Source organism: Muntiacus reevesi, chromosome 5 (genome assembly GCF_963930625.1).
Source record: "Muntiacus reevesi chromosome 5, mMunRee1.1, whole genome shotgun sequence".
Lineage (NCBI taxonomy): Eukaryota > Metazoa > Chordata > Mammalia > Artiodactyla > Cervidae > Muntiacus > Muntiacus reevesi.
Window position 1 is genome coordinate 66,928,122 of NC_089253.1, and position 1,153,433 is coordinate 68,081,554.

At 39.8% G+C, this 1,153,433-nt stretch overlaps 2 protein-coding genes, 1 long non-coding RNA gene, 1 other non-coding gene and 1 pseudogene across 11 annotated transcripts in view; 2 read left to right on the plus strand and 3 right to left on the minus strand.

Annotated features, from left to right (window-relative positions):
• USH2A (usherin) overlaps nt 1-116,935 on the minus strand; it is a 905,205-nt gene extending 788,270 nt beyond the window's left edge. Inside the window, exons 1-8 of the mRNA XM_065936753.1 lie at nt 116,451-116,935; nt 112,323-112,488; nt 56,780-56,912; nt 26,329-26,392; nt 23,331-23,625; nt 22,235-22,419; nt 21,546-21,767; nt 20,319-20,412 (exon numbers count right to left, since the gene is read on the minus strand). Of these exons, the coding sequence (XP_065792825.1) occupies nt 20,319-20,412; nt 21,546-21,767; nt 22,235-22,419; nt 23,331-23,625; nt 26,329-26,392; nt 56,780-56,912; nt 112,323-112,488; nt 116,451-116,935 (1,644 nt within the window). The remainder of the gene's footprint in view (nt 1-20,318; nt 20,413-21,545; nt 21,768-22,234; nt 22,420-23,330; nt 23,626-26,328; nt 26,393-56,779; nt 56,913-112,322; nt 112,489-116,450) is intronic.
• Nucleotides 116,936-201,310: 84,375 nt separating this feature from the next.
• ESRRG (estrogen related receptor gamma) lies at nt 201,311-875,509 on the minus strand. Of its 8 annotated transcripts, none has more exons than XM_065938330.1 (8): nt 875,372-875,509; nt 668,188-668,279; nt 394,882-395,297; nt 366,980-367,096; nt 270,731-270,841; nt 266,490-266,651; nt 217,683-217,952; nt 201,311-205,208 (listed from the first exon to the last, which is right to left on the minus strand). In XM_065938330.1, the coding sequence occupies exons 3-8, from the start codon at nt 395,282-395,284 to the stop codon at nt 204,964-204,966; spliced, it is 1,308 nt and encodes a 435-aa protein (XP_065794402.1). In that variant the 5' UTR covers nt 395,285-395,297; nt 668,188-668,279; nt 875,372-875,509; the 3' UTR covers nt 201,311-204,963. The 8 variants fall into 8 exon arrangements, with proteins under 8 accessions (XP_065794402.1, XP_065794405.1, XP_065794406.1 ...); XM_065938333.1 differs by lacking the exon at nt 875,372-875,509 and adding an exon at nt 825,610-825,731; XM_065938334.1 differs by lacking the exon at nt 875,372-875,509 and adding an exon at nt 825,329-825,404.
• On the plus strand, nt 517,099-550,941 carry LOC136169022 (uncharacterized). Its single transcript, XR_010663364.1, has 3 exons — nt 517,099-517,327; nt 538,828-538,917; nt 549,495-550,941. It is a non-coding gene; the product is annotated as an uncharacterized lncRNA (long non-coding RNA).
• A 24,772-nt stretch (nt 875,510-900,281) lies between the features above and the next one.
• LOC136170028 (U6 spliceosomal RNA) lies at nt 900,282-900,388 on the minus strand. Its single transcript, XR_010663488.1, has one exon. It is a non-coding gene; the product is annotated as a U6 spliceosomal RNA (small nuclear RNA).
• Nucleotides 900,389-1,092,665: 192,277 nt separating this feature from the next.
• Nucleotides 1,092,666-1,092,746, plus strand: LOC136170191 (U4 spliceosomal RNA; annotated as a pseudogene).
• The last annotated feature ends 60,687 nt before the right edge of the window (nt 1,092,747-1,153,433 follow it).

Here is a 1,153,433-nt window from a genome sequence, read left to right on the forward strand (position 1 = left end):
CTGTTCCAAGATATAGGAAATGATCTCTGAGGGAGGGAGGTGTTGAGTAGTTTACTAAGGCTAGAATGTCCATACTTACCTCCTTCTGCTCAGTCAAAGGGGATGGCAGAGCCCTCGATGAAAGTGAAAGAGGAGAGTGAAAAAGCTGGCTTAAAACTCAACATTCAAAAAACGAGGATTATGGCATCCGGTCCCATCACTTCACAGCAAATAGATGGGAAAACAATGGAAACAGTGACAGACTTTATTTTGGGGGGCTCCAAAATCACTGCAGATGGTGACTGCAGTCATGAAATTAAAGACACTTGCTCCCTAGAAGAAAAGCTATGACTAACCTAGACAGCATATTAAAAAGCAGAGACATTACTTTGCTAACAAAGGTCCGTCTAGTCAAGCTATGTTTTTTCCAGAAGTCATGTATGGATGTGAGAGTTGGACTATATAGAGAGCTGAGCACCGAAGAATTGATGCTTTTGAACTGTGGTGTTGCAGAAGACTCTTGAGAGTTCCTTGGCCTGCAAGGAAATCAAACCAGTCCATCTGAAAGGAAATCAGTCCTGAAGATTGATGCTGAAGCTGAAACTCCAATACTTAGGCCACTTGATGTGAAGTACTGACTCATTTGAAAAGACCCTGATGCTGGGAAAGATTGAAGGCAGAAGAAGGGGATGACAGAGAATGAGATGGCTGAATGGCATCACCATCTCAATGGACATGAGTGTGAACAAGCTCCAGGAGTTGGTGATGGACAGGGAAGCCTGGCATGCTGCAGTCCATGGGGTTGCAAAGAGTCGGACATGGCTGAGCAACTGAACTGAACTGAACTGACCCCTAGAAACCCAAAGTAGCCATCACCCTATCCTCAACCAGAAAATTTATAGGTATGCAGGCAGCCCCTGGAAAGGAAGGAATCTGTCCCAAAGTGAGAGATATAAACTGCTCACTTTTCCATGGGGTCACAAAGAGCTGGACATGACTGAGTGACTAGCACACACGTAGTATTACTCGCTGAGCTAAAAGAATTCGTTTGTTAAAACTATTCCCAAACAGCCTAAACGAATTAAAAGCTATGAATTGCTCTTTTCTCATCACTAAAAGCCAAACCAGTGTGTTGGAAATTTTGAGAGTCTAAATCTCTGCTAATAATAATGGTCCTCAGGCTCTATTCACAGCTTCCTCTTTCTTTCAGATATAGTGGGGATTGTAATTCAAATGATGCAATTTCAGTATAATTTCTTTTGTTTATTAGATAAAGAAGTCATCATTATAAACAATGAACACAAAAACTTCAGTGCGGTCATGTAACTCCTTTTTTTCCCCAATAGAATTTTCACTGGGTATCTCTAATGCTCTAATCACAAAGATATTGTTATACAAATCTGTTAGTTATTTATCATGATATATTGGGTTAGGGGTTGTAGAAGCATAGATAATACTTCCAACTGCAGAAAGAATCCAGACAGAAACTGGCTGAATGCTTTACACACAGTAAGTGATCAATACACATTTGATAAATGCATGAATGTATGGGTGAATGACCTAATAGCTTGCTTATATTTTTAACATGCTGCAGGATGGTACCTTAGTATATGCAGTATTTAATTAAATAGTAACACAAAAGGTTTAAAGATAAATGTAATATTTTACCTGCAGAATTTTTACCTATGAATTACTATGTAATCTTAACTAGCAAATTTAAAACAATTACTACACATCACCATTGAGAAGACAGAAATGTTCATGCATTTATCCTTTAATGATATATTACTTTCTCAGTAATTATCTTTTCCCTACTTAGAAATTTTCATATAATTAAAAAAGAGTCCACAGAAAAATTGTACTTACCTGCTTTCTAGGTGCTGAAATTAATAACATAAATTGAATAACTATTAATACTATTGGACAGTACTGATCAGACATTGGTGATGATACAATGATAGTGAATATTTAATATACATAGCCTTTCTATCATTCAATTATTAATATGTGGTGGCTACTTTTAGAAACTTTCTTAATTCATGCAATGCCTTTTCTGTACCTTGTCTGTACCACTTTAGGCAAAGGAGAATGGAGGATTAGAAAACCATCCAATAAAACAAATTTTAGTAACATGTGAAACAAAATCTACACTTGCAAAAATGATTTAGGCAGAATTGTTCAGACAATTGATTCAGTCCTACACATCGCCTCTGTATAAATATAACTGATAGTCTATGTGCTTTTAAGTACAGGGCTCCTGACCCTGTGGTTTGTGAATATGTACCATCTAACTGTCCACAGAATTCTCCAAGTATACTGGAGTGGGCTTCCCTGGTAGCTCAGACTGTAAATAATCTCTCTGCAACGCAGGAAACCCAGGTTTGATTCCTGGGTTGGGATGATCCCCTGGAGAAGGGAATGGCAACCCACTCCAGTATTCTTGCCTGGGAAATCCCATGGACAGAGAAGCCTGGCGGGCTACAGTCCATGGTGTCGCAGAGTTGCATACAGCTGAGAGTCGAACACTTTGACTTTCTTTCACCATCGAGCTGTCTGTTTGTCAAATGAAAAAGAAGCACTTGATTTTTCCCTTGGCTGTCTGCTTTTTTCCCCCTCTTCCTTTTTTTGTTTGACTTTTTCAGAGCACTAAATAGAAAAGACACAAGAAATGTAAATTTCCCCCTCAGAATCCAGAAGAAATATTTAAAGATTTGTTCAAGTTTGTGGGCAGTGGCCAAGCCAAAGAAATTCCACTACTTAATATAATAACTTAAACCTATTGATATGTCAGAAAATATGACCCGGAGTAGAGAACACATTTGCATAGTATAAACTGCATATTTTGTAAAGAAACAATGAAAAAGAAATGGATTCTATTAAAATGTTCTTTACATGCAACTGTTTCAAATAATATAATACAAATATGGATTCTCTAGATTAAGAAGCATAATCCATTATTTCTGTCCTTTAGTTTAATGAGTGGGCATAAAAATGTATTTGAGTTACTATTTGGATATATAGCCATTTTATATTACAAATTTTACCCAGTGCTAGACATGAGTAGTAGATTAATAAATTAAAAATGCTTTTATTCGTATAGCTCCATTTAATTTTTCCTTTTAAGATTTAAAATATCAATGATATTTATATTATTTGTTAATTACAAATTGTCAGCCTCAATCACTTGTTGTATTAAAGTCATCTCCATTTATTATAGTAATTAGTGTCTGCCAGGGAATCTTCTTTGAATTTCATAAATGAAAGTCCTTCAATATTTTCAAATACTTGAATCTGTAATCAAGATGTTATGGTTATACTCTAGCCTAACACTTCTCATATAGAAGGCATTTCATAAATATTTCTTAAATGAAGAAGGCAAATAATGAAACTTCACATTAGAACAGTAAACATACAGAGTAATTATTAATTTTATAATGGCTATTCCATGATGAAGAGTCATCTCCGCTGTCTTTACCAATAGCATGAATACTTAACATAGGCAATATGTTCTTAATGGATTAATAAATTATTATATTTTAGGAAAATTTTGCTGAAATAAAGTCATGCAAAATTTATAAATAAAACAGCAAATTGTGCTCCTTATTCGCCACCTGACAAAAACAAAATAAAATGCCATGTACATTCCACCTTACCAGTAATATCTAAATTTAGTAATGTTTATTTGTATGTACTTCTTGATTTATACTTTATCAATTTTGGTTATAGATATTATATAAATGGTATACTGTATTTTACTAAAAAAAGCTTTTTGCACTTCATTGTTTGAGAAATCTAATAATGTTGATGCAATAGCTACATGCATTCGTATTCACTGCTGTATTTCATTTAAATACTGGCAAATTGCTTTTCCACAGTGGTGGCAACCTTCCCTTCAGGGGCTTGTACATCCTCAGTACCTAACTCTCATCCTTGTCAGTATCTGAAACTCAGATTTTTTCATCTTTACCAACCTCATAGGTATAAAACATTGTCTCATAGTTTTGGTTATTTCACTGCTAACTAGTAAAAGTTCAGATCTTCTCACATGTATTTGACCAGTTAAGTTGCCATTTCTGGCCTTTTCTGTGAATTGTTGTTGTTGTACTCGCTAAGTTGTGTTCAACTCTTTGCAACCCCATGGACTGTAGCCCACCAGGCTCCTCTATTCATGGGATTTACCAGGCAAGAATACTGGAGTGGGTTGCCATTTTCTTCTCCAGAGGATCTTCCCGACTCAGGGATCAAACCCACATCTCCTGCATTGGCAGGCAGATTCTTTACTACTGAGCCACCAGGGAAGCTCCTTCTGTGAATTATCTGTTCATTATCTTGGTATGTTTTTCAATTAGTTTGTATGATTTAAAAGTTTCCTTTGTTATATTCATTGTGTTGTCCAGTATCATCGGCTAGGCTGTAGTTTTTCTTTAAAAGGTAGCTTTTGATGATTAGAAGTTTCTAATTTTACATAGCCACCTTTACCAATTTCCTCTTTTATTAGTTTGTGCTTCAAGTGTTCAGAAGTCATAAAGACGTCCTATGTTTCCCAAGGGAAAAATGTTGTTTATCTTCACAAATAGATAATATTGGAAAAGGCAAGACCCTGCCACTTACTATATTCCCTAAATTTATTTCCACTATTTTACTTCTCTAATAATCTGTATATTAGAATAAGTTTGTCAAGTCACAGAAAAAAAACCTGCTCCAATATTATTAGAATTGGATTGAATTTATAACTAGGGAGAACTGACATGCTTTTGATATGGAATCTTTCTCTACATGAGCATGTTGGAGTTCTCTATTAATTTAAATCTTATAAATTTTTTTCAATAATGTTTCCACCATATATATAACTTGGTAGATTTTCCTTTGAATATCACTGTAATTAGTATCTCTGTTTAAATTAAGCTTCCCATTTGCTTTTTGTTATATAAAAGGCAATTGATTTCCACGAGTCTACCCTATTTCTAGGATTCTTTTCTGCTCGGTCACCCAGTCATGTCTGACCCTTTGTGATCCCGTGGACTGCAGCACGCCAGCCTCCCTGTCCCTCACCATCTCCCGAAGTTTGTCCAAGCTCATATCCATTGCATCGGTGATGTCCTCCAGCCATCTCATCCTCTCAGGCCCTCTTCTCTTTCTGCCGTCAATCTTTCCCAGCATCAGGGACTTTTCCAATGAGTTGGCTATTTGCATCAGACTGAACTCATTAATATTTAATCATCTGTAGATTTTCTTGCATTTTATGACCAAATCATCTTGTCTTCAGACATTGGCAGTTCAATTATGTCTTTTTATTTAATAAATAAATACTTTTATTGAATTATAGTTAATTTACAATATTGTGTGAATTCCAGGTATACGGCAAAGTGATTCAGTTACATAGGGGTATATATGTATACAGTAGTAATAGTGTACCGTAGGTCAGTCATGTCCGACTCTTTGCAACCCCATGGACTGCAATCTGCCATGCTCCTCTGTCTACGGAATTCTCCAGGCAAGAATACTGGAGTGGGTTATACACATACATATATATTTTTTCAGATTACTTTTCATTATTGGTTATTACAAGATATTGATTATAACTTCCTACACTATACAGTAGATCCTTGTTGGTTATCTACTTTATGTATAGTAGTGTGTAACCCTGAATTCCTACTTTACTCCCCCACCCTCACTATCCACTCTTAACCATAATTTTATTGTCTATAAGTCTATTTCTGTTTTGTAAATAAGTTCACGTGTTTCACATTTTTAGATTTCACATATGTGATATCACATGATATCTGTCTTTCTCTGACTTACTTAAGATGATAATATCTAGGTCCATCCATGTTGTTCTAAATGGCATTATTTCATTCCTTATTATGGTTGAGCAATATTCCACTGTATATACACAGCACATCTTACTTATCCATTCGTCAGTGGACATTTAGGTTGCTTCCATGTCTTGGTGCTGCTATGAGTACTGAGATGTCTATATCTTTTTGAATTGTTTTCTCTGTATATACGCCCAGAAGTGGGATTTGCAGGATCATATGATAACTTCATGGGAAATAGATAGGGAAACAGTGGAAACAGTGGCTGACTTTATTTTTGGGGGCTCCAAAATCACTGCAGATGGTGATTGCAGCCATGAAATTAAAAGACACTTACTCCTTGGAAGGAACGCTATGACCAACCTAGATAGCATATTAAAAAGCAGAGACATTACTTTGCTAACAAAGGTCCATCTAGTCAAGGCTATGGTTTTTCCAGTAGTCATGTATGGATGTGAGAGTTGGACTGTGAAGAAAGCTGAGCACCGAAAAATTGATGCTTTTGAATTGTGGTGTTGGAGAAGACTCTTGAGAGTCCCTTGGACTGTAAGGAGATCCAACCAGTCCATCCTAAAAGAGATCCACCCTGAGTGTTCATTGGAAGGACTGATGCTGAAGCTGAAACTCCAATACTTGGGCCATCTCATGCGAAGAGTTGACTCGTTGGAAAAGACCCTGATGCTGGGAGGGATTGGGGGCAGGAGGAGAAGGGGACGACAGAGGATGAGATGGCTGGATGGCATCACCAACTCAATGGGCATGAGTTTGAGTAAACTCCGGGAGTTTGTGATGGACATGGAGGCCTGGCGCGCTGCAATTCATGGGGTCGCAAAGAGTCGGATGCGACTGAGCGACTGAACTGAACTGAATTGATGATAACTTTAGTATTTTTAAAGAACCTCCAGACTCTTCACCATAATGGCTGTACCAATTTACATCCCTACCAACAGTGGTACCTTTTTCTCCATACCCTCTCCAGCATTTGTTATTTGCAGACTTTTTTGATGATGGTCATTTTGACTGGTGTGAGGTGATACCTCATATGTAATTTTGATTTGTATTTCTCTAGTAATTAGTCATGCTGAACATCTTTTCATCTGTCAGCTGGAATTTTCTCTTTCCAATTCTTTAAGTGATTATTTCTTTTTCTTATCATACTGAGCTGGCTAGATCCTTCAAAAATATGTCAAATAACTGACAGTCTTTTTATTTATTTATTTTTTAGTTGAAGAATAATTGCTTTACATAATTCTGTTGTTTTCTGTCAAACCTCAACATGAATCCTGACCTAAAGTGAACCACCATTATGTGTACTGTTGTTTAAAGAAATTTGTAGGCTTTTTTTTTATCAGATTAAGGGAGTCTGCTTCAACTATGCTGAAAATATTAATCTAGATGGATACTAAATGCTACCAACTGTTTTCTCCAAATACATTGAAATGAGCATGTTTTTCCTCCCTTCATAGGTTAACGTAGTAAATTATATTAATTAATTTTTAATGCCAAGTTTCGCTTACATTTGTGGAAGAAACTTGATTTGGCTACTATAAGTTATTGTTTTTATAAATAGCTAGTTTGGCCTGTTATTTTAAAATTTTTAGGCTTATGTTTCCTAGTGAGAATGATCTATAAGTTTTCTTTATTTGTACTGTCCTTTTTTGACTTTGTTTCCTGGCCTCCTCTGGCCTTCTATTGACAAAATTCAAAAAAAGATATGTGCCCTCAGATAAAGACTTAGCATGTTATATATTTAACTTTATATTGCTGTTGACTCTTCTATTCCCACCACCAATTTAAGAGAATGTAAAGAAACTCTTCAAGAATAAGAATTGTGGTTTTCTCAGAGATACAAACCTATTTCTCAGTAGATGAGTACCCAATACAATTTTATTGGATTAATGAAAGATTCATAATTTTAGTTGGCAATGTTTTCTTATTCTATTTTCTTGATGAATTTATATAATAATGAAATGATTAAATGCATTCATTCACTGGGAACTATATGCTTAATGCCTACAATGTGTTCTGATTAAAAATTCTATATAATATGTTGAAGCCATCTTTATTGATTAATACAAGATCAATGTTTCTAAATTTTCTATGTGAACTTGACAAGAATGTGTATTTTTCACAGCCGGATACAGGAACCTATTAGTTCAGGCTTCAAATTAGTTCAATACTTAGTTACTAAGGTTTTCCTATTTGTGTTTGGACTGTCTGTTTGATCAATTAAAGTCATCTATACTGATGGCAGATTTGTCAATTTCACCTTCCAGTTCTGTCAAAATTTGCTCTATACTTTTGAATCTAGAAGATGTATATAAATTTAGAATTGTATTTTTTTATCCATTATATGTAATGGATTTTTATCTGTAATAAATTTTTAAAGTCTATTTTGTCTAATATGAATATAGTTTAAGTGAGTTTTCTTACATTTTCAAACTTTGTGTGTGCTTGTGTTTTAGGTATATATCTCACAACCTCAGCATCAGTATCATGTTAAACTGTATTCAAGCCTATGCTGTGCTTAGTTGCTCAGTCTTGTCCAACTCTTTGCGACCCCATGGACTGTAGTCCTCCAGGCTCCTCTGTCCATGGAATTCTCCATGGACAGAAGAATACTGAAGTAGATTGCCATGCCCTTCTCCAGGGGATCTTCCCAACTCAGGGGTCAAACCCAAGTCTCTTGCATTGCAGGCAGATTCTTTTCCACCTGAGCCACCAAAGAAGCCCAAAAATACTGGAGTGGGTAGGTAGCTTATACCTTCTCCAGGGGATCTTCCAGGCCCAGGAATCAAACCAGGGTTTCCTGCATTGCAGGCAGATTCTTTACCAGCTGAGACATCAGGGAAGACCATATGTACTCCAATATATCCTATGAGCTCCCTGGTGGCTCAGTTGGTAAAGAATCTGCCTGCAATGCAGGAGACCTAGGTTCAATCCCAGAGCCAGGGCAGATCCCCTGAAGAAGGAAAGGGCAACCCACTCCAGTTTCTAGACTGGAGAAATCCCATGGATAGAGTAGCCTACAGGCTACAGTTCCTAGGGTAAAATATCCTCCCAAATTTGAAACAAGTGACCTAAGAGCACACATTGCACGATTTAAGTTTGTTAAGGTATAATTTTGTGGCCCAGAATGTGGTTAATCTAGTGAATGTTTCATGTGGGCTTGAGAAGAATGTGTATGGTACAATTGTTGGATAAAGTAATCTACAGGTGTTCAATTAAACCCAGCTGATTGAAAGTATTGTTGAATTTCCTTCCTGATTTCCTGCCTACTGGTTCTGTCCATTTCTGACAGAAGGGTTTGGAAGTCTCTAACTATGACAGTGACTTCATCTATTTCTTTTACCATTCCTACCAGTTTATGCCTTACATATTTTGATGTTCTGTTGTTAGATACATGTACATTAAGGATTGTTATGTCTCCTCACAATTGACCCTTTTACCATTATGTAATACCCCATTTTATCACTGATAATTTTCCTTTCTGTTAACTGTGCTCTCAAGTTAACATTTCAGTGTTTACTATAGAGTTCTTTTGATTAGTGTTAACATATAAATATTTATTCTTTTAATCTATATGTGTCTTTATATTTAACATGGATTTCTTAAGGACAACACATAGTTTTGTCATGTTTTTTTTCTTCTCTGCCAAACCCTTTTAATTGATATTTAGGCCATTAATGTTTAAAGTAATTGCTTACATATTTGGAGCAATATCTATTGTATCTGTTACTATTTTCTATTACTTTCACTCTTTGATTCTATTTTTATCTTCCACTTTTTCTGCTTTTGCTGTCTTGATTGTGTATTTTATGTGATTCCATTTTGTCTTTTCTCAGCATATCAATTATTTTTTTAAAAAAATAGATGTCCTTAGAGTTTGTAATATACATTTACAACTAATTTACAATATTTACAACTATTCTAAGTCCCCTTTCATATAACACTCTACCACTTCATGGGTAGGATAAATATCTTAAAATAAAATAGCACTCCTAGGTCCTCTCTTCAATTCCTTGTTGCTATTTCATTTTCTAATACATGAGCATATTATGCTATTATCATTTTGATCAAATTATTATCTTTTAGATCAATTAAAATTTTTAAAAATGTTTTCATTTTACCGTCACTTTTTTCTTCTGTAAGTCATCTCGTTTATTTATATAGATCCAAGCTTCTGATTTTTTTTTTCAAGCTTCTGATTTATATAGCTTTTCTTCTCTCTAATGAACTTTCAATATTTCTTGTAAACAAGTCTATTGATAACAAATTCCCTCAATTTTGTTTCATTTCTCCCTAACTTTTGAAGGATTAATTTTTCAGGTTACAGAATTCTAGGTTGGTGCGTTGTGTCTCTGAAAACTTGAAATATTTAATTTTTCTTGCTTACTGGTATCTGAGATGTCAGAAGTAATTCTTATCTTTGTTCCGCTGTAGGTTAGATGGGTTTTTTTTCTTTGTAGTTTCTTCTCAGGCTTTTCTTCTTTACCTGTGATTTCCTGTAGTTTGACTACGATATGGGGGCTTCCCTAGTGGCTCAGATGGTAAAGACTCTGGCTGCAATGTGAGAGGCCTGACTATGATATGTCAGGGTGTAAATTTTTCTAATTTATTTTGCTTGCTATTTTCAGGCTTCCTGGATTTGTGTGTTGCTATCTGACTTTAATGTGGGAAATTCCCAATTATTATTACTTCAAATATTTCTTCTTTTTCACTTTTTTCTCTTTCTGATATTTCCATTATGCATATTACATCTTTTGTAATTATCTCAAAGTTCTTGGATATTCTTCTTTCTTCAACTCTTTTCTTCCTCTTTGCTTTTTAGTTTTGGAAGTTTCTATTCACACATCCTCAAATTCAGAGATTCTTTCATCAGCCTTGCCCAATCTACTAATGAATCCATCAAAGATATTCTTCATTTCAATTGCAGTGTTTTTGATCTCTAACATTTGTTTTTTAAGATCTTTCTGCTTATATTACCCATTTATTGTTGCATATAATTTTCCCATTAGAATCTGTAGCATATTAATCACAGTTGCTTTAAATTCACAATCTGGTAATTCCAACATTTCTGCTATATTTGAATCTGGATCTGATGTTTGCTCTGTCTCTTTAAACTGCATTTTTACCTTTTAGTATGCTAATTTTTTTAAAAATATAATGATGGATTAGATTGAAGAAACTCCAGAAAAGAAGGCCTTTAGTGAATGTGGTGGTAAGATATGGTGTCGGAGAAGTGTTCTATGGCCCTATAACTAGGTCTCAGTCTTTCAATGAGAGTATGACAGTCCTACAGTCTGACCTGTTAGGTGCAGCAGGATGACTAGAAGGGGATGGAGTAAGATATTTTCCTTCCCCTTAATTATATTTTTAATGTCCATTTTAATAGTATCATGCTATTTTTATAAACTCTACCACATATATTATTATTACTGAGTTTACATTTATTATTTAACATTATTATTAAACAAGATTATTATTTAACCTAGCTTATATATATTGGCTAGTTTACTTGCTCACAGTTAATTTTTGCCTATCAGGCCTTTTTCCTGAAATAATTATATTTCTTCATAAAATATATCCTTAAAAATTTTCTTAGTGAATCTACACCAGTGATAAAGTTGATAAATTTTTGTCAGACATAGATTGTAGCTTTTCTCCCTTGTGTTTAAATGATAGTTTAACTACAAATACAATTCTAGGTTTGTTGGTTACTTTGTCTTTGCACTTCAGAGGTACTATCCCACTGTCTTTTGGCTTCTATCGTGGATTGAGATATTCAAAGTTTCAATTTCTTATAAATTCATATCTATAAGTAATTTATCTTTTTCTCTGGCTACTTTTTAGGATTTACTCTTGGTCTTTGGTAATCATCAGAATCACTATATATAATCAGTGTATTTCTCATAGCCTATTTAGGATTCAGAAGGATCATGTCATTACTCAATTTTTGCCAATTCTTTACCCTTACCCCTTTAAATACCACGTCTTCATTTTTTATATGCTCATCATCTCTATCCTATAAAGCTGTCTTAATCTATCCCCTTGCTCCTAACCTCTTTTTCATGTTTTAAACTTACATTTTCAAGGTGTTTATGTATATACCTATCTCAGGGAAACAAGAATAAGTGTTTTTCAAAGATTAATAATATCGTCCATGTGTCAGATAGGAAATGAAATTCTTGACTTTGACTCATGAAGTGAACATCTAATGTAGATTCTATAATATAAAGTGCCTGAATGTCAGTTATGTGAAAATGAATTCATTAGTGTTACAAAACTATAATATAAAATGAAATACATTTAGAGTAAAAAATTTCTGTGAGCAAATAGAAAACATAAGTAGTAAAGCTCAATGTGTAATAAAAATATGACACAAGTTAGTCATGATGACTCATACTTTTGGACTTTAGTTCCATAAAGGAACATACTCTCTAAAATAACAGGAAATACTCATTTACATAAAAATCAATGTAGAGTGTGACGATGGCACCATTCAAATTGTTGAATGGTAGAAAGGGTTATTATATAAAATGTTTTAAGCTGGCTCTGCTATTTATAATACCAACAAAATGCATACTGATAGTTTGATCTTAGTTAATTCATAAAATCCAAGATTAATGTTATAAAAGGGTCACAAATCAGAGCCAAAGAATAAAAGAGTATTCATGGTTACTAATAAATTGCTCCATGAATGCTTGGCCACCCTTGCAGATAATGATGTCACAAAATGATGAAAGAATAGTTAAGCAGCCAACAAAGTGCCATTGCTTGGCAGAGGCACTGATCATTGCATCATTCTTGGACCAGAGCCCTTGAGAGGTGAACACGGCTATTAAAAGAAAATGAAAAACTCTCAGGATGCAAGTTTCAACTGGCAACAGTTTTCTTAAAGCTAGATTCTATCAATACTTGAACTCTTAGAACAGGTAAATAAAGTTCCAGAGGAGAAAAGAAGTCATGCCTATATTGTAGCTATGCCACCATGTTATCTGACATATACTAGTTTGTTCCATACACAAGTTTCCAATTCCTAGGTTGCATTCTGCACTTGTGAACTTAACACATATTTTTGAAATTTATAATGAACTTCCTGAGCAGGTGGACCAGAAGTACTTTTTGACGATAAAGCTAATAATATGACTAGTTAGGAAATGATCTAAAAAGTAAAAAGGAGTTGGATTGGGGTGGGATTTAGAAGTCTATATTTCAAAATAGTATTTATTGAATAACTCCTTGATATGAACTTTTAGAGCAGGCAAATTAATCCACAATGACAAAATGGTGGTTTCTTCAAACAGGGTTGGCGGGGAGATACTGACTACAAAGGAGCACAAAAGAGAACTTGCAGAGAAGAAAAGGTTCTATACGTTGATCAGGGTGGTTATTACAACAAGGCTATACATTTGCCAAAACTCAAACTATACATTTTTAAATGGGTATATTCTATTGCATGCAAATCATACTTCAAGAAAGTCACTCTATAAAGAAAAAACAAGATATTCCTATATGTCAAATTTGGTAAAGAGAACAAGAAATATTTGTATTACTTCTTTTTTTTCCTAACCATTGATCTCCTACGCTTTCTTAGGAACATATTCCGCAAAGGCCTGCCTTTGGTATAGATAGCAGGAAAGCACAAAAACTTTGCTTTTGTGAAGATTAAAGGAAAAGTGATGGGTAAAAATACCTGCTACTGGGGCAACAGTCATCCACCCCTGCCACTCTGGACTCAGGCTGACATTAGGACTTAAGGAAAGACTGTAATCAATGCTGCTTTACCTCCAGATGTTGAAGCTGATGTCCTGACTTCAGGAATTGCTTGCTAGAGTTAACACTCGCCCCACAAACACACATACATACACAACAAAAAGCAAAAAAAAATAAAAACAAAAAAAGTGTCTTTTGAGTGTACAAGGTTTTTCCCCCATAGAATGAATCCTTACACCACTCTTTGAACTCATATTAAAAATAATAAATACTTACCAGTATATGAATTTATAATTATATCAAAAAACCACTTAAAATTAAAAATACATGTATAAGTGACAATTATTAGTCAAATAACATTAAGCATTTTATTTTTTTTTTGTAAATCCATGGCTGATTCATGTCAATGTATGGCAAAAACCACTACAATATTGTAAAGTAATTAGCCTCCAAATAATAAAAATAAATGGAAAAAAAAAATAAACAAATGGAAACATCAAACTAAAAAGCAAAAAAAAAAAAAAAATTAAGCATTTTAAAACAGTATCAACAATCATATGATCTACGGAAGCCTGATGCCATGCAATCCTGAAATCTACTTTAAAACATTCAGCTCTGCTCAAAAGTCATTGAATAGTACCTAGTCTGTTGGCATTTTTTTGCCATAGATTAATCCTAAAATGGACCAGCAAATTAATTACTCACTGCTTTAGTCATTTGGAGGGAAGAAATGTGACAAATGCTCAAAATTTTTCTCAATTAATGAAATATGTCATTATTATTTATGGCAACCATAATACACTATGCTCAAAGCATAATACATTGTGTTTAAAGTCTTAAAATTGCCAATACCTGCCAAAATATGTCAGTTCCTAGTCCAACAGCACTGAGGAGAGTCAGTGAGCCTCCTCGAGATAAATATTTTAAGTTTCACAAAAAGCAGTGGAATGTTTAAGAAAAAGTAAGCATGACTTTAAGTTCATCTTAGAATCAATGGTATCTTTGGTTATAGATAATGAGTTGTTTTGGGTTATTTGTTAGTTTTTTTTTTTAACTTTATGAATGGACAAAATAAATAGGAGCAATGAAATAGACTGCTGATCTTACTATACCCAGAATAACTTATGTGTTCTAACTACTAGTATAAGTCTCAAGTATTAAAGTAAGTTTTATTTTTTAGGGTTTATAAGCTTAAAAGTGTCTGAAGACCAGATAGTTAACATGAATGAGGTCACCAAGATATAAGGCTAAGGATAGTAGTAAACGCAGTGGCAAGTGAAGAGTGATAATGCTCTAGAGGGGGTAATTGCTACCATGAGTTAGCCAGCTGTTACCATGGGGGACGGGGGCAGTGTTGGACTACTTTCTAATTAAGAGAACTCAGAGATGTAATAAAAAGATGGAAGGAAGGAAGGTGAAAACTCTTCTTAGAAATTAAAAAATTGAACACTGTTCCCACCTGAGGACCACCACTTTGCAACATCAACTTTACAAGCAAAGAATATCTTACAGAAAATTCTCTAGAATGACTATGTATATAGACACACTTCTGATTTCACCATTCCATTCCCCCAATTTCATTCATTTTCACTTCTGCTAAAAACACTTTCTCATAGGACTGACAATTGCCAAGAACTGGCATCTTCTCAAGGCTTACGTTTTCATCTGTTTGCCAAATGGCTGTAATATAAGTCACAAAAGTTCTGTTTATTGAGTAATATTATTAATGGCTAGCATAATACTGTGAAATTGAAGACACTCCTTTTGGATTATGTCCAGATCTTTAAAGAGAACATTGTTTTCAATAGGATATGGATGGCTTATATTAAAATTTGTTGTTTAAAAAGTGGAACAATGTGAAAAACACTTGAATAGTATATTTTCAAATTATTGTAGGGCAACTTTTTCAGATATAAGTCCCACATGTATTAAAATATCTAGAATGATAAGAAAAGAAAAGGTCATGCTATGAATACCTTATAAAATCATTCTTCATTTTCAACACACTATTGAAAATATCATAGGACTGAGAAATCATTCAGCTTAACAGTTTATTGACTTTTTCCCTTCAGTTGCATTTGGGAAGGAAGTGAATGATATTTGTTGCTCTTTTATTTATGGTACAATTCATGAATTATCAAAATACTACAAGAAGGAAGATAACAGAAAAGTCAACTTTTAAACTTTTGTTTTCAAAAGGCACTTAATGTCTAAATAAGAAGCATTAAAACATATTCTCAACATAAATTATAGTTAATTATTTCACTAGTTCATAATTCAACAGTCACCACCTGAGACCAAGTCTGAAAATCCCAACTTGACTTCTGAAACCAATCAAGAGCCTTGACTCATTTAATGGCTCTATTTTTAAAAGGAAGCATGAAATCACCCAAGAATCATAAGATATCAATCAATGAACTGTGAGCATTTAGAGAGAGTAAAGGGAAAAATATGGGATGGGGCATGAATAGGAAGGGAGATGGGGTTGAGAAAAGGGTAGAGGAACTAACCAGCCAAAATAAAGCAAGAGAAGTTCAAAAAACAATGTATCAAATGAAAGTATTAGGCAGTCCTCAGTCTTCATTTACTAGACCTATTCATATCAAAGTGTCCTATTCAATTCATCCCAGAGCATTTTTAAATTGAGCTATTAGTGGACTTGGGGAGGAGGAGTGAGGTTATAAAAGAAATCACTGACTGCAAAAAAAAGAAGTATCTATTTTAAATGATCAAAAGGAGACAACACTAAGAAAAATAGTATAAATGTCACTTTAATATCAAGAGCAAATCAAATTGTCCAAAATTTAAATACACAATTACAGCTGAGTAAAGAGTGTATCAATGAAGTTAATTCAAATAATTTCCCTTTGTGACAATATGGTAAGCCATATAAACATTAAAATCAATGTTTAGAGATCTTTTCATGATATACTAATACAATCACACTCAAAGACTTCAGTGTTAGATATCTGAAAAATATAGAAGATTCTTTCTTTCAAATCGATTAACAAGTGGCAAAGACTACATGTATAAATTAAAAATTCAGCAATATAAATCCATGATCTGGAGAATAGGTTCAAATGAACATCTGAATTAGAATGTGGAAGTTTTGGTTTGAGCACATAGGAAAAAAGGCTGTAATCAAATCAAAGACCCTAAGTTGAAACAGAAGATTAGCAAGACATTCTAAATATGCCAGAGTATGGGGGTCACAAAGAGTGGGAAAGGACTAAGTGACTAAACTGATGAAAATACTAAGAACCATTGAACTGTACCCATTAAATGCATGAATTGCATGGTTTAATAATTGTTATCTCAAACAAGTTGTAAAAAAAAAAAAGTGCTAACAGTTTAAGAGAATCAAAATTCTTGAAAAAAAATATAAATTAAATAAATGTACCAGAGGAATGCTGCATCTCAGAAAATATTCTTGCCATTGAACTATACACACTAATGCTGTAGTTGAAAACAAATTTGATTAAGAATATCAGAAGACAAAAATGGAGTTTGTCAAATCCTATACAGATGGTTTTTAAAACAAGATATTCCATGAAATTCTAAAATAAACTACACAGAGAAGTGAAGTGACTAACAAAACACAAGTCAGGGGAAGATCTAGAAGGCAGGAAAGCATGAAAGTCATATGAGAGTCAAGAGACAGTGCTGCCATTTTAAAAGCTAAAATACACTAATGTTTAATCTCATATTTGTATAACAAAAGATACAAACATAACCATTCCATGCTCTTGTCAATGAAGAACTGCTTTTTAGAATAACAATTACATAAAGTAATCCATTGTATTTACAACTTAAATTTAATACGTGTGAATATGTTAGTCACTCAGTCATGCCTGACTCTTTGAACTGTGGCCTGACCCCATGAACTGTGGCCCACCAGGCTCTTCTGTCCATGGGATTTCCTAGGCAAGAATACTGGAGTGGGTAGCCCTTCCCTTTTTCTTCTTGACCCAGGGATTGAACATGGGTCTTCTGCACTGCAGGCAGATTCTTTACTGCCTGAACCACCAGGGAAGGCCCTTAATTTAATATACACATGGCAATATAATCCTCCAAAAATTTTGTATCAGTTGGGAGTTCCACCAATGTTATATTAAAAATTCATATTCTTGCAAATTTAAGTGTCATCAATTTTGAAATTTGTTGCTAATCTGATAGGCTAAAACAAAATTTTATTATAATCTGCACTTTCCTAATTAAAACTGAAGTTGGTAAACTTTGATGCATTTGTTGAAAATTGTCTTCTTTGTGAATTGCTTGTTAGTATATTAGCCCCTTAATATTATTACCTTCAACAGCAAGGATATCAAACCAGTCAATCCTAATGGAAATCAACCCTGAATATTCATTGGAAGGACTAATGCTGAAGTTAAAGTTTCAATACTTTGGCCACCTGTTTAAAAGAATCAACTCATTGGAAAAGACCTTGATGCTGGGAAAGACTGACAGCAGGAGAAGAGGGCGGCAGAGGATGAGATGTTTAGATGGCATCACTGACTTGAGTTTGAGCACACTCTGGGAGGTAGTGAAGGACAGAGAACCCCATGTGCTGCAGTCCATAGGGTTGCAAAGATTTGGACATGACTGAGTGACTGAACGACAAATATTATTAATTATTTTCCTTAGGATTCTTTAAGCATTCTTTGTGTTTTAGGGATTGTGGCATAATAAAATACATATTTTTGGTCTCTGGCACACAGCTCCTAAAACTTGTAATTTCCTAACTGGTAAGAGTGATAGGGGCATATTTTGTTATAAACTTGGTTTCTATTCCCAGTTCCTAAAATAGTTCCAGAACAAAAAGGTAAAAAATATGTTTATATTCATAACAAGTGCCTTTCCACATGAGTTTATTTTAATGAGATGATTTTTGGAAACACCTTAAGGATAAGGGCTGGTGCCTGGGAAGACAACCAAGTGGTCAGAGGGATGGAACTTTCCGCCTCACCTCTAGATCTCCAGGGAAGTGAGAAGGGCTCAAGGTCAAGTTCAATGGCCAATGATTAAATCAATCATGTGTAATGAAGTATCCATAAAAATTCTAACTGAAAAGGTTCTGAGAGCCTGCAGACTGCTAAACCCACAGAGGTGCTGAGAGGGTGGCCTGCTCAGAGAGGGCATGGAAACTCTGTTCCCCTTCCTCCTGACCTTCTCTGTGCATCCCTTCCATCTGGGCTTGTTTGAGTTGCATCCTTTTATAAGAAATGGTTATCTAATAAGTAAACTATTTACTTGAGTGTTGTGAGCTTTTCTAGCAAATTATCAAGCCCAAGGAGTGCATTAGGGGAACTCCTAATTTGTAACTAAGTCGGACAGAAGTTGTAGTTAACCTGGGGACGAACTACTTGCAGTTGGCATCTAAAGTGAGTGAAGTCTTCTAGGACTAAGCTCTAAACCCATGAGGTCTGTGCTAACTCCAGTTAGTGTCAGAACTGAATTAAACTGTAGGACACCCAGTTGGTATCCAAAGAGAACTGAATTGCTTGGTGTAGGGAAAAAAACATGTATCTGGTGTCAGAAGTGTGATCTGCAGTTGTTGGTAGAATAGTGTGTGTTTCCTTTTTAGAGAGATCTCAAATCTCTATCTGTTAAATATTTTCAATCAACCCCATCACTTTTCACTGCTGTGCTTAGTCGCTTAGTCGTGTCTGACTCTTTGCGACCCCATGGACTGTAGCCCGCCAGGCTCCTCTGTCCATGGGGATTCTCTAGGCAAGAACACTAGAGTGGGCTGTCATGCCTTCCTTCAGGAGATATTCCTAACCCAGGGATTGAACCCAGGTCTCCCACATTGCAGGCAGATTCTTTACCACTGAGCCACCAGGGAAGCCTTCACTTATAAAGAATACTTGTATGACAGAATGTCAGTATTTTTTTATGACTCCTGATATACTTCTTTCTTTTGTATTTCATGTTTTGCTTATATAGACCTCATCTGAAATTTAGAAATGTTGTTCTAATCTTTATTTTCATAAATTTATAGTTGTTTTTATATTTAATTTTTTAAGCACCTAGATTTTTATACATGTCATGAGGTAGGTAACTTTATTTTCTTACAAACTGGCAGCCAGTTGCTTCAAACACCATTTACTGAAGATGCCATACTCTACTTTTATTTCTGCTGTAACCCTGTTTCTGCTGCTATAACCCCTTTCATGTCATCTGTTACTGATGTTTATGCTGAATATTTATTTCTAACAAATCTCTCTTAATTTTTTTTTTCATTTACTTCTTATTCCTAAAGACGAAGCTAAATTTCCACTTCAAGTATGAAACTTACCCTGATGATTAGAGACAAACTAAAGCAATGTAACTTCTAAGTGATTTTACTATAGATTTTCAAATTAACAACTAATTAAAATTCCTGATATCAGCAATAAATTGAACTTGATTGATGCAATCACATAAAGATCTCTTTATATACCTTTGCACAAACGTACCCTTTAGGTGTAGCAATCTGATCCTTTTCTTAGTTCCATCTATTTATATGCCTTAAAAGTTGTTTTATAAAATATGATAATGCTGATGAAACAAAAAAAAAAGGAAAAAGAAAACCTCTGGGTTTAGTATTAGTTGTTATTTCTCACACAGAGTGTTTTTAAATAAAGTTTTCAACTTTACTCATAGCTTTTTTTCTCTATGAAAATGTTTTCTGAAATAATTAACAGTTTAAGTTCATATCAGTTTGCTTTTACTCCTAAGGAGAAGTTAGACCAAGTCAAGTTTAAAGGATTTATATTCAACATCCCACCCACTTTTCTAAGATTCCCATGAATAAACAGAACTCACATGAAGTCCTTCAGTGAAACTTTCCTGAGAGCAGAGGCATCTATAGGGCTGGCTTGTTGTGTCACAGTAATTGGCATGGCCATAGCACTGACATCTGTGGACATGAGCATCAGACAACTCCTTAGAAACACCAATTCAACTGTGAGTATACTTAAAGATCTATGTATGTAACCATTATACGAATTTAACAAGAGGCAAGTTTATTAATCAACACAAAATTCAGTTCCTCTTTAATCATATGGATAATATGCATAACAGTTTTAAATTAACACTGAAGTATTGGAAGGATTTTCATCAATATCCAAACCACGCTGTTTGTGAAGTTGATTTTCAAACTCATTCTGAGTTGTTTATACTAATATTAACCATGTGGCAAACCTGTCACGAAAAAGCATTTACTGTAACTACTGAAGAAAACACAATTGAGACTACAAAGTTCAGAATAAACTGAAGGATAAAGTTAACACATATCAATTTGTCTTTTTCCTCAAAATTAGACGGTGAAAATTTAACAGCTATTTTTTCATTGTGCTATGACTTAACAAATAACATTTATATGTTGATATTCCAATCTGCTTTTAAATATGTGCTTTATTTACAGGATATATCATTCTTCTAGCACAAACTAATTCTAAGTAGAGTCTATATATGCTGCATTTTCATACTAGGGAGTATGCTATCTTGTAGTTTTCCAACTATTCATTTGTTTAACTTTGTTCTCTACTAGAGCCAGATATTTATAAATTACTTAGAGTGTCCTAGAATTTTCCTTTATTCCTTTATAGGAAAACAGATATTCCTCATAAAACTGTGAATTGTGAACTTACAGAGATCAAGCTCAGTACTTACAAACTAGCTGCTATTATAGTTGTAACTTCAAATCTAGCTTCTTCTCTTTGATTTCAAGAATACTTGAAAATTATATTCCAGAAAAAAATAAGCAAAATATTTGGCAATTCTTTTCTAAGTTGGATTCAGGATATCATAACTTCTAAACCCAACAGCTTTTGAAAATTGATTTCCTAACAATGTGATATTATGTAGAGCAAAGACTCACATACAAATCTCCCCCCAAAATCTTAGAATAGGAAACAATTTCAATACATAGAGACTGGAATCTGATTTGCTGTAAAAGGCTAATGTATTTTTAAATGAGTATGACAAAAATTTGTCAGAAACAAGATTCATCATGAAAAGCACACTCAAAACCTTGGTCATGAACGCTACCTTCCAGTGATGGTAATTTCATTGACTCCATAGTATCTGTGTCTGGGGCTGACAGGAGTCTCAGTTGTATGGTACTGTCCGTGGAAATGAAGTCGTACTTGTGTGGCCTTAACGAACTCTTGAAGAGATGGGGTATTATAGAAATTATTGTATCCAGGACGATGATTTAGTCCAGGTGTTAGGATGCTAAAGGTGACATTACCACAGGAATATGGAGTAAAACTGTTGATGAAATTTGAAATCATGAGAAGCTATTCATATTTTTGACAAAGCAGACATTATAACACAGTATTAGTAATAGCTTAAATTCTTCATTCTTGGAAACAAACATTTCATATACTCTATATACAAGCAATATGAGGGCATCCCAGAAAATATAGTAAAACATTTCCCTGAGAACATAATAAAAATCCTATTAATATATATAACTTGGTAGATAATTTGAAAATCAATTTTAAAGCACAAGTGAGTCTGTAAGCAAGAGCTACTCTATAAAATCTTACAGGAATTTTAAACATTGTTTAAAACTCAGTTTAAGGAACAGTCTTAGAGAAATCTTCAAGAAAATTGGTGGTTGAGGAAGTTTCTACCAGCTTAGCTAACTTGCATGTAGGTTACTACTGCACATTAGTCTATTCAAATTAACTCCTAAATGCATTCAAAAATTAAAATTTTAAAAATATTCATACTTGGGAAGTTGAAGACAGTTGACAGAATCAGAATTTTCCAAATCTCCATTGTTTTTCATTCTGAAAGTGCTGCAATTTCTAGCAAAATACTGCCAATCCTCCCAATCTAGGCTGTCCTCCTTTTTCCTCTGAATCCTTATTGCTGTTGGTTGTGGACTAGAGAACTGAATGATAACATAAAACACCTGAAAATGAATGTTAATTGTCATTGAAGTTTTAAGTTTGACCCCATCAGTATAAATCAAGCCACGAGAATTGTTACGTTCAAACATAATAGCTTACTTCCTTATAATGACAATTACCAAATATTCGTTAGACATCAGAAATTCCATAGTCTTACAGTAAAGGCAACACATTGTACAATAGCATATATGTCCCCTCTTCTCAAGGATTTTAAAAATTAAAGTGGAAACTAACACTACATTTGATATAAAGACATGAACAAAACATTACTTCTATAAAATAATTGTTATATATTTCTTCTTACAGTTAGTTACAATAAGGACTGTGATTTTCATTAATTTGTGCTACTTAATATTGAAAAGAATATTTTCATATTTCATATGATTTTGATACAAATCTCTAGAAAATTAGGGCCTATATATCTTCTTTGAAGTATTTTTATTTTATAGGTTATGATACACTAATTTGATGAGGTGATGTTCAGTTGCCTAATTCAGCTTTCACTTTATAGCTGGTTAAATTGTTTCCCCAAATAGATGTGTTCAAGTCCTAAGTCTTGATACTTGTGACTGCAACCTTATTTGAAAATATGGTCTTTGCAGATATAATTAGGGGTCTCAAGGTGAAGTAATCCTGGATGTACAAGGAAGAGGGCCATGAAACATGGAGACAGAGATTGGAGTTACGCTGCCATAAATGAAGAAAGGCCAGGAGCCACAAGAATCTGGAGAAGGCGAAGAAGGATTCTTCCCTACAGCCTTTAGAGGGAGCATGGCCCTGTCAACATTGATTTCATACTTCTGATATTCAGAATTATAAGAGAATAAATTTATGATTGCAAAACTATTAAACGTGTGGTAACTTGTTGAAATATGCACAGGAAACTAACACGCATCCCACTGTTATGAATTACCTGATATTGTCCATTTTCCAAATCAATGGAAATAGTCACTCCTTGACTAAGCTGGGTCATGTTTGTAAACACATGTGACACCCATGAAGTACCAATGTTGTTATCATTAACAAAAGAAAGAGGATGGGCTTCAGGATTCAGCCGTAACACCCTGTTTTTGGTTGTGTCTTCTGCATCATTAGGAATGCAGTACCGCTGATCCAAACGATGGACGCGAGGGTGGCTGCCGGGGCAACGGCAATGTGACTGGATATGCAATCTGGGTAGATCTCCGGAGAAAACTTCCTGAATCTCTCTGTAGGAGTCAAGAGGAAGGTAGTAAGGACCAGTAACTCAACAGTGACAGGACTTCTAAGAGGTGTTACCAATGACTATCAGTATCTTGATGTTTTGATTTGCAGACATTTAGCCTTAATAGTTTTCTAAACACTACATAGAATCAAAGTCATTCCTAGTAAAACATATACAATCTCAAAAACTGTATATCAAAAATAGCGAATTTTTTTAAATGAGGTACAGCTGATTTACAAGTTGTCAATTTCTGCTGTATAGCAAAGTGATTCAGTTATAGGTACACCTACATTGTTTTTTATATTCTTCCCCATTCATAGTTTATAACAGGATATTGAATATAGTACCCTCTGCTGTACAGTAGGACCTTGTTATTTATCTGTTCTAAATATACTAGTTTGCATCTGCTAATCCCAAACTCCCACTGTATCCTGCCTTAAACCCTGCGCCCTTGGTAACCACAAGTTACCACAAGTAACCACAAGTCTATTCTCTGTGTAAAATCAGCACATTCTTAAGTGCTAACTTTGTACATCAAGAAGCATGCACAAATCCTTGACTGATCAAGATATTTGTTAAAATATAATATTTTACTGTGCCTATTTTTGATTAAAAGAAAGGCATATTAACTGAGATTGTTAAGCTGACTTATCACTATGAGTGAACAATAATGTATTGAAAATGAGTTATAGATAGGGTTCCCCGTTGATCCATGGAAAGAATTAAGAAAATTATTTTATCTGCTACTGTTTTAGGAGAAGGGACTGGAGCCAAATCCATTTGTCAATGGTTTCCTGTGAGTCATCAGTACAGATTCTGGCACCCTAAAATGCTTCGATGGCTTCAGATCATATGACCACTGCCAACAGTCAAAGGAGAATGCCAATTTCAGGCAGATATATTTAATTTTTCCATTAACGGCAATATACTAATACAGAGCAAAATCAGTCATTCTATTTATAGGCATTCTCCCACATAATGCCTTTCCAGACATTTCAGATAGGCCAACACCAGCAAGCAAGGTCTAAGTAGAGAGCAACCCTGGTCTAGGTTGAGAGATCAGACTTCTCTCAGACCCCACTAAGGGCAAAAGGAGGAGGCAGGCACCTTTTTCACTCACTTAAAACACAGAATGGCACACCTTCTTCTTTAAATCTCATTCATACTTTTCACTTGACATCACGTGTTGCATAGGGCCAACAGTGACCATGCAGTGAAATGGTTATCTGAGGAAAATCTTTATTAGCAATGCTGCTGTTTGGAATTTTAGACAAAAGTGATCTAAATGATTGTGAGACTGGGGACCATAAATCTCCCCAAGAAAGTGTTTCAGTGTTACAGCATCCTGTATTCAGGCATCTCTGGATCATACAGACTAACTAAAAGAATGTGTATATTCTTAACGGACATAAGATCATCGCTTCATCTCAAGAGCAATGCCTCTCAAATTTACAAGAACTAGTTCTGTCATTGGAAATTCACCATACTAATCTACATTTCCCTTGAAGAAAAATGAATAAACATTCTTCTTTTTCAAGTGAATAAGATCAACATATTCATACAATGATGTAATATTATATCATCAAATCATAACTCGGGAAACAAACTTCAGAGGATATCTCAGACCGAATTTTCCTTGAACTTTCTGAGGAGAATGGAAATATGCATGCCTTAAGAAACACCTAAGAAAGATTTCCTACCTATTCTCAAGATGCAGAAATACTTCAATTAAATATAGGACAAGTTCACACAATGATTTGTTCACTGGAAATAGAAATATATAACAATACTTCAAATTACTTACTCTCCTTGTCTCAAAGTCTAGTAGTCCAGTCTCTTGAGATTTTTCTATACATCAATATAAGTACTCATTTCCTTTGTTCCACATTCTCTAGTACTTACAAATTCAGCAAAGCAATTTTAAAAGGCAGATATAGCAGTTTCTTAAGTATCAGAAATAACTTCAAACAGAACATTTAAACAAATGTATAAGGGGCTTCCCTGATAGCTCAGTTGGTAAAGAATCCGCCTGCAATGCAGGAGACCCTTGTTCAATTCCTGGGTTGGGAAGACCCCCTGGAGAAGGGATAGAATCTGCCTGCAGTACGGGAGATCTGGATTCAATCCCTGGGTTGGAAAGATCCCCCCACTCTATTATTCCAGCCTGGAGAATTCCAAGGGGTCACAAAGAGTCAGACACGACTGAGCAACTTTCACTTCACTTTTATCCCAAATTACAGGTTTCCCTCGTGGTTTATTGGTAAAGAACTGGCATGTGAGTTCAACCCCTGGGTCAGGAAGATCCCCTGGAGAAGGAAATGGCAACCCACTTCAGTATTCTTGCCTGGGAAATTCCATGGAGGGGCCCTTAGTGGGCTACAGTTCATGGGGTCTCAAGAGAGTCAGACATGACTTAGCAACAAAACAACAACATCCTAAATTATATACTTGTTCTACTTGCTCAAAAGTCTAGTTTTCTTAGAAGAAATCATTTGTGCAGAATTTGATCAATTTTATGCTATGAGTTACCCACAGAGTAGCACTAGTGAATAAAAACCATAGACTAAGCCAAAGCAAACAATGTAAACATTAATTAGATGATGTTCGCCAAATACTGTAAAGATGGAAAATGCTAAAACATTCATGATATTCTTACTTAAATGAATTTATCCTTACACTTCAGGTGTAAAATTTTCAATCAGCTTACCTGTTTGTAAGCGCCACTTGGTATAATTGAAAATCTTGCATTCTTCCAACAAACTGCTCTGAACCTGTAATACATATATATATATATGTATGTGTTATATACATATATGAAATCTCAGTTTTCCAAGCAATGTCTGACAAATGTTCAAGTGAAATTCTTGTAAAGCTATGAAACTTTATTCATATTATTTTCAGTTGTAGAGCATTATAATTCAACATCTGTATATAGTACAAAGTGGTCACCACAAATCTAGTTATCACCCATCACTATACAAGTTGACACCCTTCATCAGTTTTGACCCCTTCTCAACCACATTCCCCTACAGTTACCAGTAAACTGTCGTCTGTATTGATGAGGTTTTTTTTTTTTGGCACAATCCTGTGTTCCCAATTCTGTCCCATTGATCCATGAGTGTTTCTGTGCCAACACCATACAATGTTGATTACTATAGCTTTGTAGTAGAGTTTGAAGTCAGGGAGGATGGCTCTTCCAGCTTTGTTCTTCTTGCTCAAGATCATTTTGATAATTCATGATTTTTTGTGGTTTACTACAACTTTTAGAATTATTTGTTCTAGTTCTATGAAACATGCCCTTGGAATTTTGAAAGGAGTTGTACTGAATTTGTAGATTGTTTTGGATAAGATGGAGCAGTTTCTCAGAGCTATCAGAGGTGCTGTCTCCTGGGCTGCAGTCTTCATTTTGGGGGCTTCCCTGGTGGCATATACGGTAAAGAATCTACCTGTAATGAGAAGACTTGGATTTGATCCCTGGGTCAGGAAGATCCCCTGGAGAAGGAAACAGCAACCCTGTCCAGTATTCTTGCCTGGGAAATCCCATGGACAGAAGAGCCTTTTGGGCTACAGTCTATGGGGTCTCAAAAGAGTTGGACACCATTGAGAGACTAACTCTTTGGATAAGATGGACATTTCAGGAATATTAACTATTCCAAGCTATGAATAAGAAATAAATTTCCATTAATTTGTTTCTTCAGTTTCATTCATGAGTGTCGTATAGTTTTTAATGTATAGGTCTTTTACCTCCTTGGTTAAATTTATTCCTATTTTGCTTTTGTGGTGGTTTAGTCACTAATTCATGTCCAACTCTTTGCAAGCCCATGAACTATAGCCTGCCAGGCTCCTCTGTCCATGGGATTTTTCAGGCAAGAATACTGGAGTGGGTGGCCATTTCCTTCTCCAGGGTATCTTACCAACCCAGGGATCAAACCTAGGTCTCCTGCATTGCAGGCAGATTCTTTAACAATTTGAAGCAATTGTAAATGTGATTGTTTTCTTAATTTCTCTTTCTCATAATTCATTATTTGTGTATAGAAATACAACATATTTTTGTGTATTGATTTTATATAGTGCAACTTGCCTTATTTATTAGTTCTAACAGCTTTTGGGGGGCAGTCTTTAGGTTTTCCATAACATGCTATCTGCAAATAGTGATAGTTTTCCCTGCATGCCACTGTCCATGGGGTCGCAAAGAGTTGGACATGACTTAGTGATTGAACAACAACAATAATATGTTATCTGCAAACAGCAACAGTTTTTCTTTTCTTTCTTTCCATTTTAGATTCCTTTTATTTCTTGTGTGCAGTGTTTAGTTACTCAATCATGTCCAACTCTTTGAAACCCCATGGACGATAGCCCACCAGGCTCCTCTGTCCATGGGAATTCTCCAGGCAAGAATACTGGAGTGGGTTGCCATGCCCTCCACCAGAGGATCTTTCCAACCCAGGGATCGAACCCAGGTCTCCTGCATTGCAGGCAGATTCTTTACCATCTGAGCCACCGGGAAGCCAAAGAATACTGGAGTGGGTAGCCTATCCCTTCTCCAGGGGATCTTCCTGACCCAGGAATCAAACCAGGGTCTTCTGCGCTGCAGGTGGATTCTTTATCAGCTGAGCTACCAGGGATTTCTTGCTAATTGCTGTGGATAAGAATTTCAAACAATGTTGACTAGAAGCAGTGAGAGGGCATCCTTGTCTTATTCCTGATCTTGTAGGAAAAGCCTTCATATTTCCACCATTTTTAGCTGTGGGTTTGTCATACATGGCCATTTTATGCTGAGATATAGTCCCTCTATAAACACTTTGCTGACAGTTTTTGTCATAAATTAATGTTGAATTTTGTAAAATGCTTTTTCTACATGTATTGAGATGATTATATGACTTTTATCCTTCATTTTGTTGATGTGACTTATCACCTCGATTGATTTGTGGGCACTGAACCATCCTTACATCCTTGGAATAAATCCCACTTGATCACAGTGCATGAGCCTTTCAATGTCTTGTTGGATTCAGTTTGCTAATATCTTGTTCAGAATTTTTGTATCTATGTTCATCAAAGAAGAGTTTGAGAAGACTAGGTATTTAATCTTCTTTGAATACTTCCTAAAATTCACCAGAGAGGTCATTTGGTCCTGGGCTTATTGGTTGAGAGACTTTTTTTAAACTGTTTTAATCTCCTAACTAGTAATTTAGTCAATAGGTGGAAGTGCTTTATATCACAGCTTTTTCAAATTCTTATAGACCAGTATGTGTGCTAAGTCACTTCAGCTGTGTCTGACTCTTTGTGACCGCATGGACCATAACCCACCAGGCTGCTCTGTCCATGGGATTTTCCTGGCAAGAATACTGGAGTGGGTTGTCGTGCCCTCATCACTGACCAGTATATCTTTTACTAATTACAAATGAATAACAGTAATGGTCATAGTTATTTCTATAAACACTATAGGCTTTAAGTCAGAGTTTTATTTTGGCGATCTTATTTACTGACACAATTTATAATCTCTATCCAGAATATCTTCCCCAAATCAAATTTCTCTGTAGTTTATAAACCTATAAATCTATCCTTTCATCAGCCCTAAATGTGATTATCATCTGTTTCTCATGTGATTTTCAGAGCATTAACATTACTAAGAAGAAGACTCCCCATTTTTCCATTCCACTTGCTCAGTCACCAAGCTTCAGGGCATCAGTTTAGGTACTCTCCAAATGAGGATGTGAAAAGCTGCAATAAGTGAGGCTAGATTGTAAACCTCCTATTTATGAGTTCCGAGTTACTCACATGTATCTGAATTACTCACATGTCTCCAAATTCCATCTCCACATGAGTATTTTTATAAAATAAGTTAAGTTCAGAGCCCAATCTGCTTTGAATTAGGTAACTTTAATTAGGTAAGATATGGGTAGATATCAACTTTAAACCACGCACAATTTTATCAATTCATCAAATATTTATTTATAATGTATTAACAGATAAGCCCATGGAGAGTAGGAACAGAAAAATGTAAGAAAGCTCAAGTTTGTTTGTTTGTTTGTTTGTTTGTTTTAATAAGAAAAACAATGAAAATGGCAAAATTCTAGCTAGAGTTTAAATCATGGGGACATAAAAAAGGATATGATCTAAAGTATAATGCCAATTCAGTAACTGCTTTTTAATTAAATTTAGAGCAATGGCCAATCACCAAATGACTATTTCCTCAAATATGTTTTTTTAACAATTATATTTTTTAATTTTATCTTAATAATAGAGTTTTTTAAAATGTTTGATCAACCTTTGCTGCAGTTCCTTGGTGGTGTCTCAGAGGAACCTGGGACAGAGTGAGGTTATGCCAGATGAATAAAAGATGGCAAGTAGAATCAGCACACCAAATAGTTTCGATGCTGATCTCAGAAGCAGGGGGAGATGAATGAGCAAAGAAGGATGAGACTCGGGGGCATATAAAGGACATGTGTTAGTGTGAGTTTGTGTGAGTTTGTGCTAGTGTGTATATATTTCATATGTCTTCTTATAATTATACTAACGGCTGTAGTTAAGAAAATAACATTTCACATACGAATATTTCTTCATGAATCTAAAGGTTTCCAATTGATATACAGGAAGTAAGCTAATTGAAATAATTATAGTAGTCACTTCAGTATTGGCTAGGGACACTAAAGAGATAAACACTGATTCAGCTATTGGCAGCACTTACTAATGAAGCAACAAGAAGTTTCCCATCATCCTCAAAGCATGCTGGGCCATCAAGCAATACCCTCCCCAAATTAAAAAGCTATTGTTACAGGCTGAATGGTACCCTTCCCAAACTGCATATTGAAGTCATCCCCCAGTACCTATGAACATGCCTTTATATGGAAATAGAGTCTTTGCAGATATAATCAAGTTAAGGTGATGTCACTAGGGTGGGCCCTAACCTGACTATTGTCCTTGTAAGAAGAGGAAAGTCCCTGATAAAAACACATTCACACGATGAGAAGGCCAAGTGACAACAAAGGTGGTGTTTGGAGTGATGTAACTATGTAAGTCATGGAATACCATGGATTGGTGTCCACTACCAGAAGTTAATTAAAGGCGAAGGATTCTCCACTAGAGGTTTCAAAGAGAAGATGGACCTAGTAACACCTTGATTTTGGACATATAGCCTCCAGAAGTGTGAGACAATAAATTTCTATTGTTATAAGCCACCCAGTTTGTGATACTTTGTTATGGAGGCCTAGGTAATGGACTTAGTCAACATTTTGTACATTTAACATAACGAGTTATCAAAGAGAAAAAACATGTATTCCATATTATCCAATTTGTTTTTTCGGTATATTAAAAAAAAGTCTAAAACATTATACATAGAACTGCTAGGGAATTTTTTATTTCAAAGTACCCAGAAAATACAGATCATAACAAATAAGGGATAATCACTTGTGCTTTTGAAAGACCTAGTATCACTGAAAGCAAAATTGATGATCATTGTGATTTTCTCAAAGCTTGAATCATGAATTTAAATTATCAAGGTGCTTTCATTCTTTCTTCATTCATTCCTTCAACAAATATTTATTGGGAGTCTTTCACATGTTAGGAATTTTCATGGGTTTCGGGGATACATTAGTTAACAAAACAGGCACAAAAAGTAAAAAAAAAAAAAAGTGAAGCTTATATTCCAGCAGTTATATGAACACAGTAAATGAGTAACTTATATAGTATATATAATATGATATGATACCATATGATATGATATCATAAAATATGATAAATGCTATGAAAATGGGGAAAATTAGAGCTACATAGAGAGCATAGCTGGAATTTAATTTGGATGGTATGTTAAAGAGAGGCCTCACTGAGAGCAGAAAGAGAATGAATCAAGCATACATCTTAGGGCAGTATTGCAGACAGAAGTCAATTAATACACAGACCCCTAAGTCACTATGATTGGCACACTAGAGGAACTGCAAGAAGACAGGACTCTGAAGCAGAGCAAGAGAAGGGAGGCTCTTGGAAAATCAAGTCAGACAAGTCAGCCAGACAAGTAGCTGACCGCTGTGGCGGTCGGCAGGGGGACAGGGTCATTGGGTCCCAATTGTGAAAAATCATGGAGCCCATTGTTAGTACTCTGGTTTTTATTCTGTGTAAAACAGGAAGCTACTGTAGAACATAGAGAAGTGACATGAACTCAGGTTTATTCCAAAGTGTTAAAAACAGAAATAGAAGACAAGGGTAGAAGCAGTGAGACCAGTAAGGCTATTATAGTCATCCCAGTGAAAGTCAATAGAAGTCAAACTAGAGTACAGAAGTGAAGGTGTACACCTCAATACTAATAAATCTGAATTCATTTCCTGTATTTTAGCATTAGTTAAAGGGACACTTCACTGCAGCAGGATTGTGAAATCTATTTTATCACCTTTAAAATAAAGGACTAGGTTTTATGACCCTTAAAAACAATTTTAGTTTCAAATTTGGAATCTGAACATAGAATAATCACATCTTCCACCACAGAATTCATATTTGAAGGGAATTTTTAAAGTTAAAAATGTTCACTAAAGACCTAGAGTTAATGTGAATCATCCACTCCAAACAGGAGAATTATGATTTGATTATGGGGGAGAATATCATAAAATCAAGGACACTGTCATAAGAGTGAATTTTACTAATTCCTTTGGCAGTTGCCAGCTTTACAGCAGCAGATATTCATTGGACTAAACAATAAAATCATTTTTCTTTGAAAAATATTCATATGGAAAATATCAGTTAAATTACATAAATTGATCAAGTAAACAGATATGAATCATACCAGAAAGCCCTCATAGTTGTATAATTAGAAAATATATAATTACTGGAAAGAAGCAGTACATCCACATTATGATTGGTGGCACAGTAAAATTACTTCAATAGGAAAACTGAGTAAATAATCTTATATATAAATCAAGATAAAAAGAGTAATTTTGCAATAAGCCAAATTTTTAAAAAGTTACACCAACTTGAAAGGAAGAAATAAAATTGCCTCTACTCATGGGTAATATAATTGTCTCTTAGGAAAGCCCAGTAAATTTATACAAAAGCTACTAGAAGCAATAAGTGAATTTACCAACAAGTTGAATATATAAAAATGAATTCAATTTCTATACACTAGTGATGAACTACTGGAAAGAAATTTTTCAAGTAATATTTATATTAGTCCCAAAACATGAATACTAGTTATAAAATCTAACAAACAAAGGTTATGCCTGCTGATAAAAGTGCAAGATAATGATGAGAGAAATTACAGTGTGATCAGGAAGGGCAAAGTAAGAACAACTGAAGATTTTGCATAAAAGCAATGATAACACTAGCAAAGAATGTCAAATCAACTTTTCTAAAATGATGGAAATTGACCAAAGATTTGCAAAAATCCAATGTGTGTGTGTGTGTGTGTGTGTGTGTGTGTGTGTTAATGGGTGAATAACAATAAGGATAGCACATTTTGTGGCATTTTAACTTTCTCAATTGCCGTCCTCCTCTCAATCACTCAATGGTTAATCTTGATAATGGATATTCTATGATCACAGTGAAAAATAGCAGCCTAGCATCCGCTGGAGGAATGAGAGAGGCGTTGGAGCTCCTTGAAAGGCTTAATCTCAGAAAACTGTCATTATTAGTCTGATAGTAGTACTATAAAAACACCACATATATGGATTAAAATTACTCAGAGCTTGGTCATTTCTTTTCATACTGTTCATGGGATTCTCAAGGCAAAAACACTGAAATAGCTTGCCATTCCCTTCTCCAGTGGACCACATTTTGTCAGAACTCTCCACCATGACCCGTCCATCTTGGTGGCCCTACACAGCATGGCTCATAGCTTCATTGAGCTAGACAAGGCTGTGGTCCACGTGATTAGTTTCATTAGTTTTCTGTGATTATTGTTTTCAGCCTGTCTGCCCTCTGATAGAGAAGGATAAGAGGCTTACGGGGGCTTCGGATGGGAGAGATTGACTGAGGAGGAAACTGGGTTTGTTCTGATGGGTGGGACCATATTCAGTAAAATTTTAATCCCTTTATCTGTTGATGGGAAGGGCTGTGTTCCCTCCCTGTTGCTTGACCTGAGGCCAAACTATGGTGGAGGTAATGAAGATAATGGCAACCTCCTTGTCCCATGCACAAACACTGCTGCACTCAATGCCCCTGACCCTTCAGCAGGCGACTGCCAACCCACACCGCCACCAGAGACTGCTGGACACTCGTGGCCAAGTCTGGGTCAGTCTCTTGTGGGGTCACTGCTCCTTTCACCTGGGCCCTGGTGTGCACAAGGTTTTATTGGTGCCCTCCAAGAGTCTATTTAAGTTCTGTGTAAGTTCTGGCAGTCCTATGGTGGGGGTAATGGCAACCTCCTCCAAGAGGGCTTATGCCATACCCAGGTCTGCTGCACCAGAGACCCTGGCCCTGTGGCAGGCCACTGCTGACCCGTACCTCCTCAGGAGACACTCAGACACAGTTCTGGCTGATATACCCATTTGAACGCAGAGTTGCAAAGAATAGCAAGGAGAGATAAGAAAGTCCTTCTCATCAATCAATAAAAAGAAATACAGGAAAACAGTAGAATGGGAAAGACTAGAGATCCCTTCAAGAAAATCAGAGATACCAAAGGAACATTTCATCCAAAGGTGGGCACAATAAAAGACAGAAATGGTATAGACCTTACAAAAGCAGAAGATATTAAGAAGAAGTGGCAAGAATACACAGAAGAACTGTACAAAAATGATCTTCATGACCCAGATAACCGCAATGGTGTGATCACTCACCTAGAGCCAGACATCCTGAAATCAAAGTCAAGTGGGCCTTAGGAAGTATAACTATGAACAAAGCTAGTGGAGGTGATGGAATTCCAATTGAACTATTTCGAATCCTAAAAGATGATGCTGTGAAAGTGCTGCACCCAATATGCAAGCAAATCTGGAAATCTCAGCAGTGGCCACAGGACTGCAAGGGGTCAGTTTTCATTCCAAGCCCAAAGAAGGGCAATGCCAAAGAATGCTCAAACTACCACACAGTTGCACTCATCTCACACACTAGCAAAGTAATGCTTAAAATCCTCCAAGCCAGGCTTCAACAGTACATGAACTGTGAACTTCCAGATGTTCAAGCTGGATTTAGAAATGGCAGAGGAACCAGAGATCAAATTTCCAACATTCACTGGATCACTAAAAAAGCAAGAGAGTTCCAGAAAAACATCTAAAATCTGGAAAAAAAAAAATCTAAAAACATCTAAAAATTCTGCTTTATTGACTATGCCAAAGCCTTTGACTGTGGATCACAACAAACTGTGGAAAATTCTTCAAGAAATGGGAATACTAGACCACCTGACTTGCCTCCAGAGAGATCTGTATGCAGGTTAAGAAGCAATAGTTAGAACCAGACATGGAACAAAGGACTGGTTCTAAATTGGGAAAGGAATACATCAAGGCTGTATATTGTCACCCTACTTATTTAACTTATATGCAGAGCACACCAGGTGAAATGCCGGGCTGGATGAAGCACAAGCTGGAATCAAGATTGCTGGAAGAAATAACAATAACTTCAGATACGCATATGACACCACCCTTATGGCAGAAAGCGAAGAGGAACCAAAGAACCTCTTAATGAAAGTGAAAGAAGAGAGTGAAAAGGTTGACTTAAAACTCAACATTCAGAAAACTAAGATCATGGCATCTGGTCCCATCACTTGATGGCAAATAGATGGGGAAACAATGGAAACAGTGACATAATTTACTTTGGGGGGCTCCAAAATCACTGCAGATGGTGACCGTAGCCATGAAATTAAAAGACGCTTGCTCCTTGGAAGAAAAACTATGACCAACCTAGACAGCATATTAAAAAGCAGAGACATTACTTTGCCGACACAGGTCTGTCTAGTCAATGCTATGGTTTTTCCAGTAGTCATGTATGGATGTGAGAGTTGGACTATAAAGAAAGGCTGATCACTGAAGAATTGATGCTTTTGAACTGTGGAAATGGAGAAGACTCCTGAGAATCCCTTGGTCAGCAAGGAGATCCGACCAGTCAATCTTAAAGGAAATCAGTCCTGAATATTCATTGGAAGAACTGATGCTGAAGCTGAAACTCCAATACTCTGGCCACCTGATGCAAAAAACCAACTCTCTGGAAAAGACGCTGATGCTGGGAAAGATTGAAGGCGGGAGGAAAAGGGGATGACAGAGGTTGAGATGGTTAGATGGCATCACCAATGCGATAGACATGAGTTTGAGTAGACTCCGGGAGTTTGGTGATGGACAGGGAAGCCTGGCGTACTGCAGTCCCTGAGGTCACAGAGAGTCTGACACAACTGAGCAACTGAACTGAACTGGGATGTTTGTTGAAAATAATCAGTGGTTTACAATAACTGCTTAACATTATAGCTGCCTAAGGCAACAATAACAGCTTGGGAAAACAACAAACAAACAAAAAAGAGATAAAAGCTGAGAAATGACACATCCATAGGGAGCTTTGCAAAGATTTCCTGGCAATTTAGAAAGCCATGCTCATACAAAGGGTTATGTATATGTCCAGGAACATGTGCATCCCCAAGAGACATTTGAGAAGAACCTAAACTTTCACCTCTCTTTGACCTTGTAATTCTACACAAGCAGTAAATGGTGACTAAAGAAGAATGCTAATCTGTCTGACTAAATGTTAAAGTTATATTGCAACGACTAATTGAGACCTCAAAAGAAACTAAAAAGATCACTGGCTCTAAGAATTTACGAAAACCTGTTCCATTATTGGTTCATATGGTAAAGAATCTCCCTGCAGTGCAGGATACACGGGTTTGATCCCTGGGTCAGGAAGATCCCCTGGAGAAGGGAATGGCAATGCACTCCAGTGTTCTTGCCTGGAGAATCCCACGGACAGAGGAGCCTTGTGGGCTACAGGCCATGGGATTGCACAGAGTCAGACATGACTGAACGACTAATACACTAGAGTGTTAATACACGTGCTATCTGAACAGAGAGTTCAATGACCATACATGACAAATATATGTATTTTATATAATTTGTTTAGGAAAGTCTCTAAACAAGCAAACAGCAGCAACAACAAATCCTGGGGGAGGATTTGTATTTATGTATCTGCTACATTACACTATCTAAAATGCCCATGTTTCAACAAAAATAATATGACACATGCAAAGGAACAAGAAAGTATAGCTGATAAACAGTTGAGGGGAAGTGGTCATAGAAACTGGGCCAATTAAAAGCCCAGACGTTAAACTTACTAGACAAAAACTTTAAATCAACTATTTAAACATGTTAAAAAAAACAGAAGGAAACCATATCTAAAGAACCAAAGTATCAGAATGATGTCTGAGCAAATAGAAAAGATGATAATATGAGAAAGAAATTATCAAAAAAGAAAAATTCACTAAAGGGACTCAACAGCAGATACAAATGGGCAGAAAAAACCATCAGTGAACTTAAAAATAGGTCAACTGAGATTAGTCTGAGGAATAGAAAGAAAAAAATATACAAAAATTAACCAGAACTTCAGAGACTTGTGGGATCCCCATCAAGTATACAAATATGACCAAAATACTAGTCCCATGGGAAGAGAGAATGAAAGGAGCAAGAAAAATATTTAAAGAAATAATCACTAAACCTCCTCAGATTTGATAAAAAAACATTAATGTATACATCCAAGAAACTCAATTAACTTCAAGAAGGATAAATTCAGAAAACTGTACACAATATTTCATAATCAAACTGCTGAAATACAAACAGAAAATTATGAAAGCACCAAGAGAGAAATGATCCATCCATACAATGTATCTTCAATAAGATTAACAAGATTTCTCATTAGAAACCATATAGGCCAGATGATAGTGAGATGACATATTTAAAGCACTAAAGAAAAAAGAAAACAATATCAACCAAAAATTCTCTTTTTATGAATATTAAAACTATTCATAAAAAATGTAGGACAAATGAAGAAATTCCAAAGTAAACAAAAATTTGGACTATGATTTACAGACCTAATTTATGACTTACAGACCTAATGTATAAGAAGTACTAAAGGAAATCTTCAGACTGAAATGAAAGGACACTAAACAATAATTCTAGTCCATGTAGAGAAATAAAGAATTACTTTTAAAAGTAATTATATAAACACAAATATTTACATATTTTATTTATAATTTTTTTAATTAAAAAGAGAAATGCATAAAACAGTAATTATAAATCTGTGTTGATTAACAACATAATTTGAATGACAATAACAAGGGTGGTAAAAACAAACAAAAAATAAGAACAAAGTTTGAGTATACTATTGAAATTAAGTTGGTATTAATTCAAGCTAGATTATTATAAGTTTAGATGCCACTGTGATAACCTGGGAAACTACTAATAAAACAACAAATATAGTAAAAAGAAAAACAAGGAGATTAAAATGGTACACTCAAAAACATCTATTAACACAAAAGAATACATGAACAAAAGAGGCATAAGCAATAGAAAACAAAGAGCAAAGTAATATTACAAACTTAACTACCTTATCATAATGCATTAAATGTAAATGGTTTAAACACAATAAAAAGTAGATTTGCAGAATGGAAAACCACAACACAAATATGATTCAATAAAGAAAATTTTCCAATCAATAACCTAATCTACCTTAAAAAACTACCAAAAAAAAAAAGAGGAAACTCAACCCAAAGCATACTGAAAGAAGTCAATTATTAAGATTAGACACAAATGAAACATAGAATTTAAAACAAACAGGAAAACCAGAAAGATCAAAAAAAAAATTTTCTTTTAAATGAACGGCATCTTTAACAAGTCTTCAGCTACACACACAAAGAAAAGAGGAGACAAGATCAAATTAGTAATATTAGGAATGAAAGAGGGGACATTGCAACCAACCTTACAGACAAGAAAAGATGACAAGGGAATCGCTGAAAAATGTATGCCAAAATTCGGTAATCCAGATCAAATGGACTGATTTCTAGAAAGACACAAACTACTGAAACTGACTCAAGAAATAGATATCATCACCAACAAACTATCAGAGCTCATCAATGAATTCAATAATGTTGCAGGTTATAAAATTAATACACTGAAATCTGTTGCAGTTGAATACACTAACAACTTTAAAATGACAAAACTACCCAAATAATATACAGATTCAGTTCAGTTCAGTTGCACAGTCGTGTCCAACTCTTCGCGTCCCCATGGACCACAGTACACCAGGCTTCCCTGTCCATGACCAACTCCCGGAGTTTACTCAAACTCATGTCCATTGAGTTGGTGATGCCATCCAGCCATCTCATCCTCTGTTGTCCCCTTCTCCTCCTGCCTTCAATTTTTCCCAGCATCAGGGTTTTTGCAAATGAGTCAGCTCTTAGCATCAAGTGGCCAAAGTACAGGAGTTTCAACTTCAACATCATTCCTTCCAATGAACATTCAGGACTGATTTCCTTTAGGATAGACTGATTGGATCTCCTTGCAGTCCAAGGGACTCTCAGGAGTCTTCTCCAACACCACAGTTGAAAAGCATCAATTCTTCGGCACTCAACTTTCTTTATAGTCCATCACAGTCAACAAAAGAGTCTGAAATGCAGTAATTGGATGCAGTCTCAAAAACAACAGAATGATCTCTGTTTGTTTCCAAGGCAAACCATTCAATATCATGGTAATCCAAGTCTATGCACTGACCAGTAATGCTGAAGAAGCTGAAATTGAAAGATTCTATGAAGACCTACAAGACCTTCTGGAATTAACACCCAAAAAGATGTCCCTTTCATTATAGGGGACTGGAATGCAAAAGTAGGAAGTCAAGAAACACCTGGAGTAACAGGAAAATTTGGCCTTGGAGTACAGAATGAAGCAGGGCAAAGGCTAATAGAGATCTGCCAAGAGAATGCACTGGTCACAGCAAAAACCCTCTTCCAACAACACAAGAGAAGACTCTACACATGGACATCACCAGATGGTCAACACCAAAATCAGATTGATAATATTCTTTGCAGGCAAAGATGGAGAAGCTCTATACAGTCAGCAAAAATAAGACCAGGAGCTGACTGTGGCTCAGATCATGAACTCCTTATTGCCAAATTCAGACTTAAATTGAAGAAAGTGGGGAAAACTACTAGGCCATTCAGATATGACCTAAATCAAATGCCTCACAATTATACAGTGAAAGTGGGAAATAGATTTAAGTGACTAGATCTCACAGACAGAGTGCCTGGTGAACTATGGACAGAGGTTCGTGACATTATATAGGAGACAGGGAACAAGACCATTCCCAAGAAAAAGAAAAGCAAAAAAGTAAAATGGCTGTCTGAGGAGGCCTTACAAATAGTTGTGAAAAGAAGAGAAGTGAAAGCGAAGGAGAAAAGGAAAGATATACTCATCTGAATGCAGAGTTCCAAAGAATAGCAAGAAGAGATAAGAAAGCCTTCCTCGGTGATCAGTGCCAAAAAATAGAGGAAAACTAGAGAATGGGAAAGACTAGAGATCTCTTCAAGAAAATTAGAGATACCAAGGGAACATTTCATGCAAATATGGGCTCAATAAAGGACAGAAATGGTATGGAACTAACAGAAGCAGAAGATATCAAAAAGAGGTGGCAAGAATACACATAAGAACTGTACAAAAAAGATCTCCACAACCCAAAAGATCTTCACGACTACAGATTCAATGCAATCCCAATCCCAAACAATCTATGGACTCAAATCAATACCAATGACTATTTTTTTCATAGAAACAAAAGAAATCTAAAATTTGCAAGGAAACACAAAAGACTTCAAATAACTAAAACATTATTGAGAAAGACCCAGAGGTTTCATGCTCCCCAATTTCAAACCATACTATAAAACTACAGTAATCAAAGCAGTATGATATTGGCACGAAAACAGACATAGATCAATGGATTAGAATAAAGAACGTAGTGAATACAGGCAATTACTCTATGAAAAAGGAGGGAAGGGCATAAAATGGGGAAAAGCCTCTTTAACAAATGGTATTGGGAGAAGTGGGCAACTACATGCAAAAGAATCAATCTGGACTACTATCACATTATGCACAAAAATAAATTCAAAATAGATTAAAAATTTTAATGTAAGACCTAAAACCATATAAAACCTAGAAGAAAGCATAGGTATGTTCTCTTTGACATTGGTATTCATAATTTTTTTGTATATGCATCCTTGGGTAGAGAAAACAAAGCAAAAATAAGCAAACAAGACTACATCAAACTAAAAAGCTTTTGCACAGGGAAGGAAACCATCATTACAAGTAAAATGTCAAAATAACAAAATTCTGTAAAGTAATTATCCATCAATATAAAAATAAATTAAAAAAAAAGAAAAATGCCACCTAGTAAATGAGAGAAGATATCTGCAAATGATACATGTAAGTGCTTAATATCAAAAATAAATAGCTCATACAATTCCACAAACGAACAAATAACCCAGTTGAAAAATGGTCTAAGTAGACATTTTTATAAGGAAGATACACAAACAGTCAACAGCCAAATAGAAGATGCTCAACATCATCAGGAAAATGCAAGTCAAAACCGCAGTAAGATATTATATCATATTTGTCAAAGTAGCTATTATCAAAACACAACAAATAACAAATGTTGGCAAGGAGAAAAAGAAAACCCTCAGTGAAGGGAATGCAAACTGGTGCAGTCACTATGGTAGAGTATGGTTATTCCCAAAATATTTAAATATAGAACAACTGTACGATCTAGCAGTATCATTTCTCAGTATTTATCCTAAGAAGTATAAACACTAATTAGAATAGATATATGTGCCTCTATTTTCATTGTAGCATTATTTATAATAGCCAAATATGGGAGCAACCAAAATGTGTATCAATAGATGAATGGATAAAGAAGGTGAGGTATATATACACACATATACAAACAGAATATGGAGTATTACTCAGTCATAAAAAATAAAATCCTGTCATTTGCAAAAACAAGGATGAACTCAGAGGATATGAAATGAACCAAAAAGAGCATAGCAAGTGGTATATGATTTTACTTAAATTTGAAATCTAAAAAACAAAACAAATGAACAAATATAATAAAACATAAACAGACTTACATATACAGAAAAAGGGGAGGGGAGGGAGGAGGAAATAAATAGGTGAGGGAGATTAAGAGCTACAAACTTTCAGTTGCAAAGTAAATGAGTCACAGGTATGAAATGTACAGTGTGGGAAATAAAGTGAATAACTGCATAATATCTTTGCGTAGTGATATATGGTAACTAGATTTAGTGTCATGATCATTTATTTTTTTTGTCATGATCATTTAAAATACAAAATTTCTGAATCACTAAGTTGAGTAACAGGAACTAACATAGTGTTATAGGTCTATGATATTTTAAAAACAAATTTATAGAAAAGAGATCAAATTTATGGTTAACAGAGAGGGAATAGGGTAGAGGGGAGCAGGAAGTAGATGTAGACACTCAAAGGTATGAACCTCCAGGCATAAGTACTAGTGATGTAATATACAATATGATGAATTTAATTAACACTGCTGCATATCATATACGGAGGCTGTTAAGAGAGTAAATCTCAAGAGCTATCATAAGAAAACATTTTTCTTTTATTTCTTAAGTTTTATACCTATATACATTGATGGATGTTCGCCAAAACTATTGTAAAAAAATCACTTCATGATGTATGTAAATGAGATCATTGTGCTGTATACCTTAAACAGTGCTGTATATCTACTATATCTTAGTAAAACTGGAAGAAACAAAATCAAATATAATAGTGAATGAAAAAAGAAGAAAGATATTGTTAATACAGCTATAATAAAAAAGGAGATTTATTTAGTTTAAAAACGTTATTTTCCACAAAGAAAATCCAGGATCCATGTTTTCACTAAATTCTTATAAACATTTAAAAGAGAAACAATGAGGACTTCCCTGGTAGTCCAGTGACTGAGGTGCAACACTCCCAGTGCAAAGGGTCCTGGTTCGATCCCCAGTCGAGGAACTAGATCCCTGCTACTACAACTGAAAGATTCCCCAAGTTACAACTAAGACCCAGTGCAGTCAAATAAATAAAATAAAGAGGAAAAATGTCAAGCTTTCACAAACTCTTCCAAAAAATACAAAAGGTAAAAACACTTCACGCTGAGGTTTGACAGAAAACAACAAAATCCTGTAAAGCAATTATCCTTCGACAAAAAATAAATTAATTAAAAAAAAAAAAACACTTCCCAAATAATTCTATGAAGTTATCTTACCCTGACACCAAAACCAATAAAGACTATACAAGTAAAGAAAGTTACAGATCAATGTCTTACAAATATATATATCTTCAAAGAAAAATACTAGTAAACCAAATTCAGCATCATAAATACAGGATTATACACCACAAGCAACTGGGATTTATCCTGGAGATTCAAGGCTCGTTCTATATGTGAAAATTAAATAATACACAATCTGATAGAATAAAGGATGAAACACAAATGATTATCTCCTCAGACGCAGAAAAAGGCCTTTGTCAATGCCAACACTTTCATTATAAAAACACTCAGTAAACACTGAAAAAGAGAGAAATTCTTCACATAAGGAAGGGAATTTAGAAAAATCCATAGCTAACATCACATTTGAAGGTACAAGACTACTTTTCTGCCATGTCCAATATCCACATTTGCTACTTGTGGTAAATATTGTTCTGTAGGTAATTAACCAGGGCAATTAAGCAGGGAAAAGAAAGGGCTTCCAGATTATAAAGGGAGAAGTAAAACAAATTTGTACCAGGGTAAACATATGTTAACTACGAAATGTCATAAATTATAAGAAGAAAATTCTCAACATGGAAACAAATAAATAACATATGCCTTTATTCATAAAATGGAATATTAATAAAGCATGTAAAATGAATGAATTAGACTTCAAAGTTAAAAATACTCAAAAACAAATTTTATAGAAGGCCCAAGGTGAAGCAACTTTTATAAATTTTAATGTGAAGATAATAGCATGCATTATTTTATTTAAGGTTGAAATAGTTAATATTTGACAATCTTTAGTCTATAAAACTGGCAATTTTACAAGGTATAAAAAATCTCATAAGGTATAAAAAATCTCATAAGGTATAAAAATGACACAAGAATAATAAATGTGAATACAGAATGGGAGAGGGGTTTAAGAACCTTTTGATATTTCAAGGCCATAAATGACCATTACCTAGAAAACTCACTGGTATAACAAAAATTTCTATTTTAGAAAGTTAGATGTTAATAAAAATGCTAAAGTCAAATGAATGGAAATAGCAACAAGTTATTAAGACTAGATCTGTCCTTGTGAACTGAAACAAATTTAGAATTAAAACTGGAAGTATAATGATTGGCACAGTAGCCTTTAAATAGAGATACCAACCCACAGGCTAAAAGAAAGATAATTACTGTGAAATTTTATTAAAAAAAAAAAAAAACCTAGTATGATATCATATCATATCATACTGAGAATCTTCATTTCTGAAAATAACAAAGCTTAACTGAGCATTTTGACAATATCATTAATAGATTCACACATGTAAGAAAAAACCTGCCAATGCAATAGAACAAAAAAAATAAATCTGTGTCCATTCCACAAAGACTTAGATAAATTCCTTTCCTCATTTCTATCAAAAGTTCTAACTGAAATTAAAATTATGCATAATGGGGGTCATGTTAATTACCTAATTTCTATTTGCTTCAGTGTGACACAAAAGAAAACATTTTACTCTGAATCCACTTATAAAAGCAAATCAGAAAATATCTAGAACTTCAAAAATGATGGCTCTAGAATGGAGAGTCAAAGAAGCTTGCTCACTTATTTTTTTAATGGTCACAATGGTAAGGGCTTTATGCCAGAGAATTTAGAATGCATTTTGTGTTTCTGTTATTGTTAATGTTGCTTTAGGTAGTAGTAGCAAAAAGATAAGAATATACTCCAGCTGTCATGGAACCATAGAAAGAAAATAAAGATTTAAATAAAATATCATTGCAGACAACAATAACAAAAAAACAAGCATTCAATATAGAGTCAGATATGATTAATATATGTGTATTATACAATTACACAATATATACACTATAATAAAATGCCTTGAGGAAAATTTGAAAGTTTACCTCTAGAATTGGTAGCTAAAATCAGTGAAAGGCAAGGTGTTATCCTGAACAAGTAACAGATTACTACAAAATATTCAAATTTATCATCAACCCCTAGAAGGTAAAAGTTTGCGCTGAATGAAGAAATAACCAATGGTTCAAGTGTCGTAAGACAGAAACTGCTTCACAAAATCAAGAAAAAGAAAAAGGCCACTAGTGAGTTGAGATCATCTAACAAGGGTTCAGAATCCTCAAAAAATTTCAATGTTATATATTGGCAGTGAATAGATTTCAGAAAACCAAAGAAAACTTATGTAAAAGTTAAAAAAATATAAACAAAGTTAGAGTCCACAAAAGCCAAAAATCTCCAGGAAAAATTAGAAAAGGTAACAATAAGGTCAATTCCCAAATGCTACCAAAATAATCTTTGGGGCCAAGTAATAGGTACCTCCCTTGACCAGAATGCCAGAGACCAGCCATGGTTAAGAACCAAGAGAGATGCACAGTTAAGCAAAGAGTTGGTCAAAGAAAGAAATGTTCTATCAAGTGTTACAGTAAGAGTTGGATTTACACCTGTGCTTCAGGTTATAGAAAGTTGAGACCATCACTTTAGCTATCAAACAACCAAAGTAAGCCAGATAAGCTATAGAATCATTTTTTAAACCATCAGAAAGTAGAGAACAGTGAGAAATTTGAATAAATTCTAAAAAGTAACAAGCCTTTCACAGAAGAGTTGAGACCCACAGCTGTTCTCATCCCTAACAGAAAAGTGAGAGGTAGCATAATCAGTTAAAGAATAAGAAGACAGCAGCCCCTCCTAGCACCAGAGGGAGTCTGCATCCATCCTAATTCTGTCTTCAAACATCTGAAACCAGTGGTGAACTAAATTATATTACAGCTGAAATAAAGCTCAAATCCACATCAACTTCAAATAAGTTTGATGCTGTTCTCCTCCTTTCCTCCTCCCACCCACTGCCAACACACACACTCCAAAGGCCTAATAGAATGAGAAGTGCTCTTTTCTCTGGAGGTAACTTTATTTACCTGACTTTCCTGATGACTCAGATGGTAAAGAATCTGGCTGCAATGCAGGAGATATGGGTTCAATATCTGAGTCAGGATGATTCCCTGGAGTAGGAAATGGTAACTCACTCCAGGATTCTTATCTGGAGAATTCCATAGACAGAGGAGCCTGGTGGGCTACAGTCTATGGGGTCACAAAGAGTCAGCTATGACTGAACAACTAACACCCACAAACACACTTTTATCTCTTCCATTCCCTTACACAAAATGTCTGGCACACAATAAAAACATTTTAAGACACACGAAACAGCAAGAAAACATAGTGCATCACACACACACACACACAAAATAGTCAAGACATGGCTCAGATGTTCCATAATATTCTAGTTGTTCAGTTGTATCCAACTCTTTGTGACCCCATGGACTATACAGTCCATGGAATTCTCCAGGCCAGAATACTGGAGTGGGTAGACTTTCCCTTCTCCAGGGGATCTTCCCAACCCAGGGGTCAAACCCAGGTCTCCTGCATTGCAGGCAGATTCTTTACCAGCTGAGACACAAGGGAAGGCTCAGATGTTGGAATGATCCAAATATCTAAGGCAAAAAATACCAAAAGATGTAGTGGAAACAGTGACAGTATGTGTGAAAAGCTGAGGGAATATGATGAGCAGACAGATGGAACCTACAAACGAGTTACCAAATTGAAATTCTAGAGATGAAAAGTTTGTTATTAAAAAATAAAGATCTGGCTCTAAATTAGGAAAAGAGTATATCAAGGCTGTATATTGTCACCCTGCTTATTTAACTTATATGTAGAGTACATCATGAGAAATGCTGGGCTGGAAGAAGCACAAGCTGGAATCAAGATTGCCAGGAAAAATATCAATAACCTCAGATATGCAGATGACACCACCCTTATGGCAGAGAGTGAAGAGGAATTAAAAGGCCGCTTGATGAAAGTGAAAGAGGAGAGTGAAAGAGTTGGCTTAAAGCTCAACATTCAGAAAACTAAGATCATGGCATCTGGTCCCATCACTTCATTGGAAATAGATGGGGAAACAGTGGAAACAGTGGCTGACTTTATTTTTTTGGGCTCCAAAATCACTACAGATGGTGATTGCAGCCATGAAATTAAAAGACGCTTACTCCTTGGAAGGAAAGTTATGACCAACCCAGATAGCATATTAAAAAGCAGAGACATTACTTTGCCAACAAAGGTCTGTCTAGTCAAGGCTATGGTTTCTCCAGTGGTCATGTATGGATGGGAGAGTTGGACTATAAAGAAAATTGAGCACCGAAAAATTGATGCTTTTGAACTGTGGTGTTGGAGAAGACTCTTGAGAGTCCCTTCGACTGCAAGGAGATCCAACCAGTCCATCCTAAAGATCAGTCCTGGGTGTTCATTGGAAGGACTGATGCTGAAGCTGAAACGCCAATACTTTGGCCACCTCATGCGAAGAGCTGACTCATTGGAAAAGACCCTGATGCTGGGAGGGATTGGGGGCAGGAGGAGAAGGCGACGACAGAGGATGAGATGGCTGGATGGCATCACCGACTCGATGGACATGAGTTTGAGTAAACTCCGGGAGTTTGTGATGGACAAGGAGGCCTGGTGTGCTGCGATTCATGGGGTCGCAAAGAGTCGGACATGACTGAGTGACTGAACTGAACTGAACTGAACCATGCTCTGACAAAAACATAATGGAAGTCCTAGAGTAAGAGGAGAAAGAATGTGGAATGGAAAAAAAAAGAAGAAGAAAGAAAAGTTTAAAGAGATAATTATCGGAACTTCCAAAAGTAGTGAAAACATCAACTTACACATGCAAGGAGTTGAGCAAATTTCAACTAGGATGAATATTACGAAAACTACGTCCAGGCAGTTTAACTAAACTATTAACATCAAAGAGAAAACTTTCAGCAACAAGAAAAAAATGGCATATACCCTACAAAGGAATATTAATATGAATGATGGCTGATTTCCCATCAAAAAATAATGAATGCAGGAAGACAGTGAAACAACAGTCTTTAAACTGCTAAAAAAAAAAAAAATTACAATTAACAATGTATAATTCTATATCCAGTGAAAATATCTTTCAAAAGTAAAGACAAATTAAAGACATTTTTCATAAAGCTGAGAGTATTTGTTCCCCACTGGCCAAATTATAAATAATGAAGTAGGAAGTCCTTCAGGCTAAAAAGAAATAACACCAGATAGACATTAGGATTTGCAAAAAAACAAATAAAAAAAAAAAACAATGAAGAATACCAGAGAGGACTCATCTTTGAAGAGAGAAAGAAATTATTTTGTGGAGCTTACCTACACAAAATATAGCCATTTTAAACATATTGTACATCATCACTCTTAAACATTTTTTTTTCTTACTCACCCTAGGAAAATTTTATTTTGAGTCAAAAATTGAATGTAGGCCAGGACCATTATTTTAAAATATTTAAATTTCGCAAAGTTATTAAGAGTAATACCTAAATTATTATAACATTAATATTTATAATAGCAAACTTTCATTGGATACCAAACATAAACCAAGTATACATTATTTAAAAGTTTTACAGCTGCTTTGAAAACTATATCTAAAACACATGTTGTAGATAAACGAATTAGGAAACTGGATTGAGAAGTTAAATTTTTTGCCAAAGTCACTTGATTTTTAAGAAGCAAAGCTAGATTCAAACCAAAAATGAGTATCTTGCTTCTCAGGCACTAATTATTATAGCAACAATAATTTCTATGTACAGCGAGTTCAATATCCAATACAAATTTGCACTTCCTCAACCCATGTTAAAGTAAGATTATATTATATTTTATGCTCATTCAATTTTCATATTATAACACATCATGAATGTGTTGCCTAGTCTTGACCAACCGACATTTCATTTCTCTTAATAATACACACTTTTCCACTGGAGGCATAAATTATCATTTATTTTAATCAATTCTCTTTTGAAGTTTCTAACTGGTTCCAATTATTTGTTACTTTAAGTAATTCTACAACTAACATTTCATGTACATATTTAAAGCTTTATTTAATCATATTCTTGACAGATATGTCCTGGAAGAAGAACACTTGGATGACATAGCTTTCATATTTTTACATATTTCATAGCTTGCCAGGTTATTGCAAACTCTTTCCAACACTAGTATTCTCTTTTTTATTCCCAGCCAAACTATATACAAAATGATAAGCACTGTTTGAATTTTAAATTCTCAGTCAGATGTTTCAATATTTTTCCTTTACTGCTTCTGGCCATGATATCATGCTAATAAAAATCTTCAATATGCCAGGATTATGAAAACATTTTCTTTTACTGTTCTCTACTATCTCATGATTACATATTTCACTTTTAAATTTTAATTCATCTGCAGTTTTTATTTAATATGATTGTAAGGTACACACTTAAATTATCTTTTTATTTTTGTAACATAGTTGGCCACTTGTCCTAATAGCATTGCTAGATACCTCTTCTACAATGCTCTGAAACTCCTTCATCCTTAAACTCCTCTATACCATTTTATGGGCTTTCCTGGTGGCTCATATGGTAAAGAGTCTGCCTGCAATGTGGGAGGCTCAGGTTCAATCCTTGGGTTAGAAAGATTCCCTGGAGAAGGGAATGGCTATCCATTCCAGTATATTTGCCTGGAGAATTCCATGAACAGAAGAGCCTGGAGCGCTATAGTCCCTGGGAGTCACAAAGAGTCAGACACAACTGAGCAACTAACGTTTGTTTGTTTGCTTGTTTTTTTAATACCTTTATAGACCTTGTTCCTATAGTCTATTTCCATTCCATTTACCTGTCTCAATTCATCAATTTCTACATTTTTCTATTTCTTTACTTTTTACCTAATTAAAAACAAAAATTCTCTCAGAAAAATTTTAGTATTATCTCCAGCTAAACTAAAAGGAAAACTGACTTTCCATACATAGCTGAGGTTAGAAATGCTATTGATAACCTTTGGGACAGTAGTAGAAATAAAAATAGTATTCCAACTCCAGAAAGACTAAGCAGGTGAGTGAAGACACAACGCGTAGAAAACATGGAATGGAAGGGAAGTTGGCATTACAATTAGGTGATTATCTTTTTCTTCCTTGTATATTTGTTTTCACAGCTACACAACAAAAGTTCTCTGATCCCTTAATGACTGGTCATCTTAAGAAAGTATACATGCTTTTAATGGCATAATGTAGAGATGCCAACATTTAAAAAGAAATTAGAACTCTGTTGATAAGAGTTCAGAAACTACTCTGAAAAACTTTTGGATTCATGTGATTTTTTTACTTTTAAATCCAAAATTTGCAGGGCTATTGTAGTTTATCACCACAGTGACATTAGAGACTATTTATAATTGCATGTCTGTTACCACAACTCCTCTTTGTTTTCTGCCCAACTGAAGGAATTAAAATAAATATATTACTGGAAGAATCTGTACTTAAAAATGAACTGACACATTGGTTGATATGCAAGGTCTAAGCTGTATTTGTATATTTAAAAATCAGCCAGAGCAAATCAGATGACTGAGCACACACACTCACACACATCCCATTAATACAGATACAGAACCCAGGAAAAAGTATTCATCTGGTCCATTGACTAATATCCTAGGGGAGGCAAAGACAAGGCCTACAGCAACAGAAGTGTCATTGGCAGCCTACAATATTTTTCTAGAAAGTTACGCTAGTTGGAGATGAGACTCAAAGAAAAGGTTTTCTGGCAGCCAACACTCACTTGAAGCAGTCACTTCCTGGGTGCAGAAACAAGGAAGCAAGGTAAGCCTAATCAGAGAAAGAAAGAAAAGCCATCTTGATTTCCTGTAGACCTTCGCTTGATATGCCTGTGATTGAGGCAGCGTCTGTTCCAAAGCAGAGGCAGCCGGCCCAGTACTGCATGAGAGCACCTTTAATTCAGCTTACGGTAATCTCGTGCACAATTACCTCTCCTGAATGAAACCATCTTGGATGTAGACAAAAGTATGGAGGACAGTGACTTAATTTTTTGATTAAAAAAAGGAGCAAGGGAGAGAAGGAAAATGATTTATAATAAGTCCATGGGAACATTCTGTACCTATCTCTTTTCTGATTAGAGAGGTGGCATGAAGCCTGGCTCATTAGGCAGAAGTAATGAGCCAGTCTACCTGCCATCTCTAATTAGAGAAAAGATACAGTAGGTACAACCACACCTAGAAATTGATGGGAAAAAAGATAAAAATTATTTTTAAATATCTTTGCCTCCTGTAGCTCTCTGATGCTCAGAACTTAAGGAGGAAAACTATATTAAAAACTAGGTAACACTGGAAATAAATGCTTTTCCAATTACGTGCTTTCTAATCAGAAGTCAAATTTCTTTTTTTGCAGTTTAAAAACAAATATCATATTCAGCCCACACTGTCCTTTGGAATCATTAATTCAACATTTAGTATATTGAAATAGAATAGAAGCAAGTCATTTCAACCCCACAGTGCAGAGTGGACAAATTTATGGCACTATCGAATACTTTGAGCAACATTTGGTGCAATAAAACACTTTTAGAAGTGCTAATGGGAATTAAATATTGAAATAAGGCTCACAAGATTTAATGTGTTATTAAGAATTTCTGCATGCAGAGTACTTTATAAAATTTCTCAATAATACTAATTACTCAAACCAAGTTTCTAAATATATAGGTTCCTTAAAATGTTACTTCTTCACAGAAGTTTAGCTTGATCTAAGAGAATATAAAACTTAAAATAATAGAGTCATTTATAGACATTTTCCTTTGGATCTCTCAACAATTCTATGGAAAGTAATTGCTATGTCTACTTCACAATAAGAAAATAGATATTCAAAGAGGCTAATAATAGCTACCACTTATTAAAATTTACTCTATGACAAGCAATATATTCTATATATACACTAACATATAATTCTTATAATATCCCTATAAAATATTTATTAAAATATAATTTAACAGATTACAAACCTTAAACAGATATATCTTTAGATCAAAGGTAAACAAATGGATTGAATTCAACCTTAAATTTGTTTGGCACCAGAGCTTGGAAATTTAACCAGTGTTTTAGGGTGCATTTTGAATATTTAAATATCTATACATACACACACACACATTTTTCCTTAAATTAAATAACTATATAAATCAGGTCATGGGGAAAAATTAACATTTTGCATTATTTCAAAGTTAATAATAACAACACTTATAGATACCTATATGACAACTCCATGACCAGTTAGGCATTTACTGCAAACATTTGAAAATATTTGAGTGCCTGCTATGTATAAATGATAGGACTGTATAACTATCAGAATTTAAATTTAGCAAGCTCATTGAACTTAAGGTCAACATAAAAATTGATGATAATTTTAAATAATAGAAAAAAATTATATAATAAAGTTCCAAAACAATATTAAGTGAAACTGAATCTTTAAAAAAAAAGGACAAAAAAACACACAGGACTAAGTCCTACAACTATGAATGAGAGCACTATACAGAAAACTAAAATCATTGCTGGGAGAAATTAAGGAATATATGCTGCTCATGGATTGGAGGACTTGATATTCTCTACATTCTACTTGATATTCTCTACAGGCTGTTCTTGCAAAATTGAGTTAAGGATTTAAATTCCCACAAAGTTTTTGTGAAAGTTGAAAAACTGCTTCTAAAATTCATATAATAGCCAAGACAATCTTGATAAATAAAAAAAAATGTGGAGAAATCAAATCCTTCTAAACAGTAAGACTCTTATATCTTACAAAAATGAAAATTAAATGTTTTAACTATACATATAGGCAAACAGATCACTGAAACAAAATAGTGAGCTCAGGAACTCACTGTCTTCATGTAAAGGGATGTAATTTGTGACAAAGCTGCCACTGCAACATAGTGGAGAAGCGATGAAAATGTTTCCGGGTCAATTAAAATTTCAGGTGGGGAAAAAATAGAATCTTGACTCCTACTTCATACCATACCCAAAAATCAATCCCAGATAGAATATCAACCTAAATTTGAGAGGCAAAATAATATCACTTTTAAAATAAAGTACAGGAGAACATCTTTAGATATTTTGGGTGTTCTCCTACACTTTATACTCTCAGGGTTTGCAAAGATATTCTAAACATTACATTAAAAGTTTTAAGTTTAAAATACATAAATTGGACTTCACTGAAATTAAGAATTTCTGTTGATCAAAGGAAAGGGATAGTATAAGCGGTAACTCAGAAGGCTATATTTTAAGTCCATTTATCTCTCAAAGAACTCAAATTCAAAATACTGAATTCCTATAAGCTATAAAAAAAGACAGGCCATCCAACTAAGAATTAGCAGAAACTTATACAGGTAGTTCACAGAAGAGCATAGCCATGGCCAAGAAGCACATGAAAATGTTCTCAACACCATCAATCATCAGGAAATGCACCATAAAGTCACCAGAATGGCAAACAGCAATAATGTATGAGAATACTAAGTGTTGGTAAGGACAAGGAACACCAACCTTCTCAAACATCACTGGTTAAAATACCCACTTTGAAAAATTTCCTAAAGCTTAAAGAAATAGCAGCACACTATAGAGATATATCTTTGGTATAGTGCTTAGAAAAGAAATCATACACAAGAGTACTCACTTGCATGATTTAAAGTGCTTGAACATTCAAGAACAGCCAACACTAATTTATGCTGATAGAGGTCTCTTCTGACACTATTCTTTGTCTCCCTTTAGAGTTGGTATTCACCAGGAGTGCTTGAAATTCAGGAAATGTTTGATAACTTTTTCTGGATGAGAATTATGCAAGTATATATATCGATTAAAAATTCATAAAGCTGTATCCCTTAATATTTATGTATTATGTTGCATGAATGTTTTTGCCTTTACTAAAATATAAGAGAATATTTTTTAATTTCTTTAATGCAAAGTTATGACTATCTAAAAGCTAGAAAAAAGATGTGTAACATAATATTATTAACATTAATGAGCCTTTACAAATAATATTTTCCAGAGTATAAATATGAATATACAATATCAATAAGGAATTCACAAATGACATGCAAATTATCCAGGCATATGAGGCATATGTGGAAAGTTACTTAATCTCACTAATCGCAAAATAATTCTAAGGCAGGATCCAAAAATATTTTTCAGTGAGAGGAATGGCAAAAGTGAAAAAAAAAAAGGATTATTTGTCAGGTTAGTTAGTGTTTAAGACAAATACTTATATTTTTAAATAAGGTTGTAAATTTTCACAACCTTATGAGGTAATGAGGTAATCTGTTGTTATGCTTTAGGGTCATCATTCCCATATGTATTAAAATATAAAATGACCATTTCAACCTATCTAACTTCTATCGATTTAGGTTAGCAAAATAATTATAATTAACAACAGCACTGCATACTAATATATTTTAGTATACACAAGGCACAGTTATTCATTCATTCATTCAACAAATATGGAACAACTACTCAGTACCAGATGCTGGAAAAACAGTAGTGTTTTCTATGACATAGCCTCATTTGATCCTTACCATGAAATTGTAGTATCATCACCATCATGATTTTAAATTCAAGATAACTATAGTTTAGAGACATAAAAAGTTATTTCAGGTCACATGGCTAGTAAGCAGAGATGTGGGACTTGAAAACTGACACCAAAGTAAAAGGTCTTAAGGAACTTCACAGACAATTGCTAAATGCATATATATATGTATGCATAATAGATATAGAAACAAATATATATATATATTTAGTGTTCCGATCAGATAACTGCTAATAATTTTGAAATAGCAGAATTAATCTAAATGTTCATTAATAGGATTGTGTTTAAAAAGTTTCAGTTACAGCTATACAACTGTGCACAATGCAGTCATTTTAAATGAGAAGGCATATTAACATGTTTCTCATAACATTTGGAGGGGAAGTATTTATTTTTATATGGCTCAGAGAAAGCATATGTATGATAATTTCATTTTTGGAAAATTAATATATTTATAACCATATCTCTAGCTATATGTACAAAAATGGTGGAAGGTTATAACAAAATTAACTATCTCTATCTATAAAGGCCAAAAAAAGGAAAAGGTTTCCTAATTTGTAGAGTTCAATGTTCTTTAGTTTTTCTTATAATGATCATATGCTGTTTAATAATATAAAGCAATTAATATTCCCACTTTTAAGTATAGGCAATTTTGTAGACCAATGTGCTAGTTACTACAAGAGAATTCTGAATTCAGCTTCTGTTCTTTTCAGGATATGACACTATCTTCTTAAAACTATATGGCCTATTTTCAGGGTGGAAAGGTATGAACACTATCAATCTAGTTTATTCCATGTTGACTATTATTTTCCAGTTTCTATCTAACATTCTAAGTTCTACTTCAACAACAGTTATACAATAAAATCCAAACCATAAAAAGGAGGAAGAAAATATAGCTTAAGAAGAAATACAGATGGCCAATAGGCACATGAAAAGGTGCTCAAATCTCTAATTTTTAGGGAAATGAAAATCAAAACTACAATGAGTTACCACCTCATGCCAGCCAGAATGGCCACCAATTTAAAAAAATCTATAAATAGCAAATGCTGAAGAGGGTGTAGAGAAAAGGGCACCCTCCAACACTGTTGTTGTGAGTGGAAATTGGTGCAGCCACTGTGGAAACACATTCCCTTTTCACTTTCATGCATTGGAAAAGGAAATGGCAACCCACTCCAGTGTTCTTGCCTGGAGAATCCCAGGGACGGGGGAGCCTGGTGGGCTGCCATCTATGGGGTCGCACAGAGTTGAACATGACCTAAGCGACTTAGCAGCAGCAGCAGAAAATCAAAACCAGAATTACCATATGACTGAGCAATCACCCTCCTGGTCATATATCCAGACAAAATACAATTCAGAAAGATATATACACCCCTATGTTCACAGCAGCATTATGCACAACAGCCAACACATGGAAACAAATTAAATGTCCATCAGCAGATGAATGGTTAAAGGAGATGTGGTACATGTATACAAGGGAATACTACTCCACCGTACAAAGGATGAAATAATGTCACTTGCAGCCACATCGATGCAACTAGATTATGTGAAGTAAGTCAGAGAAAGACAAATGCCATAAAATATCACTTATACGTGGAATCTAAAATATAACACAAATGAACCTATATATGAAACAGAAACAAAATCAGAAACACAGAGAACAGACGGCTAGTTGCCAAGGGGGAGGGGAGCAGGAGAGAGGTAGATTGGGAATCCAGGGTTAGCAGCTGCAAAGTGGTGTATACAGAATGGATAAAGGACAAGATTCTACTGTAGAGCAAAGGGAAATATATTCAATATCCTATGATAACCATAATGGAAAAAATATGAAAAAGAATGAATATATAAATATATGTAACCGAGCTACTCTGCTGTAGAACAGAAATTAATACAACACTGTAACTCAACTTTACTTCAATAAAATAAATTTTAAAAATATAGTGTGTTACATATTGTTCTTACTTTGGAAAAATAATGATAAAGACATTTTAAAGATTCTCTGATATAGTGAGTTAAATAATGGGTTAAATAATAGTGGGTTAAATAATAGTGGGTTCAACAAATAAGACTACCTGCAATTGTGACTTTATTTGGAAAAAGAGTCTTTGCAGATATAATTAAGGATGTCGAGACGAGAAAATACTGGATTAGGCTGGGACCTAAATCTGATCACAAGTGTCTTTAAAAGAGAGGAGACGGGGAGAAGGCCAGGTGAAGATGGAGGCAAAGACTGAAGTTATGTATTGATAGCTACAAGCCAAGGAGCACTAAGTACTGCTAGAAGTCACAAGAGAGGCATGGCATGAACTCCACCTTAGAACTTCCAGAAGAAGCCAACACTGAGCCCTTGGTTTCAGACTTCTACCCTCCAGAACCATGGGGGGATGAAATCTGCTTTATTAAACTGTCACCCAATTGGTGCTAATGTATTACAGTAGCCCTAGGAAACAAATACACCTGGGTATTTTAAAATATTTTTGACACATTTTTTCAAGGAATGATGTAATTAAATAAAACAAATAATTTTCTGAAATCTAAACTTACCATTTAAGCTCTGTCCTATTTGCATAGTACCAGAGGCAAAATCTGTAATTGAACCACTTAGAGTTCTTGCATCAAAAGCTGCATTATCCTTTTCCAAACCATTGATGAAGAAACTGATTTTTGTCTGATGTACCTGTAAGAAATTATCACATTATTTTAATTGCATAACCTTTTATAATAACTGCCTTTAGCAGGCTTTCTCAGGTTAATTTCCCACTTCTCCACTTCCTTCAGTTGGAAAGACTGGGAATTTATTTTAATGGTCCAATGATATATCTTGTGTTTGTATATCTAGACATAAACCTATAGATAATAATTCTGTGCTGGATCATATATACCAGGGTATTCACAGGTATGCATAACTGTTTGTCCCATATATTTCACAGTTCTGTCTTCCATGCCTTCATAAAGTTGTTCTGGAGACACTGCTTCTTTAGCTACTAGCTAAATTTGTTACAGTCATATTTGGAAATAAACATAAATGAATGCAAAAGGCAAAAATATTCAAAACCAGATTCACTAGAAATGTATTACATGTGAATATAATTCAATTTAGGTTGCTAACACAAAGATTCCTTATAAACATTTATTTTCTTAGGTGTTGGTATCCAGTTGGTAATTCTCACCTGCACTTCTCCATACAGAATAAAAAAAATCTGCTGATCATAGTCTAGGCTAATTAATAAGGTACCCTAATAACCTTCTACACCAGAGGTCAACAGCCTTCTTCTGTAAACAGATAAATATTTTTTATTTCTATGCCAAGTGATTTGATTTTGTGGTCTAAATGGTACAGGTCACAACTGTTCAACTCTGCTCTAATAGGAAAGCAGCCACAAACAATACATATGTGAATGGGCACAAATGTGTTCCAGCAAAACTTTTATAAAACTAGATGGCCAGCCAGGTTTGTACCATGAGCTATAATTTTACTACCCCTGGATGATATCATAAAAAGTTACTCAGATTGACTCATTGAGAGAAATGTAATATCTTATAGTTGAAGGTTAGATGCTAACATCTTAAATAAAAGTATCAAATGTAGCATTCAAAATGAAATTATATTCAAACAGCCTTGCAAAAATTAATGAAAATAAACAACCACCCTCCAACATTTTTAAATCATGTGAGTAATTGCCTTAGGAACCCTTTTCAAAGTTCCCGTCTTAAAAAAAAAAATTACACACACACACACTTGGCAATTATGAAAATTTCTTGGCAATATCAATATATCAGTTCTTCAAAAACTTATTCAGTTTGGCTTTTTTCCTCTCTATCCAACCTGCTCTCAGTTAAAACCATATTTTTTCCTAAATGCATCGACCCTGTGTTCCATTTGACTTAATTATAAAACAAAGCTTTAACATAAAGACCAAAAATCACACACTAGCGCCTCACGGACCTGGATATACACACTTCTGCTGTTTTTTTTTTTACATGCCATTTTTTACAGCCTGTTACTGTCATGTGGTGTTTGACTGTTATCATTATAAAAGATACAGGCTTTTCTACTTTGTTATTTGTAGCATTATCTCATGTTTTACAACATCTCTGAGCAACATGCAGGCACATGAAATATAACTCATGGAAAGTTCTCGAAGGTATTAATGCATAAAAAAGAATGTGGTTCCATCTCTACTGTCTTTACCCAGCCAAAAGCTGATGAACAGCCAATTTTCCTTTATCACATTAGCGCAGCCATGAGGGAAACACATTTGTTCTAGTCAGCTCCACTAAAGATACTATTACCAATCTAACATATACATGTTTTATATCAGCGGTATTCTCAGAGCATGAGAGAGCCAACAATATATTAACACTAGCATGACAGTTTATTTAAGAAAAGAAAATTGTCTCTGTAGAGGGACAGAAGTTAGAAATGTATGGCTAAAGCTCAGTGTCACTGGTCTAATAAAGGTAATAATTCTTTGGCTTTCTTTATAGCAGGTAACACTCCTGTGACAGTTCTGTCATATCATTCAAATAAAAATGTTGTCTTTTACAAGTTTAAGTGCACCTTTATTTTGAGTCAGATAGAAAGCATGCTTTTGATTTTCTGTGTTCACTGTATTATATCTATAGTCAAGAGTTCAGGACCTTCTTTTCTTTTTTCTTTTTTTATCAACTCATCACATATTTACTTAGCAGAAGGATTCGGTGTCACTTGCAGTGAATCCCAGAAGAATGTCTTCACTTTGTTGGTACTTAAAAAATGATTAATGATGATCCCAAGTCACTCTTGCCTGTTGTTGCCTCTCCCCCACCCACCACCACCAACTACCTTTCTATAAATAAGATTAAATCCTCTTTGGTGTTCTGTATCATGCTTTATATTCCAAGATTCTCTAAACTACTTTGCAATTCAGGCCTGGGGCCCCATCACACTGAAACTGTGACCACCAGGCTCTCTGCCATAGCTCATCCTGATGATCCCCTTGCCAGCTATTTAAGGGAATAGGAATACATAGGATGGAATTTCTGATCTGTAAAAAGAAAGCCTTCTGCTCAAGTGAACTTCCTCTCTATCTTTCTCCACCTCTCTGAGGATTAGAGGAGTTTGGACATGTTTATTGGTGTGGCTTGAAGGAATGAATTGGCAAAACCAGTAGCAGCTGTAGAAAAGCTTTACGCCCTCACAAGATGCCCAAAAACATTTCAGAAAGAAGATACAAGGGGGCGTGTCATTCTCAAGCCTTCATTCTCTCAGGCCTTCAAATTTTACTTTATTGATTTTTTTTGGAGGGGGGTCAAATTTGTGTCTCTGTGATAGGCTGTACTCATTGCTTTGAGTTCCAGAGTATATTAGACTCAAAAAAAATGCAGAATTCCTCACCAGTCTCATGCCTGATTAGAGAGGAGCATGATTCAAAATTCTAGAAAATCATACAACTGTTGAGAGGCAACCAAGGGAAAAAAATACAACCAGCGCCCCCCGCCCCGGAATTATCAACAATCTCTTGTTTCACTGAAATGCCAGATTTCTGTTGCTTTTCTGCTTAGGCTGGTTGCTACTGCTACCACCACCACCACCAACAGCAACACAAAAACAAAATAATGCTGATTCAGCCTGGGAAAAAAATAGGCAGAGCTCCTACGCTGACTCCCTCATTAGAGAAATAATTTTGCAGTTTTCCTGCTGCCTATATCCTCCTAATTTTAATTTACTTCAGCACAGCACAAACCCAGAATCTACAGTGGCCCTGTAAATTACACTAAAAAAATAAATAATCTCACAATCATTTCCTCTAGGAGTTTGAATGTATGAAAGCATAGAGTGTTTTTAGTATACTAAAAGCATGTGAATCACTATAAAAGATGACAGTTGTTTTTCAAAGTACTGAAGCTTATTGTCTTTTTCAGGGAGTTGCTTCAAAAAGTTGTGTCTTAATCCATAAATGTATGGTGTAGAACCTATTTTTGGACCTTCTTTGTGGGACCTGTCTTCCTAGAACTGACTTATGAGCCTCCCAAGAATATAAGTTTCATTAATTTGATGGACCTCATCTTAAAACAAAACCATTTTAAACATTTTGAATAACATCTCTCTCATAGATTTAATACAAATGGTTTGGCAACAGATCTCAAATTCAGATTCACTCTCAGAAGATGAGGATGGGTGATACAAATATAAAGAACATCATCTTGAATGCTAAAGATTTCAAACAAAAAAAGAAAACTACTTTTCCCTACAGATAAGAATCTGAAGGGAAAACTTTATGAAGGAAAAAGTGTTTGGACTTTCTGAAATAGAAATTGTCCTGAAATAGAATTTCTATTTCTAGGTTAAAGAAGGATTTGCATAAAAGATTCAACTATTCCATCTATAATTTTTAAGCATAAGGAAGACAGTTTATTCTGAAAACTTCATAAGGTTATTTTAAAATATCACATGTATGTTTCATCCTCTACCTGAAAGCATGTGGAATGCCACTCTGCTTACCATTCTAAACTAAAGGTCTTCTGAGGTTTTCCCTCTCTCGTTCCATCTGCTTTTGTTTCCAACTGGTCACCAAGAGTCAACTTCACCTAAATGGTGAGATTTCCTCACTGTCTGTTAATCACACAATGCTTAATTCTATTTCCATGTTATATTTAAGCTATTTCCATATGGTAATAAACTTGCTACTGCTTTTCATTTACTTAAATTCTTAGTATTTCCAAAACATATATATCTCAAGTCCTAAATCCTATAGAGATCCTTTATTGACTCCTTCAGCATTATCAAAGTGTTCACATTTATTGGGAAGCTAGCATATTGAGCATTGTTCTAAAGTTTTGTTTTATCTTTACAACAACCTGAGACAGATTTGGAATTATCTCCAAGTAATGAAATGGAATCACAGAGAATTAAATACAAAAAGGTTACATTTTTCTAAGTCACATAGAGAAGGGACTGGTTCTAGAGGCTGTTTTAACCAATTTTAATTAGCTACACCCAGTTAGCATTTAGAAATAACCACCATCAAGTTTATCAGACCCACCCATTGAGTTACTTTGCTTTAACTCAACACAGTGATGATTCAGGTTTTATATCAATGCTTCCCATAATAAGAAGGGTAACAATCCGAATGAGTAATATAATCATTTGCCATTTTCCTGGCAGTGTTTTGAGTGCTTTACTTATAGTATCTTACCAGGTTCTCAGATCCCCCTCTTTCATGTTATTAGTATTATCCCCCAAATGAGGACTCAGATTCACCTGCTCCACTATTCTGATTCTGCAGACTTTGGGAAACCTTTCATCTTTGAACAGCTTTTACTATTATAAATGACTGAACTGGAAGATGTCTCTTTATAAATTCAATTCTTAGGTCCCAGCTCTAATTACTGAGACCACATGAAACAAATCCAATCCCTTTTCCACACAAGAGTTCACACATATTTTTCTCCCAAGTCTTCTTCAAGATAAATGTGTTTGGCTTCTGTGGTGTTCTAAATATGACATGGCTTTGGGTCTCTCTTTTAAAATATGGCTCCAGAAATACTACAATCTCTACATGTGGCCTCTCACCAAATTGAAATAAGATTATCACCTTAATGTAATCCAAACTTGCATGCTACATTTCTGGCAATGACATCATATAGCTAAAACTGATAAATTAAGTTGAGCTGACTGTTAAAGCATATCTACCCCATCCTGTACATATGCAGTTAGTTTTGTGAATCCAAGGACAGGAATTTATATTTATCCACAATATATTTCATCTTGTTAGATTCAGCCCATTGCTCCAGGCTGTCAAAATCTTTTTGGATGCTATGTCTCTCATCCAATGTATTTAACATCCTCCAAGATTTGTGTCATTTGCAAATTTGATGAGCATGCCCTACGTGCTGGGCAGAAGCTCAGTAAATACTAATTGACTGATTGACTAATAAATACTCCAAAAATAAAACCACCAACACAAACTACTGTGTTGCAATTCTAAGCAATAAAGAAAAGGCATCATTTTTAACAGATAAAATGTGTCATACAGGAATTCTTCACCTTTGCAGACTGACCTTATTTACTAACATGGGTTTTTTATAGAATCATATAATTATGAATAAATACACAAATTAAATATTTTCTATGCTACATTTATCCAAATAATATGACAAAAAGAGTTGAGGTAATTATTTATGGAAAGTAAGTTTGTAGAAATTAATCACATGGGTTGCACACAAGTATTTGGAATGTGTATGTGTTCCCACTATTGGTTTGATTTACTGATAACTTCTTAAATCTTCCTTCTCTTTGACCATATGAAAGATGCTGCAGGGAAATGACTTCTGACACAGCTATATTCTTCAAGATTTTCTGACTAGTTTTGTTTCTCTTTATTATCTCCCATGAGCTCACACATTTCAATATTCCTCTCCCTGGTCCCTTCTCCCTTCCTCCCTGCTCCATTCATCCACAACACCCTCCCCAATAGAATTCTGTCTCGAACATAAAGACTTCTGTTTTTCCTGTATGAATAACTCAGACAAGCCAGACCCTGGAAGTGATTCATGCCTAAGTGACTACATTTACACCCTAAGCAGGGTACTTTGGGTTTATTACTCTCTCCATGACATCGATCAGGCTTCCCTGATGGCTCAGTGGGTAAAGAATCCACTTGCAATGGAGGAGACACAGGTTTGACCCCTGGGTTGTGAAGTTCCTCTAGAGGAGGAAGTGGCAACCCACTCTGGTATTCTTGCCTGAAAAACCCCACGGACATAGGATCCTGATAAGCTACAGGCCATGGGGTCACAAGGAGTCAGACATGATTGAGCAACTAAGCATGTATGCACGCCATGACACCTATTAAAGCACTTTCTCCATATACTGCAATCTCCTAGGAACAAACCTCCAGCTTAATCAATCTCTAGAAATTTAACATAGGAATGTAAGTAATTTTCTTTGTCCTATCTTGAGTGGATATAAAACTCTCATGGCCACTTCTTCCTAAACTACTACTCTATTTACTTTAAAAAGTAGCTATTAATTTATACACACACAGTGGAAAAATGTGCCAATGGTTTGATTTATTATTGATTTCATAGGGAATGGGGATAGAGTCAGACCATTGTCTGTAGATACTATCTAGGAACATTTTATGCACAATTCCACATTTAAGAATGTTTTTGGTAGTGTGCACACATTGCATAAAATAAATAATAAGGAACCTACTATCAGTATATATCACAGGAAACTATACTCAGCATCTGTAATAACCTACAATGGAAAAGAATCTAAATACATATATACATAGGTGTGTATATATATATATATATATAGAGAGAGAGAGAGGTGTCTATACATATATATAGGAATCACCACTATACACTTGAAATTAACAAAACATTGCATGCTAACTATACTTCAATTTATAAAAATGGTTAAGAAACAATGCTTTTGGTACACAGATGATCACAATATCCAACACTCTTAATTGTCTCAATGTATCTTTTAGTTCTTTTTCCTATTTATCCATACAGAACAGATGACTTCTAAAAGATTATTAGAATTAGCTAAAAAGCACCTCAGTAACTTTTTCAACATTTCCTATCCCTAAATCTGGAAGTTGTTTTTATGCCTACAATTTCCTTTCCTTAAAAAGTCAAGTTCTTATCATGTCTTCCATGTCTAGGAAGAAAACTGTTCATCTTATCCTTCATATAAAACCATAACTTTCTGCTATACAATAAGTCTTTGTTGGTTATCTATTTTAAATATAGCAGTGTCTACGTGTCAATTCCAAACTCCTAATCTATGCCTTTCTCCATCCTTTCCCTGATAACTATAAGTTCTTTTTCTAAGTCTATGGGTCTATTTATGTTTTGTAAGTAAGATTTGCATCATGCTTTAGATGCCACGTGTAAGTGATATCATATGGTATTTGTCTTTCTCTTTCTGACTCACTTCATTTAGTATGATAATTTCTAGGTCAATTCATGTTGTTGCAAATGGCATTAACTTATTCTTCTTTATGGCTGAATAGTACTCCATTGTGTATATATGCCACATCTTTATTCATTCATCTGTCAATGGACATTAAGGTTGCTTTCATATCTTGGCTATCATGAACAGCGCCTGCATGCATCTATTTGAATAAGAGTTTTCTGGGTTTTTGCACAAACGTAGGATCACTGGATCGTATGGGAGCTCTATTTTTAGTTTAAGGAAATCATATTGTTTTCCATAATGTCTGCACCAATTTACATTCCTACCAACAATGTACGAGGATTCCTTTTCCTCCACATGCTCATCAGCTTTTATGATTTTTGACTTTTGGTGATGGCCATTCTGATTGACCTAGTGATGTTTTCTACTTTCTTCAATTTATGTCTGAATTTCGCAATAAGGAGTTCGTAATCTGAGCCATAGCCAGCTCCCAATCTTGTTTTTGCTGACTGTATAGAGCTCCAAAGAATATAATCAATCTGATTTTGGTATTGACCACCTAGTGATGTCCATGTGTAGAGTCTTCTCTTGTGTTGTTGGAAGAGGGTGTTTGCTATGACCAGTGTGTTCTCTTGGCAAAACTCTGTTAGCCTTTGCCCTGCTTCATTTTGTACTCCAAGGCCAAACTTGCCTGTTACTCCAGGTATCTCTTGACTTCCTATTTTTGCATTCCAGTCCCCTGTGATGAAAAGGACATTTTTCTTTGATGTTAGTTCTATAAAGTCTTGTACATCTTCAAAGAACCATTCAACTTCAGCTTCTTTGGCATTAGTGGTTGGGGTATAGACATGGATTACAGTGATACTGAATGGTTGTCTTGAAAACGAACAGAGATCATTCTGTCATTTTTGAGATTGTACCCAAGTACTGCATTTTGGAATCTCTTGTTGAGTATGAGGGCTACTCCATTTCTTCTAAGGGATTCTTGGCCACAGTAGCAACTATAATGGTCATCTGAATTAAATTCACCCATTCAGGTCCATTTTAGTTCACTGATTCCTAAAATGTCAATGTTCACTCTTGCCATCTTTGTTTGACCACTTCCAATTTACCTTGGTTCATGGACCTAACATTCCAGGTTCCTATGCGATACTGTTCTTTAGAACATTGGACTTTACTTCACCACCAGACACATCCACAGCTGAGCACTGTTTATGCTTTGGCTCAGCCTCTTCATCCCTTCTGGACCTATTTCTTCACTTTTCTCCTGTAATATATTGAACACCTACTGACCTGAGGAGTTCAGCTTTCAGTGTCGTATCTTTTTGCCTTTTCATACTGTTCATGGGGTTCTCAAGTCAAGAATAACGAAGTGGTTGGCCATTCCCTTCTCCAGTGGACCACGTTTTGTCAGAACTCTCTGCCATGACCCATTCGTCTTGGGTGACCCTACACGGCATGACTCATAGTTTCAGTGAGTTTGACAAGACTGTGATCCATGTGATGTTTGGTTCATTTCCTATAACTGGCTTTCATTCTGTCTGCCTCTGAAAGATAAGGATAAGAGGCTTGTGGAAGCTTCCTGGTGGGATGGACTGGCTGTGGAGAAAACTGGGTCTTCCTCTGGTGGGCAGGGCAGGCCAGGCTCATTAAATCTTTAATCCAATTTTCTGCTGATGGGTGTAGCTGTGTTCCCTCTCTGTAGCTTGGCCTGGGGCCAAACTATAGTAGGGGTCAGTTCAGTCAGTTCAGTTTAGTTACTCAGTCATGTCTGACTTTTTGTGATCCCATGGACTGCAGCACACCAGGCTTCCCTGTCCTTCACCATCTCTCAAAGGTTACTCAAACTCACTTCCATCGATTCAGTGATGCCATCCAACCATCTCATCCTCTGTCATCCCCTTCTCCTCCCACCTTCAATCTTTCCCAGCATCAGGGTCTTTTCCAGTGAGTCAGTTCTTCGCATCAGGTGGCCAAAGTATTGGAGTTTCAGCTTCAGCATCAGTCCTTCCAATGAATACTCAGCAGAATATTCAAAGAGAGATAAGAAAATCTTCCTCAATGATCAATGAAAGAAATAGAGGAAAATAGTACAATGGGAAAGACTAGAGATCTCTTCAAGAAAATAAGAGTTTCCAAGGGAACATTTCATGCAAAGGTGGGCACAATAAAGGACAGAAATGGTATGGACCTAACAGAAGCAGAAGATATTAAGAAGAGGTGGCAAGAACACAGAAGAACTAAAGATCTTCATGACCCAAATAACCACAATGGTGTAATCACTCACCTAGAGCCAGACATCCCAGAAAGTGAAGTCAAGTGGGCCTTAGGAAGCATGACTACAAACAAAACTAGTGGAGGTGATGGATTTCCAATTGAGCTATTTCAAATCCTAAAAGATGATGCTGTGAAAGTGCTGCACTCAATATGCCAGCAAATCTGAAAAACTCAACAGTGGCCACAGGACTGGAAAAGGTCAGTTTTCATTCCAATCTCAAAGAAAGTCAGTGCGAAAGATTGCTCAAACTACCACACAATTGCACTCATCTCACACATTAGCAAAATAATGCTCAAAATTCTCCAAGCCAGGTTTCAACATTTTGTGAACTGTGAACTTCCAGATTTTCAAGCTGGATTTAGAAATGGCAGAGGAACCAGAGATCAAATTGCCAACATCTGGTGGATCATTGAAAGAGCAAGAGGGTTCCAGAAAAACATCTACTTCTGCTTTATTGACTACGCCAAAGCCTTTGACTGTGTGGATCATGACAAACTATGGAAAATTCTTCAAGAGATGGGAACACCAGTTCATCTGACCTGCTCCTGAGAAATCTGTATGCATGTCAAGAAGCAACAGTTAGAACTGGATGTGAAGTAACTGGTTTCAAATCAGGAAAGGAGCATGTCAGGGCTATATACCGTCACCCCGCTTATTTAACTTATATGCAGAGTATATCATGTGAAATGCCAGACTGGGTAAAGCACAGCTAGAATCAAGATTGTTGGGAGAAATATCAATAACCTCAGATATGCAGATGACAATACCCTTATGGTATGGGTAATGACAGTAATGGTGACCTCCTTCAAAAGGACTTATGCCAGCACACTGTGACTCCCAGGACTGTTTTAATCAACTAGATCTGATAGACAGAGTGCCTGAAGAACTATGGACAGAGGCTCATGACACTGTATAGGAGGTGGTGATCAAAACATTTCCCAAGAAAAAGAAATGAAAAAAGACAACACCGGTTGTCTAAAAAGGCCTTACAAATAGCTGAGAAAAGAAGAGAAGAGGAAAGCAAAGAAGAGAAGGAAAGATATACCCATCTGAACGCAGAGTTCCAAAGAATAGCAAGGAGAAATAAGAAGTCTTTCTAATTGATCAATGCAAAGAAATAGAGGAAAACAATAAAACAGGAAAGATGAGAAATTGCTTCAAGAAAATTAGAGAACCAAGGAAACATTTCATGCAAAATGGGCACAATAAAGGAAAGAAATGATATGCAACTAACAGAAGCAGAAGATATTAAGAAGCGGTAGCAAGAATTCACAGAAGAACTATACAAAAAGGGTCAAGGATGAGATCCTTGGATGGCATCACCAACTCAATGGACATGAGTTTGAATAAGCTTCTGAGAGATGGTGAAGGACAAAGAAGCCTAGTGTGCTGCAGTTCATCCAGTCACAGAGTCGGATGTGACTGAGTGACTGAATAACAAATTCTGATTGGTATGAAGCAGTACCTCATTGTAATTTTTATTTGTATTTCTCTTAATTAGCAATACTGAGCATCTTTTCATGTGGTTATTGGTCATCTGTATGTCTTCTCTGGAGAAATGTCTATTTAGGTCTTCTACTGATTTTCAGTTGGGTGGTTTGTTTGTTACTAAGTTGTATGAGTTGTTTGTATATTTTGGAAATTAATCCTTTGTCAGTTGCATCATTTGTGAATATTTTCTCCCAGTCTGTAGGTTATCTTTTCATTCTGTTTATGGTTTCCTTTGCTGTAAAAAGCTTCTAAGTTCAATTATGTCCCATTTGCTTATTTTTGCTTTTATCAATATTTACATTGCCTTGGGAGGTTGATCTAAGAAAACAATGGTAAAATTTGTCTGAGAATACCTGGCCTATGTTCTCTTCTAGGAGTTTTGTCATGTTGTGTATTACTTTTAAGCCATTTTGTGTTTATTTTTGTGTATTTTTGTGTGAAGATATATTCTATTAATCTTCATTGATTTACTGCATATAAACCAACTGGTTCTTGCACCAAGTTGTTGATCAGTTGCTAAGTCATGTCTGACTCTTTGTGAACCCATGAACTGTAGCACGCCAGGCTGAGATGTCCTTCACCATCTCCCTGAGTTAGTTCAGATTCATGTCCATTGAGTCAGTGATGCCATCCAACCATCTCATCCTCTGTCGTTCTCTTCTCCCCTCACCCTCAATCTTTCCCAGCATCAGGGTTTTTTTCAATAAGTTCTACAAATCCTCATTCAATCTGTTTCCTTGCTACCTCTGACTTGTCTTTATTAGTATGTCCCTGTGCTCTCTTCTAGCAACACTGCCCTCCTCAAGGGCTTCCAGGTTGGTGCTAGTGGTAAAGAATCTGCCTTCCAATGGTGCAGGAGACACGGATTCAATCTCTGAATTGGGAAGATCTCCTGGAGGAGGAAATGGAAACCCAGTCCAGTATTCTTGCCTAGAGAATCCCATGGAAAGAGGAGTCTGGGAGGCTACAGTCCATGGGGTTGCAAAGAGTTGGACACGACTGAGTGTCTGAGCACACACCCCCCTCAAACATTCCAGGCACCCATTTTCCTCAAAGTCTTCACATTTTCTGTTCCTACTCCTCGACATTACTCCTACAGACACCTGCTGGCTATTTGCCACAGCTCCTTCAGATGTTTCCTTAATTTCTTTAATTGTCATTTTAGCAAAATCCCTCCTAACACTCTTACTAAAACTGTAGTGCCATCCTTGCTAACCCCCTTCCCTTTCAGCTAGCCTCTCTGTCCACACCAAACATACTACATATTTTATTTATTTTTTCTGCTTTTTAGTCTCTTCCTGCCTAGAATCTAAACTCTATAAGGAGAAGTTTAGCTTTGTTTCCTTTTGCTGTTTTGTTTACTGCTGTTACCTCATTCCCCAGAATGATAACTAGCAACTATTAGGAACTTACCAATATTCACGGAATGAATGACGCTTCATCTAAACTAAGGACTGAAAGATTAACTACACTAACTTGAAAGATTAACAGAAATTAGCAAAAGGCAGAAGGGGTAGAAGATAGGAAATAAGTGAGTTGTGGGAAATGGCAACCCACTCCAGTATTCTTGCCAGGAGAATCCCAGGGACGGAGGAGCCCGGTGGGCTGCCGTCTATGGGGTCACACAGAGTCGGACACGGCTGAAGCGACTTAGCAGCAGCAGCAAGAATAGAAAATGGCTTCCCTTGTAGTTCAGTTGGTAAAGAATCTGCCTGCAGTGCAGAAGACCCAGGTTCAATTCCCAGGTCGGGAAGATCCCCTGGAGAAGGAAATGGCAACCCACTTCGGTGTTCTTGCCTGGAGAATCCCATGGACAGAGGAGCCTGGTGGGCTACAGTCTAGGGGTTGCAAGAATCAGACATGACTTAGAGACTAAACCACCACCACCAGGCAAAGAGAAACACAAGGAAATGGAAAGGAGCCTGAAACTCATCCCAGGCCTTCTATTTATACCACCCATTCTCATTCTTTTCTCTTCAACGTGTGGAATTTAAAGTCACGTTTCTTACTTCCCCCCCAATTCTTTCCCAGCTTTTAAAATCTATTTAAATTATAATGATACAGTTGTATATATCTAGGGCAAATTGTGCCTGCAAACGGTGGACGTCGGATTCCTGTTTATGAGTCCAGGGAGTAAGACAAAGATGTGAAATCACTCCTAACCCAAAGGCAGAGTGTCATCATTCAATCCTCAACATCTAGACAGATATGTAGGAAGTCATTTCTGTACACAATCCCAAAACTCAACTCTGTGCCAGTATTCAGGTAATATCTTAAAGATCCTGAGCAGTAATTTGTAAGTTGAAATGGAGTCCTGCTCTGTAAACAAAACAGGTAAAATACCTCCTTCTGCTATGCAGAAGTTATTCCTACTAAAATCTTCAACACAGGCAAAAAATCCCATTAATTAATTAATGGATTATTAAATTTACATTCTTGAAAGAAACAAATGCTTTTCTACAAGTACCTATCTTCCAGCCATTCTGTGTCCTTAGCTTTTATATTTTTTGTTGTTGTTTTTTTCCCCTAGCTCCAGGAGTACTGAGCAAAATTTATTGAAAATGTGTCTCATAAACTAAATGAAGAAGAACCATTTTAGGCTAAAGGAAAAATGTGGACCTCTTTAACCTCCTTTAGAGAATTGTATCATGAAATCTGATATGAATTGCTTTATCTTTAAAGACACTCAGAACTGAGAATAAAGTCTTCATGGTGACCCTTGTTTAAAGGTGGTGCTCTTTGCCCTAAAGCTGGTGAGATAGTAATTGTCTAAGCAGTTTTTTCTTCAATCAGTAATGGAGAAGCACACACATTTAATTTGGTTTTGACAGGAAAAATGACAGCAGCAAATAGGCTTTTTTTTTTTTTTAAGGTAAGGATTATATCAGCCCTAAAACCAAAAGTAGCTATTTGTGGGTCAAATGTAGAACATTCAGCAAAGTTGCCTTTCTTTCACCCCTTTGAAAAACAACAAAGAAAAAACCTAAGATTGTGTCATCAGTTAGAGCAAAATAAATGAATGCTTTCATTATTCTCTGAAGAAATTTATACTAGCGATTGGATAACCAGATTCAAGTGGTGCTCTTGAAAATAATATTCATTTTGTCTTTTTACAATTCATATTTATACAGTCCAATTCTTACATATTTCTTCCCAAACTATTTTTCCCAACGTAAGCAGAAGCTGTCAAAAAAAAAAAAAAAAAAAAAAAAAAAATCCCTACATTTGGTGGTGTATTTGGAATCTCTTTTTGCAAAGAGATTAAACTTCTCTAAAGGCTGACAGGCTCCAGAAACGTGAGGCCCAGAATAAAAATAATGGGTGGGAGAAATAGTCACGTGTTTACTTGCCAAAAACAATGATTTTATAATAACTGCTATAATACCTAACTTCAGTATATTTTTAGAAAGAGGAAATCAAGAGTGAAGGTGGCTATTAAAGAGTAAAACAAAAGCGAAGGGAAAGAACTGCTACGGTTATAATGGCCAATATAAAAGTCAGCTTATCTATATCTCCCACGTAATACAGTTTTGGATAGAGCTTTTCTGTTTCACTAGAGCTCTTTTATCCCCTGATATGTGTAACAATGGACATTGTTAAGTTAGTGTACCTTCCCATTCACTTAAGTATAACTAGGTAGTAGTTTACTTCTACCTTCTACAAATTCACCTTTGAATTATAATGTTTAAATACTCGGTTGAGCTTTTAGGACTTAATGAGACATTTTTGTAGAAAAAAAGTGATGGGTATGAAGGGATGCAGGGTTTATTGTCACTCAGACCTCACTTGTCTATCGCCACCCTTTAATGTCTGAGCTGGCCTAAATAATTACTCAATAACTTTCTACCATGTTGTCATATTTTAATTCTGTAGGTATAAATTTTCTCTCAAAATATTTCTGATTTACCTCACTTGTTCCCCTTTCCCCGCCATACCTCATCATGCACATACACGTGCATGCACGCGTGCACACACACACACACACACACATCAACTCCAGTCAGTCACTGCAATAGTCCCAGCACCAGCACAAAATCCCTCTAATAGATTTCTTTCTACAACTTTAACATAACTGTTTCTACTATCTGTGATTTTTTCGGCACCCATTCTTTCTGTTTCCATCTCTGAAATTCCTCTTAGAAGCACGCTGGGTCTGCCTGTGGACACGTGTCTATTTGCTCTAGATCAGATCTGATAACTCCAGGGCAACGGCGGGTAAGCAGGACAACTCATTTTCTCAGGGTATGGATCCCCTTTCTGCTGGGTTTCATCAGCCTGCCTTCTTCTGGCCTAGAGTCCACTCTGTATGCTCCAAACTGAGGTCAGCTGTCACCACTGCCTGACGCCTCTTGATGGGGAAGAGTGGGAGAATATGACCCAGACTGTCACTCCACGTGCTGCTTGCCAATTCCTGTCCCCGGCAGTCACGGAGACTGCTGTGCCTCCTCCCACGGAGTCCTCCTGCCCCCGGAGTCTGTCGGCTCTAGGCTTATGACACCCATGACTCAGTTCTCTCCTCCACCACCACTTCTCTCTCCTGTGTGTATTTTGGACTGTGGTTTCCTTTGCCAACCTGATCTCATCTGCTTTCTACTTTCCCAGATTCCTACGACACATGTTCTAATCATCGTGTTCTTTTCTATACCTCCCAATAGTAGCATTTGTGATCAGCTGCTGCTGTGTCTGAGCAGGTTAAAACGGTAAATTCCTTTCCCTAGCCAAAAAAAAAGAAAAATCAGTGAAGACCTGAAACACTTACTATGAGAAATAAATGTGGGGGGGAAAAAAGAAAAAACAAAATAAAAAAATAAATGTGGGGACTGCCTAAGTAACTTACCCGAAATGCACTTGAGAGCTTCTCAAAATTTCACTTTACCATTAGGCTTTCACACTACTCGGAATCAGTGTCTAAGTCATTTATACCATTAGACCAGCTAGATGACAGCAAGTTGTCAACAGATTTCTCAAGGATTTCTCCAAGGAACTGGAGACTTACAAGTGGGAGAAAGTGTCACTCCATCTGAATCCAACCATTACATCAACTGACCTGAAAGCTAGAAAGGTTCTGTTTCTCTAAGGAAAATAAAACAATTGAAAAGCTTGAGTATCCAATCAAACAAATTACATTTAACTCCCCAGGGGGCTACACCACTTGTGCTCAAGCCAGAGTTTCGAAGGAATATCTATTCTAAAGGATAGGCTTAGCACAGACTACTGAAAAGCAGCAAAAAATAAAATGAATAAAACTCAAACATAATGGAACTGAGGAACTATATAGGCATAAAAGTACAATATCACTTTAAAATAATGTTACTATTAAATAACATTTTATATGAACTTGAATTCAAGCCCTGTCACTTAAAATTACATATTTATGGACTAAGAGGGGAATTGATAAAGAATTCCAGTTTTCAGGCTGTCATTAGTGATCGGCAAGAATAATTACTCTATTAATGAAATCTGCAGACAACACCCAATTGATAGGTACTGTGAAAGTCATTAAGAGACCAACCTAGAAGAAAATGCAAGAGGTTAGATTATCGGGCAGGAATGGTGTGGGAAATTTACTCTATTTAAAGAGAAGGTCAGTCAGAACACACACTTTAAATAACTTCTTTTTCCAAGTAGCTGAAAATGTTTGAGTACTACTCATTACCTCATATTTACTAGGCAGCAACACTGCTTCAGACAACAGACAGGATACAGAGCCAGAATCGTGAAAAATCAAAAAGTTCAAAAATATCAAATGCAAAAGAAAGAAGTCCCAAGAAATGTGAGAGAAAGACACTCTTTAGGTATTTTTTTCTTGACATGAAATGTGAAGAAAATGTATATAATTTTTAAAGAAACTCTAGCTATCTTCTGGGCTATAACAGAACTCAAAAGGCTGAGTGTTAATACATCTGTGAAGAACAAAGGATACCGTAGAATTCAGCATGAGATGAATTGTGAGGGACAAAAAAGAGAACCACTAGTTTAAGTCATACTGTGTGTTGTTTTTGTTGTTGTTGTTTTGACTGATTAGAGAAAGGACAGCAGTGAGCGATACAATCACCATCATTGGAAAAGACTGCAAAGTGATCAACAATCATCTGAAAAAGAATTTTGTTAAAGATAAAGAGGAGATTTATGTAGAATTTAGCAAAGTTGTGTTCATTCATCATTTAAAAAACATATTGAGGTTTTCAGTCTATCACATATGTTTTTCTCAATACCATCATTCTTTACCAAACCCACTCAATTCCATTTGTTTACATAGTTTCTTATATTAAACATCCACTATGCAGACATTTTGCTATGTTCTTGACACACATAAGGAAGTATTTGCCTTCAACAAATTCAAAATCTACTTAATATAAAAATCTACCTATAAATGTCTAATAAAATCTACCTGTATAAAAAATATTGTACAGCAAATAGGAAAAAATGCCATAGCAGCACAGAGGAGAAAAGGGAAAACAGATTTAGCATGCTTTTTACAAAGGAATTTGCATTTGTGCTGGTCCCTAAAATATGCGTACAAAGGAACTAGAGGTTAGTTCTAGAGGAAGAAAGGTGCAGGGCAGAAGCAACTATGAGTGAAGGCAAGCAGGAAGAACATGGATGGAAAGACAGTTTTCAGAGACTCGGGAAACACTGCAATTAAAGGTCCAGATACTTAGAAGGACAATAAAGCTACAGAACCACAATCTAAAACACTGTTAAAGGGTCTTGACAGAGTTGCTAAAAGAAGAACTTGCGGAGCATAGAGTTTCTTTAGACATGCAAAAAGAAAACAGAAAGAAAGAAAACAGTTCTCACTATGGAGGTTGTTTTGAAAACAGAGCAACTGAAAACACTAGGGGTAGCGGGTGGGAAGTATGACAGTGGGGAGTAGAAGATAATTGTAATACACAATGCAAGCATTAAGGAAGGCTCCTCTTTGTAACTCCTACTTGCAAAGCAAGTTGTGAAGAACTTTGTTCAAAACTTTAAAGTCATTTTTAGTGCTCTTCCAAACTTCCCAATTATTAATGAAATCTTTCCAGTTTTCTCTGTATTTGCCTCATAAACCTGTTTCTGCCCTTCGTTTTTTTCCTGCTACATATTCAGTAATCCATCACTACCTCTCATCTATATCTTCATCAGTTCAGTTACTCAGTCGTGTCCGACTCTTTATGACGCCACGGACTGCCACACACCAGGCTTCCCTGTCCATCACCAACTCCCGGAGTTTACTCAAACTCATGTCCATTGAGTGGGTGATGCCACCCAACCATCTCATCCTCTGTTGTCCCCTTCTTTCCCAGCATCTGGGTCTTTTCCAATGAGCCCGTCTTTGCATCAGGTGGCCAAAGTTTTGGAGTTTCAGCTTCAGCATCAGTCCTTCCAATGAATATTCAGGACTGATTTTCTTTAGGATGGACTGGTTGGATCTCCTTGCAGTCCAAGGGACTCTCAAGAGTCTTCTCCAACACCACAGTTCAAAAACATCAATTTTTCAGTGCTCGGCTTTCTTTATAGGCCAAGTCTCACATCCATACATGACTACTAGAAAAATCAAAGCTTTGATCAGACAGACCTTTGCTGGCGAAGTAATGTCTCTGCTTTTTAATATGCTGACTAGGTTAGTCATAGCTTTTCTTCCAAACAGCAAGTGTCTTGGTTTACTTTCCTGGCTGCAGTCACCATCTGCAGTGATTTCGGAGCCCAAGAAAATAAAGTCTGTCATTGTCTCCATTGCTTCCCCATCTATTTGCCATGAAGTGACAGGACGAGGTGCCATGATCTTTATTTTTTTTTGAATGTTGAGTTTTAAGTCAGCTTTTTCACTCTCCTCTAGCTTCCAAACTGGTTGTCCTGTTTTCCAAATCTCTTCACTCCAACACTGGATTATGTCATCATTCATTCACTCACTCCATTCATTTACTCATAAAATATTTGAGGACTGGCCACATTCAGACATGATGCCAAGCCCTAAAGGAAGTATCAGTAAATATGGTACAATCTTTGACGTAAAGTTTCCTGGTCTAGTTGGGAACACAAATGCAAAGCATTAAGTTAATTGTGAGGATTTCACAGAAGTACTAAGCATATCTCATTCAGGGTTTGATATAAGAAAAGATTTCCAAAAGAATCTGAAACCACCTGAGTTAAAGGAGAAGTAGGGTTAATCTGAATAAACAGTGGTGGTAGAGACAGAGTAAAGGGACAAAGTACATAATTAAATAGTTAATCCCACTAGGGGATTTTAAGTAAAGAAAAAAGTATGGAAGACCCCTGTAAGTTAGTGGCTACTTAAGAAAGCAGATTTGCTTAACCACAAAACCATGTAACAGAATCATGAGACATGCCCCAAAACAATAAAATAATGGTGGCATGACACCCACATCCTACCTAGGAAGTCAGTAAGTTAATGAGCCCTAAGACATGCTCTCTGCACACTTAAAAAACAATAATTTTGGAAAGGTGACATTTCAAAGAGAAAGACCCTCATTATGTTGAGACCTGAAATAATTTTTTCATAGTACCAAGACAGTTCTTTCTTGATCATGAGGGACAAGAAAATTTCCCCACCTGACATGGAGGAAATGACTACTGACTCCAGTATTCTTACCTGGGATATCCCATTGACAGAGGAGCCTGACAGGCCAGTCCATGGGTTGCAAAAGAGTCAGACACAAATTAGCGACTAAACAACAACAATCATGAGTATAAAGCTAGTTCCAGAGTTAGTCCTGGTTGTGAATAAGGTCTCCCAGTGGGTGTGTGTGAGATGAAAAATGAATACAGTTAAGCAAGTAGCCATGGAAATACAAAATAAAGAGCCTGTGTGGAAGAAGAGCTCTTGAAGAAGAGGCTTGAGGTGACCAGAGTATACTGACAGATGAACAGACATTAGAGTATATGCATCCTCTTATTTGGGCTTCGCTGATAGCTCGGTTGATACAGAATGAGCCTGCAATGCAGGAGACCTCGGTTCAATTCCTGGGTTGGGAAGATCCGCTGGAGAAAGGATAGGCTACCCACTCCAGTATTTTCGGGCTTTCCTTGTGGCTCAGCTGCAGAATCCACCTGCAATTTGGGAGACCTGGGTTCGATCTCTGGGTTGGGAAGGTCCCCTGGAGAAGGGGAAGGCTACCCATCCTCTTATTTTACTTGTTTACTTATTTTACTTGTCTACTGCTTATTTAACTTATATGCAGAGTACATCATGAGAAATGCTGGACTGCATGAAGCACAAGCTGTAATCAAGATTTCTGGGAGAAATATTAATAACTTCAGATACACAGATGACACCACCCTTATGGCAGAAAGTGAAGAACTGAAGAGCCTCTTGATGAAATTGAGAGAGGAGGGTGAAAAAGTTGGCTTAAAACTCAACATTCAGAAAACTAAGATCATGGCATCTGGTCCCATCACCTCATGGCAAATGAATGGGGGAAACAATGGAAACAGTGACAGACTTTATATTCTTGGGCTCCAAAATCATTGCAGCTGGTAACTGCAGCCATGAAATTGAAAGATGCTTGCTCCTTGGACGAAAAGCTATGACCAACCTAGACAGCACATTAAAAGGCAGAGACATTACTTTGCAAACAAAGGTCCATCTAGTCAAAGCTATGTTTTTTCCAGTGGTCATGTATGGATGTGAGACTTGGACCATAAAGAAAGCTGAGTGCCAAAGAATGGTTGCTTTTGAACTGTGGTGGTGGAGAAGACTCTTGAGAGTCCCTTGGACTGCAAGGAGATTCAACCCATCCATCCTAAAGAAAATCAGTCCACAATATTCAGTCCACAATATTCATTGGAAGGATATGCTGAAGCTGAAGCTCTAATACTTTGGCTACCCGATGCAAAGAACTGACTCATTGGAAAAGACACTAATGCTGGGAAAGATTGAAGGCAGGAGAAGAAGGGGACAACAGAGGATAAGATGGTTGAATGGCATCACCAATTCAACAGACATGAGTTTGAGTAAACTCCAGGAGTTGGTAATAGACAGGGAGGCCTGGCATGTTGCAGTCCTAGGGTCACAAAGAGTCAGACACGACTGAACAACCCAACTGAACTGATTTTACTTGTATATAAAAGAAAGTAATCTTATACAATGGAAGCCTGAAAAAACAAATGGGATATAAAGCCAAAGACATATGAGAGACTAGCATTTAGTGACTATAAAGACGTTCTGAACATTCAGATAAAAGAAGTTTACTTTTCAGAAAAATAAAGATTAATTAATACCACGGTACATGTTCTTTGAATAGGTACTTTAAAGATAAAGAATGAAACCTGTTAAGTATTTCCACCCCAAACACACAGGACACAGTGAAAAATAATTCTCAAACTTTTCTCAGATTTCCCTTCGGAAACATGGTGCAGTATATCAAAGGCTCAGAAATGAAAGAATATGAAAAGAAGCTCATTCTCACCCAAGTCATTGTTCATGAATACATGCTTGGATATGCCCAACTCTACAAGAATTCTGAAGGCACAACACCAGCCATGTGCTCTTTTGGAAAACAAATACTCTCACCAAAGAGAAAGCTCAATTCAAATGAAGAAATTAGGTAAATTACAAAAGGATGTTCAATGAGTATTGAATCCATTTAAACCTATTACTTTTAAATAATAGCTATGAAATGTTAGAATAATCCTTAAAATAAAAGTAACATCATCTAATTATAATGATTTTGCTATAATTTATTGGGATAAGAATCTTTATCCTAAGAAAAATTAGATTGTGGCAAGAGGGAAAAAAAGGAGTTGTAAAGCAGAGGTATGATTACTCTCTTACTTTCCTATGGGAATTGATGGTTTGATGCCTGAAATTCATGACTTGAGAAATATAGCCTTAAATTATTTTTACACATGGATTTTTAAAATAATCACTAACATAAACAAAATTAGATTTAATTCCTTCCAAATTACTATAGCTGTAGTATTAGTCACTCAGTCGTGTCCAACTCTTTGTGACCTCATGGACTATAGTCCACTAGGCTCCTCTGTCCTTGGGATTTCCCAGGCAAGAATGCTGGAGAGGGTTGCCAGTTCCTTCTCTAGGGAATCTTCCCAACATGAGGATCAAACCCAGGTCTCTCACATTGCAGGCAGATTCTTTACCATCTGAACCAAACAATTACTAATACATTAAGATTTCTTAGTAGTCAATAAAAAAGCAAACGCCTTAATTTAAAAAAGCAAGAAAGCAATGTACAGGTATTACTCAGAAAAAAAAAAAAAAAATGTGGTTGATCAATAAGTAGCCATTGCACAGAAAGTGAGACATGTACAAGTTAGGGTAAGAAATGCAAAATGGAACAAGAATGCACTAATCTTGTTTTGCCCATCAGATTGGGGAAAAGGAAATAAGTAATTCCCTGTATTGACAAGAATTTAAAGGACAGGCACTCTGATTCACTTTTGGTAGAAGTCTGCATTAGTCAAACATTTTCTGAAGGCAATTTGTCAATATGTGTCAAAAATAAAATTATGTACACCCTTTGAGTCAAAAACTGCACCTCTGTAATTGACCCTAAGGTTGCACTGAGAAACCACCTCCAGCTGAAAATCATTTAATCAGTCTACACACCTGTTTTTCTTCGGTATTACCCGTCAGTCTATACACAGGCAGTAACAAGGCAGTCTGATGAATAATTTAAGAATAGGGTATTTGGAGGCAAGAGAAGGAAAAGGGGACATGAAAAAAAAAAAAGAAATGGCTAAGAGACTAGTGAAATCATGTTCTTTGTGGCCTAGGCTAGAAGTAGAGGAAGTGAATCCAGAAGAGACTTGATAGACTCAGACAAAAACAAGGGTCCAGAGGCTTAACTTAGGTTTGTAGTTAAAAGTTATCATTCAGGACAGATAGGACATCAAAGAGAGGGCTGTTAGTGTGATTGAGTGAGTGGGGGTGGTAAAGAGGAGAGGAAGTGAGGTTACATGATCACTGAGCAAACGATGATGCTGATGTTGAGAAACCCGAATACTTAGGGGTGATATTTTATTGTGTTGATAGGGGGGTTGTCCCAGATTCCAGCTGTGAAAAAAAATGAGGAAAAAAATGAGGCAGGTATTGAAGAAAGTTATGTGCTTAGTTAACATGAACTTAAAAGTACTGTTTCTTACCAATGTGAGATTAAGAAAATATAATGCCAATCTTATAAAGATATATATATATATATATATATATACCTGCCCCAGCACTGAGATGGATGAAAAGCAGGTGAATGAGTACCCTCCCCTTGAAAGGTACAAGAGAGGAGTCCTCCAGGGAGGGAATTAGTGTTCATAAGGACAGGATTTTGAGGAGCTGTTGATAAGAGGCTGAAAGTGTAGATAATGTAGCTTGGTTACAAGCTACTGTAAAATGAAAATGTCACCTAAATAGTGAAGATGAAAATAAAGAAAGGAAGGGCAGAGAAATAATGGCATGAGAACATGGGAGAAGACACATAATTGATGTGCATGAGTAATAACCAAAGATGACTGGGCTCTTAAACCCTGTGGACTTAACTACCCCACATTCTGCTGGAATTCTGGGGTGAAGGCGACTCTGTGCTGGCAGGCTGGGGAAGGGAGAGAGTGAGAGATTGAAATTAGAAAATATAGGCTATTATATATAGAATGTATAAACAACAAGGTCCTACTGTATAGCACAGAGATCTATATTCAACATCCCATGATAAACCATAATGGAAAGAATATTTTAAAAGAATGTGTGTGTATATATATATACACATATATATACATATACATGCATATATATATACATATATATATACACATATATATATACACACACATATATATGTAAAACTGAATCAATTTACTTTGCTGTACAGAAGTTAACACATCACTGTAAATCAACTATATTTCAATATGTAAAATAAAAGGCTGCTTTAAACCAATCCCTTTGTTCAAAACTGCCTTTTGTTTCCACTACACTATTGAATGGTTTTCCCAACTTCTTTGAAGTTTCCATCGTCTGACACTCAACATCCTTCAGGATTTCATCTTATTGTGTCTTACACAAAACCTACTCAAGACAAACTTGACCAGTCACTCTAAACATTACATGAATACACTGAACTCTGTGCTTTTCCATGTCCCTGTCCAAAATTCAGAATTCTCTTCCCATTTCTACCTCTGAAAACTTTTCAATCCTCAAGGTCCAGGTTAAATTCATTATGATCTATGAAACTTCAGGAGAAAATACAACTCCAACAACTATAACCACTTGTATTTATTACTGTGTCAGTGTTATAGTCACCAGTGTTTACATTTTACCTCTACTAATTTCCTGTTGCTGTTCACTCACTCAGTCGTGTCTGACTCTTTGTGACCCCATGGACCGCAGCACGCCAGGCTTCTCTGTCCTTCACCATCTCTCAGAGCTTGCTCAAACTCATGTCCATTGAGTCGGTGATGCCCTCCAACCATCTTATCCTCTGTCGTCCCCTTCTCCTCCTGCCTTCAATCTTTCCCAGCATCAGGGTCTTTTCCAGTGAGTCAGCTCTTCTCATCAGGTGGCCAAAGTGTTGGAGTTTCAGCTTCAGCATCGGTCCTTCCAATGAATATTCAGGGTTGATTTCCTTTAGGATTGACTGGTTTGATCTCCTTGTGTACAAGGGACTCTCAAGAGTCTTCCTCAACACCACAGTTTGAAAGCATCAATTCTTTGGTGCTCAGCCTTCTTTATGGTTCAAGTCTCACATCCGTACATGACTACTGGAAAAACCATAGCTTTGACTATATGGAACTTTGCTGGCAAAGTAATGTCTCTGCTTTTTAATATGCTGTCTAGGACTGTCATAACTTTTCTTACAAGGAGGAAGCATCTTTTAAATTCATGGCTGCAGTTACCAGCTGCAATGATTTTGGAGCCCAAGAAAATAAAGTCTATCACTGTTTCCATTGATTCCCCATCCATTTGCCATGAAGTGATGGGACCAGATGCCACGATCTTAGGTTTTTGAATGTTGAGTTTTAAGCCAGCTTTTTCATTCTCCTTTTTCACCTTCATCAAGAGGCTCTTTAGTTCCTTTTACCAAGATTCTATTTAGTTGATTTCTGTCACTTCCAAAACCTCTATACAGTGTCTTTTGTGCATGTGTGCTAAGTCACTTCAGTCATCTCCAACTCTTTCCGACCTAGTGGACCATCGCCTGCCAGGCTCCTCTGTGCATGGGATTCTCCAGGCAAGAATACTAGAGTGGGTTGCCATTTCCTTCTACAGAGGATCTTTCCAGCCTAGGGAATGAATCTGTGTCTCATGTCTACTGTGTTGGGAGGTGGGTTCTTTACCACTAGCACCACCTGGGAAGCCCACAGTGTCTCTTACACAGTATTTAATTTGAAAAATAAATTAAAGTGAACAGCAATCACAACAGAATAGGAGTCATCAAAAAATAAAAACTCCTGACTTTGTTCATGCTTTAGCTTTGTGGGCAGAGCTTAAATACCAACTCCACCCACCATTTAGCCTCTCAGACTTTGAGAATTTTGACATAGAACAGCTTGAAAATCCTCACGGGTTGTAAAGGGGTTTTGAAGTACAGCAGGAGGAATTACTTAAAAAAATAATAATAATAATTTAATTGCATTGTAAAAAGGAGAAAATCCAGGGTATGAAGGACCCAGACTTTGTACTTCTATAAATACAAGATGTAATTTGGAAAAGACAAAAATAATCTGAATATAAGAAACACTTATACAACTAGTATCAACTGGATAGAGAAAATGGTTACAAGGAAAATGGTTGAAGACATCACTTAGAATACCCAAACCTGGTTTTCCTAAGCCACAGAGTAGTAAACTTCAATGACAATAACACTCTGGCAGTCAAACTAAGGAATCCATTGTTAGCAATTTAGTTTCTTTTTTCTTTTAGTTTTTTTTTTTTTTTTTTATTAGTTGGAGGCTAATTACTTCACAACATTTCAGTGGGTTTTGTCATACATTGATATGAATCAGCCATAGAGTTACACGTATTCCCCATCCTGATCCCCCCTCCCACAGATGGAGAAACAATTTAGTTTCCATTTTCACATTTGAGTCTGGTGTAGCTGACCTGACCAAAAAAAGTCTTCAAGAGAGATCAAATTTTTCTGTGTGGGTTATTTCATACAAGTTACTTTACTATCCGAGATTAATATTCTGGCATTCGGACAATTTTCTTCAGATGCTGAGCATTTTATATTATTAGACAGGAAGAATCTGGGTACAAAAATGGTTTTAATACATTGCATACTCCCCAGGTGGGCCAAAGTGCTTTACAAATTAATGAGGTAGCTACTGGCTATGTGGTAACTTCAGTAGACAAACACTGAATCTATTAAGAACTCAATAATACCCTTTACAGATCCTCAAATGTAAAAATCTATCTTAAAGCAACACTTCCAAAGTGTCACTGGGTCTTTAATGCTCTGTGCCACCAAAGATAGAAATAAAGGACCTTATTTTAACATTTAACCTGCGAGGACATCTTTACCTGCCCTCCCTCCTCTCCCCACTGTGACGCTGTCTGAATTCAGTATGAGGTAAAATTCTGGTGTGGGAATTCAACTCAGATATCTCGTTGAAGAGCATCACGCTCTCCTGACCTCCCAACCTTCCCTTTGTCTGAACCTCCTGGGAAACAGGTAGATGTCAAAATGTAACAAGTTTCCCCTGGAAAAGCGTTATTGGAAGGGGGAATATTCCTTGCTGGGGACTGACTACATTCTGCCAAGATCCAGTGACATAGTTGTTTAAAGTAAAAAATCAACAAATTCCTATAAATTTAATTTAGTGAGTTTAAATATAACCATTATTTTCTCATAAAAGAAAAATCTAGCTTTCAAGGCAAAGGTGACTTCAATTTGGGAAGTCAGTGAAAACAAGTGTCTGGTGAGAAATGATGCTTTTTCCATAAAGGAGATGGTTTCAACATTCTTTGTTCAGAGATCATTTTAAAGGGAACCTTTAAGGATCTCCTCAAGGATTTTATCTTTGTCTGGAAATCCACTAACCTTCTGTGTTTGGTTAACCTTATGCTGCCTTTTGGCTATTGCTGCCAGTAATCAACTTTATTGTTTTGTAGTTTTAGGGAGAGAAAAGTATTTTCCATTCTTTGTATTTTGATAGTTTGACTTAAAATGGAAACTGCAAATGCAAAGGTACGCCAGGTGATTTAAGATTCAGAAGATGAGTGTTTTTGTTGGGCATAGTGAACAGAAAAACAGCTCACTTTGTACATAAAAGCAGTTTTTTACACATGTCATGAGGCATTTGCACAGGGTCTTGTTCTCAGTCAGACCAAAATGCAAATGCCATGTTAACAGAGGGAGGAATCAAAGAATGACGCTGGAGGACAAGACAGAATCACAATTTATCTGTATAACACTCTGCAGTCCGATGGCAACTCCTAAGCTGCTGACACCCCTGGCTGAGGTTCCTGCCAAGGAAACTCCTGCTGCTCTTCTGTGAGGCAATTCCCGCCTTTCTCCTTTCCTAACTTATTATGCAGGTCTTTCCTTGCCTCCCCCTAGGTATTCTTCAAACAATCAAAGAGGTATTGGAACTCCTTTATTTAAAGGCAAATCAGTTTTAATTTTATATGACAAATTTTCACAAAGCTATTTATAATCTCAGGGAAAAGGTAAAGATATAAAAAGCAGTGATGGAGCAGAATAAAACGATTAAAATGAGCTAAGGGTTCATTTCTTGATTGTCCAGTGTAGATGAAAAAAGGAAAAGGTTTTTGGATGAAACTAACCAATTTAATTGTAAGCTTTAATTTGAAAACTTCTAAATCCCAAGTCTTCCTACTCTACCAACTCTCACAGACATACTGCTACTGCTGCTAAGTCACTTCAGTCGTGTCCGACTCTGTGCAACCCCGTCCCTGGGATTCTCCAGGCAAGAACACCGGAGTGGGTTGCCATTTCCCTCTCTAACGCATAACAGTGAAAAGTGAAAGTGAAGTCGCTCAGTCATGTCTGACTCTTCTCGACCCCATGGACTGCAGCCTACCAGGCTCCTCCGTCCATGGAATTTTCCAGGCAAGAGTACTGGAGTAGGGTGCCATTGCCTTCTCCGTCACAGACATAAGGGACCCCCCAAAAAAGATAAGCATCATCTAAATTATAAATAAATGAACACTACTATTTATCTCCCTGTATTTGGAAACTCAGCTGTTATTTACAGTGTAGAGAAATGACAATGTGCGTGCATGCTCAGTCTTGTCTAACTCTCTTGCTACCCCATGGACTGCAGCCTGTTGATCTCTTCTGTCCATGGACTCTCCCAGGCAAGAACACTAGAGAGGGTTACCATTTCCTCCTCAAGGGGATCATCCTGACCCGGGGACTGAACCCAAGTCTCCTGTGTATCCTGCACTGGCAAGCAGATTATTTTACCACTGAACCACCTGGAAAGCCCAGAGAAATGACAGCTCGCTTATGAAAGGATGTAAGGAATCATTCCTTCTATTATGAAAGTGTTGGTCAAGGTTGGCTCAACATACTTCTGCCAAATCACTTACATAGCATTTCTTTCAGGGATATATTTACTAAGTAGGATTTTTCTAATTATAAAAGAACAATTTGAAATATTAACTCTTATGTTTAAACAGGGGAAAATTCTGAATCCGACATTAACTCTTAACCTCTCTTTTCTCCATTTATATGCTCCCCAATCATTTCTAAAAAGAGATTTACATGCTGAAAGATTTATACCTAATGGAACAGAAAGTAAACACACACCTTAAATAATTGGCCTATTTTCTTCAATACAAATACTCATCACATCCCTAATGAGGAAAGTATAGTATTTCTAAATATATTCAAACCTTGCCTCAAACACACTTTTATTTAAACAGAACAGTTTTTCTATATATTTTCCCTTTAGAACCACTGGAAATAATTTAGTTTTTATTTTAAAATATAGCGAAACATTTCCCCTAACACTCAGGTATCAGGTGGACAAAATAATAGTGACTTACATTTACATCTTGCTTCTCAACTGTCAGTACATTTACTAGCTGTCAGTAAAAGAGAAAAATTTAAAAATTGACTGTCAGTTTTAAAAAAGGGTAAGAAAGAGAAAATATACCAGCATATGTGGAGAAAATAATTTTGAAAAATATTTTACCCATTTCAGGTGTCTTTCACCAATGTGAAATGTATAACTACGCAATTTGAATTGTTTGATGTCTTAAAATCGTAGATTCTAGAGAAGATGGAAATGCATGGGTAAAACATGTTTACTTTGAAATCACTATTTCCAAACTAGGTTGAGGCAGATGTAAACAAGGCTGCCATTCACCTAGTCAAATAAAGGAATTCTGGAGCTTTGCAGCGTTATTTATATAACAGGAGACTTAGGCTCAGATTATTAGATCTATGCATCCCTTAAATTTTCCAATCAAATTATTAATGAAATTACCATAACTAAAAAGCTGAGCATAAAATACCATAATGAAGAAAGAATTCACACCATAACTGCACCTCTTCCAGAACATAAAAGCCCAAGTCTTAACTATTTCTCAATCTAAACATTCAGAAATTGCAGCAGAGTTTGTTCTCTTATAATGTATTGGGTTATATGTACTTTTTTTAATTCAATGAAAATATTTTAGAACATGTAATCTAAATTATATTCATTTTCAAAGGCTAAATATTCTTGAAATGGAGAATTCTATACCTAAGCTTTTAAGAGAATTCATGAACCTAAATAAATAACAGAAGATAAAGAAATAATGATATGGCAAATAAATATGTACCTATTTTCTTGGTATTTATAACCACAACAAACTTTGAAGATTTTAAGTTTACTAGAGATGTAAGAAATCTCCCATCACTTGGACATTTTCCTGCTTTGGTGGTGAAATTGCCGATCAAAGAGACTCTTTAAATTTAATCATCATTCATCTAATTTAATGAAATTAAATCTGGGCACATTGTTTTTATTAAAATAATGAAATTGAATCATTATAGCATTCTGTCCAGAGATAACAAGTGGACGATGGACGAGAACATCAGCTGTGAATATATTTAAATATAGATTTACACATGCAGTATTAGGGAAGGTAAAAACAGGCTATGAAATAAACATTAGGCATCAACTCTAAGCTCACTGTCAAGAGTACGCCCAAGCTTCTAACCACAGAGTTCAGCTGAAGGTAACTATCTGTCAAATGTAATCTGTGCAAGTGAATATGCTTAAGCTGGTGCTATGAATCAACCAAAATTGCTTTGGTCTTATTGACATTCAATTGCAAGAAGTTGCAGCTCATCCCGTCCAATAGACAGTCTGACAACACCAGGAGTGCTTCCAGTGACAGAAAGCTTTAAATATAGATGCAACTATCATCAAAATACACATGGAACTAAACTTTATGATCCTTCAAAGCATCTTTTGAAATTGGTCAGGCAGTCATCAGCTGGTCATAGAAGCCCCAAGATCCCATCTCGTTGCCCTAACGTCTGCCAGCTGGCTCAGTTAACAAACCATTATTAATCTTGAAAAAAATAATGAATATAGATTTGATTGACAGGTAAAGTCCTCCTGGATTAGTAGGAGCGTTCCTGTTGCATTGTGCTTAACCCCACTTCTTCGCTTTGCAGGTCTGCCTTTTATCTTTTCTACCATTTGAGACTTGCCCCCAATACATCTTAATAAATAATAACCTGGCATGCAGGAAGAAATCCAGAGGGTCAATTTTAGACAATGCCTTGCAGATATTTTTTGACATGTATTGAGTTTGCATAAGCACTGCATTATACCAACAAGAGAACTAAGGTGAGTGAGGTTAAATGACTTGCTTAGAGTTGTTTCCCCTTGGGCACTGTGACCTCTCAAGCAGATTCTGCCGGGGCCCATATGCTTTTGTTCCAGGTCTTAATCTTATATTGAACAAACTTTCCATTTCTTTCCTGTCTGGGCATATTTTCAACCAAGAAAAATGTGTTGAGTTATAAACAAGTCGTGATGCTCTGCTCACCTCTGCTAAATACCATCAATCGCTCTGTACCTTGGTTATTTCATCTGTACCTTCTTCATAGGGTAGTTCATAAAATGACATGTAAAACCCTTGACTCCATAAGAAACCAACAGACACAGGTGGGTAGATTGATATTTTAATTTCTAAAGTACTAAGTAAATACTTTACTGTTCCTCTAAGAGCTTATCATTTAAGGGAAATTGCACTGTTGAGAACAAATCTTTACAGGACATAAGGAAAGTATATGACTTACCACATTATCTTAAAAAAAAACAAACAGTAGAGTAGCTTCCTGAACTCTCACACCAGTCCCTTTATTAGCAACAGTCTTTGCCTTTTTCAGGGAACATATTACTTCCTCAAGACCTACCTTGAACTTTGAAGCTACATGGAAATAATTGTGATGCAATGTTAACTTAAAAAGGGGAAGGAGGGGTAGACAAAAGTATATATTCACTAAGGATCTGCTGTGGTTAGAACTATCTAAAATATGCACATGAGACCGTAGGGAATTACACTAGTTTTATGACAGAAGTATTGGAGGAGATTTGTTGGGTTCATCATTTTTCTTATTTATTTTCTAAGTATTCTAAAATATTGATGTCATCACAGATACAGAGAACAAACCGGTGGTTTTCAAAGGGGAGCAGGTTGGGGGAAGGACGGCGTGGGAGGTCGGAGTTAGCAGATGTAAGCTATTACATATAGAATGGCTAAACAACAAGGTCCTACTGAATAGTACAGGGAAATATATTCAATACCCTATGATAAAACACAATGAAAAAGAATATTAAGAAAATGTATATATAAATATACTGTATAGCAGCAATTAACAGAATATTTTAAGTCAATTATACTTCAATCAAAATAAAAATTAAAGAATATTGATTCTCTAACTTTGATGATTTTTTAAAAAAATCTCATTGTTAACCAAAAATTATTTTCTAACAATCTCTACCCAACCTTCTCACACTGTTTCTTTTCTCCTCTGTATAGCTTCTTAGGGACAGGGGCAAGGGATTTACCATCTGCGCTCACCTCAAGACCTCTCACAAAGTGTTGTAGGTACAGCAGATATCTAGTTTATTTTACACTCAAAAAAAAAAATGTGTTCTGGGCAAAACTATTTTCTTAATTTATTTTTTAATTGAAGTATAACTGCTTTATAATGTGTTGATTTCTGATGCACAACTATGTGAATCAGCTATATGTATACATACATATCATCTCCCTCTTGGACCTCCATCCCACCTCCACCATTCCACCCCTGTAGATTGTCACACTTGACTTGTTTACTAGGACCATGGCCACAGAGGTTCTTTTCAAGTATCACATGTGAAAATGGAAGACATATCCACCAGTCCTGACTTTTACACCTGCTCTTTCATCAAGCACTCTTTGGCCTTGCTTGAGTCAGCTGCTCTTGTGAAACAAGAGACAAAAATGTCCCTTCTGCCTACAGGTAAAACACAAAGTTTCTCAACAATCTTATTTACATAGTTTTTTAGGGTTTTTTTTTTTTTTTTTTTTTCAATTTTCTTACTTTCCAGCAAATATTTAAAATGAAAATTTAACCAAAGAAGTTCCAAAAATTCTAAAGTTACATATATTAAACAAAGATAAGGTTCCTAAGTAAAACAATTTGCATGTTAAGGGCTTGCAGGGAAAACACACTAAATCGGACTTAGCATTTTCAGGTTTAGTTATTTTGAGTGTTTTAGACTACTAGTTAGTTTCCATGTGGCTTTTTATTTATTTCTAGAGTTAAAAAATGTTATGGCTTTTGATGTTTTTATTGTCTCATGGAAGATATCATAAATATTATTAATGGACTGAAAATAATTTTTATAAAATATTAAAAACTAGAAACCATCATACAAGTCTTCTGATCCTGACCAAGACAGAGTAAGCCCACTTCAACCACTATATCCTTGCAATTACCACCAAAAACCCTGAACAAAATACAAAAAGCAATGACCTGAAGATTCTGAAAAAGGAACCAAAGCAGATTGTGGAAATGAGGCATAACCTAAAGAACTGAAAACATCTCACTTGTAAAAGACTTTGTTGAAAGAATGGGAAGACAAACTACAGACCAGAAGAATATTTGGAAAACTAACAACTGTCAAAAAGCTCATATGCAGAATACATAAAAAGCCACTGAAAGTACCTAATAAGCAAACAAAGAACACATTTTTTTAAAATGGGAAGATCTGAATACTTCACCAAAGAAAATACATGGAGAATACACAGAAGATGCTTGATGTCAGCAATCTCCAGGGAAATGCAGACCAAAACCACAATGAGATAACAATAAGTGTCTATCAGAAGAATGGTTGGCTAAGTACAGGTAAGTTGATAGATGGGTAGGTAGAGAGACCAACCATATCAAGTTCTGGCAAGGATACAAAGCAACTAATCTCACATTTTGCTGGTGGGAATACAAAATGAGGTAGCCACTTTGGAGAAAGGTTTGGCAATTTCTAAAAAATTTAAGCATATACCTACCATAGGAGGCAGGCATTCTACTGCTAGATATTTACTCAGATAACAGATCAAAGGCTGATGGGGGTTGGGGGTGGAAAAAGGGCAGTGAATATAAAAGGGCAGCACAGAGGAATATTTGGAGGTTCCAGGTCTCTTTCATATGTTGATTGACTGGTGGTTACATAACTATTACGATCCCATGATAGTTAATGCATTTGCCCAAAGGAATAGAACTCTACACCAAAAAGGGAGCAAATTTGCTGTATATAAATATATTTTGAACTGTTGTTGTTGAGACTCTAAGTCATATCTGTCTCTTTGCAACCCCATGGACTATAGCCCGCCAGGTCCTCTGGGATTTCCCAGGCAAGAATATTGGAGTAAGTTGCCATTTCTTTCTCTAGGGAATCTTCCTGACTCAGGGGTCAAACCCAGGTCTCTTGCTTGGCAGGCTGATTCTTTACCACTGAGCCACCGAGGGGCGGGGGGGGGGGGGGGGGGGGAGTGTAAAAAAAAAAAAGCACCTTACAAATATGTGATAACAAACAAAACCTTTTCAAAAACCTTCACCAGAATAGATAACTAAGCCTTTTTATAGAAATGTCAAATATCACCTGCAAATGTCTCCCAATTGTCAATTTGGCCAATGGTTTTGATCATCAACTTGAGGTACTATACCTGATCCAGTGTAAATGTATGCAAAGTCACTTCAGTTGTATCCAACTCTGTGACCTCACGGACTACAGCTTGCCAGGCTCCTCTGGCCATGTGATTCTCCACACAAGAATACTGGAGTGGGTTGCCATGTCCTCCTCCAGGGGATTGAACCTTCCTCTTACCTCTAACCAGCACTGACAGGCAGGTTTTTACCACTAGAGCCACCTGGGAAACCCAACAACTGATCCAGACATTTAAAATTCCAACTATCTGATCTCACACCTTAACTCTATGTCACCCTCAAAACACTCAGACTTGTGAGGTTGTTTCCCTTTTGAATCTACTATTTACTGAAATCCTATTATTTTCCTATAAATGAAACTCTTTTAAACATTTCCAATGCTAACAATTCTGTGCACTTTATTTAAACAGAAATTTTTAACAATCAGTTTAAACTTGGATCAACTTTTGAGTCAAAATATAGTATGTTGCTAATTCAGAGTTCTTATCAGCTTATCCTTAGAAACTGCAAAAGCCAAGTTTTAGAATTCCTTTCTGTTCCTATTTTTTTTTTTTTTTTGCTTTGATAAACATCTCTCAATTATGTATGGTTAACCTTAAGTCCAAGTCTTTTCTGTATAGGCTTAATATCATACTTCATGTCTCTCAAAAAAAGACAAAAATCACCTTGCAAACTAAAAGGAAATAGCTAAGAATGAAAATCTAAAACCAAGAAAGATGGTTTCATCTTTGAGGAGTCACTTAGCCATGTCTGAAGACACTTTTGATTGTCACTGGGCTAGAGGGAGTTAGATGGGTGGGAGATTTGCTAGTGATATCTATTGACAGTAGGTAAAGGCCAGGATTGACAATAAACATCCTACAACCTACAGGACAGCCCCTACAACAGAGAATTATGCTGTCCAAAGCATCAAAAGTACTGATGCACAGAATAAACTAGTGGTTACCAGTGGGGAGAGGACACAGGAAAAGAACAATATGGGGGAAGAGATTTAAGAGATCCAAACTGTTAGATATGGGCTTCCCTGGTGGCTCAGACAGTAAAGAAACTGCCTGCAATGCAGGAGACCCAGGTTTGATCCCTGAGTCTGGAAGATCCCCTAGAGAAGGAAATGGCTATCCACTCCATTATTCCTGCCTGAAGAATTCCATGGACAGAAGAGTCTGGCAGGCTATGGTCCATTGGGTAGCAAAGAGTCAGACATGACTGAGTGACTAACACTTTCACTTTCAACTATTTTATATAAATATAAGATTTATATAAAATAAATTCCATGGATATGTTGTACAACATAGGAAATATGGTCAATATCTTACAATAACTATACATGTACTATAACTTTTATCAATTGTGAACACTATATTGTATACCTGTAATTTATATAATATTACATAATACATAATTTGAAAATTTGAAATTTGCTTTCAATTTGAAAACAAAAAAAGCCTCTGAGATTGAGAAACCCTGCCCCAAAGCAATCAACATATTCAAGAATATGACATATACTAATAAAAGCATGAGCACAAAATCAAAAATTGGGGTAATTTCTAGGCATTTCACTTATTCTCTAATGACTCTATAGCTACATACATACATAGTAGATTTTTCAATATCAAGAATCAGTAACAGTACTTTCTCTATCACCCATAATACAAACATGTAAGACTATACCATTTTAAGAAATCCACCAAAAGTTTTCAATAAAAATAAATATCATGTGATTTAAAGAAACAGAAAGTCGGAAGAAAATGAGTCAGAGTGCCAGGATATATTGCATCAACAACTTCTTGAATGCAAACACAGTTCGAGTTTTTAAGGAATAACTCAATAAGCAAACCTAGTACATTTTTAATTATGCTAAATCTGAAACTCCACATGAATTTTCTATGATTCTGCTTGAAACAGTAAAAAACATGTATTTGTTAGTTTTAAGTTTTACATGAGAGCTTCCGCTATATATTTAAAAAGCAAGTCACCTATCATTAATGTTAGTTACACTAGAGCTAATGATTTAGGACAGGATGTTTAATAGGTCGCAACAGAAATTAACAACAGCTAATAATTATAGATGCTAATTTGGATAAGCTCTCACTAATTAATAGAAGAATTTATCCTTGGTATTTATTTTAACTGCAGTCAAGCATTGCTTATTATTTTAATCACTACATGAACCAGTTACACATGGTACAAATGAACATCAAACTACATATATTAACACAAGAAACTCCCACTCATGAGATCTGCAAATAATAACAACTGTTTTTTCATCATGATAACTCTATGTCCCCATTCACAAATCATATAAATCAGTTACGGTCATTTTAACATGGAAAAAGGCTTGAGGGGTCACAGGCACCACTTTAACATCTAAAAGTGTGTTAGTCACTCAGTCATGTCTGACTCTTTGTGACCCCATGGACTGTAGCCCACCAGGTTCCTCTATCCATGAGATTCTCCAGGCAAGAACACTAGAGTGGGTTGCTATTCCCTTCTCCTCAACATTTGAAGTTGCTTCAAAAAAGGCATATCTGCCAAAATTAATTGATATAAAATGTTAAAAAGTGCAGACTGCATTATCTCCCTGAACTCCACTTTGTGTTTAATATGAAAGAGCAATTTCTCTTTCCCCTATAATGTCCATGGTCATGTCAATTGGCTGAAATGTTGCCACACTGATGCCAAGTTAAAAGCTGCTCTTGAATGAAGCCTCTAACTGTGAACGAATCTTGGATTTGCCCACAGGAAAGGGATGAATCTCTGCCAGCAGCAGTTGTTGTGATAATCACAGTAGCTATGTGTCCAATAAAGGACACACCTTGTTGACTTATGTACTTATTTTACACTTATCTGGAATATTTGGTTCAAAAACCACTTCAATCTTTTAACTTCAATTTTGACAAAAGAGTTCCTGAAGAATGTTAAGAGAATCTACAAATGCTCACCCATAGGTTTCTCATTAAGCATTTTATAATTCACCAGTACACCCGAACACTGCTGCAACTTAGGTCAAATATTTATTTGTAAACAAGACTACCTCTAGCTTTGTCAGAACTGACTTTGCAGTATTTGACCAGTGTATCTTTTTCTAATATCCAACTCACTTCACAGAGGATTCTTTCTTACTTCCCACCATTTTAGCCAACTGCTCTGTGGTGACACAGCTGGATGGGATTGAGGGCGGGGAGGTCCCAGAGGGAGTGGATATATGTATACATATAGCTGACTCACTCATTGTGCAGCAGACACTAACGCAACATTGTAAAGCAACTATACCCTAATTTTATAAAAAAAAAGAATAAATGCAATGAAGAGTTTATAATAAATAACAAGCATTTTTAAATGGTGGACAAAGTCCTCTGTAAAAGACTGTGACTTTTGGTTCAGATAAAGAACCAGAATAATCCCATTCCTCCCAGGTCCTCTCTCTACAATTTAAAACGCTGGGCATAGCATGACAAGCAAGTATGGGAGGACTCTTCCAGGTGGGAAGAAGGCAAAAAAAACTTTGGGACCTCAGGATCTGAGAAACAACATTGCAATAAACCCCCTAAGTTTTCTTATTAGTACTCATACACCCTAGACAGAGCATTCCAGAAGTATCTATCCTAGAAGTGCCAACAGGCACAGGTAACATAAGTTCCAAGAAAAGTCTAGTTCTCCTACATAAAGGACCAGGAAGTGGTGGCCTAAAATAAAAGGGCTTTTAGGCAATGTCTGCCCTACTTCCGCCAAACACCAATGGAAAAAATGTATTACAGACACATAAATACACACTCTCTCATGGTTCTAACAAAGCCCATCAGAGGGCTAATATTTCACCCTACCCTCCCAACCCAGCAGAAGCATGCTGCAGGAATCCCCTATGTGGTAGAACTGACAGCCATTCAGAGAGCTCACCTACCTTTGCCTGTGGCGAAGCAGGCAGGGTCCTCCTGCAGGGCAGTGCTGGAAACCCAGCCAGCAGTTGCTCTGCCCTTCTCCACTTCAGAAAAGCAAGCAACTCCCCAATTTAAAGGTAGAGGTGGTATCGATGGGAAAGAGTAAGGAACTTATTTTTCATCCTCTGCTCCATGGAAGGAGGTAGTACTCTAACCCCCTTCCAAAAGAGTATTAGGGAATGCAGGGAGCTGATCTGCCACCCCCACCTTCTTCACCAGGGGACTGTCACCCCAGCCCAGTAAGGACTGAGACTCCAACTCTACCCTCCCATCTGACAACAAGGAGACATGATGAGGGGGTGCAAGGTAAATCAGCATTTCACTTCCTCCACCCATGTCAGGGCCTGGCAGGAGCTGGCCCCTTCACATTCACCCAGCATCAGTAAGACTGAAAGTGAAGTGTGCGTCAGGGCCCATCAGCACTTGAGCTCCCCCAACCCTTGGTGTCAGGGGAGCCCAGCTGAGAACTGTACATCCACATCTTCTTCCCAGCATGACCAAATGCAGTGCTGTGAATCCATGCTAGTCTGTACCCAAGTTCCCGTCCCTCTCCCACCAAATGAGCAGGGACCTGTGGGAAGGTGACCTGAGCCCCCATCCCAGTTGGTGTTGGACTGAAGGATGTGGTGTGAGGTAGGACTGGTCAGTATTCCACCACCCTCTTCACTTCCTTGGGAAGTGAACCCAGTGGGAAGCTGAGCCTCCTCTTACACCTGGCATCTGTGAGGCAGAATCAGGTGATAGGGGAAGTGTTCTTGACATCCCACTACCCTCTTTCCTGGGGTCAGTAGAGACCAGCAGGAAGCTGAGTTTCCACCATCCCAAAGCTACAAAGTGGTATGAGTTAGCAATGTGCTTTCCCCACCCTGGGGGTAGTGAGGCTCAATATCCGGAGAAAACCATAATTCAAAAAGATACCTGCATCCCTATGTTCATAGTAGCACTATTTACAATAGCCAAGACATGGAAACAGCCTGAATCCATCACAGATGAACAGATAAAGAAGATACGGTGTGTAATAGTCCATTCTGTGTGTGTGTGTATACGCTTAACACATAGAAGTATATAATGTAATTATATATAATATGTGTAATATATATATTGCTTAGCCATAAAAAAGAATGAAATAATGCCATTTGCAATGACATGGATGGACCTAGATATTGTCATACTAAGTGAAGTCAGACAAAGACAAATATCATATGATACAATGTGTATGTGGAATCTTTAAAGAATAATACAAATGAACTTATTTACAAAATAGAAACATACTCAGACTTCAAATACAAACTTATGGTTACCAAGGTGAAATGTGGGTTAGGGTGAGACTGAAACATTAGGAATTTGGGTATTAACATATACACACTACTATGTAAAAAACAGATAAACAAGAACCTACTTATAACACAGGAAACTCTACTCAGTATTCTGTAATAACCTAAATGGGAAAAGAATCTGAAAAAAAAAAAAGGATATATGTATATGTACAACTGACTCACTTTGTTGTATACCTGGAACAGAACATTGTAAATCAACTATGTGCCAATATAAAATAAAAAATAGAAAAATACATCACTCAGACACAAGGGGGTACCAGTAGGTGGCCCAGTTTCACTGAGGAGGTGTTTGAAGTGCTAAACTTCCAACCCATCATCTGTAATAAAGCAGTGTGGGTCAGTGAGGTGGTGGTGACAGGAACAAGTGGGAAGCTAAACGTATACATTCACCTGGCCATTGTACCTTATCTCAACAGGGGGTCAACCTAATAATAAAAAGAGGAGTAAAGTGGAGCCAGAGTCTCATAACATAGTATCTAAAATGTCCAGGGGAAAATAAAATTACTTGTCATAGCAAGAACCAGAGAAACTATGACTTAGAATGAGAACAGAAAATCTACTAATACAACACTGAGATGAATCAGATAGTGGAAATATCTGATAAGATTTAAAAGCATAAAACTGCCTCTGGAAGAAGTTGTGAACTCTCTCAAAGTGAATGAAGAAAAAGAAATTCTCAGCAAAGAAACAGAGTTATAATAAAAGATTAAAATTGAAATTAAAGCATTAAAAAAACACTGCAACAACAACAATGAAAAAAAATTTGCTATATGAACTCAAGAGTAAAGTTAAGATTACAGGATAGAAACTGTAAACTTGAAGGCAGATCAGCAGTATTTATATAGGCTAAAAGAGAAAAAAGAGATTAAAAGAAATAAAATGAAGAGAACCTCATAGATTGAAGGGATAATAACAGAAGAGCTAACATTTGGATAATTAGAACCTTGAAGAAGAGAGAGTGGACTGAGAATGTGTTCAAAGAAATATGGTCTGAAAACACTGAGAAACAGCAAAGACATAAACATACAGAGTCAGGATAATACAAACTCAGGATAGATCGTAGGATATACCGAAGATATTCACACCAAGGAATTCAGTATTAAACTTCTGAAAACACAAAGAAAAACTGAAAGTAGCCACAGGAAAATGGTGTGAAACTTATCAGGGAATGTTAATTCCAATTAAAACAGGTTTCTCATCTGAACCATGGAGGCCTGAAGGAGGGGCACATTTAACAAGTAATGACAGAAATTAATTCTCAATCACAAATTTTACATCCAGCAAAAAATATCCTTTAGAAATAAGCGGAAAATCAACACATTTTCAGTTGAATAAAAGCTAAGAAATTTTGTTTTCATCGATCCTACTCTTTAAAGGACTAAAGAAAGTTACTTAGAAACAAAATGATAATAGAAGGTTTAGAGCTCAAGAAAGAAAATAAAAACATCAGAATGAGTAATACTAAGGGTAAATATATAAGCTGTCCTTATCATGAGTTTATCAAATAACATTTGATGGCGGAAGGAAAAACTGTAACAGCATTTGTTGTGGTGCTCAATGTATGGAGAGGAAACATTCAAGGTAACTATACTTAAAATTGGGGTAGCTAAAGGGACCTAAACGGAAGTGAAACTTCTATACTTCAATAGAAGTGACAAAACATCAATGCCAGTATACTGTGACAAGTTAACTATGTATCCTGTAACACCTAAGACCCTAAACGCACTATGAAAAAGGTACATCAAAAGTGTCATAAATAAAAATACGTTCTAGAATATGCTCAAGTAGCCTACAGCCAAGTAAGAAAAGTAAAGGAGAAAAATCGAAAGAAATAGAAAACAGATGACAAAAGTGCAGATATAACTCTATCATATGATTAAGCTTAGATGTAAATACACCAAATAAATGGCAAAGATTGGTAGAGTGGATTAAAAGATAATACATAGATATCAATATATATGGACAATATATAAATACACACATTATATATTATATATACACACACACATACACACACACACACAATACATGCTACACAACAGTAGAATATACATTAATTTTAAGTGCTCACAGTGGCCATTTTTTTAAAAATTCAAGAAATTTTAAAGAACTGAAATCAAATAGTGTTTTTTTCTGACTACAATGTATTCAAATTGGAAATCAATACCAGAAACATAATTTTGTTAAATCTTCACAAACTCAGAAATTAGACAACAAACCTGGAATTAATGCATGCATCAAAGAGGAAGTCTCAAAAGAAATAAAAATAAATAGAACTGAATAAAAATGAACATACTAAAATATCTGTGACACAGCTAAAATGGTAAAAAAGTGAATATTTACAGCACTGAATTACACATTAAATAACAGCAGAAAATCTACTGCTTACATTTAAGAAGAGAAAAGGTCTAGAAATATTAATCTGAGTTGCTACCTCAAGAAACCCCACAAAAACAGCAAAATAAGTGCAAACTATCAGGTAGTTAGAATAGGAAAAAGGAGTCCAGAATGGTGGTGGCTAAAAGACAAATAAGTTGGAAAAGCTGAGAAACTACAACAAAGGAAGGTCCCAGGACCAGAGTGAGAACCTCAAGTAAAACAAACAGTCCTCCTAGCTAGCCCAATTTTCATTGGGCAGGCTCAGGGGGAGGAGAAAAAACCAAATAAAAAGAGGAGCCAAAATTGGGCCAGGGGGCTTCTCTTCTTTTGGGTTGGCTCGCCTCATGCCTCAAGGATGTATTTTCCTTTGTTTGCTAAATAAAACTGAGCTGTAACACGGAGTTGTAACACTGGTCCATATGAGGAAATTACACAGGGCTGTAACACTGGTCCATCCATTGCTTCAAATTTTGTTGTGATGAGACAGAACCAAGGAAATTACACACTCCCCCAACAAAACCAAGCAAATGAAAAGAAATAATAAATATAAAAGCAGAAATCAATGAAAATGGGGATAAGTAAACACTAGAGAAAAATCAAGGAAACAATAATTCGGTTTTTCAAAAATATCCATTAAACTGATAAACTTCCAGCAAGACTGACAATTATAAAAAGAAAGAAGATACAAATAATATCAAGAATGAAATAAATGATATCACTTTAGATCCCATAACCAGTTAAAAGATAAGTGATAATGAAAAATAATATAAATAATATTAAAGTCACAAATTCAATTCACTTAAAATAGACTAAGTTCTCTGAAAACCATAAACTACCTAAAATCAGCCAAGATAAAAATATACAACCCAAATTAAAAAAATTCAACTTAAATAAAAAGCTTCAACAATGAGATCTCCAAACAGCTTCACTAGACCTGGAGATGTCTACCAAACATTTAAGAAAGAACTGACACTAACTTTACAGAATCTATTTCTGAAAACAGAGTAGGAGGGAACACTTCCCAACTCATTTTATGAGGATAGCTTTAACCTAATAGTAAAAGATAGGACAAGAAAGGAAACATGGATCAATACAGCTCACAAACATAGATGGAAAAATCTTAAGAATACTAGTAAATCAGATCAAACAGCATATACAAAGAATCATCATGACCTAGTTGAATTTATTTCAGATACATAAAGCTGGTTCAACATTTGAAAATCAGCCAGTGATCAACCACTTTAATAGGCTAAAGAAGAAAAATATCAATTGATGTAGACAAGGTCTTTAACAAAATCCAACACTCATTATGATGAAATTTTTTAGTAAATCAGCAATAAAGGGAAATTCCCTCAAGATGATAGCTAATGTTATACTTACTGGTGAAAAACTGAATCCTTTCTCTCTAAGATTAGGAACAAAGCAAAGATGTTTGGCATTATCACTCTTATACAATATAATACTTGAAATTCTAGCTATTGCAACAAAGAAAAAAAATCATACAGATTGGAAAGAAACTATTCCTAATTGCAGACAACATGGTTGTCTATGTGGAAAATCCCAACAAATTACAAATTAATTTTCAGAACTAATAAGTTAAGTGTTTAAGTACAGAATTAAGCCCCCTAAATTAATAAGGTTTCTATATACTAACAAAAATACGTGGGAACTAAAATTTAAAACCTGATCAATTTCAATCACGTCAAAGAAAACTAAACACTTACGAATCAACTTAGCAAAACATACACAGGATCTGTATGCTCAAAATTACAAAATGCCTATAAAAAATAAAAGATTTAAATAGGTTATCTATCACGTTCATTTATTAGAATATTCAGCATCATAAAAGATTGTAATTCTCAAGTTGATCTATAGATGTAATGAAATTCCTACCAAAATCCCAATATGACATTTTGTAGACACAGGTAAACTTACTCTAAAATTTATATGAGAGGGCACAAGCCCTAAAAATATGTTAAAAAATTAAATCTGTGGTGAAGTAAGACACAAGGTGGGTATGTTTATAAAAGGGGAGCTCAGGGTAGTCTTATGGTAATGGAACTGTTCTTTATCTTGATTATGATGGAGCCACAAAACTACATATGTGATAATATTGTATGGAACTATACATACAAGGGCTTCTCAGGTGGCTCAGTGGCAAAGAATCCACCTGCCAATGCAAAAGATGCAGGTTCAATCCCTGGGTTGGGAAGATGAAGGAAATGACAATCCACTACAGTATTCTTGCCTGAGAAATTCCATGGACAGAGGAACCTGGTGGGCTAGAGTCCATGGGGTCACAAAAGAGTCAGACATGACTTAGTGACTACACAACAACACTCACACAAACAAAAACAAGAAAAATGGGAAATCTAAATAAAATGACTGGATTGGATCAATGTCAGTAACCTGGCTCCGATATTATACTATAGTTTTGCAAGATATTATGGGGGATAAGGGATACTTGGGATCTTTCAGTATTATTTCTCATGAATGCTTACAAATATACAATTATCTCCAAATAAGGGATCTCTCCAAGTTTAGTGCGCCTTAGGTTTCAGAATTTCTGGGGTCTCACTTCTCTTTGATATTTATAAAAGCCTTTTCCCACGAGCTTTGAGATATTCTGCCTGAAACTGTTAGAAGTGTTTTAGGGGATTAAATAATGGCCACCATTTGTCCCAATGCATATTCCCACAGAACTCATCTTATTTCTAGCTCACTTGTTTTTTTCTTCTAGCTACCTCTAATTCAACCCAAACATTGAACCCAACTCTTTTCTATAGATTCCCTAAAGTGCCAACCCCTCCCCACAAATAGCTATAATTGACTTGGGGTAAATAACTACAACACCACAGGGGTTGGCATCCCAGAAACATCTTAAAATTGCATACTACATATCCATAATCTAGGTTTTCTTAGTCAACCCCACCACAGTGAAATTGGCATGGACTGAGTCTCCTCTTCTGAGCACTGGGCTCTGGCTCTCCTCCCCTCCCCCCACCCTCAACTTGACCACCTTCTGACCTTTTCCCTTCTTTTCTTTTCCCTTTCTCTCCTTAAACTGAGAACCATGAAAACTAATCATAAACCAAAGAATCCAACTATTTTTTCTACTTCTAGAATAAACAATTTTTTTCTGAGATTATTTCATGTAATCTTTAGAACGTAAAATGAAGCTGCTTTTCCTAACATGTTTACTATATATATAAATACACACACACATATAAATACACAAACATGACTGAGCAACTAAGCATACAATTATATACATATTTATTATGTATATGTAATTTTTAAATACCACTTTTCTTTGTTGTAGTTAGATAATGGGAAGACTAGCATATCCATTAAAGCCTTTCCATTCTTGGGAAAGTTTTTATAATTTGACTATTCTTTCTTTGGCTCAGAGATATCTAAACTGGTATCTTGAACATATGCTCTTATTATGTATCCAGAACAATACAGCTGCTTGGAATATTTTTGAAGGTTGCATTTGAGAGAGAGAAATACCAGGGGAAATTGTATGGGAAAATAAAACTATTCAAGGCCATGTTTAAATAAAGTCATATTCTCTATTCCATTACCAAGCGATACATACCATAGGCCAAATTCAGCCCTAGGTTATATGCACGCTGCTCTTTCTGACTTTAGTGGGAATTGTTCATGTATAACTGAAGGCTTCAGTTAGCCCTGTGGGCACAGAAATGCCTACCCTCAAAAGAAGCAAAAATTATCTGTCTTACTATATTTGGCTTTTAGATGAAAGTGATATAATATAAATGACAATTCCATTAGATAATATAGGTTTTAAAAAGCACTACCATCAAATTTTAACCATTAAAAATTTGACAGAATTACCATAGTGGCATTTGCAAGACCAGAGATTGTTCAAACAGATAAGTAGACACTGGAAAATACTTTTTGTTGCAATTTTCAATTTTACTAGTATACAGAATAATGTGCACTATAATATTTGTATGTATTTTCCTTTTGTATATATCATGCATTTTATAGCTACTTTCTGACAAGAAAAATTGCTAAATTTTTCAAATAGCAGTTTCTAAGTTTAAATGTTAATTTATCCATGGTTTGCTTTAGATTTTGATTAGAGGTGTTTTCAGAGGAAAGATCTTACTGAACTTAAATTTTTGCTATGAAATATTAGACCGATAACATTCAGACTTGTAAAGTCTAAACACTGCAATGAGAGGCATGATGATCTTTTTGCACATATTAACTAGACAAATATTTTCTTTTGATGTATACATTATATTGTGTATATACTAAGGTAAATAACAGTAATGAAACACAATGGATTAGAAGCAGGTGACAAAACATGGGTTGCCTGTCAGAGGGAGAAACAAAAGAAAAATAAAATATTCATAGCTCTATATAAACCTCTACGCCACTTTTTCCAGCCTTTTTTATTTAATACATGATATATTTCTTTCTAAGAAACTGAGACCCCTCTTACCCTTACAAATATCTTATGCTATTCACATATCCCAGGAGTTGCTCACCTATTCCTGGTATACAGACTTGCTTCCTCCTCTTCTCTACTTAGGTAAAAGCCTACTTCCCTTTAAGAGTTCACTCAGATCCTACGTTCTTTATACATCCTTCCTGACAAACCTGAATTGCAGTAGGCCCTTTCCTATCCTAAATTCTGATTATTTTATTATACATTTTGCAATCCATCAAGAAAGGAAGAAAAGGAAGAAATAATACTTGAGCCCCACCTCAGAGCAATGAAGACACGCTGGAGTGTAGGCATCTAAATATTTTTGAAAGTTTCTCAGTGATGCTAATGATTTCTAGAGTTGATAATTATTGCTCTGAGCTGCAGTCTAGCTTGTAAGTACTGAATATCAAAAATCAAAGTCTCTTCCAATGTATCTCTTTGGGCAAATGAAACTATTATTCATACAATCATCCAAAAGCCAATAATCTGGGATTTATAAACATCTCCCTTTACCTTAACCTGTACTCTCTTTCAATCAACAAGTCCTTTGATTTTAATTCCTAAATAGATTTTAAAGCTGACCACTTCTCTGTGTATCTATTATTGCCAACATAGTTCAAGGTATACCTCACCTGGACTCTAATGGTAATTTAACAATCTTTTTTTCTTGTCCTCATACAAATTTTTCTTCTTCACTGCAACCAACATCTGTCCTGGCCACATATTTTCCCTTCTTCCCCAACTTCTTCCCTCACCCCCTGTTCCCTATATAAAATATTTCAATACAGTCCCCTTGAAAGAAATCTAACATGACCACAATGATCTTTAAAACATAGTATCTTTCAGTGGCTCTGGCTTCATTTCGCAGGCTGCTCTGCTTAGGCTGCTGCACCCCACGCCCCCCCCGCCCCCCACTGGCCTTTTAGTACCTCAGATGCAGCAGATTCCCTTTTACCAAAGGGCATGTGCACTATGTGCTACCCATGTATGGAATGTTCTTCTCTACTCCAGTTGCCTAGTTCAGTTCCATACGTTCTTTTGAATACATACTATCAGTTAAATGGCAACAATCCCAGAAAGACAGATTGAAGTCCTAATCCCTGTGCCTGTTAATATGACCTTATTTTGGAAGAGTTTTCGTGGATATAATCCAGTTAAAATGAAGTCATACTGAATTAGGATGAATACTAACCCAGCATGACGGGTGTTCTTATAAAAAGAGAAGACTGACACACGATCATGTGATGTTAGAGCCAGAGATGAGAGCAATGCATCTAAAAACTAGGGATTGCTGGTAAACACGAGGAGCAGCAAGTAAGGCTATCCCCCTATAGATTTCAGAAAGAGCATGGTCTTGCAGATTCCTTGATTTCAAACTCCAACTGGAAAAGAATACACTTTTGTTGTTGTAAGCTGTTCAGTGTGTGATTTTTAGGGAAAGCCCAGAAAACGAATACACACATCTAACACAATTTCCTCAAAGTAAGCCTGCCTTGACTTCAGAGATTTGATGAAATTGTCCTTCAGATGATCCCATAGAACTTATCACAGTCATAATTTGGCTTTCAATGGTGTGATTATTTGTCTTTTCTTTCTAATAAACTGCAAGCTCCATCACAGCAGACTGTAAAGTATCACTACTTCATCAGGCATTTCTTTCTTTACATGTCACATTTATGATAGAAGTTAAATAGGTTGGGTTTATCTTTGTTCCCAATTGTCATGGGTAGCTAACATTTCAAGGAGTTACATCATTTTCCTAGGGTTGCACAATTTTTAAGTAAGATATTAAGAATTGAACTTTGCCTTTTTACTAAATATGATATTTTAAAGTCCCAAGCAAAAACACTCTCCGACATGAATCACAGCAGGATCCTCTATGACCCACCTCCCAGAATATTGGAAAGAAAAGCAAAAATAAACAAATGGGACCTAATGAAACTTAAAAGCTTTTGCACAACAAAGGAAACTATAAGCAAGGTGAAAAGACAGCCCTCAGATTGGGAGAAAATAATCGCAAATGAAGCAACAGACAAGGGATTAATCTCAAAAATATATAAGCAACTCCTGAAACTCAATTCCAGAAAAATAAATGACCCAATCAACAAAGGGGCCAAAGAACTAAACAGACATTTCTCCAAAGAAGACATACAGATAGCTAACAAGCACATGAAAAGATGCTCAACATCACTCATTATCAGAGAAATGCAAATCAAAACCACAATGAGGTACCATTACACGCCAGTCAGGATGGCTGCTATTCAAAAGTCTACAAGCAATAAATGCTGGAGAGGGTGTGGAGAAAAGGGAGCCCTCTTACACTGTTGGTGGGAATGCAAACTAGTACAGCCACTACGGAAAACAGTGTGGAGATTTCTTTAAAAACTTGAAATAGAACTGCCATATGACCCAGCAATCCCACTTCTGGGCATACACACTGAGGAATCCAGATCTGAAAGAGACACGTGCACCCCAATGTTCATCGCAGCACTGTTTATAATAGCCAGGACATGGAAGCAACCTAGATGCCCATCAGCAGACGAATAGATAAGGAAGCTGTGGTACATATACACCATGGACTATTACTCAGCCGTTAAAAAGAATTCATTTGAATCGGTTCTAATGAGATGGATGAAACTGGAGCCCATTATACAGAGTGAAGTAAGCCAGAGAGATAAAGACCATTACAGCATACTAACACATATATATGGAATTCAGAAAGATGGTAACGATAACCCTATATGCAAAACAGAAAAAGAGACACAGATGTACAGAACAGACTTTTGGACTCTGTGGGAGAAGGCGAGGGTGGGATGTTTCGAGAGAACAGCATGTATATTATCTATAGTGAAACAGATCACCAGCCCAGGTGGGATGCATGAGACAAGTGCTCGGGCCTGGTGCACTGGGAAGACCCAGAGGAATCGGGTGGAGTGGGAGGTGGGAGGGGGGATCGGGATGGGGAATACATATAACTCCATGGCTGATTCATGTCAATGTATGACAAAACCCACTACAATATTGTAAAGTAATTAGCCTCCAATTAATAAAAATAAATGAAAAATAAACAAATAAAGTCCCATGCAAAGAGAAAAATTAATTTTTACTTGGATGGTTTTATCTTTTTCTAATCAAGTGGTATAAATTCCGCCTTCTTATTTTTACTGTACTGTTACAGGTCTTGGTTCTGTATGTCATGGATCAGGTGACCAGGGAAGGTTAAGTAGAATATTCTTTCTTTAGTCCACCATGGTCTTTCCTGACTGTTATAAACCATAGAGATATTGAGAACATAACATAAAATTACATTATGTTATGCAATAAGCCACCTGTATCACTGAGAGTATAATCGTAAAAATATATTGATCTTAATTATTTGTACAAATCATGTAAATATGTGAAGCATTATAAACATTGACATTACAAATATGTACAAACATGCATGAAAATTAATTTATATTTACTTTGCAAATATGTCTTTTCAGTTCTTGGTTTTTGTCAAGGGGACGTTTAGAGAATTCTGATACTCCTCGTACTTCTGACACAAGTACTCCTTGTATCTTTACAGTGATCTAGGTTCATAGCAATTTATTATTTTTTATGTAAAGGTCAGAGAAACTTGAGATTTTAAATTCAGGCAGAAAATTTAACCTTGGCAAGGCTCCTTTTTTAATCCAGTACAACTAACTTGTGCTCAATAATCACAGCTTTTAAAAGCATTTTTAACTGATTATTCTAAAAAGCTTTGTTAAATTCTATTGATCTTTATTTCAAATGACAAACTATTCCCCTAACTTGGGTGATATTTGACTAACTAGACACAAACAGAAGGCTTTCATATACATGTAAATAATTACAGCTTAAAGCAATAAAAAGTATTAAAGGAATCATATGGATTGAGATTCTCTTGTGGTAGCAGTTGAGGTGGTGCTCCCAGGAGAATCCCAGTACACAGAGCTTCCTGAAATGAATGAAGAAGCTTCCATGAGGTTGCAAGAACAGTTTATGTTCCCTCAATCAATAGAGACATGGAAATACCTTTATAAAGTGTGCACATGGGCATACACTCCAGAGATTAATTGAGAGAGTTGGTTTATCTATTCTAACAAATGTTGGTTAAATTGCATTTTATTTTTCTCCAGAACCATCAATAGTTTCCCTTTTTCAGATTGAATACATAAATCAAAAGAACATATTTCATGAACAAACTATGATTATGAAACTTCTATTCTTCATCTATTGATCCCTGAAACTTTATTTACCCATGCATTTTTTTCCCTTCTCTGTATTAGATTAGAACTGCTCTTTTTCACATTATTGTAGCTAGGACCATCTGTGGCTCTTGACTTGTCAGTGTTTCAAGGAGTCCTCAAAATAGCATAGATGTCATGAAAAACTCATTGCTAAACCAATTCTTGCTTCCACACTTGCAATATTTCATCAGCTTCTAATTATAGAATACTACTACATTTCAGCATAATTACTAAAGGGTTACTAATGATTCTTTGATGCTATTAGTCTTATCAAATATGTAGAACTATTTAAGGGAAAACTGTTTTCATTGGAAACTCTCAGGTTTTACTTTTAAATGATACACAACAGAATGCCAATATCCTTCCAAGCTGCTTTACTCACCAAGTCCTAACAAACTGCTGAAGTAAAATCCTTTTACATATTTTAAAACTTAAAAAAAATGAAAATCCAAAGAGATCTCTTAAAATAACCATAACATGCTGATACAATATGAAAACGAAGCTTTAAAAAATCTGCTAATGTTATCAGTGTTCCCCATTTGATAATAAAAAGTCTGAATTGATTTTTTTCCAGTTTTAGTATAAAAAATATGACATAACGAATTTCAGCTTGATATAATTTGAAATAGCCAATATATTAAACCCCAAAGTAAAATTTAAATTGGCAATCATGTCAGATTCAAGTCCCTGAATGAATATTAATTTAAAAACTAATCATTTTCCAACAGGTTGAAGCTTCAAAATGCTAGTTCTTACATAAAAGCTGTTAGATCCATTACAGTAATATCAGGCATTTTTTTGTTTAGGAAAATAGACCTCCAAAATTTGGAATGTCTGACTCTTCCTAGCACCATTTTTTTTTTTTTTTGCCCAGGGATTTAATTATTTAAAACTCATTTCTTTTTTTAGATTTGGGAAATAAGAATTCTGATTTTACTGATGGAAATCTGACACTAAGTGAACTCTCTGAGGTAAGGCGTAAGGCCAGATCGGTTAATTAATTTTATGTCACTATGTCTATGTAAGTTAAATTCTGGTTCTGAGCCAAATCTTGAGTAAAGGTATTTTAGTTTTATAGACACACACACAGACGCATGCACATACCATGTAAATTTATTGATTGTGGCCATATTGGAAGATGAGTAAAGATATACATATACACATTAACTATAGACTTTCACTTTTAAACTTTTAAGCCAGATTATCAAGTATGTGTTCTATCCTATGCCCAGGACAATTAAGGCCCTGATCCCCAAATCAAACAGAATTTGGATGCCCTAGATAATAAGGCAACAGAGAATAAGTTACATTTCACATTTAAAATACATTATTTGCAGTTAAATAGTGAAAGAGTTACAAGTTGCACTTGTCCATATCTTAGCCAAGAAGTCTACCAAACACATTGCTGTGTAAATTCCAGACCGCAGAGGGAAGCAGGGGGAAAAGCATAAACCCAAGCATCAGTTGAGGAGCTGGCTGTGTCACTTAACCATGTCTGTCCAGATAAACCTACACAAATTAACAGCTTCCCACACTTCTTTTCAACAGAGAATTCCAGGAAGCCTTGTTTTGCACATCTAGTCCAATCCTCTTATCACATAAGAAAACTGAGCTAAGTATATTTGTTAAGACTATTGAGTAGCATTACCTGAGTCAGATTTCTCTTCTCCTTACCTGTTATTCTTCCCACTTCTTTTTGTATCACTTTTTAGGAATGAGTACCTTCTTTATTAAGCATTCATAATATAACTTTATAAGTATCTTACTATCTTAAATGCATCAGAAGTGAGAAGTGAAGGTGTTAATCACTCAGGCATGTCCAACTCTTTGCAAACCTGCCAGGCTCCTCTGTCCATGGAATTCTCTAAGCAAGAATACTGGAGTGGGTAGCCATTCCATTCTCCAGGGGATCTTTCTGATCCAGGGATCAAACTCAGGCCTCCCACATTACAGGCAAATTCTTTACTGTCTGAGCCACCAGGAAAGCCCAAATGTATTCAGACTTGTGTCTAACTTAAAGGAACCCTATGCAGATCTCCAGTTAAAATAACTGCTCTTTAATTTTTAATTGAATGAATACAGATCTCCAAAATGCTGGGTATCCCCATATCTATCAATAAACACCAGATGAATAAAACCCAATCTGCATGATTTTTCTGCTTTATGACTGTTTTGTTCTATAGTTTTAATGTAAAACATAGAATAGGGATTTTAAAAAAAAAAAACATGTAAAAAATAAATAAAAGAGGAGCACAAATTGGAAAGGACAAGTTTTCTCTTGATAGTCAAATAGTTATGAAATAAAGGTGTCTCATTAAATCGTAAGTACTTTAGCCTTTCTTGAAAGAAGGCGAGGATTTAAAGATTTATAAAGAAATTTTGCCTAAACTAGGAAGTGACTCATATTTGACATGTATTGAAATGATAATGCTGATTTCAATAGGCAGTCTAAGAGCAGCTGACTCCTAGGGGAGTAATTCAGTCATGGTTACTTCTTCACTTTAAGATTTTTAAACTTTCTTTGTAAAGCTTTTAATGTACTACTGCCTGCCAAAAACATGGCACAGTTTCACAGGTAAGGCAAAATAAAGGCAAGTAAAAAGCATTTGTTCATCATTACTGATACAAAACTATGCAACAAATAAATATACTCATTCGATATCTTTTGTAGAGTCCACTTATTCAGTGGTTTCTATTTCCATATTTTTATAACCCAATTCTGGTTCTGGTACACTGGCAGCAGGCAGAATGGACAAGATATATAATAAGTCCTGTGTCTGCTAACTACTGAATAAATGAGAGGCAAGTATAAACAGACTGAATCCATCATTGTGATAGATATCAGATGTGACCCACCTTTTTGCAGATCCTTTCAACTCTGGTGGCATGGAAACCCTGCTCCCTGCCAACTGAATTTGCTAAACTCATATCCTACCAAAAAGCAGAGTAGATAAGCCTAACCTACTGATTGAAGATCACTTTGTCAATACCCTCCTATGGAAATCAATCATTTCCTCTCTGCATTCAATCATCTCCCTGCGTTCCTATTTTAAATGTCCTTTTTAAGGCTTTTAATGCAATGCAGTGCACATGCATAGGAGAACTTCACAGTTACTATCAGACCAAACAAAGATATGTTTAAAGTGTATTTAATCCTCAATAATAGTATCTACACTGAAATAGACTTTAAAATCCAAATAACAATTCTCAAGACAATTTAAGTGGAACCTGAGACCCCTTGAAGCAGTGCTTGTGTGAACGAGTGAAAGTCACTCAGTCATATCTGACTCTTTGCGACCCCATGGACTATACAGTCCATGGAATTCTCCAGGCCAGAACACTGGAGTGGGTAGCTTTTCCCTTCTCCAGGGGATCTTCCCAACCCAGGAATCGAACCCTCGACAAATGTCCTCTGGAGCAACAAATTGCAAAGAAACTATAAAAGACTAAAAATAACTGTGTACATGCTCAGTTGGGGCAAATTATGGGCAATAAGAGAAGATGGAAAAAACCCAAGTGTCACTTCTGAAGAGCTGAGACCAAAAGCAGGGTGTTGCACATGTCCCATGCACATAGCATCACCAAAGAGGTAGCAGATCACCTAAGCCACCCCTCTGGTCTGACCCTAGACCTGCTCCTATTCTCACCACATATAAGGAATCGGCTTGCACCTCACCTCAAAGAGCGAGCAAGGGAAACTGTTACTTGTTTTTGATCCCCCCTGCTACAGCAGGGGACCCAGTAAAGGGTTGCCTGAATTATTTGTCTGGCCCCTCATCAATTTCTATTAAGGAAGCCAAGAACCATGGTAATAACATAAGGAAGTCTACCTGCTTCAGAGTTGGGGAGAATGTGATAAATCAAAGATTTTCATAAAGTACACAAGGCTACAAAGGTCCTCTAGTGCAAATAGGGTCTGCATGGACCACACTGGGGTACCCCTATGAGAGCATACTCACACTGATGCTCCAACACTTTGGCCACCTGATGCGAAGAACTGACTCATTGGAAAAGACCCTGATGCTGGGAGAGATCGAAGGCAAAAGGAGAAGGGGACAGCAGAGGATGAGATGGTTAGACAGCATCACCAGCTCAACGGACATGAATTTGAGCAAACTCCAGGAGATAGTGGAGAGCAGAGGAGTGTGGTGGGCTGAAGTTCAGGAGGTTCAGAGTCAGACTGAACAACATTGAGAGCATACAGTGGGAACTATGGTACACAGTACCTCTGGTGTAAAAGGCAAGGGTGACTTTAGACTGCACTGAACCCTTCCAGAGCCCTAAAGAAACCAAAGAATAAACTGTCTATTCCCGAGAACTATAAAATAGCAGCCATCTCACAGTTATCTCAGCCTTTAGCAACTTCTAAGGCAAATACAAACTGTTGTTGACAACTAAAGTAATCATATAACACCTTTTGAGTGCCTGATGTGTAAAGTTCATTAGTTCTAAGGTCAGCATTTTAAATGCAACAGTCAAATTGTATTCATATTATAAGAGACTACCTAGAAAAGACAGCTGTAAAATCCAGGCCAAGGTCTTAATACTGCATGACTATTAAAATTAGTACTAGACAACAAAAGAGCCGTTACACATTTTTAAACAAAACAAAATATACTAAGCAAATAAAACAAAACTTTCCTGAGGATATTATCCCAAATGGGACTGTCCTAAGCATCTGCAGACATTTTCACTGCAATTTTAAGGGGGAAATACTGGTATTTCAAAAGATACATCATTAGGTCATTTAAATACTGTTTTTCTTTAGTTGTCACTTACAAATACTTAAGATCTGAAAGGTAGTGCTTCACATCTTATGGGAAGATGCCATTTAAAGGGAAAAAAAAGGAAGATGGATTCTTATGCTTAACCAAATGTTAAATATTTTTTATTTTACTCACCTGCACACTAAGATGAATCCATTTCTTCACAAGAATTCTCCCCAGTGTCATTACTTTTATTGGAGGCTGCAAACCATTTACTGTGCGGTAATAAAACATGGTCTCTTTCTCAGATATTGTAAGTTTGAATACAATCTGCCCATCCGCTGTCTTTTCTATAACACACCTTGGGAAGCAACCAGAAAAGAGAAAAAAGGTCAGTTTCCAACCAAAAGACAGGCTATAACATTGTCCAGTGATGGTGGCGCAACAGATCCCAAACTCTAATCAAAGGTCACAATGAACAAGTACCTGAAGGTCATCACATACAGGGCAAGCTTTCTTTCAATTAAGAGACCCTTTAATTTCAATAAAGATAGAATTCTTAGTTACAGTACATCTGCTAGAACCTTCACTCCCTTTATTAGAGATTCATGGTGGCAACTCAAGTGGCTGAATCATCCTGCAAAACCAATATTTAGCCTATTGGCTCATTAGTTCCTCTGCCATTTCTTTTATAGGCAGTGACACAATACACCACATTCTGCTTGGCTGTTGAACCACCAGAGCAAATCATTTTCTCCTCCTCTTTTTTTTTTTAATGTAAAGATAGTTTAGTGTCCATAGAAGGCTCTAAACTACTAGCCCTGAAGTCAGAATCGCTCTATTTAATTCCCATGATGAAATGGAGAATGGACAACTATAGTCTTTATTTAGCTCATCATCAACTGGCCAGAAGCCAAAGCCAGTGTCTGTAAGACGACTGCCCAGCTCGCCATGACCACAAAGCCCAACTGGGGCACTGAGATCATGGTAATGATCGGGGATGAAAGGTCACAAAATCTTCTAAAAATACAGTGAAATATTTTGATAAAATAGAAGAATTTTCAGAAAATTAACTGTCACGCCAGTTATCAAATCATGTTATTTTTAAAAATCACTTATACCCTGATGACAACAGCACTATTTTCTCATCCCTTTAAAAAGACATGTTTTATGTTTTCTATATTCTCTACTGATTTATGTTTGAAAGTGAAGCTGCTCAGTCATGTCTGACTCTTTGTGACCCCATGGATCATAGCCTATCAGGCTCCTCCATTCATGGGATTTTCCAGGCAAGAGTACTGGAGTGGGTTGCCATTTCCTTCTCCAGGGGATCTTCCCAATTCAGGGATCAAACCCAGGTCTCCTGCATTGCCGACATACACTTTACCATCTGAGTCACCAGGGAAGCCCCGATTTATGTTTAGTATAAGTGATTTTATTTTATACTAATTATATCATTGCATGTGCCTAGCCACTCTGTACCCACTGAGAAGAAACAGATATGAACTTGAGCCAATTACATTTCAATCTAGCAGTTCAACTTTTGCAGAAGAAAAAAATCTCCTAAGGAGATTAGTCCCCCAAATCTGCTATTCAAAGAGAAATATCATGAACATTAAGCACAAATATCTCCTCCAAGTTACTAGCTACTAAAAATGCTCGTCAGCCTGCATCTCACAGCCAGGAGCTCAAGGAGGTGGTATATCCCAAAGTGGAGAAGATCATCAAGTCCCAGAGGAGTTCGGGCTCCTTCCTTCACCCAGTTGCCTCTTATTCAGCTCAGACATCTCCAAGATAATGTCTGATCCTGGAACCCAACCTTCTCAAGGTTCTTAAGAGGCCTTCCTTGCTGCTCTCTTATTGTGCTCTTTGGAAATAACACCCATCCATCTGTCTTCCTATTCAATCATGAGTTGTCTGACAACAGCAGCATAGCCTGGTTTATAGTAGATCCCCCCACCCCCCAAAAAAATGATGAGTTAGTGATCTGAGTATGAAGAATCAAAGAGGCAAAGGTAAGATTGGGCCAACCCAGAACTATTGCTAAATATGTTTTTAAAACTTTCCTTGAAGGGCACATTTTTCTCACAAATCATTCCTCCTCATTGGCATTCTTTCTTTCTGAGAGTTGAGAGGTGATGATATGATCAGAGAATACTTAACAGTTACTATTTCACTCTCACTTTTTTACTCTATTTTGCACATATATTTGGTGATAAAGTTATGAAAAATATATTTTATATAGGGCAAATAGGTTTAGTTGACATAAAGATTTTATACAAAGTGGAGATATGATTTTATGAAAACTCTATTGTGATTCAACTCTTCAGTAGGTGGATATTTCTCAGTCACTGGAATTAAAGTTTCTCTCTATTCCTCACTTCTATGTCTTAAACAATCCAAGAAGAGATTGCCTCCATTCGTTTTCCTTGAGTTTAAATCTACAAGTTAGAATTTGACCATTACTCAAGAATGTATTTGCCAAATGCAGGCTTATTTCCCCAAGCTTACTGAAAATGCATTTCTTAATATGTTATTGATTATCTTCCTTGCTATTTTGTTTGCTTGTAAACACACTTGCTTTGGTAGATAATGAATGTGAGAGGAGGGCAGGTAGCAAAATATTTAGGAACTGGATTTATTTTGCTCCTGGATAAACAATAATTGGATAATCCATGTTTTGTTTGTTTTACTTATCTAGTACAAACACCACGAAATTCCCTAATTCCCACAGGTATTTTAGTTTTGAGAATGGAAACGACCTTGATGCTTGGAACTCTCAAAACCGTAAACCATGTGCTACTGCCTCTATAAATATTCCTCTGTCTTATTTATACAAAATGATACCAATAGAAGATGAATTTTGTAGAGACATATCCCCTTGGAAAAATTCAGAAAAAAATAACTTCATCCTAGCCATATTTGTCAAGAGACAATATTTTAAGACTCTTTGGACATTAGTTATATAAACTAAGTAAGTTGGATTTACTGACATTTCAAACAGTAAGAAAACAGGGTTTTCTTTTACGGTACATACAGATACAGAGGTAATGGTTTGAGATGATTTTCACTCCAAATAAAACAAAATGAAAAAATGCCAACTTTCACTTGGCAAATTAAAACTAAACATCCTAGATATTTAAGTCTTATTTGCTTATGAGATTATAAGACTTTTCTGGTTTGTTTCATGAGTTTTTAGATACTTGGCCAACATACTCATACAAAGAAAACATTACAAGGGGAAAAGCCAGAAGTTCTATGGGAAGAAGAAAGATAAGCAAAAAAAAAAAAAAAAAGTCTCAAAACTGTCCTATTTATTCTCATTTCTAGATTGGCTCTAAACACTTAAGGAAAACATTGGATATCAGTTTCAGAAACTATTACAGAATGAAAATCAGGTGATTATTAAAAACAAAAATTGTTAACAAAGCCCCAAATTCACCTAAGGCATTTCTGATGGGGTCAATGGCATGAACTTTTGAGAATCCTTTATGCTTTTCTATATATTTCCTAATAGATGAAAGCAATGTCTTTTCAGACATAAGGTGTCATTCATTTGTTCAACTCATTACTGAACATCTTTCACAATGAGTTAAACAAACATCTCTTCCTAGGAAAACAAGGACGCAGAAACAGTCCCCAGCACTCAGAGAGTTCACTGCCTAATGACAACTGTATACTCTAGTAAAGACAGGTTGCTTATACAAACCTAGACAAGACCTTGAAAGTATACATTATTTGTATTACTAGTCCCCATGCCTTACAACTCACAGTGAGCCTGGCTGAGCCTCTGAAAACTAAGACTAAAGATTTAGCTAAACTACTTGGGGCGGGGGCGGCGGGGGGGAGGGTTGGAATAAAATGAGCCAAGTATAAACATGTCTGCCTGCTATGAAATTATTTTAACATACTCTTGAGGGTTCACTTCATTCATGGAAAGGGGAAAGCACGTTGAATTTAGGGAAAAAAATATTTGGTCAAATGAAGTTGACCAGAAAAGCCTCATGTAGGAGCTGGTCTTCAGTTAGCCTAAATTCCAAAGTGCCTTCATTTCTAGGTTGGAATTCAAGTTGCAATATCCTTGACTCTAACTGATTTTGCAGAACCCTAGGAAAGCTTCTGCCTGCAATGCAGGAGACCTGGGTTCGATCCCTGGGTTGGGAAGATCCCCTGGAGAAGGAAATGGAAACCCACTCTAGTATTCTTGCCTGGAAAATTCCATGAACGGGGGAGCCTGGTAGGCTACAGTCCATAGGGTCGCAAAGAGTCGGACACGACTGAGCAACTTCACTTAGGAAAGCTTACACTCCCTCTGCTACTTACATTACACCTCCTTGCTCAAGTTTCAACCACACAGCTAGGGTAAATGATGCCGCCAGCCTGGGAGCAGAAGGAGAGGCAAAGCAACTCTGGTGATTTCCAAAAATGAAACTTGCAGAATGGTTATGGGAGTTGGGACTCAGGTCACGCTGGTCTCTGATGATGCAACCCCTGAGGCCTGCTGAGAAGAGGTTGGTGTAGGTGGGGGGCGATGATCGGTAAGGACAATCCTGAACGCAGAGGCGCTGAGGACAGACCCGAAGGCCCTCAGCTGTGGCAGAACTCTGACAGAAAGTGCTTTGGGCTGGGATTCCGCACGTCACTTGGGTTGGCACCACCGAAACCTTCTTGAAAGCTGCAACGTTCTCCAGCCTTGGGAACAGGCCCTGAGAGTCAGCCCACGAGATGGAGGCAAAGTAGGCAAAGAGCCATGTTTCAGGGACCGGAAACAAGAGGCCGAAGCCCAGAGAAAGAGCCAGGCAATTCATGTTGACTCAAAAGCATTCTCCTCTGATTCAAGCGTTCCTAAATAAGTCGGAAGGCCGAGGGCACTGGCCAACAGCGGGGTGCTTTAAGTAACGTTGAGATAAATCCATTTTCGGGAAACTGCAGACGTGGTTTCACACGGGGGAAACACCGGAGGCTTCTGTGGTGATGGCGAAGACATGAGTAGCAGCTGGTGTCTGGGAATCAAAAGTAGAGTGTCAAGGAAAATCTGCTGTGTCTTTAAAACTTTAGGTGCAGTCTAAGCATGAGGATTCTGAGTCCCTAAGAAACATTATTAAACTTCTTAAAAAACATTCTTTAGTACACTGTTTATAGCAAAACACTCATTGGTACCTATCTTCATTGGGCGAATCAAGCACTGGAAAAAGTCCACAGGACAGCCAGTTTGACACACACATATGCACGTTTATTTTATTAATATATTTCCCCACACAGCAATTTCAGATTGCTACTCCACCTCAGGGAATTAGCAGCATCCACTCTCCTTCACAAGATAAAGAACTGTATAGATTTCCTTTACACGCACACGGGATGCGGTTAACGCAGAGCCAACCTGCAGATGTCCCGAATAAAGCTGGCAAAGCACTTTGGGCCTTCCCCCCCTCATCCCAGCATGTGCGGCAACTTTAAGCTCACGGTAAAGCTGATTAGAAACCCAACACCATCTGTCCGTCCTATGCCTTAGTATTTAGCAAACGTTTGTGTGTTTCCTCATATGACTATTTGTAGGTTACATATGGACCCCTAATACTGTGTAAGTAATTGTATTGATAAATAAGCTGAGTTACCATTTCTTTATTGCATTTCAACCAGGCCCCTCAGTGTGACAAATGGCTCTTCCCAGGACCGCTGTCCCTGGTTGCCTGGCAACACTTCGGTAACCCCCAGAAAGTCTCAACAAATAGGCCACAGCAGAAGGACGACTGCAAGGAAGATTTGGGTGCCCAAGTCAGGGATTCTGCACAGCAAACGCTTGGTTACCTGAAACTCAGAGCGCAGTCTGCTGGCTGGCCCGCCTGGAACTGAACTCCCCAAGCCTTCAGCAAGTGCCTCCAGCAGTGGGAGGGACAAGGATGCAGCCAGGCATGCTTAATTTTAAAGTAGCAGTGCACCTTATCCTCTAATCCCTTTTTTGCCCCTCCCCTTTCCCCCACTTTTATGCACCTCAATCCTTTTAGCCATGTCATCAAAATGCTCTGCCACTATCAGACAGTAACATAAGAATTCCTAGTGCTCTTTTTTTTTTTTTTGAGCGACAAATGTACTGATGCTCTAAAAGCTTGTTGCGTTCATAAAGTTTCTGTTGTCCATTCAAGGGTCACTGTGTTCTTCACTGCCAGAACACCCTCTTCTAAATGTATGAACAGCATCTGATGTGATTTCTAAATGGTGCATTTGAAGGATCAGAAATTTTAATTAAACTACAGGAGCAATAGGACTGCTGACTTTTTAGCTGCTTGATTAGATATGAATATGTGTGTATTTATGAATGCACAGTTGATGTCAATTCTATGTAGTTTTATTACATCCAAAACTCTCTTCAACCATCTGAGGTATCTCATCCTAAATGAGAAATAGCCTAAAGCAACTACTACCCCTCCATTGTCTTAAAAATGGAAAGCTCATTTGGGAAACAAGTAGCCAATTGCATTTTTATTTTCTATAAGCTATCATATTTAGAGAAATGTTTAAAAATGAAAAAAATGGTTGTATGGCATTCCTTGTTAGTAACGCAGCAAGAGACAAATTCAAAGTACCATCTCTCAAATTTCCCTTACAAGAGACTTAAACACAACTCATTTTAATATCAGCTTTACCAATCAGGTGCTTCCTGATTGGTGCTTCCAGAGGAAGCCCTTGAATCTGGGCTTCCAGAGGAAATCTTTACCTTTTGTCAAATTATCCTATTCTCTGTCTTGTTGATTAGTATAATCTTTCAAGGACAATTTTTTTGAATCAAAAAACAAATGTTACTGTAAAATCAGTTAACATGTAAGAACTTCTGAAAACCTGGAAGAAATGTTTGGAAATAAAGGACACAGTGATGTAGACAAATGGATTTTTCACACCTCAACAAAACATGCAGCCAGTGTCTGTCTTAGAACATGTTATTCAATGGCTAGTTTCTCTGTATGCCTTATGAATCCAAGGATTAACTAATTTTTAATTGTGGTACTTTGGTGCATTTTTTGGGTCACTGTTCAGGGGATGAGAAATCATCTACCACATAACAACTGATGTTTTGTAGTAGGAAGTCATGACTCAATTTAGACGATCTAAGATTAGTGACTCTACTCCACATTCAGAAGCTCTTGCCTGTGATTTGCAAAGACAGACAGTGGGTTGACATATCCCTCAATTTCTGCAACTCAGTACTATCAATCTGAAGACATATCTGGTAAATGATTTGGACACCAGCAGTCCTACCACCACTAGATGGGACTTAGAAATGCAGGAAAAAAGAAAGAGTGTCAGAAGGAAAGTTTAGTTAAATACAAAGAACTATGTGCTATTATTTCCTCATAGTTTTGTGGATTCGCTGGGTAGTTCTGCTCTGAACTAGCGTGGCTGGGGCTGGATACTCTGATTTGGCCTTACTCTGTCATCTAGCAGGTGGTTTGACACCCGTGAGAGTCTACCCTAAGCTCGTTCTGATAGTAGCAGAAAAATGCCCAGTTCAACATAAGATGGGAGACCCTAATGTACAAGTACTATTCAGGCATTTGCTTGCATCACATTTGTTGATGTTCCACTGACACAGGAAGTCACATGACCAAGCCCAGATTCAAGGGCTATGAAACTGACTCCACTCTTCAAAGAATAGTCACATTGCAAGGGGGCACACATAACAGAATGGAAAGAACTTGAGGCCATTTTGTAATCTACCAGAGAGAGTTGAAAGCAATTTCTTTTTCTAATGGTCAAGACATCTTAGAATCAGCATTTCCTTCTTTTGAAAAAACAGTTCAAAAAATGATGTTTTAGTTAGAACTATTAGCAAATTCATACTCATTATTATGGAAAAGTTCACTATAATAAACTTGGTTTTTCAAGCCCTTGAGACTTAGGTCTTGTCGATGGGCAAAATCAAGGGGGTATCCTTGGGTTTTTTTTTTTTTAGCATTCATGGATTTTCTATTAAAATTAACTAACTTATGGCATAACTAATCTAGAAAAAGAAAAATGGTGGATGTGTTAAGTAATATTAGATATGAAACAGAGGGTCCAATGTAATTACAAAATAAGAAAATGTTGTAGACAATTTTACGAGAATTAAACCTGAGTTCTTAGGAAAATTGAATAAGTTCCTTAGAATATTTTCAACTTAGAACAGTCAATCAGAAACAGTTGGAAACAACACATTCCATCAACTGCAGAACAGATTACGGTATATGTTCATACACTGGAAGGTGAAAGCACAATGAAAGAAAAGTGAACTACTACTATAAGAAACAACATAGAAAACTTCACAGACTTGGCCATGAGTGAAACAAGGTAAACACCCCAAGAATGTACTAGAATGATTCCATTCCTATGAAGTCAAAGAGAGTCAAAGCTAATCTGCGGTGAAAGAAGTCAACATAATTCTCTCTTTAAAGCAGAGGAAGAAATGGGAAAGGATTCAAGGAAGCCACCAGGAGGGCTGGAAATGTCTTCATCTTAATACAGGTGGTGGTTACACAGAGGGATACAGTTTTTGAAGTTTATCAAGTATTACAGTTAAAATTTGTCTTCTTTGTGCAAATTATGCTTCAATAAGAAAGAATAAAGTTTTGCTTTTATTTTTTAGTGAATAGTTGAATGAATTGTTGAATGAATAGTTCTATTACAGTCAATAGTTAAATTTCTTCCCATAAGGAAAACAGTAGACTCAGACAGTTGTGCAAATCAGTTATGCCACACATATGGGAAACTGTAATTCCAGTTTTTACAAACATTCTTACCATTGGAATAAGAGTATTTCCCAATTTATTGTATGAGGTAGTAATAACCAAAAGAGAATGTGTGTGAGAAAGACAGAAGATGGGGAGTGGGAGAAGGACAGAGAATATAAAACAGACAGGAGAATATGAGAAAGAAAAATTAAAGACCAGTCACACTCATATACATAATGCAAAAAAATTCTGAATACAGCATAAGCAAACTGAATTCAGAAATATTTAAAAAGAATAAATCTCCTGACAAAGTTGGGTTTATTCCAGAATTGTAAAATTGGTTTGAAAGTTAAATATATATTAATTCACCATTAAAATAGCTTAAAAATTCATGTGATTTATTGAGGACCAAAATCCTGTATGAATTTATTCTTTAGGGCCAAAATTCTTCATAAACTAAAGAAGAAAACTTCTATAATTTGACAGTTCATGTACAAAAACATCAAATAATAAGTATGCTAATTAGCACTTTTGTTAAGATCAGTAGAGAAGGAACACCTAATACTGCTGCTAGTCAACATTCAACCAGTCAGTGCATTAAAATAGGTAAAATATAAACTAAAGGATAAACACTGCAAATGATCATCAAATGTCATATATTTTACTAGATAACAAAACCTAGTGACAAGTTTTGACCAAGATTCTAGAGAGAAGATGTAAATATGATTAATGCTATTCATCAACTTTGGAACTCTTCTCTCTAGGCACATACTACTTTAACTCCTTGAGAATGGTCATATGACTTGCTTTTGCTGAGAAGTAAGAGCCGCTGCCAGGAGAAAGCTATAAGGACCAGTAAGCAATTTCTTGTGCTCTCTGCCTCCCACTTTGCCACATCCAGATAGTGGCTGCTCGGTCAACCTCTTGCCCTGGTTGGAAAGACATAGATCAGAGTTTGCTTGCCAACCCCACTGGACACAAAGCATGTGTAAAAAATAAACCTTTATTGTTTAAAGGACTTTTTTGAAATTTTAGAGTTGTTACTACAGGATAATTTAGTTTAATACAAGTGATGCAAAATCAATAAGCAAAAATCAATTGCACTTCTCTATACCAGGTAGAGAATGAAATAAACAAATTAAAAAATATAACTAAAAGATGCTATCCATATTGTAGAGTACTTGGGAACAAATTCTAAAAATGCATTGCTGCTATGAAAATATCAAGTTTATTGGTAACATTTAAGAAACTGAAAATAGAGATATTATGTTTTTGGATTCAAAGACTATCACAAGGATGAAGTTTTCATATAGTCATCTATTAATCCAATGCAATTCTTATGAAAATCACAACAGAGTTATTCATGGAACTTGACAAGCTTATTTCAAAGCATATTGAAAAAGAGCAAATAACTGACAGTATTCAAGGCACTACAGACATAGAAGGCGGCGAGGGAGGGACTTTGCTAACAGACACCAAGATGTATTTAGGGGCACGTAAATTAGCAGTGTGCAACATTAGTGCAGAGATCGGTGGGGGGTTGGGGGAGTCCAAGAGAAACATCAAAAATCACAGGAGATGATTCACACATATGTATAGACATAAGTATATACTTATTTTGTTCCTATATATCACTAAAAGGGCTTCTTTGGTGGCTCAGATAGTAAAGAATCTGCCTGCAATGCTTGCAGGACAGGAGACTCAGGTTCAATCCCTGAGTCAGGAAGATCCCCTGGAGAAGGGAATGGCCATCCAATCCAGTATTCTTGCTTGAAGAGCTCCATGGATGGAGCCTGGCGGGTTATAGTCTATGGGTTCACAAACAGTCAGACATGATTGTGTGACTAACACATCACTAAGAAAAGGATGAACTAGTTAGTAAATTTTGCAAGGAAAATTAATTCCCTGTATTGGAAAATACTGATAACATGAGACTGGATCCCTACTTCTCACTACATACAAAAGTTTTGTTAAGGAGCAAAACTTGAAAATCATTTGCAATTAAAGAAGATGCTTTAATCACCTTAAGATGGGAACATATTTCTTGAGCTGGACACAAGTACAAAACATAAAAGATAAATAAATGGGATTACATTAAAATCAAGAATTTCTGGTTCATCAAACGTCCCCACAAAGTGAAAACCTAAGCCACAACATGAGAGATGTGTCACACAAATAAGGGGAAAAGAATACAAAGAATGCTTAAGTGATTTCTGTGACTCCAGAGACAAATATCCACTTCTTTATAGAAAAAAAGATGATATAAACAAGGATTTCACAGAATGGTAAACATGAGGGACCAATAAACTTACAGAAAGTGTTGGACTACATCAGTATTAGGGAAAAGAAAATTAAAACCACAATGAGATTTCATTTTACACATACTAGATCACACAAATTTTAAAATCAGTTCAGTTCAGTCTCTCAGTCGTGTCCAACTCTCTGCGACCCCATGAATCACAGCACACCAGGCCTCCCTGTCCATCACCAACTCCCGGAGTTTACTCAAACTCATGTCCATCAAGTCGGTGATGCCATCCAGCCATCTCATCCTCTGTCGTCCCCTTCTCCTGCCCCCGGTCCCTCCCAGCATCAGGGTCTTTTAAAATGAGTCAACTCTTTGCATGAGTAGGACAATGCCAATTGTTATGGAGGACACGTATCAAAAGGAACTCTAAATATTTCAAATTGATGCATATTTTAAAAAGTTGAAACTATGTATATCCTAGGAAACAGCATATTCACACTTATATACATTCATTAGAAAGCCTCAGCACTATGCACCAGGGAGCTTATTCTGTGTGTTCACAGTAGATATTTCTGGTAATGCCTGAAAACTGGGAACCATTCAATGTTATAAAAAGATGTTTATTAAAAAAAAGCAATATCATTGACATTTTCCTATGACAACAAATTCTGCTATTTATTGATCTTTTTCATATTTTTATTTCTTCTGCCTTTTTGTTTCCCATGCTTTGTGGCTTTCTGTGATACAAGTTGACTGTTGACACAGTTATCTGACTGACCGTCCAACCAGAGGTTACAATGGGCAAGTCCAATGCACTGAGCATAATATTCTAATTCTGGCTTTTTTATCTTTTCAACAGTTCATGGTAGATGAGAGCTCCTAGCATCTGTCATTGTTGTTGTTGCTGTTTTTTTCAATTACATCTGTGCCCTTTTTCATATTTGAAAATTCAGATGGCTAGTTCTTAGATAATTAAGATTATTTAAAGTCATAATAGTCATCACAGTAGGTGCCATATGTGAATGTCTCATATATAGCAGGGACCATGCACATGATTTATACACAATGCATTTATACATATACACGCACACACAGCCATCATATCTTTACTATAGCTCTAGGAGGTAAGTGTTCTTACTTCATTTCACAAATATGGAAATTGAAGTGTGGAAGACCTCATGCTGTTTGTTTTTGCCTCTTGAAAAATTAACATGTCCAACAGGAGAAGCATTCAAACAATGTTGGTTTTCTTTTTATTTCATGTTCTTTATTTTTATTATAATTTTTCTGCCATAATTGAAAACACTAGCTATTTTATAAAGACGGAATTAGTTTTGTCAATATAGAAACAATTTGTGCTTTCAAATTATAAAAAGTAAATGTCAAATATGAATCTGTAAGTACAATGTTTTTGATCAGTTTGTCCTACATAGTGTGTAAGTTCAGTTCACTCACTCAGTCGTGTCCGACTCTTTGCGACCCCATGGACGGCAGCACACCAGGCCTCCCTGTCCATCACCAACTCCTGGAGCTTGCTTAAACTCATGTCCAGTGAGTGAGTGATGGCATCCAGCCATCTCATCCTCTGTCTGCCCTTCTCCTCCCGCCTTCAATCTTTCCCAGCATCAGGATCTTTTCAAATGAGTCAGCTCTTCGCATCAGGTGGCCAGAGTATTAGAGTTTCAGCTTCAGCATGGGTCCTTCCACCTAGTGTGTAAAGGCGGCACCAGTGCCAAGTGTGACGAGGACACAGGGGTATCAACCGCAGGCTGTGGCCTGGGCTGTGGTCCTGTCAACCTGAAGGACTGAACCAAGATGATAAATCAAATAGGGTGGAAGGCAAATTTAAAATTCAGAAAATGTACACATAAGGAAGGTATGTGCTAGAGAGGCCAAGAGATCAAGAGAGATGTTGAAAGTAAAGGATTGAGTTGGACCATAATTCCAAAAGAGCCATGCATCCCAACACTTACTGCAGCTCTATTTACAACAGCCAGGACACAGAAGCAACCTAAACAATGGAATATCACTCAGCCAGAAAAAGAAACAAAATTGCGCCATTTGCAAAGACGTGGATGGACCTAGAAACCATCACACTGAGTAAGTCACAAAGAGAAAAACAAATATTATATACTAATACACATATGTGGAATCTAGCAAGTGGCACAGATGATCTTATTTGCAAAGCAGCAACAGAGATGCAGACATAGAGAACAAACGTATGGACACCAAGTGGAGAAAGGTGGGATGAAATGGGAATTAGGATTGACATATATTAATATATACTGTTGATACATGTATAAAATAGATAACTAGTGAGAACCTACTGAACTGCACAGGGAGCAATACCCCATGCTCTGTGGTGACCCAATGGGAAGAAAATTCAACAAACAGGAGATACGTTATATGTATAGCTGGTTCACTCTGTTGTACAGTAGAAACTAATGCAACATTGGAAAGCAACTATATCCCCCCCCCACAAAAAAAAATGTTTGAAAAGTAAATGACCGAGCTGGTAAGTTGGTACAATAAGATGGATAGAGAAGACCATGGCTGCAATCATTAGCAGGTTGCTCCTGAAACAGAGAACAGATTGTGTCAATAGCCAATCTGGAATTAGACATGGCCAGGCATGTCAAGTGGACCAATCAGATGGATATGCCCTGACATATGTTTCAAGCACATTTAATAAGGAGAGGAAAAACTGACTTTTTCCCTCTCCTCCACCCCACACATTTTCTCTTTTAAAATCACACAAGTACTATATGAACACTGCTAAAAAAAATTTTTTTAACATTTTTTAAGCAACATGGAGAGACAAAATTGAAGACTTTATCTGCATCCCACCATCAACTCTTCATTATGCCTCTACTGTTAAAATTTGGACCATTTTCTACAAGCATGAAGTATGTATACTCTACACCAACCAGATTCAACACTGTGAAAAAGTTCAGCGAAGTGTTTCCTATTCTTGAAAATTCCCACCTACTTTCTTTTGCAATTTTCAGAACCAATACAGTCCCTTGCAATGCTTAAAATTCAGAGTCAATTAAATCGCCTTTTTTCCCCAAATAGGACTAAGTCACATATTAATTCTAGGACAATGCCAATAAACCATATAAGGGAACCGCCCTTCCTTGGAGTGAGTTAAGAGTTTCACCCAGGGACTCAGTGGAAGTTGACTTCTTGGAATGGTTTGATCTTCAGGGCCAGACCTAGAATCCTCATAATGGAATATTTGCTTCCTAGAGAATGACAGAATGTCAGAGCCTCTCAGTGTCAAGAATAAAACAAGCCATGAGGAGATAAGTCACGTGACAGCATTACCCATCCAAGTAGCCAGAGATCTGCCCTGAGGGATGTGAGCCCTGGACTTGGGAGACCACAGTGGAAGATGTTTCATAATCAGAAGAAGCAGTCACTGAGAAGATGAGCAAAGAACTACACCTTACTGGTAATATTCGGCCCTATCCCCACAAGATGCAGAGAAGCTGTGGTGGGACACAGTATATCTTAGGAAGATTTAAAAAAAAAAAAAAGATAAGGTTAAATGAATGAACCACACACCCATCATCACTTGAAGCATTGGGACAGGTAGGACCAGTTAGTGGGTAAGAATGCAAGCATCAGAGACAGCCTGGGTTGGACCCCAGGCTCCACCACCTGTATTCACTGTGTGTTTTTGGACAGGTTACTTAACCTCTTTTGGCTTCAACTTCCCTATCTGTCTTCTACCTCCTAGCATTGTTGGCAAATTAAATGTAGAGAAAAAGTGAAAGCTGAAGTCATTCAGTCATGTCCCACTCTTTGCAGCTCCATGGACTATACAGTCCATGGAATTCTCCAGGCCAGAATACTGGAGTGGGTTGTCATTCCCTTCTCTAGGGGATCTTCCCAACCCAAGGATCGAACCCAGGTCTCCACAATGCAGGCAGATTCTTTACCAGCTGAGCCATCAGGCAAGCCCTAAATGTAGAAACAATAGACTGTGTTTTCACTGTCAGCTCTCCTTATACCTTTTTTTTCCAATTAATACCTACTAAGTTCTTCTGTAATTGCACATCCAAAGACAGAAAATAAGCACATTTTTAGAAAATACTACCGCAATTTCTCCTGTCATTAGTTTATCACTTTTTTAAGATTATCTTTTGATCTTTATTAACAAACCTACAAATTGCAAACAGAAAATACTACTTCTAAAATAAAAGTGAACAAATGAGAATCCAGGTTTAAGTCACTGGATGGGCAAATGGCAAAACCCAGACTATCTGGATTAGATCCAGGAACCATCATTTTTTATTTTTTTTTTTAACAAAGATTGGACTCAGAGGTTTTGTGAAAGGCTGGGGTATTCAATTGTGCCTTGAGAGTTGACAGTTTTATAGACAGAGGAGAACACAATGAGCCTTTTAAGTGACAGGAACAGCATAAGTGAGGACATCTAGTTTAGAATAAGATTGTCCTACATTTATGAGACACGTATTTCCTGTAGAAATGTATAAATACAATTCAGAGCTCTAAAGTAGATTGTATCGGATTTCCAGATTTTTCTGAGAACATTCAAAGCATTAACAAGGATATTATAAATAACTTGAGGAGCCGTGGTTTTTTATTCTGTATCTAGGTCCTCGCTGTTCTCAATCTATTGCCTTGATCAAAATTGTTGAACACATGTTCTTATACTTCTTAAATTATGCAAACCCTCAGATGGCCCAGGAATCACATTTGTTTAAGGCATAAAAGCTTTGTGTGGGTATTTCAGGTTGCACCAAGACATGCGGGGAACTTGACACCTCTGATAGCGTGTGGCAGGCCATCTAACTGCTGTCCATTCTTTCTTCTCAGGCTGGGCAAGGGCCCAGACTGAGCCTGGCAGGTGAATTGAAGAGTGGCTTCCGAGAGCTGAGTCTGGCAGGGAAGTAACAGCTGCCAGGCTGTACGGGACAGGTAGCAGCAGTCTGCTTAATGGCTGGTGAGCAGGACAAACGGATGGGTGTGGGTCTCAAAATGACACAACGTGGGGAAGGACGGCAGGCAACAGAGCTCAGGATGGAGCTCCAGCCAAGCAGGCGATCAGCAACAATTAAGGCTCAAGTTTCTGCAAAGAGCCACGCTCCTCAGGATGATGTGGGCCCCCCTCTAACCATGTGGGAAAGCCCTAGATTGCCTGAAACCCATGGGTGTGGAGTTTCAATATGCTTTTGAGAAAGTGTCACTGTATTGAGGGAGGAAACATGAAGACTCCGCAGGATTCAGAGCACAGTTTACTAAGCAGAGAGGGTGGTTATCTGGTCTTAGAAACTCAACCCAACTGAACAACCCCTAAAACATTCCCAAGAGTGGGGGAAAAAATATGCACTACATTTAGAGTGAAATGGAGGATGTAAAAGATGATGATGGGAAGAAAAATCATTTTGCTTAGGAGAAAAAGCCAACAATATATGGTTGAAGGCTATTTTGTCTTAATTTAGGGGAAATAAAAGGGAATCTGCTGGATCAGTAAACTTTTCTAAAAGGTCTCTGTAACTCTCCATGTAATTTACTTATATGGTTTATTAATATAATGCTTAGGTTCAAAAGCCAAAGACTTTAAAAAGAAGAGCAAGAGTTTGAAAAATGAAGAGGATGATAAAATTTGAGCAAAATACATTTGCAAAACAGTTTCTAAAACATATCCAAAACCATCATTATCAGTAAAACTAAAATGGATAGTTTGAGAAACAAGACATTTTACTGAAAAGGAAATTGCCATTGAAGGAGGCGATGTGAGACTCAACTCTGATGGGACTCAATATTATTAGGGCTTAAGTCAAAACCCAGATCTCCTGATGACCAGACCAGCATGATTTCTACCTCACTATACCCATGAACACATTTGATTGCATTTTATTTTGTATATGTAAAATTACATATTGTACATATATGTAAAATATGTACTTTCACACATATGCAAAATCAAATGGTCCATGAAGAAAGGAATCAAGGAGCATGAGTATGTGAGCAATCTGTCTGTAATAGTAACAATACCAACAATACTACAAATGCTAACTGAATTTACATTGTATTCATCATCATGTAAAATACTATCTCATCTAGCCAACACAAAACCCTCCAGCAATAATGATTATTATTTGAGATATCAGGATGCTGAGATATGAATACTAAGTAATTTACTACAGACCAACAATATTTAGAAAGAAATATGAAACTCAAATATACCTCCATTTAAACTTTTACTAAATGCCACATTGTCATTTAAAGCAATGATATCAAAACATTTTAATATTAAACTTTTTCTTACATTTTTTAAATGTATCCTTAGGGCAATTTGGGAAGCACTGGTGGTTCAGTGGTAAAATACATATACATATATACACACCTGCAATTTAGGAGACCAGGAAACATGAGTTTGATCCCTGGGTCAGGAAGACTGCCTGGAGAAGGAAACGGCAGCTCACTCCAGTAGACTTGCCTGGGAAATATGGACAGAGGAGCCTGGCAGGCAATAGTTCATAGGGTTACAAGAGTTGAACATGACTTAGGGACTAAACCACCACCATGAAAGCAATTTGGGTGATACCAGGCACTGTGCTATGCTAACTGATGTACAGATATCAATCTTAAGAAAATTCTTGAAATTAAGAATTGACCTTTAGATTTTAAAAAAATTAAAGATCTTATTTTAGGTGACAATATAAAGTCCTTAGTTTGAGACTGACAGAAGCAGCCCCTTTTGGCAATAGTATGTTCAAATGCCATCAATTCTATTGTTCTAGAACAATGTTAACAAAGCACATTCAGAAGGATCATCAGAGAAAAATCCTTGAAGATGGGGGAAAAAATGAGAAGTAAAGCATAGTTTTGAATAAGTAATTGTTAAGATTGAAGTTACTGGCAATAAGGGAGTCACTTCGTGTAGGAGCAAATAAATCAACTACGATTTTAACCTAAAGTACCACTATCAGTTCAGTTCAGTTCAGCCGCTCAGTCGTGTCCAACTCTTTGCAACCCCATGAACCACAGCACGCCAGGCCTCCCTGTCCATCACCAACTCCTGGAGTTTACTCAAAGTCACATCCATCGAGTCGGTGATGCCATCCAGCCATCTCATCCTCTGTCTTCCCCTTCCCCTCCTGCCCCCAATCCCTCCCAGCATCAGGGTCTTTTTCAATGAATCAACTCTTCGCATGAGATGGCCAAAGTATTGGAGTTTCAGCTTCAGCATCAGTCCTTCCAATGAACACCCAGGACTGATCTCCTTTAGGATGGACTGGTTGGATCTCCTTGCAGTCCAAGGGACTCTCAAGAGTCTTCTCCAACACCACAGTTCAAAAGGATCAATTCTTCGGTGCTCAGCTTTCTTCACAGTCCAACTCTTACATCCACACATGACCACTGGAAAAACCATAGCCTTGACTAGACGGACCTTTGTTGGCAAAGTAATGTCTGTGGCTCAGATCATGAATTCCTTGTTGCCAAATTCAGACTTAAATTGAAGAAAGTAGGGAAAACCACTAGACCATTCAAGTATGACCTAAATCAAATCCCTTATGATTATACAGTGGAAGTTAGAAATAGATTTAAGGGACTAGATCTGATAGACAGAGTGCCTGATGAACTATGGACGGAGGTTTGTGACACTGTACAGGAGACAGGGACTAAGACCATCCCCATGGAAAAGAAATGCAAAAAGGCAAAATGACTGTCTGAGGAGGCCTTACAAATAGCTGTGAAAAGAAGAAAAGTGAAAAGCAAAGGAGAAAAGGAAAGATATTCCCATCTGAATGCAGAGTTCCAAAGAATAGCAAGGAGAGATAAGAAAGCCTTCCTCAGGGATCAATGCAAAGAAATAGAGGAAAACAACAGAATGGGAAAGACTAGAGATCTCTTCAAGAAAATTAGAGATACCAAGGGAACATTTCATGCAAAGATGGGTTCCATAAAGGACAGAAATGGTAATGGACCTAACAGAAGCAGAAGATATTAAGAACAGTTGGTAAGAATACACAGAAGAACTGGACAAAAAAAGATCTTCAGAACCCAGATAATCATGATGGTGTGATCACTCACCTAGAGCCAGACATCCTGGAATGTGAAGTCAAGTAGGCCTTAAAAAGCATCACTACGAACAAAGCTAGTGGAGGTGATGGAATTCCAGTTGAGCTATTTCAAATCCTATAAGATTATGCTATGAAAGTGCTGCACTCAATATGCCAGCAAATTTGGAAAACTCAGCAGTGGCCACAGGACTGGAAAAGGTCAGTTTTCATTCCAATCCCAAAGAAAGGCAATGCCAAACAGTGCTCAAACTACAGCACAATGGCACTCATCTTACACACTAGTAATGCTCAAAATTCTCCAACCCAGGCTTCAGCAATATGTGAACTGTGAACTTCCAGATGTTCAAGCTGGTTTTAAAAAAAGCAGAAGAATCAGAGATCAAATTGCCAACATCCGCTAGATTATCAAAAAAGCAAGAGAGTTCCAAAAAACATCTATTTCTGCTTTATTGACTATGCCAAAGCCTTTGACTGTGTGGATCACAATAAACTGTGGAAAATTCTGAAAGAGATGGGCATATCAGACAACCTGACCTGCCTCTTGAGAAATCTGTATGCAGATCAAGATGCAACAATTAGAACTGGACGTGGAACAACAGACTGGTTGTTCCAAATAGGAAAAGGAGTACGTCACCCTGCTTATTTAACTTATATGCAGAGTACATCATAAAAAACACTGGGCTGGAAGAAGCAAAAGCTGGAATCAAGATTGCCGGGAGAAATGTCAATAACCTCAGATATGCAAATGACACCACCCTTATGGCAGAAAGCGAAGAGGAACTAAAAAGCCTCTTGATGAAAGAGGAGAGTGAAAATGTTGGCTTAAACCTCAACATTGAGAAAACTAAGATCATGATATCTGGTCCCATCACTTCATGGGAAATAAATGGGGAGACAGTGGAAACAGTGACTGACTTTATTTATGGGGCCCCAAAATCACTGCAGATGGTGATTGCAGCCATGAAATTAAAAGATGCTTACTCCTTGGAAGGAAAGTTATGACCAACCTAGACAGCATATTAAAAAGCAGAGGCATTACTTTGCCAACAAAGTACCACTACAGGAGTATTAAAATTCTTTCTACTTGGATAAATATGTCTATCTGAATTGCAACTTGCAATGAGAATGTAATAAAGAGTAACCTAACTTGACAAGACTCTGACCACAAAGAAGGGGCTCTTTGTTAGGCAGCTACAGAACTGGCCAACAGAAATGAAATAGAACTAGAATATAATCTGCAAAGGATCCATCAGAAGCAGGGTAGAATTCTAGAGAAATGAGTTACATGGGCAAAGGCCCAGCAAGACATTTACTACTGGGGGAAAGGCAGTGGACTATAGGAGAGTCACTTGAAGACTGACTCTGAGACTAGCTCCTCAGCATCTCAAAGAGGAGGGACACTATGCATGCTTACATCTTCTCCAATTACATACCTAGTAATTAACGATCTGTTAAATGAGTGAGTAAACAAACAAGCCAAATTTATAATGCAGCTCATAGTTGGGCAGTCAAACATTATGCTGGATAACCACACTACACGCTGCAGCTTCAGATTCTGGAAGAACATACAGCAACCAGTACTATAATGAAACTCTGTAGCCTTGGGAGCTCCTAAAAATGCCAACATAAGGGACATGGGATGTAGAAGACTGGCAAGCAGAAGGAAAAAGACAGACCAAAAGAGTCAAGAGGAAAAAACATAAGATGAATTTGAAACAGGCTCAGAAATTTAAAATGAACTTTTCAAAAAGTCAATATTGTGTGATATCTTTGTTAACACGTAAGCTTAGATTGTTCTCGTCAGGACAGATTCTTGAAAAATAAAGCCTACGGCATTTGCCTCTGGCAATGGAGAGATGATACACCAGCAGCACCTTCTCTGTAGTTGGTCCTTCATGGCCTCGGTGAGTTTGGACACTCCTGTCTTAAATCTATGCTCTTATATTATCTTTAAATCCATCTTTTAAATTATCTTGGAAAAACAAAAGTAAAAGTGAAAGCCAACGTCTCAACAGAAACAATGGAAGCTAGATGACAACTCAATGTCATCTTTGAAGGAATATAAATGACAATGTAGAATTCTATAGCCATCAAAAATAATCTTCAGATCAAGGATGAAATAAACATATTTCCTAATGAACAAAAATTGAGATAATTTTTTATAGTAAATCTTCACTTAAAGAAGAATTAAAGAAATCCTTTAGTTAGAAGGAAAATGAACTTGGGAGGTGGAGGTGGGTAGAAAACACAAGATAGAATGTAAAGAAACATAACATCATATGTATGTGCAAATATAAATATTTACATATCTAGTGTATAAAACAGAAGTAATATTTTATTACATTTAAATTGAATAAAGTTAACTTAATGACAAAAATAAAACAAAAATTTGCCTGGAATAAATGAAGTTAAAGAGTTTATCACTGTCTAACTAAAAATACTAATTTATATTTAACTGTGAAATCAAGGATTCATATTATCATTTGTTGTGTGACTACAAAAAGAATAGAAAAAAGTATTACTATCAGTTAGTAGAGAGAAAAATGGAATAATGAAAAAATTTAAAACAATTAACCCAAAGAGGACAAGACAGAAAAAAAGAACATAAAACAAGTAGGGAAATATAAAACAAACTGCAAGAAGTATCTGTAAGTACATAAACATTTAACGGATTATATAGTGATATGAAAGGACTATGATTATAAGCTTATGTGCTGCTTACAGGATATTTTGGTAAAACAAAAAAAAAGATGGGCAAAGATACACCAGCAAACACTGACTAAAAGAATTTATGGTAATTATAATAAAATTTCAGAAAATGCACACTTTAAGAGGCATTTTTAGAAATAAAGAGGTACATATATGATACTAAAAAGATTAACAAGAACACAATAAATCATAAATGCACACATTTGTAGTTCAATTTCCAACTATATATATATATATATATATATATGACAGAATTAAATGGGGGAAATAGGGAAATGCATAATCATAAACAAAGGACTTTACCCCACCTGTCTTAGTAATTAATAAATATATCAATTATAATTAAAAAGACATTTTTAGCAAAATGAATAAACTTGACCTCTTCAACATTTAGAGAACAATGTGGTCAATCGTGTTAAATATTTTCAAATACACATAGAATATTTAACAAAATTTTTCATGTGTTTGGCCATGAAGCTATTCTCAAGTTTCTAGAAATTCAAGTAAATTCATATTTAACAGACCACAGTAAAATTAAGATATAAATCAACAAAAATATTCAGAAAATCCCTAAGTGTTTTGAAATGAAATAACATGCTTCTATACAATTCATATATCAAAGATCAATCACAACATGGATATTACAAAATACCTTGATTTTAACAATAATGGCAAGAAAACACAGAAATCTCCTTAAAGGGAAATGAAGAGCCTAAATGCATATAGATAAGATTGAAAGTCAACTAATTAATCTCAAGCAAAGGAAGTAAATAAATTGAATCCCCACCTCCCACAAAAAGTAAAAGAAATAATCAGTGGGTATAAATCTACACAAAGAATACTGCAGAACAGAGAAAAACCAAACCATTTCTTGGAAAAGATCAATAAAATCGATAATTAATGGATCAAGAGAAAAATGAAAGATGCAGAATTTACCAACATCAAGTAGATAACCTGTCAAAACTACAGAGACCAAAAGGAAAGTAAAGTGACATTATTAATAACTTTAAGCCAGTAAATTTGGGAAGCAATCTGAGAGAATTCTTAGAAAAAGAAATTTTATCAAAAAGCTGATACTTTTGCATATATTAAAAAATCTGTTGTTGGAAATATTTCCACAAATAACTTTCCATACACAGATGATTTTACCAGGAAATTCTTCCAAATACTTAAGATATATTATAGTTATTACATAAATTCTTCCAGAGGCTAGATAAAGAAAGAACATTTTCCAAATAGTTTTTATGAGGCTAAAAGCTGCAAGGTTACCAAAAAAAAAAAAAAATGGACTTCTGCTTACCAATCTCTCCCCTGATGTGCAGAAAACTGAAAAACTGTTAGCGTACATACTGCAAAGTACATGCATGCATGCACATACTGTAAAGTATATATAAGGTACAAAACATCAGATTCAAGTTGAATTTATTTCTAAAGTGCAAATTTAATTTACCATTCTGATAAATAATCAATATAATTTGCTAAGTAATCAATATAATTTGCTACACTAACTTTATAAAAGAGAAACCCCATGTGATCATAGACACAGAAAACTCACTTGATTAAAATTTTAATATTCATTCTTAATTTTTTTTTAAAAGAAAAACTCAACTAGAAGTAAAAGAGAATTTCTACATGCATTAAGCATATCAACTCCTCCAGAAAGCACTACAGCAGATATCTACTTAATATCATACAAACTTTCATTGTTGCCATTTCTATTCATCATTAAAATCAAACTCTAGGCCAGTGCAATAAAGTTAGTGAAAGAAATAAATGGTATAAATATGAGAAACTGAAAAGTATCAGTGCTCACAGATATTAATGGGTATGTGGAAAATTCAAAAGAATCTACAAATTATTAAATGAGTTAATTTAGCAAAGTGACTGGATATAAAACATAAAATCAATTATAGTTTATATAACATCATGAAATTAAAATTCAAAAATTATCATTAGAGTAGCTTAAACAACTTTAATGAGAGACAAAGAAGTGCATGAAATTTTATTTTAATAAGAAAAATAAGTCAAATAAGTTGAGAGCTATACCATATTCACAAACTGAAAAACTCAATATTACACAGATAGCAATTCTCTACAAATTGAAGAACAAATCCAACGGCAATTGCTATCAAAATCCTGCTGCTGCTGCTGCTAAGTCGCTTCAGTCGTGTCCGACTCTGTGCGACCCCATAGACAGATGGCAGCCCACGAGGCTTCCCCGTCCCTGGGATTCTCCAGGCAGGAACACTGGAGTGGGTTGCCATTTCCTTCTCCAGTGCAGGAAAGTGAAAAGTGAAAGTGAAATCGCTCAGTCGTGTCCGACTCTTCGCGACCCCATGGACTGCAGCCTACCAGGCTCCCAGGTCCATGGGATTTTCCAGGCAGGAGTACTGGAGTGGGCTGCCATTGATCAAAATCCTAGCAGAGTTAATTATAAACTGATGTAAGTACAAAATTTATATGAAACTGAAAGGACAAAGAAGAATCAAGACAAGTATGAAAAAGAACAGTTAAAGAAGTAACAAGTCAGAGAAGGCAAAGAACAGAGAACACTGCTAGACACTAAGGTATAATGAATCTGTAATAAGATAGTGTGGTGTCGGTGAAAATAAGCAAATACACCAAAGGAAACAACAGCACCTGGAAACACAGTCAAATATAGATATTTCATTTATGAAAAAACTTACTTTAGAGAAGCAAAGATTTACTGTTATATTTTGGTTTGTGTTTTTTCTTGAAAGATTCTGGGTCAACTAATTATAATATGAAAGAAAATATCTTTATATAAACAAAAATTTCTAATGTTAATATATGACTAAGAGATTATAAAGATAAGTTACAGACAGGGACAAAACATTTGCAATAGTTGATAAACAATTATTATCCAAAATATATAGAAACACCTTCAAATTAATGAGACTGACTCAGAAAAAAATGGGCAAACTACTTGAACAAGATTCTTTAAGTCAATAGACAGAAAAAAAACATAGATTCATGCTCAGCCCCTCCATGATCAGAGAATTAAAATCAATAACAAGGCACCTCTACAAAAATGGATAAAATTTAAGGCAAGAAATACCAAGTATGCACAAATATGTGATGCAATTGGAAAACTTGGATATTGCAGTTCCATCCTAAGGTTTACACTCAACAAAAATGCGTATATGTTTACCAAAAAACAAATACTAATAAGCATTCAAATTTTCACAGCAGCACCTTCATAAGAACTAAAAAATGGAAACTATCAAATGTTCATTATCGGAGCCAAGACGGCAGAGGAATAGGACGGGGAGACCACTTTCTCCCCTACAAATTCATCGAAAGAACATTTGAACGCTGAGCAAACTTCACAAAACAACTTCTGACCACTAGCAGAAGACATCAGGCGCCCAGAAAAGCAGCCCATCGTCTTCGAAAGGAGGTAGGACAAAATATAAAAGATAAAAAGAGAGTCAAATGCTCATTATCAGTGGAATGGAAAAACAATAGATCGTTTTAATATTCATACAATAAAACTATGCAGCATTGAGAATTAAAAATCTACACTATACGCAATGACCTGTTTGAATCTTACACACATGGCGTTGAGTGACAGAAAACAAAGTGAAGTCACTCAGTTGTGCCCGACTCTTTATGACCCCCTGAACTGTAGCCTGCCAGGCTCCTCTGCCCATTGGATTTTCCAGGCAAGTATACTGGTGTGGCTTGCCATTTCCTTCTCCAGGATCTGGATCTTCCCAACCCAGGGATTAAACCTGGGTCTCCTGCATTACAGGCAGATTCTTTACCAGCTGGGCCACCACTGAAGCCCAGTGAAAGTGAAAGTCACTCAGTCATGTCTGACTCTTTGCAATCCCATGGACTATATAGTCCATGGATTTCTCCAGGCCAGAATACTAGAGTGGGTAGTCTTTCCCTTCTCCAGGAGATCTTCCCAGCCCAGGGATCAAACTGGGGTCTCCTGCATTGCAGGTGGATTCTTTACCAACTGAGTTATCAGGGAAGCCCAGAGTTATCCCTAAAAGAGGACATGATGTAGACTGTACTTAAAATTCAAAATCAGGTAAGACTAATCTATCATAAGAGAAGTCAATGTAGTATTTTCCCTTGGAAGAGGTAATGTCTAAACGGAAGCAGAGTGAAGAGGGATGATAGTGAGGAAGACAGAATGTTTTTGAAGGCCTGTCCATTTCATGATTTTGATGCTGTTTATTCAGTATGTTCAACTTATGAAAACGTATGTTCAATTTGTATAAAATGTGATTGTTCCATTCTGTAAATGTTGTCATTCAAAAAAAATTAATAAAAGGAAGAAATCAGTATCTGTTTTAATAAGTGAGCTTAATCCATGGATATTTATTATTCTTGATACATTAAGATTTATTTATACTATTCTTTTTCCTTGCTTCTGCCTTTATATGGTTTGAACAAGTTTCCTAATCTACTTTCCTTACCTCGCTAGTGAAAAATTACATATTTCATTCATATTCTTATGATCATCATCCAATATTTTACCTCCACACTATTGTTCTTTAAACATGTAGTCAGAATTTCTAACATTTCCCTAAAGACATCAAGAATGTCAATACAGTTTTACTTCCACTTCACTCTCTATCATCTGTCGTTTTGATACCATTTGGTATTTTAGTTCCAAATTTTAAATTAAGAATCAACATTTACCTGGATGTATCCATGAATTTCACTATCATCACCCAATGTTTCTTCTTGGATTCCACTTGTACCTCCTACATCTATTTTCTTCTTGCTGAAGAAACACTTTATTTTCACTAGAGTGTCTATAAAGATCAAAGGTTTGATTCTTACATAGTTGAAAGTTACTTTCTCATTCTCATATTTGAATGATACTTCTGATTTGGTATAGATCTTAGATTTCATGTTATTGGTCCAAAGAACTTAGATCTTGATCTACTGCCCTCTTGCATCCAGTTTTACTGGATATCAAATCTAGTGTCAAACTAATATCAAGGTAATTATCATGCTCATGTAGCTAATAAGGTTTCCCTCATTCCCACCTTTGGAATTTTACAATTTTTTCTCTGTAGATTCCCTGTATTGACTCTAGATGTGGTGTCATCTTTAGAACTTTTGTTGCCTGATATAGTTAATCATTTCAATTTGAAAACTTTCAATTCATTTTAGAAATTACCTTATGTTTGTATTTTGGTTATTTTCTCTTCTATAATCTCTCCATTTTATTAGATAAATTAAACCTAATGTATTTATCTCACATATTTTATACTTATTTCTCTTCATCTATTATGCTATATCTGGGTAATTCTTTGCTCTTCTTCTAGTTTATGAATGGTCTTTTTGGCTATGACTATTGGGCTAATCCAGTAAGATTTTAAGCTTTATATTTCAAAAGTTTAATTTTGCTGACTTTAATCTGTTCAAATTTCCTGAGTTTTACTCTGTGGATATTACTTGTATTTACTCTGAAGTCATATTTTTGTAGTACAAACTATTAGAAACTTTTTACTCTTTCAAATGCTGAGTTTTCTTCAGATGTTTGATGAGTCCTGAATACGCAGTTTTTTATAGCAGAAATTGTACATTAGATAGAAATTGTCTATATTAAACTATCTCTCTGCAGTTTCTATTTGGGCAAACTGTCTGAAGAAAAACAGAGCTGGAGGAATTAGGCTCCCTGACTTGAGACTATATTACAAAGCTAAAGTAATCAAGACAGGATGGTATTGTCAGAACAGAAATTTAGATCAACGGTACCTCCTGATGCAAAGAGATGACTCACTGGAAAAGATTCTGATACCAGGAAAGATTGAGGGCAGGAAGACAAGGGGCTGACAGAAGAGGAGATGGTTGAATGGTATCACCAACTCAATGGACATGAGATTGAGCAAACTCCAAGAGATAGTGTGGGGCAGGGAAGCCTGTTATGCTACAGTCCATGGGGTCAAAAAAGCCAGACATGACTCAGAGATTGAACAACAGGATAGAAAGCCATGAGAGAAATCCATGCACCTATGGTTAATTAATCTATGACAACGGAGGCAAGAATATACAATGGAGAAAAGACATTCTCTTCAATAAGTGGTGCTGGGAAAACTGGACAGCTCCATGTAAAAGAGTGAAATGAGAACACTTCCTAACACCATACACAAAAATAAACTAAAAATGGATTAAAGACCTAAATGTAAGACTGCACGCTATAAAACTCTTCAAGAAAAACACAGACAGAACACTGACATAAATTGCAGCAAGATATTTTTTGACCCACCTCCTAGAGTAATGAAAATAAAAACAAAAATAAACATATGGAATCTGCTTAAACTTAAAAGCTTTTGTACAGCAACAGAAGACATAAACAAAAAGACAATCCTTAGAATGGGAGAAAATATTTGCTATCAAAGTGAAACCAATAAGAGATTAATCTCCAAAATATATGAACAGCTCATGCAGCTCAATATAAAAAAAAAAAAAAAGCCAGCCCAATCAAAAAGTGGGCAGAAGATCTAAATAGACATTTCTCCAATGATGACATATAGATGGCTAAAAAGCATATCAAAAGATGCTCAACATCACTATTAGAGAAACACAAATCAAAACCACAGTGAAGTATCATATTACACAAGTCAAACGGTCAGCATTAAAAAAAAAATTACAAACAATAAATGCTGGAGAGGGTGTAGAGAAAAGAGAATTGTTGGTGGGAATGTAAACTGGTCCAAGCCACTATGGATAGCAGCATGGAGGTGCCTTAAAAAATTAAAAATAGAACTACCATAAGACCCAGCAAACACACTACTAGGCACATACCCAGAGAAAACTATAATTCAAACAGACACACGCACCCCAATGTTCACTGCAGCACTATTTACAATAGCCAGGTCATGGAAACAACCCACATGTCCATCAACGGGGGAAAGAATACAGATGTGGTACATTTACACAGCGGAATGTCACTCGACCATGGAAACACACATCATCATCTGTAGCAACCCGGATGGACTTAGGGACTATCACACTGAGTGAATTAAGTCAGACAGAGAAAAACAAGTATCATACAATCATCACCTATATGTGAAACCTTAAAAAAATGGCATAAATTAACTTGTTTACAAAACAGAAGCAGAAAAATAGAAAACAAACTCACAATTACTCCTGGGTAGGTAGGGAGTGATAAACTGGGAGACTGGGATTGACGAGTATCAGTTCAGTTCAGTCGCTCAGTCATGTCCAACTCTTTGCGACCCCATGAATCGCAGCATGCCAGGCTATAGACAAGTATATGTAAAAGAGATCAGTAATAAAGACCTTCTGGGTAATTAGGCTAACAAAGTTGTGAACATTTTAAAAGAATTGTATCATCTGTTCTTAAGCAATTTGTGCCAATTATATTCTATCAGGCTATTTACTGATAAAAAGGAGAGACATCTACTGTAAGGTAAACAAGGATAAAGAACTTTTACAACGAACAATGAGCAAGCTTATTGAGACAAGTTTCTACATCATACACTCTGCCATATTATACAGTTTCTCCAAATGTGTATTCATTATTCAAGATGTACAAGTCTTCTGTTCAGTGTGGAAACAATGCAAAATATACTGCTATTTAAACTAATTTCGGGTTTTTTTCTCTCTTTGGGAGTTACAATTCAATTTCTACATAGCTACAAAATGACACTCTGACCTAGTCTAGCATTTATCCCTAATTTTTTTCTGACTTGGGTTAGATAAGAGATTTGAGTACACGGACATCAGAAGAACAGTTTACAGGATATTAGCACAGGATTGACCCTTCTAAAATATTGATTGAATTCTGTAGAATAACACTTTGCCTCACATTCCCTCCTTCCCAAGTAGCCAACCTGTTTGCTCATTGTCTCAGGTGGCAGAGGGGGTTGGTTAAGATAGGGTAGAAAAAATGGGCAAGGGTAAAAGAGCTCTCTTCATGATTTTGATTTGAAAATGCCTAAAGTCCTTAAGAAGAAACGGCAACCACTCCAGTATTCTTGCCTGGAGAATCCCATGGACAGAGGAGCCTGACAGGCTACAGTCTATAGGGTTCCAAAGAGTTGGACACGACTAAAGCGACTTAGACCCTGATGCTGGGAAAGATGAAGGCGGGAGGAGAAGGGGACAACAGAGGATGAGATGGCTGAATGGCATCACTGACTTGATGGACATGAGTTTGAGCAAGCTCCAGGAGTTGGTGATGGACAGGGAGGCCTGGCGCACCACAGTCCATGGGGTCTGGACACAGGGACAGAGTGGGACACAACCCAGCAACTGAACCAACAAACTACAAGCGACTTAGCACACAGCACACGAAGCCGTTAGGGGCTTCCTGACGGCTCAGCAGTAAAGACTCCACCTGCAATGCAGGAGACACAGGAAATGGCAACCCACTGCAGGATTCTTGCCTGGAGGATTCCATGGACAGAGAAGCCTGGCAGGATACAGTCCACGGGGTCACCGAGTCAGACATGACCTAGCAACTGAACAACAACAAAAAGCCTGTGAGAGAGCGAAGAGTCAGAAGACGCTTATGGGCAGGGACACTGAGAACTGTGAAGAGCAGGGATCCCATCAGCCTTTCCAGAATATTCCCCAACCCATGCAACTTCAGACACAGGCTATGGAGGGGTGCAGGTACCTGGGAAAGGAAGGCGGAAAAGCCACAATCGTTTAAGTATCAGAAAACTGAACAGCAGGGCGGGTCCTTTGCCAAGTCAGAAATTCCCAAGATCATTTTACAGAATCTGAGTGCATAATTATATGCCTTGCTCCTGGGGAGAGGTAGCACAAAATGGTGATACCTTCTTTCCCCAAGAAGGAAAGGCAGCAGTGAGTTTAGGCAGGGCAGGACCAGCAATGACCTCATAGATACGACCTGCGCCCTGCAATGGCTGTCTCCCATAAGCCCACAGTATTGCGCTGACTGAGGGAAAAGATGATGTCTCCATGACAACATGCTTGAATCAAGAGCCAAGGAGGAAAGAGTGCTGGCCTTCTCAGTGGGCCAGATGCTTCAGATCACTGTCTCCTTTCTAGGGATGCTCTACAAAAACTTAGTTGCAGTTTTGAAGAAAACTATGAGCTGAATTAAGTTTAGTTAAGAAAAAATAAATACATTTTTTACACACCTCAACTACAGAGTTTGAAGGTACTAGAATGCACTTCCTATGTTTCTGCTTGATGGCCTCTCAGACCCTGATTAGCACAAGAATAAGGGGAGCTGGGTGGAAACTAGAGAATAAATGTCTCCTGGGCATTTTTAAGTACTAGAACATTTACTAAGCACTTTATCCTACAAATAAAACCACTAGGAGAGAACTTATCTATATTTTTATAAAGGAAAAAGTTGAGGCTCACAGAAATAACCTGCCCAAGAGTACTCAGGTGGTAACTGAGTTAGGATTCCAATCCAAGTCAGCTTCTCTTTAGAGGCTACAAACCTGGGCTTCACCCCAGAGTTTATCAAATTTATCATGTCTATCTCACAACCCTCAATCACTGTACAAGTTCACCAAGAATCCAGGCATGTGGTCTCTTATTTTTCAACCAACTTAGCTATGAATCTGCTCCAATCAGCAATAGACTACCCCAGGGCACTGTGGTCACCAACATCCTCTCCCTTCTGAAATCTAAGAAATTTGACTCACTGTTTGTAACCTCCATTCCTTTCTTTCTCATTCCTTCACTTCTATTAAGCCAACAGCAGGAGCTCATTAAGACTATTAATCCCTGTATTGTCATCCTTCACTATCCCAGGCTGGCCTCTCCACCACATAATCCTGCCTACACCTCAGACTCATTACCTCAAACACCTTAATAATGCTCTAACTTCCTTACTTGTTTTTCTGCCCTGTCCTGCCTGTCCTCACTCAGATGTAGCCTTCTATTTACCATGTATAAACTGCTAACTGTCACTGCAGAAAACAGCTGGCTATACGGTTTGCTGGCACTATCACCAGCTCAATGGCAGTCTTGAACACTGTCCGGAAGTTTGGGAATGAGTTTCCGCCCAGCTCCCCTTATTCTTGTGCTAATCAGGGTCTGAGAGCCCATCAAGCAGAAACATAGGAAGTGCATTCTAGTACCTTCAAACTCTGTAGTTGAGGTAAGAAACGTATTTATTTTTCTTAACTAAACTTCAATTCAGCTTATAGTGTTTACATTCATCGTGCATTCCCCTCCCCAAGATAACAATCCCCCTCTCACAGCACAAGATAAACATGCTTCCATCCCTGCAGACGATCCCTCTCACCCTTACCACTCATTCCCAAGAAGAGAACTGTCTGTTAACTCTACATCTAAAACTCTCAATTTCTTCTCCTTCCAGATGTTGCTCCTTGAAACATACTTTAAGATGAGGGCTTCAACATCTCCCCTGGTGCTTTTTTTGAACTAAAGGATTCTAAATGCTTTTCATTCATATGTACATTTTTTATTCATTTATTTATATTTAATATTTATAAAGAGAAGAGTAATTTTGCTCTTGCTGTAAGATGCTCTGTCCCTTCAAGCAGACCCTGTTCTTTGTCTCCGTGGCCACAACCTTTCTTCTGTTCTTGTACCTGTGCCACCCCACTGAAGACACCCTCCCTAAATCACTTCTCTCGCTTCGGTCAAGTGCACTAGCTTCTTTTCAGTCCTGTTTCTGTCACTATCTACCAAGCTTGTTAATGTTACCTATTCCTAGTTTTTAAAAAACCATTCCTCCCCTGACTTCTAGATAACTTCATTTCTGTCTTTTACAGAAATCCTTTGTAGATTTTCAGGTTCTTCCTATAGCCTTCAAGTATTCTTTTCCTTTTTGTTTGTAGTTCCAAATAAGAATCACCTGAGGCACTTTTATTAGTGCTAGGCTGCAAATTAGAATCAGCTGAGGGGTCATTTTTAAACAGGCTGAAGCTGTAGCCCTACCTGAGGCGAATTAAGTTAAAATTTCTTGGGGGTGAAGCCTAGGCATCACCATTTTTTAAAGTTCCCAAGATGATTCTAATGCACAGCCAGAATTGGAGACTTACGGTTTTCCAGAAACCAAAGATTCTTATATGCACAAGTATCACCTAGGAATAATTCTTCAAAGGCAATTCCTTAAGTCCTGCTAGCTAGGTATTTTCAGTGGGATGTGAAAGGGAACTATGGATTCACACAGACAGGAGGAGAAGAGGACGACAGAAGATGAGATGGTGGATGGCATCACCAACTCAATGGACTTGAGTTTGAGTAAACTCTGGGAGTTGGTGATGGACAGGAAGCCTGGCATACTGCAGTCCATGGGGTTGCAAAGAGTCAGACATGGCTGAACGACTGAACTGAACTGATGGACTCACATGTTTAACAAGAACACCAGATGATTCTCATCAAGAGGGCTTAAGAATCATTTTAAGATTTTTTCACCTATTCCCTTTATTTTAGCATGCCTTCTAAACTGTTTTCTAACCTTCTTGCCTGTTGCAGTCACTTTTAACTTACCATGGCTAAAATAAAATGTATCCTCCACGCCCCCATATAGCTCTCAATCCCCATATTCCTGCTCCCTGCTAAACAACCTAAGTACCTACTATGTAAAAGAAATCTTTGAGTCAACACCGTTCCATTTTTCCTCATTCTTCACATCACATTGATCAATACAGCCCTTTGATTCTACCTAAGAAATGTCTCCAAAAATCTCTCCTTCCTCCTCACTTCATTATTCAGACTTTTCTTGAATGTTACCGCTTTATGACTATTTGTAACTCAGTATCTGAACATTGTTGCCAGAGTGAGCTTTTTATTCATAAAATGCCTACTAGAAAATGGGCTTCCCTGTTGACTGGGATGGTAAAGAATCTGCCTGCAATGCAGGAGACCTGGATTCGAACCCTGGGTGAGGAAGATCCCCTGGAAAAGGAAATGGCAACCCACTCCAGTAATCTTGCCTGGAATATTCCATGGAAAGTGGAGCCTGGTGGACTATAGTTCATGGGGTTGCAAACAGTCGGACACACTGGAGTAATTAACACTTAACTCTTGTACTAGAAAATAAAGTAACATTTGATTAAGGGTCAAGATTAGGCCAGACACCATTCTAAGAATTATGCTTGCTTAATTTATTTACGTCTCACATTAGCGCTTTGCCTATATTATCTCTGTTTTATAGACGAGAGGCAAATGAGAAGAAACTTGCCTAAGTTTACATACCTAAAAAACAGCAGAGCTTGGATTCAGGTCCAGGCACTGGAGTTCGTCATGATTTCAGTCTACTGTAGTCCGGTTACGGTGTTTTCCATTTGAAGGTCTTGGCTTCTTCTAGATTGCCTACAAAAACAAAGACTTGAGCATAGCACACAAGTCGTTTCAGATTATTTCCACCTGCCTGCCTCTCCATCTTATTTACTACCTGCTCTGCTGCACCCTACAGGCCTGCTAATGTTGCAGTTGTCCGGCCAAGAGTCCAAAGAGCCAGAAAACAGGGAGAGACACCAGTGGTTTATTCGATACGGAATCTTACAGGGCTGAAACCAAAGGGCCCAGCAACAACACTGACGATGATGGCTGACGCTATTGAGGGGGAGGAGTCTACCATTGATAGGGGGATTTGACTTCCAATTGGCTCATAGTTACCAGGGAAACCAGCGCCTGGGGTGGGGAAGAGAGGGGTGGGGGGTAAGCACCTAGATGGTTACTGCTGCTGCTAAGTCACGTCAGTCGTGTCCGACTCTGTGCGACCCCATTGACGGCAGCCCAACAGGCCCCTCTGTCCCTGGGATTCTCCAGGCAAGAATACTGGAGTGGGTTGCCAAAGCCCTACAATTAAGAAGAATGGAGAGGCCGGTGAGTAAAGCAGGGCCTGGCTGAGCAGGGGATGCACAGAGAGCAAGAGAAGAGCCATCTAAATGACCTGACCGTACATCACCACCCCCTTCTTTGTTCTGTGAGATCTGCACTATTTTCATCCCCACCGAGTCCTCTCAGGCTCAACAACTCTGCTCCATCTGCTCTGCTTATCTTGCCTCTCTGCAACTTCTTCCTACCCTCCATCTGACCAGGCAATGCTGACTCATCCTTTCAAAAATAATTTCAAATATTACTGATTCTGTAAAAATGTTGCAGATGCTTTCAGTAAATAGCTCTTGGCTTATTTTGTATCATCATTCTTTGAACTTTTTATAGACAATGCATATTATTTTAGCTAAAGGTTCCTGAAATAGGATCTGTATTCATCTAGAGCTACTACAACAGATCAACACCAACTTGGGGGTTTAAAACACTAGAAATACATTCTCTTATAGTTTGGGAAACAAGGAGTGTGAAATTATGATGTCAGCGGGGATATGCCCCCTAGAAAGTTCTAGAGAGAATTTTTCTTTGCCTTTTTCAGATTTTGTTGTTATTGGTTTGTGGTGCATAACTCCAACCTCTGCCTTCCTCTTCACATGATCTATTCTGTTTCTGTGTCCTCTCCTCAGAAGAACATTAGTCATTGGATTTAGAGCCCATGTTATCTGAAGAATGACTTCATCTTGAGATCCTTATGAGTTACCTCTGCAAAGAACCTATTTCCAGATACTGTCACATTCTGAGGTTCTAGCTAGACTTAAATTTTTGAGGAAAACTATTTAACTTAATAAAGTGTTAAATAAGAAAGAAGCAATAAATGCTTATTGTTTGGTAGGAAGTAGAATGAATGAATGAATGACAAATAAATGACAGAGGTTATATTAAGACTATATAAAGAATTCTCAATAATAAGACACTCCAAATTTTTAACTCATTTTACTTTTTTAACATCTTATTTTTAAAAGCAGTTTTAGCTTTACAACAAAATTAAGAGGGAGGCCTAAGGATTTCTCCTATACCCTCTGCCCCTACACATGAATAACATTCCCTATTATAAATATCCTTCCCTATCATCAGTGTCGCTCACCAGAATGGGTTTGATTTTGTGGTTTTTTTTTTTGGCCACACAGTGTGGCATGTGGGATCTTAATTCCCTGACCAGAGATCAAACCTATGCCCCCTTCATTGGAAGATCAGGGAAGTCCCCAGAATGCTACATTTTTAACAGGAGAAAAAAATCTACACGGACTCACCATAATCAACCAAAGTACATATGTTGTTTACTAGAATTCACTCTTGATATTGTACATTCTATGGATTTGGACAGATGTGTAATAATATACATGCATCATTATAATATCATGCAGAGTATTTTCTTTTTTTTTTTTTGAAAACCAAGTGCCCAATTTTATTAATACTTACTCTCTTTTCTGTTACTTTTTGTTTACTTCTTTTTTTTTAGCAGGTTTTTTTTTTAATTTTTTTTTTTTATTAGTTGGAAGCTAATTACTTCACAACATTTCAGTGGGTTTTGTCATACATTGACATGAATCAGCCATAGAGTTACACGTAATCCCCATCCCGATCCCCCCTCCCACCTTCCTCTCCACCCGACTCCTCTGGGTCCTCCCAGTGCACCAGGCCTGAGCATTTGTCTCATGCATCCTACCTGGGTCGGTGATATGTTTCACCATAGACAATATACATGCTGTTCTTTCAAAACATCCCACCCTCACCTTCTCCCACAGAGTTCAAAAGTCTGTTCTGTACTTCTGTGTCTCTTTTTCTGTTTTGCATATAGGGTTATCGTTACCATCTTTCTAAATTCCATATATATGTGTTAGTATGCTGTAATGGTCTTTATCTTTCTGGCTTACTTCACTCTGTATAATGGGCTCCAGTTTCATCCATCTCATTAGAACTGATTTAAATGAATTCTTTTTAACGGCTGAGTAATAGTCCATGGTGTATATGTACCACAGCTTCCTTATCCATTAGTCTGCTGATGGGCATCTAGGTTGCTTCCATGTCTTGGCTATTATAAACAGTGCTGCAATGAACATTGGGGTGCACGTGTCTCTTTCAGATCTGGTTTCCTCAGTGTGTATGCCCAGAAGTGGGATTGCTGGGTCATATGGCAGTTTTATTTCCAGTTTTTTAAGAAATCTCCACACTGTTCTCCATAGTGGCTGTACTAGTTTGCATTCCCGCCAACAGTGTAAGAGGGTTCTCTTTTCTCCACACCCTCTCCAGCATTTATTGCTTGTAGACTTTTGGATAGCAGCCATCCTGACTGGCGTGTAATGGTACCTCATTGCGGTTTTGATTTGCATTTCTCTGATAATGAGTGATGTTGAGCATCTTTTCATGTGTTTGTTAGCCATCTGTATGTCTTCTTTGGAGAAATGTCTGTTTAGTTCTTTGGCCCATTTTTTGATTGGGTCATTTATTTTTCTGGAATTGAGCTTCAGGAGTTCATGCAGAGTATTTTCATTGGCCTAAAAGTCTTCTGTGTTTCGGCTATTCATCCCTCCCTCGCCCCCCTACCCTGGCAACCATTGATCTTTTTATGGCCTCCATTGTTATTCCTTTTCCAGAATGTCCTACAGTTGGACTCATTCAGTGTGTAGCATTTTCAGAACAGATGTTGCATCATTAGTCATTAGGAAAAATACAATGTAAAATCACAATAAGACATCACTTCACCCCTATAAGAATGGTTAAAATTTAAAAGATAGACATTAGTAAATGATAATGATGTGGAACAATGGAAACTCTTACAGAAAATGGTGCAGCCCCTTTGGAAAACTGGCAGCTTCTAATAAAGTTAAATACATACCACAGGATTTAGCAATCTCACTCTAAAGACGTGAAACATATGTCCATATGATGACCTTTACACAAATATTAATAGCAGCTTCATTCATAGTAACTCAGAACTGGCAACAACCAAAGTATCCATCAAGTGATAAATGAAGGAATAAATGGTGGCACCTCCATACAATGGAATAGTATCAGCAATGGAAAAATACAAACTACTAATACCTACAACATGGATAAATCTTCAAAAAAAAAAAACACTGCACTAAGTGAAAGAATCCAAGAACCTAAGGCCAAAACCAGACTATTGCATTATTACAATATTCTAGAAAAGGCCACGCTAAAGAGGCAGAATTCAATCTGATGACCACTGACTATGAGGTAGGGAAAAGGATGTACTGGAAGGGGCAGACAGGCAGTTACTGAGGTTGTGGAAACATCCCCATCTACATGGTGATAGGAGTAAAAGTTACATGATGGTAAAGATTTGTTAAAACTCGAAATAAACATTTCAAAAGAGCAAATTTGGGGACTTTCTTGGTGGTCCTGTGATTAAGACTCCATGCTTCCAATGCAGGGTATGCATGTTTGGTCTCTGGTCTGGGAACAAAGATCCCACATGCCTTGAGGTGTGGCCAAAAAACAAACAAAAAATAAAATAAAAACAGCAAAATAAAAACCAGTAAACAAAAAAGCAAATTTAACTATATGTAAATGAAAACAATAAAGTAAATTCAAAACAATGAATATATAAATGACAAGATAACTCAATGAAATTCTCCTGCTTGTAGTCAATACTTGTATAACCTTGAGCAAAGTCAGCAAACCTTTGTTTCTTCATTTGTGAAACTGTAATAGCAATATTAATAATACCTACTGCATAGAGTAGCTGGGAAGACAAAATGAGATCCTCAACGTAAATGTGTTAGTCCTGGGCCTGGCATATAGCAGGTGTTCTTTAGAATCAGTCTTATTATTACTTAATCCCAAGTATTATGAATAGAGTATAAAATCATGGCAAAAAAGTATTTCAAAGAAAAATGAAAGCTCTGGCTATAAGCTACAGTGATTAGAAGGGTTCTAGCATAGTAGGGGATCCCCCTGGCTTCACTTTCTCTCACTCCATAATAAAGCAAAACTCTTCTCAGCAACTCACTAACTGTTGGAAATTGATCGTCCACCAACTCAGTGACATAAACATTGCTTCCTCTGAGGCAGTTTCTTGACCTTGTGGCCATCTTGACTGGCCATCTCATCTCTTCTAGCTGAAGCCCCTGCTGTTATTCAATTAAGCCTCGATTCCAGACCAGAGGCTCCTGGACAGAGTCCCCAGCCCAGATCTCCTGTGGGCACAGCACACAGCTCACACAGACAGAGGCGAGCGACTAACAGTTGGTTAGAGATTTCTGGTTCACCCTGCACCGCAGGCAAAAAGCAATGTTCCTTTGGGTTTGTGGAGTGTCTGGATGGAGTGAGTCATGTAATCCCATAAGGTAAATAACATCGCATCTTAAATGGAACTCATTAAATACATTCATAAAAGCAATTAAGATATTTCAGTAACACCACAAAGCATTTATGCAATCAAAAGAAAAATATACCATTTTACTGATTCCCAGCCTTCAAACACAGGTCTGAAATAGTACATTTATCCTTGGTCTATTGATTAAAGAAATGTGACTTGCTGCAACCAAATTTTGGGATGTTTCTAAATATTTTATGAGCATTATAGAGAATTTTTTAAAATATGAGCTTTGTGAGACACTCTCCATAACCAATGTTATAGTTTCTAGAATTGTTAAGCTATATAGAAAGAAACAAAAAGTTGAAATGTAGGGCAGTGTGATTGCATGTCTAGGAGAAAACCACCAGGAATAAATCCAGGTGATTGTAAAAACTGTTTTTCAAAACCATACAAATTAAATATTAAGAGTACGTATATGACAGTGTTTCTATGAATTCACTGACTCCTCTCACATATACAGACAGAGATATTTCCTCTGTCACCACGGCATTTTGGAAAAGCCTCTTACATATCACCTTAGAGGGACTCCAGGCATAGTTATTCCCAGGGTCTTGTGAGACAATGGGCATTAGAGGAGAGGACAGTAGAATAGGTGATGTGGGGGTCAGGCTTGGAAGTCCAACAACTACGACTTCCAATCTTGGCTGTGCTATTTACTATCTTGAGCAAGTTACTTAACCTTTTCATTCTTCCATTTTTTTTTCACAGTTGTTGGGAAAATCAATTGAGAAATGTAAGTGACCAGTAAACCACAGGTGACATCATTGAAAAGGTGCTATTACCTTCTGGACATTTGACTTTGTAAATAACTCTGTTTTCCTCTTTGTCTTGGCCCCTGGGAAGCTTACAGAACAAATTTTCTAACCATCCATAGTAACCACACTGGATGGACCCAAATGATCTATGTTTCTTGATGAAATTTTATCTTGGTTTTGGGGGTTTTTTGAATTTATCTTATATTTGAGTATAGTTGGTCAACAATGCTGTGTTAGTTTCAGTTGTACGGAAAAGTGATTCTGTTGCACATACACATGTTGCTATTCTTTTCCAAAATCTTTTCCCATTTTGGTTGTTATATAATATTGAACAGACTTCCCTTTGCTTGTTAAGTATAGTAGTGTGTACATGTTGATCCCAAACTGCCTGACTATCTTCCCCAACACTCTTCCCATCGGTAACTGTAAGTTCGTTCTCTTACTACCCATATTTCTCTTTCTCTTCAACTGTGTTTGTGTGTATATATTCTAAGTGTGTGTGTATATTCTATCAAATCTTTTGTGGGATAAATGAGTATATGTATGCAAGTGAACAAATAAATCCATTTTTAAAATTCTGTCTGGTGTAAATGATTATCTAACGATATCATAGTTGGTTTGCATTGTCTCCAGAGTAGACTGTGACAAGGAATCCAGACTCCTAAAGGAACATATCTTACTCCCTATTGCTTTCATTATACCAATGACAGTTCCTGAAACACAGAAGAAATCCCATGGCTATTAAATGAAAGTATATTTCTCACTGTATTGTGTATTACTTTGCCTTGACCAGTAAGGAACCTGCTCACACTTGAGAAAAGGATGAGAAAAATCTCATGAAATGTACCTAAAAATTATGAAAGCCTGTAGTCTTCACATGAAGCTTAATTCAGGGTTAAATAAACCAGAATTTCACAGGGTCCACAGTAAGCACAGTCAGGATTATTACTCTGTACTCTGACTACGTAATGATCTTTCCCTTCATATTTCAGTATCTTAACTCTAAGTTTATACACAGAGTATACATTCTGATTTTTTTAAATATTTATTTTTTTGGCTGTGCTGGGTCTTAGCTGCTGCGTGTGGGATCTTTGATATTTGTTGTGTGGCATATGAGCTCTTAGTTGGGTTGTGTGCGATCTAGCTCCCTGACCAGGGATTGATCCTGGGCCCCCTACTTTGGGAACACAGTCTTAGATACTGGACCACTGGGGAAGTCCCCAGTATATACCCTAAATTTAAAGAAAACAGTAACATCGTCTTTTTAATCAGTCTCAGTAAGTAAATAATAAAAATAGACAGGGGGTCATGATGTTGGAGAAAACTTGGACATCTAGTCCTCATTTCATAAATTAGCTCAAAATTCAACTAAGGCTTTTAATAGAATCTAAATAGCTATATAATGTGTCTCTGGAAGGGATAATAAATTAATGGTGTAAGTGGAAACCAGATTTATATATTGATTAATGTCTTAATTTATAAAAACCAATTTGTGAGGTAAAGCAAAAAAAAAAAGTCCAATTCATTTCTTAATTTGTTCCCATGATCCCATTTACTTTATTACTATTTGTTATTATTTGTAAAATTAATTTATTTCCTTTCATGCCACACTTTCCCTGATTTTCTAGAAGGGGCAGCGGGGGCTTTCTCAGTCCTGAAAGAGTGGGCGGGTGATGACTGAAATGCAGACAAATGACTTAATGCCCCCAAGTCCTGCGAATTCCCCACAAAGCTCTGACAAAATGACCCGGAGAACAGCAGACCCTGCTATTCGGCACCGGATGACAATTTGTGCTAAATAGAATCAAATTTGGGGATCTAGACAAATGCCCAGTGGGACTAAGTTTAACTCACCTGGTCTCTCCGAGTAGAAGATAACGCCCAAGAGAGAAATCCGTCTTCAAAAAACAGAAAGGGAAAAGACAATTTTCTGATCTCTTGGGATTTGTGTGGATGACCCCCTATCTCTACTACTCCTTCTTCTTTTTGGAAAATGTCTTACATTTTCGATTAAGTTTGTCCAGTTTTTTCTAGTTTTGTGTATCTCATCTTAACTGAAAACTGGTGTTATTAGTATTATTTGAAAGTTAGAATATGAGGGAAACTATTCACCTAGTATCAATAAATAAAGATAAAGATAACATTAACATAAAGGGAAAATGGAGCCTCTTTCTGAAAAATATCACAAAGCACCATGGTATCAGAGATATCCACTTGTCATTGTTCAGTCCACAAAGTCATGTCCGACTCTGCAACCCCGTGAACTGCAGCATACCAGGCTCCTCAGTCCTCCGCTATATCCCAGAGTTTGCCCAAATCTATGTTCAATTAGTTGGTGATGTGACTTAGCACCCACTCAAGAATGCTATCTGACCATCTCATCCTCTTCCACCCCCTTCTCCTCCTGCCTTCAATCTTTCCCAGCATCAAGGTCTTTTCTAATGAGTTGGCTCTTCATATCAGGTGATCAAAGTATTAGAGCTTCACCAACAGTCCTTCCAATGAATATTCAGGGTTGATTTCCTTTATGATTGACTGGTTTGATCTCCTTGCTGTCCAAGGGTCTCTCAAGCGTCTTCTTCAACACCACAGTTTAAAAGCATTACTCAGCCTTCTTTGCAGGCCTACTCTCACATACATACATGACTACTAGGAAAACCATAGCTTTGACTATACGGATCTTGGTTGGCAAAGTATCTCTCACCTTTCTAATATCTGTCTAGGTTTGTCCTAACTTTCCTTCCAAGGAGAAGTGTTTAATTTCATGCCTTCAGTCACCATCCATAGTGAATTCTGGAGCCCAAGAAAATAAAATCTGCTTCCACTTTTCGCCTATTTGCCATGAAGTGATGGGACCAGGTGCCATGCTCTTAGGTTTTTGAATGCTGAGTTTCAAGCCAGCTTTTTCACTCTCCCTTTTCACCCTCATCAAGAGACTCTTGTAGCTCCTCTTCACTTTCGGCCATTACAGTGGTATCATCTGCATATCTGAGGCTGTTAATATTTCTCCAGGTCAATCTTGATTCTGGCTTGTGATTCATCCAGCTCAGCATTTCACATCATGTTCTCTGCAGAGAAGTTAAATAAGCAGAGTGACAATATACAGCCATGTCATACTCTTTTCCCAATTTTTAACTAGTCAGTTGTTTCATGTCCATTTCTGCTATTTCTTGATCCACATCCAGCTTTCTCAGAAGATAGGTAAGGTGGTCTGGTACTCCCATCTCTTTAAGAATTTTCCACAGTTTGTTGTGTGTGATCTACATAGTCAAAAGCTTTAGTGTATTCAGTGAAGCAGAAGTAGATGTTCTTCTGGAACTCCCTTGCTCTCTCCATGATCCAACGAACGTTGGAAATTTGATCTTCAGTATCTCTGCCTCTTTTAAACCCAGCCTGTACATCTAGAAGTTTTCAGTTCACTTACAGCTAAAGCCTAGCTTGCAGGATTTTGAGCATTACCTTGCTGGCATGTAAAATGAGCTCAATTGTTCAGTAGTCTGAACATTCTTTGGCATTTCCCTTCTTTGGTATTGGAATGAAATCTGACCTTTTCCTGTCCTGTGGCCACTGCTGCGTTTTCTAAATTTGCTGACATGCTGAATGCAGTGCATTGACAGCATCATCTTCTAGGATTTTGAATAGCTCAGCTGGAATTCCATCACCTGCACTAGCTTTGTTCATAGTAATGCTTCCTAAGGCCGACTTGACTTCACACTCCAGGATGTCCAGCTCTAGGAGAGTGACCACACCATCATGGTTAACCAGGCCATTAAGTGAAATAGCACAATCAGATTAAATCAGCCACCAATTGTGTTTGAGTATCATAATCAGTGAAAATTCCAAACAGACTGAAAAAAATTACATTCAGTAACTCCAAAAGATGACATTACTCAAAAAGTCTCAGTGAACAAGGAATAGGCAGTTGCACTTCTTCCTGGCCCTCTCTTAATTGGTTGCTGTTTTGAGTCTCCCTCTTATTGTAATTTTAGCTTCTTTCTGGACATGCCTATACACTTAATGACCCTCAAAATTCCATTCCCATGTTTCTTCCTTCTCAAATGTCACTTATAGCCTAATAATTCCCACTGTCATGTCCCAAACACTCAACTTTTACATATGACTTTGAGACCTATGTCTCTTATGACTTACAGAATGTCTCTACCTAAATCTGACACAACTGCTTCAAACTGGTCTGAATCAGTTGCTCAGCCAATCATCCTTAACTCTCCACTCCCGAAAGCCAAAAGTCAGCATTATTCAATGCTTCTGCTTCATATCTAGCTCTTTCTCGCAGGACTCTTCCATCTTAGACAAAATTTTCCTTAGAAATTCTCAGCAGCCTAGTATGCTGCAACTTCAGTGATCCCCCTGACCCTAGTTAATCCCTCAATCATCCAACCCTCAAATTTTTCCATCAGAGCCATACGTCTGATATTCTTATCCTTTTTAAAGGTTTGCAATGACCTCTCCTTGCCTATAAGAGAAATTAATATCCTCATCATATTTATTGCATGTAAGTTGTTGCACCCACTGTGAAAAAGAGTATGTAGGTTCCTCAGGAAACTAATAATAAAATTTTTTGTCTGGCATATAACCAGACAAAAATGAGAGTTCAGAGAGGTAACAGGTACCCCTATGTTCATAGCAGCACTAACTCACAATAACCAAGACATGGAAGCAACCTAAATGTCCACCGACAAATGACTTAGAGAAGGCCTGGTCAATCAGTTCTGTTAACTCAGTCATGTCTGACTCTCTGCAACCCCATGGACTGCAGCAAGCCAGGCTTCCCTGTCCATCACCAACTCTTGGAGTATACTCAAACAAATGTCCATTGAGTCAACGATACCATCCAACCATCTCATCCTCTGTCATCCCCTTCTCCTCTCGCCTTCAATCTTTCCCATCATCAGGGTCTTTTCCAATGAGTCTGTTCTTTGGATCAAGAGGCCAAAATATTGGAGTTTCAGCTTCAGCATTGGAACTTTCAATGAATATTCAGGACTGATTTCCTTTAGGATTGACTGGTTGGATCGCCCTGCAGTCCAAGAGCCTCTCAAGAGTCTTCTCTAACACCACAGTTCAAAAGCATCAATTCTTCAGCGCTCAGATTTCTTTATGGTCCAACTCTCACATCCATATATGACTACTGGAAAAAAACATAGCTTTGACTAGATGGACCTTTGTTGGAAAAGTAATGTCTCTGCCTTTTTTATGCTGTCTATGTTAGTCATAGCTTTTCTTCCAAGGAGCAAGCATCTTTTAGTTTCATAGCTGAAGTCACCATCTGCAGTAATTTTGGAGCCAATAAATAAATAAATAAATAAATCCTCTCACTGTTTCCATTGTTTCCCCATCTATGTGCCATGAAGTGATGGGACCAGATGCCATGATCTTAGTTTTCTGAATGCTGAGTTTTAAGTCAACTTTTTCACTCTCTTCTTTCACTTTCATCAAGAGGCACTTTAGTTCTTCGTTTTCTGCCATAAAGGTGGTGTCATCTGCATATCTGAGGTTATTGATATTTCTCCCAGCAATCTAGATTTCAGTTTGTGCTTCATCCAGCCTGGCATTTCCCATGATGTAGTCTGCCTATAAGTTGTGTAAGCAGGGTGACAATATATAGCCTCGATGTACTCCTTTTCTGATTTGGAACCAATCTGCTGTTCTATGTCCAGCTCTAATTGTTGCATCTTGATCTGCATACAGATTTCTCAAGAAGCAGGTCAGGTGGTCTGGTTTTCCCATGTCTTTAAGAATTTTCCACAGTTTGTTGTGATCCATACAAAGGCTTTGGCGTAGTCAATAAGGCAGAAGTAGATGGTTTTCTGGAATTTTCTTGCTCTTTCTATGATCCAACAGATGTTGGCAATTTGATTTCTGGTTCCTCTGCCTTTACTAAATCCATTTTGAATATCTGGAAGTTCACAGTTCATGTACTGTTTAAGCCTGGCTTGGAGAATTTTGAGCATTACATTGCTATCATGTGAGATGAGTGCAATTGTGCAGTAGTTTGAACACTCTTTGACATTGCCATTCTTTGGGATTGGAATATTCACAATATTTGGCATTGCCTTTCTTTTTTAAATTAGTTTATTTAATTTAATTGGAGGTTAACTACTTTACAACATTGTGGTGGTTTTTGTCAAACATTGACATGAACCAGCCATGGGTTTACATGTGTCCCCCATCCCAAATGCCCCCTCCCACCTCCCTCCCCATCCCATCCCTCTGGGTTGTCCCAGTGCACCGTGGCATTACCTTTCTTTGGGATTGGATTATTAATAATAGCCAAGACATGGAAACAGCTTAAATGCCTACTGACAGATGATTTAAAGAAGATATGGTGAGTGAAAGTGAAAATGAAGTCGCTCAGTCGTGTCCAACTCTGTGCGACCCCATGGACTGCAGCCCACCAGGCTCCTCTGTCCATGGGATTTTCCAGGCAAGAGTACTGGAGTGGGTTGCCATTTCCTTCTCCAGAAGATATGGTACATACACACAATTGAATACCACTCAATCATAAAAAAGAACAAAATAATTTTAAGTGCAGCAACCTGGATGAAACTAGAGATTATCATACTAAGTAAAGTAAATCAGAAAAAGACACAAATGAAACCTATGAAACACAAACAGAATCATGGACACAGAGAACAGATGGGTGGTTGCCAAGAGGGAGGATGCATGGGAGGGGTAGGATGCATGTGAGAAGGATGGAGTGGGAGATTGGGGTTAGTGGATGTAAGCCTTTATATACAGAATGGATAAATAAGGTCCCACCATACAGCACACAGATATATTCAATATCCTATCATAAACCATAACGGAAAAGAATATATTCAAAAAAGAATGTATACAGATATATAACTGAGTCACTTCATAGTACAGTGAGTAATTAACACACTGTAAATCAACTATACTTCAATTTAAAAGTTTTAAAATATTTTTAAAATATAATAATATTCATTCCATCTATCTATCCATTTGTCTCTACATTCATTTCCTCAAGAAATACTGAGAATAGCATTGAAACATGTGTATTACCATATGTGAAAAAGATCACCAGTCCAAGTTTGATGCATGAAACAGGGCATTCAAAGACGGTGCACTGGGACAGCCCAGGGGGATGGGATGGGGAGGGAGATGGGAGCGGGTTCAGGATGGGGACACATGTACACCCATGGCTGATTCATGTCAATGTATGGCAAAAACCATTACAGTATTGTAAAGCAATTAGCCTCCAATTAAAATAAATAAATTTAAAAAAGAAACCGTATAAGTTATAAGCATTAAAAAAAAAATACTTACTGGACTCCTATTAAAAAAACAGGCACTGTTGGTATTATGCTATGTGGAGTAAAACACAACTCCATGCCTTCTCTGAACCCTGACCTCCACCTTCCAGCCTCATCCCTGTCTTCTATCCCTCCCCTACTCAAACCCTTCATACTAAATTCACACCAAATATTTCAGTTTCCTAAATGTGTTCTGCATTTTGACTTTCACATAGTTCACAAACTAAGTTCTCTATTTCAAATCGTGACTTCATAATAACATTTAAAGACCAAAGTCAAGTGTCATCTTTCCTAAGAATGTTCCTGGCTGTCCCAGACTGGGACATCTACAACCTAACCAATGGTTATAGCCTAGATGATTGACTGTCATTTTCTGATACTACACAATGCAAACATCTGTGTGTTGGGCAAGAAAACCAATTTCCCGGTAACAAATGTAAAATAAACATAAAAAGTAAAGTAGTTTTGTCAAATGAATTGTCTAATTCTATTGGTGGAAGAAAAATGAGTTAATTTCAGATAAATGTCCATCTGAGGAAGAAATGTTGCCTTTTGACCATGTCAACTATTATTTTGAACTCTGTTAAATACATGACCTAGATGAAAAACCTGATATAGATTAATGCATTCACTGGTTTCAGAACTAGAAGACAGTGTTTTATTCACATGTGCAACTTAGAGATGTTCTGGGTAAACAATGTGCTTCCACAAAATTTACTCCCAGAAATTAAGGATTTTGTGAACACATCTATAAGCACACTTTAAGATGTAAGTATTCCAAATGACCTCTTTTGACCACATCAGCAGTAGCTGTCTTAGTCTCAACCTGCCATTCTTGAAAGAACATTCCTTTTTACCAACGGCTCCTATTCACATAGTTCAGAATAAATATCTCTATGGTTCCCCGTGTAACTCAGGAAACTGATAAGGTACAGTATCTTCTCCTACCCAGTTTCTCCTTTGCTCCCTACCCCCAACCCTCAATCCCTTTCCAAGGCACAAATGTAAAAGCTGACTGATAACATTCTCACCAGTAGCTGGTCTATTATGATCTGAAACTGGGCTTCTTCTCACTGCTGCATGGAAATCCCATGAGCTCCTATTGCTACATCATTCAAATACCAGCAGCCAGGGATTCTGAAAGAGGAGTGGAGGAGCAGGAAGAAGCTCTCATGGGGCATTCATTTCATGCAGATCCATGAAGCCAAAGTCTTCCTGGCTGCTTTTCACACATTCTTTGTTAAAAAGATGTGGCATAAGGCTTAGTGGATGTACAAGTACTCAAGGTGTTGGACTGTATAGAATAGGGGAAGATATTTTGTCAGCTTTTGAGATTTCCTTTTTAAATATGACCAGACATTCATATACATTTACACACTTTTCCTTTAATCAGCAACATGCAAATTGCATATTCATCTGGCTAGACATAGGGCAAGCACTGTTTATGGAGATAGGATTACACATTATAGGCACAATTCTGATGAAAGGAAATCTTTGTTTAAAGAAAAAAAGTACTGGAGGTAAAAAGAAACAAGTTTTGTAAAAGCAAACACAGTTTGGGACCAGGACTTCCAAGGTATGGATCTCGTTTCTGGTTGCCTAGTACAAAGCCAACCAAATTTCTCATAATCATTTAAGTAATATTAATACAAATGTTATGGTGGCATAACATACCATACATTGATTTAATTCCTAAATGTTTCTGTTTGCTGTATTGGTGCAGTTTCCCTAACAAAAACCTTTCAGTTGATTATGAGTCATATTTCCATGCAAGCTTATTTTTAACAATGAATTCTGATGTAGTCAGGACTATTTTTGTGGATGACTATGCTGAGTGTCATTCCAGAATCATTTTGTCAGACTCATCCGTATACCACGCATGCTTAATGTTGAAATAAAATTATAAAATGTATTTATTTATATACATTTTATATTTCTTATATAACTAAAGAAACTGTATTATCATCATATTTTTTCTTTAATCGGTGTTAATCTCTTTAACATCCACTGAAGCATTAAATTTATAACAAGTGGTAATACTTTATCAGTAATGGTGAATTTATCTTAACATTTTCACCCCCATACCTACTTGTGAGTGATGAGAAAAGGTCACAGGATGACTGAACTTCAGTTTGGTCTCAGCACCATAAGATGATTCTCTTTTCTTTCATTTTTATAACACATGAAAATTTTGCAAAACTACAGCCATAACAAAGTCAATCTTTTACTCCACTTTCATGGCATGAACCATCTTTTACTGTTAGTATGTTAATCTTCCAGGAGAGGCTAAAAACCCCAAAAAGTAGTTTGTGTCTGCTGGTTCATTGCTGTATCTCCAATGTCTAGGACAAGAATGGCACAAAGAATTACATGAGCACATCAATAAATATTTGAAAAATAACTTGAAAAGAAACAATCAGAACAGAGGAGCAGAATCACAGCCATTCCTTCTTCAACAATGCAAGCTCCTCCACTTCTCACACTCATCTTGAAAATGAAAGGGAACCAGCAGGAGAAAATGGACAAATGCTCCACTGTTGATGGCAGTGACTTAGATTCAGGAAGTTTTATTAAATATCTGTGGTGAGAGGATGTTAACACGTCTCCTGCCTAGTCCTACCCTCTGTCTCACCTCACCCCCCTCTCACTTCAGGAGCACTCAAAGCCAGGGAATCATAGATACTGGGATCCTTGAAAAAAAAATTATCATCTTGATTTTCATTCCAAGAGCTTATTCCCGGTAAAAATCCCTTTTCTATAAGGAAAGATTTGCAAGGATTTGCCATGATAGAGAACCACTTTTGTACTGTTATTTCTCCCACCTCCAAACCCCCACTCTCACATCAAGATGGGAAAGAACATGATCCTCATTGGAGGGCAGAGGGAGCAGAGTGGAAAAGAGACAAAGAAACTGCAGATAAGTTTGACTACAGAAGGATAGGAAGGCCCTGAATTCATTAGGTGGAGCCCGAGAAGGTGAATGAGGTCCTGAGCAGCAGGAGCAGAAATCAGGGTGTTAAACAGGGGCAGGTTGAGGAGATACCATACAATATTCCCCCCGACACTCCCCCTCAAATCCTGTAAATCTCCAGAAGCCCTGAGTACAAAAAATCATCTCCCCTATTTCCCCATACCCCTCAAAGTCTTATGTAAGTGTTGAGGTTTGGTCAATGAAAAGAAAGGGAGCCTTGGGTTCAGGACAGTGAAGCCACCAAGTACATGACTGAAGACCAGACATCATGCAGAACTGTGCCGACCTCACCTGATGGCATCATGGACAGACCCTTCCTGATGCCATGTGAGCCCCAGGAAGTGGATGCTACTCTAGGGGGTAAAAGGAAGAAAGGACAAATTTAATTAACTGAACTAAAATCTAGAATGGCTAAGAAAACCCAGAACTGACTACAACACATTCCCACATTAGGGGGAATGAGGACTCAACAAAGAGATTGGTAGCAGTAGGGACAGTTTCACAGCACAGTTCGGAAGCATTCACATCCCTTAGCATATATTGTAACTCCATTTGGCAAGCTACATGCTGAGGATGACAAGCATAAGTGTAACTAAACAATCTCTTTAAAGTGTCATGAATACCTGAGAAGAAATAAATACAAGTTTAATGCATTTTATCTAAACTGAGGACAGTTAAAATAAAGGAGGTGGCAGAATACATTGTAGACACAGATGTGACCAATAATTTCCTTGAAAACACAGTTGAAAATCATGATTAATATTTTATAACAAAAGAAAAGATTATATTACTATTTAAACTTAGCTGTTCCTAACAACACTGTCACCAAGAGTGGAAATGAGATGTTGACCCACTGTATTAGGACATGTATTTTAAATTTCTGCACACTGAGTCATTCCCTTACTTTACCAAAAATATTTATTCAGGAGCTGGGTCAATGATTAAGGACTGTAGGACGATTAGAAAAAAGTCAAACTTACTGATCTGTAAAGAAGACTGGTACATTATAGTACTTGGATGTAATAATTAGTATCATTCTCTTCATTAGCATTATGGTCATTAAAAAAGCATGCAATATACTGGTTATGGACATAGAGTCCAGAGTCAAATCTCAGCTCATTCATTTACTAGCTATGTGTCACTCCAGTAAGTTGCTTAACTTCTTAGTTTACCCATCTGTAAAATGGAGATTTAACTGTCCCCACCTCTCAGGGCTGTTAGACAGGCTGAAAGGAGTTTAACAGAACAAAGAACTTGGAACAGAATCTGGCACATATTAGATGCTATTCAGATGTTGACGTTTACAGAGGTTGTTACTGGTAGTGAGCATGGTGACATCAAAACTTAAAATGGTATTTCACAATTTAAAAACAATATTGATGTACAATGATCTATTTTAGCTTTCATAAAAGTCCTGAGAAGGAGGTAACATTGAGATCCAGAATAAGGGGCTCTACACCTCTAGAATAGACTAGGGTCTGCAGCCCCTGTCTAGCAGGAAGAAATTTCAGAAAATGAGACCTTCAGCCACTTAACCCTTGAGAATGAGTGTAGGAACAATGAGACAGGTTGGGACCTGGACCTCTTGCTGCAGTACTGCAATACTTGCACCTGGATATACCTCTCCATCAGCAACAAATTACAAAGAAACTATGTGGGACTAAAACTAACTGCAGGCCTGTGCAGGTGGGGCAAATTCTGAATAAAAGATATAAAAAGACCAAAGAACCCCTACTGCCATTTCTGAAGAGCCAGGAGCAAAAACAGAGTGTTGGGAGCAAAGCAAGGTACTGAGCATGCTCCCTGCACACCACACCACCTAAGCCATCCCTTGGACCCTACACCTGGATACACCCTACTCTCAACCCATATAAGGATCAAGCTTGCCCCCATCCCATCAGGCAGAGAGCAACCAAGTGAATATGTTTGTTCTCTCTCCTCCTCTGATGTAGCTGTGTGCATGTAGCTGGGCCCCCAATAAAGCCTTGCCTGAAAAAAAAAAAAGAGAGAGAGAGAGAATACTAAAATTTGGAATAAGGGCGATGTGAACCTCAGTCTCCTGAATCCAAATCTAAACTTGTTGTCAAAACATTTGCATCCTCAGCTATACAACATGATTCATTTTCCTTTAAGGAAAACATAAAGGTAAGAGGAATGAGTACTACTTTATCCAGAGACATCTAACATATACAGCCTGATCACTATACAGAGCACAGGAGGAAGTTGTGGAGGCCCTGGTTCACTGATGGGAAAGGCCAGCTTGGGGGACTGAGATCATCCCAAGGCAGCAGAGCCCCCTGTGGAGGCCACCTGTGTGAGAAGTTATATTATGCACAAAGCAACCCCACTTCTAGGAATTGAAAGGCTGCAGAAAGTAACACCTGGGCATGGAAAGATATCTCCAATCACTGTGATACAGGATAAAATTTACAATGACCTTATGTTTCAGCTATTATAGGACCTTAAGAAATACTTCACCAAAGAAGATATCAGTTCAGTTCAGTCGCTCAGTTGTGTCAGACTCTTTGTGACCCCATAGACTACAGCACACCAGGCTTCCCTATCCATCAAAAACTCCCCTAGCTTGCTCAAACTCATATCCATTGAGTTGGTGATGCCATCCAACCATTTATTCCTCTGTCATCCCCTTCTCCTCCCACCTTCAATCTTTCCCAGCATCAGGGTCTTTTCCAACGAGTCTTTGCATCAAATGGCCAAAGTATTGGAGTTTCAGCTTTAGCATCAGTCCTTCCAATGAATGTTCAGGACTGATTTCCTTTAGGATTGACTGGTTGGATGTCCTTGCAGTCCAAGGGACTCTCAAGAGTCTTCCCCAACACCACAGTTCAAAAGCATCAATTCTTCGATGCTCAGCTTTCTTTAGTCTGACTACTGTAAACACCATGGCTTTGACTAGATGGCCCTTTGTTAACAAAGTAATGGCTCTTGCTTTTTAATATGCTGTCTAGTTTGGTCATAAAGAAGATATACAGATGGCAAATAAGCATATGAAAAGATGCTCCGCATCATACATCATCAGGGAAACTCAAATTAAAACAAAAAGATACCACTATCTACTTCCCTGGTGGCTCAGACAGTAAAGCATCTGCCTATAATGTGAGAGACCCAGGTTCAAACCCTGGGTTGGGAAGATCTCCTGGAGAAGGAAATGGCAACCCATTCCAGTATTCTTGCCTGGAAAATCCCATGGACGGAGAAGCCTGGTAGGCTACAGTCCATGGGATTGCAAAGAATTGGACACGATTGAGCGACTTCACTTTCATCTACTTAATAGAAGGGCCAAAATCCAGAACACTGACAGCATCAAATGCTGGTGAAGCGATGTGGAGCAACAGGAACTCTTCTGACTTGAGGGGATGAAAATGGCACAGCCATTTTGGAAAACAGCTCAGTGGCTTCTTAAAAAACTAAGCAAGCACACTCCTATGCAAAACAGTTGGAAACTTATGTCTTCACACAAACCTACACACAGATGTTTACTGTAGCTTTACTTACAATTGCCAAACTTGGAAGCATCCTAAGACACCCTTCAGTAAGTGAATGGATATATGAACAGTGGTACCTCCAGAAATGGAAAATTACTCTTGCTAAAAAGAAATGAGCTATCAAGCAACAAAAAGACATGGATTGCTAAGAGACATACATATTGCTAAGTGAAGGAAGCCAATCTGAAAGTACTGAATACTTTGTGATTCCAACTACATGATATGGGAAAAGAAAAACTACGGAGACAGTAAAAAGATCAGTGGTTGCCAAGGTTGGTGGGGGTAGGTGGGAGAGACATGAATAAGCTGAGCACAGAGTGAAAATACTGTTTTTGCTATTATAACAATGGGTGTCATTATACATTGTTTATACCCATAGCATGTACAACACCAAGAATGAACCATAATGCAAACTTACAGACTTTGGTTGACTATGATGTATCAATCTAGGCTAATCCTTAGTTAAAAAAAAAAATGTAGCATTCTGGTACATTCTGGTGCACTCTATGCACATGGGGTGGGGGGAGCAGAAGGCACATGGGAAATCTCCACCTCCCTTTCAATTTTGCTGCAAACCTAAAACTGCTCCCAAAAAATCTTTTTTAAAAACTAAATAAGTAAGGATACATAATTGTATTTTGAATGATGTCCTGAGAAATGTCCAAGGTTAAAAATCTGTCTGTTCAAAGAAATATGGAGGCCAATATTTACAGAGATTACACTCAAAGGTGGAAGGTAATGGAAATAATCCTCACAATTAGATAGCGGAGCCTTTCCATATTAACAAAAATGATATTTTAAAATTGAAACATTAAGCCATGGTAAGCATAAGCTCCAATATTAATGGGGCACATAAACAGGAAAAAAATGGTTTTGTGCTATTTAATCTCAAAAATGGTTTAATGACCCTTATCTGATTATGAAAACAGCACAAGGCACTGTATTAGATAAATAGGACATTAAAAATACTGCTAACTGGTAAGCAGCTTGAAAATATCCAAATGAAAGTATTTTTAAATCAAATTTAATAGTCACCAAAGGAATATTAAAGAGATGTCCTGGATATGGCTATGACATTGGCAAACACAAGCATGTATAAAGAGAGTAAAAGCACAGAATAACAACTAAGAAAACAAATCACAGGTTGAAAGTTATGAATTTGGTTAATTTACTTAAGGCTTGGTTTCTGCTACTCCAGAGGCATTAATCCTCAGACTAATAAAAATGTTGAGCAATACAGTATACTTTAATGCATAACTATACCAACCCAATACAACAAACATGGTCCAGTGCTTCTCTCTGGAATTTGGTTATTTGTTTGTTTGTTTACTATAATGAAATTTAGACTAGAAATCAGCAATACAAATTGTATATAGAAAGGACACAAACATAAACAACACATACATTTTGAGAAATATGTCATATTTAGAAATTAATAATAATTAAAATATTATTTGTGAAAATCATGAGCTATAATAAAAGCAGTACTTAATGTTAATATTTGGTTAAGCTAGATGCTAATATATGGGGATTATTATATTAATTTCTATTCATATTTTACATTTTTAAAAAAATTTTCATCTGTGATTTTACTTTTTGATGTATTTTTGAATTTGATTAGTTTTATGTTAGGAATCAGCCATTTCAGGACACCAGACAGAGCTTAAGCAAAACATTTGTAAAACACCATACTTGAGGCTATCACCATTTCCCCACTACTCGCTTTGACCTTAGTCGTGGTGACTAATAAGTGATTCTCTCCAGCGCTTCAGTATCTGAGTACAGGTGGGCTTGACTTGGGCTCCCCAGGTGGCACTAGTGGTAAAAACCTGTCTGCCAGTGAAGGAGACACAGAGATGCGGGTCCAATCCTTGGGTCAGGAAGACCCCCTGGAGGAGGGCATGGCAACCCACTCCGGTATTCTTGCCTGGAGAATCCCATGCATAGAGGAGCCTGGCAGACCCCGGTCCATAGGCTCACAAACAGTCAGACACAGCTGAAGAGACGCAGCAGCAGCAGCAGCAGAGCGTGGCCTGGGATGGTTCTGGCTGCCCCTTCTAAGTGCTCATTCATCTCTCTTTCTCTCTTCTTAAATGTTAGTATAATGAAAAGGACTTGACTTCACCCCAAAGTCTTTTAAGTGTGGGGACTTCCAGGCCTCAATTCCCTAACTTGAAAACTGAAGGTAATAGCAAATTCTCACAAGTGATTGCATAATAAGAGAGGTAAATAATGTGCCTGGTGGAGCAATGAGCTCAGTGAGCACGACTGATTGTTATCCTCCTTACACCGTAGCCCTAGTTACTGTGCTCTGCTCATTGGCTGCAACCCCAAGATTCACTTTCCTACTGATGATTATCTAGGAACCTCCTCATCTGGGCCATGGTTCATCACATTGTTCTGGTACTACAACAGCATATCTGAAGTATGTATGCTAAATTGTGGTTGGAAATACAAAAGAGAATTTGTCACAGATAGTTCCAAAAAGTCAAGTAATTACCCCAAAACATTTGTCTCCATCCCAAGAGCAAAATTAGAATCACAAGATATTTTCAGCGGGATAGTGACGATACCCCCGAGTCTGAAGGGAGATCTGGCCGAGGTTAGTCGGAGGCTGTACCAGCAGTACAAGCCCCTACGTTGTTAGGTTTTGCACATTTGATCAGCTCTGAAAGTCAAAATGGTGGTTGTGATTATAAAGGGATCTGGAGTCAGAAAGGACCAAGAATCTCCCTACCTATATCATTTGGTGACATGAGACTTGGACTTACCTCACAGAAACACAGCAGTTTTTTCTCTCCTCATTTATCATAGTCTAATCTTTTGAACTGTAATTTGGAGAAACAGACAAAAAATTATCTCCGTTAATGAAATCTTGTTGGTTTGTTTTGTTTCTTCAGGGAGCTTGATGTTTACCTACATGTTCCCAAATGAGAGAGCCATTTTTAGGAACCCATTTTTCCAAATAGCAAATAGAAATGAACCCTAGAAGAAAAATAAAGGAATTCAGACAGTCTAGAAAGTAACCCAAGTGCTCACCCTCAGGTTTGTTATCACCTCCCGGAGTACTGTTACTTCTCCAGTATTTCCTGCCAGAACCCCAGTTGCACTGTAGGTCACATCCAGCAGAAATGACCTGTGGCGTTTATTAGAACCTGTTTGACGTACTTACTCTATTTTTTTCCTTAAGAATCCCTTAACACCTAACCACCCACACAGGTGTTTGTTAGCAGGTACAATGTTACTGAGCATTTACTTTTGTAGGTACAATCCTGAAATGAAGTGTATAGGATGAAATAAAGAACACTATAAAGGCCAGTCCATAAATCCTATCATCTTTATGGTCCTACAACTATGCTGTGAAATTATATACAATAAATGCAGCAACATATGATTTTCAACTGTATATTTTGTAAACACTATTTTGATTTCTCTAATATGTCTCTGGAACTACTCTATAATGTGAATTCATGTTTCCTTCATTTTTGTTCAAATTAGTTTTGGAACACAGCCAGTTACAAAGAAATAATTTTATTTTTCAAATCACCACTATCCTCTACACCATCTTTGGCCAATGGGGAAAAGCATCAGAATGTTAAGCAAACAATAATTAGGTGCAAAGCTCAGAAAGATAGGAATGGCTGTTCTCTCATACAGGCAGGGCAGTTGGAAGCTTTCCTTCTTTTGACAATTACGGATACAGTGAGTGCATCAAGAGGGCATGTGAGAAATATCAGTGCTCACTTGACCTACCAAATATATTTGTTTGGGAAAATATAAATGACAAATTGATCTTCAGATTAATGGTTGCCATATTGGTAAAGTACAAATCACTTTTAACAGCCACATTACTTTAGTAAAGAGAAGCTAGCTAACTGCTCTTTAATTAAGTACAGTTAATGACCTTAAGGGGATTAGTAGTCTTGTCTGATAATCAATAAGCATGGCAAGATTGCTGCCTCATAAACTGGGATGGGAGAACTAAATTAATCTGAAAAGATTAGTTTCCCCTAGTTTTTTGGTTTTTTTTTTCCTTATAGGTTGATTCCATGCAACCCTTTGGAAACTGATAATCCCAGGCAAGAAGTACATGCCAGTAATCCATTTGTTATAAAGATATACATTTATCTTAGCATACATGGCTTTAAAAATGGTGCCAAGAATCCAAGTGACAAAAAAAAGGCCTTTTCTTGCAAATCATCGCTTGAATAATGTTCAAATAAAATCCTCTGTGCTGCATTTGGTAAGTGATTGGTTAATGGATTTTAACTAGCTCTACCACTGTGAGGTTCCATTTCTTCATTCATAAAATGAAGGAGGAAGGCCCTTTCCAGTTCCTACATTTTATATTTTGAATAGATCATAATTATAGATTCACTTGGCAAATTGTCCATTTTTTAGTAGCCAATCAGTTTTGAGCAATAAGACACTAACCTTCTGGGCTAAGTCTCATCTTCGTTTACCCCTATACATTCAGCAAATACAAGCATGGTAGGCCAAGAAAGTGCATTTGAAATGTACCATCTAAGCCAAAGAAAACTATAAAAATGGGTGGTATTGGAGGCCATATGGTACAATGGAGATAGGAGAGAGAGAAGGAGGTGGAACTTGGTAATAATAGCTTTGTAGTCACATATGTTTTATTTAATACTTGACTCTTCTGCTTCTAAGAAACATGGCTTAGACAAATTGCTCTTCCTTTCTCAACCTCAGTAGGATTAGAAAGCAGATCATCAAAATCATGGTAAATAAATGTTCTGTGTACATATCATAGCACTTTCCAAATGCTACTTGTCTATTCTCATGCCATTCTCTGATGTATTTGGGTGATCAATAGACAAATTCACACAAAATTTGTATGATCCAGCAATCCCACTCTTGGGCATATATCTGGAAAACCATATTTCAAAGATACATGCACTCCAATATTCACACCAGCAGTATATATAATGGCTAAGATGTGGAAGCAACCTAAATGTCCATCAACAGATGGATGGATAAAGAGAATGTTGTACATATATACAACGAAATATTGTTCAATCATTAAAAAGGATGAAATAATGCCATTTGCAGCAACATGGATGAACCTAGAGAAGATCATACTAAGAAAGTCAGATGGAGAAAGACAATACATATATATATGATATCAGAAAAAAATGGTATCAGTCATATGTGGAATCTAAAAATGATTCACATGAACTTATTTGTAAAACAGAAATAGACTCAGATTTAGAAAATAAACTTATAGTTATGAAAGTAGAAGGTGGAGGAGAGGATAAATCAAGATGCTGGGATTAACATGCACATTACTATATACAAAATAGTCAACAAGGACTTACTGTATAGCACAGTTAGATAGGAACTCTACTAAATATTCTGTAATGACCTATATGGGGAAAAAAATCTGAAAAGCAATGGATATAGGTAAACGTATAACTGAATCACTTTGTTGTGACCAACACAAAATTGAAAATCAACTATTCACCAATATAAAATAAAAATTTTAAATACATGTATATGCAGTATAACTATATGTGATATATAAATTCTCTACTTGTGTATCTGAGTGCCCACGAACCTTTTGAAAATAAGACTGGGTCTTTTTTAGCTATAGTTTTCAGCTCCACATGTAGTATCTGGCATAGACACATACTGATAAAACTAAATAAGTACACTTTAGAGTAATTTATTGGTTTTATTTGATTTTAAACCTTCAATATCTAAGCCCTCAGTGTTTTGTTGAGCAACCAGGGACATCAACCTACTTGCTAAAACTAATAAGTAGTATCTGATTTTTCTTTCAGTATGTCAGTGTTATCAACTTCATGCACAGCAGTTTACTTACAGAACAATTAAGCCCAACTATGTCCCAGGGATTATGTGAAGTGGTTTTAAACATTAAATGATGCTAATCACAAAAAAATTATATAGCTATTTAACATGTGCTGTCATAATAGAAAGGGTTTTTCTTAGAGTCTTTTCACAGTCACATTTAACTTAGTATTATAAATATGTCGATTATTATCCAAGCAACATTGGTAAGACTTGGAAACTTGGAAGCTGAAATTGTCAGAAAAAGTCATTTGCCATCATGAGATAAAGTTCTATATACTAACATAATTAAGATAATGTAACAGAGGCTATATTTGCAGAATAATCTCAAGAACTTCAAAAGCTAAAAAACAAAAACAGAAACAAAAACCCACTGAAATTCTAGTAATGCTGCTGGTACTTCAGAGACCTTTTCCTTTCTTATGGATTGGTTATTTAACTTCTCAAGGGTTCATCTTACAAGCCTTCTAGATGAAGAAAATGCAAAAGGTTCTATGAGCAAGGGAGAAAAGCTTCCTTCACTAGATGAAAAATTGTTAACATTTTCTATATTCCAAAAGTAAAAAATCCATACAGTGTATGGGAATGAAACCCATTCTGAAATTCCTACATGAAATGCCAGATTTCCAGCTTTGCCCCTGAACATGGCTGTCCATGTCTTGAGATTCTCTTGCAATCCCATTTTTTTCCCCATTGGTGAGAAAGTACACAGAAAGGGCAATGTGTTTCCAGCAGTCTGTAAGAGCCTCTAATGCTTAAATGCTATTGGATTGGTCTTGGGGGAGCTGGGGACTGGGCTTCTGATTCTACAGCTGGCCCTCAGGTTTCTCACTGGTGACAGAGGGCAGCTCCCCACGTGGAGGTTGTTCGGCACCCCTGTGCTCTGCTGCTGGGGGCATTTTCTGCAGCACCTATTTCAATCAGTGGGCAGTTCTTACACCATCTGCCTACTACTGATGCTGGTGGACTGACCGAGTTCCTAGATGCTGCCTTGGGGAAACTGCTCTGCCCAACTATCTTTAAAATGCTGAAATAGGTATGTTTCAAGGGTCACTAAGGAGGTCCTGGTGGCTCAAATGGTAAAAAAAAAAAACAAAAAAAACTACCTGCAACGCAAGGGGGTGTGAAAGTCGCTCAGTCATATCTGACTCTTTGCAACCCCATGGACTGTAGCCCACCAGGCTCCTCTGTCCATGGGGATTTCCCAGGCAAGAATATTGGAGTGGGTTGCCATTCCCTTCTCCAGGGATCTTCTTGCCCTGGGGATCAAACCCAGGTCTCCTGCATTGCAGGCAGATTCTTTACTGTCTGACCCACCAGAGAAGCCCATAATACAAAAGACCTGGGTTCAATTCCCTGGGTCGGGAAGATCCCCTGGAGAAGGGAATGGCAGCCCACTCCAGTATTCTGGCCTGGAAAATTCTAGGGACAGAGGAGCCTGGCAGGCTATAGTTCATGGGGTTGTAAAGAATTGGACATGACTGAGCAACTAACACTTTCACCTTCAAGGAGGTCATATTCTCTGAACCATGAGCCACAACTATCCTTTAAGTCATGAATTAATCCAGTGTTATTAAAAATGGCAAAATGTGTTGTTCAACTGTGTCCCCATGGACACACTGACCTCAATGTCAATAAATTGCAGTAGGTGATAAGATTTCCTTAATTCCTTTCTCTGAACAGCTATGGCCATGAAGACAAGTTAACATCAAAGAATTAAACACTCAAAAAGTCCCCTGAAAGTCCCTAGCTGGATAGAGTAATAACAAATACAAAATCATCCTAAATTTCCACTGTGCCTCTCAGTCAAGCTCTAAAAATTCAAAAATAGTACTGTTACTACTTTGCCAAAACTTCAAGGAGCAGTTAAAAGAAAGAAACATTATTGGGGTTAAGATTTTATTCTTCATAGAGTCGAAGCAATATGACAAGGCATCATAAAACTGTAGGAGAGGATAGCAGTAAGTAGTAGTAATAGTAAGAGTAGTAATGGAAGTAATAGTAGTAATGGAAGTTCTATTAGATGCTTGGAGACAGCAAGAGAATCAACGAGAAAGAACATTGCAGAATAGATTTGGTTGAAGAAAGACCTACTAAGTGTCCCTTCATCCTGTCTCACTTAGTATATGTGGCTGCCCATGCCAGTCAGTCAGTCAGTTCAGTCGCTCAGTTGTGTCTGACTCTTTGCAACCCCATGACCGCAGCACGCCAGGCCTCCCTGTCCATCACCAACTCCCGGAGCTTGCTCATACTCATGTCCATTGAGTCAGTGATGCCATCCAACCATCTCATCCTCTGTCATCCCCTTCTCCTCTCACCTTCAATCTTTCCCAGCATCAGGGTCTTTTCCAGTGAGTTAGCTCTTCACATCAGGTGGCCAAAGTATTGGAGTTTCAACTTCAACATCAGTCCTTCCAATGATTATTCAGGATTGATTTCCTTTAGGATGGACTGGCTGGATCTCCTTGCAGTCCAAGGGACTCTCAAGAGTCTTCTCCAACACCACACTTCAAAAGCATCAATTCTTCGGTGCTCAGCTTTCTTTATAGTCCAACTCTCACATCCATACATGACTACTGAGAAAACCATAGCCTTGACTAGATGAACCTTTGTTGACAAAGTGATGTCTCTGCTTTTTAATATGCTATCTAGGTTGGTCATAACGTTCCTTCCAAGGAGTAAGCATCTTTTAATTTCATGGCTGCAGTCACCATCTGCAGTGATTTTGGAGTCCAAAAAATTAAAGTCTGCCACTATTTCCACTGTTTCCCCATCTATTTCCCAAGAAGTGATGGGACCAGATTCCATGATCTTAGTTTTCTGAATATTGAGCTTTATGCCACCATTTTTACTCTCCTCTTTCACTTTCATCAAGAGGCCTTTTAGTTCTTCTTCACTTTGTGCCTAAAGGGTAGTATCACCTGCATATCTGAAGTTATTAATATTGCCAGAGAAGCCTACAATTTCAGCATCATCTTCAGCAGTCTTCATTATAAGATCACAGGGGGAAATACAGAAAAGTGAAGAGAGCATAGGTATTCTACCATCATCTCTGGCTAAAGCTTTATGAGGCCTTGAGCAAATCCCTTCACTTCATGACCCCCCATTCCTCTCCCATAAATATCCATCTCACAGGGCTCTTGGAAGACTTATAACTCATCAACACATGACACCTAGTGGTGTTAGGGTTAGAGTAGTGATTTTTAAATAGATACCTTATTTTTCAAATATTAAATTAAAAAAGGCAAATAATTCAGTGCTACCCATGCCCATTCATCCAGATTTAATTTATTAGTAGCAAGGAAGGTCCAATGAGACTCTAATGGAGAGCAGAGAAGGTTCAGAGAACAAAATTCATTCCCTGGGGGCCACTCGAGGAGAGAACCCTACAGAGATCAGTGGAGCAGGAGAATACAATGGGGAAAGCATTGAAGATGCTCAAAGGGAGTTTTCCAATGGATCAAAGAGTTTCTGTTACAGTTCTGCTCTGGACTAGCCATGAATCCGGATAAGGATATTTAATCAGAGAGCAATTAACTGTTATTAACATCAAATCATGATTTTTACTTTGCAGGTATCACATTTTCGTTTCTGTGTCTTTCTCAGAGAAACATTTTCCTCAGCATTTTCTCAAATTGGCATGGTTCTTTTTTTCTCACAATGATGTTGGGGGTTCCAATGATAGGAGAACTGACCCAGAGCTTCTCATAAGAGCAGCCCTGGTTCCTATGTTGTCACTGGACATATTGATAAACAGCTCTGGTATCAGATTGAAGATGTCTCGTGCCACAGATTATGAACTGGGGGCCAGGCTTGTGAAAGTCTCTGCAAAGAGTATTCTTTTTACGTTTTTATTGCCTACAAAATGCCAGGAGAGTTTCCAAGTAAGAGCAATCACTGTTAAAGAAAATAGGACATAAAATAAACTGTTATTACCTGCAAAACAGCTGTATTTCCTTTTCTTTCCAGAGAAGCACATAAACCCTCTGTATACTCTGACATGAGGAAATGTAATAGAACTTTTATTTCTGTAAACACTAGATATTCATTCTTGATAGGTAACATCGGGGGGAAAAGTTGTACTTAAAATTATATCAGCTGTTCCAGAATCACAAAATCAAAGAAGGGATCTCACAAATGGATCTGGCCGTTCTTGGTCCAAGATGGGATGTTGTTAAGGTTATAAGCAAGTGTTTGCAGCAGGACAGACTGGCGTTCAAATCCAGTTCTGCCTCTTGGTACCTAGGGGACCTGGAAAAATTTATTTCTGCACTGCAAATTTCACTTTCCTAATTGTTAAAGTGGGGATAATGATAGCACCTACTTTATAGGTGCTATTAAATGAAATAATAATATTAAATGAAGTAAAATATGTAAAGTGTTAAATATAGCACTTGACCCATTGGGAGCACACCAAACAATTCGTAGCTATTATGCCAAAAGTATTCCTAGCAACTAGTTGTCTGTTATTTTATAATATATAAAGGGGACCTAATGTATAATTTGAAGAAATAAGAATATTTTCAATTGACTACTTTCTTTTCCATTCATTTAAATCCACTGCTTTTCCTGATTGTTTTCTTTGAATAAAATGAATGATTTCTCAACACCTGTCTTGTAAACACACCCTTCACAGATCTAGAATCACGATTTTACAGCTGTGAAAGCCTTCATATATAATTTAATGCAACTCCCTTGTTTTCTAGATGATGGAACAAAGTGTTAAAAAGATGACAGGACTTGTACAAATTCACAGGTATCATCTTCAACAAGACTCCAGCTATTACCGGCCTCTCCCAAAGCTCCTTCAAGTAAAAGTCTGAATTTGAAGCTAATTTTCACACTCTCCAGTCCTTGATCCCTGACACAAGTTCTCCCAACCACCTCTTATTGTCATTCTATCCTTTTTATGATACTTTTTCTAAGCATGTTCCTGGTTCTTTTTTTTTTTTTTTTTTGCTATTTGAAGACTGCAAGCTGAATGCATCACCCTATTGTTGTCTAATTACAGACAAGGGTTCCAAAGGATTCTTCCCTGACCCCTGGTTTTTGGTACTGCCCCTGGAAGAATCTTCTCTGAGCATACCCAGTAAGGTCATGCTTTCTTTCAACTTCTCATAGGTCCAGATACATGTGTATATTTGCTCCTCTTTCCTGGACTCTTGAGTCCCTGGACAGAGGAATTCTAGTTGCCTGCATCGATCACCCAACAGATCTCTGTGTAAGAAGCACAGAACAGTTTCTTCTTTCTTTGCCTGTGCCAATGCAACTCACGGATGTAGATCAAGGCAGAACAGTGGCTGCCTCTGACTTCTGGAAAATAAACCAAAAGGCAGAACTTGAGTTGAGTTTCTTCCTCATGTCTAACCCCTAACTGGTTTTAAATGAAAGTATCAGACTGCCCTGTTGTTTTTCTTATTTTTCACTGTCAACTTTTCTCAGTAGATGTGTCTTCATACCCCATGGATACATATTCAAGTACATAATTTGGTATAAAGATTCCACTGACGTTCTTATTTAAATTCCAGACCCCTTTTCTTATAACTAAAACTTTAATTCTACCTTCTTTTGATGGAGCCAAAGAGGCATGGATTTGGTATGAAATTTTTCATACATCAGTTACACATCCTTGAAAACAAGGATGCTAAATTTTGAGAACTGTTTTCTACATAATGATTAAAACTAGTTTGAAGTAGTAATTTACTCCCCCTCCAATACCACTCGGTGGGTTAGCAGGGTGTGTATGGAAGGTTAGATGATTACAGAATTATTTTTAAGAAAAGATATTTCTAATTTCTAACCTGGGTTAAATAAATATAAACCTTAAGCTGGAGGGGGGAGGTGGCAGGCAAAGGGATGAGCACAAATTCCCCATCCATAAAAAACATCTGGCACAAGGAAAACAGTAGCAAGTCCAGATGGTACCCTGCTCTGACACAAGCCAGGGAATGCTCTATGGACAGAGACGCCATATAGATTGTGTGTGTGAGGAAGCACAAAATACAGTCTTACAGAATTAAAACCGGAAACCTTCACGGCTGGGTAGGGGGGGAGAACGAGAGCTTAGTTAATATTCTAACAATGACTACTTTGTAAAACCTTTTCTTATTACTTTAGGTCTACACCTCTCCTTTACAGTGTACTATAAGGCACATGGCAGTTTTACATGGGCAGTCACACTGGGAGGGGACAAACGCTGCCCGGTATTGAAAAAACCAATTGGAAAGGCGAACATGCATGGCACCCAGTCAGTGGGCATGCCGTCTAATATGGTCTCAGGTCAGCAACTGGCCTCTTGCTGTTGTCTTCAGCATGCATTTGGTGCACAGCTCTGCTAAGATCAGCTGAACTGGACATAGGAAACAACTTATGGTAATCAAAGGGGAAATGGTGGGGGGATAAATTAGGAAGTTGGGATGAACATATATACACTGTTTATAAAATAGATAACCAATGAGGACCTATTAAGATAGCAGAGGGAACTATATGCACCATTTTGTAATAACCTATAAAGGAAAAGAGCACTGTACTATACAACTGAAATGAACAACACATTATAAATCAACTATACTTCAGTAAAATAAAACAAAACTTAAGAAAAAAGATCTCTGAAGCAATTGATTCCTACTCGCTTCACTCTCTCCTCAGAGAAGCTAGAGGTTAGTTATTCTCAGTTCAAATATTTCTCATTAAGGGAGGCTTCTTCAGCTGAGAGAGTCTGGTTTAGGGCTCTCATTCCACCCTCCTTAGCAGACAGGACTTTCTGTAAGAACTCACCACAGTTGTGGTCATTGGCTCAAAGCAGGTTCTTCCTCTAAGCCTGAACTACACAAATGCTGGGAATACAACCATTTTCCACATTTAGCCAGCTCATGACTGACTCTGCATCTTCATGTCTTCCGTCTGCATAACAGACACTGTTCTAAGCACCCATACAGTGATGAACAAAAACAGACAAAACCCCTGTTTCATGGAGTTCATTTCTATGAAGGGAGACAAGCAACAAGCATGAAATAAATTAGCAAGGCTCCCAAGAGAGAAATGTTTGATGGTGTTGACAGCTCTGGAAGAAAATCCAGGAGGCAAAGAGAGAAGGGGAGAGTGAGATAGGAGAGGGGGTTTTCAGTTTTAAATAAAGTTATTGGAAAAGCCTCACTGAGAACTTGAGGAAGATCTAAAGAAGGCAAGGGAGCAAAGGCAGGCAACACAAAGGTGTTTAAGTGTTGAGTGAACTAGTAAATGAATGGACAAGGTAAAGAAGAGTGCAGTCACTGGTCTAGGGTTTCCTCATCTGTGTGGTTCCAGCCTCAGGAGCACTCTGCGAGGTTAAGAAAGATCCATGTAAAAATCCAAGGAAGCAGCTCTGGGGTGGAGTTATTTTCTTTCTAGTTTGAATTACGTAACAGAAAAGAAAAACTAGTTGATGGGTTGCAGAAATCAAGGAAAGTAAGAGTGATTAGCTGACGGTTGACTTTCCAGAGAAGAGTAGGCGAGGATCAGTGTGAGCAGAGGTGGAAAAGAAGAAAGGAATCTGGTGCCTTGGTGTCATGGGAGACCCGGGGGAGAAACTGACTTCTGGACCATTTGGAGAGGAGGCTGGCTTGAAAGACAGGCCAGAGAGAGAGCCATTGGCGCTGAAACAAGAAATTTTGTGTCTGATGTCACAGAGAGTTGTAACCAGCAGGCTTTATGAAGCCTAATCGAGACCCGAGATTGATGGCCAAGGAGAGGAGAAGTGGAAGTCTATTAGTGCAAGAGTGGAATGGTGCAGATGTGGTGCCAATAAGTGAGAGATGAGATGAAGGAGGGAAAAAAGTGCACCACTAACTGCAGGACATGGAGAGAGGCTCACAGCCTCTCAGCCTGCTTTCATCTGGAACAGAAACTGGGCCAGATGATCCCTTTAGTGACTTTAGGGATAGTATAAAGAAAGACATCTCCTTTCTGGATTGAATATTACCTCTTCCCATGGTTCTACTGTTGTTTCTGAAACACAACTCTATGTACCCGAGGCCGAATGATTACCGAAATGTCGGAGTTTGCAGGAGAGAAAAGTTTGAGGGCCCTGCAACGATATGAGTGACTAATGCTTTAAAAATCCCAGACTCCCTGAAAGCTCCCAGCAGAACCCTTTTCTAAGAAAGCTGAGGGAGGGGCATGGTGAGTTTGTGCCAACATTTCGGTGTCAGACCCTTTGTTCTTGAGAATTGAGTCATGGTCAGATAACCATTTTCCTGTAAATCTCCACGAAACGAACTTTATTCTCTGTTCTGACAAGAACGAGCAGATCCTGCGGCACAACATTCAACCTCTGAGATCCAGGACTGGCTGAGAAGCTCAGCGGGAGGCTCCCTCAGGGCTCAGGGCTCCCTCAGGGCCTGGGCCCCAGACCCTATCCGGCTGCATCACTGAGGACGCCAGCCGCCCAGGACCCAAAGGTCAGTTGGGTCAGGAGCTCAGGCTCCTCAGGCCAGCCACATGGCGGGGACAGGTCTCACAGACTATGTCCCAGGCAGACGGTCACTGCCGTTAGGTCGCAGAGGCAGGGATTGGGGAGAGGCTCACCGCCACCTCAAGGCCTGAGCCTGGTCAGTGGGCAGCCTTGGTCAGGGCTCTGGAGCCTTGAAGGACACAGATCCTGCCCGTCCCCTGGGCCCCACACCTCACCCCAGCTCTCCTGCTGGCCCTAGGACAGAGGACCCCAGGGAGGAGGCCAGGGTCCACCTCTTACCTCACTCTCGGCCTGAGGACCACCGCCCAGCCAACTGTCGGCTCAGCGTGCCCACTAAATGCTGCTCAGTGACAGTTGGTCACTTGAGGGAGGGGCTTACCGGGGCCCCAACCAATGGCTGAGCAAGACCGCCAACGGTCACTCATTGACAGTTGTATGCTTGTGGGGGAGGGGCCCATTGTAGTGTGACCGTTAGTGGTCTCCTGGTAACCGTTGCCTGGTAACGGAAGCCGGTAGTAGAGTACACCAGTGGCTATGTGCTAAGGGGTGTACGGGCTGCACCCTGTCACACCGTTAACTGTTATGGATGAACCTAGAGCCCCATGCCAAAGCATTTAGTTGGAAATTTCACTTAGAAAGTCTGGTTCCTCAAAACACTAAAAAAAGAGTCACCATATGATCCAGCAATCCCACATCTGGGCAACTATCTGGAAAAGATGAAAATTATGACCCCAAAGATACATGCACCACAATATTCATAGCAGCATTATTTTTAGTAGTCAAGACATTGACTATTGACAGAGGAATGGATAAAGAAGATGTGGTACATAAAGGAAAATTACTCAGCCAAAAAAAAAAAAAGAATGAAATAATGACATTTGTAGCAACATGGATGAACCTAGAGAATGTCATACTGAGTAAAGTTAAGTCAGAAAGATAAATATAATACTACTTATATGTGGAATCTAAAAAAATGATAAACTTATTATAAAGCAATTATTACAAAGGAAACTTATTATAAAAAATTAACTTAGATGCAGAAAATGAACCAAAGGGGAAAGTAGGGGGATAAATGAGAAATTTGGGATTAATATATATCTATATACTGCTATATATATAAAATAGATAAAAAAAAAAAAAAAAAGGACCTACTGTATAGCACAGGGAACTGTATTCGGTATCTTTTAATAACCCATAATGGAAAAGTATCTGAAAAAAGATATGTGTGTGTGTGTGTGTGTGTGTGTGTGTATCAGATTCAGATATCTGAATCTCTTTGCTGTACACTTGAAACTTGTGAATCAATTATATGTCAATTAAAAAAAAGATCTCTAGGATTCCTCTAGTGTTAGTTGCTCATGTGTCCAACTCTTGTGACCCCATAAACTGTAGCTCGCCAGGCTCCTCTGTCCATGGGACTTCCCAGGCAAGAATGCTGGAGTGGGTTGCCATTTCCTTTGCCAGGGGATCTTCCCAACCAAGGGAATGAACCTGGGTCTCCTGCAGTGCAGGCAGATTCTTTACCATCTGAGCCACCAGGGAAGCCTGATTCTTGTAAAAGTCACTTTCAAATCACTTTGAAAAACACAAAAATCATGTGTGTGAAATACTGCAGACTTTGGAAATAATTTATTTTATTCTATGAGCATCATGAGGAAGTAACCAAAAAAGGTATACAGAAAGACAGAGTACTATACCACAGGCATATATTTAAGCCCAACCCTTAACCACATATGAAACCACAAAATGAGGCAGATGCTAATTGGAAGATCCATAGATCATTTAAAAGACAGCAGCACACAAACAACCCCATCCTTTGGAGTCAGGAATTCCTCATCTTCCTTGTCTTCAGCTACACTGATTTTAATCTAAGTAATGTTGGGCAGGACTTAAAGAGAATTTGGTGAGAGGATTGACAAAGATTTCTACAGTATAAAGAAATTTCAGGCAAAAATTTTACATATACAAGTAAAGTGAAATTTATGAAGACTTTATTTTTTGTGACTACCTTTAACTCAGTTCAACCTTTCATAGATTATTATTAATTCAAATGCTAAATTGATAGTTTGGTTCTGTTTCAGTGTTCTCACCTTGTGGGATGAAAGAACTCTTCCTAAGAAATTTCAAAATTAATTTTGTGATTTTATTTTAGCAAGAACCCAAACACTTTTGAGGCTAAATCCACTTGAGTACGGGCTTCCCAGGTGGTGCTAGTGGCAAGGAACCTTTCTCCCAATGCAGGAGACACTAGAGACACAGGTTCGATTCCTGGGTCAGGAATATCCTCTGGAGAAGTGCATGACAATCCACTCCAGTTTTCTAGTTGGAGAATCTCATGGACAGAGGGCTGCCTACAGTCCATAGGGTCACAAAGAGTCAGACAAGACTGAAAGGACTTAGCAGGCCCATCACTTGAGTACATCTGGATGTCCACCGACTTCTGCCATAATTTCAGTGCCTAGCTATGTGTGTGTCCACAATTACTTTGGAATCAAATTGTTGCAGAAACAAGAGAAAAGTCTAGAGGAATATTTAATATATAACAATGTCTGGGCACCAAATGCAGGCTGAGTGGTATAAAACAATGTGCTTTAGAATAGAGGGTTTTAGTGGTTTATATGGATAAAAAATGATAGAATCAATTTTACAATTAGGACTGAGTACATTCCCTGGAGGAGGAAATGGTAACCCACTCCAATATTCTTGCCTGGAAAATCCCACAGACAAGAGGAGTCTGGCAGGCTACAGTCTATGGGGTTGCAAAGAGTGGGACCCAACTGAGTAACTTAGTATGCACGCACATAAATTGCAAAACTTAGTGGATCATGAAAATATAAAGCATTTTGTTCAAAAAGAAAAAGGAAAAAGCACTTCTAACCCTCCCCCCCAGACTCTCACTTGACCTGTTACTGTATTTTTATCAGTTACTTAATGTCTCGGGCCCTGGAGTATAGGGATACTGGCCAGAAAACTGCAGACCCTCACACACAGTAATGACTCAGATCACATGATGAATATATAACCATAACACTCCCTACACCACCCTTCATAACAGCACTTCAAAGTCAAAGGCCATAGGGTCTGTGTTTTAGTGACACCATATTGACATTATACTAAATAATCCAGGTTCAAGAAAAGGTATCATCTGTCACATACTTTGTTTTATTCATTTGTTTTGTATTTACTTTGTAGATTTTTTGTTATATTATTGTATAAGAAATGTCCCTAATTTTGCCCTTGTAATTATTTAAGTATTGTTATTATAAAAATAGGCCTTGTGATGGCTCAGCAGGTAAAGAATCTGCCTGCAAAGCAGGAGGCACAGGTTCAATCCCTGGTTGGGCAATATCCCCTGGAGAAGGAAATGGCAACCCATGCCAGTATCCTTGCCTGGGACATCCCATGGACGGGGAGTTTGGTGGGCTGCAGTCCATAGCATTGCATAAGAGTCAGACGTGACTGATTGACTAAGTAGAGACCTTATAAAAATAAAAATAATTAAGTCAATCTTGGAGATCTATGAACTTTTTTTTCCTTGAAAAGCATCAAAATTATTAACTAACATGAGCTACTTCTATATTCCCCTAAGTTCAACATCAGAGATGCCACAAAAGTCGAATGAGGTGCTAAAAACCCTATGATAAATTCTTGGGGTACCGTGTGAAGGGAAAATGCACTGAGAGCATGATGAGGAGTAGATAATACAAAGGAGGAGAGAGGCTGAGGAAGCGGGGAAGGGCTTGGTCACTGGATCTTCTTTCTCCCATGCCTCTTCCCCTCCCCATCCAATTTGTCAATATGGAGCAGAAGGAAAAAAGAAGGATGGAAAAGCATATATTATGAAATGATAAATAACAGTAGTGGATCTATATTATGAGAAAAAAAGTAGACTTAAGGAAAAAGCAGATCATACAGCTAAAGAAGGAAAGTTCTTTATGATAAGGGTATCATTTGCCAGTGAAACCAATTTAATGGCAGAAAGTGAAGAGGAATGAAGAGCCTCTTGATGGAGGTGAAAGGGGAGGGTGGAAAGGTTACCTTAAGACTAAACATTTAAAAAAAAAGGATCTTGTCATGTGGTCCTATCATTTCAAATAAAGAGGCAAATGAAAAGGGAAAATCTGGTAACAGTGTTGGATTTCATTTCTTTGGGCTCCGAAATCACTCCAGACAGTGACTGCAGCCACAAAATCAAAAGATGTTTGCTCCTTAGAAAAAAAGCTATGAGAAATCTAGGCTGTGTATTAAAGAGCAAGAGACATCACTTTGCCAGCAAAGGTCCATATAGTCAACATTTCATGCAAAAAGTGAAGTCGCTCAGTTGTGTCCGACTCTCTGCGACCCTATGGACTATAGCCTACCAGGTTCCTCCATCCATGGGATTTTCCAGGCAAGAATACTGGAGTGGGTTGCCATTTCCTTCTCCAGGAGATCTTTTTGACCCAGGGATTGAACCCAGGTCTCCCACATTGTAGGCAGACGTTTTACCATCTGAGCCACCAGGGAAGTCATGCAAAGATGGGCACAATAAAGGACAGGAATGTTATGAATCTAACAGAAGAAGAAGATATTAAGAAGAGGTGGCAAGAATACACAGAAGAACTATACAAAAAAGATCTTCATGACCCAGATAACCATGATGGTGTGATCACTCACCTAGAGCCAGACATTCTAGAATGCGAGGTCAAGTGGGCCTTAGGAAGCATCACTATGAACAAAGCTAGTGGAGGTGATAGAATTCCAGCTGACCTATTTCAAACCCTAAAAGATGATGCTGTGAAAAAGCTATACTCAATATGCCAGCAAATTAGGAAGACTCAGCAGTGGCCACAGGACTGGAAAAGATCAGTTTTCATTCCAATCCCAAAAAAGACAATGCCAAAGAATGTTCAAACTACCCTACAATTGCACTCATCTCTCAAGTTAGCAAAGTAATGCTCAAAATATTCAACAGTATGTGAACTGAGAACTTCCAGATATTCAAGCTTTATTTAGAAAAGTCAGAGGAACCAGAGACCAAATTGTCAACATCTGTTGGATCATAGAAAAAGCACAAGGATTCCAGAAAAGCATCTACTTCTGCTTCATTGACTATACTAAAGCCTTTGTGTAGATCACAACAAACTAGAAAATTCTTAAAGAGACAGGAACATCAGACCACCTTTCTTGCCTCCTGAGAAATCTGTATGCAGGTAAGAAGCCACAGTTAGAACTGGACATGGAACAACAAACTGTTTCCAAATTGGGAAAGGAGTACATCGATGGTATATATTGTCACCTTGTTTACTTAACTTATATGTTGAGTATATTATGCAAAATGCCAGGCTAGATGACGCACAAGCTGGAATCAAGATTTTCAGGAGAAATATCAATAATCTCAGTATGCAGATGACACCACCCTTATGGCAGAAAGCAAAGAGGAACTAAAGACCCTCTTGATGAAAGTGAAAGAGGAGAGTGAAAGAGACGGTTTAAAATTCAACATTCAAAAAAATGAAGGTCATGGCATCTGGTCTCATCACTTCATGATCAATAGATGGGGAAACAAAGGAAACAGTGAGAGACTTTATTTTCTTGGGTGCCAAAATCACTGAAGATGTTTACTGCAGCCATGAAATTAAAAGCGGTTTGCTCCTTAGAAGAAAAGCTATGACAAACCTAGACAGCATATTAAAAAGCAGAGACATTACTTTGCCAACAAAGGTCTGTATAGTCAATAAGCTATGGTTTTTCCCAGTATTCATGTATAGATGTGAGAGTTGGAAAATAAAGAAAGCTGAGCACCAAAAAATTGATGTTTTTGAACTGTGGTGTTGGAGCAGACTGTTGAAAGTCCCTTGGGCTGAAAGGAGATCAAACCAGTCAATCCTAAAGGAAATCAGTCCTGAACATTCATTGGAAGGACTGATGCTGAAGCTGAAGCTCCAATACTATGGCCACCTGATGCGAAGAACTGACTCATTAGAAAAGACCCTGATATTGGAAAGATTGAAGGCAGGAGGAGAAGGGGGGAGGAGAAGGGGATGACAGAGGATGAGATGATTGGATGGCATCACCAACTCAATGAACATGAGTTTGAGCAAGCCCTGGCAGTTGGTGATGGACAGGGAAGCCTGGCATGATGCAGTCCATGGGGTCACAAAGAGTTAGACACAACTGAGCAACTAAACTGAGCTGATGGCTTTTCCAGTAGTCATGTACAGATATGAAAGTTTGACCATAAAGAAAGCTGAGTGCTGAAGAATTGATGCTTTTGAGCTGTGGTGCTGGAGCAGACTCTTGAGAGACCCTTGGACTGCAAGGAGATCAAACCAGTCAATCCTAAAGGAAATCAACTCTGAACATTCATTGGAAAGACTGATGCTGAAGCTCCAGTTCTTTGGCCACCTGATGGGAAGAGCCGACTCACTGAAAAAGATCCTGATGCTGGGAAAGTTTGAGGGCAGGAGGAAAACAGGGAGACAGAGGATGAGATGGTTGGATGGCATTACTGACTCAATGGACATGAGTTTGAGCAAACTCAGGGAGATAGTGAAGGACAGAGGAGCATGCTGTGCTGCAGTTCATGGGGTCTCAAAGAGTCAGACTTGATTTAGCGACTAAACAATCATTTGCTAATACCACGTAACAGGTCTAAATATATGAATTTAGAAATTCATAGCCTGTATTGACAAAAAATTCAAAGCCTGTATTGACAAATCTACAATGAGACATAGACAAATTCAAAATATTGTTGGGATACTTAGATATACCTCTCTTAGTAACTGCTAAGGACAAGCAGCCAATATCAATAGAATTTTAGAATTTTTAAAAAATTATAGATTTGATCAATAAAGCTGACATTGTGTGTATATATATATACACACACACATATATATAACTGGACTTAGCAACTGAAGAATATTCTTTCGTTTCAAGCAAATATGAACATTTACAAAAACTGGCAATGAATGAGCCTCAAAGTCTTCAGAAATTACAGAGGATTGAATTTATAAAGAGTACGTTGTCTGACTATAGTGCAATGAATATGTAAGCTAATAACCAAAAGAAATTAAGAAATATACTTTTAAATAAGCTATGATCACAGAATAGCTTGGGATATTGAAAATTATTTTGAATTTAATGTTAACAAAACATTAAGTGCTAAAATATGTGGATGAGCAAAATCTGTCAAAAAGAAAATTTCATAAAATGTATTAGAAAAGAAGGAAAGATGAAAACTAGTGAGTAAGCATCTCTCTCAAGAAGATAAAAACATAAAGTAAATGAATCTATGTGAGTGATAAAGAGAATAAGAATAGGAATTAGTATATCAGCAATCATATAATAGAAAAGGAACAAAAAATTTCCCAGTTTGTTCTTTGAAAACAAACACTTTTAAAATTCATGAACTTTGGAAAGACTAGTTAAGGAATGAATGAAGGGATGGGTAGGAATTGTTGTGTATTTGCTTAGTTGTGTCTGGCTCTTTGTGACTACTTGGACTGTAGCCCACCAGGCCTCTCTATCCATGGGATTTCCTAGTCAAGAATACTAGAGGGGGTTGCCCTTTCCTTCTCCAGGGGAGCTTCCCAACCCAGGGTTGGAGCCTGCATCTCCTGTACTAGCAGATGGATTCTTTACTGCTGAGCCACCAGGAAGCAACAGCTGTTATTAAAATGTCTACAAATAATAAATGCTGGAGATGGTGTGGAGAAAAGGGAGCCCTCCTACGCTGTTGGTGGGAATGTAATCTGGTACAGCCACTATGCAGAACAATATTGAGGTTTCTTAAAAAAAACTGAAAATAGAACTATCATGTGATCCAGCAATCCCACTCCTGGGTATATATCTGAAAAAGGGAAAAACTGGAATTCATAAAGATATATGCATCTTAAGGTTCATAGCAGCATTATTTACCAAGACACGGAAACAATCCAAGTGCCCATCAACAGATGACTGGCTTAAGAAGATGAGATATAAATATATAATGGAATATTACTCAGACATAGAAAAAATTAAAATAATACCATTTGCAGCAATGTGGATGAACCTAGAGAATATTATGCTAATAAAGTAAGTCAGACAAAGAAAGACAAATATTATATGATATCACTTGTAAGTGGAATCTAAAAAAAATACAAGTGAATCTATATACAAAACATAAAAAGACTCACAGACATAGAAAACAAACTTCTGGCTACCAAAAAGGAAAGGGAGCAGGAAGGATAAATTAGGAGTATAAGATTAACAGATATAAACTACTATATAAGATAGATAAGCAACAAAGATTACTACACAGTCCAGGAAGCTATCCTCAATATCTTATAATAAACTGTAATGGAAAATAAGCTGATACCTGAATCACTATACCATACACCTGAAACTAACACAATATTGTAAATCAACTATACTTCAATTTTAAAAGAAAGGAAATGAAGAAAGAGTATACAAATACTCCATATAAAAGAAGTTTCAATGAAAACTGAAATACCATTGCTACAGAATACAGAATGTCCCACAAAGATATCAGGTCCTAATTCTCAGAATTTGTAAATATTACTTTATTTGGAAAAAAAGAGCTTTTACAGGTGTGATTAAGGATCTCGAGATTGGTAAATGATACTAGAGGATCTGGGGCGTTCTAAATGCCATTACAAATATCTTTATAAGAGGCAGAGACAAGACATAAACTGAAGAGAGGGTCATGCACTGAAGGAGCAGAGAGAGTTCTGAAGATGGTACTAATCTAGTTACAGGAAAGACATTCAGTCATGTCCGACTCTTTGTGACCCCATGGACTATACAGCCCATAGACTTCTCCAGGCCAGAGTACTGCAGTGGGTTGCCTTTCCCTTCTCCAGGGGATCTTCCCAATCCAGGGATCAAACCCAGGTCTTCCACATTGCAGGCAGATTCTTTACCTGTTGAGGAACAAGGGAAGCCCAAGAATACTGGAGTGGGTAGCCTATCCCTCCTCCAACAGATCTTCCTGACCCAGGAATCAAACTAGGGTCTCCTGCATTGCAGATGGATTCTTTACCAACTGGGCTATCAGGGAAGCCAACCTAATTATATAGCAAGGAATTTCAGCAGCCCCCAGTAGTTGTAGAAGGCAAGGAATAGATGCTCCTCTTGAGTCTTTGAAGGGAACATCTTGATTTTGGACTGGTGAAATTTATTTCAGACTTCTGCCTGAGGATAAATGTCAGTTGTTAAGCCAGTAGGTTTGTAGTAATTTGTTACAGCAGTCACAAGAAATTAACATAACGGCTCCACTACAGACAGTCACTAAAATATTGATAACAGAAAACTATTAACAATGTTACGCAAATAAATTTGAAAACAGAAATAAAGGCACAAATTTACACAAAAACACAAACATGATACAAGAAGAGATTTAAAAATTTGAATGATGCTATAAAAATTTGGATGTATATACTTGTTATAAAGTATAGTCCTAAGGAAATAACTTTATCTAGAGAAAATATCTAGAGTTGGACAATAAAGAAAGCTGAGTGCCAAAGAATTGATGCTTTAAAACTGTGGTGTTAGAGAAGAATCTTGAGAGTCCCTTGGACTGCAAAGAGATCAAACCAGTCAATCTTAAAGGAAATCATCCCTGAATATTCATTGGAAGGACTAATGCTGAAGCTGAAACTGCAATACTTGTCACCTGATGGAAATAACTAACTCATTAGAAAAGACCCTGATGCTGGGAAAGATTGAAGGAAGGAGGAGACAAGGATGACAGAGGATGTGATGGTTGGATGGCATCACCAACTCAATGGACATGAGTTTGAGCAAGCTCTGAGAGTTGGTTATGGACAGGGAAGCCTGGTGTGCTGCAGTCCATGGGGTTGCAAAGAGTCGGACATGACTGAACTGACTGCAATCTCCCTTCACACATTACATTTGGAGATACCTTTTAGACACCAAGAAGTCTAGTGTGCAGCTGGATTCTTAATTCTTAGAGAAAATATCAGGCGTTCCTGGTTTCTGCATCAAATTCTATGATGCATTTACCAAAGAAATAATGTAATAAATGAGATTAGCAAAATAAATACTTTTGGTTCTAATTCAAGTTCTTCAAGAAAAAGAAATCTAAAGGAGGTACATTTCTTCCATCTTGTTTTATGACAACCTTTATATCATAACATGAAAATTATATCATGGAAAAAAATTAAAGGATTTTCTTATTTATAAATAGAGATGGAAAAATTCTTAAATAAAACATAAGCAAATCAAATTCAGCATAATATAAAGAGATTACCATACTATGATCAAGTTAAGTTTGTTTCAGGAATGCTATATTAAAATAGCAATCAATAAGTTGCCACATTACCAGAGCAAAGAAGAAAAAATCACATAATATCGTAGCAGATGCAAGAAAAGGTATAACATTCAAAGTCCATGGAGTATAAAAATTCTTGGCAATTGGTAGAAAAAAAGGAAACATCCTTTATCTATTAAAGGATGTCTGTATGGAACCTACATCAAAATTAATCCATCAAAATTAACAGAGAAAGCCAAAAGCATTTACTTTGAAACAAGGAATAATGTAAGGGTTCTTGTCTGACTAGTTTTATTAACATGGGATGAAGGTCTTTGCCAGTCCAGTAAGACAAAATGAAAGAAGTAAAAGACAAAGGGTTTAGAGGAAAGAAATAAAGCATATGTGAAAGATAAGTTTGAGTATGTAAAAATTTCAAAAGAACTCACAGACAGCTAATTTGAATGAATATAAGTAAGTTTACGCAGGTTGGTGGATGCAAACAAATATACCAAACAATTTTAATTTTAGATGTCAGCAAAAGACAGAACACAAAATTAAATAAAAATGAACTCTAGCATAACTTTTTATAATAGCAGCAAAATATTTCTAATACTTATGCTATAAGAACACAAGTTTTTTTCTTTAAAGATGCTGCTTTGTAAGGAAACAAAGTGCAAGAAAAATAAAATTGAGGGTTATAACATACTCATGAATTGGAAGTCTCAATGTAACATAGATATGTACTTTCTACAAATTTATCTAAAGAATTAATGCCACCCAAATTAAAACATTACCGGGTATGTGCAATTGACAAGAGGATTTTGTACCTTATATAGAAATGCTAAATGCCAAGATACATAGGTAAAAGACAACATGAAGAGGAGTTGCTCAGTCAGCAATTTAGCGTTATAGTACTTTAGGAAGTGATTAAGAGTGTGTAGGATTGGCACAAAGATCGACAAATGAATGAATAGAAGAGTGGGCCCAGAAACAGCAAAGGTGATACTGGAGCTGTGGAGAAAGGTCAGTCTTTCCTACTGAGTGTTTCCACACCTGGAGTTTCATACAGAAAAACAAAAGAATAAAAACCGTGCCCTCCACTTCATGTCATACAAAAAAGTCAATTCTAACTAATTCGAACATACAGAAGAGAAAGGTAAAACAATAAAACATTCAAAATATTTGAAAGCCTCTTCATAGCATCAAAGAAGGGAAGAATTTTAAAACTGGGTAGTAAAAGCACAATCTGTAGAATATGATTGATAACTTGGATATTAAAATTTAAAACTACTTTCTCAAAATATAGCATTGAGAGTGAAAATCTAAGCCACAGTGTTAGAGAAGTTATTTGCTACACATTAAAAAGCAGAGACATTACTTTGCCAGCAAATGTCCTTCTGGTCAAGGCTATGGTTTTTCCAGTGGTCATGTATGGATGTGAGAGTTGGACTGTGAAGAAAGCTGAGCGCCAAAAAATTGATGCTTTTGAACTGTGGTGTTGGAGAAGACTCTTGAGAGTCCCTTGGACTGCAAGGAGATCCAACCAGTCCATCCTAAAGGAAATCAGTCCTGGGTGTTCATTGGAAGGACTGATGCTGAAGCTGAATCTCCAGTACTTTGGCCGCCTGATGTGAAGAGCTGATTCATTGGAAAAGACCCTGATGCTGGGAGGGACTGGGGGCAGGAGGAGAAGGGGACAACAGAGGATGAGATGGCTGGATGGCATCACCAACTCGAAGGACATGAGTTTGAGTAAACTCCAGGAGTTGGTGATGGACAGGGAGGACTGGTGTGCTGCGGTTCATGGGGTCGCAAAGAGTCGGACATGACTGAGTGACTGAACTGAACTGAAAGTGACAAATGATACATACTGAGAATATATTTAAAAAAAAAAACAACAAATCAGTAAATACAAGCCACCAGAAATGTGAATGAAGCAACTGCCTAAACAGAAACTTCATAAAAAATAACCAAAGTGCTAATAAAAATATGAAAAGGAGCTCGATATTTTTAATCGGGGAGATGAGAAACATTACAAAATATGTATTAATACGTAGTCATCAGAATGACTAAAATTTAAAAATATGCAGTAACATTCAAACCTTTAGAACTTTCTCTCACACTGTGAGCGTAAAAGATACTGACATAACCATATGGAAAGAGTTTAGAAGTAACTACTGAAGTTGAACTTCATGAGAGTCATGCTATTTTTTTTTATTTTTTATTTTTTTAGTGGTGGTGTTTAGTTGCTCAGTCATGTCTGATTCTTGTGACCCCATGGACTATGACCTGCCAGGCTCCTCTTGCTTAACATTGATTTTCTTATACATCCATGTTTAAAACTGCACTACATAAAAAAATATATTAGTTAGAAATACTGCTAATTTCCATACCCATATTTCATTGAACAGTTTTATTCAGCTTCTTCACATGCATTTTCAGCATCACTGTCTTAACTGTCACAAGAGCCTTTTTTTGAGCAATTTTCAATAACTTTCATTTTCTACTTTCATCTCAACAAATGCATGTAATATAAGTTGGTGGTGGGGCAAACCAGTTAGCTTGTAGCAGCATTATGAACACTAGCAAAAACTGTATATAACCCATATATCCATCATTTGGAAAAATAAACAGTATTATACAGCACTGAAGAGAAACTATTAGTTATAGCATGGATGAATGTCTCAAAAGTGATATTGACTGAAAGAAGCCAGTCACAAAATATTATGTATTGTATAATTCTGTTTTTATAAATGTCAAATGTAGACAAAATTATACCATGTTGTTTAGAAATACATGAGTAGAAGGAAAAGTGAATATCTTTGTTTTGGGGAAGAAGCATTAAGTGTGATGTTTGTGAAACAGTGTTCTTGACTTGGTGGATGCTTTCATAGGTGTTAGTTTTATCATCTTTCATTAAGGAGTACTTATATTTTAGGTACATTGCTATGTGTTAAAAATGTTTTTAAAAGGAAATTACTTACTGGTAAAGAGAATGATCAATTAAGATGTCATGAAGATAATGAACATTATGTAATTGATGATAAGAGACTCAGAATATATAAAGGAATAACTAACATACAAATAAATCAATACATAATTGTAAGTGGAGATTCTAACACATCCCTGCAAGAAATTCTAATATCAAGCAGACAAAAAAAGCAGCAATGATATATTTAAATAACATTAATAATGTGCTAAAATGAACATTTCACCCCTCATTCAGAGTATTCACATTCTTTTTGAGTGCAAGTTGAATATTCTCAAAAAACTGATCCTAGCGTAACAGCAAAGAGGGCTTTTCTAAATTTTATGGTTCAAATTCATACAGACTATGTTACAAAACATCATTAGAAATCAATAGTAGCAAGTATTTAAAACAAATATTTGAAAACCTAGACCTATAAAAATATACACATATACAACATACTGGTAAAAAGCTCTTGATGCAAAAGTAAATCGTAAGAGGAAGTACAGAACATTGCAAAAATACTACATGTCAAATTTTGTGGAAAAGTACTACGAGGGAAATTTGTGGCTTTAAATACAGTCATTAAAAAAATGAAAAAGTGAGTAGAAATTATTAAGGCACTTGTGATGTACTGAATTACTGTCTCTATTTCTCTATTTCTTTTTGTTTCTATACTCTGTCATGTAAATTTGAAGTTTCTCCCACATAATTGTTTCTCTCCTGTTCTTTGACTTTGGATTTTGCTCCATGAGTTGCTTTGGCCAATAGGATGAGTGCATGCCTAGTCGCTCAGTCCTGGCTCTTTGTGACCCCATGGGCTGTAGTCCATCAGGCTCCTCTGTTCATGGAATTCTCCAAGCAAGACTAGTGGGGTAGGTTGCCATTCCCTTCTCCAGGAAGCCTTCCCCACCCAGGGAATGAAATCAGGTCTCCTGCATTGCAGGTGGATTCTACAGCACCTGAGCCACCAGCAAAGCCCAACGGGAGGAGGCAGGAGACAAATAAGATCCTAAAATGCTCTCATGTCTTGGGACTTGCTTTCTAGTGCCCTCTATTATCATCATGATAAGAGGATCTGCTGAGTAGCTGCTGCCCCTCTAGCCTGGCCCCCCAAGGGAGATGTGAGATGCTGAAATGAGCCCTGTCTGTAGATGGTCCAACCAACTTCAACTGGTACCTATTTTATACCACGGTGAGGTTTTGTATTATTATGCACCAAAAACTGATAGAAAAATAAGTACCCAGAAATGGAATTTCTGTTGTAATGTAAACCTAAAATATGTGGAAGTGGTTTTGGAACACCAGCAGTGGGAAACTGTTATAGAAAACTGGAAAAATGCTACTGAAGGCTAGAAAAATGGCCAATTCATGTTATATACTAGAAACCTATTCACAAAAGTTTTGCCTTCAGTAACTTGGAAGAAAGTAAATGAATCTAACAAATTTATGGACTTAGGAAAGATGGTTTATAGTTAGGATGTTAAAAGCATGGGTTGATTCCTCTTAACTGCTTATAATAAGGTACAATGAGAAAGAGATGAACTCAGAAATAAACTGATCAGTTTGCAATCTGAATTTAGAGGGAATCCAGGACTGTATAAAATAATTAGAACTAATAAAGAAACTCGGGAAATACCCAAATATAAGATCAATATGTAAAATGAAATAGTATTCTTTATTTAAAAAGTCACTAATAAAATAGATAGTAAGTTACAATTTGCAATAGCCACAAATCTAAGTTTCCTAGGATTTGACTCAGAGAAAGAATGAGACTTCATGGAGGTAATTTAAATACATGCTTTCTTAGATCAACCTCCTAAGGCAGTAAAAATAAAAACAAAAATAAACAAATGAGATCTAATCAAACCTACAAACTTTTTCACAGCAAAGGAAGCCACTAGTAAAATGAAAAGACAACATACAGAATAAAAGATTTGCAAATGATGCAACTGACAGGGATTAATTTCCTAAATATACAAACAGCTCATAGAACTCAACAACAAAATAACAAACAATCCCATTGAAAAATAGACAGAAGTCCTAAATAAATATTTCTCAAAAGAAGATATAGAGGTGACCAGCAGGCCCATGAAAAGATGCTCAACATCTCCAACTACTGTTTTAGAGAAATGCAAATCAAAACTTCAGTGAGGTACCACTTCACACTAGTCAGAATGGTCATGTACATTTCCACCAACAGTGTAGGAGGGTTCCCTTTTCTCCACACCCTCTCCAAAATTTATTTGGAGTCTACAAATGTGGAGAAAAGGGAACCGTCCTACAGTGTTGGTGGAAATGTACATTGGTGCAGCCACTATGGAAAACAGTATGAAATTTCCTCAAAACACTAAAAATAGAACTACCATATGATCCAGCAATCCCCTTCTAGCCATATATCCAAATAAAACTCAAATTCAAAAAGGTACATGCACTTCTCTGTTCACATCAGAACTGTTCACAATAGCCAAGACTTGGAAACAAACTAATGTCCATCGACAGATGAAAGAAAAAAGACATGGTATGTGTGCGAATATATATGTACACATACATAGGCACATACATACATATGCATGTATACATATACACAATACATACATGCATGCTAAGTCGCTTCAGTCATGTCCAACTCTTTGTAACTCTATGAACTAGGGCCTGCCAGGCTCCACTGTCCATGGGATTCTCCAGGCAACAGTACTGGAGTGGGTTGTTGTGTCCTCCCCCAAGGGATCTTCCTGACTCAGGGATTGATCCCGGGTCTCTTATATTTCCTGCCTTGGCAGGTGGTTTCTTTACCACTAGCACCATCTGGGAATCCCCACTATATATATACATACACACACACACATACATGTATACATATACACAATGGAATACTACTCAGTCATAAAAAAGAACAAAATAATGCCATTTGCAGCAACACAAATGAAACTAGAGATTATCATACTAAGTGAAGTAACTCAGAAAAAGAAAAATACCATATGCTGTCACTTACTTGTGAAATCTAAAATATGACACAGATGAATTCATTGAAGAGACAGACACATAGAGAAGATTTGTGGTTGCCAAGGGCAAGGGTGCATGGGGGAGAGATGGAATGAGTTTGGGGTTAGCAGATGCAAATTGATGGGTGAACAACAAGTATGGAACTATATTCAACATACTGTTGATAAACCATATTAAAAAGGATATATATGTATATGTATTTATACATATATTTGTATACCTGAAACACTTCATTGTACAGCCGAAATGAAGAAAACTATACTTCAAAAAAGAATTCTTAAAGAAGTAAAAGAAGATATGAATTAATGGAGAGATATGTGTTCACTGAATCTGATTGGTGAAAATGTTAACTTTCTCCAAAATAATTTGTAGATTATAAATTTTATTAAAATTTATAGGACATTCATTCTGAGAACTGAAAAAACTCTTTGAAGTTTATGAGAAAGAAAAAAATTTTTCCAAAAAACCAAGAATTTGAAAAATAAAACAAAGTATGTGGCAGATGAGTGGAGGATACACTCTAAGAGATATTGACAAGTTAAAAATTTATACTAATAAAATAACATAATACTGTGGCAGTAACATATAGACTGTCAAAAAAGCAAGAAAAAATCAAGCAGATCGTTATACATGGTCGTTTGGTATAATATAGATTTGACATCATACTTTGGTAGAGAACCTTCTATCACAGCTTATCCAAATGAGATTTTAAAAGGCTTCAATACAAAATTTAAATCATAAAAAGTTTCAAAAATTTAGAAACATATTTTTAAGTTTGAAAACATGAGGATCAAATAGATGAAGCATTCTATCACAAATAATTTCTAGTGAACACAGACAAAGGTCAAAGTTACTAGATGAATGACAGACTAGGAGAAGATAGTTGGGAAAAATCTGAAACTGATAAGGATTAATATCTAGAATATATAAAGAACTCCTGAAGATGAACAAGCAAATGGTAGGAAATCCAATAGAAAAAAGAGCAAAGGTTATGAATAGGCAATTCACAGAAAGAAGAGCCTAAGCTGGTAGAAGAATAGGAAAAGATGTTCAAAGAAGTGTAAGTCAAAATAATTAATTGCTGTTTTAAAAATAATGTTAGTAGAATTTAAGAGCAAAATAAAATTATATGCTGAGGGAAAATGAAACAAAATGAACTGCTGGTGGGAGTTCAAACCTACTTAATTCAAATTATATTGGTACATAGGAAAGTCATCCAAAGGTGTTCTTTGCATTATTGATTGTATTAAGAATTTGAAAACAACCTTATCGGGAACAGCAAGGAAGTCACATGCCATTGAATCCTTGCATGTATTAATAAAAACATCTTAAAAACATCTTTATATCTAAACATCAGTTTACTTACAACCCAGCCTAGATTACTCTCAACTACATTGTGTGTGTGTGTGTGTGTGTGTGTGTGTGTGTGTGTGCACGCGCGTGGAGGAAAGGATTTCTTTTTTCAATGCATATCCTTGAAAACATAGACTACATATTTATTTTGATCTAGAAGCATAAAGTCGATACCCTAGGGCTAGTCAATCATTTTGTTCACTAAAGGAAAACCAAGACAAAATAAAAGTCTAAGGGAGAAGAATCTCAAAGACAGTAACACAGAACTCTCTGTGGGATTTTCTTACATTAATGTTTAGTATTTTTCATTTGTAATAATTGGAAATCTCATAACTTAGGGGGGAAAAAGCCAACACTTGCATAGCTCTAAATCTCATTTTGGAAATTGCTCTCATGACTTCAGTTTTCTGGGCTGTTTTTTTTTTTTTAAATAGCAGCCAGTTCTTCACTTCCAACAAAACTGTGAAATTCGACTGAGCATGGCAGATTGAATTGGAGTGTGAATAGTGTGATTTAATGTTCCTGCTAGTCTGAAATGTTTTCCTGTTGGTCCCTCTTAGTGACCCCTCCCAACACTGTGTTTGTGTTTTCAAAACCAACTCTCCCAAGTTCAGTATATTTTAAACACACAGGTTACTATGATTTTCATAAAGAAAATAGGCATTTTTTTGTAGAACAAGAGCCAGTTCTACTTTGACCTTCTGTAACAAAATTTGTATTGATTAAAAACTTCAGTGTTTCAAAATCCTTTGTCAGGGCTGCCTTCTAACACTTCTGGCAAAATCATCCAAATAATTCCATATATTCTATGACGTTCTTTTCAATTTTTAAAAAGTATTTTCACACACACACACACACACACACATTTGGTTTATGATCTTAAGTTTAAAAACACTTCTGACTTGAAGCAAATTTTCTCACGGCCAAAATTCTGTGGCATGTTAAGGCAACACCATTAGTACATTGGGACATCTTTTTTTTTTTTGAGGTTGTACAATTGATGGAATAGTTAATTATTAATCTGACTGGCATCTGTAATGAAAAAGTGAGTGGTCTTGCTTTTAGGCCATAGAGCAGTGTGTAAATCTCTCGTGTGGCTGCAATCATAATATTCCTGCAGCTATGGTGTCACCTTTTGTAATTTTTCTGCTAATAAACAAATTTGAACTAGCCAGGAATCCTAAAATTTGAGACTCGTTGTTTATCTCAAATATACTCCAGAGAAATCGTAATGCAGTCCTGCTTTGAATTTAATTTAAACAGGAACAGGCAAAACAAATCTCTATGGAGGACATTTGACAATAATAAAATATTTCTCCCAGCGGGTGAGCTGGTAGCAATTGTATCGTTGCAATACAAGCTCACGTTTCAGTAGGTCATTACCGTCATAACAAGCCCTTGGACCAACTGGCATGGACACGCAACATTGAGCCCCTGATGGGCACATTATTTCAGACCTTTAACTTCATGGAAAACAAGACAAATACTCCTGGGAAAGGAGGATTATATTTTGAAATCCCTTTCTTTTCTATTTTGTTTCATAATAAGATGCAGTGTACAATCAATCTACTGCCACTTGTTTCATTTTGTTTTTTCCACACTACCGAGGGGCACCAGAAGCTAGACTTAGAGATGTGAAAGGGCCAGAAACGATGACTTAAACACTCTATGCCTACTGGACTCTGGAACTTTCCATTCCATGTGTACATCACTGTGGACGAAACGAAAACCTTAAGCATTGCTCTCTTTGACAGTTTAATCACAAAGTAAATTTCACAATAACAAAGTATACCTAAAGTTTTTGCACAGGCCCAAGAACGAAATGTTCTATTTCAGTTCTATTTCATTTCTACCTCTTATCTACATCAGCAACTTGCAAAAATAGAGGTAACGGGAATCATTCCAATAAATCAATTTTGGTTTGTGTTGGTTTTTCGTTTTTCAATAGGAAAAAAAAACAGGTATTTTTCAACCAAACCTAAATTAATTTTAAAGCTCAGGATAGGGCCAAATGAGCAGGATTTAAAAAAAAAAAGGAAAAAAGATTGGGTGATATTCTGCAATTCTGCACAAGTGTCTAGCAGGAATCTCCATTCTATCTCCATTATCTGGGGCATAACCAGAAAATGTGGCTTGGGAATTATCAAAGAAAATGTGTTCTCCACACTTGTGCTATGCAGAAGCATGAAGGTGTGAGGGGTGGATGTGAGGGGGTGGGGGAAAGTGGAGGTGAAAACCATGCAAATACATTTCATTGGCTTTGTGAATTAAAAAATAAAAAGGTTAAGTCCTTTCTTCTTGATATTTTAAAAGAAGATAGTCTAAAACCTCATAAAAACTCAGAGGCAATGTCTGAAAAGGCTTTTTATTTTTTAGGACATTCCTGACTTGAGAAAAGTATAAAACTTTAAAGCAGTGGCTGCCTCATCTTTGCATTAGGATCACCTGGAGATGTTTTTTCCAAAACGATTCCAAAGCCCAGGCCAATTAAACCCCAAACTTCAGTATGAGTACCAGGCATTTTTAACACTCTTCACGTGATTCCAATGTTCTGCCAAGTTCCATAACTACCATTTACAAAAAAAATAAACTCCTTTAAACACAGTAGGTAAAATAAAAGTGATATCTTAACATAAATACAGCCCAATTGTCAAAGCTCCTCATTTATATATTGAGAAACACATGTCAAAATCCTACTGTTTTTTTCTTTTACACCTGAAGCAACCATGATAAACACATCAGTACCAGCAAAGTCACTCTGTAATAATTCTAAATTATAAAAACTAACAAGAGAATTCTGATGTAAAAGTTTTCAAAAGCATGCATGCACGCATGTGTGTATGTGTGCGCGTGTGTGTGAAACATATACTTTGAAATGGGGACCTATTGGAAAGAATTATATGCATAATTTCCCTTCTTAGGTTTGTCTCTTGCAGGGTCTCAGTTTTACCCAAATATTTTGAAATTGTCCAGAGTAGAACATGTCACACACAACCCTGGGCTATCGCCACTCAAAAGACATTCAAACAGGAAAAGACAAGTCTGAATCCTGTGGCCAGCTCGTGTACCTTAGAGATATAGGCAATCGTGCGCCCCTAAATTCGATGTGGTGTTATCAGCTTGTTTCTCTAGAGCACCGGCCACCTCGGAAAGGTGAGAAACACGGTGGGCAAGCAGTGACAGGAGGCCATCCAGATAAGCCGAGAAGCCAAGGAAGCAGGGATTAGCACCTCGGAGAGGGTGCCAGGAGGGGCTGGTGGACGAACAGCGGACGCTGAGCAGTAAGGGCCCGCACCTCTCTGGAAGAAAGAGCTAAGCAGGACCCACTGCAGTCAGCAGTGCTGTGTGACCCCCCTGAATTCCAGGACAGCTCCCCAACCGCAGCCTCACCGTTCTAGAAGCTCTGCAACTGATGTCCCCTCGGGAAATCCTGCTGGCCCCTCTGCCTGGCGCTGCTCCACGGACCCAGCAGCTCGCTGGCTGCCAAGCTCAGAGCCGGCACCTGATTTAATTGTGGGTGGAGGGAAATAATAGGTTATCTCTAGCAGGTTTTAATAGGATCTTAAAATAGGGGGAAAGTTTTCTGTTATGACATTGACATAGAGGCGATGATTTGGAGTAAAGTAGGATGATGTGAGACGCTTTAAGATTAAATAAGAGCTATATAAAGGCTTGTCAGAATGAATTCTAATGTGCTTGAGACACTTTGCATACTCTTAAATATGCAAAATGTCTCTTGGCACCCTAGAATTCATTCTGACAAGCCTTTATATAGCTCTTCTTTAACCTCGTACCTTATTTTTAGGGAACAGGTAACTCAGAGATGTTCTCTGAAGGAAAGCCACAAAGGGCAGTGTTTTATTGATTTGGTTCTTAAGTGGGGGGAGGGGAAAAAAGAAAACACCATACGAAAGAGCAATCAAAAGTGGAAGCATGTTTAATATTGCTCTACCGTCATCCTGAAAGGCATAATAATTTGAGTTACACATCTGAACTGATTGGAGTTACAGAATCATATCTCCTTTTTGCATTTAACAATATATACAATATAAAATAAATACATTTACACAAATGGACATTTGTTGGAGCACACAGTATGGTACACATCACAAAAATATACAATTGATTGCTTTACAGATGTGAAGCCCATCTACAGCTATAGACAAGGTTTTATTATTATTATTATTCTTTTTACTACTGGCTATAATGCAACTCCTGGATTATTATAAGCAGTTTAAATTTTTTTGTCCTTTTACGATCTTTGCACATAAGACTGCCATAAAATGTTTTCCTAGGCAGGTAAACAGAGACGCTTAAATAATTAAAATACAATCACCAACACTCATTTTCTCTTCTATAAGAAAAATAGCAGTTTTAAATTTTTTATATCTTTTATGTTATCATTTAAATGCAAAATAGTGGAATAAATACAACAATCTGATCTGATTGAAACACAAGTGTAACTACAGATAGTCACACAATCATATTGCTTAAATAAGAACCAACCTAAAAGAAGCGAAAGGAAAATTAAAATTATATGGCTAAAACATACACCTTGAGAACTTTCCAGTACTTCACATTAAGTAAATGGTCTTGCTTGAAACTTGAAAAAACTTACCTCCAGCGAGGTTTAAGATGAAGCGTTTACCCTAAAGCCCGTGCAATTCTTTTAGATCTAAATTTTAGTTGTGTTTCCTATTTGTGAGATACTTGTTCTTTTGTAATGCGGAGAGTCAATTGAACTGAAAACTAAAAATTGTCCTTCATTCTTTTTACATTTCTCCCTCTCGTGTTTTCAGTTGGTTGGCTTTTACTTCTGAAGCCCAAGTACTTTAATGTGATACAGTGAAAACAATGTATATATTGTATATATTTTATTTATATAGATAGTGTGGTTGAATAGTAGTAACTTAAACCCTGCACAAACTTTCTGGAAAATAATCTTTTTAAACACTTACATATATAAATAGTCTTATAGAATCAGCACCTTTTTTCCCAGGAGTTGTATTTTCCATTGTTATTTTGTCAAGGGATGTGCCAATTTCTGAACTCCTATCACAGCTATAAATTTCAAGTTATTGACCATCTGAATGAATTGCTAATGATGATTTATCTAGAATCACACTACAGTCACTTCTCTACTGAGAAACCACAATCTACGATATAGTCCCATATAGCTAATGATAGATACACAGTATTCCTAGCACTGGGCTGATGAAACATCAACCCAAGGTATTTTGTTTAAAGCACACAAAGTAGCAATAGTTTTGGAAACGTGTCCGCACCAAAAAAGTTTTGCAACAACACAGAGCGAGTTAATAACAACATCTGAGAGATGATTGAGTGAAAGCCATATATACAGCGTTTAAAAATTAGACTTATCTATATTCTTGAAATATTCAAAGTTTTATTTCTAAGCTATACATTGGTATTCTATAATAAACCATTAGAGAAATTATTCCTTGTTTTGAAAATATTATCATGATTCTGACGTGTATCTGTTTGTAATGAATACTTGTTTGGAGTTTCAATCTCTTAATTATTATTAGGAAGAACCTTATTAATGGTAAGGAATAGAATATACTACTGTAGTCTCCTGAGGAATTGTACATCCAATATTGTCTCTAATTCTACCCTGTGTCTAAAAGCACACACCACAAGAATCCAAACACCACAAGAAGAACAAGACAACAGTCTTTGAATGCAACATAAAATTCAGAAAAGCACAGCAAACATGAAACATTGAAAAGCTGAACTACATTTCTTTTGTTTGTTAGGATTACAATTTTAATTACATCTGTGTACATAGAATAAGACTGTTCACATAATACAGGGAGCAGCTACTAACACTGGTCCATTGGTATAGCATTTGATGGAGGTTACTGTTTATTGGTTATTCAGCGATTGTAGATTTCGGGGGCATCTAATTGATTTCTTCATTAGATTACACCTCTTAACAGTCTGGAACCTGACTGACTTTCTTGCTGTGACAATACTGGTTGAAAAGCACATAGATTGGCTTAGCTCTTGGTAAAAACTGCAGATTAATTTTAACAAACATTCCTAAATGAATCAACTCATAGAGATTGGGTTTTAGAATTTGGTCAGGCGTCTGCTGTCTTTGATGATTTTTTTTTTTTCCAAATCCTGGCATTTGCCTTATTGCCTCTTAAGTGAATACTGGCTCACAGCTCCTTTAGGGATAAAGTCTGTAACTTTGCAAACAGGCAAAGTATTTCATTTCTAACCACCGTGGCAGCTAGAAATCCTATGGCAATGGACCTCCCAGGGAGAGAGGTGCACTCCTGATCACTCTACGGATCTGTATTCCATGTGCAGTGACCACTCGGAGTCACTGCAGGTGTAATCTAATCCTTTGTGTCAAGTGAACATTTAGGTAAACTGGAGCTCAAGTTAAGAAACTGATGTTTGGGACCAGACTGGCACACAACATAAATTGCATCCGTGATAGTATGCACCTTCCTTTCAACTATTGCTTGAGTAAGTTAAATTCCCATATTAACAAATGGCTGAAAAGTGGTAAAGCTGGTACAAAAAAATCTCCATTTGTAAGAAGAAAATGAAACATTTTTTTTAAAAATCTTCCTTCAGGATTCATTTGTCCTTCATTATTGTTCATAATTGTTCAAAGCCAGCACAAAATTGCAGTATTCTTATTTCTCTTTAGTATTGCATGAATGAATAAAGCTTAAACTATTCCCTGAAAAAGTTACATAGTAGCTAAACTAACAAATACCTGGAAGACTTGAAAAAACAATTAAGGAATCAAATGGCTGTAACTGATTTAGATGGAAAAGCAATGATAAGAAGCAGCCGATGTAACGTTGCTTAAGTCATCTAATTAGAGGCTGCTCCCGTGGAATCTAATACTGCACTCAGTCAATTCGTGTGTGTTGCACTGTACTTTTAGGAACGGTGATGCTGTCTCTTTGATTCCTTAGTCATTGGGGACGTTACGGTTCACAAGAAGTTCACTGGTATCCATATTATGGATCTCCATCCTTTGGCAGGGCTGGCTTCCATAGCTCTCCAATTAGAGACCTCTTTTAAAAGTTCAGCAGCAGAAGGAATGAAGGAAAGAAGGAAAAAAAGGAGGAAAAAAGGAAGGAAGGGAGAAAAGAAAGACAGAAGAAGGGAGGGAGGGAAAGAGAAAGGAAGGAGAATGTTCTTACGACTAGAGATGTTAAAGTTTAAAAGAAAGTGGAAGCATAAGACAGGACGGACAAGGGATACAGGAGAAGGAAGGAAGGTAGGAAGGAAGGAAGGAAGGAAGGAGAGGAAGACCAGGGAGGGAGGAAAAAAATAATGAGGAAAGGAAAGCGAGAAAAGATATGGAGAAAAGATGAGATCAAGGTAGGAAGAAACTCATCAGGAAGATACGGAGAAATCTGAAAGCTGCTTCATAGTCTTGCTGCTAAATCATCAGTGCAGTCTTTGTTGATTTTTGACGTTGTGAACTAAACTCTTAAGTTTCTTTGACATCACTCTTGGGTTTATTTTCCCTTTTTCAGCGTGCAGGATAGGATGGCCCCGGGAAGCCTTTAGTCAGACCTTGGCCTCCAGCATTTCCAAAAAAAGTTTGTGCATGGGGACTTTGCCTTCCAGTTTGATGTTGTAGAAATGCTGCACGGCCTTGGTGGAGGTCTGCCTCAGGAGCGGCAGCGTCATCAGCATCTTGCCAGCCCTGCGAGGGTCTTCCATGTGCTGGCCGGCCTCATAATCCTGCAGGGCCTCATGTAAGACATCCTGAAGCTTCTGAACAGCTTCGACATCTTCTATGTGCATGGAGTCTACAAGCAAAGAAGAATAACAATGTTAACAATAATAAAAAAACACGGCAATTCAAATTGTGAAACTTAAGTCTTATTCTTGAACTTCTCTATGCTGTGAATTGCACGGGGGCTTCCAAAATCTCCATTTTATTTTTCTAAATTTCACTGCAATAGATAATTTCCAATGCTGACTTAGGACGTGGGAATTACTACAAAAATCCATTTATTTCAAACATGTGGGTTTTTCCTTCTGGAAACTGAGCAAGAGAAGCCTTTCATAGAATATAGTCTTGGCTGTTTTATTCATTATTTCATTCATATATTTATTCATTCATTCAACAATTATAAAAGGCCATCTGTTAAAAAATCATCCTAAGTGCCATGGAGGTAATGTTGTCTAAAATCAGATCTTGTGCTCAAAAAGCCCGTATTTCCCAAAAGGGAAAAAAGAAGTTGATAACCAAAACTGTAAGAAATCCATGAAAATACATTGAACCTAATACTATGTTCCATTGTAAACTATACACAAATCATAATAAACTGCTCATCTTTCCAGAATTTTTAGTGTTCTCTTAACAGTTCATTAAGGCATCCTTACCTAGGCTGCTTCTCTACAGAAAAACACATGAAGTCTTTTAATGAATTCTGAAATACTTTTCACATTTGTGAAGGTGAACTTTGCCCGTAAGTGACTAATTTAAAAATCTAATTCAATCAAGCAAGCAAAGGGTTAACAGGGTTGCCACAATTACTCTTGCGAGAAATGTGAGATGTGAAGGAAAAAATAAAAGTTACAGCTCTAGCTCTAAAACAGACACTTAATTATATACAAGTTTGAATCATTTAGCACGTTTTATTGATTCTGATGACAGTTTATCTGTTAATTACACATAATGGAGTCTTTGGGGGGTTCTTCATGTTTAATAATTCTAGTTCTCTGAGAATGCAGAGCTCTGAGATATATGTAGTTAGCCTAATCTTTCATATAATTCAAATATCAGATCACATGCCCAAAAAGAGAGAGGAAATGTAATTTAAAATCAAGTAGCTAAACATATGATGAAAAAGAATTACGGCAAGGTAATTAAAAGACTGAGGGCTATAACCAGTAAATGCTTTTAAAACTTCTAGGTATTTTCTTTACTGTTTTGTTTTGATTTTTCCATTGCCATTTTAAAATTGTTTCATCACATCATTGATGCATTGACTATTGTTAACAATAGATTTCTTTAAAAGAGTTTTAGGGGACCTCCCTCTCGGTCTAGTGATTAAGACTCCATTCTCCCAATGCAGGGGACAAGGCTTTGATCCTCAATCAGGGAACTAAGATCCCACATGCTGCAAGACCCAGCCAAAAAATTTAAAAACTTGAAAAAATGAAAAAAAGCAGAAAAATATAATAACTAAACCATTTCTTAAATACTTGCTTTTGGGTGTGGCCTCTGATAAGCACTTTATGAACTTTAACTCATCCATCTTCCAACAGGCCTGTGAGGCAGGTGGCAGCGCTAGTAAGTGTCAGAGTAGGATTAAACTCAGGTGTCTTTGAATCAAAGTATATTGCCAGAATTTATAACATGGGACATGACATTTCCTTTAAAAAAAATAAGAGTTGAAATTGTCCTCTAAGCTCATCTCACTCAACTTTCCATCTTCATCACAAGTCTTGTCTACAACATTTCTAACAATGATATTGCCAGTTGCATGGACAGCTTTCTACTTAACAAGGAACAGAACTAATTGTTAGAAATGTCTTCTTCGTATTTTCCCAAATCTGCCTCTAACTTCCATCCTTTGGTCCTGGTTCTAACTACTGAAACCACACAGGATACATTGATACATTGTCTTCTTCAACATGTCAGATCTTTAAATGCTTGAAGTCAGCTATATGGTCAGCTGGCCCCCACCCCAAGTCTTGCCTTCCCCACTGCTCTTGCTCAGCAGGAAATATATTATAGAATGTCACAGGAAATGAGGCGAGGACAAATAGCAGAGAGATATGCTCACAAACAGCAATTAAGACTTCAAACTATTCTTTAAAGGCGGTGATTTAGCTTGAGAGATTTAAAAATGATTTAATCAAATTACTATGATAATTTAACTTCCCATTTACAGAAAAGATTCTAACTCATTTTAGCTTAACCCATTCTCGGATCTGCTAATATTTTAAATGCAAACTCACTAAATCTGAACTATTTAATTAGACCATGATTCAGCTGGCAGACTGCTGAAGAAAATATTAATCTCCATTAGGGATCCTAGTTCAAGTTCTGGCTCCGTGGGTTTAATCTCTGTTTTATTCTTGGGGCTAAATTTATACATTTATGCCAAGCTCAATAGAACTGGTATTACTTTATGTAATTATTTAATTTGGTTGTTGGTACTTTTTTTTTTTTTAACTTTATGTTTTAAAGGAAATTGAACCAGTATTTGCGCTAATGGGGACCAACTAAACTTAATAATGGAAACCATAAGTTTATGAACTAATCAGACAGGGCAAAGCTGAGCATTAAAAGCATAGAATGAGCTGCTAAGAATAAATAAATGTAGGATTTCTGGGTCCAAGCCCAGACCCATTAAATAAGAAGACTGGAGCAGCATGCAGGACATTAGTATTTTTAAAAATCTAGGTGATTCTATGGTCAAGTCAGAGTTGAGAATCAGTCAAATAGACAATAAGACAAATGGTATTCTAAAATAATCAAGATTCCAAAAGACAACCAGAGTTCAAATGATATATATAGCCTCACACATATTTTAAGTTCCAACATCTAATAATAAAATAGAAACCTTTTGTTAAATTCCAGTATTTTCCCTCATGAAGGGGGACTGTAAAGGGCCATATCTAACTCAGATCATTTACTTTGGGAAGACAGCTAAATATCCTTATACTAAGAGCTGCAAAATCCATTGAGACTTAGAGCCAAGACAAAAGAAGATTTTTATTTTTACATCTTATCTGGAACAGAACACTGTCCTTCTCAATGGCAAAATTATCCATTACTGCGGTATTAGGTACAGCCAAATGCCCACGCTCTATTTGGAAACTGTCTTCAGGATTTGTAGCTCATTTTTGGCAATATTTTCTCAATGATGCCAAATCTTATATTGAGGATGGAACTGAATATTAGACACAGGCGAAGCATATTCAGAGTCAAGCCTGATACACATTAGAAACGGATACTCAGCCACCTTTTCCGTGGAACACAGGTGTTGATTTTCTTTAGTTTGTAAGCTGCCTACATGAAGAGGGGCAGTAAGGGCTCAGCCAATGTGATTCTCTCTCTAATCACCGAAGCAATGAAATGTATGATGAAAAAGAGAAGTGAGCAAAAGCCTACTTTCTAAAAGCAAATTTGTGTCTCCAAATTTTTATATATGATTATAAGGAGTCTAATGAAGTGGTCTTAGTTAACCAGCTGAGATATTGAAGAAACTGTGTTGCCCACCATGGCAAAATGACTCGTGTTTAACCCAGTTAGACTTAAAAGTTTTCAAAAAGGTGTCAATTATAAAGCTTTGATTAAAAATCAGTAAACTGTATCCCAGGAAGTTGGTAGTTGTGGCACCAAACACTTTCAGTCTCTCCAAATCTGCACATAACAGAACAGAGCAACTAGACGGCAAAACTAAAAACCACAGACAACACTTAACCAAAAACACAAAGTGACAAGATATCCAAAACACACACAACACACACACACACAGTCAGAATTATAGTGTGTGTGTGTGTCTGTGTCTGTGCTCCTAGCTCTGTCCACCAAAAAGATTCAGGAAGGATGGCCAACCTAGGAACGTAGTAACTGGTACCAACTGGCACCCAAGCTGTAATCAGATTCCGAGTCCCAGCCAGGAAATATTAAGGATGAATACGGAACACCTTGGGCTTCCCAGGTAGTGTAAGTAGTAAAGAACCCACCTGCCAATTCAGGAGACATAGGAGACGTGAGTTTGATCCCTGGGTTGGGAAGATCGCCTGGAGGCGGGCATGGCAACCCACTCCAGTATTCTTGCCTGGAGAATCCCATGCACAGAGGAGCCTGGTGGGCTACAGTCCATAAGGTTGCAAAGAGTCGGACACGACTGAAGTGACTTAGCACACACACACACATATAGATCACCTTGTCATGACAACTAGGAAGGAGAGTATCTACAACTACTAAGTCATTCAAAAAAGATTCCATACACTGACCTGAAGAGGCTCCCACTGACCTTAGTGGGACAATTTGAAAAGAATTATAATTGCAACTGATTGAAATCCATTGAATCTGTTTAAATACATGTTTTTATAATGACATTTTAAAAAGATAAGAGTGCTGATTCCTTATCTTGAAAACCTGAAAATTTTAAGTAGAAATAATCAAGCATTTATGCTTTTTTTCCACATTCACTCTGTGACACTGGTAACCAAGCAAGAGAAAGAAACTCTTTGTAAAACTATCCCTGCTACAGAATGAAAAAAGAAAGGTTACAGTAAAAATCACCATGGATTTAAGGAATGAGTTCCTACGACTGCTGGGGTCCCTGGTGGCTCAGACGGTAAACAATCCGCCTGCATGCAGGAGACCCATGTTTGGTCCCTGGGTTGGGCAGATCGACTGGAGAAGGGAAGGGCTACCCACTCCAGCATTCCTACCTGGAGAATCCCATGGACAGAGGAGCCTGGCGGGCTACAGTCCATGGGGTCATAAAGAGTTGGGTGCGACTGAGGGTCTAACACTTTCCCTTGCTTCACCAAAGGCTGCCAACATCACACAAAAAAGTGAGACAGCCAGATGTCATGTGTCTGCCCAAGAACAGCATGCCACCTAGAGGTCTAGAAACTGAATCTGATTATGCTGTTTGGATCCTGTCATGGGTTTGCACAAGATGCCAAGGCCAGAGAAACACGATGAGGGGCCTCTACAGGGTGTAAACTGCAAAGTTCGCACTGTGGGGAACTCTGCAGGGCAAATGTCTTGGCTTTTGCAAGAGACAAACTCTAAGAATGTGAAAATGAAAGAATAAATTTTATATGGAAAGAGACTTCACAGATTCATAAGGAGAAGATAATGTTTTTTAAAGGGCAAGACTAAATTATCAAGTCTGGGGACACACATTCAGCAACAAAGCCATTATAAAACATTAGGAAGTGAGGACTGTAAAAGTTGAAAGGAGAGTGGTTACTTTCATGGAAAGGGAGGGGATTGAGATTGGGACAGACACGACTTGACCTTGTTCATTGTGGTAGGTATCAAAATGGTCCCAAAGATACCCAGATAGTCCATCTCTACAACCTGAATGTTACCCTGTATGGAAAAAGGGACTTTGATATATGACAGTATCCTAGATTATCCATGGGCATTCAATGCAATCAAGTGTCCTTTTAAGAGGGAGGGGGAAAAGAAAAGGCAATGTCACCACTGAAGCAAAATGGTACAGGAATGGCTCTGAAGATGGTGGAAGGAACCACGAGCCAAGGACTGTGAGGAACACCACAGTAGAAGCTGTAGAAGGCCAGGAACCAGATTGTCCTGCAGAGTTTCCAGAGGCAATGTGGCCCTGTTCACACCTTGCTGTTAACCTGGTGAAGTTGACCAGGCCTTCTGACCTCCAAAACTGCAGGACAATAAATACGTGTGGTTTAAAGCCACCGGAGCTTCCTTGGTGGCTCAGTGGTAAAGAAACCTCCTGCAGAGCAGGAGATGATGGAGACATGGGTTCAAGCCCCATGTCGGGAAGATCCCCTGGAGTAGGGAACAGCAACCCACTCCCGTATTCTTACTTGGAGAATCCCATGGACAGAGCAGCCTGGCAGGCTTGAATCTATAGAGTCCAAAAGAGTTAGACACAACTGAGTGATTTACACTGTCGATACACTTTTAAGTCACATATTCGGTTTTATGTGTAAGTGTGTGTTAGTCTGTGTTTTAAATTAAAATGGTGAGAGACCTAGAGAGAGGGAGGGAGAAACTTGATGAAAATGTCCTTTCTAGAAAGTAGTGAGTTGAGCGGAATTCCCATCAAGACTACAGAAACAGTTGGCAGAAACAGCAAGGAAGCTGCACACATATCTAGTAGGGGGTTGGATCATAACACCTTGTAGGTCTTTTCTAACCCAGAGAAGTTGCAATTCTAACACTGGACATAAAAATAACTCTGAGGAGATTGGGGTTGACACATACACACTACTGTATATAAAGTAGATTACTAATAATGAGGGTCAGTGGTCAAGAATGCAACCGCAAATGCCAACTCCAATCGAACTAGAGATCTAGATTTGATCCCTGGGTGGAGAAGATCCCCTGGAGGAGGATATGGCAACCCACTCCAGCATTCTTGCTGGGAAAATCCCATGGACAGAGGAGCCTGGAGAGCTACCGTTCATAGGGTTGCAAAGATTTGGGCATGACTGAACACACAGCAGTGATCACTGAGCATGATAAGAAACATTCAAGAACCAGCTTTATTTTTTACATAGGATTTTGAAAGATCACAATAAGCAAATAAGGGTTGCATTAAATTAAAAAATAATCTACTTTCCTAATATATCTTCAGAAATAAAATAATCCAAAGAATGATGGCAGATTTGAGTAAAAGTTAAAAAGAAGTATAAGAGATGGAAAGGCATTAAGTTTGACTTTTTATTTGTGTGATAATATTAATTATGGTTTTGTCTGGGTAAGAGTTGAGAATAAATTTCTATGTGCCACAAAAGACCTACCCATATTAATTTCTTACAAAATCTGGTAAACATTTTGGCACCAATTGCCTTTGTAACTCTCCTGAGTAGTTTTATACTATAACTCCACAAAGACAGTAAGAAGATAAAGAAAGCGTAAGCAAGCACATGTGCTCAGTAGAGTCCAACTCTTTGTGACCCCATGTACAATAGCCTGCCAAGCTCCTCTGTCCATGGGATTTCCCAGGCAAGAATACTGCAGTAGGGTTGCTGTTACCTCCTCCAGGGGATCTTCCCAACCCAGGGATTAAACCTACATCTCTTGCATTACAGGTGGATTTTATTTTATTTTATTTTTTTTACCACTGAGCCACCTGGGAAGTCCAAGATAAAGGAACTGGGGACAAAATTCAAAACGAAACTTAAAATATCAATTGAGGCTGGCAGATCTGAAACTGCACGGGTAGTGTCTTACTCACTGACCATTTTAAAGACGTGGGATAGACTTGCCTGTGAAACAAACAGCTTATTGATAGCAAGGGACCCAGGATCCAACCCTCTGTCTTCAAGTAGTCTCACGTCTTTTATCAGCTTGCTTCTGTTATCCATAAAACAATACTGGAGATGTCTACCCAAACAGGCAGGTTATAGAAATCTAAAAAGATTTCCTGGCAGAGGCTCAAAACTAAAATAGAAATGTCTACAAAAAGATACTAAAAATGGATAATCTCTTGTCCATTAGCTAAAACTGTCTCCTGTGTATCAAATCAGCAAACTCCATTAAAATTTCAGTAAAACTGTTCGAGGACCCAGTAGATAACAAAAGAGTTGAAGAGCTGTTGTTACTCCTTTACTAGTTGCTCTGATTTGTGAAGATGTTAATGTTTCTCTATTATAAACTCCAACACAAATATGCACACCACACATGAAATCTAAGACCAAAGTCATTATTCTCTTTTAAAAGTAACTGAGAGTTAAAATTTTAGACCAGCTAGGAGAAATAAGATGCTATTTAATTCATCTGCCTGATTTTACAGAGAAGCAGCCATGCATTCTTAAAGGAGGTAAAATCTGAAATTGGAGAGTAGGGGAAAAAAATCTCTCCTTTTAGGTAAAATGCATACATACATAGTACTTAAATAGATTATATAGAGTATTTGTAATAATACTTCACTGGGGACCTATTAGGGAAAACATATCTAAACAGCCTACCCTAAGAAGAGTGTGTGGTGCTGGAGAAGACTTCTGAGAGTCCCTTGAAAGTAAGGACATCAAATCAGTCAAGCCTAAAGGAAATCAATCCTGAATATTCACTGGAAGGACTGATGCTAAAGTTGAAACTCCAATACTTTGGCCACCTGATGCAAAGAGCCAACTCAGAAAAGACATGGAAAAGACCATGATGCTAGGAAAGATTGAGGGCAGGAGAAGGGGGCGATAAAGGATGAGATGGTTGGATGGCATCACTGACTCAATGGACATGAGATTGAACAAACTCCAGGAGATAGTGAAGGACAGAGAAGTCTGGTACGCTGTAGTCCATGGTTCACAAAGAGTCAGACATGACTGAGCGACTGAACGAGAAGAGTGATCATGGAAAATAAGATTGAGAAACACTAAACTTGTATGAGGTTCCATATACACTGATTAAATATGGCCCCCATTCCAGTCTCCAATAGAAACCATCAACTTTTTAATCCCTGAAATTACACCACATTCTGTACATACACCATTTGTATTTGAGAACAAAGTATTGTCATGAGATGAGGATAATCACTTATGATTTAAAATTGATGACCAAAATATCATTTGCAGCTTGATATCAATTTGATGTTATTAATCCAAAATGGGATTCCCAGATGGCACAGTGGTAGAGAATTCACCTGCAATACAGGAGATGCAGGTTTGATCCCTGGGTCAGGAAGATCCCCTGGAGAAGGCAATGGTAACCCACTATAATAGTCTTGCTGGGAAAATCACATGGACAGAAGAGCCTGGCAAGCTACAGTCATGGGTGTTGCAGAGTCAGACACAACTGACCTTGCATACACGCACACTCTTGGAGTACTGTGTATAAGTAAAAAGAAAACTCAACTTGAACATGTAGATTCTGTTTATTTTCAAACAGCCCAGGGTTAAAATTGCTCTATGTTGGGGGTGCATCTGGAGTGGCAATAGTTGGGATGTGAGGGGTGGCTATGGAACTTGAAGCCCTTGTGACTTAAGCAAAGAGACTGATAGGACTAAAAGTAACTCTTAATCTTAAACTGCTTTTAATCTTGCACTGCATAAAAGTGAGTATATTACCTTGGGGCTAGTGATAATAGTTTTCAATAAATCTTAGACAAAAGAATCAAAAGAACCAGTTGAGAGAATAGAATCATATGCTATACTCTTACCTAAAATGCTTACAGTACTATCTTACCATATTACTCACTTTATGTCTCATGAAGACATAAAATGAATTCTAGAATCATAGAATTCCCCAAATGGAAAGAATTCTAGAGATTAGTCAAAACCTCTTGGTTAATGTGTCAGAGAGCTGTGGCCTTACAATGTCAGTGTTGAAATTGTGACCTAGATTCTCCTTTTAAAATTCAGTCTCACAAGATGTATCAGGGATGCAATATTTCTCAAGAGATTGTTGTTCTCTATCCAAAATAGAGAATATGTGGTTGAAATGAGCCTATTAAGTTTCTTACCTTCAAATATAAGTGGAATAATTATTTAGGGTTTTCAAATATTAGAATATCATAATCACAGCATTGTAGCTGCTGTTTAGTTGCTCAGTCCTGTCTGACTCTTTGCGACCCCATGGACTGTAGCCCGCCAGGGTCCTCTGTCCATGGGATTTCCCAGGCAAGAATACTGGAGTAGATTGTCATTTCCTTCTCCAGGGGATCTTCCCAACCCAGGGACTGAACCAGTGCTTCCTGCATTGGTACAGCAAGATTCTTTACTACTGAGCCACCAGGGAAGCCCTAATCACAGTATTCATTCATGATACATTGGGATTTTTGGCTATGTACCTAAAGACAGGGAATATACTTTCAGTGGCTTTCTGGTGTTATAAATATTCCTGAACTCATATGTGACAGAAACATAGCTACAAAAAATATGACAGCCATTATCAGGAAGCCAATTCCCTGTTTCCCAAGCATAAGCACAACATTTATAATTATTGAATAAAGACAGGTGTTTAAAATAAGCTGAAATTTAGATTAATGAGACAATGGTTGTTAACACCGACAGCCCGAAGGAGAATGCTGAGATATTATAACAATAAAGTAGATTTTTTTCCTCCACAAAAAGTCTTTTACATTAATCGAAAATTTGATTAATCTTAATCAAATCAAATCATATTAATCTAAATATGAAAAGAAAAATTTACAAGCTTTCTGGTATGTTTATGAGAAGTATATGAGAAGTATTAAAATATATTCACATTGATGTGTTTGGCAGCTTAAGAAACACTAGTTCCTAGCAAGATCGAACCTACAACTTTATAGCTGTCCTTCAAATAATGGTTAAAAAATGGAATAAAATAGCATCATATTGGCAGTCTCAAACAAAATGACTTTCTGAGTGGTTTATCCCAAGCTAAAAAAGTAGGGCTTACAGGCTGGATGGATGAGAGAAAGCTGTATTTATACAACAGAGGAGAAGTGGTACAATGGAGACATTAAAAAAGTCCTTATAGTGCTTAATCACCACTCCTTCATCACAGACTCTGATTCTATTAATTTTTCTTGGTATTAAGAAGCTGAAAAATGTTAAATTACTTACAGGAGAATTTTGTGATGTGGAGAAGTAGCATACTACTAAATGCTATTCTAGAAGAGAGGGTTTGTTGACTATTTCTGGTTTAAAACATGAAAAATAAACTGATTAGTTCTTTAAACAGTTTCTAATCACCACTCATTGCTTAAAAGTAGGTCACTTCCTTCCCCTCACAGAAGAGAATGTGGGATTCAAACATCTATATATCAAAATATTAATGATTATACTTCTAAACAACAGTGACAAATGCTGCTACTAATTAATTCAGGTATTTTAAATTATAAGCCATAGCCATAAAGTATACAACTAATACCTAAAATTACAAAATTTTAGCAATTTTGATGATAAAGTTTTAGTATTGCACAGCATTCATGATTAGTTAATAATTCACAAAAAGCAATTTGAGACACAAAAGATATATAACACACTGGGCTGCATTTTAAAAATAATTAACCAAGTAAATGTTTTAAATTAGAACCATGATACCATTTCCAAATAAAAATTCTTCTCAAACCATCACTGGATCTTTCATCCAATTATGAGAGATACTCTAATGGGAAGTCCATACCAACTAATAAATTCTTAGAAAATTTCTATCCCATCTCCCACTTTGGTCTTCCAGACAGCAGGGGTTTCTTCAGGGTTTGTGATGATGATGCCATGTGTCATAAAGAGTCATATTTTACAGTTTCACAAGGGGAGGAGGAGAGAAGTGAATGGTATTTTAAGGAAGAGGGGTTCATTCGCAATTAAAAGTGTGAAATGCTAAACTCCATTATGAAGACAAATAGCAAAGTACAACTTCATTGTTGAAAACAATTTCCCTCCTATCAGTCCAAGGATTCATGCATCAATATTGTGGATGAACTGTTAATTACAAAATCAATTAAAAATTATTCCTAAAAACAGTCACGCGTCCCTGGCTCTCATGGGGGCAATTTGGGCAGAAGGTCTCATCTCACTAGGACCGCGCCAAATCACAAAGTCGTCATCCACAAGTAAGCAAAAGCAATCTGGTTTTTCATTTTTCAGCGCGGCTGAGCCCAGCCTGAGATTGATCGTCACATATGGCCCCAGAAAACAAACTGTCAATACCTTGAATGCTGCAGAATTTGAACAAATAGCCATCCGCCCATTCAAGCCACTCATTGCATCCCATTTAACAGATTTTATTGACAGTTTCCTTCTTGTAATTAAAGGGAAAACTACTGGCCGGCAACCAAGATAAAGTTCAAAGATAGGGTCAAAACAAAAGCAGATGGAGGGGCACGATGTGACTGTCAATGGTACATAGCATCAGAGCGTGTTATTGACGCAGGTATCTAAAGATCAGCACGTCATTAAGGAGGGATCTATCCTGGACTTTATGCAAATGCTGAGAGAGACTTAAGACCACAATCAAGCATCCAGAGAGGCACAAAGGCAAAAACAACAAAGCACCAACGATTTTTACTTATCAGGGTTTGCGCTCTATTTTAGCACGTTTCAGTTCTCATGTAAAGACCGTTTATTCTCATAATTCTTAACCCTTACTACATAGGTAATACCTTTAAGGGAAATACTCCTTCGCAGAATTCGACTGATAGAGAATTCCAGAAGGGAAGAAAACAGTATTCTCTGATAACCAGAATGAAAAGCAACACAGTATATATTATTCCAATTACAAAATTTGCATTCTAGGGTAGGGGAATGATTCGCATTTGTAACTCACACTTATTTTCACTTGTGTAAATAAGACAAAGGACCTAATTTTGTCCTCAGTGTCCATTTACACCACTGCCACTTTTGCTTCTGCTTTGCCATGATTTGTGTCAATGAACAATTTGGTGGTAAAAGGGACACAGCCTTTAATAAGCAAATAAAATAAAGATAATTCCCTTTAAGTTGGCTTTTCTTTACTTCTAACTTTTCCCTAGGAAGCTACAAGGATTATAACTTGGCTGACTCAGAATTTACAGCTGGGTCCAGTAAATCCCTGAAGAAGAAGGTAAGTGAAGGCATAGAACTGACATATTAGGAAATATAACAATGAACCATGTCAATATGCCAACCTGAATTAGCGAGAGCTATCGCTTTGAGGGTGACAAATTCTTCTTTCTCCAGCTTCATGCTCTTGTATTTTTTTACCAGCTGCAGGATAGCATTATTTAGGTCAAGAAGGCCTGCTAATTTGGACTGGTCTTCATCCATTATATAATCGTCTGCATAGACAAGTTCATCCTCAAAGGAGAGAGATCGGTACACGACACCAAGGATCAAGATTTCCATCCAAGCGCTTTGCAGAAGGCTCATCTGGTCCGCCAGGGACAGCGTGGAGAAGCCTGCAGGGGAATATAGGCAGATCAAGTTACTTTAAAGCTATCATATCATAATGCAACATTAGTTTCATATGGTAGTCAGCTTCTGCATAGGTGCTCAAAATTACACTGACTCTGATTAGCTGCTCTTAAACTTTCCCTTGCCCATTTGCCAATGGCAAAGTAAAAGGCACCAACCAGCTTCAACGTGTTGGTGTTTTCTCCATATTTTATAGACACAGCTGACAGGAATAGATAATAGGTAGTTTTGTTTCTTTCACTTGAAAATACCATGCAATCATGAAATACAATCGATTTCTAGTGGTAGTCTTTATGAATGTGTAAAATGGAAGGAAGTGTTAGTCACTCAGGCATGTCTGGCTCTTTGTGACCCCATGGACTATAGCCTGCCAGGGTCCTCTGTCCATGGAATTCTCCAGGCAAGAATACTGGGGTGGGTAGCCATTCCCTTCTCCAGGGAAACTTCCACACCCAGGGATCAAACCTGGGTCTCCTTCATTGCAGGTAGATTTTTTACCATCTGAGTCACTCTTCCTAAGCTTGAGAGTTTGATAGGAAGTTAAACTATCAACTACCTCATCTCCAAAAACTGCTCCTGATAAATACATGAAAGAGAAAAACAAAAACCAAAATACAGAAGCCCCCAATAAAGGACAACAATTTAGGCCAACAACAGAGTGCAACTTGGAACCATTTCTCTGTAATAGTCACAAGCACAGTGAGTGTTGAGTTTGATTACACCCAAAAGAGCTTTCTTAATTGGATATTTTGTCCCCACTGACATTTAGCATGAATTCCTTTTTAAAATGGTGATTATTGGTCTCAAAGAGGATGGAATAGTTTGCAGCCTCACCTAGAAGAGAAGCCACAATTTATTCTTGATATTAGGATCCACTCATTTAAAAAGTTAAACATGGGGGCCACGAGGTACAATGGACAAAGTATGAGCAGAGACAGATCCGAAACTTCAGTATCAGTTCCACTGAATGACTGGCTGTTTCACCTTGAGCAAGATGATTTCCTTCTACCTTAATTTCTGTTTTGCAGAAATATAAAATAAAACCCAGCAGAACACGACTTTAAAATACATATTCTATAAGTGTAGCTATATGATGTACTATTTTTATCTGAAATACCTGGATGACTGCTTCGATCCTAAACCTGGCCTGCATACATGTTTAAAGTCCCTTCTGAACTTGAGAAAACACAAATTTTAAAAAAAAGTTAAAAAGAAAATGTGGTTTAAGAGGGAAAGATGAAGTAGGACAATTACACCTACTTAGGAGTAAAGATACCTATGTAAATTTCAGAGGGATTAGATCCAGACTCTAAAAGGAAGTCTTAGTGGAGATAACCTGATGATCAGTTGCTTACTTTTGCCTTAAGAAAAAAAGTTTCTTAAAACTTCACCTTCATTTCCAAGGTTACGCCCAGGAATTCCAAGGGTGACAAACCATATTTATGATTTTTGAGGACAATTTACCGTGATTTAAGATTCTGCCACCAATAATTCCACAGAAGGAAGAAAGTATTAATAATGCAACTTATAAAATCTGTTATTACTCCCTTTCTAGATCCTATTACCCAAATCATAAATACCCACTGCTGTTCAGCTTTCTTAGGCTCCTACCTTTGGCTATTGTTCTTAATCATTTTTACTCATCACAAATTATTCATATTTCCTGTGATAGTAGCAACTATAGCATGATAAAGAAAAGGAAACGATTTCCTGGCCCATTGGAGAAAACTAGTGGTGGCCATTTGGTACCATTCACTTCAAGTGTTTAATAAAATCACCAAGAGGGATTAGTCCAGCTTTTCTTAAGGGGTCTTAAGGCCCATGTAAAAAGCATTTATTTCACTTTCTTTTTTATCAAGTTGCTTACATATTACTTAACTAGTCTTCTTTTGGACTGACTATGTCTCTTTTTCCTTTTTCTCTATTCTTTGTCACTGAAATACAGAGTTACATGAATAAACGCCCGCTTTGAATTAGAGATGTAACAACTTTTAACAGGGATTGCAAAGAGAAAAATAATGATCGAATCTGAGTAGATGCGTCTCCATTTCCTTTTCATGTTGAGAATGTTTTACAACAAATAAACCAAAAACCAAACAAACAAATATTGATCTTTTTTCCAATCCCCCACTGCAAGGAAAAGATGTCCTGCAAATTCAAATACCTAAGTTAAGAAGAGAAATTAAGTAGGAATTTCTTTTGTAAATAAAACAGATGCAAAAATAGTCTAGGAAGTTCTGAGCAAAAGGAGATGGGTATTTTCCATTCGCCTTCGTTTCCTTTTTCCTTTTCACGCTCCCAACCAGGGTTTCTGCAGCAGCAGATGGACAGAGCGCATAGCCTGCAGCACCTTCCCGTGACAGCCCTATTCTCCAGTCCAGACACTGCTGTTAGTAAATAGATTTACACATTCTCCAATCTCCACACATCTTTCTGCCGAATAATTAAAAGCAGGATGATTAGTTTATTGAGTGGAAGGAGGAACTTTTTTATTGAGGTCCATCCACGATTTTATCAGGGCCAGCACTTTTACGGTTGTCAGGAGGATGCAGGCATCCAATTTTTCTTATCTGCCTGATTAATACAAACGCTGTTTCAGGACGCATTAATTAACAGATACAAATCTACGTTCTCATGGAAGGATCAATACGGAGAAGAAAAGAGGCATCAATGTGAATTTAGTGCTGATGATGGAGCAGGCACGCTATCGACATTTACGTGCACGGAAACTTTAAAGTTGCATGGGGGCCCCTTTGTCCCTGTGATTTACAAATGAACAATTTTTTTCCGCCATGACAATGTTTCACACATTTCTTGGGGGGTTTAATTAAGCCAAAAACAATAAAACTTCATTTTCTTAGGTTGATCCTGCGACTTGATCCTTCTAGGGGTGTGTGCGTGTGTGTGTGTGTGTGTGAACCGAACTTGGCCTTTTACTTCTTAATGAAATAAAAACAAGGAAAAGGGTAAAGAAAAGGTTCTCTTTTTTTTTGGGGGGGGGGTGGTCAGGGAGCACATAAAGATAGATATAATACAAAAGGTCTGCTTAAGAGCCTCAAGTCTATTTCAAGTTGATCAGACAGAGGAGGTGTAATTTTGCCAAACCAAAGGGGAAAGGACAACCTATGCTCTACACAATACAAATAAAGTCTGGGCTTTTATCTCTTCTTGGTCCAGAAATAGCTGGATCCTAACATTTTAACCCTTTCCTCCCAAACCTCTGCAATCTGGAAGCTGTCACAAAGAACTGTCCTGCCCAAATGCTTGAATAACAGTTAAACAGCCTCGTTATAAGCTGGCTGTGCTCACTTGGGCACTAAGACGGCTGAACCCAAAACAGAGACGATATTTCAATTCCTCAAAAATTTCCTTCCTGGCCTTTAGGAGTGCTAGTTCTATTTCACACTCATAAAGACACAGGGGTGATAATTTTATCAGTAGTCCTGAGCAAAGTAGAAAAACTAAGTGACCAAGAGCTAAATGAAAATGCATACTTTAATGAACTGAGTCTACGGAATTTTCTCAAAATACAACTGCCCCATTGGTGCATACAGGCTTGCCTCCAAATAATAACTATTTGTTTGTGCTTTTACTGGGCCTTTAGTGGTGTTTTACAGCTATTGGACTACAAGTTAGAGGTCCTTAGTATCTATAACCTTTAGCTATCTTTGGCGAGAAACCTCTTTGCCAAGTGAAATAAAACATGCTTTGCCGTGGTGTCATGGGCACTTCATGTTTTCTACATTCCGGCATCTTAATCTTCGCTGTGTGACAGGTTATAGTTTTAAATGTTCAGCTGTATTACAGCTTTTTAAAATACACTGATACCATGGCACATTTTTTCTTCCCCAGCTCCAGTCCATCCCATGCATATTGCTGACAACTCCGATCTCTCATCATCTCCATCCTAGAGTCAGTGCAACTTAATGTATCTGAGGCATTCTGCAGGCAGAATGACTCTCCACCTTAACCCACAGTTAAGTAGCGTGTTTATCTGCAGTACAGTGTGCGCCAAATAAACCAGATGACACCTGGGAATAACATCATTTCGAACGATTGAAAAGCTTCTCGAGAGGCAGGTACCCTTGAAGTAACAGGCCTGAAGAAAGCATGTTTTGTGCCAAGTCTCTTGCTTTCTTCTACTGGAAACTTTGGAGGTTGACAGTGGCGCTGTGGGCCCTTGTCAAGCACCTTTATTTATTTATTTTTAGCCTGGCAAACTGATGCACTTTGCAGTCAACTTACCAAAAAGGCTAAGCATTTGAAAGTGTGAAGGGCAAAAAATATCTGACGGCTAGTCTTCAAAAATACACTTTCATTTCAGAAAGCATAAATGTTTATTTCCTGAACAGAGTGTTGACAGAAATAGGCTGCCGTGAAGGCGTTTGGGTTTAACCCCTGCTAGGCATTTTCTTCTTGGCTGTTTCCTCGAAACAGAGCAAGCCTTTTACATCTTTGGGGTGTCTGCTAATATCACTTAATCATGGCATTGATTTCTCTGCTCACAGTTTTTGAACTATAGTGTCTCTGTCCCACCAAAAATGGACACATTTCAATGAAGACCATAGCATGCTAAAATTACAGGTATATCATCATGACATAACAACTCGCTGAGACCACAAGTGGAGTTTTGAGAGAAGCTGACTGAGCAACACGGCATCACCTAGATTCTTCATCTTTCATAGAAATGAAGCTAGTGTTGAAATAAAGCTAGAGGAAAAAGACATAACAATGGCACGAAGATTTGGCCTTAGTTATTAATAAATGCAGATCCATAAACCTTGTCAGTGATACTCTCTTTTTTAGTCACTTGCTCTTCTCAAATAGGAGCAGACATATCATTTCTTCTATGATTTGCAAAACACAGGTCTCAGGTTTATGTGTGTGTGTGTGCATGCGTGCATGTGTGTACACACACACACACACACACATATATATATAAGACCTTTTCTCTCTTTATTTCCCACAGAGATGGACTTCATGGACTAGAACTCAGTTGGGGCTCAAGGCAAACAGCTACCAATAGTCCCGTGTTAAACTGAAAAGCTGGAATATCCTTTTGGTGCTACTGGCAGCATTTTATTTAAACATTATCTTTATGAAAGATAATTATCACTCTATTATTATCTCTCTACCATATTATATTATCTCTTTGTTACATTAGTACCTAAGAATTAGATACATACAATGCTACCCTTTGAACCTTTATTCTTTTAGCCTGACTGAAACCCAGATTTCAAGCATTTAAATTCAATCACAGTTGGTTTGGGTGAAACGTAAGAATAACTGACAAAAATGGGATCGCTCCCTTTCTTGCCAATTTGATCACTCATTTCAACATATGTGGAACACAAGAAATCTGTTTCTTTAGTTCTGCTTCTATACTCCAAGTAAGGTTCATGGATATTTCACAGAGCCATTATCTTAAAATAGTGGTTTCATGGGACAAATGTGAAAATTTGAAAGATAGGACTCAGATTCAAAAATTACTTTATATCTGCATGGCAGAACTGACCACTGTGTATACACTGATCTGGACAGCTGGGATAAACTAAAGGAGGAGAGGAGAGAGTTGAACAGGTGGTATTCACCAGTCCAAGGCACAATTACCACTATTCACCAAGTTTACAGGTTCGATTGGCCACTCACTGACCACTCATGCTGGTTATGTGAACAGCCAAATATGTTAGCCATCAGCCCACTCCTGGGCGCTGCAATCAACAACACGCCCCTATGCCCACATGGCACTGGTGAAATGCTTTCTTCAGCAGTTGTTTCGTGTTTTTTTTGTGGCCACACCACAAGGCATGTAGGATCTTAGTTCCCTGACCAGAGATGGAACCTGTGCCCCTTGCAATGCAGGTGGAGATTTTTAACCACTGGACTGCCAGGGAAGTCCCAGCAATTGTTTCTTATTTCCCAGTCCAGCTTGCTAGAAAAATTAAAAGTGTAATAGCAGCTAAGGAAAAACATTCCCAGGAAAGCCTCGGAATGATGGTAGGAGCTTTTTCGTTGGTTGGTTTGTTTCTGTGAGTGGGCAGTTTTAAACACTGGCCAACCTACTTTGAAAAGGACCTGACAGAGGGCTGCTGCTGCTGCTAAATTGCTTCAGTCATGTCCGACTCTGTGAGACCCCATAGACGGCAGCCCACCAGGCTCCCCCGTCCCTGGGATTCTCCAGGCAAGAACACTGGAGTGGGTTGCCATTTCCTTCTCCAATGCAGGAAAGTGAAAAGTGAAAGTGAAGTCGCTCAGTCGTGTCCGACTCTTCACAACCCCATGGACTGCAGCCTACCAGGCTCCTCTGTCCATGGGATTTTCCAGGCAAGAGTACTGGAGTGGGGTGCCATTGCCTTCTCCAATGACAGAAGGCAGATGAATGCAGAATAAGAATCCAGAGAACGTCTACAGGGAGGGTACAGCTTCTCTTGGTAGATCCCACTTACCTACCATCTCTGAATGCTCCAGAGGAGCTGAAATAATTCCCTTAGTCTTTCCCAACCCCCCTCTGAGCTGGCCTCAACTGTACTTCTCTCCTTTCATCTAAGCCAAGAAGAAAGACAAATTGTTTGGGGTCATGGAGGCAAGGATAGAGAAACTGCTTTCAAGGAGGAAACTCTTAATAGCTTTCTTTTCTTCACAACCTTTTTTTGTGTGTGTGGTACTAACTGAAGACAAGAAAGTTCTGCCTGGAAAACTCTCCTTTTTGATGTTAACTAAAATTTGTTTGGCCATGAAGAAAAAAAAAAAAAAAAAAAAAAAGGCTGCACCATATATAAAATAGGACTCTTCAAAAAAAACATGATAAAAGGGTATTGCCAGTTTTACTTTGGAATCAGATAGATACTAAGGAGGGAAAAATATCATTCTGAAGCTACATTTCTGATTTGGGAAAAAAAGAAACTGCTGGAATCTTGCTCTCCCCAGTAGGACTGGTTAAGAAATATCCTGTGTGTTACAAGGTCCAGAACAGTTGTCCAAGAAGAATCGGCCCAGCCTGGCGACCAGATATCCAGGCATTATCCTCTTTAGGAAATCCCCAAGTAGTGTGCATTGGTTTTGGTCTAATACTTGATATAAAAGTCAAACCTTCAAAATAAACACAGGTCAACTCTATCTTGAACTTTGGGGATCTTTAAGGCTGGTAGACATTTCCACAAACTTTAAAAAAAAAAAGCAAAAAAAAAAAATAAAAAATAAAGAGTATGTAGGAAACTTTTAATGCCAAATATTCAAAAGCTAAAGGTTTACTGCTATGGGTGACAGAGGAGGAAGAGGTTGTGGTGTGGGGAGCAGTGAGCTTGAGGTCTGGGGATCTGGGTTCTGGTTCCATCTCTCCCCACGACCAAAGGTGTTAACTTGGCCCCTGCTGTTAAGTTGAATCACTGCCTTCCAACAGCTGTTGGAATCCTAAATCCCAGGACTGTGCATGTGACCTTATTTGGAAATAGGGTCTGTGTAGATGATCAGGTTAAGATGAGTTACTTAGGGTGGGTCCACATCTAATCTGATTGTAACTTCATTGAACGGGGGAAATTCAGACTCAGACACAAACAGGAAGAAAACAGTGTGAAGATACACAGAGAATATCATCATCCACAAACCATGAGATGCTGGAGGCTACCTGAAGCTAGGAGAAAGGCATGGGACAGATCCTCAGAAGGAACATACCCTCCAGACACCCTTGATCTCAGACTTCTAGGCTCCAGAACTGTAAGACAAATGCTTAAGTCATCCAGTTTGAGGTACTTAATTATAGCAGCCGAAACAAACTGCTGGTTTCCCTGGTGGCTCAGTGGTAAAGAATCTGCCTGCCAATGCAAGGTACTCGAGTTTGATCCCTGGGTCAGGAAGATCCCCTGGAAAAGGAAATGGGAACCCACTCTGGTATTCTTGCCTGGGAAATTCCACGGACAGAGGAGCCTGGTGGGCTACAGTCCATGAGATCTCAAAGAGTTGGACATGACCGAGTGCACGCACGCACACACAGAGCAAACCAATACAGACCCATAGCTGACGCTTCACCTGTCAATGTGAAATGAGGACCCAACATCTCTGAAGGATCTTCCAGCCCCAATGCCGTCTGACTCCGAATAACAAACAGAGAGCTGCTTATATGAAACACAAGCCTGTGTGGGTAGTAGTGAGCACCTCTGATGAAGATCACTGGATTGGGAGTAAATCAACCTAGCCTAGGGTGCCAACTCTGCCACCAACTAGCCATGGGACTCAGCTCCGGGGATTCCTGCTTTCTCACCCGTAAAATGGAAGGTGGGAACAATCTTCCCAAAGCTTGGGTCCAGTCCTGCATCATTCAGGTTTTCAGGGGTTCCACCCTAACACAAGTCAAATCAATTGATACTTGGTGCATCTGTGAGGAATGAAACACTGTGCTCATAACCATGATACTCATATTACACAAGATGATACAATTCCTGCCCTCTCAGACTTTACGGTTTAGTAAATGAAGAGAAGTACACAATGAGGTGAAGTAGGTAGGCACCATAAAGAAGGATCACACTGAATGCACTGGGCTGGCCAAAAAGTTCACTCAGTTTCTTCCATACCATCTCACAGAAAAACCCTAATGAACTTTTTGGTCAACCCAATAAATGCAGAGGAAGAAAGATGGGTGTTTGGTTGGACACATCCTCCCAAATGGACCCATCACTTTGTCTCCTTTTCTTCCTCTCTGGTATTGGTTTGGGTCTCCACCTTCTCTTTTGGGATAAAAGATACACAAATCCTTTCTAGTATTTCCCACTTCTACCTATGGTTATTCAAACATTCTATTGAATATGAAATCTAACTCTGCTATTCACTGATACAAATGTTTTCCTGGCTTCTATATCTCCTGAAGGACAAAACTGAAACTCTCTGGCACAAGATGAAATTTCCTTTTTTTTTTTTTACAAGATGAAATTTCTTTCACTCTGTGGCCTTTCTCATCCCTTCCTTCCATAGTTCTGAAAACTTCTCACTTGGGAAGTGCTCTGTGGATGGCTTAACACCCTGAAAACTGAGACCATTTTCCCAACCCCAATGTCAAACCTCACACCTTCACGACTTCCCAGATTAACAGCAACACCACCTACCAGCTGCCTCACCCCTAGCCTCTCAGGGATCTATCAACAAGTGTTCTCTTTAATTCCTAACGTCAAGTGCATATATTTCCTTCCATCCTTACTGTCCTCATCACTGTTCCTGCGTAGCATCCGGCAGCAGTGACAGTTGTGAGCTGCAAAACAAGCTAGTGGCGCTCAAGGTAAAGACATAAGCAAGTGAGGGAGTGGGGATGATGACATGTTGCCCAACAGGTGTATCTGTATCCTGCTTGTGCATTTCCATGATTTCTGAGCTCTTACCAGTGGAGACCTTCTCTTCTTTGCTCCTTGCTATATCCATAACACCTCCAGCACTGCCTACCACAAAGCATGTGCTCAATAAATACGTGCCAAATGAATGAATGGATAGAAAATTCCTTAACAACTCATGGACTGGCTTTCAACAAGAATGGGAGGCTAGAGAAATAAATATTCCAGATACCAGCTCCAACCCCCCAAATATTTGAATATTTCACAAAAACACTGCCTGATGTTCTTTCATAATTCAACAAGTGTTTATTAAGGCACTGATTATCAGTAAAGCTCTTTGCTTATAAGTGCCTATCTAGTATATAGGATTTTCTCTGGAGCCACTTAAACTCTGATAAAGTTCTGCCTAAATTTCACAACCTCAGCCAGTTCTTTCTGAATTTGTAATTAAAGTTGACATTTTAATCATACTGCCTAACTACGTTCTCCTATATTTACAAATAACCATTCACAACAGATTCCATGATCATGTCACGACTTTTTTATTATTTACAAGTATCTGTAATTAATTTCTCTACTTTACCCTAGCTGTGTAATTATTTTGACAATGTGTAAATTTATTATCTGGAGCTAGTATTTTAATTCTCTGAAAGCCTGACTTAGGTCACGAATGAAAGAAAAAGCTCACTACCTCTTTCTACTTGTTGGAATAAAAATTTGTATGTCTACCATTTTTACATAAATTCTTAGGAGACTCCAAATCTAGCTTTGATAAGGCCAAAGTCACTGATAAAGGCACTTTCTACACTTAAAAAAAAAAAGGCAAGCGGATTGAGCAATCCTTTATTTTCTTTATTTATTATGAGTTTCCTTTCCTTGAGTCAAAAACAGCAAAGGAAAGGCAATGCAATAAAAACACATTCAGACATGGCAACTCCCTCTCCGTCCGTTCTAGAACAATGGATTCTGATGCTCACTTGTCAGAAGTATTTGCAGCAGGGCAGCAGGAGGGAGTGAGGTGGCTTCCCACTTGAAAGCAGCAAATTAGGCATTTACAACAGTGAAGATGGTACTTGTTGGTTACGACCTTTCACTGTGTCTGCACAAGTAGGTGTTAATGTAATTTAAATGCCACTTAGACATGTTTCAGGTTTATCAAACTGGTTTGTACATCCATTCTCATGCAATCATTTTGAAGGGGAACTATTTCCACCTGCTGTAGGAACAAGCATAGCTAGAAACAGCCCTAGGCAAATATTCTGGGCAAGTGAAGGAGGACCCATTTAACTTAAGAAAAAGTCAGGTTGGACCTTGAGGAAATCAAGGAGGAGGTAAAAAAATACCTTTAATAAATCAGGTAGTTGGTTCACATTACTTTTTATGAACTCTGTTTTTTCCATTTTTTTGTATGCACTCAGCTGAGAGTTTGCATTTATGGACACACCTATTAGGTCTCTTGGAAACCATAATTTTTCATTTAAAGTAGGGACATGGTGAGAAACACAAGAAGATGAATTTTGCTAACACAAGTTTTCAGATCAAATACTTTTTTTTTACAATTCAAAATTTTAATAAACTAAACAATGTTATTAATAAGGCATATCATCTGTCAGAGCTTAGCAAGAGAGAGATGTGCCTCTAATCATCTTTAGAATTGCTGGAGAAACAATCCCAACTCTAATTTTGGGTTAATTGTTTTTTTAAAACAACAGCACATTATTGGCATTTTTTTACCTTCCTTTTTAATTCCTAATATTTGATTTTTAAACTGTGCTTCTGATCCCCAAATATACTTTAAATTAAAAATAAATTTTTGTGAGTTTGTCTTTTACCCACACATGAAACGTGATAACTTTTTAAAAAGATGAACCACTTCTCATGGGAACATTCGATCATTAAAGGAAATCTATAAATAGCAAGTTAGCCATGGTTGCTTTGTCTTGTATATATGACACAACATAATATTCTGATATTGAAGAGTCTAAAAGCACATTCCACATATTGGATAAAATAGAAATAAGCTGTTGTAGTATATACATATATTTATACATATTAAATAAATTGGTTATATATTATATATATATAACTACATAGGTATATATATATATATATATATATATATATATATATATATATATATATATATATATATATATAACTACATATATATAAATGAGTTAACATAATGAAAAATTAGAAGGAAAGAAGAAATGATCTATCTACCCTAATCTGATTTTGGATTAAATGCTGCCCATTCAAGGAAGGTAAGTGTTCAAACTTTCTCCCAATGCACCTGCTTGCATTAATGAAGGCATGGTTGCTGGTTTATGGCTCAGGGTATTAAGTCAAAAGAGTCTTTTTTTTTTTTAACACCATTTTTCCATTTGTGAAGGCCACATCCACACACTTGAAGCCACAGAAAGATGTTGGTATTATGAAAGACTGAGTTAATTCACTGAGCTCACCCAAAAATGTGCAAATTTTATTTCCACTACCAAATACCAAAGAACAGAACATTGTGATCATCTTGCTTGCTTTCACTTAAAGGACCAAGAATTGATTCTCTCTGGCATCTCTAAGAGAAAGTCACTTCTAATTTCTTTATTAATTTTATATAACATACCTTCAAATCTTTTTTAACATATCAAATTAAGTCCCTTGATATAGAAACACAAATCTCAACAAGAGCACTAATTATGAGAGGTCTGTTGTTTATGGAATTAAAATTTATTTCTTCTCTTTTCTCACTTACTTCTTACACATAAAGCAGGAAAAAAAAAAAAAAGAAAATCTTCAGGTGTGCTTTTCTTGATTTTTCCCTAAGTAGAAAGATACTATAATTCAGTGTCTCCAACATATGCCCTAGTAAGAGGAGAGACAGGAAAAAAAAAAGCCAAAAACTAAGAGGTCTTCTGCATAAACGCAAGTTAAAGGATTTATAGCGCAGGCCATTAAAAACAAAGTGTCATATGTATTCATGAAAGAACGTAGAAGAAATATGTTATCCATGAGATGCATGTCATAGATGTGAAATTATAGCACCCTGACCCTGAAACTCCACATTCAAATAATATTAGAAATTCTCACTATCTATGCTTAAAAACCCTGGCATAATTTGTTCTCTGGACAGCAAGGAAAAACAGCAACTCTGAATTTCTAGCCCTGAGAGTTCAGTTTAAAGTCAGGCTCTCACACGATTTTTCTCTGGGGCTAATGAAGATCTGTTTACGAATATTTACTCCCAAGTTCACGGCTGGTGTTTGCTGGCTCAAGCAGAGCTAAGTCATTACGGCTTGGCACACGATCCACCGGGGAGGCTACCAGTTATCTTCTCACTGACAACAGAGGCAACCCCTCCGATTCCTCTCTGCCTCCCCTCCTTCTTCTCTACACTGCCCTGATTTGGATAACTGGCCAAGTTAAAAGGAAACAAAAAAACTGAGAAACAACGCAGCTCTTGAATTTCTCAACCACATGAATGCAGAATCGTTATCAGTCTTGAAATGCTGCCTGTCCTATTTACCACAGATACATAATATACAAACCAAAGCTGCAAACCTGCGCCTCTTAGAATAACTCTTTCGAGACACTCTTCCATTCAAAAGTAGAATGGAGGAGGGAGATGGGGCTGCGGTGTAAAGCTCTCACATTGTCATGGCTCTTCTCCTGAAATGAACAAGAACACCCACTGCACCGCCTCCCAGTCTCCCTGCTTTGATCTTTTGGGGAAGGAAATTTATCTCTGCATCTCACCTCTCTACGCTGTGACCAAGCCCTTGCATGTCACTGAGATCCTGCAAATAGATCCAGGAAATCCTAGAAATTTCTAGATGAGGCTGATTCAAGAAAACAAGCAAGAGGTTATTAAATAAGAGTTACCATTCAGGCATGAATCTAGCTGGAAGTTGCACTGCATCCTAACTCCATTTGAGTAGCATGAAGGCACCTCTGCAGGCAGAGACTCTTAAACGTCTGCAACAGTCCAAAATGAAAGAGGAAGGGAAAAAAAGAAGAAGGAAAAAAAAAAAAGCTGCCTGATTCTAATACACCTAATTAGCCATCGGCAGACTCTTAATTGCATACATTAGGATGATTCCATAGTGGAGATTAATTCTAAATATACCCAAGCAGCTGGTTAAGATGCCATGGATTACAGTGTGGACTGTACTTTTCCACTTAATTAGATATCAAAATTAAGCAGCAACAAGCATTTTGACATAACGGGGATCAAGCCGCTGCTTGGTATCCCAGAGCTGTGCTTAAAATGACCGCTAAACAGAGCCGCACAGATGGAGAGATATTAAATGCCGCACTGGAAAGTAATTTCAAATAATAAAATATCAATATTTACATTTTAATTACCCCTACTGAGAGCCGCTCTGTCATTTTCACTATTGCCGACGCAGCAAGGGGTAGTGAAATGACATTGCGGCTCTGGCTGCAATGACTATTTTGTTTCCATTAAAGAATGACAAGTGTTTTAGAGGCAGTGACACTCGGTGTGTGAACAAGAATGACAGCAGATCAGAAAATTCCTATTAAGGGACTAAATGCCTCAACAAGAGAATTGACTCTGAGCAGCAGCTCTTCCTTGAAGCACATAATCCTTTCCAAATTTTCTGCTGAAAGTTTATTATTGGGGATGCCCAAGGGAAGTTTTAGTCTCCCATGAAATATTTAGATTGGTAAAACGTTATATGATGATCGCCAATCTAAAAACAATAATACTTGACGTGAACAAATATCCAGGAGTTCTGTGTAAATCACAAAGAAGTTAGGGGTTTCCTTTTAAAAATTTCTGTCATTGAAATTGACAATACCATTGATCATGTTTCCTTGAAACATATCTATTTCCTATCAAATGCATGGATGAAAACATGGAATGTGGCTTAGAATCATCATAGCAAAAATGCTGGGCTTGTTTGCCCCAGTTTTTCATTAGCATTTTTATTGTAGCAACCATCTCAATCATAATTTCCTTGACATGGAAAATAAAGTTAAAAAATGGGTAACAATTTGTCTGTGTAAAAAGCATATCCATGTGCAAATATACTATAGATTTTTCTTTGGCTTCTGTTATTATTTAAAAGTAGCAAATTCCTTGCGGCTCTTAGAGGCCCTCCTCAAATTTAATTACTCTTTATGGGGTGTGAAGATGAGATCATGGAAAAAAATAAAAGGTATATATGAAACGTGACATGCCACATTCACGGGATAATAAATGAAAACGGTAAAGTCTTCCTTTGGGGATGACTGTCAAAACTGTAGAGATCTTGAAAGAATTTTAATGCCTCAAGATATGAGAGAGTGTATAAGAGAAACTCCTTGGTCACTATAGTAGGCAGTTAACTGACCCCCTATCTCAGAGCCTGCATTCATTTAATGTGTAGAGATGAACAATCATAAACATGATGAATGGCTATAGCAGGAGGCTGAATAGAATTTTTCAAAGAAGAGAAAAGGGAAGTTGGGGAGTGATACAGACCCTTAGCCCTTTTCTACTCCCATTCCTTTTAAAATACCAGTTTTGAAGTTGGAATAAAAACTTGATAATAGGCATGGGAGACTAATGCTGATTCTCGAGGAGATGTTCCTCTGAACAACAAAAAAAAGCAAGTGCCTAGGAAAGTATGTCTTAAGCATCCTTAATGCTTTTAGGACAAGACAGATCCCCATTTCTCAGCTACCAGCACCTTTTAATTTCTGAAAGAGCCACGGTTGAAAATCTTAATTAATTGTTCCATACTGCTTCAGGATCATTATGCAATGTAATAAAGGCCGTGTAATTATGAAATTTTACAGCCATTACCAAGGCTGATGGCTCGTATTTCATCCTCAGCTGGACCCGATGGCTTTTAGGCACTCGGCTCCCCTTTGATGAACTACAGACAGATCTATCAGGCCCAAACAATATCCAGGCGAGGCAGCTATAATAGCTACCTACAGATGAAGCCATAGATAAAGATAAACTATAAATCTACACACACAAATGCAGGCACATCGCCTGGGGATGACAGAGAGAGGATGAGACATTTGGGAAAGGCAGGCGCTCCCACGAAGGCGACCTCCTGCGTCTTCCCTTCATTTCACTCCGGAATGGCTTGGATTTTATAAAAGACAGTGAAACCCAAGTGAACGTCTCATTTATTCTCTGTATCTCAAAATCAAATGAGAAAAGGCAGGGGTGTGAGAGTATGTCCATGAGCATTGTACTTAGTGCATTATTTAAAGAGTAGAAACTACTCAGATATTCTAACATCTGTTTCAAAGGTGAAAGAAAAAAAAAAGGCTAGCTATTTATAATTTTTTTTTCCCAAACCTAGCACTAACATGGCAATTCAAAATTGTGGCAAATTAGTGTACATCTCATGAGTATCTTTTTTAGACATATGAACATTTAAAAAATCATTCAAGAACAACAAAAAGCCACACTGAAATGCAGAGAGAGAAAAATACAATTATATTCATATATAACTATTATAACTAAGGGCTTCCCTGGTAGCTCAGACAGTAAAGAATCCGCGTGCAATGCGGGAGACCTGGGTTTGATCCCTGGGTTGGGAAGTTCCGCTGGAGAAGGGAAAGGCAACCCACTCCAGTATGCTGGCCTGGAGAATTCCATGGTCTGTATAGTCCATGGGGTCTCAAAGAGTCGGACACAACTGAGCGACTTTCACATGTTCTAACTAAAACTTTTGTAGCTCAAAGTATTTTTCATTTTGGCATATAAGAATTCACATAGCTTGAGAAGTGATAAAACTATGGTCTGAAAAAAATTTAAAAAACCAGTAACTATGGTCTGCTTAATATGTTTCCAACATCTTTCTGTGTGCATTAAACATTTATGGAGCTCCTTTTAATCATCAAGATAAATGGAAAAGGGCCACCGAGGAGGTTCATTTGACAACGCTAAGTGCTACACTCCGAGGAGCATTGAGTTCAACTCTGCCTCTGGGATGTGGCAGCAACTTCACAGAGCTAATGCCTTCAGTCCTTACGATGGCTGGCTCATTTCATGAATATGACTGGACAGCCAGTCTTAACTTGGCTTCTTTTCCAGGGGAAAAAAAAAAAGGTTATCAGAGGTTAATCCAATTCAAGGTGCAAGCTCCAAGGGTGGACCATGCCTGGCAAGAAAGAAAAGTAGCAGGACGTGCCTAGGGTGATTTTGAGATTGAAGACGGGCAGTGAGGTAAGATGTATGTGTGTGTAAGGGGGCTGGTGAACATAAAAACAGATATAATATGGGTTTAAGTGGCATATGGTCTCTAGAAAGCACAGCTTGAAACTGTTCATGGGAAGCATGGATAAAGAGTGAGAAAACTGGTTTCTGTACAATCTCCTCTACTGACTGGTTGTGTAACCTTGAGCTAGTCACCGAATCGCTCAGCCTCCTTATCCCAGACAAAGTTGATTGACTGGATGCTCTAGTCTACCATACACTCCAGCCTGGACATTCCATTATCTTTGATGTCCTTTGTTTTGGGGGGCAGAAAAAAGTGTGGACCCAAAACATTCCTTCTGTATACAAATGGATGGTCTCCCTGCCTGAATCCCTTTCTAGGCTTGACTATATTTTACTTTGCTAATGTGATCCCACCTCTCCCTGCCTTTTCTCTGAGAAACAGAGAACATTGAGTACAAATGCCGTTGACCTACTTACTTCCCCTTGTCATCTGTACGAGGACCGATTCCTAACACATTCTTGCTTTTCTCTAAAGAAAAGGGATTGCTCCTTCCTCCCAAGGATGGATATTTAGCCCATTTTGCCCTACCTCCTCCATGAAACACCCCCCGTGCCCTGGTACCGACACTCTGGTACTTGTCACACAGCTTCCTCCTGGTCGTCCTGCCTTCTTTTGTGCAGTCCTTTCCATGTGACATTTTCCATAATTCTGGTTGGCTGTTCTCTACCTGCTCTCAATTTCCATGGGTGTAACAAGCCTATGATACCAGCACACACGGCTCCCCAAAGAGTTAGACTTTTCTATCTCCCACTCCCTGCAGTCATCTTCATGGAAATGTACCACGGGCAACTCACCTTAAAATATCTACAGGTGAACTCATCCCCCGCCCCTCAAACTGAGCCCAGTGAATCCCCTAGAGCATTCTCATCAAATACTTAACAAGAGAGAATCAAAATTTTTGGAGTGATCTTTGACTCTTCTCCCAAGTCCAACTGTTTCCATGAAATGTCTCAGTCCCACCTGTTCCTTCCACTCCTACTGCCTAATCACATCCTCCATTATCTTCCACCTGAACCGAATTCATCGTTTCCCTGACTCAAATCTCACCCCCTCTACATCGACATTAAGCAGGGACTGCCTCTCCCTTGCTCTTATGGTTTCTGTTTGTGAGGTTCACAGAGTCCTGCATAGTGTAGGTTCATGGTACATTCTTTATTTCTTGGTAAGAATGATGGTGATGATAGAAATCTGTAAAATTTATTCAGGGCTTATTATGTGCCAGGAATTGTGTTAAAGACTTCCATTTATAAAGAGCCTGTCATGAGCCTAGTATTAAGGATTCAACAAAAGACAAAGTACTTGCCCTTTGGGGGTTTACATTTAAGACGATGGGGCCAGGTGGTAAAGAATTCGCCTGCCAGTGCAGGAGATACAACAGATGCAGGTTCCATCCCTGGGTCGGGAAGATTCCCTGGAGTAGGAAATGGCAACCCACTCTAGTATTACTGCCTGGGAAATCCCAAGGACAGAGGAGCCTGGTGGGCTACAGTCCAAAGAGTTGCAAAGAATCAGACATGACTAAGCAACTGAGCACTCAGACACGTTCAGGAGGGGAGTAGGGAGAGAGGAAATAAGACCACAGCAGGCGGTAAAATAATAGTGCAATGGAGGGACCGTCCACAAACTAAGGGAGTAAACAGGCACCAAAAAGGGGCAAAGGGAAGCAGTCACGTTAAACAGGGCTGTCAAGGGAAGCGTTCCTGATACAGGCTCTCTGAGCAGAGCCCTGAAGAGCTGAAAGAGCAGCCCTGTATCTCCCTGTGGAGGAGCATCCCAGGAGGACAGAAAGGAAAAGACACACTCACTGGAGGAGGAGGCTTCTTCTTGTGGTTCAGAGAATTGCAGAGAGGCCAGTGTGGCTGGGGAGGAAGAGGAGGAGCCGACAGTGTTGGTGGGGTCATGAGAACAGGCATGTCACAGAAGCTTTGCAACTTTTTACAAACTCTTGCAGGTTTGGTTTTTTTTTTTGAGTGAGAGAAGAAAAGCCACTGGGCGCTTTGAGCAAAGAGGAGACGCAACCTGACCTGCATTTTTAAGAGATGACCGGGTTCAAGAGACGAATGAGGCAGCTCCAAGCATTTCATTCTAACGTTACGGAGCATCTACTATTCTCCTTCCCACTTTCCATGTGAGGCATCCGAGGCATGAAACCCACTCCAGGTCACATGGTGAAAAGTATTAGAGTTACAGTCATGAAAATGAATGAAATGATGCCATTTGCAGCAATATATAAATGGATCTTGAGACGATCATACTAAGTAAGTCAGAAAGAGGAAAACAAATACCTTATGGCATCACTTACATGTGGAATCTAAAACATGACACATGTGAGCTTCACTACAAAACAAACTCACAGACATAGAGAGCAGACTGGTGGCTGCCGTGGGGGAGGGATGCATTGGGGGTTTGGGATTAGCTGATGCCAACTATTATATAGATGCATAACTGAATCCCTTTGCTGTACACCAGAAACGAATACAACATTGTAAATCAACTAAACTTCAATAAAATATTTTTTAAAAAATGTACTAGAGCTATGATTTGCACATGTGCCACTTGAGTCCAGAACCTGTAACTGAACCACGATGCAATGTGGTTCTCTTCCTGTGTTCCCACCATCACTTATTCTTTCCCAAACAAGCCATACTGACTTCTGCACATTCTTTCTTAATTTTTTTCTTCCTTCCTTTCTTTAGGCCACATTGCGTTTGCAGGATCTCAGTTCCCTGATCAGGGACTGAGCTCGCACCAGGGCAGTGAAGACCTGGAATCCTAACCAACAGGGCACCCGGGAGCTCCTGCTATTTCCTGACCTCGGTGTAGACTGCCTTTTCCCTTCCTCTCTGAAGAGGCAACTCATGGGGAAAGACGCTGATGCTGGGGAAGACTGAGGGCAGGAGGAGAAGGGGGCAACAGAGGATGAGATGGTTGGATGGCATCACCGACTCACTGGACAAGAGTTTAGGTAAACTCTGGGAGATAGTGGAGGGCAGGGAAGCCTGGCGTGCTCCAGTTCATAGGGTCACAGAGTCAGACACGCCTGAGTGACTGAACAGCAACTGCAGGGCAGATGCCCCTTCAACCATCCAAACCTCTCTGAAATATTTCCCTCGAACTATTTCTCTCACGACCCTGGAGAGAAAGTGAGGCATCCTTCTCCTCCACCATCTAGTCCATCATATCACCTTGTGTCGACCCTACCGAAGTCACTATCTTTTCTATGATATCAAATCACTTATTCATCATGGTATCCCCAGGGCTGGGTACACAGCAGTTTTCTTTTTTTTAAACTGAATTATTTGCATGTATGTGTGTATGCCAGATCTCGCATGGTCTCAGGACCTAAATGGTTTTAATTCATGTTTGGGGAATAACCAAAGAAATGACTGATGGGAAGGGAGACAGGGTCACAGCTTGGCTCAGGGTGTGAGGAGGGCTGAAAGCAAAAGAGCTTCCCAACACCTCTGCCCCATCCATTCCTGGTCCCACGCTCCCTCCCAAAGGCTGGAAATCAGAACACAGCGAAGGCTTGCCTCTGCTGCCGCCAGCTAGAGGTGACTCAGATAGCTGAGGAATTCCTCAAGGAGAACACAGGGTAAGCTTGAAAAGCTGGAAGAGTTTTGAGAGCGAAAAAGCAGCAAATGCATCCCGTCGCCCCAAAAGATGCTAAAGACCTCCTGAAAGGACCTGAAAGCATCATCCTATTCCCCAGCTTAACACCAAGTGGCTGTTCCACACGCCTGGGTTTAAGTCTCCAGCCTGCCAGGCACCCCATTAACAGGAAATCTGTTTCAAGATAACTTTGAAAAGCTAAACACCACAGAAGTACAATGCAACCAGGTGTTCACTGAACAAAGCGCATGAGTCCACAGGATACAAAGCCCTAGAAACAGTCTTAAAAATTATCTTATTGAAAATCCTCGTTTAAAAGATGATGAAGCTGAGAGCCCGTAGGAAAACAAATTCCATCATTATATTAGACATGTGGGCTGGGCTTAGTTGCTTAGTCATGGCCAACTCTTTGTGACCCCACGGACTGTAGCCCGCCCGGCTTGTCTGTCCATGGGGATTCTCCAGGTAAGAATACTGGAGTGGGTTGCCAGGCCCTCTCCTCCAGGGGATCTTTCCAACCCAGGGATGGAACCCAGGTCTCCTACACTGCAGGCAGATTCTTTACCATATGAGCCACCAGCCCCCTCCCTAATCATTCTAGGATATACAGTCTGGCCACACTGCGCAAACAGTTTATGTATTTTAATATTTCTGCTGCCTCACATCCCTAAGACAGAGGTAGTCTTGCAAGACTTCTCCCTTATTAACACTTCCTGTAGATTTTTGATATTCTATTCTCATGTTCTGAAGAACCTCAGCAGAGTCAATGGGCTCAGAAATTCCTATAGAATGAAACGGCTGTAAAGTTCCACATTCTACACAGAGAAAAACTTTCCAGCTTTGTTACACATAGTTTTCGCTTATCACGTATTTTTAATTAGAAGGTATAATAGATTCATATATTTAAGCTTTAAATGAAGACTGCTGTGGCCACACATAAAGGACTGTATTTATATTTTGATTGGTCTATTACACCACAAGGTAGGTGCTCAAATATTCATTAAATGCATAAACTCACAAGAGTAGGTGGTGTAAACCAGTCAATATCACGTTTGAAATAATGATGTGTTTTCAATTGTTTCATTTCTAAATTCAATTTTAGTGTAAATAAAGTTGCTATTTGCAGCAACATGAATGGACCTAGAGAATAGTATACTTGGTGAAGTCAGTCAAAGAAAGACAAATACTATATATCATTTATATGTGGAATCTAGAAGAATAATACAAATGAATCTATATAAAACAGAAACAGATTCACAGACATAGAAAACAAACTCATGGTTACCACAGGGGAAAGTAGGCAGGAGGGATAAACTAGGAGTATGAGATTCACAGATACAAACTTCTATGTTATAAAACAGATAAGTAGTAAGGATTTTCTGCATAGCACAGGGAACTATATTTAATATCTTATAATAACCTATAAACAAAACAACCTGAAAAAATATATATGCAACTGAACCACTTTGTTGTACACCTGAAACTAACATAATATTGAAATTGACTATACTTCAACAAAAAAAATTTTTTGCAAGGAACTTGGCATTTAAAAATTAGCAGTAAAGGTATCAATGTAATGGTGTGACATGCTCCACTCTGCTTCAGTTCCTCCAGGATCAAGGCCAGGGAAGTATGTGAGCAAATGAACTAGAGAGGAAACAATAGCTAGAAATAAAGACTAATTCAAAGCCAATTACATCCCAATACGAACCTTACTTTATTCTGCTGCTTTTACTAAGATATGTTCTTTAGGCAGAATAATTCCTGTTGTGCTTGATTAGGATTTCTCACTACTTAAAATTTAATGGTTGAGTTATTTCTTAAAAAAAAAAAAAAAGCATCAAAGAACTTGCTTTTTTATTCCTATTGAAAACTGGCAGTTTTTCAAGAGGTTTCTTTATAACCTGGGAAGATGACATTTACTACTGTGGTAGGTAAGGAGACACAGACTCTCTTTGGAGGCTGCAGCGCTAATAAGAAAGATATGGTTCAATGTCCTAGGTATTCTTCCAAGTTTTATTAATTAGGTGGAAAGCCTTTCCCCCTGGAATAGTCAAGGTATTTATTAACACTTCAGCCCCACAAATAGAACAAATGTACAGCAAAGGAAGTAATTATTAAATACACCGATCCCTTTATCAACTTGGCAGGGACAACCCAAAAGACAGTTTCTGATTATGATCTTTTTCATGATATTTTAATTGTGCTTCTTAACCTGCTAAATTAAAAACTACAGGGCAATCTCACTTAGATCACAGACAAAAGGAGATCATATCAATTTGCAACAAAATGTATGAATGCTCCTATCTGCTTTAATTACACCAAGAACTTAACAGGCATATTCAATAGGATCACAGAAGGATTGAGAGCTAAATGTTATCTCTTAGCCAACAGCATTATCATGCCCGTATGTTGTTACACATTATGGAGTGTGAACCTCTGTTTCATAATAAGTTTAGGAAATAAGGATATTGAAGTAAAGGAGGTTGCTCTGATATTTGAGCGTGCTGGTTTTGGGGTTTTTTTTTTTTTTAAGTTTTTTTTTTTTTTTTTTTTTGATGTGAAACATTTTTAAAGTTTTTCTTGAATGTGTTACAATGCTGCTTCTGTCTTATGTTTTGGTTTTTGGCCTTGAGGTTTGTGGGATCTGAGATTCCCGACCAGGGACTGAACGTCTCCTGCATTGGAAAGCAAAGTCTTAACCGTTAGACCACCAGGGAAGACCCTGTCAGTTATTTTTGTCATCAGCTCTTTTATGTATCTCAGCCATGAGCCTAAGATGAATGATGATAAGAAAAGACCTAAGTCTTTTCTGTCTCTTAAACAAAGTCAGCATATGGATTCTAAATATGCTTTTTAACTTGCATTTTAGTTTACGTATGTAATCGTTTTTCAACCAAAATTCTGCTAGAATTAATCTCAGCCAAACTTTTGGTTTTCTCAATTAGCCCATTTACTTTTATCCTAAAACCCTCACCCCAAACCTTCTTGTGATGCCTGAGTGTGATTACGGAGCAGGTTCCTGTGAGCATCAACCACCAAGGATTTGAGTTTTTAATCTCGTCCACAGCTTCGGGATCATAAACCAAGGCCAATTTTGCTATAATAAATTGACATGAAATGTGCTCTTTGGTGACTTTTCAGAACTGGACACACTACATTCTGTGACTGTATTCTTTGCATTTCGGGAGGGGGAAGAGGGGCAGAGAGTTTTTTGATTCTACTACTAATCCTGGTTGATCAGTTCCTACCTCTCCTATGCTACCTGGGCTTCTCTGGAAGATCAGCTGGTAAAGAATCTGCCTGCAATGCAGGAGACCCGGGATTGATTCCTGGGTCGGGAAGACCTGCTGGAGAAGGGATAGGCTACCCACTCCAGTATTCTTAGGCTTCCCTGGTAGCTCAGCTGGTAAAGAATCTGCTTGAAATGTGGCAAGCCTGGGTTCAATCCCTGGGTTGGGAAGATTCCCTGGAGAAGGGAAAGGCTACCCACTCCAGTATTTGGGCCTGGAGAATTCCATGGGGTCGCAAAGAGCTGGACACAACTGAGCTACTTTCACTTTTCTTTCTATGCTACTCGCAAAGGAAACCCCTTTCCGGCGCTCACATCCTGCTGATACTCATTTTTTTAATCTTTCTTGAACTATTTTCTATCTCCCTCCCAGAGGTGGGAATTCTTATTTAATTGCTTTAGCAAGCTTCAATCTTTTTGCTAGCCTGTAAGAACAGAAGGATGCACCTTTTAAAATTCCTTATGAAGGAATCTTTAAAAATTACCGATAGCTCTAACATACCCATGTAAAGGAGATGTCAACATGGAGCTATGCAAAAAGAAGCACACCCAAACACAGATGGACAATGCGGCATGTAGATCCTTAGAATTCTCCACCAGCCACAAGTGAAAGGGGAGAGTGCAGCGATGCACTGCCATTCAGACGCTTACGCTCAATGTTACCTAGGAAGCTACTGTTTTCCCCTTAGTTAGGACACACTGTGGCATTTATTCCACCAGGTATCCTGATTGTTCTTGACAATTTTGTTTTTATTCAAATTTTTACACTGTTTTCCCAAATAGATCTTGATGACTGGGATGGCTTTAAAAACAGTATACTTCATACTCCACCCCCCCCCCAAAAAAAAACCCCTCAATAATGTTGTAGGATTAAATTTTTTCTATTTACTTATTTTTTGCTGAGTTCTAGGTCCACACTTTCTCATGGTTCATCTATTCTTGCATGTGCCACGCAGGAAAAAGCCCATTTGAATCTGTACTGACCTGAATTTAGTATTCATTTCCACTCAAATTATTCTCAGCTAAAGGTTAACAGCCACTCTGACCCGCTCCCCTCACCAAATGGCATTTGGAAATATGGTATTTTTTTTTCTAATATTTATTTATTTATTTGGCTGTCCCAGGTCTTAGTTGAGTCCTGTGGGATCTAGTTCCCTGACCAGGGATTGAACTCAGGCCCCCTGCACTGGGAGTATGGCATCTTACTTGCTGGACTACCAGGGAGGTCCCCAGAAATATGGTTGGTTTTTTTTTTTTTTTTTTTTTGAAATATGGTATTTTTGAACCAAGACTTTTGAGAATCAAAGGATGCTAAAAGTTCTTCAAGATAAATAAGTTCCCATTCAAAATAACAATAGCATCCTCACTGAAAAAGGCTATGAGTTCAGTCCACTAGACAAATAAAACTGAAATTGACTACACTGCTGCCATGTGCAAAAATGCAGGAGACCACCTTCAAATCATTGAGAAGGAATTGGATGCTCCAAAATTTTCCATGGGACACTGATATCTATCCCAAATCCATGTAAAAGTACACAATATTTAGGTTGTAGCATTGTTTCCAAATCTGCCTTCAAGAATCTCATTATACATCCTTTTATTTGGAATTTTTTGAAGTTCCCTATCACCATTTTTAAAAAGTTTTGCGACTAAAACATGTTTCTTTCTTTGGCACAGACATTCAGGAAATCTCTTCTATGCTTCTATGAATTCCTGATAGAGCTAAAAGAATAAAGAACTGACTTCCTTGAGCCCCATGGCAGGAAGTCCATTCTGGTAACATAGGTATATATCACATTTGGATTCCAGCAAGCTTCTAATTTTGCTTTATTATCTCAATGTCTAACTGCTGCCTTCTGGAGACTTACTAATAAAATTTGAATTGGAAATACACTGCAACATGTATTAACATTATTTCATTTATTTCTATTGATTCACTATCAAAATTATGATTACATTTGCAGTGTATTTTCTCAGTCTATTGAATAAAAATACAGTGCTCACCATCATCTAAACAGTACTTTAACACATTCTAAACTACAGGATTCCATCTATACTTGAGATCATAGTGATAAGTAAAGTTACTTAAATACTTTTTAAGAGACTAACTCATTTGAAAAGTAGAAGGAAGATTATAGAAGCTCATCATTATTATGTTTATGACCAATACACATTAAAAATGAAAAAAATTAGAAAATTGTTCTAAATATCAAAACGGCAGAAACTTGATCACCTGAATTTGCGTATCTTGTAAAACTGCATAGCAATTACCTGAGTGACAGTTGTCAGAAGACAGATGTGCATACAGAATCAAGTGTGTTAGTTTAGAGAAAATCACTTAATCTTTTTGTCTTGGTTTCCTCATCTGGACAAAATAAAAAGGTGAAAACAACAACCTCACAGGAATGCTGTATGTAACAAATGCAGATGAGCATCAGATTTATTTGGATTCACTTTGTAAGCTGAGCCTCACTATGCAAATGATGATCATTTTCATTATTACTGTTTCACTAATAGTCACAATAGTTCAGACTCATCTCACCTAGGTGAATTTCAAAACCTTCCAAGCACATTTTAAAAAGATTTTAGTCATCTTTGGTAGATTTCTTTAAAATAATTACATATTTCTCAGTCTTCTTAAAGTAAGTCTACTGAATACATCTTTAATTTTCCTAATGACCAGGATCAGCACGCCAGGACCCATCAGGAGATCCAAGCTGCCCTGAGTTACCCTCAGAGGTAGCTGAAGGATGCAAGGCTGCCCAAACCCGTGTTACTCAGCCTCCAGTGCTGGGCTTCTTAGGACTTGATTTGCATTTTATATTTTTACCTGCAGACTCTTGCTTTCTATTGCCATTCACAGATTCCTTTTGGCATTATCCCTCCTAAAATTTGCTATGTTTGAGAAGAAAAGCTAAGGTATTTAGAATGGTTCACAGAAACAATTGACTAGTCTATGAATGAGGGGCTGAGGGACTTTACAATGACAACAATTTCGGATATTATCCAGAACATTTTTTATGTTTGTTTTCAGTTATGCTATAGGGAATTGGGCTGTTCAAAATTTGACATAATATCCCTAGAAGGAGAGAAACTGAGTTGAAAGATAGTGATATAAAATTTACTTATATAGAAATTTCTGTGTAAAAAGATGGTTATTATAGTTCCTTGTTTTTCCTCTTAAATGATTAGAAAAACAGTTTAAGAATTAAAAAATGTCAGTAAGAGTTGAATTATATAGCCTCATGAATTTTTAAGAGTAACTGCCAAAGTGTTTATGCAATAAAGCAATACATTTACATATAGCAGCTTTATGTAGACTTTACACAACTCATTGACAAGCTTATGACATAGCCACACCAACTCAGCAATTTTAAGAATGTCCAGGTTAATATTAACATCTTTAGTGTTATTCTAAAGTTATCTGTATAAGTTCATATAAAAGATATCTGTCAAAAATTCAAATGTCTTCAAATACACAAAGCATTTAACTGCATGCTTAGATCATTTATCACTGAAGATTTATAAATTTTTATAAAAATTTATAAACATTATTTACATCCAAATAACTCTGAAAACATTTCTGTTCAATGAATAAATACATATTTATATATTTGTTAAGATGCATATTGCTTACTGGAATGGGCTATAATGGCCCCTTTCTCATCATTACATGTGAATATGTAATTAGCCACATAATAAATATCTCCAATGAAATCTCCAAGAAAGCTCTTAATTCAAATGTGTCATGATCACTTTTCAGAGATCACGAACCTTTCTGTTTTATTTTTTTGAACACCGAAGATAAAATTATGGCTTGGCCACAAAAATGCCAGTGCAAATGCACCTTGGCTGTCCAATAAATCTTTATTGATCTTGTGGATAAAGGTGGCTTCTTGGGAAGTGAAGCCTTCTCTTTGGTAATAAAGCTACCATATTTATTTATGTGTCCATTTAAAAGATATGCAAAACTGAACACTAAACTCAAAAACCTTATGAGTATGATGGTTTATGATAGATTTTTCAACCCCAAAACTACTGACATCTTTGGGTGCCAAATTCTTCACTGAGGAGCAAGGGGTGGGTGGCTGATCTGTGAACTATAGAAGGTGAAACAGCATTCCTGGCCTCTCTCCGCTAGATGTTCCTCCTTCTCTGTTGTTTCCCCAACTGTGACAAAGTGTCTCTGCTGCTACTGCTGCTGCTGCTAAGTCGCCTCAGTCGTGTCCGACTCTGTGCAACCCCATAGACGGCAGCCCACCAGGCTCCCCCATCCCTGGGATTCTGCAGGCAAGAACACTGGAGTGGGTTGCCATTTCCTTCTCCAATGCATGAAAGTGAAAATCGAAAGTGAAGTTGCTCAGTCGTGTCCAACTCGACCCCATGGACTGCAGCCTACCAGGCTCCTCCGTCCGTGGGATTTTTCAGGCAAGAGTACTGGAGTGGGGTGCCATTGCCTTCTCCCCAAAGTGTCTCTAGTCACTGCCAAATATCCCCTGTGAGGCAAAATTCTCCCTGGGTGGGGACCACTGGTTAAAGATGATGAAAGAACATCTTTTCCTCCCTAAATGAGGTACCAGAAGTTGAGAATCATGGTAAGAAAAATAAGTTTTCTTGACCCATGTAGCATTTGCCCAGCCCTAACCAATCAGAGACTTGAATAAGAGAAGCTCCTCTATTTGCCAAACTTGTCCCCAAGCAAAATTTGCATTTCAAAGGAACACTAGGCCTGCTTCATGGCTAGCTGCCCTGTGTAGGGAGTGGCACGAGGTTGAATCCTCTGCTGTTGCCACTTCGAAATCCTTAATAATTTTTAAACCACCATGGGTTCTGCATTTCCCTTTGCACCGAACCTCATCAATTATGTAGCCAGTTCCATAACTATCAGACCAACATTATTGGGATGCACCAATGAAATCTGTTTTGCCAGCAGAAGTTTCTGAGATCCCACTGTGCTAAACAAAAAAATCAGTTTGGAATTTTTTTTAAAAAAAGAATTAGTTTATAATTTGTGTTAGCAGAGTAGGCAAAAATCAGGGATTTTGAATGCAATAAACCTGAATTGCAATCTCATTGTCTCTATTTTACTAGCTTCAGAATCTCAGGCCAAGTTGGCCTCTCTGAATTTCAATTTTCTCAATTATAAAATGGTGTCCAATTGACAATGGTGCAGATACATACATATATATATATATATATATACATCCACCTGTGTGTGTGTGTATATATATATATATATATATATAATGGAATATTACTCAGCCATTAAAAGTGAAATACTGGTATTTGCAACAATACAGATGGAACAAGAGAATATTATGCTTAGTGAAATAAATACAAATATATGATATCACTTATATGTGGAATCTGCAAAATTATATAAGTGAATCTATATACAAAACAGACATAGAGTCATAGGAAAACAAACTAGTGGCTACCAAAGGGGATGCGGGGCCAGAACAAATTGGGGGTACAGGATTAACATATACAAACTACTATAGGTAAAAGAGATAAGCAACAAAGATTTACTGTGTAGCACAGGGAACTATACCCACTATCTTATAATAACCTATGGTGGCTCAGACGGTAAAGGGTCTGCCTGCAGTGCAGGAGACCTGGGTTCGAGACCTGGGTTCAATCCCTGGGTCGGGAAGACCCCCTGGAGAAGGAAATGGCAACCCACTCCAGTACTCTTGCCTGGAAAATTCCATGGATGGAGGAGCCCGGTAGGTTACAGTCCATGGGGTCACAAAGAGTCGGACACAACTGAGCAACTTCACGAAGACATAATGGAATATAATCTGTACAAGTGCTGAGTCCCTGCGCTGTACATCTGAAACTAACACAATGTTGTAAATTACCTATGTTTCAATAAATAGCATCAGAGGTGATACTTAGTTACAGGGTTTCTTTGAAGAGTAACAGAGGTAATTTATACAAAACAATTAGCCTGACACCTAGTAAGTGCTCAGTGAATGTAGCTCCATGACGGTGATGCTGCCGAGATTCATCTCAAGATTGGGATGAGAAAATAAAATCTCAACTTGAAAAGGGTCATCATACTGTTTGTGAAGGCACATTTCCAGAGTGCAAAGCATCAATCCACTAGATGGAGTCCTACTTGCCCAATCATTTCCAATCATTATTCACCCAAAAGTCTCTAATCTAAATTTCAAAAACACCTACTAAGTGTTTAAAACCTGGCCCTGAATTTGCACCTGCGGGTCTAAAAGTCCAGGGGAACACACCTGAGCCGGGCTGTGCGTGCTTGGCTGCTGCTATCAGCCGAAGTCGATGGTGCAAGCGTGCGTGTTAATACATTTCATACATTAGAGATGTAAATTTTATTCTTCAAGCTGAAAGCCAGGTGATTAATTCTCATAGCACAGTGATCAATTGGTGCAGATGCTCCACCTGTATTAATGTTTGTTTTTGTACGCATTAGGAGAGGGGGCACACCAATAACACAGGTGTCTGACGCAGAGCTCTGCAGTGCTGCCGTGAGCCGGCAAACACCGAGATCAGTGCTCAGGCTGCACGTAGCACTGCCAATTTTTTCAATTAGACCCATTATTGATTTGATGAAAAAGCAAATTAAACATACCATGGTGGTATGTAAATCGGTTAGAGAGAGCATAAGGTTCTGGTACAAAGAAGGCATGAGCTGCACGGCTTTTCTCAGCTGTAGCTCGGAAGGGGTTCTTGGCAATTGCTGTCCTGTATGGGGCTCCTTGTGGCTTCCTTGGTGGCTCAGATAGTGAAGAATTCTCCTCAAATGCAGGAGACCCGGGTTTGATCCCTGGGTCTGGAAGATCCCCTAGAGAAGGGAATGGTTACCCACTCCAGTATTCCTGCCTGAGGAATCCCATGGACAGGGAAGCCTGGTAGGCTACAGTCCATGACACCGCAAAGAGTCAGACCTGACTGAGTGATTAAGCACACACGCACATGTACGGGGTTCCTGGCGCTGCATGGGCTGGCTGGCTAGACAACCAGCTGGGAAGAGCAGAGCTGTGTGTTAAAAATTTTTTACAGAACAGTTCTGCGATGCTAGAAAGCAACTAACTTTGAAAGAATATGGAGATAGGAAGGTTGCAGAAGCAGCATAAAATGGTTTTCATCAACTGATGGTCCATTTTGCTCAGATGTATATGGCCATCGAGAGTGCATCCGGCAGGCATATGCATGAGACAGTTAAGAAATTTGATTTTGCTGATTCAAAACATTGTCCTGACCACTACACCTCAAGCTACTGCATGTTTTCCTTGTCTAAAGTTGAAAGATCCTAGCCTATCTATGATCAGAGTTTAATCCAGCTCCTATAATTTCTTATAATTTGAAAGAACGTTCTTCGTTGGTCAGTGAATGATGTTCTCCAGTCCTGCTAACGAATGGGACAAAAGTACTAAAAATGAGCCTGTTTAACCTACTCTATTGTTTGCTTTTCATTCAAACTTTTCATTTTTATTTTATTTATTCATTTATTTTTGGCAGCACTGCACAACATGTGAGATTAGTTCCCCGACCAGGGATGGAACCCGTGTTCTCTGCAGTGGAGCACAGAGTCTTAACCAATGGACTGCCAGCAAGTCCCTACTCTATTGGTTTTACTAACACAAGGAAGCTAATGCTTATCTCAAACTTCTCAATACCTCCATAAACATGTATCTTCTCTAGATTTCTATACAAGAAGGCTTCAAGGCTCCTAGGAGCCCTCCCTGATTCCCAGTGTTAGAGCTGCCACCACAGTGTATCCCTGGTATGCCATGCTGCTCCATCAATGCACTCAGAACACCATGCTACAATTGCCTCTTTGTTTATTTGTGACCTTCAACAGATCCAGCTTTTGACAACTGTGTGATCATCTCTACTGTTTACTTGTGTATTCCACCACCAAGCAGAGTGATTAGCATAAAGGTACTCAACATTTTTACAATAAACATGTCACACAGACAAAATTCAATTTGGTTGACTTTTTAAATAAGAGATCTTATTAAATAATATTCCAGGGACTTCTGTGGTAGTTCAGTGAGTAAGACTCTATGCTTCCACTGCAGGGAGGGGAAGGGTTTGATCCCTGGTCTGGGAACTAGGATCCCACATGCCACACAGCCTGGTCAAAATAAATAAATAATATTCCAAAGAGTTTGCTCTTCTCCTGGCAAATAAGGGGGTCTAGTAGGCCAAAGGGTTGACCTTGCCAAATCTTAAGTTCTAAGTTTCAATTATAAAGTCCATGACAAACCCGCCAAAATAAACTGGAATCAGTCACTGATGATTAAAAATGCCACCAAAATAAGTAGCAGGTGAACCAAGGTCATGCAGATATGTTTTTCATATCTTATTGAGCAACTTCCACTGAGAAGGCAAATGACTTCTGCAGAGAAGAGAAAGAATCGAAGCAATGTCAGTAACTGGATGAGGTTAATGACAAACACAAACCAAAGAGGAAGTGCTGAAAGTTTTAAATTCTACAAGATCAATGATTTAAAGGAGCTTTTTATACGAGCACTCATAAAAAGAGATTTAGACAAGAGAAAAATATTGGGAAAGGAGGGAAATGTATGACCACTGCCTGCATTGGGATAAATAGAGCCAAGAGGGATTGAGAGGGATAGAGGGATCCTATATGTATGAGAAGACAATTTCTGTGAATGAATGAATGGGGAACTGTCACAGCTCATCTGAAGTTACTGAGCTGCTATGCAAGTATAATTAGGGAAAAGACATTCAGATCAGATACTCCATCCAAACAATTTCATTTGCTACACTGTGAATTATAACATGATATGTGTGTGTGTGTGTGTGTGTGTGTGTGTGTGTGTGTGTGTATACTTGTGTGTGAGTATATATATGAAATCAGCCTTCCCAGGTGATGCTAGTGGTAAAGAACCCACCTGCCAACGCAGGAGACATAGGAGATACAGGTTCAATACCTGGGTCGAGAAGATCCCTTGGAGGAGGGCATGGCAACCCATTCCAGTATTCTTGCCTGGAGAATCCCATGGACATAGGGTTGCAAAGAGTCAGACAAGACTGAAGTGACTTAGCATAACACAGCACATATAAATAACCAGCATTTCTCTATGGCGCCCCCAAATCAACACTCTTATCAGGGTGTTGCAAAGACGCACATCTTCACAAAGAATGGCTCAGGCGAAAAGAATACCTTGCCCAAACAGAGAGGTTCTAAAAACGTGAAATTAAGAAAAATAAAGTTTTTGTTCACTTTTTCCCTCCGAGGGAAACTCTTCAAAGAGATGGTATAAGTCATCTGAAGAGTTCCTGGTTGTTTTCTGTTTTCCTTTATTTTTACATTTGTGGGTTCTTTTTTTTTAAATCAAAAATCGAGAAGATTGGAGCTGGCACGGCCATCAGTGTCTGATAGGAGAGAGCATGTGTTTCCTGTCATGCTGGCATCTGAGTGCAACAGCCGTGCGGAAGTCAGTGCAAGTCCTTACATCAAAGTTTGCTTGCCATTGTACGGACGTTGTTAGAAGTTGAAAAAAAGCAATGTCCATTTGAAGCTCGTCTGTGAACTTTGCATGAACCGCTAGGAATAATGTAGTGTGATGACAAGCCAGTTATACCTTCCACTAAATTTGCTGTCTGGAATGAACTGAAATAGTGTTTGGTTTGTGTAATTACGTCCATCTATCTTTATATTCCAGCGGCATATCGCAAATTGAAAATACTAAAAATTGACTGTTGGTTCTGATATTTAATGATTGCCAAAGACAAGACGATGATTTATTGGTTACTTACCGATGTGACACATTTGCATCTTATTAGACGGAGATTACTATTCCTTAAAATGCGGACGAGGCCTGATCATGTCTGATGGATTGATTTGATTTGCAAATGTAATCAAACTAATAAGAGGGAAAAAATGAGTGATAATGCCTTGTTTTTCAACTGGCAATCACTCCCCTGCCAACAAGGCTGATATCCCTGACTAAGCAGCCTTTACACAGTCTTCCTGTCGCCTCAAATAAACAAAGGGATGCTAAGAGCTTGATAAGAGGATAACAAGCCAAGTATGGATGCAGCATGGAACCCACACCCCTGAACTATGCTGCTGCAGGCGAGAACAAAAGTTAACAGCGGGAGATGCCACACGACCTGAACAATCTGGAGAAAAGCTCTCATCAGCTCTCTATGCCCAAATTCTTCCACCTCTTCAAAGTAAATGAAGAAGCCTTTCTTAAAGTGAAAAATACTGTCATCTTCCCTCATGCAGTAAAGCAGGCCTCTATTCATAAAGAGACTGTTTCTGAGAGAGTTTAACCACGTAACATCCAAGTGGGTTTAGAACCACCACACATACGTGGTTTGAAAACAGCAAATCCCTGTCAGGCAGTCACTGACCCTCAGTTGAGATCCTAGAAGATCACTGATATCCAGAATACAGGAAGGGGTGCTCCAGAGTGGGAAACTGAAATAAGGACCAGGGGATGCGGCTGACACCTGACTTTGATCATTCTCAAAGCCTTTCTTCAAGCCTCTTGAGTACATGTAGGACAGAAGAATAAAAACCATCATCCTCAGTGAGCTGCAAAGCAAACATTCTTAAGATGAAAATTCAAAAAGAGCTTTGATAAAAATCAACTATGCCTCATAGTCATTTACTAATGCCAGAGACAGTCTCCCTAGAAAAGAACTTTAGTATAAAGGCTACCATAGAGTACGCTTTCAATATACATTTTTGTTCAGTGCATGAGTGAATAGGCATTAGGTTGCTACAAAAATATACTACAAACAGTATTTTTGCTGGGGTGCTGAATATTACAAAGTGTGCAAATAAGTCAAATTTAATTTATCGAACTTATTACCATATTCAGATCTCCAAAACTATCATAGTTGATGTTTCAGAGATAACCACATCACCCATCCTTAGCCCATAGGAAATTTATTAAACCACAAGAACACAGCATGGTCAGATTCAAATTAAATAATAAATAATTCTATAGTAACTATATAAAGTTGTCTTGGAAATCTGAATTAAACATACATGGCACACACAGAGATGTTAAAATCTAAAATCCTCACTGGGAATAATGGGTTGGATCACTGACTAGGCTAATTAGAATCCATGGATTATCTACAAGCTTATTTTAATCAAACGTTATATACTCATCTGCAAGAGACATTGTTTTCAAAGATAGCATCAGTGTTTGCATAGCAAGTATACTCAGGGATGGTCTGTAAGTAAGGTGCACCTTGTGTATTCATGTTATTTTATCCTTATGTTATCCAGACTCTTAGCTCTACCTCAAGAACTTCCATTGAGAAATGCTTGGTCACCTTAAGCTGTTGGCCATGTTTACCAACCTCAAGCTTCAGCAATGATTTCTCTCTACTATATGCCCCTGCGTGAAACAGAAAGATTCTAAGCTAAACCTTTAGATTGATAATCCTTCAGATTATGATCTGATATATCCAGATATTATATCCAGGCTATATCAAAGAATAACAAAAGAAAGATGAACTTACTGTTTATAATGTGGGGTCCACAGTTTAAAAAACACACAGAAATAACTTTCCTATAATATTTTCATTACTGGCCTATCTTCAAGTCTATGTTGTCCATGTAAATATATGTATGCTTATATATGTGTGTGTGTGTGTGAGTCATTCAGTCATGTCTGCCTCTGTGATCCCATGGACTGCAGCTCGCCAGGCTCCTCTGTCCATGTGGATTTTCCAGGCAAGAATACTGGAGTGGGTGGCCATTCCCTTCTCCAGGGGATCTTCCCGACCCAGGAATCAAACTTGTGTCTCCTGCATTGCAGGCAGATTCTTTACCATTTGAGCCACTAGGGAAACTCCTGTTTATATACAATGTGCTATATATATAGATTAGAAAAAACATTGAAGATAACTTGCTAATATTTAATACCATGCATAAGAGTGTTTATATACTCTTTTCCAAAAAACTGGTGGTGACAATGATAAATATCAACAGTGTTCAACTGGGAGTTAAAAGACTGAGTTTTAGTCTCAACTATGCCCTGAGTAGCTTGTGACCTTGGGTAAGTCATTCAGTTTTCCTGGTCATAAACACATTTATCTGTAAGTGAATGTACAAGTAAAGGCATTTAACATTTACTGAACACTTAACAATTAAGATATTGGATTGGGCACTTTACAATACATTAATGCATTGATTTGCCCTAGCAACCTATAAAGTTGGTTGTTATATCATTATCATCCCTATGTTATACATAAGCAAAAAGTTCCTGGCGAGTAGCAAATACAGATATTTTATATCTAACTCCAAACTGCCCATCGCAATACAGTATTTCCTCTTAAGATGGAAAGTTCTAGCAAATGATCCCTAAGGTTTATTCCAATTCTACCAACCAAGAACTAATTTTTTAAGAGATCTCTCTTTGATATCATTCTTTTTTTTTTTTTTTTAAGAGTGTCACCGGGATGGGGAATACGTGTAACTCTATGGCTGATTCATATCAGTGTATGACAAAACCCACTGAAAAATAAAAAATTAAAAAAATTAAAAAAAAAAAAGAGTGTCACAAAACTTCCTCTAGGCATTTTTTCTGAATAAGCAAGCACACCTTTTTAAACTTTGGAAAAGTCTATCACACAGCAATTTGCTTCAGCATCATAGCTGTTCACAGATATAAATCTGAAATGTTTGAGTACAGATTCCGTGTTTTTCCACAAAAGGTTAATCTGACTAACATGCACAGTTGAAAGGACCTTTGGGGGAGGGTATTTCTCCCTCACATTTATAAATCTGCATTGCGGGCACCTGCCACTGGGTTCTGCCATGACACAGAAAATGACCAGAAGGCACTCTGGTTGGGAGGGGGGTTTGGGGGAGAATGGATACCTGTATGTGTTTGACTGGGTCCCTTCATTGTTCACCTGAAACTATCACAACACTGTTAACGGGCTATGTGTGTGCGTTAGTCGCTCAGCCGCGTCCGACTCTTTGTGACCCCATGAACTGTAGCCCACCAGGCTTCTCTGTCCGAGGAATTCTCCAGGCAAGAACACTGGAGTGGGTTGCCATTCCCTTCTCCAGATTAACTGGCTATACCCCAATGCAAAATAAAAAAGTTTTCAAAATCACAAGAATAAGTCCAGCTGGACTATTTTTCCCCCCTAGAGTGCTGACCACATCAGGAGTTAGTCCTTCCATGAGCCCCCAGCGGCTCCTTCCCCCTTGCTCCCTCCTCAGCCCGGCCACCATGTGTCCTGCCACAAACATGCTGACTGGCGGCGGGGGCCCCACACGTCAGGTAATTGGCCCTTCCCTAATGTAGGTTAAGCAGGTGTGAAGCCCCCTTCGTACAGAGAGGAGGGGGCTACTCTTTAGAGACCCCCCTGAGGTACGGTGTTTAATTGGGCTCCGATGACTCTCTCTATTCATGCAGGCCATGCTGCTGACCTGGATGCCCAGTCAACCTCTGGCTTAATCTGAATCCAGTGGAAGAAGCTGGTCCTTTCCCCTTCTTGATTTTGTAATATTAACTATATGCAGTGAGGACTTAATTGCCCATTCAGGCAACAGAAATATAATTTTCTTATTGGAAGCAAAGTTATGTGATTAATGGAGACACATAAAATTGCGGGATGAACTAAGTTGCATTGACTCTAGCGCTTAGAATTAACAAGAGGTGGTATTTATCCATTATATTTTTCTCTTCAACTAAATTACAATGCATTAGTACCTTTAAGTCATATAATGATAACACTGAACTGCACATTAAGAGATCCAAGTATAAAATGAATGCTGAATACCCCTTTGACTTGGGGCTTGTGCACTTTGTACATCATTCCTGATTCTTGCTAGAGGGAAAAAAATATATAACCTGACAAAAATAAAAGTGGTTGATTGTTTCAGAGAAAACCATAGCATTTTTTTTTTTCCTGGCAAAACAGAACATTTTTCTTCTTAAGAGAAATATTAACGTGTTTACAAACAAATGGACATACAATGTCTGTTTATCATAAACCATAAACTTATTACAAAATTTGGTCAATTAAAGTGATTTTGGAACTTTCCTGGTGGCTCAGCTAGTAAAGAATCCTCCTGCAATGCGGGAGACCTGGGTTCAGTCCCTAGGCTGGGAAGATCCCCTAGAGAAGGGAACGGCTACCCACTCCAGTATTCTGGCCTGGAGAATTCCATGGACTGTATAGTTAGACACGACTGAGCGACTTTCACTTTCACAGTGATTTTGGCTGGTTAAATACATTCTTCTAGTTGGATTCTTGTAATGCAGAGTCATTTATGAGGGCTGAAAAGTGGCCTGAATTGGGGAGGGAGCCATAGGTCAGGAAGAAAGGAATAGCTACCCACTCCAGTATTCTTGCCTTGAGAATTCCATGGACAGAGGAGCTTGGCGGGCTACAGTCCATAGGGTCACAAAGAGTCAGATACGATTGAGTGACTAACATTTTCTCTTTCCAGCTTAATTTTAGGGAAATCATAAGCTTACAGTCATGTTTGGAATCATCTGACTGGTAAAACACCACTGATAGGGGTAGCGTGGGTGACTTCGTACATGCGTGTGTGCATGCGAGCACCCAGTTGCTCAGGCGTGTCCAACTCTGCGACCCCGTGGACTCTGGCCCACCAGGCTCCTCTGTCCATGGGATCTCCTAGGCAAGAATACTAGAGTGGGTTGCCATTTTCTTCTCCTGGGAATCTTTCCGACTTAGGGAATCGAACCCATGTCTCCTGCGGCTCCTGCAACAGGAGGCAGATTCTTTGCCACTGAGACACCCAGAAAGTCCCACTTTGGACATACATGGGTTGAAAATTAGAGAAAAGAGAACAATGAAAAAAATATAGTTAAAGGGAGGACAGTGCCTTGACCGTGTGGACCCTGACTTTGGTTAATAAGGAAGATTCATCTGGAAGAGGAAAAGGTAAATGAACAGCAAATAGTAGCTGCAGATTTCCCCTCCCCCTTCTTGTCCCACCTCTCTGATAACCCCTCAGCAAAGGCTATCCAACAGTCTAGGAGATCACAATATCAAAAGTACTCCTGGGACTTCCCTGGTGATCCAGTAGTTAAGACTCCACACTTCCACTGCAAGGGGCGTGGGTTCCACTCCAGTCAGGAACTGAGATTTGGCATGTCCCATGGAGACCAAAGGAAAGAATACACCCTGATAACTCCTTACACCTTTCATTCTTCCCCAAATATCCACAGTGAGTTCAGCTCAACCCTCTTTGCTTCACCCACATCAACACCATTTCCTTTTACACATCAAAACCACACTTTGTATCTTGATCCTGATGCTCACTTACTCACCAGAGCTTGGTCTAACAAGGAAGCAGGCTGACTTAGTCACTTAAAAACCACAGCCAAGGTGGGCACTCTTGGGAAAAAGATAAACAGAAGACCACAGTTACCTGGCTTTTCTGTGGCTTGTGAATCAAAACTATTTTTAATTCTCTTTCAGTTCAGTTCAGTTCAGCTCAGTTCAGTCGCTCATTTGTGTCTGATTCTTTGTGACCCCATGGACTGCAGCACGCCATGCTTCCCTGTCCATCACCAACTCCCGGAGCTTACTCAAACGCACATCCATTGAGTCAGTGATGCCATCCAACCACCTCATCCTCTATCGTCCCCTTCTCCTCCTGCCTTCAATCTTTCCCAACATTAGGGTCTTTTCACATGAGTCAGTTCTTCGCATGAGGTGGCCAAAGTATTGGAATTTCAGGGTGATGCAAAAGCTCCATTCCTTACCCCCACCCCTGGTATGCATGTACACACACACACACACACACACACACACACACACACACACTACTATATAGCATTCACACTTTCAAATTAACAATTCCACTTTATGTGGATAATTTGGCTATTCCTTCTTCCAAAGTAATTAGGCTGTGTCCTAGCTTTCATAAACTCATTAGGTATAGGCAATCTTGGATTACATAGCTATTTTTATCTACTAAATATAACACACTGTACCAGAAATTCTGAGTTTAGCTGAGTAATACATACACCCTCTTTCAAAAAGAAAACTCAGCAGTTAATTTTTTTTTTTTGAAGAAACCTCTTCTCTGTGAGTTTAAAAAAGTGCTTTCAAATTACTCGGCATTCTACAGAAAACTGTTTCTCTGATGCTTGAAGTCTCCAGCTGCCTCACAATTTATATCTCTTTTCTCTGCTCTTTGTTTTTCAGCCATTTTCCCTGAATGTCAAAGTCAATTTAGTGCATTTCACTTTGCTGAATAAATCAGAGGCGAAATCCTTGCTAAAAGTGAAAATTTGATTTGCTAAAAGGAGCTTAGGGCAACTATTAATCAATATATCCAGAGTGCCAAAGCCAAGGCCACTATAGACATGCATTCATTTGGAGATTGGCTGAGGCAGACCAAGGGGGACGCAGGGGAAAACGTGTGACCAGCCCCCAGGAGGGAGGCGGGATTAGGGATGGGGAGAGGGGTCACAGAGGAGCAGAGGAAAAAGCAAAAACATGCCGGTATGGTGTTCAGACTTCTCCCTTCAATTCTTCTTTTAGAAGTGGAGAAAGATTCTAATGATGCATTTAAGCATATATGGGTTATGCTCACTACACTAGCTTCCATGCAACAATTTTTTCACAAGACACAAAAGTCTTTTTCTCTAGAACTCTTCAAGCAGCCTTGAGAAGAACCTAAAAGTCAGAAGCAACAGCTTTATAAACAAACAGAATTCCAGAATAGAAATGAGTCGGATCAGGTCTATCAGATGTCAATATTTTGATAACCCTCAGGCTTCTGGTGCACAATAAAATGAAGGACAGGACTCATCCTGTCACCTTATCATTCAAAAGAGCTTCACAATTACAATTACTTGCCTGAAAATGATACCGTATTTTAGGATATGATGCCTAAAAAAATCTTCAACCTAGTGAATCTGAACAGAGTCAAGGAGGGGAGAGCCTTCATTCTAGCAACCAATCACTTAAAAACTTTTCCAACTATTCCACTGAGTAGCTACTCAGGGATCACATTGTTTCATTAAAATTTGTGATCAGGGATATAAAGGACACACTATCAAACACCTTGATTTTTACTGATTTTAAAAGTGTGTCATACATTTCCTCTTCAATCATTTTCATTTTCTTTTCATTTTATAAATTAACAGACAAAACTTAAAGATAGGGCAAACAGGCTATATTTGGCTAAACTTGCTATGAAAGGCAGGTAGATAATCTGGAACAAATGACAAAAAAAAAATAAAGTATGGGAAAGTAGATGAAGAGGGGTGTGAAAGGCCTAATGAAGCTATTGGTAAAAAGTGATTTAAGTTAAATAGTCTATGGGTTCTAGTAACAGTACTAAGAGTGTGAATCAAATCTCCTGACTTAGGAGTTTGCTCATCTATAAAGTGAAGGTAATAAGAATTACATTATGATATGTAAAATTAGATAGCCAGTGGGAATTTGCCGTATGATGCAGGGAGCTCAAATTCGGTGTTCTGTGACAACCTAGAGCGGTGGGATGGGATGGGATGGGATGTGGGAGGGAGGTTCAAAAGGGAGGGGACACATATATATCTATGCCTGATTCGTGTTGATATATGGCAGAAACTAACATAATATCGTAAAGTAATTATCCTCCAGTTAAAGATAAATAATTTAAAAAAAGAATTAAACTGCCAAACTGTTGTAGACATCAAATAAAAGTTCATGCACATGCTTTGTAAATAATAATAAACTATATAGATATTAGTTATTTTTGTGCTGAAAGCTTATCCGCATACTTTAGTCACTCAGTCACATCCAAATCTTTGTGACCCCAAGGACTACAGTCCACCAGGATCCTCTGTCCATGGAATTTTCCAGGCAAGAATACTGGAGTGGGTTGCCATTCCCTTCTCCAGGGGATCTTCCTGATTGTTTCAAAAAATCTTCAGGGCAAACATCCATTATAGTGAAAGGGAGGGAAAGGTTATTTAACCAAGAGGATCATTGTATGGATATTGTCATTATTCTATCCTAGGTGAGCAGGACCATTAGCTTCTAAATAATCTAGTTTGTCCTGCACTGCAGGCAGATGCTTTAACATCTGAGCCATCAGGGAAGACCTTTGAAAGCTTAACCTCACAAGAAAAAAGATGACCACATTTCAGTGCACACGTGTATACACAGAAATTTCTGTAGACACAGATCCATGATTCAGGGTAGAGATCAGGTCACTTGTGTCTTTAATAACCCTCACAGTACCTAGCATAGTACTAAGTCCAGAGCAGACACTCAAATGCTTAAACTGTATTCAGGATTGCTATGAAATTATGATCCTTCTTTGATCCGAGGTACATGGTGGCATGACTATGAGTGGAAATGCAAATCTCTTTGGGGGACACCTAGTAATGCAGCAGAAGTAATGCTGGAACAGAGGTCATGTGAGCGCAGGCAATTAAGCATGGTCACTGCACTGTACATTCGGTCACAAACAAAGGCACTGAACGTGGAGGAGAGGTCTCTGTGAGCATCATTAACAACATTTGAGGTGTCTCAGGAACTGAGTCTCTGTCTGGGAAACCTCAAAACTTTGTTGGTCTTTCTCCGTTATAGCAAGGGGAGCTGCAGAAAATGAACAAATCTCTAGGGGACATTGCAGATTATTTTATTCACAACAGTTTTCAACTTGTTCCTGTCTCCTTATCACAACTGTGACTTCAGGACTGATAAACACAGTTATTTTAGGTTTGGCTGAGGAGGACAAACTAGATTATTTAGAAGCTAATGGTCCTGCTCACCTAGGATAGAATAATGACAATATCCATACAATGATCCTCTTGGTTAAATAACCTTTCCCTCCCTTTCACTATAATGGATGTTTGCCCTGAATATTTTTTGAAACAGCTCTTATGAATACTAAGTTTTTGGATCACTTGCCTTTAATTACAATAAAATGACAATCTATGTGCAGTCTCTTAGATAATAAAATGAACACTGAATATTTTACGTTTAGATCATGCTTTATAATGTGCAAATTAATTATGCATATGTATGTAATTTGCATGTGTATTCTTTTCCTCATTTGATTTTCACAAAATAACTAATGGTTGGACCAGTTATGCAACTTACAAAATAGTACTCAACTATATACAGCTCAGGTTTTCTGATTTTACTTTCAGAATTATTCTACCTTTTATAAACCACAACTACAGGTACACAGGTATACAAGTACCAGGTGCATTAAATATAACTTCTGATTATCTGATAATCGAATTTAGCTATAATTTAAATAGTCTTATTAAGTGCCAGAACAGTGGATCTTCAATTTAAAATTTTTCCACTTAACTAAAAGACTCAATGACTTTATAGTTTTGAAATCACTGTTACATGCATATAAGAAATACTAACCCTAAGAAAAGAGCTGTAATCACTTTAATTCACTCATAGCAAAGTAGAAATCACCACTACATGCAAATTCAGTTATAGAATGGGGTGGAGGGCGGAGCCTCAGAGCCAATTAACAGTTTCATGCTATGAATATTTTTAATCAATAATATATTTTTCAAGTGCCAATGATATAGATCCAAGACAGCATATTAGGTCCTTTTTATATATAACATAGGGAATTCCCTGGTGGCTCAGATGGTAAAGAGTCTGCTTGCAATGCAGGAGACCCGGCTTCGATCTCTGGATCAGGAAGATCCCCTGGAAAAGAAAATGACAACCCACTCCAGTACTCTTACCTGGAAAATCCCATGGACGGAGGAGCCTGGCAGGCTATAGTCCACGGGGTCACAAAGAGTAAGAGACGACTGAACGACTAACACACAACACAACTCCCAGGTGCCTCAGTGGTAAACAATCCACCTGCCAATGCAGGAGACTCAGGTTCGATCCCTGGGTCAGGAAGATCCCCTGGAGAAGAAAGCGGCAACCCACTCCAGCTTTTGCCTGGGAAATCCCATGGACAGAGGAGCCTGGAGGGTGCATTTGGTCACAAACAAAGGCACTGAATGGTGGGGAGAGGTCTCTGTGAGCATCTTTATGGTCTATGGGGTCACAAAAGAGTCAGACACGACTTAATGACTAAAACAACAACAATATATAACATAACTCTCTTAGTCAACTACGCCATTTCTTGCATATGAAACCATGATCACATACACATATACATGAAACATACTGTTGTTACAGATGGAAACATGAGCATACAGTAATAATTTCCATCACAATGCTATGTGCTTTTTCACATATCAAAAGCATGAGGTAGTGCTAAGCAGTTTAAGATAAATAATGGGCATTTGAAAAACAAAACCTTCACAACTTTGTCTGAGGGATGATATAATTTAAAAATTTGTCTCTGCATAAAATGCAACCAGGACAGTAAACATTTCTTTAAAAAGTATCATTGACCATAAATGTTCAAAATGCTCTTGTGTATTCTCTCACAAGATTTATATCCTGGTGTAGAAACAGTTTGTTTATTTTCTTTAGACATTTCTTTCATTTACAGAAAACTCTAAATTCTTTTATTGAGAAAACTATTAAAAAAAAACTCAATGAGTAATTTTAACACATTTTCCTAAGTAAATAAATGTCTTTATAAAAAAGGTTTCAGAGTAAATGGAGAATACTGGTTTCTATATGTTAATTTCTGTTTCTTCATGAATAAACAACTACATGTAAAGAGTGTTCTATCACATACCTTCCTAGTTTGGTTTGCTTCTCAGGCTTAATATTTCCTGCCTTCATTTGGTATGAAGAAAAATTACAGGTTTTTTCCTTTCCTGTTTAATGCCATTATATAGACACTATTTTTAAAATGTGACTAAGAGGCCCCAAACTTAAACAGAGTCCTCCTTCTTTAGCAAGTAATTGTTTAACCTGTCATGTTAAAATTAAACAAGCCCACCTGACAATTTGCCATACTTGATAAAGGGACCAAAAAAAAAACCCTTCTAACATACATTCATTCACTTAATTGTTCAAATACCTTTCTCTTCTTTTAAAGTAATCCATCTGGCAAGATCCATAAATATATTTAAGCCACTTATATAGGTCAGCTAATATGGATGATGCTTTTTTAAGCACCATCTGACGAAGCACATTCTGCATTCCGCTAACAAAGTTACAGTATAAAATAATATTTTAATCAAGCCCAAAGAACAATAACAGATCTGACTGCTGGGCTGATAATCGTCTTATCACACCGTGTGAAACCTAGCTCTAATATTTGACGGAGCCTCCATTACTTGGCAGCCCATTCTAAAAAAGGCCAACAATGGAGAGAGAATGAAGTGGAGTGTGCAAGACCTCCGTATCTACATAAAAGAGATTAGAGGCGACAGCGTTCCATTTTACAGCTCAATCATATTGTGTTAGCATGCGCTTATCCGAGCGCGGACGAAATTGAAAGAGAAATAAAAAAGAGTCAGGCAGATAGGAACCAGAAAAGCGAGGCCTGAGCAATTTCCAAGGATATAAAAGGATGCTAATGGCGGGGCCCTGTCATTCTTAAAAAGGGCTATTAGGGCACCATCATCTGTTCTGGTGCCCTTATGCTCCTTCAACTAAAGTCAAGCATTTTCTAAAGCCCTTGTGATCTTTTTGCTTCTAGAGATAAAGTATGGTCATGTTTCAGAACAACACACTTTCCATTTATGTGATTTATTAAAGTAAGTCAACTAATTCTATTTACTGATTTAAAAAAAAAAAGGAACCCACTCCCTATGTATTTTTCTTCAATATTTGCTTTTGTTGAATTTGTCACTTTTTACGGAGCAAAAGAAGTATATGAAAATACTTTCCCAGCAGTGCAGAAAGGCTATGATGTTATCTGAGATGCTAAACTTGATTTTGAAAAAGAGTGTGGGTCTACATGTGTGTATGATTCCACAATCTGAGAGCAGCATACAGAGAGCAAAGGCTTGGATATTAGTATATTTTTTAAAAAAGATTTCACTTAATTTTCACATAAGCATTAAAAGCATAACAGTATTGAAGTGAAATTTCAGTTCTGGTTTGGCTTTAATTCCAGCTCTGACCCCAGTGATCAGGACTAGGTCATGGTATCAAAAACACATTTTTACTTTTATCGAGGCAGAAATGGGACCTCAATCTTTATATTCTCTTAGGCGTTACCCTCCCTTCCCATAGGGCACGCTGCCGCGGGCCCAGGCAGCCTGAACCCGGGTTGCACATAGAGCAGCAAGCTCGCATCACAGCATCTTTCCCTTCCACCTCGGAACACTGCCTGGCACACTCACTGTTAGCATTTCAGCGAATGCGTGGTTTGCTAATCCCTCTCTGGAAAGCCAAGAGACTCCGTGCAATCATTTAAAACACCCTCCGGGTATCACGAAAACCAGAGCTGTGAATCATCCGCGCACAGCAACCTCCTCTGGCATTTGCTGGGCAGAGGGACTCACGTCAGCCCCCACCGATGCTAAGCCTCCGCTTAAGACTGAACACATAATCGGACAGCAATTGTTTCCACCACTGGAAATGCTGTTACTCATAGTTATTTAAAGTTACTGTCTTCACAGAAGTCACCAGAGCCCCTTTACTGTGACAAGTTCCTCTGTAAGCTGACATTTCTACTTAGATACACAACTGGACCCACAAATTCATCACCGACTTGGCCTGACCGCAGAGCATCAGCAGGCATTGTTGACTTCTTGGTCATCTTTACGGAGCGTCTGCACAGTATCAAAACACGGGCTTAGTAAATTTCTTAATTCGAGGAGAACTGGGGCAAGATTCTCTGAAAGAACGGGCGGTGTGGAGTCCCAGTGACATGGCCTTTGACGCTGTTGCTACGAATAATGGTAACATTATCGCTATTATTTTGAACTTATTCTCAAAGGTGATCAACTGAGGAACTAAAATACACAGATTCTACTCCAGGAAGCAATGATGAATATGGGCTTTGAAGGCTCCGGACACATTTGTGAACTTGTGGAAGTGCTTTTATTAATACCTCCTTCTGCCCCAGATCTCCCTATCTTTGAATTATGGATAATATCTGATTCCTGGGTTAGAACAAAGGTTCTCAACTGGGGAAGAAGGGAGTGATTTCGCCCCCTCAAGAGGACATCTGGCAATGTCTGAAGACATTTTTGTTTGTCCTAACTCAAGGGTACCAGAGGATGGTAGAGGGTAGAGACGGAGGATGTTGCTAAATTCCCTACAAGGAACAGGACAGTCCCCACAACAAAGGGTTATCTGGTTCCAAACAACAATTGTGTCAAGACTGAGAAACCCTGGTTTAGAATAATGCTATTTTAAATTTGTGACAATATATATGTGTGCATATATAAATACTGGGGGAGGAAATGGCAGCCCACTCCAGTACTCTTGCCTGGAGAATCCCATGGACAGAGGAGCCTGGTGGGCTACAGCCCATGGGGTCGCAAAGAGTCGGACACAAGTGAAGCGACTTAGCAGCAGTAACAGCATCTGTAAATATAAATGATATACTATATATTGGTTATTTTTAAAAGTATATGTGGACTCTTCAACAAATCTTAGTTGTGTTTCTTTCTAAATCCCTTTATTAATACTTTCTTTCAAAATAAGTTTTCATATAATCGTTTAGGCAAATTCCAGCCTTTTCCCCTGCTACCATTCCCAATGTCTTACCATCTTTTAGCATATTCTATCTTTTCTTTTGCTTTTCCTGAAAATCTGTCAGCTGTGATCATAATCCAAATGCAAACCAACCATCCACACGATCAAATTCTCATCTTTCTTTTAGATGTAGTGACCCTTGTGGACGTATCTGCTACAGACCACACTCCAGCTCACCTATTTAACTAGTTTTGACCTAATTTGGGGTGCTTTATTAGCAAACAGTGTAAGACAAAGTAGCTGGTATAATACAGAGTGATGTTTAAATTAGTTTACAATTTGCTTGGCCTCATCTAGAACTGCAGCGAACAAAGCCATTCAGAAATGTCAGCTGTGTTCCCAAGCACTGTAACAAATTGTCGCCTGAACGCTGCACACCTAATGACTTCAAATTAGCTTCACTGCGATATCGCCTGACAGTTCGTTACGACTGTTAGCAACATAGCTGGCGTATCATGACCAATAAATTGGTTTCAGTGTGGGCTGGGAAAGGGACTTCCATCAATTTGATTAAAGAAATTACTGTAGCATTCAAAGCATAAAGACAAACTAGTTTAAGGAGACAGAAATAAGTTCACTCTACCAAAGAAACATGGCTCATCGTCCAAAAATTTGTGTGTAAACTATTTGAAGATCAGAGTTCAAACAGACAATAATTCAAGTAGACAACTAAAATTCTTAAACCTTGTGATCAGGTAATATGTTCACTGATCTAAGGATGGGTCTGGAAAGAAAAGTCACTGGATATTTTAAAATACTACTCTTAAGTTAACAGAACAGAAAATTTATGATGTTAGTTTAACATTTATTTTTGTAATTTATGTATAAAATCATGGTAAATATCTCATTGTAAACCAAAGCAATAAGCAAATATGAAAAGCAATTCAGTATAGATTGCTACTACAAATGACGAAATGAGTGATTTTTAAAAGGAAACATGGGATCTAGACTACTCTTGATAAAAAACATTTTTTAAAGTGAAAAGAAAAAGCCAAAGTATTTTCTTAGGCTAAAACAGACTTTAAAAGGAGTAAAAAATATTTTAACAAGTTACATTCTATTTATCTTAGGTTGGCAATAATAGTACCTTCATGTGTGAAAAAATAATGAACAAGCATTCAAGATGGTATAGCTATAAAAAGATTTATGATTCTATTAGGATAGGAAAGCTCTAAATTAAGTATGACAAAGACAAACGTAAAGGTTTAAAAAAAATCCTAATGAACAGGATTTCCCTGGAAGGCCAGTGGTTAGGACTGTGAGCTTTCACTGCTGAGGATGTCAGTTCAATCCCTAGTTGGACAGCTAAGATTCTGTATGCCTTGCTGGGTGACCAAAACAAATAATATATAAATTTTAAAAATATATAAATAAAAAAAAAATTTTTTTTAACTCCTAATGAGAAAACTGTGAATTGGCATAAATCAACATATACACCCTAGGGGATTAATTGCAAACTTTTCTTTTTCATTTCAGAAAATGTACCTGGAATATGCTTCGCCCATCCAATGATAACCACCAACTCTCGATCAGCCAAGTCACACAGTGTAGTGAGGGCTTTGATGTCACTGTCGGGGACGGTAGGGTCAGGCATGGCATAGATCTTCTCCGGTTCAGCCACCAACAAATGTGAGACAATCTTGTTATCTGCAGGATCAGACCAGAGCACTCCAGGATCACTAGTAGCATCATTTCTCTTTCACACATGCTAAACTAGGTGGTGTTTTGAAAGGAAAAAAAAAAAGCCTCGAATAGCCTATAATCAACCCCAAACATTCCATTTATGGTTCAACATATGTATATTAAAGTGTTTCGGAAAACCCATAGCACGAAATAAGCCGCTGCAGTCGTGATAGTTCTCTGCTTCTCCTTGGCTTTACCTGCCTTTGCTGGAATGAAGCATCTGTCCTGTAATGAAATTTTTTATAGCAAACAGATAAGAGGAGTTAGACGCTTTCTGGGTTTACTCTTTGATTCTTAAGTGGGATTTGGGGAAGCAGATTAAATAGTATACAGCAGTTTTAAAATAAAACTCCACGTAAACCACTGAAATGTAGAAGGCAATGTGGGAGGCAAAGATCTAGTGCCCATAGACCTAATGGGCATGAGAGTCATTAATTGTCCTAATTCCTTTAAAAAAGAGCAAAGGTCAGAGCCCTTCTGCCTGGGTGAATTACTGACTGTATAACTCTATCTCTGTGGGATGCCTTCAATAGGAATATCTTTCCTGTCTCCCTCTCCACACGCCCAGCCCATCTTCCAAATCGAGCCAATGTCAGTTTCCAGAAAAACACTCCTACTTAAATGTGACAGTGTTCTCTCTTCTGAGCATCTAATTCTTCAGTCCTCTTTTTTCATCTGTTGTCTTTAGTTCACTCTGGTTCAGATTCATCTGTCTGGAATTTGTGATATATGTTTTTAAAATCCTTCATAAAGTAAACACTAGAGACAAATGGACAGCATCACATCCAATGTGTTTTATCGCTCAGGGCCATGTGAGAGTTTATGGAAGGGTTATAAAGCCTTGCTAACAGAATGAATTTTCTTGTTGGCCCTATTTCCAATTTTTACACGTAGTTTTAGATTTGATACTTTCTTCTAAGTGAGGAGATACAAATAGGTAAGAATAAACCCAGATATTTCAATATTCTACATCTTTTTAATTTAGAAAACTAAGGTCTTAAATGGGATCTTATGAGTCAAGCCAAAGAGTCTTCTCCGTTCACTGTTTGCCTTTTCCTATAAATTTTTAACTTTTTAAACTCAAAATGAAAAGACTTCATATACCTTAGAATTGAAAACAAAGCTTTCTTTTTGTCTCCTTTAACAACAAGAATTCTTATCCAAGCTGTAATTTTTCTGATGTAGTTTAAATTTTTATTACTATGACTGCCACATGAATTTTATTTCAAATTCTCAACATCAATATTCCCTGGCAGTAATATTCAATTACTATCAAATTAAAAGTACAGATTTGGGAGGAAACATTCCCAAATATCATATTTTGTAGAAAAAAATTAAGATCAAATAGAGATTCTTTTTTTTTTTCAATTTGCAGGATCTGCAGAGAATGACAGTTGTTTCTCGTATATGCTATAGAAACAACACCCTGTTTTTTAGTTATGCTTGGAAAAGTTTCTGCTTTCATTGCTTTGACATTGCAACAAAACCTGTCAGCAACTACTAGATTCTCAGGACTAGAAGGAAATGCAATAATAAAGGGTGCAAAAATGTAACTGAAGGAAAAAGTGATTCGAGTTTTTTTTAGTACGGGGAAAATGTTACCTGTGTTTAGCCAAGTCAATGGATACTTGACCAGAGGGGCCAGAAAAACCTGGTGGAGGCTTAGAAATTCCTATCATTCAGAAAATGGAATAGCTGGCAGCACTGTTTCGAGGTGAGGCTTATTTAATGTTTCCCTAATTAGAATCGATAGAACCCAATTTTCATTCTTGGGCTTTTGTAGAACACAGACAATCAGTCAGGCTCCAGAAATCTCCCCCAGCCACCTCCTCAGCAATGCTGGTGCCCAGTGTCCTGACACTTATCTGACAGGATCTGAAAATTAAGTTTTATAAATGTTTGTTACCAAAACACACTAATTGGATGGACTAAGGAAAATTAACACAGAGGCCTTAAGATAATGAGTAATGATTTATTAGGAGTCCTCTTTTATCTCAGACCAGTGGAGCTCACTGAAATTGCTGTAATCTCCTTCAAGGTACTCGACAAGCCTCCTCCCCATTTCCCAGGTTTGCGCTGAAAACCATAGATGTTTCTCTACCCTGTGGACTTACGAATGGGCTGGTGGTGCTCATTTTTCTCTCAGTAGAGGAAATCATCAATGGTGTCAGTCAACGTTCATAGAAAATGAATGAGAAATGGCCAGTCTGGACATTTACTGAATCCAGGAAAACGAAACCTCTAATGAAATTAAGCATTAGTGTTTATTGCATTTTATTGTATTATCAGAAAGTTTTTTATTCTAATGTGCAAAATCTGCTTAATGCAGTCCTAGATCGTATTTGCAGAATGCCAAACAGCTTATGCAGGCTGAGGAGAAGATGCCAGATTGGACAATTGAAGGTATAATCAACATAATGTTTTTTGGAAAGGCAAAAGGAAACTATGCCATATGTTCACTTAAGCTTTAATTTTATGTAAAACTGGTTGTTTTTCCTTTGACATAGCTAAAATGTCCTTTCATTTACAGTTCAGGGTCTGTTTTATTTATTTAACAGATGCCCATATGCGCACATGGATGGCACACAGCAGCGCCCCCTCCTGGACAGTCCGAAAGAGGACTTTTTTTTTTTTCTCTTCCCCTGAAAGCTGATCAAAAATGACCTGTGTCTTTTCTAGAACTGCTCTAGCTGCAACTTCCTCTGGTGAGGGCCGGTTGTGTCTTCTGAGCCAGAGACAGCTACATAGAAGAACTGTTTCCATCGCAGCACTTTTCAGTGCCTTGCAATAAACTCTATGCATAAACATCCTAAAAGGTTAGCTCTTTTGCGTTACAAGGAGCCCCGCACATGCGAACCTTCACGTTGCAAACTTTCAGCGTCTGGCCTGAGTGAAGCTGCAGCTTGCCCTCTGTCTCCTATCACTGACGACCCTGCAGCTCTACCTCCTCCCACCGCCTCTCCCTCCTCCTGCCAGCAGCTCTCCTTGCCTCTTCACTTGATGCCTGTATGCGAGCTGTTGTACTGTACTTCTGCCTTTTTCAACATAGTGTAAGATTAAACATGTTTTCTTTATTTTTTGTGTCTGTGTCTGATGTGTTATTTGTGTGAAAAGTACTATAAACCTACTACAGTATAGGGCTGCATCGCTGTGGTTAGTAGGGTACCCAGGCTATTTGCTGGACTTAAGAACAAACTGGACTTACAAATGGACTCTTGGAATGGAATTGGTTGGTCTGTAAGGGGCTTACTGTACAGCCATGAACTGATTTTTCAGAAACTGGAACACAGTTAACTGCCTTGATCTACATTCTACCTCTTTAAAAAGACGTATCTATATTCTAGTTAATGATGAAGAGGACAGGGCTTGCATTTTAGCTATGTACCCGTCACCATTTTAAACTGCAACAGGACATTATCAAACGACGGGCTTTTAAAAAATAATTCATAAAGCCCATAAGGACATCTGAAATGGAACCACCAACCTATGCTTGTTATTAGTAGGACTCAATCTTGTTTTAATCTATTGCTGGTTGGTGTGTTAACCTTCCATAGCTCCAAATTAATGAGGCTCCTAATGTATTTTCATTGGGAGGTTGAACAGTCAAACTCATTTAGTTAGTGAGAACTACAAAAATCACTTTCTTGTGAAATCTGAAACTAACAGCTTCAATGAACTAATGATCACGGTATGATCAGTTTTATGTACCTCTGAAAATAAAGATAACCTGTAAATGTAAAAGTCGCACCATATAAGCTATGCCTTAGTATGCTTATGTTTCTACAAAATGACTAGGTTAAAAAGGGGGGAGGGATGGGCGGGAAGGGACAAGAAAGCCATAGGGGGAAAAGATAATCAGCTGAGTTGCCATTGCTCTTCAAAGGCAGTCCCTGGGAATAAAGCCACAGACCCCCCTACACCCCTTAGGGAAGAGAAGCCTCACTGGAGTCAGTAGGAATGGGCATGCCAAAACTGATGTATCTAGAGCAGCCAGCTGGGAGGATGTCGTGTGCTGGAAAGCCAGACGTGTCTGCTGTACTTACATGGCTTTTTGGCTGGCTGAACCAGCTGAGGGTTCAGGTACGGGCTGTTCTCCGCATCTATTCTGCGCTTGTACTTCTGCCGACCTCCACGTACTCTGTCAAGACGCACTCCTGTGGGCAAAGACAGGCACTAACTTACTGTTGAGGTAAGTATCTTAGGGACCAGTCAAATACATAGAGGTAAACAGAATAGAATGCTGAACAGTCCAGGCAGATTAGAGGAATGTTTAAAAAAAAAAAAAAAAAAAAAGTGATGGTTAAGCCAAGATTGCCAGAAATTGGAAACCAAATCTGGAAGAGACGTTCAATCTGAAAGACATGTATCTAAGGCCATCAAAATCACCTACACACCAAAGAAAAGGTACCTTTCTTTGAGAATTAATACAGAGAAACTGGAAATTGGTGCTAATGTTGTTTCCTCCATTAGCAATGTGTATTCTCCTCATCGTGGGCTTCCCTGGAGGCTCAGTGGTAAAGAATCCATCTGCCAATGCAGAAGACTCAGGTTCTATGCTTGGGTCAGGAAGATCCCCTGGAGAAGGAAATGGCAACCCACTCCAGTATTCTTGCCTGGGAAATTCCATGGACAGAGGAGCCTGGAGGGCTGCAGTCCACGGGGTTGCAATAAAGAGTCAGACACAACCTGGCGACTAGACAACAGTCCTCTTCATCAGTCACCCCTGAGAGCTCAGTGTGTGGGCTTGAGTAGATGGGTAGATCCAAAGCTGCCCGATCCACCCCAGTCTATCAGAGGACTGCACATGGACCTGTAGAAGTGAACTGAGTTGAAAACTTCCCCGTGCCGTGGAGAGCAGGAATCCCACACACGGGATGAGATCCAAGGGCCGATCCATGTTCTAACGTGAACACGTCTCAGGAGTGTGTTACTTACATCTTGGCGCACATCTGTATTTTGCTTTAATTGAGAGACTACAGACAGCAGGTTTGGACTGAACACAGGAGAGAAAGCGGGGAGGCCTGAAAGAATACAGGAGGCTGGGATGGTGAAGAAGGGATTTGTTAAGAGGGCAGAGATGAAGCGTGAAGCTAGAAAGTAGACAAGAGGAAACTGACAGTAACACTTTTTCCCCAAGAGTGATGGATCGGGTCAAGATTCAGGGAGGTTTTGCTGGCAGTGGATCAACAAGATTAAGGAAAGGAACAAAAGGAAAAGAAAGGAATTAGAAAGAAAGAAATGTCTCATTTACATGGGGGAGTGGTGAGGAAGAGCTTGCTAATAACCTGGTTTCCAGTCTATAATTACAAAGTTTACGGTAGAACCATATAAATCTTTACCAAATAAAGAGACAATAACTTGGGAGTAAAGAGAAGGGTCAGAGATTCTTTCTGTGGTCTTAGGTTGTACCTTAGCTGATTAAAAAAAAAAACAACAGTATTAACACTCTCCATTAATAAGTTCAGCCAAACAGTTCATTTATTTTGGTATTTCTCACACACACACAAACTGTTTAGGAGAACAGCATCCTCAGTATTATTATTTTACTGAAGGACCTCTCAGAGCTTTTAACACAGAGATAAACTCTGTAAAACTCTCAGAGGGAGATACAGACTATGCAATGTCTTGCAAGCCAATATCACAAAGATCCTGTTTTGGAAACATTTATCAATATCATGTGGCACATGTGCATTGTGGGGTAACTGAGTTACATGAAACAGTTTGGGAAAGGTTGATGTATTTCTTCGTGAATCCTGAAGGTGAATATATGCACTCAAGTGTTAAAGATGATTATCAATTCATGAGCTAAAGAAAAATACAACTTTTCATATTATCTTAATAATACCACTTTAAGAGTTGATTTCCTTTTAGAGATACACAAAAACACACACTTGGTTCTAGATAATGCCTGAAATGTCAAATTGAAACCTCTGAGCATAGTTTAAATGAAATCAAGAGAAAACTTCAAGAGCCAGGAGAGTAGATTCAGATAAATAAATACCAAAAATTGAAGAAATTAGGTATGGTATCTAAGTATTTAGGGGCTTCCCCAGTGGCTCAGACAGTAAAGAACATTTTTACAATACAGGAAACCAGGGTTCGATCCCTGAGTCAGGAAGATTCCCTAGAGAAGGAAATGGCAACCCAACCCCACTCCAGTATTCTTGCCTGGAGAATTCCATGGACAGAGGAGTATTTAATGAAAACAGTAGTGCTAGTGAGTCACAAAGAAACTGTATTTCTTTTTTTTCCCTGAAACTGTATTTCTTGACTGTTGCTTTTAAAGTACTTTTGAGCCTATAGTAGAGTTTTACCCCTTTGATTATCTAATCTTTAATGTTCTATTTTTATTGTCTATATTTACTAAAGTTTGACACTTTCTCCCTTTTTCCCTTTTTAATTCATGTTTTATGTTTTTTCATTTCTTTCTTTCTCCAAGATAGTTTTCCAATTTACACAATGTGTCCACATTTTACTTGTTCATCTGAGATCCATTCAAATGTGTTTCATCATAAGAGTTTAGGAAATTCAAAGCATACATAATTAAGACTGGTATTATAGCACGTTTGGCATCTAAATCCAACACAATGCAGACATTAATGTGATATGATTAAAGGTGTAAAGAGAAGGCAGGATGAAACAAACAGAGAGAGAAAGACATGGCAGACTGAAGCTAAGAAAAGGAGAAAACATTTAAAAATAACCAAAATTGTTAGAACCCACAAAGCTTGACGGTACTACATATAAGCTTGACGCTACTATATATAAAATAGATAATCAACAAGGACCTATTTTTAGCATAGGGAAATTTACTCAAGTCTATAATGGTCTATATGGGAAAAGAATCTCAAAGAGTGGATATATGTATATGTGTAAGTGATTCAGCTTGCTGTACAGCAGAAAATAACACACTATAAATCAACTATACTTCAATACATTTTTTAAATTAAAAAAAAAAGAACCAAGAAAGCTCACAGAATACATCTCTGTTAGGTTTTAAACTCCAAAATTTGCTTCTGGTGTTTGTCAGGACACGCATTCACTATGCGCAATATAGCCTCACACTGCAAATGCTGAACAATACACTACATATTTTCTAATACAGGAGTCAGAGCTGGTGAGTTTCTGACAATGGATTTTGTCTGTCATGAAGGCACATGGAAGAAAACTATGGCTGAAAGGCTGGATTCAAGGTCCCAGCTGCAAACAGTCCTGACATAGTCAAACATGCCACACAGAGAGCCACCACTCAGTCGAGCCAACTGGCCCAAGTTCATGGGGAAACTGCAACACTGAAAACAAGTTATTAAACATCACGAAGAAAAAACGAAGACTCTTTACTGACACAACTTTTACTATGTATTGTGCATTATTTTTGTATTTGTAGGAACAGATCCTAATTTAAGTATTACGAAAAAATTTTATTACTGTGCATTTCCTTTCATCTTTGAACAATGAACTACAGACATACTCATATTACTCCCTGCATGCTCCCTCCAAATTTAAAAGTGTGTTCTTCCTCTTACATTTATTCTTTTTCTCCTTTTTCCTCTTTTTCTTATTACCTCCACCCCGCCCCACCTCACTGCAGTGTGTGGGTAGATAGACTACTGTCTCTCCGTACATCTATCTCATCCTTCCCATTTATTCATACATTCATCCATCCATCCATCCAACCAGCCAGCCATCCCACTGTATATAGCTCTCTAGTTTCTAAATATAAATACTCAAGCACTTTTTACATAAGCCATGGTTTCTTTATTTCCTAAAATAAAGATCAGTTGGACAAAGGATTCTTTTATGATTTGTAACTTTAGGTAAATGATATTCAGTAGATTATCAGAGAGGGAAAAATTAGATATTAATGCTACTTGATTAATAATTAATACAGTTATGTAGTAAAAATTGATGGATAGTCAACAGAAAAAGTGGTCCTGCCAAGTTCAGATAACAATTAATTGTAAAAATTTATAGAACCAATGTATTTTAAAAGACCATAATAATTTAAATGTGAAAATTTTATTCCCATTTTAAGGCGTAAAAAGTAGGCAAATATCAATAGTTTCAACTAAAAAATATTTATACCACTTTCAACCTCTTTTCAAAATCTGGGAAATCTTTTAATGCTGCCTGCAGTAAAATGATGATGATGATGATGATGATGATGATGATGATGATGATGATGATGATGATTTAGTTTAGCTGACTTCATACTCAGTGAAATGCTTGAACTCAAATCCTAGTAACACACCTGCAACTACTACATCATACTAAAATTACTCATATATTTACTCAGTTCTGCTTGAAGAAAAACATACTCAGTAAAACCAATCCCCCCATCCCCCCCGACCAGGACAATCACAGAACACACAAATACACAAGTGGCATAGCTGTAAAGGTTAAATCAGCCTAAACTATGTCTTAAAACTCGTGGACCCAGCCTCTTTATTGGTGCATCTTTGAAAATAAACAGGTTTATTCAGCTGAGTCATAATAATGCATGCACTGAAACTGTAAAAGTTATTTTAAAGGGTCTGATAAAACAACACTATACAGATATCACGAACAAGTCTATTATCAGCATATTTATAGTTTTAAAGTTTTTCCAGAAAAATGTTTCTGTCATAATATAATAATTTATTCCTAAATACTATATGAAGGCCATGTTAAAAAAAATAAAGCATAGTTTACAAATCAGAATGCTTTCTTTCTGGCTCTTTCATTAACAAGCTCTTGAATTTTGATGAACTCCTTAACGTTTTGCTTTCCAAATACATGAATACTAAGACAATATTCTCCCAGATGTTTTGCTGCAATGATCCAGTATGATATGAATATAATATAATAATATATTTGGATATTACACAAATGCATTATTAAAATATTTTATAAATATTAAAATGCCAAGGATATTGACATTATATCAAAATCTTGTTGAATTATTGCTATGTTACTTTATTGCAGTATATGCTGCATCATGATCATTTACTGAAAATCTACCCTGATGGAGTTTGACAGTCTACCATGTCTCAGTTCTATAGGTCAACAGATTTGATATATGATTGAATGGTAAGATAATACAAAAGATAAAAGCCCAATAATGATATTATTTGATGTATAAGTACAGAAATATGGTATCTCATTCTATTTACTGCTTATCCCTGTTACTAATAATATCCCTTAGAGATTATTTTAGAATAGGTATAGAAACTAACCCAAATTCTATCAAAAAGAAAAATGCTTTCTTTGAATTTAGCTATCAATACATAATACAAAGTTAAGAAGAGAACTGATAATTATTCAATTAACCTAATGCATTCATTTAAAAGTCTTAAACTATTTCAGCAGAAACAAAGAAAAACAACCATATTTACGATCCGGACCAGGAAGATCCTGATTTGCCATAAACAAACATCAATCAATCTAATCCAAATATTTCCACTGCCAATGGCAAAGCCTGCCCCTCTACATCTTTACAATCTTAAATACAAACAATTTCTGTTGGGACTTCGCTTGTAAACCATTTTTGAAAAAGTTTAAAAAAAAATTTCTCTCAGGAAATAAGATACCCACAATGTTCAATGTTTGACAGGATGTGAAGTTAATTAAAGCAATTGGACTTCCTATTCATGTGGAGACTGCCATTACCTTTTTAAAAATAAAAGATTTTAATAGTTGGCATTACTGACTAAACAGAACGCTTCACATTGCTGCTTCTTTCAAATACTGCATGTGCCTGCATTGCCACAAGGGAATCACAAATCTCATACACTGTCAGAATTTACAAAATTGAGAAAGCGAGAATAGGGCAAGAAGGAAAAAAATATGCTGTGAGGCAAATAAACGCCAAAAGAAGTAAAACAGTTCAGCACAAGGCCTTCTTAGGTCAGCTCATTTTAAGTCTACATTTTCTGCCCAAATGCAAATTTTTACAATATTATATAGTCCAAAGTCAAAAGTATTTTCCACATTTTTTAATAGCACAAAGTCAGAGGCATTTCGTAGGGCAATAAAAGTTCTCTTTAGATAATCCTACAAGGCAACCTCAGCCTATTTTGGCCAAGTAAAAGACAAGGTTTTCATGATACTGTTCTCTTAACAAACGTTTGCTTAAAAAAACAAAACAAAACATTAATTACACAGACCCATGGAACACTTAAGATACATAGTCATATTAAAGTAATGGTAATCTTTAAAAAGTGAAACCATTTTTTAAAAGACTACTGATTTTAGTGACTCCTAAATAAATAGCTGGATTATTTAAATGTTACCAAACAGGACTTGTAATCGAGGATGGGAAACAGATGGGGAAGTACTGATAAAACTTACGAAGCAATAAGGTGAAGAGAGTGGAAACTTTCTCTTCCACTATGTCTCCTGATAATGCAGCGCCCTTTGCTGCGGAAGGAAATGTGGTTCCTTCCAGTCAGAAAAAGAAATACCTAGATGTGTCCTGGAATTTGCCTGAGATTTCTGTGAGGGAACCATCGTGGACAGAGGGTAGGGAAAATCCCTTTGCAGGACTGCAGGAAAGAAGAAAAGGCAAGTCAGCAGCATCAAAGCACCACAGAGAGAATTTTAGTGGCAGCCTCTGACGGGGCTCTCCTTCAGAACAGCATCCTCAGAGACAGTACCAGTTTTACGAAAAGTAGCTGGGTGTATTTATAGGCACCACAGTAAAAGGTGAGTGGGACTTGTTTGTTTATTGACACACATACTCCAGCAAGCATCTCATCATCTTAAAGTACTGAGGATCGGGAGAGACAGTAAGATATGCCAAGCCTTAGTTATCTGCTGACGATTATTGCCCCTTCTCTAAATAGACAGCAAAGCTGCTCAACACGGCTGCATGATGTAGTTCCTTTCTTCCTACTTCAGTAGTTTTTTGACTCCTGATACCTGCATCTCCCTACCAAGCCGTGTCTTCATTTCTAATGGAATGATTCAGTCTCTGTATGAAATGTCTTGGAATCAACCAGAACATCCACGGGTTATGAGAGCTTCTTCCATTCCAGGCAATGGGTTAACTGTTTTACGTACATGGACATACTAGATACTGAGAGCAACCCTACGAGGCAGGTGCTATTATCATCCCATTTTACAAATGAGAAAACTGGAACTGGAAGAGGCTGAGTCAGGAGTGGTAGCTGCGAACTGTGGCTGCAGAACTCACGCTCTCAAGTACTCTGTTTATACTGCTTCTCTGTCATCAAATTCTATTTTTGGAAAAGAGTGTGTGTGCTCAGTGCCTTCAGCTGTATTAGACTCTTTGCAGCCGTATGGACTGTACCCCAGCAGGTCCTTTATTCATGGCATTCTCCAGGCAGGAATACTGGAGTGGGTGGCCATGCCCTCCTCTAGGGGATCTTCCCAACCCAGGAATCTACATCTCTTATGTCTCCTGCATTGGCAGGCAGGTTCTTTACCACTAGTGAAACATGGGAAGCCCTTGGAAAAGAGCATGTGGTATTAATATATACTCCAAAAGCAGAAGCACAGGCAGATAAAGCCCAAAAGTATTGTGGTAAACAATACTTGCCTCCTGATGGGAGTGTGTCTAAACAGTGGGGCAGAATGATGAATGAGCAGGGGGAGAGATGAACACCTTTACCCCACTGAAGGACTGGGGCTTCTCAGGCGGTCCCAGTGGTGAAGAACCAGCCTGCCAATGCAGGAGATGGAAGAGACTCACGTTTCATTCCTAGGTTGGGAAGATCCCCTGGAGGAGGGCAAGGCAACCCATTCCAGTGTTCTTGCCTGGAGAATCGCATGGACAGAGGAGCCTGGTGGGCTGCAGTCCATGAGTCAGACACAACTGAAGTGACTTTAGCATATATGCACACACAAAAGGGCTAGGCATTTTGCATCTATGACTCTATAAAGCATCTTCACATGAAGTTTATAGCTAGGAGACTGTAAACCAAAAATGATAAACAGATTCAGTCACTCTGCTTTTCTATTGAGGCAGGGACCCAGAGATATTTATTTCCCTGCTCCCTGCTCCTCTTTAAAACATCAGTGAAATAAGACAAGGTCTGTTTGGCCAGGGCCATGGAGGAAAAGCAACACTCTGGCTGAGTTTTGCAGTTTAGAAGGAGACCCAGATGGTGGCTTTTCAGCTAGACCCACTGACCAACGGTTACATTTACATTTACTTCTGCTGGAACACCACTGCAACAATTCAGCAACTTTGGAAACTGCTTGGGTGCATGTCCAATACTTCGGCTACCTGAAGAGAAGAGCCGACTCACTGGAAAGACCCTGATGCCGGGAAAGAGTGAGGGCGGAGGAGAAGGGGCGACAGAGGATGAGATGGTTGACTGGCATCACCAAGTTAACGGATATGAATTTGAGCCAACTCTGGGAGACAGTGAAAGGGAAGTCCGGTGTGCTGCAGTCCACGGGGTTGCAAAGAGTGGGACATGACTTAGCGTCTGACCAACAGTGTGAAACACTGTAAGATCTGCTGAAATAAAAGGGGGAAATCACACAAGGAGAGAAAATGCATATCCATTAAGCGGGCTTTTTTTTCTTTTTAACTGAGTCCTCAGTCACTAAAAGAGATAAAAGCCATGACTCACATTAAAGCTTCCTTGCTCTACAGATGAATTAACAATTAGCAAGGGGAAGTCTTTCGTTTTGGTCTCCTGATAGCTATCTGGACTATTAAACATGTGAGCCTTGCATAAGAAATTACAGAGGCTTCCCTCTGTTGCAGATTCAAGCTGCAACCAAAATACATTTGTAGATTTCTGCACCTAGGACACAGCCACAAAGAAGTCCCTCCTTTTTTTTTTTTTCCAGGGTGCGATTCACTGCTCTTAGCTGGTTCTGAGGCATCTGTGCTAAATTTATAATCTGGGTGATAGCCGAAATAAAAATCACAGAAAGCTGGAATAGTCATAGTTTACAAAATACTTTGCAGGGAAAATATGATTCCACCAAGGGACCCAAGTTGCTTCATCTGAAGCATGGAGCCCTAATCTATGACACATACAAGTACAAATTAGGTCATCTGCAACAGGTGACAAGTTTTAATTGAATGTCTTCTGTCTGCAATTCTGACAAAAGGTGAATGGAAATAAATGAGTCTGGCAAGAACGGCCCTGAGCCTTACAAAACCCAATATCTCATTATTTTTAAACAGCTATCTATAAACTGATGCTGACAAGCCTTGAACCTTTTATTTCTGCTCAAGATGAGGTGGTGTGCAGGGAAGAATAAAAAAAAAGGGAAAGAAAAAGGGGCATCTAGAACATTACATTAAACATGCAATACCTACCATTATTACTTCCCCAATGTAATTAAAGGAAATCTCCTATTCAAAAGGCACTATTTCTTACTTTGCTTGATGTCAGAGAGGAAGAGAGAGAGCATGCTTGCCTTGCATTTGCTTAAACATAGAGACTGCCTTTAAGGAAAAAAAAAAAAGAAAATCTTCCCTTTCTTTCTTTTTGGCCTGTTAAAAATTTCATAAACTATTCAAAGAGATATTACCATGGCTTAAACCTATCTAAACTCTATGTTGTCTGGTTACTATTTAATACTGGTGACTCTTCCTTTTATCCTTTTCAAAATTGCCTTCTCCTGTGAATAAAGTTGTGAATTAGCGGGTAAAGACATGAAATGTGGTTGCACATCACCATCAAGAAAAGTGATTCTACTAATTCACAATTAAATTTGACACTGGCAGCAATAAGTTTAACACAATAATAACAGTAATAACAGTGCACAGTACCCCATGGGGATGCTCTGTAAACAGAAGCACAAATATTATTTATGCAAAATTCAATGCCCTGTAAAAATGAATTTAATATGAAATCAACCAAGCTGGTTTATAAGTTGCAGGTTGAAAGCCATAGTCACTGTGTTTCATTCAATGGAGAGGAAGTCAGTGGAGTCCAAAAAACCAGACATGGATTTCAAAGAGAATACAGGCTGTGGGAGAAAAAAATAAATGAGTGATAGGGAAAGATGGTGGTAAGTAGGGAGGTCATTTGGTTTTTGTATGTGTGATTCTAGATCACATGGGCAACCAAGATAGAGTTTATGAAGCTCAAAAGAGAAGCTGGCTGTAATGAATCTGCCTGCAATGCAGATCCCTGGGTTGGGAAGATTCTCTAGAGTAGGGAATGACTACCCACTCCAGTATTCCTGCCTGGAGAATCCCATGGACAGGGGAGCTGGTGGGCTGCAGTCCATGGGGTCTCAAAGAGTTGGATAGGACAGAGTTACCGACATTTTCACTTTTCATCTGGTGACTTTAGTGGGGAGAACTTGAAGCCCTGGCCCATTTGTTAGGCACTCAGTAAAAATAATAAAAATGCTTTACCAGGGCAGGCTGCAAGTTAAATTGCTTCAGCTATGTCTGACTCTTTGAGACCCCATGGACTGTAGCCTGCCAGGCTCCTCTGTTTAGAGGATTCTCCCGGCAAGAACTCTGGAGTGGGTTGCCATTTCCTCCTCCAGAGGATCTTCCTGACCCAGGCTCAAACAGAAATTCCAAGAGCCAACTATAAGATACCAAAGTGACACATGATGCTTAATATTTTTCCACTGCTATGATCTGGCAAAATTGAGATTGGATATAAAGTAAAGCTAGCAGAAAGAACATATGTCTGGGTTGTGTGAAAAAGAATGATACCTAAAACACAAAATATATAGGAAAAAAATCAGTAGAGATCAAACGTTAATATAATTTAATGTTTACACACCCAAATTTCGTATCAGTGAGACATTTTCTTGTGACCATGTGACATTTCTTATGATATTGGCAGCAATAAGTTTAATAGAGTAATAATAGTAATAACAATACACAGGACTCCATGGGGATTCCATGTGTAAACAGAAGCACAAAGCAAATTTATGCAAAATTCAGTACCCTGTAAAAAAGAATTAAATATGAAATTAAGCTGGTATTCAAGTAGCTGAAATGAGAACCAGTCACTGCATAATGTTCAAATAGAGAGGTACACAGTGGAGTTCAATGGCCTCACCGCAGGTTTTCAGTGGTGTAAACAAGAAGTGCCATGGGCTGAATGTTTGTTTTCCCCCCAAATTCATATGTTGAAACTGAACCCTCCATGTGATAGTATCCGGAAGTGAGGCCTTTGGGGGGATTAGATCACGAAGGTGCAGCCCTCATGATGGGACTAGTGCCCTTATTAAAAAGGTTTCAGGGGACGTTCCTGGTGGTCTAGTGGTTAAGACTCCGCCTTTCAACGGGTTAGGGTTAGATCCCTACTCAGCAAACTAAGGTCCCGCATGCCCAGAGAGCTCCCAGGAAAACCTCACTGAACGCTGAATCTGCCAGGGTCTTGATCTTGGACTTCTCGGCCTCTGAAATGCGAGAAATAAGTTTCTCTTCTTTATAAGCCACCCAGTCTATGGTATCCTGGTATAGCACCCCAAATGGACTAAAGCAAGAAGAAATAAAGAAAAAAACTTTTAAAAAAGACACGGCCATAAGAAAGAATGAAATAATGCCATTTGCAGTAATATGGATGGGTCTAGAGACCGGCCTACTAAGTGAAATAAGTCAGAGAGAGAAAGACAAATACCATATGATATCATTTTTATGTGGAATCTAAAATATGACACAAATGAATTTATATGTGAAACAGAAAAGACTCATAAAGAACAGAACTGTGGCTTCCTAAGGGCATGGGGAGGGTAGGAGAGAAGGAATGGGAGTTTAGGGGCAGCAGATGTAAACTTACATATAGAATAGATAAACAACAAGGTCCTATTGTATAGCACAGGGAAATATATAATATATACACATATGTACACACACACACACACATACACACACATAACATACATAATGGTGGTTTAGTCAATAAGTCATGTTTGTCTCTTGCAACTCCATGACCATCAGAATAGCCTATGAGACTTCTCTCTCCATGGGATTTCCCAGGCAAGAATACTGGAGTGGGTTGCCATTTCCTCCTCCAGGGGATCTTCCCGACCCAGGGATTAAACCCAGATCACCTGTATTGCAAGTGGCCTCCTGCATCTCTGGTGGATTCTTTACCGACTGAGCCAACAGGGAACATAACATACATACACATATATATAACTGAACAATATATATAACATATATATATAACTGCATAATTTTGCTGTATAATAGCAAGTAATATAACACTGCAAATGAACTATACATCAATAAAATTTTTCAAAAGGATGGAGATAGAGAGAGATTCTACAATGGATTGATTAAACATCTAATATGAAATTTAAAAATACAATAGTTTCCCATATGCTTCTCATCCAAATCTATGTACCATTACTAACCCCCATTCATCTGCCAACTATGCTGTTAATTTGTGAGGAAAATTAATGAAGAAAAAGAAAAGAAAGCCAAGAGAGAGTAGGAGAAAATGGTCTAAGTCTTGCAGAAGTACAGACATGGAGAAGACGGCATGGTGGATTTAGAATACACTTCCAGCTGCCTGGGTCCACAGGGCACATGGCTTCTATAAGCATATTTTCAAGTCGATTAGAATTCAGTTTTCCTCCCCTAAAGTTGACAAATTAGACTATTGAGGAATTTAAGACCTCATGAGAAAAACTAGGGTAGAATAATCATGAGTGGCAGTGATAATAAAAAAGCGCTTATACATAAGTGATATATTCACTAAAATTAAATAAAGACAAATATGAAAAGATTCTTAATAACAGACACACTAAATAAGTCGTGTTTCCTGTACAATTAATTTCCATTTATCATCCTTTGATCTCTGGAATATTTTTAGTATCTTCCTTCTACCTAGTTTTAGCAAGATAACTATAAATTCAGTTTGAATTGCTGTAGATGATACGTGTATGAAAAGACATTTAGAAAAAAATCTGTTTTTTAAACCAAATGTTCACTGACACATTTATGTTACCATTTTGGGAACTGAAGTTTTAAGCAGGTGCTATTCCAGATTCATGCTTAATGAATGTTAAAGATGTGGGGGAGAGTGATGCATAAGCAAATATAAATATAAACATATCAAGACTTTCAGTCAAGGAAAAAAACAATGAAGAAAATGCTTACTCTGAGGCCAGTAAGAAACTTGTACATTTAAAGTGCAGTGGCAGGGTGAGGTCCATGGGCTGTACTTTTGGTCTTATATTAGGATGTGTGAAGAGTATGTTAAAAAAAAAAAAAGACAGAAAACACCAATGATATTTCCAGATGCCAAATACAGTGAGTCTTGGCTGAGGAGAGCCTGTATCCATACCAGATCATAAGTTTCCTGAAAGACTCTCCCATGTGTAGTTATTATAGGAGGGGTGAGCTAGAGGTACTGCCAGAATACCCAGAATGGCCCACAAGGCCAGGAAGAATCTTGAAATCCTAAAGGTGCCAAGAAATGAAGAACAGGCTTTTCTAGGCACAGGCAGCTCAAGGCTAGATGTTGGGAGTTAAGCGTCTTAAGTGTCACTGCCTCACATGGAATGCAGTAGAATTTCCCATGAAAATCTCCTTGCAGTATTCCAAAACACATTTTCATACTCTTTCCTGTCAACAGGTTCACTCTAAATTTTTATATTATTTTATTTCTTTAAATTTATTTGGCTGTGCTGGGTCTTATTTGCAGCAAGCTGTATCTTTAGCTGCAGTGTGCACGTTTAGTTGCTCAGTGGTGTCCGAGTCTTTGCAATCCCATGGACTGTAGCCTGCCAGGCTCCTCTCTGTCCATGGGGTTCTCCAGGCAAGAATACTGGAGTGGGTTGCCACTTCCTTCTCCAGGGGGCAGGGGGCATCTTCCTGACCCAGGGATAGAACCCGCATCTCTTGTGTTTCCTGCATTGCAGGCAGATTCTTTACCTGCTGACCCATTGGGGAAGCCCTTTAGTTGTGGCATGTGGGATCTAGTTCCCTGACCAGGGATTGAACCTGGGCCCCCTGCATTGGGAGTTTGGAGTCTTAACCACTGGGCCACCAGGGAAATCCCATTTCTCTATATTTTTAAAAACACTATCTAGGTTAAACTCAAACTTATAAATATTTTATGTATTATGTATGCTCGTAATTTCATCAGAGATGAGGGTGAGGTCATGGTGAGAAATGACACTCTAACTGAAACAGCTTCAAAGGATCCAAATACAGCCAGATGATTTTGATGTACATTTTAATAGCATGTTGCTCTGTCGTTGCCCTTGCAGTATATGTCACACAGAAGACACTCAAAAACACTAAGTGAATAAAATTTACAACATGCTTTATAGCCATGGACTAATCAGGGTATTTTTTTTTCTTTTGATATTTCTAAACCTGGAATGTAAACACAGAAAGATATGGACCTCTTGTCATTTCTTTCAGTAATTCTTATTTATCATGTCTTTCTTAATTAATATATTGTAACTTTAGAAAGGTACAGAAAGCTTGACAGTGGTAAAATAGCATGAAGCAATTAAAAAAAGATAGAGAGAGTTGTTGAAAGGTGTGTGCGTGCATTTTGAGTCACTTCAGTCATGTCCAACCCTTTTTGACCCTATGGACTGCCAGGCTCCTCTGTCTGTGGGATTCTCCAGGCAAGAACACTGCAAGGGGCTATCATGCCCTCCTCCAGGGGATCTGCCTGACCCAGGGACTGAACCCATTCCTCTTATGTCTCCTGCATCCGCAGGTGAGTTCTTTACCACTAGCGCCATCTGGGAAGCCTTCTGTTGAAAGGGAGGACATCTAAATTGAATTTTTCCATATTTATCCTTGTAATATAAGAGGAAACCGCATTTGATTTACTGGGAAAACCTCAGATAAATATTAAGAAAAGTTAACTCATAAGAATTATATTTAGATTCCAGATATTGAGCAAGAAAGGCCAAGGTCCCTATACTTGGGAAATTTGATAAATGAAGAAAACCATTCTCTTTCCGAGACATTTTTATTGCTCTCTAGTCTGGAAGCAGATGAATGAATGTGATCACGTGTTAAGCTCTCTTCCAGTTCTAAGACTCTATGAATGAAATGGTATACTTAAAAAGATGGAACTGACCCACAGATTCAGAGTAGAAAAACTGCCTTGGCAGTGGGAAACATCAACATTCTTCATATCTTAAATCAGGAAGACCAGAGCCAAATGGATAGCATTAATGAACCAGAAGAGCAGAAGGTTTTCTGGCACAGGCCTCAGCCTTCCCCTTTCACTGACCTTGGCTAAATGCATTTCCTTTTGTTCTTGACAATAATACAGCAAATAAAGTGCCCATGTTTGAAAAGCGCTTCTAGCTTATTACTGCATTAGGAGAAGATCAATGCCTGTTGCATATGCCTGTGCAGACTGAGGGATGGAAAATTAGAAACAGCTTCAGATTTGTGAGCACTGTACCACACAGAGGCTAGATTATGCTAAGGGGAGGACAATATGACCTAATAAAGGAGATTAAGAAAACGACCAATGAGCAGCTAATACCTATTCTAGTACTTAAGTGAATTTCATCTGGAGTTTCAAAATAAAAAGGCATTTGGCTAAATAGGATCAGGTTTCAGTAAATATGCTACAATGAGTAATGTTTCATCTAAACACCTATAGTCATCCTTTTAGGGCGTCCCTGGTGGCTCTGTCAGTAAAGAGTTCGCCTGCAATGCAGGAGACCCAAGTTTGATTCCTGGGTTGAGAAGATCCCTTGGAGATGGGAATGGCAATCCACTCCAGGATTCTTGTCTGGAAAATTCTGTGGACAGAGGAGCCTGGCGGGCTACAGTCGGTGTGGTCGCAAAGAGCTGGACACAGCTGAACAACTAACACACACACACACACACACACACACACACATGTATATATATACACAGAAATTATAGTTATATATCATGTGTGTGTGTGTATATATATATACATACACATAAATACATATAGAAATAGATATGTGCGTGCATGCTCAGTGGAATCTGATTCTTTGCGGCTTCACAGAATGTAGCCACCAGGCTCCTCTCTCTATGGGATTTCCCAGGCAAGAATATGGAATGAGTAGCCATTTCCTTCTTCAGGGGATCTTCCCAACAAGATCAAATGCAAGAATCAAACCTGCGTCTCTTGCATCTCCTGCATTGCAGGCAGATTCTTTACCACTGAGCCACCTGGGAATCTCTACATAGCAATAGATAAATGCACACAAATTCTAAATCAATAATATATAGTTCAATTTCTTTATCTTCTTGATCATGATCTGGCAGGTCTAATGATTCTGTGGCAATTATTTATTTGCAAGATTTTTCCATTCAAAGAAAACCCATGTTACATGAGTTTATATTGATGTTGATATCAGGAGTTGCAAATTCAAACAAATACAGGGACTCTCGATGTAAAGTTAAGAAGTGAAATGGACTGTTTAAAAAAAATAAGGAGGACATATTGTGGTGACCCAGAGACAACTGGTCCCACCATGTACACAGGCCCTCCCAGCGCCCCATGATGTTGCCTTGTGGGGGTGTAGGCGCATCCGAATGGAAGGCCAGCATTATCAGTTTCCAGTTCCAAAAGAGGCCAGCAACCTGGATCTTTATACAAAATTACCCAATGATTACATGTTCACACCAATTTTTTGCTAGTCAATGGCCCTCAGGATGCCAAATTATAGTCTTTGGTTTATATTCTTTAACACAGGGGCTATTTGTTACAAGTTCCCTGATAGAAGTCAACTCTGACAGCTGGCTGATTAAACTGATCATACTATAAGTTGGTAGCTATTTAGAAATTTTATTTAGGCCTTCCTTATATATGAGCATAACTCAACTGCTTAAGTTGTTTGATAGGCTATATTTTGAAATTCTAATTGAAAAATGCTATTTTCCACAGGTATAGAAAACCAAAGAGGAAAGGAAGTAGAGGAATAAATTAGGAGTTTGGGATTAGCATACACACACTACTGTACATAAAATACAGAACTAACAAAGACCTATTGTGTAACACAGGGAACTCTACTCAATATTTTATAATCTATAAGGGAAAATAATCTGAAAAAGAATATATATATACATGCAAATATATACTTATGTGCATAACTGAATCACCTTGTGTTACGCCTGAAACTAACACAACACTGTAAATCAATTATACTTCAATAAAAAAATAAAATTTAAAAAATGGTATCTAGTAGGGTTTTAGGTATAATAATGTATAAAATATAAGGATTCTCATTAGAAGTCATTTCAAACAAGAGTAAAAAGGGAATCATCTATGCCCACACATAGCACCTGTCAGTTAAGAATGTTGACATGTTTTGATCCACATAAGCCCTCTTAAAGAATCTTGCTTAAATAAGCACAAGTCTCCATGGCTGTTTATAGTAAATGGCAGCGAAGGCTTTCCTTAAATTCATCCATCATGTTTACAAAATATCTTGACTTTAGGAAGGAATATCTTTCTGCCTAGCAAAATCTGTTGGAACCTGCAAAGTCAACTCTTATAATACAATTGGTGTGTCATGACTGTCACTAAGACGACACCAAATTAATCATTATTGGGAATTAGCTGACAAAGAACTGCTCTTCTGTTGGCCTAGACCTTTCCCCCCCCAACTTTTGTGTAATATGGAAGAGAGGGTCTTCGATGTGAAAAAGAGTAAAATATGCTGAACACCTTTTGGAACTGTCCTAGTAGGAATCTGGTTTTAATAATGATTTCTTTGGTTTGGTAGATCACCAAACACAATGGACCAAAAGATGCTACTGACAGCTGGAGGGGGTGGGTGTCAGTGGGAGATGGCCAAGACGGTGTTACTATCAAAGTTGGTGTAAGACAAAGGAAAGGAAAGAAACTAAATTTCAAAAGACTCGAGAGTCTAAAAAATAAAACCTCTATGATTAAAAGAAGGTAATAAAAATCACTTAATCATTAACTCTTTAAAAATACATGGGGGGAAGAAGTGAGTCTTTAAACAGATCATGACGCACACTGGACAACCAGCAATAATATATCACTGAAGCCAGGATCAATTAAAATATAAACTTACTCATAACAGAGGGAAGTCAAATCTGTATACCTGCTGAACAAAACGGTTATGATTCTCATCAGTACCAAACCACTCATGCAACATGAGCCTCTGACAGAGAGGTAAGGGCTTCCCCTAACTCTTCATATTTCAGAAACTCACTTTAACAAGCGTCTCATCTTTGCTGCCATCAAGAGAACAGAACAGGAATCCCTGGAAGTTGTCATCCAAGTGCCCTAATAATCAAGAAGACTGTTACTGGGTAGCATCACCACCACCACCACCTCCTGCCCATATCCACAAGGGCTTCCTGGCTTCCCTCTTCAGCACGCAGGGTCCTTAATGGCCAAGGAAACGGAAGACCTTGAAACTGAACTTGAGTCAAGACACGGCAGGTCAAGAAAGTGTAGCAACTGGGCCACCGAAGAAGACCCAGAACACACTTAAATGTCATGATAACATTTCCATCAGCACGTTGAGACTGGAAAAAACTACACCACTTAGATTCCAAAAAAATTTTAGATAGCGATATATGTTAGTTTACGCATGCCTTTAACCAAATCCTAAGGAGATAGTCAATATAGACAAAGACTTTATGTGATTTTGGGTGGGGGTGGGGAACCACAGCAAAGTCATTCTTCCCATTCTTCCTACTTCTCTCATCTGGTTACCTGATTTAATTTTATATGTATTATATTCATATACACAAACATGCATGCTCAGTTGCTCAGTCATGTCCGACTCTTTTGTGACCCCATGGACTGCAGCCTGCCAGGTTCCTCTGTCCATGGGATTCTCTAGGCAAGGATTCTGGAGTGGGTTGTCATTTCCATCGCCAGGGGATCTTCCTGACCCAGGAATTGAACCCGTGTCTTATGCATTAGCAAGGAGATTCTTTATCACTGAGCCACCAGGGAAGCCCATACACACACACACACACACACACACACACACACACACACACGTATGTATGTATATTTAGGGGGTCAGATTTTTTTTAATTAATTGATATGTTCTGTAAATCAACGTACCTTGTTGTTAAAAACATGCTATAAACAGAAAAAACACAAGCTTTTCTGAGCATTCCTTGCTTGGCTATTACTGAAATGATTTCCCAAATTTCAAATAGTTTTCCAGCTCTGATAAAAACTGGTATATCTTAAAAATGTTTACATCACTTCATGTGTTTTACTTGCTATTTACAAAAGTAATAGCAAAAGTACTGTTTAGTATTAAAATGCAAATAAACAGAGCTCAACTCAGTAATTCTCTGCATATCTGTCCATAATATGATGTAGTTTTTACTACTGGGGATATAATTCAAGAATGCCTGCATATCACGCAGTTGTTTTAAGACAAGCTGTATGCTGAATACTTGAAAGATCTCATGGTATCAAACACACTCAATAAATGTTCACTGGTAACAAGAATGAAAAGAAATATAACAGGAATTACTTTAGTTATTGGTTCTAATAAAATAACAGTTCATTTATCTATCAACATGTATTCAGTCCCAAATTGAGATAAATTTTAAAAGTTAAATAAGATACAGAAGAGACCTTAAGTATGAAGGTAAAAAGAAACCATCTATAGAAAAGAATGCTTGGTTTTCTGTTTCCCTGATATTTAGTATAGATTTTCTTATTCAAGACTGAGGTACACAAAGAGAAAATGGGAAAATTAAAAATGTGGCATGGACTCTTGTAAATCTATACTGATTCATTTAGCAAACGTGTTAATGTGTTCTAAAATTTTTGTGAAGTCGTTAACATAGGATTACACCAAACACTGTACTATCTCCATATTTGAATCATGTGTTGCCTATTTAACAAAACAAGGTGGACAGATCTGGATTTGGAATACAATGCTGTAAAATTTTTCTTGAAATCAAGGAGTTAATTAAGTACAAAACAAAGGAGGAATAAATTCTAAAATAGTCCCTGAAAAAAATGAGGGAGGGAATGTGATTTTTGAGGAAAACAATACATACTTTCACAAGTGGGATGTTAATCACTTCAAATAATATCAAAATAGATGTCTGTGAACAGTTGTGCACAATTTTAAAAGTATCACCATAACACGTTGCTATTAGATAACACAACATAAATAGAAATATAGGATCAATTACATACATTTTATTAGTCCAATGTCTGAATTCAATGAACATACATAAAAATAAAGCTATTTTACATTTTAAAAGTTTTTACCTTTTTCAAGAAATCCCAGTAACAGTATTCCACTTTTCACATACAAAGGATAATTCAGAACCACATTAACAATTCCTAAAACTGAAAATTGAAATCTGTCCAGCTTTTCTACTTTCCTATCTGGCATAAGTATAATTTCTGAAGCTACCTGGGTTTCAGCTTCTTTACCAAAACAAATTTCAGCACAATCTTTCAAGATTCTGCAATAAAGATTGCTTTTAAAACATTTTGAAAGGAAGAACTTCAAAAGATATTTTTGTCACAGATGAAATAGCTGTGGTTTTGAAAACCAATAATCAGAGTTTTCTTTTAAAGACAATTAATGGTAAAGTTAAGAGGTACATTAACTTTGGCTATTAGAGGGATGTGCTATTTTTAAAATACAACACCTAATAATGATACAACTTTTAAGTGAAACATAAAAATCTCTGTGCCAACTTCTACTTGTCCAAGGAATCTAATAGCCGAAGTAACTTTGGGATTTCCAAAGCTTCTTTTATTAGCACTGTTGCAACACTTGAGACATTTCATCCTACTCATAATTTCTATATATGCTGTCCAAACAATACACATATGATTATCCATGTTTTAAAAAGTACTATCATATTATTTATTGATACTTCAATATAGATGAGGTATTATAAATCTCATACAAATAGTATACTGGCAATGGAAATAAAATAACTATATATCTACTATAAAAATTTAGATTGACATTCTATGGAATTCTAAGCAAGAAAATCATTTTTGGAAAATTATATGTAATTCCTCAATCTATAATTATGCTTCAAATCAATGCTTTGGACCAAAATGAAATTATATTCAGAAATTCTAATGATAATCTATACCTCGATTGCAATGTGCCCCCTCCAAAATTTTAAAAGAAAACAGTACCAATTTTACTGTAATCTGATGAAGAAGCATTTAGACCTTTGGGGAAGGAGTTAATGAATTATAGATCTGAAACCAAGTTCCTTGGATTCACTATGGACTTTCATTCTAATAGTTAAAGTACATGTCTATCAAATTGCTCATGAGGACAAATTTATGGAAAATAACCAAGAGGAAAAGCTTTGTTCTTATTAAGAAACATGAATATGTATGTAATTTTAGCCAGACTAAATTAACCCAAAAATGAATAAATAAAAAAAATAAGGACAATAATTGTCACCAGAGAAGGTTTGCTTCCCTTCCTGCTCTTACAAAAGCATCTATGTTTGGAGTTTCAAAAAAGAACTCATCCTTTTGAATAAAACTACTTGGAAAGAGACAAAAGAAAAGGAATACGAGAGGAAACCATTATGAAGTAAGAAACAAGCACAGTGTCTCCCCCTTAGTAATCAACCTGTTTAAAGCAGGGATAGCCTGCAGGCTTGCAATGAACATGTACATGATAATTAGTGTGCATGCAAGTAGTATGCTATTGCCGAGGTGTGTCCACTTCCTAAGCATGACTCTATTTAGAAAGGTTACACTGAGTCATTAATCCAAATTCTACATTAAACATCTGAAACTGCATGAATTCTGAAAAGAGTAAAATCCCATTTTAGCAGCAACAGTACAAATATGAAATGAATATGCAATGTATCACAGACAGTTGTACAAATTCTTCCCCATCTTTGTGGGCATGCTATGTTTACATGTCTTCTTCCTGGCAAATGCTCAATCATCAATTCATCCAAACCAATATCAACACATAAGTGGATTATATCTGTGATTTTGTCTTTACTTTCAATCTAATGGGGTCTTCCCAGATGGCGCTAGTGGGAAAGAACCATCTGCCAATGCAAGAGACGTAAGAGACACGGGTTCAATCCCTGGGTCAGGAAGACCCCCTGGCGGAGGGCATGGCAATCCACTCCAGGAGTCTTGCCTAGAGAATTCCATGGACAGAGGAGCCTGGCAGGCTTCAGTCCACAGGGTTGCAAAGAGTTGTAGACTACTGAAGCGACTTCACATGCACCAATGATTTAATTTGATTGATGTATGCTCATGATTAGGGATTTTAGAATGTAAAATCAGTACCATTTGAGTCCACCAGACATGCAAAATTATACTGCTGTTATCTCTCTCATCTTCTTAGGCTACTATTTCTTCTATAACCTTTTAATATATGAAGACCTGAAAGCGAGGAACTCATACATCAAACAACAAACAAATCAAGGCAATGCGGTTCATTTCTCTTAATAAACTAGTTATTATGATTTAACTTTAGCATTGCCTTATATAAAATAGAAATAACTATAATTTTCATTTTTAAATTAAATAAATTTAATTTAATATAACACCCCTTTATATTCCAGACATTTTAAATATATCAATCAACTCTACCTCAAAGACTCTGGAATACAGTAAGCAAAAACACCCAAGTGAATTATTATTGCCTACAAAGCACTTTCATGGATATCATCTCATTTAATTCCTAACAGTGCTATAAACATAGGATTGATATTTCCAATTTGTAGAGTCAGAGGAGACAAGCAACTTGTGTTCAAGATCTTGGACTTATTTTTCTAATTCCAAGTGCTCCTTAAACTATTGTGAGAGTATGTGTGTGTGTGTGTGTGTGTGTATTATATATAATCTTCATTTTCCAAAACTCTTAATAAATTTATAAAAATTTTTAAAAAGTAGAAAAAGCAAAAAGTAAAGAATAGCAGATAATATACCCATTGCTCTCCCCAGCCCCTTCTCCGCAAACAGACACTTTGAGTATCTCCTGGGTCCTTTTCTGAGACCTTACAGGCAATGGAAGCAAAGCGAAGAGCAAGCTCATGACTGACAATGCAGCAGGGGTAGAGAAGACAGGGTCAAAGAAGAGCCAAAATCTGGATCCCAAAGGAAAAAACAGTGCTCTTGGCCAAAATGGGGGAACCAGAAGAGGGAATCGGTTTCAAAACAGATAAGAAGTATGGTGTGTCTGTCAAGCTTGAGATGATTTGGGGGAAATCCAAGGTATAGCACACGGAACTCAAAACTGAAATTCAAGTCAGAACTCAGAACTGGTGTTGTAAACTTGAGCCCCAGTGCAGACATGTGAAAATATAAATACAGATTTGCTTTTCAGAAAGTAGAATGGAAGGGCTAGTACCAGTCTTGGAAACTTCTCATAAACACAGTGAAGAAGCAATAAGTGAAATGAGATGAAGGAAACTAGGAATGGTGATTTCAAAAGTAGGAGGGGGAAAATTGCTGACTATTGTACTACATTAACCAAGGGAGAACAAACCATTAAGAGGTGGGATTCCTACAAGCTTAGCAAAATGAATGGGGATAGTAAAATTGAAGAAATTATATAATATCAACTTAAGGAACACATGTCAATATTACTGTAAGTTACGATAAAACTGAGTATCTTAAACAAAGTGTGAATATATAGTCTTCAAGATATTTTTAAATCAACCTCGATGAAAATATCGGCTTCCCAGATGGCTCAGTAAGGTAAAGAACCTGTCTGCAATGCAGGAGATGCCGGAGATATGGGTTTGATTCTTGGGTGGGGAAGATCCCCTGGAGGAGGGTACGACAACCCACTCCAGTACTCTTGCCTGAAGAATCTCACAGACAGCGGAGCCTGGTGGGTTACAGTCCATAGGTTGCAAAGAGTCAGACATGCCTGAAGCAAATGAGCATAGCACACACAGCAGATGAAAATATAAGCAGTATCACAGACTCTTATCTAAACCAAAACTCTCCTAAAGGCAGTCATTATTAATAGCATGACTAATATAATGCATCATATCCAAAGGGAAGGGAGATTATTATATCCTATCGTACTGCTCTATTTGTGTCTGTGTAGATGGGTGTGGATGTGTTTAGTGTTTGAGTTGTAATATATCTTTGCACTTTCTTTAACACACTGTAAAAAAAAAGCAGAGCAGAGTCACAGGAGTAAATATCAACACAAACTATAAGAATTTTAACAATCTTACATCTTTTAGAAAAACCACAAAGCTCTATGCTACCAACAGTTCTAAGGCCCAAGGGACTGGATTAATTTTTCTATTTCTGTTATTTTTTAAAATAAACCCTTCCAAACCCCAATCTCACATGAAATATCACTCTAGAGTACTCTGAAGGTTATAAACTTAAAGAACTATACAATCCACACTGATTTGGATGTTGTTTATGTTAAAGAGGGGCAAAAGAGTTTGGATAAACCCATAAACAGGAGCTGAAACTAGCTACTCTCCTCTCTGGAGTAAGGAAGTAAAGACTCCTGCCATCTTACACTAGGTAAAACTGTGCTTCACTTACAAAGTTCATCAGTATGTTTTCTGGGCTAAAGATCCTGTTATAGATTTTTGGAGAAAATGAAAGCAGAGGGTAGTAGAAGCGGTTCTAATGATGAAAATCCAAGACAATATTACCCTGTGATTTTAAGCCTTTAAATAGAAACAGTATTGTCTGATCCCTCATTGGGGAGCATGGATGAGTAACAGGAGAATTAAAAACACAACTTCATTTTACCTAAGAGAGTACAGGCCACAGGCAGCATCTCCATCAGACTCGTATTCAGTCACTAGGGGTGGGATGATAGGACATGTCTCTTTTTTGTCCCTTAAGTCTATGATGCTTTATTGACAACTGACTTTCTAAAGCCTCAGCTTTATTGACACATGATCATGACCACGTGGTATGGTGATGCTCCTTTTATACAAACACTCAAACAACAGCTGTGGTATCACAGAAAGAAATTGCATCTTTGTCCCCATTCCTGACACGCAGCTCCTAAAATCATCAGAACTGTCTGAGTGATAAATAAGCATGATAGGAGTCACTTCGGTGCTCATGAGACAACTCTTTGTGAGCCCCTTGACAGCTTCAGGATGGGGGCTCTTGGTCAGCAAGGCCAAACCTTGATTAGAAATTTGGAACTTTCAACCCCACACCCCTACACACAACTTCCAGGGAGCAGATAGTAGCTAGAGATTGAATTAGTTGCCAGTGGCCAATAATTCAATCAGTCATGATTATTTCGTGGAAACCTCCATTAAATATCCTAAAAATGGTACTCAGTGTGGAGAGCTTCCAAGCTGGTAAACATCATGGTGCTGGGAGGACAGAGCATTCAGAGAGGGCATAGAAGCTCTGAAACCCTGCCCATCCCTCACTCTATGCCTATTTCCTATTTGTTGTTCTTTGAGTATATTCTTTGTAAGAACCCCAAAATAGTAAGTGCAGTTCCTTCCTGAGTTCCACGTGCCATTCCAGGAAATTATCCAACCTGAGGAGGGTCATTGAGACCATGGGAATCTGTGTGCTGCTATCTGGCTCATGAAGCACTCCATCGACCTTACCTCACTGGATTCTCATATCCACTCAAAGAGATAAGTATTGTGCTTTCCCATTTTACACATGAGGAAACTGAGGCAGAGTCAATCCATTACAAGGTGGTGGATCACAGTTAGCACACTTACATGAGTACCACATGGCTGCCTTCCTTACATACAAGGAACTGTCTGCATCCAGCATTGTAAAAAAAAAAGAAGTCATTTAAACAAAGAGCTCCCACTGAAATAAGCTGGTATTGTTCAGGTTGCTCAATCCAAATGAATAACAGTCACTATGCCATCTCAATTAACGTAGGGAAGGCTATAGTCATTTATCTTCTTTTCCATTGTTGCGTAGCTTTTTAACTAAAATGGACGGTCCTTTATTGTTAATTGTGATTTTTTTTTTAAGAAGTGGAAAGAAAAAAAAAAAAGAAAATGAACAAAATCAATTATGGTTGTTGGTGAATTTCATATATCTGAGGCCCAACTTTACTGTTTTAATTAAATGGAAATATAGGCCCATTGTTCGAAAAACATTAAAAGACAATTCCAACACTGACACTGGCCCTCCCCCAAGCCCCAATCTTATCTTTTTAAAGGGGAACACCTATGATAACCAGGCCAAGCCCTGCCTGGACGACTGAATGCTGGTAATGGCCAATTGTAAATAACTATCTGCATTTTAATTATTCCTCTAAAAAGCCAACTCACTATAAGTCAACCACCTGGTACATTTCAATAAAGTAAGTAAATTATCTAAAGTCATTCGACACAGTTCACAGAGTTGAAATCAAAAGTATCTACGGATAAGTTTGAAAAAATTCCCAGTGAGTAATTCTAAGATTTATTCTATTCACAGTGACTGAATCTTACCAGGAGTTTACATCCTGAAACACAAGGAAAATCTCTTAAAACTGGTGTGTGTGTGTGTGCGTACACGCTTAGTCGCCAAGTTCTGTCCAAGTCTTTACATCCCCATGGACTGTAGCCTGCCAGGCTCCTCTGTCCATGCAATTTTCCAGGCAAGAAGACCAGAGTGACTTACCATTTCCTTTTCCAGGGGATCTTCCTGACCGAGGGATTGAACCTGTGTCTCTGGCATCTCCTGCATAGGCAGACAGATTCTTTACCACTCAGTCACCAGGGAAGCCCTGAGGAAGCAATTCATGGTGGCGGCATTGTGACTTTAAAGTTAGGAAACTGGGTCAAGCCCCAGTTGTATCACTTCCCAGATGTGTGATCTTCATCTCTTTAGGGACTCAGCTTGCTCATGTGTAGAATGGGTATGAAATGAGTATATACCTCGCAGACACATGGTGACAAAATGAGATGAATCTCTGGTACAAGCAACGCCAGCCATTGTTAGTATTCACATGTGCATTACAAATACACTTTACTATCCTTTAAATGTTTAGGTTTTCAATTTTCTGTCTAGAAATTAATGTCTTTTGGGGACAACAATATTACTTACACCCTTTTGAGTACTCTTTTAAGTAGGAATATTTTGAGAATAGCAAAATGTCCTCTAAAATCTATGTGCTCAATGATTCCATCAGTCCTGTTATGTGGTCAAACATCCAATCGAGAGGGAAGACTTGGCAAACTGTCTTACATCACTCCCACCTGTCAAGACTGGTCCTCTCCCTCCATCCCACCATCTGACCAGAGTGTTCAGCATCCTGGAACCAACTAATGAAAGCTAATCACTCATTTCACAAGAAAGTGGAGTGGAAAAAATGACTGCTTTTAGCTTGAATCACAGCTCTGCCACTTTTTCGCTGTGTGATCTTTGCACAATTCATGAACACCTTTGAGTATCTTTTGTTTCCCCGCCTGTATAGCTAGACCAAGGAATTAGGAAAACAGCATCTTTCAAAGGCCTTACACTCAGTAAATATTCATTCTCTATGGCCTTCATCTACATCTTTCCCAGGAAAGAACACAGCATGTAAAAGAAACATTTGCAAAGTGGGCAAAAAAAAAACAAAAGTTAGTCATTATTGGTGGAATTTCAGGACTCAGTAGTATCTTGGTAGAGCAGCTATTTTGAGACCTGGGGCATTTTTAGCATCTGTCACAGCATAATAGGCAACCACTTGATCGGCGCTGCAGAGAGTAGGCTGTGGCTAGCAGTGATGTTTCCATAAACTCCTCAAGGTAAAATCATGCAAGTGTTTGTGTGAGACTGAGAAATCTATCTTCTCTCTTTCTAAGAAAGATGAGAGGGACACTGTTCTCTAGGCAAGTGTTTGAAATGAAAAACCAGTATGATTAAAACAAACCAGTACGGAGCACATGAAACCATGTCTAATGATAGAAAACATTTTTATTTTTCAAAGCTGATACTATTACATGGGGAGGCCCACTTGATGTCTAAAATTCACACGGCACTCAGCTCTCATTACTTTAGGAACTCATGTGAGCTCAAAAATGACAGGGCCATGATACACATAGAAACAGGAAACCTCGATTAGGTACAACTGCTAAATTCCAACATAATCAATCATAATTGGACTTATTTTATCTTTCCACTTGATAAAAATATATCCTGCAAATTGTGGAGAAGTATGTACAGTAAAAACCTGTTTAAATTATTTCAGAAAACTAAGTTTCAAATCATTTAAAAGATAAACTGCTACTATCAAATGTCAATTTCTTGGGAAGGGTGCAGCACAGATTTCATTTCTATTATGCTTTTTTGTACCTTTCCTCTATTTCTGGAGACAAATAAATTTTGAGAGAGCCTAATTAGCTGTCTATTCAGGTGCAACTCTGAAAAAGCTGAGGGCATTCCTGACTGTTTTTCCCCAACTTTTGATTTCTTAGAATGCTGAATTTGTGCTTATACTGCCTCAAAACCCTTGGGATCCAAGGGGCGATTTTATTTTCTGCAGTGCCAGATTATGAAAACAATTATACAAAGCATCAATGGCATCTCTTCCCACAGAATTTTGGTAGGAACATGGGAGAACATTAAAAGAAAAAAAAAAAATCTGTAACAAGTTACATATTTTAGTAGCACAGGGCAAAGACAAAGGTTTATCGCTATGTTTCATATGCATTATTTTGACTGCACGCTGCCCCAAAGTCAGTTCAGAGAGCAATCAGGGATTACCTACAGCTCCGTGTCCTCTGGAGAAGAACACACATCCTTACATTGCTTCCAGCCCGTACAAGCCCCATCCCTGGGGTCAACTGGCTCACTGAGAAAGCCAGATGAGGAACAACATAAAACACGATTACTGCTCTGGTTTTCCCTAAATGCTCTAGGTAGCCGTCACTTTGCCCTGTATACACCGCATTCCATTACTGCCCAAAGTAATAAAGACTTCTGTCACCGCGAGAGCTTTTCATCTTCAGAGCTCCTTTCTCTTCTCCTGATAAGACTGCCAACTCCACTCTCTGTAAATGAGCTCATGTGAACACTTTATTTTCAGCACGTGAAAACAAAAAGGGCCACTGCCCAGCTTCAGAGATGGAGGGGGTGGTGCTCCGTCTTCAAAGTAGCCGGGGATGTTTGAAAGAGATTGAAGCTGACCTAGGGAGCCTCCCTTGGAATAAGGAAGTTAAGGCTGAGCCATTCTAATCCTCCACTAGTCTCACTTCTATTTTACAATGAAGTAAGGGTCGGGGGTAGGGAGGGAAGAGAACAGAGCAGCTACCTTTAAACCGATTTTCTGTGTGTGAACATTAGATGTTTGCATTCACTTTGGACAACACCACTAGCCAATACCCATGCCATCACAAGTGTTATGTGAGCTGAACATGTCACATGTGGGACAGATGGCTAAACCATCACAATGCTGTCAATTCTGAAATAAGTGAATCGCAGCTTAGGTGTCCTCGTCCAAACAGTAAGTAAATTTAATTTTTTTGCAATCAGTGGCATATGTTTGCATCTGTGTACAATATGACTTGGGCCAAATCTGATCTGGCCACGATGTCCTGAGTACTAAGGCCGTATAATTCCTAGGTTAAATGTATTGCAAATACCAGAGGGAGACAGGCTAACTAATTAAGAATATACATTGCTTTTCTGGCCCCCTGGATATCTACCATGCTTGTGCAAAGTAAGAAAGACTGACCAGCCAGAGGATCTTCTCTGTTGTATTTCTAAAATGCTTAAACTTGCCCCATCAAATAATAACACATGGAACACACTTAACTTCCTATAGTATCTAACAGAGATTGGCTTTATCTGTCCACATCATTATATCCACAATCATTATATCATTAATCATCATTATATCTACCTCCACAAAGCTAGTGGAGGTGATGGAATACCAGTTGAGCTATTTCAAATCCTAAAAGATGATTCTGTTAAAGTGCTGCACTCAACCTGCCAGGAAATTTGGAAAACTCAGCAGTGGCCACAAGACTGGAAAAGGTCAGTTTTCATTCCAATCCCAAAGAAAGGCAATGCCAAATAACGCTCAAACTACTGCACAATTGCCCTCATCTCACACACTAGCAAAGTATTGCTCGAAAGTCTCCAAGCCAGGTTTCTATAGTACATGAACCATGAACTTCCAGATGTTCAAGCTTGATTTAGAAAAGGCAGAGGAACCAGATGTCAAATTGCCAACATCCGCTGGATCATTGAAAAAGCAAGAGAGTTCCAGAAAAACATCTACTTCTGCTTTATTTACTATGCCAAAACCTTTGACTGTGTGGATCACAATAAACTGTGGAAAAATTTTAAAGAGATGGGGATACCAGACCACCTGACCTGCCTCCTAAGAGATCTGGATGGAGGTCAAGCAGCAACAGTTAGAACTGGACATGGAACAACAGACTGATTCCAAATTGGGAAAGAAGTATGTCAAGGTTGTAAATTGTCATCCCACTTATTTAACTTACATGCAGAGTACATCATGAGAAACGCTGGTCTGGATGAAGCACAAGCTGGAATCAAGATTGCCAGGGGAAATATCAATAACCTCAGATATGCAGACGACACCACCCTTATGGCAGAAAGTGAAGAAGAACTAAAGAGCCTCTTGATGAAAGTGAAAGAGGAGAGTGAAAAAGTTGGCTTAAAAATCAACATTCAGAAAACTAAGATCATGTCATCTGCTTCCATCACTTCATGGCAAATAGATGAGGAAACAGTGGAAACAGTGAGAGATTTTATTTTGGGGGCTCCAAAATCACTGCAGATGGTGACTGCAGCCATGACATTAAAAGATGCTTGCTCTTTGAAAGAAAAGTTACGACCAACCTAGACAGCATATTAAAAAGCAGAGACATTCCTTTGCCAACAAAGGTCTGTCTAGTCAAAGCTAAGGTTTTTCCAGTAGTCATGTATGAATGTGAAAGTTGCTCTATAAAGAAAGCTGAGCACTGAAGAACTGATGCTTTTGAACTGTGGTGTTGGAGAAGACTCTTGAGAGTCCCTTGGACTGCAAGGAGATCCAGTCAGTACATCCTAAAGGAAATCAGTCCTGAATGTTCATTGGAAGGACTGATGCTGAAGCTGAAACTCCAATACTTTGGCCACTTGATGTGAAGTACTGACTCCTTTGAAAAGACACTGATGCTGAGAAAAAGTGAAGGTAGGAGGAGAAGGAGACGACAGAGGATGAGATGGCTGGATGGCATCACTGACTCAATGGATATGAGTTTGAGTAAACTCTGGGAGTTGGTGATGGATAGGGAGACCTGGCGTACTGCAGTCCATGGGGTCGCAAAGAGTCGGACACAACTGAATGACTGAACTGAACTGTTCATTATATCCACCCAAATCAATTTATTCAAATATGTAAAAAGTGCTTATTATGTGCCAGGCTCTGTAGTAGGCCTGGGGTTACTTTCCTTCCAGGGCTCCCAGTCTGGGGGAGGCAGGTAAATCATTACAGATAATTACTGTGGAATGTCGTTTTCTAATAAAAGCACAGGTTGGACCCTAGAAGGAACATAAGGAAGAAAAGTTCTCTGGGGAAGTCAAGGAAGGTCCTCAAGCACTGTTGGGTTGAAGAGCCAACCTATACATGTAAATGAGGAAGACAAGCACGTTTTAGTCACAGAGTTGAGCTGTGGCAATTGTTTCTTTGTTTGTTGCTTACTTGCTAAGTCCTGTTAGACTCCTTTGCGACCCCATGGACTGTAGCTCGCCAGGATCCTCTGTCCATGGGATTTCCCAGGTAAGAATACTGGAGTGGGTTACCATTCCCTTTTCCAGGGGATCTTCCTGACCCAGGGGTCAAAACTGCATCTTCTACATTGTAGGTGGATTCTTTAGCACCGACCCAGCAGGGAAGCCCAATTGAGGCAGAGAAATAAGCAAAAACAGGATCTGAAACTGTGTTGTCCAATATTTGGTTATTTCCACTTCAATGTAAACTCATTAAAATGAAATCTAAACTTCAGTATCTTAGTTAAACTTGCTGCATTTCTTTTTTTTTTTTTTTAAACTTGCTGTATTTCAAATATTCTGCAGTTACATGCAACTAGTGGCTACCATATTAGACACTGTATTTACAGAGTATTTCCATCACTGCAGAAATTACTGATTTGGGAAAACAGACATTTGAGGAGTGACAAGCTATGGATGTTTGAAATACAGGAAGGAACCTATAGATCCTGAAAGATGACTCAAAGAAATAGACACTTTAACTCACCATATTTGATGACCCACAGCTGAATTTAAGTAATGGAGTAAATAGTGTGGGCAAATGAGGAGAAAAGAAAATGGATGATCTGATCAGACTGATGTTTTAGAAAAAAGTTCATTCAAGCTAAAGTGTGGAGTGTGGCATACAGACACACATGTGCGCACACACACACAATCATACACAAATATTTCACGTATGTATACACTAACCATACATGCTTTTTACTTCCTTTGTTTTTCAATGAATAACAGCAACAATAATGAAGGCTAACATTGTGGGTTGCTTACTCTGGACCAGGCACTGCCTCAAATATTCTGCACATATTAACTCATGGGGCTTAAGAGGTGAACACATTCCTTAAAGAAACATGTTGACATCTACGGGCCAATACTTCTATTTAATCCTTCACTTATATTGTTTCATGGGACTAGACATACAGAACTCTGAATAGAAATAACTACAGAAAAACACATGGACAGTTGAATCGATGGTGTAATTCATCCTGCCAACTGAACTTAAGCCTTCATCAGGTTATCCTGGAACTTGGGGGCTGAGCTGATCGTGCCTGCTACACTCGTCCACAAATATGTCATATGGCATTTACGGAGGTGCCAATAAAAATCTCCTGTGTCGCATGAATGGGAACTTCTCTACATAGAACATCCAACTAAAAGCCCCAGAAGAAACAGTTCATACTGAAAACCCACAGTATAAAACTTGAAGACACAGAGGCAACAATTAGAAGCAACCATGAGCAGTGAATTCTCCAGTGACCAGCATCTCATTCACATGGTGAATTGAGGTGGCTGAATGTCTGGCCAAATCTTGCCTTTCTTCACTTCTTTGGGTAGGGTACTTTGCTCACCATCCTAATCACTTAAAGTCAGGCTGTGCCTCACAGTAAGCTAGTAAACTAAGTTTTCTTCTTTAATGGCCAAAATGTGACCCAGGTTCCAGGGGAAGAGAAGAAGCCTCATATAGTCTGAGTCTGGATCTCCTTCCAAGCTAGACTCTTAAAGCCCCTCTCAGTATCCTATAATTCACTGAGTGGATCAGTCAAAAATAACTAATTCAAAGCCCACTGTGTGCAAAGAACTCATGGCATGTAAAGAAACATACTTCTAGAATAAAGATTTTAAAAGAGATAAAGTATATAGAGAGGAAATAATATGACAACAATTAAAAAGCAACACATAAATACTGAAAACAATTTGTTATAAGCTAAATCCTTGAGTGCTATGAGATTTAGAATTTAGGAGAGACAGATGAATCTAGTGATACAAGGTTAAGAAAGGAAGACAATTCGAAGAAGACTGATTCTAAATTAGGTCAAAAAATAAGCTATATATATCATTGGGTTCACCAAAAATGTTCATTCAAGTTTTTCCATAACATCTTGTGGGAAAACCCAAATGAATTTTTTGGCTGACCCAATATGTTTATCAAAATGGTTCCCAGTGAATTCTTTCTGATTTGTTTTACAATAAAACTGCAATCAAAGGTTCTTAACATCTGAGAAGAGAAATTAAAAGAGAAAGCATATGAAAGTTAGTATTGGCTCATCAGCCATTTCTAAAGAAAGAGTAGAAAAAAGCACGTTAGAAATAACATAGTCTTATCTCACAACAAGAAAGAGAACTTTACATGGTGTACTTTCCTTACAATTTCTTAAAACCTCACTATTTACAATTTCTAATATAATTAATGGAATGTTTATAATGCTTAATGCTGAAAATCCTCCGATTGAGCTAATTTTTAAAATGAATTATTCCACTTAACAAGGAAAGGAAAAAAAATCCTTTCGATTTTTACCCACATGCTACAGTTCTCCAACTATTCCATATTTTCAGCTATTATACCTTTCTTACAAAGAGCCCACTTAATAATGTTCACTCTAACAACCTCATTTATTTTCCAGAAAATTAACTCAGTTTCAACCCTGATTAATGATTTCATCTAAATGAATCAAATTAAAAATTGAAAATTATATTTCAAAAGCCAAAGAAAAAAAAATTGACCATTTCCAGTTAACAAATGATCCTTTCAAATATTAAAAGATGACCATGAAGAGTGTGTGATAGTAATGAAATCTGGCTCAGGCCTGCTGCTTATCTGGAGTTCATGAAGGAGAAGAAATAAATGAAAGAGAAAAAAGCAAAGAAAAAGGTACCCTATGCATTTTTTAACACTGAAATCCCTTGGGAGTCCAAACTGACTTCTACTTAAGCTTTGCCTGTAATCAGTGTACCAAAATAATATGAGCATTTCCCTCTTAATTAAAACTGGTTGGGTTGGAGATGCCCCTCAAGCCCATGGGGGATTAGGAAGCCACATACACACTAATAGCCCGTGTTAACAAAACCCGACCCATGAAAGAACGCCTCATGCTATGCTCTCTCTGCTAGGAGGGAGAAGCTTGCCCACAAGGAAGACAAGCAACTAATTAGGGAGAAACTTCTTGTCTGATATGGTGTTTTAAAAAAATTTATTCTGGGCCAGGGATTAAAGAGGAGGCAGTGAATGGGCGAGGCACAGAGGGTTTTAGGGCAGTGAAACTATTCTGTGATATACAATGGTAGATACACCCAGAGAACAGGAAGGGTGAACCCTGACGTCAACATGAACCTTGGGTGATCCGCACGCGTCCGTGTAGGTTTCACTGGAGGAAGAATCACTTCTGTGCTCGGTGTTGGGAGGAGAGCGGACAGGGCACTCTGTGCTTCCCACGCAGTCTGGCTATGAACCTAAAACTACTTTAAAGAACAATGTTTATGTAGGAAAAAAAAGAATCCTCTCCACCAGAAGACTACTTTAGGAGTCTATGGGATTACTGCTTTTAGAGACTTTAAGAATAAAGGATGTTACTTTCAGCTAGACTTCGTTCTTTAATAAATGTACGCATGTCAAGAAGAACCACCGCACATCAAGAGTACCCAACGCGAACGACTGGCCTTCCAGCGGGTCTCAAGTCAACAGAACGGAGGAGGCGTTGTGGTTGTACACAGGCTGTATCCTGTTTCTCTGACAGATATATTCAGCCCGAAAGCTCTCCCTCCCGAGTGCAGATTGCTCAAGATAAAATAGTATCTCAAATGATGAGGGAGCAAAAAAAAAAAAAAAAAAAAAAGGCTGCTTCTGCATTGCTCCCCAATTCGCTGGGATTTGGCTCACAGAGGTCGTTAGGGGCTTCGCAGAGGCCATCCAAGCCCGCCAGCGGAGGAGGGAGGCGGGAGGAGGGAGGCGGGATGCGGGCCGCGGGGCGGCGGCAGCTCCGGGCGGGGGATGCTGCGGGGAGGCTCTGGGGAGACTCGGCTCAAGCCGCCAGCTCGGGTCCCGGCCACCCGCAAGCGGCCCGCCCGCCCCCGATGGGCGCCGGGCCAGGGGCTCTGCTAGGTGGAGGGGACGCCCGGGGAGGGAGCCCTGGCCCGCAGCCCGCTCACCCGGCGCCGCCCGGGGCTCCCCGCTGCACGCTCGCGTCTGTCCGGGGCTGCCTCCGAGCCGCCGCGCCGGGAGCCAACCTCAGAGGCAAAACAGAAACGCAGAACCTGAGACGCAAGGGAGAGGGGGGCTGTCCCAGAAAACTCGAGACCGGAACATCGCGAGTGTTAGAGAAAACAAGGGCGTCTGTGATCGAAAACATTTACCAAACAGTGTTCATCCTCAGGAGCTGTTTGGGTTCTCACAGAGAAACACGACTTCAAAGGCAATAAGCAAGGATGGACCTCTATTTACGGCAAGAATGTGGTGGGTTTGGAGATAACTGCGTTTACTGCAAGTTACTGCAACAACCCTCAGCTGCTTCCTCTTCAGTGGCTCCTTTCTCAGAGCTGTTGTGCCTTCATGTCCCTTACCTCCAGGTTGGAAAATTATTTCATTAATCACTACAACAGGCATCAGATAATATTACCTACAATTCAGGAGGAGAATAAAGACACAGGAAGAAGCGACTTGCACCCTGACCAAAAAAAAAGTATCAACTTATATGGCTCCTCAACTATTATTAACCTTGTCAAACTTTCTATAGTAGACTTCACAAAATTCTAGAAAAAAATTTTAAGTACTCTGCATAACTTTAAAAACAGAAACCTATTCAAAGCCCTCACAACTGAAATGAGCCCTTGGGAGATTATTAAAATGCCTTCGTAACAAATAAATAAATGAAGGCTCAAAATGGTTGAATGACTTGTCTAAGGTCACAGGGCTAGTAAATAGAGGATAAAAATGTATGAAAATGTCTGAATCAGTACAGTCTTTTTGTGTTCTGCTTAAATTCCTGGTACTTTCAAATATAGTAATTCTTTTAACCTACAGTGGAAGCTGTGATCTACATTAGCAGATAAAGTGCTGGCTTGAATGAGCCTTTGACATTGGCAGGGATTTTGTTAATGATCAATGGAGAGGACCAAGAGGGCCTGGCTATGCCATATATGGGATTTCTCTTCCATTACATTTTCCCGAGGAATCTAAATGCTCATAGACTCTGCCTAGCTTGTCATGAGCCTGCCAAGGTTTGTGACTTGTCTAGGTACACACCTGCTTTTGTGAAGAAACATAATACAGAAAATAAAATTTGCTTATGAAAGCAAAAATTCTTCAACACCAAATATAATCTTTGCCATTTTCAGACAAGAAGGCTGGGATAAGAAAATCAGAACTAGGGCCAACTATAACAGGTGCTAATTAAATTTTTCCATGAACCACTGTGTCACTATAATCCCTACTCTGAGCTGGAACACTCTGGCCATTTTAATGCCAGGCTTCTCTTGACTATCTATTCCAGGTTAAACGTTCCCAAGTGGATTGTTGATTCAATGCAATGGAGAGGAGAGAAGTTTTGCAGAGATTATTTTAAAAGTGCACAAGAATTTCTCTGACAGTCTAGATGAACTAAGTTTTCAAAATGATGGTCTGATTAACTACCTAGGCCAGTAACATCTTCCCAGCATAGCTGGACACTGAAATGATTTTCTCGAGTTGAAAGTTCAGGAAATAAATGTAAACTTGTAAATTTAAATCAGTCTTTAATAACTGACCAAAAAGCTACAATCAACCTAGACTGCATATTAAAAAGCAACTTTGCCAACAAAGTTCCATCTAGTCAAAGCTGTGGTTTTTCCAGTAGTCATGTATGGATGTGAGAGTTGGACTATGAAGAAAGCTGAGCGCCAAAGAATTGATGCTTTTGAACTGTGGTGTTGGAGAAGACTCTTGAGAGTCCCTTGGACTGCAAGGAGATCCAACCAGTCAATTCTAAAGGAAATCAGTCCTGAATATTCATTGGAAGGACTGATGCTGAAGCTGAAACTCCAATACTTTGGCCACCTGACGTGAATTACTGACTCCTTTGAAAAGACCCTGATGCTGAGAAAGAGTGCAGGAGGAGAAGGGGACGACAGAGGATGAGATGGTTGGATGGCATCACCAACTTGATGAATATGAGTTTGAGCAAGCTCTGGGAGTTGGTGATGGACAGGGAAGCTTGGCGTGCTGCAGTCCATGGGGTTGCAAAGAGTCAGACACAAATGAGCGACTGAACTGAATCTGACATTTGTTTTCATTGCCTACATGAAGAAAATGAAGACAAAATAATATTTAAGCTGTATTATAACCTGGTGTTAAACCACATCTATATAGCAGGAAAGAAAACAATGGGTGGAGATAATGTTCAATTTGGTTTCTGTAGATCTGATAATAAAGATTTCAAAGCACTACCTTTTTATTTGAATTACTGAATTTAGCTGCTATCTATACTAGTCAGAATAGCCATGCTAATGTCTTGCTTTTATATTTGATATTGTTTAAAATATCATTTTAATCATTATGCATACTGAATGCCTTTTTAAAGGAAATTATATAGTTCCTAAATATCATTTAATTTTCATTAATAGTTATTTTGGTTCATTTTTAACACCAAACTCCTCTGCTTACTTTGACAAGTAATTCAAAACCCTCATTCTACACAAACTTTTTCAAAATGTATCTTATTCATCCATTCTCCAAAAGACTGACACAATCCATGAATCGACCCTAATTTTCATTGAAGTAGTTTGCAAATATTTGCTATAACTTTATTTACCTATCTGCTTTATCTGGTTTGACTACTAGCTGGATGAAGATAGATTTCTATTTAATCCTCACCATAAAAAGACACTATTGAATGCTAAGGAGCCTGTGAACACTCCAAAAAAGATCACTGGCTGCAAATCAGTTTAAGTTACAGACATCAAAAAATAAAACGCCAAGCACAGTGATTCAGGGACTTCCCTGGTGGCTTAGAAGCAAACAGTTTCCCTGCAATGCAGTAGATGCAGGGAATAGGGGTTCGATCCCTGAGTTGGGGAGATCCCCTGGAGGAGGAAATGGCAACCTGCTCCAGTATTCTTACCTGAGAAATCCCATGAACAGAAGAGCCTCGTGGGTTTACACCATAGGGTCGCAAATAGTCAGCGCTGAAGCAACCGAGCAAGCACGCATGTACCGTGATTCAGGGCTCTCAGTCATTTTCAAACTCGTCTATAAAACTTTGAGATTCCCAATAAGGAAAATAGAAAATCCTTTTTTATGCCATCACATTCTAGTCATGTATTCTAGTACCCAGTGAGAAAATAAGGCTGTGAGATTAAGAGAAATAATGCATATAAAATTAGGAAATTGTTCTACATTTATTGAAGTCCAGATGGGAAGACAGAAATCATACTAGGCATTTCCACAGGGAGAATTTAATATGAGAAACTGGTTCAAAGGGTGTTGGAGAGTGGCAAGAGCAAGAATGGAGCAGGGATCCTAACTACAGGAAGCTTCTGGAAATCGAGAGAGCAAATGGAAGATTCAGTGCTTCTGAAGCCCAGCAACAAGGCCCGAGTTGGGCTGGGACTCAGATCTCTGAGCTGCGCTCTGGGGCTTGAGCGGGTGTGCCAGGAAGAGCTAGACACAGAGCCAACTGTCAATGCCAGGGCAAAGGGTCTTTGATAGAATGGCACTGGCAGGAATAAGTCAACAGGAAGCAAACATAAAGATCCAATTTCTTCTCTCTCCTCCTGTCTTGAATCCCAGCCCTTGCATCACAACAGAAAAGGGTGGGTGAGCGCTCTGAGAGCTGAGACACAATAGCTCCATAAAGGGCTCTAGGCTTAAGAGGGTTTTCATAACTGGATCATCAACCTCATCTCTAAGAAACAGTAACCTTTCTATAAAAGTGCATCCTAGGGCATTAAAAAGGCATTGGGTCACTTTCATGAGCCAATAATCTGTTGCTAATACTGTGTTCACCGCTAACTCCCACATTTACATTCTTTTCCAGGGCCTGTATCACCAAAATATTTAGCTGTTGCTCCTTAATCTAAACACTTACTCTTGACCTTTTCACTTTAAAAAGGCGGATTATATCACCATTGGTCACCAAGGGCACAGCAGTATTTCTGTGCGGGGTGAACATGTCTTTGGAATATATTGAAACCCTAGCCCTGTGGCCTTAGGGCTGTGCTGGCCCGTGACCAGGTGGACAGGTGGATGGAGGTGGGAGGGGGGTGTGCCTGTATGTAAGGGGTGGATGGATATGTGTGTACAATGAGGCCGCTCTTGTAAAGAGAAGCACAGCACAAAACTAGGCCAAAAACGTAATCAAGAAGCAGAGCTCAAACCAAACTTAATAAAGAAGTTAGTTGTTCTTTTCTTTTTCTTTTTTTTTGCATTAATGTTTTTGGTCAGATCCTTAATGTTATATGAAAACAGAACTATTGCCTGTGAGCCAATTTACTAAACAAATAGCAGCTGTAGTAAAACATCTGTTTGGGAAAGAGAAAATATAAACTCATAAAATCAAATGAAGGCAATGTGACTTGTACTTTCACGAATATGTGAACATTGGACATATGGTGCAGTCTGCAAACGATTATTAATCATTCTATTAAAAAAACAAATTGCAAAACAGGTATTATTATGATTGTTACACAGTATAATATCCAGTATCTGAATAAGATTTTAGAAAATAGTATATGAATATTTCTCAAGAACGAGAACTCCCTTGCAAAGGAAATGTTTAAAATGAAAAACATCATTGTTATCTAAAAATATTTCTATGTCTCTATACTATCACCCAAAGTAGAAAGCATTGGTGTGATATAAGTAATGTAATATAAAGACTAAATAAAGTAATAATAACGATTGGAACAAAAAATTGTGTGTGTAACTTGGGAAGGGCATTAAGTAGATTATGCATAGACTTGGCCCTGTAGCTCATCAGAGTCAAAGTGATTTGCTTTCTGAGATCAATCATCAGAAGACCTCTAATAAAAATTTCAATGAAACTATGGAAAAGAAAAGTCAGGGAAAAGACTGGGTTCCAGCCTTACGTGCCCAGTCTGGAAGAAAAGCAAAAATCAATAAAGAGAGCTTAAATTAAAAAAAGCAAACCAAAACACAAAAACATCTTCTGCAGAAGCTGTTGCTATCTTCATAATAAGAGAAAAGCTGGTCTTTGCTTGTTCTTGTTTGCACTACTTTGCTGCCCTCGCTCGCCTTCTTTCTCTTTGATTCACAGAGTTTAAGTTAAAAACCAAAGAAAGACAACTGAAACCAAAATCACATCACGAGTATACAGCAAATCTGAGAGTGGTAATAAATGTCAGAGCTATACAAGCAAAGGCAAGCAGCTAGGTTCCTTTTTTAAAAAAAAATTTTTTTTTTCTTTCTTTCCATACTTAAAAGTGAAATACCTAGCTGTTATCTTGGTGCCTGCAGAGCCTCCCCATTGTAGATTCAATAATACAAGAGGCTTCTTATCAGCAGCTGGGGTGACTGATTGGAGCTGTGATATGTTTAGACAATGCACTGTATTTAACTGAATTTACAGATGCCCCAACTCAGGCGTGGTAGTAAACGCCAGAGACTAATAGGAAATTAAACATGTACAATGGACTAACTCCATTTGCTCTCATGGTGTAATGTGTTTAGTTAACTTACTCATAGTCACACTTTATCTTTTTCTCTATGGATTCCCTGGGATATGTTTCAAATTGGCCAGAGATTAAATCTTCTTTTCAATTTTTTTGTTACCATTTTATTGCCGCTTTCCATTATTATGGGCCCCTCTTTCTCTTGCAGAGATAAGCTAAACAAGATGACCCTCAGTTCCCCCCCAACCCAATTATCAGATAGTCAGCAAGGAATGCCAGGCTACAGGATTCCATAATATTAATATTAATATAACATGAGAGGAACAAAAATCAGTCACTTATTTGAAAGCAATGGTGTATTTAACTCATTTGAAATTTAAATGTGAATTTTAATGTACCTGGTATATAACACATACATACAGAGTGGGAGCAGCATGCACAGGCCATTCTGAGAATTATTTTAACTCTTCACTGCTTCAAAGATTTGCTCACAAAAATAACTGCAAGTAGATGTATGTCTACGTCCAGGCGCAGCCCAACTGTTGAGGAGGAAGGAAGAGTTGTCACAATGCTCTCGTACTTTCCATCTGGTTAACAGAGAAAGGTAATTTATTGTTAGATAGACCCACAGATGGATCTGCAGGTCTTCTTTGAAAGAGGTTGTTCAGAGAACCCTCTCATTATACAATAGCCACTGAATGCATAATGGGTCTGTTGTCCTCAGGAAACTAGAAAGAATTTCTACATTCATGAAACCGTGTTACCTACAGAGTATAAAGGAAATCTCTAGTTAATGCTGATCACATTCAGACTCCGGAGAGGGTTAAAGATAGCCACATCCCCACCCTCCCATGACCCTGGTCTTGAGAAAAGTGGATGGAGTTATATGCTGAAAAAACTGACAGCTAAGGTTGACATTAGGCTAGATGATGGTGGACCTCTGATTCATTTGTTGACATCTATTATATGGACAAGCAAAAACATTTCTACATCAGCCTCACTTACAAAACGAAACATAAGGAAACATAGAGGAAAGACAATGGTCTGGAAAAGTGAACAAAATGCATGATTCCATGGCCATTTCCATGGTTCGGAACCTAAAAAATGACCTGAACAGAAAGAAGGTACAGTGTGTATGTATTTACATCTACTTCTGAGAGACCAGTCCCTGGACCCCACCACAGGACAGCTCATTCTGAGGCACAGGAGACCCAAACTCGTGACCATGGCCTTGATCTGCCATCATCTTCTCTATTCTCCATGTCTTCATTAGCCCTTATTACTGGCTACACAAACTATTTTACCAGGATCTTGCATCTAATGAGACATATAAATACTTAAACAAGATGGAAAGTGGAAAAGAAACATGTGACGATGATGACCAAACGCTAAGTGCCTGAATATCAGAGTCCTTCCAATCGATTCTTAAATTGGCTTTTTGAAAAGCAGGGATAGCACCAAATGAAAACACTAAAAGCTCATATAACCACACAAAACCACTATAAACCAAGCTTATAGAATTAATCGTCCCAAAGCACTACTCCCGTAATGCCCAGATTCAAACTTTACTCTGAGGAAAGTACAAAATGGCATGGAGGACTAATGTCATTTGAAAATCAAGTTACAATCAAATAACCATTACTCAGTCAAACGGACTTCACAGTAATCGTTTCTTTCTATAACTGAGCAGTCCAACAAATGTTACTTCTCTTAATCAGTTCTGATTGGTATTTGCCATAGGAGACACAGACAAATCTTTGACCAATCTTTAATTAGTATCACTGATGAAATATTTATTCTTTTAATTTGAATTTAGAAACCCAATAAAGCCATGTTTGCATCTTTTATCAACTTAAATATTATCCTCCTTTATTGCTTTTGTCATGACTGCAGATTCTGAAAATGTTCTCCTGAAACAATGCGTCTTTCACATACGCACAGTTGCCCTGGTCTCATTGCTTTTAGGGCAAATATTTAATATAGGCATCCAGGTCATAAATTCATTTCAGTCCTTCTCCTGAGGGGATCATGAGGTAGAATTCCTCTAAGTGTCAAGAGAGAAAAGGAAGATATTTTTAGACATCCAAAGACCTTCTAAGGGAGTCACAGATTCACCAAATCATACTTAATCCTCCAATTCGCAGAAACAGTGGGGCTGGACAGCCCTACTGAGCCCTTGTGCATGGAACATACGGGATATTCTAGTGTCCAGACACTGAACTCAGACGTTGGTGTTCTATTTTTGGTTCTACACCTGATGAACTGCCACCATTAGCTTAACCTGTCTCCCAACCACAGACACAGTTACATAGTTCTCTAGTCTGATGGTTCAACAGGGATCAGAATTCATTTAAAGTACCAGAAATCACCAAGAATATGCTTAAAATAAAATGAAGCAATCAGAATGAATCTCGTAACAAGAATGCCTTTACCAATTTCCTCTAGCCCATAAAATACCTCTGAAATTAGTGTATCTGGAATAATCTAGGGAAAAAAAAAAAAAGCAAACTAGGAAAGAACTGTATCTTCTGGCAGTTACACAAATAAATAACATAAATGTCCTCTGTATTGCTCAGAGGAGTTTCCAGTACTGGAATATCTTTCCTAGTTGCTGGTTTTGAATTTTCTTTCACCTTTTCTTTTGCACTCTAGAATCTCCAATGAAAGTCACCTCTTTGTGACAAATCCATCACAAACGAGTGTTTGTAATATATAGAATATTGGATGTTCAAACAAGCTGTGCTTGCTAATCTATTACACGTACTTAGTAGCATCACCTATTTCTGCTACCTAGAAATTACACAGATGCCTGTACTCCTGAGATTACTGCACATAAGATTACAAACTCTTTTCAGAACCTGGGTCATACTGGCTTATGCTTGCTATTGTATACTCAAAGTCCAACATAATGCCCAGCACATAAACATCAATGAGGAGAATATAAACCTTTTATCAAAGAAGCCAAAACTTATTCTGTGCTTGTCTCTAGAGAGCCTTTGATAGAGTCACACCTTTATCTACCTGGGAGCCCTCCTCTCATCCTTGACATATCTCCTGCCATAAGAGTCCTAACATCCTGATGGGTGCAAACTTGGATAATCCTACATTCTTACTTCTACCAACAAACAATAAAAGCAACCATTGAGAATAAAATAAAAGCAACAATTGACATTTCATGTTTTGATAGGATGTATTTTGTAAGAAAAATTTTAAAAACACACCAAGTTGGAGCCCTAACCCTCTTACTCAGATTCAATAAAACAGAATACTCTGGGATTCACAAAATAAACTTCACTAAAATCTCACTTTAGAAATAACAAAACCTTTTTCTTAAAATAATCAACCATGAAAAAGGAAACACAGATACAAAAATAACCTTATTGTTGATACAGTAGTTAAAGCCTATGCTGGCATTTCCTGTCAAAAAATCTTCATTAGTGGTTAATTCTGTCAAACAAAATCTGGACCCACAATTCTACTGGTGGTGGCTGTCAGCTTGCATTTTGGACATTTCAGGATTATTTAAAAGTACTTTTCCATATTTAATATATGATGGCTCCCTGTACCTTTCCACTGGCATTTATCACCTCTCAAGAGTGATCAGTCTCCACGAAAGTGAAACTCACTGTCACAGAAGGGCCTAGCCCTCATTTATTTCCCCATGCAGTATTTGGTACATAGCAGAATGTCCAATAGCAGATGTGTCTCCTATAGAAAGGTCACACACTTAATAGAAATATAAGTTACTCAAACAGACTTGTAATCTTTAAAGACATAGCGTACCCTTAGAGTAAAGTCTAGATAATTGTACAAAATTCAGTGTGTGTATTTTCTTTTGCTCCAGGTTCCAAAATGATCCTAAAGATGCTGCCATTTCCCACACCACAGTTCTGACTGTTGGCAGGATTTAACATTGAGTTTAGAGAAAGACAGGCTGACAGTATCCCCATCAACCAACTTTATCCTTGCTGCATTTCTCTATCTCTGTAAGAAGTCAACATAGCGTACGGGGCTGGAAGGCATTTAAAAGATATTTAGAGGAGTATTTTTTTTTCTCCATTAGCTTCAGCATGATAAGCCCATCTTAATTTGTTTTTCTTCTGAATCTCTTTACTAATGATTAGTACAGGCTCTCAGCATGAATGTGGGAAAAGGAGGTGGGCAGCAGGGGAGAAAAATGTAAGCGCCTAAAGCAGTGAACATGATTCACCCCACCCCTGCCCCAGCTCTGCCACTTACTAACTATGTGACTTTGGGCAGGATACCCAAACACACTCTATCTGTAAGGATATGAGGGTAGTGAGTGCTACTGAAATACACACACACACGGGGATGGCCAAAAAAGTTCATTCGAGTTTTTCATAAGATCTTACAGAAAACTCAAATGAACTTTTTGGCCAACCCTAGTATACACACACACACACACACACACATACACTCATAATATAAAGCAAAGGAAACAGAGTACCTAATCGTTAAGTAAATGCCCAAGTTTACACAACAAAAGTGGGAGAACCAGGATGGAGCTGTTTTACTGCCTTTGAGGGATATAACTAAGATTACAAAAAGCATGTAGGATCGAGTCTGACACACAGGAGTTCCTCAATATAAATGGTAGTTTCTTCCTTCTCTGTCTCTCTTTTCCTTGCATTTCCTTTTCACAGAAATCGACAGCCAGATTCTCTTGAACTAGCCTGAAGGACCAATTCAACTGGTAGAAAGAACTTAGCAGGGAATCACTAAAGATAAAATTTTATGAGTATACATAGACTTAGTGAACAAACTTAATAGTTGCCAGGTTGGATGAATGGGGGAAAGGAATATTAGGGAGGTTAGGACTCACATGGACACAATGCTATGTTTAAAACGGATAAGCAACAAGGTCCACGTGGAGCACAGGGAACTGTGCTCAATGCTATGTGGCAGCCTGGACAGGAGGGGGGTTGGATACATGTATATTTATGGCTGAGTCCCTTGGCTGTCCACCTGAAACTATCCCAACACTAATCAGCTATACTCCAATATAAATAAAATGCTAAAAAATCTTATCAGTATATATAAATATTAATCTACTAACAAATCCAGTGCACCTACACACACACACACACACACACACACACAACAACAATTCAAGTAAGCCTCCAAAGAAAGTTCCTGGAATAGCCACAGCCAATGAGTTTATCATCAATACTGACGGAAAATGGACACAAACACTGTTGGGTTTAGGGGCAGGAGGTCAGACAAGAATAAAACTTATTGCCTGCCCTCAAGGGCCCAGAATCCACTCAGGTACACTTTTTAATAACTCGGTGTAATATATTTTGCTCTATGTTAGGGGGTATGTATTAAAAAAAAGCAAACCCTATGGGAATGTAGAACAAGAAACAATTAATTCTGTCAAAGGATTCAGGAAGTCTTCACAAAATGGAAGTGATTTCTTTTAGATATGTTGGACTTCTCCAGGCAATGATGTGGAGAAGAAGGGTATTCCAGGTTGAGAGAATGAACAAGCAGCGACATGGAGGTGTGGAGAGCCTGCTACATGCCAGCGGATGAGAAAAGAACAAAGTGGCTAAAACACACAGGACCTGACGAAGGCCCGGGAGATGGATGAGGTTTTACGTGTGAATGGCTGCTGAGAAAACTGGGAGGGTGCTGGAATTTGCCCTGCACAGTGTGGAACATGCCCAGAAGAGACGACAACGCAGACGGAGAGACCGGTGGAGATGACTTCATAGCCTGGGTGATGAAGAAAACAGTCTATGCTGAAGTAATGGCCAGGGGAAACTTCCCTGGTGGTCCAGTGGTTACAACGCTGCACTCCCATTGCAGGGGCCGCGGGTTCGATCCCTGCTTGAGGAACTAAGATCCCTCATGATGCCCTCTCATTCAGCTAAAAATATAAAATAAATAAAGAAGTGGCAAGCGGGATGAATGGAAGGAGATGCAATCAAAGGATTAATAACAGAAGAGATGTAGGGATTTAGAAAAAGACAAATGCCAGGATGTGTCTGATGATAGTAAGTTTATATACTGGGTTAGCCAAAAAAGTTCATTCGAGTTTTTCTGTAAGATTGCATGGAAAAACCCAAATGAAAACTTTTTGGCCAACCCAATACTTGATGCTCTTTAAGATTTACTCTTGCATGAAAAGAAAAGGAAGATAGAAGGCAGGACTTGTCTTTGAGGAAAAAGCAAAAATAATAATAGTAATAACAATTGTTTTAATTCTAAGGTGCTGTAAAACTGAAGAAGAGTGGACATCTCGGGTTGCAGTAAAGAGCATCCAAGGGTACTTGCTGAGGGCTCTACATCCCCTTAGAAGATACATACACAACATACACTTTATATTCCTTTCTCCATTTCTCCTTCTCCTACCTTCTTCCTTCTCCTTTCTTCTTTCCCTTCCTCTTCTCCGTAGTCTGTCCTAGGCCCTACATCAGCAGAGCTTAGCTTTACAAGTCAGGAAGAATGCAAAACACCCTGCCCTCTGACTTCCCTCACACTAACGTTAGTGTCACAACCACAATTTACTCGACATGCCTCAGAATCCCATTATAGAAATTCAGGTTCTTCCAAAACTGCTTTGTGGGACTTATTTAACCTAAAAGCTCAGCGATGTTTACCTCTGAGCCTGCAGCCCTGCAGTGGAATAACTTAATAAATGGACGTGGCGGAGACACCTTTATGTTTCCTATGCAAATACTGCTTAGAAAAGTCATTAATGGGAATTATGGAAGGAGAAAGCCAACTAAATACATAGGCCAGAATAAGCAGGGATGGATGACTCAACTGGCCTTCAGGGGCCTTCTCCTCTGCTCGTAATTTTATTAGAACCATTACCAGTGAAGAAATCTGGAGCTTTTCGACTTGAATCATAAATTGTTTCTGCTTTCTATGGGATCCTAAAGGAATTTCAGGGGGAATTTTTCTTTGCTTTGTGGAGTGGTTCCCTATGGACTGGGGGAATCTTTGGAAATTTCTGGGTTACTCTTGGGGACTTTTCCTGAAATAGATTCTTCTTTAGAAGTTATTAATTTTAAAAATACATTGGAATCTTTTGTATAAAAATGCACAGCATGCACCCCCAAATTCAAGTTTACAGGATTCATAAAAAACACTCTCATAATGGTAACATCTTATCATGGTGGAAATGTTTTCAGCTCACGGTTACAAAACCCTGTGTTACTGCTTTAATCTCTGCAGTAAGAAGTCGTTGTTTTAAAGACAAAACACTGAATGTGTTTTTAACAATCCCTCATTACCCAATTTATTTTTGGCAGAAGTGCTATAAAGTGTTCCCTTTTTATTTATAAAAAATATATTATTTGTGATTCTGGGGAAAAAGACAATGAAATGACATGGAAAGCACCTTAAAATGTTGTCTGCAAAAGCACTTAAAGGCTCATAACAACTGTTTGATGTAATGTTTATTGTGTTCAATCATCACATCATTTATTATATTTAAAAGTGCATGCCTATCTCCATATCCCAGTTTTAACAAAATCATCTTTTACTGTTCATATCCTCCTTAGCAAACTTCAGGTGGCATTAATAATGCCACCCATTCACACCTGAATCTAACACAATATTGGAAATTAACTATGATTTAATAAAAGTAATGAAATATAACAATGCTGCCCATTCGCAGGGGGGATATAAAAAACTCCTCTAACTTTCTTCTCAGTTGTTTCTCTTGCGGCCAAAGTTCCAACACTAACAACAAATTGTGGTTTAAAAGACAAATATCATATGATATCACTTATATGTGGAATCTAAAATATGACACAAATGAACCTAGCTATGAAACAGAAACAGAATCGTGGACACAGGGAACAGACGGGAGGCTGCCAAGGGCGGGGGGCGGAGCTGGGAGAGGGCTGGAGTGGGAGGTTGGGGTTAGCAGATGTAAGCTTTTATTTATAGAATGGATAAACAACAGGTTCTACGCTACTCTGTAGCACAGAAAACTACATTTTATGATAAACCATAATGGAAAACCATATTAAAAAAGAATGTATGTATATATGTCTGTATAACTGAATCACACTTGACTGTATAGCAGTACTTAACACACTGTAAATCAAATATATTTCAGTTTTTAAAAACTCGATATAGGGAACTATACTTCCTACTTTGCAATAACGTATATGAGAAAAGACTCTGAAAAATAATGCATATATGTATATACATATATATGAATCACTGAATCACTTGGCTGTACACCTAAATCTAACATGACGTTGTAAATCAACTACACCTCAATAAAAACATACATTGTGGTAAAAGGTGAGAGATATGAATGAGAAAATTGCTTTTAGTTTTCTTTAGTATCTTCTTATGCTCTTCAGCGTTTATTTCATTATTAGCCTCTTAACCCAAATAGGTTTCCTTTTGCTATTTTCCCTGCTCTGTCACAAGTTTCCCAAGCAAGTCTTTTCTTGGTTTGCAACTCCCGTCGAGTAAAACATCACTCTGCTGTCTCTATGGGGCCACACTGTCCAGGCTATACTAAATTTGAAGTCCTTTCTCCCTGATTCCACACCCTGCTTTACAAAAACACACCATTTGCAGATCAAAGAGAGACGATTTATGCTTTCATCCAGCTGACGGACGATTAAATTAAAACAGATCAGCAGTGCGGTGCACGGGCAGGTGGCTCCCACCACCACGGTCGGCCTCAGAGCGATTAAATTGTGGCGGAGATGGAGGGCCTTCCGCTCCCATTCCCGCACTTACAGATCAAACGGTGACAAATGAGATGTTACTGCTCTTGTAAAGCAAGGCTACAATCTGTCAAAATCCAACATAATTTGTGACCCTCTGTGACATCCTCTTTCTCTCTCTCTCTCTCTTTTTTTTTTTTGACATTTGAATACAGTGATTGTACTAGAGTCAAGTCCATTTAAGTGAATATAGTCAATTCTATCTAAAGGAATACAGCCTGTTAGCTCCAACATGGTAGCTGAATATCTATCTGCTGAGTATTCCAGCGACCCTGTGTGTTAAGTGCATACCATTAACAATGAATTCTGATTTTTTCCAAGTTATATAATTTGATATCTTGACAGCCCAGACACTTAAAGCACTACTATTTGTTTTAAATGGCTTTATTTTATTGTTTAAATGTCAGTATCAAAATAAAGTAATGCATACAGCCTTGTCAGTTCTACTGCAGAGGGAAGGATTCCCGTTGAGGAGTCTTGAAAGAGTTTGTTCTAAAAATGGACTCAAAAGTCAATTGCAATGTCTCTTGGCTGAATCCTTAAATGACTCATGAAACATATTTATACCGCATTTTCTGTTTGGCTGGTGCATTTAATAAGGCACTGAGGCATAAACAGCAAAGGGAGCATAGCATCTTAACTTACTGAAGTTGACATCGTTGCCAGGTTTGAAAAAACAGAAAAAAAAATTGACTACAGGAAGTAATTGAGGAATGCTTAATAAAAGCCACAGCCCAGATTGAATGGGCTTCTTCGTGGGCTTTCATTGTATAATCTGCGGGATTACTGTAGGTGGCTTAATCGTCAAGAAAGACAAAAAAAAAAGATTCAAGGGACTGATTGAGGATAGTTTCAAATATTTTTAACTACTCGAATGACAGGGAGAATTGATTCTCTCATGCTTCCACTCCATTCAGACCTGTTTGGGGTTTATGAGCCTGTCACATTTCAGAAAAGTCATTAACTTTCTACTTCAAAGTGGCTAAAGATCTTTCCCAAAAGATTTCTGTTGACCACAAAGCTTTAGGCAGAGCAATATCAACCTTCTGGGAAATCACTCTGAAATAACTTTGTTTACAAAGAATAAAAGTATATCTCGGCTCTTTGAGCACTTTTTTTTAGGGTTATACTTCAAGGTTCATGGGTATAAAATGTTTTCCTTCTGTGCAGCTCATTCGGTGATCTACCAAAACAGGTGTGCTCAAGTTATTCTGCTCCTCCTGGTTCACCTCTGGGCTTGTTTGCCCACATTTTAAAGTAACTGTCCAGCTTGACTAAAATCCCTGTTAATGACTTGGCTTCAGGAACCCAGTTGGCTAAAGAGCAGACCCCGGGTTGCAGCACTTCACAGCAATCAGCAGAGACAGTAAATTCACCTCCATTTTTGGCACATGGCACTGAGATACGCACTAATCTACCCTTATTATGATGCACCTTTATATTCTCTCCAGGCTGGAATGTCTGTCATCATCTCATGGCTACCCAGACGAGGAGAGGAGGACATGAGCCATAAGACCTACAGACCCCGCCTATTAAAGGCAGAGTCCAGGTCAGTCTGAACACATCCGAGGAGCCATGCCTTTGCTTTCTACAGCCAGGAAAAGGAATTCACTCCAAAAAAGGAACCCAGGGTCTATGGCCAGCAGCTCTATTGTGTCAGGAGTTACCAGAGGGGTGTTTCAGTGCATGATCACAGAAGAAAGTCTAAAGTCCCTGACATCCAAATGGGTTCCATCCTGAGAACACATTTGCAAGTCCAACTTGTTCCTATGGCCAACAATGGCTGATCTGCCCATGTTTTAGGTACCCAACTGATACAGTCGGCTATATACGAATAGTACTGCACTGTAATAGGTTTATAATACTTTTTCACACAAATAATACATAAAAGACAAGTAAACACACAAAATAAAGAAAACGCTTTTAATCCTACAGTGCAGTACGTTGAAAAGTCCGGTAATTCGGTACAACAGCTAGCACACAGGGGTTGGCATTCAGTGAACAGGCAGAAAGAGTCACTGACAAGACGCGGGAGATGGTAGAGCTGAAGGCTCATCAGCAACAGTAGACAGGGGGTGAGCTGCAAGTTCACTCGTGTCTGAAATGACTGCATGTGAGAATGCACGTCTGCGTCTTTGAAAGTTCCCAACGTGAAGGTTCCTATGCAGGGGACTTAACTGTATTGGGGTTTGTCTCCACTACTGTGGGTCTATGGATTTCTAGAATGTAACTATCATAGTTACCTAACCTGTGGTATGAGTAGTTTGTTATCACTGAAAACCTACCAGCACTGGGGAATAAATATATGAGTGAAATAAGTCAGATGGAGAAAGACAAACACTGCATGATGGCACTTACATGCGGAATTTAAAAATACAAGTGAATGTATGTGCAAAATAGAGACAGACACACAGCTATAGAGAACAAGCTAGTGGCTATGAAAGAGGACAGGGAGGAGGGAGGGGAAATTTGGGGTATGGGATTAAGAGATACTACTGTATATAATTAAGTGACAAGGGTACATGGTAGCACAGGGAATTATAACTGTTAATAACCTGTAAAAAAAAAAAATCACTATGTTGTACACCTGAAACTTTATAATACAACATTGTAAATCAACTATCAGTTCAGCTCAGTTCACTCAGTCATGTCCAACTCTTTGTGACCCCATGGACTGCAGCACGCCAGGCTTCCCTGACCATCACCAACACCCAGAGCTTACTCAAACTCATGTCATCAAGTCAGTGATACCATCCATCTCATCCTGTTGTCCCCTTCCCCTCTCACCTTCAATCTTTCCCAGTGTCAGGGTCTTTTCCAGTGAGTCAGTTCTTCGCATCAGGTGACCAAAGTATTCGAGTTTCAGCTTCAGCATTAGTCCTTCCAATGAATATTCAGGACTGACTTCCTTGAACTGATCCCTGCAGTTCAAGATACTCTCAAGAGTCTTCTCCAACACCACAGTTCAAAAGCATCAATTCTTTGGCACTCAGCTTTCTTCAGAGTCCAACTCTCACATCCATACATAACTACTGGATAAACCACAGCCTTGACTAGACGGACCTTTGTCGGCAAAGTAATGTCTCTGCTTTTTAATATGCCGTCTGCTGCTGCTGCTGCTAAGTCGTTTCAGTTGTGTCCAACTGTACGACCCCACAGACGGCAGCCCACCAGGCTCTGCTGTCCCTGGGATTCTCCAGGCAAAAACACTAGAATGGGTTGCCATTTCCTTCCCCAATGCATGAAAGTGAAAAGTGAAAGTGAAGTCGCTCAGTCGTGTCCGACTCTTAGCAACCCCATGGACTGCAGCCTACCAGGCTCCTCTGTCCGTGGGATTTTTCAGGCAAGAGTACTGGAGTGGGGTGCCATTGCCTTCTCCAAATATGCTGTCTAGGTTGGTCATAACTTTCCTTCCAAGGAGCAAGCGTCTTTTAATTTCATGGCTGCAATCACCATCTGCAGTGATTTTGGAGCCCCCCAAAATAAAGTCTGTCACTGTTTTCATTGTTTCCCATCTATTTGTCATGAAGTGATGGGACCAGATGCCATGATCTTAATTTTCTGAATGTTGAGTTTTAAGCCAACTTTTTCATTCTCCTCTTTCACTTTCATCAAGAGGCTCTTTAGTTCTTCTTCACTTTCTGCCATAAAGGTGGTGTCATCTGCATATCTGAGGTTATTGATATTTCTCATGGCAATCTTGATTCCAGCTTGTGCTTCATCCAGTCCAGCGTTTCTCATGATGTACTCTTCATATACATTAAATAAGCAGGGTGACAATATACAGCCTTGATGTACTCCTTTCCCAATTCGGAACCAGTCTGTTGTTCCATGTCTAATTCTAACTGTTGCTTCTTGACCTGCAGACAGATTTCTCAGAAGGCAGGTCAGGTGGTCTGGTATACTATACTTCAATTTTAAAGAATGAATGTTCTACCCTGAACCAATTAGAAATGGGCATATAAAAGAAAATGCAGGTTAGGCAAATGTTCTCTTCACAGCAATCCTTCTCAAGTCAAAACATGACTTGAAAAATTTTAATAAGAGTGACTTTTACTTTCCACTTCATGTCATCTTGTTCTTTCTCCACATTGTTTATAAATGTAAATAGGTTAGAATTGTGTGTCGATCTGTACCTATTGTGACTGACAAACAGCAACCATCGGGGTTGCCAACTGGCCTGCATTTATAAACAGATTACTTCTACTTGTGTGAGTTCTGTCTGGCTCCTGTGTCTGCAAAGGCTTTTGCTGATTTTATAACCTGCCACAAAGTGATGAGCTGATCTCTATTCCTCACTTTCCTCTCTCTTCTTTCCCCTTCCTGCTTTTGATGTAGATTCTCTATTAGACACAGGGGACATAAAGCAGGTTTTCACCTTTGCCTGGAAGGAAGCACAAGGGGAGCAAAAAGGAAGGTGGCAGAAATATTCAGAACTTGAAAATCTTTTCTCTGCCTTCGAGATGAGGGTAAATGTCCCCCAAAGATTACCTGAGACCCATGTACAGACAGCTCTTCCCCCAAAGGATTCTCCCGGCACCTCAGAGGTTGTTTGTTTGATTGTTTGTTTTCCTTTTACCTCTTTTAATGGAGTATGACTCTCAGTGTATGCCGAAAGTGAAAGTCACTCAGTAGTGTCTCCTTGCAACCTTGCAATTCTCCAGGCCAGAATGCTGGAGTGGGTAGCCTTTCCCTTCTCCACGGGATCTTCCCAACCCAGGGATCGAACTCAGGTCTCTTGCACTGCAGGTGGATTCTTTACCATCTGAGCCTCAAGGGAAGCCCTAGTATATGTAGAGATCTTTCCAAATAAGACGACTGCTCTGCATTTGTTAAATGATATCTTCGTAAGATAAAACCCATCCGATTTGTGTTTCTTTTCAACATTTTCAATGTTTGCTATATGATGGTAATTACATCTGAACTTCCCTACCACTAAACCTTTCCCCAACTTTCCTTAGATTGGTAGCTCACATCTTCCTGAATAACTTTCCCAGCAACAGAAGTGCATATGAGTGGCTGATGTTAAGCAAACCGGAGGCCACTTGAGAATGCCACTAAAAGAACAGTGGCTGAAGGCTATAAATAGGTGACACTATTTATAAAGCATCAACAAAATGTTTCATGAAGTGAAACATAAAGCCCAAGCAGTCATATTGTTAAAGACCTGTCCCCATGTCTAATGTCTACATAAATAGCAGCATGAACGTAGCCTCATGAGCTGCTTTGTTTGGTCTCAAGCTCATCACAGGCACAACAGAGGAAACTTTTCCTACAAATTGCTGGTCTGCCTTAAAAACAACAACAACAAGAAACAACTTCTGGGATGTTGAAGACTTACAAAGTGAGCAAACAGAATACCACAAAGCCGAGTTCAAAAGAATCCCAATTACTGAAAATTCAGGAATGATTATATATCGAGGTACTTAAGTTTAGACCAGTAACATTTTGTCAATAAGAACATTCAACTCTTAGCCTCAACCTCACCCGGCACTTGTTGCTACTGAAAGATTAAGGTTATCTCTCTGTGTAAGTAACCCACGTTTATGTCCAAAATTAGACTGTAAAGTGAGAGCCTTCTTGGCTAGAATAAAATGGTTTTTAACGTCAATTTATAAGTACTCTGAAAATGCAAGTCCCTTTCCCTCAGCTGAATGACTAATGCATAACAAGATTTTGTGATATCCAAACCATTGACTGTCAGAAAGATTTAAGCTCAAATCAACATGCATTTATTCTATGGTACAGCAATATGGAAGGCTGATAGCATGAATATTTTACAGTAATGTTTCAATATTAAAATCCCTATATTGAGATTCTGGAGTAACATGCAAATTATATTTAACCATCAAAAAAATTCACTGAAGTACTTATTAGGGTATCAGTAATAATAGTCATTAAAATTTTATGATCACTTAAAAGAACACTAAATAAAGACAGTTTAGCAAATGCCCTATTTACATATTTTAACAAGACTTACATAGTAATATCAAAATCACATTGAATTTGAGAGTAAAATTAAACTTGCCCTTAAAAGAACAGATACATCATGATCTACTCTGATAAATTTGCTTGTTTTCCCAATAGTGGGGTGAGTTGCATGGATTTATTCATTTTGCCTTTTCAGATCAGCTGCGACATTATAAAAGATATGACCGAGGGTCAGGGGTTCCATCTAGGGATTAAGAACAGAATTAACTATACAGGCTGTACAGGAATTGAGTCTGCAATCTTCGCCTCCAGCACCAAGTCCTATTTTGCTCTACTAAACACCAACACATGGCCATCACTCGATTTTACATAGATATAAGTAAAGACTATGCATAAAACTACTTCCACATATGTATGTGTATACAGAGGTGGCTCCGTTTCATTTAAAACATTTTAGGATATTTACACAAATTAGGCATTTTGATATATAAAATAAGAAGTTGACTTTTCTCAGCATTTTAGAATGCTGATGACAATCATTTTCAAAACTGAGGGCCCTCACACTCTGCAACTAAATCCAGTGAAGAGCATAAAACTAAAAAAATGGGTGGGATCTGTCTTCTTTACCCTATATGTGTAAGGTTAAGAGTGATCACTGTAAATTCAATGCACTTGAGTAAACAGCAGACCAAGAGAAATTCTCAAGGAGAGATATATGTAGGTACTCAGGGAAGATGGGTGGTCTGGGGTCAACAACCAAGTCTGTGGAGAGTGATCATGCCATTGACCAGGTCACTTCGGTTTCCTTGGGATGACTGATTTACTGGAAAACACATCCGGTAGAACCCATTAGGCTCCATCAGAATTTGAGGCTCATGGGTGGCCAATTCATTTGGCAAGACAGGCAGCATCACAGAATTCAATGAGGAATAAATAAGCCATACCATATATGAGTCCTTAGCTATCTTCCTTGTTTCCTTGTTTAGTGCGTTTACAAAATAACCAACACTAGGAAATCAGAAAAGAGGAAAGTCCTAATATCACACTGTCCTGATTGTATGTGTGTTGGGGGGGTATATACACGCTCACATGTATGAGAGAGGGAGATAATTACAGAACTGACAGATTCTTGGAATCAGAAATTTATAGAAAAGATGAACTATGTCAAGTGATGCTTTCTGAAGTATTATATAAATAAACAAAGAAAAAATATCAGAAATATTTGGGAGCAACTTCATTCAAAGCCCATGACTGCCACTGTTTCTACTTTCCTTCTTCAAAGAAATAGGAGTTAAGGTTTCTCACTTTCCCTGGTTGTCATATAAGTAACTTTCAGCAACACTTTACATGGCAGTTATATGAACTTTCCAGTTAGGACATTAACTTTTTTCTTTCAAAACGCTAGCTAACACTAAGCAGTTCTGTATTCTAAGGAGTTCTGTATTCTGAAAGGCATACACTAGTAACAAAAGACCAGAAACACTAATTTGCAATGTATTTGTGCCCAGTTACTGAAGCATTTTCATCTTTCCAATCACCTCTTTTTTTTTCTTTTTTAGGTTAATATCAATACTAAGTGAAGTAGGCCAGACAGAGAAAGACAAATACATGATACTGTTTATATGTGGAAATCTGGGGGGGCAAAAAAAAATGATGCAAACAAACTTATTTACAAAACAGAAACTGAGAATCAACTTATGGTTATCAGGGGAGAGTTGAGGGGAGAACAGATTGGGATATTGGGACTGACATGTATACACTGCTATATTTAAAACAAATAACCAACTATATAGCACAGGGAACTCTGCCACTCTGTAACAACTTAAATGGGAAAAGAATTCAAAAAAGAATAGATACATGTATATGTATAACTGAACCACTCTGCTATACCCCTGAAACTAACACAACACTGTTAATTCTATTCCAATATAAAATAAAAATTTTTTTAAATTATATTTTTCATGACATAGAGGTTTATTCAGTTGAAGAGTTAAAAGATACCCAAAACAACTTGATAACCAAATAATCCACAAAAAGCATTCAATACAAGTGGCTAGCAGAGAGCCAAATTTGATTAGAAATATCTAGTCAGTGAAATATCTTAAAAGGTTTTTAAACTGAAAAGTTCATTCAGTGTGAATTAGGGAAAAACCCTGAGTATACAATATGGATTCAAAAACACCCAAAATCCACAAAATTCTCCATCTCATGGTCCTTCCCAATGTTTTAAAAATTAAAGAATAAGCCCTTTTGACATTAAAAAAGCTCTCGATACATGTAGAAATTTTTTTTCATATAATTAGAAGCCCTCCACTCTATAGTAACAGATGGTAGACTGTAGTCTATAAAAGCCTGGGTTCAGAAGTCAATTCTAGGTTTGAATCCCAGCCCTGTAAAGTATCTGTGTGATTCTCAAATAAGTTACTCAATACCTTTGTTCCCCAATTTTCTCATCTACAAAATGGGTTAAAAACAGCACCTATACCAATCCTTAGCATAACTTGGAGGAGGAAATGACTTAATACACATAAAGCTCTACTTGCAAACCATCATTATTTAATACATTTTAGATCATCCCATCACAGAGCCAATTTGCCAGTTTGAATGCTATGCTGCCCCCAGAGTTTTATATTCATTCATTCAATCGCTCCTATTCTTAAAGAATTTGGAGAAGGACATGTCACCAAGCTAGTAGCTAACCAAGAAAGAGAATTAATGAGGCCTACTCTTGACAATAAGCATGCACTTTGGTGATGTGAAGTAATTACTTAAATTATATAAGCCAATCCTTCCTTCACTAATTGTAGTTCATTCACATTATACTCTAGGTACAAAATGAATGAGAGATTTAATCACTTATATGTGACCAATGAAAATGTTGATGACATATTTTATTTGACCTCAAGGACAAAAAAATATAAATATTTACAAGAAGGTATGCTTTTATATGATGGTAATCTCCTTTCATCCATGGTCCTTTGATCTGTGACTATAGTTAGCATTTGGAGGATCCACTTAAATATCCTCCATTTTTAGAAAATAGCTCAAGGCAGAGTAGTATTTTGAATGATGCAAAAAAGGAGACTGATCTTTAAACATGTTTGGCTCACCAATCTGAAATCTGCTCCTCCGTGAGATAATATCAATACTGACGTCAAGTTTGGACACCAGACATCAAGATGCAGGGTGTCTTCCAAAGAAGACTCCCTTCTTACTTTGCTTTTACATCAGCCAATGAATATTGATAAGACTCTGGAAGCAGCCCTGGATATGTATCCACAGCAGAAACTTCATATAAGTGGCATATAAGTGATATTTGCGTATAAAATTTTGCTTACTTATTCTAGGCTAAAGCACTCAAAGCTCTGACCTTGACCTACCCTATCCAGTTGGGCAAAAATCCAATTTATTACTCAGTTTCAAGAATTTTCTTTATGTTTTATTGGAAAAAGAATGCCTTTCTACCTCATATAGTAGTAAAAGAAACATCTTGGTGATATGTGCTTAAAAGACCTGACAACGAGGTACCTTATCGAGGGTCACACACAGTAATTATTCCATGCATCCAATCAAAAGATACCACCGGTGGCACCCTTGTGTTTTGTTGCCAAGAGAGGGGAAAGGAGATGTAGAAGGAGGTTACCCCACATACTCAGGTCATGCGTAGTACTCAGTCATCTCCAACTCTTTGTAACCCCATGGACTGTAGCCCACCAGGCTCCTCTGTCTGTGCAGTCTCCAGGCAAGAATACTGGAGTGGGTTGCCATGCCCTCCTCCAGGGGATTTTTCCAAACCACGTCTCCCGCATTGCAGGTGGATTCTTTACCGTCTGAGTCATCAGGGAAGCCCAAGAATACTGGAGTGGGTAGCCTATTTCTCCAGGGGATCTTCCCAACCCAGGAATCAAACCAGGGTCTCCTGTATTGCAGGTGGATTCTTTATCAGCTGAGCTACCAGGGAAGTATATGTTCAGGTTATATGATGATAAAACCACCTTCCTTAGAAAAAAGGGCCTCGTTCAGGTATCTCTAGCCAACACCTTAAGTCCTCAACAAGGCCATCTCCTCGTGGAATGTTCCATAATCAAGCCATCTGGGGACCAGTCAGCAGCCACAGCAGACAAAATTCCACTCTCCCAAGTCGCCTTGGCTTTGATCTTTCAAACTAGAAATTCTCTTTTTAATTAGCACTTTCTGGTTATGTATTTACTTTTAATGGAAAGATAACGGCTTTACAAAGTTGTACTGGTTTCTGCCATATATGAGCAAGAATCAGCCTACAGGACACATACGTCCCCTCCCTCTTGAACATCCCTCCCCTCCCCACCCCATCCCACCATCTAGGGTGTCATGGAACATCAGCTTGAGCTTCCTCGGTCCTACAGGAAATTCCCACTGGCTATCTATTTAAATACGACAATATGTATGTTTCAATGCTACTCTCTCAATTCATCCCACCTTCTCCCTTCCCCGCTGTGTGTTCACAAGCCTGTTCTCTATGTCTGTGTCTCTATTGCTGCCTTGCCATAGGTTCATCGGAATCAGAGATTGAGGGCACGCCAGGAGTAATCAATCACAGCAGTGGGCTTCACTGGTTTTACCACGAAGGGCTTCTTCCAACAATATTACCAACGCTGCTCAGACGCCGAGTCAGGTGAATTCTCCCTTGAAGCGCTTCTCAAGTCCATCTCTTTCCAGTCCTCAAGTGGACCCACACTATTTGACACTTGAAATATCCACAGTGATGTGCTCATTAGACTGCATGCCTCGCCTTCTCATGCTTCCATATTCACACACGGGTACCCATCACTTCCCTTCTCTTAAAGTATAGAAGCCTTAACTGGATATCTACTGTCTATAGGATTCAGGGCACATATTTGGGCTGGAATTCTAGCAACACTCTCCATGACCTTGGTCTTATCAACTTCATCCTCACCTCCAGATTCTGCCTTTCACAAAACTTGATTTGAGCCAGAATGATACTTACTGGGCCTGAAAAATCACTGAAGACTTACGACTCGAGTGACACCCACGCCTAACTGGCCACAATTACTCTTCTGAGAAAGGTCCTTCTTCTCAATCTCTGCATTTCTAAGAACTAACTTTCCTTTAAGAACAGAAATCCACTTCTTAAAACATCCTGGTGGCACCTTTAATCAGGTAGGAACTGATCTCTAATAACTAGTGTCTGACTTATTATATATATGGGATCTCTTTTGTGCTTGTGAGAATGGTTGATTTCTTTTAGGTGTTCTTTGAGTCTTCTCAACTAGATCAACAGTCTTTTAAGGGCACAAACCCTATACTTGAAATCCCCTGGACACATGAAAGTGACCTACACATAACAGAAAATTTGTTCATTATGATAGTAAGAAAAATATGTGTTTCTCCCTTCTGTTAAGTAGCTCCAATGGAACACAAAGAAAAGGCATATATATTTTATAATATATAAACATACATAGATATAATAAATTATGTAATATACACAATTATTTGCTTAGTAAGCCATGTTCTTTATGGGTGTTTTGCTTCTTATAAGCTCAATTTATAAGGTCAGACTTTTTCTGAAGAAGAAATTTAGATGCATATCAATCATTCTGATAACAGGTTGCTTTCTTTCAATATACTCTACATTGATTTGAGCCATCTGAAGTCTCAAAATAAAGAAATTACTAGTGTATTTGAAAGGAATGTCCATATTTCTAGATGAGATTGGCGCTTTTAAAGATACAGGAATAAAGAAAGAAGGAGGATATAGTCATGTAAACAAATCTAAACCCTTCCTGTAGAAAAGAGCACTTTAATCATTTCATTCTTTTTTTCCTAGGAGTTCAAAACATTAACTTCTATAGTCACAGTTCAGTTCAACTTACGACCAAACTTGGCATCCATCGACATCATTAAACTCTACCTTTTAAGAACATGGGAAAAGACTCTGTTTGCAGCATTATATAGATTAGCATTACTCCCATAGGTGACACTATTATCAAGTAAATTCCTCCATCATATAAACGATGCATCCATTCACTGAGACCAGAATGGACTAATGTAAAATATTCCCTGCCCCTGTTCTTCTGACAGGACTTCCCTGGTGGCTCAGTGGTAAAGAATCCACCTGCCAGTGTAAGAGACATGGGTTCAGTCCCTGGGTCCGGAAGATCCCCTGGAGAAGGAAATGGCAACCCACTCCAGGAATCCTGCCTGGAGAATCCAAAGGACAAAGGAGCCTGGTGGGCTAGAGACCACAGGGTCGCACAAAGTCAGACACGACTGAGTGAGCACATGCACACTCTTCTAACCAAGCAGGAAAGGTGGCAGAGACACAGCTCTGCGATTGCACGACTAAGGAAACGGAAGATGTCCTTTACCAGCTTTAGAAGGTCCCGGGAAGGAAGCAAGACATCTGGAAACTAGTCAGATGCTTGCAAATCCTTACAAGGATATCCTTGCAAGGGCCACTAGACCATATAGCTCTGAAAATGTACCCATGTCACATTTACAGACAGAAAGATGCTAAAATAAATAGTAACTCACTATGATAAATAGATTGAGAATTTCACGTGCGCTCTATACACTGTTCTCAGTCACTCAGTCATGTCCGACTCTTTGTGACACCATGGACTGCGGCCCACCAGGTCCTCTGTGCATGGAATTTTGAAGAATACTAGAGTAGGTTGCCATTTCCTGCTCCATAGGATCTTCCTAACCCGGGGATGGAGCCTGCATCTCTTCCATCTCCTGCATTGGCAGGCGGATTCTTTTACCACTACCCCACCTGGGAAGCTCCTCTCTACACACTGGGTTGGTCATAAATAGCTTCTGTGTGCATGTGCAGCAAAATGCACAGAAATACAAACAAATTTGTAATAAAGGCAGGTCTACATAGAGAGTATGTGCTTCAGGGTGTATATCCATGTGGATCAAATGTACTATTCCAGCAGGATCATCATTTATAAATCAAACTCTACCAGCCAAGTCCATATCCCCAGACCACTACTATTTGGAAAAGATCTGAAACACTCCCCTTTTCCCCAAAATGTGCTCAGCCAATATCACTTCCACTAAGACCTAGAAAAAAAGTCCAGAGAGACACAAAAACCCCATGAGCGACCATCAAATGCCAGCCTTGGTCTCCTTCTCCCATAAATCACAGACAGTAGGGTGCTGAGCACTAAAAATCTGAAGTGGAATAAATTTCTAGAACCGTGAACAGAAACTTGCCTTTGCTCATTTCTGGCAATACTGTGAGTTTCTGTTCCTGTGTTCACTTATCATTGCAAAGATGAAAAAGCATTCAGATACTTAACAGTGTCTAATAATAGGAGACAGTTTAGAACAGAAATAATTCCAGACTTCTAAGAAACCTGTCAAAATTTCTCAGAGGTAAGAAACAATGACCTACAGTAGACCGTGGCCATGACCCTGGGGTCTAAGTGCTAACTCTAAAAAAGTGCCATGAGATATCTGATGACAGGTGATCAAGACATCATTTTACACCCTACCTGGACCAGATAATACACTCAAATGAATATTCAGCATACTTGCCTTCAATACCACATGGAAATTCACAAAGAGACACAAGAAAAAAAATGACAGTCCTTTTTCAAGGCTCTCCTTGAATACATACAAGACTCAACCCTCATCTTTATGCTACTGTTCTCAAATTAACATCTCATCTCAGTCCCTGAAATTCTTACCCAGACTCAGCCTCATGGTTTTAAGTGTTGTGAATCATTTTGATTCAGATACTCGATATGACCTGAAACCCAGCACATCTGAACTAAACTCCTGCTTAATCCCTGTTCAGTACTTATCAGAAGGCTTGGCTCACAGGTCAGAGAAAGCACCCAAAAAATACATGTTCAGTGAGTCATTTCTTCTCATACCAGTTACCATTCCACATCCTCCAGTCCTGTTTCTTTAGAATCACTGGTTTCCTACTTCACTTCTAGGAAATACTTGAGTCTTACTGAGTTGCTCCCCACACTACCCCCCACAACCCTCATTCGAACACTCACCAAATCCCTCCATCTTTTCTTCATAAACTGACAGAATAACCTCTTGGAATACTTCAACCCTCAACCAGATGCTGATCACCTTCTACTGGACCAGTGGAGCTGCAGGCTAGCTTAGCAAAATTACCATCTGCCTCTTTCCCCTTTCAACTGACCTGACTACTTCTACAGGATTAGAATTAACAAAAACAATAGCTTTGTTCCTTTTATAGGAACCCAAGCGCACTGCTTCTGCTTCATCCCTCCCAAGCAGTGTTCACAGTGCCACTGCCTGATTCCTGTCCACACCATTCTAATAAAACTGCTCTTGCCAAATGCAGTTTTGACCTCTTTGTTGGAAGTGAAAGAAATCTCAGAAGTAAGTAACCATATAATCTTGCAGTTTACAATAGTGAAAGAGGCAAAACAGAGCCATGTACCTTAGATCTAAGATATGTATATACAGATTCAGATGCAAAAAAATTGAGAATGATTAACTATGTCATATCAAGAACCACAAAACTGCACATACAAATTGACCCAGTTTTCCCTCCCTCATGGAATCATCTCACAAGAAATGATTTAAAAGAAGGAAAATGCTATAAAGTTATGTAAGACGATCATATGCACAATGGGGGTAAAATAACAAATGATTCCCAAGAAGCAAATAATTAGGTGCACAATACCATTAATTTTTAATGACATGGCACTTAAGAACACTACAGAAGCATATATAAGAAATAATGTATACACTATGATTATAGATATGAAATGGGAGTGAATAAAGGGATCATAGATAAATAAAAATGAAGATTATATTGGCTCTACATTTTCTTTCAAAATGTAAACACCACAAGATTAAAAAGAAAGCCTGACTCCAATAAGGATATCAGTTTTGAGATAACGAATTAGCCTTTAAATTCTAATTATTAAATTCCTAACAGTTTCATCCTGGAATGTGAAGTCAAGTGGGCCTTAGGAAGCATCACTACAAACAAAGCTAGTGGAGGTGATGGAATTCCAGTTGAGCTCTTTCAAATCTCAAAAGATGATGCTGTGAAAGTGTTGCACTCAATATGCCAGCAGACTTGAAAAACTCAGCAGTGGCCACAGGACTGGAAAAGGTCAGTTTTCATTCCAATCACAAAGAAAGGCAATGTCAAAGAATGCTCAAACGACCGCACAATTGCACTCATTTCACATGCTAGCAAAGAAATGCTCAAAATTCTCCAAGCCAGGCTTCAACAGTACATGAACTGTGAACTTCCAAACATTCAAGCTGAATTTAGAAAAGCCAAAGGAACCAGAGATCAAACTGCCAATATCCGCTGGATCATAGAAGAAGCATGAGAGTTTCACAAAAACATCTACTTCTGTTTTATTGACTACACCTAAGACTTTGACTGTGTGGATAACAACAAACTATAGAAAATTCTTAAAGAAACAGGAATACCAGACCACCTTACCTGCCTCCTGAGGAATCTGTATGCAGGTCAAGTAGCAACAGTTAGAACTGGACATGGAACAACAGACTGGTTCCAAATTGGGAAAGAAGTACATCAAGGCTGTATATTGTCACCCTGCTTATTTAACTTATGTGCAGAGTACATCATAAGAAATGCCAGGCTGGATGATGCAAAAGCTGTATTCAAGATTGCCATGAGAAATATCAATAGCCTCAGATATGCAAATGACACCACCTTTATGGCAGAAAGAGAAGAAGAACTAAAAAGCCTCTTGATGAAAGTGAAAGAGGAGAATGAAAAAGTTGGCTTAAAACTCAACATTCAGAAAACTAAGAATGGCATCTGGTCCCATCACTTCATGGCAAATAGATGGGGAAACAATGAAAACAGTGACAGACTTTATTTTGGGGGGGGGGCTCCAAAATCACTGCAGATGGTGACTGCAGTCATGAAATTAAAAGACGCTTGATCCTTGGAAGAAAAGTTATGACCAACCTAGACAGCATATTAAAAAGCAGACATTACTTGACCAACAAAAGTTCATCTAGTCAAAGCTATGGTTTTTCCATTAGTCATGTATGGATGTGAGAGTCAGACTATAACGAAAGCTGAGCACCAAAGAATTGATGCTTTTGAACTACAGTGTTGGAGAAGACTCTTGAGAGTCCCATGGACTGCAAGGAGATCCAGCCAGTCCATCCTAAAGGAAATCAGTCCTGAATATTCATTGGAAGGACTGATACTGAAGCTGAAACTCAAATACTTTGGCCACCTGATGTGAAGAACTGACTTACTGGAAAAGACCCTGATGCTGGGAAAGATTGAAGGCAGGAGGAGAAGGGGATGACAGAAGATGAGATGATTGGATGGCAACACCAACTTAATGGACATGAGTCTGAGCAAGCTCCAGGAGTTGGTGATGGACAGGGAGGCCTGGTGTGCTTCAGTTCACGGGGTTGTAAAGAGTCGGACGTGACTGAGCGACTGAACTGAACAATTTCAAAAAGGAAGAGAAGAATGTGATATCTTCAGAATCTAATGTGGCTAACAGTAATGTAAAGTTATCATTTACTAAACATCTACTATACACTAGGTCCTTTAAATGTTTTCTCTTTAGTTCTTAACTACTACCTTACAAAGTAGGTACTGTTATTCCCATCTTACCTAAAGAAGGAAATTGAGTCTCAGAAAGGCCAAGTGGCTTATTCAAGGTTCAAAGCTACTGAGTGGTACAGTCAAAAGTCAAACCCAAGTACACCTCAGTTCTGGCTCAGAACCTTTTGAACACACCATTTCCACTGCAGGCCATTTCACAGATTTATATTTTAACAAACAAAAGAGAAGAGAAAAGTGAAAACATTCAAAAAGAAGAAGACAAATTATAAATACACACTCCCAAACTAGTCAACGTTGATAGAAGATGCTGCTGCTGCTGCTGCTAAGTTGCTTCAGCCATGTCTGACAGTGCGACCCCATAGAAGGCAGCCCACCAGGCTCCGCTGTCCCTGGGATTCTCCAGGCAAGAACACTGGAGTGGGTGATGTCCAAGCACCAAATACCTCTGAGTTTGTTTTAATTGTCTTGCTTTTCATTCGCTTATGAATTATAGGAAGTATGCACTTACTTATTGACGGCTAGCACCAGCCTCCTATATTTCAAACATCCACTACTGTGTGAATCTTGGGGAAGAGAAGAACTCCACCTCCCACCATGGGACAACTAAAATGCCAGACAATTTGCTAACGTGAACCCCAATGGCAGGGGGTGGGTACATGCTCATTCAATCAGAACGCCTGCCTGATCTCCCAATAGGGAATATGATTCAAAGAAGTGACTGCTGAGAACTCGCTCCAGGGCCAATGCAGCAGCATCCAGAGGCCAGGAGGAGCAGCACCTGTGCTGGCCACAGCAGTGTCCCATAGGGGATGATCCTGGGCCTGAACTTGGCTGTGGGCCAGTCACTCCACTTCCTGTAGCCCCCGTCCATTTCCCGAGCCTATTTCTCCAGCATGCCCACTGATTGTCGAGCTACCAATTCCCCTGCGTGTGTAAATTCCTTTTTGCTCTAAGTTCACTAAAGTCGACTTCTGTTGATTGCATCCAATAGCCTTGACTGGTAAAATAATGCAATAGGGACAGATGACCGAGTGATGATAAACTATATTCCTGTTCTTTGTGTTTGCCACTTTCCACCATTAAACAGAATGATCCTCTAACTACAAAAGGGTAAAACTGAATGTACCACAAAGTAAAACAAAAAATAAGACAGCATTTACATACTTTAATAAAAGTCAAATTGCTGACCCAAGCAGATCACATCCAGACTATCAGGATAAGGTCTTTATGAAACTAAAGATGTAGTTTCTTTAATTTTAGAGAAACTGTGGAACTAGATGCATCCCATCTATAGATGTGAACCTATGTAGACTCTCCGGAAAAGAGAAACAAAGGATATTATAAACTACAGATCCTGATGTGCATCTCTTACCAACTTTTAGAGAGAAATAGGTTCAGGGCTCTATAAGAAACCACATTACACTCAAACACATAATATAAACATTAGTTGCCTTTGGGTGGTAAAGTTTTCTTCTTCCTCCTATTCTGCATTTCTGCATTCATTTTCTATAATGAATAGTTAACGCTTTTGAAATGGAAGAAGAAAAATTTAAAGGTCAAACCATGTCCTGCCATGAAAAACCTCACTCTCTTCTTTGATGGAGTTATTCTCCTAGTGTGTGTGTGTGTGTGTGTGTGTGTGTGTGTGTGTGTGTGTGTGTGTGTTCTCCTAGTGTGTGTGTGTGTGTGTGTGTGTGTGTGTGCACGCATGCGCGCACGCATTCAGTTGCTCGGCCATGTCCAAATCTGTGACCACCCATGGACTGTAGCCCTTCAGGCTTCTCTGAGGGGATCTCCTGACCCAGGGATCAAATCTGCGTCTCTTGCATCTCCTGCATCGGCAGGCATATTCTTTACCATTAGCTCCACCAGGGAAGTCCTATTCTCCTGGTAGATGACAGGGAAACCACAGACACCTTGTTAATGCTTTCAGCAAGGTACTTTACAAAACCTCCATGAAAATCCCCTGGACAAGACAGAAACATGTAGAGTGGGCGATAGAAAATTTTGAAGAATTTGAACTGAATGACACAGAGTTAGGTGAACCCACAGTTGGGTGTACTACCATACTCAAATTATGTGTATTAATGAATTGAGGTCAATTTCCAAGGAAGAGGAATGCCAGACGTGGACTGGAAATTTTTATGGTGATTTCTGCTCAGTGTTAGTTACAATCACTTGAAGACAAGATTGCAAACGTATTACAGTATTTACAGATAAGCCAAAGAAGATGTGCATAACATATAGGATGGCAAAGTGATTCTATCAGATCTGAGACAATTAAAAAAATGCTAATAATGCTAAAAATGAAATCCAAGATTAGGCTTAAAAGTCCGTTAGGTAAGAAAAGGCTAAGGGAGTGAAAACTAGACAATGATCCCTTTAAAAACACTGAGGATTAGAGCCGAGGAGAAGGTTAATAAGACCAACAATCTGGGAAGGGCATCTATAATATCAAAGGAGTCAGCAGATCCAGTGGGCAGTGTTTAATCACAAAACATCTGTACTATCATGTGCAAGCCTGAGAACCATACTTTGAAGAAGGACACTTATTAAGTTAAAAAAAAAAAAGTAATGAAAAAAAGGCAACCAGAATGATAAGAGCCTAAAAATTATTTTAGAGAAGAATTAAAGATACTTGGCCTGGAAGAGTGTGAAGGAAGGAAAAGTAAGCAGTTTTTTATTTCTTTGTTTGTTTGTTGACCACTCCACGAGGCTTGTAGGGTCATCCCCAACCAGGGATTGAACCCATCCCCTGTGTATTGGGAGCACAGAGTCTTAACCACTGGACTACTCGGGAAGTCAAATTTCTGATTTTTAAGGCCTCTTTACATGCATGAAAATACAAACTTCTGTACGGTCCCACAAAACAAAAGCAGTGAAAAGAAAAAACAAAAGCAGTGATAATCAGTCAATGCTCAACAGACACAGCAGAAGAACCATTAATACTGAGACAGAGTCAGGGCAAGGGAAGACAAATAGGTTGCAGTGTAAGCAGCAATGCTGCGCCATATGTTTATTCCATGGAGCTATTTCCTCTTTTGTATCTTTGCGCCCAGTAACTCTATACTAGAGCCTAAAACATTTAGAGCATGAGAAAAGCAAGTAGCTCTGGAGTTTCCCCAATGGTTCAGTGAGTTAAGAATCTGCCTGCAATGCAAGAGACACAGGTTCAATCCCTAGCTCAGGAAGATACACTGGAGAAGAAAATGGCAATCCACTCCAATATTTTCACCAGGAACACCCCAGAGAGAGAGGAGACTGGTGGGTTACAGTCCATGGGGTCTCAAAGAGTTGGACATGACTGAGCACATAAACTCATAAACTGGAGTGTGTGGCCATTAATCCACATTGAAGGTTAAGGAAATCCTCAAGAGTAGATTTGACTTTTTAACCCATTTCCAAGGCACTGGTTCTCAAAACTGGGATAGATAACTCATTTGGTTTTGATGACATGATTTCATATAGAAGGACACTCCTCGTGGATGCCACTAATAACTAAAGTGTTTCTAATCCATACAAAAATAACTAGAGACTATGAATTTTAAAATATTATCTTCAAATTGGAAAGTCCCTTCATTCCCAGGTGCCATTCTTTTTTATTCACAAACATCCTGACTACTCATAATCCTTTCTTTTACTACTTCCTCTACCTCTAACTCCCTATGCATTTTCACCCCCAATTCCCTTCCTTTTCACGTTGGTTACATTGCAGCTGGTCCTTGCTTTCTCAGAGGCCACCTCAGCTTGTCTACACATCCCACTCCTGCTTAGCTCTCCTTCTACTCTGCTCCATCAAGTGGAAGGCTTTTCCTGACAGCGTGAAGAAAAACTAACTAGTTTGCTGTGAAAGGTTAAGAAATAAATGTAGGAAACCATTATCTATAGAAAGGCATGAAAACTTTTATCTTGGTTAGATAATGTATGTTTCCCCAAATCCCTGGACAGAAACCTAGAATTCTGACGACATGTTTATTTCAAGAAAGTGAAAATATTCAGTAGAGTAACAGCATAACATTATGCTAAATAAGATTATTCTGTCAAGAAATAAAAGACGGGCAAATGATCATTTTCTCTATTACAGAAACTTCATTAGTACAGCCTTGTTCAATATAAATTATTATTTGATAATTGTGAAATATGCCTGAGGGATCAAGAAATTTTTTTCTTATACTGGGTGATAAAGTTTAAAATATTAGGGAAATGAAAATAGTCCCATGTTTTGTGTTTTATATCAACAGAATAGAAGTTGTGCTTGTAACTATGTGAAAATTTCATCACAAAGGCATGAGTATGATTCTCTGGAAAACATATTATATATTCTTATAAGGAGAATAATTATTTTACAATGTCCATCGAATATGAACTTTATTACAAACTCAGAGTCTGATGGTATACTTTCTTCAGATAAACTGATAAATCTGCATACAATATCCTTTTGATTAGAATAATGGTCTTTTAGTGTTGGAAAGGATTGTAGGATCTAGAGCCACAAATGGCAATCCGTGCCCTTTCTACATTCAGAGTGAGCACTGTGTTTGTAAATACAAATAATCCATTGAGTCTGATGGGATCAAATCTTAAGGACTCAAGCTACAAGCCAATTTGGAATGTGCTCAGATATGGTCTTACTTTTGCAGATAAGAAGCACATGAATGAGCACAGACCTCTGTAATACCATCATATGAATAAAAGTTCCTATTTTTTTTATTAGATTGGGGAGAGCAAAATCACAGAAATAAACTTGACAGAAAATGAATAAAATCCATCCTTAAAAATGACAGCAAGTCTAGTCAACACCACTGGCTCATTCATTCATTCCTTAAGCTGTAGCCACCATGTTCTTTCTGAAACATACATGTAAATCCTATGCAAAACAAGAACCAAACCTTCAAAAACTCATTAACCTCAGGCAAAGTCTAATATCGTTAATGAGGTTTTAAGATCCTTTAATACCTTGAGCAGGGACCTTCCTTGAGATCCAGTGACTAAGATTCTGCACTCCCAATACAGGGGGGCCCGGTTAGATCCCACACGCCCCAACTAAAAAAAAAACCCATGTGCTGCAACTAAGACCAGCACAGCCAAATAAATAAATATTCTGGGCTTCCTTAGTAGTCCAGGGGTTAAGAATCTGCCTTGCCATGCAGGGAACAACAGTTCGATCCTTGGTCCGGGAAGACTCCACATGCTACCAGGCAACTAAATCCACACACCACAACTACTGAGTCCAAATGTCCTACAGCCTGTGCTTTGAAACAAGAGAGTCTACAGCAATGAGAAGCCTGTATACCACAACTGGAGAGTAGCCCTCTCTCTTGGTAACTAGAGAAAGCCTATGTGCAGGAGTGAAGACCCAGCACAGGCAAAAACAAATAAATGAACAAATATTAAAAAAAAAAAAAAAAACACCTTGACCCCATCTTCCAGCATGACCGCCTACCTCTATACAGGCCATGAACTGTCAGCAACACTTGGCAACTTTCACTTCCTCAAAAGAACAAAACTCTCCCAAAGTCTCTGAGCATTTACATCAACTGACTCTCTGCTTGGACATCTCTGTTCTCCTGTCCCCTGCTTTTCACTAGCTGCACAGACGTCTGGTCTCACTTTATACACCACTTCTTTTTGGAGCCCTTGGACTGGAGAGACTAGATCAGATGCTCCACCCATGTGCCCCCACACCCCCTTGCTGCTGCCACCCCTCCTTCCCACCAGCTAGAAAATAAACTCCTCAACCTCCCATTCACTGTTGATCCCCATCCCCTAGCATCCTGCTTGAAACAAAGGCGGAGTCCATGCAACGTTGTTAAGTGGGTCAACCAATAAACTAAGGAAAGAAACTGAGACACTAGTGAAGCATTGACACAAACCAACAAGTTGACAGCGGACATGTCAGGGTTCAGTTCATTAAACATCAACATAGAAAATAAAAGATATCTTTTTCCCAAACATGCTTGGAGGTCAGATAATTTTGCTCATTAGATATATGTGTATATAAGACAGCACTGTGAGAAGTAAATTTAAGACATAGTTAGTGACTTAAGTCAGAATGGAATAACTCTGGAAGGTAAGTAAAATTCCCCTATTGGACTTATTATCTCCAATAGCTAAGTCACTCCCTGGGGAGAATTTGGCTCTTCTACAAGAACGCTAACTTTTTTTCACAAGAGCAGAGTCTAATCAAGTGTGTAAATGCTGCAATACACCAAATGGCAGAAGAGAATTAATGTTCCTCTTGTGGGTTCCAGAAGTGTCTTACCACCAGGAAGTAATACAGGCACTGAACAGAAACAGTGATCATTAGAAATAGTCACGCAAAACTTATGAAGAGGAATAGCCTTGCTTTACGAGAACGTAAGATTTTGATCATCTCTCTCTTTCCGTTTGATGCCCTTGAAGTAGAGGTTTAGGTAAAATATCAAGTCATAGCCACATTCACAGGCCTCAAGGTAAGAAAAAAAAAGTCAGTTTAAAATTCCTTTGGTTGTCTATTGTTGCATTCAAATGCTTTGTGAATATTATCATCTTATATACTCTAGTGAGTTCATTTCTCCCTTGCTTAAAAAAAAAGAAAATGGCTACGCATACCCACCAAAAAGAATCTCACACTCACTGTGATAAGCAAAACCCTAGTGAAACGGTGAACTGTGAAGTCACTGGAAATATTGGGGAAATAACTTGACTTTTAAGCACATATTGTTTTTTGATCGTGAAGTCAGAATCAGAGGACAAACAAACAAGAGCTATGAAAAACTACTTGCTTCACGACAGCCAAGGCTTCTAAATTTTGCTCTGTAAATCATCACCGTGTTTCATTCTCTGTGATCAGAGAGCCTTAGATGATCCAAGTCACAATCACAGATTAGCAGCCTGAATTATTCTTCCAACACAGAACAACTACTGAATCACAGGAAGACTTCAGAAGTCCTGTGTACCTGCTCATCAAACTTCATTTTGGCAATTTTTTTAAACCATCAGTAAAACTAATACACACACACACACATACACACAAATCTTAGAGGAAGAGTCTTCGACCTCTGCCAAATTTCAGCTGGGAACAAATTTTTATGGCCAGCTAATAAACCTGCTGAAAAGAGGGGTGGATAATGAAAACCCTCCCGAGCCCTTAACTACAGTGTGCACGGCTATAATAAAAAGAATTAATGCAGTCAATTTGTACTACTGTTCTCAGAACAAAAACCCCTATTTCAACCACAGCCTTTTCAACAGCTGATTGGCAGCCCTGTCCATTCCCCCTCTGCAGCGTTGTCAGGAGTCTTCAACATGATAATGAGCCTGTCACCATATTCAAATAGCCCTGTGACAGCAAGTTTTGTGAGTGTGACGTCCACTGCAAAGGGTCTGTCAAAAAGCACCTTTCAGAAAATGAAAAGAGAATGCTTTCCTGATGATAAACCTAATTTCTCCATAGATAAAAGAGTGAGATTTTTCATCAGATTTTGTCAGTGTTATGCTGTGTTGCATTTATCTCTTCAAATGTTCCTGTTTTCTCTTTTTTTAATATACATAAATTTAGATTTGTCAGTGATGGGGAAGAAAATGATGATGAAACACCACTTTGGTTCTAGGAAGCTAAGTCCATCAGGTTACCACAGAGGGAAAAGGGGGAAAGGGGGAAAAAAAACTGATGCCTTTTCTAAAACATTAACAATTGGCAAGAAGAGTAAGGGACCAACTTGTTACCAGTTGCCTAATAAACTTTCAAATTCTGAGGCTTTACTCACTGAGGCCAATTGCTTCCCTTAAAAAAACCCAGAGGAAATTGCTCTGTTCAAACTCTGTCTCCCTACAGTCACTTTCTCAGTGAGAGACGCTATGACTTCACGACAAAGAAAAAGCTCCTACCTGAAGATTTGAGGGTTAGGTTACCTAAGCACCCAGGTACATCGTACCTAAGTACATTGTGCAGATTTGCTAAAATCTGGGAAAATGTGTGTTCATCGCACTCGAACACATTAAAGAATCTAGTGTGCAACAAAGATGTTAAAAAGGTACTATTGTTGAAGAAAACATTCATTTTACTTCAGTTATGAAGAATGATTTTACAAAGAGCCCGAATTCTCTAGGGCACTGCCTAACTCTTCAACCTAGACCAAATCTAAGTGCGTCCAGCGTCAAGGCAAAACTCTAATTTAGGTATTTTCTCAGAAGGGGTGTGTACTTGTGTGTGTCTATGTATGAAACTGAAAGTGGTAGCCCTCAGTTATGTCTGATTCTCTGTGACCCCATGGATTACAGCCCGCCAGGCTCCTCTGTTCATGAAATTCTCCAGGCAAGAGTACTGGAGGGGGCTGCTATTCCCTTCTCCAGGGGATCTTTCCGATCCGGGGACTGAACCCAGGTCTCCTGCATTACAGACAGTCTTTACCATCTGAGCCACCAGGGAAGACATGCATATGTATATTAATATGTATATAAAATACATGCCTCTACATATACACTGTGTATATGTAAAACACATACATATATATATGTATTACATGTGCATAAAATACACATACCAAACATGCATACTGTACATACACATACACATTATATATGTTACATGTATCATATATACATATATAATGCATATAGGTACATATGCACATAAAAATGCACAGGAAATAGGAAGAACGTCAAGGTCTTACTCTTCGTGAATGCTGGTGTCTCAGATTTTAATAAAATTTATTTCAATAAAAATCACACACGTGCACCCAAGAAAAACAGAGCAGCACTCTGGCTTTGATAGTGGAAGAGGATCGGGACTGAAGCACGGGGACAAGAAGCCAGCAGAGAACTGTCATCCTCTCACTCCGAGGTGCCCTGAATACCACCTTTAGCAAATAAACACAGGCAGGAGGTCCTGAAGCCTTGGAAGAAAGAAAACCTACGTCGGAATTTAAATCCGACACCTACTTTATCTCAGGCTCTGTGACAGTAAAGAAACCTTACAGAAAATACACATACTCCACCCAGTAAACTACTGTAAGATTTAATTCTCTGCTATTCTTATATTGAACTACATTCAAACATGTAGAAGGGATACTATGATACATACATAACCACATGTTTCACGAGTCTGATTTTAGCTGATGATGCACTGATACAAGTCCCATTTTTAAAGGGACTTTTAAACATTTGTGAAGCAATGCTTCCTTTCCATCCTCTGGCCTCATGGCAACTTATATATCTAGATGGGATGAGAGCATCTGTGAAGCCCTTTTGCTATTCAAAAGCACTGGACTCACTGGAATTCTCACTCTCTCAATTTCAAGCAAATACAGTCCTAGTTAGTTTCAATTTGGTTGAGATCTGAATATGCCAAAAAGGCCTATTAATTAAGGACACTGATAATTTCATGTTTTTGTATGTGTCATATACACAAAGCTGACATGACCAAAGAGTTTCCTAATCAAAAGTCATACATTTTGATGTGTGATGGGGAGGGTGGGTAGAATCTTAATCTTTGCAATAGAGATTATTCTAAATACACCAGGATGATCAAAATTAAAAATACACATATGAAGTTAAAAAAAAAAAAGATGGCTCACTTTTACTAATCAACAGATAGTGAAGCTGAAATTATTGAAGAGTTTCTAGTTTTTAAAACCTAGAGTAAGAAAAAGAAGCAAAGGGGAAATCTGGGTGGAGTGGGGGATGGTATCTCCCCAATACATGTAATGTAACTCCTAAAAGAAGATAAAAGTGACTCATGAAGGATCAGTCATAAATTTGACTGATTTTAAGTTTGTCAGCTGGAGGGAACTATTATAACGCCAATAAATAGAGCTGTAGACAGCTGGCCATGCGTAATACCTTGCCCCTTTGCCTAAATGTTTAAACCATTGATTTACTCGGGATTTAAAAAAAAAAACAAAAAAACGAAATCTCAAACTCAGCTATCCCCAACACACAAAGCAAATTCCAGAATCTTGAAGACTTTCATTGTCTCTGAAAGTCATTGTCACCACCCTAATCCCCTCATTAAAGCTAAAGAAAGGCCGAGATGGCATTAAAATGAATGCAGACCATTTGCAGCAATCTCCTGCTCACACCACCTCCAAATGAAGGCAGGCACATTGCATAATCCAGGCAGCAAGAGCTCCTGACAGGTGGATGATTTATGCTCATAGTCAGAAGAATCGGAGGGCCTGCAGAGGAGACAGCATGAGCTAGGCGGTGGCGAGACAGATGCTCTCAGTGGGCTTGCGGGGGCTGGCAGGCTCCAGCTAGTTCAGGTGCAACCTGGACACTTTAAGTGCTGAACTCCTATTGCCTAGATTCCAACACTCTGATGTGCCATTTGCAATACGATACGCAATGTACACAGTGAATAAACTGTCAACTGCAGGCAGGCACTGTATACACGCACGTACTCCTTCTGAGCATGGATGTTATGGACACGTGCCCCAGCTCATAAAAGAAGGAAAACCCCCCCTTTTTTTTTCTGTTGTTGTTGTCAAATAATTCTTCTAGTACAGATGTACACGTTTTGAAGTGCAAGGGTCTTCAGTCCTGAAGATTTTTCGCCCAGGTAGGGTAAGCGGAGAGTGACAAGATTTCCTAACAATTAGATCAATATTAAAGATTGCACAGAGGGATTAGGAGAAACACACCTCAGCAGAAAACCGACATTCCTGTCAATTATATTAATTATTTTTCAGATACATGACATGCCTTCATGACATTTCCTTCTGAGAAGGCATTTGAATATTTGAGAGGAAAATGAATCAGGGGTGGATAAAAGGAAGGATCCCTAAAGGGTTGAACTTCTTTGAAATCAATCTTTAAAATAGTTTTTTTTTTCCCCCAGAATTTCTCTCAATAGCCCCAAACAATAACAATCTGTTAAAGATTATGGTATTGGTTAAAAGGGTAGATAAACCTAATTACAGCTATCGACGACAAATTACGGCTACTCCGATCTCTAACAGAAGGTATTAGCCAGCATTTGACTGGTCAGCAGTAACCTACCCACTGGATGGAGAAATTCACTCCACGGATCCAAAGGAACTATCTAGATCACTATTACCTGCTCAGCCTAGTATCTTCAAGGCACACAATTCCAGGCAACAGTGAAAAGGCTAAATATCCAAACGTACAGGCTTCAGGTTATCTTGTATGAATTCGACATTACTTTAAAATCCTAGATACTTACTGTAGGGTCAAAGGTAGAACTGCCAATGAGAATTAAAGACACAGCCATCCCTTTAATTAGATAAGAGTATTCAAAGATGGTAAATTCCCAAGAAGCCACTTTGCAGAGCAAGAGTTATAGTGTTCTCCTGGGGGGTGGGGGGAAGGGGGGTGGGGGGCTTTTTTCAGCTCTGCACCAGCTAAAAGAGAAATTTTTAAAAGAACAAAATGGAATACATTGTAAGTAATTCAAAATGCCTCCAGACTTTACAGTTCTCCCGAGAGAAAAAACTCAAACAATTTGAAGTCTTCACAAACCGCATCCAAATCTTTTTTCTAACTTCATTAAGCTCCGGTGCTTAAAAATCGTTCATAGCAAGTACTTTAATTAGATACATTAGAGAGGAACCAGTGCAGGTAAGCAGACTACCCTACCCGAGGAGGCGGGGGCAGGGGAGGGGACGAAGAGTCTCTTACTCACCCCTGAGAGTTGGGTAGGGGCTAATCAGGGGCTGGTACCCTTCCTCCCCAGCCCCCCAAAGCCAACTGGGGACGTGGGTGGGTGGGCTAGAGATAAAGAGACTCCAGTGTCCTCCCGGCCCCATCAGCATTCTGCCAGGTTACCACTGTATACACAGAGAAAGAATGGAAATGTGTTCAAGAAAGCACATGTTAAGAGAAGCAGAGGACTGAATCCTCTGTACTTTGTAAGCTATTTTTCTGTTTTTGCTTCCCTTTCTTTCTCTATCCTCCCTTCTTTCCTCTTGGTTTTCCCCCTCTCTCCACATCAGACCTTCCAACCCCCATACTCTGGGACCAAAACCATAGCCACAAGATTCACAGGATAGATACAAACTAGCATTAAAGCAATGGGCACCTTACAGAACTCTGAGTTGCTACCATTGATCTGATGTTCTAAAGTCAATCAAGGGTGGAAAGAGGAAGGGGTGGGGAAGAGAGAACATTCCTATGCAGAAGTAATGCAAGAATAATTTTCCTGCTGGAATAACAGCTCTGAGGCAGGGTTTGGGAAGACAAGTAAAAAACTTGCAGGCTTCCACTGACCTGCAACCTTAAACGCAGGATACTTAAGAGACGGAAACCATAAAATCAAGAAACCTCAAACAGCACAGGTTTTTTTTTTGTTGTTGTTATTTATTTTTCAGCTTCAGTGGATTTTTTTCCTTTTTAAAATTTAAATAGGGAGAATTCTTTCATATGGCAAGAGCTAGCACAATCGCACATATGAAGGCAGAAACAACAGGTTCTGAACTGGAGGGGAGGGTGAAGGGAGAGTGTACCACTCTGGCCAGGTGAATCCACGGTTCCACTTCCCACCTGAGGTAAAACCTCCTCAAACAACGTAGAAACAAGCTGTACATTTCACCTTTAGCTATTGTCTGCCCTTTCAAATATCCGTTCTACGAGAACTTTTAACAACCACACCATCCTTTAAAAACTTTGCTTTCCTCTCTTTGTCTTTTCAGGTAGAACAGCACAGTTTTTAAGGGACGGCATGCTTGTTAAAGTCCAAGGGGGAGGTGAAAGTCTTTCTTCACCAACGACTCATCTATTGTTTATCCTGAAAAGCTAGAAGTGAACGCCTACATTAGCATGTCCAAGAATAACTGCAGATGCCATAAATTACACTTTGGAAAAAGTTAGCCATGATCTGGATGCGAAGTGATTCCATGGCTGCAAGGTCATTTGTTTCTGGTCCATGACAGACTTGCCTGCTGTCCCCCCATGATCCACAGAGGGGTCTCTGTAATTCTGGCAGGTTCTGCTGACCCTGCCTGTCACCTTCAGATCTCAGGCCCACAGGAAAGGGTCTTGGGCTGGAGTCACACAGAGCATTACTGGGGACCTCTGACCTCAGTAACTCTCAGAGAGCAGCAGTGTGAAGACAACCCAAACCTGCTGTGAACACAGCACTTGGTCATTCTGAAGGGAGGAAAAAAGTCCAGAAAGATGACATTGGAGACCAAGCAGAACATATCTGTTTAGGTTTAGCTAGGCAGTACCCCAAACACTTAAGACAAGAAAATAATACTGATGCTAATGGTACTAATAACAGTTGACATTTACCACAAGGACTGATAAATTGTCACAGCACGCTAAATATTTTAAATTTATCTTATTTAATCCTCACAGCAAATTCTGTAGGGCATGCATTATTATGATGATCACTATTTTATAGATGAAAAAAACTGAGGTTGGAGACATTAAGAAACTTGTTTTCAGAGGGTCTTCCCTGGTGGTCCAGTGGCTAAGACTCTGAGCTCTCAATGCAGGGAGCCAGGGTTCAGTCCCTGGTCAGGGAACTAGATACCACTTGCTGTAATTAAAGAGTTTGTTTGCTGCAACTAAGACCCAGCACAGCCAAATAAATATTAAAAAAAAAACAAAAAACTTGTTAGTAACTGGCCACCTAATAGTTACTCGGGGCTGTCTACCAGCAAATTCTATGGTCTTAATACACTATGTCAAATGACGTGTTTAAAAGACATTTTCAAACATATTCTCTTTATTTTGCCAATATATGCCATCCGTGCCTTTGTAAGATATCATACTACCTACTGGAATTTTGCAATGTGAAAAGAAACTAAAGATTCATCATTCTTCCCTCTACTTCCCTCAGCCCTGAATTTCTTTAAAATATCCAGCCATGAAGAAAAAAGAAAGTGCAAAGAAAGCAAAAGAATCAGGTATATGTGTGTCTGCACATCACAGGAGAAGACTTTTTATCAGTGATCTCTCTCACTGTGATGGAAGGGAGGCAGAGGAAAGACCCTGCAACTAACCTCTGCTTCCCTGGCCCATTAGCTGTTTTCCAATGTGCAAATGACTCTGGTCTCCTAGGACCATTTAAGAGTTCAGCTGACTCCAGCATTCGCTCCTTCTGGGTTTCCAGTTAAAATCAATGCATTAACTGCAGCTGCTAGTTAGATTCTGTAACTGCAAGTTAAGTAAGAAAGGTGAGGAAGGGAAGAATTCCCAGCTTTATAAGCTTAGGAACTTTCAAAGAGGCCAGTTCCCCAGTGGCATTAAAATAGAAGTAGAATTACTTGTAAAAGCTGGGGGATTTTGTTCTTTTCTACCTTAACAAAAGTTTTGATAGATTTTCTCTGCTGGAGCACATAACCAAATAGTTAAAGATTTGTGAGATAACCAGGAGATTCTGTATCTAATATTTCCTAGGCACACAGCGACTGAATTGAACTGCGTCCCTTTTACTTTGTCACCATTAGTGGAGGTTTATTTTTCTACACTGTCCCCTCCAGATTCTAATTAATGACTTCTGGGCAGACCCACAGACATATACGAAATCGTTGAGAAATACATTTGGACCTGTTGACTGCAGAATATGAAAGTGATTCTACAAACAGAAAAATGAAATCATCAGACGATGCCCTGGACTGCCTCTTGGGTGCAGATGCTATGTAGTGGCAGTCTCTTCTGCTAAACAACAGCCCATAATAACCTACCTGGAAAGGGTGAAGTTCAGATATACCAGCAACTCCAATATGATTCAAACCATTTCTAAGAAAAAGTAGAAACAGTCTACGTAGAAATTTTAAGAAATAATCTTGTGGTCCTACAGACAGCAACATTTACAGAAATCAGAAAACAGGCCTGTGACTGCATAGCCCTCTTGTTTTAGCGTATCTATCACAAGGAACAATTCTGGAATTCAGATAGTTCTGGCACCAAAACTATTCCCTGAAATCAAGGTCTCCTTGCTCATAAAAGGAGGTAATAGAAGAGAGCAGTGGCTTCTGTGTGCCGGAAATAATATTTCAAGTCTTGACACTGTGGAAAGATTAACTAATTAAGAGAAAAACCAAAAGACTTCATTATGAATATCAGTAGAGCATATGGGCTTCAGAGTCTGAGAAATTAGGAATGAATTCTTGTTTGCCATTTACTAGTTTTATGATCTTAGGCAAGTTATTTATATGAGTTATTTATATTTAAAATACATCTTATATAGAAAACAAATGTATGGTTACCAAAGGGGATGAAGGATAAATTAGGAGTTTGGGATTAATAGATACACATTACCACTTTAAAATAGATAAACAACAAGGACCTACTATACAGCACAGGGAATTATATTCAGTATCTTGTAATAAGCTCTAACAGAAAAGAATCTGAAAAATTATACACACACACATATGTATAACTTAATAGTTTGTTGTATACCTGAAATTAATACAACATTATAAATCAACTAAATTTCAATTTAAAAAAATAGGTCTTAGTTTTCTCATTTATATTCATTAACATATCAAATGTCTATGGGCAAGATAAATGAAAAACATCTTTTTCTTGCAATTCAGTATATATCTATTGCTGTATAATCAGGGTACTCAATAAGAATTCAACACAACATGACTTCTGAAATATAATTCTGTCATGGTCACACACATATAAAGGAAAATGTAAAAGTGACTTGTGTATGGTGATAGTATAAGAATTATTTCTAAAAATCATTTTGAAAAAATTATCCCTACATTCAAGTTTTAATAATGCAATCCAAAGCCTACTAAACTAGGCTAAAAAAAAAAAGAAAAAAACTAATCAGTTATATTTTACTGAGCACCTATTAAGTGATCACTATTAGGTGTCATGGTATATTAAAATATAAACAGATACAGTCTGTTCTGAAGATCTTTATGCTTTGCTGTATGGTAAATGCTAAAGTGACTAATAGAATACAGAATATTACTAACACAATATTTTCTTATAGATTATTTGCTTACTAGGCACTATGCCAAAGAACATTACATTGATTACCTCATTTAAACCTCCAAACAACCCTATGATGCAGTTAGAATTACAACCCCCATTTTACAGATAAAAGGTCAAGCAACTTGTTTGAGATAACACAGCAAGTAAGTAAGAAAGCCTGGACTGAACTCAGATTCTATTTCAGCACTGTCTACTATGTTACTCACTGGCGCCATGGGACTATTTAATTTAAATAAAATTAAATAAGATTAAAAATGCAACAATTTATTTGCATTAGACACATTCCAAGGGCTCAATTCACAGTCACAGACTTCATCTGAGCTGAGACATCAAGCTCTTTATCTTTACTTCCTTACACAGAAAACATGAAATCAAAATGCTAAATTGTACAAAACAGAATATAAAGGCTGGTAAAATTCAGAAAGGGAGAAAAGCTATATAATTGTAAATAAGCAGGCATATGATTTGTGATGATAGATCATAAACCCCATGAGGGCAGAAACTTGTCTGTCATGTTCACTTTTTATCCCTGGCATTAATAAAGTGAGTGGTATGAAGCCATGCCTCAAAAATACTCACTGAAGGCGTGGATAAAAAGTGGATGAGTAAACATTTGACGATGGGGTTGATGAATACATATGATTGGGGTCCATAAGTTGTTAGAAAGAAGCTCTTGAAGGAAAACCCAACCCCAATTCTATGTGTTACAATGATCGGGGTGTATTTTTTGGAGAGCACACAGAAATATTTACATTAATTAGAACATACGGTCAGAATCCACATTCTATCCAAATATTTCCAAATTATACATGAATTGATAATAACCTAAGAGTGGCTAAGGTCAGAGTAATTGCCATTTAATTGGCTTCAAATACACTAATGATTATGATAATGTTGATACTGGAGAGACTTAATAGGCCTAGAGATAAATGTCTAAGAGAGCAGAGGGGTGAATCCAGATGGGGTGAGACGGGGGGTGGGGCAGATAATGACAGAGGTCATCAGCTTCAGAACCACCCAATGACAACTCCCTACACTGGTAAAGAAGCATCACTTTTGGTTAGAAGAAATTTTGGAACAACAAAAAAAAATGTTTAAAAAAACGGGGTGGCAGAAAGAAGGAGAGGAAGCTATATGTTCCAAAAAAGTTAGGTCTTAGAGAAAAGTTTTAATTGGGGGAATTTACCTGGATGAGAGAAATCACTAAATAAGGGCTCAAGGGTCCAAAAGGAAAACTCTTGGAGCTGAGATCCGAGAGGCAGGTTGGACAAAATGGAGTTGAACAGAACTGAAAATTACTACAGAGTTAAGCAGAAACACATGCTAAGTGAAACAAGGTAATGCAAATGATTTCATTCTTACCTGGAGTCTATTCCTTCAATTCCCCTCATCCCCAACGGCCTGAAGGGCCTAGAGTTTGTCATACACTGAAGTAAGTTGGAAAAACAAATATCGTGTATTAAGGCATATAAGTGCAATCTAAAAACAAAACAAAAAAAACCATGGTACAGATGAACTCATTTCCAAGGCAGGAATAGAGACACAGAGATGTGGACACAGAACTGGGAAGGAGAAGGTGGGATGAACTGGGAGATAAGGACTGACAGATATACACTATCACGTGTGGAACAGCTTGCCAGTGGGAGCCTGCGGTTTGTAAACACAGGGCGCTCAGCTTGGTGCTCCTAGAGAGGTGGGGTGGGGGCGGGGATACATGTATACATACTTGATTCACTTCACTGTAGAGGATAAACTAACACAACATTGTAAAGCAATTATACTCCAGTCCAAAAAAAAAAAAAGCTAGTAAAGTAGTCCAGGAGTGTAAAACTAGAATTATGCAGCCTACATAGAAAAGACTTCACAGCCGAAAATGTATGACCATTGAGAAAAACAGGGAAGGGATTATGAGTCCCCTGGTGGCTCAGTGGTAAAGGATCCGCCTGCAACGCAGGAGACTTGGGCTCGATTCCTGGGTCAGAAGATCCCTTGGAGAAGAAAATGGCAACCCACTCCAGTTTTCTTGCCTGAGAAATCTCATGGACAGAGGAGCCTCTGGTGGGCTCCTCTTTTGGGGGTCACAAAAGAGTCAGACCTGATGTAGCAACTAAACAACAATTACAATTTTAGACACACATTATCCTTGGAGAAACAGGTTAACCCAAGGGCGATCGTTAAGAAACCCTCCCTTTGGATTCTGCCCTCACACCCCCTGTTGCATCCCAACCACCATGTAAAAGAAAGGGCTCTTCCAACTGGGGTTTGCAAAGAGCAGAAATCCTAATACTTCTGTCAAAGGTCTCTATCACGCTTCCTGCTTCCGAAATCACTTCCAGGACATTCCCTTTGAATGGCAGGATTCATCCTCACGTCAATGTTAAAAAGCAATTAAAGCCGAAGTCAGGTGAAAACAAATTGAGGATGTGGATAACCCTCTGAACTCCATCGCACCTGCGGAGCAGCAGTTTCCAGGGCGCCGGGGCTGTGCGGTCTGCAGGGGAAGGCTGGGTGGGAGTGGCGGGGTCTTGGTATCTGTTCTCCCAGCCGCAAAGCCACCCTGGCTCTCAAACAGCACAATCTGCCGTTCACTGAAGTCTGGTTTGCCAGGAAGCCCAAGGATGGACTCCCCACCAGTACCATCAGGCTCAGGGAATTTGGCGAGCACCAGGCACCTCCGACTTCTGCCAGCTCATTGGCTTTGGGGAAGCCGCTGACCTACTCTCCGCTGAGTGGCTTTTGTGAACCTGGACTCCGGCCTGCCGCTCATCATTGATCAACCTTGGCCGAGCCAGCTGGCTCGTTCCTTTGCAGACAGCTTGCCTTAGGGAAGCTGGTTGGTGGCTCGACAACCTACTAAGCGAGAGAGATGCAAAACTCCAGAACGATCTCTCAAAAAATAGCCAGCGCTCGCTTTCACTGGAGGGAGACTTCGAAGTGTACAAAAACACTGTCTGATGCCCTCTCGGATACCACCGAGGTGACCAGAAAGGTAATTGACAAGTCAGGGATGGCGCCCAAGGGAAATGAAAACGTGAAGCTCTTCATTCAGCAGGCCTTCTTCAAACGTGCATCAGAATTCCCTTACATTAAATGTAGCCACAATGCCATAAACAACAGGGCCATGTGGATATATGTGGGCGCTGGTGAAAAGGAATAAAAATCTGTTGTCTGGAGGCTGGTGGGGAAAAATTCCACATCCCACAGAGTCCTAAATGGCAGGGGCCTCCCCTCCCTGCTCCTTCACCACTTACATGCTGTCACTAGACTCCCAGTGCAAGAGCAAATGTTGAAGCAGGTTTTTTCCCCCTTGGGGCAAAATCCATTGGGGATTTTTAATAATCCAAGAGGAATAAAAATTGGTAGCATAGTAGATAAATGCTGGCTCCCTATTTCAAATTCACAAATGGAAATGACAAATGAGGACAATCAAATAAATGATTAACTTTTAATAGTATTCCCATTAAAACACGAGGAAGGGAGCTAAAAGAACCGTTCCTTATAATTTCAATCTTTCTGTCCTCTCTCACACAAATACAACGAGCGAGGGCAGATTTATTCCGTTCAAATAATTCTCAGTGCTGCCTTTTGCTAAGTTCACAGGAGAGAATCTATCCGCTTCATTTCTAATGTAATTGTCATTTTCGACAAATATATAAATATAAAACGGCTCCGGAGAACCAGAGATCCACAGGGAATATGCGATAGTCCAAAACTCACGTAGAGTATATACAGAATCGTAGACAAATCTTTAAAACATTAGTACTTCCATTTTTCTCGTTTATAAGACAGATAAGACTGTAATATCCCGGAGGTCCACTCTGGTCACATCCTCAAAACAACTGAGGTGACTGACACTCAAAGTCAGTGAATCAGATTCACTCCTCTTTACAAAAGCAAAACTTAAAAGGAAGTTGGTTCTGAACTTCGCTTTCTAAAAATTGGAACCAGAGAGTAAAACTATGTCACAGAACAAAATGTTCCCCTCTGCTCTAATTGGGATTTAAATAAGATGTCACACACTGACAGAAACAGAGACCTCTCAAATCGGGTTCCCAGGAACTGAACAGCTTGAGTGTAGCTGGTGTTTTATTCACACAGTTTATAACTGACAAGTTATTCTAAAGTTTATGTTGCGATCTCAAGAATCTCAGAGTGGGAAGTCACATGAAAGTTCTTCTCCTCTAATCCCTACAGGATCCTTGAAACTGTTCTCTGCATCAGCTCTCATACTGATGGGAAACTCACTGCCTTTTGACACAGTTCATTCTATTTCTGGAAAGTAAGTGAAGAACTCAAAGCAATCGAGTGAGCCCTAGTTAAAAAAAAAAGTTTATTTAAGTAATCTTTTAAGAGCTCAGTATCTCATAATACCCATAGCTTCTGAAGAATCCCAAGCTAAATATACACTTGAATATTCTTACTGTATTAAACAAATACAGCGCACAGGCAGAAGAGCTAGAATGCCGGACGTCATCATGCCTTATGAGAACTCTCGCAAGCAACATAATCTCTGTAAGTTTTTCTTTCCTCTGTGAAATGGGGAAATACCCAACTCTGGAAGTCATTGTAAGGATTAACAACAACAAAAAATCCAACTAAAGCACACAGTACATAGCCTAAGGCATATTAAGCTCTCACCAGTAAGTGTTATTACTCTTACCCTCCAAATCTTGCTATTCATTTCAAGACTATCCAGGTTTCATACCAACAAAGCACGACAAGGAAAAGAAAAAAGAAAGTCACCATCTGGCAGTGCAGTAACTGTACATGAAATAAGTTTTCACGGCACCTTAAGTATATTCCCAACGGCTTAATGTCAAGACAAAGCTCACGAAAAAGGTGCTCTTTGCTATTGCTTATATTATAACTTGGGAGTTTTGTTTAATACTCTGCATTAATGAGGGAGCTTCTTAGGATAATATTACAACAGAGAGTGCAAGAAATACCAGTGAGGTCAATGCAGTTCTATTAACTGTCATCTAACACAGAAATATTTTCCTTGAATACCATTAAAGCTTTCTCTTTTTCTTTGTTCTGCTTTTTGAAGGCAGTAGGAACCCAAATTTCCCTACCAATAATTTCTGTTTTCGACTTGGCAGCATAATGATGTTAGACTTGGGGGAAAAAAAAAATTCACCTTGGCGATGTCTTCTTCAGAGGTTTTTACAAAAGATATTTCACTAGGATAAATTGCACTAAGCTGGTTCTTTAAGTAAGCAAAAACAAATCTGCTTGTTAATAAATGGCCTGAGTAGCTTTTGTATTTTTTAAAGAGAATCTACCTGGAAAATGCTACAGTCTTTAAAGAACATTTTATTAAAATGGAAGATATGAAACAGAAGGGTAATTAGACAAGTTAGTTGCTCTTTGCTGCTCCTGCTAATAGGGTAAACCCAGAAGACTCTCAGAGTTCCCACTGCCATATATAAATCAAGACACAAGCTGTGGTTGCAGGAAAATAGTTCTGGGATAATTTTTCTTTACATCCTGGGGGTTCCAGACAACTGATCAGAGAGATATAATGGCAGCTAAATGAATAAACATATAATCTGAGCTCTGTCTCATATTTATGTATATATGGACACACACATGATGCCTTCTCTAAACTAAAAAGTAGAAATAGGAAATATGCCCTCTGGATTATGGTGAGATAGCTCAGAATAAACAGGGTCTCTGGACAACGCATCCTCTACTGTGGAGGAATCCTCTATCTTTTTTTTCTCTACCCAAACATTTCCTAAACACAAGGTCAGTCTTACTAATCTATGAGACAGAGCAAAAGATGAGGGCATTCCACTCGACAGAGACTGGCAACTCTTGATGGGTTTTAAATGATTTGGAAAGCCAAAGGATTCACGCAGGGCATGGACGGCATGATCCTTTTAAGGTATCGGTTGGCCCAAAAGTTCGTTGGGGTTTTTTGTACCATCTTATGGAGAAACCCGCATGAACTTTTTGGCCCACCCAATACTAGAGAACCAAGAAATGAAAACAAAAGATTTCATTCTAGATTTTCAAACTTTTTCAGGGTAATTTCTTTCCCAGGGACCTATCTAGATACAGACACTAATTCGTCTTGACCAGAATGAATGGACCGAATGTGTTGTTCCATCCAATACATTAACCTTGTCATTCTTCCCTCCACAACTCCTGATAACACAACACCTTCTCCAACTCACTACACGCCCAATATTCAAGCTGCTGAGTTATCCTGTAAAGACATTTCCTAGACCGATCCCCAGTCATCTGCATTTTCAGTGACCTCTTTAAACTCCAGGTGAAAAACCTGGTTTCCCCATTCAGAATCCTAAGGAAAAGTCCCTTCCTTATGAATGCCATTAATACCAGTATCTTGGGCACAAATCCCTTGTTAAACCCATAAGTTCTGCTGTTTCCTGGGAGTGCCAGCACTGTTTCCCATTTTCTCTGCCCTTAAATGAATCTTTCAGGTCACAACTGGCCTGCTATGCTGAGATGCTGGGCAACTGACCCACAGCTGGAGAATGAAAGACCACTCGTTTGGCCAAGGCTGCAGCATGCTTTGACACAGCTACAGGAGGGACCTGGGAATGGGACTTTCATCTCACACCCACTGATCTGCAATGGGACCTTGAGTAAGTCACTAAAGCTCTCTGAACCTTGAGCTCCTCATCTGATTAATGAGACTCTGACACGCAGGGTCCCACTTTTCTCAATGAGGTTTTAAGGTGATAATGAAACTGTAATATCCCATGCCCCTTCCACACTGAATAACATTTTAAATGCTGACTCCCAGCCACTGCTTTGACTTGATCCTGAACAAGACTCACAGTTCTACCATACAATGTAAATTGTCTACCAGGCATCTTCATGGTACTATGGACTTTTAAAAAGTAGGGAATTATATGGAGTACCTCTATAACAGAGGCTTACTTTATAAAGGTAAATACAGTTATCAATTAAACACATAACTGTATCATTTGTTATGTTTTAATGACTCATTTGTTTTTTTCTCCAGAGGAAGTATTTAGCAGGCACTTAAATTTATATAAACTCACTCTTCTCCTTTCCAACTTATGGCAATGTTTTAGTTTAAAAATCTAACAGAGACTGTCATACAGAGTGAAGTAAGTCAGAAAGAAAAAAAAAATGCTATATCCCTTACATGCGGAATATAGGAAAATGGTACGGGTGAACTTATTTGCAAAATGGAAATAGAAACAGATGCAGAGAATAAATTCATGGACACCAAGGGGGAAGGGAGGGTGGGATGAATTGGGAAATTGGGATTGACATATTTTATATATATAAAACTACATATAAAATAGGGCTTCCCTGGTGGCTCAGTGGTTAAAAAAAAAAAATCCACCTGCCAATGCAGGAGATGCGAGTTTGATCCCTGGCTCAGGAAGATCCCCTGGAGACGGAAATGGCTACCCATTCCAATATTCTTGCCTAGAGAACTCCATGGAGTCTGGCATGCCACAGTCTATGGATGGGGTCACAGAGAGTCAGAGAGCGCTGAGCGACTGAACAGCATGTATAAAATAGGTAACTTATAGCACAGGAAACTCTACTCAACGTTCTGTGGTGGCCTAATTGGGAAGGAGATCCATAAAAAGAGGGGATAAATCTACACGTATAACTGAGTCACTCCGCTACACAGCAGAAACTAACGCAACATTGTGAAGTAACCACACTTCAATAAAAATTAAAACAAAAAAACTTCAATGCCAAAAAAAAAAAAATCTAAAAACAAAACGTCATATATATCTGACCAATAGCAACAGAGCCATCTGCGATGAGACTTCGGAGACCCACACAAGTAAATGTCTACTGACTGCACTGCAATTTACTAACAAGAAATGGTAGGGGCTGCAAGGAAATAAAGAGGAAAAGCTTTTCAAACACTACAAAAATGCATGATCAAGACTTCAGGTCCTGAGTTACTTAAATATCTTACTATTCCCTCAGCTCTCACTTCTATTAACTCTAACAAAGATAATGTTTTCCAGAAAAAAAGCATCCAAAGAATTATGTGCAAAATTTGCAAAGTAGCACAATTTCTAGCCATGTCTATCAAATAACACTTCTTACTATATTTTCAGACCATATATATTTCTATAATTTCTATAATTCAGCATCAGCAGCAGCATAAGTATCTTTGTGTCATATATTAGTATATGTTCCTGTAGACATTATATTGTTTGTTTGTTGTCCACGCCATGAAGCATGCAGGTTCTTAGTTATCCTTGAGCAGGGATCAAATCCACGACCCCTGCAATGGAAACATGGAGTTTTAAGCCCTGGACTACTAGGAAAGTTCTGACATTATATTATTTTTAACAAAACTTACAGAAGTTTGGATTAGAAGATATGAGAAAGAAACTAGCTTAACTGCTCCCCGGCATGTAGGGAAATGAAGACAGAATTGAATGGGCTGAAAATAACAACGCAAGGTACTGGAAAAATCAGAATCAAAAGCTAAAGCACAGTGTTCTGCCAGACACATGGGGGGAACTCGGGTAATACTTATGGAGTTGAGCTAAAACTTATTTCTCTCCTCTGAGCTTTTTCCATGATGTTCTGATATCAAAATTACTTCAGTAAAATTTAATGTACCTAAGAGGTTAGTAGAATTCTCATATGTCTTCTTGCACACATTTTTAAATATGTGTGTTCTGTCCATTTTCTTTGGTAGACAAAGGATTAAATTCCATATTTATAAATAAATAGGCTGAAAGTGAGTCCTAGAAGTCATATACCTTGCCCCAGGTCCAAGAGTATACAGAGCCGGGGCCTGAATCTACATTCACCTGGCCATAAAGTTTAACCAGCAACAATAGCTAACATTGAACTGCTCCTGTCTCTGGGCCACTTGCTAATCTGAGCACCTAACCTGCAGTATCTTACTGGATATTCGCAACAATTTTTATTTGCAATAATAAACTTTTTATTTGCAAATATCATTATTGGCACTACCATTTTTCAGATGACAAAAGTGATGATTAGAAATGTTAACTTTTTTTTTTTTTTTTTAGGGAAAAGCAAAAAGCATACTCTCTTGTCATGAAATAACTAAACCAGTCTGCCATGTTGCCTGGCTTCATCTGTACTGTGGCATGCAGGCTTGCTTAGCTGAGGAATATAACACTGTACACAAATGTGCATCTCTTAAATTTTCACCTATAAGAGTCAAAGAAAAATACTTGAGTTGCCAAGGTGAAACCCATCACGCCAATAATGAACAAAAAGCCCGTCTTCAATCTTTGATCAGTGAATTCTATACCTAAATAAAGTAATTATTGCTTTCATAAAATGTCTCTGTTTGCCACTGACGGAGGGAAAACTGAACCTGTATGTCCTGCAATACCTTTTAAATAACTAAGGGGGAGAGATCAAAATAAAAATAAATCTTGACCAGATTTATAGGTGCACCTTGATTAGTTCTTGTTTTCTCCTTCAAATAAACAATACCTGAAAAAAATGAAAAGGGAATGTTGAGACCAGATATCTTTTAATAGATGGGTTTTCCCTGACATACAGTATGGTATAATGCTGAAAAAAAATAATGCTGGCCCATCACTCCTTAGCGGAACATAGAACCCAGAAAAGAGAAGGGGATTTTTCAGGATGCGGAAATGGTGCAACTATTTGGATTCAAACAAGCTACTTTTTGTTTTTTTTAACTGTACTTCTCATAGTTTTGCTTTATTGTTGAATTTTGTTGTTTTCTTCACATAACTGTTTCTTGACTTCCACTGGTAACAATTTTTTTATTCAGAAATTCTAATCTTAAAACAAAACATGTGGGACATCCCTGGCGGTCCAGTGGTTAAGATTTCACCTTCCAATGCATGGGGTGCGGGTTCCATCCCTGGGTGGGGAGGTAAGATCCCACTCCATGTGCTTCATAGCCAAAAAAATCCAAACAAAACAATACTGTAACAGATTCAATGAAGAATTTTAAAATGGCCCACATCCAAAAACAAATCTCAAAAAAAAAACCCCTAAAAAACAAAAAGACAAACATAGTTCATTTGCATAGGATTCTGGTACTAATGAGGAGCCACGTCTTATAGGAATTTAATCCCAGTGTGAAGTAACTGAACTTGTTTACTGACTGACTAAGCCACTCCTTCGAGTTTGTATCCCACATCATTAGTAGAAATGCCAGTCAATAAAACCAAGGTTTATTATTTTTAAAAGAATGGACATTTCATTTTTCTATAAACCCCCTTTTTTAATGAAAATGTCTTCATTTCCCTCAGGCATTATTTTATCTAAGATGCACTTGGCTAGTTGAATAAAAATATCTGTTAAAGGAAAGAAGGTTCCCATCAAAGCTGTTGAAATCTGATTTCATTTCAGATTCTAGCACTAATGTTGTTTTTTGTTTAAATAGATTTTGTCTGTCAATTTCCAGACCCGCTGTGCCATCAGACTGTATGGACTGCTGTGGTCAACACGGGGGTTGTAGAGGCAAATTTTATTATGGACTGGTAATTGAATTGAACAGGTTTACATTTGAATAGATTTACTACATCATGATCTCTGACATACTGCATGGGACTGAAATCCCTCTCCATCCATAAAGATATATTTAAGACAGTATCATTCTCTCCAGGCTGAGAAGGTAAGTCTTGAGCCAAGGAGATGGCCCAATATAATTGTGCATTTATATGCAGGGTGTAATACAATATTTCACTGTATTTTTTAAGGACAAAAGAAAAAAGAGTATTCCATATTTACTCATAACCATCCCCTTTTTTCTCTTTGGGGAGGGGGCTTAGAGATATTTTTCCACCAAAGTGCGCACAAGGAAGTAAAGGAAAATAAATTATTTTTTGAGTGTATCAGCAATAGCAGCAGTTCCCTTGAAAACAGTCCCTCTAAAGGCTTGATAACGGCAACTGAAGAGGTGTGAATTATAGATAAGCACCCATCCCATTTACTTTCACCAACAATGTTTAATTAAACACAGTTCACACCTCTTCAGTCACTCTAACCACCCTTCAAGGTTGCGCCTGCCTGAAAACACCATGGGGAAAATTACTTAAGGGAAAATATGTTTTCTACTTCCTCCTTAAACCTGGAAGGACAAATAGGTGAGTATACTGTAGCAGTAAAACCAAACTAATGAAAAAAAAATTCTATCTACCTGGACATGGAGGCATATCATGTACTTTAGTTTTTGAAGAAACAATCCTAATCCAGGACACACCCATTCAGCATGAGGGGTGTGGGTTTAATCCCTGGTCGGGAAACTAAGGTCCCACATGCCACGTGATATGGCCAAAATTTTTTTTTAAGTGCTAATCGATACATTACTTTTATAACAGTTTTAAAACATTGATTTGCTTTTGAAAAATAGAGGTTCCTCAATTCCAAACTCAAAGTTAAGCCTTTTTGAATAAGCATTCGTCTCTACAGCTCAACTAGGGGCTTTCCAGATCATAAAGAACCTGTCTCCCAAGGCAGGAGACATAAGAGACATGGGCTTGAGCCCTGGATCAGGAAGATCCCCTGGAGGGGGGCATGGCAACCCACTCCAATATTCTTGCCTGGAGAATCCCACGGAGAATCCCATGGACAGAAAAGCCTGGCTGGGTACGGTCTATAGGGGTGCAAAGAGTCAGACACAACTGACATGAAGGCATGCACAGCTCAATTAAGTGGCAACATAAAGATAACAAAGACCAAAAATGACTATCAGTCAATCACATGTGATACTCTGAAATATGTTTTGTCTGGTACTCTGTTACTGGGTTTAAGGCAGTCACTAAGATAAGGTTTTCCACCACAATAATGTCAGCTATCACCACCATTCTAACTCAGAGGAAAACTCTGTCCTGTGAGTTGGGTTGTTACTGTTACAGTATGTTTACCTGTGTTAAAATTGCTGTTCTTTTGGCATTTTTCACATAAGCTTCCTCTAACAACAATATCCATCATTCTCACTGTGGCATCTCTGGAGCCTAGAATAGTGCCTGGCATATGAGAGCAACTTACTAAATATTTAGGAAATGGATTATAAATGTAAGACATGTTCACTGTGGAAAACTCCTAACAGTGCCAAAGGCTATAGAGCAAAAAACAAAAGCATTTCTCACCCTTATTTTTATTCACCAGTATAACACTGTTACCAATCTTTATCCTTTCTTCCATTTTTCCATACACATATCATCAGTGTGTGTATTAATATAAATTATTAAAATATAAATTTCTATAAAATTTTGTCATACAAATTTAAATAGGCATATTTTATATAAAATATATATAAATTTAACCATTCTAATAGGTAATTTGTTTTCTTCTTTTATTACTGAATATTCGATTTACAAAGTTGTGTTAGTTTCAGGTGTACAACACAGTGATCCCATTATATTTATCTATATATATACATATCTTTTTCAGATTCTTTTCCATTATATGCTATTATAAGATATGAATATAGTTCCCTGTGCTACAGTTCCCTGCCCTTGTTGTTTATCTATTTTACAAATAGTAGTATATATCCGTTAATCCCAAACTCCTAATTTATCCCACACTGCCTTGATTTTCCCTTTGGTAATCATAGATTGCTATGTTTGTGAGTCCGTTTCTGTTTTGTACATAAGTTTATTTGTATCATTTTTTTTTCTAGATTCCACATATACGTGATATCATATGATATTTGTCTTTCTCTGATGTACTTCACTTAGTACGATAATAATCTCAAGGTCCATCCATGTGGCTGCAGGCAATTTGCTTTCTATTTTATTCTTGGCAAAATATCTTGGTTCTTTTTCCATAAGGCTTTAAGGATAAACTTACACAGTTGTTTGTTTACAGTTTTTCTTCAAGTTGTTCTTAGTTAAGGGAGAAGTTATTTCTTAGTGAACAAGAGAAAAATAGAGTGAATTCCATGTACCCAAATATTGTCTGATCTACTCATCTTCCAATGATATTGTTCACAGAAAAAAAGTTGGAATAAGAAAAAGCCAGGAAAAATTATGAGATCTGTTGATGCCATAGCTAACTGAAGCTCTGGTTCATTCATGGGAAATAAACACTTGGATCTCCTTGGATTTAAAAGTGAAAACAATAGGTGATCTTCAGTAACAACAAATTATACAAACTCATAAGGCTGACCCCAGGAACAAGACATAGTCTATGACTCAATAAAAACAACACATTTAAATATTTAATTTACCTCAATTTCTTTCAAACTTCAATGACCGTATTTTCGTTTTGTTACTGTATAAAATTATCAGTTATTTTAAACATTGGCAAATTTTCTGAAGAGAAGGAAACAGTAAAATCTAAATGTAGTATGTAAAACTCACATCTACAAAAGCACATACATATATGCAAATATATTCAAAATAAACCAAAAATTAAACTGAGGTTTCCCACAGAAAAGAACAATTTTTCTCTGTCTCCAAGCTTCACTAGACATACTTGAAACATACAAAGATTTCAGGGCCTTTAGTATCAGTGAGGGACTTGAATGAATTCTAGAATTTATCTGGGTTCAGCTCCTGTCTCTATGACTTGTTTGGTGTGTGTACTTAGGCAATTTGTTTAGCACAAAATACATGTTCACTGTTACTATTTTGTGTTTGCTGCTGTTATCCCCAACTGAAAGCAACAATTTTAATAGCACTGTTATAAAGTCTTTATAGTAGAAAATAAGTCCCAAAGATTAGAGAAGAAAAACAAATGCTTTACATATAAGATTAATTTTTAAGAAAGAAAGACAGACAAGGTAAACATATGAAATGAAGTGATGGATATGTTAATTAGCTTGATTATGGTGATTAGATCACAATACACATATATATATATATAAAATGAAATACAGATCATATACTTTAAATATATACAACTTTTATGAATTATACCTCAGTAAAGATGAGGGGATCTCTCTGTATATGTAGTACTGAGAAAAAAGCAAAAAGACAGTGATAGTAGCCTCTTAGCTGCTTTTCACCCTCTGCTTTCTGCAAATTGCAAAGACGAGAAGAAACCACTCTGCCAAGCATACCTGTGGGTTTGGCTGCACATCAGATGTTTCCTACCTTGTCCCTTCCTGTTGCTGTCAAGCAGGCACGAGGGATCAAGAGCTCAGGTGTAAAGAAGGAGCATTCTGCCACCAGATTCAGGGTACTTACTGTGACCCCAGCATGTCCTGGTTTCTCCAACATTTTTGACATTCCCTGTCCATCCCCCTCTCCCATCCCCAACCTATAGCACATGGCCACCATCACCCAGCCTTACCTTCTTTCAGCATGCCCACTTTTAAACACTTCATGAAGCGGCAAGCCTGGCAGGATTTACGTCTGCGCTTCGTGATTTCACATTCATTCGTGGCAGGGCAGCTATACTCTATATTACCTAAAACACAGAGTGTGAAGAAAAGAAGCTGTTAGGTTTGCAAGACCCAGGCAATCCTAGCATCCCCCTGACAACGCCAACTCTGCTACTCCTGCCCTCTTCCCTCAAATAAATGTCAACAGGAGTCATGAGGGTGTCACAAATATCATGAAGCCAGATGCTCAGCTACAACCACTGCAGAAGCACTGAATGATGAGCAGCTACAGACGAGATATACAGTGAAGTTCTTCAAAAAACTGAGCTTAAAATTAGCCTTTAAAACATTATGCTTCTTCCATTCAGGCAAAGTAGCGGTCTCCCAAAGTCTTGGGATCGAAAAGAAATTTCCCAGTAGATTATTTCCATAAAAAAACACAAACATCAAAACCATATAACTACATCATCCATCCTGGATTTCTTTTGGTTGCTAATCTTCTGATGTATCAGGCTTCCTGTCCTTCTGACGTTGAACAGTATAAATCTCACTGTGAAAAATGATCAGCAGGCTAATTTGGAACTGCGCAGCAAGCTCTTTGAGGGCAGGGACTAAAGTTACATGGTTCTCACTTCATCACTTACCAGAGCTTTACAATATAATTTTACTCTTGGAAAATGTCTACTGATGATGGATGATCACCATCATCACCATCATCAATACCATTATCACCATCACCATCATCATCATGTTTATTACATTACTTGCATAATTAATCCCAAACTCAAACTGCATGGAAGTGTTAGATATAAAAATAAACAGCTATGACATTATACTTTTAATGTTATGGTCTACATCATTTACATTAGTAACAACACATGTGAAATGATAAGGATGTCATCAGAAGAAGATCCAAACTCTAACTTGAAATTTTTCAATTAGGGCCAGCGACAGTGTGTGGGAAGCGCTCTGGGGCTGCCAACAGCTTTGTAGAGAAGCTGCCTTTAAAATAAAGCCTCTCTCCCCTATCAGCTCTGTCACACAGTGCTTGAAGGTCTTTCGTTACTTCCTAACCCTTTCCCCTTGTGATTAAGTGCATTAGTATCTTAATGAAAATGCATTCTGTTTATTGCCCTCTTGGGAAGGGGGAGGTCATCACACCAAATGCATAAAAGTCATCAGAGACAGTCCGAGCATAATTGCAATTTTGCTGCTGCATGCTTGCAGTACGCAGGGTCCATCCAAGTCCCCTGAAACACGCACAGATTCTAGTAATTAGCATAGAGTCTGCCTGGGACCACAGCATTGATGAAATATTTCAGAGTTAATCACACTTTGTAAACACTGATTTATATTGACTACCTTTCTCCAGACTGATGTCTCCTCATTAAATATCACATTAGTGAATTGCAGGATTGTAGAAAGACTCAACTATTCAGCAACTGCTAATTCAACAGGAAGTAATACCTAACCACTTATAAGTACAGAAATCTGGTTAAGGATGCATGACTTAAAAAAAAAAGGAAAACAGCCTGTACATTATAACTTGAGATGAGCCTATCAAGACTGACTAAATGAGCATTCTAATTCAGGGCATTTATAATAATAAAAGCAACTACTTTTTAACATAATAGGTTAAATATTAAGAGCAATATTAATTGTATCAACAGAAGCACACCACCACCACCTTCCTCAGAGACATTACGGTGTCATTGTATTATTACACTCACAGAAAACCAAGGATAAGTCAAAGGAACCAGATTGACTGGGTCATGGCTGAGAATAAAAGGATTTAGAATCTGAACTTAAAATGAATCATTTTTCACTGTGATGTTCGCTGAAAATTTATTTTGCATCAAGGGAGTGTTGCTAGTCATTTTTTAGGGCTTAATTAGTATTCTACTACCAGATCTTTGCAATCTACATGGCTCTCCTTGTGTGTGCATGTGTGCGCTCAGTAGTATCCAACTTTTTGCATCCCCATGGACTGTAGCCCACCAGGCTCCTCTGTCCATGTGAATATTCCAGGCAAGAATACAGGAGTGGGTTGCCACTCCTCCAGGGGATCTTCTCCATTGGCAGGCAGCTTCTTTACCACTAGCGCCACCTGGGAAGCCCATTCTACATGGCGCTCCTTATACTTATTTAAAAAGAAACCCAAGCCTCTGCTTTCTTAGGAAGAGCCAAACAATAATAACTAGTTAGAAAGGGGGGGGGAAAGGTTTTTCAAACAGCATTTCTTCCCTTTTTTGTTCCGGAGAAGTCAGTATGAATTTCTGTTCATTTCATAATTTGTTCACTTTCCAGTATCAAGGCATGACCACACACCACACCCCCGCTTTTAACCCACTACTGTTAACTTCTACTGAAATGACTCATCACACACACACACAAAATAATCATATTTCCTTTCAAACTAGTTCCTCTTCCTCTTTGAAAATTATATTCTCATCCTTTGCAACAAGGCCCTTCTGGCAGGCCCCTAAGTCAGACCTGTGTGAACTCACACCTGGACGATGGCAGTTATCTTCTCACTGGGCGTTCTGCCTCTGTCCTGTCCCCTTCTAATCCACGCTGCATACCGCGATCATATTCCTCTGCCTATGATGGCTTTGATCATCTCATTAACCCAACTTAAAAAAATCAATAGGTTCCTATGGCCTCCGGAATAAATATAAAATATTCATCTAGCCAACAAAATCTCTGCTCCCATCTCTCTCTCATCTACTTTTCCAGCAACATTACAATGATTACCTTACATGAACTTCCTGATGCATCAATTTGATTTATTCCATTTTTGCTGTGTCCTTCAGGCTTTCTTCCGAGGATGAGCTATCTTTGCCCCTCTTTCCTTCTTAAAATTACTTCCAAGGCTCAGCATTCAACTCACAGTCCATTCCAATCTTTCATGAATCTTCTCAGACCACCCTAGCAGAAAATGATTCCCAGGTTCTCCTACCCTTGTGGGTACTCTCATCACATAATGTCCCAGATATTTTTTTCGACTTTTTCATGTGCATATTACCCATTAGATTGTAAGATCCTGGAGAGTATTACTTATGCAGAATAGAAATACTTCACCAAAAAGTAGTATGTAAGTAAAATAATACATTTTAAATTATTTTTTTGTACCTCAGGGTTATTTTGATGAACATTAAATACGATGCTGCCACATGGGTTCACTAGGCTGGATCGCCCATTAAGAAACAATATGAAGAAACTAGGAAAATCATTCCACAAATTAAAAAAAAAAGTAAAAATCTAGTTAATTTTTCAAAACCTTAAAGAAAAACCTTTGACAAAAATGGAAATCCATGGCAAAAACACAGGAGCTGCTATCAAGGGGAAAATAAGAAAAATGCAAAGGCTTCTGAAAAGTTAATTGTGGAAAAAAGAAGAAAAAAAAAAACCTGTAAGAAGTTTTAAAGGAAATAAAAGTGTGTCTTGATATAAATAAGAATAAAAGTAGTATAACAATACAGATAGATGGCACTAAATGAGTTACTGGGGCTTCCCAGCTGCCACAGTGGTAAAGAATCTGCCTGCCAATGCAGGAGACCCAAGAGATGTGGGTTCAATCCCTGGATCTGGAAGACCCCCTGGAGTAGGAGGTGGCAACCCACTCCTGTATTCTTGCCTAGAGATTTCCATGGACAGAGGAGCCTGGTGGGCTACAGTCCATAGGACTGCAAAGAGTCAGGCAGCACTGAGCAATGGAGCACACACACAAATGAGTTATCCAATGCTTATCTTATTATAACACAATTATTTGCAAAACGAATGCCCTAAGAATTGGAGTTACAGAAAACATTCAAGGATGATTCAATAATAGCAACCAAATTTGTGGATAACCCTTCTCTGAATGACTGTCTAAAGATTTTTAAGATTTCTTCAGAAACAGAAGGGGAATTGTCAAATTCTCCATATCAGAGTTTAGATCACATATAAGGAAGAATTCCAGTTTCCTTCCCAACTACTACATTCTATAATTCTTCAGTGACAAAGAGAAACATTTTAAACGCAGGTGAATTTTTCATAGGGCCTTAGGATGAGTTTTTAAGGAGAGAGTTCTGTTTCATTTATGGCTGAATCCTCACTGCATATGAATGAGCCAACCACCTTGAACCTGTGCTAGGCTGGGAAAGAAAGAGGAAATTCCTACCTCTTATGGAATCTAGGACCTTACAAAGAAGACAAAGACAAAGATTCGTGTGTCAACAAATCACAACACAACTGAGTGTGATGGTTCTAGCTTCAAGTCATCCCCAGATGCCCGTGTACACCCAAACATCCCCAGAGGCAGAGATCATGCTTCAGAGACTCAATGAATTCTTCACATGGGAGCAAATGATTGAAATGTGCTGTGACAAATGAATAAATGACAACATGGGGGTAAAGAAATCTTCCCAAAGCTATAGGAAACGTGGCATTCTTATAAAAATTGACTGTGAATGGGAAGAAAATACATGGGTCACAAGTGTTTTCAAAAATGATACACTTCTAGCTAAGCATATAGACATGGTTTATGATGAATCTGGTATTCTTCAGCCGCATGTTCTGTTTCGATATATTTGTCTTGACATATATGGATGATAACCTTGATTTCACTAAGTAACACTGGTTTATGTCTTGAAAAACAAATCAACATCATTCTAAAGAACTTCTTTGCTGGAGGAAAACTTCTCTAATTTCCAAGCCCTCCCATTGAGTCCCTTAGTTCATTACTGTTGGCTGTGATCACCCACCCAACAGTTTGATCCATGTCTCAGTCTACAAAGATTCTGCCCTTGAAAAACCTTCCTGGTAGCTTTTGAACTCAATGAAGAAAGCATTTTATGCTAAAAATGTGCTCCACTCCCCTCCCCAAGCACCTGGGCAACACTGTTTTACATCTATTTTGGTTGCGGCGCAAACATACTACTCCCAAGAGACCCTACGATCTCGATGGGGTACTTGTTTTCCTTCGATTCACGAAGAGCAGAAATGAGACAAAAGTATTTCCAAAATAACTGCAGGCCCCTGGAACGTTAACACCAGACAGTGATTCAGGGGGGTGCTTAAGTTACTGCTCACATTCTAAAATTCTCCTTTCAAACACGGAGGTTTCCTGGATTAGAGCTTGCCATTTTCCAGGCCACACTTGTTCCATGGTACCACTAGGGACCAAACTGGGCAGCCACGGATGACACGATTGGAATTCTCCCAGTTTTGTCGATAGCTGGGGAACTGAACTCAGCTTCAGAGCCAACCAGATCCATGTGGAAGCTCTGGGTTTTGAAACCAGGCTGACAGGAATGATAGAGCAATTTATAATATCTCATGGCGGCTTTTCAGAAGGTCCTGGGCTCTGATGACTTATTTCAGAGTCTTTTGTACAATTAGTTTGCCCGCAATATAATCTTCTCACTTACTGCTTAATAGAATCTTGCAGCAAGCTGGCGGATAGAATAACAGGGTGTATGTAAAACTCCAGCCTGGAGTGCCAGTGGATAATTTGTATATTCCTTTCAGTCACTTAATGGACTTTTACAGTTTGGCAGTGAAAGCGCTGAATGATGTGAATTAGCATGGCATCTCAAAATAAAAATATATGTCAAATCTTTACTTCCGACTTACATCTCTCACACACAGTAATGAAACATTGGGCTTCATGGAGTTGCTAAGAGCTGTCCTCTTTTTCATATGTACAGACATCATCATTGTAAAGCCAATTTGAAAGCATCTGTATATTTCCTCCAATTGTTTTAATTTTATTAACAGAACCAAATGGCTTGAGATGACCCACAGGGCACTCCAAGTGGGGTTTATCCAATTGTTTTCCAACATTAAGTGATTTAAAAATAATGGGATTTGCCTCAGTACACAATTACAGAGCATTAAAAACATGCAGGCAATAATCTGTAGTATTTTTGTTTTAAGTGCCCAAAAGCAGAAAAAAAGAAAGAAAATCCTCTCTAGTATATGGTAGTAAAGGTTTTTCATACAGCTTCCCTTTCCTTCTCTTTCTTGTGTTTAAAGCCCCTTTGTTTCTAACTCCTTTCTCCTCATTCCACTTGAAATAGAAAATATTATTATTACAGCTATAGCTTGGATTGTATAATGTGGGATAATAACTCATTACATACTTGTGGCAAAAAAAAAGTCATAATTCCATCAATGTATATTAAATAAAGGGTGTTATTTTATTTTCAAAGAATGTACCCAAAGTTAGACTTCAAAATAAGTTGCTTAGAGATGCTCTATCTGCTCCCAAAAGACTGCTCTGAATACTTTTCAAAACTTCCTTTAAAACTGCCACAAGAGTCACTTCAAAGCTATAAACCGGAGACGAGGGAGCAATCTAATGGTACTTTGCTCATATCCACCCAAAACATTTGACTGGCCTCTTTATCACAAGACATGACGCTAAATGATGGATGTCCATTACTAACTGTTAAATATCCCCTCGAAAGTCAAAGACCTGTTATCACGGAAGATATTTCAAGAATCGCCTCAAGTCTCAATGAGGATGCCCACCTCAGACAAAGACAAGGAGTGTCAGCGCCAGCCTACCTAGGGGACCCCAGCTATCTGCGAAGTATAAGATGTAGCAGATGGGGGGGGGGGGAGGATCACACCTGGTCAACAGTCACACCCAGCCCTTAGCAAAGCAGTTCCATACGCAGGGTTGTGCCAGAGTCCCTATCCTTTGCCTCCCTGCTGCCCTTCTAAGCCTCTACAAAGTGAGGTGGGAGATGGGCAGGTCGAGAAAAGGTATTTGATATGTGATGCCTTAAGGTTCTAGAGGACTAAATTCTGATCATCACAAATGTAATTTACAAGAGCCATAATAGTATGTGGGCACAAATGACTTCCTTTTCACAGGGAAGCTCAGGCTCCAGATGGGAGTACATGATGCTTTGCCTTTAAGGGAAAAGATCAAGAAAAACCCACAAGCAGACAGGTGTATCTTATTTTCTGGTCATGCCACACAACTTGTGGGGTCTTAGTGCCCTGACCAGGATTGAACCTGGGCCCCCACAGTGAAAGCTTGGAGTCCTAACCACTGGACTACCAGGGAATTCCCCAAGCAGAAAGGTTTATGAACCTCAGATACTGGAGACTAAACCACAGACTGGTTTCGTTCTCCAGCGATTCATGTTCGGAAGACCACTGAGCCTGTTAAACAATGGGTGCCAGAAATGAATGCCTCCCTGTACATGTATATAACGACAAGATTACAATTCCCATTGCTTTCAATGAAAAATGGTTTAGTGGGAAAACGATGCTGTTAGATTGGGAAGATGATTTAGCCTTGCTTTTTTTTCAATTTAAGCAAGACAAACCCAGCCTCAGTTTCCCCCAAACTTGTAAACATGTTCATTCTTTTATTGATCTAATTGCACAACTGTTAACACTGAGTAATGTGCATGCTCATCTCAGAGAGAAGATGGGGAAGTTCTTACATGCCCACTGAAGATCCATCCTTTGCACACTGCCTTGCCTATGGGACAGGAAAGCATCTGAGGATGAATAAGTGAGGGAAAGAAGAGAAAGGAAAGGTGGGTCTTAGTTCAAATTCCAGCTCTGCCGTTTTTGAGCTGTGTGAACTTGAACTGATCACTTTACCTTCATTACTCTCAGTTCACTAAAGTACAAAAGAGGAATAATCATATCTGCTTTATACATACAAAAATCATAGATTCTGTTCTCGCTTCTGAGAAGAATGGGAAGGGACACTGTAAGAAGGTTCCATAGATTCTGAACTATTCTCACTCAGAGACCTAAGTCTGGAATTTGGGAACAGTGTAAAAACAACCTTCCGCAGATTTATGCAAGACTGGGAGAATGAATACACCATTTGCCCAGAGAACTGGAAAGAGGATTTTGTCTTGCCAATGACTCCTGTGTACATAGCTTTATTTTACAGATACCAGGAGGAGAGGAAGAGTGCAATAATTCAAGTCATTTCTTTTTTTTTTTTTCAAGTCATTTCTTAAAGCATCAAATTGTCTATGAAGTGAATTTCCAAGATGCCAACTACCACTTCTCCTGAACATTTCCTGTCACTTCCCGGGAGCTCATAAAATACCCATCACTGGATGTAATCTGATTATAATTCAGGGCAAAACATTTTCAAAGCTCTTCAAAGTCTCACCCAGCCTTATCTCTGGCCACAGTCTCAGACCAATCCCTACCCCTTATCCCAAGCCCACCCCCTTGTCTGACACCTAGGCTGAATTCCTTCCAGTTCCTAGAAAGCAGCATCGTCTTTCCTGCTGGTTCCAGATGTGCTCCTTGTATCATTTCTTCAATGAAGCTCTCCCAGGGCCCACAAGACCAGAGTCCAGCAGTGGTTATGGGTGTGAATAGTTCATCTCCCACTTATCTTCAAGCGAACTTTTCTTAGTATTCAATACAGTTTATTACAAGAGTCTAGTGAACTGTCCACCTCCTGTCCCAACCATACAACTGTCCATTCTTTGAGGGCAGAGATTTACTCCTCTGGATGCCCAGAGGAACGTTTTATTATCTATCAACTTGATTTTTACTGATGCTATCTCTCATTCCTTCATGCTAATGCTTAGCTCCAAACTATTGATAAGAATAAACCAAGTACAGTCAGTTAGACAGAATACAACTGATAACAACCCACCAGTAATATATCATTTGGCATAAAGCAACACAGATTTCTAGGCTATTAGATTTTGTACAAATCTTAAATTCCAGTGGGTTCAGGCTCTTGGCTTTATGTAAACCAGGGAAAGGTAAATGTGTACTGACTTGTTTATGATCACTCAACCCTCTTTACAAAGATAGATAGTGAAAATCACACAGTCGTGTCCGACTCTTTGTGGGCCATGAACTACACAGTCCATGGAATTCTCCAGGCCAGAATACTGGAGTGGGTAGCCTTTCCCTTCTCCAGGGGATCGTCCCAATCCAGGGATTGAACCCAGGTCTCCCACACTGCAGGAGGATTCTTTACCACCAGGGAAGCCCAAGAATACTGGAGTGGGTAGCCTATCCCTTTGCCAGAGGATCTTCCCAACCCAGGGATCGAACCAGGGTCTCCTGCATTGCAGGCAGATTCTTTACAGCTGAGCTACCAGGGAAAGGGCTAGTTAATTGCGGGAAACAGAAAAAAACTCAAATTCCCGATATCCAGTCCAAAGTTCTTTCAATGCACCTGTTAAAACTTACATACAAATAAATGCTAACGGTGCTGAGAACTCTTCCACGGTCTTTATGTTACATTTATGAGCCCCCATTTTGCAGATGAGAGAATTGAGAAGAGCTAACATGGCCAGAAACACACAGCTACCAAGGGCCAGAGCCATAATGAAAACTAGGGCACTCTGGATCCAACATCTCTCCTCTTTACTGTGATGCAATGTTGGCTGACTTTAATCCTTCAAAGACATGAACTGAGTGTCATAATTGAGTGTTGCTTAGAACAGAAATGAAAAACAAAATTCTTATCTTCAAAGCGAGTGTTTTGTGTGGCTGTTGTTGTTGCTATTGTCGCTGGTGGGAAAGGAAATTTTGATGCCTGGGGGCAGTAGGATAGGGTGGATCTTGGCTTTGTCTTGCTATTGTCAGACTTGTGGTACGTGGGCAGCTGTGGAGAGGATACGGTTGCTTTTGGAGAATGGAATCTTTCAACACCTCAGAAAGAAATCCCTCAACTCGTCTCTGTACCACTATGGTTTGTGACCAGTTTAAGTCTACAGAAACCAAACAAACCATGTCACCAAAGCAACAGGTGTCAGATTGCAAACACGCATTCTAAAGATCCCCACATTGTGGGGATTGCTCATGATAGGAAAGAAACTGCCCTCCATAATCAGTAGGGTGTGCTCTGAAAAGCATCTAAAGGGGAATACCAGTATAGAATCAAAAACACGGACTGACGAAAAGGATGGAGAAGACAAATATCTCTCGTCAAAGGTATGCAGAAATTTAATGTCTTCAGCTTTGATATGACATCGTCCTGGAAAGGGCAACTGTTCTTTTGCAGTGTAGAGAAGAGCCCCTATGAGATGTGTGCAGCCATTGCATCTCTGTCCTTACGCCCCTGTGGTACAGGGATCATGTCACAGAGTCTTCATAAAAGAGCTCAAAAATGACCACTGTCACCAGAAAGGTGTTACATCTGAGTTAAGCATAATTCCCCAAACTGGCTGCATTCAGTACCCAACCCCAACTTTTATGTGATCTTTCTCCACCCACCTACAAATTTTAAACAACCTTGATATGAGTCTACCCGTGTCTCCTTTAAAACACACAACTAAAAACAAACAAACGAAAAGCACAACAACAGTTTGCCCACAAAATACTCTTGGTGAACGGAAGAAATGCTAATTAAGTCTAATGCATCCACTCTATTTGGATGGTTTCCGTGTGCACATTTTGCAGCGGCGATTACCTAATGGTACAGAAAGTCCATGTGTCAAGCGTGGAAGGCATTAGGACCGTATCGTACGTGACAAACACAAATGACTCAAAGAGGAATTTGACTTCATACCAATCTCAAGATCTTCCTTCTGCCTTAAACAAGTAAAAGCAAGCATGTGTGTGCTAGTCACTCAATAGTATCCAACTCTATGCCAACCCTTGGAATGTAGCCCGCCAGGCAAAACTACTGGAGTGGGTAGCCATTTCCTTCTCCAGGAGATCTTCCTCACCCAGGAATTGAACCTGGGTCTCCTGCATTGCAGGCAAATTCTTTACCATCTGAGACCCCAGGGCACTTCCCAAAACAAGCATATCATTTCCTAATGCTGTCCCTAAAGTCTCTGTTCTCAAATGCTATCGGTGTGCCCAGAACTCAAAAGAGACGCTGGCATTAGATTCTTCCTCCCAGATCATGTTCACATATTCAGCAAGTATATACCTATGTTCTCCAGAGCTGATATGGAATTGGGGACATCCTGCTTGACACAAGTGATGGTAACTAATCTAAATTTAAACTGTAGAAAGTGGTATAATAGTGATTCCAAGCTAAGACACTAGAGTCAAATGGGCTCAAATTCCAATTCTATCATTTCCTATCTGAGTTGGGGAAAACTTTTCAATCTGAAGTTACTTTCTTCGCAAATGAAGTCGTCATGGGACCCAGCAACAGATACCTTAAGGGGTTGCTGTGAAAATCAAATGATATCATGTATTTTGAATGGACCAAGCAGAGGACCTGACACAGAGTAAACCTCAATTATCAACCATCATAACAACAGTGTAATGATGCTCAGGAGATGGACTAGGATGCAGGAGAAGGGCTAAGAGGGACTGGAGAAGAACCCAGCTGCTGGTCCTTAGCACAGAAGTGAGAAGATCCCATCACTTCATGGCAAATAGATGGGGAAACAATGGAAACAGTGACAGACTTTATTTTCTTGGGCTCCAAAAATCACTGCAGATAGTGACTGAAGTCATGAAATTAAAAGACACTTGCTCCCTGGAATAAAAGCGATGACCAACTTAGACAGCATATTAAAAAGCAGAGACATTCCTGTGCCAACAAAGGCCCGTATAGTCAAAGCTATGGTTTTTCCAGAAGTCATGTATGGATGTGAGAATTGGATTATAAAGAAAGCTGAGCACCAAAGAACTGATGCTTTTGAACTGTGATGCTGGATAAAACTCTTGAGTGTCCCTTGGACTGCAAGGAGATCAAACCAGTCCACCCTAAAGGAAATCAGTCCTGAACATTCAATGGAAGGACCGATGCTGAAGCTGAAGCCACAATACTTTGGCCACCTGATGTGAAGAACTGGCTTATTAGAAAAGTCCCTGACACTGGGAAAGATTGAAGACAGGAGGAGAAGGGGACGACAGAGGATGAGATGGGTGGATGGCATCACTGACTCAATGGACGTGAGTTTGAGCAAGCTCCGGGAGTTGGTGATGGACAGTGAAGCCTGGTGTGCTGCAGTCCCTGGGGTCGCAGAGTTGAACATGACTGAGCAATTGAATTGAACTGAGGAGATGCTCGGCAGAGAATTCCTCCTGGATGGTGCTAGGAAACCAAAAGATAGGAGCATAGTAGGTCTGTTGAACCAACTGGCACATTAGGAGACACATAAGGCAATGTCCAAAAGGAAGTAATGACATCGTCCTAGGGGCCGGGGGTGTAGACAAGGCTGCCAGATGGAGTCACAGTCAAACAGAGAAGCCTAAAGGAGAACCAGGAGAGCTGGGACTGTGCAGTGTTTGCGCCTGAACATTTTCCTTTGGGAATGAAAACCTGGGCAGTTAGACTGTCTGCTTGGACAGGGTCTGCAGCAAAGGGCTTGACATTTCTTCCCTGGTAGCTCAGACAGTAAAGAATCTGCCTGTGATGCAGGAGACTCAAGTGGGATACCTGGGTCAGGAAGATCCCCTGGAGAAGGAAATGGCAACTCACTCCAATATTCTTGCCCGCAGAATTCTAGGGACAGAGGAGCCTAGTGGGCTATCATCCATGGGGTCACAAACATTCAGACACACCTGACCGACTAACACACACACACAGAGGAGGAGGACAGAGGAAAACTGACAGGGGAGGGGGGGGGCTTCCTGCTGGATGATGACGCAGGGGAGGGACGGTCCCATGCCTCTTTCAGGGAACACTCAATTCCCACTCCTTTATAAAAACCGCTGGGGTCTGCAAGCTTTTTCTTAAAGGGTCAGACAGTAAAAAGCTCAGCTTTGCAGGTCCTTCAGTGTCTGGTGTGGCTCCTGTAGCAGCAGAAGGGCAGACACAGACAGCACAAGAATGGGTGCAGCTCTGTTCCCACAGACTTTTCTTTAACAAAGTGGATTTGGCCCCCAGGGCCTTGGTTTGCTGATCTGGGGTCCAAAATTTATGGACAGAAGGCTGCAAAGATAAGAAATACTTTACAATCTATTATCCATTATTTCCTTTTTTTTTTTTTTTTTTTTGGTGGTCGGGGGGGGGGGGAGGTGCAGGGAGCTTACGACCCTGTAAAGTAGCTTCAGATATTAAGTTCAGATATTAACAAAGTAGTCTCAATAAATTAATAACATCTGAGATGAACAGGTGGCAGGATGAGTTGGAGGGCTTTTACTTTAAAGATTTACAAAATTTGACATTGTTATCCACCTAAAACATAGTCTGAGGACTCTGGAGACAGAGGGTATTCCAGATGCAAGGAAGCAGTGAAGATGCTCTGGAAGCAAAAGAAAAAATGAAAAGGTGTAATCAAGGACAAAATCTTGGGCTGTATTTGTTCCTTTGAAGATTCTTGTGCTTTCCTCTGATCTTCCCCAAATGGAAACTATGATAATAGTATGCAATGAGGAAAAAACAAATGTCAGAATATAGATTTGGGATATGCTTTCAGATTCACTCTAAAGCATTCAGAACTTAGGATCTAAATTCTAAATTAATCCATATTTTCTTGTACTAAATTCTGTTCTTTGTAGAATTACTCAGGGATGCCCTTCTTAAAAAAAAAGGCACATAAAAATATGAGTGTTTTTTAAAATTTTTTCAAACCAAAATTAAACAAGAGTTAATTCCAAAGAATATAACTGCTTCCTATAAACATACAGATGCATTCATATAATCATGTTTTAAGAAACTCCCTTCTGACTAGCACTCATCATAAGAAAAAAAAATGGATTCTGACCTGCCTTCTGTTGTGGGCACAAAGTTTAGTAAATGGACAGTTACCCTCACATCAAGATAGGAGGGGAAATAAGCCTCTTTTCTCCTGAACTCAAGAAAGAAAGAGTCTGGGAAGTGTTATCAGTGGTAAGTGTATATTTTTAGGATCCATCTAAGACCAGCAACTAAAAATCTAGTGGCAAAACGATTGTCAGCAGATAAAAGTCCAGGGAATGGACACAGAAAACTGATTTGGTGGAACTGAAGACTTGGACTCTCAAACTACATCTTTAGGGGATTTGGGAAAATGAATGATAAAAAATTAGATATTTTTAAGACTTACTTCTGACTGTCTCCTTTTTACAAACCTTTAACATCTAATCATAGCTGAAAATATTCTTAATTCCCCATTTGTATTGTATTTTAACAACTTAATGGAAAATTTTGCCCATGAACTAAAATCTCTTAAGAAAAATTCAGTCTAGAATTATTCCATGCTTGAAAAGATTTTAAAATATACAAGGCAGATTAATAAGGGGGTTAACAGCTCAGGCTTTCAGACTGGGACCCAAGTATGTTTGGATAATTCCTTCTCTGTCCCTGGTAGTGAACTTTATAGATGCTCCACATCTATAAATAATAAAGTGATATTACAATGATAGTATCTACTCTAATGGAATGACGGAAGGATGAAATAAGATAATTAATGTAAAACACTTAGAATAACATGTGACAAATTTTAGAAATGAATATATTATTATGAAAAATTAACAAAAATTTCATACATTACTGGTATAAAGGCATTGCACTCAATTTGAGAGGGTGAAACCAGCTGTTTACATTGTCCACATATGGACAATTATTTATGGTTAGGCTTTGGTAGCTAAAAGATAGAGAAACTTCAAAAAAGAACTTTAAATTTGGGAAGCATCTGAAACACCTCAAAATGTTTAAACATTCACTTTACACTCATGAGGATGGTACAAAAAAAAGAAAGAGAAAAGAACAAGCGTTGTAGAGGATACAGAGAAATTAGAACACTTGTACACTGTTGGTGGGAGTGCAAAATGGTGCAGCATCTATGGAAACAATATGGAGGCTCCCCCAAAATTATAAATAGAACCACCGTATGATCAAGCTATCCTGCCTCTGGGCATTTTATCTAAAAAACTGAAAGCAGGATCTTGAAGAGATATTTGTACAACCATGTTTATTACATCATTCTTGGCAATAACCAAGAGGCAGAAATAACCTAAGGTCCACTGATGAATGAATGGAAAAAGAAAATGTGGTATGTAAATATAACAGAATGTTATCCAGCTCCTAAACAACAACGGGACTTCCCTGGCAGTCCAAGGGTTAAGAATCCGCCTTTCAATGTAGGGGATATGGGTTCAGTCCCTGGTCAGGGAACTAAGACCCCACACGTGGGGCTGGGGGTGGGGAGGGCAGACTAAGCCTGCACAATACTGAGCCCGTGTGCTCAGAGTCACAAGCCCACACGGAAATGCAAGGAAACATCCCTCACGCCTCAGTGAATGTCCTGCCTGCTGCATAAGACCCGACCGAGCCAAATAAATCAATACTAAAAAAATAAATAAATAAAATTTAAAAAGGAAATCCTACAGCATGGATAAACTGAGGGTAGTATGCTAAGTGAAACAGACCAGTCACAAAAAGATAAATATGACATGATTCTGCCTATAGGGGGTACTAAAGTAGTTAAACTCATAGAAACAGAAAGTAGAATGGTGATCACCAAGGGTTGGGGGGAGGGAAAAATGGGGAGTTGCTACTTAATTGGTATAGAGTTTCCTTTCTGCAAGATGAGATCATGTTGGCTAGCTGTTGTACAATAAGGTACATAGAGTTTGTGCTAAAGTAACTAAAGTATCCTTAAAAATGGTTAAGATGAAAAACTTTAAGTTTGATACTATGTTATGTATACCTTATGCTATGCTTTTTACCACAAAAAGAAGTAAATTAAAAATATATTGGAACAGCATTTATTTTAAATATAAACTTATATTTACTTTTGGTATACATCAGAATACTTTACCAACATCCATTACCTAATTTTAATTTCATGTAAAATTCTGAAATGGTCTAAGAGGAGACCAGTTACCAGGCTTTAACACTGTTGAATTCTAACAACTTCAAGCAACTTCAAAGAAAAAGCTAATTAATGCCCTGTGTATACTTTATCACTTCTAAGATGTTATCTAAATTTATCAAGTAATATATCAGAAAAATGAACAACTGCCTTGGGCTTTACCAGTCAAGAAAAAAAAAAAATTCTGACCCAAGTCACTGACCCTGTCATTCCTCACAACCTGCCTCACTGTTTCCAGAACCTGAATTCTCACAAGTAACAAATCATCAGATTCAAATCATATTGAGACATAGACTGCTGCAACTAAATACCAAAAGAGTGATGCACGTTTGCATCAATAGGAATTTCAGACAACAGAACTCTCATCACATTTATTTGTTGCTGTTTCCTTTCCTATCCTAAGGATGAACATTTTGACATACCCTAACTGGATTTTCCCTGATAGCTCAGATGGTAAAGAATCTGCCTGCAATGAGAGAAATCCGGGTTTGATCTCTGGGTCAGGAAGATTCCCCTGAAGAAGGGAATGGCTACTCACTCCAGTCTTCTTGTCTGGGAAGCCCCATGGACAGAGAAGCTTGGGGTGGGGGGGGCCACAGTCCGTGGGCTGGCAAAGGGTCAGCCACGGCTGACAGACTAACACTAACTAGATTTAGGGCTTCCCCGGGGGTTCAGTGGTAAAGAATCTGCCTGTTAATGCAAGCGACTCAGGTTCAAGCCCTGGGTTGGGAAGATCCCCTGGAGGAGGAAATGGCAACCCACTCTAGTATTCCTTACCTGGGAAATCCCGTGGACAGAGGAGCCTGTTGGGCTATAGTCCATGGAGTCGCAAGAGACTTGGACGTGACTTAGCAATTAAACAACAACTGGATTTCAGTTCAGTTCAGTTGCTCAATCGTGTCCGACTCTTTGCAATCCCATGACCTGCAGCACGCCAGGCCTCCCTGTCCATCACCAACTCCCAGAGTTTACCCAAACCCATGTCGATTGAGTCGGTGATGCCATCCAACCATCTCATCCTCTGTCATCTCCTCCTGCCCTCAATCTTTCCCAGCATCAGGGTCTAGTCCAGAACCAATTCTGAATTTATGGGGAAAAGAGTCTTAATGCAATTACTTTAGTATATGTTAAAATGTGCATTTTGAAAAATATAAAGTACAATGTACCATTCCTATTATTTGTCCTAAAGCATTTAATAGGATGCTCTGTAGATAAGGGCCAGTTTTTCTGTGAGGGAAACAGCCCTATTTGTCAGGGTTTGGTTCTGAGTAAGATAAAACCTGGAGGAAAGAATGAAAGCTATGTTAAGACAGGTATTGATATCTTTGCTTGAGAGTTTATCTTGTCATCAAAGAACAGCCTCTAGCCTCCTCATCAAAACAGTCATCAGATAGTATTAGACTTGAGTGCAAAATCCAATGATTTGCAAAGTATCAGCCACACCCCATTACCTAAGGGGGCCCATCACAGATGCAAAAATCCACCTGGCTAACAAACAGGAAAGTGAGATTTTTTTAAAGAATTAATTGGAACTTATCCATGAAGTCCTTTAGACTTCTTGTAAACAACACAAACTTCCTTCTCACCAGTGACTTGCCAGGAAAACTGGTGTGGAGTGCTGGCAGATGTAGGGGATTTGCCCATGGTAGGCTGGGACAGGGCAGGATTGTTTGTTGTTGTTTAGTCGCTGGTATCCAACTCTGCCGCCCCATGGATTGCAATCTGCCAGGCTCCTCTGTCCATGGGATTTTTCAGCCTAGAGTACTGGAGCGAGTTGCTATTTCCTTCTCCAGGGGCTCTTCCTGACCCAGGGATCAAACCCAGGTCTCCTGCAGGTGAGTTCTTTACCATTGAGCCACCAAGGAAGCCCAGGGGAAGAGAATTACTCACCAACAAGTTCCCTGGAAGAAATGGGAATGCACGTGCTTCCTCTCCCATAAGAAAGTAATTGGGTCAGGGACAGGTAAAAATGGATGGCCCAGGTGGATCAGGACACTGGAATCTCAGAGGGTCCCGGGGTCACGCCAGCTCCACCCACATCCAGCACCGAGGAGCTCCTCTCCTTTCTGGCTGCTGTTATTACTTCTGAGGATGCTAGCTCAGGTGAACCAGGGGAAATGGATTTTATTTTCTGAGTACAGAGGGTTTTATTCAAGAAAATAAAGTTTATGAAAATTCAAGAAAGAGAGCACAGCCTCTCAAATGCACATGAAAAGATAATCCAGAAAAACATTCTTATTTTTCTGATTCTATCATGAAGGCCATATCACCGTAGAATCAATGAAGAATATATTAATATTACAGATACATTAGGAATTTAAAGTACAAAAATAGAAATAAGTTTAAAAAGTTACTAACAAGTTTGTACTTTCATCATAACTGTTGCACTTAAGATTAGTGATATTACTACTACAAAGTGTATTTCTTAATGAATAAAAATAAAATGTAATTTACCAGAGGGTCATAAAATACATGTAGCTTCTCAACAACTGTGAAATAACATCGTAAAGGGGGGGGGTCACTCATTTTGCAGATATACTGCCTAGGAAAGTGAATTTTGTCAGCCTAAGTTGACTAATTATCCAATCCCACTAATTTGACAGTTAACTACAGTTGGACTTTTTATCATGGCATTAAAAAGTTTCATTACAAACTCTTTTTCTCCTTGAATGCCACCGGCACATACTCCTTACGTGAGATGGGTTCTTATCTACCGTCACCCAACTGGAAAATACACCCTTTCAGGACGTTAAAATAATATGTTGATTTTAAATGACTTCCAAAATACAGTAACATAATGCAATGTGCTTAATAAACATGTAAATGACACCAGAGATGCTGGTGTTGCAAATGTGAGCTCCTAACATCTGAAGGACAAAAAAACAGTGAGGCTCATTACATTTTCTTCTCTTTTCCTTTCCCTGATCAAAGACCAACTATGCAATTTATTCTCTGAAAATAAACACTCTTATTTTATACAACCAAGATCCAACTTTTTGTCAGTTACTCTAAATGCTACTTTATTTTCATTTACATTGATTCATGTATATGTCATCGGGAGCAGTGAAAAGAGGCTAGAAAATTCTGATTCCTGGAAAAGAAAATTCTGAAAACTGAAGTAAAAGACTAAAAAGATCATGGTAGGGAACTTGATTTCAATTTAAATAACATGCAAGCAAAAGTCCTCTGAAATGAAAATTTTGGTAATCAATGTTGCCCACATGGAAGATGAAATGAGGGTGTTTACCTAAATTCTGTCCAGCTTTCAAATATAGCTCTAGGTCTGTTTTTGTGTGACTGACTCCAGGCTCAGATTGGTTTTTATATTCTTAAACAGCTTAAAAAGTAAAACAAAGCAAAACCTGAATAAATGAAAGGGAAAGTATATATGACCTACAAAGTGAATCGCTCAGTCGTATCCGACTCTTTGCGACCCCATGGACTGCAGCCTCCCAGGCTCCTCCGTCCATGGGATTTTCCAGGCAAGAGTACTGGAATGGGGTGCCATTGCCTTCTCTAGGGGATCTTCCCAACTCAGGGATTGAACTCGGGTCTCCCACATTGCAGGCGGATGCCCTACCCTCTAAGCCACCAGGGAAGCCCTAATGACCTACAGAACCTAAGATATTTACTATCTGTTTTATTATCTGGTCCTTTATAGAAGAATTTTGTTGCCCTTAGCTCTTCAGCAACCTCAAACATTATGACAATTTAGGCCAATTCCTAAAAGTCAGAACAACCCATGAAAAAAGAATCACCACTCACTTACCCTGAGAAGTGGGCCCACTGTTTCCTAAAACATCTATTCACATAACATTCTCTACCCATGGAGAAAGTCTTTGATATTGAGTTTTACTATTAAAAACATTGAAGCTAACAATTAAAATAACAGGAGAAAGATTACTTCTCATTCTTCTCATTGATAACTTGGTCACAATAATATACTGCAAAAAATCAGACAACACTGGCATCAAAGGCAAGGAAAAGTGGAAAAAAGCAATTAAACATAACAAGAGCAAGCTCTGAGTTAAAGCACACTGAGGTTTAAAAAATATTTCTTTTGAAAATATTACCTCCATATTTAACAGTGCAAACAAACTAATAATCACTGAAGTTCATCAGAATGGTTTAGGTATTTTTATATTACTTTGGATTTTAATTTTAAAACATACTAGTTTTTAAGCTGCCATTTACAAACTGAGGAAATTCTTTTCTCTAAATGCTGTTTGAGTTAAACAGATAATACCTGATTATTTTCCACGGGAAGGTTCATATGATGTACAGACACTCAATTTGTAAGTTATTTCCTCCAGTGCTGCAAATATTCTATTCTAAGACTAAAATAGCACAGGAAGGCAAAGAAAATGCTACCTCCAGGAAAGAGCCTCTAGAACTAGGCAGCCGGCTTCAGGAAGGAGTCAGCAATTCAGGATGGAAAAGAATAGCATTTGCATAGGCTGTGCCCAGACACCTTTAGCAGATGCCTTGCAGGCAAATTCCTACTCTTTAAAGCCTGTTTAAGGTGGGATTTAAGGCTCTTATCAGTATCACCTTTAGACTCAGACTAGGAGGGCCCCCACCTGAAGGCTCCAGGCTTTAGAAAGCATCAAGGTGGGAGCCCTTCCACAGCCAAAGAAGAAAACCACTCCCAGATCCACCCCTTGTATACTTGTACACCTGGGACTCCCGAATTCCTGGGTTAGACCTCCACAAGGTCCATTCCAGGGAACCTCTCCCCTGGGTCCCTCCCCTGGAAGGTGGCTTGGCCTGGACCTCAGGTCTGGTGTGCACATTACACAGTCCGTGCATGATCAAGGTGTAGCTGTCAGAAAGGGGTGGGTGGGCCTGGGCCATGGGGGCAGGGGCATGCTGATACACCAGACAGGATGCCAGGCAGGGGCGAAGGGCCTGCTGCAGGAAGCGCTGGCTCTCCTTCTACCGCTTCTTCCTGATACAAAACACACGCATCTAAGAATTAAAAATGCCAAGCTGGCCACTCAGGCCATGATGAAGGCATATTTGCTAAATAGGAGAACAGAACATATTTGACTTGGTGGCAGTGGTTTAGTTGCTTCAGTCACGTCCGACCCCTGAGACCCTGTGGACTGTAGCCCCCCAGGCTCCTGTGTCCGTGGGATTTCCCAGGCACGGATACTGAAGTGGGTTGCCATTTCCTTCTCCAGGGGATCTTCCTGACTCAGGGATACAGGAGGCCTCCTGCATTGCAGACGGATTCTTTACTGACTGAGCCACAAAAGAATCCCCTTACCAGTTTATTATCTTGATTTATAAACATTAGATACTTACATACACAGTATATGGGTGCCCACTGTCCCCCCATCTCAGAGCCCATGGATATCTGCAGTGGACTTGGTTCTAGTGACGGTCACTCCTATACCTCATGCTGCAAAGATATTCTGTTATTTTTTTAATTTCCTAAATCTCACATTTAAAGCTTAACTGGGATACTTTAAGTTACAAGACTCAGGCTCCCTTTCTGATTTACCTAGTTTTCCATCCACAGGGGGTAAAAAAAAAATTGATCACCATAAAACTATATAAAACCAATCAAATTTCCAATCAGCCCACCAAAATGCCTCCTAGTCTAAAACAGTGCTATTGTGAGGAATGGTTACAGGAAGACAGGGTTTATTATCAGAACAAAAGGGTGGGGAGCTGTGAGCTGAGAAGGGTGCAGGTCCTTCTAGCTTATCATCAAAGACAGCTCTTCGTCCTAGAGTATTGGCCTGCCCAGTGATTTAGTATCCCAGTCACACTGTCAATATAAACCAGAGCCCATCATTTACTGAGCACTCACTATGGGTCAGGCACTTTGACAAGTCCCTCATCTAGCCCTTACCACCTGTGTGGACCACAATAAACTGTGGAAAATTCTGAAAGAGATGGGCATACCAGACCACCTGACATGCCTCTTGAGAAACCTGTATACAGGTCAGGAAGCAACAGTTAGAACTGGACACGGAATAGCAGACTGGTTCCAAATAGGAAAAGGAGTACGTCAAGGCTGTATTTTGTCACCCTGCTTATTTAACTTCTATGCAGAGTACATCCTGAGAAACGCTGGGCTGGAAGAAGCACAAGCTGGAATCAAGATTGCCGGGAGAAATATCAATAACCTCAGATATGCAGATGATACCACCCTTATGGCAGAAAGTGAAAAGGAACTAAAAAGCCTCTTGATGAAAGTGAAAGAGGAGAGTGAAAAAGTTGGCTTAAAAATCAACATTCAGAAAACTAAGATCATGGCATCTGGTCCCATCACTTCATGAGAAATAGATGGGGAAACAGTGGAAACAGTATCAGACTTTATTTTTCTGGGCTCCAAAATCACAGCAGATGGTGATTGCAGCCATGAAATTAAAAGACGCTTACTCCTTGGAAGGAAAGTTATGACCAACCTAGATAGGATATTAAAAAGCAGAGATATTACTTTGCCAACAAAGGTCCGTCTAGTCAAGGCTATGGTTTTTCCAGTGGTCATGTATGGATGTGAGAGTTGGACTGTGAAGAAAGCTGAGTGCCGAAAAATTGATGCTTTTGAACTGTGGTGTTGGAGAAGACTCTTGAGAGTTCCTTGGACTGCAAGGAGATCCAACCAGTCCATCCTAAAGGAGGTTTAGTCCCGGGTGTTCATTGGAAGGACTTATGCTGAAGCTGAACCTCCAGTACTTTTACCACCTCATGTGAAGAGTTGACTCATTGGAAAAGACCCTGATGCTGGGAGGGATTGGGGGCAGGAGGAGAAGGGGACGACAGACGATGAGATGGCCGGATGGCGTCACTGACTCGATGGACATGAGTTTGAGTAAACTCCAGGAGTTGGTGATGGACAGGGAAGCCTGGAGAGCTGCAATTCATGGGGTCGCAAAGAGTTGGACGTGACTGAGCGACTGAACTGAACTGAACCTGTGAAAGGGAGGCATAGAGAAGTTACTGCCTCTCAGCAGTTAAGTGGCTAAGACTTGAACCTGGTTGTACATGAATTCAAAACCCATTCGAAAATGAATATCTTTAAAAAAATTATCCCCTACTTTTTAAATATAAAATTTCTTTTTAAAAGGGTGGATGTCATATTTCTAGCACAAGAACAAATGGTTGGAAATGGTTATATTAACCATATATCTAGTAAACATAATATATGTAATATAATGTTTTTATTTATTTTATATTATATTTATATAATATTTTTATATAGAAATAAAATCTTCTGGGGATTAGTGTTTTATAAATTAAATAATGAAATATACATAGAGTTTTGGGATATAAAGATATTTTCCTCTCTTATCTCCTTAATAAGAGTCCAGAGAAAACTCTTAATGATACAAAAAAAAAAAAAAAAAACCCACACAAACACAAAAATTTTCACTCATTTATGCATTGAGGCCAAAGGTAGAATTAGAAAATAATCAGAAAAATGATATCACACACAAAAATGAATAAGCTTAGAAAATGACAATGAAATCATTGCTGCCATTGCAATGCTGTGTGTTTCAAAAGCCTCTAAAAAGTTTTTTATTCAGCAGAAAGGAAAAAAGATAAAACCAACTAAAACCTTCCAAAACTTCTGACTTTTACCTAAGTGCTGACCTAATTCAATAGTTTTCCAATGATAATTTGAAAACAGTCAATAAATAAAATATGCCTTTCTGGTGGAAAATATTCGTTTCTCGTTGACTTTCACTGAAATCTATGATTAATGTCCTCTCACAACCAGAATAACCACATTCAGCTTTGACAAGAACAAGTCTCATTACTTTTCTTAAGATGTGCTCCAGATATTTGTTCTTTTGGCTCTAAATTTAAGCATGCTGCTCAACTTTTAAAATGGATTACATATTGGATAACCAATCTTAAATTATTATAACAAGAAATAAAAATTCTAAAGTGGCAATATTCCCTGTGACTATGGCTTTGAATACATATGTCCCTTAGTCAAATCAGTGAAAGCATGCTGAACCAGGAAGCCACACTTACATAATGCCTTGTTCCTATGGGTTGTGAGATTGCAGAAAAACTTGCTTTTAAGGGAAGTTGCATAATCATTTCTTATTCTCCAGGAGAGCTTCAAGGGAGGGAAAGGCAGAGACTACTATCTGTCAAGGGTAGTTTGGCTGCAATGCTGCCTCAACACATGAGAATGGATGTTACAGTCCCTTCCACATCAGAATGAGCATCTCTGATGATGCAACGGATTCGGGCCACTTTCCACATCTTCCCAGTTGCATCACTATCAATCGCTGGCCGCAGGAAGGAGGGGCTGTTCCAATCTCCCTTACAATTACCACCCTAATTATTACATTACACTTTCACAATTTAATCCCTTTATTTGCCTCACTGCCTTTTTGAGGCTAAGTAAGAACCACGGCAGGACGCCCGCCGATGTAGCTAGCAGGATGGCAGGGTAGCCGGAGTGCCTCCCAGCTGCCAGCTACAAGCACAGCCAGGTGGGCGAGTCCAGAGTCTAATCTGGACAGTGACATGTCTGTCTCCTGCTCAAAAGCCTTGGAAGTTGCTCTCTCCAATATGGAGTAGAACTGAGCACTAACACATCAATGCCAAGAACCACCCTGTGCTTCGCCCTGGGAAGCTTTTGGTAGCATTTCAGCATCTAAGGAAGAAGCAGCAACAGAATTCCAATTGCTCTATTCCAGGGATCTCTGGGAAGTAACTACCACATGGCTATTAATAGTTCAGCAACAGAATTTCTTCCTTTCTTTTTTTTTAAACAACTGTCGGGACATGCTTGCACATACCCAGTGGTCCTATCTTTAGGACAACATGCTGGAAAACATACTGAGGACCAAGTTGTTTAATAATGCCCCCCCAACCAAACACTTTGGTATTTCCTCAAGGCTGGAGACATTTATAGGAGGAATTTACCTCAATCCACAAACCTCTGGGAACTAAGCTTTCAGAAAACGTGGCTAAACTGAATCTCAAACCAATACACTGCCAGGCCCACAGTAGATTCTGAGTCAATATTTATTGACCCTGAGTCAATAGTTAGACCCCGAGTTGTGTAAACGGAATTAACAAAATCAAATTACTAACAGTTTAAACTTGAGATGCTCTGGAGCATCCATATTCTAATATTGTGGGGCGATGGCTGCTAAGAACCCCCAAATTTGAAGTGTTTTCCTTCTCAAGTTTTGCAATCTAGTAAGTAGGCTGAGGGGGTACCAGTGGTGAAGAACCTGCTGCCAATGCAGAAGACATAAAAGAGGCGGGTTCGATCCCCGGGTCAGGAAGATCTCCTGCAGGAGGAAACGGCACCCCACTCCAGCATTCTTGCCAGGAGAATCCCATGGACAGAGGAGCCTGTCATAGCGTTGCAAAGAGTCAGACATGACTGAGCATCTGAGCCCATGAGTAGACTGAAGGGTTTCCCTGGTGCTCAGTGGTAAAGAACTTGCCTGCCAATGTAGGAGATACAGGTTCGCTCCCTGGGTCAGGAAAATCTCCTGGAGGAGGCGATGGCAACCCACACCAGTCTTCTTGCCTGGGAACCCACGGACAGAAGAGCCTGGCAAGCTACAGTCCGTGGGGTCGCGAAAGAGGCAGACACTACTTACCGACAAAGCAACAACAGCAAGAAGAATGAAGAAATATGTTCAAATGCCCCAAAGTGAGAGGAAGCTTTGCATACAGACCATCATTGTTTTTACTTACTCACTTTACATGTGATTTTGTATTTCATTTTATCCAGAAGCATTCCTTGAGGTAGGTCTTAATGCCTTCAGTTTACAGATGAGAATAAAGGAAATAAAGATCCAGTGGATGAAGGATTTTTGTAAGAAAATGCTAATAAAATATGGCGATGATGATCCATTAAATATGAAGATACAGCTAGGAAAATATTTAGGTAACTCATACGTACTCACACTAACTTGGCTTGTGTTCTTCAGTTAAATCTATGAAAGGCTATGAAAAGATGAGGCTGAAAGATCCATTCTATTATATAAGTTACAATTTCTTGAACAACTGCACACTTTAACTCTTTAACTGCCATACATCAAGGAAACAATCATGTGATGGACAACACAAAAGCAAGTGGGAGATGGAACCACCTGTTGCACTAAGGACACTCACTATAGTTTTCATTGCACCTGGGTGAGATTTGCTCTTAAAAGAAAGGGTAGAAGATAACTCTGTGCCCATAAAGGGCTTCAGAATCACCTTTTGTTGGAACATTTAGAAGGATTAGAGTTTAACAAACATCATCTCTTTTGCGCTTTAAAAACCAGGAAGCATGTCACAGTTATTAAACTGATTCCAGTTATGTCCGACAAGAGACCAGTAGATGACAAAGGAGAGTTACCAGCACTAAATCAGTAGCAATATGGTAACAGGGCTGTGGTTCCCAAACTCTGAGCATCAGTCACCTGGAGGGCTTGGCAAAGCACGTATTGCTGGGTCCACCCCCAGGGATGCTGATGGAGGCAATCTGGGATGCAGGATGGGAATACTCTGCCTTTCTAACAAATCCCCCAATGATGCTGATTTCCTGAATCAGAGCTCACACTGAGAAACACTGTTACAGAACACAGCACAGTACAGGGCAGTGGTTCTTAACCTCAGATTTCCCTGAAGCATTAACTAGGAAGCTTTCAAAATCCCCACTTGCCCTGGCTGCACCCAAGGCCAATTAATTCTGAATTTGGGGGTATGAGCCCAGATATCAATATTATTTTACATCTCCAGGTGACTCCAGGGAGCCTGCAAGGTTGAGAACCACTGATACTTGGGAAGACACACTTGTATCCATTACTGATTAAGAAGATAACACTTTGGGTTTGGTTTTGTTTTGGCTACACCACAAGGCTTGTGGGCTCTTGGTTTCCCCACCAGGGATTGAACCTGAACCCTCAGCAGTGAAAGCGCAGAGGCCTTAACCATTGGACCACCAGGGAATGCCCAGAAGATATATTTCCTAAATCACTGAGCAGAATAGAATCACTGGTGTGCTACAGGCCCTCAATAAACAAAGATTCTTTCCTTCCTCTATTTTCTTGAAAGTGTACCACAAAGGATACAGATAGGTGAAATGTCATTTTCTGTAAGGATATATATATATCTACAGCTTTGAAAAGGAGTTGAGTTTTGTACTTGTGGATTCCTAGTTTAAAGGTCACAAACAAATCTCAACCTTAGTTTCTACATTTTTTTTGTGGGAAATAATACTGCCATTTGTAAATCTGGAGATCTATGAAGTTTTGGTATGTCATATATGTTGGAGGCATATTTTATAATTAGATATAGTTTGGTAGTTTTTTATATGAATTCATTAAAAAGGTGGGGAAAGTGTGTCTAACCACAGGAAAAGAAGTAAGGCCATAGAAAATTAAATTTGTCTCGAGAGGTGATTCTCAAAGTGTAGTCCCTGGACCTGCAATAGCAGCATCATCTGAAAATCTGTTAGAAATATCAATTCTCACACTCCTACCCAAGACAGAGCTAATGAATCAGAAGCTCTGGGAGTGGGTGATCTGCATTTTCACAAGACCTCCAGGTGAGTGTGAGGCATACTCTAGTTTGAAAATCACTGGTCTGAAATATTTATTATTTCAGCTCTAAGAAGAACAGAAGAGGTAAAAACACAATTTATCCAGGGCATAGATAGGGCTCCCCTGGTGGCTCAGCAGTAAAGAATTCACCTCCAAGGCAGGAGACAGCCAGCAATGCCTGTGACACGGGTTCGATCCCTGGGTCAGAAAGAACTTCTAGAGAAGCAAATGGCAATTCACTCCCGTATTCTTGCCTGGGTAATCCCATGGATAGATGGGGTTGCAAGCATTGGACACAACTCTGTGACTAACCTCCCACCACTACCATCCTGTACACATCAGTTGAGTTGCTATCTAGACCCCCACTGCTCTATTAAGAGCTGTGCGCTTTTAAAACTCCACCCAAAGCTTATTACCATTCCATCCTTGGAGCAGTAAAGATGGAATTGATAGGGAGCAAATGGAGGGGCGGAGTCTATTCCACAAACCCTCCACTATCAATTTTAATCTATTTCTATTTTGTATGCAAGATAGAATTAAGATGGCAAAACTAGATCAGCTAGGACAAGACCCAGGAAAACCAACTAACCAACCATGACGTGAGGGGAGGAGGGTGGGTATCCAGGCGCAAGCCTCACTCACCTTGAATCGTCCTCTTGAAGAATGCCTTGCAGGCTTCACAGGACGCTACTCCATAGTGGTACCCAGACGCGATGTCGCCACACACTAAACACAGTCTCTTGGGCATCGAGTTGAGCATGTATTCACACTTGGTCTGGGGATCTTCAACGATGGTGCTGGAGCAGTCATCATACAGTTTCCGGACAGGCCCACTACCTCCGAGGATAGGAGCAGAAGGGTAGAGAGGCGGCGAGTCAAGTCCGTTCTGATGGCCATTCATGGTTGAACTGTAGCTCCCGCTGGCGTCTGAAGAACCACCTGGGCTGTGGTGGTTGACGCTGTCCGTCAGGGAGGCCGGGCTGGAGGGTTCCGTCTTGATGAAGGACGAACAGCTGGAATCAATGTGTCGATCTTTGTTTGACATTCTGCAGAGAAGCCTGAGATGGAGGGAGATACAAACAGAAGGAGAAAGAGGAAAGTGTCAAACACGGAGACCAAAAAGAGGTAGAAATAAAGAGAAGGTGAAAAAACAAGAGGAAATGGAAGGGAAGATTGAAGGAAGGGAAAAAAAAAGAAGACAAGAATTCATATGTTAAAGACTTGGCTCCTTGAGAGTGCTGCCTAAGAGCTGGGGGCTACACATCATTCGGTAGTCAATATCTCTTGTTCTACAACAAGGTAATCAGCATAAGGGCGTGACAGGGTTACATCAAAGTGCCCAGACAGACCATAAACAAAAGCGCTAAGGGATCCATTTCCTTTCATTTTAATACCTTTCTCTTGGAGAAGCACTGTCAATATCTAAATCAACTCTCTAGATTCTAAATTTATCCACGGAAGGAGAGTAATTTGTAAGGTCTGTATCATTTCTAAAATTACATTTATCCTCACTCTACTTTTCTCTTCCATTTTCTGATGTTGCCATCATTGTATTACGAGCAGAACCCAACTTTTATTGTCAAGACTGAACAGATGATTCCTCAGCTCTGTAATTACTGTTTGTCAGCATGCTTCCATAAGCATAACCGTGTCTTTTATTGATCTAAGACACATAGGGAATATATCCTCACTCACTTTGCCTCTTTATTTAAATTGCTCTATTTCCTAGACATTGAGCGATATAGAAAGATTTCAAGGATAAGATTCTCGCCAATGTTTAAGGATTATTTCCTCGAGCCCACAAAACAGGGAAATGATTACCGGCATCGATTGATAAATAATGTACATGTGTTTATGTGTATATGTGTTCATGTGTGTGATCTACCACCGTCAACAACAGGAATCACTAAAAGCCATTTGAGCCTTCAGTCTACCAGAATAAATCAATCTATCTTCAGTCTATCAGAATAAATCTGATATTCTATACTCAGGAAAGTAAGGATGTATCAGATTTTGTCTGGAAAAAATAAGACTTGCGGTGGTCTCTTTTTCTCCCCTTCCTTTGCTCTTTTAACATCATACCTCCTAAAAGGAAATATGATGAAGCATCTAATCTGATGAACTCTCTCTCTCACATGTAGAAGAAACAGTCCATCCTTCTTACTTCATAGGACCCATAAGTGATTAAATTTCTGAACAGGTAATTAGATGAAAAGATGTAATTGGTCCTATTTTCTTTCCGGTTAGCCACAGTGCAAAACCCCTTTCAGCAAAGTCTCTAAGAACCTTCTGAGAGCCCACTAGAGGAAGAAGAGGTGACAGTTGAGAAAAAGACTAAGATAATTACTTCCCAGTGGAAAGCTGATTTATGGGAATCCCACAGGGTAATGGTCATTCACTGGAATTTGGGGGAGTATGTCACAGGATAACCAAAAGGATGCAATTACCGCTTTCCCTATAAATCTAATGATATTTTATCACTGCACAAATTTCATGCTCTCCTCTGGGCACCCCCCTCCCCAAATTCCCCCGCTGTTCTGTTACTTTCAAACGAAGAAAAATACGGTTATTTCCTATCGGGGAAGGTTCACGGAACGGTTCCAAGAAGGGGGTCTTCAAGTGCCTCTAGAGCCAGAATACGCCTCCTACCTAGTAGATTTCCCACTGGAAGTTCTGTGCTGCTTTCTCAAGGAAAGCAAGCTCAGGATGTGAAGAAAACAAACAGGCGGGAGAAATCCACAAAAATACCTTCTTGCTTTCGCCCACCCACTCATGTTGTCCTTTCCTGGAGAAGGAATGAAAGGAAAAAATATCCCCCTTGGCAGCCTGAACCAGGCTTCCGCTCCCTCCCACCTCGGCTGCCTCGTCCCCGTCACTGTTAATGAGCGTTGTAATTAATAGATCGCTCTCCTTGTCTCCAGGCTTGCACCCTGGGCTAAGCACTTTTCCTCAAGTCAACGTTTGAAAGAAAGCGGGTCGGCACTGACTTACAGCAGCCCTGCGAATTCCTTTTAATTTAAAGCACTTACCCCACCACTTCACTTATTACCTTATAATTACCGGACTGCTCGCACATACATTATGATCTTAGACTACAGTTAGAAGTTATTAGGGTACTAAAACACGCTTGCTCCCCTTTCCTCTCTCCGGCACTGAATTTCTCACAGCGATGACAATTAACTCTTTCGCCATCTGCTGTGAGGCACCATTTTTTAATCTTTTTTTTTTTCTTTTCTTTTTTTCAGTTGCTTTGAGCTGCTTAATCATAAAACAGATTATGCTTTCTCCAGGTCCTCTTCTCTATCTCTTTTTCTGATTGTCTGTGCTCAATGTTATACCAACTTTCTTTCCTTTGAACTTTTTCCTCATGGACTTCTAAAATGAGCAGAACTCTTCATTGGGGACCAAGGGCAGGAATCACCCTCCTATACATGGATGTTATTTGCAAAGTCACCAAATGTTTATGGGTCAAATGCATGCTGTTAATAAGGTCTTTGAAAAATTGGGTATCTCCAGCCAGCCGTTTCCTGGAAAATCTCAGACCCTAACTTTGCAGTTATCTGGATGGAAGCAAGAAAATTCACAAAGTTCATGCAGTCAGGGAAGCCTTGGGTCAGTGGCAATCTCTCTTCCTACACAAGTCTGGCCACTGCAGCTGTAAATGAAAGTGAACAAGCTGGATCTGTGCTGTAGGTTTTACAGATTTCTTCTCAGACGTGAACGGCTTCCTTCATGAACACTTTCTGCCCAGTGGAAATAATAATATAGCTGCCATTTATCAAGTGCTTACTAGGCATCAGGTACTGACCTGAGTACTTTACAAATATTTTCCTCATTTAATCCCCAAGACGGTCTTGGGAGGGAGATATGACTCTTTAGGACACACACCCTCAGACATTACGCAATTTCCTGAATGTCATACAGTTTGGAAGTGGAAAAATCGAGATTTGAACTCAGGGCTGACTCCAAAGTCCAGTGCAAGTAATGTCTTCAAGCCAGCAAAGCGTCTTTCAAGGTGTTCGCTGACTTTTTAAAAAACGGCCAAGCAGAAAAAGGTAGAGATGGCACATACAGAGGCTCTATGACATTCACACTCACCCCTGAGTGCAAAGGTGGCTGAAGGAGCCACCAGCACCTTGGCAACACGGCTGCCCTGTTGAGTCACCCTCCCCAGAGCTTGGAGTGACACCAAAACCGAAGCTGAAAGAACACAGTTGTCTCCTAATTACTACTTAGCTCATTACACTGAACATTTCCTAGACACCATTACATTATACCCTAAAACTACAGCGGGTCTTAATTCTCTCCCTCTCTGTCTCTGCGATTCTACAGCTCTATTATTCAAGCCTGAAATATTCACAACTATCTATAAATTCAATTGTCAGCTGGTGGGTTTTATTCTAGACTTCACTTCAATCTAAAATTAGAGGCACTAAAATTCACATTAACTCTAAGAGGAATGTAGTGAATAAGACTTTATTTCAAAAGAACACCTTTTTGTCAGAAAGAACCATTTTCAAGATGATGGCTTTATCTGGAGCCAAAGAGAATAGCCCGGTTCCACATTGTGCTGTTAACGCAGAAATTTTAGGTCACATTGGATTAATAAAAATCTAAATTTAGTTAAGAATTATGAATAGAAATAACATGTGTTGGAAAAATGTGGGAAATATTTATTTTAAAGCCTACGTAGAGTTGCTTTTATTATTTCAAGGGAAGTGATGGGAGGCACAAGGGAAAATGAGGAGCAACTTTCTCAAAATCTTTTCTGAGTGTACACCCTGAGAATAAACTGGGGAGAGAAATAACCATGTCAAGAATAACATTTAGTTTCTGTATAGGAAACAAAATTTGAGGGCTGTGACAGTCTTCTAGAAGCCAGGGACATTTTAGCGCTTTAGAAGGCATTTTCAACACAGTCTGAGATACAGTCTTCAGTATTCTATGCCAATCCTACATATGTTCTTTCATATAGCCTACATTGTTGTTTAGTTGTTAAGTCGTGTCTGACTCTTTGTGACCCCATGGACTGTAGCCCGCCAGGCTCCTCTGTCCATGGGATTTCCCAGGCAAGAATACTGGAATAGGTTGCCATGTCCTTCTCCAGGGGATCTTCCCAGATCAGGGATTGAAATCAAGTCTCCTGCATTGGCAGGCAGATTCTTTACCACTGAGCCACCAGGAAAGACCTTATATTCTATATATGTTCTATTATGTAATATATATATATATTTATATATAAAGTCTGATGATCATGCTTCCACATAGGAACTTCTTTTTAACTTTATTTTATATTGGAGTATAGCCAATTAACAATGTTGTGATAGTTTCGGATGGATAGCAAAGGGACTCAGCCATACATACATACATATATATATGGTCGGAAGAGATGGATACATGTATATATATATATATATATACACACACATATACACATGTATATGTGTATACATATATATATATGTATCCATTCTCTTCTGACTGTCCCTCCCATCCAGACTGCCACACAACACCGAGCGGAGTTCCCTGTATTATATAGTAGGTCCTTGTTGGTTATCCATTTTAAATTAGTGTACCTGTCTGTCCCAAACTCCCTAACGATCTCTCCCCACCATCCTTCCCCCCTGGCAACTGTAAGTTCTCTAGATCAGTGAATCTGTTTTCTGTTTTGTAAATAACACAGGAACTTTGTGCCCAGCCTTGCCTAAGGGGCAGCAAGAGTAAAATTTATCTTTGGTGCTAGATACTAGTCATCAAGCAAATAAAGCTTCCTGGTTGCTGGATTGTATAAAAATGTAATTTTAGAAAGTTAATTAGTTGTGTGTATAGGTGTGCATGTAAAAGGAGAAAGTGGGTGAAAAAAAAATAAGGATCAGTTAAAGTTGCTGCTGTAGGGGAAAATCAGATAATCTGTAATTAATATCCCATATATATTATAATTATCAAGCTTGATTTGAGAGATGCTACCTATATCCAGGTAAATGTGTGATTGTGAGTGAACTGCCGTGACTTTCTGGGCAATATATAAGTGTCGAGTGTGGTCTGGATTTCCCAGAAGAGACTTAAGCCTATGTTCCCCAGGCTTATATATAATTATATGTTATTAACCCTTTCACCAAAATATAAGTTCTTAACAAGCAGCTGCCTTTCGCCTTTTGAATTTTATACCAAACTGGAGTTCTTTGCTATTTTATTTCCCTCCTCAAATATGGTGAATCAATACAACACATGTGTACAGGTCTACTTTGACTTTCCTGATTGTAAAATGAAGGCAAGATTTTTTAAAACTTTTATCAGACCTATTTCAGTGACAGACACCTTAACAGCTAAATAGATGACAACAACTATTTTCTTTTCTTCCTTGTCATCCTTAAGGGCCCCAAAATACCCATCATCACTCTAGATTCCAAACATTTTATCAACATAGCTCCCACATTTTTATGTATTAACAATGAAGCCAGCAAACCTGCAAGTTAACAAATAAGAGAGAAGAAGACAGAACCTGTGACTTTCCTGGTGGTTCAGTGGTTAAAGAATCCACTTCCAATGCAGAAGGTGTTGGTTCGACCCTGATCCGGTACCTAAGAACCTACCTGCTGTGTGGGGTGGCCAAAAAAAAAAAAATCCTTAATTCTCTCACTGAGTCAGAGAATTTCAGGGTTGAAATACAAGGTGCTCAAGTCCTATCACTCATCACTTACCTATTCAAAATGGGAACAAATCTCTAGGAACTGGTCAATTTTCTACCAGCTGAAATCACCCGATTATGAATATTTCAGTATTTTTCTTTCAAAAAATAAGAAGCGTTTATTAGGCTGTAGGTTTGGGGTTTTGCTTTTATGCTTTCAGAAGAAAACCTCCAAGACTAAGGCTGCAGACCCCAGAGGCCCAGGCTTCAAAGCCTGTAACCCCAGCAGCTCCCCTGGCGGAGTCTGAGTTACAACTTCAAGCACGCCACTTTACAATGAGCTTTTTTTTTCCCCTCCCTGCTTCAATTAATTGCACTCTCGTAAAGTGGCAAAATGTGAATCACTTAGTAACAAAATGGGCACCAGCTGCTATTGTCAGAGAATGATGATGCTGAAGAAAGAGAAAGCAACGGAATGAAGTGTCATGTCAGAAATCAACGGTGCAACGTGTGATTTGAGAAAACATGACTACTTTACAGAGACAGGGTGTCATTATGGCATCACAGTAATACGCTGCTTTGACAACTGCTGGGTCTAACATATCATCATTGCATTAAGGTACACTGGCTTAGTTGGGGAAAGAAGACAGAGGATTTTTTCTTTTAATAAGAAATATCTCCAGGTCTGCCTGGTTAACCCAACAGAAGGAGCTCATTAATTGTAAAGAAAGAACTGTACATCATGATTCACACACTCAGAAAGATTAAAACATGTGCACATGTACGCACCCACATAAACACAGATATCATTTTAGGTCTTCTTTAATAAACGCTCAGGTCCGTCTAACGCAAGAAATGTCTGCCTAACAGAATCACAAGGATGTAGTGGCCGGTTCTTGATTGTTTGAACAAGTAACTTGTGCATTTAGTCTAAAAGACTCTGTGCAAGCAATACCAGTATGAAATGGCGAAGGTAAAAACCTTTTCAAGTTTCAAAACAGCAAAGTCACATCACTCTCCAACTGTCCTATTTTGATTTCGCCCCAGTGCTATTTTGTTTTTCTCCTACTCAGCTGGTCACTGAAATTAAATTTTACAATGGTTAAATAAATAAAAGACTCTTAGCAATTTACTCTGTCAAGGACAACAGTAACCCAAGAGCTCCTCACAACGCTGGTGTTTGAATTGCTGACAGATGTAGCTAAGTTGTATGAGAACCAGGGGCTAGCTCCTTCAAACGACACATCAGAGCATCTATCTAAGCCAAACCCTTTGCCAGTTCTATCAAACGCTTTACCAAGCAAAGAAATTTAGGACAAAAAAGGAGAGCTGCAACTCATTTCTGGTGAGCTGATGAAAGGAACACACCCAAGAATATAACTTTATGTGTGAATGTGTATGTGGGTGTTCAGTCACTCAGTCATGTCCGACTCTTTCAGACCCCTTGGACTGCAGCCCACTCGACTCCTCTGCCCATGAAATTTCTCAGGCAAGAATACTGGAGTGGGTTGCCATTTCCTCCTTCAGGGGATCTTTCTGACCCAGGGATTCAACCCACGTCTCCTGAATCTCCTGCCTTGCAGGTGGATTCTGTATTGCTGAGCCATCAGGGAAGCCCTTGTATAACTTCATACCTAGGGCTGAACCATGACCAGGAAGGACTTCGTTGAAACTCTATCTGCTTTTAGGACTGCAGAGTTCAGTGATCTTTTCTTATTCAATTTTCCTCTGAAACTAGGTCTGTCAACTATCCTGGTATAGTCACTGAAATGCCACGTCCTAGGACTCCCTCCATCCCAGACAAACCAGGATAGTTGGCCACGCAATTGGATGTAGAGAAATACCTATACAACCCTGTGCCTCTCCTTCTGCTGTTGTACCTAAAACAAAGGAAGGGAAATGGATTATATTCCTTTTCGGTAAAGAGAAATGCAGTAATAACACCAGGGGTGTTCTAAGTGTATGGGTCAGGAAGTGCCAGCATCCTTATCTTACTGCGCCATACCAGCCAGAGGTCACTACCCATCGCCACGTACTATTTTGGACATACGAAATCCCAACTGCTTCCATTTGTATTGCCAGGTGATTTCTGATGCTTCCTGGTTGATAAACTTTATTAATGGGAAAAGAAACGGTTCTGTGATATCACAGTATGTTGCTCATTATGGTTGTTGACAGTTTCTGTATTTAAGGATTCGATCTGATCCAGAGGTGTTTAGTAGTGTAATTCATCCTTAGCTTGTTTTCCTGGACCTATTTCAATCTGGGGGTGAGCATCCCTAGTTTATAGCTCTAAATACAGTAAGTGAGCTACTGGCAAATCAATAAAACTGTTAAATGCATAATAATACAGGGTAATTGCATACATGATGCTTTGCATTATTAACTGTCTGAGCTTTTCTTTAATATAATGGGCACTCATGTAATATAGAGCAGCTATAAGTCTATAAAATATACACAGTTTATACGAACCGTGATTCTGCTTAAAACTCCGGCTAATCACCTACATCAGCTTTGAAGGAAGACTTTTCCACTGCCAAGTCAAAATCAATTCTTATGACATTACTTTATAACTAACATGATATTTAACTGATGATGGCTATTAGCTATTATACAGATTGCCTTCAAGGACCGAACAGTAGGGGGAAAATACCACTTAGTTTAAACAAACTTCTGCCATGTAATCAATATTATTGAGGCAAATTAAGTGTCTTAACAAGTGTGTATATTTGCCCTAATGCAGCTTAATTAACTCTATCCTCACCACTGCCCAAGTCCTGGTCACCTATGGCGTCAGAAGATAAAAAATGTCTAGTTAGAAACTCAGACGCACAACAGATGCAAAACAAGCATTTTTATCTCCAGTCTCTAAGAAAACTTCTTTCTTTACACACGTCACTCTCCTGGGACCCAAAGTCAGAGGCCAGGAGGGCTTTAGAATTGTGTACCCTATGTCTTGATGCAGGAAATGTCCAAGTGTTGACCAGACTGCTATCCCCAGGCTACAGTGAAACAGCCCTGGGCACAAGGTGGGGACCACTACCAGAAAAAAAAAGAAAAACAAAAACCAAAAAACCCTAAGAAAAATCATCAAAATGAAGCTTAGGATATATGCTGAATGTAACATTTATTTGGTCTTAGAGATTTACTATGCCATCAGCAGACCTCCTCTGCAGTAAGCTTTCTAGAGAAAGGAAATCATCTCCTCCTTCTACAAATCTCTGGTCTTTCAAACAGAAATATGGATCAATAAAGTTTGCTTGTGTTCAGACAATTCCGTTTTCAAGCAGTCAAGGAGTACACCAAAGAGAAAAAGCGGACAGAGCAGTGGGGGGGACTGACAGCTAAATGAAGACCTCCTCACAGCATCTCGCTAGAGGAGAAATAAACAGACATTGAGCTCATAGAAAGTCTATGCACTGATCTTTACAAATTACAATCGAATATAGATGCTTTACACACACACTGCAGTGACGGAGTTCACAAATCAAATCCAGGTCAATGAGAGAGCTGAGGCTGTCTGAATCTTCCTTTCGTATTCTCTTTGCTACACTGGAACAGGAAATAAGAATGCTATCTGGAGTTGATGTAAGGATACTGAGATCATAGTATTGATGTCACCCTTTACTCATTAAGAAAATGTTTTGTAAAAGCGATTACAATGACCAATAAGCCAGCTGCCTCCATAGAGATAGGCCAGTTCCTCTGGAGTGGAACTCTGCAACATCCCTGGAAACCAGGTGAATCACAGTAGCAAGAAAGCCTAGATGCTGAGGAGGAATCCTTGTTGAAATAAATGTTGCTTCGCATTTATAGGGACATTTCTGTCTTAGAGGGAGAGTCACGGTACCACCGCAGATAATAAACCACATCTTTTCCTGCTGGACAGCAGTTAAACTATATTTATACTTTTAACTTAATAGCTTAGTCTGCAGTAGTTAACATCTGGATGCAAAAGCAGCTGTCTGGGGTGATGCATGAGAGCAGGGGTTACCATGATGTTCTGTTGGTATCAGGTGTTGTTCAGCTGAAGTAGGAGCGTAGGGGGAGGGATGGGAGAGGGAACAGCTAATTATTAATCCTAAGATTCCTTCCTCTGAATTCTTTCTTTTAAAAAAGCATGTCATTGAGCTAGCTGCCTGAAGAGAAGGTGAAGCTTAAAGACCCAAGCCACTATTTGCAGGCAAGGAGTAATAACATAGATACACACACACATTTAATTCAAGCCATAGAAGTGACGAAGGATTTGTTCTGTAGCAGAATGGATTTTGTAAAAGGGATTATGCAGCAGTGAGACACCATCCAGCGAAGCCAATGGAAGCCACCGAGGGGCCAGGATTTCAGATCTGGAAGGACCCACTTGTGGTTTGTCAGTCAAAGATCCAAAGACAAACATGCAGAGAAAAATTTCTAAAATCTTCTCAGTTCTGGAAAACTGATTCAAAAATGTAGGACACCAGAGTTCTCACACTTTGGCTGTTTCTCTCATTTCTCAGGAAACCCTGCCTTCTTACAAGGCTGGAGGGAGGGGGAGTGTGCTTCCAGGTTGGGGGTCTGGGGCTGAGTGACCTAAGGCAGGCCGCTAAGGCACTCTGATCCTCTATCTTCCTTCTTATTTGTCAGATGAGAGGATGCGCTGAAGTGCTTTTTAAAATAACTCCTGCCCTTTAAAAAAAAAAAAAAAAATATATATATATATATATATATATATACATACATACATACATATACATTTTACTCAAATAAAACCCACATGGCTTGTGACTCAGATGAGACCTGAGAGCAATGAACTGCATGAACGTGCATTTCCCAAACTTCTGTTTGTTTCCCTGACTGCTCCTGCACTCAGCCACTGTTGAGGATCAGGGCAGGGCGTGCATGTGCTGTGTGTGTGTGCAGGAGAAAGAAAAAGTGCTCCAACAACTTGCCACACAACAATGCAACTGCAGCAATGGCATTCAACTGAGTAATCCTTCCCAGTGGGTGACAAAGGGACAAACAGATCCACGATCATTTGCGGGAATCCGGGGAGCAGGAATCTTGGTTTTTTTTTTTTTTCTCCCCTAGAAATGGTTCTCTTTTTGCTCATTACGTTTTTGGTAGGAGGCGTTGGCGGAAAGGGCAATTCCCTGCAATCAGTGTTTAAGTGAATGTTTGTCCCAGTGTGTGACGCCACGCTGTCAGCACGCAGCGGGGAGTCCTTGAGTTGTTACTACATTTGATTTGACTGCCAGTAGGAAGCTTCATTTCTACCAACTGTTAGTTGCTCGCTCAAAGAATCTTCTCTTCATTTCAGGAGTGATTTTTTTCCCCCCTTTCTTCTATTTTCTTTTCCTTGATAGGTCATGAGTCCAAACTTGCATGTGGACAGAGGTAACTTTAGTTCTTCTCTCCAAGGCTGGTCAGACCTGAGGGTCTGGCTGTAAAGAGTCCAGCCAGTATGTTCAGAATTTTGTGTCTCTCATTTAGATTCTCTGCACTTTAATTCAGATTTCATAGATCATCATAAGGTCAAGACACACTGGTCTGGCCACATTGTGGACACATGTTTTTACTTGGCGGGGTTTATTTTAGTTGATGGAGTAGACATTTCTGCAGCTCTTATCAACCAAAAAAAAAAAAAAAAAAAAAGCCTTGTCACTCACCTTTTCCCGCAATTTTGTTCAACTATCTGCTATTTTGGTGACTGCTTCCAACATCTCTACAATTTTTCTGATCTGATAACTTTACTACTTCCCATGAAAGCATCTCTCTTCTCAAATAATGATTCTGATAATTAGGATTCTCAAACAGTACCTCTGACAAGAACTTCTGACAGTGAAAAGCATCTTTAGAAACAACAAAAGCATATGATGAGTAAAAATGATGGGGGGAGAAAAAGAGAAGGAAAAATTCCTCAGAGATACGATGAAAATTCAGGCTGAATGGAAAAGTAATTAACACGGAAGAGCTAAAACTGTAATTAAGAAAAATTTCATTACAGGGAGGCAGGTGAGTCTGCTTTTCTGAATATGACAAGGGGCTGTGTTAAAATAAAATAGAGGCAGGTTTCGGGGAGTGGAGCAGGAAAGCCATGTCTTTAACCAGATCAAATTCTCGAAATTGGCTGTCAAGACAGGATTGTTGTGATTTATACCCGTCTATCAAGTGCCCGAACGGAGAGACAGAGAGGAGAGAAACAAGCTGCTGTCGCTTCCATTCGCAAAGAACCTTTAATTTCCACAGCACCATCTGTTACCAAATCTAATTCACATTCCCCCTTAATCTGGTTTAGTTCCATAATACTAATTCTTTTCCAACCCCTAGGAACACAAACCACCAAAAAAAAAAAAAAAAAAAGGGCTTTGGTTCTTGGTGAGTGAGAAATTGAATATTATAGAGTTAAGGTGTAAAGGCTCGGCGGCTTAAGTGAATCATGCTCTTCCCCATTAAAATGTCTTCCTGGTAAAGGGATTTGTTTTCAGCCAATGCAGAGATATGAAATTGTTCACATTTGGGGTAAAAAAAAAAATGCTGATATAAAAGTAGGCCGGGGACATGAAAGGAGAGGTTGTCATAAAATACAATTGTTGTCAAGTTTAGTCACTTTCAGAACTGGCTATAAAATCACTTTGTCATGGTTTTCACATAGAGAAAGCCTGAAATTGTACTTTTGTTAAGGAAACTGAGAATGATGTATATATTCAGAAAAAGTAGAGAAGGCTGGGCTGGGGGTGGGGGAGAACCTGAAGGGAAACCTAAGGAAATGAAAATGGAAAAAATTTATATATAATTTAAAATAAAGAGATGTATGTTGGTAAACACATGTCCATCTCCCCCAGTCCGAAGTTCGGTTAGCACAGACTTTTGATCCAACATCACTTCTGCTCTTAGCCAATATAATAACTGGCATTCACAATAATGAAAGCTGTGGAGCTATAAAATTATAAAGTGCTTTCTGCATCAGAGAAAGATTAAACTATCCTCAGTAAAGACTTAGTGCTAAATGTATTTTACTGCTTTCTAACTCTGTGAAAATTTGTTATCTATAAAGGCAATAGTACATGAAGATCCATAGGCAAACTTTACAAAACGAGAAGAGACACTGTCTGAATCCTGGGGTGAGAAGTTTTGATTACACATTAAGCCAACTGGCTCACTACCTCATTCTTCTACGAACATTAGAAGAATCATCCTTTTGTTCTCTAATCCAGTCACTCAGAAGAATAGCTGGTCTATGTCATATCAACCACTCAGTAAATCACTGGCAAGATTATGATCAAAATATTTTCATGACAGACATAACTGTAAACCAATAAATACATGTTTTATGAAAAAACACCTTAACATGTAAAATTGATCACTGAACTGGTAGTATCTTCATACTTGATTTAAAAGATATCCTAAATCTGTTACATAAAGATGCATTTTTTAGGAAAGATTCTCTCACTTTATGATAACACCTTCTGATTACCTAGGTAGATATTTTCAACTACTAGCAATAAGAGTCTGCTTTTTAAGAAATGTGGTAGATTATGAAAGAAGATAAATCATTCATGACATTGTAAGAAACAAGAAAAGTGGAGATGAGAATAAATATGCTTATATATGCATAAGCATGTGCACATACACACACACACATATATCTCCTATAGAAACATCAATGGATGTCATACATACATATAAATGATTAGAGATTCTAAAAATGGTATAATAGAAAATAACAGTATTTTCAATATTCATTAAGGAATATGCTAACCCTGACATCCCTAAATTATACAGAATAATTTGTATTGTGTAAGTTTTAGGGTTTCTATTACAATTGAAAAAGAAACTTTTGTTTTCTTCACATCCATAGGAATTCACAACACCAATGATACTAAATGCTGGTGAGGATGTGAAGCAACTGGAACTCTCATACATTGCAGGCAGGGTATAAAATAGTACAGCAGTTCTGGAAAAAGAGTTTGGAACTTTCTAACGAAGTTAAACATACACTTACCACATCACAAGAATTCACTCTTAGGTACTTACTGTCTAGTCTCAATAGAAGTTATCTGTTTATCAATAGAAGTATCTATTGATTCCTATGCCTTGTTGTTGTTTTTTAGCCACTAAGTTGCAGCCAACGCTTTTGCAACCCCATAGACCGTAGCCTGCCAGGTTCCTCGGTCCATGGGATTTCCCAGGCAAGAATACTGTACTGGGTTGCCATTTCCATTTCCAGAGGATCTTCCCAACTTAGGGCTCAAACCTGTGTCTCCTGCATGGGCAGGGGAATTCTTTACTACTGAGCTACCTGGGAAGCCCCACGTCTTAAACAGGCAGACTTAGAAAAATCTTCATCCACACCTACCTGTACTTTTGATTGACACATAAGAACCCAGTGAGTCAGGGAAGTGAGACAGAGGACTTATTTAAGGACATTAAGAATAAAGAGGTAGAATTTAGTCCAAATTCCAGGTTTCCAGGTCTGAGGTCAGATCTTTTTCTAACCTATGAACAGGACAAAGGATGAAATCAAGATTAGGCCCATAACTCGTGGACAAAGAGGGGGAAGAAAAGGGTGGGACAAATTTTTGAGAGAGTAGTATTGATGTGCATATACTACCGGGCTTCCTCAAGGGGTCAATGGATAAAGAATCTGCCTGCGATGCAGGAGACACAGGCTCCATCCCTGGGTCAGGAAGATCCCCTGGAGGAGGAAATGGCAACCCACTCCAGTATTCTTGCCTGGAGAAGCTCACGGTCAGAGGGGCCTGGTGGGCTACAGTCCACGGGGTCACAGAGAGTTGGACACGGCTGAGCGACCAAGCACATACACAGCTGATTTACGTCTCTATACAGGAGAAACTAACACAGCACTGTAAAGCGACTATCCTTCCTCCAACTTAAAAAAAAATACAAAAAAGAATTCAGTTCAGTTCAGTCGCTCAGTCGTGTCCGACTCTTTGTGACCCCGCGAATTGCAACACGCCAGGCCTCCCTGTCCATCACAAACTCCCGGAGTTTACTCAAACTCATGCCCATTGAGTTGGTTCAAGGTCAGGAGGGGCGGCCGTGAGAAGATACCCCTCGTCCAAGGTAAGGAGCAGCGGGCTGCGCCTTGCTGGAGCAGCCGTGAAGAGATACTCCATATCCAAGGTAAGAGAAACCCAAGTAAGACGGCAGGTGTTGCAAGAGGGTGTCAGAGGGCAGACACCCTAAAACCATAATCACAGAAAACTAGCCAATCTGATCACAGGACCACAGTCTTGTCTAACTCAAAAAAAATTAGGCCTATAATAAATAAGATTCTATTCATCTGAACAATAAACACCTCTTCATATTTTATTTTTTAAACACATGAAATATTTTTTACAGTAAACACCAAATAATTCCGTGCATCCACGTGCACATTTGGGAAGTAAAGAAAGCTAACCTGAGCTCACTCCTCATCGTCTTCCTCCAAAACAGGGCTCACGACAAAATGGCTTATGCAAATAGGCACAATTGGAGCCGTGATGCGGTCATGTGTCATTGTTAAGTAACTCATGATGGGCTTTTGAACATTTTTGGTTTGATTTTTTTGACATTTTACTTAAATTTCAAATATTTACTTATTTATTTGGCTGCACTGGGTCTTAGTTGCAGCGCATGGGATCTGCAGTCTTCACTGTGGTCTGCAGGATTTTCAGGCACAGCATGTGGGACCTAGTTCTCTGCCCAGGACCTCTGCACTGGGAGTGCAGAGTCCTAACCACACTAGAGAAGTCCCCCTGATGTGTTTTTGCAACAAGGAAGATTATGGAAATAAGGAAACATTAAAGATTTAAAACATGGAAATCAGAAAAAGAGGGGGAGTCATCTGATTTTTTAAAATATCTTTTAGATTATCAGTATAAACACGGTAAAAAAAAATAAAAGAGTCAGGGGGAAAAGTGCAATATATAAAACCAGAGTAGTTAAAATCATGTATTTCAAAAGAAATGTCTAATTCTATGGCGCTTTCAGGAAAGAAAACTTGCATAGTGACTTAAATCAATTTAAAAATAATTTCAACACCAATTTACCAGATGCTCCTCAAGTAGGAAGATGGGGGATGATGTTCCTTAACGGGAAGGAAAATAAATCACAGAACACATTTCTTTCCTTCTTTAACTTACATACACATGAAGGTTACAGCATTCAGTACTTAGCCAAGGAGAGATGGCATTACTGTACAGCTAATTCATGTTTTCCTGAAAAGAGGTTTCTGCAAAATAATAAAACTGTGTGAAATAAATAAATAAAACTGTACATTCCTAAAGATGAATTCAGCCACGTTTATCTCTGTCAGTGGCTCCAGACACACCCTACAGGTCAACAATCCTCTTCCACCCTAAATCTCACTTCTCCCCACCTTGTACCTCTTACACAAAATGCTTTGTTGTTTTTATTTAGTCGCTAAGTCCTGTCTGACTCTTTGTGACCCCATGGACTGCAGCCTGCCAGGCCCCTCTGTCTATGGAATTTCCCAGATAAGAACACTGGAATGGGTTGCCATTTCCTTCTCCAGGGGATCTTCCCAAACGAGGGATCAAACCGGTACCTCCTACACTGCAGATAGATTCTTTACCCCTGAGTCACCACGGATCCCCCATGCAATGCTTATTGATTTGTAATTCTTCCTACCAACCAGCTTTCCCTCTTCCCTGGAATGCATTTCTCCTTTCCTTTGCTCCAACATCTGGTCAGCTCCGATTCATTAATAAAACTTCTACTGAGTTATCACATTTCCAGGAAGTCTTCCCAGCACCACTTTCCTAGATATTCCCATAATTCCGCCAGCCTATTTCTACAACCGCATTTAACACGTTGTCTTTCCTGAGGATACTTATGTTTCCATCCCTCCACTTGAGGAGGACTGTACACTGATTTCTCTTCCTAAATTTAACACTGTGCCTGGGCTAGTGAATGAATGTACAAAATGTGAATTCACATCTGCAAAAAGTAGTGGACTTTAAATGTTGGGTTACAATTTTTTCTTTTTTTTACTTAGAGTATTGTTAATACAATCTCAAGAATCTGTGAGATAAACATTAAACATAGAAAATCTATTTTTCTATCTCCTTAGGTCAAAGTAAACCCTTTAAGAGATTTGATTGAAACGGAACAACCTACAAGATGAACTAGTAAATGATTATAAGATTTTTAATTAGATACCTTGGCTTTGAGTTCACCAACATTTTCATTCCTTAGTGCCAAACTAACTGCGGGCGCTGAGATGTTATCTACAAACCTCTGTTGGTGAATCTGTTAAATGGGAGCTATATCTCATAGTACAGGAAGTGTAAATAATTGTTTGCAAAGACAGTACTGAATTCAGAAGGATATCAATGAGTAAGAAGAGAAAGGCCATTTTAGGATGAAGGAGGATGATCCAGAAGTGCAGGGGAGGCTCAGAGAATGAAGGAGGGAGTGGTTCTGCAGAAGGAGATAGGGGATCTGGAATCTGCTACAGATTCAGAAAGTAGGTTGGCCAGACTGTGGAAGGTTTGAAATACTATGGTATGCACATTAGATGCCATTTTATAGGTGATGGGAAGCTACTAAAGATTTCCAAGAAGAAAAGACATAACCAATTCTGTGTTTTTATTAAACACAGTTTTGACAGCAGCAATGTCCATGTCATTCATCTCTATTGTTCAGGCATATCACCTGATAAAACAAACAGACCAGATCTCTGAACTCAGTGTTTAAAGGCCAACTTCGGAAGCTATTCTATCTGGCCAGATAAAGGATGAGAAGACTCTAAAGTGAAATGGTAGCAAAGACAACGAAAAAAAGAGGAGGCAGACAGATTCATAAAGGCAGGCATCATGAAAAGAGTTTTCTCCACCTCCAGTGATCCATAAATAATACATGAGAATTGATCAAGCTAAAATGATTTTAACAAAGTATACATATATATATATATTTTAAAATAAAGTAAGCTCCAATAATTTGGCCACCTGATGAGAAGAGCTGACTCACTGGAAAAGACCCTGATGCTGGGAAAGACTGAGGGCAGGAGGAGAAGGCGGTGACAGAGGATGAAATGGTTGGATGGTATCACTAACCAGTAGACATGACTTTGAGCAAACTCCGGGAGACAGTAAAGGACAGGGAAGCCTGGTGTGCTGCAGTTCATGGGTAGACATGACTTAGCGACTGAACAACAACATAAAAACAAATGCACATCTTGTGATGGAACTGTTCTTTATCTTGACTGTGGTGGTGGTCAGAGGAACCTACATTTACAATAAAACTACACAAAACTAAACACATGCACTCACACACACAGGCACAAATGAGTGTGCATGATGAGATCTAAAGTCAGTAAACTCTTTCAGGATCAGCCTCCTGGTTGTGATCTTGTACTATAACTGAAGGAGGTTACCACGGAAAAAATCTGGGTGAATGTATAGTATTTCTCTGTATTACTTCTTACAACTGCATGTGAGTCTACAAATATATCAAACTAAAAAGTTTCTTTTTTTAAATTAACATCTTTCTTGAAGACGTGGATTATAGTGCATTTGACTTGGCAAATCCTTGGCACTTTGTATGATGCTGAACTCATATTAATTACTTAATGAATATGTCACTTAATATGTTTGTTGAATAAATAAATGAACTGCAAAGCACGATGTTAACGATGTTAAAGGCATCATTATTCTTTATAAATGTTGTTATAAACCTCATCACATAAGTTCTATGTCTGGCTTATATTTATCTGACGTTACTTGAAATACCAAACTTCTGACATTAAATATCAGTTAATCAAGGTCATGAAGCTGATGGCATAGATGGTCCTCCATTCTACCACTTCTCAGAGAGTATGGTGAGCTCTAATGATAATGGTCTTAAGAAATATTAATATTATTTCATATATCCCAATAAGATGTCAGGATTTTTTTCCCTTTTTAACATTGAGAAAAGAAGTTATAATCACACAATGATTCTCAAGACAAACTTGTATGACAAACATGTTCTCTGTTTTACAGATGAGGAAACAGTATTGTGATAGAACTGGAACTTGAAATTTCTATGTCTAAACTTTGTTCTCTGAGCTACAAAATGCTGACCCACAAAGATTTAATAACAAAACTTTATAGCAGCCAATTAAACATGTCAACTGTAGTCACACATATAACTACTATCTTCTAAAGATTTTAGTTTTCAATACCTTTTATTAAACAACTGCATACTCAGTTAAGTGCTATGATTTACCTGTGATGACTATGCAAATACACAATAACAAAAATGGGACCAAAATAAAACAAAAAGAAAAAAAAAGTAGCTTATCCCCTTAAATGTCTAACAGCAAAGGATAATAATTTTGAAAAGTCAAAATCACTTGGCAACTTAGAAAATACTAGATTATTTACACCATAGAAAGGAAAAGCTAAAAGATGACTATTATTTAACTGAAACAGATTCAGAGCCTTCTAATAAGGAGAAATTAAATTATTTCACAGCATGAAAAACCAAAGCTAGATACTAGGTAGAACTTCCAGGCCAATTAGCTTTTGCCATTAATATCAAAACATATAATTAATATACATTAACTAATTTTCTGTGTCTCAGCTATCTATTAATTAAAATGCAGGTATTAATTAATGCTCACACTATCTAATGCAGAAATGTTGAGACACAAAAAGAAAATAGATATGAAAACCTTTGAGGAGTTTAAATGTTATGCAAATCCAAAGTGTTACTACAAATCTGTGAGACAAAATATTTTAATCTTTGCAATAATCAAATCAGAACATTAAGCTGCACCTACTTTTGAAATATAAATCCACACCTACCTGGGGTTGTCACAAGAAAACTAGTCAGCCTTTGGGATTTGTTGTAAATTACATTTGCTTAAACACTTTGATAACACATTCTAACTTGTACTGACTTTTCACCAACATTAGCTCACATTATCACCCAAAATGATCTCCTTAACTTCTCAGTACTTGAGATGAAGGGGGGATGCTAGGTGTTTACAGGAAAGCTTTAAAGGAACCAGTTTACAAATCTTTAGTATCTGTTATGTGCCAAGAATGATGTGGACACTGAAGAATAATGAAGTCTTTTTCCAAAGGAAAATGTGATGTGTTTCAGAGGTCAACATATCCATGCTAAGAATGCAAGCTGCATGAGAGTTATGTAAGAAAATACTGAGGTTTAGAACACCAACCTGCCCCAGCCCCTCCACCTACCATCAGATTCCATGTGGATGACACCTAATCTAACACAGGTCAGGAGAAAAACTCAGGTTAGAGATAAATTCTGAAACTGCTTAACTACACTAGGCCATCTTAGCTATTAACCACAAGAATAAAGCAAGAAAGTGTGGATAAAGCTACAGTGATCACTTTGGGGGAGAAAAAAAATGACACCTACCACTAGAGGCATAGTCTTCATGCAAGAACCATGGGGAATGTCTCTCTGGAGTGACTTCAACAACGCACGGTATCAGTCCCAATGGTTGTCAACCTCAGCAGCCTCTGAGTTACCCTCTTAAAGACCCAAGCTCCTGTCTCCTCTGTTTGCTGCTAAGGCGTGGCTCTCCTACGGCAGTGCATCTGACCACTTTCCAGAAGGCAGGCAGACAAGGCAGGGACATTCCTTGTTCTTACCCAAAGTCCAGGAAGGAATATGGAGGGAAAACAGGAAAAGGTGAAAATTAGTGCAGTTCATCTCATAAAAGACTTGACCACTGTTAGCAAGTAGCTGATGGGCTACGCAGGGGCTTTGGAATGCAGTGCTGCCACTGGTGTGCACGCGCGTGCACACGTGTGACAGCAGCTATGGCTGTGGAGAGCAGGCCTGGCGGAGCCCAGCCACGAGGGGGTGGGCCCTGGTGGTGATGTGGCTGCACTCAACATGCCAGCAAATTTGGAAAACTCAGCAGTGGCCACAGGACTGGAAAAATGTCAGTTTTCATTCCAATCCCAAAGAAAGGCACTGCCAAAGAATGCTCAAACTACCACACAATTGCACTCATCTCACACGCTGGCAAAGTAATGCTCAAAATTCTCCAAGTGAGGCTTTGACAGTACGTGTACTGAGAACTTCCTGATGTTCAAGCTGGATTTAGAAAAGGCAGAGAAACCACAGATCAATTTGCCAACATCCACTGGATCATCAAAAAGCAAGAGAGTTCCAGAAAAATATCTCCTTCTGCTTTATTGACTACGCCAAAGCGTTTGACTGCGTGGATCACAATAAATTGTGGAAGATTCTTCAAGAGAGGGGAATACCAGACCCCCTGACCTGCCTCCTGAGAAATCTGTATGCAGATCAAGAAGCAACAGTCAGAACCAGACATGGAACAACAGACTGGTTCCAAATTGGGAAAGGAGTAAGTCAAGGCTGTGTATAGTCACCCTGTTTATTTAACTTAAATGCAGAGTACATCACATGAAATGCTGGGCTGGGATGAAGCACAAGCTGGAATCAAGATTGCCAGGAGAAATATCAACAACCTCAGATATGGAGAAGACACCACCCTTATGGCAGAAAGCGTAGAAGAACTAAAGAGACTCTTGATGAAAGTGAAAGAGGAGAGTGAAAAAGCTGGCTTAAAACTCAACATTCAAAACAAAGGAAAATCATGGCATCCGGTCCCATCACTTCATGGCAAATAGATATGGAAACAATGGAAACAGTGACAGAATTTACTTTTCTGGGCTCCAAAATCACTGCAGATGGTGACTGCAACCATGAAATTAAAAAACGCTTACTCCTTGGAAGGAAAGCTATAACCAATTTAGACAGCATATTAAAAAGCAGAGACATCACTTTGCCAACAAAGGTCCATCTAGTTCAAAGCTATGGTTTTTCCAGTAGTCATATATGGATGTGACAGTGGGACTATAAAGAAAGCTGAGCACCAAAGAATTGATGCTTTTGAACTGTGGTGTTGGGAGAATACTCTTGAGAGTTCCTTGGACTGCGAGGAGATCCAACAAGTCCATCCTAAAGGAAATCAGTCCTGACTATTCATTGGAAGGACCAATGCTGAAACTGAAGCTCCAAAACTTTGGCCATCTAATGTGAAGAACTGACTCAATGGAAAAGACCCTGATGCTGGGAAAGCTTGAAGGCAGGAGGAGAAGGGGACGACAGAGGATGAGATGGTTGGATGGCATCACTGACTTGATGGACATGAGTTTGAGCAAGCTCCGAGGGTTGTTGCCAGATGGGGAAGCCTGGCATACTGCAGTCCATGGGGTCGCAAAGTCAGACACAACTGAGCGACTGAACTGATCTAGTAGCTGGGCTTCCCTGGTGGTTCAGTGATTAAAAAAATATATATCACCTGCCCATGCAGGAGATACAGGTTCAATCCCTGGGTTGGGAAGATTCCCTGGAGGAAGCAATGACAACCACTCCAGTATCCTTGCCTGGGAAATCCCATGAATGGAGGAGCTGACAGGCTATGGCCCAGGGGGTCGCAAAAGAGTGAGACATGACTTAGCGACTAAACACAACCACCTAGTAGCTACCTAGTTAGATATACATGATTTCAAGTCTCCTCCTGGAGCATCTACATCCACTTGTGAACTCCACAGTCATATCTAACGGAAATGAGCAGGTTTACTTACTCACAGTAAGTGATGGTGAGTTTCAGGCATGAATTTTACAGACAAGGGAACTAGGATCCACAGTGAGAAATAAAATTGGATGGCAGGGAGATCAAAGAAAGAGGAAACTGAGTAAGGAGCTTGGTGTTATCACTTCGGAACTTCTATAGGAGCAATGACATATAATACCTCTCTCCCATTCCTAAGGGACCAAAGATTCTGTGACAGAGGGAATTGACGCTTAGATAAAATGGATCTCTTGAGAAATGGTCATTCCTGTCCTAGCCTACCTCAACATGTTCATATTTCTCCCCAGTCTCCAAAATTCAGCTGACAGATTATCAAGCTCAGATAATAACACTGACTGATGTTGAGAACTTTATTCATTCATCCATCTTTCTATCCACAGAACCTCACAAAGCTGAAGGCTGCATGCTGAGGTCACAGCCAGCACATAAGTAAGGTTATCTGCTTATTTACCTGCACCGCTGTATCAAATATGCTGTCAAATTTAAGCTAGACTGTCTACTAAAATATCAGCTGCAAAAAACCCAAATAATGACGGCTGAATGATGGCGTGTGATTGGCTGACTATACTGAGCCCAGGGTGGTTGTTACCCTAGTCCTTTTATTAAATATGAAAGTCAAAGATTTATGTTATGGGTGATGAGGGCAAGAATGCTGTAAAAGTGAGAAAATATGGCAACAGTATGCTGTACATCACCAATGGGATAATTATTTATCTAAAAAGTTGGCATTCTTAGACTTCCAACATGCAGCGTATGAAATTCATATATTCAAAGGAGACATCATAATAACCTGCCGGCTGGTGGTGATGGATATGTTTTTAATCCAAATGACCACAATCTTCAGTCTGCCTGTCATGGAGGGCCAGGAAAAAATGGAATTTTCCTTTCATAACTCTTGATGTTGAGAGAGGAAAAACCTGGAAGTATGATAAGTGGCTCATTCCAATGGACAAATGGACATGGTGCTGAGAGAATGAGCGTGAATAAAAGTCATTGTTCCTGAACTAATGCCATTTTCACTTGTTACACCAAGAAAACGGCGCAAAGGATGGTGTCTGCCTCCTTCCTTCCTGGAAAGCACAAGTTCAAACTGCAACAAAAGCTGGAAAATCTTCAACATGGTGTGGATTCATTTACAAATTACCTCTTGCTGGAGAAAGTCGGGGGCAGGCTGGGATAATATTTGTCTATTAACTAAAACTTATTGTACAAACACAGCAAGAAGAGTTGATGCTGGAGTGCTTTATTGACTCGAAAGCCTCGCCTATGGATTTCCTCCTCTGAGGTTTAGAGGAATTCCTATTTCTCATTTACAGGCTATCAGAAAAGGTATATGACCTGTATTTTTTAATTTATATAAATCCACTCAGTCAATCAGCCTGGGCTGAAATTTAATGGATGTATCAGTCATTGTTGGTCCAGGGAGAGAGCAGGCATCAGCATCCGCCATCCCATCTCTCTTCTTACATTACCTCCCCCTCCTTTTTTTCTTTTTTAACCTACCCAGCTCAGATGTCTCCGGTAACTTCAAGCAAGGAAACTTTCAAAGCTGTTGTTTTTAAAGGGAGAAATCCAAATAAATATAAGCTGATGGAAATACAGGAAGACCCTTTGGCTAATTCAGTTTTTAAAAATTCTTCATTTCTCTCATCCATGTGATGGCAATTTTATCACATCTTCAGCAAATTTACAGGAACAAGATGTTCCCCTGACAAATTAATCAGTTTCCAAGCAATTTATCATATAAATAAAATATCACCACAGGAGAGTACAATCATCAGCTCAACCAGTTGGTTTAACCCTTCCTTAGGAAACTGGCCTGAAATAGATTAAGGACCACCTCCGAAACACAGGCACAAACACACACTCCTTCACTTACTCTTAAAACCATGAGTGTGGCAATCAGACTACTCATAACAAGGCTTTCAGGGACTTGGAACTTGAGAAGGCGGGTGGCAATGTTTAAAAGAGAGATTCTTATACCTCTGCTTTAAAAATTTTTTTTTTTGACTGCACCACACGGCATGTGACTTCTTTAGTTCCCCAACCAGGACTGGACCCACGCCTCCTGTATTGCAAGCCCTGAGTCTTAACTACTAGACCCCCTTAACCTATGGAAGTTCACTCCCCTCCCCTGCTTTTTAAAAGATAGGAGAAACTGAAGACAAAAGGATCTCTACTATGCTAGAATTTATCTTTTCTTTTCATAGTTTTATTTCGACATTTCCCCTAAATAATCATCATTAAATACTATGTTTTTGTAGTCCTATTCTTACCCTACCATTCTAGGCAGGGAAGAAAAAATGTAAGGCGCTAGGTTTCTGTCTTTACTTCGCTTTCCCCTCTGCTAATTTCAGAAAGTGAATCCAGCAATTATAAGAAGTAGGGGATTGATAAGGAGTTCACACACGCAGGAGAAATAGCTTCAATTCAAGCTTCCCTGACTAATCCTTATTATGACTCATTTCGACTTCAGAATTTGTCGGTTGAGGTAAGAAGCTAATTTGGCTTTGAGAAGTGAAATCTCAGTTTTGTACTTTCCTTCCATTGCTTCTAACAACCCATTATTAAGAGCAGAGTAGGAGGGGGCATGAAATATTTATTGAGTGCCCACTCTCACCAAGCATTTTTTTTTTTTTTGCATGCTATTTTATTAGATCATTAAACTTAACATACTTTAAGTAAGAGCATAAATTTCTCTGGCTTCCAAACCCACAGTCTGTGCCACTGTATATCTTACATGGGAAAAATAAAATGCACTATTTTAAAACTTCTACCCAATACGACTCTCAAACTCTGATCCTGAGATGAACAGTAGGACACTCAGCAGATCTTGGCAGGAAATAGTAGCAGAAATGCCCTGGCAGATTTCTCTTAGCTGTTTCATCGCTCTATATGCACGCATGCTGCTCCTTCTGTTTGCACTCATCAGAAGACCTGTCTCTTTTCTTGCCACGGGTTCTCTTGCAACAAATACAACCAAGTTTAATCTAGAGAAATCTGGCATCATGCCTGGGCCAGGTGTGAGACACCAAAATGAAAGATGACCAGGCCATGCTGACCGTCTTCAGGGCTTATGTAAATATTAATACCATTCTATTAATGAGCCCTGTTTGGGGAAACCCTAAATGGTCACCTTACCTCCCTACTTAGGAGTCCATAAAAATACTGGTAATTTATGTTACATCCTTCTTCTTCCCTATGAACTGCATAATGAAGTTCTTTATGCGAGGCTATGAAGAAGCAACTTGGATGCTACTATTTGCTACTTATCTCATATAATTATAATATCATAACTGCTATTAGAGGGGAGTGTTAAAGCAGCTGGGCTTCTCAGGTGGCATCAGGGGTAAAGAACCCACCTGCCATTGAAGGAGAAACAAAAGATGCAGGTTTGATCCCTGGGTCTGGAAGATTCACTGGAGTAGGAAATGTCACCCCACTCTAGTACTCTTGCTTGGAAAACTGCACAGGCAGAGGAACCTGGTGGGCTACAGCCCATGGAGTCACAAAGAATCAGACCTGACTGACAGCACAGAACAGCCTTCCATAAACATAACTGATCTGATTAAACTTTCAATAGCAAATTTCAGGAATAATCATTAAAATGAGGTTTACTTCTGAAACAAATGTGTTACACAAAGCCTTTTAGTAACATTTACTTATTTTGGTTCTAATTAAATCATTATACTCATCAGTTGACTACATAATTATAAAGTCAGCATTCTTAAAAAGAAAGTAGTAAAACTAATTTATTTCTTTCTGGGTTGTTCCTTGATAAATTATGAAATTTCTCTTTTACATTTCCTGACAAATACTTGGGCACATAGCTTTCTTTAACAGTTGATGTTCATGTCTTTGAATAACACCCTTCAATGAAAATGCCAATCAAATAAAAATAAAATTGACATCTAGATTATGGATTTTCTGGTCCAATGAGAGAAGATGAAAGAATACATCTGTAAAATGATAAAAAGAGATGTTTATAGCAAGTGCACGTTCATTTACTAAGCTTCCATTGCCATTTTGTGGAAATAAACATACCTTAAACTCTAAACTCTTCCTGTCAAAACAACTGAGATTGAGCAAGCTCTGGGAGACAGTGAAGGCCAGGGAAGCCTGGTTTGCTGCAGTCCATGGGGCTGCAAAGAGTTGGACATGACTGGCTGAACAACAACTAAACTCTAAACTCTTCCTGTCAAAACAAATACACTTTTTATCATGATCCCTCAGGCGGTAAAGAGTCTGCCAGCAATGCCTGAGACACTGGGTTCAATCCCTGGGTCAGGAAGATCCCCTGGAGAAGGAAATGGCAACCCACCCCAGTATTCTTGCCTGGAGAATCCCATGGACAGAGGAGCCTGGTAGGCTACAGTCAATGGGGTCGCAAAGAGTCGGACATGACTGATCAACTTCACTTTAAGATAAAATAAGTTATGACATAACCCAGGCAAAGTTGACACAAGCACATGATCTGATGAAATCAAATGCATGTAAATTACTTGAAGATTCTATAAAACTGGCCCTGTTCCGACTAGATCAGAGATGTTCTAACACCTTAACCTCAGAAAACAAAAGGGGATGACAAAACAACGTTCAGGAAGACCCATCTGCAATAAGAACAAAATTTAAAAACAAAAGGCCAGTCAAGGTGAATAAAAGTAATTAAGGCAATGCTGTGTTCCTGTATAGATACATTTAAAAACTTTCTCTAAAATATTTCATGACTTTGTATATTGTGTGTGTGCTCAGCCACTCAGTCGTGTCCAACTCTTGGCAACCCCATGGAGCCCACTAGGCTCCTCTGTCCATGGGATTTTCCAGGCAAGAATACTAGAGTGGGTTGCCATTTCCTTCTCCAAGGGATCTTCCTGACCTAGAAATCAAACTCGTGTGTCTTGCACCTCCTGCATTGGCAGGCAGATTCTCTACCACTGAGCCACCTGGGAAGCCCCTGACTTGGTACATTGATGGAGCCTAAAATACCTATAAAGCCTTCTCTAAAGTTGTCAATTAGACACTGAGTCAACTCTTGCTCTTGTAGACAAACCACCACTATTACCATACACGTTACTTCTAATTAATTCATGTCTCTCAACAATGTCCTTTGCCTGTCAAAAGAGTAAGCATTCAATCATCAGCCAATAGTATCCAGGTGCCTTTAGGAGGAATAGATTTGTTTTCCAGGAAAAGATAATATATGAAAAGTCACTAATTCTGAGAAAATATAATCTTTTGGGGGCATCTTTATGTTTGCAATGCCATGCAGCAAAGCTGGGGGTGGGGCTGTGTTGTTCAATGTGAGGCTTGGGGGTGGTGGCGAGAGAGCTGGGATGTCAGAGGAAGGAGAAAGATCAGGAGTGAGGCCAAACCAGGTGTGGTCTAGTGCTCCTGAATCTTAACATAATGCCTTTAAATTTTATGGAGTTACTTGGCTTATGACAAACAGCTCATTTTATTTGGCACTGGAAAATGGTTTCAAAGGCAGAAAAAAAGGAATCATCTCAAATATTTTTTTAGAAAGTGACTGGTTAGAAAGATATTTCCTCGAAATAAAAAAGTATTTTATTTGAGCAACTATGAAGCAGGTTGCTGCTTATATTTTAAATTAGTAGAATGGCTCCTTTTCATGCCTGTTTTGATCCAGATAGATGTTGCTTATTTAAGTGAAGGCTAGAGCTTGACTGGCTCAAAAAAGCAAGTGCATTAAATTTACTTTGCAACTGAACTAAGTCAAGTGTGACAGAGGAAAGAAACACTAAAGAATCTAGTCTATTCTAGAACATAAGCACCAAACGCTTTTCTGGACAGATAGAACTAGGGGAACTATTCACAAACACATTCTCTTTTTAATGGCTCTCTCATAAGTTTGTCCATTAAAGAATAAAAAAGGTTAGATGTAATACATAACACTATCCATATCTCTGTAAGAACCTATACAGTAAAAATAAGGGGGATGCATAAAAAACCATAAATTTAAATGAAGCACCTACCCTCACCCCAAAATTATATTTTATGATTTTCAGGAAAGAAAAAAGGAAGGGTTTGTTTCAAGCCTGGATACTACCGATGCCATTCATAGTTCTGGACCTTCATTTAGAATCATTTTCATTCAGACTAGATCTTCCTAGATTTCAATGACAATGTCAGGCCTGTAGAGCCTATTTTGTGAGATACCAGGAAGTCTTTTAAAACCATTAAGATTAAACTTTCCTTATTTTAGTATAAATGGTTTCATTAACTTCAGTTTACCATTTCTTTAAGTATTATATTTTTGCACTCATCAGGTAATTCCTACAACTTACGGTCTAGGTAGTTTATCGAGATCCCAAACACACAGTCCTATACAGATTTCTATGATTAAAGCTTTCATTTCATATTTAGTATATATTAATGGACATGCTGAATTCAGTTACAGGGTTTTGTACATAGCAATTACCCAAAAGATTTTTGACTGGCCACCTATACAAATAAAATTAACATCAATCTTTTTCTAACTGTTTTTACCTAGTAGGAAAAAAAAATGTGTAAATCACGATTCACTAAAAAGTCAAATGTTTTGTTCCCTGCTCCCCCTCCCCCACCACAGGCAAAAATCATCAGTTTCAGAAAGGACACAGAGTTGTTTTATTTCTGCTGAAGCTGTGCCTAAAAATATTACATTTCATCAGTTTCACTTATCTTGAAAAGTCCCCAAAGGTTCCCTACCTGAAGCTGGTCATATTTTCAGCGCAAAATAGGCTGAGCCCTGCTATCTAAATCTAGATAAAACTCCTGGGTGTGTAATCTGCACCAAGATCTATACATCTAAATCTCTATGCAAATCAAATGCTTTCCTGCGTTCCTGTGAGCATTCCAAAGCACCCAGGGCTCGGGGAGCAGGAGGAGGTTCTTACAGATTCTTCCCCGGCCCTTCTTCTCTTTTCCCTCTATTTATTTATACTAGCTCCCTAAATAATTCACACTGCCTGCTTTTCAGCCCGAATGTGCCTCAGAAGAGGCCTACAATGAGCGATTGCAGTCACCAGATGGACTCGTGAATGCAGCAGGTGGGGCAGATGGCAAGGCGCCCTGTCTGATGCTGCTTGCTTCGGCATGGGCTGCCTTTCTTTCCAGGTACATTATCATCATCCGAACACTGAGTGGTGTGTAGTTTGGGGGTGGGGTGGAAGTGGGGCGCTGGCAAATTTCTGACATGCATTCCTAGAGGAATCATCAATTACCAGCTGCCCTCTTCCTCCCTGCCCCCCACCTCTAGCAACCCTGGATATTTTACGCTGTTGCTTTGTGAGTGGGTCTGTTAAGACTATGGTGAAGGTTTCGCGATGGACTTTGGCACTAGGCATAAAGAAGGACGCCTGCGTTTTAAAATTCCACCTCGGCTTCATAGCAAGTGAAGAAGAGAGGATTCAAGGGGATGGACACCGGGAAAGTCAGGGAAACTATAAGGCAGAAATGCATTCTCATAGATACTTTGCCAAAAAAAGCACAAATGAAGGGAAAAGGTAGGTGAGATGACTCAGCTCCTGTCTGTCATGCCTTTGTATAAAGGTAAGCTGCCCTTTGCATCTATCGAGTGGAGATCAAAACTGTATCTTTATAGCTTTTCAGTGTTGCAGAAAATATTAGCTGTGCCCGAGTTGAGACAGTTCTGTGTCTCATATTTCTTTAAGTGTCATTTCCAAAAAGTGCAGTATTTCCCTTTCAAAGTTTGTAATTCTATAGTCCTATAAGACAAAAACTGCAATGCCTATCACTTGAAATTGGAAATTTGCAATCTCATGGTGCCAAGCTATCGTGAGACAATCACTCAGTAACATGGAGTATAAATTTTAATTGAGCATAAACACTTGACAAAAATTCTCTCGAGATATTTCTGGCATATTCAGATTGGCAATGGTACCATGACACTATGATTTTAATCCTTCTTTAAATTTAACTGATGCCAATATAATCTTATTACCTAACTTCATTAATCACCTAATTATTAACATCTAAAAATGTGAAAGAGAATCATTTTAATGACCTGAAGCAAACCAAGCTGTGTCTTCCCAAAAATAAATAAATAAAACACTTTAATAAAATGCATTCACTGAAGGGAGACTGCAAAGGCAGAAAACTGCTTTGAATTCCATCTTTGAGTCCTCGGGCAAATTGAAATCCCAGGCTTTGGGGAACAGCGATGGGCAGTTTTGCAGGACTGCTGGACAAAGACAGTAGCTGTGAGATTATCTCAAGATTAAGGGCAAGGTTTCCTTATAAAAATTACCTTTCAATAGTCATTTACTTTGATTAGAATGAATTTACTAACTCAGACTTTGCCCTCACAGTCAAACTACACAAATCTACCATTCAAATGCATCCTCCTTGCTTTTCCTATGATCAGGTAAATGCTTTTTCTTACCTGATCTTTTAAAGACTTTATCCCCCTCTCATTTCCAGTCTAAGAAACAAACCACACACAAGTCATTTAGAGTATTTAAAGACGTAATGGCAGTTTTGCTGATCAAAGTCTCAAAAGGCTTCACAAGAAAGCAGTCTGGACCAGACTTGACTGCTCCAAGACCCCAGTCACACTTGCGTAATATTTAGGACTGAAATGTACCATTTCGGATTTGTGTTCTTGAGGGCTAACTTCCTATCGACTTTAAAGGGCCCAAATCAGAAAAGCAGAATGGATGCTTCAATTTGCTTAGGTTTTATGTAAAACCCCTGCTACCTAAATTCCTGAAATCATTTTCTGAAGATTGACCCAAGTGTAAATTGAAATGTGTGTGTTTGTGTTTTTTTAATGTACTCAAGATGACTTTATATTTTTATCATTTATTTCAGGATCTTTGTGCCCAAGATAGGACCTATACACAGTCAAATATTTTGGAATGAATGATCAAGAAAATGCAGTTTAATGCACTAAATTGATTAGTGATTGTAAAAATTGCAAAGGAATGAATGTAATCTTTTTTTGATGCAATAAGAGAAGCTACTGTAAGCAATCAATTGGACACCAGAGAGTTGGCTATAAAAAATACACTTCAAAAATCAATTTTAAACTGGTATTTTCTAAACTTGATTTCATTAACTCTCCTTAAGCTATTTGTCCATAACCTAATTAATGTACATAACCAAAGGTACTTAATAATACTAAACAGAAGGAAATGGACATTTCTTAGAAAAACATTAAAAGACAGATGGTAATAAATTAAAATTTAAAGATAATTGTAAAATTAATTTTTAGAGTTATACATTTTATGGTGATTTGAATGTCTGTTCAGACTTCCACAATTAAACTGGCAGGCCAGATTATTTCTTAAATAAGAGTAGTAGCAAAGTCTCAGCTAAAAAATAACTGCTATTAAAAAATTAAAAAGCAGTAAGTATAAGCAAAGAGTGATAAAATGAGTGGGTCATTATAATTTAAGCATTGGATGTAAAAGAAAAGACAGGTAATGTATGGTATAAGATGCTGCTGAAAGTGAATGATAACTAAAATTTTTATTTTTGATATTGCAGAATTATTCTTTTAGTAAAGTCTATATGATATTCTAAAACAGATGCACCTTATACAACCACCTATATTTGAACATACTTTTGGAGTCTCAGAAATCAGTGTCATGAAAAATTACACATGAAAAAATTTCTGCATTTGCTTTGCCCGTGTTTAAAAAGTTAGTAGACATGTGTCTGTGTGTGTGTGTGTGTGTGTGTGTGTGTGTATGTAACACAATTTCTCTGATTTATTTCCTTATTTTAGATGCCTTTCTAGATGTGAATAAGTCTTAGAGTTTCAAAGTACAAGTTAGTTGAAACCTAACAGAGAAAAATAGATATCCAAATTTTATCCTAATATACAGTATATACAAGAATTAACACAATTTAAAGAGAAACATATATTTATATGCCACCTGTCTCTTTCCCAAACAAAATATGGATAAAGTCCCTCAGATGACATAAATTCAGTGCAATGCCCAATTTGTTAAACTCATGCAGTTCCCTATATTAACTATGACTTCTTTTTTTTTTTTTTAACTATGACCTTTTTTGGCCAGTTTTATTGTTCCTAGGCAGGTAGCACTGATTGGAAAAAAGATGAAGGGAGAGTGGTTATGATCTCTAATGAAATTACTTATTTATTTGTGGTTTACCTGCCTAGGGGAAAATAGACACTGAGTCATGTAATTAAACATAAAAAGAATCTTAGAAGAAATCAGCCAACCATATTCATAAGAGGCAGGAAATACAACGGTCAAATAACTATCAACTTTAAATTTGAGGTAAAGACAGTATCTTTGCAATATTCACCTGTAATCCTGGTTCAAGATTTACCCAGACCACTTTTGCTGTTTGGTTTTTCCTCTTGCTGAACGTCTGAGAAGAATTTTCAAGTTTTGAGTTTAGAGTTTAAAAAAGAGAGAATGAGCAAATGATCTCTAGCACGCCTTCTGGGAATCTCCACAGAATTATTTGCATAGCCCTTGAACACTGTTTAGTAAACAAGGAGTGGACAGAACCAGAGTGGCTTCTGTCTTCTAGTCCTGCTGTCCTTTTTCCAAGCAAGGCAGGGGTTCTGTTTTTAGTACACACTTTGGTTCAGCGTTAATCCTGTTTTATGTTGTTCACACCTGCTGCTGACTAGCAGCCTGCTGATGGGCTGAGGCTCACGCTGCTCAGAGAAATCCCACTAAACTGAGAAGCCGGACAAAAGCTACTGGACGGAGCTGGAAACAAAGCCTGACCAGGGTCCTGAATACAGGAGAAGCAGACCCCACAAAATCTCTCCTCTCATTTGCAAATAAAGTCTCCGATGTCCCAAATTTGCCACCCAACAGTAAACGCAACCAAATGCTCTTTTTTTTTTTTTTTTTGAAAGCCTAAACCCCATTGGCTTGTCTATACTCCTCAGTTTTTTCATGTCTTTTGGTAAAATCAATGCCAATATATGCCAAGAAAAAAAAAGCTCGCAAGAATCAGGTGTACATGACAGCCACCCTCTGTGTCCTTACCAAAAGAATCTGTATCTGAAACAAACCTCATTATTCACTTAAAATATCCTATTGCTCACCTCTCTATTCATGGAATTTTATACCCCCAAATGAACAGATAGTAAATACATATTCTGCCATCCGTGGCCACCGGCTGACCAGGACAGTGACTTGTATACTAAGAGGGTTCTCCCCAACCCCCCAGCCTGCACTGCATGTGCCTAATAGCAAACATCAAAAGGAATGACTTCTTTTTTGATCTTAGTACCAGCGATAAATCAAATTCAGTGCCACAGACAGGGGGGAAATGCACTACTAAAGGAAAACTCCAAGACTGACAGGGGGACCAGTCGGAGGCATTCGCTCAATCAAGTTTCAGTAAACGATGCCCACCCTCCCTCTCTCCGGAAACAAGATGTAAGCTGTCATGCGCTTACCCAGAGCGAGAAAAACTTACCCAGTCCTGACGTGACCCTAAGTCAAGATGCACTTTCTGCTGACATTTCCAGCGGTGGTCCCAGAGCCCCTCCCACCCACCGAAAGACAGAGTCAATTTCCTTCCTATCTGGGAGTCGGATTCTGCCCGCAGGTGGGCACCGAGAGCTCCTACCGGCCGGCACAGCGCAGCCCGGAGATGAGCTGCACATCTGGGGGTGGGGGGGGAGTGGTGTCAAATAAAGACTCTGGGATCATTTTATTACAAATCCCGAAGCACCTTTCCTGCCTGCCACAGCCGATAAAGCCCCATGGGCACCAGTGCCAGCACTCAGGGAGCCGCATGTCTGCCTAACCCCCAGCAGTGCATAGATTTAACGAGCACAGTTTTAATACTTCTCTGGGGGGGACGCATGCAAAGCGCTAACTAGCAAACTAAGGTTCTGTTAATGAATGGATGTCCGGGCGCCATACTTAAGAGATGCTGGCATCTTGTTCCCAGTTTGCTTTCCAACTATCGGTCCCGAGAAACGTGCTCTTTGGGGGCAGTCAGTCCTCGAGCCTAGCTCCCAGGTTGGCGCATACTCTTCCTCTGCAGGTGAGAAGCGTCCAGGGATGCTCAGAAGCAGAGACGCTACCACAGGTGAGAAGCAGGCTAAAGGCACAGTGTTTCAGTGTGTGTAAGACAGTGTTCTTAGGAACTCCCTACTGGTATTAAAGAAAAGAAAAAAACTGTCAAAAAACCCGATACCCTACTTGTCTTAACTGCAGACAGAATTCATGTGTTTTTCATCATTGGACACAGCCCATTCAAACATTGAAAACATAGTTGTCACTTTCAATTTGTTTATGGGATATGAATAGCATAGGAGTAAATTCAATTATTATGTGGAATCACACAAAACTGCTGATATTTGACCATTTCTTGACCTAGAAAAATGGCCATTTCATGTGGCTCAACCTAATTTAATTAGAATCCTATTATCTTATTTTCATGCAAAAAAAAGCCTTAAGTTTGACTGGGAAATTTCATAACTTTCCTTCTTGTTTTCCCTCAGAAAGCCACCTCTGTGTTTGTTTGTTTGTTTTTTTAATCACTATCAAAATGAGAGATTTTATCAAAGTATATTTCAAGACTTGAGCCTATTAAGATTTGGGGTACACATGCCATAGCCAAATTTCACTGGAAATCAAGTTTTGCTCATTAGTCCACCCACTCATTCCATAGAGTGTTTCCGCTAAGGCTTGGCCTTGTGAGAACTTGGCAACCCCATAAAACAAAAGAGCAAATGCTTCATCCCAAGGGCCAAGAGGACACATCAGTGGAAAAAGATGGACAAGTCTCAGCTTTGACGTTCTGAGCTAAAGGACTTGAATCACAGGTGAATTACTTTACCCCAGTGACTTTGTAAGTTTGCTCAAGACAGAAAGACTTTAGTGGATCTCAGCAGCAGGAGCGGCTCTCAGATCAGGTGATATTTAGCGTTTTGCATGTAGTATTGGCGATGTGATGAATACCCTCAGATAAGAAGGGGAAAAGGAGCTGCCACGTGCAATTGATCATGGTGTTCCACCTGCCTCCGCCTCCAGCGCTGCTCCTAAGTTGACCCACTTCTGAAGAAAGTGAGACCACCTTCGTTGGAGGATAGCGCTTTCCTCGGGCACAAATTTTTATTTCAGTTTGAATCTTACACCATTACATTGCCAGTGATGCATTTTTATGTTTACAATTGACATCTTCGTCAAAGAATGAAACCTCTGAGCAACGGCTCCAAAGCATGAAGGTTGCCTGCAGTTAAGTACTTAAATTATTTTACACCTAAACGGAGCCCAGTTGTTTTGAGTTAAAATTTAATAAACCTTAAACGGATGACCTTTCTTGCACAGAAAGGCCCAGGGTTACAAAAAAGAAACGAACTTTCCAATGAAATATATTTTAAGGAACTAGTGCTGAACAAAGGGCTAGTTAAAGCTGAATGCTTTGTCAATTTATCAGCTGGTGAACATTCTGTTCCTGAATTCCCCACTCTCCTGGATGTATGGAACGGTGGTGCCTTGCTTAATCGAATACTATTGATTCGACTGTGTCACAGTGATCTCATTGAGAGTAATCAATAGTAATCCAAAATCAATCAATCTGGCTCTTGCACTATCATTTATCAAATCTGAATACGCCAAATTATTTGTAGGCGTCAAATTACAAAGAAGAGAAAAGGGGAAAACGGGGAAGGTAACGGTTTATACTGAAGAGTAAAACCAATGTCTTTTTTTTTTTTCCTTTAAATGGACGACTACTTGGCCAAATGCATTTATCGTCTCATTAACGTCTCTAAATTTATAATGAATCTCATTCCATTCTTGGGAAAGAATAAGACTTCTTGTATAGGAGTGAGCTGGTTCAGCACAATCTTGAGAAACTTAAAGATGCCCCAACTTGCGGAGATCACACCAGCATTTTCCAAGTCTGAGTAGCTACGTTTCAAATGCCTGTCATCCATCTGCTGGTAAACAAGGAAACTGGACTGGCAAAGGACAAAACTGCCATCTCTGAGGATCAGAAATGATGGTTAATAGAATCAGAGTGGAAAAAGGAAGAGTTAATTTCTCCAGAGAATGTACACCTAGATGCACCTGCTTATCAAAGAAGCTGCTGTTGGCGCTGAGGGTTCCTTTATCAACATATTCACCTGTAATTTAGTCCAGGTAATAAATCCTTCTATTCATTACAGCACACACTCAAAAGCACTCCTACTATTTAACGTGAACGAAAAAAGGCCCAGAGTGTCTAAAACATTTACTTTCGCTAATGTAAAAGTGTTGGCATTTTACTTCACTCGCGATAAGCTGGTGCCAGTGGAAGTGATTATTCTTTTCTTATTCAAAGCCTATCAGCATTTCGAAAAGCTCTCTCCATCTTATCAGGTGTATGAACAGCACAGTTACTGAAAACAGTTTGTACGGCTCCTCTCTCTTTCTGCCAAGCTATCTGATAAACCCCCAACTAACTAACTGTATTTACCCACAATCAAACAGACGTTGTATCTTCCGCGCGGTCGCCACATTCCAGTTTGCCATAGGTTTTTCTGCTGTGACATTCACTTAACAAAAATGTCAGTAGCGAGTACCCCAAACTGACAACAATCAAGAAAACACTATAAAAGCACTCAACTAGAATGCACGACAAACAGAGACGAAAGCAAAACAAATAAGAATAGTTGAAGGCAATCTCTGGAATTTGAGGGGGGCGGGGGATAAAGTGTACCGTGTATGCAAATCGGGATGAAAATCATGCACTTACCTTTGACCAAAGTAAATGATCTTTTAGCAAAACAGATCAATAGACAAACAGCAATTTTAAAAGAAAATACTGCTGACATGGAGGGGGTTCAGGAAAGTTTCTAAGAACTGAGCATGTATTCCCCCCACATTTCAGTTTATATCAGTGTGGGGCAGAGAGGTTCTATAACGTAAGCAAAGTAAGACAATAGACAGTATCACCGAACTTACCCCATAAACCGAAGACAAGATAGAAAGCAAGGCTGTCACATATGGTGACCACATTCTCAGGACAGATTTTCCAATCATTAAAACCCTCATAAATGCTCTAGACATTAAAGTTTTGTTCACTATAAGGAAATAGAAAAATACAAAAAATACAATTTGAGTGTTTAACCTCATCATTTTTCTCATTCTTCAGACTTAACCAACTGAACAGTCCCATATAAAGGTACAAAAAAAAGAACCATCCTGAGACTAACCTAAGGAGATGATCCACTCTCCATTTCTACCTGGTTAAAAAATGCTTTCAAGAGTTCATGGTTCATACAAATTGAGAGACATCCCTAATCATTTCTGGGTAGTTCTTCGGAGCATGAAAGACACCAATGATATTTCTAGAACAGAAGAGAAATATGAAACTTATTTGAACAACTGAATAATAAATTCCTAACCCCATGAAAGAATCTCTGCCTGGGCTTCGGTGCATAAATGGTCCATTTGTTCCTCACCTCCTTTTGCTGAATGGCTAGGAGAAAACAGAAAAAGGCAGCCACATGCTCCCACCTGAGCCCAACTCCTGATTCTGTCTAGACTCCAAGAACAGAATGAGCCTTTCCTCAGATGGGGAGAGCAATAAGATGAATTAGCCAAGTGTGCAGTTCAGTACAATTCAGCTGATGGTTGCCTTTCCATCTGTGACACTATGATCCCAAGACTGGTGAGGCAGGTCTCATTTAAGTCTGTGGCTAAAAGGGCTGTTTCTGTCATTTCTTAGGGCCCAGCACCAACTGTATACAGTCACTTTCTCATATATATCTTTTTCTTTCTTTGGCCATGAACTGTTGGTTACGGGTCCAACAGTCCTCCTCAAAATATCTAATCTGTTTTAATAGATCAATGGCTGTAAAGAAAGCATTGATAGAGTATTTTTTCATGTAGGGAAAAATGATCACAATGTAACAAGGCATCTTACATTTTTTGGAGTTCAAGTGCCACAATAATTTGGAATTATGGAGGGCAAAGAGCTATTGATTGAACAACCTCACATTTGAATTTTTCTCTTAAGTACCTCTGTCTCTATAATTTTTCATATGACCCACTATTTTTGCTCACTCTGAATACAATTTTAGATATTCTTTTCAAAGCAAAATAAAATTTTATAACTACAGACTGTAATAACCTACTAACTGCCTTGAAAAGGGCATCTTTTCAAACATTTTAGCTCCTATTAAGAAACTAAATGTATTTATTTAATGAGTCCTCTGTTTAAATTCTCAGAAGCCACTATGAATAAAATCTTCCTAGAGCAGATGAAAAAGGAATTCCCACATACAAAAAAATAATTCTGATCATGGAGGAGAAAAAAAGAATTCAGTGCTCTTCTGCCTCTTTTCTGTGCGTAAGTTCTTGATTTACTTTTTTAAATTTCATTTTTTTACCTATTGAATTAAGCAAGACAAACATGAAAGCACAAGATATCTTTTTTTTTCCTAATGTATGCAACACGCAACAAAAAAAGAAATGTCCCTTGTTTAAAGTGGACTGACAAGGCTTTTGATTCTCCACTTGTTAAAGTCTTTATATACATCACACGTAAGAGCAACTAAGATTCACCACTTTGGACCTTTTTTAAAACAATGAACCCCATTATGACCTCTTTATTTCCAAGATAGTAAAAAGATGTGAACAAGCTTCAGTTACACTCTTTTTTCTTTTTTTGAACAAAACTCATTATCATCTATGCTTTCTGTAGTCCCACAGAGTTTTAAAGAGAAGTAAGCAAACAATCTGGTTTTCACTGCACTTCTACTAGCCATCAATCTCGGATACAATATGAGAATTTATTGGTTGCTTCCCTTTTATTTAGTACCATCTTAAGCAACTGTTTGCAGAGGTGTATGAGGAAGCAAAGTTAAATTGACACGTCTGTGATATGCCTGACAGCCCTTCGTATGCCTAATATTAATTTGCTTTCTTTGGCTAGGTAAGTGCTGCCAAAGCATATTATATATAATGTGTACTTCCAATCAAAATGATGAAACGTATATATGCGATTTTGTTTCACTCAGAGCAAGGAGAGAAGGCACACAGGCATGTATATGACAAAGACTGCCTTTAATAATCAAAATATAAATCTGCTTTCAACTTCTCTTTTCACAATGCAATCTGATCTTCGATAGGCTCTCCATGAGTTTAACACTTTAAATAACTCTTTAATAGATTTTAAATGCCAAAAACCAGTGTTTTCATTTATTAGACTGTGTGAAAGAATTCCAAATAGCCAGAGGCAGGCAGCATTTCTAATGGCTAGTGTTGAATGTTATATATTTATATTCAAATGTACATACAGATCTATGTCAGTATATTGAAATAAGACTTTAATTGGCCAGTGGAGAAGCCAATTTATTTAAAACTGTACTTTTTCTTTTATTGCTTTGCCTCAGTGAGTTACCTTCCAAATATACATGCATTGCCATCAATTAAAATGACAAAACATTTGAAAAATCAAAACATAAAAAAGCAAGCTTCTTCCAGACATTTAAAAATATTTTTTATAAATTAAAAAAGGAGCTGCATGAAGGTATACATACACAACACATATACAACCTATATCTGCTCAATTTGATGGTTTTGCATAGTTGATTGGAAAATACATTTGGAAAATACTGAGAAATAGTGTCTAAATCAAAGAAAAAGAAACATCTGGCACTTCTGTAAAGAAAAAGTAAAGAGAAAGGATGTTTGTTATAACTAAATGGAAATTATTTTTATTAGCTAGGTTTCCCAGACTTTGACAGTAGAAATCTAAAATGAACTTGAAACAAGAATAAGATGCTAGGTAAATCCTTCAAAAGGCAGAAGGCTGTCACTTAACACTGTCAGATAATAAAGGAGCTAACTTTCAGCAGATGGATTGGCATAAAGAAACAGCAAGATTTTTTTAAACAAGAAACATTAAATCTGTTTAAGTATTATACAAACATATAAAGGTAGGAAATGAATCTAGGAATTCAAACAAAATATGCATTAGAACAGAATTTGAATAGAAAGATCATTTGGATAAATGTTTTCTCTCAACACTCAATCAGATTTACTGAGCAAAACCACAGACCTTTAAACTTACCTCTGAGAATAAAATTCAAAAATTCACAAATCTTTGATGTATTTCATATGCATATAATGATAATTAATTTTCTATATTTGCTTTTGGCAAAAAAGAAAATGACATATTTATATAGTGCAGATAAGGGAAATTTTTATTTTGCATTTATTTAAAAGCTATCATGTTTTCATTAAGATATATTTATCAGGCTCAACTATATAAGAAAACAATGTAGCTAAGAGCTAATTCAAAACTGGTTCTTGGATATGGGCCCAAACCATTAAATTATGTACTTAATACTAGTGGCTTATTTCCTATTTTACAAATTATTTATGATTTCTATATACTGAATTTCAAAATGATAATAATTAAAAATACATAAAATCAGAAACAAATTAATATATTAGGTTACCTGCTACTTGTCATTTATATAGCAGCTAAATCAATTTAGTTTAAAATCAGACTTGGTAAATACCTGAAATACTAATTCAAGGTTAAAATGATGCCTAGGAAATTTAACTAGACACTAGCTGATTAGAAAAACACTTGAGATCCACTTTATTATATAAATACACAAGGACACTCTCAGCAGCACACCTATATTCTACATACATACTTCTTCCTGTGTCTATATATGTATTTCACCTGCATACTATACATGCACATAAATGCACACACATGTGTGTAGTATATTCTACAGACTGCTTTGGATTTTAAAGTAGCGTATGCATAGCTATTTATTTACAATGGGATAGACCATGGACATCCAATACACATGGCTATGAAAATAATAATCAACAGCAAAATATACAAAATGCAGTAAGAGAAAATGTCAAGAGGCAGAGATGCTGGGTGTCATCCCCGGACTCTCAAATACACACATAAGTATGATTGGAGAAAGAGAACCTAAATATTTCACTGTCAGAAAATGTAGAAAACAGCAATTCATTTCTATCTCATGTGCTTTAGGACAATGACAATTTAATACAAGGCCAGTGGATGTAAAAGAGATAAAAACTGAACAAACTGGGCCAGGGCAATCAAAGATTTTCTCCAGAGAGCTGGCTAGGGCCGGAGCTCATATGCACTTACAACATAGTATTGTTTCCCTCTGCCATGAATTTGCTATGAAGCAAAATTCAGAGCAGAGCTTATCTGCTGCAATGACTTGAAACTTCTGCTGAGATACCTCAACGCTCTCCTCTTATTTCCAAACGCTTGGCAGGTGATTCTGAAAAGTTTATTTGATATTAATTGCTGTCACAGAAATCATGGCTATCAACTGCCACTTGTATGACAAAGTATCAACCACAAGCACAGATTTTGATTTATTTTTATGAAATAACATAAGCAAAGCATTCGGTGCCGAATAGCACTTAGGAAGTCAAACAAAGAAATATTTTGTTTAGTCACTAGGCTAAGACAAATGTTCAGGAATTTTTCACAAGTGATACGGACTTGAGATTAGGCATTATGCCTACCTTCCCAAAGAACGGCTTCTTCTTTGTCTGTAGTTCTTGTTAGAGTGAGGTATTGTGAAAGTATTGTTAAACAGAGTCATAGAGAAGTTACCTGCTCCCTTTGATGAATAGCACCATGGACCTAAAATTAATTGCAAAAGTATGGCCTGGCTAATGAGATGGTCCTAATCTTTTTTTAGCACAGGAAGCACAAGTATTTTTCTACTGGCTCAATATTTTACAAAAACGCCTAAAGTATTCTTAACTCAGTAAAAATATTATTCAAAGACCTCAAAGACACAAAATAACACAAATTCTAAGATCTAGAAAATTTGGAATGAAAACTAATTTCCTGTATTATTTTCTTTCTAAATCTTTTATTTTCTTTTTTGCTTTGAAAAGAAGGACAGCAGTAAAAAAAATCTTTCCTCTGACTTCTATTAGCATTTTTTAAAGCTGAATTACAATACCATTCTTTATAAGATGACCAATATATATTATAGGTCAGATTAAATCAAAGAAATATATCAAAGGCCATCAATTTAGAATAAAAAAAAAAAAAGAACAATGATGCCGTATTAGGGGGAAAACACTACAAAAATGATCATCCATGCAAGAGAATTAATGGATATCCACAAGGGCTTTGCTAATAACATGGGTTAATTACCACTGCAACACACTAGGCTCAGTAAATAAAGCAGCAGTGCCATAAACACATTAAGATGAGAAACCATCACTGTAAGAACCAGCCAACACCAACCATCACCCTTGCCTCTGACCAGGAAATAGGAAGCTGATTCCCAGCCCTTTCTGCAAAAGGAGGATTTCTAAACTTACCACCTAATGTGTACAGGGTAATACATAAATACACGGACACAAAGGGCTATGAGACACGGGGTGTCCAGCACTTACTCACCACTCCCATTCAACACTGATTCTCTTAACTCAGAACACTTTTTTTGCTTACTCCAAGGAGAAAATCATATGTTACATAATTCACACTGTCCAGATATTTCAACTATACGTAGTTTGGGATATGTGGTTATTTAATTTTTAGAGAAACAGAATTAATCTGTCCACTTTAGGGATGTGATGGGCAAGGTTATGAGACTCTACAGCTCAGGAACATTCACCCCTAAGTGCAGCCAGTTGCCACTTCCAGCAATTTACAAAGAAATCATCTGAAATCCCCTACCTTTAAGGCTGCAGGTGTTTTCAACAGATTTATAGAGAAGAAACAGGAAGAAAAGTAACATGAGCTCCATGTCTGCAGTTTAAGTATTCTTTCTTTGAAAAATAAACTTAAAGAGTCTGTTCATAATATCACATCTAAAGTGACTTCGGCAAGCTCCTATCCTTTTTAGAAAATTGCCTCCACTCTGATTTAGGTTTTTTTGTTGTTGTTGTTATTGTATACATTTTTCCTTCCAGCCTATGTTTATCCCATGTATTTTGACATTATAATATTACTTTTAGATAGTTGTATTTCAATTTACTTTAGCTTTTAACAAGGAGCGATGAAGCAGAGAAAAGAATCAAAACCCTGAAGCAGAAAGAGTAAACCTTACAAAATAAAACTTGCATAGCTCCAAACAGGAATTTAAAAAAAACAAACACAAATCTGTTTAATTTTTGAGGTCTGGATTTTCATGATCGGGCTGAAATTCAAATACTAAACTGTTCCCTCCTAGCCTTGCCTGTTTTGGAGTGTTTCAATTGCCTTTCCTTCTTCCAACAGCTGTGACAACTGCTAAAACAGTCAGTAAAATTAAGTCCGCTCTATAATCCTGTAGTCAATGTTACATTTTAATCAGAGGTTGAAAGAGAACTGTGATGAGCACACTCATTTAGAATGATTAGACTGACACATATGTCAAAATGAACAGATATATTATTTTCATCTATTTATGCTATCAGTTATTACTGCTATTAAATGTGAAACAAGCTTTCAAGTATTATGCTCTTTAATGCACTGGCACATTTCCCAAAATTAAAAAAAAAAAAAATACAGAGTTATAGGTTAACATTTTAGGCTCTCCTAATGGTGGTCAATAAATTGCAGGAATCTTTTCAACAGCCTCCACAGCAGAAATTGTCCAATATTCTCCTCTGAAACTGCATAACTCTGGTTTCATTTCTGTGTATACACACACGTGATGGGGTTTAACCCAGCACAATTACTATGAATATTAATAGCATGTATAAATTCTGTGGTTTATTAATTGAGACAGAGAGGCAGATGCGTTACTAAGCATTAGATCTTTCTGTCTGTCCAGTGAACCACGTAACCATCAGAGCTGCATCCAAACAATAAATCTGTATTTTTTAAAGATGACTTTTAATTGAGCCAAAAAGGAAAGCTAGTTTGAATCTTGCGCCAAAGCCAAAAGGACATGTGTCCTGATTTCATTTAAATGCATCTGCTTTAAGAGGCTTATTTAAACTAATTATTCAAATTAGCTATAAGAAGTTAAATTCAAGGAAACTTATTTTACAAAGAAGGCTTGGGGGGGAGGCAGATTTTTAAAGTTTGTTTTGTTTATTTATTTATGACAGAAAGTTCCGAATTGAGTGAGCTTGGATAATGCATTCTTCCTGACATGAAGGTGTATTAAATTCTCCAGTGCTACAGCCTCAGGTGTACTAACCTTCAAACTCCACTTGAGTGGGCAGTCCTACCTTTGTTTATTTCTCATTTTTATTTTCACACAATTTAAGGTTTCTTCCTTGGAGCGTTTGCAACTGACGCAAGCACTGCCTTCCAATCTTTCGGCTCTTCCTAAGTCCATCCCTAGGCTAACATCCCTGGTGTGAGTGTGTATGCGTGCAAGCACATCTACAGACACACATACACACACACTCACACTCAAACACATGAGGAGCCACTGAGACTGCAAGTCACTTTTCATCTCTTGCTTAATTACAAAGCAAGGCAATATGCAGTCACTAAGGACCGCTAGTGGACATCTACCTATAATGCATGACCTCCTCCTCTCGAGGGTTTTATGTTTTCTCCACAATCTAGAGAGAACTGTTTGCCAAGAGCACTCTTTTCAGAATTATAACAGTTGGTATTACTGTAATGGGAAAGCAAAGCCATATAACTGACTCAACAGAAAGAGGAACCAGTGACAGTTACTGTGATAAACTAGTACTTTATCTTAACAGTGGGTTGAAATTAAGTTTATGACCTACTCATTTACCCAGGAATGCCTAATTTACTCCTTTTACCCCCTACTCACTTCTCCCCCACCCTGAGCAATACAAATATGCATATTTCCATGGGCATAAAGATATTCATAAATACGAATGAAACTGCATCTAAGGACAAAAGTACTTTTCTGTATTTTCTGGACATGATACATGAAACAAATCCACAATCTCAGCATCGTCTGTTCAAGGAGAAATTTAAAAAGTCACTACTGTTTCTTCTTTAGTTTTTTTCCCTCCCTTTAAATATTTATAGCGTGTGAAAAATCTCATGTTACTTAATGGACTGATTTGTCAGTTAAGTGCTGACTTAATGCTAACCATGCAAATAACATTATTCTAGCCCCGGCTTGCATAGGGCTAGTTTTAAATTGTTCTCTGAAGGAGAATTAGTAAATGTGCAATTTTGCCTCTAACTCTGCGTGCTAAGAAATGACAGGGAGCTGAAAATATCTGTCAAGCTGCAAATACATAAGAGGCACTCAATAGTATAAATCATTTTGAATATTGTATTTTAAAACATCTTTCCTTGGGAAAATGGGTCCTAGTAAAAGATGCATTTTAACAGTTCACTAAGCATTTGTGCCAAGTGCCTATTCTTAGCACCTGAATAAGAAGTGACTGTCACACAGCTGTTTTACTGACAGTCCCCGAGCTTTGCCTCAAAGGTAACATTGTAGTCAGAGAACAATTCTCGACTTCCTGAATTAGGAGATCACCCTCAACACAAAAGGCAGAAGGCAGACACAAACAAGCACTCGTGCACAAGAAATACCCAGGGCATTACCTGAATCAGGGCGCCAAGATCCATCCCGTCCACCCCCACACCCCCCGCCACACACACACACACACACACGCACGCACCCCCACGACGAGTTTTAAAAAGGAAAGAAAAAGGTACCTACTCTTCCTCGTAGTGCAGGGAAAAAGATTCAGGAAGGCAAAGTTCTACCGAATCCATGTGCGACCGGCAACCATTATTTGTGTACCCCCGCTATAAATCAAAGTTTCCTTGACAGAGCACAGTGCAATTAACACAAATGTTCTCCTAGTGACAAGCCTATAGGCACAGCCAGTTGGGACCAGAGCTCTCACACTCTCCTAATCAAGGACTTAAAGCCCCGATTGGAGCTTATTAATATGAAGTAGAGCTTAACATATACAGTCCCACCGGCCCAGGCGCGCAGCCGATTGGGGGGCGGCTGCCCAATCAGGAGGGAGGCGACGGGAGGCTGCGAGGAGCCGCGGAGCCAGGCAGGTACGAAGGGCGCAGAGAGGCGGCCGGCTGGAAACTCGGCGCGAGAGAAAGCGAGCGGGACCGGAGCTCCGGACGCTCCCCGCAGATGCTGCGCCAGGCCCGGGCTTGCTGGCTCTGTTCTTCTTCTCTTCTCTCTCCTCCCGTGGGAAGCTAGAAAAGAAACCCAACTAATTTAACCCTCCAGGCCCCGGAGGGATCTGTCTTGGGTTTCTCACCCACGATCTCTTTTTTGCCTTGCCCAGAAGAACTCACGCAGACTCGCAGTTAATTTGGGAAAGGATTCTGCGGAAGGTAGAGAATGAAGTTTGTCCTGCCGGTGTCTGTGTGTGATTCCACCGGGGAGGGGGTTCCTGCTTATTGAGGGCTGTACTTTCTCATTGATCCGCATTCGTGTTGTCGCCTGTTTCTCTGAGCTAGACTGGGCATTGGAAAAAAAAAAAAAAAAAAAATCCAAGATATGACTTCTAAATTGTCCGGGCATGCGAAGTGGGAATCGTCCTCTGAGGTGGATTGCAGTTTTACACCACTACAGAAGAGGAGAGTGCCTCAATGCAGTGTTCGAGAATGCCTATGTTAAATTCTATGTGTAAATATTTCTTTACCTGCTCCCCCTCTTTCTACCTATAAATATACAATGCATAGTTTTCCAAAACAAAGATAAACAACTGCGGGACAAATTGGCTTCTCCAGTTTCAGGAGTGGGAGACGGGGCAGCTGGGTAGCTAGTGCACTGCAAACGTCTCAGTACATTTTGACAAAATAAAAAAGACTGCATTTTTTTTCCCCCTGTAGGGAAAGCAGTGCTAAACAGCGCACTAAAAGTGTTCTTAGTCATACATTTATTTCAATACAAGCTTCCAAACTGGGAAACATATACAAATACATAAGATTTTTACCCCAGACATCAGCTTTCAAATAAAATGTAGTTTGCGTATTTGTCAGTTACACATAATACACCCTGAATGCTTTAAAAAAATCAACTCAGAAACATTTCGTAAATCACCACACAGTTTGGTCATTATAAACAGGAGTTGCAGAAGTGCTTTTTAAAGAAGACAGAATATAAGAAGAGAAGGGTGTTTTTTCTCTAATAGTGTATAAGTCTGATTTCAGTTTCCATATAACAAAGAGTTTGCTTAAGTCCTATTTTTAAATACAGGATTTTTTTATACTAGCAAATGTACATGGGAATAGCTACCAGCTATTTATGGCAAAGAGATAACTGCTACCTTATGACCCGAAATTTTGATATAATTCAGCTCTACTGCTTACCAACCCTTTTCGTATTAAGTCTGACATGATATAAATAGTCTAATCTTTGAGATCAAAATAAATTAGTTCATATATCCAGTTTGTGTTCAATTCACTCGATCAGAATTCAACTCTTTCTTCCACCCTCTCAAATTTTCTAGGCCTTTAAAATAGAACAGCCACATTAACATTCAGAATATAAAAATGACAGACATGATTTGGTTTCCCCCACAGAAGAAAGCAATTTCCTTGCCATGTATTTAGCCATATCTAAAGATATGGGCCTGATGCCTTTTGTTTGTGGTCTAAATGCATACAAGTTTCTAGTGGAGAACTCACATAGCAAAAACTACGCCTAAGAATACTGTAGAAAAGCAGGTAGTAAAAGCTTAATTACCAGTAGCATTATGCTGTCTATATTGTTAAATGTGAACTCTGCAATTAAGATGTAAATTTGGTGGTGAGCAGTGAATTAAAAGAGCTTTGAGATGTAGGAAATCTGCAGACACCCGAAGAAAAAGAAAAACCAGATTTGTCTGTTCAATTGAAAATGAGACATGTAATCATTTTATAATTTAAAAAATAAATAAGGCATGTGAAAAAGAAACATGACTTTTTAAAAAAATACAATAAAAGAAATATGGAAACTAATATTGCTTTAGAAAGACAGGGAAAAAAATATCTATGGTTCAAGGATTCCTGTCTTAACCTGTGAATACACAAAAATTCTCAGGGTAATTAATCCAGTTGTACACATTTTTAAAAGAAAAGATACAGTAAATAAAATTTTCCTTCTTATTTTGTCCCGGGACATTTAAAAAAATAAAGATCATTTAATGTATTCAGTGGATCTTAATGTACTCAGCACATTCAGCTCTTGCACCTGTGCAGAATACTATATTCTATTCAGTTTCTTTGCATTATCATACTGTGACAGAACCTGTTTATTACTCTTTTGAAATGGCTTTTTAAAGACAAGATTTGTAGTCAGTAATTTACCGATGGACATTAAGTCACCATGTTTCCTGAGAGTTATCTTTTATTTCCTAGAATGTCTTTATTTTTCCTAGGGTACTTATTTGACCCATTCTGAACCATTTGATTTTGCTGGTATCTGTTTTTAAACATATTTAGACTCATATTCATATATAAGTCTCTTTTCTGTGCTCGCAGGGATCCATGTACAAACATGCCCGGTGCGATCCCCACTGATCTTTCACTAGCTATATTTCATCTATGCAAGGTGCAGTGTCCACTGAACTAGCTGCTTTCTGAACGAGTCGGTTTGCAAAGCTGGTTTATTTCCCCTAGGGATCACTGTGTCACCTCTACAAGTCAAGGGCCTAAGATTACACCTACTGTCTTGAATCGAGCTTAACCAATTTAAAATTTAAAATAATACCTACTGTACTAAACTTGTGAGACAGCTTCCAGAATGTTTTATAAACATACAGCTTAGTCATCTCTAGAATCTTCCCTAGTCACAGAGTCTTTTTTCACCTTGAAGGAGGAAGGAGGATAATTACAGGAAATAAACATACCATGGGCAATATTGAGCATAAGCTTTAAAGAATCTCAACTACAAAGGATTTGGGGGAAAAATGAAACAAATGGACAGATCACCAACCCAGAATAAATAAATATATTTGCTCACCAGTCTATACACTTCACAATCTTACCACAAGGAGTCTACCCAAAGCAGGATAAATGGAAGCAGACAAAAGGACCCCTATGAGTGTTTCGCAAAGAATATTAACAAATTAGTTAACATCAGTCTGTCAGGCATCAGAACCTGGATCCACACAGAGTTTCAGTCTCTTCTTCTTTAAACAATGCAGTTTAATATCCAAACAACTTCATTCTTAGGCCCCAACGAAAGCACAGATGCTAAGCAGAAAATATCCTTCATTTCCGCTTGAAAGAGCGAAATAGCAACAAACAAAACTCAGTGGAAACAAAAGGTAGATTCCTGTTGTCTATAACAGACATTTTACTGTATTGAGTTGGAATCATTTTCTGAAACTGAATTCTTATGATGTTAGAAGGTGAGGAGAATGCTTCGTCCTGCTATCACTGCATGCTAATAGCTATTTTTCATCCCCATCTTCCTTTTCTGAAAATTAACAGGATTCATCTGTATGAAAATGTTTATAGCTGCCACACTCTTTCTGCAGCAAATCTTGATTCTACATCGCGCGTTTGCCATTTGTTAAATATTTCAAACTAAACAAGGCATTGCAAATTTAGATTTTGAAATTGCCCTGCAATCTACTTTTGCAGATCTTTCTCAAGATCATAAAACCTTCGAAAATCTGTTTAACTTTTGGAACCATCTTCCCTGCTGTCTGTGATATATTGTGTGTCGTATAATATACTGCAAAAAGCAAAGCGAGACTTCTACAAACTACCATCTTTAACTCCAAAAGAAAATCCACAAGGTACATCCCTGGAAAAAGAAGCCTGAAGGACAAGCAGAGGCCTGGGACTCAGGTCCCCTCTGCCACCCCATGAGCTGTGGGTCTCTGTGTCTCTTGCTTCTTCATTTATGCTTTAAGATTTCTTTTATGCTATAACCCTGCTTAAGAAGACACCTTCCCAGTGAGAACATGAAGACTTCTTTCGAAGTCAGTACGACTACTTTATATCACCACCAAACCTCTATCCATTCATCAAACCTCATTTTCTATTGCTTTTCATTTCTAGGGCACAGGCTTTGATATTTAAATTATTGTCTCGATTGGCAAGAAGCAATCATTTCTACTGAAAGTGATCGCTTCCACAGAGGCACTAATAAAAATCTTTCCTTTTGACAAACCTCTTGTCCTATATATCCATCCCATTCCCAAATTACCAAGTCCATGTAAAACAAAGCCCATTCTCTGGGGAGTGATTACCTCACTTCCAGAATATACAAAACTCTTTTCCCAGTGTGTTTGTGAAAGTGGGGAGAAAAAAATAAAGAATCAAAGGAAGACAGAGAAACTAACAGAGGCAATTCGGTTTCTGTTTAATTAATTCAGGATTACTTCACTTTCATTTTGTCAAGCTAATCGTATACATGGTGAAATGTCAGTAAAAATTAAATTATAAACTACAGCAGTTCCAATGGGAAAACTGGCTCTAGTTGTGTTGTATTTCTGACATACTTAACCCCTGTAAAATACCAAGTGCATTTTCTCATATTCTACAAGCTTTCAATAATCTGCGTGGCATGTATTTCCAGAGCAATAGTTAACATTTTGAGATTACATGTTAATAAATGAGTTGCAGTTATATTCTTTCCTGAATGTTAAGCACCATGAGCTAAATGCAGAAAACATTCAAGGTCAATGTCCCGTTTTAGACCTTTTCAGGCAGCTGTAATGTTATGATAATCAAGCTTAAAATATTCCTATAGAAAGAGTAAATTAGCCTTTTCACTTGAAAGATGATTATGATAAACAATAAACCTAAGAGAGGACGAAATCCCTATTTTTAAAAGCCATAAATTGTTGACTCAATCATGTGTGTGATAGTGTTGTCCAAAATAAAGTGTAGCTTCACTCTGTGAGGAGGGCAGGGGGTGGGAATGGAGCGAGAACAGGAACAGACGTGAAACAAATATGACAGGTTTCAGAGGAAGCAATACTTGCTTTGATACCAGTAAAACGATCAATTTATCCATCTTAATCATTCCATTCAACACACAGTATATTTGAAGTTAAAAAAAAATGGATCGATTCATGACACATGAATAAAAGCACAAAAGTATTTTTTTTCCTGATGTATACAAACAACAACACTGTTTGAAAGTTCTCTTCTCCTACTGCTTCCATGAACTTTCTTGCCCAAATTTTCCAAGGAACAGCAATTTTTTTAAAAAGTGAGATATTCAGCATCTCGTGTCCATATAAACAGGTCTAAAGAGGCGATCACGCTGTTTTTGGATCTTAGAACTCTCCCACACACTTAGGACATTCCTTCTCATAACTGAACATGTTTCACAAAAATCTGTTTCCCCCTGCCATGGTGAAAGAATCAGGGATGTGTGTGTCTGTCATGCCTGGCAGCCGTCAGGTGACCTTGGAAAGCCTCTAGCTAGGTGGTGATACCTACCCTGGGGTCATGCCTCAGGTTCAGATGGCAACTAGGAAGGCTGAGGCTTTGGACCTAGAGTCACATCACCCATATAAACCTGTTTCTTCAGTTACCAAGTGGGAAGAACAATAATAGCAACCGTGTAAAAATTATTATGGGGATTACACGAGTTAAAGTGATTTAGCAGGGTATCTGGTCCTAGTTGGGGGAACCATATGGTCCCGTGGGCCAAGGACATTCTGGCTATGCCAGCTTTCCCTCCTGGCTTAAACATTTATAGGACTCACTGCTTACACTCCCCCAAGTGCCCGAGCACAGATCATACATTTTACAGTCATCCTTCACACAGTGAGCCCTCCATAAATGTTAACCGCATTATTTTTAAATCTCACTAACCATGAGGTAGAAGAGGATGACACTGACAATTCATTTGGCTTCCATCTTCAACTGGTTCAAGCTCTTTATAGAAAGGGAAATGAAGTGCAAATATCCCCCCAGTGAAACTATCAATAACTTTTACCATAAGATGATATGAACTGCTTGCTCTACTATTGCCATATATATATAATTATAGTTTTGATGTAATGAATGGGAAAAATTAAGGTTATGAAGAAGACAGACTTGGAAAGTTAGTGATTCTGCTGAACCTCCAGAGCATTCAATTGTACATTGTTTACCAGCAAGTAGGGGAGAGAGAAATTACTCCTACTTCTTTTTTCTTCCTTTAAGACACTTCTTCCACATCCCTTCACCCTGGCAGGTCCGTCAATAATGCTGTTGATTTTATTACTATCCCAAGCACATGCTCATTTACCCTGGAGTGCTTTTGATCAGATACCCCAAGAACTCAATTTCTTCACAAAGCTTTGCTCTTGTTACATTGAATGGCCGCTAATCTATGGCGGAACAGAAGGGCTAGGCCACAAGGAATTACAGGCCGAGGGACCCCGTGGGGATTTTGAGTTCAACCTGGTTACCTTACAGGTGAGGAAAATAAGGCTCCAGAGAGGTAAAAGCCTTAACTCAGGTTACTTACTCAGGAAATAGAAAAGTTCTATTTGCAGAGATGTAAATGGACCTAGAGTCTATCACAGAGTGAAGTGCAGATGAACCTATTTCCAGGGTAGAACTGACACGCAGATGTAGAGAATGGACACGTGGACGCAGGAGGGGAAGGGGAGAGTGGACGAGCTGAGACAGTGGCGTTGGCAGTGTACACACTAGCATGTGTAAAACAGCCAGTGGGAAGCTGCCGGATAGCACAGAGCACTCAGCTCGATGCTCTGTGTTGATCTAGACAAGTGGGATGGGGTGGTGGGAGGGAGGTCCGAGAGGGAGGGGCCATATGTATACATATAGCTGATCCACTTGTTGTACGGCAGAAACTAACGACATTGTAAAGCAACTATACTCCAATTAAAAAATTATATTTTCTCCCATTTCTTGTGCTTACATGCGTGCATGCTCAGTCGCTTCAGCCATGTCCCTCTCTTTGCAACCCCATGAACTGTAGCCCGCCAGGCTCCTCTGTCGTTGGGGATTCTCCAGGCAAGAATACTGGAGTGGATTGCCATTTCCTTCTCCAGGGGATCTTCCTGACCCAGGGATTGAACCCATGTCTCTTCGGTCTCCTAAATTGGCAGGCGCTTTACCACTAGTGCCACCTGGGTAACCATCGTAACAAGCTATTAATGTCACTCTCACAATTATTGACTATATTAGTAGTGCAAAGGACTCCGGCTGAGAACCCGAGCCCTCTAAGGACAATGGTCCCAAGTAAGAGTCAAGGGACATCTAATCACAAGAGATAAATACCCAAGCGGATGTCCAAACTGTCCTCTGGTTCCTCCAAAAGCTTAGAAAGTCAAAAAGAGCCACATATTAAAAAAAGAAGTGGGGATGAATTAGCAGAGAGAAATTGTCTTTTTTCTCCCCTGGTAATTAGGTGTCCAGTAATGGAACTCAGTAAGTATTTCTGTCGATGCCACAGGAACACAATGAATATGTTTTGGATGAGTGAATGAATGAACCAATGACAAGTGTTATTACTCTGTTTATTATTATTCAGTTTAAGGGAGGTTGGCAATTGGAAAGACTGGTGGGCAAAAATGCTTTTCTGTACTTCTTGGGTGTCTTAGTTCAGTTGGATTATTAGAGTAATGTAAGGAAATTTTAAAAAGATAAAGTGATTTTTAAAAAGTAAGTGGAGAAAAGGGAGGTAGAAAAAGACAAAAAGAAAGAAAGGATGAGAGGTCCAGGTCTGCTCTATCAAGATATTCCAGCTTGCCTCACCACTTATCCTTTGGAAAGGTAAAAACAGGCAACATGGAATGATCACTTTCTTTCTCATCTCCAAATATTCATATTGACTAAATATCAGATTGGAGAAGGAAATGGCAACCCACTCAGTATCCTTGCCTGGGACATCCCAGGGAGGGAGGAGCCTGGCAAGCTATAGTTCCGTGGGGTCACAAAGAGTCGGAAACAAGTGAGCGACTAAAACAGCAACAACAAATATCAGATAATAGAAAGACAATATTTATTGCCAAAACAAAAGCAAGCAAACAAAGCTGCCATATTAGTACCTAAAACCATGACCCCTTTCAGGGTAACATGAAAACATTCTCTTATTTAACCCGACAGAAATGCTTTTAGAAAATCATGATATCCCAGGTATGTCCTGAAAATGACTACTTTTTAAATAAAAGCATTCAAAACTGTCTCTGGTACTATATATATATACACACACATATATATATATACACACACATATATACATATATACATACATATACATATATATATATAAAATGATATTAAGAATTTTAGGGTTTCTTTTTAGGAATCCTTTTAGGATTCTAGTGTTTCCATAGTCAAATGCTGACAAGATCCTATGAATGGCACACAGTATTTCTATGCAGTCTTAATGCCAGAGCAGCACAGAGCACTGAATACTTTCAGAAAGGTGGCGAATTTCTCTTCTTACAAGACAGGAAGAAGGGACTTAATTAATCAACAGAAAAAAGCAAGATCTTGCCTTTAGGCCTGTGTGTTTTTGGTGGTTTCACTCCAAGAGGAAGACACAGATGAGGACATACAACTTTGCATCCTGTCACCAGAAAGAATTTTCTAGAAAACCACACTCAAGATGCGAAAGAGAGTGAGGCAGAGAATTCCATTCCCATCTCCTAGTAGATTATAATACAGAAACGGTGGCAGAGACGGGGACATGAGGACAATACATTAAGACCCTAGGGGCTCGTATCTCACCTATAGTTTGTCCCCAAGTACACAGCTCTTTGTACCACAAGCTTTATCCAATCAAACTTTGTGTTGCAGAAAAGCAAGTAACATATTTTTTTTTTTTTTAAGCAAGTAACATAATTAAAGACCCCATTTTCCCCTTCTTTTTCCCCTGGAATTCAGTTACTACTTGAATTAGAAAACTAAACAAATCAAAAGACAATTTTCATTAGTGAGAAAAGAAACAGATTAATTCACCCTTCATTAAATTGGAACTCCAAACAAAGGAGAAACATTTAACAAAGGAAGACGGTTTTTCAATCTTTATAGTTTTAAAATATAGCCAGGTAGAAAAGTTAAGCTGTTTAGGAAAAATTTCTGATTATAAAAAGTGGGATATCTAATATTTTTGCTATAGTTTAATATTAACAAAAGCTGTTTCACACACATTCCTCACAGCAACTCTGTGAAGCAGGGAGAAACTCTATTTTTATTATCCTCATTTTACAGATGACAAAACTGATATCTGAAGAATTTATTTGATGGCCTAAAGATATCTGGTTGTTAGGCTACAGTTATGAGGACCTGAATTTCTTATTTTTTTAATTTCTACATCTCTTGTGCTGCTAATTTCATGCTATTTCTCATAAATCTTGTTTCATCCTCTTAAAGAAGACACATAAGAAATACAGAAAAGCGTTCACTAGCATGCATTTTTACCCACGAACAAACAGTTTTGTTTCAGGAAAGTAGAATAAACTTGCTCCTACCAATGATACACCTTATTCTTCTTGTCTTACTGAGGAAACACACCTTTGGGATTCCTAATCTGTCTCAGGCCCTGTGTAAGTTTCCTGGGATGAACACATACAACACTAATGAGAATTTAAAGTACAAAAAGGAAACCTGAAGTCTCTCTTCCCTTCTCTCTCACTGACTTCACTCAGAAAGCTTTGGTCTAGCTCTCCATTGATTCGTTTCTCTTCCCCAAGTTTCACGGTAATACAGCTCCAGTCTTAACTCTAGAAGGTCTAAGCCGGGGAACAGAGACCTAAGAAGGAGCAAAACTATCCCTCATTAAAAATGAAGCAACCGCAATTTGTAAAGATTTAACTGAAATTTAAAAATCACCTTATTTGCCTGGAATGTTTCTAAGATTTCCTCATTAGTAAAAAAAGAACTGTGATCAATCTATATAATGTAATAACCTTATCAGCATCAGCGTAGTTTTCTGAGTTACTTGATTTCATCTCTCAAATCTTTCCAGAAGGCCGCAGAAGGGGACTGCACTGCATACTGCCGGGTGCTCTTGGGTCTGCGATTATTATTGCTAAGAAGATCTTAGAAGGAAACATGGCCACATTTTGTTTTCTCTATTAGCAAAGATGATTAGATAAGACAATATTAGCTTTAATGGGCTCTTTCTGTGGTGAGAGCTTTCCAATGTGGCCCCACCATTGGCCTCATTCCATTGATTGAGCAGTTAGTCCTATTCAATTATTCAATCCCAATGGATATTTTGAGATGTACAGAATGTGAACGTAAACATTCTGTTTATTTTTTTACCAGACTGAATTCATGTACTCTTACTGGGGAGAGAAAGTTACACATTCACAAATAAACTCTGTAGTATTGCAAAGAAAGTGTTCCCTTGCTTATAATTCTGGCTCTCATTTGGTCAGCTACAGCACTGAACAAAGTTTAATCCACAGGACAGACGCAGCACCATTCCAGCCTTCTGGGGCTCCCTGAGATGCCTCTTCCTCTCCAAGCATCCTTCAGGGGTCCCCAGGCAGAGTCAACAGCTCTCTCCTCTGTGGCCCACAATGCTTTGCACTCAGGGGTCTAACTGGCTTGTATCAAGCTAGGTTGTCCTATGTCTCTGTGCTTTCCGTTTAGTAACTTTCTTCTTTTAATCATTTGGGCTCTGTCTTGTAATCTGGACATTTTAGGCTCTCCATAAATATTATCCCAAGGGACAGCTGATTTGGGCAAAAACTGTCACATTCACGCTGATTGATTTTTTTTTGTAAATGAGTTTCCATGTTTCTCTGAAGAAACCCTGTCACTATTTTAATGGGGCTAATATATTTATTCTTCCACAATGAACTACTCACTAAGTGAGACTGTATTTTGACTTATGAGGGAAGGAGGATTGTTATTACAGAATCCCATCCCCCTTACCCCACCCAATGAATTAGAAGGGAAAGTTGACCGTATTTTTCAGTATTCCTTTTTTTCTTAAGACAAGGTTGTACAGTGTTGCCTTCTCCTCACCCTTGTCATCCACGAGAGAGCCTTTAGAACAACTGTTTACAAGTTTTGCATCCTCAAAATCATAATGACAAATCAATCTACATCCTTAGGTGATCTGAGTGGTCTCAGCTAAGTGAATGATTTACCCAAGAGCTTGATTCTCTGCATCATGGTACTTACCTTGTCTTGAGAAAGACAACAGGAAGAAAATTCTGAAGGGGCAGTTCCTGGTGTGCTAATGAATAACCTTTCTAGACAATATAATATACCCCAATATATCAGATGCTTCTAGAGCGTTAAATATTAATGGGAACATTTATCCCCTCAAGTTAAAATCAAGCTGGATTTTAGAGTAAAAGAGTAGAAAAGAAAAGCTCTGACGTTCCTGCATTTTGCCCAGAGGAGTGAGACGGGGTAGAAAGAACACTGAGGAGCAACTAAGGAGCAAGTATTCTTTTCTATAATCTGTGACCTTGGGGTTGGTCTTTCATCTCATTCGGTTTGCATGAATAATGGGATTGGGCTAGTGCAGAGGTTCTCAAAGTGCAGATCCCAGACTAGCAGAGTCCACATCAACTGCAAGCCATCTGGAAATGCAGACTCTCAGGTCCCGGCCTGGACCTACCAAGGGAGACTGGACCTGAAAAATCCGTGTTTTAACAGACCCTCGATATGATTCTGATACCTAAACCTGAGGACCGCGGGGCTAGAGGAACACTGTGGAATGCACCATAGTGCATTTCCTTGGACTGCAAGGAGATCAAACTAGTCCATCCTAGAGGAAATCAGTCCTGAATATTCATTGGAAGGACCGACACTGAAGTTGAAACTTCAATATTTTGGCCACCTGATGTGAAGAACTGACTCACTGAAAAAGACCCTGATGCTGGGAAAGATTGAAGGCAGGAGGAGAAGGGGACGACAGAGGATGAGATGGTTGGATGGCATCACCGACTCGATGGACGTGAGTTTGAGCAAGCTCCGGGAGTTGGTGATGGACAGGAAGGCCTGGTGTGCTGCAGTCCCTGGGGTCACAAAGAGCTAGACACGACTGAGCGACTGAACTAAACTGATGGGATATACTGAGCCTGATGAATAAAGTCACACAACAACAAATGTCAAAATAAATACATACACCAATGCTGACTAAGGCTAATGCCCAGACACTTGAACTTTCAGCATACTCTAAATTTGGTTCTTTTGCTTCACTTGTGTATGTAAACTTTTTAAACTCAGCTGTTTATGCTGCAAAATCTGAAGTAAAAGACCTTAAATTTGTAAGAGGACGATATGGCAACTCTGAGAGCTTCAGGCAGTGGTTCTTCCCTTGCTTTGGGTTTGGTTTCTGCCATACTTTGTTTGGTGGATGGTGGGCTGATAGGTTAAGTTCTTCTCTGCCTCAGTTTCCTCAATTTTAAAATAGTGACTCTAACCTCATGTTCAGAGGATTCAATGAAAAAGTCTATATATATCAGTGGTTTGAAAAATCTTGATCCCCAGGCTACAGCTCAGCCAATTAATTTATAATCTTTGGCATCAGGAGTTTTTAAATCTCCTAGTGAATTCAATATGCTGCCAAAGTTGAGACTTGAGAACCACTGGTAAATTGCTTAGCACAGGACCTGGAAGCATTATTTTACTATTATTGAACCATATAAAGGAAGTGTAAGTAGAAGCATACACTTAGATATTGGATGGCTTATATTCAATCCTGGCTCTTGAGCTAGCTGACAAGTACCTGAATTGTTTCTTCTTAGTGTTATCACTGGCAAGAACAATTAACAAGAGGGGAGAGAGGATAAAAAATACCTTCCCTGCTTACTTCATATGACTGCTGTAAAAACAAGTGAGATCATGTAAATCTAAGAGCACTGTGAACTATGCACCAGTCAGGAAAGATTATTCTTACATGTGCCCACAAACACTTTCTAACATGCAGAAATCTCAGTAGCTACATGTCAAGTCATTAAATGTAAGAAACTTCTAGATCATCACTAGACCTGCTGAAGGGACATCACCTTTTTTGTTGTGTAGGCCTTGATAACATTCCAAAGTCCAAGGGTAATTATAGAATGAGATCATTTGGATCCACAGTGGAATTACCTGGGACTTTGAAAGCTACAGATGCTTGGATCTCACCCAAACTCCCTGACTTAGACTCTCTGAGATCCACACAGTAGTATTTTGGGGAAGAGTCTACTGGTGATTCCAAACTGCAACCAACACAAAGAAAGACAGAAAAAAAAGGTGACATGAAGCAATAGGAAAGTGACTTCAGGTAAGCTGAAAAGCATTTGTGGGCTTCGCTTTTAGGTGACATCATGCTGAGCAACCAGAGTTTCACAGATTCATCCATTTATGAAATTTAAAGTGAGAGCAATACCGCCAGGCATCCAGGAGAAAGCAGGGAAGCACGTGATTTGTCACGGAGGTGCTGAGCAGAACTTAAAAGTCTATCTTAACACAGTGCTTTAGACTAAAAACAGATGTGAAATAGTTAAAATATGAATGTGGGATCATAAACAATAAAATTTACTCTTCATTTCTTCCTTAAATTCTTACGTATCGTTCGAATGGTTTTACAGCCAATGTGGCTTATTTCCCTCACAGATAATAATGGTCAAATAGAATTTAATGTGGGAGGAAAAAAAATAAGTAAGAGTGGGGCAAAGTACAAAAGGGAGGTAACTAGACACCAGATCTGAGAGGTAAAAAAACAGCTCCCTTATACAGAGAAAGTTCTAGAACTTTGAAACTCCTGGCAGATTCCTAAGTATACATCCTCATATCTCCTTTCTCTCTGCTTTTCCCCAGTCCTTCTGTTTAGCAAAATCCTACTTATCCTTAATATTGAAAACTTTGTAACATCTCAAAAAGCTTTTTCGCTTTTTGGCCAACCCAATACTTAGTTCTCTCTAGGGAGTTCAGAGGAGGCTTCTTACAGGACAGAGACCTCAGCATCCTTCTGCTGCTGCTGTTTGGCTATTAAGTCATGTCCAACTCTTTTGTGACCCATAGACTATAGCCCGCCAGGCTCCTCTGTCCATGGGATTTTCCAGGCAAGAATACTGGAGTGGTTGGCCATTTCCTCCTGCAGGGGATCTTCCTGACCCAGGGATGGAACCCATGTCTCTTGCACGGGCAGGTAGATTCTTTACCACCAGCCAGTGGGGAAGCCCGTCATCCTTCTAAACCTCCACTAACCAAATGCTATTGACTTTTTCCTTCTGTTTGCCTGATTTTTCTCCTGAATATAAGCTTTTTGAGAGTAAAACTTGTATCCTGTTCATCTTTATAAATAATCTCAGCTTCTTAGGACAAGTGCACAAAAGGTGATCTCCAAGGACACATTAAACTGAATTAAAAAGCCCCTGGCTATGGGGAACAAGAAGGAATGCCTAATAAGCAAAGAATAAGCTTCAGTATTCTTGCCTGGAGAATCCTGTGGACAGAGGAGCCTGGCAGGCCATAGTCCATAGGGTCGCGAGAGTCGGACACAAATGAAGCGATCACGCACGTGTGCAAGATGTCAGACAATTATAGCTTTAATTTTTAAATAATTTTCAATTATTAAATTAAATGTTTATTTTTTTTTTTATTAGCAAATAAGCTTCCTATACATAAACTGTCTTCAGTGATCTTTCAGACTTTCTTCTTGAGGTTAAGCAGCAGAGCTGCCAAGGACGCTTGCTCAGTGGATTTTACCAGTAGGTGCTTTGAGATGCTAAGGCTTGATTCTCTAGGGACTGGCATATGGGGTTTACACCAGTGGTTCTCAAAGTGAACCATCAGTGTTACTTGGAAACTAACCTTGTCAATTTCAGACCCTACCCGGAGAAACCCTGAGGGCGGGGCCCAGCAATCTGTATCTTATCAAATCTTCCAGGTGATTTTAATGCAAATTCAAGTTTGAGCCCCATGTTGGAGCTCAATGGTAAAGAATCTGCCTGCCAATGCAGGAGATGCAGGTTTGATCCCTGGGTTGGGAAGATGCCCTGGAGAAGGAAATGGCTACCCATTCCCGTGTTCTTGCCTGAAAAATCCCATGGACAGAGGAGCCTAGTGGGCTACAGTCCATGGGGTTGCAAAAGAATCAGATATGACTTAGCAACTGAGCAGAAGTATGGTCCAAACAAAAGGATTTAGGAGAAAAATGAAAAAAAATGAACTTCCTTTCAAAGTCAGTTTTTATATGGACCAGGGAGTCCCAAACTCAGATGAACAAGTGCTTCAGAACAAAGACACAGCTAAACTTAAAATTCCCACCTCTGGCTCCTTAGGAGAATGAGCTTTAAGATGCAGATAACAAACCTGTCTCTTTTCTATAGTCTATCCAACCAGCTGCCTTCATCCTTCACAATTTTCCCTGCAGATTGCCTTGTAAATGTGGCCACATCTTAAGTCCTAACTCTGACTCCTGACCTCGGGAATGCTAGCTCCTTCCGGGCTGAAGAACACCCCTTGGATCACTAACTTGCTGTATTATGCTAGGCTTAATAGGCCTGACCTGTGCAATATTTTTTATCTGGCTATAGTCCTATCTCTAAATTCTCTGTTTTGAATGAATACCGATTTTGTGACATGAAGTCTGCTATATAATGAAATGCAAACAATGAAAAGGCTAAATCAGTTTACAAAAAATCTATTTGTCAAACACTGTGGAGATGTTCCCAATTTAGTCTGGGCTGTTCATGCAGTTCTTGATAAGGGAGTTAAAAACGTTGCTGTTCGCCGAATGAAAATAAAGGCATTTGCACCACAGATATATTTTCCTTTCAAAAGTCTTTGTTGTAACTTGTAGCTAATTAAATGCCCTCACACAAGAGATGTACACACACAGCAAAATCAGAGAATTTTCTTACAAGGGAGCTTGAGTTAAAAAAAACGAGAGCAAGGCTAGCTTACCACATACATCCTTATATTACATTTACATTTCTATACAGCTTCATCAGCCTGACAAAAAAAAAAGCACAAGGGGAGGCCTTTTCTGTTCAGTTTTGGACTAGAGAGATTTCTAAGCCCTACAAAGGAACGTGCTTAACATTAATAAAAAAAAATAAAAGAAGAAGAAGAAGAAGAAAGAAAGAAATAGTAACCCCGTCTTAGATGTGTGTAGAAAAATAAGGGCTTTCCACACACCTTTCTATATATACCCAACAGAGGAACTAAAAACGACTGAGAACTTTAAAAAGGGTTCACATTTTTTATTTGTAGCTATTTTCTTCACTCCTGGAGCTTATTTGCAGGCAGAGGTGTTCTGTATTAAACTTGACATTTATTGGAGTGGTTTTGAACTTACCATGTCACACTTATCAATATGGGATTTAATATAGATTGACATTCTTTAGTTTTTCCACCTTCTGAATGCAACTATTTCTGGGGCAGAATTTCATGTGTTAATATGCAGTTGAAAAATATTTGAATCATATAAAAAACTAATTCTCCAATAGAACTGGCACGGAGTCATCACAGTTTCTAGACTATTGTCTTCTCTCACAACCCTGTCCCGCTACAGGAAGGCTGTCCCAACATAATAGAATGACATGGAATGTAAAAACAGAACATTGTCCACACAGAGCAGCCATCATTAGAGAGTTGAACACTCTTTGTGGTCAGTGTGAAAGTGAAAGTGTTAATCACTCAGTCATGTCAGTTGCTTCCGACTCTTTGTGACCTCGTGGACTGTAGCCCGCCAGGCTCTTCTGTCCATGGAATTCTCTGCATAAGAATACTGGAGTAGGTGGCCATTCCTTTCTCCAGGGAATCTTCCCAACCCAGGGACTGAACCCAGGTCTCCTGCATTGCAGGCAGACGCTTTACTGTCCAAGACACTAGGGGTCAGTGTAATGTACAATTATTTCTTCATGTCTGGTCATAATCCTCTGTCACTACACACAAGGATTTCCATAGTCCTGGCCCACACACCTACACATCTTTCTTCATCTGAAAACTCAGAAAGATCTCCTCTTCCCTGAAGGCATCTCTTATTGTGCCATCCTTTTGGGTTTTCATATCAGTTTGTACATAATTGTATTTCTTCTGTTAAACTGTGAGTTCCTTGAGGGTAGGAACCCTGTCTTAATCGTCTCCACAATGCTTGGAACACAGCTAAGGGTCTGACTGAGAATAAATATTCAACAGCTGTTTATGGAATAAAGGAGTAAACACAAACCTATCGGGGCTCTTGCACTTTGAACTTTGAATTGTGACTGTTACAAGAAAGAGCAATTTATACAACCCTTTTAGCCACCAAAAAAATGCCATGCTTTTGCACAGAAGTGCTTGGAATAAATTTGTAAGTTTCTAAGACCTAGTGGTTCTAACCTCAAATCATCTCTGTGTTCCCAAAGCTTTCTGCCTGAATCTCCAAACTACTGGCTTAACTTTTCTCCCTCCATCTACCTGCGCCTTTCTAAACCAACTCACGTGGGCTTCTCAAGCAGCACTCTTCCCCAGTACCCCATGATATCCATTGCTACAGAACAAAATCTAGATCTCTGTAACCTGAAATTCAAGTCTGTTCACAACCTGACCTAAATCCTCTTTTCTTGCATATTTCTCACAATTCTGCCTCTAGAAACCTAGAGACAGTCATCTCAGCTTAACCCGGAAGTACTGAACAAGCTTTCCCCTTTCCAGGGGTATTGTCCACCCCGCCCCTGTATAAGGCTCTTCAAAGACATGCTATGTCTTTATAAGTAGGTTAGAGTCTGAGGAAAGGACATGAACCATTCTGCTTGGGAGAGGGGAGAGAAGGTAGCAGGTTTTCTGAGCTAAGTCTTAAAAGACAGTTGGAGAAGGAAGGATTCATGATAAATGAAAACAATCTTCAAAGACAGAAGAGAAGCACAGAGTCATAGTTTTCCAGTAGACTGGAAGTTCCCTGAGGGTAGGAGTTGCCTGGTTCATCTTAATAATCCCAGTAGTACCCACCAGAGTATCTTGCATGCAGAAGTTGACCAGCACACATTTCTTTAATGAGTCTTCACCCATTCCTGCACTAACTTCCTCCAAACCTTTAATATGGTATCTTGAATACAGTAGTTACTCAATAAATAACCAGGTAAATGAATGAATGATTTCATAGTCTTTCAGTTCTTTGAAAAATGCAAACGTGGGGAAATGGATGAAGTGACTAAAATTTCAGTAGCTAGAAAAAAATTCTTAAGAAGAAACATTAATGGTTAGGAACACAAAGTATACTTATTATGTTTACACACCAAAAATAAATTGTATTTAAAAACTAGTTAAAATCTTGTGTTCACATCGCCCTCTGGTGTCGGACTCTCCCAGACATCAAAAAAACTTCAAAATTTTAGTTTGGGGAGAATTTATCTCAAACAAAAAAAAAAAAAAAAAAAAGAAGGCTCTACTTTTCATGATGAACGCAACCTATAGCACTGACAGAGAAGAGTAGTACCTTTCAACCTTGTTCCAGTTGTTAAGGATTGAATTCTTAACCCCAACAAGGTATGGAGCCTCCAATATTTTTGCTAAGTATTTGTCTAAGTCATAATCTTACCGTGAAAGTCATTAGAGACCAGCAGAATGAGGCTGCTAGTGGTACCAGCTAAACTACAAGGCTTTGTGTAAAAGGCGTGCTTAAACCCCACCGAGATAAGACTTTGCACCAGTAACTTAACAATGAAAGTTTATCTCTTTGCCAAATTTTGTCATGTATCAGAAAAGCTGTCAAACAGAGAACAAAAATTACAACACAGCACAGTCTGTGGATCTCCTATTAGTTGTAGAAGAGGTGGCCAAGGTGGCTGAAATAAAAACACCATCCGCAAAGTGACTCTTGGTGTTATGAAGAGAACCCTCGAATAAATTTCTCAGAAGTAATGAAACCATTCTGGGGGGCTATGGCATAGAATTCTGTATATCCCTCATATTGAAAATATAAAGCTATTGGTCTTCAGAGTAATTCAGTAATTTAGAGAGCTGATTTAAGGTTTCTCAAAACTAGGAGGTAGTTTGGAGAAGTCTTAGACCCAGAAACACAAACTAGAAACAGATCTTAGCATGATTCCTTTTAAGTTTGTAAGCTGATTGCCACGAAGTACTCTAAGCATCTTCACCATCTTCCTTGTCATCAGCATCCTTACAGTCACCACCATGAGTACCAGCCTTGTCACCATCATCAGGGTTGCTAAGTATCATACATTTATGATGTGCTAGGACTGTGCTCAGCCGACATAATTCATAATTCAGCTCATCTGAACCTCGTAATGATCTTTATAATATGTCGGTTTTACTGATCAGGAAACTGAGGCTTCATAACTTCCTGCAACTTCTGTACGAGGTGAGGAAGAAGCAATTCTAACCCTGTTCATATGACTTAACCTGTGCTATTAACCATTTTATTTACTACCATTAGGTACCAGCCCTTCCTTTATTGGCAATGGTTCTGAAGACGGTGCCACGTGGAATGTAGCTCTATTCATTTAATTGTTGCATCCTTCCTTCTAGCTAACATGCTGATAGGAAGGCTGAAAGGGTTAAGTGCTTTAAGGGAACCAAGCCAAAGAGATCAATCTTGGGTGGACAAGGAGCCTTGAGGAAGTAAGAAATATATTGTCTGCTAGCAAGTCTCTTTTACTTTGTCTCTGAACAAATGGCAACAAAATAAAGAATACCAAACTTCAGGGTGTCAAATCAATTTACTTATACTATATCTAGCAAGCATTTGTCACATTGTTGTTAGCACCACAGTAGGTGCTAAACAAAATATTTACACACCAGAGACATGCAAGCCCACACCCCTTCCCTGGAAAGTAAACATCCACCCTGCAATATTCATAGAGTAACTCATTGGATGTTTTAATCAAATCTTTGATCTCATCTGAGTCTAGTCCTGAACACTTGGGGATGCACACACTTCACCTACCCCTCTCAACACAGTTCTGAAAACAAAGGTCCAAGAATGCCAGGAATCCACAAATTTTATGAGTCAAAAGACTTTTCAAAAATACGTGCAACAATTAAAAAAACAACACAACAACCGACTTTAAGAAATGCACACATATAGGACTTATAGAGGTTATTCCCACATCTCACCATCTTCATTCCTGGCAATGCATGCTGTGTTACCTATGAATAGTCTCTTTTTGGCCAAAAGTGTGTCCCATCTTCCATCTGTTCTTCTAGCAATACTGCTGGCCCCCTGCCACTGGAGCGGCATCAGCCTTCATGATGTCACTTGACTAGGTTTTCTCGGGTCCCCATTTGTTTTCCTCTCCAGGCGAGATCAGGCAAGTATACTTTTCTGTCGCTTTTTTGACCAGGTTGTAATTGGGGTTCCATATTAGCAAACATTTATGTTTCTGCTCTATTTACCAGTTTGCAGCCTACTTAGCTCGGGTCAAACAGAGAAATCTAAAGTTCCTCAAGAAATTGCTGGCTGAGCCATCAGAGGATTCAGCATAGGGCCTGAAGTTTCCTTTTATAACCAAATACCATTTAGAGGTGTGTCTACTAAAGATACTTCTCCCTGAATGGTCTCATCTTTTTTCTGAATTTTGCTTTTCCTTCTTTCATTTCTTTAAGAAGTAATTGATCCAGTACCTGCAGTGTTTCAGACACTGTGCTAGACCCACGGGTCTCTCGCCCCCTTGAGCTGAAAGCTGGGTTCCCCCCAACCTTCCCTCTTCAACGATCTCACTGTAAATAGTTGTTCAGGCTGCCCAGCCCACTGGTTCAGAGGGTGCTAAGTTTCCGGTCAGCTCTGTTCCTTGCTAAGGGTTTGTCCTTGGGAAAGTTACTTAACCTCTCACTAATTTTCTTATCTCTGAAGGACATACCCAACACAGGGTGCCTATTATTTCTTAATTGTATTATGGTGACTTCTATTTCTATTTCCATCTCCCCAGTAGGACAGTTGTGTGTTGTGCATGCATGCTCCGTTCTGTCCAACTCCTTGCAACCCCATGGACTGTAGCCCACCAGGCTCCTCTGTCCATGGAATTTCCCAGGCAAGAATACTGGAGTGGGTTGCCACTTCCTTCTCTAGGGGATCTTCCCGACCCAGGGATGGAACCTGCGTCTCCTGTGTCTCTTGCACCGCCAGGCAGAGTCTTTACCACAGCGCCACCTAGGAAGTGTATTAAACTCACTCTGTAAAATTATAAAGTCAACAAAAGAAGTAAGTAAAGAAGAAGTGGTGTGTGAGTGAGTGAAAGTCGCTCAGTCGTGTCTGGCTCTTTGCGACCCCTTGGACTATACAGTCCATGGAATTCTCCAGGCCAGAATACTGGAGTGGGTAGCCTTTCTATCTAACAGGGCTTCCTAGGTGGCGCTAGCAGTAAAGAAGCTGCCTGCCAATGCAGGAGACACTAGAGCCTGGGTTAGATCCCTGGGTTGGGAAGATGCCCTGGAGGAGGGCATGGCGACCCACTCCAGTGTTCTTGCCCGGAGACTCCCATGGACGGAGGAGCCTGGCGGGCTGCAGTCCCTAGGGTTGCAAGGAGTCGGACACGACTGAGTGACTGAGCACAGCACGCACATTACTCTCTAGTACAGGGCCTGGGGCTTCCCTGGTGGCTCAGTGGTAAAGAATCACCCGCCAATGCAGGAGACGCGGGTTCCACCCCTGATGGGCGAAGATCCCACGTGCCTCGTAGCAACTAGGCCTGTGCACCACAACTATACAACCTGTGCTCTGGAGGCCCGGGGTCACAACAAGGGAAGCCGCCACAATGAGAAGCACCCACAGAGCAGCCCCCGCTCGCCGCCGCCAGAGAGAAGCATGCAGAGCAAAGAAGACCCCGCACAGCCAAAGGGGGCAAAAAAGAAACACACAGGGTTTGATGTAGGTTTTAACGTGGAGTTTGTATCAGAGAGAAAAGGAAAACACGTGTCCAGGCCCTACTGTGTGTCAAACACTGTTGCATTCTTTCCATATATATTTTGGTTAACCTCAAAAATGTCCAGTGAGATCAAAGTAACAACAGTTTTCTTTATTGGGTGATTATTTAATAACACTGAGTTGGCCGAAAAGTTTGTCCAGGTTTTTCCATAACCTCTACATGCATGTAATATTTCATATATATGTAGATTTTTATGATGATTCCATTTTGTGATGAAATGAAAAGGAGATGAAGCTCAGACATTCACTCAGCCAAGAAAACCCACCCGGTGAGTGATAGAACCGGAGTGTGACCCCAGGACCTCTGCTGCCAGAGACTGTAACTCTTCCTGCTACAAGACATACTTCTCCTGAATGGGAAAGGAAAATAAGGTAGGCCCAGATCAGGCTGCATAAAAGAAAATAATACCAACCTTGGTAAAACATTGATCCTGACAGGCAAAATGTTCTAACTGGCAAAAAGGCTAATGTCATGAATAAGGTAGGCCCAGATTAGGCTGAATAAAAGAAAATAATACCAACCTTGGTAAAACATTGATCCTGACAGGCAAAATGTTCTAACTGACAAAAAGGCTAATGTCATGTATATAGTGTTTTCTGTCTCAGAAGTGAAAGCGTTAGTCGCACAGTTGGGTTGGACTCTTTGTGACCCCATGGACTGTAGCCCGCCAGACTCCTCTGTCCATGGGTTTCCCAGGCAAGAATACTGGAGTGGGTTGCCATTTCCTCCTCCAGGGGATCTTCCCAACCCAGAGGTCGAACCTAGGTCCCTGCACTTGCAGGCAGATTCTTTACTGTCTGAGCCACAAGGGAAGTAAGTTCATTCTATCCCAAAGAGTCTGGTATTTGTGCAAATGCAAATTGCAGAATATCAAAGCCAACTTTTAAAATAATTCCTTGTTTAAAGTTCTTAAATTTCACTGTGTTCTCTTTTGCCTGAGAGTAGAGCAAGAATTGGATCAAATTTGATAGACTTATTAATTGTAGAAGTATCACTTGGAACATTACACCATGTATTTACCTTTTTAGCTGACAACCAACCTGTGTGAAGAGGTGTGTAGTACACTTTTGATGAAATAAAAACACCCAGTCTTTACCCACTACTTTGGAGATCTTTGAGAGCCATCAAATGCTAATCAGCAGACAAACACTGTCCTAATTCCAAAAATTGTATACTTATCCAAAAAACAAAATAGGCACACACACACACGAACACCATTCTGCCTTCTTTCATGGCATACCTGTGTATATAAAATTCTGAACATTTTCCTTCAACAGCCTAATTTAACTTAAAATTCGTTCTTCACCCTAGTCAGAAGACTTTAGATTATTAGTAATAATTATCACTATGACTTGGCAAAGGAAACCTAGTCTAAGAACCCATAAAACAAGTTTCATGGAATTGACACATTTTATAGTCCTTCAATCTCATTTCATTCATTTCTAGCACAAACATATCACTTTAAAGCTTCCCAAATGCTAGTTCACACATAATCTCATTTAGTCCTCTTACCTATCTGTGAGATCCATAATGTTAGTTTTCTAGATTTGGAACTAGACATTCTGAGAGGTTATTTACATTGTCTTGGAACATGGCAACCTGTAAGTGGCAGAGACGAACTCCAAGATAATGATCCCAATCCCATCAGAGATCCCTCATCTGTCTCAGCGGCCCCTTCACGCTTCTACCCAACTCTCAAGACTATGTGATAAAATAAAATAACAGCAGTGAAGTATACCTCTTTGTCACAGTGCTGGTTCCTCACGAGATCATCGCTGGGTCGTTCCTCTGCAGGGTGCTTTATACCATCACATGGGTGTCCTGCAAGGCCCACTCCCTTTCCCCTCCCCGCACCCCACCCACCCCCAGCAGCACAGTTTCTCTTTGATTTCTCCAGATATGCCTGATACAGGAATGCAGAGGAACTGGACCTTTGGGTGCAACCATTGCACTTTTTTCTAAACTAGATATTATGATTTTGTCAAACATTTTATAGACGCTTAATACTCAAATATGAGTAGCCTCTTTTTGATTCTGGTTCTACTATAAGCAATCCGGGTGACTTTGGACAAATTAGTCAATCTTTTTAAGCCTCCGTTTACTGATTTTTACAGTGAGAGAAATGGATCACTTGAGGCAAAGAGTCTATTCAGCAACCCGACCCTCCTTCGCCCGGATATTATTAGTCTTTGAAAGTATATTTGTTAAAAGTCAAGGAACACGAGTGTTCAGGGGGCCAAAAAACACAATTAAGGAGAAGAGTCCAGTAAATATTTACCCTTATTTTGTGTACAATGTTGCTTAATCTATCAACCCCATTTTGCTTCAATTTCCTGCAACTGAACTAGAAAGGGGATTGGATAAAGATTATATCTATGATGTTGGTAACTCACACTTTGAATAATAAATACTACTGAGACAGAGTGATCACTTAAAAATAAGAAAAACTTAAGTTTGTGAATTCGAAGAGGACTATATTGTGATTAATTATTGATTTATAACTATAGTTTAGAAATGAAGAGATTTTTTTGAGGCAGAAGGTAAAGCTGAAATTTATCATACATAATGGACCCTCAATTTCCCTGTAAATGTGTATACTTGATCAAGGCCTGCTCCAAACAGGTTATTGGTATCATGCTTTTTAGTCCATATTACCTGGACAGGAAAGAAATGGCCATTCTGTGATACCAAAATGCCAAAGTACTCTAAGTTGACTGACCTTATTTTTTATTTTTACTTTTATTCAGAATTAGCAGAATATGGAAAATAGAGAAAACAGTCAAACGTTTTTCCAACTGCAGAAGCAAACACTTTCCTAGTAATTTCAAGTAATTTAAAATGTGGTCTTGCTTCTCTAGCTCTTTTATTTTTTCACTATCAGTACCAAACCAAGAGTCTGAATGTTAATAGAACAATTTATATAGGCTGTTTTCCACCTTAATGCAGATATTTCAAATTACTTCCACATTGTGCTCTATCAAAACACACAGGCCCCTCTAAGTTTTTCTGTAGTGCGTGCTTAGGCTACACAGGTAAGTTCATGAAATTTTGGTAAATTCACAACTTCCTCTTCCTTAGGGGGAACAGAAGTTGTTCCTGGATTGATAAAGAGATAAGATTTGGGAGGATTCTGTAGCATCAGCCAACTTTTTCAAACTCAGTTTAACCAAGTGCTGCTATTGTGGGGAGGGGTGATCCCGTTTGGCAAGAAGAGTAAGCCCACAAGAGGACAAAGTGTGACTCGCAAACTAGAATAATCACGAGATGTAACGCATGAGCATCGCTTGCTAGGGTGCACCCCACATTCTTGCACACAAGGACAGATCTGGACAGTGACACTTCCAATTATGTCTATGCTTATGTGGTGGCAATCTTCAGTTGCCTGTTTTCAAAATAGGAAAGCTCTGCTTAAAGCAAATGTGCCATCCAGCCTTTTGTATTCTGAACAGGTCCACACTTTTCACTCCAGGCTTTTTTGTTCCCAGGACTCTACAGAACAGGGAAGCAGGCAACAGCCATTCAACCACAGTCTGTTTGCAGAGGACTTGCACAGCTAAGGTGTCTAAATATACTTTGCACTGTGATTCCGTCACTGAAGGATCAATCAACTGCCCCCTAGAGCAAACTACTGTTCGGCCACTGACGCCAACCCTGAGCACTGGGGCAAAGAGATGGTGCCACCCACTGACCCCCATTGTTTGTTTCTCAGATTCCCTAAGACCCATACCAATGGCACCTGTTAAAGCTGCTTCTGCTAAGCTGTTCTGCATTTGTCTGGTTGGATTTGGATTTCTGGCTCTCTGGCTGAACACAAAGTGATTCGAAAGCCCAGTGTTTGGCAACAAGCAGGACGGGAGGACGCTTCAGGTGGGTCTAAAGGAGCAGGATGTGTTTTTCAGAACTCAGGGCAGGGAGCGCCCTGCTCGGGACCTCGCTGGGGGATCAGGACGCTCTCCGTCGCTGTCAGCTGTTTCACAGCAGCTGCTTCATGTAATTCCAAATGATCCACTTGGATGAAGTTGTCATTCTTGCCGTAATCTTTAATTTAGTAAAACACATAACTGAGCAACGTTAATTTGAATGTTATTTGAGTTCCCAAAAAGTTTCAAATGTCAGTATTTTCCATGTCGACACCAGGTAAAAATCATTACTGAGAAATAGACGTTGTGCAAAGGAGAACACAAGATAACATCAGTATTTTTTTTTATCAAAGTCAGTTAGACGCTAATGTGTAGTTCGGGATAGACATGTACACACTGCTATGTTTAAAACAGATAACCAACAAGGACCTACTGTATAGTACAGGGAACTCTGCTCAATGCAGTGTAACAACCTAAATGGAAAAGGATTTGAGAAAGAACAGATATATATGTATATGTATAACTGAAACTAAACCAACATTGTTACTCAGCTCTACCCCAGTACCAAATCAAAAGTTTAAAAAAAAACGCCGATGTATAAATAGAAGTGTACCAAAACAAACAAGCAAACAAAAAGTAGAATGAAATTAACAGAAAACTTTTTCTATTGTTAACCTGTCTTCCTCATTGCTTAATTTAAATTGCACCTTTCTGTTGGGGAGGACTTTCTATGTTAAACTCAAAAGAGCTAGGGCAGAAACAACGTCTAACACAGCTCACGTTTTAAACATTGGAAAATAGTGGAGTGCTCACATAATACAAAGGTGAACACAAATCAATCTCCACCCCCAGCCCCCTCCCCCTCCTTTCCTTCCTTTCTCCCTTCTTACCTTCCTAACACGACCGATTATCATCAACCACGGGTTGCAGAGAAGCCGGCTTACAAGGCAAAAAAGCCTGGCCTCTCCCGCGATCTGCAATTCTCTCGCGGACAATAGAGGGCGCTGATGCTTCTGGTCTGGCAGAGGCAGCGCCTCCGCAAGAACAAAATTGCACCTCTGCCCGCAGCTTGCCTTCCAGCTTGCCTACCTCTTCTCTGGAACCATACTGCCTTTGCTGTAGACGTTCTCTCTCTCCCAAGAAAGCTGCCTTTACTCTTCCTCTATTAGTCTATATTCTGCGTTCTCCTTTTCAAAGCACTGCTTTAAAAAGCTGTTATTCTGTAATAGCTTGTGGCCTTTTTTTTTCTTTTAATATATCTTGGCTTTTCTGACTATCAATAGCTGTTCTCAAAGCATTTCTTCTTACCTTACTGTTCTTCTCCTAACCCCATCTAAATGCAATTCATTCAGAAAAGATACAACTGCTGGCATCTCGGCTTAAAGAAAAAAAAAAAATGAAGGCTCTAGAAGCTATGACCCTTGAGTCTGTGTCCAAAAGCCTACTGTTCAGTGACAGAATAGCTACTGAAGGTCACAGACTGATAAGTTGATAGACACCAGGTTATCCCCCACCCCACCCCATCCCGCGGAAGAACACATTGGAGATACAGTTCTTTACCAAAGAGAGCTATTTACTTTTTTAAAAAAAGCTCAGAGCCATAACAATTTAAACTGTTTCACTTGAATCAAATGAGATGCATCATCCATTTCCCTGATGTGCTTTCGGTAAAGAGGAAAAGCATTCGTATAAAATACCTTCGGAGAGTGCTCTGTGTTTAACCATTTTCTCCCCATAAAAGCTCAAATCACCTAATCAGAAAACACTCTATCATTTTACACTGAATGGTTCATAAGAACATAAAACTCCATTTAGCGCCGCTACTCGCTCTCATCATCTACCCTTTTAAAATGCTTACCCATCTTTCTCATTGCTATTCAAAGAAACAGATTTATTTCTCACCCTGGAGTTGGGAATTTTGGCATGCCAGATTGAAAATGTACCCAACGCAAGTAGTGGATGGGTTATTCTTAGTCTCCTTACACGCTTAAGAGAAAATGGGGCAGGGTATGTCTCTAAATCAAATAAAGTTCTTTGGAAACTCTGACTTCAACTAGATCTACATTAGTGAGGCCCTTGTCGTATTAGAAAAAGAGCTGGAATTGTGAACGATAGGCATTTTAGCTCTATGGAAAGAGGGGAAAGGGCAGAGTCAAGGAGATTTTGAGCCAAGGTGGCAGAATCATCACCATATTCACTGTACATGTGATTTTCTTCTTTTTTTAAGTTTTGGTTATGGAAATGAGAAAAATTTCTCCAATGTATTTTTAAAAATTTTATGGGAGTAGAATCCCATGGACAGAGGAGCCTGGTGGGTTACAGTCCACAGGGTCACAAAGAGTTGGACACGACTGAACGAATGAGCGCGCACATACAGTTGCTTTACAATGTCACGGTAGTTTCTGCTCTACTGCAAAGTGAATTGGCTATGTGTACACGTATATCCTTCCTTTCGGGGGGATTTTCTTCACATTTAGGTCACCACAGAGCACTTAGTAGAGTTCCCTGTCTTATACAGTTGGTTCTCATTAGTTATCTATTTTATACATAGTATCAATAGTGTGTGTATATATATATATATATATATATCAATCCAATCTCCCAATTCATCCCAACCCCCACTTTCCCCCTGGTATCCATATGTTTGTTCTCTAAGTCTGTGTCTCTATTTCTTCTTGGTAAATAAGATTGTATATACCATTTTTCCCCCAACTTCTTTTTGATGTTTATCATTTACAGTGGAAAAGAGAGCTACTAACATCTGATGGGGGTATTTTGCCTCAGTTCAACTGTGCAAACCCTTCTTACTGGTTTTTCCTGTTTCTCTCAACCAACTTTTATCATTTCCTCGCTTTTCCCTCTCTACTTAGGCATCAAGACCTCGGAGACACATGTTACAAGTGTGGCTACAATGGCTGCTGCCTCTCCTTTTAGAAAGTCAGGGCAAAAGTTCTCCCAGATAGTCACAGCCTAGCCCGTATCCTCTTTTCTCAAAGTTGATGAAATAAAATCAAAATGTCTTTGTTAATCTTATGTTTTAGACTAGTTACATGAAGAAGAAGATAATTGGGTTAGTGGTTTTTTTTTTTTTTTTTTTTTTTTTCTTTTTGGAAGAAGTGGTTTCCAAGCTCTGTGGCAGCCCACAGCCCTCTGATTAGAAGGCGACTTCATAAATTACAAACCACCAGAGTGACAGTCATTATGTAGAATGGGCTCTGCCATCTGGTCGTCCACTCTCTACATGAGAAAGGCCATAATCTTTGCTCTGTGGCTTGGTTACTTCAAGGAGCCCTCAGTCACAGCGAAAGAAAAGAGATGTATTTTCATTCCACACTCACTTGGCCTTCTAACCCTGGAAAATCCAGGCACTTGGAAAGGCTATGATTTCCACTGAACCGATGAGAAAACTGAGAAAAGTGAGGTCAATGTTTTATCTGTAAGCAGCCTTTACAAATCAAGTCCAAAGAAAAAGAAAGCAGGATTTGCTTTGTTTCAACAGGAAGACAGTAAGTTCTCTTTTTTTTTCCTGCTTTCTCTCCATATAAGAAATTTCACATCTATTTCATTTCCATTTTCTGAAAGGTTCTATCAATGCAAGTTACAGGTGCATGTGACAGGAGAGAATATATTTCTTATTAAACAGGTAGACACTTTGCAACAATTCATCCCAGTTGCCTCTAGGGGAAAAAAATAAAAGTTTTTAGTGAAGTTGATAAAATGCCAGACAGGAACTAATTCTTTACTTTTATGTATGCTTCTTTCCTGAAGCAAACAGGAGAAACACACCTCTCTTTACCTCTGGCAAGCAGTTCAGAATACACTCCCAGAGGTCCTATTCTCTTCAGAAAGAACCACTGAGCATTCAAACTAAAACCAGCCAAGTCAAAGGACGATTTAGCCCTGCGTGGATTCGGTATGATGGGGATTACTAATTAAGGCTTTCACGTATCTTCATTTATCTATAGCTTCCCTGTATTAGAGTACGTTAGAAGCAATGTAGCATCATGCTCAAGAGCATGGATTCTGAACCAGTTTCTGAGTCCACTGATGCCTCTTATTCACTCTCTGGCCTTGGGCCAGTGATTTAAGATTTCTGCACTTCAGTTTCTCCCTCTATAAAATGAGTTTATAACAGTATTAACTTCACTGGATTGCTGGGAGAATTACAAATGAAATTGTTATGATGCTTAGAATAAAACTGTCTAATGACAATCTTTTCTGATCTTTTCACTCAGTTGTGGTTTGTTTGTTTTTTAAATTTGTATTGGAGTATAGTTGCTTTACAATGTTGTGTTCGTTTCTGCTTATAGCAAAGTGAATCAGCTATATGTATATATGCGTGTGTTAGTCACTCAGTCATGTCTGACTCTTTGTACCCCATGGACTGCAGTCTGTCAGGCTCCTCTGTCCATGGAATTCTCTAGGCAAGAATACTGGAGTGGGTTGCCATTTCCTTCTCCAGGGGATCTTCCCAACCTAGAGATTGAACCCGGGTCTCCTTCATTGCTGGCAGATGCTTTACCATCTGAGCTACTAGGGATGCCCCATATATATACATATTATTCCCTCTTTTCCAGATTTCATTTCTATTTAGGTCACCACGGAGCCCTGAGTGCTACACAGTAGGTTCTCATTAGATATCTACTTTATACATAGTATCATAGTCTGGGCTTCCCTGGTGGCTCAGTGGTAAAGAATCCACCTGCCAATGCCGGAGATGCAAGTTCAATCCTTGGGTCAGGAAGATCCCCTGGAGAAGGATTCTTGCCTGGGAAATCCCATGGACAGAGGAGCCTGATGGGCTACAGCCCATGGGGTCACAAAAGAGTCAAACACAACTTAGCGACTAAACAACATCAACAACAAATCAGTAGTGTATGCATGTCAATCCTGATCAATCGTGTTTTTATATAAAGATTGAACAGAAAGGCAAGCTTAAGAACTAGAAGTAAGTTTATGCCAAGATGATGTCTTACTTCCAATACTGGAAGTTATGTATTTGTCTTAGGTCTCATGACCTGAGCACATTACTAAGTAACACAGGCAAACAATTGAAGGCAAAGGAACCCCCCCCAATATCATTAAAAGTTCCTATGCATGTGTTTCGAGTTTAAAACTGCACACCAGTGCCCATAGATATGCTTGCTGCTATTGTTGTTTAGTCGCTAAGTTGTGTCCAACTCTTTGAGACCCCATGGACTGTAGCCCACCAGGCTCCTCTGTCCATGGGATTTCCCAGGCAAGAATACTGGGGTGGGTTACCATTTCCTTATCCAGGGGATCTTTCTGACCCAAGTATCGAACCAGCATCTCCTGCATTGGCAGGTGGGTTCTTTACCACTGAGCCACCAGGGAAGCATAGATATGCTTCCTTCTTTGCAAAGAGCTGTCAATTCAATGAGCTTCCCTGATGACTTAGCAAGTAAAGAATCCACCCCCAATGCTGGAGACGCAGGAAATGTGGATTCGATCCCTGGGTCAGAAAGATCCCCTGCAGGAAGAAATGGCAACCCACTCCAGTTTCTTGCCTGAAAAATCCCATGGACAGACTAGCATAGTAGGCTACAGCCTACAAGGTCGAAAAGATTCAGACACGACTGAGTGATTAAACACATCAATTCAATTGGATGCTTTCAATTAGCACTCAGATGTTTGCCTGGTGTATAATATCAGACTTTTCTCATGATCAAAGGAGATTTATGAGATATGGCCAAAGAAATTCATCAAAGGATATTTTAAAATTCCATATTAACTATTATCACTGCCTGCCTTCTAAAAAAAATATATAGAGAATATCATGAAAGGAGTTCAACAAACGACTACTACTATTTACAGGTTTCTTTTTATCTTAAGTCTAAGTTCTATTTAAAAAATTAATCTCAGATGTATGTTGGGCTTTCTACATATTTTATAATAGTTGTGCAAATACAATAAATATATTCATATACTGTAGCCCTTTAACAAAGTCTAGAGGTATAGCCCTGGTGACCCACTCCAGTACTCTTGCCTAGAAAATCCCATGGATGGAGGAGCCTGGTAGGCTGCAGTCCATGGGGTCGCTAAGAGTCGGACACGACAGCAACTTCACTTTCACGTTTCACTTTCACGCATTGGAGAAGGAAATGGCAGCCCACTCCAGTGTTCTTGCCTGGAGAATCCCATGGACGGGGGAGCCTGGTGGGCTGCAGTCCATGGGGTCGCTAAGAGTTGGACACGACTGAGTGACTTCACTTTCACTTTTCACTTTCATGCATTGGAGAAGGAAAGGGCAACCCACTCCAGTGTTCTTGCCTGGAGAATCCCAGGGACGGGGGAGCCTGGTGGGCTGCCGTCTATGGGGTTGCACAGAGTCGGACACGATTGACGTGATTTGGCAGCAGCAACAGCAGCAGCAGCAGAGGTATAGCCTAAATTAACTTAAAGCATACAACATTTCCTAGCTAAAAAGCAAAGACTATTTGGAGATATTAAAGATTATGCACTATGACTCAGGCCAGTATGTAAGAAACCCGGGTTTCAGACATCACTGGAGGGTGGGGATGGCAGTGGGGAGTGGCAGGAAAGATGGCTAGGTGTGCATGTACTGTCTCCATTTTCTTGAGAGCAGGAATAAAATCAGTCACCACTGATCTTGCACGCAACATAAAGCTGGGTTTCCGGGGCTTGCACCCGCTCAGCCACGACTCTTCTCCATGTTATCCACTCCACGTGGCATTTGGTTATCCTACCATTGTCGCTCTCAGGCCTTGAGTTGGAAACCATGCTGATTTTACTGCCACTTTTTTCTTCCCAAACCATAAGAGCTTTTGAAAGTAACTTAATGGGAAACAGCTAGACATTTTAAAACAGAAGGAAAAAAAATCCTTCCTCCCAAATTGTCTGAAACCCAAGACCAAGAATGAATGTGAACTTGACACAACAGAGTCATTTCTCCAAGGGGTCGAGGCCTCTAGGGAATCTCAAGCCTTCCCTCCGGGGCACACATCCATTTTCACACACAGAATCCTATCTTGGGATTTACTTTTTTGAGAGATGCACAGAAATATCTCTCACTTTACCCCAGAGGCCAGTATCTGGAAGTACTCCCTGGATCACTGAAATTGTGTTTTCCCTTCTCTATCCCCTTGCAAAGGGGGCAGTCAATTTTTCCTGTTCAAGATCCTCTTGGGGGCATCCTTCCTTTTGGTCCCTGAGTTCAAGTTTACCAACAACTCTTAACAAATCCTCCCCTGAACTCTATGTAGGGACAATGGACAAGGCCTAATCTATTACTCTGATTATTCAGAGAGATAATCTTTCAGCTTCTGGGTTGCGTCTGGATACTTGTTTGAGTCCCTAACTTAGAATTTTATCTTAGTGTCTAAGGCAGCAGGCCCAGGAAAAAAGAGAAAGAACTCACAGGTAGCCATTTTTTCCCACATTTTAATCAAGTTGGGTAAAAGATTTGGTGGGGAACTTTGAAAGCAATGGCTCACAGGAACTTTCTCTGTGATTTGTGGATTTCACTCTCCAGTGTTCCTTTCCTATTTCGACTCTATTACAATGGATAATTGAGAACTGACTATACAGATGGGGAATGCATCCATCCATTCATTCAACAAATATTTCAAGATGGTGACAGGGACATCAAATTTGCCAACATGTAACAAAGCCTCCTTAAAAGAGGCAGATTATAAGAGAATATGGAAGACAGACAGTACATCTTTTTTCATGTGTGTATTTCTGGTACTACACGTACACATTTACAAAGAACAAAAAAGGAAAAGGGATGAATTAAGGATGTTTTTATGTGTTCCAAAGCCATTCATGTCTTTATATTTTCTACTATTTTTTAATGAGGTAGCATATTTTAAAAGTAAACTTTACTTTTTTGAAAGCAGTGAACTGGTGAATTTTTTGATGTTTTGTAACTTCTTAAATGATGGTTTTACATTAAGATCTCACTCAGAGTAGTAGGAAATTCCATGACTTGTCTTCAAAGGAGAAATTAATTTGGGAATTTCAAGTCATGATTTTTCTTCATTCTGCCTAGACCAGAATGCTAAATCTTAGAGTCCCCCCAAAATCAGGTACTACATCTTACGCTAGGAAAAGGAGGCATTTGGTTAAATAAATGACTAAATAAACTGTCAAAGTCACTGCATCATGCATCTTTTATACAGTATTTTTTCTGTTGAATTTTTGGCTCTATTTATATAGTAACACTGTACTGAAAAACCTGAACAAAGTTTCTGGCCAACCCAATTTATTTATATATTTATTATATAGAACAGGCTTCCCAGGTGGCTCAGTGTTAAAGAATCCGCTGGCCATGCAGGAGATGTGGGTCCAATCCCAGGGTGGGGAAGATCCACTGGAGGATGAAATGGCAACCCACTCCAGTATTCCTGCCTGGGAAATCCCATGGACAGAGGAGCCTGGTGGGCTACCGTCCGTGGGGTCACAAAGAGTCAGAGAGGACTTAGTGACTAAACAACAATGATACATAACAGCATATTACACTACTGTGTGAAAATCAAATTCATTTTTAATCAATTTGCTTATATTTGCCTCACATGATACCCACATATCATGGAAGAATGACCTTGAACTCAGCCTCTGGGGTCAATCCTCACACACCCAGTCTCCAAGTCAGTAGGTCCTCTGTGACTCTCTCCGAGCACACCCTCAGTAGGTGTTTACAGAGCTAACTCTTCTCTCTGTAGGGTAAAGTGATCAATGGGCTAAGATAGCAAGAAGCAGTGTGTAACTTACCTTAAGGATTCACTTTGCAAGACATCATGTGAAAAACAAATATAGGATAATTGCTTACATTTAAAATAAATGTACCATTTAAAAATAAAATGGTACAAATGAACTCATTTACAAAATAGAAAGAGTCACAGATATAGAAAACAAACCTATGGCTACCAGTGGTGGAAGGCAGGGGGTAGGGATAAAACAAGAGATTGAGACTGATATATATATATATATATATATATATATATATATATGTTTTATATATATATATATAGGTTTTATATATATATAGGTTAAATAAATGACTAAATAAACTGTCAAATATATATATAAAATATATATATAATACTATATATAATAAATAACTAATAAGGACCTACTGTATAGCACAGGGAACTCTATTCAGTACTCTGTAATGACCGAAATGGAGAAAGAATCTAAAAAAGAGGGGGCTATATATACATGGATAACTGATTACTTTGCTGTACTCCTGAAACTAACACAACATTGTAAATCAACTATACTCCCCCCAAAATTTAGAGAAAAACAAAACTTTGACCTGAACAGCAATAAATACCATGTTAAAATGTGAGGGGGTACAGCTAAAAAAAAATCATGTCATGTGTTAAAAAGCTTTTGGATTTCTGTGCCAAGGGCTATTTGCATACGCTAACTTCAAGGAGAGTTGGACCATAAAGAAGGCTGAGCACTGAAGAACTGATTCTTTCCAACTGTGGTGCTGGAAAAGACTCTTGAGTGTCCCTTGGACAGCAAGGAGATCAAACCAGTCAATCCTAAAGGAAATCAACTCTGAACATTCATTGGAAGGACTGATGTTGAAGCTGAAGCACCAATGCTTTGGCCACCTGATGTGAAGAGCCGACTCACTTCAAAAGCATCACTTCCTGATGCTAGGAGCTATTGAGGGCAGCAGAGGATGAGATGGTTGGATAGCGTCATCAACTCTATGGACATGAATCTGAGCAAACTCCAGGAGATGGAGAAGGACAGGGAAGTCTGGTTTGCTGCAGTCCATCGGGTCACAAAGATTTGGACACAACTTAGTGACTGAACAACAACAACACTTCAAGAATTCTAGTTAAATTCCCCCCTGGATGCTGAGCTCCTTTGAGTAGCAATCTCAGAGATGCTTCCTCTTGAGCCTGGGCCACTGCGGGTTACAGGGAACTAAGAAGACTAACTTGCTCCAGAAACCCAAAGGGCTTGGGGTCCCTGAGTAAGAAGCCTTCCCGAATCTCATTTTCCCCAGACAATTGCAGCCAGACCTCAAGGCAGCCCATGTCCTTTCATTTTGTCACCTGAACAACGCAGAGAGCTCCGCTCTAACTTAAAGTCGTGTGTAGGAATAGACGCCATAAAATGGAAGTCTCTGGCATTCAATACAATCCATTTTACAACCCCCCAACGCCATCAGAATTGAATGACTAACAAAAAGAGATGTATCATTTAAGGTTCTTCCCTCTTTTTCTCTGTATTCTAGGCTATCAGAGTAGTATGTTATAGTAGAGACAGCAAAGACCCTGGAAATAGCACTTTCTTGGTCTTGGAATCAGAGAATGATTGGAGTCGGGTCTTGAGAGGACGTGAACCAGCAGAACAACTCCCTCATCCCTCTGCATGTCACCACAGCTTGGATACCACAGGAGCTTCAACAAGAGGAATGTATACTTATCCGAATCTAGAAAATCAGGTTCCCCCTCTTTGACAGAGAAAGCTCTCAGGTCTTGATAAAGCCTCTTTCCCGCCTTGGGAACTGAGAGATAGCTCCTTTGTGGTACTTCAAAAGAGGGCAAGCAAGGGCTTCCCTGGTGGCTCAGTGGTAAAGAATTCGCCTGCCAAGGCAGGAGACATGGGCTCGACCTCTGATCCAGAAAGATCCCAAAGGCTGCAGAGCAACTAAGCCTGTGCGCCATAACTGCTGAGCCAGTGCTCTAGAGCCCGGGACCTGAAATCACCTTCATGCCACAACTACTGAAGTCTCCATGCCCTGAACCCGGGCCCCACCACAAGAGAAGCTACCGCACCACAACTGGAGTGTACTAGACTAGAGAAAGCCCACAAGCAGCAATGAAAACTCAGCACACCCAAAATAAGTAAACAAATAAAATTATTTAAAAAGCAGAAGGGAAGGCAAGAGAGGAGAGATGGGTTATATTTCCAAAAGTAGGGAACCTGCAAGTATCTACCAATATCTCCCAATAAACATAGACGCCAGTATTTATTTCTAGAAATTCGAGAGTGAAATAATGACAATGGACATGGCAAAAGTCACAAGAGAATACTCACTGTAGTACTCACTGTACTTGTTGAAATTTAAAAAATTTTTTGCCTTGCTGCGAAGCCTATGGGATCTTAGGTCCTCAATCATGGATTGAACCTGGGGATCCCTGCACTGGAAGTGTGGAATCTTAACCACTGGACTATCTGGGAGGTCCCTATCATCACTTTAAATGTATGCAATTTTCTACACCAAGAAATAGTCATTCTTTTTAATTCTGAAAACATACATAGGGAGCAAGAGGAAGAGAGGTCTGAGTGCAGAGGTTGAAAACTACTATCATAAACCTATATCTCCAAACTGGTGAGTTTCTGGGGTATCCACCTCCACCTCCCTAAGAGCAGAGAGAGGCAGGTATTCAAGGGCCCTCCCCGCTCCTCATAAAGGCATTGCACCAGCTTCCTGAACTCCCATCTAAAGGTTGTCATTGCAACTTTGTGCCATGCATGGCTCCAGACAATTCACTAATTCAAACTGTAAATCTTTATTATAAAGATTTCCTTCTCCTAAGCAGTAATTCTCTCTGCTCTGGTGGGGAGAGGAATGATTTGTTTTTTCGTTACTGGTTATTTATAAGATATCTACTCTAGATTAGTCCTGCTTGAGTGGCATCCTAAATGGCTCCATTCCCCAGCAGTACTTTACTTCTGATGGGAGACTGACAACCGCTACTTAGAATGTCTTTCATGATACACAATGAAGTGAAAAACTGCTGTGAAAAAGCCCATGTTTCAAAACAAACCATCTCTATAATAAGCACTTAAAACCCTTTTCATTAATATATTTCTTTGTGGATAAAACAAAAGCTTAACGCTGCAACGAGGCCTTTGACAATTTTTTTTTTTTTTAAATAAACACTATTTCAATTTTTAGCTGGATCCAAATAATGGAAATGCAAGTGAGGCTTGAGATGTTATCCACATACATCCTCTTAATGCTGGGGCAAATTGTGTTGTTTTCAACCAAAATATTGAAAGTTCAACAGACATCTGAAAGTGCAAGTGCAGAATCTAACTACCTCCGCATCTCAGGTATTAACAAATACCTTTGGTGGGAAGAGATACAGTCCTGTCTAATCCTTATCTGAATTTGCAATTAAGACTACAGAGCAGCAGATATCTGTGCACAGTTCTGCTCCCTTCATTTTAAATGGCTGGACCTCAATCAAATTGGGCTCCAAGTCGATCGAAAAGCAAATGTCTAATGTCTAATTGAACTCATAGACAGCACTCTTTTTCATACAGCTAATGCTTAGCGCCAGTTTCAGGCTGCCAGGAGGTGGGGGAGTAGGAGAAACGAACAAACAAATAACATTAAAAAAAGAAAGACAGATAGAAATCTCCTTGGAAAACTTGTCAGGAAATGATGATTACTTAATTCCTTAATATAAATATAAAAGCCAGCCAGTTTACACTGATGCTCCGAGGTCTCCTCCCCACACCCTCCTTCCCTCTCTGGGCTCTGAATCAGGCTCCACTCACTTCCATTTGCTGTCACCTCCCACAGAATACCCCAAGAGCCTCAAAATGAAGCACTTCTGAGTCTTCTTTTTCAATCTGTGAGCGCCTCTCTCAGTTTATCACAAATGAACAATCATGTTGGAAGGGGCCCCGTCTGTTTAATGTCATTAGCAATTGTTTCATAAAACAAACAGCCGCTCCACCGTTGGGCTGCAGTTAATCTTAAATCTAAACGTGGCGGCACTCGGGACTGGTTTGTTCTCACCAATGCAGGTCTCTTAATCTACTGCAAGTCAAGGCGCTTATCTCTCTGCTCAGTTCAGGGATTTTTTTTTTCTCCAAATACTAAACCAAACCCAGGGAGCACTAGGCGTCCAGAATTTTTTTTTTTATCCCCTGCGCATTTTTTTTTAAAGCGACTCAAAGTCTACAGTATATTTATTTACTGACGGTGCTATTTTACAAATATTTTCCCAATACTGACAAAGTCAAATGCTTTCGCAGGTTGGCGTCTAAGTGCCAGTCTAATCAGTGACTTTGCGAATCCTGATAAAAGGCTAAACTGAGAACAAAAACACATTTATCGACTTTGGAATGATGGATACTTGGAAAGTCAAAGACTTCAAGTGGTTATATACTCGTGGAAGGGTCTGATTAGCTCTGTACACTAGGCTAATTTATTATTATTATCAATTAACAATATTTTTATTTAGTATATATTTTGCCACAGGTATGATCCCAAAATTCACTGGATGATCTTTTATTTTTTCATAGTCAAATAACCCTCAATAAGGTATTATTATGCCCATTTTCAGATAACACTATTATTATTTAATATATATTTTGTCACAGGCATGGTCCCAAGACTCATGGAATGTTCATTTTTTTCACTGACTCAGCCAAATAACTCTTAAGAAGGCATTATTATCCCCATTTTCAGATAGAGTAACTAAGGCTTTGGTAAGAGGTGAAGACATTTGCCAAAAATCACACTGATGGTACCAGGCAGACTCAGTATTTAAAACAAGGGCACATTGGTTTAAAGTCTATATTCCCAGCCCTAAGGTCCATTAAAACTGGTCACCACATCAATTTGAAAATCCATGCCTATAATGATCATATATTCTGGAGTTCCCAGGAGGGTTCTAACTTAGAAATTTCTGTACCTCTGCCCAACAGCGTGCCTGAGATTTTCAGTGGCAATACTACTGGGGTTATAGGCTAGAGATTCCAGGAGTAGAAGGCGGTCTGTTGGTACTTTGGGCTCAGAGAACAAAGGTTACTTTCAAGTTGTAACAAATCACCACCCAGTCTCCTCACCAAAGCTTACTTTACAGAGGGAGAGGGGTCCACGACCAAGCTGACTTAATCTCCATAGGTGAGAAATTGGGTCCCAATTACAGCCCTGTTCATCACACCAACACCTGCCCTGCCCCCCATCCCCACATGTCTCCTCCACTCACCACTTGGCCATCCACCCACTCAGGCATTTAAACCCATTAAAACCAAACTTCATTGACTTCTTCCATGATTTTTAAAACCTTTTTGCTGTTAAATTTCTCCCCCCTCTAGCCCCATAATAAGATGAAAAGATACTGAAAGGCAGAAATCAAAGTGTGAAGCTTTTTACATGGTACTGAACAGTCATTCTCATAGCCAATCAGTCAGAAAATGATTACTAAGTACCTTTCATGTCCCAAGCACTTGTCGGGACACAAGCATCCCAATGTTGCTGCCTAATACACCTACTATGGGCTACTCAGGTTGGCTCAGTGGTAAACAATCCACCTGCAATGCAGGAGACTTGGGATGGATTCTTGGGTCAGGAAGATCCCCTGGAGAAGGAAATGGCAACCCACTCCAGTATTCTTGCCTGGAGAATCCCATGGACAGAGAAGCCTGGTGGGTGACAGTCCATGGGATCGAAAAAGAGGTGGACACGACTTAGTGACTAAGCAACAACAACAATACCTTCTATACTAATGGTAACAATTTCCTCTGCTGTACTAATTTGTTAAAGAGAACTGGAAGGTCATCCTCATTCATATCCTTCTGTTCTGACCTTTGGGAATTACTTTCAGCTTCTCGGAGGGGACAAGTACTTTTACACCTAAACATTCACACCTACACTTTCTTGAGTCTAGTACTTTACTCCTCCTCCTCACTTGGATAATTCCTGCTCCACCTTCAGACCTTAGGTCACATGTCATTTCTTCAGGGTTATGTCCCCATTCACTGCATTCCTGAATGGGGTGGGTGTCCATGGTTTCCACTGCATCCAGGGTTTTCCCATGTCATAGCACTTAGAGCCTGTGCACATCCCCCAGGAAATTGTAAGCCCTGAGAGAGAGGAAGCTGGTCTGTCTTGTTCACTGGTGCCCCCACCCAACATGAAGAATGATGCTTGGTATGGAGGTGGTGCTGAAAACTTTTTGCCTGCATGGGTGAATAGATGAATGGATAGATGGATGGATGGAAGGTATCTAAGATATATTATTTTATTTTTATAACTAATCAAAAATATCTCAAATCTTTAAAAAACTAAAATATACGTCATCTGAAGCATGGCAGTTAATTGATATCCATGGGATTTTGTTGCTTCAAAATTAGAATTAATATCAAATAAAGGACATTGTAAATGGGGTTTCAAAATTCCAGAGAGGGTAAGGGAAGATTTCAGCAGAGGGATACAGGGATCAGAAGACAAAAAACATGAACATTCTTTGGATTTTGCAATCTTGACCAAGGAAACTGATGTTTTATAAAGATGTGTCCATTTATTTGACAAATCATCATTGGGCCTCAGCTGACAGGACAAGCACACTAGTGGGCATTATGAGGCGATCAGAGATGATTAACATATTCTAACTCTAAGAATGTATGAGCAAACAATATCACTAATTATTAAATAAATGCAAATGAAAAGTATAATAAGATATCACCTCACACCAGTGGGAATGGCCATTAAAAAGTCTACAAATAATGCATGCTCAAGAGGGTGTGGAGAAAAGGGAACCCTCCCACACTCTTAGTGGAAATGTTAATTGGTGCAGCCACTATGGAAAACAATATGAAAGTTCCTTAAGGAACTAAGGAAAGAACTATCATATGATCCTGCAACCCCATTCCTAGGAGAAAACTAATTAGAAAATATATATGTGCCCCAATGTTCACAGCAGCATTATTCATAATAGTCAAGACATAAAAGAAACCTAAATGTCCATCAACAGAAGAATGGATAAAGAAGATGTGGTATGTATATACAATGGAATACTACTCAGCCATAAAAAAGAATGAAATAATGCTGTTTGCAGCAACATGGATAGACCTAGAGATTATCATACTAAGTCAAGTAAATCAGACAAAGACAACTATCATATAATATCACTTATATGTGGAATCTAGAAAAAGGATACAAATATACTTATTTATAAAAGTGAAACAGGCTCACAAACATAGAAAACAAACTTATGGTTATCAAAGAGGATGCAGGAGGCAAGGGGAGAGATAAATTAGGGGTTTGGGATTAACATATACACAATACTACATATAAAACCGGTAAACAACAAAGACCTACAGCACAGCATAGAGAACTATACGCTGCATATTGTAATAACCTTTATTGGAAAAGAATCTAGAAAAGAATACACACATACACACACACATACATGGGCTTTCCCAGTCGCTCAGAAGTAAAGAATTCACCTGCAATGCAGAAGCCCCAGGAGACATGGGTTTGATCCCCTGGAGGAGGAAGTGGCAACCCACTCCAGTATTCTCACGTGGAGAATCCTATAGACAGAGGAGCCTGGCGGGCTATAGTCCACAGGGCTGCAAAGAGTTGGAGATGACCGAAGTGACTTAGCACGCATGATGCACATACATACATATAACTGAATCAGTCTGTTGTACACATGAAACTAACATAACATTGTAAGTTAACTACACTTCAATTTTTAAAAATGTATGAGCAGAAAGAAAAAAAATACAATTTCCTTTGAAGGAGTACAAAGATGTCATTGGTTCAATCTCTTTTTCCATAGTCTAACAGCTCCAATCCACTGTTTCAGTTCCAAAGCTCATTTTAACTCCCTACTAGGCTTCCCTGGCGGCTCAGATGGTAAAGAATCCATATGCAATAAGGAGACCTGGGTTTGATCCCTGGGTTGAGAAGATCCCCTGGAGAAGGGAATGGCTACCCACCCACTCCAGTTTTCTTGCCTGGAGAATCCCATGGACAGAGGAGCCTGTCAGGGTTGCAGAGAGCTAGACATGACTGAAGTGACTTACCACAGCACAGCACAACCTCCCACAAGGGAGAGACCATGACGTCTAACAGAGGGGAAAAAATTAGATTTGGAAAGTAAGTTCCCCCACTTCACCATACGCTTTCTTTTCTATCAATACCTGGCATGCCCCTTTTGCAAAGTCTGGATCTTTGGGGATCAGGTCTGAGTAAAATGATTATTAATTTATTTAGTTCATGCAAAGAATATACTTTAGAATCAAACAATATTTTATAGTGGCAAACTTCACTAATGGAAAGAGGGGGGGAATCTTATGAATAACCATGATTCCTGACTGAAATGTTCACTGAGTGAATGAATGACCTACAATTTTATATTCACTGCAAATGTCTACAAATCTTTAAATCAGGATGGCTGCAAATACCCAAATGCACTGACTTGGATTCATTGTATTCTCCCTACCCTGGCCAATATCTAGTATCTAGAGAAAACAACACTTAAAAACAAGAACAGTAAAAATAAAATACTTTGAAAAGAAGCAACATTAATTTTTTTACCTGTATTTTCAAGCCCTGAAAAGCCCAGGCTTTCTGTAGTAGGCTTAAGTACGACCACCACTTGAAACACTTTAATACGTGTGAAATAAAGGAAGAAAAACAATGGCACTCATTTACAAATCCTATCTTTGAACTAGTGTGCAAGCTGGTTCATGACTTGAGGTTTACAACTTGCAGCTGTCTAGCTCTTAAATGCATTGCTCGGTTTTCATAAAATCACTTTTGTGGCTTACAGTCCAAGGGTGTGTATATCCAGTTCTCCAGCAGCCTGACTGTGAAGTACTAGATAATGCCCCTTGGTAGTGGCTGCTAACAAAATAATAACACCAGCACTCTGCCAAGTGTCATAGATCCATTGTTTTAGTAATTCCCATAATAACACTAGCTCTAGAATGGGTTGTTACTCAATGCCTCTTTGTCCTACAGATAAGGAAAATGAAGCGTGCAGGGCTGCGTAATTGCCCAGAGCCATGAGTGAGCAAAAACTAGTGCCTACGGGAGCTAATCAGGTAAGGGAGGACTTTTTCTACAACAAATTCTTAGTCTACAAATCTGACATAATTCTTGAGCTCAAGATGCTTTTCCAGAGGTAGGTCCTGAAGGACAGTATATAGTACTCTTATACAAGCGGAATCTTGGATTATTATTCCAGTGAAATTCCCCAAACTGTAAATCTTTGACAGCCTGTGTGGTAGGTAGGCTTTTAACACATGCTTTTTGTGTTAATCTCACAAGTTACTTAAGAGCACCAACACTTCCAGAATTTTTTTTCCGCTCCATTCTAATTTACAGGTTACAAAAGCAATTAAACATAGATTAGTGGAGGCAACAAGGGGCAACAATTACAGCAAGTTCCTCACATATGAACAAGTTCCATTCTGAGAGCGTGTTCATAAGTCCAATTTGTTCCTTAAGTTCAGTAAAGTTAGCCTAGGTACCCAACTAACACAATTGGCTATATAGTACTGTACTGTTAATAGGTTTATAATACTTTTCACAAGAAAAATACATAGAGACAAACACACAAAATATAAAGAAACCACTTTTAATCTTACAGTAATCTTACAGACACACGGACTAACTTATGTTAGTTAATCACACATCAACTTATGTGATTGGACATGCAAATGCACGTTTGCATCTTTGAAAGTTCACAACTTGAAGGTTTGTATGTAGGGGGCTGACTGAATATCAGGGACCATTTTCACAGGAGTATGGCATTCATGTGAGAAAATCAGTTATCTCATTTTCTACACATCTTCATTTTGGTTTCTTTTCTAACTACACTGAATACACTTTCATATAATACTTCATTAAAAAAAATGGCTACAGTATAAATACCTTCAGGCTATAACATGCTCTCATTGGTCATGGGGCCTCTTCAGAAAGGACTACAATTTTCAAATAAATCACTAAGAAAAATAGAATCTTTATGACTTGAAAAAAAGCTTTTGCTTAATTGCAATGCATATGCTTATTTTGAGTACTTTCTTTCTACACTTCACATTTTAGTTCAGATTATTGATCAGTAAGATACAGTGGAGGATAAGGAATACAAAGGGAAAGTGAGGGGGCGGGAGGGGGAGGAAAATGAGAGAAGAATCTGAAAATAAATCACCAGAGAGAAAAGCAGTAACAAAATGAATGTACACCTAGGGTTTTTGGCTGCATAAAATGAATGATTTCTTCCCTGAGTACTGTAAGGCTGAGTTCAATTTTATATATATGATTTTCTAGTGCTTAAATTCACTCAAATATTAAGTTGGTGAAGTTTTCACCATGCAAGGGTAATAGCACACCCATCAGAAGAACAAAGCTTTTGGATCCCAACAGATGTAGAAGTGGATTGATCTCAGAAAACTACCAGCTCTGAGTACAGGACTCAGGGGATCCTTAGTTTTGTCATCTATAAAATAAAGAAGAATATGTTTAGGTTTGTGACTATCAACTATAACAAGTCTAAAAACTAGAACATAGTAGGCATTCAATGAGCCTCAGTCTTGTTAGAGAAGACAAATGCATTAAAAAAATTAAATAAAAGTGAAAACAGGTTGAAATAAATGCTAGGATGGCTAAAAGTACTGTCTTATAAGCAATCTTCTTGGGCTTCCCCGGTGGCTCAGTTGTAAAGGATCTGCCTGCTAATGCAAGAGATGTAGGTTTGATCCCTGGGTTAGAAAGACTCCTCTGGAGAAGAAAGAGCAACCCACTTCAGTATTCTTGTCTGGAAAATCCCATGGACAGAAGAGCCTGGCGGGCTACAATCCCTGGGGTCACAAAAGAGTCAGACACGACTTAACGAAACAATAGCAACAACAAGCGTCTTCTACACCTATCAGCTATCAGCATCCCCTGAGGTTCTTATTAATTATGCAGATATCTGGGTTCCACATCAGACCTGCAGAAGGGAGCCTCTAGGATTTAGATTCTGGAATCTATAAATCTGCATCTTCAAAACCCACTCACTCATTCTTTTATTCATTCAAGTCTGAGAATTTCTTCTAAGTAGACAAAGTAAATAAATATGTTGGTAAGAGGATAAAAGGACACAGATGGCACTCTCAACCTGGATGATTCCAGAAGGCTTTACTGGCAGAGGGACCAAATACAAGGGAACTAATGACAGTAAATAGGGGAGCCACAAGAGATCATGCAGAAACCCAGGGTGAGCAGCAGGGAAACCATTACCACCCCGAGGATGGACGCAGACCCAGGAAGAGAGAGATTTGTGGGGAGGAAACTTCCTTTAAGAGAAGCAATGACCCTGGTTGAGGAAGGCAGCTGGAACAAGGCTGGCAGGGAGTGGTCCTTTGGAAAATACATTGTTCTTACTTTTCTTCCTCTCTCCAGGCTCCACTGGAGTCTCTGCAATGGCCAGAACCTACTGGAACACAGAGGGCAAGGAGCCTTATGGATAGGGTCTCTGGAGGTCACCTCTTGGAGCACAAGTCAATGGAGAGGTTGGAGGTTAACCTGGAGTGGAAGACTGCTGACAGGGATGGGAATACTTCACAAATGAAACAGCCTTTGAGTTTGAGGATGACTAAAAGATCACCAGTAATGATGAAGATCATAATAGCTATATCAGTGGAGTTTTCTGTGTGTATTACTTTTGAAGGACTTCAGGTGTATTCAGTTGTTTAATACTCACTACAGCCTTACACGTCTGGCCCCATCACAGATCAGGATGCTGAGACAAGCAGAGGTTAACTTACCAGCCTAAGGTCACGACTAGTTAAGAGAAAGCAGGGGTAAAGGCTGACCAGCTGCCCCCTGGGAATGAGCTGAGAGCTCCACTGTGCCACCATCCCAAAAGAAGTTTCTCGGGCAAACGATTACATACAGGATGGATAAACAACAAGTTCCTACTGCACAGCGGAGGGAACTTTAGTCAGTATTCTGTGACAAACCATAGTGGAAAAGGAGATGAAAAACAATAAAGAATAATTGTCTCTCCGCCTGCTAAGGCAGGAGACTCAAGAGATGTGGGTTCGATCCCTGGGTCGGGAAGATCCCCTGGAGAAGAGAATGGCAACCCATTCTAGTGTTCTTGACCGGAGAATCCCATGGACAGAGGAGCCCCATGGGCTACAGTCCATGGGGCCACAAAGAGTCAGACATGACTAAAGTAAGTTTGCACACTCGCCTACATGTAATAGTATATATGTGTAATATGGTATATAACTGAGTCACTTTGCTTTACGGAAGCGATTAACACAACATTGTGAATCAGCTACACTTCATAATTCTTTTTTAATTAAAAATAAGAAAACAGAGGTGTCTCTGAGGGAAAGTAGGTTGCAAGCTATGGGAAGAACAAATAAATAAGAGAGATAAAGGTGCGCAGCCTGGCGTGTGAAAAAACCAGGGAGACTGCAGTGTGGCCAGACGCTCAGGGACCTGTTGAGGCGGCAGAAAGCCTTGAACTTCATCCCTTGATGCTGCTTAGCTTCACCCTGGCAGGCGGAGTTCCACGCACCTACAAAGCTGTTCAACACGCTGTTCCTACAGCCTGGGCGCTGACTAAGCCCTGGGCTTTCGCTGAGCTGTGTGTGCTGAGGTGGAAGACAGCTTTATTGTTACTCACAAATGGAGTATTACGGATCCCTGGCTCTCTTTCACCTTTCATTGCTTGCTTCTGATATAACTTTTTATAACAGGAGCCACAGAAACACAAACTCAAAATATCTCAAGGCAGCAGAGGTAAAAATAGAATGTAATAGTAAAGCCCAGCAATCTTCGAAACAAATCTTGTAAAGAGAACCTGTCGGGTTTTGATCTCTTCATTCAGCACACTTGTCCTCACAGAGGTGCACTCAGATGTAAAACTGTGACAGAAGAACCCGATCCTCACTATTCTGTGAATATTATGTCTCACTTTCTTTCTTTTGCTCCATCAATTCTCAGCCCACCACAAGGATGAAGATAACTCCTCCCCCAGGATATGTGAGTTTACAGCTGCTCCTGTTTGGGGGACCCAGGAGGTATAATTATGCAAAGAAGACATGCGTGTATGTGTGTGTGTGTGTGTAGAGAATTACATACAGAGGAGAAAGACAGAGGAAAGGATTACAGGAGCAGAACAGAAAACAATCCAGACGTGTTATTCTTAGCCATTTGATTTTCATCAGTGCTCCTACTCACTCCAAATTTGGGGATTACTGAGATGAACAAGGGCTTCCCAGGTGGCTTGGTGGGAAAGAATCTGCCTACCAATGCAGGAGACCCAGGAGACAAGATTTCAATCCCTGGGTTGGGAAGATTCCCCTGGAGGAGAAGATGGCAACCCACTCCAGTATTCTTGCCTCGAGAATCCCATGGATAGAGGAGCCCGGTGGGATACAGTCCATGGGGTCACAGAGAGTTGACATGACTGAGCAGGAACACGAAATAAAAAAAGAAATGAGAGGGCTGTTGATTCATTGATTCATTCCCTGGAACTTCCCCAACCCCCTATGGGAACTGCCCTGGGATAGCATCCCGTCGCATGCTTCCAGTGTTAAAACATGTTGTTACTTTGAAAATCTTTATCTGACGTAGACAGAAAAGCAGTGTGATATCTGATGAGGTGACAGCATGTACGGCATCAACCCCATGGACTACACAGTCCATGGAATTCTCCAGGCCAGAATACTAGAGTGGGTAGCCTTTCCCTTCTCCAGGATTAAACCTCTAGAAGTTTATTTACTGATATCAGAAGTTACACCCCAGACACTGACCTACTGTCAATATTTACAGAAAAAGAGAGTCAGGCGGCAACACGGATGAACCTAGAGATGATCATACTAAGCGAAGTTAGAGAAAGACAAATATCATATGAATGACATCACTTACATGTGGAATCTAAAATGACACAAATGAACTTATCTGTGAAACAGAAACAGGTTCACAGACACAGAGAACAGGTTTGTGATTTCTAAGGCGGAAGGGGGTGAGAGAGGGATGGAGTGGGCGTTGGGGTTAGCAGACATAAACTATTACATGCAGGATGGATAAACAACAAGGTCCTACTGTATAGCACAGGGAGCTATACCCAATATCCTGTGATAAACCATCGTGGAAAAGATTGTGAAAAAGAATACATTTGTGGGCATCACTTTGCTGTACAGTAAAATTAATTTCACAGCAGAAATTAACACAACACTGTAAATCAACCATACTTAGATAAAATTAAAAGGAAAAGAAAGGCAGAGTCTGCTTAGAAGCCTCCACCTTCTCCTTTCTGATTTCCATGATTCTGCCCTCTTGGGTCAGCCATGACTCAGACCAATATACCTCTGGCCAGAGATCCAGGGTTCTTTATCCATTATTCAGGTAATGTAGCTGTCACATATTTGATTGTGGTTATTGCATAACTTCTCTTCGAATCTAAACCAATTTCTCTTCTTCTACAAATAAAACTTGATGATGCTCAATCATTTATAATCACTGAACTTAAAAACTAGAAAGGATCTTCTGATCATATAATTCAACTCCTTGTTCTAACAGATAGCTGAGGCCACAGCAAAGGGAAAGATACTTGTCCAAGGTCATAAGAAGCAGTAAACCTGACTCAAATTGTTGTGTTTGATTCTGCTCAGCACACTGACTCAGCAAACTGACCCCGTTAACAAGATTTTCCTTTCTTTCCTTGTTCCTTATATTTTTAAAGTCACACTGACTTCTTTAAAAAAACAAAAAAAAAGGCATGGGGGAGGAAAAAACACACAAAGGAGTGTACTGGTCAAAATTTCAAAGACATAATTTCTGAAAAAAGAAGGGCATAAGGAAAGAAGGGGAGAATTTTTTGAGCCTACTGCCTAAAATGCCACCCAGATAGGTTAACTGTAATCTAATCACTTGCAATGTTTATCCTGCATTATGGTAACAGTGAGTTTAAAGCTATATGAATAACAAGATACTGGGATTTTGTCAGCTCTAGCTCCATGATGTCTGCAATTTTCAATATATCTCATGGTGGAAAAATATAAGCAATCATTAAGTCTTTGATTTCAGCTAGTACAGTTTACTTAGATAGATATTAATACATAACTCACACCATGCCAAGCAAATAGCTGAGTCAGTAGACAGCAGTCACATGCACATGGCTGTGTGAATGTCTAAATGGCATCGAGAACCTTTTCATGGTTTTCCTCTTCAAATGATTTTCTTATTATGACATTTTATATTTATTCTGGGCTTCAACATTTAGGTATGCATTTTGACAAGATCTGGGGACAAGATAGGCAAGAGAAGAACTGATTCAATTATCAGTTGACTTTATTGGCAAAACAATATTTCCATAAGAGGACTGTAAGCTATTGGGTTGTTACAACTGAGTTTATTGCTTAAACTAAAATTTAGAAACCCAAGGTCAGAAGTCAATAGAGCCTTGCACCTACCCAAATTGTTGGCTGGGTTTATTATTGAAAGTGACCCCTGATGTAATTGGCATTTAACACATATATTCACTGGAGGCTAAGATGGTAAAGAATGGGCCTGCAATGCAGGAGACCCGGGTTCAATCCTTGGGTCAGGAAGATCCCCTGGAGAAGGAAATGGCTACCCACTCTAGTATTCTTGCTTGGAGAATTCCATGGACAGAGGAGCCTGGCAGGCTACAGTCCACAGGGTCGCAAAGAATTGGATATGACTAAAAGGTATGGGCATCATTGTAGGTCATAATTAATAAAAATTTCTACCTTTTCTGAAAAAGCTGATAATAGATCAACTGTCAGGACCCCGCTATAAACACCTGTGCATCTATTTACTCATCCATCCCCTCATTTACCTGTTCATTCATTCATTCATGAAATATGTCTATTCTATGCCACGTACTGGATAAGATAAAGTAATTGGTCTTATTCCCTCATCCCATTTTGTTACACATAACTTCAAAGATATAGTTCTTTATCAAATAAATCAACACCAGATTTCAACTAATGGGAATTTTTAAAAGTCCAAATAAATAAGAGAAGAAAATCATACTTGCCTCTTATATTAATATTACTCATCTAATAAAGATGCTCCACAGTTCTTTAACATAAATATACATATGCTTACAGCAGTATGAAAAAATTCAATTGAAAAATTTAAATTAGGCACATTTCTAATTTAATGCCTTATTATCTTTGCCATAGCACGAGCAGACAGTTATCTAATAAGTAAAATATGGAGAACAAGGAAGATGGGCTCTGCCCTAAGGGAATTTATAATACATTCTAATGTATTCTAATGGTGTGTGAAATATACATCTAAAGTCAGAATTTGTCAAAATTTTGTAACTGGGAGACACTGATAACTATGCGTCTAAAATATTCCTGCCAAAGGAGAAAATATGTCTTATTCTGTATTTAAAAGCTTCTGTATTACTAGAAGAATAATTAACACACCTAGACATATTTTGAGAAAATAATGTGGGAGAGCGTTTTTGAGTTTATTTACTGCACTATGCTTTTTTCCTCCTGTGATATCATTAGATATGCAGGTGGTAATTTATTTATAGCATATATTTTTAAACTTGTATGCTTTCTTTTTTTTCGGAAAGACATAGCTAATGAAGTAAATTTAAATTTCCGAGCCCAAATTCTGTGGTCAAAGTGACATTGCCCTAACCTTCAGGGGCCCCAGTCCTGGTTTTAGCTCTACAGACCAGAGGTGAAGCCTCTGAGACCATCCCTTTATAAAAAGGAGATGACCAGCAACACAGATGGACCTAGAGACCGTCATACTGAGTGAAGTAAGTCAAAGACATCATACGACATCACTTATATGTGGAATCTAAAAATAAGGCTACAAATGAACTTATGTACAAAACAGAAACACAGTTACATATGTAGAAAAAACTTATGGTTACCAGCGGGTAGAGAGGAGGAGGGATAAATTGGAAGATTCATATCGACATATATACACCACTATATATACAATAGATAACGAATAAGGACCTACTGTATAGCACAAGAAACTCTCTACTCATTACTCTGTAATGTCCTACACAGGAAAAGAATCTAAAAAAGAGTGGATATATGTATATGTAAAACAGATTCACTTTGCTGTACATGTGAAACTAACACAACATTATAAATCAACTATACCCTAATAAATTATTTTTTAAAAAAGGAAATGATGAATTTGGGATTAACAGATACACATTATTGTATATTAAACTGATTAAAAAAAAACACAGACCTACTGTATAGCACAGGGAACTATATTCAATATCTTATAACCACCTATAATAGAAAAGGATCTGAAAAAGAATATATTATGTGTGTGTATATGTACAGAGAGACGTATAACCGAATCCCTTTGTTGTGTATTTGAAATTAACACAGTATTGTAAATCAACTACATGTACTTCAAAAGTTTTATTTATTTATTTATTTTAAAGGAGATGACATTAGGATAAACTAAAGGCCATTCCATAAAGGTGGGAGTTCCATAAACTCAAACTCTGATGGGGAGGGCTAGGTGTCTGCCATGGAAGTTTAAGCAAATGGAGTGGCAGTGAGATGCAGAATGAACTGGGGGAAAGAGGCGACATCTAAATTCATTCAAGTTCTAATAAGAGACCAACAGACAAGGAAAGAAAAGAACTATATGCACAGCCGACATATAGTCAATCAGCAAAATCTGTATTGGATGATTGTAAGGGTAAGCTTCAGTTCAAAATGGGGGAGCCTATGATGTTGAAGTCCCCAAAGAATTTTTCACTCTTCAAGTCCTCACTGCTCTCTCTTAATATCCTACAAGAATTCAGCAGCTCAGGCAGAAGCTACATATGACAAGTTCTAGAAGGTCTTCAACTTCATAGCACTTCAAAAACATATAGAGTTATGCAGTTCTACCTTTATCCAACAGCTAGAACACAACATGAGAAAGGCAATAATTCTGACACTAAGATATAAACCTCATAGTTCAGTTGGTAAAGAATCCACCTGCAATTCCTGGGTTGGGAAGATCCCCTGGAGAAGGGATAGGCTACCTACTCCAGTATTCTTGGGCGTCTCTTGTGGCTCAGCTGGTAATGAATGGATAAGGAAGCTGTGGTACATATACACCATGGAATATTACTCAGCCATTAAAAAGAATTCATTTGAATCAGTTCTAATGAGATGGATGAAACTGGAGCCCATTATACAGAGTGAAGTAAGCCAGAAAGATAAAGAACATTACAGTATACTAACACATATATATGGAATTTAGAAAGATGGTAACGATGGCCCTATATGCAGGGCAGAAGAAGAGACGCAGAAGTACAGAACAGACTTTTGAACTCTGTGGGAGAAGGTGAGGGTGGGATGTTTCGAAAGAACAGCATGTATATTATCTATGGTGAAAAAGACCACCAGCCCAGGTGGGATGCATGAGTCAAGTGCTCGGGCCTGATGGGCTGGGAAGACCCAGAGGAATTGGGTGGAGAGGGAGGTGGGAGGGGGGATCGGGATGGGGAATATGTGTAACTCTATGGCTGATTCATATCAATGTATGACAAAACCCACTGAAAAATAAAAACAAAACAAAAAATAAATAAATAAATAAAAAAGAATCCACCTGCAATGCAGGAGACCTGGGTTCAATTCCTGGTTTGGGAAGATTTCCTGGAGAAGGGAAAGGCTACACACTCCAGTATTCTGGCCTGGAGAATTCCATGGACTGTAGAGTCATGGGGGGTAGCAAAGAGTCAGACACGACTGAGCGACTTTCACTTTCAAAATATAACCTCTGAAATACCTAAACTTTCTCTCTCTCCAACATAATTTTTCAACTATTAAAATATGTTATTTGTCATTACTCAACATTTAAAAGCAAAATCTTTAGTTTGAAAAGTCTGTGCCAATGACCTCAGAGAAAGTTAGTTTTATAAAATAAATAACATACTGAGTTATTTTTCACTTACCAACATCTTCTAGCTTTGGAAATAGATTTCCAAATAGCTTAGTAGATCTGACCCAGTGTCAGATTACCCAAAGAGAGACTAAGAAATGTGCTTGGGCAGCAGCAAAGCAGGAACTCTGAAATTTTTTTTTTTTTTTAAAGAAGCTGATATTTGATGCTTTGAAATGAAAAAAAAAATGAGGTACTCTTTGTCAGATAAAATCAGAACTTTGTTGGTTTCTAACACTATCACACAGCTTTTTGCTTCTAATTACCTTTAGGTAGGAGATGAAGAAATGGGCATCATCTTTAATGCCCAGCAGGGTTTTCTAAAGGTTTTAATCTGTCCTTGATCTGACCATCTGGATGAAGAGAGAAGTCAAATAAGCAGAAGTTACAAAAAAAAAAAAAAAAAAAAAAAAAAAAAAAACTCAATCAGGGACATTGTGATCTTAAGTAAAGAAGGTTTAGACTTAAACTACATATGCTTTCTTAAATAGTCACAGTAAAAGAGTGTAAACTGATTTTGTTTTTAAGAGATTGGATTAGAAATTTGGATGGTTTACCAAGCAGATAAGATTCATTAATAAATTCATGGATTTTTTACACAGTTATAGCTTGCTTTCGATTTAAAACTTCCACCACAAAGACAATGATACAATTTAAGCAACAAATAGCTTTCTATATGCCACAGACTGTTCTTGATATAGATATGGTATACCTTACTTCAGGAATTTATTTCTGCCTTTCTGATCCCCCTGATGGTGGTTGTTTAGTCATTAAGTTCTGTTTGACTCTTTGCGACCCCATGGTTGGTAGACAGCCAGGCTTCTCTCTGTCCAGGAGATTTCCCAGGCTAGAATACTGGAGTAGGTTGTCATTTCCTTCTCTAGGGGGATCTTCCTGACCCAGGGATCCAACCCGCATCTCCTGCCTTGCAGGTAGATTCTTCAAACCCTGAAGCACACCAGAAACCTTAGGCATCTTCCCACTCTTGATGAAACTGTCAACTGCAATTAACTATGAAAATGCTTTTGCATAAGCAGTTATTTGATAAACTTAATCAGCAGTAAAAAAAAAAGAAAAGAAAAAAAGAGAGTATTAGTATTTTACTAAATATTCAAAATGTTTAAAAAAAAATTCATAAATCTCCAAAGTCAGCCTCTAAGTTCTTTCCTGAAGAAAAGAGAGCGATCCATTGACGGGAAAAGAGTCAGACTTAGATCTTTCTGAGTAAGCAGCTGCAGATGGAGGCTAAAAAGGATAAAATGAACAATGCAGGGTAAAGGCTATGACTAGGCTCATGAGAAGTCTTGTAACCCAGCCCCAGGAGACCCTGACAGCTTCCTCCACATGGATACTGTTTCAGTCATAATATGCCAGAGTACTAAAGGGATTTGCTACTTACAAAGTAAGTACTAAATGATGATAATAATAAAAGTAATGACACAGTAACTAATGTTGAAGCATGACATTGTTTATATGTTATTTCACTTAGTCTTCATAGCAATTCTATAACAGGGAATTTCGCCACAAGTTAAAGATGTGTGCATTCATATCCATGAAGATTGGACTGCTTAGGAGTGGTAGAGCCAAACCTCAGCCCAAACCCCAGGCTTCCTGGCATAAGGATCTGTGCACTTGGACCCGGGTTTCTTGAAAGACCTTGGTCAGACTCTGCTCCCAAAGGGAACAGACCTGGCATCCTGCTGCTCTCCCAGGTCTTTGGAAGCAGACCACGCAGGGAAGTACTAGGGTACACTGGCTCCTCTGGAGGTGGCAATTTACCCCCGTCACGCATCTGTGGCAGGGGCCATGGTTTAGGCCGCAGGAGAACACGGCTCATGTCACGGGTGTGACGGCACACAATGTCCCGCTCCACAGTGTGATCGGAGGTTACGAATTGCAAAAGCAACATGAAATCCTAAATGCGAGTCTCCTCTGTACATCCGTCATGCTGCGCCATCATCCTATTACTCTCTCGCTTTATGAATGAAAATAGTAGTTGCAAAACCTTCCAAATCCCTCCCCCCCCTTTTTTTTTATCCTCCACGTGGAGTAGCTTGCACTCTCCTAAAGGCACTGTCATGGTTCAAAGCCACTGTTTATAAATGAAACCTCCAAAGTGATGTGAAAAATGCTGATAATAGATTAATGAAAAGGACTAGAATGAGGCACTACATCCACACTCCGATTAAAAGTATGTGAAAACCATGAATACATATGAATGGGATCTGCAAATGAATGCGGAAACAATTAAGATCATGGGACAGTGAGTGATTTTTCTATTTTTTTAAATTGCTGTTGAAAATGTTATTTATACTGTAGTAAAGATGTGAACCCCAAAATATTGCCCTATTTTCAGTTTGCCCTCTGCCACCTGTTGCTCATTTATTTATTGTGTAACAAGCGTGATTTCTAGATCCCAAGATCAGTTGCCTCTCTTGTTTTCCCACTCTTCCTGTGTGAATCCATCCACCTCATCCCTTTAATTACTTTGTAAAATAGTAATGGTTTTTGTTTCTAGATCTCAAGCCCTGCAACCCTATAACCAGTGGCCTTAGGGGCTAACACGACTCGAAATCTCATGAGCACCTCACTTGCAAATGTTATCATCCCCTGTCCACACCTGTCCCTTTTCCTGCATCCTCATGCTGTGAACCTCTCTACACTCCTCTGACTGCCCAAACCTGACACTACGGAGCCTTTCCTATATACATAAAATATCATCTCTCTTTAAAAATAATACCATCCCCAATCTATCACTCATCTCTCTTCCCATCATCACTGCCAGAACTGAGGTTACTCTCGGCTCTCACCAACTCCACTCAAAAGATCCAACCTAACCTTCATTTCTCTCCAAAGAAGGCAGAGTGATCATTTTAGACTAAGGATCCCCCTTGCCACTCTTCTATGTAAATCCCTATAACAGCTCCCTGTTACTCCCAGGATTAAGGTCAAGCTGCTTAATATGTTTGATAAGGTTCTCTTTGACTTGGCCTAAGCCAACATTCAGACTGTGTTCTTCTTGCTACCATTTCTCCCTAATCTTTCAACAAACCCTAATAACCACCATCACCGGGTTATGGGCTTCCCAGATGGCGCCAGTGGCAAAGAACCCACCTGCTGATGTGGGAGACATAAGACTCAGGTTCGATTCCTGGGCTGGGAAGATCCCCTGGAGGAGGAGATGGCAACCCACTCCAGTATTCCTGCCTGGAGAATTGCATGGACAGAGAAGCCTGGTGGGCAACAGTTCATACAGTTGCAAAGAGTTGGACACGACTGAAGTGACTTAGCATACACACACAGGGTCACAGTTCTCCTTTGTGCAACATGGCAACCCCTCCCTGCCCCACCCCAGCACAAATGTCCCCTGTCTAATCCCAGTGTCTCTCCATTATGGCTGTTTCAAAGGCTCTCCAAAGGCTGACTTAAATGCACCTCAGCCGGTCTCAGACCCTGGGCCTGTCTGCAGCCTAGCACTTACCACACGTGGTTATGATTGCCTTATTCTGAGTCTGCAGTCCCTTACTGGACTTCAGACTCTTTGAGGGTTCGGGCTGTGTCTTATTCATTGTTGTATCCCTGGTACAGTTCCTCATACAGTTACTGTAGCATAAATAAATGCTAAAGGTCAAGTTCTATTTAAGCATTTGATGGATTAGCAGAGACAGTATTTGCGTACTAAGTTGCTTCAGTCGTGTCTGACTCTGTGCATCCCTTTGGACTGTAGCCCGCCAGGCTCCTCTGTCCATGATATTCTCCAGGCACAAATTCTGGAGTGGATTGCCATGTCCTGCTCCAGGGGATCTTCCCAATCCAGCGATCCAACATGCATCTCTTCCATCTCCCGTACTGGCAGGTGGGTTCTTTACCACTAGCACCACCTGGGAAATAAGACAGTATTTAGACACATTTATATTATTTATTGGAGAAGGCAATGGCACCCCACTCTAGTACTCTTGCCTGGAAAATCCCATGGACAGAAAATCCCATGGTAGGCTGCAGTCCATGGGGTCGCGAAGAGTCGGACATGACTGAGCGACTTCACTTTCACTTTTCACTTTTATGCATTAAAGAAGGAAATGGCAACCCACTCCAGTGTTCTTGCTTGGAGAATCCCAGGGATGGGGTCGCACAGTCAGACACGACTGAAGTGACTTAGCAGTAGCAGTAGCATATCATTTATACTTGGGCTTCCCTGGTAGCTCAGAGGGTAAAGAATCTGTCTGCGATGCAGGAGACACAGGTTCGATCCCTGGGTTGGGATGATCCCCTGGAGAAGGGAACGGCTGCCCACTACAGTACTCCTGCCTGGAGAATTCCATGGATAGAGGAGCCTGATGGGTTACAGTCCATGGGTCGCAAAGAGTCGGACACAGTTGAGCGACTAACACTTTCACAACACTTTCAGATATATATAATATAGGGCCACTTTAAAAAATGGTAACACTGAGAGATTTTACAGAGTTTAGGAGATAAACGAACATTTCAAGACTTCCAAAAGATGTCATGCGAAAGGGGGGCAAATTATTATACTGTTGTTTTTTTTTAAAGCAAAATCTGATTAATATTGTTTATAAGAGATTTCAGTTTACCATGCAGCTTGTGGGATCTTAGTTCCCTGACCAGGGACTGAACCTGGGCCCATGCAATGAAAGCACCAAGTCCGAACCACTGGACTGCCAAGGAAGTCCCAAGAGATTCACTTTAAATACAAATATACAGACAGATTGGAAGTAAAAATATAGAAAAAGATATCCATGAAACACTAATTCGAAGAAAGCTAGGGTAGTTCTACTGACTCAGACAAAGAAGACTTGAAGACAAGGAGAATTACTGGAGATGAGGAGGGTCATGTCCACACGTCAGGTTCACACCATTTGGACAGAACATGTTCTAAAGAGATGAAGATGGAGATATAAAGTTAGAAGATAAAAGACGGTAGCTGTAGGTATTTTTAATGTAGGTTTGTCTCCCTACCCAGTCATCTTTTAACCTCTTGAAGTGCATCCATCACTGTTTTGGATTTATCCCCCTCTCTTCCCAGCCAGGTACCACTGGCATGATGGATGAGAAGGGGCGTAATTCACCAGTGTGGCTTGCCCACGTGGGCTGTAATCAACAGTGACGTGTTTTGTGACAGTTCTGTATAAAAGATGACTAACATAAATAAAACGCATTGTATATTATGGGGTAATAGAATATAAAGCACCACAGATATACTTGCCTGGCAGCAAGGATCCAGGATTTAAGTCTGTGAGAGACGGCATTCCAAGGGAAAGTTAAAATTCTACCTGGCAGCTCATCCCATCACCCAGTGGCTTCCAAAAAGTCCAGCTATCACTCAGTCCCACACGAAGACCTTTTTAACAAGGGGCAACATGGAACTTTCACACACTTTTACGACCTCAAATCAAGCATCCTGAGTGCAATTTTAGTTTTCATGTGATGCACTTTGTCACAGAGGCTTGTCTTTATAATATGTTACAGAGAAACATGGGCTTCCCTGGTAGCTCAGATGGTAAAGAATCCGCCTGCAATGCAGATTCAATCCCTGGGTTGGGAAGATCCTCTGGAGGAGGGCATGGCAACCCACTCCAGTAGTCTTGCCTGGAGAATCTCCAAGGACAGAGGAGCCTGGGGGGCCACAGTCCACGAAGTCACAAAGGACAAAACGTGACCGAGCAACTAAGCACAGCACACAGAGAAACACAATTGAGAGGAGTCAGCCAGGTCTTCTGTAAACGCCAACAGCGCCGGAGTCAAGCTTAAGTCTGAATTCTGACCCCGCAACTGAACACTCACGTTACTACTGAATAACCACAGAGACAGCTTCTTAATCTTTAAAATAAGGATTTTGTTGTCTTCATTTCTAAAGTCTCAACATCTAACTCCATGCAATAGACGTGTTGCAAATAATTCACATTCTTCCCCTTCTCTCCTTCTCTTGCTGTTTCAGACACACATATACACACCTTTGCTCTTGTGAAACCCAGACAGAAATGTTTCCCTGAGATCTGTGAAATGATACATGGACTTTCAATATCATTAGTAGTAATATTAAAGTATAATATTTGCAAGGTCGTGTAAATTTCAAGTGTACAGAAAAGTGGTTCAGTTACACACACACACACACACACACACATATATAATTTTTTTTCCAGATTCTTTTCCCTTATGCTTCATGTTTGCTCAGTCAGTGTCCAACTCTTGGCAACCCCGTGGACTGTAGCCCACCAGGATCCTCTGTCCATGGAATTTTCCAAGCAAGAATACTGGAATGGGTTGCCATTTCTCACTCCAGGGAATCTCACGGACTCAGGCATCGAACCTGCATCTCCCGCACTGGCAGGTGGATTCTTAATCACTACACCACCCGAGAAGCCCCCTTTTCTTTTATAGGTTATTACAAAATGTTGAATGTAGCTCCTCATGCTATACAGTAGGCCCTTACTGGTTGCTGACTTTATACATGGTAGCGTGTGTCCCCTAATCCCAAACCCCTAATTTATCCCTCCCCCTTCCTCTGATACATGGGACTTTTATTCCATGATCCCTTCCATGCTGACTTAGGAACCCAACCAGGGATGCTTTCAACAGAGTTGCCTGCTGCTTTAAATTCAAACAATAACCACCTTTAGCCACCTGTAATCTGTCACTGCAAACTACTTCTCAGAAAAGCGACACGCTGGGACTCATATTAACCAGTAAAGAATTCAAGAGCCATTCAGGATATTCTGGCCACAGACCTGTGGAAATGATAAAACTGACCCAATAGAGGAACTTGCTGAAGGTGGTCCGTGGTTGGCTCCTTGAGAAACAGATGCTGGGGTCTGCACCAGAGGGCTGGAGGACATGCTTCTTAGGACCTGGAGAGGCGGGAAGCAGAGTGGGCAGAGAGAGGAAAGCAAGTGGGGACCGCGATCCCACCAGGAACTCGGGGCTCAAATGGTCCTTTGGAGTTGTCTCTCTTCGAGGTGAGGGAGCAAGGTCTTTGGACCTCTGCACGGGTGAGTCACGGAGCCCTCGATGAGACAGCTTGCTTTGGCAGAAACTACTTCCGGGGCAGGACTGTACTGTGACGCCTCACTTCTGGCAGCTGTGGGCATGAATTTCCTGGTCCTAGAACGGGACCTGGACCTTACACCACAGCACCCCCTCCAGAGATGTGAGTCGTACCCTGGCTACCCAGTCTGTCGAGTCCTGGGTCGCCTGCAGTGAAACACCCGTCTCTAGGTACCTTTCCAGCGCACCCCAGAGGTCAGAAGCTGCATGCCCAGTCACCCGGAAGCAGTTCCTGACGAGGCGGTGCTCACAGGCCCCAACAGGTTGCAGGCACACAACAGGAGTTTGCCTTTGGCTGAGACGTTCGGCACACTTATTGCAATAAATGAAGGGCATCTAGATGGGATTAAACCCGTAAGCAAGAAAAAGCCAGGTTCATTGTTCTAAGAGGAGGAAATACCACCAACAGAGGTTCATTATGCTGATAAACACACTGGAGTTAAAAGAGAACCCCCATCCCCACCCCCCCCAAAAGAAAAACAAAACTAAAAAAATCTAATTAAAAAAGAGAAGACCCAAACTTTTTAATAGAAATCTATCCATGGCAGTAGGTCCTCAGGACAGAGTGAAGCAGTGATATTAATCTGTGATCCCCAGGCCTCTCCTCAAGGTCACCCCACTCAACTCTGATACGACAAAACAATGCCAGAATACAAACCTGAACTGTGAAGAAATATCTTTTTCAGTAGTTATTCAAATGTTATTTGTAACTGTTATTATGAGGAGGCTTAAGATTTATGCATGTATAAACTTCAAGGGCAAAACATTTATTCAATTCATCTTCAAAAGACTTTCATTATAGGGCTTCCTTGGTGGTCCAGTGGTTAGGGCTCTGGGCTTCCATTGTAGGGCGCCCCAGTTCAATCCCTGGTCTGGAACTAGGATCCCACACATTTTGAGGAGATGACAAAAAAAAAAAAAAAAAAAGAAGCCTTCGACTAGCTTTAAGGCACTATTCGTTATAACTCTTACTTTTTGAAACATAGTGGATTAAAAATTATCTTAACACATCTTTCTAACAATCTAGTCACAAACATTAAGGAATTAGAAGGATCTTTGAGATCAGAAAAGGGGAGGTAAGGCTCATCTAGTCAGATGTTTAGAAGAACACTGTAATAAAAGGGTGTTGTTCAGTCACTAAGTCGTGTCCGACTCTTTGTGACCCCATGGACTGTAGCCCGCCAGGCTCCTCTGTCCATGGGATTCTCTAGGCAAGAATACAAGAGTCAGTTGCCATTTCCTTCTCCAGGGGATCATCCCAGACCAGGGGCTGAACCTGTATCTCCTGCATTGGCAGGTAGATTCTTTACCAGTGATCCACCAAGGAAGCCCATAATAAGAGGTTAGAATTCAGTATTTGCGGAATGACCTTGGTCTACTGTGTTATCCCTCCTGAGACTCAGCGTTTCACCTGTACAAAGGGTGCAATATGCACAATGATTGATGTTAAGGATCAAATGATGCCATATACAAAGTCACAAGCACCCAATATATTATATGCACTGTGTATAGAACAATGTTAGTTTCTTCTGCTTCATCTCCTCTACATCATGAAGCATTTTTTGTTGAGGCATTTTCTAAGGCATTTCTAAGGACCTGAGTTTTCAACTTTTTAAAAAACATGTAGGATGTTTCCATAGCTCAGATCTATAGCAAAAAAGAAAAAGAAAAAAGCATCAAGAGTGCAAAGAAATTGTGGTGCATGTGCTATAGCCAGTGATTAAACTTTAACATAACTTGACAGTTTTATTTTTATATAAATACCACTAGGGCCAATCATTCACATTATGGATTTCAAGCTTAACAAATGTAATTTAAAAAACAACAAAGCTACTTTTAAAGGAGTACTGTCAAAGCCCTGACACTTGCAAAATTGAAAATGCTCCATGTATAAGACTTGAAATGGTACACCACACAATTCTCTCTCCCTGACAGAAGCTATCAGGGTGGACCTGGGAATGCCCAGACGTTTTTTACGTTGTTATTCATTGGTTTGGAGAAACCAGCAAAACAAAGCTTTATGGTCATGACAGAGAACTAAGTTCCACGAGTACTGTGACTCATAGCTTTATCAACAACATATGTAGGTCCCATATCCTTCTCAGTTCAGTTCAGTCACTCAGTCATGTCCGACTCTTTGCAACCCCATGGCCTCCCTGTCCATCACCAACTTCTGGAGCATGCTCAAACTCATGTCCATCGATTCAATGATGCCATCTGTTTCTACTTCAGTACTAAATTCAACTAGTAACTGTCAAAATAAATAATTTTGTGAGGTGGTCTCAAAGTGCTAGCTATACACTTATTATTTTAATCAAATTCAAAATAATAAGCAATATTATTGTCTTATCAAGAGTTACGATATGATACTACAATCCCACTCCTGTGCATACAACTGGAGAAAGCTCTAATTCAAAAAGATATATGCACCCCAGTGTTCATAGTAGGCACTATTTTCAATAACCAAGACATGAAAATAACCTAAGTGTCCATCAACAGATGAATGGTTAAAGAAGATGTGGTATGTATACAATGAAATATTCTTAGCTATAAAAAGAACAAAATAGTGCCCTTTGCAGCAACATGGATGGACCTAGAGATTATCATGCTAAATGAAGTAAGTCAGACAGACAAAGACAGATATCATACGGCATTGCTTATTGGTGGAATTTAAAGAGAGATACAAATAAACTTATTTACAAAACAGAAGACTCAGGAACACAGAGAACAAACTTAAGGTTACCAAAGTGGAAAGGGGAATATAAATTAGGAGCTTGGGATTAACAGATACACACTACTACGTAGAAAATAGATAACTGACAAAGACCCACTGTATAGCACAGGGAACTACACTCAATATTTTCTAATAACCTATAAGGGAAAAAATCTTAAAAATAACATACTGAATCACTTTCTGTATACCCGAAACTAACATGACATTGTAAATCAACAATATTCCGATTAAAAAAAAAAAGAGTTGAAAAAAGAGAGCAAATAAGAAATATACCTGAAAAAAAAAAAAAAGAAAGAAATATACCTGGCTTGTAGGTAATACATCTATAGAAAAGGACAATACATTATTACTATTTTAACTTCTGCACTACTTACCTAACATATTCATTCTTTCATTAAGCTCAAATATTTATTGAGCACCTATTGTGTGACAGACACTGTGTTCAACACTAGAAATACATCCCTGAACAGCAAAAAAAAAAGAAAAGCAACTCTTGCTTCAAGCTTCAATCTCTGCTGGAGAGTAAGACCATAGAGAAATCAAGGTAGATTTATTTAGCTGTTGCTACTTTTTTTTAAAGAGCCGTAATGAAAACAGCAGATAATAAATATATTTGCAAGCGTCTTTATATAGTCTTCAAATGTTTTTTATTTCTCTTATGTCCAACGAGTGGTTTAACCACAGGAACATATGCAGAAGTCCATCAACAAATGAGTTAATGCTTATTTAATATCATCTGCATCCCAAACGCTAAATGAAACATTGTCACAGTTCCAAAGAGCTTATATTTTAGCGGGCTAATCAATGAAAGCATAATGAATCAGCCAGCATACATACCACGCCCGGTGCCCTAATGCAGGAGAGACCACCTCTGCAGGTGCAAATATCCCTCTCTTCACTTCTGCCTCTGCGTGGCTGTCTCAGAAAGCCAGGTATGCAACCAGGTAAGACAGGAATCACAGGGGAGTGTGAGGCCACCTTTGCAGCTCAATTCCAGACAATTCCTGGGAATCATTAACGTGCAAAGTAAGAGCCAGACTGAGCAGATTCATATTTATGTCCTGCACAGGGGTATACAGACATGCCGTGTGCAAATGCTGGCCATTTCAAGGTGACAAGCCTCTGATTGAAAAGTCTGGAGGTCGATAAGTCTCATTTGGGGTCACCTGGCCTAGCTGTCACCTCGGCTGACAAAGAGGAAATTTTTAGAAAATAAACCCCAATAAGCTTTGAACAGCTTGGCCTCCATTTCCAAAATAATTATGACACGCCAGGTCTTCAGGCTTAAAAAAAGAAACTGACTTCACATTTCTTTCTGTTCAGAGCAAGTCTCCTGTGAGTAAATAGTTACAGTCCGGATTACAAAGGCCTGGGTTTTCAAGCCAAACACAAGAGCACTTAAATATAATAGGGCTGGTAGATGCCTTTTAAATCCCTTTTCTTTTTGATCAGAGAGACAGATTTGCACTTGTTACAGGATGACTGAGTAAGTCACTCATGGCATTGCCACTTGTGAGTAATGGCACGATTCCTTCCTTCTTGGGGTGTTAAGTATTTTCTCTCCGTCTCTGTCTTTCCCTGTATATATTAATATCTAATTTCCATGTTGGAGATCAAAATGCAGGCAAACATTTTCTGCTACTGCACCGGGAAGGCAGAGGACATTATAGGAACTCTGGAGAAATTCAAGCCTCAATCATGTTCTAACTTATTGATTTATGTGAATCAATATGCATTTTTGCAAACTGTCTTTTTTTTTTTTTAAAGTTCCGCACTTAGCAGCAGAATTAGGTAATTTTCATTAGAAAGAGCTTCTAATTAACTAGTTCTTTATTTAAAAGAATACAAATTCTGCTCTCAAGAATGCTATAACGTTTTGTCAATAGTTCAGAACAGGGGTAATGACCCTCATTAATGAAAGCCCAGTGTGAGTCTGAGATCTCCATTTGATTCCTTTTATCAAAGTATGGGATCCTAGGCAAAAAAACAAAAAGCTTTACAGGAATCATTCTCTACCTCACAAATAAATAAAACCAACATGCCAGAGAAGGTGACAGGAAATGTATGGGGCAAAATAAAAAATATCCCTTGTCAGTTTTAACAGGTATTCCATCTTTTGGGCCAATGAGAAATTTGGGGGAAATATTTTCACCTTCTTTGTTTCTTGTTCTCTTTTTTAAAAAATCTACTTAGTTGCCCCTGTTCATTATAAATGATCTCATGTAGAGATATCAGAAAGTGGAATAAAGAAGGAATGAAATAACTCCAATCTTACATTTCTCTTAAGAATAGAAGACATCTTAGGATCTCCCAGGGAGCTGGGATTTGAGGGAGTTGGGGGATGGGCCTGTGTAGTTCGAAAATGCTTTTCAGATGATTCTAATATAGCTTCTAGTTGAGAATTTAGACTTTATTACCTGGGTTTGCTTGATCGTATGTCTCAATTATATTATGAATGGATCCAATCTCTATTCTCTTAGAACAATACATCCTCTAGGAGAGAGTCTCCGCACTGATTGTATACAAGGAAATAGGGCTAATAAACTTGTGTGTGTGTGTGTGTGTGTGTGTGTGTGTGTGATCAATATTATTAGTACTTTTGCAGCTATGCTTACAAAGTACCTTAGCTTTTAAAAATATCCTCACATGTGTGTGTGTTTGTTTTTTGAGTGATACTGATATATATTGACATTAATACAAAACAAGAGAAGACTAAAAGTTGCTAGTTAACAGGAACAACTATTGGTGCAATTCCTTTCTTGGAGAGGGTATGCACGCAGATCATGAGACCTCAAATAAAAGCAAAGACTGGAATTTTAAGAACCAAATAAGGGTGAAATTTTACCTATTAATACAAAAATTGCTAAAGGGAAAGGGAAAGGTTTAAAAATATTCTTCATGCTAAATCACACAAGCAAAACAAAAGATTAAAACTCCTCTTAATCCTGAAATTTCATCACACAGGATACACACGCACACACACACGGGGATGTTTGTAAAAGCTATGCAACTTCAATAGCTGAATGATTTCTAAAATGAATGTACTTAACAAGAGCACAACTGCCTTGTAACACCTAGCTCCATCAGAAATGATCTTTTAAAGGTCCAATTCTTCTCATCATTCATTTTTAATTAAAATAATTTAATTATTTTACCTCCCAGGAAATCTCATTTCCTGATTTTAGCTTTAGTTTCTGTTGTACATTCGTAAATAGATCTCCTCATGCTACAAGACTAGTGGCGTATGTGTTCATAGTTTCCCAACCTCAACTAATCTACTCCCTCTTCAGTTTGCCACAAATTCCTAATGGGATTCAAATCCTCCCATGTCCTTGGACAATACTGTGATGATATCTAGGGTGACAAAACTTCATTCGAAGGGGCCATCCCAAGACCATGTTCCCATGGGACTCCTGCCTGAGCTTTTGCCCCGACTCTTCACATATTTCTAGTCTGTATTCCATTTCCCACTGTTGACTTGTAAAATCTTTTGCAGTCTCTCAAAGAATTACAATAAAAAAATAATATATTTGATTTTAAAATTCAAAATCATCTTATCTTGCCTTCTTTTCCAATACTGGGTGATGCCATCATCATCTGGGAATTATTGCTGTTGGTTTGTTCTGCTCCCTGCCTTTTGCTTTCATTTCTTGATCTCTTCGTTAATACAGTTCTTCCTGAGCTAACTACAATTTCATTAGATTAACTGAGGTCCTTAAAAGCAGCATTTGTCCATTCATGACACTAGCCAGAAGTTCCTGTCACCCCATCATATTCTTCAGAGAGCTTCTTTTTCATAATTTACATCTTATTCTTTTTCTCTTTCCAATGTTGAGTGTTTTCTCAATAATTTACCATTTTTGTCCATTTGCCATGCCTCTCCTAACCTGTTAAAACATCTGTGATGTTATAGCTAATTGTAGTCAAGGATTTTCCCTTTTTGGCTAAGAATAGCTTTTGCTAGAGTTTAAAAATAAATTCCTTGCAGAGGCTTTCATTCTATTCCACAATAGCTCTAAATCTAAGTTACATCTTATGAGTCATAATTAAAGAAACTCTTACATACTTTATTTCTGTGAGCAGAGAAACACACACACTTATCCTAGAATTTTTGGAAAATATATATATAAAACACTAGATTCAAATTCTGAGGTCCAATAGAGAAGAGAGTTCCTAAAACACTACAATTATTCCAGATGATCTAAAAACAAAGGTAAACTAGAAAAATCATAGATATATGCATATGTATAACTGAATCCCTTTGCTATACACCTGAAACTAACATAACGTTGTTAATCAACTATACTCCAATATAAAATAAAAAAATTAAAAGGTATAATGAATTTTTCTGTGATTTGATTTCCCTAGCTTCAATGTAGTTAGGGAATTATCAAACAGATGATCACATCAATGTCTTACTGAATACACTCCATCTCTCAAAGATGACTATTGGCCCCAGTTTCCTTCCTTCCTTCCTCCTCCCTGTAGCCCAAACCCCCACCAAAAAGCTTACCACTTGGTTAGTCTCTCTGTTATTAGTCCATGGAAATGCAAGTATTATTTAACTATGAAAATAAAAATCGCACTCAAGCGAGTCCTGAATTATTCATGCACTCTGATTTTACATAATTTGGCCATCCCTCTTTTTATTGCTATTTCAGTTTCTATCACTAAACAATTCTCCGCTAGGTCCACCTTGGATTCCTGTGAACAAGGAGATAACACTTGCGAAATGTTCCCTCGGAGACGATGTTCTGAGCTGATGTCCAAACATTTACAGCCAAAGCCTAAGCTATGAAAAACAGCAAGGAATACCCTCAGTGCCCAGAATGAAAAGTAGAGTCTTAACAAGACCGTTTTTTAAAATCAAATTTCTTTAGAATTTCAAAATCTGGGGTGGCACAAAAGCTAGCAAAATGGAACCATCGCAAGAACAGGCCTTTGAGAGGGCCATTGTCACTCGATGTTTTCATCATGAGGACACACAGACCCAAGACATCACGGAAACACAATTAAGGCACTTAATGTGCTTTTGCCAGTAAGAGTTTTAATGGGCAATGTCAGTCTCCCTGTTTGGTAAGCAGCAGGAGGAAGAGAAGGAGTGCATCTGAACAAGTAAGTGTTGGGAAGATAAAATATAAGATTGGGAAGCAGTTTGTACCTGCAGCAAAATAGCAAGAGCTGGCAAGATGAGTCTTTATGATGGCCAGTATTTTTGAAAGTCTCTAGTGAATTTGTTTCAATGTTGCTTCCATTTTTTATGTTTTGGTTTTTTGGCAACCTTAGCTCCCCAACCAGGGATCGAACTGGCACCCTCTGCACTGGATGGCGAAGTCACAACCACTGGACTGCCAGGGAAGTCCCCTATGATGACCAATATTTTATCTTCTTAATTATTTTTTTTAAAACCTTTTATTTTGTATTGGGGTATCAGAAACACCAAGAAACTAACATCTTTTTGACCTCCCAAGTGGGAGGTAAAGAGGTAAAGAGTCTGCCTGCCAATGCAGGAGACTCAGGTGGCGTGGGTTTGATCCCTGGATCGGGAAGATCCCCTGAAGGAGGAAATGGCAACGCACTCTAGAATTGCTGCCTGGAGAATCCCTCAGACAGAGGAGCCTGGTGGGCTATACTAGAGGGGGTTGCAAAGAGTTGGACAGGACTGAGTGACTTAGCTTGCACCATAGCCCATCAACAATGCTGTGATCAGTTCAGGTAAGCAGCAAAGGCACTCAGCCATACATACACATGTAAGATGGCCAATATTTATACACCACAATGTTAGGTGCCTGGCATGCTACCGTCCACGGGGATGCAAAGAGTCGGACACCATTTAGCCAATAACAACAACAACAACAACAATATATTAGGGCACAGTTTGTGCAGGCCTGTGTCTTACAAAGCAGGCTCTCTGAACTTCACCAGAATCTTGCTCAGAGTTGGAGGGAAAGGCTAGTCTTAGGGGCAACATCAGACAGAGCTGAACTGAGCAAGAAGAGACAGCGAAGAGCTATGCCAGGCAGGGCAAACCAGACAACTCAAAATAGTGATGAGCATAGCCTTGTCTAGCAAGAGCACAGTCTCCTTTTTCAAAATCACTGTTTACTGTTTTGCTCATTTCCAAAATATCATCTTTAGCAGGTCATTAATGCAAGGAACTAGAAGTGTAAACTGAACCTTTGTGGCAACATTCTTGAAATGTTCAGTGTGCAGCATGGAAAAAGGAGAAAAAAAAAACAAAAACACCACACAGATGGAAAATACTGTCATGAACTGACTTGTTCTATTTAAAAACTGTTTGTCAGCCGTAGTTAAGTTGATGCTGTCAGCATGGCAACAAATCATAACATTTTGCATGTTTTGCTGCATGCTTGAGGCAGGCAGAGCACATAGCATGCCTTGATCATAGTTGGGTGGGGGGAGTTTAGGGAGCAAGCAATCAGTGGGACAGAACAGAACAAGTCTGATCTGCTAGTCCCTAAAGGTCAGCCACCAGGGACGAGGACGGCACCTGATGCGCTCTCTCTCTGTGTCTCTGAAAGAAAACTGCTGTTCAGAGGGAGATTTTAAAGAGGGAAGCCCATAGCCCAGGAGCACTAAGGGGAATCCCTCCTCTATCTTGCTTGTTTGTTGTGTTCCACTCAGTCATGTCTGACTCTTTGCGACCCTGTGGACTGTAGCCCACCAGGCTCCTCTGTCCATGGAATTCTCCAGGCAAGAATAACTGGAGTGTGTTGCCATTTCCTTCTCCAGGGGATCTTCCTGACCCAGGGATCAAACTAGGGTCTCCCACAGTGCAGGCAGATTCTTTACCATAATATCTGCAATTAACATAGAGATCCAAGCCCTGTCAGAATGACCTCCTCCTTTGGCTTTATCACAAGGGAAAAAAGGGGCAACACTGAGTCATGATCAGCTAGCACCAGACTTGGGGGCCTCAGATCTGTATGCCTGCTCTGGCATGGACAAGGCTACTTGTCCAGCCCAATCTGCTCTCCTCTGTTTCCTGGACCCAGGAGGAGACTGCATTCCCCAGGCCAGCAGCTGACAAGCCACATGGCCACCTTCAGCCAATGGGTGATGAGCAACAGTGCAACTTCCGCCTCATGTACTTTGGAGAAAAAGATCTGACCTGGACTTTGACCTTGTCGCCTTTCCTTGGCTGACATCACCAAGGTCAGGGCCACCTTAGAGGTTGTGTGTTTGGGATGGCAAAACGACTGGCAACCGGGCTTGCTAAAGACCTGGGGGACAGGGCCACCTACCCACCTCCAGGATTTGCTTTAGTCTTGCACAGGAGAGAGAAACAAACTTTTTTTTTTAATTTAAGAAAATTTATTTCTATATTAAATATTTTTATAAGACTGCTGTTCAGTCCCTAAGTCGTGTCTGACTTTGACCCTATGGCTGCAAGCATGCCCGACCTCCCTGTCCTTCACTATTTCCCAGAGTTTTGTAAGACTACATAGTATTTACTATTCTGCTTTTGGATATAATGGTTTGCATTGCTTATGGAGACAGATTCCAGGCATGACAATTCAGAAGGCAGGTTTTTAACATTCCTGAGGAGTACATTGGGTACTATTGCCCTCTTTTTTTTAATTTTTAATTTTATACTGCAGTATCGTTAATTAACAATGTTGTGTTAGTTTCAGGTGTACAACAAAGTAATTCAGTCATATGTTCTTTTTCAAATTCTTTCCCGTTAGGTTGTTACAGAATATTGAGCAGTGTTCCCTGTGCCATACAGTAGGTCCTTGTTGGTTATCCATTTTAAAAAACAGCAGTGTGTACATGTCAACCTCAAACTCCCTAACTATCCCTCCCTCCACTCGTCCCCCCGGTAAACATAAGTTCGTTCTCTGTGTGTCTAGAAACCAACATTTATATTCTTTACTCTGCACTATTTTTGAGTGTTTGTTACAGAAGTTTATCACCCACGACTCATTCAGGTCCTGAATCTAACACTGGACAGTTTGATGCCTTGGAAAAGTCACTTGAACTCAAAAGCCTCTTTTCCACCTGTACAATAGGCACAATTCATATTTGCCCTTATTGATTTAATGTTTTTATTTTGACTGCGCTGGGTTTTTTTTTTTGCCACGCATGGGCTTTCTCTAGGTGCAGTGAGTGGGTTTCGTTGCTCAGTGGCATATGGGATCTTACTTCCCCAATCAGGGATCAAACCCATGTCCCCTGCATTGAAAGGCAGATTCTAAACCACTGGACCACCATCACTTGCCCTTTTTTAACCTAAAGGAATATGGACATAAGTAATTTGTAAAATGCTGTTATACAAATATAAAATAGAAGCTAACATAGGAATTTGAAGGAAAAAGCAATTCCTTCTAGTTGGAGTGATCACAGGAGATTAAAGAGAAGTTGAGAGGTAGGAGGCAGGAGGGAGATTCAAGAGGAAGGGGATTATGTGTATACCTATGGCTGATTCATATTGATGTATGGCAGAAGTGAACATACTACTGTAAAGCAATTACCTTCCAACTAAAGATAAATAAATTTTAAAAATATGTAGATTCTTCCCTCATGTACTTTATAGAGAAACAAACAAATTAAAAAAAAAAAACTTTCAAAAGGGAGAAGTTGAACGAAATCTTAGTAACACTGGATAGAATTTTAATTTGCAAGGAGGATGTACAAGGATGGAGAAAAAGCAGAGGACAAAATTTGAAATAAAGACTGCATTTTTCAGAGTAAGGTAGCAGGCAGTTTGACTATAGTTAAGGAATCTAGTAGAAGGGTAATAGGAAATAAGGCTAGAAGGTAAGTTTGAGAGCTGGACTGTAGAAGGGTAAGAGAGCCTTGAACACTAGAACAGTGAATTCGATCGATCCTGGTAGTGGGGGTAATCTCATTCTCTTTACCTACGCTTGGTTGAGGACAACCACAGGCTTAAGACACTGTTCTGTAGAGATGCAGTGCTGGGATCTGGGAGAGTTAGCTTGCAATGTGAATGGAAAGACCGAGAGAATCCGAGATGCCAATCTGGAGTCTTAGCCCTGTGGAGCCACCGAGCAAACCTGGAAGCACTTATCTCTAACCTTCCTGTGATATGGGATAACTAAATGCTTATTTTTCATCCAACACTAATTGGCATTTCTGTTACTTGCAGCTGAAACATTTTTATTTTTTTAAAGAGTCTTTATTGAATTTGTTACAATATTGCTTCTGTTTTATGTTTTTCTTTGGTCTTTTGTCCATGAAGCATGTGGGACCTTAGTTCCCAGACCAGGCATGAAACCCACACCCCTTGCACTGGAAGGCGAAGTCTTAACCATTGGACTGCTAGGGAAGTCCCAAAAAGCATTTTTAAAGAGTAAGCAGTGTAGGTGGTTCACTTAGAACCATGCAGAACAATGAATTAACGTCTGGAAAAAATATTTGATCTCTAAAAAGATTATTTGCAAAACCACCGCTTTAATTTCTCAGACATACACCCTTCATGATCAATACACTGGAGCTATTTTTGTTGTTGTTCAGTCACCAAGTCATGTCCGACTCTGAGACTCATGGACTGCAGCACCCCAGGCTTGCCTGTCCCTCACCACCGTCACAAAAACGTCCTGAGATACATTTACAGAAGCAATCTAGAAAGGGACTTTATAAGAAAGAAGCTTTTTGCCACTAAGTTTTACTTACAAGCATAGCACTTTTTGTTTGCAAAGTGCATAACAGTTACAAATATTCAGAAGAAAGTCAGCCTGTAGAAAATGAATTTTTAGAAAACTTTGGACCTAAGAAAACCCAGATAAATCAACTATATCTTCTTCATAACTTTACAGAGGAGAAAATTCAGGCCTCGGTATCATAATACGTGCCTTGCTAAAACCCATGACTAGAACACCCAGCCTTTACTATTTTTTCTCCCACAAAATATCACAATTTAGTTGCACTGCAGTCAACTAGATTTTCTTTTTGTTCCTAGTATAAGAAATACAGGAAAAATGTATTTTAAAGATCAAAGAGGGAAGGTCAGGTTACCTGGCATTACCTATAACTACTATGCATTTTATCAGGAGCATATGAATCTAAATTTGAAATGGAATATTTGAGTAATATTTTGACCAACAGGACCTATCTAAGCACATATGCATGGAGCAGAAGCATGTTGTCAGTATTCTTCATTATCTCCATGACACCCATGCACAACTTGCTAAATACCTCATTTCGTATCAAGTCCTCTATCTGGCCATTTCCCTAGATCTAGTCCTAAATTAAGGAAGGATTGGAAGTCATTCTGAGCATAAGTACAGTACTAGAAAGTAATACCAATGTCATTTATTCTTCTTCTCTCTTTAGCTTCTCTGCTCCATGTACTCCCTAGGTTCTTGCCAGGTTAAAGCAGGGGAAGACCAGGAGAGAAAAGCTGTTTTTTTTGTTTGTTTGTTTTCTTTTCTTTTTTTTTTCCATTTATTTTTATTAGTTGGAGGCTAATTACTTTATAATACTGTAGTGGTTTTTGCCATACATTGACATGAATCAGTCATGGATTTACATGTGTTCCCCATCCCGATCCCCCCTTCTGCCTCCCTCTCCATCCCATCCCCCTGGGTGATCCCAGTGCACCAGCCCTGAGCACTTGTCTCATGCATCCAACCTGGGCTGGTGATCTGTTTCACATTTGATAATATACATGTTTCAATGCTATTCTCTCAGAACATTCCACCCTCGCCTTCTCCCATAGAGTCCAAAAGTATGTTCTATACATCTGTGTCTCTTTTTCTGTCTTACATACAGGGTTATCATTACCATCTTTCTAAATTCCATATACATGTGTTAGTATACTGTATTGGTGTTTTTCTTTCTGGCTTACTTCACTCTGTATAATGGGCTCCAGTTTCATCCATCTCATTAGAACTGATTCAAATGTATTCTTTTTAATGGCTGAGTAATATTCCATGATGTATATGTACCACAGCTTCCTTATCCATTCGTCTGCTGATGGGCATCTAGGTTGCTTATAATGTCCTGGCTATTATAAACAGTGCTGCGATGAACATTGGGGTGCACGTGTCTCTTTCAGATCTGGTTTCCTCAGTGTGTATGCCCAGGAGTGGGATTGCTGGGTCATATGGAAGTTCTATTTCCAGTTTTTTAAGAAATCTCCACACTGTTCTCCATAGTGGCTGTACTAGTTTGCATTCCCACCAACAGTGTAAGAGGGTTCCCTTTTCTCCACACCCTCTCCAGCATTTATTGCTTGTAGACTTTTGGATAGCAGCCATCCTGACTGGCGTGTAGTGGTACCTCATTGTGGTTTTGATTTGCATGAGAAAAGCTGTTTTTGATATTTTAAATCCTCAACCACTGCTTCAGAAACAAATATTCAGAAGAAAAGGGGAGATACAAATCAGATCTTTTACATCCGTGAAGTAAACTTGGGGTGGAGGCCCACAGGAAAAATGCATAGAGTACTCTAGGTGTATTTCCTCAGCTTGAAAGAAAAACGCATAGAGTATTCTTGGTGTATTTCCTCAGCTTGAATAAATGCTATTTAATAGGTGTCTTTATGTAAAATAATTCAGTCTTTGAGAGGAGAATTAAGGAGCAGAATTTGATGCTTTAGCCCAAATCAGAAGTAGTTTTATAAATGTGGTGATGAAATTTTTTCTCGGATGATCGTACAACAAACTCCTCACTGGTTTGTTAAATAGAGTGCTTCATAAAGAAAAACTGGTCGGCTGTGGTTGATTCTGATGCCATATCACAGGAACCACGGAAGGGACTCATTCAAGTACAGCCTCTCCTGAGGTTCCCATTTCAATTTTCATAAGGCACAAGTGATCCCTCAGTGAAAAAGAATTGCTCGTAGTCTGCTGCTGATGGGAATATGATCAGTGACCTTAAATCCTTTCCTTTGCAAAACCAAAGTCATGTCATACAGAATTCAGAATTTCTATCTAACAAATTTTCCAGACAGATTTTCTCAGCTGCTGTCCCTTTTGGCTGGCCCATCTTTATCTTTCATGTTGACCATCTGATCTCCAAATACAACCCTTTTCTTCCCAGCGTGGTTGCTAACATCTGGATATTTGTTATCATATTTGCTTATCTTGGAGACTGAGCAGGTCAGTACTTTTATTTTTTTTGGCCATGGCTCATGGCTTGTGGAATCTCAGTTCCCTGACCAGGGACTGAACCCTGGCCATGGAAAGTGAAAGCCCGGAATCCTGATCACTAGGCCACCAGGGAATTTTGGAGCAGGTCTGTGTTTGGACGGAAGACTGCGATGGTAAGTGTCCTAGAGGTCCCCTCCCCAAAGCCCCCGTCTACGTTTGTATCTGGGTATCCTGCTCAGTCGGTCAGTCATGTCTGACTCTTTATGACTCAGCAGACTGTAGCCCTCCAGGCTCCTCCGTCCCCGGGATGCTCCAGGCAAGAATACTGGAGTGGGTTGCATTTCCTATTCCAGGGACTCTTCCTGACTCAGGGATCTCTTGCGCCTCCTGCATTGGCAGGGGGATTCTTTACTACTGAGCCATTTGGGAAGCCCCATCTTTGTATGGGCCCCTCCCACACCATACCAGGATCAGTCTGTGTGACCAATAGAAGACCACAGAAATTATGGCATGTCACTTCTGAGGCTGGACTATAAAAGACACTGTGGCTCCTTTTTTGGCCTCCTTTTCTCTCTCTCTAATTGTGAGCTTTGGGGGAAGCCAGCTGCCTCACCCCGAGCAGCCATCTGGAGAGCCCCACGTGGTGAGGATCTGAGGCCCTCCAGCTGGGAACCAGAGGAGGGAACTTGGAAGGAGACCCTCCTGCTCAGTCATGACTGCAGCGGACTTAAGTGCTGGCCACCAGCTTGACTGAAACCTCATGGGAGACCTGGAGCCAGAAGTAGACACCTACGACGCTCCCAGACTCTGGACTCTCAGAAGCTTCGTGAGGTAACAGACACCTCCTGTCTTAAGCCATTACATTTTCTAGTAATTTGTTCTGCAGCTTTAATGCATGCCAACAGGCACTGTAGGGCTGTTGTTTTTGTTTGCTTTTCTTCTAATCTTTAAGTGACTTGAGGATAGGAGCCAGATCTTATTCATCTTCACGTTGAATGGCATGCCTTAGGACACAGCAGATCCAATAACCATTTTCTGAATGAATGATCATCTCCTTCCTGTTTTTATCATTAAAGTAAATTCAATGACAATTACACTTCCAGATTTCTGGCTTAACTGAAGATTTTTTTTTTTTTTTAAATAATGTGGTTTAACCCAGAGAATATCGAAGAGGGGAAAAAAATCTGAAATGAGATCACCTTTCAAAAGGTCCAATTTTTTTTAATGCTCCCACCATTAAGAATTCAATATAAATTTGCAATAAGGCTCAGTGAGCAATTTAGGAAGCCTTGGCCTCCTGCCTTATAAGCATTCATGATTACAAACTAAAACTTGGCCTTGCCAGCTAAGACATAACAGCAGGATGGGAAAGACTAAAGGCTGACGTAAGTGTGAAAAAAAATAAGCTCCTGGAGCTCTTGGGTCTCGGGACAGTAGAATAATTCTCAAGATGACCTGAGGAAACCACTCCTAAAGGTTAAGTGTCCCTTGGTAACTTGACAGCTTGGGGAGAAGCAGGGATCAGCAACTTCCCAGCTTTGACTGTAGGTGGGAACTGTAAATAATTCATGACATATCATCCCTCCAGATCCACCAACCCCCAAATTCTAATGTAGTCCTATTGGGAAAACACAGCTTAAAGAGTGGGTACAAGAACCCATTACCACGCTGAGAAATGAAGATGCACCCATTTAGTTCAGTTCAGTTCAGTTGCTCAGTCGTGTCTGACTCTTTGTGACCCCATGGACTATAGCATGCCAGGCTTCCCTGTCCATCACCTACTCCTGGAGCTTGCTCAAACTCATGTCCATTAGGTCAGTGATGCCATCCAACTATCTCCTCCTCTGTCATTCCCTTCTTCTCCTGCCTTCAATCTTTCCCAGCATCAGGGTCTTTTCCAGTGAGTCAGTTCTTTGCATCAGGTGGCCAAAGTATTGGAGTTTCAGCGTTAGCATCAGTCTGCCCAATGAATATTCAGGACTCATCTCCTTTAGGATTGACTGGTTTAATCTCCTTGCACCCATTAGGAAGCCTCATAGGAGACATGCGTGACATTTACTAACAGGGCAACATATTTTTTTTCCCACTGACTAAACCTCTTTTCTAGGGCTTCCCAGGTGGCTCAGTGGTAAAGAATCTACATGCCAATACAGGAAACACGGGTTTGATCCCTGGGTTGAGAAGATCCCCTGGAGGAGGATATGGTAGCCTACTCTAATATTCTTGCCTGGGCAATCTGGTGGACAGAGGAGCCTGGCGGGCTATAGTCCATGGGATTGCAAAGAGTTGAACATGACTTAAGAGACTAAACAATAACAAACTCCTTTCCTAGACAGTGAGATCTTCTGGGAGAGAGTTGCTGTAGTTATTACTTATGTATATTAGTAAGCATTATCATTACCTTGTACTGAGTACAAGAAGAAAAGCCAAGGTTTTGCTCAGCACACTTGAAGTTTTACCAAAGAAAAGCTCAAGGTGCATGAATGAAAAAACAAAACAAAACAGGATTTCACTGGGAAATCATTTCCATGGATTGAATGAACTTTATCTTTAGGGACCACGAACTTGGGTAATCTCTAGCCTTCTTTTGGAAAAGAAGAGATTCGGGAAAAGCTGTCTTTTCCTTTCCTTCACCCTCAACTAGCTGACAAACAAATACAGCTCAAGAAACCAAGAGCTAGAATCATTTTTTTGTCATTTAAAAAAAATTCACTAAAATATTAAAAGAGGAAAGAACCAGCTAGGGTTGTACAAGAAAGGGCCTCAGGTTCAGTTCATTTCCATTCCAGATAACAAGCTTGGATTACTGCATCACTTGACAAAAGACTGCTTACTCTCAAAAAGAGAGGACTGCCCCAAAGGCATAAAGTAATATGCTCTGAGGACTAAACTTTAAAACCAACAGACTTGGAAAAATAAAAGGACAGCTCTGTTCCTTAATTACAACTGTTTTTCCACTAAAATAAACAGACAAATAATCAGACTGTGTAATTAACTTTTAACATCTTTTTAAAAAACACAATCACATATATAAGAAAGCAAAGGTGATTTTAAATGTAGGACCCTGGAATTTTGATTTTAAGAAGGTAAAGACTTTTCTGTCCCCTTCATCTTAGAAATTATCTGCAATACAACAATACAAACAGAAACACATTCTCCATCATTGATAAAAATAGACATACTTGAGCCTGAACCATGGTACATGAAGTTGAAAAGCAGAGTTCAGAGGAATAAATGCTCAAGAGAGACACAGGAAGTGAATTGCAAACACAGACAAAATGGGATGCCAACAAGAAGCAGGACTCTACACTCTGAAAGTTCAGGAGTCAAGGGCATTGGGTATACCTAGCATCTCTTGCTGAAAATGAGGGTATTGCAGGAAAGCCTGCATTACCCTCACCCCCACACCATCCCCGGGCACCCAGAATGTTCTCAGCCAATTGTATATCCGCAAGGCAAGACATTGGAGGACTTGGAGAGAACAGAAGGATCCAAAGAAAAGATCAACAAACACTAGAACTTTGGAATTCTCTCAAGAACAGCAACAAAACTGATCTACAAAATCACGCTAGAATAAAGGCAACCCGTTCAGGATCTCTATTCACGAAGCCATCAACTCACCATCACTTTTTTAAGGCCTCACTTTTAAATGCGAATAGAACAAGCATTTGAGCAATTTCTCCTAAGTTATGGATTGTTGTCTTTCAGTTGCTAAGTGGTGTCTGACTCTTTATGACCCCAAGGACTGCAGCACCCCAGGCTCCTCTGTCCTCCACTGTCTCCAGGAATTTGCTTGAATTCATGTCCATTGAGATGTTATGGATGAATATACATTTTTCCAAATCTTGAAGCAATCTTTCCCTGGCATCTATGGTCTACCCCAGCTCCAAACCAGTTCCATTCCTTCCTTTCCCTGCCTGACTTTCTGTGGCACCTCCTCTTCCTCAGGTCCTAGCATCCCCTTAACCTTGAGGTCACCACCAATCCCTTCCATGCTTCCTAATGCTCCAAGCCACCTGATGCGAAGAACTGACTCGTTAGAAAAGACCCTGATGCTGGGAAAGATTGAAAGCAGGAGGAGAAGGGGACGACAGAGGATGAGATGGCTGGATGGCATCACTGACTCGATGGACATGAGTTTGAGCGAGCTCCAGGAGTTGGTGATGGACAGGGAAGCCTGGAGTGCTGCAGTCCATGAGGTTGCAAAGAGTCGGCCATGTCTTGGTGACTGAACTGAGTGACTTCTTTGCTGTCTTTTGACACTACTAATTCTCCTCCAGTCATTCAACCTGAAAACCGAAGCAGCTTAGGGTTTCTTTTTAAAAAAAATAAAGTTGTAATTTTAGGATAGTTTTAAATTTGCAGAGACTTCCTGGTGGTCCAGCAGTTAAGACTCCCCAGGCTCTCAATACAGGGGCCTGGGTTCAATCCCTGGTCAGGGAACTAGATCCTAGATCCCACATGCCACAGTGAAGATTGAAGATCGCGTGTGCTGCAACTGAGACCTGGTGCTAGCCAAGTAAGTAAAGAAATAAACCTGCAGAAAAGTTGTGAGGATAGTACCAAAGAGCTCCCTTCCATACGTCTGGTACCCAGTCTCTAACATTCCACATGTTACATTAGTAAGAGTACATTTGTCACATCTAATAAACCACTGTTGATGCATTATTATTAACTAAATTTCTTATTTACTCAAATGTTCTTAACTTGTACCTATTGTTCCTCTGCTCCAGGACCCGTCTACGATGTCACATCATATTTAGTTATCATGAGGCTTCAGGTTTCTCTAACATTCCTCAGACTCCTTGTTTTCAAGATCTTGACAGTATCGAGTTCTGGTTAAGGACTCAACAGAATCTCCACTGAGATTTGCTTGAGGTTTGTTGCGTATTTAGACTGGGGTGATGGGTTTGGGGCCAGAAGACCACAGAGGTAAAGTGCTGTCCTGCCATCTCAATGGTACATACTATTGACATGATTTATCACAGCTGGGGCTGACCTTGATCACCTGGAAGAGGTCTTATCTGTCAAGCTGCCCCCACCTCCAGCATGCAGTTCCTCTTCCCCATCCCTCTTTCCATAGGGTACTTCTGGGAAGGCAGTCACTATGCACAGCCCATACTTAAGAAGGGCAGCTATGTTCCTCCTGCTTCAGAGCAAAGTATCCATAGAGATTATTTTGAATTTTTCTCAGCATCACTTTTGACTAGTCTTTTGCCCTTGATCTCCATTCCAGGCATTTTCTCAATAAGTAAGCAGTACAGGGGGATTCAGTTTAGATATGGCTACTCCAAACCCTGACTCTTTTGATGGAAACAGACTGAATTATTCCTGGTGTCTTAGAGCTTCCTTCTTTCTTTCCTTCCTTCAACAAATTTTTGGTGTCTGCTATACATTAGGCCTTGCATTAACTTTAGGAACAGTGCTAAGTCACAGAGATATAGGGGCTCAGAGCTTATTAACAGTGGTCTCTAATTTAGCTAACGAGTCAGAGAAGGCTTCTTGGAGGCCATGACTTCTGAGTTAAGATCTGGTGGGGGAGACATATGTCCGTGAAAAGGAGATGTAAGAGAAGAGAAAAGTCTATTTAGGTCTTCTACCCATTTTTCTCTTTTTCTTTTCTTTTTTTTTTGAGCACTCAAAGCCACTAATTAAGAGAAACGCAAATCAAAACTACAATGAGGTATCATCTAACACCAGACAGATAGGTCATCATCAAAAAATCTACAAACAACAAATCCTGGAGAAAATGTGGAGGAAAGGGAACCCCCCTACACTGTTGGTGGGAATGTACAGATAAATTGATGCAGCCACTATGGAGAACAGTAAGGAGGTTACTCAACAAAACTAAAAATAGAATTACCACATGACCCAGAATATATCCAGAGAAAGCCATAATTCAAAAAGATACATGCATCCCAGTGTTCATTGTAGCACTGTTTACAGTAGCCAGCACATGGAAGCAACCTAGATGCCCATCAATAGAGGAACGGATAAAGAGGATGTGGTACATATACACAATGGAATATCACTCATCCAAAAAAGAACAAAGCTGTGGCATTTTCAGAGATGTGGATGGACCCAGAGACTGTCATACGGAATGAAGTAAGTCAGGAAGAGTAAAACCGCTTATATGTGGAATCGAGAAAAATGGAACAGAAGACCATATTCACAAAGCAGAAATAGACACACAGGTCTAGAGAATAAACTTATGGGGGAAGAGGAGATGCAATGAACTGGGAGATTGGAATTGACATATATACACCTCAAGTTTATAATAGATGACTAATGAAACCCTACGGTATAGCATAGGGAACTCTCCTCAATCCTCTGGTGACCTAAATGGGAAGGAAACTAAAAAAGAAGGGATATATTATACACAGAACTGATTCACTTTGCTATGCAGCAGAAACTAACACGACGTTGTAAAGGAGATACACTCCAATAAAAACAAATAAAAAAAAGAGAGAGAAAAGAGAGAACATTCCTGATGGAGGGACAGCATGAGCAAAAGCTCTGATGGGGAGGGAGTGTGGGGGCAAGTTCTGCAGAACCACGAGCAAGGGAGCTAGGGGGAAGGGGGCATCTGGAGAACAGGAAGAGCTGTCTCCTGAGAATCCTCAAGCAACACATGGTCACTAAGGGCAGGACTGTGCCTTGGGAAGAGAGATGTTTTCAAGCAATTATTAAGCCTGCCAAAGGCAGCATCTTCCTGGGCAGAAGGAATGGATGCAGGACAGCCAGTTAGGAGGCCTTTACTGAGTCTTAAGAGGAGGTGACGGGAGCTTGGTCTAAGGCTGGGACAGTGTGGGGAGGGACAAGGGGGATACACATACACCTGCCTCATGGAGTTTTGTGAGATCATGACTTAATAAACACAAAGCATCTAAGCAAGTGCCTGCCTTATACTAACTGCTAATAATAATACTGCTTATATGATCTTGAATAGACATCTAAATGGGAATCAACCCCCTCACCAACAAAATGAAGAGGCAAGGCTATATAATGTCCAAGATCTTCTCTAACCCTGAAGGGTTAATATTCTTAGCCATTATTCTTCGCTAGTTTAAGAGAACCATCAGCTCTGATGTGTGCTGGTCCCCAAGAGCTGACTCAGTATATGTCACCTTCACTTAGTTACCCTATACCAGTGCAATACCATCAGAGCCTTTTCAAAGAACTGACAATGGGCAAAAGGTATTCTCCTAAGTCATTCTGGTAAATATGTAACTGATTTTTCATTCCTAAACATTTCACATTCTGTAGAATTGGTTGTGCATTTCTACCTGTTATGCCATCACACTATCTTGTTATTTCTAGAAAGTATTTCTAAAGAAAGCATTTCAGGTCTAGAAAGTATTTCCGGAGTAAATCTACCCCAGCAAAATTTAAACACCCAGAGATGCCGCCAACACCTGTGGAAGCACAACTTAAATGTTAGCTCTGATTCCTCAGGGTGGAGGGGGGTCATATAATCAGTGAATCAGTGAGGAATGGAAAGCACTAAATGGGTCTGTCATCTTGCTAGGATTTATTGTCAGTACAAAGAACACAAGTCCCTGTCTTCAAGGTGCTTACAGTTTATCTCAGGGGGAAAGATTATACAATTATATGTTGTATAATCCATATACAACATAAGATTATAGAAATGAATGGTTTCTCAATTCAGACTCTAGGCAGTGGAAAGAATTCAGAGGAGAGGGAATGAAAGCTATATAATGATCAAAAAGAGTCAAGAACATTGAGATATATTATCACAGTGAAGTTTTTACTTCAAAAACTTTGGAAAATCTCAACCAAAAGGATAAAATGTATCCTATGAACTCTTGTCAAAGCTTACATCCTTCATACAAACTAGAAAAAAGAATACAAAAGCATTCCAGATTTTTCTACTAAACTGGGTAAATTTATCTGTAATGATAACTGCAAATACCTCATTTGTCATTAATTTAGAATTGTCACTTAAATAGCCTGAGAACCATGTGATATTCTTGAGAACCATGTGATATCCTCCAAAACCCACATTTATTTGTAAATAAAACTATCTTAATCTATTACTCACAGGGAGGAGGAATCTCAGTACCTTTCAAATAAAATTACATGAATATAAAACATATTACACATATATAAAATGTGTATAAAACATGTTTATAAAACATATAAAACACATATATAAAACAAAGACAGGAAACAGAAGTTTCTAAAGGTGAGAAAAATACCCTAAAATTTCAGTTGTAAATGAGCTAACATCACAGGTAAATTTAAGGTAATAAAACAGATGATTTTACTGAAAATTTAACACCTCTCAACACAGGTGTCTGACTAGTGGTCAGGAAACCAATAACATCTTGTCAGCCATGCTCCAAGTACATCAATGACACAGATTCTAAAAACATCCCAAAACAACAAAAGCAGTGTACGACCCTAGCCATCGGCTCACACATTTTTCTCAACTGCCCTTTCCTGGCTCATTTCTAACATTGAGGAATTCGCAAATAGCACAAAGAACACAGGTTGGTGAGAAAAGCAGGGAAACAAAGCAGATAATTTTGAAAGGCAAGCAAGAAATATTTCAAACAATGTGGGGACATTTAAGAAACATATTTTCAAACTTATAATTGATAAACTAGGGTATATGTGGGGGGAGTCGTTAAAACTCAGGAAAGTATCCCTTTAATAATGAATGATAAGTCATTATATACAGTGTTCTATTTTAATAAGAAACATCGTTTTCTCAAATTAAAACACCAAAGCAGGGGTCTTTAATTACTTTTGGGCCAGAGGCTCCTTTGAGGATCTGATGAAAGTCAGACATTTTCCTCTGAAAACTACATGCTCTCACAAATTTAGCATTCAAATTTCAACATAATTTATGGACTCACATCTCTGCCCAACATCAAATCCATCCCTCTATGGGTTCCCCATTGTCTTGTAGGCTCATGTGTTAAAGGCTTATAAACCTCCGATTTTATAAACTATTGTGCTAGTGAAACACGCTTAAGACTTGGAACAAGACTGTGTGTATGCATAACTGAATTACTTTACATCTTTACATCTGAAACTAACACATCATTGTAAATCAACTATCGTTGTTGTTCAGTCACTAAGTTGTGTCCGACTCTTTGCAACCCCATGGACTGCAGCATGCCAAGCTTCCCTGTCCTCCACTATCTTCTGGAGTCTGCTCAAATTCATGTGCATTGAGTTTCTGATGCCTTCCAACCATCTCATCCTCTGTCGTCCCCTTCTCCTCCTGCCTCAATCTTTCCCAGCATCAGGGTCTTTTCCAATGAGTCATCTCTTCGCATCAGGTAGCTTAAGTATTGGAGCTTCAGCTTCAGCACCAGTCCTTCCAATGAATATTTAGGGTTGATTTCCTTTAGAATGGACTGATTTCATCTCCTTGCTGTCCAAGGGACTCTCAAGAGTCTTCTCAAGCACCACAGTTCAAAAGCATCAACTCTTCAGCATTCAGCCTTCTTTCTAGTCCAACTCTCATATTTCTATATGACTACTTGAAAGATCATTGCTTTGACTATATGGACTTGTCAGCAAAGTGATGTCTCTGCTTTTTAATATGCTGTCTAGGTTTGTCATAGCTTTTCTTCAAAGGAGTAAACTTCTTTTAATTTCATGGCTGTAGTCACTGTCCACAGCAATTTTGGAGCCCAAGAAAAGAATATCTGCCACTGTTTCCACATTTTCCCCTTCTATTTGCCATGAGGTGATGGAACCAGATGTCATGATCTTTGTTTTTTGAATATTTAGTTTTAAGCCAGTTTTTTCATTCTCCTCTTTGACCTTCACCCAGAGACTCTTTAGTTCCTCTTCGCTTTCTGCCATTAGAGTGGTATCATCTGCATATCGGAAGTTGTTGATATTTCTTCTGGCAATCTTGATCCCAGCTTGGGATTCATCCAGTCTGGCATTTTGCATTATGCACCCTGCATAGAAGTTAAGTATGCAGGGTGACAATATAAACCCTCAATATACTCCTTTCCCAGTTCTGAACCAGTCTATTGGTCCATGTCCAGTTCTAACTTGTTTTTTGACCTGCACCCAGATTTCTCAGGAGACAGGTAAGGTGGTCTGATATTCAGAGACAGGTAAGGTGGTCTGGTATTCAATCTCTTTAAGAATTTCCCACAGTTTGTTGTGATCCACACAGTCAAAGGTTTAATAGAGTCAACAAAGTCAAACTAGATACTTTTCTGGAATTCCCATGCTTTCTCTATGATGTTGGCAAATTGATCTCTGGTTCCTCTGCCCTTTTCTAAATCCAACTTGTACATTTGGAAGTTCTTGATAACATATTGTTGAAGTCTAGCTTGAAGGATTTGGTGCATAATCTTGCTAGGATGTGAAATGAGCACAATTGTATGGTAGTTTGAGCATTCTTTGGCATTGCCCCTTTTTGGGATTGGAATGAAAACTGTCTTTTTCTAGTTCTGTGGCCACTGCTGAGTTTTCCATATTTGCTGATATATTGGGGGCAGCACTTCAACAGCATCATCTTTTAGGATTTGAAATAGCTCAGCTGGAATGCCATCATCTCCACTAGCTTTATTTGTAGCAATGCTTCCTAAGACCCACTTGACTTCACACTCCAAAATATCTGGCTCTAGGTGAGTGACCATACCATTGTGGTTATGCAGGCCATTAGACTTTTTTTTGGATAGCTCTTCTGTGTATTCTTGCCACCTCCTTTTAATCTCTTCTGCTTGTTAGGTCCCTTTCATTTCTGTCCTTTATTGTGCCCATCTTTGCATGAAATGGTCCCTTGATATCTCCAATTTTCTTGACAAGCTCTCTAGTCTTTCCCATCCTATTGTTTTCTTCTATTTGCACTGTTCACTTAAAAAGGCCTTCTTATCTCTCCCCACTAAAATCAACTACACTGCAAAATAAAATTAAATTAAAAATTGAAAAAGAAAACATAGTATTGAATAGAATACACCTTCCAAAAGGCATTTCATTTTACTGATTGTGTGGTATACAATGCTTTCAATTTAATTTCTTACCAATTCTTGGTCATCACCAATTCTTGGAACTCATTTCTCCCCATTTGTTTTTCCCTTTTGGTTCCCAGTCCATGCATTTTCAGCATTCTGTTGCTCAAAACTACTTTGCAGGAAGAAAGCGGAGAAAAAAAGTTTCAAAGGTGAGAGGAAAATCAGTCACTTGTGCTCTTGGCAGCCTTGGTCATTGGTTTAGATGTTTATTTATTCAGTCAACGACTTGAGCGTCGACTGTGTGTCAGGAGGGCGGGAGGCAGCAGGCTTGAAAAAGAGAAAGCTGCCCCCTCCCCAGAACTCCCCAAATAGTTTAGTGTCCGGAGCAGCGACTGGAGAAGTGGTTAGAGTAGGTGGATATATAACAAGGTGCCGGGAGGATAAAAGGACACCCTCGAGGCAAGGTGCTTTCTGCTTGGAGACATGGAAAAATTGAGCTGAATGGAGGTTAAAGAAGGTGTATTCAGGAAGAACAGGAAGGGCACCGAGACACAAAGAAAAACTAACGCACATCTCCTCTCAGGAATGGGGTGCGGAGGAAGGGAGGTTGGGAATCGCAGTGTGGTTGGGACACACTGGGCATTAATGGAAGGAACGCAGCAGCAGCAAGAAAGTGAAAAAAAATAAAGGTGGGGGGGAAGAATTAATTGAATTGTTACTTGGTGCTGATAATGCCAAAAGCTAGTTTAAAACATCCAATCAGAGTTGTAGTTGGATCTCTATTTTTGTTTTGCAAGTAAGATCTTCCATATTATTTTTCTAGATTCCATATATGTGCATTAACATGGACAAATGTATCAATACCAAGGGGGGAGAGAGGGTGGGTGGGACGAGTTGGGAGCTTGGAACTGACATGTATACGCTATTGATATTGTGGATAAAACGGATAATTAACGAGAACGTAGTATACAGCTCAGGGAACCCTACTCACTGCTCTGTGGTGACCTAGATGAGATGGAAATCCAAAGGAGAGGGCATGTATGTGAACACATAACTGATTCACTCTGCTGTGCTGCAGAAACTAACAAAACACTGCAAAGCATCTACACCCAAATAAAAACTAATTAAAAAAATAAAAATAGCAGTTACAGAAAAAAAGACAAAATTGTAGTTGGAAAAGACATAGAAGTTTTGAGCAAAATTAAGTAACTATATTAGAATCAGCAGCCTAATTTGGGGAGCCCAATGCAAAATAAAAATGTGGGGCTGGCTCTTTGTTCAAAATTGTGAATAATTTCAAGATGGTGACAGGAGAATGTTAAGCCAAATACAGGGCCCTTCTGAGCATTGGGCCGTATGTGACTACACAGGCTGTACATCCCTGAATCTGGCCCTGATTATATTAGAAGGAAATTTCAAATGTTCACCATGATTTGTTATCACCATGGATAAACAACTCAGTTTCAAAAATGGCGACTATAACACCAGGCTGGGAGCCTTAGAGTCCCTTCATTTTCTCAGCAATTCTATGAGGCACAGATAGATACTAGAAGATAAAAGAACAAAAGAGAAAAGTGATCTTATATATATCTTAAAGATATTCCCTCAGTGCCGTGAGCCATGCTGTATTATAGAGAGCACTCAATATTGACTTGTAACGAAGTGATTTTATTTCTTTGCTCTGAGTTCGTCTTTGGCTGAGCCATGAAAGTCCAGGCTCTCTGAAGTCAGCCAGAGGGTCTGTGTTTATAGTTGTGAGTGAAAGACAGAAATAGAAAGGACTGCCTTTCACCATTCCAGTTACACCAGTCCATGGAGTCTCAAAACATCTACCTCTCGCACGAATGCGAGAAGGGAATGTGAGGGGAGCAAAATGCCAGCACTCTCAGAACTGTCCTTTCTTTTTTAAACACAGGCACAGCTCTGAGCAGAAATTCCATAATTTTCAGGAGAAATTATGCATTCAGATAGCACATACACATTATAAGAATACGGAATCTATTTTATTTATTATTTAAATGAAGGATAATTGCTACAATGTTGTGATGGTTTCTGTGGTACAACTTGAATCAGTCATAACTATGGAACTACACATATATATTTATATATATCCCCTTCCTCTTTGAGCCCTCCTCCCGCTCAGCACAATCCCACGTTTCTAGGTTGTCACAGTACCACGTTGGGCTCCCTGTGTCATAGAGCAGCTTCCCACTAGCTATCTACTTCACCTATGGTGTGTATATATACCTAACGGAGGGCATGGCAACCCACTCCAGGATTCTTGCCTGGAGAATCCCATGGACAGAGGAGCATGCCAGGCTACGGTTCGTAGGGTCGCAAAGAGTCGGACACGACTGAAGTGACTGAGCAGGCAGGCAGGCGGGCAGCGTATATATGGCAATGATACTTTCTCAATTTGGCCCACCCTGAATCTATTTTAAAAGAAGTTATTAAATCTTCAGAACCTACAGTAATTTCCGATTTCTCCCAGCAAGCCTCCAGTTAAGAGTTTCTTGAAACAAAGCCTTGCTAGAGGGCTCAGGTTCATCAGCGTGCTCACCCCTTCCCCTTCCTCCCCCTCCCTCCAAAGCTGCAGAAGGACCTGAATCATCTATCGCCATCAATGAAATTCACTTTTTCTACTTAGGATGAGAGTAAGACCTGCCACGACCACAACAGACCATTAATTCAACAGTGAAAACCAAAGACTAAATATTTGCTAAAACTCCTTAGATTTTTATATCGACTTTTTAGCTTACTTGAACAGGTCGTCTCTTACACCTTGGGGCAAGTGGGGGGCTTAGGATGGTGCATTCAGGGCTCTCTGTGGAGCCTCTGTCCTGTGGTCTTTGGAGGCCTCCACAACCCCTGTAGCTCAGAGTTGTGTGTGATTAATAGCTCTGCCAGCCATTCCTATTTAAAAACTATTCCTACTTTACATCTCTTTTTTTCCCGCCTCTGTCCCTGATTTTCTCTGATCCTTATTTTTCTCCTCAGCAGAATTACACACTGTCAGAGTTTTCTCCCTACTTTCCCAAGCCTTCTCACTTTACTCCACAGTGTCTTGGGATGGGGGAGCTTTTGTTCAGTAGACATCAGGCCTTATGCAAACTTATGAGTATAACTGGCCAAAAGGTTCAACAAGGGAAACCATCAACTGGTACCTTTCTCCTCACGCCCCCCGCCCCTATCCCCCTCCGCCCCCCGATTCCAAATCCACATCCTGAGAAGGAAAGAAAGGAAAAAAGCAACCCACCAAAGGAGGCACTACGTCGTGGCAAGCGAAGCAGTGGTTTCTCTGTTCAGCTTGTACAGTGGATGTGTAAGTGGCATTTTCAAAATTATTCTGTCAGCCCCATGACAATTTAATTAATTTATTTTTTTATCCCGTGCCTCAACTCTGTTGTTTGGGTAGCAATGTCCTGTCAATATCTCACTCAGGTGCAGCAGGGACAGGTCTAACAGCCCTGGGCCGGCAGCCAAGCTCACCGGTGACTGACGCTCTCTTAACTGAGCAAAGATTTGCTCTGCGTGGAGTGGGGCTTGACTGTACAAGGACCAGTGGTGACAGCGAGGGTGCCGGCTGGAATCCTAACAAAGCTGCTTCCAACGTGCGCTCAGGCGAGCGGAACCAGCACTTAAACTGAATGTTAAGGGGCTTCAGTCTTGGTGGTGTTTTTTTTTTTTCTCCATCATTTACCGTCAGAATAAACCCTGGGATTTTACAGGGAAAACAGCACATTAGGGCACTTAAATCGCAAATCCTTGTACCTTTTTAAAAGGCTGTTGGAGACGTATTAACTTGTAGGAGCAGTCATTTAATTGCTTGCCTCTGCTACCCCACACACTATTTTTTTTTTTTTTTAAATGACCAAATTAAACCTGCCTCGCAAATTTGTGCTTTGAAGTTTCTGCCAAAGGATCATTCCTTTTAGGGCGTGAGAAAAAGAACTGCAACGCTCTCCTTGGGTACCAATGTCCGAAGCTTCCTTCCACCCCCCGACCCCCCACCTTCCCTGTCCCAGAAGCCTTCAGACAAAGAAGCAAATCATTGGCGTTTAAATGTTTCAAATTCATTTTCCAAGCCAGGTTCGGATGTCACTGTCATAATTCCCTCTGTCATTTCAATGAAAGCCCGTAAGCATTTACAAATGGAGGAATGTTGTACTTACAATTTGGGGATGTGTGATGCAGCCATGTATCTTATGCGAAAAAAAAAACTTGCTATGTTCATAGGCTGTCCTTCCTGTTCAAAGACAACACCACTCTTGGTAAAGCTGAAGAAATTAGTGAGAAACAGAAAAGTCCTTTCCACACCTTGAACCTGTGAAAACTACTCTTTGCATGGAGCCGTGGGAGCTGTTAGCAGAGTCTGCTGTTGTTTGAGACTTTGTCTCTTAGGTCAAATGCAGCCCAAAGCCAACAAGATGATTTACCATCTCACCGCTTTGAATCTGATGATATGCAACTGCCGGATGAAATATTTATACGAATTTCCCACTTCACCTATAAAAACCGTAGAGACACGCATAGGTACACAAACAACAGGCAGTCATTGTGCACATTTGCTTAGTTAGCTAGCAATTTTTGGAAGTTGTGTGTGGATAAGTAGACAGTGTCAGCGTGACAGAGGCAGTGCATCTGGGTTGTTCAAGTGCTGGATGCCTTTTCCCTTGGAAAGGAGTCCTGTTCCATTGCATCAGACGCCCAGTAATATGATCTCATCAACCTATGTGAGCATCAGAGGTCCGGGCGGGTCACAAGTCAAATTCTTTCTGTTGCCAATTGAGATTGACATGTGCTGTTGTCCTAAAGATCACATGGTCCGATTTGGCCAAATGGGTGATCTCCACGAGAAACCAAGGTACAGTTTGTCAAGCTGAAAGGCATTTGCAGGCTGGAGTGTCAGGTTTCCACAATAACAGTTAGTTGAATCTCTGCAGGTTAAAATACTGTTTTGTAATCGGGAAAAAAGAAAATCTTCTTTTTCTTTGGGTCTTTGGTTTTGTTTTGGCTTTGTTTCGTTTCAGTCTGATTTTTAAAGGCATGGATGCCCAGACTACTACAAAGTGGGGCTGGCTGGACCTCCCTGGCAGGGACGGGACGGAAGAATGTCTGAGCCTTGTAGGAGAGAAGGCTGTTACACTCCATCTAACCCAAACCCAGTTAGCTGAAAAACAGTTCTTCATTCCTCTGTGGGACTTGGAACCTGGATGCTATAATTGAAAGCCAGTGTATTAAGCATAACACATCAAACCACTGTTAACACCCAGCCTCCCGCAAGGCAGCCTCCTAACAGCTCTGCTTTCTGCCTACAGTCTGTGCAAGCAAGTGGAACCATCACATGCACTGCATGCTAAAGGCCGCAGCCTTTGTCTTCTCCAAGTTCTGTCTATTTCAGAGGCTAACATGCAGCAATTAGTCTAATTAATGTGAAACAATGAGCTGTGTTACCACTTATCAAATTGATTGTTCCCCTATCAAAACAAAACAGGCTGGCTTTTTGATGTAATTTCAAGAGATGATTTGAAATGTCATGTTGCTGGGAGCCAATTACCTCATGACTAGAGTCACGGTCAACAGAATACATAATTAGCATGAGTTTGGGAAGGCTGCTTACTGCTAGTATGTTAATTAACTGTCTTTTGTCATAAAACAAAAAGGTTGTACGGAAGGTTCTGAAATAGGTCTTTTTTATTTACATTTCTCTGTGCTTATCTACGTGAGGCATGACAATGCAAAAGAATAGAAAATTTGAATTCCCCGACTTCAGATGAATACTCAGCTTGCAAGGTCAGGGTCACGTGCGAACTGCGATGCCATTCACCTCGCTCCAGTCCTGCCCCAGTGTTATTATATTACTCCTGGATTTTAATTAACTATCGGGTAAAACTCAAATGTAAGAAATACCAAGTTCCACGGAATAAATCCCCTAACAGACTTCTTTGGAGCTTTGCTTGCGTTTGCGCATCTTATGAGGACTGGATAGCGTTTGGCTGCCCTGGGAATTCCACTCAGGTGTCGTCTTTCTATTTCAGTCTTGAAATCTGGAGAGAATAAACCCGTCATCAAATGATGCTATTGCCTTTACCACACTATGACAGAGAGAGGATGTATAATGGGTGGGTTTGTAAAGGTATCCTATCCATGAGCGAGGACTCCAAAACTCATCTGCAGCTTCCTCTCGTCTGGGTGAGCCTGGCAATTCCATCTTCTTGATTAAGGAACTGATTCTGTACTTCTCGAGCCCAAATGCATTCTGGAGGTAGCTATAATCAGTAACTGACAATGAACAATCAAGTTCACGGCAGCCCCGTGGCATCATGGTTTGACAGGCACGTGGGTCAGCTAGCTTCCGGTACGGAGATCAAGTTCAAGTTCCCAGAATTCGAATACAATTGTCCCACTGCTGAAAGATGGCATTGTTTGACATGCAAAAGCAGCAGGTCCTCTCTTGGAGATCCCCCAGTTTTCGATGGGAAATGTACTGCCATCTTGTAAGGGTCTGCCAACTCTTTCCTTTGCTTTTTCTTGGGATTTGGCTCTAATCTTACAGTCCTATTAGAAGGATCCCCAGAGGGCAAAACAAAACAAAATACAAGACTCCCCTGGTGGCACAGTGGCTAAGAAGCCAGCTGCCAACGCAGGGGACACAGGTAGCGTCCTTGGGCCAAGAGGATCCCACATGTTTCGGAGCAACTACGCCTATGAGTCATAACCATTGAGTCTGAGTTCTAGAGTCTGGGAGCTGCAACTGCTGAAGCCCAAGTGCCTAGAGCCTGTGCTCCACAACAAAAGAAGCCCCCGAAAGGAGAAGCCCGCACACCACAACGAAGAGGACGAAGAGTAGCTCCAATTCTCCCCAACTAAAGAAAGCATGTGCGCGGCAAAAAGGCTCAGCACCCCCACCCCCAAAAAACCCCACAGAATACAACACCTTGCTATTAGAAATATTAAGTTTACTTTGCAAATTGGATTCTCCATACTAATTAGTTTCCATTTTTCGACAGCTTTTTTCCCCCTGTTTCTAACATCATTAAAATACTATTTAAATGTAATATTAAAAAAACATTCAATGGATGGGATGTAGTGCTTTTTCTTCTGGGGTGTGGTTTCTCATTTTTGCAATGTAGAGTCAGGAACCTTGGGGTGCAGACAGTGGACAGAAAGGACCCATGAATCAGCTAAACTGGAGAAGAAAGTGAGCTGCTGATCAAGTCTTCACCCCTCTGTGACAGCTTCTCTCTTTCTGCCAGTTTAAAGGTTTATTCTGAATTGTGATTCTAGTTTTCAAAATGTTGGATGGGGGAGGCAGAACCAACATGAGGATGCTACCTGAGAAATCTGACTCATTAACAATAGCTAACCATCACTTATCTGGAGGGGGAAATGAAAACCCACTCCAGTATTCTTGCCTGAAAAACCCCATAGACAGAGGAGCCTGGTGGGCTACAGACCATGGGGTCGCAAAGAGTTGGAGATGACTGAGCAACTGAACACACACACATCACTAAATGCTTTTGAGGTATGAGAGCGGTGGTACTAACCCCAATATGGACATGAAAAGAAATTAACTAATTTTGACTAATTTCATAGCTGGGCATGGAGTTTCTGGTGTGCTTCCCAAATTCTTTTCTGGACTCAAGAGGTTACAAAACCCTACTGAAGATACATGTTAGACTGAGAGATTTGGTATTGTAATAATATCATCCATTATTACAATAACGTATCAGAGTCTGTCATACAGAGCAAAGTAAGTCAGAGAGAGAAAAACAGATATTGTATATTAAAAATGCATGTGGAATCTAGAAAAATGGTACAGATGAACGAATCTGCAAAGCAGAAATAGAGACACAGATGCAGAGAACAAACCTATGGATGCCAAAGGGGAAGGAGAGGAGCGGATGAATTGGGAGGTTGGGATTGACATACACACCATGAGTGTGTCCATGCTCAGTCCGTTGTGTTCGACTCTTTGTGACCCCATGGACTGTAGCCCATCAGGCTCCTCTGTTTGTGGGAGTCTCCAGGCAAGAATACTAGAGTGGTTGCCATGCCCTCCTCCAGCTATATACACACTGCTATGTATAAAATAGATAACTAATGAGAACCTGATGTACAGCATGAGGAACTCTACTCGAGGCTCTGTGGTGACTTAAGTGGGAAGGACACTCAAAAAGAGGGGATAAATGTAAACACATAGCTGATTCACAACACAGAACAGCAGGAACTAATGCAACATTGTAAAGTAATGAAAGTGTTAGTCCCTTGGTTGTGTCCGACTCCTCCTGACCCATGGACTGTAGCCTGCCAGGCTCCTCTGTCCATGGGATTCTGCAGGCAAAAATAGTGGAGTGGGTTGCCACTCCCTTCTCCAGAGGATCTTCCCGATCCAGGGACCGAGCCCAGGTGTCCTGCATTGCAGGCAGATTCTTTATCATTTGAGCCACCAGGGAAGCCCCCTTGTAAAGTAACTATACTCCAATTAAGAAAAAAGGTTACAATACCCTAGAATTGAATGAAATCTTATAGAAATGCCCTCTCCTAACATCCCTCCAAGTGGAATTTTCCATACACTGGCTCTGATCACTGAAGGGTGATTCCTTTCAGGGATGAGCCTCTTTGGGGGAATTGAGAGAAATGAGCAAACATCCTCAAAAAGTTCCTGGACTCCTGTGGAAAAGAAAACAGAATTCCTGATGCTCTAAAGTGAATGCATGACTCATAGATAATGTGAGAGGTCACAACATCTGGGCTCCGGTCATTTAAGAGGAGGACCCAAAGTCCCTATAAAGTGAGGTCTGAAAACAGGTCCCTTCTGAACCTAGATGAGTTCAGAAGCCTAGAGAGTCTTGATTATAAATCATCTGTGAAACCAAAGTGGACAATTTGGAGACTAAGCATCAGGTTTTATAATAAGCCCAACAGTTTACTTGTAATATTTATTCTCAGCTCTGGTCCCAACCTAGTCATTCCTCAGTGCCTCATTATTACAATACCAAGTTACATCTCATCTGATTTTACCAAAGGATTTTTTTCCTATTGTCTTCCCGAAAATGGGAAGGAAAGTAGTTAAAAATAGGGAGGAAAAGGGGCAAGAAAAGAAACTGCTCAGTGGCCGATAGTTGCTGTGCTTCTATCGGCCTGGCTTATGTGTATACATACAGGGTGCTGTGCTAAATTCATGTATAACCTTATTAAGTTCTCACAAGGACCCTGCAGGGTGAGTACTACTTTTTTAAACCATATCGTTTTCTAAATGTTAATGATAAGTTAATAAGAGTTACAAAAGATCATTAACTAAGCCAAGGCTTTGGAACTAACACTGACTCTCAAATTCTAGTCCTTCTCACTACACAGGCTGCTTGGTACTTCTGTGGTAGTTTTAAAATTTTAATGCAATAGCTCAATGGAATAAGGGTCTGCTTTTTTTAATAAATGTAAAAGAAAAAAAAAAGACCACCAGTTATTATCATTAAAAACAGAGCACCATGTATATATAATATATATATATATAATGGAATACTACTCAGCCATAAAGACGGATGAAATTTTGCCATTTGCAGCAACATGGGTTGATTTGGAGGAGGGTATCATGCTAAGGTGAAACCAGTCAGAAAGAGGAAGACAAATACTGTATGATAACACTCATATGTGGAATCTGAAAAAATACAACAAACTAGTGAATATAACAACAACAAAAAACCAGATTCACTGATATAGAAAATAAATGAGTGATTACCACTGGGGAGACGGAAGAGGGAGCAGTATGGGGATAGGGGAATAAAAGTTGCAAACTATTAGGTAAAAAATAAGCCACATGGATATATTGTACAGCATGGGAAATACAGCCAATATTTCATAGTAGCTAAATGGAGTATAACCTTTAAACACTGTGAATCACTATATTGTATACCCATAACGTACATATGGGCTTCCTGGGTGGCTCAGTGATAAAGAATCTGCCTGCCAAGCATGAGACTTGGGTCAGGAAGATCCCCTAGAGAAGGAAAGAGCAACCCACTGCAGTATTCTTGCCTGAGAAATCCCATGGACAGAGGAGCCTGGGGGACTATAGTCTACGGGGTCACAAAGCGTTGAACAGCACTGAGCGACGGAACAACAACAAACTTACATACATTGTACAGCAACTATACCTCAGTAAAAAATAAACACGCAGAAGACAGAACACCGTGGATTAGGGTCAGTAACAACCATCCGCTGCAAAGTAGTATGATGAGTTATCTTTCTATCATTTGAAGTCTTGAAAATGAGGGATTTAAGGAAAGCAGGGTAATAGCAACATTTTTGTGCTGCACCCAAAATGCTTTCTTGAAATTGAAGACAAGTTTAAAGCAAATGGGGATGACAGAGGATGAGATGGTTGGATGGCATCACCGACACAATGGACATGGGTTTGGGTGGACTCCAGGAGTTGGTGCTGGACAGGGAGGCCTGGGGTGCTGCGGTTCATGGGGTCGCAAAGAGTTGGACACGACTGAGCAACTGAACTGAACTGAATGTTTTCAGAAAAGTAGGGCATTTTTTTTTCTTTTATCATTAAAAGCTAAAATTCTTGAGAAATGTTTCCTTTGGAATTTCAACAAACCTGATCACCTCCTGCAGAAAACAAGTGCCAAACCAAAAACAGTGTTTCAGGCAGCAGATTCAACAAGGAATGGAGCATCAAAATCCAAGGGATTGTGAGGCCACTCTGGAAGGTAGACCAGGACTCTGGAGGCTGGAGGCAGCGCCTTGACTGAGTGGGGTGTGGAGCAAGCAGCTCCCACTGAAGGGCCGTTGACATGTCAGCCAAGCATTCAGCTTGCCTCCATCACCCTTCACAGAGCTAAACATCTCTTTATGTCCGGACACACTGGGAAAGCCTCAAATCTGTCTTTTCTCTAACTTGAGTCCAATGAGTGGTAGAAATGAAGGAGAGAGAGAGAGGGATGGAGAAAAAGAGAGGACCAATGCTGTTCACACGAAAGCATGTACATGTCTGAACGTTGTTCCTGCAGACTCTTAGAACCTTTTTCAGACTGATTGATGGCTGTGAAGACAGCAACAGCAGAGCCCAGTCACCCGCCCCCTGCATGCAGAGCATCAGAGCTGGTGCCCCTTCTTCACACTTGCAAGGACACTTCAAGACCTGCCTTGATGCCCTGGTGCACGCGCAGAGACACCTCATTTGCTTTCCCTCTGCCATTTTTACCCCTTCTTACTCCTGGCTACAATCTGCTCACCTATGTTCAGAACACAAGTATTATGGAACAATCCTCAATACTGTAAACCTAACAACAGCTTAATAAATACAATGTTGTTTTTTTTTTAAAGTTTCAGCTGGAGCCTAAGACAGTGTGCTTGGCCTTTCTCTAGTCCTCTTGGAGCCTGAAAATAGCACCAGGCCTTAAAGATCAAGCAGACCTCAGAGATGTGGCAAGTTCAGTTCAAGATCACCACAATAAAGTGAGTATCACAGTAAAAAAATTAAATAAATAACAAACAATCCTTACATGATGTTGTTGTGGCATACATGTCAATGTTCCTACATGTTAAGCCTCAAAGGAAAAGTAGAGTTTGGGAAGAAGATGAGACAGGGCTTGAGGGAAGAGACAGAACCTTAGAGACACAGGTTTGGGAAAGCCTCAAAATGTGGTTGATTCGCGACAAGGTGTCATACACAATGTGGGTCAGTAGTAGATGTAATAGATCACATATATACCTGTATATATGTAAGTATTTTTGCTTAAGAATTAGCCCACTTTCCAAAAAGCAGTGCTTGGGAACAAGTAGGAGAGGCACATTGAAACTAAAATGTAACCTGCCTTTATGCACTGCTGCTGCTGCTAAGTCGCTTCAGTCGTGTCCGACTCTGTGCGACCCCATAGACGGCAGCCCACCAGGCTCCCCCGTCCCTGGAATTCTCCAGGCAAGAACACTGGGGTGGGTTGCCATTTACTTCTCCAATGCATGAAAGTAAAGTCGCTCAGTTGTGTCCGACTCTTAGCGACCCCATTACTGCAGCCTACCAGGCTCCTCCGTCCATGGGCTTTTCCAGGCAAGAGTACTGGAGTGGGGTGCCATTGCCTTCTCTAGCCTTTATGCACAGTCCTGATCAAAACATAGTAGATCACTGAGGTTTGTGTTGAGAAGCAAAGCAAATTTCAGAAACTAAAGAGAGGTAAGATGCATCAAATAGGGCTTCTTCGATGGTAAAGAATCTCCCCAGGTTCGATTCCTAGGTGGGGAAAATCCCACATGCCGCGGAGCAGCTAAGTTCGGGTATCACAACTATTGAGTCCGTGCTCTAGAGCCCAGGAGCCGCAACAACTGAAGCCCACGCACCCTAGAGCTCGTGCCTGGCAGCATGAGAAGCCACCGCAATGAGAAGCCTGCGCACCGCAACTAGAGAGTAGTTGTTGATCGCTGCAACCAGAGAAAAGTCTTCGCAGCATCGAAGAACCAGCACAGTCAAAAATAATCATAAATAAAGTAAATAAAAACAATTTTTAAAAGATGCATCAAAAATTGGACAACTGTATGTGTTCACACATATATGGAGAATGTGAATTCTACAAAGGGTTTCCTTTAAACAAGAAGCTATAGTGGCTCTTTGGAAAGGGTTTGGTATGGGAGAAGAAACCTATCAAACAAAATAAGATAATATAAATATTTCATTTAGTTGTTATCATCTCTTTTTATGATGATGAGAAGACATTATTATCATATTTTTTATTCTAACTCATAAAAAATGGTCAATCTTCCACATTTGTAATGGGCTAGAGCACACTAATCTTAGTTTGGCATAAAGCTCATACAAACCACTCAATATTTTCAATATAAATGTAATGACTTCTGATTTTAGGAAAAAATAACAATGCTCAAGAAAAACCCATCACTGGTTAACTCTAACCTCTCCTATTGGTCATTTCTGTGAGTATGTGCACTTGCAAAAAATAAAATAAACTTTCTGCATATTCATTATGAAGAAGATGGATGATAATCAGTAGGAGAGACAGCAAATTTCTTCCTGAGGATTAGGCTCCAATTGGTTGCATTTCAACATCAACCTGGCAATTTTACTATTAAGTCAGCAGAAGTGAGTCCCCGTACAGTATGCCGCTTACTCCCAGAGAACATCAGGCAAGGGAAGAGAACACGCTAGAATAAATTGTGCATTATTTCTGGCATTAGTTAAAGGAACAGAGCATTATAAGGAAAAAAAATACAGTACCATTGATTTTTACAGGTGTTTAATACAGATAAGCTGAAAAAAGGGTTTCCATTTTAAGCCCAGTGATGGCTAAAGATGCATTCAAATATGTTCAAAAGCAATCTAAAGTCTTCTAAAATGGTGTTTAAGCTATTCGAGCAAAACGTAAATAGTTTTTGTCGCAGTACTGAGGAAGGTAGAACAAAAAACAGATTCCAAGGAGCTGACTGGCACACTGCCGGCCACTATAAAATCAGGGGGTCATTAAAACAGAGGTAATACTGTTTATCCATTACATGATCATAGGTTATTCAGTGAAAACAGTCACAGACTGTCCTTAGAAAGGTAGGTGGCATAATTACCCTGGAAGTCTCTGAGGTCCACTCTCAGGAGAAGAAACAGTCAAACTGATGACTCATATGTGAAATTTAGGTGCTTTATCATACCTACCTATGTTTTAGCACATTTCTTTTATATGGGAACATATTTGACACATTGAAGCGCTCTGCAGAAACCAAATTATAAAGAAAAGTTGATGTTGGCAGAATTCCTGAATGGATAATGTTTCTGTTTCACTTATTTGAGGGGGGAGGCATTGGCCTCCAAATTCTGCAGAGCTGTTTGTTCACACAGTAGACCACATAACAAGTAAAGCAAAAGCGATAGCTGCCCATGTCTGACCATGTAACTAGAGCATTCAGAGATGCTATTAGACACAGAGAGAGATGTTTGCTTCGGGCATTTTTCACTATGTATTATGATTTCTCTTCTCATTAGCAATCAGCTTTTCTTTTTTAGAAATACATATCGATAATTCTGGTTCAAATAGAAGTCCAATTCCAAAAGTTTGGATCCCTTGAACATTTTTAAAAATCTTGCTCCCCTCTCTTCCATTACATTGGCTGGATATCCTCTTTTCTAACTCTTTTGATCATATCCTAATTGACTGCAGGGTGGAAGCTCTTGTGAACAAAGAAGAAGGACATGATTAGCCAATGCCTCTCTGGTCAATTGACAAACACAACTTTAGTGCCTCTTTGCCATGCATCTAGCACTGAGGACAGGGTTGATGTAAATGAGGACAGAAGGGACTCAGTAGACAAAAATATCCCCCTCACAACAGGTATTAGAATAATGACAATACGTCATGTTAACTAGGATGAAAGAGCGCCGTACATCTGAACAGTTAAGTCTAAGCATTGTGAAGTATGAGGTTCAGGGGAAGCCAGGTGAACTTGGAGAGGTTTATTGTAGTGATGCCCAGTCACTAACACATCCCGTGAGCTGCGACAGCTGACTCATGTTCTGGAGATGCTAAAGTGGAAATCCCAGGACTCAGAAGCTGCTATTTGTTAAACACATGATATGATCAGCTGCAAGTCAGAGCACCTAGACAAGTGATCTTGACAAGCTGGGTGAGTGATGCTTGGGGACACACACTGGCTCAGCTGTGATCATGTCTCAGAGTTTCCACAGGAAAAATGTCATGAGACTCCTTTATGTCATCGGTGCTGAGGGACGTGTAAACTCAGCCTTAGTAATATCATGAACTTGGTAATATTTCGGAATCTAGTTATAGTTGCAATATTATAAAACTTTTGTTAAAATGGATATGGGAACACAACTACTCAGAGGACACTGTAATTTATATTATGCGAAGTTATACTAGGGTGTCCCTGGCGGCTCAGAAAGTAAAGAGTCTGCCTGCAATGCAGGAGGCTTGGGTTCGATCCCTGGGCAACCCACTCTGGTATTCTTGCCTGGAAAAACTCCATGGACAGAGGAGCCTGGTGGGCTACAGTCTGCAAAGAGCTGGACACAACTGAGCAACTAACACTAACACTAAAGTTATACTATCAGTTTTATTTCTACACATATGGGGCAGCAGGAACATGAGTTTCTTTTTTCTCCTTACAAAAACAAATTTTTATTCAAGTATAGTTGATTTACAATGCGGTGTTAGTTTCAGGCGTACAAAAAAGTGATTGTAATACATATATATCTATCTCTACATATCTTTCTATATATCTGTTTTTTCAAACTCTTTCCCATTATAGATTATAACAACCTAAATGGGAAAAGAATTTGAAAGAGAACATATATATATGTGTGTGTGTATATGTGTGTGTGTATATCTGTGTGTATCTGTGTGTGTGTGCATGTGTGCACGTGTATATATGTGTGTGTGTGTATATATGTGTGTGTGTGTGTGTGTATCTGTGTGTGTGTGTGCATGTGTGCACGTGTGCTAAGTTGCTTCAGTTGTGTCCAGCTCTTTCTGACCCCATGGATGGTATAGTCCAGGGAATTCTCCAGGCCAGAATATTGAAGTGGGTAGCCTTTCCCCTCTCCAGCGGATCTTCCCGACCCAGGAATCGAACCAGGGTCTCCTGCATTGCAGGAGAATTCTTTACTAACTGAGCTATGAGGGAAGCATATATGTATATAATATATGCATGTGTGTATGTATATATGTAAAAAACTGAATCATTTTGCTGTACGCCTGAAACTAACATAACATTGTTAATCAACTATACAGCAATATAAAATAAAATTAAAACAAAGAAATCACTTAAGTGGTATGAAAAATAAATAAATAAATAAATAGATGTCATCTAATTTTAACTCACAAAATAAATAATAATTAAAAACAAAAAAAAACACCACCACCAAAAGAAGACATTGAATATTACTTTGAAACCAGAAAATCAAGGTCAAAATCTTCGCTTGACTAACATTAAGCAACACATGATAGATCATTTAAGTTCCCAGCCACCTTGTCTGTAAAATGGGGAATCAGGAAGGCTTGCGCCTCTCAGGGATGTCATAGTGAAGCTCACACAGGTGGATATGCACGAAACTGCCCATCGATGCTGAAACGCTCTACATAAATCGTTGTTATGGCTGTTCACCTGGGTTTATACCAGGACATCCTGCTTGCACGGGATGAAAATCACTCATTGAACATGCAATCCCTGGGGCGAGGATTCTTACCATTCTTGTGAATTTGAGGAATAATGTCTGAGTTGCATTAACTGGTGTTTATTAATGTATTATGAACCTCTGCCGTGGCATCTGATTCACAATAAAAAGATTAAGCAGACTAATTTGTCATTTATTTTCCAATGCTTGCTTTCCTGCCCGAAGCACCACTAATATCCCAGGAGCTCGTCAACCCAATTATTTCCCATTTTGCATTACTTGCTGAAAATAGTGCTAATGTGCCCAAAAGGCTTTACTTCTTAGTGTTGGGGAAAAAAAACAAAAACACCCAAAACAAAACAAAGAAAAACTGCTCCTAAAAAAAAAAACAACAAAAAAGAAACCGCTCCTGCTCTAGCCATCTCAATACTGTTGTCATTGGGAGAACAGAAACACCCCAGAACCATTGGGCTACAGCTAGTAATCAAACCAAGTTAGCAGCCTTATTGCACTGTGGACGCAAGCCACAGCCCTGTGCTTATTGAGTATTTATTTTTGGGTGGAAGGGAATTCCATCTGTAGAATGAAATTCACAAGCTAGAGGGAGCTGAATTATACTCTGCCTATACATTAATACACGAACAATTTTGTTTGCTTGCTGGGGGAATTGGATGTCAAAAGCACTCAAATAACTGGTGAAATCAACTTTTTTTTCCTTCTCAAAATGTTCATAATCAGTTATTTAGACAACTTCGAATATTAATTTGCAAAACTAATTTGTGAATGTAGACACAACTCATTATTAATAGAAGCATAAAGATTTCTCATCTGTTTTTTAAATCCAGCCTTATAAATGGTTTTTAACCTTAACATGTAATAGTTCTGGCTACTTTCTTCAGTCTGTTTCACTTTGAAAATGTGCTTTTTGCTTTATCCCAGGAGTTTCTGTATTGCTTAAGGCAAAATACTCCAGCGTACGTTCACAGCTATGAACTGTAAACATTTTTCTACCTTATTCTGCCCAAGGCTCAGAGCCAGTTTAAAATGTCTGTGGATAGTTTTAGAAGCTTACAAGACTCCACAGAGTCGTGAAAAATGATTATTTTTTTAAAACTTGCCAATTTTCTCAGCAATGTAAAATTTATATTTTTAAAACCCGATCATTTTAGCTGTGGGGAGACACTGACTGAAAACATAGTGTTTTTTTTTTTTTTCAAATATGATCAGCTTCAAGGATGAGATGCTGTAGATTAAATTAATCTCTATGAGGTTATTTCTTACCATTATTTTCTTAAATCCTTCCCTCACTTTAATCAAGAACAGGAATGTTATGTGCTTGATGTAGGGAAGAAGCATAGATTAGTGGTTAGCATAATAGCCGGAAAGCCAGGAAACGTGAATTCTATTCTTGGCCAAGTGGTCTTAGGTGAGCTCATGATTTACAGCCTCAGTTTCTCCATCTAGAAACAGAAAGTGTTGCACTTTACCACAAAGGAGGGCTAAGCACTTTAAAAGGATTATTTTCTTTCATCCTTTGATGTAGATAATATTATTATCCTAACTTTACAGAACAGGTAACTGAGGTGTGCAGGCGTATGAAATCACTTCATTCATATCTGACTCTTTGCAACTGCATGGATTGTAGCCCGCCAGGCTCCTATGTCCATGGGATTCTCCAGGCAAGAATACTGGAGTGGGTTGTCATGCCCTCCTCCAGGGGATCTTTCCAACCCAGGGATGGAATCCGTTTCTCTTACGTTTCCTGCATTGGTAGGTGGGTCCTTCACCACTAGTGCTACCTGGGAAGAAACTGAGGCACAGAGATGTCAAGGAACTGGCCCAAGGTCACACAGCTGGGAGCCCACCGCAAAGGCTGAGCTCTAACCCTTAGGCCACACCGTTCTCTACATCCTTGGCCTCAAGGAATGGAATAGACCGTGGATCCAGTCCAGAAAAGTGTCAGAATAGGGGCCCAGATTGTCCCTGTCCCCGTGGGCCTCTGTGGGTATTCTCCCGAATCCACATGCTCTGGGCCACTCCTGCCACCTGCCTTGGGGGAGGACCACCCAGACTCAGGCCTCCCTGGCGGTGCTGTCCTTGGCGGCCCCCACTCACGGCGGCTGCCACACAGCGGAGCTTCATCTGCCAGCTGAAGCCGAGCGAGCCCTCTGGGCACGGTCAAGTGCAGCTGGCGGAGGGAGGCTCAGATTTCCGATGAACTGAACACAATGGAGCAGCACCGTCACATGATCTAAGTGACGAACGCACATGCTGGCTGCTCGTTTTTCATGCAGAAGTGCATGAACTATTTAAAACTTCTCCTCCCCCTCACCGCTCCCCCAGCTCCAGCTCCCCCCCTCTCCAGCTCTTCCATGCCTTCCTACGGGTAAAGTTCAGCCACGGGACTATTGGCCAGATGTTATCTGGTGTCACTAGCTTCTTTGCAAAACGAGGACCAAACACAACACAGAAACTGGCTTTCACGGCATTGTTGCTGACGGCCTGGGTCCCGAATGGCCCATCTGCAGAGCGTGCAGGGCAAGCGTGAGGCTCCTCTTTTTGAACCCGCATTGGCAGGAACAGCCAACTTAACCTTGACTTCCACAGAGGCTAATGAAATGCCCCTTTCACTACTAGGATTCATTGTCCATATCGGAGCAAACTTCCCAGAAACAGAGCAAAGGTTTAAAAGGTCTCACCACATCATATCTTTGGGGTGCTGTAAGAAACATGGTTTTAAAATATCCCATGTTAGCGGGTGTCCATTAGGAACTGTGGTCATTTAACACGAATCATGATTGCGAATTCAAAAGAAGCTGTTGATCTTCATATTTCATGACTCTGATGAAGCAGTGAATAGTAAAATGATGCTTTTTGTATTTAAGCCAAAAATAAGGAATGTTACAGTAAAAGAACCAAACTTTTGGAAAAGTCCTAGTTCTTCAATGTGTCTGGAATAAGGTTGCAAATGGTATATACCTAACTTCTCCAAAATTCAAGGGTGTTTACATGCAATTGCTAGATTAATATTTGCACATTTGAAAGAACTAAACTGGCTTAAGAGAAGCCTGTATTTACTAAAATCTAACTGGAGGGAACAGGAAAGAAAAAAAAAAGGAATCATACATATGACTTTTAAGATATTTGAAAAGCTTCTCCTTATAAAGAGGCTTTTCAAAGACAGCAAACACTGAAGATTTGCCAATGAAGAAAGAAAATCTTTCCAAATAAGTCATTTAAACAATGTGGAGCTTATATCAAGGCTTCCTTATCTTATTCGTGGTTCAGAGAAAACATTTTGTGATCTTTTATATTCAGATCATCTCTTCACAAAATGTTGCTTTCTTTGGTTCAAAAAACCAAAACTAGGCTTAAACAATTTTGCAGTAAAGCATCACAGAGTGCACGCTGCTAATATTAGGAAAATAAACAAAACAACAGGAGCTTAGTCAATCAATACAGAATAGACTTTTTTACAAGAGGAAATACTTTGGGAAAACTTGCAAACATCAAATAATGTCTGGAAGTTGTGAAATACTCTGGGAAACAAACTTTTCTTCCTATAAATATTGAAAAAGAACAGCTACAAGATGCAAATGAACTACTGAACTCAATTCTTGGTCTTTAAAATGCATTTCAATAGAATAGCCAATGTACCATCTCAGTATGAAAAAAAGATGTACAGTAATAGCATTCTGAAAAATGAATTAAGAACACATTGTCATCAACTCCAGCAAAAATAATAAAAGTAGAAAAGATTAAGAGGCAAGCATATCTTTCAGAATTGTAAAATGGGTTTATAGGTCTTCTAATAACAACTTTTACTCAAACCTTACATAAATAGGCTTAGATGATACAAATATTATGTGGGCTGTGTGGACACTCCCAGCTTCCTAATCATGTTTAGGGATTACTTGATAGAACAGAGACATTTCATTCCTATTGGGCTGAGGGATTACTGCAAAGAAACATCTAATATTCCATTTTTTAATTTCATGCATTTTTTATTTACCTTTAATGATGCTGTATATATTCATCATCCTGAAATATTAAAACAGTATGAAAAAAGTAATAAATTGGTGGAAAATTTAGGGAATAGGAATGCAACAGCACGCAAATCATACACTATCAAGTGCTTGATACACATTTAAAATTACTGCCGACTACGGCAAAGCCAAATTCCTAGCAGATTTCTGAAGCACAAAGTCACAATAAGAAGATCAGCAGAACAGACTGAAATAATAGAATATTCATCCCTCTAATCCATATGCAATTCTTTAGGGCTTTTTTTTTTTAACAATGCATATGAGGTCTGACTGTATTCAGGATTTAAATAAGTTGTCTCTCTCCTTCCTGCTCCTCTCTGTTTTTATATAAAAAAAAGTATATATAGTTATCATTTCTGCATTGCTGCACCATGGAAGACAAGGTTAGCACATTTCCTCATACTCAAATGAAACAATAGCATCTTTAAACAACAAAAGTGTGAAAAGAAATACGATGTATTCATCCCACCAAAACCTCCTGAACCAGATTTTTGGGAAGAAGGAAAGTTGACATCACTCACAGGGGAAAGGAAGTGATGTTCTCTGGTCATTTAATTACCAATTAATGAACTGATATAATATTGCATTTAAATATCGACCAGGAAAGCAAAAAGCTGGCATTTCATCTCTGCTTTATTCGCCTTCCCCTACAGACAGATGAGACTGTCTGTCTGTTGGGTATTAAGAAATATTGCAACAAAGAATAGAAAATGACAGGGGAAGAAGACAGCATCACCGAGTTTGGGACGAACTTTTCCGTGAGAGCGCTTGGAAGTCTGGGAGAGTGGAAGGACATGCTGGCCATCAGATGACCAGCTGTCAGTTCAACTGTCAGGCACCTGGGGGTTGCATTGTCATCCTTGCAGCCCATGTTCTAATTGCCCCGTGTTAACAGAAGGTGCCTTCCAGCAAGAAAGTGTTTTTAAATTACCTTCTTTCGGTTTCTTTGTATGTACTGTTTTCTTTAAGGAGAATTCATTGCCTTGTGCCTGCATGCCTGCTTAGTGACTCAGTCCTCTCCTACTCTTTGCGACCCCCCACTGTATCCACGTGATTTCTCAGGCAAGAATACTAGAGTGGGTTGCCATTTCCTTCTCCTAGGGATCTTCTTGACCCAGGGATTCAACCCATGTGTCCTATGTCTCTTGCATTGCAGGGGGATTCTTCACCTACTGAGCCACTGGAGAAATACTGCCTTGTAACAAGGAGAAAAACCAATGTAACAGAAACTACTGAATATGCTACCTATTTTTTAAAATCTCATACATCTCTCAAAGCAGTCAATCCTAAAGGAAATCAACCCTGAATATTCCTTGGAAGGATGGATGCTGAAACTGAAGCTCCAATCCTTTGGTCACCTGATACAAAGAGCTGACTCATTGGGGAAGACCCTGATGCTGGGAAAGATTGAGAGCAAGAGGAGAAGGGGGTGATAGAGGATGAGATGATTGGATGGCATCACTAACTCAATGGACGTGAGTTTGAGCAAGCTCCAGGAGATGGTGAAGGACAGGGAAGCCTGGTGTGCTGCAGTTCATGGAGGGGAAAAGAGTAGGACACAACTTAGCAACTGAACAACAATCTCTCATTCTTAACATCTCTCCTTCCTTATGAGGCTTTCTTGCATCCACCCAACACCCTTGGTCCATCCTTTGTGCTAATGTTGCTAGCGAATGTCTTCTGGCCTAAATCATATTCTGCCTTGTGGTATGGTGGGTCTTCTTCCCTATTATCTTCTCTCTTATAGTACTGATCACAGCTCCTCGTACCTAGTGGGTATTTAGTAATTTCTCATTGTTACTGACTAAACTACAATTAGTTTTATTAATTGTCTTCATTTGTGTGATACTCTTGTTTTTCAGCTCACTACTCCAATTAGACAATCCTCCCAGCTGTCAATGAGGTCAGTTACCATGAATGGCACGAAACGCAGAGGTAGAACACCTTTCAGAAAATGAATTGGACAGGATCTGCACGTCCTGCTGTCTCAACAATGCCCCTAACAGGAAAGAGAGTGTGCAGCTCTGTAGCGTGATAAACGCACTTACAGAAAGTGGAGCAGAGATCAACAATGCAGTGTTGGAAATAAAAGTTTCCCATTCACATCAAGCAAAGAAAAATGTATAGGAAATGAAGAGGGTATATGGCAGAGAGAAGAAAAGAGCTCTTCACCCTCCTTAGAGAAGAATAGGAACTTCTTCCGGGAAAGACAGACTACCACAGCCAAACTTAATACACATTAAAGCAAAGCTTGCTCAAAATTTAGCTCAAAATTTGCTCAAAATTAAGTGGGCAGGGCCACCTTAAGGAACTTCCCATGTTCCAGACCACAGCTCGCAGAATCCTTTGCTAAGACCTCTTTGCATTTGCATGGCTGTGATATGTCTCCATTCCTCTCCAACCCTCACAATGCATTCCAGAGTCAAGGAAAGCTGAGAATCCACCCAATTTTAATCCAATTCCTTCTTGAAGCTTTTAAGCTTATTTCTTCATTCCGCTTTAATGACATTAAGACACCTGAGGGTGAAAGACAGGGAAGCCTGGCATGTCCATGGGGTCTCACAGAGTTGGACACGACTTAGACTGAACAAGAAGAACAAGACACTCGAGGGGAGAAAAATATTCAAAATATGGCATGATGAATGGCAAGGGGAAAAGAGGGGAGAATAACTTATTAGAACTGATATAAACTGTAGGAAAAATCAAACCTCATGTCTTTGTATACCCTCTCTGTCTTATGTCAGGATGAGTTGCCTTTGGTCTAATTAATGACAGGATGATCATATATACGACATGATATCATCTTTTTTTCAGCTCAAGTTCTCACGCCACTAAGCCTCTCGACTCCAGGCAATCATTCAAGAATTCAGAAGTGTTCTCAAGTTCTTGTGTGAACCAAGATGTGTCAACTCCGAGCAGGTGGTCCAACTGCTCCGAGATTCTTTGCTGAGTACACCCAGCATGCGGCTTAAGCCTCTTATAAACAATGCATGCACTGCTTGCAATTAGCCAGATCTGCTGGGGTCAATAAACTCCCTGATATTTATAACTGATGAGAACAGGTCAAGGTGTCACATATGATGTGGCAGAAAGAGTGGTAATATGGTACTTTTAAATTTTATACCAAGTGCCAACTCCATTCACAAAAGTTTCTCTTCCTAAGAAGGACTCCTCCCCTTATCAACCCAGGTCTCTCTTTTTGGTTTCATGAACTTTGCTTGCCCTGCCTTCATAGGTTGCTAATATTCGTTCAGTTCTTTCTTTTATTTTGGAAAATATTTCTAAAACATGAATAAACTACATTATGAACTTTCTAGAGAGCCTGACTTGATTTTACAGATTCTGTTTTAGATGTGTTAATTCTTATAGAAGTCTGAACTAACAGGAAAGTTTCAAGGTTAAGCCAACTGTCATGGATACTTGGAAGGCAGAGCCATTGGTAACGACCGCAGTCATCACACTTACCTTGTCTGCTCCCTCCTCCCAGGACAGATGTGTGCTTACTTAAATGAGTAAAATACAGATTTCCCTGCTTCCAGCCCAAACTGTCTTTTCTGGAAGTTGCTATTTAGTATGAGTTTCAATTTGCTGGAAAATACTCTGGGTTTGACCCATTCAACTAAACCATTAAAACTGTTGGGGTCTTGTGGGGTTAATGACGGTCATATCATCCATATCCTTTCCATATCATTCAACCTTACTTGTTGCCAAATTTCCATATCATTCAACCTTATATGTTGCCTCATCTGAGTCCCACAATGAAATGTTGCGGCAGATACCATGGTTTCCATTTTACTATTATCGTGTAGTGTCATGTGACTATTTGCTTACAAAAGCTGGGCTTTAAAACTGAGTTTGTATGGACTCAAAGCTCAGGCTGCCAACCTCCCAGTGGAGTCACCATCTCCTCCACCTGGTTTTCCTGGAGGCTCAGATGGTAGAGAATCCAACTGCAGTGCAGGAGACCCTGGTTCAATCTCTGGGTCAGGAAGATCTCCTGGAGAAGGGAATGGCTGCCCACTCCAATATTCTTACCTGGAAAATTCCATCAACAGAGGAGCCTGGTGAGCTACAGTCCATGGGGTCACAGAGAGACACGACTGAATGACTAACACTTTGACTTTCCACATGGCTGAGCAGGATGGGAATCAGAACTCTGGCACAATCATACCCTTACCTTTTAGAAACACTGGCATGATAAATCTCAGGATCTCAAAGTTGGACCATCTCACTATTTTGATCAAGATAGACGTGTATTTTTAGAATTATTTGACAATGACATTAGTTGATACTGAATTTCAACTCAGATATAGGTATATCCTGTACCCAGGTTAAGGTATATCCTGTAACCTTAAAAGTCACTGATCTACAGACTGGTGCTTGCCAGAAGTGGTGAGTGGGCAAAACTGATGGAAAGGATGTGTTAGTTACTTAGTCATGTCCCTGGAATTCTCCAGGCAAGAATACTGGAGTGGGTAGCCATTCCCTTCTCCAGGAGATCTTGACCCAGCGATTGAAACCAGATTTCCTGCATTTGCAGTCAAGATTCTTTACCATCTGAGGCACCAGGGAAGCTAGGAAAAAATTGTTGAAGGGGAACAAAAAGTACAAATTTTCAGTTACATAATAAATACATCATGGGTATGTAATGTATAGCATGACTAGAGTTAACAGCGCTGTCTGGCATATGTGAAAATTGCTAAGAGAGTAAACTTGAAAGTTATCACAAGAAAAAAACTGTAACTGTGTGGTGGTGATAGATGTTAGGTAAGAAAATAAGTCACTGTTGGAAAATGGAGTTTTGATGTTCTTTGAAAGTCTGAATGGATGGAAAAATTATATAAAATAACTAACAGTTGGAGGAAACCAATTTTATAACAAACCTAACTAAAATCATCTCGAGTATAAAAAGGATGACCAACAAAAAATGAAAATGTATCTCTCAGAAATAAATAATGGTTTCAAGTTTTCAACTACACTTAGAAAAGTGCTAGCAAATTGATAAATTTTTAAAAAGCCTGTTCTTAAAGCAGAGAACATTCCCTCAGTATTCCCACCTGAAGCCATTTGAACCTGCTGGCAAACACCTATCGTTGTCCAGCAACATGAATTAAGCAGGTGTGTGGAAGGCTTATCTTCAAGTCATCGAGGATTTCTGCCACTCCTTAGGCTCGGGCTGCTTCTGGGTATCATGGATTATCAGTGTGTGTTCCTTCATTTGTTTATATAAACGGGCCAATGGCTGTTGAAACACTTCAGAGCACTTAACTAAAGCAAACACAGCTCTTGAACTTTAAATATCCAACAAGAGGAGCTATTGACAAGTAGGACTTGACTTAGCAAATCTCAGTATCATTTGGAACCTTACTACAATCTTCCAGATTTACAAAGAAGGCACACAACCCCGACGCTTATCTTAACTTTGGCTCCACATAGAAAACACCATCCTGAGTTGAGACAAGATTTAAAAATAATACTGCCACTGAGCAATTTCATTTGGTTCATTTTTTTTTTAACTGCAGTATAACCCTCTTCCACTGTTGGTGGGAATATAAGTTAATATAGCTACTTTGGAGAATACTATGGCAGTTCCTTAAAAAATTAACATAGAACCACCATGTGTGTGCTAAGTCACTTCAGCCATGTCCAACTCTTTGTGACCTCATGAACTGTGGCCCGCCAGGCTCCTCGGTCCATGGGATTCGCCAGGCAAGAAAACTCGAGTGGGTTGCCAAGCTCTCCTCCAGGGGATCTTCCTGACCCAGGGATTGAACTCGTGTCTCTCTTGTATCCTGCGTTGGCAGGCAGGTTCTTTACTGCTAGCACCACCTGGGATGCCCAGAATGACCATGTGACCCAGCTATTCCACACCTGGGCATATACCCTGAGGAAATTATAATTCAAAAAGATACATGTACTCCAATGTTCATCACTTGGTTCCTTAATTGTCCTTGGAATTAAAGATGAGGCTATCACTTACAGAAAGGAAAGAGGGTCTTTAACTTCTATCTTAACTTTCTAGTTGATTCCCTCCCATTCTGCACTCCCTAAACTCAAAGATATTTCTGAAAGAACTCCTGCAAGGAGAACCTCAGATTAACATCAGGGTATCTGAATTTCCATTCCAGCATCCCTATCATCTGAAAAACTGTGCCTAAGTCATAAATCCTCCCAGTTTAGAGAACCATGTCTCTGAGCTGGACGTAAAGACCCCTTTCAGCTCTAAGAGTCAATTATTCTACCATTTAAGGAATTCACAATGATGAAATCAATTGATCTATTCATATTGGTGGCTAGAGAAAGAGTGCCATGGTACCACTGCATGTTGTTGTTGTTGTTGTTTAGTCACTAAATTGTGTCTGACTCTTGTGATCTCATGGACTGTAGCCCACCAGGCTCCTCTGTCCATGGGATTTCCCAGGCAAGAATACTGGAGTGGGTTGCCACTGCCTTTTCTAGGGGATCTTCCCAGTGCAGGGAGTGAACCCACATCTCCTGCATCGGCAGGGAGGTTCTTTACCACTGAACCACCAGGGATCTCACCATTGCATGTAAGGTTATGAAAATCTTCCCATATAGTGACAATAGATTTATGTGTTGCTTCCTTTATGTCTGGAAAGAAACTGCACATTTCTCTGGTGATTTTTAGAAACGTTAATATTGAGATGGCATTTTAGATGCTAGAGAGTTGTTCTATGTATTCCCCTTCGGAATTTCCTAATCTTGCTTTAGTTATTGCTTGAATTTAGCTTTGCTTTAGTGGCAGGATGAAAACCACAAAAGAAAACACATTATTTTCAAGAAATTTAAATAACTTAACCTTATTTCCATTTGCCTTTCTAGACTGACCAACAACTTGAATTCTAGTTCTTCCCAACTGTTAGGGTTCCTAATTCAACAGACTTATCTTCTCTTGCAGAGTGTTAGAGCCACCAGCTTTCTGGCGGGAATGTAAGTTGTCTTTACAGGATTCAAGGCATTAGACTAAAAGAAATTTTTCAGGGAAATCCAAAACTTCTACTGGCCTATGATTTTTACATATAGTGCAAAAAGCATTAGAATAATATTCATAAATTTTGCTTCTGATCAAGTGTCCAACTGCCCTCTGTTACAATGAATGAAAGACAAGTCTGTTCCATACGTGCCGTTTATAACACACACCTAGCTGGAGCCTTATAGGGCTTGGAGATAAGTTACTGACTATAAGATGTTTCTCTTCTTTATCCTTTTTTATTTTATTTTTTTGGATAAAACTACATGCACATCTAGCAAGAGAACAGAGTCCAGAAAAGTTGGAAAACTAGTTTTCCCACCCCCTCCAAGCCCCTACATTCCTCAAGAACTGCCATATCAGGGAGCAAGGCCCAATGTCTTGTCAAGTGCCTCTCTCTGTTTTAAGCTTCTTCTCCTTTTACATTTATGATTGTTATTCTTATCTTTTCACAAAGCCTGGATTGGAGAGCATACAAACTACTGAATAAGAAAATCTTAGTCACAGATCCTATAGGGAATAGCTTTTGAAATTCTCCAACATACTAAGTCATAATTGGGTTTTAACGCATAAAATGGATGAGTAATTTAAATGTTTAGAAAAGAAAACAGTCTTTCCTAGAGTTTATGAAGTGCTAAGCCTATTTCTTACAATGACTAACTTCCTGTCAGACACGAGCATCTTCTAGCGTATGCTCCAGAGAAGGCTCGCTGAAGACACAAACCAATTTACCAAACTAGTGTCTCACTGTGCCTGCAGCGCATTTTTGTGAGGATGTTGCTGTTTTTGTTCAGTTGCTCAGTTGTGCACAACACTTTTGCGACCCCATGGACTGCTCCCCAGGCCTCCCTGTCCTTCACCATCTCCCAGAGTTTGCTCACACACGTGTCCATTGAGTCGATGATGCCATCCGACCATCTCATCCTCTGTCGCCCCCTTGTGAAGATGGAGAAGTAACAAACCATCCCTGTCCCACCTTATGAAATGAAGCATAATATTTTAGAAACATATTTTCAATATCTGTCTGCATGTGGTTCTGCACGAACCAGGAAGTCAGCAGTCAGCAGGATTTGTCACAGTGAGCGACAGAAATCTGTCCTTGATAACTGGATCCAGTTGGCTCTCTTTGGTGTCAAGTTCTGACCCCACTCAATCATGATAGCAATGGTGGGCAGAAAATGTGGGCATCATTATCTCTCCATGTCAGTTCTGAAAGCACTGGGCTCCGAGACCAGTCCTTCCCATACATTCTTCTTGCCCATTCTGGCAAGGTTTGGATGGAGAAATCTTTGGCTTGATCCTCACAACAGTTTGTGGGAGAAAGTGGCATCACTACTGGTTCTATCGCTCAGGATGGCTTAGACGTTCTCCTTGCACAAAGAAAATGGTAAAAATATGGACAATAATACCACGTTTGAATTATTGGGTTGTTGTCAGCATCCAACAGGATACTGTAGGCGAAGATATAAAGAGCTTTACAAATTCCCTCTAACGCTTTTCAGAGGGAAATCAGACCTCTGAATTTGTTAGTGACATTTCAGAGACTCAGAGAAGGAAAGGACAGCATGACAGTGTGAGATGGTGGATCCTAAGTTATATTTAAAAGTGTGGAAGTGTTAGTTGCTCAGTTGTGTCTGACTCTTTGCAACCCCATGCCCTGTAGCCTGCCAGGCTCCTCTGTCCATGGAATTCTTCAGACAAGAATACTGGAGTGGGTTTCCACGCCTTCCTCCAGGGGATCTTCCCAACCCAGGGATCAAACCAGGGTCTTCTGCATTGCAGGCAGATTCTTTACTGTCTGAGCCACCAGAGAATCCTTAAGTTATATTTAATGCAAGACAAGTAAGATAACAGGATCCCTTGGCATTAGCATCTTAAGAAGGACTCTCTGGAAACATAATGATATGGTATCGTATCAGCCTAGTATTGAAAGGGTACATAGTCCAGGCAGATGGGTCTCCCAGTTACTTCCTAAGCCCTCAGATTTAAGCTGGATCCATTAGCTCTTCAGGGACCAAACCTTTCCAACAAAGGAAGCCAACCCCTTGTCTGAGTTGAAGTGTCCAGCACTGTTGGTTCTGTAACATCGAGTTGAGAGTATAAATCACCACTCAAGTTTCTTACATTTCCTTTGCTAACAAAACTAGGAGACCAGTAAGGTTTGCCCAAATAGTCTCACATGCTGAGAGGTGAAGGGAGGACAGTTGGAGTTACTCTGCATTTAACCTCAGTTCTAATGACAAAGTGCTCAATCACCATGATCCAAGGAGAGGTGAAATACACACGCACCCCTCCATCTAGAGACAGACAGACGACATGCAATCAGTAAGTCCACGCACACTGGCGAAAGGTACAATTCTAATAAAACACATTTATCTGGACTTGTACACAAACAGTACGGTGAAATGTACCGGAATCAAAAGTACAGTGTGGATTAATACATGCTGGCAAATCAACTGACCTTGAGTTTTAAGTATTAGCTGCATGATCTGGGCTCACCAACAACACTAGGTACAGTTTACTTCTTGGTCCAGAAGTCAAGAGAGATGATAAGCAGAGGTTAGTGATAATAATACTATTAGCATATTATTGGATATCATGTGAAAATTGTTTTATAAACACTTCTCTCTTGGGACTTTCCTGGCAGTCCAGTGATAAGGAATCTGCCTGCTGATGTAGGGGACATGGGCTTGATCCCTGGGCCAGAAGGATCCCACATGCCTTGGATAAACTAAACCATGTACCATGATTACCGAGTCTGCACTCCGAGGTCTGTGCTCCACAGCTAGAGATAGCACCTGCTCACCACAACTAGAAAAAACCTGCATATAGCAATGAAGAACCAGTGCAGCCAATAATAAATAAAAATTTAAAAAAACATTTCTTGATTTAATTTCCTTCTTATACTAATGTCTTTGGTTTTGATATTACTGATCCCATTTTACAGATAAGGAAACTGAAGGTAAGGTGCCTATCCTTCTAAATCCAAAGGCTTTGCTCTTAATTTTAGGCCACACTTTTAAGTTCTAATTTCATCCCGGAGTCTTCAGTAGACGGTCATTGCTTTTGACTATCAAAAAGGAGCTTGAAATTGTTCCTCCAAAGTTTCCCATACTTTGGTTCTACAAGGACTTGCAAAGTTCTACTATCATCAGCTGACCAAGTAGATACTTCAGGATCTACACAGGGCAGAATTTTCATGAAGTTCCTCTCTTGTTCCTAGCTGTATCAAAAAAGGTGATCCTGGGTCATCTCTCACGGATACTGACAGTGAAGTACTGACTGCTTCAAAACTGAAAGAAAAACAGATCTCAGATTTATAGATCATGATCACTGAAAAAATCTGGAAGAATTATTTATCTTAAATGGTAACTGAGTCTACGGTCTATGAATATAATGCAATGGTGGTGATTTTCATTCTCTGGTTTAGATTTGTCTCTATTCTTACAATATTTTACAAACAGCCATGCATTATTTTGTTACTGAAAAATATGTTGAAAATAATATGAGGATATGCTGGTCTAATGATTTTATTTAAAATGATGCCTCTGAAGTGTTCTTTCTCATTGTACAGTCATCTCATTCTGTTCTGGATTTTAAAACTTATTCTAATGTGATCAGTAGTTATACTGCACAGAAATTTGCAGTGGGTTTATGTCTAAATGACTGCAATGGGGTTATGTACCAATAAACAAGCTAAACTATTGCTATATTGAAAACACATTTAATACACCTAACCTATGGAACGGATAAAAGAGTTGGGCCATAAAAAAGGCTGAGTGTCGAAGAACTGATGATTTAAAACCGTGGTGCTGGAGAAGACTCTTGAGAGTTGCCTTGGACTGCAAGGAGATCTAACCAGCCAACCCTAAAGGAAATTAAACTTGATATTTATTGGAAGGACTGATGCTGAAGCTCCAATACTTTGGCCACCTGAAGCAAAGAGTCAATTCACTGCAAAGACCCTGAAGCTGGGAAGGATTGAGGGCAGGAGGAGAAGGGGACGACAGAGGATGAGATGGTCGGATGGCATCACTGACTTGAGGGACATGAGTTTAAGCAAGCTCTGGGAGTTGTGATGGACAGGGAAGCCTGTGTGCTGCAGTCCAAGGATTCACAAAGAACTGGACATGACTTAGCAACTGAACAACAAGAAGCTACGGAACATCATAGCTTAGTCTGTTGTTATTTAGTTGCTGAGTCATGTCTGACTCTTTCGTGACCTCATGGACTGTGGCCGGCCAGGTTTATCTGTCCATGGGATTTTCCAGGCAAGAATACTGGAGTGGGCTGCCATATCCTTCTCTGGGGGAATCTTCCCAACCCAGGAATCAAACCCATGTCTCCTGTATTACCACTGAGCCCCCTGGGAAGCCACAGCTTAGCCTAGCCTACCTTAAATGTACTTACATAAGCCTAGAGCTGGGCAAAATCATCTAACACAGATTATTTCATAACACAATGCTGAATAGCTCATGCAATTTACTGAAAACTGTGCAGAAAGTGGAATGGGGTCTGGGTCCAGAAGGGATATCACTTGTTTACCTGTGTGGCTGCGTGGCCAACCAGGAGCTGTGAAGCACAGCACGGGCAGAAAGCACCACCCACACATCGCTACCACACATTCGACTCTTTTGCAAAAGTCAAAAGTCAAAACTTGAAGCACAGTTTCTACTGAATGCACATCATTTTATGCCATGGTCAAGTTGAGAAACCGTAAGTCAAACCACTGTAAGTTGGGGACTATGTGAATTCATTCCATCCCCTCTGGATTCCCTTCTAGCATCTGAGAAGAACTGAGAAAAGCTCTGATAAAACCCTAGCTCTGTTCCTCACTACCTTCATGACCTGGAGTAATGTAACTTCTCAATTTCCTCACCCATGAGACAGGAATAATAACACCTATCTCCTTGCTTTGGGGTGATGTTTCTTAAAATTCTCTAGGCTTTCATAATTTTTCTTCCTTCTTGATAAATATAGAACTTATTTCATATGTCATTTGGCACTTAGACTTTCTTAAATTGACTTAGTGTGTATGATCCTACTTCACCAATTGACCAAATGAATAAAAGAATGAGATTGTGTAAATCTGTGTAACCCATCCAGGATTGGATGTCTGAAGAATACAAAAGATAAATAAGACCTGGACACTCATTATCAAGTAGGTCCTAATAGTTCCATATAAACAACCACAGTACAAGTTCAATGCTAAGGGCCATTGGTGGAGGGTATGTGCATGCATGCAGAGTCACTTCAGATTCACTTCAGTCAAACAAGTGATATCCCTTCTGGACCCAGACCCCATTCCACTTTCTGCACGGCGATCCCACGGACTTGCAACCCTATGGACTGTAGCTGACTAGGCTCCTCTGTTCATGGGATTCTCCAGGCAAGAATACTGGAGTGGGTTGCCATGTCCTCCTCCAGGGGACCTTCCTGACCCAGGGATGGAACCTGTGTCTCTTATGCCTCCTGCATTGGCAGCTGGGTTCTCTACCATTAGTGACACCGGGGAAGCCCAGTGGAAGGGAAAGTTAATTTAAAAAAATAAACAAATGGAAGCAAGAATAACTTTAGGTATAAAGTAGTATTTGAGAAGAATCTTGAAAGATGAGCAGACTCTCACAAGCTGGAAACTGGGGACATGATGAAAAATTAAGAACTTTCAAACTCTCTTTACATCTCTGACTCTTAGTATTGTGCTTACACAGATCATTTTCCACTCTTTCGTGGTTCATTGTTCTCTGATTAAAACACAATACTTTCCTGGTTGAAATTAGCATTGACTGAATATCAGAGCTTAAATTGGGGGGCTGTTTCCCAGAGAGAAGAGAGCTGGTCTAGCAAATGACACCTTTATAGTCTTTTTGTGTGCTTGGGCTCAGTCACTGGATTGTGTCCAACTCGGCGATCCCACGGACTGTAGCCCGCCAGGCTCCTCTGTCCATGGGATTCTCCAGGCAAGAATACTGGAGTGGCTTGCTATTTCCTTCTCCAGGGGATCTTCCCAGCCTGAATCTGCATCTCCTGTGTCTCTTGCATTGGCAGGCGGATTCTTTATCACTGGGCCAACTGGGAAGCCCTCATAGTCTTCTTAGTTATGAACAGATTCCTGGGACATATGACAGTAATGCTCTTATATTGCCAACTTTTTATACGTAGTCTGCAACTTAAGGATTGAAAGCAATTGTGTTTGTTTGTTTTTGTTGTTTTGCAGGAAGGTATGCAGAAGCAAACAGAGACCACGCTTATTATCTCACCAATGCTTCCATGTTTGCCAGGTGGGGATGCCAACAGTACCTGCATCAGACGGTTATCATTCAAAGTGCATAGCAATAGTAGAAGCTGTATAAATGTTTTAAACAAAGAAATATAAAAATCACTTTATTGGAATACACACTCTTAATAAAACTATCTAATTAATCTTGGGGGGCACACACTTGAACACATACATATGTCTCAAGTTCTTTTCCTTAATATTTTAGAGCTGGCTTACTGTCTCTACACGTCTTGGAATTTGTATTTTCTATGAGTAGAAAACCTAGGTACAATATATTAACCCCGAAAAGGCAACCAGTCATTAAAAAAAAAAAGTTACTGAATTTTTTTCATGTCTAATTAACAGATGAAACCAAAGGCTGTAATTCAATGATCAGTAACTTCATGACTGCATTTTCAGCGATGCTGGAGCCCGTGTGTAAAGAATGATGCCCTCTCACCAGTGGTACATCTTTTATCCTTTTTATTTTATTAGCCTATCATCTTAATCTACATTGTTTCTGATAACAGTTGATCATGGTACATAGTTCAGTTAACATTTGTCAATTTGCTAATATCTCAACACTCACAGTTAGGCATACAAATGCGGTGTCAAGGACTGTCTTGGGCAATATGACTAGAGAAGGAACTCAGATCCTATTAGATACAGGGAAAACAATGCGATATAGGGACACAATGAAACTTTTTGTTTGATTTTGTTGTAATTTTTGGTTGCACCACGTGGCATGTGTGATCTTAATTCCCTGACCAGGGGCTGAACCCACACCCCCTGCTCTGGGAGCATGGAGTCTTAACCACTGGACCACCAGGGAAGTTCCCTAAATGCTTCACTCTTTCATTTTAGAGGATAAAGCTGTCTCAGTAAAAGTGATCTGCACTGACAGAATGACTGTGGAATTCAAGGAATAATCAACAGCCTCTTGGTATCATTAACCTGCAAAATTTATTCTTTCTCCAATACTACAACCATTTCTCAAAGAACTCCAGAGCTCCTGCCACACTGAAGAGTGTCTGTGAACATATATGCAACCATGAGGGACACAGCTGAGGATGGAAGGGTTAGGCTGCTGTCCATTATCACCATCACCAGCACCACCATCACCACCAGCATCATATCATAGCAAGACCATGCACTGACCAGCATCGGTATCACAGGACCATTCACTGACCACCAGCAGCAGCAGCCTTATCATCATCCCAGGACCACTTACTGGCCAGTAACCAGACACTGTGTTAAATTCTCTCAGAGACGTTTTCACTTAGTTCCTATTTTTTTCATTTATTTTTATTAGTTGGAGGCTAATTACTTTACAATATTGTAGTGGTTTTTGCCACACACTGACATGAATCAGCCATGGATTTACATGTATTCCCCATCCCGATCCCCCCTCCCGCCTCCCTCCCCATCCCATCCCTCTGGATCATCCCAGTGCACCAGCCCTGAACACTTGTCTCATGCATCCCACCTGGGCTGGCGATCTGTTTCACCCTTGACAGTATACTTACAGAGACACTATCCCCATTTTGCTGATGAGGAAAATGAGACAAAAGGAGGTCAAGTAACCAATTTAAGAAGCTGGGAGCCAATAAGCAAGGGAGTCAGGATTCTAGCAGAGAGCCGCCTCAGGCCAAGAAGCCTGTCTCCTAACCCTTCCACCTCACAGGCTTCTCAGCTCGGAGAGGATTTATGGAAATGAAATGGTGGCTGAAACAGCAGCCAACTCCATCACGCACACCCCGTGGGGTCCATAACGGCGCAGCCTGTGGGGTCAGCAAAGGCCTCGCAAAGGCCATGTTTTGAAATGAAAGCCTCCATGTGCCAAGAGCGAACATACCCCCACACAGGCACGCGGGAGTTTTCTTAGTGTTTTCTCCCTGCTGACACTCTGAGCCCAGAGCCCTGCTCCCTTCAAGTGTTACCAATTCCTGGGCACATTAATAACATAGCTAATATGAAGTGTTTAGAGCCTCCCCATCGGTGACAAATACGACTCAGCCAAATTTCCTGACCACCGAGGCCATGGAGGGACAATTTGGTAGATTTCATCAACAGTTCTAATTATGTCCCTGTCAAGTTGAGAACGAAGTAATCCATAACTGGGGGGTGCGCGCAGACAGTGGCGCAGAAGAGTAATTTATGCCCCAGACACAGGATCCTTCCTGTAGTTACTGTGCACAACGCTTGACTAACAAGTGGGTTCAGAAAGGAATTGATTAGGGAGAACACAGCCCTCCCGCCTGCAGAGGCTTGTCAGGTGGAAGTTTATGAGGAGTTCCGGGGTAATGGCTTCTGGGAAGTCTTGTTTATCTATGCATCCAGAGCTCAGGGCCCTGGACACCTCAGAGCTGCAGGTTGTGAGATACAGGATCCTGGCTTCCAGCCTCTGGCCGACTCTTTGCAAACTGCTTGATTTGAGCCGCATCTCTGGAGAGGCTCTGCGGGCAGACTTTTTCAAGTGTGACCAGGAGGGAAGCTGAAGAGGGTGAGCCAATGAACGGTCGACTTAACGGAATAGATTTTTTTAAAAATAACAGGTCAATCTTCAGATAGGATCGTCATCAGAGATACAAGGATATCCTTAGAAGGGGGAAGAAAGGACCCTTCGACGACGCTATAAATAATGTGCTAATGGAATGTGCAGAGGAATTGTTAGGAACATACACTGAAATGTCACAATACCCCAGTGCGTGCTCTCCTCTCCAAAAAAACGAAACTATGAGACCAACAATTAGAAAAGAGTAGGGGGAAGAAATCAAGGAAAGGGGATGGAGGGGAGGCTGGGGGAGGGGACATATCATGCAATTTTGAGTGATTTTCCACTGCCATCTATATTGGAATGCGACCCCTGTTCCCTCCAACGGGGTAATTTTATACATGGCATTCTTATTAAATATTTCAAAGGAGGGAGGGGGAGAAGGAGGAGGAGTTATGTGTTTGCTGCCTTTTTTTCCTTTTTTTTCCAAGAGTTAACGCTGGTAATGTTAGCAGCTGCTTGGTTATTATTACCGATCAGTTGTTAATTAAAATAAAATGAAGCTTCTTAAACTTCAACACCATATTGCAAATTATGCAAAAGACACAACTAATTGCATTATTAGCAAAAATTACATTTAAAAATAGCACCACACAAAGAACTAAAATTATCTAAACTCGCTTTTACCAAATGAAGCCTGAGGAGACAGAACTCCGGGGAAAACAAGGGTTTTTCTGCCTCTCGTTCAATAAGGCAAGAGAGGAGAGAAAAAAAGCCTTAAATGTTGCTACTTAAATATTCACAGAAATAGTAAAGACATTTGAAATTAACTAAGATAAACTATTAGATAACAAATTTAGATCATTCTCACACAGTACACACATAATATACATTTGGATATAATTAATTCTGGGTCACGCACATACAATTTTCCAGGCAATGAATTCAGGAAAACCAGGACTCATTATTATTGCTAAGACTTTCTTGGTCTTTAAATGTAGAGCCTGGACAGAATGGGATAAAAATAAACCCAAGAACAATGAAAAAGATATTTACTGTTCACTGGGCACTTACCAACAATATACATATACACATTTTTTAAAAAGAAGACCATGATCCATTATTCTTTTTTCCCCAAATTTCTTCACCTGGGTGGATGACCAAGAGCTGCCAGTGTCTGTAAATGGTTTTTCCTACTTAATTTTGTTACACGAGATGTCAAGGCGTCCACAGGGCCCTTCATGCAGGCTCTCTCATGATGCACAAGTGGCAATTAACTAACTCAAAACAAGACGGTGCATTTGTTTTTACAAGCAAGCACTGCAAAATCACTCTTCTGATATCATTGGGTATTTAATATCATTTTGATTAATTTTTTTCCTTTAATTCCATTCCCTTCTTAGTTATAAAGCTACCATCTTCTCCACTTAAGAACAGGAGTGCCTTTAGCAAAAACGAAAACACTCTATGGAAAAAGGACAATTGTGGGGAATTCCTTCTTGCTCAACACTGAAACTCCTAAGCTGAATAGAAGTTCCTTGTGACTATTAGTTTTGGCCAGGGTCCTGCCATAGGTGGAAAACATGAGCATTATTCTCTTAATCCAGGAGAGAGACAAGTTTCCTACTGAAATGTCATCCTGCTTCAGAGCCACAGATAGAACCCTTTTCATAAGCAGCTGGGCCCAAGGAGCAACTGACAATTCTAGAAATGAGAGCTTGCAAGCTGATGTGGTAAAATGATCAGATAAATGAATAAATTATTCCATCTGATGGTATACCCCAACATACCAAAATCTGGGGCAGATAAGTCCACTTCAGGTCATTATGGTTTTCTCTACTCCCTTTACCACCATCTTCACTTTCTGACTTATTTCACTTTTTCCCATAAGTCATCCACCATGATTGACGAGAGGAAGGGCAGTACTGAGTGGTTGAGAGGCCATCACTGCCCTAACACAGTGACAATAGAGGGTTCATGTATTCCTAATTCTTCACCACTTTGCTCCGAGTCCCTAGACCTCTCCACTAACCTCACGTGACGCTGTGCTAGAGTAAGTGATCAAAAACTCCGGAAGGAAAGGGTGGGATGAATTGAGAGAGTAGCATTGAAACGTACATATTACTGTATGTAAAACAGACAGCCAGTGGGAAATTGCTGGATAACACAGGGAGCTCAAGGCAGTGCTCTGTGACAACCTAGAGCAATGGGATGGAGTGGGGGTTGGGAGGCAGTTTAAGAGGGAGGGTACATATATATACTTATGGCTGACATGTGCTGTTGTATGGCAGAAGCTAACACAATATTATAATTATCCTCCATTAAAAATAAATTTAAAAGTCACCTGTGAATTGGCCTTTTGTAGATAAAGTTGCATACCTTTCCTGAAAGTGTTACACTCCAAATTTTATAAAAAGACCATTCGATCACATATTACTTTCAAAATGTATAATTTAGAAAAAACACATCAGGTGGGAAATCCATTTAGTCATAAGGATTCAGTGATAAGATCCACAACACTTGACATCTGTTCCAAAACTGCAGGGATCATTACCAGCCTTAGCTATAATTTCCTAAGCTATTTGTTCTAATAATAATTATAAGGTATCTCCTTGTAGATCTGTAGGGCTTCCTTGGTAGCTCAGCTGGTAAGGAATCTGTCTGCAATGCAGGAGACCCCGGGTTGATTCCTGGATCAGGAAGATCCCCTGGAGAAGGGACAGGCTACACACTCCAGTATTCTTGGACTTCCCTGCTGGCTCAGTTGGTAAAGAATCCACACCTGCAATGCACGAGACCTGGGTTTGATCCCTGGGTTGGGAAGATCCCCCAGAGAAGGGAAAGGCTACAAACCCAGGTATTCTGGCCTGGAGAATTCCATGGGCTGTAGAGTCCATGGGGTCACAGAGTTGGACACAACTGAGCGACTTTCATTTTCGTTTGGAGACCTGTAGGCCTTATGGTATTTAGACACCTGACTGCTTCTGGGTAGTTTGGTCATTTTTCAAAATCCAGGTGCATTATTTCTGTGAAAAATTTGATGCACACAAACCTGGCCAATTAGTATCCTTATTTGGACAGCAAGGAGATCAAACCAGCCATTCCTTAAGGAAATCAATCCTGAACATTCATTGGAAGGACTGACGCTGAAGCTAAAGCTCCAATACTTTGGCCATCTCATGCCTGGAGCCAACTCATGGGAAAAGACCCCGAGGCTGGGACAGATTAAAGGCAGGAGAAGGGGGCGACAGAGGATGAGATGGTTGGATGGCATCACCAACTCAGTGGACATGAGTTTGAGAAGCCTCTAGGAAATAGTAAAGGTCAGGGAAGACTGGCGTGCTGCAGTCCATGGGGTCACAAAGAGTTGGACACGACTTAGTGGCTGAACAACAACCACCATTATACAGTGTTCTTTTTTCAACCCCTCTTCTATAGGAATGGACAATAGATACAGACACTGCTTAAGGCTAAATTTAAGGGAAAGAAAGGTTTTCGGCCTAAATCAAGGTGGTTAATTCAATTACTAAATTCTCTCAGCACAGTTGTCACCTGGGAACTGTGCATCAATGTTCATCTAAAACCTGTTCTCCTGCGAAAACCGGCCAAGAGGTGCTTCTCATTCATAGCTCTATGGAACAAGTGTCAACAGCAGAGTATGCGTTGAGGCTTGAAGAGAGCCCCAGTTGCCAGTTAGGGAGCTCCTTTCGGTGCCGTGGGAGGTACGGGACGGTGACTGTCAAGGCTGAGATGAGACCAAGAGTCTCCAGCTCGCCAGTCGTACAATCAAGAGGGGGGACAGCGCTGCCCATCTACCAGCACTGCAATGGGCGTGACGCAACACACAGGACAGCTGATGCATTTTGCAAGCTGGAACACGGAGCGAGAAAGCAGGAGAGACAAAGATGACCTGGGAGGTTTTTTCATGTGGATATTGGAGTCTGGTCATTGAGAAAATCAGAGTCAGAGGTGATCACTTGGAAAGGAAAAGAAAGTTGTTTGAGGACTGGGTATGCTGAACTTCAGGCAGCACATCCAAGTGGCTTTGACCAGCATTTTGACATGTTACTAAGAATCAGAAGAGAGGTTGAGACCGGAATATGTGGACATAAGTTCTGAAGCCCTACTCATGGACAAAAGATGATGACAGATGCCAGTGGTTTAGTGGATATAAAACGTTAGCAAAGAAACATGGAGAAATTTATGTGTGTACAAGGTCACATGAACATGTCAGTAAGGAAATGGCCGTTAGATACAGCAGAGAGTTTCCGAATATAAAGACTGATAGTGATATAAGCTCAAACACATTTTGAAAAATCTACTTTTTCTTACTCCCCTCCCCGACACTTTGTGATTCTGATGTCCTAAAATCATCTTCTTATTCATCCTTTTGCTGTTCATTGTAAGTAAAATTGTTTTCACAGAATTTTTCAGGTTGTTTTTTAATCTATATGCTGGCTTATTTAAGTGATCATCAATCCTTTCTTTCAAGATTTTTTTTTAAAATGTGGACTATTTTTAAAGTCTTTATTGAATTTGTTATACTACTGTTTAGGCAAAGTCTTAACCACTGGACATCAAGGAAGTCCTTTCAATCCTTTAATATTGACTTTTCCTATTATGATTTCCCCCTTTTGGTAGATTCTTGCTTTTTCTCACTTGTCAACATTTCTTTTAAGATAGACTTAGAATCACTATATTCTATCTGTTTTTGCTTGTCTGAGAAATTATTTTTCTCTCTTTCGATTCTAAATGATTTTCTTGTGGGGTATACCATCCTATCACTAGGTTGTAGGTTTTTCATTTCCAGGACTTTGAATGTATCTTACCACTCCCTTCTGGCCTGCAAAATTTCTGGGGGAAAAGCTAGCTGATAGACTTACAAAAGTTCCCTTGTAATTGATTGTTTTTCTCTTGTATACACAATGGAATACTATTTAGCCATAAAAAATGGAAATAATACCATGTGCAACAAATGGAGGGATCTAGAGATTATCATACCATGTGAAATAAATCAGAGATATCATTTATATGTGGAATCCAAAAAATAGTACAAATGAACTTATTAACAAAATAGAAACAGACTCACCACCAAACAGACTCACAGACATAGAAAATAAACATATAGTTACCAAAGAGGGATAAATTAGGAACATGGGATTAACAGATGCATACTACCATGTATCAAACAGATAACAATAAAGATTTACTGTGTAGCACAGGGAACTATATTTAATATTTTATAATAAACTATAATGAAAAAGAATACTAATATATACATATGTATGCTGTTTCTGTGCTGTGCTCAGTCATGTCTGACTCTTTGCAACCCCATGGACTGTAGCCTGCCAGCCTCTTTGGTCCATGGAATTCTCCAGGCAAGAATACTGGAGTGGGTTTTCATTTCCTCCTCTAGGGGATCTTCCCAATTCAGGGATCAAACCCAAGTCTCCTGCATCCCCTCCATTGGCAGGCAGATTCTTCACCAGTGTCATGTGGGAAGCCTATATATATATATATGTGTGTGTGTGTGTGTGTGTGTGTGTGTGTATACACACATAGACATACACACACATATACATACATGCATATCACCTAACCACTTTCCTATACACCTGAAACCAACACAATACTGTAAATCAACTGTACTTTAACAAAAAATAAAAGGGATGTGAGGACTGAGAAAAGATCAATGGATTGCATGACTGGAAGTGGACCACAGGGTCATCAACGGAAGGGGAATGTTGAGGCAACACCAATCACAAGGAGTCAAGGAGCAGGTTGCCAAGATTCCATGGAGATCAGGTGCATGAAATGTTTTTATAAGAATGTTGATGATGAAAAAGTGAGAAAAGACAGGCAGCTATCTGAGCAGAGATCATGATGTGGGTAAGTTTTTGTTTCTTTGCTTTTTTTTTCTATGTTGGAAAGGCATCCTTGGAATTGGAAGAGTCCAGCACTTTGGAGAGACTAAGGGATGGAGTTGAATCTTAGAAAACATAGGAAGACCCGGGATCAGCTTAGGCAGAAAGATGCATCTCACCAGACATCTCTGGAGAGGAGATGCCTAGAGCTCTGTTTAACTTGACAAAGGAAAAGAGCGGCAAGATGAAGTGTCGCACACTTCTGGGCTTTGTAAAGAATTATAAGCTACCAGCAACAGGAATCATGTAAAATAGCAAAGTTCAAAAATATAAGGCAGTAATACTTCCATTACAACATTTAATGAGAATGTAGCTAAAGAGATTCTTTGATGTCTTACAAACAAAATAACTGCTTGATTTATTAAAGTTGCTACTGTTTATCCTATGGTTCTAGAATCATGTGCATTTAGCTCAATAGAGTCACATTGTTTCAAACAGCAGAGTTTGTGGGGGGGCGGAATGCATGCTCAATTTTATCTTTGCCTCCCACACAAGTAATATTCTGGGAGCTCTGCTGTTGCTAAGTCGCTTCAGTCGTGTCCGACTCTGTTCGACCCCGTAGACGGCAGCCCACCAGGCTCCCCTGTCTCTGGGATTCTCCAGGCAAGAACACTGGAGTGGGTTGCCATTTCCTTCTCCATCTGGGAGCTCTAGGTCCTGCTTATACAGAGTGAAGGAAGCAGCCAATGCTGCTGTTTAAACAAAAGTCTGGATTGGAAAAATTAGAAATGAATTTTTATCACCAGACTGATTTTCAAACCTAACAAAAATAATGAATGTAACCGGTAAGTTTGTGATACCGTGAAGTCCCAACTTAGACATACTAACAGTAAATTATTTAAAAAACAAAACAAAACTTCCTTGTCCTTTAGTTTCCTTTATTTTGACTACACCTGTGAGCTTTGCATGGCAAAACCCAGTTCTTTTAGTCTTTCCAATATGTGAACTTGAGGACAGGGAGAATAAAATGAAATGAGAAAATTAGGTAACTCTCTCCCCAAGGAGTTAAAATCCATCAGCAGTGAGTCATGGAATTTAACTGCACATCCCTTATTATTTTATGTTTTTTTTTTTCAAAACTATTTTTCTTTCTACAATCACAGGCCAAGCAAGACCATAATCTCCCAGCAGGAGCCTGGCATCAGCACAATGGCACAACCAGCCCGGCAGCAGGAAGGCAGGCAATCTTGCTGCTAGCCCTCTTTGTTGTATAAAAAGGGCTTGGCATGAGTGCATCTGACGATGGCCACCAACCATTTCTTACTTTTTCCTGAGCCATACTTAGTATCAAAAAAGCATCAAGGGGTGCGGTGGTTCCCTAACACACTGTGGCAGGAGAGTTAGCCCAGCAGGCAAACATTTTGGCTAATCTGAAATCCTTGTGCAGCAAACGTGACAAGACAATAGCAAAAGGAGAGACTGGTGGATGGCTGGAACTGGTTTGGGTGGCAGACAGAAAAGATGGGGAGAGAAGGTAAATAGCTAAGAATGATAATCCCAGATAAGAGAGGCTGCTAGATACACAGATACACACACACACACACACACACACACACACACACATATTCACGCAGAGAAGAAAAGGCAAAAGCTTCCAAACTTTAGTACTGGGCAGATCAAGCATGTGCATAAGTGCTCACTCAGTCGTGTCTAACTCTTTGCAACCCACTGGGGCTGCAGCCCACCAGGTTCCTCTGTCCATGGAATTGTCCAGGTGGGAACACTGGAGTGGTTGCCATTTCCCCCTCCAAGGGATCCTCCCAACACATGAGACCACCTCATAAAAAGAAATACCAAATAAACTACTCAATGACAAAGCATCATTCCACTCCCAAGTAAAGATACACTTAACTTTGAAAATGGTAACCCTTTCCATAGACATGTCTGGTTTTTAGAATCCAGAAGTATCATCTCCTGCATGAATTAATGCACCGATATCTAATCATCATTGCTGGGCGAATCAGTGATAGAGGACCAGAAAATCCCAGGGTAAGCCAATGATGGTGTGTGCCTTGGACCCAAAGGTTCCCTCAATTCATCAGGTGGTCAAGAGGATTCAGTATCATGGGCTGGAGAAGATGGGGAATCGTCTTGAAAGGCAACAGGGAGCTGAAAAGCAGACTGATGGAGTCTTGAACCACAGACCTTGACCACAGCATCTAGCACGCTGGGTACCAGCCAGTGGAAAGATGGCCTTTCTGTGAGATGGGCCGGGAGCTATCCTTTGTAAGACTCACAATTTTAAAAGATTAATTCTGTCTAACAGTTGTGGGTGCAGACTTCTTAGAAAGTAGGTTACAAGGTCAGCCAGCTTTCAGAAGCTTTACATTGTTGGGATATTTTTTTATAGGGAGAGTAGACTTAGGGTGGTATGTGGCTAAAAGCCCTACTGTAACCCAGACTGGGAGGATAAGTTTTTTTTTTTAATTCTGTTTCCCCAAAATTACGTCTTCAGTTACTGAACTGGGCCTGAGAAATCATGACCAAAGCTAGCTTTTGTGTTCTTTCCATACCCACAAAAAAGAAAGATGAAACAACTTTCTCCTTCCTTAGACCTGACTCCTAGCAGAGCCTCTGAAACCAGGTATGCAGAAGGAAGAATGGGATGGTTTCCCATCTACTCCTATCATTTTTCACTGTCATCACATGAAATTTGGTTCTGATTCTGGCAACGAAGGAAAGAAGCAATGGTGTGACATTAACAACTGGTTTGTTTTTCAGTCTACAGAAGTGCTGTCTTTAGTAGATGAAGATCACAGGGCTGACAATGAGGACACATATCCTTTGTCACTTTCTCCCATTTTGATGTAATGACTTTGAAACCTTGACACTTTCTTTTTCTGGTAACACAGTGACTAGAGGCACAGGTTGTTAAGACACTCGATGCATTTTGGGAGTATACACTGTGACATTATTCAAAAAGAATGACTGGCCTAGACAGGAATCGAATACATGACTTTGGCCTCAATTCCTCACATTCTAACTAACTTATCGATAAGTTTACTATAAATGGTACTTCCTAAGGTTGAAATAATTGGTTAACAATGGATAGCTATTACTAACTGATCCACAGTTGCCTGGGTAACCTCTTCGTTAAAGGGTACTTGATGCAGGACATGGAAGCAACCTAGATGTCCATCGGAAGATGAATGGATAAGAAAGCTGCGGTGCATATACACAATGGAATATTACTCAGCTATTAAAAAGAATGCATTTGAATCAGTTCTAATGAGGCGGATGAAACCGGAGCCTATTATACAGAGTGAAGTAAGTCAGAAAGAAAAGCACCAATACAGTATATGAACACATATATATGGAACTTAGAAAAATGGTAATCATGACCCTATATGTGAGACAGCAAGAGACACAGACGTAAAGAACAGACGTTTGGACTCTGGGAGAAGGCAAGGGTGGGATGATTTGAGAGAATAGCACTGAAATATGTACATTATCATATGTGAAACAGATCTCCAGTCCAGGTTTGATGCATGAGACAAGGCGCTCAGGGCTGGTGCACTGGGATGACCCAGAGGGATGGGATGGGGAGGGAGGTGGGAGGGGGGATCAGGATGGTGAACACATGTATACCCATGGCTGATTCATGTCAATGTATGGCAAAAACCACTACACTATTTTAAAGTAATTAGCCTCCAATTAAAATAAATAAATTCAAACAAACAAAAAGGGTACTTGACGATCTTTAAATAGGATTCCATCCCCCTCCCCTGCCAATTTCTGGAGAGGGAGCAATAAGAGGAGAATTAGGGAGAGAGGGAAGAGACGAGATGGAGACAGAGAGAGAAGCAGAGGGAGAGAGCGAGAAGCAGACACTCGGGCAGACCCCCAGCAGTGCCTCCCAGCAGCCCTTTCCCTTCTCCGGAGTCTTAGCGCACAGGAGCAGCTCGGTCTCCAGGGCGTAAATCTCAGTCTGTAACTCAGGGGCTCGCAGCCTGGTCAACCCTGGTTTCACATTCTCCCTGCCCTGGGGGATTCTAGAGGAATTCAATCAGGAAGGAAACAGCAGAGGTTCATGAACACGGGGCAACAACAGCTGCCAACTTCATTTAGGATGGAACCTTAACAGAAAGAAACAAGGTCTGGGAGCATTTCGTCGCCCACTTGGGAGAGTGTTAGGAATGATGTCTCCTCTGGACAGTGGCAGGCCAGGTGGAAACCTAACCAATGAGACAGCTAGCTTAGGGCAGGTTCACTTTATCATGCTAACTAACACCTCTTAAACACACCCCTCCCCGCCACCCTGCAGGGGCACAAGTGCTCGTAGTTTGGAATAAAAAACAAAAAGGCGAGTGTCTGGATCTAACGTGAAACCTCTGGGAAATGTACATGCTAATGCTTCTTCACCCAGATTCAGTGAATGATGCAAATCTAAGTTTTCAAAAATAAATCTTTGTCTTTTCAAATGGACAACAAAAAAAATATCTGGGGTTAGGATGGCCTAGATGAGTTTTTACAAAAGGAGCATATATCTCATAATGAAGTCCAGTTTTTATATCTAGTGTTCATTCCTCAAACTTGAATTAAAAAACCTTCTTAATATAAAATACATTTCTGGCCATTAAAGAGAATAAAATTAATTTGTCTAGAAGCTCATTGCCAGACTGAACAAAGTAAAGCTGGAAGAGATGTCTCTCCACTATTCACACTGGCAAGGGAGACTAAAACAGAATACCTAGCAAGCGAAGATCATTCTTGACCCAGGAGTCTCACTTAGCAAAATCTACACCATAAGTCAACTCATGGGGCTCGGTATTAGACAAGGTTCTTAACTTCTCTTTGTTTTTCTTCCTCAAAGTTGAATTTATAACCTCATACTGGGCTTCCCTGGTGGCTCAGCTGGTAAAGAATCCCCGCAATGTGGGAGACCTGGGTTCAAACCCTGGGTTGGGAAGATCTCCCGGAGAAGGGAACGGATAACCACTCCAGTATTCTGGCCTAGAGAATTCCATGGACGGTATAATTCCATGGGGTCATAAAGAGTCGGACATGACTGAGTGACTCTCACTTTCACTGCAGCTCAAGAGAACCCTGATTCATGATTCGGTTAGGCATGGCTTACAAGGGAAGTCGGGCACAGGTCTGCAGGTACCCATCCATTCTGTGCTAGCAAGGTGCTCACTGCCCAGAGACCCCAATAGGAAAGAAGGCCACGTGAACGTCTGAACTGAAAGCCGTCACAAAGAGACACCAGGGCAGCTACGGCTGAGATGCTATCAATATCTGTCCTCAGAGCATCAGAGGCCAGCAAAGTCCTCTGTCACAAACAACACTTCTCTCTCCAACCCACAGTATCTTTAAAGCAGGAGGCAGATGGACTTCCTCCCTGGAGATGAGGCGTCAACCCAACTGTCACCCAGGACTCCAGTTAAGTGGTATGTGATGCACTTACAAAATAACCCAGCTGGAGAGACCAACCTGGCCATTTTACCAGTTGTAAATGGGTTATTCCTGGGAAGACTTGCATCTTCATCTATCCATTGACAAGAAAGCACAATTAATCTGAGAAGCAAAAGTTCTATGGACTTGACAGTGTATATATCTAGAAAACTTGGAAGACGTAAACCCTGACTGAAGACTTGTTTTATTGCCCCATGTGCCAGATGTTAGCTAACATATACACATTGTGTGTGGGGGGTGTGGTTATTCTAAGACATGGTGGAATGTCATAGAAGGTCATGAACTAAACTGGAATCCAGGGTTTACAGCTGTGAAATACACATTATCAAAAGCCATGCTTGTGAACAAACACCAAGAATGATTCATCCTTCTTTCTCTTTGCCTTGAAGGAAATAAAATTATCTGGTCCTCAATTCATGATGACCAGGCAGTCAAACAGACCATCTTAGTTACTTCACAGCTTAGACAAGGATGCAAAATAAACAGATAAGAAAGAAAAAAAAATTTTTTTTCTTTTTAAAAAAAGTTTGTTTCCATGCATCTTTTCAACACTGTTCTAACAAAAGGACCTATTAAGACATACTGCTGTGTTTTGTTCCTTTGTCCTGTTTTTCCTGAGTTATAGGAAATTTTTTTTTTCAACACTAACATGAAAAGCAGGGAGTTTCGAAATTGTGGTTTTATTAACGAATGGAAGATCACCTTTCTCAACAGGGCTTTACAAAATATTCCATCAGCCAAAGTGTGAGGCAGGTCGGAGAGACTAACTTTTCCAAGGTATTAAATTAAAAGATGTTGAATTAAGTTAAATGCCCCACATTGAATTGACATTTCCCCCTTTTTAAATGCAAGCTAAGATTGATGAAAAATACCACTTATCTACATTAAGGGTCAAAATCTCCAGCAAAAGGAGCTTCTGGTTCAACATGTCAGAGCAGAGTCAGTCTTCCATAATCCAGGGACCAGGACGCGGATCACATTCTGATGATCCAATTAATGGTCGGATACTTTGCAATCATCTAGCAAGCAAGGCCCCTAACAGATTGTGGGGCTGTAACATCAATTTCTTAAGTGCATTTAAAGGATTACAAATGTTAGTCCTGGCTCGAGATTGAAACACCTATTGAGGTGCTCTGAACCACATTACTGTAATTGGGTACCTTGAATTAATGCCATTTCTTCTGATGGGTGAGTTGAATACATTGGAATTAAGAGTTCTTTCAGCGGTATGTCACTATCCCATTCCTTCTTCCTTTTTCTGTTTCCTTGGACCATAAATCCGAATTGAAATAACTCTTTTTTTTAAAAATCCAGATAGCTTTAATTACAGCCCTCAGGAATCCAAGTATTGTCCTAATTTTACCTCATGCACTGTTTGGGTGCTTTCTCCCTTGGCTTGTTATCTTAACAGGCAGCGCTTAGGAGATGAAAATACAATTCTTTTCTTAACAAGGGAATGAGGGGAGGGGAAAGGGGAGTGAAAGAATCCTTCTTCTTCTCCTTCCTTCCAGCCAGATGAACCTCTTTAAAAACACAGAGGATAGTAACGAGAAACAGTTTTAGGTTTTTGCGGGTTTTGTTTTTTTTTTTTAATTTTGTCATGTTTCCTTCCTAACTAACTGCACAAACACATTCTTACTCCACCACCCCCATGCCCCCATCAGGAGATGATATGGCTGGAATGAACCTCACAAGTCATTTCAGTCCAGGCTGCTTTGTCAGCAGAGCAGTTTTCATTATTCTTTAGCATAGGATCTTTCTCTCTAAGCTGGGCGTGTCAAGGTCTACGACTCTAGTATGTGACGAAGTGGTACACAGCAGCCCTAAGTGAACTGGTTCTTCATTCGTAGCCTTTCTTTCATCGATTTCATTCATAGTCCCATAACTGTGGGGCTGAAGGGTCCACATACAGACACTGGGCATCTGGTTGGCAGGAGACACGCTCTGCCCACTAAAGCTCCAGAAGACAGCAATATGTTTGGGGAGTGAAAGGATGACAACTCCCTTCTTGCCCCCTCCTTTAGCTCTTGCATGTGTGTGCGTGAGTCGCTTCAGTTGTGTCTGACTCTGTGTGACCCCATGGGCGGTAGCCTGCCAGGTTCCTCTGTCCATGAGCTTCTCCAGGCGTGAATTCTGGAGTGAGTAGCCATGCCCTTTAGGCTCCAGGGCATCTTCCTGACCCACCGAGCAAACCTGCCTGTCTTAGTCTCCTGTACTGGCAGGCGGGTTCTTTACCACGAGCGCCATCTGTAGCTCTTAGATATTTTTAAATGTCATAAATAAATGCTGTTCCAAAGTGTTGAAATAGGAGACAGCATTTCTCAACCCCAGCACCACTGAGATTTGGGACCAGGTCATTTTGTGCTGTAGGAGCTTCCCTGCGCGTTGTGGAAAGTTTAGCAGCACCCCCAGCCTCTACCCAATAGATACCAGCAGTAGCTGCCCAGCTGGGACAACCAAAAATGTCTCCAGAAATTGCCAAATGTCCCCTGGGAGGCAAAATCACCCCGACTGAGAAACACTGGATGAGAGGGACCTAGCAACCAGAAGCATACCCTGCACTTTGTCATCTCCTCTGCCAAATATGGGCCTCCTTAGATGGTAAAGAATCTGCCTGCAATGCAGGAGACTTGGGTTCAGTCCCTGGGTCAGGAAGATCCCCTGTAGGAAGGCATGGCAACCCACTCCAGTATTCTTGCCGGGAGAATCCCATTGATAGAGGAGACTGGCAGGCTACAGTCGATATGTTTGCAAAGAGTCGGACAGGACCGAGCGACTAACATGTCCACTTTTCTGCAAAATATGATTCTGGGATTAAAAAAAAAAAGCAGCAACACAGAGCCCTAAAAATGGTTACCTTGAGGACCCAGGCCTCCATGAACAGGTGAACTGTTTCTCTACCTGTGGGCTAGAGTAGTTGGCTTGCTGGGTTCAGTAGTTCATACCAAGCTAGATAGGAGGAGTTTCCTCTGAATTTTTTTTTTTTTTTGACTCATTAGATCGCCCTGCTCAAAATGATTTACACACAGATAATTAAACTTAAGCCCCAAGGACTAGTTAACTGTTTAGCAGTGTATACATTTCATAAAACCATTTCCATACATCTAGTTTTAAATTCATTAACAAAAATTAATAGCTATGCAGTGCTTTGCATCGCGCAGCAGGTTGCTATGGGATGCTGGCTAAATTACCCCTTTCTATCACTCCGCCAGCGATCTCAGAGACAGTTAAACTTTGCTGCGCTGGAAATGTTGCCTACCAATTTACAGCAAAGCTCATATTTACTATATTTAGTGTGAATCATTGACTGAACTTCAGAAAATATTTGTCTCTGTTTGGTGTGCCTCTGGAACATTCCATCAGCTTTAAAGCACAGCGCGTGCACTTTTTGCAGCCTTGGAAAAACAAGTGAGAAGCATTTAATAGACAATATTAGCTTTGAATATGTATTAGGAATGTATTTTTTCCTCATATATCTTTCATCTTAAAGTCCCCTAAATGTGCTTAAATATCTTGTGTTTATTTTTTCCCCCTCTTGGTGTGTTTTTACAGGGAGAAAAATGCCTTTCTGATATGGTACCTACGATCCACTCATTATCTCTTTATTTCTGAATACCAGTATAATAAGAGAAATTAGACAGTAAATCTCTTCTCTGCAAACTTATTCTGACCTTTATATGCATTTTAGGATTTTTGGTAATTAAAGAAACATTTTTGGCTGCCCCCGCAGCATATGGGCCCTTAGTTTGCCAACCAGGAATAGAACCTGTGCCCCTGCATTGGAAGGTGGAGTCTTAACCACTGGATCATCATGGAAGTCCCTGACTTTTGGTAACTTAAAGCATACTTTCTATTAAAAATAATCTTCATACTCTGCTTCAATCATAGGTCACCAGCATTTACAATGTTCAAGTTTGAAAGAGAGTCAGGGTGAACTAATTCATTGTTTACACTCAAAATCCTAGGTGACCCAGTCCCACAAATGTAGTACAAAGCCCTGTATCGTTCATTCTTAGCACTTATCTTAATCTTAATAACTAGCCAGACAAGTGACTCCAGAGTCTGGGGCTTATCAACTGGAATTCGTCACATGAACCCAAGAGAAGACAAGAAATATATTATATAACCACGCCATACAAATCGTTATCTTTTGATATTTAAAGGCATGCGTTCAAAAGCCTATAGGAGACTTTCATTTATTTATTTATTTATCCTCTGCCGAGCCCAAATTCCACTTGTTCATATTAAATTGGATAGCACGTGAACAGAAACGTTCTTGTTGGGTGTTATCTGCAAATAGTATTTACTCCCAGGAGATCAAAAGGATTCTTCCTGCTTCATTTCAGCACTGGTTATCAGGAACAATCTGCTTGAAAACCTAGCTTTGATACCGATTATTTTGGAAACTGATTAAAAAGGAAATAAAAAGGCCCGTGTTCTTTAACCATTCAGAAATGCCAACGACTTTAGCTGAATTTTCAGTGTCTTCCCCATTAGAAGGCTGCCTGGATTCCTTCAGTAGAGGCTTACACAAACAGCAATGTTACGCCAGCCACACTACGGTTTTCCCAGATCATGCCCTGAGTTAAAAATAGGACATGACTCTTAACTGTACCACATTGAAGGTATCTTCTTCAAGAGCGGCAAGAAGCTTATTTAGTTTCTTTTGGGACAGATGATTTATTATGAATCTTTCTAATTATACCTTCAGAATTTTTACTCTAAATGAATTGAGGCTCTAAGAGGTGTAATATACTTGTTTTTGCCTCTTTATACAAGATGTACTTAGGTTACAGAACACTTTACTATGTCTATAATGAACTAAATATATTTTACCGAGATTTCAAAAAAATATATGTTTAAAAATGTATGTTTAAAATGTAAATAATTAGCATCTTCAAAATAAATATTTTCTTTAAAATCACCCTTTGGCATTTTTTTCCAAATAAAATGAATTGTGAAACTATTTGACAGCTGCGTTTTAACTTTTTACCTACATTGTAAACTCGAATATACGTTTCAATAAATGCTACCTTATTAATTTTCCTCCTTTTCAGAAAATATTAACTCATTAGTTATTTTAAGAAATCTTTTTTTTCTTTTCATTTATTTTTATTAGTTGGAGGCTACTTACTTCACAATATTGCAGTGGGTTTTGTCATACATTGACACGAATCAGCCATGGAGTTACATGTATTCCCCATCCCGATCCCCCCTCCCACCTCCCTCTCCACCTGATTCCTCTGGGTCTTCCCAGTAAGAATTCTTAACATTAAGACCGTATTACTTTTGGTTAGAGTGGGGTAAGTTCATTAATATCTGCATTCTTTAAAGAGATATAGTTGCTACTCAATTATCATAAGTAGTTTCAAAACAAAGACCTCATATCAAATTGCATTAGATCTGGAAACAGGCTGACAATAAGATTTGGTGATCAGACATATGTGTGTGTAACTTTGGTCTGATAATTATATAATTTACTGGGTTCATATCTCCTTTCTATCAATCATTGAAGGTACATTTTTGTGACATTTCAATACATGCAAAATGAAAGGTAACAGAAATATGAAAAGAGTATAATATGTATCATTTTCTCTAGAGATTACACTCTTCCTATAATCTGTAATAAATAGCCTGCTATTTTCCAAATTGGGAATGAGGAAAACTGATGGTATTGATTATAGGTTTTGTACTTCTCACTGATTCTATTGATGAAGAGTTTACCAAGAAAGAAAGAGTCAGAATCTAAAAAAAAAGAGTGGGTATGTGTATATGCAAAACGGATTCACTTGATTGTACACCTGAAACTAATACAACATTGTCAATCAACTACACACCAATAAAAATTTAAAATAAATGAATAAATAAAACAGATAACCAAAAAGGACCTACTGTATAGCCACAGGATTCTGCTTAATATTCTGTAATAACCCAAATGGGAGAAAAATATGAAACAGGATAGATAGATGTATATGAAAGACTGAATCACTTTGCTATACACCTGAAACTAACACATTGTTAATCAACTATGTTCCAATATAAAATAAAACTTCTAAAAAAATCTGCGATTATAATGAGTGAGCCCTATTCGTATGTTAAAAAAAATAAGATCATTTTAAAAAGCGTCAAAAAGATCTATGGAAATATCACTTTATCATTTTGTTAATATGTAGGAGGGCCTTCCCAGTGGCTCAGCGATAAAGAATCAACTGGCAATGCAGGAGACCCAGGTTTGATCCCAAGGTGGGGAAGATTCTCTGAAGAAGGAAATGGCAACCCACTCCAGTTTTCTTGCCTGGAGAATTTCATGGACAGAGGAGTCTGGTGGGCTACCGTCCATATGGTTTCAAACAGTCAGACAGGATTGAGCAACTGAACACATAATATCTAAGTGCTTGGATATCACTGTACTTTATCAAGACTAAAACAGGAAATGCTGATGGATGCTTCATCTTGTCTTGAAAAGTGACCTTCTAGAAATCTGTATATGAACATAAAAAAATATTGCAGTGGTAATGTGCATGCATTTAGAGGCATAGTTTACTTAAATAATATGTGTAGGGCTTCCCTGGTGCTCAGTGGTAAAGAATCAGCCTGCCATTGCAGGAGACACAGGTTTGATCCCTGTTCTGGGAAGATCTACATGACACAGAGCAACTCAGCCTGGGAGCCGCAACTACTGAGGCCTCGTGATGCAACTACTGAAGACTGCGTGTCCTAGAGCCCATGCTCCACAACAAGAGAAGCCAGAAGCCCGCCCACCACACCGAGACAGTAGCCCCTGCTTGGTGCAACTAGAGAAAAACCCATGCAGCAAGAAGACCCAGCACATCCAAAAAATGTGTGTGTGTGTGTGTAAAACTCTCTCCACCAATGTGATATTTTGCTTTTACTGAATGCAATTTATACTTGATCAAATATTGTGATGTAATCATATTTTTTCTAAACTCTTCTTGGGAGTCCTGGCAGGACAAAACAAGAAAGGTTAAAGACCCATGCCTAATTAGAATGATAACTTCTTTGTAAAGAATGAATAAATGCACTTTCCAGAGAACCCACTCATTCCCAAAAGCTGCCTGCTCTGAGTCAGTATGACCCCTTAAGCCAACAAGATACATTTTCTAGTCTTCTGGTTTGGCATCAAAATCAGTTCTGAAATACAGCAGAGAACTGTTGTCTACCAATAGGCAGAAGTATACATCTCCCTCTGAACATACTAAGGTTCCTTTTATTTTTTCCTGAATATTATAGAAGCAAATAAGACAAACAAATGTTAAGAAACTGGCATCTAAAGAGGGAAAAAGTTGGGCTACATTGGCTCAGACAGTAAACAATCTGCCTGCAATGCTGGAGCCCTGGGTTTGATCCCTGGGTTGGGAAGATCTCCTGGAGGAGGGTATGGCAACCCATTCTAGTATTCTTGCCTGGAGAATCCCCACGGACAGAGGGGCCTGGTGGGCTACAGTCCACGGGGTCACAAAGAATCGGACACAACTAAGCAACTCAGCACAACATACTGATTTTAATTCTACTTAATAAAGAAATTAAGAATCGCTAAATGACTCAGCCAAAACCTTGACACATGGACTTTAGAATGGTCAGTAAGAAAGAGAAGCAATCAAGAAAGAACTAGATGAATGCATTGCTGCTGAAAAGTTTACCAGATAAATCAATAAAGATTCAAAGAGAAGAGAAATGTTTCAAAAAGGGTGCTTTTTACTTGGTCTACTTGAGACTTAAGTGATGTTCCTTTCAAATATTTTTCAGTCTGAGTCCTTCACTTTTGAAATTCATTAGTCACCAGCTTTAAAGACTTTGGTGGTAAACACTGACTTCTTCACAGACACTACAGCTACATGCTGGCTTCTTGACACTCTCTCTTATAAAGATGTTAATAAAGAACCAATATTAGCTAATCAAGATAATGAACACAACAGTGGTAAGCAGGACACTATAAAGGAAATTCCTTGGTGTAGAAACTGTGGTACACCAATTAGCAATCAAAGACAAAAGATCAGAGAGTTATGATACAATTGTGAATATAGCAATTTATGGTCTCAATTTTTTAATTTGAAAAAAAATCAGAAGTCAACTAAATTTTTTTGCATTGGTTGTTTAACACAAATAAATCTGCATTACAGGCAGATCTATTTCCTAGCATATTATTGCTTACTATATATATTTTGGGCTTCGCTGGTGGCTCAAATGGTAAAGAATCTGCCTGCAATGTGGGAGACCTGGATTTGATCCCTGGGTTGGGAAGATCCCCTGGAGGAGGGCATGGCAACCCCCTTCAGTATTCTTGCCTGGAAAATCCCCATGGACAGAGGAGTCTGGCAGACTTAGCAACTAAACAACAACAATTAATAAACAGAGTAGCAAAAAAATCCTTTCTTGACTTCCACGAGTCAAACATCTCATTGTAGAAATAAACTGCAAGATGTGTTAAATTGCCAAAATATATATGTGCTGTGTTCTATGCTTAGTCACTCCGTCATGTCTGACTCTTTGTGACCTTATGGACCATAGCCCGCCAGGCTCCTCTGTCCATGGGATTTCCCAGGCAAGAAAACTGGAGTGGGCTGCCATTTCCTTCTCCAGGGGATCTATCTTCCTGACCCAGGGATTGAACCAGGAGCTCCTGCATCACAAGCAGATTCTTTACCACTGAGCCAGCAGGGAGGCCCTTGTTTATCAATAATAACATTCAAAATTGAACACAGGAAAATGGGCACTTATATACTATAACTATACTGAATTTGAGGCTTATGAGGTTCTTAAAAATCATAGAATTGTAGAGAAAAAAAATTTAGTTGACTAATATGATTTCTTTTTTTCAAATTAAGAAATTAAGGCCATAAATCGCTAAGAATCAAATCCAAGGTCAGGAAATCTAGCTCCAAAAATGGAACTCATTCGCCTTCATCTGTCTTCTGATTTCCCATAAGAGTTCTTTCCAGATTAAGATTTATTTTGCCCACTTGATGGAAACACAGATAGGTCCTTCGAACAATGTCCCTACTCACAATTTCAGGACATGGTATTCACTAGACATCCATTCCACATATTTTCTAAAGTGGGACTTCATAGAAATATCTTTAACCTTGAATAGCTAAACCCATTAGGACTCCTGCCCTTTGAAGCCTGTTTCCAAAACTGGTAACACTCCACACTTTTGCCAAGCACACAACCACATGTCAAAAATGTTTAACCCTGACAGGTATATATTATGCTAAAGAAATGAATCAAGGTAAAGGTGGAACATAGCCTGACTTCTTTTGTAGAGCAGTGTCTACAGGAGAGCTGGCTGACTAGTATCAAAGCGAAATGAGAAGCTCCCCAAATCCTAGCTTAACATCAGCGCTGACTCTACGCCTTTATCAGAGCCCCCAATGTGGGCTTCTGAATACCCAGCATGGATGACATCACACCCAACCTCAAAAATGTTCAATGGGCATGTTCTTACCTACTAAATAATAAAGCCCAAACTTTTGTATGATATTTGAGATCTTTCTGTTTTGGCCATTTTGTCTGCTTAGCAATCCCACTAGGTTTCTACAAACACCTCCACTGGATTGTGCTCATTTTTCTCTTTCTCACACTTTGCTTTCTTTATCCACTTGATCCCAGAAAGCTAAACACCTGTGAACACACATCAGCCCCACCTGCACACGCACTCATCTTCCCCTCACCTCCTTTGTTCACCCACACATATTACTTCCCTTTCAAAGACCAGGGAAGCTGGCTGGTCCTCCCAGACGTTGCTCCCGAGACCCTGAGTTCCAATGAAACTTCTTTTCCCACAAAAGTCCACAGTGTGTTGTTTGGATATCTATCTCTAGTTTTCATGTTTTTATTCCCTCTTTCCCCCATTTCAACCACTTCATGATATTTCCTTGATGAAATGATTCAAAAGATTCAACTGCTTATTTTTATAAGTGTTTATGCCTTCTAGGACATGTATACTTTATTGTGATATGTACAGTATGTGATATGATATGTACGATATGTGATAAATATGATATACACACATCTAGGACATGTATGAAATATTGTGATAATCCTGCTATAGAGGATAAACCCGGACATCAGTCCATTAATTACTCTGTGAAGTAACTAGGGTTTGACCCAGTTGTTTGCTTCTGCAGTTGCCCCCACCTCTCCTATTAGACTGTAAGTTCCTTTAAGATCAGATGGTTGTCTTCTCCATCTTTATCTATCTTAATCAGGTACACAAATGTGTATAAAACCCAAACATAAGTGGGTACTCAATAGATGGTGCTGAAATTTACTCTACTCATCCTTCCCACTTTCACGTCTCAGAGAAGGAGGCAGAAAAAGGGGTGCACACAGTGAAAACGGTGATACCTGTAGGGAGCTGGGGGTTGCTACTTATGATTGACAGTCTCAGCCAATGGATCGCGGTGACAGCAAGTCACATGGCCCAACGCACGAGAAAGACCTCGACCTCTGACAGTACCTGTGAACTATCAGAAAGGCCCTGGCTGAAGAGTCTACCAAATTCACTCTCAGTGTCAGGCTCCATCTGGGGAGAATTGTCCTCCATGTATTTTCATTCTGAAGGAAAAAAGTAACTTTTTTTTTTTTCTCAAAATCTCTAGGGCATCTGTCCTGACTGTGTGTGTCTATGTGCTCCGTCATGTCTGACTCTTTGAGCCCCCACTGACTGTAGCCTGCCGGGCTCCTCTGTCCACAGAATTTCCCAGGAAGAATACTGGAGTGAGTTGCCATTTCCTCCTCCAGGGGATCTTCCCAGCCCAGGGATCAAACCCACGTCTCCCGCGCTGGCGAGTGGATTCTTTACCTCTGAGCCACCTGAGGAGCTGAACTGATATGATACTTGGATTCAATATTCTGGAATAAAAACAACATTCCTGTTAAAGCTGGCTTGAGTCATCACAGGACTCAGGGACAAAGTGAGGTTCCTGGCAACAGTACCTAAGAAATAACACTAGTCCCGCCTTCAGTCTGAAGTCCCTGTGGATGAGACGGCAGTTCATTTGAATCTTATTTGGTGCCAGAGACTCAGATATGTTCTTTTGGTGAATTCTCTCATTTACATCTTAGAAAAATCTCTGTGGGAATAATTATTTCTCCATGTGACAGATGAGAAAATTCAAACTGAACAATTTAAAAAGATGGATGTAATCACTTAAATGGGAAAGGAATTTGAAAAAGAAGTGAAAAAAAGTGAACGCATTAGTCTCTCAGTCGTGTCCGACTCTTTGCGACCCCATGGACTGTAGCCCACCAGGCTCCTCTGTCCATGGAATTTCCCAGGCAAGAATACTGGAGTGGGTAGCCACTCTCTGCTCCAGGGGATCTTCCTGACCCAGGGATCGAACCCACATCTCCTGTATTGCAGGCAGCATCTTTACCATCTGAGCTATATATAACTGAATCACTTTGCTGAACATCTGAAACTAACGCAATACTGTTAATCAACTCTCCTCCAACTTAAAATAGAAAAAAAAAAAAAAAAATGGTATGAAATCAAAAGGAGAGTTAGGCCCTGTGGGCAACTAAAGTGGAAAATTAAATGTTTTTTTTTTTTTTTTTTAAACAATAACGCAGGGTGGAGACCATAAGCCAAGGTGAGACAAATCGGAATACAGGACCGGTGGAGGGAAGCGCTCGCTCTGCTACACATCTGTTCTTTACCCACCAATCAGCCGCCCTACCACCCACTCACCTGCTCACAAATAAAGGCAACACCTATGAGCCAACTAGGTAAGCCCAGATGCAAAGGTGAGTCTACCTGGGGAGCCTGCAGAATGATTCTTAGAACAGTGGTCAACGTGCAAATCCAGTTGAGCAAGAGTTCCCTCTCCCCACCCCTCCCTCCGTGAAGGCTGTGCTAGCCACGTGCCCCCCCTGCCTGGCTTCCCACTCTCATTTCTTCCTCTCTTGTGTTTATGGACTTGCTCTCAATCCAAGTGAACACAGTGGTGCTGAATAATGACGAGATGCTTCCCTCAACTCTGCTTGGCGATAGCTAGAGTTTCAGCCAGCTTGGAATTCTTCAAATATCTTATTATTATTATCAAAAAGAGATGCCCTAATATACCTGGGGCATTGTGTGGACACCTAGAGATACCAAAGGAAGCCAAGGGTTTCGACTTCCTTTTTTTTTCTTACTGTTTCCTATCTCTCCTGGGATTATCACTCAGTTGCTTTGTTTCTTATAAAACACTTTCGATGCAAAGAAAATATCGCACTGAGTTTATACACAGTAGCTGAACAAAGAGAGAAATGGGTGAATGGATCTCAAACTGATATAAAGAGAAAGTTTCTGGGACGCTTGTGTTTTATTTTCCTATATAGATATGACCAGGTGCTTAATCAGCCTGTCTCTGTCTTTCTCTTCATCCATATCTGTCTCTGTCTTTTTCTCTCTCTCTCACACACACATGCACACACACACACACACACTTTGGAAACAACACAAGCCATTTGTGCATGAAGGAACATATCTTGAACTTGACCTGAAACTGCTTTTGGACCATGTTCATCTCTGACATCAAAACAGTTTCTGCCACATAGGGTCTGGGGACAAGCAACCCACAAAATAGCAGCTTATTTAAAAACCAAATTCAGCCCTTACTGAAAGTGGTGATATTTGAAGCACATACAAGTAAAACTAATTTAACCTTTGGAAAGTTATCTCAGGAGGGAAAAGTCAAAATCCCTTTATAAGATTTTTAAGCACTGCAATTATTGACAAGGGGTATATTGCTTCAGTTTTCTCCGATCAGGAAAAGGAAAAAAAAAAAAAGAGCAAAGCCCACAAGAGACATCAGCAGCTGTCAGGCTGCTCTCCAATTGCAAAGAGGCAGTTTACAGTGGGCTTCTGCCAGTCTCTTAAGACGGGGTTAAGAAGCCTTTTTAAAATGCCTTAAAAAGCCAGCTCATACATTAATCAAGTCGAACCCTCATCCATACTTACTGCAATACATCAATTACGATGTCTTTTTTTAAAAAAATAAATTCTGGTTGACAGCAGACACCTTATTAAGGCCCACTAAAATGATACAATAAGTAGAAGGCTATTAATATTGCTCTTTTTTTCTTCTCCTTGCTATTGTCTTGCTGCTCCGGTCCGCAAACAAATTCAAGCTGCATTACAATTAATGCTGGTGGAACTCCTTCTAACGACTTCCAGCTTGCTAATTTTTTACACTAATAATAAAAAAAAGGCATTGCTATGCAAGAACGACCCCCTTTTATCATGCGAGCATAGCACACCAGAGAGTGTCTGCTATTGTTCACATGAAAGACAATTAAACCCTGGAACATCAAACCTAAAAATGACAATCTGCTAACCAGCACTGGGCATTGCTCAATGCTTTCCTTTATTTTCTGAACTCCTAGAAAAAACAATTCTCTGAAGACCTTCCTTTCCTGTTCTCCCTTAACCACCCTTTGTGGGTGGGGGGAGGAGTAAAAAAAATAACCTTTGCTGATTTATGCATCTCTGCGTAGAATTTATTAACGGTCTAAGGCCAATTTCACTACAGCCTTCTTATTGCCTGTAGGTTGAAATTCTGGACACATAAAAAGAAAGGCACCAATATCACCTACATAGTATCCCATTTAAAAATAAACAGTAAAGGTTCTTCAAAAATGCATGCAATATGAAAGTGTAGAAGGAGAAAGAAAAATCTAATTCCGCAACTCTGTGCAACTCCTCATCTCTGGGGATTCTGCTAGAGTCACGTGGGTATTTGGAAAACTCGTCTAGTCCAGGCGCCAAGTTTCCACAAAGCCAGAGTCGAAAACCAACTCCCTTCCTTCTTAGCAACATAAGGATTTCTTCACCAAAACACATGCTCATTTACTGGAAAAATACCCACGATCTGGGTTTTAATTATAACATTCAGAACATAAATACAACCACTTAAAAGTTCACGGGCTTTCCCAAGTGTTTTCCACATACTGACTGAGGCTTTGTCACAGCATAAAGAGAACTGGATTCAAGTTGCAGCTGGAGTGAGTCTTGCTTTGGCCACCTGCTCATCTTGGGGCTCTGACCAAATATGCTAACCTCTCTGAGTGTCAGTTTCTCCTTCTGTAAACCAAACAGGAAAGAGAAAAAAAACTCCTTCTTCATCTCATAAAGATGAAACGAGAAGATGGCTATGAAAGCTCTCTGAAAACGAAACCACTGTGTATTGTATTGAAAAGTAAATAATTAAACGGAGGTGCTGTACGTCCTCACCAGAGTTGCACTGAAAGCTTTATTATCCGATTAGTAGTGAGTGATTCTCAAAAGCTGAGCATGACCACATCTTATATCTAATCCGCAGGTTTTCAGTAAAGGGGCCAGGCACTATGCTAGGACCTGCACGTTTGGGATTACATTTCATTTTTACAGGAACTCTCCATGGTAGGTGTGATATTCCATACTCACAAATGAAGAAACAGGCCCACAATGGCTGAATGATTTGCCTAAGCGGCAGAGCTGAGACTGAAGTCTCAGCACAATTTGTGACCCGACCTAAGACACCCACCTTGGGAAGCTTCCCCTGTGGGACAGCAGGTCTGTGAAGCAAGGGTCAGAGACAAAACCTGTGCTTCATGTCAGCTCTGACACCATTGGCTCTGAAACGTTGGACCTGCCCTTCAGCTCTCAGTTTTTGTATCTGTAAAATGAAGATAACATTTCTGCCCAGGGGTGGTTGTGAGGATCAAATAAGCTAACACAATGCTCCTAGTAATAGCAAGTACTTAATTAATGTGAGGGCTTCCCTGGGGCTCAGACAGAAAAGAATCCACCTGCAATGCGGGAGACCCGGGTTAGATCCCTGGGTTGTGAAGATCTCCTGGAGAAGGGAATGGCTACCCACTCCAGTATTCTTGCCTGGAGAATTCTGTGGACAGAAGAGTCCGGTGGACAACTAACACACACTCACACAATTAATGTGGACAAATGTTATTGCCAATATTTTCCAGTACTGTGTAATAAACTGTAACATATAAAATGAGAATTAAACAAGGATCAGTAACTTCTACCTTTAGTCAAGGTAGAGAAGCAGAGACCACATTTCAGTTCAGTTCAGTCGCTCAGTCGTGTCCAATTCTTTGCGACCCCATGGACTGCAGCACACCAGGCTTCCCTGTCCATCACAGACTCCTGGAGCTTGCTCAAACTCATATTCATCAAGCTGATGATGCCATCCAATCATTTCATCCTCTGTCTTCCCCTTCTCCTCCTACCTTCAATCTTTCCAAGCATCAGGATATTTTCTAATGAGTCAGTTCTTTGCATCAGGTGACCAAACTACTGGAGCTTCAATTTCAGCATCAGTCCTTCCAATTAATATTCAGGACTGATTTCCTTTAGGATTCACTGGTTTGATCTCCTTGCAGTACAAGGGACTCTCAAGAGTCTTCTCTAGCACCACAGTTTGAAAGCATCAATTCTTCGGTGCTCAGCTTTTTTTATGGTCCAACTCTCACATCCATATATGACTACTGGAAAAACCATAGCTTTGACTAGACAGTCTTTTGTCAGCAAAGTAATGTTTCTGTTTTCTTAATAATGCTGTCTAGGTTGGTCATAGCTTTTTTCCAAGGAGCAAGCGTCTTTTAATTTCATGGCTGTAGTCACCATCTGCAGTGATTTTGGAGCCCAAGAAAATAGTTTCTCACTGTTTCCATTGTTTCCCTATCTATTTGCCATGAAGTGATGGGACTGGCTGCCATGATCTTTGTTTTTTTGAATGTTTAGTTTTAAGCCAGCTTGTTCACTCTTCTCTCTCACTTTCATCAAAAGGCTCTTTAGTTACTCTTCGCTTTCTGCCATAAGGGTGGTATCATCTGTATATCTGAGATTTATTGATATTTCTCCCAGCAATCTTGATTCCAGCGTGTGCTTCATCCAGCCCGGCATTTCTCATGATGTACTCTGCATAGAAGTTAACTAAGCAGGATGACAATATACAGCCTTGACATTTTCCAATTTGGAACCAGTCCATTGTTCCATGTCCGGTTCTAACTGTTGCTTCTTGACCTGCATACAGGTTTCTCAAGAGGCAGGTAAGGGACCACATTTACCACTCATTTCAGCTTACTGCCCTGAGAGAGGGTCCAGGCCATATGCAAAAACATGAAGTCCAGCAGACTCCTTCAATTCAGACGACGAAGGTTAGAACTTTCTTGGTGGTCCAGTGGTTAAGAATCTGACTGACAACGCAGGGGACACGCGTTCGATCCCTGGTCCAGGAAGATTCCACATGCCACAGGGGAGCCTAAACGTGTGTACCTCAACTACCAAAGCCCATGTCCCCTAGAGCCTGTGCTCCATAATAAGAAAAGCTGCTGCAATGAGAAGGCCACACCTTAGGTAGGGAGTAGCCCCGACTCATCGCAACAAGAGAAGGCCCACCAGCAGCAACAAAGACCCAGCAGAGCCATACATAAACAAATAAATAAACTTTAAAAAAAAAGAAAACTAAGTCAAAAATCTGGGGAGGTCAAGGCAGCTAGAGTCTGTAGGATGGAGCACTGGAGAAGACAGTGCTGCACAGACAAATCTGCAGACCTGCAGATGGTGCCCTTCAAATATTCAGCTGAATATCATGATTGATACTTAAGCACAGGTACTTAAAGAAACTACCGACGGCCAGGAAAGGCCCATTCAAAAAGATTAGCAGTAACAGTGCCCAGTGCTCACACAAGGCCAGGAATTATACCTGTTCCCATCAGTCAGACTGGAAAAGCCTCGTGATTCATGGGGCATTATAAGACATACAGAAAGGCCTTGACTCAACAGCAGGAAATAATTAGCTCTAGTCTGAGTTTTGTTTCACTTAAGTTAGAAATGAGATCCTAAAGTATCAAACTTTTTCCAAGTACCTGAACTGCATCTCAAAACAAGGTTCAAGAATATTAACTGAAATACAAAATATACAGTACACAGCAAGGTAAATTCTCACTGTCTGGCACCCAATCAGAAGTTACCAGACATTTTTAAAAAGTTTCAATTGAAAACGCCAATTTTTAAAAATTTTTAAAAAGCTCCAATATAAAACTCCAATTGAGGAGAAAAGAAATCAATTAATTGAGATAGATGCAAAATTGATTTGGAGTTACAATTAGTAGACAAAGATATTAAAACAGTCATAGTAACTAACAGTTTATATGTTCAAAAGCAGAGGCAAGGGAGATTTATAAGTCTACAGATCAATGAATCTCCACAAACTCCAACATAAGCAGCATAAAAATTCTACACCAAGAAGTGTCATAATCAAGTTGCTCAGAATTGTCTATAAAGAGAAAATCTTAAAAGCAACCAGCAATAAAACACATTAGGACAGAGACAAGAAGGTAAGTATGACAGCAAATTTGTCACTGGAAACACTGCAAGTAAGAAAACAGTGGATCAGCATATTTAAATTGCTGAAATAAAAATAACTTTCAAAAACAAAGCAAAAAAAAAAATACTTTTACAGACATGCAAAGGCTGAAACAACTCATTACTAGCAGACTGGCACTATAAAAATATTAAAAGAAATTCTCCAGACAGAAAAAAATTAGATAGAAATACAGATTTGCACAAAGGAATGAAAAGCACCAAAAATGGTAACTACATGGATAAATATGGGTTTTTTAAAAAAATTATTTTCATTTCTTTAAATGATAATTTACTGTTTAAACAAAGAGTAATAATAACAATGTAGTGTAGGGTTTATAATATTTATAAAAGTAAAATATATGACAATAGCACAAAGGTCAAGAGAAAAAAAATGAAAGTACTATAGTCTGTCTCAAAATATAAAGTGGCATAATATTACTTGAGCATAGCCTATAATAAGTAAAAGGTGTAAACTATAAATCCTAAAACAATCATACAACAACAAAGAGTTATAGCTAATAACCAACAGAGGTAATAAAATAGCATCATAAAGTATTCAATTAATCCATAAGATGGCAAAAAAGGAGAAAGGAAACAAAGAAAAGATGGAATAAATAGGAAAGAAATAGCAAGACACTACATTTAAACATAACCACGTGAATCACCACATTAAATATGTGTTTTACATATCCCAATTAAAAGATATTGTCAGATTCTATTAAAAAAAGAAGTAAAATCCAATTATATGATGCCCACAAGAAACACACATAAGAGAAAATTTCTGTGACTTGGTTAGTCAGAATGTTTTCTTTTAGTTACAAAATGAAAATAATAATACATAAATGATTAAATTGATAAGCTAACTTCATAAAAATTAAAAATGCATGCCCTTTGAAACACACTGTCCAGAAAATGAAAAGACAAGCCAACCCTGGCAGAATATATTGCACAACATAAAATCCAGTTAAGGACTTATATCTATAATATATTAAGAACTGCCAAAAGTCAACAAAAAACCTACTATAAAAATGGCCAGAGATTTGAGTAGACACTCCAGCAACAAAGATACACAAATGACAAATGAGTACATGAAAAGATACCCACCATTATTAATCACTAGAGAAATGCAAAATAAAGTCACAATTATATACTAATACACACCTATTAGAAGGAATGCAATGAAAAAGCCTGAATATATCGAGAATTTATTTAGAACAAATGGAACTCTCATGCATTGTCATTGAGAATGCAAAATGGTACAGTTGCTTTGGAAAACAGTTTGGCAGTTTCTTATAAAGTCAAATACGCATGGATGTGAGGTACAATCCATTCCTAAATTCACCCAAAGAGAAATGAAAGCCTATGTCCATACAAAGATTTGCCTCCAAATGTTCACAGAAGTTTATTTGTCAACATTCCAAACTGGAAACAACATGAAGGCTCATCAACAGATAACTGGATGAACAGAATGTATCATATCCATACAGTCATATAGTATGCAGTAATAAAATGGAGCTGTCATTGCAATGACATGGATAAATGTTAAAATAATGATGCAGAGTGAAAGAAACTAGACCAAAAAGAATACATACTCTGGTGATTCCACTTATTTAAAACTCTGGAAAAAGTGAATTTATCTCTAGAGACAGCAGATAAATGGTTGCCCCAGGTTGGGGAGATTAGGTCTATAAGAGGTCAGAGGGAAGGAGTGCAAAGAGGGATAAGACAACTTTCAGGGCGATATATCTGGTCATTACCTTGGTAACAGTGTTGGTTTCAAGAGTATATATGGATGTCAAAACCGCTATATCTCAATAGAGCTGTTGAGAACAGATAGGATCATTGTCCACAAGGAATTAAAAATCTGTTTATTGAAATAAAGCATACATAAAAATAATGTAATGAACAAGAAAGACAGTGTTTCCCACAGAAAACATGAATAGTACCCAACAGGGCTCTTACATGTTCATGTGTATCAGAATCAACTGGAGGGAGTATTAAAACATGGGCTTGCTGGATCCAAGATCCAGAGTTGCTAATTCAGTAGGTCTGGGATGGGACTTAACAATTTGTATTTTAAAATAGCTCTCTGGTCTTTCATACAAGCTGCACTGGCTTAGAGACAACCACTAATCTTTCAGAAAACAATTAAATCTCAAAGTGAGTGAAGTCGCTCAGTTGTGTCCGACTCTTTGTGACCCCATGGACTGTAACCTAACACGCTTCATCCATGGGATTTTCCAGGCAAGAGTGTGGAAGTGGGTTGCCATTTCCTTCTCCAGAGGATCTTCCCAACCCAGGGACTGAACCTGGGCCTCCCGCGTTACAGGCAGACGCTTTACCATCTGAGCCACCAGGGAAGTCTATTAAATCTCAAACTTATGAGTAAATTAAGAGTCAGACAAGGATATGGTCCTACTAGTCAAACTCCAGTTTCTGCTCTATTTTAGCTTTTCTCTTACAGTCTTTTGAGAAATAGTTACTGTGGTAGATCAGAAATGATAAAGATGCAATCATCTCTTAGTATCCATGGGGAGTAGCTTCTAGTACCCCCTGCAGATACCAAAATCCATGGATGCTCACGTCCCTCAGGTATTTAGTATCTCTTTCTCGATCATGGGCTTTGGTGCTCACTATTTCCTTTGAGTGTAACACCTTTTATCCCTCGTGCTTACTTTTATCTGGCTAATTCTAATTCATCCTTTAGGGATGAGCTTAGACATACATCAGTCTTTGAAGAACTTTCTCTGGCATACTCCTATACCCAGCCTTCTGCTCAGGCAAACTTTCTGCTCCTTTAGTCTCTATTTCATGCCTCTACCTAGCACTCCCTGAGGTTGACCCTTGAGTTCATCTTCTAAATCAGTTTACCATGCTCATCCCATTTCTTTCTACTTCTCAAAAAACTAATTTCTTTCTCTTTAGGTGACTGCAATAGCATTTGGGACATTCCAGCATTCCTGATTCTCTCTGAGTTACCAAGCCAGTCAGGGAGAGAGAAGGAAGAAAAGAGGGGTAACACAAATCTAGAATCATAAAGTGGGATAGGAAGGACAGGGGATGAAATTGTAAATCCACAACATCACATGCACACACACACATACAAACTATGTGGGGGACGCTGACGATTATTACTCTAAGGGCAGTAATTTCAAGTGGTACCAATCTTTAACCCAGATTGGATCGTAGGACAAATCAAGCTTCCCAGTTCATACTCATGCATTTGATATATTTATGGTTTGCTTTTATAGTTTTTGATCACATTTTCTAAGAGGCAGCTGGTCCCTAAATCAACAAGTCAGTAAAAAGCAACCAAAGTTCCAGTCCTGTTAACAGAACTACCTATGAGGAGGTTAGCACTGTTCTGGAACACATTTAAAACATTTATGAGAGCCGCTGAAAAATGTCTGTTTATGAAACCAGGTTACATTAAGCATCCTGACTGTATTTTTCCATGACTCTAGACTTTGGTTACAGCATCCCAAAACAAGGGTTGAAGAAAAATAATAAAAGTGATCCAGGAAAAAAAAATCTCTGAAAATTTTTGCTTCAACCAGAGGGAAGGGAGTTCTGAGGACAAAAAGCAAAATCGAGGATGCCTGGGCATCTGTCTCAGGAAGGGCAGTTGTCACGTCACACTTTCAGGGTTGAGAGTCAGGGTGGCTTCCCTGTGGCTCAGATGGTAAAGAGTCTGCCTGCAATGTGGGAGACCCAGATGTGACCCCTGGGCTGGGAAGACCCCCTGGAGAAGGAAATGGCCCTCCCCTCAGTATTCTTGCCTGGAGAATCCCATGGACAGAGGAGCCTGGCGGGCTCCAGTGGGGTCACAAAGAGTTGGCTGCAACTGAGGAACTAAAACACAGACACAGTCAGGGTGGACTATACAGTCTTGACTTCAGCAGGGAGCATCTATCTACTCTGAGATGCTGCCTAGAGGTCCAGTCTTAGAATAATCCCAGTTCTCTGGGAAGGTACACCAACATTTGGAAGGTAGGATGGTACTAAACAACCACAGCCCAGCAAAGACCCTAACCTGGGAAACTGACTTTCAGATTCTACCACTGCAACAGCCAACAGTTGGGGGCCACACCCCAAAGAGTATGACAACCTCAGCCTCTTGCACAACAGGAACTGACATAGAAAAACCTTTATTCCCCTGCCAAAGAAAAAAATCTGATTCCCAAAAGCAAAAAGTACTTTGACTTCACACTCTTTCTGGTGGACCTACATTTTGATGACTATGATGAATGAAGAAAAAAAAAAGGTTGGACTCTAACTAGGAAAGTTTCTCATAAAGTTTCCCATAATCTTGACTTTTTTTATGCTCTGCAGAAGAAAAAAAAAAAAAAGATTACCAAAAAGGAATAAAGAGCACTAACCAAAGAAATTTCTCTCTCCCAAATTTGCAGCACCTCTGAACTTCCTTGAAAGGGAAGGACAAAGCAGCCGTTTGCTCAGCTTAGATCATTTTGATTGAGACTCATATGTTATTTTAAATGAACATTGCTCAGGTAGTTAAGCCTTAAAAACCAACCATCCTTGACAACTGTCCAATTCTCTTTTTTTAAAGTCTTACCTTAAGGGTTTCAGAAGCACATTTTCAAGTAGGCTGTCATGGGAGGGGACTAAGCTTCCTCCCTGCTTCACAGCTCAATGGGGCTTCTGGCCTTTGTTCATTTTTGTCTTTGAAAACTTTATGTTACAATTAAAAAGGAAAAAAAAATAACCAGACTAAACTTAAAAAGCAAACACGCTGCAGTTGCTTTAAGCTGTTGGAACAATGCAAAATTCCAAAGCATATTAAATATATAACCTAATAGAACACTTATTTTTTAAGATTTTACTCTTACTACTTGACTAATAGTGTTAAAAAGGAAAATAAAGGGCTACACTTCTCCAGTGACACTGGAAGCTTACCTACATTGATTTTTTTGTTGTTGAGGCGGGGAGTGGATGACACAACAGCAAGGCGAGCATACCAAAGGACAGGTAAAGTCGCCTTTGCATTTCCTATGCATTGACTCCCTCTGTAAGACTTCCCAGGTGGCTCAGACATAAAGAATCTGCCTGCCAGGTTTGTTCCCTGGGTTGGGAAGATCCCCTGGAGAAGGGAATGACAACCCACTCTAGTATGCTTGCCTGGAGAATTCCATGGACAGAGGAGCCTGATGGGCTATGGTTCATGGGGTCACAATGAGTCAGACACTACTGAGTGGTTAACACTTTCACTTCACTTTCAGACACTGAGTCCTGATATAAGATACCGTTTGCAGTTTTTACTTCCATACTTCATATAACATATATATATATTACTTTGTGGAAGCTCGTCTTACACCTTATAGTAATGCCAACAAAAATGTTTAAGGAAAGATCATCCAAAAGAAGACATGACATTTTGCAAAGCCTTCAGTTTATCTTTAGAAAGTGTAATTATAAACGATGCTTGAATCAAGCTGCCCAGACACTTGTGTTAACACAGAAATTCTGTTACCATTAGTTCTTGCTCAGTAAATGCAAATATTGTGAACACTGATCAACCACAGGGAATGTCATATCTACCACTTTTATGACAGTAATAATGTAAAACATGCTTGCAAGTAATAAACATATTTATTAAATAGACCTCCATTCAAGTTAGGTATATATACGTACAAACACACATTTTATTGGACAGACTGTTAAGAGTCCATAGCCTATGTATTCATATACAGTATGATATGCATTCACATCACCTTTAAATTGTGCAACTATAACAACACAGTGACATTTAAAGGATGTTCTTACTTAAATATATATTGCTAAATGTACAGTTCTTGGGGCTTTCTGGGGTGCTAGCTGTAAAGAACCTGCCTGCCAATGCATAAGACATAAGAGACTCAGGTACAATCCCTGAGTCTGGAAGATCCCCTGGAAGAGGGCATTACAACCCACTCCAGTATTCTTGCCCGGAGAATCCTGTGAACAGAGGAGCCTGGTGGGCTACAGTCCATAGGGTCATAAAGAGTCAGACACGACTGAAGAGACTTAACACACACGCATACACGTTCTTTACCAAAATTGAAATGAGTGTTTTTTAGGGGAAAGGAACAAGCATGCATCTTAATTTCTACTGAAGGTCTGCTTTAAGCTTTCCTAGGAAAACCATATTAAAATCACATATACCAGCTTTCCAATGTAGTAAATATACATATTTCATGATATCTTTATCTTCTAAAGGGGCTGGAGGTACGTCCATATTTCTTTTTCCACATGGTTTTCACAGCTTTAAATTCTGACATCTATTATTAAATTTCATTCTTTGATGTGGGTTTTCAAACTTAAAAAAGAGAGTATAAAGCAATCTCTCTTCCTTTTCTTCCTGCCAAATAGACATTTTTCTAACTTAAATATTTTTTATATCCTTAACTACAAGTTTCTGTCATTTTCTTCATCCATGTTCAAACTGTGAAATGAGAAGATATATTTGGTTTTAAGAAATAAAATGATGAAACTTTGTAAATATCAATGGCCTTCAAGTCTCGTGCTGAAATATGGATGCCATATGTATTCTGATAGAGTCTCAGGATAAACATCAGATGCCAGAATAGCTATCTTCACATTATGTGTATGGGGAAATTAAGGCACAGAACTAAATTGCCTGTCCAACAGCTCAGAAAGGCTGTATCTACAAGTACAAACTGATTGAGAGGAAGCCAAATAATTTAATATAAGTCATTTTTCAAAATAACTTTCCTTTTATTTTAGTAATATTTTTCTAACCTTTCATTTTTATACACAGCTGAATTCTCTGCCAAAAATGGAACATCAATTCAAATATCATTATCTTAAATTTACAATAATTTTTTTAGCTTGGGCAGAATTTTACCTTCATATATCTATAAAGAAAAAAGTCTGTAAGTAAATTAACAGCAAAACAAATCTGCATGTTTTGAGGATGTTTAACTACACACGATAAAATAGCTTTATGGGCTGTTGCTGATTTAGAAACAACCATTTCATTACAAACAAATTAATAAGCAAATCATTTAAAGTTTATTTTTTAAAAATTGTCCTATCTACCTCTACCAGAATGCTTTGTAAACTTAACCCCAGTTCTGTATGTTTGACTTAATTTTATTTCTTGCTATCTCCCCACTTTTCCCTACTATACTGTAATTGCTATGATGGCCCCCAAAATTATTTTCCTTTTCAGTATAAAACATTTGAAATTTTGTTTTCTAAATTATAATACTTCTGGCAACCACTGAGCAGTCTCCAACATTACAGTTTTATCTTTTTGTGAATGTCATATACACTTGATCCTTGAACACACAGCAGTTAGGGGCACCAATCCCCTACCCAACTGAAAATTCATTTATAGCTTTACAGTTACTCTTTCATATTCATGGTCCCCTCCTCAAATTCAGCCAACTGTGGATCATGCAGCAAATATTTAGTGAAAAATACGTGTATACGTGGACCAGTGCAGTTCAAATCTGTGTTGTCCAAAGGTCAACTGTAAATGGTACCATATAGAAGGTAACATTTGGAATCGGGCTTCCTTCATTCAGCATAGAGACTCATCCAAACTGTTGTATGAATCAATGGTTTCTTCCTTTATAATACTGTGCAGTGTTCCATTGTATGGATATAACATAGTTTGTTAAACCATTTGCCCTTAAAGACATTGTTTCCAGTTTTGAATAGACCTTTTGTAAACAGTCATGTACAGGTTTTTGTGTGAACATATGTCTACATTTCTCTAGGTTAAAAACCCAGAAGTGGGATTTCTGCATATGACAGGTATATGCTTAATTTTATAAAAAGAGGCCAAATTGCTTTTGAGAGTGACTCTGTCATTTTGCATTTCTATCAGTGATGAATGCAAGTTCCAACGGCTCCATATCCTCATCTGCACTTAGTAGTGTCAGAATTTTTAAAATTATCCATTCTAATAGATGTGCAGTAGATCTTAATAAGGTTTTAATATGCACATCTCTAATGACTAATGATGGTGAACATATTGCTGTGTGCTTATATCCAGTCTGTATGTTATCTTAAGTGAAATGTCTGCTCAAGTCTTTGTCCTATTTTAAAAATTAGGCTGTTTTTCACACTACTCAATTTTGAGAAATTTTTTTTTTTTAATTTACTCTTGATACAAGAGCTTTGTCAGATATGGGCTTTGTAATTTCCCTCCTCAGAACGGAGTTTGACTTTTCATGTTCTTAACACTGGGAGACCAAAAGTTTTAAGTTTTGATAAAGGCTGATTTATCAACTCTTTCTTTTGTGGATTATATACTTATGCAAATGTTGTCATGCTTGAGAACTTTTTGCCTAACTTCATATCACAGAGATGTTTTCATATGTCGTCTTTTAAAAGATTTATAGCTTTGCATTTTACTTGGTATTTGGTCAATTTTGAGATATTTTTTAATCAAGCATGAAGTTTAGGTCAAGATTCCTTTTAATTGGATTTTTTTTTTTTTGGCTTACTGATGGTCTTACTTGCTCCAATATCATTTGCTATAAAGATCAATTTGTTTCTGTACCACTGTCAAAATCCATCTGCTGTAGATGCTTTGTTTAGGTTCCCTGAAAGCAGTTTGCTCTTTTGCCCACACTGTACTGTCTTGATTACTGCAGTGATATAAGAAGTCTTAAAATCATGAAGTATGATTCATATGAGCTTTTTCCTTCTTTTCACACATTATGTTAGCTATGGTAATTCTTTTGCCTTTCCACAAACTTTTGAGAATCACTTTGCTTATATCTACAAAAAAAATCCTGCTAAAAATGTTACTGAAACTTCAGTAAATCTATTGATCAAATTGGGGAGATGACTTTCTATCAGTTTTATCTATTATAGAAAGTGTTCACATCTCCACCCATAATTGTGGATTTGTCCATTTCTCTTCTCAGTTCAGTTAGTTTTTGCTTCATGTATTTTGAAGGTTAGTTTTTGAGTTCATACAAATTTAGCATTGTTACATCTTATTGGTGATTTGATCTCTTTATTGTTATGTACTTCTTTATTCCTGACATTTTACTTTTCAGTTTTGGGGGAGAAGTTTTAAAGTTTCTTTTATCTCGTTAAGATAGGTGCTTCAGCTTTCTTTCAATGATTAGTGTTTATATAGAACATCTTTTTCTATCCATTTACTTTTAATCTATATATATCACTGAATTAGAAGGGAGTTTCTTATGGAAAATACAGAGTTGTGTTTTGACTTCTTTTTGATCATGTATTTTATTTATTGCATTTAGATCACTTATGTCTAATATATTTATTGATAAGTTTGGATTTATATCTACCAATCTGCTATTTGGTTTCTATTTGCTCTCTTTTTTAATTCAGGTATCAGTTTCTAAGGACAAACTTGAATTACTTGAGCACTTTTTAAGCATTCTATTTTAATTTATCTATTGCATTTTTATCATCTCTTGCACAGTTTTATAGTGCTTGCTCTTCACCTCTTATAGTCTACTTAGAATCATACTTACCACTTCAAGTGGAACACAGAAACCTTACTATCTTATAATTCCCTTTATCATTCGCCATTATGTTGTGGTTACCTTATATGTACATTGAAAATTTCATCATTCAGTGTTAAAGTTTTGCTTTCAACTGTCAAACATATTTTAAAGAACTCAAGGGGAGAAGAGTAGTCTATGATGTATATCCAATATCTACTATTTCTTTTGCTCTTCTTTCAACCTTTATGTTTCAAGTTTCCTTCTTGTGTTATCTGCCTCCTATCTGAAGAACTTTCCACAGAAGTTATTTTAAGACTGGCTTGAAGGCAGCAAATTATTAGTTCTCCTTCATCTGAAGATGTCTTTATTTCTCCTTCATTTCTATGCAATATTTTTGCTGGATATAGAATTCTGGATTGGAGGTGCTTTTCAGTAATTTTAACATGTTGTGTCATTTCCTTCTGCCCTCTGTAGTTTTTAAAGAGAAATCCATAGTTGTTCAAATTGCTTTTTCCCAATAAAACTGAATATTTTAACTCTGGCCAATTTCAACTGCACAATTTTTTGTGCACTTATTTTTGTAGTATTTTGATGATGATGTGTCTAAACACAGATATGTTTAAGTTTATTCTGTTTGGTTTTCACAAAACTTCTTGAATATATAGACTATTTTCTTTCCCACCAAGGGAAGCTTGGGGCCATTACTTCTTCCAAAAATTGTTTGTAATACATTATTTTTTCTTCCTTCTAGAACTTTAAGGACACAAATGTTAGACATTTTGTTTTTTTCGTCTCACAGGTTTGTGAAGCAGTCTTTATTCCCTGTCCCATGAATCTCTATTCCCTGTCCCCAAACATTTTTCTTCTTTTTTAACCAGTAAGATAATTTCTATTGGCCTACTATCAAGCTTACTGACACTCAGTCTTTCATTTCCATTTTGTTATTGAGTTGATCCAGTAAGATTTTTATTATGAGTTTTGTACTTTTTAGTTCTAAAATTTGCATTGAATTTTTCTCTATATTTCCAATTTCTTTGTTAAGACTTTCCATTCTAGCATGTGTTTCAAGAGTGTTTGTGACTGCTTGAGTATTTTTTAAGAAATAGCTTCTATAAGTCTCTGTCAGATTAATTTCAACATATGTATATATTCCCATCACTGGCATCTATTATTGTCTTTTCAATGGAAGGTGGGGTTCTTTATATGCCAAAGAATTTAGGATCATATCTTGGATAGTTTTGATGTGATATTATGATACTATGTATCTTGTTTATATCCTATAGATTATGTAATATCTTGGTTAGCAGGCAATCAAACCAGGTGAGGTAAGGTTCATAAATTCCAAATTGTCTTTGTGGGCTAGAGTTCCAGTGTTAGGTCAATTTTCAAAGCTGTGCAGTGCTATTCAGATTTTTCCTATGCACGTGCCACGGCATGGCCAGTAGACATAGTGGGCAGTGGTTTATCCATTTAATTCACCAAAGTTTTGATACAATAAATTAGATATGTGTGCAGCAGCTCAAGGATGAACCCAGGAGGACATAAACATCTTTATGGGGTCATTTTTCCCAAGCCCTCAGCTTACAGCATGATCTCTGATATTTTTATTTCCTTGGGCTCCCATTTTCTGTTAAATTTTTGGGCTTTAGTTGTTATTCAGTTGCTAGAACAGAGAGAGAGAGAAAACATGTGTATGTGATCCACCATCTTGGGACCACTGAAGTGAGAAGGCTCCCCTCTTTCAGATGTTTGGCTCCTGCCACCATCACTGTTGATGATGGAACTGCTTTGGGCCTGAGTACAAGGAAATGAAGAAAAGAAAAAAATCCTCCCCTTTATTTTTGCCACTCTGCAACCAGAACTAGAGGCCTTCTCCTGGAGCTCTCTCTGAGCTCTGATGCCCATGTCTGGGTTTCAACTCCAATAAGGTTAGGACAAGAGATACTGGAAGGGGAATAATGGTAAACCCACCATCAGTTTAAGAGTTCTTTCAATTCTTATCTACTTCCCTAATCCACCTGCTACTGTTTGCTTTTCAGTATCCTCACATAGTGGCTCCATGAATTCTGTCCAGGTTTTATAGCTGAATTCAGTGAGAGACACAAGGTGGAGTATGCCTATTCCATTTTATCTGAAACAAAAATGCTGCTAAATTTTTTTTTAATTGTGAAATGACTGCATCAAACACAGTGAAAAATACAGAAAAAATATGTAAAGTTTAAAGAATAATATAATAAATACCAGTGTACCCTCACCTATGAGAAAAACTTGAGGATACTAACTAGTCCCTGAGAATCTCACTGTGCGTCTGTCCTATGTTTATATTTCTCTTTCATAGAGGTAACCAGTACCTCGACCTTAGAGGAATCATTCTTTTACATCCTTTCATGATTTTGTCACTTAAATATATAACCTTGAACAAATATACTATTTAGTTTTTTTATATCTTAATAAAACTTTTAATGTATATACAAAAGTATGCACAGAAAAGTATATAAAGTACATACAGAAAATTACACAGATCATGTGCAACTTAATTATGCCTCCAGCTCCTTGTCACCACCACCAACATTCATACTGTAATAAACATTCTTGCACCCATGTCATTGCGGACAATGTGGGAAGTCATCAAGGAGTAGACTAGGAACAAATGTGTTACACAGTATAGTGTGCCTGCACAGGCTACACCAGCCTATAGTTCCCCCAACCATTTGTGAGAAGTCTCAAATCTCAGTTTTTGCCAATACCTGGCATTATATAATTCCAATTTCTAGTTTCTACCTAATTCATGCTGTTAGAATCTGCATTTCTATTATTGTTAATGAGCTCGAACACTTCTAACTATGCTTGCTAACTCTTTGGGTATCCTCCTCTAGGAATTGCCTGATCATAACCACCTATCTTTATAATTGAGATTGCTATCTTTTTCTTTGTAACTCTCATGAGTTATTTTTATAGCCTAGATACTAATCTCTCATCTTATTAGACAGCATTGATTGTTTTATTGTATTAATTAAGCATTAATTTTATTTATTTGTTTTTGTTGCTGAGCATAGATGTTTGACTGTTTAATGTCACATGCACGGATGCTCAGTTGTGTCTGACTCTTTGTGACCCTGTGGACTGTAGCCCACCAGGTTCTTCTGTCCATGGTATTCTCCAGGCAAGAATACTGAAGTAGGATGCCATTTCCTATTCCAGGGGATCTTCTCCACCTAGAGATCAAACTCACATCTCTTGCATGAATTTTTAATATGTAAATTAATCAATTTTGTCTTAAATTATCCTTTTGAGGTTTGAAAAAATATTTTCTATCTCTAGGTCACAAAGATATTCTCCTGTGTTTTCTTCTACTGTTTTTATAGTTTTATCTTCCACATTTATCTCTGTAATATACCTCGAGATTATCTATGTAAATGGTTTAGGAAGGGATCCAGTTTTATATTCTTCCATGTAGTAAGCATTTTCTGAAAGTCACATAAATTGCAATCTGTCCTTTCTCCATTAATTTTTTGAGGCTGCTTTAATAAGTATTAAGTTTTTATAATTTAAGTTCTCTATGCTTTTATTCTGTAATATTAGTCTCTCATCTGTTTGAAATACTCAAAATAAGTTGTTGAATAAATATTTTTATTTCACAAAATTATGAATAATTTTACGGAAGTATGGACTTTATAAAAGTATGAATTATAATTTTACCAAAGTATGGGTATTTTAATGGTAATTTTATAAAGGTATAAAAAGTTCTAGGAGATCCTTATTCCGGCATATACGTTTTAGATTTGCTTATCTTATTTATCCTTGTATTTCCTATTATGGAACATCATATCTGGGACAAAATTGGTCAAAAGATACATTTTAATACAAAGATATTATCAAATTACAGCTATCAGTTCAGTTCAGTCGCTCAGTCGTGTCTGACTCTTTGCTTTATATAGGCATATAAAAATGTGCTAAGTGAGCACAGAAGAGAAGGACCAAATGGGAGATGAAACTGGATTTGAACCAATTCTGGCTTAAGCACAAAGAATTCAGTTCTAAAGGCAAATAGGTGAACATATAGCCACTGGAATAGAGTCCATTTAAATAATTCTCTAGCAAATCTGCTTTGCCATCTGTCTCAGTCTCTAAATAACTTAAGAGTTCAAGAGTTTACAGGGGGTTGCACTCAAGCTCAACTTTTTGGTAAATGGTTACGGGGCACTGAACCCACACTCCAAAAGAACTAACAAACGAAACAGTGTTGATTTCCTGTCCACCGCAATTCATCTCTCTCTACAATTGCCATGACAGTCTCTGATTACTGATATTATTATCCCCAGAAGATGGTTCATGGACATTCTCATCCCCTGCTAGGCTGTCCCAGTTTTATAAAGTGAAAATCTGGTCAGCTTACTCTACAGGGGGAAAAAAGGCCACCAGGAAAAAAAAAAGGCTGTTTAAAAAAGATAGCAGCTGCTACGATGCGGCATTAATGCAGACACAGCAGAGTGAAGGCAGGATGTCTGTTTTGCTGTTTTGCTTCTCTTTTTTTCTCCTTACTCCTTTAGTGACAATATCACTAGAGATTTAATGGAAGCACAGTCATGGAATTTTCTGAACAACAAAATGGTTACCCTCCCTAATTATTTCAAACTCAATGCATTCTCCTTCTTTGGAAGGAGAATTTTGCAGCATTCTTTCTGTCCCTAAATTCATCTCCATCTCCCTGTACCCTTTCCAAATAAGGTACATTTATATCACGTTTCAACAAGCAAAATGAAATCAAGTAACCCAATCTTAATTAGGATTTTATGAATTCTGAATTTGTGACCAATATAGTTATTTATCTGAAATTAATCTGTACCAACAGTGTGTGTGTTTGCTTATACATTATTGTAAATAATATTAAACTACTATCAAAAAACTTTTTTGATGCAACTTAATTACTTCGGGTGCACCCATTAATATTTGGAAGGCTGATACATTAGAGCCAGAAGAAATCATTTTATCTATTATTTATCTTGCAGAGAAGGAACCTAAAACTCAGAAAAAAGGGGAGAGACTTCCTGTAATCATTTAAAAAGCCACCTAAAGATTTTTACTAAGCAAGTTTCCATTAGCTTCATCCAAATATACCTCCAAATGTGAAATGCATTCACACTTTTCTAACATATTTATTAATGTTTTACTTGACTTTAATCAGACAAGTCCTTCTAACTTCAGCATCCCATTTGTAACACCAAGATCATTTACTCTCTACTTTTTATTTAGTTGAGGAAATATTTAACATACTAATTTATAATTATGTGACAGTAAAAAACTAAAGTGGGAAAGTAGATTATTAAGGAGTATGAGACATGAATTCATCATTAAGAGAAAATCAGAATTCTCAAATATATTCTCATGTATATTAAATGTATTCAATGGAAGGACTATTTTGCAAAGATAAAAAGCATTGCTGATCCATTATTACTGAATATACACTAGGATAATTATTGCCTTTTAATATACTCTCTTTCTACCTTAAAGCAACTGAACCTACAGATAAAAAATAAATATTAATTGAAGCTGAGGTCGTTCTGTATTGAGCCACAGGGAAATTCCCTAAAACACAACATAAAAGAAAAAACAAGCATAAATTAAACTGGCAAAGTTCAAATGCTTCTACCTTTATGTCTATTAAATGCTTCTTAAGATGAGCATGAGAAAAATTACTAAAGAAAATCTTAGCAAAAATTATCTGGAGTGAACCAGTTCCTACATAAACTCATTTTTTTCAAACATATATATTATTTTTTTATTAAAGAATGATATTCTCGATATATGAAGACTATAAAAAGCAGATGCAGGTCATTCTCAAAACAATTTCAAAGCTTGGTAGCTTATCAAATATGGAATTCTCCTCTGAAAAAATTAATTGCAATTAATGAGTATCATTAGTACTGGAAAGTCATTTTTCAAAGATAGTAATAGATGTAAATCACATTTCTTCTGTCCATGAATTGCCACAAAACTTCTCCAGGTCCTCTTCCAATACTGTATGGAAGTGACGGGGGAAATGGAAGTGGAACTAGGGGTTTGAGGGGAGAGAGAGGAGTCATAACCACATCAAAAGAGATGCTAAAAAATCAAGACCAAAAAAAATCTCCCTATTTATCTAGGTTTCCCATTATTATGGCAAGAGCTGTCACCATCTTCCCCTCTACAAAAAAAAAAAAAAGTCAGGGATTAAATCTGCCACATAGGTTTAAGCAAGAGAATACCTGACCCTAATTATAATCTAATGTTAAGGAAGCCAGATGTGCACTACACAAACATATGAAAGGAGAATAAAAAGTTACGGACACATTCAAGCAAACGTTTCAAGGGGAATGAAGATTTACTGCATAAATCTAATAGGAAAGATGTTTGTGAACCATCTGGTAACTGACTTATATAGCCCCATACATTAGCAACTGTTGTCATGTTTTCAAAGTACAGAATTTCAAAACTGTGCTGAAGCCTTTTGAATGTAGTGAGCTTGCAGGAAGGGATTTTAAAAAAAAAAATCCTAAAGAAAAGGCTTGCACTTGACTTTTAAATGAAATTCTGAATGACGTTTTCGAGGTTAATATAAGCAATGTCTCTGTCATACCCTGATTCAGCCCTTACATCCATCTTATGAGAGGGCAGGGGGGCATTATGATGATAACAGTCATTTTACAGATGATGTAACTGAGAGTCAGAGTTTCAGTGACTTTCACAATATTACCTGGGTGATGGGTGCAGAGTCTGGATTGCAAATTCCTAGAACTCTTCACTTCCTTTGACTATTTTTAGTCTTTGAATCAGAATATGAGGCTTATTGGCTGTGAGAGGTGTCCACTTTCTTTTTGTTTACTAGACTGCTCGTGAACTAGTGTTGGCTCATTGAACGGAGGGGCTGAGGAATCCCAGGGCCTGGAACACACTGTGCCTCTCCTGGGAGGAGAACAAGGAATGCTTGTTGAATGCATAAATTAAGAAACGATAAAGCAGATGTGGTATAGATGTACAGAATGAAACACTACTCAGTCATGAGAAAAGCATGAAATAATGCCATTTGCAGCAAGATGGATGAACCTAGAGATTATCATACTAAGTGAAGTAAGTCAGAAAGAGAAAAACAAATATCTTAAAGTATCACTTACATCTGGAATCTGAAAAAATGATACAAATGAACTTATTTGCAAAAAGAGATAAGACTCACAGTTGAGGAGAAGAAATTTATGGTTACCAAAGAGGATGGTGGGGGGGATAAATTAGGAGCTTGGGATTAATATACACATACTATTATATATAAAATAGGTAAACAACAAGGACCTACTGATAGCACAGTGAACTATAGTCAATATCTTGTGTGTGTGTGTAATATATGCATACACAACTGACTCGCCTTCTGTACACTTGAGACTAACACAACATTGTAAATTAGTTATAATTCAGAAAAAAAAGAGAGAAAGGTACGTCAAGCAATTCCTAATATCTAGAAAATACTCAGTAACATGACAGATGCTGGAATAAGAAAATATAGATTTTTGTCTCAATAAGAGAAACAAAATGAAAAGCACAAGGTCCAAGTTATCAGAACTAAACTGTTCCACGCCAAGCATAAGCACTAGGGCTCAGAAAAAGTAAGGGTTTCAGCTTACTTGGAAATGATTAAGTTATTAATGGTAGAGAAAATAGGAAGGGGAACAAAAATGGCCTTTGTATAGACAAAAATATTAACAAAGCCAAAGCAAAATAAGAGAGCTTTAACAAGTAACATTAAAAATGACATGACATTGGTAAAGCTGAGAATTTGTGTGTTGTGCTAAGTCACTTCAGTCATGTCCAACTCTTTGCAGCCCTATGGACTGCAGCCTGCCAGGCTCCTCTGTCCATGGGTTCTCCAGGCAAGAGTACTGGAGTAGTTAGCCATGCCCTCCTTCAGGGGATCTCCCCATCCCAGGGATCAAACCTTTGTCTCTTATGTATCCTGCATTGACAGGTGGGTTCTTAACCACCTTTAGCACCACCTGGGAAACCCAAAATTGAGAATATATTTCCTTTAACTGTAATTTTAAGATAACATAATAAGAAATTTAATAACTTTCATACTCTGTCAGATGCTGAAGAGTCCCAGAGGGAAAATATGTATTACTTTTTACTAATTTTTTTAGAGAGTCACAATTTTGAAACCATTGTCTAGATAAAACTATTGATATTTGAACGAGGATGTCTATATTAACTAAGATCTACCTCTTCCCTAAATTAAACTCTACACAGATGACTGTCAATATGCTAAGACCATGGCTGACCCAGAAGCATGCCCAATTTCCTTAAGCTCAATTTGTTCTAAGATGCACTGTTCGATGTGATTTTCATGGCACCCTTATTTTTAACAAAAAGTTCAAAAAGGCAGGTTACAGAAAGGTGTTAGCAGTGACTAGACAGAGAGATTCCACTGCTTCCAAATGTTCATGAAGCTTAGACTTAATCCAGCCAAGTGGAGGGAAAGTTGAAGCTTGACGGCTCCCCATGTGGATTCTTGGGGCTTTGTCATGGCTTCGGGCTCCAGCCTGGATCCCTACAGTATGAGGCTTCATCAAAAGTTGGAAGAACAATGAGCTGCTTCTCTGCTACAAATATATGCCCCCCTCCCCACCCAATGGTAGCATCATGAGGGTTCTGGGGCTGGCCTGTCAGAGCACTCCATTGCAGACAGTTACCATGAAGAATATCACTGCAAATGAGAATAGATGTCCCATACCTCTCTGGAATAGTAATTTCTTAATTCTCATTCAAATCCAGCAGGCAGGACAATATAACTCGATCTCAATTGGCCATGTGGTCCTGACGGCGTCCTGCTAATGGGCTGTTCACTTAATTTATGTAATTTTAAAAAATTAAATAGTCCTATTTTAAATCCCCACTGCAGTCCTTCAGCTCGAAAGCACACATTTAAAAGTTACAGTGTCTTTCTAAATCAGCATTACCAAACTTCTTACCTTGTTGACTATGCTCTCTTAAAGTTTTACCTTTTCTTGGCTCCCCTTCCAGTTGGTGAGAAATAATTCCGAATCCCATTCACAAGTCACTTAATGCTCTGCTTCAGGAAACTAGGTTTGCCAATTTGGTTTTAGACTGAAACCTACATCTGTTGCTTTATGAATATAAAGTAAGTATCCAGCTTGCTGAGTTATGATATATCTGCAAAGAGGACTACCTTAGTAGGGCAAATGCAGTGTTGAAAAGTGAACAAAATAAAATTCACTCTTTGATATACATATGATTCCAGAAAACAATTCACAAAACGTATCATTGACAGCCAACTATGTCCAATGTATTGCCCCCATAGTGGTAACTTTATCTTTGTTTTAAAATCAACTTTCTTTTTTGTTTTACATTTTTGAAGGTTTTTCTTTTATTCATTGATTCTTTAATGAAGTATAGTTGCTTTACAATGCTGTGTTAGCATCTTCCGTATAGCAAAATGAATCGGCTATACATACATTCCCTCCCTTTTGGACTTCCCTCCCATTTAGGACACCCTAGTGCATTAAGCACCCTAGCATATAGCAGTCTGTTATATGCAGACTACTATAAAATAGTTGTCTATTTTATACATAGTATCTGTGCTGTATATTTCTCAATCCCAATCTCCTAACTCTTCCCACTCCCTTTTCCCCCTTGGGGTCCATACATCTGTTCTCTACATTTGTGTCTCTGTATCTGCTTTGCAGATAAGGTCATCTATACTACTTTTCTAGATTCCACATATATGTGTTAATACATAATATTTGTTTTTCTTTCTGACTTACTTCACTCTGCATGACATTCTCCAGGTCCAAAAAAAAAGAAAGAAAGAAAGAAAGAAATTAACATAAAATCAATTTCTTTATCCTGGTCTGTGTATACAGTGGCTGCCTGAACCTTCCTGAGGCTTCCCTTGGATTCAAGGCCTAGAGCAACCACACAGACGCTAAGAAAGCTTCTTAGAGGCAGGTAAAACCTCTCACTGGCTGTCAAAATCCTTGCTCTGAGGGCCCAGCAACATCTGGAGCTCCTCTCGGTTTTCTCCAGTCTAGAACAGCAGGTCTCTCTCTGGAATCTTCCATCAAGGATTTGGAGAGAAATGGACATTACATCTCAGAACACATCTGAAGGCACACTCACTACTTTCTTAGAGACTCTGATCTCCTTGTAGTGAGGTTCACAGTTACTTTATTTCGGTTTATAAAGTATTTTCTAATAAATCAGCTACACTTTGGGTGACAATCTGCAGTACAGCAGTCCACAAACAGGCTAGCTAATAATTCCAGTTATTTTTTGCTTTGTTCTTTTTGTTTGTCTTTTTGTTTTGGAGGTGTAGGGGATAGGATGACATTAAATGATGCTGGATTCACCGAATCCCCTCCCCTCAGTTCTTAATGAGTCCCTGGAACAAAGGGAAAATCAACCACTACATTCTAAAGTCCGAGGAGTCCAAACAGAAGGAGAAAAGAGGCTAGATGGCTTGTGTTCGGAGCAGATGTCCAGAAGGCAGCAGGAGACATGACAGAAAGAGAGAGTCTGACCCATTTAAATACAAGAGTGAATATATAACGTGTGTGTTCACTTAACATGTGTTCATCTAATCATGTAAAGAAAATACAGAATGTACATACTGTTAGTAGCTATATACAAGACTATCTGAATATATATAATACATACACAGGATACATTAAGCATTAGGTCTATAAAGATGCATGTGCAGAGGATTCTGAGTCAGAGCTGCTCAGACTGCTTCTGAGGCTGTCCAGGGAGAGGACCACGGCGGGGGATGCTGAAGGGAAGTGAGAGCCCAAGAACCCGCTGACCCGAGGGGCTATGCTTTACCTATCCTGTAAATTGAGGTCCCAAGTTTCCAAGTTAGATTGTGTTGGGGAGGGGTCTGCTACTTCCTCAGTGCCTTTCCAGTCTGATCTGTCATTGCTCCCACAGCTACATGCTACCTTTGCTTATACCTTGATCTTCACCTGGCCCTCCTCCCTCCTCTGATAAACTATGTTTATTCCCAATTCTATTGCTTTCCGCCCAACCACAGCTCACTCTTTCAAGTCAAAGTCAGGCCCCACCTCCCACGGCAACCTCCTCCTAGAAACTCCAGTTTGTAACTACCTTCCTCCCTTTTCTCCTTAATTCCTTTTCCTCTATTCAACCTTTGAATTAACACTATTGATATGTTCCATTTCTTCCAACTCATCTTCAGTTTTGAATTGACGGACTAAAGCCAGTAATGATGGTCTCCGAATATGACTGTCCCTTAGGTATGGACAACGGGCAGAATGCACATCGAATCCGTTTTCCTCTCCCCATTTCACTTAACCTGAGCCTGACCCTTGACCCACTCCATTTTACATCTCACTCAAGGCAGGGTGCTGTCCCCTGCCCACAGGGTCGCCTGCAGCCGCAACAAGGAACTGTCCCTCTTTAGACCTCACTGGTCAGGGCTAAGACAGTCTCAGGTCTCCCAATCCTCTTGGCCGGCTAACGTAAGAATACTTTAGTCGTCACAGTTGGAAGACATTCACATAAACTGATGGGTACAATCTCATATTTTAAATTCAGTGTAAAACATAGTCAGACAGGAAGACCACTGAATGGCAAAAGATGTAAAAAATAAGTTAGGCCATATTTGGATACAAAAAAATGTCATCAAGAATTGGCAACACCTACATCATCCAGGAATAAATGCTCTGAATAAGTCTTTAAAAGCCTCTTCACCACCACCTCCTCAATAAATCTGTATTATCAGAAGAATACATTTAACAACTAAAAACTATTATTCAATTTAAAAATTGTGTTTTGTTTTTCTACTGAATTACTAGATCACCAGGATCTATGGGTGTAAAAACCAGGGATTCTTTTTCTTACTAACTACCCACAACCCTTTAAGAAGGTACCGTTTTCTCCATTTTTCAGATTAGAAAACTGAGGGTCCAGATTAGAAAACTGAGGGTCCATGCCTGTAGTCATTGAGTGGCCAGAAAGACTTGAACTTGGCTTTGGCTCACTTCAAAGCCCAGTATTCCCACAGGGCCGCTCTGACCAACTGAATACAATGTTTCACATATACAGTATTTCAGCTACATTTCAGTTAAGTAAGTTTTCCTGAAATAGTCCAATTGCTATATAGTACATTGTTACTATGGAAAAAAGTATCTTCTAAGTTTCAAGGAGCTGAGTTCAATTTTTAAATTTGAACTATCATAACGGAATCACATTTAACTCTGAGATTTGCTATCCTAATTCAGGTCTAACTTAGGTCAGAAAAAAAGGGGAAGACTTACTCTTCTTTCTCAAATAAGCTGTTGCTTTTATTAAAAGATACTGTATGATTTAATACCTCCTAGCATGTACTTGAAATTGTTTTACAAAAGAGAAAATGCTTTTTTAAATAAGATACACACACACACACACACACACACACACACACACGCACACACACACAATATTATGGTTCTGCTTATGGAACCCTGTATTTTTCTATCTGCTAACATAACTGACCTGTTTATAACTGTCTTTCAATTTTCTGTTATATACAGAAACGCCCACCCCCTTCCTTTGAATGGCTGAATTTTCCTCTCTGAATATATAATAATATATTTATCCTCTTTGAGTTGTATTAAAAGGATATACCTAACCACATTCCTATAGCACCATAGAACTTTTACATGAAAAGCATAGGAAACACCCTTTCAATACCACAAGAAGGAATATTTTCCCCATTTAAAAATGTTAGTTTTCAGTCTCCTGCTTAAAAATGGAGTTAAATCTTGGATGTGGTGAAGTTCTATTCACGTTGAGTAGTCATTATTACGGTGGCTTCTCTGCCTGATTGGTTAAAGAAGACAACACAATTTGTAATTGATTCTTCTTACCACTGAACAACTAATTTTGTCTTCCAAAAAAAGCTCTAGGGTTTATTAACTGTGCAATCACAATTTACTGAGGTCCTTTCATCAAATTAGCCCTGCAACAATGCAATTTTTCCCTTATTTTGCTTCTATTTCAAGAAGGGCTTTCCACGATGGCTCTTATTAAGACAGACAGTCACTCTCTTCTAATTTAGGTGTTTTTCTCATGGCAACAATTCATTATTACAGCTGAAGGATTTTTTTTGTAACCCAATTCTGGGCTTCCTTTTTCTCATTTCCTATTTCCTACAATGTCATAAAATGAGTTATCTCCAAATTGGAGCAACCAGTCCCTCTCCCAAGGAATATGCTCTCTTGTTCTTTAGAAACAGGAATTTCAATTTAGGAATAATCCACTCAATTTCCTTGGCTAGCCCTTCTTTTCTTTGTTTTGCTTATTCACTTATTTCACACTTAGCTCTTCAAGAGAATCAAACTTCAATAAAATGATGAGATCATTAAAAATTTAAGGGTTCTTTTCCTACAGCATCCCCAAGCAGGATGAATTTACTACATTTTACCTTTCTCTGATTTACTTACAGGAGTATGGGATTCATATGGACCCTCATAGATAGCAATATAGAAACCTGCTTCTACATCATCAAAGAAATACTCTTGATCTAGTTCCTAGCACCCAACTTTAACACTGGCCCATCAAAAGCACAGCCAGTATCTCAAATGCCGCACACGCGGGTGAATGGGAATCCAGAAATAGAGCCCTGGAGATCAATAGATGTGGCTGAGAAAGCGTTTGCATTCTCAGGGGTAGAGCTCACTGTGCTTCTAAGTGGATCAGAGATATGATCCCCAGCCACCGTGAATGGAACGGAAACTAGATGCCATCAGAGGGAGATGCGGGTCCTAATGAGGTGAGGTAATGCAGCAAGAATAGAGTCAGGGAAGGAAGTGCGGCCCCGAGGAATCGCAAAATTAGCTCATACTTGCATCCCGACCCTCAGAAGAGCGAGAAAAGCCACAAGGCAGAACTGCAGAGTTTCAAACCTTTGGACAAGAGAGAAGTCAACTTTTACTTCCTCTGCTCGTCCATGGAAGTCACACACGGTATTCTGAGAGGTAGCACAGCATGCTTTCCTAGGAAGACAGTGAGGGAAAGACTGCTGACATCCTTCTATTGTGGAAGGTGGGAGGAGGGGGGCAAAGCGCTGACTCCCCACACAGAGAGATATGCACTGGAGGTGGCCCTGACACACGCTCTAACTAGACACCTCCGAGAAGACTGCTGAAGCACAGATTTCAAGCCCAAATGCCTGGGAAACAGTCAACGCAGAGGGATTTCGCACATGCGAGGCACACTCTAGCAGCCATTTCAGGTAGACAGCAATTCAGCAAGTCTGTCCATCAAAGGTCCAGGGGCGGACAGACCACAGGCACCCACTCCTGATCTTGCTGGGCCAGCAGGACAAGGGGGAAAGAAACTGGCTGGCCGTAGAAAGTTTTCTCCATGAAGAAGAAAGACATCAAATGATCATTAAAAGGAACTCCTCTCCTCTGGCCTCCTCTGCAAATCCACGGTAACACCTTCCCACGCATTTACCTCAATCTCTGGACGGCCAATGAGATGCTGTCACAAAGAAAAAGACAACTCTTGGGCCACTCCTTTTAGAAGCAAGCATTCATAGTTTTGTTTATAGTTTTATGTTTGTTTCCCAACAGTATTTCTCATTGGGTAGGGCATCTCATATATCCATTGACTTTGCTTTCTCGGTAAACCAATTCTCAATACATTAAGAGTTAATTCTAAGTGAACTTATGTGAGGTTATTTAAGCCTAATAATTATTTTATTGTACTTAGAAAGTGGAAGAAAAAGATGACAAGGTCACTTTTTGAGGCTAGACTTGACAACATTGTGCTTAGTTGCTCAGCTATGTCTGACTCTATGCAACCCCACAGACTCTAGCCCACCAGGCTCCTCTGTCCATGGGATTCTCCAGGCAAAAATACTGCCATTTCCTTTTCCAGGTGATCTTCCTGACTCAGGTATTGAATCCGAGTCTCCTGCATTGCAGGCAGATTCCTTACTGTCTGAGCCACCATGGAAGCATATCAGATAGACTCTAACATGGAGATAGCCCAGCATGTAGACAGAATAAAATTAATTTTATCTCTGCATGAGATTCTTGTGATAAAGTGAGTTTACTTACTTGAGGATTTATTGATTTGGAGACTTTTTCTTATAAAGGCCTATAACACTTTTCCCTTGAGAATAAACTTTTAGAGATTAATGGGTCTAAAATCTTTTATTGGTATCCAACTATAAGCAATGAGTTGGAGATGTAAAACAGAGTAAAAGTATAATCCCAGCTTTAATCTACAGGAGTTCATGAGGGGCAGTCTTACACATAATTGGATATTTATGATATAAAAATGATGTACCCCCATCACTGCTCCTGTTGGGCTGGAAAGAACAAAATCAGAGCTCTAGAGTGGGTATTTACTGGGCAATTCCAATGGACAGATGAATATACTTAGCCAAAGACAACTCTCTCTGCCTCCACGCTGAAAGTGTCCTTCATTTCTCAGTTGGACACATGGATGCATCAACCTGAGATAGACAGTCTGTGATATCAAGACCCAATCTACGGGAGTCTCGCCTTGATGAAATACACATGAACCAGTTTTTTAAGGAATACACAGTCACATGTGTGCACATGCATGCACTCACACACACACAGAGTGTGTCTGTCCCTCTTACAGCACGCTTCTGTGGCGTGTCTGTATTCTCAGTATATAAACAGATCATTTGCTTTTCTACCCATCTCCAAATTTTAGAGTAATAACTTCTAGGAAAGAAGAAATAATAAAGAATGATTACACAACCTTATTTGGGCAAAAAGCTAACATATGGGTATCAAGGCCAAAAATATGGATTTCAAGAGAAAACATATGGATGCCCATATGGAAAAAAAGGTTTCCTGGCCGGAAACTCCGCTGTTGCATTTTTTATGCCTATATGTGTGGGTTTTTTTTTTTTTTTTTGCCTTCTGCCGAATAACACTGTCTGCTGACAGATTCGAATGTTATAAATTCACACACAAATTTCACAAAATGCTCCACTGTTATCGACTTTATTAGATTTTTTTTTATTCCCTTAATCCTTTCATCACTTACTAGCTCAACAAGTAATGGATTTTTAGTAAAACGGTGAGGCTTATTATAATCGATCCTGGGACTGAATCTTTTCTTGATGCTTAACTAATGAAACTTACTTTTCTTCAAAACCTCAATAAAGAAAACCCTTCCCTTCACACACATGTATGCTCATGCATGCACACATATACAATAGTTGGCGCCCTTATGATCCCGCCTCTGTTTTGGGTAGCCGTCAGACAGTTGGCATCAGACATTTATAGGTTCTATTCTGGAGAGCCATACCCCATAGAAATGACAAAACATGATCAATTAAGACAGGGGTCCCCAACTTCCAGGCCACAGACAGGTACCTCTTGTCAGATCAGCGAAGGCATTAGATTAGAAATAAAGTACACAATAAATGTAATGCGCTTGAATCATCCTGAAACCATCCCCTCCACCTCCATCCACGAAAAAACTGTCTTCCCCGAAATCAGTCCCTGGTGCCGAAAAAGTTGGGGATGGCTGATAAGAGATGAACTCTTAAGAAAGTTTACATCTTTATCTTTTAAATTGTATTCATGGAGAACTTTCTTCTTTTAAGGGGTAGAGGAAACAGAGGTATCAAGAGAAAACTGCAGACTTTTGAGAAAACATGTCCTTTAATGTGGTACCTTTAAGTCATTGGATTCTCTGCGAGCAGATATTTAAATCTGAAGTATCACATAGTTTACAAAAGAAAACATTCTTTTGTGAAGAACGGTCAGTGTGACTCTTTTGGCGTGCAGATGACTAGAACATACATTTAAATTCTAGACTTAGGATACTTCTGGGGCAAGGATCTTACCAGGTAGGACGTGCCCACCAAGAGTCCCTCTGACTGCAGATCTGGCTGTGTTGCAGCTTCACAGGGGAGGGGCATACTTTCTGATTTGGGGTCCCTGGAGCTCTAGGCTTCAAGAGCATCACCATCTATCCTGAAGGTTCCTAAAGAGGCTTATACATCACGTCCAACAGGGGAATTAAAACTAGCTCTTATCCCACAGAAAGAATATCATGAGGGAGTGGATCTGCAGTATTTAAAGTTATAAGGTACCATTTAAGTTCTTTCCAGTCTCTTTAAGGAGGCAAAAGTAGATAGGCTTTAAAGGGCTTCAGATTACCCAAACTTGAGTCTGTCTGTTGGATTCTCTCTGAATCCACTTTTACCACTGGTACCAAAGGCAAAGAAAATAAGGAGAAACGAAAACTAAATTTAGTAAAGGGTGAAGCAGGGACAAGCTGATCTATCGCAATCAACACAGCCCAGTCCTCACGACACTTTTATGGTATTCAGCTATTACAGCAATTACGGCCAGCACATCTGAATCATTAAATCGTCCTCTCTACTACCTGCTTGCTTGGTGTATCTAGACCCAGAATAAAAGCCAACTCTTTTTTATGTTCATATTACACGATGTTTTAAGGTAATCTTCTTTTAACAAAAGGTCACAACTGTCTGTCATTAACCACATGCAGTGTCTGCCTTTGAGAATCCTGCCCAAATTCCTTAGCTGGGCATTGACGACTGTCCACATGTTGGTCTCAAGCTACTCTTCCTGGTGGCTCAGAGGTAAGGAATACACCTGCAGTGCAGGAGACAGAGGATACCAGGGTTTGATCCCTGGGTTGGGAAGATCCCCTGGAGGAGGAAATTGCAACTCACTCCTGTATTCTTACCTGGGAAATCCCATGGACAGAGGAGCCTGGTGGGTTACAGTCCATGGGGTCACAAAGAGTTGGACATGACTGAGCATGCACAAGACTAGAAGACTACACCTTCCAATTCTGATATTATACACACACACACACACACCACGTTCAACAAACTATTTGCTTTTTTTTTGTAAAAATAAATACACATCTAGCTTCCAAGTCTGTCCTTTGACTCTTCCCTCCTGGAATATTTCTTCCCATCCATTTTCCTTCTTTCAGCAGCACTGATTGAATAATCAATTTGCCAAGCAATGTCACAGATAACAAACATATTGGCAAACAAGCAGAAACAGCTCCTGAATTCAGGACGCTTAAAATCTACTCCATATCTAAACCAACCCCGAGGCTCAGCAATAATTTCCCAATGTCTTCCTGATGCTTCAGCTAGTAAGTAGTAACTACCCCCATTCTCTCCATCAAATCAGACTAAAATTCCACAGTGACCAGTGGAGTGCCAGGGCCTGACATACAATGAACTTTCAAGGTAAACCTTGAAGGGACAATGTTACAGTTAAGAAACATTCAACTCCATTTTTTTTTTCAGCTGAGTGAATCATTTGTCCAGAGTGAATCATTTGTCCAAAGCATGGGGTCTGGCAAGTAGAAAGCCAGTAACAACCCTTATTTAATTGTGAATGTGAATGAAATGAAAGTGAAAGTCACTCAGTTGTGTCCAACTCTTTGCGACCCCATGGACTATACAGTCCATGGAATTCTCTAGGACAGAATATTGAAGTTGATAGCCTTTCCCTTCTCCAGGGGATCTTCCCCACCCAGGTCTCCCACACTGCAGGCAGATTCTCTACCAGCTGAATCACAGGAAAGCCCAAGAATACTGGAGTGGGTAGCCTATCCCTTCTCCAGGGGATCTTCCTGACCCAGAGATCGAACCCAGGTCTCCAGCATTGCAGGCAGATTCTTTACCAACTGAGCTATAAGTGAATGTGAATAGGGAAGAGTTACTTTCCTCAAGGAGCTTACAATCACCATAGAGATGATCAAAAGAGGCAAGAAATATGGAATGAGGGAGGTGGGAGCAGGGCTCAGAACGGGGTGGGCGGGGACACATGTACACCTGAGGCTGATTCATGTCAATGTACGGCAAAAACCACCACAATAGTATAAAGTAATTAGCCTCTAATTAAAATAAATAAATTTAAGAAGAAAAAAAAAGAAATATAGAATGAACTATCGGAAAAATGATGATGGCAAGGAAAGCTGATTTTTGTAAAGGAGAATAAATGTAAACTTTGTCTGTTTTAGTGATTGCTCCTCAAAGGATAGGAAGGAAGCCTGCTTTGTGATTACTTAGGGAATACAATGCATCTAATTGAAAGAATCAAAACTAATTTGAAATTATTTTCTAAATGCAAAGTAATGTTCAATTCAATTAAAAGAGATGCTGTGATTTGGATCTGAGTCCATACAACACATTATTCAATGATTCTGGAAAGGCCCTTTTCCAAAATGCATGTTGGCTTGAGTTTTTGGAAATACTGACCTCCAGACCTGGAACAGAAGCCAGCGATTTTCATGACGTTCACATTGTGGATTTTGCCCATCCCTAATCCCGAGGTGCCGAATTGAGTATTCTGCTCTGATTGATTATTACCTATGTTCTACCTGACTATGGGTCATCTTGCAAAAGCTGTAACTAAGGGTCAGATCGGGAAACTCAGACCTGGCAGTGAATTTCATTTCACAGACTCAGGAACCACAGGGTACAGACGCCTTAAAGCCAGTGGTCAATTTCTCTTTTAAGAGTCTTAACTCTCTGAGTCAGGTCATCTGTCCTGTAAATATTCTGAGAAAGCCTGAATCAATGAGACACATGCAAAACTAACCAAGCCAGCCAGTCCATGTAGCAGCCTGAGAGAATCGCCTATATTTACACAGAGTTGCAGTCAGATGCTTGAGTAGAGTGGCTGTGTTTATTTCCCTTGCTTGCCTATGATCTCTTTATTAAGTTTGCTGTCTTTACAAAGGAACTCACAGGCTATCACTTAAAGCTGCTGTCTCTTTTCCCCGTAGCTTAAAATCTTATTTTTAGGAGGAAGAAAGGATGAGTGAGCTGGAGACTGGGGAAAGAGGCGGGGAGGGAGGAGAGGGTTATTACTTGCCAAGCCTGCACATGTGCACCCGAGAACACGGTCAAGTGGTCAGAGGCAGCACTGATGCTAATTAGCAATGAAATGAGGAATGAACCAGCATTAGCCCTGAGACTAATCAATGGGAAAATCACTCCAAGCAGCAGCTTAATGAAGTAGTATACAGCTGTTTATTTTTAGCCAGTTTATCCAGACCAAAAAAAAAAAAAAGAGAGAGAGAGAGAAATCTCCAGTATTAATTACGAAAAAATCTTGCTAAAGTATATTTTTTCAAAGCCAGGGTGCAGCTCTGATTTATGTATGTATAGTATAAATCCAATCTGTGTTGTTTGTTGTTCTTTAGTGGTTAAGTCATGTCCAACTGTTTGTGATCCCATGGACCCCACCAGGCTTCTCTGTCCATGGGATTTCCCAGGCAAGAATGCTGGAGTGGGTTGCTATTTCCTTCTCCACAGGATCTTCCTGAGCTAGGGATCGAACCCCCATCTCTTACATCTTCTGCTTTGGCAGGTGGATTCTTCACCACTGCTCCAAGTAATAGCAAAATAAAAACTTGCTAAAGTATATTGTTTCAAAGCCAGGGTACAGCTCTGATTTATGTATTTATAGTATAAATCCTACTATTTCTTTCAATTAATAAGACAAACCAAAAAATTAGATGGGTATAAACACTTTACCATATCAGAAATACACTTTTAAAAATCTTCTTAACATAGGTATTCATACTCATTTTGATTTGTAAAAAAAACAAACAACAACAAAAAAAAAACACACGCCATCTTCTTGGAGATGTAAAACTGCTGCAATTTTTGTGTAAGTGGATTATGGAAAAAAAAACGCTATTAACAGGAAATAGGACTCTTCTCTCATTTCTTTGAAAGGTGAGGGAAATCACTTAGAAAATATTTTTGCTTGTTTTCCACTTTTAAAAAATATGACTGGCATCTACGTATGAGCAAGGCCACAAAGTCTAATAATTAAGATCTACTGGAGGTTTTTGATAGAAGTACATCATGATATATATGGGGATCAAAAACTAGAAGGACAATTAGGAGGGGGAATCTTTATCATTTTATCAGGATGGTGAGAAAACAGAGTAGTCAGTTTAAACAGAGTAATTCTCTCTTTTAGAATTTCTTCTCTAGCTCTAATTGAAAGATAAAATTTTCCTCTGAAGGATACAAATGTTCTTCTTACCTTGGCAAGTTCCAAACAAATAAAAGGGACTTCTCAAATGAGAAAATTTTATTCACCATTCTGGGAACAAACTTAGAGTCTACTTTCCTCCTAATGATGTAGATATTACTAAAAGTCCAAACACTGACTCTAGCCAGACAGACTTGAATTAAAATATCATTTCATGGGAGGATGGTTGGGGGAAGGAAAAGGGAAAAAAGGAACCAAAAGAGCTCCTCTGCCATGCCTCTTTTTCCCCTTCTTTTTTCTCCCTCTTTTTCTTCTATCTAGTAATTTGACAAGTGGTAATACCCCCCCATGATACAGGAAAATTACAGCTTGCAAAATATGTCCAAGTGGAAATCAGGGCTTAACTCTAAAGGCCTATTAGGCCTCCTTTCCTTCTCTTTAACTAGAGTTTCAAAACCCTAAGTAAGTGATGGAGCTTCTCGTTTTACCCATTCTTCCAAGTCCAAGTGTCAACAATGACTTTGTTGATCTCTTATAGTTTCCAACGGGTAAGAGTATACAAATAATTTTTTTTTTTTTTAAACATCATGCCAAGTCTAGTGAAATGAATACACAATCTGTCATTCTCTTCCAGAGAGAGTCTATGCAAACCTTCACAAACACCTGGAAAAAATAAAGCTCTATTTCAACAGATCCAGGCTTAGGTTTGAGCCTATTAATTGGGAAGAAAGGGGAGCGCCCATTACTGGAAGCATCTTCTGACACTTGGCCTGAGCCTCATTGTTTGGGGCCACTGCAATTTTTTAAGCACACCTTCCATCCAACGAAGCATCTTGAGAAAACAAAAACAAAAAAACAAAACAACAAACCGACCGCTAAATACAAACCTGGGAAACAACAGCCCTCAGGTAATCCCCTTTATAGGATGATTTGATAGCTCAAGAAAATGGAAACAAAGCACGGGGCCCTAGAACGCCAACAGCTGGTTGGGAAATTGCCGCAGATTGTTAGGGGGACCTGCAAACTAGAGATAGGCAATGAAAAGGTTAGAAATGATAGTTAAAAAAAGACAAATTACTCCAAAGACCATATTCTTTAAATCGCTGAAGCAAAACATGTTTATTCGATTTGTTTGTATGCCTATTACAAAAATGCTACTTTGGGATTCTAGGAACCCAGTCTGTCAATTTTTCAGTTCCTGCATTTTCATGGTTGCTTAGAGCTGTTTAATGCAAATACACTTCCAATAAGAGATTTCATGCCCCTAAATTACACCCAGTTAAAAGCGAATGAAAATGTAAGGTAAATAACTATAATCAGCCATATTAGCTTTCTCTTGGTACCTCTCACTTTACAGGCATATTTAAAGACATCTCTGGGGCCCTATCCTTTTTAACAAGCAGCAGCGTATTTCCTGGAATATTACTTAAGATGCTGTGCAGTGAACATTACACAGGTTAAAATGTTACCTAGAGACCTAGAAAGAATTGCGTCTGTTGCAAGAGCCATCTTTTTTGCCACATTTTGGAATGTCTGAGAAGATGAAAGGGCATTTGCCGTGGAAGGGATGAAAGGAGATGAGAAGAGTTTAAGTTTGTCTTTCATGTGTAAGTTCATTGATCAGTCGTTGTGAAGAGCACGGAAGTTTGAAAAAAAAGTAACTCTGGGAAGAAATGAATGAGGGAGGGAAGGAAATGTACAAATGAGAAGGACCCTCTGGATTTGCCATACAAAGAAAGCTCTTCGGAGTTAAACCTCTAAATTAGCTCTTGGAGGGGGAGCCTGTTTGACGCCCCTGACTATGTTTTGCTTTCAATCACTTTTTTTTTTTTTTTTTTTGGCATTGACGGTTCTTAAACCTCAGCGTCCCTGAGGATAACCTTGTGCACTGTTTAAAATGCAGAGTTCCAGGCCACCCTGAGAAATGTGGATTAAATAGCTCAATGAAGGAGCTCAGGAATCTGTGTGTTTTTTAAAAAACTGAGGTATAGTTGCTTTACAATGCCGTGCTTGTTTGAAGAGTATGACAAAGTGATTCTGTTACATATATTCTTTTTTGGACTGCTTTCCATTGTAGGTTACTACAGTATATTGAATATAGTTCTCTGTGCTATACCATAGGTCCTATTGCTTATCTATGTTCTATGTATTAGTATCTGTTATACCCAAATTCCGAATTTATCCCCCTCCCTTTCTCCTTTGGTAAGCATAGGTCTGTTTTCTATGTCTGTGAGCCTGCTTCTGTTTTGCAAATAAGTTCATCTGTATTATATTTTAGATTCTACTTATAAGTGATATCATGATATTTGTCTTTCTCTGTATGACTTACTTCCCTTAGTATGGTAATCTCTAGGTTCATCCATGTGGCTGCAAATGGCATTATTTCATTCTTTTTTATGGCTGAGTAACAGTGATCTGCATTTTTAACTAGCACTGCCAGGGTATTTGTGGATTACATTGAGAAAATGGCTCTATGATGTTAAGAGCACACATATTTTTTCAGATGGCATTGCCATTTCAAAAAGACTTCCCTCCCATTCACATAGGCTTTTCCTGCAAAGCCCACACTTGTAAGCAAGCCTTCAGAAGTATGATTAGCCAGGGAACAAAGGGGAGCAAGAGATTAGAAGAACAATCAATAAATGGCTCAAATATAGGAAAATACCTTGTTCATCTAAAATATAGGATGGTATTGTTCTGTGATCCTAGGGCTCAACTGCCTCAGTTCAGTTTTAGGAAAAGCGGTAATCACTGCCTTTTGTGGGAGGCACAATTTCTGAGGAACCCAGTCATTTTGAAAAGTGAGATCTCCCCTCTATTGACAGAGCAGTCATCATCGCTGTATTATGGTACCCGTGCAGTAGCGGGGCAGACAGGGAAAGAGCTGGATCCAAGTTCAACCCATCCTGTCTCTCACCGCTGATGCAACCTTGGGCAGGACCGTGCTCATTTCCTGGCTCATGCCGCATCTGCACAATGAATATACATTGTAGGCACCGTAAATGTAAAACAACCTCTTCACAAATGATGAGGGTAAAATGAGACAGAAAGCGGTGCTCTTTAGTACAGAGCCCAAAACACGAGACATGCAGACCAAATAAAATGGAGAAATAAATTGGCCAAACCAAGCATCAGAACTTAAATCTTAGTGATTCAGTTTGGGGCACTAATTTCCTGACTCAACTGATGAGAGTTGCCATTCATTTTAAGCTACGCAGAGAATCCTTCAGGTTGGGAAGCTGGAGATGAGGTTCATTTCATGGGAGATGAGGTTCGTTCCATGTATTATTACTGATTCAGCTGGGAGGACTACAGTAGGTCCCCTACATGCGAACCTTCAAGTTGCAAACTTGATGGAATGTGTGTTCCATCAGTGTCAGGCCTGAGTGAAACTGCAGCTTGTTCTCTGTCTCCTATTGCGGACAATCCTTCAGCTCTACCATTTCATACCTCCTCTCCTTCTCAAGGAGTGGAAGGGCCCATGCTCTTCTCTGGCATTATCCTGGGTCACAGGCAGGGCTGGAAAGGATTTCTGAGAGTCTCAGGGAAAGTAGGAGGGCACTGCAGATTGGTGATCGGTAGGTATGTTACTAATCCCCTTGTATACACTGGGGACAATTTTAGGTGATGAATAGTTAGGAAATGTTACAGATAACGACAAGAAAGCTCCAGGGCTAAGAACCAAAGACACAAGAACTATAACCTAGACTTTCTTTCTCTGTAAGTACTTAAGCACTTTCATTAATAGTATTTTCTGGGACATTTGGAATGTGTTCTTTGAAAAAATACTCTCAAAAGCCCCGCATTTTAAGACAGTGCTCAGGTTTGTCCGTATCACTGAGCTGTGCTTTTTTTTTTTTTTTTTTTAATGAGCTGTGCTTTAAAAGGTATGACTCTATGCTCTTATTTCCATTCCTTCAGCCACAAATTTTATCCATGAAAACAAAGACTTTGGGACAGGCTCAAAGGCAATGCCTTATCTGCTCAGGGGCACTGAAGGTGAGGAAAAGAGATGCTCCATTTATACTTCACAATTCTACAATTTTGGAAATTCCACGGGAATGGATTGTCTTTTGACATTTCTCTCTGACTTGAATGTACGAACACCTGAAGGGACTTGCCAGCCACGATTAGTTTTAGGGGCTTTGTTTATGGTCTCTTCTGGGGTGTCTGCTCCCTATCCTCACTGACCACATAGCACATACAGAATGCTGGCAGAAAACACTCAGGTGATGCTAACACTGAGATGCTTACAAAGAAAGACAGGGAAAGTCTGGCTGAAGCCCAAACAAAAGGTAGGTGGTAATGTAGCAGAAGTCAATCAGCCCATCTAGATGGTGAGTCTGGGAGGTACTGGTAGCCACACCAGCCCAGAAGATGGCTAGAGAACCCACTAAGTCTCTGAATGTGCAGCCATACCTCAGCCCAGTAATGCTTTATGCCTACAACTTGTACATCAGAATTGCCCATTCCAATAGACCCAATGGGGGGTTTCCCTTCACCTCTTTGCTTTCATAAGTTGAACAATTTTGTCCTCTCTCTATGGTATCATGAAGCTGCTAAAGAAATCCATATTAGTTTCTTTTTTTTCACCCTTCAGAATCAAGAGCTTTGATCACCTCTTTATAAAAGATTTCAATAACAAGGCTTGGAATAGCCCATAAAAAAGCATTTGTTACCCTTAACATGGACCTCAATGGTCAGGAGCTTCACAGTACAGTCCACAGAGATGAACTAAGTTACCTCCAACAATGAACCCACTCTTCCAGCGTGGTGATCCTCAAATCTGGAATACTTAGAGCTTTGTCAAAGACAAACAAAATAGTCTAACTATTCAGGTTTAGTATAGCATGCTTACAGCTTCCCTGTAGCTCAGACAGTAAAGAATTTGTCTGCAATGCAGGCGACCCGGGTTTGATCCCTGGGTAGGGAAGATCCTCTGGAGAAGGGAATGGCAACCCATTCCACTATCCTTTCCTGGAGAATCCCATGGACAGAGGAGCCTGGAGGGCTATAGTACATGGGGTTGCAAAGAGTTGGACATGACTGACCAACACTACTACTATAGCATGCTTACTGTTTCCCCAGAAGAGAAAAGAAGGTATCACCCAGTTAGCTTGGTGTTCAGGTTGTGGGCATTCTAGAAGACTCCTAGAGAGAACCAATAATGAGGTCAGTGCTCCCAGAAGCAGTAAGAGAATGAGCAAAACTATATCTGGGTTGTGGGTGCATGAGTGGTGTGTGTGTTGCACTCCGTAGTCTGATACTTTCAGTCTGGTTTGAGGGGAAAGAACTGTGACCGAGTGTACAAGTTGTATCCTAATACACACACCACATTATTTCAAACCTTTACATAAAAACTTAGCTTCATGTTTTATCTCTTGGTCCCAAATCATAAGGACCTTGACACTTTAAGGAGTGGACCAAGGGTAGTTTTATGTAATAAAATTTTAAATCACAGCAGCTTGATCCCCTTTAGTTACACTAAGGGCTCACAGGTAATCATAATACATTTACTGTGTCTGTATCTTTAAATTGCAAAGTGTACACTGGAGAGAACTTGGGGATATGTAACCATATCCAGTTCCCGTGAATCTCAGATAATGACAATGAAGAGAAGCAGCAGAAGTTAGAGGCGCGCTCAGAGTGTCACATTGCCAAGTGAAATAAGCTTCCAGAGTATTCATGCAGGGAGTCCAGATTTCTCTCTTCCTTATTTCTCGCTGTCAAACAGAAAGCAACTGAGGTGAGGCTGAGAAGCCCTCCCAGACCCACTGCTGCTGTGTTTTGCTTCCTAATCCTGTGCCTTTGTTAGGAAAACATGATCGGAATTGAAAGAGCACATGGGATTGGGCCGGGAGAGGCAAGAATGGTGGCTACCTTATTGGGCATCAGTAGAGGAGCAGCAACAGTGTCAGGAGCTAGGAGGACCCTTGTGGACTGATGCAGTGCTCCAAGCAAAGCTAGAGTCACCCACTGGAATCGTGAATCCCCCTTCCTCCACTTTCTGGCACAGAGGATTCTCTGCCTGGATCCGAGAGGGTCTTTTCAATATAGAATTCGATATAGAATCCATCCCTCTTCTGACTAAGACTTGAATGCATCCTCTTTAGTTAGCAGCAGAATTCTCATGAACCAGTCAGTGGTGAGATGCCTACCAATACAGTTTCTATACCTGAAGTCCATGGGCATGATTTTCACAAGGTTCTTCTCCCAGCTGCTATTTCCTAAGCTTCTATATTTGGAACCACCTCAATATCATCTTGTTTTATGATCCAGGGTTGTTCTGACCTTGAAAATAAAGTTGATCATTTTTGCCTCCATGAAAAGGGATGGGCGGGGCGGGGGGTGGTGGAACATGAGCCTGCTCTGTGCCTCCTCCACTATAACCATCTATAAACACCTCAGTATCAGACCCAATTCCAACTGCTAGAGCTCAGAGGTGAGTCGGTGACGGTTTTCAGCTCTTCTAAGACTTCAGCGGTTGAGAAAACATGAGTTTTTGAAATGGTTTTGCAGCTCCATCTCGCAAACAGATGTTGCTTAGTGATAAAGAAATCACCTGCCAATGCAGGAGATGTAGGAGACATGGGTTTGAACCCTGGGTTGGGAAGATCCCCTGGGGGAGGGCCAGGCAACCAACTCCGGTATTCTTGCCTGAAGAGTCCCATAGACGGAAGAGCCTGGTGGGCTACAGTCCATGGGGTCACAAAGAGTCAGACACAACTGAAGCAACTTAGCACACACGCATGCATTGCAAACAATGCTAGTGGCTGAAACGGCACTCAAGACAGAGAGCATTCCTCCTCCCAGGACATGCTGAAATATTACACAGCTGCACAGGGAGCGTGGGATCCTCCAGCCTTTGTGGTGACTATTCCCTATTATCATCTCATTTGACCTGAGGTCCCCAGCGATCACTGGCCAATGGAACTTCAATCTGTTTTCATGTTCCCAATTGACCACAAAGGACAAGGCTGTCATTGTCTCATCAAGTGTTTATAAATAGCCTTTGTGTGAAGAGCATCATGTCCATGGCTTTCATAGCCCAATCTGAAGGGAAACCCCTGGGTATAATTGTTTGTATGTGTGTGTCTGCCTGTTTGTGTATATGTGTACTCACATGTCTCTGAGTTCAGCAAAATATACCTAGAATTGTGTTACTCATTTTCTTTCTGTGTATTCAAGGCCCATGTCAGCCAGCATGCCTTGCCAATATAAAGGATGCTGTATTTGACACATCTCTGCCTTGGGCAATGTCCACAGCATGGAATTCTTCGTGAAGCATTTTTAAAAAAAAAAAAAAAAGAATTATTTATTCATTTGGCTGCATCAGGTCTTAGTTGCGGCACGTGGGATCCTTCATTGCAGCACGTGAGCCCTTTCATTGTGGCATACGGGTGCGGTAGTTATGGCAAACAGGCTCAGCAGTTGCAGCGCACATGGGCTTAGCTGCCCTGTGGAAGACGGGATCTAAGTTCCTCAACCAGGAGGGAACCCCCATCCCATGTACTGCAAAGTGGCTTCTTATCCACTGGACCACCAGCGAAGTCCTAGGAAACAATTTTTTGGAAAGACTATGACTTAACTAGCACTAGTGTCTACCTCTTTTTTAAGCTAAGAGGCACTTAGGCAAAGAGATGTGTGTGTGTGCGTGCACATGGGTGTGTGTTTGTGACCAATTGCATGTGCATGTATATGTGTGATTCGGTATGCGTGTGTGCGTGTGGCAGGGCTGTAGAGGAAAGAACAGAAATATCAAGATTACAGGTTTGGAAGGATGGGCTTAGTCTTTGATTCCACAGCTGTAAGGAATGGAGGGTGTGAAAGTGACTCAGAGTGGCAGGAGTCCCACACAGCTGGTTCCTGCTGGCCTGGATACTCAGGAGAGAGACAGAGCCTCCAGTGGAGAACTATCCAGAGATGCAGACGAGACAAATTCATCTGAGAGAGTGAGATGTGCCTTGGGCATGAGCACAGTAGACGGCTGGGTTAAATTTAATGGCACTGACGTGCCACCTTTTTGTCTTTTCATACTGTTCATGGGGTTCAGAATGGCATCACCGACTCGACGTACATGAGTTTGAGCAAGCTCCGGGAGGTGGTGATGGATAGGGAAGCCTGGCTAGCTGCAGTCCATAGCGTTGCAAAGAGTTGGACACGACTAAGCGACTCAACTGAAATGACATGCCATCGACCCCTTCCACCCTCCACATTCAGATGATGCTCCCAGGTACTGGCTGTTACTTTACTAATAAGACGAGGGGTAACTGCACAAGATGCAGTTAAGTCCTCGCTTGGACACTTGCACATTTCCTTCAAAGACGGCAGCATGAAGCCCAGAGCACAAGGAAAGAGCCCACAGGCTGGTGCAGAGCCTGGCTGCAGCCCTCTGCTTGGGTGGATTACAAACCCCTTGGTGACCCAGTTTCTTATCTGCAAAACAAGGAAGGATAGTATTTGTGTCTACCTTGAGGGGACACTGTGAATATTAAAGATGATTTCAATAAAGCACCTAGGAAAAAGTTGGCAGGTCTCAGGAAGTAGTAACTCTTTGGAAAACTCAAGAGAGGGCAAGAGTCCCAGAGTATTGATTGCAAATGCAATCACTCCTAGACCGACAATTACATTTATTTCTTAATTCTCTAAGAGAGATAAAACAACAAGCACCGGCCTCACAGATGACATTTTGCAATTTACATTCCTAAAACAACTCAGAGGACGCTATGCAGGCTTGCGCGCTAAGTCGTTTCAGTTGTGTTCGACTCTTTGCGACCCTATGGACCATAGCCCACCTGGCTCTTCTGTTCATACAATTCTCCAGGCAAGAATACTGGAGTGGGTTACCATGACCTCCTCTAGGGGATCTTGGCACCCAGGGACTGAACCTGCATTTCTTACATCTCCTGCATTGGCAGGTGGGTTCTTTACCACAAGCGCTACCCGGGAAGCCCTCAGAGGATGCTACCTATAGATAAAATGGTACTATCAGAGGCAAGAAGCTAAGTCAAACCTTCTGTTCAACTTCATTCTATGAGATATTCCAGATTCCCTGGTAGATGCATGGTGAGATTGCAGAAATTAAACCAAGGCATTTTTAAAAAGTGTATTTAGTGCCTATTATAAACAGAAATCGCTTCTACTTTCCCAAAGATATTCATTCCCCCCCCCTCTTTTTTTTTTTTTTTATCTCCTTACTGCTGGAAACTGCTGAGCTCAACAAAGCAAATTTGGCTTTACTTATGAGAACGAGCCCAAGAACCCCTAAGAGAAGGAGTGACCCAAACACCAGAGATGCTATGTTCTACAAGAAGCCCAGAAGACAGTTTAAAGTCCAGAAGATCCTTCAAGGCCAACGGTTCCACAACTACTAGGCAGGCTTAGATTTTAGGAACAGAAATGGGTCATCTGCATTTTCTGTGGCTGCAAACCCCAGCCACTGCCTGGAAGTTTATGACAAGGCAGACATTCTGGGACTCTAAGCGGTTTCTGGGATCTTAGCACTGAATGGAGATATAAAGAGAATACACATAACAGAAAGCTACCCTCTTCTGAACTGCTGGAGGAAAATTCCTCACCCCAAATGAGATTAAGAGCTCGGCGCAGATAACTGTCTGTGACATCCATTTCAATGCCGTCTCGCACAAAATGGGCATTTTATGTCATTCAAACTGGAATCATTTTAGAATTCTTATGAAAATCCAATATACGCTGATTTTTTTCCCTTCATATTATGCATAAAGAAAGATTAGCCAAGCAAATTAAACATGCAAAGGCCATGGCGAGGAGTGTAGTTAAATGAACTTTACAGTTTTCAACATATCGTATGCAAACAGGCAATTCATCATGCACGGGATGAGCTGCAGTCTTTCCAAGGGGGGCTCATAGCTCAGTTGGTAAAGAATCTGCCTGCAATGCAGGAGACCTTGGTTCAATTCCTGGGTTGGGCAGATCCGCTGGAGAAGGGATAGGCTACCCACTCCAGTATTCTTGGGCTTCCCTTGTGGCTCAGCTGGTAAAGAATTTGCCTGCAAAACGGTAGGCCTGGGTTTGATCCCTGGGTTGGGAAGATCCCCTGGAGAAGGGAAAGGCTACCCACTCCAGTGGTCTGGAGAATTTCATGGACTGTATAGTCCATGGGGTCACAAAGAGTCAACAACAAGGCCAAATACTTCTTCACTCACTAGGCTCTGGCTATTTCAGTCTTTTTTCCTGTTCCTTGAACCAGTCCAGCTCATGCCCACCTGACGGCCCTTGCTCCTGTCTGCAGAGAACATTCTTTCCTTGAATCTTTACAGGATGGGTTCCTTCTCATCACAGTGCTCTCAGATCAAAGGTTACTCCTTAAAGTTCAACCCTTCATTGACTGTCTAATCATTCTCCATTACACCTTCATTTTATTTCCTTCCTAACACGTGTCACCATCTGAGTTCTACATCATTCTCTTTGTATACGTATTTAATAATGGAACAGTAGACTTGTAGGTCAGTGAATGCTTGGCCTTTGTCTTTTCTCCACCATAGCCTCAGAATCTGGGGCTCCCAATAAACATGTATTTGTTAGTGGAAAATTAGCTACAAAATATCTATTTGTTTTAAAAGATTCAGAAAGATTTCTCCTTAAAAACAACTGAGAAGCAGTTCAGTATGCATTAGAATGCAATAAAACATTATACTAGGCCAGCCAATAAGTTTATTCGGGTTTTCCTGCAACTTTTCCATAGGATGATACAGAAAATCCTGAATGAACTTTGTGGCCAACCCAATACTTTTGTACATTTTACACTTCAAACTCTTTCTGGTTTCAGTGGGTACCTCTCTCTACTTTACAGTATATGTGTGCCCCACCTTCATTCCCTTTTATTTATTCAACCTGAAAGAGAAAAATTGTCAAACTCTAGATAAACATGGTAAACATGGCAAGCTAAAATCAACAGTGCTGCTAATAGTTTTATACCCTTAGCATTGTTGTGAAGCAGCAGAATATTCTCTTGCGAAGTCTCAGGCCCCAGTCTAAGATGAAGTGAAGACAGAAAGGCTAAATTTGGCATAGGCTCTTTCAGTCCATAGGAACCTCCAGCATCCATGGCCTCTGGCACTGCACACAGGATTTGGAAGTATGACCTTAACGAAACAGCAGAGCTCTCCTGCAACCAGCGTGGAGGATGCTCCCTGCCTTCTACCACCTGGAACACTAGCCAACTTTCCTCAACCACTCCACAAACTCCAAGACACATTAACATCCTGGAAGCGAAAGATCCAATTGCTGAAAACATGCTTCTCAAAAGGAAGACACGCTATCACACATGGGTGATGGACCTGAACGAAGGTCCAGGACAGGGGGCTGGACCTAGAAGACAGAAAGGAAAGATCCAGAGAATTCTTGCCATATCTTTGTTGTATCACCAGCTACCAAAGAACTCATGTGGAACTTCCACTCTGGAAGAAGTAGCTAGGGTACATAGAGTGTTTCCTTTTTTTTTAACATTAAGAGATAAGGAGTGTTTTCCCAAATAAAGAAATGAGATAAAGCAGAAGTTCATGCAGAAGCACCGCATCTGGAAATATCTCCAAATGTTCTTTGCTCACATTTGTAACTGTGTGCATATGTATATGCCTGTGTGTATGTGAAAGTATGTATGTTGGCGGGAAACTGTGCGTGTCCATGTGGGCCACTGGGGAACTCTGAAAAAGTGGAGATGGGACCTGTCACATCGGGAGAGACTCAGAGAGTCAGGACATTCTGAGTAGCTAATACTCCATGTTGTAAACTGCTCATGCAGCAGGACCAAGAAAGAGGCATTGCCTGGCCACCGGCTGTTACTGACTCTGGGAAAATGAAAAGACAGCATCCCTGCACCTGCTCGCCTGATGGTGAAGGAAGGAAAAGCCATTACCGAGTGACAGGAGACGAAAAACCAAAATCCACTTCAGCAACTCATCCCACGGCTGGTGATTAATCTCACACTCCCTCAGCCTGATGCCCATTAACCAGACAATTAATAATTTCTTTAGGGATTCCGGCTCGGCAACTGTTTTATCAACCCACACAGCATTAGGGAAACGCTGCATTGGTGATCAAACGTCTGGAACCTGGCAACGGCTGGAGAGGCATAGTGAGGGCTTTGCAGCCATTTGTGAGCTTCTTTCAAAATGAAAAGTACAGGGCAAGCGGTCCAGTCTCATTTTTCATCGCTACTGTTGGCCACCCTGCTGTGCCGAGGACCAGCCATCCGCCCAACCCCATACCCAGGAGAAGACCTTTCTGCACTGGGATATCTCACAAACTTGGAATTGCATGGACTTCCCTACTATGTATATACATACCAGAATAAACCATAAACTCTGGGCATACATCTTTTAAAAGAGTGCATAATCTGAGAGCTCCTCAAATCAAAACTTTCAAATAAGTATTTAATCAGAGCCATGCTAGTAGACATATTTCTTGTTCTTGCTGGCTCTCATTCATATGCATCTCATGCAGGAGGGTACAAAGAATCAAGAGCACCCTTTCTGAGTCTCCTGTGTACATTTATCCTTCTTCTCTCATGTTAAAACTTGTTCCATGGGGACAAGCCAACTCCTCTTTTTTATATGTATTTTTATTAAGACTTTAAGACTGTGACTAAAATCCCAGGGAGAATAATAAATCATAAGGATTGCCATTAAAAAGGTTCACCATTAAAATTCCAATGGATTCATTTTCTCTCTTAATGAGAAGAACACTACCCTGAAAATATTGTTATACATTTCTCTTAACTCCATCCAGAAAGCAATTTGGATGGAAAAGAAACAAGGGTTTAATCCATCCTCATCAGAAATCACAATGGACTTGCAGGAAGAAAACCTGGGTTGAGACCTGCCATAGTCACACTGGGTTTTGGTATTATCTCCTCAAGCTTTTCTCATGGGATGCTATAATTTGCAGCCAAACAACACACCTAGTGAAGTTTGCCATGAGAATGCCAAAATGCCCTGTTTGCATCTGGCAATCCAAGATGCAAGGGTGTTCACATTATGTGGACCCAAAAGGGATATTTCCCTCAGGCTTCAGGGCCAGGATAACCTGGATTCCTTCTACATGTGGCTTATACAGCTGAGGCAAAACTTTACACTGAGAGCGTCTGGGCTGGAAGGAAGCTTAGAGCCAAATCAATGGTCTATTTCTAGCAAATTTGCAGGAACATAACACAGGCATCTACCCACAACACACATCCCAATTTAATCCTGCTACGACAGCCTGGTTTTTCTTTCACTCTGACTTTCATACATTTTTAGATTTTATTGTATGTCCTTAGGAGAATGCCCTTAAATCATTTTTGTAATAAAATAGTAGGTAACAAATTTTGTCGACAAAAAGAGAGAAAGTAAAAGAAACACAGACTGTAAAAACTTTGGCTAAACGTGTAGTATCACTAAGTATAATGTTAGAATAAGCTGGAAGGGTTGTGGATTTACATGACCTGATTGGGTATCCCCCAAGCCCAGGGCAAAGCAGTGTGCCATAGAGTTATCCCCATAGAAATCCATGAAATCCCTATGGCATAAAGTTTACTTTGATTTGAGTTTTGAGGAACAAATTTTGATATCGAAGCATAGATTATGGAGCAAAATGCAAATTTCACATGCACAGGAAAGATAAGGTAAAGACTTAAAAAACAAAACAAAACCACAAATATTTTGGTTGCTACTGGCCATTTCAAACTAGATCTCTGCTGTTATGTGATGAATATGTGTGTCCCTGGCAAAGTTCTATGTTGAAATCCTCACCCTAATGTAAGGGTATTCAGAGGTGGGGGCTTTGGGACGTAATTAGGTCATGGGGGTGGAGCCCTCAAGGGGATTAGTGTCCTTACAAAGGAGAATCCAGAGAGGTGTCTCACCCCTTTCCACCAGGAGTGGACACAGAAAGAGGGTGGTCATCTGTGGATCAGGAAGTGCGCCTTCACCAGACACCAAATCTACCAGAGCCTTGGTCTTGGATTCTCTGGCCTCGATAAATAAATAAATTTAAATTGACTAAATTAAGTGTATTTAAATAAGTGTGAGCAGTAAATTTTTTTTTTTTTTTTTAAGCCAGTCAGTCTATGATCTTCTGTGACAGCAGTCCAAAGTGACTAAGATACTCAGAAACCACACAAACATGTTTCTGGACCTCTGCTTTCAAAGTCCATGGGTAGAAATTTTCAGAAACTTTCAGTTGGATCACATTAGAGATAAGGAAAATGAGACCCAGTCCCTTGACTCTGCACAGCCTTAGGCTCATCATCTCTAAAATGAGGATATTAATAAATATTTCACTGACTACCATGGAGATCCAATGATAGAACATATGTGAAGAATATCATAATCTATAAAGCATGGGAAGCTATGAAGTCTCAATCAAGAACACACGTGATCCAGATTCACAAAAATCCAGTTTTGACCAATAACTCTGCCCCTTCTGTGTTTCTGTGTTAGTCACTCAGTTGTGATTCTTTGTGACCCCATGGACTGTAGCCCGCCACGCTCCTCTGTCCATGGGATTCTCCAGCAAGAATACTGGAGTGGGTTGCCATTCCCTTCTCCAGGGGATCTTCCTGACCCAGGGATTGAACCTGGGTTTCCTGCATTGCAAGCAGATTCTTTACTGTCTGAGCCACCAGCAAAGCCCAACTCTATAACTCACCCAGGTCTAAGAAAGGAAGCACAGAGAGTCATCAGGTCTTTGAATTATCCAGCCATGGGGAACACTCAGTTCCCAGAGGCTGAAACTAGACTGGAAAGATCCAACACTATTCTCTCCACTCCTGGAGGATAAGGACTTCACCCAGTTATTTTCGACTTCCTAGAACCAAACATAATGTCTCCCCAGGCATTCAATACAGGAGGAGGCTTCCCTGGGGCTCAGATGGTAAAGTATCTGCCTGTAATGCAGGAGACCCCGCTTCCCCGGGGTCGCAGATATTCAGACACAACTGAGCGAGAAACGCTTTCAAGTGTTAACAGAACAACTATTGGTTGAAAACAGGTTTGGGAATAGAAACATACCATTAGACTAAAAGCGCCTAAATGTTGCAGGCTTACTGCAAAACCGAAAGCAGACTAGCCCCATCGATGGCAATCCAAACGCACGAACAGAAACAAGAATGAACCAGAACATAAATGTGGTACAACACAAACACCACTGGATTTTGAGTCATAAGACCTGGCTTCAGATCTCTGATTCTTTTTAGCTGTGCAGACTTAAAGGGGCAATCCCCACCACATGCAGCCTATGTCCTTCCTGTTTCGTCCTCTTTAAAACAGAATAATAACACTATCATTACTAAATAGCACTATTATTGGGGTTTCCCAGGTGGCACCAATGGTAAACAATCCTCCTGCCAATGCAGGAAATGCCAGAGATGCAAGTTTGATCCATGAGTTGGGAAGATCCCTGGAGAAGGGCATGGCAACCTAGTCCAGTATTCTTGCCTGGAGAATCCCATGGACAGAGGAGCCTGGCAGGCTAGTCTATGGGTCTACTGAGAGTCAGATACAACTGCACACACCACTTTTATTAATAATTAATAATATTATTTATATTAATAAAATCAAACTGTTGTTGTGAGGAATGAGTTAACATGAATTAGAGAAAATTTTGTGAAAGCATAAAGCACTAAAAAGTATTAGTTACTACCTATTATTACACTATCACACAGAAATAAAAAGCCTGTCTGAAACACACACGCACACACACCCATTGTAGGTTTTTCTCTCTCCTAAATGGCTTGATTCCAAAGCAAACTAAACCAAGATTTTACAAACTAGAAACAGTATTTTAAAATAACTACACACCATCTCAACCACTAATTATTTTTAGGATTTTACTATAAGCAGCTAATTGAAAATGCTCAGTCCTTTCCATTCATTAATTTTATTACAAGCACTCCAATGAATAAAAAGAAAATCCATCATTACCACCTTCCTTGAAACTTTTATGGTCTTGTCACAAAGGCCTTGCCCTTACAAAACAATCCACATTCTTTCAACACAAGTCACAGAACTGAACAGAAGATGAAATTTTGGCATTCCTAATACATAGGGTACCGATGAGTAAGTCTGACAGAACACTATTCTACTCCTGATGTCAGGAATCCAGGCAGACAATGCATTGCTTGTTACAGTGAGGTGTATTATACATCACTGACTGCACAGAGGCTCTATCTGACCTGGAGCAAACCCAATTTGTGAACTGAGACACTCCTCCACAGGACTGTAACTTTGTTAAAAACTCACGTATGCATATTATAAAAAAAATGGAGCCCTGGAAAAAAAAAGATAAGCTACAAAGATACTTACTAAGACAATTATGAGACTGTAGGCACATCTGCATGAAGGATATATCAAGGACTACCCTGGCAGTCCAGTGGTTAAGAATCCAACTGCCAGTGCAGGGGATATGGGTTCGATCCCTGGTCCGGGAGGATTCCACACGTCTTGGGGCAAGTAAGGCCATGCACTGCACCTACTGAAGCCTGCACCCTGAACTGGTGCTCTGTAACAAGAGAAGCCACGGCAATGAGAAGTTCATACGCTGCAACTAGAGAGTAGCCTCCACTCAATGCAACTAAATAAAGACCACATGGAACACGGAAGACTCAGCACAGCCAAAAATAAAGAAATAATTAATAAAAAGAAGCACGTACCAAAACACCCTTAACTATAACCTTTGACATAAGTGGTAGCTCCATATATCTGTTGCTTTTATTAATTAGTAATCATCATTTATTGAGTGCTCTTTATGAACAATGCACTTATTATATACTCAGCATTCATTAACCAATATAAATCATCTTATCTAGTAAGTTCCATAATCATCATTTTACAGGTAGGAAAAAAATCTAGAAAAAATATACTCATAGACCCAGAGTCCTACATGTGGCACAAGTGGGATGCAAACCGAGGCCTGCACAAGTTCAAGGCCTCTGCCATTTCTGCACATGTTTATATTTTAAAAATCCATGGAGAACACACACAAATCCAAGTCAACCTCTTTTAAATCTGTCTCCCCGAAATATAACTGTAATTATATTCATCCTGGTAGATAATATACAACGGTGCTTTAGTCACTAAGTTGTGTTTGACTCTTTTGTGACCCCATGGATGGTAGTCCACCAGGCTCCTCTGTCCATGGAATTTTCCAGGCAAGAATATTAGAGTGGGCTGCCATTTCCTTCTCCAGGGGATCTTCCTGACTCAGGGATCAAACCTGTGTCTCCTACATTGCAGACGGTCTCCTGCATTGCAGGAAAAATCTTTACCGACTGAGTCACTAAGAAAGATCTAAATATAAAACAAAATTCTATTAAATAAGCACCTGCCACATGTTGAGTTCTATATTACTGATGCTACTATAATAATTTTTTAAATTATAGTATAAGTATAGAAGTATAAACTATAAAGTTCATTTACGATGTCATGTTAGTTTCAGGTGTATAGCACAGTGATTCAAATATATATACACACACACACACATATATAGTTTCTTTTTCCTTATAGGTTATTACAAAATATTGAGGATAGTTCCTGTGTTATACAGTAGACCTGTGCTGTTTATCTATTTTATACATAGTAGTGTGTATCTGCTAACCCAACCTCCTAATAACCATAAGTTTGTTTCTTTATATCTGTGAGTCTCTTTCTGTTTTGCAAATAAGTTCATTTGTATCTTTTGTTTCCCCCACATATAAGTGACATCATATGATATCTGTCTTTCTCTGTCTGGCTTATATTACTCTGTATGACAACCTCTTGGTTCATCTGTATTGCTATTAGTGGCATTGTTTCATTATCTTTTATGGCTGGGTGGTATTCCATTGTATATATGTTCTACATCTTCTTTAATAGTTATTAAAAACCACAAGGTATGCCCACAGAAAATACTGGTATGGTATTTCTCTATATATGTATTCTTCATATTTATATATATATATTTTACTCAGATCAAAGGAAAGTATATTGAGTATTATATTCAGTATTTAGGTTTTGGTTTTTTTTTTTTTAATGTACCATGACCGCTCCACTTGGTCAGGAGATTGTGCCTTTGGAGTCAGGAGACCAGAGTTCAAGCACTGACTGTATTTCAAGTTTACTCATTCTGGAGCCATGAGAATCACTCAAGCATGCTGAGTCTGTTAACTATTTCTTTTCTCTCTTTTTAAAATTTGACTGATTTATTTTTGGCTGTGCGTGGTCCTTGCTGCTGTGTGGCTTTTCTCTAGTTGCGGCGAGTGGGGCCACTCTCTAGTTGCAGCGTGTGGGCTTCTCCCCGCAGTGGATTCTCTTGCGGAGCACGTGCTCCGGGGCACGGACTTCAGTAGCTGCGGCTTCTCAGCTTCAGAGCGCAGCTCAATAGCTGTGGTGCAGAGGCTTAGTCGCCCCACGGCACGCAGGATCTTCCCAGACCAGGGACTGAACATGTGTCTCCCGCGTTGGCAGGCGGATCCTTTACCACTGAGGCACCAGGGAAGCACTGTTAACTATTTTCCAGATGGAAATAAAAACAACTCTCTGCCAACTTTAAAGGGCAGTTGTGACTATCAAATAATACAGTGCAGGTGATAAGCACTTTACAATGTACTCCAAAATTATAAACCTTGAGGAGGCTTTAATACAAGCATTAGTTGCATGGGTTTTGCCCTGTTGTGACTTCTAAAGGACGACAGTTATATCCTGAGGAATGAGGAAAGTCAAAGTGTTAGTGGCTCAGTCGTGTCTGTCTGACTCTGCGACACTATGGACCACAGCCCACCAGGCTCCTCTATCCATGGGGTTCTCCAGGCAAATATATTGGAGTGGGCAGTCATTCCCTTTTCCAGGGGATCTTCCCAGCCCAGGGATTGAACCCAGGCCTCCTGCGTTACAGGCAGATTCTTTGCATCTGAGCCATCAGGGATGAGGAGAAGGAAAAAATAAAGACACAAGGCACTATATTCTAATAACAGCCAACTACAAGGCTACATCTTCAAACAGAAAATGACAACAGCAAGAAAGTTCATTCTGGTAGGTCTTGATCAAGAAAAATCAATTTCAAGTCTTTAAAAATCACAACTCTCCCTGCCATTTTTAAAAACTCCACTATCTTCCCATACTGCTATTGCCACGAGCTCGGCTATCATCAGAGGATAAAATGAGTCTGTTGGCAGGTTGAAAGCTTGAGTTCTAATCTCAGCTCTGACACAGGGGATTAATAAACAAATATTTGTAATGTTTGCTGAAGAGGAAAATTCTCGGGTTTTTTGTTAGTATTAGTGGCATATCCCTATGTGTACTTGGCCCTAGCATTGCATCACCTGTTTAATATTGATTATTATATGAGCTTCATTGCACAAATGAAATAAAATGTTACTTGTAAAAATGCTCACTCGTCCCCCCACAATAATTTAAACACAAGGCTGAGAGGTCATTTCTCTAACCATTAGCGGTCCTGCAATTTTCTAAAACTTTCAGCTTTTCTCAGAAGCGAACGCTTCCAGAGAATGTCTCAGTAAGAAAAAGGGCTTTGACCATGTAAACACATCTAACTGTCAGCAGAAATCATGAGAAAACTGAACTGTACAATTTACAGAAGGGCTCACTTAGCTAGCAGTGAGAAAGGCTTGATTGGGGGCACATTAACCCTAAGTACTTCCTCTGCAAAACCAGAAGGATGTTCAATGCCAGCATTCTTGGTGCTCAGGTTAACGGTGTGGCAGGGTTGACCCCACGTAGGAATTCACCCTAAGGCACCAGTCACATCAGCGCTGCCTGGTGGGAGGACACACAAATTCAACAGATAAATAAGAGACAGGGAACATACCATTCACCCTTTCCCCTTTCCCGCCCAGAAACCCTAGTCCTAAAACAATGTCCAAAGAACAGGAGCGATTTATTTCCACCAAAAAGAATCTGCCTGCAATGCAGGAGAGTCAGAAGACATGGGTTAGATCCCTGTGTCGGGAAGATCCCCTGGAGGAGGGCATGGCAACCCACTCCTGTATTCTTGCCTGGAGAATCCCGTGGACAGAGGAGCCTGGCGGGCTACAGTCCATGGGGTCACAGTAAAGTGATTGGGCATGCGTGAACACACTGTTTCTTAGACCTTTATTCAAGGATCCAAATAGAAGTTGAACAAACTGGAGGCAGAAGAGGATAACCACTCACGTGTGACAAACTAGGTGGATTTCAAATTTCCGTCAGTAAACACGGGAGGGTCCTCAGAGAAAACTGAATTGTACACTTGCTGAATTGTACACTGAGTTTGCTCCACTTGCTGGGTCTAGCTTAGTCTGGCTGCTGGAGGCAGCCACCACTCCTCACAGACCTACGATGGGAGCCTAGGGTCGCTAGTGACCCAGGCAGCTTCTGGTTCACCATGTCATGGGGCGGCTTGAAAAGCCAGGCAACGCAAAGCAACAGGGTCCCCGAGGCTCTGCTTCGGGAAGAATGCCAGGAACAGGCTGCTCCCTGCCCTCTTATCTTGGCACGCAGAGGTCACCATAGGATGTTACATGTAGGATGTTGCACGTTGGACTAAACCACATGCTACTCTCCTCAAGGAGGTGGATGAGATGGAGAAGAAGAAAGGGGGAACGTGCTTTTCAACACGCAGATTGCGTAGGAACAGAAATCAACTTAACCACTATTCAGTCCCAAACAGCCAATATAGCTTTACAAAAAAAGAAAACAAACCCTGAAAGTGTGTACTTGATTACAAAGAGAACCTGAACTACTGTGATTGTACTATACACTCAGGATGCCCGGGTAGTCTACTCAAGATCATTTCCAAAGGAGGACTGGAAAAAAGTCACACTAACCACACTAACACATCATGGCAGTGCTGAGAAAAGACCCAGTAATGGCTATTTTGGCAAAGCGGGAACTTGCCGTGTAGACTGAAGTGCTGACGGCGCCCATCTCGACTCCCTTCACCATCACGAGTTTCGGAAGGAAGCAGCCAGGGGTACGCACTGTGCTGGTTCATATCCAAACTCCAGGTGATCTTGTGAACTATTCATCAGGGCCAGAAGATGGCTATTTTCCTTTATATCATATTTTCAGAACTTTTAGTCATCTGTGGTTCTCTAACTGTGTGTGCGTGTGTGTGTGTGCGCGTGCGTGCACGCACACGCGCCCACCCACCTCTCTCTTCCTTTCAGGCTCAATTCAAACATTAACCTTTGATGTAACATTTTTGCTCCTCATCAGAATGGAAAGGATGAGCTTCAGAGAAGCAATTGAGTTGAGAGAATAAAAAAGATGACATCACTTCAAACGTGGACTTGCCAGAAAAGGATCCTTTTAAGCGCTCCCCTGTGTGACCAGCCAGGGACCCTCAACTCTCCCTGACCCGCTGCATGCTGCCCCTGTTTCATACCTTTTGATCGCCATTTGTTTTATGTCACCGTTCATAACATCCCCCGTGAGTATATGTGTGTGTTACCCCTGTGTACTTTTTAAAGCTCCTGTCCGTGTTCACTTTACAAACTCCCAAGTGAAAGAGAGGAATTCATTAGCATCTGTTATTAGTTTGATAATTCTCCATAAAGTCAATACAAACATTTACATGGCATTTGCCCAGGAAGAGTATCAGGAGCAAGAATTTTGGGCCATCTGCTCATGTTCTTTCTGATACACGCACTAAAAGGTACCCATAGCAAAAATAGCCCTAGGGATGGGTCTGATGCCACTGATATGTCTCTCTTTTTCTCTAAAACACAATTCAAAAGTCTTCCAACTTTTTCCTTTTTCACAATACACGAGTGTCAGATGCAGAATCACTTTGAGAGGTGCTCAAATGTCACTGGATTCCTTCCGCTAACCCTTCCCCAGCAACTTGTGAACTAATGGTGAGAAACAAATATCTATTAAAGCCAGAGTGACGGGTTTGAATCCTACTCCACCACTGCTTTGATCTGCCTTTGCTGTGTAACTAACGACTCAAAATTCCATGACTGCAAACAACTACCAGTGTATTCTCACAACTCCACAGTCTGATGGGGCTCAGCGGGACCATTCTTCTGCTGCTCCCGCTGGTGGTCATTCACGTGGATGTGTTCTGCTGGCCTGCTGGCTGGGGCTGGACTCAGCTGGGGTGATGCGCTAGCCATATCTCGGTCTCTCCCACTGTCTCCGTTTCTCTCTCTTTCTCCCTGTAACCTCAGGGTCTCTCCCTTTCCACGTGTCTCTTCTCATCATCTCAGCATAAGCTCTCCCCAACAAGGTAGCTGGACTTTTTAAATTGGTGACCCAAGACTTTTCAGGCCCACTTTTGTGGGCAGCGGCCAGGCCTGCTGAAGGCTTAAGTCTGGAACTGGAACCATCTGGCCAGTCCAGATGGCAGGGGTGCGGGGGGGTCCACAGGGGAAGAAACTACACAGAGTGAATACAGAAAGTGGGAGTCACGGGGAGACACCCACGTAGCCGACTACAGCAGCCAACTCCCACAGTCACCTAACAAGGCACTTCCTCTCTTCCTTTAGCTGTGTCTTACTGTATCATCAGTTTCCATGTCCATTAAAAGGGAATAATAATATCCCAATGGACTTCCCAGGTGTCGCAGTGGTAAAGAATCCACCCACCAATGCAGGAGACCCAAGAGACACAGATTTGATCCCTGGGTCCGGAAGATCTCCTGGAGCAGGAAATGGCGACCCACTCCAGTATCTTGCAAGGATAACCTCATGGACCGAGGAGGCTGGTGGGCTACAGTCCACGAGGTCACAAAGAGTTGGACACAACTGAGTGAGCACACACACGCGCACAATAATATCACTATGTTTATGGAGATCTAACAGTTAAACAGGACAATAAATGTAAAGAGGTAAGCACGGTGATTGACACATAGTAAATAAACTCTGTAAAAAGCCTCTTTGGTGAATCCCAAAGTCCTTGGAATACCCAGAGATTTGAGGGCCCAGACCTACCACTGGGTACCCCTCCCTCAAGAGTAGAGTCCACAGTTCACATCGGCCTTCCAAGAAGTAATGCTGGTTCCTAGAACAGAGCTGGACATTCATCAAGTACTAGTACTAAGTGCTTGCTGATTAACTCTACCATCAAATGAATTGGTATACACTGTCTCCCAAACTCACTTCCACAACACAAGGACAGATTGAGCTATTTCTCAAGAATTTCTTATACGCAAAGGGAAAGTTATCAAATTCAATGTCATGAGCAATCATAGCAGTCTGGAGTTCATCTTCACCTCTTTTTAAATATAGTATATATAGCAAATTTCCCAAAAATATTTTGCCAGATTTTTCACTGCCTCCATTTTAGAACTCAGGCACACTATAAGAACTATATAATCCATATGTCTATGATTCATTTTTACCCAGTTCATCAAAATGTTGTTTTTGTTTTAAATGTCAAAATGCCTTTTATGACTTTATTTATGAGCCCTTGAAAGCTGTTATTTTTAAATGAGGGTAGAACATGGTTTGCCAAATTTAAAATCTACAAAGGCATTTGTAATTGTGTTCCAAATATCAGTTTCTGGGAGAGTTCATTTTGTTTACTCTTGGAAAAATTCATATTTTCAGATACAGAATTTTAAAGTTTATGGACTTCACTTAAAATAGACTAATTTTAAATGTACTAATGAATGCAATCAACTCTATGTACACAGAGAGTTTGGAAAAGCAGTATGCAACCTATTGTCCCTTCAAAGGAAAACCTTACTGTCTCTGTCATCTCATTCTACTTCAATTTCATATCATGATGAATAAAAAAATGAGACTGCCATTGCCACCTATTTGTAAGGGGGACCCATTTTCGTCCCCACAGTTCTAAACTGTGACCCCTTCCCTACACAGACATATTATATGCTCATCTTACTTCTGACATTCAAACTTCATCTAACTTTCTTCCTGTCCTCTTGTCTCTATTAGTGTTTAAATTTTTCACTAGGAGATTGTTTAAAAAATGACAGCAATTAAAAGGACCTCTCCATTAACTCAAATTTCTATGATAAGCCAATTGCAACCTGAATTAAAATAAAATAAATATATACCATAAAGCTGAGTGTTGGCTAAAAGAAATTGGTAAAACCCAATGTTAAATAATTTTTAAAGTCCTATATTTTAAAGAAGACAACCTGGGGGAAAAAGAAAAGGGAATCTGAAAACCAGGGGAAGGTCTGTGACCTTAGACCAATCAAACTCTAATTTAACTTCCAAATCTGTAACATGAAGATAAAGAAGGCTGTATTCCTCCCATCACAGACTTATTATGAACAAAAACATTTCATAAACCACCACAATATGTAATGATAATAATAAATAATAATAAATACGAAGTATGAGCTGTGGAGGGCTTACAGACGGTAAAGAACCCAGCTGCAATGCAGGAGAGCTGCATTCAATTCCTGGGTCGGAAAGATCCCTGGGAGAAGAGACAGGCTACCCACTCCAGTATTCTTGGGCTTCCCTGGAGGCTCAGATGGTAAAGAATCCGCCTGCATTGCGGGAGATCTAGGTTCGACCCCTGGGTTGGGAAGATCCTCTGGAAGAGGGCAAGGCAGCCCACCCCAGTACTGCCTAGAGAATCCTCATGGACGGAGGAGCCTGGCGGTTTGCAGTCCATGGGGTTGCAAAGAGTTGGACATAACGAAGCACCTAAGCGCAGCAGCATGAGCGGTGGCATATTTTTGTCTCCGTTTCAAATGGAAACTGGTGCAAATTCACTGTCTTCTCTAACATTTCCATGTCAGAGGAAAACATTTATATTGAACGACTGAAGAAACAATGGGGAATTAGCCTGACATAGCTCTGAAGAGCCCAAGTGAGAGGTCTGTGAGCTTACTCGCTCCAGCGCCAAGGGTGTGCTGATTCCAAGTCACCTGCTAAGCACAGGATGGTATCCTGAGCCTCCGTGGAGTAAACGTCACCCATGGAACACCGACACTTTTGCCTTCAGTTTGTTACAACGTCAATCAATCCAGGAACAGCATTTCTAACTTTGAACTGAAAAGCGCCCTCGTTCCCAGCCTTTGGCTAGGAGACCAACCACACAGCTAGACCGCTCTGCTCACGTTGAAAAGCAGCTTGGAAATCTGAACACCAACCAGAGTAAATCTGTTGCTAGGTTAGCAATGTTTTCTAGTAAACAAAGTCTGCTTCCTCAATAACTTATACACCCAGAATACATTCTTTTTATTCCTCTCTTTAAAATGCAAGGAGAGAAAACAACCAGGCTGTCTCATAGCTTGGCCTCTTCTCTCGAAATCAGACAAGAGTAATTCCCGTTGCACACCTGAACTCGTCCTGCATGGACGAGAAATATCATGTTTTTATACCACCCCAGAGCTGACCCGGGTGTTAATTTGAATTTTAAGCAGTATCGAGCTTTTCCGTGGGTCCGTCCCACCTGTCAGCATATGGTTGTAAACCAAGATAATTACTTTCTCTTATTTCAAAATGCCAGGTACCCAAAGAAGACTTCCATGGCAAATGAAGACAGTGCTTGTATTAAATTTTATTCTAATAAGTCTAAGGCTGAGCCTCACTGGCATCTTGTTATGTTATTCACAGAAATGGTGGCAGATGCCACATACACCCTACAAAGAGGAAGAACCAGAGTGCGTGAGAACTTTAGAAATGTATTCAGGGAAAAGTTTGGCAGGAAGCAAGATGAAGTTGTGTATCATTCATTTACACAGCTATGCATTCTGGGTAAGAAAAAGTACAAGGTCAAATTCAAGGTAATTTAGAGAAGGAAAACAACAATGATGTGCTTGTGCTATACAATTATTGCTTATTTAGTCCACCAAAATTCTGAAGATTTTAGACATAAAAAGGAATGTCCAGGTTACCAAAGCGGAAAAGTGGGGGGAGGGATAAATTAGGAGTTTGGGATTAACACATATATATATGTTGGGCTTCCCTGATGGCTCAGATGGTAAAGAATCCACCAGCAACGCAGGAGATGCTGGTTCGATCCCTGGATCAGGAAGATCTCCTGAAGAAGGGAATGGCTACCCACTCCAGTACTCTTGTTTGGAGAACTGCACGGACAGAGGAGTTTGGTGGGCTACAGTCCATGGAATCTCAAATAGTCGGACATGACTGGGCAGTTAACACTTTCTATACATGCTACTATATATAAAATAGATCAACAAAAAGGACCTACTGTTATTATATAAGGAATGTTACTTAACATTCTCTAATAACCTAAACTGGAAAAGAATCTCCAAAAAAATAGTATGTATATGTATAACTGAATCACTTTATTATACACTTGAAACTAGCACAACACTGTAAATCAACTACACTCCAATATTAAATAAAAATAAAACAACATATGTAACTCACACAAAAAAGGCAGGTCTAGAATCTGGCCTCATGGGATGGGGGAGCCTGGTGGGCTGCCGTCTATGTGGTTGCACAGAGTTGGACACAACTGAAGCGACTTAGCAGCAGCAGCAGCCAGCAAGTCACGGTTCCTCACATGAAAGAGCATGATTAGTTAGTTATTTCTTACAAATAGATTTGATCAAGATAACTTAGACCAAAGTTGCACAGAAGACCCAGGAAACAAAGACCTCTGGTTCTGCTTGAGTGTGGATGTGTGTGTACGTTCGTCTATAGGTACAGCTCTGTGCCTGCATCTGTCTGGCCACGACCTTTCACATTTGTCATTAGGATTCATTTAGGATATTTAATGAGGCCTATTCACTTTTCAAATTCACCAAGAAAGAAGAGACCTTTACTGATATCCAGTGAGATCAGTATTACCTTCTGGTGGTTTATGAGACTTGGAAAAGAAGTTCCTGAAGACAAATGAAATCTAAGGACCGTTCCCAACCTTTTGTCAACCTTGTGTCATTTATTGCACTGCTGCCTTCAGCAACTACAGGCTTTCCATACCCGCCCATTTGGTAATTGGAAATCTACCCCAAAAGATCTGTTTGGAGCACAGAGGAAGCGTTTCAAAGAGGGAGCCTCACAGAAAGGCCACAATCACAGGCATCTACTGGGGGCCAGCAGCACACAATCTCATTCCCTGTATATGTTGACTGAATGCAACTTTGTGTCTGGAGTTACAAATGCCCAAGAGGCAGCAGGATGCCCTGAGCAGGGCATGAGATTCCAAGTCAGGCCCACAGGACTAGATTCAAATTCCAGACCTGACCCTTCTTGCTTCTTCTGTGCTGTTGAGCAGTTTACAGATTTTGCTATGTCCTGCTGTCTTGTCTGGAAACTGAATTTAGTGCTGCAAATGGGATCCGAAGTGGTTTTGAATGATGATTTTGAATCCAGATTTTATATGTATAACAACGTTGACAAGATTTTTACTTCTGATAGCAAGAAAGGCATTTGGAAATTTCTCTGATGGTCCAGTGGATAAGAATCTGCCTGCTAATGCAGGGGACATGGGTTTGATCCTTGGTCCCGGAAGATTCCACATGCCATGGAGCAAGTAAGCCTGTGCACCACAGGCGGAAGCTTGTATGCTTTAGGACCATGAGCCATGACTGCTGAGTCTGTGTGCTGCAATCACTGAAGGCCATGTGCCGCCACGTGGAGAAGCCCCAGCTCTCCGCAACTAGGTCAAGCCTGTGTGAAGCAACAAAGACCCAGTGAAACAAAAATGAATAATTTTTTTTTTTTTAAGAAAGGCACTGCACAGACACCGGGAACGTCTTCCATCTGGAGGTGGATTGCAGTAGGCTCTTGGACACAGCACACGCTCTCTGCATCTTAGTCACGCTGTTAAGTTCTTGCAACTACTTAACTGAATTTTACTCTGCAGTCTGCGTTCCATCAGCGAAATGAGGAAATACTCCCATCTCTCAGGGTTTGAAAATGTAAGACAGATTCTCACTCCTCTGCCTAAATTCCCCCCACCCTGGGGCTTCCCATTTTCTGCCAGGTAAGAGGCAAAGGCCTTAGGAGGGGCTGCCATATACCTCATAGCTACCCTGCTCTCTCCCCAGAGCCCTGACCATCCCCTTAGATCATCGCTTTTTTTAAAAAGATGTATTGTGTTTACTGTCTTAACTCCTTTCGCAGGAATAAAAATTTCACTTGGGCAGGAATTTGTATCGATTTTATTCCCTGCTGTATCTCTACCGCTGAGCCTGGTACTAGGGATGCTCCATAAATATTTATGGATAAATAGATTTGTTGTAAGGTATCAGATAGTGTGGGGGTTCCCAGGTGGCACTAGAGGTAAAGAACTCCACCTGCCAATGCAGGAGACAGCAGAGACACGGGTTTGATGCCTGATTGGGAAGATCCCCTGGAGGAGGGCATGACAACCCACTCTAGTATTCTTGCCGGGAGAAATCCATGGACAGAGGAGCCTGGTGGGCTATATATAGTCCACAGGGTAACAAAGAGTCAGACATGACTGAAGCGACTTAGCACATCAGATTGTGTGTTATCTCTAAAGCTCTAAGTACAGTGCCTGGCATGCAGTAAGAACTTGATAGATGACAACTGTTGGTTCTTGAGGGTGTCTAACTGTGGGTAAGATGTAATCACTGGAATTGTGAGGGGGCATGTGCTTCTTGGCCAGTCGATAGCTCAACTAACACCTGGTTACCCCAGGGTACTGGAAGGCCACGGCGCTATTGTTGGGCCTTATCATGACTCATCTGTGGGTCCTGGGCACACCAGTTTCTGCATCTGTAAAAGAAACACAATAATATCTACCTTCCAGGGGAGAAAGAAGGTTAAAAAAACAAACAAACAAAAAACCCTATTTGTCAATTGCTTTGCTATCTGTGATGAAGTGTCCATGGCATGATTTAAAATATTCGATAAGAACAAAAATAGGAAAACCCATAGCTTCTTACATCTGATGATTTTTCTGCTAAAAAAAAGGCATCTTTCAGCCAGAACTCACACATTGCACCTAAGAGGGTTTCAGCCACAGTCTTTTTTTTCCTTCTGGGTAAAATTAAGCAGTGATGAGGGAAACGCAGTCAGATGTTCCTGGGGATATCTGAGGATTAGGTTTGCCAGTCGGGGCAAGTCATTCTTTTCACCAGGGTAGTAAAATACAGGGAAGGATAGATACTCGTCTCCTGCTCATTAACTGGGTAGAATTACTGCAGCAAGAAGGTTAACAATTACCCAAGTAATTAATGCTTCCTTGACTTTCATACTCTAATCCTCTAGGTGCAGGATTTCAGCTCTGGTCCCAGAGTCCATGGAAGTTGAGAGTAGAATAGGATGGAATGGGACTGGCTTTGGAGAGAGGGCCTGGGAAGCCAGGGTAGTTTCTCTGGGTTTCTCACCACTTCCTGATGAGACACAGCTGCAACAGAGGAGCGCCGGCAGCCAGCGCTCTAGTTTCGGGAACCGTCCGGCGCCGCACAGGTATATGACGCCCGATCTTCCCTAAGCCCCCACTCCTACCCCTTCATGCCCGCACGCAGCATATTTGGTGTCAGTGTTTATTAAAGATAACTAATGCCCTAAGTCTTTATTTACTTCTGTTTATTGCTATTTTAGCAAGAGTCACTGGAGAGCAGCTACGCTTCTGGTCCACTCGGGTTCTTTAATCACTGTTAGTAGGTAAAATCATCTGTGACAACTAATCCAAAAAGCAGATTATATTTATTTTGGCTACAGTGGCTTGCAATTCGTTAAAATCAACAAAGCCTTTTCATTAGCCCCCTGCTGATGTCCTAAAAACAGACATTTCAAGGGTCTCAAAGCGCTGAGCTACACATATGCAGCCACGCTAATTCTGACAGATTCTCAGTGCCATTCTTAACACGAAATCTTATTAAACTCACAAACAAGAAACAGAACCCTTCTGCTTTCATACAAAGGCTTAATTAACATGCCTAAACTCCAAAATCAAAATCATAGCCGCAAAGCTCCCTGAATGTGGGAGCAAAACAAACACAAAGAGACTGTATCATTAGTTAAGCAAGACTTACCAAAAATTGGGACTTTTTTTTTTTTTTTAATAATATGGGAAAGGATTAGAAATCAGAACCATGGTGCCTATTTCTAAACAGTTCTGCATGGGCATTCTGGCCTTCAAAAGCTGGGATGGTGATTAACTGGACTGTTGATGGAGGCAGCAAATCCAGGAAGGAGAGGATCAAGGTCCTATTTCAGGGGTTTGCCAGAGGTTAGAAACGGTTGCATCTTGTTTAAGTCAGCATCATTGCAATGATGTTCTATGCATCTTCCCTCTCCTGCCTTCACTCCTGTGAACACACTGCTGCTTCTTCCAGGTGCGTTTCTTTTCCTTGGTACCATCTGGCTGTCCATCACAGAGAAAGAGTCCCCTGAATGCTGAACTGGATTTTAAGGCTCAGTGTCAGAGATGGGGGCGTTCCAGGAAAGATGCTCACGGCGGTGACTCAGGCATTGCTGTGCCACTAGGCAGCAGCCATAATTAATGAATATATCAAAAGGTCTACTCAAGGAGCAAAGAAGGTAGACAATGATTTATGTTTACCTAAGGGGTAGATTATTTAGCTTTGCAAGAGCTTTCAGAATCAGGAAGCCCAGAAATATTTAGAGATGGTGTGGTAGCTCTCCAATCCTGGAGAGAAATTCAAGGGACAGGAAGCAGATCCAAAAACAAAGGGCAAGAGGACTTTGCCCTTTGCCGAGGTTGAGCTGCTCTCTCCTGCGATTTTCCCCTCCATGGCTCTGACTGGAAAGTTGCTGTGATTCGTGTACTGCCATGACCGCTGCTGCAATGGAACGACTTGTTTGCCCTCCCAGCATAATCCTGAATGTTGTCAAGGACGATTACCAAGCAGAGACTTCAAGCAAGTCTCTGTTCTAACGTGGATTTCTGCTGGTATGATGGGGAAGCCAAAAGCAGGCCTTGAGAGCAGTGGCTCGTTTTGGTCTTCAGTTCACAAGGGATGAGCGCTTTGGGACCAGAAGGTCTAGTTCATCTCCACGAGAGCCTCCGTCAGGCTGCCCCTTCAGTCAGGACTTCAGCTTCCTCCGGTTCATTCCATGAGCCAAAGAGCTATCTATCTCTGTTAGAGCAGATTATAACATCCAGCCTAGAACGAAAATCTACATACAAAGCTTCTCTACAATCAGAGTTCTGTCCATAGGGAAAAGGGACCTCTGATAGACAAGTTATCATTTGGGCTTTCCATAATTAAAACTATGGCTGCCATGGTAATCCAAACAATGTTGCAAATACAAGAAAGGCTAGTATCATGGCTTTCTCAGGGCTGTGGATACAGTTTGCAGTCCCAGCTTGGTTGGATATATTGATGGCAGGGCAGAAATGCGAGTTAGACAAACGGCAGAGCAGCATCCGGCGAGGTAAGAAAATCTAAAACTCAATTAAGTATCCAAGATACTGTTTTCAATTGTTCCTTGGTCCCTGGCCTGACTTATTCACTAGGTAATAAAAGCACACTGTCTTCCTTATGTATATTTACAACCAGCAGCTTTTCACAGCACACCCCAAAGCTTCCTGATTTTCTTCTCTATCATCTACCACTATCTAGAGGATTATGCTCAAGAAGATTTCCAGGTCATCACAACAGGTCACTTTTCTAAGCCACCTTATCAGGGAATAGGAACCACATGCAGTTCTCATGCAGAAAAACAAAGAATCCACTTGGTTTTGTGACTTAAACAGGATGGCGAAACAGCCTTTATCACTGTTGTCATATAAAACATGTTGAGACAAGCAATACAGTGGCAGTCGCCCTGGGGAGTATTTCAACTTTATACCTCCTAAGGTTATTCTCAAATGAAATAGCACACACCCTTCAGTTTTTGTTTTGGGTGTTTTTTTTTTTTTTTAAACAGGCTCTTTTCTCTTCCTGGTTCCTTCAAAATGAGCCTGCTGTTCAGTGTTCACGATCTACTCAGGATAAAACAACCTGAGTCAAGCCAGAGCCAAAAGCCACACAAACCACTGCCCACTCCCCTAGACAACCCCAAGATCCGGCACACCTCTGCCAGCTATAAACAGGAATGAATGGGCCAGTGTTTTCCAGCCTGGCAAGATCCAAAGAAGCATCTAGAGCACTTGTTAAAGCACAGAATGCCAGCCTCTTGGCCTGGAGACTCTGCTTTAGCAGGTCTGGGCATATTGGGGCCACGCCGGTACAGATGGACTTGGCCAGATGCTCTGTGGGACACATTCCACATTCAGAACTGAATCAAAGGGCTTCCCAGGTGGCTCAGTGGTAAAGAATCTGCCTGCCAAGTAGGAGACGCAGGTTCGAGCCCTGGGTCAGGAAGATCCCCTGGGGAAGGAAATGGCAAGTGACTCCAGTATTCTTGCCTGGAGAATCCCATGAACAGAAGCTTGAAGGGCTGTAGCACACGCATGGGTCGAAAAAGAGTCAGATGTGACTGAGCAACTAAACAGCAGAGAATCAAATCCAGAGGGAAAGACCCTGAGGAGGCAGAGGATTTGTTCTCTGGCCCATTCTGCTACACCATCAGCTACTTCAACACAAGCAGCTTCCCTCCCAGGAAGACTCAGTATGAGTGTGTGTGCGCTCAGTCATGTTCGACTCTTTGTGACCCCATGGACTGTGGTCTGCCAGGCTCCTTGGTACCTGGGATTTTCCCAGCAAGAATGCTGGAGTGCATTGTCATGACCTCCTCCAGGGGATCTTCATGACCCAGGGACTGAATGCGTCTCCTGCATTGCAGGTAGAATCCCAATATCGAATGGCGTGGTCATGTTAATGTGGCAGAAAAAGTGGGGGGCAGAGTTCTGCTGGGCTTTTAATTTGATTTTTCAATGAAATATAATAGGAGAGAAGGTAGCCATTTCAGACTCAGGAAAATGAACTGGTTACTTATCTACTGATGGATTTGGGGGTGGGGGGTGGCTCTGATGGGACACTGCACTGGTAGCGATAGTTTAGAAATCCGGGTGGAAAAAACGTATAATGTTTCACTTAAGGCTGGGGACAGTAGCTTGAGATGTTGAAAGAAGCATATAATATGTCCCCTAGGGGATCTGAAGGTAGTGGCGTAGGAGACAAAAAAGCCTGAAGGACTGAGGTAGTGATGAGAGCTTTCATCTGCTCAGATGAGTTGTAGGTCCAGTACACTATCACTAAGCTAGGTCCCTCTGCAAAAAGAACAGCTCAACACAGCCCCCATCACTGTATTTCACAGACACTGTCTCACTAGAGTATGACTTGTTGGGGGGGATTAGTGTCTAGAGAGAAAGTCTCAAATAAGCTTTTACTAAAAGACTGGACGCTCAGCTATGGCAACTGCTTCTTTTTAATTCCGAAAGCAGCCTGAGCCATAACCCAATAGTTCTGCCCTCTGATAACTGAGTAAAATCTAATACTGTTCCTGAAATTTTATAGACATTCCTCTCTTTCTAAGGACATGAATAGTGTATATATACTCTTCAAAGACTCGATTTTTCTCTTTTGTAGCAAAATGGCAAGCGCCTATGGGAGCGCAATGCCTGCGGCAATGTTTCTTTCTGCTTAGAAGCCACCTGCTAATCACCTGCAAGTAATAACAGACTACAAGGGAGGCGGCCCCTCACCCCCTTGAAGGGCAGGGGTTAACTAGAAATAAAGTGAGGGAGGTTTTCTTGGCCTGAGGGGGCCTCCGCCAAGTGACCAGTGAGAACCTCCCCAAGGATGGATTCAAGGGGCTGAGAAGCCACCGTTCAAGATCAGAGGCAACTTGAAATGGACCAACGAAGTGGACTTCTGAAGCAGAAGGAAAAAAATAACATTTCCAGAAAGGTAACACAGTCTCAGAGCCGGCAACATCTTGGAGAGTTCCTTGCTCTGCCTCTAGGCTGAGAGGTTGAGCCTGATGGCTATGGCACATAATGGGCCCTTCTCACCAGGCTGCTTTCAGAAACATGGCACCCTCTCACTCCACTGCTACACTGGGTACCGGCAATATCACATGGACCCACAAGATAATTAAGGAGAACACTAGTTTCAAACAGGACGCAAGAAAAATCCAGCTTTTCCCCCCGGGGTAGGGTGGCCCCTCAGTATTTGCAGAAGATTGGCTCCAGGGCCAGGCATGTGTATGCATATGTGTGTGTGTGTATGTGTGTGTGTGTATACACACACACATATATAGACATGTGCATGCGTGTGTGTGTGTGTGTATGTGTGTGTGTGTATACACACACATATATATATGTATGGTCTTCCCTGGTGGCTCAGTGGTAAAGAATCTGCCTACAATGCATGAGACTTGAGTTCGAGCCCTGAGTCAGGAAGATCACCTGCAGAAAGAAATGGCAACCCCACTGCAGTATTCTTGTCTGGGAAATCCCATGGACAGGTGGGTTACAGTCCACAGGGTCACAAAAGAGTTGGACATGACATATATATGTGTGTGTGTGTGTATGTGTGTGTATTTATAAAGAGAAAGAGAGGTATGCATATTATTGATTAGCCAGAAAGTTTGTTCGGGTTTTTCCATAACACTTTATGGAAAAATCCAAACAGACTTTTTGAGCAACCCAATATTTGCATAAGACCTACACAGATCCTCCCATATACCTTAAATCATCTCTAGAGTACTTATAATACCTAATACAATGTAAATGCTCTGCAAACAATTGCAAATACACAGAAACACACAGTAAATGCTATTTAAATAGTTGCCTTTGTGCAGCAAGTTCAAGTTTTGCTTTTTGGAACTTCCTGGAATTTGGGGGAACATTTTTATCTGCAGTTGGCTGAATCTGCAGATGCAAGACCCGTGGATACAGAGGGCTGACTGTACTTTAACCCAAGAGAACTCAGAGCAGACAATTCAAAGGCATTAAAGGCTTAGAAAACTGTAACTAAGAAGTTGTTAAGGGAAAAGAGTTTAATCCTGTTCTGATCTTGAACTGAGAAAGAATTTAGGCATGTGAGGGATTTTGATGGAATGAGTATGAATAATTTTTCTCCAGTGACTGAGAAGTCAAGAAAAGATTTCTGAACTTGTTGGGTTGAACACAAGGGACTGGTGCCTGATGGTGGCTGTGGGGTCACTGTCTTCAGATTGTCATTAACTATAGATCATATTCATTGATCTCCTTCCTTCATGAAGATAGTGGGATGGCTTTGAATTAATACATGATTTGCTCTCCTCCACCATTACACCTTACCCCTGTGCCCAGTGGAAAAGCATTACACTGAGCCCAAATTCCCCTTTTTCTTCCATCCTTCTCTTCCACCTCTCCCAGTTTTTCCTTTCAAAGGAAACCTCCTTCTTTTCCGCCCCTTTGCATTCATTCTGTTCTTTCATCTTGATAACAATGAAAACAGAAAAATGAGTCTCTCTCAAACCTACTTCTCAAACTTCACTATCATTTGAAACCTGTGGTATCCATCTCCATCGCCCTCTTCCTATCAAGGCTGCTAGGGTCCAACTGAAACATTTCTTCTCCCTCCAGTCTAAATCTCCATGTTCTTGGATATTTTTGTAGGTTCTGTCATGCATATTATGATTTTATTCATCTATCCTTCCTCCCCTGCTTGTATCCACTACACTCTGTACCACTGACCATCCCACAGGCTACCAGATGACATGATGGAGGGTGTATCACCGTGCTCCTGTGAAAACAACCCAAATGTCCATCAACGAATGAATGGAAAAACAAAATACAGTACAGATATACAATGAAATATTATTCAGTTTTAAAAGGTGTAGGATTCTGATATATGTTACAGCGTGGATAAACTCTGAAAACATTATGCTGAATGAAATATATTAGACAACATTACAGAATTCCACTTACACGAAGTATTTAGAGTAACCGAATTCATAGGGTTGGAAAGTAGAGTGGTAAATGCTAGGGGCTGGGGGGAGGTGGGTATGGTGAATTAATGATTAATGAATACAGAGTTTGAAGTGATGAAAAGTTCTAGGGATCGGTGGTAGTGATGATGACTACACAACAACATGAATGGACTTGATGTCATTGAAATACACACTAGAAGTGGTTAAGACACTAGGAAAACTTTAACCCTGTTTTCCCAAACCTGCATGGGAATGTTCAAGTCACACTGGAGTCAAGTTTGACTTAGTTTCAGAAGAAGCATGGTCTACGGCCATACCACTTTGAATGTGTCCGATCTCGTCTAATTTCAGAAGAAGCATGGAGGGCTCAGTTAACAAATGATGGTGAAAATATATTCCTTAAATGTACTTAAATGTACATTTCTTCCTTCCTTTGCTCACGTAGGAGATGTCTACCAGGCAACTTCTCTGTGGCTGGGACAGTCATAGAAGATGGGACTGAATTGAACTCACAATCTAAAAGAGCAAAGGGACAGTCAAGAAGGAACAACTTGTGCCACAAATGTTAAAAATAGGAGAGAAATGCTTGGAAGTGTGTCAGGAAGGCCTTTCAAACTAGTGTGTGGGGGTGGGGGGACAGAGGATGCTTTAAGAATGTTTTTAAGGGGAGACCTACAGTTTTAAAGGAGTTAGGCAAAGAAGCAAAGGCTATTCCAGGCCGAGAGCTGTAGACATGAATGAGAAACAACATAAGCCTTTGGAGATTGGCGTGGTTGGAGTTTAGAGAGAGAGCAGAGAGACAGGCAGAGAGTGGACCACGGAGGCGGGGTGGCAGAGGGGGGGAGTCGGTCTGGGAGATGACATGAAGCATTTTAGGCGTTCCTTTCCCTAAAGACTAAATGAGAAGATTACAACAGACCTCCCTTCCCAACTGAAGATGCTATTCAACTGTGAAGGTGTTAAATCTGTGATCTCTTTCCAAGCCTCATCTGTGATGCGTTCATCCTCCCACTGTCCTCAGAGAAACCGTGTCTGACTCCCTGCACGTAGAACCCTCCTCAACACTTCCCTGCCCACACATATCACCCTGACCTCACTCAAATTATTAGGCACCACATGGTTTCCTTGGACATCTTTCCTCTCAAAGACCAGGGTCGACGTTCTCACCACTGTGCTCAGTCATAGACTCACTGCCAAGTTTATTATGTAATCTTCCTTTCTGACTCACATCCCTTCTGAAGAACCTCTCTGACTCACTTCTCCCATGGAGCAGGCATCTTTCTTCTTCGCCTGCATCTTGAAACTCTCTGCTCCCCCTTTTCTTTCTGCTGTAGATATTCTCAGGTCTCTTCTGTTATCCACATCACTCTTTGGTCACCAGAGGTGAAGCAAGATGTGAACATGGCTCATTATCCATTCATTCCGTCTAAATTGAACTTGGCCGTCCACCAAGAATACGAGGTGATTCATTTACTGATCCTCTGTGCATTCCTGGCCTCACTTCCTTCTGAGGTTTCTTTAAAATTACTCTCTCCTCAAGTTCCTAACCCCTATCTTCAGGAAATGACTTTCCATTCTGACTATTTCATGGGCTCTCTTACCCCTCATCTGTCCTTGCCTTTGTGGTCCACAGGTCTGTTTGTACAGATGGGCTTGATCTTCTAGCCTTTTTTAAAGCAGGATGGAACTTCACTGTGTTAGAGGCCTGAAAACTGCCAAGAAGGGTAACACATGGTTCTTGCCCTTCTGAAAGTTCTATCTATTGGGAACATGTACAACTACATTTACCTGGGGCTTCCCAGGTAGCTCAGTGGTAAAGAACCTGCCTGCCAATGCAGGAGACACGGGTTTGATCCCTGGGTCAGGAGGTCCCCTGAAGGAGGGCATGGCAACCCACTCCAGTATTCTTGCCTGGAGAATCCCCATGGACAGAGGAGCCTGGCGGGCTGTGGTCCATGGGGTCACAAAGAGTCAGACACAACTGAAACACTTTGTTGTTTTAGGATGAGTCTTAAATGGTACCAGTATACATTTCCACATCCAGGGCTCTTCTAGCCGAAGAGATCAGGCAGGAAGGAGGTGAAATTTAGACTGAGCCTTTAAGGGTAAGTGGGATCCTGGTAAGCCTGACAGAGTGATGGGGCATCCCAAGGAGAAGGAATTGTAAGTGTGAAACATGCGGGTGGAACATACAAATAGTTACATGTTTCTTTTCTTTTTCTTTGAGATATCCTCGATAATGGAACATTGCATTAGTTCCAGATACACAAAATAATGACTTGATTTTTGTATATATTGTGAAATGCGGTTACACTTTTTAATGTGTAGCTCAGAAGAACACAACGGTGCAATGGAACTAGAAGTGTGTGGTGCAATAATGCCGTGGAGGTTTCATCTGCCCAGTTAGGCAGGAAGGATCTTGTTACAGACAACAGGATGGTACTCTGGAGAACGAAATGGCAACCCACTCCAGTATTCTTGCCTGGAAAATCCCAAGGACGGAGGAACCTGGTGAGCAACAGTCCATGGGGTCGTTAAGGGTTGGACGCGACTGAGCGACTTCACTTTCTATTCTAGAGTGGCCCTCAGTGAGACTCGAAAGTTGAGAGGTTGAAGGTCAAATTCAGCTAGGAGGAACGTGTCACCAGCCAGTCCCAAAGTAAGGCACACAGATTTCAATCCCTAATACTTTTGTGGGGAGGGGCTTCTTATCTTTATTGATTTATTATTTACTTTGTTTAATCCCATTCTTAGAGCTTCCTTCAGCTTAAAATTCCTTATTTCTCATAAAAGTAATAATCATTTGTGTGTGTGTGTGTAAATTTTAAAGAATTAAGAAAAATCATTCTCCCCTCATATTAAAGATGCTTTCCCTTGATCCACCTTGAGAAACCACGGGGGTTTCTCTTACCCTGTTCTGTAAAGTCTCCTCACTTTTCAAAGTTTTCAAGTCTCTTTGACTTGCCATTTCCCTCAGCTGGAAGCCCTCCCTACCTCCCTGGCCTCAGCCTTAAGGGTTCAGCTCAGATGTCAACCCCTTGGGAAGCCAGGCACACCCCTCCCTCTCCCCTGCCAGGGTTCTAAGAAGCCACCTCTGGGGACCCACGGCAGTCAGTTATCCCTCAGAACACCAAGCGGATAACATGGAAATACCCATTTTCTGCAGCTGTCTTCCTAACTAGTCTATGAACACAAGGCTCAAGGGAAGGATCGGGGCAAGGGATAGTTAGGAAGTTGGGAATGGACACAAACACACTGCTGTGTTTAAAATGGATAACCAACAAGGTCCTACTGTATAGCACAGGGAACTCTGCTCAATGATATGTGGCAGCCAGAAGCAAAATAAAAAGGCAAAATATGACAGAGATTTCTGCAACACATCTAGGAGAAAAGGGGGTTAATATTCTTAGTGTGAAAAGAGTGATAACAAATAAGGAAAATGATGATGATTTCAATATAAATAATTGCCAAGAGAACATGAAAGCGCAAATTCACTAAAAAAGATATATATGACCAATAAACATCACAACAGATGCTTAGCTTCATTCACAATTTTTAAAATGTTAATTGAAATGACTCTAAAACACCACTTCTCAACAGTAAATTGGCAAAAACATTGAAAGTCTGATAGAACCATGGCTAACTGGAAAATTGATAGTCGTACAATGTTGGTAGATGTGTTAACTTATACAATGTTTATATTGGTTTATAACACATAAGTTTAACATGTATAATTTATGTAACTTTTTAATGATCCACTGACAGTTTCTTATAAAACTGAAAATGCAGATACACTTTGCCTCAGCAATCCTATTCTAGATATCTATCCCATAGGAATAAGAGCACAAGAATAAAAAGCAAATTACATAGCAATACTGAAAACTAAAAAAGGTAAAAGGGTTGACTGTGTATCACTAAGAGAATGGTTATATATGTTATGATATGTCCATCTAAGGGGGTACCTTTAATAAATACATACTCGTTAAAGAGAAAATACGTTAAGTAAACTTCAGACCTATATGTCGCATGGTTGAGTTGAAAATGAAACTAGTTAGATCAGAATTTCAATAAACATTAGAATTTGTAGAAAAAGCTATTAAAAAACTGTGAAGAGTGACTGCTGGCTGTGCAGGGCAAAAGATGATTGCACTTCTGTCTTTTTTCCCTTCACAAAACACTTTTTAACTTTGCCATATGTCTCTTTATCCTCAGTCCTTAGCAGTCTTCATGGAAGATGCTCAGTAAATGCTGGTTAAAGCGATTCCTTTCCCCATTATCATGAACTCTTAGAAATCTGGCAGTTTTGTGCATCTGAAGGCATCACTTGACCACACATCTTATGACAAACCCAAACAAACTTTTGGGGCAACCCAAAATTAATAGCCCCCAGCCCCCTTCACACGTAAAGCAATTCAATTTTGACAACAAATTATTCCATTACCGTTATAAAGTCTCACTGAAGCCCTTGGCATTGTGAATCAGCTGCTTCCCCTCCAAACTCTCCTTATCTTCCTGACACTAGATTTTATGCCTCCTGTCCTTCCCCTCTCTTTCTGCTTGCTCATTCTCTCATTCACTGTCTCTTTTTTTGTTTGCATGTTTTTCTTCTAAAGTTTAGTTCTCCCTAATACTCTTCTCTCTCTGCTTCATTCCTGTGATGATGCACCTTTCCTTGAGACCACATCCAAATGTTGTCTGTCTCTGAGTCGGGCACCATTAATTTTCCAGGCTGATTTGCTATGGGATCCTCATGTTTTTGATTCCCTACAACTCAAATCCTGTCTGCAACTGAAAGAGTCTCCATCTCCTTCCTAAATGATCCGACTCTTGGTCCAGCGTCTCAAAGATTCTCCAGGTGGCGGAGTTAAGTTGGTTGTCATTTTTCTCACCGAGTGTCAGAATAGCAGCAAACTCCGAAGCAGGACTTGTTGATTCACTCAGTCGGGTCCAATTCCTTTGAGACCCCGTGGACTGTAGCCCACCAGGCTCCTCTGTACATGGCATTTCCCAGGCGAGAATACTGGAGTGGGTTTCCATTTCCTTCTCTAGGGGATCTTCCCAACCCAGGGATCAAACCTGTGTCTCCTGCATTAGCCGGCGGGTTCTTTATCACTTAGCCACTAGGGAAGCCCCAGAGTAGGACTGTCTGCCCTCAAGTCAAATCTCCTCTACTCAACCAAACTTCTCAATGTCTCTGTACTTCAATTTCCCTGTCTTTAAAATGGGATAATACCAACTATTTTATGAGGCTATAAATAAGATTTCATGATTTATTCTATTTAAAGCACTCAAAAGTGCTCTAGAAAGCATTATAGAAATACAAGTTATTATTCTATTTTCCAAATTTTCCATAGTGAACATCCACCAAGCTCCTCTGTCCATGGAATTCTCCAGGCAATAATACTGGAGCAGGTAGTCATTCCCTTCTCCAGGAGATCATCCCAACTCAAGGATTGAACCTGGGTCTCCCACACTGCAGGCAGATTCTTTACCATCTGAGCCACCAGGGAAGCCCATAATAATAATAAAAAGTATTAAAGATATTCAATAGCTCCCAAAGATTTCTAAACCAACTGTAAACCCTTTGCCTACCTTAATGCCCTGCTCTCCAGGAAGATGAGACTATTTTCCTTATGTAACTCAATCTTCTGACTTTTTTTTCCATTCAACACTTCCCAGTTCTTTAGCTCCATCCCCAAATCCAGTGTCTGCCCAGGGAATTTTAAGAACTGGCTCTCAAATGAGTAAAAAAGCCCCAATTTTTATCATTCACCAATATAAATATTCCCATCCTGGCTGATTTCAAGCCACCAACATGGCATCATGGAGTATGTAGTTAGGAAGAAATGGGCACCATTATATAGTATTTCCATCATTCAAATACAACAGGCAGACCTCAAGAGCACAGAAAATAGCAATCTATGGGGGAAAATTATTAGGAAGCAATAAATTCTATTTATTACTTTTGTTTTTAAGATCATTGACTTACTTTAAGCTTATATAATTTAATTCTTTATAATATTTCATGAAAGCTGGCTTACAGAATTCCTAGAAATTTAATGCTTGGCTCTCTTGGGTTGAGAAGGCTCCAGAACACCATGAAACACCCTGCTCCCACACCCCAAGCATCCTCCCATTGACTCCAGCTTTGTCTTCCTGAACTGGTTCTCCTTGCCTCCTCCACTGGCCCCTGGGCTCCCCATCCTAGAGTACAGGATGACAGCATCCCACTGGTCCTCCTTTGCCCAATGCCATTAAGCATGTCTAAGGGATATTAACTATATTTAGCATCCAGCATGCACATTTTATTACCTTTTTTACTATTTTGCATATCACCCTTTCTCCCACCTCCAAATTAGATCATATTTGTTTTACACCAGTGATTATCAACTACAGAAAAGGAGGGGTCTGCATCTTTGAGAATCACTTGAGAACCTAGGTACCTTTACAAGCCTCTCCTTCTCCCAGCCAAAGGATGCTGAAATTTCACCTCCAATATCTATCTCACTTAGGTTAGAGAACCACTATTTTATATTTGAAAATCTTAGCCCAACAAATGCCTGGTACATAGTAAGCACTCAGCTATTACTTGTAGATTGAAGAGACCAGATATTCCAGAAGAAATAAATCCTACTGATGAATTTAAAAGTCAGCTATCTGTCAAGGTAGGGTTTTGGTTTCTTATAGAAAGAAATAACAGTACAGTCCTGGTAGTTATATTTGGATATAATAGTGAGAAAACAGGTTACAACTCAGGATATTCTTTCTTATAAAGGCAGTGAAACTTCTTCCAACAGAAACCTAAAGCATAAGTCCATTACTACTAACAAGGTAAAGAGGTGGATGCCTTTATTAATGTAAAAATGACTGGAAATTCCTGCTGTCACATTCTTGGAAACCTTGGAGACCCGTAAATACACACACACACATGTGCCTGCACACAGATATGTGCATAAACATATGTGGCATGATCATACACTTACTGCAAGAGCATTTTTAAACACCAGGTGTGATGACTACGAACTAACTCCATTAGAAATGATTGTATTGAAAGATCAAATTGTTTTATTCCTACTTATTTTGAAATAACATCATAATTAACTTGTCTCTCATGAACTTCAACAATAACAATAACAACAAAAGCAAGAGAAAGCTAGTGGCCTTCATGTTCGCATGGAAATTTTGGCTAACACTAAAATAGTCCAAGATGAGCACCAGCGGTAAAGCAAAAAAACTACTTTTGAGAATGAGAATTGCCATATCACATCATTTTCTGAAGGAGAGATCTCAGATTATCCTGCATCCAAGTCTACATGGATTCCTTAGGCAGATACCCAGGGAAACTTCAGGAAAGGCATTCTCAAGCCATCCTGAAACAGTTACCCTGTAAATAAGTAAATCTTTCTCTTTCATTGGCACTTATATTTGCCCCAAGACAGTCTGTTTAGTTAAAAAAAAAAAAAAGCAACTCAAAATTTGGACCCCACTTTGCCAGCAGTAAGCTTTCTGCTAATTCTGTCATAAATAAAGACCATTGACAAAGGCATTAAAGATGGAAACAATAAAAATAGTCAGGAAGGCAGCAAAAAAGATTGCCGTGATGGTCTGTCTCAGTTTGGAAAAAAAAAAAGGTATTAAAATACCAACGATACAAAAATAGACTTGGACAATTATCTTCTTCACAGGGAGGGGGAAACTGCTCCCAGACCTCATAAGATGGGTGTCTTCAAGGTTTCATTGATTAGTTGATAAGTTTGCTGGTGAATGATGAGTCGATTAGTCAGAAGGGTTTGAATTAGTTACCAGAGCTGCGTCTTCCATGAATAAAATGCAGGAGTGTCCTCTCTCCCACCCTCTGTGACAGATGATATCTGTTTTCTCCTGTGAGTTTGAATTTAAGAGCCACTGAAGCTCAGCCACAGTATATTCTGGCTCAAATGAGCTGAAAATTGCATTCAATTTGAATTTCAAAAATGGAGGGGAAGAAGGGGGAAAAAAAATACCCTCAGCACCCATCAAGTCTCCACACTTTTCAACTATTTCCTGCTGCTTAGTTGCATTCCGCCAGGCTGAGGACCTGAAACCAGGATGTACTGCAGGGGGTAAGAGCATCGCTGGATTCCTGCCCAGTCTGAGTTTAAAAATAAACTTTTAATAGTCAGGATCAAAGCAAACCTCACTTTTACGCACATGCATAATGCAGAACGCGACCCAGCGAAGAAATAGATTTATCTTTTCCAAACTCAAATTGACCTGCTTTTTTTTTCCCCTTATGTACTTTGGAGGTGATAAAGGTGAAGGTGTTTTCCCTGGGAAACTCTAGAAAAGCAAATTCTTCTCTAAATTAAAATTAATTCCTCCTCAGCTCACTTAAGACCCTCATTCCCTGTTGCTTGATTTTTCCCCTTCTCCTGCCTCGCATTACAAAGCAGGTGCATTCTTGAAAAGTTGAGTGAGTGGACATTGATTTTTTTCAAATCAAATCATATTTTAAATGCTCTAAGACAGTTAGTTATTTAAAGGAATCTCACGATAAATTATTTTATAAAGCCAAGCTATCTTGAGAGTGCAGATACTCGCCCCTTCATGCAAAGACACTGTCAGCATGCATTTGAGGCCATATCCAGTTTTCCTAAAACAGGGCATACCTACAGTTTTGAAGAAACACAGATTGAAGTATCACCAATAATTAAAACTAAATTGCTTTACCCAAAACAACAGATAACAACCAGAATCATGTAACTGAATGATCTGGGGCCAGAACTCCAATTCATGATTGTTGGAGCTGAAGGATCACAGAGAATATCAGATTCATTTCAACCCACTTCACACATGGAAGTGTATTCTCCCATTGCCTAAATCATGCTGCAAATGAAGCATCCTGTGTGCGATGAAAAAGGTAATTCAGCTCTGAAGGCCATTTTCCACATGGAAGCAGGAATTTGTTGAATGCTGTCCAGATAATCCAGTGACTCTAGGGGGTTCCATACCAGGCAGGATGGAGAGCATAGTTTCCAGCATCCTTGCTCTGGCCGGGGGGTGGGGAGTGGAGTGGGGGCTGGGGGCATGGGTACCAGATGCCTCACTGAGCCCCCCGTTGAGAACCACACAGAGCAGTGCCTCCTCTCCTGAGTTGTGAACCTGTTCGAGTGTCTGATGGAAACACAGACCCTTTCCAATTTAAGAACCCCTCCACACTGTGATCCTCATAATTCATTACCACAGAGTTCATGGATCCTGGACCAACTGAGTAACTGATGAAAGTCTAGAAAAGTAGGCATTACATGCTTTTCCTTCAAAAACAGAGTGAAGAAGACTTAACATCTAGATATATTTGGAAAGAACTAGGCATCCAACTGGCACCTGACAGATGCAAGTACTTTTACTGAGTTCACATAAGGCAGAATCGAGAAGGCTTCCTATCTTAAGTACAGGACAAGACCAAGAGAACAATACTACTTGAATTTCTCGTGCACTGCCCAAACAGAAAAAGTAAGAAATAATCTGATCATGATAGCTGCAGCCTAATGGCCAACACAGGGAACCAGCAGAAATACAACAAAACTTTTCAAAAAAAACCATATCATTGCAACACGCGCTCCTTAAAGTCCCATTTGTCTGAATATCCCATAAAATAAAACCTGTGAAAAGCTTGAAAACAATGTTCTTGCATTTTAAAAGACAGAATGAGGGAAACATGGGTGACTCTTCACATACTAATGACATCCTTGCCAGGACCACAGGGACGAAGATGTGAAGAGACCACTTAACTCTTTAGCGTGTAACATGTGGCATTACCTTCTGTGACTTTAAAGGATCATTCACGTCTCATGTGGCATTACCTTCTGTGACTTTAAAGGATCGTTCACGTCTCCTAATTTTTTAGGGAACAGCTTACCTTTGAAACTGCAACAATGTTAGCGTAGAATTTTTTCCTTACATCTTCATACTGTAATATTGTTTCATTGATGAACCAGTAAATTGTCAGCTCTATTCATTTACGTGGATCCAACCCAAAAAAGAAAAAAAAAAAAAAAAAAAGTGAGGTCAATTTCCTTGGCTGGTGCATTTAATAAAATCTTCCAGGCAAGAGAGTTAAGCACACATTAATAGCTATGACTTAGCCGCCTTCTGCAAGTCTTTGATTTTCCTATATATACTCAGGGCTGAATTAACACTAGCGCTAAGGGACAGTCCTCATGGCTTGTTTTAAGTTTTCTTCCTTCTCAGCTTTATCAGATTTATTAATCTTCCGCTTCCCTCTTATTTATAGTGCATGCTCTGGTTAAGGTTTGAAAGCATTTTCCATTATAACACCCATTTATAACTTTCAGAAAAAAAAAATTCTTCTATTACAGGGCTCAAGGGACTTTCTACTTATTTCACATTGGTCTCAAAATAAACAAGTTTCTCCAAATGGTGTGGGTGGGGGGTGGTTCTTATTTCTCCCATTCTCAAAATGAGACAAAAGGAAGCAGGTTGAGAAGGACAAGTTTCCGGATGGAAAAACTCAAAGCTTCCGGTACTTTTTGTGTTTCTGTTTGTTTTAAATTTGGTGGCACCTTGTAGCATGTGGAATCTTAGAATCCCGACCAGGGGTCAAACCCACACTCCGTGCTTTGGAAGCATGGAGACCCAACCACAGTCCCACCAGGAATCCCGAAGCCTCGGTTTTAAATAAGCCCGCTGTGCATTTACCAAACATGCTCTTTTTCAAAATCCTGTTTTTTCATAGAGTGTTTATCAGAGGAAGTGATTAGATTGAAACTAATCTAAAGATTGAAACTAATCTTGTAAAACTGCCAATGTTTTACCTATCTTGACCTACAAAAATGGCAATTCCATACGATCTGACTCAACAGACCTCATATCTATATCCTCGTATAAAGAAAACTGTTCTGAGCAATACATGGATCACTGGGATATCCAGGGGGACTCTGTGCTGGACTTGGGACCCAGGGGAGGGAGAAGGGGGAAGGAAAAAAAGTTGTAACCAACAGATAACTGAAGGGTCCTAACAATTTGTTTAGTGCAGGTTCTCATACAGTTTGTTCAGTAAAAGATGTGGGAAAACTCATTAATTCTATGGCACCAGGCCATTCCCATCACACCCCTTGAGGCATGAATGTGGTAACTGTAGACTTCGGGGAGTGAACACTTCAAAGAGATGTCTGTGCTGTGATTAGAAGATTCTCAGAGGGGCTCTAAATCGTATTCACTCAAGACACCCTTCAAACCCACAGCTTTTTGCCTTTTCTTTAAAGAATGAAGTTAAAAGTAAAATGCTTGACAATTAAACAAGATTGAGGTTTCAATTTCAACTTTGCCTTAACACCCCAAGACTACAAGAAGCAATTGGAACCAAACTTTGATCATTTGCTTTCACGCTGAAGAGGAACTATTAGGGCACTCGAGAAACAAAGGGATCATTTTAAAAGTTTTTGCGGGAGGGAGGGCTGATGATTAATGAACCGGGAGACCAAGGAGGCTTCTGGTACAGAATGGAATTTGACAGGGTGTAGAATCAAGAAAGGGAGATGCTAACTAACAGAGAAAGACAAATATCATATGATATCACCTATGTGTGGAATCTAAAAAATATGATACAAATGAACTTATTTCCAAAACAGAAATAGACACACAGACATAGAAAACAAATGCCATGGGGTTACCAAAGGGGAGAGTTGGGGAGGGGAGGGGGTGTTGTAAATTTAGGAGTTTGGGATTAACAGAGAAACACTACTCTACACAAATTAGGAAAACAACAAGGTCCTAGTGTATAGAACAGGGAACTGTACTCAACATCTAATAATGGAAAAGAATCTGAAAAAATTCAGTTTTGTATGTATATATAACTGAATCGCTTTTCTGTATGCTTAAAAGTAACATGACATTAGGAATTGGCTACATTTCAACAAAAAAAGAACCCTCCTTCCAGATAAAGAAAAAAAAAAAGATGCTCTGCAAATAAAAATAGGAGGGTATATTTGATATACCTACTAATGAAAAAGAAGGCTAAATCAGTTGCATGTGAGAATCTAACCCTATTTATATTCTAGGACTGTGAACATAGGAAGCCTGTTAAAAATCTGCAATTTGTACAAATACAATGAAGCATTAAGAGAGAGTCCATTCAAGTGACACTACAGGGTAAGATGCCCTTGGGAATCTAATTTAGGTTGTTTATTATTATTATAATAAAGAAAGCCTAGGATTCCAGAAAGAAGGATTTGAAGGGACAAAAATCCTCCCGGGGCTGAGTTCATCAGATAATATGTTACTGTCCAGGTAATCATGCCAATGGTCATGACCAATGTGGTTGTGATTTCAAGTTAACATTTAAAATACATAACTGGTCAAAGCCTATGTCTGAAATCAACGAAAATTCAAACTAACATTTACACTGTAGTTACAGTCTTGGGAACAGCGTCTCCTTTTGACCTCACATGCAGCATTTATCTGTGAGCAGAGGCATTCAATTCAGGATCTTCTTACTGTGACCACCCCCACTTGCAGGGGCAGCCCAGGTCAGTGGGCAGTGGGACGCTGGTCTCAGAGTCTTTGGGAGGAAGAGTTACTGCCTTAGTCACTAAACTCCCTTTCAGACATGCATAAGACCCTAGGAGTTGTTGCAAGCAGAGGAAAGATGGATGTCTAGTGCTTCTAGAATTCCTGATAGAAGAATTTGGAGTCTTCTGAACCCAATGGAACATGAGCTAATTGTCCATGGCCAATTGAGGTCTTGTTATTTGGGAGTTCTTAAAAGGTAGGGGTGAAGGAGGAATTAGAACCTAGCTCTTTGATCCCTTTTCCCCCTCCCCCAGTTTTTGCATACTTTTGCCATAAATCTCTCATGCCCCCCTCGGACTCTGTCCCATTCAGGGATTGGTAATGAGGGAAGATGGATGGGCATTGGAAGGGTATGTAGAATTTATTCGTATCACCTCAATGGTCTCCTCTTACTACAAAACGCAGTGTACATATCCCCAGATCACTTTCATTCTAAATGGTGACAACCAACCCGGGTAGAAGATTTCCTCTTCAGTATTGCAAATAATGTCCTGAAGAACAGAAGACAACATTGTTGTAGACCTGAAGAAGTTGTGTTGCAGCTTGATTGAGATTTTTGAGGGTAATCTAGAAACTCTCTACCATGTACCTCATCTTTTTCCTCATCTGCAGACAGTCTGAATTACAACCAACCAGTTTTAAAATGGACAGTGGGACACTGCTATGTTATAAACTGGGGATTGCCTATCCTCAATTCATTACTGAGATGGGACATATAAAGTCACAAAAAATAAATTCATTCCAGGATGAAAAACTACCAGCTACATGCACATAGACTTCTGCTTTGCACAACTTCGCTGGACATTCTTTCACAAAGATTACAACATGATGGTACCACACCACCATGACTGCACAAAGTGGGGCTGGAGGAGAAAGCATCTGAACTTCTCCCCCCTAACCCAGAGTTTATTTTTAAAGCAAAGTCAGCGAATCAAGTTACCAGTTTCCCATCACTCGCAGTCACTGACCCCAAGGCAAGAGAACTTGCACCACCTCAATCCCCACCACCAGCAGCCTCTGAGTAGTAACCTCCTTAGGAAGATGGAGAATTACCTTTCTGCCTTCTAATAGACATTCCAATACAAAGAGAAATTAAGCACATAATGTTCATAAATCACGGTGGCACTAGAGTGGAACCCAATGATGGCTATCCTTGGAGAAAAGCACATTTTCAGTTCCAAAGCCTAAGGAATAGGTCTTACTAGGACTCACCTGTAAAAAAGCTATGACAAACCTAGATAGCATATAAAAAAGCAGATACCAGTTTGCTGACAAAGGTCTGTATAGTCAAACTATGGGTTTTCCAGTAGTCACGTACGGATGTGAGGACTGGACCGTAAAGAAGGCTGAGCGCCGAAGAATTGATTCCTTTGAATTGTGGTGCTGGAGAAGACTCCTCAGAGTCCCTTGAACAGCAAGGAGATCAAACCAGTCAATCCTGAAGGAAATCAACCTTGAATATTCATTGGAAGGACTGATGCTGAAGCTCATGCTCCAGTAGCTGATGCTTCCCACCTGATGGGAAGACTTGACTAACTGGAAAAACCCTGATGCTGGGAAAGATTGAGGGCAGGAGGAGAAGGGGACAACAGAGGATGAGATGGTTGGATGATACCACCAACTCAACGGACACGAATTTGAGCAAACTTTGGGATACAGTGAAGGACAGGGAAGTCTGGCATGCTGCAGTCCATGGGGTCACAGAGTTGGCCACAACTGAGAGACTGAACACCACCACCTGTAACATACTTACAGATACCAAAGCCTGTGCATCATACACTCTCAAGATGTAAATGAATGGCAGAAGTGTTTTAAAAGGGAAAACAACAATAGTTCCTTTAACTCAACTGAATATGACTTTAGTACACTGTCAGTAGTAGACAATAAGCAGAAAAAAATTCCAAAGCTTTCTAGACTCCCTGCCATATGTTGTTCACATGGTTATAAATAAGTGTGATTATTTGAAGATTTGTTTCAAGATTTCAAAAAAGGCAATCAGAAAAGATTATCCATAGGACTTCCCTGGTGGTCCAGTGGGAAGACTCCACGCTCCCAATGTAGGGAACCTGGGTTTGATTCTTGGTCAGGGAACTAGACACCAAATGCCACAGCTAAGACCCAGTACAGTCAAATAAATAAATAAACACTTAAAAAAAGAGAAAAGATTATCCTGGAAGGCATAGGATGTACATCTTTGGGGACAAAGATGACTTCAGCCCCCCAATCCCTCCCATCAGGTTTGCTAAAATTAAAAGAGAAACAGGGAACAATATAGTCAACATGGTATTTTAAAATGACCCTTGAAAGGAAGAGTAGGTCAGAGACTGGTATGGTTTTGAGAATGGATAATAGCCCATCAATGTAGATATAGCTTTTTCACTGATGGATACAATGTAAGGCTTTCCTTCAGTAAAGCTCAACTCCCAACTTTAGAGTCCTAATTTAGATCTCCCAGTAGTTGCCACTGTATAGTTAGTCTTCCTAAATCCAATAATACTGGTGATCTTCTGATGTCATTTCTGAAGTTTCTCATTCAGAAAAGCTTCTCTATAAGAAGGACATGGTATTTTAAAAATAAGTGGCCAAGATCCTCGATTCTAGCACATTTCCACCCATTTTTCTTCCACTTTAACCCTGGAAACATGAAAAGTCAGAAAGGGAAAAGAACAAGGACAAGCAGCAGGAGAGAGTAAAGCTGAAAAACTAAGAGGAAAGAAAAATACTGGAAGGAAAGAGGAAGGTTAAACGTGAGTGAGCACACAGTTCATTCACTCCAACTTGGAGTACTCAGCGCAGTCAAATTCAAATAGAGGGCAACTTCCCGTTGGTTTATCACCCCTTTCCCTGAAGAATGCAAGAATGCCACTGCTGGCAGAGATCCTGGAGATGGTCTACTCCAAAGCCCTCATGTCACCAGTGAGGAAAATGAGGCCCTGGAAGGGAAAGTAACTTCAAAGTCAGGGCGGGAAGCCAGGTTCACTGTGGACCAGTGTAAGGGTCTACCAACCACAGCTGCCTGAAAGCTATAAAGGCGCTTCCGAGTCATGCATGCATGCCGTTGCTCAGTCAGGTCTGACTATTTCAGACCCCATGGACTGTAGCCCACTGGGTTTCTCTGTCCACAGAATTTCCCAGGCAAGAACATCGGAGTGGGTTGCCATTTCCTCTTCCAGGAAATCTTCCTGACCCAGGAATCAAACCCGCATCTCTTGTGTCTCCTGCATTGCAGGTGGATTCTTTACCACCTGGGAAGTCCTTTCCGAATCACAGACAATCACTAATGATCCCAGGAGTGAAGTAAGATGGAGATGCCCTTTTCTCTCTGGGGGGAAAACACAGATCAGCTCACAAGAGCTGGAATTGGGCAAGGCCACAGCTGACCCAGCTTCGGGGGTAATCTGACTCTTGGAGACAGCACATTCTGAATTTAGAAAGCTCCAAGTCCAATTTCTTACCTTCCCAACAAACTGTCTCTGGTGGTGATTATGCCGTAACATTTCTGATGATTAATTAAGAGACGTTCATTACATCACTTGGCTTGTAATTAACAGCTCCCCCTGTCTTTAATAAAATAGATAGCATGATATAAAATAAACAAGCGAGACCAAGTGGTAGGTAAACCCTGAGCCCAGATGATATCACCCTCCTCTGCCATCAGGATGGAGGTGAAGAAGCAAAAGGCTATGGAAAAGATGAGTGGGGTGTGCTGAAGAGGGAGGTGGGGGGAGAAGGCAGGCATTTGCTCAATCAGTACCTATTTTCAGAATTTCCTTCAAGCTGGCTCGGACTGAGAGTCATCAATTATTTAAAAGATGTAACATGATGCTTCCTTTGTTGAGGCAAATCTGCAAGCAGACCCCGAGAGAAAATAAAAAATGAATTAGGCAGAATGTATTAGTCTGCTTGAAGAAAACAAAGATTTAGCTATTGGGACTCACTCTTTTTAGAAACAGTTCAATTTTGTCTCCAAAATTCACAGACCTTTTTTCTCCCTCTCCTTACCTATTTATTTATTATTTTCTACAGTAGATCACACAAAAGGGGGCATGAATCATTTCCTAAACTTCTCCTTTCTTTTCAGATTCAGCTTGATGTATTGTCTTCATTTAAATTACAAATACACTAATCTGAAACACTGTTTACCAAGCAGCATTTTAAATGAAAGATACAAGAAATTGCATCACTCACATTTTAAAAATGACTTTAGACTCCGGACCTCATAAAAAACAGCCAACAGTGTTCTCTGTCTTGGCTGCTATATTTCAGTCCAGCTAATGAAATTCAATTAGTGAGCTTTGTACTTAGGACATTATGATTCTGATGGTTGGTCTGATCAAAACTGGTGTGCCAAGCCCTAGTTCTGTTTTCTGGCAGACCACAGTTAAAAGAAAAATTCAATAGGGTAGATTGGCATGGGGAAAGTTAGTTTCAGAGGAACTCACTTCTCACCATCATTAAAAAAATATGGGAGGAGGAGAGCTGTTCCCTAGAAGGGTTTTATTATTTACTAATCAAATGGATTAACTCTTGAAAAACCTCAATACCTAAGTCTGTCATTATCAATGTTAGTCTTTCCAAAAACAGCAACTGACCTAAAATAAACCAGTAATCAACTAGAATCAATAAATCATAGATTTAATCTGTTTTTAGGTTTGGATCTGCCTGCGCTTGTATTTCAAGCAAAAAGTACAAACACTGGGCTCTTAGTGATGTCTTTATGTTAATCTTATTCTTGCTGAGTCGTTAAGTAGTATCCAACTCTTTGTGACCCCATGGATGGTAGCCCACCATGCTCCTCTGTCCATGGGATTTTTCTAGGCAAGGATCCCGGAGTGGGTTGCCATTTCCTTCTCCAGGGGATCTTCCTTAGCCAGGGATTGAACCCATGTCCCCTGCATTGACAGGCGGATTCTTTACCACTGGGCCATCAGGGAAGCCCAATGTCTTTTACAGGCCTTCCCAATTAAACAAAGCAATAAGCATCAAACAGGAAACACTGAACATTCAGATTACATTAGTTCAAGAGGTGCTGTATCTTTAACACCTGAAAGAATTTAACACTTGAAAACAGATACACACTTAGCAAAAACCACTGAGCTGAAGCCTAGTACATGACATATCTTGATCCTCTACCTGGACCGTTGGCCTTTGATTCAAGGGCACATCTGCATGGATCAGGTCGAATGGCAAGACACAACCTCACTCATCATTATATGGCCTGATTCTTTGGACAGCAAAAGCAGACAAGCAAAAATGGAAATTTCAGATGGACATACAGCCATTGGTCTGTTAATAACAATCCTAATTAACTAACCAATTGAGACCTGAGCATCTATTTCATTTTCAAAGTTGTTTTCTTAAAATACAAACCAGGTCATACCAGTTCCTTCCTTCTCTCACAGGAAAAGACATCCCTATCCAACTTGTGATAGAAACCAAAAGAGCCATCGTTGGCATCCCTTCTGTGTCATCACCATTATCTATTCCATATCCAAATCTTTCCCTCTTTCTGGAAAACAATTACGGGAACAGTCATCTGATATTCCAGAAGTGGAATCTGACTTCCTGGTCCATTCCTTGGAAAGCTGTTCTAGAAGCTTTTGGTTTTACCTGAGAGTGACCCAGGATTGAGTACAGACACAGCCTGGACTTCTTGTACCCTTGGTGCTATTTTTCTCTGACTTAAAAATTGTACATCCCCCATCTGTTCTTGATAGGAACACATTATATAGATATTTTTTGATGATAAATCCATTCGGAGGTAAACTTTTTCTTGTGTCAAATGCAAAAGGGAAAATGCACACTCACTTCCTTCCCACAAACAGGCTGCCTCTGATGTGTTTTCTCAGAATTCATTAGTAAAATGCCTTGCTAGACTGTCTTGCTCCAGCTTGCTAGAGCAGAGTCTGCGCCTCTCTTCTCAAATCCACAGAGCGACTTCACGTTGGTAGCTTGAAATCACACACAGCAGGAGTATTTACATCAAGGAAATCACCAAATGTCACAACTCAGGTGTTTTTAGACTATGGTTACCAAAGGGAAAAAGTGAGGGGAGGGATAAATTAGGAGTCTGGGATTAACATATACACACTACTGCACATAAAATGGGCTTCCCAGGTGGCTCAGTGGTAAAGAATCTGCTTGTCAACACAGAAGATGCAGATTCAATCCCTGGGTTGGGAAGACCCTCTGGAGAAGGAAATGGCAACCCACTCCAGTATTCTCACCTGGGAAACCCCACGGACAGAGGAGCCTGGTGGGCTACAGTTCATGTGGTTGCAGAGTCAGACGCAATTTAGTGGCTAAACAACAGTCTATGAAATAGATAATCAACAAGACCTACTGTATAGCACAGGGAAATCTACTCAATACTCTGTAATAACCTATACAGGAGAAAAGAATCTGAAAAAAAAAAATGGGTTTATGTACAACTGAGTCACTTTGCTATACACTTGAAACTAACACAATATTGTAAATCAATTATACCCCAATATAAAATTTTTTAAAAATCAGGTGTTTTTTCATCCTCTTCCCTCACAGTTTACCAGTACATCACTGGAAAAGGCTTTAAGTCACTGTTTGCTTCTTTGCAAATAAAAGGTACTATAAAGTGTTTTAGGAGGTCCCTTGTGGCTCAGATGGTAAAGCGTCTGCCTACAATGCGGGAGACCCGGGTTTGATCCCTGGGTTGGGAAGATCCTCTGGAGAAGGAAATGGCAACCCACTCCGGTATTCTTGCCTGGAGAATCCATGGACGGAGGAGCCTGGTAGGCACCAGTCCATAGAGTTGCAAAGAGTTGGACACGACTGAGCGACATCACTTCACTTCACTTCATAGAGTGTTTTGCATCGACACTCATCCTTTTTCTTCTCTTTCTCTCTTTTAGGGGAGGCTAGCCAGAAGTTCACCACCTCCATTCCTTGGCACCAAGCTTGATCATCTTTCCCAGTCACTCTTGCAGGTAGGTGTGGTCAGGTGATTGAGTTTCCCTCCATGGAAAGAAACTAAAAGTGAAAGAAGCCTATCCACACTTGGGCTGTAAGCCACCCCCACAAGTACATTCCATAGTTTTTCCCTTATCACGGGCTTCTGTAGATGATATGGGCAACCCTGGATGTCACTCATCGAAGAGAGAGAGCGATAGGACAAGAAGTCAACCTTCAAATCCCTTCTGGAAAGAGACTTACCCCAATTGAGAACACCCGCTGTGAACTTCAAATGTGAGAAAACAATAAAGTTTTTTGTTTGAACAGTTTACTACTTGAGAGTTGTTAGATTCACCAGTCACCATAACTATAACTGAGCACTCTTTCTCCTTTTCTTTCAACCACTCTTTCCTCCCCCAGCTGATGTGATAAATCCAGGGATGAGGATGGATCAAGACTGAGGAGACTGAAATAGGAGTCCTAATATACAGTACTGACTGCTCATATAGAGTTTTTACTTCACTTAAAAGTTTTGAGTTCTATGTGTTGTTCATGTCAATAGTCATTAGCCAGAACCCCATGTTATTTCCATACGCTTATGGTACTGTGTGTAGCTCATTCTTTCTCCCTTTAGTGATGTCATCTAAATAAAATGTTCCAATTTATAATCATTTCCACATCAGAAAGGTATGAGGAATTCAACCCATATACCCTATGTCTTTTTCAAGGAAATTAACTATAAAGGCAGTATTGATATTATACAATTAAAATGAGGGCTCTTAACATATTTAATTTCCCCCTGACCTGACTTTCTTCACTCATGGTGAACAAAAAGTATGAATTCATTATTTGCAAATAGTCTGGATTGCTTAATATATTCTAGAAGGAACTAAGAGTACACATACATGTACTCAAGCACGTATGTTTCTGTCCCTATCGGGGGCAAAAATAATAATTAAGGTAAAGGATAAGGAACCATTTTAAGTTGTCAACCGTGTAGGCTTAGTGGAACTCTAAATATATTTTTAGTCCATATTTATGTATTTCAAGGTTTTCTCTTTCTATAACACTCAAGGTAAAGAAAAAAAAAAAAGAAGGGAGGGAGGGAGAGAAGAATAGAGAAACAAAAAAAATTGTTTTAATCTTTCCATATTATTTACTATATAAAGCATCACACATTTTCCTCCTTGCAAGCCTGCATAAAGAGTCTATTTGGGAGTGTTTGGAATTGTTGTGTTTTAAAAAATTTAACAATCATAGCTCTGAAGCTTAATCACTTGTATGTGTTACAAGACCAGATGGTTCAAGTGGGTGTTTGTTTACAAGCTCTTTGTATAAGGTTTTTTAGCTGCTTTTTAGTCCAAAGCTGGATATTTTAACTAACCAAGAAGGCAATGAGGAATGAGCAGCCACTGGATTTCACAGACCCCTGGACTACTAGACTTCACTCCACCATCGTCCTACCCACCTGTACAAGGAAGGGTGTAGGACCTAAGAAACAATAACATTTGTATGCCATGCTCTGAGTTCTTCATGGAACTCGGACAGGCTCTAGAGGAAGAAGGCATCTACCCTGGGCTCAGCACTGCTGGCCGCTGGCAGTGGACCAACCAGAGAAGAACAGAGCACCCTGCCTTCCTGTCATCTTTAACTACCTTGAAGCTCTAGAATTTAAGATGTTTCCTGTTTTAACTGGCTTTGAGAACTGAGTTGTTTGACCAGTCTCATCCTCCTCCAGCTTTCTCCTTCCTGACGTGGATGAAAGGAGAGAAAGACAGCTTCTTCGTGGCTGCCCCATTCTCGGTTTCCTCTGCACTAACCACACAGCCAACACTGGCAAACGTGCAAAGGATGCAGGCTTATTTACCGCAAAATAAGTCCAATAACATTAAAGGTTCCTTAAAGGAGAATGAAAAGTTTCATTAAGGAACAAACTTTAATGGCTTTCATAAGATGAACATATACATCTTGTTTTCTGGATGAGAAAATCCCCTTATAGTTCACTGTCTGCTCTGGGGCTCACCTTCTTTCAATAGAAAGAAGGCAGTCAATACTTGCTTATTTTCATTCTTAATAAGATTAATGATGTTCGGCACAGTTAGCCCACCTAGAATTAATATCTTACAACACGAGCTATCTGTCCTTCATGGGTTTCCCAAACTGGTATCCTTCCTGTGACCACCCAATCAGTTCCAAGAGATAAGATATTAGAGCAAAAGGGGTGGATATCTTGGCATTTCAGTGAACTTCTATCCTATTGTACAACAAACTAGCAAGGTATTACATCCTAACAAAAATGGGTTTGATGATTATCATTTCAGGCATTTGATTCCTCTTTTTTATTAGTTTGGGGTATAGATCTTTTCCATAACTTCTTTGGATTAACTCAGCAAAATGTGACATCATTTAACTGCGTCTTTAGGATAAGGCTTGAGAGAATGGCAACCCACTCCAGTATTCCTGCCTGGAGAATTCCATGGACAGAGGAGCCTGGTGGGCTGCAGTCCATGGGGTCACAGAGTTGGACACGACTGAGTGAGTAATACTTTCACTTTAGGATAAGGAAAGCACACCATTTATTATTCATTCTCCAAAGAGTCACACAGTATTTTGCACATAACTGGTGTTCCAGAAAATGATGTTGAATGAATGAAGGAATAAATTACTAGCATTGATTATTCTCTTCCAATCTTAATGAATGCAAAGCTTACTTTAATACATTTCATTAGCCTTGGCAAAGTAAAGTCAGGAATACCTAGATAAATGAGCATATTTATGACATGTGACTGTTTTGCCTTCTGAAGACAACTCTCAAGAAAGAGGATTTTCCCCAAATAAACAAAAAGAACCAACTAATATTTAGAAGAGAATATGAAGTATGATTTTTCTCTCAACACTTGATAATCATTTGCTTATAGAACTAACAAAAAAGACATACATTGAATCAGGGATGTCTAAGTGATCTCAGAAATAGGATCATCTGTCCCTATAACATGACAGCATGAATCAAACAAATATGTTCCAGATTCTTCCACGTATGTATCCCGACTCTGGAGCCCAAACAAAAACCTGTCGATAAGCTGTGAAATTCAGTTCAGATCAGTCGCTCAGTCGTGTCCGACTCTTTGCGACCCCATGAACCGCAGCACACCAGGCCTCCCTGTCCATCACCAACACCCGGAGTTTACTCAAACTCATGTTCATCGAGTCGGTGATGCCATCCAGCCATCTCATCCTCTGTTGTTCCCTTCTCCTCCTGCCCCCAATCCCTCCCAGCATCAGGGTCTTTTCCAATGAGTCAACTTTTCGCATGAGGTGGCCAAACTACTGGAGTTTCAGCTTCAGCATCAGCCCTTGCAATGAACACCCAGGACTGATCTCCTTTAAGATGGACTGGTTGGATCTCCTTGCAGTCCAAGGGACTCTCAAGAGTCTTCTCCAACACCACAGTTCAAAAGCATCAATTTTTCGGTGCTCAGCTTTCTTCACAGTCCAACTCTCACATCCATACATGACCACTGGAAAAACCATAGCCTTGACCAGACAGACCTTTGTTGGCAAAGCAATGTCTCTGCTTTTTAATATGCTATCTATTAGCATATCTATTAGCTATCTATTAGCATAGCTATGAAATTAGGGGGAAATAAAGAGTGTTTTCATTGTTTATAGCCTTCAATAAGGAGAGAGTGTATAGTCAAATTCAAATAGACTTGAAATATTTTCTTGATTTTTTTTGACTGTGCCAAGTGGCCTGTGAGATCTTAGTTCCCCAACCAGGGATTGAACCCAGACCGTCAGCAGGGACAGTGTGGAGTCCTAACCACTGAACCTTCAGAGAACTATTTGTCTTGACTTTTAACAAAGGAAATCAAACTTAGCACATATACTTTCTATGGCAACAGTGTCCACCATATAGTAGTTGCTATGGACTGAATGTTTATGTCCCCCTGAAAGTTATATGTTGGATCCTAATGCCCAGTGTGATGGAATGTGGCCTTTGGGGGTGATTAGATTATGGGAGTGACACCCAATCCCGGTGGTGGGATTACTACCTTTACAAAAGAGGCCTGAGCTCTACCCTCCTCCCTTCTTCCATGTGAAGTTGCTGCAAAAGACACCATGTGAGATGAGGACCTCATTGTATACCAGATCTACTGCAGCCAGGACTGTGGACTCCCCAGCCTTCAAAACTGTGAGAGTTGAATTTCTGTCATTTAAAAGCCACCTAATTTAGGGTACTGTCTGATAGCAGCCCAGACTAAAACAGTAGTCAACTTTTAATTAAAACTTGTTAAATGAATAAATATATATAGCAGCCAATTCTGTATCAAGGTGAAGATGAGGCTTGGGTATAGAAAGTTAAACCCAAACTCAACTTCTGATTTGCTGAAAATCCTTCCCTTACTGTGGACAATGATTATTTATTCTTATTTGTGACATAAAATGAATGGGCACTTGAAATAAGAATGTTTAAAATCAAGATGGGATTTTTCAAAATGCATCACTTCCTAATTATGCTACTATATATTTGTCTTATCTATGTTTTACAAAAAGATTATGTCTATTGTATCTGGGTAGCAGAAATACTACATAACAGCGTGCTACTCTGACTATAACATGAAAGTATCTAGGTAGGACATTTTACACCACAGAAATAGGCAAACTCTACAGTTCAGGATTTGATTTATTGTTTGGTTTACTGTCTTGTCTTCAGAAATGATGGATTAAAATGTAAATAAAGTAAATTAAATTAATAAAATAAAATGCCCTTTCACATTAAAAAAAAATGTGATTTTCCTTTCATCATATCCCTCTAAAAAGCCCTAGGAAAATCTAGCTAGGCTTCTGCACACATAGAACTACTCCTCTGCAGACTGAAGGGGAGCAGAAACACCAGCAGTAGCTATGAAATATCACTGGTGGTCACTATTTATGTTTTATATACTGTCAGCAGCAACATGGTCATTTAGCATCAGACACAGTTATCCAGGCACTTGGATGATGCAGCAAGTGTCAATACTGATGCTACTATTTATAGCCCAATAAACTATCCTTTGAACAATATTAGTAACATTAAGCTTAGGTAGCACTCAAAGTACTAATGCCTTAATATAGATATATTGCTATAAGCATAGTTTACAGCACGGAACATAAACACAAATCCAGTGACACTAATAAATCACTTTCTTGACTGCTTAAAAATGTACTGCCAAAATGGGCTTTATGCATTACACAATGGAGCAGAAGGCAGCGATATATATTTAAATTTTCCATTTTTAAGCTGTCACTCAAAAACTTTTCATCCTTTTTTTAGCTTATTGATCTTACCGGCTTGTGATAACTGCTTCAACTGCTTGGTTGAGCTGTTTTTAGCTTCCGCTTCTTTTTAATAAGAGCTAAATCAGGAATCATAAAATGCTACTAATTTAGCATTTTTCAATAGAGATGGAAGTTACAAACAGCACAAAAATAGTGCAATTCTCACGTCTTATTGCCCTAGAATCCCAGATTTAATTACCATGTGGTATAGTATAATGAAGGGGATAGTGATGCTATGTATCACTATAAACACACTGAAAATAAAAACATATTAAATATGCTAAAATAGTTGCTCCAGGTTTCCCGATCCTTTCAATTAAATATTTTTGCACATGAATGAATTATAGGTGTGTTTCTATATAGGTTTTTTATTATTGTTGTATATAGAATAGATTCTGTGCTATTATTTCCTTTCCTTTTTGTTCATTTACAAAGAAAGCTCCATTCTTAAGTTTTTGCTATTCCTTACCTTACAATATACTGTATTGGCCAAAAAGTTCATTCAGGTTTTTCCATGAGATCTTATGGAAAAACCCAAATGATCTTCTTAGCCAACCCAACACATCTGGCATCAAAACAACCAAAATATCAACAGCAGAACAGCAGAGCTGATTAGCTAGTTACCTGGTCAGCCAACTTGCATCATCCCCTCCACACCACGCATGCTCTTCAGTTTGGAGTAGCAAGCTATTAACCACAGTCAGAAAACTTCTCAAGGCTGATTTTGGATCAGAACCTTGACCTCTCAGACCTGTGTCTGCTCTCAAAGGATACTGTCTCTCAACTCTTCAGCAAATTGTGGTTTGCGTCTCCCCTCACTGCTACCCCCAAAGTTCAAGGCTCACTATGGAAGAAAGAGTGGTCCTCATAGCTAATTGCCGCTATTTTGCAAACAGCTGCATGGAATGCAGAAGCCACAGCCCCCCAAGGCCCGATCCATAATAAATATCCCTGTGACCAGTGTACCGCGTGGTCGTGGTCGTGGCTCTGAGTACAGCCCTGAATCTCACCCACTCAGATAGGACAAAGCACTGGATTTGCTCGCAGTGCAAATCCCATCATACCTTCCCCCGACGTCCTCTCCAGAAGGAATGATAGTAGCAACTATTAAACAGCCATGAAGTTTATTCTCAGAGGCAAGAACAGCTGGAATTTTAGTTACTATCGCCATATCTAGCTTCTGAGAGAACCTTGAGGGCATGCAAAATAGCCAAATTCATTTAAAAATACAGATGAAAAAAAAAAAGTACAGATGAGAGAAGGGAAGACTTTTCTTTTAGTGTATTTAAAATCATTAAAACTCTTCCATGAATATTTCTTGCTCACTGGACAGCTCCTAACGTCAATAATGTTAGGCTGCCTGCATCATTTCAAGCTGAGTCCCCAATTCGTTCCTGACACAGCTGTGGTGCCAGCTTCTAGCACGTGGCCACCACCAAGAGTCATCATGTTTCAACAGCACTCACCATTCTGTTTCCGTATCCCTTGTTTCCACAAATGCTACCGCTTCACTGAACATGTCTCACAATCACACACATTGCCCCCTCTGGTTTGTGTACCATCTGTGTCTGTAAATGTATGTGGGCGGGTGCACACCCAACCGGAGGGGCGCATTTTCATTCCTCTTCCACATCAATATGGTGATGCATTTCCCGCTTAGAGCTTTTCTGACAGCCAGACGAAATGGTAGCTCCAGTGACCAGGGATGTCCTGGCTTCTCCTTGCAGAAAGGTATTCAGCGCACGTAATAATTATCCATCCATCTCGTTCACACTAAAGGCATGGCAATGCAATTTTAGCCTTATAATCAAGACCATATGACAAAAAACCAAGGCCATTAGGGACCAATTTTGAAGATTCTCTGCAAGACCATGATTTTCCAACTGCACTTACATATGCTGAATAGTTACCTCTGCACGACCGCACCTGCTCTCATTTATGGAGCCCCTCTGCTTTCCAAAGCTATTCTTAATAATGAAACAGGGTAAAGTTTTAAAGGCTGGCTGACTTTTTTTTTTCTTCATTAATTTTTTTTTTCATTTCCCTAAGCATAATATGAAAATGCTGAGGGTGAGGTTTCTGCTCATGCCACTGACCATACTTCAGGGTCTGCTTTTCGCTCTTTCTTCTTTGCTTCCCTCTCTGCCCTGACCCCTCCATCCTTCCCCTTGGCCCTGCCTCTGATCTGAAGCCTGATCTTCCTGGCCCATAGTTGCTCCACGTGGACTTCTGACCACCCCACTTCGGGTTCAGTGACATAATAATAATGATGTCTCTGAGAGAACATGATGTCATCATAAATCTAGGAGCTGTCCAGCAAAGACTCCACTCGTAAAGTAGAAAGATGGCCATAGTTACTTTGAAATAATACAAAACATGGCTCAAATATTCTTTCATGTCTTATTAAAAATGTTTAGAATAATGAATAAAGCCATGCCCTTTAATAGATAAAGCTATAAATACTAAAAGCAATAATATGGTCCTGAATTAATGATTTATCAATTTGAGGGGCAATGGGGGAAAATAATCATTCGACTAGTAAGAAAGAACACATTATAAAGCCTCCACAAAATAAAAAACGACCAAGATGCTAGATTTTACTACCATTACTTTGGACTCTCTATGTATAGACTCTGCTCAATTCTACTTTTTAATCATTCAAGTGACAAGAAATTATCTCTAAACATCAATTAATTGTCACCTTGGTTCTTTAAGCTCATAAAAGGGCATCATATTATCTCAACTCTGGACATTTGTCTAAAATTACAAGATAATGGACCTTTTAATGCAAGTCCACCACTAATTTTTTTAAATTGTAAGACAGCATGAATAAATAATGCCATAAGCAATAACTCAGTATAATAACATTTTTTAAAAAAACTTCATACAGTCCCTCTCCATCAAAGAAGTAGTCATACATTGGAGATGGCCATGTTTGAGAAAGTTCTGTGAAGATACCTGACAAAAAATTCTTACCTCTTCATCGAGACCATCAAAACCAATCTGTTTGTTTTGTCCAATGCTCTGGAAATACAATTGTTATCCCTACTTCTCACTGCTTAATTTAACACAATGAATCTTGGCCTGTTCTTAGTAAACAAGGGCCGAATGTATTGTGCAATTTCCAATATAATGCACTAAAAAGTTCCTAATTACTTGATCAAGGCATGTGGAAACAAGGGGACCATATATAAAAGGAGCCTATGATCATGGCTTGAGCATTCCACCGGTTGAACAAAGTTCTGATTATCTAATCAGGTTCTAAATATGTGCAGATAATGTATCATCTATAAGAGGGTATAGTTCGTGTTAAAATATGAGCTGTTTCCTCAATTAAGGTACTTGCCAGCTGACAGGCAGAGGAGTAAGTTATGACATCTCAGTAGTGATCCCAACCTGAGTATGTGTGAAGTTAGCTGTTCCTCTGATTGTCACTTCACTGGAACTATCTGCATTGGCAGCAGCACATGGAGTTGGTTTCTACCTTAAAAGTGCATCTCTTAAAATGCCTTCAAAAAAGCCTGCCCAGTGGTGCTACTCTGGAAATGAAGCCATTATGTACCTAGAAGCTAACCTGTCACATGCTTGACAATGCAGTTACAGACAATAGAAAGGGCCAAATCTTTCAGAAGAAATCATACAATTTTGAAAGCTACCAAAGGTGGGTGTGAACAATTCCTGTGTCACTCATGTGCCAATCACTTATCTATCAAAAGCATTAAATCAAGGAATAAACAAAACCAAACTTTAAAGTAGAAAAGAAAACATAAAAAATAAAAAAATAAAAAAAACAGGTGGAAGCCTAGTATTCTGCAATAATCTTAAAATTATACTTCTAACCATAAAGGTGATAAAGAATTCAAAATGATGAAGACAAATTATGAAAAGCACTGTATCACTGTGATGCCAGATGAGCAATGGATAAAAGTCATTCCAAAAACTCTAGAAGTGGAAAAGGCTCTATTAGATTTGTATATCTTTGCTAGGGCTTTGGAAATACCTCTTTAATTTTGCTCTCTTCCTCACTCGTAATTAAATACTTCCTCCGAGTCTCCTCTGTTGATTATTCTTCATTTCCTCATCCCTGAATTGTTAAAGAAGCTAAAACCTTGGACCTCCTTTCTATTTTACATTCACTCCCTAGGTGGTCACAGCTAGCCTCTGTAATTTGTAATACCATACAAATGCTGACAAATCAAATGCATAACTTTAGCCAAAATGTTTCCTCTGAACTTCAGCCTCATCGATCCATCTTCTCCTTCCTAAACAATTCATTTGGATGTCTATTATGCATCTCAAAAGTAATATTTCCAAAATGAGTACTGATTATCCCGTGTCCTCGAATGACCGAGCACCATCTCTGAGCATCCCTGCTGTTCCCTTTGTGGTAAGTTTCTTGTTCCCCATATCTGCCTACCCATTTCCTAACTTTTTTTAGTAACTTCTAGAATATTCTGACTAAAAAAGTAACCACATCTTACCCATTCTCTATTCTACTTATCCAGTTTTATTTTTTCCATAATATTTAGAATTAAGATGTGACATTTTTAACGGAAGTATAGTTAACTTACAATGTTTTATTAGCTTCCGTATAGAGCAAAATGATTCAGTCATATATATGTGTATATATATATTCTTTTTCATATCCTTTTCCATTATAGTTCCATTACAAGACACTGAATATAGTTTCCTGTGCTATACAGCAGGTCTTTGCTATTTATCTATTTTATATATAGTCGTGTGTATCTGTTAATCCCAAACTTCTAATTTATCCCTACTCCCCATCTTCCCCCTTTGGTAATAAGCTTATTTTCGATGTTTGAGAGTGTGTTTCTGTCTTGTAAATAAGTTCCTTGTACCAATTTTTAAATTGCACACATAAGTGATATCATACTATTTGTCTTTCTCTGACTTACTTCACTTAGTATTACGATCTCTAGGTTCAGCCATGTGGCTGCAAATGGCACTGTTTCGTTCTTTTGCATGGGTAAGTAGTATTTCATTGTGTGTGTAAACATATGCAAACTTACTTTTTACTCACTTTGCTTCCTTTCCTTCCTCCCTTTTGTCCTGTTTTCTTTTCACACTTCCTTCTTTATTTCTCTCTGTCTCTGTTTCCATTTGCTTGTTCCTTACTTCCCTCCCTCTCCCTTCCTTCCTTTCTTTCATTATTTATCTCCCTATACCAAAATGTAAGCTCTATCAAAACAGAGAAGCTCTGTTCACTGCTATATGTCCATTCACTCCACTAGTGTGCTGTCCACTATCATATGCCCAAATCCTAGAACAAATTTTTAACTGTAAAAAGTATTGAGATGACTATATATTTGGACTGTTTGCAAAGTTAAACACGAGAATTTTTAGTCTTCTACTGTGTTTCCTTAAAAAAACTACAATTTTATATTTAAAAAGAAAAAAGAAACTTAAAACTAGGATTCCAAACAGAACCTAAAATGCATAACATGCTTTTTTTTTTAAATGAGGCTGAATAATACATAAACCAAATAGAATTTCTAGAACAAAGTGAAAAATTATATATAGAGATAGATAGATTATATTAAGCAGAGTAACGATAAAATGGATAAATGAATCTTTGCTGACTGTTAACCATGGGTTAGAAAATGTTAATCCTAGCAACAGCCCCATGAGGGAAAATTCCCACTTTACAGATTAGGAAATTAAGTGTTTGATCAACTTGCAACATTTATGCAGCTAATCCCAAAGCCAGGATTTAAACTGTATTATATTGTATTGGTTTGCCTAAATATACATACACATGGTGTAGGTATAAATTTAATGTGAATTAGAAATAGAACACTACAGAAAGAAGCCTGGAATACAAAGAAGAGAAAATGTTAACAATTCCAGTCTCTTGGAGGCTTAACATTTTTAATATGCATATGTTTTTATAAAATTATCACAACGTATGTATGTTTATAGTTCTTAAATTTTATTTTTGTGATAGTTAATATAAAATATGTATCATATATGTAAATAATAAAACATAAAAATGAACCTGCATGAATCCCCTATCCAGCTTAAGTAATAAACATTGCCAAAACTGGTAAAGTTATCCAGGGACCTTTTTTAATTGCACACAGCTCCATTCCTTACCAGAAATAAACACTATCTTGAATTGTGTGCATATCATTCTGTTTGTTTTCCCTGGATATTTTACCACAAGAATCTGTCCTTAAATAACACAATTCACTTCTGTCTGATATTTCAAGATGGTGTCATGTGGCATATAGTCCTTTCTGGTTGTTTGTTGTTTTCTCATTAAATATTATTAGTATCTTTCTATGATTTGTCTGTGTTGATGCACATAGCTTGTGGTTCATTGATTCCATTGCTCTATCATATTCCAGTTTATGAATATACCAAATTTACTTGTCCAGCCTTCTGCTAACTTCTTCTGCAGACATCAAAACATATTATAAAGCTACCATGAGATAATGTGTTCTTTATACGAGGACAGACAAAATTAATCAATAAAGCCAAAATAAATAGCTTAGAAACAGGATCACACCAGACGGAAACCTGGTATCTAACAAAAGTAAATTGCAGATCTGCAAGGAAAAGATGAACTACAGTAAATGGTGCTGAGATCATTGATTGCCTTTAAAAGGAATCCTACCTTAAACTGTCTATACACAATTGTAAATTTCAGATGAGTTACAATTGTGAAAAGCAAACCTCTAAAACGTCAAGTAGACAGCACAAGAGAATATCTTCATGACTTTCAGGTAGAAAAAAATATATTTTTGACAACACAAAAAGTGTCAACCATCAAGAAAGACTGATAACTTCTATCTAACTGAAAGTGAGAAGATCTTTTCATCAAAGGATACCATAAAGAAAATAAATGAAGAAGTCATGATTCTCAGAAGATATTTAGGATACATTTATCTATTTCTTATTAAGGATTTCTTTTTTAATTATACTCCAGCCTTCTCTGAAATAGTCACTACTTAAATGCCTTCCTTTTATAGGTTCTTTGTTCCTTCCTAGTGCTTTGAAAATTAGGGACGCCATAAACACTGCTGACTAACAGATTTTTATTTTAGGCTGTTTTCTGCTGCAGTACATGTAAAATTTTACCTTGCTTTAAACAAAGGCTACTAACTATAGGTGGCATTGTTGTAGCATAGATCATGTTCTCAATTACCTGTATGACAGCAAAGACTGATACTAGTAAAACTTCATTTAAGTTTTTTAATTCAATTGAACCAGAAGGTCATTGACACTTCAGTAATTGCTATTGAAAACCATTTGGCTAAAAGAGAAAAACACACACATAGATACACACAAAATAAATTGTGACATAATCTGTACTACAGATTATTCATTTTAAATGGATTGTCTAGTTCTTGTTACAAGATCATTATTGCAATTATTTTACCTAATAAATTTCTTAATGATTCTGAAACAATGGTCAAACGTGACATAATTTATACAACCCAACTAAAGAAAAATTGGCAGTGCTTTTTTCTTTTTTGGACCACAAACAGAAAGCCCAGTTTTTAAGCTGTGTTCTGGTTCTAAAATACGGAATAAATACAAAGGGATGAAAAGAACAAGCGAGGAAGTGGTTTGCACGAAGCTGGGGGAGCAGCCCTCTTGCTATAAATGGGCAGCACACAACATGAGGCCCTGTGTCCTCCAAGAGCCACTGCGTGTGGGTGACCAGGCTGTTCCCTCCCGATCAGAGAGGTCTGGGAAAGTCTTTGGCTTTTCCTGATTTCCTCTCTGTTTCCATTCCAAGAAGACAGGGTTAATCTTGCTCAGTCACTCAGTCGTGTCTGACTCTGCACCCCAAGGACTGTAGCCCGCCAGGCTCCTCCTCTGTCCGTGGGATTGCCCAGGCAAGAATACGGGAGTGGCTTGCCATGTCCTCCTCCAGGGGATCTTCCTGACCCAGGGATTGAACTCAGGACTTTGCTATCTCCTGCACTGGCAGGTGGATTCTTTACCGCTGAGCCACCTGGGAAGTGTCTAAAATTCCCCTTCTCTATAAATGTTTAAAAAAGTACTCCCACTCAAAAAGTATGGCAGAGAGCAGGGTGTGAATGAAATTCTCAGACTAGATATTTAATCTGTCAAGTCCGGCATCTGTCATCTCATTAACTGAATCTTGAGTTCCCACAACTAGGAACCTTGTGTTTTGTTTGTTTGGGTTTTTTGTTTTTGCTAAATATGAAAAAGTCACCGTGAGGCTAACACATTCTCTTGTTAAAAAAAAAATGAAGCCATGCCGCAACAAGGGTAGACTTAGAGATCATCCTGCTAAGCGAATTAAATCACAGGCAGAAAAACATCATATGGTATCACTTAGATGTGGAAGGTAAAAAAATGATACAAATGAACTTATAAGACTGAAACAGACTCACAGACATAGAAAACAAATTTATGGTTACCAAAAGCAAATGGGGAACAGGGAGTTTGGGGTTAGCAGATACAAACTACTATATATACAATAGATAAAGAACAGGTTCCATTGTATATGATGGAGCACTATATTCAATATCTTGTAATAAACTATAATGAAAAATAACAGATATGTATAATTCAATCATTTTGCTGTATATCCAAAACGCAGCACTATAAATCAACTATATTTCAATTACAAAATAAATAAAGAAGCCAGTACAATACCAGAATGTACAAGTAAGAGTACATTATTTAAAGAATCACTGAAACCTTTTCATTTCAAACGTGCTTTTTAAAAACACTGTGTTTCAGGGCTACATAAACAATATGATACATGGAAACCAGAGCTCAGAAAACAACAGTGAAAATAAACACAGGTGTGGAAAAGAGCAACTGAGAAAATATACACGTTAATATGACAAGATGGTGACAAGCCAAAGGAAGAACTAGGTAGATTCCGTCTTCTCACAAACAGATGGTGGTTTCTGATACTGTGACAACAACTTGGGCTTTGAAAACACAAACACCTGAGTTTAACACCCATCTGTCCATCTGCGTCATGGACAAGCCATGTGACCCCGAATAAGGTCTGTCCTCTCTCTGGGCTGTTTACTGAGAAGACAGGAAATGCTATCCAACCCCTGAGCGATCAGAAGATTCAATGAGATGATGTACTTAAAACACTTTGCAAACTGTGAAGCACTACATAAATGTGATTCATCTATTTAAAGCATAATTATCAAAATAGACTCTCCCTGAGGAAAGAACAAAGGAAACGGGCTTACTAAATTATAGAAAAAGGAATTTCTATGACACAGCAGTGGGGAAAGCGTCCTGACTGTGACAATGATTCCAAGGGAGGGGACAGAGTTGCTTTCTGAAGTGCAGCCACCAGTGCTTGATGCAGAATTAAAACAAACTTTCTTGGAGAGAAAGGCATAGAGTATGTGACACTTGCTGGTGCCACTCAGGATAAAAATTGAGTTCAAAGTTGACAAAGATCCCTATCTTGTTCAGTCTTCTAAAGACAGCCTTCTACTATGTCTCTTGGGGCCCCAAGGAACCTAACGATATCAAACTGTGTAATTCTAAAGTATTTGCTGGCTCTCTCTTGTAAAAGTTTAATCAACATTTGTCTATCCCCCTCCATTACCCCCAAATGAAGCCCTTTTATTTTATCTATTTTTACAGTAGGTTTTTGTTGGTTATCTATTTTAAATATAGCAGTGTGTACATATCAATCCCAAACTCAATGTATCCTGCCCTAAGCCACTCCCCTGGTAAACATAAGTTCATTCTCTAAGTCTGAGTCTGTTTCTGTTTTGTAAATAAGTTCATCTGTAATTGTTTATATATAAGCAATATCATATTTGTTTTCCTCTGTCTGACTTACTTCACTTAAAATGATAATCTCCAGGTCCATCCCTGTGTGCGTGTTCAGTCATTTCAGTCATGCCCGACTCTTTGTGACCCTATGGACTATAGCCTACTAGGCGTCTCTGTCCAGGGGATTCTCCAGGCAATAATACTGCACTGGGTTGCCACGCCCTCCTCCAGGGGATTTTCCTAACCCAGGGATCGAACCTGGGTCCCTGCATTGCAGCCTGATTTTTCACCACTGAGCCATTGGGGAAGCTGCAGGTCCATTCAAGTCCATCCTACATTATTTCATTCTTTTTTCTTCTTCTTCTTTTATTTATTTATTTTTAAATTGAAGGATAATTGCTTTACAGAATTTTGCTGTCTTCTGTCAAACCCCAATAAGAATCAGCCATAGGTATACCTATATCCCCTCCTTTTTGAACCTCCCTCCCATCTACCTCCCCATACCACCCTTCTAGGTTGATACAAAGTCCCTGTTTGAGTTTCCTGAAACATACAGCAAATTCCTGTTGGCTATCTATTTTACATATGGTAATATAAGTTTTCACGTTACTCTATTTCACTTTCTTTTATGGCCGAGTAATATTCCATTGTATCTATATACCACATCTTTATCCGTTCTTCTGTTGATGGACATTTCCCAAATGAAGCATTTTTAAATGAGCCACCAACTTATAAATGTAATTTGATTGAATTTTGCCAAATATTAAACATGCAGGGCTGTCCTTAGGGCAATCCAGGGAAGAGGAGACTCACCCTGCTCTCTGATCCTTCCCACAAAGGACATTAAGGGCCCACTCTGGACAGGGTTCTATGGTAAGTGCTAGGAAGACAGAGAAGAAGCTAATGCAGACAGTCTCTGCTCTCAAGAAGTCTCAGTCTAGTAGGAGAGGCAGACATTACTCAAAGCCATATTCTCAAAAATTAATGCCTTGAAACTCTTCAATAAAGGGACTGATCAACACAGAGCATCCAAGTAAGGGTTACCTGAAGGTGAGAAGAATTAGAAGATACTTGAGGACACAGTAAGTATTAACTAGGCAAACATAGGACTTCGAGATTTCTAAGCATAGAGACAAGCAGGTGCAAAGGTCCTGGGGCAGAAGTAGCATAACAAGTCAAGGATCTAAAAGAACAAGTCAAGGATCAAGATACACAGGGCAAGCAAGAAGCATGGGATGAAATGACATGAAAGAAGCAGGTGGGGCCAGGCCAGACCAGGATTCTTAGGCCATGTTTAGGATTTTGGCCTTAATCCTTAGAACAAGGTGAAGCAGCTGATGCAATGAAAGTTAAGAGAAAATTAAATCACAGGAATTAAGAATTCCTTGTGGAAGAGGTAAGAAATGGCCTTAACTGTGCTGGGCTTCCCTCATAGCTCAGCAGGTAAAGAATCTGCCTGCAATGCAGGAGCCACAGGAGACATGGGTTTGATCCCTGGGTTGGGAAATCGTTTGCAGAAGGAAATGGCAACCTACTCCAGTATTCTTGCCTGAAAAATCTCATGGACAGAAAAGCCCAGTGGATTACAGTTCAATAACTGCTAGTGATGAAATAGAGAGAGGATCAAAAATCACTGGATTGGTCTTCCCTGGAGGCTCAGTGGTAAAGTATCCCGCCTGTCAATACAGGAGTTGTTGTTGTTTAGTCACTAAGTCTTGTCCTACACTTTGCAGCCCCATGGACCATAGTCCACCAGACTCTTCCGTTCATGGAATTTCCCAGGCAAGAAAACTGGAGTGGATTGCCATTTCCTTCTCCAGGGGATCTTCCCAAACCAGGGATCAAACCTGAGTTCTCTTGCATTGGTAGGCAGATTCTTTACTGCCTAAGGGGGAGCCACCGGGTAAATCTTTCAATGCAGGGGATCCAGGTTCGATCCCTGATGTGGAAAGATCCCACATGTCTCGGAGGAACTAAGCCTGCGCACCACAACTATTGAGCCAGTCCTCTAGAGGCCAGGAGCCGCAACTACTGAAGCCCGCATGCCCTAGAGCCCATGTTCCACAATAAGAGAAGTCACCGCAATAAGCCCGTGCATCACAACAGAGTTGCCCCCACTCACCGAAACTAGAGAAAAGCTGTCGCAGCAACAAAGACCTAGCATAGCCAAAAATAAATTTAAAAAATTATTTTTTAAAAAAATCACTGGATAGTTCCTCAAATATATGGATACCAAAGCAGGGGAGAGGGGTGGGATGAACTGGGAGACTGGGATTGGTGTATATTACATATACTACTATGTATAAAATAGACAATCAGAACCTATTTATAGCTCAGGGAACTCCACTCGATGATCTGTGGTGACTTAAATGGGAGGGAAATCCAAAAAAGGGGGGATATAAGTATACATATAGCTGATTCACTTGGCTGTCCTGCAGAAACTAACAAAACATTGTAAAACAACTATATTCTGATAAAAATTAATTTTAAAAAATTACTGGGTGGTTCCTTAGGTCGCCAGCATTATCTCCCCCCAAATTGGACCATATAGCCTGATCATCTCAATTTTTGCACCCCGTTGGGTATCTCTGCTGAGCAACTCATTGGCCTTTTGACAAAAACTGAACAATGTGCCCTGGGGAGTTGAGGTGCTGGCAGTACCTGATGAAATATACCTGTGGGACGAATGAGGCCACAGAGGGGTGAGGGTGGCAGCTGACAGTGAATGTAAGTCAGTATGTGTCTACCTAACTCTGGTGGTTCAGACCATAAAGAACCTGCCTGCAATGTAGGAGACTGGGGTTCAATTTCTGGGTCAGGAAGATTCCTTGGAAAAGGGAATGGCAACCCACTCCAGTATTCTTGCCCAGGAAATCCCATGGAAGAGGAGCCTGGTAGGCTACAGTCTATGGGGTTGCAAAGAGTCAGACCCGACTTTGCAGCTAACACTTTCACAACCCTGGAGGTAGACCTGGAAGGAAAAATCATCATCCAAACTTTCTCCTTCTTTCTGCTCTACATAACAGCTCTCTCTATTAAAAATGTCCCTACTATTAGTAGTTCAGTATTTATAAAAGGAGGAGAGAAGAAAAAACTCTGGCAGGGAAATAATAACAAAATGTATGATCCACAGAGGTGGTGGGGAGATATAATGTTATTTTACATATTTGATATAGAGCCTAAATTAAGCCATAGAAAAGAGGCCATGAATCTTCAAAGCCTCATTATCAAGCCTCCTTAAACCTCAAATACAGAAAAATACATTTCATAAACAAAGACCCAATAGGATTTTAATAGTACAATAAATTTCACAGACATTTGCACTAATCACATTTCATTACATTTTTTTTTTTAAAGAAATTCCAATTGATGGAGAGTCAGATTTTGAAAGAGGGTGCAAAAGACCTTTTAGGAAGTTAGTTTTTGACTGACCATCAAAATGCCAGTCAGATTTGCTATGGACACATCTGATATTATGCAACTGAAAAGTTGTACATAAGCTTCCTCCCCCCCACCTTCCACCACTCCTGAGATTCACTGTATCATGGTCCGTCTCCTGTGTCTCTCAGGATACATCTTTCCTCTCAACCATGCCCAACAGCAGGAAACTCAGACCTCAATTAGAGTTGTCAACTCATCAGGTGTTCTGTGATCCCGATGCCTTTCAACAGTTGCATGTTTCTACTGCAAATTTCCATCTATATATTACCTGATGCAGATGAAGACAGTCCAGTCTGAATGCCATTACCACAATAATCTTAGACTCAGAAAAAGAGATACGTTTATTCATTACTACTCTTAGACCAGAGCAAAACGGGCTCCTACCTGGGCCCCGCACTTTAGTGGCCCTTTCTCTGGCTGTGTCCTTCTCTACTGTATGAGACGTCTATAGGGCAGTAGGCTGTGTCCACCTTGAGTTCATGCACCACTTCTAGACCCTGGAAGTGTTGGGATTCTCAAATCCCCTACTTTCAAGCTCCTAAGCTTACTTTAGGTTGGAATCCATCCTCAGGATGCCTGACTATTCTGCCAAAGGTATATTTCTGACCAGAGGGGAGACCCAAGAGCAGCTATTATAAAGGGATATGACTGCGTCGACTGGGGTAAGCATTCATTTGAAGATAAGGCACCTTGAGATGCTGAAAGAAGTTGGGGTTGGGGACTTCCCTGGTAGTCCCGTGGCTAAAACTTCCTGTTCCCAATCCGAGGGGCTGGGGTTCGAACCCTGGTCAGGGAACTAGATCCCACATGCTGCAACTGAAGATCCTGCATGCCATAACTAAGACCTGGCACAGTTAGATAAAATAAATAATTTTTTTTTTAAAGAAGATGAAGAAGCTGGGGGTGGAAAAAGGAGAAGATCAGGGTAGAGGTCGGGGGCTGAAACACAGTTTTTGTCCTGTTGCCTTGTTCTTAGGCAGGACTCTAAGAAGTATGCCTGATTCTATACCAGAACTTGGCCTTTCGAGTCATTCTGAACAGTGATTCTCAAAGTTTAATGTGTTAACAAAGTACTTGGAGGTCTTGTTCAATGCCGATTCGGATTCAGTAAACCTGAAGTCCAGTCTGCAAGTCTGAGTTTCTAATAAGCTCTGAGATGATACTGAGGCTGCTGGCAGATGAACCATACTTTGAGTACAAAGGATCATGAAGGTATAATTTTTTTTCAAGACAGAACGATAGAAGATGTTTTATTCAACAATTTGTTTGGTGTGTAGCTTTTCAGCAATTGTGAAGGGGCCTTCACAAAGGGGCCTCCATTTGTGCTATTATTGACCTAGTCCAGAAAGTGTTTTAGAGATGTGCCTGCCTTTCTTCTTTCATACCAGGGATCCACCAGAGTGGGGGAGAGTAGGCTCGAAGAACAAAAAGTCTCAACAAAAGATTAACCACTTCTATTAATTCTGCTTCAGATATTCCACCAGTGAGGTGCCCAAGCTGTCCACAGATTCTAATTCTGATCCTGTGAATGTGAGGATTCCTCTGCCCGTGGCTATCTTCATTATTCCCAAGCCCCTGGCTCCATCTCTACTTCGTAGTACTCATTTTGCAAATAGAAACCAGGGGGACCAGGTCAGATAGTTACCCCTCCTGCCTGGGAAGATGCACACCTTCTTGGGTGCAGACTCACCTGTACTTAGACACCTGGCTGATCAGAGATACAGTCTCCTTCCTTGCCCGTCCTGTCTCACTGGGCTCAAGATGCTATTTCCTCATTCTAGCATCTTCCTGAGTCCCCAGGAATGAGCCTGAGTTGTCTCTCTTTTCATTTAGTTCTTTGATTTTTTTTTTTAATCAGAGTTTTGTAGTTTTCCTTGTATAGATCTTGAACATAGTTTGTTAGATTTATACTTAGGTGTTTCATTTGGGGGATGTTAAGGTAAGTGGTATTGCTGTCCACTTTCTCTTCTACAAGGAATTTGCTTCTTCCACTTTTACTCTTCAATCAAGTCCTCTTCTTAGGCTAACCCTTAATGAATCTTCAGATCTCAGACTATCTGTCATTTTGAGAAATCTTTCTTAGACACATATTTAATCATTCACTCAACTTCTCATACATTCATTTAACAAATCTATTTAAAATTTCTACTACGTGCCAGGTGTTATTCTAACTCTGGGGATAATTTAGAATTAAAAAGTTCTCTATCCTCACAGAACATATTCAAATGGGGAGGGGCAAAAAATAAAAGTGAACATAAAAAAACCTTTCTGATAACAGTAACCCAATTGTGTGGGTACTTATTAAACAATGAACGAAGGCATGTTGAATTCCTTTAGGAAGACCATGGAAATTTATTTCTGGTTAGCTTCTTCCTTAAACAAATTGAAAGAAAAAATAGAAAGAGAATCTATTTTATGTTTCTATTGACTGCAGCCCCTGAACTAATTCAATGATGAGTGCACATTCACTGCTTAAGAAATACTTAAAACATTTGACTGATGTTTCAGGAAGCACAGTTTGGACTATAGACTCTTCTATAGAAATTTGTAAACAGGAATGTTAAATCTGAAATGGAGAATGCCTTTCACAACAGATACATAAGGATTCCTTTGAATCGAAGGAGCAGGCACACATAAAAGAATCACCACCATCTTTATTTCAAATTAAAATGTGTCCCTTTCCCTATCCCAGATTCTAATTCAAACAGCCACAATCCACAGCCCTTCACCCAAATCAGGTTCAACTGATCAGGTTCAAAAATCACCACCAATGGTGGCTTTTATTTTAATCCTTTGGGTGTTGTCTTCATCGCAAACAGGCTGGGAACCACTAGTAGAAACATTATTGGAGCTACTGAAAGTTTTACTATCAACTGGAAAATCCACAAATAAAAATGAAGATGAGAAAATGCATCTCTAGAAATCTAATGTGCAGTTGGCTAAATGATAAACCAATTTGAATTAGTGAATTCTAATTGAAAAACGGCATGACAAAGTATTTTCCCATTAAAACAGGAATTTGCTAAAGGCATTTTCAATTATTTATCATGCTTCAGTAAAAAGCTTCACACATCCTAACGACACAGTGTCTTCAACTTTGCCTACTGATCGAATTTTTAGCACAACAGCACCTAGCTCAGATGACTTTAAAAATTATATGCCAATGACCTTGACGGTGTTCTTTAATTTTTATGAGGTTCTTTTTTCCCTTGCTCTCTACAGTCCTCACATCTAACTGCACAGATGCTTTTAACTTGATAACCTAATTATTATCTATAAGTGTTAATATTTTTAACCTTATCGGGGCTGATCTGCCTCCTGACAGTTCACTGGGTTTTACTAGAGGAGTAGAATAGTTGGAAATTTTGACCACCAAAAAGGACGTTTTAGATGAAGGACTATCTCCCTTTGAAGTTCACAAATATTTGAATGTCCTTTCAATTGCTTAGATAACTTACTCGTCTCAAAATCAGGGCAGAGGTGACTGCTGGGAGCCAAAATTGTGGATTCCAAGCCCACAGGGAAGGGAATATATTTGGAACATAATACCCTGTTGGTGCTCAATAAATGTTTATTAATGAGCCCCAATTTTTGACCCAGGCATGGAGAATAAGCCCAAGGAAGGAAGATTATGCAAATACACAGAAAGGTCACCCAGCCCTACATGGGGGTGTGGCCCAGGGTGGGGGCAGAACCAAGTCATTCAGGTGACAGGACACTCTGCTGGGTGTACGGCAGTGACCCTGGCAACCCCCACTCCAATAGTTATCTATTCCATTAAAAATAATGTAGAAGAACATTTTGTCAGTGGCTGCAAAATCTGCTGTTCGAGGGAAAAAAACAACCAACCACAACAAAAATTCAAAACACTCTCCACATAACATCTTAAAAGAGATTCTTGGGCCAGAAGATTCTTGATGGAGAATGGAGTGAAGAAGAGCAAAATGTGACCTATAGAAATTATTAGTAATACACTCTTATCCACTGACTCTTGTGTAACCCACTAGCCATTGTCGTTAGTCCACACTATAAACTTGCAGGAGAGGGGAGGACTCTCATGAAAAAGTTAGTTGCTCAGTCATGTCCGACTCTCTGCAATCCCATGGACTGTAGTCCCTCAGGCTCCTCTGATCATGGGATTCTCCAGGCAAGAATACTGGAGTGGGTAGCCATTCCCATCTCCAGGGAATCTTCCCGACCCAGGAATTGAACCCGGGTCTTATGCATTGTAGGCTGATTCTTTAGTGTCTGAGCCACCAGGGAAGCCCAGCTCTCCTGAAATCAGGCTTCAAAACATCTTTTGAGACAACAGATTTATCTTGAAAGTGACATGTCAGAAAGAATTACAAGCCTGGGAATTCATGCGATTGGGCAAGGGCCACTCCAAAAGTGAAATTCACAAAATGGTACCACCTTCTCTGTTATAAAACAGAAAAGGCTCAAAACAGTTACCAAAATGCCTTATAAGATTCATTTGTCCTTTCTCTCCAATGCTGCAGAGAAGAATGTCTGTATGATTTGGCACCAGTCATTAGCCATTCAAAATTATTGTTTTTAATCTAGTAAGTAAAACAGAAATTAGGGATGGTTTATTTTAATCAAATATTTATGAACTTTAGGAAAATAGCTAAAACAGCTCTGATATGAAAGTGAACAATGAAAATGAACTAAATTGATATCTCCTCAGTAGGATACCCAGCTCAGAACACATACACATAAAAGACCATCCCATCTAAACTAAAAACTTTAAACTATATTTTGTAGGCTTTCTCTGCTTTTAATTGAAATCTTAGCTGAGGTGGAGATTACCTCTTTTCCTTCAGCTATCCTCACCTTGTCTTGCCTGAAGGCTTATAAATTGTAAATTATTAAACAATCATATTTGTAGCAGCCAATTGATTTTTTAGAGAATCCATATTGATTGAGATATTCTAGACTAATGATTTGAGGTTAAGGTATTTAGATATTATTACCTCTGATGAACTCAATTGGTAGAGCTTTTCTTCTATTTATATTATATTCTATTAATACACAGTCCAACTTGCTTGTCAGCCTTGGATTCATCCATCAGACCAATAAATGTGGCCAGTTGGCTTTTGCAACTGCCAAAGCACTTGATATACTAAAACAATGCCAGCTATCCATAAAAGATTGTAAAAGACTGTAACTGTGATAGGTTAGTGAGCTGCTTAGCATCTTAACTGGGGTTGAAGTCATAGTTCGAATTGCTGGTTAGGCTAATTCATCTTGCTCTCTTCTAGTAATTCAGAAGACCTCACTAAAACTCAAATAATGGCCAGAATCAATGGATGAGAGTGAAGTGGCCCAAACTGGGTAAATTAATTGCTAGTTACCAGGAAAAAAAAAAAAGAAAAACATCAAGTTCATAGCCAAAAGTTCTTCAGCACCTCTATCTTCATACACAAAAGATCAATATTATAATAATGCTTAACAACTGTATTTGAGATGTTCTTCTTTGCCTCAGCTCTTCAAGGACCCTTTGGATAACTGAAATGCTGGAATCCCATAAGCTACAGTTCCAGCACTTAATAAGAAAGATGATCTTTATGAGAGTAATTCTGCAGAGGATGAGTTTGTCTATTCGGTCCCAGACAGGCTATATAAACTTGGGCAGAGTATTTAACATCGCAGGACCTCCAATGGTCTTAGAGATGAATGGATACCTACTGCATAAGCTCAACTCTGACAATATAAACAAAAGCATTTTAATTTTTAAACTACAGTCCAGTGCATATATACATTTTTGTTGTTATAGTTGATATCAGAGTAGGAAACTGTCTAAGGTTTTGAAGATTCTAGGTGGCTTCCCAGGTGGTGCTACTGGTAATGAACGTGCCTACCAAGGAAGGAGATCTAAGAGGCGTGGGTTTGATCCTTTGGTCGGGAAGATCCCCGGAAGGAGGGCATGGCAACCCACTCCAGTATTCTCGTCTGGAGAATCCCATGGACATAAGAGCCTGGTAGGCTACAGTTCATGAGGTCACAAAGAGTTGGACACAACTGAAGCGACTTAGCACACATGCATGTTGAAGATTGTAGAATGAAGGTCTGCAGTTCAAAGGTTTTCTTTTTCTCTGACCTCACATCCAAACCATTTCCACATCCTGTCGGCACTACCTTCAAAGTATTCAGTTCAGTCGCTCAGTCGTGTCCAACTCTTTGTAACTCCATGAACCGCACATCACCAACTCCCGGAGTCCACCCAAACCCATGTCCATTGAGTCAATGATGCCATCCAAACATCTCATCCTCTGTTGTCCCCTTCTCTTCCTGCCCTCAATCTTTCCCAGCATCAGGGTCTTTTCCAATGAGTCAGCTCTTTGGATCAAGTGGCCAAAGTACTGGAGTTTCAGCTTCAACATCAGTCCTTCCAACTAACACCCAGGACTGATCTCCTTTAGGATGGACTGGTTGGATCTTCTTGCAGTCCAAGGGACTCTCAAGAGTCTTCTCCAACACCACAGTTCAAAAGCATCAATTCTTCGGTGCTCAGCTTTCTTTATAGTCCAACTCTCACATCCATACATGACTACTGGAAAAACCATAGCCTTGACTAGATGGACCTTTGTTGGCAAAGTAATGTCTCTGCTTTTAAATATGCTGTCTAGGTTGGTCATCACTTTCCTTCCAAGGAGTAAGCGTCTTTTAATTTCATTGCTGCAGTCACCATCTGCAGTGATTTTGGAGCCCAGAAAAATAAAGTCTGACACTGTTTCCACTGTTTCCCCACCTATTTGCCATGAAGTGATGGGACTGGATGCCATGATCTTAGTTTTCTGAATGTTGAGCTTTAAGCCAACTTTTTCACTCTCCTTTTTCACTTTCATCAAGAGACTCTTTAGTTCTTCTTCACTTTCTGCCGTAAGGGTGGTGTCATCTGCATATCTGAGGTTATTGGCATTTCTCCTGGCAATCTGGATTCCAGCTTGTGCTTCCTCCAGCCCAGTGTTTCTCATGATGCACTCTGCATGTAAGTTAAATAAGCAGGGTAACAATATACAGTATTGGGCTGGACAAAAAGTTCAATCGGATTTTCCTATAACATCTTACAGAAAAACCCAAGCAAACTTTTTGGCCAACCCAGCATATCTAAAGCCCCTCAACCATTTTTCACTACCTCCATGTAGACCTTGAGGGTTCGAGCCACTATCACCTCTTCCTGTGTTATAACCATGGCCTCGCAGAGAGTTCCTCTGCTTTTGCCCTTGTTTCTCTAAAAAGCTGCTGGGAGGATCCTTTATAAATGTCAGATCATGTCATTTCCCTCCTCAAAATCCTGCAATTGGTTTCATCTCAATCAGAGTACAAGCCACAGCCATGACAGTGACCCAAACATCCACTCAGCTCGGCCCTGTTTCTCCCTTGACACTCTCCCCCTTCACTGTTCCCTCCTGAGTATACTTCCTTCCAATCTCCTCACTGTCCTCACTTACCTAGAACACACCAGACGCTGCTCTTCCTCGGAATGTTTGCATCTGCTGTTCCCACCACCTGAAATCACCTTTCTCAGCCATTCACATAACCACTCCTTCACTGTCTTCAGTTCTTTCTGCAAGTATCACCTCAATGGAGTCTTCCCTGACCAACCTGATATAAAATCAAACCCCAACCCACCCCCCCTTGCTCTATTTGTTCCCATAGAACACATTGTCTTTTATCTTTCTTTAGTTCTTTACTTTCTTATTAGAATATAAGCTGTATGCCAGCAGGGGCTCTGTCTCTCTTATTCACTGTTCTGTACCCAGAACCGTGCTGGATCAATAAATACATGTTAAAGAACCAAAGAGAAGAAAGAAAACAAAGGAACGGATTCCAAATTGCCCAACTCTGCCTTCTAACAACATTCTTTCCCTTTAATTGAAGTAGAGTTGATTTACAATGTTTTGCTAGTTCCTGCTATATAGCAAAGTGATTCAGTTATACATACTTTTTTTTCATATCCACTTCATTATGGTTTATTACAGGATATTGAATCCAGTGCCCCGTGCTATACAGTAGGGTTTTGTTATTTTATATATAGTAGTTTGTATCTGCTAATTCCTAATTTATTCTTTCCCCACCCCCTTTCTCCTTTATTAACCATAAGTTTCTAATAACATTCCTGATTGTTATAAACCAGTAAGCACATGAAAAAAATAGCCAGTATATGTTTAGTTTCTAATACACTATATGATCAAGGCATTATCCAAAACTCTGTTTGCAGGATTGTTCCTACCCAACTGGTTACAACACTGCAAATCAGTCACAAATTCCAGGGTAACTCTTAAAGTAGAAAGGAATTATTATTATAATTGTAATCATTATCATTAACATTTCCGTGTATTTAAAGAAAAAAACAGGTAACTTCCATCTACGTTCATCTTTCCAAAAATTGCTAATTGACTTGAGCCTCTGAAATTTCTGATTTAACAGGAACCTGAATTTGACCCCTGCAGATAATTCATTTTTCCAAAGAGAAAAAGTAGCAGCCGAAAAAATATTTCAACACTTTGTAAACTGAGATTTGTAATATTTGTATTCCTAAACCACATATGCATGAGGCTCCAAAGTTCTCAAGGTAAAGAATAAAAGGACTGGTATATAATTTTTTAAACAGAAAAATGAGCAGCAGCACTTTAAAACTTCTCAGTTGGAAAGGGATATTTTTGGTCAATGATCTATTTTTATTTCTGCTCTGCTGTTTCTCGAGGAGTCCAATGACAAGGACCTGTCCTTCAAAGTTTTAGTCTGTGGGCACAAAATTAGCATTTTCAATTACTTTCCTTGGATGAAGTATACAGGTCTCTTTCCCTTCCTACCCCCCACCATTCTCCCCTTTTCTTTCCCCTCTGAGGACAGGGAGGGCAGTTTCTGGGTTACCCTTTCTTTTTTTTTCCAGAATTTTCTCAGCAGGCTACCAACATACTTTTAAAGAGTAATTTACAGCTCTTTTTCCAAAAAGATAAGAACCACAGACAGGATTTAGACACCATATGACATACACTTAAACTATCAAAACTATTCATTTTAGCTAACAAATTCGTGTCATTCTTAGCAGATACATATTTTTGTTACTCCTTCCAATTCTGCAGCAAAGCTAGTTAATTATCATCTTGGAATCTTGGATAATATACACAGAACAGTTGCCCTTACAGACGTATTTAATAAAACAAACACCGAGTGGGAACTTAGAAATGAGACCTGATTACTTTGTCACCCAAGGAACAACCATTGTTCCACATTTTGCTTTTCTTCTATTTTTTTTTCTTTTCCTACTTTTTGGTCATGCCATATGCAGGATCTTAGTTCCCAATCAGGGATCGAACTCACACCCTCTGCACTGGAGGGAGAATCTTAACCACTGAACCACCAGTCCCTATATCCTTCTTTCCATTATCATTTTACCACCTTTTTAATACAACAATATAGTCAGCTCAAGGGCAGATATGGAAAGGAGGAGACAAAGGGGCAACTTGGGTTTAATTTTTAGTAGAGCCAGTATCCAAAAAGAGTCCAACCAGAAAGCTAGGAGTAAGGATTGAACTCATGTGGAAGCCATAAATTCTTCTATGGTGATATGGTTGTCCTGCCGATTGGGTGGAGGACCTTAGGAGAGGGACTTCCTTTATTTGGTCTCTGGTCTCTGTTTATTCAGAGAAATAAATGACTTGCAAACACATTAGAAACACACCATAGCTCACTTAAAAGGCACAACACACCTGAAACTATTCACTTCGATCCTCAACCTTTCGGTATTCTGCTGTTTCACATTTAAGACTTGAGGGGAGACACCAGAGACACAGAGGTCTGGGATCTAATCTCTTTGACTGCAAAAACCCATCCTTAATCAAAGAGATTAGAAACCAGGTAACTGATGGAATAACCAGGATATCTCTTACATGGGTGTGAAAGTGCCAGGTCTGTTGAGCACCAACTGTATGCCAGGTCCCTGTAGGTTTCTTTACTTATTCCATTTTGAGAAGGAGATTCCTGGGATGGACCACCTTAAACCCTAACCCCCAAAACTCAGCATCAAACTGCCTTACCCTACAACAAATATTGCTTTCCATGAGCTATCCAACCATCTACTGGAAGTTCATTGGTTCTGCAGTTATCCCAGGGCTGAAATCTACTTCAGAGCATGTACTGCAGTCTGTCTAACACCAACTAACATAAACATCCAATTCAAGTTACTTGGAAAGGTGTATCCAACAACATTGCTAGTGCTAACACAAAAAGAATGAAAAGGAGCGTTAGGTACTAAAGGTGTAAACACGTGCAAACTAGAGATCATTTTAAAAATATAAAATAACATTTACTTCAAGCTGGGTTTCCCAGGTGGCACTAGTGATAAATAATCTGCCTGCCAATGCAGGAGACATAAGAGACAAGGGTTCAATCCCTGGGTCAGGAAGACCCCCCTGGAGGAGGAAACGTCACTCTACTGCAGTATTCTTACTGGGAGAATCCCATGGACAGAGGCACCTGGTGGGTTACAGCCCACAGGGTTGCAAAGAGTCAGACATGACTGGGCGTCTGAGCGCACACACACACATTAACGATATTAGGGTCACTCAGTATGTCCAAGGAGAAAATGCTCCTAAAAGGGCATGTATGTATGTGTTCATGTATACAATACACATATCGCTCCCTTCCCCCATTCACTCTAGCGCTTCTAGCTTAAAAAGAAGTTGGAAAGAATTAAACTACAATGCCATTCCACAAGGCTGTAAATGCTGAAGCCACTGGCTGAATCTCTAAACCATGTCAGCGCCATTGGCTGTTTCATTAAACTCACCTTTGGCAGGTGTAACCTTCATAACCCAGCGTCTCCATTGGACTGACATTTACACAGCAATATCTTTTTAAAGCAATAGCCGTCAATGTTAAACACCTCTTAATTATGGGCTCATTGAACAAAGGTAGCATTCATCTCTTCGTTTCACATAGACAGGCAACGGCAGTGGTGGTGGCAATTTTTATTTGTAGGAACCTAACTGCCACTTAAGACTCATTTTTATTACTCTTCAATAATGAGGTTTGTGTTTTGTTTTGCGCTTAAACGATGGATTGGACTCCAATGAACCTGTCTTTCCTCCTTATTACTCTTATGACTTTCATGAGGAAGGAGAGGGTTTAGGCACGTCCCATTCTGCATCCTGCCTTAAAGCAAGTGCACTTGAGGGGAAGTAAGTAAATCTGGAGCCTCCCTGCTCTCTCTATTAGATTAATCACAGTGGACTCCAGAGGATGGAGTATCTAGAGCTAAGATGGAATCATTTTCTTTCCTATACTAGGCTCAGCACGTTTTACATTTCTATTCATAACAGGTTAAAGGCAGTGGAATGCCACCTGTTTTTCTTTTATGTCGGTTTCTTGTACTGTTTATAGAGTAATTCTAGGAATAGTATTGACGCAAGTATGCATTATTGGCTTAAAATTTTTTTTAGGAGACATTTTCTTTGCAACCCTCTGGGCCAGGGCATTTCCTCTGCCTCAAGCTAGGGCACTGAACCTTATCTGTCAAGCTCATAGAAGTCAAGTTCTAACACAACCGAACAATATTAGGAGGAAAAATTCTTACAAATTAGAGAGTACACAAACTAAGTTTTCAATGAGGACCTGTAATTTTATTTTTAAGATAAAAATGAGGTGGAATAGGTTTGGAAAGGAACTTTTCATGACACTGACAGGCTTAATTTTGTCTGGTATTTGAAGACCACTTTCTCAAACTCTTCCGCAAAGAATGTGAGAGCTGAAAAACTCCTTAAAAACAGAATTAAGTACAAGGCCAAGGTCCCACAGCTGGCAGGGGCTTCGACATCCAGCCTTCCTTCTTCTATGAAATATTTATTAAGTCAGGTATTTGTGATTTTCTGACTTTCTGGGTAAGAGTAATTAATCAAATGGAGGAATGAGGGGACTGAGACACTAGGGAAGTCAGGTTATTCGCCTAAAACGAGGGATGGCAAATGACTGTGAAGTCAAATCTGCCCCTTCCTCTGCCTGCTTTTTTTTTTTTTTTTTTCAGATTTTCTTTTTCTTTTTTTTTTTATTAGTTGGAGGCCAATTACTTCACAACATTTCAGTGGGTTTTGTCATACATTGACACGAATCAGCCATAGAGTTACACGTATTCCCCATCCCGATCCCCCCTCCCACCTCCCTCTCCACCCGACTCCTCTGGCCTGCTTTTTAAAGTAAAGTTCTACTGAGACAAAACCAAGCTCATTCATTTACATAACTAAGGCTGCTTCTGCACTACAATGGCGGACTTGAATAGAAACAGAAAATATTTATTATCTGGCCTTCACAGAGCAAGCGTGCTAGTTCCCTGCCTAGGGTACACAGTTATGGCTGTGTGAAGCCGTGAGTGCTCAGTCGTGTCCAAGTCTTTTGTGACCCCATGGACTGTAGCCCACCAGGCTCCTCTGTCCATGGAATTTTCCAGGGCAGGAATACTGGAGTGGGTGGCCGTTTTCACCTCCAGGCGATCTCCCCAACTGACCCAGGGGTCAAACTCATGTGTCTTGAGTCTCCGGCATTGGCAGGCGAATTCTTTACCACTGTGCCACCTGGTACACAGACTTGGTATTAAAACCCCCACACACAGGGAATAAAAAGGCTTCTATTCAAATATGCTACCCTAATTTTACCAGGGGCTTCCCTGGTGGCTCAGACGGTAAAGAATCCGCCTGCAGTATGGGAGACCTGCGTTCATTCCCTGTGTTGGGACGATCCCCTGGAGGAGAGCATGGAGACCCACTCCAGTACTCTTGCCTGGAGGATCCTCATGGACAGAGGAGCCTGGCGAGCTCCAGTCCATGGGGTCACAGAAAGTCGGACACGGCTGAGCGACTAAGCACAGCAAAATTTTACTAGAATCAAGAAAGCTCTCCTGGACACTGTGGGCTCAGAGCTGCCAAGGCACATCCAGTATCTGTCCTTCAGGCGCTATATACCGCTGCAGGCACTGATGCTGGGCTCTGCTCCCCAATGCTGTGTGCAAGGCTACTGATTGCCAATCCCCTCAGTGACTGTCACAGCAAAAAGAACCATCCCCGTGCACAAACCCCATCCTGCTTCCCTAACGGACGGGTACCTTGTCTTGAGAAGAAGGGTTTTTCTGTGCCTCCAGTGGAACTGTGGGCCATTTGGGCTCCTTGAAGAAGTCCAAGTTCTTTTTCCTTTATTGTCTCCTCTCTTCCCTCTTTTCCTGGAGCTGATTAGGCTATGTGCTTAAAGAGATGAAATACTCAGGGGGGTAAAACTGATGTGACCAAGTACACAGGGGCTGGGGCCTCTTTTCCTTCACTGGTTAGGTCTGAAGAGCCAGCCCACCTTAGAGAAGTCCCTTTCCTGCTCTCTCTCTCCCTCCCCCCTTCCCACCCTGCCCTCTCCCTTTTCTCCTAGGAGCTAGCCAGGTGTACACAGAGATGTCTTGGGTTGGCCCAAAAGTTCATGGGTTTCTCTACACGATGTTATGGAAAATTCTGAACATTTTGGCTGGCCAACCCAGAGAGCTTAGACTGGCGAGATTTTGACAACTCTAACACTCCCCATTCTCTGGCACTATCTCCTCCAGTTCCTCAGATTATGGGGGGGATGTGCCACATGGGCTTTTCCTTGAAGCTTATAAATGTGTGATTCAGGAGGGGCCTTCTGGGACAGTCAGCCTCTGAACTTGCCGATGTGGCTTTGGAATTTGGCACTGCACACACACCCCAGTACAGGGTCACTTACCCCTACCCTATCCTGTGATCTGCGCTCAGGCGCTCAGGCATGTCTGACTCTTTGTGACCCCACGGACTGTAGCCCGCCTGGGATTCTCCAGGCAAGAATACTGGAGTGGGTGGCCATTCCCTTCTCCAGGGGATCTTCCCAACCCAGAGATTGAATCTGCATCTCTTGCATTGCAGGTGGATCCTTTACCACTGTGCCAGGCATAAGTATTACTTGGGGTTTCCAAGAGACAGAACGATTGGTCACAGCCAGAGTCTTAGTTTCTTGAGTCTTCTGGTCGTGATATTAGAGAGACAATGTAGCATATAGTAGTGGAACCAGAACTTCTAGATTCAAAAGCCGGGATCAGCCACTTATCAGCGACTTGGCAAATCACTGAAATTCTGTGCATGTTTCCTCATCTGGAAAATGGGGACAATAATAGTCCCTACATCACAGTAGTGTTGTGAAAACCAAATAGTAATAGGTGCAAAGTACTGAGAACTATGACTGGCACCATTATAAGGACTATAATAAATGTTTCATAATTGGGGTTAAAATTGAAATTTTGTTTTACATTAGGCATAGTCAGTTGTCCAATTTCAGAAAAAGGTTTAATAGTGATTTAATACAAATGCACATGTTTCATGGAGGCCCTACTTCTTTTTAAAGTAATTCCTAAAGCACCCTCTAGAACCAAATCCAATATTTGAAATGAGTATCTCCCAAAGGAAGCTTCTAAAACATCGCATTGCTAAACCTGAGGATTTTTCCATATAAAACTATTGTTTCCCTCCTTTTCTTTCCACCCAACTTAAAGTCTAACTTTCTCTTTAGTCCCAAATCTCTTTTTTCATTTATTTCTTTTAATAGCCCCATCTATTGGCTCCTAAGCCTATTCTGTCTTTCCTATTTGTGTAGTACTAACACTTGCCCACTTAGAATGGAATGAAAACCTTGCTTAGAAAAATTTATTAGGAATAAGCACCAGGTCTGTTGATGGCTCTTGTTCAAACACAGCCATGTTGCCTAACTTTGAGTCATGCGTGTTCATCTGTCTTACAGATACCCCCAGATACATGTCTCATGGAAGTGCAAATCTAATCAAATTAAACACATAATTTTTAACCCAAGTCTGTTCCAAATCTTATATTTCTCATAAAATAAATGGCTTATTACAGTGCTATTTACAGTAGCCAAGACATGGAAGCAACCAAAGTGTTTATCAGCAGATGAATGTGAAAAAAGTAGGTGAGGTATGTGTGTGTGTGTGTATAAAATTGGACACTACTCAGTCATAAAAAATGAAACAATGCCATCTGCACCAACAAGGAGGGACTGATACATTATCATACTAAGCGAAGTAAGTCAGACAGAGAAAGAAAATACCATATGATATCACTTATATGTGGAATCTAAAATATGACACAAATAAAATCATTTATACTACATTTATACTATAGGCATAGTTAGCTGTCCAATTTCAGAAAAAAATGTTTAATTGTGATTTAATACACAGAAACAGACTCACAGATATAGAAGATAAGATTACTAAGGAGTAAAAGGGGGAATAAATTAGGAGTATGGGATTAACAGATATACACTACTGTATAAAAAATAAACAAGAATTTACCCTATAGCACAGAGAATGGCATTTAATATCCTCTAATAACATATAATGGAAAAGCATCTGAAAATATATGTGTATATGTATAACTGAATATATATATATAACTGAATCACTTTGCTATACACCTGGAACTAATATTGTAAATCAACTATATTTCAATTAAAAACTTAATGACTTACTAATTTTTTTTTCAAACCAGAAATAGATCCCCAGTTCCTCCCATCTATCTCCTCTTTTCTCATATTTAACAAATGACTGGTCTCTTTGAACACTGCTTAAGTATATCCTACTACTCCAATTCTGCAGGCACCGTGCCCGTTCACATTCAGATAATCTTGTCCAAGACAACTGCAATAGACTCCAGTTTAGTAACTCTCACACCCTTCAATACATCATCCAAGGTACTGCTTCCCCAACCTCAACTGGACCACCCTTCCACAGTCCCACATGGTTTCAAAGGTATCCTCAACCCTCCAGGTACATCCACAGCTTACTGCATGGTACGCGGTGTCAGCGATAACTCTTATTAACTGAACAAACCTGGCTTCCTCTTTTGCCTCCCCTCAACCATCTTTCATTTTGCACTCCAGCTACATAGAGTCAATAGAGCTTCCGAAACATTCCAGGTGGTCTCCTGCCTTTACATCTCCTCTTCTCTCATCGTGTAATGTCTTTTCCCACCTGCTCCATAGGAAAACTACTTTTTTCCATAAAGTCTCATCAAATGTTATGCATTTGCTCCTTTCCTGACTATATGAAGGAGTACCTGCTAAAATAACCAGATAACATGCGAGCCACTGATTATATAGTCATGCCCATGAAAGCAATCCCCAGAGATGAGCTGACTTTTCCTCCATGCCAACCCTGGACCTGATGCCTCTTTCCATTACAGTATGAAGGGCGCTAAGTTGGAGTTACGTGTGTGTCAGTCTTTCCACTCTACCTTAAGCACGTGCATGTTGCTCGTTGCTAAGGAGAAAGTGAAAGTGTTAGTCATTCAGTCATGTCCAACCCCATGGACTGTATACCACCAGGCTCCTCTGTCCAAGGGATTTTCCAGGCAAGAAAACTGGAATGGGTTGCCATTTCCTTCTCCTGGGAATCTTCCCGACCCAGGGATTGAACCCAAGTCTCCTGCATTGGCAGGCGGGTTCTTTACCACTGAGCCACCAGGGAAGCCCGTACCTTCAACACAGAATTCAGCAATAAGTATGTTAAAAGAATGAAAAAGCACACTCTGTCTCTTCAACTAATTTGTCCTCTGGTTTCACTGAACTTCTCAAAGGGCAGAATCACATTCAAGGCACCGTGGTCAACAGTACAGGCTTTGCAGTAAGACAACCTCAGTTCCAAATTTTGTACCACTCCTCTTTAGCTGTGAGACCTTGGACAGGCTACTTAGTTCTATAAAATGGAGACAACTCTGGTATCCAATTTCACAGGGCTGCTATGATGATGCAACAGGGAAACATAGGTAAATAACTCAAAATGGCATTCTGCGTGAAGCAACTCTTCAATAAATGTTAGCTATAATTTTACCCTGAATACTACTCATCACCCTATAGGAGACAACAAACGGTAGAAATAAATAGGAATTAACGACTTGGTTCAAGAAATCAATTAGCCCACACATTTTTCACTTCCCATATGGTTTCCAAGTGTGTTGAACCTAAAGGGTTAAACAGGCATACGCACAAGCATTCTTCCCACCAAGGCCTGTCATCTGAGGATGAGGGTCGGGGAAGCCAGGGCTGCTGGTTATGGATGTTAAATCAACAATTTTTTCTTACAACAAACCCCTGGCACCCTGTTCTCACCATGTCATGGCCTGTGATGACTTAGTGTCTCCCAAGCATGACCAAGCGATTAGCAGGGCTGTGTCTGCGCATCTCAACAGTAATGGGAGCTCTCTTTCCATTTGCCGTGTATTGAAGCCTGAGCGCTTCGCTGCCTCGTGCATTTTCAGCTTGATGAATTCATTATTCTCCATATTTTTCTCCTCCCTCCTTCAGAGAAAACCTTTTCCTAAAATGCCAGGATTTTTGCCCCGGTTTTAAGAAATTTTTTTGTTTTTTGTTTTTTTTGTAAACATGCAACTTGGACAGCAAGTCTGCAACAGCTTAGCTGCACCCTGGGCCACTTGAAGAAGAAGAGAGTGAAATGTCAAGTTCTTTAATACAATCCCCACAACATCTCCTTTCACTGGAGAGAAAACATGCAGGTTATCAGTTGGGCATTTTTCGAAAAAGAGTACTCTTTTTCAGCTCTGAAAAGGGACGAGGCTGAAGTTATTTGTCCTAGATGGACAAGGATATGCTGGTCTAAACAGAAGACCTGAGAGCTTATCTCCCATGGTTTGCTTTTCTTGTCCCCCATAAACAAATCCCACCCCCATACCCGGAGTGTATCCTTTCCCCCTCCCCCATATAAAGAATGTCAGATCATCTCAACACACGTGCTCATGGACAAGGATACGGTCAGAGGGTGACAAGGGCCGTTTCTGTTGATCTGTCGTTTTAGAAAGCACTCTCAGAGAAAAGGGAGAGAAATTATCCTAATGGAATAAAATTGTACATGACAGAAGAACACCTTACTTAAAACCGATCTGTGGCTTGTAAACTTCTTTTCAGCCTGGCTTTCAGTAGAAAAAGAATGTAGGAGAGAACTCCACTCCACCATAAACAACATAGGCTTTGCCGACATTTCTGAATCAAGACCTCGAGTTTAATGAGCGACGAGGACTCTGCCCGTGTAATGGATGACGTCACATGCACTGGCCTTTCTGCCGACCAGTGGATGCCAAGGTCACAATCACCTTTGATTTTACCTTCGCACACAAAAAATGACACGAGCCATCAGTGAACTGCCTCTAAGGGCATTAGGAGGATAGTTCAAAGCACTGGCCCAGGCGTCTGGCCACCTGAGTTTGAAACCTGACCAGCTCAGGGGCCCTGAATGGGTTGTTTAATTCTCTAAATTTCAGCTTCCTTACCCCTAAATTGGGAATGGTACTATACACCTGATATATAACCTGGTGATAAAATAATACATGAAATATGCGTACCACTCATTTAAGTACTATGAAAATCAGTATCAAACACAGTGGCATTGATTATTTTTTCTCTGATTATTGTAATTTCCTGATACATCTTCCAATATTTCCTTTTGCAGGTATCACAGATTTTCTGGATGAAAAATCTTACTGTTAACTAAAATTTTTACTTTACCCAAGTAGGAACAAAATGATACCCCTCTTGCAGACAGACATACATTTTAAAAAAAGAATCTACTCCCCAAAAGTTGGTAACATACAACAGCACTGTTGTTGTTTTTTTTTTTTTTTACAACAAATACCAGATTGTGACAAAAATGCTTCTTTCTATAAAATAATGTCAAAAAGATTCCACCTGCTATGGGTTTCTTACCCACAGCAAAGCCTTATCCCCCAGAAGGTGAAAATATCCCAAATGGCTATCTTCTCCATTAGGCAAAAATAAACAAAACAAAACAAAACAAAAAAACCCATATCCTGCCATGCTTCTCAGAGGCACAATCTTGCTGTGGTCACACAGCCTCTGAAGATGATGCTTCAGATCTAAATATAGGGATGTGGTGGGGGTGGGGGGCTGGAGATAATAAGAACAGGGGTGGGCAGAGGCCCATGGGCTATAAATAACCAATGAGCAAGACTACATTTAGAGCTGCCCATGTGCAGGACTCCAACAAATTTCCCACTTTGTTCCTGAAACAAAAGAAACAAGAGCTATGTCCAGGTTTCTCTGAACCTCTGGCAGGAATATACTCTTCTGTATATATATATATATATATATATATATATATATATATATATATATATTTTTTTTTTTTTTTTTTTTTTTTTTTTTTTTTCCTTTGGAAGAACTGCAAGCTCAGGATAAATTGTTACCATCGCATTAAGACCATCTCATCCCAAGCTGCATCCACACTCACTAGTTAGGATGACCTGTTCAAACTGGTCGGCACTGGCTTCATGCAAAATAATAATTCCCTAAACATAAAAGGTTTACCTGGCTAAATCTTAACAAGCAGAGTACATATTTCAGCTGCAAATATTTGCCCCTCTAACATCTTCAAGACGGTTGCTCTTTACAATGTTTTGGCAGAAACAGACATCTGTTTGGGGGACAACACCTGATCATTTTCACCATTCCTCTAATGGAAAAGTGTTGACTAGATGAAGGGTTTACAAAGATCTGTGTGCAGGGAGTAAGACCCAGGTGTCTCTAAAATCATCTGTTCAGAAAAAAGCACAACCAACATTGCTGAAACCCTTTAAACTGTCTCCCTTCAAAACATTTCTAAGTTCTATGCTACCTAAGAGTCCCCGAGTGACTCCCCAAGTGAGCCCACTGGAGAATTCTGCATAATTTTAGGCTAGTCACACGGAATATTTGGTGACTAATCTGCATTCCTGTCAAATGGATGGGGTCTATATGCCTGTGGATTTGTAAAGTCCCAGGAGGAGTTTGGGTCCATAAACCACTGAATGAATTCCATTAATACATATATGTGGCTTTTTCACCTGTGACATAAATGACATTTTTTTACTCATCTATTTCTGAATGGTCTTTATTAAATAATAAACTCAAGAAAAATTTCATACAAATCACCAGTGTCCATACTATTATTCCTTATTATTACGATGGCTTCCTCTTGGGCTGAAGTGAGAGTCTAATTTCAGAACCATGGTAGATTTGGCCCCTTTGGATGGCAGGGCCAGATCAGCAGGCTACTTTTGCAAAACCAGATCTCTGACAGGTCAGTTGGAGAGATCAGGAAAAAACTTTGAACTTTAAAATATATTATTAGAATCAGAGGCTAGTGTAGGGCAAGAAGTTCTTTTGGACAACTTTACAATTCATCTGGCTTTTCCCACCCACACAGGGATGCATGCTAAGTCCTTCAGTGGTGTCTGACTCTGCGAACCCATGGACTGTAGCCTCCAGGATCCTCTGTCCATGGGATTCTCCAGGCAAGGACACTGGAGTGCATCATTATGTCCCCCTCCAGGGGATCTTCCCAACCCAGGGATTGAACCTGCATCTCCCATGCCTCCTGCATTGGAAGGTGGGTTCTTTACCACTAGTGCCACCTGAGAAGCCCAGGGATGGGTCCCTGGTAAAGAGACTCTACAGCTCACAGATCCGTCTCCCAGAAAAACCTCCACGCACTGGAAGAGGCTGGTCAGTACTCCGAAGAATATGCTGGAAACCTCATGCCCAGGCCCAGGCTAGAGAAGCAGGCAGTGGTTCAAATTTCTCCAAACATTGCAAAGGCAAAGTTGTTCCCTTGATGACTAAATTCCAAGCTATCTGGTCCAATTTCCTCTTCCTGCTTGGAGATAACTGTCCAGTGCTAAAGGTTTGGAAGTCTTGAGAGTGTGCATGCTTTAATAAAATATGTGACTCCACTATAAACCTACATCTTTGTTAAAGGGAAAATCTAATTTCAAGGGAGAAAAACATGTGAAGGAATCTTGACGCTTTCTTCTTAGCTTCCCATCCAACCCCAAGATGAGTCCAGGTCAAGTTTGATGAAGATACTCCTTTCCAATCTATCCTACCAAAGGCCATCTTGCCCATATTCCTTCCCTTACCAATTCAACACAGGCTGACTTAACTGTCATCATCTGTATTTTATTTTATTTTTGCCAAGAGGTATTCTGTGGCCACCATGACTGTTTTTACCTGCTTGCCTACATGGCAGTCCATATAGTCAAAGCTATGTTTTTCCCAATAGTCATGTATGGGTGTGAGAGGTGGACCATAAAGAAGGCTGAGCACTGAAGAACTGATGCTTTCGAATTGTGGTGCTGGAGAAGACTTCTGAGAGTCCCATGGATTGCAAGGCGATCAAACCCATCAATCCTAAAGGAAATAAACCCTGAATAGTCCCTGGAAGGACTAATGCTGAAGCTGAAGCTCCAATACTTTGGTCACCTAATGCAAAGAGCCAACTCATTGGAAAAGACCTGGAGGCTGGGAAATATTGAAGGCAAAAAGAAAAAGGCATGGCAGAAGATGGGGTGGTTAGATAGCATCCCTGAGTCAATGGACATGGGTTTGAGCAAACTCCAGGAGATAGTGGGAGGACAAAGGAGTCTGGCATGCTGCGGTCTCTGGGGTCACAAAGAGTCAAACATGACCTAGCAACTGAACAACAACCACGTGGCAGTCCTGAGGTATCAGGAATCAACGTCCAACAGCAGCCCTGACCAATGAGTGACAGGAGAATTGGGGAACAAATATTTCATCCTCATCACCTATTGCAGGGCCCACTCTGAGGCTTCCCAGAGTTTCCCAGCAGGACTGAGTTCCACTTATAACTTCCTTGATGATGAAAATCTTTTACTGGCTGCCTTCCCTTCTGTGTCTTCCTTCCTCCCTCTTCTACTGAGATCACTTCCCAAATAAATTACTTGCCCTTGAATCTATGCCTTGGGGTCTGTTTCAGCTGGAATTCAAACTAAGGCTCTGAGATAGTTAAGCCTCAACAGAGAAAAAAACACATTTGGAAGAAAAGAAAAACACACCCAGAACTGCATAATTACTACTATATGACCTATTATAGTTAACTCCAGGGCTATACATGTCCGTCGCGTCATCTCTGTTTGAATAAGAAACTTAGGGGGAGGAAATGACTTACCATCAGGATTTTGGGGTTCCATGAAAACCGCAAAGACTTTTTGGACTATCTGTAAAAGACTGATTTTTAGTCTCACCCTGGATTCTGCCCATGATCTCTCATACTTGCCCTTTGCTTTCCTCACTGCAGTTTCTGAAGCTCAGGTTGAGTGTTCCTACAGGAACCAAGTAACAAGCCCAGTCTCCCACCTCCTGCCTGCTTTATGGGGCTCCTTCCCCACCTTCCCCATCTGTGCAGCGCTGGACTCCGGCCTCATTTTAGCTGCCACTTTTTGGTCTGAGCACCACATCCCCTGGATCTAGTGGGTTCTGAATTGATGGCTTGACTATTCACTTGACACCTGACTCCTCCTCTTGGGTAAGTCTTTGGGTTTGATAACCTCACGTTCGTACCTTTCTCTGGCTCAGATTCTGGTCTCTACACACTTGCTGCTCTTGGGATCTTCCCCACTGTCTGTGCCTTTCAGACACTTCTGGCCAGCCCCCCTGTTTGTCCCTAGCAATTTACCAGATGCTCAGGGGAAAAGTTATTAAGGATACTTATTCAGAAAAAAGTGAATTAGAAGATAAACATGCATAAAGGACAACAACAACAAAAACATCTTTTATGTGGTTTTGGAGTGCTTCAAGGTTTCTTTTTTTCTTTTTTTTTCTACTAGAGGGAAGGCCCCTCAATCACAGCCTTTTAACTGGAAGGGCAACAACACACTTCTGCCATGAGACATGAAAGCCAGAGGTTGCAGATGGAGGCTTCCTTGTGCGCCCAAGTGCCTAATGTTTGTATTTAATTATTTGTCTGTAAAGGCCAGAGTGGGTAATTCTTGTCAAGGAGACGAAACTAAATATCAGACATGAGTATCTTACTCAAAAAGAGATTTCTAGATTTAGGTAAGGTATCACCCTTTCTCATGTCAAAATCTTTCATCAGGTAGGTAAAAATATGATTTCTAAGATAACACCAATCAAAAAATGCAACTCAACTCTTTGACAACATGTATATATGAGTGTGCGTTTAAATCTAGCACCAGATTTCCTTCATACAATGTCCCATTCCCAGTTATTATTTACTTAGACCCAGCATCTCAGCGATAGCTCATACCTTTTCCTTTGTATTCTAAGATAAAGGGTGCTCCTGCAGCTTTCTGCTTCCAGGAAGGCTGTCTTGATTTTCATGGGTTTTCACCTGTGCTTCAATAATGGGCGTTTACAAGACATTCTCCTCTGGAAAGAATTAGTGAGGTGGTAGTTCTTCTATATCAATCATGGCTGAGATGTTTGAACAGTTTCCTAAAATTTACTTTCCAAGAAGGGTGGTGTGTCTTTAATCTAGATGAACGGTGTGTGTAGGAGTGAAGTTTAGGGGGAGAGGAGAGATCCTGAGCTCTTTAGAATGACTCTGAGTTGAAACAGTCATTAAAATAGCTGGATTATTAACAAGCTATGTAAATCTACAGCAACATTATGAAAATCTCTTATAGCCCACAACTGTTTTAAGATTATCTGAACTCACCATGAAATGTCATCAGAGATTTTTCCTATATGGGTCTACTCTTAGGTCAAACTATCCATAACCTGAAGGATAGCATGAAAGGCAAAGATGATGTTTCCAAAAGAGCGTAACACTTTCTAGAGCAGATTAACATGTGTTATTCATTGTGCACCCCTCACCCCAGAACACCGATGCTTTGTAATCTTAATCAATAAGCCTTATTGTTAGAGCTGAATAATAATACCCCTTATCTAAATTGCAAAAATTAAAAAAATAACAAAAGCATACATATTTTAAAACAATCACTGCAAACAATTTACTAACCTCATCCCTATAGTTCCTTTGATGTTTGGCCATAGTACCATTTTGATATCATCAAGTTTAGAAAGAGTTAACTTCATGTATCACTATATCATGTGTTCCTACACAGAGCATCGAGTTCTCTGCCATCTAAACAAATACTAGAAGACTTTGATTTTACAGAGTTTTGACTGTTCTCGACCAAGCTCTCCTGAACTCTAAGGGGTGTTCTTTGTTGTTGTTGTTACTGTTGCGCCATTAGCCATCATAACTACAACTCATGAATTCAGCAAATATTCGAGAGTCTACTCTGCACCAAGCATTGAGGACACATGCACCCCAATGTTCACTGAAGCACTATTTACAACGGCCTGGATATGGCAACAACCTAAATGTGCATCAACAAAGGAAAGGATAAAGAAGACGTGGTACATAAATCTCATGGAATATTCAATTCAGTTCAGTTGCTCAGTCGTGTCCAGCTCTTTGAGACCCATGGACTGCAGCATGCCAGGCCTCCCTGGCTATCACCAACTCCCAGAGTTTACCCAAACTCATGTCTGTTGAGTCGGTGATGCCATCCGACCATCTCATCCTCTGTCGTTCCCTTCTCTTCCTGCCTTCAGTCTTTCCAAGCATCAGGGTCTTTTAAAATGAAATATTACTCAGCCATAAAAAGAAATGAAATTGGGTGGTTTGGAGAGATGTTGATGGACCTACAGTCTGTTATATAAAGTGAAGTAAGAAAGAGAAAAACAAATACCATCTGTTAACACATATATGTGGAACCTAGAAAAATGGTACAGATGAACCTATTTGCAGGACAGGAATAGAGACACAGATGTAGCGAATGGATGTGTGCACATGGGGGGAGGGGAAAGAGAGGGTGGGACGAATTGGGAGATCAGCATTGACACATATACACTACCATGTGTCAAACAGGCTTCCCTGGTGGCTCAGATGGTAAAGAGGCTGCCTGCAGTGTGGGAGTCCTGGGTTCCATCCCTGGGTTGGGAAGATGCCCTGGAGGAGGGCACAGCAATCCAGTATTCTTGCCTGGAGAATCCCCATGGACAGTGGAGCCTGGCAGGCTGCAGTTCCATGGGGAAGCAAAAAGTCTGACATGACTGAGCGACTAAGCACAGAGCGTGTGTAAAACAGAGAGCTGTGGGAACCTGCTGTATAGTGCAGGGAGCTCAGCCTGGTGCTCTGTGACGAACGCGAGGGCTGGGTGGGCAGGTAGGTTCAAGAAGGAGGGGATATCTGTATGTGTAAATCAGATATGTATATGTGTATATCACATACAGATATATATATGTATATATATGTGTGTGTGTATATAGATATAGATGTATATATCTGATTCATTTCATTGTATAGCAGAAACCAATACAACATTGCAAAGTAACTATATACCCAATTTAAAAAATGTGAACAAGACAATGTTCTTTCCCTCGCAAGCCTTACACAGCAAAAGGGGGAGACATCCAAGGAATATGTAAATGTATTCCTGACAGAGAACTACAGAATAGGATAGGGTAGGTGAATAGAAAGGAATGTTCCTCTGAAGAGCAAAGAGCAGAGAAAGGAGGCAGAGTGTGAAAAGCCATGATTGAGAATTGTAAGTGAGCCTTACAAAGTGGGGCCTTCCCGGGACAGATCCCCCCATCCCCTCCCTATCCCCTCCCTATGGCCTCTGCCTGCCTCTGGTCTGTAGAAAACCTTTAGCCTCCCAAGCCTTCTCTGAGTCCCAAAGAATAAATTTAATTAGAGAAGTGAGAAAATGCAGAAGCAAAGGAACACAGTCAAACAAGACAAAATAATAAATAGTTTAGCCATAAGCAAAGTCCTTTAGTGCCTCCTCAAGGACTATAGATAATATTCTGAGCCATATGATTTGAACTGTTCTGCAGATATTGAAACCCCCACCAGGTGGAAGACATTCTATTCATTGCATGCTGCCCACAAGCATGGAGAAACTCAGGCCAGTTAGAATCAGAAGGTTGATGATGCTGACTCCCACTTACTTCACCACCAACCAATCAGAAGAATGTCCATGAGCTGATCACAATCCCTGAAAGGCACTCCCTTATCCTGTCTTTAAAAACCTTTCCCTGAAAGTCATCAAGAAGTCCAGGCCTTCTGAGCACTAGCGACCTGGACTTCTTGCTTGGCGTCTTCAATAAACATTGCACTTTCCTTCAACACAATAGATTGGTGTCAGCAGACTGGCTTTGCTGTGAGCAGGAGAGTGGACTGAAGTCTGGCTCAGCAACAGAATCAATACAGACTTCTCTGAGTAGGTGCCACGCTTGCTACCAAAGTAAACTTACAGACTAACAAACAAGAAAAAATAGACTCTGGAAAGCAATTTCCAGGTGTGTTTTATTTGTGCCACTTCATGCACCCATATGTGTCTCTCTGGTATAAATCCCACTTCATTCCATCACTGAACTGTACCTAGGCTGAGATTTTCATCCCCAACTTTCCCCAGACAGGGTGTGATATGCTGCTTATAAAGGCCAAAGGATAATAGAGTGTCGCCAAGTGGATTGCAGATTCCCATGCAGCCTGGACTTTTCAGACCGAATGAATCAGCTGGCCCTGCATGACCTCAATTAAGATAGGAATGGGGGCTTCGCTTTGGCCACACATCCTAACCACATACTGTGCTTAAGTTTCCAAGCTGTCAGTCTCTGTGACTCCCCTGTAGCAATACTTAACGGCGACTTGTGACATGAGATTCTGAAAGCTTTTTGAAAGTCTTACTCACTAATGGACAGACCTCTTACATATTTTATAGAACTAAACAAACATCAAAGTTAACACTCAAATGCAACTTGTTTTTTTCTAAACTCTCTAAAGCCTTGTCAGCATATAAACTCTCCTGCAGGTTTGAGTCAAATAAAGAGTACATGAGTGATGAATTTTTAGGGAAGGAAAAAAAAAAAAAAAGATTCCAAGCTTCTTGAGGGCCAAGACTCAATTTTACATTTTTGCTTCCCAGTGCCTAGCACAATGTCTGACACAAAGTAGGTGGGCAAGTAATGTTTAATTGTACTGAAGTGGGGGGAGGAAATTGCAAAATATTCAACCACATATAACAATCAGCTTTTGCTGATTTTCCTTTAAATATTATTAGCTATCTCCAAAGTTAAAATGTAACTGAAAATAACAAAACATATTTATATATACAGATACAGAGTTCTAAGTACACTCTAAACAGAGCTTCCTATAAGACTTTACAGGCTCCCAAAATTTCAAAGATGCACACAAGAAACATGATGACCAAGGATTATGATGATGGGGATTAGAACAATAGTGACCACTGATTAATTGCTAATCAGGTGCCAAGCACGGTGCTAGACACTTCCTTGTACTCTCCACTTAACACAGGAGATCACAGTATCATGTCACCTCCTGCACCCAGACTTCCTTTAATCACTAAAGAACCCGCTTGCCAATGCAAGAGACATTAAGGGACGCAGGTTGGATCCCTGTGTTGGGAAGATCCCCTGAAAGAGGAAACGGCAATCCACTCCAATATTCTTGCCTGAAAAACCCCATGGGCAGAGGAGCCAGGCGGGCTGCAATCCATGGGGTCGCAAAGAGTCAGACAGGACTGAGCGACTGAGCACACATGCGTGCAAAGTCGCACCACGGGAATGCAGACTGGTGCAGTCACTATGGAGAACGGTATGGACGTTCCCTTAAAAACTGAAAAAGAGAGTTACCATATGATCCAGCAATCCCACTCCTGGGCACACATTTGGTAAAAGCTCTCATTGGAAAATATACATGTACCTCAATGCTCACTGGGAGAAGGAAATGGCAACCCACTCCAGTATTCTTGCCTGGAGGATCCTGTGGACAGAGGAGCCTGGAGGGCTACTGTCCAGAGGGTCGCACAGAGTCGGATGCGACTGAAGCGACTTAGCATGCATGCATGCACTGGAGAAGGAAATGGCAACCCACTCCAGTGTTCTTGCCTGGAGACTCCCAGGGACGGGGAGCCTGGTGGGCTGCCGTCTATGGGGTCGCACAGAGTCGGACACGACTGAAGCGACTTAGCAGTAGCAGCAGCAGCCAATGTTCACTGCAGCACTTTTTATAACAGCCAAGACATGAATGCAACCTAAATATCCATCAACAGACAAAAAGATAAAGGAGGTGTGATACAAATATACAGTGGAATATTATTCAGCCATAACAAAGGACAAAATAATGCCATTTGCAACAACATGGATAGACATAGATATTATCATACTAAGTTAAGTAAGTCAAGGGAAAAAACAAACACCGTATCACTTATATATCACTTACACAGTTTTAAAAAATGACACAAATGAACTTACTTACATAACAGAAATAGACTCACAGACATAGGAAACAAACTTACACTTATCAAACGGGGAAAGAGGGAAAGGATAAATTAGGAATTTGGGATTAGCAGATTATACTAAAAACAGATAAACAACAAGGCCCTACTACATAGCACAGAGATAAACTAAAATGGAAGGAAATATTTGAAAGAATATATATGTATATATATATAAAACTGAATTGCTTTCCTGTATAATAGCAACTAATACAACAATGTAAATCAACTATACTTCAAAAAATAAATTAAAAAAAATAAAGTAGCATCACTCTTGGGTTCCTCTTACTCCTTACCTTGGTTTATCACCCACCTGCTGATATGTTGTATATTTACTTGTCCAATCATTTCTTAAATCTAGAAAGTGAGTTCCATGAGAGCAGTGACTTTATACTATTCACTTTTGGTTCTTGAGCAGTTTAGTAAAAACTGAATAAACAGCTGATGAATGAATGAATGATTTCATTCACCCTTTAAAACAGCTCTGCAAATTAATATGTTTAGCCCCAAGAGACTGCACCTGTATCTCCCTAAGTCCCACTCTCTTCTGGTACCCCAAACTGACACATGTTGCAAAAACAAACAAATGAGGGCAAGTCCTTCCCCCCTCGCCCTCCCCTGCCCTCCCCTCCCCTACCTTTCCTTGAGAGGACCAGAGTCTCCAGCTTTCTCCTCCCTGGCACATTCTCAGCGGAAGACAATGAGCAAAGTCAACACGGAGTAACCACTTCCCGTGTGATTTTTATATAGCGTGTCTGCCACCCAAGAAGGAAAGGTCACATCACTTGGAGTTTGGGAGCAGAGATCTGGAGATTTACGAGCCCTCTCTGAGTCACCTGAAGCATCAGTGCAGCGTGGACCTGGCCTGAGGCGGGGACTGGAACCGGGGAGGCTGATTCCTGTGAACTCACCGAGACGGCGATGGCACATCCAAGGTTAAGGTGACGGATTTTCCTGTGCCGCAGTCTTGCCCATTTATATCCAAGACCCTCCACCTCTGAGGTACCCTGTTGAATGACTCACTCCTGGCTACACTTGTGCCTCAAAAAATATTGGGTAGAGATTGCGCTCACTCTGGCTCCCGTTCCACAATGACCTCACTCAGGCTCCTGGTCCATAATGATGAGGTTCTGCCTGAATTATAACCTACAGCAGATTTTTTTCAGTTACTTCTTTCAGAAAAAAAAAAAAATGGACTTTTATCTTCCTTATATTTTAAATTTTATCTCCAGGTAAATATAGCTTTTTCTCCAATATATTTTTATTCCAGGAGGGCGATGGATGCAAACAGGAGCCAATGTTTTAATTGCTCTAATAAAATGAATCATCTCTTTCATGCACATTTTACTTCTTGCAAAGATTTCTTTCTTAAATCTGTGAGTGCATGTCTGAGAGTTCTGAAATAGAAGCATATCTCTGAGCCTGCTAACTACATTTCCCATAGTAGGCTATTTAAAATGTATCTTTAAAGTGGATTACACATCTCAGGGGACTGGTAATGGGCTATGGAGTCACCAGTTCAAATTTAGTCCGGACTTTTAGCAGTGAACAAAAATCATTATAACTGAGAACTGCTTGGTGTTCTTTTGGGGAAATGGATCAATGGTTCCTCTCTGGTTCCCAGTTTCTAGTTCCCCACATCACAAAGGACCACCACCATCTCAGAGGCACTGAAATCCTCCCAGTGATAGGGGAACCAGAAGAGACACATCTGTATATAGATACACTCCAAACACACTCACGTGCACATATATAAACATACGCATGCACATACACATATCAACACACACATACATATATCCTGGTAAAACTATTTTGATCAAATTCATCCATAAGGGACAGTAAGACAGATATTGTAACCATTGATCTCACAACACTCAATTCAATCAAAACTATTCAACAAGTTAAGAATGTGCCTACACCCCTCCGTGGTCCGGCCCTACACCCCTCCGTGGTCTGGCTCTCGCTGTGCCGAATTTCTGCAAGCAGACGAGAGCACCTTCAGAAGCCAGCCAGGCTGTTCACTGTGATGAACAGCACTGTGATGAAACAGAAGATGACACCAGTCTTCAGGGATGTCAATCTGGAGGCTTTCAGGAACACGAGCCTGCACTTAAAGATCAAAGACAACTGAGATGACTCCTCAGAAATCATACCTTTCCCGAGAACCCAAGAGACTGAATGCCACTCTTCACCCCTGCTCCTCCTCCATCTTTTGCCTCCCATATATCAGCATAGCTTATCCATCTCTACTCTTCACAGACCCTGAATTCATCACTTATTTCCATTGACATCATCACCTTCTTAGGAAGGGGGACCACCATCACTCCCCTTGAATACTGCAACCTTCCCCTATGTCTTTGTCTGAGATTTGCAGGCTAGTCCTTCTCTGTGAACACTCCAGATCACCACTGTCCTGCTTAAAACCATTCCACAGCTCCCCACTGCTTCCAGACAGGGTCTATATTTCTAGAACAGCCAATAAGACCTTGACGATTTCACCACCGTGGCCTCCTTCTCTGTGTTCACATCACAGAAACCACAGACCCCAATCTTGTCCATTCCTGTGATGCTTCCAACTGCCAGGTCTGTATTTCTGCCTTCCACCATGTTTCCTCATTACTATGAAAGCATCCTCTTGACTCAGTGTAACTGTCATTTCCTTCAAAGGTGTAACCTCACCCTTCCAAGTCCTGAGTTGGGTGTCATTCATATAGCCCTATCACATAATGCACTACACTATAGCAGAATATTATCCCCTTTAGGAAGGGCTGATCCTTGTTCACTGTTGAATCCCTAGTCATTAATATTGTTGTTCAGCTAAGTTGTGTCTACCCCTTTGCAACCCCATGGACTTTAGTCCACCAGACCCCTCTGTCCATGAGATTATCCTGGCAGGAATACTGGAGTCTGTTGCCATTTCCTTCCCCACACTAATATGGTACCTGTGGCTTATTTTAATGAATAAATAAATGAGTGCAGAAATTTTTTAAATGGTTTATAGCATTTTCTCTTTCATGACTATATTACTCCTACCTTTTTTGTTTTATTATAAACCAACCTTGTGTTCTAGTCACATCCTATTTATTTTTTCATCTTGGTATAGACCTCTCTGCATATAAAGCAAAGAACAACAGAAATGGAGAGAGGACCACCAGGGCAAGCCAGGATTCGAGAGGTAGGTTACTAAGGAAAGTCAAATACTAGTCTCTTGGGGAGGACTTTTATTTACTTTTTTAAAAGAGCAATTTATCCTGTGCTTGAAGAGTTTTAGGCAAGATCTTATCTGAAGATAATGGAATCCACTGGATCACTGAAAGAAAGGTAAGACACAGGGAAAAAGAAGAGTGAACATCAAAAGAAATATGTGGACAAATCAGAGGAGAAGTACAAAAGAATAGGTAAGCAAAAGGAAAGAGGGGACAGTGTGATAAGGTAACCTACCCTCAGTAAGGGTCTTATTTTGACAGTTGAATAGATCAGTGAATGAATGAGTGAGGAAAAAAACAAGGAATATCCAAAAAGGTTAAAGTATTTTTTAATGGTCATACTGGGTGAAGTAAGTCAGTTCAGTTCAGTTCAGTCACTCAGTTGTGTCCAACTCTTTGCGACCCCATGGACTTTAGCACGCCAGGCCTCCCTGCACTTCACCAACTTGGAGTTTACCCAAACTCATGTCCATTGAGTCAGTGATGCCATCAAACCACCTCATCCTCTGTTGTCCCCTTCTCTTCCTGCCTTCAATTTTCCCCAGCATCAGGGTGAAGTAAGTCAGAGAAAAAGAAATATCACATGATATCTCTTATATGTAGAATCTAAAAATAAATGATACACATGAACTTATTTACAAAATAAAAACTGACTCGCAGACTTAGAGAGCAGATTTATGGTTAAGGGGTTAAGGTTGGGGGAAGAGACAGTAAGGGAGTTTGGGATCGACATGTATGTACTCCTATATTTAAAATATATAATCAACAAGATCGTACTGTATAGCACAGGAAACTCTGCTCAATGTCTGTGGCAGACAAGATGGGATGGGAGTTTCGGAGAGAATGGATACATGCATATGTGTGACTGAGTCCCTTTGCTGTCTACCTAAAACTAACACAACGTTGTTAATGAGCTATACTCCAATATAAAGTGAAAAGTTTTAAAAAGATACCTGGACTTGGATCTCCAGTCTAACATGTTATGTATTCATTACACTCCAAAAGGGCTGGGCCCTTCCCCAGCCCAGTCAACTGAGAGCAAAACTCGATTTTATATTAATATTAAGAATAGTATGTGATTAGAATGTTGATATCATTCATTCGCTCATGTATTCGACTAACAATCACTAAGTACTCTCAGTGGCCAGACTCCGCATTAGGTGTGAAGGACCTGACTGTCAAACACGTCACCAATGCCCCCAAGGAGACTGCAAAAGAAAGCACTAAATCTTCTTAAAATTGGAAAGAATCTTCTGCTTTATACTGCACAGCCTACATAATCTGTGAAAAAAAAAATCAGAATCAAAAGTAATAGTGTGGCTTGGACAAAAGCCACAGGAAACGGGGGCATCTTTCTCAATAGAATTAGATGACATTATGACATGTGCCCATTTAGAATGGAACTGCAAATCATAAAAATGCCAAAAACGTGGAGAAGAAAAACATTAAAGGGGCTAACAGTAGAATATTAAAGACAGATGTAATTAAAGAGAGAAAGGCATAATAAATACAGGGTACTTTAAATTCTCTTTGTCATAGGGCTAGACTACAGTTTGACTCCCAATCCCATTAAAGTCATTCTAAATTGATTCCCTGGGTATAATGAGCCCCTCCAGGTAACACCAAAACACTTGGCCTCACAAGAGCTCCTGGAAGTGGCCCTGCGGAGTCGACCACCAGGAGGATAGTCATGCAGGGAGGTAGCAGATACTTCACGTGGAGCCCAGTGGGCAGAAACACACACCCACATCCTGCTCTTCCTCCCCAGACCCTCAGCACAGGAGTGAACACCATCACTTTGCTGTCCACCAGGAGACAGAGACCAGACCTTTTCGCTGCATATTTCAGTAACAAGGTCCTAGTGAATTCCCAACTTTGCTGTTGCTGCTGTTTTGTTTTTGGCCACACCACACAGCCTGCGGGATCTTAAGTTCCCCAACCAGAGATGGAACCTGTATTCCCCTGCAGTGGGAGCGCAGAATCTTAACCACTGGACCACCAAGGAAGTCCCCGAATCCCCAACATTTGACATTTGCTGGCTATAAATATCTTGGGCTTGAAGAGTTCTGATATTACGCTAGAGATTTCCTGGAAAAAAAATATCCTTTGCTATTTTATATTTGGGCTAACAAGTTTTAGCTCTCCTATTTAATTTGAATAAAAGAGAGAATGTATACAATTTCCCCACTGAGGTCATCTTTGCTCATACACTTTGCATGATTTGAAATAGGAGTTTCCAATAAGGACAGAGGGATTTCAGATACATTTTATAATCAATACCACCCTCCTCCACCGAACAAAATGTTGGCAAATTTGAGGGACATACACTCTAAGTCAGTGGGACATCTCAGAAACCCAAATTATTACACTACCATTTTCCTGGACACCATTAACCTTGAGAGAATTGTAAAGGTCATCAGTTTGCAGGGCTAAATAGCATGCAGCAATTTCTCTAGAAACGTAAAACCAGGAGCTCTTCCACCCATGCTTTTTTTTTTTTTCCTCCCTTTTCTAATCACTGAAGGTATTTGCATGAAAACAGGATCTTTGTTTCCTAAGGATTGATCCCCTTGCTACTTACTGCTGCCGCATCTCCACCTTGGTGACATCAGAGTTCCTGCTAAAGAGCTAATTTTAATATCACAAAGGATCGTGATTGCAAGTGGAAGCAGCTAACCTCTTATGAAACAAAGACCCTATTTTCAAGCAATTGTTTCTTATAATAAAATGCAAGAAAAGCTAAATATCTAAAATGTAAAAGAGATGATTTACCTGAAGAATTGATACTAACATTGTCTGTGACTCTCCACTTCTTAAAGCTGCAGGAAAAAGTTAGGACAAAGGGGAAAAACAAAAACAAAAGAAACTAAAGATGAACTTTCAAATGCTAACACGCTTTTCTTACACCTTTGCCATTCTTGTTTGGATGTGGGACAATTATATTCTTATTATTTTACTATACTAACCTCATTTCACTGAGCGATACTGGTCTAAAATTAGGTTTGAAAATGGCATATTTTATCTAGACATTACTTCATTTTGCAACTGTAAAGCCACTTACAATAATTTCTATTGTCCCATTATCCCTACATAATTTAGCATTTTGCTCACATTTTATTATTTATATTATCACAATTAAGAATCAGTTTTCAGTGATTTCAGTCTCAGCAGTGCGCATAGATGAGTCTACTCCTAATCACTCTATTTATAAGCATAAGTAGAAATATTCCTTCCTACAGCATGAAATGAACACTGAGAGCTCATAAACCCCAAGTTATTGGACAAGTAAGAAAAATATAAATGATTTTAGAATAGGTTCTGGTAAATGTATATGATTTATGAAAAATACATGAGAAAATGGTAAGTGACCACTAAGAGAACCTGGGTGCTAATCAGCCTTTGAAGCCTATTTCAGGAAACATTACTGAACATGGACATTCATGTTGATTTGGTTCACGCAATCCAAGAACCATGGACTGGAGCCAGCGTACCTTCCTTTCCTGAGGGCTACTCAAATCATCACACACTATTGCCTGTGATTATCTATGACCCTTTCTTGTGGGAGGAAACATCAATGCATCAGAAAAGAGAAAACTGTGAATAGGACTCTTGTGTGAACCACTCAGGTTCACTCTCTAGGGACCACACAGCCCCAGTTACCTGCATGTGCATGCATGCTCAGCCACATCCGACTCTCTGCAATCCCATGGACTGTAGCCCACCAGGCTCCTCTATCCATGGGATTCTCCAGGCAAGATACTGGAGTGGGTTGCCATGCCCTCCTCCAGGGGATCTTCCTGACCTAGGGATCGAACTCACATCTCCTGTGTCTCCTACATTGCAGGTGAAGTCTTCACCCAGTGCTCCATCCAGGAAGCCCAATTATCTATATTAGCATGTCCAGATCTTGGATAAAGAAAAGATGAAGGCTGCCATGAACACTAGGGTGCATGTATCTTTTTGAATTATGGTTTTCTCATGGTATATGTCCCGGAGTGGGATTACTGGGTCATGTGGTAGTTCTGGGGCTTCCCAGGTGGTGCTAGTGGTAAAGAACCTGCCTGCCAATGCAGGAGATATGGGTTGGATCCCTGGGTCAGGGAGATTACCTGGAGGAGGGCACAGCAACCTACTCCAGTATTCTTGCCTGGAGAATCCCAAGGGCAGAGGAGCCTAGTGGGCTACAGTCCATAAGGTCGCAAAGAGTCGGATAGGACCGAAGTGACTTAGCATAGTAAAGCATGGTAGTTCTGAGCTTCCCAGATTGTGCTAGTGGTAAAGAATCTGCCTGCCAATGCAGAACCCAATGCAAGAGACCTGGGTTCGATCCCTGGGTTGGGAAGATCCCTGGGAGCAGAAATGGGAATGCACTCCAGTATTATTGCCCAGAAAATTCCATGGACAGAGGAGCCTGGTGTGCTACAGGCCATTGGGTGGGAAAGGAGTCGGACACAACTGAGCACAAATGGAAGTTCTATTTTTAGTTTTTGAACCTCTGTATTGTTCTCCAAAGTGGCTACAGCAGAAACTAATGCAACATTGTAAAGCAACTATAAAAAAAATTTTAAAAAGATGAAAGGAGATTTAGAGCTAGAATGGGGTTCACACCCCATCATTATTAAAAGAAAGCTGGATCAAATGCATTTGCCATATTGACCACATAATTGAGGTATGTGAAGATATTAAAGATGCTTAAGTCAAAAGAGCTACTATTAAACACGTACGTGTGAGGAGCTCTTTACATTTTACATTATCTTACACTTAACAGTAACCTTCCCAGCTATTCTTATCTCATCTCACCGCTTGCCAAGTGTACATAGCATTTGAAGATGATATGACTAAGCCTGAAAGGGTTAATTCGCCTAACTCCACACAACAAAGTGTGGGTACACTGGGATGCAAGGTCAGCCCAGGCCCTTCCCAGGGAAGGGAAGAGCCTGGGAAGAGAAGAACTGAGTAGCTTTCCTTCGTAGGACCAGGACGCTAGGATCTTCTGTAACATGAAGAGATTAGACAAGATCATTTCTGTGTTTGCTTCTAAAGGGGGTAATACGTCTTCATGCCTTCAAATAACAACTAGTCATTTCATAGCAGGTATGTCAATATCAAGCCATAGTAACTAAAGAAGAGCATTGCATGGAAATGTGGGTTTAGTAATTACCTCATTATACGAGCATAATCTATCTCATACATCTTTGCTTATACCCAAGTTTTTTCACATGAAAATGTGCTAAGTGGATTGTTGTAGTGTCATCTGAGAGCTGCTTAATGCTTGCTTTATGATACAGAAGTGAATAATTACTGTATTAGTTTGCTACGCCTGCTGTGACAAAGTACCGCAGACTGGTGGCATAAACAACAGAAATTTATTGTCTCACGGTTCTGGAGGCAAGAAGGCCAAGATCAAGGATGTCATCAGGGCTGGTTCCTTTGGAAAACCATGTGCGCTAATCTGTTTTGTTCCTCTCTCCTAAGCCTCTGATTTGCCGGCGATCTTTGGAGTTCCTTGGCCTATGACCAAATAAACTCATCTTCACTTGGCATTCTACCTATGTCTTGCTCTTTGCCTAAATTTCCCTCTTTGGTAGGGACACCAGTCACGCTGGATTAAGATCCACCCTACAGAGCTCATCTCAACTTAAGCATCTGCGAAGACTTTATCTCCAATTAAGAAGACATTCTGAAGAACTAGGGGTTAGAACATCAACATCTTTAGGGGGAACACAATCCAAACCATGACAGTGAATCATTCATAAAGTTTCTATTTCTTTAGATGTTTCATACAATGTGAAAGCTCAGCTGTCTCCTGCGGCACTAGTTCCAAGTGAAGGACTACCTAGGGACATTTCACTAGAAACCCACAGAGAAAGCAAGACACGAGTTTGGGGTTTGGGAGACAGGGCTCAGCAAAGCACTCAGCCCACACGGCAAGGGTCCACACACTTTGTTGCCATCCCATGGAGATCCACGCTGATGGAAACTCCAGCCTCAAGCCCGTTCACGCGAAACACACAGCAAAGATAAATCTTTCCATGTGATCAGAGACAATTCTGTTCACGGGAAGCAGAATGAACCATGCTGTGTCAAGCAAGATGGTGGCCCCAATGAGATATATCTTGATTTAATAGAGAAATAAAAGCAATATAAGGTCATAAGCTAAGGCCATCATAAAGCACAGGCAGGCACCCTATACTTTAATACTCCCAAGCTGCTTTTTAACTCTGAGAGAAACCATTTCCCCAATGTCTACAGAAACAATTCAGTTAATTTCCTCCCTTAGATAATATCAACCTGTCCCCCATAATATGTTTAGTAGAAGTGTTTTCCTTTTCTTTTGTTCTCTTTTATGTTGGAACTCGAGAGATATGAGGATGGAAACAGTGCTGGTTTCTGAATGACAGGAAATCTCCCACAGAAATAAAGCACACCCACACTTGATTACTGTGGTTAGAGACCCTCTCAAACTGTAAGACCAAGCATCAGTATCTGGAAAGAACTAAGGGGAAGGTACCAAACTGCCTGGGGCAGAAAAAGCAGTATTGGCATCTCCTTATAGCTTCACCAATAATTTTTTTATTCAATAATAAAAAAAAAAACAAAAAACTGAGCATCCACTATGCTGAACTGAACCCACTAACTAAACCCATCCACCATGTTTCAGGTTCACTGTTCTAGGTAGAGGGCAATAATTTAAAATAGGATGGTCAGGGCAGACCTCATTGGAAAAGTAACAGTTGAGGAAGACTTGAATTATGGAAGGAGTACATCACAAGGATATATAAAAGAGTATTTCCAGTAGGGCCAAGGCCCTATGATAGGAGCAAAGCTGGAGAGCTTGAGGAATAGCAAGGAGGCCAAGTGGTTAGAGCAGAAACTTACATGTAAAACGGAATACTTTTCAGCAATTGTAAATAATGAAATCTTGCCATTTGCAACAACATGGATGGTAATGGAGGGCATTAAGCTAAGTAAAATAAAAACAGAGAAAGACAAATATCATATGATCTGACTTGTATGTGGAATCTACAAATAAAACAAACAAGTAAGCAAAACAGAACTAATAGACACAGAATAGAATGATGGTTACCTGAAGGGAGGTGGTGGGGCAGGGGAGCAAAATGGGTTCAGGGGGCCAAGAGGAACAAGCTTCCAGTTACAAAACGGGTAAGTCATGGGGATATAGCATACAGCAAAGTGACCAGAGTCAGTAATACTGTACTGCATATGTGAAAAGTGTGACAAGAATAAACCTTAAAAGCTTCCATCACAAGAAAAAAAAATTTTTTGTTACTTTGTGGGACTTCTCAGGCTGGCACTAGTCGTAAAGAATCTTCCTGCTGATGCAAGAAATGAAAGAGACGTGAGTTTGATGGCTGGGTCAGGAAGATTCCCGTGAAATAGGAAATGGCAACCCACTCTAGTATTCTTGCCTGGAAAACTCAATGGAGAAGCCTGGTGGGCTACAGTTCATGGGGCTGCAAAGAGTTGGACACGGCTGAGCAACTTAACACACACAAATGTCCCTTCACAATGAATCTCTACTAGAAACAGGCCAAGCTCAAACCTCCAAATCAGCACCCGTGTGTGTGTGTATACATGTATATATGTATATATATATACACATATGTTGGGTTTTTTTTTTCCAGAAAGAGACAAGTTATACACATTGCATAATATTCATTTAAGACAGAGTCTTCCCTAAAGTTACAAGACCTTAAATAAATCTGGATTCTGTTTCTCACTCTTTATAATTAAGAGGTCAGTACCAATATAAAATTATTATAAAATTACATACATACAGTATTCTTATGTCTGGTAGCCAGCCTCCACAATGGGCTGTGATGACCCTTGTCTCTTGATATTCGCATCTTTTTGTGAGTAGTAAATAACAGCAGAATTAGGGCTGGACAGTGTGACCGTTTCATTAAGACTGGAGTGATAATGTGTGACTCCCAAGGTGAGGTCATAAAAGACATCACAGTTTCTGCCTTGTTCCAAGAATCACGTGCTCTAGAGAGATGCCAGCCACCACGCTATGGGGAGAGGACCGCAGGGAGAAGCGCTGACTTGCCCGCTCTGCGAGTAGCCACCTTGGAAGCGGCTCCTCCAGCCTTCTTCAAGCCGTCCTGTGGCTGTTAATTCTCCCCAACAACCCACTGCAACTTCCTAGTAATAGATAACCTTGTGAGTAACCCCAATCCAGAATTTCCCAACCAAGCTCTTCCTAAATTTCCAATCCACAGAAAGCATGAGAATGAGCATGTCATTTTCTGGAGTCACTAACTTTTGGGGTTAGTCATTATTCAGTGACAGATAACTTGTTATACTTTCTAACATCCAGATACTCTAGTGATCAGCAGTTAGCAACTGTTTACAACATTCATTTTTATCTGAACTTGACCCCTAAATTAGTATTAAGATCATGACCAGACTAGATAAAACTATATTGGGAGATGGATCTATTTGCAAAGCAGAAACAGAGACATAAATGGAGAGAACAAACCTATGCACACCAAGGGGAGAAAAGGGGATGGGATGAGTCAGGAGACTGGGACTGACACTGCTGATACTATGTATAAGGTAGGTAATTAAGGAGAACCTCGTGTCCTGCTCAGGGAACTCTATTCAGTGCTCTGTGTGACCTAAATGTGAGGGAAATCCAAAAAAGAAGGACACATGTATACAGGTATAGCTGATTCACTCTGCCGTAGAGCATAAACTGAACTGTAAAGTAACTACATTCCAATAAATGTTTTTTTAAATACTCTATTAGGAAATTACAAAAACATATACTGAAAACCTTCACTTGACTGAAATACCAAAACTAAAAAATACTGATTTCGAGTTATATAGAATGCTTGAGGAAGGACAGACCTTGGAGTCAGTAAAAAAAAAATTGGATTTGGTTCTTACAGTGGCTCCACCAATTACTAGCTTGGACTGATCAAGTCTTAGTTTCTCAATCTGCAAAATGGGAAAACAATGCTTAGTTTACACTGTTGAGAAGAATAAATAAGACAATAAGTAATTTTATTCAACAAACAAAAATTTCTCTTCTGTTAAAATGAATCTGGGTCAGGTCTGTTTTGAAAAGGCAAAAAGCTCTAAAAATACTGAATTAATATGTGTGTATAAGTTTTACCTTCTTGTTTCATGGCTAATGTTATAACTACTATTAGGCTTGTTTTGTGTCTAGTTTCAATCTAACCAAAACTCAGAGCACTTTTAATCAGTAATTCACTTGTTATTGGCATTGCAATGTCATTTAAATTTTGGAGAGGGAAATGTCTAGATACAGAATCATATCAGAAGAGAGCTTAATACCTAGTGCTCTATTCTTAGTAATTTCTACAAAGCAGAACTGACAGATGAGGTATCTTTTACCCTGTTTATTTATCCTGTCTGTTTGAACACGTTTTAGAGAGAATTTAAAAATAAAGCAGAATGAATCACCGACCAAATTCACAATAAGGCAAATGGTACCCAATTCAAGATTTCCCTACCATTTCTTCAAATAGAGTAACATAGGCATATAATCTGATGTCCTGGGGGGGAAAAAAAACAGATTGTGTTGGTTAAGAAATTAATCTGTATACTGTATCACCCAATTATTTATTCCAAAAATACTTGTTTATTCTCATGAACGATGCTGTCTGACAATTTAGATATAGTGCCTGTGAAGGAAGGATAGTATTTTGTTACTTCTAGCTGCCATCATAAAGGGTGCACCACTTTGAAATTACTGAGCTAAAAATAGCAGAACAGACTCTGGACTTTTTATTACCAAGGACCACCTGACACCTTTTAAAGTTTTCCCCCATGAATCCTATTGGTTTGTATTAGACAGTCAATCAGCATTTAGTTAATAATAACTGTTATATTTTTTATCAATAAAAAGCTATATTATTGCTGACCAGAATTTGTAATTTATAAAACTCAGTGTTGCAAAAAAATCAAGACAGGCAGGTGAGAGGGAGAGGGTCCTTTGGGAGTTGAATCCTTTTGGATAATGTAACCCCAAAAGCAAAAACAAAGAGACGTTTTAGTTAGTTTGTGCACATTGTGATCTTACAGCTTATTTTCATTATTGTTGCTGTTGTTCAGTCGCTGAGTTGTGTCCAACTCTTTGTGACCCCATGGGCTGCAGCACACCAGGCTTCCCTGTCCTTCACTATCTCCCAGAGTTTGCTCAGACTCATGTCCATTGAGTCAGTGATGCCATCCAACCATCAATCTTCTGTCATCCCCTTCTCTTTCTGCCCTAAATCTTTCCCAGCATTAGGATCTTTTCCAAAGTCTTTTCATTACACTTTTTAAAATCCTGAAAATGAATCATTCTTTCACCACTTCCTCTAAGGATCCTAAGTTGAGAACTATTTAGACCCAACTGCCTTCTTTGAAAGAAGACCTGGACCAGAAACGTTCTATGATTAGTCCAAAGACACACAGTTTAAAATGGCATATGCAGGACTGGAAATTAAGTCTTAAACACAAGACTGGTGACCTTATCCCTCTATGCTCTATGCTAAAATCACTATTGGTTTGCACACGATGACAACCAGCTCAATCAGTCAAATCAGTAAAAATTTCTATCATGATTTCTGTTTGGCATTCAGAGTTAAGCCCTTAAGAGTAATAGGAAACTCTGAGAACTTAAGCAACTCTAAAACGATGGGCCTCAACATACTGAAGGACTTGTGTAATGTTTTCCTTCTCAAAGAGTCAATGTCAATCAAAGAGAAGGTTCTGCTGTCTGCTATAACGAATTTGAAAGATAATCTGATAGCTACAGTATCCTACATTCTCATTCAATGTATTATATGGTAACATTAGAGTTGGTTTTTAAATGGCTCTTCTGACTATTTAAAAAAAACTATTTTAATAAAAGGTCAAATCCACAATTTTTCTTTATCAATATTGTCTCTTCTTTTTTCTAAGAAGAGAAACTTACATCTTGCTCCCTTTCTAAGTAGTCTATGCAAGTAGATAGGAAAAACACTTCTTTTGCTTACTTTTACCTTGTCAGCTTCAGAACCAGTAAATTCATCACCATGTAAATTACAGGGGTCTTCATTGATGGATATATTTTATCCAATGGATGTTATAAATAACTTCTTTTTGACAAAGCAACAACTAATAATTAGTGATCAAACTGAGTCCCTATTAAAACTCAGAGACTACTGTTTAACTCACAGAGCTGAATCCAGTTTGAATTAGAATGGCTTTGAAGCCAAGGAGTTCACTTTTGGATTATAATCAGACTTTTTTGTTATATATTATGATGTGGTGTAGAAAAATAAACACATGATCAATAATTTACATAATTTATTGTACTAAGCATAAATCTGTAAATCATTTTAAGGTATGTTTAAAAGTAAAATATAACTGAAGCATATAAAATTAATTTGGTAGTATAAAGAAAGTGTAAAGCTTATTAAATATTATCGGTGATATACTAACCTGAATAGTTGATAAATACAATTTAAATTTATTCTATTAATAACAGCACTGATAATTTAGCTTATTCATTTTAAGATTACAATATATATATAATATCACACAGACTCACAGGATATGTGTAACCAATATTTCACTGTAATTACTTAATGACAATGGCTTAATATTAATAACTGGTTGATTTTAACTATTTAGTAAACAAGTAATGCCAAATTCATTTCTTAAACTGTGTGTTACTTTACTTATTATTATCAGTGATAAAGGCTAACTTCCTCATCTCAGTGAGGAAAAGAATCCATTCAGTGCTAAAGAATCCACTTGCCAACCAGGAGACTCAGACTCAATCCCTGGGTCAGGAAGATCCCCCAGAGAAGGAAACGGTAACTCACCCCAGTATTCTTGCCTGGAGAATCCCATGGACAGAGGAGCCTGGTGGGCTACATTCCATTGGGTCTCAAAAGAGTCAGACGTGACTTAGTGACTAAACAGCAACAAATCATTAAGGCTTCTAATACCTATTATAATTCTATGTGCTAAATGCTTTGAATAATCTATCAAGATTTTTTTCTAGCTCTTTAAAAGGACTATAATGAGTTCAAAGAAGATAGAGATTAAATTCATAGTATACTCACAGAAAAAGCAAAGGGATATTTAATCATTCCATATATATATACATATATATACATATAGCATTCCAATATAGAAAAATGCCTCACCATGCCAAAACATTAAGACTTAAATGTGACTTCTCAATTGTTGGGGGTGAGGTGGGTGGGGTGATAAAGTTGAAAGGTTGGTTGAGACAGACAGAGAGCAAGCCATCACTTTGTGGTCATATAGTTTCAGTCTAAAATTTTCAAGATATTTTCCCATGATATCATGTAATGACTAATTCAATAACTTTGGTCTCTCCTGCCAAAGGGGTAAGACGGGACAGGAAAGAAACACTAAGCCAATGGCATTTTCATAACAAACTTTGAAACACTGTAATTGTGCTACTGGATAATTCAAGGATATTACCCTTATCTTTAGCTCAATGCCTGAAATATGTCAGCACTTCTAAGGATTATTGTCAGAAACCATTTATGATTTTGGAGGATTAGAGGGAAAAAACTTCAGTCTTGTAAATATCTTTATCAAGTCAGTCTCCACAAAACTCTTACTCTTCCTATTCTATTCTTAGCCAATTTTCTTTGATGAAACCAAATTTTCTAAGCCTATCAAAGAGGTTTTACTTGGACTTTCTTCCTCTTCTTCCCTCCTCTTCTCTCTTCTGCTTTCCTCCCTTCTTTCCATCTTCCCTTCTCCTTCCTTTCTTCAAGGTGTGTTCAATCAACACATACATACTGAGAATTTGCTTCAGGCCAAGCACTGTTCATGCCAAGCACGTGCTTCCCTGATAGCTTAGCTGGTAAAGAATCTGCCTGCAATGGAGGAGATCCTGGTTCGATTCCTGCGTCGGGAAGATCCACTGGAGAAGGGATAGGCCACCCACTCCAGTATTCTTGGGCTTCCCTTGTGGCTCAGCTGGTAAAGAATCCGCCTGCAATGTGGCAGATCAGCTGGTAAAGAATCCGCCTGCAATGTGGCAGACCTGGATTCGATCCCAGGGTTGGAAGATCCCCTGGAGAAGGGAAAGGCTACCCACTCCAGTATTCTGGCCTGGAGAATTCCATGGACTGTACAGTCATTGGGTGGCAAAGAGTTGGACACGACTGAGCAACTTGCACTTTCACTTTCAAGCACTGTTCTAGGTGCTGGGTAGTCAACAGTAAATAATAACAATAATGCCACAGCCCAATCACAGTATTCAAGTGGGAGCAGATAAAGAGGAAGAAAAGGATGTGAAATGATCCACAGCAGGCTTCCATGATGGCTCAGTGGTAAAAGAATCCGCCGGCAATACAGGAGAAGCGGGTTTGATCCCTGGGTTGGGAAGATAGCCTAGAAGAAGAAATGGCAACACATTCCAGCATTCTTTTTTGGAAAATCCCATGGACAGAGGAACCTGGTGGGCTACGGTCCATAGAGTCACAAAGAGTTGGACACGACTGAAGCAATTGAGCATACAGCCAAGAGAGGAACTGTGATAGAAGAAGAAGAACAATCTACCAAAGGGAATAAAGAACCTCAGATTTTCTGCCTCATCACAACCAGTCCCACATCACAACCTTTACCCCACTGCACTCAAACATATCCTACAGGAACTAAGCACTTATTCAAATCAACTACAACACCAGAACCACAAACCCAGCTCAGCAGACATTAAAATCTTCACCACTATCAATCACTCATGCCTTTTTAACTCCTTTGAGTCTGAAATCCAGAATGTGGTAACAAGAGCAAGGTCAATTTTATTGTCTCTGAATTTAGCAAGCTGGCAGAGTTTGAGCTGGGTAGATACCATCACTGACTCACTGGACATGAGTCTGAGCAAACTCCGGGAGACGGTGAATTACAGGGAAGCCTGGCATGCTGCAGTCCGTGGGGTCACAGAGAGCCGACACGACTTGGCAACTGAACAATAACAATGAGGTTGTTCAGGGTTACAAAGCTAAATAACAGAGCTAATGTCAAAACATGGACTTCTGATTCCAGTAAAGAGCTTTTTCCATATACCACCATCAGATTATCGCCTCAGTGGAAGGACAGGCTAGGTGAATCCAAACCTTTGTCTCCAGTAGCTGCTCTAGAACATTCACACAGTGATGCAGTCAATGGCAACGGATAGGGAAAGAAGACTGCCTTTAAGTAGCATGGGGAACACACTAGATGTCCTTAGATTATGTGCAATCTCTAGACAGGCGCTACCAGGGACCATCAAAGCTCTTGGAGTGGGAAGTAGGAAGGTAGGGAAGACAAGTACTGATGAAGAATTCAACCCCAAAGTCAGCCTAGATGTCTAAGACAAGTTGTCATATGCAACTCAACTTCTATCTCCAGAAATTTTTATCAGCCTCATTCCATTAACCAGGGACAATGGCCCTTGATTTATCACTTAAGTCCACCCCTTCCAAGGTTCTGCACTGTGGCTGTTGAAACCAACCCCTACTGCCTACTGTAGTTAAGAGAATTACTGAAATAGACCAGTGTCCCCCCAGTGAGCTGCTGGCTTAAGGAGTATCTTCCCACCAGACACCAAGAATATTTTTGCAGGATTTAGAAGCTCAAGAAACATGCTTCTAAAACTTTGACCAAGTCATTAGTGGCCAAGTTACTATGTCACCTGATACAAGAATATTCAGGAGGATTAATGGAAGGATTATCTTGCATATGTTCTACTTGAAAGCAGTTCAAACAGCTTCATTCTTCATGGTAAGAGAAATATTCTATGTCACATTCATTTCCGTCCCTAAAATTTCATTCTCCTTCCTGGTTGCTAGATGTTTCCTGTTCAAGTCAATCTGATATAAATTCTGCATGTTTCAGACTAGGCATTACTCACTCTTAGCTCTCTGAGAGTACCCAGTAGAATGCAAGGCTCACAGGGGGATGCTATGTATTGGCTGACATTCCTTTAAGGAAGTTTGCTCTCTAAGTGAAAGTGAAGTGAAAGTCACTCAGTCATGTCCAACTCTTTGTCACCCCATGGACTATGCACTCCATGGAATTCTCCAGACCAGAATACTGGAGTGGGTAGCCATTCCCTGCTCCAGGGGATCTTCCCAACCCAGGGATCAAACCCAGGTCTCCCGCATTGCAGGCAGATTCTTTACCAGCTGAGTCACCAGGGAAGCCCTTGCTCTCTAAAATTCCTTCTAAACAGAGATGCAAACATAGAGAACAGACTTGGGGACCCAGGGGGGAAGGGGAGGGTGGGATGAACTGAGAGAGTAGCATTGCCGTATATACACCACCATGTGTAAAACAGAGCTAGTGGGAACCTGCTGTATAATGTAGGGTGCTCAGCTTGATGCTCTGTGATGACCTAGATGGATGGGAAGGCGGAGAAGGAGGGAGGCTCAAAAAGGAGGGGATATATGTCTACATATAGCTGATTCACATTGTTGTACAACAGAAACTAACACAGCATTGCAAAGGAATTATCCTCCGATTAAAATAAATAAATAAAACTCCTTCTCTGGGATGGTACATAATGCACAGTGAAACTGGCTAAGAGTAGATTTAAGTCAAGTGATGTTCCAGCCATTGGCTTTGGGGTTTTCAAAGCTCTCAAGTTCAAAATATCCAAAGATACAGTTGCAAGCGGTTCAAACAAGCAAACAATTTTATTTGAAAAATAAACAAATAAAAATGACAGGTCATAAAACGAATGTAAATTATGCCGCTCTGCTGTCTGTCCATTGTCTATTGTTAACGGCATCTGGCATGAATTCTTTAGATGGGAAAGTTGTTTAAGAACATTCAGAGTGCCAGTCCTCTCCATTCATGCATCTCACAAGTCTACCCCATTGAGTACAGTTTTCAAATTTCAAATTGCTCTAACTTACACTCATAGCATAAACATCAGACCAACCATGGGGATTTTTCTTATTTATGGGGTACAAAATGAAGAGATTTCACGATAGGGGGGAACATGAGCAAAAGAGAAGAGGGAGATGAACCCAGTCAGCCCCAAATGAGGGGGGCAGATGTAGTCATTAACACAGTTTCTGATGAATAAACATCCCCTTTTGTATTATTTTGATGTCGGCCTGTTCTCACATGCTGTGTCTCTCTGGCAAAGGAGAGCCAATATCTGTATCCGAAAATGACTGTTAATCACATTTTTGAAAAACATATTTTAGCAAAGGACGAAAACATTCACAAATGCAGCTGGAAAGCAAAAAAGAGAGAGAGAAAACCGACCACCCCTGCAGCCAAAACAACTCAGTATGGGTACAGTGTCATGTGGACGCATCTCTGAAGCCCGACTGATTTGTAAAATCATCAGAAATGAGGCGGCTGGCTCTGATTACCCGTGTGATTTGGGGTGTATTTAGCCTTCAACAGAAAGTCTGTTCAAGTGAAGTAAGTCAGAAAGATAAAGAACATTACAGTATACTAACACATATATACGCAATTTAGATAGATGGTGGCGATAACCCTATATGCAAAACAGAAAAAGAGACACAGAAATACAGAACAGACTTTTGAACTCTGGGGGAGAACGTGAGGGTGGGATGTTTTGAAAGAACAGCATGTATATTATCTATGGTGAAACGGACCACCAGCCCAGGTGGGATACATGAGTCAGGTGCTCGGGCCTGGTGCACTGGGAGGACCCTGAGGAGTCGGGTGGGGAGGGAGGTGGGAGGGGGGATCGGGATGGGGAATACATGTAACTATATGGCTGATTCATGTCAATGTATGACAAAACCCACTGAAATGTTGTAAAGTGATTGGCCTCCAACTAATAAAATAATATTAAAAAAAAAAAAAAAAAGAAAGTCTGTTCAAATGAGTTCTCCCACATCCATGCCACCCGTCAGGCTACGTGCTAACAGCAATCATCATAAAGAACTGAGCATTGTCAAAGGTTATCTTTCCATTCAAAGGTACCACATGAGAGGGAGATAGAACTTCATACCAAATTTTGTCCTGTGAATAGAAATCATTGAATGACTGTCCAAAGAGGCCAGGAGGGTTTTAATAAAACATCCAAAGACCAGGACAACAGTGACCTTGAATGCAAAATTATGGGAAATAAGATTCAACAAGGTGTGTGGTAGAGACTAAGACACTGAGGTAGAAGATGGGAAGATGCGGAAATTCAGTTCTTTCCTCTAGACAGCAGCCCCTTACCTCCTTATCCTGCCTTCAAGACAGATTAGACCTGAAAATGTCTTTGATCCCTAGTAGACAGGTTTCAGCACCAATAGGTTAAAATATTTATGGGCAACGGCCTGCAGATTCCAACAAGTCACACTCAATAATCAGATCTACTGATGATTCTAAGGTTACCCACCATCCGCCACCAACTGCATATGATCTGCTTACTATGCAAGTATCTACATACGTACAAAGTCTTATTATTATAAATAACTCATCTCCCAGCTGCACACATACTCAACAGAGAAAATGACACATCGCCTGACTAGCACTAAAAGAAGCCAAGTGAAAGTGATGGAAAACGCTGGTCTCCAAACCGGTTTCTCCCAATTTTAGGTTTTATTTGGAACATAAAAGGCAGTCCCAAGTGCAATCAGAATTCTCTGGCATTGAGCAAACAGGTTTACAGGTGGGTATTCCAATGCCAGGAAGCAAGGTTGAGTGGTGGCCTCTCAGACCCTCAAGTGGTGATTTGAAAAACTGTGACATGAGCTGGATCTTTTCACTGACTGTAGAGGGAACAGAGCTCTGAGTGGCTAAGTTCTCGTGTACTACTCTGCTTCCTCTCTACATGAGCCAATTGCTTGAGTGCCCGTATGCAAAGCACTTTGCTAGATATTCTCTAAGGGCTCTAAAATCCTCGCCCCTCATTTTAGTTGAGTTTACCTTCTTCTCTCCTTGCTTTGGGATAGGCTTTTGTGCTGGAAAGCATACAAGAGACTTTCTTATAAACACACACCATTCCCTAGCACATCCATCACAAGCACCTCACTTGAGGACACCTCATATCTAGCTCTTATTTAGTTTAATTTTTATTTTCTATTGGAGTATAGCTATTTACAGTATTGTGCTAGTTTCAGGTGTGTAGCAAAGTGACTTAGTTATGCATACACATGTATCCATTCTCTTTTAGATTCTTTTCCCATATGAGTTATTACAGAATATTGAGTAGAGTTTCCTGTGCTATACAGTAGGTCTTTGTTGGTTATCTGTTTTATACATAGGCGCTGTTGTTGTTATTTAGCTGCTAAATCATATCCGAATCTTTTGTGACCGCACGGACAGTAGCCCGCCAAGCTCCTCTGTCCATGGGATTTCCCAGGCAAGAATACTAGAGTGAGTTTCCATTTCCTTCTCCAGAGAATCTTCCGGACCCAGGGATAAAAACTGCATCTCCTGTGTGGCAGGCAGATTCTTTACCCCTGAGCAACCAGGGAGGCCCATATACAGTAGTATGTCTATGTTAATCCCAAACTTCTAAGGGATCTTGTTCTTAATCTGAATTCACCGGGGAATTCTCCTCTGCGGTCCCTGACTGCTCAGCTTCAGACCCAACCTTGGTTTCCACACCTCTCACTCTTTTGCCCAACTCAGCCTTCATGTAAGAAAAAATGAAGTTCATGAACTCAGCCGATTATATGGAAAGCTACAGATACACACCTAATGCGACGGCACTTGAAACAGTTCCTACTCTGTGAGTGCTAGAAAATTCTTCTTTTGAGTTACTAGTAGTTAAGAAGTCGACACTGACACTGGCCATGTAGAAAAGACAAACTCACAAACCCAATTTAGGCAAAAGGATCCTGGAGAGTATGAGTGCATTTCTCTCCTTCCTCTCAATTTCCTCAAGCTACCCAGGGCCTCCTATACCTGCCCTCAGTAACGACCCCTTGCCAGCAAGCTCTCCAGCCCCCTCCACGCACGGGTCAGTGGGCCAGGCTCACTGCTTCCTTATGTCTCTGTTCTTTGAACACCACTGAATTAGACCATTGAAATTTCTATTGTATCCCTGAGGACTTATCTCAGCAATGCAAGGATTTTTCAGTATCCACAAATCAATCAATATGATATGCTACGTTAACAAATTGAAAAATAAACTGATCATCTCGGTCGATGCAGAAAAAGTTTTTGATAACATTCAACAATGATTTAAGATGAAAACCCTCTGGAAAGTGGGCACAGAGAACATACCTCAAGTACATATGAGACATGGAAAACCCACAGGTCACATCATACTCAGTGGTGAAAAGCTGAAAGCATTCCATCTAAGATCAGGAACAAGACAAGGGTGCCCACTCTCACAACTTTTCTTCAACACAGTTTTGGAAGTTTTAGCCACAGCAATCAGAGAAGAAAAAGAAATAAAAGGGATATAAATTGGAAAGGAAAAAGTAAAACTGTCACTGTTTACAGATGACATGATACTATACTTATAAAATCCTGAAGACACCACCAGAAAATAACTCAGTTCAGTTCACTTGCTCAGTCATGTCCAACTCTTTGCAACCCCTGCACTGCAGCACGCCAGGCCTACCTGTCCATCACCAACGCCCAGAGTTTACTCAAACTCATGTCCATCGAGTTGGTGATGCCATCCTATCATCTCATCCTCTGTCATCCCCTTCTCCTGCCTTAAATCTTTCCCAGAATCAGGGTCTTTTCAAATGAATAAGCTGTTCGCATCAGGTGGTCAAAGTATTGGAGTTTTAGCTTCAGCATCATTCCTTCAAATGAATTTCAGGACTGATTTCCTCTAGGATGGACTGGTTGGATCTCCTTGCAGTCCAAGGGACTCTCAAGAGTCTTCTCTAACACCACAGTTCAAAAGCATCAATTCTTCAGCTCTCAGCTTTCTTTATAGTCCAACTCTCATATCCATACATGACTACTGGAAAAACTAAAGCCTTGACTAGACGGACCTTTGTTGGCAATGTAATGTCTCTGCTTTTTAATATGCTGTCTAGGGTGGTCCTTTTCTTCAAGGGAGCAAGTGTCTTTTAATTTCATGGCTGCAGTCACCATCTGCAGTGATTTTGGAGCCCAAGAAAATAAAGTCAGCCCCTGTTTCTACTGTTTCCCCATCTATTTGCCATGAAGTGATGGGACCAGATGCCATTATGTTACTTTTCTAAATGTTGAGCTTTAAGCCAACTTTTTCACTCTCCTCCTTCACTTTCCTCAAGAGGTTTTTTAGTTCTTCACTTTCTGCCATAAGGGTGGTGTCATCTACATATCTGAGGCTACTGATATTTCTCCTGGCAGTCTTGATTCCAGCTTGCGCTTCCTCCAGCCCAGCGTTCCTCATGATGTACTCTGCATATAAGTTAAATAAGCAGGGTGGTAATATACAGCTTTGATGTACTCCTTTTCCAATTTGGAAGCAGTCTGTTGTTCCATGCCCAGTTCTAACTGCTGCTTCCTGACCTGCATACAGGTTTCTCAAGAAGCAGGTCAGGTGGTCTGGTATTCCCATCTCTTTCAGAATTTTCCACAGTTTTTTTGTGATCCACAAAATCAAAGGCTTTGGCATAGTCAATAAAGCAGAAATAGATGTTTTTCTGGAACTCTCCTGCTTTTTCGATGATCCAGCAGGTGTTGGCAATTTGATCCCTGGTTCCTCTGCCTTTTCTAAAACCAGCTTGAGCATCTGGACGTTCACAGTTCACATATTGCTGAAGCCTGGCTGGGAGAATGTTGAGCATCACTTTACTAGTGTGTGCTGCTGCTGCTAAGTCACTTCAGTCGTGTCCGACTCTGTGCGACTCCATAGACGGCAGCCCACCAGGCTCCCCTGTCCCTGGGATTCTCCAGGCAAGATCACTGGAGTGGGTTGTCATTTCCTTCTTCAGTGCATGAAAGTGAAAAGTAAAGTCGCTCAGTCGTGTCTGACTCTTAGCGACGCCATGAACTGCAGCCCACCAGGCTCCTCCGTCAATGGGATTTTCCAGGCAAGAGTACCGGAGTGGGGTGCCATTGCCTTCTCCGTTACTAGCGTGTGAGATGAGTGCAATTGTGCGGTAGTTTGAACATTCTTTCGCATTGCCTTTCTTTGGGATTGGAATGAAAACTGTTCTTTTCCAGTCCTGTGGCCACTGCTGAGTTTTCCAAATTTGCTGGCATACTGAGTGCAGCACTTTCACAACATCATCTTTCAGGATTTGAAATAGCTCAGCTGGAATTCCATCACCTCCACTAGCTTTGTTCATAGTGATGCTTCCTAAAGCCCACTTGACTTTGCATTCCAGGATGTCTGGCTCTAGGTGAGTGATCACACCATTGTGATTATCTGGGTCATGAAGATCTTTTTTGTATAGTTCTTCTGTGTATTCTTGCCACCTCTTCTTAGTATCTTCTGCTTCTGTTAGGTCCATACCATTTCTGTCCTTCATTGTGCCCATCTTTGCATGGAATGTTCCCTTGGTATCTCTAATTTTCTTGAAGAGATCTCTAATCTTCCCCATTCTTTGTTTTCTTCTATTTCTGTGCACTGATCACTGAGGAAGGCTTTCTTATCTCTCCTTGCTATTCTTTGGAACAATATCCATTTGAATGCAGAGTTCCAAACAATCATTCCATAGTCTCTAACAAAAGAGTTCCTTAAAATGCTCCACTTCTAGGTAACTTCAAACTCCTAGGAGCAGTGAGTCAAGTCACATGGCATACTCCACAAGTGTGGTGTTAATCTTTATATAGAGTTTATCTCCAGATAAGAGAGGTGGCAATTGCTTCATGCTAAATTCTCGGAGGATAGTTTAACAACAGAAGGACTTAAAATGTCATGTGAGTGATTTTCATTGTCAGGAGGTCCAGTCAGTATTACTTTAATCCCCCCAAAAGAGTGACCAAGTACAACCTTCCATGTGGCAGTTAGCCACTTGTCTCACCATCATATTATCAAAAGGAGTGGGGGGGGCTGAGTCATTAGCACACCAGAGGGATGGAAACAGTGAACATGATAAGATGGTCATGAAAACGAAAGCCAACCTTCAAAGCCAGAGAAAAAAGATATGGATGGGTTACCAGTGATGCTCCTCCATTCACACTCGATCAAGTAATGTTAAGAAAGGGTGAAGGGCACCTAGCCTCCCTTCTTTTCCTTCTTTGCATCTGCTTGGAGGATTCCTTTGGCCTTTGTGTCTTTACTCCCGTTTTCTCTCCTTCCAAAAATTTACTTTTGTGACTGCTGTGGGTGTTTGGGTTCTTATTTTAATTTATTTTAAAGTTTGATTTAAATTTGGAAACTGCATAAGACTTTTGACATTTATTTCTGGGGGTGTTTTCTGAAGCTCAATGAAGTGGGTGTTGATTGACAGGCAGGTTGCTATGGAAATAGCTGTCACCGCAGAGACTAGGGCTTTATTTTGTACTCTTCCTTTGTCAGGCAAAGGTTTGTGGGATATTTTAAAAATAGTATAAGTGCCCCAGAATTAATAGGAAATCGTTCAGTGACTCTTCCCTAACATACCTATCAAAACCTGCAATTGTTTTTCATTCTGTACTGTTCTGTTCTGCATGTGTATTTGTAACTTTGCTTCATAACAAGTGCTTCCCAATATTGTTTTCTCCCATTGGTCAGTTGTTATTTGCATTGCCCCTATGTTACTGGCCCCCTATGAAATTACATAGGTAAGGAAATTGAAGTAATAAAGAACACTGAACAGTCTTCCCAAAGAAATTCCCAACTAGTACAATCATGGAGTGCCTGCCAGCTCAATCCTGGGGCTATTTTTACTGGGCAAGTTCATTCCAGGCTTTTAAAGAAGAAATTCCAGAGATGAGAAAATGAATATATGAGGTTTAAAGAGAAATGCATTAGCTACCTTAGATTTAAGTTGGGTTCAATTATTCTTAATTCCATTCATTTATTTATTCTTCATCTTTACTAGCTTTTTGGCCAGTTGGGAAATGCAGGACTTTCACATCCAGTACTGATTAGACTCAAATCCTCTATTATTTTTAGGACCCTCACTCCTCAGGCATTCATTACAGTCCAAAAAGCAACTGAATTCTGAATACTTTCCAAACATCACTTAGAAAAAGCAGAAACCCCCTGGAGGAATATGCTCTACAAATAATGAAGAGTGACCTTCTTCCAAACTCAGCTTCCTAGGAACCTGAATCTAATCATCTGTTTTCTTTGTAACGGGTACCTTGCTACACTATTCTACATATTAACATAGCCCAGGTCAGCTCCTGGATTTCTGAAAATAGTGCAGGGGATGCGTTGGCATTACTTTATATTTTTCTGGCTGCAGTCAATTCTACCATCTCTTTATTGGTCTTACTTATCTCCCTTTTATATGAATGTCAAATTTTGCATTTGTTAAGGGCCATCCTTCAGACCCCTACTGGGAAAGCAAATTTTTTCTCTTGGTAATGCTTGAGATTTATACTATCTAAATATGAATTAAAACCATAGTTTGGAGGAGTAAAATATATACAAATACTGACTTGTTTTCTTGAAATATGGTTCACCCAAAGTTTCTTTAATCATTCTGTTGGATGGGGATTTACCAAAGGATTTTTTTTTCCTATGCAATATTGCTAAATGTTTGTCATCTTAGTGTATGTATGAAAACTTGCTTAATAGACTAAACTTATATTTTCTCACTAAATAAAAAATACATATAAGAGACAAGATATCAGTGAGGATCTTAATTACGCATGACAAAGAAGGTTTAATATCTCAGGAGCCTCAGTTTTCTGGGCTGTTGTCAAGTCTTAGTCGTGGCATGTGGGCTGAGTTGCCCTTTGGCATGTGGAGTCATGATTTTCCAACCAGGGATGGAACCCATATCCTCTGCACTGGAAGGCAGATTCTTAACCACTGGATTACCAGAGTCCCAGGAACCTCATGGTTTAATGGCCAGATTTAGAGTAAGAATGGGAAGAAATATATTGAGGAAGAGGATGGTTGATCTTCTTTCTATGGCTGAAACAGCTGATTTGGGGAGTAGACTGGAAAGGAAATCTGTATCTCTGATCTTACTAAGAGATCCAGTAAGTCCAGTGAATTACAAAGCTTAGAACACAGACAAAGATGACAGGAAGATGAAAGAGGTTAGGAAAGGGAAAGAGTGATGACAGGAGAATAACATTCAATCTAACAAAATGCTACACAGGACAGAGATATGGACTATCATAATATAGACTGAGATGCTATCAACTTGCTTATCATAAGTATAGCATCACTCACACACTTTTTAAAGATAGGTACCATTTCTTTTGTTTTTCTTGAAGATCGTGTAATGGAAAAATTACTGAACTAGATGAGCTAGCATTTGACTTCCCAAGTCATTAGATAAGTGACCTCATGCAGGTAACACTTTTATTGCTGTTATTTTCACCTTTCCCCCCCCTTCTTCTCCCTCCTCTCCTCTCCATCATTATCTTCATCATCATCATCACTGTTTTTATGATTACTTGGGGTCAACATCTGGGCTGGAATTTCAGCATTTGTTCCCTGCAGAAAGATACCCTCAAAAGATATTACCCTTTTATCCCCTCTCTTTGATTCTACTGACCATGTCCCCAAAGCTAGATACTCTGTTAAATTTTGCTATCAACGGAACCTGTTTGGTTGACCTAATTAAGAAATTCATAATCTGAGTAAAATATTTACATATTTTTTCATATTTACAGAATTCATTTGCAAACCCTAATTATCCACTCAGATGCCTGATGCCTATATTGAGGAATATGCCTACGTAGTTTATCCTCATACAACACAGGAAAGCTGAAAATCCAATAAGTGAACTCTTTCACTGAGAGACATAACCAAAAAAGCCTGTTGTCACTTTTTAACAGACTGCAAATCAATAAGTGATGTAGGGTTTTATTCTTTGGTAACATTAGGATGTTGACTTCAGCAATAAGCAGGCTATAGATCAGAAGTTGGAACAGAATGTTTTGCAGTGATATACAAGTAAAAAGCTTCTTTTTTTAGAACTGTAGACATCAGTTATCTTATCCAACAACCAGCTCTATACTTGTACTATCTTTCGGAGTACTGAGTACTGCATAATCTGTGGCCACTGTGTAGATTTTCCACTACAGTGTCTACCCAGGGAGGGGAAAACATGGTACATTTTAGTGCAAACTGCCAACACACAAATGGAGAAGAGCATAAAAATAATAAAAACAACTCTTCTCAGCCTCATTCACATTGAGAATAAACGAAAGTGTCATTATTCATGCTGCTGTCTGACAGGATCATATCTGAGTCACATCAGACACAACTGAATCTAGTTTGTTTTTTTTATTTACAAAATACCCAGAGCAAAGAGTCTACAGAACTCAAAAAAAAAAAAAAAAAGACAGGGAAACCTATCCCACAAATCACAATGTCCACTGTCAGGACAGTCTTGCTTATTTTGTTTAAAGATCTAGAAAAAAGAAAAAAAAAATTGGAATTTAATTTTCAAGTTGACCCTTCCCCAAACATGTTATTTTAATCAAATCACTTAATGTTTTTGTGCCTCAACTCTTTTCGTGTATTTAGAATGAAGTAATGATAGTATCTAAGACTAAATATTAAAAAAAAATAAGACCATGGTATCTGGCCCCATTACTTCATAGCAAATAGAGAAGAGAAAGGTGGAAGTAGTGACAGATTTCCTCTTCTTGGACTCCAAAATCACTGCAGACAGTGACTATAGCCATGAAATCAGAAGACGATTGCTTCTTGGCAGGAAAGCAATGACAAACCTGGACAGTGTGTTGAAAAACAGAGACATTACTCTGCTGACAAAGGTTTGTATAGTCAGGGCTATGGTCGTCCCAGTGGTCACGTACAGTTGTAAGAGTTGAACCATAAAGGAGGCAGAATGCCAAAGAACTGATGCTTTTGAAATGTGGTGCTGGAGAAGACTCCTGAAATGTCCCTTGGACAGCAAGGAGATCAGACCAGTCAATCATAAGGAAGAACAACCCTGAATATTCATTGGAAGGACTGATGCTGAAGCTGAAGCTCCAGTATTTTGGTCACCTGATGTGAACAGCCGACTCATTGGAAAAGTCCCTGATGCTGGGAAAGATTGAGGAAAGGAGGAGAAGAGGGCGTCAGGGGATGAGATGTCTGGACAGCATCACCAAGGCAATGAACATGAACTTGGGGAAACTCTGGGAGATGGTGATGGACAGGGAGGCCTGGCGTGCTGCAGTCCATGGGGTCACAAAGAGTCAGACATGATTGGGTGACTGAACAGCAACAACAATGATAGAATCTATCCCACAAGTTGTTTTTAAATCAATAGAAATTGAAAGATACTAAATATCCTAAAACCTGTATGATGCTATATAGTTGACAGGAATGGTTAATAGTGGTAGCAATAAGAGCTACACCAACAAAAGGCCTACCCCACCAATTACATGCCCCTTCATTCAGCAGGGCCACAGACAGACACTCTACTATTTCTATAGCAAAAGATACAACCCTTCACACTGTGGAATAAAGAAAAGAATATTATTAGCCTGACATCACTGAAGGTCAAATTTTGCTGCCAAAATGTTTTGAGGTCAATTTATAAAAATAAATTTAAACATAAAAGCTAACAGCTGACTTCTTTTGGATTTCAGGACTGTGTATAACAGATTTTAGATTTGAACTAATAATATATAGGAGCCAAACTTTACCATGGAAATAGTTATTAAATTTACCCCTAGCCTTTGCCTTTCTGCATTTTAACTAAATTATTCTCATTTCAATTTCCTTCCTGATCTGATACCCCCTGATCTTCATCACCCCGCTGCTCTTCCACTGTGTGTGTGTGTGTGTGTGTGTGTGTGTGTGTGTGTGTGTGTGTGTGTGTGTGTGTGTGTGTGCATGCTCACATGCTCAGTCACTAAGTCATATCCAACTCTTTGAGACCCCATGGACTATAGCCTGCCAGGCTCCTCTGTCCATGGGATTTTCCAGGCAAGAATATTGGAGTGGGTTGCCATTTCCTTCTCCAGGGGATCTTTCTGAGCCAGGGATCGAACCCACATCTCCTGTGACGCCTGCATAGGCAGATGGATTTTTTATCACTGAGCCCCTGGGAAGCCCCACACTGCTCTTCCATTAAAACTCACCAAAGTCTCCACGTTGTTTGGCCAGGTTCTGCAGTATAACAGGAAGACAGATGCTCAAAAATAAGATGGACAGACGTACCCTACCCTGACAGCCTCCTGAACTGGCCTTTCCTGCTTCCATCCAATCAGTCCTCCCTCCAGCAGTGATTGATCCTTCTAAAAGGAAAAGTTACACATGTCGCCCTTTTGCAAACATCTTTCAATGCCCTTTCAAGATTCTACTCAACAGAGATCAGACTTCTCAACATCGTGTACAAAGCCCTTTATGATCTAGTTTCGGCCTCTCTTTCCAGCCTCATCCTCCTTCTGGGCTTACTCCCTCCTAATCCACAAGGCCCATGTCCTAGTCCAGCCAGATGATTCACAGTTCTTGGAATATGTAGTAATATCTTACCTCTGCCTTTTGCTCACCCTGTCCTTTTTGCTATGACTTCCCTCCCCAGGGGCATCTGCCAGGTGGCCATTCCTCACCCTGGGCACATCCTCCCAAGTACAACCTCATCTGTGAAGTTGACCACGACTTCTTCACAGTTCCTCTGATCGCTGGCCATATCTGAAATATGCTGCTATGGTGCACTTCTCACATTGTCACAGGGCCTACATTAAGGCACAATGACCCACTCTAATTACGCATCTACTCATTTTCCCTGACTCTTCAGATAGACATCCTCAGTATGGCAACTGCGACAGTCACCGTGCAAAGCGCATGCTGAGTAAATATTTTCTTTATGAATAAAAGTGTTTCGTATAGTTTTCTACAAAACTGTAGATATTAAAGGCATATAAAAAGCAACTACCTACAAAGTTTCTGGATCTTTGGTTTAGAAGATAACATGTCAGTTTGTTCTTTATCTGTGGTTCTCGTGGAAGAACTCTACACAGCTTAGTGCTCAGGTTGAAAAAAAGAATCTCTACTTTTTGACTGTGCTCTATTAAACAAATTAGAAATACACAGCATTCAAACAGGTATCACCAGCACCAGACAAATATTAGAATGTGGCCAATGAGATCTTGCTTTCAAGTTGGAAAGTGTTTCCAGCAGAGAAAGATTCAGAGGGAGACATAGGTTCACAAAGATGTCCACAAATGCATGACCTTCCCATCATCACCTGCCAAAGGAGTTTCTGTCTGTGGAGATAAAAGTTGCTTACACGCCAATGCTGAGAACTCCTGACAAATATCTTACAAGCATATCTGTGGTAAGAAGAAAAATGTTCCAAGCAGAACAAAGCTTTAGACCATGCAAGGTTACTATTGAAAGAACAGTCTGCCAGGACCAACACCTATGTCTGAGGTGGCTCAGACACTCAGTCGTGTCTGACTCTTTGTGACCCCATGGACTGCAGCCTGGCAGGCTCCTCTGTCCATGGCATTTTCCTCACAAGAATACTGGAGCAGGTTGCCATTTCCTACTCCAGGGACTCTTCCCAACCCAGGGATCGAAACTGTATCTCGCACGTCTCTTGCAATGGCAGGTAGATTCTTTACCACTAGAACCACCTGGGTGGGAAGCCCAATGTCTGAGGTATTCAAACATGATTCAATAAAACTACTAACTCATACATTTCAAGCAAATTTGGGACAAGTAATTAAAGAAGATGACTTATATATTAAGAAATATTGAGCCTTTTACTCATCTTTTAAGAAATTAGGTTTTCTTTATTTTTTATTTTTTGGTTTTCTTTTATATTAAGAGGACCAGGGCAAGTGCTAGTGAGGGTGTCTATATCTTTTTTCATCCTTGGTGGCTATGGTGGATGTCCCATAAAAAGCTCTTGGTATGTGTTTACTGATCAAAACCAGAAACTTTCATTTAGAGAGCATACTTAAGAAACACCCTCTCTACATCGTAGCTGTAACTAAAATATTTCTAACTTACTGACTTCTATGGTTGCTTGGAGTAGGGCAAGGCCAAGCTGTGGATGGTTCATGTTCGGGTACCTGGATGAAATGGCCAGAACTCTGATACCTAATATCACTCTTCATGGACCTTTGGTCATAGGCTCACTCAAGGTCACAGAATAGCTACATGACATCTTACCTGCCTTTCCCTAAGTCTCAGAGTTCCTAGGACACTCCTACATTGTTTTGCTCAAATGAATAAAGAAGTGAGAGGGGGAGGGGAAGTCCTCGGGAGAAAATAATACCTAAGTAGCTCATGTTGAATTTTAGGGAATCTTTTCCTCTTTACTCTGAACCTGGGTAATAACCAGTAAGGAAGACTAATATCATAGGACCATATTTTAAAAATAAATATGAAACTGCTGGATCTGGAATAATCATACTAAGGTAAAATAAGTCAGACAGAGAAAAAAATATTATAGAATATCATTTATATATGGAATCTAAAAACTAGTACAAATGAACTTATTTACAAAACAGACTCACAGACATAGAAAAACTTTTGGTTACCAAAGCGGACGGTGGGAGGGATAAATTAGGAGTAGGGAATTAACAAACGCACACTAAAAGTGAAAGTGTTAGTCGCTTAGTCATGCCTGATTCTTTGCGATGCCATGGACTATAGCTGGCCAGGCTCCTCTGTCGGTGGGAAGGATGCTTGCCTGGAGTGGGTAGTCATTCCCTTCTCCAGGGGATCTTCCCAACACAAGGATTGAACCCGCGTCTTCTGCATGGCAGGCAGATTCTTTACCGTCTGAGCCACCAGAGAAGCTCTAGTAATTAACAGGGGATTAACAGATGGACACTACCATATATAAAATATATATAAAATAAACAAACAACAATGATTTACTGTATAGCACAGGGAACTGTATTCAATATCTTGTAATAAACTACAAAGGAAGGAACCAGGAAAAATATATATATATACATATATATACACACACACACACACGCACACACACACACATGTATACATATGTAAACAAATCAGTTGGCTGTAGACCTGAAACGTACATTGCAAATCAACGATATTTCAATAAAAAACAAAAAGAAAAAAAAAAAAGGAAAAAGAAAAAGTGACAAGGAAAAAAGTAAAAATAAAAATAATAAATACGAAATTGTAACAACAACAAAAATACAACAAATGCTCAAAAACTTCTGTAAAGGTTTGAAAAGTGTGCACAGACCCATTGAATATAGTCTATCTTCCATCCTGACATAGAAAGCTATTGCTAAACTGTCAAGATTCTCTCCTGTAGCATTTTGCAACGAGGAAAGCAAGCCTTAAACAGCTACTTATGCAAGTTCATACATTCTAATACCCAAAGGGAAATATTGCTACCTCTTCTTTTATGCCAGAGTTGTGTCACTGATAACAAGCCCTACTTGAAAGGGATAAAGGACCAATATTTTTCTCTCTTCTACGTACAATTCTTCAAAGATGTGAACAACATAATAGATTTTAGTGAGCCCCAGAACACTTGGGTAGGAGAGCAAAGGCCAGGAAAGCAAGAAGTAAGATGGCACAGCAGATCTCTTTCTCTTGCTCAAGCCTTATAAAGTCCTGTTGAAAAATCTACAGATAAGCATCTGAAATCACGGTAAATTACACGCTGCATGCTGGTGACTCGGTCATGGAAAATTATGAAGCTACGTGATGTCTCATTTGTTGTGCTGAAAACAAATGTAAATAAATTACTGGGAGAATCTCATTTACATTTAGAAATTCATCCTGATGCATGACACGACTACCGATTTTTTTAAAGATACTTTGAGAAGAAATGCCACTCATTAAACCCAGATCATGAGGATCATGGCAGGAGTTTGATTTGGTGCAGACTTTTGAAAACAAGGAACGCCTACCCTTTCGTAACAGTAGAAACGCCTATTCCTACCCCCACCCCCACCCTCAACACAGGGGAGGAGAAACAGCTTCAAGCTCATGGTGGTTCCTGTTTGTAATGCCTGTTCTGCTGCCATTCAAGAGAACACCTCCCACCACAGTCAGTGGGACTAGCTGGTCACCCAGTAGTGGTCCGCCATTCATACTCCCTCACCCAAATACACCCATGACCTAAGGCTGCTAGATGGGGTTAACGGGACAGATTGGACTTAACTGGCTCCTGGAGGGATCAAACCCATGACCGATCTCATTAGTACTCTGCTTTGACCAACTGAACTGCAAAGCCAGGGAATCTCACTGACTAGGAATTGGTCACCCAGGCACAGATGCCCTACGCAGTGACGCTGCTGACCTGAAAAGGCAGATATAAAGTGCAGCAGATTGATGGGATCTAAGCAAAAACCTTGAAGGGCTTTGGGTCTAGGGTGGATGTTCGGCTTGCTGCCATGCTCAATTTATCCCATCCACCTCTCCACGACTCCATCAAATAACCCAGGGCCACAGCAAGGACTTAGGAAATGGGGTAATGAGAACAAATCAGGCAAGCCCTCGCCAAAATGTTTTGAGAATCATTACACGTAGCCTAAAAAGCTACAGCTAGAGAAGACGAGACTGCAGTTCCTTGCAGTTATGGCACTACACATAGTATGATCCAGCTAATTCCGTGCATACCCTTCCCTCCACATCAGAGACAATCATTCCTCCCGGCTCCCTACCTTCCAAGTCAGAGGTCTCCAATTCTTGGGGTACCAGGGGCCAATTTTATGGAAGACAGTTTTTACACAGACCGGAGGTGGGATGGGGAGGGGAGGTGACATCTGGGGATGCTTCATGCGTGTTACATTTATTAGGCACTTTGTGTAGCTGCTAAGTCATGTCCGACTCTTTGCGACCCCGTGGACTGTAGCCTGCCAGGCTCCCCGGTCCATGGGATTCTCCAGGCAAGAATACTGGAGTGGGTTGCCATTTCTTCCTCCAGGGGATCATCCTGACCCAGGATCGAACCCACATCTCCTGCATTGGCTGGCAGGTTCTTTATCTGTGAGCCGCCAGGGAAGCCCCTAAACCTGAGTTTGTTTCTGTTTTTGCATGGGTATTCATTTGTACTGTCTTTAAATTTCACATAAGATATATCATACAGTATCACACAAGTCTCTTCTCCACTTGTGGCTGCCCTAAACCCAGTGCCATGCTGTGGCATGGAGGTGGTGGGAACAGATATCTACCAGGTAGATAACAGGATCATTCACAGGAAAGCCATGAATGTTGCTTCCCAGTGGATAGTCGTGACCACTGAGCATGGAGTGCAGTCTATGAGCAGGGCTCTAGAGGAGGGGGGCAGGAACAGAGCGGGGACTAGGTCTTCTTTGGGTTCCCAAAGCTGGGTTGGAAGGGAAAGAGGATTACAGTGACCAGACTCCCCTTGCCCTGAAATAGGCAACCTGACACTGAATCCCAAATACCTGTCCATTGCACTTTATTTCTAATCTAACGCTACTGCTGATCTGACAGGAGGTACCAGTCTGAGGCTCGGAGGTTGGACACCCCCATTCTAAGTCACAGCCTGGGACTCAACCTTTGTTTCCCTGAAGCTATGACTATGGGCTCAATTTCCAGTCACTAGATTAGTTCCCATCTTTATTCTTCTCCCCCACCCTACTCTAAATAGATATCTCAAAAAGATGTTGAGTTTTGCTTTCCGCCCCACAAGGGTGAACTAGACCATTTTCTAAATAGGGATCTGATGGTGTGCTCAGCCACATCCATAGCAGAATATTTACATAAGCCTGAAGAGGTCTGAGAGTTTATTGGTTAAGGGAAAAATAAGCAGGCCATGAAATAATTATTTTTCATTGTGCCCTGCCAAAACCATTCAGCCAAAGGCTAAATTGAGCCACTATTGTGATTATTTGAACTGGGGAGCCAAAAGTCTTTGCTGCAAAGCATCCCAGCTGTCCTAAATTTTGTTCTGATGGCTAGTTTTCATTCTGGCTCAGACCCTGCCAAAAGAATGGTCCCCAAAATAGGCGGGTAGAAGAGTGGCTTTATCCAGACCCACATCAACTGCAGATTTAGGGCCACTCAGAGAACTTGATTATTAACAAATCACTTCCTGAAACTATCACGACAGGATTCCCATATGCAAACGGCAGGGCTGCTCATATGCATACAGTGAGGCGAGGAAATTAAAATGAAGACTTCCCCAATTTACTGATGGCCATTTCTTTGAATGCTTTATGGCAAATGAGTTCTTCCCAGTGGGCCTCATGGCTGGGAAGCTGCAGCAGTTATCCAGGCTTAGTGCGGGCATTGACCCTGTGCTTGCCGGTGCCTTGAAAGGTGTGTCTAACGACTGGAGAATTTCACAACTGAGTAACATGGCCTTAGAAAGCAGCGGAAGCCCTAAAAAGGCCTTAGCAAGCAACCTGAACTCTTCTTGTTCAGTGTGGCACCCCCAGTCTCTGGGGCAATATCCGCCCTTTGCAGGCATTCAACAAACACCTGTTGGAAGAAAGAAAGGAGAGGAGGCAGGTGTGTGGAGAGTCAGGGGCAACCAAAGTGTTAAGTCTGTTGTACCTTCTAAATAAGTATTCTTTTTGTGTCCTAGGATGGAATACTAACCTGGGGTAGAGGCACAGAAAACCTCCAAATCTGTCATCTTTTATCCAACCATCACTTCTTCCTACTCTGCCCAAGATTCACTCCCAATGGAGAAAAGTAGCAAATGCAGTGTTTTAATCAAATGCATTATTCTATCAATATGTACAGCAGGCCTGAACAAAAACCAGTGTGTGTGTGTGTGTGTGTGTGTGTGTGTGTGTGTGTGTGTGTGTGTGTGTGTGTGTGTGTGTGTGTGTGTGTGTTAGTTAGTCAGTCATGTTTGACCCTTTGCGACCCCATGGCCGTGAGCCCACCAGGCTCCTCTGTCCATGGAATTCTCAAGGCAAGAATGCTGGAGTGGGTTGTCATTCTCTTCTCCAGGGGATTTTCCCCACACAGGGATAGAACCCATGTCTTCCACGTGGCAGGCAGATTCTTTACCATCTGAGCCACCAGGGAAGCCCTGAACAAAAACCAGAGTGTCTCTGAAAGATCTTCTAAGATTTTCTTGCAGTTTACCTCTCAATAATATTTTTAAAAAATGGAACTGGCTGCAACTGTATATGAATTTCAGGTCGACCGATAAGGCTGACCTGGAGGGTACCAGAGGGAAAGCAGAAGCTCAAGAACCAAAAGGAAAGCCCACAGAGACGCTCCGGGAATCACCTTGCTGCCTATGTCCACATTGCTTGTGGGGCGAGGTTCCAAGAACTTCAAGTTACTCCCACTTCTGGTAAAACCAGTTTGATCCCTCCCGAAGCCAGTTTCAAGGTAGGGGCAAAGCCTGCAGATGCTGAAATCACCAGTCAGAGCAAGGGTGAGTTTTTAGTATTTCTTGGCTCTACTTGGAAGGAAAGTAAAATCGCTACTAGAACTGACTTTATGTAATATCAATTACAATTTTAAAAGTCATCTTCAAGCAACTCTGGAAATCCCCTTCTTTGTGATGTCTTCTGGGAACTATTATAGGAGGGGGGACTTCCTTGGCGTGCTCTGCTTGTGATATGACTTGCTCCCCGTCCACTCATCTCAGCACCCACCAGCCCCCAAACTAAAAGATGGAGGTGGGAAAGGGAATGCTTACCTACTGGTAACTGACAGCCTAGAACTGAAAACCATCTATGTCACACACCAGCTCTCCTGAGTGCCCATCAGGACTAACTAGTTCTAGTTTCATCTGTGAAAAATTAACACGTGTGAACATTTTGATCGAATGATGCAGCTCACATGATTAACATGTGGAAGATAAGTAGATGGGCCATCTTTTAAATAGAAATGGTAGTTAGGAGATACATGTGAAAGACATTGTAAATCTAAAAGATGCATTCAGAAAACAACACAGTTTGGGGACTAATGGTGGGGACGTAACAGAATATGGGTGTCAAGGGAATTTGAGGGCTGGGTGTACTTCAGGCTCCCACAGATGGGTTGTCTTTGTCATGGCTGTTTCATGGCACCACTAGAGATTAGAACCAAGAGGGACCTTAGCCACCATGCCCTCTATACCCACCCGTGATGATACCCCCTCCAGCTGCTACCAAAAAGAAATAAAGACACAGAGGCCTGGAGACATGAGTATCAATCTATCACTCATCATCAAATGCAATTATTTTTTATTGTTAATCTCTTTTCCTCTCTGCTTCATCATTCTTTCTATTCTTCTCTATTTCTACACACTCACTTAAATATTTAACATCTTTTCCTTCTCCCTAACTGTGATTTAGATCTTCCTCCCCAGCAGCTGTAAGAATAATTTCACAGACCAAAGATTTACACAGCACTTATGGTGCTAGGAACTGTCCCGAGTGCTTTGACATTCACCACGTCATTTGTTCTTTCCAAGAGCCCTAGGAGGTAGGTACTGTCATGATTCCATTTTATTATAGGCCAGGAAACTGAGGCGGAGAAAGACTAGGTAACTAGCTCAAGGATACTCAACTGATAAACAACCACGATATATTTTAAAACAGGCAGGTAGGCTCCAGAGACCTTGCTTTTAACCATTATATAAACTGCCTCCACTACTAAATGTTACTGAATATTAATAATGGGCCAGCCATTATGTAGTTCATAGGGTCACAGAGTTGGACACGACTTAGCGACTGAACAACAGCCATTATGCTAAGGATTTTATAGGCATTGTTTCATGCATTTCTCAAAATCAATAAATGAGGTATTTAATAACCTCCCTCCCACTTTATGTGAGACAATTGAGACTTGAAGAGTTTTAGAAACATGCCCAAAGTAATAATCTAGAAGGAAGTACACCAGGTTGATACAGATCATCTGACTATGGAATCTGTCCTTCTAAACAGGCTCCTCTCTTCCTCTTTATCCCACCGAGACCCAGAGTCCAGAAGACCTGGAGGAACCAGGATCAATGCTGAGAGCAAGGAGCTATGCCAAGTGGGTCCTGAAGTCTGTCGTGTCATCAGGTTCAAAAAAGTCTTTAGAAACCTAGGAAATACGGAAAAAAGCATCTAAGAGTGCTTTTGTTTTGTAAAAGCAAGAAAGAATTACCTAGCAGGCATTCCTGAGGAATGTTTTTCGTCAGTTTCAGTTATGAAAAAGTACAAGTTCAATAGGGTGATGTTTATTTTAAATAACTGTGGCCAAAAATAAATCTCTCTTTTTTGAAGATTCTAAATAACATCAATCACAGGTTTTGGGTCTAACTTTCAGGGTAAATCAGTACATAGAGTAGGAAAAGCATATGCACAAAAAAAATTAAGTGAAGTATTTGTGGTCAAAAACAGTAGAGAAAGCAAAGATGTCCACAAAGAATCGGAAGTTCTATCCTAGTCATTTTCAAACTTTAAGGCTTTGCCACCTTCTACTAAGGATGTTCCCCAATAAAACAATAATCTCTACAAGCCTGACCTCTTATCCTTGTCCACACCCTTAACCTAGAAAAGTCCAAATGCAGTTCATAGTTACTTTACATAGAAACCCAAGATAAGGGATCAAGACATTGAAAAAATATTGGAGGAATGTTTATTATGCTATTAGATCATTTCAAAGAGGGAGGGCATGCCCATGTCTTAGAAGATTCTTGCCCTGGAAAATCACTAATATGAGGTTATATGATACAGTACCAATAAATTACCAAAATCATGGTAGGTCATTTTCATTCTGATTTTCTACTCTCCCATTTACATATTATTCCTATCTGGAATAATACACAGCCTAAGATGAGAGAAGAAATAGCTGAATAAGGAAAATTCTTGTAAAAGGATAAAAGCTAAGTCCATGGCCCCCAGGAGAGAACAACCTCTGCCCCGCCATTCCTCACCAAGGTCAGCTGAGCATGGTGACCTAACACCTTGCCTTCAGTTTCCTGACCTCTCTTCTGGCCTGCTGAGCCCCATGGAACTGGCTGCAACTCATGATTTCATTCCTACCTGAGTTGAAGGCAAGAAAAGAGCCATAACCTATGACCCAAGACCCATGGGAGAGCCACGACTCTACCCACTGCCTAGATCCCCTCCAATCCAGGCCTTCAGCCCAAGGAAGCAACACAACATCTTTCCCTTTAAGGTGAAGGAAGAGATGCCAGGCATGCTTCATTTCAATGAAACCCAGCAGAGAATCAGAACCAAATCCGTCATCCTTATTGGAAGACCCTGCAAATGGCAAGAGTGTTTAAGACATCACTCATGGTTAATTAAAGAGTATGGATAATGAATACTCATTCAAGGCTAGTTCCTTCTTCCCAAAGTTTTGGGTTCAGAAAAGGCCAGGGCGCCAGCAAAAGGGTTATTAAACATCACCTCTGCCCTGAGTTTGGCTGAACTGCTAAAATGTTTCACATGTGATAACACATGTGGCTGTCCACTGGGGGGGTGTTCTGATTTGGAGGGCAATTAATGTGTAGCCTTTCCTAGTGAATCCGCCAAAGGAATTAGTAACCACTACTCCCCCCCCCCCCCCCCCGCCTACAAAGTTCAGTTGAATATTAACTGCATTAACTTTGCAGCCTGCAACGTCCTGTTACACACAAATAGCCCATGGTGCTTATGGATGGCTTGCTTCACAAAAATCATTCCAAGCAGAGCCCCATTGCTGGAAAACTGTGTTCCATCCAAAGGGGTGCCCACCCACAACCAGCCTTGGCCAAGACCCAACAGAAAGTGCCCGGTCTATGGTATTCACTTGGTTTAACTCAATGGCCAGAATGCCCCGGACCAGGAAGCACTCCCTTCTTCTCTAGGTCTTACTATGGACCAAGTTCCTGAGGATTACTTGAAAAGATGCACTTTGCAAGATGAGAATGTTGAATGTTCTACGTAACTTTTAAAACAATCAATACAAAGGCCAAGTGTTCATCCTGTTTCCAAAATATAAGGTCCCCAAGAACAACTTCCTATCAACCGTAAGACTTTCAGGAAAAGCACAGAGAATTCAATTACTATCCCTAGTACATAAAAATGAATGAATACAGTTTGAATCTATCTGATAAATAGAAGAAACAGTCACTCACCTTCTGCCTAATGGCGGGCACTACCCTAGGGATGATCAGCTCACCAGAACCTGCACTCAATGAGTACTCCCTCTCCTTACACTCTAGTTCTTTGTTACACGTATTCTTGAGTCCTTACAGAGAGAGTGCAGTGTAATTAGAAATCAAGTTAAATCTTGAGGCCTGGAACATTTATCTTTTCATAATGCTATACTCTTATTGCTCCTGTCAGTTAGCAACACAATTATGTTGTCTAGAAATGGAGACAAACAATAGATTTTAGTATTTAAACAAGAACTGAAATTCCAAGCAGAGAACCGCAAACCACACCATTACACTGGAATTAAAGCTCCACATGAAAAGAAAAAGTTTCACTCCCACCCATCACAGCCAACATGCAAAAAGCTGCCTGCAAATCAGAAGGAAGGCGGAACATGTGAGGCAAAGCTTGGGTTCCCAAGTTAGGCTGGGATTTTGTGAAAACCCCAGGCATGAATATATGAAGGGATAAAGCAGAAAACAATATTGCATGACACTGGCCCTTTAAGAGTTAAAGGAATGATAGAAACCATATCTACCAACAATGTCATTCAAGCAAAATTGTTGTGTCAATTTAGCCTTTCTCTAATCTTCCTACCTACCAAGATTTTCTAAATGCATGCCTTACTATCAGAGTTGGGAAACAGAACAATCAACAATCAATGGATATTTATCCCCACTTCCTAGAAATTATTATAAGAATCACAAAAATTCAAAGAATGAGCAGATTTAGCCTTGCATGTCTCTCTGAATCCTATTCCTAGAATTTTTATAACAGCCTCTACATCCCTGTAACCTCCATCAGTGCATATATCTTTTCTGATAATCTACAAGGGGATACAAATTTTACAGAATAGATTCTTATTTCAGCTTTTTGAACAGAATGAATTCAGCCTCTATCACTATTACCACTCCACAGAGAGGTCTGGATGATCTTGAAATATCCATGGAGGAAACAACTGGAGGAGATGTTGCCAGAAGACTCTTCTGCAGGAGTTTGCCAAAAACAGCAAGGCAAAAAGCACAGCAAAGCTAAGAGAACTCACACTGGAGGCAGGAACTTTATCTATATGCTCAAAAACTGTAGCCAGTGGACACAAGCCCAACACCCCCTCTGAGGACAGACTTATTTAGATTTGATGCCAAGTTCAGAGAGGCCTGAGTTTTGTCTGTTTAGCTGAATGTGAAAAAGTGTAGAACCTAGAGTGGAAATAACTCCTCCCAAGAGAGCAGTGAGAAAAACTTCTGGATTGAATTCTGCATCTTTAGAAATAGCAAATTTGCCCCTCAAATACACAAGCTGATCATCTGACAAAATAAAACTGGTGAAGAATATTTTCCAATTCCTGGAAATTAGCACAAAATAGTTTTGTGTGTGTGTGTGTGTGTGTGTGTGCGCACGCGTGCACACCAAGTTGCTTCAGTCAGGTCTGATTCTCTGCGACCCCATGGACTGTATCCTTCCAGGATCCTCTGTCCATGGGATTCTCCAGGCAAGAATACTGGAGGGGGTTGCCATGCCCTCCTTCAGGGGATCTTTCTGATACAGGAATCAAACACGCATTCTTATGTCTCCTGCATTGGCAGGTGGGTTCTTTACCATTAGCAGATAAAGAACAGGTGGGTTCTTTACCACTACATATATATAATTTAATGGGTTTATATGTAATTAATGGATTTATACATACATGTAGGTAATATACCCATCTACTGAGTATATGGTACCAATGCTCATGTAGAGTTTGTTGATGATACTGTCTAGTCTCTATTTTGCCTTTTGCTGGAATTAAAAGGGCCTCTTCACAATAGTTTTCTTGGCCTTGCCTTGAAAAAGCATTGGCACCCTATGCCTCTGCCTTCTGAAAATCAAGGGTTGCACCAACAACCACATTAGCCATTCTTATACTAAAACTCTGAACCCTCCAGAAAGATATCCCCTCTCCATTTCCCCTTTGATTCAAAAGTAATTGTACACCAGTAGACTTCAGAGTTTAAAACGAGTTCTTTTAAAAAACTCAGAAAGCAAAAAGGAGAAATTAATTCTAACCCTTACCTTTGGCACCTTAAAAGACTTTTGGCCATGACTTACCTGTATAAATAGAAAGAACTAAATTACTACAGAAATGCCCATGGGCGAACATGTACTGACTAATGAAGTGTTCAACTTCTGCATGATTAACCAGCTGGTGGGGGGAATGTAAAAAGCAGAGGGCATAAAAATAATAAGAAAAATTGATTAGCAGCCCTCTTTTAAAGCCGTCCATGAAAAAATCCTTTTTTTGTATTCTCTAGCTTGGAAACTGACTGCCAGGGACAATAAACTTGAATGACTTACCAGGACGCTGGGCAGGCCCCATGGCAACTGTCCGAGTCTTCAAAATTCACTAAATAGGAAGGCTCAGGTAGAAGGAAAAAGCCACCAAACTGCCTCCAAACTGATCGGCTTACACAACAGGTCCTGCCAGCTGTCATAAAGTTAATTTTCTAATATATTGTGAAACACATTACATAAAGTTGAAAACTATGACTGGGCTTTGTGTCCATTCAATTTTCTCTCTGGAGCACTCTCCTAGACCACACTTGGCTTTAACTCCCGCCAGACCAATTCATTAAGAAAAAAGGGGATAGTCTTGAGCCAGAGTATTTATACACTTGACTCAGAAACAATCTATTCTAAGCGACATTTTCCCAAGCTAAATGTACTGCAGGACTCTCCTATTCATAAAATTCTTGAGCTGGTCTGCAACTCCCTTAAGTGAGGAGAAAAGGAGTCTGATCCAAAAAAGAAAACTGCAGTGACCAAAAAAGAAAAGAAATGCCCAAGGAAAGGCATGCGTTTAGGCTACTTATAAAGCAATGAGACTTCTCTTTCTTCCATTTACTCCGATTACACAACTAATATTTACTCAGCTTAGTTCTCCCTTTAGCACAAGGGACAGGCATTTTCTAGGCAAAGAAAAGAGGACAATCAAGGCTCAATGTCCTCGCCAACAGGCTAGACTCCAGCCCCCAGATTCTGCCTTTTATCTAGGATGCTGCCTAGGTTAACAAGACACTAAGAGGCTCCAGAAACAGTGACCCACAAAGACGCATGTGCGTGACACACAAATGCACATGCATTTTTTTTTTTTTTTTTTTTTTTTTTGCTATTTTGCAACTTTTAATTCACAACTTTACAATGTCATATTTTCTTGTTTGCTGGTATAACTTTAGTAGTTTAGAAAGAGATCTCGTGTTCTAATCCATCATGATAATGCAATATTTCACTTTCTCTTGTAGCTGGAACTCAGCAATTTGTTTCCTCTAGAGCTGCTGGGTATTTCCTAAATTCTATGGCATCTGCCTCAAATCTCTGGTACTTGGTTTTAGCTCTCTCACAGTTACATCCCAGTGATCTGTAAAAGGCTCCCTGGGACTGCAGTCCCTCCTTGTCGGCCATGGCGGGTCTGCTGCGGAGCCTGACCCCAGTGCTTTCACAGCCATCCTGTCGTCTCCACCGATAAACCGCAGGGACACACTCACATTCACCATAAGCTTTTAGTAACTTGCACTTATTTCTGGTGGGCCAGACCATAAGTTGAGGAGGGAGAGAGCTCTCAGGTGACATCCTGATTATCCTTCCAGCCTTGTGGTAAGACCTTCTTTTGGAAGATGTCAGAGGGCTCTGTGGACTCACTTCAAGGAGGCATTCGACCTCATCCACATCACCCTCCTCTTCCAACTCAGAGTCTTCTGAATCCTCAGGAAGCACAATGGTCCAGATGGCACTTTTCTTCAACAGATAAGCTGTCTTAACATTTGAGAAGCTGCTCAGCTCTTTCAGCTTCCTCCCTTTCACAGTCTTTTTAATCTTCGCACACCTTTTCAAGTTCTCATTAGACATCTCCCCAGTCTCATCGTTCATGATCATTTCCTCTTTATCTGCACTTAAGTTCCTATTGGTGATTGGCTGTTTCCAAGATCCCTTGGTTTCGCTGTCTGATGCTGTCTCTTCACCCCTGGAGGGGGTCTGCTGGGGGGATTTCTCTACCTGGGCTTCAGAGCAACTCACGTTGCACTGGATGCCCTCGTCCTCTCTGTGGACCTGGGCCAACCAGGCAGGGGAGGGAAGGCGCCCCCCGCAGCCATTGTTCCCCACCTCATAGGCTTCATCCTGGTTCCTGCTCCCCACTGACATCTGCTCTGCTCCCTTCCTACCACTTCCTGGTGAAGACTCCGGGGAATTCCCAGGCTGTACCTCAGTCCACCAAGTCAAGTGGCACTGGATGCCCTCATCTACTTTGCTGACCTGAGCCAAGCAGGGAGGGGATGGGACAGCCATCTCAGGGCAGCTGTTGCTCTCTACCTCTTCACCCACAGCCTCAGGGGAGCCATGGCTCCCACTACTGTTCTCTGGCATACTTTCCCCTGCAGTAAAGGGCTTCTGAGATGATTCTGAGTGTAGGCTCAGGTCTTTAACTGCTTCCATGCTGGCGCAGAGTGCCCGTTCCTGATGAAGCTTGTTCATATCTCCAGTAGAGTGATACAATTTTGAGTTCTCGGTATTCTGGATTTCATCTCTGTCATTCGGAGGTGGTGGGTTTGGGGAAAGAGCTGCATCTCTCTTCTTTTCTTCATCCAAGCTCATGCGGTCTCTACCCTCGTAAGAGTTATCACAAGTCCCTTATCCAGGCGGTCAAAGCACAAGTCTTTCCTCCCCTTCACTCTTCCCTTTGGCTACGGACAGCATCCCTTTTCCCAACTGACGTCTCACATGTTCGCCACAGATCATAAGACCTTGTAACGAACTTATATGCAAAGAGTAATAAACACATCACTGTGACCAAGGAATCAACTGTTTTCCCAATGCCTGAATGACTCCAGGAAAGCATTGCTTCATCCCGACCTTACAGAACAGTCCAGTGGGGAGGCCACTGGCTGGTGCATGGATCAGAGTTCCAGTATTAGGTCTGCTGCTAAACTAGCTCTGTGAACTTGGGCAAACCACTCAGCCTTTCTGATCCTTGGCTTCCTCATTTACAAAATGAAGTGTTAGAGCAGTTAACCTCTAAGCAAACTTCCAGTTTTAAGATTTTTTTTCTGTGCTCATTGACAGCTTATGGACCACAGGAGATTGGATGAACATTTATCAAAGTTACTCCAGCGCTACACTGTCCAATAAGTAGCCGCTGGCCACATGCAGAAACTGAATACTTGAAACCAAGAGTGAGTCCTAATTTTAAAGACTTAGAATTAAAAAAAAATGCAAACGTCTCATTAATAATCTTTATATTGGTTACATATTGAAAAAATGTAGTATTTAGCATTTATTTTTAAATATATTATGAAAATTAAATTTATATTTCTTTTTACTGTTTTTAACGTGGCTACTAGAAAAACTGAAATTGAAAATGTGACTCACATTATATTTCTGTTGAACAGCAGTGCTCTACAGGAGATTTGGCATGGAGTCCAGATCTGGTCCACAGCCTATTTTTATATATCCTGAAAGCTCAAAAGAGTTTTTACATTTTCAAAGGGTTTTTTTTTTAAGATCATGTTATATAGAGGCTATGTGTGGCCAGCAAAGGTTAAAGTATTTACTATCTTGCCTTTTATTTATTTATTTATTTAATCTTGCCTTTTATAGAGAAAGTTTGCCTACCCACCCTTAGTCCTCTCCTTATGGGGTTTGGTGCTACAGTAATACTCCAGTCTTGAATGCAGTACCAGAAAAATCATGCTTGGAATTTCCCCATCAATCTCCATATTCCCGCCATTGTCCTAAACGTGGAGAAGATGCGAAGAGCATTCCAGAAGGAGAAGGAAAGGATAATCCAGACTCCCCGATGATTTTCCTTTTCCTCTTGTCTAACCTATAGTAGCAGGGAAGCTTCCAGACTCTGCTAACCTCAGATTTCTGTTTCCCTCTTAAGACAAAAGTAGCTGAATATGAAAAAACTTAGCCTAAGGGGAATACTATGACAGTTTTAACCTAATTGTAACCAATTTAACCTCATCCCTGCCCCAATGCTAACAGTGTAGCTTTGGGGGGTGGGGCAGAATTCAGTGCCATCAACCACTCTACTTGCCCAGGACTGAGACATTTCCTGGAACTTCGAGACTGTCTGCATGCTAAAGTACCAATCCGGACAGTCCTGGGCAACCCAGGATGAGTTGGTCACTTTAAACTGGACCAATGACAACTATGCTTTTGGGACTTGCCTGACGGTCCAGTGGTTAGAACTCCATGCTTCCAGTTTGGCAGGGCCCAGGTTCAATCCCTGGCCAGGGAAGTAAGAGCCTTCACGTGGCATGAGTTGGCCGAGAAAAGGAAATTGTGATACAATATTAACATAAAGAATGCAATGCTAATCACATTTTCCTAACAGAAATACATTAAAAAAAAAAAAAAAGCAGAATGTTGAAGTTTTGCTTCTTCTATTTTCATTGCCTAATTAAAATTAAAATCTTCAGAAAGTAAGTTCTTCCTGGACCATTCATATCATTTTAGGATCCTGGAATCAAACCTCCTGACCTCTCTGGGCCTCACTTCTTACTCTGTAAAAGATCCTGAGGAGATAGTGCAGTCTTGCCAGGGACTTCTGTTGGGGGATAAAACAGTAGCCATTGAGGGAGAAGGGAATTCTCAATTCAGGATTCATGCCCAATTCTGGATAACCGGGCAACAATTGTCAATAGGATGGATTCTTAAAAGTGTTTCAACTGTGTGACCATATAATCACTTAAACCAGAGATAAAAAGGAACTCAGCAAGAATCGACTTCCAAAGAGGAGGGAAAATGATACATCAAATCCAGAAAAGTTATATATCCCATATACAGGAACCTAGATGGTGATATTTTATTATTACTGTGTCATTATCTTGGGGTGATTGTTTTGAAATTCGTGGATGATAGGATATCCACGTCCACAAACAGCTGAAACTTGACAATGGAATTCCCGTTCTCCCCAAGGGCATGGAAACGTTCTCATTGTTTAAGAGAAGCATGTCATTCATTGCATATTAAACACACACTGTCTTATGTTTCATCGGGGATGCTCTGTTGTGCAATAATTGGTCCCCATTGTTACATGCACAATTTGGCAGCTCAGATGTAAAAGTAAAGCCTCTTAAATAGCTATCTCCACTGATAGCCTTAGGCATTGAAGGTCCCCTGTGGCCACGTGCCTGCAGCAAGCCAAAACTAAGGCTTATGGGAGGGAGGGATAGATGAAAAGGGGGTGCACCTATAATCCTTTATTAATATTAGAAAAGCACCCCAAAAACCTCATTTGCAATGGCTGTGTGCCGTGGCAAGCCCCTGGTAAAAATTCTGCCCAAAGTAGAGCCCTGCTAAAGGAGAGGAAGTGGTCCTTGCCCAGAAGAGAGGGAAAGAGAGACAAAATCCTGCTGGGTCCTTGCTCTTCTCCCCACGGAAACACCTGTCCTCCTTTCCACCTGGGACCCTTGCTCCTAACATCACCCATTCAAAACCCCGAAGTCCCAGAGGCCATTTCTCACCTAAATGATCACAGCATCCCAGCTATGTTACAGCTGAGATGGCTCTGAATCCGGAAGACAGTCTCGTTTCCCCCCACACGTTACTGAAATTTCCCCTTTTCAATTCTGAAATCCTTTCATGTCAAAGACAGATTTTGGATTTTTTTCCCATTATTGTTTCGACAAAAGTCTTTTTGAAATTTCTTTGTTCCCCTTGCTCTGTCTCAAACCCTGCCCCTACTAAAACTCTGTGAAGTTCAGAGATGCCTGGAGGGACCTTCCTCTGAACCTAGGAACCACTAGGGGACCTGGGGCTCTCTAGTAAGTATCACACAGGCCACCGGACAATGCAATGCATTGTTCTGTCTTCCAGGGTGCTGACATCTGAACCACCGGGACAATTGCTGCTTCCCCTGGGATGAAAGCCAACTTTCTTCCACAAACCCTTTGTAACACAGGTCGACAAAGTTGGGAGCAGACCAAAGGCATGGAAGCAAGGAGAATCAGCCTCAGTCCCCAATTCCTTCCCTTGTGAATCCTGCTCAGAGTATCTGTGAAGTCAGAGCTGGCCCCAGGCTGCAGAGTGCTTAATGGTACTTTTAATAACATGAAGTTGTCGGCAAGCAATCTACCATGGAACATTACACTGTAAATGAGAGGGGCAAGAACTAGGAGTTCATATGCTGTATGAAAAAAAAAAAGGAAAACAACATCTTCTGTCTATGAATTATTTTTAACATGTCCAGAGTATTTTAAAAGGTCCTCTAAATGAAAAAATCTCCTGGTTGATGAAGGACAGGAAGATACAGTAGACTGGTCCTGAGTTCAAGTCTCACCTTTGTGACTTTGGCCAGTTTCTGAACTGTGCCTTGGTCTCCATTTCATAACTGTTGAAGTAGGACAAGAATCAAATGTGTATGCTCAGTCGTTAAGTGAAACCTACCAGGCTCCTCTGTCCATGGGATTCTCCAGGCAAGAATACTGGAGTCAGTTGCCATTTCCTTCTTTAGGGGCTCTTCCTGACAAAAGGATCAAACCTGTGTCTCCTGCATTGCATGCAGATTCTTTACCACTGATTCAGCTATGAAGCCAAAGAATCAAATGCTGTTGTGTTAGTAGCTCAGTTGTGTCCGACTCTTTGTGATCCCATGGACTGTAGCCCGCCAGGCTTCTCTGTCCATAGGATTCTCCAGGCAAGAACACTGGAGTGGACTGCCATTCCCTTCTCCAAAGAATCAAATAGATGATGTCTAAAAAGTGTTTAGCAAAGTGTTGATGCACCTTTTATTTCTTTATTTTCAAATTTTTTATTGAAGTATCGTTGATTTACAATATTGTGTAAGTTTCAGGTCTATAGCATAGTGATTCAGTGTGCTGAATCAGATTATTTTCCCTTACAAGTTATTACAAAAAATCGAATAGAAGTCCCTGTGCTATATAGTAGGTCTTTCTTGGCTATCCATTTATACACGGTAGTTTGTATATGTTAATTCTAGTCTCTTAATTTATCCCTCCACCCACCTTTCCCCTTTGGTAACCATAAGTTTCTTTTCTATGTGACTCTCTGTTTTGGAAATAAGTTCATTAGTGCCTTTTTCTTCCTTTTAGAGTCCACATATAAGTGATAACATATGATACTTGTCTGATTTACTTCACTTAGTATTATAATCCCTAGGTCCATCCATGTTTCTGCAAATGGCATGATTTCATTTTTTATGGCTAAGTAATATTCCATTGTATATATGTACCACATCTTCATCTTCTTTATCCATTCATCTGACAATACACATTTAGGTTGCTTTCATGTCTTGGTTATTAGAAATAGTGCTGCAGTGAACACTGGGATGCATGTATCTTTTCAAATTATGATTCTCTCTGGATATGTGCCCAGGAGTAGGATTGCAGGATCATATGGTAACTCCTATTTTTAATTTTTTTAAGAAATCACCATACTGCTAATATACTTTTAAAATAATGACTAGCTATTGTTATCACTGGTCCTAGTAGGCACACAGGAAATCGCAAGTTGAGGAATGAGGACAAGATCACTCAGCTTGCTGAGCCAGAAGCAGGACTGTGTTCTTGGTAAATTACAGACAGTTCTTCCACAAGGCCAACCCCTCCCAAATATCTCTGGCAAAAGTAGAGATATATATATATATAGAAAAAAATCACTAGGGCCTGAAATATTTAACAGGATGTTTGGGTTCGATACAAAAGTCAGAAAACTTGACTGAAGTAAGAGCTCTAGTGATTCTGTGAAAAAATTATTAGCTGAAGGCAGAACTTTTCCAAAGAAAGACTAAAGTGTGTATTTACCCTCTACTTCCTAGAGGATAAAGAAGAGGCATCTTGCCTGTGGACCATGGGCTGAGCCTGTTCTTTAGAAACTGGGTAATATATCGACAAATGTCTCAAGGTGCCTGACTCTGCTTCCCAAGGACATATATTCTGCTTTCCCTTTTCCATGTGGTATCCTGAGATTCCTGTCTCATGACCAGATAGGGTCAATATTTTGCATCTCCCCCTCCAACATTTTTTTAAGAAAACTATTTTCTCCACTCCAAAAACTGTGCATTTTTTCTGATTTAACTAAATTTAACTAAGTTCCCTTTCGAAGCACTCACACACACATGACTTTTGTACTTGTTTTCACAAACTTTTGAAGTCTCCTTAAACTGTTTATACCTTAGTGTATTCTGTTCCTCCATCATTAATGCAAGCTCCTGCAATCTGAATAGTTTCTTTTTTAAAACTGAATACAGTTGACTGACAAGGTTGTGTTACTTTCTGGTACACAACCAGGAGAATTGGAGATATATATAGATATAGTATATGTATTCTTTTTCAAATTCTTTTCCATTATAGATTATTACAAGACATTGAATATAGTTCCCTGTGCTATACAATAGGACCTTGTTGTTTATCTGTTTTATATATAGCAGTGTGTATCTGTTACTCTCAGGCTCCCGATTTATCCCTCCCCACCTCTTTCCCCTGTGGTAGCCAAAAGTTTGTTTTCTATGTCTGTGAGTCTCTGCTTTGTATATATAAGTTCATTTCTATCATTTTTTTAGATTCCACATATAAGTGATATCATATGACATTTATCTTCCTCTGCCTTAGTTCACTTAGTATGATAATTTCTAGGTCTATCCATATTACTGCAAACGACATTATTTCATTCTTTTTTACAGCTGAGTAGATATACACATTCCACTGTATGTGTATGTGTGTGTATATATATATCCATATGTATACATGTCCACATGGATATAAATAATATCACATCTTCTTTATCCATTCATCTGTTATATATATATATATATATGTTTATATATATATTTATATCACATATGTGTGTGTGTATATGTGTGTGTGTGTGTATATATGTGTGTGTGTGTATATATGTATATATATATATACAAGGAGATCAAACCAGTCCATCCTAAAGGACATCAATCCTAAATACTCATTGGAAGGACCGATGCTGAAGCTGAAGCTCCAATACTTTGGCCACCTGATGCAAAGAGCCAACTCATTAGAAAAGACCCTGATGCTGGGAAAGACTGAAGGCAGGAGGAGAAGGGGAAGACAGAGGATAAGCTGGTTGGATAGCATCACTGACTCAATAGACAAGAGTTTGAGCAAGTTCCAGGAGATGGTGAAGGACAGTGAAGCTCGGCGTGCTGCAGTCCATGAGGTTGCAAAGAGGAGGACATGACTGAGTAACGGAACAACATATATGCATATATATCACATCTTCTTTATCCATTCATCTGTTTTATATATATGTGTGTGTGTGTGTGTGTGTGTGTGTGATACACACACACACATATATTTCACATCTTCCTTATCCATTTATCTGTTAATGGTGGTGTCTTTTTTTAACCCCATCTCAATGTCTCCTGAACAGTAGTATTCTGTACAGAATTCAGTCACCAGGTGATCAAAGGATCCCATCAACTCTACCCTACTCTTGGTAATCTGTGCTCCATGGGAACATATAGAAATAAAAGATAAACACCACACACACACACACACAAACATGGAAGAAGGGAAAGGGGACAGACAGAGAAAGATGAGGCTGGCAAAAACACTAACTTAATTTGACCGTGGTGAGATCTCCCTCAGCAGACTTAACTGCCCTTGTATTCTCAGCTTTGTTTGATAAGAACTGCGACACTCTATTTTTAAAAAAAATTTCCGACTCGTGGTGTCAAAATGGCGTTTGTGACAACTGAAGAGATTTAAGACTGGTCATGGAAGGGAAAAGGCCTTCGCTTGGTGAGTTCAAACTCTGTCTCTTCAGGGGCTCGGCTGAGCACACTCTAAAGTCACAGCGCTCTTTCCCATCTACACGGTCACAAGCCCCTGAAGAAGGGACCCGAGGGGCTGCCTGGGTCATGTCAACACTCATCCACCTCAGAGAAGAAAAGACCCTCTTTTACTTTCTTCCCACATTCACCTGCCCTTGGATTGCAATTCTTTTATTCTTTTCAAATGATTTATCTTATTCTATTGGGATTTAATAAGTAAAGCTGTTCCTTTAGTTAAACTTTTATGCCAGCAAGTTAGCAATCACTTTTTTTTTTTCCTTTTCTGGCTGATGAGAGTTTCAGGTTTGGAATATGTCAAGATTTTTCTATCAACAAATATTTCTCTCTGCATGAAGTACTGTGTTGGCCAAAAGCTTCATTTGGGTTTTTCCTTAAGATGTTTTTCTTTTGGCCAGCCTGATATCTTCCCAAAGCCAGTACAGCTCTGACCTTCGAAAGAATCCTGCAAGATGGTTTGTTTTGATTATGAGGAAACTGTAAATCAGGGATGTGAAATGATTTGTCCAAGGCATATTCAAAGCAACCTGATTTGGGGACTTTCCCAGCAGTCCAATCATTTAGACTTTGCCTTCCAATGCAGGAGGTATGGGTTTGATCCTTGCTTGGGGAACTAAGATCCTATTTATCTCTTGGACAAGAAACCAAAACATAAAACAGAAATAAAACAGAAGCGATATTGTACCAAATTCAATAAAAACTTCTAAAAAAAGAAAAAGTACACATCAAAAACAAAACAAACACATACAAAAAAACAAACCAACCTAAGCTGACACCAAATCCTACACCCTGTACCTATGCTAGGTACATGCGTGAGGGTGCATGCTCAGTTGCTAAGTTATGTCTGACTCTGCGGTTCCCTGGACTATAGCCTGCCAGGCTCCTCTGTCCATGGAATTTCCCGGGCAAGAATACTGGAGTGGATTGCCATTTCCACTAGGTACACAGTGGTACTCAATAGATGCTATTGGCCCCCATCCACTCAACCCAAATGGGCGCTTGGAAATTTGGTAGGCTTCAAGGAAACACAGACCAGATCAATTATGTCAATACAGAGCCCGCTGAGTTTTATTTGTAGCTTCTGGCAATACATCCTCACTGCCCACCAGTTTATTCAGCTACTTGCTTCTACAACAGGCACCCTCAACAACTAGGCTAACTGCCTATTTAATCCACACCCGCCCCCTCAATCTTGGCTTGACACTCTGTACAGAGTGTGTGCTTAGTAAAAGCCTGAAAAATTTTCTCATCCTTTTTATTAAAAAAAAAAAAAAACGAAATCACAGAGACCCAGGGATCTCTAGCTAAGAGGCCCCATCATCAGAAACACTGAAAAAAGATCATAGCTGACACCACAGTTGGTGAAAATAACAGCCTACAAGCTGTGCCAAAAGTTCTTTTTCCTCATCTAATCTCCCCATCATTCTCTGACACAAGACAGCAAATGCATGAAATCCTTTAAACATTCATTGCAAGTTGGTATAAAGGTAGTACATTTTAAGAGCTGAAAAAAAATCTATATACAAACTCAAGTACACACGGACACATCCATTCATATATAAAACATTGCACACAGTTTTTAAAGAAATTGGCTTAGTAACATTTAAAAGAATCATTTAATCTAACGGATCCCATGTGTAACAGGGAAGAAGTTAGCTGTGTCTAGATTAGACTTGAGAAGTAAAACCTCCATCTTTCGCTTCCGTGGAAAACACAAGTTTCCACAACAAGCCTTGTAGAGATGGTTTTGTTTATTGTTTCTAGTTTGCTTCCTCCCTGGAACATTAAGTGGTCTTGGATATTAGAAAACAAACAGCCATCTGACTGTCACCCTACCAGCTGGCAGACTGAAGCGTCATCGCTAAAGCCCACACCTGCTTGGTTTCTGACCGAATCTCCACTTTAATTAGAATTAGATATTAGTCTGTGAGCATGTGTTCTAATTTTACTTCTTACTTGAAACCTTGCTTTGGCATGGAACATCTTGTTTACCTTCTTGGAAACAAATACCTATGCTTGCCCTAAGGGATCTCACGGTTATATTCAAAGCCACGCACCCAGTAGGTTCTCTACTGACACTTTACGGTCTGGAATCCACGAGCCCACATTAGACTTTACAACAGGTCCATGCTGCTGTCATCTTTTGATGTTCCCTGATAGCATCTCATTTCAGTTTGAAAGAAACCATCACTTCAAAAGGTGGGGGCTCATCCTAATCATAGATACATATTTCTGCTTTGATAAAATGTAGAACTGTTTATCTTATGGAGCGTTCCTCCTGTTTGTTTTTCTTGAATCACTTGGCTGTGCCCTATGCTGAATGACATATAAAGATAGAAATTATGGAAATCAAGAAAGCGTTTTCTCCAGTGCAGATCCTGAGTTGCTCAAATGAGTCGCTAAAATCTCCCTCCAGGATGTCGTTTGAAGTCTAACCTTGTCCCAGATAACAACTGACCACCGGTTTCTTTGATTCCCAAGAAAGGAGAACTCTGCAGTGTGACGCAGGCCAGAGCATTCGCTGTACGGGCTGGAGGCATTCACCCGGGGGGAAAATAAAGGAAAACAACTCACATGCTCACACACACACGTGCATGCACACACACACTCAGGCACACTGCAGCCACCCAGCACCAGTAAGAGAACACACACACAGAGACCCCATCCAGACAGACAGTATTGGTGCAGGTGTTTGTAAACAAGTAAGTTTGGAGAGGTTTCTAATTATAAGCTGTCACAGCTAAAATTAGAAACCCGATCTGCTCACTTTATTTAAGAAAAAAAATGCTTTCCAAAAGAGTTTATTTAAATGAGAGCAGCCAGCAAGCTTTTGATTTGGCAGCCTGACGCTGCTCTGGTGACACAGCCGGGCGTCAGCTTCTTCACTGTACCAGGAGGGGCGCTTCCCAGGTCCCAGTGAAAACAGGCACAGTTTTCATCCATTGTCATGGAATGATACTGCCTTCTCTGGCTGCAGATATCAATCACTCCATTCCCCATCAGCCTCATGTCTCCCTCTGTACCCTCAAAGAGATACTCTAATCACTTCCTGTTTCTCCTTTCACTCCCAGCTCCAATTCAAACTCAATTGCAAACATTAAGCATTTCTTGGCCTCCCCCACCCCACAAAAAATAACACTCCATAATAACCTACATATAGATGCTCAAGGCTGAACACCCTTTAGGAAACTCAGCGGAGAAGACAAACTTGATACATCAGAGGGACCATCATACCACATTCCAATCCTAGACACAGCAAAGTGAGTGCCCTCACCCTTTGCAGAGCAATTGGACCACAAAGATGCTTTCCATAAATGGAAAGAAAGAAGCTGGTTTCAGTTACAGGCAGGAAGCTGCTCTCTCCCATTTACACAAATAATATAAAATCACCAGCCTCAACCTGAGAAGTTTGTGTCATTTTTAAAACCCATCAATAATAAATGAATACTGCACAATTCAGACCTGGTTGACCAAAATCCTCAGTCACACTTCCTGAAATGAAGCGCATCTTTGTTGACTCTTTCAGTCTCACAATAGCCAAAAAAAGAAGCTCAAGACAATAGTGGGCTTCAACACTTTCATTAAAGAGCCATTACCTTAACCCAGAGTTTTAACTTTAGCTATTTTTATTCTCATTTTCATAACTCTCTCTCTGAGCCAGCTTCTTGGGATAAGAGGCAAACGAATAACAGTTACTTGCACCCACATCCTGGCTCTTAAAGACACATATAGACGGAAAATTAAGTCATATTTCTAAAGACAAAGCGCTAATGCTCTTTATATAGATTATACCCATACAGGAACAAAACGGAACTAACAATTCAAAACGCAGAGCTGAAGCTATTACCCCAGCTAACTCATCTTCAGCTCTGCCTTCTTCTGGACATTCACCCCCTGCATACCTGCAACAGCTTCAGTCTCATCTCCTCATCTCTCCAGACCATCACCCAGAGCTCCGAATAAAAGGAAAAACTGCCAAATTTTAATTTTACCTTTCTCTCTCCAATTTATAGAAAAGATGTCACTACCAGCAAAATAGCCAAAGGCAAAAAGACAAAGGGGAAAAAATCATTACGGATTATTTGACTATGGCACTATGAAGAACCTGTCTTCAAACAATCAAGACGATCAATTCTCTAATAAAGCAATAATCATCTCTTAAATTCTACTGAACCAGGTAGCAGATCTAGAAATGCAGATACTCAAGGCAGTTCCTCCCTGTCCACAGGAGATCCAATAGATGACACTGAAATTACGCTGTCTGTTGACCACCCCACTCCCTGCCCCTTTTGGCTACATGGCATTCCCTACCCAAGCTGATTTCTGCGACCCACTTGACGATAAGCCCTACTAATAACCTAGGCCCTCTTGCTTTTCAAACTTGATTAAGTATGGGGCTCTTGTACCATCTGCAAGCACATACTCTATTCAATAACGAGAGGACTGGATGAGAAATATCACAGTATCATTCCCTTCCAAGTTCATTCTGTATACATTAATGTGGCCCCTTCCTGGAAATCTTTAATCTATCTCTTATGTGTGTGCTCAGTCAGGTCCAACTCTTTGCAACCTCAGGGACTGTAGTCCTCCAGGCTCCTCTGTCCATGGGATTTTCTCCAGGCAAAAATACTGGAGTGGGGTGCTATTTCCTACTCCAGGGGATCTTCCGGATTCGGGGATCAAAACTGTGTCTCCAGCATTGGCAAGCAGATTCTTTACCACTGAGCCACCTGCGATGCCCTCAATCTATCTCTTATTGGTCCCTGATAAAATCCACACGCTAAGTATTACAAACCTAAGCCAAACATCTCTCATCCTTATTCTGACCTCTAACTCAGGTTACAGGTGAGATGTAAGATGTAAAAGAGCTCCAGGTAACTTATGAAGAGGCACACAATCATGGACTGTAACTGACACATAAAATCCTATTCCATTTTCATATTTTCTGACTGGTACTTAAAAAAAAAAAAGCAACTCCATGGGAAAATGGACTTCTTGCTGAAACCCTCAGCAAAAACAGCCACTAGAATAATTCATCAGCACTGGGCTATTAAAATCCCTGACAGGTATTACTTAAGATGTTAGAAAATTATTCAGGCACATGTGTACACATACATCTACCTTCTGTGCTTATGTGCTCACACACACACACACACACTCATATTTTTAGTAAGTACTCATTAAGCTATCTGAGATATTAAAACTAATCACGGCAGTTTTCCTTTAATGTTATCCTCAGCATAAAGAGAAATGAGCCCATTGTCATTTATTTCAAAATCATTCTTTATAAAAAATAGCTAATCTCCAGAAGCACACCTGGTTTATTGAAGTGAATACAAAGATGCAGCATATAGCCTTAATGTGCTCAGCTGGGAAAATATATTTTTTTAAATGAGCATTTGTTAGGGCTTTATTTGCAAATGCAAAACTATCCAAGGCACTCTTTGTGCATGGAGGGATTTTTCATTTCAAAAACCACATTAATATAGGAGGATTCACATCAAACATGAACAGTGGCAAATAAAATTAACCCTTGCAGAACTGGAAAAACAACAAAAAATAATACCGGGTTATAGGAAATCCAAAACCCAGGAAACTATGGACAAGACCCTAAAGTTCCTTCTACAGAAATTAGTGTAACCCTGTTTCAACAAAACCTCCTGACTCATATATTTAAGGTATAAGTATCTACAAAGTTGACTCAGGCATCAAAAGTGGCAGAAAAGAGGGAACTGCTAGGTTAAATATTACAAAGAAAAGATCACCCATTAACTACACTGGGGAAGTTCCAAGGGAAAATAATGACACATCTAGAGCTTGCCCTAATCTTCTGAGATGGCCCGTCTCCACGAGGAGACACGAGGCTGTCCCAGTTGCCAAGGATGGCCTGTTGGAAGGTTTTCTCAGCAAGGCCATGTGGGAAGAAGTGTGGCTCTCGGCCATGTTAGCCAGGCGTTTCCTAGATACGATGGCAGGTGTCATTTTTTTCCATTTGATCAGGAAATGTAATACATCTTCAAAACAGTTTTCACCCAACTGGTCAGAGATGTTAAAATACAACCCTAAAAAAATCCCTTTGCCACTTTCCCACAGAGATGCACTCTCCTACACTGTTGGGTTTCTTTTAAAATATGTCATTATCACACAAAGGTCTCTGATATGCTTGCTTCTCCAATTTATTTTGTATTTAAAAATAAAATCAAAGTACACAATTATTATATTCCATTAGGGACCTGAAGAAAACTAAAATAATTCTGCTAAATGACAAGATGAACACAAAAGCAAGTAGGCTGTTACTTCCAGAATTGAAAAAGGTAGCATCTACAGAGCTTGGTGTGACCTAAAAGGGTTAAGTCATGTCTTTAATAAAAGGATCTATGTCAGGAACCACTGACATCTTATGCTGTGCTTTCCTTTATAAATCAAACTTAAAATTAGTGCTAACTTCTTCTACCTATATCCAAAATGGATACTAGCCTCATAACTGAAGACATTTTATTTTTACCTTATAATTTTACATCCACATATCACTCAGCACGGTACCTTATACAAAGAGATGATAAAAAATTGGTATTATACTGAGCAGAGCAACTCAGACAGAGAAAGGCAAATATCATATGATATCACTTACATGTGGAATCTAAAAAAATGGTACAAAGGAAGATATTCACAAAACAGAAATAGAGGTGTTGATGTAGAAAATAAACCTATGGTTACCAAGGTGGGAGGGATAAACTGGGAGATGGGGATTGACATACACACTGCAATATATAAAACAGGTAACTAATGAGAAGCTACTGTATGGCACAGGGAGCTCTATTCAATACTCTGTGATGAATTATACAGGAAAAGAACCTAAAAAAGAGTGGCTATATGTATTCGTATAGCAGATTCAGTTTGCTGTGAAATAGAAACTAATACAACATTGTAAATTAACTACACTCCAATAAAAATTAATTTTAAAAGGAGGTGCTGAAGTAAACAAATGAATCAACTTGCTGGCATTAGATAAAGGAAGTCATTCCAAGCCAAGCCCACCCAAATTATATCACTCGCTCCTTGTCTTACAGCCCTCAATAGATCTCCATTACCTACTTTAGGATAAAGTCCAAACATCTAGCTACTAGCTCCTCCCACATTTCTAGCTTCATCACTTATCAACACTTTTGCAACTAATTTGGGAATATGGCAATAATAGAAATAAATTTGACTTTTGAGAGTAAAATCTTGAGAGCAACACAGAATGCGATCAGAGCCGAGATCATTGGAAAGAGGCAAAATTATTCCTTAGTTGGGAAGATTTACTGTAAACGGATTGAATATATTAACATGTAAATGTCTTTCAGAAAAGGAGGCAGAGTGATGAACCATGGGCTACACCATGGGAGAAAGAATATTAACCAACAGACTTATTTCTCATCTGATCTCTCTGGTAAACCTCTGCTTATAGTGAGATGGTTGCATCAGACTATCATTGATTAAGCTATTCGTGCGTGCGTGCACGTTAAGTCACTTCAGTCATGTCCAGTTCTTTGCGACCCTATCGACTGTAGTGCACCAGGCTCCTCTGTCCATTGGATTCTTCAGGCAAAAACACTGGAGTAGGTTGCCATACCCTCCTCCAGGGGATCTTCCCGACCCAAGCATCCAACCCATGTCTCCTGTGTCTCCTGCACTGGCAGGTGGGTTCCTTACCACTAATGCCACCTGGGAAGCCTGATTAAGTTAGTCATCACTCTTCAAATGTCAGACACATCAACTGATCTTATAATGAGGATATGACTTCCTAGAAAATATCCATTTTTGAGCAATAAATCTCTACATCCTGCATCTGATAACCACATAGCTTCACTTGGGAGTCTCACTGAAACTTCGGATTCACCATGTCCAAAAGTGGACTAGTCCCCACACAAGCAATTCTTTTTCCAGTGTTCTGTATCTTGTAAATAGCATCACCATCCATCCATGCAAACCAGAAACCTGAGAGCCTCACATTTGATCAATTCACCTTATTTCATCAAACAGTAAGTACTGTTGATCCTACTACCTCGATATTTTTTTAACCATTAATTTCTCTCCATTCCCACTGTCATCACCCAAGTCCAAGTTATAAATATCTCTCTTAGCAGACTACTGTCCTAATTTTAACAAGGAGGACATTTTAAAAATACTCAGTTGATGCAGTTAATCACAATCTTTTGAACTTATCTATTTCTACAGATGAACCATGAGGATTATTTTTCCAGTGGGGGCAACTCAATGAGAAAGACCAAGAACACACTGCTCAGTTTTGAGTGTCAAAGCATATTTCCTTGACCTCTGTACCTTGACAGATGCATCTAAGCTGAATTTTATAGAGAGAAAGAAAGGAAATTATCAATTTACTAATAAGATTTTTTGCTTTGACACTGAATTTTAGTATTTGACTATAGGCTAAGAGAGAGAAAGACAACAAAACAGGGTTTGAGAAATAAACTAGCCCACCCTTCCAGCCCTGGGTGTAGAGGAGGAAGAAGACAGGCAGAGGCAGCAGGAGCAGACCATGAAAGAGATCCTGACCCACCTCTCTGGGTTGCAGTGCTCAAGGAAGTGGACATGTAAAGAGATCTTCTCCTCCACTTCCTGTCCAGAGACATCTTACTAGGTGCTCCCCAGCTCCCAACCTGGAGCATACGCAGCAGAATAAAGATCGGGGGTAGAGGACAGGGATGAGCAGAGAGAAAGGCTGAGTCGAGCTCCCTCGTAGCCCCCTTGTCTTTAGTGTAGTTCAGAAGGACGCAGGAGGTCCTGTGTTCTCTTGGCAGGGACATAAACTGACAGTGTTGAACCAGGGCTGGGAGGGGTGGGCATCAATCACACTAGCATCCAGGTGTGACACAGAGCCAAACTTCAAACAGTCAAGAAGCAACAAGAGAGCTCAGGTGCAAAAGAGGCAGAGAAGAGGCTCCTCAGAGCCAAAGCAAGCTGAAACAGAACACAGAGTGAGTTCATCAGGCCCAGCGTTCAGCAGCCAGTGGAGGCAGGGCAGAAGGGACCAGACAGGCGGTGAGCCACCTTTCCTGCAGAGGGCAGTAGTGAGCACCCAGAGAGAGGCCCCAGAACCTCTACGCCGACACCACTGCACCAGGGTCCAAGGCATCGCAAGCTCTCCTGTGCCTCCACTGCCTTGGGGAGAAGAAGACTGGGTGGGTAACTGAGCAGTGACCCAAAAGGGACCGTTTCAAAGGAAAGAAAATGACTGAAAACTGGAAGAGACTGGGACATCATGTATCTTGTGCTACACACTAGAGTAGGAACTTAAGTGTGAGTACATTTTCCTCCCTACAACATCCTCTGGCCATCCTCTTAGGTACTTCCAACTTGAAGCCAGAGTGTTTCGTGTTTTGTTTTTCTTTGACAATGCGTATCTAATTAGACCATAAGATTTCCTTGCCCATTCGACAGTGATTAAAATTCTTCATGTGGCCAGTAAGTCCTCCATAACCAGGCATTTCTCATCTCATAGAATGAGTACCTGCAAGAAAGCGCTAAAGCATGGGATTCACAGAACCAAGAAACATGTCTCTATGGAGACCAAAGAAGGAAGTGAGCAAGGCTTCTTGGAGAAGAGGAGAAATATGATTCCGGTCATGGGAAGAAACCTGAATATCTTCTGAGGAGGTGATAAAACAGTAAGACAGCAGAGGAGAAAAAAAAAAAAATAAAGAATAACAGATGCATCCACTGGCCCCTTCTAGAAGATAGGGGGTACATTAAGGAGTCTGCCCCATGTTGGGCACTCATGATCGTCCTGCTGCCCTGCGCCCTCCCCCCAGTTCTTAAGCCCATAGACACAGCCTGAGCTCCAAGCACCTTCTTCTGCCACAGGCTGCACCAGAGCTGGTTCCAGTCCAGGGGGATGAGCCAGTGCCGCTGATGAGAATTCAACAGAAGCTATTCTGGGAACCAGAAGAAAGAGGCCACAAGAAAAGAAATTGAGCCAGAATAGAGTAGAAAAGAAAGTGAAAGCTGGTCTTCTGTGCTCCCATTTGGGAAGACTCCATGGAGAGGAAAAGGTCTTCTCTGCTCCCATTTGGAAAGACTGTATGTTCCAGGAAAGAGATTGCATCATTTTGAACAAGTAAGGAAATCTACAAAGAACAACAGAAATATGTGAAAACTTCCCATCAGAAGATTTGTGATATCTTCTACATGGAAGAAACTTCACCATTAAGTCGGATGTGCTTCAACTCCATTCAAGGGAAGTTAATAACTGAGATGTCAAAGAACCTTATTAGAAGGCTATCTTACCTATGTGCTCCTCTGACCTGGACCCCAAGGATCACCTGCAGTGATTAGCCAAGATATCTCAATCGGGGGGGAGAGGAGGCGCGGTGTGAAGAAGAACTTCTGGCAACACAGCTTGATAAATGGATTCTCTGGCCCAGAGAAGTTGCTGAAGTAGTAAAACTAGATGCGATCCGATAAAAACTTGGTTACACATGGGAAAGATTGTGCTCAAACATAGCCCTTCCCCAGCAAGACTATGTTATTTTCAATTAGATGGGATCTATCCCACATACCCCGGGCAACGTTATCATCTGGTGTCATAGGTCATCTGGGGACCAGTCAAGTGTGAGTAACAGAGGGGGACAGACGTTCCACATGTGAATGGCTCCTCATCTCCAGGAAAGCCAAGCAGCTCTTCTGCTCAGGAAAACTCCACAGAGTGGCGGTGATAGCCAATCAAAGGAGATAATGCCAGGCTCCTAAAACCAGAGGTGTCAGACTGGCCTCATGTGTGGAAAAGTGGCATCTCCAGGGCAGAAGGAGATCCAGGTTATCTCCTGTTCAAACCTAGATGTGGGTCCATTAGTCACTTCTTCTCTTCTGTTCTTTTAGCCACTGACTTTGCCTCAATTTGCTTGATAATAAATGGTCCCAGCTGATGGGACCCCCACCAAAATAAATCAGTCATTAAACTAATAATCAAGAAGCCGGGGAAAGTCATAGGGAGACAGGCCGGCACCTGGGACCCTTTGCTGCAGTGCACGCACCTGAGCAAATGTCTCCTCCAGCAACAAAATACGAAGAAACTGTAAAGGACTAAGAATAATTGCATATCTGTGGTATCGCCACAAATTATCAACAAGATACAAAAAGACCAAAAACCCAACTGCCATTTCTGAAGAGCTGGGAGCAGAACCACGGCACTGGGAGCAAATGCAGGGGGCTGAGCATGCCTGCACTCAACACCACCAAAGGGGTGGGCAAACCACCTAAGCCACCCCTCAGCCCACCCCCTGAACACCCTCCTACCCTTACCCTGTGGAAAGAACCAGCTCGTCCCTACCCCCCACCTTGGGGATCTAGCAAGGGAACCTCTTACTTGATTTTGCTCCCCACTGCTATATGAGTGTCCCAGTAAAACCCTCCCTGACCTTCTTTTCTGGTCTCTTATCAATTTCTATTGATTAAGGAGGCCAAGAAGCCTGGTCGGTAACAATAGCTCACTTGCTATGTCACTAGGACTTGAGTGTCTGTGTCTGCTTTTAGAACATCTTTCTAGGGCTCCAAAGGGTAAAAATAGTGCCATTTAAAATGACTACTCAGGCCATGGAACATTGCTTTGGCCGTCAGGTTTAGAAATAGCCAGGTGTGAGGAAGAGTCAGTGAACAGGGCAGACTTCAAGATAGAAAGAGAAAAAAAATTTTTTCAGGTGTGCATACAGGCTGACAAAGGAAAAAAATGAAATCCTGGAAGAAAGGTTTTGTGAAAGACTTTTTCCTCCTCATTTCACATCCAGGATCTAAGACCTATGCACTGACCAAGAAGCTGAAGTCAGCAGTTTCTATGTCCTTAGGTGGTTCTGAGACAAGACAGAAAGAGTGGATAAGGAGGGGGGTGGTGGATGGCAAAGACTGGGTCATTTGATAATTCTGGGCTTGAACCTACAAGGGTTTCCCTTTGGGTATTATCCTGAAGAAAGCTCCGGGCAACCTTAGGCTTATTCTTCACCTGTCACTTGGAAAAGGTGAATCAGTTCATGCTTACAATGGCTAATTCTGCTACGTCTCAAGTTCACACACACCTTCTAATTATAAGAAACAGGCTTCTTGGGCTTCTCCAGGCAAGTACTGAGAGGACGCCAACATTATTTTTGCTGTTACTGCAACATCCAAATAATTTTCCATCTGCCAGAGCCTCAAAGTAAAAGGGCAATGATCATGAGTGAATGTATGCCCACTGGCCTGGGCCATCCTTATGTTTCTGGACCAGCCACTGGGCCATTTTCTCTATTAAGAGGCACACGACAGTGAAGAGTCATATGGATAGGAGTTGCCCCGAGAGACAAGATAACTGGGTTACACATCGACTACACTCTTAAACAGCCGAGAGGTCCTATTCAGAAGCAACTGGACCTGTCAGGAGTCTTGTTTCCCATTATTAAAGTGCTCAAGAGTACCGTGAAAACACAACAGCAAGAGGAGCGAGGCCATTTTTGAATCTACTTTCCCATCAGACTTATCTCAAGCTGCCCAGGAAGACATACAAAGGATGCCAAACGTAAAAAGACCTTATGGATTTTGAGGCTGAATTCTGAAACTCTGAGGAAAGTGTTAATGTCACTTCAGAGGAAGTGCCACACAAGGAACTGCAGATGACCCGAAAGAGACGGACTTTAAGATTTGGAATAGACAATAATCTGCTAGTATCCAGAGGCACGTGGGGTAACCCTGAAGCGGATGCTGGGGCAAATTTCACAGTGACTGAATACATTAGCATCAAAGCCATCGCCCTCTGTAAATTATTCCAAACGAATTCCTGGTTACATCTTGAGTAATAACCATGTACTACATTGATGTTAGAATGGTATTAGGTCCCACTGCCCATCTTTCTAAAACAACCTAAGAGAGATCGAGACGGTCAGAACCAGATGTTTAAAAACATTTCTAGCAATAAATCCAAGAGTGCTTCAGACAAACCGGAAGCTCCCCTTGACCTGACAGAGCGTTTCCAGACATTTCTAGATTAAGTGGCGAGTGCAAGTCTGTGACCAGAAACACACTTTTAGAAGAGAACAGTCTCTACCTTCTCATTGGGGTGGGGGTAATGAGGACTGTAATCCGGTTGACAGGATAGTTAACCACAGCAGGGCATTCCTTAAATGGTTTCTTGGAGGCAATCTAGGGCAGTTGGTTAAGGAATCTTGTATTTTCTAGCCAGAGTCCATGGACTGACTGTCCTTAATCACTAAGACAGCTCTCACATATTACAGAAGTTCTGATGAAAATAAATAGGCCCCCCGGAAGTGAACATGGAAATCAAAAGGTACTTTTCTTTCATCTTTCTTCCTTCTTCTTTAGTCATATTAAAATTACATATTTTAAAACAGTTGCCCCAAAATACCCATCAAATGCTATAGAAAAACAGTATATGTGATTCTTATTCTAGGCATTAGACCTCAATAGACTTATTCAAGAATAAATATTAAAAGTTTGGTATGTGCTCCCCAAATCATTTCTTTCATTCCTAACAATTTGACTGGCATGATCAGCAAATGATTGGCCTTTTTCCTAAAACATGGTGCTCGTTTGATTTTTTCACGCTGACAGTACTGAAGAAGAGGCCCTTTGGATTCTTTCAAGAGCTACCCAAGTCCCAGTGTCATGGTTGTTCGCACCAGACACTGGGCAACATGGGAAGGAGGGGTTGGCATGTTTTTCCAGGAGCAAGGGTATATGGCAACTCCAAGGTGGGTCAGTGGCACAAAGGCTCCTGTGGACAGTGCTTACAGGAAAGGCTTAGCCGATTCCTCGGCATCTGGGAAGTTGTCAGCCGTGGCATTCCTTACAAAGCTGGGTGGCTGCTTGCTGCTGACACGTTCAGTTTTGAACTCAGGGGAAAAAAAAAAAAAGTAACCTCCCTGGAATGTTGAGCTCGGCAAAGATAGCAGATGCCCAAAATGAGAAAGTCCATCATACATCAGGTGCTTGGGAACCTTCTGGAAGCTACTAAAAAAACATGAGTATTTCTCTATTAAGCCTGCACTCAGCCATCTCAGGTGCTTGCCTTGAAATCCCTCCATTTCCACCTCCAGGACCTTGACAGCCAGACTAGAGACGATTCCATAGGTGATTGATCACATTCTCTTCTAAAGGTCATGCTGGGGGAGCAGAAATGCCAGACACACCGTGCACTTCTCTAAGGAAGATGCCGGTTTTATTTGCCTTCCTATTTAAACTCCTATGGACTTCAAGCAAGACGTGGTAATGCCGTGGAAATGTCCATGTGAGGTTTGATACCATATACTCACCGTCATTTTGTCTGCTTTTCTCCATTTGGTGTTCTACCCACAAGAAAGGACAAAATGCATATGGTATTCTTCCTAGACTCCACTCAAAGCAAAGAGGACTACTCAGCAGCTCACTTCGGTATCTTCTAAAAGAAGAAAAACCATCCCCTTCTAACAGCACTGCAACACCAGTTCCCAGGACTAGATCTCGCCACAGCAGTGTCTATTTAGGCAGTAATGATCTGAACAAAGCAAAATGTATGGCCACGGTGGTTATTATAAGGGTGCCTGGCAATAAAATACGATGCCTTAGCAAATCAAGAGACATAGGAGGTGAGGAAAGGTCAGCGAAAAAAAAACACATGAGAAATCAATGTCAAAAGAGGTCACTTTATGAGCTTCAAAGAGAGCTACCGTCATTGATTATAATATCACTGAAACAACACAGGCCCGGTGAGATCTGAAATTACATTTCCAATCTGAATTTATAGAACTCACTGCGGGCCCTGGTTGTGACTGTAGCACGTTAATGGAAGCCTACCAAGTAAGCATGATTTAGACGGGCTCAGGCAGAGGTGAATTCAGTTTTCCCTGGGTTATAGCACTAGGCCCATGATCGAGAAAGGTTCAGAATCAGTTTCCTCTTCCATTTCAGAGACATGTCTGGTAATAGCTGGGGGCCAGAATTCTCTTTCAAAAACACAAACTCAATTATGGCACTACCTTGCTTAGAAATCACCAACAGCTCCGTTTCTCATGCAGGATAAGGTTTAGAATCCTTAGGCAACAGGCAAGCCCTTCTTAAGAGGCCAGTGCAGCATCCTTTTCTGACTTCATCTGATGCTCCAAGTTTACCAGAATCCTTTCAGGTTTCTTAAGCCAAGCTTCTCTTCCCCCTATCCAGGTCTTTATACAATTCTTTTCTGGCTTAAAGGCCGCTCTACTCTGACAAATTATTCCTTCTTCTTCTCTTTTCTCATTTCCTCATCAGGAAAGATCCTGGGCTCACAAAACCCCATTTCTTTTTTCTTCCACACAGTTACACTACCTTTTCCAGCTTCCTTGCCTGGCATATAGGTACATGAATAAATTCTGCCCTATGGTATATGGGCAGAAGTGATGTATGACATCACTGGTTCCTAACATCCTCCTGTAAGATTTTCTATATTCTCTCTCCTCCAAGGTTTCAGACTCTGAGTCCCTTGAAGATGGTCTGGGCCCCTGAATAACTATATGGAGCAGAGCATCCAACTCACCCCAGCCTCCAATCCAAGTGAGACAGTGGCATTAGTGAGAAGTACTTTAAGACACCAAGATATTCAGAATGTTTGTTTCTGCAGTTAGTCTACTTTAACTAATGTGCTCAACCACATAGTATTATATTTTGTCTTTTGCTATTGTGCTTATAAGTCACCAGGTTTATTCTGGAAGAAGTCAAGTTATAAATAGAAACTCATGCTTCCTGAAGGAAAGAAAAGCTGCATGTATACCAAAACAAAACCAAAATTATGCAAGACTTCTATTCATTTCTGGGCTGACTAGCTAAGTTTCCCACACCATCTGTTTTGTTTTTGTGTTAGACACTCACTCATGTCAGGCTTTTTGCAACCTCATGGACTATAGCCCATCAGGCTTCTCTGTCCATGGGATTCTCCAGGCAAGAATATTAGAGTGGACTGCCATTTCCTTCTTCAGGGGATCTTCCTGACCTAGGGATGGACCTTGGGTATCCCGCATTGCAGGCAGATTCTTTACCATCTGAGCCACCAGGGAAGCTAACTCCGTCCAGTAGAGTGGAACCCATAAATGCAATTTCACTTCCTAGAACATGGTGCCACTGATATTGCATTTATGGGTTCCACCCTATCAAGGTGAGTTAGCTTGGACAGAAGTAGATTCTTCTGGGGGAGCTGGCCATATCCCTTCTCCTGGACTGCTATTTCTCATATACATGCCACTAATCATATGGGGCACTATTTAAATTAAGCTGGGGAGAGAATTCCAGAAAGATGTTGGCAGCAATGGCAACACAGTTTTTTAATCCTTTGAATATGCTGTAAACATAGAACAACTGCACACACACACACACAAAACCCTAAATCCATGGACAACAAAACCAGGAGATGTAATTTCCTCATGAATCCCAAACAATTCAATGGGGCAAACCACCAAGAGTCACAGGTCCTACATGGAATCAGCACGTGGATGACAGGAAGAAGGAAGTAATGGGCATGATAATTAATGGGACTGAGAACAGAATCCTACAAACACCCAACACTACTCACTGGAAAGTTCAATGGACCAATGTTTTGTGCTTTTTTAAACCCAAGTGCAACAGCCCCATAGTAAGTAGGACTGACAGGAACCAAGCAAGTCAATTCCCACGAGCTGTCAACCATGAACTGTCCCCCTTCCAGAGTAAGTAAGTCCCCATTGATGAGACACTACTGCATATGACAATAAACTGGAGCAGTGTGGAATAAGAGACCTGCAAGAAAGAGAAGGTCTAGATCAAAGTAGAGGAGGGGAAAGCAGGAGGGAATCCTAAGAAGTGATCTACCATATTCTTAAAACCCTAACACTACACACACACACACACACACACACACACAGAAGAGAAAGCTCTATGAAGGTAGTGAGACTTCTTGAACCGTACTTCATTCTAAACAGACAGGAAAATTAATTTCATATAAAAATAAACAATGGAAAAGTATCAAGGTCAAATCTCATACAAAGTTATTATAATTACAATAAAGAATAAGGAGCAGGAAAAAAATCTGTAAACACAACAACAGCATGCTGGAAAGACATTCTCATAAAACAGATCAAAACTATAACCTATCATTTCAAAAGAAGCTTGAAGACATTAAGAAAGAATACAAAACACAAAGAACATCACAATCAGGTTTAAAGAACTCATAAATATGGTGACAGGACTCAGAAAAGAACTGAAATAAAAGGAAAAAAATTATAAATGCCAACTAAACTAAAAACAAACACAACAAATAATCCCTTAATGAATATAAAAGGTAAAAAGGAGGAAAGCTAAAAAAGAAAGAGATAAAACAGCCTGAACAGTAAGAGACAAATAGTAAAGAAAAACAAAGAAAATCGAACATACCGGTAACAAGAGTCTGAAGATGAAACCAAAGGAAACATAACAAATATTAGGAATTACAACTCAAGAAAATTTCCAAAATATAAAAAAACTTGAAATGACATTAAAATTTATAACATGTACCTGCCAATATTGGCCCCTAAAACAATACTAAGACATGTCTAATAAAATCCTTCAGAATTTTAGGCAAAAGGAGTACATGACATACAGTGTTAAGAAAATTAAATTATCATTCAAGGAAGATCCCCTGGAGAAGGGCATGGTAACCGACTCCAGTACTGTTTCCTGGACAATCCTATGGACAGAAGAGCCTGGAGGGCTACAGTCCATAGGGTCTCACAGAGTCAGACACGACTGAAGTGACTTAGCACACGTGCACACAAGTAATGCTTTAGGCTATTAGAAAACAGAGTTGTCCGTTTGATATATTAAATAAAAGAAAATAATTTTATATCCAGCAAAACTGACTTACAAGTATTAAAGGTTCAAGCAAACTGGCATGGATATAGGCAAGAACCAAAAAAATATTGTCCCCCTGAGTCCTTTCAAAAGAACATGCTAGAAAATGAGCTTCAGGCAATCAAAATAATTAGGCCAACAACATAAGGACTAGTGTCGAATATCAAAATATGTAGTTTGCTGCAGAATTTAGCCTGGAAGGAGGCTAAGCAGCAGACAGCAAAGTATTTACTGACTATGCTCTGACAATGTGGATATAGCATAACTATTTAAACATGAGGGAAGGATGAAGGGTACCATATGCAAAAAAGAAAAGTTTTAATGTACAATAGCTACAAGGGTCCTAGTTTTAGCACTATTTTCCTCAGACTATTGTGAACATAATTTGGGGTAAAACAAATGAGCTAATTATGTGATATTCTAATTCTGTAATTCCCCTCTGCCTTTGAGAACCAACATTCTTGTGGAAGGAAGGATATATAAATGTAACGCAGAAGAGGTAAAATAAAAATAAAACTCTATAATCTCACATTTGAACTAGAGTATCAATATGAATTTATAAGCTAATAAAATATATAGTAAGATAAACAACAAACTATCTCCATCATTTTATGAGTTTTTGATAGATAGATTCCCAATCCTGTCCTTTACAAAGGGTCAGGAAACAATGACAAACCCAGCAGTAGGGAGTATCCTTAGCACTCAGACTGTAACATTTCTCAACTAAAGAAACCAGAGCTTCTTAGAGAAAACGGCTGATTCCAGATCTAGGGCAGGAAACATACAAGATGAACCGGGACCATCTTGTATTACCAGAGAGCAGGAAAGTTAAAGGCTTTTAAGACAAAGACCAAGGGACTCAAGACCCAACTCAAAGGGGTCCCTCCTAGTGGCTCAACTGAAACAATCTGAGCTTCAATTATGATTGCAGCCTTGTCAAACACCACCTACAGTCGAGCCAAAAGGATCAGACTGGAGTCTGACCCAGTCTCTGGATCCAGCAGCCAATTTGCAGGATAGCCAGGGCTGAATAACTTGTCTAATGGACTATGAGTGTACAGTCGGCTCAGGGAAATTCTATAGGTCAAAGAGCCCAAGTTCCTCAATAGATAAATTGTAAGGAAATGAAAGGGATTAAAAAGGAACTTTACAGATTAAAAAAGACTTAAAGGTATATCGATTTTTTTTTAATGGCCAAGACTAAACACGGTGTTTGTGGATACCCACTGGGTGATAAATGTGTTTCTAAAAATATAATGAAGTGACTATTATAATGGATAATGGTTACTTATGGTGGGTACTAAGGGTTGTGATTGGGTGAGGCACAGGGAAGGGATTCTGGGGTAGCAAAACTCTATTTCCTGTCCCAGCTGGTGTACAATACATATGCAGTATACATACACATATATGTACACATATTTCAAACAATATATAAATATGCAGAGCATTAGGACATGCATTTGATTCCTGTTGTCTTCTGTATTCATGTTGCATTTTCAATAAAAATATTCTTCTTAAAAAAAGACTAGGAGTTTCTTGCTGTCATCCAATCCCCCACTGAGAAGGCAATGCAAAGCACGTTGGTGAAGTGGAAAAGAATGTGAGGAAATGATGATTGAGGTCATATTGTGAAGGTCAACAAAAGTCTTTGCCGAGTTATATTTAATTCAAAGATAATGTAGATCCACTTAAAGGTTTTATGAGTCCAGTGATTTCCCCTTTCCTCTGAACTTCTTAATGCCTCCATCATTTACTGGATTCTCATATTTGTATAATTAAGCTAAGCGAGCTAAAGAAAGACGATGCCAAATAAACCCTGGCCAGAAAACTGTATTCTCACATGGTTGAAGAGGGCTGGACCATTGCCGTTATCATGGGTAAAGTAACACTCACTGTCTTTATTGGGATTTAGTAAAAATCAGCTTGCTATATCACATTATACTAAATTAACTTTATTCAAACATCTTTACCTTTTTAAGCAACTAAATTCCTCTACTTCTCAGGGAATATGCTACGATTCAGGAGAAAAGAGTCCACTTTGAGTTATGAAATCAAAACAACTTTGAAAATGACATAGAAAGACAGAAGGGAATTAATGCCTCTGAGTGAGCCTAAACAATCCAAACAAACATACAGGTATCTTCTTGAGACTGTGGAGAAGGTGTCTCTTAGAAATTATTATTTTACACACATTTTTCTGTTTTAAAATATCCAACTTTCATAGATAGGCTATTTTACTTAGCATGCCAAATATTTTTAGTGACCATAAAGAAAAATCATAAGAAATTTTGTAGATTTGTTCTTTTCTTTCACCCTAAAAGGTCTTAAGTTCTTCCATTCCAAATTATTCATCCAGTGGGATTTTCAGGAGTTAATAAGGTAGAAAATGCTCCTTGCTCAAGACAAAGACAAAAATGAAGCTTTTAAAATCGCCAGCGTCACCGTTAGGATAAAATGTCCTGCCAATCACCAGAGCAGAATTCAATCTCGTATTACAAAATGACTCCTTCCTAGTTCTTTTAAGAAATAGATGGGGCACTGAATCACAAAAAAAAAAAAAAAAAAAAAAAAAAAAAAATCTAACAACAACCAAAATAGGAGATAATAAAACTCAAAGTAGCGAAATGTGTGTAAGAGCCAAATGTAATAGGCCATATATGTTACAAACTTCACAAGAGCCCAGGACTGCATTCATGCTCCCAATTCAGAGGAAATAAATGGACTCATCCCACCCTTAACTCTAGAATAAAAAGACAGTTGCACAGGACTGCACAAGAGCCAAACCCAAATTCACAGAGGTTTTATTAAAAACAGGGAAAGGTCAGTCCTCTTCCCCCAAAGGAATGTCCAGGGCTTGTCGGAATTATTACTCCAAGATAGTTTCTTTATTAAATTCACTGTGCAGGAATAGAAACACAAGGCTGGGAGAACTGGAAAGACACAGGAAGTGTTAGTTTAGCCACAAACTAAACTTAATGCAAGATAAAGCGGAATCGGCATTCTCTTCACTGAATCTACAAATCAGATATATTTTAAAAGGTAATCCTTAATGAACTGAGGAATCATATCATTAAAGAACCCATGAATGATAACTACATCATCTTTGCTCTTTCCTCCAAATAAAATAAGACTGATAGGCCAGGTACGACACGGGGAACCACCTCGCCACTAAACAAGAACGTGAAACAGTCATTTACTTTCTAACCTCTGCTCGCTACTAGTTAAAATCAAGGGTCAGTTCAATAAATTAGTTTGAGTGAATTTACAGATCGAGGGTGGCCCAGCACTGTCCTTTTTAGCAAACATTTTTCAACATGGGCGGTCACCGGAGAAAATCTCAAGTCCAAGTTCAGTGTCAACTTCAAATGGATTCCTGAGACACCCCTGGCGTGTGAATTAATTCTCTTTGTGTTAATGTTTGGAATGTGAGACAGAATGACACAACTCACTTTACAGGATGCTCCAGCACTCCCTCTGCAGCATTTTTACCATTAAAATGATCGTGTTCTGGGCTTCCCTGGGGGCTCAGTGGCAAAGAATCTGCCTGCCAATGCAAGGGACATGGGGTTTGATCCTTGATCCGGGAAGATCCCGCATGTCGGGGAACAACTAAGCCTGTGAGACACATCTACTGAGCCTGTGCTCTGGAGCCTGGGAGCCAGAACTACTGAAACCCATGTGCCTAGAGTCTCTGCTCGGCGGCAAGAGAAGCCACTGCAGTGAGAGGCCCGCACACTGCAACTAGGGAGTAGCCCCTGCTCTCCGCAACTAGAGAAAAGCCCTCGCAGCAGCAAAGACCCAGCACAGTCAAAAATAAATTTAATTAATTAATTAAATCTCTTTTTTTTTTTTAATGACCATGTATAGCTGGGGCAGCACGTGTGCGAGACTTTTACAAGCGTGAAAGGAAAATAAGGCAAAAAGCGGAACATCTCTCCTCTGGTCTCTGCCTAGGCAACATCCCAGCTTTCAACAGCAAGGCTGCATTTGGGTGGCAAAGCGCGGGACACTGTATTCCATTTCAGGGCCGTAAGAGGGGGTTGAGTCATTCTGGTTTCTTTCCATCCCAGATCACATCCCTGGCAGAAAAGTCAACAGATCCACCATAATGCCCATCACTCCGGATGCAGACCCAAAAATATTCCTTGTAAGGAGGTAAAAAAATGAAAGCAACATCTGGCAGAGAAATCTGTTCTCAAGAGCTACAGACTAAAGCAAGCGTGGGGTAGCGGGGGAGGGACATCCTGGTGGCTCACTGGTAAGGTATCCACCTGCCAACGCCCGGAGACACAGGTTCAATCCCTGGTCCAGGAAGATCCCACATGCCATGGATCAACTAAGCCCTGAGCCACAACTACCAAACCCATGGTCTGGAGTCCCAGAACCACAACTCTTGGGCCCACACACCGCAACTACCGAAGCCAGTGCGCCCTCAAACCTGCACTCCACAACCAGAGGCCACCACGATGAGAAGCCCTCACACTGTAATGAGAAGCCCCAGCTCTCCACAACCAGAGAAAAGCAGCGGGGAAGCCCCAACACAGCCAAAAATAAATACTTTTTTTTTTAAAGGAAGAGTGCCATGGGTTGAAGGGATCGAAGTCCTTCTTTTTGAGATGCTGTTTACAAGTGGGTGCTAGTGTTTGGGGGGTAACAAGAGAGGAGGCTGGTTTGGAGCAGCAAAAACCTGGGAGAGACAAATCCCTCCCTTTGGTCTATAGTCTCAAATGTTGCTCGATATTCAAGACTTTGATGGCTTAGAAGTGAAGGTCACCTGGTTTGGGTTGCGTTTCTTTCCCTGCCGCGCTTCTGATGGAGAGGTCGGTGAAACTAACAAGGCTACGGAGAGAAGGGAAGAAGGGCGGTGACATCCAAGCAGACTCCCGCCGCTGGATCAACCCTTCACCAGGCAGGTACCTGCGCCACCAGCTCTTCCCTCCCTCAGCTGAGACCTAACAGCGGGATCCGTCTTGGAAGAACATCTGATGTAAGGCTTTGGGGTCTGACATATCGATACCCTGCTTCGCCTCCTCCTACTCTAATGGGTTCTAGAAAAAGCCTGGGAGAGTGCCGTTTCAGCAGACAGGGAAAAGAAGGTTGCGACGCTTTACATAGTTATTTTTATATTTACTCCAAGAGCGGGAGAGGACTAGGCGACCCAGCTGACTCTCAAAAGCATTTTAGGAAGTTGGCAGCAGAACAGCCATCTCCTGCTCTCTCGGACCTTGTAGCAAGTAACCGGATCTGGGGTATAGATATGTTTGTCGAAGATATCAATAGCGCAGATAATTAAGTTAGCTGCAGCAAACCAGCTCCAGGCTTTGAAGTGTGGGCACAGTTGATGCGCTCACCTTTCCCTCACCTGAGAGGCTAAGCCTACAATCTCCTCACAGATGTTCACAATCTTGTGACCTTTGGTCCCCCCCTCATTATCACATCATTGAGGTTACCTAACCCCGTGGGGCCGACCATAAAAAGAAGTTTATAAACTGGAGAGTGGTGAATTCCTACCTTCAAAGACAGACTCCGCCTGGGTGAGAAGAACCTTCAGCTTAGAGGAGCTGAGATTCTCTAGAACTCTCTCTGCTGCTGCAGAAAGGAAGGGAAGGGCATCCCAGAGCAGGAAAGGATGTCTGCTAACCCAGTGCTCCACAGACGCTGAATTGTATGGGAATCCCACCAGGTGTTTCTAAAAATACAGGTTACTGGAGCCCACATTTAACACTAGAGATTCCTACTTAACACTCCAGCTAGAGGCCCGAGTGGAGGCCTGGAATCTGCATTTTAGTGAGTACAGAGGTGAATCTAAATGTGTGGTCCTCGGACCACAGTTTTTAGAAACCTAAGTACTGAGTGAGTCCAGTTTCTCAAGATTCCAGAAGGATTATATGTACAGCAATACGTAGATTAATGACCCAATAATAGCAGTGTTACCCCAGAAACCACCAAACCCTTTACCCACTACATTTTGTGCTTTGTATATTTCACATCATCTAATCCTCACTATATATATATTATAATTTGATCCATTTTACAGTCATGGAAACTTGGCAATGGTAATTTGATTCAAGGTCACAAGCTAGTGAGTAAATGGTTAAGAATGTACCTTGCAATGCAGGGGACAGAGGTTCCAACCCTGGTCGGGGAACTAAGATCTCACATGCTGCAGGGGAAATAAACTCATATGCGGCAACTAGAGAGTCTGTGTGCTGCAACTAAGACCCGATGCAGCCAGGTACAGATATGTGAATTGGGCCTCTTTCTAGCCAAGTCTCGACTGTACCCCAGTTATGCCAGTCTCTCTACAGACTTCCCAAACTTGACTATATCCTTACTGTGTTCTATTTGGGGTTTTCAGTGACGAAGGAAAGGAGAGGAAAGCAAGAATTTAAAGAAGTCAACCACTGAACTGCCACTTTTCCCCAATTCTAGTACCAGGCCTTTTACAGTAAGAGAAAAGCAGAGGTGTTTCAACTGCTACTAGAAAGACAAATAGCCCAGGATATCTATTAGTGCCCCATAAATACTGTTGCTCAGAATACTGATATATTTCCAGTTATTTGTGATGTTTTTCTTTCCGGTTTTTTATGACAACTGAAATTTAATACACCAGGCCAGTTTGGCAAAGGTGAGCTGTGTAGCTATGACCAACTTAATTCCCTGGACTCAGAACCCTCAGAAGGTGTGAAAGCAGCAAATCTAAATAATTTCCTAATTTTCCCAGAGGCCCCCACTGGGAATATGACTTCTGACATGGCATTTCCAGGGAAAACTCCATGTTAAATGTGTTCTTAGAGACTCTTCCATGAGACTTGCCCAGAGAGAGATTCTACCTAGGTTGTTTTTTTTTTTTTTTTGGGGGGGGGACATGTGAGATTTTAGTGTATCAAACTCACCTTGATGTTGAAATTTTAAAGGGAGAGAGATGAGACAGGGAACAGTCAGAGGGAAGGTTACGGCCTCAAGTGGGAGCGATCGCTTCATAACTGACAATGGATATTCACTCTCCATCAGTTACACACAACCAGAAGATCAGTTCTGTTGAGAACGGTTATTAGAGAGGAAAAGACCGACAGGCATTGAACCAGGTGCAGGCCTGGCAAGCCGAGAGTTATAAAACCTTTTTCTTTTTCCTCCCTCGAGAAGCAAATATAAACTTGCTTTATGATGCCAATCCTAGTTTCCCAGAGAAGTGCTTTGGCAATAACAGCCCCAGAGAATAAAAGCTTGAGTAACCAGGGGCATTTAGAACAATAAAGCCTTCTTCTTCCCACACATATTGTTGTCAGTGCTGCCGTGGCTCTGTTCCATACATTTCCTGCCAGGAGCTCACCTTATTCCTACAGAGTCAAGCATGGGAGTGTCTGAGTACCGAAGGGCATGCTCATGGTACCTCCTCGGTGGAGCTGCATTGAGGATCAGCTGAATCAGGATACGGGAAGATGCTCTGGCCAGTGCCTGGTACACAGCAACCTCTCCATGAGCCGTAGCTATGATATTGTGGGATGGTGGGTGTTACATGTACTGATAGTTCAATAGCCACAATGCACATACTATATCCCAAATATTTTTAAAGTAAATATTTGACTTGCTTTTTTAAAGCAAATATATGACATCCAAAATCACTGTGGACAGTGACTACATCCACAAAATTTTAAAAGATGCTTGCTCCTTGAAAAAAATAACTATGATAAATCTAGATAGTGTATTAAAAAGCAAAGACATCACTTTGCTGACATAGGTCCTTATAGTCTAAGCTATGATTTTTCAAGTAGTCATGTACACATGTGAGAGTTGGACTATAAAGAAGGCTGAGCACTGAAGAATTGATGTGGTGCTGGAGAAGACTCTTGAGAGTCTCTTGGACAGCAAGGAGGTCAAACTAGTTAATCCTAAAGGAAATCAATGCTGAATATTCCCTGGAAGCACTGGAGCTGAAGCTGAAGCTTCGGTCACCTGATGCAAAGAGCCAACTCCTTGGAAAGACTGATGCCGGGAAAGACTGAGGGCAAGAGAAGACGGGGGTGACAGAGGATGAGAGGGTTAGATGGCATCACTGAGTCAATGGACATGAGTTTGAGCAAACTCCAGGAGATAGTGAAGGACAAGGAAGCCTGGCACGCTGCACTTCAGGGGTCACAAAGACTGAATTCAGTGAACCGAACTTAGTGAGTGAACAACAAAATGGCTTGTTTGTATTTTTCATATTTATTCTATATCCCATGGGGGAAATTCTAATCATGAAATCATTCATTTACAAATAAAATCTGGAAATGTTAAAGTGACCTACTTTCTCCCTTACCTTTTAAATTCTGGAAAAGCAAGGCTTTTCGATCTCAATATTGTTGACATTCGAGGTTGAATAATTCCGTGTTGTATAGAGAGTTGCCCTGTGCATTGCATGGTGTTTAGCAGCATCTGTGGTATCTACTCATCAGATGCCCAAAGCACTCTCTTCCCCATTGCAGTAATCAAAAATGTCTTCAAACATTTTCCTTTAGGGTTCAAAACTGCCCTTGGCTGAGAACCACTGGTCTAGAGTCATTCAAAGTAAACTACAGACACAGGTTCTCTAAAATATGCCTCAAACGTAAGATGGTGTGTCCCTACTGGGGATTTCACTCATGCTACAAATAGCATTTTACTAGCAGTGAAGTGAAACCCAAAGCCTGACAGGGATGGTGAGATGCTTACCCACTAACAAGCTATGGTGAGCAAAACAGTCCAAACTTCTTCACTTATGCAAACTCAACATTTAATTTTCTGCAAGATTACCCACAATAATTACAAAGTTTCTATAACCCAGCCTCAAAAGCTTGAAACTCTGAGATCCATAAGAATTGATCTTTTATCGTTTACCTCCGCCGTGTACTGTGTCTGTGTAACATAGCAGATGAGTGAAAGCAATGTTGTCCTCTAATTTCTCGAAGTAGGAAAGTGAAACTTTACCAAAATTAAATTATTAAATAATCCAGTGGAGAGAGAGAGAGAGTAAACCTCTAGCGTACAACCATTTTGATTTTAAGCGTGCATCTTTCAGCTGAAAGATTTTTTTTGTCCATATGATAATAATAGTTTGACATTCTAAAAGTAATGCTGAAATATTAGCCGGTAGCTGCCGGTTAAAGATGGTTTGAGGCCAAAAAGCTGACATCTCTGGGACACCAGTGTGTTCACTCTGCCAGTCACATACAGTACTTTTGAAGCATTAGCAATAGCTTGAATGGACTTCCTACCAGGAATCTGCGGTCAAATGCTGACTAATTGCCAGATCAACTTGAAGATTTCAGAGCCATTATGAAACATGTAGGTACTTTGACATAGTCAGAACGAAGACAAACCAAGAAATTCACGCTATGACCAAAACTGGGTTAGGATCTTACTGACCAGGGATTAGAAAAATAGAGCTCAAATGAGAGAGAACACATATCATTTCCACTTTCTAATATCCACATGACTTATAAGGTTTCATTCCAAAGGGGGGGAAAAATGGCACCCACATTTTAACTAAGTATCAGGCCAAGACAGTTTTATCCGAAGGGTATTAATTGCCCTGGTGAAGGAATGTTGCACCGTCCACTCACACACTGGATCTCATTTAGTTGTTCCTTCATGTTTAAGATGCTATTACTGTCCTGGATTATGCTCCTATGATGGGGTGAAGTGGGCGGGGCATTGAATGACCAGGAACTAAATGTGCATGTACAAGGTCATTTCTCTTCTGCTTAGAGCTGCCTCGATTCCATCTGCTGAGAAGCTGAGAGTGTATCTTCACTCCAGTGCCTGACCTAAGAGAGGAAAGTCAGGGGACTGAGGCAGGGAGAAGTCACCTGCATCCTATATGAGCCATCCAGGGGGGACTCCCCCTCCCCTCTCCCCTGGCCTTCATTCTTCATTGTTTAGTTACTAAGTCGTGTCTCACACTCTGTAACCTGCCAAGCTCCTCTGTCCATGAGATTTCCCAGGCAAGAATACTGGAATGGGTTGCCATTTCCTCCTCCAGGGGATCTTCCTGACCCAGGCTCCCAAACTGCAGGTGGATTCTTTACTGCTGAGCTGCCTGGGAAACCCCAGCCTTCATCTTTAGTTGAGGACAAAAATCAGAATCTTTGCACCATCCTGTAACCACAGGTACCACACCCACCACAAAAACAGACATCACAAGTTATTTCTTCTAATATTCTCAGGGCTGTTTGTTTTCCCCATCTATTTTCCCCTTTCTAATGCCCTTCCCACCCAGTCTTCAGTCCTACCTCACACCAACCCTCTTTCAAGAGTGGAATTGCTAAGAGATAGAAGCAATCGAGATCTAGGTGCCAGAAGACTCAATTCTGAGCCTTCTGCTCTCTTTTTAACAGTGTCCCCATGAACAAGCCACTTAATCTTGCTAAGTTAACTTAGCTATAAAAGGGAAATGATAATTTGTGACTTCATAAACTTCCACTACACAAATATCATGTGTTATTAGAAGAAATACTTAAAACCTAGAAGGGGTCATTCTGCATGTTATTTCAGTGGACCTGGTAGGAAGACAATTATTTATCAACAAGCACAGTTATTCTCAAGCAGCTTTCCTCAAAGCGGGCCAGATGGTTCCATGACTGTCTAAGGGAAAAGGTGAAAAGCCATCACATTTACCCCCTTTTAATCTTCCTTTTCTACCTTCATCATTTAAACACAGAAAAAGGGTTATTGGACAGTTATCAGATTTTCCCCAAGAACGAAAAAAGTTTTCCCAGTGGCCTAACTTTAGGGATTCTGCTTAAACTGATTGAGAAGGTGGTCTGACCTTGGCATTAACCTTGGAAATTACAAAGCTTTCCACATTTGCCTCTTTCCACTGTACATGGACTGCCTCTCATTTCTCACACAACACTTTGGGACCTCCCTCTTTTCCTGGCCCCCTGTACTTAACAAAAACCCACATCTTCAAAACAAGCATGCAGAGCAGAAAGTATTTCTTGAAAGGGAACTCCATCTGCCTTACAAACACGTGCCAGTCGGACATATCATGGGAGCAGCAGGCAACTGTCTGGGGAAGACACCATGGCATCTGGTGGACCCCAGGAGGCTAAGGCACAAGAAGGCACGGGATTCTCTCCAGTGCCCAGCCTGGATTCTAGGGGGAAAAAGAACATTGTAAACTATAGCCCTTATGTCATTCCTGAAAGATCAGGAGATGGTCTTCCAAACTTGAAGGCAAGAAGAAAACCTTCAGGGAAGGGTCAACCTCTCTTTCCACTTCGAAGAAAGAACCTCATTATGTACACAGGTGTGACTCTTTCATCCATGTGTCTCCAAGTTCTTAGAAGCTGATTAGGTGATAACCGTACCAATTAGAAGAGATCATCACAGGAAAGAGAAAAGTCTTTTTCTGGAGGGTCAAAAACCAGAGGACATTCATATCTGCTATCAACTCCTATGATCTTAGGGAAATAATTTAACTTCTGTATAACTCCTTTTCTTCATCTGTAAATTAGGAAGAAAGTGTCACTGACAACCCATGAGATTTTTTTTTTTTTTTGAAAATCAACTCAGTAAGGAAGTAAAACCTTAATTTTAAATAAAAAGCATTAAATATTTAGTAATATTTTTAAACATCTTGCCTTCTGCATATGAATTAATCTAACTTATGCCTATAGCTGCAAAAGCACAAAGGGGCTTTGGAAAGTCTTCGTGTTCAGATCTGTAAAAGCTAACAGATGGTTCTAATATCATTTGTCTGCATGTCAGTGTACCTATGTTTCTTTCTCTTCATGTGTCTATATCTTTGTATGAACCTTTATGTCTCAAAAGGCAGAATAATGTAGCAGGAGAGCGCCCTGGATGTAAAGATAGAATACACAGAGTAAATCCCAGGTCCATTATTTCTGGTTGTGTTGCTTTGGACAAAATAATATCTAAAATGAGAATGATGATTCTGGATCATCTGCCTCCACGATCGCTTGAGTGTTAAATGATAGCCATGTTCTATGCCACTCTCTCTCTCTCCTCTTCCTCCTTTTCTTCCTCCTCATTATTCATTATCCTTTTCCACCACTGCCTCTTATCTCTTCCTGTCCTTAAGAGCAAGTTAATTTCTAGATTTTTCTGATTATCAAGTAAATAAAATAAATTGCTTTTTACCGTGATCATCTTCCCTGTTTCTGGTCTGAGTCTCCTGAATGTCTTCTGTGTGTGTGTTAGTCGGTCAGTCATGTTCAGCTCTTTGTGACCCCATGGACTGTAGCCCGCCAGGCTCCTCTCTCCATGGGATTCTCCAGGTAAGAATACTGGAGAGGCTTGCCATTCCCTTCTCCAGGGGATCTTCCCAACCCAGGAATCGAACCCAGGTCTCATGAACTGTGGGCAGATTCTTTACCATCTGAGTCACCTGGGAAGTCCCTGAATGTCCTAGAAGAAATATATTTCATGATTATTGGGTCTCTTTCATTCCAGAAAATACACCTTTTCCACCAACTCTGCAAACTGTCTCCGACTTAGTGAACAGTGTAGGGGAGATATGTATAGAAGATTATAAATTGGAGGCTTTTGTCTGTCACTCACTAGCTGGGCAAGTTCTATTACCTCTTGTAGGCTCCATTTTCTCATTTATAAGATGCAAGTAACACTATCTATTTCAAAAGAATAATGGGAGAATTAAATCAATTATGATACCACTTAAAACACATGGCATAATGCCTTTTTAAATGGTAAGTACACAATAAAGAGCAGCTTTTATTATGTTAAAACTAAAACAGTTTTATTATTAATGATACCATGGTTAACATTAATAATGGTGATTTTTCAGAGGGAATCTTGAAGGTAGGACACTGCCCCATCAAATAGCTTAGAGACAAAAACGTCTAAGAATTGCTAACAATTACTGTGAACTAGACATTTTTCTTACTATTAATACTTTCCAGGTATTAACTCAGTTATTTCCTAGGTCATCATAGCTCATGAGTGGTTGATTCAAGGCTCAAACCCATGAGTTCAGGACTGGGATATAAAGCACCTTTCAAAATGCTAGGAAAGATAGCATCTTCTAGACCGACCAAACTGCTAGTAATTTGTTACCAGTAACAAACTACTGCGGAGAAGGCAATGGCAGCCCACTCCAGTACTCTTGCCTGGAAAATCCCATGGACGGAGGAGCCTGGTGGGCTGCAGTCCATGGGGTCTCACAGAGTCGGACACGATTGAAGCGACTTAGCAGCAGCAGCAAAGTACTGAGGGCTTTTCTGGTGGTGCAGTAGTAAAGTATTTGCCAGCAATGCAGGAGACATGGGTTTAATCCCTGGGTCAGGAAGATCCCTTGGAGAAGGAAATGGTAACCCACTCCAGTGTTCTTGTCTGGAGACAAGAACAATGGTAACTACCCCCAGTGTCCAGTGGGTAGTCTCAGGACAGAGCAATCTGGCGGGCTATAGTCCATGAGCTTGCAAAGAGTCAGACGCAACTCAGCAAATGAACAACAACAACGACAAAGTACTGAAGCCTACTTACGAGTTTCTTTCTAAGCTTTTTCATTTACATTGGAGTATAGCCAATTAACAATTTTGTGATAGTTTCAGGTGGCTAGCAAAGGGTCTCAGGCATACGTATAAATGTATCCATTGATTTTCTTTTTAATTTAAATGAGTGTAGATATAAAGGCATAGCTCTTGCTCACCGACATTGTGACTTCCTCTCTACTGTAGGAAAGGAAGAAGTGTATCCAAACTAAAACTTTAGGACTTGCTTAGAGCCCTGGGTTCATCCGTGGTATGAGGACCTCAGATGCATCAGCATTTGCATCTTTTCATCACCACCACCACCACGACCATCATCACCACCGTGTTACTATCTATTGATCATTCTGTGCCAAGCATGGGCTTTCCCTGATGGCTCAGTGTTAAAGAATTCGCTTGCCAGTGCAGGAGATGTGAGTTTGACCTCTGGGTTAGGAAGATCCACTGGAGAAAGAAATGGCAACCCACTCCAGTATCCTTTCCTGGGAAATCCCATGGACAGAGGAGCGTGACAGGCTACAGTCCATGGGGTCACAAAGAGTCAGACACAGCTCAGCAACTAAACAACAACACCAACAAGCATTCTTCACATATATTTTTCTGCATGTGCTAAAGCAGAAAAAAAAATGTTGAAAATCATTGAGCTACACAATTCCAGATGCCTTCTGAAGACTTTCCTCATAATTCTACCCTATAGGACTCCACCACCAACCTTAAAAAGAAAAGAGTAATGACAGTAATATTTACTGATATCTATCTTGTGTCAAACATGAGATTAGGGACTTTCCATATATAATCTTATTTAATCCTCACAACAAACCTAAAATATAAGCACTATATTTATTGCTTAGTTATTGTCACTGATTTTTTATTATTTTAATCTCAGATGTACAATGAAGAAAATCACAGCTCAGAATGACTTGGTATCTTTCTCAAGGCTCACTGAGCTTCTAAATTACTGCTTGAGGATTAGAACTAAATGTATATGTCTCTTTTGAGCAATCTCTTTAGAACAGCCTTACCATTTACTAAACTGGCTTGTTTTCTTCCAATGTAATATAAACTCTCTCTTTTTTGGCCTGCTCACTGGAAGGCAGGAGCCCTCAAAAGAGTGCCAGCCTGGGAATCAGAAATTTCAGCTTGCAGCTCTGGCTGTTCAACTCACGGGTTGTGTGACTCTGGAACAGTCATTTATCCATTTAAAATGAACCATCTCCAGCTCTAATTCTACACACTACAACTGCCTGAAAGTAGATACCAGACACCCATCATCACGCACATGATATCAGTTCTAATGGCAGGCGTTCTCTCTGCCCTTGGAAGAGAAGATGATGGAGAGGGACCCACTGCACAAGAGCATTTGTTGACCAGACCACCAGACAAGGGTGGTTAAGGAGGAGGTTGGCTGGGAAGTGTGAGAAAGTCATCCACCTTACAGCTGTCCCGGCCTGAACATGACCATGGATAAACAAGAGTCCCTCTCTAGAGAATCCTGCTGGCATCTTGTCTTCATTCCTTTCTGGAAAAAAAAAAAAAATTCATATCCCTGTGAAGAATGTATTGCCTTCGACACGCAACTGCCAAAAACCCAACTGTAGGCAAAATCCATCTGACAAAAATCCCTTAACTGCTTTGATTCAGTTCTTAAAGGAGATTAGTGGTTGGAAGGTCACAGAGAAGCCAACCTACTGCACACTGCAGCCTGGGGTTTCAAAGCTCTCACTACTAAGGGGATCTCCGTACCTCATGCCCCTTCCCTCCAGGCCGTTTAATCAATGAATCAACAAATAGTTACCGAACGAGGCTTCCCTGGAGTCTGCAGGTCACTTCAGATGTGCCTCTCCAGTTCAATAGCAGGAGAAAGAAAAACAGATTTTTCTGACTCTTCTTAAAGTTTCCATTTATAAAACCAGGACTAACATGAAAAGACTGCGGGTCTCTTCTCCCTCTTTTTCTCTTCCCTTGAACCTTTCTGATTCACAAAGAAAAAGAAAACGCTATGGAGTTGAGAGAATAATAAGAGATAAAAGGAAGGAAGGGAGGAAGGAGGGACAGTAGGAGGCAAGGAAGGAAGGAAAGAGGTGGGGAGACAGACAGGAAGCAGAGAATCAGAAGCTTAGAGTTCAGGAAAGTCAAAGGACACAGCAAACATGTAGACAATTTTCTCAAGATAAACCACAATGGAAAAGAATATGTAAAAGAATATATATATGTATAACTGAATCCTTTTGCTTTATAGCAGAAATTAACACAACACAGTAAATAAGCATACTTCAATAATTTTTTTTTTAAAAAAAAGAAGTATCTCTTTGGTAGCATGTAACTTTCATGTTTACTATCCTGTGAATTATTATTGCTGTTTAGTAGATGTGATTATCTTTAAGAACTAGTTACCACTAGTTTTAAGCTTTTAGGAGTGATGTAATGATGAAGGTCTTATACCTCTAGGTGTTTTTCCGCTCTCAGCTCTGGCAACAAGATCACAGAGAAAATGCTCACATTGCCTCAAATACCCACAGTATCAGAAATCAAAAATACACACACCAAAAAAAACTTAAATAATTTTCTAAGTAATTTGCATGGAAATGAAAAACTATATGGCAAAAAGATATTACTTTGGGCCTACGGCAAATGTTATGTTAACAAAACTACACTAGGTTACAAACTAAATCACCATCTCCCAAGTGATGACCAGTTACTGCATGTACAATCGTCACTAGAGCAGGACCGGCCCATGATGTGACTATCGATCTCTGACCCAACACTTAGAGCAGGATTCTACTTCACCAAATGTTTCCTCAATCAAAAATAATAATGAAACTAGGAACAGCTTATGCCAGACATGGTGGAAAATACCTTCTATGCCTCAGCTCAGTTAACCCTTTCACCTGCCCATGAGCAGTCTACAGAGGACAATGTGTCCTACAGAGAGGTGAAATCACTTTGCTCCAATTCTTAAGCACAGTGATCAGGTCCGGAACAAAATCTCCAAGCCAGGTCTCACTCCACGGGTTGTGCTTCTAACCACCTTATAGCTGACACTTTACTCCTGCTCTTCGGTGTAGGGAATCAAAACTGGGAAAAGTAAAAATACTGTACTTCATTATCATTTATCACCTCACCAAGACCTGGTGTTCCCCTGCCAGCTTCAAATCACTCCTTTCCCTCACAACATGAATGACTAGTTTCTTCTTTCCTTTCTTTTAGATAAGCAAACCTAGTATCAGAAGAGCTAACAAACCATGAAGCTATAGACAACCAGAACATTCTAAAGAATTCTTCAGTCTAAGCACGGGATGAGGCACTCCAACATCTTATAAAGTTCATTAAAAAAAAGTTTAAATATAAGTACTGCGTTAACACTCATAGGTCTAAACAAAGAGTCTGCTAGATAAAACTCCTGAGTGAATACAGAAAAGACTGATGCTCTGTTATCTTACTGAACTTCTAAATTACAACCCCCAGGCTTCTTTTCACATGCTGATGGGGTCTATTGTAATGAAGGCATTAACAGAAAAATAAACAACCCAAATTCTATTATTCAATATGACATCTCTATATGTACAACGATGCATCTATTCAGAAGTATCCGTATGATAAAAGGAGGTAAGATATACACACAGCATGATCTTTTGTTCCAAGATGATACGATGATATCTACCATCTGTGCATAGACCAGTTCGAGTCTATTTCACCTTGAGACACAACACAGGTAGAGACAGACCTTTCCTCAGGGTGCCCGGGATTGTCCAACACAGTGACTCTGAACCCCTTCATTCGCCAGGACCACCCTCCAAATCTGGCTTCTAAGTGTCCCCTTTCCCCCCAACTCTGAAGACTAGAGTTTCTTCTTTCATTTCCTTTAACAAGCACAGCTGAGATCAGTACCAAAAAACCCACAAGGGTAGCACTTGATACACATACAGTGTGTTAATGATTCCTGGTTGAAGGCAAATGTATGAATCTACAGCCACGTTCATGTCCAGAAACCATTTCTACCAGAGAAATGCAAATCACATCGCAAAGGCGCGTCCTTGTAGAACTCAGCAAAGGTCTGCCTGGACTCCAACCTAGAGGTTAGACACGGCGCTTCTCCCAGAATCTGCCTGTGCTCATTACCATATTGCAGGAATGGCTCCTAAAGCCAAGAACAGCTTTCAGAAAGGCCAAGGTTCTCAAATAATCCAGAGATTTAAGAAGGCAGAGAAAAGACAGTGGCATCATGTAAAAGCCAAGGAACAAAATGACCTATTCCTCCTACAGCAGAGCTTGAGGACTTCTAAAGCACACTTTTAGCATGACCTTCCATGGAGGAAGCCCAGGAAGACACAGATGTCCTTTGGGTTTCTAAAAGGAAGGTACTTACCGTGAAAACCCACCAGTCACCACGCTTTGCCCAGCATGACAGCGGCCACCCTTCTCCACGGAAGCAGAGCCTGGGACCCACCAAGTTTGTGGAGCTGTCTACTTGGGTTGCTTGGAAATAGGTGAGGGGGGAGAAGGGGGCAGGGTGGGCAAGGTGGGGGAGAAAAGACGGACTTTCCCTTTAAAACTGAACAGAAGCTGATCCCAAATCACATGACCTTTTACCGTAATTTCTATTAAAATCATTTCATGTCTGGTTGCCTCTGCTCTCCTGGCTCATTTGTATTGTTTACAACAAGTCATTGCACTGGCAGTGAGTGGGGGCTGAATCCATTGGTTACCCGTTTTTACATTCACTAGTTAAATGGAATGCAGCCCTGCTGTGGGTTTCAGGGAACCAGCTCTTAAGAAACCACAATCCAGCTATCAATCAGCCTAATCGGAGAGAAATTAATCTTATAAACCCAAGTATTGGTACGTATTAAAAATTGATGGCGAAGGGGCATGGGCTTTTTATTGGTTGGAGTTACGAAAGTGGCCAAGCTGACATTCGACTTAGAGCTTCAGAGTATTCGGTCTGTGGTCTCCATCTGACAGCCAAACACGCTGTGCAGCTAAACAGCTTTCAAGAGGAACACGACCACCCTTGTAAATAAACCCTCCCTCCCCCCACCCCCACCCAATTTTGTGAGCATTTCCTTCACCTGGTTGCTCTTAGGATCCAAAGAGTGCCTGAACAACAGTTCAACCAGACTGCAAACCAGCAAAGTAACTTAACCAGATACACACAGCCAGTAAAACATCACACCGACAGCCTTGGGTAGGATTCAATTAAGACAAAAACCCCAGTGGAATGCTCTTTACAAGTAAATTAAAACTGCAAACTAATATGTTTCATTGAGAGCAAGGACGGTCCAAATCCATTCTACTGTCCATGAATTTAGGTGGTTAATTCTTCTAAAAACATTCCCCAAAGCAAACTTGTTTCTCAAGATGGACATGCTCAGCAATTATCATTCCTAATCAAAATTTACAAGTTTTCTAGCTTAATGCCCACCATCATCGTCCCACAAGTCACATCTCCACGCTAAATGAGAACAGCAAATAGTTAAAGCTAACATATTACAACCCCATCTACTGCAAAGTCACTGTATCAGAAGCTAGAATTGATTTGTTTCCTCAGAACGAATGGAAAATGAATGTAACAAAACGTCAGAAAAATCCCTCCTGCACTGCTAATCGGATATTGTATAATGGTTGATTGCAGCTCTGCCCCGTCCGCTCGCTGCCTAAATCGTACATACTTACACGTTCTGGGCTCTTCCAAGAGTTTGGTGCAGTTTCAAGGACAAATGTCTTAAGGAAGCCTCTCTACCGTGCAGCAGGGAGTCTAGCGCGGATCTGATGACAAGAGCGCGGTGCTAAATCTGACAACAGAGAAGGAAACTTCCTGCGTGGAGAGGAGATCTTGGAAAGTCTCGGGGTTAAAAAGGCTGCTTTGAATGTGCTGGGTGATCTGCTCCCTGGTTGTGTATACACAGTAGCAGCTGATCTGTGTTTGCAGCCCTGCAGAAAGGAACCTTTACTGAAAACCAATGGTATCACATTTCAGCGGAGCTGGTGCCAAGGGCTGGAGAGCTGAGCCACCTTTGACAACTTCACACAATTCAACCCAGCAGACTTACCACAGGTCATAGAGGCGCGTACAAGGCATCTCTCCCCTCCCACCCCATCCCAGGTTTCACCTCGAAGAGGTTAGTGCAGTTCCCTGGGAATCTAAACACTGTTACCGGCTCGACTCTGCCAACAGTACAAGGTATTTCCTGGACTTTTATTAAATATAGTCCCCAATCCCTGCTGTCCTGACCTACCATGGACTGTATTTTTAGAGAATTAAAAAAAAATGAACCTTAATTTTTAAAAGGCACGGTTCTCTACTATACAAAACGTCAGATCCACGGTGGGTTACTAATTCGCGGTGAGTATTTCAGGCTCCCTGGACATTCCTCACAAATAAACCGAGGGAAAATAAATCAGGATTGGAGACCTGGGTACCCAATTCCGAGTTCAGAAGACGGAGCTATCAAATTCCTGTTTGGTTGGGGGCCATCTTTTTTACTGTTGATTCTAAACTGGCCACAACTGTAAAACTTCACTCCAGGCGAACCTACTAATAGAATAGGGCTCTTGGGATTTTAGGATCAGGGAAGCAGAGTATGAATATGCTGTGCATATCACCTTCTTTCACCCTACGATGGAGGAGAATGGAGATTCTAGACCTTGCCAGCTCCAAGAGGGAAAGTGAAGAGAGTGTAAGAGATGGAGGGGGTTTAGGGGCAGGGTGCTGGCTGCTGGGCAAACTTGGTCCAAGTCACTGGTTAACCACTTCAGTATCTGTGTGTGCCTCAGGGTCCTTCCTCCTCCTTCTGTCCTGATGACAAGTCTGCTGCTGCTGCTGCTAAGTCACGTCAGTCATGTCCAACTCTATGCGACCCCATAGATGGCAGCCCACTGGGCTCCGCCATCCCTGGGACTCTCCAGGCAAGAGTACCGGAGTGGGGTGCCATTGCCTTCTCCGGATGACAAGTCTAGGCTATGGTACATCTTACTTCAAAGGGTAGAAATCAGGGCTGACGGTTTAACCAAAGGCCGTGTTCAATGTGTCAGGCAGCCCAGGGAAGTGTTTACCTTCTTCTCTGAACGCTGGCCCATAAGCTGCCTGAGCACCTGGTCAATTATCCAAACCTTTTGCTTTTCATTTTGCCCACACTACAGGTCAGAGGTCATGGTCATTTCCCTACCCTGTAACATAATGACAGCTTCCTATCCTGACCCGACTACTTTCTACCTACTTGCGATTGAGTTGTTTAAAATCTTGAACTTCTGATTCTTCACCTATGAAATGGAGACAGTGTGTCTACCACACAAGATTACTGGGAAGATTTAAAGAATAATATAGGTGAAGGGCTGACCCTAGGTGCCTGGTATGCATGCATTTATCAACATTTACTGAGCCCCCTCAGAACAAGGCCCAGGGCCAGAATCAGGGTTACAGGTCAGCTGAGACACAGCCCCTATTCTCAAGCACAACGCTTCCAGCATCTTTCCTCCTTTCTTCTCGAAATGTGTGTAGTCTCCAACATACACCAAAAAAAATTTTCAAATACTCGGTCCCATTTGATTCTATGATCATCCTATAAGACAGATGAAACTATGCCCATTTTGCAAGTGGGAAAACCATGGCTTAAAGAGGTGAGAGTCACAGAGCTAGTAAATAATAGCTGGGGTGATTATCACCAGGTAATCCCTGGTGATACAGTGGTTAAGAATTTACCTTTCAATTCAGGGGACACAGGTTCAATCCCTGGTCAGGGAACTAAGATCCCGTATGCTGCAGGGCAGCTAATTCCAAGTGTCAGAACTAGAGAAGACCGCACAGTGCATCAAAGATCCAGCCCAACCAAAAAACAAAACCAAACCTGTAGCCCGAACTTCAATCCAAGTTCTGATTCTGTCACCATACACATGAATTTGTCACAGAGCATTCATTTTCTGCACAAATCTATACTGTACTGTTATCTTAATAGTTTTATGTGCATTATTGTACTTCCCTAAAGATAGTGTTGGAGAAGAGAATGGCAAGCCACTCCAGTATTCTTGCCTGGAAAATTCCATGGATAGAGGAGACTGACAGGCTACAGTCCATGGGGTCACAAAGAGTTGGATACTACTGAGCGACTGAGCAAAGAGAGTCTGTCTTAAAGAGAGACTTAAAATTATTTTCTATTCTCTTAACAGACCTAGCCTGACGCTATACATATTATGTGTTTAATATATTTTCCTAGATGTAAAAGAAACTCAAGCTGGGTTCATTTACTCCCTATGATCACTCTCGCAGGAAGTCATAGCTTCTCAACAAATAATGGTTGGGAGGTTCTCCGTCGCCTTCCAGTGTCTGTGCTATATCTTTGTGAGAGCTAAGGTGCTTTAGTCGTGTCTGACTGTGTGTGATGCGATGGACTGCAGCCCACCAGGCTCCTCTGTCCATGGGATTCTCCAGGCAAGAATGGGATGCCATGCCCTCCTCCAGGAGGTCTTCCCAATCCGGGGATGGAACCCACATCTCTTATTTAACCTGCATTGGCAGGTGAGTTCTTTACTACTAGCGCCACCTGGGAAGCTCGTGCTATGTCTTCAGTTACTTTCAAATAATTATACACATGTCAAAGTTTTTAACATTGCCTCATAATTAAACCACCCCAAAATTGTTTTCTTCATTGGTTTAACATATATTCTATACATTAAGACCCAATGAATTTTGATAGGAAACATTGAATATTTACTTTTAAATGCAAACTTGATCCTTAGATATCTCAAGATTCCTAAGTTCCCTCTAGTTTCGAGGTTTGACAAGTCACAGAGTATAGAATTACATTGATCATTATCTTGTGAATTAGAGCAGAACACACTGCCAACCAACCTCAGGTTAAACCCAAGCAGATTTCTGAATCTTTTAAATAAATATACTGTCTGCACAAACAGTCCAGATTTCTTTAATAATTCTTGATCTACTGCTTCACCTTAGGTTTTGAAATGTAGTCCACTTCTGATGGAAGACTTGGCTAGACACTTATCAGTGAATCCTACATAAAAATATTTTTGAAGGAGATCTGTAAAGAATCTAGAATTTGGAGTTCAACTGATGCATTACATTAATTAGCTCTGTTATATCTTGGAAATTTTTCCTTGAATGAAATTTATATCATTATTAATTAGTACTTACTGCCAAACAATGATTCCTTTGGCCTTAACAAAAACCCAGGGAAATCTAGATTAACATCAATGTCAAGTAAAAAGTGGAATGACAGGCAGTGTTTGAGACAAAGAAAACAATGACTGGATTCATTATTTTTGTTTCCAAAGTCATTCCAAAGTCATTTGTTTCCAAATTCACACGTGTATTTAGACAAGCTGTGGCCATCTGTAAGGGCGGGTAAATATGTTCCTTTTGCACTGGCATTGCATACATTAGAATTACCAGGCTTGCTACATTGAACTGGCCAGCTGCATACTATTTCCTGCTTCCTCTTTAAATAAAATATTATGTAAAGTACCCACCACATACTTGGACCACAGTGGACAAGAAACACGCTTCCCAAAGACCACTCTGGAGCTAAACAAATTGACCTCAGCCTTGGGTAGACCTGTTCAGCATGGATAACTGCTTGACGCAATGACTTTTCCTCACCATTTAAAAATACATAGAATGTTCAAGCACTTTTACAGCCATGAATCTCACTCAACTCCCACAACCATCTTGGAATCAAATGCTTTTCTTATTTACATGTTTACCGATATGACAAATTCAGAGAACTTAATAATTTCCCAAGGTCAGACAGGCATGAATGGCCCAGGAAAAATTTCAAAATGCATGCTCAAACTCTAATTCCAATGCTTTTCCACGTAATTCACATACCATATTCCCTTCAGGAAGAATGTGCATACATTAGCTTCCCTCTTTTTCCTTTTGGTTCCTCATTGTACAGATCAGTTAAATGCAGACCAAGCTCTCTCTCTCTCTCTCTCATTCAAATACACACACACACACACACACACACACACACACACACACACACCCATGTGCCTCTTTTCTACCTTCAGCTGCCTTCTATCTTTTCTTCTCTCACATCTTGGCCAATTACTTCAAACAGAATTGTTTCTCTACATCTTTTTCACTTTCCTACTTTTCAATAATTGGCTATCAAAAACCAATCGTATTATAGGTGATAAACTTAGGTGTACTGCTAGTTTACACTACTCCTAGGGAAAAAAATAATTTTGCAACCCTGTCTCTAAAAATCCTGAAAGTTACTAAAAGTTTCATTCATAAATTTTTGTTTTAAAAAATCCCTTTCAGATACTCTGCCATCTATCTTTTTAACTTCCATTTATATGTGTATTCTCTTAAACATCCACCCTCTAGAATCTAGATAAATGATAAACTATCGGTCAGTTTTATTGCGTTTATGTTACACTCATCACTTGTCTCATAACAGCACTGTTTTTTGCAGTTTTTTTCATCACTGAAGTACAATAATTTACTCTAGTAAGTAATGCACGATCTTATGGCCTAGCCTAGTAAAGTCATCTGCATTTAAGATTATTTTCTGTGGGGGAAAAAAGCATGTAACTAATAATTATCTACAAATGAAAAATTTCAGTGTAGACTTGAGTGTCTAAGTTTCATGAGGCTTTCATTTCAAAGCCCTGAACCTGAGCTTACTTACTACTCTACACATTAACATCTCCAGTCATGGCATAAGGCTACGCTTTTCTAAATAATTAGCTTACAGAACAGAAATAACCCAAAGTATGATTAATTGGTTTATTCATTATTAATCAATCACTTAATTCAGAATTACTGAAGACCATCAAATCACATCCCTTCATTTTAGCAATGAAGGGACAAAGGGACATAGTTCTCAGATGAAGAGGACAGGCAGATCACATTATGAACTCTGCTCCGGACCATTTTGACTGTCCCTGAGCTGAAGATCAATGTTCAGTAATATACCCATTAGCTAAAAAGCACAAATTTCTAACTCTGATGGATCCAATGGGTCCTAAGGTATTATGTCCCATTTCTGTAACCTTTGGAAAATAAATGTTCATCCTAAGTAGAACATGAATTTCTAATAACTGAATTAAACGGTTCATCTAAATAGCCAACTTTGGATTTCTCTCCACACATAATAACTTGGAAAAATATATAGCCTGTGTTTACTAGAGCGCTATAGCCACAGTCTCTAAGAAGAGCTATAACTTGCTAACAATTTTCCTGATTTATGTTTGAAAACATACAGGGCATGAAATGATTTCTGCAACCTTACATTTTCCTCAAGAACACTGGTAGGCAGAAGACAGGTTCCAAAAAAATGCTGGATTGCATGTTGCAGCCTCTTTTTTAATAGAAATGTGTGATAGGTAATTATATGTGATCCTCAAAAAAAAAAAATCCATCGTTAGACTTTTTTTCCTGATTAAGAAAATTTTTTAAAAAAGAAGGAAGGATGAGGATGGAAAGAGGAAGGGGGAGCGGAAGGAGATGGTGATAAAAGCATCTCTATTCATATGATGTTTATATTATAAAAACTGATTGCCTTCTTGCATTAGAAAATGCAATAGATATTCTTCTAAAGAACAGCTTATAGATAATGTATGGTTACAAACCATAACACGCTATACAAATGTTAGTTATTTTCTGTTATCAGTGTTTAACATATATGGAAATTTACCTCACAATCTATAATTGTGCTAATTAAAACAAGTATTTGTGAATATAAATTATGATGGTCATAAAATCAGCCTTATTAATCTAATATATCTTAGAGTGAGATTGAATTTAAATGGGTCACTCTGGTAACACAGATACAGGAAAACACAGTTTATCCTACCACATAAGTATCAGAATAGGAGTACTAAAGTTTTTCTATGCTTCATATAAAGTTAGCATCCTACATTTGAATCTTCCAAACAGTCAAAGATCACTGTGACAGCTACGCACACTTGCCACGTTAAAAACAAGAATTTATTTGTGTAAGGAAAGTAAAATCAGCACATTCATTAGTTAGCATACTTTATAGGGCCCTATCCAAGTTATTTATTTTACCAGATGTGCCATCTGAAACAGCTGTAAGTGTCCATAAGTAAATAAGATAGCTTTGATTCTCCAGGGTCTTGCATGTGACCACAGGAATTCTAAACGTATTTAACCCCCTTTTATGGTAACTATGATCATTCCCTTGTTTACACAAACCAAGTATCTTTCCCAATAGAAACATAAACAGAGGTCTGACTTAAAACTACCAATGATTCTTCTCCACAATCACAGGTATTATTGAGCATAATGGTATAAACACATTATAAAATAGTTAAAGATGTACAGATCAGAAGGAGAAAGGGAGGAAGAATTAACACCCAATACAATGGAGCAGGTCAGCTAAGGGGGGAGTGAAACTTCATAATTGGAAATCATTTAGGCACTTGAATGAATGGCATCTAATTTCCAAGGGAAAGGAAACTGCCCTAGCTATGTGAAAAACAGTCTTAGCATCACTACCATATGTACTCAGGGAATTTTTATTTGATGATTTCCAAAGATATTTCCAGTGACCTGAATCCAAAGATTCAAAACCATAAGGCTGTGTGTCCACATTCTATGCCAAAAGACTGAATTATTTTCTGCCATCATCTCTCAAAAGAAGGTCCTTCTCCTTGTTGGCCACCACTTACCACTGATTCCAATACAAAACACTATTACGAATTCAGTTGAAAGTAATGTAAAGAAGATGGTTCCAGAGGAAGATACTTAAACTTTCCTGCAGCACCCTAGGCCATCAGCTCCCTTGAGAGTATAAGGAGCATACAGGACTCCCATATAATTCCCTACTCTGATTCCTAAGGCCCACTTACTCAACTGGAATGACACTGCTAACCTCAAAAACTAAATTGCAAAGCAGAATTATTTCACAGCTTTTAAAATCTGACAACAAAGTGACAAGAGAAAATTTCTTTGTTTGCACATGAGGTACATATTTTGATTTTATCAAGATACTGTAAGTGAATTTCAAAAATCACAATATTCTGAAACTAGGTAATCATGACTTCAAAACGGCAGACTCTATTGTTCACAGAGAAATTTTCAGTTGGTTTTTTAATACCAGTGGTTCAATGGAAAGATTCTCCAACTGCTCCCTGGAGAAAACAGAAGATCTGCATTTAAATAGAGATATAGTATTTCCAAATGCACAGTACCTAGAAGGCAGATACTGTCAAGGTTTCTAAGTAAGAGAGTAACTCAAATGGTTTTAGGTACACTTCGAGGCTGTAGTCTCTTCATTGCATAGCGCTCCGTCTGTTTCCATAACTTTCCTTTTTCCTTTGTGCATTCTTTGTAGTATTTATCCCAAGAAGTTAAAATTAAACCTTTCTCCACTGCAAACTCCCCACACTAGCAACCAGCAATTACTAGTGTACACATCATTTCTGATGTGTACAGAAAAAGACCACAGAAGATAGGTTGGCCAGAAATGTTAAATAATTGAAAAGTATAATGACTTAATAGAGGAGTAAGCTTAGTTTACAATGCAGCCCATTTAAAGCCATAAAGATACTGTGTAAAAATTTTATCTTGTGGTTGACCATTACATATCCTATCTATTATTCAAAAGTATCTCAACATTGTTTTTCTTCATTAATGTGGCTTTTGGCATTTCCCTCAAAATCTTTCTGTTCCCAGCGTTTTCCAACAATTTTGAAACAAATACAAAATTCCTACTTTCTATGTTATAAATTTCCCTCACTGGGATAATGAGATCTCCAATGCCTAATTGAAACCAATTTCACAGGTCAACTTGTAAGGCAGCCTTTAACTTCCTTGGATGTGATTTGTTTTACACTGAACACAATCAAGCACGCACAATATTAAAAAAGAAAGAAAACAGGACTAAAGCTACTTGCATGGACACATCTGTAAACAAAAGAGAATCTCATAAATAACCTACTTTCCTGGGACACGTTAACCAGGGATTTGTCTATATTATCAAATGTCACAGGGCATCAGGAAAGTTTCGCCTTGACTGTTCAGCTAAGGTACGTAGCAAGTTCATGAAGAAGAAGAAAAAAAAAAAAAAAAAACAGGAGAGAGACAGTTGGGATCAATTTCAAACATAAGCCCATTACCTCTGGCAGGCTCTTGAGAAAATTCTAGTTGCAACTGAAATGTCCCTGCAAACAAGGTTCCTGAGAACAGCCTCAAATACTCTTCTCAGCAACACTTTCCCTCCCAGCCCTTCGGCTACCTGCCTATGGGGTTGGTTACACCTTATCTGGCTGTCCTGCCATCTCATGCTGATTCAAATTCAGAACTCAAAGTGAAAGATGAAATATCTTCCAGATCACTTAATATTGAAATCCTGTCACAGTAATAAGTGGTGCTCCGTTGGAGATGGGAACATGGAACTCTCTTGGTAACCTTTTAATTTCTGAAAAAATTGTACAGCGTAAATTGAGTGGCACAGACATCGTAACCAAGTGGATTGACCTGCTCTATTTTGTTAAAGCACCACCCATTGGCAGTTCCCTTGACTCTCTTGGCAATCCCCTCTTAATGAAGATCGGTGAGTTTCAGTAGACACCAGGCACTAAGATTTAAATGCTATTTTGATTTGCTGAAGAAATGATCTTGTATTGACATTCACCTCCCAGTCAATGGACAGCTCTCTGTGTTATATGATACCATCCTCCACAGAAACGTTTCTAATTCTCCACAACATGAGTGGAAAGAGTTATGAGAACTGTTTCAATAAAAAATAACAAAGCCATGCTTAACAGACAGATCTATATTTGAGAAATCATCTAGGCCTGTTTCATGATATACTCGATTCATTTCGTACTTGAAGGAAAAGAAGCCCCATCACGTGACTTTATCTCCATCCATATTTTCAAATACCTTCTGTCAGCTATTCCTCAGCTCAGATTTGAGAACTGTTCGAATTTCCCTCTCCTGCCTACAAGGACAGAAAACTGTTTCTCAGGTTGGTTAACTCATTTTGGTAACATCAAAGCTACCGGACAGGAAAAAATGAAAAAGAATCCAGACGCCCCTTTCCCATTCCTCAATCCCATCCCCTGCCTTGCCCCGGAGAACTTTTCTTCCCCTTTTCCCTTGCCTGCTGCTTCTGAATTTGGGCCTCTTCCAAACACACTCCCCTATTTGGTCTTTGGGCAGCGTGAGAAACAAAAGAGTCTCTCTTGAAAACTAGACCAAGTCATTCAACTGCTCCGCACCACTTCAAAACATCCCCAGGCCTCCGCTTCTTGACTTAAAGTATTAGGCAGGAGTGTTCTGAAAAGAGTAGGAAGTCATACGTGGCCCTAACAGCTGCACTTAACTCACATGCTGAGCATTTCTTTCTTTCTTCCTCTTTTTTCTTTTTTTTTTTAAAGAGAGAGAAAAGGTGTTATTTTCAACATTGCCCTCTGGTTTAGAGTAGCAAAAATCACGTGCTCGCAGTGCCTGCCCGCGTCTTCTTGGGAGGCCACTGGTGCTGGGCCGTCCACCAGCCCCCAGCAAGCAAGCCTCCGTGGTTGAAACCGCCCGTGTGGCAATTCACAACATCACCCGAGCAAGCACGAGAGATAAACACAGACAGAATCGCTTCACAACATCGAGGCTCCGCGAGGGACTTCTGCAGGCCCTTCCGGACTTTTCCAGAAATGTGCATTAAGATTCTGGAAAGGGGGGCGGGGGTGAGGGTCAGGGAAGGGAACCGGAGGCGGCGAGCTTGGCCCTCTGTCTCTCTGACTCTCACCACCCAACACTGGGGGATGAGGGGGAGGGGGTCTAGCCTGCAGATCGTCGGAGAGACTTAAGGGCTAGAAGGGGGTGGGTGGTTGGAAATACTTAAAATGACGGTCGGGTGACCTCCGTGTAACTTCAGAGAGTCCCAGAGGAAGGTGAACGCGCTGGGGATGCAGAGAGGGTGAGGCGTAGAGGACAGGAAGGAGACACCTAGACTACGGCGGCAGCAAGCACCAGAAGGATTCTTCCAGCCCACGACAGCGGTCCTCAACTCCGGACACCACCCTCTCCCCAACGAGCCCCTGCCCCGATCCCTTCACCCCCTAGGACCCCCACCCCTACTCATCCCCCACCGCGGTCCCGGCGCCCTAACTCTGCCCTGACTCTTTGCCACTTTCCCAAGCCCTGAAGTCTCATCCAGGAAGGGGGATGGGAGAGGTGTTTTAAAGAACAAATCTCATGGAAATGAGAATTGATCAGTGTCTCTAGCACACACGCGCTGACAGTTTTGCAGTCATGGTAAGGCGAGTCTACGACAGGGGGACAGTTCTCATGGTTGTGTTATGGAGGGAGGGGTTGCTTTTTTTTTTTTTTTTTCTCCTCCGAGAGACTCTAAACAAGTGAAGGGGGGAAGGGGGGGAGCAATAGAGATTTCCACCAGGACTGCAAATCAAGGATGCCCCCGATGCAAATGTCTGTCTCCAGATGTTGATGATAAGGGTTTGGACCAGTTACCTTGGCAGGGTCAGAACTGCAGCAGGTTAAGCAGGTGAGTCGTCGGGGATTTTAAAGAAGCCGAAGCCGGTCGCTTTGGCTGGGAAAGTCTACAAAACCCCCATGCAGGAACATTGCACATCTTACACACGCCTCCTTTAACTGGGCTCCCGCGACCTCGGGCGGGCGAGGGGGTGCCGGCCGGCGCGCCGGGGCCAAGGGCACGGCCCCCCGCCGGGCCCCCGCGTGTGCGGGGCCGGCCTGGGCCCCGGGGTCCGCGTCCCGCGCGGCAGTGCACTCACCGAGCCGGGCGGCCAGGGGCCGAGGGGCGCCCGCCGCTAGCCGGAGCGCCCGGGCGCCTCCCTTTGCTCTTGGTAGCGTCGGTCCGCACTCCCTGTGACCCAGGACGTCATGATGCCTGTCTGTTTTCTCAATGATAACTTGGCAGAAGAAGAGAGAGGCTGCCAGGTTCTCCTCGGGTGGTTACGTGGTATGTGCACGTTTCTCTTTGCATGCCTTTCTCTCTCTCCCTTTTGCAAAATAAATATCTAGATTTCTCCAAAAAAAAAAAAAAAAAAAATCCCGGCACTGTCATGATTTGATTGCATTATTGCGTTGGCATAATTGACGCCTCTGGGTGTGTATTTATGTGTCTGTGCGTGTGGGTTTTTTGTGTGTGTGTGGGGTTTTTTTCCCCTTTAAATCCTGCTGCTGTTACTGCCGCCGCAGCCGCCGCTGCCGAGCGGAAAGCAAGCATGCGTTCATCTTTTGTCTTTCATTTTACCTTCAGGGTGACATTCAGTGCCAACGGCTCCCTTTTGACCGTCGCCAGTCCCCGGCTGGGCAAAATACGTTTGGGGAAACTTGGGGGGGAGGGGAAAGAAGCGCCCCTCTTCCCCGAACGCTGGGGTCTCCGTTCGTTCCAAGGCCAGACCCCAAACCATCCCGACCCACCGCCCACCCCGGAAAAACCATTTTCCCTTCTACCCACCGGGCCCAGGCAGAGAAGCGGCACCCAGACAGCGAGGAGCATCCACCCAGGGCCAGACATTCCTGTTCTCGGCTGGCAGTTGCTGACTTGCATCTCTCAGTTGCATTCCCAGTGTGTAGGCCTCTCACAACTGGAGCTATTTTTGTCTCCCAGAGATGTTCCTTAAAGCCCTCGAAAAATGGGGAGGGGGGGGCAGGGAAGAAAAAGAGACAGACAGAAAAGGGCCAACTCCCTATTTGAGGGGCTCTCTGGACACATCCAGAAATTTGGGGGTGCTCCCGGGCATCTGACCCACAAGGGAACTTTAAAAGGGCGGAAAGGAGAACAAGCTTTTATTTGAATTCCTCTGCAACAACAAGAAAACTTTTTTTTTTTAATACCAAGGTAGTATTGCTGATCATTCACTGTGTCACTGCTCTCATTATGTTCTCTGGAATCAGTAGGGAAGGTCTCAAAAAATATTCCTTAGTGTTTGTTTCTGCAAACATAAGAATGTATTTTAGATGGTGTGGCTAGATGACAGGTAAAACTGAGAGCATGTCTTTTTGTAATCTGTAGTTTATGCCACTTGTACATTGATATGTTTTACGTAGCTTCTATTAATCACAGTATTGTGTAGGTTCATCACTACAGTATTATGCATTGCTGAAAAATAAAAATCTAGTCTAGCATGAGGTTTGGCAAATATTTTGCCCTTCTTTATCACTAATTCCCCACTGTGGGTAGTAGAATGGGCTTAGGATTTTTTTCCCCCAAGCCCCTTGTTGACCTTGGTCACCATCATGAATAAGTGAAGTCACTGATTCAAATTCCTAAAAGATAACAGCAGAAGCCAAGTTTGCAAAATATTAAGCGTGGAGGAGAGTGTCAAATCTGGATGAGTTCAAAAGTTTTTCTCCCCAATCTGAGAAAAACTTTTGAACTCATCCAAAATAAATCTTCAGCTGCTGTAGGTTTAAAAACAGTTTACCTATTTGTGAACTTGGCTCCATTTAATGAAAAGAGCAAGTCAATTCTTAGGGCTTTTCCATTTCAACTCACAGATCAAGAATCACTAGCAAATTCCAGAGGGAAGTCATTGTAATTATGCAAAGACCAGACCATTTACATTGGAGCAGAACCTCACTAAAGTAAACCTAGGGAGGGGTCTCAGGACTACTGACTAGTACGTTCCAAACTGAACTCTATCTCATCACCCTTAATAATCAGACATACTAGCTTTGCTTATCAGTCTTCTTGGAATGCCCAAAGGATGAATCAGTGTAGTTTTGTCCCGTGTTTAGAGGTTATCAGGGTCAAAGATGATTCTAAAGAAGGCAGAGTCTGTTCAGAACTCTTGAGGAGACATCCTCTCTCCATGTTTCTGGTGGCTGTTCAGTAGCTATCCAAGAGGGGCTCATTAATATTCCATCTACCAAGCTGGTTCTCCAGTTTGTTTACTTATTAACCTCAGAACTAGACCCTTAAAGACCCACTGCCAAGAGAAAGAACTATCAAAATTTGACTAACTTTAATCCCTTGAAATTCCATTTTCTTGTTCAGACAAATGCCTTCTGTGCTGTTTTGTCGCAGTCTACGTGCTCGTTGGTGCAGGTCACCAGTTTCCTCCCACAGAGCTGAGCTATCTGAGCAACCAGTACTGCAGCGACATACTCAAGTTCTCTGGAGGTTGGAGTAGATCCCTTGTAAGCCCAGCTTGTCTAAATCCAGTTCTGGCTGGGAACTCGTCTCTCTTGTTTATTCAAGTTCAAACTTCTCAGACTACTTTCAAGTCTTTATTTTCTGGCTTTATCCTAAATATAATAGTTGGTATTGTTGCAACATGTTCAGTTTACAACTGATTATAAGTTGTACAATTGTTTGTAACTTCCCAATCAAACCAAAGGGCGTAAAAGAGCTTACGAAGGTAGATGGAACATATGCAAGGCACTGTTGTAACCGTGTGTTTAGAAGTAATAAATCTAATTAAATCTTCTCAACCACAATGTGAGAGAAGGGTTATTGGCATTCTCATTGTATTCCCCAAGGAAACAGAGGGACAGAGAAGTTAAATAATTTGCCCAAAGTTACACAATTGGGATTCAAATTCATTGAATCTGCCTTGAGCTGCCATTATCAAGCTCTCTGCCTATCTACTCACCTACCTATCCACTTTGCATCCCAGCTGTGGAGTCCTGCAGTCAGGGTGGTCACCCACTGCCCATCGCACACCTCCTGTTAACTCCTACTCTAATGTCATTGCCCAAGCAGTCAAAGTGACTGGTCAACTCCAAGTCAAAATTTTATTTTGCCCACGAAACCATTATTTACCATTTTTGAGTGTACTAATCATCATCTCTCTCTGTTCAACAGTGTTCACTCCTACATATGACATCACTGTTATTTAACCATCTCAGGGGTTTGCTTTTAACTCTCCACTACCAGTTTCTTTGTAACAGGACTATAGTTTTTTGGGGTTTTTTTTCCCCTGTCTTTTCTGGCTTGCCTAACAAAGTGCCAAGTACAACAATTGGTTCTTATTAAACAGTTTCTGATCACTCGTTGACACAAAAGTGCCCTTTGGAGAGCTCGGATGCCCATGTTTAATTTGACAGACATCGAACATTTAACATAGCAAATGTTTTATCCTTTTAACTGGAGAAAAGGCAAGCTTATTTCTCCACATTTCAGACAGGTCCTGAAAAAACCAAGTAAGATCATGTGAAGTGAAACTCACTTAGTTGTGTCCAACTCCGTGGAATTCTCCAGGTCTGAATACTGGAGTGGGTAGGCTTTTCCTTATCCAGGGGATCTTCCCGACCCAGGAATTGAACCAGGGTCTCCTGCATTGCAGGCAGATTCTTTACCAACTGAGCTATGAGGGTAGCCCAGGTAAGATCATAGGTAAAACTATTTAATTGGAGAAGCATATCCTTAAATATATATATTTTAAAATATATACTTATTTTTTTGGTTGTACCTGGTCCTCATTGTGGCACTCGGGATCTTTATTTGGAGTATGCGGGATCTAGTTTCCTGACCAGGGATTGAACCTGGGCCCCCAGAATTGGGAGCACATTGTCTTAGCCATTGGACCACCAGGGAAGTCCCTGGGGAAACATATTCTGATGGGGTAGAACTCAATGAGAGTGAGGAAAAAGAGTGGACACATATATAATTGTAATATTTGTAAGGCAATTATACACTTAGTTATGACTTTTTTGCTTTTATGAACCTTTATCTGCTGGATTTTTAATTTTCTAAGTGCCAAGATACTCATTTTCCTGCTTTAAAAGATAGGAAAATAAGTGGGGAACCATAGTCCCCCACTCTTCTCTTGTGATCTTCTCTTGGGTCCACTATTGGTCAGTTATGGATAATATCTGGCAAAAGACTAAATCATTCCCAACCTCAGGTTCCTTCCTGCACAAGGAGAAAAGTAAGCAGTCTCATAGGGCTGGATTTTTGGAAAATACAAAAATATGCTGGGGAGTTCAGGTAAAATTAACAAAAACTGTATTTCTAATTCCTGAGTATAGTTAAAGGTAGCTCAGAAAAAAATCCACAGAAATATGCTCAAACTTAGTACCTTTTCCAAGATGGCCCCTTTTATATGAGATAAAATGATTAATAACTCTGTATACCAGTAACCGACCATATCAGCCAAAATGTTATTAGTCATTATTCATACTTGCCTACAACTTTTCTTTCTACCACAATCAGAGTGTTGTACAACCTCTTTTGAGGTAAATGGGCTCAACCATTTATGCCTGGATGACTTAGATTCTGGTGTAGCCTGAATTGAATCATGAAGCTAGTTGAAGAGCACAGGTATATGGTGAAGACAGGAGGGAGCTAGAACCAGAATGGGACCTCTTGTATATTTCCTGATGTAACTCATTTGGAAGATGCTTCTCTCTGTGTTCCTTTCCTTATTTATTCCTATGCGTTGAAAAAGTATAACTCACCGACTGTCTCTTCAGGTCTTTGTTAGGATAAAATGAAATGGCAGGAAGGAAAGCACTCTTCCAATACAATGAAATACAGTCATGGCAGATGTGCCTCATTTTACACTAGAGTTGTGTCTGTAAAAATTTTTTTACAAACTTAGTAGAGCATAGAAAGACAAGAATGTAGGTCCTTTGGCTGCGGATCTAAATTGATTTCTACTACATCTTGCTAGTTACAGGACATCACAAAGTCCTACAGATAGTTAGGGGTATAATCAGAATGACAACACAGATCAATGACCCTATCCAGTCCATACTTGAAAGACAGCATCCAAATGGTAAGAACTGCAACTAATCAACTAAGACCGAGTTCATAAGACCATTTCTTTAAAATAGCAATGCATTCCATGCCTTTGTTATGAAAGACCACAATATCATATAAGGCAGAGGTCCTCAACCCAGATTTCATGATCCATGAATGAATAAGGAAGTCTTAAAGTTGTAGGCAAAACATGTGTGTGTGTGCCTGTGTGTGCCTGTGAACTGCTCTCAAAAGAAGACCCATGAGTTTCATCACATTCTCAAAAGGGTTCATGACTCCAGAAAGGTTAAGAACCACTGATGTAAGAGTAGTTTATTTTAAAAACTGAACTTAGAATAACACATCCATTTCAGCCAAATGTCATGCTGACTACAACATGGAGAGTGTATAGTAATCACCAATATTCAGAATGATGGCCTTGAGACACAATAAAAGCTTCAATCATCAAAGAAATTTATTATCAAGGTATTTTACTGAATATGGAGAAAACGGGCCACCCTTTTAAAAAGATCTGAATATTGAATTAAAGTAAGAAGGGCCCTCTGGTTTGACTTAAGCTGGCTGGACACTGCTCTGGGTACTAAGAAAGATGGATTAGTTTGGAGAAATACTCATTGTTTCAGGGAGTACAGTTAAGATCCATGGCATCCGTTAGGTGCCAAGAAATGGGTGCTGCAGGCAGAACTGTGGCAGTGAGGTGGGGAAGAGAAATGGGAGGGAACTTGGCAGCAAAGCTGGAATCAACAGACTTTACTGTCTGACTTGGGCAACTGAATTAGTGACAGGATGTTAAAGAGATACAAATAAAGGTGATGTTGAGAAAATAATGAATTTGGTTTGGGATATACTAAGCTTACAGGCCTGTGCAACAGCCAGATTCCACCAGCCTTAAGACAGATTTGAACAAAAATCTGTGGCCAGAGAATTTATTTTGGAATCACTAGTAAATTGGCAGTGACTAAAGCAGGTAATAAACATGGGGGGGGGAGGGGTAGTGGTTATCAATGTAAAGGACTCAGAAGCATCTGACATAAAGCTGCATTTATTTGAATAAAACCTAATTTGTAAAATATGAAATTATGTAGCACTCAAGGCAAAAGACTGCTGGGGATTTTAAATATCTGTGGACACCTGTATTTGTACCATACATTTCTGAATAGGGCAATAACTCTCAGATTTTAATTTTACATCTGGGGTTTTCTGGAGGTCTTTCATTTTAGGGCTGTATTTTCATCTGAGATATTTGCTGCCCAGGTTCAGAAGGGAGAAACTTTTCCTTGGCAACCAGGTTCAGCTGGAAAAAATGATCAAGGTGTCACCTGATGCTACAAGTCACCGACTATGCTCTCAGCTCTGCGGCCCTGCCAGATGCTGACCCAGCAGAGGAAACTCGGTGTCATGGAAAGAACACTAAACTTGGAGTCAGAACGCACTCGTGGGAGTCAAATTTCTACCTCATATGGCTTTTGCGACCCTGGGCAAGTCATTCAACTTCTTTCAACTTGGATTTCCTCTTTAGTAACTTCCCTATCATCCTCAGGGAAGAATTTTTTGAGCATTGGTGGTTAGGTAATCTCCAAAGAGGTGCATGAGTGAACCTAAGCACACTCTTTAAAAGTCACCTTGAAGAGCAGATTTATGGACAAAGGCGGTGGAGGTGGAGGTGGAGAGGGTGGAGGGAGGAAGGAGAGGGTGAGATGATTGGAGAGAAGAGCATGGAAGCATATACACTACCGTATGTAAATAACCAATGGGAATTTGCTCTATGACTCAGGGAACTCAAACTGGGGCTAACAACCCAGAGGGGTGGGAAAGGGTGGGAGGTGGGAAAGAGGTTCAAGAGGGAGGGGACATGTGTACACCTATGGCTAATTCATGTTGATGTATGGCAGAAATCAAGCCAATATGGTAAAGCAATTATCCTTCAATTAAAAATAAATAAATTTTAAAAAGTCACCTGGATGCCAAAATGTAAGCCCCCTACCCTCCAGTGACAGTCTAGCGTGGTCCGTCATGCCTTCCTCTCTACCTCCATTAACACACTCTTCTGATGGTATTTATCATACTTTAATTATTGTTACTATGTCTGCCTTTGCTGCTCAACTGTAACTGCCTTTAGTGTCACAGGTGTCTTAGCTCTCTTTTTAATTCCTAGTGCCTCGCACACAATAGGTGCTCCATAAATGTTCAATGAATAGACTGGTGTCAAGGGAGAGCATTTGCCTGCGTCTGTTCCCATTCCACGAAGTCTTGAGCTTATCTGGGAAATAGAAACAGCAGGGTCAGCCTCCCTGAGAGGCCCTAAGCTATAGAGCACAGGCGCGGGGCCCAGAGGGGCTTCCCTGGCAGCGCTAGTGGTCAAGAGTCCGCCTGCCAAGGCAGGAGGCACAAGAGACGCGGGTTTGATCCCTGAGTCAGGAAGATCCCCTGGAGTAGGAAACGGCAGCCCACCCAGGATTCTCGCCTGAAGCGGTCTCTCTCAGAAAACTCCTCCATTTACTGTTTATTAAGCTACCTTACTGTACAGTTAGCATAAGGGAATAAAGTATGTCACTACCTATCACATGAAAATTTACAATACAAAACGTATAAAATCCAAAACATGTAACACTGATTTCATCTGCCATTTATGTACTTCTAGATACTCTTTGTTAAAATTTTGTTTTTAATGGGACATTTCAAATATAAAGAAATTGAAGAATGAACCCTCACATGTCAGATACCCAGATCTAGTAAGTCTAATATGTTACCTTTTCTTTAGGGTTTTTTTTTTTTTTTAAATAAGAAAATAAGGCATTTTAAATACCAAAAAAGAAAATAAATGCTGCAAACCAGATTTTACCAGAAAGCTAAGAAGAGGAAAAAGAGGGTGGGAGAAGGCATTGGGAGCCTAAAGGAAATTTGAGTGGCTGTCAGAGGGTGGTGGAAAGGACCAAGAAAAACAGGACTGATGTCCTATCTCAAAGTCCTTAGGAAATATCTTAAACTCTTTATGATCACTGATTGCATCTTTAAAATGGGATACTATTTAAATATCAGAATTATTAGGAAGATGAAATGCATATGAAAGCATATACCTTGTCCAAATAGGCAGCTGATAAAAGCAAATTCTCCTCTGTCCCCGCACACCCCCTCCACCTGCTGCCTTTCTTCCTTCCTACTTTTTTACCTTCCCAGAAGAAAAAAAGAATCTAATTCATTGATTTGTAACAACAATCTACTTGGAGGCTTTTCTCTTGGCCAGGCTGCTAAAAAAAAAAAAAAAAGCAGATCACAAGGATTAGCTTAAATCAGTGAGCTCCAGACTTTACCATATACTGGAACCACTTGAAAAGCTTTTAAAAGTTTTCTCAATGCTCAGGCTTCTTTAGTGGCTCAGATAGTAAAGAATCAGCCTATCAATGATGGAGACCGGGGTTCGATCCCTGGGTTGGGAAGATCACCTAGAGGAGGAAAATAGCAACCCACTCTAGTATTCTTGCCTGGAGAACCCCATGGACAAAGGAGCCTCGTGGGCTACAGTCCATGAGGCTGCAAAGAGTCAGACACGACTTAGCAACTAACATTTTCACTTTCAAGACACACCCTGCAGTAAAGAAGTCAGGATGCAGGATGTGCAAGGGTAGGAGCCAGGTGATAGTATGTTTTTAAAATCCCCAAGTGAAAAAAAAAATAAAATAAAATAAAATCCCCAAGTGATTCCAATGTGTACCCAAATTCGGGAACCCTGGCTCATGTGGGGAAATGGGCCTGTGATCAGTTAATTTAGCTAATTGGAGCCTGATGCTAATCAGGCCCAAGGTTTGAATTCTGGTCCAGGAGTGCTATTCTTCACTCTCTCACAGACCCAGAATTCTCAGTCCTTCTGCAATGCTCCTCTGGCAAGCTCCATGTACATGAGCCGCAGACAGGGAAGTGACCGGGACTGATTCAGCCCAGCTTTCAACAAAGTGAACAAAAAAGCCCCTAGGACGCTCATATTTGTAGGACTTAACAATTTAGCAAGTGCTTTAGCACTGTATTTTATTCCCTCTTCACCACCACCCTGCCCACTTGGCATGCTTACGATGCCCAATTTCGAGATGATGAAGCCCGACATGAGGAAAGTTCGTCTGCTCAGAGACGGAGCGGCAGATGGAGGTCTCCTATTTAGGTCCGGGTTTCCAGAATGGAGGCGTTTGTCCTGGACTCCTCTGCCTCAGAAGCTCCACTGACCATCAGGGCTGATCATCAGCACTGATCATGCAGGGCTTCCTGCACGTTTGAAGGTTGGTTCAGACCTACTGTAGTTGCTCTGGCTTATCAGGATAGGTAAGCGAGGAAGGGAAGGAGGGAGAAATACTCTTAAATGTGTTTGTCATGGCTTCCCAGGTGGCATTAGGGGTAAAGGACCCACCTTCCAATGCAGGATACAGACGAGTTTGAACCCTGGGTCCGGAAGATCCCCTGGAGGCGGGCATGGCAACCCACTCCAGTATCCTTGCCTGGAGAATCCCCAAGGACAGGGGAGCCTGGCGGGCCACAGTCCACAGAGTCGCAAAGAGTCAGACACGACTGAAGCGACTCAGCACACAGGGATGTTTGAGTTAAACAGATTTCTTCCCAGCAGGCCTTTTCAAATTATTTAATGTGTTAACAAGCATTATAAATCTCTAAAATTTATTTCCAAACTTATGAAACAGCAAAACCCTTTGTAAGCTCAGCCTTTCTCAGGACTAATGTCCCATGGAAAGCGATTCCATAAAAGCTGCCTGGGCTTTCCTCACTTCGCTCAAGATTTTGTTGAAGTGTCAGCCTCTCCTCTAGGTCAGATGGAGAAAGACAAACATCATATGCTATCACTCACATGTGGAATCTAATTTTTAGAAAAGATGAAACAAATGAACTCGTTTGCAAAATAGAGACCGATCGATGTCAAAAACAAAGTTATGGTTACCAAAGAGGAAATGTGGGGAGGAGGGATAAATCAGGAGCTTGAGATGAACATACACACACTACTATATATAAGAGAGATAACCAATAAGGACCTACCATATAACCCAGGGAACTCTGCCCAATACTCTGGGATAGCCTACATGATAAAGGTATCTAAAATGAATGAATATATGTATATGCATAACTGTATCACTTTGCCATACACCTGAAACTAACACAACATTGTAAATCTACTGTACCCCAATACAATTAAAATTTTATAAAAACTGAATCAATGCCTGCTCCCCATCCTCACCTGCTTTTCCTGAACTCCTTAATGCCTTGTAATATACCTTGTAATTGACATTTATTTCCTTGACTGTTTGCCTTGCCCTCTGTTTGGGAACATGGCATTTTCTGGCTAATTTTTCCCAGTGAAATCTCCAGCACCTAGAAGCAACATTGGTCCACAGTAGATGTTCAATAAATATGTATTAAAGGAATGAATGAAAGCCCCAAAAGAAAAAAATGCCTGGAAGAATTCAAATGAAGGAAGCTTCTCCACAGGTATTGCCCCTTTAAGGAAATCAATTCTAATTCTAGTTATCGCTTACAATGATCTAATGAAGTGGATATGATCCCTACCTTATAGAAAGATAAAACAAGAATTCAAGCAATTAGACCTGAACGCAGGGCAAAAAAAAAAAAAAAAAAAAATAGTTAAGCCAAAAGATTGTTAAACTGGAATTGATTCTTTTTCATTTTCTGCGTAACTATTGTGAGATAAAGTATATATGGCGGCTGTTTCCAGCTGTATCTGTGAAATCTACTGGACGTGTGGATGGCCATGAATTAAAGGCACAGAGGTCTAATGTATTCAATATCAGGACAGGAAATTCTTTTCCATCTTCCAAACCAGACCAAGCTAAGATATAAAAATTCAGGAGACCCCTGATATAACGATGTTAATCACTGCCTGGATTCAGTGTCACCACAGCTCACATGATATTCTGAGGAATGTTCTATAGAATTCTAATGGCAGTCGGCCTATTGCACAGGTGTAGTGGGTCCCCTCACCATTTCACAAAGGCTCTACTATAAAATAACAAGGCTTGGCATCAATGTAGAGCCACTCTCGGGTAAAGGTCAAAGTGCCGTGAACAATTCAAATATAAGCAGGGACGATGCTGGTCCATGGAACTCAGAAAATGACCCAGTTGACCGATTCCTCTCCAAACACAGAGAGCAACGATGAAGTGAAGAATACATAGTAATAATGCCGGATGAATGCTCTGTTCCTCTATGTTTTCCCTTTTATCCACATTTATGAAGGGATGCTCTTTTAGTAATGAAATTGGTATTTATTAAGCACACCAGAAACTGCAAATCCAAACGAGCATTTCCCTACAAAATAGTCACTTGGGGAGACAATGTAATTACCTCAGTGATCCTGTGACTGCTCTAAACATTTGGGGAATTCCTCTTTTAAAATCACCTTCAGAGCTGCTTGAGGATTCACACAAGAAAACCAATCTCATTCCTTTATGGCTGCACTTTACGTAACACAAATATCACATTTCAATCCCAGGCAAATTTGGTTGGTCAATGTACTGCGTAGCATACTGGCTGTCCATCTGAATCTCCCAGGCATTGATTAAGGACACAGCATGCCACGCTGACCATTCACTTTGCAGTGGGTCAGGGCTGAGAACTGAGAGTCTGTTTTTCAGAAACCACCCCAGGTGCTTCTGAGGCAGCCGGTTTTCTTTTGTGGGATGGGGGGTTTGAGTACCTCAAAGTTGGACAGCCTCATCCAGTGAGTCTTCCTCTTCTGTATGGTTGCAAAGCCTGAACCTCTAACCTCCAATTATTCATTCACTCACTCAACATCTATTGAGTTCTTACTATTAATATTTTATTCTACAAAGAGAGAACTACTGGCAATAAGAAGTGGAATAAAAGTGTATGGTTAGATAAAAAATATTCCTATTGGACATATCCCCTTTCTCATCATAATCTCCTACTCAATCTCCTAGCTTCTGCCTTCACCTTGGAGATGGTCCAAAAAAGAATTAACGTGTGAAGACTCCAGAATAAAACTGCCTGGAGTCAAATCCTTGCTCATCACTTAATCAGGTGACTGGGGCAAGTTACCCCTCAGTTCTGGGCCTTATTTCCCCATCTCTGAAAGGAAGCTGATCATAGTACCTTCCTCTTAGGGATGCTGAGACCAGTAAGTAAGAAAAGGCATATAAAATATTTAGTATGGAGTTCACCGTTTTCAGCAAATATTGAGTACTATTATTTTTAATACTTAGATGCTAATAATTCTTAAATCATAAATTCTACGTCTGAAATTCCAACTTCCTTATGCATCGATATCCATCACCATTTTAAACTGACCAGATGCAAACTTGAATTAAATATTGGCCGAACTTCTCAAAGGTATTCTATTCTGCTCTGGAGAAGGAAATGGCAACCTGCTCCAGTATTCTTGCCTTGGAATTCCCATGAACAGAGGAGCCTGGTGGGCTATAGAGTCCATGGGATTGGAAAACAGTCAGACACGACTAAGCAACTAAACAACAATGACAATATGTTATATATGATTGTTGTTAAGAGAGTAAGTTCTTAAGAGCTTTTATCACAAGGAAAATTTTTTACTATTTATTTAACTTTGTATCTACATGAGATAATGGATATTCACTAAATTTATTGTGATCATTATGATGTATATAAATCAAATTATCTTATTGTATACCTTAAACTTATATAGTACTGTACATCAATTATATCTCAGTAAAACTGGAAGAAAGGTAAAAAGAGATTACCCCAAGAGTAGGTGGAGAGAATTTCTGTTTTTACTTTCTTACTGCTTTTGTATATTTATTTCCAACTAATTTGTACAGCTTTTGTAATTTAAAAAGTAATAAAATCAACGATTAAGAAAAACAATTTATTCTATTCTGCTCCCAATCTTGATTCAAGGTATCATTTATCTGTAGGATCACTCAGTCCCCAAACCAAATGTATCTCAGATGCTTTCTCCCACTTCATCCATCTCCCAAGCCAATAAGCACACATCCATCCACACACATTTCACTGAGCTATAAGTTTGTGTCGATTCTGTTCCCACAATTTTCCTTTCCACTCTTGTGTATGTGTTTTAAATTAATGTTTAATAAGATGCTACTACATGCCAGGTCTAATCACACTGTACAAGCATCAATTCATACAAATCTTATAGAAACTTACAAATTAAATGCTATTATTATTTCCACTATAAAAATGTAAAAACTGAGGCATGAGTAATTGGGAAATTTACTGGGATTCAACCAGTAAGGAACGAACTCTGGAAACTGAGAGTCAGTCCTGGCAACAGAGCCCAGAGCTGTGTTCTTCACCACTATCCGAGACCAATGCTAATATTTAAAAATAATCATATGTGGTGTTCTCAGCACAGTATGACCATCCTATGACATAGATGCTATTTAACACCCCTCTTCCGTAGATGAGGAAACTGGCAGCCCCAGGGTATGAGCTGCCACTTCCCAAGTTCAGGTTTCCCTTGGGTATTGCCTGAGCTAATGAAATTACCTCCTCTATCCCTTCTTTGCATCTCCCAATTGAAATTTTGCCAATTACTTTAAACTCAGATCTCAGAATACTCTTCCCAAAGCTGACTTCTTGTCATTTATTCTTTTAAAATCATTTATTAAAAACCAACTGCATTCTAAGCAGTGTTTCTCTAACCTAACATTCATGCATCCAGGGTAAATCTGACATGGGACTGTCCACAAGAAGCTCTTGGTCTCTGGGTGAGTACATAAACAGACAACTTCTTCAGTGTGTAGTAGGGGCACTATACACGTGCACGGAAAATGGTGCCTAATGGCAGGGCATGGGATGAGTTCAAAGAAGGCCAAGTAAGAGCTTGGAGGAGTGGTAGAATCTGTTGGGAAGCTGATAAGGTAGAGAAAAGGAGAAGAAAGAAGAGAGGGCCTTGATGAATGTAACTGAAGAAGACATAGATAAATAGAAAAATATCCATGTTCATGGAGTGGAAGAATTAATAATAAAATTTCCATATTAATCAAAGTAATCTATAAATCCAACACAGTTTCTATCAAGATTCCAATAGCACTTTTTACAGAAACAGAAAAAAAAATCCTAAGATTCATATGGAACCATAAAAGACTCCTAATAGCCAAAGAATCCAAGGAAGGAAAAGCTGGAGGCATCACACTTCCTAATTTCAAGCCATATTACAAAGCTATAGTAATCAAACAGTATGGTGGTGGTGGTGGTAGTGGTTTAGTCGCTAAGTCATGTCCAACTCTTGTGACCTCATTGACTGTAGCTTGCCAGGCTCCTCTGTCTATGGGATTTTCTAGGCAAGACTACTGGAGTGGGTTGCCATTCCCTTCTCCAGGGGGTCTTCCTGATCCAGAGGTGGAATCTGGGTCTTCTGCATTGCAGGCAGAGCCTTTACCAACTGAGCTATGAGGGAAGCCCATAAACTATGGTACTGGTATAAAAACAGACATATAGACCAATGGAACAGAACAAAGAACCAAGAAATAAAACCACACATAAACAGTCAACTAACATTGGACAGGTAGCCAAGAATACTCAACAGGGAAAAGACATTCTCTCAAATGTTGCTGGGGAAATTGGATATTCACATTTATAAGAATGAAACTGGACCCACATGTTACACTACTCACAGAATTAACCTGAAATGAGTAAAAGACGTAAATGTAAGATCTGAAATCATAAAACTCCTATGAAGAAAACATAGGGAAAAAGCCCTTTGACACTGGTCTTGGCAATGAATTTATGGGCATGACAGAGTACAAGCAACAAAAGCAAAAATAAACAACTAGAACCACATCAAACTAAACAGCTTCTGCAGAGAAAAAAATCAACAACATGAAAGGGCAACCTATGGAATGGGAGAAAATATTTGTAGATCACATATCTAATAAAAGTCATTTTCCAAAATATATAAAGAACTCATACAACTCTACTGGGAAAAAAAAAAAAAAACCAAATACTGCAATTTAAAAATGGGCAAAGAACCTGCATAGACGTTTTTCTAAAGAAGATATTCTAAAGGTCAACAGGTACAGAAAAGGTGCTCAATCAATGCCACTAATCATGAGGGGAATACAAACTAACACTACTATGAGATATCACCTTATACCTGTTACAATGGCTATAACCTAAAAGATAAAAGGTAACAAAAGTTGGTGAGGATGTGGAGAAAAGGGAACCCTTATATATTTGGTAGAAATGTAAACTGGTGCAGCCATATGGAAAACAGTATGGGCATTCTCTAAAAAAAAAGTAAAAATAGAGCTACCTTAAGATTCAGCAATCCCAATTTTGAGGTATGCATCTGAAGGAAATGTAATTACAATCTCAAAGAGATATCTGTACCCCTACATTCATTGAAATAGCCAAGACATGGAAACAACTTGTGTTTAACTTTATGTGTATTGGCAACAACAAGGATAAAACATGACAGCAATATGCTACAAGAAATAAGTCAGACAAGGACAGAGAAATTCCACTTATATGTGGAATATAAAAACGTGCCATTCACAGGATCTTCCGACCCAGGGACTGAACCCAGGTCTCCCACATTGCAGGCAGATTATTTGCCATCTGAGCCATCAGAGGTAATGGACAGTATTAACTAACCCTATTGTGGTAATTGGGCTTCCCTGGCGGCTCAGATGGTAAAGAATCTGCCTACAATGCTGGACACCTGAGTTCGATCCCTGGGTGGGGAAGATCCCCTACAGGAGGGCATGGCAAGCCACTCCAGAATTATTGCCTGCAGAATCCCATGGACAGGGGCTACAGTCCATGGGGTCCCAAAGAGTCTGACACAACTGAGCGACTAACAGACACATTAGTAATTATTTTACAATAAATACACATATCAAATCATTACATTGTACACCTTAAACTTACACAACATCATGTCAATTATATCTCAATAAAGTTGGGGGCATTTTAAAAATAAAATATAAAATAATAGAGGACTTTCTTGGCAGATGGGAAAATATGCTGTGAGTAGAGACTCCAAGTAATCCTGTGCTGTTCAATGTGGCTATGGGCTTCCCTGGTGGCTCAGATGGGAAGGAATCTGCCTGCAATGCAGAAGACCCAGATTCCATCTCTGGATCAGGAGGATCCCCTGGAGAAGGGAATGGCTACCCACTCCAGTATCCTTGCCTGGAGAATTTCATGGACAGAGGCGTCTGGTGAGCTGCAGTCCATGGGGTCGCAGAGTCAGACACATCGAGCTATTAAGACTTCTGTCACCCTATGTTGAAGGATTTAAGGACCCAGCCTGGAAGGTGTGGGCTGGAGATGTGTTTTGCAGCTTGGTGCATACCAAGCTTCCATGTATAAGCACACAGTTTTGATAAGCTTCCTACTGTGTAGGTTTTCTCAGGCTTGCTGATAGGAAGAACAGGCTAAAGCACCCTTATGCTCCTCTGCTAGCACTGCTGGAATCTGAAAGGTGGAGCAGAGAGTGAGGAGAGAACTTCTCTTGGCCTGTTCATGGAATCTGGATGTCACGCTGTCATGGGCAGCAGTCGAAGCATTTTAAAGGGGATTACAACACGATTGTGTTGGACTGGCCAAAAAGTTTGTTCGGGTTTTCTGTGCCATGCGATGGCAAGACCCGAATGAACTTTTTGGCCAAACCAATATTTATGTCAAACAGTGATTACACGCATGACTAATGCCACTCCTTGCCTCAAAATCTTCCTCATGGCTTCCCTGTCATTGAAAAAGGAAGTGTAAACTCTTCTGCCTTCCAAGAAGAAACCCCAAGCATAAAGTCCTGGAGACAGCAGCATATTTGCTCTGTTCAAGAAACAGGAAGCAGACTCAAGTGGCTGAAGGAAAATCAGAGGTAGGACAGGGTAGGACACTGGGAAAGGGGGATGAGATCAGAGAGATGACAGTTCTGAGCTGAGGAGGTTCTGAGCAGAGGAGAAACTTAATCTGAACTTATTAAAAAAAAAAAAATCCCTCTGCTCTGATCCTGGATATGATCACACGTAATACACAATGACTGTTTGTAGAGCAGAGCTCTGCACCCAAAACATTCTGGGGCGCTGCTCTCCCCTAGTTGCCCATTCTTTTTTAAGCTTTACAAATGCTGACATCTATCACATACTTATCTTTAACTCAAGAGGAAAATGAAATCAAAGACAGGATGGCCTCTTTCATCCCCCTGGAGCTCCTGTGAATAGCACTAGTGTGGACAGAACATTTTGAGAGCTGAGCCCAGAGGGCTGGTACCTTGTAAGCTGGTGAAAACCCTGGAAGCCACTGTTTAACACAGTGATGCACACACTCCTATATATAAAACAGATAACCAACAAGCTCCTAGTGTATAGCACAGGGAACTCTACTCAATATTTTGTAATAATCTATAAGGGAAAAGAATCTGAAAAAAAAAGTCACTTTACTGGACACCTGAAATTAACACATTATTGTAAGTCAATTAAAAACACATATACAATGATATGGGAAAGGAGCACATAGCAAGCCATCATCAGCTTGTGGTCAACATAATAAAGTGGAAAAAAGTCACAGAGCTTGTATTCTGAAATCTGGCTTCTAACTGTGGCTCCGTCACTTACCAGCTGAGTGGCCTTGGGCAATTCGACAGTCTGAGCCTCCTGTCCTCAAAGGAGGTGATTCCTGCCTTGCCAGCTAAGAGGAGATAAATGAGAACAAAGGGGCAAAGGGCTCTGTAAATGATAATGGATTAGATGACAGTGAGATCCCTTCATCTTCTCAGCTGATTAGTCCCCCAGCAGAGTCTTGAAGCCAGAAAACTGGAGCATCTTGAAGTGCAGACAAAGGTAGGAAAGTGCTGGGTGCCTAGGGCACTAGGCTTCAGTATAAAGAAGAAAACAGTGACAGGATCATGTGAGGAAAAGGAGGGCTTCCTTGGTGGCTCAGCAGTAAAGAATCTGCCTGCCGATGCAGGAGGCATGGGTTCAGTCCCAGGGTCAGGAAGATCCCTTGGAGGAGGAAATGGCAACCCACTCCAGTATTCTCACCTGGGAAATTCCAAGGACAGAGGAGCCAGGAGAGCTGAAGTCCATGGGGTTACAAAGGAGTTGGATCACACTTTTCACATGTAATATTTTGAATTTTGCAAAAAGAATACGATTTGACCAATTCTGTGATTTGAGATTCATCATAAAACTCTTCCTTACAGATGAGGTTTCTTGGAGAAGAACATATCTTGGGAAATGCTCACATGATGGGTTAGTCACTAGAAAAGCACTTTGGAAGGGTCACAGGTTAAGCGTGGGTCTGTGTGAATTCAGTTGGATAATTAAAGTGCACTATCCCATCTAGCTCCTTGTTTTTTGTGACCCTCTCATTGCCAAAGAAACCCCATCAGAACAACACGCAAACTCAGACCCCTTCTAAGCATGATATCCATCCTGACCTCTAGTCAGGGGCAGTCCAAGAGGACTCAGTATCATCATAACAATCATTTTTCCTGGTCTTATTCTCACTGGGTATTCTAATTCCAATAACTGAACTTCTCATTCCTATAATCAAATCTTCACTTTGCTCTAGGCATAACCCTAATAACCAATTTTTCAAAAAGCTATCATTTGTTACACTCAGTGTGGTTCAGTCACATGCTAAGGACTTTGTTATTTTTAACACCACAATACCCCAACAAGGTAGGTACTATCTCATTTTTATAACTGGATAGGAGCTGGGGTTTAGAGAGACTAAATAACCTGGTCAGGGCCATGAGTTAGTAAGTGGTGGAGCCAGGACTGAGTCTGGGTACTTGAACCTGGCTTCTGAATGCTGGCCTTGTGCATGGGTTCTGGTTGCTGCTGATTGGGCTTCCTTGGACTTCCTGGATGGCTGCAACAGTCACCAACCACCCACCACTCTGAGCTCCTCGGATGTGCAGGAGCGCTGGTCTGTCTCCATGGTAACAGATTCTGCGCAATAGTCTCCTGCTCAGATTTCCTCCCCCAACCTGCCCACGGACCACCATCAGCCTAGCACCTACCCTATCCTCAGAGGCCCACCTCTAGTCTTAAATCTCAGTTTTTCTGCCCCATTATTTTGCTTGGTTGCATGACCTTGAAGTCTCCTAGGGGTAAAGCTAGAGGTTTCACGAAGTAGAAACTAATAAAAATACTCACTTTCATCTTATTTCATGTTCTAGATAAATACAATAAACCTTGAGACCAGGCATTTATCATTTTAAGAACTAAACCAGTGACCAAATTAGATAACGGTGAATTCATTTGCCTATGTAGAAATTAAATATTAAATATACCCAAATGGACAGACTTAATTGCTAAGGCATACAAAAACTATGCTTTCTTCCAAAGACCAAAAAATGAATAACTAAATAACAACAACAAAAGAAACATCCTGAGTTTAGATAAAAGTGTTTAAATGAAACAGATTCTGAGCAAGAGATTTCAAAATAATTTTCAAGCAGGAAACTCACTTTTTTTTAAAAGTAAAATAGTACTTGGAATCTCGATGTATAAGAGATCAAAGAGGGACTTCTTTGACAGTCTGAAGGCCAGACTTGTTCTGGGTAGACCCTCTCTGAATCATCATAGGTGAGGAAGCCCCTCGGGCTTACACCTCACACACAGACACACTCACATCACCCAGTCTCATTGCTTTTGGGGTTGTTTTTGAGTGGCTCTATGATGACCTCCAGAAAGTGTTTAGTTAGTATTGATCAAGATGACAGGGTTGCAAAAGTCATTGATGGTTTTGGTTTAGGCACGGGTAATAACAGAAAAAGAAAAGCTCTGAATTTTCTAGGATAAAGAGCCTCACTTATCAGGAGAGGGGTCTTGGAAACAAAAAACTTCCTTGAGCATTCTTCTCGGTCACGTCAACTCTCCTGTTCCCAGCTGCTCAGCCAGCCTAAAGTTCGCTGACATGAGACACTTGGCTTTGAATTTTGCCACCCTCCCCACCCGCACCCCTCCACAACCCAGCCTCCAGCCTTACTATCTTGACTTTGACAAGCTCCTTCGCCTGACTTCGAACTGTGCCAAGCTCACTCCTATGACTCTGAAGTGGAAAGTGATGCAAAAATTCTTTTAGGCAAACAGTAAATGTCTCCTAATGTTATGCTTTTACCGTGTTCTATGCGCATGTCATGATTTAAACATGGGCCTCCCCTCCCCTCCAGTGACCACCTATCTGGAACAAAGAAATTTTAGAAACTGAAACAATTAATAGAGTTTTTTCTTTTTACCTTTTCTTTTTTAAAAATGCATTTATTATTTTTTGTTTTTGTCTGCGCTAGGCCTTCGTTGCTGTGCAGGCTTTTCCCTAGTTGAGGTGAACAGGGGCTACTCTCTAGACGTGGTGCGTGGGCTTCTCATGGCGGCAGTTTCTCTAGCTGCAGAGCACGGGCCCTAGGGCCCTAGGGCTTCAGGAGTTGCAGCATGTGACCTCAGCAATTGTGGTTCCCAGGCTCCAGAGCATAGGGTCAGCAGTTATGGTGCACAGGCTTAGCTGCTCCCCGGCCAATAGGATCTTCCCGGATCAGGGATCAAACCTGTGTCTCCTGCACTGGCAGGCGGATTCTTTACCACGGAGCCACCAGGAAAGCCCACAATTAATAACAAAGATCTGGGTGTACTGATCAGACTGATCATTTTCCATACCTTAATTTGTTTTGCAAGCTAAGCAGATATTTCATCAGAACTCAAACATTAATAATTTCAATATCCTCTGGCTGATGTTAATAGTCTGGCTATTGAGAACGTGGAAGAAAAAAGCTCTGTTACGTTCCATCAGAAAAACTAAAGATAAGTAAATAACAATTCAAGTCTCTTCTTCCTAAAAACACTTGATAAGACCCCTTATTCATGTTTACCAGAGCCTGTGTGTTTCCCACACAGGATCATAGCTTAGGTCACATTAGTTTATTAGTCAGGACATTACCCAGCATTCAGACTACAACCATAACTTATTCATGACAAGCAAATGCCAATAGTACCTTGAGAGAAAAGTCCTATGTGATTTCTAGTCACCTCCTTATATTCAGAAGCTGAAACTTATACATAGATATTATACTTTTTTCCCTTTGGCTTAGTTTGTAAAGTTTGTTTTATTAGGCCACTGACATAGGAAAAGGTTCAAGTTCCTCTAAATAGTTTCATTTAAATGCATATATAAGCATTTCATTGTAGCTAGTGGGACTGAAAGTTCACGGAGAAGTTACTTATTAGATATATGGTCTGTTTCTACACCCAAACTTAATGCTGAAATGTATTTTTTAAAAACTCCCCTAAAATTCAATGTGAGCTACTTATGCACAAGGGCCATGGGATTGGCCTCCATACAATTATTTAAGGTGTTATAAAGAGTGTTTTCCATCTTTCTTATGCTTGGAAATAGTTAGATTTTATGACTACTGAGTCAGAGCCAAAAAATATAATTTTATGCCATAAAATACAACCTTTTCCTTTGGCTGTGGAAATTTATATGTACATATTTATGTGCTTATATAGATAAAAATCTTCATAAACAGAGTGGCCCATTTGAGATGAACTCTATTTAAAGCATGCCGTTCCTGACTCTGATAACATTACCGCTGTGCTTTAAAAAATTCAGTAATTCCCCATAACTTAGCGAATTAAGCACAAATACCCCAAACTGGAGTTCAAGTCTTTCCACAATGTTTAAAAATCTTTCCTGGGTTTTCTCCTAGATCTTTACCTTACAAACTCTTAACCTATTCAAAAACCAAATATAATTGCCACCATGTCCAGGCCTTGGACTCTCTCTCAATCGCTACCATATTCCCAATCATCAAAATCCCAGACACCCTTCAAATCTGTCCTAAGTAGGCTCCTCTTCCTAAATTGACTACTCCCTCCTCGTAATCATTGCTCATCTCCTCCTACATGTATAATTTCTCCACATTGGGACATTCACAGGTCATTATAGCTTTATAATGGTATTTTTCAGAATTCTGTAAATGATTCACATGGGTCTCTCAAAAAGTTATTACAATTATCTGTTTACAATAGAGTGCCTGAACACACATGTTAAATTACAATATCTGAAGCTGAAGCCCCAACACTTTGACCATCTGATATGAAGAGTCGACTCACTGGAAAAAGACCCTGATGCTGGGGGAAGATTGAAGGCAAAAGGAGAAGAGGGCGGCAGAGGATGAGATGGTTGGATAGCATCACCAACTCAGTGAACATGAATTTAAGCATCTCTGGGATATAATGGAGGACAGGGAAGCCTGGTGTGCTGCAGTCCATGGGGTCACAAAGAGCTGGACATGACTGACCGACTGACCAATGGCCACCCAAGAATGTACTGGGAGAGTCTAAAAGCTAAGGCTTTTATCCATCAGGCAGACTTTGGACAGGAGCACGAGCACTACAGTAAAGCATGAGCTTGATTTTCCCACCAAGATGCTCAGGAATGAATGTGTATAAACCAGGGAAGAGACTATTCCAAGACAGTGAGAGTTTCCTTCCACTGAGAGGCTATGCAAGGCTGCTTTACATGAACAATGAGCAAAACCACAAAGGAACTTGGCTATAAACACTACACTCTGTTCCAAATACGCCTTTCAACACCTACACGTCCAAACTCAGAGACCATCTCAAGCCCAGGCAAGAAGTATGAAGCCAAGGTCCTTTTCCTTACAATCAGATACATTCAGATATGTTTGCTTGCTTGTGTTCTAGACTGAACTATAAAAGATGAAGTGCCCATTATTTCTGTATATCTCAGCAAAGGAGCTTGAGAAATAGCAAAAACTCTTAATTTTTAATGGTGGTGAAGGTACCAGTTTTAATGGTCGTGTGTGTTGCCAGGTACCATATCAAAACCTACTTAAGCACTTTCCGAAACTACACATTTCTCCAGATCACCAGACACACCCTTGCTCTGGGGTCTAGGGAGGTGGCTTTCATCTCTTCCACCTGCCTTCATACCCAAGGGAACCCAGTACTCTAACTGGTATGAAATCTAAAGTCATCTGATGTTCAAGGGAAAAAACAAAAAAAATAGGGGACTGAGTTAGGTAAAGTCAGCAAAGTTAAAACACATTGAGTGGGGAAAGAAAAGGGTGGGGTGGGGAATCAAACAGGCTAGCTGCAAAACAGCCATAGTGCATGAATCATAGCTCTGGTGTTGGTGAATTCTAAGAAATTTTAATTTCTGGCTTCCAGAACATATCACATCCCTAAAGGGTCTTCAAGTTGAGGTGGGTGAACTCTGACCTTTTTAAAGGGTAAATCATCCATGTCCAATTGGTCACCAATTCCAAACCACTTTGCCTAGCCTGGTTTGTTGCTCCCTAGAGAACTGTGCACAGCCACATCCTGCAGCCCATGTGTCAGCCTCCTCTTCATCAGCTCGACCACAGATGGCAGCCACATGGCACACAGGCTGCCAGCCCCACCCAGCCGAGGCATCCGTGGCAGACACAGTGAATTAATCATGGCACCCTTTCATGCACACACCAAACTGGATCTCAGAATTGTTCTCAACGTAGCGCTCTGAACAGCAACCACCAGTTGATCAGTGAGTGGAAACCACTCCACCACCTCTGTGTTAAGAAATCCCTTCAAACCACCTCCATCTGTCTTCCAGCACATGACTGCCTTTATCACTTCGTGCTCCTGATTCACAGAGCTTCAGCTTGCTCAAAACCATAGCAAACATTTGCCCGTTTGCCTTTCTCTCGATCTCAGCTTCCAAGCCTAGCTCCTTGTTGACTGCAGGAAATCACTGACTGACTTTTTTCTGTGAATTTTCAGCTTCCGGACTATTGCAAGCTTCTGATCTTGAATTTAACCAAGGAACTCCTGGCTATAATGTCTTCCCCATCCACTCCCATCTTTTCATGAGTGCCATTCAGGCTTAGGGGGAAATGCCCAAGTTCTTCCAGAATAGTCTTGATTTTTGTCCAAGTGTGCAGCCATCCAATAAAGTATCCTAGGGTGAGGTTCCTATTTAAAAAGTAAGATGGAAGTCTATCACTGGAGGCCAGGACACCAAGAAGACACAAAGACAGGCTCGAATAAATTGTCTGGGATCCTCTTCTTTCTCCCCCTCCAGCACACACCTGGAGAACCATTAAGCCTGCATGGATGGCACCACCTCAGGAGCCTGCCACACCGCCTCCCACGTGGGGTATGACTGTGCCAGCCTTCTTAATACCCAGCTCTCCAAAACAAAAGGTCAAGATTTTGATACACTACTGTTAAAAGGTCACTGAGCCCTGCTGGAGACTGTAAAATAGGGTGGACTGTCCAGCTGAACTTAAAAAATGGGCCATTCAGACAGGGATTCACACCACTTCAAAATTTATATACAGATTAGTCCATGGCGTTCAAAATGACTGGAACAATATGACTAAGTCAAAGAAGAAAAAGAAAGGCATCTTCTAAAGGTTTGCAACATTTCATACACTTCCAAACTTTTTCAGAGCAAAAAGCTTCTAGCAAGAAGATTTCTCTGAATCAGAATTCCTTAGGTACCACCCCAGGCCACCGAGTCCCCTGAAAAACTTCCCAACTTTTTAGCTGGCTGCTGGTTCTAATAAGCACACATCCATGCTGCCAATATTTTCCCCCAAAGGGGGATAGTTTGGGAGGGCTCTGATCATCAGTGTGGAAGATTAAAGATGGCCACAAAATATTTGTTCTTTTCTCATTGAGAGAAAATAGCTCCACCCATTGAATAAGGGCTATTAACATTCAACAACAATGACCTTCTGGAACTACCAAAGCTGAGTCATAAGAATGTTTGCAGTTTCTTAAACTGCAGGTCTCTTAAAACATTCTCTTCCCAGACATTCCCTCTGAGAATCTAGTCCCCATGCTTATAGGAAGCCCACGCCATAAGATAAAGCCATACACACAAACTCAGGCTGATAGCCCCACCTCAGCTGCTAGACAACAGCCGGCATCAATCGTCAGTCCTCAGAGGGGACCACCTGGATCACTTCAGGTAAACACAGTCCTAGGCTATATCTGATGGCAACTGCAGAAGAGACCCCAAGCACCAGCTGTCTGAGCTCTTTCCAAATTCCAGTTCCACAAACTGATGAGCAAAATACAGTAGTTGTGAAAGTGTGGAGGGGAGATGGGATTGGGAACTTGGGATTAGCAGATGCAAACTAGTATATATGGAATGGATAAAAAACAAGGTCCAAATGTATAGCACAGGGAACTATATTCAATATACTGTGATAAACTATAATGGAAAAGAATATGAAAAAGAATGTGTGTGTATATATATATGTATAACTGAATCACTGTGTTATACTATACGGCAAAAATTAATGCAGCATTGTAAATCAACTATAAATAAATCAATATTTAGATTTATTTGGAAAGTAGTTGTTCTAAGCCACTAAGTGAGTTTTCACATAGTCATGTATACCTGGAGTAGAATATTTCCAAAAGTGAGACTCTATCTAAAAAATCTAAAACCTGTGACATTGACTTTGGGACCACGTGGCAGACACTGGTTGTTAGGGCCTTGAGGAGATGGTTAATGAAAGCTGGAAGGGCCTCAAGGACATGAGAACTTGAAGGACAGAGAGGAAAAAAGGTCATCTGGATTAAATATAGGCAGAACGGTGAGCAAATAATTGCCTACAATAATACAGAAAATAGTAAAGAGAGAGCTTAATAATCTTGAGGATATGAGTAAGATTTCCAGGCCCTGTTTGAGAGCACTATTTGGCTTTTTCTAGATTTGTATACAATGAGTCCCCTACAGGTGAACAAGTTCTGTTCCAAGAACACGTTCGTTTACATTCAACTTGTTCCTAATTCCAACAAAAGTAGCCTATACCCAACTAACACAATCAGTTATAGCTAAATAGTACTGAACTGTAACAGGTTCACATCTCTGAAAGCTCACAACTTGAAGGTTCATATGTAAGGGACTTTAATAAAACTCAAGAAGAGAAGGATGGGTTCAGGGGGAAAGTATTCAATACTTTTTTAGCAGAATTGAGATCCAGGATTTGCTGTGTTTCAAAAGAAACCTGTTTCTCATCTCTAGTTGCTCTCAAAAGGATTCTCATAGTAAGAAACCTTTCATTGCCTCAAGAGAAAGATCAAACATAGAGTCTTTGTTAAGGCCTCAGAAAGATTTGACATGGGGCTCCACAGAAACATTCAGCTACATAAAGAGCTTTCTAAGGTTCCACAAGCAAGTGTCATAGACCCTCTCTGTTAAACAACAGAACTTCTAAGCATCTTATGTGTTCTTCTATAGTAGTTTCACCCAGGACTCAAGGCAGAGGAGGAGATACCTTGAAGAGTTATGTCTGTGAGGTTTTTGACTAATAGACTAAATGCCAGTAAGTCACAAGAAACCCATATATTTCAAGAGAATTGTATTGGTAGAAGGGCTGCCAGATGAGATGAAAAGGGTCAGAGACAAGACAAAATGAAGAGGTCTTTAGACTCCCAACCTTTCACAAGTAGGCAACGGGTTGAGAAAGCTACTCACATGCAAGCATGGGCCTTTTTTTTTTTTTAATGATTCAAAAGTGGAACCAAGACATCAAAAGTGAAAGTGTTAGTCACTCAGTCATGTCTGACTCTTTGTAGCCTGCCAGGCTCCTCTGGCCATGGGATTTCCCAAGCAAGAATACTAGAGTGGGTAGCCCTTCCTTCCTCCAGGGGATCTTCCCGACCCAGGGATTGAACCTGGGTCTCCTGCATTGCAGGCAGATTCTTTACCATCTGAGTCACCAGGATATCATATATTAACGCATATATGTGGAATCTAGAGAAATGATATACTGATGAACCCATTTGCAGGGCAGGAGTAGAAATGCAGAAGGGGAGAATGGATCTGTAGATACAGCAAAGGAAGGAGAGGGTGGGATAAATTGAGAGAGTAGCATTGACACATATAAACTACCACGTGTAAAACAGCTAGCTAGTGGGAGCCTGCTGGATAGTACAAGGAGTCAGCTCGGAGTTCTGTGATGACGCAGAGGGGTGATGTGGGGGGAGGTTGAAGAGGAGGGCATAAATGGATACTCACAGCTGATTCGTGTTGTCGAACAGCAGAACCTAACACAACATTGGATAGCAATTATACTCAAATTTTTAAAAATTTACAATAAATTTAAAAAAAAAAGAATTTGAACTGAGAGAGAGAGCTGAACTTCTAGCACTAATTAAAGGTAAAACCTACCACACACATTAGGCAGGGATCGTTTCTTACATCACACCACAAAAAGTAAAGACTGTTAAAAGTTGGAAGTTTCTTGCTAGTTGGATATATGAAAGTGCAATTAAGTCCTAGGTAGAAGAAAATAACCAAGAAGAACCTGGAAGAAAATAACCAATATGCCCCTGACTGGGATGCAGAAGACAGTTCTAACTCGTCAGCAAAAAAGATCTCATACTCTTGCTACACAGTAACTTGAGCAAGACTGAAGAAAAAGAAGTGCTCCCAGATTGAGGTGTCTAAATACAGCTATCCTCTTAGTCAGGGTGAGAAAATTTAGCCTTAATGAAACACAAGGCTCCTTTCATTTCACAAGATTGTATGCGTTCTAATAGACTTGCTGGCATGACTAATGTTTTAGTATTCATTCTGAATAGAACTCAGTGGACCCAAATTCAATTTATATACAACTTTTCAAGAACACCGTTATTCCATAGAATGGGGTACACTGTCACTCGTGCATGGAGATCTAAAAGGTTTTACAATTAACTGCATCTTTTCTTCTCTGGGGAGACGTGTCGCATGTGGGGAAGTGAGGAAGAAGGGAGTCACTCTGTTCTGCTGGATGAGAGGGGTCCCTTCGTGTGTCATTGTGATCTTTCCCTTAGCTTTTAGGGAACATACGGCTGGGCATTGTTCACACAGCCTTCCTGTAGCTTTTAGAGTAAATACGGACAGAGATGGGCATTGTTCCTACTTATGTAAAACTTCCCACTTGGAAAAAGAAAGTTTAGAGTGCAGCATGTTTGAGTGTTTACATTTCTATCTCCTCTACCAGACTGAATCACTTGAGGGAAATACATTTATCTTTCTTCCTTGGGCCTCCAGAGTAGAGAACAGTGCATGCCATGTAGCTGGATTTCAAGAAATGTCAGTGGAAAGGGGGAAAAGTCCCATCCATGCGTATTCCAGAACAGCTCCTCCCTATCTGCCTCCACCCACCTGGTTGTGGCATCATAGGAAGTCAGATTCTACGAACTCCCACTTAGAGCATCTATAAGCCCCACAACCTCCCTCGCATCTCCTACACTCGTGTTCCTGTTCACTGTGCTCCACCCCACTGTCCTATTCGCTCTAACATGGGGTGCACGCCCCTCCCACAACAGCTCTGCATTTGCTCTTCCCTCTGCCTGAAATGCTCTTTTCCCAGACTCCTGTAAAGTTGGCTTCCTCATTTCCTTCAGGTCTGCACTCAAAAGTCTCTTTCTCATGGATAGCTTCCATCTTCGCCTGATCCAAACGGTATCGCCTGATCCGAAACATGTTTGTCTCGCCCTCCCAAACATTTCATATTTCCTTCTCTTCCTTCTTGCTTCACTGCCGCTAACATGATTTTACATCCTATATATTTATCTACTTATACCGTTCATTCTCTCTCCACTAGAATTTAAGCTCCATGAGCCCAGAGTTTTGGTCTGTTTCATTCACTACCCAGCACCACACCCAGTCTCTGATATTTGATAGCATCTCAATATAAATTTGATGAATAAATGAACTTATAAGCAGGCTGACTTCCAGTACATGGACAATTTCTTAATAGTAATTTTTGGTGTAAGTGGGTAGAAAGGGGAGGGAAGACCGAACGAAAAATTTATTAATGTGTGTTTTTTCCAAGATCCTGATCCCTGCTTAGCCTGTTAAAATGTCTAGATTCTATGTAGGTGCTATAGATAAAATAGATTAAGATAGGCACTCTTCCATTTTATGGATATAAATATCTTAATTATCTTGAGAGGAATGTATAAAGCCATCACCATGGGTAACAGTGATCGCTGGCAGGCCCTAACTCTGGCTGACATCTCATTGGCAAGTTCCCAAATAGAGTATAATGATTTGCTACTAATTCAAACCAAACTAATAACAATCCATGATTTGCCTGATGTGTTTAAAGAAGTGAGATGGCTTCTATAGGATCTATTAAACTTACTGACAATATTTAATCAAAAAGCTAAATGTTTTGACCCTAATGATGCTTACTTGAAATATGACATGGTAATAGAGAAAATGAATATCATATTTTACCAACTTAGGGGGAAAGCAATTCCCCATAAGCCCTTAGTATTTTAACAGCCAAAGTGTCAGAATGTTCTTATTAAAGTCTAACAAAGATATTTTGTTATAATTTTGACATCGTTAATGAAACACAGAAAATAAAAGGAGTTGGTCATCGTGTCACTGAGAATGTGACAAGCGAGATAGAGATTTTCCTAATTTGCAGAGACAGTGAAGGATAGTTATGGTTCTGCGTTTCCCCCCTTGGGGGGGGGGGGTGCCAAGGATTGGGGTGCCAATCCTTGCTGCTTTACCTCCACTCTGAATCATTTTTCTGTTGCTATTTCTGCTGACTCTCCTCTCCCTACCGACATCAGTCCCCTGGGTTGGTGGTAAGTATGCAATTGACAAGAATCTCTAATCTTAGAGAATGAGCTTATGGTTACCAGGGGGAAAGAATGAGGGGAAGGGACACTTAGGGAGTTTGGGATGGACATGCACACTCTGCTATATTTAAAATGGATAATCAACAAGGACCTACTGTAAAGCACAGGGTACTCTGCTTAACGGAATGTGGCAGCCTGCATGAGCAGGGAGTTGGGGGGAGAGTGGATACACGTATTTATGTATGGCCAAGTCCCTTTGCTGAGCACCTGAAGCTACCATAATATTGTTAATCAGCTCTATACTCCAACATAAAATAAAAAGTTTTTTTTTTGTTGTTGTTTTTTTTAAAGAATCTCTAGTCTTGGATAGTTGTAGATAAATTAGAAAATCTGCAGTCTTACAAATGGGATATGCAGTTACTGGATAATCCTGGGCAAATCAATCCATTTAAGTTTCCATTTTCTTATCTGTAAAATTGAGATGTCAAGAATGCTTAGCTCAAAGAGCATTTAAAGGACTTTAAATGCTATGTTGATGATAGTTATAATATAAATAATAATATAGAGATAGAGAGAAATTCATCATAGAGGTTAAAAATACTGGCTTTGTAGTTTGTCATAAGTGAATTCCAATCTGGATTCTGGCACAAAACAGCATTGGAACCTCAAAAAGCTACATCACTTCCCTGAGTCTCAGGTGAGTTATACATAAGATAGAGATAACAACTTCCTGGAATTTTGTGAGAATTAACAGAAGTTAAATGATTAAAAAATGAAATGAAATTAAATATTCAGTTCCTGTGATGTAGAAAGCACTCAATAAATAGCTGGCTTTATTAACTTGTTAATAAATTTACTTCTAGGTCCAGTCTGGTCCTTTTTCTTTGTCTTCACCAAACTAAATCATCTTGAGGTCTTTCACCTTCACTTAATGACACCTATGTCTTCAACTCCTCTGGATTATTTTTTTATATTTATAATACTTTTAGGCATATTCATAAAAATCAACCTCTAAAATAATTCAGCTTCAAAGGTCAAGTAGATGATGTACATTTAATATTTCACCAAAAAGTTCAAAATTATTTTCATTTCACCAAAAGTTAAGCTGACCTTACTTTCACAAAACTATCTTTGTCTCTATAAAGCCCACATCTTTAGCATCTTCCTAATGAAGCAAACAAGAAATTATTTAGCACTTACTATGTGCCAGATCCTATTCAAAGCATTTCATCTATGTTAGTGCTTTTAATTCTTCCAATTACCTGCTGCAGTAAGTATATTACTAACATCATCATAAACACGGGGAGACTAAGAAACAAAGTTATATCACTGGACTAACTTTATGCCAGGCTTCCCAGGTAGTGATACTGGTAAAGAATGTGCCTGCTGATGCAGGAGACCCGAGACGTGGGTTCAGTCCCTGGGTAAGGAAGACCCTGTGGAGGAGGACATGGCAATCCAGTTCGACATTCTTGCCTAGAGAATCCCATAGACAGAGGAGCCTGGTAGGCTACAGCCCATAGGGTCACAAAGAATAGGACACAACTGAAGTGACTTAGCACGAAGCACAAGTTTATATAACAGGTAAATGGCTGAAGGAAGAAATGAACCCAGGAAGTCTGATTTTGGATCCTGGACTCCAAATCACTCTATTAAAATTCTTAATGCGAACACTGACAGTTCTAACAACTACGTTTAGCTTGACCATCTCTGTGGCCTGAAGATACTGGGTGACTGTCAGATCTACCCTTTGTACTAGAGAGATCTGGCCTCAGAGTCTGCAGCTATATGTAGTCAAGTTTGCCATGGCCAGTCATTAAAATCAATATGGTTGGGCCATCAGTCTCATGATACTCAATTCTGATTCTCATCACTAAGATGGGCAAGAAGAAACTCTAAGTTCATTCAAGCCAACTACTCTCCCCTTCCCTCACATTAGATAACGATGGTACCATCTTCCAAAGAAAAAGAAAGAATCACACCAAAAAAGCATACAAAGTAGGAAAAAAACACACATTTTGGCCTCAATGATTTACATTATGTCATGGGGAAAGACAGGCATGGCACCTTAGAAGTGTAGATTTCCAATAAAACAATCAGGGATGATTTCTCCAATTTCTGGATTACAGTAGAAAAATCTTACCCTGGTCTGGGTCAATGAAACTAAACGCACCATTCATTATTGTGTACAGACTGAGTTCAAACAAGGTCTTACAGGAGTCAGTTTTAAGGGGCCCACACCCCCAGACACTTCACAGGGAACATAGAGACTTAGCTTTGTTTCACCACAGAGGCTGCTTGTGTGGTTAGGATTAAATTCAGCAGATTCAAAATATTGTTCTGTCATTCTGACTCCAACAAACAGTGAATATGCTTCAGATCCATGCTGTGAAAATAGCCCATTAATGGACCATGTAAATGTCTGAATCTCTCTCTAGATCTAACCTAATGACTGAATGCTAACCTCCAAAATAAAATAAAAAGAAAGTGAAAAAATAAATAGGCCTGGTTACATTTCTTTTGTCTCTGCCAACCCTCCTTCTGTAGATTCATTCTAATTTCTTTTAGTCTTGCCACATAAAGACATAGTTCATTTCTGGAGCATGATCTCTGTGTTGTTCTTATAGCTTGACTGACTTTGATTTACTCAGGAGAGAATGTCCCTTGAGTAAACATTATATGGCTTTTAAAATAACAGAAGCAGTATTTGAAACAAAGGTTGGGTTGGAAACCACCTGTAAACTTAAGGTTTAATTATATTTTGTGTCATAATGTAACTTATTAGCCAGGGATTTAAATTACTATAACTGAACCTCAACTTATCTTTCTAGTATTTTCTTGCCCCTGTTACTGGCATGGGAGGAATTGTGTGAGCTTTGGAGTCAGTTAGATCATTTATTCACAAACATATACTGGGAAAATATTATGTGCAATTTACAATAATTGGTACTGAGGATATAAGAAGGAATAAGATGAAAAGCATAATTCCAAAAAAATACCTATACCCCAATGTTCATAGAAGCACTACTTACAATAGCAAAGACATGAAAGCAATCTAAAGGTGCATTAACAAAGGAATGGATAAAGAAGATGTAGTACATTTTCCAGGCAAAAGTACTGGACTGGGTTGCCATTTCTTTTTCCAGGAGATCTTCCCGGCCCAGGGATCGAACCTGGGTCTCCTGCATTGCGGGCAGATGCTTAACCATCTGAGCCACCAGGGAAGCCCACAATGGAGTATTACTCAGCCATAAAAAGGAACAAATTTGGGTCATTTGCAGAGACATGGGTGGACCTAGGGAATATTATACAGAGTGAAGTAGTTAGAAAAACAAACAGTGTATATTAACACATATAATGCAATCTACAAATGGAACAGGTGATTGTACTTGCAAAGCAGAAATGAAGACACAGATGTAGACAACAAATACATGGACACCAAGGGGGACGGGAGTATGGGAGGAACTGGGAGACTGGGATTTGCACATGTACACTATTGACACTATGTATGAAATCGGTAACTAACCAGAACTTACCGCAGAGCGCAAGGAGCTCTACTCAGTGCAGCGTGGTGACCTGAATGAAAGGAAGTCCAAAGGGGAGGGACATGTGTATATACATGGCTGATTCATTTTGCTATGCAGCAGAAACTAACACAGCATTTTAAAGCAACTATATTCCAATAAAAATTAAAGAAAAAGAAGAGGAAGAAGAAAAAAATAAATGCTGTTCCATCCCTTTGAGAACCTAATAAGTGAATGTCACTCAGTCGTGTCCAACTCTTTGTGACCTCATGGACTATACATATACAGTCCATGGGATTCTCCAGGCCAGAATACTGGAGTGGGTAGCCTTTCCCTTCTTCAGGGGATCTTCCCAACCCAGGGATTGAAGCCAGGTCTCTGCATTGCAGGTGGATTCTTTACCAGCTGAGCCACAAGAGAAGCCCAAGAATATTGGAGTGGGTAACCTATCCCTTATCCAGGGGATTTTCCCGACCCAGGAATTGAACTGGGGTCTCCTGAATTGCAGAAGGATTCTTTACCAACTGAGCTATCAGAGAGAGGCACAAAGGTAAATATAATGTAGTATATGTGAAGCCACAGGACTTGGTGGTTCAGTGGTAAAGAATCAACCTGCAATGCAGGAGACACAAGAGACACGGGTTCAATTCCTAGATTGGGAAGATCCCCTGGAGAAGGGCATGGCAACCCACTCCAGTATTCTTGCCTGGAGAATCCCATGGGCAGAGGAGCCTAGAGGGCTACAGTCCATAGGGTCACGACGAGTCGGACATGACTGAAGTGAATTAACACGTGTGTATGCATGTACACACACACACGTAGTAACCAAAACATGCTGAACATCCAGGGAAATGATTCCTTCTAGATATCTCCAAGGCAGCTCACATTCAACCTCTCTCCGAGCTGGTTTTCTCCTAGTGTCCCTTTTCTCCATGACTAGCTTTATCCTCCATCCAGGAACATGGGGATCATTCTTCACACCTCCTTCTCCCTCATCTACCATCTCTAATCCTAAATATGAATTATTCCATCACCACTATCACAAATAATACAATATATCAGTATCTCTAGCCTGAACTAACAACTCTAGCATCATCCACTCAGCTGACCATCAAACTCACTCTTCTTACAGTGGCCAGAATGACTTCTTAAAAAAAAAAAAAAAAAGAACTGACTACATCTTCTCTATCTCACATTAAATGACTTATGACTTTCCATTCCACTTAAAATGAGAAATCTCCTTAGCAGGCTTATGAAGGTCTTCACTTCTTGTCTCTACTTCCTTCTCCTGCCTCATCCTGTACCGCATTTCCTAAACTAATGCCTCCAGTGCACCTGGTCTTTATTCAGTCCTTTCATATAACCTGATGGGGTTCAGGATGTGCTGCCCCAAGACATGGTGTCCTGGAATGCTGAATATTTTAAGCTGAAGGAGTTTGAGGAAATGGCAGAAGCAGAAAGGTCCCCTGACATCCCTTCATCATCCTCTCCCCTGAAGTAGGTCTTCCTCATGTGAGTGGCATCCTCCCTATGCCCAGAGGGAAGGAACATCCTTGTCTGCAAGATGGAGGGATACCAAGAAGAATCCAAACGAACACCCCTTGCTAAGTTCTTCCGGTTTACTCACTTATCTCACACTCTTTGCCTTCTCCTTCCCATGACTTTCTACTCTTCAGCAAGCCCAGTACAAAACCATTCAGGTCAGTTCACACTCTTGGGTCTTCATTTCCTTAGAGAGGTTCCCATGTCACATAAAACTTACATTAAATAAGTGTGCGTGATTTTCTCCTGTTAGTGTCTTTAATTTTCAGATCCATCCAAGGATAAGAGTGTCAAGGGAAGCTTTTTTTTCTCTCCCACAATCCCAAATTTCCTCCTAACCTACAGTGTTGATACATTGTGTAACCTCTGTCTTCAAGTGATTTTTTTTACCTGGCTAATTCACCTTTTGCTATTGTTGTTTAGTCACTAAGTCATGCCCGACTCTTTGTAACCCCAGGGACTGTAGCCCGCCAGGCTCCTCTGTCCATGAAATTCTTCAGGCATGGATACTGGAGGGGGTTGCCATTTCTTCCTCCAAGGGATCTTCCCAACCCAGGGATCAAACCTGTGCCTCCTGCATTGGCAGGCAGATTCTTTACCTCTGAGCCACGAGGGTAGCCCCCTATACTCCCTTACTAAGGTTAAATTCTCCTACAGTGGGCTGATCAGTATATTCGTTTTCCTTCTTCATAGCATTTGTCACAGTTGCAATTTCCTTATGTTTGTTTGTGGAAATATGTGACTGATGTCCAACTCTGCCATTAGACTGTAAGCTTCACAAGGGCAGGAATCATACCTACTTCTGCTTCTCACATCCAATGTTTAACACAATGAGTCTGAAAGGGACAGATCGTCAATAAACAGAACATTTATTCACAGAATAAATGAAACAATAAGGAAAGAGTGGAGAAGTGTCAGTATAATGTCACAGAAAAGGTGTCAGCTGTGTTGGGTCCTGAAAAATATATCATCATTTATTAGGCAGAAGGAACACATGGACAGAGAGACAAAGAAATGAAACGGGCAGGCAGAGTTCAGTATAACTGAAGTGAAGCTGTGGGGGTGATCTGTTTGGGGGAGGAGAACAGTCAAGTGTCAGAAATGAGGGTGGAGAGACTCAGGGCCGAAGCCACAGAGGCCCTTTTGCGCACTGCAAAGCAATTTGGACTTTTGCCATGGGAAATCACTGAAGGGTTGTAAAAAGGGAGTAAAATGATCATCAGATTTGCATTTTCGAAAAATCACTCTCAGGGTAGTGTGAAGGATGTCCTTGCTAGGTGGCTGTTGGAGACAGGGTGACCAACGAGAAGGCCATTCTACAAGTCTCCGTGAGAGATGCCGAAGGCTCACAGCAAGGCGCTAGAAAAGGATTGAGTGGAGTGGGCAGTTTCAAAAGATACTTGAGAGATGAGAACGACTCGCAATGGAGAGTAAGGTAAAAGAGTAAGTCCGAGTATATATCACACCCTGGTCTCTGGGCCTCTGGGAGGGTAGCGTGATCATTAACCAGGTAAGAGAAAACAAGATAGAAAGTCAATATGGGCAGATGGCTGAGTGTGTTTCCAAACTCAGTAGGATTTTTACTTTTTTCACATTTCTTAAGATTTTATTTATGTTTGGCTGCACTGGGGCTTCACTGCCGCAGACAGGCTTTCTCTAGTTATGGTTTGGGGGCTTCTCTTGTTGGGGAGAATGGGTCCTAGAGCACATGGGCTTCAGTAGTTGTGGCTCTCAGGGGCTGGAGCATTGCTCAGTAGCTGAAGCATGGGCTTCGTTGCTCCACAGCATGTGGGATCTTCCCAGACCAGGATCTGAACCTGTGTCCCCTACACTGGCTGGTGGATTCTTAACCATCGGACCACCAAGGAAGTCCAGGCCCAGTGGATTTAGTACCTTGAGAGTCTTGTGCCAGGATGATTGGTGTCCTGCAAAATCCTCCTCCTGTTTCATCTGGTACTGTTTGAGCTGAGCACAAAACCAGCTACCAGTGACCACATTGCTCAGCCGTCCTGCATCCCTGTGACCAAGTTCTTGATAATGGAAGAGGAGCCAAAGCGTGCAACCTCTGTCATTTGCTATTAAAAAATTGCATATGTCACATTTCTTTTCAGAAAACCAGAAACTGGGTTAACTTTAACCATGCCAATGAGACAACCCCTCAAAGGAGGGCAAGACGACACTAGGTAAAGAACCAAATGATCAGTAAAGCAGACAGGCCAGACGAGCATTCCATTAGAAAGGGGAAAAAAAAACTTACTCTAGGGGGAAAAATGTTACTTAATCCATAGTATTCTAGAGGGAAACATAACTTACTTAATCTAAAGTATACTGGAGCCTTATTTATGGCCCAAATAACATAGACAGTAGGCAGCCACCTACACCAGTCTTGACCTAAAAAAAAAGGAGGTCTAGGTCAACAATTGAGAACTGATAGCATAGAGACAGTAGTTAAAACCATGGGAATAATGACTTCCCTGGTGGTCCAGTGGTTAAGAATCTGCCTTACAATGCAGGGGATGAGGGTTCACCCCTGGTCAGGGAACTAAGATCTCATGCTGTGGGGCTGAGCCCACACGCCCCAACTACTGAGCCCGCAGGGCCACAGCTAGACAGAAGCCCACAAAACCACAATGGAAGATTCCGCATGATGCAAGGAAGATCCCATGTGTTGCAGCCAAGTTAAAAAAATAATCAAAATAAATGAATATTTAAACAACATCGACATGGGAATAGAATAAGAGAACACTCTTGAAGACACACTTGGGTTTGTGATCCTGGCCCCACTTGTTATTTTCAAGGGATTTAGAGTAACTTACATCTACAAGCCTGTGTTATACAAGCCTATTATAACACATGTATTAATAAAGGTAACCCTAGCTTCTATAAAAAATAAATCTCTACATCTCAGTAGCTGACTTATCCAAAGACATTTCCTTCCCATTTATGTGAAGCCTGGTTGCATGTTGAGTAGGATGCAGGCTCTTCCAGGCACTGGCTCTTCCTCCCCTAAGATCTTGAAGTCCTTTGTTTACAGCTTTTTTCTTTCCATAGTCCATGATGGAAAGGGCATGTGCATTCCTAACCATGTCAGCCTGGAAATTATACACATATCTCAATGTGGAGAACAATCATGTGGCCCCAGCAAATGCAAAGGGACCTAGGAAACATGGTACCCACCTTGGCAGTCACCTCCCAGCAGAAACGCTATACAATGGAAATAGTACAGGAATCTTGGCGAACAACAGCCTCAAAAGTGATCTGTCCTGCTTGCTGCAAGGATGAAAAGTGAAATTGGATGGATGATACACCTAACAGTGTATCACAGCTAAGAGACCCTCAATAATGTTAAGTCTCTCTTTTTCTTTTTTTAATATTTATTCTAGTTTATTTGGCTGCACCAGGTCTTAGTTGTGGCATGTGAATTCTTGGTTGGAGCACGTGGATCTAGTTCCCTGACCAGGGATTGAACCCAGGGTCCCTGCATTGGGAGTACAGAGTCTCAGCCACTGGACCAGCAAAGTCCCCAAATCTTATATTTTTCTCTGTTGGTTTCCCCTCTTCCTCCATCCTAAATACACTTCTTTGGTGTCCCAAATATGCCTTATATGTTCCCATTTCTGTGTCTTTATTCACATTCTTGCCTTATATACAAAACTCTTCTTCTCTTTACTGCTCCACCAAATCAACTTCAACCTATTTTTAAAGACCAACCTCACAGCAATTTTCCTGGAGTCAGCTCTTCCTAATTCTTCAAGGCCAGATTAAATGCCTTTGAACCACCATCACCGTGCTTAAAACTCTTCATGGAGCACCTACCAGATAGCTGTATGATATCATAGCAATGTCTGTTTTTACCCTTCCTGACTACCTCCCAACCTAAGCTGTGACCTCCCTGAAGATAGCAATTGCATTTAACTCCTCTTACTCAAAGTGATTAAAAGAATAAACTAAATTTAGCCTTTAAGTTCAAGACACCAACACTTAAAGAGATCTGATATCCCCTCACAAAGAATGAAAATCAGACAACTCTGGAAAAGGGGGGGATAGAGGAGTCTGTCTTAACTATTTATATACTCAGGTGATGACTATCTGAATTAATGAGAAATTGTTTCATTTCTTTATTTTACTTTGTATATCTGTGAGATAGTATGTGTGGTAATATGGAATAAAGCACGTACTTAACGAACAATAAAGCAACATATCTTTCAATATTATGATAACTAAGAAAAACAAACAATTCTGAAGAGGTTTCTTTAAGGACACTCCACATGCATGAATCGAGGTGGTGATGTGGCAGTTCTCTGGGTAATCTGATAAATGTCAACATCCAAACTATTTAAATCCATCCATCAGGTGAACTCACCCCTGGGAGTTATCTGAGCCAAGCCACTTTGTTCTTTTTATATAGAGCAACTGTCTGAGAAAAAGAACAAGAAAGAACAAAAAACCAAAGCTGGGAGTCACTGGACTTAGGCAGTCCACTGAAAAGGCTTATGTTTTCCTTTTCCCAACAACTATCTTGATAAAAGTGGGCAATGCATAGAAAGGAGGTCTTCTTCAGCAAATTAATCTGATTATATGCAGTGAGTCAAAGGCTGGGTGGCCCTCCAGTAAAATCCAGCCTTCTAGGGAAGAGAGCGGCAAGTGGTCTCCACTAATGCGACTCTTCCCATACCCAATGCTCCAAAATGGCCCCAGAAACCCTAGAATATCTTCTTCTACCTTCACCATTCCCCAGCTGAGAGACCAAGGACACATCCAGGGATCACCCCATGTTCAAATCCACACTCCAGGCACCCTTGAAGATGGCCCAAAGCTGATCTGAATCCCTGGATGCTAGTTCTTTGGCCAAAGTTGGCTCGTGGCTTATCCCAGTGCTCACTAGAGCTATCAGAACATTACTACTCTGGGGACCAGAGGTGCAGTGGGATTTCACTTCTACAATACACTCCGTGTCTCTACCAGTGCCACAGATCTGAGCCTTCCAAGGACACAAATGTGTAGGAAGAGTGTGACCCAGAAGGTGTTCCATGGAGCACTAAACCTAGGAGGTAACCTTTAACCGAAGAACGTGTAATAAGTCTGGAAAATGCCACATTCAACAATCCTGTCTTAGATATTCACAGCACATATGAGGTGCATGGAAGGCTCTGAAATGTACATGCTTCTGAAATAATCTGTGACATCCATTCTTTTACAAATCTGTCTACTAAGAAAACTTTGGGGGCAAAGCATCTCTACCATATTTCCTCAATAGATGGGGTTCCATGAGGTCAGGGTTCCTTCACTGTTGACATAGCACTTCACATAGCACTTGACATTTTAGTAAATATTTGCTGAATGAAGACTATCCTATAGAAGTAGGGTCCTACAGAACACATGTTATAAAACAAAGCAATAAAAAAAAAATCACACTTCTATGGAATACTTCTAATAAGAACCACCTCCCCAAATGGAAAGATTTCTTTGACGCTCTTATTTAAATCATGGGATTCTCCAGGCAAGAATATTGGAGGGGGTTGTCATTTCCTACTCCAGGAGATCTTCCCAGGGACTGAACCTCTGTCTCTTGGGTCTCCTGTACTGGCAGGCAGGTTCTTTACCACTAGAGTTACCTGGGAAGCCCACATAGACTACTTCCAATAAGAACAACCTCCCCAATCAGGAAGATCTCTTTGAATCTCTTATTTAAAACCCAATTTGTGGGGCAACTATCAACAGCACACTAGCATTCACTGTCTGTGGTCAGATTTCTTTTTTTTTCTCCTCCAACTCTCTTAGTGTCACACTGACCTCACCCGGGACTTCACTGGTGGCCCAGTGGTTAAGTTTGCCTTCCAATGCAGGGGGTGCCGGTTCCATCCCTGGTTGGGGATCCCACATGCCTCATGGCCCCAAAAAACAGAACATAAACAACAGAAGCAATATTGTAACAAATTCAATGAAGACTTTGGAAACAGGCCTCATTAAACAACAACAACAAAAAATAAAAAATTAAAAAAAAAAAATTTGACCTAATCAAATATTTCAACATTTTTAGTATACAGACCAGTTAAGCCTAATGCTAACTGTATATAAGTATATTGAAGGGACCATTAACAATTCTGGGTCCTGGGAATTCAGTATTTCTAGAGCAAGGCCTAGGATTCTACATTTTATACAAATGTCCTAGATCATCATGAAGGGGTTCAAGTGAAACACACTCTCAGAAATGCTGATCAAGAGGCAGGGAAGAGGAACCCTTGATTTGGCATCACAAGTCTGGGTTTGAGGCCCAAGTCTGCAGCCTTACTACTTGTGTGGTCATGGGCAGTCATCTCTAAGCCTCACTGTCCTCCCTACGTAATTCATAGTATGTCTCTTACCTTCCCACCCACCTCATAACACTGAAAGCCAGCAGGTACTCAGCATACACTGCGCACTGAATTAGCAAGTTCACCATCATTCTATAGGACTCAATAAACTAAGCACAGCAAGTTTTCAACACAGAAGGGGTTTCTGCCGATGATTTAAAAGCAAATAAAACAGGGCTAAACTAATAGTGCTGTAGCCTCCGTGTCAGCCCACCTGGCAAACTTCCATAGAACATTTGACGCACACTTGTGCACCCAACATGGGTCAAATCATGGGGAAAGCTCAGCTGTGTGACACTGACCACAGTGCAATGAATGCTAAAACACTCCTCTGCCTGGTACCAGACCTCTGAAAAATGGCCTCTTCACTCTTAAGTTGGCAAATGGCTAGAATAAAACTCTTTGCTTAGTATCTACATGTTTACAAGAGGAATGTTCTTGCTTATCAAGTGTCCTCATGAATATGACTAACCATTGCGCAAAAATTAGGATGCAATGGAATACATGCAATTAACATAATACTTGGCATCTTTAATTCTCTCTCCATTTAGAAGACTCTTTTGGAGCCTGTAGCACTCAGGGCTATTGCTATGAATACTGCTCAACTATACTGAGTTGAGTCTGTATGAGTCAATCTTTTGAAAACACAGGAAATAGGGTTGATTGTTTCCCAACTTTGTGGCATATTCTGAAGCCTACTTTTTGGAGTAGATCTGATATTGTTATTTACCTTTTGTGTATAAAACAATGAAACAAATTCTGTCATAACTGAAAGATCTCTGCTTAAAAGGCTAATCATTAAAGATTTCTAATTGGTGGATTTTTTTTTTTTTTTTTTTTTTAAATTTCCTACATGGTGGCTCACTGGTAAAGAATCCACTTTCTATGCAGGAGACACAGGAGACTTGGGTTTGATCCCTGGGTCAGGAAGATTCCCTGGAGAAGGGAATGGCAAACCATTCCAGTATTCTTTTCTGGAAAATCCCTCGGACAGAGGAGCCTGGTGGGCTACAATCCATAGGGTCTCAAAGAGTCAGGCATGACTGAAGTTACTTAGCACACACACACATATTAATTTATATTATTCTCTGCACACGTTTGATTTTCTTCTGATTTTAAACTTCTCAATTTTAAAAGGGCTTGTTCCTCCACTTGAGTACTCAGGAGGTACCCAACCAATCTCTTTGGCTCATGGGATTTGTAGTTAATGACAGTAGCAAGAGAACTTTGCAAAATTAAATCCATGCCAAAATGTTTTTCTGCTGTATTTATTATTACCTTCCTGTTTACTATTTTGGTTCTGATCTATTTTCCTTGCGTGGGGCTCATGTTAGCGGGAACAAGTGTGAATGATTACAGGACTCACGCAGGCAAACAAGTGAATGAATCAAGACAAGTTGGGTGAACCCATCAAAAGGTAGCAGACTATCTGGACTCCTGCTGACTGTTGCCGGGACAAAATGTAACACTGCAGCTCCAGCATTCCTAGACCTTCCAATGTCTCAAGAGAAGTCTGACAAAGTATAGGTATTCAATAAATACTGAGTAAATCAATAAATGTAGAGACTCCAATTTTCATTTGAAATCTCAAAGTTTTAAATGTAAGCAACATAATACAGTCTTAAGAACACAGACTCTGGAGCCAGACTACCTGGGTTCAAAAACTTATCTCTGCTACTTATCAACTGCATGATCTTGGACAAATTATATAAAATTTCCATGCTTCACTTTTCTCACTTATAAAATGAGGAGAAATAGTACCTACCTCACAAGGTTGTTTGAGGACTTAATTTTTTAATATGCGTTAAGTCTTCGGATCATACCTGGTATATTTTACGTGCTACACAAACAAGGAAATACACTAGAACTTCAAAATGCTTTATCATTTTAATATGTATTATTCTGTTTTTCCCCACTATACCTGGGGGGCGAAAATGTTACCCTGCAGAGGAGGAACCTGAATGTCCCTCAGAGTCCTTCATGGCTGTTCAGGATACAGCAACACATGTGAATCATGCAAGAATTCTGCATGGACACTTAGAAAGAGTCCAGTGGTTTGCCCAATATGTTATTCCATAAAATGGCAGATGTCAGAATCCAGTCCAAGACTTTCAAGAGACAGAATCAGAGATGTGTCTATCAGTGTTCACCACAAGCCTGCTTCCTTCATAACTAAGAATGAAATTAAATGAAGAGCTGGTTCAAGACAATTAATTATCTCAAAACAGCCAATTTGAGAGAACAGTCAAAACCTGTACACTCAACAATGTCCATTTATGCTCTTTCTCTTTTGTTAATTTGTGTTATGGTGCTTTGCAATAATTTAGTTTCTCTCATCTATGACTCCAGGACTTTTCCCCTGGGAACTTTATATTACCCGACTACACAGCCTGCGTGTGGCTGTATGTTAGAAATCATTGGGTTAGAAATATCCTGGCAACATTTTCTTTGATCTTCCTGGTTGTTGTTGGTTTAAGGCAGATCCTGAATGTTATTTAAACAGAGGAGACTATTTGAAATTTCTTGGTAGATGAATTTGATAATGATAACTAAAAAAAAACAAAAAAAAAAACAACTACTGTCATCTAAAGATAAAAGATCTCATTCATCAGGCCTTGAATAACCCAGGACTTCTTCAAAGAAAAAGGTCAATGGAGCCACAGCTGTTTCCTTTACTTGTTCAGTGGTAATGTTACACACTTCTTGATAATCTACATTTGGTAAAGTTGCTCTCTCACATTACAGGAGAATTTTCTTTTCTTTTTTTTTTTTTAGGATTTAGCATTTAATTTTTTTTTTTTTTTGGTCCTATGTTCAATCTGTTTCCCTCTGAATGAAGAATGTACCTCTTGTTTAAAATAACTTCTACTAAATTGGACTTTATCAAAACTAAAAACTCTTATGAACTGCAGAGTAATACCAAAAAGGTGAAAAACAATCCAGAGAATGGGAGGAAAGATGAATATTTTAAGTCATATGTGTGCTAAGGATCTAATACTCAAGATACATAAAAACTCTTACAGTTCAACAACAAAAAGACAAACAGGGAAGCAATTTAAAAGGAAGCAAAGACAATGAACAGATATTTATCCAAAGAAGATATTCAAATGGTCAATAAGCACATGCAAAGATACTCAGTGTTAGTCATTTGGGAAATGCAAATCAAAATCCCAGTGAGATACCACTTACACTCACTAGCATGGCTATGATTTTTTCAAATGGAAAATAAAATAAATGTTGACAAAGGTGTGGAGAAGTTGGAATTCTCAGACATTTTTAATAGGACTGTAAAATTATATAGCCACTGTGGAAAGTAATACGGTGATTCCTCAGAAAGTTCAACACAGAGTTAGGATATGGCCAGCAAAGATCTGAAAACATAGGTTAAAGGAAGATTCTGAATATTATTTAAACAGATAAGACTATTTGAAATTTCTTGGTAGATAAATTTGATCATGATAATTAAAAAGGAAAAAAAAAAAGACTGAATGGGTTCAAACAAATTTTGTAATGAACGTTCACAGCAGCATTGTTCATAACAGCCAAATGGCCGAAACAACCCAAATGTCCCCCAAAACAGTGTGGTATATCCACAAAATCAGGTATCACTCAGCCATAAAGAGGAATCAAAGACTGACACGTGCTGCAGCGTGGCTGAACTCGGAAACTACTAAGTAAAGTGAATGGAGCTAGATACACAGGGCCAAATATTACATGATTTCAGTTATAGAAGGTCCAGAACAGGCAGATCCATAGAGACAGAAGGCAGCTCAGTGACTGCCAAGAGTGGGGAGGAGGAGAGAAGGGGAGAGGCTGCTTAACGAATACACAGTTTCCTTTTGGGGTGATGAAAATGTTCTAGAGTTAAATAGTGGAGATGTATCGTGAATGTAGTAAAAAAGCCTTTATGTTGTACGCTTTAAAACAATAAAAAATGCTGGATGTTACAGCATCTGAAATTTTATCTCATTAAAAAAAAAAAATACTGGCGTGAATCTCCAGTACATAGCAAGAGCTTCCTTTCCCCTACAAAGCTACTTCATATATCGCCCAAACAGTGTTTAGAAGTGAAATACTATATCTAGAAGATCAGTGGCTAAGAAGTTCTATTTCCTTTATTTCACTGGGCCATTTATCGTTAATGCTTTTGCTCTTGAACAGTATTCTTGGTTCATCAGTTTACCATTAAAACATCAACTTTCCCAATGCTACACTTCCACTTCCAAATGTTTCCTGTCAATAGTTTAGCTAATTTAGCCAGCACCAATTAATGAAAATATGTGGGGACCTTCTGTCTTCAAAATTACATTAAAATGTTTAATTTGAAATAACAGAATATTGATGACTCTGGTAAGAAGAGTGATATGATTTATCATGTCAATAATTTGAATCTTTCCTTAATTTACACAAGATAAATAGAAAACAATGACATATCTGATAGAAAAAAAAAGAATCTGGAGAAAAACTAATCATTCAGTAGGCTTCCCTGAAAAAAAAAGATATATATTTACTTTATAAATCTATATATATAATAATACATTTACTTGCTCCCCAAAAGAAATCTTTTTCACTATCAAAATGTTAACAATAAAACAGATTATTACAAATGGGTCAGTAGAATATATTATATGCTCCAAACTTAATTTTCTGAGCTGCAAACTTTCAGGTCAACTACTTTATACAAGGGGAAACGTGGAAAGAATTTTGAAGTTGGAAAAAAAAAATCTCCTTTGACTCAATACTTGTGAAGCAGTTGATGGTAGATGCCCTTAGATCAGAGAATATAGCTGTAAACAAGCATGACAAAATTGCATGGAGAGTTCTGCAAATAAATCTAGCTGTCAATGAATTTCAAAGGTACAATTTCCTGAAACCATGTTAAATACCTGAGCCATGACTTTTTAAATCTCGAAGAAAATTTCTACATAAAAAGCTATGTTTGTCATTTGCAACATGTCTATTTAAATGTTAACATGACTGGGTTTATTCCAAACAGGCAAAAGAAAAAATAAAAAGCAAGTATTTGGCTAATTTGGGGTTTAAAAAAGCCCCTCACTTTCATCTTCAGGTAAGTATCTCTTTCAGGTGAAAGCAAAGGCGGTTTTAGCCAGAACTGCCTGGAGAAATGCAGAAGGAATAATCCTATCTCATATAAGCTAGACATATCTGGTTCATGGACTGTTATTGTAAGGAAATTTGAGAAATAACAGAAACTGAAACCAACTGTTGAAGGTGAACAAGAACTTGATGAAAAGAAAGGCTTATATTTCATGTCAAAATCAAGTGAGATGGACGAATACAGAGAAGACTTTACAGGTAGCACATGTATTCAATGGTCAAATTCTGAAAATCCTTGACCAGAATAAACATCTGAACACGTGGCCACAACAGTCACAGAAGTGGCGAATCCTATGTCCTCACTTAAGAGAGAAAAAGGAAGTTAAACTGGTGAAACCTAAGAGGAAAGCAAGGAGTTAAAGGAACTTTCTCGCCAGTCACTCAGCTCTTCTCTGGATTCTCCTTAAGCCCTCTTTCCACTGACATTACAAACCTCGATTCTGTGCTTAGAGACGTGCATATTTATAATTTACTGAAACCTTGAGAGAACACAACTCAGCTCTTCTTGGCGCTCACTTCTTCATAAGAGCAGTCTCTATAAAGGAGGACACATAAGCTAGGAATTCCTAACATAGCTTAAGAACGGCTGGAGTCCTGGGATAACTGACCCAGGAAAGATAGGAGATGAGCATAGGGAGAGGAATTGCTCCAGTTTTCAGAAAAAGTGACCACTGCCTACAACCTTCCACACACACCCAGCAGAGTCACAGGTCTGCCTGAGGAAGGGGGTGGGGTGGTGGGAGCTGGCTGGGGCAGGTGATGAAGTTCCTCCCAACCTCCAGTTTTAGGCCCCAGATGACCCAGTAGAGCAGCTCAGGGCACCATGAAAAGGACTGTCAGGTATTTATGCTCTGATTATCCATAAAACCACCCACCGTTTACAACCATGATCTAACGTCATCCAAGAAGGGGGCAAAGCCTGTTTGCAGGTAGGCACAGGTGGCCTTCTCTGCCACCCCACTCCCCCACGGTTTCTCTCTCATCACTTCTCAGGGGTTATAGATCACTGACCTGAAGAATTTGTAAGAGGAAACTCCCCTGTCCTCCCTCTTTCCAGGATTCCTTGAAATCATGAGCTGTTTGGAGAGAGTGGAATTTCTTCCTCCGTGCAACTAAGCTCATTTGGGTACTAACAGGCCTCCCCGTTCTCTGCCCTCACCTCCTTCCGGTTCATTCTCTTCTTTTGTCTGGAAGGTCATTTTCACTCAACTGAGAAAGAGAACTTGGGTCTTCCCCATCTAGAGTTTCCACCTGAGGGTAAATCCCCCGGAGCCTGGAGGCCCCGAAACAGAGGTAGAGTGCGGAAGGTCAGGGATGGGAAAGAATCTGCAGCCAGAAGGGAGAACTAGAAAGATCCGGGGAGAATCGCAACGCAGAGAACTAAGGCAGAGCTCAGGACAAGTTTATTTTACTTCCTTGAGCTCCCCAAAGCTCCCAAGTTCTAAGATTCCCTCAGAGATGGGGGGTGGGGGGTGGGAAGCCCAACTATTTCTCGAAATTCCTAGAGTCGAAATTATCTGGGCAAGCACTCCTCTCCCACCGGAGCGCGGCACTTTGCGCGCCCCTGCGGGGGACTCAGATGCTGGGCCAAAGTAGACTCGTGGAGAGGGCGCGCTGGGCCTTCTCCGTCTTTGACCAGTTTCCGAGCAAAGCGTTTCGTGTCGTCCAGCGCTGGGGACAGGGAATTTGCATGTGGTTAAGGGTTGGGCGCCGAGGAAGCTGAGAAGCGTGTCAAAGAGCGGGCTGACGCGCCTCCACTAGCCGGCCAAGGTCAGAGAACTTGGGGTGGGGGTCTGGAGGTGGATGCTCTTGGGCTAACGCCAAGGCTCTTGAAACAGCACGCCCTTTTCCAAGGAGATAAGGAGGAATGCAGCCAACTAGAGACCACACCTTCCCTTTTATCTCTTTTCTCTCATTTCCTTTTAATTTCCATCTTTCTTACTTTTGATCGCTTTTTCCTCCTTTTAGAACTTAAGAAAAGCTTCCCGAACTTGTGCCAGGGGAGCTGAGTGGCACTTACTGTCGGCTAATGGGGCGGGGGAAGAGAGAATGAGACATCGCATCCCCAGCCCCCGAATTCCGACATTTACAGGTCCCCGCCGCTTAGTGTCCGGCTATAAAGTTGTAATAAATTTGCCATCTACCCACAACCCCAAATGCAGCCCAGAGATAGAAGAAAACTGCCTCTGATTTTAACTTAGCGGTCGAATTTCTTAAAGCTCTTTTGGGCGGGCCGGGGTGAGAATCCGGGTAGCTCCGGGCCAGTTGGGGGTGACCCCGTCCCGTCTGAACCAGATCATCCTTGCGGAGTGAGCCCAGGAGTGAAGGGGGGACCGACTGGAGCCGGAAACAGACCTCACCACCGTTTCTGTGCCGGGAACCCTGAGTGCACACACTTTGGAAAGTCGGGTTCCCCCTGTGGCACTGCCATAGACCGGGGCTGGGTTTTCGCTCCCCACCACTCTTGTCCACAGACAGACTGAGCGCCCTGAGAAAGCGGCCACAGGGGGATTCAGGGACATCCACCGTGAGAGGAGAAATCGGTGATGGGGAAGAAATTCCTCAGCGGGGGCCAGAGCCCTGAGCGCGCCATAGGCGAGGCCGCAAGCTCTTCCCTCGCTGCTTCTTAACCCCTCCCTACCTCCGCGCTGGCGCTCAGATCTCCAGCCAAACGGATCCGAGCCTCGGGTTATTTTCAGTCATAACCTTCTCCACCCCCCCAAATGCCGCGCCTGGGCTCTGAGGGGGAAAGGGCGGTTTGAACTGCCCTGCGCGAGTCTCATGGCCGCCGCCGCGCGCCTGCGGCAGAGCCGGCCTGGTCGCGGCCCCGAGCGCACAGCCCTTCCCCGAACCACGCGCGCGTCTGGCGCTCCTCTCGCCCGGAGCTCGGGGCACCTCCAGCCTGCCCTGCTCCCTGCTCCCCGCCCCCCTCGACTTCTAGGTTCCAAAACACAGAAGCATCGTCTAAGGCGTTGGCAGGTAGAAAGAGGAGACAAGGTCAAGGCCCGCGGACCTCCGCGATCCCCACGCTTGCGCCCTTGCTGTCTCCGCAAGCGAGTCTTGTCCACAGCCGAGGAGGGGAAGGGTGTCGCAGACCCCAATTCTATCTTAAATCAGGGATTTGACGCTGTTTCCCGACTACCCTCTGCCAGCGCTCACATTCTTCCCTCCTTTGCGCCCGGCGCGGTTCCTAGATTTTAAGACATCTTGTCCCCCCCTATCGCAGAGGGATGGTTCCCCACCGAGAAGCTTCACGAGCACTGCATTCCCACCCTGCGGTCGGTCGGTGCGAAGACAAGAGGAAAGGTCTCGCGATCAACGCGCCTCGCCCACTCCCTTTCCCCCGCCCCCCGCCCCAGCTACCGGGCGCGCTCCGGCACGCGCCTCCCTCCCCCAGACCCACAGTTTTCTCCGGTAGGAAACACACGCGCCCAACCCACCCCGCCTCCCACGTAAAGGCCAGTCGCCTCGGTTGTGTGTGCCCAAACTCAGCTGGAAGTTGAACGCAGGGGAGTCGGAGAAGCGTGGAAATAAAAGAAAGAGAAGCGAGAAATCAAAGGGGGGGGGGGAGGAGGAAGAAGGAAGCAGCTGGAGGTCGCACGGGCAGAGGCGGAGGCCAGCCCCCCGGGGGCTCGGGCGCGGCGGCCCCCGCGGCCGCCCGCCAGCCCGCGCGCGCCGAGCCGGGTCAGGCGCGGACTCACATGGTGGGACTGCAGAGCCGCTCTCAACTACTGCGAGTGGGTGGTTTCGGGGCTGCTCCCCGCGTCCTGCTCCGGGGCTGCCCGCGGTGTGAGGGCAGAAACAAAACCAAACCGATCACGGGACGCGGTCGAGACGGGCCGCCCGGCGCCGCGAGGACCTCTCTCACTTTGCAAAGGAAGCGGGCGCGGGGATTCGGGCTGCCGGGTGTAGCCTATAAATAGCGAACTTTTAGACGGAATCAACTGACAAATGAAGAGTAGCGCGCGGAAATCTGCGCCGATTCCCCTTCCCCGGGATGACCCTCCCTCCCTCCCCACCCCCCAGCCTCTCTGCTGGCGGGATTTGGGAGGGGGACAGATTCGGGGGCAGGGGGTGGAATGTAGTTTTACTCCGACTTCCAGTAGTTTTGTTGTTTTTGCTAGGAGGGGGTACTCCGCCTCTTTGCCTCCCCCCGCACCCCAGCGAGGCACTAGAGGCACCAGCTGGGAAGGGCAAGGGTCCGAAGAGCAAGGATCCTAGGAGTTGGCTGGGGAAGCGAGGCGGGGGAAGAGAGCACGGAGCCGGGTTTCCCCTGGGATCACGGGAGCGACGGAAGGAAGGCGGGAAACTGGCAGGGTTGGCGGTTTTCTTGAGACCCAGGACGAGAATTTAGGTAACCCCGTGTTTGGAGGGAACGGCGACAGGGTGAGTGTAGAGCTCCAAGCCTGTAGGTTTCCATCCCCGAAGGCCACAGTTAACTCTCCAGGGATACCAAGACTCTCTCCCCCCCCGCAACTTCACGACCCCCTCGGTCACAAGCCGCCGGGGTTAAGCAGGCGTTGCCCCGGGGTCATGTCCTCACTCGCCGAGGGCCGCAAGCTCCCGGGAAGCGCGCCCAGCCCGCTGGCGCCCGGGGGTGGTCCTTGTTAGCTCCCCGGGGACCGGCCGCCTTTCGGCCACCTCGCGGACACCGGCGGACCGAAGAGACCCCCAGTGACTGTGCGTCCTGACCGCCACTCGCCGCCCACCCGCCCCCTTTCCTTGAGCCAGGGCCAGACTGCGAGCGGTGATTTGAGTTAGTACGATTTTCATTTTTATTCCAGGTGTTTTCTCAAATATAAACCCCTCCGGGGACGACAGACATTAGCTCTCCACTCCAAACTCGCCAGTTCAAGAGGTTGCCTAGCTGAATTTATCCTGGAGGTCTCAGCACCAACCACAGCCCATAGGATAGTCTAATAGGGCTGGGTGCGGGGGGTGGAGAAATTGAGGACACCAAAGGGGAGGGTCTGCACGTGGAAAGCATTCTCTTTGGAGGCTCCACGTTCAACACAAGGCCTGCAGAGGAGGGGGCTAAGCCCATCCGAAGGGCCTAAAAGTGGCCTCAGGGCTGCGGGGGGCGGGGGGCGGAGGGAAAGGGGATCAGGAGAGCGGGGTGATCTTTCTTTTCGTTCCTTATCCCCGCCCAGTATCACCGTCCGTCCCTGTAAACAGAACAACTCACCTCTTCCCCGACCCCCTGGAGAAAACCGAATGGGGTCCCCCACGCGATTGGGGGAGGGGGGCGTTGCTACCCGCTTCCTTCTCCTAATACCACTTCCTGCAGGTTACCTCCCGCGTGCACGGAAAAGTTATTTCGCTTTGTCCCAAAATCCAGACGAGTCTGGAAGGAGAGGGGCAAGGAAGAGGTGCTAAGAGGGTTCCAGCGGCCGCTGTCTCCGCGGGGTGCCCCCACCGCCCGCCGACTCCACGCAGGCGGGTGAGCGCGGCGTTCGGAGCCACCCGAAGCGCGCGCTGCTCTGGCGCCTGCCGGAGGGTTGCGCTTCCCTCGCTGCCTCGAGGGTCACGAGCCCGGGGGTTAGGGTGGCCCCTCTGCCCCGGTCCGGAGCCAGCTTACGGGTGTTCCCAGACGGGAGTTGGACGGGGCCCGGACGGCCCGGGCCACTGGCGCCTGGTTTGCGTTCCCCTGGCTACGTACCTGTCCCGGCCTTCCCGCTCCGAGGGCTGACCCCGCTGCGGAGCCCGGCCCGGGAGCCTGCGCCTCCAGCGGGCCCGCCCCCGCCCTCTCCCGAGCGCCCTCTCTCCCCCGTACGCTGGGCCAGACGTGGGGCGGTCTCTCGCGGGCCATTGGCTTGGGCCGCTGTTCCGACCCGGCTTTGAGGATTCCCCCAGGCTTTGGGGGCCCCCTTTGTGGACCGGCGAGAGAGGGGCCAGGCCAGCGACTCACCTTTGACCCCACCCACCAGTCCCGCATCCCTCAAGTTCCCCTGCATCCGTCCCCTGGAGCCCAAGGCTTTGAAACGGTAGTGACTCCGCAAAGAAAGCGGGTGAGAACCTCCTTGCGGGTCGAGCATGGAAGTCAAATGAGTGTTTGCGGCGTTTCTCGAAGGTTCTGGGTGTTCGTACCAGGGGAACGGGCCCTGTGGGGACAGAAAAGATGGACGTACAGACAGCATCCCGGTGGCTGTTTTCAGCGCAAAGTTCACGTCTATTGTTTTCTGCCTCTGGAAAAGCTGCCCAGTGTGATAGATCTGTTTAGATCCCATCACTGGAAGAAAAATCCTGGTGATAACGATTATCTCCCGCTCGCGCTATCTTGCCATCGCCCCGATTCATCTCGCTCTCCGGGAGATGAAGAGGGTGAGAGGCTGGAGGGAGGATGGGCCAAGCCGTTGCCCTCGGATGGAGCGGAGAGGCACAAGGCCACCTCACCCGTCACATTCCGCTCCGGGCTGGGGAACAGGACACGGCGGGTTTCTTTCTCTGCCCAGCCTCACGCTTCTTTCAAATGATTTTAGTCTGGTGCTCCGGTCTATCCATATACATTTCCAATCTCATGGCTCATAAACTATTAGCAAAATGGTTTCATTATTCACCTTCTGTAGCCTACAAAAGGGAGAAAAGAAGGGAGCAGCAGGAAGGCAGAGTGGGGGTAGGGGGACGACCGCGGGGCAGTAGTTCACAGTGACACCGCCCGTGTTTAAATCACGGCTCAGGCTGCCTTCTTCAAGTTGACACTCAACAAATCTGATCCGTTTCCGAAGATCTGTAGTCGACCTCCTCTCTTTTCCCCTCCCCTCCCCTTTCTCTCTCTCCGTCCATCACTCTCTCTCTGTCTTTCCTACGTTTCTAGAAGGACCAGATGAATAACCAAAATACTGCAGATCCATTGTTTGTTTCATTAGGCGCCATCAATAAGGCACGCCCTTTAGATACGACATATAAAATTTTGACTGATTAGAATGGCTACCCCTTGTCCCCTTTTGGGTGGTGGTGGTGACAGAGTCACATGTCATCTGTAAAGCCAAACCATCCTAAGACACAAGGTTAGGATGATAACTAAGAAGTTTATTTGTGGCATCAAGGTGGCCAATGGAGCAACAAGCCCTCAGCGGGCTTCCGCGAGTTCCGGGAAGTGAGGAAGTTGCAGAGTGGAGTGAGTGAGTGAGTGAAAGTGTGTACATGTGTGTGTACACGCGCGTGACCGTGTGTGTGCCCTTTAGGAGAATGGGGAGACTAACAGAACGGAGTCTTTGTTTGGCTCTGAGAGATGGGGGGGTGGGGCACATTAAATGAGTCAACCCTAATTAAAAGACTAATAGAAGCAAACTTTCCTGGAGGCCGGAGAACCGTGTGCAAAGGGCTAAAAACTGCGGGCAGGCGCGAGACGGCAGAAGCAGCCTCGGGCAATAGGAATCTGGCTCGGCTTCTCCTCTGGGGTTTATGATCATATTAAGTGTCTCTACCAACACTTTAACTTTTCTTATCAATATATTTTATGTAGGATGACTCTATCAACACACACGCACGCGCTCCCGGTACTTTTGAAAATATAAAGGACGCCAGGCAAGCGAACGTGCAGTAATTACCCCTCGATGGAGAAACCAATCTGGCTGCGAGAGGCCCGTCTGCGATCGCCCGAGGCGGCGGCGCGGGGACCTGCGCGGAGGCCGGGGACTGCCGGCGCTCGCTAGGTCACGGCGCCGCGCGGCCGCAGCTCGCCCGCTGTTTAATATACATAGGGTGGGAACGCAGGGAAAAAGGATCTTGTGCCGGCACGTCCTGCAGGAAAAAAAAATCAATTTGCTATTTATTTTTGAAATATATAGATTTAGGATTTTTTTTTTCCCCCAGCCCGCCCCCCTTCAAGAAACAGCGGCCCATATTGAATTACGTCTTTTAATGACTTTTCCCTTCTATGCCGTCGCGATTTCACGTTCTGGGCAGGAGCAGGGTGGAGTTTCCTGGGCGGGGGTGGGGGGGTGTCAATGCCGGTATCTTCAAAAAGATTTGCCTCGTGTGTTAATTGCATGCTGTTAAGCACATCTGGGACTGCGCGCTGACCAACTCGGACCAACTTTTAATTAACACATTGACCCGGCGATGGAGCAGCCGCCCGGCCTCCCCCTCGAAATATGTATATGAGCCGCGCGCCGCCAGATGCCAGCGAGGAATCGCCTGCGTCCCGGGGCGGGAGGGGGGGGCACAGCGCCATCGTAGCTCTCTCCCGGTGAACGTTTATTTCTCGCCTATAGGTGTATGGGAAATCAACAAAGAGAGTGAAGGACCGGCTCCTGGAGCAGGCTTCTTGCACCCTTTAAGGTGACTTGACCGTGGGCGGGGCAGTTGGGGGAACGGGGAAGGAAGACCACCCCCCTTCTCCCCGCAAGGCCATTGCTACCCAGCCTGCCTTGGGCTTGAGCTGCAGGCTCGAGCCGGGGCTTTTTGAATGGGCCGACTTCTGGGTTAGCGAGAGCGGTGGCCGAACATCCGCGTGGAGAGAATGAGCCACAGCTGCTTTCCCGATTCTAGCCGGCCTCCTCGCATTCTCCCCGTCCTCCGAGGCTCTCCGTGGAGAAATCACAAACTCCAGGGCCCCCGGTCTGAGAAACAGGAATGGGCTCCCCACCCCACTCCCCCACCCCCGGGTTCTTGGGACTCAGAAGGCTAGGGCGCAGGAAACTACTGCCTATTTTTAGGACCCTAGGCCCTTTCTCTGGAGACCAGGGGGCGACCTTCCAGCCAGGTCAGTCACATCTCCGGCCTCCGGGAGCAAGAAACCCGGAGCGCAGAGCAGAAGATGCCACCTGCAGATACGCAATTTCACCCTAAGTAATTTCATTCAGAATTGATGGCGTTTCACCAGAGTGGTGCCTTCGAAGTGAGTGCCTAGCCTGCCTCCCCGTAGAGCACCAATGCGGGTTAATTCCCAGATACGTGCTCATTTTCTCTTTCCTCATGTAATCTCAACTGCCTCGCTCTTCTAAGTGCTTAACTTCAGCATACATCCCTATAAAAAAATGTCAAAGTGGTGTTCCTTCTCCCAGCCATAAAAAAAAGTTGGAGTGAATCACTCCCAAGTTACCTTTTAACATCCCCTCCAGGTAACAGTTGAAGTTTCTTGTTTGACATTTTTCATTCCCCAATACAGAACTTTTCCATAAATACCCAGTCGCAACATGAGGAGAAGTATATGTGGCAATAAATTCACAGCTATATGTTCTAACTATGGCGATGCTTTAGAAAATTTAATGTGACAAGATTGCTCCCCAAATTCCTTCCACCTCTTTTCTTTTTTTCCGTATTCTGCTTTTTTTTTTTTTCCTGTCCTTCCCTTGAATCTACTTCTGCTATCAACTTATCAGAGGATCTGCAAAATTTAAAACCAGAAGAATAGAAAAGATAAAGACAATGTTCTATTACTCAGTATTACTTTTTTTTTTTTTTAATTCAGATAAAGGTATAATCAACACCTATCTTCCCTCAGGAAAAAACCAATCAGTTGGTAAATTACAATATCCCTTTGCAAAGATAAGGCCTTTGGAAAGGTAGCACAATCATTGCCCAAATGGCTTCATTTTGAGTTGAGTGGACCACTACTTCTTATTTCAGCTCACAAATTGCTCTGCAAAATTGCAGCACACACCTGATATCCAGGGAAAAACAAGGGTTCGTAACTCCAGCTGGTTCTTTTGATTTACTCTGCCTGGTAAGATGTATACTGGGGTGTTTTGATAAGGGGGAAAAAAAAGGAGTCAGCAGTTTGATTTGGAAACTCTTTTATTGCTGAATATGGTTGCAGGTTTAAACTAAAGAATGTGTTTCTGCTGGGGACATTTGCATGACACATCCATATGCATTAGCAGCTGCACGGTGTGACATCATCAGTTCCTGTGAGCATTTGTCTTTTTTCCCCCTTCTGTCTTTCTCAAAGGAAGTGGGTGAGTGGTTTATAGGAGTACCATATAGACTTTAAAGAAACATGACTCTTCCTATGTCCTTCAGGCCCTCTCACCTAGTTGGCCTGCAACAACCTGTGTCTTTTGACAATTATGGAAAATTTAAAGTAGCTAGCCTTCCTGGTTACACTTTTTTAAATGATAATAATAGATTAACAGTGTATAAAATTTAATGACAGAAGTTTTCAGAGAAAGGAGCCTTTTGAAGCTTCAACTCCCTTTTTCCGAAGAAAAAGATGTTGTAATCCACATTCTCCTGATCGTTTGTTTAGTGACTTAAAAGAGAAATGTTTAATTAGATAAAGTGCCTTTGTGTCATCAGACTTCACTTCTTGGTATATGATAGAGACAATACTTTTGAATCAAAAAAACTAAGACCATACCATACTGACATGGAGAGATGGTGTCAGAGAGCAGTTCTGAAAGACTTGTGCGTCTCCAGATGTTCTCTGAGCAGTACAAAAGCTACCTTCTCATATCCACAGTGAGTTTTCTGCAACTAATTCGTCCTAAATTGTATTTCACCTGTGATTCTCCCTGAATCCCAGTGGTTTGTAAACAGCAGGAACCACAGTGTCAAATTGAAATTGGAAGGAAACTGGATCTGATTCTGTCCAGTTACTCAGGCTATTCGTTGTTAGAAAGAAAACCGTACATTTAAGTTGTGGTCATCAAGTCAGGTTGACTTGGAAGTATGTTGACCCCAAGCCAAGAGGTTAACATAAGCACATTTTTAAAACTTTGCATCTCATTTCTTCTCATTGATGGTATTGCTGGAGAATGGTCATGCTCAGATCCATCACAGTACAGGTGTATCACAAAGTGAAACAAAAATCTCACACATATACAAACAAGCAAACAAAGAGATAATTACTCTTATCAGGTAATGTTTTGACCAATGAAGATATCCTGCTAGAGATATTATGGCTTTTCTTTCAGTCTTTGTAACTTTTTCCGTCTCCAGAAAAGATATTTAAAAGAAAAAAATGAAATGACAGTAATCAGTGAAAGAGTGTCATTCACTTTTCTTCTAAAATACATGGAACTAATATGTACTATTCCACAAACGTGCATGCACAATGACACATAAATATGCATGAGTCTATGTAATAATCTACTTTTATGTCTTGTTTCCAGATGTTTGCAAATACCACCAGTGCATTGGTTTGACCTAACCAAAAGGTAGCGAAGATCTCTGCCTTTCAGTTGAATCCTAGATGTTTTAGGCATCACAGAACAAATTTCTCCTGTCCTCCATTGCACAGAAGTTGAATATTTTTTTAATTATATAACTTTAAATTACTCATTCAATACAGTATGGATAAAGGTAAAAACAGCTGCCTTGTGTGATATTATATGATGAAAAATCCAGCTGCATTATTTTATTCAATTAATTATTTTTGGAATAACTAGAACAGCCACAGGTTAGCTTAGTTGTTTAGTTCAGAACATGGCCCAGAATTGATCTTGTGATTGTGTCCTGACTCAAGAGCTCCATATTATACCCCTCAACCCTGGGCAGCCCGGGACAATTCTGTGCCAGATGTGACAAGAAGAACAAGGGAAAATGTGGATAAACTCGCACAAACCAAAGAAATAAAAAGATTTGCTTTTAAAAGCACACATCGCACTTGGAGCATTAAGTACATAAGATGTGGTATAAATGTCTGCTTTTCAAACAAAATCTCTCTGGCAAGATTTATTAGAGAACAGAGAAAGGGAGTAAAAACACCTCATTGAGGCTTGAAGGGGAGCTTAGACTTGATGAAGAAAACTACTGTACCTGCCTGGGTTTTGATATATCATTTAAAACATTTTCAAATCAGCTTTTGCTTGCTACTGCTTAATATGTATTCTCTTTACCCTTAAAATAGAGAATTTATTTGTTTGTATACTTTTTGATTGACTTTTGATATTAAACATTTCTGAATGTTTTAAATGGTCAATAGATTTTGGAAAAAGGGATGTGAAGAAATTACTTATTTGCTTATCCATTTGTCTCTCAGTTTATTTACAAAATAATTCCATTTTTCCCTCAAAGGCTCTTTTGGTACAGGTCACACTATCATAGGGTCTTTGAAACATAATGGTGAACAAAGATAAAACAGACCATTCCAATGGTCACCCTTGATTCAGGAGATCCAAGGTAAAAAGCAGAAGGAAATTTTGTTACATCAGTACTTAAATCTATAGCTGTTTATTCAGATTTATTTCCAAGAAGTATGAGGTAGGTAACATGGATATTCAAAAGTCAGTGATTACAATCTAGCATGGATGAAGCTCAGAAGTCACCACTTCATCCTAACAAGTAAAAGGATGAACAAACTGAAAAATCAGTTCTCCTTAGATTCATCAGAGAAATGAGACTGGAGGACTAACAGCTGTGTCTGAAATTAGAGAGACAGACAGATACAGACAATCACAATTCATGAGTGTTCAAGAGCTGAAACCTTCTCAGGAACAAATTCTGGGGGAAACTGAACTGAAATTAACAAATTCCTGGAGGCTCAATGTGGACACATCAGAGTTAAAAACTTCAGTAAGAGCCAGTCATAGTCAAGTGTTCCTACCTCCATTGAGTTTTATTTCTAGGAGCTCTACTAGTTCCTTGCTGCAAGTGTCAGAGAAAAATACTCTCATACTTCCTGAATCTGTGGTGCCTGACATCATTGTTACTTCAAATATTGCCTCTGTTCCTTTCTTTCTTCGTCTTCTGGTATTTCCATTGTGCATGTTACATCTTTCATAATTGTTCCACAGTCCTTGGATATTCTGTTCTTTTTTTTTTAGGGATAAGAATGGCATTCTTGTTATTGTTTAGTGGCTAAGTCATCGTCTGGCTCTTCTGTGACCCCATGAACTGCAGCTGTCCAGGCTCCTCTGTCCATGGGCTTTTCCAGGCAAGAATACCAGAGTGGGTTGCCATTTCCTTCTCCATGGGATCTTCCCAACCCGGAAGGGATCAAACACGTGTTTCCTGCTTGGCAGGTGAATTCCTTACCACTGAGTCACCAGGGAAGCCCAAGAAGGTCATTACCTAATAATAAATGGGTCAATACTCTAAGAATATATAACAATCATTAATATGTATGTATTTAACAAAAAAGCTTAAAATTCAAAAAATTAATATCATGGCACCCAGTCCCATCATTTCGTGGCAAATAGATGGAGAAACAATGGAAACAGTGACAGATTTGGTTTTTTTGGTCTCCAAAATCTCTGCAGGTGGTGACTGCAGCCATGAATTTAAAAGACACTTGCTCCTTGGAAGAAAAGCTATGACCAACCTAGACAGCATATTAAAAAGGAGAGATGTTACTTTGCTGACAAAGGTCCATCTAGTCAAAGCTATGGTTTTTCCAGTAGTCATGTACGGATGTGAGAGTTGGACTGTAAAGAAAGCTGAGTGTCGAGGAATTGATGCTTTTGAACTGTGGTGTTCGAGAAGACTCTGGAGAGTTCCTGAATAGCAAGGAGATCCAGCCAGTCCATCCTAAAGGAAGTCAGTCCTGAATATTCATTGGAAAGAATGAGGCTGAAGCTGGAGCTCTAGTACTTTGGCCTCTTGATGCGAAGAACTGACTCATTGGAAAAGACCCTGATGCTGGGAAAGATGGAAGGCAGAAGGAGAAGGGCACGACAGAGGATGAGATGGTTGGATGGCATCACTGACTCGATGGACATGAGTTTGAGCATGCTCCGGGAGTTAGTGATGGACAGGAAGCCTGGCATGCTGCAGTCCATGGTGTCACAAAGAGTAGGACCCAACTGAATGACTGAACTGAACTGGTACTGATTGAAAAGGAGGAAATAAAATTTCTGTTCATGATCATTTCTGTGCATGATCATTTATGTAGAAAGTCTGAAAAAATCAACTAAAAAGTCCTGGACCTCTTACATGATTGTAGCAAGGTTGTAGGATACAGGTTAACATTCAAAAGTAAATTCCCTATATATCAACAGGGAACAGGACAAATGTTAAATTAAAAAACAGTAACATTTACATTAGCAGCAAAAAAGAGAAATACTGGGTATAAATCTAGGAGAATATTTGTACAAGATCTATATGAGAAAAAACTTCAAAACTCTGATAATCAAAGAAAAACAAAATAATTGCAGAGATATTCCGTGTTCATGGATAGAAAGGCTCAGTACTGTATCTTTCTTTTAATCTGATGATGTCAGATTTTCCCAACTTGATCCTATAGATTTGATGCAATTCCAGTCAAAATCCCAGTAAGTTATCTTGTGGATATCAACAAGCTGATTCTAAGTTCATATGAAAAGGGCTAAGACCCAGAAGTAACCAAATGAATATTAAAGCAGAAGAATAAAGTTAATGAATTGACACTACCTGATGTGATGACTTATAGCCACAGTAATGAAGTCAGTGTGGTATTGGTGAAAAAACAGACAAACAGACCAATGGAACAAAATAGAGAGCTCAAAAATAAACCCACATAAATACACTCAGCTGATCTTTGACAAAAGACTAAAAAAATGCAATGGAACAAAAATTGTCTTTCCAACCAATGGTACTGGAACAGCAGTTCAAGAAGAATGCAAAAGATGAATATACACATACAAAAGATGAATCTAAGCACAGACCTTACACTCCTCACAGAGGAACTCAAACTGGATCATATACCTACATATAAAACACTGATTACTCCTATAAGATAACATAGAAAGACCTAAATGACCTCCATGGTGGTGATAACTTTTTACATATGACACCAAAGCCATGATTCATGAAAGAAGCAAGTGATAAGCTAGAACTCACTGAAATTTAACATTTCTAGTCTGTGAAAGACAATATCAAGAGTATGAGAAGACAAACCACACATCTGATAAAGGACTGTTTGTTAGAAAAATATACAAAGATGACTTAAATCTTAATAATAAGAAAATTAACAGTCCAATTAAAAATGGGTAAAAGATGAACAGATACCAAAGAAGAAATACAGATGACAAGTAAGTTCATGAAAAAATGTTCAATACCATATTATTAGTGAATCACTAGTTAAAGTGAAATAAAACTACACATTTCGTAGAATGACCACAAATCCAAAGCGCTGACCACAACACCTGCTGGTGAGAATGGGGAGCCATAAGAGCCCCCATTCATCGTTGGTGGGCATAAATACTACAGCCACCTTGGAATACTGTCTTGGATACAAAACCAAGCGTATTCTTCCACTCAACCCAATAATTACACTCCTTGGCACTTACTCAAATGAACTGAAAGCTTCTTTCCACACAAATACCTGCACGTGGATGTTTACAGCGATTTCATTCATAATTCTTAAAATTTGGGAGCAACCAAGAGATCATTCATGGAGAAATAAACTGTGGCACATTCAGGCAATGGAATACTGTTCAAGACTAAAAAGAAATGAGCTCAAGCTATAAAAAAAGGTACAGAGGAATCTTAGATGCATGTTATTAAGTGAAAGAAGCCCATTTGAAAAATCTATATATTGTATGACTCCAACTATATGAAATTGTGGAAAAGGCCAAATCGTAACTACAGTAGAAGGGTCAGTGGTTGCCAGGAATTAGAGGAAAGGGAGAGCTGCACGGATTTTTAGGGCAGGGAAAATATTGTAAATGGTACCACAACCATGGATATATGTCCTTATACATTTGTCCAAACCCATAGAATATGCAACACCAAGAGTAAATCCTAATGTAGGCTATGGACTTTTGGTGATAATCGTGTGTAGGTTCTTTAGTTGTAACAAAGAAACCACTCTGGGGTGGGATGTTGATAGTGGAGGAGGCTGAGTGCAGGAGGAGGGGTGGGGCATATAAACTCGATACTTCCTGCTTGCAGATTTTACTGTAAGCCTAAAACTGCCCTATAAAAATAAAGTTTATTAATTAAGATAAAATTATTTTCTATATTATAAATGTTACTTGTAGCATATCTCAGATCTTAAGCTCCAGGTTTTGGTACTTTGCTGAATCTTTCCATAAATATTTGTGTTTCTATCCATTAACAGTGTGAGAATGTGTATATGGCCCTAAATGTAAAAATTACCTTGTAAATAGCATGAATGAATACAAGAAAGTCAATCCTAAGAAATGCTTCTAAAACAGACAACACACACAGTCTGGAGTATTTTAGGATTACATCAAGTGAAGTAATGATATGAAACATAGATGGCCTTAATGAAAAGTGATAATGTTTAGTTTTTCTCCATCATCATGGTCTCCTTCACTGCCCCCCACCATCCCTGTCATTCACTGAGTGCTAACTCTGTGCCAGACACTGTACTCTGGTTTTGTACATACCTCCTGAATCAATTCTCACACAACTTTTGACGCAGGCTCTGTTAGCCCTGTTTTACTGGTGGGGAAACTGAGATACTGGGAAGTTCTTATTCTTGGACACCTGCCAGTCTACTTTAAGAAGTGGTTACCATTTAGTTTGATGTTTTAGAACAGATGTGTGTGTGTGCAGAGGAAAATAATACCTCTCATTTTCTAAAAATGTATCTGGAACACTAGGTAAGGAAGAGCCTTTATATATGGCCACCATCTGGACTGTTCTTCTGGTCTGTCCCTCTGTTTATAACAAAAGTAAGTGTCACTCAAGTTGGGCCATCTAAGCCAGGTATCTATCTGCAAGTATAGCTGGAAGAGTCTTTAGCTGGGTCCTACCCACAGGGCTTGAGAGTAAGAGTGAAATTCTCCTAAGCAATCTGGAAATAAACAGTTTTGGCTAGAGACTATAATGTAACAATGTGATCAAGCGTGGTTAGCATCTGCTAAGGAGATGCTGGCAAATATGCCTACTTAGGGGTCACCCACAGACAAAACGACACGAGTATAATCCTGGAAATACAAGACTTGAATGTGCTTTTTCATTTAGTATGTACAGGTCTAATTAGGTTGTATTTTTTTCTGAGAAGATGCCTTCTGAACAAAGGGCTGCATGGGGATGGGGAGATGTAAACCTGGGCTAGTGGTTCAGAAACTGGACATCTATACAGAAGACCTGGATCCTAGAACAGTCAAAGCATCCTTCATTGTAAAGCCATGTTTCTGTTGCCATCCTTTATTAAGTGCTTACTGCGTGACAGGCAGTTCACATATATTTCCCAAATAATCTTTTCAAAAAGCCTGTAAAGCAAGTTATTATCTCTACTTTGCAGGAAGTGGGGTGAGGAAGGGAAAGCTTACATAGATTATACAGCTAAGTATTTGGCAGATCCAGGATTCAAACTCTAAGCCCACACTCTTAAGCATTATCTTGGTTTTATACATCAGTCTTTTGTTAGTTGTGGTAATATGAGTCTAACCCTCCGAAGTAAACACAATCTTGACGTAGTATCAAAATCAAGTTTCTCAATTTAAGGACCATATTCTGGACCTGGTGCATTCTCCATGGGCTATAAACACTGCCCATATTTATAGGAGACAGACTGTGGGGGAAACTGGGTCTTATTAAGATAGGAGAGGCCATACTCAGTAAATCTTTAATCCAATTGATGCTTTTGAACTGTGGTATTGGAGAAGTCTATTGAGAGTCCCTTGGACTGCAAGGAGATAAAACCAGTCAATCCTAAAGGAGATCAGTCCTGAATATTCATTGGAAGGACTGATACGTGGAAGTTTCTTAGTGGGCAGTTACCTGACCTTATCTAGTGAAGTCTGCATCTCTCTGTATACTTTTATTCAAACGAAGAAAGAACTTCAGAATGACTATGAAAGGATTATTTGAAAATGACTGGATTTAGGATTTATGACAGAGACGGGAATGATTTCAGTTCAGTTCAGTCACTCAGTCATGTCCAACTCTTTGTGACCCCATGGACTGCAGCACGCCAAGCTTCCTGTCCATCACTAACTCCCAAAGCTTACTCAAACTCATGTCCATGGAGTTGATGATGCCATTCAACCATCTCATCCTCTGTCGTCCCCTTCTCCTCCTGCCTTCAATCTTTCCCAGAATCAGGATCTTTTCGTCAGTTCATCACATCAGGTGGCCAAAGTATTGGAGCTTTGATGGATATGAGTTTGAACAAGGTTCAGGAGTTGGTGATGAACAGGAATTTTTCATTTCATGGCTGCAGTCACTGTCTGCAGTGGTTTTGGAGCCCAAGAAAATCAAGTCCGTCACTGTTTCCATTGTTTCCCCATCTACTTGCCAATAAGTGATTGGACTGGATGCCATGATCTTGGTTTCTTGAATGTTGAGTTTTAAGCCAACTTTATACCTTTATTTAAAAAAGCATAATCACATTGTCTGGGAAGCTTGATTGGTTGATAGAGCCAGAGGTTCAGCTGTGGTGCCTATATGGTCAGTCCTTATTGGGTTCCCTGGCCACAGAGTCAACCCCTAATCTCCACATCCTCTGGAAAATGTATCTATCAGAAGAAAAAAATCAGAGAAGAGTTGCTGCCATCATTAAAACAATATCACATTGGTAAAACAACTCAGGGTTCATGCTTACTGCTTACTGATCTTCATATGAGACCAGTAAAACACTGATACACAGTCTCACACACTTTGTTTTAGTTTGGAGATTTGCATGCTGTCCCGTTAGCATGGTCTCTTGTGGGCAGGAATTTTTTCTGTATCATCAGAGCCGACTATTGGGCCAGAGCCAGGGTGGTTGTATAATAAATATTTCTTCAGTGAATTAAAGTTACAAATGTAAACCCAGATATAAAATAAAAGATAGCAAATCCCATTGCTGGACTTTCCATTTAAAAACAAGAAGAACAGGGTGTGTTGTGACTTTTAAACAGTCTATTGACTTTTGCAGGGGTGCACCGCTCACATAGTGATTAGGAGTCCGAACCATAATTGTTCTTGTCATCCACACACTCGGCTCCAGTCGATATCTTTTTATCATATACATTTTTAATCATGTATTAATAAACAAGAAGTCTGTATCGTATTGATGATTGGATTATATTATTGACTAACTCCACAATTCCACGCATGGCTTCTGAAAATATAAACAAGGTCAAAATATAAAGATCACATAAAGAGCATCAAAGACATACATTAGGCTTTTCTCCAACTCTGTACAACTCTCATGGAGAATGATTCTGAGGCAAGCAGAGGAACTTTGAAGTTATTTATCAAGTGAATGAGTGATTCCGTCTAGAGCAAAGAGAATAACAGAAATAAAAATTAAATCACTTGATTGTACTGAAGCCCTGAAAGTGTTTTTGCTTTTCATACATCTTGGTGTGAGTGACTTCTTGCAATAAAATGTGACCTAGGCTGCTTCAAGAATTTGGAGTTATAAGGAAAATGCGCCCCTGGCTGTTGGCAAACAGAAAATGTTACACTTGGGAAAATAGACTTTACTTCATCACCTGCCAAAAGCATCAGGATTTTCTCCTATCAAGGATAGAGGCTTCTCTGGTAGCTCAGTGGTAAAGAATCTGCCTGCCAATGCAGGAGACACAGGTTCTATCCCTGGGTTGGGAAGATCTCCTGGAGGAGAAAACGGCAACCCTTACCTGTATTCTTGCCAGGAGAATCCCATGGACAGAGGAGCCTAACAGGGTCGTGACTTAGTTGCTCCACGACTGAGCAATTAAGCACATTCACACCTCTGAATTAAGCACATTCACACCTCTGAAGGCCAAGCCCTTTGTGTTATGATTCTTCCCCGCCCTCTTCTGTCATGCCATTCCCTGCCCACCACGGTGTTTGCTCCTGGTGTGGTTGTCCAGACACTCAGCTGGTGGGTAGACACCGCTGGGAGAATCAACCTTGTGAAAACTAGCTAAGTTATGGGTGAAACATCTCAGTAGGGTCCAGTTCAGTTGAAACCCTCACGTATAGCATACATCTGAACTGTTCTTTCTTCATCACTCTTTTTTAAAAGCTCTACTGTAGGCTGATGAATGCCGGTTCTTATGTCATCTTAAGACCCTGAGAATTTGGAGGAAATGTGTCTTTCTCAACCTCATGGGTTCTTCTTTACACACTTGGTCTGTGAACTCTGACTCGTCTCTCCTAACAAACCATGTTCCCACTCCTTCCCCTTGACCCGGGCACTTTGAAGCCCACTGACTCTTGGTCTTTATCATTCTTTTTCTAAAAGTTCCCTTTAATTGTGACATTCCTCCAACTTGTGAGTTTCACTTTCCTCTGTAGTCTGGTTAATTGTTCCATTGTCAAGTTCCTGGTTTTGAGAGTGGGCTATGATTATGTAAAATGTGACTGTTGAGGGGAAGCTAGGTGACAGGATGTGAGCCCTCTCTCTATTGTCTTGCAACTTCTTGTGAGCCTATAATTGTTTCTAAATTAAATCAGATCTTAAAAAATCCAAGCCAAAATGCTAGCAGCTCATACTTCCATTTAATACAAATATTTCTGCACTCTCTGGACATAACTCCCTAACTCACAACTAGATACTTGGCAGAAAAGGATGGTGGGGGAGAGTTACCTCCGCTTTTGAAGTTTTAACTGCTTTTGGAGAGAAGCTTTTGGGGACAGGGTGATAGAGCATGAGGGGATGGAAGAGAAAAAGACGTTAAGCAAAAGAATAAGAAAATGATTACTTTTGAGCTAGACTGGAAGGAGATAATCAAAAGCACAAATACTTTGAGATGCTCACAGAAAATATAAAGTCCTGTCTTTTCACAATGCAATGTATTCAAATAGATTTAATACTCCTTTGGAGCTCTTCATTTGCATCAGTTAAATATGATAATAATACCTTGTGTATATAGTGATTTACACTTTTCAAAATTCACATTTATTATCTTTGATCTTCATAAAAATTCTGTGACACAGACAAAGGAGCGATTATTAATCCCATTTAAATCTGGCTGCAGATCAGAGAAGACTGTGTACTTTTTTTAGGAGTGGTTAAGCCTGGAACCTGTATTTTCAAGTTCCTAGTCAGGTGATCTTCCTAACTCACTAGATATTATTAGAATATCTAGTTTGGACTTTATTTGTCTCTTGTTATAGAGCAAAAACCATGAAAGTTCTTTACTTTGCTTTAATCATTGTTTGGGGGAAAAAAAAGTCGTCCCACCTTGCCCCATCCACTGTCTGCAAGGATTTGATTCCATGGGTATCAAAATCCAGGGATGCTTGAGTCCCATAGTTGGTCCTCAGATCCAAGAATTTGGATCCATAGATTCACTCAGCTGAGAATTGTGTAGTAATCCATGTGTTAATTGAAAAAACTCAAGTGTAAGTGGACCCATGCAGTTCAAGTTCCGGTTGTTCAAGGGTCAACTATGCTTTAAATAATAACAATGTCCTGAAAAATGACAGACCCATGAATGATACTTAATGAACTTTTTCACTTCATGTATCACTCTGACTTTCTTTCTGTAAGTACAGCTCTCTGGGTCTGTCTCTCCAGTTCTCTGTCTTTCTGGTAACATGACTATCTTCTCCATCTTGGGTATTCTTCACCTCCGTTTAACTGAGAGATTGAGTGTTTCTATATTTTATTTAATTATTCGATAGAATTTTATAGCCACACTTCTTAGTGTACAAAGAGAATCTTGAGAATTTTTTTCAATTCCCCCCCTCCCGTTTTTTTAAACCAAGTCACTGATTTTTCCGAAGTGGCCCTTTTTAGTCTTGTTAGTTTGTCTTTTGGTCCTGACTTTATGGTCTTTCAACAATTTCCCTGATCAATGAAGTTTCCTTTTTCCCAGAAAGTTTATTTGGGGTCTTAAAATTTATATTCAATATATCAAAATTACAAAGTGAAAATTCCAGTGTTTTTCTTGAGCTCATAAGATCAGCTTATACATATTTTGTTGTCATTTTTAAATCTGCAGATTTTGACAACTTAGAAGTTTTTTTAAAAATGTTTACTCCTTTTTATAAACTTAGTTGAATACCCTCAACAATTAAACAGATTATTAATGTGCTTATTAGAGTTTTATTTTAAAATCATTCATGTATTTGTATCTGAACTAACAAACAAAACCTTCCCAAGGATTAAATAACTTTTACACATCCAAGAGATGTGTATGTGTATGGGAACTAAGATTTTTCTTAGATATTCCAAAAATAATACATTGGTAAGCTATGACTTTGTACTCCCAAGTCTAAATTGATTACTCAATTTCACATTTTAAATAGGAGTTAGAAAACTCCCCCTTCAGTAGGAGGGATTTGCTGCATATTAAATGGCAAATATGTACATACCTCTTTTAACATGAAATTCCAGTGCTATGGCTTTTTAAGCTTTTTATGGTGAACAGTAAAAATTCCATTTATCTGGTGCTTCTGTGAAATTTTACACAATATATTGATTTGTGTAACCACCAATACAATCAGGATATAAGGCAGCAAAAGTTACCTTTCATTCCCTAAAAGTTTCCCTTAATTCTCTGTATGACTGTATCCTGACATTCCTCAAATGTTTATCCTTGGGCTTCTTTCTGTAGTCTGGTTAAATATGCCAATGTAGATTTCTTGGTTTTAATAATATACTGTAGTTATGTCAGAGGTTACTTAAGGGGAAACTGGGGTATGGGCATATGTGACCACTCTGTACTGTGTTATTATTTTTTTGCAGTTTATTTGGGGTTTATAATTATTTCAGAATAAGGAATTTAAAAATCCAGTCCGTATGTTTCTAAAGGCAGAGTCACCTACAACTCATCTCTACATGTTAACACAGACATTTCTGCAGTTTCCGTCTGGATGTGATCTTGTGATTCGCAGTGCACTTTGGGGAGAAAGAGTTTATCATTTTCGTTACAGAACAGTTCTGTCACCTCACCAAACTTCCATGTGCTACCTTTTCATAACCACATGTCCCTCCACCCCTATCTATAATGTCAAATAGTCACTGATCTAGTCCCTGTCATTATAGCTTCTTCTTTTTGAGAATGTCACAAAAATCATACAGCATTATAGCTTTTTAGAGGTCAGCTTCTTTCATTCTTTGAGATTCATCTGAGTTTTTGCAGGTATAAGTAGTTTGTTCCTTTTTATTGCTAAGCAATGTTCCATTGAACAGGTATACACAATTTATTTATGCATTCATTTGTTACAGGATAGTTGGGTTAGTTCCCATATTTTTGCAATTAGGAATAAAGTTGCTGTAAGCATCCACGTGTGGGCTTTTGGGTGCACATGTTTTCATTTCTCTAAGGTAAATACGTAGGAGTGGAATTATTAGGGCAAATACATAGTATATATCTAACTTTATAAGGAACTACCAAAGTGTTTTCCAGAGTGGCTCTACACTTTCACCATCAGAGTGCGAAGATTCCAGTTGCTCCACATCCTCACCAGCAAATGGTGTTTTATCAATACTTTTTATTTTATCCATTCTAATAGATGTGCAGTGGTATCTCATTGAGGGTTTGCTTTTCTCTGGTAGCTAGTGATGTTAACATTTTTTTGTGTGCTTATATATATCTTCTTTGATGAAAGATCTGTTCAAATCTTTTACCTGTTTTTTAAACTGGATTGTTTGTGTTTGTTTAATTCAGTTTTGAACATTTTGTCGAAACTCAGGTCACCAAGATTTTCTCCTAAAAGCTTTTTATTTTTACATTTTAGGGGCACAAACTATTGTGTATAAAATAAATGAGGTACAAAGATATACTCTACAACACAAGGAATATAGCCAAATTTTTTTAACAATAACTATAAATGGAGTAAAACCATTAAAAAGTGTGAATCATTGTGTTGTATACCTGTAACATATAATATCATACATCAACTATATCTCAATTTTTAAAAGTTAAAAAAAATACATTTAGACCTATGATCCATGTTGAGTTAATTTCTCTTTGTTATGAGATCTAGACTGAGGCTCATTTTTCTGCCTGTAGATATCCAGTTTGCCATTTGTTGAAAGGTCTGTGTTTCCTCCATTGAATTGTCTTTGCATCTTTGTCAAAATCAGCTGGCCCTCTTTCAGTGGGTCTGTTTCAGGATTCTCTGTTCTCTTTCATTAATCTGTGTACCTGTGTCTCTGTCAGAACCCCTCTGTCTTGTTTACCGTAGCTATATCATAAGTTTAAAAATCAGGAGATGTGATTGTTTCAACTTTGTTCTTTTTTAAAGGTCTTGCTCTGGTCTGCACCTTTTCCTTTCCAAATACTTTTAGAAACAAGTTGTATCTACAAAGAATCTTGCTGGTATTTTGATAGGAAGTATATTAAACTTATAGATCTATTTGGAGGGAGTTGACATCTTTCCTATGTTGAGTCTTCAAATCCATGAACATGATATATCTTTTCATTTATTTTTCTTTGATTTCTTTTATTACCTTTATGTAGTTTTTATCATAGTAACCCTATGTATATTTTATTAGACTTATACCTGAGCATTTTGGGAAACTATTTTAAGTATTTTTGTTTTCAGTTTCCTGTTGTTCATTGCTAGTGTACAGAAATATGTTTATGAGCATTCACTTTGTGTCCTCCAACTTTGCTTCTAAGTTCTAGATTTTAAAAATAGATTCCTTGGGGTTTTTTCTAGAGACAACCATGCTTCTGAAAATAATTTCATTACTTTGTTTCCAGTATGTATGTCTTTTTATTTCTTTTCCTTGTTCTAGTGTATAAATAAGGACTTCCAGGAACTCCAGCCAAGTTTCAATGTTCATTCGTTTTTGGGTCAAATAATGTATACTTTCTGATCTCATAGGTTTCAAAGATATTTCTTATAGGCTTCATCATATGGAATTTTACTTATTCTCCTTTAATAATAGTTTTCTGTTTTGGTTTCCAACCAATCAGGCACCAGAGTTAAACTGCTAAAACTGTTGTCATGGTTAAATTAATTGAATTGCTTTGCATGCAATGCAGAGTATGACAAAAGTATCATCATTCAAAGATGATCAGATCCTCCAAAGTGACAGGTGTTAAGATGTGCAGAGCAAGTCTATGTGGCAGTCCAATAGCTGGATAACTAGGCTGAACCCCGGAAGATAACTTCTAACACTCAACCGATCAAAAAGCCAAAAGCACCCATTCTTTAAGACTGAGCAAAGTTCTTTAAACTCTGAGACAGAAAATTGGGTACAGTAGAATAAGTAGGAACATGTGTCTTCAGGACTGGGGTGCCAGTAATCAGCATGACTCGTGTCAGTATGGGACTGCAAGGTATTGGATGAAGCTCTTGACTAGAGTCAAGACTGTCCCTCAAATAGTACACTTGGTGGTGGGTTGGGTAAGTGACTTCTGTTATGGGGAGCAGAGGGTAAATCGGATATGAATGTCACAGGTTTTGACTGAACAGAACACGATTGCCAAGTTTCAGTCATCCTCACTTGTCCTTTTCCCTCACCAGAGTAATTTTCTTCTCATTTCAAATTGTTGATGTTTAAATAAGTTTCATTAGTTTCAAATACATTGGTGTATGGGGTTAACTCTGTTGATCAAATACAGTAAAATTTTAGGACTGAGTAGCTTCTGCATTGTTTCTTCTAGATAAGGGGTCTCTTGCATTATTAGCATTTCAACAAATACCCTTTTCCTAAACAAGGAAACTGCTTGATCACCTAGGAAGTATTTTGGAAGCATACAGAGAGAGCTCATCTGTGGTCAAAGGGCAGGTATTTTATTTACCTGATTTCTTGAGTAGCGGTAGCCAAAGCGTTGTTTTGGAGAGATTTTTGGGCAGAATCTCTCGAACAAGAGGTCTCATATCATGAAAACACAATTTCTTCCTTTCATATATTACTTCACATTAGGTCATGACTCAGTCTTAATTATATTCTCATTTTAGGTATAGGTGTAGACCTGCCAGGGTATACAGGAATGAGATAAAATGGATGGAACAGCTAGCTCACCCTAGTGCTTCTATAATCCTATTCACCTCTCCTTTTACCATATCACTCACGCGGTAGTATGGGATTGAAATACCTGATCATTTTCCAAGATGAGCTCTCTGTGTCTTTCCAAAATGCCTACTAGATAATTAAACATTTTCCTTCCTCAAGAAAATTTATTTGTAGAAATGCTAAAAATGCATCAACTTCTGTTTCTGAATTCAAGTCACTCAGACAACTGGTTTGGCTCTCAGAGCCTCCTAAAGGTCACCTGTGTGGTTATTTGCATTCACTGTGCCATCCACAAATATAAATTAAGCCACCTGCAAGAAAAGGAACTTTAAATTTAGGCAATGGGCATAGACTGGGCCCAGAGGATTCATTTCCATTAAATGAGGCTATAAAAACTAACCATGACCTAAGCATTCTTCTGCCCTCCAAAACAAGGCTCAGGGTGACAGTTAAGCCAAGAAAACATACTACCTAGAAGGAAGCAAAGGACAGGACAAACACTTGTCCGACTGTGTCTCAGTGCAGCAAAGCACAGGTAAAACACAGGATTGGAAAGAACCACTGGCCTGATGCATTAGCTTTCCATATATTGTCAGATGGTATTCCTATCAGATATTTACACATACACGCCATTTTCACAGGCAGATATCTTCTCAAAGATGTATTGTCAATAAGCACAACCCCCAAAGCCAAAAGGCACAAAATAAGAGCATCTAAAGGGTTATTACTTAGATAGACTATAGCACGCATGTCTTCTCAGTGTAGAATCTTGGTATGTAAATGTATACAATGGAACCTTTCCACTACTTTAACCTAATAAATTCATATGAAATTGCTTGTGATGATCCCACTGGGTTAGCTGGTACCGCACAAGGTTTGAATTAGCTGAAAAACCAGTTTAATGGCTGCTGCTGCTGCTAAGTCACTTCAGTCGTGTCTGACTCGGTGCCACCCCATGGATGGCAGCCCACCAGGCTCCCCCGTCCCTGGGATTCTCCAGGCAAGAACACAAGTGGGTTGCCATTTCCTTCTCCAATGCCTGAAAGTGAAAAGTGGAAATGAAGTCGCTCAGTCATGTCCGACTCTTAGCAACCCCATGGACTGGAGCCCACCATGCTCCTCCGTCCATAGGATTCTCCAGGCAAGAGTACTGGAGTAGGGTGCCATTGCCTTCTCCCAGTTTAATGGCAGTGGGGGAAGAAATAAGGCAATATTAGATATCTGGTATTGTGTCACTTATTGCATGGTTTTGAGCAATAATGTGGGTTCTTTGTCATGATCGCTTTCCCTTGGGATTTTTGAAGAGTTTTGTGCTTTCCCTTATATTAATTATGGGCTTCACAATTATGTGGCACTAATGGTGAAGAATCCACCTGCTAAAGCAGAGATGCAAGAAATGTGAGTTTGATCCCTGGGTTGGGAAGATCCGCTGGAGGAGGACATGGCTACCCACTCTAGTATTCTTTGCATGGGAAGTTCCATGGAGAGAGGAACCTGGTGAGCTACAGTCCATGGGTTCACAAAGAGTCAAACACAACTAACCACACTCCTTACCTTACCTTATATATTAATCATGCAAAGGAAAGTACCCTGTATATTTTCTTATCACTGAAAAGTTAGATCAGTTCCAAACCAAACTAAAATTCTGTACACTAACATTGCCCAAAGGAATGCTACAAAAGACAATTTAATGCTTTACCACTGTGTAGGAAATGTTGTTCAGTTGCTCAGTCATGTCCCACTCTGCAACCCCATGGACTGCAGCACGCCAGGCTTCCCTGTCCCTCACCATCCCCCAGAGCCTGCTCAAACTCGTATCTATGGAGTCGGTGATGCCGTCCAACCATCTCATCCGCTGTCATCCCCTTCTCCTCCTGTTTTCAATCTTTCCCAGCTGATGAGTTGACTCTTCACCTCAGATGGCAAAAGTATTGGATCTTCAGCATCAGTCCTTCCAATTAATATTCAGGGTTGATTTCATTTAGGATTGACTGGTTTGATCTCCTTGCTGTCCAAGGGACTCTCAAGGGTCTTCTCCAGCACCACAGTTAGAAGGCATCAGTTCTTCAGCACTAAGCCTTTTCTACTGCCCAACTCTCACATCCATACATGACCACTGGAAAAACTATAGCTTTGACTATACAGACCTTTGTAGGCAAAGTAATGTCTCTTCTTTTCTTTTCTTTTATTTATTTATTTATTTATTTTTATTTTTTTTATTAGTTGGAGGCTAATTACTTCACAACATTTCAGTGGGTTTTGTCATATATTGATATGAATCAGCCATAGAGTTACACGTATTCCCCATCCTGATCCCCCCTCCCACCTCCCTCTCCACCCAATTCCTCTGGGTCTTCCCAGTGCACCAGGCCCGAGCACTTGTCTCATGCATCCCACCTGGGCTGGTGATCTCTTTCACCGTAGATAATACATACATGCTATTCTTTCGAAACATCCCACCCTCACCTTCTCCCACAGAGTTCAAAAGTCTGTTCTGTACTTCTGTGTCTCTTTTTCTGTTTTGCATATAGGATTATCGTTACCATCTTTCTAAATTCCATATATATGTGTTAGTATGCTGTAATGTTCTTTATCTTTCTGGCTTATTTCGCTCTATATAATGGGCTCCAGTTTCATCCATCTCATTAGTACTGATTCAAATGAATTCTTTTTAACGGCTGAGTAATATTCCATGGTGTATATGTACCACAGCTTCCTTATCCATTCATCTGCTGATGGGCATCTAGGTTGCTTCCATGTCTTGGCTATTATAAACGGTGCTGCGATGAACATTGGGGTGCACGTGTCTCTTTCAGATCTGGATTCCTCAGTGTGTATGCCCAGAAGTGGTATTGCTGGGTCATATGGCAGTTCTATTTCCAGTTTTTTAAGAAATCTCCACACTGTTTTCCATAGTGGCTGTACTAGTTTGCATTAAAAATATGGAACGCTTCATGAATTTTCGTGTCATCCTTGTGCAGGGGCCATGCTAATCTTCTCTGTATCATTCCAATTTTAGTATATGTGCTGCCGAAGGGAACACTGTCTCTTCTTTTTAATATGTTGTCTTGGTTTGTGATCGCTTTTCTTCCAAGAAACAAGCATCTTTTAATTTCATAGCTGCAGTCACCATCTGTAGTGATTTTGGAGCCCCAAAAGATAAAGTCTCTCACTGTTTCCATTGTTTTTATATGCCATGAAGTGATGAGGCCAGATGCCATGATCTTAGTTTTCTGAATGTCGAGTTTTAAGCCAGCTTTTTCACTCTTCTCTTTCACATTCATCAAGAGACGCTTTAACTCTTCTTCATTTTCTGCCATAAGGGTGGTGTCATCTGCGTATTTGAGGTTATTGATATTTTTCCCCACAGTGTTGATTCCAGCTTGTGCTTCATCCAGTCCAGCATTTTGCATGATGTACTCTGCCTATAAGCTAAATAAGCAAGATGACAATATACGGCCTTGATATACTCCTTTCCCAATTTGGAACCAGTCCGTTGTTCCATGTCTGGTTCTAACTGTTGCTTCTTGACTTGCATACAGATTTCTCAGGAAGAAGGTCAGGTGGTCTGGTATTCCCATCTCTTTAAGAATTTTCCACAGTTTGTTGCGATCTATACAGTCAAAGTCTTTAGCATAGTCAATGAAGCTGAAGTAGATGTTTTTCTGGAAATCTCTAGCTTTTTCTATGATCCGATGTATATTGGCAATTTGATCTCTGGTTCCTGTGCCGTTTCTAAATCCAAGTTGTATATCTGGAAGTTCTCGGTTCACATACTGTTGAAGCCTAGTTTGAAGGATTTTGAGCATGCTTTTGCTAGCATGTGAAATGAGTACATTTGTGTGGTAGTTTGAGCATTCTTTGGCATTGCCTTTCTTTGGAATTGGAATGAAAACCAACTTTTTCCAGTCCTGTGGCCACTGCTGAGTTTTCCAAATTTGCTGGCATATTGAGTATAGCACTTCAATAGCATCATCTTTTAGGATTTGAAGTAGCTCAACTGGAATTTCATCACCTTCACTAGCTTTGTTCATAGTGATGCCTCCTAAGGGCCACTTGACTTCACATTCCAGGATGTCTGGCTCTAGGTGAGTGATCACACCACCGTGGTTATCCACGTCAAGATCTTTTTTGTATAGTTCAGTTTATTCTTGTCACCTCTTCTTAATATGAGAACTGGTGCTTATATTTTATTAAAATTATATTAATTATATTAAGTGCTGCAAACCCCCAGAGTAAAACAGCCTATTTACTTTATTTACAAATCAAGTTAAACAGGCCGCTTGTAAATAAAGTTAAATAGACTGTTTTTCTCTGGGGGTTTACAGCACTTATGATAGGCAAAAGTACATTAAGAACAGCTTTGAGATTAACAGATACACAGTACTATATATGAAATAGATAAGAAGGATGTGCTCTATAACCCAGGGAGCTATATTCAATATCTTCTAATAAACTATAATGGAAAAAATGTGATAAAGAACATCTATATTTATTTATGTGTATATATAAAACTGAATCACTTTGCTGTACACCTGAGTCATTGTAAATCAACTATACTTCAATAAGTTTTTTATTTAAAAAAAAGTTTTTTTTTTTTTTTAAAAAGAATATCCTACAGGGAAACAGAGTAATCAGTGTTTCCAAAACCTGCTTGACCATAGAATCCATTTCTTGTGGAGCATCTCTCTTGGCAAGTGTTTCCCAGACCACACTTGAATAAAACATCGCTTCAAGTGGTTTCAACAGAAGCATCATTAAAGCCAGGTCCATCGCTCCCTCTTGCTACCAGGCTCCAGGTGACTGGAGGCCGGGACCACACTGAGTGTTCCTTTTTTTCTTTTTGTTTTCTGCACAGTGAAAGGACCTGGCTGACCAGTTGTTTGGTTTGGTTTGATTTTAACAGAGGGTATAAATCATCCTGATCAAACCTACACACCCAACTGGGAACACAATTTAGGGGGTTCAAAAAAGGCAGTTAGCCTTCCTTGGTTGATTGTAAAAACAAAATTGCTGTGGTAACTAGTACTCATATAAAGTTGTGAAATTTTCAAAGTTTTAACTTTTTTCAAGCATAAAAAGAAGATAAATATTATAGTATGTATTTTCAGAGCTTTGTCACTTCATAATTTTGTATGAGGACTAGTTAGCACTGCATCTTATCTTTTTTAAATTTTGTTTACTATCAGTGACTGTGGGGCTTTTAGCTTGTGTGTGTATATCTATATGAGTTGATCTTTGGCAATAGTACTATTTGAGATATGCTGATTACAGAAAAATACTCTGTACTGAAGAAATTCTGTTATTTCGCTAGACCAATATAATATTTCCTATATTTTCACATATATGTGTGTGTGTGTATGTGTGTGTATACAGACACACATATATAAACTATTTTGAGATAAAATATTTTCTCTATTCTCTCTCCCTAAATAATCAGATGGTCATGTCGTAACAGTAATTCAATCAAGTCCAAAAATTCATATCAAAACATGACTTGCTAAAGTTTGTTTTTTTTTAAGTAAATGTAATTGTGGTGTTTTTTTTTTTTTTTTTTTTTTTTGACAATTTTACAGACCTCAAATTTCACTTTTCAACCAGTTTTCTGTAGCACAGAGCCTACATCAGCATTCTTTTAGGGCACCTAACAAATATGTGCTGTCTTGTAGGAAAAATCCAAATGAAATGGCAGAAGCAGAAGTCATTCTGTCAAGTAGAGAGTTGATTCAGCTAAGTAAAGAGTTTTGTTTTGTTGGTGAGTTGTTTGGTATTTTCTAGCTTCTGTCTTAGTCTGTATGTTTTGAGGAAGTACAAACACATATTTAAGGGACAAATCCAAGTAATACAAATTAATGGTGTTCACAGGTGCCAAATTGAAGGGAGACATTCCTGGGAGAAGCAGGCATTGTAAGGAAATTTCTTCGTTTTCTTTCTTTCCTTCTTACAGAATACCTTTTAGTTAGACTTTAGGAGAAAAGTGAGGACAAGACTTAATGGAAGGTTGAAAAGGCAGCATGCTTTATTTATCCACAAAAGGAGGAAGGCTGTCAAGTGAAAAACAAATGAATGCAAATGATGAGCCAGTAAATTTAGTGAGGGTAGAGAGTAAGTCTCAGAAAATGACTGTTACTTGATAGTTTGAGGATGGGACACCTTAAAATACATATTGATACTTTTATATTTAATTTGATGGATGATGGGAAAAGAAACTTGAAGTTTCAGTATAAAGTACATTCTATATAACTTATTAATCTGTTGATCTAGAGATAGATATACACATTGTATATGTAGATATATAAAGATATATTGAATATATATATCCAACTGTAGAGGTACTGTAAAAATAGATTTAGATAGATATACGCAACATATATTAGTGAATCTCTGCATATATCTATATAATGCATATAGATGTATATGTATAATCAGATAGATAGATATACACATTGCTTATTGATATCTATATGTAAAATACTAGCAAAAACATTATAGAGGATTGCCATATAAGAGAGAAATAAGAACAGATTACATCTATTGAAGATAATTTTCATTAGAGAAATTGTTTTTCTATGTATATAAAGTTGTTTTGATTAATATTTATACATCAAAATTCTGATAGTAACTGTTATAGACTGAGTTGTGTCCCTACAAAAGCCATATGTTGAAGCCCTAGTCCCAACCGTGACTATATTTGAAAACAATCTGTAGGGAGGTGTTGTTCAGTCGTTGGGTTGTGTCTGACTCTTTGTGACCCCATGGACTGCAGCCAGAGGTGCGAGTGAAAGTGCAAGTCACTCAGTCGTGTCCGACTCTTTGTGACCCCATGGACTATACAATCCATGAAATTCTCCAGGCCAGAATACTGGAGTGGGTTTCCTTTCCCTTCTCCAGAGGATCTTCCCAACCCAGAGATCGAACCCAGGTCTCCTGCATTGCAGGTGGATTCTTTACCAGCTGAGCCACAAAGGAAGCCCAGAGACAATGAAGTTTAAACAAGGTCATAAGGGTTCGGCCTTAATCCCGTACGACCAGTGTCCTTGTAAGAAGAGGAGGAGACACCAGAGAACTCTCTCTCTCCATGAGCACAGAGGGAAGAGGCTGTCTGAGAACACAGTGGTAAGGAGGTGGCCGTCTACAAGACAGAGAGGGAGGCTTCACCTTAAACCAGCCCTGGCAGCACCTTGATCATAGACCTCCAGGGTCCAGACTTGTGCACACACACACACACACACACACTCCTATAGGATTTGCCTCCCCAAACTCAGGATATTTCAACAGCTGTCCTTATTTTGTAAACTTTATAGTACACATGTGCTAATTTCTCCCCAGCTGTAACCAATACTCATTCATATCAATTTTCCAAGTTCACAGGAAATCAGGCTTCAATGACAGCAAAATGATGTAAGATGTCAAGAGGAAGATACAATAGGGAACTGGGTGTGAAATTCTCAGTTGCCCAAAGTGTTCTGTAAACCAACACACCAGGATAGGGCAGACCTCTTGTTACAATGAAAATCCCAAACCTCCAAAATCTACATTTTAAAAGCCCTCCAGTTGATCCTTGAACACACTGAAGTTCAAAAGCACTATTTAAAACATTGACAGACTTATCTGTCTGCCACAGTAGGAAGCAGAGGAGTGGGCTAATGTTGAGGATCAATAAAAGCCTATTGAACTGAATTGATGATCTCTCAGGGCCTTTTTGTGTCTATGAAACGGATCATCTTTTCCCCCAATCACATGACATTTTATTTATTCTGATTCAGTAACAGTGTTGGAGAAGGAAATGGCAACCCATTCCAGTATTCTTGCCTGGGAAAGCCCATGGACAGAGGACCCTGGTGAGCTACAGTCCATGGGGTCACAAAGAGTTGGACACAACTGAGCACACACATACACAACAGTGTGGTGTGTAGCACAAAGTAATGTTTCATTTAATAATTCCTCCTGGCTTTTTTATTGAAGTAGAGTTAACTTACAATGTGTCAGTTTCAGATGTATAGCAAAATGATTCAGCTTTGTGTATGTGTATACATATATATATATGTATGTATGGTTTTTCAGATTCTTTTCCATGTTATAGATTATTTCAATATTTGCGTATAATTCTCTGTACTCTACAGTAGGCCCTTGTGGTTTACCCATTTTATATATAGTGGTATGCATATTTTAATCCTAAACTCCTAATTTATGTCTCTCCTCCACCCCTTTACTATTCCCTTCTGTAACCATGTTTGTTTTCTATGTCTATGTCTGTGAGTTTATTTCTGTTTTGTAATTAAGTTCAAAGCTGATCATCTGAGGAGCAAGTCCATTGTTTTCCTATTCCACAAACTAACATTCCCACACTGGAACACAACTTCAAGCATCTCATGTCAGGCTGGGCAACATACAAGTTTAACCCTTTCACTATTGCAGAACTTAGGTATCTTAATAGCATTTTTTAAAATGCTGCTTCCTTAGCACCCTTTCCTTATCTTCCAACATCTTCCATCTCAGTTCTAACCTGCACCAGAATATTTACATGGGCTTGTCTTAGTCACTCAGTCATCTCCGACTCTTTGTGACCCCGTGGACTGTAGCCCGCCAAGCTCCTCTGTCCATGAGGATTCTCCAGGGAAGAATACTGGAGTGGGTTGCCATGCTTTTCTCCAGGGGATCTTCCCCACCCAGGGACCGAACCCAGGTCTCCCACATTACAGGAGGTTTCTTTACCGTCTGAGCCACCAGGGAAGCCCGAGTATTTATAGAGTCCCCTCTTATCTCCTAGCTAGAATCACTCTCAGAAAGGGATCAGTCCTGGTAGTGTTGTGTAATCCTGTTTTCCCCACTTGGATCATCAGCCTGTTACCAAGTCTCATGCAACTGTAAGTGAGAAAGGAAGTACCTTTCCCACAAGGGAGGTGCAGAGCAGGCTGCGGCTGCCTTGCCTCATGTCAGCCCTCCTGGGTTTCCCTGCAGGCGCAGGAGACAGTTCTCACAACACCGTAAGCTTCCCACCTGCCCCGCATCTCTCTTCTCTGCCCCAGACATGGAAGTCCAGGATGGGAGTCCAGGCATGCACAGCCCACCATTCCTATTCTCCTGATCTTGAACAGTAGGATGGAGCCCCAGGGGTCCATGGAAATAACTTACTCTTTCATGTTCATGCAACTGACATTTTCCCCTTCTCCTGTTCATATGGGATTCCTGGGATCACCTTCCAAATAAACTGCCTGCACTCAAGGCCTTGTCTCAGGTTCTGCTTTGGGGGCCCTGAACTAAGTTGAATCCCATATTCATGAAGACCTTATCTCTGCTTAGCAAAAGGGCCATAAACTGATCATCTATTTTTTAAAATTAATTTATTATTATTATTTTTTAAATTTTTCAGTGGTTTTTGTCATACATTGATATGAATCAGCCATAGAGTTACATGTATTCCCCAACCCGATCCCCCCTCCCACCTCCCTCTTCACCCGATTCCTCTGGGTCTTCCCAGCCCACCAGGCCCGAGCACTTGACTCATGCATCCAACCTGGGCTGGTGATCTGTTTCACCATGGATAATATACATGCTGTTCTTTCGAAACATCCCACCCTCACCTTCTCCCACAGAGTTCAAAAGTCTGTTCTGTACTTCTGCGTCTCTTCTTCTGCCCTGCATATAGGACCATCATAACCGTCTTTCTAAATTCCATATATATGTGTTAGTATACTGTAATGTTCTTTATCTTTCTGGCTTACTTCACTCTGTATAATGGGCTCCAGTTTCATCCATCTCATTAGAACTGATTCAAATGAATTCTTTTTAATGGCTGAGTAATATTCCATGGTGTATATGTACCACAGCTTCCTTATCCATTCATCTGCTGATGGGCATCTAGGTTGCTTCCATGTCTTGGCTATTATAAACGGTGCTGCGATGAACATTGGGGTGCACGTGTCTCTTTCAGATCTGGTTTCCTCGGTGTGTATGCCCAGAAGTGGTATTGCTGGGTCATATGGTAGTTCTATTTCCAGTTTTTTAAGAAATCTCCACACTGTTTTCCATAGTGGCTGTACTAGTTTGCATTCCCACCAACAGTGTAAGAGGGTTCCCTTTTCTCCACACCCTCTCCAGCATTTATTGCTTGTAGACTTTTGGATAGCAGCCATCCTGACTGGTGTGTAATGGTATCTCATTGTGGTTTTGATTTGCATTTCTCTGATAATGAGTGATGTTGAGCATCTTTTCATGTGTTTGTTAGCCATCTGTATGTCTTCTTTGGAGAAATGTCTGTTTAGTTCTTTGGCCCATTTTTTGATTGGGTCATTTATTTTTCTGGAATTGAGCTTCAGGAGATGCTTGTATATTTTTGAGATTAATCCTTTGTCTGTTTCCTCATTTGCTATTATTTTCTCCCAATCTGAGGGCTGTCTTTTCACCTTACTTATAGTTTCCTTTGTAGTGCAAAAGCTTTTAAGTTTCATTAGGTCCCATTTGTTTAGTTTTGCTTTTATTTCCAATATTCTGGGAGGTGGGTCATAGAGGATCCTGATCCTTTATTTGAAAGTCTATTTTATCTGATATGAGTATTGCGACTCCTGCTTTCTTTTGGTCTCCATTTGCGTGAAATATTTTTTTCCAGCCCTTCACTTTTAGTCTGTATGTGTCTCTGGTTTTGAGGTGGGTCTCTTGTAGGCAGCATATATAGGGGTCTTGTTTTTGTATCCATTCAGCCAGTCTTTGTCTTTTGGTTGGGGCATTCAACCCATTTACATTTAAGGTAATTATTGATAGGTGTGGTCCCGTTGCCATTTACTTTGTTGTTTTGGGTTCACGTTTATACAACCTTTCTGTATTTCCTGTCTAGAGAAGATCCTTTAGCATTTGTTGAAGAGCTGGTTTGGTGGTGCTGAATTCTCTCAGCTTTTGCTTGTCTGTAAAGCTTTTGAATTCTCCTTCATATCTGAATGAGATCCTTGCTGGGTACAGTAATCTAGGTTGTAGATTATTCTCTTTCATTACTTTCATTAAGTCCTGCCATTCCCTTCTGGCCTGGAGGGTTTCTATTGATAGGTCAGCTGTTATCCTTATGGGAATCCCTTTGTGTGTTATTTGTTGTTTCTCCCTTGCTGCTTTTAGTATTTGTTCTTTGTGTTTGATCTTTGTTAATTTGATTACTATGTGTCTTGGAGTGTTTCGCCTTGGGTTTATCCTGTTTGGGACTCTCTGGGTTTCTTGGACTTGGGTGGCTATTTCCTTCCCCATTTTAGGGAAGTTTTCAGCTATTATCTCCTCGAGTATTTTCTCGTGGCCTTTCTTTTTGTCTTCTTCTTCTGGGACTCCTATGATTCGAATGTTGGGGCGTTTCACATTGTCCCAGAGGTCCCTGAGGTTGTCCTCATTTCTTTTGATCCTTTTTTCTTTTTTCCTCTCTGCTTCATTTATTTCCACCATTCTATCTTCTACCTCACTTATCCTATCTTCTGTTTCCGTTATTCTACTCTTGGTTCCCTCCAAAGTGTTTTTGATCTCATTCATTGCATTATTCATTTTTAATTGACTCTCTTTTATTTCTTCTAGGTCTTTATTAAACATTTCTTGCATCTTTTCAATCTTTGTCTCCAGGCTATTTATCTGTAACTCCATTTTGTTTTCAAGATTTTGGATCATTTTTATTATCATTATTCTAAATTCTTTTTCAGATAGATTCCCTATCTCCTCCTCTTTTGTTTGACTTGGTGGGCACTTGTCATGTTCCTTTACCTGTTGGGTATTTCTCTGCCTTTTCATCTTGTTTAGATTGCTGTGTCTGGAGTGGGTTTTCTGTATTCTGGAGGTCTGTGATTTCTTTTTATTGTGGAGTTTTTACCCAGTGGGTGGGGTTGGACGGTTGACTTGTCAAGGTTTCCTGGTTAGGGAAGCTTGTTTCAGTGTTCTGGAGTGTGGAACTTGATTTCTTCTCTTTGAAGAGCAATGGTGTGCCCAGTAATGAGTTTTGAGACGGGTCTATGTGTTAGGTGTGACTTTGGGCAGTCTGTATGTTGACTTTCAGGGCTATGTTCCTGTGTTGCTGGGGAATTTGTGTGATATGTCTTGCTCTAAAACTTGTTGGCTCCTGGGTGGTGGTTGGTTTCAGTGTAGGTATGAAGTCTTTTGGATGGTCTCTTATTACTTAAAGTTCCATGTAGTCAGGAGTTTTCTGGTGTTCTCAGGTTTTGGGCTTAAATCTCCTGCCTCTGGATTTCAGTTTTATTCTTCCTGTAGTCTCAGGACTTCTCCAACTATACAGCACTCCTTTCGAAGACAATGGGCTGCTTTTCTGGGCGCCTGGTGACCTCTGCTAGCGATCAGAAGTTGTTTTGTGAAGTTTGCTCTGCGTACAGTTATTCTTTTGATGAATTTCTAGGAGAGAAAGTGGTCTCCCCGTCCTACTCCTCCGCCATCTTGGCTCCTCCCCCCAATCATATGGTTTTTATCTTCCAATTTGTTAATGTGGTGTATTACGTTGATTGATTAGCGGATATTAAAGAATCCTTGCATTCCTGGGATAAAGCCCACTTGGTCAGGGTGTATGATTTTTTTAATATGTTGTTGGATTCTGTTTGCTAGAATTTTGTTAAGGATTTTTGCATCTATGTTCATCAGTGATATTGGCCTGTAGTTTTCTTTTTTGTGGCATCTTTGTCTGGTTTTGGAATTAGGGTGATGGTGACCTCATAGAATGAGTTTGGAAGTTTACCTTCATCTGCAATTTTCTGGAAGAGTTTGAGTAAGATAGGTGTTAGCTCTTCTCTAAATTTTTGGTAGAATTCAGCTGTGAAACCATCTGGTCCTGGGCTTTTGTTTGATGGAAGATTTTTTATTACAGTTTCGATTTCCTTGCTTGTGATGGGTCTGTTAAGATCTTCTGTCTCTTCCTGGTTCCGTTTTGGAAAGTTATACTTTTCTAAGAATTTGTCCATTTCATCCAAGTTGTCCATTTTATTGGCATAGAGCTGCTGGTAGTAGTCTCTTATGATCCATTGGATTTCAGTGTTGTCTGTTGTGATCTCTCCATTTTCATTTCTAATTTTGTTAATTTGGTTCTTCTCTCTTTGTTTCTTAATGAGTCTTGCTAATGGTTTGTCGATTTTGTTTATTTTTCCAAAAAAACAGCTTTTAGCTTTGTTGATTTTTGCTATGGTCTCTTTAGTTTCTTTTGCATTTATTTCTGCCCTAATTTTTAAGATTTCTTTCCTTCTACTAACCCTGGGGTTCTTCATTTCTTCCTTCTCTAATTGCTTTAGGTGTAGAGTTAGGTTATTTATTTGGCTTTTTTCTTGTTTCTTGATGTAAGCCTGTAATGCTATGAACCTTCCCCTTAGCACTGCTTTTACAGTGTCCCATAGGTTTTGGGTTGTTGTGTTTTCATTTTCATTCATTTCTATACATATTTTGATTTCTTTTTTGATTTCTTCTATGATTTGTTGGTTATTCAGAAGCGTGTTATTTAGCCTCCATATGTTTAAATTTTTAACAATTTTTTCCCTGTAATTGAGATCTAATCTTGCTGCACTGTGGTCAGAAAAGATGACTGGAATGATTTCAATTTTTTTGAATTTTCCAAGACCAGATTTATAGCCCAGGATGTGATCTATTCTGGAGAAGATTCCGTGTGCAGTTGAGAAAAAGATGAAGCTGATTGTTTTGGGGTGAAATGTCTTATAGATATCAATTAGGTCTAGCTGATCCATTGTGTCATTTAAGGTTTGTGTTTCCTTGTTAATTTTCTGTTTAGTTGATCTATCCGTAGTTGTGAGTGGGGTATTAAAGTCTCCCACTATTATTGTGTTACTATTAATTTCCTCTTTCATACTCGTTAGCGTTTGCCGTACATATTGCAGTGCTCTATGTTGGGTGCATATATATTTATAATTGTTACATCTTCTTGGATTGATCCTTTGATCATTATGTAGTGTCCTTCTTTGTCTCTTTTCACATCCTTTGTTTGAAAGTCTATTTTATCTGATATGAGTATTGCGACTCCTGCTTTCTTTTGGTCTCCGTTTGCGTGAAATATTTTTTTCCAGCCCTTCACTTTTAGCCTGTATGTGTCTCTTGTTTTGAGGTGGATCTCTTGTAGACAGCATATATAGGGGTCTTGTTCTTGTATCCACTCAGCCAATCTTTGTCTTTTGGTTGGGGCATTCAACCCATTTACATTTAAGGTAATTATTGATAGGTGTGGTCAAACTGACCATCTTTAATAGCACATTTTATTTGCACAATAATTTTTGCAAACTTTAACTAACATATTCATAAATTATATGACCACGTAAATCTAGATTTCCACCTTCTCTTTAAACATTGCTGTGTTTACCCCCATGGAGCACTGCTGGTGCTGAGGGGTGACTGGTCTCTTTAGAGGCCTCTGCACTCCAGGCCTGCCCACTCACTCCAGGGATGCAGACATATGTTCGCCTACCCCGTGCTCCTTCCTCTCCTTCCTCACATTTACAACCTGCCTGGCTCCCCTAGAGGTGGTGCAGCAATGGGCATTGAGCTTGAGGGCTTTGTCACTCATGGATGTGGGGGAATTAGGGCGCAGAGGCAGCCTGGGAGCATGGTTGGTGATGGTGAGCTGCTGTTGCATTCTTGGCACTGATGTGAAGAAAGCCCAGAAGCTTCTTTCCCCCCTCATTCCTGGAGCCAGGGCTGTAGGACCAGTGGGAAACCCCACAGAGTCCCTGGGAAGAAGTACAGGAGAGTGAAGACCGGTAAAAGCCCCACTGGCCTGACCCTGGGCCCACCCTGGCGACCAGCACTATTAGTGATGGTCTTCTGATGCAGGTCAGAGCTCTCCTAGGCTGCTTCCTGTGGGAGGGGGCTTAAGGAGGAACATTCTTCAGACCTAGAAGAAGCAACTCAAGTTGTCTCTGATCTAGGGTCCCGTCCTCTTTATTTTTTGTAGAGAAGGCATTTAACAAGACGTAAGAAACAGCAAAAATCCAGACCATCTTAAAATGAGTTCCATTTGCAAGCTTCCACAATAACTTTGTGTGGAGGGAGTGGGGAGCCCAGCTAGATCCTCTGTTTCTCGGCATTTTAATTTGGCCAAAAGTGATAATCACCAGATTTCGTGACCTCGCAGGTGCCCTGAGCGTGAATGAGACAATGTGAGAAAATTACCAAGTGCTTCATGTTAGTCCTAGTTTTACTTATTTTGAGAGTCTCTTTTATCTCAAAGTGAAGAAAAAAATGTTAAATGGAAATACCTAGTACTATAGAGAATGGAGGGAAAAAAAACAGTTACTGAAACCGCTTTAATAAATGTAATAGCAAAGTAACATAGCCATAGAGGGGACCCTATTATGCCCACTGCTAAAGTATTAATACCACCTTCTCTTTATATTTTGGGGAACATGACTATAACTTAATTTTGGAACCGTGTATCTATTCCAAATTCCCCTCTCCTAAATGATTATAGTTAGTGAAACAGATCTAAAATTTCTGTGGCTATTTACATACAGTAGGTGCTAAATGATATGGTTGGAAAAAGAAAGGGGGGGAAGGAAGGAGGTATGGAAGGGAGGAAGGGATGGAGGGAAGGAGAGAAGGAGGGAGGAAGGAAAAGCTTCCATTCATTCTGATTTTAGAATGGTATTATGCTTTGAGGTAGAGAGATCAGAAACAATGAAAGAGGATTAGGAACGTTCTTTTAAATGCTATGACCCTCAAAATCATTTCTCTCCATTTATCAGGTACAAGTGTTACTAACTCTCATTGTGCCCAATGCTAGGAGAATCAGACATGTCAGACATGGCCCTTTGTCTGCTTAAACAGCTTAAACTCTAGTTGTAGAATTACAGCAAACAAAGATATATATATATATATATATATATATATATATATATACGAAAGAATTACAAATGATGTGGTACATATTCTGGGTCATGGCGATAACCGACATTCTGAGAGGGAAAAGGTCACTAGGGACTGATACAGCCGGAGAAGTCTTCTGAAGGAGATGGTGCTGGAGTCAGACTGTGAGATGAACTCACTGTATTCCCCATCTATGCCTCACATTAACCCTAGAAGGTTAATCTCTTTTCATAAATGAGGAAACAGCTCAGGCAGACTAAGTCACTCATCAAGGTCACTCAGTTGAGGTCTAGCTGACGGCAGGGGTCTCTCCTCCACACCGTACTTTTTCTGTAATGTCTGAGTTGTTATGATCATGGGATAAAAGCCCAAGTTCTGGTCTAGACTCTGCCCTGTATACATCTCGTCATCCACCATTTTCCCACATGCCCTCTGCTTCAGCCACACTTTATGTGTTAAGAAGGGACCTAGCAGGAAATACGTGGCGTGCTTCAAAGAATTTAACTGAAAACAATATAGTGAGGAATTATTTTCAGAGAAGTTGACAGTTTGAAGAATCAGCAAGGCTGGGGGGTGGGGGCCGCAGCCGGTGGTAACTGGAAGCCAATACTTCTCCAAGACTGAAGAGACAAGAGCAGAAGTGGAGATATTGGAGGCTGGAGAGTGCTGAAACCATGAAGGGTGAGGTAACAGGAGCCGTGGTTTTGCATCCGCATCCTCAAAACCACAGAGAGAACACACCCCATATCCTCTCTTACTACCTGCCTACTGGGGTCTTCCATTGGTCAAAGCCCTGGAAAACAGAGGTCTACGGAGCCCGAGTGTTACAGTCCATGGAGGTCAGCCTCGCAGACACAGAGGGGAAAAGGGTAGGGACTAGTTTGTAGGGACAAATTGAGATCCGAGAACTTTGCAAACACTGCTGCCACCCAGAAGGCCCCCCATTGTCTGGGTAACCCCTCTTCTTCCTTTAAAACTTAGTTCAAGGGTCGCCAGTACGAGGGAGCCTTTTGTTACCCACCGCCTGGGTCAAGTGTTTTCACAGCCTCTGTGCATACCTTTGATTTTGCCCCTGCCTTGCTCTTGGAATGGACCCCGAGTGAGCCAGGGGCACTGGGGCTGAGGAAAATCACTATGATTCAGCCAAATGCACACAAGGAGGCTGATCAGCTTGAGCTCTCTGTGATAAACACGTATTCCCTAGCTTTTTAGTTTTGACTTAATTTTAAACTTAGAGAAAATTTGCCAGAATGACATAAGTAATTCCCATGTTCCCTTTTTGGCCCGAATTCACCAGTTAACATTTTGCCATTTTGCATCATCATTCTCTCTCTCTCTGTATATACATACATACATATGTAGAATATAAAAATGTATATTTGACATCTATATGTAATCTAGATATAAAATTTTCCCTTTGTTACTTGCAAGTTGGAATGATTATCCTTTTGCCCCTAAATACTTTAGTGTATATTTCCTAAGAACAAGGACATTCTCTTATATACTTAGAACACAATAATCAAAATTGAACACTGATACAATACTATCACCTAGTTCACAGTTCATTTTCATATTTTGTCAATGGCATCAGTCATATTCTTAATAGCTCTTCCCACTCCCCTCCCCCAAACAGAAGACAATACAAGATTATGCATTGCAATTGGTTATTATATATCTTTAGCCTTCTTTAATCTGGAACACTTCCTCCATCTTTCTGTGTCTTGACCTTGACATTTTTTGAAGAGTATGGGACAGTAATTTCATAGAATGCCCTGTAATATGGCTTTATCTGATGTTTCCATTTGATTAGATTTAGCGTCTTCATTTTTGGCAGGAATACCTGTGATGTTGTGTCCTTCTCAATGACTCATTGAGTGGTGTCAGCCTGCCCTGATATTGGTGATGTTAACTCTGGTTATCAAGAAGGTGTGTCTGCTGAGTATCTTTATTATTAAAAAGTATTACTTTAAATTTATAAATAACTTGTAGAATATGCTTTGAGACTTTGTGAATAGCCTGTTCTTCATCCAATTCCAGACATTTTTTTTGGAGTATAGTCGCTTTTCAGTGTTGTCTTAGTTTCTCTGTACAGCAAAGTTGGCCAACTGCACATATACATATATTCCCTCTTCCTTGGATTTCCTTCCCATTTAGGTCACCACAAAGCACTGAGTGGTTTCCTGAGCTACCCAGAAGGTTCTCCTTAGTTGTCTATTTTATACATAGTGTCAATAATGTATATATGTCAATCCCAATCTCCCAGTGCATCCCATTCCCACTCCCCCCTTTTGTGTCCATATATTTGTTCTCTACATCTGTGTCTCTATTTCTGCTCTGCAAATACGTTCATCTGTACTCTTTTTCCAGATTGCACATATATGTGTTAATATACGATATTTGTTTTTCCTTTTCTGACTTAATTCACAATGCATGACAGTCTCTAGGTCCATCCCCATCTTTGCAAATGGCACAATTTCAGCCCTTTTTTCTGGCTAATAGTCCATTGTATATATGTACCACATCTTCTTTATCCATTCCTCTGTTGATGAATATTTAGGTTACTTCCATGTGCCAACTATTATGAGTAGTGCTGCAGTAAACATTAGAGTGTGTGCGTCTTTTGGAATTATGATTTTCTCCCAGTAAATGCCCAGAAATGGGATAGCTGGGTCATATGGGAGCTTTTTTTTTTCTTAAGGAACCTCCACACTGTTAAATTTTAACCATTTTTTAAAAGGAAACATAATTCACCGGGTGTAGTGGACAAAAAGAGGAAGTGACCCTAATCTTCAGTCACCCCTAGTTTTCTGCCCTTGGTAGCAAGACAGGTCAACTCACTGTCTAAGGTTTTCCCTTTGGAATTACAGTTTGGTTCTGCAGGGTCCTTACAAAGGATTCCTCTAGAAGAAAATGGAAGGAGTTGAGTCTCAATAAGAATAGACCAATCCAGCAGCACCTCCCTGAGATCACAGGTCAGCCCTTCTATCATTTCCCTTCTCCTCCAACCACCAGAAGCAGAGATTCCGTCCTGACTATTCCCACTTAACTAAGTGTACATCAAAACTGGGCAGGCTTTCCACTGGCTTATTTACTTCTAAGGTCTGAGCGGTAGAAGCGTAGCCTAATTATTATTGACCCAAGTCATTTTTCTTGCTTAGGAAACGATTTAATAGTATTAGGAGCTGAAGTCTGGTAAAATTGGAAACCCAAGTAATCTTGTCCTCAGACCTTGAAGACTAATCCAAGGTTAGTGTCTCTGCCTTTTTTAAAAAATTAAGTATTTATAGTGCTTTAAATTGGTACTTGCTTTCCTTTCCATGTCTCCTTTAACATGATGATCACAACGAGGACTTTAAATCACCTGTAAAGTATCGCGTCATAGTTATTAGTTTAGTTGCTTGTCTCACCCTAGAATGTGATCGCTCTGAGGCCGGGACTGTGCTCTATTCATTTACCTGTGCATCTCCTTCTGTTAGCATTTTGCATAACACATCATGAATACTCAGCTTTAGCTGAATAACTTTTTAAAATATTTATTTATTTATTTGTCTGTGCCAGGTCTTAGTTGTGGCATGTGGGATCCTGTTTCCCAACCAGGGACCAAACCTTGGCCCGCTGCATTGGGAGCATACAGTCTTAACCACAGGACTTCAGGGAAGTCCTTAGTTGAATAATTGAATGAATTAAGTGGTCCCCTGTATTCTATATTATTCTTCCCCCGAATCTGTTTCTTTTATTAAAATCTTTCAGTCTAGGAGCATAAAGAATTTAATCAGGTTCTGTTTCTTTTTCTTTTTTTTTTTTGGCTGTAGAAAATATTATAAAATTTTATTGAAAAACATTTTAAAAATCTAAGTGTCCCAATATTACCTTTATAGAAAGAATCTCTTTATATTGTTTAATACTTTTTATGTTTATAAGAGTGTAAGACTCACAAAAAGTTATCAAAATGGTTCAGGAGTCCTGGGTACCCTTCACTCTGCACCCACCCCAGATAATGTCTGACATAGTAGATGTTATCATGGTGAATTTGTCCAAACTCCGAAATGGACTTTCCTGCAATACTAATAACTCAACTACTGACCAATTCTTATTTGGGATTCACCCGTTTTTACAAGCACTTTATCTGTTTGTTTATAGTTCTTAGAAATTTTATCTCATGTCTAGTTTTGTACAACCATCAGTCTGAACACAGAGCTCTTCCATGACCACAAAGAAGCTGTTATCACTTTATGATCATACCTCATCACCTCCCCCCTTCCCCAAGACTAACCTCTGGAAACCTTTGACCTGTTCTCTATAACTTGGTCACTGTGAGAATAGTACATAAACGGGATTACACAGTATGTTACATTTTGTGATTGGCTTTTTTTCCCCACTCAATATAATGCCCTTAAGATTCACCCCAGGTTCTGCCCTGTGTTCCCTTCGTGTCTTTCTCTCCATAGCTTCTCCAAGTGATTTCCTCTGGTCCTATGCTTTCAAAATCAACTCCATAATGATGACTCCCTGGCCTTTATTTCCAAGCTCCTGGAAATCCAGTTTTGAAAATTCGGATGTCCACTTTATGACTTCATGGATGTTTAATACATTTCTCAAAATGACCCTGGCAGAAACAGTTTTTCCTCCAAACTGACAGAAGATCAGAGAAAATCCAAGCGTTTTCATTTTAGTACCTACTACTTGCCAAATTGCTGAAGACAAGTATTGAGGAACTCTTCGATTTGTCTGTTTCTTTTTCTTTTTTTATTAATTCTTTGGTTATTCTGTTGATTCCACTTATAGCCACATCCTGAGGTCTCCTTTTTAAATTTTATTGGAGTCTAGTTACTTTACAATATTGTGTTAGATTCAATTGCATAGATAATGAATCAGCTACATGTATACATATATCCCCTCATTTCTGGATTTTCTTTCCATTTATGTCACCACAGGTTTGATCCCTAGGTTGGGAAGATCCCCTGAAGAAGGGAAAGGCTACCCACTCCAGTATCCTGGCCTGGAGAATTCCATGGACTAAGTTCATGGGGTCCCAAATAGTCGGACCCGACTGAGCGACTTTCACTTTCACTTTAGGTCACCACAGAGCCCTGAGTAGAGTCCCCCGTGCTATACGGTGGGTTCTCATTAGTTATCTGTTTTATACACAGTATCAGTAGTGTAAATATGTGTCAGTCTCAATTTCCCAGCATCATGTATTAATGCATATTATGTAACTAATATGCATTAATCTAGAAAAATGGTAGATGAACCTATTTGCAAAGCATAAATGCGAGACTTCCAAGTATGAGTGCATTTATGCTCTCTAGGAAAGAGTATGGGGAGAGGGTGAAAGCCTGGATCTGGGGTCAAACCCTGCCTCCGCTTCCTGTTAGTTATGTACCCTTAGTTCCCCTGCTTAGGCTCCCTCTTACCTGAGTTCTCTCAGTGACAATAGGGCAAATGGATATAGCACCTCTGTCATGAAATTGTGATAATTAATCGAGTTCAAATAGAAAGACTTTTAACAATCCCTAGTGCATAGTAAACACTCAAACACTAGAACATATTAGCCGTTATTCATCATTTGTTCACAAATGTTACAGATTGGCTATTATGTAATGGGTATTGGAGATATAGCAGTAAACAGATCTGAGATCCCGGCCTTAGGAAGCCTGCATGGTAATCGGGTAGGGGGTGAAGGATAGAAATGAGGAAACATACCTAACTGCGGTTACCATGCAAGTGAGTAGCTCCGATCTGTCTTTTTTAAAAAATAAGTATTATTTTGTTACATAGTTATTCCTTAAAAGCATAGTTTTTTTTAATTTTTTTTAATTTTTAACTTAGTTTTTTTTTTTTACTGCACTGCACAGCATGTGGGATGTTAGTTCCAAGAAGTTCCTTTATTTTGTAAATTTTTTTGACATATCGTTGATATACAGTGTTGTGTTAATTTCTACTATAAGCAAAGTGGCTCATTATACATAACATACCCTTTTTCATATTCTTTTCCATTGTAGTTTATCACAGGATATTGAATATAGTTCTCTTTGCTATACAGTAGGACCTTCCTGTTTATCCATCCTATGTATATAGTTTGCATCTGCTAATCCCAGACTCCCAGTCCTTCCCTCCCACACCCTTCCCCCTCGGCCACCCCAAGTCTGTTCTCTACGTCTGTGAGTCAGTTTGTGTTTCATAGATATGTTCATTTGTGTCATATTTTAGATTCTACATATAAACTGTATCATGACATTTGTCTTTCTATTAGTGACTTACTAGGCTTAGTGTGATAATCTCTTGGTCCATCCATGTTGCAGCAAATGGCATGATTTCATTATTTTTGATGGCTGAGTAGTATTCCATTGTATGTATGTACCACATCTGATCTTTCCTTAAGAGAATCAGTCATGGGGAGCACAGGGAGCTGAAGGCCTCCACCTGTTCTACCGCCCAGCTCCTTCCAGTGTTCACACAGGCCTTTTCTCCCAGGCTGATCCAAACAGAGGCTAAGCAGAGGTGCCAGAGTCCGGTCACCTCTGAACTTCTAACAGACCATCCTTCCTCCAGGGCCTCCCGTCAGCCTGGCCAGGACTTTCTCAGAGCATCACTGCAATCTAAGGCCCTCACCACCTGCTCATCTTCCCTAGCCTTCCTCACTTGCCTCTTTCCTTTCACGAGTGTCAGACCTGCAATGCAGTCTGAAGGCTGTGCCCGCCTGTTCCTCCTCCTTCTTCCCTTTATCCTTCTGAGGAATTTCCACCAATTAATCTCTTGCCCATTAAAATCCATTTTGGCATCTGTTTCTTGGAGGAGGCAAACTCACTCAGTAGGTTAAAGAAAAATGAAATGAGGTCAAGGAGAGAGGATGTGACTCAGAAGTATTGAAAATATTGATTGAATACCTGTCTAATTGGATCAGTAGAATCTATTAATTTTTAGATAAGAGAGGTATGCCAATGTCTGGAGGGAGTGTTCTTCAGGTGGAGGCAATAACAAGTGCAGAGACCCTGAGAAGGGAGCATGCTTGGCGCATTTAAGGACCAATAAGGAGCCATTTGGGCTTCCATTGTAGCTCAGCTGGTAAAGAATCTGGGTGTAATGTGGAAGACCTGGGTTTGATCCCTGGGTTGGGAAGATCCTCTGAAGAAGGGAAAGACTACCCACTCCAGTATTCTGGCCTGTAGAATTCCATGGACTGTATAGTCCACGGGGTCGCAGAGTCGGACACGACTGAGCAACTTTCACCTTCTTTCACTTCAAGGAGCCATTTGCAGAGAAGTGGATAGACCTAGAGACTCATACAATGTGAAGTAAGTCAGAAAGAGAAATCGAATACTGTATATTAACACTTACATGTGGAATCTAGAAAAACGATACAGATGAACTAATTTGCAAAGCAGAAATAGAGACATAGATGTAGAGAACACACTGTGGATACTGAGGAGGGGAGGAGTGGACTGAATTGGGAAATTGAGATTTACATGGATACACTATCGATACTATGCATTAGATAGATAATTATGAAAACCTATTATAGAGCACAGGGAACTGTACTCAGTCCTCTGTGATGTCCTAAATGGGAAGGAAATCAAGAAAAAGGGTCACATATGTATACATATAGCTAATTCACTTTACTGTACAGAAGAAGCTAACACAACATTGTAGAAGAACATGGCTCAGCTGATAAAGAATCCACCTGCAATTCAGGAGATCTAGGTTTGATCCCTGGGTTGGGAAGATCCCCTGGAGAAGGGAAAGACTACCCACTCCAGTATTCTGGCCTGGAGAATTCCATGGGCTGTATAGTCCATGGGGTCGCAAAGAGTTGGACACGACTGAGTGACTTTCAAAAAACCCTTAAAAGAGAACTATACTCCAATAAAATTAATTAGGAAAAAATGAAGTTCTGCATGATCTGACTCCAGTCTCCTCTTCAACACTATCTCATTCAGTTTTCTCTCTTCTTGAGTAGACATCATCTTTTTAGAGCAGTTCACAGCAAAATTGAGCAGAAAATACAAAGATTTCCCATATATCCTCTGCCCCCAAACTTGAACAGTCTTCGCCTTTATCAACATCCCCTGCCAGCTGCTCCCTTTTTTACATCAACTCTTGAACCAAAATGTTCCTTTTCTGTAATGTGATTTAACAAATCTATTCTTGGTTCAGAGAATCTACTGCTCCCTCTGTCTGAAATATTCTTTCCCATGATCTTGGCATGGAGGGCTCTTCCTTTCATTGCAACCTCAATTTCAATGTGTTCTCCTGAGAGAGGCTTCCCCCCAACTTCCAGAGCATCCTCCGTCTTACTCTCTGGTTTAGTTCCATTCACATGGGTTATTACCACCTGGTCTTTTTCTAGTTCATTTACTTGCTCATACAGATCCCTGCCCATCAAAGAATGTAAGCTCTGTGAAAGCAAGGACTTTATTTTGTTCACTTCAAGAGCAGCATTTTGCATATCATGGATATTTATATAATGGTTAAAGAAAGTTCTCAAAGGCCAAATGAAGAATGTTCTCCTGCGATAGAAAATAGAGAACTGACTACAATAAAATGACCCTTATTCAGCTAAAGTTTATAAAACTGGAATGTGTATAACTTAAACTGATAGTGCAATATAAAATTTTTTTAATAAGAGATAAACTTATCTTTAGATGCTCGGGTCATATGTATTGTCTTTTTAAGGCTCTTAGGATGTCAAATACCTTTTTAACGGATTTACTTCTCAGTGATGTAAGATGTAACAAGTGGTACCTAGATCCCTGGATTAGTGTCCTGCCAGCTGTTCATCCTGAACTTCTCTGTTCTGATTAATAACAAGTAATCAGGTATCCTATAATAAACAGGGAAGTCCTTAATGCGCACTTTTCCTGTATTTTCTGACCTGTTTTCCAGAGAGATACTCATTAATCAATTTCATTTCTCAGCTGACTCCTTGTCTATGTACTGAATGTTGGCGTCTCCCCTTCTGTTCCAATTTCACATGTTGAAGCCCTAGCACCATCCCCCCACCCCCGCCCCGCTTTTGTTTTGGCCCCACTGCCCAGCATGCAAGCTCTTACTCTGATCAGAGATTGAACCCATGCCCCTTGCAGTGGAAGCATGGAGTCTTAACCATTGGACCTCCAGGGAAGCCTCTCAAGCCCTAACCCTTAAGACATACCCTAAGGTGTATTAAAAGATGGGGGCCTTTGGAAGGTTTATATGAGGTCATGAAGGTGGAGCCCGCCTGATAGAATTAGTGCCCTTTTAAGAAGAGGAAGGGAAAAAAATGAAGAGACCCTAGAGCTGCTTTTCTTCTGCTTCAGGTGAGGACACAGCAAAAGGCCAGGAAGAAAATTCTCATCAAGATCCAACCATGCTAGTACCCTGATTTTGGACTTCCAAACTCCAGAACTGTACGAAATAAATGTCTGTTGTTTAAATGATATTGTATTATGGCAGCCCCAGTTAACTAAGGCATCTCCTTTCCTTTTCTTATGCCTTTTTTTTTTCTCTCACTCTCACTGAGTCCTTTTCTGGATCAACCAGATTTAGTGATTCCACTTTCCAGGGGATAGAGCTTGTTTGTAGCTTGTTCCATTTGTGCTTCCTGATTAGTCCTTGTAACAGTTTCATTTATCTGCTGCAGCTTCCTTCACCTGGCTTAATTGAAACAACTCTTGTCTCCTCTATTCTACTCCAGAATCCATCAATTTCATCTCTGTACACCCCAGGGAAATTCCATTCTCTTGGCAATGGGCAGAGCACTTCTTAGGCACTGCCCTGGGTCGTTTCGATCTAGTCCCAGAAAGTCAGTGTGCAAATAGAGATGTGTTAGTTGCTCAGTCATGTCCAACTCTTTGTGACCCCGTTAGACTGTACTCTGCCAGGCTCTTCTGTCCATGTGATTTTCTAGGCAAGAATGCTAGACTGGGTAGCCATTCCTTTCTATAGAGGAGCTTCGCAACCCAGAGATTGAACACAGGTTTCCTACATTGCAGGCATATTCTTTACTGTCTGAGCCCACAGGGAAGCCAGCAAATAGAGATGAGCGCAAGTCAAATGGGGTGAGGGTAAGGTGGTGGAAGAATAGTATTCCTGGGATTCAGGAATACCAAAATTGTCCATTGCCCAGGGTCACTGTGCAGAGCCAAGGCCTTGTGTTTACTTGTTATTCTTGTTTTCCTCCTGGGCAGTAGGAAGCCTTCTTTCCCTTGCCTCCTTTGCATCTGAGTGTGGTCATACTACTAGGATGACTAGTTCTGTTCAAGGCTACTTTTAGGCTTGAGGCGGAAGTGGGGGTGGGGTGGGTGGGAGAAGGTGGAAAGAGGCTGATACAATTGAGAAGCAGAATTCTCTCAGGATGATCCATCAAGATGAAAGCACTAAGAAAAACAATTGTCTATTAACACATGTATATGGAATCTAGAAAAATGGTACAGATGAACCTATTTGCAGGGCAGGGAATAGAGACACAGATATAGAGAACGAACACGTGGACACGGTGGGGGAAGAAGGGGGAGGATGAATTCCGAGAGTAGTGTTGTTGTACATACACTACTATGTGTAAAATGGATAACTAGTGGGAACCTGCTTAAATTTACAGGAAGCTGAGCTTGCTGCTCTGTGATGACCTAGAGGGATGGGGGTGAGTGGGAAGGAGTTCTTAGAGGGAGAGGATATATGTATACATACGGCTGATTCACTTCACTGTACGGCAAAAAGTAACAGAACATTGTAAAGCAATTATATTCTAATAAAAAAGAATAGGTGTCTGGCTGAAGGGCAGTAAAGCAGACTCTCCCCCTTGTGCTATGAGAGTAGAATTTAGGAGACATCCATATGAGGCACAGTAGCTTCTGGTGACACAGACACACATGTGTTCATTTGGGATGCGCTGTATGTGGAAGATCACTGTCACCACACAGTGAAAGAGGGTGTGAAGATACTGCCTTCAGAGTCTTCCTGATGCTTCTCGTTGGAGAGACAAAAATAAGTATGCTGTAATACATAGATGTGGCACCGAGAAAAATGATACAGATAAACCTATTTGCATAGAGGCAGAGGTAGAAAACAGACACGGGGACATGGTAGGGGAAGGAATGCTCAGTCATTAAGTCATGTCTGACTCTTTGCCACCCCCATGGACTGTAGCCTGCCAGGATCCTCTGTTGATGGGATATTCCAAGCAAGAATCATGGAGCGGGTTGCCATTTCCTTCTCCAGGGGGACAGTGAGGGTGGGATGAATGGGGAGATTAGGACTGACGTGTACACACTACCGTGTGTGAGACAGATGGCTAGTGGGAAGCTGCCGCATAACACAGGGAGCTGAGATCTGTACTCCATGATGACCTAGAGGGGTGGGATGGGCGGAGTGGGAGGGCCGTCCAAGAGGGAGGGGATATAACACATACATGGGATGATTTGCTTCATTGTACAGCAGAAAGTAGCACAACATTGTAAGCAACTATATCCCAATTAAAAAAAAAAAAAGAATTTCTGAGATATTTTACAGAGATAGGCCAAAGATCATTTAGCTTAGAGAACTAATATAGCCCAACAAAGGGATTGAGAAGGTTAGGTTCCTCTCCCAGCCCGAAAGTCCTTCATGTGACTTCCATCTCCGCACCACACCTGATTTTAAAACTAGCACATGTATGACATATAATACAACATTTATAAATTAAGGAAGCCCACCTCTTTTAAGTAATATTCTTTAAATCTCCATCTCTGACAGTCCTACTATTTGCACGGTAACTGTAACAGGCGTATTTTTCAGAAAATAGTGAATAAAAACTGACAAGCTATCTGGGGAATCTGAATGTATAATTGATAGGGGCATAAATTAATATGATTAGGCCTTTATTGGGTGCAGTGGCTGCCAAACCTACAAAAGAGACCTGGAATGAAACACGGCTGTGGTCTCGGCGCTGATAGACATCAATATGTAATGTGGATTATCTCAAACTTTCTCATGTGGGCTGCCCATGACAGTACTGAGCCTAATTGAAATTTTTATCTTTTTGTTGCATACAGACAGTTTTGGCTGGTCACTTTCTTTGGAAAGAGGAGAAAACCAGGTGATAAAAAATAATCCAGGTTTTCAGTGAATGTCTTAATAAAATCGTTTAATAAAGGCTTTAGAAATTAGTGCTTTGTAAAGCCACTTTGGAGAACCTAACTTCTGGAAATTCCTTTGCACTATGATTATTTAAATATTACTAAGCAGCCGTGTCCAGCCAAAGTAACACAGAAGATTCAGTCATCTCTGCGGAAATTGATGGCATCTACATAAAATCATAGTTAATGGTTTAGCGGTTTTTGACACTTATCAAAACATTTCTTAATGCCTATGATGAAATGCATCTTTGCAGAATAACATCTAAACAGGCTTTCCAGGTGGCTCAGTGGTAAAGAATCTGCCTGCCAATGAACAAAACACAGGAGACACAGGTTAAGTCCATGGATAGGGAAGATCCCTTGGAGAAGCAAATGACTACCCACTCCAGTATTCTTGCCTGAGAAATTCCATGGACAGAGAAGCCTGGTGGGCTACAATCCATGGGGTCACAAAGAGTTGGACACAACTGAGGAACTGAGCATACACACACACCTATAAGTAACAAAATTAAAAAATTTCCCCATTCATTCTAAACAACCAGTTTACATGCTTAATAGTTAAACAGTTATCATCCCTGATTACCACTATTTTTGCTTACATACCACTTTCCACTGTATATTTTAGATTGCATTTATATTTAGATTGATCAAAAACAGATCAGAGTTGTGATATTTCCAGAATGACATGTTAAGTTTCAGAGACCGAAGCACTTTCATCTGTAATTTTCCAGAACTTCCTCACTTTACAGCATGTATATTATTAGTCACATTTTATATCTGCCCTCGGCTGTAATAAGTATAAGATATGAAACAAGCTTGATGTGATTTTGGGGAACATTTGTGTACTGCAACCAGAAAGGTCATATGTTTTATGTACTTTGTGATAAAAGTGAGTGTTGATATCTAGGGACTGGACAATGAAAACTAATGGGGCATTGGAACTTTCTTGGTGACCTCATGAAGCAATTTACGATCCTTTTATCACCCCCTAATACGATGTTGTCATAAAAATGATCTTTTAATTAAATGTAACAGGAAAACCCTGCACCCTCATTGGGGTGTTTCTGGTCCCGGCGAGTTAACATTTTTAATGGCATACCATCAGCAGTCAGCAGTGTTGGATTTATAAAATGCCGTTCCCCTCGAGTACTTTCAAAACTGTGATCTCTGTGACTGTATCTACCCAAGGGTCTGTGTATAAAAGCAAAGCAGTTGAAAGAGTTGCTCGTGCAGAAAGGCAATGGAATATAGAAAGACAACTGGGTTGAAAAGAAACCTGGTCTGTCTCTTATGACATGCCCACTATGTGCTAGGCATCCCACCAAAAACTTTACCATTGCTTCTGTGTCATATCTCGCCCTTATTCTCTGGAGAACTGGGTTCTCTCTCACTCTTTGCCACTGTTTGGTTGTGTGATCTTAGGGTCATAGCTCTGATATCAGTTTTCTCTTCTGTGTGTGGAGTGACAGAGTAAAGAATGGGTCTGACTATTTGCAACCCCATGGACTGTAGCCCACCAAGCTCCTCTGTCCATGGGATTTTTCAGGCAAAAATCCGGGAGTGGGTTACCATTTCCTTCACCAGGGGATCTTCGCAACCCAGAGATCAAACTTGTGTCTCTTATATCTCCTGCATTGAAAAGAAGATTCTTTACCACTCAGCCACCCGGGGGGAGCCTATAAGAATGGGGCCACAGGCTTTCTAATTGCAGCGTTAAATTTCTAAAGAAGAAATAAAAGAATGAGCATAGACGAGAGGAAGAGAATCAGAGGAAAGGACATTATTGAAGTTTACCATGAACCATCTATGGTCCTGGGATCTGGAGACGGATGACCAAAATATAGTCCCTGATATGAAAAAACTCACAGTCCCATGAGAGAATGAATGCCATGTTAGCCTAAGAGAACATATACTGGTGGTAGCAAGCACAGAGGGCTGTGGTATCAGACAAGACAGTGCATCCCAAATGAAAAGTTGAGGGAAGGCTTTTAGGGAAGATAGTGACTAGTAAAACCTTAAATAGTGACAAATAAGACCTGGGTAAAGCAAGGTAGGAGCAGTGTTCCAGGTGGAGGGAAGCCTCAGAGGGGTGAAATAGCCTGGATGCAAGGCACTGCAAGAGGTTTTCTATGACTAGTGCATGAAGCACAAGGGTGTTAGTAAGAGGAGCAAAAATTAGACATAAAGGGAACCCAATTCATAACAATTCTTTCAAGCTGGGCTCAGAAGCCTGGACTTTATCCTACAAGAAATAGAAAGCTGCAGACAGGTTGGATAGAGATTTAGAGAAAAAAAAAAAATCAGCCTGACTACAATAAGGGGTGGTGGGAGATCTCAACAGAGCAAAAACAGAGGCGGGGAGGTCAATTAAGAAACTAGAGCAATTACGGCAACATTTGTTGAAAGATGATCTGTCCCTGAACTGGAGAAATGGCCTGGGTGCTGAAAAGAGGAGGCAGGCATGAGAAATGTTTGGAAGGTGAAACCAGCAGATCTTGGGCTTGATTGGATGGGGGATCAGTCTAAGAAGAAGGGACAGTCTGGACCAAAGTGCTGACCAACTCCATCAATTCAGTGAAAAGTGAAAGTCAGTTGTACTCAGTCGCTCAGTCATGTCCAACTCTTTGTGACCCCATCAACCGTAGCCCGCCAGGCTCCTCTGTCCATGGAATTTTTCAGGCAAGAATACTGGAGTGGGTAGCCATTTCCTTTTCCAGGGGATCTTTCTGACCCAGGGATCAAATCTGCGTCTCTTGCGTCTCCTGTATTGGCAGGCGGATTCTTCACTACTGTGCTTTCTGGGAAGTCCCCACACTACCCTTGATCTTAGCCAAAAGGTCCTATGGAAAAATCTGTTCGATACTTGCTTTGTTACTGTGGTCTCAAAAAGCTAAAAAAGTTGATAAGCTGAAATTTTTCAGCAAGTGCTTGGCTTGGGCTTCTCTGTTGCTTATCTTCCCCAGGAGTCAGTCAGAGATAAAGAAAGTCATTTTTACCTCCCCTGTGTAGCTGGAGAAATAGAAGTCCTAGATACTAGGTGATACAGCAGGCGGATGCATGCAGAGAAAGAAGCCTGCTCGCCCAGCTCCTAGTCCACATGGTTATTCCTTGCACAGCTCAGTTCAGTCGCTCAGTTGTGTCGGACTCCTTGTGACCCCATGAACTGCAGCATGCCAGGCCTTCCTGTCCATCACCAACTCCCGGAGTTTACCCAAACTCATGTCCATTGAGTCTATGATGCCATCCAACGATCTCATCCTCTGTCATCCCCTTCTCCTCCTGCCCTCAATCTTTGCCAACATCAGGGTCTTTTCAAATGAGTCAGCTCTTCACATCTGGTGGCCAAAGTATTGGAGTTTCAGCTTCAAGATCAGTCCTTCCAATGAACACCCAGGACTGATCTCTTTTAGGATGGACTGGTTGGATCTCTTTGCAGTCCAAGGGACTCTCAAGAGTCTTCCCCAACACCTCATTTCAAAAGCATCAATTCTTCTGCACTCAGCTTTCTTTATAATCCAACTCTCAGATCCATACTATCTACTGGAAAAACCATAGCCTTGACTAGACAGATCTTTGTTGACAAAGTAATGTCACTGCTTTTTAATATGCTATCTAGGTTGGTCATAACGTTCCTTCCAAGGAGTAAACATCTTTTAATTTCATGGCTGCAATCACCATCTGCAGTGATTTTGGAGCCCAGAAAAATAAAGTCAGCCACTGTTTCCACTGTTTCCCCATCTATTTGCCATGAAGTGATGGGACCAGATGCCATGATCTTGGTTTTTCGAATGTTGAGTTTTAAGTCAACTTTTTCACTCTCCTCTTTCACTTTCATCAAGAGGCTCTTTAGTTCCTCTTCACTTTCTGCCATAAGGGTGGTGTCATCTGCATATCTGAGGTTATTGGTATTTCTCCCAGCAATCTTGATTCCAGCTTGAGTTTCTTCCAGACCAGCATTTCTCATGATGTACTCTGCATTTAAGTTAAATAAGCAGGGTGACAATATACAACCTTGACGTATTCCTTTTCCTATTTGGAATGAGTCTGTTCCTTGCACAGCCTGCCTCCTTTGTGACAGAGGGGCTTAAAGCAATTTTTTTCAGTAAGTGTTGTTATTAGCATTCAAAAATTTTAGAATATTTAAATTCTCTTCTTTGATGACATACTGATTTATTGTCCTTGGTTTTCCTTAGAAAAATAATTGGCCTTTGAAATTTGTTTAAGCTCCTAAGTATTCACATGAATAGTGAATACCAACTAGTAGCTATAGTACTATTTAAAAGTAGACCATTGACAGTATCAACACCCTTCAACTTGAAAAGGTAGCCCAAATTAATCCATGATGGCACTCATTTCAGCGAGATGTGATTCATTCACAGGAGGATTCTTTTTTTTTTTTTTTGCCCATGCCATGTGGCATGTAAGATGATAGTTTCCCGACCAAGAATTGAACCTGCGCCCCCTCTGTATTGGGAGCACAGAGTCTGAACCACTGAACTGCTAGGGAAGTCTCAGGATTCTTGACAGTAAAAATGACTCTTGATTTTCCTTGGTGATTGGATAATTGGAAGAAAAATAATCCCAAATCTCATTTTCACTAATATTTTCAATCTCCTTGTGTATCAGCCCTTTTACCAGGGCTGTGGGCAAATAGCAAAATAAACCTGCTTGAGTTTTATCTTTTTCCTGCTTCAAGAACTGTTGAGAATTTATTTCACCCTGGGACTCTGGGAAATATGAAACACAAAGATCTTGCAAATCAGCAAACAGAATGATATTTAGGAAAGACCACAAATTACTTTCAGTAAGTCGCTGGTAACTCTGGTAATTTTGCACGGTATCTTTCCGTCTTCTTCTGAGCTATGAAATCCTAACAGCTCAAATTGACATTCTCTCAGCCCTAGATTAATAAAGGAATTGCTCAGGAACTGAGGTCAATGCCCCAAGAATTCAAACCAGGTAGGAAATAGCAAGATACCATAGTTATAGCCACAGTGTTGGATCATGAATGTTAATAAAACAGTACATTTGATGCCGTGATATGTAAGTTTTATTCAGCACAAGTCTATTACTTTTCTCTCAGAATGAGAGTGACAAATGAGTCTGAGCGGTTAAATAGTTCTCACAGGGACACTGTCTCTACTCCCACTGGTTCAAGCCATTGTTATGTCTTGGTTGGACTCTTCAGACACCTTCCTAACTGATCTATTTACTTCAGGAATACTGTTAGACTACCTTGCCTTCTGTGCTGCTAAAATTATAAACCTATGTCTTCACATTTCAATAGCTCCCTATAGTTGTATGATAAAATTCAAGTTCCTTTATTGGCATATAGTCCATATCTGGTTCAGCCTCACATCCCGCCACTTTCCTTCACCAACTCCAAATTCCAGCCAAGTTCAATCAACTGTAGATCTTCAAAAATACTACTTTTGTTTATGCCTCCCCCCAACTGGCATAATGTCAGTCTACCAATCCCTGAAAAATCAGCAAAAGGCTCACATCTGAGGCCAGTGATGTTGTATCATTCCTGAAAAAGGTTAAGAGCATGGGGCCAGACAGATACAGGCTGGAATCCAGGCTCCATGATTTCACTGGGTATATGACTTTCAAAGAAGTACTGAAGTCTCTAACCAGAATCCTCACCAGAAAGAACAGGATGACAATGATATCTATGTCCCAGGGATATAGAAGGAATTAAAGAGCAAACATGTGTCAAGCTTGCCACACAGTGCATTACCTAACAGCCAGCCTGGGGAGCCCTGCCCCTCTGCCTGAATGTTAAACTGAGGTGCCTTTGTTCAGCTCACAGGGCAGCATCCTGACCCTGCCCACCTGTGAATGACCACAGGAAAGAAAAATTAACACATCCCTTCCCTTTTGCTGGCCAAGCCAGGAGAATTATGGAAGACTTATGGCCTTTTTACTTTACTTCCTCATCTCCTCCCCTTCTCTGTTCTTAAAAAAAAAAAAAACTGGCATCCAGACCCTGATAAAATGGCACTCTAGGACTCTAGTCTGCCATCTTCTTGGAGGTTTGGCTTTCCTATAAAGTCGCTACCCCCTTCCTGCTCTCCAGATTATTGGCCTGTCGTGCGGCAAGCAGTCAGAGCTTGGACTCGGTGAACAACAGTGTTGCTGGGAGTAACTTTTAATTGTTCTTCGTGTTTCCACCAAGTCCATATGAGTAGTCTGGCAGCCATATTCCTATACCTCTCTGGCTGTTATTTGTTTAAATGTATGTGTCTGCTACCAGGCTCTGCAAAATCTGTGTACCCCACATGAAAGAATCAGGACCTGCCTTTGATAGAATTAATGAGGAAATTGAAAACCTTCACTCTACTGCTCCTGTAAATGTAGAATAAGATACATTTTTTTTCACATCCATTTTAACTCAGGAAGGATTCCATATGACAGTTTATAGCACATTATCAATCTCACTTTTATTGGAAAATGGGCTTTAATTTTTTTCCCAAGAATATATGAAGGACAGCTAATGAGCTCATGTTTCACTTATTTGAATTACATATCCTACATTCTAGAAAATAATTATTTTGCGGCATTTTTTAGCAAATTATGTGGTGTCTTGGCTGTGGCAGTGATGGTGTGGTTTTTAATCATTTTCTCTAATCTTCCCTTCAGTTACTATTACTTCTTTCTACTTATCACCTGTTCACTTTAGCTGTTCTTGTCTCTTTCTGTCTTGTGTTTTAGTCAAGGGGGATGAGGTCTGAAAGGAGAAGGTGAAAGTGATCCAGAGAAGACACACACAGTAGCCACTGTTTGAAAGTGCCTAATCCACCATCTTGAGACAAAAGGTGATGTTTATTTTTTATTTCATCAGTATATAATTTTACAAATAATAAAAAAATAACATTCATTGTATAAAAGCAGCCACACAGAGACTAAAGCTCCTTAAGTCTCCCAGAGCCTTTCCTGTGTTATATTTTAGCATTTTTCTGTGTATGCTATAAAAAGCAATATTGCATAGGAACCTGGAATGTTAGGTCCATGAATCAAGGCAAATTGGAAGTGGTCAAACAGGAGATGGCAAGAGTGAATGTCAACATTCTAGGAGTCAGTGAACTAAGATGGACTGGAATGGGTGAATTTAACTCAAGTGACCATTATATCTACTACTGTGGGCAGGAATCCCTTAGAAGAAATGGAGTAGCCATCATAGTCAACAAAAGAGTCCAAGATGCAGTACTTGGATGCAATCTCAAAAATGACAGAATGATTTCGGTTCATTTCCAAGGCAAACCACTTAATATCACAGTAGTCCAAGTCTATTCCCCAACCAGTAATGCTGAAGAAGCTGAAGTTGAATGGTTCTATGAAGACCTACAAGACCTGTAAGAACTAACACCCCGAAAAGATGTCTTTTTCATTGTAGGGGACTGGAATGCAAAAGTAGGAATTCAAGAAACACCTGGAGTAACAGGCAAATTTGGCCTTGGAGTACAGAATGAAGCAGGGCAAAGGCTAATAGAATTTTGCCAAGAGAATGCACTGGTCATAGCAAACACCCTCTTCCAACAACACAAGAGAAGACTCTACACATGGACATCACCAGATAGTCAACACCGAAATCAGGTTGATTATACTCTTTGCAGCCAAAGATGGAGAAGCTCTATACAGTCAGCAAAAACAAGACTGGGAACTGACTGTGGCTCAGATCATGAACTCCTTATTGCCAACTTCAGACTTAAACTGAAGAGAGTAGGGATAACCACTAGACCATTCAGGTATATGACCTAAATCAAATTCCTTATGACTATACAGTGGAAGTGAGAAATAGATTTAAGGGACTAGATCTGATAGACAGAGAGCCTGATGAACTATGGACGGAGGTTTATGACATTGTGCAGGAGACAGGGATCAAGACCATCCTCATGGAAAAGTATATATATGTACTTATATGCATTTAATAATGTTTTTTCCTGATTTATATTCTTTTTTTGAGTGCTGAGCTTTTAATATTCAGCTATTTGTCTTAAAGATCTTTCCCATGTCTTAATTTTGTTTTAAAATTTTGCATAATATTCCATTATATAGCCATATTGTGATTTATTAACCATTCTACTACTGATGAATAGTTAGGTTATTTCCATTTTTGTGCTGCAATAACACCCTTATACATGTCTCTTTGTATACATGGATCTATATTTCTCTGGGAGTAGATGCTGAGAAGTGTAATTGCTGTGTCATACTACCTGGACTTAGAAAAAGAAATTTTATTCAATTGTTTTTTTAATAAAAATACAAGCTTACAGTATACAATCCAGATGCTGAAAAGTGCTATTTACCTTCCACTGTCTGTTATCTAGTCACATAGTTCCCTCCCAGGGATCAACCAGTAGTATCATTTTTTTTCATATGTCCTTTGAAAGATATTTTTTTCACTTTGAAGCAAATAATTAAGTAGTTGTGTTTACATTGGTGTGTATATTATGTAGCCTGCCAGGCTCCTTGGCCCATGCGGCTCTCCATGCAAGAATATTGTAGTGGGCTACCAGTTCCTACTCCAGGGGATCCTTTTGACCTAGGGATCCAACCCATGTCTCCTGTGTCTCCTGTGTTGGCAGGCAGATTCTTTACCACTGAGCCACCTGAGAAGCCCCACTTCATTTTATGGGTGTACCATAATATGTTTAATGGTTCACTTACTGATGGTCATTTAGCTTTTTCCCAATATTTTACAAAAAAATACTACAATGAATAAATTTCTGAGTCAAAGTATACATGCATTTATGGTCTTTATAGGTGCAGTCAAATTTTCTTCCACACAAGTTGCATTGGGTTAGAATGTTAGTTGCTCAGGATGGCTGCAGATTCTTTACCATTCCAACCATCAAGAGATAGTTTATTTCTCCAGCCTTTGGTTCTGTGAATTGTTTTTGCCCACTGGAATGCTGTAGAAGTACTTATGTGTTGTTTTTAAAGCTGGGTCTAAGAGATCTACAGCTTTTTCTTTCTTAAGCTTGAATTGTTACTCTTGTAAATGCTGGACAATAAGAAGTTCAAGCCAGATGGAGGAGAATCAAGGTAACCCCAGATGATCTGCCAGATAGGCAGAACCAGCCAGATGAATCAGCTTTCTTGGGTTCCAGCCTAGTCAAGCCTTCAGACGAACTACCCTGCTGAGCCCAGTCAACCCTCAGAATCATGAGAAGTGATAAATGGTTGTTATTTTCAGCCACTAAGTTTTACTTTACTTTTTTCATTTTGTAACTGAAGTATAGTTGTGCATCCCTATGGCTCAGATGCTAAAGAATCTGCCTGCAGTTGTGGGAGATCCAGGTTTGATCCCTGGGTCAGGAGAAGGGCATGGCTTCCTACTGCAGTGTTCTTGCCTGGAGAATCCCATGGACAGAGGAGCCTGGCGGGCTACAGTCCACGGGGTCACAAAGGGTTGGAAACAACTGAAAGGCTCACTTTCTTTTTTTTTTTAATTTTTTTTTTTTTTTTTTTTTACTATTTATTTGGCGTCATTGCATCACGCAGGAACTTTCTGTGTGGCACCAGAGCTTAGTTGCTCTGCAGCATGTGGGATCTTAGTTCCCTGACCAGGAATCAAACTCAGGTCCCCTGTATTGCAAGGCGGATCCCTAACCACTGGGCCATCAGGGAGGTCCCAGGCTCACTTTCATAGCTGATTTACACTGTTCTGTTAATCTCTGCTGTATAGCGAAGTGATTGTCACACATACATCTACATTAATGCATTTTTGAAATATTCTTTTCCATTATTATTTATCATAGGCTATTGAATATAGTTCCCTGTGCTATTCAGTAGGACCTTGCTGTTTACCCATTGCACATATAATGGCTTACATCTGCTAACCTTGGCTTCCCATTCCATCCTTTCCCAGCCCCCTCCCTCTTGGCTCCCATCAGTCTGAGATGTCCGTGGTCCTATTTCTATTTCATAGATAGGTTCGGTTGTGTCATATTTTAGATTCCATATATAAGTGATATCATATGTTATTGGTCTTTCTCTTTCTCACTTACTTCAGTTAGTATAATGACCTCCAGTTGCATCCATGTTTCAGCTACTAAACAGTGATTTTTAAATGTGATAATGACTAGGATAAAAATGATATTTTCCAATTTAATCAATATATCGTATTGACATATCTAAAGCTATTAAGTACTTCTCAAAAATCTTTTCCCCTGTTTGCCAGTATTTCTCACATCCATTTGCCCCCTTATCCTACCACTCCTGTATGTATATATTCCTATTCCTCGCATCTGCTTCATCAGAATCTTGTAATATTTTCCCTAGAATTCTGAAACCTATTTTTGCCCCACGCAATTCAAAATGGATGATTTCTGAGAGTCCATGTGTTCAGCTCAGAACTTGGCAAGTCTCTAGCAAGCAGATTACAAAACACTACTGAGGTCCAAACTGAAATCCAGTTTCTTCCAGAATGATGACTCACAGTCTGGCTGCATGTGGGCACCTGCTGACCGGAGTTTCTTAGCTGAGGGGTCCCATGCAGATTACCTTCAGGTGTCTGTCAATTTTATTAAAAGTAGTCCCCGTCACATCTTTGGGGATGAACATAAATCCCATTTTTATTTAGAAAGTCTCAGTTTATGCCTTTTATCTCTGGTATAATAATTCATTATGCACCTTTTCACTCTCAAAAGTGTTTCAGCTTTTACAATAAATAATACGATCATTCTAGGATGTATTGCAGAATACTTTCCAAGTTGCAGCAGAACTTAACACACACACACACACACACACACACACACACAGACAAGCACACCCATGAATGTAGCAACTTAGGGTATTTGTTAGTAAATTCAAATCCAGTGTGTGTTGCAACAATTCAAATTATTTAGTGATGATTCAATGACCATTCCATACATCTTCCATATGTATTCTATGAGTTTTACTCATACTTAACCATACAGGTTTTTTTAAATAAAAAATTACAAGCCTACTAATGAGTATTTCTGTGAACCCAATTTAAGATAAAGTAATGTATTTTGAAACCAGAGAGGGTCTCAGCAAATAAATATTAATGGAGACCCATTCTCAAACTCCTGTTGTGTTGTACAAGACCAGAAATGCTATACTGTGATCTGGGGTTCTAAAGATACTTAGGTATCAAAAGAAGATTGAGAGAGAGAGAGAAAATGAGAGCAGTGATGAAGTAAATTCATATGCTTATCTGGGTCAAAGCAAAGGTACATACCCAGCTCAAAGAAGATTATGGGTCTAAGGCTGGGGCACAGGTAAGTAAGAGGTGATACCTTTAACATGACAGCATGAGTAGGTCACTCAAAGTCAGCAATCCAACAAAATATCAGGAACCAAGAATGTAGAAATACCATGGAAATCAAGGAAAATCTAGGAACAAAAGCATTCTGCTCAAGTTTAACTGATTATGTCCCTCCCACCCTAGGAGAAGACTATTCCTGGTTGTTAGAGGACCAACTATATATTGGAGGATGTAAGTGAAGACAGGTGACATGGCTTGGAGTTTACGGTCAGGGACCAGACACTGTTTTTACCAGAGGGAGCGTCTGGGATTAATTTTCTCTAATCAAGTATACTTTCACCAAACACTAGAACACCCTTTATGTTCCAGGCATTGTGTTGGATGTAAAATGGAGAGGAAAAGAGGAAAAAATATAATTGTGACAATGAAAGGTCCAATCACTACTCTTAAGAGGTTTGTAGCCTAGTTCTTCATTTTTGATTTCCTTCTGTTGCTATACTCATTTCAAGCACTGCTATGTTAATTGGATAGCCGTGGTACCCTTCTTAATAATTTATTTTTTTAGTGAAAATTTGGGGAGCAACAGATATGTTTTGGTCATTGTCTTTGGTGCTAGGGCTAAAGCACTTTTCATTGTAAACTAAAGCTCTAAAATAGTCTTTTAAGCACATTCTGAATACAAGCAGGTTGCTGTATTATTTAGTGAAACTGTTCATTTCGAGAACCTTTTTTTTTTTTTTCTGAAAAGCTCCAGACAATTACACATTCATCGCTTTCCTTAAGTGCTATCACTTACATAGCCTCTACATAGTATTTCAACATGAGGTTAATTGCAGCTAAAGAAAAGTTTATGATTAGTCCAGACAGGTATTTTTCTTCATTGTCTGATACCATAAATCCATTAAATTCCTATCCATCTTGTCATCCTCTCCTTGAAGACTGGGTTATATGACCTGCAATACTAGTTCAGTTTCGTGATGATAATTGTGATTGGCAGAGAGCTTTCAGAGTTGCAATAAATTTTGCCACAGGCAGAGAGGAATTTTGTACCAACCCAATTTCACTGTGAAATCAGATTTTTTAACTATCTTATTACTGGTGAATAGTTATCATTTGAAAGAAAAAACCACGGCTGTCTTCTGGCTTTAATAATTGCAGTAATTCGCTTTGGAAGATCAAGTTTGAAGCAGCTTGAGATACGTGGCTTTTCTTTGTTATTTGGGGCTGAAGCACACTGCCTTTCACCCCCTATCCTGGAGTTCTGCTGCATCCTTGGGTTGTTTTTTACATCATTTTCATAGCCCATGGATAATCCTGGAATATGGGGAAAGTTGTGGTGCTCTTGTCACAGGAAGTGGACAGCACATTTTCTTCTGCTCTATTTTTGTCTTTCTGAAAAAAGACAAATTTTAGGGATTCTGCAGTGTTTGTATATATGTGTGTATGCACGTGTGTGTATATATAAACAAGAAGCCCATATACACATGATACATGTGTTCCTCCTTGAAATTTCAGTTGTTGACATGCTGGAAAAATTGGGTACGTAAATTATTTCTGCCCCCAGGCACTTTAACTTGAACGGCCAACACTTACTCACTGGTCACCATAGGTCTCCCTGTCCTTGGCAGCATTACAGGGGTAATATTTTTTAACATGGTTGAACAGCTCTTGGAAATTTCTCCAATGTATTAAGCATGAACAAGCCTTTCTTCAACATCAGGCTTGCATGTCTTCCCTCCACATTTATTTCTCTACAATCAACATATTTATTGGGGCCATTATGAGAAAAATCTTCCTCTCCATAAATGTTTGTCTTCCCCTTTGTCCCTTTTATAGGGTAGTGAAGACATGACGGAGGATCTTGTTGGATGATGGTATGTGTGTGTTTGAAGGGGAACTCCCTCTCAGTGAACTGTCTCCACGAAGTGCCCTTTCACAAACCAGGCAGTAGGTTTGGGAAGTTTGCTTTGGGGTGACAGGTGGACTAAGTAACAAAATAGGTGATAAACAGGACTCATGACATCAGTGAAAAATGGAGTATTCTCTGTACCAGCATTTGCAAATGATTTCATTTACCACACCCATGAATGTCACTAAAACATATCTAGGATCTAGTACTTTAACTGATCACCTTCTGGCCAAATAGCCATCTAAGAGCAGTTTACATTGTGGAATTCAGGTAAACAAATGCTCAGATATTAGTTCACTCTGCAAAATTTTTATCATTGTAGACCTGATGGCTCAGTGGGAAAGAATCTGCCTGCCAGTGAAGCAGACTCAGGTTTGATCCCTGGGTTGGGAGATCCCCTGGACAAGGAAATGACCACCCGCTCCAGTATTCTTGTCTGGAGAATTCCATGGACAGAGGAGCCTGCCAGGCTACAGTTCATGTGGTCACAAAGAGTCGGAAAAAACTTAGCAGCTGAACAATAAGACACAGTCAAAGGAAAATAATCAAATTTTCTGACACTCATCAAGAGTAGTTATCTCTGTGGTACAGGACACTGTTGCCAGGACCATCTGATGTGTCTGTTTTCACGGCTCATAATTAAACTAAAATGTAGGGTACTCTTGTCTCTTGTTTGTGCAAATGGCTATCATTTAAGATGCTGTGGAATCTAGGGTGACAGCTGGATAATATAAGGATGTGTTTTCCACTGTGCCCTTACATAGGGGAAGGAGAGACCCACAGCTTAAAACTATTCCAGCCAATCCCTACTTTTATTTTGGCAAGTCTGGAATTTATCCCACTTCTAGAGAACTTGCTTATTATATACTGGATGCCAAAGGCGTAAGGCAGGGAGGAAACATCCTTACATTAAGTTCCACATCAAGACATCACACAATTTCCGGTTAGTCTGCTGGGGAACTGGGCTTGTGGGGTCAGAGATCAAAGGTCTACCATCATGCTTCTGATTTATCAGCTGAATTTGGGGTACATCACCCCCTCATGTTTACAATCACATTCCATCAGCTTCAGTTAGGAAGCAGACAATCCAAGTGCATTTCTTGGGGGATATTTCTCAGAAAGCCAGTGACCTGGCGAACCCTCATATTGGCAGCCTCCATGAAAGCCGTGGAGACCAGATGACCCACTTCTGTCTTCAAAGCCAGGCCGAGGGACCACGAGGACAAAAATCCATCCTGGGCTCTGGCAGCTGCAGCTGCCTCACGGGCAGGTCTATTTCTAGGGAAATTTAGAAGATTCTATTTTCAGCCCTCTTACCTTCAATGTTTAACCATACTGTTGTCTTTGAAGGCATGAGATCAGATTCTGAGTCCTAAAGAGAGCCTCTCTAGTTTAATGTATTTTAAAACAGGCTGAACTTGGGCATATACCCTACCTAATGCACTCTCTGTTTTCTGGCACTAGCTGTCACCACAGGAGTTATTTGCATGGAAGATTTGTTTATGAATGCATTTGTTTATCTTTTAACACTTGAACTTTTTTTTTTGGCCCAGGGGCACGCAGGATCTTAGTTCTCTGACCAGGGATGGAAGCTGTACTCCCTGCAGTGGAAGCATGGAGTCCCAGCCACTGGACTGTCAGGGAAGTCCCTAATGCTTTAACTTTTTAGTAATTGAGATAAAATTCGTAAATGTGAAGTGTGTAGATCTTAAGTGTAGAATACCACTCAATGACTTATGACAGATGTATGCTCTTGTATACATGCTAGGTCCCTTTAGACGTGCCTAACTCTTTGTGACCCTATGGACCGTAACACACCAGGCTCCTCTGTCCTTGGGAATCTCTAGGCAAGAGTACTGGAGTGGGTTGTTACGCTCTCCTCCAGGGAATCTTCCCAACCCAGGGACTGAACCTGAGTCTCTTACATCTTCTGCATTGGTAGGTGGCTTCCTTACCACTAGCGCTCCACAGGAAGTCCTGGACTTGTGTAACTAGTAGCCAGATCATTTAGAACATTTCCATCAATCCAGAAAATCACTTTGTGCTCCCTTCCACTCTCTTCCCCACCATCAGCAACCACTCTTAGTTGCTAACACTAAGATTGCTTTTGCCTGTTCTTGACCTTCATGTAAATGTTACCTCACAGTATTTGCTCTTGCTTCTGACGCTTTTTGCTCAACACAGTGCTTTAGAGACTTATTTACCTTGTTGAGTATATCAGTAGTTCATACTTTCTTGTGACTAAATTGGATTGCATTATATGACTATAATACAGTTTATTTGTTCTTTGTGCTATTACTGCTTTGTTTATAGTGGTTGTAGAAAGCTGCTATGTATATTCTTGTAGAAGTCTTTTTGTGGATATATGTTCATATTTACCTTTAGTATATATAGAGAGAGAGCAGAAATTCTGAGTAATATATATCAAGGAATAGAATTGGTGTAGGTTAAGCTTTTTGAAAGTAATGAAAGTGTTAGTCACTCAATCTGACTTTTAGAGACCCAGTGGACTGTAGTCCACCAGGCTCCTCTGTCCGTAGAATTCTCCAGGCAAGAAAACTGGAGTAGTTAGCTGTTCCCTTCTCCAGGTCTCCCTGGGTCTCCCTCATTGCAGGCAGATTCTTTGCTATCTGAGCCACCGGGAAAGCCCAGAGCTTTATATCTTTACATTTATGTTTATATCTATATCTCTTTGCAACTCCAGGGGCTGTAGCTCGCCAGACTCCTCTGTCCATGGGGATTCTCCAGGCAAGAATACTGGAGTGGGTTGCCATGCCCTTCTCCAGGGGATCTTCCCAACCCAGGGATCAAACCCAGGTCTTGTGCACTGCAGGCAGATTCTTTACTGTCTGAGCCACCAGGGAAGTTCATGAATACTGGAGTGGATAGCTTATCCCTTCTCCAGGGGATCTTCCCGACCCAGGAGTCAAATCTGCATTACAGGCAGATTCTTTACCAGCTGAACTACTAGCAAAGCCCGTGTATATGTATATGTACTTTATATGTATATATATACATATATATGCAGAGGTGTGTGTGTGTGTGCTATTTTGTTTTCTATTACTTTATAGTAAATTTTGAAATCAGGTAGAGTGAAACTTTCAAATTTGTTCTTTTTCAAGATTATTTTGACAATTCCAAGTCTTTGCATTCTCATTAAACTTTTAGAATCAACTTGTCAATTTCTACTAAACAAACAAACAAAAAAAAACAACGCCTGATGGGATTTTGATTGGTATTACATGGAATCCATACATCAATTTGTCAAGAATTAATATTTCAATAATATTGATTCTTCCAAGTTATGAACATGGTATGTCGCTCTGCTTATTAAGGACTTCCTTAGGCCTTAATTTGTCTCAGTCTTGTTGTGTAGCTTCAACTGGAGAAGTACTACATGTATCTTTTCAAAGATTATTTCTAAATATATTTTTTAATGTTACTGAAGATGGAAACTTAAAATTTCATTTTCTAGTGATTTGCTGCTAGTGTATAAAAATACCATTTTTTTTGTCTATTGATTTTGTATACTACAACCTTGCTGAATCCATTATTAGTTTCATAAGATGTGATTTTTAAGGCAGATCATCAGGACTTTCTATGGATGTGATTATGTTGTTTGCGAATGAAGATAGTTTTACTTTTTCAGTTTTAGTTTATGTGTCCCTCCTTTCCCCGCTTTGTTGCACAGGCTAGAACTTCAATATGATGATGAAAAGCAGTGATGATGACATACTTTCCTTGTGTCTGTTTTTATGGGGACAGTGTTTGATATTTCACTATTGCACATCGTTAGCAGAGGAATTTTCACTGATGCTCTTCATCAGACAGAAAATTCCTTCCTATTTTTAAATTTGCTAAAATTTTTTTTTTTGGTCTGTCTTAAATCATAAATAGGTGTATAATTTTGTCAGTTTCTTTCCACATCTGTTGAGATTATCATATTGATCATGTTATCCCCTTTTCTTATTGATGGTCTAAATTACACTAGCTGATTTCCAAATGTTAAACCAAGTTTTTAAATTTCTGAAATAAACCCCCGCTGGTTATTGTGTATAATTTTTTCATGTAATTCTGGTTTCAGTTTGCTAGTAATGTGCTAAGGACTTTTTTATTTATGTTCATGAGAGATATTGGCCTGTAATTTTCTTTTCTTATAATATCTCTGGCAAATTGTGTCCCAGGGTTGTCCTGACCTGGTAAAATGTGTTGGGAAATGTTCCTTTCTCTGTTTCCCCAAAACATCTGTGTAAGAATGTATTATTTTTTTTTCTTAAGTGTTAGATAGAATTCACAAGTGAAACAATCTGAGCTTAAATTGTTTATTTGTTGGAAGAGTATTTATCACACATTCAGTTTCTTTCATTGGTTTAGTCTTTTCAGAGTTTGAATAGACTTTTTCAAGTAATTTTAATAGTTTTAATAGTTTTTTCAAGTAATTTTTCTATTTTATATAAGTTGTAAAATTTATGGGCATTAAATTATTCATAGTATTTGCTTTCTTATGATTTTAATATCTGTAAATGTATATATCATTTCTTTTCTCATACTGAAGTTTGTATTTTTTATTCTTGATCAGTCTTGCTAAGGGTTTATAATTTTAATTGTCTTTTATGAACCACTTTTTTACATTTCTTTGGTTGTTTAATATTTCATCTTTTCCTATATTAAGGTTATTATTTATCTCCTTTATTTCCCGTGGCTTTAATTTGTTCTTTTTTTGCCTACTTTTGTAATGTGGGAGGTTAGTTTATTAATTATAAATTTTTCTTCTTTTATATGAGAAGCATTGAAAGCTGTAGATTTTCTTCAAATCACTCTTTTAGCTGAATTCTCTAATTTTTATTTTTAAAAATTGTGGTAAAATGCATGCAACATAAAATTGATTATATTAACCATTCTTAAGTATGCAGTTCCATAGTGTTAAGTATATCCGAATGTTTGTGAGACCAATCACTCAAACTCTTTTCATCTCGCAAAACTGAAACTTTATACTCATTGGACAATTCCCCCTTCCCCGTCCCCTTCAGTGTCTAGCAACCATCATTCTACTTTCCATCTCTATATATTTAACTACTCTGGGAACCTCACATAAGTGGAATTATACAGTGTTTAACTTCTTGTGACTGACATTTCACTTAGCATGATGTTCTTAAGGTTCATTCATGTCATAGCATATATCAAAATTTTCTTCCTTTTTAAGGCCGAATAATATTCCACTGGCGGCTCAGGTGGTAAAGAAACTGCCTGAATGTGGGAGACCTGGCTTCGGTCCCTGGGTTGGGAAGATCCCCTGGAGGAGGGAATGACAACCCATTACAGTATTCTCGCCTGGAAAATTCCATGGACAGAGCAGCCTGGCAGGCTACAGTCCATGAGGTGCAAAGAGGTGGACCCGACTAAGCAAATAACCCACACAGTATTCCATTCTGTGTATGCATCATGTCCAAATGATGGCCTGGGTGACAAGATCATGGGTCCCTGAACATGGAGGAGAACTCATTTTTTACTTCATGATTTATCAAATTTGATAATTGATAATTCATTTTCAATCTCTTTTTACTGTTTTCTTTGGATTAGGTCTACCTTCAACTCCAGTAATCTTTTATATTGTAATTTTCAATTTGTTCTTTGGTCCATGCAATAGTTTTCTTTAATTTTATTATTCCTTTCAATTCTAGAATTTCCCTTTGGTTCTTTATGTAGTTTCCTTTCTTTTTTTTTCTGGATTTTTATCTGTTACTCATTATGACCTTCCCCTTTATGTCCTTGATTATATTTATAATGTTTTCTTGTTTTTTTGACCACAACCTGAAGACCACAGGATTTTGTTTCCTGACCAGAAATCAGATCCATGCCCCCTGCAGTGGAAGTGTATAGTCCTAACCACTGAACTGCCAAGGAATTCCCTATAAGGTTTTCTGTATATATCTTTCCTGCTAATTCTAATACCTGCTTAATTTCAGTGTTGTTGTTTTTTTTTATTCTTAAATATGGGTCACCTTTTCCTGCTTCTTTGAATATCTAGTAATTATTATTGTTTGCTGGACAGTGTAAATAATACATTGTATAGAGTGGATAGTGTCATCTTTCTTTAAAATGGTTATATACTGTTCTGTGCGATCCTTTTGATCCCATAATAATGGATTTTATTGTTTGTCAGAGCAGGTGTTGTTCAGTGAGCTAGTGTGACTGAATTATATATAATACTCTGCACAGATAGGGTTACCCCAGCCTCAGTGAACAGGGAGAAGTTTAGGACATTATTTGGTGACAAGATTGTAGTTAAACTAATATCAGATTTTTAGCATTTCATTCGTAAAGTTTAAAAACAAAGAAGTGAGTCATCACAGAGCACCAAGCTGAGCTCCCTGCACTATACAGCAGGTTCCCGCTACGATCTACTTCACACACTATAGTGTGTATATATTAGTTCCACTCTCTTAACTCATCCCACCCTTTTCTTACCTGCTCCTGTTGTCCACAGCTCTGTTCTCTACCTCTGTGTCTCTATTTCTGCCTTGCAAATAGGTTCATCAGTACCAGATATGAGACATATACACAATGCAACATTACTCAGCTGTAAAAAGGAACAAAATTGGGCTATTTGTAGTGATGTGGATAACCTAGAGTCTGTCTTACAGAGTGGAGTAAGTCAGAAAGAGAAAAACAAACATCGTTTATTAATGCATATACATGGAATCTAGAAAATGGTATATGGTTTAACTTAACTATTAAAAGAAATATGGCCTTATTTGCTATAAGCTTTGAGTCAAATTACATATATAATTTTTTTCTTATAAAACTTACCTCAAATTTTTTCATCTGTTATATCATAAATGTTCTTCATATATATTTAGTCATATAGTCACATTTTATAGTTGACGGCTACATAATATCCTATTACATAATAATACCGGATTTTGTATAACCAATTCTCAATAGCTGTGCATTAAATTTTAATAAATTGTGAGTTATCATTAAACACCTCAGCCATAAAAATCCTTGTATTAATGTTACAAGTATGTATCACTTTGCTAAGACTGCCATGACAAAATACCACACACAGAGAGGCCTAAACAATAGAAATGTCTTCTCTTATACTTGCGGAGGTTAGAGGTCTAAGATCAAGAGGTTGGCAGGTTTGGCTGCTCTGGAGGCCTTTCTCTTTGGCTTTCAGATGGCTGCCTTCCTGCTTTGCCCTCATATGACCCTTTCTCTGTGCATGAGCATCACCAGTGTCTCTCCCTCTGCTTACAGCATTGAATTAGGTTCTATTCATATGACCTCATTTAACCTTATTATCTCTTCAAAGACCCCGTCTCCAAATATCATCACATGCTAACGTACTCAAGGTTACCACTTCAACATATGAATTTTGGGGGAATGTGTGCATGCATGCTCAGTCACTCAGTCGTGTCTAACTTTGCAGCCCCATGGACTATAGTCCGCCAGGCTGCTCTGTCCATGAGATTTTCCAGGCAAGAACAATGGAGTGGGTTGCCTTTTCCTCCCACAAGAGATCTTCCCCACCCAGGGATCGAACCTGAGTCTCCTGCATTGGCAGGCGGCTTCTTTATCACTGAACCACCTGGGAAGCCCAACATAAGAATTTTGGGAAAACACAATATATGAAAGCCCATATTTAAAACTTAGAAGTCAGTCCCGTAGTGCTCAGTAAACATTTTCACTGATTTTGTGGACTGATTTGCCATGAATCTCATGAACAGAGGAGCCTGGTGGGCTACCGTCCATGGGGTCACAAAGAGTCGGACATTACTGAGTAACTTTACTTACTTACTTTTGCCATGAATATGCTTCTCACCACCACTGCAAGTGTTATAACTAACACTTCACACAAAGAGCCAGTCCTGACTTCCCAGCACCCATAGGAAGGTGGAGGGGAAAAGTGGAAAATCTGTGGTCGCTTCTATATGTATGCTTACTGAAAATGAGTGGTTTCCCACTGTGCTAGGTCATCCCCTTGCACTTTCGTTATAATATCTCAGCTCTGTAGCACGAGCACCTCCACTTGTGTGGGGGTAGGGGAAGGAAGTAACAGGAGCAAGACAAGAACATTCACTTGAGTGTTAACCTTTAGCATGATTACCCCTTTCCACCTGGGTGCTAGAGTATCCCATGGGAAAGGTCTTGACGGTGTGCTTACACCCACAGCTTTTAATTCAAAGGGAGATGCACAATGGTAGAGTCGTTGAATTAAGAAATTCTACTAACTTTAATGACTTACTGTGCTCAGAAATTACCCTTCCCCAGGACAGTTTACGTTTTGAAATGAAACTGGATTATTTTCTTTTACCAACTATTGTAGTCCTCATTTATGCCCAGTGGTCTCAACACTGTGGTGTATCAATGATCCAGTTTGGTGTGGTTTTTTGGTTTTGTTTTCAATATCACGGTAATCTAAGCCTATGCCCCAACCAGTAACGCTGAAGAAGCTGAAGTTGAACGATTCTGTGGAGACCTACAAGACCTTTTAGAACTAACACCCTAAAAAGATGTCCTTTTCATTATAGGGGACTGGAATGCAAAAGTAGGAAGTCAGGAAACACCTGGAGTAACAGGCAAATTTGGCCTTGGAGTACAGAATGAAGCAGGGCAAAGGCTAATAGAGTTTTGCCAAGAGAATGCACTGGTCATAGCAAACACCCTCTTCCAACAACACAAGAGAAGACTCTACACATGGACTTCACCAGATGGCCAACACCGAAATCAGATTGATTATATTCTTTGCAGCCAAAGATGGAGAAGCTCTATACAGTCAGCAAAAACAAGACTGTGGCTCAGATCATGAACTCCTTATTGCCAAATTCAGACTTAAATTGAAGAAAGTAGGGAAAACCACTAGACCACTCAGGTATGACATAAATCTGTTATGATTACACAGTGGAAGTGAGAAATAGATTTAAGGGACTAGATCTGATAGACAGAGAGCCTGATGAACTATGGACAGAGGTTTGTGACATTGTACAGGAGACAGGGATCAATACCATCCCCATGGAAAAGAAATGCAAAAAAGCAAAATGGCTGTCTGAGGAGGCCTTACAAATAACTGTGAAAGAAGAGAAGCAAAAAGCAAAGGAGAAAAGGAAAGATATTCCCATCTGAATACAGAGTTCCAAAGAATAGCTAGGAGAGATAAGAAAGCCTTCCTCAGCAATCAATGCAAAGAAATATAGGAAAACAACAGAATGGGAAAGACTAGAGATCTCTTCAAGAAAATTAGAGATACCAAGGGAACATTTCATGCAAAGATGGGCTCAATAAAGGACAGAAATGGTATGGACCTAACAGAAGCAGAAGATATTAAGAAGAGGTGGCAAGAATACACAGAAGAACTGTACAAAAAAGATCGTAAGGACTCAGATAATCACGATGGTGTGATCACTCACCTAGAGCCAGACATCCTGGAATGTGAAATCAAGTGGGCCTTTGAAAGCATCTCTACGAACAAAGCTAGTGGAGGTGATGGAATTCCAGTTGAGCTATTTCAAATCCTGAAAGATGGTGCTTTGAAAGTGCTGCACTCAAGATGCCAGCAAATTTGGAAAACTCAGCAGTGGCCACAGGACTGGAAAAGGTCAGTTTTCATTCCAATCCCTAAGAAAGACAATCCCACAGAATGCTCAAACTACCACACAATTGCACTCATCTCACACGCTAGTAAAGTAATGCTCAAAATTCTCCAAGCCAGGCTTCAACAGTACATGAACCATGAACTTCCAGATGTTCAAGTTGGTTTTAGAAAAGGCAGAGGAACCAGAGATCAAATTGCGAACATCCGCTGGATCATTGAAAAAGCAGGAGAGTTCCAGAAAAACATCTATTTCTGCTTTATTGACTATGCCAAAGCCTTTGACTGTGTGGATCACAATAAACTGTGGGAAATTCTGAAAGAGATGGGAATACCAGACCACCTGACCTGCCTCTTGAGAAACCTTTATGCAGGTCAGGAAGCAACAGTTCAAACTGGACATGGAGCAACAGACTGGTTCCAAATAGGAAAAGGAGTACGTCAAGACTGTATATTGTCACCCTGCTTATTTAACTTATATGCAGAGTACATCATGAGAAACGCTGGGCTGGAAGAAGCACAATCTGGAATCAAGATTGCCTGGAGAAATAGCAATAACCTCAGATATGCAGACGACACCACCCTTATGGCAGAAAGTGAAGAGGAACTAATAAGCCTCTTGATGAAAGTGAAGGAGGAGAGTGAAAAAGTTGGCTTAAAGCTCAACATTCAGAAAACTAAGATCATGGCATCTGGTACCATCACTTCTTGGGAAATCGATGGGGAAACAGTTGAAACAGTGACAGACTTTATATTTTTGGGCTCCAAAATCACTGCAGATTGTGACTGCAGCCATGAAATTAAAAGACGCTTACTCCTTGGAAGGAAAGTGATGACCAACCTAGATAGCATATTAAAAAGCAGAGACATTACTTTGTCAACAAATGTCCATCTAGTCAAGGCTATGGTTTTTCCAGTGGTCATGTATGGATGTGAGAGTTGGACTGTGAAGAAAGCTGAGAGCCGAAAAATTGATGCTTTTGAACTGTGGTGTTGGAGAACACTCTTGAGAGTCCCTTGGACTGCAAGAAGATCCAACCAGTCCATCCTAAAGGAGATCAGTCCTGGGTGTTCATTGGAAGGACTGATGTTGAAGCTGAAACTCCAATACTTTGGCCACCTCATGCGAAGAGTTGACTCATTAGAAAAGACCCTGATGCTGGGAAGGGTTGGGGGCAAGAGGAGAAGGGGATGACAGAGGATGAGATGGCTGGATGACATCACCGACTCTATGGACATGAGTTTGGGTAAACTCCGGGAGCTGGTGATGGACAGGGAGGCCTGGCCTGCTGAGATTCATGCGGTCGCAAAGAGTCAGACACGATTGAGCGGCTGAACTGAGCTGAACTTTGTCATTTTTTATTTTTTGGCAATGTACAGCAGAGAAATTCTCTGTTTATATGTGGATATGTCAGGCTTCCCAGGTGGCACAGTGGTAAAGAATCCATCTGCCAATGCAGGAGATGCAAGAGACGCAGGTTCGATCCCTGGGTTTGGAAGATTCTCTGGAGCCGGAAATGGCAACCCATTCTGGTATTCTTGCCTGGAACATCCCATGGACAGAGGAGCCTGGCAGCCTACAGTCCACGGCGTCACAAAGAGTCGGATACAACTGAGCACAGACAAACACATGTGAATATGTCATCACTGCTGAATGATACCACAGTGTACATCATTAATAAATCTTATTTGATAAGAGATTCAGTAGAAACCAAAGATTGGGGGGCAGAGGATGTAGGGACATTTTTGGATTATCGTATATCCATCAGCTCTAATAAAAAAGTTTTTCTTTATGTTCCTGATGTGAGGACAAAGGGTGAAATTAATGAAGCTCTGAATCAAATGACAGCCCTTTCAGGTATGTCTTCACATTCCGCTAGTGAAGTGAGGAAATCCTGAAGTGAATCCTGTTTCTTTCCAAAGTGTAGCTGACAATCCTTTAATGTCAAAAAGGTAAAAAAAATACTATTTTCAGGTATGCCAACCAGTGACTTATTTGAAATGCTAGTTGAATTATTTGGAATGCCACCGTTTTTGTGGTTTTCCTTTCAGTTTCCATTCTTTATAGTACATTTTCATGGCTCAATTACCAGACCAATTATACTTTCTCTTTTTATTTGTTCTTTTTTATTGCCACCCAGGACAGAAGAAAAAAAGAACACTGGTGACAGTCATCTCATTTATGGAAGGCTTTCAACGTTACTGATTAGAATGCTCTTCAGCAAGTCGACTTGCCAATGACATACTATAAAAACAGCTTTTCTGATTAGAATCTTCATGCAGTGGAGATATTTCTCACTAATGGAAATATACAAATGTGAGCTGACTCTCTGAGTAAGGGAGAAGAGGTCTGCTTGAGGAGGGAGCTTCAGGCTCATTGTTTCTTTTTTAAAGATTTTTATCATTGACTTGGAGAACGGAGTATGTTCCTGGATATTATGGAAAAGCAATTAAAATTTAAAATTACACAGGGTCTTAACACATAGTTAAAAGTAGCAGTTGAAAATTCAGGGTGTCTGAATTAGATTGCAGTATGGTTAATCATATTAAGTTTATTCTGAAAGAGACCTGAACTATATATATATATTTATATATAAATGTATACACACACACACACACACACACATGCATATCCTAGTCAATTCAATGATCATGGACAAGTATAGTATGAGAACTGAGATCTCAGAATCATAAAATTAAGACCAAGTACAATGACAGCATGAGGAAGGCATGGCAACCCACTCCAGGGCTCTTGCCTAGAGAATCCCATGGACAGTGGAGCCTGTGGGCTACGGTTCATAGGGTCGCAAGTGTCAGACGTGACTTAGTGACTTAGCACACGCATGCATGCACAATGGTAGCACGCAGAGAGGAAAATATCCATACAGGCTGGAAAGAGAAGGATACAGTCACTTCTAATGAGCTGATGACTTTTTATGATGATCACATCAGAGTATAAACCCATGTTTAGAAATTTATTTAAAATGTTTTATTTTTACTGTTAAACACTGCATGTTTTCTAAGATACTTTGGCCCCCTAATGCCAAGAGCTGACTCATTAGAAAAGACCCTGATGCTGGGAAAGACTGAAGGCGGGAGGAGAAGGGAACAACAGAGGATGAGATGGTTGGATGGCATCACTGAGTCTATGGGCATGAGTTTGAGCAAGCTCCGGGAGATGGTGAAGGACAGGGAAGCCTGGCTTCCTACAGTCCATGGGGTCGCAAAGAGTCGGACATGACTAAGCGACTGAACAACAGCGACAGTAGTTGCCAGACTGGTCACGAAGTGAAAAAGTCAAAGTGTTAGTAGCTCAGCTGTGTTCAACTCTTTGAGACTTCTAGGAATGTAGCCCGCCAGGTTCCTCTGTCCATGAAATTCTCCAGGCAAGAATACTGGAATGAGTAGCTATGCCCTTCTCCAGGGCATCTTCCAAAGCCAGGTTTTGAACTCGGGTCTCCCACACTACAGGCAGATTCTTTACCATCTGAGCCACCAGTCTTTTCCTAGAGCACAGACTGTTGGATTTCTTCTCCTGTAAGCGTAGTCCTGTCTCAAGCTCTTGGGAAAATCAGTGTCCCATCCCTAAAGGTGGGAAAGGTCAGGTAGGGTTCCAGATCTTGTGCAGAAACCAGGGGTTGGCTCATGGTGGGCAGGCCATGGCAACACTATTCAAGGTGAAAAAGAAAGAAAGAGAGTCAGTGAAGGAACTCTAGCCTTGGATAGGGAATGGAAAAGCAGAGAGGGAGGAACACTATTAGAAATAATGTGTAGATGTAAGAGATAGACATCGGTGGGGCTTGCATGTCAAGAAGACTTGAAGAGGTTTTAAACTACTGCCTCATCACTTCTATGGACACATGGCAGATGGTATGTTTGGTGGACTTTAAGATCAAGAAAGACAGTGTCTGAGATTCACTGTCATCAATCTTCCTGCCAAGTCTGGCTCTGACCTTTTATCTGCTGATTAGATAGTTGGGCACCTGGTTATTCCTGACTTCAGTCCTGCCCCTCAGATTCAGTTTGGTGTCTGAGAACTGACTACCAGCGATTTTCCTGCTACCATCTTCCTTTCTACTTTCCTTAGTTCAGCCTGCTCCTTCCGATGATCTCTTTTATCTGTCTTACTCTCCCTAGGTTAGGTGTTTTCCTGGACCAGGGCTTGTCATCTGTGTCCACATAATACTCTTTGGATACAGTCATCTTCCTGTGGAAGAGGAAAATTTAAATGCTTTCTCAGAGGCATACATATTGGGGCAGAGTAGGTATATACACACTGATGTGGCATCTGGGTAGCAGAGTAGTGCCAGTGTCTCTCTGAAATATTTCTGACCTGACAATTAATGCCTACAAATTCATGAGCCAAGCATTCATTCATGAAAATATAAATTCCCATGGGAGCATTAGTTTATGTCAGGCCTTTCTACCTGAGTGGGATTAAGAGATCCGAGAGAGAAATTTTTGTAGAGGAGAGAGGAAGAGGAAAAGAACATTATTGGTTTCCTAATGTCAGTTTCATGGTGGAAATTTTAAAAGCCCAGAAGATGACTTCACCTTTTTGGCTCTGAATATTCTAGGCAATCTGACTGTAGCAATTGGCCAGAGACATCCAAGCAACCTAGCCAAAGATCGAGCCCTGCATTCTATACTTGTAGTCTCATACAATGTTCTAGATGATGGTAAATCCTCTACTCTTCATCTGTCAGTTATTCTGAAAGCATTATTCCCATTTCTTTCTCAGCCAACCATCCACCACTGTTATCCCACACCACACCCTTTTCACCCTCTCATGTTTATACTTATTAAACACCCATCAGGACTTTTGGCTACTGTTGTGTTGTAGCAACCCAAGCTGTGCTTCATTGTTTCATTTTGGATTTCCATTTATGCTTTCATCAGAGCTCTTGACCACCTAAATGGCTGAGTCTAAGATAGGATGAATTTTTCAGATGGTAGACTGGAACATGAAGACAAATGATAAAGAGAAGTCAAAGAGTTTAGGTATCCATGGCTGATTCATGTCAATGTATGGCAAAAACCACTACAATATTGTAAAGTAATTAGCCTCCGACTAATAAAAGTAAATGAAAAAAGAATAAAGAAAAAAAAAGAGTTTAGGTATATTTACCGAGTAACAAATATTTCTAAAATATGATGCTGTGAAAGTGCTGCACTCAATATGCCAGCAAATTTAGAAAACTCAGCAGTGGCCACAGGACTGGAAAAAAGTCGGTTTTCATTCCAGTCCCCAAAAAAGGCAATGTCAAAGAATGTTCAAACTACTGCACAGTTGCACTTGTCTCACACACTAGCAAATTAATGCTCAAAATTCTCCAAGCCAGGCTTCAACAGTATGTGAACCGAGAACTTCCAGATGTTCAAGCTGGATTTCGAAAAAGGCCGAGGAACCAGAGATCAAATTGCCAACGTCCATTGGATCATAGAAAAAGCAAGAGAGTTCCAGAAAAACATTTACTTCTACTTTATTGAATATGCCAAAGCCTTTGCCTGTGTGGATCACAACAAATTTGAATCAGTTCTAATGAGATAGATGAAACTGGAGCCCATTATACAGAGTGAAGTAAGCCAGAAAGATAAAGAACATTACAGCATACTAACACATATATATGGAATTTAGAAAGATGGTAATGATAAGCCTATATGCAAAACAGAAAAAGAGACACAGAAGTACAGAACAGAGCTTTTGAACTCTGTGGGAAAAGGTGAGGGTGGGAATGTTTCGAAAGAACTGTGGAAAATTCTTAAAGAGATGGGAATACCAGACCAACTTACCTGCCTTCTGAGAAATCTGTATGGAAGTCAAGAAGCAACAGTTAGAACTGGACATGGAACAACAGATGTTCCAAATCGGGAAAGAAGTATGGCAGGGCTGTATATTGTCACCCTGCTTATTTAACCTGTAAGTCGAATACATCATGCAAAATATCAGGCTAGATTGAAGCACAAGCTGGAATCAAGATTGCTGGGAGAAATAGCAGTATTCTCAGATATGCAGATGATACCACCCTAATGGAAGAAAGTGAAGAAGAACTAAAGAGCCTCTTGATGAAAGTAAAAGAGGAGAATGAAAAAGTTGGCTTAAAACTCAACATTCAAAAAACTAAGATCATGGCATCTGGTCCCATCACTTCATGGCAAATAGATGGGGAAACAGAGGCAACAGTGACAGACTTTATTTTCTTGGGCTCCAAAATCATTGCATGTGGTGACTGCAGCCATGAAATTAAAAGACACTTGCTCCTTGGAAGAAAAGCTATGACCAATCTAGACAGCATATTAAAAAGCAGAGACATCACTTTGCCAACAAAGGTCCATCTAGTCAAAGCTATGGTTTTTCCAGTAACCATGTATGGATGTAAGAGTTAGACTATGAAGAAAGCTGAGTGCCAAAGTATTGATGCTTTTGAACTGTGGTGTTGGAGAAGACTCTTGAGAGTCCCTTGGACTGCAAGGAGATCCAACCAGTCCATCCTAAAGGAAATCAGTCCTGAATATTCATTGGAAGGACTGATGCTGAAGCTGAAACTCCAATACTTTGGCCACCTGATGCAAAGAACTGACTCATTTGAAAATATCATTATGCTGGAAAAGACTGAAGGCAGGAGGAGAAGGGGATAACAGAGGATGAGATGGTTGGATGGCATCACTGACTCGATGGACATGAGTTTGAGCAATCTCCGAGAGTTGGTGATGGACAGGGAAGCCTGGCGTGCCGCAGTCCATGGGGTCTCAAAGAATTGGACATGTCTGAGTGACTGAACTGAACTGAACAAATATTTCAAGCAGCCTTACAATGGAGAAATTAGAGGTGAATTTTATGGATGATGGGTTATCAATTGATTTTAGAGTCTAATGATTATAATCCTGTAAGAATGAAATATTTGTGGTACTCTATAAATTTTCATATTTTCTCTCACCCCTTCTTTTGTGTACTTTGTTGTCTGTATCTTCCTTTCCCCTAACATTTTAGCTTTTCTCTGTTTCTTCCAACCTTACTCAGTAATTGCTTTAATACGTAATAATATCAAAGTGTAGTTGTCATTTACAATGAAGAATCTTCTTGAACTCTTTTTTTTTCATTTATTTTTATTAGTTGGAGGCTAATTACTTCACAACATTGCAGTGGGTTTTGTCATACATTGACATGAATCAGCCATGGAGTTACATGTATTCCCCATCCCGATCCCCCCTCCCACCTCCCACCTTGAACTCTTAAGACTGGGTTAGGAATCCCTCTTATGTCCCCGTAATACCCTATTCTTGCATCTGAGATAGTTTATACACATTGTAAATCATTACCACTTTTTTTGTCTAATTTCCAAACATATTTTTGTGACCATTTCTCTGTCTGGTTTGCCATGAGATCCCCTTCTGCCTGGTACCATACTTGCAACATTCTTGGGGCTCAGAACTATTTGAACCACCTCTGTCACTTCAGACATCTGTAACGAAGTTTCTTCCCTTTATTTATTTATTTATTTATTTTTGTTATATAAAAGTCTTTATTGTCGGCTTCCTAACAGACAAGAATAGTTATAGGCAAGAAACAAATAAAATGACAAAAGTTAATGTTTTGACTAAACTCTTCTCCAAAACTGACTACATAGTTAAGTTCAAGATAAAACATTGTCTAAAACAATACCTTTCCCACTTTGTTTTGTTTAAAATCACTTTCTTATGATATTGCATATATAAAAATCGTAGTACATAGCAAGCCTATAGTAAAATTTGAATGAGTTTCTATTTACCTCTTTACTGTTTACCCCTCTGTTTATCTGTAATATGTCATATTTACAAAGGATTTTTACTTATAGTTTCACAGTTATTTTCTTTAAGAAGAGTTTTGTGCCCATGAAAGACTGTCCATTTGCCAACTATGGCAGTTCAAATTTATACGTGGAGATAAGGAGGTTCATCAGAGAACGTATATTAGGAAACAGCGAGAATTGGTTTTCATACATGGATATCAGTTTACATCTGGCCAATCCAAAAGATTATGACTTCCAAAAGATGCGTTTGGTCAATGTTTAGTTTTCAAAATAGCCCTCAGTTATATTGGGTTTCTTCTTATAATCCGACATAGGACATGGTCACTTTAGGATGATTATCATTCCTCTGACTTGTGAGGGCAGAAACAGGGCTGAATCGAGAATTTGGATGAGCAACTTTGTTTTGCATTTAAGGCTTCCCAAGTGGCTTAGTGGTAAAGAATCTGCCTGCAGTGCAGGAGACACAGAATTAATTCCTGGATCAGAAAGATCCTCTGGAAAAGGAAATGACAAGCCACTACAGTACTCTTGCCTGGAAAATCCCATGAACAGAGGCATCTGGTGGACTACAGTCCATGGGGTCACAAGAGAGCTGGACATGACTTAGCCACTAAACAACAATAAATTCTGTGCTGAAGCAGAAATACCTATTTCCTTATATATGGGCTTCCTTTGTGGCTCAGCTAGTAAAGAATCCGCCTGCAATGTAGGAGATTTGGGTTCGATCCCTAGGTTGGGAAGATACCCTGAAGAAGGGAAAGGCTACCCATTCTAGTATTCTGGCCTGAAGAAATTCCATGGACTATATTGCCCATGGGGTCACAAAGAGTCAGACACAACTGAGTGACTCACTTTTATTTTATACACAACTAGAAAATGCTTAGGTTTAATATATTTGACAGAGACAACTCCTAGGTTTTATAGGAAGCCATTGGGCTCCAGAAAGCACCTAGAAGGTACATAGGGATGCCATTTTGCTTTCTTTCATACAATAGGAAAATAAAATGTTTTCCAATACAAATGTCTTGGCACTCATTATAAATATCCTATGATGGAAAAGACTGTATAAGGTAGGTTTATCTGGGATTCTATCATCTTGTTTTATAGGACATATTACATAAATAATAGTAAAATTCCAGTGTTTTTGTTCACATTGGATTTTTACAAATATGGCTACTTCATACAAATAGTGAATTCTTTTAAAATGAATTAAACTTTTATTTTCAGTCAATAAAATCTGAATTGCAAATCATATATTTATATTTGAATCATATTGAGTTCAGTTCAGTTGCTCAGTCGTGTCCAGCTCTTTGCGACACTATGGACTCAGCACACCAGGCTTCCCAGTCCATCACCAACTCACAGAGCTTGCTGAAACTCACGTCCATCGAGTCGGTGATGCTGTCCAACCATCTCATCCTCTGTTGTCCCCTTCTTCTCCCACCTTCAATCTTTCCCAGCATCAGGGTCTTTTCCAAAAGTTAGTTCTTTGCATCAGGTGGCCAAAGTATTGGAGCTTCAGCTTCAGCATCAGTCCTTCCAATAAACATTTGGGACTGATTTCCTTCCGGATGGACTGGTTTGATATCCTTGCAGTCCAAGGAACTCTCAGGAGTCTTCTTCAACACCACAGTTCAAAGGCATCAATTCTTTGGCGCTCAGCTTTCTTTTTAGTCCAACTCTCACATCCGTACATGACTACTGAAAAAACCATAGCTTTGACTAGATGGACTTTTGTTGGCAAAGTAATGTCTCTGCTTTTTAATATGCTGTCTAGTTGATCATAGCTTTTCTTCCAAGGAGCAAGCGTCTTTTAATTTCATGGCTGCAGTCACCATCTGCAGTGATTTTGGAGCCCCCAAAATTAAAGTCTCTCACTGTTTCCATTGCTTCTTCATCTGTTTCCCATGAAGTGATGGGACCAGATGCCATAACCTTAAGTTTTCTGAATGTTGAGTTTCTTTTTTTTTTTAATTTTTTTAGGGTTAGGGTTAGGGTTAGAAGTCTCTACACATGGACATCACCAGATGGTCAATACCAAAATCACACTGATTATATTCTTTGCAGCCAAAGATGGAGAAGCTCTATACAGTCTGCAAAAACAAGACTGGGAGCTGACTGTGGTTCAGATCATGAACTCCTTATTGCCAAATTCAGACTGAAATTGAAGAAAGTAGGGAAAACCACTAGACTATTCAGGTATGACCTAAATCAAATTCCTTACGATTATACAGTGTAAATGATAAACAGATTCAAGGGATTAGATCTGATAGACAGAGTGCCTGAAAAACTATGGACGGAGGTTTGTGACATTGTACAGGAGGCAGCAATCAAGATAATCCCCAAGAAAAAGAAATGCAAAAAGGCAAAATGATTGTCTGATGAGGCCTTACAAATAGCTGAGAGAAGAAGAGTGGCTGAAAGCAAAGAAGAAAAGGAAAGATATATCCATTTGAAAGCAGAGTTCCAAAGAATAACAAGGAGATAAGAAAACCTTCCTCAGTGATCAATGCAAAGAAATGCAGGAAAATAATAAGACTAAAGATCTCTTCAAGAAAATTAGAGATACCAAGGGAACATCTGGTGTTGGAGAAGACTCTTGAGTGTCCTTTGGACAGCAAGAAGATCCAACCAGACCATCCTAAAGGAAATCAGTCCTGAATATTCATTGGAAGGACTGATGCTGAAGCTGAAATTCCAATACTTTGGCCACCTGATGCGAAGAACTGACTCATCTGAAAAGACCCTGATGCTGGGAAAGATTGAAGGCAGGAGGAGAAGGGGATGACAGAGGATGAGATGGTTAGAAGGCATCATCAACTCAATGGACATGAGCCTGAGTAAACTCTGGGAGTTGGTGATAGACAGCAAGGCCTGGTGGGCTGCAGTCCATGGGGTCGCAAAGAGTCAGACACGACTGAGTGGCTGAACTGAGCCAAACATTTCATGCAAAGATGGGCACAATTAAGGACAGAAATGGTATGGACTGAACAGAAGCAGAAGATACTAAGAAGAGGTGGCAAGGATACACCGAACTATACAAAAAAAATCTTCATGACCCAGATAACCACGATGGTGTGATCATTCACCTAGAGTCAGACATCCTGAAATGCAAAGTCAAGTGGGCTTTAGGAAGCATCACTACGCACAAAGCTAGTCAAGGTGATGGAATTCCAGTTGAGCCTTTCTTTATTTTTTATACTACTCTTAGAAGACCGGGAGCAGTATTAATACAATTTGCTCCAGTTTCAGTAGAGATGTTTTTATCACGGTCTTCATGTCAAGGGTATCTCGGAACTTAATGCAAGTCAATAGAAGGAGTGCATTCTTATGGGGATAGTAGAGAACTTGGAGCCCAGGAGTCAACTTAAGGAGGTGGCTAGCTCTGCTGTGGTCACCTCCAAAAGAATATAGCAAACACAGTTCTTTCAGAGGGTCACTACCTGAAGTGTCCAGTCTGGTAGGAGGGTTAGCATCAGGATTCTCTGAAGAATGCAACCCCCTAAGCATGGGTCTAAGAAGTTTTTATTAAACGGAAACAGATCTCAAAGAAGCAGTATGGTCTACTTTCTGATTGAGAAGAATGGAGCAGAAATTGGACAGGGGACCAGGTCTCCAGGCCCATCTGCAGAGGAGTATTAAGAAGCTGAAACACAGCCCCGAAACTGGTATAGAAACTCCATCAAGTGACCCAGGGATCCAGAGTCAGAGTTGGGCACGGTGGCTGTAGTTTATTGGCATGTGAACACCCAGGGGTTACCCGCTCACATTGAACACCATTCTTAAAAGGCAGTAGTCCAATGCTTGTCTTCATAGGACTCCAGGGAAGGACCAACAGTGGCTTATCTTCTAACAGCTATTGTAACGGAGCCTTTGGGAAGAAGCTTTGTCTTGTAAACTCTGAGATTGTTCCAAAATGGAATTCAAATTTTAATTCCATAGTTTGTAGCAAGCGATTCGGTTACCAGGGCACACACCAAGGAACTCTGGGGAGAGTTTCTGAACAGCATAGGATCCTGAAAGAGAACAAGTCATTTTCTCAGGCATCTAGAAACCAGACTCATTTTTAAATATCAAATCTTGGGTTGCCCATGATCCAACATGTCCCACAGATATAAAAAGATACACTAAAGTGGCCATAAAAACTGTGGCCAAGATGATCGGGCCAAGTTCATAAAATTATTAAATCTGTTTGTTTGATAGGCTATAATTGAAAAGTGATAAATGCTTTTTATACTGAACTGCAGTAGAAGACCCAGTAGAATATGGATTATCAAGGCACATCTCTGCCTTTGCCCTTTTATATTGTTTTATAATTACCTATTTATGTGTCTGTCTCCTTAATTGGGTCTAATGACCCCCAGATCATGAAACCCTTCAGGAACTGTGTTTTCACTCCATGGTACTGTGGCCCACACTTAGTGTGATACAGACCAATAACTCTCCTCCAAAAACTCTTTTCCTTTTCTTTGGCCACATATGTAGCTTTCTGTGAGTAGTTTGGCATCACTGTAAGTCATGTCTGAAATAGCACTTTGTCCTGAAGCCAGGACAACCAAGTCTTATCCTTTGTATTAATATAAGCAAGTGACATAGACCAAATCTGGCAAATTCCCAATGACTCAGAGCAGTTTGGTGGCAATACAAAACCAGGCTAGCCATGATCACTTTATGAATATTTTCAAGGATGATTTTCCCCTAGAAACCTAACTTGAATAAATGTTGAAATACAGATTCAGTCACCTGGTTATCTGAGATGGTTTTTCTGATAGGAAATGATGTCTTTTAAAGGGTCGTAATACATCTAGTCAAGGCTATGGTTTTTCCAGTGGTCATATGAATGTGAGAGTTGGACTGTGAAGAAAACTGAGCACTGAAAAATTGATGCTTTTGAACTGTGGTGTTGGAGGAGACTCTTGAGAGTCCCTTGGACTGCAAGAAGATCCAACCAGTCCATCCTAAAGTAGATCAGTCCTGGGTGTTTATTGGAAGGACTGATGCTGAAGCTAAAACTCCAATACTTTGGCCACCTCATGTGAAGAGTTGACTCATTGGCGATTGGGGGCAGGAGGAGAAGGGGACAACAGAGGATGAGATGGTTGGATGGCATCACCGACTCGATGGACATGAGTTTGAGTAAACTCTGGGAGTTAGTGATGGACAGGGAGGCCTGGCGTGCCGCGATTCATGGGGTCCCAAAGAGTCAGACACAACTGAGCGACTGAACTGAATGTAAAAAATGAAAATTTTAACAATGCGTTCTTACCAGTATGCTTTTCTCTTAGGAAAGATTACAGTAAGGTCTATTAACCCCAGGCAAGCATGTTTTCTAGTCCTTCCCCCCTTTCTTGCTTCTGTTCCCATACTTTATGGATTTTATTTCTCCTTCCAGAAATACATTCTAGTTCACATTCTTTTAAAAATTCTACTCCATATTCATTTCTGGTAGTAAAAATATTCTGGTTTCGGAAGTACATATTTGTCAGCATAAATCACATTTGATTTTTCCGTTTGTTCTAAGATTCTTCTAGATTTGAGTCTTTGTAATGGTTCTTGTAATGAAATCAGCTTGTTTGAAAATTGGACAAGTAGTTTGCAAACCAGCAGAAAACTTTCCAAGTATAGAAAAAAATCTGATCCAGGGATTGAAATAAATGATGACATTAATGTAAAAGTCTATTTTTCCTCAGTCAAAACAATTAACTTAATTAACAAACACTTACTGAGTTGACATAGTGAGTTATAAAATAATGACAATAATAAAAAAGCTTTTATTTAGTTTCAAATCAATGATATTAATTTAATTGTTTTTAAACTCATTATTTCTGAATGCAATACTTTTGGAAAATTAACTTCATCATTCTTAAGTCATAAATAAAACTTCTATGTTTTTAAGCAATAAATAAAGCTTCTGTACTTTGATAGGTCATGTCTCTTAATTTACAAATGAGTCATTTTCTTTTGATTATGGCTTATATCCAAGTTAAATTACATTGCGACAAATCACAATGCATTATAGTGAAATCTCCCTCTTGAGTCAGGGACTTTTAATTCTAATTTTCCCTTATTCCAAATAATATTTAATGCAACAGAATCCAAATATAAGGTAAGTTTGACTGATCCCTTAAGAATTTTGAAAAAGTAGCTTGCCTGTATTTCTTTATAGTTTTTCTGAGAGCTATAATAAGAATGCTTCTTGCGATAAAAGTATAGTGCACATTTAGAAAATAAAAGAGTAAAACCAAATATCTAAAACATAAAATAATTGAACTTGTGATTTATGTAGATTAAATGCCTCTTTAATCTTTCTTTTATTGAGATTTTGTTTTGTGAATAGATAGGCATGCCAGACATGTTTTAGAGTGATTACTGTTCTTGAGATCTATCATTATCCTGAATTACAAGTCTGATTCTAGGACCCTAATGAATGTCAATGTGCTGAGTCGCTCAGTCGTGTCCAACTCTTTGCGATCCCATGGACTGTAGCCCGCCAGGCTCCTCTGTCCATGGGGATTGTCCAAGCGAGAATCCTGGAGTGAGTTGCCATCCCCTTCTCCAGGGGATCTTCCCAACCCGGGGACTGAACCCCAGTCTCCCACATTGTAGGCAGATTCTTTAGCATTTGAGCCACCAGAGAGCCCCAAAGTTAGTTGACACCACAGCTGTCTCCCACGGCATCCTAGTACAGTGTCTGAAAGTGTTAGTCCCTCTGTCATGTGCAACTCTTTGAAACCCATGGGCTGTAGTCTGCTTGGCTCCTCTGTCTGTGAGATTTTCTAGTCTAGAATACTGGAGTGGGTTGACATTCCCTTCTCTAGGGTCCCGACCCAGGGATCGAACACAGGTCTCCTGCGTTGCAGATTCTTTACCATCTAATCTACCGGGGAAGCAGGACCCTAATCCTAATGGAAAATTTCTGATCTTTAGTGAGAGGAATCTTGAATGATTAGAAATCTCTAGGCTTCTTCTTTTATAGATTAAGAGTGACTCACCTGATAGCAAATACTAATTCCACACCTTGGGATCACCCAAGATTTTTTTATATTAAGTCACTTGATCAGACATCCTTGTGTGCAGATTATATGAGTTATTAACAGATAACAATGGTGAAATAGAGATTGTTGATTACTATAAGACGAGTTAGTAAGAAGTAATTCTTAATAATGCAAATGAACTTTTCAATAGACACAATTATATTACTTGTTTGAAGGCATGAGGTTAAAATACTAGTGGTAGTCAATAAGTAAATTGATGAAAACACTGGTACTTAGCAGAGTAAGTTTTTCTTATGAAATGAATTTACCATATCTTATGGAGATGTAGAGTACCTCTGACCACATAGTGCTTTACAGTCACAGCGAATGAGATGGTCAGATAGCCTCACTGACTCAATGGACACGAGTTTGAGCAAACTCCGGGAGATAGTGAAGGACAGAGGAGCATGATGTGCTATGGGGTCGCAAAGACTCAGACACAGCTTAGCAACTGAACAACAACAACACAGATGTAGAACCACTAATAAATTATGTTATGGGAGACTGGAGAAATACATACTCATTCCACTTTATCCAAGAAAGGGGAGAGCAGGGTGTCAGTTGGAGGTGTGTTAGAAAGCTCAAGGGATGGAGAACATTTTGGAGAATCTCTGATAGAAAAAAGAGAAAAGCTTGTTCAAGTGCCAAACAAACTTTTTTGATATGTTTTGAGCCCACCTAATATTGGAAAACCATAAATTTAGATGCAGTATTGAAATTCCATAAATATTTAAACACTTAATATATGCTTGGATGTTCTAGGCACTGGGGATTCAGCCAAGTCCTCATGGAGTTTGCCTCCTTGGGGGATAAAGAGTTTCTGTGATTTAAAGAAAGAAGACTGCTTGCTTAGTGGCTTTAGATTGGAGAATTTCAAGAGTTAAGTGTGAAAAAAAAAAAAAGTGTGGAGGAAGGGCAGGAGTTCAGTTCATTTCATTGCAAGAAGTATTTATTGAATATCTATAATATCCCAGCCATCCTATTAGTTGTTGGAGAATCGAGGATCAAAAAATAGTCTCTCTCTTTTAAGAGCACGTATAGCTTTCTGAGAAAGACAGAGGTGCTAGCAGGTATTGTCACTAGCATGTGGTTAGTGCTCTGATGGCCTGGAGAGCAGTGTGTGCAGGGGCAGAGGTCCTTAGCTCAGTCTGGGAAGGGCCTGGGGAGAAGTGTCAGGGGGATGAAAACTAGGTAAGAGGATCCCTGGGCCAAGCCTTCAGACAGCATAGCCAGGCTCAAAGACCTTAAAGTACCTTGTGTGATGCCTGCAGAAAACTGTAAAATAGTTGATATCCTCCAGCATAAAGGATGAGGAAAGCAGTGTCTGGTGATGAGGCTGGTGGAATAGTGAAGAGATCACAGAGCTTCTTGGTGGTTGGTACCAGTAAGAAAATAGACTGTACTGTATAGCACAGGGAACATAGTCAATGTCCTGTGACAGACCATAATGGAAAAGGATATGAAAAATATATATATATACACACACACACACATATGTTTCTCCTGGCAATCTTGATTCCAGTTTGAACTTCATCCAGCCCAGCGTTTCTCATGATGTATTCGGCATATAAGTTAAATAAACAGGGTGACAATATAGTCTTGATGTACTCCCTTCCCAATTTGGAACCAGTCCATTGTTCCATATCTGGTTCTAACTGTTGCTTCTTGACCTGCGTACAGGTTTCACAAGAGGCAGGCAAGGTGGTCTGGTATTCCCATCTCTTTAAGAATTTTCCACAGTTTGTTGTGATCCACAGAGTCAAAGGCTTTAGCATAGTCAATGAAGCAGAAGTAGATGTTTTTCTGAAATCCTCTTGCTTTCTCTATGATCCAGAGAATGTTGGCAATTTGATCTCTGGTTCCTCTGCTTTTTCTAAATCCCCTTGAACATCTGGGAGTTCTCAGTTCATGTACTGGTGAAGCCTAGCTTGAAGGATTTTGAGCATTACTTTGCTAGCATGTGACATGAGTGCAACTGTGCAGTAGTTTGGACATTCTTTGGCATTGCCTTTCTTTGGGATTGAAATGAAAACTGACCTTTTCCAGTCCTGTGGCCACTGCCAAATTTGCTGGCATATTGAGTGTAGCACTTTCAGAGTATCATCTTTTAGGATTTGAAATAGGTCAGCTGGAATTCTATCACCTCCTCTAGCCTTGTTTGTGTGATTCTTCCTAAGTCCTACTTGACTTCACATTCCAGGATGTTTGGCTCTAGGGGAGTGATCACATCATCGTGATTATCTGGGTCATGAAGATCTTTTTTGTACAGTTCTTCTGTGTGTTCTTGCCATCTCTTCTTACTATCTTCTGCTTCTGTTAAGGTCATACTATTTCTGTCCTTTATTGAGCCCATCTTTGCATGAAACGTTCCCTTGGTATCTTTAATTTTCTTGAAGAGATCTCTAGTCTTTCCCATTCTATTGTTTTCCTTTATTTCTTTGCATTGTTCACTTAGGAAGACTTTCTTATCTCTCCTTGCTATTCTTTGGAACTCTGCATTCAAATGGGTATATCTTTCCTTTTCTCCTTTGCTTTTCACTTCTCTTCTTTTTTTATCCCATTAATTTTTTTATTAGTTGGAGGCTAATTACTTTACAATATTGTAGTGGGTTTTGTCATACATTGACATGAATCAGTCTTGGATTCACATGTATTCCCCATCCTGATCCCCCCTCCCACCTCCCTCTCTACCTGATCCCTCTGGGTCTTCCCAGTGCACCAGGCCCGAGCACTTGTCTCATGCATCCAACCTGGGCTGGTGATCTGTTTCACTCTAGATAATATACGTAAAGAAACAAAAGACCTATACATAGAAAACTATAAAACACTTCTCTTCTTTTCTCAGCTATTGGTAAGGCCTCCTCAGACAACCATTTGGCCTTTTTGCATTTCTTTTTCTTGGGATGGTTTTGCCCATTGCCTCCTGTACAATGTTACAGACATCCCTCCATCATTCTTCAGGTATTCTGTCTATCAGATCTAAACCCTTGAATCAATTTGTCACTTGCACTGTATTTGTCACTTCCACTGTAAGGGATTTGATTTAGGTCATACCTGAATGGCCTAGTGGTTTTCCTTCCTTTCTTCAACTTAAGTCTGAATTTTGCAATAAGTCAGCTCCTGGTCTTATTTTTGCTGACTGTATAGAGCTTCTCCATGTTTGGCTGTGAAAAGTATAATCAATCTGATTATATCAGTAACTTCAGATATGCAGATGACACCACCCTTATTGCAGAAAGTGAAGAGGAACTAAAGAACCTCTTGATGAAGGTGAAAGAGGAGATTGAAAAAGCTGGCTTAAAACTCAACATTAATAAAACTAAGGTCATGGCACGCAGTCCCATCACTTCATGGCAAATAGATGGGGAAAAAATGGAAACAGTGACAGACTTTATTTTCTTGGAATCCAAAATCACTGCAGATGGTGACTGCAGTCATGAAATTAAATGATGTTTGCTCCTTGGAAGAAAAGCTATGACTAACCTAGACAGCATATTAAAAAGCAGAGACGTTATTTTACTGACAAAAGTCTTTATAGTCAAAGCCATGGTTTTTCCAGTAATCATGTATGGATGTGAGAGTTGGACCATAAAGAAGGCTGAGCTTCAAAGAATTGACGACTTTGGACTGTGCTGTTGGAGAAGACTCTTGAGAGTCACTTGGACAGCAAAGAGATCAAACCAGTCAATCCTAAAGGAAATCAGTCCTGAATATTCATTGGAAGGACTGATGCTGAAGCTGAAACTCCAATAGTTTGGCCACCTGATGCAAAGAACTGACTTATTAGAAAATATCCTGATGCTTGGAAAGATTGAAGGCTGGAGAACAAGGGGACAACAGAGGACAAGATGATTGGATGACCTCACCAACTCAATTGACATGAGTTTGAGCAATCTCCAGAAATTGGTGAAGGACAGGGAAGCCTGGTGTGCTGCAGTCCATTGGGTCATAAAGAGTCAGACACGATTTAGCAACTGAACAACAGTGTAACACTGGCCTGTTTCCTGCTAGTGAAATTTATAGTTCTGCATGCCTTTATTTTTGCAAAATATTTTTGCCAACATTGTCATAGTTCATCATCAGAACATCCCTTTGAGCCATAAACAGTGCTTTTCCCCTTGGTTTACAGATGAGGAAACAGTTACAGAGATGAAATATTTTTCTCTAAGTCTTATAGGTAGTATTGACAAAACTGGGCTAAAAATTGAGATTTCTGTTTTTTCTTTTCTTTTTTATTTGTTTGGAGAAGAGAAAAATTTGTTGCAGGGCTAAAAATTGAGATTTCTGTTTTTTCTTTTCTTTTTTATTTGTTTGGAGAAGAGAAAAATTTGTTGCAGGGCCAAAAAAGAAAAATGGGTAGCTCATGCCTAAAAACCTCGGACTTCAAAAACTGACTTTTCTAGAAATAGAACAGGTAAGGGTCCTGTCTTATTTTATATATCTGAGGCAAGCATTTGATTTATATAATTTTCTAATACAAAATGTGGTTTCTTTTAGAACTAATTTTGGCCCATTATCTTCTTTAATCTTTCAGAATCAAGAAAAAACTCAAATGTAGATTTTTTTTCAAAACCTTGTTAGCTACAATCTTGAATCTGGGAGAGAAGATATATCTCTCTAGGCATAGTTTTATACTTAGTAAAATGAGACATGTTTAATTTTATTTTTAAAAAGAAATTAAGGCAAAAGGAGAATATTTTGCATCATCTGTGTATCAGGGTGTGCTGACTTTTTTTTTGATAGTAAACATCTATCAAGGAGTCATAAAAATTCAACAACCTTCATGTTCAGTTTTAAAAGCTAATTTTTGGAGTTTGCTCCAAGATACCAAAAATATTTGTATGCTTTTTCATACACTAGTAAATCTCATGTTCAGAGATGCCTAGATGGTATTCATTTAGAAATGTGTGATCATTACCAAGTGGGACAGTCACATTCTTGCCTTTGTGAACCACTTCATACCACTTCCCAATGGGTGATGCAGTGGAGTTACTGTAGGTAACTCCAGTAGGTAATGACCAGTAGGTAAATCATTAAAGTCAAGAAAGAAGTGATTTATTTAAAATTCCTCTTTTTGCTGCTAGTCATAGGCAAAGGAAGCTGCCCAGATGGTTTCTACTTCTCTTATTTTCATTTTTTCCCCCCTAAGCTTTCTCTTAAATTGTCATTTACTGCCAATGGTGTCAAATGTGTTATTCCTTGCTAAGAATAAACTTTATTGAACTGGAAATCTCATCCTTTTACTATTTATTAATATAGTTTTAGAAGAATCCTCCCATTTTGGTTGGTAGCTGCTCAGTTGGGTTTCAATGTGATGCACTTGTTGGCTCTTTAGTCCCATGGGGACTGTGCTGAGACAGACTTACCCTGGCTTCCTTTGAACACAGAAATGAAAATCAATAAACAATTTGAACTTCTTCAAGGAGAATTTTTCTTCTCTAATGAATATACAAGCTTGGTTACAGCTTAATTCAAAGACTGAATTTAGTGAGTGTTTTTGAATGCACTATAAGCATGACAAACACAAACCTCGAACAGCATGCCTCACAGGGAGACAATGCTTAAAAAAAATTCATACTCTCCCATTCCAAGTCCACATAAAAATGAGACAACTCAACTGTAGTAATCTTTACTTGAACCAGTTTTGAGACATGGCCCAGGGAATGCCCAGTCATATTATGTGTGCTGTCTTCACATGAAGATTTTGAAAGCAAATATATGGACAAACAAAAAAGAGCCCAATTAAATGAAACAAATATTTTATCAGTTAGGATTTTGTTATCTTTTAAGTGGAAGAAGATTCAACTCTGGCCTTAGTTAAGTCTTGATCCAGGGGCTCATCTGGTGCTACTACGATCCACTTCTTTGTGTCCCTCTGTTCTTTCTTCTGTGTGTTAAGCCGTGAAGTCATTCAGTTGTGTCTGACTCTGCTATCCCATGGACTGTAGCCTACCAGGCTCCTCCATCCATGGAATTTTCCAGGCAACAGTACTGGAGTGGGTTGCCATTTCCTTCTCCAGGGGATCTTCCTGACCCAGGGATCAGAACCCAGGTCTCCCACATTGCAGGCAGACGCTTTACCATCTGAGCCACCAGGGAAGCCCATGATTCTATGTTAACTTCAGCCTTATTCTTCACTTCAGAGCAAGGCACTCCCACATGACACCGAAATGCCTCCCGAGGTAATGAGCTAAGCTCCCCCACCCCCCACAATAATTGAAAAAGAGCCTAGATCCTGTTTCTCATTGACCTAATTAGGGTCCCGAGCTCACTGTTATCTCTGCAGCAGGAGGGGTAGGATACACTGATTGACTGAAGGCTATCTGAGTTCACCCCTTGAATTAAGGATGGTAACAACCCCAAGCAAGTCTTCAAGTGTTTGCCAGAAGTGATTTTTCTGAAAGAATTTGAGGAAATAGTTCCCCAAAAGAGTGGTGAGAAAGTACTGTATGATCAAAACCACAGATAGAGGACAGGAAAACAGATTTGAGAAATGGTTGAATAAATTAATTAGTTAATGGTACTATTAGAAACATCTTTTAAAATGTGGTAATAAGTTGGGCTGTGACTGTAATCCATCACCAGTGACTTATAATATTAAACATACATGTTAATGGATGATGACACTTTTGAAAGTTTTAAGAATAAAGATATCACTGTATAAATACCAATTCAATACCGTAAATGAAACTAATTACTTACTTGTAAAGTCTATTATTAAATACCTGTGAAAAATAAGGATTTCATACCTCTTACTGTAAATGACTTCCAGGACTATATCCTTTGTCTTCATAGTATTTTATCATTAAGTTTCTAATTTTCCTGCATGATTTAACAATATACACACTGGAGCCATGATAGGGAAAAAACATTGCATTTTCCTCCTCACCTCCCATTTTTCTCTGGCAACAGAGAAGGAACATGTAGAAAGAGAAAGTCATAAGACTGACCTTTCTTTATCTTGTTAAATCCAGAGACAACATCCTTGTGCTGGTTTATGACAAGAGGCCAGTTGAAAAATCCACAAGTAAGATAATCTGTTGATTAATGATGGCTGGCAGTTTTGGAATTTACAAATGGAAACAAACCACATCTTTCTGACCCTGCTGATAAGATTTTCAATTCTTTATTCTAGTCCCAGGTTCTTGCTTTTGACTCATGTCTACTGGCAGTATGTGTGGTGGTTTTGCAATATGGTCATAAGTTCATCAACACCTCCTTCTAAATGTTTTTGTTGTTGTTGTTTAGTTGCTAGGTAATGTCCAAATCTTTTGTAACCCCATGTACTGTAGCCCACCAGTCTTCTCTGTCCATGGGACTTTCCAGCAAGAATACTGGAGTGGGTTGCCATTCCCTTCTCCAGGGCATCTTCCCAACCCAGGGATCAAACCTGCATCTCCTGCACTGGCATTGGATTCTTTACTGCTGAGCCACCAGGGAAGCCTGTCCCTCTAAATGTTGGAGCCCAATTCCCATCCTCTTGCATACGGCTTGGCCTTACTTTTAACAAATAGAAGATGACAAACATGATAGTATACCTAACTTTAGGTCATTAAAGGTATAGCAGTTTTCTCCTTGATTTCTCTTTCTCCTTTTTCTACCTCGTGCTGGAAGCCAGTGGCCATTTGATAACAACACTTCAGAAGCACTGTGACGAGGTCCTGTGCTAAGAAGCAAAGACCCTCTGCCTTCTGCTGAAGGAGGAAACAGACAGAACTGGCTTCATCTTGAAAGCAGGACTCCATCTTGGGCCGGACTGTGGAATTTGAGCTATATGCTAGTATCTATGGAAGGGACATATCAACTGGAAAACCAGACCCCCAGATCTAAGAGCCCCAGGGCTTGTACCTAGACTCTCCATCACCTAAAAGAATACCCTAATTATCTGTGTAACCGAATAGAATCATAAATTCTATTATGCTTATTGGGATATGATCACAGGCCTATTGATAATTGTCTACTGTTAACTACCTAGGCTTAAGGCATATGAATCACAAGTTAACTTTGATTGTATCTTTTTCTTTGTTCAGACTAGTTTCAGGGAATTTGGGGGGGTGGGTTTCGGCACATACACTTAGGGTATATAAGGTTTTCACAAAAACTGGTCGGGATGCTTGACTAAGAGGAGACTCTGCCTTGGGCCTGCTGGTATAATAAATGGCACTCCACTATCTGCATTGTCCTTTTGAGTGAGTTTGTTCCCTGGAAGCATGGCTACAACATTGCCAGCTAGAGAGAGAGGCTCCCCACCTAGAGCCATGTGAGAGAGTCATCTTGGAAGTGGGTCCTTTAGCCCCCTTTCATTCAGCTGAAACTTCTGGCCATATCTTGACTTCAGTCTCATGAAAGACCCTGAACTAGAACCAGTTGACTAAACTCTTTCCCAATCATTACCTTTAGAATATGTGTGATGACCCAGCAATCCCACTTCTGGGCATACACACCGAGGAAACCAGATCTGAAAGAGACACGTGCACCCCAATGTTCATCACAGCACTGTTTATAATAGCCAGGACATGGAAGCAACCTAGATGCCCATCAGCAGATGAATGGATAAGGAAGCTGTGGTACATATACACCATGGAATATTACTCAGCCATTAAAAAGAATTCATTTGAATCAGTTCTGATGAGATGGATGAAACTGGAGCCCATTATACAGAGTGAAGTAAGCCAGAAAGATAAAGAACATTACAGTATACTAACACATATATACGGAATTTAAATAGATGGTAGCGATAACCCTATATGCAAAACAGAAAAAGAGACGCAGAAGTACAGAACAGACTTTTGAACTCTGGGGGAGAACGTGAGGGTGGGATGTTTTGAAAGAACAGCATGTATATTATCTATGGTAAAACAGACCACCAGCCCAGGTGGGATGCATGAGTCAAGTGCTCGGGCCTGGTGCACTGGGAGGACCCTGAGGAGTCGGGTGGAGAGGGAGGTGGGAGGGGGGATCGGGATGGGGAATACGTGTAACTATATGGCTGATTCATGTCAATGTATGACAAAACCCACTGAAAAAATAAATAAATAAATAAAGTAACTGAAAAAAAAAATAAAATAGAATATGTGTGAGATAATAAACATTTGTTGCTTTAAGCCACTTGTGGGATTCATTGGGGGTTATGTTTGGGAATCTTATTCCCTGTTGCTCATCAAGATACAAACTCTCCTGACTTGTGTTGTTGTTTAGTCACTAAGTCATGTCCTGCTCTTTTGCAGCCCCATAGACTGGAGCTCTCCAGGCTCCTCTGTCCCTGGAATTTCCCAGACAAGGGTACTGTAGTGGGTTGCCATTTGTTTCTTCAGGGGATCTTCCCAAACCAGGGATCAAACCTGCGTCTCCTGCATTGGCAGGGAGATTCTTTACCAATGAGTCACGAGGGAAGCCCCTCATGACATGTATTGACCAATAAATTAATCAAGCAGTCAACCAATTGAGCATATATTTACTACTTACCCCTTCCATGCCCAGGATAATCTCAAATCCAACCGCAATACCTTCCTTACCTCATCTTATCTTCTCTACATGATTTTTCTAGTAAGTAGCACACAGTTGAGCACATAATTTTGCTTTAAGGAACTTCTCTCTGTGACATTTGGCCAATTTCCCCAAAGGCAGAGATCTTCCTATTTTAAAATATTTCTGTAATTAGCCTCCAACTAATAAAAATAAATGGAAAAAAATAAAATATTTCTGAATGTATTTCTGGACTCAGAAGAAGTCTTGATGAATTGAAGTAGCAATTTAGTCCCTTCAAGTTGCTTGACTCCCAAGGAAATTAAATAAATGACTCTTTCAGAGCAAGTACTTTTTTGCAGTCTTAGGAGAGAAGAGTCAGTTTTTCCCATTCCGGTCACTTCCTGCTTTACCCCTTGAGGAAAGCAGGTATCGGCAAACAGTTTCTGTAAAGGGCCAGAAAGTAAAGAGTTTGGGTTTATCGGAGCATATGCAACTACTCAGCTGTATTTTGATGGTGTGAAAGCAGTGGTAGACAATAAGTAAATTAGTGGATGTGATGTGCCCCATAAAAGTTTATTTACGAACATAGGTGCTAGGACAGTTTTGGCCCCTGGGCTGCTATTTGTGGACCCACGCCTTAGGGTGGTATGTCCCAACATTGTTGCATCATAAGCATCATCTGGAAAGCTTGTTTTACAATAACCACGTCTCTGTGAAAATGTGTTTTGACTAAGCACCTCCATTTTTCCTTATAATCTGGCAAATTTAGAAGCCCTAGAGAAATGAATCAAACCTATGGTTTCCTTTGTACTGGGGGATGCTTTCTCCTATGAGATGTGAAATGAGAATGTGATTCAAGAATCACAAATCACATTCCTTTGTTTCTTAGGCCACTCTGTGAGACAAGTATGATCTCAGTTTCCTGACGAGGGATCTAACCCCACCACCTGCAGTGGAAGCAGAAAATCTTAACCATTGGTCCACCAGGTGAGTCCCACAAACCACATTCTTTGATGTAGGATTTCTCCACTTTCATAAGGCTACACAATCTAAGGACTGGCTATTGTGTTTCTCATAAATACATGGCTGAATTTCTTACAGTAGGAATGACAACAACAGGTAAAATCACTTCCCCCATTTCATTAAGGAAAAATTAATGCCCCAGGATAATTTCTGGCCTTCCCACTTGGTTTGAAGGATGCAGTCCCCTTAACTGTTCTTCTACACAACGTGTAGTTTTCTTAAAATGATAGTTGCTTTGTGAGATTAAGATTTGTTAAGATATAGAATTCAGATACATAATATCAAACTAGGCATAGGGCAAAAACACCTAAATCTGTCCAAAGAGAGATTGCTCATATCTATATACACCCAAGAGATGGCTCATATCTATAGCATTATGCTCCGATTTCAAATGTGTGGTTCATTTGTTAAAAATAAACTTACAATTGCAATTTTTGAAGGAGTTTCCTATATGTATTCTGGGACTCTTGTTCTAGTCCAGTTTAGTGAGATACAGTATATCCTGGGTCGGGACGATCCCCTGGAGAAGGAAATGACAACCCACTCCAGTGTTCTTGCCTGGAAAATCCCAGGGACAAAGGAACCTGGTGGGCTACTATCCACAGGGTTGTGAAGAATCAGACATGACTGAAGTAACTTGGGATGGATGGAGTACATTAAGATTGCCTTTCTTTTCATTGTTTATTGAGTACATGTGTTTTATAATTTCAGCAAATATCAGCAAGGAGCAAACTAACCCTATTAATTGCCCCCAGGGCTCCCACTCAACTGTTTGGGCGTCACAAAGCAGAACTGTAGCTAGATTTGTAGAGAGTACATGGTTGACAATATGGACGTCTTGCATTGGAACTCTTTTATCGTGGGAGACTGTCCTGTGCATTGTATGTATGCTGGTTTTCAGCCTTCATTGCTTCTATTTTCTGGATTCCAGTAGCTCTCTCAAGTTGTGACAATCAACAATGTCTCCAGATCCTGCCAAATGTCCCTGGCTGGGGGTGGGAGGGGAGGGCAGGAAACATCCCTGTTAAGAACCATTGTTGTCAAGACTGTGTGAATACCGGCAGCTAAATGAAGAAGTGGGACAGCTTCCCAGACTTCTCATATTAAGTCCCTGCCCTCAGACTCTCCTAAATTCCTTAGATAAGGAAAAGATGGGCTCGTTCAAGCTGTAATTATTCAGGTAATTGACTCAATGCTCCTCTTTGCTTTCAATGTGCGAACACCAGCAGCGAGACTTCGCTCTCCTGGGAGCTGCACGAGACTCCATTCTTCAGGAACACCTGGGGACCATCATGTGTTGGCTCCCTCAGTAATCATTTTCCAGCACCCAGATGTTAGAAAAACCATTTGTACACACTGACCCAGGCTCGCTGCATTTTAATAACTCTGCACCCAGAGAATGCCAGGGAGTATGAGGAAGAACTAGGCAGCGTACACCATCTGGTGTTTTTAAAAATACATGCCATGAGCCCAATTAAGAATTTATTTTTAGGCTATTTATGAATGAGCTGATTTTGAATGAAACAGGAGCAACCTAACCCTAAAATAAATGAACTAGCTCAAAATTTTCTTTGAAATTGAATTTTTAAGTGTGATTTCATAATAATGGGATTTTAGAAGACAACCTAAGACTTTGCATGACTTGAATTGTGTCCTCCCTGCAAAAAATTCATTTCTCGAAACTCTAACCCCTCAGTATTTCACAAAGTAATCATATTTGGCACTAAAGTCTTTAAAGTGGGAATTAAGTTAAATAAGGTCACCAGTGTTAGCGTGTTAGTCACTCAGTCATGTTTGACTTTGCAATTGCATGGACTGTAGCCCGCCAGGCTCCTCTGTCCATGGAATTCTCTAAGCAAGAATATTGGAATGGGTAGCCATTCCCTTTTCCAGGGGTTCTTACCAACCCAGGTATTGAACGTGGTCTCCTGCACTGCAGGCAGACTCTTCACCACCTGAGCCATCAGAGCAAGCCCTAATTCATTAGTGTGGACCCTAATTCAATGGCTGGTGTCCTTATAAGAAGAGATTTGGACACAGATGCATGCAGCACAGGGAACACAACAAGAAGGCAGCCTTTTTCAAGTCAAGGGGAAAGGCTGCCAAAGAAATCAAACCTGCTGACACCTTGCTTTTGGACTTCTAGCCTCCAGAATTGTCAGAAAATCCATTTACCTTGTTTAAGCCAGTACATCTATAGTATTTGGTTATGGTAGTTCTGCTGCTGCTGTTGCTGCTGCTAAGTCACTTCAGTCGTGTCCAACTCTGTGCGACCCCATAGACGGCAGCCCACCAGGCTCCCCCGTCCCTGGGATTCTCCAGGCAAGAACACTGGAGTGGGTTGCCATTTCCTTCTCCAACGGTAGTTCTAGCAAAGAAATATAGTGAGTTCTGTAACCCATTTGTTCTCTAACCTGCAAATAAGGGTTGTAAGTATAGGAAAATGACCAAAAAATGACCACTTCCTTGAAAGTGCCTCTCTCTTCTCCCCACCCAAGTCAAGATAGTAAATCAGAAGCAGATCCTGTTCCTGATGCAGTAACAGAGATGAGTAATCTCATTAAAAACTAGAAAGATAGAGCCATGGTGGTATCTCATCTATCTGTTTAATTCACTTGTTTGGTCTCAGCAAAACCTAATGGATCTTAGCAGATGATAGTGAACTTCTGTAAACTAGTTGATAGACTCAGTTGCAATTATTATCTGGATATGGTATCATCACTGAAGAACATGAACCACACAGCCCCTTGTACTTGGTACATATGTATTAACTGACAAATTATTTTCTCTCAGAACTCTAATAGAATTAAAAGCAGTTTGCATTTACATGACAAGGACAGGAGTATACCTTTATTATCTTTGTCCTGATCTCTTAACTTATCCTGCTTTTTTAACATAATATAATCCATGGGGACCTGAATCATCTTTACATTGTATATAATATCACACAGAGAACTCTGTTGATGATATCATATAACTGGCCTTGAGAAATTAGGAAATAGTTATAGTCTTGGTAAGACATCTGCCTGCCACAGAGTATGAGAAAACCATGAAGATCCATGGACCTACCAAAATGGGGAAGATAATAGGAGTTTAGTGGCCCTGGGCATGTTGGCATATCCTCTCTAAGACTGTAGTACTTTGTTCCTTATACCAATAAGAAGGGCTTCCCTGATAGCTCAGTTGGTAAATCCACCTGCAATGCAGGAGACCCTGGTTCGATTCCTGGCTCAGGAAGATCTGCTGGAGAAGGAATAGGCTCCCACCCCGGTATTCTGGCCTGGAGAATTCCATGGACTGTATAGTCCATGGGTTCTCAGAGAGTCAGACACAACTGAGTGACTTTTACTTTACTTTCCACCCGTACAATTAAGAAACAAGCCAAGTAACTATTAGATCCCTTTGAATTCTGGAAGCAAGATTACACTGAATTTGGGAATACTGCTGTGATCCATTTACAATTTTTTCTGGTTTTGAATGAAGCACAGAGCAAGAGGGAGTTCTGTGTGGTTCAGTGCGGGTTACCTTCTCTGATGCCTGGCAAATCCTGATCCTAGCAAATCCTATGGTGCTCCAGTTGTCTGTAATGGATAAGATTGCTCTGTGGCATTTCTAGCAAGCTCCTGGAGGAGAGTCAAAGTTAGAACCTTAGGGTACTGGGATAAGACTGTACTGCATGTGGTGAAGTACCATTCTGTGTTTTTAAAACAGCTCCCGATTAACTACTTGGTCATTAAGGACACAGAGCCTCTGACCCCTGGGCTCAAGTGACTCTTTGGAGCTACCCATTATGAATTAAGCATTATTCGATTCACTGAATTATACACTGGGATGGACCCAGCAGCTGTGATGCATCCAGAACCAGCTCAAGCAGATCCAGAAAGCACAGATGAATTATATGCAGAGACAGTCCAGACTCCCTCATAACCCACCTGTGCTTTTCCACAATGGAGCTTCCTTCAACCCATACCATGCCCTCATTGCTGATATGTGTGTGTGTGTTGGGCAATGAAGGGTGATTCACTTATGATCAACCAACAGAAGAGCAAAAAAGACATAGGGCTAGTTAATAGGCTTGAAAAAATGTTGGCTGTGATTGAAATGGTTTGCATTACAGCCCCAGTGGTTTGCGTTGAACCCTGGAGAACAGCAGGAAAGGGGAATCTTCCTAGTAGTTGGAGCTTGGAGATGTACACTTAGTTGTACCCTTTGTATGAAGAGAAGTGGTCTGAATTCCAAAATGCAAAATGTGTATTGATTCCTGTTGTTGTTCAGTCACTGAGTCATGCCTGACTCTGCAACCCCATGGACTATAGCACACCTGTCCTTCACCATCTTCCAGAGTTTGTTCAAACTCATGTCCATTGAGTCAGTGATGCTATCTAACCATCTCATCATCTGCTGCCTTCTTCTCATTTTGCCTTCAGTCTTCCCCAGAGCAGGGTCTTTGAGCTTCAGCATCCATCCTTCCAGTGAATATTCAGGGTTGATTTCCTTTAGGATTGACTAATTTGATTTCCTTGCAGTCCAACAGACTCTCAAGAGTCTTCTCCAGCCTCTAGCAACACAATTCGAAAGCGTCAATTCTTTGATACTCAGCCTTCTTTATGGTCCAACTCTCACATCTGTACATGACTACTGGAAAAACCGCAGCTTTGACTATACCTTTGTTGGCAAAGTGATGTCTCTGCTTTTTAATATGCTGACTAGGTTGGTCATAATTTTCCTTCTAAGGAGTAAGCGTCTTTTAATTTCATGACTGCAGTCACCATCCACAGTAGTTTTGGAGCCCAAGAAAGTAAAATCTGTCACCACTTCCAGTTTTTCCCCTTCAATTTGCCATATGCAGAGTACATCATGAGAAATGCTGGACTGGATGAAGCACAAGCTGGAATCAAGATTCCTGGGAGAAATATAAATAATCTCAGATATGCAGATGACACCACCCTTATGGCAGAAAGCAAAGAGGACCTAAAGAGCCTCTTGATGAAAGTGAAAGAGGAGAGTGAAAAAGTTGGCTTAAAACTCAACATTCAGAAAACTAAGATCTTAACATCTAGTCCCATCACTTCTTGGCAAATAGATGGGGAAACAATAGAAACAGTGACAGACTTTATTTTGGGGGGCTCCAAAATCACTGCAGATGGTGACTGCAGTCATGAAATTAGAAGATGCTTGCTCCTTGAAAGAAAAGCTATGACCAACCTAGACAGCATATTAAAAAGCAGAGACATTACTTTGTCAATGAAGGTCTGTCAAGTCAAAGCTATGGTTTTTCCAGTGGTCATGTATGGATGTGAGAATTGGACTGTGAAGAAAGTTGAGCGCTGAAGAATTGATACTTTTGAACTGTGGTGTTGGAGATGACTCTTGAGAGTCCCTTGGAGATCCAATCAGTCCATCCTAGAGGAAATCAGTCCTGAATATTCATTGGAAGGACTGATGCTGAAGCTGAAATTCCAATACTTTGGCCACCTGATGTGAAGAACTGACTCATTTGAAAAGACCCTGATGATGGGAATGATTGAAGGTGGGAGGAGAAGAGGGTGACAGAGGATGAGATGGTTGGATAGCATCACCGACTTGATGGACATGAGTTTGAGCAAGCTCCGAGAGTTGGTGATGGACCGGGAAGCCTGGTGTACTGCAGTTCTTAGGGTCGCAAAGAATCAGACATGACTGAGCAACTGAACTGAACTGATTTGCCATATTGATTCCTAACCAGGAGCAAAACGTTTGCCTGGTTGGTCAGGGATCTGTGCAGAGGAATACTGGAAATCAGTATCAGGGCTATGAAAGAGCTGGGTGATGGGCCCGAGGAAGGTGGTCTCCAAATGTTAGGATTTTTGTATCTCAGTTTGATGCTCACTCAGAAAACCTTTCTTTTTTCATCAAGATTCTCACTACCCTATCAGGTGGACAGAATAACCTGTTCTAGGGATGTCAGCCAGCCTCGCAGAATGGGGAATCTGGATTCTCCATCTACCAAAAGGGCCCAGTTTTCTGCCCAGAAGTGGAAGGTGGTTATCTCCTTATGGGGTGAAATTTGACCAATGACAGAAGGAGATGAAAAGGAATCAAGTAGATAAGGAATTTATTGTAAGCATAGTTTCTCCATGGCCTATTGGAATCCAGTCTCTGCAGCCTCCTCAGTGGTATAATGACACTAGCTCATGCAGCTTTTTGTCGGTTTTTTTAGCTTTTCATTTTATATTGGAATAGCCCATGGCTCAGCAGTAAATAATCTGCCTACAATGCAGGAGACACAGGAGCTGAAGTTTCGATCCCTGGGTTGGCAAGATCCCTGAAGGAGGAAATGGCAACCCATGCAATATTCTTGCCTGGGAAATCACATGCATGGATAGTTGATTTACAATGTTGTGTTGGTTTCGTGTGTACAGCAAAGTGATTCAGTTATACATATACATATATCCACTCATTTCTAGATTCCTTTCCCATGTAGGTTATTACAGAGTATTGAGTAAAGTTCCCTATGCTGAATAGTAGGCCTTCGTTGGTTATTTATTATATATATAGTAGTGTGTATATGTTAATCTCAAATACCTAATTTGCCCCTACTTCCCACTTTCCTCTTTGGTAATCTTAAATTTGTTTTATATATCTGTGAATGTATTTCTGTTTTGTAAATAAGCTTCTTTGTATTGCTTTTCTAGATTCCACCTAGGAGTAATATCATATGATATCTGTCTTTCTCTGACTTACAGTTTTGTAAGAACTGTTTGTATGCATCTCTTCCCAACTCTGCATTCAGTGATGTCACTTTGTAACTTAAAATCAACTGTGTTAGGAGTATTTACACTAGGGAAACTGGCAGATGCTAGAAATCAGGCCTCTTCTTCCCTATAGAAAGAAACTGAAAGTCACTCAATTGTGTCCAACTCTTTGTGGCCCCATGGACTATACAATCCATGACATTCTCCAGACCAGAATACTGGAGTGGATAGCCTTTCTCTTCTCCAGGGGACATTCCCAACCCAGGGATCAAACCCAGATCTTCTGCATTGCAGGTGGATTCTTTACCAGCTGAGCCACAAGGAAAGTCCAAGAATACTTGAGTGGGTAGCCTATACCTTCTCCAGTGGATCTTCCCGACCCAGGAATAGAACTGGGGTCTCCTGCATTGCAGGTGGATTCTTTACCAACTGAGCTATGAGAGAAGCCCTTCCCTAGAGAGCTGGTTGTTAAATATTTACTCTGACCCCGGTTGAGCCAAATGGACATTCCCACCACTGTTTCTCTATGGGCCTTCATGAAGCAGTGACCATAACTAATGCATCCCTCACATTTCTATTCACCTTTCTCTGCTTCGCTGTACTTTTACTATTGTCCTTGTGTATCACTTCCCAAATAAATCATTAGCATGCAATCTTTGTTTCAGGCTCTGTTCACTAGGAACCTCAGACTAGGACAGTAGTTAAAGGGAGTTGAGTGAAAGGATTCTAGATCTTTGTTCACAGGTTGGTGTAGAATCCATGTACACACTATGGAGACTTTCTCTAGCAACTTTATGCCAACTTGGGAGCAAGAGTGAAGAAAATGATTGATGGTGCTTATTCAGGTTTGGATAAGTTGAGAGATGGTCCAGCAGGAAAGAGATTCTGGGCTTCTGTCTTTCTCTAGTTGAGGTGGTTGGCCTGCATTTAAGAATGCCTACAGAGTTAAATGTAGGAGGAGGCAAAGTGCTGGGAGATCAGAACCATCACACATCAGAGGTATGGATGAGGGCATGGGACTCCCCAGTGGCCCGTTGGTTAAGATTCCATGCTTCCACTGCAGGGGGTGTGAGTTCAAGCCCTGGTGAAGGGATTTAAGTTCCTCACTGCTGCATGGCATGCCCCTCTCCCCCCAAAAAAGAGAGGAAAAAAAGTATTGATGAGGGCAAAAAGCATATTTCATAAACAATAAAGTTGTGAGAAACTCCTTGAAAAACAGTTTTCTGAATTTTTCTTCCAATATATCAAAACATATATGTATATAATTTAAATAGAATATATATTACAAATACATACATAATACATATATTGTATGTATTTGTAATATTTATTTATGTATATATATAATTCCATATACATTAACCCACCATTTTCTTTTACACTTCTCTACTCTAGCTAGGATTTTCTTCCTGTCTTTTAAATAAGCCAAGCTCATTTTGCCTAGTGCCTGGTAGATTCTCTTTGCTCAGATACTCATTTGGGTTTTCCAGTTAGGTTGCAGCTCAAATGTCACCTTCTCAGAGAGGCTGTCTGAGATTGTGTTAGCTAAAAGAGTGCATTTATTTCTCTCCCTTCACTTACCCCACTTCATTTCTCTTCATAAACCTTATTACAATCTGGCTTTGTTTTATCTACTTACTTCATTTTTGTCTTCCTCACTAGAATACAGGCCCCATGGAAGCAGAGATATATCAGTTATGAAACTCCAGCACTTATATTAATAATAGTATCAATCACATCATAGATCCTTTATGAATGTTGATAGAATAAATGAACAGTTATCATTAACTGTTAACTAATTGTTTATAGATGTGTCAGAATGGCAGAGTGGTCTAAGGCACCAAACTCAAGCTTCTGCTTTCCCCTACTGGGGCTTCTGGTCTCTGAATAATGGAGGTGTGAATCCCAATTCTGATATATCCTTATTTGGGCTTCCCTGTTAGCTAAGATGGTAAAGAATCTGCCTGCAATGCAGGAGACTTGGATTCAACCCCTGGGTCAGGAAGATTCCCTAGAGAAGGAAATGGCAACCCACTCCAGTATTCTTGCCTGGAGAATTCCATGGACAGAGGACCCTGGTGGGCCACAGTCCATGGTATCACAAAGAGTCAGACAAGACTGAATGACTAACACAACACATAAGTAAATAATTGGATATTTAAGAATTGATGATAATTAATTAATGACCTCGTGTGTGTCTGTCCCTGTGTCAGGTCAGAAGACCAGGAATTGGAAGACCTGATTCTAGCTTTTGGGCAGCCAGCCGTGATAAGGCACGTGCACATGGAACGCCTGAACACAGTGCAGTGTAGCAGGTGGCGTATGTGAAATCGATGAGGAGTCTTCCATTCGACAAGTGTTAGGAGAGTTCAGAGCACAGTGCACTGGAGCAGCCAGAGATTTGCAGAAGAAGTAGGTTTTCTTGGTGCTCATGAGCGTGGGTTGGATGTGGGGGTAAAGGATAAAGAGAGGACTGTTTTGGTACCCCTCCCATGGCCTTACCAGTGCTGAATTTGTTGGTATCCAAGCATACAACCCATTAAAAACCCCTCAATAGTCATTTTTCCAATTACTTTGTCTACATGACACAAGTCCAGGCAAAAAAGTCATCTATACAGGTGACTGTATAAGGGCAAGATACAAGTTTAATACTTAAACAGCTCTCTGTTATGTTTTGACCTCTGTTGCAATGAGATGAATAAATATTGATTGGTTTAAGTGAATTCAGGAACACTGAATTCATGTGCTGAACTGTGTCTGTGTACCACTTTAGGAAGGAAAAAACAAGATGGATTCTGTTTGTCAAGGACTGACTGATGTCCAGTCGAATGTCCTCATTTAGTGTCAGCGTCTCATAAAAATGAAGCTGGTTGATTTATTCGAGTATTTTTTCAATGTGACTATTTGATAAAAACCCATTTAAATTGCCCTCATCAATTGTACTCTTTTATTCTGGTTTCATGGAGTAGGAAATGTCAACCCACTTCAGTATTCTTGCCTGGAAAATTCCATTGAGGTGCCTGGTGGCTGCAATCCATGGGGTCGCAAAGAGTTGGACATGACTGAGAGGGCGCACGCATGCACACACGTGCACACACACACACACATATCCTGGTTTCATCTCTTCCTTGTGTTGTCTTATCTTCTCAGTGATGGTAAAAATTTTTCTTACTTTAAATTTAAGTTTTTTGAATCCAAAAATTTCATGCACCCTAAAATTATTTATCTTGGTTTCTAAAACTAATAACAAAAAATCTAACCATCCTATCCCCAAAGCTTTGCCTGCCTGCTCCTGAGGGTTTAAGTAGGATTTAGTTCATAGATGGCATCTGGTATGCAGTCTTTTTTCCCTTGAGCTGATTCACTGATGTGAGCAAGGCCAGCAGTTGCCTTCCTCCTTTCAGAATCAGTCCTCAGCAGCGGCTCCTGAAGGAACATTGTTTTTCTTAGTGACTTTAGAACAGAAGAAACTAGGAAGGCCTGTTATTTCTAAAGCTAGTTTTTCTTGGCCCATAAATATTTGACATACTAGTATCTCTGAGCAGGGCATTAGGGCAATATCAACTCACACAGTAGGAAATTTATACCCATGTCCTTTTCTTAAAGAAAAGGAAGAGAGCAAAGTCTCTGATGGCCCAGGGGTTAAGATTCTGCACTTCCAATACAAGGGGCACAGCTTCAATCCCTGGAGGGGGAACTAAGATCCCACGTGCCATGTGGCCATAAAATAAGTAAGTAAACTAAAAGTCTTACTTTAAAAAAAATAAAGGAAGAGAAATTCAGCTGCTACCGGTATTTATCAAGGCCACTCTGGAAATTATTGAGCTGTGAGGCATTCTGAGAGGAAAATGAAAAATCCTCATTTTGGCTTAAAAGACTGTTTTAAACATATTCAACAAGCAATATTCAGAAGTTTGATGATGAGAAGAGCAATTCTAAGAGAAGTAATGAGTCAAGTAAGACTAGAAAGTAATACCATGGTAAACTTAGGTTACTCATGTAAAAGGAGTCAATCAGGTTATTACTATTAAATTTTCAGGGGACTTGTACTCAGAACTAAAAAAGGAAGAAAAGACATTCAGAAGAAGGGATGTGTGCTGAGGGTTTAAAAAAAAAAGGTTTATCTGAATAAATGAATGAATGAACCAGCAAATCTTAGAGAATTTTGTTACTTGTTGGTTAAAGTATAAAAACTTGTGAAAATGTAGATTTATGGCAGGATTATGTGTAGATCTATATCCCTGAATGATGTAATCCCACTGCTATATTTACTGAAAAGCATTCTTACTTGAGGCCATGAGGATTAATGTTGCTCTCTTGGTAACACACCAAGAAACAGTCTCATGTCTTTTAAAACAAAGCAATATAACACTCTGAATGTACACGCAGCATTGCTCCAGGAAACACATTTGTCTGCCAGAGCCAAATAGTAAGCCCAATTTAATGAACATCGGCAGTTTGTTGAGCCCACCAGGGAATGAGAGTCTTTTGGGAAAGCCTGAAACTGAATTGTGCCAATTTATTAGGTAGCTTTTTATTTAGGGAGGAATTTAAGTGCCTGGGATACTTTACCAAAAGATTCAAGAGTTCTCTCAAAACTGGGTCTGTTATCCAATATATCCCTTAAATGTTGAGGGAACCAGAAATAGTCATCTATATATTACTTGCCTTGCTCTCAGACACGTTACTTGTGCCTTTGTATCTTAAGTTCACCTTAGGACACACTCCCTACAAGGAATAATATTGCACGATCAAAAAAGGAACAATATGAGATTTATTCATTCGTTCCTGAAATATTGGAAATGCTTGACTGTCCTTTCTTAGGGTCGTTTTACAGAGAATTGCACTTACAAGGCAACACCAAGAAAATATAAAACAACCATTATTTTCTGGAATATCTTGGTTTCGTGGAATTGGTACCCATGGGGCTCACTAAGTGGGCCTTGGTCAAGAGCTGTGTCAAGGTCATTATTCAACTGTGTGTCATTATTCAGACAGCCCTCCCTACCTCTCAGACATCAGCATCCCTGTCTACTCCTTCTGAAGCCCTCCCTTTCACTTGCCATCATTGTTGGTGTTAGTAAGGAAGGGAATGCATGCTTTCAGAACCATTGAACTGTCCCTGCCTAGATGAGGGAAAAAAACTTTGCAGTCAGCCTGCCTTGGACCATTCTGCACTCTGTCCTCCCAGGATAATAGTGTTCTCTATAATTTGACAACTCCGTGTTGGTGGTAGCTGGAATTCCTTTTTGTCTTAGAACTTCTGTCATAGAAATAGTGCTCTTTTCTTCTCCCTTATTTGGCACATATGATTTCTGTGTTTGAGTACCTGTCTTATCCATTGATGATGCTGGGCTCTGGGCAGGATATATGTATCTGTGTGTCCACATATGGAGAGTACCCACGCCTACCTGGTGCCTTTTCCGTTATTTGGGAACTAGTTCATTTTTCACGTGATTCCAAGTGCCCATAAGCATCAACAAGGAATGGAATCTCAATTCTGAATCTTCTCTGAATTGGAAGCATAGATCACAATTGCACGTTTATTTTTTCTAGATCTTCTGATAAATCATCTGCAAACTAGCGTGGGGTATGCCTTGTTATTATGGGGTGGGATGAATTGGGAAAATTATATGACATTAACAGGGGCAGAAATAATATAAATCATTATGAAAATTTCTTCTTGGAAACTGGACTTGTGATATTTTATTGCCTGCTCCCAAGATACCAGTAGGCATCATGAGATCGATAAAAATTTCCTAAGATTCAATGAGCCAAACTGGTCTCTCGCTTCACTACATTACCCTGGGTCCCAGGGAGGCCATAGTGCTGAGCAGGGGTCTGGGAGCTCTAACTGCCTTTTACTTAAAATAACAACTGATCTGTGAACATCCTGGCACAGAGGGAAGAAGTGGGCAACAGAATTTTCAAATAGGACTTATTTCTGTAACACCAGTGTATCCGTTTCTTGTAGTTACCATAACAAAGTACCATAAACTTGGTGGCCCAAAACATCAGAAATTATTGTCCCTGGTTCTGAAATCCAGAAGTCTGAAATCAAGGTGTCAGTAGGGCCACCCTCCTCTGGAGGCTTATGGAAACAGCCTGTCCTTTGGCTCTTCCAGCTACTGTGCTTCTTGGCATCCTTGTGGTTGCGTCCATCTGATCTCCCCCTTGTCATCTGTATCTTCTCATCCGTCTCTTAGAAGACACTTGTTGTTAGATTTCAGCCCCACCCAGGTAGTCTGGGATGATCTCATCTCAGTTAAGATCCTAAACTTAATTGCACTTCAAAGACCCTTTGTCTGAAAGGTAACATTTACAGGTTTTAGGAATATGGATGTGGACCATTATTTTGGCCCATATTTTGGATGTGGAGCATCAGGCCCACATGTTCCTTGTGTCTGGTTCTCCTCTAGGTACTTTACTCATATAGGATGTGCCCTACAGATGAACCTTCAAGCTGTGAACTTTCAAAAACGTGAATGTGTGTTCCACCAACATCAGGTGTGAGTGAAGCTGCCGCTTGCCCTCTGTCTCCCATTGCAGACAATCCTGCAGCTCTGCCATCTCCCACCTCCTCTCCCGCCTCCAGTCCGTAACTCTTCTTGCCTCCTCACTCAATGCCAGCCCTTGTATGCCGGCTGCTGGACTGCACTGCTGTAGTTTTCAAAGTACTGTTGCATGCGTGGGTGCTCAGTTGCTCAGTTGTGTCCAACTCTTTGTGACCCCCCGGACTGTAGCCTGCCAGGCTCCTACTATACTGTAAGCTTAAAAATATTATCTTTATGTTTTGTGTTTGTCTTTTGTGTATTAAATATGTGAAAAGTATTTTAAGCCTATTACAGTGTAGTACTATGTACCCAATTGTGTTAGTTGGGTACCTAGGCTAACTTTGTTGGACTTATGAACGAGTTGGACTTATGAACTTGCTCTTGAACCGGAGCTCATGCATATGTAGAGGATTTACTGTATTAACTTTTGAATTTCTGAAATCTGTATTCTGTGCATAGCTCTATCACCAGCTAGCTGTGTAACCTCAAACAAGTCATTCCACATTTTCAGTCATTTTGTCTGGGTAGCAGTCTCCTCCTTTGTGAAATGAAGAAGATTGGATTACTTAAAGGAATCCATATAATAGAGTAGGGAATAACCTTAATTTTAGAAGACATGAAAGGATTTTGTTCAGATCTACATAGGTACTGATCATCTACAATTTTCCAAGTGCTGTACAGAAGGAATATAGAGGAACATAAGACCCTGGCCTTTTACATGCCCACCATCTAGAGGAGGCAACAGTATTATCTGTGTGCCCAAGCACTGTCACTCAAATAGGTGAAGCCAAAGAAAGTTCTCATGGAAAAAAAAAAACAAACAAACTGAATCAAGAATAAATCTGTGTAGAAGATGCAGAGCCAGAGCTTGTTGGCTTCATTGCTAAATCATGAGAAAGTGGATGCCAGTTGCTCTGCCACTGAAACCCCAGAGGGTACAGCTACTCGTGACCATCCAGGGATTAATGGTGCATTTAAATTGTTCTCACCAGAGGTTATATATGCACTGAGCCACAGTGGAGGCCAGAGCGGCATGGAGTTTTGGCAAACTCCAAAACGCCCCTGCATTTTTCTGAAAGGAGGATTGATAACATGCAAAGATATTGTGGCAGATAGTTCAGACATCTGACCTTCAAGAAGGTCTCAGGTCCCGTGAGACCAACCACCCAGGTTCTAGAAAATATGTCCAGAGGAAATCTGTCCCCTGGCCAGATGTAGGCGCTGAGCTTGTGCTTTGGTTCAGTGAACTGTACCCTGCAAGGAGGGAATTCATCATCATACTCCCTGAAGCAGGGGCACTCGGAGACGTATAAGGGCACCGCATGTCTCCGCTACATGTCAGGGTGCGTTTAGCGAACTTGGCAAGCTCAGACTCAGTCCCAGTTCACATTTTTCTCCAATCCCCCAGCAGGCAGCCTGGCCCGGCTGGCAACTTGCTCGTAAGAAACCCAGAAATACATAATCAGTTCAGCTAAGCAAGCTCTAGAAAAGAGATTCATGATACAAAAGAATGCCCAGGTTCAACCTTAAGTAGATCAACAATGACTTCTCAACCAGAAATGGAAGGAGCGTCCAGATCAGTTTGTGTGGAGGAAAGCAGTAAGACTCAAGTCCATCTCCAGTGACCAAAGTTCATCTGATGATTGTGAAAAATAAGCTGTCTCAGGCAACATTCAGCACAGAGACATGCTCACAGCAAGTCAGGCATGGGGCAAATCTAAGAGCTACAGCACTATAATAGGAGAAAGCTAGGGTCATGCTGGGTGCCCACCTCAAACAGTGCCAGAGAAGGCCGAGACACTGAAAAGCCTAATTGTTTGAAATAATAGCTTTCATGTGACATTCCAGAGACGTTCAGGTATGGACACTATCTATATTTTCACAGTTCCTTACCCCTAATGTCATGTTTTTCTCCAATTAAGTACTTGGGGCTAGGAAATAATGCTAATAGCAATTATTTTAGTCAAGTGGCTATAACTTATGCTGTTACAATGAAATGTCACAGGCCAAGTGGCTTAAACAACAGACATTTCTTTCTCACAGTTCTGGAGGTTGAGAAGTCCAAGATTAAGGTGTGGACAGATGTGGTTCTTGGTGAGGCATCGCTTTCTGGCTTGTAGACAGTCACCTTCTTGCTACATCCCCACCTGATGGACAGAGAGAGGTTCTGGTCTTTTCCTCTTCTTACAAGGGCACTAATTTCATCATGGAGGCTCCACCCTCATGACCTCATCTAAATCTCATTCTTCCTGCTTCTAAATGCCATTCCAATGGGCCCTAGGGCTTTGACATTTAAATTTTGGGAGACACAAGCATTCTGTACATAGTAAAAATAATAAAATAGTAATAATAATAAGCAGATACTCTTTTTCCTTAATGAAGCTCACAGTCTAGTAGAGTTACAGATATTAATCAAGTTTTCACACCCAAATATGTGAAATTACACTTGTGTCTCAGCTTGAAAAAGAAGAGGTGTATGAGAGTATGAGAGCACAGAGGAGGGAGATCTGACTGATGGGAGGTCAGAGATTCCCCCGCAACAACTGAGCTGAATTGAAGGTCAAGGAGATGCCAACTTGTAGTGGTGGTGCTCAGATGCTCAGTCGTGTCCGACACTTCGTGCCCCCATGGACTATAGCCCATCAGGCTCCTCTGTCCATGGGCATTCTCTTGGCAAGAATACTGGGGTTAAAAAAAAAAAAAAAAGAATACTGGAGTGGGTTGCCATTTCCTTCTCCAGGGGATCTTCCTGACCCAGGAATCAAACCCCAGTCTCTTGCATTGGCAGGTGGATTCTTTACCACTTGTGGTATCAGACATGTAACTACAAGGGAAGGAGAAAGATGGAGGATGGGACCAGATGGACCTGCAGGGACCAGATGGACCTGCATGGTCCAGGAAGTCAGTGTGTGTGTGTGTGTGTGTGTGTGTGTGTGTGTGTGTGTGTGTATTTGGAGTTAAGGTCTGTAAGGAGGTAATTCAGGTTACGTGAGGTTATAAGGTGGGATCCTAATTTGGTAAAACTGGGTACTTGTGGAAAGAGGAAGAAACACTGTACTCTGTGCACAGAGGAAAGGCCATGTGAGGACACAGGGAGAAGGCGGCTGTCTATAGGCTGGGAAGAGCGCTCTCACCAGGAACCAAACTGGCCGAGACTTCTGGCTCCTAGAACTGTGAGAAAATAAATTTCTGTTGGTTAAGCCACCAGCTCGTTACAGTCTGTAAAGGCAGCCCAAGAAGACAAAGACAAAAATAAACTAATATTTGTTGAGTACGTGCCAGGCGCCAGAATCTTTGTGTTAACAGCTAGTATTTTGGGATACTTACAAATAAAAATATTTATAGGAAATTATCTTCTATATAGTTCAAGATAGCTTACCACAGTGTCCACATTGCAACCACAAGATGAGGAAAGAAGAGGGACCATCCCTTCCCTTTAAGGCATCACCCAGAAATTACACATTCTGTTTGTCGGCATCCTATTGAAAGACCTTAATCACATACCTACCCTTAACTACAAAGGAAGCTGAGAAACGTAGTCTTTATTTTTTCTTCTGTCCAAGTCAGAGGCTCTATTACTATCAAGGAAGAAAGAATGCCCATTAAGGGAAAAAAGTCAGTCTCCTACACCCACACCTTCAAATGGACTCGGATGTTCCTGAATAGAATTGTTCTTACTTTGTTGTTTAGTCACTAAGATGTGTCTGATTCTTTGAGATCCCATGGATTGTAACCCACGAGGCTCCTCAATCCATGGGATTTCCCAGGCCAGGATACGGAGTGAGTTGCCATTTCGTTCTGCAGGGGGTCTTCCCATCCCAGGGCTCAAACCTGCATCTCTTTCATTGCCAGGCATATTCTTTACCCCTCAGCCACCGGGGAAGCCATCCTGAATAAATAATATTTTTTAAGTATTTGATTAGTCAAAGATAATATTTTCTACACACCTTGGTTACCAACTCTTGTTGCAATGAAGACAGCCCACCCTTTTATGGATAAATAATAAACCCCAGTTGTTTATTACCCACATAATGGAAGAAACACTAATTTTTCTCACAGCCATGAAAGTAAAGTGATTTGCTTAAGGCTTCATATAGTCAGTAAGTAGAATTACTGGGATATGAATGAAGATTTTGGCAATGCAAGTGCAGTTTTGTTCCCACTTAACAACCAGATGATTTAAAAGTGCCTCCTTATATGCCATAAGATTTACAAATGAACTAGTTTACACATAGCTGAAGATACAAGGTAGGCAACTTGGATGGTGAAGACCACCCTGAACAAATAGGAAAAAGTTTTGCGTTTCATCTGTTTCTTGTTTCTTAAAGAATTCAACTTTCAATCATTGATATTTCATAATATGAATGTATCATGGCTTACTAAGTTGCTGATTACTATGAGCACCAGAGAATTGATGCTTTTGAATTGTGGTGCTGGAGAAGACTTGAGAGTCTCTTGGACAGCAAGGAGATCAAACTAGTTAGTCCTAAAGGAAAGCAACCCCGAATAGTCATTGGAAGGACTTACGCTGAAGCTGAAGCTCCAATACTTTGGTCACCTGATGTGAAGAGCCGACTCATTGTAAAAGACCTTGATGCTAGGAAGGATTGAAGGCAGGAGAAGGGGACAACAGAGGATGAGATGACTGGATAGCATCACCAACTCAATGGACATAAGTTGAGCAAACTCTGGGAAATAGTAAAAGACAGGGAAGCCTGGTGTTCTGCAGTTCATGGGGCCTCAAAGAGTTGGACATGACTGACTGAACAACAACAACAAATATACTTATATTGTTTTCATTCTATTCCCTTGCTGTTATAAACCATATTACATTAAACTTAACTACATATATATTTTTATGGGGTGGATAATTGAACAGTTGTATACATCTTTTAAAATCTGTTGACTGTCTTTGGAAGTATTGCCAAAGTGAAAGTACTGTCCAAAAAGATGACCTGAAATTTACTTTCATCAAGAATATATGAGACTATGTGAAATCTAAAATATGACATATATGAACCAATCTATGAAACCAAAACAGAATCATGGACACAGAGAATAGACTGCTGGGTGCCAAGTAGAGTGAGTTGGGAGAGGGATGGAGTGGGAGTTTGTGATTAGCAGATGCAAGTTTTTATGTATAGAATGGATAGACAACAAGGTCCTAGTGTATAGCACAGAGAAGTATATTTAATATTGTATGATAAACCATAATGGAAAAGAATATAAAAACAAAGAATGTAGATATATGTATAACAGAATCACTTTGCTATATAGCAGAAATTAACACAGCATTGTAAATCAACTGCATATCAATTAAAAAATATTGAAAAAATTTTTAAAGAATATGTGAGCCTAAAAAAAAAAGAATATATGAGACTGAAGTTTGAGATTCTAGATTGGGTTCTCCAGAAGCAAACTTTGATATGAAGATCCTGTGTAAGGCAAGTGTTTCCTGGGGAGACCAGTAAGGGCTGGAGAACCAGGACAGGGAAAGGAAGGAAGCCAAGCAGAGTGTTGTTCTTGATCAGTCTCTCAATCATGCCTGACTCTTTGCCACCCCATGGACTATATATAGCACACCAGGCTTCCCTGTCCTTCACTATCTCCTGGAGTTTGTTCAAACTCATGTCCATTGAGTCAGTGATGCCATCCAACCATCTCATCCTCTGTCACCCCCTTGTCCTCCTGCCCTCAATCTTTCCCATCATCAGGGCCTTTTCCAATGAATCAGCTCTTGGCATTAGGTAGCCAAAGTATTGGAGCCTCAGCTTCAACATCAGTCCTTCCAATGAATATTCAGGGTTGATTTCCTTTAGAATGGACTGGTTTGATCTCCTTGCAGTCTAAGGGACTCTCAAGAGTCTTCCCCAGCACCACAGTTCGAAAGCATCAATTCTTTGGTACTCAGCCTTCTTTATGGTCCAACTGTCACATCTGTACATGACTACTGGAAAAACCATAGCTTTGACTATACTAACTTTTGTCTGCAAAGTGGTGTCTCTGCTTTCACACTGCAGAGCTTAAGTTTCAGCCTTGTCCGTCAGGAGAAATCTAGAGAGTAAATAAACCTCAGAATTGTTCCGAACAGAGGCAAGGGAGCTGAGCTTTCACATTCTGATGTCTGATGGTCATTTCTCAAGAGCCAGCCCAGGGAAGAGGCAAACCCCAGGTATGCATGTTTTGATTCCCAGTGTACAGTAAAGCAGCTCTGATAGCCTGAGGGCAGTGCTCCAAAGCAGAATCTCAAGTTCCAGACTTTAGTATACAGAAGTTAGTGGTAGAGGCAACATAGGTTGTATACAGAAGCTATCACAAGAAATCTGAGAGGACCTGGAAAAAGCACCAATATTTTCTGCTACAGTCCACCCTGTTGGTCAGGCCCTCTCACATTTCATGTCAGGTTTACTCCATTCTTTGAAAACTTCTTGAAATTTGCTCAAAATTTCTGGGGCAAATTGTATTATAAAAATTGTATATTAAATGGGAGAGTCACTGAACACCCTACAGTCTCTCCTGCTGCACCTGGCCCTAAAGGGATTACATTTTCTCATCTCCCTCTTCTGCCACCCATTCTAGATTCCTCTCGACCATTCTTCTTTTTTAAAAAGTTATTTGTTTATAAAGGTCTTATTATTATTTACTTATTTGGCTGCACCATGTCTTAATTGCCTCAAACAGGATCTTCGTTGCCTCATGCAAGATTTTGGTTAGAGCATGCGGACATCTAGTTCCTTGACCAGGGATCGAACCCAGGCCCCGGGCACTGCGATCATGGAGTCTTAGCCACTGGACCATCAGGTAAGTCCCCTCTCAACCACTCTTGAATGTAACAGTGATACTATCTTCATTGCTCTAGTAAAGGATTTTTCACTGGGCCTTCATAAGGAACAGAGGCATGCTTATAACCCTAAATCTTTTGATTCTTTTCTCAATACTCTGCCAGGTCATTATTTGTTACAAGTTTCCAGGAGCCATTCCAGTGTCTTATTAGGACCAGCTCCAGGGGCTCTTGCCAGAGTGTTAAATACTGAGTCATAGGACAGTGGCCCTTATATTAATAAAATATCCCTTATCAACCACTCTGGTTTGGCATCCTCAATACTTAATTCCAGGGCTGCTCTCCCAGGACCAGAAAGTACACATTCCCCAAGTCCTACAGATCTTTTGGCAAATAATTTCTTTATTCTTTAATAAGTCCAAAATTTCCCCAGTTAAGTCATGCTGAAGCTTGACCCTAGTTTTCCATCTAGAAGTCAAAAAGAAAGGTGGGAGGGGGAGATCATAAGGAGAGAAAATACTGCCTTTTAATGTGTCTGTCTTAGGAGAGGCTTCTGAAAAGTCTCCAAGCACATAGGGGACTGCTTTTGTTTGGAAAAACAAAGTTTGTCAATCCGGCAGGTTCAGAGTGTTCAGCTGAGTCAAAGAATTCAATACTCTACAGCACACCTGCTCAGATTATCTATCTTGAGTCTCAGGATCCCCCTCCTTCCTTAGTAGAGCCCGGATTTTGGTACAAGGGATTTGCTGTGGTTAAGTCATCTTCTCTGAGGTTCTGTTACTCTTACAGCCAAGTCTGGTCTTCAGTATAGCCTTTCACTGCCTCAATATTATGAGGGTCTCCTCCAGCTCTCTTCAAGCCCTGCTGGCTTTCCTACTGTGCCTTAAGTTGATAATTGCCTGACCTAAGCTTGTATTTTCCTCGATTTAATGCACTAATAGCACTCAGAAACAACTCACCAGTTCATAGCTTTTGTAATTACAACTTGCCCCATATCTTTCAAATGCATGCAGTGTTCTGTGTGTCAGCATCCTTTCTATCCATATGCCACCTTAGCACAGGTGAAAGTCTTAGTAACTGTGGGCTGATGCCAGGAAGAGTCAGCAGCCCACCCAGCACCAATAAAGGGGCCTTCGTTTTCAGATAGCCATTGAATAGCTAACTCCAAATCTGGTTCCTAGAGTCAGCTTCCTAAGACCACTGAGGGTATCAGCTACCTTAGGAGGTTTTAAAGAAGCAGGTCCTGAGATGAGGGTTCATTTGCAAATGATTTCCAAAAAAATAATCCCAGGAAGACCAGTAATAGAGTGGTGAATAGAATAGGAAAAGGGAAAAAGCCCAGCCCTGGTGTGGTCTCAGGCAGAAGGCTCTCAGAAGGTAGATCTTTGAGGGGAACTCTGGACTCTGAGTGACGGCTTACCACTATCCCAATCTGATAGGAGCTAGACTACGGTACTTGTTCACCCATTTGTCTCTGGACGAAGTCCAGCTGGAATGTAAACCCCTGAACGCTTGCAATTCTCTGTACAGTGTGGACAAAGTGGCTCCAGCAGCCCAAGGGCCAGGAGGGCGGAGCTGCAGGTACTGGTCCATGGAAGAGCAAGTGTGAAGAACATGGATGCGGTGGGGGAGGCACAGAAAATATAGAAAGGGATCCCGGGAATCTGGGCAGACCACTATGTCTGCTAGAGTTATATTCCTCTTTTTGTTTGTTTACTGTCTTTCTGTTTGTTTGCATAACTTGTTTTATCTTTATTCATTTTTTCTTCTTAAAGTTTCAAGTTTCATTTTCTTGCAGAGTGGGTGATAGTTTGCATATAGTACAAAATTCAAATTTTCCAGAAGGTATACAGGAAACATCTTCGTGTTTATGCTTTCAGAGATATCCTCTGAGAACAGATTTTACATGGTACAAAAATCACTAAACATCTTCTGTTTCGTGTACATGGAATTCTTCTTTACACTTCTGTCTTTTTATTTAAAGGAATCAACTCTTTTCTGCATGGGAGTCCAGGACAAAGATGGTATCCCATCAGCAAAAAAGAAACTAAAATTTATGGAGTTGTTGAGTGCTACATAATATGCAGGACGGAAACTAACAATGAGGCCTGATTCCCCACATCAGTTCAGTTCAGTTCAGTCGCTCAGTCGTGTCCAACTCTTTGCGACCCCACGGACTGCAGCACACCAGGCCTCCCTGTCCATCACCAACTCCTGGAGTTTACTCAAACTCATGTCCATCGAGTCAGTGATGCTGTCCAACCATCTCACCCTCTGTCATCCCCTTCTCCTCCCGCCTTCAATCTTTCCCAGCATCAGGGTCTTTTCCAATGAGTCAGTTCTTCACATCAGGTGGCCAAAGTATTGGCGTTTCAGCTTCAGCATCAGTCCTTCCAATGAATGTTCCTGACAAATCATCATTGTTCACAGAAGCAGTTTGTTTCCATTCGGTCGATCAATCGTGTCCACCTCTGTGACCCCATGGGCTGTAGTCCTTCAGGTCGCTCTGTCCATGGGATTCTCCAGGCAAGAGTACTGGAGTGGGTTGCCATTTCCATCTCCAGGGGATCTTCCCGACCCAGGGATCGAACCTGAGACTCCTGTATTGGCCGGCAAATTCTTTACCACTGAGCCACCAGAGAAGCCCTTTAAGGAAGCAATAATATTAATAATATTTATCAGTTTGGGGAAAACATCTATCAATTAACAAAAATGTTTGTCTCAAAATTTTGAGGCAAATTTTTTTGTTGTTGTTGTTATACTATGAGAAATAGAGAAATTATTGTAGTATGGGCTGGTAAAATATTGGATGATAATGAAAGGCAATGGATGGGTTTTAGGGCCATCCATCTGACTGGACCTTTAAAGAATACCAAGGGTTTTACTTATTTGGGGAAAAGATACTGTCAAAGTGGAAAGAACACTAGGTGGAATTAATAAAACCTACGTGCTGTTTCAGTGTTGCTGGGAACTTGCTATGTTTTGGCTAATGCTCTTAACCTCTCTGAGCTTTCATACTCATCTGTAATCTTCATTCAGGAATACTATGGAGATGGAAATGAAATAAGTATCTTCGAAGCAAAGCATCTGGGTAATTTTATATGCAGCAATATAATTAATAATAATACTAGCATGAGAGATTAGGCTGGTAGGCAAGATTTTTCCTCCTCACTTATTTTTAGATTGCCACTATTATTTAGCCATCTGAACAAAGTATCTACTGATTTAGTTTATTCTCCAAGACCAGGTCAACTCACCCTACAGATAGAAAGGTGTAGTTTCACTGCTAGCAGTACTGTTGGGGCAATGTAGGCTATCAACTGAGGACAAAGGATGTGGTCAGCTCCTGGTCCTTACTTTCTTCTGACGCACAGAGCTTACTTTCAGGACTCAGTTGGGATGCTTGGGAAGGAGGGACTTGTCAAAAGTTATATATTATAAAATTAAAATTTGCATATAAATGAGGAAAACCAAGCCTGCAACTGACTGCAGACAAATACTGTTTGATTCCACTTATAACGAGGTACCTAGAATTATCCAATTCAGAGTCAGAAAGTATCTTGGTAGATGCCAGAGGCTGTGGGGGGTGGGCTTGGGTGGGGGGGTGGAGACTTAGTGTTTAAGTCCTAAATTCCAGTTTAGGAAGGTAAGAAATTTGGAGATAGATGATGGTGAGAATCCACAACAATGTGAATGCTGCTGAACTGTATGGTTAAACATGGTTAAATAGTATGTTTTATATTATGTGACTTTTACTACTATTAAAAAAAAAGATGTTTGAAGAAATTGAATGAGTGGATGAAGTTATCACTTGCTTTGATTTATGTTGTTTCCTAAAAGTACAGAGATACTTTAAAGCTCCTGATCTTCAAGTATAGTCATGCTTGCATGTTTCTTTATGCAATTCTCTGTTCATCAAGGGCCTACATATCACAGGCTGGGTTACATGGATCTTGAGAACAACCATTGTAGACCACCATTTGTAGATTCACCCAAAGTGAATCGTTATTTTGCCTGAATTATCCCTGTAATAGTTTTCTATTGTTGCTGTAACAAATGGCTGCAAACTTGATTTGAAACGGCATACCCTTATTATCTCAAAGTTCAGTAGGGCAGAAGTCCGAGGACAGCAGGCTGATTTCCTTAGGGTATCACGGGCAGGAATGAAGGTGTGGGTGGTTTGTGTTTCTCTTTGAAGGCTGTGGGTCTCCTTCTGGTTGTCGCCAAAATTCAGCTCCATGTGGTTGTAGGACTGACGCCTAATCTCCATACTGGCTATCTGCTAGTGGCTGCCCTTAGCATCTGGTTTCCTGTCTGCAATTCCTACAGGTTGTTCCCTGCGTCTCAGGGCCAGCAATAATGCACTGAACCTTTCCCACACAATTGCTTCTCTTCTGTGACCTCTCCTTCCGCCACATCTCTCTCACTGACCGTTCTGCCTTCCTCTTCTAAAAGCTCAAGTGATTAGATTGAGCCCACCAGATAATCCAGGATAATGTCCTGTTTAAAGGTCTGTAACCTCATTCACATTTGCAAAGACCCTTTTCCTGTAATACAGTCCAAGGTTTGAGGGATTAATACATAGTGTGGAAATCTCTGGGGGTCATTATTCTGCCCATTGTGATCTCAAAGACCAGAAGAGGATTCATTATGGGATACTACGTCCTCATATGGCTTCCCTGCTGGCTCAGTGGTGTAGAACCCCCTGCCAACGCAGGAGACACAGGGATGTTGCCTTCCTTCTAGAATTGTTTATTGTGATTAATCATTAGCTATTTCCTGGTTTAGCTAGGAAGTATTACAAAAACCATAGGAAGCAGGTGAGATACTAAAATAGGGAAAGGGGCGGGGGTGTGTTTATGTGGCTCATTTGCTTCTCCTGATGCAGATAGATTCTGCATATGCAGAATAGATCTCCTTCCATATGCAGATAGATTCTCTAGCAAAAGAAACTTTTGGTCTCTCTAATATACTGCCTTATTTCTCCTACCATTATGTGGCCGATGACTTTGGAGGAGGAACTGGGACTGCAGGGATCAGCCCCTGTTGAGGGTCACATTTGGGATCTGTCTGCCTGTGAGGAGTATGAGTACTGGTCTGCCTTTGGCCACGTGATAAGCTCAGGGTAAATTCTCTGCCTTGTAGGGGAAGGACTCTAATTGTTGCCTGTAATTGACTGTATATGTTCAAATGGATTAAATCATTCTTCTAGGTCAATTCAACCATGAACAAGTCAAGCTCAATCTTTTAGATAGAGTGAGTCACTATTACATGCAGACCAATGTATCTTGTACTATGGAGTAGACAAAGATGAATTGAGACCCCATATATAAAACAGGAGAAAAAAGATATCTTTTCTCTCTTCTCTTTCAAATCCCTTCAGCAAAAACAATATAGTACAATGAATAATAGTGAGTTGAGAAAGCAACAAGAAGGAGGAAGACAATATATATAAACTGATATTTTCACCTTTTATAGTAGAAGAAGGGAAAATGGATGTCAAAAGCTCTAAGTCTGACCAATTAAGTAGTATATATTTAAACATATTTACAGAAACCCAGGAAGGTTCTAGAAAACCTAGTAACAATGATAAGATTAGGTAAAATTAAGGGGGGGAGGGATGAACAGTGGGAAGAAATACAAATGTACTAGTTTTACCATTGGTGGAAGTAGGAAGACAGTAGATACTGTCTGAAGAAAGTGTTTATTATCTTTTATAAATTTTAATTATAAATTTTATCACTGGATTAAACATAAAATACACATATGCAGAAGGAAACTTTAACAATAGCAAATAAAATTATTAATAAATAGCACAATGAAAGATTGGAAAAAACAAAAATAAGAATAGAAAGGTAACATGGAACTGAAAGTTATATTTTATATCAACAGCTATAAATTATATAACCTTTTCTGTAAAAAGATAAAGACTCTCAAATTGTATCAAAATATAAAATCCAAGCATATGATATATAGAATAACATACACATAAAACACACTGACAAAGAAAGGTTGAAAATGAAAGAATGAACAAAAGCTTATCACAGAAATTTAAAAAGTCACTGAAAAAGAGATAAACTAATTTTCAAACATATGAAGAGACCATAACCTCATAATAAATGTAATTCAAAATAAAACTACTCTACAGGAGCCTGTCCACTCATAAAATTAGCAAAGATCAAAAGTCAGGTAGCACATTAGTTGTTGGAGATGCGACTATACAGGCACTCTTATGTATTGTTGGAAGGACTGTAAATTAGCGCAGCACTCATAGAATGTAACTTGATGTACAAATGCACTGACTCTATGATGCAGCAATTCCAGTTTAATGAATTTATTCTAGAGCAGTCCTCACACATATGTACAAGGCTATTCAATGCATATTATCTATAAGAGCAAATATTTGAAAGTAGTTCAATATATCCATTAATCAAACTTATTGAAGCCATTAAGAATAAAACTGTGGCTTTCAATGTATTTGTGCAAAATGAGTTTCAAGATTAAGGGGGAAAGAAAGTGTCTCTATCAAAGGTCATTGCAAGCCCACATATTGCTTTTGTACAAATTAGAAAAAGATATTCCCTTTCCTGCAAGGATGCAGTCTTTGGCTGGGTCCTTTTGTAAGTGGAGCAGGAGAGAACTTCAGCCTGCATGCATCTCTCAACCACACACTTGTATGGAGAAGAGTTATACATGGGTGCCCTGACTTGAGAGCAAAAACTTGCATTACTTTTTAATATAACATTTAAGGAAAAAGAACATCACATCTTCATTTCTGTTCTTTTAGTACATAAGCATACTATCAAACAATATAAATAATGAGTTGAAGATATCTTATTGAAACAAGGAAAATAATAATTGGTGGATCATTAAGATATACGCATCTAATGGAAAGAGTAGCATTTTACTTACCAGGCAATCTTAATTTGCTTTCTGAATTGAATTAATTGATTAGTTAATTTAATGCTTAACACCATTTGTTACCTCTGAATAGAATCACTAAAGTTTAAATTAGTAAAGTTTGTAAACAATGAATTGGAAGATGGATCTCAGATTTGTATCAAATAAATGTTGTAGTCTATGTTTCTATGATACCTCTCAATAGATATTTCATATTAATAAATATAAATGGTATAAGCTTTCTATCTATTTGTATATTTAGAGACAGAATCAATTATCTACAAGTTTGGTCCATATTATACTCAGATACAGTTTGTTTTAGAGTTATTAAAACAAACATACACCAACATTTCTGTAACTTAACACATAATAACCCAGTGCAGATGTTTCTGGTTGGTTGATGGCTTTCTGACTCCATGGACTGTAACCTCCCAGGTTCCTCCATCCATGGGATTTTCTAGGCAAGAATATTGGAGTGGGTTGCCATTTCCTTCCAAGGGGGTCTTCCCAGCCCAGGAATCAAACCTGGGTCCCCCGCAGTGCAGGTAGACTCTTTACCATCTGAGCCACCGGGGAAGCCACCACACATGCACACACACACACGTAAATTTTTAATGAGTTGTTTATTTTTGACTATGCCGGGTCTCCATTGCTGCACAGGCTTTTGTGTAGTTGTGGCAAGCAGGGGCCGCTCTCCACTGTGGTTCATGGGGTCCCCGTTGTGGTGGTTTCTCTTACTATGGAGCACAGGCTCTAGGGCACCGGCTTCATAGCTGTGGCACGTGGACTTCATTGCTCTGTGGCATATGGAATCTTCCCGGGCCAGGGATTGAACCCATGTCTCCTGCGTTGGCAGGTGGATTATTTACCACTGAGCCATCAGAGAAGCTCATGGCTTTCTCCTTGAATGATCTGGATACAGACTCTTTTCATCCTGTTCTCTGCCATGACCTTGGGTCTTGGAATCCTCTGCATATACCTGACAGAAAAGAAAAGAAAGTGGAGAATCCTGCCTCTTAAAAGCCTCAGACAGTGACAACTATCACTTCTACTCACATTACATTGGTGAATTTTAGTCTTATGACCACACTGAAATATAAAGGCTGCTGGAAATGCCTGTAGCGCCACAGCTATCAACCAGGAACAGTGATACAGCATGAAAGGGGGAGTATGAATTTTGGGTAAACAGCTAAATATCTCCGCCGCAGAGTTGAACCCTGTAGGACAGTAGCTGACTGAATAATGACTTTGAATTTAGATATTTGACATTTTGTGAACCCAGGATTGGACCAATGGACTGGTTCCAAATAGGAAAGGGAGTATGTCAAGGCTGTATATTGTCACCCTGCTTATTTAACTTACATGCAGAGTACATCATGAGAAACGCTGGGCTGGAAGAAGTACAAGCTGGAATCAAGATTGCTGGGAAAAATATCAATAATCTCAGATATGCAGATGACACTACCCTTATGGCAGAAAGTGAAGAGAAACTAAAAAGCCTCTTGATGAAAGTGAAAGAGGAGAGTGAAGAAGTTGGCTTAAAGCTTAACATTCAGAAAACTGAGATCATAGCATCTGGCCCCATCACTTCATGGGAAGTAGATGAAGAAACAGTGGAAGCAGTGTCAGACTTTATTTTTTGGGGGTCCAAAATCACTGCAGATGGTGACTGCAGCCATGAAATTACAAGACGCTTACTCCTTGGAAGGAAAGTGATGACCAACCTAGACAGCATATTAAAAAGCAGAGACATTACTTTGCCAACAAAGGTCCGTCTGGTCAAGGCTATGGTTTTCCCAGTGGTCATGTATGGATGTGAGAGTTGGACTGTGAAGAAAGCTGAAAAATTGATGCTTTTGAACTGTGGTGTTGGAGAAGACTCTTGAGACTCCCTTGTACTGCAAGGAGATCCAACCAGTCCATCCTCAAGGAGATCAGTCCTGGGTGTTCATTGGAAGGACTGATGCTGAAGCTGAAACTCCAATAATTTGGACACCTCATGTGAAGAGTTGACTCATTGGAAAAGACCCTGATGCTGGGAGGGATTGGGGGCAGGAGGAGAAGGGGACGACAGAGGATGAGATGGCTAGATGGCATCACCGACCTGATGGACATGAGTTTGAGTAAACTCCAGGAGTTGGTGATGGACAGGGAGGCCTGGCGTGCTGCGATTCATGGGGTCGCAAAGAGTCAGACACGACTGAGCGACTGAACTGATACATGGGATGGAAGTTCTAAACTGAATGAAATAAATGATGATTCCTGAAGGACTTGCCTACATGTGTAGTCTCTTTCTCTGGGATTCTTCTACCCAAAGTTTATCCCCAAAATTTCACTGGACAATCTCAGTCAAAAATATACTGAGCTCTTCTGCAAATTCAACCTGCATTTGTCAGTCATTATATTCATGGACCTTCACTGTAGCTGACACTGGTGACTGCTTCCTCTTTCATAGCCTTTTCTTCCCTTTTGTCTGTGTTTTGCTTCTTTTTTCTCACTTCTGGACATTTCATCTCAGTTCTCTTCCCAGGTTTCTTCTCTTAATGCTCTTTAAATATGAATGTTCCTTGAAGATTAATCCTGACTCAGCACTCTGCCTCTTCCAAACCTTCCTGGAATGACCTTATCCTTCCTAAAATTATAACCATCACCTGTATGCAGTTGGTGCTCAGATTTGTTTCTCTAGAAGTTGTCTTTTACCTGAGCTTCAGACCATGCTTCCATGCTAAACATTTTCCCTGGACATCACACAAAAACTTCCACCAAGTCCAAACATACCTCTTTCTAAATTTCTCTCCCTCCAGTATTTTCTGTCTTAAAATCAGACACTATTTATCCAGTTATATAAGCCAAAGTCTTCATTCATGACCCTGTTTATTTCAACATTAATCATATGCATAGCTGGCTTATTTTACCTCTTAAAAATACTTCATTCCCTTTTATTCCTCTCCTGTTATTATTGCCTTCATTTGGAACTTTCAAATTTTACCTCTGAAATACTAAAATCATCTCATCTTGGGTCCCTTACTCTAGTCCTCTCTTTAGATTGCACACATTTGCTCATAGTGCTTCCACCCCTGACCTATTGGCTCAGGATATCCTGAATTGAGTCAGGATTTTCCATTTGAGTTTTTACAGTAGCTCTTAGGTGATTTTGATCACCAGCCAATTTTGGAAATCACTGTCCTAGAATAAGTCCTGTGAGCAAGCCCCAAACTGCAGGTTATATAGCAGCCAATCCCTGTGTATATTTTCAGGCCTTTATAGATTATCTCTTGGTATTCTAAGCCCTGAAAACAACAAAGGAGTGACATTGAGGCTCTGGCATGATATGTCTAGTTCCTTCAACTGCTTCAAGTTCAATTCAATTCAATTCAATTACCATCACTACAGAGTGACTGTGAATTCGAGGAACCCTTGGTTCATACTGTGAATTTTATACACCTCTGTGTTCAGTGCATTAGTCAGGTCATGGAAGTTTTTCATCAGGCCATGTCAGGCAAATATTAGGGATGGGATCTCTCAGGAACCTACTATATAACCTTGATGCTGAGCTCTGAATGCCATCAAGTAATAGAAATGGAGCAGAGCAGGAAATGGATGAATATGTATCAGTGTTTCTTAGATTGGCTACTTTATGATAAAAAGGAGTTTGTGGGGAGGATATTGGGGAGCTCACCAAGTGGACTGGAGGTGTAAGAAAGGGCTGCCTGGTCAAGGAAGGAAGCTTGGAGGCAAAGGAAGCAGAAAACAGAACAGTCCTGTTACAGAGAGAGAATGAAAGCCAAGCAGCTGATGAATGACAAATATCCATTGCTGTGCACCTAAGGAAATAAAGGGGAGAAAGCGAAAAAGGTGGGGAAACAAGACTGAGGAAGCAGGGAAAATACTAGGTTTAAGCATCATATAAACAGCCACATAGGAATTTTATTTTGTTTCTCTTTGTTTTTATTATTTTTTAAATTAATCAAAAGGAAATCTCTTATGTACTTGATAACAATACATCTGGTCCTAATAATTCTAGAAATCTCTATTTATAGACATCAAATGTGCTGTTGAAATTAAACATAATGCATGAACAAAAATTGCAAGAAAGATTTAGGGCTTGCTTTTTCAGTAAAGTATACCACAAAGGGAATAAAGAAATTCTTTCCTCAAATTAATGGTGAATTCTTTTGTCATGAGAATAGGAGTTTATATTCATTTCACTGAAAGCCCATAAATTGTTCTAGACAAGAAAAACAAAAGTAGCCCAAGGCAGTATTTTCATTATAGAAAAAGGCACATGTCCATGAATATCTAGTTTAATATTAACAAAAGTCATTCAATTAGCTATGCATGTGCCATTGTTATGAATATTTATTCACGTCTCAACTAAGTAACACTGATATCTTTTATTCACTGGTTCAGAGATTCAGATGTTATAAACATTACCCTTCATGCCCTGGTGTGACATAAAGAGATTTGAGTCCAAAAAGGACCTGACACTTCCCACCACTGAAAATGCAAATTCCTTTAGAACTTTCAACTTTTTGTTATGGAAAATGCCTTTGTTGTTTGCTGATTTTATTTCTTTTGTAGAATCATTAGAAGAAAACCATCCTGATGAGCTAATATTGGTTCTTTAATAATAAAAATTTTAAAAAATCTAAAAAATGTTTTTCTTTTCCTCATTGCTTGGATCTCTCTAGGTGGCTCAAAGAAAGAGAAAAGCATGTAAAATGCAGGTGAATGAAATTATTTAGAGCAAGAATAGCAAATTCCCTTGTCTATGACAGGCTTTGCTAGTCAGTTTGGGTGCTTTTTTCTGCTGAACCCAGATATGGTTTCTATAACCAAAACTCACTTCTTCAGTTCAGTTGCTTAGTCATGTCTGACTCTCTGCGACCCCATGGACTGCAGCACACCAGGCTTCCCTGTCCATCACCAACTCTTGGAGCTTGCTCAAACATGTCAATCGAGTCAGTGATGCCATCCAACCATCTCATCCTCTGTCATCCCCTTCTCCTCCCTCCTCTCCTTCTCTTTCCCAGCATCAGGGTCTTTTCCTATGAGTCAGTTCTTTGCATCAGGTGGCCAAAGTATTGGAGTTTCAGCTTCAGCATCAGTCCTTCCAATGAATATTCAGGACTGATTTCCTTTAGAATTGACTGGTTGGATCTCCTTGCAGTCAAAGGAACTCTCAAATGTCTTCTCCAACACCACAGTTCAAAATCATCAATTACTCAGTGCTCAGCTTTCTTTATAGTCCAACTCTCACATCCATACATATGCTTTTGATATATAGGACTTGGCATATAAGATGAAAAATAATGGCTATACATAATTCAGATCAATTCAGGAAAAAAATAAGTTTCTGCATGCTACCTTATTTGGAAGATGTACAGAGCACTAATGACTCAATAATATCAGTTTCCATCATTTGGAAAGTCTTATACTATCCAACCAGTAGTGACTTGGAATCTTCTATTTTCCCTTATTCTCTCAATTTTGACTTCTTTCACCACCATTGAGAATGATTGTCTAAATTCTTACATGCTTTTATCCTCTGATGTATCTTCCCTGACCAGGCATTTCTTATTTCGGCAGGCTGTATTCTAGAAATGAAACATACACACACACGCACACACACGGTATGTTTATATGCTCCCCAAAAATTTTGGTTCAGAGAATGAAGTGTTTTCTTAAATAAATTTTATGTAATGCCTGTAGATTTCTGTTGTCTAGGCTTTATCTAGTCTCTACTCTCTTAAATAAATTCTTTTCATTAACTACAATTAAATTATCAGGTTTTCTATATATGCTGAGTTTCATTTCACAAAAACACCAGAAATAATCTCTCCAACAAAGATATTTTCATGTTTCACATACTATCCTCCTTGGTTTTTCAATAAGAAATCCTATCAAACAAAGTCTGTCTTTAAGAGGGCTGAAATCCCTTCTAGTTAGGCTCAGACACTGCTGTTTTTCTTTACCTAGGCAATTCCTACATCTTTATTCTTATTTCAAATAGAGTTCAGGGGACCCTTTCTCAAAGAAGCTTTCCATTCTTGACCTCCTGGTTTCAAGTCCTTTACTAATTACTAGTGACTAGTGCATACGATGATGTTGCTCTCTTTTGTTTACGTGTCCTCTGCATTCACTGAAGCAATTTTTTTCTGTTACTATCTGCTCCTACTACTAGACTATAAACTTTGTGAGATCGGGAGCTATAATTTGGCCACCTGATGTGAAAAGATAACTCATTGGAAAAGACTCTGATGCCGGGAAAGATTGAAGACAGGAGGAGAAGGGGACGACAGAGGACAAGAGGGTTGGGTGGCATCACCCACTCAATGGACATGAGTTTGAACAGATTCCGGGAGATGGTGAAGGACGGGGAAGCCTGGAGTGCTGCAGTTCATGGGGTTGCAAAAAGGTGGACACAACTTAGCAATTGAGCAACAACAACAAATCGGATTTTGCTTTACATTATCTACCCAATGTTTAACACAAATGTGACCTGTACTTGTGGCTCAATAAATAATGGTTGAATGAATAAGTACGTATTAATTCAAATGCATGCCACTTCAAGGTACAGGTGACATGATAGTCTAATACTGAGTGCATTTGAAGGCCAGAGGAGAAAATATCTTAGCCCAAAGGAATCTCCAGTGGACAGTGTCAACTATCTGTGATGGGACAAAGAGAAAACCTCCTCGGAAGGAGGTAAAGCTCCTTCCTTACACTCTTCAATGGAGGCCACGTAACAGGCCTTCTAATACTTTCAAAAGAATATCTATGGCAGCTGCCTGCATTACCAGAGTGCTTCAGATTCCAGCTCCATTTCTGTGAATGTGAGCTCTCATCTCCCCCCAAATGGCCCCTCTAGGGCCTCGGCAGCTTGATGGGTCCACTACCCAGCCACTGGGTTAGAGCGAGGAGATCAGTTAAGCAATGGGATAGCAGTGTTCTCCTGGCCAAGGGCTCAGAGTGACCTGGATATCGCGGGATCCTTAGTACTTCAGGCTTGTTTCCCTGTGTTTGTATCTTGGGTCAACATCATAAAAGTGACTGAAATTGCTGTCCTCAGTTGGTATGGAATTAAGGGGAAACTTTGGTCCTTATAACCATTAAAACCTTAATTAAGTCAAAAATGGGAACTCATTACCTCCTGCATAGCTTGTACTCTAGTTTCAAATTACATCACTGCTACACGGCTGGGCCTGCAGTCTCCACTTCTAACCAAAAGGCGCTTTGCTCTCCTGGCTGATCAGCAGACAGTCTTGTCCCATCATGAAGGCAGAAGTCAGCTCTTCACTGAACAATGTTTCTGTTTGATAGTCAAGATGGACAGAAGGTATGTAGTATTTGACCTTCAGGAAAATGCTGGAAAACTTCACTGCACTGTGAAAGGCAAATTATAAATTCCTTGAAAGAAAAGACTGTCTTACCTACTTGTTATGGCCTGCCCAGTGCCTAACAATTATTTGTACTAAGTAAAAATTATTGGTTAACTGGTTATTTTGCAGATGGATTAAATGGACATTGTCTGTGAGGGTGCCTACACTGTGATAAACAAGAACTGATCGTTGTTCCCTGAGATGCTGGTGCTAGAGAGAGTATTTAATGAGAGCAGGTTACCAAGCTGCACTCCACAAATATTATGGCTCCTCGTGTATGAGGTAGGGGCTTCCCAGGTGGAAGAATCCACCTGCCAATGCAGGAGACACAGGAGATGTGGGTTCGATCCCTGGATCTGGAAGATCCCCTGGAGAAGGAAATGGCAACCACTCCAGTATTCCTACCTTGGAAATTCCATGGACAGAAGAGCCTGGTGGGCTATAGCCCATGGGGTCATAAAGAGTCGGACACGACTTAGCGACTGATTACAAGCACAAGTATGAAGTAGAGCCTTGAAAGCTCTGCTTCATAGTTTCCCTGCTTGACTCACCACACTGGATCTAATCTAAAACACCATCAGTAGAAAGGAACATTATTTGCCTGTCTCTAGGAAAGAAAGAGAGATTGTCAATTAATCTATGCTATAATATACAAGTACTGTGTGTAGTACTTATGAAGGCACAGATCAGAAACTGCAACCAGATTTTAGAGTTGTAAAAATGTACAAACATGAAACATTGTTTTCAGGCATTTGAGTGATTCTGAGGGTATATTGTTGTTAGCGGTAACCATGAAGCAACTACTTGAAGGTCAGAGGAGGAGAGGAGGGTAAAGATATACCATTAATACGAGAAAAACCTGCGGATGATTTCTGTTGCTGTTGTTTTAGTCGCTAACTCGTCCGAATATTTCTGATCCCATGGACTGTAGTCCGCCAGGGTCATCTATCCATGGGATTTCCCAGGTAGGAATGCTGGAGTGGGTTGCCCTCCTCCAGGGGATCTTCCAGACCCAGGGATTGAACCTCTGTCTCCTGCATTGGCAGGCATACTCTTTACCGTGGAGCCACCTAGGAAACCCACAGATGATTTCTGGCTGTCAGTGAATAAGTCTGTAAACAACCAGGGTGAATCTATGCTTTTGTACTTCGAAGCTCAAACACCAAGTAACACTCTTGGTTTGATTTACAAATTCAAGTTTAATGAAAAGCTTAATGAAATTGAAAATACGTAAAAATGAAATACTTAACCACATGTAGTTGTTCATTTTGATGTCTTTTTTTGAAGGGAAACTATGTACAAAAATGTGACAGTCTTATAATTAGAGTCTGTGAGAACAGGAAATGATATCTATATAAACGGTCAAGTGTGTCTGCTGTCCCAATTTGGTTTTGACAACCCGTGTTCAGTTGGGTGGTCATTCTTTATCAGTTCTGTCCAATAGAAATAAAAGGTGAAGTCACATAGTCTACTTTGAATTTTCTAGCAGCCATATTTCAAAAAGTTAAAGAAACAGGTGAAATTAATGTTAAAGTATATTTAGTGGAACATATTCCAAATACTGTCAAGTCAACATCTAAACAATAAAGTAATAATGAATGAGTTATTTAACATTGTGTTTTTCATACTGTCTTCAAACTGAAGTGTGTTTTTCCCACTTCAGTCAGTTTTAACTGACCGCATTCCTGATGCTCAGTGGCCACATATGGCTGCTACATTGGATAAAGTAGCTTTATAGTCTCTCTGGCAGTTTATGTATCTCTATATTGGAAGAGTATCTATTCCTCTATAATTCCTCCATTATTTCTCTATAATTCCAGGAGGAAACCTCCTGGAATGGGTGCTGAATGCCCTTAAGATTTCTCTTCCATTTCCAAATATTATAGTTATTATCAGTATAAATACAAAGTAAGAATGATTTTGTGTCAGTGGAAGTTAAGCTGGTATATATAGCTTTACCTAATTCAGAACCAGACTATCTTACTTTGACATAGCTTTAGGTATCTCATATACATATTTTATGTATAGCAGACACATTTGTGTGTCTCAAATTCAAATGTCAGTTTCAAATTCAGATTCTGGTTTTGCTCATGTGAGACTGAATTGGTAGCTGAAATATAGGGGATACAAAGAAATGGAAGACACATGATCCCTTTCCTCTAGGAATTTACACTGTTAACTTAGGGAGAAATGCACAGGGCCCCAGTGAGCTCTAAGATACTGCCCAAAATAATTTGGCACACTGGAATTTTGTTAACATAAATATAACATGAAATAAGCAGGATACTAGCTGGGATTTGCATGTCTTGTTGGCCAGTAAGAATTTTTGTTGTAACAAGTTCAGGTAATGAGATGACTTGTACTCTTACTGAGTACCAATTCTGATGCCATAGATGTTTTTGATTTTTCAAAGGATTTCAAAGCAATTCATGACACCACTAAAACAGTTCTTGCTGGTTGTTATCTTAGTTTTATGTCAATTCTTAACAAAGCATATACATTAGTCCTTGCAATGACACAACTGCAAAAACACAGATTATGATGATTAAACAAGAGCAAAATCAAATTAACTACTATGAACCACAGAAGCCACTAAAATCAAGCTATATTTGAACACAAACATGTCCTAAATTTAATTTTTCCTCTAGAAGAATTTCCGAGTCACAGTAGCAGACTACATGCCCATCAAACCATATTATCAGACCCTGCCAGCAGGTGGCCACAGGGCCTTTGCACAGCTCTCTCTCCTTTTACAACCTCACCTGGTTACTGCTAGATTTTTTTTTTTAAGATTTTTTTTTATGTGGACCATTTTTAAAGTCTTTGTTGAATTTGTTACAACATTGCTCATGTTTTACATTTTGATTTTGGCATGTAGCACTCAGGGATTGAACCTGCACCCGCTGCACCAGAAGGTAAAGTCTTAACCAGTGGACTATCGGGGAAGTCCCTGGTTACTGCTAGATTTGTAGGTTTATGGTTGTTTGCAACCTCTGCAAAAATTTCCTGAATAAAAAAGAAGAGAAAACCCCCTGTTCAATTACTTGTCTCAGTTTAACACCAGGTAAAGAAATTCTGCCTCAGAGTGAAACCCTGTTTTTTGAGCTGATCATTCGAACACATTGGAGTGGGAGAAGCCAAATGGAGAAATGCAGTGATAAAATATCCGAGATTAAAAGCCCATTTTATTTTAGTTCTTTTGAATCCACTTTCACTCATTAGTCTTTTATTTTATATCCTTCTCCAGAATCGCCTGATGTCTGATGGTTCTGAGGAGACAGCAGAAAAGGTTCTTGGCATCTGATCAGAAGCCAAATTATTGAGTAGATTTACATTCTCCTATAATGTTGGCTTAGAGATATGTATGTCTCCCATCAAGCTCATATAACCTTCCCTCTGACTTAAAGTACAGGTAATCAATTGCATGGCAATAGAAAGAGACTTACCTATTTCTTGAGAGGGAATAGAACAAACAAATGTTTGGACAACTGCTGCCGTATTAATATACATGAGAAAGCAACAGCTAGTGTTATTCTACAGAAATGAATGAATGAATAAATAAATAGACTCTAAGCACTTTATTCTTCTCACATAATTTCTTCTCAGTGACATTATTGAACAGGCTGTTGAAAATAAACATCGTTAAATGAGAAAAGAAAAGCAGCCGCCTTTCTGATTCCCTGCTGCAACATTTTCCAGTGACGAATACTCCCTAAATGGATTGAGCTTTTTGAAAAAGAAGTCAGAGAGAAATTTGATGTGGCCCCCTGACCCCTGGTAAGCACCTGTATCTTCACCTGCCACACAGCATGCTGGCACTTGCTTACTTTTCAGTGAAGACTATTGATTTTGCTTATTGGCTGCAGGCGAGTCCATAAAGAACAAATTACAAAGTCAGAGGTCCACGGCTAGCAATTGCTTGCATGATAACAGGGGCCTCACTCCACCCCCAGCTTTCACTATTGACATCCTCACCACCCCAGCCAAAGGAGAAGGCTGTATAAAAACCTAGGATGTATTTTCAACCGCTGTAAACTCAGTGTTATATACAAAGGTTTCTGTAAAGGATGAAAATGCAGGAAATTGGCTACAACTGTGTGGGGTAGAGTGTGTGTGTGTGTGTGTGTGTGTGTGTGTGTGTGTGTGTATGTTTACGCGATGGGAAGCACAAGCCTTAAAGTAGAGAAGATATGCCATTCTGGATGTAGAAAAGGAAGCTTGGAATGGGCATTGGATGCTGCTATGAATCTGCCCTTTCTTGAGGCTTAAAATAAAAGCAGGTAGATACATATCTGATATAAATGTGTTTCTAATGGAGGCAGTTTATGGGCTGAGCATTTAGATAACTTCTAAATCAAAGAATCTATTATGTTCTTATTTTTAAAATTAATTAGTCATTTTTGGCTGTGCTGGGTCTTCATTGCTGTGTGTGAACTTTCCCTAGTTGGCGCCAGCGGGGCTACTCTCCTTTGGGGTGCGGGGGCTTCTCACTGGGTGGCTTCTCTTGTTTTGGAGCACAGCCTCTAGGCACGTGGGCTTCAACAGTTGCACACGCCACCTCAGTAGCTGTGGCTGCCCCAAGGCATGTGGGATCTTCCTGGACCAGGGAGCAAACCCATGTCCCCTGCGCTGGCAGGCAGATTCTGAACCAGTGGACCACCAGGGAAGTCCTCTTATAGAGATTTAAGGGTGGCGGAAAACATGTTTCTTCTGTAATTAACAAAACCTATGACTTGAACTTGTAAACAAATAAATTAAAATCAGATGGAAAGCATGTGACTCGATGCCACTGTAGTGACTGTTTTTCCATCAGTTCATTTCTTTCAGCACCTTAAATGATTTAATCCATTGAATCAAGCAGGCAGTAATCTGAATTTGTTTAAACTCAAAACTTTTTCCACATGACAAATTTCATCTGGGTTATAATCCAAGATTGGGTGGTCACTATAGTCAATAGTCTAAATAGCTAGGGGAAATTAGTGGATGCCTCTTAAAATTGAGAGAACCTGACATTTTTTGGCCAAAAATTATAGTCTGACTCCAAAAGTCTAAACACCAAGATGCTACTAATTAGAGAGACAAAGGATGTTTTTAAAATACTTATCAGTGAATCTTCTAGCACTTCTGATTCTTCAGAGGGCAGATGTTAGAGACAAGTCAGGTTCTGAAGGCATAAAATTATTGATGGGCATGGGGATGGAAAGTGCTCAGATTTTTCATAGAGTTTGATCAGGAAAATAAATATTGGAGAAACATCTCTGAAGGCTCTCAGCAGGTCATGTTGGCCACACAGATAAGCAATGATAAAGACCACTGCAGAGTCCTGAAGTTCAGGTGTGCTTTGCTTCCATCTTAGAGCATGAAACTGAAAATTTAGTTTGACTTTGGTACGTATTTGCTGACAGTCCTTTACTATATTTGAGGGGATGCCATGCTAAGGAGACTGAAATAGCTGCACAGAAAGTAAAACGTCTAAATATACCTTCCCACAAGACAGCAGGCTCTTATGAATATTACTCTGCATTAACATCACTTTGACGGAACTGCTGAGCTAGATTGCAGTTTTAAATGAAATCTAAAATCCTGGTCACTTTATTTCTGATGACACCATAGAGATTCCCAGGTAAGCTCACCCCAGAGAGAGTTTTCCAGAAATGTTTGGCTATGCAAATTACCTGCTACAATGGATTTTGTTGCAATGGCTTCTGGGAGGATTCTGTGAATTTGTGACGAAAATGACAAGTCCAGCTTGAGGCTCAAGTAGGAACCTTGGTTGAGGGTTATTGGCTGCCCTCTTAGGCCCTATAAAACCTATAGAATGTCAAGCAAGGAAAAGTCTCACGCTTCAAAGCCAAACTTCTTGCATTCCCACGACATTCCCTGTAACCTTCCTCTTATCGCCCTTAGAAGCCCACGGCTCTCCAGCACATGGTTTTTTTGCACCGTCAGGTAGATAGAATAAGTTTGTCATCATCTTCAGCTAGTCATAGCTGTGAACTGGTTTGGGGATTGAGAGAGAAGATGGGACATTTATGATCTCCTACAATGATTGCTGTTGCTAATTCTGCTGTGAAATATGTGAAGCATCTGGAGAGGGAATTCAATAAAGTGTGGCCAAAATAGCATTCACTTTATGCCCTAGCTTCTGGCACCATTTAAGACAGCACTGAGACAGATCATATGACCCCAGCCCTGGCGAGACCTCATCACTTTTCATGGGAGGACTGAAAAGTGCTGATCCTGGAGCGTTTATGCTGATGGAACACAGATAAAAATCTGCAGGTGTAACTTCTAAAAAATTTAGTACATGAAGCATAAAAAATATATCAGTACCACTATACATCATCCAGACCCAACTTCAACACCATGTTGTAGATATAAAAACACCCATCAGACTCTTTCAATGTACACGAATTCATAAATGGAGCTATGTCATAACAAATAGTAGGTTCAAAATGCTCTTTTTTATTTTTAAAGCATAGCAGGTAAGGTATTTACTTATTATAACTTGAAGAGGAAACATCATTTCATTGTAAAGATGTCAAATATTATTGACACACATTGTCATCATCTAATTTTTCATTGATGGACAGTTCGTTCTAGAGAATGCTTAAAGAAGCATTGAGGGAGAAGAAAAAGAAATAGATTAAAAAGATGTGTAATGTTGTAAGAACTGTAAGTGGAAATAGCTCAGCTGTAGATGAGCAGAGAAGAGAAAATAAGACGTCCTGGCTGAAGGATGAACTTCTGGAGGGGAACTGAGGTAAAGGCTGAATTTTCTCACCTATAAAGTGAATTTAAGAAGATTTTGGGTCCAATTCAAAACTCATTCTTAGAAACTAAAATAAATAAATAAATAAATGAAGGCCAGGAAACAAACAAGCAAATAAAAAACCACCAAAAAAATGAACATAGAAATGAAGTTTGGGCATGCAAAAATAGTTTGTGTGCTTGAAATATCTGAAGATGCATTTTTTTCTACCTTAGGAGGACTTGGATTGAATCAGATATAATAATAAAAAAGACTGTTTTGGAAAATAATGAGGATATTTACCTGATCCTATGTCCTGAGGAAATTCAAAGAAGTTTACCAAATGTGTGCCACTCTACACTGGATGAAAACATTAAGGTGACTTCCTATCTAAAAAAAAGAGAAGCAGTATTGACTCAGAGCAGGAGAGGGTATATAGTAAAAATCTCACCCAGCTGGTTGGCTATCTGGCACCAAATTAAAATTCCCAAATCTAAATTCTTAGCTCCTTTCAACTGCCTACTCAGACCTAAGATGTCCAAAATTCATACCGTCTTCAACCAAATACCACCCACCAACTTCTTTGTCTGCCCTCCATTCCACAGTTCCACGAATGGGACAATCAGTTGTTGAGATGGAAATACTGGAGTCAGTCATTCTTTTCCCTTTCTCCCCCTACATTCTCAGTCATGGCGGCCCACAGATTTTACGCCTAAAGAATCTGTCTTACCATCTTCCTCCTCCAGTTCCATTGTCTTCATCTGGGCCCCAATCATCCCCCTCTGATGACTGCACTTCCTAATGCCTTGAGTAACACCCACGTCCCTTGGTGAATCACCCTCATTGTTGCCAGAGAAGTCCTGCTAAAAGAAAATCTCGTGTTACTCTTTAGCTTTAAATCTTCAATGGATCCCTATCACTCTTTGGAATCAAATCCAAATTCCTTAGGATGGCATGAAGGACACTTCATCATCTGACCTCTGCCTCCCTATTTAGCCTCATCTTCTTTTAAAGGCCTCCATTCACGGTCTACTGCTTCGAGCTAAAGGAAACAACACACCAGTCCTCTGCCTCTTGCCACCAGCTTCAATACACTTCAATAATTAATGAATACAGAGAAAACATAGAACCCATAGGCCAAAGATTCCTAGACTTAGTTTTAAGATAAAATGAGGGAAACTATGTTTTTAGACTCCACACCAAACATGTCTCCATATCTCTCTCATAAACTTGACACTTTCAAACCAAAGCTTTGAGCTTTCAGACCATTCTCTCTGTTATGGGCTTTGAAAAACTCAGAAACCCTGCCTTCTCTTTGAAGCTATGAATAATAATAATTTAGTGAGTGGAAAGCTCTGCATAGGCCAATGAGAAAACTTTAAGAGCAAACAGAAATTGAAAAAGACATCAGGTAATGTTTTAGGATTATTTTTTCTACTTAAGGATCTTATCAGGGAAACAATAGGCTCTGGTCTAGGGTTTCTAACTCCCTAGAAAATGACTGAATCATTTCAAAACAGTGAAAAACAATCCCTAAAAATCCCAATGACTGACTGCTAGTGCCTCAACTTGTACTCCACGAAGATAAAATACTTATGATGGATGTGGAATTTATAAAAGATAATGTCCCAATCTCATGTGAAATTTAATAGCACACATCCATTTGTCTGTTGATGTTTAAAGGGTTTAAAGAGTATATATTTCCATGTAGCACTTAGTGGAAACTGGTGTTTGGGTGGTCCCTGGAAAGAAGAGAGGGACTTCTTCCTCTCTCTGCAAGAGCAATGGTGACACTATCTTTGCTTCTGTGAATCCAAGTTTTATAATATTCAGAGGAGTCATGACGTGAAGTGTTAGTCACCTGGTCATGTCCGACTCTTTGCAACACCATGGACTTTGGCCCACTAGGCTCCTCTGTCCTTGGAATTCTCCAGGGAAGAATACTGGAGTGGGTAGCCATTCCTTTCTCCAGGGAGTCTTTCTGGCACAGGGATTGAATCAGGGTCTCCTGCATTGCAAGCAGATTCTTTACTGTCTGAGACATCAGGGAAGCCCCAGAGGAGTCATAAAAGAACCAATCAGGATGATGATCTAGAAAAAGAGCCAGGTAAGACAAAGCAGTGAAGTGTTCTGGGGTGCCTTTACCAATCTCTTGTAGATGTCTCATTCAATCCTGGAGAAAAATGAGAAAAAAATAAAACCAGAATTCTATAAGTACAAAATGAGCACATAAGGAAACCATATAATTTGTGTTTCAAAAAACAAAAAAAGGTCACTTCAATAAACTACTCTCTTATATTCAAATCCTGTTTGAGTTGATTCAAACAGAGTTATTTCTTCAATCATCACTATGTATGGACACTCAAGCGAAATTTTATTAGTGCTTTTCTGCTGTTTCATCATCTCTGATTCAAACTGTGGTAATGATTTTCTCTCTGTTATCATCAAATGATATGAAATTTTGTAAGCAATTGTTTAAGAAGCAGACATCCTACACCTGTGTTTTCCCAGCTCTCAAGACAGATGTAAGTCAACCTTTTTATTATGCAGCTTGAAATTTTCTTAACAGATTATTAGTTTTACCTGAATTTCCAGAAGCAAATTCAGTGTAGTAAATTAACTGTTCAGAAAGCTTATGTAGGAAAAAAGTGCTCTCATTATACAGATCTCTCCCACAATCGGTGACATTTCTGTAACATAAAGGGATACCCCTTTCCTTAGTAGGGCTGTTTCCTTAGCTGAATTACAGAAACAGGCTAGGGATTACCCTGCTTTAGGTAATTGCTTCCTTAAAGTTTGGTTCAACTTTGTGCTCTAAATTTAAGAAGGCCAATCAGAAGCCAGGACTGGTCTTCCCTACATTACAATTTAATGCAGGATCCTGAGACTTTGCATGTTACTGCTATTTACTTCTCCAACAAGCTCAAGTGCCACACTCTGCCCTTACTCCACCCTTTTCCAAATTATAGATTCTCAAAAATAAAATTGTCAGAATTTATACTTATTAAGAATATTCTTAACTCTAGAGTACACACAGAACCTTCTCAAGAGGCCTATTGCTCTATATCCTTAGTGTTGGACAGGGGTCCCCAACACCAGAACCTGTCCATGGGCTGTTAGGAACTGGGCTTTAGAGCAGGAGTGATCACCAAGCAAGCAAGTGAAGCTTCATCTGTATTTACAGCCGCTTCCCATCACTGGAATTACTGCCTGAATTCTGCCTCTTGTCAGATCAGTGGTGCTGACAATAGAGTCTCATAAACTACGAACCCTACTGTGAACTATGTCTGGGAGGGAGCTAGGTTGTGTTTGTTCCTAATAAGAATCATCCTGAAACCATCCTCCCCCACCTCCAGTCCATGGAAAAACTGTCTTCCACAAAACTGGTCCCCGGTGCCAAAAAGGTTGGGGACCCCTGGTGTAGGATCTACCTCCCAAAATTCTAATGTGATTGAGAAATTACAAATCTTATAAATATATTGTTTAGATTCTTGAATATGAGATCTTTGGGAAACTTTGATTTCTAGAAAATTTCCCAAGTACTCCTTAGTAGTACATGATCTTACTACTAATAATAGCTTACACTTCTTGAGTGCTTCCTATGGGTAAAACTGTATCTTATTTAATTCTCATAGCAATCCTGTAAAGTAGATCCTCTTACTATCCCTTATTTTACAGATAAAAGTAGGCTTCCAATGTGCTGCTAAGTACATTATTACCAAGACTGTAACTACCCATTAGCGAGTCATGTCTCCGGAATGTTGACACTGAAGAAAGTTCTCCAGAATTTCAGAGTCCTACACCCAGATGGCTTTTACATAGTGTAATATTTTCCCTCATGGGTCTCAGTCCTGTGTAGATTAATGTTTCAGAATGTGATTCTTCTTAAAGATACAGTCTTCATCCAGGGGGTCCCCATGTTCACTTTCCCTGTGAAATGCTCTATCTTAAAGAATAAACACTCTTTGGTGAACATGCCAGTTGGAAAATGTGCTCAGTGTTGAAGACTGCTGATACTTCTTAAACAATAAGATTTACTCTTTTTTTTTTTTTGGCCATGCCATGTGGCATGTGGGATCTTAGTTCCTTGACCAGGGATTGAACCCATTCCCCCAGCAGTGGAAGGGTCCAGTGGAAGTCCCTAGCATTATTGTTGATTCAAATGATGAAAGAATAGAGCCTCAGAATAGAACCTAATTATCAGTCTTCATTTTTAGCACTTCCTGTCAATTATATCAGGTTTTTGTTATGAGTATCAATTAGCCATCATTATTGTTGTTTAGTCACTAAGTCATGTCCAACTCTCTTTCGACCCCATGGACTGTCCATGGCATTTCCCAGGCAAGAAGACTGGAGCAGGTTGTCATTTCCTTTTCCAGGGGATCGTCCTAACCCAGGGATCAAGCCCTCAGCTCTGCTGTATCTCCTGCATTGCAGGTGGGTTCTTTATACTGAGTCACCAGGGAAGCCATCATTGTAGACAACTTCAGTTTGTCCACCAAAGATCTTACCTTCCTTTTCAACATGCCCGTAAGATTTTCCATACTGACAAGAAGTCACAGATCTGGAATAGTTTTCTTTGTCTCTGCCCACTCACTTATAGCCTTGCTGTGGGCCTGGCCCCTGTGCCATCTGATAAGTTGCTCTGACCATGGGAATCTTTCATCAAATAGGCTTGTTTCACGAACTGAACACTAACCAGCTGATATCAGTTTTTAAGGAGTAACCAGGACTCAACCGTTCCTTGATCTGGTTTTAACTCTTTCGAGAGTTCAAATCACAAAGTTACAGCCAGTCAGAGCTAGAAGGAACCTTCAGACTTAATCTCCAATTCCCACATATTATTGAGAAAATGGAATTCCTGATGAGCAGATGACTCACTCATGGACACACATGATTAGGAGGAGTTCTGACTCATGGCTTTTGGCCTGCGTCCCTTTTTCCCACAATTTCGTGATTGATAGTCTAAAAAGAGAAATAAAATGTTGATTGAATTGACTAAAGCGTGGAGAGAGATACCTGCTTATCAATCTATGAAAGTATAAAATCGCTCCCACTTATTCATCACCACCCCAGACATTGTGTTAGGCATTTTACATCTAGTCTCTCTTTCAAAACACTTGATAGCTCTGCAGAGTTTTATAGAGAAGGATGTAGAAGCTAAAGTCAGAACTAGTAAAGAACCTGTCTGAATTTGGAACCCTCGTTTTTCTGACTCCAAACTAGGTTCTTTGTTAAAGTAATTTTAAAACTTTATCTATTTTTGGCTGTGCTGGGTCTTGTTAACTGCCTGGGCTCTTCTCTAGTTGCAGCGAGCAGGGGCTACTCTGGTTGCAGTGTGTGGGCTTCTCATGGCGCTACTTCTCTTGTGGAGTGCGGATTCTAGGGCACATGGGCTTCACTAGTTGAGGCTCCTGGGTTCTAGAGCACAGGCTCAATAGTTGTGGCCCACAGGTTTATTTGCTCCATGTCATGTGGAATTTTCCTGAATCAGGGATCCAACCTGTCTCCTGCATTGGCAAGTGTATTTTTTTTTTTTTACCACTGAGCCACCAGGAAAGCCCCCAGACTAGGTTCTTTTTAATCTAAGATGTTGTTCGGCATTTGGGAAATGGGAGATAATTTATTGTTTTAAAGTACAGGGAGATGCAGACATAGAAAACAAACTTATAGTTTCCAAAGGGGAAAAGGGGGAGAATAAATTGGGAATTTGGGATTAACAGATTCACACTGCTATAAATAAAATAAACAAGGACCCACTGTATAGCACAGGGAACTATACTCAGGGTCTTGTAATAACCTATAGTGGAAAAGAGTATGAAAAAGAATATATATGTAACTGAATCACTTTGCTGTACACTTGAATCACTGAAAATTAACTATACCTCAATTTAAAAATATTTTTAAAATAGAGTGATTTGTTAAAAGGCAGTATTAGAATCTGAAAATTTGGCATCCTTTTCAGGCCTTGAAAGGACTGCAGAGGGAACAGTGTGCTGGATGAGGGCTATATGTTTTCTCACAATGTAAATATCTTGTACTTTTCATTGTAGTTTGATATTTTAGGTCTATTGATCAGGTGAGTTTTCTAACTATTATAGGTTCTGTATTTTATGGAGTATTTCAGTGTCCAGCTGTAACTCATTTAAGCAAAATGACATGACTCTTCCCTGCCAAAGAGCACCATAAAGTTATGTGACTCATCAGAAAAGTAACATGATGCAGCAAAATGTTATGACTAGCATTGACAAAAATGCTCATGACTAGTGATTTAGGCAGCTAATAAAGGCAAGAATACTGTATTATTCATGTCCAGATAACATTCATAGATAATTCAGTATGCCAAAACCTCTAGAGATCAGGCTTCTAAGGAAAATTCAGTGTTTCTGTGGATTTTGCTAAATCAAACCAGATGTGCTGCAAGATACATTTTTATCAAAAGCTTTACTTTATAAATAGGCTCTCCAGCCAGACTCATTTTCAGGTCTTAAAGCAGAACTCCAAGTGCATCCTGTGCCCTGTCTTAGGTATTACAAGAAACAATCTGTTTCAGAGAACTGAAGTCTCCCATCAGACATCTCACTCTGGATCAACATTATTTAAAACCTTCACACCCACTACATTCCTCAAAACAAGGGTGCAGAGACATTTCTAAAAGGTTGAGAGGAACCACTAGTCTAATTCTTGCTTTACTGGGCTGAAGAAAGATGTGTGTTTCAATAAAACAACAATCAATTACCACAAAGATACATATGAATGGAAGCCCTTTACTTGTACTTTTTGTAGTTCCCAGCAATTTAAACAGCTTCTAACTTATTAAATTACCAACAGAACTTGTGTACTTCATTCCTTTCATTTACATTTTTCCACTCATTTCTCAAAACTGCAGAGAAGCTGATGGAAACTTCTGTACAAAATGGGAGGAAATAAATCTAATGATTAAGAGCAGACTTTAGACTAAGGCAAGCGTTGATTCAATTATTTGCTTCACCATTTGCTAGTAGCTCAGATGGTAAAAAATCCACCTGCAATGCAGGAGACCTGGGTGTTATCCCTGGGTTGGGAAAATCCCCTGGAGAAGGGCATGGTAACCCACTCCAGTATTCTTGCCTGGCAAATCCCCATGGATAGAGGAGCCTTGTGGGCTACAGTCCATAAGGTAACAAAGAGTCGGCCATGACAGAGCAACTAAGGACAGCATTTATTAGTTGTGGAAGCCTGGGAAACTTACTCAAACTCTTCAGGCATCTCATCTGTAAAAATCCTACTTTATAGAGTTGTTATAAGGTTTAAATAAGCCTATCTTATTTAAGCTTCTATGTGTATAGAAGCTTGCACATAATAATTGCTCAATAAATATAAGCTAGTTGTAGTAGTTGAAAGTGCAAAATAAACTTGGGAATTTTCTAGAAAGCCACAGCTCCCCAAAGATCTCATATACAGGGGTATAAATAAGATATTTGTACATTTTCAACCATTTTAGGGAGCCTTGGGGGATTATAAAATTAAAGAAGAATAATCTCCCCATTAAAATTCCATAGTCCCCTAGAATTAAGGAAGTGTGTGATGATTAACTTTTCCTGACTTTTTTCCATCTCACCATCACCCTCTTCCCCTCCCCCATGTCCATAGGTCTGTTCTCTATGTCTGTTTCTCCATTCATGACTGGTTATTTTGAGTCAGAGTTTTTGATGATTTTAAAGCAAAGCATACAACGTATTAAATTTAAACCATCATCATTGAAATGGCAACCCACTCCAGTATTCTTGACTAGAGAATCCCATGGACAGAGGAGCCTGATGGGCTACAGTCCATGGGGTCGAAAAAAGTTAGACATGACTGAGTGACTTACAAATCAGTAGCCATATTTATCGCTCAAATTACATACAATTGTTTTTGTGAACTTAGATGTCTATCCTTCAAAATGGAGGCTTCCCTTGTGGCGCAGATGGTAAAGAATCTTCCTGCAGTGCAGGAGACCTGGGTGTAATCCCTGGGTCACAAATTTCCCCTGGCGAAGGGAATGACTGCCCACTCCAGTATTCTTGCCAGGAGAAGGCCATGGTCGGGGGGGCCTGGCGGGCTACAGTACGTGGGGTTGCAAACAGTCAAACACAACTGAGCAACTAACACATACATCCTTCCTAACAGACCTTTCAGTGCAGTTCAGTTGCTCAGTCATGTCCGACTCTTTGAGAGCCCATGGACTGCAGCACAGCAGGCTTCCCTGTCCATCACCAACTCCCAGAGCTTGCTCAAACTCCTGTCCATCGAGTCAGTGATGTCATCCACCATCTCCTCTCCTGTCGTCCTCTTCTCCTCTGGCTTTCAGTCTTTCTCAGCATCAGGGTCTTTCCCAGTGAGTCAGTTCTTTGCATCAGGTGGCCAAAGTATTGGAGTTTCAGCTTCAACATCAGTCCTTCTGATGAATATTCAGGACTGATCTCCTTTAGGATGGACTGGTTTGATCTCTTTGCAGTCCAAGGGACTCTCAAGAGTCTTCTCCAACACCACAATTCAAAAGCGTCAATTCTTTGGCCCTCAGCTTTCTTTGTAGTCCCCCTCTCTCATCCATACATGACTACTGGAAAAACCAGAGCTTTGACTGGATGGAACTTTGTTGGCAAAGTAAAGTCTCTGCTTTTTAATATGCTGTCTAGGTTGGTCATAGCTTTTCTTCTAAGGAGCAAGTGTCTTTTAATTTCATGGCTACAGCCTCCATCTGCAGTGATTTTGGAGCCCAAGGAAATAAAATCTGTCACTGTTTCTATTGTTTTCCCATCTATTTGCCATGAAGTGATGAGACCAGATGCCATGTTCTTAGTTTTCTGAATGTTGAGTTTTAAGCCAACTTTTTCACTCTCCTCTTTCACTTTCATTAAGAGGCTCTTTAGTTCTTCTTCACCTTCTGCCATAAGGGTGGCGTATCTGAGACTATTGATATTTCTTCCAGCAATCTTGACTCCAGCTTGTGCTTCAGCATTTTGCATGATATACTCTGCACATAAGTTAAATAAGCAGGGTGACAATATACAGCCTTGACCAACTCATTTCTCAGTTTGAAGCCTGTTCATTGTTCCATGTCTGGTTTTAACTGTTGCTTCTTGACCTGAATACAGATTTCTCAGGAGGCAGGTCAGGGGGTCTCGTATTCCCATCTCTTGAAGAATTTTCCACAGTTTGTTGTAATCCACACAGTCAAAGGTTTTGGTGTAGTCAATAAAGCAGAAGTAGATGTTTTTCTGGAACTCTCTTACTTTTTTGATGACCCAGTGGATGTTGGCAATTTGATCTCTGACTCCTCTACCTTTTCAAATCCAGCTTGAACATCTGGAAGTTCATGGTTCATGTACTACTGAAGCCTGGCTTGCAGATTTTCAGCATTACTTTGCTAGCATGTGAGGTGAGTGCAATTGTGTGGTAGTTTGAACATTCTTTGGCATTGCCTTTCTTTGGGATTGGAATGAAAACTGATCTTTTCCAGTCCTGTGGCCACTGCTGAGTTTTCCAAATTTGCTGGCATATTGAGTGCAGCACTTTAACAGCATCATCTTTTAGGATTTGAAATAGCTCAACTGGGATTTCATCACCTCCACTAGCTTTGTTTGTAGTGACGTTTCCTAAGGCCCCCTTGACTTCACATTCCAGGATGTCTGACTCTAGGTGAGTGATCACACCATTGTGGTTATCTGGGTCATGAAGATCTTTTTTTGTATAGTTCTTCTGTGTATTCTTGCCACCTCGTCTTAATGTCTTTTGCTTTGTTAGGTCCATACCATTTCTGTCTTTTATTGTGCCCATCTTTGCATGAAATATTCCCTTGGTATCTCTAATTTTCTTGAAGAGATCTCTAGTCTTTCCCATTCAATTGTTTCCCTCTATTTCTTTGCACTGATCACTGAGGAAGGCTTTCTCATCTCTCTTTGCTATTCTTTGGAATTTGGCATTCAAATGGGTGTATCTTTCCTTTTCTCCTTTGCCTTTATCTTCTCTTCTTTTCTCAGCTATTTGTAAGGCCTCTTCAGACGATGCCTTTTTGCATTTCTGTTTCTTGGGGATGGTCTTGATCACTGCCTCCTGTACAATGTCACGAACCTCTGTCCACAGTTCTTTAGGCACTCTGTCTGTCAGATCTAATCCTTTGAATCTATTTGTCACTTCCACTGTATAATTGTAAGGGATTTGATATAGGTCATACCTGAATGGTCTAGTGGTTTTCCCTCTTCAATTTAAGTCTCAATTTGGCAATAAGGAGTTCATGATCTGAGCCACAGTCAGCTCCCAGTCTTGGTTTTGCTGACTGTATAGAGCTTCTCCATCTTTGTCTGCAGAAGACATAATCAATCTGATTTCATTATTGACCAGCTGGTGATGTCCATGTGTAGAGTCTTCTCTTGTGTTGTTGGAAGAGGGTGTTTGCTATGAGCAGTGTGTTCTCTTGGCAAAACTCTGTTACCCTTTGCCCTGATTCATTTTGTACTCCAAAGCCAAATTTGCCTGTTACTCCAGGTGTTTCTTGACTTCCTACTTTCGCATTCCAGTCCCCTATAATGAAAAAGACATCTTTTTTGGATGTTAGTTGAAGGTCTTGTAGGTCTTCAAAGAACTGTTCAACTTCAGCTTCTTCATCATTACTGGTCAGAGCATAGACTTGGATTATCATGATATTGAGTGGTTTGCCTTGGAATTAAACAGAGATGATTCTGTCATTTTTTGAGATTGCACACAACTACGGCATTTCGGACTCCTTTGTTGACTCTGAGGGCTACTCTGTTTCTTCTAAGGGATTCTTGCCCACAGTAGTAGATATAATGGTCATCTGAATTAAATTTGCCCATCCAGTCCATTTTAGTTCACTGATTCCTAAGATGTTGATGTTCACTCCTTCTCCCATTTGACCACTTTAATTTGCCTTGATTCATGGACCTAACATTCCAGGTTCCTATGCAATATTGTTCTTTGCAGCAGTGGACTTTACTTCCATCACCAGTCACATCCACAGCTGGGGTTTGTTTTCTCTTTGGTTCTGTCTCTTCATTCTTTCTCTACTCCAGGAGCATACTGGGTACCTACCAACCTGGGGAGTTCATCTTTCAGTGCCATATCTTTTTGCCTTTTCATACTGTTCATGGGGTTCTCAAGGCAAGAATACTGAAGTGGTTTGCAATTCCCTTCTCCAGTGGACCACATTTGTCAGAACTCTCCACCACGACCTGTCCGTCTTAGGTGGCCCTACCCCTGCAGCTAGGAAGCTGATTTTACTTTCTATTTGCAACATTTCTCATGAAATCTTGCACACAGTAAATATTAAATGAAAGTTGAAAAAGTAAATGAATGGGTAAATTATTTCCACCTCTTCTAGAAAACAGTTAAAAAATAATAGTGCTCATTACATGATGAGTAATATGGTTTGAATTTCTTATTAGATCATTGTATTGTATTTGAATACTGGCATTTGAGAAAGTTCATGTGGTCTTTGGACTCATAAAAGGTTATTTAAAAAGTAATATTTATTGATCTTTTCCCTTATAATACTACTTTTTGTTTCTTAGCTTTATTATACTTTATTTTCTTCATACTTATTCTGGGGGGGGGGGGAGTGTGTGTGTATGTGTTTGTCTGTAAAACACAAAAGCAGGAGGATTTCTTGGGTCACTATACAACTGCATTAGACAAGGTCTCTAACTGAGACTTGTATGTATATACACACTTCTTGCTACACTTGTGTATAGATACACTTCACAGACTGGAAACACAATCGAAAATAGAACGCAATCAGAGAAACCTATATTTTAAGCTAAACTAGGGCTTCCCTGGTAGTTCAGACTGCAAATAATTTGCCCACAGTGCAAAAGACCTGGGTTTGATACCTGGGTCAGGAAGATTCCCTGGAGAAGGGAATGACAGCCCACTCCAGTATTCTTGCCTAAAGAATTCCATGGAGAGTGGAGCTTGGCGAGCTACAATCCACAGAGTCAAAAAGAGTCAGACATGACTGAGCGACTAAAACACACACAAACTAACACAATACACAAATTTGCTTGAAATAAAGAAAGTGTAAATTTCATCTAAGGAATTCTCTGGCGGTCCAGTGGTTAGGATTCCTTGCTTTCACCACAGTGGTACTGGGTTCAGTCCCTCTTGGGGAATTAAGATTCCATAAGCCACACAATACAGCCAAAAAAATAAAAATTGTTTTCTAACTAAAAATTTTAATCCCCGAATTGCCCATCCATAGCCCTCTTGGCAACCCTAGGAACTGACCTTGACCCAGTGCATAATAGGAAAACTTTCAGATAAACAACAAGGAGCAATTAGCTGCAGTTTGCATGAAATAGAAGAGAAAATCTCTAAACAGATAAAAATATTTTTTTTAGAATGCCAACAAATCAAACTGACTTAAAAGTAACCGTTTACTTGATTGACACCGAGGGGGACTGCACATTTGTTTCTGCCCTCGCACTGTGTATGGCATGTAATAATAACTCAGTGAATGTCTGTGAAACTGAACTATTAAGCTAAGTATATAGAGTCAAGGTGAGTCAGCTTTAACATCAGCAATATAGTGGCTATTTACTCATTTGACCCTGCAAAATAGGGTCAATTGTACAGTAATCCCACTTTAAAATCAACTAGTTGAATTAATATCTTGTATGAAACATCCATTAGACCCCACTTATGATAATTAACAAGCCAAAGGAAGGTTTTCTGCCACAGACAACAGAACCACTGCATCACGTTCCAGTGAACTGAAAAAAGAAGTAGAGAGCAAAATGCAGCTGAAGGTGAAATCAGCTTCTAAACATGGAAAGAGTTTCACAGTCCTGATTTGAGGAGTATCAGAAAAAGTCAGAATTTTTAGTTATGGGAAAAATATTTCTCTTCCCTAAGTAGTTCTTTGCAGCCATTAAACTAGACAGACTACCCTGAGCAGTAGGTGTTTTCCTGGAACTCCCTTGCTTTACTGTCCATGGGGCTCTCCAGTCAAGAATACCGGAGTGGGTTCCATTCCCTTCTCCAGTGTACCACGTTTTTGTCAGAACTCTTCACTATGACCCATCCATCTTGGGTGGACCGGCACGGCATGGCTCATAGCTTCATTGAGTTACACAGGCCTCTGACTGCAGTCATGAAGTTAAAAGATGCTTACTCCTTGGAAGAAAAGCTGTGACAAACCTAGACAGCATATTAAGAAGTAGAGACATCACTTTGCTGACAAAGGTCTGTATAGTCAAAGCTATGGCTTTTCCAGTAGTCATGTATGGATGTGAGAGTCCATAAAGAAGGCTGAGTGTTGAAGAATTTATGCTTTCAAACTGTGGTGTTGGAGAAGACTCTGAGAGTCCCTTGGACTGCAAGGAGATCAAACCAGTCAATCCTAAAGGAGATCAGTCCTGAATATTCATTGGAAGGACTGATGCTAAAGCTGAAGCTCCAATACTTTGGCCACCAGATGTGAAGAATTGACTCATTGGAAAAGACCCTGATGCTTGGAAAAATTGAAGGCAAAAGAAGGGGGTGACAGAGGATGAGATGATTAGATAGCATCACTGACTCAATGGACATGAATTTGAGCAAACTCTGGGAGATAGTGAAGGACAGGGAAGCCTACAGTCCATGGGGTCTCAAAGAGTCAGACACAACTTAGCGACTAACACCACCAACAGCAAATCTTGAGCAGTGAAGAAATGTTCTTGGGGTCTGAATATTTATAGATTTTTTCCTATATTTATTACTGTAAAATTCAATTTTTTTCTTTGCTTTTCTCTAAACCCTGTCTCAAGAGGGAATATATTCAGCAAGCTAATCACAAATTATGATAAGAAAAATGGTCAGTGCAGCCTCTCTCTAAATGTTCTGACAGTCCGTACAGTTAGAGATGCAACAAGAAGAGCTCTTGTTGCAGAGTGAATGTGGAAAGCAAACTTGAATCTGTCCTGGAGTGATAGAATGCGTCAAATAGGCCACACAAAAGCAACCACGTGGACAGTGATGGAGGTGCATAGACAATGAACTGAACTAAGAAGCACATGCTGACTATTGTAGACTGAGGGTCGACTGTGCAAGTGAGTCCTGCTGACACTGTGATCCCGCAGCACTTTTCTTAGAGTATTTTACAAATGGTACTTTGATTTATGATTGCACAGGAGAAACGTAAAAAAGCAAAACAATACAAAAAGAATGGCTGTGTTCTACTACTGATGAAAAAGAAGAAAACCACTCCTCTTGCCTCCATAACTCTGAGCCAGTTGAAGAAGAAGACAAGAGACCACAGATCGAAGCAAAAAATATCACTTCTATTACTGATAAAGGCTGTTTGGCAATGCAGAACATACAGTGTTTTGAGCCAAACTGCCCTGTTAACTGAACCAGTGAATCTGGTACACTTACTTGCCAGATCTAAGGCAGGGCCGAATGATGACAACCTCATCTCTTGCCACCAGCCTTCACATGATGAGAGAAGAGCCACTCTGCGGAAGCCCAGGAGAATGCACATTCCCTGTGAGCAGCTTGCTCCCACGATAGAGAAAGGAGGGGCCTAGTGGAGCATCTTCTGTCTACGGGAAATGAATTTTATTGGTGGTTACTCCACCTCCCTAAAAGTGAGTCGAGGTTTGAAGCAGAACCAGGAGCTATAGTATCTTGTTTCACTGGCAGTGATGGAAACATTGAGTGAAAAATGTTCCCTTCTTCACAGTGTGAATTGGTACAAAACTACTGATAATTTCTTGTCAACCCAGCTCAGTTTAGATTTCCATTCTAGACCTTGATTTTCTTCCCAAAATGAATATTGCCTCCTGTCTTCTTCCAAAATTCATACTGTTAGTCTGTAGGAGATATAGATACCTTATTCTGGAGAAAATTAATATTTTAATCTTTTCTCTGTAGTTCTTATACATCATATATTCTGATTTATATTGCAATCTTCTTGTTTCCAAAGAACTTGTCAGTGTAATTATGTAGTATAGTATTTAGCATGTATTACATGTAATTAAAGGGTGTATCAATACATGTGCTCTGACCAAACTCAGCTTGGTTTGTACCCACCTTCCTTCTCCAGTGGCTATTATTTCTCCATCTATTTGTACATTGACAATTAAAAAGTCTGGTTTTGAGGCGATGAGAAGTAAAGAGGATTGTAGCTGGAACAAAGCTATGGCCACAGCACTGCCTTCACTGTCCTCACAAAGGATTGTCAAGAAGGAGACGCTGTATAGTTTTAGCCATTGAGCCAAGTGTTAGTCTACAGCATATCCACTGCCTTTGTACATACTGGGGAGTTATTGAGCCAAACAGAAATGTAAAAAAATGTGAAAGGATTGGAAGACATAAGCAATCATGATAGAAATAGAAGTGAAACAACAAGGTACGATGCTCCAATCAGGACTTCCCAGGTGGTGCTAGAGGTAAGGAGACATAAGAGATATGGGTTCAATCCCTGGGTCAGGAAGATCCCCTGCAGAAAAGCATGACAGGCCACTCCAGTATTCTTGCCTGGAGAATCCCATGGACAGCGGGGCCTGGCGGGCAACAGTCCGTGGGGTCACAGAGAGTCAGACATGACTGAAGCGACCTGGCAGGCATGCATGCTCCGGTCAACTGAAATGTGTCACATTGGATTGCCAGCACACGGAATTAGGACAAGCCTTTCAACATCTAAACTGTTTATAAGCAGAGGTGCCTTTTAATCGCACCAAGTAAGTTTTATAATTCAGGCAGAGTCAAATTATTTGTACTATATTTCAAACTATGTTACAACAGGACCTTATTTGTATTTCACACAATACCAATGATAACTTTTATTCTTATTTTTATATTCAAGGTATATAATTTCCCTACTGAAAATCAAACGAGCATTTTCCACATTCAGAAGTTTGGCACACCAGAAATTCTGAGGGGCCTTCCCACTGCAAAACATACTTGTGATTGCTGGGCTTAGAGGAAAAAGGAATAATTTCCAAGTCTCTTCCCACAATGCTACTTTAGAAGAGGGGGAGCGAATCACAGAGACAAACCCTGGACTCACTACTAGGTACAGTGAGTGGGCAGAGGATCAGTGCTATACTGACAGCAATACCAGTGACAGTCCCACAACCCTACAAATAGGATGCAGTGCTTTGAGTCAATAGCAAAGTGTAGGAGTGGAACTGGACACCTTTTCATTAAGACTGAACCCTGGAGAGGAGCTACAGGGTGGACTGATTGATAGCAACATCTGCTCATAGCAGAGATAAATACATATTTTACCTGAAAGAAAATATCTCTAATTTAACCCTATAAAATCTCCACAGATAAAGATTGGACAGTTTGGAGTTCACAAAGATCATTGATCACAAAAGAGAATAAGATTCCATTGGGGAAAAAGATAGAGGCAGGGGGATTTAAAAACAACAGGTTTAGATTACCTCGTCTTCGTACACTTGAATCATCATAAACGGCATATTGAGCAGTCATGTATGAAATGCATGAAGAACTGAAGGGTGGAATCACAAAAAAATAGGCAAGCTATCAGTGATCTCCAAATGACTACATAGATCTAAAAAGGAAAAAAATGGAGGTTCAGAAGTGAAAATATAATTGTCAAACAAATCCCTCAAGAAATGGATTAAACAGAAGATTAAATACAATTAAAGAGATAAATAGTTCCCCAAAAGATACATCTGAAAAAATAAGAATACAGCACAAACTAACAAGAAGGTATAAAACATGAAATAGAAATTAAGAGAGATAATGAGTTCTAATATATAAGCGATCTGAGTTCCAAAAGAGGATCATAAAAATAATTTGAAGTCATAATTACTGAGGATTTTTCCATAACTAATATAAACATAATATACATTCAGGAAATTTAACACTTCTCAAGCAGAATAAATAAAAAGAAATCCATACGTAGACACAGCATAGTGACACTGCAGAACACCAAAGACAAAGATTGCTTTTTAAAAGTAATTGCAGAGAAAAGTAAGGTCACCTAGAAAAGAATGACAATTGCAGTGACAACAGACCTCTCAGCAGCAACAAAGGAGCCAAAATTTGGGGAATAATAATTTCAGGGTGCTGATAGAAAATGACTATCAGATTATAATTGAGTATTCAGAAAAATGACCTTTCAAAAACGAGAGTAAAATAAAGACATTTTATTTTATAATGAAAGGACTTTACAATTTTATAATGAAAATATTTCCCACCAATAAGTCTGTGCTGCTGGAGCTTTTGAGAATACACTTTTAGAATTAAGAAATTATTTACAAAATACAAAAGGAAACAGTGAGTATATAAAATAGTAATCAAAACATGTAACTGAAAAAACATCACCTGCATAAGATAATAAGCTTAATATTTAGAAGAATTAAGAGCAGAATCAAAATACTGTACTACAATAGTCATAATTCAAAGGGAGAGGATGGAGCTTAGGTTGTATGAAGCAAGATAGTATGAATATATATTTTGTAGAATAAATATTAAAAAAAAAGACAAAGTATAAAGTTTCTAAACTAACAGGAAAATAATGGTTAAGAGAAAACAATAAACAAAAATAACAAATAAATCAATATCAAGAATGGAGGACAAAATGAAGAAACAAAAACAAAGGTAAAATAGAAATCAGAGAAGAGATGGGAGAAAAATTTCAACAATATTCAGCTATATGATTACTCTTAATACACTTAAAGAGGTCAAGCTTATTAAAATATATTATCATGGTACACAAAAATATCCTGTATATTCTATTTACAATGGAAACACCAAAAATAAAATAACATTTAAAAAGTATAGAAAGAAAAAGAAAAGAGAAATTTACCGTTAAAAAAAAAAAAAGCTAATTTAACTATACCATTGCCAAACAAAACCGACTTTGAGACAAAAAGGATTATTAAAGGTCAAGTACTTAATTACAAAAGGCTTAATTTGCCAGGGAGACAAGAGTTTTAAATTTGTGCATCCCCATTAAAATCAGCTTCCTTGGTGGCTCAGGTGGTAAAGAATCTGTCCGCCAATGCCAGAGACACAAGAGACATGGGTTCAGTTGCTGGGTTGGGAAGATGCCCTAGAGAAGGGAATGGCTACCACTCCAGTATTCTTGCCTGGGAAATCCCATGGACAGAGTGGCTTGGCAGGCTACAGTCAGTCCATGGGGGTAACAAAGAGTCAGACTCGACTGAGTAACTAACACTTAACTTCACTTTCACTTCATCCCCATTAAAATAGCCTAAAAATGTAAAAGGTAAATATTGATAGAAATTGAGGTAAACGTTTTTTAAAATCTTCATTACATTTAAGAAATTTCAACATCTCTCTCTTACTTTTATAGGAGAAGCAGAAAAAAATAGGGAAGATATAGCCTATTAGTAAAATAATTTAGGTGAATCATATCATCAGTATATTAAAAAAATAATACGTTATGGTCAGACAAATTTATTCTAGGAATGCAAGGATGGCTCAATAGATAACAAAAAGATAGCTTAATTGATGGTAAAAGGAGATTTAATAAAATTCACTATAAATTTACGATTTTTAAAAGTGACTTAGATTAGAAATAGAAAGCTATTTCCTTTAATGGAAGTATCTATCTCAAACTAAGTGTCAAAATGATATTTATGATGAAACATTAAGGGCTTAAGAGATTGTGCTCTGTAATCACTCTTCCTCAGGTTTGATAGTAGCTTTGCCACTTACTACTTCAACTTGTGCAAATTAACTTATAAAATCATTTGTATCATTATCAGAGATATGCAAATCAAAACCACAATGAGGTATTATCTCATGCCGATCAGAATGCCTGTCATCAAAAAGTCTACAAGCAATAAATGCTGGAGAGGGTGTTGAGAAAAGGGAACCCTCTTACACGTTTAATGGGAATGCAAACTAGTACAGCCACTATGGAAAACAGTGTGGAGATTCCTTAAAAAAAGGGAAATAGAACTGCCATATGACCCAGCAATCCCACTGCTGAGCATGCAACTGAGAAACCAGAAATGAAAGAGACACGTGTACCCCAATGTTCATTGCAGTACTGTTTACAATATCTAGGACATGGAAGCAACCTAGATGTCCACTGGCAGATCAATGGATAAGGAAGTTGTGGTACATATACACAAAGGAATATTACTCAGCTATTAAAAAAAAATGCATTTACATCAGTTCTAATGAGGTGGGTGAAACTGGAGCCTATTACACAGAATGAAGTAAGTCAGAAAGAGAAACACCAATGCAGTATATTAATGTATATATGTGGAGTTTAGAAAGATGGTAATGACAACCCTATATGCAAGACAGTCAATGAGACACAGATATAAAGAACAGCCTTTTAGACTCTGTGGGAGAAGGCAAGGGTGGGATAATTTGAGAGAATAGCATTGAAATATGTATATCACCACATATAATATAGATAACCAGTGCAAGTTCAATGCATGCAGCAGGGCACTCAAAGCCAGTACTCTGGGACAACCCAGAGGCACGGGGTGGGGAAGGAGTGGGAGGGGGTTTCAGGATGGGGGACACATGTACACCCATGGCTGATTCATGTCGGTGTATGGCAAAAACCTCCACAATATTGTAATTAGTCTCCAATTAAAATAAATGAATTTAAAATATCATTTGTTTCCCTCATATTATATATCAAAATAAAATAATAAATCTTTAAGTATAAAAATTATCTGCTTTGATGGGCATTTCTAACATAAAAATAAGAGGCAATATGATAAAAGTTTATAGATTACATTATGGCAAAATCTTGAAACATATTAAAGTATCGATAAAAATTAAGGAAAGTATTCACAACATATATGATGGAATTTTTTATCACTACAAAGGGAGAATTCTAACAAATCAATGAGAAAAATAGCAAATATCCCAATAGGAAGTGTTATTACCAAGTTGTAAAAGTTATTTTTGAAAGTAATTAATAAAAGAGGAAATATAAGTGATCAAGAAATATAAAATGTCACCCTCATTTCAATGAAATGAATGAAATACCATTTCTTTGTATAAGAAGTTGGCAAGTATGTATACACACATAAATGATGGTATCCATGGTTTGTGAGAAATATGGTTTAGAACTGATGTGAAAAACTAGCACTCAAAGACAGTTGGGGTTTAAATTAATACAATCTTTTCCAGGCTCATTTCTGAAATGTGAATGGAGAGTCTTAGAAATATTTCATTTTCTTTAACCCAGAGATTATATATCCAGGAGTTTTTCCCTAAGGAAACGAAGATGTGCAAAACCATTTCAAATTGAAGATATGTATCTCAGAGTGTTTTTTTTTTAAATCTCAGAATTTTAACAGCAACAATTAGAAAGAACCTAAATTGTTGTTGTTTAGTCGCTAAGTTGTGTCCAACTCTTTTGCGACCCCATGGACTTGAGCATACAAGACTCCTCTGTCCATGAGATTTCCCTGGCAAGAATACTGGAGTGGGTTGCCATTTCCTTCTCCAAGGGATCTTCCTGACCCAGGGATCAAAACTGCATCTCCTGCACTGGCAGGTGGATTCTTTACCGCTGAACCACCAGGAAAACCATTGATTTGTTATACAATTTATTTTACCTGGATGCATATTTACATATGTTATCTCCACTAACTACCTTGTCAGCTCTTAGAGGGCAAAATTATCTCTTTTTCGTTTTCCTTCTAAAATTAACCAGTTTAGGTAAGAAAAAGATAATCTGGCTTAGAAAGAAATATTAACAATAAAGATGGTATATATTTTTAAAAGATAATAGCCCCAAATAGAGAACTGTTCAATAAATTAAAATACAGATATTAAATGATAAGGTGAATATTAGAAAATTACCAATGAATGATTAAAATTTGGTTAAAGTGACTGTATTCCACACTTCTCTCTTCCTTTTGGAATGCCCTCTGCAACAACTGGGTAATTGGAGTCACCGTCTCCCACCCTCTGCCTTTCTCTTCCTCTCCTTCTTCAATAGCTCTGTTGAATTGTAATTTACATCCCATGAAATTCACCTATGGTGTGTGTACCATTTGAAAATTTTGGTAAATTTATGAAACTTTATACATCTCTTTTGATTCCCATCTAGCTCCAGACATGATGCTGGGTGTTACTAGGTAGCCAATAAATCCCCAGAAAGAATGAATAAACTAATCATAGATATTTAAGTACCTTAGTAGACCTTCTCATGATAGTTGGCTCACTTGAACTGCTATTCAAAACCCAAGTCCATCACAATGTGAGACTTTTCCTGGCAGTGTGAGTATCCAATCTCCTGAGAGGCCATGTAGCTGAAATTCAGTCTCTGCACTGTGGTACCAAATTAAATCTCAGAGAAAGAGTTTTGGATGAAATAGAAAAGAATAGCCTTTTTGCTTTGCCAGGCAGAGGGGACTAGAGAGGGCTGTGTATTAGTCACTCAGTGGTGTCCGACTCTTGGTTCCTCTGTTCATGGAATTCTCTGGGCAAGAACACTGGACTAGGTTGCTGTTGGGATGGAACCTGGGTCTCCTTCATTGCAAGGAGATACTTTACCGTCTGAGCCACCTGGGTCAATGCCCTCAAAACTGTGTGTCCTGACCTGAAAGAAGTAGTGAAGAGTTTTATAGTAATAGTTCAAAGTGGAGTGTGTGATCAGCTCAAGGACATTTTTCTGATTGGCTGGTGGTGAAGTAATCTGGAGTCAGGATCATCAACCTTCTGGCTCCAAATGGCTTGGGGTCCATGTGCTTGTAGACAGCATGCAGTTAACTTCTTCCAACTGGTGGGGGGGGGGGGGGGCGGTGGTTTCAGTATCTGCAAAATAACCCAAAGATATTGCTATGTGTATCACTTGAAGGGAAACCAGAACCCGGTCCCAAGGCTGTCCTATTGTTTCTGACCACTCCTCCCTTCTCTCTGTATCCCCTCCCTTCACTGATTAGCAACTGTTTGAACCTCCCCTTTGGGTCCCAGGGAAGGTCTTGGAGGCTGTATGGAGCCTACTTCCTGTAATCAAGAAATGGGGAACATAGAAAAGCTTTAGTGCCCAGGAGACCCACTGGGTCCTGCTTCATTTCAGCCACACAGGAGGGTGGGATGTATAGTGGTTCTTTCATGGAGAATTTAGACACTGCATGTTCCTTTGAGAAGGGCTGAAGGAGCAGTAGCCTCAGCACTCAGACTGGTATGAAGGTGGAACCCAGACAAACTCAATTCTGTTCTTGAATAATCAAACGGTGTTAATTTCCCAGGCAAGGACTAAACTTGTTTAATAAGCAGTTCACTCATGTAAATACCTGTGCCCTAGACACATGCTTTAATAATGTGTTGGGAATACCCTGGCAGTCCAGTGGTTAGGACTTCATGCTTTCAGGGATTCGATCCCTCATCAGGGAACCATGATTCTAAATCTGCATAACAAGGCCAAAAAAAAAAAAAGGTATGTTAAAGCTTTTTCATTTTTTTACAAATTTCAAAGCAGTATACAAATGAAAGGAATTGAACCTTGTGATTTACATTCACTTATTTCTCTTGGGTGTATATGTGTAGTCATTATTGCAGACAATAATCATTCATTGGCACCAACAGTGAGAGACATTTGAACATGTTTGAATGGATGAGCATATGATAACAGTTGAGAATTTTCTTTTGAAAAGTGAATTTTATATTTTAAAAAGTGCTATTAATAAATGGTATCCATAAACATTGGCTATAAAACATTTTTTGTTCACTAAGACATTTATATACAGATCTGAAATTCAATAGAAAATCAAGGAATTAGATAAAAGAATAACTTCACAGTTTATGAGTACTGCATGTCATTTTATTTATAATAAGACATGCTTGAGAATATGTAATTTTTGTCATTTGGCTATAAAATCTTACTATATTTCAACTGTAACATAGTATTTCCTTAATTTGATTAAGAATTTAATAGTCTTTTTGTTTTGGACTACCATTATATTATTATGAATAAAGGATTTTTTACCTTTTTAGAGATTTTTTGGTAGTACAGGAATGATATTAATGACTTATAAATATGACCATCTCACTCTCTAACCACCAATCACCATCACCACCACACACAAACCAAACACATACACACACACCCTTAAATCTCATCAATAAATCCTCATTGGTCCAAGTCCATGGTCCTTGCATGAAGCGCAAGACTTCATACCCAGCCTTGTCTACTTCTGACGACAGTCCTTTGATAACCAAATTCAAGTTTATGTCCCAGGATTATCAGGTTATTCACAGTTCCCAGGACAATTCCTGTTAGTCCCGTTTCCTGCTTTTGCAAATGAAATACCGTTTCCTAAAATCACTGCTTTCTTTCCTTTTCCTCTGCCAGATTACCTGTCTGGAAAAATCTTCATTCATCCTTTAAAACTGTTCAGATACCTCCCCTGAGAAGCTTTCTCTGCTTTGCACACAGATTCAGCATATTCCTTCTTTGTTGTTTTGAGTTGCTGTTGTTGTATTTGGTAACATCTCTGAGCCAGGACAGAGTTATATTATTCAACCTTTTCCTCTGTGTTGTAAAGGCTTCCCTTGTGGTTCAGCTGGTAAAGAATCTGCCTGCAATGTGGGAGACCTAGGTTTGATACTTGGGAGGATCCCCTGGAGAAGGGAAAGGTTACCCACTCCAGTATTCTGATCTGGAGAATTCCATGGACTGTATAGTCCATGGGGTTGCAAAGAGCTGAACATGACTGAGCAACTTTCACTTCATGTCACTTCTATGTTATAATTACTTACATATCTGTCGCCCCTATGGAACTGGAGCTCCTTGAAGTCAGAAGCCAGTCCTCATTAACCTCTGTCCACCTCCTGCCTACCACCAAGCCTGGTTCATATTCAGTAAATGTTTCTTAGTTCAGTTCAGTCGTGTCCGACTCTTTGCGACCCCATGGACTGCAGCACACCTGGCCTCCCTGTCCATCCCAACTTCCGGAGCCTACTCAAACTCATGTCCATCGAATTGGTGATGCCATCCAACCATCTCATCCTCTGTTGTCCCCTTCTCCTCCCGCCTTCAGTCTTTCCCAGCATCAGGGTCTTTTCCAATGAGTCAGCTCTTCACATCAGGTGGCCAAAGCATTGGAGTTTCAACTTCAGCATCAGTGCTTCCAATGAATATTCAGGACTGATTTCATTTAGCATGGACTGGTTGGATCTCCTTGCAGTCCAAGGAACTCTCAAGAGTTCCAACTCCACAGTTCAAAAGCATCAATTCTTCGGCGCCCAGCTTTCCTTATAGTCCAACTCTCACGTCCATACATGACTATTGGAAAAACCATAACCTTGACCAGACGGACCATTGTTGGCAAAGTAATGTCTCTGCTTCTTAATATACTGTCTAAATGTTTCTAAATCTTCAATTTGGAAGGGTTAAACCATTAATTTTATATTTTTAAAAGATATATCCTGAAATCACTTTAAAAATGATTTTTACTGCCAGCAAAACAAAAGAATGGAAGAACTTCACCGTCTGCTTGCCTGCCTTGGCCATTAGTATCTTGTGATAGTTACACATGACCATCAATGGTGGAAGTCTGGCACCTTTGGGGAGAGAGAGTTAGGTGCCCTTAATGAATCTGGTACCCTGAGTGCTTCTGACTAGATATCTTTATGAATGGGAAGATCTTCGTCATAGAGTATTTATCCCAAGACACGTTCGCAAAGTGGAAAATTAGCTGTACTATTACTTGTTTTTGGACCGAAAGTTTTTCTTCCCTTCATTATTCACAGCTGATTACATGGCTGTGAATTTCAAAAAGTGTACACCTCTTTCACATTCACACATGCAACTGAAATCCATATTATATTTAAGTTCACTTCTTGTTTGGAAATGAGATACATAAAATCAGAGTATCATGTGGTATTTGCATGCTCAGCCTCTTAGAAAGCTAAGTAATTCTCTCCCTTCTCCAGAGTATATCTATTTTCTAAAGATATTCCCTGTTTCACCAATGAGAATAATCACAGGGGACTTTTCCCCCCTAAGGTGTTATTTTGATTTCAGGAATTAAGCTCTAATTGAGCAGCTGAGAAAGATCCTGCTGTAAATGTTAATGATGTAGCCAGCTTTTCTAATGAATCCCAGCTGATGAGGGGCCAGGAGAAAGACGAGAACAGCAAGACATGTTGGGGATGGACTGAGCAATTAGTGACCACCAAGAATATTGACCTCCAAGTTCATGTTTATCTGGACCCTTAGGATATGACTTTATTTAGAAATGAGGTCCTTTTAGATGTAATTAATCAAGGATGAAATTATCTGGATTTACTGTGGGACTTGAATTCAGTGGGACTAACTGATGGCTCAGCGGTAAAGAAGCCACTTGCAGTGCAAGAGACACAGGTTTGGTTCCTGGATCAGGAAGATCCCCTGGAGGAGGAAATGGCAACCCACTCCTCTATTGTTGCCTGGGAAATCCAGTGGACAAAGAAGCCTGGCAGTCTACAGTTCATAGGGTGGCAAAAGAGTTGGAGAGGACTTAGCGACTAAACAACAACACTTAAATCCAGCAACTGATATCTTAGAAGAAGAGGAAAGGGCACATTTCAGGTGGTCTAGTGGCTAAGACTCCATGCTCCAGTGCAGGGGCCCAGGTTTCAATCCCTAGTCAGGGAATAAGATCCCCCATGCTGCAACTAAGCGTATGCATGCCACAATTAATGATTCCACATTCTGCAATGAAAATCAAAGATCCCATGTGCTGCAGCTAAGACCTGGTACAGCCAAATAAATAAATAATTTTTTTTTAATGGAGAAGAAGAGAAGACACAGAGAGACACAGGAGAAGACAGCCATGTGAGAGAGGCAGAGATTGGAGTGATGCAACCACAAGCCAAGGATGTCTGGGGTCACCAGAATTGGAAGAGGCCTGAAAGGGTTCTTCCCTAGAGACTTCAAAGGGAGCATATTCTTGCTGACCCTGTGATTTCAAACTTCTAGCTTCCAGAATCAAGAGGATACATTTCTTCTGTTTTAAGCTACCAAATTTCTGGTCATTTATTATGACACCCGCAAGAGACTCTACAGGTTGCATATTTGTGTATCCAAATAATTATTTACTGAGTGCTCCCTATTTGCCGAGTACTATGATAGGTACTTGTTTTTGTTGTTTAGTGGCTAAGTTGTGTCCAACTGTTTTGTGACCCCATGGATTGTAGCCCACCAGGCTCTTTTGGTCCATGAGATTTCCCAGGCAAGAATATTGGAGTGGGTTGCCATTCCCTTCTCTAGGAGAGCTTCCCAACCCAGGGATCAAACCTGCTTCTCCTGCATTGACAGGCTGATTCATTACTGCTGAGCTACCTGGGAAGCCCATGCTAGGTATATCCCTAGTAATACCTAGCCCATTACTAGGTATATCATAATACATAAGAGAGACATCAAACAAATGCAGTACTTATAATGCTGTGAAAGTATAAGCTAAGTGGTGTAGCTTGAGGGTTTGAGGAAGACTTAGCCACAAATGAAGCAAGCAATGGATAGGGTAGTCAGCTATGTGCAGTTGTCCAGGTAAATAGGGAAGGTAATGGAGACCATTGCAATAGAAAAAAGCCAAAAACTTTAAGGAAAATTTCAGCACTCTGAGATATATAGGAGCTTGGTTGGGAAAGTGTGTCTGGGTCAGGGATCGACCCAGATCGACCAAAGGTCGATCAGTGACACAAGGTAATCCTGGAGATGCAGTCAGGGATGACATCATACAGGTCCTTGTAGGTTTTTGTCAAATATCAGACATTATTCTAAGTGCAATCACAAGTGTTGTGAAGAATTTTTAAAAGGGTGTTATATTGTGATTGGGATTGTATTGTGATTGACTGGTCTTGTGCTTCAAATCATTTTTAAAAGATTAGTCTAGTTATCCTGTAGACAAGGAGTTGGAGGAAGGTAAGAATGAGTGTTGGTCACCATGTAGAAGGCCACTGCAGTGGTTCAGAAAAGAAACAGGGCGTCCTAGAGTTAAGATCATGGTAGTGGAGTTAGAGGTGTGAATGGATTTAAGATACATTTGAGGGAAAGAAGGCATAGGACTTCATGTCTAGAGGGAGTGAAATGGACAGATGTCAAAAAAATATTTGCTTGGAAAAACTGGAAGAGGAACTTGTTTTATGGATTCAGTGACCCTGAGTTTACTTTTGGATTTGTTTCCAGAAATGTCTTTGTGACATCTAAACACAGATGAAATGTTGGTCATTGAATATACAGGGTTAAAGTTGAGATGCTCTCGTTGGCCTGAAGATGTAAATTCCAAGTCATCAGAATTAATTTGTATTTGAAGCAATGGAAATAAAAAATATCATCTAGGGAGAGAATGGAGAGAGAGAAGACTTACAGAACAGAAGCACTCCTGAAGGATATGGAGATAGGCTTTTTAAAATATGGCAAGAAAGATCAGAGGAAAATGAGGTGGCAATGGTGTGCAAGTCAAGGGAAAGAAGTGGTTTAAGGAGAAACGGCCAACTAGGTCAAAAGCTGATGAGTGTCTAAGTATGATGAGACTGAAAAAATGCCTCTTGAATTTAGTAATAAGGAGGGCATTGGTGACCTTAACCAAAAGCTAAAAAATGGCCACTGGCGAGCAGAGGTGGGGATGCTTGAAGTCAGGATTCTTTGCTCAACCCCACTATGATGTCTTTGGGTTTCAAAAGACCCCTGAAGTACTTAGAATTTCTGAGTTGCCTGAGACTATTTCCATGCCCTGATGGAATGGTAGCTTGAAATAAAGATTAAATTCAGTTGTAGAGAAAGTCACCTGTCTTTTTTGCACACTTGGGCACTGAGATTCATCTTGCTACAATGAAGTGAGTTAGAGGAGCATTAATACTGGGGAGGAGGAGATGGAACATCCTAGAAAGAGCAGGGAAAACCAGCACACCCAACCCTAATGGAAGAATTTTTCAAGCCCACTAGCGAGTATAAACAGGCTAAAAATTTCTATACAGGATCTGTTTTTTATGCAGTATAATCAGTCACACAACTCTCTTTCAGGATTTCAAGCCGAGAAATTAGTATCTGCATCTCCCACTGGTTCATCTGTTCTAGGGCCAAGGAACGTGTGTGTTTAAAAATCTCTCAAGAGGTTCTGATATTCTGATGGTGAAGGGGAACCTTTGAGCTATCTAATCTCTAGGGTCCCTTCAACTTTAGCACTTTACTATCCAAAGAGGATAAAGGATAGACACTGTGGCCGCACATTACCAGTGGCTTGATGGGAGTTGGTTCTAATACATGTCTGGTCTTCAGATGGCAGTCACCAGTTATCAGTGTGAGTTTCTGGTTTCATTTCTAAATAAAATTCAAAGCCTACCTTAAAGGATAGGAACTGGCTCCAGGAAAGCTTGGTCTAAAGCAATTATCTCAGAAGACATTACAAAAGTAAACTCCAAAGCCTCATGTCTTTAAGGATCTCAATGTCCTGGCCTTTATTTAACATGTATATTTTAGTTAGCTGGGCTTCTCTGTAGGCTCAGTGGTAAAGAATCCGCCAGCCAGTGCAGGAGACATGGGTTTGATCCCTGGGTTGGGAAGATCCCCTGGAGAAGGAAATTGCAACCCACTCCAGTATTCTTGCCTGGGAAATGCCATGGACAGAGGAGCCTAGAGGGTTACAATCAGTTGGGTTGCAAAAGAGTCGAACATGACTTAGCAACTAAATAACAACAACAATATTAATGATAGTAATTAGGGGTGCCCTCTCATATGCATTGGAGAAGGAAATGGCAACCGACTCCAGTATTCTTGCCTAGAGAATCCCATGGACGGAGGAGCCTGGTGGGCTACAGTCCATGGAGTTGCAAAGAGTCAGACACGACTGAGTGACTTAACTAACTTTCTCATATGTATGCCTCAGGGTTTTTAAAAATTTATTTTATTGAAGTATAGTTGATTTACAATATTTTTTTAGTCTCAGGTGTATATCAAAGTAATTCAGCTATACATATATATACATTCTTTTTCGTATTCCTTTCCATTATTGTCTATCATAAGACATTGACTATAGTTCACTGTACTATACAGTTCAGTTCATTTCAGTCACTCAGTCATGTCTGACTCTTTGTGACCCCATGGACTGCAGCACGCCAGGCTTCTCTGTCCATCACCAACTCCTGGAGCTTGCTCAAACTCATGTCCATCGAGTCGGTGATGCCATCCAACCATCTCATCCTCTGTCATCCCCTTCTCCTCCTGCCTTCAATCTTTCCCAGTATCAGGGTCTTTTCTAATGAGTCAGTTCTTCACATCAGGTGGCCAAAGTACTCTACAGTAGGACCTTGTATATATGATCATTTGCATCTGCTAATCATAAACTCCCAGTCATCCCTCCCCCACTCCTCTCCTCCTTGGCAATCACAAGTCTCTATGTCTGTTCTCTATGTGAGTCTGTTTCTGTTTCATAGGTAAGTTCATTTGTGTCATAGCTCAGATTCTGCACATAAGTGATGCCATATGGTATTTGTCTTTTTCTGACTGACTCCACTTAGTATGATACTCTCTAGGTCATATGTGTTGCTGCAAATGGCATTATTTCATGCTTACTGTTATTCCTGAATAATAGTCCACTGTATGTATGTACCACATCTTCTTTACCCGTTCCCCTGTTGATAGATATTTAGGCTGTTTGCATCTATTGGCTGTTGTGAATAGTGCTGTTACGAACTAGGAGGGCATGCATTTTTTGAACTATAGCTTTGTCTGAATATATGCCCAGGGGTGTGATTGCTGGATAGCATGGTAGCTGTATTTTTAGTTTTCTAAGGCCCCTCCATCCTATTTTCCACAGTGTGCTTGCCTTAGGCTCGCAAATGGTGAGACTTTGATGTGGTGGGATGCCCACTTGAGTTCCTTGGGCTTCTCTCTGCCACTTTGCTCACACCTCTGAAACATCACATTGCTGAGTTTGGAAGGAAAAACGGGACTTAAAGCCTGACTCATTCCACTACGAATGTCTTTCACCTCTGCCCCCTGTGCCATAGTTTTTACCTCAGCAGACCCGAGGCCTTTGGTTTCCCAGAGGCTGGGTGAGGGAGGCAGGAAGCCCATTGTTCTTGCACAACTGACCACTTTCTCCCAGGACTCCTTCTATTGACCCTGAATCCAGCTGGAATAGAGGGCAGCTCTTTGGGAACCCCCTACAGATCCAACAAATATGTCCTCATGATTGAATGCCTTTGGGAGGGGGGGAAGGATGGCACACAAAATAGTTACTGATCATGTCACTTCAATATCTGGACAAGTAAAGAAAAATCAACAAATGAAAACATAAGCTCTCCACCCTTGAGAAGTTTATATGTTTGGCTAGCTTTTAGATTTTGATAGTTTATATATTTTGACAGTTTTGTGGACATCTGATCAAATGTTTTTACCTCATGAAATGAAGCAGGTAGAGGTTTACTATATGTTTTGATCAAATGCAGATAAGCCCAAAGATGTATTATGTAATTTAATTTACAGTATGGAGGTAGTCTTTCCCTTTAGCCATCCAGTTACCTGACTACAAAACATTCCTGTGTTAGTAATTATGTCATGCATATAAACGTGTTTTAAATATTTTAAAACATTATGTACATATAAATTGTAAGCTATTATTTTGGTCATAGCACATTCCAAACTTGACATCTTTTCTCTGTTCATTTATTCTCACATCTTCTCACCTGAGCATTTATTACATCAGGCATAAGCTGGCTATTTAAGATCTAGGAATAGCCACCTCATTTTCCAATTCTAGAATAATTCTTATCAAGTAAATTTTGTCAAGTAGAAGTTAACATATTATTCTTGCATTCCAACCAGCAATCTTTAACTGACAGGAAAATCAATGCCATTTCCTCTACAGCAAATTATATTCCACTTCTGTACATTATAGCACTTTTCTTGGAGTTGATAAATAAGGGGAAAATACTGATGGTCATTTAACTTAGTAGGATTTACTTAAATGAACTGCCAGAAAGGACTTAATTCTTAAAATAATTGATTTTTCTCTGCATCAGATGAAAAATATACAATAGAGTAAATGGAAGTCTTTTAAACAAAAGTAATTTTCTGTTCATTAAATGAAACACAAGTACACTCTAAGGCTGAATTATCTAAATCTTTGAAAAACAATTACTTGCAGGTTATTAACCTATTTTTAAGGCAAGAGGTTTTAACTGGCATTCAGAGAATTTCCTAATCTGACATGCATTGAGATGAAAAAAGTTTGAAATAGTTATCACTACCCTAATGTTTTGCTACATACTGGTAGAGGAAAATGGCTGAATGTATGTAAGTAATTTGAAAATGACATGCAATGTCTCATGACAGGTAATGGCAGCTGAGAGACCTGGAAAAAAAAATCCATACTGACCTCACCACTGTTCAACTTCTATCGACAGTTGTCACTCAAAAGGCGATATCATATAAAAGCTTTCCAATCTGAAGCTTAAGTTTCCATAGTAGGGCAAAATCCTATTACCTTCGAACCCACCTTTCAGACATCTATTCTCTTCTCTTCATGTTTGCAAACCACTGACAGTTTCTTCTAGGTAAAATATCTTTACCTAGGTTGGTTCTTCTTATTATCCCAGCCCCAAATCTTCCTTAAAAAATAATCAATTGTGTAGAATGATATGCAGGTTAATTACATTTTTCTTAAAGTTAAATTATGTAGCACCCAACTTCATTTAATTGCCATCTCCTACCATCACTGTTTTTTTTTTTTCCATAGCTGAAAACTTTCTGGTATTTAAATTGTGTTTTTTGAATTTCATTTTCATATATTTTAAACATTTCACTTGTTTAAATGTTCTTGAGACCTAGGAATAGAAGAGATTAGTGGTGGATTCTATAACATTACTCAAAATTAAGAAAATGTATAGAATTTATAGACATGAGTTTACAGTCATCTATTCAAAAGAAGCTGGTTGGAAGTTAGAAAGTATTAAATTTAATTCTGCCTGTGTATATGATGTGAGATGATTAGCTTTTGCTTAATATTTCATCTGATCTTCTACTGATAGACACTGCTGCTGCTGCTATTTAGCTGCTAAGTCGTGTCTGACTCTTTGTGACCCCATGGACTGTGGCCTGCCAGACTACCCTGTCCTTGGGATATTCCCACCAAGAACACTGGAATGGATCACCATTTCCTCCTCCAGGGGATCTTCCTGACCCAGGGATCGAACCTTCATCTCCTGTTTGGCAGCTGAATTCTTCATCACTGAGTCACCTGGGAAGTCCTACCAATAGACACACTCTAGAAAAAAAGCAATAGCAATAATCTCTTCTAAGAGCTCATCAATGATCCATCCATTAAGAGACACAGAGGAAAATTTAAAGGCATTTTGTATCAAAGGAAACTAGTAAGATCATAACTTTGTCATTGTGTAATCTGCCAAAGAATGGTGTTTGGTTGTGTGGTTTGGCATGTCCGCATATTGTGCCAGCTGGAGAGGTGGCTTTCATGACATTTTTAAATCAAGTTATTCTTCTAAATCATGAATTCATTCAAAACACATTTATTTAGTATCTACTAGGTTCTTGTATGGTCTTCCAAGATGGTGCAGTGGTAAAGAATCCACCTGCCAATGCAGAAGACACAGAAGATGTGGTTGTGGTCCTGGGTGGGGAAGATCTCCTGGAGGAGAAGGTGACAACCCACAGCAATATTCTTGCCTGTGAAATCCCATAGACAGAGGAACCTGGCAGGCTATAGTCCATGAGTTAGGTTGCAAAGAGTTGGACAGGACTGAGCACGCATGCACAGGTGCTTGTATAATCCCTTTTTATAGATGTCCTTTTCTGTTCCCTATCAACTTGATTCCTACTCATCCTTGAATAGTTAGGGCAGATATTAATTTCTTCATGAAGCCTCTCCCCACCCTATTTTTAATCTACCTTAGTAGTAGTATGAATCACATTATCCTGGAATTTTTTTTAAATAACATCTTTATTGAGATACTATTCCAATATCATAAATTTTATCCTTTGTAGGGTTAAATGTGCATTTCATATACTTACAAGGTTGTGCACTGATCACCACTAATTCCAGACCATTTTCACCACTTCCCCCCAAAACAAGTTCCAAACCTTTATCACTCACTCTTCCCCATTTCCTCAACTCCTGGCAACCACCAAATCCCTTTCTGTCTCGGTGGATGTACCTATTCTGTACATTTCATACAATGGAATCATGATATGTGGTCTTTTGTTGCTGGCTTCTTTCACTTAAGCATAAAGTTTTTAAGGCTCCTCCATGTTATAGCATAGGGCAGGAGGAGAAGGGGATGACAGAGGATGAGATGGATAGCATGTGTTTGAGCAAACTCCAGGAGATAGTGAAGTACAGGAAAGCCTGGCATGCTGCAGCCCATGGTATTGCAAAGAGTCAGACTTGAATTAGCAACTAAACAACAACCACATATTATAGTATATCATTCCTTTCCATTGGCAAATGACATTCCACTGCACAGATTCCCCCACATTTTTTATTCACTCATCAATTGATGATAATTTGGGTTGTTTCCGCTTTGGGGCTATTATGAATGATACTGCCATGAGCAGTCATGTACAAATTTGCTATAGACATATGTTTTCAGTTCTCTTGAGTATATACCCCAGTCACATGATAAATCTGTGCTTAACATTTTGAGGAGCTGCCAAACTGTTGTCCCAAGTGGTTGTACCACTTTAAAATTCCACCAACAACCCATGATGGTTCTGATTTCACTACACCCTTGGCAACACTTGCTAAGGTCCATCCTTTTTTACCATAGTAATCCTAGTGAAGATGAAGTGCTATCTTACTGTGGTTTTGATCTGCTTTCCCTAATGAAGAGTCCAACTCATCATGAGTCCCTCATGACTAATGATGTTGAGCATTATTTCACCTAGATGGGGGGGATTCTAAAGTTTGGGGCAAAAATGTCATTTATTTTACTGTCTCCAGTATCAAATACACACTGACACATACTAGAAAGTGAAAATGTTGGTCGCTCAGTCGTGTCCGACTCTGCAACCCCATGGACTGTAGCCTGCCAGGCTCCACTGTCCATGGAATTCTCCAGGCAAGAATATTGGAATGGATTGCCATTTCTTTTTCCAGGGTATCTTTCCAACCCAGGGATTGAACCTGGGTATCTCATATTGCGTGCAGATTCTTTACCACCTGAACCACCAAGGAAGCCCACATAATAGAAAGGCAATAATTTTTATAAATGGAATGAATATATATTTAATTTTTAACAGAGCTGTGCTTTGAATTACTCACAAGAGCGGTCCTGGGTACCCAATGTCTTTTATAAATATTGGCTATATACATGAAAGAAAAAAATAAAGATTCTTTAAACTCCTTCTTAAAAACCCAGCAAAAATATGTGTTCTATAAACGAAGACTTACTTATATTTTTCTCTTTAGAAATCAGTTTTCAACAAGCACTATATCTTGGCTCTCACGGGAGCAAAGTGTAACTCAGATTGGGTGGTAGCTGTGTTTCAACCAAGTTGATTACAGGGCCAGGAAAGGAAAATGCGGTGTTTGTGGAAGGCAGAGGTAGATATGGATCTTGCACGAGAGCCTGTCCCCTGAAATTAGAGATGGATGAGAGATATGGATTTATTTCTCAGGATATGTTCCTTCCTGGATGTCAGATGCCATTTGTCACACCACAGATTTTGCTGTCTATCAGGATCTAGGTAAAAAGATATTTTAGAGCTTAAGGAGTTTCTCTCCATACAGCATTTTATCCAAAGACGCAGTCTCAGTTCCTCTGATAAGTTCAGAAAGTGGGAGAAAAGCACAGGCTTGCATGCACCATGGTATTCAGCATGCTAGCTCTGTATCTTAACTCCTTAATAAATTTAGAATCTACAGGAATTCGATTATTTTTCTAGCATGATTTGAATAAATCCTTGTTTCCATGGAGTAAACAGGACCCAAATGACTAAAAAGTTTCCAAAGGTGGCAAATTTACAAACAGGATAACTGGGGAACTGAGAGAATGAGAGAAGAGTGGTGAGAGCAAAATTGGGTAGTATGTTTTGAAAGACTGAAAAATGGACATGTCTAGTGATATAGGAAGTTCATTTTTAGGATTGTAACTTCAGGAAATAATTAGACGATTGCACAGAGATTTATGGATGTAGATGATCATCTTGGATTGTTTAAGATAGAGAAAAACCTATAAACAATCTAATAGCCTAGCAATAGAGCTGACAATAAATTATAGTACATCCCCATAGCCATATAAAAGAATACTACCCAGACACTAAAGTCCTCTTGTAGAAGACTGTTTAATGATGTAGGTATTTTCAAAATATATGAGGTTTAAAAAGCAGGTTTTAAGAATATATATCTATTACAATAGGGTTTTCCTTGTGGCTCAGCTTGTAAAGAATTCACCTGTAATGCGGGAGACCTGGGTTCAATCCCTGGGTTGGAAGATCCCCTGGAAAAGGAAAAGCCTACCCACTCCAGTATTCTGGCCTGGAGAATTCCATGGACTGTATAGGCCTTGGGGTTGCAAAGAGTCGGACACAACTGAGGGACTTTCACTTTCATCTATTACAGTCTTCTTTTAAAAATACATGTTTTATATATACATATGTTATATATATATATATATATATATATATATATCTGCATAGAAGAAAATTTTGAACTCTGGTAACACAACAAGTAGTTTTTTAATTCGTGTTTGTGCTTTGGGTCTACGTGTTAAGTTTAATAATATATTATTAAGTGGCACATTGCTTAAAAAGAGAAAAAAAGCAGAACTTTTGGTGATATACCATGTATGCAGAAGCTCGTATCTTTGGAGACTGTATTTTAAATAGGATTCCTTTTGTGGATGTTTGATGTACATGATATAAGGGATGTACACACACACAAGCACACACAGAAACACATAGCAAGTTACATTTTAAGGTGACTTAGCTTTGGGTCTCTGTCTTGATTTTTATTTATTTATTTATTTCTGTCTTGATTTTTAAAAACATTTTCAAATGGGAGGGGCTCGTGTGGAATTTTGGAGGAATTTCTAGTCTGCAGTCTCATGTTTCCTTGATGGGCAGCTCCTACTAAAGTCATGTTCCTGGGCTTGCTGGTGGCTCAGTGGCAAATAATCCTGCCTGCCAGTGCAGGTCTGATCCCTGGTCCGGGAAGATCTTGCATGGTGCAGGACAACTCAGCCCATGCGCCGGAACTATTGAGCCTGTGCTCTAGAGCCCGGGAGCTGCGACCACTGAAGCCCGCACGCCCTAGAGCCCACGTTTTGCAACAAGAAAAACCACCTCAATGAGAAGCGTGTGCACTGGAACTAGAGAGCAGCCCCCTCTGGTTGCAACTTGAGGAAAACTTGCACAGCAACGAAGACCCAGTGTGGCCAAAAGTAAATACATAAAGTCTTGTTCCTGGTTCTCTTAATCCCTAGTCCACTCCTGACTCCGAGACTTATCTGATAGTAACATTGACTCTGCCCCTCCTGTTTCCTCTCTCTTCACGCCAAGGCCTGTCCCTGGGGTGCATTCTCATCTCCTCCCTGTAGTGATCTCCCTGGGCCAGTCTGGTGATTACCTGGGGCTGTTGAACTGTGTCCAAAGTGGAGAGACAGGATGATCTAATCCACTACACAGGTTTAAAGTCTCAGTTGTGTCCGTATCATCATATCCAGCTTTGTGCATTTGCTTGCATGCTAAGTCACTTCAGTTGTGTCTGACTCTCTGCAATCCTATGGATCATAACCTGCCAGGCTCCTCTGTCCACGGGACTCTCCAGCCAAGGATGCTGGAGTGGGTTGCCATGCCCTCCTCCAGGCGTTGCATACCCTCCTGCCATGCCAACCCGGGGATTGAACCTGCATCTCTTATGCCTCCTGCATTGAAGCAGGTGGGTTCCTTACCACTAGCACCACCTGGGAAGCCCTATCCAGCTTTGCTGAGCAACAAAGCTGATCTTTAACATATATTTCTAATATACAATAGTCATTGTTTTTTTATATGCCACCAGTAAATAATTGGAATTTGAAATTAAAAACACAACATCATTAGTATGTTCACCAAAGACAAAAACATGCATTAGGTGTAAATGTAATAAAATATGTATGAGATCTACATGAAAAGGAATATAAAATTCTGATAGAAATTAAAGAAGATCTGAATAAATGGAGAGATATGTCACCTATATATATAAGAAGACTCAGTATTGTCAAGATGTCAGTCCTTCCCAACTTGATCTATAGATTCACCACAATCCCAATCAAATTCTCAGCAAGTTATTTTGTGGATATTGACAAACTGATTTTAAAGTTTATACAGAAAGGCAAAAGACCCAGAATAGTCAGCACGATATTGAAGGAGAAGAACAAAGTCAGAGAACTGACACTACCTGACTTCAAAACTGACTATAAAGTTAGTCATCAAAAGAGTGTGATATTGGAGAAGGAATAGACAAACAGATCAATTGAATAGAACAGGGAGCCCAGAAATATATCTACTTAAATACAGTCAATGGATCTCTGGCAGAGGAGCAAAGGCAGAAAAACAGAGCAAAGACAGTGGCTCCAACAAATGTTGCTGGAACCACTGAATTGATCCTCCACATGCAAAGAAAAAAATAGAATCTAGACCCAGACCTTACACTTTTCACAAAAATTAGCTCAAACTGGATCATAGACCTAAATGTAAAATGCAAAACTATAGAACTCCTAGAAGATAACACAGGAGAAAATCCAGGTGACCTTGGATTTGGTAATGACTGTTTTGGTACAACATCAAAAACATGATCCATGAAAGAAAAATATTGACAAATTTGGCTTCCTTAAAATTAAAAATTGCTGCCCTGCAAAAAAAAAAAAAAAAAAAAAAAAAAAAGGCTGTTTAAAAAAATGAGAAGACAAGCCACAGACTGGGAGAAAATACTTGTAAAACGAACATCTGATAAATAACTGGTATCCCAAATTACAAAGCACTCATAAAACTCAACAAGAAAACAAACACCTCAACTAGCATCCATGTCTGTCTGTCTCCTGTATCCATATCACAGTTGGTTATGAACTTGGAAAAGCAAGAAGTGTGTTACTTATGTAATCCTCCCCCACAAACCCAGATTTCAGATGATTCCATGAAGGAGCTGTTTGGAGGAGGTACAGTTCCCTGGCGATTTATGAGTAACCTATACTGAGAAAACCCTAACTAATGCCTATCACGAAAAAAAGAGTGGGAAAGACTGGTAGGAACATGCTAATTTGTTCCCATGGGGGATACCGGAGAGGAGGATATAGAATCTCAAGTGAGAAAATAAAACAATAGGAGCTAAAGTGAGGTTTTTCTTAATTAGAGAAGGAGGCAAGATGGGCTAAAATTTACAAACTCCAGCTCAAGAAGTAATGTATCCTGGGTGAATCTTGGCTTTGTCCCTTGTAAGCTGTGTAAGCTTGGACAAATAATTCAATCTCTATGAAAAGAAAGAGAACACCCAGAAAAGTAGATTGTTCTCTTATGCCCCCTTTCTTTCTGTTCAAACTCCTGATATCTGCCTGGCTAATTCTTGGGGTTAGGGCAGTTTACCTTAAAGATCTGAAAGAAAAACAAATGCCACATCCAGTTCTACCAGATGAAAGGGGAGCCCTAAGTGAATGGAAAGGAAGACATAACAGAGATACACCTAAATCACAGGCTGAATAGTTGGAGGTGAAATGCTCTCCCTCTTTAAGATCATCTGCAGAAAGAGAAGATGCTTCTTAATTTGGGGCTTCCCTGATAGCTCAGCTGGTAAAGAACCCACCTGCAATGCAGGAGACCCCAGTTCCATTCCTGGGTCCGGAAGATCCCCTGGAGAAGGGATAGGCTACCCACTTCAGTATTCTTGGACTTCCCTGGTGGTTCAGCTGGTAAAGAATCCACCTGCAACGTGGGAGACCTGGGTTCTATCCATGGGTTGGGAAGATCCCCTGGAGAAAGGAAAGGCTACCCACTCCAGTATTCTGGCCTGGAGAATTCCACGGACTGTATGGTCCATGGGGTCGCAAAGAGTCGAAGTGACTTTCACTTTCACTTCCACAGTTAATTTGCAATGTTGTGTTAGTTTCAAGTATACAGCAGTGATTCAGTTATGTGTTTACATATATTATTTTCCAGATTATTTTTCATTATAGGTTACTACAAGATATTTGAGTACAGTTCCCTGTGTTATACAGTAGATCATTTTTTAACCTATTTTATATATAATAGTGATATATGTAAATTTGAAATTCCTAATTTATCTCTCCCTGCTGACCCTCAACTATCCCTTTTGTTTGTTTTCTATGTCTGTGGGTCTATCTCTGTTTTGAAAATAAGTTCATTTGTATCATTTTTTTAGATTCCACAAATAAGTGATACCATATTATATTTGTCTTTCTCTGACTTAATATGAGAATCTCTAGGGCTATCCATGTTGCTGCAAATTGCATTATGGCATTCTTTTTTATGGCTGAGTAATATTCCATTGTGTGTGTGTACCATATCTTCTTTAGCCATTCATATGTTGATGGACATTTAGTTTGCTTTCATGTCTTGGCTATTATAAACAGTGCTGCTATGAACATTGGGATGCATGTACCTTCTCGAAATAGAGTTTTCTCTGATATATGCCCAGGAATAGGATTGCAGGATCATATGTTACCTGTATTTTTTTAAGGAACCTCTGTATTGTTTTCCATAGTAACAGCATCAATTTACATTCCTGCCAACGGTGTAAGAGGGTGCCCTTTTGTCTACACCCTCTCCAGTATTTATTACTTGTAGACTTTAACCGTGGCCATTCTGAATGTGTGAGGTGATATCTCATTATAGTTCTCTTGAAAACCAGTGATAATGACTTTACTACCTAAAGCAACAAAACACTTACCTTGGATCGTGAGAAACATCCGTCCTTTATGAAATGTGAGAGGAGAAGTAACGCCATGGCAGGCAGCTTAGATTAGGAGTAGGCCTTCCTACTTCTGGGTGGTAAGATTATCAGGCCACCTGGATACAACCAATCAGCTTTCGCTTAAACACTGACCGCTGTTTGCCAATTAGGAAATTAGGAACGGGGCGGAAACCCCCGGGAAAGTCCCACGTGCGTGAAAGTTTTGAACAGCTTGGGCTCGGGCTCTCTGACCCTGCACCACTGCGTTGGTTGCAGCAGAAGCCCTGGCTCGAGTCAGTAATAAACTTCCCTTTTTGCGAGTTGCATTGTCTTGGAGGCCTTCTCTCTTCCCGCTCGGGGATTCGGACATCGGGCATAACAGAAATACACCAAGCTTTGCATCTGGCCTTCATGAGGTGGGGGAGACTGCTGCAGTGTGGGGTCAGAGTGTGGCTTTGTGAAGACCTCAGGGATGTGACCAAGGTTTCCTGACTCAGTCCCCATCCCTCAGGAGTGACTGACTGACACGCCACTGAGAGTTACTAAAACATAATTATAGTTCAATAAGTACAGTTGTTATCTTGGTAGTATGCTAATTAATATTTTTAAAAGATTAAATGCTTGTTATATAGGTCCTACAGCAAGTAAAAGATGATGTCAATATTAGAACAAGGCCTGTCTGCCATCTAAATCTAGATGCTTTGAACTGCATATACTATAGAGTAAATTCACATTCTTATTGTGGGGTTGGAACCAAAAACACTAGTGAGGCAAATTTGGGATATAGGAATTGTGACTAATTCCTATATTCCTATGGAATATAGGAAATTTGACTAATTTGGAATATAGGAATCAGCACTAGAAAATATTAAAAAAAAACATAAGTCAGATTGGACTTCCCTGGCAGTCCAGTGGTTAAGATGCTGAGTTTCCAATGCAAGCAATGGAGGTTTGAGCCCTGGTCAGGGAACTAAGGTTCCACATGCTGAATGGTGCTGGCAAAAAAAAAAAAATACACAAAAAAGGCAGACTTATGTCTTTGGAATTCCCATTACTCAAAGTAATCCAACAACTGATTTCCAAATGAGATCTGTCAATAGAATAAAGAAGAATCGTTTTCATTTAAGCATATCAATTGTTGGTATATAGTGTTTTTGTAATGTTGGAGAAAATGTTTATTAAATTTCATCATTTATGATCATTGTATTATAACCAAAGTAACCCTGCATAAACTTTGACATTTAAAACACAGAGCATACTGATTTTTCACCTATTTTGTTTACATGTACTTTTCAATTCTCATGCAGGGCTCATAATTAGGAGACCTTATACATTTAATTTTCTCATACATTGCTTATTTAAGAACCAAATTCAGGGAACTTCCATGGCATCCAGTGGTTAAAACTTCATCTTCCAATTCAGGGGGTATGGGTTTGATCCCTGGCCAGGAAGCTAGGATCCCACATGCCTCATGGCCAAAAAACCAAAACAAAAACAGAAGCAGTACTGTAACAAATTCAATAATGACTTTAAAAATGGTCCACATAAAAAACAAAAAAAAATCTTTAAAAAAATGAAGCAAATTCAGAAGGTAGAAAAACACCAATATAAATTCATTCTTCAAAACTTCTCATGAATGTATTGTCAATGTTCCTTCTAATTATACGCTATGGTACATTCTTCTGCTAAAATATTAAAAATAATTTGTTCCCTTTGATAGGTAAATGAGTCCCATGACATTGAGTTTATAGTATGTATTTGCTTGCTGAGCAAACTTTGCCTGTAAGACAGTGCAAAGTTAAATAAGTCTGTCTTCTTTAAGTTTTTAATTTAATTAAAGTCTATATTTTAAGGCACTTCAAAAGATATACAAATAAAGGATGTGAGCTGAATAATCCCAAAAGTTTCTGTAAAAAAACTTTTGATCCCTGGTGGACAAAGTATAAATAACCTAATTGCCTATCACCCGTTCCTTCTGCCCAAGCGTTGGAACTGCGGCTGGGCACAGAATGCTTTAATTTGGAGATGAAGAAGATTTTTTTTTCCCCTAAGTAGAAAGCATACCATGGAGAATATGAATCACAAAGGGTGACATTAAATCTTGCAAAGAGATAATATATGTCTCTGTGGTGGCTCAAGAGACTAACAATAAATGTTAAATATTAATAAGATTGTGAGAATCCTCATGGATACTGTGATAAAGTAGCACCATAGAAGGGGGAAAGACACAGACAATAAAAAGCAGAGATGTATGTCGTGGTCTTTACTGCAGTTCCCTGTAAGTTTTCTGCTTGGGGAAAAGGTAAATAAAGAGAAGAGAAATGTTTACCCCAGGGAAAAGACAGGTTTGGGAGTGTATAACATTAGAAACACTCTGTCTTCAGAGACAGACCGTTGGGCCCTTCTCTTGTAGGCTGAGATGCAAAGGAAAATCAGCCACATTCCAAGAAGGAATCTACTATGACATCTTGAGAGTGAATACATTTGCCTTTTTTTTTTGTATTGGTGTAGAGTTGATTTACAGTGTTGTGTTAATTTCAGGTGTATAGCCAAGTGATTCAGTTATACATATATTCCTTCTTTTTTAGACTCTTTTTCCATACAGGTTATCCTAGAATATTAAGTAGAGTTCCCTGTGCTCCATAGTAGGTCCTTGCTGGTTATCTTATGTATAGAGTTATGTTCTGCTTAGTTGCTCAGTCATGTCTGACTCTTTGTGATTCCATGTACTGTAGCCCGCCAGGCTCCTCTGCCCATGGGATTCTCCAGGCAAGAATACTGGAGTGGGTTGCTATGCCCTCCTCCAGGGGATCTTCCCAATCCAGGGATAGAACCCAGGTCTCCCGAATTGCCGGCGAATTCTTTAACATCTGAGCCATCAGGGAAGCCCATCTTATGTAGAGTAGTGTATGTATATTCATCCCAGGCTCCTGATTTATCCTCCTCTACATTTCCCCTTTGTTTTCAATATCTGTAAGTCTGTCCCCAAAATAAGTTCACTTGTTTCATTTTTAAAAACAAGTTAAATTCCACATATGAGTATTTGTCTGTGACCATATCACCTTGAGGCTTCTCAGGCGGATCAGTGGTAAAGAATCCACCTACCAATGTAGGAGATGAAAGAGACATGGGTTTGATCCCTGGGTTGGGAAGGTCCCCTGGAGAAGGAAATGTCAACCTATTCCAGTATTCTAGCTTGGGAAATCCCATGGACAGAGGAGCCTGGCAGGCTACAGTCCATGGGGGTCTCAAAGAGTCAGATACGACTGAGCACGCACACACATACACACAAGCACACCACCCTGAACATGTCTGATCACGTCCATTTGCTTTTTTTTTTTAATTAAAAATAATTTTATTTTCTTTTTGTTTTAATTGGAGTATAATTGATTTACAATGCTATGCTAGTTTCTGCTATACAATGAGTTCTAGATTTTCTTAGCTTTTGCACTTGCTTTGGTCTCCGGGGATGGCAGCAACGATAGTGCTGCCAGAGGACTGTCAAGGCCCACCCACCGCTCAGAGAGTGACGGCTGGCTGGGCCAGGACACGGCTTTACCTTGTGGCTCCTGAGGCCTTCCAAGTCTCTGAGGGTATCTGCAGACCAATTATGAGGGAGAGACTTGCTGTCGATAATACTGGCTCAGCCTGCACTTAGTTCTGACATGAGCCCTACTTCTAGACTCTCTTTCTCTTACCCTGACAACACCGAGCCTGATGGATGGGGCCACCTGGGTTGGTGGTCAAATGCATTTTCTCATACTGAAAAAGGGGGTAGAGACCAGGGGGGGAAGGCAGGAAATTACCAGGCTTCTATCCTTTGGATAGATATCCTTTGGCTTCAACCCTGTCTTGTTTGAATGGCTATGTTAAAAAAAAAAGAAAAGAAAAGAAAATAGCGATCTTTCTGTTTATCACAGAGGCCATGAGCAGATGAGCAAAGGAAAGTGTCAAAGGAAAACAGCCAAACTAGTTGAAGGCTGAGTGTGCAGAGGCCTGTGGGGAATATTTGGAGGGTCTCAGGGAAGCACGTTCACTCTCCATTCAGATACACAGGGAGCTGGGGATCCCCCAGAACATGGGAGATGTGTGTCTGTGTGTGCTTAGGGTGAAGGAAGGCTGAGGACTGCAGAACAGGAGACAGAGGTATGGAAAGTGAGTTGGGAGGTGAGTGAAGTATGGCTGGGTGGACCTACCATCCCAATTTTACATTACCTGAACCTAATTCTGAAAGAGGGAAATGGAAGGATTATTTTTTAAAACAATTATCAAGGTAGAGTTGATTTACAATGTTGTGTCAATTTCTGCAAAGTGACCCAGTTACACATATTCCTGAGTATACACACATACTCAGTGGCAAAGAATCCACCTGCCATGCAAGAACTGCAGGAAATACAGGTTTGGGCCCTTGGTGGGGAAGATCTCCTGGAGGAGGGCATGGCAATCCACTCCAGTATTCTTGCCTAGAGAATCTCATTGACAGAGGAGCCTCGCGGGCTAGGGTCGCAAAGAGTCGGATACGGCTGACGTGACTTAACACACACATACATGTTTTTTTTCATATTTTTTTCTAGTATGGTTTATCACAAGATGTTTATTATAGTTCACTGTGCTATACAGTAGGACCTTGTTGATGCACTCTGTGTGTACTAGTTCGCATCCCAAACTCCTACTCTATCTATCCTCCACCCCTTCTCCTCCTTGGCAATCACAAATCTGTTTTCTATGTCTGTGAACCTGTTTCCTTTCCGTAGATACATTCATTTATGTCATATTTTGAGTTCAACCTGTAAGTGATATCATATAGTTTTTGTCTGTTTCTAACTTACTTCACTTAGTATGGTAATCTCTCCATCCATCCATTTGCTGCAAATGGCATTATTTCATTCTTTTTTTAAAATTAAATTTATTTTTTATTGAAGGATAATTGCTTTAGAGAATTTTGTTGTTTTCTGTCAAACCTCAACGTGAATCAGCCATTGGTATACATATATCCCCTCCCTTTTGAACCTCCCTCCCACCTCCCTCCCCATCCCACCCCTTTAGGTTGATACAGAGCCCCTGCTTGAGTTCCCTGAAACATACAGAAAATTCCCGTTGGCTATCTATTTTACATATGGTAATGTAAGTTTCCATCTTACTCTTTCCATACATCTCACCGTCTCCTCCCCTCTCCCCATGTCCATAAGTCTATTCTCTGTGTCTGTTTCTCCATTGCTGCCCTGTAAATAAAACCTTCAGTACCATTTTTCTAAATTCCATATATGTGCGTTAGAATATAAAGTTTATCTTTCTCTTTCTGACTTACTTCACTCTATATTATAGGTTCTAGGTTCATCCACCTCATCAGAACTGACTCAAATGTGTTCCTTTTGTGGCTGAGTGATATTCCATTGTGTATATGTACCACACCTTTTATCCATTCATCTATCAATGGACATCTAGGTGGCTTCCATGTTCTAGTTATTGTAAATAGTGCTGCAATGAACAATGGGATACATGTGTCTTTTTCAATTTTGGTTTCCTCAGGGTGTGTGTCTAGGAGTGGGATTGCTCGGTCATATGGTGATTTTATTCCTAGTTTCTAAGGAATCTCCATACCATATTTCATAGTGGCTGTATCATTTTACACTCCCACCAACAGTGCAAGAGCATTCCCTTTTCTCCACACCCTCTCCAGCATTTATTGTCTGTAGACTTTTTTTTTTTTTTTTTCAGTGGGTTTTGTCATACATTGATATGAATCAGCCATAGAGTTACACGTATTCCCCATCCCGGTCCCCCATCCCACCTCCCTCTCCACTCGATTCCTCTGTAGACTTTTTTTGTCTGTAGATTTTTTGATGATGGCCATTCTGACCAGTGTGAGGTGATATCTCATTGTAGTTTTGATTTGCATTTCTCTAACAATGAGTGATGTTGAGCATCTTTTTCATGTGTTTGTTAGCCATCTGTATGTCTTCTTTGGAGAAATGTCTGTTTAGGTCTTTCCCCCACTTTTTGATTGGGTTGTTTGTTTTTCTGGCATTGAGTTGTATGAGTTGCTTGTATATTTTGGAAATTAATCTTTTGTCAGTTGTTTCATTTGTTGTTATTTTCTCCCATTCTGCGGGTTGTCTTTTCACCTTGCTTATAGTTTCCTTTGCTGTGCAAAAGCTTTTGGGTTTAATCAGGTCCCACTTTTATTTTGTTTTTGTCTCTGTTACTCTAGGAAGAGGGTCATAGAGATCTTGCCTTGATTTATGTCATCAAATGTTCTGCCTATGTTTTCCTCTAAGAGTTTTATAGTTTCTGGTCTTACATTTAGGTCTTCGCTCAATTTTGAGTTTATCTTTGTGTGTGGTGTTAGGAAATGTTCTAATTTCATTCTTTTTCATGTAGCTGTCCAGTTTTTCCAGCACCATTTTTTGAAGAGGCTGTCTTTGCCCCATTGTACATTCTTGCCAACTTTGTCAAAAATAAGGTACCCATAGGTGCATGGGTTTATTTCTGGCTTTCCATCTTGCTCCATTGGTCTGTATTTCTGTTTCTGTGCCAGTACCATACTCTCTTGATGATAGCTTTGTAGTATGATCTGAAGTCAGGAAGATTGATTCCTCCAGCTCCATTCTTCTTTCTCAAGACTGCTTTGGCTATTTGGGGTCTTTGTGTTTCCATATGAATTGTAAAATTTTTTTGTTCTAGTTCTATGAAAAATGCTGTTGGTAATTTGATAGGGATCACATTGAATCTGCAGACTGCATTTGGTAGTATGGTCATTTTCACAATATGGATGCTTCCTGCCCAGGAACACGGAATATCTCTCCATCTGTTTATGTCATCTTTGATTTCTCTCATCAGTGTCTTATAATTTTCAGTGTACAGTTCTTTTGTCTCCTTAGGTAAGTTTATTCCTAGATATTTAATTCTTTTTGTTGCAATGGTGAATGGGATTGATTCCTTAATTTCTCTTTCTGATTTTTCATTGTTAGTATATAAAAATGCAAGTGATTTCTGTGTATTGATTTTGTATCCTGCAATTTGCTAAATTCACTGATTAGCTTTGGTAATTTTCCAACACTATCTTTAGGATTTTCTATGTACAGTATCATGTCATCTGCAAACAGTGAGAGCTTTACTTCTTTTCCAATTTGGATTCCTTTTATTTCTGTTTCTTCTCTGATTGCTGTAGCTAGGACTTCCAGAACTATGTTGAATAATAGTGGTGAAAGTAGACACTCTTGTCTTGTTCCTGATCTTAGGGGGAATGCTTTCAGTTTTTCATCATTGAGAATAATGTTTGCTGTAGGCTTATCATTTCTGGCCTTTACTATGTTGAGGTAGGTTCCTACTATGCCCAATTTTTGAAGACGTTTCATCATAAATGGGTGCTGAATTTTGTCAAAGGCTTTTTCTGCATCTATTAAGATGATCATATGGTTTTAATCTTTCAATTTGTTAATATGGCATATCACATTGATTGATTTGCATATATTGAAGAATCCTTCATTTCTGGAATAAACCCAACTTGATCAAGTGAATGAACTTTTTAATGTGTTGCTGAATTCTGTTTGCTAAAATTCTGTTGAGGATTTTTGCATCTATGTTCATCAGTGATATTGGCCTGTAGTTTTCCTTTTTTGTGTTGTCTTTGTCTGGTTTTGGTATCAGGGTGATGGCCTCAAAGAATGAGTTTCAAAGTATTCCTTCATCTGCAATTTTTTGAAAGAGTTTTAGAAGGATAGTCATTAGCTCTTCTCTAAATGTTTGATAGAATTCTCTTGTGAAGTCATCTGGTCCTGGGCTTTTGTTTTTTGGGAGACTTTTGATCACAGCTTCAATTTCAGTGCTTGTAATCGGATTGTTCATAATTTTCTATTTCTTCCTGGTTCAGTCTTGAAAGATTGAACTTTTCTAAGAATCTGTCTATTTATTCCAGGTTATCCATTTTATTGCCATATAGTTGCTCATAATAGCCTCTTATAATCCTTTGTATTTCTGCATTGTGTGTTGTAACCTCTTCTTTTTTCATTTCTAATTTTGTTGATTTGATGCTTCTCTCTTTTTTTCTTGATGAGTCTGGCTAAAGGTTTGTCAATTTTATCTTCTCAAAGAACCAGCTTTTAGTTTTATTAATCTCTGCTATTGTTTCTCTCATTTCTTTTACATTTATTTCTGCTCAGATGTTTATGATTTCTTTCCTTCTACTAATTTTTGGAGTTTTTATTCTTTTTCCAGTTGTTTTAGGTGTAAAGTTAGGTTGTCTGTTCGATGTTTTTCTTGTTTCTTGATGTTGGTTTGTATTGCTATAAACTTCCCTCTTAGGACTGCTTTTGCTGTATCCCATAGGTTTTGAGTTGTCCTGTTTTCACTGTCATTTGTTTCTAGAAATTTTTTTATTTCCCTTTTGATTTCTTCAGTAACCTGTTGGTTATTTAGAAATGTGTTGTTTAATCTCCATGTGTTTGTGTTTCTTAGAGTTTTTTTCTTGTAATTGATAGCTAGTCTCATAGCGTTGTGGTCGGAGAAGATACTTGATACGATTTCAATATTCTTAAATTTACTGAGGTTTGATTTGTGACCCAAAATGTGGTCTATCCTGGAAAATGTTCCATATGCACTTGAAAAGAAGGCGTATTCTTCTGCATTTGGATGGAATGTTCTGAAGATATCAATGAGATCCATCTCATCCAATGTACCATTTAAGACTTGTGTTTCCTTATTAATTTTTTGTTTTGATGATCTTTCCATTGGTATGAGTGGGGTGTTAAAGTCTCTTGCTATGATTGTGTTACTGTCAATTTCTCCTTTTACGTCTGTTAGTGTTTGTCTTATGTATTGAGGTGCTCCTATGTTGGGTGCATAGATATTTACAACTGTTATATCTTCCTATTGGATTGATCCTTTGATCATTATGAAGTGCCCTTCTTTATCTCTTGTAATCTTCTTTATTTTAAGGTCTATTTTGTCTGATATGAGGATTGCTACTCCAGCCTTCTTTTGCGTCCCATTGGTATGGAATATATTTTTCTATCCTCTCACTTTCAGTCTATATGTGTCTTTAGGTCTGAAGTGGGTTTCTTGTAGACAGCATATATATGGGTCTTGTTTTTGTTTCAATTAAGCCAGTCTGTATCTTTTGGTTGGAGTATTTAATCCATTTATATTTACAGTGATTATTGATATATATGTTCCTATTGCCATTTTCTTAATTGTTTGGGGTTGATTTTGTAGATCTTTTTTCTTGTATTTCTTGACTGTATAGGTCCGTTTAACATTTGTTGTAAAGCTGGTTTGGTGGTACTGAATTCTCTTAACTTTTGCTTGTCTGGAAAGCTTTTTATTTTTCCATCAATTTTTAATGAGATCCTTGCTGGGTACAGTAATCTTGGTTGTAGATTTTTCCATTTCAGTACTTTAAATATATCCTGCCATTCCCTTCTAGCCTGCAGAGTTTCTGCTGAAAGATCAGCTGTTAAGTGTATGGGGTTTCCCTTGTATGTTACTTGTTACTTCTCCCTTGCTGCTTTTAATATTCTTTCTTTGTGTTTCATCTTTGTTAGTTTGATTAGTATGTGTCTTGGCATATTTCTCCTTGAGTTTATCCTGTGGGACTCTTTGTGCCTCTTGGACTTGCTTGACTATTTCCTTTTCCATGTTGGGAAATTTTCAACTATAATCTCTTCAAAAATTTTCTCATACCCTTTCTTTTTCTCTTCTTCTTCTGGGACCCCTATAACTCCAATGTTGGTGCACTTGATATTGCTCCAGTGGTCTCTGAGACTATCCTCAGTCCTTTTCATTCTTTTTACTTTATTCTGCTCTTCAGAAGTTATTCTCACCATTTTATCTTCCAGCTTACTGATTCGTTCTTCTGCTTCAGATAGTCTGGGATTGATTCCGTCTAGAGTATTTTAAATTTCAGTAATTGTGTTGTTTGTATCTGTCTGTTTATTCTTTAATTCTTCTAGTTCTTTGTTAATTGATTCTTGCATTTCCTCCACTTTGTTTTCAAGGTTTTTGATCATCTTTACTATCATTAGTCTGAATTCTTTTTCGGGTGGTTTGCCTATTTCCTCTTCATTTATTTGGACTTCTGTATTTCTAGTTTGTTCCTTCATTTGTGTAGTATTTCTCTGCCTTTTCATTATTTTTTTATTTTAACTTATTGTGTTTGAGGTCTCCTTTTCCCAGGCTTCAAGGCTGAATTCTTTCTTCCTTTTGGTTCCTACCCTCCTAAGATTGATTCAGTGGTTTGTGTAAGCTTCCTATAGGGTGAGATTAGTGCTGAGTTTTTGTTAGTTTGTTTTTCCCCTGATGGGCAAGGCTGAGTGAGGTGGTAATCCTGTCTGCTGATGATAGGGTTTGTATTTTTGTTTTGTTTGTTGTTTAGATGAGGCATCCTGCATAGGGTGCCACTGGTGGTTGGGTGATGCCCAGTCTTGTATTCAAGTGGTTCCCTTTGTGTGAGTTCTCACTATTTAATACTCCCTAGGGTTAGTTCTCTGGTAGCCTAGGGTCTTGGAGTCAGTGCTCCCACTCCAAAGGCTCAGGGCTTGATCTCTGATAGGAACAAAGATTTCACAAGTGGTTTGTTAGAGCATTGAGTGAGATTTTTTTTTTAAATCCAAAAATGAGAAACCAAAGATGAACTTCAGACAAATGGCAATTACAAAATCAGGCAAATAATAATTAAAATAATGGAATATACACATATACATATACACTAATGAGCAAAGTAAAAACAGTTCAAGAGAAATAAAGTACAGTAGATTTACCTGGTGAATAAAGGAAAACAAATTATATTTACCAGTTAAGAACAAAACTAACTAAAGCCCAAACTGGAAAACAAAACTTAAGCAAGGTGCCAACTGGGAAAAAAGCAATGAAAATGAAACTAACAAATATGTTGAGAGGAAAGAAAAGAAAGAAAGAATAGATATACAAAGTTAAGTAGAGGTAGGTGAAGAAGATTCATATACTTTAAAGATTAACCACTCATGGAAAAGAACAATAGGAAAGGAAAGCAAAGGAATAAATGTAGAAAAAAATTAAAAATTGAAATTATAAAAAAAAAGGGGGGGAAGAAGAGACAGAAAAAGGGGGGAAAAGGAAAACTCCATAGAACTGCAAAAGCCCAATGTAGAGGCAGAGGTTTACAACAGCAATAAGAAATGTGACTGAAAATACACATATACATATACACCCATCAGCAAAATCAAAACAGTCCAACAAAAATAAAGTACAATAGATTTACCTGGCAAACAAACAAAACAAAAAATTATATCTATCAGTTAAGAACAAAATTAAGTAAAGCACAAACTGGAAAACAAAGTTAAAGCAGGGTGCCAATTAGGGAATAAAGCAATGAAAATAAAACTAACAAATATATTGAGGGGAAAGGAAAGAAAGAAAAGAAAGAGAAAATAGATATGCAGAATTAAATAGAGGTAGATAAAGAAGATTTATATACATTAAAGATTAACTGCAAGGTGAAAAGAACAGTAGAAAAAGCAAACAAAGGAATAAATGTAGAAAAAATAATAATAAGTTTAAAATATTAAAAATTAAAATTAAAAAAAGAGGAAAAAAAGGAAAACTCCACAGAACTGCAAAAGCCCAATGTAGAGGCAGAGGTTTATAACAACAATAAAAAAAGTGACTGAGGAAAAAAAGAGCTCAAATGCTTAATTAGATTTCATAGTGCCAATAAAATCGACAACTACAACAGAGCGGGGGGGAAGAAAGGAAAAAGAAAAAAGAAAAAAAATCCAAAAGAATCTACAGAAAGTTAAGACATAAGAATAATAAATGTTTTTGTTGAGTCACTGCTGTCAGAGTCCTTTCCCTCACTGGCAGTCACAGTCCACCTCACCTCCCTAGGACGCCCTCCAACACTGCGCTGATCTCTGGACCTGCCGTGGGGGCAGATCAGATTCTAATGTGGTCCTGCTGCTGTGTGTTCTTGCCTCCAATGTCCACAGCTATCAGAACTAGCGCCTTTTCTTTTGTGGGAGCTCTCAATGACCTGTTATATATTCCATAGACACAGAGTCTGCCTAGTTGACCATGTGGATTTAATCTGCAGCTTGTACAGCTGGTGGGATGGTTTTTGGGTCTTCTTCCTTAGCCACCCTGCCCCTGGGTTTCAACTGTGGCTATATTTCCACCTCTGCATGTGGGTCGTCACTGGGGTTTGCTCCTGAGGCTGCCCTGGAGGACTTGGGTTTGCCCCTGTGCTGACCAGGTGTGGAGGTGGTGCGGCTGCTTGAGTCGCAGGGGTTCTGGCAGCACCAGGTACTCAGGGGAGTTGGCGGCTAGGGCAGCAGGAAATATAGTGCTCTAGAAGGGTATGGCAACCAGTATTGGCCAATACACTCCAGTATCCTTGCCTGGAGAACCCCCACCCCCACCCCGACAGAGAAGCCTGGCAGGCCACAGTCCACAGGGCTGCAAAGAGTTGGACAGGACCAAAGCGACCCTGTGTGCATAGACGCAAGACTTTCATTTGCCCGTAGCAACTCGGCCCCAGTGAGAGTGAAGCATGAAGGTGGTGCAGCTGCTTGGCTTGCACAGACCTTGGCGGCGCCAACTATGCAGGGACACGGACTGCCTCTGCAGCAGGAGTTATGACTCGGTCACAGTCTTTTATCGAGCCTCTTGTAGCTGGCCATCAGGAGGCCTCTTTGGCCAGCCCTTCTCCGTAGCTGCTCCCACGCAGGCACTTAAAGGGCTCAATTGCCTGGGGTTCTTCTCTGTTGTTCGGCCCCTCAGGCACATAGACGGGCCCCCTGGCTGGGGTCCTACTCTGTGGATCTGCGTGTCAGGCATTTAAAGGGGCGCCCTGCATGGGGTCCTACTCTGTAGTTCAGTGCGTCAGGCGTTTGATGGGCCAGCCTCTCTCTTGTTCAGCTGCAGATGCTGGCTGTGGGGGGAGAGAGGCTATGGTGATGGCTCCACCCCCTCACGTGACTCAGCAGTATCGCCTTGCTTCCATGGCTGCCTGGCTTTCCTCCACAGGTATTTCCTATCACAATCTCCTCCCTCAAATCTCCCAGATTCATCTCTCTGGAGTCAACAGCAGCCCTCGCCCCGGGATCATTCCACAATCCGTAAACTCCAGCTCCCAGCCACTGCCCCTTCCAGCAGACTTGCATCCCTGTCCGGGGAGTGTGTGGCTGCAGCAAGGACTGTCTGATTCTCATTCCATTTAGGCTGCCACAGATCAGCTGTTTCACTCTCAGCCTTAAATGGTCTCCTCTGACTCAGGCAATTGCCTGGATGTGGGGATTGGACCCCTGCTTCAGTTCCCTCACCTGCTGAGGGCAGGTCCAGTCCTACTAACACTCCCAATTTACCCCCCCTAGTTCCTTTGTCCTACCGAGTTTTGTGTGGGTCTCCATATTCTTTTCCGCTGGTCAGGTACTCCTGTCTGCGCTCATCTACTGTTCCGCATGCACTTCTGTGTCTGAAGGTGCATTCCTGATGCATCCGTGGGGAGAGATGTACTCCACATCCACCTACTACTCTGACATCTTGTTCTCCTTCTATGTGATTCTTTTAATTAATTAATTTATTTATTCTATTTGATTCTTTTTAATAGCGGAGGAAATGGAAAGATTCTAACAGGATTCTTATTTGGACTTATTCCATTCAGGAAAAGAAAGAAGGACAGGCACATTATTACTTATTTGCAATCTATAAAATACTATTTTGAGAATAAATAACATTCTGGTTTCTCTCTCTCTCTCTTTTTATTTTTAATTGAAGAAAAAACGTGCAATTAAGCCAAAGAAAGAAATACCTTTACTGCCAAAGATGACTGTGTTATCTGTCTCCTCAAGGAACTTTTTTAGAAAGATAATCTGATTTTCATTTTGATTTATCTGATATCAGAGATTGAACCAAATGACTCCCAAGGCTGCTCTCAAATCCACATTTTATAATTTTTAAGAAAGAAAATGTCCTTTATAAAGAATTCTACAAACTGAAAAAGGCGTTTTCTTTTTTTCTGTGAAGGCACCACCCTCGATGTGAGAACTGGGGATGTACTGGCCTGCCTTGAGTTTAGGACCACAGAGCACAGATCTAGTTGGAGCATAATGGAAGCCCCCACCAGTCCCTCATAAATGGCAGCAGGGGAGCAGAGCTTCGAGCTCAAATACCTCTGCATGTCATCCAGTTGCTTCTGCTTTCAAAAACTTGCTTTTACTTGGTTGCACTGAAGCACGTTCTATCTAGAATTAAGGGGAAAAAAAGAGATTCTAATGGCAAAGTGGATGCCTGGTGTTTCCTTATGTTTTACAGAAAGAAAATCTGGGCTTCCTCTTGGTAAACCACAGTATCTTTGTGGAGCCAGATTTGGGCCCAAAAGGGCAAAGTCTTTACCTCTTCATTGTCTGTGAGGCATAGTGTTGTCCTGTCCATAGATAATACTTCTTCTTTATGTTGGGGACCAAAGGAGTCATATGTGATCACAGTTCAGTGAACATGTGATTTCAGGAAGAGAGATCTCAGTGGTACAATAGTGCTTAGTATGTGCAAATTATATTTGACTGGAAGTAAAGAAACCCTGAAACCCTAATTTATGGTAGTATATTTTTCTGGCATAAAAAGTAAGTGAAAGAAAAATACTGAATGATGTCACTTACGTGTGAAATCAAAAGGAAACCAAACTTGTAAAAACTGAGTCGAATGATGGTTATCAAGGGCTGGGGCAGGAGAAATTGGGGGGATGTTGTTTAAGGGTATTAACTCGAAACCAAGTTGATAAGTCCTAAGTCCTGAAGGTTTAATTCACTGCATCCTGCTTGTAGCCAACAATACTGTATTATAAGCTTCAAAGTTACTAACAGACTAGATCTTAATTATTTCTACCACAAAAAAAAAGAAATTATAATTATGTAAGGTGATAGAGATGCTAACTATGATGGTAATCATATTGCAGTATGTGAATGCACCAAATCAACATGTTATACATCTTACAACATTGTATGGCAGTTTTGTTTTTTAGTTGTTAAGTCAGGTCTGACTCTTTTTGACCCCATGATCTGTAGCCCACCAACCTCCTCTGTCCATGGGATTTCCTAGGCAAGGATACAAGAGTGGCAACCCACTCTAGTATCTGGCATATTCCAGACCCTAGGATTGAACCCTTGTCCTCTGCATTAGCATTTCACCACTGAGCCACCTGGAAAGCCCTGTATGGCAATTAGACTCCAATAAAAGGAAATCTACAGATACACACTGCTGCATATAATATAGATTTTTTTAAAAAAGGACCTATTGTATAGCATAAATAGCTATGTGTTATCTTGTAATAACCTATAATGGGAAAGGATCTGAAAAATATATATATATATATAAAACTGAAAGTTTGCTATACACTTTGAATTTAATAAGATATTGTAATCAACTATATCAATTTTTAAAAAAGGAAATTAAAAAAATAAAAATAAAAAAGGAAATTTTTAAAAGGAAGGTCAAAAAGTAAATGATTTCTGGTACCCATTCAGCAGTTCAGTCACTTCAGCGCTCGCATGGCTCCAGTTCCCTTGGCTTTTCCCTGAGATTTTAAGATGGCTTCTTTGCACCCAGCTATGTATCACCATCCAAGGTAGGAGGAAGGCAACTAGGAAGAAGGATCCACGTCAGTCACATCTGTCTCCTTTTATGCAGGAGACAAAAACTTCCCCAGAAATATTTCCCAGCAGACTTCAGGGTGCATCACATGACCACCTCCAGCTGCAAGGGAGGCTGAGAAATCCAGGATCAGGGTCATCATGATTGACTGTGACCAAATTAACCTAGAGTTTTGCTGACCCCCGAACATAATTAGATTCTGTCAGCAGGGATGGGGGATAGGAGTGCTCTGGATAGACAAGTAAAAGTGTCTGTCAAAGAAAGTAACTTGAATGAGCAAATAGTTTATTTTATGCTTTTTTAAAAAGATTTTTTTTTAAATGTGGATCATCTTCAAAGTCTTTAATGAACCCGTTACAATATTGCTTCTGTTTTATGTTTTGACCCTTTGGCCACAAAATATGTGGGATCTTAGTTCCCTGACCAGGGATTGAACCCTCAACCCTGCATAGAAGGTGAAGTTCCAACTACTGAACCACCTGGAAAGTCCAAGTAGTCTATTTTGTGAGCTCTTGCATACTCAGCTGCTCCACTGTGTTAGACTCTTTGCGACCCTTAGTTTATTTTAGATGGGATTAAATTCCAAATCCCAGTCTATTATTTATTATCTGCTGCAAGTCAGCTAGCCTCAGGTTCTCAGGTAATATAGAGAGAGTGATTTTTTTATCTCTGATTGTTGTGATTATTGCATAAAATGTTGTTTAAAATGCTTAGCATAGGAATGGGTAATAATAAGTCCTTACGGATACTGGGCCCCTTTCATAGGCCCCATGGTCTATTTATGCAGACGAAACTCTGCACAGAAGAGACTGTGGAGAACAAGATGGTGGAGGAGTAGGTGGATGTGGAGCACGTCTCTCTCCACAGTACATCAGGAATACACCTTCAGACCCAGAAGTGCATGCAGAACACCAGTGGAGAGTGGACAGGAGTACCTGACCAGTGGAAAAGAATATGTAGACTCAAGCAAAACTCCGTAGGATGAAGGAACTAGGAGGAAAAAACAGGAGTGTTAGTAGGTCTGGACCTGCCCTCAGAGGGTGGGGGAACTGCAGCAGGGGTATGAGTCAGAGGAGAAACATTTAAGGCTGAGAGTGAAACAGCTACTCTGTGGCAGCCTAAATGGAATGAGAATCAGACAGTCCTTGCCGCAGGCACACATTCCCCGGACAGGGATGCAAGTCTGCTGGAAGGTGCAGTGGCTGGGAGCGGGAGTTTAGGGATTGTGGTGCAATCCCAGGGCGGGGGCTGCTGTTGACTGCGGAGAGATCTATCGAGGGGATGTGAAGGAGGAGATTGTGGTAGGAAAGGCCTGTGGAGGAAAGCCAGGCAGCCATGGAAGCACGGTGATACTGCTGAGTCACGTGAGGGGGTGGAGCCATCACCATAGCCTCTCTCCCCCCACAGCCAGCATTGGCAGCTGAACAATAGAGAGGCTGGCCCACCTAATGCCTGAAGCACTGAACTACAGAGTAGGACCCCACCCAGGTGCCCCTTTAAGTGCATGATGCTCCAGTCTACAGAGAAGGTGGCCAGTCAGGGGGCCCCCTCTATGTGCCTGACGTGCCAAACAACTGACAAGGCCCCCAGACAAGGGAGCCCTCAAAGTGCCTGAATGGGTCAAGCTATGGAATAAGACTAGCCAACGAGGTCTGTAAAAAGACTCTAACAGGGCCATGACTCCTGCTGCGGAGGCAGTCCATATTCCCACACAGGTGGTGCTGCCAGGGTCCCCACAATCCAAGCAGCTGCACCACCTTCACGCTCAACTCTCTGGGGCAGAGCTGCCGCAGGTAAAAAGAGCCTCGCGCCTATGTGCGCAGGGTCACTTCGGTCGTGTCCGACTCTGCGACCCTGTAGACTGTGGCCTGCCAGGCTTCTCTGTCAGGGAGGGGGTTCTCCACGCAAGAACCCCCAAATTTAAAAAAAGAGAGAGACTGTGGCTCTTACCTGGGGCATGTTAGAAATTATTCAGAGCAGAAGGAATTCAGTTCTCTGGCACCTTTAGTGAGGCACCTGTCACAGGTTGGTAGGGATTCCCAGTGCAGGTGAATAAGCTAAGATCATGAGTCAGTGGACAAAATTTCTTAGAGATGTTGTCTCTGCCTGCTCCCTGTGGGCCTCAAGAAGCCTTCAAACATAGTGTGAATAAATCACACTCACCTTCTAGCAAACGCCTAGATGCCTCCAGGATTCCTGTTCTTCCCCCACCCCTGCCCCAACACAAGACATAGGCATACTGATTCTCATGCACAAAGAGTAGAAACCAGAAAGGTATGTTTGGTGCAATGGTCAAAAGTTAGGCTCTGGTCTGGGTTCAAACCCCAGCTCTGTTGTAAAGTAGCTGTGTGACCTCTGAGCAAGTCATTTCATCTTTCTGTGCTGTGTGACTGAGCAAGTTACTTGATCCCTCTGTGCCTCAGTTTCCCTATCATTAAGTGATAAAAGCACTTCATAAGGTCATTGTGAGAATTAGATGAGTCAAATATACATAAAGGGCTTCTGGGATGACATCTGTAGTGGAATATCTTGCAGACACTTTAGAAGGAGTTCGGCCACCACTTGACTTAAACATGCTCTGAGACAGTTGCTGCACTGATGAAATAATAAGTAATCTTCTGAGTCTCTAAATGGCTAAACTTCTAAATTACTCCTAGGGGATTACCCTAGAGCCCAAAGGAGTCCCCATTGTTGCCTTTCAGCTTTGCTTAGGTCCCTTCTGAGCTTCTGCCAGGCCAGCCATAGAGGGAATATCCACAAGTGGGTATCACTAAAGTAGGGAAAACATCAGTGCATTTCTCTCCTTGCTGTCTCCAACACACAAACAGGACCATGCTACTCTCTAGCTTAAAGACTTCTCAGTGTCATGTCTTTGCCAGATTTCCTTACATGTCACGCAAGTGTCTCCAGGCTATGCCACCTGGTGACACCTGCTTATCTTCTGCAACCCCTGTGTCACATGTTCTGAAGACAATAGTTCTCAAACTTTAGCTGCACCAGAAGTATCCAGAGAGCTGGTTAAAAAGCAGATTTCTGGGCCCTACAGAATTTCTGATTCAGTTGGTGGGACTCAAGAATGTACATCTCTAACTGATCCATTTAGGTTGGCTGCTTTTCCTTTTCTGAAAGGAAGTCAAGACTTTAAAAACTAATTTTTAATTCATATTTTTTCACCAATGCAGAGTAGTCCTCCCTGACTAGACCTTGAGCTGTTTGAAGTCTAGAACCTTGCTGATTCATCTTCATCCATCCAGGGACTTCCTGGCCCATTGTCTAAGACAGAGTAGTTTTTCTCAACAGTGTCTGATGCTCAAATGAAATTCAAATGAGTGAGGTTTGGGTTTGCATCTGTTCTGTCCTTCATCTACAAAGCAGCAGTGCCAACGAAATTACTGGCAAGAACTTTTCTCAGTTGTGGTGACAGACTGACGAAGTTAACCCCCAAGACTTCCTCTGGGACCCACGTACTCATTTGTTTAAAAACTGTATAAAGTTCAACATGCCCAGTAGAGGCAGCAACAGGAGCTTTTTTTCCTCTGAAAGTCAGTACTCCAGTGTGGATAGATCTGCAGCTTTGGTTCATGGACACCTAGGGTATCTAGTTTTTATTCTCTTACCCAAGTTCTTCCCTTAAAGATGCAAAGAATACCCACTGATCTCATTTTAGATAGCATAAATAAAGTTTTTCTTTCATTTTGGCTGACCAGTACAAAAGGAACGGTAATCACACAACTGAGAATATAATAACCTTAATGAATGTCCCTTCTAGAGAGAACAGAGTGTAACAGCCTGGCCTGAGAGTATATTGAAGCATGTATTGTAATCTTTACTCTAGATGTGATCTGAATTTTTGATAATTGTTTTATAATATTTGGCCATTGTTTTACATTATATTAGGGCTTCCCTGATAGCTCAGTTGGTAAAGAATACACCTGCAATACAGGAGACCCTTATTTGATTCCTGGGTGGGATAAGCTACCCACTCCAGTATTCTTGGGCTTCCCTTGTGGCTCAGCTGGTAAAGAATCCACCTGCAATGCGGGAGACCTGGGTTTGATCTCTGGGTTGAAGAAGAATCTGTATTTTCCTAGCCAATGAAAATTTCTGATTGATTTAAACACTAGGATGACAGAAGGCCCTTATCTAACTTGAGTGACACAGATTTCTTTCGTGGGGTTCTTGGTTTTTACTGGAGGTCTCATTTACCAGTCCTCTCTTTTTTCAGACCTGACTGGCATCAGACAAGCTTTGGCTGGCTGTTTCACATTCTGAACCTGGATTTCTTTATTTACCAAATGGAAATAATATTGTCTCATAATATTGCTGGTGAAACAGCATAAGTAAGGTGCCAAACTGTGTACTGTGTAGTGCATTGTGAGTAGGGTCTAGAAGGGGCAGGATCCCTGTATATAAAGTTTGTACACAGTAGGTTCATAGTAAACACTAAATTAAAATATTTATTGAACACTTACTGCCTTTGTAACTTCATGCACCATGTGATGTGGTATAGGCTAAAGAAGCATATAGTCAGTGGTGAGTAAGGGCCATTCATGCAAAATAAGTAAAACAAAGGCAATAAATTAATAAATGGCAACAGGACCCACATAGCATAAAATAGTAGAGGCCTGCATGCCAAAGAGGATTGTAATCAAGGACTGAGTTTTGTCAGAGGAGGCAAGAAAATTCTGATGATTTTATAGAGAAGTTTTAAAGTTTTTATTTTGATTCTTTTTTATCATCAAAGAGGAGGTTTCCCCCAAGCCTCAGTTTCTTAGTTGGTAAAATAGGAATACTAACAAAACATTGTGAGGATTCAGTGAAATAAATTGTGCAACTTAACGGATTAATAAATGCTCAATAAACTGTAACTATTGGAGAGGAAAACAATTTTAGAGAAGTATTAATAAATAAAAGCTTGGGACCAGCAGTCTGGAAACCTGAGTCCTTCATCTCTCTGAGTCAACAAGGATGAAACTGGAGGACCAGCAGATCCTCAAAGCCCCTTCCAGCACCATGATCCTCTGTGCTGGGCTCTGTGTATTGCATGGTGAGTGGGGTCTACAGGGGCGATGGTCCCTGCCCTCACCACCTCACCACCAGCTGCACACCAGATGCTGCCTACTCCCTCCCCTGGCTCTCAAGGTGTCTCGTGAGTATGTTGAGTTCATAGAGAGTTGGCTTTGAATTTTGGCTCTGGGCCTCAGTTTCTGCAGGGGAATATAGTTTTTATTTACAGTGTAGGGTGGTTATAAGGAATCAAGGAAGTGCTAATTATGGTGGTGACTATGATGATGGTGATGAGGATGGTTCATTTCAATTCAGTCACTCAGTCGTGTCAGATTCTTTGCAACCCCATGGACCGCAGCATGCCAGGCCTCCCTGTCCATCACCAACTCCTGGAGTCCACCCAAACCCATGTCCATTGAGTCAGTGATGCCATCCAACCATCTCATCCTCTGTCATCCCTTTCTCCTCTTGCCCTCAATATTTCCCAGCATCAGGGTCTTTTCCAGTGAGTCAGCTCTTTGCATCAGGTGGCCAGAGTATTGGAGTTTCAGCTTCAACATCAGTCCTTCCAATGAACACCCGGGACTAATCTCCTTTAGGATGGACTGGTTGGATCTCCTTGCAACTCTTGCAAGGGACTCTCAAGAGTCTTCTCCAACACCACAATTCAAAACATCAATTCTGCACTCAGTTTTCTTTATAGTCCAACTCTCACATCCATACATGGCTATTGGAAAAACCATAGCCTTGACTTGACAGACCTTTGTTGGCAAAGTAATGTCTCTACTTTTTAATATGCTGTCTGGGTTGATCATAACTTTCCTTCCAAGGAGTAAGTGTCTTTTAATTTCATGGCTGCAATCACCATCTGCAGTGATTTTGGAGCCCCCCAAAATAAAGTCTGACACTGTTTCCACTATTTCCCCATCTATTTGCCATGAAGTGATGGGACCGAATGTCATGATCTTAGTTTTCTGAAAGTTGAGCTTTAAGCCAACTTTTTCACTCTCCTATTTCACTTTCATCAAGAGGCTCTTTAGTTCTTCTTCACTTTCTGCCATAAAGGTGGGGTCATCTGCTGATATTTCTCCTGGCAGTCTTGATTCCAGCTTTTGCTTTCTCCAGCCCAGCATTTCTCATGATGTACTCTGCATATAAGTTAAATAAGCAGGGTGACAATATACAGCCTTGACGTACTCCTTTTCCTATTTGGAACCAGTCTGTTGGTCCATGTCCAGTTCTAACTGTTGCTTCCTGACCTGCATACAGGTTTCCCAAGAGGCAGGTCAGGTGGTCTGGTATTCCCATCTCTTTCAGAATTTTCCAGTTTATTGTGACCCACACAGTCAAAGGCTTTGGCATAGTCAATAAAGCAGAAATAGATGTTTTTCTGGAACTCTCTTGCTTTTTTGATGACCCAGCGGATGTTGACAATTTGATCTCTGGTTCCTCTGCCTTTTCTAAAACCAGCTTGAACATCTGGAAGTTCACGGTTCACGTATTGCTGAAGCCTGGCTTAGAGAATTTTGAGCATTACTTTACTAGCGTGTGAGATGAGTGCAACTGTGTGGTAGTTTGAGCATTCTTTGGCATTGCCTTTCTTTGGGATTGAAATGAAAACTGACCTTTTTCAGTCCTGTGGCCACTGCTGAGTTTTCCAAATTTGCTGGCATATTGAGTGCAGCACTTTCACAGCGTCATCTTTTAGGATTTGAAATAACCCAACTGGAATTCCATCACCTCCAGTAGTTTAGTGGTGGTAATTATGATGGTGATGATATTGATGGTAATTATGATATTGATGGTGGTGGTGGTGATTATGATGATGGTTATGGTGATGATGATGGTGGTGGTGGTGGTGATTATGATGATAATGGTGGTGCTGGTGTGTGGCTGTTGTTACGACTCTAATACCTCTTGACCTAAGAAAACAGGAATTTGTTCCTTGCATCCTCCTGCTCCCAAGCATTATTCCCCTCTCCTGTCCAGGTGGGTCTGTTTCTTTTTCACTCCTTTGCTTCCAGTGTTATTTCACTGGTCTCGAAAAGCAGTCTTATTACCATGTTGTCTTGATATTGTCCAGGTCCCCTCAAGAACACAGAAACTTCCCTTGCAAGTTTCTTATCCTTGTAGGTTTGCTACCTGTATTTCCCACTGTTCCACACTCATGGATGCCAGTTATTGGGCAAAAGATATGCTGTGATATTCTCTACCTATTTGTATCAAGACCTTGTGATACATACATTACTGTTTGCATACATGCTAAGACACTTCAGTCGTGTCCAACTCTTTGCAACCCTGTGGATGTAGCCCTCCAGGCTCCTCTGTCCATGGGGACCCTCCTGTCAAGAATACTGGATTGGGTTGTCATTCCCTCCTCCAGGGGATCTTTCCAACCCAGGGAATGAACTCACATCTCTCATGTCTCCAGTATGGGCAGGCAGGTTTCTTACCACTGGCACCACCTGGGAAGCCCATATATATGTATCATTACCTTTATTTATTTCACTGAAGTGAAGTTTTTGCCTTCACTTCTAACCGAAACCGGTGTTTGAATAAAAATAAAGCCAGACACAAAGAAGTCAATCACACACTCATTTCTGAGAGCTGCTGCTGCTAAGTCGCTTCAGTCGTGTCCGACTCTGTGCGACCCCATAGATGGCAGCCCACCAGGCTCCCCTGTCCCTGGGATTCTCCAGGCAAGAACACTGGAGTGGGTTGCCATTTCCTTCTCCAATTCATGAAAGTGAAAAGTGAAAATGAAGTTGCTCAGTGTTCAACTCTTAGTGACCCCCATGGACTGCAGCCCACCAGGCTCCTCTGTCTATGGGATCTTCCAGGCAAGAGTACTGGAGTGGGGTGCCATTGCCTTCGCCGAATTTCTGAGAGCAGCCACATAAAATTAGTGAGTTCAGTCCTTACATACACAGCAGGTGTGTTAATGCATTGAAGGAACTTTGCAAATCAGCCGGATCTAGGCTCACTTCTAACCAGCCAGCCTTAGCCTGGGTGCCTTGAAGTCACAAACCCCGAGGAAGTGTACACAGTGTGAGAAGAGTTTCCTGAGACACTCTGTTAACAGCCAAGATGAGAAGCTGACATTTTTAAAAGACAGAGAGGGGGAAAGGTGAGAAACCAACTTACCAGGAAGATAGCGCCAGAGTTGAACCTATGATTTCAACTCAGATATGCAGCGTCGTTGCCAAGATAGCTGTGCCTGAGTTATCTTGGGAAGAAACAACATTCTGGATTGATGGGCCAGACGTGGGGGAGTTTGTGGATTTAAAAGCAGTCCCTCCAGCCCGTCTTCCCCCAGACTTCAGTAAGAGCCTGTCTTGAACTGTGCCACTCAGACAGGGAGTTAAAAGAAGCCCAGGCTAGAGCAAAATTTCCAATTTGGAAGCTAGAAGCTGCTCTTTCTTACTCAGCACTTACTTTTTTTTTTTTAGGATTTATTATTTATTTATTTATGGCTGCGCTGGGTCTTCACTGCTGCGCACGGGCTTTTCTCTAGCTGTGGCGATCAGGTCTAGTTGCAGGGCTCGGGCTTGTCATCGCAGTGGCTTCACTTGTTGCGGAGCACCGGCTGTAGGGCGAGTGGGCTTCAGTAGTCGCAGTCCCGGGGGCTCTAGAGCGCAGGCACAGTAGTCATGCACACGGGCTTAGCTGCTCCAAGGCAGCTTCCCGACCCAGGGATCCAACCGGAGTCTCCGGCATTGGCAGGCAGATTTTTTACCACTGAGTCACCAGGGAAGCCCCTTACTCAGCACGTCTGCTCCTTGCCCACACCTAACTTCGTACCGGATTTTGCTTTCTTATTACACATTTTGTCATTTGTCAATTGCTTTGAAGATGAAATTAGGACCTGCCATCGTTAAGTTCTCCACTGCAGCAAGCACAGAGCTTTAGACAAAGTACCACTCCATTCAGTGTTCCTGAAATGAAATCAGCAAAGCTTAGGGATTTAAGAAACGTAGGACTAATGACTTTAGGTATTATGGAATTATTCCACTCTATGGGAAGCCATATAGCTGGGGTCCCCAACCCTGGGCCAAGGGCCTGTTAGGAACTGGGCCGCACAGCAGGAGGTGAGCAGTGGGTGAGCAAGCAAAGCTTCCTCTGTACTTACAGCAATCCCCCGCCCCCCACAATCACTCACGTTACAACCTCAGCTTCACCTCCTGTCAGATCAGCAGCGGCATAATACATGTAATGCATTTGAATCATCCCCAAAGCATACCACAACCCCCATGTCTGTGAAAAAATTGTCTTCTGTAAAACTGGTCCCCGGTGCAAAAATGGTTGGAGACTGCTGCCGTGGAAGGCTGTGGGTTTATGAGTCAGGCTTACCGGGGATTGAGTCCTGGCCCCAGGCACTCTTTGCCAGTGACCTTGGTGAGTTGCTGTTGTCACATGTGTTCATCTCTGGGTTCATCTGAACTTCTTGTCTCCAAGTCTCACCTTCTTCATCTCTAAAGGGAGGGAGGTCATGATTCCTACTGCATAGAATACTAACAGTACCTACTTCAAAGAACCAACCTCATAATAAGAGTAAGTCCCTCGTAATTCTCAGGAAGAGCTCATGGAAATTATGATTAAACAGCTCTTAGCACAGCGTTTGCTACATATTAGGCACTCATTGAGTGAGAGTTATTAATAATAACATGGTCATTTTCTACTTCAACTTTGGATTTATCTTGAGGGACAATTTTCACTCTCGTATTGACAAAATAATGACGTCATCCAAATAAATGTACTGGAGCTTTCCTTGAGGATTGATGGTGGTGTTCCCACCATGGGAAAGCGGCAGTGTGGATTTTTTTTTAACTTTTTATTTTGTTTTGGGGTATATAACAGATTAACAAACAGTGTTGTGATAGTTTCAGGTGACCAGGGAAGGGACTCAGTCATACATGTACATGTATATCTATTCTCCTCCAAACTCCCCTCCCGGCTAGGCCTACCATTGTGTTTTCATTATTTGATTGAGATCCTTCTAATTTTTTTGTTGTTAAAAACATCAAGAGAAGAGAGGGGACATGGGTCTACCTGTGGATGATTCATGCTGACGTTTGGCAGAAGCCAATACAATATTGTAAAGCAATTATCCTTCAATTAAAAATAAATTATATATATGTATATATATTAAGGTAATCCATTTAGTGTATGTAAAAAAATCCCTGTGATTATATAATTATACAGAGGATTCTGGAGTTATCTGTGGAATAAGAGTAACTGCCATTTATTCAATATCTACCACCTGTCTTGCCCAGTGTGGGGCTGTTTGTCTTCATTACTTCATCTGATCCTCTGGCCACGATTTTAGCTCCATTTCACTGATGAAGGAACTAAAGCTCAAAGGGTAAGCAACTTGCTCTGGTCACATAGTCCGAAAATAGCAGAGGTGGGTGTGATTTGAAGTGGGCTCTGACATCAAATCCCTGCCCTGGCCAGCACTCCTGATGTCTGAATATTCACAGTCTTGTTCAGAGGTTAGGGCACGCACCAGCCCCACCCCAGAGGCTGGGGTATGATTCCTCTACCTGTTTGCCAGGATTTCACTACTGTAGTTTAAGCCAAAGTGGAAACACCATTGTAAATTACTTATTTTGAAAGTTGGCTAATGGGCCTGAAGGATTCACTATTCACAGTAAACAACACCAACAGCGCGCAGGAGAGTAGGTCTCCAGGCCAGGAAATCGCCTCATTTATCTTAATCCTTCCTCCTTTCTCCTGTTCCTCCGGCACTTTCACACCCTATTCCTTCCCTCGTTGAACACACAGGATGTGTGTTTTGGGTGTCAGGGTTCAAGCGCCCTGGCAGATGTTCCCCGCAGTGTTAATGATCTTAGACTGTTCTCTGGAGTCTGTGGCGATGGAAAGACCAGGGGGAGAAGAGGCTACACCTTTGGTACAGGTGTCTGAACGAATGTGTGCTGCTAAGTCACTTCAGTCGTGTCCGACTCTGTGCAACCCCATTCCTGGGATTTTCCAGGCAAGAAAACTGGAATGGGTTGCCATTTCCTTCTCCAATGCATAAAAGTGAAAAGTGAAGGTGAAGTCGCTCAGTCATGACCAATTCTTTGCGACCCCATGGACTGCAGCCTACCAGGCTCCTCTATCCACGGGATTTTCCAGGCAAGAGTACTGGAGTGGGGTGCCATTGCCTTCTCCATGATTGGTCACAACTCTCTCCAATTCTTTTCCCTATGATGCATATCAGTGGAGCTCCCCTTAGGCGTTAGGTCCCAGGGATGGGGCTATGCTGACCGTGGGGTCAGGACTAAGATGACTTTCCTGGAGGAGCTTGCAGAAAGGAGTGAGCTGGAGCAGACTGGCAAGCAGAGTGGGTCTCATTCTAATATGATAAATGCTGCCATGTATGTGCATACCCTGCAGCTCAGATGGTAAAGAATCTGCCTGCAATGCAGGAGACCTGGGTTCAACCTCTGGGTCAGGAAGATCCTCTGGAGAAGGGAATGGCAATCCGCTTCAGTATTCTTGCCTGGCTAATCCCATGGACAGAGGAGCCCGGCAGGCTACAGTTCGTGGGGTCGCAAAGAGGCGGACACGACTGAGCGACTAACACTACTGCTACCACGAGTATACATTGGTGATCCTGAGACCAGAAATGGCGTGGAAGGATGAAGGCAGAGCAAGCCCCAGATGTTTTGGGGAAATATATGACGTCTCTGCTAAACACAAGAAGTGCGACGGTGTGAGACTGGCAGATCTCAAACCGCATTCCCTGGAACCACATCTGGACACCTACCACAGACTAGGGACTATCTGAGCCCTGAAGAGGCAGAGGGAATACAACAGATTCCAAGGCAATGAACTTCCAGAATCAGACTCCTCCGCTATCAATATATTTTGCGATCTTAGGTAAGTCACTTCACTCCTTTGGACTCAATTTCTTGGTCTGTGAAAGAGGGAAGTTGAAGAAGATAATCAATAAAGCTCTCTTGCCAGTTTTGACTCCTTTACAGGGTAAAAGAAGAAAGATTTTTGAAGATTTCTTGATTTTTTTTCCCCTGTGATAACAGCCCATGAACATCCTTGGCCCTGGAGTTAGAGGAGGATGAAATATGGGTGGTCCTTGTTCTTGTGGAATTCACCAGCTGCCTGGGAAACAGTTTTAAACAAACAAAATACATAATTACAGATTACCAAAGGTAACTGCTTTTGAAGGAAAAGTTTTTGGAAAACTTTTCATTTCTTAAGCAGCTTGAACTTGTCTGTGATTCTCTTGATTTACCATTGTGGTTAACAAAACTGCATCTTTTAAAAAGTGTTTTATTTTTTTATTTTTGGAAACATCTGTGTTAGTCACTTAGTCATGTCCAACACTTGGTGACCCCATGGACTGTAGCCCGCCAGGCTCCTTTTTGTTTACATTTATTTTATTGAAATATAGTTGATTTACAACATTGTGTTAATTTCTGCTGTACGCAAAGTGATTCACTTATACATGTATATGCATGCTAAGTCACTTCAGTTGTGTCCAACTCTTTGTGACCCTATGAACTGTAGCCCACCAGGCTCTTCTGTCCATGGGATTCTCCAGGCAAGAATACTGGAGTGGGTTGCCATGCCCGCCTCCAAGGGATTATCCCTATGCAGGGAGTGAACCCGCGTCCCTCATGTCTCCTGCATTGACAGGCGGGTTCTTTACCTGGGAAGTCTATATATATTTTCTTCTTCTTATTCTTTTCCATTATGGTTAGTCACGGGGCAGTTGAATACAGTTCCCTGGAAACTGCATCTTTTCAGCTGAGCGTGTGTGGATAACATCTGTCTGGGTATCTCTGAGAGCCGCAGGCCCAAGAGAACAGCAGGCATTGCTGAGTCATCCAGCTCATTTATCCTAGGGCTTCTTAGACCATCTTCTGAGCCATCTGAGAGCCCAAGAGCCCTGATGATCAGGAAGGAGCAGCGAAGAAAAAGAACACACTCGCCCCTAGGCTGGAGGGGAACAAGAAACACGATTCTGCAGCAGCCTCAGATCTGATTGGACCCCGACATGGAGAGATGACTGTGAACAGACCAGTGTTAGCTATTCCGGCTACAAGCAGGCAGCAGTGAGAGGGTCACAGCTCAGAGCAGTGGACAGCTGTCCCCAGAGTACTCCTTCCTCGCTGGTGGGCTTGGCAACGAATGCCTCACCAGGGAGAGCTGGGTTCTGCTGTGAGCGGTTGTTTGCATCCAGGCTTAAAGAAGCTAAGGGCATCATCCTCGGTCTCGTGGCTTTGATGAGACAGGATGAAAGCCCTGGAGGAGGAGATGGCACCCCACTCCAGTATTCTTGCCTGGAAAATTCCATAGACAGAGGAGCCTAGAGGGCTACAGTCCGTGAGACCGCAAAGCACTGGACAGGACTGAGTGCACACATGTGCGCGCGTGCGCACAAACACACACACACACACACACACAAACACAGACACACACACAGACACACACACAGACACATACACACACACACACACACACGGTAAAAGAGAGGAGAAGGGAAGTTTCATTGGTGATTTCAGCTCCCACCTACGTATGGCTGTGAATTTCTAAAGTTATAAATTACTGATCAGGTTCAGAATGGAATTCCAGCCAGGCTTTCTACTGTGCGTGTTCCTTAGAGGTTCCCTAGAAGGATTGTCACATTTTGCTCACTGTGACCCTGGGATGATCCACGTAGCTCTCTGGTTTAAAAAACACAGCCTGTTTAAGTGACACATTCAAGGTCACCTAGCATGTGAGTACCAGGGCCAGGAAGAGAACCCAGACAGTCCAACTCTTTTACCTTTCATAATGGACCAGGCTAGGTTTCTTATTTTACTTTTGCATTTTCGGAAATCACAAATTAGCCTGCAGTAAACTTCTCTCTCGGGGAAAGACTGACTTGGTCAATTCATAAACTGGAGAGTTTGCAACAGTAAAAGAAGTCCCTATAGAAAACAGAAAGAAAAAGCTCCTGAATTCAGTCCCTAACCCACATTCCTGGCTCAGACAAGCAGTGGCATTTGCCCTGACTTGCCTGGCTCAGTGCCAAGCCCCGAGAGTACTGGATCTCTGTCTGGATTGTCTTCAGGACAATGAACCTGGAAACAAAACGAGGGTAGGAGATCTTGGAGAAAGAGGAGAGAGTCCAGGCAGGATGATGCATTGCAGGAAGTTCTCTGTCATCAGGGAACCCCACCTGCTCCCAAACGTGGTTCAGCCATGCTCCTACAAAGGTTACTAGTGGAAAAACCCTGTGAACCAAGGCTTTTGACACAGAGTTCTACAGGACAGTGAGAGTGACATCAAGTGGATGAAGGAGTGAATGAAACAATCACATGAACTAGTCCCGTGGTAGAGGATTGCCTTTCTGTGAAGCAGGCTTCCTGTTCAGAGTCATCCTTAGGATTCGGTGTTTGGTTCCACCCCACACCCTGGTTCTCTCGCCTGTGTGTCTCTAGAGATCTTCTTGCAGGAATCTGAGTTCTCCTTGTACAGGGTGGGTCATCCTCTAAGCTCAGTCATTCTGATGTCTTTGTGGGGACTGGGGAATGAGGTTTGTTTAGGGGATTCATTTGATATGAACTTGACAGATATTTGAGGGTATCTACTATGTGTCATATACTGCCTTATGTATTGGGGATATAAGGACAGTCCTTACACTCTAGATGCTTACTGTCTAATTTAGTGAGAAAGGCAATATCACAGGTAAGCATGGAGAAGAGGTGTCTAATGCATCTCATTAGGAAAGGCGACACTTGAGTTGAGCCTTGAAGGGATAAAGTAGCCACACAGGGCACTAGGAGGTGAGAGTCTAGAGAGCAGCCTCAGCCAAGTATGGAGATGGAGAAGAGCATCTGCATGTGGATGAAGATTTCAGGACTCTGGGGCGGAAGCCTGAGGTTTAGAGCAATTGCTTAGTCCCAGTTTCCTCCTCTGCAAGATGAGAGGGGGGTCTCCAGCCTCGGTGTATTCCATGCACGTATCCCATGAAGAGGATGAGTTTGGAGGGTGCTTCACTTGAAAAGCTACATATGCTTCCAATGCCATCTGTCTATTTGTTTTAAAGAGTGAGATCTTAGCTTTATTTAAAGCTTTATTTAAATGTGCCAACAGGACAGTACACCAGAACTTGAAATCTTTGAATCCAACCAAACCTATGACAAAATGCAGTTTTAATTGTGGTAAAATACACATAACCTAAAACTTACTATCTTAACTGTGTCTGAGAGTACCCTTAATGGCATCAAGTACATTTCCATTGTCGTGCAACCTTCACCACTGTCCATCTCCAGATCTCAGTCATCAACCCAGCCTGTAACTCTGAGCCCATGAAACAGTAACTTCTCCTGCCCCCAGCCCCTGATCACCTGCCTTTGTTTGTTTGAGGTCATTGAATTGTTTTTGCCTTTCATGTATAAGCCTCAGGCTGATCTTTCAACAGCATGCAATAGATAGTACTATCCAATAGACAACTCTGGACAGAGGGACAGTCATCAGTTTTTTGGTTCTTGCCATGAGGCTCATTTCTCTCAGATGTGACTTCAAAATGTAAAGTTACTGAGACTTATAATTCAAAACGTCTCATGCACCCCGATGTTCACTGCAGCACTATTTACAATAGCAAAGACATGGAAGCCATGTCAATGTCCATCAACAGAGGAATGGCTAGAGAAGCCGTGGTACATTTAGACAATGGAATACTACTCAGCCCCAAGAAAGGATGATGTAATGCTGTTTGCAGCGACACGGAGTTTGTCATACTGAGCCAAGTAAGTCAGACACAGAGAGACAAATACATGATATCACTTATCTGTGGAATCTAAAATAAAAGGATACAAATGAGCCTATTTACAAAACAGAAGTAGAGTCACAGGTATTGAAAACAAACTTATAGTTACCAGGAGATGGGGTGGGTGAAATAGTTAGGAGATTGGGACTGATGTATACACTGTACACATAGAGTAAGTAACTAGTAAGAACATACTATATAGCACAGGGCACTCTCCTTAATGCTGTGTAATGGTATGCATGGGAACAGAATCTAAAATAATAATAATAATGGATATATGTATAACTGATTCACTTCCCTGTACACCTACCTGAAACTAACACAACACTTTAACTAAACCATGCACGTTTAGTCCCTCAGTCGTGTCCCACTCTGCGACCCCGTGGACTGTAGGCCTCCAGACTCCTCTCTCTATGGGATTCTCCAGGCAAAAATCCTGGCGTAGACAGCCATCCCCTTCTCCAGGAGATCTTCCCAAACCGAGGTTAGAACCTGGGTCTCCTGCATCGTGGGCAGATTCTTTACCGTCTGAGCCACCAGGGCAGCAATAATCAACTGTGTTCTGTGCTAAGTCACTGAGTCGTGTCTGACTCTCTGTGACCCCATGGACCGTAGCCCACCTGGCTCCTCTGTCCTGGGAATTCTCCAGGCAAGAATTCTGGAAGGGGTTGCCATGTCCTCCTCCAGGGGAGCTTCCCAACCCAGGGATCTAACCCAGGTCTCCCACATTGCAGGCAGATTCTTTATCATCTGAGCCACCAGGGAAGCCCAAATCAACTATACTCCAATATAAATAAAACAAACAAACACGTTTCTCCTCCCAGCCTAGAGCGCAGAACCCACGGGGGAAGCGTGAGCTCCCCCTGGAGTTCAGTGCTTGTATAGCAACAATCCAGGCAAAAATACCAGGCAAAAAGCTCAAACTGTTGGTGGATTTGGGAAGGGAAAGGCAGATTAGAGAGCCACTAGGGAGTTTCTAAGCACAATCTGTCCTCTCTCCTCCTCACACCCTGGGCTGCCTTTCATAATCCTGCCAACACTTAAATCCCTTTTGCTGCCTAGACTGTCCCGAGTAATTGAGAATGCTGGTGCTTCAGTGAGCACTGCTATTCCTCCAGTCAGTGTGGAAGGAATGTTTCAGCAAAGGGCCAGAGATGTGCTCCCAGAGACGGCAGAAATCAAGTGAAACATAAAATGCAGGCCCTGACCACCTCTGGTCCCAAAAGCTTGCTTGGAACGTCTCACAAATGGAAGCTTTCCTGTCTCTGCATTAATCCTTTGTATGTTGGCTAAATTCCAGCTCAGGTAATTACATTCTCCCTTACCCAAATCCCCTGGCAAATTTAGTCCTTTCATAGGTCTTCTTGTGATTTTTCTTTTTTTAATTTTTTTTTTTTTTTTTTTTTTTAGATTTTGTGGTGTTTTGCTCTTGATGTGGCAGTTTTCTGAAGAGATTTTGCCTTTCCGCAAGAGGGCAGAGAGGGTGGGCCCACTGGCTCTGTGTATTATCTTCAGAAGAACTGCAGGGGCGAAATAAAGGTGATGGAGCCATGCTGACCAGAGCAGAACCCTGGAGAATGAGAGGCCTCCGGAGATGCCCTCATGAGACCCCTCCCTCAGGGAGGTGTGTGGTCAAACCTCTGACTTCTTGGTATAAAGTCTCCATGACCCTCGGCAGTGAGACAGCCGGTTTTATTACTCTTTGGGCAAATGATTTGAATTTATCCTTAAATGGGACCCCTACGGCTTGGGTGTTGCCGGTCCAGCCTGTTGCTTGTGTTTGATTGACAGTCTATTGTTTGGTTTCCCAGCGCTATGGTCTGGATTTTGCTTTGGGACGAAGGCACTGTAGACGTTTTTGGTTATTTGGATCCAAAAATCTCTAAAACATGCCAGCAATTTCTCAGTAATTATATTTTAAATATCACCAGATCATCAAACTGTGATCGATTATGTGATACACTCCAACCCATGAAGCATTTATTGAATGACTATGTCCCCCTTCCCTTCCATCTAAGTCACCTTGAGGAAGTTAGCTAACAGTTTCTGGTTTGGTTTTCTTATTTGTAGCTTGAGGATGATAAGAATAGCTACTTCATAAGATTGTCTTGATGATATATTGGGAGTGCATGGAAAGTCACTGCTACTACTGTTATTACAAGTTATTATTTTATTATAAAACACTAAATATTAAGCAAACATATATATTGTGGAATTGATCTTCTAAAAAGGTAATGAAATACTCAAAATATCTCTCAAATAAAATGAGGATACCAAGGTAATTAAGCAATGGTCCTGCCCTCAGTACACTTGTGACTATGAAGGAGTCAAATGTCCTTTTCTCTTAATTTTTTAACATAGTTTTTTTCAAATTAATTTATTTGGCCAGGTGAGGTCTTAGTTGCATCATGGTGGATCTTTCATTGTGGCGCAAGGACTCTCTAGCTGTGCTCAGGCTCAGGAGTCCCGGCACATGGGTTTAGTCACTCCATGGCCTGTGGGATCTTGGTTCCCCAACCAGAGATTGAATCCACGTCCTCTGCACTGCAAGATGGATTCTTATACTGGGCCACCAGGGAAGTCCCAGAGTCATATGTTCTTCTTCAATGCTGTCGTCCTAATACCTAGATCCACGCCTGGCATTTACAGTGGGAGGCCAATAGATGTTTGTTATTAGGATTATTTAATGTATAAAGGACTTAAGCACAAACATATGGAAGGTAAATTGCCAATGAGGAGAACTGAGGACAGCTTCATACAGAGGTTTGCATCTGATCTTTGAATTCTCTGGTTGAATTCAATGATTGAATTCAGTCTCAGGAATGGATATGATCTTGATAGATCAGGAAAGAAGTGAAAGGCCCTTAAAATCACTTGCTGAAACAGTATTTCAGTGCTTCCCAATTTTTATTGGATCATAGGACATGAAGAAAATAATAATATTTACACAAGACACTGGTCAAAGGCTCTATGTAAGAACATGCTCCCCAAGAGAACAGAGACTTTGGCTATTGTGGTCAGCTTTATATTCCCAACACCTAGGATGGTACTTTGCAGATATTAGTTGAATAGCAGCAAAGGGGAAACACTTAGAGTTGGTCTATAAAAGGCATTATGGGGCCACTGGGGTGCAGGATTCATAAGAAAACATAGAAAGAATCAAGAAAGGCTGGAGGTAAATCTAGGATGCTTTTGAATGCTGTCCCAAATTGGTCTTTATTCACTAGGGCATGGATTGTTTTGGATTGGAAACTCTTAATAAGAAAGACAGTTCTGGGTGGTGGCTGTGTAAAGGACAGAGAAAAATACTAGGAGAAGAAAATAAAAAAGGTGACTCTTTGTACTGTCAGGATGGCAGACAGTGAGAGATTGAAATACTGGGTTGGCAAGAATGTTCAAATACAAATGAACTTTTTTGCCAACCCAATAGGAAGGGGAATGTTAAGAAAAGACATGAAGAAATATTTGATAGGACATCGCTGGAGTGAGTTGAAAAAGGCAAGGCAAGCATGTCATTACTAATGAGCTATTCCACCTTAGTGGACAAAGTGTTAGTTGCTCAGTTGTGTCCGACTCTTTGCAACCCCATGGACTGTAGCCCACCAGGGTCCTCTGTCCATGGGTTTCTCCAGGCAAGAATACTGGAGTGGGTTGCCATTCCCTTCTCCAAGGGATCTTCCTGACCCAAGGATCGAACCCAGGTCTCCTGCATTGCAGGCAGATTATTTACCATCTGAGCTCCCAGGGAAGCCCAGAGTACTTAACCTCTCCATCTGTTTCCAGCTCTACAGAATAAATGACCTTAACTATCCTTTCAGTGCCATTCATTCCTAGTATTTTAGGATTCTCTAATCTTATCAAATTCTCAGTACATTAGAAAGGTCTCTCTTTGTCATTTCCCCACCCCTCCTCCCCCTCAACTGGTAGTGACACTTCAGTTTCCTACTTTGGACTCCCTTAATTCTTTGGAGAATTTCAGGCTAACATTCATTCACGTGTAGTGTATAGATCCCTTAGGGTACAGGGTGGAGTCGTGTTCCCTATGCCATCTGAAGATATTCAACTGACAACATCTTCCCTCTACTTTTCTCTTATTCATTGGGTCTTCTAGGGAGACCCCTGACATAGGTTTTTTTTTTCTTATGAGTAAGAATTGTGTCTTACTCCCCTTTGCCAGTGCAAGCTTGGCATAGCTCACACAACTGTGAGGGACAAATGAATGAATGAGTAAATGCTTTGAGGATGGGGAGACATCCCTTGGACTGTAGCTTTTTGGCCACTGGGAAGTTCCGGTCAGAGGCTTTATGACAAGAAACGGGTTAACAGCATCCTTTGTTTTTTCCTTTCCTTGAGGACTCTTAAGCGAAATGTTTTTCTAAACCTTTGTTCTCCTACAACTACTGACGTCATTTGCTTCTTGGCCTTTCTCCTCCGTAAGTGGTTACCTTCCCAAGTTCATCTGGAGGCTGGGGAATCAACTGTGTCATTCATCCTTTTCTCTCAGGATCAGAACTGACTCTTATGTGCACAGAAATTCCATCCATGGTATCAACATAGTCTTTCCAGGATAGAGACCTAGAATGAGTTAACAAGCGCCAACACATTTGCTAAACTTAAAAGAATACTCTATTATTGTGTGGCAATTGGTAAAGAACTTATTAATTAAGGATATAAGATAGAGAGAAATCTCCCAAGAGGCAAAAAGCCATTACAAAGACATTGTGGAACCAATCTAGCAGTTAATGGAATACTCAGAGGTTCTTTAAAAAAAAAAAAAAGCAAGAGAAAGTGGGGGCGTCACTTTTCAAAGGGTGTCACCAAATTAATGATATATTATAGATTGTGGGAAACTTACCAAAAGACAGGTAGAATATAAAAACAAAGCAAAAAGCCTCCTAAGCTTTTGTTTTCATACAATCCAATCTTCGTATGGTAACATCTCCTGATCCTAAATACACACCCACTCCACCACAAAGCATAAAAGTAAATTGAGATGGAAATCAGAAGCAAACTAGTGTTGCAAATGAGAATTAATAGTACATTTGCTTTTGTTGTGAGACAAAATAAATAACTCATTTCAACTGCCTGTGAGTTGTTTGTTTAAGACAGAACTAGCAAATTAACAAGAAATGCTAGGTTCTCCTCCATTTCCCTTTTCAATTTTACGTTTCCCCCTACAGATTATCTGGTCGTATGAGAACAGTGTTGTGTTTTAGAGAGGGATTTGGTGAGATGAGGCAAAAGCAGAGGATTACCCAGGAATTGGGTCCCCTGGAGTGATAACAGAGATCTGACAGACCTGTTCTATTAAGATGCTTATCTTCCTAGCTCTAGCCCTGTGAGCAGGCGCCCATAGACAGTGACTGCCTCAAGCCTCCCAGCCACATAGCATCGCAAAGCACGTGGTCGCAGGATCTTAATAACTCTGGGCTGGATCGCAGTGAACCTTTCATCTTTGAGGCAAAACCAGACCTGAGAAATATTAATATCTTCATCAGGGGAGCAGCATATAGGTTCAGAGCACGAGCATGAGACAAATCAGGGACATTAGTTTCTTTACGTTGCAATTCACACGTAACCTAGACCAATCCTCTGAACACAGACAATACATTCATAAGTTAAAATTTGTGAATTCTTTATTCCACAATTTTTGGAGGGAGGAGTGAGATGCATTTATGTTAATTAACCTAAAATGGGAAAGTAGAAAGATTACTGGACATGGAATGTGAACATTTGATTTTGAATTTATGTGAGTTAACATGAGCTCTGCTATCAGGATGTATTGCTCACACTTCTTGAGCCTTTTCTTTCTCACCTGCAAAAGGGGGTAAAATCATACCCACCCTGCCTGCCTCGTACAGTAGATGTAAAGCTCACATAAAATAAAATATGCCAGAGCAGTATACCATCCATGGAATTTTAAGATGGTGGTGGTGATGATGATGATGATGATGATAAGTTATTAGCTCAAAGCAAGTACCTTAGTCCGTCTTGAAAGAAAATGACTAAACTTTGTGATAAATGGTGGTAGAAATGGATAGATAGTTTATTTATTTATGTATTTGTGCCGGGGCTTAGTTGCAGTGAGCAGGATCTGGTTTTCAATTTTCCTTGCAGCATGGGAGATTTTTAGTTGTAGCACTCAAACACTTAGTTGTGGCATGTGGGATCTCAGTTCTCTGGCCAGGTATCAAACCTGACTCCCTTACGTTAGAAGGCAGATTCTTAACCATTGGACCACCAGGGAGGTCCCTCAATGTCTTTTTCAACACTCTTGTTCTACAGGTTTAGTTTTTGAGTATCATTCTACTTGATGTAAAAGATAGAACTCAAATGGGAGTTGAATAACTTGACTTGCTTTCTATAACTACCCACTAAATATTATGCCAAACATCCTCAAATATGCATCTTTTTTCTTTGTCCTGCTGGCTCCAAATATAGTTAGATTTTTCTTTTATTATTCTCTCCAGTTTCATAACTGGGTCATAACTGACCCACTGTTGGGCTCAGTCTTTCTAGGCCTATCTTTTTGCAGTTTTATATTTGAGTTCATCAGAGTTTTCTTTATCTAGTCAGCTATATAGGTTTCTGTAATCTAATCTCCCAACATCTTTTGGTAATTGGCATTGGATGTAATTAAGGTAGAATTTAATCTCATACTGGCTCTCAACTGCCTTGAGTGTCTTTTAGGATTTCTTTTAGTCTTTGTTCACAGGACTGTTAGGTGCTTAAGAGCTTGGCTCACGGAGAAAATCTCTTTCTATGCTTGAGGTGCGCTTCTTCGATATTACAGAAGTTCATAGGAGTGTACTGAACTTCCCCCACCACAATTCCCTGTTTTTTACTACTTGCTTATCACTTAAGACTTTTAAACTTTCTGATCTCCCTGCCTAGAACTTTCTTTTATGTCTGTTCTTTACATATCAGGCTCTTTCTCATGTCTGTGCCTTTGTTTTAATACTATATCCTCAGAAAGGACCTTCATGGTTATAATAATTAAAGTAGTCTTTGAGCTTTGCGCAGTGGCAGTATCGTAGCCAATGAGGTTTATCCGAGGTGCGATTATTGCTAAAAAAAAAAGAAAAAAAAAAAGAAAGTAGCCTTTGATATATATGTGCCCATCCTCCTACTCACACATTTGATCTCATCACCCTATTTATTACTCTCATGGTACTTAGCATGGTTGGTACTTGGCCTGTTGACTGGTTTGCTTCCCCATTTGTTCTTTCTCTCCCTGAACCCCCCTCCCCAGCCCCACATCTACCCTCTACACCTTGGATCTTGTCCATCTTGTTCACTGATGTTTCCCAGTTCCTAGCACAGGGTCCACCCAATAAATATGCACTGGAGGAATGAATGGTCTATTTCTACATTATTCTGTATGCTCTAAGAGGCAGAGTCTAAATACATTAACTGAGTGAACTTGTATGACAGGGAAAACCCATTCTTAGAGCGCAAATAAAATTGAGATTATTTATTCCATAATTTTCATTTTGTAGGTAAGTGTTCAAAGAAGTGACATAGTTTGTACAAGGTTTCATTTTTTAATGATTGGTAAAATCATTAAAGGAGTAGAAGCTAAGCCTTTTGGCTTCCAGAAGTGTAAGCATCAATCAATGAACCTCTTCCCACTGGCACTTATAAACTGGGTTGTCCAGCTTCCCCATGATTGTACTTGAATGCTCCACTCCAGCAAACCAAACCAACAACACACAGTTTGTTGACAACAGCAATAAACAAATCCTCGATGTCTCTGCTATACAAAGCAGACTCTCCCCTCATTCACCGCATTCAGCGAAGTTCTGCTCAAAAAATCTTTTCTTTGTCAGGTTTTACTTTTGTTATCCCAATCAACTCTAGTCTTATCAGGCTCTCTGTTAATTGTCGTGCTCTTTCTACTTCTGCTTTCCTGCCTGGATGATAAATCTGGAGCTCATTTTTCATTGACATTTCCTAACTGAGGTTGATTGGTAAAAATGGCCATACTATTTTGCAGCTCCTTCCATAAAGAGGTAGAATCCATTTCTCCATTGAATTCTATTTCTTTTCTTTAACTTTTTACTTTATGTTAGAGTATAGCCAGTTAAACAATGTTGTGATAGTTTCAGACGGACAGCAAATGGACTCAGCCATACATATACATGTCTGTTTCTTAAATCTGGGCTTAGCCATCTGACTTGCTTTGGTCAATGGGATACTGACAAACGTTTTTCAAACAGAGGCTCAAAAAATACTGGTGGCGTTATGGTTTGCTTTCTCTTGTTGCAGTTGAAATCCTGAGACCACCATATGAAAGGCATACTCTAGCTTTCTGGAAAGCTACCTAAAGAAAAACCTGAGCACCTTGACTGGTTGCCTCCCAACTGTCAGACACGTGAGTGGAGCCTAAACCCCCAGCTCTCAGTCTGTCTGCCAAATGACTGCAGACCTAAGAGTGAGCTCAGGTGAGAACTTCAAAAGAATTGCCCAAATGAATCCGGCCCAAATTGCCCACCCACAGAATTGTGAGCTAACAAATGACTGCTGTTCTATTTTTTTATTAAGATTTTTAAACACTTTTGTGATGTTTTAGTTTAAATCTTTATTGCATTTGTTACAACATTGCTTCTGTTTGTTTTATGTTTGGGGTTTTTGGCTCTAAGACATGTGGGACTTGGCTCCCTGACCACGGATGGAACCGGAAGCCCCTCCATTGGAAGGTGGCGTCTTTACCCCTGGACCACCAGGGAGTGTCATGACTGTTGTTTTAAATCACTAAGTCCTGGGATGTTTTGTTCCACAGCAAAAACCCACCTTACATATTCATGATGCTTCCTACATTGCTTTCTAGGCTTATTTGCTACTTCACAGGTGCACTTCATTAGTGAATGACCCATTTATCCCCATTTCACAGAGAGGAAAGATCAATGCCAAGAGGCTTTTCTAGTATTGATGCCCTGACAGGCTTAATTCCTTAGATCCCATGCATTAGAGATCAATCCTCCTTAGACATTTTTCAAGGGAACAACCACTAAAAATGTTTAGGAAGGAATTAGGAAGTTAAGGATGTGCAGACAGTTCCTGAAAGCTGGACTTCAAAACTGTAAGCCTGAGCTTAAATAGGGCTTACAAAATTAATAAAGCCAGATTCCAATTTCATTCACTTCCCTCATATTTTCTAACCAGCAGCTACCAACTTACACCAAAAAAATGTAGACTGTTACAAGACTGCAGTTATTAGAACTACCACACAGTAATCATCACAATAATTATTGATAGTATTTATTGATCATCTCTAAATGTTAGGCGTTATTCACATCCATATCTCTGCTGCTGCAATAACTCTACTAACAGGTATACTTACCTAATACAGCGGAGCTTCTCTGGTGGCTGAGATACTAAACAATCTGCCGGCAATGCGGGAGGTCTGGGTTTGATCCCTGGGTTGAAAAGATAACCTGGAGAAGGGAATCACCACCCACTCCAGTATTCTTGCCTGGAGAATTTCATGGACAGAGGCCACAATCCATGGGCTCACAAAGAGTTGGCCGCGATTGAGTGACTAACGCCTGGAGAAGTTAAGAAACCAGTCCTAACCCACATGGCTACTCAGGCAGAGAACTGAAATTCGAGCCAGTGTGAGCCAACGAGCTTTCTCATCTAGCATTTTTCTCCCTTGGATCGACTGCAATGCAATTCCTGTTTCCTTCCACATATTAAGGATGCAGATCATGAACCCCACATCCAAGAATACCCGTGGGGACTGTTCCTTAGCACGAAAGCAGTCTCTGTCATGTATCAACATGTAAGCGATTTCACTTTCAAACAGCTTAAGTCTATTATCCTTGGAATACCCCTAGAAAAGCCTCCTATTTGTCTGCAGCATTTGCTTTTCAACCTGAGTTTTGAGGAGGCAGAAGGGAATACGTTAAGCCATGAACCGGATGCATTTTTTTTTTCTAACGCAGAGCCAGATAAAATACAATAGGACCTTCCCCAATTTCTGAATTAAATGCCTTTAAAAAAAAATCCTCAAAGGAGGGCTCAGTATTTAGAAACTTAGAGAGGTTAGCCTTGAAGCTAGGAACAGCTTTTATAAATACATTTTATGCTCCCAATAAGAGACCAATACACAGGACATGCATCTCTGTTAGTGACATTTCACCCTTCTCGAAAGTAGTAAAACTGAACACTGTGCTTTTAATTTTACTTAATTGATCATCTCATGACTTCTAGTTCCATGTAGTATCGCCCTTCCCCCTCAGTTATGGCCTTATAAACTCAGTTCACTTCATTGCATCTGACAGATACTGGAGCTGGCCAAAAAGTTCGTTTGGGTTTTTGCATGCCATCTTACAGAAAACTTCAAATGAACTTTTTGGCCAACCCAATATTTGTTCTCTATCTGCTCCATATCCAGAGACCTTTAAGTTTTTTTTTTTTTTTTGGTTGCACTGGGTCTTGGTTGCTGCTCGTGGGCTTTCTCTAGTTGCAGCAAGTGGGGGCTGCTCCTCGTTGTGGAATTGGGGCTTCTCCTTGTGGTCGCTTCTCTTGTTGTGGAACACAGGCTCTAGGCACACAGGCTCAGTAGTTGTGGCTTAGTTGCTCCACGGCATCTGGACTCTCCCAGACCACGGATTGAACCCATGCCCCCTACATTGGTAAGAGGATTCTTATCCACTGTGCCAGAAGCGTTTATGATTTTGTGATTTTATCATCTCACCTCCTGGAGCCCCACTTCCCAGGTCCTCGTTCTACAGTCACGTGTAGATCTTCTGGTGTCCCCTCCTCCACAGCTGACACTTGACTTTAGTTCTCATTGTATCCCAGTGGCTAAGACAGTTCTTGACATACGCGGGGGCTTACAGTGTCACACTGTGTTGTACCTTTTTGTATCCCTACTCCGCACACTTTCTACTTTGCACATACAGGACATTCTCTAAATAATGTGAATGAATTAATGGAGGAACAATGGTAATGGTCAAAGTAAAGAAGGTTCATCGTGACTGCAAGCGACTCTTAAGGGCAGGAGACCAATGACAGTTCCCTTCCTCTATTTTTATTTATCTTTGAAGAGGCAGGGTTCCTTTCTTTTATCAATTTCTTTGCCCTAATATTCCAAACTTGATGCTTTCAGGTGGCACAGTGGTAAAAAATTCACCTACCACTGCAGAACAGACAGAGATGCAGGTTCGATCCCTGGGTCGGGAAGATCCCCTGGAGGAGGGCATGGCGCCCCACTCCAGTACTCTTGCCTGGAAAATCCCACGGACAGAGGAGCCTGGCGGGCTACAGTCCACAGGGTTGCATGGAGTTGGACACAACTGAGTGCATGCACATACACACAACCTTGTTAAAATAAGCCAGTTTCTTTTTCCGACTTCATAAATGTAAGTCTACTCACTTACGTGTCAGCTGAAACAGGCTGGGAAGCTGGCATCTGGGACCTGGGACCCTTTGGTTCAGGCTTATACCTGGACAAAAGTTCCTCCTGAACACAAAGAAACTATAAGCGACTAAAAATAACTGTGTGTATGAATAGTTGGAGCAAATTATGAACAAGGTACAAAAAAGACCAAAAGCAACTGCCACTTCTGAGGTGTCTGGAGCAAAAGCAGGGGACTGAGCATGATCCCTCCCCGCAGACTACCCCTCTTTGGCCTGAGCCCTGGACCTGACGCCCCTACTCTGACCCTGTTTCAGGGACCAGCTCACCCTGTCTTGTCCCTGCCAGGAACAAGCAACAGAACCTGTTACTGGCTGCTGCTCCCTCATGCTGCAGCTGGAGTCCCAGTAAAGCCCTGTCTGAATTTCTCACCTGGCCCCTCACCAGTTTCCACTGATTAAGGAGGTGAAGAGTCATGGTGGGTGACACACTCATCTTAAGAACCATAGCAACCTATTTCAATCTGAGGATTAAGTGACCAAAGACACTTAAAAAGCACAGCTTAGCAATTCTCTCAGTTCCCTTAAAAACAGCAGCGTTCTATAGACGCCAAATTGCAGAATCCAATTCAGGATGCAAATTACCACAAAGAAGAGGAAATAGCAGCCGGAATTCTCCCTTGCCAGGTGATACCCACTAAGCTAAAATTCATGCATCTGGAAAATAATATAACATTAAAAAAAACCACCTGATTTCCCTGAAATGAGAACCACTTCTGACGTGTTTATTCTTCTATCTGCTTCAACCCTACTCCCGTGGAAATGAAGTTATCGAAATGTCTGTGTTGGGTGATGGGGCCGCACCAGGACAACACAAAAGAGATGAAAAAAGAGCAAGAGGGAGGGGATATGTCACATCCTGACTACAGGGAAACAGTGCAAAACATCTAATCACAGCAGTGCCAGGGAACTTGAACCTGTCGAAAAAGATCCCGCGCCATCCGTGCTTAATTGCGGTTGATGGCTGCTGGCAGTCATGCATGACAATGCGTGCGGGTCTGGCTGCTCCCTGCCCGCACTCATTGCTGTCAGCCTTCACTCCAGGTGATGAACACAGGCCTCAGACCCTGCAAGAGGGGCCTGGGCCAGAGCTGGTGGAGGGGCTGGGGGCTGGGGGCTGGTGAGGGCTGGGGCAACTCCTCATGGACACAGAGTGGCTCGTTGCAAATAACCCACAGCTAAACAGAGGTCGTTAGAAATAAAAACGTAGTAACCAGCTTCCATCCTTACTTCCTTTCCCCAAGTATCCTGTAGATTTGTTTTCCTTGAGCGAAAATAAATCTAGGACACCCTATTCAGATGGGTAGGACATCTGTGACCCGAGGTATATCCACTGGCCACGTGTGACTCTCCTGTTTGGTCCCTTCTATTTCAGGACGGGCTTGACTCTGGATGGAGAAATGTCAATTGCACTCGAACAGCAAAGCGCATTTATGGTCGACTCAGTACTTTTAAATTTCTTTCTGTCTGCACAAGAGGCAAAATCGTGTTTTTGTTTATTCCGATGACAAGGAAAGCCCCCAAGCGCTTGAGAATAAAGATGGTTTATGAAGTCTAGAGTGGCACTGATAATTTGGAAGGAATTCATCAGTCCTTTTGCAGCCAAATTATTCATTTTTAGTGTGGGATGAGTTGCAAAGTTCTCTAGAGTTGTAGACCCCTGGAGAAATTGTTTTAAGGCATAAATCTGTAAAAGAAACCTTAAAACACATAAGTTCCAGGCAGAATAAAATGATGCATAGGAACAATTTTCCACTGAAGGTCCATCACTTGTCTTCTGCCCATAACGTGTTGGGAAGAGCTTAACTTCTCTCTGGGTTTTAATTGCTTCATCTCTAAAAATAGACATTTCTACCTCATGGGGATGCTCTGAGGATTAAATGAGCTGATGTCTACTTATGAGCTTCCTCTGCAGATAAATAGACAAACTGCAGGCACGCAAGGGCAAGGATTTGTATCTATTTATTTTTGTAAACTTAGTGACAGAGTACAATGATAAAGGGTACAACCTCTGAAATTAGTCAGGACTAGATTGAAGACTGTGATACTAACCAGCTGTTTACTTCTGTGTTCATTTTCTTTTCATTTTAATTTATTTTAACTTGTGTGTTAATTTTCTCATCTTAAACAATGAAGATAATTATTCATACCTGAGAAAGAGTTGAGATCATGGGCCTAAGAGATCTGACATACAGTAAATATTCAATGAATAGTATTAACTCCCAGCTCCAAGCATATATTACAGAACAGAAAACTAGAAATAAGTTCATATACTGAAAATTAAATCATCCATGGCAGGGTTACAGTTTTATTTATTGGCAATTTGACATGAACTGTGTCAGTATCCTTAACTATTTTCTCAGCAAGACCCCAAAATGAAGGATGGGAGCAAGGAAACTTATACCATGAAGGAAATTTATCTTTTCTCCACAATACAACTAGTTTCGCTTCTTTCTGATTTATATAAACAACACTTGTTCATTAAAAAAAATTTAAAGCCAACCAATCAATAAAAGAAAGTCAAAATCACCTGAAATTTCACAATCCTGTGATAACTATCATTAATATGATATGAATCAGCAACATTTGAACAGTGCTTGTCATGTCAAATACTCAAGAACAGGTTAGATGACATTAGCGTTACTTCCCTTATGATATATTTTGCCATACCAAATTAAATAAATATTTATGTCATAAATGTTTCTAACTTCTCAGTTTTCTTTCTGCCTACGTTCTTCAGGTTATTTATGCAGTCTCCTAAATTTACTTGAAAATTTGTTTTCTTTTTTAAAAATCAGGATGAATCAAAATTGATTGTAAATAAATTTCATTATTTCCCAGGATTTATATCTGAACTTTATATTTTGTTCACTGGTCCATTTGGCTAGTCCTCTTCCAATTCATATAGTTTTGATTGAAAAATTATAACAATTTTTCATTGCCACTTTTCTCTCGTATTTGTCTTGGCTCTTCTAGCCTAATTTTTTGTCTTTGGAATATTGCTGGTTTAAAAGACAACCAAGGAAAGTTTCTGTTGGGATTCTAAGTAGATCTTCATTAATTATATCTATATTAGTTTTTTAAGTTGGTATTTTATTATTTTATGTCTTCCTACCTGTCTTAGTCTGTTACAATTACTATAATGAAATATCATAAACTGAGTGACTTACAAATGACTGAAATTGATTTTCAGAGTTCTTATAGACTGGGATGTCCAGTATCAAGGTGCCAGCAGAGTCAGTGTCTGGTGAGGACTTGCCTTCTGGTTCACAGATGGCCATCCTTTAAGTATTTCCTTACATACAGGAAGAGGCAAGAGAGCCTCCTTGTGTCTCTTTCATAAGAGTATTAATCCCATTCATGAGGGATACACTGTCATGACCCTATCACCTCCCAAAGGCTCTGCCTCCAAATACCATCATGTTGGGGGTTAGGTTTCAAGACATGAATTTTGAAGGGACACAAACAGTCTGTGTACGTGTGTGTGTGTGAGTTGCTCTGTAGTGTCCAATTCTTTGTGAGTCCATGGACTGTAGCGCTCCAGGCTCCTCTGTCCATGGAATTCTCCAGGCAAGAATACTGGAGTGGGTTGCCATTCCCTGCTCCAGGGGATCTTCCCCACCCAGGGATCAAACCCAGGTCTCCTGCATTGCAGGCAGATTCTTTGCTGTCTTAGCCACCAGGGAAACCCCAAACAGTCTATAGCACTACCCAAACTAATACTGTATCTTTCTATTGTTTCGATCTTCTTTTATGTCCTTCGAATAAATTTGTTTTTCTAGTAGACATTTTGTAGCTTTCTTAATAATTAAGTATTTGTTAATCGTCTGTCAATTAACAAGTTAAACATTTTTCTCACTTTTATTTTTACTAGTCATTTCTAGAATAAAGAAAAATTACTGACTTTGAAAATATTTTTCTTTCATCAAGCCACCTTACCTAGAATTCCAATATTAACTCTGGCAGCTTCTTAAAAAATTTGAATCTCTCAAATTTTCTGAAATTTCAGGGTGTATCTCCTGCAGCTTGTGTAACAATGAAAGAAAATATGTTTTTTCTTTTCAAAAATTTATACTGATCATTTTATTTCTTTTTGTAAACAGTGAAACCTTAAAAGCAATGGTGAATAAGAATGGCGGTGGCATACACCCTCTGTTGTTCCCGATTTATTTAGGGTTTACCTCTAAATAACAAAAATTTTTCCTTTACATTGTCTTCTGTTAACTTGATAACCTTATCTTCTACATTTATTTCTCTGATTCATTTTGAGTCTGTCATTGTATTTGAGGTTAAATAGAGATCATATTTTATTTTTCTCTGTAGAGTGAGTCAACTCCATCTCTATATTGTCTTCTTTTTTAACACAAATTTGTGGTACCGTTTTATCAAAAACTAAGCTTTTATGGGTTTGGACCGAAAAATTCTATTCTGCCCATTGAACTATTTGTCCATTATTGAGTTGTACCATGGTTTTTTTTTTGTTTTAGCAAATCTTTATTTCCTGTAAGTTGTCTCTCCTTTTCACTCTTATTTTTCAGAGCTTAGTTAATTTTTAAAGCTTATTTTTTCCTTCTACAATTTTTAAATTATTGATTCGAATTTAGAATGCATTTTTTGAGTTCCTCAAAAATACAACTTTCTTTTGCACTTAATTTTAACTAAGATTGTGATAAATTTACAGATTAGTTTTGGGAAAATTAGAATCTGTTTAATGTTAAGTTTTTTCATATAATAATATGAAATGTGTTTATATTTGCATCTTTAAAAAAATCTGGTGCCTTCTTGAGGGTAGATCATTAATAATAACCTTTTAACATTTTCTATGCTACTTCAAGCTTTCTACTCCTTGGAATCATTTTTATTATTTATTTATTTTTCGCTAAGAAACCATTTATTTTTCTACATTTTCTTTTGTCTTTATTCTCAATAGATTTAGTCTAGTGTTAAACTTTATGTCCAATCTCTTCTGTTTCTGTGGTTATGACTCCTTTCTTGTACTAATTTTGATTATTTTTGCTTTTTCTCTTTTTCCTTGAGTTTCCAGGCATTTATATATTTGATCAGTTCTCTTTTTATTTTTCAAAATAGTCAGGATTTAAATTTTTTTAGTCCTACTAACTATTTTCTATTTCATTTCTTGCAACTTTTATCTTCTCCCTCTTTGTTGCTGCTGTTTTACTTTGACAGATTTTTTAAAATATCTCTTAAAATGACTAAGTCAATTGATTTCCACTCTTTGAAGTTTTATAATAAATGTTATTAAAGCCATAAACTGTCCTAGATTTACAGTTTTCCTCTGTGAAATACATCTTTTCATTGCTTTCTAAATATTCTTCTTCCAACCTAAAGAGTATTTTGTAAAGTGAGGATTGGGGGGGGAATCATCTTTTTATTATTTATTTACAATTGTGTTGGGTTATAATTAGAGGATGTGAACTTTAAAGTCACTTTTTGCTCAAAGACACAATCAGTTTTTGTTAATACTTTATGGAAATATAAAAGCAAAGTATGTTCTTTATTCATAGAATATTAAATTTATTGGTTGTAATTTCTAATTCTTTGATGTATGTCCTTAGTTATTTTTGTCTATAGTTATCCAATTATAAAAGATGCATATTTAAATTACCCACAATGAAAATGTTTAGCTGTTATTTTTTAGATATTTCTCTCTATATATTTAGCTGCTATATTGTTTGATACACACATGTTTATTACTTTTATATCTTCTTTGCAAGTTGCCTTTTATTATTATTGCAGATACTCTCTCTCTTTATTCTTCTTAGTTCTTTGGATTTTATTTTTCTCCTTGTTTGACTTTCACATCACTTCTACTTTCTCCCTCTCCTCTCTCTCTTCTTCTTCTCCTTCTTCTTTTATATGTACTAGATAGTTCATTGTCTATCCTGTTGCCTTTGAGATTTTTAAAATCACTTTTTGAAAAGGTGTTTCTTATAAATGACATGACTAAGTTTTTCTTTTTGACACATCATGGCTCAACATTCTCTCACTAGAAGAATTCAACTCATTTATCTTTAGTTTTACAACTGATAGTCTTGATATTACTTGTACTATCATATTTCTATTTGATATTTATTCAATTCATTGTTTCTTTTATCCCTTTATCTTCCTTTTTCTCTGGTTTGACCAAATTGCTATTCATTCCTCTTTCCACCTTTTTAAACTTAGACGTTCTATTATTTTCAGGTTTTATAATTCCACTTTTCAGTCCTAACCGATGTAATCAAATACACATTCCTGTATTTGTTAAGACATAGTTTTCCCATTCTTCAGCTTCAAGTGTGTGTTGTCCAAGCTGTGAGAGTTAATAGGACTCAGTCTACTTGTTCAGAACTCCTCGGTGTCTCTTGTAAGAAAGCTCTACAGCTCAGCATTGCTTTTCTCTCCAATTCATGTTCTACAGGCCAAACATTAACCAGGAGAAAAGTCTTGCACCTGCTCTCTCTACCCTCCAGACCCTACTGGTCTATGAACACCAAGAGCTTCCAGCTCAAGAGTGATGTCTTTTCGCTTGAAGATGGCTCCAGAGGGCCGACATATTGAGGCTTCTGTTTATTCCCAGAATTATCCACCTAAAATCTTTCTTTTTTTATAGTTCACTTATTGGATATTTTTATTTTATAAAATTATTTATTAAAAAAATACTCTGAGTTGGAAGCAAAATTTCAAGACCTGTAAAATATTTAAACTCAAATATTTATGCACTTCAGAGAGAGAAAGAGAATACCCGCCACTTAGCAACATGTCAGCTTGAATTTTGACTTTTAACATTTATATAAAATAGACTATGGTACGTTGCCCCCCTTACTTCTCGTCCTGGCTCCTGAAAATGTAACAGCAAATATTCTACCATCAATCTAAATGGCAAGCTACAACAGACTCCTGGAGAACAGTACTATATAAAAATTTTTCTTAAATGAATTTTTCCTGTTAATATTTACCTTGTAGCTATTAGAAATAAAAATCATTACAAAAGTAATGTTTTATATGATGTTTTAAAAATTATCTGATTTTTAAATCTAATGTTAAAAAATGATCTGAGCCTGCATTTACTTGGAAATCCACTTTCGTCTACCTTACTTTGGTAGATCTTGTACTGTTTGTATTTCCAACTCATATTTTCCTATTTAGAGTATATTTTAACTTTATAAATATTAATTACTAGCAATATTTTCTTATTTGTTCTTTTACAAATTGGTAAAGTCTCTAAGTCTCTGAGGGTATTTTTAACCTAGCTTCTTCATTCATTGTAAAAACACAGACTTGACTGATTCCATGTCATTTGTCAAGGCATTAAGCATTCACATGGTCTGACCTCCAGCCTCCCTTTACCACTTGCATTGCCCCCTTCTAGGGGAGGACATGAATTTTTTTTTTTTTTTTTTTTAAATGTAAGGGCACTTCCCTTGTGGTTCAGTGGTTAAGACTCTGCCTTCCAATGCAGAGGTTGCTGGTCTGATCCCTAGTCAGGGAACTAAAGTCTCACATGCTTGAAGCATGGTCAAAAATTAAAGAAAAAAAATGTGGTGAAACCTTTGTCAGGAGTCTGATGAGCACTAGATGAAGAGCTACCCTCTTTTGGCTTTGGTTGGTACATAGCCACTGACTTAAACTATTTCTGAGTGGACTGCCCTCCAGTCTGGAGAGAGGAAAATCAGTTTGTGTGCTCATTTGGTTTGGAGACAGTAATCTGACAGCTCTGTCAAAGGTGTGAATATTTAGCTAGCAAATAACAAATCCTGACAAGCTGGACTTCATCATCCTCTGCAGCCCTGGGTGAGAGTGAGCCCTGTGGTGAGAAGGGAGATGAGTCAAAATTGGACGTAGAACTTTCTGGAAGGCAGGGGAGTCTGGGCATAACCACGGCACATATAAACACAAACACGCACACACAGTCACACACACACACAGAGCTCTCTGAGGTAGTGTGTAATTCAGGAAGTTGGATTTTTGTTCTCTTCATGTAGAAATTATCAAAAGAAAAATCTAAATGTCAAGATGCTTTTTCAGCATAACAAGACTGATGCACTTAATCTTACATGAAATCAACAAGCATGCATTTCCTGAGGAAATACGCTGTGTGCAATCCAGGTCAAAACACTGGAAAATGCCAATATAATATAGCCTATGTTTTCAGAGGCCAACCCTTTTAGATAATATTTTAAAAAGGAGTTGGATGAAGCTACAAATTGTTACTGTTATTCAGTTGCTCAGTCATGCTCAACTCTTTGTGACCCCATAGACTGCAGTATGCCAGGCTTCCCTGTCCTTCACTACCTCCCGGAGTTTGCTCAAACTCAGGTCCATTGAGTTAATGGCAGAAATAGAATATAAATATTATAGTTCAGAGACAGGAGAGATTAGCAAATTCTGGAGATGTCCAGGAGAATCCCATGAGGAAAATGTAGTTTGAGCTGAATCGTAAAATATGGGTGACATATGGATTTGGGGAAAGGAGAAAATTACAGAGCACAGAAGTGGAAATAAACATGGTGGGTATGGTGGATGGTGAGGAAATCTTTCTGATTCTGAAAATTGCTGTGCACTTCCTCCTGGGCCAAGGAATCTTGAGCTAAAACAATGATAAACCCTACAGAATGCGAAGAACTGACTCATTGGAAAAGACCCTGATGCTGGGAAAGATTGAAGGCAGGAAGAGAAGGGGGGCAGCAGAGGATGAGATGGTTGGATGGCATCACTGACTCAATGGACATGAGTTTGAGCAAGCTCCGGGAGTTGGTGATGGACAGGGAAGCCTGGTGTGCTGCAGTCCGTGGGGTCACAAAGAGTCAGACACAACTGAGCGACTGAACTGAACTGAATAGGATTCTTTTCTGAAGGGAACAAATACTAAGAAGCTTGGAAATTCAAAAGAGTGGGCAAATAGAGAAATTAAAGCTGGAGTTTGGCTTGAAAAAGAAGCTTAGAGGGTGGAAGTTGAGGTTAGCTGGGAATCTGGGGTATAGGGATATTTTAGGCATAGAAACTGCTACAAAATGGTACCAATTGTCTATATTACTTTGTGCTTTATTTTCTGTCCTGGAAAACTGCTTTCATGTTATATTGTCATGTTCCAAAGTCATGATACCACTTATACTATCTTCTAGCTGATTTTGACACTGGGTCAACATATTGGAATTTTCCATTGTGCCAATGTGAAGGAAAAGGAAAAGACATACTGCAGAGAGGGAGGGAAGTTTGGGTGCGAGATAGCATGAGATGGTCCTTGACTATTTTGAGGAGCAGGCGCATTTCCATTTGCAGGCCTTCCATTACACAAATGGCGGCCAAATCCCTCTCTCTCATCAGACCATTCACACGTATGCACTCAGACGGAGAAGATGTAAGGGACCAAATGTAATGAGTGTTTCATGAGCGGGCAGTTACATGAATGATAAAAAACTTCTTAAAGTATCTCGACGCAAATTAGAGTAGTGTACACTTTATAATACGGGCAATGATAATCTGGATGATTTACAGCCACTTGAATCAAAGGCTGTATTAGAACGTGGATCCCAGAGGTGAGAAGGCAGTTATTAGTTTGTTGAACCACCCCGATCCCTAAGCATTCATAGCTCAACTCACACAGAAGGATTTTAGTGTCTTTGTAAAAAAAAATCCCCTTCTGAAATCATTCCACCTACTTGGAAGGTGTGGGAATGATCTAGTAGAGATGAGAGGAGATAAGGAAAGAATTTATGTTGATATAGAAAAGACAGGTTGGGACTTGAATGGGAAATATATTTACTTCAAAGTTGGGATGGAACTAGGAGAATCTAGGTGCCTACAAATGATTCATTATGTTTTGGGTCACATATAAGTTGATAGAGGATGAGATGGCTGGATGGCACCACCGACTCGATGGACATGAGTTTGAGTAAACTCCGGGAGTTGGTGATGGACAGGGAGGCCTGGTGTGCTGCGATTCATGGGATCACAAAGAGTTGGACACGACTGAGCGACTGCACTGAACTGAACTGAAGTTTGATTAAAGCACCTAGACACATACATTAGTAAAATAGTTCAGCAGTGAAAATATTTTTTTAAATGTGATTTAGGAGGCTTGTAAAGCTTTCAGAAATCACCTATTTGTGTGCTGATGAATTCTAGATTTCTATCTCCATGTGTGACTTCTTTTGTGAGCTCCAGACTTGATTATTAAACTCTCCATTTGACAGTCCCACTTGGATGTTTAAAAGGAAAAACAAACTTAGTATGTCTTAAACAGAACTCTTGATTCCTGGTCCCACTCCATAATCATTCTGCTCTCTGGTCTTTTTTTTTTTTTTTTTTAAACCTCTGTAAATAATAGCATCCAGTTTTCCAGGCATAAGCCCTAGGAACAATTTGTAACCTCCCATCTTCCCTTTCACCTCACATCTAGTCTATCAATAAGTCCTGTATCCTTTCTCCTTCCCCCATGGCCCATGCCCCCTCCCCTGCCTAAGTCATCCATCTCTTTCTTCTAGACCACCACGTCACTAGTCCCCATCTTCTCTGTCTGCTCCTCCCAGTTCATTTTCCACATTCATGGCCAGAGCGATCTTTCTAAAATGTAAGTAAGGTCATACTATTCTCCTGCTCCAAGTGTTCCTCTTTGTTGTTAAGTCAGTAAGTCACGTCTGACTGTTTGTGACCCCATGAACTATACCCTGCCAGGCTCCTCTCCCCAGGGTTCCTCTACGCTCAGAATGAAATCCAGGCTCCTCACCATGATCTGGTGCCCAGCCACATCTTCAGTCCCATCACGCATCAATCTCCACCTCACTCAAGCACCCTCCAGCCTCCCTGAGCTCCTTGCTGTTCCTCGGTATATGCTTGTAGCATCTCATCTCAAAGCCTTTGCACTTGCACTCTCTTCTGCCTGGAACACTAACTTTTCCAGACATAAGGCTAGCTCCTTCACTTCAGTCAAGGTTCTGCTCAAATGTCATCCCCTCAGAAGTGATATCCTCTTTAACTAACATAACACCTCCCTCCATCAACCCCTATTTTTATTCCTGTTTCTAGCTTTGTTCATAGCATTACCATGGTTTGATGGTGTGTTATGATAGATAATAGATAGGTGGACAGATAGATGAGTGATGTATAGAGATAGATGGATAATAGACACAGAGCTACAGATAGGTGATAGAGAAAAATAGAGACAAGAACAGATAGAAGGGAGGATGGAAGAGTGGGGCTAGGATTCAGTATTCTTTAAAGCTTTTCAGGTGATTCCACTGTGCAACCAAGTTTGGGAATCACAGGTCTGGAAGGCAAAAGCTAATGTGTGTGTGTGTGTGTGTGTGTGTGTGTGTGTTTGTGTGTGTGTGAGCACGCACGCGCACTTGCTTAGTTGTGTCTGACTCTTTCTGACCCCATGAACTGTAGTCCACCAGGCTCCTCTGTCCATGGGATTTCCCAGGCAAAAATACTGGAGTGGGTTTCCATTTCTTCCTCCTGGGGATCTTCCCAACGCAGGAATTGAACCTGAGTCTTCTGCATCTCCTGTGTTGGCAGGCAGATTCTTTGCCACCTTGGAAGCCCAAGAGCTAAATACAGTTGGTCAAAAAGTTTGTTCAGGTTTTTCAGTAACATCTAATAGAAAACCTTGAATGAACTTTTTGGCCAACCCAATACCTAAAAGGGAATTCCAGCTGCTAGAATTCAGTTGGAATATTTACTCTGCTATTGATCAACTTCCTTTTGTGCTGCTGGAGGGATATTTCAGAGCTCCATTTACCCTCATCACAGTTTGGAGAAATATTCAAAAACCAAAAAGGTTAAGTTCACGAGTTGTTTTTCTCTTTCATCAAGTCCCTTTTCTAGAGGAAGAAGGGCGTGATTATAAGAGTCAGACACCTTGAATCTTTGAATCCTCTCTATACCACCTAGGCAAATGCCATGTGTCTGTGACTCAATTTTCATATCTGTAAAATTAGAATACTAGCAATAATTGCCCTCCTGCAGTTGGTGAGAAATCAAATGAATTCTACATAACGGGGCTTAGAGTAGCACCTGACACAAAGTTAAGTGCTCTGAAAGCATCTGCTCTTATCTTTGAGGGAACGGCTCTCAAGCAGAAAACACACGTGGAAAATTCCTTTGACCAATGATTTTGAAAGTAGCTAGGGGGATTGAGACAGGCCATTTTCTCTAATACTCAAACACCACTCAAGAACAGAGCTGGTTAATGATTAGGCCCTATAAAATTTTCCATGTCATGTGCCTTTTCCCCACCAGGCAATAGAGAATAATTAAGAATTATGGGAAGCGGGTTCAGTGAGAGGAAAGGCATGCCTTTCTAGGGACAAGCTCCAAGCCCTAACGAGGTTACTGGCACAGGTGTCTCCTGCAAATAAATTAATGGGGAGGCAGATCCAATCATGAATCTGTCATCCAAACTTGGTGTTTAGAGTCATTTGGGGAGATGGGGCTTCCTTGGCCCAACCTTGGTGGTGTCTGGAGCAAAGATTAGGAAGCAGAGTGATTTCATTAGGATAACAAGGCTGTTAAAGAACAATCTGGCTCTTTAGATCGTATTTATAAGGCATTTCAAAGAAACTCTGATCTGACAGCTGCTGTCAGTCCCTCACATAGGAACTGTGGTGATTTATTGATACAGCAGGGGAGCTGTTATTATCCTTATTTCTAAAAGTTTTGTACATACCAAGAGTCCATCTTGACTAGTTGCAGACTTCCCAAAGACAAATACACCTCACTGAAAGTGCCACTTGCCCTGGCATGATGCTTTGTTTGAAAAGGATAAGATAAATTCTCTAATACATGGTGTCGTCCATAGTTTTGTCAACTGCTTTGAGTCCTTTCTGATAGAATATGGTAGATAAAATTACATTCTCAATTATCTGCATGATAATTAACAACACCATTTCTTGGCTGGTTTCTTCCACCTTGACTTCTTTTCTGGATGCATCAGAATATGCAGATGTATAATTTTTGGACAGAAGAATACATAATTATGCAGAAATAGATACTCTACAAAGTGCAAAATGCTACTGAATTTAAATATGAGTGATTTTTAATTCACTGTATTCTGTTTTTGGGGTTCTCTGGTGGCTCAGTGGTAAAATATCTGCCTGCCAATGCAGGAGATGTGGGTTCAATCCCTGGGTCAGAAAGATCCCCTGGAGCAGCAATTGGCAACTCACTCCAGTATTCTTGCCTGGGAAATCCCATGGAGAGAGGAGCCTAGCAGGCTACAGTCCACGGGGTCGCAAAAGAAACCAGTAACTAAACAACAACATTCCACATTTATCCACGCTATTATACTTTCCTGGTTTAGCTCTTTGAGAATTGACTATGTATAAGTCCAACCGTGGAATAATTTCTTTTCCTTCTTGAGCAGTGTAGAGAATATAGTAAATTTAGGGCCCCAAGATGACTAGAGATAAATTTTGGACAACTAAAGCAAGTACTAATTTATACAGCAGATAAAAAATTTTCATTACACCAAAAGATAGATTGAAGATTGAGTAGATTCAAAGCTAGCTTCAATAAGTTAGTGCATGTGTGGGCCATATAGGCTTGTACTGAAAGCTGAGATGTCTGGGGACAGACTTGAGGTTTTCATCAGAGAAATAACCCCTCTCATTTACGTAGATCTCTTATTGCCATAGTTCAAGTCTAGCAGATCTTAGGTTTGGCTGTTCTGCTGTTCTTATTCTGTGCAAAATGTTGTCTCCATACTTTCCAAGGGAGCTATTAAATATGAAAGTTATTATTAAATATGAAGAGCTTGCATTCTGTTTTTGGTTATCCAAGAAATGATGCACACATTGTGTTTGAGACCTCCCTTTCTAATTGCCAGCTTTTTGATCACTTCTTCAGATATCACTATTTTTGTATACCTCTAGAAATTAAAAGTAGTTGAATTCTTAAGGTAGATTTTCTGCATTGCCAATGACCAATGAGATATTCTGAGTCTCTGTCTCAAATGAATGGGACTTTAATTTTCAATCCGACATATTGGCAGCTTTACTTAAAACTACATTTGGCAGCTTCCCATGGGGTTAATGCTGCTCACCTTGCTATAGGGGGCAGTGTTCTGCGAGATTTCTGGGAAGTCTCTTTAAAAGGAAGGTCACCTCCTATCCCTCCTGTCTTCCATCCTGCTGCTTGACACGTGTCTGTCATGGCCGTTGCCCACAGCCATCTTAGACAAGAGCACAAAGGCCACACCCTAGGGATGCTGCAACAGAGCTTCTAAAGGAAGCCTGAGTCCTGGGGACCTGGCGCCACCGTCTTGATGTTGGGCTGGCCCTCTCCAGATGGATTTTATATAAGAGAGAAATTAACTCTCTCACTACTTCAGGAGTACTCTTCACCATACCAACCTTATTTTAACTGATACAGTATTTAATTTTGCTTCTACTTAGTAGAACTGAGAAAACAATTAAATTGATTTAAAAAAAAAAATACTTGGAACTAGTAACTAAAATTAAAAAAGATTACAATTCACTACAGACCTCAGTTATGCACATAATTCCTATCCTCCATTATCTTAGTCAAGAGTTGACTGTGCTTTCTTTTTCCCAGTCATGACTGGTTCCAATCCTAGAGAACACCTCATCCTTGAATGCTAATCTTGTGGTTCTAATGGCAGGCAATTTGGGTAAGGAAATTGTCAGAGTATTAGAAATTTAAAATAGAAGTTCCTATTGCTCCCTGCAAAATACCTCTGAAAGGACTTCCTTGAAATATGTATGACGAATTAGTGTCATGCAATTTATCTTATGTACTTAGCAGGAAACTTAATAAAAAATGTGGCCACACTTTCCAAGTTTAACATAGAATAGAAAGAACATTTTACTTTTTTTAGTTGGAGTCAGAAGATTTTTAAGTTCTAATATTGGCTCTGTAAACTACTATCCGTGTAACCTTGGAAAAATCATGTAATCTCCTTAAACTTATGCGCTGAATTTAAAAAAGGATAATGATAATAATAATTTGTAGGGTTGATATGCATATTAAACAATGCAGATGAAAACATTTAGCCTGGTGTTTTTCACATAGTAGTTGCTCTATAAACGTGAGTTAATCTGATTGAATTAGTGTTGCATTCATGACAGTTTGAAGAAGACATGAGTTAGTACTCAAGTCCCATTTAAAAACGCACTGGGTGTCCATTGTCCATAAGTCTGTGGGCACAATTGAGCCAACCACCATGTCTCCTGAAAAACCGGCTTAAGAAAAAAATCAATGATCATAAGCTGCCCAAGGATACATTGTAGCTAATCTCTTAACACTTAGGTGTGTGAAACCATCCAGCACCAACAACATTCTCATTTTTAGATAAGCTGCAGAATGAAACACATTTTATCAAATGTTCAGCTGAAATTCTTCTGTAAGGAAATATCTTCAAGAAATGTCTGTGGTCATAAAAAAGCTATACACAGAGAGGATACAGAAATTGCCTCTCTTATACCCATACCCATTCACTTCCACTCTTCTTGATGTTTTGTGAGTATGGCCTTTGGAATGATTTGTGACATTGGCGACAGCAAAATTGTATCAGAAAAAGCTGGATTTTATGGGTTCAGTAAGAATCAGCAGAATTCAGGATAACAGTAGACTAAGATAGACTAAGGGTTTCCCTAGTGGCTCAAATGGTAAAGAACCTGGGTTCGATCCCTGGGTTGGGAAGATCCCCTGGAGAAGGAAGTGGCAACCCACTCCCATATTCTTGCCTGGGAAATCCCATGGACAGAGGAGCCTAGTGGGCTACATCTATGGAGCCGAACAGGAGTCAGACACAATTGAGAAGCTAACTCACTTTCAAGGTAGACATGAGAAAATATGGGATAGGATAGGACATGTGTTTCTGTCTTAATGTCAGGGGTATTCGGTTCATGGTATTCAACTAAAAAATATACCTGGGGGAGAAGGAGACAAGAGCTACACTAAAATTAATTCCTTGTCCAAAATGTTTTTTTTTCTGCACTGGCATCAACCCTTACATATGACTCAGCTGATTCTAGTATAGTCTTCAACCCTCTCTCAACCTGATACCTTAACATATATCTCTGTGAGTGAAAGTTTTGGTAAAGAAATTTAAAATTCTCACCAGTGGAAGTGAATATCTTTGAAGATTTGATGGTAAGATTTGATAGACAGTGGTAGCCACCTAAGCAGTTTTTATAGCTCAAGAAAAGCTCCTTTTCTTAGAGAAAATACTAATGTTTCTGTCTGCTGAATGATTATAGTTGGGAGCAGTATGGGGAATGAGGAAACTATTTGAGCAACAATTGTACTGGTAGCTCAGCTGGTAAAGAATCCACCTGCAATGCAAGAGACCTGGGCTCAATCCCTGGGTTGAGAAGATCCCCCGGAGAAGGGAACGGCTACCCACTCCAGTATTCTGGCCTGGAGAATTCCATGGACGGTGTAGTCCATGGGGTCACAGAGTCAGACACGGCCGAGCGACTTTCGCTTCCATACATTAGGTATGCTCATTTGCTTTAGCTGTGTCCAACTCTTTGCGACCCCATGGACTGTAGCCTGCCAGGCTTCTCTGTCCATGGGCATTCTCCAGGCAAGAATCCTGGGGTGGTTGCCACACCCTCCTTCAGGAGATCTTCCTGACCTGGGGATCAAACCCTTGTCCCTTATGTTTCCTGCATTTGCAGGCAGGTTCTTTACCACCAGTGCCACCTGGGAAGCCCATACAATAGATATATATATATATATATAAATGTATGTATATTAGGTTAGGTATCATTACACATATTATCTCCTTTGATCTTACGGGGTTCTAAGAATTAGGTGATTTTATTTAAGTGTGATAAATTATAAAAAAATGAAGATGAAAGATATTAAGAATCATGAATAAAGTCACAGAGCTAGTAAGTGCTAAAGACAGTAGTGGAGCAAAGTCAGTTAAGTCAGACTCTAATGGTTTGCTTTTTAATTTTTTATTTTAATTTTTATTTTAGATTAGGTTATAGTTGATTTACAATGTTTTGTTCGTTTCAGGTAAACAGTAAGGTGATTCATTTATACATATATATTCTTTTTTCAGATTCTTTACCCATATGCTTGCTTAGTCACTTCAGTCGTGTCTGACTGTCTGCAACCTTATAGACCATGGCCTGCCAGGCTCCTCCATCCATGGAATTCTCCAGGCAAGAATACTGGAGTGGGTTGCCATTTCCTTCTCCAGCTTTACCCATATAGGTTGTTGAATATTGAGTAGAGTTCCTTGTGCTATATAGTAGGTCCTTTTTAGTTATTTATTTTATATATAGTAGTGTGTATGTGTTAATCCCAAACTCCCAAAGGCTTGATTTAAAAGCTGTAGTACTTTGGTCCTGGGAGTAAGTCTTAGCAGGCAGAATGTGTTTACTCTACCTTTTCCTGAGACAATCAGTAAGCTGCATCAGGATCCCTGACCACAGACCCTGGTTAATAATAAGTGTTCGATGTTTAAAGCCTCTGTGTGTGCTGTGCTGTGTTCAGTTGCTCAGTAGTATCTGACTCTTTGCGACCCTTTGGACTGTAGCCCTCTAGGCTCCTTTGTCCATGGGATTTTTCCAGCAAGTATATTGGAGTGAGTTGCCATTTCTTTCTCCAGGGGATCTTCCTGACCCAGGGATCAAATTCAAGTCTCCTGTGTCTCTTGTATTGCAAGTCACTAAACTGGGCTAATTTGTCACATGGCAATAGGTAACAGTTACTAAAAAGATGTGAATTACAGGGTTGGTCAAAAAGTCTGTTTGGGTGTTTCCATATGGTGTTATATATATATAAAGCATCTGGCACAATATGACCTTCCCACCAAAATTATCATAAGTTTAATCATTTTAAAAATTATGTTATGGAGGAAAGAGGAAAAGAAGCAGATATGGGTATTGAGAAACAACCTTTATCTATGTCAAAATATTGCCCATAGCTTGCCATAACTTTAAGCAGCTGTATCCTTCCTTTTGACAGCTCACTACACCCCCATAATTGGGGAAAGGAAAATTGACTCAACAATAATTATAATAATAAATGGCAAAATTCACCGGAGCTTTGGCCGATCAGTCAGATGTCACATTTGTCACTGGGCTTCTAGACATTGATGTGACCAGTGTCTTAGATCAATGGACAGATGACGAGACTATGAATGATCATAACCACAAATGTCAACTTTATCCCTTTAAATGCACTCAGTGTCCTGTAGATAACCCGAAAGGTCACATCGATAGTTGCCACCTGCTATGTCTCTCGTTCCAAACACTATCAGACAACATGGCGTTTCTGGAGCACGGAAAGAAGTTGACTGCAACAGTCTGACATTTGATAATGGATCAGGGCACATCACTGTCCGATTAAGTCATGGCAATTCTTCTCTGTCTTTGAAAGACCAGTGTAGTCTCTCTGCTTCTCTCAGTCAGAGGGACAGCAATACTCATCCCACCAGGTGAGTCTTTGAATTACAGGTATGAACTGACCAAATGCATTTTTCCTGAAGTCAAAGGACTTGTAATATTTCATGTTAACAGTTCCCAGCCATGCAACCCGCCCCCCCCCCCCCCCAGCCACCAAAGACAAAACTCTGAGCTCATCATTTCATACTAGGTCATGGGAGAAAGTCTAAAATTGTGAAAGGCCTAAATTTATAGTACACTTTAAAAGAAATGCAGTTTAGTGCTTTTTAATACATAGAGTAACTTCAGCTAATTACCAAAATAAAGTTGGCTCCCTCTGGCTTTAATGAACAGATTAGCGGCAATAGCATTAGCAACACAATTTGCATAAAATTAATTTGCTAAAGCCCTTAAAAATAGTGTTCAAAGTAGCTTAAACATGCTCAATGCCTATTTATACTATTAATTTGCTAAGTAAACCCTTCTTCTTCTTTTTTTTTTAAAAACCCTTCTTCTTAAGTAGGGCAAAAGTGAATCCTTTGTCCAGCGGAAGCTGAATTACCACCAAGTCCTAAAACAGTGAAGTCTAGATTAATTTGTTTTTCCCATACAAGGCTGAGAAAACATGGCTATGAGTTCAACTCCCAGTAAACTGGTAACGCAGGTATTTTGTTAAGCATTGGTGAAACAAGGAAAAGTAAGCCAGTGTTGAACTGATAGTTACAAACACCTGTTTTCCTGGACTCATTTCTAATTGAAGGTAAAGTTACAGTATAATTGATTCCTACTCAGCAGATACCGTGGCTGAGAAGCATGTAGATCTGTGTTGAAAGATGGAGTACAAATGAAGAATAGAGGTTTAGACCTGATCATATTTTCATGTGCCTATTGACCATCTGTATTTCCTCTTTGCAGGAATGTCTGTTTAGACATTCTACCCATTTTTCAATTGGGTTGTTTGGTTTTTGTTGTTGTTGAATTGTATGAGCTGTTTGTATATTTTGAAAATTAAACCCTTGTCAGTCACATTGTTTGCAAATATTTTCTCCCATTCTGTAGGTTGTCTTTTCATTCTGTTTATGGTTTCCTTTTCTGTGTAAAAGCTTGTAAGTTTGATAAGTCCTATTTGTTAATCTTTGTTTTTATTTCTATTGTCTTGAGAGACTGACCTAAGAAAACCATATGATTTATGTCCGAGAATGTTTTGCATATGATCTCTTCTAGGAGTCATGTCTTATGTTTAAAGTCTTCAAACCATTTTGAGTTTTTTTTGTGTGTACTGTGTGAGGTTGTGTTCTAATGACATTGATTTACATGTGACTGTCCAACTTTCCCAACACCACTTGCTGAAGAGACTTTTTTCCCATTGTATATTCTTGCCTCAAAATTAATTGACCATAGTTGTATGGGTTTATTTCTGGGCTTTCTATTCTTTTCCATTGATCTATTTGCCTGTTTTCTTTCTTTTTTCTTTTGCAAATACCATGCCATTTTGATTACTGTAGCTTTGTAATATTGTCTGAAGTCTGAGAGGGTTATTCCTCCTGCTTTGGTCTTTTTCCTCTGGATTGCTTTGGCAGTGCTGGGTCCTTTATGGTTCCATATAAATTATAGGATTATCTGTTCTAGTTCTGTGAAAAATGTCATGGGTAATTTGATAGGGATCACACTAAATCTGTAGATTGCTTTGGTTAGTATGACCATTTTAATAATATTAATTCTTCCAATCCAAAAGCATGGGATATCTTTCCCTTTCTTTGAATCATCAATTTCTTTTATTAACATATTATAATTCTCAGTATAGAAATCTTTCACCTCCTTGGTCAGGTTTATTCCTAAGTATTTTATTCTGAGAGGTATGCTTTTAAAGATATTGGGTTTTTTTTTTAATATTCCCTTTCTGATATCTCATTAGTGTAAAGAAATGCAGCCTATTTAAGAATATTTTTTTAAAGCTTAGTAATTAAAACAAGTAATTAAAACCAAAACATGGTATTGGTTCAGGAAAATGTAGACCAATGAGATAGCAGAGAGAATTGAGAAACAGACACATGTATGTATGGAAATATGTAACAGTGGTAGGATTTTAGGTCGATGTGGAAAGTGTGTTGGAAGATTAACTATCCATTTTAAAAATAAAAAGTTAAATCACAACTTCACATGACCCACAAAAATAAGTTATAGATGCATTAAAGTGTAATGGTTAAAAAGTGTTAGAAATAAATAAAAAAGGAGTATGCACAGAAGACATTCTTAAACAAGACATAAAATATAAAATCTATAGAGGAAAAATGAGTGAATTTAACTAAATCAAAATTTTAAAACCTCTATTTTAAAAGAAATCATAGCAAGACTTGGAGAATAAATTTACAATGTATGTAGAATACAGAGTGAAATATGTGAAGGATTTCTATGAAACAATACAAAGCAAACAATTCAGTAAAACTTAGTCTAAGTACAGGAACAAATGACTTACAGAAAATAAAATTTTAAATAACATAACCACATGAAAACATGTTCAAACTCATCAGGAGTCAGGAAGATTATATGAAACTATCGTTAAAAACCATTTTTTCCCATTCATCAAGTTATTAACAAAATATTTATATGATGGTAAGTGTATGGATAAATCTGTCCATTTCCTATTCTTGGAAACAATAGAGGTTTATTCTGGAGACAAGTTGAAAGTATCTATTTAAGTTAAATGTTAATAAACCTTCCACAAATCCAACTCTGATATTTTCCCTAAAGCAATAGTCATCAGTTCAGTTCAGTCACTCAGTCATGTCTGACTCTTTGTGACCCCATGAACTGCAGCATGCCAGGCTTCCCTGTCCATCACCAACTCCCAGAACTTGCTCAAATTCATGTCCATCAAGTCAGTGATGCCATCCAACCATTTCATCCTTTCTTGTCCCCTTCTCCTCCTGCCTTCAATCTTTCCCAGAACCAGGGTCTTTTCTAATGAGTCAGTTCTTTGCATCAGGTGGCCAAAGTATTATAGCTTCAGCTTCAGCATCAGTCATTCCAGTGAATATTCAGGACTGATTTCCTTTAGGATTGACTGGTTTGATCTTCTTGCAGTCCAAGGGACTCTCAAGAGCTTTCTCCAACTCCACAGTTCAAAAGCATCAACTCTTCAGTGCTCAGCTTTCTTTATGGTCCAACTCTCACATCCATACATGACTACTGGAAAAACCATAGCTTTGATTAGATGGACCTTTGTTGGCAAAGTACTGTCTCTGCTTTTAATATGCCGTCTAGGTTGGTCATAGCTTTTCTTCCAGGGAACAAGAGTCTTTTAATTTCATGGCTGCAGTCACCATCTGCAGTGGTTTTTGGAGTCCAAGAAAATAAGATCTGTCACTGTTTCCATTGTTTCCACATTTATTTGCCATGAAGGGATGGGACTAGATGCCATGATCTTAGGTTTTTGAATGTTGAGCTTTAAGCCAGCTTTTCCACTCTCCTCTTTCATCTTCAACAAGAAGCTCTTTAGTTCCTCTTTGTTTTCTGCCATAAGGGTGGTGTCATCTGCATATCTGAGGTTATTGGTGTTTCTCCTGGCAATCTCATCCAATAGTGCACTAAGAACTATGTGGAGGGAGAAGTGTTGGAGTACTTTAATAATAAAATATTGGAATTAACTAAATGTCAGTAGGAGAATTGGTGCATGAATTATGGCCCCTTCAGGAATTTTTATTTTTAAAAAATCACTGGAACATTACATGTTCTAGAATATGGGAAATACCACATATGTCCATTCATTGGAAGAGAATAAATGTTGATATCTCTGTATGAAAATATTATATAGTTGTATGAAAGAATTCGAATTCATTCATTCTTCATTCAGTGAATGAAGAATGTATGAAAGAAGTAGCCATGTGTGCTAATATTGAACAAGTTGCAAGAGACATTGCTAGTGAAGGCAAAGTTCAGAGGGATAGTGTATACTCCGGTTTTCAGAAGGATTATATATAATCTTTGCTATAGTTACACAGTAAACTATATATTATATATAATATAAATGATACCCTACATACTATACATACATATACACACACAAATATTTTTAACACAAAAGGAAGTATACATGGATGAATGCTATATATAAGCATGTCATTTCCCTACATTTATATATATGTATTTATGTGTGTGTATTTATATTATTATATACTCATAGGATGCCTTCGAATGTATACACAGAAATATGATGTGAAGACTAAAGCAATTGGGGTCTTGAGTGACAGGAAGACTCATTTTCTGCCACTTACTTTTTGTACTGTTGAATTTATTGTATCATGTTCACATACCTATTTTTCAGATAAAACTAGTAACATAAACAAAAACTATAATATAGCCACATTATAAAAAACTATACATAGTTTAAAGGAATGGGAGAAATCTATGTACAGGGACAAAAATAAATCCACAGTACATTGTCAAAGGTTGCAAGTGTGTTGGATAACAGTGCATCCAGTTCAATGTCATCAATACTGAGACTAAACAAAACAGACTTAGGTATATACTTGTATAGATGTATAAATTTAAGTAAAATGGTATAAATATAAACAATGCACTCATAGTTACAAATGTATTTCAAAATGCTTCAGGCAATCTAGAATGATAACAGTGTTAGCCTCTGCAAACCTGACTCAGTTGTTGAGGTGAGGTTGAGAAGATGATCTCTACATCTTTAAAAAAAAATCTTTATTTATTTGGCTGCACCGGGTCTTAGTTGTGGTACATGGGCTCTTCAGTCTTGTTTCTGCCATACGGGATCCTTAGTTGAAGAATGTGAACTCTTAGTTGCTGCATGTGGTACCAAACCCAGGCCCCCTGCACTGGGAGTACAGTCTTAGCCTCTGGATTGCCAGGGAAGTCCCAATTTTTATCTTTAGATTTTTTTCACAATGTGAATATATTCTGGATGACTTTTGTAATTACATCTTTTAAATTAAAAAAAATAGAGAGAAAAAAGTTAAAGTACTAGTATTAGATACTTGTCTCATATTTAAAAATATATGTCTAAATTTCACTGGGCAAAATGAAACTTCTTTAGTAAACCATGAAGTCTTAAATTAGCCTGTTAGTAACTCCCTAACTTTTGGCCTTTATTTAGTCAATATTTAGCTTATCAGACCCACTCCTCCAAAAAGCCCAGAAATTCAAAACCTTCTTAGTTATTCATGCTCTAAAGAGCCAGGCCTATTAATTTCTCCCTAAAAAAAGAGATGGAAACTATTAATATATTCTACATAGCTTCTTGGCTGAAGGGTAACTCAGCCTCCCCAGTTATGAAATGAGTTTGCCTCCCATCTCCCCTTGAGGGTTATTTAGTACTCTGAAAGGAATGTAGAGTTTAGTCTTAAGTTTCATTTTATTGATAGATGAAGCTGAAGTAGAAAAATTGCTATGATTAATGGGATAGCAATTCAGACCTCTCCCCCGCTCACCCACCCCTCTCTCTCCCTCTCTTTCTCTTTCCATCTCTTGATGAAACCCCAGGAAACCAGATCACTGTTCTCATGGTTTACCTTTTCCAGAATGTCATATAAGTTGGCCCTTGCTTGAGTCTGACTTCCTACTTCATTGAAATTCATGTATCACTTAATTCTTTCCTTCTTATATCAGAGTAGCATTACATTGTATAGATATCTACTCACAGATGATGAGTAATTGTGTTGACTTGAGAATGCAGTGAATAAAGTCACTATAAACATTTAAATACACATTATCATGTAGACCTACATTTCTATCTCTCCTGGTAAAATATCCAGGAGTGGACTTGCTAAGTCAAATAGTAAGTATAGGTTTAATTTTATATAAAACTGCCAACTATCTTCCAAAGCAACTGTGGTATTTTGCATTCCCACTAACAATGTATGAGAATTCCAGTAGTTACACATCCTCAACAGCATTTTTCATATGTAAAAAAAAATTGAAATTATCTTAACAGGTGGATAGTGATATCTCACTGGGTTTTAATTTGTTATTTCTCTGTGGCTCAGCTGGTAAAGAAACCGCCTGCAATTCGGGAGACTTGGGCTCAGTCCCTGGGTTGGGAAGATCCCCTGGAGAAGGGAACGGCTACCCACTCCAGTATTCTGGCCTGGAGAATTCCATGAACTGGATAGTCCATGGGGTCGAAGAGAGTCAGACATGACTGAGCAACTTTCACTTTCAATTGACTAATGAGGTGAACATCTCTTCATTTATTTCTAATTTCATTCTTCAATTTAAAACAGTCTCAGAGAAGACTCCAGTATACTGCTCAACCTTAGGAGTAAGCCATGGAAGGGGGTTCAGCCTGACCTCAGGTGTCAACTGGGGATGCTAACTAAACAGTCGTGTGTCTTATCCATCTTATATCCCTAGCATCTAGCACTGGGGCTAAACATTCAATGAGCATGCCACTTCAGTGGCGAAATCACTTCGTCCTCCCTGTGTGCTGTGCTATGTTTAGTCACTTAGTTGTTTCCTACTGTTTGCAACCCCATGGACTCTAGCCTGCCAAGCTCCTTTGTCCATGGGGATCCTCCAGGCAAGAATACTGGAGAGGGTTGCCATGCCCTCCTTCAGGGGATCTTCCCAACCCAGGGATTGAACTGAGGTCTCTTGCATTGCAGGCAGATTCTTAACTATCTGAGCCACCAGGGAAGCCCTTGTTCTCCCTACTTCCCTGTAAACATGCTGACTGTTGCCCATTCTACCCAATCTCCATAAAGACACGAGCTGAAGCATCTCCAATATGCTGGAGCATCTCAACCCTCCCGGCTGAGCCGTATCCATACCAAGAGTTAGTTGTGTCTGTTCTCAAACCAGGGTTATTCAAGTTGTACTTGACATTATAAATAGAAAGAAATGAAGTATTATGAAAAAGGATTAAATATTAGCGAGAAAAAGAGTTCTTTCTTTGTAACACTAAGATAATTCTTTATCAAGAGAAAAAAAAACTAAGTTAATTCTTTAGAAGACTTAACGAAAGCAAGTCATTAAAGTGTAGATTAAGGGACTCCTGTGGCAGTCTAATAATTAAAACTCTTCGCTTTCAATGCAAGGGGCATGGGTTCAATCCCTGGTCAGGGAACTAGGGTCCTGCGTGCCCCAGGCTGCAGCCAAGAAAAAAAAAGGTTAAAAAGAAGAAAAGGCAGCATTAAAAGAATAAACATAATTATGAAAATCTAGAGGTTTTCTACAATCAGAATGCATCCCAAATCATCAAGTTTTTACTGCATTTCAATGAAATGTTAAATCTTGGAGAGTACTTTATGGGTGTGATTTATGCAGGAGAGAATGTCAAAGAATATGAATTCAACCCAAACAAAGGCTTTAAAATGATAAAAGTTCATTTATCAGTATCCAGTTATAAATGTTAAATATGTTTGTGATTGAACATTTGAAAAGTAATAAAAATAAATACACCTGGGTAGTTTTACCATTCAATGATTTAACTATTGTTAGCATTTTGGAAAAAATTATTACATTTATGACTATTTATACACTATATACAATATTATATAGTAATTGTTTACTTTGCCAACAAAGGTCCATATAGTCAAGGCTATGGTTTTTCCAGTAGTCATGTATGGATGTGACAGTTGGACCATAAAGAAGGCTGAGCATGGAAGAATTGATGCTTTTGAACTGTGGGGCTGGAGAAGACTCTTGAGAGTCCCTTGGATAGCAAGGAGATCAAACCAGTCAATCTTAAAGGTAATCAACCCTGAATACTCATTGGAAGGACGAATGCTGAAGCTGAAGCTCTATACTTTGGCCACCTGTTGCTAAGAACTGACTCACTGGAAAAGACTCTGATGCTGGAAAAGATTGTGGGCAGGAGGAGAAGGGGGTGACAGAGGAGGAGAAGGGGGTGACAAAGGATGAGATGGTTGGATGGCATCACCGCTGCAATGGACATGAACTTGGGCAAATTCGAGGAGATGGTGAGGGACAGGGAAGCCTGGCAGGCTGCAGTCTATGGGATCAAGAAGAGTCGGCACAAGCTGGCTACTGAACAACAATGAACAATATATACTGTTCACATTGTCAAAAGCTCACAAAAGTGTAAGTTTAATGGCTTTCTAATATCTTACCATGTCACTATATTATGACCTTCTTACTCAACCTACTGTCATACATTTAGAAACCTACTGTCATACATTTTTATTTTTTCACATTGGCAATCAGGTTTTTTGATTTAATGGTTTTTTAAAAATATTTGGAGTTTGTGCATTAGTTGCTCAGTCATGTCCAACTCTTTGCGACCCTATGGACCATTGCCTGCCAGGGTTCTCTGTCCATGGAATTCTTCAGGCAAGAATATTGAAGTGGGCTCCCATACCCTTCTCAAGGATATCTTCCCATCCCAGGGATTGAACCCAGGTCTCCCACGTTGCAGGCAGATTCTTTACCATCTGAGCCACTACAGAAGCCCGTTTTTGAGTATGTCTTTAAGGTATTAATGGATTCTCTAAGGTGGAATTAAGAGGTCAGTGGAAAAGAACCTAATTAAACAATTTTTTCCTGGTTAAAAAACAATTCAGGTTCTTATAGGGGCTTCCCAGGTGTTTCTAGTGATAAAGGACCCACCTGCCAATAAAGGAGACATGAGACGTGGGTTCCATCCCTGGTTCAGGAAGATCCCCTGGAGGAGGACATGGAAACCCACTCCAGTATTCTCGCCTGGAGAATTCTGTGGACAGAGGCGCCTTCGGGGTAGTCTATAGGGTTGCAGAGTCAGACAGACCTGAAGCAACCTAGCACAGATGCACACAGGTTCTTATAGAAAACTCAGAAAAATATAGTAAAATATGAAGACAATTCAAGGATTATATTTTAATTGATATACCTTCTAATAATTTTAAAATAATTTGAAAACATAATTACGACCATATCATAAATAAACTCATAGTTTGTTTTTCAACCTTTCTTTAAATTGTAAGAATTTTCTCCTATGATTCAATTTACTTGACATTATCTCTTTATTATATGCCTATTAGTATTTTCTATGAGCATTTCATTGTTAGCATCAGCATTCTCTTAGCAATGAACATTTAGGGAGATATTTCTATTTTTTCAGTTATAAATAACAATGACGTGAACATCTTTATCAATATCCCATTACTTTCTTAGGTGTGCTTCCTAGAGATAAATAACCAGTGAAATGCTATTTGTATTTTTACGTATGTTGCCATGGTATATTCTAGAAAGAGATTAATATTCGCTCAGTGGACAGCACAGGACTGCTCAGCTGTAAAATGCAAATAGTAACTGGCCTAATTATTGAAGTAGTCACACTAACTGGTGAAGTAGGCACACCTGAAAGTACTTATGCAAATGACATAATTCCTTCATGATCCACGCCAGGTGTATGGATTTACCACTGTACTCTCTTTCATATTTTAAAAACTCACTTTATATTGCTTTATATTGTGAAGGGTGGTTTGGAGAAAAAGGGAAACAACACAAGCTTCCTCCATAGAGGTATTTATCATTTCAGTTAATCTATCATTATAGACTCTCTTGACTAAACTGTCGGCTGAGGTTTAAAGGCTCCAATGGGTCATTGTCCTCCACCTGTAGGATTCGCTGACAGCTTAAGTATTGATTTATCCATTTGAAATTCCTTCTCATTGATTTATTAGGCCTATGCATCTTCTGGTGGCCAGCTTCTGTCTATAAAAGGTGGCTGAAAGGACTGTTTCACTATCATGTATTTTACAGCTCACTGACATTCATTTACTGCCTCTCTTATTTGTCCAGTGTTAGTATTCATGCTAATGGATGCTCCAAGTCTGGCCTCAGTCTTTGTGCATTTGGAGCACTGCTATGCACAGCATGTAAATGATAATAAAAGAAAATTATCAGACTTGCACCAGAAGAGAGGACATTGTGAGCAATACAGTTTTCACATCCCTTAAAGTGAAGGAAGAACAGGAATAGAAATGGGATCACAGAGGAGAAAAATGGACTACATTCCTCAAAGGCACTTACCAAAAAAAAGATTCCAAGTTGTCTTTTCTTAGATAATTGGAAATTTGGGATAAGGGATGGGGGCCAGAGGAAGAGGTTAAGATACAGTAACCATATCTATGAACACGACAGAGGTTTGCAGGAAAATCTACTCTAGTATTCTTGCCTGGAGAATTCCAGGGACCGAGGAGCCTGGTGGGCTGCAGTTCATGGGATGCCAAAGAGTCGCACATGACCAAGCAACTAACACTTTCACTTTTCTCACTAATGGAGATAGGATCCTAAATCCTGCTTCACTCAGAAATCAGAGCAGTTGCTTGAAAAAAGCAAATAGGAAGTTTAAGGAGTCACTGTTTATAGCTACTGCTCTTCAGTCTGTACAGTTAGTGCCTTGAATGCAGTGGAGACTGTCTTAGTTGGTTACCAGCGTGAAGCAGTGAAGCCTGTATAACCTGAATTTAAGCTCAGCATTTAGAAACTGTATGCAGCTTTTGCCAAATGATTCATCCTCCCTGTTCCCAAATGTTTACATTTCTTAAATGAGAAAAAGATAGTTGATCTTGGAACACTGAGTAAAACCCTTGAAATGGGCTATAAAATTTCTGGTCACCAGTTCCTGCATGTGGGAAAAAATGTGCTGGGGTGTTCTCCCCCAACTCAGTACCACCAAGCAAGCCTTGGACGCTAGCTGGAGAGCCAATGATTCAGCTCAAAGCTAATACTTCTTACCAGAGAGAGCATGAGATTTCGCAGGTTAAAGGCTCAGATCCCCTCCCCCTCTTCTCCTTTAGAGACCAGTTGCGAGGCCCAGTTTATCATTTGTGCTTCTGACCCACAGGTCATAGATGAGAGGTTCCAATGAGTCCCTCCTTAGGGGATGATTACTTTGCCAGAGTGGCCCACAGAACTCAGAGAAACATTTTACTTACTAGATCACCAGTTTAGTATAAAACGATGCAACTTGGGAACATCTAGATGGAAGAGAGGTGGAGGGCAATGTATGGGAAAGGGGGCAGAGCCTTCACACCCTCTCTGAATTCTCTGCTCCCCCCACGTCTCCATGTGTTCACCAGCCCAGAAACTCTCTGAACCCTGTTCTTCTGGGGTCTCAGGGAGGCATCATTACAAAGGTGTGGTTGACTAAATCATTAGCCAATGGGATTGAACTCAATCTCCAACACCTCCCCTCCCTGGAGGGGGCACAGTGCTGAGAGTCGTAACCTTCTGATCACCTGGGTGGTTCCTCAAGTGATCATCCCCTCTCCTTAGGTGACCTAGGGGTATTGCACTAGCCACCTCATTAACACAACAGAAGACATTTTAATTGTTCTTAGCATTTAGAAAATTCCTACAGTTTTAGGAGCTCTGTCCCAGAAACAGGGATGAAAAGCAAATGTATATTTCTCGCTGTAGATCACAACATCACAGGCTGAATTGTGTCCCCTCTTCCCAAATTCAAATGTTGAAGTTCTAATACCTGACATTGAAGAATGTGACTGTAATTAGATAAGGTCTTTATAGAGTAGTATAGAGAAGAAAAGCTGTGACAAACCTAGACAGCATATTAAAAAGCAGAGACTTTACTTTGTCTTTGTGTAGTTAAAGCTATGGTTTTTCCAGTAGTCATGCATGGATGTGAGTTGGATCATCAAAAGGACTGAGCAGTGAAGAATTGATACTTTTGAACTGTGGTGTTGGAGAAGACTCTTGGAGTCCCCTTGGACAGCAAGGAGATCAAACAAGTCCATGCTAAAGGAAATCAACCCCGAATATTCATTGGAAGGACTGCTGCTAAAGCTGAAGCTCCAATACTTGGGCCACCTGATGCCAAGAGCCGACTCATTAGAAAAGACCCTGATGCTGGGAAAGACTGAGACAGGAGCAGAAAGGGATGATAGAAGACGAGGTCTTTGAATGGCATCACCAACTCAATGGACACGAGTTTGAACAGGCTCTGGGAGATGGTAAAGGACAGGGAAGCCTGGCATGCTGCAGTCCATGGGATTGCAAAGAGTTGGACAGGACTGAGCTACTGAACAACAACGAAGGCATCACTAGGGGCTTCCTTGATGGCTCGGTGATAATCTGCCTGACAATACAGGAGATGTGGGTTCCATCCCTGGGTTGAACAGATTCCTGGAGGAGGAAATGGCAACCCACTTCAGTATTCTTGCCTGGGAAATCCCATGGAGAGAAGAGCCTGGCGGGCTACAGTCCATGGGGTTGCAAAGAGTCACACATGACTTAGCGACTCAACAGCAACAACAAAGTTTACCTGAGGTAATTTGGGTAGGCCTCATGCAATATAAATAGTGTCTTGATAAAAAGAGGAAATTAGGATGAAAACACTTGCAAAGGGAAGACTTTGTGTTAACAGAGGGAGAGAACACAGACATCTACAGTAAGTCCTCTATACGTGAGCTAGTTCCATTCCTAGAACTTGTTCATAAGGCCAATTTGTTCTTGAGTTCAAAAAAGTCAGCCTAGGTACCCAGCTAACATAATCAGCTATATAACACTGTACTGTAATAGGTATTTAATACTTCTCACACAAATAGTACAAGCTGCTGCTGCTGCTAAGTCGCTTCTGTCGTGTCTGACTCTGTGGGACCCCATAGATGGCAGCCCACCAGGCCCCTCTATCCACGGGCTTCTCTAGGCAAGAGTACTGGAGTGGGTTGCCATTTCCTTCTCCAAAATAGTACATGAGACAAATACAAAAAATAAAGCTGACATCTTTAATTTTACAATACTTTGAAAAGCACCAAGTAGAATAGTACAAGAGCTGGCATACGGGGCTGGCATCACGCACACAGGCGGGAAGAGCTCCTGACTGGAGGAGATGGTAGAGCTGAAGGACCGTCAGCAACAGGAGATGGAGGGCGAGCTGCCCCTTCACTCACTCCTGATGTTGATGGGATACACGTTCCCATCTTTGCAAGTTTGCAGTTTGAAGGTTTGTATGTAGGGAAGTTAACTGTATAAGACGAGGAGAGAGGCCTCCTCCAAGGAAACCAACCCTGCCAGCCCCTTGGCCTCAACTTCTAGGGTCCAGAACTGTTGTTTCAGTCACGCTGTCTGTGGCACGCTGCTCCTGCAGCCCTAGCAAACTAATTGCAGGTGCTGGTAGTAATGCCATGGGAGCTCCACTGGAGAGGAGGCTGTCGGAGGTGATCACATGAGGTCATTGGCGTGGAGCCTGGGGGCACAGCCAGGGAGTCCAGGTCACCCACACAGCAAAGACTACCGTTGTGTCCGTAGCGTTTCATCCGTCATTTGCCTTTTTGCCTTCTGGACAGCCTCAGACCTTGCCTCCCTGTTTGACTACTGCTTGAAAGGTCTGTGCACCAAAACCACGTCTCAATACCAGTCTCCAGGCGTCTTTGTCCAAAGGGTCCTTGGTGTTCCCTTCCTCAGCTACAGATCGCACTGACTTTCATCCGCTCTTCACACCAGCCCTATCCAGTAGAAGAGACAATAAGAATATGAGCTTACATTCCACATATTCTATTCTTTCTTCCCACTGACTCTGGGAGCTCTGTAAGGTGAGTGCTATTCTCATTTTATTTGTTTTTAAAAATGAGACTCAGAGAGGTTAAGTGACTCCCTAACCTCACGTGGTCCCCACATGATACAGCCTGTGGGATCCGGTCATCAGAGCCCGTTCCATCACACAGCAACGCAGTCTGTAATCTAATTCACCATCTTTCATTTACTGCAATGTACAAGTCACAAGCAATGCTGATGAAATTGCTCAAAAAGCTCTCTGTGATATCTGTGACAGACCTAAAAATCACAGTGCAAATGAGAACTGTGCTGTATTAAAATTCGTTTGGACATTCAACTATATTGAACCTTAATGTCATTATTTGCAGAAAAGAGGAATGACTGACTTCTTAAAGTTTTCAAGGTACTGATTTTTGGGGGTTATATAAATACACAAAATAGTGGCATCATAAATTCAGATAAAAAGAACTTTTTCATTATTTACCAGTGACTGCTAATTACTTTTCTGTGTTCATTGGTTGAAAAAATATTTATTGAACAGTTGCTTTGTACCAGCCACTGTTGTAAGTGTTGAGATTATAAGTAGTAAACAAACAGGCAAAATGGCCTCCTCTTGTGTGCTAAGTCACTTCATTCGTGTCTGACAATTTTCAATCCCGTGGACTGTAGCCCACCAGGCTCCTCTGTCCATGGGGATTCTCCAGGCAAGAATACTGGAGTGATTTGCCATGCCCCTCTCCAGGGGATCTTCCCAACCCAGGGATCTAACTTGAGTCTCTTTTGTCCCCTGCATTGGCAGGCAGGTTCTTTACCACTAGCATCACCTGGAAAACCCCTGCCTCCTCTTAGGGAACTCATTTATTACGTTGTGTAATCAAGGGGGCTTCCCCGGTGCCTCAGCAGCAAAGAAGCCACTTGTAATGCAGGGGACTCGGGTTTGAACCCTGAGTCCGTAAGATTCCCTGAAGGAGGGCACAGCAACCCACTCCAGTATTCTTGTCTGGAGAATCCCATGGACAGAGGAGCCTGGCGGGCTACAGTCCATGGGGTAGGAAAGAATCAGACATGACTGAAGAGGCCTAGCATGCATGCACACAATCAAGAATCCTGTGGAACTACCCTGCCAGTCCAATGGTTAGGACTCTGAGTTTTCATTGATGGGGGTCCATGTTCAATCCCAAATCAGAGAACTAAGACCCCACAAGCCACACAGCATGGCCAAAAAACAAAAGAAAAATAAAAGAACCCTGCTCTAAGGGTATTTATAGTTAGCATTTTACAGAAGAGGAAATAGAAGTTTTTATTTTATATTTATGGAAGCTTGCGTATTTTTCCCAAAGGCATCAGCTAGCAAAGGGAAAGACTTGGGATTGGAATTCTAGTCACTGGGATTCCAAAGCTCTAATTAATGCACCCAGGTTGCTCCCATCCAGAATGCTCTAACAGATAATGTCTGGTCTCAGGGTAAATGCTGGGTCTTAGTCTCACACAAATACACTTTCTCCAGGGCGGTGACCTGTGTCCATACTGTCCTGTCTCCATGTTGCTCTGCAAAGGGGTTTTGTTGTTTTCAGTCCTCTCCCCCCCTTCCACCCCTCACCTGCTAGCTAATACCTAGAGAAAAGTGTGGGGAAAGATTGCAGCTGAGAGTAAAACTCGGATGTGAAGTGAGCTGACATCAATGATGAGGACCCTCTCCAGGAGATGAGTTGGAAAAGAACAAAAGGCTTTTCTTTCTCCTGGGGCTGTACCACCATCCAGAAGAGTCTACAGGAGCTAGGGTCCCCAAGGGCAGCCCTGTGGCTATTGACCAAGTAGCCTGCGGGCCACCATTAGGTACAAGTTTACCTATTCTTGCCCTGAAGTTGAGTAACAGTCCTTCAACTAGATTCCCCGGACTGAGTGGACTCTGCTAATCCTTCTTGCCTCAGGAGGCAGGACTTGCTTAATACTTCCTCTGGCTAGAATTTATATGCTGCAGAAATGTAAAAAATAAGCTGAACTGAGTCTCCAAACACCTCCAAGTTCTCACAGAGGCTGGGTGTTCTGAAACCAATCCACATTCATCAGAACGTGTAGGTGTGTTTACTGTCAGAATCTTTTCACAGAGGTTCAAGTCACGCAGGGCCTTTCTCAGAAATCTGAGTCTAAACTGTTTCTCAGAGCACCCTAAGCTGTCTGGCTACGTCAGCATGCTACATAAAGGTCCAAAAGCCAGGGCGGTTGCGTGGTAACACACCTGTGTGGCTTGGACCCAGTCTCTGGTCTTGCAGTGTTTCTCTCTCTATAAAGTCTGAAACAATACCTGCCTCATGAAGGATCACACTACAATGCTTTGAAATCATGTAGCAAGACAAATCAGACTGCATCTTGTTTTTATTACCTCCAGGGACATGCTTAGTACTGTCACCCCCTGCTCTAGCTATGGAGGAGCAGAACCACCCCCAGATTAGGTAAAAACCTACTTCTGGCTGTGATCGCACCCCCTCCCACCCCCCCAGGTAAGGCATCCACACACCTCCCTCTGCACCATGCTCCAGGTACTGAGGGCCCAGAATTGTCCGGCCAAATGCTCTCGAGCTGGTTTTCAGGACCTGCCCGAACTTCTTCCTGTGGTCCAACCTCGTGAGTTGCACTAAACCACTGAAGTATACCACCGGGGTATGCCCCCCTAGGCCCCAAGAGTGCTACTTGTGAAGGAGCTTCTGCATGGAGCTTGGAAGTAGGCTGTCCTTACCTCTGCTCAATCACCCAGAGACTCTGAGCTGGGATGGGAAGAGAAGGGGGATAGGCCACAGGCTGGGAGCCGGGAACTCAGAGCAGCTCTCTCCACCTTCCCGAGTTCTGGCTGGCACTCCAAGAAACCTGAGGATGCTACACTTGGAATTGTCCTTCCAAGTTTTTCTGAAGGAATACTTGTGAAAGTGAGAGAGTGGGATGTATTATTTTGAACATCTTTAAGGTGGATTGATAAACTTTTTTCATATTGATTTTTAAATATTTAGACATTTGTGAGCTTCTGCTGTTACCCTTAGTCTTGGCCCAACAAGGTGGGACGGGCTTACTACAAATCATGAAGAGTCAGCTGCCTGCCCAGGATAAGCACCTAACCTCCAAGGGGACTGCTTGGTAGGGGACGACACTCCTTTAGATATTTTAATTCTGATTTTGTCTAAAAGTCAAATTTTTCCTTTGCTCAGATAAGGCTTCAAAATGACTCTCCAGTCATTCCTCTTGGGTGTCTTTTGTTGGGGAAATCATTAATTTCACCAGGGTGCTCTGTTACTCTCAGACTTTACTGTGTCTAACCTGGGATTCTTGTTTAAAACCTATTTCAGGACTCCTCTGGAGGTTCGGTGGTTAGGAGTCCGCCTGCCAACGCAGGGGACACGGGTTCAATTCCTGGTCTGGGAGGGTCCCACGTGCCGCAGAGCCACTGGACCCATGCACCACACCTACTGAAGCCTGAGCACCCAGAGCCTGTGCTCCACAACAAAAGTAACCATGGCGATGAGATGCCCGGCGCCACAACTAGAGAGCAGCCCCTGCTTGCCACAATTAGAGAAAACCCATGCAGAGGAATGAAGACCCAGGACAGCCAAAAATAAAATAAATACATAAGTGAGAATAAAAGTTACTCCAGGAAAACCCTCCATATATTTAGGTTCAGTTGGCCTGAACTGGGGGCTCAGAAGAGTGCATTTTTACTAATGTCTCAAGCGGTTTTGATAGAAGTGGTTCAACAGCCACTCTGGGAGAGTAACGAGCACCCAGGTGAAATTAATGATTTCACTGACAAAAGACACCCAAGAGAAAGACCTGGAGAGTCATTTTGAAGCCTTATCTGAGCAAATAAAAAATTTGACTTTTAGACAAAATCAGAATTAAAATATCTAAAGGAGTGTCGTCCCCTACAAAGCAGTCCCCTTGGAGGTTAGGTGCTTATCCTGAGAAGGCAGCTGTTGCTCAAAATATTTTGACACTGATTTTTATAAAATTGCCTTTGGAGGTGGATTATGAACCACATCAGAAAGCCAATCTCATTATTTCCCAGCACAGTTTGCATTTGACAAAAAACAACATTCCCCAGAAGGATGATGCATATTACTTAGCTGATTTAGTTCCTATGTTTCCCAAGTCAAATATGTAATAAAACAAGATCTATTATATAAACACACCTGTTTATTTCAGCTTCCTTCTGAAACTGTACCAAAGTGACAATGAAAAAAGAAAAAAGGCACAAATCTGTGCAGACAAAGAAAATGAGAGAGAAGGTTTAGGAGGAAATGGGAATCAATAGTTTGGAAAACTGGAAAATTGATGGAGAAGTGGCCATTGACTTGGACAACCCAAGAAAGCCGGAGCCTGAGCCTGTCATGAGGACAGCTAAGACAGTGACTCATTTTACCTGAAAATCTCGCCTCAGGAATTAGAGGCAACAAGTAACTTAGAGTCAGAAGGGCTGGGTGGGCATGGTAAAAAGAGAATCTTTTGACAATTTCTCTAAGTAACAGTTTGAGCCCCAGATCCCTTCCCCTAGTCAGGCAGCAACCCTTCCCCCACCCAAGAAGACATGAGGGCCATTCTCTGAAATCCTCATCCAGAGAGACCCAATATTCTGTAAGACCAGTCCACAAGGCAAGGATGTGTGTCCTTACTAAAGAGGGGCCATTCCTTGAAAATATGCTGAACACTGAAACTCTGGCTCCCCTTTGTGTAATGACCAAAATGAAAGTGGTTGCCTCAAAGAGGCAGGCACTGGGAATGGAAACAAATAGGGTACCAAGCATTTATTGAATGTTCTCTGTCTGCCACGTCCTGCCCTATGCTTAGCCTTCAAGAGGAAGTCTGGAACAGTTTCTACTCCTGCATAGTTTGCTGTCTAGTTCACATTGCATAACTCACTGACCTGCTTGCTGATCAACTTCATATGTAAGCATTAAGGGGCCCTGGGTATGAGGAAGTCACATACAGATGGTGGGGATTTGGGAAGAAACAACTTCAAATACAGTGATTGGTTGAGGAATACCTCTGCCTGTGTTTAAGAGAAAATAGAAGTGCAGGAGCAAAAGGAGACATAGGCAAAATCGACTAAAAGTAAATAATACAGACATGGAGGCAATAAACATAAACTGGGGAAATGTTGAAGGGTCACATGAAAGGTAAAATAAGAAAGAGGACTCGAGAAGTGATGAGCTACTCAGACTCAGAAAGAGAGGTCGTTGGGCAAGACAATCTCCAAATGGGGGCCGTGTTTGAGGCCACTGATTCTAGAAGCTGAAGATGATTAAAACGGACATGAAGAGTAGACAGTTCTACTTGATGAAAAGACCAGACACGTAGCAGACTTAGCAACAAAGACCAAATGTCCAGGATCTCTGGATTAGAGCTGAGTTGGGGAAATTGAGAGAAAGAAAAAATTTATGGCTAGCGGACAATAGGTGGGTTTTGGCTGCTGAGAATTCATCTCTTTGTGCTCACTCTTTTCTGTGGGTTCTTGATCTCTCCTTAGAAGGAACCACATAATACATATGGCTTCAGTGAGTTAGTGTCCATCTCCCGTGTTGGAATCAGAAAGGGCCAGGTTCTCCTTTTTGCCACCAGATGGTAGGAGTGAGAGGGCAGGATGGGGCATGAGACTTGTTTGACAAGTGTGACCTTGTCTCCTGGGACTCTGAATCTTGAATGGAGAGTGGGCTGAAGGTGAAAGCATTGCAGTGGAAGTGGGGCAAAGGAGAAGAGACCTGACTCTCCTTCTGCTGGGGCCCCCAGCCCCCTAGCCTCTTGCTTGCTCTATAAACCACTGATATTCTTTCAGATGATTCCCACTTTGCCAGATTCCTTTTGCTTGCAGCCCAGATTCCCGACTGACACATTGGAAGACACCAGAAAGGAAGAATTGGTTGGATTAGATAACTGGAGAGGAAGCAGCAAGGACCGCTCCTAGGGAAAGTATGAATTAGATGATTAGTGCCATTGGCAGAAATGAGAAAAATAAAGATGCAAGATTTGTTTGGGAAAAGATAATGCCTTGGTATGTTCGAGGCCCGAGTTCAGTGCACTTTGAGCAGCTGGAAAAACAGGACTGCAGGGTAACAAGACATAGAGTTGAACAGAGACACTTGGAATTGATGTGCACATGTAACAACATTCACAAGAATAGATGTAATCCTGCAAAGAGAATTGTAGGGGAGGAAGAGTAGAATTTGAGGATATAAGCCTTCCTAGAGAGATGCAACTCAGGAAATGGTTTTATTTTAGGGAGGAAAAAGTAACAACTGACAGAGCACTGAATGTGTAGATGCTTATCTTGTTTTAAAGCTTTGCTTTAAAACTTCCTAAAGATCTCAGTGGGCTTCCCTGGTGGCTCAGCATGAAGAATCCAGCTGCCAGTGCAGGAGAGAGGATTCCATCCCTGGGTTGGGAAGATCCCCTGGAGGAGGAAATGGCAGCCCACTCATTATTCTTGCCTGAGAAATCCCATGGACAGAGGGGCTTGGCGGACTGCAGTTCATGGGCACAAAGAGTTGGACATGACTTAGAGACTAAACCCCAACAACAAAAGATCTCAATATCCTAGGTAATACCATATTTCCTGATGTAAAGAAGGTAGCTGACTATGGATGCAAGTGCCAGAAAATGTTGACTTTAATTCACTTAAACAGCACAGGGTTTTATTCCCTTAGAAACAAGAAGTCTGTAGATAGGACGGTATCCAGAAGTGGTGAGTCAGGGTTTCAGCTCTGCTTGGATCCATTGGACCTGTCTTCCTCTATGTGTTGGACCTAACATCCAGCTGGCTCCCTTTCAGAGCGACAAGAATGCCGTATTAGTTCCAGATATAACAATAGTGAAAAAAAAAAAGTTCTTTCCTCATTCTGCCTCTTGAAAGTGCATCTCTTACTGAATTTTCCCAATTTTCACATTGGCCAGAACTGTGTCACATTCGTTCACCTGCGCCGTGGTTGACTCAAGCCATTCAGGAGTCACCCAATGGGGCCAGCCTGCCTTCAGCACACGGTTAGGCAAAGGAAGAGTCATGTGGTCCCTTGAACGAAACAGCAGTGGGTACAATGAAATAGTGTAGCAGGAGTGGCGAGCAACAACGCAGCCAAGAGCAGCGTCATGGGAGCGGCATCATCTGCTCCATAGTGTGAGGCCAGTGCTGGATACGTTGCAATCCAATCATTCATGCAGCTTCATGTTTGACTGGGAAGTAACTTTGGGCTACACTCTGCATTTTTATAGGATTTTACAAGATGCATCATTACATAACTTCAATGTGAACAATTTCTATGAAGCCATGGTTTTTCAGCCACTGCTTCACTCATCTATAATTTTCTTTTCTTCTATCTCTAGCCTTGCCTCCTAAAGCTTTTCAAAAATCACATGGAGCACAGCAGCAAAACCCTTCCGAGCTCCCATTTTGTCCACCAGAATTCCACCAAAGCCAGGGATCTGTAGGTATAGAAGGATAGCCTTGGCAATGGGTGCCTGGATCAAGAGTCTAAGAAATGGTCAGTGGACTAGGATGGAAATCAGCTCAAACCCAACCGCAGTATTTAGCTATTTTCCTGCTGCATCCTTTTAGGCCCCTTTCAGCTTATAAATGTTAAAGACTACCATCAAGGACAGTAAACGGATTTAGGCATAAAACTTCCTGTCAAGGGTGATTTATATCCAATAAAAAGATAGCAGGAGAGCGAAGCCTGCTTTATGATAGACAGTGAAAGAGTACCATCAAAGTAAAAAGGCTTCAGTCTGTCGTCGGCTGTGTGGGTGTCTCCCTTCTTAAAAAGCAGCATGCTAGGATTGTATTGTTTGCTTTTATCAGCGCCTTGCACTGTCGAGGAAAAGTTCTACTGCACCGCTAATTGAACTTGTACAGATTTATAAGCTCAAGGCCTATGCATGAGAGAGATTATTAGGACTTAAAAGATAATAGCTCCAGCAAGAAAATTAAAACTGCTTTCACCACTTAGATTTCAATTGTGCATAACTTCTACCCTCCATACAAAACTCTATGGACTGAGAATTTGTTTGAAAGATCTTTCCTAGAGTCTGTGAAAGAGTGATGAAACCCCAGAGAACTCAGCTGACATTTTACCTCATGTACAGCCCAACACTACGAAGGACCTACCCATGTAAGTCTGAAAAGGAGGTTTCAATCCAATTGCTTCCTAGGTGAACGACGTGACACTTCTAGATGATCGCCAGTGGGAGACACTTCTCCATGGGTCTTTCTCACATCTACACATCGTGAAAGCAGCGGCACTCTCTGCTTTTGCTCCAGACTATCTTTCCACATACAGCAGATGGTGACTGCAGCCATGGAGTTAAAAGATGCTTGCTGCTTGGAAGAAAAGCTATGACAAACCTAGATAGCATATTAGAAAGCAGAGACATCACTTTGCCAGCTACAGTCCATATAGTCAAAGCTATGGTTTTTCTAGTAGTCATGTCTGGATGTGAGAGTTGGACCATAGAAAAGACTGAACACTGAATAATTGATGCTTTTGAACTCTGGTCTTGGAGAAAACTCTTTTTTTTTTTTTTTATCTGAAAGCACCTTTATTTTGTCCTCATCCTTTTTTTTTCCATTTATTTTTATTAGTTGGAGGCGAATTACTTTACAATATTGTAGTGGTTTTTGTCATACATTGTGGAGAAGACTCTTGAGAGTCCCTTGGACACCAAGGAGATCAAACCAGTTAATCCTAAAGGAAATTAACCCTGAATATTCATTGGAAGGACTGATGCTGAAGCTGAAACTCCAATACTTTGGCCACCTGATGCGAAGAACCGACTCATTGAAAAAGAATGTGGTGCTAGGGAAGATTGAGAGAAGGAGAAGGGGGCGACAGAGGACGAGATGGTTGGATGGCATCATTGACTCAATGGACATGAGTTTGAGCAAACTCAGGGAGATAGTGGAGAACAGGGAAGCCTGGTGTGCTGCAGTCCATGGCGTCGAAAAGTGTCAGACATGACTTACCAACTGAACAACAAACAGCCATGGAAGAAAGAGATGGGGTGTCCCTCAAAAGCAAAGAGCAGGTTTGCAACTCAGGATTCTTCTCCTGTAACATAACCCACTGGGGCCACATGCCGTCTTTATACTGCCTTGTACTAACTGGAGCAGATGCTGATACTCTGGCTGTTGCTTTTGCTGTAAGTAATACAACTCTTCCATCCTGAAGGAGATCAGTCCTGGGTGTTCATTGGAAGGACTGATGCTGAAGCTGAAACTCTAGTACTTTGGCCACCTCATGCGAAGAGTTGACTTATTGGAAAAAACCCTGATGCTGGGAGGGATTGGGGGCAGGAGGAGGAGGGGATGACAAAGGATGAGATGGCTGGATGGCATCACCAACTCGATGGGCATGAGTTTGAGTAAACTCCGGGAGTTGGTGATGGACAGGGAGGCCTGGCGTGCTGCAACTCATGGGGTCGCAAAGAGTCAGACACGATTGAGCGACTGAACTGAACTGAACTGAACTGAATACAACTCTTTGCCTCTGATCTGGGGGCCTTTGACTTCTGCTGGTTTCTGGGAACAGGCTAACTTCTCAGATTGCAGATAAGGAATATCTCAGACCCTTCACAGTTGGTGAAAATCACCAGTAATATGGACTTAGAAAAGCCATTTTTCTAACATTTTAAATCATAAGAAGACTACCACCTGCCTTAAACCATAATATGTCACTATTCCTTACATTTTCATACCTAAGTATAATTTCCCTTTGGTCAAAACCAAAGAGAAGCCAGGATAATAGTTGTTAGGGAGGATTATGGAGGAAACTTCTTTTCTTGAATCTCTAGGGAAAATTCTTAGCCTTTTGACAATAAAAAGAAAAAGGAAATGGATCTAATAGACAGGTGACCAATTAATGTCCCTCCCAGTTCTTCAACTCACAAATTTACATAGATGTTAAGAAATATGGGATTTCCCTGGTGGGCCAGTGAATGGGACTCCATGCTCCCAATGCAGGGGACTGGGTTCAATCCCTGTTTAGGGAACTAAGATCCCACATGCCAAAACTACTGAGCTGGCACGCTATGGAATCCATGCACAGCAAGTGGAGAAGCCCACACACTGCAACAAAGAGCAAATAGAGTAAACATCCCCCCCTCTTTTATTGTCCTCACCCCCAGATTATACGTAAGGAAAAATAATGCCCTTAACCAAGTTTTCACCCATTCACGTCTTCAGAGATCACAGTATGGCTCCTTTTAGACCATTAAGGGGAAAAATAAGTTGAACAGCATCTCTTTAAAATGGACAAAGATGGGATTTATACAAGGAGAGGCAGGTTGATAGAGCCCAAGATACGAAATACTGAGGTTACTTGAAGTTCCTTTGGACATCATGCCAAGATTTAAAAATAATGGGGATGCACGTATGCAAGCAAACCCTGAATGGAGATATACATTCCTAAAGAGAACAGTATGGTTGAACAAAGCTTTGATGATGGAATTAACTTGAAACAAAGGCCCTTTGAGGAAGATAAGTCTGAAAAGAAATGAAGAATACATAAAACTTTGTTTAATTTATGGAATTTATATGCTGCTGACCAGTAAGTATAAAGTTCCATTCCCTTGGTTCTCACTATCACTCATGTATTACTTGTCAGTAAATGTGATGCACTCAGAACAGAACAGCTCCCGTAATATTTCTGTTCCCACTGCAGCTTTACTACACCCATGAAACTCTGTAATCTTTAAATTCCCTCACTGTTAACATCTGCTGAAACATTATTGGTCCCAGCATAGCCAAGCTGCTCTGAAATTACATTTAGCAGAGTAGTTAATGCTAACAGTATAATTCTCGACGCAACGGTGTTTGAAGAGAGCTTTAGAATGGGCACGACGATCGTGCTTCCTTTAGGTTTTATTTCTTTTGTATCTGTTTTGTATCACAATCTTATGGGCTTGGAGCACACCATTTGAAAAAGAGCATATTGTACATATATATTTCAGTAAACACCCTATTTACATTCTAATTTTTTTTTAATTCCATAACCTAAACTCACTTTTTCTAGTGTTTTTTTTTTTTAATGAAATGAAATTCCTTTGCAAGATATGATGATAACCATTTAGCGGTTTGAGGAGGGAAATTAATCAAGCTTCTGTAAAATGAAGATATTTTATCACCCCGTTAAGGTGTTTTGAATGTTTTAAATCTAAATGACCCTACACATAACCAAAATAAACAGGTTGCTTATGGTGCTTGTTAATGAGGATACATTCATTCTATAATCATAAAGTTGTTAACATTTAAAAAAAAACTTTGCCTTGAAAAGCTACGTTTGTTGTAACTCCAAGACTGTAAACATGACCTTGACATTACTTTAAAATTAATATATTCATATATTTACATCAACATATTTTATGTTATTAAAAGTATTTACATTTAGTATGATAGAACATGATGTTTAAATGTGTTTAAACTGTTGTACAATGAAATGAATCAGCTATGTGTGTGTGTGCTTAGTAGATCAGTCATGTCTGACTCTTTGTGACCCTATGGACTGTAGACCACAAGGCTCCTCCATCCATGGGGATTCTTCAGGCAAGAATACTGAAATGGGTTGCCTTGCCCTTCTCCAGGGGAATCTTCCCAACCCAGAGATCGAACCCAGGTCTCCCACAACGCAGGCAGATTCTTTACTGTCTGAGTCACCAGCAAAGCCCAAAAATACTGGAGTGGGTAGCCTGTCCTTCTCCAGGAGAACCTTCCAACCTAGAAGTTGAACCGGGATCTCCTGCAATGCAGGCAGATTCTTTACCAGCTGAGCCACCAGTGAAGCCCAAAAATACTCGAGTGGGCAGCCTGTCCTTCTCCAGGGGAATTTTCCAACCCAGGAATTGAGCCAGGGTCTCCTGCAATGTAGGCAGATTCTACCAGGGAAGCCCAAATCGGCTATATGTATACATATATCCCCTCCCTCTTGGACCTCCGTTTCATCCCCACCGTCCCACTCATTGAGATCATCACAGAGCACCAAGCTGAACTCCTTGTGCAACATTCTTAAGAACACACTTTCTTCCTTCATATATTCCGAATTTTAACTCTCAGCAATATTTTAACACAAGTTAGACTTCTGAATGTATGAAGGAAAGTCTGTGCTCAAGAATGTTAACACTGTAACTTTAGTAAGCTTTTATATAACTTTCTTCAAAATGAACAAGAAGTTTGCCAAAGTTGATTGCCATAAAGTATAGTATAGTCAAAGATAATAATTCTTTACCATTTATTACTATATATGCCATCTTTTGAATATTTCTATATTTGTGTCATATGTAATAGTCTGTTGGGATCAGAGGCCAGATTATATTCCTATTAATTCTGTTTCTGCAGGATCTATGCCAGGATATAAGCAAGATTAGGTTCTAATAAACAGGTGTTGGATTTACTCCCCCACCCCATACCCTCATCCCAGGAACCCTCATCCTCTCTGGATTTCTTATTTCCCAAGAGCAGTTATAGACATTGTTCAGAAACCTTCTTTACAGAAATTCTTTCTTTTGCATTAGTGCCCTCTACTTGCTGGCCAGACTCTGTCTCGGTCCCATAATCCCTCTTTTTCAGTCTCACTTTGAGAAGATGTCTGGATCTCTGCTACATTTCTGCCTGTTGTCCAGACCCATGGCTTGCATGGGATCTGAGAAAGTATCCTATCTTCAAGAAGAAAATGCCTGCCAAGCTCCTGTTTGTAGGTACTAAACCCTCAGCATCGCTACTTGACCACCTGTGCTCTGTAACCAGGTTCTAGATCCCTGATTTTCCTCTGAACAGTGACTTCCCTCCCTGAGCCCAAAATACTTCTGTGCCAGTTTTTATTCAATCACTCTATTTCTTATTTCTTACTTCTGACTCCTGACATCTAAACTTCTTTCCCTGCATCCACTCTTCGAAGTTGATGGGGTCAAAATACTATTTCTTTTATGCTATTTGGTTGTCTTTCATGGTAGCCACACAGATTTATAGTAAAAGCTCTACACAGAAAAAAACAAAAAAATTTCTGAGCTTTTAAAATACATTCACAAAGTAATTTGCCAGACAAAGCAAAACGTTATATTAACATTGAATGTTTACCTTATTATGCTTATCTCCTAACCTTGTACAAGAATATGCATGTAGGAAATCTTATATTTGAGATCTAAGCAGTACCTGATTAATGAACAGCAGTAAATTATAACTTGCCAGCTGGTTTTTCAACATTCAGCTGTAATAATAATCTGAATTCATATCTGCTTTTCTCCTTCCTTTTCCTCATTATTACCATAAAACTAGAAGCATATGGGATGATATTATTAAGGAAGGTAAAATACCTGGATAACAGAAAAAGGAGACAGAAGGTTGTTTAAAACCATTGTCTTTGTACATGTGTGTTAAAGAGAGAGAGAAATTTTCCTGTTTCTTTTTCATTTTCCTCAAGACTCACCATCCACAATGCATAAAGGGTTCTATCAAGTGACCTAAAGAGACATAGTAGAAACAATTACCATTGCTTTTAGTTGCTCTCTTTGAAAGCCCTTCCCAGCCTACAGACCTTATGGGTGGGCCTGGGCAACCTCATTTATGCCTTTCTGTGACTTCAGCTTAATTGGACTAGAAGTAGATACGTGACCTTGAGGGTAACAGATCTCTAGCTTCAACTGAGCCAATAAGATTTTGCTGTTTGCTTTCTCTTTCACTCCCTTCTCTTTGCCTCTCTCCAAGTAAGATACACAGAAACTGGAACAAAAATGTCATTTAGAGTTGAGGTTGCAAGTGAAGCTGCAAAAAACCAGAACGAGGCGGGTTAAGTAAGCAGAAACTGAAGCTTCACAGGAGAAATTAGTCAGTGGAAAAAGTAAGGGTACAGATAAGCAGAAAGAAGCCGAGAAAATAAACCACACAACGCTAGAGAAAATGATTCTTGATACAAGGCAGAGTTAATAGGATTTTGAAAGATCAAATATGAGGTGTGATAAAAAGAAAGAAATGGAAGACTTCTAAAAAAATAGTTGACCATCTCAATTCAGTCTTTAACAAAATGCTGCCACATGTTCTATTTGCTAATTGTATTCAGTAGTCTACCAACCCTTGGGGAGAAATCAGAAAACAAACCAGAGACCCAGTCCTCAAAAACTGCAAGTTGGGACTTCACTGGTGGGCTAGTGGTTAAGACACAACACTACCACTGCAGGGGGCATGGGTTTGATCCCTGGTCGGGGAAGTAAGATCCTGCATGCTGTGCAGTGAAGCCAAAAAACTAGAAAGCAAAATGATAACAACAAAAATTGGAATAAACACCAACTGTAAGTCTTACTGGACTTAACTGTAATCCATTTCAATACAGTGAGGGAAAGTGTGTTTCACAGAGAAGCCTCTAACCCGACTCTTTCCCACAGGAACACAGGAAGGTGAGCAGGCTACAGTAAACGGAAGGAGATGAAATAACCAGAGGAAGCAACACGGAAGAGCGTTTCAGGGAGAAGGGATCATGTGTAGTCTCTTAGGACTTGGAATTCGTTCTGCTTTCTAGTAGAATTTAACTGCAATGGTTGGAAAGTAATATAAGCAGCTAAGATGTAGTATGGTATAGACTTTCTCTTTAAGTGCTTAAGGAATTCTGAATAAAGAGATTATTGTGAGGATTCTATGAACTTCACCGGTGAGAAAAGAGCTGAAGGATGAGCAGAAATTGAGCTGGTGGAGGAAAAGGACAGAGGGGCACCTGTGTTGCTCCATCATCTTTCCCCTGTAGGCTCTGTATGTAAATATGTATTTCTTCTCAGGTACATTGTAAGTTCTTTGTAAGCAGAAATTGCAAGCCTTTCCTGCACATCTTTCTATCATATCTAATAGTTTGCTGTGCACAAGAATGTTATGAAAATTTTTTCCTCGATGTTTAATTTTTTGTGCTTTATGAGTCAGAGTTAAGAATGAGAAATGCTTGACTCTATTTTCTACGCACCAAAAGTCCAAACATCTAGAAAATTCTAAAAGCAGAGCATCTCATGTTGCTCATTTATCCCCAAAGCAATTTGCTATGACCACCTTTAGAAGTATGTTGGTAGAGTAAGTGGATTCAAATTGTTTTAATTACTCACTAAGTTCATGGGTAAATTTTTTGATGGATCTTTTTAGCAGACACTAGAAGTAAGTTTACTTACTCATGATGCAGTTTGGATATCAGGTACTGGGCTGTATTGAGATTAATTCAAAGTATTGCTACTTGTAATCCATTCAGAGTTTATGATAGCATCAGACAGGTAGGAATGACAGGTGTGTGTGCATGTGTGTTCTTTGTGTCCAACTCTTTGTGACCCCATGGACTGTAGCCTGCCAGGTTCCTCTGCCCCTAGGATTTCCCAGGCAAGGATACTAGAGTGGGTTGCCATTTCCTTCTCCAGGGGATCTTCCTGACCCAGGGATCAAATCTGCAGACCCACATCTGCTGCATTGCAGGCGGACTCTTTCCTGCTGAAAAACCAGGGAAGCCCATATTAGGGTATGACAGTGACTTGTTATTATCAGTAAAAGCTAACATGTTGGCAGAAGTATGGAGACAGTGAAAAGATCAGTGTATGCCAGAGGTTTGGGTGAAGGGAAGAATGAATGGTGGTGAACAGAAGGTTCTGAGTATGTATATAATACTACAGTGGTGGGTATGTCAAACTTTTGTCAAAACTCAGAGAACATATAGCATGGAGAATGAACCCTAGTGAAAGCCATGTGCTTTGATTGGCACTAATATATTGATGGTGCACACAGGGTGTTGATGGTAGGGGAGGCTGTGGCAGGCGTTGGGGAAAAGTGGCAGCAACTCACTATCTTCAACTCAGTTTTGTTGTGAACCTAAAACTGTTCTAAAAGGTAAAGTCTATGATTTTTTTTTTTTTTTAAGGATTCTGACCCCCTCCCCCACTCAAGGACTTCCCCGGCAGCCCAGTGACTAAGGCTCCACGCTCCCAATGCAGGGAGTCTTGGGTTTGATCCCAGGTTGGGGTACTAGATCCCATACGTCACAAGTAAAGATCCCACATACCGCAACTAAAGAACTGAAGATTCCACGTGCCAAAACTAAGACCTGTAGCAATTAAAAAAAAAAACTCTAAAACTAATATGAACAGAATATTTACTATTTTACAGACTCTAAGTGCTTTGTAGATCTGGTGATTTATTTAATCCTTATATCAACCCGATGAGGAAATAAAGCACAGAGTGGTTGAATAACCTCACACAGCTAATAAGCAGTAAATAATAGAGCCTGAATTAAAAGTACTATACTAAGTGGTTTATGAATTAAAGACACGTCCAATGAACAAGGCAGAAAAATATTAAATCACAGAAGCAATGGTGATCTTAGGAATAACTGAGTTACAGCCACAGAGTAATATCCAAGCGCTAAGAAATCTGATAATTCCGCATAATCCAGCCTAAGTAAAAAACAACTATTGGAATATTTCTAAATAATATATCTAAAATTGGTGGATTCAGTCAAATTCCCTCCCTTGTGGGTGATCAAATGAAAAGTGTAATGGATTTTGAAAACCACTTCTCAAAACAATACTTTGGTCTGGGTATTCTTAACGGCCATTTTACCAATGAGGAAATTGAAGCTATGGGAGATTTCACAATTCACCTTGGCCAAACTCTTTTGTGGATTGAGACAAGGTATAAATAAAATAGGTAAGCAGTTCCTTGAAGATTACCAGGTTAGCCTCTGGGAGGAGGGGGTGGCTGTGCTTTGTAACCAGAGTTCTTTTAGGAACTTTTCTTTCATTCCCTGATCACCACCGGCTCCAAGCACAGTTGCATGTAGTGAACTGCAGTCCCGCAGGGACGTGCCTCTCCCAGATCACATCGACTCCAGTATAAAATTACAGGAATTGAGGAAATTATTCTCAATTCAACACAGCAGTCCCAAGGGCATTGGTTGTATATCAGACTCCACATAAGTTTGAAGACATGGAGGGATTAACCCAGCAAAACAAACAACTGGAACTTGAATATTACAAATCCCTACTATGAATAGTTTCTTAGTGATGCTTGCAATTCTTGGCATTCTCCCTTATCTTCTCATTCTCTCCATCCTTTTCAGAACCCCTCTATTTTTTAATCACCCTATTTGTTGCTTACAAAAACTGATTTAGCTCTTTTCGGCTCCTATCCCTAATTCTACTCAGCATTTCACAGAGAAGGTGTTGGCTGAAGCTTTGAAAATGTTTACCTTTTCTTTAAATCAGGTTTAAAATGTTCCTTCTCGGTTTCTCTCCGGTGGTGGTTTTTCTCTCTCCAGTAACATATTCATTTAAATGTTTTACCAATAAAAGAGAATAACAGCCTGATGACTGTGTTCTAATTGTTATACTCCAGTTGTGTGTTTTAAATTGACAGTATTTTTTAGAAAATATTTGGAGGAAGAATTAAAATAAACTAGAAAGTTAAAGAACCATCCTATGTGTATTAGAAGTCACTCTGGGGTGTGTTTTAGGGGTCCATTAATATCTGCAGCACCACAGTATCACCACCACTTGGGGTGCTGGAGAAGCCTCTTGACAGTCCTTGAACGGCAAAAAGGTCAAACCAGTCAATCCTAAAGGAAATCAACCCTGGGTATTCATTGGAAGGACTGATGCTAAAGTTGAAACTCCAATACTTTGGTCACCTGATGGGAAGAACTGACTTATTGGAAAAGACCCTGATGCTGGGAAAGACTGAAGGCAAAAGGTAAAGAGGGCAGCAGAAGATGACATGGTTAGATAGTGTCACTGACTCAGTGGATTTGAATTTGAGCAAAATCCAGGAGATAGTGAAAAGGGAAGCCTGGCATGCTGTAGTCCATTGGGTCACAAAGAGTCGGATACAACTTAGCAACTGAACAACAACATCTGCAGCAAGTGGTTGCATGCATCAAGTTTTCATTCCAAGACAAAAATCAGTAGAGCATCAAAATATGCCTTGTTGGATCCTTACACTGAACTTTAGTGAGATGGTGTGTGCAATGACATGTAAATTAGGTCAGAAGCCAAAGTTTGCAAAACATTGCAATTTGTTGATTATATATGTCAAATTCCATTGTGAGAATCTGTTTTGTCATATATAGTAACAAAAATGAGCTCAGACTTAAAATAGTCTGATAGCACCTATCTATAATGCCTTCCTAATAAGTAGTAAATAGCCCAGTTGAACATAAAGCCTGTGAAAGAAAGTTGCCTGTCTTCATTTTGAAGAGATTATTTTAAAATATTTGACTCGATCTTTCCCAAGTGAGCTAAAAATACACACAAAAAAGAAGAGAAAAATGATTTTAAGAGATGGTATCTGACTGGTGTCATTAAAAATCAACATACTTGTCTTTAAAAATTCTTATAATTTTTTTCTGGGTAAATGATTTTTTAAAATTTATTTTTAATTGGTGGATAATTGCTTTACAATATTGTGTTGGTTTCTGCCACTCATCAACATGAATCAGCCATAGGTATACATACGTCCCCTCCCTCTTGAACTTCCCTCCCACCCTCACCCCACCCCACCCCTCCAGATTGTCATAGAGCACCAGGCTGAGCTCCCTGCACTATACAGCAACTTCCCATTAGCTATCTGTTTTACAAATGGCTATATGTATTGCAGTGCTACTCTCTCAATTCATGATTCTTATAATTAATTCTATAACTGCTTTGCTAGTAATCAGGATGGGTATTTATATGTGAATATAAAATATGAATTTAAAATATGAAAATATCTCAGAATTTTTTTACATTTTAACCTGCGTTGGTATATTGTAGCAGTACAGAGAAGGCACTCAGTAAATATTTGTCGAATGAATAAATGATTAGATGAAAGACTATGAAGATTAAATGTCTTGTTAGTCACAAGTACCCATAGACTTTCTCCTTAGGCATTTATTCTTCACTCCCTCTATGTAAGTGTCATGTCCAGTTGAGAATGGAACGATATGTGGGACCTGGTCTCTCTCCTCAAGGAACTTAGACTCTCATTCTAGGAAAAATGTAAGGATTTGATATTTTTCGAATTTCCTTAAGGAAGTACAGGAAGTCCACTAGACACAAAACTTCAAGTTGCAGCTTTCAAAGATGCAAGCATGCATTCACATGTCTAATCATGTAAGTTAGTTCACGTGTCCGGTGTCCACTGTTATGTGCATGCACCCTCTAGGAGAGCTGTGGTTTTGCGTACTTTGCTATACAGTACAGTATAGAGTACACTGGGATAGCATCTTTATTTCCAGCAGGATGTCTGAAAGCAAGCAAAAAGCAGCAGTGATGTGGCTGCTAAGAAGCCCCAGTTGTTTTGCTATACTAGTGTATTTTTCAAGGTACTGTACCGTCAGATTAAAAATGTTTTCTTTATTTTTGTGTTTGTTTTCTATGTATTGTCTCTGTGAAAGTATTATAAACCTGCATCTGTACTTAGTCACTCTGCCGTGTCCGACTCTTTGAGACCCCATGGACTGTAACCCATCAGGCTCCTTTGTCCATTGGGGTTCTCCAGGCAAGAATACTGGGGTGGGTTGCCATGCCCTCCTCCAGAGAATCTTCCCAACCCAGGGATCAAACCCAGGTCTCCCGCATTGCAGGCGGAATCTTTACTGTCTAAGCCACCAGGGAAGCCAAAACCTACTACAATATGTTACTATATATGTGGTTGTGTTAGTTGGGTACCTAGGCTGACATGTTCAGACTTAAGAACAAATTGGATTTATGAACACACTCTCAGAAAACAACTCGTTCATATGTAAGAGACTTGCTGTACAGCAGATAATTTGCAGAAGGCAATTCCCTGAAGTACATGAATAGTGACTACCCTTTGGATGGGTTCACTTTATCCATCTGGAAACACAATGATAATAGACATCTATCTTTCTATAGACGACAAGCTCCATGTGTGTTTCAACTGCCAGACAAATTTTGCGATGGTAGAAAGAGTTAGGATGACTCAGACCACACTGCCATTGGTCTGCTCAGACCTGAATGCTAGTATTCTTCAGAGCCCATCCTTGGAGACTGTCTGTCCTTCTGAGAAATCTCCTTTGATCCCAGGGGTTCCACTAGCCCCTGTTTGCTCATGATCCTCAAATCGCCATTTTTCAATACAGACTTCTCAATGGAGTTCCAGACTCAAACATCTCTTAGATGGCTCCACTTGGCTACTGTACAGGTATGTCTAATTAATAGCAAGTTCAGTTTAAGATATTGGGTTCACAAGGAATAAGGAAAGAGGAGTGACTGCTAAAGGGTAAAGGCTTTCTTTGGTGGGTGATGAAAATGTTCTAGAATTAGTGGTGATGTTTGTACAACTTTGTGACTATCAACAGTCTCTGAACTGCACTTAAAAAAAATGGATTTTATGGTATATGAAATATCTTAATCACAAAGAGGAAAAATATAACCCAATTTACTTCTTTGTAAAATCTTTTTGTTATGTTCTTGAAAGGAGCGGTTATTTTCCCTAGCTGTGAAAGTTGCTACATAGCAACATGGATTTGAGCAGATCTTAACTACTGAAGGGAGACTAAAGATCATTTACCAGCTAGACTGAGATTTAAATTCAAATAAAATATTCCATTCATTTTTCTGTGTTCTTTCTTTTTTTCAAGTAGGTATTCAAAATAAGCATTTTTTGAATGAATGAAAAAATATAAGACTAAGAACTCTGCCCATACATGGGAATGATATAATGCACCATTAACTTACCCATGCTGAAATCTCAGGCTTTACAACTGGTGGCTCAGTGGTAAAGAATCTGCCTGCCAATGCAAGAGAGTTGGGAGATGTGGGTTTGATCCCTGAGTCATGAAGATCCCCTGGAGGAGGGCATGGCTACCCACTCCAGTATTCTTGTCTGGAGAATTCCATGAACAGAGGAGCTTGGCAGGCTACAGTCCATGGGGTCACACAGAGTCAGACACGACTGCACAGGAGCATGCATGCACACTGAAATCTTAGGGTTGTTGCAGTGAAAAGGGAAAAAGAGGAATGAGTTTTTCTCTTTCCCTCTCTTGAGAACAAAGAAGATAAAGAGAACAGTGAGCAGGCCTGAACATTTCTAGTTTGGCAGGGGGTGGCATGGTGGGGGGTTGTATTTAATAGCTCCTAACTCTGCATATCTGTGACTAAGTTTGCTTTTCTGCCCCCTAACCATGCAGGAGCTACAATTCATATCTTCTTCTTTGACTCTATGTTAAATATCTTCCCTATCTGGTGTTTTATCCTTACAATACGCTTCCCCTTATACTTACAGACCAGAAAGAAAGCCCCAGCGCCACCAAACTGCCAGATTCAATTACTGGGTTGCATGCTTAGTCATTCAGTCGTGTCTGACTCGTTGCAACCCCATGGACAGTAGCCCTCCAGGCTCCATGGGGATTCTCCAGGCGAGAACACTGGAGTGGGTTGCTATGCCTTCCTCCAAGAGATCTTCCTGACCCAGGGATCAAACCCAAGTCTCTTGTATCTCCTGCATTGGCAGGAGAGTTCTTTACCATTGGCATCACCTGGGAAGCCCTAATTCCTGGGTTACTGATGCCAGTTTATAGCTGTCTTTGAATCAATGTGAGAGGAAGAAATCAAGATCCTATCACCTTTGTTCCTCATTACCAACTCCTGACTGCAGCCCTTGCCTTATTTAAGCCCTAGACTCCTCATGGAGGTTGGGCACAGTCCCTGAGACACGAGCCTACTGTGTTCGCATTTTTGCTGGCTGAGGATAAAAGCCACCTTTTTATTTCCTCCAAACTCTGTCTCCATATTTTTCATCCAGCTTCAGTGGGCAGAGAAGGCCAAGACTTTGGCCGGGAAACAGGATGGGTTCCAAGTTTGACATTTCATTTTATTCCCAGGGCCTAGTTCTGTGCCTAAATACAAAAGCAATAATAATATAGTCCAAACAGTAATAACAGGCCATCAGTAACTCTTTGAATAAATGAATCTGAAGATTCATGCTGAACTGACAGTCTTTTCTTCACCCTCCACATTTAGTCAGTCACCAACTTCTGTAGACACCCTGTCTGCAGAAAATCTGGCCTTTTCTCTTCATCATCACCATGCTGTGATTAACTTAGTTCTGCATCTTGTCCTTGCTTCCTGGATTACTATCTTAATTTTCACTATGCACTTTTCTCCAAATATGTAATATTATTGTTAGGTAGTTAGGATAGGAAAAAGGAATCCAGAATGGCAGTGGCTAGAAGATAAGGAAGGGAAAAACCCGAGAAAATAGAACAAAAGAAGGGGGTCTGAGGACCAGAGTAGGACCTCAGGTAAAACAAACATCACTCCTGGCTAGCCCAATTTACATAGGGCAGGCCCAGTGGGAGGAGGAAAAACATATAAAAAAGAGGAGCCAAAATTGGGCTGAGGGGCCTCTCTTCTCTTCTGGTCTTTTGCATCGACATGCCTTCATGCCTTGAGGATATATTTTCCTTTACTTTCTAAATAAAACTGAGCTGTAACACAGAGTTGTAACGCTGGTCCATCCATCGCTTCAAGTTTTTGATGTGATGAGACAGAACCGAGGAAATTACAAACTCCTCCAACATAATGGAACTAAAAATACTTTCCTTAAAGTTAGACTTCTAGTTGGTGTCACTTAGCTCGAACCAATCCTGTCTGTGCTGCTGTCCAAGGGATCTAAAATCCAAATGAGATTGTGTTTGTTTTCTACTTAAAATTTTTGGTGATTCTCCATTGTCTTCTAATTATAATGAAATTCCTCAGAATGCCTACGTGACTCAGCCTTGACCCTCTTGACGCACTTGATGGTAGTGCGTCCAGCCGTCTTCACACTTATGCTTTCCTGGTACTCCTTGCTCCCAGATAGCACTGACAGCTATCTCCTTAAGCTCTTTCACCATCCAATACACACAACTGTGATAGGATTCAAAAGACACCACTGTACCTGTTCATTTAAAAATCTGTCTCCACGGCTGCACTTAAGACCCTTGAGGTCTGGAATCAGGCTTACCATAAAATATGCAGGCTGGTAGTGTGTCTTGTGGAAAAATCAAAACTCTTAGAGATGGCACTGTGGTTCCACTAGCTCAGCAGGTTAGCTCTTGGATCATACCCTACAAAGGTATGTTGCGTATAATGGTTCATAGATAACGCTTGAATAAGCACTTAGAAGATGATTCAATGCTAATTCCTTTCATTCTTCTCTTCCTCTGCTGCTTCCTCTTCAGTATTTTACTACCATCTTTTCCCTTAGAGAAGAAATTGTATCCTGTAGGAAAAGAATAATTTACAGGTGAGAGAGTTTCCCAGCCTAATTATATTGATGGAGGGTGGCAAGGCAGTTATTTTAAACTAATAGTAATTTGGGGGTGTCTTGGAGATTCCGGTTATTTCTATTATCTCCATGTGTGAATTATCTTTAGTCATTTGAACTTTACTACATTTGTTATGTCTCAGTTTGACTCTTTAGAATCAGTCATTTAATGAAATTGCCTTGGGACAAAACAGAATCCAAACAACAACTGATAATCAAATACAAATACAATCAAAACAAAAATAGCATGAAGATAAAACACTGTGCTTAATAATAAGTTCTGTCAATGAAGATGATATTTAATAAACAGAGAGTTCATGAAATTGAGCTTTGATGAAATTTGTCAGAAGTAGTAGAGCTTCTGTGTGCACTGTAATCCCTTTCAGTGGGCACTTGATGTGAGTTTCTCAGTGTATTTTCCAAATCAAGATTTTGAATGGGATGAACAAGAGTATTCAATTTTAAGGCTGCTGATTCTTTACTAATTCACTGATTAAATAAAAATCCCTCAGAAGGAAAGTTGGCAATTATCACTCTCACTTCAATTCAATGATTCCATTATTATGTCGGTCCCATTATTGACAGAATCCTCAATCCTTATATTCATTCATTCAGAAAATACTTATTTTTGAGAACCTACTTGAAAGAAAGAACACAGAAAAATGAATAGAATATTTTCTTTGCATTTAAGCATCCCAGTCCAAGGCTTCCCTGGTGGCTCAGATGGTAAAGAATCTGCTGGTAATGCAGGAGACTGGGGTTCAATCCCTGGGTCAGGAAGAATCCCCTGGAGAAGGGAATGGCTACCCATTCCAGTATTCTTGCCTGGAGAATTCCAGGGTCAGAGGAGCCTGGTAGGTTGCAAAGAGTCACCCATGGGCACAGGAACCCATGGAGGTTGCAAAGAGTCAGAGATGACTGAATAACTAACACTACTATATCCCAGTCCAGTTTGTAAATTATTTTTAGCCTTTCTTCAGTAGTTAACATTTGCTTGTCCCAATATAGCTATAATCTTCACGATATGGTTTAGTCGCTCATTTGTGTCTGACTCTTGTGGCCCTACGGACTGCAGCCTATCAGGCTCCTCTGTCCACGGGATTTCCCAGTCAATAATACTGGAGTAGGTGCCATTTCCTTCTCCAGGGGACCTTCCTGACCCAGGAATTGAACCCAAGTCTCCTGCATTGGCAGGCAGATTCTTTACTGCTGAGCCACCAA

Excerpts from the sequence above, each read along its gene's own strand:
- ESRRG (XM_065938328.1), bottom strand. The coding sequence starts at position 441,104 with ATGGATTCGGTAGAACTTTGCCTTCCTGAATCTTTTTCCCTGCACTAC. Across the intron at positions 270,842-366,979 it reads AGTGGGCATGCTGAAAGAAG|GAGTGCGTCTTGACAGAGTA; the intron begins GTAAGGCTGGGT and ends CTTTGCCCACAG. Across the intron at positions 266,652-270,730 it reads TCAGCCAGCCAAAAAGCCAT|ATAACAAGATTGTCTCACAT; the intron begins GTAAGTACAGCA and ends CTGATCCTGCAG.